Below are 855,258 nucleotides of genomic sequence, written 5' to 3' on the forward strand. Positions count from 1 at the left end.
CTGACTGAAGACACGTACAACTCTTTAAAACCTTTTTTGGACAATTTCCAGGGCACTGCATAAGTTTGAAGCATTACAGAAAAGTGCCGAGACATATTGTATGGCAATAATCAATCTTGTATGGATGGATGCGGCTCAATAATGAAATATAAAAGGGAAATTTCAGATATTTAATTTTAGGGCTCCTTAAATTCATGAGCATCAATTCCCATCCTCATCGCAGCACTAAAGGCTCCCATTTAGACTCCATTAAAAATACATTTTCCTCTATACTCCAGCTGCCAAGGTTATGCAAATGCATGTATTACAGAGCAGTAGTTGGCCAGCTATACAAAACCAGTGAGCAGCGCAGACAACCTCCTTATCTATTAAAACCCGAGGAGGTTGATTGTTTGGTCGACCTAATGTCTCATTTGGATGCACATAAGGGCATCTGAACGCAATCTAATTTCAACAGGGGGTCCTCCGCTAAAAGCTTGGCCTCTGAGATGTAGTCACGTGGGTGCCAACAGAAGACGCTGAGATTGAATTAACGAGTTATAAATGTTTTACTCACATGATTTAAGCCTTTCTTTGCATCCAAACCCCTCACACTTTGCACAGAGGAGGCATTCACTGCTTGCTGGACAATACAAGTCATCAATGTATGATACAATGTCAGCTCCACAGAATATAAATATCTCTCTCACACACACTGTCTCTCCATGTCTGTCTCCTTCTCTTTCTGCCATCGCCTCTCTCTCTCTGTGCCTGGTATTCCATCTCCTCACTCTGGGGCAGTAATGAGTGTCTGGTATTCTGCTCTTCAGCATTGAAGCCCTATTCATGCTCAATCTCCTTTACAATGCACTAAAAGGATTACCCAATTAGCTACTATTGGATGCCATTGTGTGTGTGTGCTTGAGTGTGTGTGTGCTTGGTCAGTAGATGGATGTGTTAGCAGTGAAAGTGAAAGATAGATGGCTGTCTGTACCCCGCACTTCATTCCCAGTTGATGTTGTGCTGGAGGCCACATTACTCATCCCCACAACTCAGCCACAGTGAGTAAGACACACGATGGGGAAGCGTGTGTGTGTGTGTGTGTGTGTGTGTGTGTGTGTGTGTTTGTGTGCGTGCGTGCGTGTGTGCATGTGTGTGTGTGACTGGGGCCTTGACGGGCCACAGAGGATGACAGAGAAAGAGACATAGCATTACTTCTCAATAATTCAACGTATCAGCCCATCTTTCTCCAGAAATACACTCGCGGCTGTCACACGTGAGACCTTTCTTCTTCTCCTCGCTTTAATTTGTGAGTTTAATTTTCACCCTGTCATGCCTGGGATGATGGGAAATGCCTGCTTCATTACATGTGAATCATCAGTTACTTTATGTGAACCACAGATCAATTCAGGTTATCTAATATGTTACATCACGCTGGGAGCAACGTGTTCGGTGTGCATTTAGAGGATCGAACAGCATAATAAGAACTGATTTGGACTGACGGGATTAAAAGAACAGACTTTTTGATCATCTTTATTTTAGTTAGGCTACTTCTCGGATTGGTTTTATTCCTGGCATTTTGAAACAGCATTAATGCATGCAAATCTTTGGACAAACTTCTGCCTTTCAAAGTTCTGTCTTATCTTTTAAATATGAACAATTCCTTTGGAGAGGTTAAAACCAGTATTCCCTGTGAAGTCACAGTCTGATATAGCTAATGTTGACCCACATGTTGATGAGCCAACATGGATGCTGTGTAATTGATAACATCAAATTGGTAGCTTGATGCGTTTGAAAGGTCTCTCTTCAGTAGTCGACTCCTAGCACAAGCCTTTGATGTCAGACATCCCCTCCAGCACTCGAACACACCACACCAGAGGCCTAAACAAACTGCTTTTTAAGTCTACAAGACGCTCTGCTGACATATGTTAGAAGTGGCTGCCTGCAAAATATGTATGACAATCAAATTAGAAATTTCAATAAATAAATAGAAATAAAAAATAAGGCATTTTTTGGAAAAGGTATGTGAGTACTGCTCGAGGGGAATTTCACTTTTTTTACACATCTGTTTACTCGTCAGACTCTGTGGCACATGTTGTGGCTCTGTGGTCCTGGTGAGGGTTATCTTTGGCTCTGAGACTTTGAATTTTTTATGGAAATCCTGCAAGCATTGAGTTTAAAAGACACAGGCTTGGAGGGCTTAAAGAAAAGATGCAGTATAGTTGCTTTATGGAATTAGATATGAGCTTCAACTATGTAAGAGACTGAACATCAGGATGCCTCTGCATCTGCTGCTTCAATTTTGACCATTGGCAGGATTCCCTCACACGTCATCCAGCTTAATATTTAAAGACATAATACATAACATTTCTTCATTAAAACGTCTAAAAGGGACTAGACCTTTGTAAATATTTTGTTGAGTAATAAAAAAATGTTATATCTATAATAATATATCTGTACTTAGATTATCTCAATGTTTCCTTCAATGTTCAAACCCAGAGAAATCTAAAACAGTGCATTTCATTTGGTCTCTTCCAGGGAAAAACATGACGAAAACTTTAAAGGGGCACTTTGTAGTTTGGAGAAGAAATTCAAACTCAGAATTTTAATATTTAGAATATTAATGAGGTGATAATACAAACTTAGAAATATTCATTTTTCCATAACTGAATAAACAAGCTGTTCTCAAAGGAAAATAAGGTCAGAACACTGTTTGAAGCTAGAAAGCTAGCAGGGTCCGCCAAATATAAACAAAGTAAAACAGTATGAACTTAACTTTATGGTCAGTTTGTTTATTCAGTTTATTCAGTCATGAAAACAAAGAGTTTGTTTATTGAGTTTGTTTAGACATAAAAAATCAGTTGATGAAGATCTTTCTCTTCTGATTAAAAATTGTCCCCCAAAGCTCCATAATGCACCTTTAATATATAACCTCATCTGCGAACATCCCTGCCTTAGTCATGTCTGATAGATTTTTCATCAGTCATGGTGGTTGTTTAACACCGAAGACAACAACACCCAGGATCCTACACTACTTAAAATCATCAAACTAGTCTTTTATTAACTCCGCTAAGGAGGTTCTGTTAATGCCAGTGGTTGGTTGGTTGGTTTGTAAGCAGGGTTACATAAAAACTACTGAACAGATTTTTACGAAAGTTGAATGGAGGATGGGTCTTGGCCCAGAATAGACCTCATTAAATTTTGGTGGGGATCCAGATGAAGGGATGGAACCAGGAAATCCGAGACAATGCAAGGTTTTTTGACATTTTTGTTAATTTTGAATAGGGAATAACACATGGATCCTAATGACACAAATCAGGCGTATTTAGGTGGCTGGTATCTATGGACAAGTACTATTTAATGCAGATACAAATACAAATCCGGATCTAGCGGATTTAAATATGTTTTATTTGATATTGGATTAGGCGTGATTTATTTAAAGGGGATATTGGTCCTTGGCAGAGATGTGATTGAGCGACCTCTAGCGGCAGAAATTACATACTGTGCATTTAAATGGCAGTAATTCAATATTATATTACAAAGACTTTACTGTAAATCGGGTAAAATATGCAAAAATAATAAAGTAACTGAAGAATGATCCTTTTTCAAAAGTTTTAAAAGTATGTTACAGATGGAAAGTGTTTCAGCCTTCAAATAAAGGGTTGCCGTGTGTAAAAAAGTCTGCGGCGCTTAAGACGGCACACATAAACAGAAGAACAATAAGCTGTCTGAGAATGACCTAAAAAAACAGACACACTGAACTAGATAGATTACACATGCATCTGTTAGAAATTACCATATAGACAGTGAGAATTAAAGTGATGCCATCTGGCACCGTAGCAGTGTGGAGGTACAGTGAGAACAGAGCGGAGTTTCATGGTCATTGTGACACAGGTATAAATCCCGGACCTTTGTAGCACACTGCTGCCTTCCACTGGCTGTGGTAATGGATTGGCTATGCTCTCGGAGTGTCTCTCTGCTTGTGTTTGTGTGTGTGTTTGGGAGGGGTTAGACAGGTCAGCTGGGGCTCGAAAGCTAGGACGACACCCTGCCCACACACACACACATACACACAGCCCCCTGCCTACACACAGACAGACACACAAGTGCACAAAACCTTTTGTGCGGACACAGAAAAACATGCAGCCAATCAGATAAAAGATTAGACGTACGCATGCATCCACACACACACATTCACACCCCCTCATCCCATCTCACCAAAGGTCTTAAATCACACCGTCCACTCAGAAGCCGTGAGGTCAGACCATTTGTAACGCTTTTTAAAATGTTGCAATGATGGAGTAATAAAAAGATTTTCAAATCACTTTAATATTTGCATGAAATGGAAGTGAAATTGACCAATTCTCTCCAGCAAGTGAGTGGGAACATAAAAGTGAGAAGGCATGGATCATTGTCCAGACAAACAGGCTTGCTTGGGGTGGTGAATGGGACTAATCGAGGAACAATGGTAGTCAGGCTGAAAGGATGAGTGAGCAGTGCTGCTGAAAACGATGACAGTAGATCTACAGAGATACTGTATATCATTTTATTAGTGGGTGAAAACCTTCACACTTTTTATGGTAAAAAGAAAAAAAGCTTCCACACAGGATGATGTAATATGATGTAAGCTGTAGTGCAATCCTGTCTGCACATGTTGAAAGATAGTTTATAGGCTCATGTCACTGTTTCTTATTGGTTCAGCTCTAACAAACTAATGTCTTCATTGATTTTTGTGTGATGATATCAGTGAATCAGTCGTGTTCTATCAGTAAAAAAGAGGTAATGCTGTCAGTTTTGTTTACATCAGGAGAACGTATCCCTTTACTTGTGACAAAAATGGAGTGTAAGATTTACACTTGTTTTGTCAGCAGCAGAGCTGAGGGGCCATATCTTTTCTGTTGTTGTTGTTTGTTCATTTGGAACACAGCGCCTTGTATATTTTCCTGTCGTGATTTGTGATTGTATTTCATCCACAAGGTGTTTTGTCAACAGTGTGTACTCTGTGGGATGCTGAACGCTCCACTGCCTCAGACAGGCTTGCACTCCAGCAGTGAGACTATGTGAAAGTATGTGTTGTTTGTGTGGATGTGCAAAGGTGTGTGTGAGAGAGTGTGTGTGTGTGTGTATGTCTGAACAAACAGCATAAAGGCAGGATGATGGTAAATCACTATAAAACTGAGGCTCTCCAGCCCTCTCATTGTGAGGACTAGTCATTTATTTAACACTCAAATATGGTCCTGGGCTGTTTGGGGAGAATACATCAACCGGCACACGGGAGTCCACACAAAGAGCGGCACACTTCAACAGACAAAGAGCGAAAAGAGAGAGGCCAAGCGCCTTTTTTTCTCCTTCAGATGAAGTGTTGTTTGTTCAGGGTGGGTGCAGGGCACCGAGTGGGACGGGGTGGATGGAGGGAGGGAGGGACTGATGGGAGAAGGCGAGGGTGGGGGTGGGGGGGGTGGGGTGGGGTGGGGGGGTTGAATGGTTATTACACAGTGAATCGATGCACAAGCGGAGGGTGTCAGTGGGTGATAGTGGGGAGAGGAGGGGGGTACACGGGGGGGTGTAAAAGATCTTTTGTGAAGGCCGGGAGTTAATCACTTGAGCGGCACACGCCAGTTCTATGGGAGCACATGTTGTACACTGGCTCCCTTGGGGGGGGCGGGAGGTCCTGAAACACACACACAAAGACAAACACACACACAGACACACACTCACACACACACACAGCTGAATTTACATGTCAGTTATAATGCAAAGCTGGGTACAGGCCGACTAGAAAAGCAGAAGACCCACCCCCTTCACAGAACAGTTAGCAGACCCTTCTGGCCGTGCTGATAGTGAGAGTTTGCATTTGCTGCTTGTTCACTGACACACACACACAGACACGTACACACACGTTTGTGTGTTCAGTTTCACCGGGACTGGATAGATGACTCTGCAGAGGCCTTGCTAGAGATGGATGCTTAGTTTGACCTGGCAGTAAGTAAAATCTATTGTTTCATTACTTCAGTCCCATGTCAGTGGAGGATGCTAATATCTGAGAGTGATAGTGAAGGCTGGAGTTGTGATTTAGCGCCAGCACAGTAGAATAGAGGCAGTCACAGTCATGTCAGGGACTGTTTACATCAGTGGCACAGTGGGCTGCTTTGCCTTGTACTGCTGCAGGTGCAAACTAAACCATTATTCAACATTTTCACTGGCTGTTTACTTTGCAGAATATATGTTGAATTTCATCCTGAATGAAACAGAAACTCAAAACTGAAACTGTTCAGTGTGATTATTTAACAATTAGAAGGCTCCTTGCAATTTAGTAATGTCTTTCCCTTCCATTCACCGTAAGTAGACTATGACTGTCGGCTTTTCATTCTGTGAAGGCAACCACTTAAACTTTCCTCCGTCCTTCTGTATGCATGTTACTCTGTCTCACTTGCTGTCTGTCTCTGATGCTCCTATTATTATTGTAATTGTGAGATATCTATTTTGTACATGTCTCATCTAGCTTATCATTGTTTGCTGGACAATGAAAAGTGACAGCCTTGATCAGCACTCCCGTCCTCATTCAGCATTTTACTCTTCAGGCATGCCCATTAAACACCTCAGAAAAATGACAGTGACAGTTATGTGTATCCTCACAAACACAACCATTCAACAAATAATTATGGATTTGCCGCAAGCCAAATGTATTACTAATAAGTGACTTACGCCAGGCCATTAGTCACATGCTTTGTTGGTGGGGCCATTACAGAATGCTTAAAGGATGAGGACCAGGTGGTTAGGGGAGCTCGCAGGCCTGATCAGCCGGTATGGAGCCCATTGCTGCTAAGTCACCGCTGAGGGGACTTTTCCCCTGTGGCTTAGAGATCATGACTAGCAGCATCTGGGGTCTGGTTGTCTTTAAAAGGGAGGAAGACAGAGAAAATAGAGAGCATCACTAGTACCTCTGTGTATAAATGTTCCTATTTTGTAAGTTTGTCAGTTAAAACACACACATTTTTAGCTCTGTGTGATTAATCCAATCTTTATTTCATAATTCCAGCCAATCACATTATTACAACTTGATATTTCTGTGTGGTCTGTCTTTACTTTGTTCAAGTACAATAGCAAATGCACAATGGTTGTTTAGTGTTCTTCAGAAGGCAACATCAGTCAAGTGTTGAGCAGGTAGTAAGAAGCCTAATTGCCCGTTTGCTGAGAGGAAGGGCACCCAAAGGGTTGTTTGTCAAATTCAACGGTCGAGCTATAAATCCAGACACACAAAGCCAGGCAGTGAGCCAAGACGGACATTTTTTCACTTTGTTTGTCTTGCAAATGCTAACACACCTGCTTCAGCAATGCGTGGCTGGACTGACCAGGAAACAATAAAATTAAACAACACCAAAAAACTGATAAGCATCAAAGGAAACTATGACCTTTATCCTTTTTAAAAAAATCTTCTGTTTAAGGATCAACTGTTTAATGTGTATTATCCCTTTCTTGTCTTGCAGATAAAGCCACTGACAGTCCTTCTGTGGGGTCATGAGTTGTGTCCTCCCTTCACTTCTGTGTAACTTGACCATCTGGACTTCAGCCCCACCCTCTGCTCACCTATGCCTGCAGGACCATGGGTAGTGTCAGCAGCCTCATCAACGGCAACAGCCTCAACAGCAACCACTGCAAAGCGTCTGACTACAGGTTAAACAAGGGAACAAACCATCATAGGAAGAGTGGAGGTTGCAGCCTTGACGGGCTACTTAAGTGCAGCTTCACTCAGTGCTCCTCGACCACCACTCATCCTTCTAAAGGCCTGTCCCACTCCCGGTCAGGACGAAGTGAAGATTTCTTTTACATCAAAGTAAGCTCATGTGCCATCAGATGACATTTCACACATATATTAAACTGTACTTACAAAATAGAAAAGTATTAAACGTTTAACCTGTTCAATATAAGGTGAGCCATAAAACAAGGTCAGCACACCACAGAGGAGGACCTATGGAAGACCATGCAGGTGGAAAGAAGCGAGATGGAGAATCAGATGGACGACTGCAACCGAAACTCATGCTCATGTCGGGGAAAATGACGGAGAGGGTGAGCAAAATGCCCATTACTTCTTCTCTCATGCTTTTACCAAAACAATGTGATTGGATTTTAAAGGAACAGTTTAACATTTTTGGGAAATATCTGCATCTTCTTTCGAGTTAGATGAGAAGATGAATGGCAAACTCTGTCTATATGATAAATACAGTGTGTTGCTGGAAACACAGAAACAACCAGCCCAGCTCTGTCCATCAGCAACAAAATTTGCCTACCAGCAACTCAGAAGCTCACTAACTACACTGTAAATTTTAAAAGTTGACTTTTCTTTAAAAATTCAGGAAACCAATTACCTCACAATTACCAAGTAAAGTAGACTATTACATTTAAGTTGTATGGGCTAAAAAGCTTTAACAACTTAACATTATTAGTCTACTTAGTAATTCTGAGCTAATTGGTTTCTTTGGTAATCGCTAAAGTCACTTTGTCTAATTTTACAGTTTAACATGTTATTTATCAGTTGTTTGTATTTCGCTAGCCAAAATGTAAAAACAGCATTTCTCTGAGGAGTTATGTGTCAGGCTGTTTCTCAGTCAGAAGCAGTTAACAGGAAACAGCAGAGACTCCATGTTCTGGTCCTCCGTACTTTAAGGGTGCCGGTATCTGACAATTGGATCAATTTAAAAAGTCAGGTAACTGATTACCTCAAAATTACCAAGTAAAGTAGACTATTAATTGAAGTTGTAAGAGCTGAAACAACAACTTAAAATTGTTAGTCTACTGTACTTGGTTATTTTGAGGTGATCAGTTCCCTGACTTTTTTAAGTAAAGTCAATGTTTAATAATTTACAGTGTAGTTACATTTTATTACCTTTGGACAGAACCACCTGCACATGTTGTAAGTGGTTGTTAACCTTAGTGTACTTTAATAATAATAAAATAAAAAGTAGATTCTTTAAACTGACCCTCCGGGATGGTGGCCGACCCAAAGCGTCAGTTTTTGACGAATTCAGAATGAGACTCAAAATCTACTTTTCTTATAGGACCTTTAAAATGTTCTCATATTTCACACCAGAATAAGCAGTGGCCAGTTTCAACTGGAGGTGCTGATGGACAGCAAAGCATTTGTTCTCAATTGTTAGATGACATTTCTTAGTGCAAGCTATTTTAAAGCAACTTTATGTAGAAATTGTCATTCTGTGCGATTTAGCGCCACTGCAACACCACTGTCATAAATACAAATCCCAGGTCTGTAACAGGTAGTCAGACGTAATTACAAACAAAACTGACATGTATGTATCGCTGTGTGTAAAAAAAGTTATGATGTTGCTTTTACAAATTATAATTTTAAAAGGCAATGGGGACAAAACTGAAAATAGCTGTGGCGACTGCCCAGTGTCCTCAGTGGAAATGACACCTACATATTGTGAACGGTATAAATCTTCCTCTCTAACTCAAGAAAATGAATAAACTTCAGAATTTCTTGAAGAATGTGGATTCAAATATTAACTTGAGATTTCATGTCGATTTTCATAGCCTATGGCCTTCCTTGTCGGGAGCCGTTACTATGGTTATTCATACAACCATTAAGAGGATAGAATTATACTGCATAACTGCAACAGACTTTGAGAAGCTCACAGCGAAGTTGAGGATAACACATGCACAGCAGGTAGTCTAATTGGTAGCAGCCATTCCTCATAACCTGCATTGAACCTTTTCCATCTTATTAATCACCCCCTCCCAGATTAATGACCTAAGAATGCCTTGATCTTCTCAGAGAAGTCATTTCTTTGCCAAGAATACGTAGGCAAACTGAGTCTTCTTCAATAGGTCTTTATTCCTCAGGGGCAAGAGGGGGAGAAAGGAGAGGAATAGGGAGCAGCTTTAAAAGAGACAGAACGGGGAATAAGAGAGAAAAGAGAAGGGAGGGCCATAGAGAGTTTGAGGGATAGAAAGGGAGAAAAAAAAACGAGGAACGGCATCCCAGTCATGAAGTCAGTGAGAAGGAATGCTGAGCTCACAAGCTTTACCTCTTACACTTCAGCAGTAGCTCATATTATTAATATCACAGAGAAGGGCTATTCATCTTCCCTCAGACAGCACATGGGGAAGAGATGTGGGATGCAGAGGGGAGGAGAGGAGGACAGTACCGAGGGGAGGTACAGCTCGTGACGTTCTTGGACAGCACAGATGGGGCATGTGGAGTATAAGTTCATCTATGAAATGAGTTTTCTCTTCTATGACAGTCAAGTGAATTTTACTTGCAACTCCTGCTGTGCGGCTTTTAATACTGCCAGCTAGAGACGCTCTTCTGCACACTTCAGTGCTTCTGTTTCTAATATGAGAAGACATGATTGGAAAAAATCTATCCCTTTCATTTTTACAGACGTGACAATATTTATCTTTGTGAAAGCCAGTCATCATGATTTTTCAAGTTTCTGAATGCGACCCATCCTCGGTTCTTTGTGCTCTCTGCAACAGTACAAGAGGGCTTGCTTTTTGCCATGCTGTCAGCTGCAATGAGCCAGTGAATATAAAAACAAAAATAGGGAAGAGCACCCCTGACTGTGTGTCATTTCACTCTTCTAGACCTCTGCTGAGAAGTCACTGGTCCGTTCCACTGCCTTCAAGCCTGTGATTCCCAGGAGTACGTCCTCCGCAGAGACAGGCCACAACAGCCTGGACCACATTCTTTGTCCTCTGAAAAAAGCAAGGAGTCCAGAAAATCAACACAAGCAAGACACCTTCTCAGGTCTTTATATAATATTGATACACTCCTATCCTAAAATGAGATTTTTCAGGTGTAAGGACAAATTCCGATAAAATACAATGTCTTTTTTTTTTGCGTTTCAGGAACTTTCTCAGACTCCGGACGTAACTCTATGTCTAGCCTGCCCACCCACAGCACCAGCGGCAGCCTAAGTGCTTCCACCGGCCCTGTCAGTCACGGCGATGGCAGCTCAGCTCCCGCAAACAGCCTCAGCAAGGGAGTACAACCCAATTTCCCTCCATGGGTCAGCGGGAACAGCGCTAACCTTGACTGTAGCTACAGGGCTGGTTTAAACAGCGGGGGGTCGACATCTAAGGGAAATGGGGATGTTAGCTCCCCACTCTCTGCAGACGAGCCAAGCGCTCTCTCTGAAACTTCAGGTGGGATTCGCTCCCCGATTACTACAGATGAGTCACTGATTGAACGTTTGGAACAAAGGCTGCTTGAGAGAGAGACTGAACTGCACGAGCTACAGGTACCAAGTTGTTGCTTTACAATCAAAGCATGCGGCCCTAATCAACAGGCACCTCTCTTCTGTAGTTAAACTGTACAAGACAAATTTTAACTGAGATGTCTTCACCTTACAACAGGTGAGTTTTGAGGAGAAGGAAGAAGACACCTGCCAGTTGTTTGATGAAAGACAAAGATATTGTGCTGAGGAGATGGAGGGGCTCAAGCAGCGATGCTCCACAAAGCTACGACAAGTGTCGCAAATGGCTGCAAGAACCCAGCAAGCTCTTCAGCTGCAGGTCAGGCAGCTCCAGGTCAGTGCCCACCAATTCAAAATCCTCCCTACAACCTTTCTCCCTTTTCCAATGAATCGATGTAGATACAAAAAAAGCATGAGCGGATGCATAGAAATCTTACCTTGCACACAAGCGTGACTGAGTGAAATGAGAAATCAACTTTTGTGCAGGCAGAGAAAGAGAGGCTTCAGGAGGATGTCTCAAAGCTAACCCGGGAGAAGGATCTCGTTGTGCTCAGACTGAGGTCGTATGAGACAGAAAACACGCAGCTGGCTCCGACACTTGAGGAAACTCAGTGGGAGGTGAGTCATGAGTCATTTATGTGAGATATCAGTAAGGTTTGAAACCTTGTAGCACACAACACATTCTGGTACAACCTTGATGACTGTTGCTGAGGTGTGGGAACATGAAGTTATTCCATCCTTACAGGAAAATTCTGCCATTTTGCACCATATTTAAGAAACAGAAATCAGTCAAAAGAGTCAGGGATACTGGCGTCTTTCACATTTTTCTCAATAACTGATAATGTTGCCTTTGAACATCAGGGACATTACATACTTTTGCTTTAATCAAACAACTCCCTTGCTTTATTATGAGCTCTTGAACCTGTGTAGGTGTAGTATCCCTAGTTGCACAAATGGTTTCCAAAGAATTGTGAGATGAGCTAACTGTTTGTTTCTATAAAGAATGAGTCAAATGACTGTGTCTAATGTGAAAGGTGTGACTCATAGTAACCCACAGAGAAATATGCGGTTCTTTTGAAGTAGTCCTCAGCAAACAGGCTCTGATAAACCAACTGTACGGTACCTGCCCAACATGACACTGGAGACAACAACCCAGTCACCGTTATGTTTCAGCAAACCCAGGATATTTTACAGCTTTATGTTTATTTAGGTCAGTTTTCAATTTCATGTTGCAACAGTGCTGTGCTTATGATCTAATTAGGTTAAAGCACAAACACGGCTGAACATGTGCCAATATCCAATATCAATATCCAGTGATGTCACGCTTACAAATGTTGAAACGCAGGCTCGAGCTGTGGTTCTCACCTGTAGCTCCACCACCATCCCCTCCATCTCCCGATATGACAGTCAGGTCATAAACATGTAAACTAAAAACATTTTATCCAGGCGACTTGGCTGCAGACTAACAAAGATAGCGATTAGCTGGCAAACATAGTGGAACATTTAGCTCCTAAAGGTTCATAAGTGTCCCCATGTTGATGGAGAACAAAACGGGGCGAAAAGGAGAGTGAATATTGGACTTGCAAGGTTGCCAGAAACAGGACTTCAAATAAATGCTAATGTTGCTCTGTGTTTGTCAGATGTAAACAGGCAACTGTTTGCGAGGATTGCCAAAAACAGAACTGTGAATGCTGATAATATATTAATGTTTCGTTATCAGACGGTTGCGTGTTTATCTGATATGGACGTGTTGGTCTTGTTGCTACAACATTCTAATTAATGTTCCAGGATTATCATTGCAACTGAGCAAAGGCAACATTGTCAACAGATGAAGCAGGTTGTGACTGATGAATGGGTTAAGAACAGGACTTTCACCCAGGAGACTTTGATTTGTAAATGTAGTAAAGTAGTGTTTTCCATGCCTACTATTGTCATATGATCTGTGCCGCCCAAAACAAACTGAATAGTTTCCCAGCCATCTTCTATGTGCTTTCATTATAGGAAATGTACCAAATCCATAATTGTAAAGATGCTCAGAGAGAAATATTTTATAATCCTTCTGGAAAGTATTTCTCTGTCATGGAGGGGTACATAACACACTCAATATTTACTCTGACTGTTTCATCTTCATATTTGTCTCTGTCCAAATGTAGGTGTGCCAGAAGACAGGGGAGATCTCGCTGTTGAAGCAGCAGCTGAGAGACTGCCAGGCGGACGTCAACCACAAGCTAAATGAAATCGTCAGCCTCAGGGCTTCACTGAAGGAAAACACGGCAAAGATGGAGACTCTCGAGAAGCAGAATAAAGACCAAGAGGACAAACTTCACTCTCGCACCAGAGAGGTTGAGGTTAGTCTGTTGATGATTCAGCGGCAGTTAAATAAGGACATACAGCCATAATGCCCACACAGTACTTAATTACAGCACTTCTCGTTAGAAAAGGATATCTGTTATTATGTGCTACGCTGAACTGTGACCCTCAGACTGTTTTAAACGTCCATGTTTTAGCAGACTTGTATAATCGCAGGCTTAACAAGAGAACTTATGTGACACTTAACATGAGTAGAACTGTTACATCAGTCAAAATATTCTTAATTGCTGCCTGTGTCTGAATATTTGACATTTTTTAACACAGGTGTGCCAAAATGAGCTCCATCGCAAGAAGAATGAGGCTGATTTACTGAGAGAGAAAGTGGGCAAACTTGAGACAGACATTCAGGGAATGAAACACGATCTGGCCATGGCCAAAGAGCAGAGGCTGCAGCACAGTTTGCAACGTGAGGTCCATGCCCAGACACAGGCCTTGGAGAGATTAATCCAAGGCTCAGACTCCCCCGCTCAGGGCCAGGGGGAGGAGAGCAGTGGACATGTCTCCACAGAATCACTCCAGAGGGATGTGGAGAGACTGAAGCAGCAGCTCAGGGAGGAGAAGGAGGCACAGGAGAGGCTGGCCAACAGCTTTGAGCAGGAGAAGCAAACATGGAACAAGGAGAAAGGAAGGGTCATCAAGTACCAGAAGCAGCTCCAGATCAACTACCTGCAGATGCACAAGAAGAACCAGGACCTGGAGAGGATCCTAAAGGAGCTCACCGCTGAGCTGGAGAGCCGGACGGAGCTCGGCATGGACATCAACTACGGCTCAGGGTTACAAACATATGACGATGTTATTGCCACAGAGATTTGACAGGAGCACTCACACACATTCAGCGAAAGTGAACCGGGCACTTGACTGTTTGTTCACCACAGATATTTATTATAACACCTGGAGATCAGTCACTGCTAATTAGTATTTTACAAGGGTTATTTAATAGAATGTGCAAACCGTAATATTGTGTATTTTCTGTCTAGGTCACAAAAAACAATAAAATTCTATCTTTTTGTGATGACGCTGATAGTTCTTGTTCAAAAGTAAACGCTAAATTATTTAATGTTCAAGTGAGAGTATTTTTTTAGTTTTTCTACCACGCTTCTAGCAAGATCACAAATCGTTGGAATCATGTACAATTTTGTAGTTTAAACACCATTTATGAGTTTTTAAGTGACACAGATGAGACAGTGGCTGATTTATCTGTTTCATGATTAATGTGTGATGGTGACACATGATAAACACGATCGTGGCCTCACATCTGTCTTTTCCAGCATGAACAATGGCAGTGATGTATCACCTATTGTGAGTCTGGGTTCCTAAACCTTCATTTAGTTTGTCTTGTGAATCCACATATATGCTCCCACACTATCCATTCTTGTGCTGTTTGTGCATGGAAAAGAGTTTTAAGCTATTGCAAAACAATACACAGGTCTTATGACGTGAATATTTGCAAACAAGGTGTTTGTTTTCACTTCAAAATACACGTTTAAATATTTTTAGCTGTAAAGCATTTGCATCCTTTAAGGTCCTATTTGTATAAAAAGTTTCATTCCCAACTCGTCAAATACTGACGCTTTGGAATTGTGTCTGACCCGTCCTACAATCCCAAAGCGCCAGTATTTGTTGGGAATGACACTCAAAAATAAACTTTTCTTACAAAGAAGACCTTTAAATTCATTTCAACATTGAGAATCTAAGGCAATATGCAACCACACAATACTAAACCTAATATATTTTATTATATAACCTCTGTTTGTTTTTGTCATTCTCTGGATCTTATGAAATTCAAACTTGGTATTACTAAGAATATTTCAGTGATCAGTAAATTCATCTTGCAAGGCAGAGCACTTGCATATCTAAATTCAGGTGTCATGTTAAAGGGTAACTAATTTTACACATTAAAGTGTGTACTACTACTACGGCACTGCATATGTGAAAAAAGTAGTAAAAAGACTTTTGTGGCTCCAGAGGAAGCTGCATGTGATCTGATGAATTCCCTCCAGTGATGTCACTCATTGGCTAGGTTGTATTGTGGGTATTGTAGGCTCCGGGTTTTGGAAAAAGAAGAACAATGTGTTGAATTAAAGGTGATATCTCTGGTCCTGCTGTATCGATTTTGATCATTTGTATTTAAATTGTCCATAATGAGTCCAACAGTGTTATAGGAGGGCAATGTGAGACCAGTGGAATGCTTTTCACAGCCTGTTGCCTCCATTAACCACAATGCTCGATGGAGGCAATTTATCAGATTATATGCAGCTTCCTCTGGAGCCACAAAAGGCTTTATTCTACTTTTTTCACATATGTAGTATGACTCCCAAGACCTGTTAACACACTCAATTTATAACATTGGTGGAGTTACCCTTTAAGTCATACAATTGCAACCAATCCACTCAACAGATATTGTTTTTTGTTTTTTTTCTGGACGAACACAAACTTCTGCAATGGGTTAATTGTAGTTCAGGGTGACTGTGTTGATGAGCTGTAATGGTTGTAATCTAATTGTCTAACTTAATTTTCCATGGCTCCATCTACAAACTTAAAGAAGAGATAATGAGTGTCACTGCATTGTCTAAGGGTGCAGAAACCGGGACTTTGTTAAGGCAAACCTTGTGCCTGAGCCATGCAGGAAAAGAAACACTGTTCCCACTATAGAAATGCGCATAACACTGTATACACTGGAGAACACATCTGACAGATACCAAGGGCAAATGCAAATGTTGGGATTCGCTTTGTGCTCTGTGTGTGTTTAGAGAGAGAAAGATAGATTAAAGGGGTGGACGGAATACAATAAAGCCAAGTATTTTTAAGAGAAAAACAAAGACAAAAAGCAGTGATCTCCCTGTAATGTCTATCTCTCTCCCTACATTGTTCATCTAACTTTGTGAGAGTTAGCTGGCATTGCTCCACTTGGAGACAAACAATCCTTCCTAGCAGCAGCTCCGGCCATTTGGCTCTACTATTTTGGAGCTATTCCACTTCCCACAAGGGCAAAGTAGTTTGTGAAGCAAAAGTTTAACTACTTCACCCACTCAATACTCAGAGGCTCACATAGACTACCAGGCAGATATATATGCGCAGACTGTGCTGGTCAGGAATGTGTGGCAATCTCCGTAATGAGGCTTCTTGAGATTACTCAGCGAGCGACCATTACTTTACATTACATTACCGCGGAGTGTCAGGACAGATTTGGGTGCAGACAGACTAAGTGGAAATCTAAGGTGAGGGGCTGGAAGCAGTGGCACTTAAACTGAAGTGCGAGATAAGTGTGTCACAGCCCTTATTCTGGGATTTAGCACAGAAAACAAGGATGCAGCACCAGGACAGTTGATAATGCAGCTATGGGTGCTGTTGCAAATTTCTAGGGCTTAAATCTACAAAATCAAATGTAGAACAACTTGCACAAAGCCTCTGCGAAACAGCCGGTATTAGAATTGGAAATAAGTTTCAACAAACAAGCTCAGGTGCAAACACAGGTGATTTGAAAAGCAGGAAATGTTTGTCATTTGTGCATCAGTGCTCATTCGAACACCTTTGCTAATTTACATTTGCTGTTGACTGAAAGTCTGTTTATCTCCAAAAGTGAGTCTCAACAAACAGACTTGTTTACTGGTGCTTTTTGTCAGAAGCAGATGGAAAGCAGATTCATCTGTGTTCACACTGAAAGGTATATTAGGTGAATACATCTAGTGAAGTACACTACACCAGCATGGACAATACTGCAGCTGTAGTCATGTTAGTCAAACAACACTTACTATTCATTACATAACTTCAAAAGCAGCGTCTCTGGATTTGGAAATAAATATGAATGCCGTTGATATATATTCAAAGCTGTCAACTGCACTCTTTGTCAATCCCTCATTATCATTCCCCATTCCTCTTGGGCTTAAATAATGAGAAGATTGTTTTCCTTTGCCGTCTAATCATCTAATTTCGGCCATTACAGCATTTCCTTCCTCACGCAGAGACTCTTTCCAGCTCAGCTTCTGTCATAACTAAGCTGATTGGACCAAATCAGAACTGAAATCAAATTAAGGCCCATTGTCAATGTGTGTGGCTCCGTCACTGACATGAAAGGAGGACCACACAGAGGAGATAACACAAAATTCAAAGTCGCTGGTTTGACATGAAAGAAAATAACAGAGCTGGGTGGTTGATGGGATTTCTTACACAAAATAACAATTTAAGAATCATCACCTACACACACACACTTGATTGTACGCAATAAATAAAGATGTTCTGATCTGCTATATGAAAGAAGTAAACAGCAATTTCAAGCAGAATAGTTTTAAAAAATGATTTTAAAGTCACATTATGGCATTATTTTTTTCATAAAATCGACCGTTTTCAATTATAGCAGGTTTTTTGGGAAGGTTATGATATGCATCTTTTTGAATGGACTCAGCTGAACATACAGAGTTTTGGTCCAGCAGATGTCTCGGGGTGACTGGACAGCAGTTAGGCAGCCGTCAGAAGACACCGGGTGATAATTTAGCCCTGCCCTGCAGTGACATGATAATAATGCACTCATATCCTGCTGTGATTCTCCTGATCGGCTGACAGTCAAGCACAAAAGAGCCTGAATTCATTAGTAATGGTGAGGCGCATTTGCAGACCAGTTCAACATACAAAAGGGGATCTATGCTTATATATTCGCAGTATACAAATGTAATAAATTCACTTTTTGAACTGTTGTGGACAAAAATAATGTACTCCTATGAATGCAAGTTTCATTTCGTGGCCCGACCCTCACCTCGAACATTATAATAAATATTCCATACCGGTAAATAATAGATGAGTCAATAACACTGTATCAGTTTCTACCTTGCCCTCATTACTCATTACACTCACATACTCAAATGTGCTATATCCCAGCCATACCCCTAAGCAATTAGTTGCTCTAAAATATCAGGGGGCTAGTTATTCAGGCATGTATTTCATATTTTTATTGGTTCATTCGGAGCCCTCCATGCAGACCAGGCTACAGCAAGCACAGCCTCAGCAAATCCCCATGCTCCTCCACAGTCAGCAAAGTAATTGAGGAGGGAGTCCCAAAGGGTCCTCGCACACTGCTGAACACTTTGCTACCGACAAGTTGAAATGGCAACGGAGGTAGATAGGAGTCAGTGTTAGTGTGGTACAGGGGGTTGCTTGAATACTTTGTGTGAACAGGCCCGCAGTCTTTAGAGACTCGCTGGTTGGCTGGAAAACCATCTGCTTCCCCAACCCCCCAGCTGCAACGCCCATGGTTCCTCATTTCTATGGGGATGGACATCTCTGCTCATTGGGGGGGGGGCTTGTACGGAGGCCAATTTAAGACCCCACTGCTCAAAATTAGTTAATTAACTCTATCTCTCACACAGAGAGAAATTTCCTTTGTAAGTAATTCTACCATTCATCGCAATCCAACTGTTTTATTCTTAAGCTCTGCCAACTATCAGCTTTTGAAATTAGCAGGAACAGTTGAATGTGGGATAAATCCATAACATTACATAAGAACAAATGGGTTCCAGCTCATTTCAGGGTTTGTGGCCAGAAAAATGCACCTTTCAGTTTTATGCTTTGTCTGCACTGATAAGATTAAGATGATACAATTAATTTTGTTTTGACATAAATTAATTCATTCTCAAAATCAATGTGACTCACAAATTCATTCATTATGCGTATTAGACCCCCGGTTACTGTTAGAGCCGTCTGCCACGAGGGAGAAGATGTCAGTGTGCGTGTGTTATCGAGACTGACTGAGCATATGATGTGATCTACTCAAATGTACAAGTATCAATAATAATACCACAAAGCCATTTATATACGAAAAATATTCCACAAGCGTTTAATTCACAACAATAAAGCATGTCAATTTTGCACACTGAGTCTGTGCACTGAGACAAAGTGGTCATATCCTGAGGTGACGATAAAACGAAGGTGGGTCGCACTGCTTCCGTTTAGCTGAAAGAAAAAAATTAAGAGATGTTTTGTTTTATCTGTTAATTATATTTATTCATATGTTTTGCATAATTATATTTTCATTTGGACTTACTGAAATAGCATTTGATTGAAGGTGTCCATCTGTATGTTCAAATTCTGCAAGACAATCAGCTTGTTTATTCCAACTGAAATTCTTTGGCATTAAAACAAATGTGCAAACATACACTGCAGATGGATGGCCCCTTACCTTTCTCTGTAACAGCCTCAAACTGAGAAGCATTTTGTGAGGTGTTCTTTTCTATCTTTAGATGTTTGACTGCAAAAGAAAAAACACAACCAGATATCTATAAATGTATGTATAATTAGGGACGCATTAGGGATGGATTTTTTTTCAGCTGATACCAAGAAACAATAATTACCTGCTTCTCATGACTGATACCGATAAGATAAACGATCATTTTACATTTTTTGTATTTTAAAAAGAAGTTCCTAGCCTGTAGTTTACACACAACCGAGGGCAAGACAGACTAATATGTGGTGAGCAAAGACGGATTATTTAATATTCCATTACTCTAATGACATTTGTTGTGTTAAAACTCATCTTGGATCCCTTGTAGAATATGTATTGCAAATTACAATTTTCCTCTGAAACTGTAGAAAACGCTCATACTGGCGACAAGTTTGGCTCTTGGGGCTACAACCAGGGCTCTACCCAGGTGCATCATTTTGATGTTATGAATGTGCCATGCTGCTCTTCTTTTACGTGTTTACTAACAGATTGCAGACAAACTTTAGAGGAGCATGCTGCCACCTACAGTGTTGGAGTGTGTAAATGTTACACCTGTTAGGTCAATGAAAGCAATTCGGCTTCATATTTTTGGTTTCATTTATCGACTATAATTTCACAGATACTGACATCTATCGGACCAATATATATCTGAAGTATCTCAACAACTACTGGTTGCCATGAAATTTTGTACAGACATTCATTGTCCCCTGATGACGATTCCTAATCTCTATCACCACCATGTGGATAGCGTTTGTTGTTTTGAGTGAAATGTCTCAACAGCTGTTGGATGTTGAACACCTCTCAGGATAAACTTTAATTATCTCCTGACTTTCCATCTAGCACCACCATCAGGTCAAAATTCCGATTTGTCCCAATACTTTGGTTTATGAGTAGAGTATTCACATTAGCATCAGCTGTACTTTATGCTTATTGCTAATCACCATATGGTTTTATGCCAACATGCTAAACTAAGATAATGAGCATGGTAAACATTATACTTCAGCATGGGGGCATTGTCATTGTGAGCATATCAGCATGCTGATGTTTGGGTTTCAGCTCAAAGCGCAGCGTCAGTGCTGGTAGCATGGCAATTGTCCCCCAGACTTGTTTAAGAATATTTATTCTAATCATGTTGTTTTGCTTCACACACAGTCAGTTCTTGTCCAATATTTTTCAAATTAAATCATTTTTGACCATGTAAATCACAATTCTATTCTCATTTACTCTATAATCCAGAGTTTGAGTGATAGATACAATAAAAATGCATGTTTCTTGAATGGTATTAACATATATATAGGCCTGTGCAATTCTAAATATTAAGGGTTAGTCTCAGAAAACTGAATCCTAATTCAATATGTTGCAGTATAGCCCTTGTATGCACGTGGCTTCATTCTCAAGCACAAGGCATGGCAGAGTAAAATGGCGGTGAGCTGATAGCTAATCAAACATGTATTTGTTCCTCAGTTTTACAATGTGCTTGGCTGTAATTTGCAAGTATTTGGTCCATAGATTCTGTCCATTAAAGAAATTAGGTAAAAATATAGCTATATTCAGATTGATCTAACACTTAAGGTAGTGATCCAGCTGTTAATGATGTTAAATTTAACATGGACAGAAGCAGTGACAAAGACAATAATTCCAATAACTTTTTTCTTTGATTTTTCTTTTCTTTGACAGTAAGTACAGTATATGACACCATCACAGCCTCCATACCATTGTAGCTGTCCACTGTCACAGCAGAAATCGTGGTGGGTTCAGCAAAGCGAACGATGAACTCTTGAGGAAACATCCCGGTGGACATCCAAAAGGTTTTGGTGTTTCTGAACGAAGGGGACAAACACTCGGTTTGGGTTTGGGGTTCATTAGCACTAAATAAAGTGAACACCTGACATTAACTGTCACTTGGCGTTATTTCATGAACAAGTAAAGCCAACACTCACCCGTCAGTGATGTTTTCTGGTGGGTGATTCTCATCGCTGCATGTAGCGACGACAACTTTGGCATCAATCATCTTCACTGACTCTCACAACAAAGACTGTGATCTCCAGAGCTTTCCGGTTGAAGAAAAATAATGGTAATTTCGATGATACCAACAGGCCCACGCTGTTATCTGCTCTGTTTTCGGCTCCTGGAGAAGTCGACGGCTAGAGAGCTAACGCCGTTGCCAAGCCAACCACTGCGTCGCAAGATATATACGTCAACATGACAATAGTGCGTCACCATTTCCGACACACGTTGTTAGTGAGTTGTTTAGCAATTAGCAGTTAGCAGTGAAATCTACAACTCTTCACATGGCGAATGGGTGCGACGACGTCTTGTTTGCACGAGGAACTGGGCAGGTTAGTTGAGACGCACTAAGGAGCATAAGACGACAACATGTGTGGACTTTTTGTTAGCCGTTATAGGTTTGTTTGAGATGCTGTGCTAGGATGCTAAGCTACAAACCAACGTTGAGTTCGCTGAAGTTGGGGTAACAAAGGGGAATTGAAGTGGAAAAATAAAACCAGAAATCCAGAGTGTACATTTCGTGTTTCATTAGTCGAGATACTGTAAACTAATACGACGTCTTGGATATATACCAGGCGTATTAGCTTTAGCTGCACAAAGATGTTGCACGTTTGACTTCCTGTAGCATCCTCTCCACAGTGCAGGACGCAAAGATGAACAGGTCAGGTGAACTGCTAAACATAGCTGCACTATCAACAAAATTTAAAAAAAGACAAAAAGAGTCGTCAGTCCTTTTGCATCTTATCTGTGTCGCTTTGCATTGAACGGTAAAGGCTTGTTTAAGAGATGACCTTTCACCTAAAGATGTTCTAAATCTGTTGATTTCTTTTTCAGAGTGATGATTCGGATATATGGGATGACACGGCATTGATAAAGGCTTATGACAAGGCAGTTGCATCATTCAAGGTAAAATAGGTGCCCTGCAGTGTATGTGCATGTGAAATGTTTATGTTTGCCTTTGCCACTTATGTTGATGAAGGTTCTCAGTCATCAGGTCTGTACTATAGGCAACTGGACGTGTTTCAGTTTCTTGAAAACGTTTCACCTCTCATCATTTACTCCTCTTTCAATTCTTTTCTGGCCAAGATGTTTACATTGTTGTCCTCAAAGGAATGTTTTTTTCTTATTCAGATGTAAGTGGACAGCAGAGTCTTGACTCTAACTCCTCAGGTCAAGACTCTAAAAGAATCCATCTTTGTCAAACTGGAACGGCCATCTTTGAACAGAGGAGGTGGCCTGACATTACTTATCACCCACCTACAATGCAGTTCTCTCCCCAGACAGCTTAACAACCATTCGCACCTGGGCACACCTAGCCCTAGCAAGCCACATGAAGACTGGTTGGGTCAACAACCCACAAGTAGCCCTTACAACTCTGAAACTCAGAGCTCACATGTGTCCTTAACAATTCTGTAAGGACACTCCCACACAGAGCTTAAAAGCATGCAAATCCCCTCCAGTTAGAACTGAAGAAGCCTCTTGGATGAGAGGTGAAACATCTTCAAGAAACAGAAACAAGTTCAGTTGCCAACAATACAGCACTTAGAATTTGCCACTTATGTTTCTGTGCTTGCTTTGTGTACCAGACTGCCCTAAAGGGTGAAGATGAGCCGCAACCCTCCAAGAAAAACCAACCAGGAAAAAAACGGAAGAACAACAAGAAGAACCAGAGCAGGAAAAGAACCAATGCACCACCAGATAAAGAGGTTTGTAACTGAAGCTAAAAAATCAAGGAAGAAGGCATAGAGTTCAGTAAATCTATTGACAGTGTAGGAGTCTCGATGACAACACTAAAATCAACACAGTAGGTGGCATTTTAACTAGGGATGCATGACATATATCAGACTGATAACTTATCTGCCCAATAATGGAAAATTTACATTATTGGTTATCAGCTGGTAATGGAATTATAGCCGATAAATGGAACCGATAATACAAAGCCAAATTGCTTTAGCTGACTTAACAAGTGCAGCATTTACACACAGTATGTGGCGGTATGCACCTTTTTAAAGTTGGTTTGCCAGTCGCCAATAAACACAGATGAAGAACAACTACAACAACAACAACAACAACAACAACAACAACCAATGCTGTTGTTGTTTTCATTACATAGAGCTGCTGCACCTGTGTAGAGCCATGCAATATAGACAGTAGCCACACATGTCGTCGCTGGAGTGGGCATTGTTTTTCAAGTTCAGAAGAAAACAACACAATTGTAGCGTGCAATACGTATTCGAAGAGGAGGGAAAAAGTCTATTAGTTTAACACAATAAATCTTACTAGAGCTATGAATAATAAGTCTTCCAACTTTGCCCGCTACATCTTTGCCTTTTCTACCCTCAGGGGTACATAAACCACAGGTAATGAACTTATTTTAAGAATACATAAATGTGAAATTATTATCGGTATCAGCCGTGAGAAGCAGGTAATTATCAGTATTGGCTGAAAAAATACATATCTGACATAACTGATATTCTTTGGGGGGGGCCAGTGCCAACACCGATATTAGGAAGTAAGAATTCAATATCTGCTGATACACATACATTTTTTGCAGTGATCTCTGAAACGTGGTTTTCAAACAAATGTAGTGGAAGCAACATATAAACTTGATCGTCTAAAATTACACCAGTGCATTTAAATGGTACACTTTTCTCAAAATGTATTTAATTATATTTACCCCAAGCTTCTTTTTCTGCATTATATTCTCAGCAGATACAGTTTAACCAAATACCAATACATCTATGGCCAATAATTTTGGCCAGCTGTTATGTTGGTCGGGCTCTAGTCACCACATATTTCATTGATCAAAAATCAGTGTTTCTCCCACCTTTTTTTATTATTATTATATATTGAATTTACTTTAGATCAGGATACAACCAAGACAGTATGGTTACGGTTTCACTTTAATTACAATTTATGTTGTGTCACAGTGGCAGGTTGGGGACTCCTGCAGTGCATACTGGTCAGAGGACGGTCAGCTCTACGCAGCTACCATCTCCTCCATAGACGAGAACAGGGGCACTTGTATAGTCGTTTTTACCGGTTACGGCAACGAGGAGGAGCAGAACCTTGAAGACTTGCTTTCAGAGATTTCTGAGGGTGATGAGGAGACAAATATAAAGGTAAAGGGAAAAAATACTTAATTTCTGCTTGTAAAATTGTTATGAAATGCAGTTTACTCTATGTGTTTTATTAGATTGTACTTGTTTTTACCTTCTTACCAGGTTAATGGTGGTGCACATTGCATCTCTTGAGTCTATTTTGTTTGGTGGTGCATTTATATTATTCCCTCATGCCAAATTCACAAGATATTATGTCATGTACAAATAGCAGTGACTAACATTTTTCCCTTTAAAAGCCGTGAAACGATTTGTCATCACTCACTCAGAATCAAAGGAAAATGGCTTATTTCTAGACTGAACATTTACATTTTCAATAGTAATAAACTCATTTCACAAACTATCCCTCTGGCAGTGAGCCAACTCAAACCTGGTAATATTTTTATAACCTCTAGTGAAGTACGGCAGCATGATCCCCTGATAAAATTCACACTAGGTTGTCTTCACTCCATAAGTATGCACACCCAAACACCACAAATGAGAAATGAGACTAAATAATAGCCAAGTTACCTTTTGTCTGGCCACTAAAGACTGAATATAATAGCAGAAAATTACTCACAGCTGAGGTCACTTGAGGCAAAGTAAGAAAAATCTAAATTACAGTACTTGATCTTTATCAGATAATAGACTGCAGTGAAAGGTGAAAAACTGCTCCCAAAGTGTAATCAATCCAGGGATTAAGTTGCAATTAGTAAAGCACTTGAATCTTATGTGGATAAATTAATTTGACTTTTTTTTTTTTAAGTTTTTGCCTTTTTACCCTTTTCATTAGTTCCAAAAAAAGAAACGAGAAACAGAAATACTTCAATCACCAAGGTAAGAAAATGATATATCAAGACTAAATCAATATGTCTCTGCAATCAAGGTAAACGAGGCCGAATCATCAACAGAGGAGAGTGACCGGTCAACTACACCAAACCAACAAAAACAGCATCCCCACAGTAAACCCCAAAAGTCCAGAGGCCACAGAGAACCTCCTCCAATGTGGGGTCCTGGTTTCCCCGGGTTTCCTCCAGGCCCACCGCCCATGCACTCATTCAGACAGGTAAGAAGAATTACTCGGTACCTTTCCCCATTAGTCAGCACACATAATGAAGTGGTAATAGACTGTCTTCATGCATATTATTGTTTGAGATTAAAATGTTAAAATTGAGATTAAAACGATTTAATCTATTTAATCTTATTTAAATTCACTGAGAGGTTTAGCTCGTTACTGCAGCAGATTTCATAAAATAATGAAATTTGTACAATGTGAACAATAAAATTAAACTAAAGACATTTATCTTTGGGCAATTGGACCGGATAATAATAAATTGCATTGCCGTTAATATGAATAGATTTAAACTCTGTATAAAGTCATAAAAGAGAGGAAGAGAAGAATATTTTGGAAAAGCATATAGGTTAACTTTAGACATGATATACATAGACACTGCTGAGACTTATTTAATGAAAAGTAGACTTCACTAATGAGGGTTGTTTGAATCATTCATTTCCTTTTCAAGCAAAATGATCTGGGGTACTGAGATCATAGTGTTTTGTTTTTAACCCTTTTTTCTTTTGTGTCCTCTCCAAGGGGGGAGGCAGACGATCGGGTGGTCATGGGCCGGTGCCTCCTTCCTGGCCTCCCATGATGCCTTTTGGTCCACCAGTGAGTTGCATTTAATCTTTACACTAATTTCAAATGTATACACTACAGCAGGTACTGTTTAATTGCAGAAATGGGCTTTGCAATTTACAGACAAATTTGAGAAAAAAAACAGTGTCTTGATAAGGTGATGGCATTGATTGTTAAAGTTTCTGGAACTCTACTGGACAAATGGAACCCCATTCTTCCAAAAGATATTTCCTTGTTTGGTGCTTTGATGATAGTGATTGAGCGCTGTCATGTAGGTCCAAAATCTCCCATATGTGTCTAATGGAGTGGAAGAGTCTGGTGACTCTGAAGGCCATAGTGTATGATTCACATCATTTTCATACTCCTCAAACCATTCAGTAACCCTGCGCACAGGATAAAGGTGATCGATCAAAACTGCCATTGTTAGACTATTTCATCTGGATTTTTAAACAGATCTTCTTTACAAAGCAACAACAGCTGGACTTTATCCTGTTGGCTTTTTGCAGGTTCGTGTTAAGTAGGTTCAAATAATATTCACCAGAAATGGCAAATTCCGAGTTCAACAAAATGTACCAGCCTTTAGGGAGTCAACAACAAACAGCGAAACATAAAAATTCAGTGTGTTGCAAAGTTCAGTTTCTCAATTTTGTTCCAAGTAAATCCTTATCCCAAACAAAGCAATACAAAATCTCTGAAAATATGATCAGTTCAGTTCAGGTTTCCCCCCCATGGGTCAACCTCTTCTCAAACACATCTCCTGAAATAGGAAATAAATCTAACATTTCCAACACTGTCGAGCTACCCTTTGTACCAGTCAGTTTATTGTGTTCATGTACACAGAATGAAAAGAAAAAAAAAAATAGTAGGAGAATCATCGATCGTGCTTTTGATTGAAATTTCAATTTTTCAACTAGAAATCAAAACTGTGACACCCCTAGCAGTGATCCTTTCCTTTATTGCAGGGCTGGCCAAAGTGAGGCCGATGGGCCCAAGTAGACCCACCATAAGGTTCAATTTGGCCTGAGGTTTCTAGAGATGAAAATAACAATTTTTTAATCAATCATGATATAAATCGCTGTTAATGCTGCATGATTTTTTTGTGAGGTAAAAATGATCTTCAGGTATCTCTCAAATCATTAATTATTGATTATCTTTCATAGTCAGAGCACAGCAGGCAGAGTGACACTTTCTGCAGGAAGTGTCATCTTGCATCATAGCAGTACAATTTTTTATTATTATTATTATTATTATTATTATGTTTGCTTTTGGCCCGCCAGTAGAAGTTTCTGTTTTGGCCCTATAATGCTTTCACCATTTGCATTGTGATCACACTCTCTCTTCTGTTGATGTCTCTGCTGCAGATGATCCCTCCACCTCCACCAATGAGCCCTGACATGGTGGATGATGAGGCCTTGGGCAGCGTGCTCATCTCCTGGTACATGAGTGGATACCACACAGGATACTACTTGGTATGTGCACAGAAGCTCACAGAAGCTAACAGAAGCTTTGTGGATTTCCAGCTTTTATTTACAGTCTCTTGCATTAACGAAGAGCAGTGGGCGTACTATATGGTAATGTGGACCCTGTTTCGCCTTTTTGGTTAAGTTGCTTAATTTTCGCTGCCATGCTTCTCAGCTAGAGAGCCTTTTCATCAATGCCTCCAGCTTCATACTAGGTGGGAGTCCTTGATTTTTAAACACCATATTCTTTTTACAGGGGTTGAAACAAGGACGCAAAGAAGCTGCTAATTGGACGAAACTGCACCACAAATGAAATGATCAAGTCAAGATTTCATAGTTTCTGTGACTCGGGGGCATCACCTGGAGCAGCAGCCATCCTTCCTGGTGTGCCTGATGTTTGTCCTCCTTGTTTCAAACAGATGTGTTATAAATGAAGTGTACATGCCACATGAGTTCAAGGAGGAGAGTTTTGTATTCTTTGTAAATAGATGAAATAAATGGTATCAATAGCACAGTTGATAACTCGCTCAATGTTTTTTGTCTGACGTTGTAAAATGGAGATTTATTGGACAGATGTGTGTAATTATAGACACTATACCAGTGATTAGTCATTAGAATTATATCTTTGCTTATTTATGTTACTTGTTCGCTGGAGATTAGATAATGCATATGTGACAGACTCAATGACGGGGTTGTAATGGCGAGTATTGTCCAGCAGAAGTCAGACTAGTCTAATGTATTCCCATTATAGGAAAATGTGGCATGAATACATAATAGCATGGGGTTTAGACCTGTACAGAATCACAGCCATACAGAGAGAGAGAGAAACACTCTCCACTTCTAATTGTGTGTCTGCTATACACTTGTGTCTCTTGGCATGCTCAGAATTTGATTGCAAGCCAGACTTGAGTCCTGCTTAAGCCCCTCTGGTGCTTTCCACACAGTTAATTCAGAGAATCGTTCCAGTGTATGCCTTGCATTTGAGCTCTCTGTTTTCCCTGAGGTGTTCCCTCTTACACCAACCCAATATAGGACCGCATCCATCATAATGTTTTTCAACTCGCATCAGATCGGTGCATATTTCAGGCTGATGGTAAGCAAGGTTTCGAGTACAGACGGTATGACATATTGGGCAAGTTGTGCAGATATGGATGGATTCTCAAACAAAGTTGTGAAGACATTAAAATTTGTCTACAGTATTTCTCTTAACATCTTCTGCACTTTACAGTCTCAGACTTGCAAGCCTTAAATGCAGATAATTTAAGTTATACATGGTATGTGGTGTGGAATTAGAGCCTGAGGTCCATCACCCTCTCGATAGCTTTGGATCTGCACACTGGTCATTTAATTTATCTTGTTGTCCTTAAACTGATCCTGGAATGTCTGAGGTTTAATAGCCTAAGAACGGTAGAAGAAGCAGGGCACCAGTTTCAAGTACTGTATGCAAGTGTATATTTAGAATATAGAAAAACACATGTAATTACAGTGCAAAAAGCCACAATCATGCTGCTCAGCCTGTAGTGCTTTCGTTCCATGAAAAGGAAGCCAAACTGATTTCCCATAGTTCTGGTGGTTTGCTGCCTGCTTACACCCACTCCTCTGGTTCTTAACTGGTGGCCAATTGATCATCTGCTGTGTGTGTGTGTGTGAAGGAGGGAGAGAAACAGAATACGATTTTGTGGTACGATGTAACAGCATGATTGTCTCCTGTTTTTTACACCATGTGATCTTCCTCCAGCTGCTGCACGGCCGTTGCTTTCTGTGTGAAGAGCGGCCCCTTTGTTTGTGTACTGACTGTGGTCGGCATTTTATAGCCCACTGTGACTGTGTGCCAGTGTTGACTGCCGTATTTGATTCTCACTGTAGCAGTCACTTTTGTTTTTCAGCCTGTCTGTGTGGGCAAAGGAGAGAAAGCAGGAGAGAAGAGAGTGACGGCATCAGGGGAAAATGTAGTTTGTGGGATTTACAAATAGAATATGCACTATAAACGAGGGGTGATAAACCAAACCTATCTTTCCCCCACAGATGGGTTTAAAATCTGCCACGGCAAAGCCTGCGCATAAGCCCATTGCTTGTCTGACTCTGCAGCAAACTGAGCTGCCCAAAGGGCTCGGTGGAGCCCAGTGAGGAGTTAAAAGGGGGTCAGACCTAGCTTGGGAAAGCACTGTTCCCCTCTGTGACTGTCTACCCCCTACTGACCAGAGCGGCATGAGGCATGTAAACATAATCTGCATTTCACATAGTCCCTTCTAGGGAACAGACAGACATCCAAGTAAGATCACATTGCTGCATGAGTTAGAGCGCCTTCAGCTATTTACTCAAGCTCCCGACATCAACAAACATCCTGCTTTTAAATAAGACACTTGGGGGAAGATTAGAGAAACGGGGGGCTGCACAAGAACCTTTCCCTTTCTCCATAGGGACCGAGCACCTCATTGAAGAACTCCAGTCGTAACTATATGTTAAAGATTGAGGTGCAAACACTGTTAACCCCAACAGAGGTGAGTATGTTTGTATATGTATGTTGTGTTTTTTTGAGACAAGAAAAGATGCATTTGGACTGTTGAGCATAATAGGTAAGAGTTTGGTCTGCGCTAAATCACTGGATTAAAGTGTATGTGAGACTTTGTTTCACAGTAAGCACCAAACTGTCAACTAATCCTGCTGAAACAGCGTGGGAAATGCAACACTATTTATATTTGTTCTGTTCCAAAAAAGCCAAACATGTGCCTCCAAAGAAACTAAATTTAGGTTTTATGATTGGCAGACAGACAACAGATTCCTCTATAAAGGCTGTTTATGCTTCAGACAAAAATAAAAACATGCTCACCATCACAGCATGATACCATGACTCTAGCAAGCGGGTCTTCAGAGTTAATTGCCTACCCGATGTAAATCAAAGCAGTTGTGTTAAAAACGGTGGGAAAATCACAGTGAACAATGGTTTCCAATTACATAAACTCTGATGTCAACTTTATCTCAGTGCACTGAATTTCAGCCTTGCAACATAAAATGATTTTAAACATCTTTCTGCCTTTTATTTGTCTTCTGATTCCTTTCTTTTTTAATGGCTCACAGTGTTGGGATAGACTCAGGTGATACAGTAGGTCATGGTCTGGGTTACACAGTGTCTGAATGTGCACAAAATGGATAAATAGAGCTTTGTTGAACACTGGCTTTTTGCCACAGAGTAGCTCTTGTAATATCAATACTGAACTGCCCACTGAAAAGTGGAAGAAAGAGCTCTGACATTGAAGCGGTTCAGGCGAGATGTACAAGCTAAGGCCAGGCAATATGCCCTTAAAATATAATCAGGATGCATGATTTATATCTCAATATTTTGAAGTCTACTCAGAAGCACTTCATAAATAGTCGGACTTGGCGACAAAATCAAATATCATCATATGGATAATCAAATCAGGAACTGTTGTGTCCACATGTTTACAGAGATCTGTCTCCACCACAACATGCCAGATCAGGCTGTTGCACTCAATGGCAAATGAGGAGAGGTGGACTCCTTGACACCCGGACTCAATGATGCTTGGTGCTCACATGGTGTTATGGTTGATGGACAGTTTTTAAAGAAGCAAGGAAATGCACTACAAAATAATTCCCTGGGTGTATACGTCTTTATGGACATATGTTTATAGCATGAATCAGTTTCATGTGACAAATAAATCACCTTGAATCTTGTGATGGAGGCATGACTATTGGTACTTTCACAAAATGTTAACACAATGAGATTTTTGAAAAAATAATCCTCTGATGTGGATATAATTATTAAGAAGGTAAAGGCAATTATTAAAACAAGTGGAACAGTCTGCTAGAAAGTATGAGTATGTATAAGGCTGTGTGTGGGGATATGCTACACTGCTTACTTAACACAGAATAAACAGCCAAACACACACGTACGATCAGTCCTACTGGGTCACAAGTTGGATGTGAGTCCCAGTATGTGGATAAAACATGCCTTTATCTCAGAATCTTGTGTTTACTGCTAAATATTTGCCTGGGTGTGTTAGTGCATCACAATAAACACACTAGAAAAAGATATATAAGGAGATTAAAGCAGCTCTTTAAGTCAATGAGCATTAATAGATAACATGACAATAATTGAATAAACAACAATAATATCAGTATTTACAATGTGACTATTTTATGCGGCTGTATAAGCAGAATCACCTTGTGTCATGAGGCTGGGAGTCCCAGCAGACCTCTGTCACTCTGTGCGAGGATGTGAGCTCTGCCTCGGTGAGACTGATCCTCGATGACTTTCTGACCTCTCAGAATTCCACTCACAGCAGGTTCAGTAAAGTCCCGGTGCCAGCACAGATTGTGATCCACATTCCTGCTGGATCTTCATGCTCAGTTGCAGATGCTTGTAAATAAAATGTTCCACCATGAAGGCAAAACCCATACATCCCGATTTAAAAGCCCTTTGTGTAGGCTGCATTACAGGTAAGCAAAAAAACAAAAGTATCGCCCGAAAGATACTTTTAAAAAGCTTCTCACCAACCTAGCTAGGCCAACTGGTGGAGTCATCATCCAAAGGCAAATTACTTGGCCAAACATGTTTTACACCTATATGTAATGTAGTGAAGACCTCAGGCTTCCAAACTCAGTAGAGCTGATCTAGATAGAGAAGAAGATCTGTCTAGACTCTATAAGATCTGGAGTCAGATCTAGATATTTTAGTTTGATGGAGCGGTACAGACTTGCAAATGGAATCCATTTGAGTATAGGCTGCCTGTGTGTCACCCTAGATAATAGCTTTTATTTGTAAAGTTCCTTTCATGCATGAATTATAGCTCATTTAAACCACAACAAATTTAAGTGTGATATACAAAGTCATTGTCTGCTCGCCCCCATGCTGATGGAAATAGAGTGAAGTTTTATATTCCACAAATCATTCCTGGAGCTTCGCAGCAGGACAGAGTTGCAGTGTTCTTGTAAACAACTGAAGTAGATGGGGACTGGTTTTAAAACATAAAAAACAAGTGGAGAAAAAAAATGGCTCCATGCAGCTCACCCGGCGTAATCCACGTCTCTGGAAGCCCCAAGATCCCAAATTAATTTTAAAAGATCAGGTTTGGGAAGGTTAGATTCAGTTGGGAAGATTCTGATACAGTTACTAAATACCAGTCAGTCACATAATCCACCTGTTCAGCTCGACCAGCTCCAGAAATGTTTTGTGGACTGAACCTCATCCGACTTTCAACCGGCATGGGGGCGAGCAGATGATGACTGATTTTTCCTTTTTGGGTGAACTTATCCTTTAAATACAGGGATAATAGTCATATAGGCCCAATGTTCTCACTTTGAAACTACTTGGAGGGATTTTTTCGAACAATTTTGAGTTGCTAAGGATATGTTGAGGCGAAATAAACATCAGTATAAAAACAGCCCAAAAAGAACAACTTAAATACAAAAAAGTAGCACAGCTTATATGAATTCTACATGTAGGCTTTAAAGGGGCACTATGTAATTTGGAGAAGAAATTCAAACTCAGAATTTTAATATGTACAGTATCAATGAGACTCAGAAATATTAAGGTCCCCAGAACACTGTTTGAAGCTAGAAAGGTGGCAGGGTCCGCCACATATAAACAAGTAAAACAGTATGAAATTGTGTTGTCCTTTAAGGTCAGTTAGTTTATTCAGTCATGAAAACAAATAGTTTGTTTATTTAGTTTGTTTAGGCATTAAAAATCAGCCAATGAAGATCTCTTTCTCTTTCTTCCCAAAAACTACAAAGTGCACCTTTAATGACAGACTTTGTATATTTTGTCAGTTGTATGCCAGGATGAAATCACCCGGCCTGCAGGAACTGGTGTCGTGCGCACATGTGGTTTTGCTGAATGACTTGCACAAACAGGCCTTGGACACAGGCAGCTGAGACATTGCAATAGTAAATCTCGGTAGAGTTGAGGACACTCGTCGCCGGCAGAGGTCTCCGGAAACAGGACAGGACAGGACAGGTCTCAGTTGCACCACATGGGGTGTCACCGTGTCACTGTGTTTGGGGAAAAGTGAAAAGTCAGCTGTGAGGGAAGACTCGCGTTAAATGTGCCTCTGGACTGTCTTCGGTGTCTGCTCCCACATCAGAAGAAACGGCAGTGCTTGACTCGGGGTTTGCCTGAAACCTCCCGGGAGCTCCTCTCTCTCCCCGGTGGGGCCGCGTTTTGCGCCGCCTGGATCCGCGCACGGCTGTTTTGGCACTTTTCGAAGCGATTCCTCCCTTTGCGCTGACTTTAAGTTCAGCTAATACGGTCTGCACAGGACTGTCTGTGAAGTTGCCAGCAAAGCGGAGACGATGTTTTGCCGAAATCAAACAGCGAGAGCCACGGTTGCCCGCGGCTCTGCCCTTGAAATGGAGATACGGCGAGGGAAGTTCAGAAAGAGCGTTTTCCTGGACACATCACAGGTAGAGTCAGATTGTCCGCCAGTTATCACCACCGTCTCACCACACACACATACACACACACACACACACACACACACACACACGCTATGGGGGATTCTCTGTTTATAACTTTGACTGATCTCTCTCCCTCTGCAAACCAACTTATCTGGCACACGTTTAATCTCGTTCTGGAGGCATTTGAGAGCGCGCTTTGCTTTGTGCGGCGTTTTAATTACATTGCGCTGGGGAGCTGAGCTGTTGCGTTCAGGTCCTCAAATTAAGGCTCTTAATTGCTGCATTTTCAAGCTACTTTGCATTTTACCCGACTCTCAACAAAACACCAATAATATTCCTACCGAGACTTGGAAGTGAGTCTGTGGTACTCAGTAGTGGGTTGATGGTGCTTAGAGTTGTGTTCCATCTCCCGTGACACTGTTTTAATATTCCTGTTTGGCTGTTGTGATGTGATGTTTCAGATGGTTTCTGCATGACATTTGCTTTAATGGATCATCGTGAGCTCAATAATCATTATGCTTTTGTAAGTTTGTTCCAGAGGTGTCTTCTTCCCTTGGTATTCAACTTTTCTCAAACACTTCCTTTGAATAACATTGCACCATATCAAAACTGCTCCTCTGTAACCTCACAAGAGCCGGACCCATACCGGATTTCTGAAGCCGATAGCAATACCGATAGTGGGGAGCAAAAAAACAAATCAGATTTTCATAAATCAGCCACTTAAACACATATTTTGTTTGCAATGATCCTTCAAATGTGGTTAGGGGCTGTACAACACATGGAGTTCAGTCGATTGATCAATCATTTCTAGATGTTGATACTGTTGCAGTGATAATGAATGTCAGTGTTAGTAGTTTCGTAACTGCAACAGATGAAATGTACTAGAGCCTGATACATCGATTGGACAATATTATCGGCCGATATTGGCGTATAGGTTGTCTGATTTGCACCAATATGGAAATGTTGGTTTTTGAGATTATAATGCAGATAAAAGATGCACGGGGTAGTTTCTAATAATTAAATTCCTGTTGAAGTTCCCTGTTTCAGTGCACAGATGTCCTTTTAGATAATAAATACTGTCTTGGCTGTCAGCTCGTCTGACATACGTCAAAAATAAAATAGTACATGATGGACGAAACACTAATTTGTCAAAAGAGCCAGACCAACATAGCAGTTTGCCGATATTACATCTCATATTGGCCAATCACAGATTTATCAGTATCTCACATGCACCAGTATGAAAATATACTGCAGAAAAAGATGCTTAGGGTACTTTATAATCATTAAGTCCCCGGTGAAGTTCCTGTTTCAGTGCACTAATGTCATTTTATGTCAAGTTTATTACTAAACTGTAAAAAAAAACCTGCGTCCGCTACAAGTGATCATTAACTACATTTGAGGGATCATTGCAAAAAATGTGTATATATTGGCCGATATATTGGAAGTTTTTAAGTCCCTGATATCGGCATTGGCCCCAAAAAATGTAGTATCAGCCTCAAAATGTTTTGAGTTTTTTGTAATCTAGATTTACAGGCTGGTTAAGCGTGGTAGAGCCACAACTTTGAGAGAAGAGCTGCATCAATATGGATTAACTGATTCGTCGATCACAAGAAAATTAATTGTTGTACAAAATTGTGTTAACATTGGCTGGCTACTGCTTCTTAAATGAAGGGATTTGCTGCTCCTCTTTGTCATGTCTGATTGTAAGATAAGAGTCGTTGAGTTTTGGACCGTTGTATGGACAAATTAAGCAATACGAAGACGTCACTGTGGGAAACTGATCAACGTGTTTCACAATTTCCAAATGATTCATCGAGTAATCATGAAAACAATCAGCAGATTAATCGTAAGTTGCGGCCCTGTAACTTGTTTGTCTTGATGCTTTAGTTCTGAATGCAGCATGTGTGGACGGACATCTTCAGAGAAACCAAAAGTTGGGAACTGGGTCAGAGATGTAGTCAGTATATCCCTCTCAGCTGTTTGTCACTGGATTAGAACTGGTACTCTTCATGCATGTTTTCCTCTTCCTCTCTTCAAAGCTCCCATGTCAACATCTGCTTCATATTAGCCACCGTTTGTCGGCAGAGCAGACAGGCACAGAAGCGGCTTCCAATCTAAACTCTAATTATTACTACTCACGGATCGCTTTAATACTGTTTTGATCTCCCTCCTCTTCCTTTCTCTTTCTGTCTCTCACACACACACACTTGCGTGTGGAGCGCTGATGGTATTTGTTATTCAGCCTGAAACATTTTCCTGCATTAGGCGTGTTTGCATCTGTTAAATTAAAACTAAACCCACACTTTAGATGTACGCAGTTTTGGAAGATCAGAGAAATGTTTGGTAATTCTAGACAGACTTAAAATTAAGGGATGTGTGTGTGGAAGGGGGTAACAGAGAGAGAGAGAGAGGGGTGGGGGTGGGGGGCTCAGTGGTAAGGGGATACTTAAGGAATGTTAATGGTGCAATACAGCAAATGGAAAAGATAGGGTATTGATCCTGTCTCTCTCCTTCCCTCTCTGAATCTTTCTTGCCTCTTCATTCTGCGCTCTTGTGTGTGCAGGCATACACATTGTCAGCTTATGTGGACTAGTTGTTTATAATTCATGTCACAGGAAAACACCACTAACCCCCGGTGGAGCCAGTCCCACTCCGTCGTATTGATCTGCAGTCAGAATTAGCCTGATCCTGTGTCTGAGCGACAGAGGTTCATATCTGACGCACAACACTTCCTGGAGGTTCGGCAGTGTCACAAGTCTGTTCAGTTTTTACTCAGGGGTAGGTAAATGATCTCATGCCTTTTCGGGTTTACTTTGAGATGGTGTGAGTTGATGTTTGTCTACAGAGAGTGCAAAGAGTGTAAGCAGAGCTGCAAGTCCACTAATCAGTGAGTCGACAGAAATCACCAACTGTTTTGATAATCGATTTATCGTTGAAGGAGACATATTATGCTCATTTACAGGTTCATGGTTTTATTTTGGCTAATTACGAGAAAAGGTTTACATGCTTTAATTTTCAAAAAACCTTTTTTTCTTCTCACACGGTTCAGTGTTGCAGCACTGTATCCTCTGTCTGAGATGCTCTGTTTAAGCTTCCCCGCCTCCCGACTACCCAGTCTGCTCTGATTGGTCAGCTCACACACACCTGAGCCAGCACCGCTCACTGTGTCTCCAGTCGGCTCTGTCGTATATTTAGCTTCCAGTTAGCTTCACCTCGACTGTGAATAGGCTTAAATTATGCAAATGTGTGACATGGTGACGCGTGATGTCAAGAAAGTGTAGAGTTAAGGAATTTCAGTCACTTCAGGAGCAGTGTTTTCTGTGGGAGAGAGGAGCTTGGTGCAGATTTTTTGGCTTTTTAACTTTCAAGACATTTCATGCACACAAAAACCGAAATAACACTGAGGGGAAGGAAAAACCTGTTAAAGCACAGTAGGTCTCCTTTACAGTAATTTTTCATGTAAAAATGGCAGAAAATGCTGTTTTCAGCCTCTCAAATATGGAGATTTCCTGCTTTTCTCTCTTTTATATCGTATTAAGCTGAATGTCTTTGGGCTTCGAATGAAAAAAACAAGACATTTAAAGAAACCACCTTGGACCTTGGGAAACCAAGAAGGATACTTTTCACTATTTTCTGACATTTTATAGACCAAACGATTGATTTATTAATCAAGAAAATAATTGTCAGAATAATTGAAAATGAAAACAAATGTTAGTTGCAATTTTTCCCAGAGGCATTTTGATAAGTGGCACACATTCTTTTTCATTTATGCATTTATTTGTTCTTCGGGTTCAAGTGAGGGTTAGATAAGGAGTGGAAGGAGAAAGACTGTTCTTTACAGACACTTTGTGGAGAAAGGCAAACAGGAAGGGGATAAAAAGGGTCTGAGCAGGCATATACCAAACCATCACCTTTATCCTTATCCCACCCTGAACTCCTATTACTTTCCCCTGTTTGTTCTCTGTGTTACTTATTTATCAGGGTAAAGACTTCCTTTCCTTTCACAACAACAACAATCACTGCTTCCTTAACTCTGTAATCTGTCCTCAGCTGGTTCTCATACAAGATTAATTTGTGGCTCTGCCTTTGTTGCCAATGCTAATGATCCTTTTTCAGAGACTGGGTCTTTCCTCCGGCTCTGTGTGTTAGGACTCTCTCAATGCCACCGTGGAACCAGTCTGTGGCATTTCAATGAAGCAGGCTACCTCAGTGTGAAAGCACCCCATTTTCACTGTGCCAAGGGATATCATGGTTGGTTGTGTGTGAGTGTGTTCATTCGTGCCAACATTTGAGCCTCTTATGTAAATGTGTGCATGTAAAGGTGGTTTGCCTGGAATTTCTGTCAGTCAATGACGTGTTATCAGAGAGTGAGCTGATAGAAAAATGACTCCTTGGTTGGACTGAACCCAAAGTGAGTATGATTTTGATTTGCACACTCACGGGGGCCATGAAAACGTGTATTCAGTGAGAAAAGATACACGTTAGGACTCTCCTTACATGCTCCAAGGCATTCCATTACATTAGGCCACATTCACAGCAATGAACTGTTTATATTTGACCAGGTTGAAGGTGCAATTTTAGTTGAAAATATTATAAAATTAAGAGAAAAAATTAAAAAAAAACAAAACAAAAAACATCGTACCTCATTAAAATACATCCAGAAGACTTTTAAACTTGTTTCTTTATCAATCATATTCTGAATTAGACACTTTGTCTTTTCAGAGCTGATGATGGAAGTTGCTAAGAAGTGAGACATCTCGCTTCTGTCTCAACTCTGTTGAGAGTTGCACATGTGCAGTTCTGATCAGGCGGCTGGCAAGGGTTGGGCAGTAACAAGGCAACAGTGGTTGCTTCTTTTATATCTTTTACTTCAGTCTCTCTTTCAAATAAAGCACCGACAGCACTGGCTGCTTAAGCAGAGATGGATGGAAAAGTATTTCCAAGCCAGCGGCCTAAAAGCCTGATGTTAGTGGGTGTTAGTAGGTTTTTTGTCCAGTGTGAAAGAGTTTATGTGCCTGGAGGCAAATGCCAAGAGCATGATTTTGTAAGGCTAAATGACTGCTATTATTAATCTAGAAACTGCAGACTAAGACTTTGGGGATGTCTGTGGACTGTGTGTCTAATTATAGCAATCAGTCATGTAAATAACAGATTAAAATGTTTAAAAATTTGCCAGGCATCCAGTTTAGACGTTTTGACATATCATATCCTTCACAGGATATTGTTTCCCTGCAAATATAATTCAACTGACTCAGAATTATCAAGAGATGTCCTGACAGTCTGTCTTGCTTTGTGCCGACTCCACGTCCTCTGAGGTCTGGTGGTGTTGAATCATGCTGCTGTGTGGGTATCACAAATTGACAGGCTAATATAGTCAGAGGGTGGACGGAGAATAAGAAACCGAGCTAGCGATTTCACGCTCATACAGCATTTGTCCAGAAATCCATTCTGCAGCCGTCCTGTCGATTCCCTGCTTGATGCTCTCAGTGGGAGCAGAGAAGACATCTGCTTTCTACATCCCTGCTCTCTGATCCACAGGGCCAACAGTGTGTCTCTGCACTCTGCTCCGTCTCCGTCCTCTTCAGGCTCTGCTGTTTCAGCTGAAGCCACCCAGGCATGCAGTGGGAGCCGGGGCTGGTGCGGTTATTATTATGGAGGTGGAGATGGAATGTGCTGTATTTCACTGCTCCGACTCTGCATTATGTTTAACTCGAGGATGGTCCCTTCTAGCCTGCTGTGGCTACCACCAGCTATGCATGGCCAGGAAGTGGTTAGATGGGTGTGTCATCACACACACATCCACCCACACTCTCCCAGCCTGTAGGAGTGGATGGCAAGGTCTGGGAGACTGCCATCTGTGTTGAGTAAAAGCTTTAACAGCTTCAGGCTGCGGTTTGGTTGGTTTTGGTGCTCTGCCCTTCTCCACCCTGTAGATCCACACACTCTCACCAGCAAGTATCCAAACTGAACATGCTAGTGGCTTGGGTGAAAATTTGGATACCATGGGTGTTCCCTTTTGCTCAGCATATATCACCCACCCTGAGAAGAATGTGTTGGTCACACCAGTAGTGCAGGAACGCCTATATCTGAAAATTGAAATTTTGGTTATGTAATGCAGTGTTTTTTGTTTTTGTAGAAGAAGAAGGGCTTATCAGAACTTGTTTCAGCTAGAGAAATGTTCACATCTATTTTCTTTATAGTCTGATCTTCCAGGTTTGAGGAATACTCTGCTTTTATCAGTGGAAACTGATGCATCGTGGTGTTATTTCCCCCCAAGTTTGAGATATTGTGTGACTGATATGTTTTCTCCAGATGCTCGGATGTATGGTTTATAGTTCACAGAGGCAGACCTCGCACTGTAAGCAGCCTCATACTCAGCGGCCTCTTACTGTGGCTTCTGCTAGTGTTTAATGTGGCCTGGCAAAAAACTGTGATAAACTGAGCCTGTTTATGTTAGCATATGTTTGCCTCCACACATACACAGAGGGAGAGAGGTCGTATGGATGTTGCCGGGACGACACTTTTGCCAGCAAAGAGGAAGCACCTCAGACCATGAAGCCATTGAGAAAAGTTTTCAAGGAATGCCAAATCTTCCCCCCCTGAGTCCTCTTCTCAAGGCAGCTCTGTGTACCCAGAGAACAATGGGCCATCACTGCTCCACAGCCCAAAACCAAGCAATGTTCTGGGGCATGAAATGCTGGGAAAAAGGGGGATCAGGGACCTGGAGGTTCTTCGGTGTGGATGTATTCTACCAGATATCTTGTGTTGGAGTTGGCAAGACTGGTCCACGTGGAGTTCTGTGAGAGAGTTATAATATGAGGTTTTCAGCCAAATCTGCCAAATGAGTGTGGGACTACCCAGCAGTGCTTAACTCTCTGTAAACTCTAAAGTGTGTGTGCACCCTCAGGGCTTTCTGGCATGTTGAACACTGCAGGGGTGCAGGGGAGATGCCAGGGAAAAGTTTACCCCTCTTAAGACCTTTCCTCTCAAACAAAGCTCGCCCACTGGAGCTTTCTGCTCGGAGGCTTTCTTGGTATGTTGAGGGATATTTTAACTAGCAAATGTTTAACTTTTTTTATTACCCAGGCTTTGTGTGTACATCACTGTGGAGCACTTTTCCCACTCAGCCTCTGAGTGCTAGCGCAAATGAAAAATTGTTTAATCTGGGATTCTTCAAGCTGCGAGTATCATTCTGCCAATGTCCTGCTATTGTTCCCATAGTAATGACTGGACTGTTTGCTTAATAAGGCTGGTGAAAGAGGGAACAAAGATTTATTGTTCAAATAAAATATTTAATAAAGATTCTTACTTCTCACGCCTGCACGTTCTTTATCTTGTCATGCAACGAGGCAGTCTTACTTTGTAGTTTATTATTTAGCACAATAGACCTATTGTTTGTAGGGAAATTTCATGCATCAAATGTAATTCACGTAATGTTCTTGCTGTTACAGAGTGATAATCTCTGTCTGTCTCTAATGTGTCCATTTTCTCTGAACAACAGCTGACAATCCTCAGATACTGTAGATTTGTTCACTCTTTTTCAGGCCTCAAAAGCCCAGAGGGTCTCTGTTATTTCCTGTTTCATATGACCAACACTCACAGACACACAGTAGTCTCATAGTTAGCGGATGTCTTACTGCGTTGACCCCTCACTGGTCCCCTCAACACACAAGGATGGCACTCTTTGTTACAGCCTTATTTTGTCTCACTGACCAGACATGCTGGGTAACAATGTAATGCCTGGCTTGGAGACATGGTTAAAACTGGCATCATGATGGTAAAATTTTATGTTAATTTTTAATTTCATACAAAATGTGCAGATGTTTTTTTTTCCATTAAATTAATACAAAGAAAGTTATAATATGAATTGCTGTTTATGATTTAAATTTTTTTTTGTGAGGGTATTTCTGAAGCCCTGAGAGGACGAGGACTTTGAACGATAATCCTGGCAAAGCTTCATAAATGAAACAAATTTAAAAAACACAGGAGAAAAAACAATTTATTAAATGGATCATCAGAATCTTTTCTAACCCTAACCCTAACCCCTTTAATAGTCATTGTACAATACAAGATTTGTATAATGACATTTCTGTTTGTAGTAAGTGTTAATTTTGGCACCAGCAGTTTGTTTGATTATAAGACATTTATAAGCACTTGTAAGAAATTTGTTAACAGTTTATTGATGCTTAAGTGCATTAAAGGTCAGATTCACACTCCACACATATTGGGCAGCATATCACCAGAGTAACTTCTAACTGCTGCTAAATGCAGCTGCCATTAGCCAGTTAGCTCAGTTAGCCGTGCAGCTAACGGCCCAGACTGGCAGCTTGGTGCACTGGGGGATTGTTGACATTGTTTACACTGCTGGCACAGCAGTTTTGGACTTTTATCAGACGCGTTATTTTATGGATCCCACCCGACTTCTCGAAAGACCTGCACAACTCCGCCTGTGATTGGTTGGCTTCGTTGGTTGCATTCTCTACGTTAGCATGCTACCTTCAGTAGATATCTCTGCAACAGAATTCACAGACATCTTTGACATGATGTCCAAACTTTTATTTCTTCATAATATGTTGATAATTTGTTATTTTTTGAATGTTTTGAATGTAGTGTAAACTGTTAGAGTCTCTTTAGTGCTCAAAAAGGTCTCACGATCCAACAACTGACGTGTTTATGAGACTATTAACACTTAAATAGACTTATTAACACATAAAAATGTGATAAGCGTCTTTTAAGGACTTAAATGCTCATTAAAATGGCTTTAATTTAGTGTTAATTTGTAGCCATGGATATTGTGTTTTTACTCTCTTCTTTCCTATATTTGCTGCCTTGTTACACTGTTCTGAGGCCATTCAGTCATCTATTTCCAGGCCCTCATTGCTGTAAAAGGATACAGAGTCGATTGCCTCAGTGTGAGGGCCATAAGCATTTTTAGATGTAAGTGTTTTGGCCTTGGAATGTGGTTAGCGGCCTGTGTCTCTATGTGGCAACTGGTGTCAGGGTGCAGTTTAACAGCTGAGGGTCTGTTGCTGATGTTGCATGTGAACCCCACCCAACCACAGTACATATTCTTGTACAGTATGGGACCAAAGACACTGGTGAAGACGTTAATAGAGAGAGCAAAGACATAACAGACGTGTATGTACACACACAGGAAGTGAGTCACACATACTGTGAGAATCCAGTTCACAGATATCTGCATCTCCCTGTACTCCAAACCCTACTTGTTTTCTGTTGTGAATGAATGCTGCTGTTCTGAGCTCTTCATTAGTCATACATGATGACCGCAGTTTGTCAGCCTCTGTTTCACCCACACATGCACACACACAACTTCAGACAGTGACTAAGCAGCTGTCTCTCCTTGAGCAAGGTCCACTGCATATTCCCAAACATAGACAGGCTTTGTTCACACAGTGTACGCTGTCCTGAGGGAGGCTGTCACCGGCAGTGACTCGGTTAACAGACACACAGAGAGATAGATGGAGGTGGCGTAATCACTGGATACTATCCCAATCCCCCAGATGGGGAACTTCCTCCGTGCATCATCAAACCTGTCTCATTCAGTTACTACCTCTGCTAGTGAGATGGATAACGCTTCTGAGTAACTGAGTAACCCAGAAACAGTTTCCAGACAAGTCTCTTCTTGTCTCCCTGTTTTTACTGTGTATTACTGGAGAATGTAACAATGGAAGGATTTGGGATCAGTCATAAGCTATCCCAACATTATGAATGGGCCTGAAAGGGTGATAAAACAAACTAGGTTAGGGCTCAAATGATCTGAAACGATGTGTCTTCCTGATTAAAGATAATAAAAATGGGTAACATTAAAGAAACAGAGTGCAGGTAAATCCTCAGCTCTACCTGCTTTCTGCCTCTATTTTCTTTTATGTCCTTCCACCGTTTCATTCTCCCCAATCCATCAAACTGAATGCCTCCCTTCCCCAGGAGAGCCACATTATGTGGGCCACACTACTTCTTTGAGGCTCAGGTCCCCTGATATAGCAGGCAAATTGGTCTTTTTTGTCGTGTACTGTAGGGCTAACCCACTTTCCTGATCCAGATTACACAGAGGAAGTACTTTTTTTGTTTCCTCCAGGCAGCCGTAGAAGATTACTGTTGGTTTTACATCCCTTTATCTTTCAATCTATTTTCACCGTTCGCCTTTTATGTACACACCCCACCAGAGACCTTAACCATAACCTATCGAGCCCGGCGCTAACAGACTGTAAAACAGAACTTGACTGCCTCATGCCAAAGGTATCTTCTTCCTGTGAACATAAGACCCCCACTGCGCTCTGCTCTGTTAAACATTGACAAAAAGACACCAAGACACATACACACACACAGATTCCAATGTGTGGTTTCACTTACAGTCCAGGACACTTGTTGTCAGCCCCGTTGACTTATCACAGAGGGCTTAGAAACACGAGAGGCTTTGTCTCTATGTGGAAAAATGCCATTCTCTGACAAGCATGCTTTGCTGAATGCTTTGGTAAGTAGTTGCAAATGGTGGCATTTGTTTAACTTTGTGCGTGATTTCTTCATGTAAATATATCTGGAAATATCAAAATAAAGGAGTTATTGAAGTGACTTTCCGTCTGGAGTCCAGGGTTCATATCTCATTTGTGACCAAGAATCAAGAGTGATTTGTTTTTAATTTATGTAACGTAAATAAGTGAACATACACAAATGGCGTAACTGATGTCACATACATTAGTACTTACTTATTGTTGGTAACTTGACCGCAGAGCCCCTAACTTGAAAGTGTATCCGGATGTGGCATATAACGTATTAGCGCTAACTTGACCGTGGAGCCCTTCACCTGCAAAACTGATTCCAGAGGGGTAGATAGAGTATCTAGGTTTGAAGCTTAAGGGCACTGACCAAGCTGCTGAATTTGACACGTTGAGAACAAGAAGGATTGGAAAAAACACATCAGTCGATCCCTTGTTGAAAACATTTGTAACACTTTGCATTAAGGTCGCATGGACCCAGATAGGCAGTGAAAGTCACTTTGCACTCTGTGTGAATCCATTACAACACACACTGTATCCTCCAAGTTTAGCCTGTGACTTCACCAGGGACAAGTCATTAACCTTCAATTCCACACGGTCATTACGGCTGAAGAATATGGGGCATGTCTATGTCAGCCCACTCTGCTACATGCTCTCTGTTCACTGTTCTTTCTATTCCAGGCTGTTCGCTCATTTTTTCCTGGACAAAGGAGGCTTTTTATTCCATGCTACTATACATCACATAACTACCTGATGTTATTGTGAAATAGATGGAGTCAGGGCCTCTCTTTCATACAGAGGAACGCACTGTGAAAGGAATCAATACGGAGGAATGTTCAGAGGTGTGTGTGTGTGTGGGCAGGTGCACTGTGCATGCCTGCTCCTGCACTGATTTGAACTATTGTTTTCATTTTGTGCAATCTCACTGGCCTTCAATGTGATGAGTTCAAGTTACCTACAAGCGCACTGTGAACTATGTGTGATAACAAGCAACTGGAGGTGTTTAATTGATGGATGTAGGCTTTGTACTGCAGTCATGTCCTCATACTGTATAAAAAGACTCTTTGTGCCAAATAGTTTAATGCAGCATTCAGTCTAAAGTCAAAACTACTTCTTAGATAAAAGGAGATTTTTGGGGCCTGGAGATCACTGTGTGTGTGTGTGTGTGTGTGTGTGTGTGTGTGTGTGTGTGTGTGTGTGTGTGTGTGTGTGTGTGTGTGTGTGTGTGTGTGTGTGTGTGTGTGTGTGTGTGTGTGTGTGTGTGGAGATGAGGGGGCAAAGGGGCACAACCACCAATGATGTTGCTCTCTGTTTTGATGATGCCGAGCAGGTGTTTGACTTTATGAGAGCAGATGGGTCTATTATGCATGTCTGCCTTCCCTGCGTGCTGCAGTAGTGTACTAGTCCCTGCCAGCATGCCCGTGTTTTAATGTGTTTGTTTACTGGGCCCAGTGGCAGACGGTGTGGTGTCAGATCTTGTTGTATAGTTGTGTTGTTCCTGCTCTCTCAGCAATTATTTTTTATCTTCTCCGTTGCTAGTTTCCCATTATTGCCTACCTCAAGAAAAAGGAGAAATTAGCTCGTCTAGATGTTTACTCAGGTGGATTTGGACATTTAATCACCTCTACTGAAGGTGTGAATAATACTGTTGACTGTGAAAGATTGAGGCTTGACAAAATAAAGTGCAATGAAAAAGGGCTTAAATGATGAAGTAGCAATCCTGTTACCGAAAACGGTCGTAATAGGTGGATCAGGGTGAATGCCAGTTAGCACCATTTATCAACATTAAGAGTCCAGTGTGATAGCATCTGTCCAAATTAGATACGGCATCAGTTTAAAAAGATGCAGAACAAACTGTTTTACTATATGTTTGTCCGGCAATGCCTTGTTGACTGCTATCAACCTTTCAACAAAAATCAGATGACTTTCCTATCTATCTGTTGTGTCATATCAGCTTTGTGCTGTCATCTGTGCCATCAATTTCTAAAGCTATGTAATTACTGGGAAATTCTTATCATTCAGTAGTTATATAGCAGTCTAAAAGGCTTTAGAATTAGTTGCTTTTCAAAAAAACAATGCGAAAGAAAGATATATTAAAGATTGTTTCGTAAATGTGTATAATGGAATCTGTTCCCTTTCAAAGGAAGTTAAATGAAGGGCTGAATGGCTTTAAAACAACTCAGTTATTCCCTCATAATGAACATTTATTTGCCGGGGCAATGAATAAGCAAAATAAAATAACAACAAAAATCATTGTTATCAGCTAATGGCTTTTAAACATCAACATCAAAATTTCAGAATCGGTGCCTCCCTACTAGACAAAATAAAGTTGTTGATAAAGGACTTCAATGTTGAAGTAGCAAAAGCATTCAGTGGATCAAGCTGAATGCTAGTTAGCACCATTTGTCCGCATTAAGAGAGGTCTGGCAGTCCTATGTGATAGCAGCATTAAACAAATCATCAGTGTCCAAATGAGTTCATGCATCGGTTTAAAAAGATTAAGGTTGTTCATTGGTAGCGCTCCCAAAAATTTGACCATTTACTGCACTGACAAGAGAAAATAAATAACATTAAACACGTACAGTAGAACTTTGGTATGTAACCAGATTTGAAGCACCGTTGTAGTGGTGTCTGCATGGTGAGTTCTTGTGTATATGTACATGCATATCACACCGACATACAATATAATAGAGCTGGAAAGATTATTAAATGAATCATCTAGACCTGAAATGAACTAGTGTTATCAACTATTATGATGATGGATTGTTTAAGTCATTCATTAAGCCAAAATGCCAAATATTTGCTCATTTAACTTCTCAACAGCTGCTTTTCTACTGTTGGTGGGACAAAATAAGACATTTGAATACGTCTCCTGGAGCTGTGGGAAATCCTTTTTCCTGCTGACATTTCATTGACTAAATGACTCGTTCATTGAATTGACCACGTAATCAGCCACGCAACTATACAGTTTGTGGGTTGTATTCTGTACACCATATGCAACATATCTTTTGCTTTCAGATACTGTGAGTAAAGTATGAGTACTGTATGTGTATATGGAAGACTCAGCTCTCAGCGGGGAGATTCCCCAGAGTTGTGACTAGCGGGCCAGATGAGAAAACCAGCTGACTAAGGGATGCTTGCGGTTGATGATTTGTGTGATGTAATTTTCAACCAAGTAGTAAACAGAACTGTGTGTCTTTGAAAGCAAGACAACTAAAAATAACACCAGTGAACATGTTATTGAATATCACTGCAATGCTATATTCAATGCAAAAAGAGATGAAATGACCAGAATGGTTCACACACATTGACATGATGTTCTGTACCTTATTCAGTCTTCTCTCTTCTCCCTCACGTCCAGCTGACCAGAAATTAGTAATCTTTTAAAGAAGTCAGTTTGAGACGTGGTCTCCCTAGTGTCTTCTCTGCAGATGTTTAGATTCTTATATTCTTTCTGCAGATGTTTACATTTGTGGCTTCTGTTTTCGATTTTCCCCAGACAGACTTTTACTACAAACAGCAGCCTCTTGGTGTGAGCTCTGCTAAAAATATTTATTATGGTCTGGCAGAAGATGCAGAAGTGACATCACTGCAAATAAAAATGCAGGCCTGACTTTTTATTTATGGAACAATGAGATTTGACGTGTCTGTCTTTGTTTTTGTCTCTGTCTTTCCCCTCATTGCCCACCCTCATGTCTGCAGAGCTCATCTTCTTCATGTCTGGTTTTACTTAAAGTTGCTACAAGGAGCTCTCATTTTGTGTTGATTCTGGCGGCCCCTGTGGACAGAAGCAGTAAGACTACCATAGGCTCATGTTGCAAAGATCTTGGTCTGGCCAGTGCTTGCATTTGTTTTGACAGTGAGTGGAAGATAGACACAACCTATACCTCCAGCAAGGAAGTCATATTTTCGCTTGGTTGGTTTGTCAGCAGGATTACACAAAAACTACTGGACTGATTTCCACGAATCTTGGAAGGTGGATGTGTCTTGGCCCAGAATAGTGCCCATTAACTTTTGGTGCGTATCCAGATAAAAGGATGGATCCAGAATGTTTCTCCCGCTTTCAATATCATTGTGAGATGTGGTGTTCTTTTAACATTGTTCATTTCTCAGGGCGTATTACATGGGTCTTGATGAAAAGAATCAGGCATATTTAGGTGGCTGATATCTATGAGTGAGTACAATTTGATGTGGACCCTTGATCTAGTGAGCTTAAACTGAGGTTAAGCAGTTACGGGTGGTTTAAAATTTAGAGTGATGCAGTGCTATCGAGTTTGTTATTGGATTACACTTGGATTACACAACTGGTTGTTGGCAGAGGTATGCGCTCTGCCATTCCAGTTAAGACTGTTTTTAATCACAGATGTTTGCAGGATGCATGGTGGATGAGATAATGTATCCATTTTGGGGGTATGTAAGATTAATAACTTTAATATGATGATGAGGAAACACAGTAAACTTTGTGTTGTTAATGTTTTAATTGTATCCGACCTGCATTAAGAATAACATAATATATAATAACTCTAAAGAAACAGCCTAATTTTCTCGCCTATGGTCCTGTTGGCTAATGTTGCTCATATAGAGGCATCAGTATTAAATTGAGATTGTTTCATAACTAGTTAAATGCTCCATGTGGTATGTTTAAAAGAATACGTGCACTTTATCACCTATTCTTTTTCTCTGTCCTCTCAATATTGTTCAAATTTAAAAACTTTCACAAACTGATACGGACACACACCTCAACTTTGTTATTATTATTAACTCACACAGTACTGTGCAGCTTACCTGACCTGCTTGTGTTTCACATGGTGGCACATCATGCTGCGTTGCTGCTGCTGCTCTGCAGAGGGCGCCATTGCTCCATTTCAGACTCTGCAGCAGCAGCAGCCAGGACACACCTTCCTGTCATGTTATTCACCTTTCTTTTACAGCTTTGACATTCACTTTATTTTCACCTCACTGATAGTAATTAAAGAAAAGCCTCCACGTTTTTAAATACTAAATGAATTCCCTCAGTGTACATACCCTCTTAAATCCAGACATATCCCGCTCTGGTATTGCACAGCCGGCACCCCTGAGGGTAGAAATCGATGGAGATGAATTGCCTAACGAGTAAGTTTCTCTTTCACTGAGCTGCCCGCTTCTTCAGAGTGATGAGACGCTGCAGTCTCCTGTGACTGGCTGTGGTAGCGTTCCTGAAAGTCAGCAGTAATTCTGGGAAGCAGCCAGAGTGCTGTGTTCACACATGCTGCTCAACTGTCTCTCAGGGAACATGTTTGTCTGTGTATGACTAAGTTCTGGAGTCTTGTTTTTCTTCATGGGTAACAGTTGAGTAATAGGATGGCCCTTTAAACCAGGTGCTTAAGACATGTTCTGTTATCGTGTGTGTGTGTGTGTGTGTGTGTGTGTGTGTGTGTGTGTGTGTGTGTGTGTGTGTGTGTGTGTGTGTGTGTGTGTGTGGAGGCAGTCTACTCCCCCAAGCTCATCCACGGACTGTGACGCATACATCCATTTCTTTAATATGTGATTTCCAGTAAAAAAAAAAAGAACACCAGCTGCATGATTTATGGGTTCATGTCCAACATTTCATTTACAACATTACTCAAGTTTGGATCACAGATTCAGAGTAGAAGCTTCTCTACAACATAACATCCCCTCTATTTAATCTTAAAGTACAAGTCATACCAGTCAGACATTACAGACTGAAACTGATACACCTAATAACAAGGTAGACCGTCGATGAGATTTACAATGTCATTACTCCGTCTCTGTGTCTGAGTTATGGCTGCGTAGCTGTCAGCGCAGGTTTTTCATGCTCTATAACTGAGAACTGACCTCCAGGGGGATTTCTCTCATGATACGTCTGGTTTCACAGCTCGTCACACGCCGCTGTCATCGAGTGGAACAGATGTGACCCAGTACCTGCCGTGACACAGGCATGTAATTGAAGTCCTGTGATATTCAACTCAGCTGAGGCTGATTTTTTTCATTTACTTGACTGAATTTTAAGTGCGTCAGTCCCTGTGTGTCCCCACAGAAAGTTTCATTTTATCTTTCTGTCACAAAAAAAAATGTTAGACCTTTGTGAATGTTCTTTTAATTCCTGACACACATTTTATTTGTGACCTGGTGCTTTCAGGTTTCCAGTTTTCAGTGTGCGACTATAAATCGGTTGACAGAACTTATTTTTCTCTCACTGTCCTTGTGAATTAAACTGTCTGAAAGTGTAAAACCATGTTGTATACTGAGCTCTGTAAAAATTCTGTCTCATTTTACTCCTGCGTCCTCTGTGTGAAGCAACAGGGAGGACGTTTGCTTGGCAGCCAATAATTAAACCAACAAAACTTAATCAGCTGCATTCAGCTTATATTTTGAGACACTTCTGCCACAGTTTAATTTTGCACATCCGTGTACAATGTTCATATGGTTCACAGAGTGTTTGTTTATGCCTGGGTGTGTATTTGTGTATGTAAGTGTAGGTTTGTGTCTGTGTACGTAGGTTTCAGTTGGATGAGTGGGAGTCGTGGTGTGGGTGGGGTTCAGTTTTCAGATTGGGTCTAGATGACAGTTTGGCTTCTTTGTTGTGGTTTGGGGCCCGGCCAGCCTGGGGCCTTCTCCTGTTTCCCTGCCCTGTTCTGCTGCCACACCGTGTGTCAGACTAAAGGCAGCTTTGAACCTTTTCAGAAAAGACTCTGCTGCTGTGGAGATATAAAGGTTGCGGTGCAATCTGAGGTGATAAGATGCTGCTGATTTGCAATGAAAATGGCATTTGTGTGATAATCATCAGTGTGTTTGTTTTGTTTTCAGTCTACAGAGTATCATATGGATCTCCTTTGGGTTCTTTTTTGTCATTTGTAGCCCGCCTGTCTGAATACCAGCCATACTGATTTATCACAAATAAGGTTTTCACAGCTTTTGCCTTTATACATACTGGTAATAACAACATTCAATTCAACAAGTTAATTGACAAGATCTGGAAAAGCAGCATCATCCCTGAAAAGACTTCTGAAACCTGAAGGCAATCATGCAGATTTAAAACAAACTCCACAGGTCTGAAGACAAACAGTTCAACTTCTCAGCTGTATGAAACAAGAACACTGCCTTTTAAATTTTGGCTTTGAAAACAAAACCTGATCTGAAAAAGGAAACACTGGCATTGATACACTTTGTTATGCTGTCACTCGAAACTTCTTTCTTTCCAATACAATGTGTGATTCAATGCCAATGTTTCCTTTTTACACTTCAAGGTTTTTTTTTCAAAACCAAATTAAATTTCTCAGTGCCGAAATTAAAAGTCACAATTTTAGCTGCATACACTCACTAACTAGAGGCATCAACATGTTCACGTTCTTATCCATGAGTACTCAGTATTCATTACTACATTATTATGTTATACTTATGAGACTTATTATACTCAAGTATTACTAGAGTTGGGAGAGAGAAGAGATAACGCTGCCACCGATGCAAACCAGCATCTTGGGTTCGCCGAACTCAGCAGGTTTAATAAGAAAACAATAAGCGTGAGACGTAACGTGCATTCAGCAGCAGTTACCCTTTAATTTTTCTCTACCACATGTCACAAATACCAGCAGCTCTGAGGGGACACTTCTTTTCTGTGCTCTCTGCTGAGACGTGTCTTAAATCAGGATGTAACAGTGGTACAGGGCTCAGTGGTCGATGACTGTCAGCCATCAGTGATAGACGACGGCATCGTCTATCTGCCCAACCCTCAACCCCACTAAGACTGCTTCTGTGTAGTTCCCACAACAGTAAGTGTCTCCAGGACTACATTAAGTCATGATGACACACACACACACACACACACACACACACACACACACACACACACACACACAGACTCACAAGGTGAAAACAATATCGGCCGACACTGTCGCAGCTGACATAATCTTGCTGAAATGTTGGCTTGTTTACAACCTGTTCCATCATCTGAAAGTGTGTTTTTCCTGCCCTATCAGACTTGCCCTGTTGTATTACTCGATTTCTGCAAGCACTTTGAGAAGTTAGTAGAGCCCAACAGATATATTGGTTGACCAAGATTATTGGCCGATATTGGCTTATCACAGATATATCGGTATTGGCATATATGCTGTCTGATATTTGCCCATATGAAAACTTTTCTTTAGAGGTAATCATGCAGAAAAAGATGCTTGGGGTAACTTATAATCTGTAAATTCCCAGTAAAGTTTACTGTTTCAGTGCACTGATGTCATTGTCAATTACTGTCCACCTGATTGACCAACTACTAATGTTTTAACTTTAATTAGCTAAAAATAAGTATTTCTTGCAATTGATACCTTTTCTTTCCTCCACAGCAGAAACAATGTAACACTTAGGGATGCATCGTATAGCAGTATCAGCCGATGTTCACCTTGTTGACAGCCTATCTGCAAATAAGATGACTTTCACTGATGGCAGCGGCCGATGTTTATCTGTTGTGTCGCATCAATTTTGTGCTGGCTCATGACCTCGCTGATTGTAATCGCTGAAAAACTGAGTTGAGTAGGTAGTTGTGTAGCAGGCTGAAAAGACTTAAAGTAACTTTAACTTTTCAAAAAGAAAAATAATCTTTTTCATGTCATTGAATTTGTGCTCTTTCAAAGGCGGTGTAATGCAGGGCTGAACGACTTTAAGACAGATCATTTTTTATAATGAAGAATTATTTGTTTCCCTGGCCCAGATGGAGGAATAGATAACAACACAATTAAATCAACAACCACAAAACATCAGCTATTGACAGTAAGCGGCACCACTGGTTTACAAATGACCCTCAGCTCCGACTCCAGCCTGTTTCCTCCAGCTTATTAGGTGTATGGACAGGAAGTTTTCCATATTCCTCCACACATCCGCTCAGAGACAAGAAATGCACCGGCTATTGTCCTGAAAGCAGTCCAACCCTCTCAGAACCTATTACGTAACTGTCAGAGTGAGTGTGTGTTTTGGGGAGGAGGGATTTCATCCACATTTTCTAATCGTTTTGTGGAACAAGTGATTCCTGTCAGTGTTCTGTTTACCTAATCCTCCGTGTTTTGATCATACCTCACAGTTAGTGTCGGATTAACTGATTGTGTAATAAATTGGTTTCACTCCTCCCTCATGCCGTCCAATTAGCACATCTGGCCCCGTTACAGTCAGACCAAGCCTTTAGTCACAGGCTGCTAATCCACAACCCATCAGAAGGTAATCAGTGTTTTAACATAGTGAAATCCCAGTCAGGCCTAAAGCTGTCAGGCCTCTCTACTAACCGCTAATCTACTCTCTCTGAATATCTGATTTTTGCCTCGAACTCAGTGGCTCCGGGCCAAGAAGCAGCGATGCTCTGTGTTTGAGCTAGTCGCCCGGCAGCCTGCCTGCCTGCCTGCCAGCATGCCCTGTCATTGAGATAATAGCTGTTTTCTGTCTGTTTTTGTTCAGCTTCTAGGCTTTTGTCATAAGGTGTTGGTCTTTGTGTTTTACTGCGGGGAGATTTACCTGCAGCATGTTCTGCTTCAAGGAGCTGCTGCTGGTGTAAACCAAAGAGATCCTAAATGGATTAAGTGGCATTGGAATAACAACGTATTGTCCCGTGTTCATTCTTCAAAAAAAACCATCCACATTCATGAATCAAAAAGTGAGACCAGCTGTGGGGAAAAATCTCCAGCGCTTCATTGAAGGAGTTAAGCCTGTTTTAACACAACTCAGATAAATGTTTGAGTTCTTGTTAAGTGAATATTTTTCCAGTTCAGCAGCATGCCAAGATCGACTTTCAGAGGGGATTGACTGGATATGAATCAGTGAACTGTGAATCGAGCGCACTCACACAGGAGCCCAGGTCCCTCTGTGCATTCACCTCAACTATTTCTCTTTCCACCTCAGGAACAATAAATCTCTTCTCTTACTGTGTGTATGCTGGTGTCTGCCACAGATTAGCCGGGTGATTTAAACTCTCAAGGGTGGAGGCTTTTCTTGGGGAAATGACCCCGGCTTGCTACTGGCACCCCTGGCTCCTCTCCTCCTCTCCTCCTGAGGTGAAAAGGGCTCTTTACAGCTCCTTTGTTTTCACTGTTTGCCTGCGTGAAAGGCTTTAGAGAGCGAGTGTGCTCTCGGGGTGATGGAGGGCCATATGGGCATGTGTGTGGAGAGGGGTGGTGCCAAAAGTCAAGTCAGAGTGACATACATCAAAGCAATCATCCTAATACTTAGTTTTCTATGATTGTAAATAGTACCCAAAAGTCATACTTGAAGGTCACTCATGCAAATAGTACTATAGTAAAAGTCTTTTAAAAAAGGACATGCTAATCATGAAGCAGCACAGTCATGCAGCGTACCCACAGTACCCAAAACAGTGCAGGCCCACAAAGCTGGCGCTATAGCAATCATAGTATTTCAGGCTAACAGTACAAATGATATGCGATATAAAAGCTAAGACTCTAAAGATTCAAGGCCAAAAGCAGTTGTATTTAAATTGAATGAAAACTTGTAGTGAAATGAAGAGAAATTAACAACGTTTTACTGGCTGGTAACATGAGAATTCTAAAATGGTGTTGGTGGTGCCAAAATGTGCAAAAATGGCACATTTGGAGATCCCGCCTCAATATGTCTCAACTACAATCTCTGTAACTTTACTCTGCTACACTTTATTAGCATCAATCCCGACAGAGGGAATGTTCAGATATTGTGCTGTAGTTTTCCAGAGGTTTCTGGCTGCATCTGTATCACTCTAAGGGGTTCTTCACTCAAAAAATGCAACATTTTGTTGGGAGGAAATCAAATATTTTATTTAGGCTGCGTTCCAACTTCATTTTATTCTGACCCAGTGATGTCCATACTGATGCTTCCAAGTCTCCAGTAATCTCACAAGCGTCACCTTTGTTTTGGTACCAAGATTTTTCATATCGACCTTGTAGTTGTAGAGATATACTCTTACTGCTCTAGGTTGACTGATTGTCAGTTTGGCCGATTACCAGATCCAATACTCGGCTTTTGAATCAGTGTTTGTTTTGTCTGATTGCTGATAATGTGTGATAGTGTTGTAATGATGTGTTACTTTGGCTCTGATGCACCATGTAATCTGCAAAGTAACTAGTAACTACAGTTATCAAATACATGTAGTGGAGCAAAGGTCAAATATTTGCCTACAAACTGTAGTGGAGTGGAAGTATGAAGCATCAGAAAATGGGAATACTCAAGTAAAGTACAAGTACCTCAGAAGTGTACTTAAGTAAATGTACTTAGTTACCTTCCATCACTGCATCTCTCCTGTAAGGAGTGATCCATCCTCATGATGAGCTCTCTGAAATCCCCTGCCTTACCACAAGAATGTGTGTTTTAATTAATGCGCTTCTGTGAGCAGTGCGCACTGTGACGCCGGCTTCCTGTGTGAGTGGTCAGCTTGCGGTTTACCCACGCCACAAAGGAAGACACACACATTACACACAACACACACACGTGCTCTGCTCTCCCTCTCCCCTTCTCTCTCTCTCTCTCTGACACACACACATCTGTATCGGGTCCTGGATTAACGCGCTGAGGAGGAAAACAGGATGAATGCTCTCTGCTCTTACTTGTCGTGTATGTTCTGAAGAGCGAGGGCAGATTGGCTTTAGGAGACTTTTCCCAGAGGACAGAAGCGGAACCATCAGTACAGTTTGTGGCTGAAAGTCACATGGAGTAACCTTTGGAGTTCTCTGACCGGCGAACAGCTGGGCTGATGAGAAAAAAAAACTGCCCTCGCCCTGGCGCACGACTTTGGGAACTATTTCTTCCTTGTAAATCAACTTTTCCTCATATTTTCGCACCACGTAACTTTATCTCACAGTGAATGTGAAGTTAACGCGTCTTTTGGGAACTGATGTTTTTGTTGGATATGCCAGGAGAGACTTACATTAATATTTAAAAGGTTGACTGATAAAAGATTGAAACGATCCGTGGCACTGGGGATCTGCGCTATGAAATATACATTTGAATTTGCCAAATGCATGTGACCCTGTGACCTACTAAAATACTGCTTCTTCAAATATCTGAATAACATCTGGATGACTCTTGTTTTTCCATTTGTAAAAGAAAAAAAACCCCACACAAGTGACTGTGTAATGATATAATTCCACTAATGTAACACTTCTAGACTGTTTCAGAATCGCTTTGGTGTTTATTTTCACTCCCTCCCCTCAGGACGAGCGCCAGCTGACACGGTTATAATTCCTCCATTTATTATCGCACCAGTAAAAAGAACAAAGCTCCCCACCCCTCTTCGCTTGTGTGGTGGTGTGGTATTCGCTATTTGTTTGTTTTAAAGGGCGTGGGGGGCGTCTACAGTAATCTCTCCCTCTGCTTTCCCTCTTTTCTTCTTTAAAAAAAAAAAAAAAAGTTCATTACCATCACCAGAGTCGCGTCGGAGGGGTTAATTTCAGCGCCGAGGTGGGGAGCGTCAGGGCGCGCACAGTGGGCTAGTTGTGTCGATCACTCCCGCAGAGGCGATGCCCTTTTGTGGAGAGGTCTCTTGTCACACAGAGGACAGACGGCATTCACAGTCGGGACACAGGGACACAAAGAGAAGAAGTGCTTTTTAAAAGGCTCCATTCTTTCCGCGCCACCGCTGGGTGTTGACTGTGGGTGTTTGAGAGGATCTTTGTTGCCCGGAGAAAAGTAGAGAAGAAGAATACGCGCCGTGGACGGGCTGGGGGATTTTTTTTTATGGGCAGGGTTACTACAGTGCAGCCGATGCTGTCATCCACACCACCTCTGTCGGTTTTCCCGGAGCGACTGGTCCTGTTTTGGATGAGGAGCGCAACTTTTACGCAATGCTTTACGCACTGATTGTAGCAGGACGCTGTCAGAATGAACTTTCTCTCCCTGGTACCTGCCGGGTAGCTGTTTGAGACGGATCCAAGAAGAAGTTTGTGGATATTTTCTGCTCAGAAGGATGCCAGTTGATAAATTCACAAACATGGAGGAGAAACTGTGGATACTGGAGGACCTGAATATGATGTACATCCGCCAGATTGCTCTCAGTTTACAGGTAAAAGTTTACTTCCAGTTGACCATCACATGTCTCTGAACCTCTGCACTCGCTTTTGTTGCTCTTTTTGCGCTGTCAACACCAGTTTTTTACACAATCTCAAAGCTGTGGGGTGTGTGAATGTGAGAAGCAATCACGTCTCACACTGCTCTACTTTCTTTCTTTGATTGATACAAGCTCTTCTTTCAGACATGTCTGCCAGTCTAAAGCACAGTGCATCACTGTGTCAGTCTGCAGCTGTGCCTCGGCTCATTCTGAAGTTTACAGAGGGGTTTGTTGAAGAATCTTTCTACGTGACAAACAACACTGGTGTGGTCTCCCGTCTTTTTACAGATGGCCAATCTCTCACTGACAGCAAACAGAAAACAACACTGCATGCCATCCATCTCTCCCTCTCCCCGTCTCCCCTTCCAACTGGGGTTCAGGCACAGTCCACAGCTGCGCATATGGGCCTCATAAGTCCCTGTGGGAATGCGTGCATGTGTGTTTGTGTGTGTAGGCTCATATTGTGCTCCATACGTCTGTCATTAAGGCAGTATCTAACCATCCTTTGTGCAAATCTCCACAATCTCTGCTCCTCAAATAGTTTAGGAAAGTGTGTGTTTCATTTTTAGCACTTCAAAAGAAGAGGAGACACATGGCCGTTGGAAATCTCACAGGAATTTCAAAGGGAAATTCTAATAGACTTTATTTTCTGGCCCCATAATCTAAAAAGATATTGTCTGTCTGCGCTGCAGCTGTTCCGAGGTGTAAAAGGCAGACTGTTTCTGTCTCAGCGTGTCAGCTGAAATCCAGCCCAGAAAGCCTTTAGCTGTGTGACACACGCTGTAAGAGAGGTGATATCACTCACCGGTGTGTTGTACCTGTTAGCAGCCTGGCATCGCTTTTATGTGTGAGGTGTTTGTGTGTTTATCGATACCTGCGCCAAGTGCCACAGAGCATGCCAGGTGCCTGGCTTTTTATTACCTATGTGACATGCGACTATGAAGCAACACACAGTCCTGCAACCTTCAGCTTGTGTGAGTCTACTCTCTGGTTTCCTAAATGGTGGGCTGTTTTTTTAAAACCTTAGAGCCACTCCTCCTCCAGAGTAAAAGGGATTTTCCTGGCGGTTTTATAGTGCCCGTAGCCTTAAATGTACTGTCACACAAACCAGCTATCACGAGTTCCTTTTACCACCAAGTTGATCGGGCGCTAATGTGATTATTAGTTCCTGTCACAGAGCCTCCTTTGAAGAAGAAACTTGTTTACAGCTCAGATATAGTCTGGAAAGTGTTGTGTGAATATTGAATTTAGGGCATTATGGTGGAATGTAGAAAACATACAGGCATCCCTGTCTGCAGATCTTTACGCATTTAAGCATTTTGTTGCCCTAAATTCCAGTTTTATTTCTCTAAATTCAATTGCCAGGCTTAGGAATGTATCATAACAAGACGATGAGCTCTTATTTAGCCCTGTGAGAACACTCTCTTGTCACTTCCCCTCCATCAGAGGGAGGTCAGAGGTCAGGGCCGGCTGCAGAGAGGCATTACTCTGCAATAACCCAGCGAGGATTTCAGTTTGCTGCGTACAAAATGTGCTCGTCTTCAACTCGTAAGTCTTTTTGCTGGTAAACACTCACTTGTTTGCTCACATGCTTGCTCACTCAGTCCCTCCCTCCGCTCATGTCTCCTCTGCCTGGGTGGGTTTATGACACAGGGATTCTTTGTATGGCGCTGAGCTGCGCTGCCCACAGTCTAACTGTAATTTCAGCGAGCTTTGGATATTTTTTGCTCCAGAGTTTTTCATAAATGTCCTCCTGGGTCATCATGAGTTACAGTTATTACACCGTAAACCCCTTTTCTCCTCCTTTGTTTTTCCCTGAGGCAACATGAAAAGCCGCTGAGAGCCACTCCCAACTCATGCACACACATATATATAACATATACAGAAGCACACTTTGTTTTTCAACTGTTTTTCTACACAGGTCATCTCAGAAGAAAATGTAAAAAGTGGGAAGATCATGCACCTCCTGAGGCCTAGCATTCCTCAGGCAAGCATAATTGCTGCGTCAGGAGGGGAGAGAGAGCAGCCATTGTGTTATTTTCGAGCTCAGTAGGAAGTAACTTTTTCTGCTCTTCAGGTTTTAACAAGTCTGTTGTAATAGGAAAGGCTGCATTCTTGGCTCCCATGCACGGTTTTTCTTACGTCTTTCCCTCCTCTGTTACGAGGCCCGCAAGACAGTCGCTGCAGTGCGTTTTCTTCACTCAAATGCAAAGTTTAAAGGCATTTTTACCCACAGAAGACAGAGGAGAGGTGGCTGATGGGAAACAGGAAATGGTCTCATGTAATTACCGTTTCCCACCGGGAGTGACATCATGATGTCACTGAACTCACTGCCATTCATAGACACATAAACAACACTTCCTGTCACCACAGACCCAGATACACATGGATGTTTTTTTATTTGCTTTTCATCCTGGTTCAGAGCCTCCTTCACCTGCTCAGGCTCTGTCCCGCTGTCCTGTCGATAGCCACAGGGCACCGTAGATGGACACTTTCTCCTCGGTCTAATTTTAGCCTGCAGACTGGCCTTGAATACATGCACCGTGGCTTTGCCAGAGTTAAATGTGGACGTTTGATAAAAGGGTTTCTGAGGTCATTCATTTTTGCCCAAGTTATACAAGCAGGATTTGTCTGTGTGTATTTCATTCTGTAAGTCAGTCATTGTTTGTGACCGTACAATACTTTCTCTATGTGTGATTGTGTATGTGTTGACCTCACTGGGTCAGAGGGGTTGCAGCCCTGGGAGATTTCGCCACTACAGCTCTGGCTGCCGCTGATCGTACCAGTGATATCATCTCATCTGTTGAAAGACTGAAGAGCAGCCCGATCACCGAATAAATCGTAGCTAACTACGTTTCTGCAAAAACACAGATAAGTTAAAACTGAGCATTTGTTTAGGTTCAATTTTCTATTTCTCTTTTCTCACAATGCTGTGCTTACACTCTGGTTAGGTTAAGGCACAAAAACCACTGGTTAGGGTTAGAAAACATGGTTTGGTTTAAAATATCTGTTTTGGTCGCCACAATCATGGATGGAGATGGTCCAACTTCCTGTGGAAAAATAGCCTTTTTCGGTCGCCTGGAAATGTCTGCAGGTCTCCTTAAAAGACACCTGCTTTTGACGCCACAAAAATGTCATCTCCAGGTCTCCTTAAAAAATATCCACTGGCGTGACTCGACCTACCGTTGCCGGTTTGGCATTCTTGATGGCATAATAACATTCTCTGAGTCTGTAAGCTTTTTTGATTTGTTGTATTTCAGATAGTGTTAACAATTCAAAGCAATGTTTCCGTCCTGTCAAGATTTTAATTTACCATCAAACAGCCTTTCCTTTAATGCTTTTTTCGATTCCCCCAGGCTGTCATTCTAGTAATCAGGCTGACAAATTACAACTTTCATTTCACTATTTATCAACAAGTTCCTTTAAAAAAAGAGGAATGATTGATTGCTCTATAATACAATGGAAATAGAAATGTGTTGGGTGCTCTTGGAAAATGTGAAAAAGAGCACTCAATAAACCAGAGGCAATCCAGGCACTCCAAATATAAGACAATGTATCAAACGAGGAAGGATATACTCAAATAGAAAATAGATGAGGCCACACCAGTTTTGGGGGTTTTTTTGGAGCCCTGATGAAGACCAAGTTGAAACATGTTGGCTTTTTTAATGACAGGTCTTTTAATAATTTAGCCACTAAAATTAAAGTGTTTTAATACTTTCTTCCCCGTTTAAAGGGGTGTTATATATGTTCTTGTGCATGTAAGAGATCTTAAAGTTGAAAAGGTCAAAGTCCACATGAACAGAAGTTCCTCTCCCCTACTGAAAACACTGCTCCTGAAACGCCCCGTCAGTAGTCCCGCCTTTAAATCTGTGACTTTGTGACATAACAATCAGTCACCATGTCACACATTTGCATAATTTATGCTTAATGGCTAGTTTGGCACGTTCAAATGAATTGATTAATTTGTTTTTTGTTAGCGGTGCTGGCTCAGGCAAGTGTGCGCTGACCAATCAGAGCAGACTGGGTATTCTTAAAGAGGCGGAGCTAAAACAGAGCATTTCAGTCAGAGCTGTAGCACTGGACAGTATGAGAAAACTGATGTGTTTTTTAAGCAAAAAAGCAATTTAAACCTATTCTAGTAGTAACCCAAAATAAAATGAATAACCTGAAAATGAGCATAATAATGTCTCCTTAATGCAGTTTCTTATATTTGGACTGCCTGGATTGCATCTGGTCTTTGAAGTCCTAATAGAAATCCTTCAGAGCCACATTGACCCTAACATGTTGCAGCCATGGATGCCCAACCCTTGACCCTTGTTGACAAGGGTGAGCTCGCATGGGGGTCAGGTGGGAGTTTTTGTGCTGCCTCACCCTGGACTCATGTTTGACCTCTCACACGCTCCCGAACTCTAAACTTAGCTGCGGTCGTGCCTCGGATAGTTATGCAGATTCTAGACACCACAGGGCAGGCCTTAAATATCCACTGGCTGGTATTCATGCAGCCTCTCTTCATTTGATCTCAGATTGCCTCGGCCGATTGATGGAGCGGGGATTATCAGAAGTCAGTCCGTCCTCTCTGATCAGTGCAACATCTGTTTCTGTTTGTATCTGCGATGCTGTAATTGCACAGACAAAGCTTTTCTGTATGATTGCGTTTGTTTTGTTATGTGTGGTTATTAAGCCATTTCTGTTCCCTCTCAGTGCAGTATCAGCCCTGGTAACAGATAGTTGGATTCCTCAAACCAAATGCCTTCTAAATGTAGGAGGTCTTAGAGGGCAAAGGCCAAATTGACAGCAGTTAATCCCTGCCTGCTTGCCGGCCTCTGGGACAGTAAACCATCTCTTTGCACACTCTGGCTGGAAAGATGAATTTCACTGCACATGATGAATTTGTAGTTAAAGCAAAGGTTAATCTTATTTATACTTGGACAGCCAGACAGCGCAGTGTAAGATTTAGTTTAGATAGTCTTGCCTTTCTCAATTATTTTCTTCTTTTATCATTATCACCTTTAAATTGTTCAGTCTTTATTTAGTGCCCGTATTGCTCCTGTGATAAATCCATCTTTTTGCCGTTGTCGGCAGTATCAATGTATCCTTCCCCCGAGAAGCAGTCAGCAGTTGAAATCTATGTGTGTGTGTGTGTGTGTGTGTGTGTGTGTTAGTTCAGCTGTGAGCTTGTTTAGGTAGCCTAAGTTACACCAGACCTGCTTGCTCCAGTGAAAGGTGCGCTAAAGCTAACAGCTCTCGCTCTCTTGTGATACAGGATACACACTCGTATCTGAGCCAAAGCACATTCCTCCACAACAGACCGCTTCATCGTACACTGCTCCCCGCTGAGCTCCTCTGTGTGCTGCTGAGAGAGTGTGTGTGTGAGTAAATATTTGCAAAGAGTAATAAGCCAATACTGTAAAGCTATATAATCAAGCCAAGTGCTTTGATTTAATTAGGGACATTAAGTTTATCACCCTGGATTTCACTGTGAATGTGAGGGTTTTTTTTAAATGGGCTTTTTGCAGTTTGTTTTGAATTGGATGGAAGAGTTTCCGACAGTAGTGCAGCTGCCTAAAATGAATGGAAACAGCCATCCACTTGTAAAGTGTTATGTACATGGGTTTTAGTCTGTTTGCTGTGTGTGTGTGTGTGTGTGTGTGTGTATGTGTTGTGTATTTGTGTAAGTGTGTCTTTGGCATCTCCACCATGGATAGCTTCAGTGTGTTCCAGTTCTTCCAGTGCTGTATGCCAAAAGCAGGCACGGTGTGTGTGAGGTAGAGGAGAAAGGGGGCTTTGTATCACATCACACACACCCATCCTCTCCTTCTTGGAGCTCCTCACCCTCATCCATCTCTTCCAAGCCTTCCTCTCCTCCTGCCAGCCTTCACGACTCCAAACCATCTGGCTCCCCACCTCACCTCTGCACCCCAGCTCTCCCCCTAACCCCTCTGGACTTCACCACAGCGCTGTACCCCCCTTGTACCTCAGTCTCCACCCCGGCCATCGCCCATGAAGCAGTTAGGAGGAGCCGCACAGGTCTGAATAGGAGCTCTGTGCGAGCAGGAACCGGTTAGATGCCGCGGCCTGAGCCAGCTTCCTTTGAAAAACAGCAGGCGTGAGCCAGGAGAGTGAGAAGGAGAAAACACCAAGCCAAAGCGAGAGGTGCTGTTATTGGAACACTGACCTGACTCCCTGCACCTTCCCAGCTTGTTTCTTTTTGTCGTTCACTCCCCTTTCTGCGCTATCTCTGCCAGGATCTGTTTCATACTTTCACTCTTGTCTCTCTGCCTCCGTCTCAGCCTTTAGCCATTATTTCCACACTCTTTAATCTCGCCCTTCATTATCACCTTTATTTAATACCCCCATCTCCCCTCTTTCTGCTCTCACCTGCGCACACACTTTGATTTGAGCATTTAAAGGATTTTCTTTCTCTTTTTTTTTCCAGCTGCAAAGAAAATTGGAGCCACTTAAGCTGTTTGAGTTTAGACTGCAGGCATTATTCAAATCAGCACAGATTGGATTTAAGGCTATGCTTGACTTATCGTGTCAACAACTCACGAGTCACTGTTTTCAAGTGGCGATACTAAAAAATGCTGTGTTCCTTTGTAGAACATGTAATTAAGAACATCTGAATGTGTTGTGGAGATGCAGCTGGCGGCGCAGGCTGTTTAATCAGATGGCTGTCTTTGAAAATGTGTTGTGAACACACACATTGTGTTTAAAAGAGCATTTGGTAATGAGCTTAATTGAGCCTGTAGATGTTGCTTTTGTGTTTGTCCATATGGATACACTTTTTGCTCTGTCTGTTTGTGCGCTTTTACAGCTTGTGAGATGAACTGTGCAGCGTACATGATTGTTTGCAAGTTTATGGCTCATGCATTGACTTTATTGATTTCTGTGTCTTTGATGAGGTATATGTACAGTGTGTGGGGGAGTTTTGTGTGTCTATTTCTGTATGTTTATCTCTCTCTTTATGATCTCTGATCTTTCTATATCTCTCACCGCTGTTACTGTGCAGAGTGAGCAACAGAAACAGAGAGTAGGCGGAAGTCAGAGAGGCGGAGGACAAGTGTGAAGCATAAGCTGTCTAAACAAACAATTACCCCCATTAAAACAGTCCGATCCCCAGCGAGCGTTCCCCTGAAGTGGATAGCATCCGTGGCATCATCGGCATCCTCTAAAGATTGTCTCTTTTGGGGCAGCGTGTGTGATGTCTGAGCAGCAGGCCAAAGTGTCTAATTGAATCAATGCAAGCTGCAGGATCTTTGGCCGTGTGTGTGTGTGTGTGTGTGTGTGTGTGTGTGTGTGTGTGTGTGTGTGTGTGTGTGTGTGTGTGTGTGTGTGTGTGTGTGTGTGTGTGTGTGTGTGTGTGTGTGTGTGGCCGGTGGAACATCTCTGTCAGCATTTGGAGGGCTGCTGTCCGACTATCTGAGAATTCATTCTGCTTTCATTCTCAAGGACAAGAGAGGATCTCTTCTCTCGTTCATATGTGATGATGTTATTGTCTCTCGTCTGTAAGAGGCCCAGCGACTTCACATAGATAGCAGTTTGGTTGTGACACAGAGCTGAACAGATGGCCTCACAGCATCTGCAAATGTCTTTGTTATCACTCGCCTCACTTTTAGGCTTCTCCTGATGTCCTCCTGAGTGTCTTGCATTGAGAAGATGGATGGCTGTGTTGTTGAGGAAAGCTTGAATGCTGAAGGCGAACTCGTCACGGGGGAATTCTAGGGTTTGGAGGCGGGTCAGCAGGAGCCGGGGCTTAAGGCTGAGGTAGATCTGAGGGCCGAGGCCGCTGAAAGGGGCCTCTTGGTGTGGTACGAGGTGTTGAGAGGCACGGCTGAGCTGTTCCACCCCCAAAAAACAGCGTCTCTGCTTCACTCTGATGAGATCAGTGGAACAAACTCTCCAGCGGGATGATGTCATGGTTGGGACTTGGGGTCAAAAGCTCAGGGTCACATTAGGAGGAGACGTGTGTGTCTGTGTGAGAGAGAAGGGTGTGTATAATACCCGTTGAGAGTTAGATACATTTACGCAGTTTGCTGTGCTAATCTTTGCTGTCTCTTTGCATGCATAAACACACACCTAAGCACACACCTTTTCACTCGCGGTGTCCTCCTTCGCCCCCCCACCGTCAGTGAAGCTCTTAACACAAGCCTGTAGATCCTCCACAGGTTATCAGGGCTGAAGGGTGTCCATATGTCACTGTATGTGTTTTTAACCTTGTCATCATTAGGAGATGAAAAGGTTAATCCATCTTATCTTCACTGCAAAGGACTAAGGGACTGGACAGGGGATTCCTATTGGTTCCGAGTAGAAGCATGGCCCGTTATGATTGGCTGAGTCGGACTGAAGACCCCTTTTAACCCCCGAGTGCCTCTGCAGCACTGTGTCATTGGTCAGTATGTCACTGGACACATACGGGTTGTTATGTAACTAAGTTTATTGAGGCACTTATTTTAGACGTACATAAGAGCACACGCAGCTCATGTCCTCGCAGATGGCACTCACAGCTGTCACTGTAAGATCCATCATGATTGACAGTCAGTATATATAGCTGAATATGATCACTGTTGATTTAACTTGCATAATATTAAGGCACTGGGTGCAACAGCTATGTATCACTGATGACATAAGTGTCCTCTGAGGTTTGTTAGGTTTCTCATGCTGCAGGCGCTGATGCTGAGGCAATCTGGAGACGTCGCTTTGGGTTCTGGGAAATTGCGATGGGGATTTTTCACATTTCTTTTAATGCAATTAAAAGAAAACTAATTGCGAAAATGATCTACAGATGAATCGATAATGAAAGTAAAAACTAGTTGCCGCCCTATTTGAGATCTCATCTGTAATAACAAGCTTGAATCAATCAGCCTGTGAAGTTGATGTCATGCCTGTGTGTTGTCCGCTCCCTGCATACTTGAGGTTAGTCAACTGTTCTACAGCACCTCAGGCTGCCTGACTCTCTGTTGAGAGCGTGTCTCTACATGCATCAGGTTGTTTGCAAGACAAAACAATGATTGACACATAACAACAATATGGACACAGTTTCTTTGAAACAGGGCAACGAGAGTAGAGGAGAAAAGTGAATGACCCTCTTTCAGTGTCTGTAGATGTTGCAATTCCCCCTTGTGTCCAGTAGGTGGCTAATATGCTGCTCAACCTGGATAAATAGGTGGGTTGTATTCTTTTTCCATTTCTCATCTAAAAACAAGGGGTTGTGAATTGTGACGGGTAGATAATAAGAGTGGCAATTAATATTGGAAAGGTGCTGTAGTATGGCTGAACAATTCATATAAAAGGGTTGCAGTTTATTTGCTGGAACAGCTGGTCCCCCAAATGGTATTAATATTCCCTTCCAGTACTGTTCAGGTGCCAAGTCCAATTTGTGGCCTATGAATTAAAAAACTCACATTGCTAAATCAGTCATTTTAGTCCAGTAATCAGAAGGAGGTTATGGATACCACAATACAGTGTTATTCACATGTCCTGCGCTATTTAGCAAAATAATTGCAATGATCGTCAGTATTGTGCCACCATAAAAGAAATAGTGCTCTAAAAATATGGTGGTACCAGGAAGAAAAAGCCATTACACTCTAGTGTTTTCATTCTTTTTTACCGGGCACCTTGCAATAAAGCAACTGAAGCTTATCCGTGTGGTTCAGTGCTTCCTTTGGGTCAGTTTATGTGAAATTGCCCAGAGACCTTTACTCAAACAAAGGACTGTGGAAAAAAGAGGGTAAAGTATGTGAAAGAGAAACACAGGCCTGTCCCTCAACAACTGCTGTCAACAAAAGCACCAGATTAAAATCTGCAGAAGCCCAAAGTGTGAATTTCGGTAAGCTTATGTACTGTGCAGTTACTCCTCCAGGCCCTGATAGGAGTTAAGATTTCATTCTTTTTCAAGCTTATGAAAAGATTACAAATTAAACAGAAATGGTGTAGAGAGATGCTCTATAATTAGACACGTGGCAACAACAGGCTCCTCAGGAAGGAGAGGAAGGAAAGGATCTTGAGGATGTACAGTAGCAGCAGCCGGAGAGGAAGAGAAATGGTTGTTTGGGGGGAAGACACTCTTGTGAGAGAGTCAATAGGAAGTGCTCGAGTCTCAGAGGGAGAGGGCTGTGTAGGTTAGTCTGGCTGGAGGAATGTCCTGTCATCCTGTGAAACGCAGTGTAATGACTCTGGGAATGATGCTATCATTCATTCAGCTGGTCCCACTGACTCATTCAGCATGGGAAAATTGACTCTGTGCAACTACTGTTTGACTTATCTTCTATTCAGATTCCTTGAATAGTTAGTAGATATGTTGTTGTTTTCTCAGTACCACATTAAAACAAGTGGACATGGATAGTTTTGTTTTGTTTGTGTATGCAGAGCTGCAGTGATTAGTCAACCAGACTTTCATATCGGAAGTGTACGGGACGGTAATAGAGTTGCAGGCAAGAAGGAAGCCAAGCCAGGGACAGCAGTTCAAGACTGCGTTTCAACATTTAGAAGTGAGACACCACCGGATACTTTTAAGGAGACCTCGGGACAGTTGCCGGCCATGTTTGTGGAGATAAAAACCGGATATTTTTGACAGGAAGACAGGACATCTCCAGCCATGTTTGTGGTGCCTAAAACATATACTTTAAGCCAAAACATGATGTTTTCCTAAGCCTAACCAAGTGTTTTTTATGCCTAAACTTAACCAGACCATAATTCCTTATGTCTGACCTATAAATCTTGGAATTAAAATGCATTAAATCAATGCACTTTTTTTTCCTCTGCTTTGTTTATTAGTTTTAATCTTAGAAGGAGGTTTCTCAGTTTGATTGTCTTGAATTCCCTCTGCTAAAATAGCCAGGGTTCAAACTTTTTAATGAAATAAGAGTTTGTTTGTGCTTAGTAACAGATAGAGCTAATGAATGGGTTAATTAGCCTACTAACAAAACAATCAAAGGGGCAGAATTAGGTTGTTAAAGGTCCATATTAGGATCACGGACCGCCAGTTGAATAGGTCTGTTGTAGGCTCATCAATTAATCGTGAAAATAATTGGCAGATTAATCGCTAATGAAAACAACCGTTAGTTGGAGTGCTAGTGTTGTACCTGCTTGAACTGGTTTTGTCGCTCACACGTGTCGTTCCCTGAACCTCTCCGTGAACTGTGAGCGTGGATTTGTCTCCGACAGCACTTCTCTGTCCGTCTCCCTGGCACAGCTATTTGCTGATGAAACCTTAATCTGATTAGCTGTGGGATATTTACAGCGCTAAGTCCTGAGTTATCAAGGCTCATCTTGTTTTTGTTGTGTAAGTCTTCACTAACAGAGAGAGAAAGATGTATGTAAGAACTTAAATGTTAAATACTGTATGAGTTTAACATTCTTGCTGGTGTTTGATGCTTTTGGTTTCTGTGGGGAGTGTCCGTGCAGTGAAGCGAATGCCATTACAAAGCTCCTCTGTTGTCCTCAGCTGGAGGTGAAGAGCTATATTCACCCAGCCAGATGCACAGATGTATTATTGCACCAATGAGATGGACTTTGTTGCTCTGTTGCCATTAGCCAAGGCTGCCCACAGACTGACTCTCTCCTCCTCCATCCTGATCCTCCTACTCGTCATCTGCTGTATCTCTGGACTGTGAAACTCATTCCACGTCTCATCTCACCCACAAACAACCACAAAACAAGTGGTGTGCTTTTTATTAATCCTCCTTCGCAGTATCCTTTGTGCACTGCTGACATTAAGGAAAATGTTAAAACAATAAAAAACATGAGCAAAGTTTGAATCTTTGCAGTTATTTCCTGCAAAAGTGTATTTTCACAACATTCTCCTCGTGTTTGCAAAAGATGTCCCGAACACTCCTTCATTCGTTTTCCAGTGCGGATTTCCTGGAGCCAAACTCAGCTGATTCACCCTAACCCCCGAGCTGGTTTATTCCCACACTTAATTCCAGCCGGACTCGATGTGTTTTCCGTTTCCACCTGCCCACAAATCACTCCCATACATCACCGCCTGACAGGGCGATACACTCCGCTGCACAACAAGTTCCCCGTGTGCACATAGGCAATAAGCAGAGGCAGGCACTGAAAGAGAAAGAGGAAGGGCAGAGGAAGACGGATGAAGATTTTTATTTTCCCTGGAATGATACGTTGTTCTATCAGTATAGAGTGTCGGATAAATGTACCGACTTCAGGCTGCTGGCCAATATTATTTGTGGACAAATTAGTCAAATTCGCCATCCAGTTTCAAGTAGAATTATTACATTTCCATTGCCAACAAATGCTTATAATAAACACATATTACCAGAGGAGCTTAAAATGTGATGGTGCTATAGTGACCATATTTGACTTATTAGCTATATTTTCCCTGTGCCAATCCTGTAGGGACTTATAATGTGTATAATCTCTCCTGAAGTAACTGCAGTATTCGCCTCTTTTCTGAACTACATGGAGTTTCTGCACTAACTTTCTTTTGTATCTGAATGTAGCATACAATTACTAACATTAGTACATACAAATTGAGTACATTTACTCAATTTCTGCACTTCCTCCACTGACTCAGACTGTTTGATGCGCAAAATTAAAACCATTAGATATGGTTTGGCTTCATAGTACGGCGCCCTCACAGTCCAGGGCAAGGAAAGGATTGACAACCTAGTGAAAACTGAGATGAAAGTAATCGGGATAAAAGAAGACCCTTCTCTTCACAGTTCACACTACCCATGAGGACACATGTCAGACATGCACACAACATCCTGGAGGACCTGTCACATATCCTACACCCTGAATACCAAATTTTACCTTTAGCCAAAAATGCTATGGAACCAGCCAATGTCAAAGCAACCGCTTCAAGCTTTCCTTCATTCCTACATCCATAACACTACTGAACAGAACACCAGGTTAACTCTTAATGTAGTAAACAGGCTGCGAAGCACTACTGCATCATGATTTTATGGTTTTATGGTTTCACAATTACTACCTCATTTCTTATATACTTATTCCTGTTATTTTAACCTTTCAGGGTGTGTGCAACAAAGTCAGTTGAGCTTGGCTCCAGCCCCCCGCGACATGTAAAGGACAAGCGGTTACAGATAATGAATGAATGAATGAATGAATGAAGGGCATTTGCAACATTTACCATTTGTTATTTTAGTCTATGCAATTAGTCTATTATTATTGTGTTTTGGGTATCATTGTCTTGATTGTGGCTGTATGCGGCGAACAGTGATTGGCTCGCTGCTCATCGAGCGTTGCGTCAGCCTCAGCAAGATAGGTTGCATGAGCAGTCTCTCGTACGGTGCGTGGGATTAGTGCTCTGAAGGCACTGATGTCTTCAGGTCTTTACATTTTCATGCATTCAACAGGATGAAAAGCAGTGATGGAATGTAACTAAGTACATTTACTCAAGTACAATTTTAAGGTACTTGACCTTTACTTGAGTATTTGCATTTTTTGCTACTTTATACTTCCTCTCCACTACATTTTGGAGGCAAACATTGTACTTTTTACTCCACTACATTTGTTAGCGACTTTTTCAATTAATTTAATTTAACAGCAGTTACACAAAAAATAAATAAATAAATAATTCAGATGATCAGAAAAATGCTGAATATTGGAGCTGATAATTGGTCGACACATAGTATACAGTGCATATACATACATATAAATATATGTATCATTTATTTTTACTTGTACTTTTAATATTTAAGTACACTTACTGCCAGAAAATTACCGTAAGCACATTTAATATCAGCTCAATAACAGGGAACTTTAACTATAGTACTATTCCAGGGGTGGAAGTAACTTATTACATCTACTCAAATTACTATATTAAGTCATTTTTGGGGTACTTGTACTTTTATCAGTAATTTTTCAAATCCATAAAAGTAATCTACTTAGTTATTTTTAAAAGTCATCAGGTTTGGAGAGGTGACCACGACCGCTGAGCAGAACAGTGCAGGAGTTGGGAGTAATTTAGGATGAAGACTTGGAGAAACAGAACCCCCTTTGATTGATTGAATGCCTTCTATTGATAATCAACAGATTATACTTTATACAGATTATTAAACACTGCTGTTTACTTGACAAATGCAGAAATCAGTCTTTTTAAAAACTAACAGTATTTCAGCTGCTTATTTGAATTATGGACGTGAGAAAGGACATGTGGGGGGGAAAAAAGCAATGTTGCGCCTGAACTGTTCAGCAATCCAAACAGCATATTAAAAAAAAAAAAAAGAAGTTGAGTCATAAGTTAAAAAAAGAAAAACGTCTTTTTCCACTGTGGGCGGTGTAGGCACAGAGGACCACAGTAGATTTTTACTGACACTCTTGCAACCCACTTCAAACTATGGCCAAACTCACAGCTGCCAAATCCTTCTTATGTCAGTTTCTCCCAAATGGCTTTCGACCATGCCACTGTCATTTTGGAGGGACCTTGGAGCCCAGTGGGAAAATAAAAACATGTTTGTGTGTCCTTCAGTGGACAACAAACCCCTGAGTAAAACATCTTAGTAACATTATCTCATTACTGCGTGTCTGGTGAATGTCAGTGATGACACTGTTAGTAAAACTGTGTCCAACGCCCCCTGGGATTCTCCTCAAGGACCCCTGGAGGTTCCTGGAGCTGTGACAGCCACTGTCGTTCCCCTCTGCTGGCTCACACACACACACACACACACACACACACACACACACACACACACACACACACACACACACACACACGCCTCCTCAGAAACGGCTCTGGGTTGGTCCATCAGCCGGTCATTCTTTATCCTCCCTTGCTCTGGTGGTGCTGGTGGTGTGTGTGTGTGTGTTGATCTGGACTGGAGCTCTGGGGCTACTCGGACGACGACGACAATGATGATGATGATGATGACAATGAAGACGACACAGAGAGAGGCTCACACACATGACCGCTGTCGTTCCCAGATTGCCAAGAGTGGGGTTTGTGATTTCTGCGCGGATCCTTAACAACTTCTGCGGGCTGACAACCGCTATTCTCGGATTTTTTTTTAGCGGATATTTTCACTGTTTGCCTATAAATGGAGGTGCCTCAGAGGGAAAGTGTGATTTAAGGCATTTCTCGGGGTGTGTGGGACGCTCAACGGTCCCCTCGGTGTTGCGTAAAGCGCCTGTGCTTGCCAGTTTTGGAGAGTTGGGAAGCGGAGTGCTCCTCTTCGGATAGGATGAACAACTCAAAGAATCAAAGGGTAAGGGCTGGTGTCTTGTTTTCCAAACGTTTACTGGCGAAAGATTCAGAGCACTTTAAGTTTGAGATGAAATGGAAAATGTCAGTTGTGCTGCACGTGACACTGTCGGCTGTTCGTCAGCGTCAGATCACGCAGACGGTGATCCCGAAGAGACTTGGAGACGTCTCATCGGACCCTCTATTGATTGTAGCAAGTCCACTCTGATAATAAACTGTTCAGTCTGTTTGGGAAAGAGCCAACGTCACTATCGAAAACGTGGCGTTTTAAAGTGTTCTTGTTTATCTCTCAGGTCTGCATACCTGATTGAACCTGATCAGGGTCAGTGTTGAATCAATATTGATATATTGATGAATTCGGCTTGCTTCTCATTCAACCAGCGGATTTAGTTATTGAACATTTCAACTTTTCGATTTGGTGAAATAATAGATGAACCTGTTCTAAAATGCGAATTAACCGGAGGAAGTTGTTTAGTTGGGTAATGAGATCTATGCCGAATTAAAGAGTGGTACCTAATGATGAGTAAGATATATTATTTCCAGTTCTACAAGTAATAACGTCGACTAATTATTAAGATTTTTGCTCGAATTTCAAAATTTTAAAGGGAGTTTGGTTACAGTACATCCCAAAGTGTGCCAGTTGTCTTATGACAGTTAGGTGTGCCATTTTACATAAGGGGACAGGCAGAATTACATATCCTGTTGGCATGATAACAAATTTAATAGCAGTCACAAATAATTATTTTATTTCTTTGTTGTGTCTTAAATAACTGTTTGGCTCTCTGTGTGCTGCGGGTGGGAATAGTAACTCTTATTTTAATGTTGTCTGGCTGCACTGTGACATATTACTCAGCGTCTCAGAGCTGGAACAATGTGACAACTGTGGGATATTACTGCAGTAATGACTTACATCTCCCAGTCGTCAACCTTTCCCCTGTCTTATGAATAAATCTTTCCTAAACGCCTCGAATTGGCAGCGCAAAAATAGCCACACTTTAACTGAATACTTGAGAAGAAAACACATTTGCAGGTGTTAATTTTTTTGGTTTTCATTGCGTCTTTCCACACCAGTGAGTAATTAAAATACAGATTTTTCTTTTTGGCTCTGAGGATGCCAGTCCACACAGTGACATGTCTGTCATGCATTCATTTTGCTGTTGCAAGAAGCAGTAAGTCTTTCATTTAAACACACGCACGCTGAGCCACAAAAAAGAAAGGTCATGCTATCCCCCTGAGTGTGTGTGACAGGCAGTCATTCCAGTTCCTTGGGCTTGGGCACATTTGACCGACAGGCTGGTAGCTCTGACCACTTCCTATAATCAACTTTTCTATCACCACCGAAACTCGATCCACGCTCAGATTAACCAGACTACTGGCTGCATCTGTGTCTGTTGATTGCCTTCACTTTACTTAATGACAGGCTGCTTCCTGGTGCAAGAGAGAATGAAAGAGAGAGCTGGATGTTTAGATTTTGGACTCATGTTGATGTAAAAGGTCACCTGCATTAACATCAGTCAGAGATTGAAAGAGCAAGACAGATGTGATCTTTCCATTCCTGGAATACAGCCTGCCCTCTGTGTGTGTGTGTGTGTCTCTATGTACATGTGCATACACAGATCAAAGCACGTGTTGTGTGTTCATTTTGTAGTGTTACATCTCTTATCATTAGTCCTGAAAAGGTCACATCCTCAGTGTGACTACACAGCATCCTAAAGACGCAGTCTTCCTCATGCTGTTTATGCAATGATTCGCTGCATGCATCTCAACCGTTTTCTCTTCAATGCATTTTGGCTTGTGCTTTTCATTGCGTTTGCAATTATACAAGAGGGGGCTGGTAGTAAGCATCCTGTGTCAGTTCGCTGGCCATGGAATCCTTTGGCCCTTGTCTCCCAATCAATAACCACTTACTGCAGAGGAGCTTTCTGCAGTCAAGTCTCTGTCCGTCCACCCTGACTTCTGTCTCCCTCCTTTCTCTGTCTGTCAAGATTTGTATCTTGAATGTCTCCTCTGCTTGTATCTGTCTGTCTCTCCACCTTCTCTTCTCCCCAGCTTTCATTCACCTCTGCAGTCACGTGTGTGTGTGTTTCTTGCTCTGTGCTGCTGTGTTTCTGCAGTAGAGGTCATTCTGTCTTCTCTGCTGATATTGGCCATTGCTTTTTCCCAGGAGGCGGCTGCGGGAACTGAGATAGGTAGGACTTCCTCAACCCTGAGAAACACAGACGGGACTGCAGCCCATTACTCTGTGTACTGTTCGGCATGGCAGCAGCTGCGGGGGGGGGGGGGGGGGGGGGGATTGGACTGTTTTGTGTCTCCTTGAGCCAGTTGTCTAACGAATAGTGTGAAAAATGAGCCACTTACACCCTGCGCCACCAAAATATTGCCTCTCCGCCCACTCGATTATAGATATTTTACCTTTAGCATATACACTCCTCCTCTCTCTGGAAGTTTCTTACTTTTTCACAGCCTCTCTTGCCCTCTTCTGCTTTAGGTCCCTGGCTTCATGACTCAAATAGACACTAAAAAACAAAGCCAAAAACTGCCCTGACATGCCAGAGCAGAGCTCTCTCAGTAGTGTCCTGCCCTATTTTTCTTTCTCCTTTTAGAAGCAAGTGTTGTGGGCAGAGCCCTCGATGGGTTTGTCCTGACACGAGTGCCTCAAAAAGAAAAGAGAGTGAGAGACAGATGTGAAGGGAGCGAGGGTATGTCTGTGTATTGTAACAATCAAACATGTATAATCATGCAGCAGGAGACTGACTGGTCCGGCCCCATGATGCCGATTCAGTGGATGAGGAGAGGAGTGATGGACAAGACAGTCAGATAAACAGACAGACAGACAATTAGAGAGGAGTGATGACCTGACGATGCAGAGGGAGATTGTGTAGGGATGGATGGTCATGGAGGAGAGGGCTCAGTCGCACAGACAGATAATCAGACAAGCAGCTAATGCAGAACTGCTGGTGCTGGCAGCGAATCACAATCAGACCCGGTCCACGTCTATCTGTCATGTCTGTCTGAGGGAGCAGATGCTGAGCTGTCAGTCATTTACACAGCACCGTTTGACAGGCTATTTGATACGTGCTACCTGTTCTGTGTGTGTGTGCGTGCGCAAGTTTTCCCACTGCATACACGCTGCCAATCCATGATTAAGTTATGTTTGTTTAGTGGAATTGCTCTCATGTTGCAGATATAAGGGATGGACAATCACACACACTCAGTAGATCTGTGGAGAACTAACATAATGGATAATCCATCCAGGCTTCCCTTTCTCCTGCTCCCATGGCCCTCTGATGAAATGCTGGCATGGCCGTATAGAATCGATAATAATGATATCAAAAAATGCAGCTGTACACTGACTCTCTCTCTCTCACACACACACACACACCACGCTGCTCATACGACTGCTCATTGGGGTTAGATGTTGCAGACAGAGAGGATTGTGTGTGAAGCCTGTGTGTGACAGAGGACACAAAATAGCTCATGGAGTCGCACAGCCAGAGAACGTGACAGGGATGCAGGGCACAGTGTGTGCGTGACTCATCCAACGCTCTGCTGCTGAACTGCAACAATAAAAATATACATACACACATACGCACACACATTTATCGGCCACATCATTAGGTGCTCTTGTACAACCTAAAGTGTCTCTGACAGTGTCAATCAAAACTGGACGTTATTTTCAGGCTTCTAAAGGCAGAAGTTATGACAGAGCTGTTATTGTACTGGATCACACTAGACCAGGGCTGCACAATTAATTGGAACATAATCGAATGGTTATTATCCAAATCACAAGAAATTTGTTGATAAAGGTAAATCATCCTCATAATGAAGTACTGTTGAATCTTGTTCCCCTGATGTATGAAAATATGTTTTGTTTGGTACAGACCCCAACAAATGTCACATCATTATGTTTGTAATAGTTTTTCAGTGTAAATGAAAATTGTGACGCGACAATAATTCACACTAATCGTGAATTATAATCACTTTAAAATAATCATGATGTGATTTTTTTTTTTTACCATATCATGCATACCTACATTAGACTGTGCAAGTGTAGCAAATGAAGTGGCTGGTGAGTGTGTTTACCATGATTTATTTACATAGACTCACTGAAGTAGAGCCTCCATAAATAAATACCACAGAGCAGTGAGTGACCATCAGACCTCTGTTCTGCATTTGTTCCACACTGGAAAAACTTGACCAATACGGGCCAGTTCTGATATTTTTAGACCAACTTGTTTGGCTAATAATAATAATATTTACTCTTTTATTTTCTGTGTTGAAAAGCTATTTGAATCAACTTCTAAACCTACGTGGGACAGTGATCCTCTCTCAGTTCAAACAGTACAGAGACAATTCAATTTCACTGTAGCTTTATGGGCCCTGAGACGCCAGGCTGACGCTCAGCCAGTGTTGGCGCCGTCTGTAATTGTCTGTAGGCCAAGATTTTGCGGTGTGTCCAGCACTGTCGGCACTTGTTGGTGGCTTTTCGGCTGATTGAGCATGTCTAATATGCAGAACCCGCCTGTGAGAGAGATCAGTCTAAGTTCAGCTAAGTGTATCCGCGCACAAGAGGAGAAACAGAAAAAGAAAAAGAAAGCTCCTGGAGCCTGTCCCTTTAGTATCCATGATTTCACCAATAGTAGTGCGGTTTCTCCTTATTTATCAAACATATTCTCGATTTAGAAATGGCTATGTTAGCAAGAGTGGTGTGAGAATGATTGGCAAACAATGCGTCGTAACAATGGTTTGTAAATCCGCAGTCCTAAGTCTTCCAGAGTACCGTCACCTGGTGTATGGGAAGTAATTTCCTCTCATGTAGGTGCAGAACGTAAGAGCTAGTTGGCTGTCAGATGTAGTCTTTGCGGTGTGTTCAAGTACCGCTTTTCAGCCAAGACACAGGAGACGTGGAGGAACTGCCATAGATTAGATGACTGCAGGCTAAAATGGATATCCATATTTAATGAAAGGCCATTATTGGTACTATTTATCAATTTCACCTACATTAAACATGCTTCAATATTGTCTCTTAATGGCCAGAATGTGTGTTATATTCATGTTTTATATATCCTGTGCAGATGAATGCATTTGCTCTGATTCCGTCCCTTCCCAGACAGAAGCAGGAAAGACAAGTGGGGTTCCTGTCACCTAGTAATGTAAAGACCATGTGAGAGTTAGCCTAGCTCTGTTCATGGTACATTTACATGTCAACAGATAGAGGCTGTGCATTGTTCTGTTGTAGCTGAATAAATATTATGTTGAACTGGTGTGTGTCTGTGCAGTGTCAGGGTTGTAGATAAGTGGTGCAGTAAATGAGGGTGCAGGAGTTTTAAAGTTTTCTGCTAGTTTGTGTGCGTTTATGTAAATGTTGATCCTCCCCAATCTGTTGAAGTTGTTCTGGAGGGCAGAGATAAGGACCATGCGCAGACATTCACACACACACTTGCACGCTCACACTTTCTGCAATTAATTCTTCTCGCCCCTCAATCTCGGTCGCCCTTATTCGCTTCCTCGCCTTCCCAAACTCATTTTCTCACTGTCTCACGCACATTCTTTTACACACACGTATGCATAACACGTACACACAGAGACCTAAAGGGTTAATGTAAACCATTAGTAACCAGAGCAGGCTGTAAGTGCTGTGAAGTGGCAGAAGGGTGGAACCAAAGTGACAGACTTAGGGACTGTGAGTGGATCTCACCTTACATGTGTTCCCTCTGACATTAATATGACGGTCATTAATCAAGGCAATGAAACAAACACTAGTTTTATTATCGTGTGATAGCAGCACTCCTCAGATCTTAATTCATGGTGGCTATTAATTAATGGCATACCGCAAGGCTGTAAAGCTGTCCTCCTTCACAAAAACGCAGTGTGTTTTACATTTCAGGTCCACTGGGTTTCTCATTTATAAGTCTGCATTTCTTGCTGACCAATGGATATAGAGATTCACACGGCAGCCATTTTCCTCTGAAGTCACGCTCAGGGTGGGAAGCGCAAATGCTGTCACTGAAGTCGTATAAACTTAGGGGAATCTGACAAATTGTTTTTAGTTCACCGTTTCCCGATTGATTGATAGTGAAAATGTGGAGGGACATAGGGCCATTTTCAAGGTAAAACAACATAGCTGAACTATCATGTTAGCTTGGAAGAGGTTGGATTCTAACATTAGCTTTAGTCTAATGGAAGCTAATGGGTTAGCGACCATGTGGAGGGACACCAGCCATATTTCAAGGAAAAACAACATATTTCATAACCCATTAGCTTCCATTAGACAATAGCTCACGTAAGCATTCAACCACCTCCAGCTAACATTTCCATTTCATAGTGTTTCACAACACAAGGCATAATTTAATTCTAATATATCAGCCCACAACTCGAACACATTTATTCAAGCCAGGAAGGAAAACATACCAAATGGTAATGTTAGCTAGAAAGTGGTAACGGAAGCTAATGGGTTAGCAAATATGTTGTTTTTCCTTGAAATATGACCTAATGTCTCTCCACATTTTCACTATCCTTTGCCTTTTCAGTTGCTGCTCAATCATTAAGCGGTGAAATGATAACGAGTTGTCAGATTCCATACATTTATAGGGCTTGCCACCCGGCACACAGGATGACAATTTAGCCTCCCACCCAGAGTGCAACGACAGAGGAAAATGCCATGAAAAACATCACGAGCATGGTCTATTGAGGGTACAAATGCTGTAATTTCTAAAATCATCCGGACTGTTACAACTGTGAAATAAGTGGCTTTCATTATAAGCTATAATCCCTCAACTCATCCACACCCATCCTCAGTCACACACTCCATCTGAGCCTCATCTGTCCCTTTCTTAGCTGTTTTTACCCTCAGGGCAGAAGGAGCAAGGGTCAGTTTAGTCATATCCGGCTTTGGTTTAGCTCAGCTCAGGAGTCCTGCAGCTTCATGAATATTATAATGAATCACATTCACTTCAGGCCTCTCGCTGGTCAACAGTGATTCAAGGACACAGATACAGTACGCACAGCTTCACCGATACCGAGTATCTGCTGTCTTTTTATTGTCTTTCTCTGTCCTGTGCTGCAACAAAACTCACCTCCCCTCCAACAGATCTCACGTGGGGGCAGCGCATGTGATTATATATACACATGTGGCCGTATATTCTAAATAAGGCAACAGTGATAAATAATGGAGAGTGATAAAAGCGGCTTCGACTACAGAGCTCTTGGCTTGGAATGGGGCTCAAAGAGAGCACACCGAATATAAAAGCTAGATGGAGGAGAGAGATTACCTTCATTTACATGGATCGCAGTATCCCAATATTGGTTAAGACAAAAGACAACATTTCTGATTACTTTAACCGCTATAACGCCCAAGTTGTTATAAGCATAATTGAATTGTGGACCATTCCAGGGGAGAGGAGAGAAGATAAGCAGAGAGAACAGTGGACACACAGTATAAATATAGAGTGGGGACCATCTGTGTGCTTACAGGGTATAAATACCTCGCTGCCAGTCAAAAAACTATTGGCACGACAAGCTATCACTGCAAAATTGACGCTTTTATTCAGTTTAAATAAATAAGCTGCAACATCCATATGGGACATATAATGAGTTTCACATTCAGGCTAACATTTTTAGGTATAAAATGTTTTTAAAGGGCCCAAACTTAAATGCCAAGGCAAGAAAAGCAAACGTAAATCTTAAATCTCTTCCTTCTCCTCGCCTCAAGTTTATTGGCAGCTGGCAAACAACAAAACCATATGGTTAGCAGAGGGGATGGATATGTAAGATTGTATGTTAGGATTTTATGAAAGCTCTGTTTTGAGCGTGCTACGCTGCAAGACGTGAGTTTAAAGAGCGCATTTGAATGTGAAAGGAAGGCTTACGCTGAAAGGAATAATGCATTTCCAGACATATCCACATTAATATGGTCTTAACCCCACATGCTCTGCACTTATCTGCACCTCCCAATGTGCGTCTGCCGCACAGCAAAGAGAGCAGAGGTAAAAGACAACAGGGAGGAGAGTTTGGCAGGCTTAAATGCTAGTTAGGCCGGCTGAGCTAATTAGCCCCGATTTCCTCATCCTGATTCAGACGTGGAGGAAAGCCTGGGATTACTGAGTCGAGCATTGTGTGCGCATCGCTGAAATTGTGTCAGGCTGTTGCAACTGTTCATCAGCTCAGCTGGAGGGGGGGGGGGGGGTTGGGTGCGCTTATATGCAAAAGTCAACTAATGAGAGCTTTACAAATGTGGTACAGTGAGTCACACAGCAAGTGTTAGGATGGGTTTGTGGTGGTGAGATAACTGGTCAACCCTCACCCCACTGAGGATGAAAAGGAGCTTAAAAGTAGAGAACTCAGCAGGGATGCCACTCTCCTGCAGTAAACTGTGGCACTGTGACCTCTTGTCCTCGACTCACTCCCACCATTTGACCCTTCAGCAGTTCCTCGACTGATCATTTTTCTACACACACTAAAAAACACTGGGGAAAAATTGACTGAGATCAATATAACACCGACACAAGGATACAAGTTATAAAAACAACAGCCAACAGATGGGTTGTTTTGATCCAGTGACCCAACAGTAGGGTCAAATCATCCTGTTAATACAGGGTCAAGTTCACCCAGTATCGGTGCTATATTGACCCCACACTGGGCCAGTTTTTAACCCAGTGTTTTTCTAGTGTGTATTGACAAGATGAGGCCTCTCAGGATGTCTCCGAGGTGGGACGCTGTGCGGCTGGGTGGTTTCTATAAGGTCCAATTGACCATTGACTGACTGAGTGAATGGCCAACTGAAATGCAACTGGGGGGGAACTGAACAGTAAGGGCACACCGATGCACCAATACATTTAAGTGCAGTGGAGTTGGTACACTTCTAAGATCTCCGAATTTACAAGCAACCCACTTAACAAAAGACACAAGCAGAGTATGATACAGTACAAAATTGAAGACGAGAAAGACTGATCGTGGCTGGAAATTCTCCAAGGGTCTCCTTAAAGATATCCATTGGTGTGACGCTTACAAATGTTGAAATGCAGGCTCAAACTGCTGTCGCTGGTCGTCTGTAACTCCACCACCATCCCTTCCACCTCCTGATATGAGAGTCAAGTCTTAACATGTAATTTGAACGTGACATCACACGCTGCTGTGGAAATGTCAATATGATGAGCCTATGAAACGTAGGTACACATCAGTGGTTTTCACAAATCCAGAATGTTATCCTGGTAGCTGGGCTGAGTAATTAAATACTTACTTTAAATAAGTTTCAGAGAAATACAGCCCATCTTTGATCCTTCTCATGCATCTGTTGTCCTAATTGAAGGGTTCCATTGTAAAAGGAAAACAATAATTTGTCACAAGCGTTTTGTATACTCTATACTCTTATTTAAGGTTTTAGATATTGCTCACAGTCACAGGCAAAGATGTGAACAAGACCTAAACATTTCAACATGCCAGCCTGGACACATGTCGGGAGATCATATCCGAGGCTCGTCGTTGTGTCCTCCTCCTCCTCCTTGTTTACCCGAGGTGTAAGGAAACATCATACTGACAGCTGCCAGTCACCATGACATTTGCGCACACACGCTGAGGATTTTGGAAGAATCCAATTTTTTTTTTTGTTGTTGTTCACTAGAAAGAGTTGTGCTGCACACTCCACCCCTCCCCTCACAGCCATATCAGCGTAAGCGATAAGTGACACAGCCAATTTCCCTTCACAGACTAACACCTCCCTCAACAGGAAGAGAAAGAACGGGCTGTAACGACATGTGAAAATTTCCAGCACACAGTGGATTACGATTTCCCATCAGTCCGGTTTTGCCTCATATGTATCTTTTAATGTGATTAAAGCTCCTTTACTCCGGCTCCCTGCTTAGGGATGACCTCGCAAGGTGTTCTGACTAAGAGAGATCAGAGCAGTCTTTGATCAAAGACCTGTTTCATACTCGTTCCTGTTCTAAAACCCTCCTCTCTTCTTTCTCGCTTACATGTCTAATCAGTTAATGACAGTATCAACTTGTATAATAGTCTGTAGTTCTAGGCCAGCATTGCCTCTGCCAGTAAAGTTCACTGATGAGGTTACAATATTGCTGTGTGTGTGTGTTTCTTAATTCATTAATTGCCTCCAGCAGCCCCCAGACAGTCCAGTGTGCCAACTACTCTCATTAGGGTTTCTCCATTACTGTTTGCTTGGAGAAAAGGAAGCTGTTTGGCGACAAGTCTCTGTCTCCTTTTCTCATCCGGAGCTGTGGATTTTTCACTTTAGAGCTGTGAAACACACAACACAATGCCAGAAATGCTCAAGGACACAATTATCAGCATCAAATTTCTTGCAAATTTCTCGCTGTTTTTTTCAGCCTTTTACGGTCTATTTAGATCCTTGAAGAGCTTTTTGTTGTGCTTGAGAGGATTTACAATCTGGCTTATTATCTTTGAGCATTATTTTGTGTTTTGAACGCAGTCCAGTTTGTTCCCCCTGGTCCTCATAGAGGTGAGATGGAATAAGAACAGGAGGGGGCTCTGCTTATTAGTGTTTTTCGGCTGCTGTTCCTGCTCATAATAACAACCCTGCAGGTTGGTTGAATGTATACCTTTTTTTTTTCCACAGCCCGCAGTTATTTATGAGCCTCCCTTTCACAAATCTATACTCTCCAGGCCTGTTAGTTATACACTGAGAGACCACACACACAGGTGCTCTCACACTTCCTATATGTTTTCTTCAAATGATTCTGCAGTTTGCCTGCCTGCTGCCTCTCCCAGCTCCCGCTATGCTACTGTATGATAATGCAGACCCGGTGTATTAGGCTGAGTGTGCACAGCCGTGTAAGAGCCATCAAGCTTTAGTGTGCCTATAAATTGCTGAAGTGATCACTGCTTGGCAGACTCTAAGCTCCCTGTGCTCTCTTGTCGTAGCTCTAAACAATTTGTTTTATAGCTTGAAATTCACTCCACTGTTGCTCTCCTTAAGGGCGAGCAGCCAAAAAAACAAATGCACTTGCAAGCACAAAGTGCACACAGAACAAATATGCACCGATTCACTTGCATGCACTCTGCATACAGAGGCATATTCCATCACCTCCAGCATGCACATAAAACATGATTTGCACTCACAAGGGCCGGGCAGTGTATAGATATTATATTGTTATCGTGATATGAGACGATATGTTGTATATATTTCGATTTTTGCTATCGTTATATCTTGATATGGTATGAGTGTTGTCTTTTCCTGGATTTAAACGAGACATATTGTGCTTTTTCATTGTTTTCCTTTCCTTCAGTGTTTAAATAGGTTCTTGTGCATGTAAAAGGCCTTAAACAGTAAAAAGCCCAGAGAGTGCGTCAACAAGGAGTAAATGATGTCATTTTCTGAACTTACCTGACTGATCTACTTGTTCTACTTTATTTGCCTTTTTTCAGATTTAAAGTGACATTATGTAGGAACTGGTATTGCATGAATATGTCACCCGCAACAATTTCTGATTGTAACACCACTGTTGTAAGGTACAGTATTATCAGATGTAATATCAGATGAGCTAACTAGCTAATAGCAGCTACAGTTAGCAGCAGGTAGCCGTTATTTTAGGAACAAGTAAAGCTATCTGTCCATTGGGGAACTTTTACAGAGAGTTGAGACAGAGCAGCAACATCAGGGGGAAAATATGATCCAACTTCACTGACAAAGTTGGTATTGTGTGACATAGTGCTGTAAAGCATGACACACTTCTCCCTGGAGAGGGTACAAAGCACAAATACAAGCAATTAATACGCAGACCTGGACTGACAGAAACACCATTCACTCTATTATAAGTCAATACATCATCAAATGATATTGAAGCTAAAATATCAATATATATATATATATATTGTGTATCCTGATATAGCCTAAAAATATTGCTTCATTACTTCAAGGCCGTATCGCCCAGCCCTCACACTCATAGATGCATGCTATTCCTCTCTTTAGCACTTTCTGTTCTGACTCCACCCATGGTGTTCTGGGACCCAGCTGAATTGAAACACTGCTTTTGTGCGAGAACAGCTGGCTGCAAAGTCATTTGGACACATGCTCGCACACACCAGCACATGTGGGCAAGCACTCGAAGATACACACATAGTTTTCCGTGCAAGCCAGAGCTGAAACAGTCTCTATTGTCAGCGAATAATTGAATGCATAAGCTATCGGGAGGGGAGGGGAGGGGAGGGGAGGGGAGGGAGTGGGGGTTTACAGTGTTCCAGCTATAAGGGCCAGTTGGTCTGCTGTTGAAACTCTATAGCAATCACCTCAATAATGACATCAGCATGTTGGCACCTAGACCGGGGTACACAGACGTATTTGGCCATATGAGAGGGCCCCTGGAGTGTGTGTGTGTTAAGTGTGTCCTGGCACTGAACAGACTGAGACTGCTTTGTAGCCAGCTTCACTGTAAGAAAGGCGAATGCAAACCCTCCACCCAGTTACTGTTTCCCTCCCTCCTCCTCTCCGTCTTTCATGACCAGTACCCGACCAGTTCCTTCACTGTTGTTGTGCCCTGGCTTCCCAGCAGCAGCTGGAGTCTGTGACTCTGTAGGGATGTTGTTTGGTGAATGGGACCATTGTTTTTGAGTGTTTTGGGTTTGGTTTGTCTGTTTTCTGTTCTCTCCTAATCTGGCTTCAGGCTATGTGTTCGTAAATCTTCGTTCACGTGTGCACTTACTACACTTAATGTGTGCTTTGCTGTGTCTCGGTATATTGACATGTGTTGTGTGTTACTGACATTCTGCTAATTCGATTTCCTCCCCGAGACCTCAGCAATTCACTCACCACACCATTTCATCCATTCATGTATATTCTATCCATTATCCTTTCTGTGTCATCCTTCCAGCTCTTTCTCCACTCTACTCGTCTTCATTCTCACTTTTCATTTTCTCTCATTTTCCAACCCTCTCTCGGGTAATTTGCCATTGATTTTTTCCTCTTTCTCTTCATTTGTCTCTTACTCTTTCTTGCACTCTTAACCGCTCCCTCCAGCCTTAACTGCTCGGGGTGTGGGAGAGGAAGAGGGTGAGCATGAGGGAAAGTAGCGGAAGAGGGTGGAGAGGAAGGCGAGGCACATACTTGTGGCTGGCTAATTGAAAGCCAGCAGTTCGGTCAGTGCAGTCCCGATTTATGGGAGTGGTCAGGAATCTGCGATTCTTGGTTATGTTTGTGTATGTGAAACAGAGACATGACGCATTTGTGTCAGTGTTCACGTCTGTGACTGTTAAGAATTACAGATTGTGCAGGATTTGACTGTGTGTGCTTGTTTTTGTGTGTGAATGAGTAATCGACACTTTTGCCTTTTTGTCTGTGTGCGTCTTTGTTTTGGTCCTGCTGTTTTTAGTCTCCACTGTTGTCCTCTCACTCTGTCTGCCTCTTTTCACTCTGTCTGTCCAAACAGCTTTTGTTTTGACTGCTGTGGCGTCTTGTCTGTTTCCAAAGAGAAAAATTCAGAGTCAACAATGAAGAATAGGTGGCAAGGTTTTATAGTGGTTAGAGAACCCAGGCTATAACAATTTCAGCAATCCTTTCCCTCACCTCTGACCTCCTTTTTATATATGAAGACAAACAGGAGATTCTCTACTTGTCTGTTGTGTAAGTGTCTTAGATGTGCAGCTTATTGTTGTGCACGTGCTAGTGCTGCAGTAAAACCTAAGAATTGTCCTCTGAATTGGTTTATTCTAACAAGACTTAGACTCTACAGCCATGATGAGCTGTCTGAGGCCCTACTGTGGCCCAAACAGTACTAAATGTAAACATCAGCATGCCAACATGCTCATAATTCCAATGCTAACATGCTGATGTTTAGCAGGTATGATATTTACTATGTTCACCATCTTGGTTTAGTGTGTTATCATGCCAACATTTGCTAATTGGCATTGAATACAAATTACCGCTCAAGCTAATTGAAAAGTCATACAGGTCTTTATTCTCTTATTCTTATTCGTATTGGACAAGTTACAAATTTGACTCGATGATGGCATTAGAAAAGTCAGCAACACGCAATTTTAAAGGACTGGAAATTTCATGGTAAGTAGGTGGTAAATACAGCAACATATATGAAATTTCTTAGAAATTATCCCCAAATTGCCACAATATTTACCTTCAAATTCATTGAAATTTACCCCAACATTATTCGATAAAAATATTCAGGTTCAGTTTTTTCCAACAAGTAGTCAGTAAATAGCTGGTAATTTCTTTTTGTCTTTTAGTTTGTAAATGGTTAAAAAATGTACTTCAACTTACTGACCTACAGAAATTGGGCAGAAACTATTCGGAAATTATTAAAAATTCATCAGTGATTATAAGTCATCTTGAGAGGGAACATTAATGTCTCTGTAGCAAACCTCATGGCAATCCATCCAATACTTGTTGAGATCATTTAGTCAGGACCAAAGTGATGGACTGAACAACAGACTGAACAACAGACCTGAATGAATGTGAGTCATTTTGCCCAGAAATTTAAGCACAATTTATAATAACTCCTTCTCCTCCTCCCCTCTGTGACTTTCATTCTGAAGTGTTTTAAATGTGTGTGGTTCTGCTGTACAAAGACAACTTTGTTGTTTCTTGACATTTTTAAAACCCATTTGTATGTTAAACCTAACCCTGGGGACTATAGCCCCATGCTGAGACTGCAATCGTCTGGTCTGCTCGGGGATAGAGGTCAGAGGTCAGGGGGTCAGTGATCTGAACAGGAAAGCCTACTCATGCAGAACAACACATCGTAAACAAACCATTACACACCATCTGCAGCGGCGTCAAATCCCCGACCGGCATGCGTGTGTTTGTGTAGGTGTGTGTGTTAGTGTCCCCGAGATCACACCCAGAGACACACAAGTGAGGATCAACACATACAGCCAGGCGGGGACAGAGAGGTGACAGAGGAAGTGACCATCTGTTATCTACTGAGGCGTCAAATTACCTGCTGAAAGGTTACATCGGCTTTATCCATTATGCATATACTGTGCGCGTCATACAGGGATGCTTTGACATACATTGTTGTTTCAAGCAAATGCTATTTAATATTGCTGTGTTCATTCTAAAAACATGTAAGCTTTGGATGCATTTATATTTTTCATTTTACACAGGTTTTTTTGTATCCTTTTTTTCTCACACACTCAAGGAAGCATCAATATGTAGACAGGGAGTTGATCACCAGCCCTGCAGTCAATGGCCAACCTGCTCTGCCATCTTTATGATTAAGCACAAAAACCTGCCACAGTATTCAGTCGATAAATTCTGTCATAACTCTCCTTCAAAGTTAATTGCTGACAGGTAATTATGAAGTTTTCTGTGTCAGCCATTAGTGCAACTGTCACGTTTTGAAAAGACACGCATGCCTTTTTTCCCCCTCAGACAAAGACACTATCTCTCCCAATTATTTCCACGCCTGCTCATTTACCGAGCTTTATGCTTCACTACCTTGTCGGCAGGTTTGCTCGTATACTCTAGAACCCACCACCTCTTTCTCTGTTGTCTCTTCATTTCCTGATTCCAACCTCCTGCCTCTTTCTGTGTTGTTCTTGTCTCCTCCTGCCAGTCCAGCACCTCGATCGAACTCCCCCTTGCTTGTCGTCCTCCCTCCTCATCCCCTTCACCCTGCTTGTCTCTTCACATTCAGTGCTTTCTTTTTCTCTCTTTCCTCCCACTTGCTGTTCGTTTTCTTATCTCTTTTGCCTCTCCACTCGACCTTTCGCCCTGTCAACCCATATCTTCTCCTTTCGTCTCGCTCTACCTGCTCTCTGTACTTTTCCTCGTGTCCCCTCTTGTTTTCATTGACAGCTTTACTTCCCCCTCTGTGGCGCTGCATCCCCATTGTCCATCCACCCTCGCTTCACCCTTTATCTGGCTGCTGTCCACGTCGCACACTGGTGAAACACCTGCCACTTGAAAGACACTGTGTGAGGGAATCACTTTGACTAAGTGTTTGTGAGGATTTGCGAAAGATTCTAAAATTAAAATCATCCTCTCTAGACGTTTGTCCTGCTTGTTGTAGGATTGTGGGTAAGCCTGTGTTGTTTGGTGTGTTTGTCTCGTACTTCTGAGTGTTTGTTTCAGTGAGCTGTGCTCTCTTGGCCCGACATACAGCCAGACACGTGGATTAGACTTCGATCTAGGCTGCTTGTCTTCTATTCTGAGATCCCCAGAAGGAGAAGCCTGTTAATTTAGCTGCTATAAATACAAGACCTCCTCAGCGGGTCACTCTAACACCCGCTGCATGGAACTGGACTGTGGTGACAGCTCCTTTACTCAGTGTATGTGTGTGTGCACTATATGTGTGTGTGCATTCCTTCAAAGCTGGCTGGCTAGCCTCCGGCTCAGTGGTGCATGGTTTGTGGTGCCACCATTGACAAGGACGTTTGGACAGAGCCTCAGCTGGGCTTTCTCTTGTTCCTCTCTTTATCCTCAGAACAAATTTCTTTTCTTGTCTGTCTTCGCTCATGTTTATCGCTTACATGTAATGGTTTTATACTGATAAAATATCTATCAAGAATCTTTTCAACAAACGATTAATGCCTCCTTTTTTAAAACATAAAGTTGACCATGGTGATTTTCCATTATTTGGGTAATTGTACATTGGGATAATCATGCGTATATTAACATGGTGACTCGACTAGCTCGATAAAGTTTAGTCCTGTATTGATTTCCTGATTTGTTTTGAATTGCCATAATCGTGACATGAAATTTTCAAATCATCCCATGCCAAGTCCGAAGGGGCGTACTTAAATTAAGGCGAGGCAATATATCAATATTATGTAATTATCATGATATGAGACTATATATCGTCTTAGATCTGGATATTGTTATGTCATGACATGTTATAAGTGTTGTGTTTCCCTGGTTTTAAAGGCTGCTTTACAGTACAGTGATTTCATTTTCTGAACTTACCCCACTGTTCTACTTGTTCTAATACTTCTCTTATTGCACTTAGTCATTAATTAAATCCACATTACTGATGATTATTGATCAGAAATCGTTCCTACACTTTTATCGCTATATTGATATCCATTTATTTGGTCAAAAGTATCATATTTGTTTATGTTCCCAAAACCAAACATTTATAAAGTGCTTTTTTTAACTATTGGCCATATCGACCAGCCCTTTAGAGTTATTTAGAGGTACTTGAGTTTTGAAATGTTCAGCTTCTTCCACTCCTCTACATTTATTTGATTATTTCAGTTACTAATTAATTACTTTGCAGATTCAGATTATTCAGTGTTGATAGGCTATTACTTGTGACGTTTAACTAATCAGATAGTGTTGTGAGCGAGACATTGAGTGAGACCACAGAATGTTGACGACTGACTCTGATGCAGCATGCTTCTTCTGTCTAAGTATTGCATTTTTTAACTAATTTATTATATCGGCAACTAGACGCAAAAAACACAGATATCCATTATCAGAAAACAAAATATCGGCCCTGATAATTGGTCTATCCCTACTTTCAGGACTGAAGCCTTTCTGTCTTTCCTGTCAGCAGCACTTTTGTATTTAAGATGTGAATTCTACAAATAGCAGACCATGTTTCATGCTTGTTGTCTGGATGCCAGAGTCTCAAACCTTGGTCTCATTTTTGTAGCATTGATGATCTAGGAAATCCACATACGTTACTCTCTTGCTCTCTTATAAAAGCTCTCTCTTAAAGTATCACTCAAGTATCGACTGCATAGATATCAAACACACAAACACAGGCTTGGATGTGCATTTCCCTCCTCTCCCTTTCTCAGTTCTTCTCCTCTCTCCAAAAACACACACTTGGATAAAGGAAACCAACCGGATCGATCAGCCCAAATCTCATAAACAAACACTTTAAAATTGAATTCTACACTTGTAACTCACAGACATCCAGTAGTCAACTGATATCTGAGTTTATACTGTTTCTGTAATTTGGTCTCCTTTCTTTCACAGTCTTGAGTACTATAATTGCTGAAAGTGTTTATTTAATGACAGGCTTATTTGTGCAGCTACATTGTGTTAGACATGACCCCAGACTGATCATCATCTTCATCACTATAAACATGTTACTTCATGCTCTGATTTTGTCTGATTACTCTTTGCTCTGGCAGTATTTCTGAGGAGAAATCCCCCAGTAATCACCTCAATCTCTTTAAATGCATGTCAGACTATTACTAACAGTCTTTTAATGCTTTGGTGGTTTGGTTTAGAGGCAGAGTAGTTGGTTCTTGTGTGTGATTTAGAGCTGTTTGTGTGGCTTTCACCGCCACGCAGAGCAATTTTGGTTATAAATCCCAAGCAGCAAGTTAGTTTTTCCGACACAGAGGTTAATCAGAAACCTCATTTTGAAGTGCACTACATCCAAGCGAGGATCTGTGCCCAAACGTGGGATTTCATGTCCAAACTGCATTCACTCCTCTCCCTCCAGCCTCTGTTGAACAAAGTCAAGGCTCGTGCTAACACAGGGGCAGGTAGAAAGGAGCAAAGGGTTGCGGGAGGAGAAGAAAGAAAAGCCGATTGAGGACAGCAGAGTGGAACGGATGGGGTGTGTGAGAGCAGGCGGAAGAAAATGAGCAGTGAAAGTATAAAAGCTTAAATCAAAAGAATAAAAAATTCATAAGAATCGGGCAGAGAGAGGGAGAAGATAAATGAGAAATATTGGAGTAGAGGAGAGGAAGGTGCATTTATCAGGCAGAAAACGAAGGGCAAAGGGAGCATTAGAGATTATTTGTGGGGAGAGTGTGTGCTTGTTAATGACTCGCTGAAGAGGGTGAGCACACGCACATTAGCATATACACACTCCTGCAGTCATGCAGATGTTCCACGCCATTTGTTCATGATATTATAAACACAAAGTAAACTTAATGTTTGCCTATTTTGTTCAACCAGTTCTTGAAAGCTGACCTTCCTGATGGATATTCTTTTGGTTATAGGTATTGATGTGCAAATGCATGATTCACAAAGAGCACCGGCACTAACAGTCAAGGTCAACCCGGCGCTCCTTTTGCTGCATCTCTGTTTGATTCCAGGATCCCTTTGTGCTCTCTCATCCCTCTCATGGTGCTGACAGAGTCAGGAGGGTCTTAGAGATTTGTTTAACTTTGGACAGCATCAACAGAGGCAGAGCCACACTGTTAAAGATTGAGGGACCTGTGCTGTCTGTGTGTTTTGGTCTGTTGAGTGTGTGTGCGCGTACTCCTGCATAAGTGTACAGAGTCTTGCTAATCACAGGCAGCCTGAGGCGGGATGGCTTTCTTGCCCCAGAAAAGCCAGGTCAGATTTAATTTAATAATATTTTATTTCTCCCCTCAGGAGAAGCGCAGTGGTTTAAAATCTTACAGTGTGTACATTCTCTGTGTCTGGGGTCTCTCATTTGGACTGCAAGCATTCGGTGTTTGACAGCTTCATTCTTTATTCTCTCACTTGAGATGTGCTGCTCCCTCTGTGTGTGTGTGTAGCGAATAAGTTTGCACTAAATGATTCAGCATCTTCGTGTCTGCTCAGCGGGGTGGTGGGCTCGTTGGTAGGAGGGCAAGAGGCCATATGTTTGAATATTGTGCATTGCATTGCTCTGTCACACACACACACCCACACCACTGAACAAAGACTCCTGAGTGCTTTCAGACACACCTCGCTGATGTATCCGAGAGATCTTTAAAATTACTGCAGACTTTTACTCTCTTCTTGTCTCCTTTAATCTTCTTTCCTTCATTTCACCCTAAATGCCCTTTTTTGTATCGTTATCTCTTAGAGAAGTCGTGCCTTTTATTAGCCTCTCTCACTGCACTTCCCTAATAATGTCTTCTTTCAAATGTGTCATTATCTGTGCTCTCTCTTTTTGTCCTCGCAGGACAGCGACATCCAGAAGAAGATTGACCATGAGATCCGGATGCGCGACGGGGCCTGTAAGCTGCTGGCTGCCTGCTCCCAGAAAGACCAGGCGCTGGAGGCGGCGAAGAGCTTGCAGACCTGTAGCACTCGCATCATGGCGTACATGTCGGAGCTGCAGAGGATGAAGGAGGCTCAGGTCATGCAGAAGGTCACGCGGAGGTCGTCGGACGCGGGGCCGATGGACGACAGACTCCCGTGCAAAGGAAAAGTAGCCATCTCAGGCAAGTCAGACCTTGTTGAAATGTCTGGATGTGTGTGTTACTCAAGAAATTTGACCCATTTTAGTGTCATTATTTACTGCAGGGGCTGAGATCCAGCTTCCTTTCTCTCTATTAGAGGATGTGTCATTCTCACATGGTGACTTACAGATGCTGCCCCATTGTGTTATGAGAGAAGCAGTCATATTTATGATAATGGAGCGACTCTGTTTGTATCGCCGACGCACAGCAGAGAGATAATTCACAACAAGGGTGAAAGGGTTTTTTTTTTTTTTCTAGCTGTTGTCATTTTGTTTGTTTTCAGAACATAATGAGGAGGTAAAAAAATAAATATTAATGAGATGTGAGACTGGGAGCGTGTGTGTGTGTGTGTGTGTGTGTCTGTGTGTCTGTGTGTTAGTTAGTGGGTGGAGGTTCACGGGGGTACTGCTACATGTCTGGTACCCAGCTGGAGAGCATGCTACTCACACAGACACACGTACAGTCAGTAATTAGCCGTGGATACCTTGACTGAAAGCAGCGCGGGGAAGGAGGCACACATACAGATACACACTCGTTAGTTTGACAGTAGGGGCGATTAACATTTTTGTGCTCTAATCCCCTGCCTGTTGTCGTTACAGATCTTCGGATCCCTCTCATGTGGAAAGACACCGAGTACTTCAAGAACAAAGGAGGTGAGGTGCCACCTCTGTATGATGTCTCATTGATGGGTTATTAATGATTTATGCCTGGAGGATTTATTAATGATTTGCTTCTGATGGGGATGGTATGCACCTTCACACAGTTGTGAAAGGGATGATTCAAATAAGGAATTCAGACCTGGTATTATCGACTGCTACTTGAGTAACCACTTGTGATGGGATCTCACCTCCCTGCTCTTTATGCAGATAAACACAAACATCAATGGAACAAACGGATATGTTCTTCATTTTTTACACAAATCAAGAAATATTGTAACGAGTAACATTTGCTGAATTGACAAGAAGGCCTGAATAGTGAATAATTTGTTGTAGACAGCGTTCCACAAAGTTTAAAAAGTTTCTCCTGACTGCGTAACTTGCAAAATTGAGTGACTTCTTGAGGGAGTATGGGGACTTTCTCCACAGGTGTCAAATAAGTCGACTAAATTGGTTCCTGTTTACTGTATTTGTAAAATTTGACATGTCTACCATCAATAAAATGTTGTCGTCTTTCATAAATTTAGTGTAAATGGTGAGACTAGTTGAAGCAGTGTGTTCCAACAGCTGCTAAACCCCAACCCTTGGACAAAGCATAGCAGACAGGACGCACTTAAGACACATAAGAAAACAGGCTGGTGCAGCGGTGCCGCAGCAAACTGACACTTTTACAAGAAAAGTAACAGCTAAATGTATTGCATGCGAAATGTACAAAAGGAGGTCAATGACTTTGAATTTTTTATAGCTGTTTTGCAAAGTGTGTTAAGTTTCTCCTCACTCAACAGCTCTGAAAATAACGCAATTTGTAAAGGAAGTCTGGGGATGTAGCCATTAGGAGTTTAATGGTTAGAAGAATGTGGACCACTCCAGGATGTGGTCTGAGTGATCTGATCTCAAATGCATGTTCACGCCTGTGCTTAGAGCTGTCCACTTGTGACCAGATCACTCAGGACACATGTTGATACCAAGTGCGAACAGCACTTTAGGTGTGAATGTGGGATTCCTCATGCCTAAAGAACAAAATTCACCTTTTATCATAGACTTGAGGGTGAAACGCTGATGTGAACTCTTACTTTCATATATTAAAGATATGCTGACCCATGCAACTGTGCAGACAGACCATACAGTATGACATATTCTCTATGATATGCAGGGTCCATCGCACAGGTCCAGGAGCTGATCAGTGCAGTCTGTTGCAGCTTTAACAGAGTTCTCTGTATTTAACAGGAACTGATTTCTTTAGACGTGAGAAACTCCTGGCAGCACAACCTGAGCCACTGTTCAGTCCTGCTGGCTTTGCCTCTTGGCTCTGAGAGGCAGCAGCACACAGGCGCTAAACCGAACTGGGTCATTATTAGCAGGGTGGAGAATATGAAAAACAAATGTGCATTTAAGGAACTCTCCGAGTCTTCTGTCCTGTTGAATAGACCTGTGAACCAGGTCGTATTTAAATGTTTTCATGGCATTTCAGAATTCATTGTCGCGCTGAAAATATAACAGTGCTAATCTTCATATCGACTGTTTGCCATCCCACCTCCTGTTAATAGAGTCAATGCGGGTTAGCCCGCATGCAGTCATTATACCAGTCTCCGTTCTCATTTTCTCCCCTGGCAACTTGAACGGAATTAATCTGCATGACCTGTGCATGTAAATGAACTCAAGAGACAGGTAGTCGACTCTTAACGAAGCTTAATGAGGCTGTTAGTCAAGGTCATTAAGCACACCGAGACATAAACTGAGCCCGGGAGGTGAGGAGGAGTAAAGCATGTTCCTCTCTCGCGTGTCTAATCATATTTTATTTGTTTGAGTGTCGAGCTCAATCTGAATATGAAGTGTCAATGTGCCGAAGCACATACGTGGGAGCAGACCACCTCTTCTCAGCCTTTGTTTCAGCTGTAACCTTGAGTTTTAATGAGAAGAAGAAAAACTCACAATTAAAGAAAGATACCATCAGGGGCCACACTATTAATATTACAACAATGATACCCAAGGTACTGTTTCTTGCATTTCTCACTGTTCTAATTGATAACTAATCATAACAAAGCATGCCCAAAAAGGGTATTAAGGGCTTCTTCGTGATGCATGTGTATTCCCTGCGATGGTTTTAGTTTTCGCAACATTAAAGACCATTATGCTTCATCAACCACAACACTGCAAACAATGCTTCTTAGAATTTTTTAGCACAGCTGGCCATCGAGTTAACTGAATTGAAACTAACAACAGTAGAAGTGCTTATCAGCCGAATGAAGGTGCTGATCTCTTTAACTTTAACTACTCAGGTCACAGGCGTTCCCTCGCCTCTGGCCTCAACACTTTGTTCAAACAGTTATGTATCATCTTGTTGGTTGCAGGTGAGGCTGTTTTTGAGCTGAAAATGATTTTCCAAGTGATGCAACTGAGTGAAAGCTGGTGTTCTTTTATTCTTTCGTTCTGACTTTTCACCTTGTTCTTTTGTAGAGCTTCACCGGTGTGCAGTGTTCTGCCTGCTGCAGCTGGGAGGAGAGATCTTTGACACAGACATGGTGATAGTGGACCGGACACTCACCGATATTTGCTTCGACAACACCATCGTGTTGTAAGTCATCTGTCGGCCACATATTAACTGTAAAACACAGGAAAAATACCTCACGTTCAGCCTGTAGGTGACACTGAAAATGTTTTTGTCCTTTGGCAGTAATGAAGCCAGCCCGGGTTTTGAGCTGCGCATCGAGCTGTACAGTTGCTGCTCAGAGGACGACTACTCAGCAGGGAGCACGCCGAGGAAACTAGCCAGCAAACTGAGCTCCTCGCTGGGGCGATCGGCTGGAAAGAAGCTCCGGGCAGCCATGGAGCCTGGACCATGTAGTCCTGTTAGCAACGGAGGGGCAGCTCCTCTTCTGCTGCCAGTTCCATCTGTTCCGTAAGTCTAATTTGAAATATTAGCAAGTAGGGCGGAACAATTAATCAGAAAAAAATCTTTTACATTTTTATTGTTTGTTGTTTTTTTTCTGTAAGGAAGGAATGGTCCATTGTATAACCCTTTGGCTTCTTGACCTCTCCCGACACATGTCTTATTTTTTAATTATCTGATTTTATCAAATTTTATATGTATATAAATAAATATAAAATAATACAATAAAATGGATAAATCATATTGTTTAGCCCTATTTGCTAGATAACATTGTCTGTAGATATTGATAGACTGATATAGACTGAAAAGAGGGGGATTAGAGAGAAATAATATATTTCAGGGAGCACAGGCATATTTATGGACACCATTTTCCACTATAAACATGCATGCTTAAACACAGAATAAATGTCTGTCCTCTCTCCTGACAGGGGCCCTAAATACCACCTCTTAGCTCATACCACCCTGTCACTGTCACACATCCAGGACAGCTTTCGCACACATGACCTCACCATCTCAGGCAACGGTGAGTGGCAGCCTTCATCAATCTGTCTCCTCCCCATCTTTCTCCATTCTCTGCCAAATCAGCCATCTGTCTGTTTTTTGTCCCCCTCTCACCCATCACTGTCCCGCCTCTCCTCCCTGCATTCTAATAATTTCCCTTAAACCGAGCGTATTGTGCGTCTTCTCCCCTCCTTCTCCTTCCTCCCCCTTACTCCTTGTCCTCCCATGTTCTCTGACAGACAGCCATTGTCAAGGTCACTGTAATAAAGGCTGTGCTGGTAAGGGGACTGCTGTGTAAAGCTGTAATGATGTGGGCTAACAAGGGCCCAGACCTCAGACAGACAGGCCCCTAGTGTTTTATTCATTGGCCCTTCAGCCTGCTGTAAAGTTTCATTGCAGCACTTCATGACACTCCCTGCAGCTGCCAGTCTTTTACACCCCTGTGCCTTGTTTTGTGTGTTAAAGGGGGGGTGCAGTACATCATGAGGAAGAAGTGTGTGTTTCTCTGTGTGTGGATGCACATGTGTGTGCGTGTATGAATATTGAATGCCACGTGGGAATATTTTTATTTATTAATGTTGTTTATTTTTGCCCGTCCGCCTCTCTCTCCCTGCAGAAGAGTGCTCTTATTGGCTGCCGCTCTATGGCAGTATGTGTTGCCGCCTTGCAGCTCAGCCTCACTGTATGACCCAACAGATGATGAGTGGATGTTTGAAAGCAAAGGTAAGTTGGCAGGTGTGTGCAGCAGTGATGAATGGAGTATTCCTCTCGAGGTCTCCATAGTTTTTGGCTGTTGCCCTGGTTTACTTCTGTCCTTTTCGCCTCCTCCACTTCCCTCCTCTCCTTCGTATGTTGCCATCTCTCTTTGTGTTTCCTTCCACACTTAACTGATCTCTTTCTCTACCTCGCAGCAGTTAGGTGGTGACCCTCAGAGTTGGGCAGAGGTGTACGCTGTTCTGAAAGGAACAAGCCTTTTCTGCTACCACCGGCAAGAAGATGTGGAGGCTAACATTGAGCCAGCATTCACCATTGCCATCAACAAGGTCAGCAAAGGAAAAATGAAGAAACTTAGTAAAACACTGTCTCCAAAGGTTGATCCAGCCTTACAGAAGCTATACAGTTGTTGTTTTCAATAATGCCTCAGGCGTTGAGGAAATGGGATTGTGGATCGCTGCCAGTTCGAATCTCGAGCCAGCTCGGAGACTGAGCCAAAAAAAAGTAAATAAGAAATGATGCTCTTCTCTTAGTAACTACTATTACGCCGCCCTTGAACAAGACATTTAGCCCTCAGCTGCCCCCAGGAGAGCTGCTCAGAAGCCAAGAGTAGAAAACTGGTTCGGTTGCTCAGCTCACAGGTGTAACTGTGCAGATGTTGAGCAAGGCGAGGAAAGAGCAGGCATATCTGGATATGAGGCATTAAAGATTTCCAAAGTAAATCTTCTCCAGTCACAATCGAATGCAGTAAGATTCAGCAGTCAAGTCATATCTCTCTGATCCCTCCGTTTTTCCAGGCACCAAAGTGAAGAACAGTCAGTCAGCCAGCCAGTCAGGTTCTTCATCATCTTATTTCCTGTGTCTGAGAGTTAATGCCCGTGGGGCTTCTCATTCCTTCCACTCAGCCTCTTGTAGCCTCTGACCCTGAGCTCACAGCTGACCTGAAGCCAAGTCGGTCAGATCAGGTCGGCATGATCCTTTGTCAGTCAGTTGTCTGGCTCTTTTGAAGAGGAAGGATGAGGTAGCGCAGCGTGCGGATGGATGAATGAATGGAGCAACACTGCCATCTAGTGGTCACAAACAGACCTAGACACATTTGGAGTAGAACAAGGAGGTGGGAATTGGGAGTCTGCACCTTTTGTTGGATAATTGCTGAAGGGAAATGGTTTGGAAGAGGACTAATTAGCGGCTTTATTAGTAAGGGCTTATTTTCAGCGGGGACTCACAATTACAATTGTAGTAATGATCACTTGTTGCTGCACATGATTTTGTTCGTTCAGAAGTACTGGCATTCACCCCTGATTGTAGTCATTTTGTGGTAGATGATTGTATTCTTTGTCGCCGACGTGTTTCAGGAGACCAGGATACGTGCATCAGAGAAAGACCCTCAGAGTAAAGTTCAGAATATCTGCGTGAGCAACCAGTACGGAGGCGAGGAGGTCACACACACGCTGACCACAGACAGCCGCGAGGACACACACCGGTGGATGGAGGCTTTTTGGCAACATTTCTACGACATGAGTAAGTATGGAGGGAGTGTGTGTGATACATCCACGACATACACTAAATGACTCAATTTCAAGGACTGGTTAATGTTCTGTATCTGCTGCTCGGTGCGTTGAAAAAGATGGTTTATCTCCAACGTACAGGCCAATGGAAGCAGTGCTGTGATGACTTAATGAAAATTGAGCTGCCATCGCCGAGGAAACCGGCTCCTGTCACACCAAAACAGGGCTCACTCTATCACGAAATGGGTAAGACCTCTCTCTGGCTACATCACTGTGGATATGCGATCAGAAAACATCTTTGGTCACTTTTATCTGAAGAAAGAAGTGGAAGAGCTAGAAAGAGAAGGCAGGGAAAGACGTGCCTGCATTGCATGTGACTGCTGTGTGTAGCTTTAATTTCCTTAGGTCCATGTGCATGAGAGATGCTGTCACAATTAAATTTTTCTCCTCTCCGATATCTCAAACTCACACTCTGCTTTACTTCTCTGAACTGTAGATAGAACGGGTCTTATCTCTGACACGCTGACTCACTCTCTGTCCTTTGTTTCTCTGTCCCTCTTTGTCCTTTTCAATTTTCCTTGTGTGTCTTGAATCCATCACTCCTTGGCTGTGTCTCTTTTGTCCTCCTTTATTATTTCCTTGTGTCCTCATACATTATTCATAATCAACGGCACATTTTCCATCGACTTTCACTATTAATTTTTAACGGGCGAATCATCTTTATCCTTGAACAAATCTTTTTTTGTCCTCTCATCACGCCTTAACATTCATTTCCTTCATAAACACGCGCCAACCCCCCCCCCTATCAAATTTCTGTCATGGCCATCAAAAACACAAAACTGAACTCCACCTGTTGCACACCTCCTATCCACTCTACCCTTCCTCTCTCCCCAACCTCCTCCTCGGTTTTCCTAACCCCTCCTGGCAGCCCCTCTTGCCACACCCTCCTGTGAGGGTCTTCTGCTGCAGGATAACGCTGTGTCTGCTGAGATTCGTGCTCTGCTCTCGTCCTATTACAACGACAGGTGAAGTAACAGGAGTAGGGCTCCATATGAGTTATGTTGTGGTGAATGTTCAGGATTTACTGCAGATCCAGAATCAGCCTCCTCTGGCTGATAGTGAGTAGATTCTGCAAAACATTACAGGACAGGATCTCTTTGGATCGCTCAGTCTTAAAATTGTTTGTTTTTTGTTTTGTTTTGTTTTATTTTTTTAACTCAAATGTCAGATTGAATCCAAATTATTCAAATCTGTCAGGTAATAATCTTTTGAATAACAAGTTTAAGCCCAGTCTCCAGCAGTATAATGATGAGTTTTGCTGCCTCTCTCCTGCAGTTATTGAATCATCCGATGACCTCAGCAGCACCGTGTCAGACATCCTGGCTCGGAGGATGCAGGAGCTGGAGCTCCGCAGCCAGCTGGGCACCTCCCCCACCTGGATGTCTGTGTTTGACGAGAGCAACCCCAAAAGCGCTGGCCGCCCCCGTCCCTGTACCTCTCGCCTCTCAGGCCACAGCCCCTGCACCCCTCCTCGACTGCCCCGGAGCCCTGTGAGCCCTCACCGCTGCCCGCAGTTGGGTCTGCTGTCCTCAGATGCAAGCCTGACTTCTGACAGCGACAGCCACTGCAGCACCAGCCCCTGCTCTCAACGCCATGGCTGGCCCGAGCCTTCCTCAAACTTCTCTCTCTTGTCGTCCTCCCCCTCCCGTCTGAGGCCACGCACTCTGTCGCTGGATGCTAAGCTCAGCACCCTCCGAGGGAGGGGGTATGGAGGCGGAGGGACCTTCCAGTGCCCCTGCCAGCCTCCTCCCTCCTCGCTGCTCGCCCCACTCCCCATCTCCTCCCGTTCACCTCGGTCACAGCGCAGCACACAGACCACGCTTTCCTGCTCCAGCTCCACCTCCAGCAACAGCTCCAGCAACAGCGAGGGCAGCCACAGCCCCGAATCATCTGAGGGAGCTCCGTTCTCGAGGCCCTCCCCGGCTCGACGCAGCCTCAGGAACCTCAGGGCCAGACTTGATCCTCGCAACTGGCTTCAAAGTCAGGTGTGAACTGTTACGCTGGCCTAAAGGCTGCAGTGCTCGTTAAACCACGATTTAACTGGCTTAACATATGTGAACCAACCTCAGGCAATCTGCTAGGCCACATGCACAGCCCTGAGGAGGATAAGCTGCCTCTAGCCTGCCTCCTGGTGGAGGATGGATCATGGAAGAGCCTCCTGGGGCAAACTGGAATGTCTTCTAACACAAAAGACAGGTGACAATCACTGCACAAATTAAATGGGAGGTACTCTGCTTGCTTTGAGAAACCATGGTCTTGCTGCTTTGGAGAAAGTGATGCTAAAGAGCTAAAGACTTGCTCCGATACACACATCACACTAAGCCTACTGTCTGTCCTCGGACTCTAATCCTGGAATTAGAAAAGGTTTTGTTCTCTGCATCAACCATCCTGGCGACTCAAACTTTTTATTTCAAGGTCATCTCTACTAATGCACTAGCAGTATTTTTGACTGGATGTTTCCTGTCTATATTTTATAAATAAAGGTTTGCGGTGTTTATGCTATGAAAGCCAGTGAGCATGTGGCGGGATGAACATGCAAAATGAACATAAGGTATAATCAAGAGTTCTCAGATGTTATAAACTGTTACGTGTGGAGGGACGGGTCGGTGTCTGTTGCCTGTACTGTGATCTACTTCGGTGTACGTATCTAATTAATCATTCAGCGGATGATCTTTGTGGTTCTCCTGAAATTACTATGCACCATTTTGTTTATTGCATGATCTGACTTTCAGTTAAAGTGTTGAACTACTTGAGATCATCTCAACAATGAATCTGGTGAAAGCTTAACTTTATGCAAGTGCTCATACTTACTGTACTGGTAATTACTGTGATCTCTTCAGGGTAAAAATCTGTGCTCTGGTCTTAATTTTTACACATTTATCTGCACGCTATTGACAGGATGTCTTCAGAAATGTAGAATGGATCCATACATACATAGAACAAAACCCTAGAATAAACTGAAATTAACCAAAGTTAAAGTATTATTGAACACCCAAGCCATACTTAAGATCCTCCTACATTGCCTCACTGCAGTTTAGTGGCTCCTGACTTCCAATAAAATGTGAAACGTCCACCAATCAAATATTTATGCAACACAGAAACATTTTATTATTTTACGGTGGCTGCATTCTAGGCGACTTTATATACTTTCTAACCCCCCAACCATTAGGTCATGGTAGTAAGAAAAATAATAAAATCGTTTACACTGCTGCCTGTTCTTTTTTTTTTAAATAACTGTGTAAGTTATTGTCATTTAGACAGCTCTTAACAGCAGAAACATCTGACTGAAGGCATCCATCTGAAAACAATCCGTCTGTGCAGTAAAGCCTCTTCTTCTCTGTCTGTCGTTTACTGTGGATTTTACTTTGGTAACAGTTTCACTCTTGGGGCTCAGAACTCGGGCAAACATTTCTACTAAGAATTAAAACTGTCAGATGTTTGAAAAAACAAGCATTTGTTACTGTAAATTAATTTTTATATAAGTTAACAAATAAACCTCCTCTCTTTGTCTTTTGTTACATTATTGATTTTGTTATAAATGCAGCTATATTGATACCTGATTATTATCATAATGTTAACAGATGATGTGCAGATCTTTAACTGTTACGAATAGATAACATTGAATGTTATAACCTTGCAAGAGTTTCCCGTGTTAGCAGGCTTTGTGTTCTGCATGTACGCCGTCCTAGGGGGCAAATATAAAATGAGAAATGTGGAAATCTCATGTTCAAATAATATAACATTAATTATAATAAATGTTTTATCAATTCACAGCTGACTCGTTTTTGTCAACATGAGATACAAGCTTTTGATTTCCATTTCAGTGGTAAGACCTATTAGTTTGAAACCATCAATCCTGTGTTTCTTACATTTTGGTAGATATATAGATATATGAATAGATTCCTTCAGCGCAGAATATGTGACTTTTAACAGGTAAAACACCCCAATTTGTTTCCGTGGTAGACGACAAATGGAGGTTTCAGGGAAACATTCTCTCTTTCTTCTCCACCATGTTCCCTTTTATCCTGCAGTGGGAGAGTTTTCTGTCAGATCAAGTACTCTGCACTTTGAGCATATGATGGATCATATTCTATCCAATTCTGTTCGTCTGCTCTTCCACCCTCCAGCAACAAATCCCACAAGAGAGCCCATCTTATGTGAAGATGAAATTCCATATAGAAGCTGCAGTTGTCTGTCTAGTGAAAGCATCAAGAAAGGCAGGCAGAACAGATGCTTTATTGTCAATGTTTGATAGCAAAGCCTTAGATTCGTCAATATTACAAAGCACTGTTACAAACATAGGAGGTAGTCGACACTGAGTCTTCACTGAGCATTGTAAAATGCATAGAGAAATACTATGGCCATATTGACTCTGTTTCAAATGCCTCGGATTGGAGCCTGAAGCTCCCTGCTTTCTGTCTGCAGTGCAGAGTTGTACCATTGTTGTGCTATTATAACTTCACAACTGCTTAAAGTATAAAAAAAAATACATATAATCATATTCAACCCAACAGATACATATCACATTAATAAATACTTTATATTATATGCTTCATATTATAAGGATTATTGACTTATGTAACCCAATAGGTGCATTGTACACAAAGTTTGGCAATTATATGATTTCTGTTGGATTACATGAGTAAATGAACAATGTTACATCAAGTTGGAGATAAATGACCCTCTTTCATGTCCGTTCATATTTAAACACTTATCTTTGTGCACTTGTGCTTCCTCCAGCTCCATGATCCCCTCTCATTAGCAGGCACTCCGTGGATTACATGCCCGCAGCGCCACCCCAGCCAAAGTTCTCCAGGCAAATGTGGAGAACTTTGCAGGGCACGTTCCAGCTCGGCTGATGTACGTGGATGCAATCCGGTGGAGCCGCTTGGCACCGAAGGTGTTGTAGTGTCCTGGGAGGACTTGGTCAACCTGTTCAATGAATTTGCCAGTGGTTAAACACTTTAAAATGATGTACAGTAAATGCTAAATGAACTCCTAAATCATCAGTTGTGGCTGGGGCTGTGGGATGTGGTAAAAACAAAAATCCTATTCTGATTATTTTGACAGATATTCTGATTAAGAAATTATTTAGGAATAATGTGTCCATCACAATTTTCATTTTGACTGAAACAAAGAAAAATCATGATGATGTGACATTTATTGGAGTTTGTACCACATTCAAATTACATTACATTACATTATTCAGTTACATCTGTTGTAGGCCTGGGCGCCTCTGCAGCACCACAGTACTTCATTATAAGGCTGTCTTGTCACACATTTTGCTTCCATCAAAAAATTGTAGCTCTTGCAATTTAGCTTTTTTACTTCACCACATTCTTTGACTGTTTTAATAATATTCCAATTAATTGTGCAGCCCTAATTGTGGCCCACTGAACCTTAAAGGATAAGTTCACCCAAAAATTTTAATTCAGTCATGATCATCTCACCGTCACCCATGCTAATGTAAAGTCAGGTGAAGTTTCGTAGTCTGTAAAACATGTCTTCAAAAGAAAAGCAGCGGGTAAGCATTCTCCTAAACGACTGAAGTAGATGGGGACTTGTTTTAAAAACATAAAAAAACAACATAAAATGGCTCCATACAGCTCATCCTGTGTTATCCAAGTCTCTGGAAGCCCTGAGTTCCCAAATTGATTTGAAAAAGTCTTTATTTATACCCTTTCTAAAGTTGAAAACTTCAGCTGCTAAGCTAAAAGTGTTGCGCACACCCCGTCTGAAGTGGGTGTACAACCTCGCCCGAGCTCATCAAGGGTGTAAATAATGTCTTACAAAATCAGTTTGGGATCTCGGGGCTTCCAGAGACTTAGGCAGAGTACCTGTATGGAGCCATTTTATGTTTTGTTTTGTCATTTGATTTTTACATTTTATAACAAGTCCCCATCAACTTCAATTGTTTGTTGCAACACTGTTTTGTTCTGAAGCTCCAGAAGTGTTTTGTTAACTAGAAAATTTCATTTAACTTTCCAACTGCATGAGAGTGAGTAGATAATAGGGATGCAACAATATTCAATATTTTATCGAACCGTTCAATACGCCCTGTTAGGTTCAATACACAAAGGCAAACAATACAATACAATAAAATACAATACTACAATAATGTTTGCTGTAACTTGATTGGATACTGCATATGTTTTTTATGGAAGCCAATTAAGATAAGTGTTAATTTTTTATAATAAGGTTTGTGGTTTGACTATATCTGCTTTTAATTATTTTTACATGCAATATTGCCTTTGCTAGTGTGAGTAGTTTTATATTGATGATTGATGAGTGATTGATAAGGATGACTATTACATACAGCTTAAAAATAAATTCAGTAAATCTTGATTTACATGGAATAGTTATTTGGTATTAACGTAGATTTTCTAGAAAAACGTTTGTAAACTGTGAATCTCATTGTCACTGAAGATGGTGAATAATTGTCAGCTCAGCAGCTACATATAACAGACATTTCTTCATGACATCTTCAGGATAAATTTAGTATTTTTTAGACTATGGGATTGGACTGCTTGCGCATCAAAACTCAAGTAATTTGACCTGAGATAGTGGAACTATGGGCTGAAATGGTTAGGTTGTTGACCTGGTGTGTTTCAGTGTTACCTGTTCGCTGTCCACCAGCCCCACCAGGCGCTCACAACTGCTGACGTAGTCACTGACGCGGCTGTAAGGCAGCCAGTCAATCATGGAGCCGTCGTACACAACATCTCCGCTGAAAAGCAACTTATTGTCGTGGTCGTGGAGGCAGATGCTGCCCCGGGAGTGACCGGGCATGTGGAGGACCGTCAGCTGTCTGTCGCCTAGGTTGATGACATCACCTAGAGAGTAAAGAGGGAGAGATACAGACACAATATAACTTATAACTTCAAGTGCATCCTATTCCCAGGCTTACATCCAGAACAAATCCTATGTTCCGCATAGTTTGACTGGCTGGAATCAAGCCTGGGTTATATTTCTGTTTTCCACATGTCACCTCTTATCAGTGTGATGCACAGAGTTTAGGACATTCTGCATGTAATTGATTTAGTCCAGATCCGCTCTGAGAGGCACAGTGTGACAGTAGTGAAACTGACACACCGAGCAATGAGATATTCCATCTGCACTGCAGCAGCGGCTCTGACACAGCAAGTCAGTGTATTGGCCGACGGTGCAGAAATTACCTCTGAATACTAAAGACGCTAAAGGTAAAGCACCAACATAAACAAACCTGCTCATGCCAGATGCAGCATCCTTTGTGATATGAGCGCTGTGCAGCAACTATCATGACATAAATGAAAATCTAAAGCTGCAGAATGTGAGTTTCATCTATTAGTGATTGATCTGCTAACAGCGCAGTGTTGTGAGGTCAGTAATACTCTATGATATGCTTTCCAAAAGTGTGGCCCGTCTCTGCATTCTCCCTTTCTATCTTCTTTCTTGGAAGTAACAGAATCCAAAGCCATCAGCACGCCGGCTTAAAATAGAGCTGCTCTGCAAATACACATGAAGAATGAGCGTAGTCGCTGCCAATAAAAACACAGATTTCTTCTGGTCACATATTGTCTCACAAACTATCAATACAGTTTATTAGAAAGAGAGTTCTCGGAGCGTTTTCCAGCAAAATGCGGCTGAATCAGGTGCTTCTCAGCTTGAGGACAGCAAAGTTACACAGAAATAAAGAGGACTGGAACGCACTGATAAATTCACATGCACAATTAAAGGCTGTTAATTCATCAGTGTGTTCCAGACCTCTTTATCAATACAGCTTGCTTAGGTTGGGCCTTTGACAAATGACCTGTCTCTGCACTCTTGTGTAATAAGACATTAACACCTGTGTAAGCACTGGCCAGCACCTCATGATGTTAGATCCTTTGTGCACCATCCATCATGACACTGATGAAAAACCTTGATAGCACTACCTTCTCACCTGTTCACTGTCTCCACTGCACATGTTGTATACCTCTACATGTGCATGTTATGCATCTGTGTGTGTGTGTGTGTGTGTGTGTGTGTGTGTGTGTGTGTGTACACATTCATTTACTAAGACATTTTTGGTCTTCTGTAAAATTCCTTTGTGCAGTGAAATCCTCCTGTGGGGATGGAAAGGATCCTGTATAGAGCATGATGTTCTGAGTCCAGGCGCACCCATTAAAATTGTCTAATGGTATCGACCTCGATGCCTATCTCTTGGCAAATGCATTCAGACCTTATGACCTGGCGTTTGATCACAGATCCACTCCCTCACAATAAATCATATCAGCTGAGGCTGCAGACTCCTGCCTACCTTCTTGCAGTATGTGCGTAGGCTGCACAGCCTTCACTTTGTAGTGCCTTGCTCTCCATCCCGGACTGGGAGCCTCGACTATCTCCCTGTCGCTGAGCCAGGTGACCGTCTCGAAGTTGTCTCCGTTGGCCAAGGCATCGACCTCGGCGCTGTGGACGCCCACCTGTTGGAACTGATGCAGCCCGCCCGAATGGTCGAAGTGGGCGTGGGTGGCGACGGCCAGCAGCGGGTTCTTCCTCTGCGGATCTTTGCCGAGCAGCCCCTTGGAGTCGATGTAGTCAGGTAAGCTCCTCAAGCCCAGCCCGGTGTCTATCACCACGTCCTGGTGTGAGCCGCGGAGCAGCCAGATGTTGGCCCGGTTGTCTGACTGGTAGAATCGCTCCTGGATCCAGAAGATACCGTCTCCGAGCGATTTGTGAGCGTACCAGTCGGCTGCAGACATCCCAGTTCATGCGCTTGACGAAGTAGCCTGCTGCGGGTGTCGTGCTGTCGGGTGATTTTGCGGCGGAGAGGTGTAACTAGCCTTCTAGCTAAAGGTGATATGTTTTCATTGAGGTTAATGTGATGGTGGCCGCCGACACACCCTTGTTGGAAGAGAGCGTGCTCATTGGGCGAGCGGGTGAGTGACGACAACCTAAGACGCGCTACCATTGGCTGTAAATAGAGCACGCCTTCTGCGACGTCACGCAGGGGCGGGGTGACGTTAAAGCCACATTTACTGCTGAGTGTAGTGTGAGTGGAGGTTTCCTAGCCGGTGTTAGCAAAACTGTATAGAACCTCATTTGGTTTTCCTTTAATTTTAGCGACTTCAGGAGTTATTTTACGAGCCGAACAACAGATAAAATGGAGTAGCTGAATGTTAATGACAAGTAAACTCGAAAAGTGTAAACATGGAGAGTTAGCAGAGGCTAAATGCCGATGAGTAGCCCTGAAATACACAGACTTTTACATTAGGAGCAATTTCCTAACAGTCCCATAGTGAGTATTGTAAGTTACTGTGTGTGTCTGTGAGTCTCTGTTGTGGTTCAACGCTGCCTACTAGGCAACGACAGACAAAAGGGCGATGGAAGCTGTGTTACATTCACTTGTTGTGTGCACACGTGTTTGACAGTGAAGTTGACTGGACACATGTGGACTCTGTGCTGCAGGTACAGAGGAGGCTTGGAGCCATGGCAGGCAAGGGTCGCGGAGTGGCTGCCTTCACTTTCAACATTGAGGCTCTGGGCATCGGCAGGGGCAGCATGCCAGACGCCAGGGTGGGGCCCAGCCCGCTGTTTCCAGTAAGTACCGTGCACACACTCACACACATAGATGCAGAGACCCAATGATGACACATCATTGCAGTGCATTTGATTGACCTAAAAGCCCTCATAGTGATGCATGGCACAATATTTCAGAGAGGGGGGACTTGAAACATCTAACTGTACTAGTAATTGTTGACAGGTCAGAGAGACGGGTAAAACCTGCATTTTTGTAGGCTCTACTATGATCTTTTGAAAAACAATTTTGCATTTGCATTAATAAATATAGTTATACAAGTTGGGTGCATAATTTGTCATGGTCATGTTGAGCACCTGTCAAAAGCAGTGTCCCATTAAACATCTCTTCCAGTGCATCCTCCTCTAACAGACTTTCAGCTGCTGTAGGATGTGTGTGGTTTATTTCTGAATGATGCAGCAAGTATGGGAGGCATAGGGCAAAAAATGACTTTGGGCCCCAAATTACTTCTCTTTCTTAATACCTCCTGTGCATTGTGCATGTCTCCTCTTGCATTAAACAGTAGTACTCAAGTAAAAATACAGTTACATTACTGAAATATTACTCAATCACTAGTAAAACAACTGGCATTAAAGTAATACTTAAGTAAAAATACAAAGTATTCTTCTCAAACACTACTCAAGAGTATTAGTTACTTTTGAACTGTTGATTATCAACAGCAGGCATTCAATCAAAGGGGTTTCTTGTTTCTCCAAATCTTGGAGAGAAAATTACTCCCAACTCCACTCAGTGGTCATGGTCAACTCTCCAAACCTGGGCCTGAGTTTTGTGTTTTTGTGATCAGACAGCCTTATTGGCTACAAAAATGCAGATGAAAGGCTAAGATATTAATACAAATTGTACTAATTGAACCCAATTATGATTTTAAAAGTAACTAAGTAGATTACATGGTGTAATGCAAACTTAAGTACAAGTAAAATTACAGACTTGAAAAAATAAAAGTCCCCCCAAAACTGACTTAATTACAGTAATATGAGTAGCTGTAATTAGTTACTTCTACCACTGGTATTCAAATACACCACACACAGCACACTACACGTGACAGCTTGATTATTTTGCATACAGGCCCAAAGACGAACCATGACATTGTGATTAAGTTAGTATATATTTTCCAAAGATCTTACCAGTTTTACCTGCTGTATATGACAACTGTGTCCACTTACTTGGGCTGAAGGACCCCAAAGACTTACTGTTAGTTTTGTGTCATATTTTTGGCTTTCCACAGATTTGTTTATTTGTTGTCATTTGTGCCAGACTGGTAGTTTGTATATGTCACCCTGACAACTGATACACCAATTTTAATAACTTTATCATTCATGAATCACCTAATAATTTGTGGCAGCTTTTTCTTATTTATACCAATAGGGCTGTGCACCACTACTTGGCACGTTGGAATCCAGCTTGGGCTGTTTTTTTAATTACTAGGTTCATTTTTTTTGGCCGTGTCCATGTGTTGGTTGGTTTGTCAGCAGGCCTGCACGAATACTATTGAACAGATTTCCACTAACTTGGATGGAGTATGGGTCTCAACCCAGAATAGACCCCTTTCACTTTTGGAACGGATCCTGATAAAGGGACGGGTCCAGGAGATTTTTCTCACTTTCTTGAGAATTGTGAGATAGGGGGCGTTTATGGCATATTGACATTTTCGTTCATTTCTCAGGGAGTAATGCATGGTTCTTGATGGGGAAAAAAATCAGGTGTATTTAGGTGACTGGTACCTTTTTGAGTGATTACAATGAACACAGATGCGAATAAAAAACCAGATCTAGCGAATATTTATGTTTTATTTTTTTGATATTGGATTAGGCTTGATTATATTAAAGGTGACTGTTGGGCCTTGGCAGAAATATGGGTATTACGTGCCTTTCTACTTGTCCATGAATCATCTCCGTTAGTTTAACTGTAGGATCAGTTTTGTGCAATTCAGCACTATTTTACTGTAATTGCACCAAACATATTGCTGTAACCAACCAGTGTACTTGTATTCATAACAGTTAAAACTAAAATGTAATCCATTCAAGAAAAAGTTTGAGCTGAATCAACAAATGTACATATTTTTCAAAATGCTGCCACATGTGCTCCATAGTTGTTGATCAAATATAAGTGCAACAAACCTGTTACACGAATGCTGTCATCTCCCTTCCACTATGTATCCTCCTCCAGAACACGGACTTTAAGCCTGTGCCGCTGAAAGCAGGCGAGGATGAGGACTACATGTTGGCCTTAAAACAGGAGATGAGGGGAACTATGCAACGGCTACCTCACAACATCAAGCCTAACTCCAGTAAAGCAGGTGAGGAGGAGAGTAGTGCATTAGAGACCTGACGTCTAATAGAAATCCTATGGCAAGACAATTGGCTGCTGTGAGGGAAGATAATGCAGCACTTAGGAACTAAAACATTTAATAAGGGTCATCATATCTGGGGAAAGGAAAGAAGAGCAGATTTATGGCAGAATATTGAGTTACAGCTGCTGCCTCAACTGAGGGTTTTAATATAATTTCTGTGGTCTGGCTTGATAGGGCCTTTTGAGTTCCCTTATTCAGCAATGAGCTTAATATATCTATATGCGGTAGTAGACAAAATTGTATATATGGAACCAACGATTGCTGACTTTAAAGTCAAAACTATTCAAACTATGATTTACCGTTGTGGGATCAGGAGTAGCACCCAGAGGTTTGTGTTGGTTCTGATAAATGAGATGTGAGAGTGAATTGGGACTTGTTTAAGAGTGCACTGAAGCAGAACTTTCTCTCATTTACATGAAACAGAGGTGGAGAAGTACACGGAGAGATACCTGAAGCAAAAACAGATAGAGGATGACGCATGGACTCCAGGTACTTGCACATACGGGCATGTGACTAGAGCAAATTGAGAAAAAAGCAGTAAATAAATATTAGTATTATTAAATATTATTCCTGATATTTCAGACTGGAACCTCTTCCCAAAAGAATTAATGCCCCAAAAGAAAAAAACTCGAGTTAAACCAGGTATATGAAATATGAAAGCAATCATGTATGTAATAAGAGTTCATCTGTGGCTATATGAATAAAAACCAAATGCTTAAATCCAACAGGCACAAAGAAGAAAACTGTGATATCAAGCAAAGACGCAGAGGCCGTGCTGAGTAAATTAGATGTAAGCTTTTCTTCACTTGTTCTGTGTTCAGCTACTAAGCATTACATTTACTCTTAATTTACTCGAGACCAATTTATGCACTCATTTATGAAGGCGTCAAATTTATGCAGTATGCACAAGCTCAGGATGTATATGTCCTTACCAAGAACCATGGATGTCTTTCTAAACTTGCAAACATTTCACATAATTAATCCAATCTTTCTTTCATTATCCCAGGAACTGGCAAAGAAAGATGACGGGAACCCTGAAAAGTCAGATGATGAGACTGAAAAGAAGAGAGGGAATGAGGATGGGGAAGAAATTGAAGAGGAAGAATATGAAGAAGAAGACATTGAGGAGGTTGGATAACAAAAGATAACCTGACATTTTTAATTGCCACATTTGTTAAATGCAAAGATATGTAACAAGCAGATTTAATGTTTTTCTGTTTCCTTTGTTTCTCTGTAGGACAACGACTACATTGAGAGCTATTTTGACAATGGCGAGGATTTTGGTGCGGGCAGTGATGACAATATGGATGGTGAAGCAACATACTGAGACAGTGTGACTCAATCCTGCAAACTGAAGCAAGCGTGAACTGCTGAAGATTACAATTATGACGTGATTGATTGTATTGGTTTAAAATGGGAGATATGTTGGAAATACTGTTTATAATGGTTGTTTGTTTTGTTTGATCATGAGAGGAAAGCTTTCCTTAAGGACTTATGTAAATAAGAAATGCCAAACTATGTGCATACTGGCAATAATTTATTCAAAATAGATGTATTTATTTTGCAGCCTGTAGCACATTCCCACAGTTTGAAAGGCACATACTGTCAACAACACATAATGCTTTTTCATGACGTGTCAACTGAACACAGTGATTAAAATAAAAGGGCTATATATCAAAGTCTAAAATTTCACATAATTACATGTATGAGTCATTGTGGGAATACTGTGCATTTCCCCATTGTCCTCACTATGCTCTTTGAGGATTTTTGTAATAAAAAAAAAAAAAAAAAGCATTTCTCTCCAGGCAGGCTAAAGGAAAGAAAAATATTCAAGCAACTTTCATGAAAATTCAGAAACATAATTTAACTGGCAAATCCCAATACTGATAGTGTAAGTAAAGGCTAACTCTCAATAGTCTTGAAATAAATTAATTCTATATCAAACATAATGGCAGCAAGAGAAGTGGAAAATACACTATTTCTAACATGGCAAAAAATACAGTTGGAGCAAACTGAGTAAAAATTGGTAAAACCACATCCATAGACATAGTTATTCTCTCAGGGTGTGGCCGGTGCTCCATTGCTGAATAAACAAACCGGTTGACCAGAGATCTTTAGAGTTTGTGTGTAGCTTACTGAAAATGGAGCAGCATATATGATAAAAACATCACCTCGATTTTATCGGCTACACTGATGATTAAAACTCTGTATCCATCATTTTAAAAAGGTTTAGCGAACCATAACACTTGCTATGCCATTTGCCCATTTATACTCCTTGTTGTACAGCATATATATGCAAATGGGCAGACAGGAGGAATGACTATGGCCACACCCTGATTTCGCGTCTCTCAACCCTATAAAAAACACAACTGTTCCCACTATAAAGTGACTGTCCCAGTCTGATAGATTGCATTGATATATCAAATCTATAAAACAACTCAAAATGATAACATCTACCCAGTTTTATTAGGTCTCTGAGTTAGCAACAGATCTGTGAAGTTATAATCCCTTGTTATGTTTTCTCAAGCTCTCCATGTCCACCGTGTCCTTTGTCCACATCCGCTCCCTGCTGATCTCCATTAATCAATCCTTGTGGCCATTAACTTTGGTCAAATTGCCATGATGGCTGACGTCAGCTTTCATAAGAACCTCATAGTACAGCAGATAAAACACAGGCGTGACAATGCCAACAAACAGCATGATGGCCACAGCCGTCCACCATCTCATGCCCCAGTCTGCTCCGTAGTAAGGGTCCTTCCTCTGTGCTGGTTTATACTCGACTTCTCCTAGCAGTGGCTGCTGTTGCTGCAGTGTCAAGGAGGACACAACCTCGTTCAGGGTGCTCCGAGATGGACCTGTGGATTTCACCAGCCGCTCAATGTCCTTGTCCTTCTCCATGAGGAATCCTTCCACGCTGTCGGTGGAAGAAGAAGAGTCTGTGGAGGACTCGGAGGGGAGGGAGGTAATGGAAGCGATCTGGGGCAAGCGCCTAGCACCTGAGGGGGAGGCAGAGTTGAGAGGTCCAGTGGTGTGAGTCTCAGTGAGGACGCTGAAGCGCCTCACAGGAATCTTGACTGAGCGCAGGGCGAAGAAGTCCTGCTCTGTCAAAAGGTTGTTGGCACGCTTTATATCAGCCACCTAGGAAAGACACAAGATACAGTTACTATGCTGTTTACAGACAATTTTACATATACTCTCATCTGAATATTCTGGATTCTAAGTCAGGATTTTTGTTCAAAATACCAACTACTGTCACACTACATAAACAACACGAGAAATAATAATGACAGGACAGCTTGTGACATGAAATGGGATGAGAGAGAGGGGGATGACATGCAGAAAAGGGCGACATTTCGTATACAAACTCTGGGCCACAGCGAGGACACAGTCTGTGTCAATGGGGCGCACGCTCTACAAACTGAGCTACCATGGCGCTCCTAACTTGGATATCTTCTAAGTGTTTCTGTTGTCTGCTACTGTATCAGTCATAAGCTGAATCATTTTAAACAGTATAAAGGTGTGATTTGAACGTACAATATGTTATTACGCCCGCTAGGGGGCTCCCTATCAAAACAAAACTCTGCAGACTGTTTCGGGGAGGAGGCGCCGCTCAACTGCTATGAGCCGGCTACAATGTTGGGAGCTAAGCCAGACCCGAGGAATAAACAGTCACATTGGATTCTGCTCTGATCTGGAACAGTTTACTGACGGGAGGGGGGCTCAGAGATGACTTTTTACGTTTGGGATTAAAATGTGGATTTATCTTTGCTCCTGTTTATCAGCCTGACTGCAGCAGTAATCTGCTGAGAATTGAAACAGACATGCACTCCTTGTGTGCTGTTGCTGGCTAATAGTAATAGAAGCTATTTGTCTGGCTGTTTGCAGTGGATAAACACTGCACGAGTGACACGAATAACCACAAATGATCCTGCAGTCGTACTTTGCACAACCACCATTGCTGATGAAACTCTATCTGACGTGACTCAGTCACACATGTTTACACACAAGTCTTATTCTCTGACTTCCCTTAGGTGAAAGTAGCAATGGCGACCTAATGAAATGCACCAGTACTTTGAGTAAACTTCCCTGGGTTTTTAACATTTTTGGAAACATTTTACCTTTCAAGTTGATATGGTAAATTTGCTGGCAATTAGTTATATGTTTGCACCCCAGCAGTCACACAGCAACATTAGCATTCATTTGAAGTGGTCACTTGGTAAATGTTAATCCTTTTGGCTTTTTGGTCTCTGCCAACTCCTGAAGGAAACATCTGGCTCTTTAGCTGCTGAATGTTCCACTATGTTCCCCAGCTAGACACCAATTTTGTCTGCCTGCCTGAGCAGATGGTGCACAATGTTTTTTATTAAGAACATCTGCCTGATGCTTAGATATTCATAACGCTCCATCTCTCTACACATTGATTATACATCATTGTTTATACATTGTTTAGATATTCATATTCATTATTATAAATGTATTAAAGGTGCAGTATGTAGTTTTGGGGAAGAAATTTTAATTAGAAAAGACAAATATTCACTGATTGATTTTCATGACTTAATAAACTAAACAGACAAATTGTCCTCAAAGTACAACACAATTTCATACTCTTTTACTTTTTACTGTTTTACTTCAAACACTGTTCTGGGGACCTTGTTTCCCTCAGCTTATTTATTATGTTACGGAGAGTTATTCATGAAATAAATATTTCTGAGTTTATTTACTGTATTATTGTAGATGTTACTTTTTTGGGCTTAATATCTTTCCCAAAACTACATAGTGCACCTTTAATATAAAGCTTATAATGGCCAATTTTTACATTTGTGCATAAGTGTATGTAAGAAAAGAAATAAGATTATAAGAACTACTTCAACATGGAAGTGAAGGAGTGTAGAGTTGGTATTCCCAAGTGGAGAAAGACAAACAGAGCGACAGACACACAGTTCTGAGCACAGACGTACTGAGCAATGGTACTGCAGGGCGATGCTGTTCAGGGTGTCACCCTCCTGGATATCTCTGGTCAGGTAGATAATGTCCTCCATCCTCTCCCTGGAGGTGCTCCTTCGCAGCCTCTCTCTGCCACGTGGCCGCAACTCATAGCTCTCGCCATCCTCCTCTGACAGGTCATTCTCAGAGCCATTGTTTCCAAACAGATAGGCGTGACCGCCATTGGCTGGCTGCACCATGGTGGCGGACTGGAACCCATAGTGCTGGTTTCTACTGGACATTTTTTCTTCACTGTGTTGAGAAAAGAGAAAAATATATTTGATTACCAAATCCCGCAGCCATGGTTACCAGCTGTAGTGGCATTATTTTCGATCACACTACCTTGCTTGTAATGACCCGCCCTACTCTGCGTCTGATTGGCTACATCCTGCCAGTTAAGTAATGCATATGTGCAACTCCCATCAAAGATCGAACAGAGGAGAGATGTCTCACTCTGTAGCTAAAACGGAGCGTTCAAGGCACAGTGTGTAAAGGGGTGCTGAAGCATATGAGAAAAATAACGTGTTTTTTGAAAATTAAAGTATGTAAACCTATTCTACTAGGACCCCTAAATAAAAGTATGAACCTGAAAATTAGCAAAATATGATCTCTTTAAAGCAAGGATGGACTTTCCTGCAAATATGATATGTTCATGAAAGGCACACAAGTAACTTTTTGCTACTGTAACCTGACAGATAGGGCGTGAAAAGCAGCCTGGGGGAAAGTTTACATTGGGGTTGAGGTTAGGCTTAGCATGTACCATTACAATCATCAGTGTCAACCCAAATGTGACCACTGTTTCAGATCATCTCCCACATACAATCAATTAAGCTGTACAGATATTAAGACTGTGAGATGGCCTATGTATACGTAATGACACCATAGAAACCAAACATGCATTTCTTCCTCTAAAAGCTGCAATTAACAGGTGCTGGCAGCAGCGAACTTCACTTACACCCAAAATTGCATTCTCACATTGTTCAGCATGCTGATAAAGAAACGAAAGTCCACATCTCTGGAAGTCCTGAACATGCAAGTTACAGTAAAGATAGCTAGATAAGACTGGGCCTCTTCCAAAATGATAAGTGACGTTACAGGCAGCACATCAGTCCTCTGATGTCAAGGTCCTCTGTTTATGCAACATTTCTGCTTCTTTTCCTATGGCGACCACGGGAACACCACCAGCTACGTGGCATCTTGTCAGATAATGTTATCGATCTATTCCCCCGTCACAACCTATGATATCTTCACCTTTGAACAAGGCAAAGTAAACTTGACTGCTGGTTACTACTTAAATCCAGATGCTAGATTCCTGACCCACGTAAGGTAATGTTAGCTAGGCTAGTAGCTAACAATCTAAATCCTTAACCATAAACACACCAACAATCATCTTTTGTCAAGTACGCAGGCGTGTGATTAACCAGCTAAGCTTGCAAAAACTTACTGTGGATAAAATAGCAAACGTGACTACTTAACTAAGCAATTAATATGGTTATGAAGCAACATAGCTAATGCTACACCTCAGTGTCCCCCACCCCACTAAATCCAGTCGATGTCGATGTCCAGTGGACACTGTAAACACGTCTGTTTAAGCCGCCAATTAAATAACTTCAATGAAACTGTCAGGTTGGTCTTGAAACGATAAACGTTCAGGTTACAGCGCACAGTTCACTAACTAAGAACCCTCTGCACAGGCTAGGCTAGTGCTAACTAGCGTCTACCTATGTTATGTGGCTAGTAACGTAAGTACACTTCTATCGGGCAGTGGTCAAATCTGATGGGTGATATATGTGGATGAAGTTGTCAGCGGCTACCCTTACCTGAGAAGGTGAACACAGGATCAGTCAGTTGATCTGAATGACATCCATACTTCCATCGGAGCAGCTTCGGTCTCACCTTGCCTTTGATCAACGCTAGTTACCTACCTGCTAGCTACCGTTGAATTGCTACCGCTCACGCCACGTCAACAGAATATTACGTAATGACGTTGCCACAGACGTCTCCAACAAAGAAATCACTTTTAACCACGAGATGGCGCCAACGGACAAGGTAATAATTGCTTGGACCTCTACTGTTTAGGACAGTTCAAGTAATTTACGGAGATTTTACATTTAATTTATTCCATTTTAATTTTCAGACTGTAATTTTCATATACTTATTAACCAATTTCTTAATGTTTACGTAAACCAACTACCCTGTCAGTTAAGCTAGCTATCCAGCCATTCGAAACAGGTTAACTACAGAAAACTCAACTAGCTAGCTTAATTAGCTAAATAAATTCCCTTTACACCGTTTAAATATGCAGTAAATAGTATTAAAGTCTAACTGTATCAATGCAAGTTTGCACAACTCCTCCTAAAAATAGCATATAACACATTTAGAGTTATAATACGTATTTATAAATCAACCGCGAACAACATGGTCGTTGAGGATGCAAAATACATTTCGCCTAAAACTGCTTGTGTTTCGGCTCGTTACAATGTTAAGTCAGATTTCAAGTTACTTTTGAGGATGTACAAATTGGAAACAAAAGTTTATATACAGGGAGGACAGCTTCTATGGACAGCTCTGTGCCTGTTCAGCTCGCAGGGTGGAGCTGTCCACCACCACACCGAGCAGCACCCTTGAGAGACAAATGGGATTAAAACATCTTGTCTCATTAGGGAGCAAGCGGGGGACGAGCCGGAGTCCCAGAGGAGCTGCAGACTAATCTTTCTGCCGGAGCCGTGAGTCGTGTATATGTGTGTGTTGGAGTGTGTGTTTGTGTACAGTTGCAGCAGCCCTCACATGGCTACAGGAGCCCGGAGCTGTGTGTAGAGAGAGCAGAGGGTCCTGAACAGACGGGGGGAACCGCTCCATCTTCTCTTATATCTCCCGGCTCCAGTCCCGTTAGATGACATACGCGCTTCATCCCATGTTGTTTACCGGGGACCCAAAGCTGCCGAGAGAAAACCCAGCACAACACAAAAAATGATGCAGTTACTGGCTGCTGTTTGAGAAGAGAAAGAGCTGAAGACCTTGGGAGCGCTTATCGATGTTATCCTCAGCATCAGATATATTATATTAATTCATCTTGGACGGAGAGGCTAAGCAAGGTGTCAGGTAAGTTGGAATCACTCATTTGATGTCCCTTTTTGTAGATGTGTCCGTTGGTTTTTGTGATCGTGAGCCAAGCCAAACTTTGCTGGATGATTTCACAGAAAGATGCGAGAAGAAATCGCTTTGTGACACATGCTCACATCGTCTCCGGGACAATGCAAACGCCTTGGATTGATTTTTCAGTAAGTGAGTCAGTAATGATTGGTGACTCCAGGCGCTATTGCCAGTGGTAGATTAATAGCGCGGAGGATAAAGGAAACAAATGAGTAGCGATACTCCTCATCAATTATGCCAGACAGCTCAAGCAGACATATTGTATAACACTATAAGAAAACGATTAAAAGTGGTTGGCCACTGCTAATTTCTTTTCGCATTGTGCCAAAAATCCCCCTCGGAGCAGCTAATAAAATTGAAAAGCCTAAATATTGATTCAGCGCAATCAGTAAATGAATGGCCGAGCAGCCCATTGAGGACGGAGACAAACGCTTCCATGGTTACATCCAGGATCTCCAGTGTGATTACTGCGCTTTGTGTGGGTTTTCTCTCTCACACTGAAATAAAACAACAATTCAGGGGGAACTGCCACACATGGTGAGCTGGAGACCCTCTCATAAAGGCTCCGTTGACTAATCTATAGGCTTACTCTGGCCATAAGTAATCTTGGCACACTTTGAGTTGCGCACATGTGCTGTTACTGTTAAATCAACGAGTGGTGCCTGCAGCCTCATTGTGCTGCTGCCTCTTTGCGTATTTTACGCAGATGTTCAGGCTCCATAGTTTATACCAGTTGATGGGGTGGGGTTTTCAGTGCTTGAATAATTGATAATAATCCACCTTATCTGTAATTGATTTGACATGATGTCATCTTGCTGCGTCCTTCGCAAATCTCTTTTGTTGCCTCCTCTGTGGTGCCTCAGCAGAGTTAAATCCCTTTTCTCACTGGGGAGGAAGGGAGGGAGCTGCCTCTGTATCCATTCAGCACTTACACCTGCTCTTCCTCAGCGCCAGCCTTCACTGCTAACTGTTTCTGAAATGTATCTTTGTATTAAAGGGTTAGGGAATAATTTGTCCTCTCCCTTTGTTTGCAAAGAGGCAACAAAACTTGGCATGAAATTTTCACATTTTTATTTCCTCCAGCCTATAGTCTCTATTTCCATCATCACGGACACACAGGTCAGTCTGACGGGGGGTTTTTTTTTCTGGATTTGTCTCCTCTGAGATCCACACTTTTAGAGCTCATGGTCCTTTGTTTGTCTGTGTTTATGTCATCGCCTGGCAGGGGTCAGCCCCCAGTTGCCTGTGTGAGGGTCTGAATGTGATTCACTGGGCGGAAACTGTTTTACTGCCTGCCTCTCTCCCCTTCTGTCTCACCCTTCTAATGGCTGCACACTACAAAAGGGGACAGTGCCATAAACAGAGCCTGTTCATTGATGAAAGGTGCTCAAGTGTTGCACACTGCAGACAGGATAAGATTGATGCTTGCTGGGGATGAGAGGGGCTTGCGTTCCCAGCATGTGGGCATGGAGGAAAATAGTAGATGGAGGCACAGCTCTACATACGCTGTACCACCCTGCAACAGGCTGCGCCCGCCTCATCTGCTCTATGCATTATGAATCACTGCTGGGGGCAAGAGCTGTAATGGATGTCTTTATCTGTTGAATAGAGGACATTAAGTTGTATTGGAACTTTGCATGGCTTGATAGCTGTATGCGTGATCCTGTAGATCTACAGCGGTTCCATTACCTCGGAACATATCTGTGCTAGTTAAACTGAAAGATGAGATATTTGATTGTTTTCTTAGATGTTTTCTGTATCTTCCCATATGCTCTTTATATTCACATAAAAACTCAGACCTGAGGAGAGCGATGGTCATTTATACAACACAAAATGTTTTACTTGTCTTGTCTTAAGTGCGTGTTCTGGATTTACATTTTTCCAAGAGAAAACCAACAGACCGATACCCACTATGCACCTCTTATTAGTTATGGTCTGGTTTTCATTTCCACACCTCGGGTAGATAAAATGTTGCACCTACTTCCCCACTTCTCCCTTTCCCTCAGAAGTACCATGCAGTAGAACAATTCATAATCCCTTGGTGCAAGACATGTATATCATAAACCTGCCTCTTTTTAACGATGCTGGGAGCTGACCGGGTTCACTGAATGCTTTTTTGAGTGTGTGAACCATAGGTGTTAACATCAAATCAGATTCCCAAGACATTTTTTTGGAGTAGTAGATTCTTAGCAATACACTAGTGCACAGCTGTGATGTGCGCGGTTTCCACACACATTATAATATGGTGCAAAATTCTTCATATTTAAATGATTTTTTGTGCTGCACATGGTTGTTAGATTACATTTTATATATTGCAATAGTTTTCTGAGACTTAGGTAGAACCATTTTGAAACAGCCATTAGTTTGAAGCTATCTCATTTAGTGTTTGGTGTCATTTTAGTTCATTTCCTCCACCAAGGAGGTTATGTTCTCACCCGTGTCCATTTATTGGTTGGCTGGTTCGTCAGCAGGATGCGTAATGGAGAATGGTTCTTGGCCCAGAATTACAAGTTGATGAAAAAAATGATCTTGATAAAAAAAAATCTGGATCTAGTGGATGTGAATATTTTATTTGATATTGGATTAGGCTTGATTGAATTAAAGAGGGCTGTTGGGCCTTAGTGGAGGTATGCTCTCTGCTGAGTGCCATTCTAGTTGCTTCTTGATTTTGTGATATTTGGCCAGTTCCTGAAACAAAGCACTGCTGTGGTGTAGGGATTCACTGATCAGAGACTGATACCAGATATCTGTCCAGTACTGACCCAAATAGATGACTCGGGTGTCTGTGACAATGGGGCTGATCTTGGCAGCAAGTGATTCAAGTAAATTTTATGTTTACATCTATGTGCTCATTTATTATAATTATAATTAACATTTCCAAAGATTTTTTTTTCCTGTTTATTTTGAAAGGTTTATATTTACAGAGTTATTTGTTTATTGTACTTGTGTGAACTGTGGTTTAATTTATCAAGTTTGTTTGCACTAGTTTGGTTTTGTTCTCATGCAGTTGTATTCTTCTGTACTTTTTTTTATATCTATGTATTTATTTGTTACCCTTTGTTTTACAAAGTTAGGCTAAGGCTAAAGTTTGTTATGTTTAAATCAAGCCTGATGATGCCTTTCACTTAAAAGAATGATCCCAGTCACTTCCACTTAGTGAAGCATACAGTTTATTAATGAAACACTGGTATTGGATTGGCACAAGGTATCACAAGTTCAGGTATCAGAATCGGATCAGAATGGAATAAAAGTGGATCGCTGCCTCCCCACTGTGGGCAGACAGTATGATTAAGCCTCTCAATTCCATGAGGAGACTTTGGAGGGACAAGGAGTGTGCTATAAGGTCAAAAAAGAAAATTCAAAATGCAGGAAAATGCCTAACAACAGCACAATTTAAAGGAAAGTGATCTATACCACTGATGAAGGAAGGAGTTTAGCGTGCCTCAAACCCTTCACATGGAGCTGAAAGCCTGTCTGGTGCTCTCAGTGCGGGGCACTTTTGTGACAGGAAAAAAAAACAAGGAACAAAGTCCAAGGTAGAGTGGACACATGGATACAGACCACAAACTTTTATGAAAGGACTATGTGCGTCTTCATCAGAATGGTGTATACAACTCTCATTGAATTGAAAATAATGTGTTTTAAGTCCTAAGATCTGATGTAGCTAATGTTGCATTTACTAATTTCTATTAGTAATTTCTATTTCTACTATTCTTTAAGACAGGAATAATAGTGGTTCATTTTTGTCTTTGTGTTGTTTAACTTGACTCACATCATCAGGTCTGATGCCAACATGTCTGGCAACCCTGCTGAAGTTGATTTTAGATTTAGTGAATGAACAAATTCAAGTCGTAAATAAGTCTCTTATAAGGCACTCTGGGATTTTAGGACTTTGTTTTCAAAAATCATTTGACAGTTCATGCTTACGCACAGGAGACAGTGTCATGTTTTAGTAGTTGTTGTGCTTGGAGCAGAGGGACAGGAAAATGGTGGGCCCTCAGCGATGGCCAACAATCCTGAGGTCTCTTTAGTGGGCCTGACCAACCACATATTGTTCCCGGTGAGAGGATACTAGTACGGTCGCTGCAGCAAACCCTCGGCCATGACCTCGCTGTCAACTCTCATAATCGCACTCAAATACATACACTTATTGTTATATCTTGTGCCCTGTAGAGGCGACGGGGAGCCCTCCTACAGCTCCCCAGCATCTCCATTCGAGTATTAAACTTGAACCCTGACCTCTTGATGTTTGTAAAACCAGTGGCCTCAGATCACTCTGCCTCAGAGCCTCTCCTACCTGCTGTGCTGAGCGTAACGCATGACCAGTTCCTCTATTAGTTCTAACAATGATCGATAACTAAACACTCCACCACAAATGAATGAATCAATAACAGTAAAACACTGATTCAACTTCCGATAAGTTGTATGGTCACTTTGTTTAAATCCAGTTAAATCCAACTAAAGCAGCTATTTTTCATTTCAACTTGCAAACTGCATGGAAAATCAGTGCAGGAAGCGCACAGAGCAACATCCTTTTCTCACATGTCAAAACAGTGAAAAGCAAAAGAACATTTAAGAAGGCTGTTTCCTCTGGCCTCTGGTTCACATTAGCTTGGCTAGACTCTGTACAAATTAAATTAAGTCCCGAGGACTGTCTGAAGCAGGAATTCTTTTTTTTTTTTCTTCTTTTTTTTTGATCATTGAATGACTTATTAAGCCTGAAGCGATAAACCTGCTCCCATAACCTTATTTGATAAATGAACGCACTCTTTGGTTGCTCTTCACTGATCTCATTCTTTAAACCCACAGACCCCTACATGGGTCCCTCTGTCCAGCCATAAATCCCCATGAGTTCTACCCCTCGCCTAGATGTTTTTGGGGGAGCCACGTGGAACACATCCCTTGGTGGCCCCTGCTTCCTGTGCTAATTTAGACAGGTCAGGTTGAGTGGGTCACACTTCGGCTGGAAGGACATCATGCCTATCCATCCTTACACCCTTCATTCCTTGCATCCACACATTAGGATCTTTGTGTGTGTGTGAGAGAGACATAGTGAAAACTAGTGAACTTCAGAAAGGAAGGGTTGGGATGTCCAAAAACATAAACCTGCTGATGGGTCACCAAATCTTAGATCAATCTTGCGAAACCCGACTTCTCTCCATTACTCTTCAAACATATGTATCCGCCATTGCTCGATGCGTGTGCACAACCCATATTATTTCATCCACACACACACACTCATTTCCATCATCCCACCCCCCCATCTGTCCCATCCCTTACATCAGCCCCTTGTCTTTCTCTGTTTATCTCTCACTTCCCTCATTGTACTGTAGTTGGTCACGGCAGAGGAATTCCACAAGAAGGTGGGGGTGGTTGATGCGAGCGTGGCTGAGAGGTGGCAGGGTGTGTTTATCGTTGTAAAAAGACGTATTTATCCACTTTCTCTGGATGCCTTTCATTATAGATTATAGGTTTGTGAGTAAAACATGCCAAGAGATCAGGAGATTGTAAATGGAAAAACACACCCCACGTCTTTGTGTCTTTCACTGTGTGATCTGTGATGCGCTGCCGAGGAGAAATGGTTTATATTGAATGTTACTGAATGCAAGATGAGATACCGTTGAAATTGATTGGTGTGTTTTTTCGTTAAGTGTACAACAGTTATATGGCTTCAGTTATATGTAGGCACCTATAAATGCATCTGTTACAGTGGCAGTTAAAAGCAACAGTTCTTTTATTTTTTCTGCATGATAATCAGGAATCTCCTGACCATACCCGCTCAAGGATTTGCCTCCTCCTCAATCCTGCCATCTGGCCCTTCAATGCTGCAAAGGCTTGAAAGAGGGGCTGCCCCACACCTACTGTATCGGGAATGTGTGTGCTGTGCATGTCCTTGTTTAGGAGTGATAGAGTAGAGCCGAGAGAAAAGAAGTGAGTTTGAATAGGATGGTTTGGATTCTGTTGGGAGAGGAGGCCAGCGTGCCAAAAAGTGGGAGAAACAAAAGAATCGAGAACTGTGGCAATTTTAGAAATGCACACAAAACACAAAAAGGAGCATGAGTGAAAAAAAGCCTGCTCCTTAAAATTGTGTGCTAGTCAGTGAATCGTAAAGTCCCGCTTCTCCTCCAATGAAAATACACCCCCGTTCTGGGTTGCCTCTCTGTTTTGGGAACTCTTTTGAAATGCAATTAGCATTTCATCCAGGCCCAACCGGTTACATGCAATGAAGTAATACCCTTTCTAATTTGGCCCTTTGGTCTGCGAGACTGTGGAGAGCACAACATTGTTTAATCCCCTGAAAGTGCTTTTCTGTCTGCTTCCATCACTGTGTGTCATACAGGCTAATCAGTCAGCCAACGCTCAAACTGGAAAATGCTCTAAATTGCTCACGCACTGGTTCCTACTCAATTGGAAGTACTTTCCTTTTTCTATATTCCTTGCTTCCCACTGTTTCCCAAGAAGAAGAAAAAAACTCTTGTTTTTAGTTAGAGATGCGAAATGCCATTGGCTCAACTTAAGAGCAGCCGACCACAGCCGTGAGGACAATACCTCAGTAAAACTCTCCCTCACTCTGTTTCTTTTTTCACAGTAAAATGCACACTTGATTGGCAGCCTCTTGCCCCTGAAGGAGAAATGCCTGGTTGAAAAGTATTGTCTGACAATAGTTGGAAGGCTGACCTCATGCATTTTTGTTCTTTAGAGAGGTATTCATTCAAGTGTTTTCTTGGTCCCCTTATGTGGAATGGCATAATTTGGCTGCAATTCAGCTGCCATCCGCATTTCCCCCAAATCTTTCCCTTCCTTCTTGTTGGACTAATGGTAGGTTTTCTGTTTTTCTCCTCAAAATAAATAGAATTCTGTTTTTGGCTGGAGCTCTCCAAAATAAGCCCAGTGAGTAACACAGAGTTTTTGTCAGATTTAATGATGTATGTTTTAGCTCTACTCGCTTATTAAGTTTCTTAATTTCTTCTCCCCAACTTCCCTGCATGGCGAGAACATTCACTGATCTAAAAATACCAGAGGGAGAAACTACATGTGAAGTGCAATTATGGGCTTGTGAGTTGACCGGGTATGGCAGCCGCGGCTACGCCGGGCTGAGAACGGACGGTGGGTGGTTTCTGAGGTAGGGCCTGACACACATTGGGCTGGTGGCATCGCTTAGCGTGGAGTACAGCTCAAACAGAAAACAATCCAATAAACATAGCAGAGGAGGCACCATGGTTTGGGGCCAAACACAAGTTCAACTGGCAGAAGCCTGTCTTTGAAATGAAAAACATTTTGTTTATATGCATTAAATTACATAGTTTTATTAGATTTTTTTATTTTGCATTTAAGGTATTGGGGACTTTAATAAACCCTTTCTTGAAAGATATTTTTCATATTTAATCTGACCCCTGAATAATAACCCGCCATTTTCCGTTGCTCACATCCCCAAAAGACTGGCTTCATGCAAAAATACAGATACATATGAAGGCCTTTTTTCACCTCTTTCTGTATGTCTTTCTGCCCACCACACCATCTGTCTCTGTATTGCTGTTTACTTTTCTGTTTATCTCTGTCACTCTCTGTCATACTGTCTGCGTGGTCGGTTTTTAGTGTGAATTTGTCCTGAGGAGACACACACAAACGTTCCAGGAACACTGTTATATTAGTTGATGGTAATGACAGAGCAGTTTCTCTTTGTGGCCAGACTGACTCCAGATCACCGACCAGAGCTGTAAGATTGATGAATGAGATCCCACTGCAGGCCTCCCAGTGTCAGACAACTGGAGATCCCTTTGTGTGTGTGTGTGTGTGTGTGTGTGTGTGTGTGTGTGTGTGTGTGTGTGTGTGTGTGTGTGTGTGTGCATGTGCATGTGCGTGTGTGCATGTGACCAACTGCCAGATATAACCACAAGCTCCTCACCAAGGGCGTCTCAGGACCAGGGAAGCCTCAAGGCAGGGATGCCTCATGGGAAAGCCCTTGATTAAAACTCTACAGACTGTTATCCCACACACTCTCTACCAAGGAAGGAAGTGAGAGAATGGCTTTCCTTTTTTTCAAGCTTCCAATACCAATAATTCTCAGTTAAATAACTAGGGGAAAGGCAAGTCCTTGGCTATGATTATAGAGTCTGGTACTTTACCTCGAGGAGCTTCCAAAGAGCTGATTTCACACGACAAGGAATATTTCATTGTCAACTAAGAGAAATTCAAGTCACTTACCGACCTACCTAACAGCATGTGACAGCACATTTGTGATCACTCACTGTATACCTGTGTCGACAGCCCGATCACCTGACCAGCCACAGACGGCACATGTCACGTTCTATACGGTGAATCCTGCACTGTCACGCTTACTACCATCCTCTGACTGTGAAGTCTTGCAGTGAATAATTAATGCTAAAGATTACGACACAGAGGCCACTGTTAGGAGTAACCCTAGAGGCATCAGCGTCGAGTGCTGACCCCAGGAGCAGCCTTGCAACCAGACACCTCCTCAGCGCCTCTGACAGGGATATCCAATAGATCAGTTAGCGAGTGAGTATGTGTGTGTGTGGTGTGTCTGCAAGGGATCCGCTGTAATAGTTTTTGTGATCAGGCCACTGACACCGGTAGGCTGCTTTAAGAAGGACTGACAGGTGATGGGGGTCAAACCACCAGTGACCAGCACTTATCACAGTGACTGGTCATGTGGCTTATCATGTTTGAGCCTGCGGAGAAAAGAACGCTCACTGGTGATGAGCTGTCCATCACAGAGATACAGCAAAAGGAGTTTGTCTCCAAGAAGAGGGAAGCGATAAGATGTGTGACAGGGAGAGATCAGAAGATAGAGAGGAGTGAGTGATTGCAAGTGGATGCTGAAGGGATACATGTAGTGTGTGTGTGTGTGTGCATTTGTGTGCATTTGTGTGCATGTATGTGTGTGTTTCCTATGTATTGTTCCCTCCAGCTTTGATCTGAGCTTAGGTGGGGACTCCTGTTGGAGCTCAATGCCCAGCACTAAGAAACTTTCCTGGCAGGCACAAACCCTGCTTGTGCAAGAGGACCATAATTCTAAATGACTCTGCATATTGAAAAGAAGAAAGAAGTTAGCTGGAAGTATTATGTGATGAACAAAAACGGTTATGGTGAAAGCAGGTTCAAGGTCAAGGCTTAACGAGATAATAATCCGATTTAAACACATACTTTTGGAATTTGTACCTAATTGTTTGTGAGAATGATTCAGGATTGTTCCAAGCTGAAAGTTGATTTTCATTTCAGCTTGATGACTTATAAAAGAGTTGTTCTGCTGTGGATGAATACAATGATCTGCATCACATATTTAGCCAGTACTATATACTATACTAGGGGTCCTGAAGTTTCTGCAGCTCCCGCCAAAACTTTGAGCACAAATTAAAAAAAACTTTATCATATGTATATATTATATATGACAAATTAACAAGAAGGTCCAAATAATTAAGAATTTATCATAGACAGCAAAGTTTTGCAAAGTTTTTAAAGTCTGGGAAATTTCTCTCCCTCTTCATCTCATTGCTGCACTATGTTGTTGGTCAAGCTTGTGGTCTGCTGTAGTGCAAAATGTTCTCAAATTGTTGGAAATTGTGGTTAATAACTACAAAATATAAATGATTCTGGTCATTCAAATAGATAGAAGAAATACGAATGTCGAGCATCATTTACAATGATGTCATTATATGGACTGACCCCTCAGCAACCCCAGCTTTGACTGACCTTGCACGTCCCTGGTGCTATATATAGTGGGTGATGCATGATTATTTTATGTGCGTGTTCCAGGAAATAAAGCAGCGCAATAAGTCAGCTGACTGAGGTCAGATTCACAAAATAAGTCAATAAAAGCAATTTTGGATGTTCAGAATATGAAGGTTCTTTAGTTGTGGCTTTGTCTGTGGCTTGTTAAAGCGCCAGCTCCCACAGTCCTGGCCCCTGCCATCATTTTGTGTTTCTTTGGCTCAGTATATTTGTGATGGACAGTGTGTTTTCATGCATTTCAGAACTCTCCAGTGTCCTGGCCTGTCACCCAGCTGCCGAGCTGAGCACTGAGACCTTGCATTTTGGATGCATATGCTGACGGTGCCAGCTCATGCAAATACATCCATGTATGCAAACGTTTGTGTGTGTGTGTGTGCACGCATGCAACTGTGTCTCTGTGCACCTCTCAACATGGACTCTGACTCCCAGCCTTATCAATGTCAGAGGTCTGCGCCAGGCACTCCACGCCGCCTTTTGCTGTGACAGACAGATCCTTGGTCCCCCTGCGGTCCCCGGGGTCAGGGTTGGCACAATGCGTGATGTCAGCACAAAAACTGCCCCACCGCTTATAAAACAGACCTGTGCCATCCACACAGCATCTGCTTTGTATTAGGCTCTTTGAAGGAAGCATTTGGGTCAGTGGATGCGAAACGGACCACCTCTCTGTTATAAGGGGTTAGGAGAAGAGAGGGTTGGATGCTTGCTACCATCCATCTTAAAGATTGTGGTCTTAGCGATGTTAGGCAATCATTTGGAAACATTGGAAGTGGATTTGAGGCACAACGATTTACTGGAGAAGTAGTGTGTGAGAAGTCAAACCTTTTGTTCCGAAAACTGAAAGCAGAGATGACATAAAGAGACTGAGATTAAATGAGAAATGTGTGATTCTACATGATGAAATTTTTAGCAAAGTTTGCAGGCTGTGGTCAAAGATGTATTGCCATGACTAAAGCAGACATTTGGTACCTTAACCATGGAATATAGCTGAATTAGGCAGGCGAGTGGATATGCACTAGCAGGTGTCCAGATGCTTTGAAATTGCACACACCCTCAGGTGCACTATTACCCTGCAATATTATAGAACTATACTGTGTAAAGTGCGAGAGAGAGGGTTTATAGCATTTCATTCAAGCTCTTGGTCAGTGGTGCAGGAAGTTCCCAAAACCAGGAGAGAGAGGGCGGATAACAGGATTTATTCAGCTCCGGCCCTTCTTTGTCCTGCCACACACTCACCTCTCTTCCCCCTTAGCCTCACCCTCTGTTCCCCACTGTCCAGCCCCGCTACCCACTGGCTCTAAATCCTATTTTGATGGATTTCCCAGCAATTTCTCCACTGCTGGAACGTGTGAGACACACACACACACACACACACACACACACACACACATTTGTGTGCCCCTTGACATAAACCTCATTACACAGACTCACACACATGCTGTCACACACACACCTATAACATCTGCATCACTTGAATGTGACTATCTGTCAACCAACAATTTTGAACGCTGATACAGTGTTTTGCTTGTTCTCCTGTCTAAGATGACAAGCTGATTGATGGATGGCTGCTGTAAAAACACCAGCCAATACTGAGAATAACTCAGATTGATATAACAGTAATGGAACATATGAAAAAATGGGATATTTTCAATGTCCAACTTTCCTAAACGATTTCTGCTTATGAGAAAAGACCCAAACAGCATGACTTCATCCACCGTAGCTGCGGATGTTCTTTTTCAACCTTGTAATTAAGAGCAAATATTTTTTTTTAGAGTCCTCACGTGTTCATACTGTTGGCAAGGCTGCGTGGTGCAGATTATGAATGGGATGGGTAGAAAGCAGCAGGGAGGGGAAAGACATGACGAAGTAGCCGCAGTTTAGCTTTAAGATGGCTCCACCCCACTTGTCATGCTGTGTTGTTTTGTTGTGTTAACCATGACAACTGTCTGAGTGGCTCCATCCAGCTTAAGGATTATTCTGGGTGAGAGAGCTGGGCAGGATGGACAGGGGGAGAGGAGAGGAGAGGGAGAGCAGAGGGCAGATGAGGAGAGGAGTTGAGAGGCAGAGGGGTGTAGAAGAGACAAACTGAGAAGTGAGGATGATTGGAGGAAGCAGGGGGGCAAAAAAGATAATTAGAGACAGAGAGAAGAAAGTGTTGGCAGCGCAGGATTATAACTTCATGCTGAATTACTGAAACTACCTTGAGTGATCATATTTATTCTAGCATGGCAATATATTCATGTGGTCCTCAAGAATTAACTACACCAACAACTGCCTCAACAGTTATGACAACATGAGGACAACAGCCGTTGGAATTATGGAATAATGTTATGAATCATTTCGACCACAGTGACCAGCGAGCCTGCCAGTCAGCCTGGCTGCACATTTTCAAAAGTTAGGCCTTTTGAACATCTGGCCACTCGATACTGTCTGTGGATCACATTAGTTTTAATCTAAACTGACCATATATTGTTTGATTTTAATATCAGCATTCATCAGTGTAAAGAATATGGTGGTATCATATTTGAATTTGAGATGCTTGTAAAGTGAATGTTTTACTCATCATGGACGATGTCTGTGACAAGAGTTGTTCTTGATCTTTGTAAATATGGCTGGGAAGCTTTCCCATTGTCCTCATCTCTGTTGTTTCATCTTAATATTGAATCACAGAGGTCTCTAAATGAAGATTTTGATGTTATGTGAGTTTTCTGCAATGCGATTTGCCTTTATAGTGGCGATTAGTAGGTGCACATTAACATTTCTGACTCAGAATGTGTGCAGTGTGATTGTGTATCAGAACAGATCTCTAAAACACAAAATCTTGGGTCTATTTATGTATGCCCAGAATGAACTCAAAGCTCACTTTCTCGAGCTTTCTTAATTTGTAAAACTCCTCAAAATGTACCCATATTGGCCTCTGCTTTATTTCAGTATATTTTGTCTATATTCTCTGCATCTTTATTAATGTTTCCCTCTTTTTCGTAGGAATGCTCCCTGTCCTCCTGCTAGCTGGGTTGATTCTGGCTCGGTCCATCCCTGGCACTACGTCTGAGTCAGCCACGCTGCGGTTCCTGGGGCAGACTGACTTTGTGGTCAACGAGAGCAGCACAGCTGTGGTCCGGCTGGTCGTGGAGAGAGTGGGAGATCCGGTCAATGTGACGGCTTTGGTTCTGGTAAGACTCGGGACAAGCTCATTACGGATGACTCATTGTGTATACATGCTCATCTATTCTGCCTGTATCTCATCACCTTGCTGTGTTGCTGGGCTGTCACCTGTATGCCCAGTGAGGAAGAGAATCAGAATCTTTTTTGCCAGACAGGGGCTAGTGTGCAGACCCAGTGTGTCAGCAGAAACTGTCTTGGAAATCACACAGTGTGTTTTGGCTTTACGTCCTTCACATGGCTAGTGTCAGCTGCTCACAGTTGGTGTCTGGTAAGGCGAGCTGGTCGTGCAGTGAAGTATGGTTGGGGGGGTTCCTATGCCTCTTGATATCTTTACCATATTTCTTTTTGAAAGAAACTATTAAACTTTGATTCCTGGGCTTCCTTATTAGTTAATGAAATAGTGCGTAATATCAGGATTTCCTTGGGCATAGACAAAAGCACAGCAAAACTTAAGATCAAGCAGATAAAGGCATCAGTAGAAAGGAAGGAAAGAGACAGGAGTACAAATTTTTGCCTGGGGAAAGAGCCGTTACAGGCAAAAAAAAATCAAGCCTGTAACACAAATCATGTACCTGCAGCATCCTGGGTTTAAACAGATCTTTGATCTGCAATGCCATGTTGTCTCCCATTTCTCTTGTGCCTTTCCTGTTTCTCTCCTTCGTACTTTTTCAAATAAATGCAAAAAGGATCTCAAACAAACAGAAAAGAAAGAAGCTCACTTTAGTGAAATGATGAATGATACAATTATCATTCTATTCTCATTCAATTATTATATTTCCTTGTTTTACCCAGCTAGAGGGAGTCGACACAGGAGACTTTGAAGCTGTTAACGCTGCAGCCTTCTTGCTGTCCACTGAGTCCCGTAAGACCATCTTCATTGCTGTGAAAGATGACAACTTGCCTGAAGCCGATGAGACATTTACATTCAACCTTACAGTCCAGGTAAAGTCAAATGATGGTCTGAAAGTTAATGTCTGTCACAGAATGTCTGTGTTTGCCAACTTTTCCTTTGCATTTTGTGCCAAATGTCTGTTTCTTTATTGAAGACGACTCCCTGTTAAGTTCCCACTCACCTCCCAAGCTTCCTCTCCACAAAGTCCTGCTGTTCTAATTCTTCCCCTGACCGTCTTAAACCCCAACCCCAGCTACTAAGCAATAGAGAGCGGGGGTGGCAGCCACAGTAACCCTGGGAGGCTCTGAGCTGCAACGTCTTTGATGTGTCTGCTCTACAGGACTTTGTCAGGGCTGGCCTGGGTGGGGCCAAATGGTATGTGCGTCTCTGAGGTTCCCCACTAAAAGACACCTTTGTGAAAAGAAACTAACTTTGACAGCCACAGAATCCACACACAGTAGATTAAAGTAATTCCCTCATTCACTGTCCCCATTGACTTTGATGGGCATGTCCGTTCCGTGGATTCCAATTCTGTATATGTTGTGTGTTCACCATTGCAATTTACACACCATTGCAGATGAAAGCTCGGTCTGTTATAATGAATGAATGGATTCACAACCAAGTACACTGAAATCTTTTCATGCATGTTGAGACTTTTTTGCTGACACTACCAAACACACCATATCATACAACAGAAGGTGCAACTTGCTTCTTAAGGCTGTAATATGAATAACAGACAGATGGCTTTTGTAGCATGTTACTGTGATTCTGCTCTTGCACATAGTCTTGATGTTGGACAGCTATAGGTATTTTAAAGTTTAAAAATTATTTTTAATGCGTTTACATTGTAAATCCTTGTCAAAGGATTTACCATCACAGCCCAGGATGCCTCACACCTAGAGACTATCTCCATGGTTTCATGTAGCCTTTAGCTGTCAAGTTTGATTGATGAGCTGGGGGGGCCTGGTCCCGCTGTCTGCCCGTCTTATCCCTCACTAAAAGACCTAAGACAAAGGTCACTGTGAATCACTGATTGTCAGCTATGTACATTCACTAAACAGCAACAACTCAACAACTGAACAGCTGTCGGCAAGAGTAACTTTCCTCACAACATTTTCAATTTGACACTGCATTTTTGGGACATCTGGTTAAAATCCAGTAGTACAAGCCCATATTTAGCCTGCTACTAGAGTGAAAGACCAGATGAGGCCCACTTAGCCCTTCTGTTTACACTACAGCGGAGACAAAGCTTTGGCCAAATGCTACCCTATCAGTTTACTGAACTACTGTCTGGAGGATGGATGTGCACTACAAAGGGGTGTCATAGATCAAGCACAAGTAAGAAATAACAGGTTGATCAGGGTACATTTATCATTTCTGACAGTTAAATGTGTAAAATATGTTTCAAGAGGAAATATTTAACGAACTTTGTTCGAAGTGAGTCTGACAGAATAAGACCTCTCATTTAAAAATAGTGTAAAATTGTTATGGAGCAGAGCAGGTGCAGCGTCTGAGCGCCATGGGTCGTACCATATTAGGTTATGGGAAGCAGGGTTTCTGTAGAGCTACATGGGTATAAAAAAGCTGGTCTGTAACTAGCTAATTTGTTAGCATGAATTGCTGTATATTTTAGTATGTTTGGGAACACAAGAGTGTGTGCATATGTGTGTGAGCAGCTTCCTGGCTCGGCCAGTGGCTTGGCTTTGTGAAAGCATGTGGATTCTGTGTCTGTGAGTTGACCGCTACAAGAGCTCAGCAGCGGAAAGAAAGCTCTGTTACAGCTGGGAGAAGCACTGTTTGAATAGAGGGATGAATGCAAGAGGCCTGAGCGCTTTCTTGTTTTTCATTTTCTCCTTTGCTTGCTCTCACCTTAACATGCGCACACACACATGCATAAAGTGGTTTTTCTCAGCTTTCAATTGGATTGTGTTTGGCTGAAAAAATGGAAAACGTTTTGAAATTGTGTTTGAGGGAGAAAATTGTGTTTCTGTTTATCATCATGTCAAGACTCTCACAGTCTCGTATTCATTTTCCAGACGCCCGCACATATGCTAATTAGCCTGTGTCCAGATGTTTGTACGTTGCAAAGGGATTTTGGAAGTTTTGGTGGAAACCTGTGCACTTGAGCTCAAACAAGGTGGTTGTCAGCACAGTTGGTCCATGAGATACTTGTGAAAACATTGGTGAGCTCACTAATGGAAACCTTGGAAAGTTTCACCAAATAACAAGGCTGTGGTCTTTCTCTTTAAGAGCGTTCAGAAAAAGGAAAACCCTTGCACAGATCATAGGTTATGGTTCTTTTTGTCAAGTTAAAAACACAGAGTGTAAGCTTTGTGAAGTCACCGTGTGATTTTAAGCCTGCTGAGATTTAAAGTTTGTCAAGTCTTAGTGTCGAATCACAGAGCACAGCACCAGTCCTGAAGAGGTATCCTGCTGTGAAATAACCTGACAAATCAACTGGGCTGAGACCAGTACTTCCTGTCTTTGTGCCTTCTCACTGGGGCTTCTCAGTGGGAGCACAGAAATGAAGTGAAGACAGTGGATAAGGCAGGCACACTGGTTTTGGGGGAGGTTAAGATGTGTTCAGGTGCATATATGCTGTACTGTATATCTGGCCTGGTTATATCTAACCATTTAAATTCTCCCTGCTTTCCAGAGCTCCTCTAATGGCGTGACACTGGGAACACCAAACAAGGCAACCATCACCATCCTATCCAATGACAATGCCTTTGGAATAATTGCCTTCAACTCAGTAAGAATCGCTCGTAATCCACATGCATCTTATTCAGTCTACATCAGTTTATCATAGTTTCTTACATGATTTTATAATGTAAATGTATCATTGATTAAAGTTCAGTACAGTCTTTGCAGTTATTCTTCTAGATGTGTACACACTCTTAGTGCTGAAACAGCAGCAGCTTTGAGTAAACGCAGTTACACAAGGCAAGAATTTTTCTATTTATACAAATTATTTTGAAAATGGGAAATTTTCAGGTTCTTCTCAGGACAAACTGCCTGGACTCTTCTCTTAAACCTTTGGGAAACTGTCAGCTTCTTTTTAAGGGTATAAGAAGTGTTAAATTGACTGCCCTTTACTTAAAGGGATAGTTCGGATTTTTTGACATGAAGTTGTATGACATCCTAACCATCAGTGTCGTGCATCAGCAGTGACTTTTCCCCCCACTGCGTCCTGTGAGCCGAGGTCTGTCCCGCTGTTGTTGCTGAAGAAAGCAGTTCTGGCTAGTTTGCGGGGTCACGAAGATAAAGCGTTTTGCTTCAAAAAACAATATCCGTTCAAAAGAGTAAAACATTTGCATCACAAAATCGTTTACGACAAAAAAGTCAGACCTCACGATCACCTGGCACTATTTCCCCTCCCTTCGTATCAGTGCGCGCTTCCGCCTGTTGACACACCGCACCGCTCCGTCAGCTGTTTCACGGTGTTTACTTGCTCGGATGTGCGAGAGAGCTAACGAGAGAGCTAACGTGAGAGCTAACGTGAGAGCTAACGTGAGTACTAGCGAGATTATTAGACAAGAGGATATATAAAAATGGTGCGGATTTGCGATTATCCGGGTTGCAACAACAAAGATCACACCAAGTCGCCGTATATATTTCACCGCTTTCCTGTCAAGGACATTGCTATTAGGCAACTTTGGCTTCTTGCCATAGGCTTGAACATTGAAGCGAGACTGCCAAGGGTGAAAAAGCTTTGTGTGTGTAGTGCACACTTCAGCAAGGACGATTATTTTCCTACACACCCAGGAAAGAGGAAGAAACATGTTTTGAAGAGTGCTGCTGTGCCACGACCCCAGGTAAGAACAACTATCTACAAGCTAAAGATGGTGCCTTTTTATATGATGACTGTTATTATTATTGTCAGCAACTATGTACTGTCTGTACAGGTCCAACTTCAGCTTGGACCGCTTCTCTGTCTCTCTCCTCTCTCTCTGCCCGTTCTAACTCCCATTTGACGAAGCTCTGTGTCTGTGTATTCGGGTTCATAAAGATATCCCTTTGGCTCTGTGGTAAAAGGAATGTCTTCATCACTCGTTTTGTAGTCAGACATATTTACGTTTACCATCCGAGCATGTAAACACCGTGAAACAGCTGACGGAGCGGTGCGGTGTGTCAACAGGCGGAAGCGCGCAGTGATACGAAGGGAGGGGAAATAGTGCCAGGTGATCGTGAGGTCTGACTTTTTTGTCGTAAACGATTTTGTGATGCAAATGTTTTACTCTTTTGAACGGATATAGTTTTTTGAAGCAAAACGCTTTATCTTCGTGACCCCGCAAACTAGCCGTAACTACTTTCTTCAGCAACAACAGCGGGACAGACCTCGGCTCACAGGACGCAGTGGGGGAAAAGTCACTGCTGATGCACGACACTGATGGTGAGGATGTCATACAACTTCATGTCAAAAAATCCGAACTATCCCTTTAAATTCCTGCCACAGCTACACTTATTGATAACATATTCCTCCTACTATCAATATATTTATCCGGCTCCAGTCATGTTCCCACTTTATGCACACTGCATCCAGTTGGTACCTGTGGTCACCAGAATTGTAATACTTAGCCGGCCACAACAACCTACACTTGAATTTGTGACCAGTGAAATAAGAAGTGAGCCCACTGATGTGAGTAAGTAGTAACAGAAGTAGAGTAATTTGGACCCATATCTGCAGACTGGGGTTCAATCATGCCAGTATTGTGGTTGTGGGAAAAGTGACCATCTAGTGGTTGTGGGTTTCCAGGGGCAATTAAAACCACAACACTCCCTGGTTTCACTTATCAGTGGGAGTTTACAACGTTTCCATGGTAGCTGTGGTATATTGGGAACTGTTTGCCCTACCAACCCCAGATGGTCTCACATGCTGTATAATGATTTGGCTTGCTTAGAATCAATAAAGGCCTCCTGGCCTTGGGAGATGTGTTTATGTTAGAGTACTGAATTAATTTCTGTACAGCATTTCTTTGCTTGATTTTCTTCTTCTGTGTTTGCATTCTCCTGAATTTCTTTGGTTATGGCAAATTGAGCTGGAATAATGAGGGACAACAGAAGGGGATTTGATTTCCAAATCTTAAGACCACAATAAGGACTACCAAATGCAGTGAAATTAATTATCACTCCATGTTAGCATGGAATATAGCCTTCAGGGCTGCATCAGATTTATTTACTGAAACATAACACAATGGATTATGTAGCTTTCACTGCTTTATCCCCACTCTCTTCCAATTCAAATAATTTTCATTACTTTATTAGCATTACCTTTCATCAAAAAACATATTTTCAAAGCAGTTTACAAATTAATCATTTGTTAAAACACATATAGATTAGAAAATATTTATTCACTATAATAAGTTATGATGAGTACCTGTAACAATGTGCAGCAATTCCAAAATTGAGAGGACAGACCTCAAAACATATAAAAACAAATTCTCAACATTCTCTTGGTTACATTATTATGTTGGCAGTAGGCTGGCTGTACCTGATTAGGATCTGTCTTTGATTTGTCAGTAAAGAGATATTCATCTCATGTGTACTCTCTGTTCAGGGTCTATTTACACTTGTGTTTTGGTTTGTTATTGCAATATTTCAAATATGAGGCCTTTTTTGTTTCATGATTTAATTTATTAAAATTGGGAACAAGAAACAGCTGAAATTTATTGAATTGAACTAATTGGGGTTCTGTTTCTGTTTGTCTGGTTTTTTGCTGTCTCACTCTTTTCATCACAGACTGAAGAGATTGTAGCCGATGAGCCAAGAGGAAGGAACCATTATGTGCCTTTCACCCTGATTAGAGAAAAGGGAACATTTGGGACCGTGACCGTGAACTATGAGGTGAGAGGGATGCACTGTACATGACACCAAAGAAGAAAGTACTTAAAAGGATGTGACGTTAATGTTATGTAGGAAATAGTCCATTGTTTATGTTCAGCATATTAATGATAAATGGGCATGCTTGAATATAAACATCACCGTAACTCCTCCTGTTCAGATTTCTGGAGGTCCTAACCCTGCCATTGAGGATCTCAGTCCAGACAGAGGGAACATCACCATTCCTGTAGGACAGGCTGTAGTGCACTTCAGTGTCCTTATCCAGGATGACCAGGTATTGAATAAAATCTTCTTTTAAGCAAATTGACACAAACTAATCCATATGTGGGCACATATAAAGATTACCTTGCATTGATCTGTCTTTTACAGACATTGTTAGTTAGTAATTATTGGAAAGTGTATTGTGGCAAAGAATATATGCCCTGATGGGTTTGTCATTCTTAAAGGTCAGATTTTCAAAGTGTGAAAGAAGCAAACAGGTTTGTTATGTACTCAGCTGCTTAAATGTACAACCTTATGTGAATGTGTCTCCTTCTCTTTGTTTGTCAGATCCCAGAGGATGATGAGGTGTTCTTAGTCAGGCTAACTGGTGTGGCAGGTGGAGCCCTCCTCAGGCCCAATGCCAGCAGTGTCCAGCTGAGAATCCGGCGTAATGACAGCCCACTGCGGTTCTCCCACTCCATCATGGCTGTGCAAGAATCAGCTGGAGTCATTGCCCTCAATGTGACCCGTGGACGGTTGACTGAGGATGGGTCACTCATCGGCTCCGTTGACACCGAGGTTCATTTCTATCAATTCAGTCTTTTGTTTACCTTAAGTTTTAAAGAATAGGGCGCAGCCACTTTAATTATATAGGTACAGTATATACAGTATATAGTGCAATTTTGTTTAAACCATCTGGACTATACTGTCTTTAGGTCTCTGTAGATTACATGGTGGTGAGTGGTGAAGTACTGGGCAGCGCCACACCAGCTGTGGATTTCCTTGACCTTCAGCCAGTCAGGACAGTTACGTTCCCTCCATTTGTCTACAAGAGCAGCCTGCTGTTCAAAATCAGTGATGACGACTTGCCAGAAATTGCAGAATCCTTCCATCTGGTCTTGCTGGAAGAGACCATCAGAGGAGATGCAGTGCTAGTACCACCCAACGCTGTCCTGGTGACCATTGAGCCCAATGATAAGCCTCACGGTGTCCTGTCAATCAGCAGCAGTGCGGTCATTCAGCCAATCACCATTAATGAAGACTTGACACAGAGGTGGATAAATTACTAATAATGGGATGACATTTGTATTTCATCCCATTGAATGAGTATTATAACGTCTGTCTAAATATAAGTATCAAAAATTAACACACCCAGTTATGTCTTCAACCATCTCTATTTTGTTCCTCTATCATTTCCCGTAGATTTGAAGGCATCATTATTGTAAGAAATGGAGGCAGCTATGGTGCTGTGTCCGCTAACTGGTCCATCAGTAGGAACTCCAGTGACCTCTCCCCAGTGTCAAAAGATTTGACGCCTGCGGAGGGTACAGTGAGATTTGCTGCCGGTCAGGTGACAGCTGTGATTCCAATAAACATTGTGGCGGAAGATCTACCTGAAGAAGCAGAGGCTTTTCTCCTCAAGCTGCTGCCCAATACCGTGACTGGAAATGCAGAGGTCGACGAACCAATGGAGGTCAGTTCAGAGAAGCTATTTGATAGGCCAATTAAATTCATTTATTTATAGATGCTCTGTGTTGCTGTTATGAGTTTGTAACATAGAGAGATCAGAGAGACAGAAGGCTGCACTTGTTGGGGAACATATCCTCCAGATGTGCATGTGTTATGCATGTGTGAGTGTTTGCGTGTGACCTGCTGTAATGTACAGTGGCAAACTTGGCACATTCTGCAAAAATCGACCCCTTGGTGTGTCACTTTGCTCTGTGGGTGTTCCTTTAATGTGGCTAAATCAAAACAAAGCGGAAACAGCAGGCACACTCTGTGTGTGGTGTCTCTGTGTTGTTTTTTTTCTTTGAGAAGGCGTGGGTGAAGTGGTAACAGGTTTTTTATAGCTTCCATCTTTGTCCAAGCCTCTTGGCAATGTGTGAAAGCAGTGGGCAGATCTAAGTCTTGTTTATGTTGAAGGCATGAGATGAGACGCATACACACTTAACTTTGGTCACATACAAACACACACCAGAGCACCACCTCAGGTTGTGAGGTTATAGGGTCTGTTTGCCATCTGTGCACAAAGAGTTGATTCAAAAGAAATTACTTAAGGATTAGGCTGTCAGACAACTTAATAAGTGTTGATTGTCATTAATGTTGCAATTGATATATCACACACATTACATCTAATGTGTTTATTGATTTACAGCCGTAAATCGCCTATTGTGAGCATGCCAGGCCATGCATCAGACAAGTATGGGTTTCAGGGAGATGAATGAGCCTCAGTTGAAACGCTCATGAAAACTACTCTAGCAGGCTTAGCAGAGTTAATTAAAGAGGATGCCTCTCTAAAGTTAGCTCAGGACTCTGTTTTACTACTTTCAGTCTCACTTGTTTTCTTCCCTCTCTCTCTTCATCACCTCTCCTTTCTTCTTATGATCCAAGATGGAGTCTTAGTAACACAAAAACAGGATACACAACAACATCCTTCAAAGTAATTGATGGTAAATCTTGGCTTCATTGCAATTATCTCCTTACATCCCAAAGATCAGTCATCTTCCTCCTCATTGCACAGGCAACCGCACACTTCCTGGATGGAGGTGCTCCCTCGTAGGCAGTGCAGCTAAAGCCCATGTGTCAAAGTTGTGAAATCCCATTCTCTTTCAGCAAGCAAAGTATATAAAACCTAAAAAGGTTGTAAATTTTAAATATGAACACATTATGTAATTTATCATCATCAGCTTCAACTCAAGCATTCATTTGATTAAAGTAAATTGATTAAAGTTTGATTTGATGGAGCTTTCAGGGGTGGGCAACCTGCAGAATAACAGGAAACTGTGAGGCACCATTTAAGACAGTAAGTAAGTAGTATGAGTATAAGTTACAGTTAATCCACATAAATATAACCTTTCCCTGTTTTGTGTTTCAGAGGAGATACAGAGAATGTGTTTGTGATCATTCCCTCATCAGTCACAGTCACAAAGTCCAAATGAGCTTTCAGTTTTGATCATCAAAATTAAAAGCATTAAAAGCAGCTTTATTGATTTGTGTGGGAAGAGGGTTTTATTTGTGGGAGAAAACCTGAACTGAACAGAAGTGGTACCATTGCAAGAGATGCTTAATCTATATGTTTGAGAAGATAATTTACTCATGGCATATTTGAAAACTGAACCGATTTTTTGTTGTTTATTGTTGCATCCCTGAAAGGTGGTATTGTTTAGAATCTTTGAAGTCTGAGGCACCCAAGAGGGTAGTATGTACTGCCTTGATGAAGGCTTTAATAGATGAAGTGCGTATTGTGTGTGCATGTTTTTACTGTTATTTTGATTCATAGCCAAGATAAATTTAAGTATTTTTAACTCATTACCCCCTTGAGTGGCTCAGACTGTTTTAACAGTGTTAACTCTAACCTGTAATCGGAAAAAGTGAAGTTGTGGTTGTGAAAAACACTTCTTCAAAAGAAAATTTAAGTTGTCGAGACATAAAACAAATGAACTGTTGATTAAATCCAAATGGGATAGTCTAACAATGCCATACTGAAAAAATAATATTTCTGTTGATTTGAATCATGGATTTGGTGGACCATGACACCCTTAGTCAGAATATAACATATGCCTACCTCTGCCTTCTTTTGCTGATTTGTTTTTTTTCTCCTCCTCTTCATCTTGTCCTTTCTTTTCTCTTACCCCAGATCGTGTTCTACATCCAGGATAGTGACGATGTCTATGGTCTTTTTCGGTTTGACCCAGCAAAAGAGCAAAGCATCCAGAGTCAACCCGAGGGCCGCTTCCTGTCGCTAAATTTCCTTCGAGAGGGTGGTACCCTGGGTGATGTGTCCATGACCCTCACCGCCCTCTACGTTCCTGCAGGCCCAATAGACCCAGCACTGGCCCGTGACCAGGTTCTGAATGTTAGCAGGTCCATTAAAGTGGTGTTTACTCGTGAGCGGATGGTACACGTCATACTGCCAATCAGGAATGATGCCTTTCTTCAGAATGGAGCTCATTTCTTAATACAGGTAATAAGGACACAATATGAATATGTGATGTTAATGATTTGTAAGTTATAATTTGGGCAGTGTTTTGCTTGTTTTGCATGTCCAAAAATGTGCTCTTTCTCTTTGTGTTTGTACTTTCTGCCCAATCAGTGCCATCCAAAGTTTAAGTGCCTCATTTGCATGTGTGAATGGTTTGACACTGGCACTCAAATCTGGCATCTTGCTATGGGACTGTCCTAACTAACAACACCACCTAGCTCTTAAAACAAGCAAAAACGTATAAGAAAAGCCCTTTTCACATTCTGTAGAGCCACCCTTTAACACATGCATGCACAAACATAATAGGAGGAAATCGTGCACTGACGAGTAACAAAACAGAAATAATTAGATGGTGAAGAAAGAGCCGTATTGTATAGAGAAATGAATATTTGAAAAGTGAGTAATACTTACTCAGTTTTCAAATCTTTCTCTCTAAACAGCTATCCCCTTGTTGCCATGTTTGGGCCTTTTATTAATTGATTTGTTTCTTCTTTTTCCTCTAGTTGAATACACTGGAGCTAGTTGATATCAGTCCTCCAATTCCTTCAAACAGCCCGAGGTTTGGGGGACCTCGGAACCTGACCTTGACTATCACCCCAGACATTGCTAACGGAGAAATCGGCTTTATAAGTAACACCACAGTAGTGGTTTATGAACCAGAGGACAGCAATACCAGCACAGTAAGATGTGATCTTTGTTTACAGCAGTATTGCCTGTTAAGTTATGTGATGCTTGTCTCTATTGGCTGTCAGAGTTCAGTATCATGTGAAACATAAAATATCTATAATGTACCGTAATTTGTTTTAACATCATGCTATTGTCATTTTGTGAAAGTAAGTATGAGATTTAATTAATGTTGGAGATCTCAATTTGAAGGAAAACTCCTGAGTTGTTGTTTACTCCGACTCTAACCTGTGTTCAGAAAGTGAGTTTTCTATATGTGCATGTATGGGAGGTTAATTGTAATGATGTTTGGCGCTGCAGGTTAGCCTCCCTCTGCGGCGTGACGGAACAGACGGTCAGGCTGAAGTGTTCTGGAGTCTTCAGCCAATTGGAGCCAACCATGTGAATATAACTGAAAAAGACCTGGAGCCTCTAAGTGGCTCCGTGGTCTTCCTCTCAGGGCAGAGTGATGCCTCCATCAACTTCACTATCATGGCTGACGACATCCCTGAAGTCAACGAGACCTTACTGCTCTCTTTGGATAGGTAGGGTTATTAAACTCTGGGATAAGTTACAGTTAACAAACATGATAATTGTTCATTTTGATAATTAGAATCAAGGCGTATTAGTCCCTTCTGTTCTGCCCATAAACATGACTGTAATACATACATGTTTTAAAGTCAATTTATACAATGAGTGAGTCCAGTGGATTTGGAAAGGTGGATGCTATCATATCCCAACCCTCTGGTTTGCTGGAGATGTGTGTATGCGTGTGTGTTTGTGGTAACGGTTTGGGGGTTGATTCATCTGGTAGTCTATGTTCTGATGAGAATGGCAGCTCTCTCTCCCTCCCACTCCTCCCCTGCAGGGTGGAGACTGCACGCTTTATAGTGTACTTTGGGTAAGTGGAGAGTGGAATGAACCTGGGCCTTTTGTGTGGTGTGAATCAGGACTTTGTTTTTCAGAGAAGGGCCTACTTCAGAGTTTCTGGGGTCTTTGGTCGACGTGGGGATGAGGGGGACTGGGGTGGGGAGGGGGATTCAGCGATGGTGTGAAAAAAGGGAGCCCAAAGGAGAGTGGTTGTTGAGGGTAAATAGAGAATCTTCTTTATGTGTTGCGGTCTAATTTAACCAGGCTTGATTGTGCACCCTTTTAAAGATGTCAGTGTTTGTATGCATGCAGTGCTTTAGCCGTGACTGTTTGTTTGGAGTTCTTCATTCTGTCATGTCTTTGTCTTTAATTTGCCCGTCATGTGATGCTTACTTGGCTCCAATTTTCTCAACATACACACACATACATACACCCCTGTGGAGCAATAAAGAGGCAGGCATGGCGTTGACTGACATTGTTATTAAAAGTGGGCTGAACAGCAGGACCTCAGCATATAGAGCCAATAATGGATTAGCGTCACACAATACAAAGAATGCTTTATAAAATTTAGATTAAAGTTGAGCTGCTTTCTCATGTAATCAGACAACAACAAAAACAGTTTAAGAAACCTTCATGTCAGAGTTTTTATTACTGCACATTTGGGGTGATCTTCATATGCCGTGTATATTTACACCAAAAGCAGTGTTTTATTAGGGAAAACATAATAACTTGAGTATTGAGTTGAGTTTTAGTAGCGGTCACTTGCTATGATTTAATACTCCTTATGTGCGTATGTATTCCAGGAGTAATGTTGAGAATCAGATCCTGAAAGCTGGCTTCACCAGCAGAGAGATTGTCATCATGGAGAACGATGACCCTGGGGGAGTCTTTGAGTTCTCGCCATCCTCCAGAGGTCCATGGCTCATCAATGTAAGTCTTGCTTGAAACTGCAACTCAAATCTAGGATTTTACCTACATTTGTTAGTGTAATTAAAATATCTACCCAGCAACAAATAGTTGCCACAATTCCACCCAAAGTCCCTTATACCCCTTTACATATATGCCTTACAGTAAAGCTCCTGCCTGGTGACACTCACAGCTGCTAGCACCCGGGTAACATCTAGTCAAATTAGCCAACTTGTTGACGTCTATTGTTAGCTACATGTTGACAGACACTGAAGGAAATATATGATATATATATAGTCCTAGGAACTACTTTTCAAGGAGCCAAATGTTCCTAAAATGTTGTATAAGTCTGGAGACTTGCGAAGATTAGGAAAATTAGTCCACTGACATGAAAAAGCACCCAAGGGTAATGGTTAAGGCCTGGAATTTGTCATCAGTCGCCATTTGAACAACAATTTTAAAAAAACAAACTGGTTTGCAGCTGTAGATTTTTAAAAATGGTAGCAATGCCAGCAGTGCCAATTCAGAAATGTTCAGTGTTGCAAGTCCCATCCTCAAAAGTTTCTGTACTTTTGGAAAGTACTATTCTTCAAGCAGAGACTTTTTGAGGGGTAAATAAATGTCCCCAGAACTTAATTTAGTCCCTGTTCCCTGCAGCGGAAACACAACGAGTTCCTCCAAAGGTTTCCCTGGGGAAAGGCTAATGTGAAGTAATTGTTACATTAAATGCCACATATCTTTATTTAGTCTGTTGTCTCTGTTTCTGGTCACATGATATCTGTAAACTCTAAACTTTTCCTAGGAGGGGGAAGCTGTGGAGCTGCATGTGGTCAGAGCCCAGGGGCAGCTGCTGAAACAGCTGGTGCGGTATGCTGTCATGCCCTCAGGCAACGCTGAATTCTATGGTGCCACAGGCATCCTGGAGTTTAAACCAGGAGAGAGAGAGGTGGTGGTGGCACTAGTGGCAAGGCCTGATGGTGTGCCTGAGGTAAGAACAAGGTCAATTCAATGACCACTGAAATTTATATAAGCATTTCATTCACAAAAAAATAAAGTCCTCCCAGTCTAAAAGTAGTAAATGTATGTTTAAGCAAGTGAAATAAGTATTTTAATAGGCTAAATTAGAAAAAAAAATGCCTTAAATCTGTATTTCTGTGTGTGTTTTTGTGCGCATGTGTGTGTCAATACAGCTGGACGAGACTTTCTCTGTGGTACTAAGTAGCCACAGCACTCCACCCAGTCGCCTAGGCAACCACAGAGAGGTCAACATCACAGTGCGGAAAAACGACGACCCCTTTGGCGTCATTGAGTTCATCCAGCCGGGATTGACGTTGGCTATCAATGAGAGCAAAGGGGACGAGATGCATCAGGGTACTTTGAAGTAGCAGTCCTTCAGATAAAAGTGATACTTTCCCATGTCAAGTGGTTTCTCATTGACACTTAAAATGGACCTAATTGGAGTGAATCACAGGCCTCGCCTGCATGTGGGATGAGCTGGACTATGACAAAAGCTTGTATTTAAAAATGACTTTTATTTGCTAGCTGATTCAAACATGAACAGAGTTTCCTGTATCATGTCTGTCTAATAAGTAAGAATGTATTAATGCAGATAAATGTAATCAGAGATCAAATTAAGACTTTGGTCATCTCGTAGAGCAGGTACTTTGGGCCCAACACAGTAATAATGCAAGCAAAGGTTCAATCTGGTTGCAACAACAGGAAAAACTGAAAAGCTTCTCTCATCCTTTTGTGAATGTATCAACAGTGTTTGCTCCTAGTATACAGGCATACATGGGAGCTATACAAGTTAAAAGAGTTAATGACTTTAAGGAAGGTTTCAGTAACTAAATAATGCATCTCTGTCTATTCTGCTTTTAGCAGTGTACCCTGTAGTGAGGAACAGGGGTCACTTCGGGGAGGTGTCAGTTTCCTGGGTCTTGGAGCCAGCCCTGTCCGGAGACGTCAGCCCCCTCCAGGGAAATATCACCTTCAAGGAAGGGGAGTCCCTCAAAAACCTCACTCTCTTCTCTGTACCCGATGAGGTAAATTGATAAACTAGCATAAAAATTTAAGCAATGCAAATTTGAGTTATATTTCTTTTGTTTGAATTTTAATTCATTTTTATTTAAGATCCCGGAGGACATGGAGAATTTCACCATCACAGTGTTAAATTCTACAGGTGGTGCAAGACTGGGGAGCAAACTCACTGCCAGTTTACAGATTAATAAGAATGATGACCCCATTTACTTTTCTGGTAAGTGTACCGCTCTGGATATTGAAGGATTCCCAGAAAGAGTGTAAAACACATGAATATATTATACCTACATTTATTCACTCCCATGTCTCACCCTGTCCTCAGAACCTGTGGTCGTGCGGCTTCAGGAAGGTGCCGTGGCAAACTTCACTGTTCTAAGGGCAGGGCGTGCAGATTTTGTTGCCACGGTAATGTACCGTGTGGAGTATGGCAATGCGTCGCCAGGTGACGTCACTGTGCTGAGTAATGACACGTTGCTGGTGTTTGACGTTGGTGAATGGATGAAGAACATCTCTGTGGCTGTGGAAGACGACAACATACCGGAGACTGATGAACCTTTTTACATTGTGCTCTACAATGCCACTGGTTAGTATGCGTTTTCTTTTAAACAAGTGTCAGGTATGGTCTATGTCAGGTAATATAGTGGATGTCTTGTATCTTAATATATGCTAGCCGATGATATAATGAAAACAGTATATTCTCCATTCCCTCTGAGGATTAAAGTCAATTGCTTTTCTCATTTTTCAGTGTGATTTATGGAGAAAGAACCAGGCACCTCATTTCAAAACAACATCACCTCCTTCCCTCCTGTTATCCCCTCTTGTCTTAATGCCAGTTGTATATGTACAGAGAGGAGTCGCTGGGTGATTTAGCATTGTCTGTGGTAACACTGAAAGCTCCCCTAATCCCAGTATTGTGTGTCAGGGATGGGAGTGAAAGACCAGTGGGCCCCAACAGGACCTTAATTACCAGACTCCAGACTTTCTAAGACACAAAGACTGCCCACTCCACCGGCCTCTCTCTGTTTACTGATTGACATGGAGTAGAGTCGAGTAAGGGTTAGCCTCTGGTTTATGCCAAGGGATAGTCCTTTATAGTGTTTGTGTTAAAAGTCAATAACCCCCATGTTAGAACTCAATCAGACTTGTACTGGGGCACTGACACCCTTTACAGTGACTTTTTATTAATGAGCAGATTTGCATACTTCTTACTACTGCAACTTGAAAATTGTGCTTGAGTGCTATATCTGCAAAATATTATCCTGTAGTTTATATTCATTCCATGTTTTTATGAAAGCTTAAAATATAAAGGGCTGTGGCTTTGTTCACTTTAACTCCTTTGCTGAGAGCTGCCTTTATTTTGGGATGTTTTTTATGAATGAGAAGCTCTTTCCTCCTGGGCTTGGTTGCCATAGTTATGGTGTGCTATGTTAATGAGACAGCCTCCCCCTGTTGCATAAAATTTAGCATGACAGTAATAATAGGGGCAGTGCAGTCCATCTCAGTCTCTTGAATCTCTATCTATGTGTCAATCTATCTAGCTATCTATCTGTCTATCTACAGTATTTGTTACTTGAGGATACATACTGAAAAAAAACACTGACATGACATCAACATGCTGGTCCTGATCTAACCTGATAATATGCATGTGTACACAGGTGATGCTGTTGTATATGGAGCAGACACAGCTACTGTGGTGATTGAGGCCAACGATGATGCCAATGGCATTTTCTCCCTGGAAGCTATAGAGAGACCTGTCAAAGAGGGGAAGACCAATGATTTTTAGTAAGGAGCAGGTCTACAAGTCATGTTTCTTTTGTACAAAGTACACGTTGTTTCAATAATTATTTCAAACTAAAAGGTATTTTCAACTTCTGCGAATTGGAGTTGACATATTTTCTCTTATTTCCCAGTGTCCTGCGTGGAAGGGGCCATTTTGGTAACGTTACAGTCTTCTGGCAGCTGTTTGCCAATGACTCAGTGACTCCTCTGGAGGAAAACCAGGAGTTTACCAACACTTCTGGCTCTATCACCTTCACCACAGGGGAGGAGACCAAGCCTATTGTATTGGAGGCCATCTCAGATAAGCTTCCAGAGTTCATAGAGTTCTTTGTCCTCAGGCTGGTTAATATCTCAGGTGAGTTCAAGATAAAAATAATATGTTTTGCAAGATAATGTAAAAATGTAAAATGATCACGAGAGAAAACTCTCAGGACAAATGAGCATTGTGTTTAACTTTAAAGTTGGCATTAAATTTCACTTGAGTCATCAGCGCTAAAAACTCCATACTGACTTTTCCAGAAATTAAAGAAGAATACATTTAATTCATCATATTGTCTTGAAAACCCTTCATCTCTTGTCTATAATTTCTTTAAGGTGGTTACCCAGGGGAGGGTGGACGACTTGCCGAGACTTCTCTGAATGCCTCGGTTCTCGTCCCTTTCAACGATGACCCATTTGGTGTCTTTGCCATCGCTGACAACAACCTGGACCAAGAAGTAGCTGAAGATGTACTGTCAGAGGATGATATGGCTGATGTCACTTCCTTTACCATCCTCCGACAGCAGGGTACTTTTGGTGATGTGCGCGTTGCCTGGGAGATCGTTTCTGGCCGCTTCCCAGAGGGCCTTCCTCTGATGGATGACCTGCTCCTTCTAGCCTCCTTCCCAGACGAGGTTCAGCTCAGGCCTCATGCCAGGCGACACCACTCAGCCACGGATACGTGGTTTTTCTCTGGGCTTCCAGGAGCTTATGGGACTATCGCCCCTGAAGATGGGCCTGCTGCCGTTGGCAACTTCACCTTCTCTGCTTGGCTAGTGCCCAGACCAGACACTGATGGATTCATAGCCAGCAAAGGAACCAGGAATGGGACCTTGTATTATGGAGTGAAGGTCCACACCAATGAGTCTCATGTCACGGTCATGTTTTACTATACAGTGATTGGATCAAATAATACTCAGGTGTCCCGGGCTACTGCTGAGAAATTTGTGGAGAACAACGCTTGGTTACATGTCATCATTACTGTGGATGATGGGATTATTGAGTTCTTTCTGGATGGGAACCCTATTCCTGGAGGAGTGAAGAGCATCAAAGGAGAGGGCATCACTGATGGTGAGCTATTTTATCAGATTTATTAAACATAGCATAGTGACACATGTCAGATTGTTGAGCATATCATGTCCACAACCCCGTTTGCTACGTTTAGCTTGTGTGCTCTTCAAGCATGTTCCCTCATGATATTTTTGTTTGCAATGCACTCTTAGTTTTGGCATCGAAACCTGGCCTCTTTGCACCACTGTTAGTTGTCACATGTTGCTTTGGAAACCTCATATCAGATAGTTTATACTGATGCTAGTTTGGGAACCAGAAAGATCTATGAGCTCATGTCTCTTTTCCTTGGGCCGATACGTCTGGCTGCCCTCCAATTCAGACAGTTTTTTTGCAACCTTGTTTGTAACGGGCCAATCACAACTGTTTATCTAATATGGGGCGGTTTGAAACAATGACTGGCAGAGGAGTGTCAATGGCCCAGAAAAGTTACACATCACAGGTTTTGCTGCTCTGATTAGTTGTAGGTCTATTCACTTCCATCTAGTCTAGTCAACGCACCAAGCTCATGTAAGTAACTCAGATCAAACTGTCAAACTAGGCAATGCTGTTCAAATATAAATCAAGATTCTGTTACTGCACTGCCTATTTCCCACCTAAAATGTTTTCAGAAGCACAATTTAGTGTACTGTTAGGCTGTAACTGAGAAAGATTGTGACCAGGCCACTGTCTGGGGAGAGGGCTTCAAGCTTCTCATTGTTCACATAAGGAATAACAACAAGTCTTAACTTCTTACATACACACATGGCATGCACTCCCTCACACACACTCATGCACATTCACACACACACACATTCACCCACCTCTCAGTCACTTGCTCATTGTTCAGCACTACTGGGACTCTGCAATGCTTGAGTGACCACTTAGCTTCAGCGCTGCTGGATATTGTTACTGCTAAAGGGAATCAGCTGGGATCCTCTTTTCGTCCTATTCTCTCTAATTAACGGAGACAATAGTCGCAGCCTGCCTTGGACCCAAAGCTCCCAGAGGGGGAAATATTCTGATGGCTCTTTGCCGAACTTCAATCACAGTAGATGTATACTTAATCATCAATCATGTCATGCGTTATTGTCTGCTACTGGTAACTCAACCCACAAAGGGATTGCTTTGTGTCAGGGCTTTGTACTTGCTCACTGTGGCAGATTTCCTGCATTTGTCCCATTTTGTACAAGTAGAGGAAGCGATAGGCACAAGAGGTGTAAGTATATAAATGAGTAATGAGAAAGAGCTGGACCTAGGCATTTGGTGGCCTTAATCAAGATTCTGTTTGTGGTCCCCATACACTCTAGCACAGCAATCAAGTTGGTTCCACTATTTACAAGAATATGATTAGGGCTGCACAATAAAACCAAAATTGTCAAAATCACAATATGGCCAAGTGGAATTACTGTAGTACTGTAGTGCTGCCTACGTCTTTTTCTCCAGATGTAAAAAAACATGTTTGTTTGGTACTGATCCCAACAAATGACCCATCATAATGATTTTAATCATTTTTTTAAATAAAAAATAAAATTGTGGTGCAAAAATAACCATTCCCACTAATCATAATGATCATATTGCAATCGTAATATCTGTCAAAATAATTGGGGTTTTTTTTGTTGTTGTTTTTTTTTACCATATTTGTGCATTGTCCATCCCTAAATATGATCATTTGACCTAGTTTCATATATAAGAGCACCTCTTGGGTCAAAAAAAGGATAAACATTTAAAAGTTCCAGAGTCTCAGGTGTGAATTAAATTAAATCTAATAGACCAAATCACCATGACGTCGTGGTAACAACAGTTACTTCCGGGTAGAAAACTGGCTGATGATTTGCATTGTGGAGATATGTGAAATTGGCACTTTGTTTATTTGTGTTGTCAGTTTTAGTCACAATTATAACATTTAAAGATATATAGTGAAATACAGTGGTCAGACCTCTCTGGTGTTTATTCTGTGCTTATTTTATGTACTGTGTTGCTTTGCTAGCATCTTTGATATCTCCTTAACAGCACATCTCAGACAACTGCTAGTTTGGGTCAACTTAAGCTGTCATTTTCCTTAGTCTGTGGCCCAACAGATAAATTAGGTCTCTCAACGTTAATGAAAGTTTAGTTATTAATAAGCTATGACAGCACTGAACATGAATTTTAGATGAATTAGATGCATACACTTTGAAATAGTATAATTAAAAGATGATTAAATTGTATGTAAGCTTATGGGTGATGCAGGGGTTTTCTACCCGGAAGTTATTGGAAATAAACATTGTGATTTGGTCTCTAAAGTACTTGCACTGGTGTTACTTTAAAAAAATAAATGTGTCAGTCTATGACTTTTAAATCAGGCAAACAATACAAGAGTAATAACTATGTGACAAACACAGTTATTTTCCACAAGTGAGAATTTCAGGAATTAAGAACAATGTATATTTTTCAAACCATATATTAGGTACAGCAGCTTTGAAGAATTGAAAGGTACACTGCTCAACTCACTATGGTCTTGTTTGACATGTAGGGAGAAGAATACAGCAAACATGAGTTACAGTATGAACGTCCACAGTTAATGAACTACGACTTATAATATCTGTGTGCATGTGTGTTTGATGGCAGCATGTGTTCCAGCACCACAGTAATCTACTAAATGTCTGCATTTCCTCTTTTTCAACATCATATCTGTGATCTAATATCCTGTACATGGTGCTTGAGGCAATTGTAGTGATTTCTTCTACCTGCCTGTATATGTTACACTCTCTATTTTTCTACTTCAGGACCTGCATCAGTGTTTATTGGGTCGGATCCTGATGGCGAGCAGAGGTACACAGGCCTTCTCCAGGATGTTCGCTTGTACAGGACTAAGCTGAACCGCAGCCACATCCACGAGCTTCACACCCAGCCTGCTAAAACAGACCTGCGTAACATCTCAGGTTACCTGCGGTACCGGCAGGATGAGAGGCAGAAGTCATTTGTGGTGGAGGTCAGGGATGATAATGAGGAGGAGGGAGAGGAGGTTTTCTATCTACAGTTGGTGTCAGTTAAAGGTGGAGCAAGCCTCCCTTTCCCCAGACCCACTGCTATTCTGCGGGTCATGAAGAGTGACAATGCCAACGGGCTTTTTGGATTCACCGGTGCCTGCATTCCTGATGTAAGTGCATGGTATTTAGCAGCATTTAGTCAACCATTTTTGATAATCTATAAGAGGAAAAGAGGAAAAATAAATTAATAATCTACTAAATGAGTCGTGTCATCACTCAGACAGATAAAACATATACATAGAAACACATGTAATGTAAACCGACTGGTTTGTCAGTCCCTGTCCTGCTGCATATTTCATCAGTCTTCATGCCTGGCTGTAGGGAGAGCATGCTCTCCATTTTTAGTTGGATTGGATACGTGGGCTCTCATGTTGGTCCGTCTCAGGTAGAGCGACAGCTGGCAAGGCTGCAGCAGGTCTGTCAGTCAGGGCATTCCTGTAGAAGTGGATCAGGAGTTCCAGCACTAGAAACGGGGGATCTAGTTCCTCGTTTTCATCAGTGCAACAGGTGGCAGGGCTGGGGATGGCATTCCATCAGAACTAGAGGGTCTTCTTTATATCTTTGACCCTTTGGGGATATATAGACGTAGAGGCATGTGGGCTATCAGGTGCTCCCTCTCTAAATCACATTAATTCTGTGCTGGAATTAGTAAGACTGGCTCATTAAACCTGACAAACTAAATGACTACAAGTGGATGCATTCAGTGATTATTATTTCCTCTTTATTTTTTCCTCCAGTGGTTCAGAATTAATCAGTATTTGTATTCCCTTGTTTAGACCACTGAGGAGGGCTCCACTATCTCCTGTGTGATTGAGCGCATGCGGGGATCTCTCGATCATGTGTACGTCAACTACAGTGTTACCCAACCGGACAGCATGGACAGTGAGACACCAGCCAGTCAGGATTTTGTTAATGCTACGGGAGCTGTTCTTTTCATGCCTGGACAGCGCTCTGAGGTGTGTGTGCTCTGTGTGTGTGAGAGTGACTCAACGGTTGGATCTGTATTAATGTGATCTTACATGAGCTGTGGAAAACCCCTCTTGGTTAATCCAGGTCAAACAGAGAGCAGTCGCCTAGATAAACACAAGTGTGATGTACTTAGTGTGAACTCTATTTACACATCAGCATAGTGACTTCAATTAAATACTGATTAACAGCAGTATTACATATATTCACCTAAATGCAGTGTTTTTAGACAACCAGCCCCACCTAGTGGTTGGTTGTTTCTGAACTTACTGATGAGGCAACAGGTGTCAGCTGATAATTGAGCCTATACTTTATGCTTGTGGAACAGCACATAAACACTATGACCACATTTGATTAAAAAATAGAAATAATATTTACATTATTATGTTTATATCAACTTTTCCTGTCAGGTACTGAACCTGCTGGTGCTGGATGATAACCTCCCAGAGCTGGCAGAGTCCTTTCAGATCACACTGGTGTCAGCAGAGTCCGGTGACGGGAAGCCAGGCTCCACCCCCGCCAGCGGTGCAAGCATCGACCCAAATAACTCAGTTAACACCGTCACTGTCACAGCCAGTGACCACCCTTATGGTATTTACTCACATGCCCAAAAACAGCGCTGCTTTACTTTCAGTGCTGCTGTTTATAGCAATAAGCAATCAGTATTTATAAGATTATGTAGTGAAAAGTGGCTTATTGGGTCGGCTAAATATGAGTACAATTTTTACTATCCTTCTTCCATCACACCTTTCCCCTCATTCTTATTAATTTCTCCCCTACCCTTCCTTGATCCAGGCCTGCTGCAGTTTCAACCCAGCCCTCCAGATGAAGGACTGATCTCCCCAGCATTAGAACCTGCCCACATAACTGTCAGTGAGGAAGATGGACAAGTCCGTCTGCTGGTGGCCAGGGCCCAAGGCCTTTTGGGAAGGGTCATGGTGGGATACAGGACAACCCCCTTCACAGCATCCAGCCCTGAAGACTACGAGGTTAGTGATGCATAATGCACCGATGATGTATTGATAAACTAATGAGCAGATGAAGATTTAATACATTCTTCTCCTCTCACTGTATTCCAATGGCAGGACTCAGAGGGCATGCTGGACTTTCTTCCAGGGGAGAGGTTAAAGTTCGTCACTGTGACCATCGTAGACAATCCTGTCCCTGAGCTGGACAAGATTTTTAGAGTGGAGCTCTACAATGCTGATGGAGGAGGTGAGAAATGAGTGCCCATTAACTAGATAACTCTTTTCATTAGCTTGAGTCGCATATGGGTATATTTTGAGTTAGAGCTACTTTCCACAATTTTTATTTTCTGTACATTTTTATTAGAAACCTGCCTGTCTTAGACATGAACTGACCCTGTATTCTCCCTTATTGTTTTTGTGCTGTGCTCCTGTGTGCTTCCTCATGCCTATCCTCCTTCCCATTTGCCCTTTGATCTGTACTTTTCTGGTGTGATCCTAACCTGGTGTGACACTTGTTTGATCCTCGTGTGTGATCCATCAGTGGATCAGTTTCTGCGTAGTGAAGGCAGTGGTAGTGGGGAGAGTGACTCTGACTTCCTCCTTCCATCCTATCACCACCATGGTAAGTATACCCCTCCTTTTCTCCCCAAACTGCCTCTTGTGTCCATTCCTTCACCCCCATACCCACATAATTTATCTGTTCTGTTAGGGATCAGTTAACATGTTGCTGCTGTTGGTATGCAATATTATCATCTGATATTTAAATGGGACCATTTTATGTCCTCAAAATGATTGGCATTGTCTTTCTTTCAGTATAATATTTTTTGCTGGATGGAAAGAATTGTGTAAAATACCTCTAAGTTACTGAAATTCTTGGGTGAATTGAACTGTTGATTGCTCAGAAAAAGGTCTGAAGTGAAAACACACTGATACATCTGTAGTTGTGCGCGTGCACATGCATATGTGATTAACTGTGTGTGGTATTTACATTGTACTGTGACCCCTGTGAGAAGCACCCAAGGAGAGGGATGTGGGAAAAGCAAATAGTGTTGCTTTTCACGGGCAGTAGGGGTAAGAGGTGGACATTAAGTGTCAGAGACTCCAATGTTTTATGTTTTGGCAGCTGTCCCATCCCCACAATCTGCATGAAACAGCTATTTCAATCTCATGCTCTTGACCATGATATCACTTAAATAATTTGTAAGAAGTTGTTATTATTGGGCTATTTCTATCAAACTCACTGGCTTAATTGATTAAATCCTGATGGTCACATTTCCATGTCGTCCTCTCTGACCTATGGGTACTTTTAGTACCAGTTTTAATTCAAATTGAAACTGCAACCAAAATGTATCACTAAAAAATAACACATGGTCAAATCTCGTATTTTGTGTGTAGCCAGCTTGGGAGTTGCTGCCCACATCACAGTGACCATCGCTGCTTCTGATGATGCCCATGGAGTATTTCAGTTCAGCCCTGAATCCTTGTCTGTTAATGGGACAGAACCTGAGGATGGACGCAGCTCTGTGATCCTGCAGGTAATGCACAGTTTAAACATTTCCAGAGAGACTCAAGAAGATAAATTAATTATTCTGTTTGCATAAGAAATTCAAGACGTTAATGCTGCTCTTAGAAAAGACATATTTTTTAAATACAGTGTATGCTCAAGTATTGTTTATGTTTTCTTTTTGTTCTCTCCCAGGTGGATCGGTCATTTGGTGACCTCTCCAGTATGACTGTGTACTGGGAGGCCGATCCCAGCTCTGATGGGGATCTCCTCAGGCGGTTCGGAAACATCACTTTTGACGTAGGTCAGACGTCAGAGAACATCATCATCTATGTGGCCCAGGATGAGATCCCTGAGTTGGACAAGAGCTTCAATGTGTCCTTGGTTAACGTCTCCCACGGCCGTCTGGGTGTCCAGACGTTTGCTACTCTGACTGTGCTCGCCAACGATGACCCTTATGGTGTTTTTGTGTTCGCTAATGTAACAAGTTCTGCCAGACTTCCTGAAGGTGACTCGACTGTCTCCCTGACTATCCTGCGACAGAGAGGCCTGATGGGTCAGGTGTGTAGGAAGTATGGAAAGTAAAGGCACCTATGATCCTGTTTCTTTGACTTATGATAAATAAATAAACCAGAATGACAGATGTTTATGTAACGATTTTTCCAATTTTAATTTGTCAAGGTGCGAGTCGCATATGGGACACTCAATGAGGCACAACCAGAACCTTACAGGACCCCTGGCGTGGGCCGAGCTACTGAGGGGCTGGATTTTGTTCCCCTCCTGGATTCTGTTGTGTTCTTGCCCAATCAGACTGAAGCAAATATCACCCTGCATGTGCTGGATGATGAGGATCCAGAAAGAGATGAGTCGGTGTTTGTGAAGTTGATCAGTGTTCAACTCATCAAAGGAGAGCAGGAGAGGCTTAGTAAGATATTGACACTTTTACCTGAAAAAATAATTTAAGATTTAATGACACTTCAAACGTATAACACCAAACTGATGAAATATCCTCTTACTATTCCCTTCAGTTTCCAATTCCCCTTCTTTGGGCCCCAGGTCTGAGATTGTAGCCCAGGTGATAGTGGAGGCCAGCGACGATGCTTTTGGAGTCCTCCAGCTGTCGGCATCTGCAGTCAGTGTAGCCGAGCACTATGTTGGGCCCATAATAAACGTCACACGTGTTGGTGGGATTTTTGCTGACGTATCTGTCAAGTTCAGAGCAGTGCCTTTGACCGCCAGAGTCAGTAAGTGTTGGGTGCAGAGTTGAATCTTTCTCTCTGTGATTTGTGTGTGAGCAGGGAGATCATGTCCATATGGATGTGTGTAATCCTATAGGTGAGGACTACAGCGTGGCCTCCACAGATGTGGTCCTCCTTGAAGGGGAGTCCAGTAAATCTGTTCCCATCTATGTCATCAATGATGTGGTCCCAGAGCTGGAGGAGACCTTTCTCATTGAGCTGATCAACCAGACCACTGGAGGAGCTCTGCTGGGGGAGCTTACACGTGCCATCATCACCATTCTGCCTTCTGATGACCCTTTTGGTGCCTTTGGTTAGTAGGAATTATCCATGATGTGTCTCTACATCCTATTTTTGGAAAATGTCTCATGGTAAAGTTCTGAGCTTGATTTTATTTCTACCTAGTCTTCCAAGCGGTTCCAGTTACAATAGAAGAACCAGGATCTAACTCCATTGAGGTGACGTTGCCTATAGTGCGTAATGCTGGTACTATTGGCACAGTGGTGGTCCAATGGCAGGCCACTGTCAATGGTAAACTAGCAGTGGGGGACATCAGACCCACATCAGGAGAGGTGACATTTGCCCCTGGAGAGACCATGAAGACACTCAAAGTGGAGATTTTAGCTGATGATGTACCTGAAATCACTGAGGTAAGAAGCTGACAGTCAAATTGCTTTGTGAAATTTTACATAATTTTAGTTGCAATGCTTATGACACTCTTTATGTCTTTTCTAGATAATAAAGGTGGAGCTTAATGGTGCCAGTAATGGAGGAAACCTTGGAGCTGATACATCCGTTGACATAATAGTGCCTGCAAATGATAACCCATATGGGACAGTCTACTTTCAACAGTCTGTTTACCGCATTCAGGAGCCACTGGAGGGAGTGTTCAGAGCCAATATTACTGTCCAAAGAAGGTACTTTTAATTATTGTTTTCATCTGAAATAACGGTTTTATTTTATGTTTTTTGTGTACCCGTACTCACATTTAACCCCCCTTTCCATCCTCATTGCCTTTATTTCAGAGGCGGTCACTTTGGACGCCTGGAAATCGTGTACAGCACCTCTGAGATTGACATTGTCAGCTTGGCTCAGGCTGATGGCCAGAACCTGCAAATGTACTATGACCTCCCAAAACCAGGCGTTCCATCCACTGCCCCCCTCAGGACAGTTAACATCACTGGTCAGACAGACCCCCTTGATGCATGTGCTGCTGCTTGTCTGAGAGAGCGTGCCTGCCAGGCCTTCTCTCTGTCATCAGGTGTGACCCCACCATCTTGCACTTGGGTGACTTCAGGGGCCGACCAGCTGACTTCTAAATCTCAGGTTATGACTTACGTAAAAAACGCGACTGCAGCTGCTGTCCTGTTCAGTGCCCAGGCTGTAGCAGGGAGTGATTATACCCCTGTGACAGCTCAAAGTGCCTTCATGGATGATGGGTCAGGGGTCGCCAACCTCACAGTCCCAATCTTGACTGATAAATTCCCTGAAATGGACGAGAGCTTCTCCATACAGATCTTAAAGGTAAAACCCCATCACATGTATTTTGCTTTGTGTTTATTTGTTTTCCTGCTAGCTGTATAACAAAAAAAAACATTTTGTCATGTATTCTTTAAAGGTAGAGCTTATAAATCTGACTGTGGCTCAGAAGAACCTGCCCTCGATTGGTCAGCCAGACAAAGCCATGGTCACTATTGGGATGAATGGAGATGCTTTTGGCGTATTTTTGATATACACCCTCAGCCCAAACGCCACTAATGAGGGGCTCTATCTAGAGGTTCGTGAAGAGCCTATGGTTGTGGTGCCCCTGGTTATAGAGAGAAGAGGAGGGAATCTAGGCCGTGTCACCGTAGAGTGGAGGTTTGTTGGAGGAAAGGCCACACCAGATGCTGACTTTACTGGGACTGGAGGGACTCTAGTTTTTGATGGTATGTTGACTTAAAACCCAACATCTTCTTGGAACTAATTACTTTAAACAATGTTCTATTGAACGGTCATTATTGATGCAGTGTATCTTGGAGTTCCTTACATGACATTTGAAGGTGTTTGCTTTTATTTATCTATTAGTGAGGATAAATAAAAGAACATTAGCATGTGCACCTGTCCTCTCTTCCCACAGGTGAGCTGAAGAAGACCGTAGAGATAGTAATCAGAGATGATATTGAGCCAGAGGACAACGAGAGCCTCATGATTGGTCTTGTTAATACGGAGGGAGGAAGTCGAATCCTGCCCAGCTCTGACACTGTAACCATAGTGATACTGGCAAACGATAACGTGGCTGGGATAGTGGGGTTCCATCCATCTTCACGCTCTGTCATCGCCAGAGAAGGTGGGTGGCTATTTTTTGATTATTCAGTCTATATTATGCATGTCTCACCACAATATCACCAACATATTTTGCATTCCAAAAACTTCCCATTGTCCCTGCCACCAGAGACGTGTCCTAATTATGTATGAGTGCAAACGTAAGGGAATGCAGTCACAGTAATGTCAGCATGCAGCAACAGGTGGGCCATGTGGTCTTCTGTCATTATCTTGAATTATTTATGCATGAGCAGTTAAAGTCACCCTGAGTAGAATCCATACAATTAAGACCTTGAGTTGCCTCTGCTGGCATCTACAGTATAAGAAAAGACATTCACATTAGTATCCAGCTTTAAAAAACCTATATTTATATTTGGATAATGGTCCGATTTTAGACTGATGTCAAACTTAGGAAGGGCTTATGTACTACAGCATCTTCTGTTTCTGTTGATTCCACCATTGCATTCAATTTCTTCACATATTTCAAGAAATCAAGAAATATTGTAAAATAAGACCCACTACTTCAGATTGCTCTTGCATTTGCATTAAGTATTTGGACTGACTATTATATTTCACATTGCAGGTGAGAAGCTGTCCTTATTAGTGTTGAGAACAGCTCCTGGTCAGGGTAATGTCACTGTGGAGTGGGCTGTACAAGGGCCCCTTGTACACCGGACCTTCACACAAACCTCTGGGACACTTTTCTTTACTGAGGTAAATACTAGGTGAACAGTTTATTGTGGAATCATAGTTGTGCTTCTGCATTGCCCAACTACACATCATCATGTTGTTATTCTTCTTCTTCTTCTGCGAGGGTGGTTGAAGACATCATTTGAATTTAATTTAATAAGGATGGTGCAGTTTCCAGTGTCTTGTCTTTGGATATATCTGGAAATAAGCTCTGGGGCTTGACTCTTGACTATTAATTTGAGAAAATAAAAATGTGTAAAGCTCTCAAGACTTAGTAGATTGTATCTGTATCCAACCATAGAGCTTGTAGAATCAACAAAACAGCTGTGAGTTGGTATCTGTAGCAATAATTATGTATTTGGGATGCTTCTTCTACAGGGAGAACTCAACAATACCGTAGTCCTGCAGCTTCTTGATGATGCCGCACCAGAAGACAAAAATGAATACAAAGTGTCCTTGTCCAACATACAAACTTTTGGTAATGCATCTGCTCTTAGTGTCTTTGTGGTTGATAATTCTGTATGAAATCTTTTAAGGAAACCTTCTTTTTACATATTAACTTTCCCCTGACTTCCACAAAGGTATTGCGGTGACAGGCCATGCTGTCCTGGATGCTCAGGGCAGCGAGGCGGTGCTCACTGTGGACACCAGTGATGAGCCCTATGGGCTTCTTTCCATTGCCCCATCATCCGTGAAGGTGACCACAGAGGAACAGGACCGAACTATAAACATCTACGTCAATAGAGAGTTTGGAGCCTCAGGTCAGTGGGCTTAATATTTATGCAACTATGTGGACTAAATTAATGGGTTCCTTTAAGTTAATTCATTCCATTTGTTGAGTGAGGTTAACTCGAATATTATATCTAAATGTTTCTGTATAGGAGCGGTGAATATCACCTATGAGGTTATAAGAGGTTCTCTACAAGACCTGTCCCAGGTGGAGGGTGCTCTCGCTGACCCAGGACAGGACTTCATTGCTGGTACTGGTTCTGTAATCCTTCAGGATGGACAGACCTCTGTCACCATCCCTGTCACCATACTGGAGGTAAAGACGATGGCTGACTTTCATTCTTCCATGTATCTGTCAATCAAACTTGATACCTAAGATGATAAGTCAGACATGACTGGTTTTTAACTCGCCACTTATCACTGATTGCTATAAGGTGAGGGTGAACCACTATCATTTTGGAGATTGCATTGTCAACCCGTTTCAACAAAATGTCAAAGTGAATATTTGATCTCCATTCATATGAGCTCTTATTTTCTTACTCATGCAGACTCTGCTTCCTGGAGCAGATTTGTTTGAATGTAGAGTTTAAAGCTTTTGATTCCCATTTGTTTCATTAGGATGACATCCCAGAGCTACAGGAGTTCTTCTTGGTCAACATAACCTCAGCAGTACTCATCACAACCCTTGCCACTGTTCCCCAACTAGGTATGGAGCAATTTAAGTTATTTAATGTCTTTTATCACCTCTGGTCACTGACGACGGTGTGACATTACAGTGTCAAATGGATTCTTGTTCTCGTCACTGTTTGTTCCACTTCTTTCTAACTGATTTTCTATATTTTGTCTCATGGTATGAAATCACTTTCCTTCTTTTCTTTCTATAATTTATCACCATTTGCTCTCTTTGACGAGTAGAGGTTGTGTATTGCACACTGCCAGGTAAAATTACACATTCACATGTTCACATGCTTCGCCTAAAATGTCATGTAGTTTGATGTACAATGTTCTTGTATTGTACATAAAACTACAACATTGTAGTTGACAAAATGTCAAATTGCACCATGAAAGAACTTGGTAGTCGCTGCTACTGCTTTTGCATAATCCAAACCACAGTCCACTTTATGAATGAGTAACTTTAGAAAGCGATGAGTAGACAGAACACTACAGGCAGAGCAGCACTTGGAGGCTCCCAGAATACTATCGGCCTTCTGCATGGAGACGCACAGTAAACACACGGCCGCTCTTTTGGCAGCAGTCATTATGTGGCTTGGATGGTGAGATTGATGCTTTCCATGATTGAGGAAGCCTGGGGATTTGGTGGGAGCGGAGTAGCACTGTGTGGCGAGGACAGAGAAAGCCAAGCTAAACCCGAAGCTGGCCTCCCAGTGTCTTGGCTGTAGAGTGAATGGGAGAAGACTATTCAGGGGGTCATAAATCAGTCCACCCAAAAGACTTGGCTGCTCAGCCTCCCAATCCACTTACAGAAGACGCTTCTTCCCTGTAATATTTTGCTCAAATGTGCCATGACGGAAGTTAGATCCTCTACTGTTTCCTTTTGCTGCTGGTGCTTGCACTCTAGTTACAGCCCTGAAGTCAGCGCTAATGCTAAACCTTTTACTATAGTTGTAATAAACATTTAACAGTCTAGAGGCCATCATATGTTTTCTCTTTGAATGTTGTCCTTTCTCCAGACACCCAGGGTTTGATGGCTGAGGTTAGCATTGCTGCTAATGATGGAATCAGAGGAGTCATTGAATGGACAAACACCATGTAAGAAATGCTTTCAGAAATAAAACAGTTCTTATGTTGATTTGCACATGCTCTAATTAGAATATTTTCTTATCAAAATGTGTTTGGTTTCCAGGTTTGAAGTGAATGAAACAATAGGGGCACTGACTCTGGTGGCCTACAGGAACAAAGGGACATATGGGAATGTCTCGCTGTTCTTCTATGCTCAGAACCTAGAAGCTCAACAGGGACTTGACTACAATACCAGTGAAACGGTCAGACACAGTATTTTAACATTATACACATAATCACAGACATGCATACTTACTACAACACATCATATAATACTTACAGTAGCATGAATATCCAGACAGGTTAAGTCAAGGGCGACTTCTGAATTCTAAAGATGAACTGACAAAGCCTTTCAGAGCTGGAAGGTCCTCAAGGGAATCTAGAGCAAGTCCAGGTGCCCTTGACTTAGACCCCCTGGAATTTTACTCACATGAGGTAGTATTAAGCTTTTAAACTGAAAACCTTCCTTCTGTCCACCCAGATGCTCCATTTTGTTGATGGTGAGAGGCATAAGTTTGTAGAAGTGCAGATCATCGATGATGCCATTCCAGAGGGAGCTGAGAGATTCCAGCTCATCCTGTCCGAGCCTTCACCTGGGCTGGAGCTGGGCATCAATACGACAGGTAGATAAGTAGAAAGGACTAAACAGAATATAATATAATTTCTGTAACTTCTGAGTCAAACAGCATAAGACACTGGAACAAAAGCTTCCAGTATATATTCAGTTAAAATGTACGATAAAAATGTAGGAGTTAAATTAATTAACAACATGTGACATAAAAGAGATGTTATATTGTTGTTAGCCATGCAAAATCCCTTTTTCTGATCGGCTGACAGATTTTTTAGGATTTGTAGGAATTTTGAAGTCTAGTCAGGACACTTCAAACATTGTCCCAGTGAACAGTTACATCCTTGTTCCATATACAGTAAATTCTCAAGGTACATAAACTGCTGGTAACCATAGCAACTGCACATCTTCCTCATGCAGTTAACCATGAGTTAAACTGACAACAAATAAACTTTTCTATAATAAGTGTTACAGTTGGAGGTAATACAATGATACTCCAATGGTATACAATGAGGTGACCCAGATTATTAAAAAACAGACTGACTGGAGGTCTCCACTATATCAGGTTACATAATACTTATAGTATAGTACTTATTCTGTGCTGATTACTTGACTGCATTATTTACATGGAACAAGAAATGAGGCATCAATCACAATAATATTCACTTGTGTGTTACCATACTTACATACCCTCCCTTTCATTGCCTTCTCCTGGTTTCCTCCCAAGGTCACTTCTTCTCCTGTATTTCTCCTGATTTATAACACATTTTTGCATCTTTTTCCCCTTTTATTCATCACAACCTGTTTCTGGCACTGACACTTGTAGTTTACTGTACAGTTGTACCCCCCTGACACTAACAGAGAAATGGAGAAAAGAAATACTCTGAAAAGAAGAATTCCTGCTTCTTAAGGCAGTTTTTAAAGAAAAGGGGTATGCATTTTGAAAATCTGCTACGTCAATTTTTCTGTCACTCACAGGGTTTGTACCGATGTTTATCGCCATCGAGAAGCTAACAAATACTGGCCATTGGCATGCACAGACTCTCTATGTGGCCAGGGTCAAAAAATGGATGAATGACTGAAAACTGATTTATATTATGCTATGCCAGAGATTCACAAAAGTTCTCACCAGAGGGGTAAATCATTCTGTATTCTGTCCTGAGAAAACTAAAAGTATTTATTATAATGCTGTCGGACTTTACCTATTATTTTCTAAAATTCTAATTTTCGGCCCCCCTTAGCCTGTCTTTGGTTTCAAATCCTGGATTTTTGAGGTCTCAAGGTTAGCAAGTAATTGATTTATTTCAGGTCATGTCAGTTAAAGAAACTGAAAAACCATGTAACACTGGAAACAGGTGGTAGAGGCCAAGAGCTATTTAGTGTTCATATATTAAACAGTATTACAAAAGTACTGTATGCAACGATACTATTATTTTCCTAAGCTACATTATCTGTTTTCTTATAGCAACCGTGAATATCCTGGCCAGTGACGATGGACATGGCATAATTTCCTTTAACATCAGCGAGCATTTCTTATTAAAGGAGCCCACGTCTCTATCAGGCCTGAGTGAGAGTGTGGCCACCCTGTATGTGGTCAGGAACCCTGAGGAAGGAACATTTGGCACCGTAACTGTTCAGTTTACCATCACTGATGCCAACGGCAGTCTAGCAGAGGGCGATCTGATGCCAGCACAAGGGTTTGTGGTACTGGAGGATGGAGTCAGATTTAAGGTGAGGGAAAGCAGATTTTAACTGGCTAACAGCATGGAACATGAGAAAACCTCAAAAGTATTTGTGTTTGAAACAGCATAAATATCTTTTGATTTTTTCACTTCTTTTGTATCATTTGTGTTGTTGCAGATGCTGGAGATCTGGGCGGTACTGGATGCTGAGCCTGAAGTGAATGAAACCTTCACAGTGACCCTGTCCAACCCAACAGGAGGTGCACGGCTGGGTGACCAACTCCAAATTTTTGTCACCATCCTGGAGAACTTGGCTCCTTCTGGCTTGTTCCGTATCAGACCTGCTATCAACAGGTCTTGATACAGTTGCAACAAATGGATCAGAAATTTTTAAATAACATAAACACTTGTAGAATTTTAATGTCATATGCATGTGTAGCTATAGAAGTGTGTACAAATACACAAGGGCACACACAACTTTTTCACTAAACATTTTTATGAAGTCTCATTCAATATGTGTTTTTCTGTACAGAACTAACACAGAAGTGGTTGCTGATGAAGGTGGCCGCACTGTCTTCCTCACAGTGTCTCGCAGTAATGGTCTGGAGTCAGCTGTCAGTGTGGAATGGGAGACACAGTCAGACACAGCTATTGCCTCAGGTGAGATAAATGTTTTAAATCAAAGTCAGTGCTTTCCCTCTTTTCGTTCTGATAAGCAATGCATTTATAATTATCAATTTATATTTTTTTGTTCTAGATGGTCACCTCTCGATGATGGGTGTGTACCAGAGCTTTGAGGACAACCCCACCTCTGCCTGGTGCTCCCTACCCGAAAGTCCTTCCTTCCTGGCTATGAGGCTGGACAGGAGGCCCATGGTTGGATCCTCCCACACCTTGGCCACTCTGTATCGCTGGCAGGGTGTTTTTGTGCCAATTGAGGTAGGCTAACAACAGCATTGTCCCTCAACCAGCATATGTTATCCCTACAGATATAATTTAGAGTAAATAACAATTAGCTAATTTACAATTTAATTTACAAATTACATTGTTAGCATAAAAATCTTAATGTTCTTTGCTCACTGCAGGCTGTTAGGATTCAAGGCCCCAGCTCTTGTGTTGGGTTTGCAGTGAATGGTTCTACCTACATAGGCATCACACACAGTGGCCCTCCCTTCTCTCCTGCTGCCAACCTCAGTATCTTCAAATTGCAGAAGGACCTCAATGTCACATTTGTATGTATGAACCAAATCATGGCAATACTTGACTATCATGTTTTCAAACATTATGACATTATGTTGTATTATCTTCATATAATTTGAGGCAATCTGATTTCTTTAGGAGCAAACTTTAGGTGTAGAAGCTCTGGATGTGAAACACTTTTCCACTGAAGGCAGAGAGTATCTAATAGCATCAAGCCAGGTGAGGCTGACTGTTCCACTGTTTAGAAAGATCTTTAATTATTTTTAAGTGATGTCATTAAAAGTTGGAGGAAGTAGAGAAACCTTATGTGCCTGAACTCAAGTTTTTTTACTTTATTTGTTTCATGCTGCAGATTTTTGTTTGGACTGGAGGCTCCTTCACCCTCTACCAGACTCTTGACTTCGAACAGGAGATCCTCAGTGTGACTCCATTCACTCATGCAGCTGTTCCCTACCTGTTGGTGTGCATAGACAGACAGACTGTCAGCTGCCTCCTGCTGCAATGGACCAATGGAAGATTTCAGAACCCACAGCCTCTCCAAGTCTCTGGCAGAGCCATTCAGGTGGAGACAATCAACACAAGGGCAGAGGACACTATCCTGTTGGTTGTTATTGAAGGTGATCTGTCTTGCTTTTGTGTCATGTAGCATTAATAAATGTTGTTATGTTTATCTCGCACATTAAAATAACTTCTCTACTATTAATGTTTTTGTATTTGAACATACGTGAACTGTGGTGAAGAGATTACATATATAAAAACAGCCTAGAATGGTAGGCAAGTGCACTTAGTCTGTGGTATGTTAAGAGGATGGTTGTGTTTTGCAATAATAAGATGCTATTTTCTGTGGCTGTACTTTTTAGTGGATTTTTCAGTGGTTAGATGTTGGTTCGGATAGTACAAACAAATTGGTGATACTTAAGAAGGCACACAGAAACAATGTGTCTGTTACAGAAAAAACAGCCTTGTTATGTGGTCGAAAATTCACAATGTAAGCCAGATCATGTATTTATACTATGCTCCGTATATTTTGATGAGACATAATCTCTCTGAGTCTGCAAAAGTGGTGAGTTTTCTTGGTTCAGACCTGTTATGGGTTTACGGGAAAAGCCTCAGTGTGGAGCAGAGCAGAGCCGCTGAGGGATTCAGAGGTTGTAATTTGTCCGTCTTGGGTGTGTCAGTAAGACCAGTCCTTACTTTACATAAACATGCCACTGTAGCGTGAAAGAACCTTCATCTGTGTGTGTTTCTGTGCATTCCTGCATCTTTCTCCAGGTCTCTCTCCATCCTGTGAGGTGTTACAGTGGAGCTCAGGACAGTCTTCACCACAGCTTTATCAGTCCATTCCTCACCCAGGCCTCACCTCTGTTCACCCCTTCACTGCTCCTTCTGGGATCAGTAAGCACACACTTTATGAATTGCATTATTTGTGAAGAATTTGCTTTTATCTAGTTTTGTTTGTCAGTGTTAGAATAACATACTGTGACAATACTGAATCTTTTTCTTCCTCATAGCTTATGTTGTGCTCGCTGGAAGAAATGGCTCATCACTCTACTCCTGGAGGTCTGATGTCAACCTGCTCGCCATGATCCTCAGAGCCCCTCCAGCCATTAGCTTCTTCTCTGTCATGGTCCCGTCCCTGAACACCACCAAGACCCTGTTGGCTTCTTCTGAGGAGAATAGCTCCACTGTTTATGAATTCACTTCTGTCTCCAATCAGTCTGATTTCATACCCAGGTACCAGAATTGTTTCTATAACTGAGAGAAAGACAAGCTCAGAAAGCAAGTCCTGCTTGAGGAGAAATATTATACAAATAAATAAAGCATGTTGTGTCTTTTTTTCTTCCATTCAGTTTTGGGGAGTTGCACTTTGCTCCTGGTGACAGCGAGCTTGAGATTGCAGTGAACATCATCGATGATGACATCCCTGAGGAGCAGGAGCACTTCCAGGTCAGCCTGAAGAATCCAAAGGGCGGGGCTGAGATTGGATTCGGTGGTCAGGTGACTGTCATTGTCCCAACCAACGATGATGCCCATGGAGTCATCGGCTTTGCTCAGGTAAGCAGATAAACCTTTTGATATTAGACAGCTTATGCATTTGTCCATCATGTTAAGTATTCATCGTGTTTCAGCCATTGTGTTTTGGACCATATCAGAATAATTTCAAGGGTGTTTTCTCACCATTACCTCAAAATTGTAATACCAAAATATATTGTCACTGCCTCTCTGCAGAATTCTCTATCTGTTGAGGTAGAGGAGTTGGAGCAAAATAATCAAATTTCTCTCAGTGTGGAGAGGAAAAGAGGGATGTTTGGCCGACTGACTGTTCACTGGGCTGCCAGTGGCAGTCTTGCAGACATTTACCCCACTTCAGGAGTGGTGAGTAAACCTTGCACACACATTCCTGTATGTACTGACAACATGTTTTAAAATGAATGCTTAGCAAAATAAACAATGGCAAAATTATGATTTGTGTCATACCATAGGTAACATTTTCAGAGGGCCAGTCAGTGGCCATCATCTCACTGACCGTGATAGCAGATGGTGTTCCAGAGCTGAGGGAGAGTGTCACAATCAGCCTCATGGATGTCACCACTGTGGGGCTGCAGGACCTACGACAGGCTGCAGTAATTGACAAGCAGCGGGCACAGGCTTTTCTCACCATCCTACCAAATGGTTCTCCCTATGGGGTGATTGGATGGCATCTGGACTCCCAGTTTACACTCACACAAGAACCAGAGAGTAAGAATTTCTGTTGCGAGAGATGACTAAATATGAGGTGGTTTGTCAGAAAATGTGTTTTTTTTCTAGATTACAGTGCAGAGGAGTCTTACATACGTCTCTCAGTTCCAGAAACAGTTGCTGTAAATTTAGCTTGTTGCTTAATACAAGTCATTCTTTTTCTGGGATGAGGTTTCTTAAGGAGCTGTTATAGTAATCGCACTTTGCGATTTACTGTAAAGGAGATCTGCAGTGATTTCCAGGATGTGAAGTAATTTAGGATTTGTCTTAATCTCTTCACTGGAGGCCAGCCCAGTGTGTCAGAGAAATCTGACTAGTAGAGCAACGTACCTAAATACTGACCATAGAATGTTCTTTTACTTAACTGATATATACCAATTCAGCTTGTTATTGCCATCGTATATTTTACCATTGGCTTATGTAACCTCCCTTTTCTTCCAACTTGCAGAGGTTCCAGTCAATGTGACTCTGTCTATAGTGAGGGAGCAGGGCTCTTCAGGTGAGGTAGAAATTCATTTCCAGACCAGGCCAGCCCTGTACCAGCCCCCATCCAACCAGGCCACTGCAGGACAGGACTACACCCCCAAAGACAACACCATCATTATGATAAATGGTGCTACTGTGGCTCTTGTCACTGTCACAATCCTACCGGTAGGGAATGTGTGGAGTAGTAGAGAAGTTAATTGAATCTATGTCAATAAAAAATAATATATCAGGAAAAAGACTAATATGTATACTAATATAAGAGTTCATGTTTTCTAATCAACATGTAAAACCAAGTATAAAGAAAGAGTGTGAGCAGTAGAAGTATGAATCCCCCATCAAAATTTCTCAGGCGCAATTTTTCTGCCTATTTCTCATCTTACACCTCCCACACTTACGCCCATTCAAACTGGTTATGCACCTGTTGCTTGTCTTCAGGAAAAAAACATACACACTGGAATCAGTCCTGTGACTGTTCAAAGATTAGCCTTGAAATAAATTCAACAATGCCCCCCCCTTGTCTCCTCAAGGGGTGTTACAATTTTGGTTCTAAAATCGAAAATCGATTGAAATGAGCTTTCAGTTTCGATCATGGAAATCAAAAGCAGGATCAGCAATTCTCCAATTCTCCCAATGTTTTAATAAAGTATAAATCTTGCAAAATTCTAGATGTGTTGCTGTTACTAAATTTAACAGCACTTATAATCATAGGAATACATTTTGTGAAATCACTTCAACAATCAATAAAATCATGACTGTGTTTGTAAGGTAGAGACATGTGAGTTTTTCCATTTCCCAGTGTACATGTACATGTGTGTTTTCTCAGGATGACATCCCAGAGCTGGCGGAGAGTTTCCTGGTAAATATCACCAGTGTGGAGCTGGTTAGAGGGTCAGTGGGGGCAGGGCAGCCCAGTGTGACAAGGCCTGGTATGGAGGTAGCAGAGGTCACCATCCAAGAGAATGATGACCCTCGAGGGATTCTGCAGTTCAACGTCTCTGAGGTGAGTACAGGGTCATGTCTGTGGCCTGACACAGACATGAACATGGTAGACTTCCCAACTGATGCAATAGTGACAAAAGATTAAATGTAACTATTATACTATATATTCAATTAATAATAATATTCAACCCTAAATACGCATTATTTCTTAATATCTTGTCCAGGATATCAGTGGAATCGTGCTGGCATATGAGATACCACCACCAGACAACATCCTCCATCTGTCAGTGGTGCGACTTGCTGGTACAACTGGAAGACTGGTCCTCTACTGGGATGCTGAGCCAATCACTGCTGATCTTAATGATTTCAGCCCCACATCTGGGAACATCACGTTTCAAGATGGACAGGTAAATGGAAAAATTACCTTTATTTGAACTGAACCTGCCTTTAATATCACATTAAACCATGATCTGAGTCTTTCCACATATAAATTTTTGCAAACAGCTTCCAGGGTGTTAGCTTGTGTTTCCTCACCCTCATTTTTAGAGAGAAGCCACGATTGCAGTCACCATCTTGGATGATGAACGGGTGGAGACATCTGAGACTTTCAGAGTGAATTTATTGCGTGTGATTGGTGGTGCTCGACTGGGAGACTTGACCTCCGTAACTATCAGCATTCCACCCAATGACTCACCTCTTGGACGATTTGGATTTCAGGAACTGGAGGTAGGTCTAAATTACTTATACTTAGGGACACTTTCTGCATCAACAGATTTGTGAAACCCTCATATGAAATCCTTCATATATCAAAAGCGATCCCTAACTTATCTATATCTCCTTAATCTTTCCCCTTTTAGTTTACTATCAGTGAGCCAGAGTTTGTAGATGATCCTGCTGCAGTGGCGACACTATCAGTGCTACGTAGTGAAGGAGGCGAGGGAGCAGTGACCCTGGGATGGCAGCTAGAAGACGAGGCTGCAGATGACCTCTCACCTTTGAATGGAACTCTTGTTTTCACTGAGGTACATTAAGAAAGAGGTGGTGTCACTGTCCCACCACATATACTGCACAATCCTGACCTTTTATCTTTATGTACTGCAAGTTTTGTCATGAAATATGCTATATTTTTCACACTTTCCAGACTGAGTCGATGAAGACGTTTATGGTCAGAGCACTCGCTGACACTGTACTGGAAGGAGATGAGCATTTCACTGTCCGGCTGTTTCCTGCTGCGAGCAGTGCTGTCATCGACCCCTTAAATGGTCAGTATTTATGAAAGAAGAAGAAATGAACAGTATTTTCAGCATTGTCTTTCATGGATGCAATAATCATATCCATCTGTCCTCTCTGTCTTTACTACCCTCGTCTGTCTTGTAATCCTCCAGGCATGGCCACCATCACTATCAGGGCAGATAAGGCTGCCCTGGGGATTATTGGAATAGCAGAGTCTTCCAGGAAGATCCTCATTGGAGAACCCCAGGGAGATTACAATGGTAGTGCCGTGGTCAGGTGAGATTAATATCAAACTGTATCACTAACCTAGGAAGACAAATAAGAGTTATAAATTTAACTGTCTGGATATATTAGTTGAGAATTTAATATCAAAATCCTTGTGTTTATCCCCCAGCCTTGTGCGAGGACCAGGTATGTTTGGAGAGGTCCAGGTATACTGGAATATCACTCCTGCTTTGGTTTCTGAGTTTGAAGCCATCTCTGGCACTGTGATCATGAGAGACAGACAGTCTGTTGCCACCATTTTGCTGAAGGTACTGAGTAATATAGATTGTAGAGTTCACTAAAAAATCTAGATTGCAGAATACATATGTGCAGACCAAATTGCTTGACGATAATGTCTCTCTGTGTGCTTTGTATTAAAATTCCCTTGTCATGTCCATCATTAACTCCAGGCCCTGGATGATGAACTCCCCGAAGAGCACCGTGAGTACCAGCTTACACTGACCTCCGCCACTTCTGGACTGGAAATCAGTCCCATGGCCAAGCGTGCCAGGATTATTATGGCAGCCAGTGACAACCCATACGGCCTGTTCTCCCTCACCCAACACCAGATCATGGCGACCGAGGAGGAGGGAATGGTGAGGTCAACAACATGGGGCTGATACGTTTAAAGATCTGCTCATAATCCTGAGTACGATCATTAACAGATGAGGTTGTGAATACGGAGTCAACTGTCATTTTCTCTCTTTACTGCAGGTCAATGTGACAGTCAATCGCTCCTTAGGAAGTCTGGGCAGTGTGTGGGTGACCTACCAGACCTCAGGCCACACAGGGGTCAGCGGAGAGGACTTTGCTTCAGCTTCAGGGCGTCTGCTCTTTACCCCAGGCCAGACCTCACAACAAGTCACACTGCATATCCAGGATGACAATCTTCCAGAGGGGCCTGAGATGTTCTTCCTCAACATCACTGAAGTGGAGCTAGTCAATGTCAGGTAAAGGATATGGAGGAACAGATTAAAAACTTTGTTGGTTGAAAGCTGAATTTTAGCTTCTGCAGGTAGTGAGTGTTATTGCTCAAAAAGGCTGTTGCAAATGGCGCTGGAGTGGAGTATGTAGCTAATTTCCTGCACAATCACAGCGGTAGTAATGTGCCAAATATCACATATTTGTTGATCTTAGTAAGCTATAACTATTTTATCTTGTAAGACTGCTGAAAATGCTGTATTTGTTTCTGAAGCAGGATCTATTAGGAATATATTGTGTATTTGTTTCATTAGTATGTTTTGTATTACATGTACATTAGTTTATTAATTATGTTTTGTATTTGTAAACCACATAGTTTGTTAGTGAATCGTAGGACATGTTTGTTTTTTGTAGGAAATTTGCTCCATACTGGAGGATTGTAGTAATTCATAATATACAGTAGACAGCGCAGAGCCTCAAGGATTCCTGTCATTGACTCTTCATTCTGTGTCCCCCTCTGGTGGTCAGTGGTGTGGACTACACCGTGATGGAGTCAGGTCTCCAGCAGGACCAGCCTCCAGCTATAGGTAACATCTCTACTCTTACTGTGGTCATACTAAAGAATGACAATGCTGAAGGTATCCTGGAGTTCAGGGAGGACTATTCTAACATCACAGGTAAGAGTCAAAACAGAGGCAATTTGATACAGAGAAGATATTAAAAAATGATCTGCTACATGTAAACATTTCTTTGCTTTCTTTGTTTCAGTTGAGGAGGATGTGGGCTCAGTGTTGATCCCAGTGGTGAGGAGAGTGGGCTCATATGGACTGGTCTCAGCTCAGTTCATTTCCAGAGGTCAGGGTGCAACCCCTGACCTCGACTACATTCTGAATAATGGCTCAGTGATGTTTGTCCATGGCCAGAATACCAGCCACATCAATGTCACTATTGTAGATGACCTAGACAGGTGAGAGGAGAAAACAATAAGCTCTGAGTTGAACTGTAGAGAAAAAAACATGAATTTAAGACTATAATGAGTGAAGGCGTTATTTAATTCCAATTCAACACTGAAATTATCTCCCCCAGCGAATATGCAGAGATCTTTGAGGTCCTACTTGTTGGAGCTACAGGGGGAGCAGTTCTAGGCTCTCAACGTGTTGCCAGGGTAACCATCGCCAAAAGTGACTCTCTAAGTGGAGTGGTCCGTTTCCTCAATGAGAGCCTAATCACTCTGGTCAACCCTAACTCCACTCTCAAACTCAATCTTGTTTTGGAGAGAGCAGGGGGCCTTGTGGGTGATGCAACAGTAAGAGAAACAACACCTTCTGCCAATAAAGAAAGTTTTTCTTTATGCACATCAGCTAATTCAAACTGGTTTCACTTACAGGTTGCTTGGTTCATCCGTGGCCCTAACAGCAGAGACGTCCTTCCTCCATCCAATACAGACATTAGAGAACCTGTGAACGGGTCATTCTTCTTCAGGGATGGAGAGGAGGGTACACGCTCGATAGAGCTGCGGATTCTCCCCCATGGGGAGGTGGAGGTGGAGGAGACGTTTGTAATAGAACTCAGCATTATGTCTGGAGAGTTGGATGTTGATCCTCAAGCTGGGTCCATAACACTGAAGGTACTTCATTGTACAATGCCTGCAAGATTGAATCAGTTAAGACTGTTGAACAAGGACCATACGGTTTCTTATCAAAATTGTTGTTCATTTTGATTTATTTTCCTCAATTATGTTTTTTAATTGTGAACTCCAGGGAATATTAATTAACTGGTGTTTGTTTATTCATTTACGGCTGGCTTTTATCTGTTTTCGCGAATTAACTCTTCACCTTTTATTCAGTGTAATGGGATGCAATCCTCAGCACCCTACTCACCCCTATTCTCTCCCAATGTGCTTTTCTCTCCCAGATAGAGAAGTTTGGTGACCCAAATGGTATAGTCCAGTTCACTGAGGATGCTCTTCAAGAGCGTGTCTACAATGAATCCACAGGAGCAGAGGGCCCATTTAACATTTCTCTGTCAATTACACGCAGAGAGGGTGTCATGGGTAACATCACGGTAATCCTACATCAATATACATTTGTTATTTATCAATCACATCCAGTATCAGTGATTATACTAGCTGAATTCTTTGTGTCCACTTTTAAACCACACTTTCTGTCACACCTCAGGTGCATTGGCAGATACAGAGTGACTCAGATATAGCAGGTGACTTCCTAGCCTTAGCTGGCTCAGTAATGATCCTGGAAGGCCAAAGAGAGGCAGAAATTTTCGTCAGCCTGATGCCCGATACAGTGCCAGAGCTGGAGGAGCTCTACACTGTCCGTCTCTCTGCTGTGGAGGGGGGTGCTACATTGGATGCCAACCCAAACCTCATCACAACGCGCATCAGGTTTGTTGTGATGGCTCTGTTAAACTCAATAACATGTATCAAATTTCAAGGAAAAAGTCTAAAATTGAATTAACTTGAGATGAATCGTCCTCTCTCAACCTTAGGGTGCTTGCCAACGATGAGCCCCACGGTGTCTTTTCCCTGAACCCTGAGCAGCAGTCTATGGTGGTAATAGGCGCAGGGTCTGAGGTAACCAGAGCACTGGTTATGAATGTCACCAGGCTGGCCGGGCTGTTTGGCAATGCCAGCGTGGGCTATAAGATCAGTGGAGGGATTGATGAAGTGATGGATATCGAGGAGATACTGGGAGGACGAGCTGAAGGAAGGCTGTTCATGAGAGAGGGAGAGACCTTCAGTTCTATCACTGTGCCAATCAGCAGCCAGGTGAGCAAAGACATAAGGAAATTAAGACTTGAAAAATGAAATAAAATACCCACCCATATAACATTTGTTTGTTTTGTCTGCTTTTCTCTTTGTAGGTGTTTTTGTCAGTCGGTGAGAGCTTTAAGGCAGAGCTGACTGATGTGAGACTAGTCAGTCCCGTCCTCGGCTCTCCTCCTCGTCTCCTTCATGAGGCCAGTGTTGCTACAGTGGCTGTGCCTGAAGAAGCTGCCAGCTCAGAGGTGAGTTGTGGTTGTGGGGTTTTTTTGTTCTTTTATATATGATATATATGTAAGGTCGGGCCTCAGTGCTTTGCTTTAGGACATTTCATTAGGGTGTATGTTCCTTCTGGTGACTTGCTCATTGTGAAAGATTCCTTTCATTGAATGATGAAATTGCACTGATAGAAAATTAATCATTATACATCAGTTTATTCAATTATTTCTCGACTGCCAGAGAACAGACTTGGACTTACTGCACCATATTCCTCTGATATGACTCTTCACAGACTTTAATATAATTTGAGATGTATGTAAAACCTTGATAACTGAGTTAGTGCCGAGTCCTTGACTGCTCTGTGAACACTCAAGTGTTTCTTGTCAAGCCTATTGAAAGGTCCATGTAACACACGAGGGCTAATACATTTAACTAGATGCTAACAATGACATTTAATGAACAGACCTTCTGTGCATACTACATAAAGATACCTCATAATAAATGGCTTATTTACTGTTTTAATGTTAAAGGAAGCAATAAGATAACAGCATCATCAACTGTCTTCTCTCACATATGTTGTGCAGGTTGGATTTGCCTTCCTGGCTCTTCAGGTTTCAAGTATAGAAACAGGAACATGTGAGGCAAAAGTGACAAGAACAGGCCTTTTTGGGGACATCAGGGTGCAGTGGACAGCTGGGTATCCTTCAGGACAGGCTCCACCTGGTCTTGGACTGGGAACTATCACCCCAAGCTCAGGTAAAACACCAAGAGAGTTAATGATGTCTGAAGCAGTGTAGAATCACACACTGTCTCAAACCACTTTCATTATTTTTTTCAAATGATTTAATGTGAAGTAGTATAGAACAATAATAGTAGAACAATCAATGCTTTAATGCCTCATTTGTTCCTATTTTAATTTTCTATTTTGTGCATGCCTTTCAGTATCCTCAAAGAAATATCAGGAATTTCCAAATTTGGGATTAATACAAGACCTCTATCTATCTATATGCTTGTTGTCTGGTGTTCAGACTGATGCCTAACATTATCTTGGACTAATGATAACTTGCGCTATTAACTGCAGGTAATTTGCTCCTTTCTTCATATTCAGGCTCACTGAAGATGGCCCATGGAGAGAGGACTAAAGACATATCGCTCACAGCTGTTGCTGATGCATCTGAGGCAGCTTCGTATGCTATACACCTCAGTGCTGCCACCTCCAGCAGTTCTGCTGCCGGTACTGTCAAGCTCAGGTAATGGTTTCACAGTGGTCTGGAGTTGTAGGAATACAAACCTGGTACATGTTGCAGTTGTTAGTTTGGTGGCGTTTTTTATTTCTACAGATCATATATGTTCATGAAAAAGCAACTTCTCTCAAACTCTTTCAGTGATTTCCTTTGCTAATTATGCCATAACACCCTAAGAGATGACATCCTAATGTTACTAATGTTATTTAAATAGCAAAAACAATTTGAATATTTAGTCTACGTCAAATGTAGCCTCTCTCCGATGTCTGTCCTCCTGCACAGGTCAGGATTTACTGTGGCAGAAGTGGAGCCAATGGGAATCTACCAGTTTGCCCCCGATTCCCGGAAGCTCGTCATTGCAGAGGACATCCAGACAATAACACTTTATGTTCAGAGACTCTACGGTTCTCGTAGCAACAGCACCCGCCTGTCCTATACAACAGTAGCAGGCAGTGCAGCAGCAGGAGAGGACTTTATTGCAGTGCCAGATGGCCGTTTGGTCTTTGACTCACCTCGCCAAACCAATACTTCCTTCCACCTTTCAATACTTGATGACTCTCTTTCAGAGGCTGATGAGTACTTTCACATCAACCTTACAGATGTTCAAGTCCTTACTCCAGACTTAACTTGGGCAGAGTCCGCTCCTCGCCTCAACCCTCAGCACAGTGTGGCCAATGTCACCATCCTGGCCAGTGATGTGACCGGAGGAGTGCTGAGTATCGGACCTGAACTGGTCCAGATACCTGAGGACAGGGATGAGGAGACCCAGCAGGAGAGGAAGGTGGTTCTGAGGGTGCGCAGATCCGACAGTGCAGCTGGGGATGTGAGGGTTCGGGTCCAAGCATATGGAGGTTTGTGTTTGTTTTGCTGCACTGCTTTATTTCTCCATTGCAGCATTATATTGTAATATAATGTGTTGCTGTGGTCTTTTATCCAGATGGAAGTACAACACCTCCTCCATTCACTCTGGAACCTGTTGGGAACCTTGCAAAGGAGCAACAGGACTTCCGCTTGGAGTCCACTATAGTTTCCTTTCAGGCTGGTCAGAATGAGGCAGAAGTCATCCTCCTCATTTTGGATGACTCAGAGCCTGAGGGACAGGAAGTATTCTTCATTTACCTCAGTGATCCAGAGGGAGGTGCACAAATCACAGACAGTCCATACCAGGACTTTGGAGCTTTTACCAAGATCACTATCCTTGGTAAATAATGAGTAAAAGATCTTTGCTTGACTGTTATGCTCGGGTGTGTTCCAGCAATTAAAAATTATGCGAGGGTCTAATCAAATTGACTCACAGACATGTGTATGTCAGCGTTTTTCTTCAGTTTCCTAATGCCATTTAATTTGCATGAGGTCACTGCTACATTTGTCACCAGCTGCTATTTCAGGCCTCACATAATCACTGCAGTAGCCAGCTTATTTGATTATTCTGCCTGTATGATCATTTACAAAAATGAAAATTATTATAAGATTGTGACATTATGAGGAGATTAATCTGCATTCATTCTGTTTTATTCTTCCCTCTGTCCATACCAGGGAGTGACTTCCATAACGGTATTGTAGGGTTTAGCTTCAATTCCCTGATGGGCCAAGTTCTGGATGAGGATTCAGAGAACAGAACTGCTCTCCTCTTTCTTCAGAGACAGGAAAACAGGTAATAAAATAAGCTTTTGGTTAGAAATTGAGGTTAATAACAAATTGTCCGCGAAAAAGGTTCAATATTTGACTGCAACCAAGTTATTTAGTCTGCTCTTCTTTCTTTTGTTCAGAGCCTTTGAGGATTTGCAGGTGTTCTGGAGAGCTACCTTCAGCAAGGCAGCACTAACTCTTGTCAACAATGGAGTCAACCTAACCAGACAGCTGGTGCAGACCTCAGGAACTGCGCTGTGTAGCAGAGGAGAGATCATCTGTGCTCTCACTGTGGAGGTACAGGATGATGAGGTGAGAAAGAGGCAGTGGCCCCTGGTGAAAGCAGTGCTGCAGCATGTCGGTATCTGTCTGCCCTTGTAATCCGCTCAATCCTGCAGTATAAGGGTAGATCACAAATGAGGTAGAAGAATAATGTTTTTCTTTATCTGTGTATTCATAAGAAATGTAAAATAATCTTTCGTTTGTATTGCGGTAGGAACCAGAATTCCAGGCGTGGTTCTTGGTGGAGATTTATCAGGTGGGTGCTGGAGCTACCATCAATGAGACCACCCGGTTTGCCAACATCACCTTGGCAGAGAGTGACGATCCACAAGGCATCATTTACTTTGCTGTGGGCCATAGGCTGCCCATTGCCACTCTGATGACCACAAGGCTCAGTCTCCAAGTCTACAGACGAGCAAGCACAGCTTCAGTCATGTCTGTACAATACCGCACAGTGGTAAGAACAAACAGATAACAAGCAATGCAACAAAATTATTGTGCAAATGTTTGAAATAGTATTTGTAATCGGTTGAATTTAACACTGTTATTTGACTTATCTTTTGAAAGCACTTTTGTTTTTTTTAGCTTTGCCTCGTAGGTGTTGTAGGAAATCTCATATAAAGTCAAGGCCAACATGATTCCAACCATTCACCAGCTGAAATAAGATATTTTCCTCAGTCGTAACACCTGAACAATGTTACTGTCTCTGTCTGACCACTTTCATTGACCTGACTCACCACACGCTTCAGCAGACAAATGTAATGGTATACTGATCAAATTAGTCTCTTTCATAACATCATCATTATTTGAACTAGTTAGAAAAACTTGATTACTTCATTATGTCATGCTCTGCGTATTGTATACTGTGAGCACCAATGTTGGGCTGTACTGCACATTGTGGTCATTTTGTCTCGCAGTTATTTCCTCATTTAACAATACTGGAAAATTACTGTTGAAGCAGAATGAAGGGCATTCGATGTTTGCTTGCTCTAAATTCTTCTTCATAGTAGTAAAATTGAGTCATAGTTGATTTCTCTTAATGCAAAATTGCTAGAAAGATCAACACAAAACTACTTACTTTGCATAATATACTCCTGATTTAACTTGCACAGGTATTTTTAGATATTTTTTTTAACTAAATTGTATTTAGTCGTTATTTTTCTTCTGATGGAGGTCCCTTGAAGATATCAGTCTACCCTCAGCCAGCTACACTGCTTGGATATGGATATATTAATAATGGTCACGGTTTATTGATGCTGATGATGACCAATGTTCCCTTCTCTCCAAACCTGTTTGATCTCATTACCAGCCCCATTTTCTCTGAGGCACTATGATTAAATATGTCTTTGCTACAGGCAGTTCAGGGGCATAGAGTATTCAGTGGTATTGTCACAAAGTTTGATGCATAATAAAAGCCCTTACCTTTTGATTACATCATACTTTCATAACATGGTCAATTTCACTCATGTACTTGTAATATATTTGTAATAATGTTGAAGTTTGGACTGTTGGTTGGACATAACCAACATTGTGAGAGTGGGCCCACTTTGGGTTCTGGGTAACTGTGATGATGATTCTCACTATTTTCTGAATTTTTACAAACCAAACAACCAATCAATTAATTAATAATCAGCAGATTAATCCATAATGAGTTGCATTAGTTGCAGTCCAATTCAAAATAGTTCAAAATGAGCTCCACCTCAACCAGCTATGTAAAATCCTGCTTTTCATTAATGTATGAGCCATAATAATCACAAAGGGGACATTTTATTGCATTAAGTGCTTTTACTTTTAATACTTTTAGTACATTTTTCTAATTAAACTTAATTCATTTTACTGAAGTAACAATTTGAATGCAGGACTTTTAACTGTTACAGAGTATTTTGACACTGTGTATTAGTATTAGTATTAGTACTACTAGTTCACCAGATCTGCTTTTGGAATGTAGACCACGTGGACGCTATTCACCAAATGAAAATTGGGCCTTTAGTATTCTAGAGAAGTCGGATGCACAGATGTTTTCTTTTACTTGTTCCAAGTTGCATGCTCATGTTAATGTTTTTACATTTTGTGGGTGTATTACATGTGTTGATGCAAAACAATGCTGGCTAACAAGACTCCATCCAACACAAATCATTTCTGTTTTTCCTCTAGGAGCTCCCCAGAGAGGAGTTGGTGGGTCCCACCATAATCCGGCCTGCTAAAGCAGGCATGGACTTTCCTAAACAGGAGGGTAGGCTTACCTTCGATGTGGGCCACCGTAATACATCATTGGACATTATCCTCACACCTGACCTCAGTTCATCGCTTCCCACACCGAAGCGCTTCCAGGTGGAGCTCTACAATGCAACAGGGGGAGCCAGAGTGCACCCTCAGTTTGGGCTGGCTAATGTGACTCTGGTGTCAAATGCAGCAAGTGAAGCTGTGTGGGTCTTACTGGACCAATTACATCAGCCTCTTGACACAACTATATTGAACCAGGTGCTGCAAGGACTCATTAATAAAGTCGATAAACCTCTAAGTCGTGAGCAGATGGCAGCAGTGCTCGAGGCCCTGGGGAAGGTAAGAGGGTTGAGAACAAAAAGATTTGTCTGCAAACTAATACCAAAACCTTATTTTAATTACATTCCTTCTAATTTAACGTGGAAGAGCAGATAAAATTGTTAATTTTAGTTTTTCTGGTAATTGAACTTATTACTCTGAAACAAGTGATTTTCTCCAAAGAATTATCATATTGTCCATATGAACATATTTGGTGATACATATATTTGACTTTTCCCAGCTGTTTGTTCAAATAAACTGATTTGTGTTTAATTTTTTATAAATGATTGTATAATGAGTCAGTAATGAGGGACCTGCTTCTGCATGATTTGATTTTTTCACCACTTAAAGCTTTTAAGCCATTGTAGTCCTCTGTGTCAGACAGATCTACACTAAAGGGCACGCATCACCACTGCTTCACTACTCCAACAAATCTAAGGAGCAGTTTGTCATCTGAAAAGGTCTCAGTTGTCACTGCTTGAGAGCTGCTGTCACTGCGCTGCTCTGATGTAAGAGTACATACAGTATTGCACTTCCTCAGCCTCCAGACAAGCGGAGACTTGACTGTAATTTAACAAGATGGAGTGTGCAGGGACGGAAGAGAGAGCGGAGACAGCAGAAAAGAGTTACACAGCATGAGGATACGTGGGAGCATATAGAGAGAAGCGAACAAGGCAGTGTAGAGCACTGCAGATCACAAATACAAATATGAGAGAGATAAACTTCCAAACTCTACTAGAGCAGACTGTTTCCTAGAGCATACTTGCTTGACTAATACAGAAAAAATCTTCATTCTCTCTCCCTGTGTATCTCTTTTTCCTCTGAGCCAGGTGCTTGCAGAGGCAGAGAGGACTACCTTACAGGAAAGCAGCAGCAATCTGACCTATGACCTGCTATGTGCCTTGGCCAATCCCAGTAGAGTCGACACCAGAGGCCTTAGCCATCTTGCTGAGGTGGCTGAGCGATTTGCATTCAGCATCCTCACACACAGTCAATGTGAGATGTAAGTATCAATTCTCAAAAAGGAAACATTTTACGATGTTGAGCATGTTGGATACAACCTCTCCATACATATTCCTTCAGAACAATGTTTTTTTAATTTCTTTTTCTTTTTGTTTAATTTCTCCAGAAGGGCTACCGTCCTGGAAACATGTCCATATATGACCATTTCTGCCTTCCAGTGGTACCCCACACAGATCAATGGACATAGATTCAGAGGCCGTAACGCTGACTTCTTCCAGCTCCCAGATACTCTGCTGGCAGTACCAGCAACCTCCACTGCTGACTGTGGCAACCTCAGCCGCATTCAGCTAACAGAGTTTAGAACTGAACACTGGTTTCTCACCAATGATACAATCACTGCTCTCAATGGGAAGGTAGGGAACCACTGATATAATTAGACTGCATATTTGCCTCCAAGTGGGTAATTGTGTTTGATTAAAAACAGCAGGTGGCAGTATTACTCCAGTGTAAACTAGCCATTATTTTTTGTAGCTCACTCCACAGCTAAACTCCCCTCTCTTCTTCTGTTTATATCTACTTTAGGTATTCTCAGCCAGCCTCCAAAACAGAGGGTCACGACCCCTAGAAGATGGTAATGAGGTGGTGTATCGTATCCACAGCCCTGGTCAGCAAGTTAAACCGGGGCGGTCTATGTGCCTTCTCTGGAACCAGACCACTGCAAGGTAATATACCACAGACGCACCTGTTCTAATGCATGCTAAGCTTAAAGCAGCCAATTTACACTCAATGTTTCTATTCTCGATAATACAGCCATGATCGCTTCAAGATTACCTGGTAATATCAGCAGCATGTGTTTAGTCTTGTTTATGGCTACTGAAACCTTTTTTATCTCTTAATTAACCCATTTACAGCCTCTCTCTGATACCATACATATAAGTACACACAGTTTTCCAAGTAAAGGGCAAAAGACCAAGTAAGGCCTCTCTGGCCACAGGGGAAGTTATATCTCTCCTATGTTTCCTATCTGAACATTCAGTCCACCACACTCTGAATCCTCCCACTTGGAGTCAGTTTGTTGAGGACATTCCTGGGGTGTGGAATGGGACTTGGCTAGAACACACTGTTACGAGTTAAGAATTGGCTGGAACAGCCACTTGGACAATGTGCCCTCGGAAACAAAAGGTTGAGATGGAGGGTAAAAAGAGCGGAAAAGTCACTGTCAGGGAAAGGTCAATGTTGCTGCATGATTTTCTTGTTGTGCTTGTTGTTCTTGTGTGATACTTTTGAAACCAAATCCAGCATAAACATGATAATAATGTTTGGGTATGTTGTACAGCCTCTTTGAATGCTAAAGGTCACGGTGACAACAGATAACGGTGACACCTGAGAGCAAATTGGACATGATGATACATCCTCTCCTCTCCTCTCCTCTCCTCTCCTCTCCTCTCCTCTCCTCTCCTCTCCTCTCCTCTCCTCTCCTCTCCTCTCCTCTCCTCCTCTAGCTGGTCATCAGATGGTCAATACTGCAGGGTTGTGAAAGAGAGTGGGAACTATGTGGAATGTGCCTGCTCCCACTTGTCTATCTACACGGCCTACGCAGAGTTTGCCACTCTTGCATCCTACAACGAGGCCTTCTATGCCTCGGGATTTATCTGCATCTCAGGTATCAAACACACACCCTCTACTGTATGTCTTCTCTTTTTGTGCACTACCTACCTGCCTTTTCTTCGGCTTTCTTTTTCTTTGGAGTTTGATCTTCCACATTCCTCCCACATTGCTATAAAAAGCCACGGCTGATATGTTATATAAATAATTTATTGATTAATCATTAAAATTGGTTCTCTCTGTCTCCATCCTCAGGCTTTGCATTGGCTATTATATCCCACGTGCTGTGCTCCCGTTTCCCCATGTTTGCTGCCAAACTGCTCACTCACATGATGCTGAGCTGCCTTGGAACCCAGGTAATACAGTTCCTCTGCTCAGATCTTGTGCAGTAGTACAGTGCTTTACTATAAAGGTCACATTGAGCACTCATGGTTCAAAGAATTATGAAGGCTGAGACCTTCATATGCCCACACCATCTGGATTAGTTTCTTTGGCATTTCCATCCATTTGTATCTACACATTTTCTATACAGCCTAATGTAGATGGATTTGCAAATTGTTTTAGAGGCATTCAACTCTCATCTCTCTGTGCTGTATGAATCAGTAGCTCACAAGCATTAATACAGCTGTAATGCTGTAATGTAATGCAACACACACCTTCACTTTCATCAAATACTGACAGAAAACACACTGATTCGTGCACTCATTTATATAAAAATAAATTGAAATGTGCACACACTCACACTCACTCTCTCTCTCTCTCTCTCACACACACACACACACACACACACACACACGTGCTACCAACCCTTCTCACTAGCCTCTAGACATGTCACAGGTATTTTCTTGGAAATGTGCATAGGCGTGAACACACATCATCGAATGTCATTGGTTGCGCAGCTTGCGGGCCGACGCGTCCTGACAACGCAACCATGCCCCCCGCACCATCGCCCATTAAAAACGCAAGCTGTCACATAAGCAATGAGCGAGATAGATATGCGGCTGCAGGTCATTCTCTCAGCTGGTCCCACTCATGTCTGTGTGTGTACGTGTGCGTGTGTGTGTGCGTGAGCGAGTGCGGGACTGGTAATTTTCCACTGGTCCCCCGTCTCTTTGGTTGACAAACACGAGCCCCTACTAAAGCAGACTGTCGTTGGGGGCTAACACCTTGGGCTGGACCTGTTTATGGCCCAGGCAGAGCCCCTGAACCTAAAAGGGTTTTGGATGGAAAATTCCGTCCTGTTCGGATTCCTTGTTGGTACTGTACTGCACGTAAGGCCCTCTTCCTTGGATGCGCACATGTCTGAGATCGTGCTATAGTTTATAAAGTACGTGTTGGTGTGGGTGTGTTTCTGTGCCCTTCTACTCACGGCCACTCGATGAAGGCCTGCTTGAATCACTGACTGAAGACCTAACTGAATGGGCTGGTCGTGAGATGTACCCTCTAGATGGTCTTTTGGTACTGCTGGGAATACTATGGAAGTAACGGTGGGCACACAGTACAGGATGTGTTGAATTTAAATGGACCAAATTACGTCATTCTTTTCACTTGAGTATGCAGTTTATCTTAGATCTGAAGCAGATTGAGAGAAACAGAAAAAACACAACTTCCCTTATATATAAACACATGAGTTGCATGATGTTTTTGCTTCTCTGCCCAGTATTCTGGCTGCCAACAACATAAGTAGGCCAATCAAGAACACTACATGTACCTTCCTGACTGGCTCGCCCTTCATTGTTATAACATGTATGTATAAGGTGATGTGTGCAGTGGACTTAATTCTAAAACGCGATAAATTGTCCTTAGATTCAGTGTTTCAATGCTAGAGAAAATCACCCGCCTCGCACCTGAAACTGTTTATCCCTTATCGGATGTTTTAACAGGGAGGAGATGTATTTTATAAAAACTAACATGAAATGGCTCTAATAACATTTAGGAAACAAAACGTTGTGGTTCAGATGTTTAGTTTCTGGCAGTGTTCCTGACAGGTTCTGCCTATTTTGGGTTCCCTTGTGGTTAAGTACAAGTATTTAAGTAACGTATGCAACTAAGTAATATCATCACACCAAAACTAATTTGCTGGAGGCAATCTGTATTCTATTAAACTGAAGCCCAGCTGAGCCAATGGATTCAGAGGCTTAAGGATAAGTAAACGCATTAACTATCCAGTCTCTCTTCAGGAAAATATCATGTCATATAGGTAGACAATGAAAGCATCACTATAGGAGATAAATGTATATATTTATGTGTTTTGATGTGAAGTACAGGGTTGTGGTGTAACAAATAATGATGACATGTAAGGCTTTAAAGTTCTCGCTGAATAATGACTGATACATAATTGAGTTTTGAAAAAATGTAGACGAACATTTAGAGTAAGAGCAAATTCCTTGAGTAGGCCTCTCAGACAGCAGAAACAAAAAACACAAAAGAAATAAAACCTTCCACGTGTTGTAGAATACACACAGTACATCTCAGTACAGTACAGTTTGTGCCAGTACTGTTCTTGTAAGATTAATTTGACAGACTGTAGATGCTGAATATGTAAAATGCATTCTATTTGAATTGAAACTGTTTTGAGATGCTTAAATTGAGAAAAGAATATTTTTTTACCTTAAATTTTTAGTGTAGGTTGCAATAATACATGTAATTTGTATTCAGTAACTGACTACACTCAAAGCAATGGGACCCAACCTTAATTAAGTCTATATCTTTAAGGATTTATCTGCATCCTCAGCTGTAACTGTTGTATTAGTCTATGGTGGGCGTTGTGATCAAGTGATCAGGGTTAAATTTCTGTATTAAGGAGGCCAAAGATCTTGCAACTTTGATAGATGAGACAGAAACGTCTCCTGAACTTGTGGGTCGCAGCCTTGCTCGTGCCTCACCATTGATTTGAACTGTCAGGTCCAGCTCCAACCACCTCTGACAGAGAGGGCTCTCCATCTGTGGTGGCTGGGCTGTAATTAGTCACTGACGCTGCCCTCTGTGGGGAGAAAATTAAAGCTGCGGGTTGATTTATTTCTCTCTGCAACAGCTACAGTCAGCTAGAGAGAACTAGAATAAAATCCCATCCCACGGTGAGAATCTGAGAGCTGATAGCAAGTGGAGAAAGTGGAGGCTTGTGGTTCAATTTATGTAGTTTTAATTGTTTTACTGTCTCAGTATCTCGACTGCCATCCTTTTGACATTTGTAGTTTTGAGTTAGAAAATGTTACACCATTAGTATTAGTAATAGTTTTTAAAGAAAGGAAGGCAGCAAGAGTATGAGTATAAGCAAGAGAGTAAGTCGCTTGTTGCTTTGCTTGTTCTCTACAAAGCTCCATCTCCTGCCTGTTTTGTAGGCATTACATAGTTTGACATCCTGGGATTTCCGTCTCTTGTCAAAAAATAAATTACAAGACAAGAGCCACCTTAACAATAGCTCTATTGTCAGGGACCCACTGATAGAAGGTCACAGAAGTGTGAGGGGCATGTTTTGTCTCATCTTCAATGTTCCCTGGCAACTGTGGCAGTATCATCAAAAAATGAAAAACAATGAATTATGTTCTCACATCACTTGGCAGGGCCACATAGCATATGACAAGTAAGTCGTTTTGGTCACATCACAACTGTTTCCTTAACTTTTGATGTCAACATGACGTGAGTGTTTAGCTCAGTCCATCAAATTTCTTTAAATAGCTAGTGCAGCATAGTTTCAAAAAAAGTTGGGACAAAATTAAACTAAAAACACAATGCAATTATTCTCAAACCAACTGTGTTAACCAACAACAGTTTCAGAAAGTGTTCCCAAGCCCATGTAGTGATATCCTTTATACAATCATGTTTTCACAAAGTGGTTGAGGATGCCCCTTTCATACCAAATCATAAGCATTGAGCAATCCACAAATTTCCCAGTCTTTAGTTGCGGCTGTTGCAACTTGTTTGTAACTGGCAACAAATTCAGAATAAGCATATATTTGCAAAAATCAAGGAAGTTGAGGTAAAACATGAAATATGATGAATGATCATGTTCTGTTTTATGCATGTTATACACAGCGTCCCAACGTTTTTGTAATAAGGTTTAGGGTTTTTGTAAGATAACTTTAGATAGGTATTTCAGATACAGAAGCATGTATAAACCTGATCTAGTTTTAGCATCAAGACACCCACAGGGCGACAGAGAGCGCCCCCTGACATCGATATAGACGTCAGACCTCCTACTGAGAGGTATAATGATTTGTCCCTTCCACCACCTCAAGGGAGAGTCCTCTCACTGTGAACGACTCCTGCTTTATGTGTGTGTGTGTGTGTGTGTGTGTGTGTGCGTGTGTGTGTGTGTGTCAGAGCTTGTGCGGTGATAGGGTCCGGCTCTAGGCAGCAGTTTGTCCTCCCCTCAGCAAGACAACTGAAGATTGTCTGTGTTGAGTGGAAATTTACCAGTGCATATGTACAATGTAAGTGAGCCTCACCTGGTCGTAAGTGTGTGTATGTTAGTGTGGCATTTTGTACATGTCTAGTGAGTATGCAAGTGCAGTCTATATATGTGCAAATGTGCATGGAAGTTTTGGTGGATTATCCCCTTCTGTCGTCAACATTGCAACATTGAAGAAACATTTTTATAAAGTGAGAAATGCATGATCTTTTTAAGAAGATATTTGTTGATTGGTTGTATTGGTCCCAGTACAGCACAGTTATAACCTCTGTGTTTCTAGAACATTGTAAGTCCATCAAAATTAATCACATTGCACAAATTTTCTCAAAAAGAAAACAAATACACAGAGAATCTGATTTGGATAGCTGTATGTGTTCCTAAATGTAAAAAAAAAAAACACACTCGCAGATCACTATTTATTAGTTTTTTTCTGTCTCTCCAGGGGACAGGTCACTGCCGTCATACGTCTGCATTTTATCAAAACATGAATCAATGACAATACAAGACAGCAGGGTCACAAAATTGATGGATATTCTGGTTAGAGGCCTCCTTTAAAACACAATGATGGTTTCGTTTCTCTTTTTATTTACACCCCTTCTCTCTCCTTTTCTAATTTTTTGCAGCCCCGCAGGCACTTCATCATTCCACTTAGATTCAACCTTTCCCACAAGTTAATAAAAAATCAGAGGCCTTAAGCCATGGCCAAAGAGATTCCCGAAATAGAATGAAATAATATTTCCTGACAGGACATGATATAATTACTAACTGGCAGTCTTTCCAGGGAAAGGTGAAGAGTCATCAAAGCAGTTTTAGTTCTGCTGTAGCACTGTGTGCCAGTAACTGAAGTATCACTAAACAAACTCCAAAATGTACATCATCGACAGTTAGTAAAATCACAGGCACTAAAGTAAATTTAGGCCTGTTATTTCAACATCATATGAATCTGTTGAAGGTCGTTAAACATTTATATTCAAATGTTCCCAAGCCCAGTACTTTTTAGGTCCTTGTTGAGTAATAATATGAGTGACAGAATTCTCATTACTCAGCCTGTTTGAATACAGTTGGGATTTTGGAGACGTGTGTGTGCTTGAACACACATATTCAGGTGCCGGTGTGGGAAAGGAAAATCGTCTCCATCACTATTGCAAACAAAACACAATTTGATTTCTCATCCATTGTAATTAAACAGCCCTCCACATCCCAGACAGCCTTTCCCACACACTCAGTGAAGTGTTTACCCCAGTGGTCCCAGTGCTTTATTCCGGTATCTGGGAGGTGTTTAGGTGATTCTTAGTTCTGGTTATAGAGGATTTCCTGTTAGCTCTGGGACTGGATCCAGCATTCAGACGTCTGCGCCCCAATCCACAAACACACACACGTGTAAACACTAACTTCTGTCCCTCCCATACACCACCCACACAACCCCTGACGTCCCGTCTCTGAGAAGAACAAAGACGCAGTCTGATTGCTGTTGGGATTCCTTAAAGTTCCTGTTTGTCGTCAGTGTGCATGTGTACGTGGGATGGGGGGGTTTATGATTTTGGAGAGTGTGCATGCAGTTTCTCAGCTCTCCAAGAATTGTGTAATCCAAAGCATCCTTGTCAGTAGACAGTAAGATCAACACAAGTCTTTGTAGATGAAGTGAGTCACTTTTCCTGAGGAAGTTTATCTCTTTCCATCACGACCAATCAATCATTAAATTCATAAACAGAGAGAGGTTTTGTGTTTCTGTGTGCGTGTGTCAACTTCCCCAGTTTACATCAGAGAAAATGCCTATATCTTATCATATTCAGTGCTTATAATTGCAAGTATATGGGAACAAAATGAGAACGCAGAAAGGGGGGAAATAACAGAAAATATTGTGTTTACTTATTCCTTCTTCTGTCCATTTTCAAATTGTCCCAGTGGATTTTTCAGATACTTCAAATATGTGCAAAATATTTTTTTTTCAGTTCTTTCCTCTCCTGTTAGCATCATTTTTGCTTTGATATTATCAAAGAATAATCAGCAAGATAAAGTACACAGCTTGCCCTTGTTAAGATTTAATACAATTCTAAGCTCTTTACTGTCTGTCAGCCCGAGCTAATGGCAGGCAAGTGATGGAAGGGTATAAAGTATCAGCAGTCAGGGCCTGTGTTACTGTGTGAGTGTGTGTACAGGACAGCGGAGAGGTGAAGACGGCCTTTTGGGAGACTCACATTACGCTCTACTGGCTGGTCCAATGCCTTGTGCCTAGTGTTGCCCTGACCCCTCTCCTCTTCATCTGATCTGTCTCTGTTCAAGTCAGCAGCATCTGTCTTCTCACTGTTCATTCTGACCTTGTCTCTTTTGCCTGATACTGTAAAATGAGATTAAACCATTCAAAGTAATAGCTCATTCTTCGTGAGAAAATCTTCTTTCATGTCTTCATTTTCTTGTTTTACTTTCATATATCTTTTTGCCCCTCTGGCTTTTTCCTTCTCCTGTTTCCTAACCTTTATTTCAGTAAATGATGAGTAATGTCGCTGCTTCTATTCTCTCTCCCCTTTATCATTTTGGCTGCTGCTGGGCTTAGCTGGGAGCCATGACATTACGAGCTGCAAAAAGACTGTCTCACTCTGTCTCTACCCCTCCTTCTCTCTCTATCGTTGCGAAAGTGGCTGGTCACATCCTGTGTGACTCATCAGTTTGAGCAATGACGATATTTTCACATGTTGCTTTTCTGTAAACTGATTACAGACACTTGACTTGCTCTGAGAGACTCACCATGTCTGCCAGAACCATTTTTATCAAAGTATAATAACATCATCAAAAATTGAATCAATGCCAGTCCTTAAAGATACCCTGTGGAGTCTTCTTGTTTCTTACAGGAGCACATTGTAGTCCAATCCCAATACACCCCTTACCCTTCCCACTTAGCCCTACCCATCCACTTAGCACGATCATGCCTAGGGGTAGATGTCCCAATGGGATAGAGGGTTGTAATGATTATTTTCTTTGTTACAAGCATAAAACAATGGCTGCTGGTTTGCTGATGTCTCAGTACATAACTCTGTAGCTAGCTAATGTTACATTGTTATTGTTGATTTGTGCATGACAGTCCTGCATTTTGACACATTTTAATGTTGCATTCTCCAACTCTGATGACATATGACACCCATCATTTTACTTTAAGTCCAGCAGCAAAGTTGCTCCTCTAATTTCAGCACAGACTGGCAGGGTTGAAGCACAGACTGCTAATGTTTAGCCTGTAAAGCCCCATTAGTGGCCAGGTAATGAAGCAGTACTTGGTTGACTTGAGTTGTTCATTGTGATAACACCAGGTGTTCAGGTTAGCCAAAAAAGGGACCCAAAGGCAAGACACTAAGGCAAGCAGGAGGACGTAACAAAAAGCTTGGTTAATCAAAAGAAAAGACAGGCAATAAAAGTAGGCAACAAAAGAAGGTATCCAAGAGCACAAAAAGCTAAACAAACCAGGATAATGTGAGGACACAGGCAGCAAACGCAGGAAAAACATGAGAATAAAATAAGGCCAGGGAACAGACAAGAAATGCAGGACTGACGTGAGGAAAATAAACTGACATAAACTGACAGAGAGAGGGAACGACTCAGACTTAAGAGACAGGTTAAACTAATAGGACAATCAAAAAAGTTGGGTAAAAAAACACAAAGACAGGAAGTGGAAAGTAAAACATGAAACATTAGGATAAATCTACCAAAATTACACAGGAAACAGCCAAACCAAAAACGCAAACCATGACACCAGGATTGCCGCAGTAACAGAAGAGAAATCCTCAGAGCTGAAGAAAGCATGATGGAAATGTCCGGTTGCATTTGTTTACATAAATGCTATCGATGAGTACTGAGGGGTCTTGAAGGTTTGTCCCATTTCATAGGGGGAGATTTCAACCACTACCACTTGTACCTAAGGGACAAGGGGGCACTCAAACGATGGGTAGAGGTTAAAGTTGGAAAAATTAAATTGAGCCTGTGTCTTTCCTTGAGGCCTATCCGATGAGCTGGACACATTTATTTTTTCAAAAAACATTTGCAAAATAGCAGGTATTTTAAATGTTTTGAAAACCTACATTGTTTACATCAATGACAGCTAGCAGTCTTTGACGGGTTCTTAGCAGTCCCCCCAACTAACTGCTGATCAGTTGTGAATGCATAGTGCTTGCAGTGTTTGGTTTGTAGACCATTTACTTTCCTAAGTAGATTATCTGATTTGACAACAATCAATCAGTAGACATAGTCAGCAAACTACATTAGTTCTGAGACTTTAATTTGTTTTCGTCTGTAGTAGACAGCCTTCTGTCTGATCATCTCATATAAACGTTACAAAATGATTACACAGTATCAAACCATAAAATCTGCACCACAGAATTAAAAGCTCAGCTCACCTTCTCTTTGTCACGTACAACTCATGACACATGCTTCATTCCATCACGTTCATGATGATTTAAAGCAATGTTTCACTAATGTGTGTCATCAAGTCTCACACATGTTCCTCAACACTCTACACAACTCTAAACAGATTGAATCTGTTTCGTAATAGAAATTTAACCACCGTCTGTAGCTCTCACCCAGGTGCTGTTGCACAGACACCTTAAAGGCAGCAATCATGTTTTTTTTTAGTTGTTTATCTACCAGGGTGGCCAGACATTAGTCATATCTGGATTGTATCCAGAGGTTGGCATCAGGAAAACACATGCACAATACGATAATTGTGCCATCCTTTTCAGTCCAGCACAGGTTTTTCCTTTGCAAACTATTGCCCAATAATATGGTAAATTGGTAACTGTATGTTCAGTCATTAACTCACTTTGCTTAACATTATGATCCAATATAAGGACATAATTTACCTGTGCAGTATTTATAATGTGCAGTTACTGTGCTTTTGCATCGGTTTCAAGCAGTTATGGTTAAGTTGCATTAGTGGTGTTGGTTTTTTAACAAGTAGTGACAGACTCTGCCCTTTCTGGACTCTGGAAGTTACAAAAGTGCCAAAAGTCTGTTGTCCTAACAGCTGGTGACCGTAAAAATACTTCCACGAACTTTCCCCTATTTCCAGATAAAACACAGTAAACAGAAGGCCGCAGTAGCCTTTCTCCTTCATCAGGGCTCTACACAGTACACATCCATGAGCAAATCTTACAAGCTGTCAGTGCCAAAGGAATTATTAATACAGAAGCATGGACATTCTGCTGCAAAATGTAGTTGTTTACTTTTTTTATAAAACTGGTGCAGTTATCTGGTAATGTGAGGGGTTTACAGATCCACTTTTAAGCCTCCTGAACTGCTCACAGACTAATCAGGTCCGCCCTGATAATATCAAACATGTTTGAAATTTAAAATCTGGATGATTACATTGGTACTTTCTGAGACGAACCGCAACAACCAATGAGAGAGGCATTGCGGAGCAGGTGATGGTGCTGTCAAGCAATGGTAAACATTGTAGCCCTTGAGGTAAATGTTAGCTAGCATACTGCTTTTGACGGAAAAGTAAAATCTCACCTCTAGTTCCCACTGAAGAATAGAAAACCTGAGTTGGCCGCGTCTCCCCACTCATCTAGACACCGTCTGCTTTTGTTTTTTTCTCACTGCAACACGTAACTACAGCAAGTTGTTGCACGATTTTAATCAAATTGTGTTTATGTCTGCTTCCCCATGAGATCACATGAGAGGGATTACATCTGAGCCTAGCTTCAGTCTACAGAGCCAGAGCATTAAAGTCACACCCCAGTTAGATATTCAGAGTATACTGATATTGTGTCCTTATTGCACCAAATTCGACACTGCACTCCTCAGCAACAAACCATCCAAGTGTGAAGTAAACCAGATCAACGGTTCTCAAAAATGTCCTACTTTATAGTTAGATAACAAGTCACTGTGTTAAGTCCATAAATACAGAATCCAAAATAGATATGGATAGATATTCTGCTGCAATATGTGCAATTAAATTGTATATGAAATGTATGTTTCAAAGACTCACTCTGCACTGTGCACTTACAGAATCTATGAATTAACTAAATCTATATCCAATAGATATGACCTATTTCTTTTCTTCGGGCTATAACACATTGACATCCCCATTCATTACCTGCTTCAGTAGATAAATGACAATGAACAGATCGATATCTGGGCGTAAAATCACTTGTGGCAAGTCAAGTCAGATCAAGGGCTTGTATCATTTATCAGTTGCTGGCAGCCCTGTAATCTTATTTCATCATGGCGGGTTCATTATTTAAGAATTTAAGCCCATTGTTTAGTAAATGTACTGGCATAAATAAATCAGTTTGAAATGTAACGTCATTGATCTACTTAGCGTTGTACTACATAAACTCTCAATGCAGCAGCAGGCACCTATTACCTGATTTTGTGGAGTCACTGAGTTTGTCATCAAGGGCTTTATCAAACAGGCTGCTGACACACTGCATGATAAACAAAGTGGGAGCCCACATTTGTCAAAGTCCTCGCTATCCTGCTCTATTTTTGGATTTCGACAGCCTATCTTGGCAGAGCTTTTGTGTGTAGAGCGGCGGTTTAGAGAAGTGAAAACGTGCTTTAACCTGAAGCTATTGAGGTCAGTAGTGTTGCCATACTAGCGTGATGTTTGCACTGGTTTTCTAGGTCAGGTTTACCAGGATGTTTCCCAATTGCTGTAACATACATACAACACGACCCACTCACATGATAGCTGTCTGGTTCTGCCTCTGTTGCACAGTATTTTAGCCATTTTTGTATTCTCGTGAAGTCATTTTCGGTGAAGATTCTGTCAAAAGCCTTTAAAGCCATTTGAGGTCTTCTCATGCTTGGCTACAACATTAGAGCAAGGGAGAAAGGAAGAGATTGAGTCAGCCCTGTGATGCCAGCTTAATTGCCTGAAACAGAATGAGAGTCGCCTAACTTCCTCAAAGAGTCAGGAAATGTTGAATGGAGGAAGGAAATTGCGAATGGTAATCAAATAAAACTGTATCTATAATAAGCTCTGTTGTCTAGCAGATTGTAATCAGTCTACTTTGTCAGTTTGTTTTTAGCTTTGCTTGAATCTTGAATCTCATTTTTATCTTCAGTATAATTTAATAAGTTTGAGCAGCAGGAGTATAAGACGATGACGACAGCAGGTGCTCTGCAGATCGCAAGTGCATTTACTCACAAACACAACATATCTTAGTCATGAAAACATAAAAAAAATACACAAATAAACACTTACATGTAGATTCTAGCACACCATGTGAACATGCTCACACATACAAATACATTTATACAAACACAAATGCTTTTCACGAACCAGCTCCATGATCTCTCATAGTTATGAAACACATGCATATGCCTGCATTAATGAAAGCACAAACAGATAAACAATCACAGATGGCTGTATGTGCATGTACCCACTCATTCAATCCACTCCACCCTATACACACATACAGTGAGAGAGAATACATAGCATCACAAACACAACCCCAGCCTTCAGCTCTAGGTCACTTTGACCTGCAGGGGTCACTGTAGCTCCACAGCTAAAGCCAAGTTCAACAGTGGCCTGTGAATGAAGTGTCTGATCAATGACTCCCCTGAGCTCTTATTTTTATGACTAGACATTTTTTGGAACACACTAGGACATTGCTGCACTGATGTCCAGACGAAAACGGTCTGAGTGAAATCTTCCATCTTTTATAACTTGAATAAATCTTACTGTAGAGATGTTTAAGCCATACAGAGGAGGCCCACTGAGACATTATACAATGCATGATAGTACAGCTGTGGCTCTAATTAAGTCTAAATTACACACTGAGGTACCACAGCACAGTGTAGAGGCAGACAAATGGAGCATACAGTGTTTAACTTGATCACGCTCTTGACAAATTGATTGGCCTTACAGTCACAGCCACCCATTGACTGACAAAGAGCTGCTACAGATGAGCCAGCTTACACGGAAGGGATCTCTCCTCAATCGATGGCCTGTTGGACAGCAGTGGATGAGGCCGCTTTACTGGGTCTGTATAGGTTTCTGTAGGCTTCCTGTTCAATATGATTAGACTTGGCCTCATTCTGCAGATGAATGGCTGAAGCGTGAAAGTACTACCGATATGGTAGTGATGCAAGAGGTCACTATTACAAGATCTCTGTGTGCTTTCTTGCAAACATGAGTGGCTTAAGTCTTACCTGTGATGTAACTCACATGGCCCTCTCATAATCATATCAGCATGTTGAAAAGACACGTTACATATCATTTAGACCAGACCTCCATTTCTCTCTCTGCCTCTGATTCTAAATCAGTGTCACATGAAAATGGAAAGATGGCCTGAGCTATTGACTAAAATCACTTCAAGGGTAAAAAGTCAATTAAAGGGTAATTCCACCAATTTTAGACATTAAAGGGGCTCTATTTAACAATTTGTAGCAATTTACATCTATTAATCACTTTTTACATTGGCCATATGTGAGCGGATTGTAACGTGGCGTGAAAAATTAGACCTTCCCCGTCTCTTCTGGTTGCCTATACAACAGTGTGGATGATATGTTTAAGTTGTTTAAACCTGTTGACTGTGGATTTCTTTGGAAAGGACTAGGGTCAGATTTTGTCCGACAATCCAAAGGAAGTAACTATATGCACGTCCTTTGATGCCTTGTCTCAGTGCCTCTCTCCACTCCTAGCTAACATTAGTTTTATAAATTTCAGCACAACACAGAAGTTCCACAGAACCCCTTTAAAATGTGTTTACCTTTCTTGAGGAGTACTAGCGAATATGTGAAAAAATAGCATATAACGATGTTGATGACGGTTCTCAGTCATCCACGTCTTGGTAATTCTAAGTGCTGTATCGTAGGCAACTTGTTTCAGTTTCTTTAACACGTTTCACCTCTCATCCAAGAGGCTTCTTTAGTTCTAACTAACTGGAGGGGAGTTGCAGGCTTTTAAACTCTGCGTGGGAGTGTCCTTACAGAATCGTTAAGGACACATGTCAGCTCTGAATTTCAGAGTCGTTAGGGCCACTTGTGGGTCGTAGACCCAACCAGCCTTCATGTGGGTTGCTAGGGCTAGGTGAGCCCAGGTGTGAATGGTTGTTAAGCTGTTTGGGGAGGGAACTCAGTACTGCATTGTAGGTGGGGGATTAGTAATGTCTTAGGCCACCTCCTCTGTTCAAAGACGGTCATTACAGTTTGACATAGATGGATTTTACTCCTCTTTCAAACCATCCGTCTTCTCTGGCCAAGATATTTACATTGTTGTCCTCAAAGGAATGATTTTTCTCCTTCAGATGTCAGTGGACAGCAGAGTCTTGACTTGAGGAGTTGACCCCGCTGTGCTGTGCCATTCGTTTATGGAGAGGTTGTTTTGTTTCCTTAATGTACAAATCTGTGCAGTCCTGGCTGCATTGAAAAAGCATAAACTACATTACTCTGCTTATGCTTGGGTGTTTTGTCCTTAGTATGGACAAGTATCTGCCTCAGCGTGTTGGTAGGTTTGAAATAAACTGGGATTAAAGATCTTCCTGAGTTTCTCAGATATTCCCATGACATAAGGAATGACGACGTTGTTACGTTTTCTATTTCTTCCTCTCTGTCTCTCCGGATCTTTTAGAGGTTTTGACAAAGGTTCAGTTTGGGTAGCCACAGTTTTAAAGTGCTCCCCTGATGTGCTTCTGTTCCTTCTCCTTCCCCTCTGTCTTTGTGGGCACAGTCTTAGTCTGATGGTTTAGGGTTCTGATGACCCCCAGCTTGTGCTGCAGTGGCTGACGAGAGTCGAACAGCAAGTACTGATCTGTGTGTTTAGGTTTTCTGTACATCTCAATGTTCTTCTTCAATGTGTACTGCACAGTCCAAGGAGGGCAAACTGTCTCCACTGACATCTTCCCACGTGAACTTGATGTTATTGTTCACAGCCTTTATATGTTATGTGAAAGCTTCCACTTCCCTTGTTCTGATTTTGACCCAGGTGTCGCCCACATACCTGAACCAGTGGCTTGGAGCAGTTCCTGTGAAGGTAATCAAGGCTCTGCTCTCAATTTCTTCCATGTGTAGGTTGGCCACTATTGGGGACACCGGTGAGCCCATGGCACAGCCGTGCTTCTGTCTGTAGAAACCTTCACTGTACTGGAAGTAGGTGGTCGTCAGACAGAGGTCAAGTAAGGCACAAATGTGGTCTGGGGTGAAGTTGGTTCTGCTGGACAGAGTGCTGTCCTGTCGCAGGCATTTTTTCACCATCGTAACCGCTTCTTGAGTGGGAATGCATGTAGAAAGTGATGTGACATCATAAGAAACCATTGTTTCGTCTGAGTCCAGTGTTTTCTATCTCACCTTGTTGGCGAAATCCTTTGAGTTTTTGATGTGGTGTTGAGTGTTACCGACCAAATGAGCTAGGATACTGGCTAAGTGCTTGGATATGTTATAGGTAACTGAGTTAATGCGGTTGATGGTGGGTCTTAGTGGTGCTCCTTCCTTGTGTATCTTGGGGAGTCCACAGATGCATGGGATGGCTCCACTGGGGTACAGTCTGTAATACAATGGTCTATCAATGGCTTTGTCCTTTTCCGGTTTTTGCAGATATTCTATAACCTTCTTTTTGTAGCCACTGGTAGGATCTCACGTCAGTGTCTCATAGGTGTTAGTATCACTAAGCAGATCAGTGACTTTGGTGTGGTAGTCCACTGTGTTTAGCACTACAGTGCATCTGCCTTTGTCTGCCGGCAAAATGGTGATGTTCCGGTCTTTTTTGCGTGATGCAAGGGCCTTCCTTTCCTCAGTAGTGAGGTCGGAGGGGGGTGCTTTTGCATTAGCAAGGGCGGCTGATACCTTCAACCGTAGTTGTTCTACCTCTGTGTCTGCCAACTACAACAACTTGCTGTGATGAGATCTACTACCAGTACCTGTTCTGGAGCAAAGTTCAGTCCTTTGGCAAGGACAGCCTTCTCCGGTTGGGTGAGCTGTCTGTTTTTTCACCCACTTCTCTTGTATGTCACATTTACTGTGTTGTTGATGTCCTTATTTCTCCAGGTGAGAGCTTCTGTTCTATACAAGTTGCTTTGACGTGCCTGTAATGTTTGGAATTGTCGTGTCTGCCATTCCTTAAGTTTATAGTGTTGTGATGCTTGTGCCTTCTCAACAAACTTGGAGACATTTTCCAGGACATTGCTTGGTAACAGTGATGCTCAAATGTCTGGTAAGTCTAAGTGAGTGCATCGATGGTGAAATTAATCTGTCGCACGCTTTCATTGAGTAGCTGGTTTTGAGCCCTCTGAAGGATCCTTGTGGCCCTGTAGTATATAAAGCCCTTTGTGGCTCCAGAGGAAGCTGCATGTAATCTGATAAGTTGCCTGCAGTGATGTCACTCAGTTGCTGAGTATAATGGGTAATGTAGGCACCAGGTTTTGAAAAGGTGATAAAAACAGTGATATCTCTGGTTCTACTGTTTCCATTTTCGTCATTTGTTTTTAACCTGTCCATTATGACTCCAACAGTTTTAGACCACTGGACTGCCTATATTACTCACAATGCAACTTAGCCACTGAGTGACATCACAGAAGGCAATTTATCGCATTAAATGCAGCAACCTCTGCAGCCACAAAAGGCTTTATACTACTTTTACACATGTGCAGTAGTACTCCCCAAGACCTGCAAAGCACTTTGATGTGTGAAATTGGTGGACTAACACTTTAAGTTTTGTGTATCTCATTGAGACTGAAAGACCTTGGAGGAAATAAAACAAAGAAACTCTTTTCACAGCACATTGTGGTCATGTTTTCATGTTTTTTTTTTTAATCATGTTTTACTGTGTGGCTTTTTATCTCTTGACCCAAAATAGCATAAAGCAACTAAGCTCAATGGTCAAAACCATGGTAGTAGATCGTAGAGGACTAATTTTGAATTGGTGCACACCCATTTTATGTATGCACCAAAGCACATACACACACACAGAGGTTTGTGGTAGAGCAAAGTAGACCCATTGAGTGTGTGTGTTTAGGGAGCTGACCTTGAGCAGCTGTGTTTTTATAGGTGTGTGTATGCACATGAATTCATGTGCGTGCGTCTCATGCCTCGCAGGCCAAAGAGTTCTCTGTCTGCTCTCCAGACTGGTTCACACCAGATGTTGAGGAAGGAAATTCAAGAGGCGTCTTGAAAGTGGCCCTGTCGTGATGGAAAGCAGCTGCAGGTTTGCAGCAGTAGACGCTCTTTGACTGAAGTGTGAATGGCAGAAAAGAGAGGCCTGCTGGAATGCAGCTAAATGTGCTTCATGTGGGTGGCACTGCTGAGATCTTGTGTATGGGGGAGTTAGCATGAACATTAGTAGGAGATGCAGGAACAGCAAAAATGTCATTGGGAGTATTTTTTATCTACATGTGCTCTTACTATATCACCTGAAGATTTAGTCTTAAACTACACAGAAAACATCTTGCTATTTGAGAAAACGCTACTTCAAGATCACAATTGCATACAATTTTGAAAATGTGCTCTAATTTGAATATGGTGCAGGAATACAAAAAAGAGTGCTTAGCATCTGGTGTTGTAAAAAGTATTTTATCGCTTAGTTTTTCATTCAGAGCTTCAGACTACACCAAACAAATCTGAGATGTTTCCTTGGTTTCGGCATTCCCTCAACTTGAAACAATAACATCTATTACAGTGTAAATTTGTTGACAACGTTTGAGCTTGCTTCAATTGCTCATACTCTTCAAAGTGCTGACAGTCCCCCAATGCTGCGTCACAGCGGATCACAGTGAAACTCAGAAACCTGCAGGCTCTCAACTCATCGTTTATTCTGGGAATATATCAGTCATTCCCAAAATACCTGTTAAAAGCTCTTGATATCATTCTCCTCTGCTTCACAGAAGCACATGGACAGTCTATTGCTGTATCACTGCAACTGCTCACGTAATCAAATGTTGATGCAGTGTTGTGGTTGTTTGAATGTGAAACAGACTAAAGGGGAGTGGGTGTTTATTTGCCAACAGCTGGCTCAGCAAGTAAGCCTCAGCCTGAGGTTCAACCCAAAACACCCATGAACTTTACTTCTCCACCCTGACCTTAAACAACTGGGCATGCTATTCAGGAAACATTTGAGATACCTACTCATTAACACGCATGCCCAGTATGCTGGGAAAGTGTCCAGAGAGGCTCAAAATGGTGAAGATTTAATTTTAACAGTGGCTCTGTTAACACCAGTTAGATTTAATCATTTTCCATTTCAGCTGTGACGCAGAAGTTCACACAGGGCTCTTCTGTTTTTGTTCTTACTTATTTTTATTTAAACAACCTCACATGTCCTGTCAGGAAAAATGTTAAACCTCTCCTCCTTCTCCACGCAGAGTGGCCTACTAACCCAGCTATCAGCCATCCCCATGTGACCCGCTTCTTGCAACTGGCTGTCCCGTGTGCTTCAGCACACAAACACGCATAATCAGAGAGGCTGTGGCACGTGAGGAGAGTGACAATGTAAAATTTGGCATTGAATGGACCTGAAATAAATACAGTTTCCAGTCACCTTACTCAAGTTAAAGCAGGCATACTTGTATAGATAAATGTCTACTTTGAAATATTTACGCTGCCCTTGCTGATGTTGCTAGAATTGTGTGAATTGGTCAGCTGTGAATGAAAAGATGTGGTGTGATTGATAGTGATGAGGACTGAAGTTGCTTGATGGGAAGGCATTGCTTCAGTGAGAAAATTATGAAAAGAGTAAGGGTGGAATCTCATATTTCTCTTTCTCCTTTTCATTTTGCTTTATCTCTTTCTGAACAAAGGCATAAGAGGAAACACCCAGGGTGCAGGCTGAGGCTGGAACCAGCTAGATCAGACCGGTAGCTGTTAGAGAGAAGGGGGAGGTGAAGGAGAAGAGGTGGGGGGGTGGGGGGATGAGATGAAGTGGAGCAGAGGGTGGAGAGGGACTTGCGGGTATAGAAAAGGATGGGAGGCTGCAGGAGGGGAGAGGTGGAGGTTAAGCGTTTTGGACACGAGTGTAGATGGATAGTCTGGCAGGCAGACAGCTAAGGCCCCATTCCCTCAGTGATGTAATGCATCAGGCAGATGCTATTTTTAGCCACACTGGTACTCCTAGCCACGTTAGCGTCAGCACGCAGGGGCTATCGATCAGCTGCAAAACTCATTGGGAGGATGAGAGCTGCAACCAGCAGCAGCAGCACAAAGTGGCTGCACCAGAATATTACATTTCCTGAGTGCAGTTTGTTTTTGCAGCATTTTTCTGATCTCCTTTGTAAGCCCTTATAAGTAAATAGTGATCTAGCTATTGTATGCAGATGGCTTTAAATTGTTTTGTACTGTATGGTGTTGTGATTTAGTTTATGCTAATGCTTCTTATTTGTGTCAGTCCTGTTGATTACGCCATTTGGCATTAAGCCAGTCATCTTCTTTATCGCTTACTACTGCAGGCAAAAGGTTGGAAAACAAGCGTTTTTTTTTCCTTTCAGACCTGCTTAACATATCAAAGTGAGGTTAAATCCTGTCTAAAGATAAGTAGAATCACTCCCAAGGCAGCAGTCGATCTGGAACAAAAACAACAACAATGAACTGACAGTCTCTGGGGTGCTTCGAGGCCACGAAACAAAAGCATGCTCACTGATTGGCCATTTAGCCAAGAGATGGACTAATAGTTCTGGCTTAAGATCTTAGGCCTGTTGACAAGGCCACAAAAATTCAGTAGAAGAATAGGTGCTTTGTTTTCTACTTTTTATATGTATTCTCCTGCCCTATCTATGTATATCTAACTCTATTTGCTCTCTGACAATATACTGGGTGTTGCGGACTAAATCACATGTGCTTGAGACAGTATCTTGACTTGTTATCTTTGTACAATGGGGTGATAAATTAGAAGCATTCAGGCATTATGTGTGAGAGCTTTGGTGGTTCCTGTTTTACCAGACACGAGAGTGTGCACAGAACACACGCTACACTGACATGATTTGTATTTAGAGTCCTGCAGCACCTCCCAGTCTCTGCTTGTAATAAGTCAGTAGCCCGAGGGTCCGGACAGGTCGACTCCTCGTGTATTGCAAAAAGATAGAAGAAGGCTCGGGGACAAAGGAGCAGTAGATAGATAGGGATTTGATAAACTCCACGTCTGCACCTGTCACCTCCCCACCCTACTAACCCATCCCTGACAGTGCTGACATGTACCTGTCTTATTTTCACAACGGACTGAACAATGGCCATAGTTGTATCCGTGGCCTCCATACCCATTTAGCTAATCTCAGCTAATAAGCCTCCACAAAGGCCATATCTATATCAAGGCCAGCCCTTTAACAGTTTGCTGCTGACTTGCTGAGTCGCTGTACTTGGTTGTCAAGGTGTAGGAGCTTCACCATCAAAGAACAAATAGATATAGTTTGATTCGTCCAAGGACACCCCTCCGTCCTTGCAGGGGACTCTATAGTCAAAGGCTGTTACCTAATAGTTCCGTCACAGTTAATATGTTAAGCTATAAGTTCTGTCATGAAACCTGATTGACTCCAGTTTACCCATATTCAACCTCCCCCTCTTTTGTTTTACTCTAAGGTTAGTGCTATGTGCTTCGTGACACTTAGCAGTTTGTTTGTCCTGAGTGTAATTACCTCTAGGGAGGGAGGAAAACTCCCTTATCTCAGTCACACCCTATTTCTCACGCTAGTTTCAGGACAGAGGTTGTCTTCAGTGGTGTGGTAAACGGGTTCATGCCAGGCTAAGATTACAAGAAATTTGGGATTATTGGTTTAGGCCCTTATTTGGTACTGATGTTAATTTCTCATAAGCAAAGGCCACGCTGCTTCTGCTGCAGCGGAAATGTTAGATGATGATTTCAGAGCTTATCTGGAGTTTTTAACCCCAAAATTCCATAATTTATTACCATTTTCTTTTAGCCTCATAGCCTAGTACAGCTTAACATGAACATTAAAATGACAATATAAATAATCAAAAATAATAAACACTCCAGAGGAAGATCAGTTTCTGTAACCCATATAGAAACACTGATCTTTTTAAATGGAGTTTCATGCCCTGCCCTGCTTTTTTAACCAGATGTCAAAAGGTGTGATACATCAGCCAGACCTTAGTGAGCAGTGACAATAGAGTATTATGTAGCAGGCACAAAAGCAATAAAAATGTCCTGTCAGAGTGTGCTTGTGTGTGTACCTGTTTACCTGTGTGTATTTCAGGGCCTGTTGAAAAGGCAGATGACAGTCAGACAAGCGCTGATAAATAAAATCTTTATGTAACTATCACCTGTTGATTCATCCAAACTGGTACACCTGGTTTCTATCTTTGAGGTGAGCCAGATAATTCCTAGCCCAGCTCCATAGGGGACTCAAACACACAGACATATGCACATGTGTGGGGTGTCCACCTGTTAGAGAGTCCATTCACACCACTGCACAGAAACACACTGACTTTCTTCTAAGCCCTTTGCTCTCCTTTCCATAGAAGGACATTTCTCTCTATACCTGTTATGTCATCGTTTCAGCACAGGTCAGTGGTTTTAGTGGTTCAATAGCTATCCCTGAGGCTATTACGGTTTGTCACGAAAAGGCTATAGTAAATTGCGGGTGACTGCTCAGAGCCATGCCATGTTAAGATTTAGACTGTTGTTACATGTGCTGTAGATACGTCCAGATTTTAAAGCCCCTAACATACACGCTTAGAATGTATCCCACTCCAGTGACATGTGCCCTTGGTGCACACAGCCACAAAATACCTAAAGTAGGCTATCACTCCCTTGCATGCCACACTTGATGGTGCCCTTCGATTTTCCCAAATTAGAGCCTTTGGTGTAAAACAAACATGCGTGTGTGTACTGCATGTTTGCTTATGATAATGTGTCTAGCATCCTGCACTTGATTTAGCACTTCTCACTTGGTAGTTTCCCCATTGTTATGAGAGGATGGATGTCTGTCATACTGCGCCTATGGCCAAATGGCGCTAACTCGCTGCCAAAAACACACAACCGCCCCGCATAATCTTTGTTCCCATAAGGTACCTGAACAGCCGCTTCACTCGGGCACATATCCAGGCAGTCCGGGAACAAGTTTCCTTCCTGTGCCATCCCTCCCACACACACCCTGCAGGGCTTGGATGGGAAAGTGACTCATGATTCTTGTTTTTTTTAGAAAAGCCCTGACTTTTCCCCTTAGTCAACAGGAGGATGCAGACAGGGTTAGTAAGAGTTGGAAAAAACAGGATTGCTTATTTAGGGTTTTCCTGTTGGGTTTTCAGAATGCAAGCAAATAAGACAGGGGAAAAACCCTACAAGGAGGGAGAGAAAAAGACTGAAAATACACTTACGCCTGTGGAGAAGAGAAAAGTGAGGAGCGACTAAGTTGACATCACCCCACTCAAACAGGACAGATTAGTGGTGCCATCTGAACGGCATGTCACTTAATATCATTCTTTATCAGGAGTAACCTCAACACAAAACAAGGCCAACAAATACAAGCGGAGAGCACGTGTGGAGAGCAGGTCATGTCACAGCTCACCATGCCTATTTACCTGGTTGCTATAGAGACTGTCTTGCTAAGCAAATTAGCCGAAACCATCTGGTGGCACTGAGAGTATACGTTAGCTTGTTTTGGAGAGATATAAAGAGCTCAGCTGGTCTGTCTTCAGAATCATTGGTTTGGCTTTGTTGAGTCAAATCAAACAACTGTTGAGGTAACAGAGATAATTACTGTATGTGTAGGGTAAAGAGCCTCTTTTTTTGACAAGAATCGCAACAAAATATAGTCAGTGTTAAGCAGAAACCTTCGTTTTAACCCGAAGATTTGTGTGCTTCTGTATGACAAATGAGTGTAATGAATATAATGTAAGTAACATTTGACATCAAGTTATCCTTCGGCCCACATCCCTCGGCTCCTTCTCTCTCTCATTCACCCTCTTTCTGGTCCGCGGAACTGGCAGCGGGCCGACAGGCAGCAGGTTATGTAACAATCGTCCGGCTGCACCGGCACCACACTCTGTCAGTGCCAGAGGTTAATGAAGCTCTCTGATGGACGGCAGAGCAGCAGTATTTTCTGCTGCCCTCATGGGTTTTCCACACAGTCCTGCCTCCAGTGTTACAAATTGAATTTTGGCCCAGATGCGTTCCCGCCTACTAAACTCTCTCTCCCTTTCCCTCCTGCTATCTCTCTCTCTCTCTCTCTCTCTCTCTCCCTCTCTTTCTCTCTCTCTCTCTCTCTCACACACACTCACACACACCTACACGCACACATACATACACACTTACCGCAAGCTGTTTTCTGCAGTGATTCTGCAATGCCCTTTATTCTGTTATTTCGGACAAGTGTTGCACCCACACGTTTGTACAAGTCTTTGTGCATGTGGGACGATGCGAAAGGAACATATTTGTCAGTGTTGTTTTCTGTTGTTGTTTTTATTTTTGCTCATGCCTGCATAGCTTGCTGCATGGTGATGTAACAGGTCTGCAGGGTAGGATGTCTCTGTGGGAGGGGGGCTATCTGAGTCCTGTCTCCTTTAAAAATGTATAGACTTTAAAACAAGCCTCATGCGCAATATGACCCGCTGACACTGCAAGTACAACTGCACCTGTGTGTGTAGTAGTGTGCCAGGTAGTCATACAGAATGTCGTCATGTTCCCTAAAAATATGTGTACGTGCACATACGGCTATTCCCATAACAACATGCTTCCTTATTTACACACAATGGTAACTGATTTTGATTGTGTCTTTTATCTCTGTTTCTCTGCAGATCTGTTTCCTGGTGTCAGCTTTCCGTGGCCGAATGTTTTCAGAGGACAGCTGTGCTGCTCTGGCACTCTTCTCTCACTATTTCCACCTCAGTCAGTTCTTTTGGATGCTCATACAGGTAACACCAGGTTAACAAAGCAACACTAGACACACTTGACTGAACATAACTTAAAGGATAAGTTCACCCAAAAATTTAAATGCAGTCATTATCTACTGACCCCCATGCTGATGCTACACAACTAAAGTAGATAGGGAATTGTTTCAAAACCTTAAAAAACAACCAAAAAACAACCCAGGTCTCCAGAAGCCCTTGGATCCCAAATTGATTTGTTAAGAGGTTATTTACACCCTTTTGTGAAACCAAATCTTTTACTACTATAGCTGCTAAGCTAAAACCAAGAGCACACTCTCCATGTGAAGTGGGAGCACGAGCTCGACTGCACATCAAGGGTATAAATAACGTCTTTTCAAGTAAATTGTGGAGTCTCAGGGGTTCCGGAGACTTGGATTTCGATGAACAAGCTGTATGGAGCCATTTAATCCTTCTATGTTTTGGTTGTTATTTTTTATTCTAAGTCCCCATCTACTTCAGTTGTTTAGGAGCATGCTGCAACCCTGTTTTTTTGTAAAGCTTCAGAAATGTCGTGTGAAGTACAAAACATTACCCGACTTTCCATCAGCATGGAGATGAGTAGATAATGACTGAATTTTCTTTTTTAGCATTGTAGCATTAAAGCTCCATATTTGGATACAAACATTAATAATACATTGGATTTCTAGTAATTTTGCTGTAATTCACCATAGTTCACCATGTGTTATCAGTAAAACTGTCTGTCTAACAATGATGTTTATTCACTAGGCCTTCAATCAGACAGTGGGGAGTGGGGGTGTTGAGCTGTAATTCAATAGGGTCAATAAAGTCAGTCTGTTGGTCAAACATATATAGTGCAGTAGCGGATGAAATGTGTCCTAACATATTATTATACTTTATATTTAAATATAATCCTTTTCGCATTTAATTCTTCACTGGAGTTTCTTGCAGTTAAGCTGGAAATCGCTTTTTTATTACTTCAGATATGATTATTTCTTATTGAGTGGCATCTGTAAGTAAAATCTCCTTTCCTTCTCTTGCCCATTTTCCTCATGACTTGGTATAAACAGGGTTCCCATTCTTTCTTTTGTCCCTTACATGAAGCATGTGTTTTTTACGTAATAACTAGTGAAACCTCCACCATGCGGGCTCAGCCAAGTTTTAATTAGTGGGTGAGATGAAGGTACCAGAATGCTGCTTGACATGATCTTTGACCCTAGACTGGTACCACTTAGTAGCACCTCACCCCAGCAGCTCCTAGCCCCCTCCTTCTTGACCGTCTGCCCTCTACTTCTTTTTCTCTTTTTTGTTACCGCCAAGAAGACCTGCTGATATAGCTCAGGAATGTGTTGAACATGGCCCAGTGTACTTTATCAGCTCCTCCAGAGAGGAACACTGGCCAAGGATAACCTGTACATCCTGCCCTGTAGTGAAAAGAAAATGTACCTAATTAAAATAAATCCTTGTTCGTGTGTTTATTTGCCAAGGACTTTTTCCACTGACCTTAACTAGCACAACAACTTTTATATACAGGTTTTTTTGTTGCTTTATTTATTCTTACTGTTGGTAGCATGACTGCAAACCAATTTATATTCACTGGGTTGTGGCTGACTGTGTTACGAAAATTGTAGTGAAAGCTCAGGCCCAAATAATATTTAACTGTTTAAGCTGGGAAATGTGATCCATTGTCGTCATAGCTCAAAATCTCTTAAAGCTGTTGTCCAACCATGAATCAGATAACACGAATGTATACAAGTCATGTAGTCTGGGTTAAAATGAGGTCAAACACATAAACATGGTGTCCCGACAAGACCTGTCCCTGTATGAACCTTCTCATCTCCCCCCTTTTTCCTCTTGTTATCCCCCTCTTGCGTAACTGACTTTGTTTCCATCACTCAGTTTTTTAAAATGTCTGACGTTTGTAAGTGAACATAATCATTGTTTATGTAGTGGATATAATCTCTCCTGGCACATACGTTATTATTGGTGGAGCATTATAAGATTAGCCCCTTTGAATTAGCTAATGTAGAGTGACCAGAACAGGGTTATACTGGGATCCAGCAGTGCTCTACGTGCCGGGTGTATGCCTTTTTTCATATCAGACTGTTTACCAGATGACCTCTGAGATACCTAAGGGATAAAGGTTCAGGCCGAAGGCTTTCATGTGTGTTAGAATTTGAAATGACGAGAATTGGCAGTGATGTGATGTGTTTTGACGTAAAAAGCCGGTTTAGACACATGATAGTAGTTAGTGTGGTAGTACGGCTGATATGATTTAGTGGAGGAAACATAAACTATGATTCACCCCAGAAGGAATTCAAGTCAAAGGAAAAATGTAGTGTTGAGTAAATATTAACTTTGGATTTTCTGTTTTTTATTCATACACATACTCACTCACTGTTTTACTTTTTCTTAAATCGCCCTTGGTCTTTAACACCCCTGCCAAAAAAGTCTCTTCTTCTTTATTGTCAGCAACGATAATAGCTGACAATGAAAATATTGCTGCCACTCTGGCTCTCATTGATGTGTGGCACTAAAGCCGACGTCTCAGTATCGACCCCATTGATGTCTCACCGCTCATTTTTCCCTCCCTATCAGGTAGCTGCTTTCAGCTAAGTGGTTAATATGTGTGGGCGCCAGCAACCCATCTCAGACCATGGAGAAGACTTTAAATCAATAAATGCAGTGTGGGTGTGTCTATGTGAGGATGTGCACGTCCAATAGTTGGTCAGAGGAATATGCCCTGACATAATGCCAGTAAACAGCCAATAATTTAATCACTAAAACCAGTTTTTTCTTGAGTGCAGAGGCTCGCACAGGCAACCTCAGCTTGAGAAGCTGCATAATATTACATAACAATACTGTACAGCTCTTTCAGCCAGGAAAGACTTGCTAAAGCCTTGGCACTGGCCTGCAGTTTATTTCTACCCTGTTTCACTGTAGCAAGCGAGACAAACAGCCAGCGAAAGTGGCAATTTCACAGCTTTGTTTTAAGATGATACCTGCCAGTATTTTGCTGTTGGACAAATAAATTCGATTGTGATTGTGGATGAGTAGCCAGTCAGTCAGCCAGGCATGAGTTACCCAACAATACTGCTTTAATCACACTTAAATGATCAGTTAACCCTACATTTAAAAGAAACACCTTTAGTCGTATCCAGTAGTGCAGATTCCATTAGTAATATTTGCTAAGCTTACCCCTACTAATGCAATCTGAATATCTCACAGAACACATTCAACTGTTTCCATGGAAGTGTTTCTCCAATAAAAAGTAGTTCCAATGAAAACTATTAAGATCTTTGGATTAACTCAAGACGTTGTTTTTGGAAAGACGCATTTCTGTTGATTTTTACCCCTGCCAAGGAGGTCACATATTCACCCATGTCCATTGGTTGGTTGGTTGGTCGTTTGGTGGGTTTGTTGGTTGGTGCAATAGATCTGGATCTAGCAGATTTAATTATAGGCTTGAATGAATTAAAGGGGACCATTGGGCCTTAGCGGAGGTATGCCCTCTTCTTAGTGCCATTCTAGTTTATAATGTTATTTTTCAATGCTCTGAGGACCATCAACGAATTATGTACAATCCTATTCTATTGGTATCGAAGAGAAACCTCACATACCTCAAAATCTGGACAGTTGAAACTTAAACCATTTGCGTGGCTAGATACATCTAGATGTAAAAGAATATAGTTTTTGTCATTTGGTGAAACTGACCTTTTTAGATAGTTTGCTCAGCGAAAATACAAAAGCATAACCACTAGACAACTAGTCAGCAGGTGTATTGATCTGTATCCCTGTCCCTGGTTACACATGACTTTATGCTTTGGCTGCAGTATCATTAGTCAGAGAGGGAGGCAGTCCATAATCCCTTAACTGTACCTCAACAGCTCCAGCCCAACATGGAAAAGGTAGCTCTTGAATCCGACCAACATCATTTTGTTGTAGCCCGACTAGAGTGTCTAGTTTTGTGTGCTGCTTGTTTGTCTGCTTGTTTTGTGTATTTGCAGCAATGTTTGTTGTGTAAGTGGTTATTCAATGTGGTGATGGTCATGAGAGGTCAGCATCCCATAACCTCCTGTCAGTAGTTGCATTGCAGTGCCCTCTGTGCAAATTTCCTGCATAAGTGTTCGCAGACAGATGGACAGTTACAAACATCATCAGCTGTTAATCATAATAGCTGTTGCACTATTTCATAACATTCAACAGAAGAAAGAGCTTTGATTGATTTGTTGATAATGCCTAAATCTTATTTTTTTCTTATTAAAGTTCATTATTAATGGCTGTAAAAAGTTTGGTCTTTATGAGGTTAGATGAAGTGAAGGTCTTCAATTTTCAAACCCCAGCCTGCAAATTGGTTTGGAAAACTGAGAGCTACTTTTTAGGCCTTTGAGCTTGAGTTTAAAGCTACAAATTAACCTTTACTGGTGCAACGGTTGAAAGCTGTCTGAAAGATATGAGATTGTCTGCTGAGATCTTCACACAGGGATAAGTCGTTGTGTCTGTGTTGTAACCAACAGGTGTTCAGAAAGGCTGCTTATGTAACAATGGAGGGCTTAGTGTATCAGATGGATAATACTATCAAAGCCTACAGAGCAAACGCAGCTATTGTGGGTGTGATAAAAGTGTGGTGTACTGTGTGTGTTTTAGTACTTTACTCACTTTGAAGACCAAATGTCCTCAAAAGCAAAGTTCAAAATGCGAACATTTTGTCTGTCCTCACAACATACATAATATAGTGCATAAAGGTGTTGTTACACAATGTTTTAAGCACTAGAAAATAGTGCATAATTTCAGGCTCAATGCCATCCACTTTGATGACATAAAGTTTAGCCGACTAATGCAGTAGCGCATCTGGCTCAAAGACTTCTGTTTTACTAGAAATATCGTCTACGTAAACAACACCACCGAAGATCTCTGTAAACATGACCGCCTCCATCCAAATCATGCAGGATCTCTCAGTCTTTTATCTAAATGTCAAACTCACACTTCCTTCCAGCAAAGCATTCAGTAAATGAAGGTCAGTGAGGCCATTTCTTAAAGGATAAGTTTACCCAAAAATGAAAATGCTGTCATTATTTACTCACTCCCATGCCGATAGAAAGTTGGGGTGAAGTTTCGTAGTTCAAAACAAGCAAAACAGCATTTTTAACTTTCTCTAAACAATTGAAGTAGACGGGGACTGGTTTTAAAACATTAAAAACAGTGTGCGAAATACCCGTCAATATTCGGGGGGGTCCCCATCTCCCGATTGTTGCGCAATACTGATCTAAATTTTCTCAATATGCAGTAGGCCTATAACATTACAATATTTCATGGATGCAATCAGTCTATAGTCTACATGACAACACACATGCACACACTTAACAATTTTTGATAATCCGATATGCTATAGTATTCGTAAAGCAACACTGACATAGGAGGTTGCATTGGCTAAAGTTGTTTGGAGGCACATTGTTTTATAACAAGGAGAGGCAAAGTTGTGCATTACAATTCAGACACGACAATAATTGGCACCAATCTGGCACACTTACAAGAGCAATCATCTGAATAAATGCCAGGTATAGCCTATCTGAGACTGGCACGCAATAGATTGCAGTTGCAAATGAGAGCCTGCAGTATGACCGATCGTGTGACATTATTTAACCATCCATCTACAGCAAACACGATCAGACAGATACATCACTGAACACATACACAAAGCACCTTCGCCTAACCGTGCAAACAGGCCATCTCTCAGACAGACAGCCTACAACAAGCCAAACAGCACCACGGCGGGTGCTCTCTCTAAGACCACAACCAACCACAAGGCCTACACAACTTGCGGTCTTTCCATTCGCCCACCTGCTTCGTTGTCCAACCAGCCGGCAAGTCACTTGTGCTAGCAGCAGTAGCAGCTAACGTTACCTCAGAACCTGCTGCGTCTTCGGAGCACTCAGCCTCAACTTCACGTTGTTCTTCTGGGGAGTCGCTGGGTGGGAGAGGACCCTCTGTTCTGGTAGGGAGTGGGCCCACTGTGCTAGCTGCACCGGCATCGTCTTTCGGTGCCTCTTCATCTCTGAGTGCCGCCTTTTTGGATGTGAACCCAAAGTGTGTGAGTGATACACTCTGGTTTAGCTTTCGCTTGCTAGCCATTTTTAGTATGACTTTCAACTTTAAGTCTTTCTTCTGTTTGGCGCACATGGCTAATTTGCATATGTGCGCAGGACCGGCTGGTTCCGCGTGGCAACAAATAGAATATATTAGTGAATAAATGTTTTGGATTCTGAATACTGGACATGGTGAGCTTAAACACATTTTAGTGACCATTAGTGACAATAAAATATTTTATTTTTTATTTGTTAGACAAAATTTGAGACCCCCTTCAAATTTTGCTTTTGAGGCTTTCAGGGGGTCTCATGGGTTAATCAGGGGGGTCGGGCCCCCCCGGACCCCCCTGTATTTCGCACACTGGTTATGTTCATATTCGGGATTAAGAATTTGTAGATTTTCCTTTATATGTCTTTAAATATGTATTCATGTTCTCTTTTAATTTCTTCCCTCACTTGACTTGACACTCATTCTTTTCTGTTTTCTGTGTACCCAGGCGGTGAACTTCTGGCAAGTGCTGGTGATGAATGACGAGCACACAGAGCGTCGATACCTGCTCTACTTCCTGTTGGGCTGGGGACTTCCTGCTGTGGTCATAATTATCCTGGTCATCGTCCTGCTCGGCGGCTTCGGATGGACGATACACAGCGTATATGGGCTGGTGCAAGGAGATGTGTGAGTGGACAGTGCAAAACACATACAGTGGTGTTTAGAGAATGAAAAGGAGGTGGAACTGACCCAACACTTCATAATCTGTTTTTGAAAGAGGACTTGTGTGTTTTTTAAGCCGGTCTGAGTCAGTCGCGATGACTTCAGTTTCTTTTTCAGGCTTAGGTAAATTCCACTTCAGGCTAGAGTAGAGCAAACAGAAAACACCTGAGGTGGTGACATCATGTGAGGTGTTAGCTTGCCCAATCAGCTGGATGAATGTGTCTCCTCATGTAGAAACTTGAGCCTTTACCTTAGAGGGGGAGGCTTTCACACAGCCGGGTGCAGAGTAAAGAAGAAACCCTAAAGAACCCTTACACTGTGTGGCTTTGTTTTTGTGTGTGTGTGTGTGTGTGTGTGTGTGTTTGTGTGTGTGTGTGTGTGTGTGTGTGTGTGTGTGTGTGTGTGTGTGTGTGTGTGTGATAGAGCTAAAAATAACCCTGTGCCATCTATGTATAGGGCACTTGAAACCTAGAACAAAACATATTACGTCATTTTGTAAAAACCAGCACAATGCTCCCTACTCAGGTGTGTTTATGCTGAAATGTGTGTGTTTATATGAGTGTGCACTAATCGCCAAAGTAAACTTATACATTGCAGTGTATGTGCTTGAGTAGGAGATCAAGTATGCGTGACAGGGAAGATGAAGTTTGAACCCTTAAATCACATCTAATATTAGCCAGTGGTCTTAGGTGTGGCTTGATGTGTGTTTCCTGTGGGTGTGTATGTGTGTGAGTGTGTGTGAGACAGTGAGCGTACACATGAGAGATTCAAGTATACAGAGGAGTATTCAGTTTTCCTGGAAACGTACCTTCCTCTTGAGGGAATGAAACAGCCTTTGAATTTCCTCTCTCTCTCTCTCTTCATGAGTGTAAACAGGTCGCAGTCTTGTTTTCTCATGACTCGAGCTGCCTCAGTGTCACCCTGCCTACGTGCAGACAGATGTCAAGCTCAGGTCTTGCGTCAGTTTTGTGTCATATAGATTGTATTTGTATTGTAATTGTATAATTGTTTAATATATATTCTAAATGCTAAAGAGGAGGCTGTGTTCAGTCCCAGTCTGGTGTCCAGCCTTGTTTACTAGTTGATGGCTGTGACTTCCCCCATGATCTGAGGTTGCTGTGTGAGCTAACTACAGTCAGCTTATAAGGCCACTTTGCTCCACAGCTACCTGAGCTACATGCTAATGACAGCTTGTTGCTACAACTATAGCTATTGCTATAGCTACAACAAAGAGTATAGTGAGCAACAGTAAGCCATTATGCTAAAAAATGTATTTGATTTACATTTTTTACAATTACAATACTATTTATGCTGTATACAGCTGTTCCTTATCCATTCAGCTACGTCAGCTTATTCAGGGTTGGGTTGTGGTGGCAGCAGGCTTAGCAGGGTATTCCTCAGCAAGGTTTTCCAGCTCCTCCTGGGGGATCCTGAGCTGTTCCCAGGCCAAATGAGATGTATAATCTCTTCAGCAAGTTCTGGGTCTGCCCCAGGGATGTCCTCCCAGTTGGTCGTGCCTGGAAAATCTCCAAAAAGTGGCACCCAGGAGGCATCCTAATCAGATGCCAGAACCACCTTAGCTGGCTCCTTTTGACATGAAGGAGAAGCTGCTCTTATCACAATATGTAAGTTATAGGCTACCGCGGAAGGATGTATGTCTCCTTAAGACAGACATAATTAATACCATACTTGTTATGTTTAGGTGTTCCTTAAATAAGGCCCTGAGCTTAAGTTAACCTTGACCTAACACTGCCATGAATATAAAAAAGAAAATCACAGCAAAATTTCTATGAAACTCACCCATAATTTTATTTCTTGGCTCCCAAACCATGAAGTAAGTGAAATGGGCCTCTCGATAGCGTTTTGTTTATCCACTATATTTCACTTTTTTGTGAGACTCCCAGTACAGTAGGATCTCATCCTCCCACAAGGCCACAGCAGAACAAATATCCATATTACAGTGTGCTTACACTCTCAGAGTCTGGCTGTCTTGCTGGGACAGGGTGATGCAATGCTTTATTTGGCATACCTCATGTAATGTTATGACTAGCACAACTCCAATTATTCCTTTGCGATTAGTCAAGCCTGCGGTGAGCTCCTATCTGTATTTCATGCTCCCACCAAACCAGGGGCTGAGCTTGTTTTGTGAAAAGGACAAAGTCACATGAGTGTTTTGATAGTTGTTTGGCAGTTACAGTTAATACAAGGATGTTGATTTTCCCAGAGAAAAGTTATTTGCTCAGTTGTTTTGATAAAGAAAAATACTTCTGATTTGACAATGCTGGGAAAAATCTCCTGAGAAAACAGGAGAGAGATACACCGTAAAAACTGAGTCATACTTACTCACATGAATAGATAGATTGAGACAAATAACCCAATCATAATTGTAAAAAATCCAACTTTTTCAAGAAATTAGATTCATTTTAACCTTTCATTTGTAGGGCAAACCAATTGTCAAATTAATTTTGTGACTAAAGCATGAAAGTTTCAAGATATAATCTACAAACCCCAATGTGTTCTAACAAAGATGCTAATTTTCAGCCAGCTGCATCAGCCCATAACAATATTCTGCTTTGCTAGGGGCCCCCCTGACCCTACAAAGTACATGTGTTTACTTCCAGGTAGAAAGGTAGCTATAGCATGTTAACAACTTTGACAACTTGTGCTGAATGTTAGATAGAATTACATGACTGTCATCAGGATTGGTAATGCTTTGAGCCCTCTCAATCCTTGGCCGAGGGATGTCTGGTGCACCAAAGTCAAAGAGGCTTTGTTAAATCTCCTGGATGTTTAAAGAACATGATGGTATAGGAGCATTAGTTTATATTGTTTGGGCTTCAGTTTGCCCCCAAAGAAATTTGGTTGTTAGACAGGATCAGAAGATGAACTCACATAACGGCCCTCTTAGCGGAGAAAAATGGATCATGTTGTTCGCTCTTGGAAATGCTCTTTCATCCTTTAAATAGAAAACACGTTGGCCTTTGGCCTTATATATTTTTCTGCTCTAGCTGCAGGGTGACCTGGTTGTTCAGAAGTTTTAAGAACATACGTATTTTGCTGCTGAAGACAAAAAGCTGCTGTTGAGTAAGAAGGCTGCAAGCCTTAGGGGGGCTCAGAGCTTTCACGGCCAGATCCTGTTTGTGAAACTTGAAGTCTTAACTTGAGTAAATGTAGACCAATATAGGCATGTAATCTGTTTCTGTTTTCTATAGCTTAAGCTACAGCTTTCTTAATGATTGTTAGCATGACTTCCCCCTCCTCTTTCTCCATTTCCTCTTCTTTCTACATACACTGCAACAAAAAACAATCACTCACACTGTCCATCCCTCCTCTAGGTGCTTCATCCCAAACATCTATGCCGCCCTGTCTACAGCGGTGCTGGTGCCTCTCATCTGTCTGGTTGCAGTGCTGGTTGTATTCATCCACGCCTACCAGGTTACTCAGCAGTGGAAGGCCTATGATGACATTTACCGTGGACGAACCAACAGCACAGGTACACAAAAAAAATGCAAAATGTGTACACAAACACAAATAAATGCAGATAAATGTAAGAATAGATTTGAGAATGTACACTCCTGTGCTTCCACTTTAAAAACAAGTAACCTGCTGCCAGGATGCCCTCAGGAGCTGGACTGTATCCACCCCTATTTTTGGCTTAAAGTTATAGCCCCTATTTTGCTCAGCTTACAGGCTCTGTCTCTGTCTGCTGTTTGTACACCCAAGGGATCCATGATACAGGAACAAAACATTAGCAATACCTGCTTTCTAAATGAAATACTGCTGACAATAGCAGTTTTAGTAAGCCACTCTACTTACATAACTTAATGGAATGATTTACAGAGCTGAATATAGTTTAACAACCAGTTTAAAGCCTTTAACAACCAGTTTAAAGGGTTATGGTATAAATATGTTATAAACATTTGGATATTCTTTGGGTTCATATAGCAACTCTACAGCCATTCTACCACATCCAATGTGTTCCACTTGCATATCTACAGCGCTAAATGGACACAATGCAGTGCAGTATGATGTGTGGCAACAACCCCAAACTTTGTACAAGATTATTGTTTGCAGAGATATAACCAACATTATGGTCAGAATGAATCATTCAGATTTATTTAGTGCACTCAGTCACTTGGCCCACACATGAAGATCCTAGCCAAACCACTTTAGTCCCTTGGTATCATGGCTGTAATCAGTGGTCATCGGTGAGAATCAGCAGGCTTTAGCTTGTTTTGCTCAGTCGAGGCCCTCCAATGACAAAGCAAAGCCTGAATTAGTGCCAGTCCTTTGGCTGGCAAGCTGTTTGCCCTACACTCTGTGTGTGGCCTCTGAAGTAGCACAGGAGACCAAAAACAGTGCTCTGCTGAGCTGCAGGTAGGTGTGCATCATTAACAAGACAGCAATACTTTCTCTTTCACAAACAAGGCTGAGACTGAGGGTCAGCTTGTAGGATTTTAACCTGACCAAAGTGTGGGCAGTGGAATAGAAGTAGAAAGGTAGGCAGTCTGAGCAGTAAACAAGGTTACAGCAGCTTCTAAAACTTCTTGTTCACCCTGAGAGAGAGAGAGACAGAGAGAGAGAGAGAGAGAGAGAGAGAGCACATGCAGGGGAAGGTAGGAACTGCACACACTATTCAAAGCAGCAATCTAAAGTCCCGACAGAGTGTGTGTGGCACAGTTCCCCTGAGGTGTGAATATGTGTGTCCAGTTCTGTGTAGAGCAGCTGCACTGTGAAAAGGCTGCTCATGAATGGGAATACAGAGACACAAAATGGGACAGCGACATTCTTTATTAAAGGTCATGCAGCGATGGATCAGTGTTGGATGCACCTTTAATAATATGTCCAGATAAAGTTATGATTTGCAATCAGAATAATGACACAATACCACCATATATATACACATGCATGTACATTATATACTGTATATGGATGGACACAACATGCACACAAACAGTATGGAATGCACTTAGTTGCAGTTTTCTTTTCTTTTTCTTTATTGTGTTTGGCAGAGTCACATATCAGTACTGGCTTTGTCTCAACATGTCCAGAGTCCAAAGAGGCTTAAAATTTTAAGGGGAAGGCCTATAAGATTTTATTGTTCTTAACACAGACTACGCCTCTGGTAATTCCCTCGACTTATCTACACTTTGTCAGAGTTAGTTTAAAGACCCACAAGGACTGTTATAACAACCCTAAACAGTTTCAGTCTTGCAGTGTGCAGTGATCAAACAAAAGACCAATCATAAAAAAGTCTTTTGATTCTCCTTGATATGTTAATCAGATGTGTTTTAAAGGCTCTTTCTGTGGTATCACACCTTACCTCTAAACAGGCCAAATGATGACTAATCATTTTGTTTTATTTAATTGGTTCCTGGCTATTTTTCAGATGGGTACCTTAATCACTCTAATAAATCTTGCAGTATGTGCTTCATTTTGAATTTTACCATCCAGTTAGAATTTGTGCAGAGCCGGGCATCCCAGTGGCTCAGTTGGTAGAGCATGCGCACCATGTACAGAGGCTGTGTCCTTGCAGCAGCAGCCCAGGGTTTGAGTCTGACTTTTGGCCCTTTGCTGCATGTCCTCCCCCCCTCTCTCATTCTTGTTTCCTGTCACACTCTAGGTTGCCCTATCCAATAAAGCCATGAAAAAGGCCAGAAAATTAATCAAAACAAAAAAAAAGATTTGTGCAGAACCTGTCTGATGACAGTTAGTCTTTATGTCTGCAACATTTTCAGTTGCTGCCCTTACTGCAGAAAAAAATGATGAGATAAGCTGAGAGCTAATCAGTGTACGTGTGTGTTTGTGCTTCTGACTGTGAGAAACCCACATGTAAAACTCACAGGGCTGTGCGAGATATAGCAGCACTTCTGACGTCAGTGAAATCAAGCAAATGTACCAGTGTGTGTGTGTGTGTTCCTGTACCTCAGCAGAGATTGGACCTGTGCCATTGTGCCCAATGTAAGACTTGGCAGGACAAAAAAGAAACATAAATTACGTCCAGTCAGGCCATAATCTAGACATCCACTGACATCCAGAATTAGTTGAGAATAGACGTTCATACTGGCTATGATCTGGACGTCCACTGACAGCCAGAATTAGTCGATAAACGACATATAAACATCTATACAACATCCAGAAAAGATGTATAAAAAAACTTTCATTCTGGCTCCCCAGAAGACGTCTTTTAGATGTCTTGGATGTCCATAAATGACGTCTAAAAGACGTGATCTAGACCACTTTTTGCTCACCGGGCACTTGAACCCACAAGGTATGTTTGCGAGACATGATGTTCCTTTAATACGGAAGTGAGCAGACTTTCGATTTCCACATAGAGCAGAGTTGAACGAGTAACTATTATTGTTCTGCTTTTATGGCTCCAGGAGCTCCCTGACTGCACTTTGATTGTTGATTTGTCGGGAATGTGGAAATAAACAAATACATGTGATGGATGAGGTTTGATTGCATAGTGTTGTTATTGTGAAATCTGTGTGTTTGAAGCTGTGCAGGTGCTTTATTTGGATGCAAGATGCATGTTTTTTTTACATTTTGCTCTCATGACCTCGTTATCAATAGCCTTGAATTGAGGTTTTTTTTAATAACATGGCAAGACTGGATTTGTTTTCTCATACCTGGTTTTACTAGATGTATTTGTAACAGCAACATTTTGCACATATTCAATAATTCACAGACAGTATTAAGTACATTTTGCAAGCTAATACTTCTGTTCTTTTACTTAAGTCAAATTTTGAATACAGGACTTTTACTTGTATCCTAAATTGTTGTATTATTTTAACTTAAGAAAAGTATCTGAGTACCTCTTCCACAGCCTCCTCTTCTTTGCAAACTTCTTAATTTACTTTTGCAATCCTCATATTTCTACAGTCTCTAAACTGCACAAAAAACATAGCTTTGCAAGTATTCTTGATAATATCTTGGTTTGTCAGAATATTCCTTCTAATCAAACAATAAAACCATCAAAGCTTTACTTAGTTCACACACATATTACTTGTATGTGAGGTGCTTGTGAGTGCTCACCACACACTTACTGCAGCTTGTTGTTATTACAGCTGCTGACCTCTCCGTGACCGTAATGTCAGCACCGTCTGGAGTTACTGCCTGGCTGTTTTCGTTGAATCCACATTTTCTTCTCAGTTTGTCCTCTCACACCAGGAACCAGCTCAATCAAACATAAACTGGAGACTGTCATCCTGTGGAGAAAAGTTTTGAGCAGAAGTTGCACCACTGGGGGTTAAACTGTTTGTTTACTTCTTAGTTCTGCCAGACAGAAAGATACCCATGATATCATTTAGCATCTGTCCAGAGAATAGAGAAGACTTTCTCTTGTGTTTGCGAAGGCTTTCATATGCAGTCATGCATGCTCATACACATACAAGCAAACACACACGTACAGTAACTACTGATGACATGTAGCAGCTCTGCTTCTTTCTGCTTCTTTGTGTCAAACCAAACAGTCAGTCAGCTTTTTGCAGCGAGTCTCCATTTGGCTCCAGGAACCTGTTCTTACTGTGGGAGCTCTGCCCTGTCCACAGACTGGAATGTGCTTACATGGTTGGAAAACTCAAACCAGGGAGGGAGGAGATGGAGACAGATGTGCAAGATAGAAGAAAGAGAGAGAGAGAGAAAACGTTATGTTGTTTTGACTTGGAGAAGTACAATGTGTTCTGAGAAGAGTAAAATGATTAACAGCAATGGATGAACAGGCTCATTAAGCAGATTTATCAACTCTGAATAACACAGGATGTCCAAAGCTGGTGTAAAGAACAAACAGACTAGGTGTGAAACAACACAAAACAGTGAATTGTGGAATAAATAATGACTTGCAGGAAATAAGTCCCAAAGGAAAAGGGAGAGGCTTGACAAATAAGAAAATGAAAAGAAGGAAACATTGTTCGGGTTCAGCCAGAGGAAAGTTGCAGTGAGATAAGGAGCTGAACTTGGAGCAGAGTTAAACTGACAGGGTGGTGGAAGTGGCACCTATGTGAGGGCTTTTTGTGCAAACTTGCCCTGTGTTTCCATCCTACTTGTGAAGTGAAGTGAACTGTACAGTCTGCCCTACATTACACCAGCCAGACTACAGCCGGAGTGACTCAGCAGTGGCATTTTGAATTGGTGCATTTTTCAGTGACCACTGAAGGATCAGCAGAAAAAGATCAAATCATGATTGTGCCCTCTGCGGCTCGTTGTTGCAGACAGTGTGAGAAGTGAGAGTGAAGATAAATACATGTTTTAATCCCAAAGGTTGAAAAAAAGACCAAACAAACTTTGTGCTGTCCTAGACTTTGGGTGTTTATTCCTCTGGAATCTCCGGGCTCTGCCCACGGCGGTCTCCTCCAGAGCTCACCAGCTCCAGCAGTTGTCTGCCAGTTAACGCAAACAGGGTAGCAGCAGGCTGTAAACATGTTTATTTCTGCTGTAAAGTTGAGTAGTTTAACATGGGCTCTTATGGGGATTGACTCACTTTTGTGCCCTACATAACACCAGCCAGACCACAGTCAGAGTGATACAGCAGCATTTTGAATTTTCATTTACGATTAAAGGATCAGCATTTGAGTCAGTTTGAGGTCAAGTTGATTCTAAATGCCTTGAAATCCATTTGTTATCTAATACATAACATTCATAAAATTGTACGGTCAATCGGTCATAGTAAATATGACTATATGGAGCATGAATGAATGTTATCAATGGTACATCCTGCATTCAGCGGCATGATGAACTAATGGAAACAAGGCACTGCAAATGTAGCCATCTTCTTGGTCCCAACAGACACACATATTGAAAAATTGTGTTAAAATTTATCAAGCATCTAACTTTCTGAAGTATTGCAAACACATCTCTCTCTTTAATTTGCTGTAAAACCATCTTTTTTATAAGGAACACATCCCTCTCAAAATAGACAGTATTTCAGCTCGTTTCAGCAGCTGTTTCCATCTTGTTCTGCTTCATTATTTCCTCCTGATGGAAATGAGCTGGATAGTAATGAGCTGTTTTATTTATCAGGCCTCTGTCGTAATGACTCACTCTTGACAGTCGACTCTGCCTGCTCCTGATTGGCAGCGTTCATTTTGTTTGTCCTCTAATTACCTGTCCTAAAACGCTTGGTAATGATTTTTCAAGCTGAGCAGAACACCGTGAACTGATAAGATGAGGTGCAAGGTTATATCAGTGGCCTCCACTTCAATGTGAGTCCGATGTTGTTGAACTCTCACTTCATGAATCATGAATCATGAGGCATTCATTTAAGGGAACATAAATGTATCTGTTCTTACATTTATAGATAAAGTGGAAGGTGCAGTGTTCACCTCTACTTGTGTAGTGTGGCTTAATGTATGTGGTGTATCAGTCTTGACAGAAAGTAGGTTAGCAGTGACACCAGTTGTTGCAGGAGAGCTCGGTTTAGAAACACATGCAGAAAGACCTCTTGGCGTTCTTGTCTTATCTTAGAAACACTTGACACAGTCTAAATACAGGAGATCTGTTTCAGTGTTTTTCTGCATGCTGTGTACGAGTACAGTTAGCTGTGTGTCTGCAGGAGGTAGAGTGAGCATTTTAGCATGAGGTCACTTGTTTGCAAGCTTTTATGGCATGTAGATTGCATGTGGTCATATTTACTAAAGGGCATGCTAATTACCAAGTGCAAGCTCAGACCATAAACACACCTTTTAGTTCATCGAAATAATCAGCGTGATAATTTCTATGTCCATATTTCACCTCTCCTTGCACCATAAGTGCAAATTAATACAAATGCATCTGTAGTCCCCTGGCTGAGGTGTTAAAATGTCTTCCTAAAATCACTGCCTGTATAAAATAGTGGCCAGAGCCACCATCACCCATAGTTCTCTGAAGAGCGAAAAAGAAGGTCAAAGTGAGTGGTAGCAGCCGTCACCAACTTGGCAGTGCCTGACTTCACCTAGCTCCTGGCTAATCAAAAATGGGCAAAGAAGTGGAGCGTTGGTGGAAGTGAAGCAAACCTAGTTAGTTAAAAGAAAGCCCACCTAGTTGGAAGCTACCAAGCTAGCTAAGACTAATGAGCAATCAGTGTTCACCCATAAAGAGAAGCAAACTTCACTTCATGTTATAAGCCTGAGTTTGACTGACAGGTTTGTTCGTCCCAAACAAGCAAGTGTAACCACACAGCAAGCCATAAAGTTTCCATTTTTCTAATGGAGTCTTATGGGAATTGACTCTCTTTTGGAGCCAACCTCAAGTGGCCATTCTAGGAACTGCAGTTTTAAGTACTTCAGCACTGGCTTTGTTTTTCAGCCCCGGAGGTCACTGCTTGCCAAAAATACGACAAGCAAAAGCAAAATAAAGAGCAAAACAAGCCAAACAAGAAACCAGGTACAATACAAAATAACACTGGGCATGCCGTTTAAAGATTGGAATAAGACACATTTTTGTGAAGTAAACAGTAAAGCCAGTAGTGACATATGTACAGTACATATAGAAAGGCATTGCAAACAAACAGAACAAGCAGACATACATAGCAAGCTAAACTATGTATGTGGATGCACATGCTGTATACACACTGGCTCTTAGATCAATATTCGTGATACTGCAAATGCTCAAGTGAAAGCTCTGCTTACATGCTTATTCCTTGGCATAAATGAAAGTGTTTTGCGTCTTTTTTTTTGTGTGTGTGTGTGTGTGTGTGTGTGTGGCTGAGGTCCTCTCAGCCAATCTTAATGTGTCTGCTCTCCAGCAGTGTACTGTGTTCCCTAGTTTGGGCTTTAATCAGGAGTCCACATGTGGAGCAGAATAACCGCTGTACACTGGAGCTGAATCTGGGCTGTAACAACTGGTTCATTAAACAGCTCCTGAGGCCTGCTCCTGGCTCTAACACCACAACCCTTTCTTTTTGCTTTCTTAGTGTTGGAGGGTATAAGCACTTGTATCAGAAACATGCTATGCAGTGTATCAGCCAGAAAATAGGTGATGCATTAACATCTGGTTTCAAAGTGTTAATTGATTAGTTGTCAATAATTGTATTAAGCACCAACTATTTTGATCATTTTTTAAAGAAAAGAAAGTCACCACTCTCAGATTTCAGTTTCTTGAATGTAAATATTTTCTTGCTTCTTCAGTCCTCTGTCACAGCAAACTGAATATCTTTGGGTTCAAGGACAACATTTTGGGATCTGGGAAATACTGAATGACATTTTCACCATTTCTTACATTTTATAGACCAAACAACTGATCAATTAACAGAGTAACTAACTGGCAGATTAATCAAAAATGAAAATAAATGTAGTTGCATTAGATAAAAGCTTATCAACTTGATTTAACAGTAGTCGTGAAATCCGTTTATGTAGTTGCTGATATACTAGTTTTTACAGATATTGTTTTTTAATCCTCCTCTGTTGTTATCTTGTGCTGCAGAGGTGCCGCTGGTCCTCTACCTGTTCCTGCTCATCTCCCTGGTCTGGTTGTGGGCGGGTCTACATATGGGCTACAGGTACCTGTGGACGCTCATCCTCTACGTCATCTTTAACTGCTTGCTGGTGAGCTCATTGACTTATTTATCTATTTGTTTGTTGTGTCTGCTTACATGTCTACTTATTCCTTTATTTATCGATTTATACAGTTATTTTTCATAAACTCAAAAGATTAGTGTACTGGTTTGCTGTTTTTTTAGCATCCTTCCTAATCTAGTCATTAGTTTTGTCATTAATTTTACTGTGACCAACAACATAAATTTAAGATGTCATAATAAAATACCGGGATGTGCACTTCTGGTTAAACATCACCATGTTGTATTTTCTCAGTGTGTTTGATGTCATGGACTAGAGGGCTTTCTAGAAGATACCACAAATACAGTATTGATAAATAAAGCCACTAGACTGCTGCATGGGTGTGTGTGTGAATGCTTGTATTGTAAGTATGTGTGTGTCTGTTGATGTGTTGTTGACTTAGAGAGTGAGCAAGTGATGAAGGCTACTTCATCGCACTTTGAAGCCCTGCTTTGATGTAGTGGCGAGGCAGAACAAGAAGAGCCTCAGGAGTGGAGAGAGAGGGAGGGTTATCACTGTGTCACATCTTACTGAAGCATCTCTCTCTACTTTCCATTTGTTTTTTGCCTGTTTGTTGTCTCTCTGTTCACCTCCCTTAATTTGCAGCTCTCAGCCTTTATTCCGACTCTATGGTCCAACTTCAGAGGCAATAAAGACGGGGCAATAATGAGGCACAAGATAACTCTCATCTCCTCACAGCTGGACTTTTTTATTAACTGTGACTTCAAAGAGTTACATAACAGATGATAATCATTGATTATAAGTCAAAGTCAGTTATTTCTTCTGGTTCTAGTATTTCTCTAGTATTATTAAAAAGTCATTCCTGGATCTGTCCCTTCATCCGGATTCACACCAAAAGTTAATGGTGTCTATTCTTGATCGAGACCCATCCTCTATCCAAGTTTCATGGAAATCTGTTTAGCAGTTTTTGTGTAATCCTGCTGACAAACCAACCAATCAACAAACGAACACAGGTGAACACATAACCACCTTGTTGGAGGAAATTTAAGATTTTTACACAAGGCATATGGAGACTACATAAAAAATGGTTCCAAATGAACTCCACCAGCAAACTACAAAAGTAAAATCCAACAGCACAGGACTGTAGTTGTGTGGAAATGTTTTGCATCTCGAGGGACTCAATAATGTCCATGACACTCTCCCAAACATGCTCTCTTTGGTACAACAGCTTCTTTTCTTTCTTGTCCAGTCTAATAAATGTTTGTGGTGTCTTCTGTCATCCTCTGAGAGACACCACCTGCCTGTAAAGTGTGCTGTAACAAGTCTGTGGTAACTTGTGGTGATATGTGGCATCCACATGCAAAAGACAACAGTGGTGCAGCAAAGTAAACTTCTCCTGTTGGTGCGGTGACTAATGAGGAGAAGTGATGTCAGCACCAACGGGCGATGTCGCACTTAGCACCTGCTTATGAGCTCCAATAGAGTTATTCCAACTCTGTGACATCATGTGGTCAGTTTCTTCAGCTGACCAATAGTGTGGTGGTGCGCTCTAAAGTCAGAGCACATTAGTCAGTTACAGGACATTTACATTTTATAAAATTACATTTTATTACATTTAAAGTTAAGTGTTAGATACAAGTTTCATTTCTCATTTGACTGAGGTAAAAATCCTGCCTTTGTCCTGTGGGATTACTTCAGGCCTACATGCTCCCTCCCTCCCCCCCTGCCCTTGGCATCAGGCCGGACAAATTTGTGTTGAGCCTTGCAGCCAAGTTTTTAAACTCAGCCCTCTCTGAAAGAAAAAAAACGTATTCAGGCTATACAATAACTATGGCAATTGATTTTCAATCCTAGCTCCTGCAATTGCAGCCTCAAAGCTCAGACTAAAAGGCGAGCCTCTGGGGTTTGGTGTGGGTCTGCGGAAGTAATAAAAAAGGATTCATCTGAGTGGAACAGACAGGTAAAGGACAAGGACATTGATTAGCAGTAAACAAACTCGTCTGACCCAGTTTTTACAAAGCGCTGCTGGGGAAAGGTTCTCCGTGTCGATGGAGATGCTATTGCCATGAACCAAGCATGGTTGCAATTAAATTTGTTTTTCCGTGTGTGCACCTAATTTATTTAGCTGTGAAGGGGGTGAGAGTTGCAGTTGCAGAGGCCTGACATTTTGTGTTGTTGTTCCATTAAGGACTGAATGAAAGTTTAATGAAAGCAAATGGGATCCTGATAAACGAGACTGAAAATGTACCTCTCATCAATTTGCTCACCTTGAACGGCAGTTAGTTTGCCACGATTTGGAACAGATGCTGGCCTTCAAAGTTATCATTTATGTGTTAATGTGTCCTGGTGTCATTGCAAGTAGTTCTGATTAAATGGCTATGTACAGACTGCTTTTAGAAACGTAATGATTTCGCATCCATTAGCAAATCCACCCTTGCTAGCTCTCTTCTGATTATGTTTCATGACACCTGTTATGTACCAGCTCGATAACTAGAATGAATCGTAATTTTTTTTCCACTTCATTGTGCTTACACTTCATTAATTAATTACACAGTCAATGTGGAAATTACCAATTAGCTAAAGAGGTTAAAGGATAAGTTCACCTTAAAATGAAAATTAAGTCATTATCTACTTAACCTAATGCTGATGAAAAGTTTCGTGGTCCACAAGACATTTTTTTAAATGGCTCTCCACATCTCGTCCGGCATAATCTAATTCTCTGAAAACTCAGAGATCCTAAATTAATTTTTAAATTTTAATTAACGTTTTTTATTTACAACCTCAATGCAAAGTAGAGCTTGTGACCGGTCGGCATGGAGGACATATTGTACAGGTTGAGGTGCTGCATAATCACCTGTTTCTGGCAACATTTCTGTCCGACTAGCATCTTATTTAAACACACTATGTTATCCTTTTTTCATGTCTTTAATGCAATCGTTTACCATTTTTTTCCATTGCCTCGAGGTTGGAAGTCATTATACTGAAGGTCTCTGCTGCGAAGTATAGCAGAGCGTTTGTTGTTGTTTCCTTCACACCGTGAATTTTCCATTAGGAGAATTTTCCATGTTTACCTTGGTTTTGTTGTTGATGTGGCTGTGTGAAGCACTTTCCAACAGCTGATTACTGAGCACCATTAAACAGCTGCAGATGTTACAGCTGTGCAGAACTGTGTGTGTGTGTGTGTGTGTGTGTGTGTGTGTGTGTGTGTGTGTGTGTGTGTGTGTGTGTATTGCAGAGCACAAATTACTCTTCGGTTATTGAGCGCTTTGCTTGTGGAAAGCAACCTTCAGTCTCCAGCAGAGTAGTCAATAGAACCAGACTGTGAAACTGATCATACTCGCGGTGATAATGAGGAAAATTTGACTTTTTCATCCACATACCGCTGTTTTTTTCCTGTTCTCTTTATTTCCTTCCATCCTGCATTTTCCATTATACCACACTGTAACTCTGGCTCCACATCTGTGCCACATCAGGCTGAATTAGAAGACAATAATCAAATCACCACAGCACCACCCCTCATTATCTCCTTCTGCGGCGGCCCCTCTGCCGGTAAACCTTACCTCGCTGCGAAACATCCACAGTAGTGAAGCAGCACCATGCTCCATTACAATTCAATTCCACCACCGCTTCCTCATTCAACCTTTGTACTCACCTAAAAATAGGACACAGGATATCTGTGTATTATTATGGATAAGAAGACCCGGGTCTACACGTGTCTGCACACACGCAATCAGCTCTGTGAAGCCTGCAAAGAGTTAGGATTTAAGGGAAATGGATCTGTTGCTTTCATGAGAACAGACAATGATTTCCACAAACACACACACGTTTTCATGTTAGGATTGAGAGAAATATTGCATTGATTATCCACTTTAAAACAACTACGCTGTCCCCAACAACAACATTATCAATATCACATGAGCCCATTCAGCTGACTCAGAGGACCTCCAAAAGTTTGTGCTCATGGCCTTTCTTCCATCCCTCTTCACTTTCCCTTGAGCCAAGCTTTGCTCCCCCCTCCCCCCACCCATCCACCACCTTCTCTGTCCTTTCCGCTCTCCTTAGGTCTGTGCTTTCCATATCTAAAGACGTGGCCTCTCCACTGATCAGGGAACACTTACATAACAGGCCTATGGTAGTAAAGCCTGTTCCTCAGGCTGCACAGCCTGCTAATGATCTGTGCTAATCACACACGCCGCAGTGGATAGCAACATGCACACCCATACGTGCGTACACACCTGGCTGCTTTTGTTATATGTTTTATATTATCACACAGGGAACGTTCATTTCCTTCTTTCCCCCCATATGCAGTAAAATGCAAACAAAAAGTCATGATAGTACAATCAGTCTACTTTTCCTAACCTGGAAATGTCCCATTTTATTTCAGGATTTACAGCACTCACAGACGGTTTGTGTAACTCACTCGTAAAGAACCGGCAGGCTGTAAAGCACACCTGTTATGTGTTCCATGTGTTTTATCTATTCGCAGCCCTGTTTTCCTTCTTTCATGCTTCTTGTTCCTATTTCACAGTGCACCCATAAACATACAGTTTCCTTTTACGGTTCCTGTTGTCTTCCTCGTAATGGTGATTGCAACCATCAGCGCTGTTTATAATCCCTTTTTTATGTCAATCTCCCTCGGTTACATGGGTAATGATGATCGCTTTACTACATATAGAAGCATGCTGGAGAGGTTTACTGTTCCAAGTTAATCGGCTGTCTGATCTGCTGTTTGACATAAACTAGAAGCATGTGGTTTGGTAACAAGCAGCTTTATACTATAAATATATAACAAAATTGCTTTTCATGAAGAGGGATGTTTAAAGATTTCTGTTTAGGACAGTTTTGACCCCCTGCCACTTGTAGAAAAAAAGCATTGCGCTCACCAGACATTTGAAGTTTGTCTCAGTGTTTTTCACAAACAATGCAATTTAAGAGATCTCATGCCTCATGCCTGATGTTCAAAGCGCAGAAATTTCAGCACAGTACTCCATACTCTACTCAGTATTGCTAACACATATGAGAGAAAATGCATAAAATGCATTTGTAGCCTTGTTGCTTCGCTATACTTTAACATATGCAAGTCATTAAAATATTTAATGGCTAATGAGATTCAGGACTTTACTGGCCTAAATTTCCACTTTGACAGTTTGTATGGTTTTAATTAATTTGCAGTTTACATTTCGGGCAATGGGTGTTTATTGGACAGAATGTTCAGAGGAGCTGTAAAATCTTTAAAATATTAGGTCTTAGATCCTGCTCTCACACCCACAGTTTTCAATCCATATACTGTAAATAATTTAGACATCAAAAGCAGGAACATTTGTTCTGGTCGCTGACATGTAACTATGGAAGGAAACTCACTTCGACTTTTGGCTACAGGAGCTTCCAAGCGACAGGAGTGCCAACCACCTACCTCAAAGGCTGGCAATATTGGGTTCCGAACAAAGCATCAGGCACACATGAAATTTCTTGAGAAATGTTCTGGTTGAAATTTAAAGTCTTCTGCAAAGACAATGAATGTCGGTTGCTCTCCATGCCATGTTTAGAAATGTAATGTTTTACTGTCCGTCATGGTGTGAAGGAACTTTCTCTATCTCTATTTCTTCACTCAACCACAGTGTGTCTGACTGTGCTTCTGTGTGCGAAGACTGTGTGGTTGAGTTCACCCGTATGCACACACATTCACACTTTTGTGCTCTTGTGCATTCAATCTCTGTCTGCCGTCATCACCCGTGATGGGTGTTGTGAAATACAGGATGGCCCTGTGGTATTTGACACTCCTGTGTTTTGGGGTAATTCTCAGCCCGGTGCTGTTGACCAAGAGGATTTGGTAATGACAAGGAAGTGGAGGAAACAGACATACCAGGGTGCCAATGATGTCATGGCCTCAATGATGAAGTAATACTACATCAATCGTGCGAGAGATGCTGCTGCTGCGCTGTACTTTTGTACTGTTGTACAAGCAACCATGGAACCTACCAGCATCAGAGACTTTGTCCTAAGAGAGGGCTGAAAGATATTTTGTGTCTGCAACTTTAGACTGATCGTATATGACACTGAGCAGCTCTGCAAAACGTAAATGAACAGAGAGAGTAGTCAACAAAGAACAGAGAGTTGAGTATGTCGAACTTATTTCCTAATGCAGATTTTCCCTCTTTCTCCACAGGGCCTTTATGTGTTTGCAGTGTACTTCGTCATGCACAACCAGCTGTGCTGGCCTACTAAAGCCAGTTACACAGTAGAGATGAGCGGCCATGACAGTCCCGACTCTACCTACCAGGGAGGGGGACCCACCACTGTAGGGGGCGACATCAGCAAATCAACTCAGAATCTCATCAGCGCCATGGAGGAGGTAAACACACACACATGCATACACACACAGAGCTTAATGGTCTATCAGAGAAACTAATAGACTTGTGTAATCAAGTTAGACATGTTATACATACTTGATTATACAGATTTACAGTATTTATAACCCATATGTCCCGTACTCTCAGCTCTAATTCTTAGCATTTTTAGTTACAGTGCAATTCATTATCCACTCCCAACTACATCCTCATTTTATAACTGACTGAAAAATTGTTGTTGTTTTTTTATATATGATCTGGGTCTTCTCCTTGTAGATTTGACCTTCGTTTGTATCGATTATGAAAATATTTTGCTAACAAACTTCTTCGCTGGGATCTGACCCGCTAGATAGTGTATTACACAGAACCATCTGGGAAGTCATCCTTGGAAACAGGAAGAGGGCTATAATTGGCAGGTGACTGAATGAACCATCTATCTATAACCTATAGCTATCACAACCAATCAGATGAACAGTAGAGCGCTACATCCAGCGAAGCCTGTTGGTAAATCAAACTCTCGCCAAAGCAAGGAAGAAGAGTGAAAACATATTTTCCATCAATGCCATTCTTTGCTTTTCTTTCAATAAAGAAATATTCTCCATTTCTGATGTAACTGATGCTGTGGCAGCTTCTATGCTAACCACTTTCGAGCTGCCATTGTTGGTTTCAAAAGAACAGTCACTTCTCTTGCTGGTTGTCAAAACCATCCATAAATGGTAAATTAACTGTATTTATGTTGCACTTTTCTAGTCTTACCGACCACTCAAAGCTCTTTACAACACAATTCAGCATTAACGTATTTACACACACATTCATGCACTCGTGGCAGAGGCTACCATGCAAGGCGCCACTTGCTCATCAGGACCGATAACCATTTATACAGATTTACACACTGATGGAAGAGCCACCTGAAGCAAATTGGGGTTCAGTATCTTGTCCAAGGACACTTTGACATGTAGACTGCTGGAGCCAGCAATTATACCACCGTCCCTCCAATTGGCGGATGACGCTCTTCCTCCTCAGCCACAGCCACCCCCAACACGGCCATAGCTGCCAGTTATTCCTCACAGGATGCTGATTCGTATGAACCAGACAAAGTTCAGACAAAAGCACATAACTTTAATCCTGGCAAGATGGATCCGCGAGATCAAATGATCACAGGATCACATAAATCCAGCTGCCTCCCAAGGTAATGGAGATACAGCAACCAGAAATGAGAAAATTCACTTTGTGGTTCAACTTTAACTTTCTATACCTACTATAGTTGTAAACATATGCAGTTTTTTTTATGCAATGAGGGATTATAATGTGTGCACTCACTTTTGGATCCACCTCATTTAGGTATGACTCTAATCATTTAGGATTTGTTTACAATTTGTGCAACCATCTGTCCATTTGATGTTCCTTGTATCACTGGAAAGATGGGGCAGATAATCTCAGGAATCGAGTTAAATATTATCATAAATTGTAGGCATGAACTATATATTTGTTTTAATAAGACCCAGCATGGAAAAAAAAAAATTTACATACGTATGTAATTGGAACATTTCAATCTTGGCTTTACCTTCCCTCACTGTGTTCCACCTTCTCTCTTAGCTGATTTTCCTCCCTCCCGTTTTTTTCCCATGCCCTCATTCCCATAGCTCTATTTGCCCATTCCTGGTTTCTCCTTCACACATCTCTCACATCAGCTGAGTGTAACTCCACAGAAAGCGTTCATGACATTTTCACTCGTTTTGCCTGTTCACTTCAGACTTATGTAACATCTGTATATCTCATGTAAAATTTGGTACGTGTAAACGGTCGGTCTTCATACCTCCCACAAACACCCACATCAGCTCCTCTTATGACCTTTCTGTCATGTAAGCACACACTGAAAACACGCTGTACAGCCATACACATGCAGTATTTCTGTAGTCTCTGTGTCCCTGGAGAATACCCTATAAGGACCGAGCTGGTGAGATGGAGGGGGAAGAAGGAGAAGAAAAGGGGGCAGGTTTAACTCCATTACTCCTGGGAACTCCCCAATCCCTCTCGTCTGTTCAATCTCTCTCCACATGTAGGAATCCAGTAATCTTGTTTTATTCATGAGAGCACACTCACACCTCTCTGAGATTTGGCTACAGCCCAGTTAGAAAAATAAGAGCGCAGATAGAGACAGCTTAGAGTGGCGATTGGAGTGTTACATGAGTGTCAATTTGTGGAGAGCATTGGTTAAAAGGAAACTGAAGTGAGATTAGAATTGGGATAGAGGACTATAATTTGAAGGTTGAATAGCTTGAGTCATCCCCTCAAAGTTGATAGGAAAGATCTGAGGTGCCTGGCGGTGCTTTGTTCACCTCACTGGGACGCTCTGTACCGGTTACAGCCCAGCAAGCCTCAGAAGTTTGTACAAACGCACAGACACACACGTTTATGCAAGTACATGGACAGATGAGGCGTTCATAATTAATGAACACAGTAAAAAACAAGAAGAGATGATGGATTCATGTAGCTTTTGTGAAAAAAAATAAGAGAACACACAAAAACAGTGTAGCTATTGTTCCCCGTAGTTGCTTTTAATTTCACTCTCTTAATAGACACAGTCATCTGTCTGACTGTGCTGGCAGCATAATTTCCATGTTGTAAGGCTCATTCAGTATGAAACGCTAAACCCACTGACCTTGCTTTCACCCCATGAACCCACTGTGACCCTGTGGGTTGGCCTTAACCCTTCGGGGAGCTTGGACAACATGCACTCTGCCTGACCCTAACTCTTAACAGACATGATTACAGGGCTGACAGACGAAACCGTTCTCTGAATTAATCGTGCATTATGTGTGTGTGTGTGTGTGTGTGTGTGTGTGTGTGAGAGAGAGAGAGAGAGAGAGAGAGAGAGAGAGAGTATATTGATGAGGAGGATGGTCGACCTGATTTTGCCCTCCATTCATGTAAAGTTAATGTTTTTGGACGTCAATTTAATATTTATTAACAACACATGAAGACTTTATCTTCTCTATTGTATATTATGATTTGCATGGGAAAAAGAAGAACATAAAATAAATTTTTATGTAACACAGGATAATCTACCTACGAAAAAAATCCTGGATCCGTCCCTTTATCCAAGTCTGCCCCAAAAGATAATGGCCGAGACCCATCCTTCATGCAACTTTTGTGGAAATCTGTTCAGTAGTTTTTCTGTAATCCTGCTGAAAAAACAACCAACAAACAAACACTGGTGAAAACATAACCTTCTTGGCAGAGGTAATAAATTTGATATTTGCATTACTTTGCTGCTATCAAGGTCAAACCTCACGTCTCAATTATACTTGAAAATCAAGTAATAGGAACTGTCTGTTTCTTTAACATCATGCAATATCAAGTTATTCATTAGATTTTCAAAGGAATTTATTATCGCCAAGGTTGTACAGTATAATCCTCTGAGAAGATCAAAACATAAAAATCAAGGTTCAATCAAAGTTCAGTAACAACTATGATACATGCATGTTAATGTGCATGTTCTCATATAGCTGTATGTGCATATCTGTGTGTTTCAGGTGTCAGCAGACTGGGAGCGAGCATCACTGCGACCCAGCAGTCAGCCCAGCAGTGTGTATAAACCCAGTCCTGTGATGGGGACGTACACCACAGAGGGAGGCTTCATCAACACCAACCTGGTCACCACTGATGAGGAGTCGCAGGAGTTTGATGACCTCATATTTGCCTTAAAAACTGGTGAGGATCCCACAAAAGTACAGATGTACTGTACGCTTACATATTTATACTGTTTATGTGGTGTAGCACAATAAGTTTCTCTAATGCTGTATAATTATCTCTTTACTATTATTCTACCTCAAATATGCTTAAAACTGTACTGAACTTTATTCTTTCCCTTCTGTATCTGATTAACATCTTCATGATAGTTGGGTTAGTTGGGTTAGTAATAATAATAAACAGTATATTGTTTCTCCTAAAAATTAATGAAATGCTGCAGGCTGCAGCACAGGAACACAATATATATAACAAGTACAATGCGTGCAAATCACCCAAAAAAAGCACCAAATTTAAAATGGCTGACTTCCTGTTGGGTTTAGGTCATGGCAACAAGAGACTTTTCTGTAGGTCTAGGTGTGACACACATGTACCAAATGTCATGCATCAAGATAAAACTATCCGTGGGGGCCATAAAACACATACATTTTCACCACGTATAACGCATGTGCAAAGTTTCATGATTTTCAGGCAGCTTTAGCCCCTCAAAAATGCAATTAGTTTCCTCTTTGGTACCAGCATTTCATCACAAACAACCCTAACCCTAACCCAGTTTCAAGGTTTCCAGTTCACTAGACAAGTTAGTACTTAGTCAATAAGAAACATCTGTTTGAGTTTAAGTTAGTCAAACTCTGACTGAAAGCATAAAAACATCCTGTGAACACTTCTGAGCCAGTGCTTTTCTATGAAATAAAAAATAAGGGCAGGGTGTACTGTGCATAAGGTCACCAAAATCCAAAACAATGCGTTGGCCTCAATACTTTTTACAATATCAAAGGAAAAACTCAACATGCTTCAAAAAAAAGCTTTAACCAGCTGTTGCACATGTGGTTTAAAGTTAGAAAAAAAACAGAGTGATGTTATGAGTTTATAAAAGTTAGAGACAAAGAGAAAGAGAGAGATGTTGTGTGCATGTCAGTGTGTGTATTTCATTATTTCACAGTATACTTCCATACAGTATATATTGCATCTATAAGAATCAGCCCTGCTTAGTCATTCCTTAAATCTCTCTGCTGCCATAGCAACCATTCTTCCTCTGTTCCTATCAATGTTTCATGAGCCAAGGGCCCAAACTACAGACTGATATTTCACCAATACAAACACATGCACACACGCGTGCGCGCGCACACACACACACACACACACAGTCCTCTTCTCACTCCTTCAAATCACTAAGTAATTGTTGCACAGTGTCTGAATAAGAATCAGGCCCAGCTGGACAAAAGCCAACAGGAGCTTAATGTGAGACATCGACAGGAAGTAAGAACTTTGCCCAAGTAATTTTACACACTTGGAAAACGACCAGTCTGAAGAGGAGAAGGTCTACCACTGTAGATAAGGCAGGCCTCTAACCTTAATCGTTAATGAATGAGCAATCATCAGGCATGCTGTTGACAGAAAATCTACGTGAGTGTCCTTGTTCTAGTTTGAATCCTGGAAATGAATCAGTCTGTGATGCCTTAAAGACCCTTGAAAAGTTCATTTTCAGGTTCATACTGCCTCTATTCTGTCTCTTAGATTAAAAATCCTTTGGAACGCAGACGTGAAAACAACTGCCTGGCTTTACCAAACAGCATAAAATACAACACGAGACATTAATCGAGAGGCTGGATTAATAATAGAAATAGTTTTCTGTCTGGTGCTCATCCCTGGATTTGATTGTTGTTCTTTGGTTATTCATTGCTTTACGGTCTCTGTTACTCTTCCTGGTAATGGACAGCTGATCATTTAAAACAGTCATTTAACTCAGCTTTAAGTATATCCAAGTCAACTCTAGTCTCACATCATGGAAAGAGCAACAGTATGCTCCTCCATATGGTGGTCTCTCTGGGAGAGATAAGAGATTTGACGCGAAGACAGACAAACCAACCTGATAAGACCCTAAATGTGATAGGACTGAGGACAGGTCACGTTGAATGTCTTGGTTAATCTTTTGGGATAATGGTGGCAAGAAATAACTTTCAAGAAAAATAAATGAATCATTGAAAATTACTGAGCAATTTGACTTTGACGGAGCAGGTTTTCAATCATGAAACCCACATCAAACTTTACTTTGTTGTCTCCTCACAGTCTGTTTAGGTGCCTTCAGTATATGCAGCAGCACTTGAGAGCTGCCAGCGTGCATCCCAGCAAAACAAAATTCGTAACCATGGAGACAGCCAAGTTAAAAGTCCTTCCGAGCAGGTGTGAGCTGGAGAGACTGATGGTGGTTAATAAATGCGGATTAGGCTAAGAGGATAGTGTTACAGCGGGTCAAAAACTTTGACAGAGGTATCCTCTTATTGATTGTGTGGTGAGAGCGTGAATCAGACCCTGAGGTGTGTGTTTCAAGTTAATCAATCTCAAGTAAACAAGCAGACAGTTACAGCATTCTCTGGCCTGGTCTGCTCTTCTCCTGACCTCTCCCTGCTGTCCTGTGCTGGGGTGGTGTTCAACCTTAAATAGCCTTGAGGCTGCAGCAACCAGGCCAGGGAATTTATATGTCCCCTCGTCTGCAGATTCAGCAGCGTGAAGCAATAATTCATGTAATTCAGGGTAGCAGAGAGGCAAGTTTGGAAGATTTAATTAAGTCAAATCAGTTGGCTCCTTGCAGGCCTTTGGCGTGGCCTCAAGAAAATATAACTGTCAGGGAGACACTTGATCTTTGCTGTGTGGAAAATAGAATCCAAACTTGCAACTTAAAGTTCTTTGCAATTTTCTTTCCCAATCTTAAGGGTGTTCTTCCATTTTACACTTTCCCTGGTGTCCTGTGACCTTCTGTTTATCCATACATGTCACACTGAACTTACAACCTGCTATAATTTCAACCAGTCAGTCAGCAGTAAAGATAATTCCCTCATCAGAATTACATAATAGGGCTCCACCTGACGGGGGTCATTGAGTAGGGCAGTAATGAGGGTCTTCACCCTTCATTTGGTAGTGAACTATTAACACACACAGAAGCACAATGTACTTGCAACACATGTACTACACACATTATGACATAGAGCTGATCATTAACGTGCTGGTTTTAGTGTTGATGAGCAGTTTTTTCTTATCACTCAGAGTCAGAAGGAGACTTGACATACTTACTGCATGAAGCAGCAAATCCTGACGCTCCTCTGGTTATGTCATAGAAGTTATTTCCATTATTGTTTCTGGTGTTTAAACAGCCAACAGACAGAGACAGGTATTCAGTGTCTTCCATTTAGAGATATTGTTAAAAAATGAACTTAAACATCAGAAAAGTAAATCATATGAACAAACATCGATGCACTTTTTTGGGAAGCAGACAAGGTGAAAAATACTGTAGAAGGAAAACACATGAAGACTGCAATCTAGTGGCAAATCTAATAATTTGGAGAAATCTTTTCAACAGTCGCTGGATCTTCATAAGGTTCTCTTATTTCTTGACCTGTTGTCTAATTTTTCTGTTTTGTAACTGTAACCTCTCAAGATATCCTCAAAACAAACAAACAATTGTCACTTTAAACAAAAAGGAGCCCAAACAAGACATGAGGAGGCAGAAGGGTGAAAAAAATAAAAGGCGAGCCTTAACAACAAAGCTGAAGTCCAATACACAAAATCCAAAATGCAAGTACCAAAAGGAAGTCGCCAAAAAGCTGGCAACAAAAGGAAACAAAAACAAAGGAAGCAGGCAGGGGCAATTCCAAGAATAAAGAAGTACAAGAAATAGTACAAACCAAAGAAGCACTGGGAACGCAGACAGGATCAAGAGGAATATGAGGAACACAGGACACACAGGACTGATGTGGGGAAACAGAACAAACAAACTGGCAAAGAGAAAGGGAAAGACACAGACTTAAATACACAAGAGAGGGAAGACTAATAAGAAACAAGTGAAACTAATAGGGCAATCAAAAAAGAAAAAACACAAAAACAGGAAGTGGAAAGTAAAACATGTCACATAAAGAGAGAAATACAAAATAAAACAGGAAATAACTAAACCCGAAACATGATAAGAAGAAGCATTAAAATTATACGGTAACCCCCTTTCTTTTCATTCTAGTTGAACACCCACAGTACAGTACACACGCCTTGGTGACTGTTGTATACAATCCATATAACACAAAGCATTCATACATTTGGAAATATATTTTTGTGTGCTTAATCTACAGCAGACCTATTCAACTAGAGGCCTGGAGGCCAAATGTAGCCTTGAACAACATCTTTCCTGCGATTTAAACATTTTGTTAGTAGGCTAAACCAATCATTAGTTATGTCTGTTGCTAAGCTAAAAAATACTCTTATTTCATAAAAAAAAGTTTTAACCCAGGTAGTTTAAGCAGAGGGAATATACGAGAATCAAACTGACAACCTGCGTCCAAGAATGAAAAGGTGCATTTTTTGTTTTTTTCCTGGCCCCTTAGCACTTTACTTCTTTCAAATCTTAGTTGAATAGGCCTGCTATTCATGTATTGCATGCATTACTGAGAATGTGTTTACTGCCCAGTAAATACAGCATATCAACAAGCCTGCTGTATGATTTATCTCTTCAACTTATAATGAATAACTTTGTTTCACAGCCTACTTCCACTCTTACATCAGAGTGCTCCGTTTATTGCCACGACTGATCAGATACAGTACAGTATACAGTCTGATAACACAGAGATTATGACACATTAGAACCGATTGCATATTGCCTTGTTGGCGCTGGCAGGACAAATGTGACAGATAACATGGATTTCTTGCACCGAATTGTTGAAACTGTGCACATTAGGTGGTCCACAACTGTTGAATAATTAAGTATAAGATCACCTAAAAATACAGTCATTATACACTGACCCACATGCCGATGAAAGTCGTGTGAAGTTTAGTAGTCCACAGAACATTTCTGGAGCTTCACAGAAGCAGATGGGGACTTTCAAAGTCCCTAATTGTACACAACCAGAAAAAGTGTGTTAACGTCTCAAGTTTTGTTGTGTTAACCTGTAAAAATGTAATGGAAGGACCAAACTTCACCTGTTAACACCCATTTTACCGTAGTCTATAAACAAAATCTCTCATTATTTACTCAGGGATGTTTTTTTTCTCAAGTGTTGCATAAACATGATAACCATGTGATAAGCCATTTTCAATGTTCAAAGTTTACAGAGCACCCCATTGTTGGGTCTGTCGTTTAATGGATCTCAAGAACTGCTTATCCAAACTACTTCTCACTCGACACTGCACTTCCTTGGGTCCCCAGCAATGCACAAGTGTGAAGGAGATCAGATGAAGGGTTGTCGACAAAATTGAAATCAAAAGACATAGACACATACAGACAGAGATTCCAGAGATGTAATAGAGGGAGAACTACAAGAAAAAAATACACTTTAATCTACTAATTCTTCCACATACACTGCATGACTAATAAATACAAAGAAAAAGTTTAATGCAACCTTTTGTGTCTGTTTTAGGGACTGGCCTCAACGTCAGCGATAACGAGTCCATCCCTGGAAGCCACGATGGAGGGAGCGTGGCCAACTCCCAAATAGTTGAGCTGAGACGAATCCCCATCGCAGACACACACCTCTAACCTTTTCACCTCACACGGATCCCATGTCCTCTGTTCTTCATATCAGAAAAGAATTACAACACAGTATTTTTATATTATAAAATGCTTTTGCACTAAAACACAGTTTTTTGAATAGAACATTTTCATATAGATGTTTGATACTGTATGCGATTTTTACTGTACATCTGTTTTTATATATATATATGAACGTATACATAAATGTTTTACTAAATTAATTTTTTAAAGTCCTTGATGGAGTTGTTTTCTGAATGTATATTTGGATTTTTTGTTCCTGTAGAGACCTAGTGAATGAGGTAGCCAGATGTGATCTCAGCAGAACTGCTGCTGCTGAGGATGGAAACTGTGTAACATTGTTAATAAATGATTGACCATTTATTTTACATTTCACTGTGCTGATTCCTTTTTGCCTGCCCATAACCAGGCCGTTTACAACTGAAGGGGGGCCTCTGATGGTTATGTAAGTGAGTCCCTTCGAGGTCACGGGTCACACCCTCACAGATTGAGCGATCACTGCCTCACAGAACTGGTTCTGCACAGAGAATCGGTCTCACAGATGCAGAGCATGAGGAACGTGGAGAATTTTCACAAATATGTGAAAGCTTCAGATTATGTGAGCTCTGCGGTCATGTTTGAGTCACTTAACAGCATTTTTTAAAGTAAAGGCTCCTCTTTGATCTGCTCCGTAAAGAATCAGGTCAGGGAGATGAGCTGAAAGTACAAGCAAATGTTCCCCTTTTAACTTCGACAGCAGCTTTGAACTTCTCGGAATCCGACATCTACTTGACTCGTGCAGCGACCTTTAACCTTTGTCCTACATCAGCTCGACTTCTGAACTTGGTAGTTGCACAAGAGGCTTTTACTTTTTCTGCTTGTGGGAGAAATTTGAAAGAGAAGAGATGGACTAAAGAGAAGCAGGAATCATCTATCCATCCTATCCATCTATTCATTGCCACAGATACCATTGCTTGATATTTTCAGCTCCTGTCCCAGGTTCAATGTGGATGGCTGAGGTCACGATGCCAACATATAATGAGAGTGTTGCAGCATTAGGATATGAGTGTGATACTTGAAGATATTTTGGCTCTAAGGAACCAGCTAGAACATGTTTCTTTATATACCTCCCTCCCACTGGTTAATGACTTCTTTCTCCTTCAGGCAAATGGGGGTGAGACTATAGAGGGAAGAAAAGGAAGAAAAAAGATAGTTTTCTTCTTTTATACAATAACCAGTTTATCTTTATTTAGGAAGCGAATCAGAGCCAGTGTTTCCTTGCTCTGAAATCTATAAAATGTATTGATCCTCCTCTCACCCCTCTCTGGAGTGGGAGACTGGTCGTGACTGGCTGTGGTGAACTTTTCTTTTTCCCTGTTTTTGTTTTTCTGTCCACCTCTGTGATAATTTTTCAGCACATTGTGGGATTAGTCCTGAAGAGTAAGTAGCAACGTTTCAGAAGCACCAGTATCCTTATGGAAATCCTATTACATCCTTGATCAACAATGTTTATTGTGCGTGTCTTCTCTGTTTTCCGCATTGTGGTTACATCACTTTCCTTTACCCGTCAGTAGTAGTCTTTCCTCGGGGAAAACAAAGAAAAAGCAAACAGGTCATTCCTGGCATTTCTAATAGGTCTGTTTCATCGTTTGCCTCTTTCTAAGAAAAGCAGTTAAGACACAAGCAATTAATTTTCATGCATTATTGCAGCCTGCCAACATGGCGACATTACAGCTCAGACATATTTCCATTATGTATCCATTAGAGCAAAACTGCGTTGCCTGTAGACTGTGTTATGTCATCATAGTTGATGAGACGCGGAGCAGCCGACATCATTAATTTCTGGAGAGTACAAGAACATCGATCTGCTGCAAAAGAAACGCCGAGGCTCCCAAACCTTTGATCTGCTGATAGACATCTAAATTACCTGCTGCATAAAATCTGCTGACTGCTCAGGAACCAGTGCACTTTTTAGCACGTTTTGTAGCATATTTTAGTTATGTAATAAACCACCGTGTACAGTTACAATCTTATCTAATGCCGGAGGTCAAGTGTTTGATTATGCAGTAGGCGTAGTTTAGTTTATGAACCCTTAGAAATTGATCTGTCGAGTCTTTTAAAAAGCCAATCAAAAGGTGGGAAGAAAAGAATGACAGCTGCTGCGATGGAGGATTAATTGTTTGCTCGTGGTTGATGACCTTTGAGCCACAGCTGTTGCATGTGATATGATAACATCATATACCAGGGTGTTCCTCTCGTCATTAGAGTGCCCCATGGAGTGTAAATAGTGGGCAGAGCCACCATCATGTCAGGTGTCTGAAGAGCCATTGTTAAACTAAATGGCTGATCGGAACATGGGCAATGATGGGGAGCGTGGATGGATGAAGCCTGGCTATAAACAGAAAACACATAGCTCTAAGCTAAAAAGAGAGCTAAGGCTAACTAGCTAGCTGTGTTCAGCACAAGTGAGTTTGATCTCACATTTATTTGTCCCAAATAACTTACTGTTTGTTAGCCATAAGCTAACAAGCAGCAGCGGGCGCTGAGGGTGTGTGTGCCTGTGTTAGTGTTCACCTCAGCCATCGCTCACCTTCTCTCTGTCCCCATCTACTCTCTCTCTCTCACGTTTATTAGGTAAAATAGAGATAAATCCACTTTTTAAAAGGGCTGTAATGCTCAATTGATCTGGCAGGGGATTGGACGAACGATGCACCATCTATCACAGGCTGACTTCAACTTATCAGATCAAACACTGGACATCACCACCAACTCTTACCAAAGTCAGTCGTGAGAAGAGCGAAGACATCTTTTCCATCAAGAAAAGCACTCGGTGCTGATTTTGCTCTTCTTTCAATAAAACAAATCTCCACTGCGATGTAACTGACGCTATAGCAGCTACGCCCAACCTCTTGAGGAGCCGCCATTGTTGTTTTCAAACAAACGCACACACATACTGTATGTTCAGCTTGAAGCCTGGCAAGAAGGATCTAGCGAATCCAACAAGGAGAGGCTCTTATGATTGGAGTCGCCTCTCAAACTACTATTTTGAAGGTCAAGAATGAACCTTAGCTCAAGGATTAAACACGATTAAATGTGTAAGATTGCTTCTTCCTCAGTGCAGGATGTCTCAAACAGACATATTCAGATTTGTGAGGCGCTGATTTGGTGGCTGATATAAAAAGTAATAAGACTTCTCTGCGAGCACTTCACAGGCTCTCAGATGAGATGCTTGGAGATGAGTGTTCAAACTATCTAAATCACCTCTCTTTGCTGTACGGGGTAAAGCAATTTAACTGCCAGAGCAAACAGCCCGATGTCCCAACCCACCGGCCTCGTTCCCATAGACACAAGACTGGAGGCACAAATGTTTATGATGAAGTCCCTGGTCTTTTCTTTCGCCCGCTCTATCTGTCTGTGCCCAGAGGGAACGGCACAGATAAGACAGCTGACAACCAGGCTACAGCCGATTCACACTCATTTGCTGTCCGTCCATATGGATGCTCAGATGATGACTCTGCTCTTGTAGCTCTCGGTGAATCACCACATCCTCAATGCACAGTTGACAGACGACCACAGATCCCATCACTCAAGGATCTATTAGCATTCTCTCTCTTCTCACAGCTTGCTTGGCCTTGTCGATAAAGTTGTTAACGGGTATTTTTGGGAGAGTCAGTCTTTTCAGGAATGTTTGCAGGAGATGAAGTTACACCATCAGACAATAAGAAATGATCTTGAGTTCATTCATATACTGTCAATGACGTTCACATTCAAGTTTATTATGACAACAGCGATCTCCATGGATTACATCATTGTTTAAATTCAATGGAGAGGGGCGTGAATATCCGAAACCTGATAATGCCACCTTTTCACTGTTTTCACTTGCTCTTTTCTCCACAGCACAATGCGCGTAAGAAAACCCTCCTTTAATTCTTCAAGCTCTGAATAAGTGTACAGTTTTGGTGACTATAAACGAGTCAGACCTTTTAACAGAGCATGCAACACCTCACCTCGGACGACAATAGAGTGACCCAGTTACAGACATAAAGCCTGGCTGGAACGGTCCTCGTCAGTTGAATCAATACAGCCAGACGGTGAGTCAGGAGTCGCTGCGGTGCTGAGGGGAAAACACGGCAGAGGAGTAACAACATGTGCTACCTGTTGCTTTGGTTAACACCCTTGTTTTTCTGTTTGCACATGCTCGGATTGATCTGTGCTGCAGGTAATTCAGGCTTCTTGTGGAGAAAACACACACTCGAACAGTTAGACCAGTACATTTCGTGCAGTCTCACAGTGTACCAGACTGTATCTAATCACTGTAAACCTACCTCATGTGTAGGTGTAATTTGATGAAGCAATCAGCCTCCTATGACGTCTGTCTGATAATCAATAACTTGCTTGGTAATTTGAAGGGTATGGGGGCTGATTTTTAGAGATTTTCGTCGCTGTAGAGACCTTTAAGTCACAGATCTAATTGAGAATACCTCACTTTATCGATAAAGTATGGTATGCATGCATGACAGCAGCAAGAGCTTTCTTAACACATGACATAAGATTTAATTCCACACTAAAAGAGGACGCTCAACCCAACCCCATTAAGGTCTTCATATCCCACACAGACAGCTGAGCAAGCACCACTGTCTACATTCACAATCTCAGAAGTGGTCAAGTTCAAGGATGATTTGCACTGCTAGTAAGCATTTGTGAATCTGTGTATGACGCACACGGCGCTTGTTCTCCTACTACATTCCCCATGCTGTTGCCAGCCCTCCCTGAAACACGCCACAGTGAAGGGAAAGGCAGGACACAGAGCCAGCAGACACGTCACGCAGAGTGTAAAAAGTAAGCATGTTTAAATGAGGCTGCTTTTGTACATGTGTTCGCATTTGTTTGAGCATCCTGTCCTCATGTCCGTGGGAGCAAACAGGCAATAATCACAGTGAGGACATGATGCAAATATATACATACATGAATGTAAATGTGTGCGGTACATACAGTACAGTATGTGCACATTATATTGCCCCTCATTAAGATGGCAAACGATGACCTTTCTATAATGAGATCAGAGCGTGCTGCTCTTTCTACACCTTGGCAAGCCAAAGTGACCTACACCATCTTGTCATGCATCGTCAGTTACATCGCACTCATCACCGCCTCGCTGTGTCTGACATCACCAACAGCTCCTGGAGGGTATCCGGTGGCTTCAGCAGTGCCAGTGGAGTCTCACTGCTTGAAAAGTTTAAGTAAGTGTTTATTCTTGGGCGATTCGATGAAGACTTTGGCCTTCTAAAGCCAAATATGGAGGCCTTTATATAAGAGTCATTAGTCTACCATGTTATTATAAAATATAGTACCTTAATATATTATAATAGTGGTAATGGCAATGCTTTAGTGATCAAAGATATGCCAAATTTAAATTTTTTCATTACCTGCCAGCAAAAGTGCAAGAAAGAATTTTGGCAAAGTATTAGTATTAAAGTAAAGTGACCGCTGGCATTCCCCTTATATATATATATGTATATATATATATGTACATATATATATATGTACATATATATATATACACATATATACATATATATACATATATATACATATACATATATATATGTATATATATATATATATATATATATATATATATATATATGTGTATATATATATATATATATATATATATATATATATATATATATATATATATATATTGTAAATATTTTTATGTGGTTTGGGGCTGTTTTTAAGGCCTTTTCTTGGCAGTACCACCACACTTCAACCTAAAAAGCATAAAATGAATATCTGTTACACAGTGTACAGGCCAGACTGACAACTTTAAATATTTTTTTCTTGATTAATCAATCTGACTGTTCTCTGTTGGGCAGCATTAGCCTAATAAATGTTTAATTTTCCATTAATAAATTCTGATAAAGTGGTATGTGAAGTAGGCTAGTGGAGTGCTAGAACCTTGAGCGCAATTAGAAAGAGCACATGGCTCTATTTGTTGAGCTCTTGTACACAAAGAGATTCAAACTCCTTTAGTTACAAACAACATCTGATTCTTCATGTTTGCAAAAATACATTATAGCCACTTGGAATTAACTTCAGCGGTTCTGTATTAACTCGATTACAGTACATGACATGCACTGGAGCCGTTGAGTGTTGATCGTATTTTCTGGGAGTCTAACGTCCTCTCAGTTTTTATTTGAGGCTGCTGACGGCCAGGTCCGATAACGTGACCTTCTGACTCTTTCCGTCCACTGACTCCAAAGGTCAGGCATATTAAAGGAGAGCCTGTGGAGGTGTAGCCAGGAGCACTGGAGCGAGCTGGACGTCTTGAGCCATAGACATAGACGTCATAGATCAATACGGCATGTTCATTGAAATGAGGGGGTTTATTGATTGACGTTGACTGCGGGGTGTAGCAGAGCAGCCCTGAATGACGAATGCAACTGTTGTGAAGGAAAGAAAAAAGAAAAGACGGCAGACCTTCTCTTTGGTCAGTCTTTAACTGCGTCTTTGATGCCTGTCTCTGCCACATTACAGTAGACACAGCGTGTTGTAGCCGCAGGCTGTTACTGCTCTATGAAATGTGATTCTGCAAAGTGAAAGGCAACACTGTCCGCGGTGGCCTTGCCAACATGGCTGAACGAGGGGGCATAAATGCTGGGTTGTATGTAGCCCAGGGGAGCAGACGTATCATGTCTGCAAATGACACGCTATCTTGTTCGCACTATGTTGTCTGGTTGGCCGGCATAACTAGATTGTCCGCTTTGTGGCATGTTGTCGGTTGTTCTTACCTGTATGTACTTTAATATATGTCTATTTATTTCCTTTGTGTGTGTACCCTCAGTGCGTGCTGGCACTGTATATATGCTTATATGTGGGTGAAAGTTGACTCTGGAGTTGTAACCTGCTGGTTGCCACATATATTTCCCCCCAGCAGCCTTAAATAGTCATCACGTTTGGACATATGAGTTGTTTTGCTCGATACACAGACCTCACTGAGAGCCACTGTCCATTCGTACTAAACATCAGAGTCAGATCTGAAGCTCAAATTGCGATCCTTTCATCCCGAGTGGTCATTTGTATGAAAAAGCTTTATAGGACCAGAGTCGTGTGTATTGTAAATTTGCTTTTGTCTGTTTGTTGAGAGCAGCGTAATCCAGTGCAGGTCAAGTACGGGTCTCTGCGAGCTGTGCTTTCACCACCACCACACCCATTTGTGCTGGAGTGTGCAAAGCCAGTTAGTGTGTGTATGTGCACATGCTGTGTACATCAAGAGGCTTGATAAAGTATTTCAGAGCCGCCAGCTATCTGTGACATGGAGTAAAGTCAGTTATGAACTTTCTCCAGCCCATTCCCCTCTCCCTCTCTCCCTCTGTGGCTCTCTCTCTGCCTCTCTCATGCTCTGTCTCCTTGGCGTGCACTGCTCTGTCAAGCAGGCTGAAACCAGTTTTTGCTTATCACCCACCGGTCGCTTTTGCTGTGACAGCTTAATGCATGTGAGGGACAGATAGCTACAGTCCTGTCATCCTCTCACAGCTATTTATTGTGGCATCCACATTCATCGCCCCCATGACTGCAAGCGTCATCATCATCAGTATCATCTTTTTTAATCGCAAACAGGATCGGCAGCATTCTCAGTGTTGTCACTGTATCTTAATTGCTGCGACTGTGGATTAGGAGAAGCAGAATTTGAAGGTGTTTTTCAAAGACAACATTCATCAGACCTGTTAGTCACCATGTTTCATTTTCTAATCTCAGTTTGTGTCCGACCCAGTCATCCGAATAAATGTTGGCAATGTATGTTTCTGCAAACCACGGATATTTTGTACTTTCCATTGCTTTAGATTCTGTTTTTCAATATTATGTTGTGACAATGCTGTGCTTATGACCTGGCTGGGTTCAGGCACAAAAAAACACTTGGTTAGGCATAGGAAAAGATCATGTTTTGGCTTAAAGGAGACATATCATGCTTGCAGGTTCATGATTTTATTTTGGGTTACTACTAGAATAGGTTAACATGCTTTAATGCTCAAAAAACACATCAGTTCTGTCCAGTGCTGCAGCACTGTATTGCCCCTCTGTCTGAAACGCTCTGTTTTAGCTCCTGTCTCTTTAAGGCCCCCCTCCTGACTACCCAGTCTCCTCTCATTGGTCAGCTCACACATGCCTGAGCCAGCACTGCTAACAAACCACAGAGAAGATGTGCTAAATCAACTCTTACATTCCAAACAAACCACTAGGCATTAATCATGCAAATGTATGACTACCTGATGTAGTGTGATGTCACAAAGTCACAGAATTAAGGGCGAGACTACTGACGAGGCATTTCAGGAGCAGTGTTCTCTGTGGGAGAGAGGAGCTCCTGCTGGTGTGCACTTTGACCTTTTTCACTTTCAAGATCTTTCAAATGCACAAAAACATAAAAAAAAAACACTGAAGGAAAGGAAAAAACAAAAAAGCACAAAAGGTCTCCTTTAAAAGTACCTGTTTTGGTCGTCGCAAACACGGCCGGAGATGTCTTAACTTCCTGCCAAAAATATCCAATGACTTGAAAAATGACTTATGGACAGTGGTTTCACACTTACAAATGTTGAAACGCAGTCTCAAGCTGTGGTGACTGGCTTGGCTGGCTTCTTGCTCAATTCCAGCTCCATCCCCTCCACCTCCCCATATGAAAGCCAGGCCATGAACATGTAATATGAACATGATGTGACACTTATTGTAGAAATGTCAATATAGTTTGTGGCCTATGTCACGTAACAGTGATTTGCAGAAACGTCAGCTGCCAACATTTTATCCTGCCCGTGGGCTGTTGTGTCAGTCCTGTTTAAACAGCACGAACTGCCTCGCACTCAAATGAGTAAATGATGTTTGCCTGGAGAGATAGAGCACTTTCTGACCTCAGTGGTGAGGATGCACTCTATAAATACCACAATCTAAGCACAATAAGTGGAAATGTGGGTTATCATGCTGACAGATAAACAGCTGCGTTAACATCTACAGGCACCTGGAAAAGGACAACAACTGAGCACAAATGGGAGGACGTGGGGAGAAAGTTGCTGGAGTGAAAACCACTGGTGACCTCGGTGGAGAGACGTGTGACCTTTCCAAAGTAAAGGAAGTGACACATCAGAGAGGGTAAGTCATCATGTCACACTGGTTGCTCTGTGTGTGCTCAGCCAGACACAGCTGGTTTGATCCAGTAGTTCTTCAGCATCAACAACAGCAGCAGCAACAACAGGAACATGAGGCAGAGTAACCGGCCCGAGCAGGCTCAGACTGCATGAGGGAACAATATCAGTTATTGTTGTGTGTCCGTAATGAAATGTCAAATGCAAGGCAGTCCGGGCAGGACCTGGGGGGGCTGACCAATCTGGAACAAAGGAGTTACTGTGATCAGGGAGGAAAAAAACTTTGATATGAACTTAATTTTTAAGAATTATATCTTTTCCACCATTCCCATGACTCCCCCACAGACACATCTCTGAGATCATCAAGGAACTGAAGACGGTGTGTTTAAACATCAGGCTAAAGCACAAGAGCAGAGATGCCAAACTTAATCTTAAATTGTACTCCCGTACCTGAAAGCCATTCTCTCTCACACCTCAATGTTACACCGTTGATTGTACTTTGAAGATCTTTACCAGGAAGTGTTTATTTAGAGTTAATGCGATCTTTTTATATGCTGCATGCTTCACAGGTCAGGTATAGTTTACAGTGGAACACCTGTTGTTACACATCGTCGGGCGTGGAGAACAACAGAGGGAAGCACATGCAGGGTTTGGCATTGGCAGCATTACAGTCAGCTGTGTGGGTGTTTCAGCATTTTAACCGGCCACAATAATGAACCTGAACTGAGACATGAATGCAGTCTCATCTCTCTCATTTTTCTCATCCTCCAATCGGAATTTACACCGGGAAGGATCGTCTTTGAACAGAGGAGGTGGCCTAAGACATTACTTATCACCCACCTACAAAGCTGTACTGAGTTCTCTCCCCAGACATCTTAACCATTCACACCTGGGCGCACCTAGCCCTAGCAACCCACATGAAGGCCTGTTTGACCAATGACCCACAAGTGGCCCTAATGACTCTGAAACTCAGAGCTCACACGTGTCCTTAACGACTCTGTAAGGACACTCCCACACAGAGTTTAAAAGCCTGCAACTCTCCTCCAGTTAGTTAGAACTGAAGAAGCCTCTTGGATGAGAGGTGACACGTCATCAAGAAACTGAAACAAGTCCAGTTGCCTACGATACAGCACCTAGATTTACCATGATGGATGACTGAGAACCTTCATCAACATCTTCATACATCTTTGTTTAAAATATCTGGTATTAAGGGGGAATTTCAGTATTTTTTAAACCTGAGCCTTGTATTTGCATGTTTCTGTGTGTCCATGCTTTATACCTACCAAAAGTTTGGGAATTACCCAGTAGATTGCCACAGCCGGCAGCCTCCAACGTGATCCTTCCAAAGTTGAGTCATGTGAAAATGCTTGTTTTTGCCACTGATAGGCTGAGGTTATTATTCTATTCTATTCTCATTAGTGTCTGACAACATTTCGGAAAACGATTCCTACAGAGAAAGACTTTTTGTTCAAGAATCAGATCCTTTTCTTAACCAGAACTGGAGTCTGGAGAGAGGAGTCTTGAGGGACACCTTAAGGGGCTACCAACAAAAAACAGATTTTTTAACAGGTTTCAACAATCTAGCTGAGGCAACAACTGTAACAACTCACCTCGGGAGATTTCAGAGCGAGACTTGTGTTTCTGGTTACGAAAAAGGATCTTACACTTTAAAAGTCCACTTTGTAAGAAAGTAGATTTTTGAGTTCAATTCCCAACTCGTCAATTACTGACGGTTTGGGATTGCAGGTCGAGTGGGCCACCATCCCAAAGCGTCAGTATTTGAAGAGTTGGGAATTCTTAAATATGCACTGTTAAAAAAAATAGGGCCCAGGTTATATGTAAAATATGTCAAAATAGGGACCAGGCTTTAAAAAACCAGAATTCACATTTAAACTGCATTTATATAATTTAAAAAACATTCAGAGCAGGTTTTTTAGTGCATTATTGAACTCCAGTTCACTATGAGAGGAGCAGGAAGCAGCCGAGCACATGGTGAGCAGAGGGCGAACTGGTCAGAGGACGATTGCACTGATATGTGTCACACATTCCTCTCTGTCTGCTCAGCTCGCAGTGACGATAAACGGAGCCCTTTGCAGCACCCGCTGCTGCAGCTTTGCTTATTTGGAGGGAAAAGAGAGCGGCTGCCAAAAACTGACTCAGTTAGATGAAATGAGAGTAGCCTTTTAGTCTCTCCCTTTTTTCTGGCTGCCGCTCCAAATGATTAAAATGAGTCAGAGAACTGGAGCAGACCGGACCGGGCTGCCCTTGTCCTAAAGTGACTCTTGTTGGAAAGAGGCGGGTAGAGAAGCAAAACCAGCCTGTTTTGAGGAATGTAATACCTATAGGTATGACTTCACACACTAGAGATGATAAGAGAACAAAAAAACGAAACAAAAAAACGAGATAAAGTGACTGAAAAGATGCCGTTTTTAAATACATCAGGAAGTATACTGCAGATTCAAGGAGGCTGCTTCCTTGAAAGTAAAGGCAGACACTTTTCAGAATCATACCACGTGTGTGCAGTCAGATGTTGGAGTAGCAGCGAGGGTGGATCTAGTAAGGGTGTGGTCCATCCCCTTTTTCCTATTGGCTAATCCCTGTCAGCTGAAACAGTTAGCCACAACCCAGGACAGGACCCTCATGACTCAGTGGTGATTCATCAGAGAGGAGAGGAGAGGAGAGGAGAGGAGAGGAGAGGAGAGACAGAAACTGAAAAATAAAATAATCTACAACAGACTTTACAACAAAGACAAGGAGAACAAACAGAATCAATAATTGAATAGTTTTCCAGAAAAGCTAAGAAGCAGCCCACATCATCACCAGATTATGGAAAAACAGGAAATACGAATGTGGATGAGTTGACCTGTGATAAGTCTCAGAAAGTTCCATAAAGTATTTAAGCCTCTCCCTAACCAAACATTGCCTCCTCTCACATCCTTCTGTCTCACTGCTCAGCAGCGTTTGCCAAAACTCACAGACCCGACAGGAGACCCAGCCTCACTCCTAATCTTCTTACGTCATCTCCAAAGAGTAAGGCAAAAGTTTTGTCGAAACGTTAAATTCTTGCTATCTGACTGCCACCGATATACAGTCACAGAAAACAGAAAAGCAATACAGAGGGAGAATATGTAAGAATGTTTTTGTGCAACTGCAAAAACTGGAAAAAGATGAATAATTGTAGCTCGTCCTGGGTTGTGTAACCCTGCTCTGTTTTGCTTGCTGTTGTCACAGAGCCAACTGAATTCCCATCAACCCTTTCAGCAGCTCCCACTTTGTTATGATTAATAACTTCGGTGGCTTTCATCAAATTGTCATTTAGACACAACCAAGAGTGTTGCTGGGGGACAATTTGGACACACAACCTAGGTTCGTAATGATGTCGGTCTGTGTCCTCGCTTGTCATTTAACCACCTGGTTATTCCTATCCGTTCTGCTGGATTCAGCCTTACTGACACCAGCTGGATTGACCGGCAGTGTTGTTTACATGTCCGTCTAGCCCAGGGAGCGAGTTCAGGCTTGGGGAAATGCCCACCGGTCCAGTCCAGACCAGACCAGACGCACGGATGGAAAATCAGGAACATGAGCTGAAGTCCCGAGATACCGGGCAAGACATTCAAGAGAAGAAATTTAAGTGGTCTTAGCAGTGGGCCACGCTACACCTGAGATGATCAGATGTTGGATCGGTTGAGGGTTGAGTGTCAATATTGTGCTCCATTAAAGGCTGAAGCCTTTAAAAAAGCATTACTTAGCTAAACATAGCAACTTGATTATTGCAAAAGATGTCGTCTGGAAGGCCGTCAAACCTCCGAACAGAAATGCTGTTAGATGAGTTGCTTCTGGAAACACTTCACTGGTATTTTCTAATTTCAAATCTTTCATCCGTAACAAAACAACAAAGTGGAACAACTGGTTGCTTATCTATTTATCAAATGGAAAACAGAAAACATCATCACTCATCTCAGCTCTTCACAATCACACCGCTGCTGCAGGGTCGATTTTAATGTCAGCTCATATATAGACTAATCAACAGCGAGTGTCCCGCTCCTATTTTGAGCTGGGCCAAAGAGTTGTTTTTATGAGTTCTCCTCACCGTAAAGAGGGTTTATGTCTCGACATTGCAACAGCAGATCAAAAGGCTTCACACGAGTATAAACCTAAAAATAACAAAGGGAGCAGAGTGCCTCGAGCCCGTCAACATATATCCTTGGGAACATTGACTCAGCAAATTTAACACAGAAAAATGGAACTGGTTTGGACACAGACACCAGCAGCAAAACCCCTTTAGACTTGCTTACTTTCCCCTTGGATGCTGTATTGTGCAACTCGCCCCATATTACTGTGTTTAAGACACCCATGCTATTTTAGGAGTCAGTGGGCTATCACCTTGTGGGTGCCCACAGAGGGATCTGGGTTAGAGAAGAAAGACGATCTGAGGTCTGGAACCTGTACAACAGGCCTGATGGCCTAGAAACCACAAAGGCATCATAGGCAGTGAACATTTTTGACCCACAGGAGAGACGTCTGTTGTCGAAGTTTGGGAATGTGGCACAACGAGCAGCATGACTGCTGCAGAAGCATCTGCATCACCAGACAGGGAAGTAAGTGTACACATGCACTGTTTCGGCAATAGAGAAAGGTATGAGGGGCAGACATTTAGTATGAACTGAAAGGAAAAAAGTATTTCACAAACAGAAGGTCATTCTCGAGATAAGCTCAATGGGGATTGCAGAGGACGATGTATAATTTTTCCTGTAGAGAATTTGCATCCAGCAGGGAGGAAAGTGGCAGGAGTTTGAGATTAGAGGAGCGGAACAGTGGCAGGGGTGAAGCAAGCGCATGGATAGAGGTGGAGGGATGGGCAGACAGGGTGAAAGGGTTTAGGGAGATTTGGTGAGGGATGGGTGAGGAGGAGACAGATTGGATGTTTGGAGGCCGAGGGGTGAAATAACGGTGAGAAGTGACTCGGAAGGCTTGGACACGCTTCGCATCAGACAGCCCGCCCTCTGCAGGCCCCGCTGCACCTGTTGTTTTTCAGGAGCGGGACACACAGAGGAGGGGAGGTGGGGAAGGAAGGGTGAGGAGAGGGGGTGTCTCTTGCTCCCTGTGACTCAGGAGAATCTGAGCAGGGACGGAGAGGGAGAGTTAAAGCTGAGCAGGGACTTTGAGAGGGAGCTGGGGGGGGGGGGGGTCTGCAGCTATGCTATGAGTCAGCTGTGGCTAAAAAAGGAAACTGAGCGACTTCCACAGGGGACTAGCGGGGTAAAATAAGACAAGCGGTGAAACAGCATTCCTCAGCACGGCCTCTCATCCCCTTGAAACAGAACATAAGGTGACCAAGGACTTTTGGGAAGGAGTTTCATAAAAAGCACATCAAGTTTCACCTTGTATAATCATGCTTGATTTAGTCACTTACCCTTAGATATTATATTCTATATGCTGCAAATAGACCTATGGAAAAGCACTTTGAAGTAACTTAATCACAAGGGGTCTTAATTTCAAAAAGGTCATTAAGACAGCAATTAATGCAGACATATAATCAATTCACCACTTAAACTGGCAATAGATGGCCTTTTCGCTTTAACTCATCAGTATGAAGTAAATACTGATTGGACAGTGTAATGACGCATAGACTGGTTCCCTATAAACATCGCTTTCACTATGCTATTCAGCCTGCCACAGGGCTGGATTTTACGAAATGCGGCACAAAGCAAGCGCGTCTGCCATTGTGCAACTAAAACAGGAAGAGCCATTACTGTACTAGGTAACCCCAGGTAACAACTGGAATAACTTTGGAGAAAAAGAAAAAGAGCCCCACCGATGGGGGAGGAAGAAGGAGGTTGATAGGAACCGAGGTAAAACAAGAGTGAAAGGACGGGCATTCATTGATGGATGGAGAGAGCTGGTGTTTTGTCAAAGTCTGTTCCCCCGTTGATGCGTGTTTCCCTTTTTTTTCAGTCTTTTACCCCGAGTTGCAAAGCTATGACATTACAAAGACATGACTGGTCACTTGCAACGATGGTCCTGGAGCAGCATTAATTCTGATTTTCCTGGAACAACACCAACGCAGCGATATCAGATCGTGCCACCACTTAACAAGGTATTAACTGCAACATCTTTGCAGTTCATTAGGCGGAATTTAAGCGTCTTTTTTTAGGTCTGCAACAGAATTTCACCCACTCTCTGCTCTGGAGCCAAATTCTCAGTGACATAACATAGTGTTACTGGGGAAGATATCTCCCATTCCTCCCCTCGAGCTCTCAGAATAGAGCAGAGCGCTAAGCATTGCTTGCAGTGGTGAGGAAATGCAGTAATCTGAGTTGCACGGTACACCGCTTCACTTCACGTTGTGCGGTACATTTGACTGATGACTGACTTTGTTTCTCTCCTTGAGTCGCTGTCATGCAGAGTGCTCGGTGCTATCAGTCTTCCTGACATGGTTATGATAAGAATTGTCATCCCATGTAGCGTTGCCTGGGCCATCGAAGCAGCTTTGGCCTCTGCAAAGCATCTGGTGATGAGACAAGACTTAAGATGGAAACTTTTAGGAGTGAAAGAAAACAATGTGGACGCACAGAATACTGCAAATGTCATAAAAACAGAGAGAAAAAGAGACAAATGCAATCTGCAAAAAATGAATTCCATGTGACTTTTTCCCTGTGGCCTGGCTCTGACAGGACCATAAGTATTATAATCAGGCTTGACAAAGTGTCCTGTTTACCTTCTCTGTCAGGGAGTGTGAGCATGGCCGACATCCTGCGACTGCAACCGTATAGCTGTAGGCTTTCTAATCCCTCTGCAGCCTGAATAACAAAAATCGACTGACGTCATTCTCCGCTGCTCAGTTACAACTGCCACTCGAGGGCTCGGATCTACTCTCATCTTGTGTCTCACAAGTGCATTTAGAGATTAAGATGGCCCAGTTTAGTACATACAGTTTGTCTCTTTGGGCAATTAAAATGACACCTAATATTATCTCCTGTACCTTGAACCTGACCCGTTCCTTTAGCTACGTCTATTTTTGCCATTGCAAAAAGAGGTAGTAACGAGACTGTAGCAACAACAAGGTCCTGAACTTGTGCTGCGTAAAGAGTTGCAAACATGCCAGTGGAGTGCAAAGTGCATGTGTGTGTGTGTGTGTGTGCGTGCGTGTGTGAAGGATGGTTGTAGGTGGAATGCTGGCCATGCTGGGACTTTGGTATGGCGGGGATAGGAGTCCTGGCATGGGAACATAGCAGTGTCACTCCGGCTATCAGGTTCCTGTCCATACTAAACCTAGAGGGACACAACAGCCCATGAGGATATTTAAAAGGATTTTTAATTAGCACCATCATCATAGATACTTCGTCCATGTCTGGAGGCTGCTGCAACTGCTAGCCACAGCCGTTTTTCTCCTCTTTCTTTAACAAATGACATCTTTGTTCACGATGGCACATCGGAGTGACGTGAAGACAGACTCAGGAGACTTGAAGCTGAGATTAGAAGAGGAATCTGACATCTGTCTTTCATGGAGGGACTAACTTAGATTCAAGCAGTCTAAAAACCAACAAGTGACATGTACTGTTTATGTGCAGCAGCTGCTGCTGACATGCACGCACTGTATCAACGTTCATATAAGATGTTATTGCAGTCAAACGTCATTTGCACACACGTTGACAGACAAGATGCAGCGACAAAAGGTTCATCCTGACCTTCCCTCTCTCTGCTAATATGCAATTACAGCAGAGTAAATAAACAGAAGTGAGAGGTCCTGCTTTGTGTCACGGTAAGTTTTTCTCTCTTCCAGCTGACCATAGTGGTGCATTCAGTGACGGTAAACAACTTGTTCCTGGCAAGGTCGAAAAACAGTCGGGCTTTCTGCGATGAAAAAGCAGCAGCCTCTGCTGTCAGCCTCCTCAAGCAGAAGTGCTTCAAACTGGAATGATCCAGCTGCCGAGAGAGAGATCATGAAGAAAAAGCCCTTGAGGAAAAAAAGAAAAAAAAGTTGCTCCCCTCCTCCGCCTCCATTCAGTCTATCTGTAGCTCTATCCCTGTTCCTTTCTTTGTGCCCGATGAGAAAAACAGAGCAAGTCTGTACTCCAAACAGATGGAGAGCTGGCTGCAGTGCTGCTGCTGCTGTGTGTGTGTGTCTGTGTGTGTTTGAGTGTATGTTAGTGAGGGCTAATGAAAAACCTGATGTCTAATGACTGTGTTCCTTTTCTACAGGTTGTAATAACTAAACTAAAAAGTCATTCAGTGTCATTCCCGATTCTGTCTCTAATGGGACACCACAAGTAATCTGGCAGCCAATCCTGATCCAATATGCAACTTACACAAGTGTGATGCAGACTTGATGAAAACTCAAAGACTCCGGTGCTCAAAGGTCCAGTGTGTAGAATTTAGTGGGATCTTTTGGCAGAAATGGAATATCATTTTTAGAAATATGTTTTCATCAGTGCAATCACCTGAAACTAAGAATCACTGCGTTTCCATTACCTTAGAATAAGCCCTTTATAGTGACAGAGGGAACAGATTTACTTCTACAGAGTCACACATGTTGCAGCACCATGTTTCTACAGTAGCCCAGAATGGACAAACCAAACACTGGCTTTGCAGAGGGCCTTTCACATGGAAAGCCTTTGTTGGGCTTTAAGCCTGTATTCAGAAGGTAGCTTGATAATGTGTATTGTCTGCTACAGGGATCCTATCAGAGAGCACAAGGTCAACATGCGTAGTTCAACTTCTTTACTCCGCTGCAAGGCAGTAACATGGGGGGCAGTAGTGTACAGACTTGACTTGCGGCCTGGAGGATGACCATATCAAGACCCACATGGATGAGTCAGTATGGAGTATGGACTGGTAGCTGGAGAGATGCCGATTCGCCCCCTGGGCATTGCCGAGGTGCACTTGAGCAAGGCACCGTAACCCCAACTGCTCATGGTGCCTGACTACAGGGTAGCTCCCTCACTCCTACATCTCTCCACACATTAAGGTCGCTGTTACACATACCCGAATGCAACAGAATGAAAATTGCCTGCAGTGCTGAATCTAGGCAGTGCAGGATGTGAGGCACATGGAACTCAGTTTGCTGGTTTGCAGTCAGTGTGAGGGGTCAACCACACACACTTCTTTGCTATCGGTTGTGGCCACGACTTCACCGGTCAAAGTTCACCAAAGTTGAACTCTGCGCAAAGATGCAGATTTGCTTCGCCACCCTTTGCACCCCTTCACACGCTGAGAATGGAAGTGAAAGGGAGGCGAATGTTGATTTTGTGTATAGAGTGAAAAAAATGAATTTCCCTAATCGGAGAATAATAAAATGTTCTCCTTCTTCTAACGTAATTACAGACTGTCACATGCTGTACATAACTGAGGGTAATCATATGCAATATAATTCACATGGTCTCCGTACTATGGGAATTCACAACAAGTTGTAATTCAATGGTTGCAATCTTTCTAATCTGGACCTTTAAACTTTAATCAAAAATACATAGGGAATAAATCGTGATACTGTCTCAAATATTCTAAGCTTAAGACGTGATTAATGTGCAGATGAGTTTGTGTGGTGAGACTGAACGACCTATGACCTACTATGCTCAGCCAGTTGAGGTCCTGGATGCTGGTGGGGGTGCTCGGACGGAGAAGTTATTGAACACTGGTCAAGAGAGTGCTGAAGCTTATCACGCAGGTTACAATCTGGTCTGTGGCTTCTGGACAAGAAGGAAAAAAACAGACCAATTAAATAATTTTGTACGAAGAAAAAGAAGAATTGCACTGATTGGTTACATGGGCTCACACATAAAATTGTTTTTTGGTTTAGAATAACCACAAAAACAACTGCAGAAATGTGGATAAATGGATCGGATTAGATTCTTGGAGAGATATGACGTGTGTCCCAGGACTGCTGGAAAGTGGTGACTTTTCTTGTGGAACTTTTTCTGTTGCTTCATTTGGCAAATAAGTTATGAAGAATTAATGTGTGACACAAAGCAGTGACAAAAACACAGAAGCGTGCGTGTTAATGATAACTAAACAGCTAACCTCTGTATGAACTGGATGTGATTTTAAATCATTTACATGTTGTTTTCAACAGATGTTCATCAAGTGTGAAGTGGTTTTTGTGTGTCGTTATTTTCAGGGTGATTTTAAGATGCCAGGAGAATAAATATTTGTATTCCTCTAAGATGACATGCACAGCAGGATATTATACTTGCTGACTTTAATTAAAGAGCAGTCAAGTTTATTAAGTCATATCCTTCTCTGTGAATCCGTTCCTGTATAACATTTTCAGACCTTTCACAATAATGGTTGTTCCATTGTTTCGAGGAATGCGTGGGCTCACATCGATGCCGTGCTCCATGCCTCAGTGCAGAGATGTGTGTGTGTGTGTGTGTGTGTTTTTGTATTATGTCACAGTGATGATGTGGCACTGGCAAGCAGACATACGGGGGCCTCAGTCCAAGCCTCCCCGTCCATGCTGAACGTGCCTGGTCACAGCAAGCTGCTGAGAACCTCTGGATCACAGGGGCTTCTGGGTAGTGGGATTAGCTGGTGAGAGGAAACAGCTGAGGCCTGTGTAGCGTCAGCACTTGCTAATCAACACTCCCACCGCACACACATGCATGCACGTCGCCCCAATCTATGCTCTCCCTCAATAATCCCCTCCTCCTTTTTTTTTTTTTTTTTTTTTTTTTTTACAATCCACAGGGGTCAGACACCCACAAAGGCCTGGGACCACAAAAGTCAAAGGGGGCTGAGGGGAGGAGGGGACTGAAGTGCTTGGTCAAAGCTGACGGGGCTGCTGAGTCATCACTGATGCTGGTTCAAACTGATAATGTGCAAGAATTCCCAGCAGAGTTGATGAGCTGTCATTTTGTATTTAACACATCAGCTTCAGTTCAAAGTTGAGAAGGGGTTTGTCATTTCTTTACATGACATTTAAATAAAAAAAAAACAGCCAGGTTCAGTTTTGCAGTAGCATTGACGTTCATGCTTTTCAGAAGTCATCCTGTGCATTTCATTCCAGCCCGACCATCTAAAGCTCACGCTCGTATTTTACAACAAAATCAATTTGCATGAAACTGGGTTTGACGTAATGCAAAGGTCGATACACTGCGAGTAAAATCGATTGGCTGCTTACAAAACAGACTTTTGGACGTTATAAATAGGTCATGTGTGGACAGACTGAGAGCAGCCATATATATAGATAGAGAGCTGCAACCTATGCAAGTTAAACATTAGCCTGACACAAATAAAGCTAGAAAAGACTACAAAATCGCTTAGGGATCGCTAATATGTGTTAGGTTATTGTTCAAACATTTGTGCAAATAAGACTTTAGTGAAGAAAAGAGCTTAAAGTCAACAAGAGGTAATGATTTAATGCTTGAACAGTGTATGGGGAATGACATTGAAGTCTTGTGCTGATACGTCCTCCATCATTCAGTAGGGATCAATAAATCATGTGTTTTGCTGTATGTTGACCTGTGACTGTCGTTAACTCGGCCTGCGGCCCTCAACCAGTATAAGGTTTCAATGAGACTTTCCTAGAGAGGGGTGCTGAGACTCGCTCATGCTTCTTACGACAATAACTTTTTTTTTTTTTTTTAATCTTATCATCACCATGACTTCAACAGCTAACCCCATCATGGTTTGTTGTGTATTTGTATTGTATTGTGTATTGTACTTGGTTTAGTTTTTGAATGCTTTTATTCCCTTGTTTCTCGGATTTTCCTTCTGTCTGTTTTTTCATTAAATCTTGCTTTTTGTTTCACCATTCGTCAGCATTCAGGTCCTTTTTTGTGTGACCTTAACAGACCCGGCCTGGTCAGTATTAAAAGATTTGTTCTGCAAATTCAAAACCATCTGATTTGAGGGACATGAACTTCAATAAAAGAAAATGAGCCTGTAATATAAGTTAAGGAGACTCTGAGTAAATTACTTGGCACTCTGAATCACTCAGACCTGAAGCAGTCCCATAATTCACATAAGTGGCACTTAAGCAGAGGAAAAAAAGTGCTGCTTTTTTCTCTCTTCTGAGGAATCCCAATTTAACTTCTGGAAACTCTGGTCACTAGAGACCAGTGTGGACATGTACAAACAGACTGAAAAGGAGTAAATCCTGAGGTCTAGAGGTCATGATTGTATCATTTTGGGGACAATAACAGATATTTCTGTTGACTCTCTGGCAAATGCCTCAAACATACTTAAAATCTGAATAAAAGTGTAATTAATTTTATTACTATTTTTGGATTAAAGAATGGCTTATTCCATGAAAGTCTTTGGGCTTTACTATCATGTAACTTTCTGCAAACACGGGGAGGTACAGTACATGAAACCACCTCCAGGGGCAGTGTTGTACTAGTTATTAGAGGATAATCTGTGTCCAGCACAGTGGCACCTTGCATGCTTCTAATCTGAAGCTGTCCTGACCCAAATAAAAGAGTTTTCTATCAGTGTAAAGCAGCTGGTAATGATTAATCATTTGCAGCTTCATTCTAACTCTGTTTGCAGTTCAGTTAAAGGGAGGTTTTGTTGTAATTCTGTCAAAAATCAGTGCTCAGACAAAGGAAAGGCTGAAGTTATAAGATTATTATTGTAATATACTTGTGTTCAGTCTTGCATAAAAATTCAAATCACAGTCCATTGTAATTTAGAACAAAACGTTTATTCAAATCAAAAGGAAGAACTAGACGAAAGGTTAAATCATTCAGAACATAGTATATTCATAGAATATCTATACATCGTCATGATAAACAGACAAAAAAGATAGTAACATACAAATGGAGAATGAAGAAAATTCAGTGAGTGATATTGCACTTTGTTTCTAAAATGTTTCAGATACCGTCTCCCAGGTTCTTTATCTCTGAACATTTCAGTTCCTGCCTTTTATTAGGGCAGGAGTTTAGCTTAGTTTTGACACTGGACTTCTCTGAGGCCCAAGCAAATGGACTATGGAATTGACCAACCTGAAACAAATATGTAAGCTTATTCATAACCGTGTAGCTTGATTCAGTTTCCCTAGGATAATATCCAAACAAACTGCAAACAAATAGAACAGGAAAGAAGATGAGTTAACTGTGGAAGAAGCAGTTTGTCTGCTGTTATCTAAATGTTTCTCAGAGGGGGGGGAAGGGTGCTGATCAACAGCTGCCACCCCCAGGCCTGAGGGGGATCAGAGTGGTCAGGGAGACTAACTCAGAAAGGTTGCTTTAAAAACTAGGAAGCAAACTAAACCAATGCCCAGAAATACATGAAAAAAATAAAATAAAATCAGTCAACCGTCATCAGCTTCAGAAAAATAACACAGTCAAGAGACCTGTCCAGGATGTCTTTTTTTTTTTTTTTTAAAAAAACACTTGCTTCTTAAGGACTTTTTTTTTCTCTTCCCTTTTTGTCCTTTTTGAATAAACATGGAAAGGTCTACAACACACAGATGTGTACGAACATAACAAAAAGGAGAACAAGAGTTTAACGTAGACGCCAGAAGATGAAGAATCATGATCAGGTCTTTTCTGTGTCAAGGCCACTAAGATAAGATCACTTTAATAATCTGCACTTTGTCGATTACTGTCAGAAGCCGTATATTTAGTTTAGTTGCAGCTGGATCTCGATAAGAGCGCACACACACACACACACACACACACACACACACACACACACACACACACACACACACACACACACACACACACACACACACACACACACACACACACACAGGTGTCAGCTACGTTTAAAATGTAAACTTAGAAAAAAGTCACTAATCTTAAAAAAAAAGTTAAATAATGCATTAATGTCCTACACAACACTGCTTTAATGAAAAATCCTTGTTAACGTGGTTAGTACCAGATGGTTTTTCTCCAGACCTTCACCATTGAATGCTTTTTTTTTTTCTTATTTTCTTATCAAAAAAGTGCTGCTTTTTTCTCTTGACTATGACAAACCTCTGTTGCAGCTGGTCTTTTGCGTTGAATGAGTTAGAAAACCAATGTATTACTCATGTCAACCTACTACTACTTGTTCTGACCAGTCTCAACAGAAGTTTAGCAACGTCCCCAGCTTTTGGTTTGTGCTGGGTTTGCTCCTTTAACACAGAAGCAGTGTTTTTTTTTTATAGCTAGCATTCTGGCTTCACTGGTCTGGTAAAATCAAACTGCTTGTTGGATGATCAGGGCAAGTGCAGCAGGACAAAAAGGGAATGTCATCTCAGAAAGCTGCCTTGCTTCTCTGCAGGTCTATTCTGTCATTTTGGTAGTTTAAAAAAAAAAAAAAAAAAAATCTTCATTAATTTCAACAGTGCGATTTAAAACAAAACCTAAAACATTTTTTTTTCTCTTTTTTCCAACCGTTTGGCAAGTGAGAAGACCACCTGAGACAGTGCTTTTTTGGGGGCAGTTATGCAAGCCTGGCTTGCCCTGAGATTAGGAGTAGAGGAGCTGCAGGCAATTAGGGTGAGGCGAGTCCCTCCACATTGTACCACCCTCTCTGTTTCACACAAACACACACCGTTCACACACAGACTCACACGTTTTCTCTTCAGCTACAATTTGAGTGGCAAATGCAGGTCTGCAACCCTCCTAGTCCAAATCCAGAGCAACCTCAACACAAAAAAGGCTAAAAGCTATTCTATGATTGGAGCTAAATACAAAAACAGAAAAACAGAACTAAACTAAAAGCGGAGGGAAGCCACACTTGGATCCAAGCTGAGGAGGCAAACATCATCAAGAGCTTCCAGATGGAGATAGTGTGCTGCAGTTGTAGTAAAAGTCCAGTCTAGTTGTTGTAAGTCACTGAGGAAATGTCATAAAGGAGAAAAAAGAAAGTTCTTAAACAGCTTAAACAAATTCAGTGCATTGTTCTCGTCCTTTTCAGTCTTTTTTTTCCAAAATCAAATCCTGTTCTCAGCGCTGCTCAAAAGTTATGCAGATGAAAGTCTTTAAGTTAAGCCTGCAGTCTCATAGTCTTAGTCTGGCGCGTTACAAGGCTGAAACCAAACTATTAGTGATTTTTTTTTTTTTCAATTCTCATTAAACGGAGCCACACAACTCAAGTAAAGAATAAAATGTGCAAAACAAAATTCCAAATGAGGCAGGAGGACCTAGTCTTTGCTCTATAGTTGACCGCTGCCGCTGAATGCTTTCATTCATACAGACTATGGTGGTTAGAACGTTGTTGTTGTTGTTGTTGTTGTTGTTGTTATTTTTCTCTCTTCATCCCGTTTATCTTTAGGTGATTCTGCTGAAGTCTGGACATGATTAGTCCTGTCCTTTGTGTGAGGAGCCATGTCCTTATGTGCCATGAGTACAGAAGAATCAGGGGTTAAAGAGGAGCTTGGCAGGCTGAGCCCTGCTGATTCTTCCTCGTCACTGTCAGTCACTATCAGCAGGGCTCTCGCTACCAGTGGGGTTTTTCATACAGACTGAATATGTGTTCGTCTGTACATATCCAACCCCAAACTAGTGACTCCTGTTTCTCTCGCTGAGGGAAGGCAGGAACAGATTTGTCCAACCCAACTCAACTGTGGGTATTTGTCCAAGTCTTTGTCGGTTGGTTGGATACTTTTCTCTTGATGTCAACAGCGTTGTGTGAACGCTGTTGTTGGAGAAAAATAAACAAAGCTGAGCCTTGCAGGCAGGTTTTCTTTGAGCTCCCCGAGTCGCTCAGGGGAATTTCAGGAGCACCCTTCAGCGTGATGGACAGGCATCGAGCCGGCGCTCCTCTGTACGGCTGGCATGATCTGGGTTAGGATCGATCTGGAGTGGAAAGGAGAACAGAAAAAGAGGGTTTATTTAATGAAATGCGGATCTCATTTGATTCAGTCTGTAATAGAAAAATAAATGGACAAATGCTTTGCTCCGTTTCATTTGGTGCTTACCTCAGAGTACAGAGGAGGAGGCTGGAAGCGGAACTCGTGGATGTAGGCGAAGAGAGGTCCGTCCAGCTCCTCACGGGCTGCTGGAACATCCAGACTGCTCTGCCTCTGCTCTTCTGTTACGATTTCTGCATAGCTTGGAGGAGCTGCATAGGAAGAGCAAGCCACATGTTAGCATTCAAGGGAATTATTCTCAGACTACGGTAACAAATCTGAATCGTGACCTTGAGATCCAACCTACCTTCAGGCCTCTCAGGCAGACCCATACCCAGCCAGCTCATGCTGCACTGGCTGCTGACGCTGGAGGTACGGGAGCCGAAGGGGTGGAGAGGGATGGTTCCGATGACCAGGGGCAGGTTCAAGGACAGGTTTATCGCCCCAGGGATGTCCACGTATACCTGAGCACAGACATGAGGAGGAGGTTATAATATGCAAGTCATTCTGACGGTGTAATAAATATGCTGCCGTGTAGTAAATAATGGGCTCTGGCGCTGAGCATTCAGCATGAAATGAAACAGCTTTTTACAGTATGCGAGTCAGGGCTAAATGGGTTGTGCAGTCATTCAACAATATGTGGGTCGATGTCTTGAGGTTGAGTGCTTATGCAAGGTAGAGCCCTCGACTGGTGGCTGTCTGTTCGCAAGGTAAAGAGGTCATAAGCACCCTCAAGGCAGGTGTTACTAAAGATATTCTGGGCTAATGCTCTTAGCAGCATGTGGAGATAACACCTGGTGCATTGCAAGGCCAAGATTTGGCAGTGCGAGCTGAGTCAGCCGGGTCTTTACCTGGAGAGTTACTAGCTTACTAGGAATTATTGATTCTGTACGGATAATGGTGCCGAGTAACAGTGAGTACAAGAAGGCAGAACTGCTTATGTGTCAATGCAGGTGATGACTAGACAGGGGCCATGTGTTAATCAAAAAGAAGGGGGAATGTAAAGAAAAAGTAAGTGTACTCACCATGAGGGAGTACTCCACTCTGATGATGCTGCAGTCCAGGATGGAAGGTGACACAGGTGGGATCTTCAGCATCTTGCCGCTCCAGGTCTCAGTTTTCCCCGAGGACAGAGACTCCCCCCGAAGGTTGGCCACCAGCTGCTTGACCTCCTTCGTCTTCCCTTTGGCATAGAAGGTCTGGGTCTGGTAGATGGCTGCCTTTGGCACCACCATGCGGGATGAGCAGTTCTCGATCTCTGCAAAGATCTGGATTGACTCTCCTGCAGAGTTCAAGAGGGTAAAGGAGAGGTGAATTAGAGTTTACCTATGTCTCGGTCAACTGTAATCACCTTATTAATTCAGGGTGTAATGACATAATGAGCAGTGATCTGCAGAGTGTGATACTTTCATGAACTTATCTGGTAATGGATGACTAATAACATTATCAAATGCATTATTAATCATTAACTTATTCTCACCTGGGGTGTATCCCTTCCTTTCAATTTTGGCACTTAGGGAAATAGGACCTGAGGTGCAGAACCAACAGCAAAGCGTCTTGTCTTTCGTGCCGGCCTGTGGTGACTGAAGACAAAGAAAACAGATGCATTAGCAAATTATCTTCATATTCCACATCACAGCCAATGAAAAAATGGGTCAATAATGATGTATATGCTACTCTGTCCCCGCTATCCGTGTGGTTATCAGTCAAAACTAGACTACATTTTCACTTAGACACTCAATCGATGGTGAAAGACTCCCAGGGCTGCTTCAAAAAGACTCACCAGCAATAATGGAGTGTTGATATCAATGTGCTCAAAGACTGTAAATTCCTTCTTGGTCTTCATGGGCAGGAGCCAGGGCCTGTGGAGTTCTGCCTTTACCCAATAGCGCACACTGCCGTGCTTCCCTTCAAAGGAGGTAGCCAGAGGTCTACAGGAAAGAAGAAAGAAGGGGAAAAGAAGAGAAAGGGGTTATTTTAACTGTCACGAGCTCACTGATGCTATAACTGAATAATGACAGTAATGATGAGTTTCATCTTACGTCTGTGGAAGCTCGAGGCTGAATGCATACTCATGTCTTCCTGAATGGATAGTGGTGAGTCCTTCCTCGGAGTTGTCATCGTCTGAAAAACAAGGAGGACAAGATTCCAAACACATGTATACCATACCTGGGAAAAATGCTCTACGAAGGCATCTGAAAGTCATACCAAAAAACACAGGGTGGGGGAGACAAAAGAGAATAAAGGGATTTTACTATCATATCTGTCTGTGATAAATTAATGTATTGAGAGAAAAGCAGCATCTAAGTTGATTGAGGTGGTAGAAACTGAGCGTGCAAGATTGTGCTCTGTGGACAAAGAGCTGCCATTAGTGATGGCAACACATAAGCTATGACGGGGAAAACCCTGGGTTACAAGGGGCAACAATAAAGCCTATTCGGTGGGTAAATCTGTCTCACTAACAAGGACTAATTTGTTTTGATCTCTGGATTTAATTGAAAAAAATCCCCTCTTGTATTTCAGAGGGAGGAGGGGACGCTTTTGAATCGTCAAACTGCGCGTAAAATGTTTTTATTTTTTATTTATAAAAAACATATATAATAATATTTTTTTCATCAAAACATCAAGAGTGCGTTTATGAAGAGCTGTATGGACAGGCCGGGAGTGCTTCTGCCAGCTCAGCACTCCCTCCCCCTCGCAGCAGCAGCAGCAGCCGTGTGGTAAACAAGTGCGGAGCTGTCAGTCAAACGGCAGACTCCAGCAGGAGGAGACCGGCCGAAACCGGTGCGAGCAGCTTCCCACAGCCGCTCTGCTCTCATTACGCATTCACTGTGCGACACCGCAGCGGGCGCTACTACCGCCAGCCTGCCTGCTCCCCCCGCACACACACACACACTACTGCAGCTCACCACCGCTTATATCTACCTCACCATCACTGGATCTGTTTTAATAAAAGAGCTTGTAATGAAGTAGGAATGCAGTTCGTGTTTGCAACGACTCATCTCTCCATTTAAACCCAATTTTGCTGAACAGTTTGCCTTCAAAATGACAGCCGGCGTCACGCCCACCAGAAATTATGGAAAGGTGTTGCAGACGCACGAAAAGCTGAGAAAAGACACCGAAATACCGACCAGTCTGCGGATAAATCGGCACCGTGCGTGTTTTGACATGTCTCAAGCACAAAACAGCTGACAATTAAGCCAAGCTCGACGTTGCGTGACAGAAGACTCGTGCAAAATATGATGCGTTACACGGAAATAAAGCAGCAACTCCCGATACATTAGGAAAATGGACCTACAGGTGCTTGATCGACTCTTTCTACATTGCAGGTGTCTTAATTAAAAAGTTGCAGAATCCTCTGTCAGTCTCTGCATGACGGTGATGTCATTGGCCACACATGAGCACCTCAGCCAATGACGCGCGGCCGAGGGAGGGGCCATGCGCGTCGCCCCGCCCTCCCCAGGTCCAGTTTTCTGAACAGGATTGAACCGCTTTGAACAATGGGTGGAAACTTAAGAGAAGCTACAAAGAAACAGCCATTATGATGCTTTTCTCGACTGAAAATTTGTGTCAAAGACTCGGACACATCATCGCAAGGTGTTCATCTATCGACCCGTGTCTCAAAAATGGAGAATAATTGTCGTTTTCCACTTCAAATATCCTGAAAAACACTTGTCTGAGCTGCTGTCATTCATTCTGACACTTTGACACAAGCGACCAACGATGGAGCTGAATCCAGCCAATGTCACGGAAAACATTTGTACCAACGACCACCACAAAAAGAGGCTACACAATTACAGTGATCGATTTCTATCATGTGTGCGTTTTCGCCATCATTATCTGCGTTCCTGACAACAGCATCCTCCAGTGAGCCTCATCCCCAACCAGCACAAAGAGCATCTCACAGTCAGTTTCTCTAAAACTTCATCAAATAAAAACTCTCTTACCTCTCTCGTGTCCAATCAAGATATCTTTGTGATTTAGATATTCCACTTCTTCTGTGTAGTTTTGCGTGTAGGCAGTGTTGGATCCAGCATTTCTCGATTCAGTCCAACGAACTTTTGCAAATCCTTTTGCGTGGATCTTGAGAGATTTCACGCGGATTTCTCCCGTGACTTCGATGACCACCCTCCCTGAGACGCAGTCCCCGCTGGAGAAAACGGGAACGTTGCTGTCATTGAGACAGTCGTAGCTTACTGTGAAGCTCTTTACCTTTCCTAGCACCATGGTGGAAAGAGATAGGCTACAGAGACCTTGAAATACAAAAAGAGTCTGTGAAAAAATAATCTCATATGAAAAAGAGATGCAGTTTGTAGACACTGATCAGTATCTCTGCCCTGCACGAAGCAGGAGGCACGATCAGTGGCTTCTTTGCGAGCAGTTCATTGAGATGTGTGATGGCTGAATAACAGCAAAGGATGCTGTTATCATCCGCCTCTCTGCGAGTTGGTCTCCAGTCAAAGACAAGGAAACCCCCGTAGCTCAGCTCACTTTAAGCGACGGGCTGTGTGAAAAACAACCTTGGGCGCATGCGCAAGGGCTCCGCTGCCCCCTCCTTCCGCCTTCTGGAACAAGGCAGAGAGAAGTGTGGCGGAGAGCCAGATGACAAGTTTGGTCAAACAGCTGAAAGACTGCACAAAGAAAATGTTCACGGTAGTTTAACAGGCGAGATCTAACAGGTTATTATTATTATATTGTTATATATTTTATATGTATTTAAAATTTCCTGACTTTCATATAAGGAAATATCTTTGCTGATTGAACAATGAAAAAACACATCCACTCTTCATAATATGTGAATATATCCAATCACCTCACTGTTCTCTTATACAGCTTCCAGCCTCGTGTCCAGGGATACGGCTCAAGTGTCTGCCCCTTCAGCTCTGATATAATCGATACAGAGGCTCACTTGAACCTCTACATCCATGTGCAATCAGCAGAAAACAAGCTGAATGTTGCATGATGCCTGCAGCACAAGGATTGCTGTGTACTATGTAGGCCTTACGACTCTAGAGGGAAGAGGGTGAGCAGACTCCCCAGAAACGCTTGCCCATACATTCATCTCCCACATGTGTTGTTTTTGTATAATATCCATGCATGTATATAATGGGGGGTTGGGATCTCTCATTGTGCTGAGCTCACGTTTACAGAACAACAACTCTGATGTTTGAAACGCCACCTGGTGGCCATCAAGGCTTCTACAATGAGCTGCAGTGTCACCTGTTGAACGCTTTCAACAAACAATTCACAACTGCAAAACAACACTTTTCATTCTAGTTCTCTGTGATTATTCACAAGGTGCTACATCAATTCAGTAATAAGGCGATAAAACATCCACACCATCGGATGGTACCCAACCTAAATTGGGCGTTTGATTAAGATCCATCATTTAAACCAAATAATAAGGAATCATAATTCTTGCTACCTCATATAATCTTAAAAGTGCATCAGTTGCAGTCACATGACTTAAAGTTTGATTTCACAAGTTATTAGTCTAACTAAATATTTGGTTTCTCATACACATAGTCCAGCTGTGATCATGACAGTGTCAGCTCAACTTAACTGCATTATTGATGTTTTGATAAAAGATGAATGCTGCCCTCTAGAGGTCCCACTTTGTAATCACATGTTTAAAAACGTGTCCATCCTCATTTCTAGATCATTTTTCGAGGTATTTTTTGTAATGATTGGTGGCAGCTGTAATGAATATATGAACAACTATTCACGTTAATAAGTTAAATGTCTTTTTTTCACTTCACATCAATCAGCACAGCTGGACTACTTAATTGCGACAAACTCTTATTTTGAAAGCGTAACCGGGATATGCATGTGAGTTCCTCAAACGAGAAAATAACCATCGCTCGCAGTCAGAGAGGAACACTGTTTGAATGTCTCTCTGTCCAGACAAATCCCTTCTTTTGAAGACAACAAAACACCCAATTTGAAGGCGGTGCAGCGCTGTCATCAATATGAAAGACTTGGCTTTGATTCTCCTGTTTCAGATTTATGGTCAGAGTTTGTGCCAAAATGCAACCAGACCCAACATTGTGATGGTGATGAGTGATGCATTTGTAAGTATAAGTTAAGTTAAAGTACCGTGCTTAAGTCGTGTAAACAAAAATAGTTTGTGGTTATACCTTTAAAGCACGAGATGATAGATTTAAACACATGGAGATGCTTATTTTTGTCATATTTGATCTGTTTGACTGTTCATTTTTGTGATTTTGCATCTAAAATGTCAGTTTTCCTTTTTCTACAGGGTGGGCGATTGACCTTTGACCCTGGCAGCAGAGTTGTGCAGCTCCCTTATGTAAACTACCTCAGGGAGCTTGGTACAACATTCCTCAACGCCTACACTAACTCGCCCATCTGCTGCCCCTCAAGAGCAGGTAAGTTACCCTTTCAACTCCAACTGTAAAGACACTGCGGTGATTAAGGTGGTCATACTAGTGTTACAATAAATGTATTTCATTGACGTAATCTTTGTTCTCAGCAATGTGGAGCGGTCAGTTTGTTCACCACACTCAGTCATGGAACAACTACAAGTGCCTCGATGCTAATGCGACAACATGGATGGATTTGCTGGAGGCCAATGGTTATCTTACCAAGATGATGGGCAAGCTGGACTTTACCTCAGGGAGTCACTCTGTCAGGTAGGCAGACACTGTCAGCACTGTGGATAAGAGTGGCTGTAAAATTGTGCCTATATCTGGGATAAGAGACATAAATAAATAAAACGGTGTTTCAAATAAAACATCTTAATTGATCTTTTCTTATTCCTATTCACCAAACTAAGATCAATATAACACATGCGCACACTATGATAAATAGGCCACAACATACTGTGTATGTGGGCAGCTATTTTCCAGAACAACATGAATCATCTGTTTTGATGCTTGTCCTCACATGTTTTGTTCCACTTCCCATTATCTGTGTCTCTGCCTGCTTCTTGTAAATCTTTGCGTGTGTCTGTGTCACTCCTGCAGTAATCGAGTTGAGGCCTGGACACGAGATGTTCAGTTCCTCCTGCGCCAGGAGCCCAGACCTGTTACGCAACTTGTTGGGAACATGTCAACAATGAGGATCATGAAAAAAGACTGGGAAAACGTAGACAAGGCTACACAGTGGATCAACCAGAGAGCTGCACCCTCACACCAGCCCTTCGCTCTTTATGTTGGCCTCAACTTACCTCACCCCTATAAAACTGAATCCATGGGGCCCACAGCAGGAGGATCCACCTTCCTTACCTCACCATACTGGCTGGGAAAGGCACGCTTTTTCTTTGTGCATTTCTTGAAATTTTTTGTCCCATTATTGCAGCATGGGATTGCAGTATGTTTATATATAAATCACTCTAAAATTTTAAGTTCTTATTTTACAAACACAGGTGTCTTCTGAGCTCATCACTGTTCCTAAATGGCTGCCTCTGGCTTCCACGCACCCTGCTGACTACTACTCCACCTTCACCAAAAACTGCAGCGGTGTTTTCACTGAGGAGGAAGTCAGAAGCATAAGGGCCTTCTATTATGCCATGTGTGCTGAAGCTGATGCCATGCTGGGTGAGTTGACAGCAGTAATTCACTGAGGGACAGTCTGAACAAGCAGGAGGTACTGGGTTTGACAGCTGTCTTTGAGCGTAACCCTGGTCTGGAGACACAAAGATGGCTCAGATTCAAATCAAACTCTGCTGCCAAGATAATGAAGCAGACCAAACCTCCAAGGAGCAGATTGTTTGTTCAGGCTCACAGAGCCAAACATGCACTGTAGGAAAGAAAAACATGAGTAAGCATTGTTACAACATCCCAATATGGACAAAAAATTCTAAGTACTGACGTAAAGTAGTCTTAGAGAGAGACATTTTGTGACAGCCAGTGTACCACTGGCTATAAAACAAGGCGTAGCATTACAGTGATGGATTTTAAGCAGTACTGCTGTTGATTTAGTGCTATCTGTTAGAACATTTCGCTACCTTCACTTGAATTACTTTCAGTAAAAAGGCCCTCAGTAAGTACAGGCTGAAACCAAAAAAGTAAATGCTTTTTAAAGCTAGTAAAAGCATAGTTTACTGTTAATAAGTGTATCATTAACTACAAATAAACACATAATAAAGTAACTTAATAAAGCAACCAAAAAGGTTTATCAATGACATGAAAGGGAAGTTAATTAAATTCAATAAATGTGTTGTACAAAGTGTTTGTAATGCTGTTATAAACAATTATAGGGAACTAATAAAGCTTATATTAACGTTTAGTAACGTTAACAAGTTTCTTTTGAGTGCCTTTTAAATGTTTTTTAATTTAACAATAAATGTGTTCATGAAGCTATTATTAAAGGTTATATACTTAACAATACTCTATAATATGTTGACAAGCATTTGATATATTGATGTCTTGTAATAGGTGTTAGTTAGTAGGTAATACAGCACCTATAAGGGCCACATTACCTATTAACTAACACCTATTACAAGAATGTTAATATGAAGTATTACCCAATGTCATCCTTTCACTGTTGTTTGAATAATGTCTTTGGCTGAATTAAGAAAAAATCCAGAAGCAGCTCAAAGCTTACTCTGTGTCTCCAACACTGTTTCAACAGGCCAGGTGATTTCAGCTCTGAGAGAGACTGGCCTGCTCAACAACACTGTTGTGATCTTTACGGCCGACCACGGAGAGCTGGCCATGGAGCACCGGCAGTTCTACAAGATGTCAATGTTTGAAGGCAGTTCCCATGTTCCCCTGCTGATCATGGGACCTGGGCTGAGGTCTGGCCTGCAGGTCAAGCAGCTTGTGTCTTTGGTGGATCTCTATCCCACTGTGCTGGGTAAGGAAGAAGACAGAAAACATAGGAATAAAATGTCTGTTGTAGATTGTAAATCATTCGAAGAATAAAAGCAATGGTAGATGTTGATTTAACATTTTTCAAAGTGATGTAACACACTTTTATATTTTGCAGACATTGCTGGTATTACACCAGTGGGTACTCTCAGCGGCCACTCGCTTCTTCCTCGGCTAACCAAGGCCAGCGCTTTTTCCAAGAAGCAACATCCAGACTGGGTTCTGAGTGAATATCATGGTTGTAATGTCAATGCCTCTACATACATGCTCAGAAGTGGCCGGTGGAAATATATTGCCTATGCAGATGGCCTGAGTGTCCCCCCACAGCTTTTTGGTGAGTTCTCATATGCTTTCAAGAAGATACAAACAGTCATAAAACTGTGGCTCTTTTTGATTTTTTGTACTCTTTCTGTTTTGCAGACTTAACACTGGACAAGGAAGAACTTCATAATGTAGCTCCCAAATTCCAAGATGTGCGGGCGCATCTGGACAAGCTTTTGCGCAGCATTGTAGATTATCCAAAAGTCTCTACAGCTGTCCACCTCTACAATAAAAAAGCTTTTACAGCGTGGCGCAACAGTTTGGGGAGAAACTACAGCCAGGTCATTGCTAACCTCAGGTGGCATGTGGATTGGAAGAAGGATCCATTAGCCAATGAGAAAGCTATTGACAAGTGGCTCAATGGCTCTCTTTGATATTATTTATGGTTGTAATGATGGCTAACTTTAAGGTGTGTGTCTTTTAATGAGCTGGACTCATATTCAAGCTTGGATTGTTACTCTCTTACTCTCTGACAATCAGAAACCATTGATGGGTGGCTCTGCATCTCTTAATGATATTTATCCTATAACAGCTTTAGAGATGGATAATCTTGGAGTCTTTTTTTTTTTTTTTTTTTAAATGTCCTAAACTCAAACTCTGAGACTTTTACTTATATGCCAGATCTCATCACTATCTCCAAACAAAAAATGTCAAAATTGCCCAAAATGATGTCTTGAAATTGCTTCTTTTGTCCAACCAACAGTGAAAGACTCTTTATTTACCATCATACATGACAAAAGAAAGCATTTTTTTTGTACATTTCTGCTTGAAAAATGACTGTAAAGACAGATCTATCATTTACATAGTTGGCAATTAATTTTCTTTCGATCGACTTACTGATTAATTAACAGATCGTTGCAGCTTTATTCCAGAGACTTTGAGCAGGAATTGTAACTTGACCATGATGTGTATTCAGTTCCTTCCTTTATACATCTCTTCATTCATTATTTCTTTTGCAAATAAATAAATAAATAAATGAATAAAAGAATAAATATATATTTTGCTCACTTTAGTATTGATGTGTAGTTATTTTTGCTTGTATCTGAAAACACTAGGGGACCAATCTGCAACTAATCTTATTTTGAAATTCATAGTAGGCGTGGCTATTTTCACTTCCGGGATCACAGGGCGCAGAGCAACTTGTCAACGTAAACAGTGAGTCTGCCCAACTTTCGTTCCTGTTCTTTAAAACATACATAGTTAAATAACAACCAACTGAATAAATAGCCTCTTGTGCATCAGTTAAGGTTTGAAACATGTTCTCATTTTAAAGTACATAGTTTAGAGGCTCCGACAAGCTCATAGCTAATGCTAAATTGGCTGCAGCTAGCTAACACTGCAATGCAGACTCAAGCTATCTAACTAGAGTTTATTGTCAAGTCAACTGTTCAGGTACATCACTGCTACCTGGTAGCCACAGCACAGATTTGTAGGTTGGTGTAATTAATTTGTCACATAGCTCACAATTCATTTAAACCGACGCTACAACGTTTTGTTGCAAGTTCATGTAGTTACATGGCTAACAATGACCCTTCTTTTTTGTGTCTGTGTTTCACACAGATAGTTTTAAGATGTCCAGTAAAGAAGTGAAAACAGCACTGAAAAGTGCAAGAGAGGCCATCAAGAACAAAGAGTTCAAAGAGGCTCTAAAACACTGCAAGGTAAAGTATCTCAGGTTCACTTACTCAATGAAGGGGGGTATTTACATATATATATATATATTGTGGCTGTCCACATGCAGCTGTTCCAAAGAGTCTGGGTACTGACTGAACTGATGGGAATATAGATTGTGTATGGCTGACGTTTCTCTCTTCCATCTGGATTTAGGCCGTATTAAAACTTGAGAAGAACAATTATAATGCATGGGTGTTCATCGGCCTGGCAGCCAGCGAACTCGAGCAGCCAGATCAGTCGCAGATGGCTTATAAAAAGGCTGTGGAGCTGGAGCCTGAGCAGCTACTGGCATGGCAGGTAAGGTGGGAAAGTGTAGTGGTTATAGGCTTTAAATGTCTTAGACTAATTATACTCTGCATGCCTAACACTGAGAGCAAATCTGTATAACTTGAGGCAAAAGTAAACCAATGAATTCTCATCTTGATGCCTCTATGGTGGGGCACAATTTTTTAAAATGTCTTAATTTCATAATGAAGACTCCTATCAACTGTGCCAAATAGATGCATTTGTTTTTAAGGGCTTGGCGAATCTTTATGAGAAGACTGATCAGTGGGATTTCCAAGTTGAGCTACCTAACGTCTATCAGAAACTTGTTGAGCTGTATGCAAGGTAACATATAAGATATGAAAAACTTCTTCAGGATGTTTCTGAAAAAGTGATTAGTGAAACAGTATTTGCTTGTGTCAACCTCCTGGTTGTAGTTTTGACTAGTTTCACGTATCTGATTTGTGCTGACTCATTCTCATTATGTTCTCCATCAACAGCTCTGACAAAAATAAATGTTATGAGACGATCAGAAAGCTCTCAGATATCTATCAGTCTGATAAAGAATATTCAAAGGTATGTAATTTAAAAGCATGTGTGTTCAATGAAGAAAGGCTTTGTGTTGCTTTGTGCTCTTTACACACATTTGTATGCATTTGTATGCACACAGTTGGCAAAAGTTTGGCTGCAGCTCCTTCAGCTGAAGGAGGAAGAGGCTGTGGACAAGAAAGAGTTACTGCAGCTATGGCAACAGATGACCAATCTCCTCTCAGACTGCCTTAAGGAGGAAGAGAAGGATAATGAAACTCAACAGCATGTAAGATTTCCCTAAATGTGGATTTTAACTCAGTAATGTATAATGTTTCTTTTTGTGTATGAACACTTTGTAACACATGCACACAAGTCCATCTCCTCCTATACATTTACAGCAGGTTAGTCTTACATTGTGGTCAGAAGCTCTAATTACTCCCACTCACTTGCAAACAAAAATATTTTTCTCACTGCTGTTCTTAGTGAAAACTTTTTTTTTGGTCATCAGTTAATCACAGCATTTGAGAAGACCATGGTTCTCATGAACCCTATACCAGGAGAGGAACACAAGAAAGTCTCAGCTGACTATGTCAAATGCCTTTCTAAAGTAAGTGTGCCTCATCTGATCATCACCACCACAGAATTTCAAGGACAATTAGAATTTGATCATGCTCATCAAAAATATCAAAAGTACAGATATTCTCTTAATCAGCTGCACATCATGTATTTCCCCTCAATGTAGCTGCCACAAGAAGAAGCGAAAATGAAAGAGGCATGTGAGTCCATGCTGTCCCTCTACCCCAACCAAAGTTATCCTCTTGAAGTCCTTTGTTCCCATTACCTCAAAACAGGTTAGAGGCTGTTGTCTTGCTCATAAAATCTAAAATCAAAGAATGCAGTGATTGATTCACAGATATGCAACTGTTTTGTCCAATAAAGTGACACTTGCAGCCATTCAGATTCACTCTTAATAGATACAATTATGTTTTTACTGAAGGTGTTCAGAATGAGGATGCAGTCAGCTCTTTCTCCCGGCTCCTGGTTCTGGCACCAAGCAGCGGATTAGGTCACTTGGGTCTGGGCACTAAAGCACTGCAGGAAGGGAGGTATAAGGAAGCCATTAAGGACCTTGCACAAGGTTAGTTTGTGCACCAACAAAGAATGGATTCTGTTCTTAATGTGAATGCACCTGAATTTTTCATACAGAGACATATAACCTATGACTACTTTGCATTATCTGTCTTCACTGTTTTATCAGGGTTGAAGAAAATGAGCTCTAGCACTGGATGGTGCAATCTGGCAGAAGCTCAATTTAAAATGCAGAGATACTCAGACAGTGCTGTATCATGCTCACAAGGTATGTTTACTCTGCTGTATATCACTATAGTTATTCAGATGACATCACAAACAACATGCAATCACTTATCCAGCAAGTCCAAAGAATATGTCCAATCAAACTTCATCAGGGGATCGTTGAAAAAACAATTGAGGGATTTGTGGAGGATATAAGAGTGCTCACTACCATCTTCAAAGTGCAGCTGTCTTTTGCCCCTGAAACTTGTATTGAACTTCACTGTATGTGTGTTGTTCTGTTAGGTCTGACGGTGTGTGCCTCTGAAGACAAGGAGCTGAAGGTCAAACTGCTTAAGATGAAGCTAGAGGCTTTAGTCAGGAGTGGAGGAGAGAAAGCTGCAGACCAGGCTTTGGAGACATTTGCACTGGTAATGTGATTGACTACTAATCTTTTTTTTATTCAGTAATTCCAAAGTTAGAATTATTTTAATTATTAATACAATTATTAGTTTAGTTTGAGTATATTTTGCAGTTGTAACCTTGGACATACATGTGTGTCCACGTATTGTTAAAGCAAATATATCTATTGTGTTTTTCTTTTGTTAGATCCCAGATGCTGAAAAAGACCCAGTTCTATTAACCCTTAAAGGACGTGCATACCTTAACAAGGGACAAGTCGATCATGCACTGAAGGTAGTAAATTATTCATTTAATGTGTAACTTTGGCAATTTTTTAGTATTGAACAATGTATAAATATGAAGAGCTTGAGATAAAATTCCGTCTTCTTTTTATAATACATGGAAAATAAGAAAGGGATCACTTGTATCAGACACAAGATCGGTTGAACATAAGTAAACTTCCGCTTCTTTTGTAGGTGTCATCAGAGCTGGTGGCCTCTAACCCTAACCTGGCTCAGGGGTTGGTACTGAGAGGACTGGCACAATTGGCTCAGGGTCAGCAGCAGTTGGCAGAGGAGAGGTAAAAAGTGTTTGTGTTTCTTCTTCTGTGCATGTGTGTTTTTTTTCTCCATTGTCTTAAACCTAATACATTTGTGTGTTTTAGTTCTTAGTGAACTTTTCTAACTTTCTCTTCTGCTCTTCTGATGTTGAGTTTCCTGAAGGCGGCTAGCCAGAGCCCAGACTGTGGAGAATATTATTTCTTGCTGGGAAAGCTTTACTGGGACATGGGAGAAGAGACCCGTAAAGACCGGAGCAAAGCCCATACACACCTGCTCAAGGTTAGTACAGTTATTACTGAAATTTGGAAGGGGAATTTTTATCTTTATATTCATTTTTTACCCCGTCCATTTCAGGCTGCAAAGTTAGACCCAAACCTGGGTTGTGCATTCCGCTACCTCGGACATTATTACAGGGAAGTGGCAAATGACCGTGGCCGGGCTCGAGGCTGTTATAAGAAGGCCTTTGAGTTGGACAACGAGGATGCTGAGTCTGGAGCTGCCTCAGTGGATCTCTGTATGGAGCAGGATGATATGGTCAGTGGATTTGTTGGCAAATTGCCAAAATGTTCATGTGTTGTGCTGGCATTTTGTACAGGTGCCTCTCTATTGTCTTGACCCTCCCCATGCTCCTTTTGTACCTTATCTTGCTTTATATCGTCACCTTCCTCTTCCCTAAATGCTGTAGGACACTGCCTTAGCAATACTTCAGTCGGTGATTGAAAAAGCCACTCCAGGCTCAGCTAAATGGGCTTGGATGAGACGAGGACTTTACTACCTGAAGGTTGGAGATCATCAACAAGCTACATCTGAGTAAGAGTTTTAATCTCAGACAGTAATATGTATTACCTTAGATCTTTACCATTTTCTACTTTATCATAGGCATTTTTAAGAAAGTTATTAACCATTTTACTTTTGTTCATAGTCTGCAGGCAGCTCTGAGAGCAGACCCAGAGGACTGGGTGTGTTGGGAGTGTTTAGGTGAGGCCTACCTAAACCGCCGGAGCTTCACAGCAGCTCTGAAGGCCTTTGGTAAAGCCCATCAGCTTCAACCCTCCTCCATCTACAGTGTCTACCAGGCTGCTGCTATCAAACAGACCCTGGGCAAGTTCAAGGAGGCAGTTGCAGAGTACTTGCAGATCACAGCGCAGCAGGACTATGTTCCTGCTCTTAAAGGTCGGTGGTCATTTTAATTTATCAAAGACCTTCACTTTACTTCACTTTTGTTTGCTTATCTCTGAGTTATATATCTGAGCCTGGACATTAAATCACATTGGTATGATCTGTTTTTCAGGTCTTGGGGAGTGCCAACTGTCTCTGGCAAAGAGTCTAATGGAAGACTGCAGAGATGGGGGAGCCATTGACCTCATTCAGCAAGCAATACAGAACCTCTTCAGGTAATTACTTGTTTAATTTGTAAATCTTAAAATGAAATACCACTTTGTCTGTGATTCGTCAGATTGTTTTCAGCGATCCATTCTTTCACATTTCTGTGCCCATCAGAGCTGTGGAGCTGCGTCCAGACCTGTCCTGTTTGTGGAAGCTGCTGGGAGATGCTTGCACTGCAGTCAGCACCGTGTCGCCAAACAGAGCCCAGGTTCTGGTGCCTGCCCTACTGGCCGGTTCAGACCCAAACACTCAGAGCCACGCACTGACTCAGGCCCAGACTCTCAAAGTCGGTGAGAGGTATGACCACAAACAGGTGTACATTTTCTAAGCTGCCTATACTAGATCTACTCTGTCAATGCATACATTTATAACATCAGCAGACAAACAAAAAAGTTGACACTGAATAGCTTTTCATGGTATAATAATCTTTAAGTTACCCTTGGATACCATCTACTCCTGTTGGTCAAGCATAGAATCTGAACACTGAACAGTAAATGGATGTTTTTGTCTGCAGGTGTTATGCCCGTGCTTTGAAGCTGATGTCTGAGGTCCCCAGCCTTTGGTATGACCTAGGACTTAACTACTTCCGCCAGTCCAGCCTACCCTGCCCTTCAGAGGGAGACCAGAACTCTCCATCTCTGCTGCTAGAGAAGGCCCAGCAGGTGATTCACAGACTCCTGCATCACAACAGTTTTGCATTGTTTTCTCCCTGAGATGGTCTGTTAAGAGTTGTTTTTCCCTTTTCAGTGTTTGAAAAAAGCTATCATGATGGACAGTGAGAACTATAGCAACTGGAATGCCTTGGGAGTGATTTCCATGAGCGAAGGTAATAAGATGCTATAGCTGTCTATCAGGTGGACGGACTGATTGGTTGATCAATTTGTGTTTTAAGTGCAGTATTGACTGCACTTAAAAGATGATGATGTTAATAACTAAATAAAACAACTACTTCTGATTGATCTGTGTCACAGGAAGTGATACACTTTTTATCATGTCACTTTCTTTCTCTCACATCAGGCCTTGAGAACTTTGCTCTGGCTCAACATTGCTTCATCAAGTCCATAGATGTTGAACCAAATGTATGTACTCCACATTCGTTCAGGTGATGAATGGTATTTTCAGAAAATATTCTCATGTTCTTATGAGACTTTAATATTGCATTACAGAATGTTGTTGCTTGGACCAACCTTGGTACCCTGTATTTGAAAAAGGACAATATAGAGGTCTGTGTGATCAACTTTCTTATACGTTTGTTTTGTTTTTGTCATAGTTCTAAAAGTAACACAATTTTACACACACATATATATATATATATATATATATATATATATATATATATATATATATATATATATATATATATATATATATCATAGTTATTGTAAGATGATATTTTCTTTAACAAACTCTGATTTTGTTTTCTTAGCTTGCACACAATGCCTTCAAGATTGCTCAGTCGTTGGAGCCGCTTTATGTCAACTGCTGGATCGGACAGGTACAAAGACTTCTTTATTGCATACATTTATATTATCTATACTGTTTATGCATACATACTGTAAGTGACACAACGTCGGGCAAATCTACTTGGGATGGTATGAGTGTTTCACAATGATAAAGAATATGCAAGCCATGTAAGCTGGGTGTGGGGCCTGGTAATGTTATTGCACAGAGTAGAAGCCATCCCCTGTCCTTCTTGAGAAATCTTTTATATATAAACTTAATTTAGCAATGCAAGGATTTCAAGTTCAGTGGAAGGTAAAAGAAATATGATGTAATTGGCAACATTTTACTGTGTTGTTATTCTGTTGGTTGGTAAAACCTTGAAAAATAGAGCATATGGTTTGATTAGACTAAAATAATTTGTATAGCAACTTGCTTGTGTTCTTGAGACTTGATGAATTTGTCTCTTTGACCTCTTTTGTCTCTATCTGTCTAAATGATGTTTTACCTTTTGTCCTCCTACCAGGCGTTGATAGCAGAGAGAGTGGGAAGCTATGACACCATGGATCTTTTCAGGCACACCACAGAACTCTGCACACATGTATGTGACCTCCCAAAATCACTGGGGTTGCTATTGTAGTACCTGTTAATTATCTGGCTAATAACATCTTTGGTTTGGCTTATAGCTGAGAATTTAACAGAGTGACAGAGAAAGTACTAGTACTAGAAAGTAATTAGGGGTGGTACCACTATGAAACAGAAAATGTGTATGCCTTTCATTAACATTCCTTCTTTCTTTTGCAGATGGAGGGGGTGAAAGGTTATGCCTACTGGGTGTGTACGACCCTCTTGGATAAGAGCAACAGAGACTCTGAACTTTACCGCTACAACATAGTCCAGATGAATGCCATCTCTGCTGCTCAGGTGGCTCTTACCAAGTACACAGGTACAGCATCCATTTGTGTGTCAGTGTGCATGCAGGATCCACATATCCCTGGGTTGTATTTAGGTCATGTGCTAGAGATGGATGTTGTGTGACAAGTTTCTTTTGCATCCTTCTTAGAGAGGATCCAGTCTGACCCTGTTGCCTTCATCATGCTTGGTTACCTGAATGAGCATCTGCAGCTGAAGAGGCAGGCCTTACGGGCTTACGAAAGGTGTCTGTTTGAATTACACTAACCGACTCTGCAGGCTCACAGATGAGGCAGTGTACCAAGAAAATAATGAGGGATAGAAACACGTACACCTGGATTCCAAAAAATTTTAGATGTAAATAAAAGAGAATGTTATAATTTGCTAATCCTTTTTGACATATACTCGAAATATACTTGAAAACAGTATGAAGAATATATTTAATGTTTTAGTTTGTCAACTTCATTGATTTTTGTAAATATATGCTTATTCTGAATTTGATGCCAGCAACACATTTCAAACAAGTAGGGACAGGGACAGCAACAGACTGGAATAATCCACAGCTTAACAGGTTAATTGATAATGGGTGATAATGTCATGATTGGGTAAGAAAAAGGTGTCCTCGGGAGGCTAAGATGATTGCGTTCTGTTTGTATTTATGTTTTACAGTGTCCTAACTTCTTCGGAATTAGAGGTGTAGAAGGTGCACAATGTAATACATATTGTTTTTTTACATTTTTAACTCTCTTTCCTCAGAGCTGTTGAACTGCTTCAGTCCAAGTCCTCCACAGAAGAGCTGGCTTTTGCCTTAGGCAATTATGGCCGTGCTTTATGGTAACATCTTGCTGTCTCATTATCATGTACTTTGACAATGCCTTACAAATACCCCAAACTCCATCTTTATATGTCCCACTGTGTCTTTTGCAGCACCTCGGGCCAGTTGGATGAGGCTGTGTCTGTGTATAATTCCACTCCACTGCAGGAGCTGAGTGATCTGACTGGGCTGGCTCTGGCCTACTGCAGGGCAGGACTCATTGCAGAGAGCATCAACGGTAAGGAGTGGGACTCACACAGAAATCAGTGATTGTTCATGTGTTGTCATGCCAGAGTGACTGTGAATATGCTGTTATGTGTCAACTGTAGCTTATGAACGTGCCTTGGCTGTGGCTTCCACTGAGAAGGACAAGGCTTACATCTTGACTGCTCTGGCCCTGCTTCAGCACCGGCGGGGTAACTTGGACTCAGCCAAGACTCTGCTGTTTAAATGGTGAGTCCACAGTGTTGTCTGGCATGATTTTGTTCTTTTCCACTTTGTTTTCAGTCCAAGCTAGTATAAGAATAAATTGCAAAGACTTGACACTTACTAGACATGAATAATGCACCTTTGATTTATTTATTTTTGTGATGGTATTATTGTGTTGCAATGCTTTGAGAATAGGGCAATATGATGAAGTCAAAGATTATATAATACCTGATTATATTTTCAAGCTATAATGTTTATAAATGTTTTTTTTATTTGCTTTCCAGTCAGGGACTGCTCAAGTGCTTTTGGCCAAACAGAATTACATTCACAAGCTATGATGCCTGAATACCAAACATGAAAGGCAAAACATTTATGTAAAAGGATTGTGCAAATATTGTAGTTTCCTGCATTTAAAACATATGATTATAATATGTGATAACACTTGTACTACACTTGCTTGCACGCTAAAAGTATTTATGTCTGCTTTTTGTCTCCACAGCTCAATGTTAAAGGAGCCAATCTCGGAGTCTCTGCTGTGTTTATGTGCCCTGGGTTTGGTCCACAGTGATGCTACATTAGCTTCTGCTGCCCTGACGGAACTGCTGAAGCAGGGTTCAGCCTCTGGGAATGTTGTGGAGCAGCGGTGTCTACTCACCTGTGCCTTGTTGGCCCTGCAGGGCAACTATAGTGCAGTGCAAAGAGAGGCTTCCAGAGCTGTACACAGGTAAACTGCTCCTTACAATAAGCTTATTTGACTGTAAAAGAGATGTTTTAAACATCAGTGGGGTCAACCTGCATTTTGACAGCGAAGGCCAGATTAACTGAGCCTTTTGGACCTTGTTTTATGTGTATCTTGTGGAGAATTGCACTACAGATTGGAGAAAACATGATAAGTATGTTTGATTGCATGTATCAGTGGACTGGTCATTAGTTTTAATGCAGTTTTTGATAGAAATGTACTCGTGGGAAAAGCCTTTACATGACTTACAAATTCTTCAAAGTCTTAATCCGTTTTATTTATCTGTATTATTTACAGCAATCCTGGAAACCCATCTCTGTGGGCCCTGCTGTCAAGAGTGGTACCACAATACTACCCCAGAAAAGCAAATGTAAGCCTGCATACCAGACATACATCACATTACAAACTTCTCAAGCATGAACCCAGGAAGTCTATAATATTCGCACACATTTAACTGAGCAGCCTCAACCACATTTGCTGCACATTAATAGAAAAAAGGCTCATGGTTTTGTCTACTGTGTTTTCCAGGGCGGAGCGATGGCTGGTCATGTTGCCTGTCTCTCCAGTATGACTCAAGGAAAGGTAAGAGTAACTGTGCATCTGTGTTGAGATGGCCTTGAGTTCTGTGTCTGTTTTTTCACGCTTTATTTAACGTCACTGCCATTAGAAATTCAACTTAAAACTAAATTGTGTTATTTTGCCTGAAGTGATTAGTATTTATTCTGTTTTATACTCTAGATATGCCATCATCCAAAATACACACAACATTTTTTAATACAATACAGTAAATATTGACTCTGGTATTTTTGTCACAGTGTTTGTAAATTAAACTGAGCTGGTCTTTCTTGTGTGCCTGCAGAGGGCGTTGTTGTACAGTGGGGTGAACCAGCTGGCCAATGGGAGACACTCTGGAGAGGACAAACACAGGAATGCACTGAGGACTATGCAGAGAGCTGTGCTGCTCTGTCCTGGTATAAATATATTGTATATTTTATATGGCCGTCTCTGTGAGAACCATTCTTCCACACAATGGTGTTCCTAATATATACAGTAAATTTAAGTTTTTCCAGCTTTGTGGCAATAGCGGGCCTCTTGATGTTTATCCCTTTTGATAAATGTAAAGCTACCTTACACGTCTGTGTGATCTGAGTCTCCCCTCCTCTCTCTACTTTCAGATGATCCAGCGACATGGGCAGGATTAATGGCTGCCTGTCACACAGAAAACACGTCCTGTTATCTTTCAGGTTCTGCTCCTTGCAGACAAGGACTGGAGCAAATCCTCATGTCAGTGGTTTCTGAGAAAGGTGTGTGCATTGATGCATGTGTGTTTCATGGTGTTTATTATTTTGTGTGTGTTTGAGTGCATACTGATACCTTCTGTATCCCAGTGCGTAATGTGGAGGAGATAGAGCGCCCTCTGGCCCAGAGTCTAGAGGGCTGGGTACTACAACAGGCAGTGACAGGTCTCATGCTGGGAGGACAGCTGGAGCAGGCAGAAGCCCTCTGCTCACAGGTCTGATATGAACACACATACACACAATCTCTATTATTCTTTGAATTACTTCATTCTACGACAGATTAGAGTTGTTACAGACAGAAATTAAAGGGGAATTCCGGTGTTTTTAAACCTAGGCCCAATATTTACATGTTTTGGTGTTAATGATTAATTTGTACCAAAAGTTTTGGATTCAGTCCAGTTTATCGCCTCAGCTGGCAGCCATAACATGGCCGCAATGGCTGAAACTTAATCATTTGGGTTAACTCCAACTGTCAAAGTTACATTAAATCTGTTGTCAGACAGTCAGAATAATAGTCTCAGCCTGTGAGGGGAAAAATCAAGTACTTTTAGTGGACGTAGCATTTTAGGTCGGAGTTGCGGCCAAAGGATTAACACTAAAACCATGTAAATAAAGTGCCCGGGTTTTACAAATAACAAAATTCCCCTTAAACATAGATGAAGTAATACAAGTTACATTCAGATTTCTCTGACATGGCCCCTTTTACTGTTGTGTACCTCATGCTCTCCTTTTGTCCCAGGTACTGAGTGTGTCTCCAGAACACCCAGCAGTGCTGCTGTCACTGAGACAAGTGCAGTGTCAGCGCCTCCTTTCTTCCAGTGGTGGTACTGTCCTCCCGGACTCTGTGTTGGAGCAACTAAACAACACAGTGATGATGAACCCTGCCAACCTTGGGGCATGGCATGTAAGTGGGCACTTCATTATCGTTTTTGGTATTATAGTGAATTACTGTTGAGCTTTTACTTTAATTTCAAGCACCAGTGGTCCCCAACCAACCTGAGTTACAAAGCAAGGCTTGAAAATATTGGTGATCTGTCTTAGTTCAGTTGTTTGAATGTTGAGGTCATTAAATGATAAGATTTTTTTTTTCTCCTCAGTGCAAAAGCCATTAGCGTTGCTTCCATTGAAGCCCTGGCCTAATGAAGAACATTTCTGTGCCTTGCTTGAGACCTCATATTTGCTGCACTTCACATCAAATGGCTGCAACCAGCAGGGGAGAAGCAGCAAAGACACCAGGCTTTCTCTCTCAAGCTGTGAACATATTGGCAGCATTTGTAGTCATGGTTAATGACCACACATGTTACAGTATAAATGTGGGGTTGTGTAGCAGTGCCTTCTTCTGTACAAACCTTGACAGATTACATACAGTCATTACTGAACAAACATGCAGTCAACAATTTTTTAGTGTGACTCATCAGATGTAGCCTGCGGGAATAATAAGCCTGTCATGGATCCACTATTTCAGTTGGCATTCTCCTCCTACCTCACCCCACCCCCACCTTTAAACACTATTTTCCAGGGGCACCGTTGCTGCTTTCTGGGCGATTGTGATTGGTGTCAAGAAATACAAACAAGCCAGTGCCTTTTTATCCCCAATAGCAAAACGATGATGGGTGCAGCCAGAATTTCTTCAGTTTTGGCACGGCGCTATAGATCTGGCTATGCATGACTAACAATTTTATGTAGTAACAGAAAATCACATTGCCTCTCACAATATTCTCTGTGCCCCCCTTTCTTCACCGTTCATGTTTCCCCTCCCACCTGGTCCCTCTGTTAATCTCCTATTTTCACCTCTACTCCCACTCATCCTTGATTCGATCAAACTCTCACTCTTCTTCTCTCAGTGGCTGGCTGAGGTGTATCGCAGCCAGGGTCTGCTGGTCCAGGCAGTCATGGCTTACAGGCAGAGTCTGCAGCTAGCCTCACAGCTTGGCATGCACAGCAGCCAGGTAGCCAGCCTCCTTCGACTTGCTCTGCTAGCCCTAGGACCCTGTATGGTGAGTTGCTTCATAGGATATAACAGCTATAATTTTTTTGTTAGTGCAATTGTGCTGTAATAATATAGTTATTACATCACAAATATCTTCAATCTTTTTCCTGCAAAACTTTCGCCACAAGTAAGAACTTTTTTAGACCTTACAAATGTAATGTTGCGGTTAAAAGTAGCACTATGTAAGGACTGCAGCACTGTTTTTCTTTTGGATTAGTACTGGTGGTGTTGTTTTAGAATAAGAGGAAGACTTGCAGTTTACTATGCACACACAAGGCCAGAGGCAGCTCCTGTCTACACCCCTGTCAGGTGGGCAAAAACAAGGCTTAGGAGATGAAAGATGGGTGAATATCCAGCTGGATTATAGGATCAGAAGCCAAGGCCAAGCGGAAATACAAACAAGACAAGAAGCTGCCTTTGTGATTTACCTGGAGGGGATGTAGTTTTTAGTCCACTGCTCACAGCACACCAAATCCCATAGCTGTGAACCATAAGTAAAATAATAAAAAAAATATATGGTTAAAAGAATTAGAAGTTTAGTAGATGAATAAAACATATTTTTGTGCAATCGTTCGTAGTAGTTTTATTCTTGACCCTGTGTGCTCTGACCTCTCAGGCAGGTGTCCCACGAAAGGACTGGACAGACCTGATACTAGAAGCCACCACTGAAATCTTGAAGCTGGGTTCATCCCCGATGGCCCTCCTTTTCCAGGCCCTGCTCCAGTATGTGACCAAGATGGCTGCTAGGTTAGTGCTTCTCACCGTGTTCTGTTTCCACTGCGGCAGGAAGTATGCAAATACACATGCATGTTGCAGGTGTGGCGGTTGTCTTGCATTGATATTCAAATGGATTTATCCCATCGGGGTGAAAGTCTTATACATCATCTAAAGTGATTAAATTAATCATAAGATTCCTGGAACTTCAGATTTATGCCTCCATCTGTCTTTTCAAGATGTTTGTACTTTTGGAACTGCAAAGCAATTTACGAAACAAGAAAAGTTTTGCTGTCCTGACATAATAGCCTTCTGCCACTATTTTACAGGCCTGCCAGGATGCTTAATGAGAATGCCACATTCATCAGAGAGTTTAGCAGAACAAATATGCAAAAAACATGGACTGGCTCAATTCCTGATGAGATGCTGAAGGACCTACTCTGTGCCAAGCACAATCACTGTATAAGAGGCCCTTTCATGCCAGAGACAAGTTTCATTTTATCATATATATATTGGAAAACAGAATGGTAATGGATTCAGACAGGGTTTCAACCCAGACTAACTGAGGAAGGACATTTGTGCCAACTCATTTCATCTAGACCGCAAACCAGATCAGCAGCCATCCAACTCCATGTGTTCAGAAGCAAATGAGCATATGTGTCATTTACATCAACACAGGCAGCACAATTAGGAATATGCATAACATGTTTCCTGGACAGTTTATTCAACAGGTCAACACCTACATGTTGGCCTGTAAGAGACATCCAGACAATTTAATGTAAATGATTTTGGTACACAATTAACAAGGCTCATGTTATACCTTTGCCCTTTTCTGTGTGTCATCTGCAGGGAAACAAGGCGTTTTCTGGAGAGGCTGGTATACGTCCCCTCTCAAGAGTTCCCAGTGACAGTGGTTCAGGTGGCCAGCTGGTACCTCCTCAGACACTTGCATGCCAAAAACGACGAGGAGCTAATGAATGTGAGCACACAGCTGCCTCATACCCACACTGTCACCAGATTGAATCATTTTTGTGTGATATAATAGACGATGTTTATTCGTTTAAAATGCCAATTTACACCCAGTGTAGGTACTTCTGTATTAGTTGTTTATTTTGTCTACAACTTCCGTGGTGAACATATTTTCTCATCTTTTTTTGCAGGTCCTTTTGCAACATGCCAAAATGAATCGAGATCACAGACTGCTGAATTTTCATTCACTGCTTGCCTCTTCTTCATCCTGAATTTTGTCTACAGCTGCATCACTATGAAATCATACATCTTGGCTGGTTTATCCACAGGCCAAAGTCATCACCAGCTCAGCTTTTCTGGGTCTCTTCACTAAAAATGAAATCATATCAAATCAGACATTGTGGGTTTTACATTATAAATATGACATTTATTAACTTTACACGATTCTATGATTTTACATTATACAGTGGTCCGGAAATCAAATATCATGAGCATTATCACATATTTAAAGAATGTATAAAGTAAACAGTGCCCACATTCAGGCTGAAATAAAGGCATTTTGCTCAATACATAAAGATTGTCTCGTCTTGATTGAAAACACTTGCTGATCTGCCAATATAACACAAATGAAATACAAATCAGAACGTTAAGGTAAATGTTCAAAATATCAATCAACAGTACAACACTACAAAAATTACAGATGTTTATTTATGGAATAAAAAGAAAGTAACTCTGAGGAAGAAAAGGTGGAAACTTTGAGTCCTGCTTCCAAAGTATTATTATACCCTGAGCTGAGATTTTTGATTCTTTACTTTAGTTTCCCTCCACCACATAAGAAGGTCACGCTGATGTGGATCCTCGTTCCATCTCTTTCACAACAGCACCTTGTTTTAGGCCTTTACACCGTCTTAGATGCTTCTTCGACAGACATGCTTGGTCATGAGAGTGCAGATGGTTTGCCCACAGCCCCAGCACTGCTGCTTTGTATGTGGAAAACCTTGCTGGGGCTTCCTCTTGCACAGTGAGCATATATCTGCAGCGCCACCACCTTGTGATGCTGCGCCCACATCTACTCCGCTCGGATTTCTTAGACTACTCGCTATGAGCTGTTGAAGCTCTTCCAGGACATTGCTTGCTGCCCTTGCAATGCCCACAACTTTGACATTTTTGGGGTCAAACACACAGTCCTCCTCTAGACCGCTGGGCACGGCTTTCATGCCACAATTGGGGGGCACCCAAGCAGTGTCAAAGCCCTGCGCGTTCCAGGTGTACTGCAGAGGATGGTTGTCAATGTTAATACGAATGACACGGCCAACACGGACGTGCAGCTTAAGGGCCACGCGGTCTGAAGGATTACTCTTTAATGGATAACGTTCTGCCTTTTTCCTATCACGACTGACGTACACGCCCTTTCCCAGCATGCCACCTGATGACTGCTGAAAGCCATTGGTAATGATGAGCCGTGCATTGGCAACGCTGGTGCCGTGGTACATGGTGTAGACCCCACTGTCTTTGGGCTCCTGAGATGCCCCCAGCTCTACATGAGAGTCATCATCATAGGTCACCTCCCAGCCGAAGAACTGTAGCGACATCCTGCTTTAACAAGGGAAGCTTTTCAAGTCCAACAGCTCTGTGACAAATGAATACAAAGAAGGCATCATGTTATTACAGATTTCAGAGCGATTGGTTGTCACTTTTCATTACCAGTATTTTGAAGATTGCTGAATGTACAAACCACAGTATCAGCTGATATTCTTATAAACATAGAATATATTAACACACATTTTTTGCAATTAATACTTACATACGTATGTAATAGAGGCAGGATATAACAGTCGCACAACAAACTTTATTGTCCAAAATGACATTCAGCACTAAAACAGTCAGCTTCATTGAGAATTTAAAATGACCCCAAGCATCTTTGGTAGCATTTTGTTTCTTTACGCCACATATTGGACAACATGTACGCCAATACCTGTAATAGGCCAGTATCGGCCGATTATATCAGCTGATCAAATAATCAGTCGGGCTCTACTTTTTACTCACTACATTTATTAGATAACTAAAGTTACTAGATACTTTTCAGATTACATACTGCATTTAAATTGATATATTTTACTGGCAATCAGATTTTAAAAAAACAACAAACAAACAAAACATTCTGATGATCAGAAAAATGCTGAATATTGGTTCTGATATTTGTCCAGGCAGGTAATCGGTCGAGCCATAGTATACAGATCTACATACATGTAAATATATGTATCATTTACTTTTACTGGTACTTTTGATACTTAAGTACATTTATTGCCAGAAATTACTTTTGATACGAAAGTAACTGACATATTATATCAGATATTTCCACTTTTTTCAAAGTAATAATTTAATATTATATCTTTGCTTTTACTCAAGTATGACTTTTGGGTACTTTTTACAACACCGTGTTCAGGTAGCACTGACATTACCTGTCAAATGTCTCTAATGCAGCTGACCCACTATCCTCACAGACAGCGGTTCTATTTAAATACTAGAGGAGGCAATATGTTTCGTAAAAGCTATGAAAATAGGTGATGTTATCAAACATGATTTTAAAAAAACATCTGCAGGTTAAAACATGACATTCATAACATTCATGACAGTAGGCTAACGTTATTCGTCGTCTTTTGCGAGCTAACCCTTTTAATTACATCGTAGGCTAACGTTAGCTAGTCTCTGAGGGATCAACTTCCATGTATAACTTTCTGTAATACATTTAACTTATACATACATTACATGCTGTTGTACAGGTCATCTTTTCTTAATCTGTAAAGCGTTGTAATGTCGTTTCATCTTAAAAAACTCCATGCGAACTAACAGCTGATATGTTAGCAAACCTTACCGTCAGCGAGGAATCGTTTACTGGCTTTAACCTCAATAACTTTCACTTTCTTTTCCTTTCAGTCCGAGTAAAGTTTCCCTGTGATCACAACCCGTCATTTCCTCGTCCTGATATTATGTTGATCATCTCTGCTTTGTTGCCAAAATTTCACGGCCGGTTAGCTCAGTTGGTTAGAGCGTGGTGCTAATAACGCCAAGGTCGCGGGTTCGATCCCCGTACGGGCCAACTCAGTTTTTGTTATTTATAATTATGCTGTTTATCTCTGGCAGACATTACTCCTTAAAGATGCATGAGAATTTCAATTCACAGTTCAATCTATTTTTTTCTTGAAAGGAGGCGTGACTATTACATTTCATGACAGCTGTTTGTATAATAAGATGAAGGCTGGATTAGTGCATTGGTGCAATTTCCTATATTAGTTTCCGTTTAATCATGTGACCACACATTGAACACAAATGCCAGATAGTATTCCAGCAGAGCAACAATAGGTAAAGGGTGAGGCATTTTTGACCCATAGCAGGTTAATGCTATGGGGCAAAGGGTAAAGTTATGGTCTCAGATGACAAGGCCATTACAAATTGTTACACAGATTGCTCTGCCCTTGTAAATACAACTACACAAGTTTGTGTCTTGTAAAATAGGAAACTCTTGGGACATTTTTGTATCAGCCTGAAAAAGAATATCTATAATCCAGACTTCCCTCATATCTTCAGTTTACCTCTAGACTGCAACCAGCCAGTCTGTGGCCTGTAGAAAACTTAATTTTTAAAATGTCTGTCATTTTTCAACCTGCCAAAATGACCATGCTTCACCATCCTGAATTTTGTAACAGCATAAGTATGAAATTATGAAGCTATGAGTTTATCATCCCTTCTGAATCAAATCACATCAAACTGGGTCTGATAATATAACAATGACATTTATTGGCTTTGGTTCTGTTACATTATCAAGTGTTAAGTACATTTAATTCATTCCAGTAAATCAAAATCATGCACGTTATCAGGCATTAGGTAAATTCATTTAAAAAAAGCATTACATATAGTGTTCTGAATTGATTGTCAGTTATCATAATGCATGCTGATCAGATAATAGAAAGCAGCAGACATAACAAATTAACATTATTGTAAACTTTTTTTTTTTTAAATCAGTGAATGAGCACATGGCAGGTGAGACACAACAGATTGTAATGCACTGGGGGACTTGACAAGGTTGACACGATGGGGTAAAGATTTTTGTAAACTTAAAGGTTTATCGTGTCAATTCATGAATAAGATTTTGTAGATCACTCACAGATATCCTCCAAAACATATTCAGCTGTGATTAATCTAACATGTTGCACCGATTACATTTCTTCATTTCTTTATGGGAAGGACAGATTGAGATCCCTGATTACAAAGTATGATTACATCCTGAGTTAAGAACTGTTGCTCTAATCAACACCAGTCTCCAGCACATGCAAGGCCACATGGATCCTCTGAGCTCTGTTTACTAGCTATCTTCTCCCATCACCCCTGTCAGGGTTTGCCTGGACAGACGTGCTTGGTCGTGAGAATGCAGATGGTTTTCCCACACTCCCAACACTGTTGCTTGTTGTGTGGAGAACCCTGCTGGGTCTTTCTCTTACACAGGGAACACACATCTGCAGTACCTTTGCCTCCTCCTCCACGTCTTTTGGATTTCTTGGACAGAAGCTGTTGAAGCTCTTTAAGTACGGTGTTGTTTGGTGCCTGTGCGATGCCGACCACCTCCACTCTTTTGGGATCAAACACACAATCCTCCTCACGGCCACTGGGCACAGATCTCATGCCACACTTGGGGGGCACCCAGGCAGTGTCATAGCCTTTTGAATGCCAGGTTAACTGCAGAGGATGATTGTCCTTGTCAATACGCTTGACACGGCCAGGGCGCACACGTAACTCAAAGATCACACGGTCTGAATTTGAAGTATTTGCGGGATAAGCAGATGCTTTATTCTTATCACGACTGACATACACGCCCTGTCCCAGCATGCCACCTGATGACTGCTTAAAACCATTGGCAATGATGAGCCGTGCGCTAGCAACGCTGGTCCCATGGAACATGTTGTAGACGCCTCGTTTTTGGGGTTTCTGGGAGGGTGCCAGCTCCACGCCAGGGAAAGAAGCACCATCGTCGACCACCTCCCATCCTGAGAAGTGCACTGACATCCTGATTTAGGAATGTGACGGATCTGCAGCTCTGTGAAAAATAAATACAGATGTACATGTGGCACAATGATAGATAGATAGATAGATAGATAGATAGATAGATACCTTTGTTAATCCCCAAGGGGAAATTAGGTATGTTAGAGCAGATTGAAGAGCAATCAGGGTGTAACTAGCTGCCAAGAGTACTGGTATTATTTACTAGGGTTTAATCTGTTCTCTTCAATTTCAAAACATTTTTCATGTTTTAATTTTTGTGATTACTTTTTTCTATTTGGTTTATTAGTCAGGAACAACACTTATTAAAGCTGCTACAAGAAACTTTAATTATTTTTTTGTGTAAAGATCTTGATCTGGCTGGCATTGGCATTTGTTTTGACTATGATTGAAAAAAGTATTCTTAATTTAATACTATGTTTTTAAATTATGGCTGTTTTTTTTAGAAGTAATGTATCGATTTGTGTCTGTGTAAGATCAATACCTGTAAGATGACCACTCGGAAACAAATTAAACTTTGTTTTAGTGCCGTTTTCTCAGGCTGTGAGATCCTTAAATTCATCTTGAGCCCAAAAACATATTTTTGCTTTTATGACATATCAAGCCCAGATAAGTTGGAATCTGACCCGGTGACAGGCATCAAGATTAACTACATATATCTAAATAGAAAAAGCCAATCATCAGTATTGAATCGAGACTGTTTCATAATCAATCAAATGTTCCTTGTATCAAGTTTAATAAACGTTACTGTACATATGCCAGAATTAGTCCAGAGGCTAGCTGTTTTAACTGGCAACCCAAAATCAACCTTAAATCAAAGTCAACCTATTTATATTTGTCTTTAAATTCACTGTATTCCTTCTATGTTGTACTTAAAGCACTCCCTTTCCTTTCTAGTGCGGAGGCGCTATGCAATTGAACCTGCCTGTGTCTGTTTCTTCCTCATATTTTTGATCATGTTTACTCAGTGTGACCTGATGTTTGTCCACCTTTTACCTGTCACTACCTTCAATCTTGCTATTTTCAGTATACTTGTTCTCTTTGGTTTGTTAACTTCATTCAGCTTTACTACGAAGGCCCCTCGCACTTTTCCCCACATGTCAGCCTTAACATTATCATTAACATCATCAGACACTGTTTCATGACTCCTGTTGGTTATTTTGTTCACCTTCAATAGAAATCTAGCAAAAACAAGTTATTTATCCGTTAGAAACATTTGACTCTTACCGTGAGTGACGTGTTGTTTCAGCTGTCGGCTCAGTAGGTTTTACTTTCTATTCCGTAGGTTTCATTTACAGATTTGATGACGTCACGTCTAACATGTTTCATGGCCGGTTAGCTCAGTTGGTTAGAGCGTGGTGCTAATAACGCCAAGGTCGCGGGTTCGATCCCCGTACGGGCCACTAAGCTTTTCTGTTAGCAAATCCATTGTTACGACACCTCACTCACGGTAAGACTCATGATCCACTAGTTTGAATGACGTCATATCAAACCGTGACAACTATCAGCCGCACCGTGACGAACTAGTTAATACCAATCATTTGGCTCCACCACCATGGAAATATAACTCCAACATTCACTATTACTATCACTATCTGGACTATTACAGCTCTGTATTTGTACAGAGTTCCTGAGGGAAAGTGCCAGTTGGCTCGATGGAAAGCTGAGCAGGAAGTCTGCTTGGGACGACGAACTATCCAAATTCGCCTTCTCCGACTACCGTTTCGATTTTGCTTTGAATGACCCTGCAACCCGCATCACAACTTGAGCTGCATCGGTGTTGTTTACTTGGCATCGATCCAGTCACGTGACAGGTTTTTTTCACGCCGAAATAGCTCAGTTGGGAGAGCGTTAGACTGAAGATCTAAAGGTCCCTGGTTCGATCCCGGGTTTCGGCAGAGTTTTTTTTCCCTTTCGCATCATATCAACAGTGAAAACAAGTTCACACAGTGAACTAGTACAAACTGCTGACCTACATTTCTCTGAAGGTGTATGGACTTGTACTGCAACACTAAACATGCTGATAATCAAATTGGTAAGCTTCATAATATATGAAAAATGTGACATTAATTAATGTAGTGTTTATTTGACATGTTTTAAGTCATTACAGTATGTCTGTTAAGCTGGCTTTAAATCTATCTTGCGATGTTGTATGTATGTCTGACAGGGTGGTAAATCACAGCACAACCTTTACAAACTCTTAATACAGCAGGTGTCTGTTTGCACCTTAAAAGGTAGTTTTCAGCCAATAAACACAGAGAAGACGAAGAATATAGAATATTAAATCATCCATCTTTGCTCACTACATCTTTGCCTGTCTTACCCTCAGGTGTGTACAAACTACAGGTTATGAACTTGTTTTGAAATCACAAAAATGAGAAACTATCGGTTAAAATACAGTGGCATCATGTAAACAAACTGGCATTTAAAGGGTTAAAATCATGAAAACGAATGAATATTTGGTAGTTATTATCAGGACTGTTGGTTGAAAAATGTAACCCAGCGAAAGTTAAAAATAATATTAAGTATTTTTATGGCAGGTTTTGACATGGAACATTTTGTTGTACCAAATGTCTGAGTAAAATCACTTGCACGAGGACTAAATATTTCGATTTGCTGCATATAATCTCTCAATCGATCACGCACACACACGCACGCACGCACGCACGCGCGTCAGTGAAAGTCATGGTAACAGAACGTTGACCAGAGCTGTAAACACTGCAGGGATTATTAATTTCTCATGTGCATCTGGACCTGACACAAGTCGACCTGCTGCGAACCTGTTTGTTGGAAAGTTAAAATCTTGGATTAACTGGAAAACTTCTTCTGAGACAAACCTTCGGATTACTGAATTTAAGGACAACTTCTGCAACAAGTGGACAACTTTTATCTGCTGGAAACATGGCTTCTCGTGGACCCCCTGTGGCGAGGCACCTGCTGTCCAGAGTCGGACGGTGGATCAGTGGCTTTGCAGGTAAGACATCTTTAATTATTATACTGAATGTATTTCTTAACCTTCTTAGACGCTTAGAAATGTGTTTCAGTTGAAACTTTAGTTTGATTATGGTAAATTGGTGAATATACAGACAGGGTATTGATAGAATTTTAGTTGACCTTTGAGGAAAAGTCAATTTTGGGTTACACTCAACGTTTTCTCGGTGTAAAATGATTTTTAGATGGTGAGAATGCACTAAAAGTCCGGGAAAGGTGAGGAATGTGGTAACAGTTGTGTAGTGATTTCAAAATACTCTTATTTTCGTTTGAGGGCCTCAAATTGATCAAATTTGGCAGCGAAATTTTAGGGGAAAAATGGCGACTGGGCCTTTTTTCAAACAATGCCAAAAAACATAATAATATCGTGCGCCATGGAGAAAATAGAACTTGTGGAACGTGCCTGCGTAAACAAACCAGGGCCCGTTTCTCCATGTGTATAGCTGAGTTTGCTGTTTTGATTGTTGAAGTGTTACTTAAAATGGATCAGAAGATGTTGTTGGAGCAAGTTTAAATGATCATATATCATATTTATGAGAGATGAGAGCGGTTTGTCATGCAGCGACTGTGCACGTCCTACGTCCAAGATGCCACCGTCTCCTCCACGCCACATGATTTGCCACTGATTAACAACACACTGGCTTCAGTAGTGTTTTTTTTTTAAATGTGTGGTTCTTTTGTCAAAAAGTCCTGTTAATTGCGCTCGATTTAACATTAATCAAGGTACACACAGTTTAAACAGTTCTGCGCGCATGTACATATTATGTATATATGATTCTATTTCTATTTCTACTCGGACTCTTCTTCTTACCTTTTTTTTATATTGTTTATTTTTCACTATTATTATTGTTTATTGTTATATTGAACTGTCCTTAGGCTGCTCTGACGCACACATTTCCCCGTTTGCGGGACTCATAAAGGAATTTCTGATTCTGATTCTGATGTGATGTTTTCCTCTCAGAAACGTTCAGTTCTCACAGTGCCATGAACAATCATCTCTCTATAACTGACAAGCTTCAGAACCACCTGTTCCCACAAATGCTCCATTATTTCCTTTCCACTTTTATTTTGCAGTTTTAATGTCATTGTAATATGATGCAGTGTGACATGGATGTGGTTCTAAGATTCGAGATGTGTTTTCAGATCATGTGAACAGGATTATTATGTGGAACTGTGTTCAGCAAACATGGGTTAAATAGACTGATTCTTCTTATACTGAGTACAGACAGTAGTACTATGTTATATATCTATATACAACTCAACACGTTAGCTCTTCATGCCCTCATCACAGCTACACTGTGCTCATTAAAGGGAAGATACAAATTAAATATGATTTGGTAATGCATCTGGTGCAGTACAGTAAGTCTAGATATATAGGAATATAGCAGAAATTCACATGTCTAAAAATGATTAGTCTTTAAGCCTCCTGTTTAAGTCTGTTTAATTAAAGTGCAGAATCTAACTGTTTTATACTATTTTTCTTCCTCAGGTGGCTCTTTTTGGCCTTTTAGTACCCGTGTTGCGGAAAGTCCTCCTAATGACCCAGTCCTCCCTGACTATGAGGAAGAGGAGGATGAGACTAACGTTGTTGGACTAGATATTGTAGATGGGCTTTCGGCAGGTGAGGCTCTGAGGAGACAGGAGGGTCTGAATCTTGCTCAAGTAAATGCCAGACCTCCTTCTCCTCCTCTCCAGCCGATCCCATCACCGCACAATGGGATGGAGAGGCCACAGCAGGGTCATGCTCCTCCTTTTCCTGCCTACTTTTCTCCCTACTCCTTCCCCTGTGCTGTTCCTCATCCTGTTCCTTATGATTTCCCTCTAGCTGCTCCCGCTTTCCCTGCTGATTTTCCCCATGCTGCTCCTGTTTTCCCTCCTGCTTTCCCTTTCATGGATCCTTATGCCTTCCCCCTCGCAGCTCCTGCTCTCCCTCTAGCTGCTCCCGCTTTCCCTGCTGATTTTCCCCATGCTGCTCCTGTTTTCCCTCCTGCTTTCCCTTTCATGGATCCTTATGCCTTCCCCCTCGCAGCTCCTGCTTTCCCTCTAGCTGCTCCTGCTTTCCCTGCTGCATTCCCTGCTGGTTTCCCTCCTGCTTTAATGTTCATGAATCCTCATGCCTTCCCTCAAGCAGCTCCTGCTTTCCCTCCTGATTTTCCCCATGCTGCTCCTCCTGCTGCTCCTGCTTTTCCTCACACTGACCCTCACGCTGACTTTGATGTTGAATTTGAGCGGCTGATTAACATGTACAGGTGGCCAGAGGAGGACGAAGACTCTGACTTCTCTGATACAGATGATGAGCAAGTGGTCCCCAAATTTAATGCATTTTGTCCCGTTGAGAACACTGGACCAGTCTGCCTAGAACATTTTTCCAAGGACGATGAATCCCCCTCAACGCCAGGCCTCAGCTCCTCCACAAGGAGATGCTGGGAGGAGGGCGACGAGGATGAGGCTGCTGCAAAGAGGCCAAGGTGGTCTGATGAGAGCGACTCAGATTGACTCTAAAATGGATGGACTGACAATCCTCCATCAGAGCAATCAATGAGTCTACATTAGCTCTTCATCAGCTGTCAGGAACTAAACCACTGGATGGCTGCAGTCTGTGTTTTTGCGTTTGTCTTTGCGTCTAGCAGGACCAGTGATTTCCAAGGTAGCCTTTGCGTCTGGCAGGGCTGATGACTGCCCAGGTGGCGTCTTGTACTGGGACCTGTGTCATCATATTGGTAGAAATGAAGAATTGATCTTTTCAAACCCTGAGGGCTGGCCTTTGTGTCTGGCTGGGCAAGAAAAGCCTCAGGTAGCCTTCGCGTCTGGCAGGGCTAGTGACTGCCCAGGTAGCGTCTTGCACTGGGATAATTTCCTCATATTGGCAGGGATGTTGGATTGACCCTTTATAATCCTGACTGCTGGCCCTTGCATCTGGCAACGCAGTCAACATCCTGGGAAGCTTCTTTTTTGTTCTACATTGGTCCTTTTCTGTCCTGTCTTTTTGTCCTACCTCTTCATTCCACACAGCGGCTGGATCGACATTTCTTTCATCCTGGGGTCCAGCGACGCCCCAGGTAGCCCTCGCGTCTGGCAGGGCTGTGGACACTTTGTGCATGTGGCAGGTCAGGAACCTTCATCTTGGTTGTGTGAAGAGGAAGACAGCAGAGAAGAACAACTATAAAACAAAGAAGCATACTCTCTTACCACCAATTAAGCGTCCCAGAGGCTGTTGCACAGGAGCAATACATGCAGGCATTTGCGTCAGGCGGGGTTGCCAACATACCAGGTAGTGTATTTTCTGTCCTACCTCCTCGTTTCGACACAGCGGCTAGATCGACATTTATTTCATCCTGAGGTCCAGCAACACCCCAGGGAGCCCTCGCGTCTGGCAGGGCTGTCGACAACTTGTGCACGCGGCAGAAAACCAGAAACCCACCATCCCTGAAAGGACATCATCTACTAAAAAGGTAAGTATGAGCTTCTGAATTGTAAGCAAATCACATTCAATAATTCTAAGACGTCTTACTAACCATTTATTTTATTGTCCAGCTGAAAAAAGTAAGTACAAGCTTTTGAACATGCTACATACTGTATCCCACACATATAATTTATTGAGTAATTCAAAGTCTGTCTGTCTTACTAACAATATATATACTGTTGTCTCTCTTACTCCCCCACTTAAGCCGTGGCTGTTCACTGTGGACGAAAAAGGTAAGTACGATCTCCTGACCTAGCTATAATAGAAAGACGGAAACTAATGTCTGTTGTTGTGTGAACTAGCTATACATACTGTATCCCACACATGCTTATACACATAATATAGCTTATTTTGTCATTTAGATATGTGTCTGTCTTACTGACCATTAAATACTATCCTCTCTCAAACTCCACCACCTGAGCTGCTGCTGTTCTCTGCGGATGAAAAAAGTGAGCACGAGCTTCTGATATCTTGATAAAGTAACCTCAAATATTGTGCAAACTAGCTGCATACTGTACACTAATCACTAATCATTATTTGTTTTTCTCTCCTCTAATCTGTCTCCATTCACCTGAGCTGCTGCTGTTCACTGTGGATGAAAAAAGTGAGTATAAGCTTCCGATTTGTCAAGACAGTAAACTAGCTGCATACCGTATGCTATACCTGATTATCGATTTAGTATGACTTTTGCTGACCATTATTTATCTTTTGGCACCACTCGAGCTCCTGCTGTTCACTGTGGACTAAAAGGTGTGTCCAAGCTTCTGAAGTTACTTAGAATGCGCTGAAATTTAATATCCACATGTCACTTTGCCAATAAATACGCTAATACTTGACTGATGCTGACAATGATACGTATTTTTCTTCTCTTACCTTTCTCACCACCCTGAGTTGCTGCCCATCACTGTGGAAGAAAACAGCAGAGACCCAGAACACATACTCCAGACCAGATCGGAAGGACGGCTCTACACAGGACAGGCTGGAGAGCGGTGGTCGTCTGTGACTGAGGTTTGAACTGAATTGAAATATGAAATTCCCTTCTTACATAATAAAAAACACTCAAATGTATTTGTTTTGATATCATATTGCAGGACTCCTCCTGTGCCCATGACAACCCTGAGAGAGGATGTTGACTAGACCACACTAAGGCAGCATCACAGCAGTCCACCAAGCTCACTGTGTCCACCTTACTGTCTCAGTTCAACTGGTTTCAGTATCGTATTCAATAAAACACCAGGACATCTGAAGTGACGCTTTGCATTGTGATATTTTTCTAACCTCAGTGATGTTAATGTGAAGTCTTTAAGTGGTGAATAACCTGCATGTGTCATAAAATGTCTAATTGTTAAACTGCTCCTGAGATGAGAGGAAGAAGTGGAAATAATGGAAAAGAGAATTGTGATCCATTTCTTTGCAAAATAAAGTGGCATGCACTTTTATGAATACTAAGATCCAAATAATTGTTTTTTTTCTATGTTTAATCTTGTATTTTCATTGGTTGAATTTGAATAATATAAAAGGATCGTAGTTCAGTCTCACTGCTTGAAAAATGTCGAAAAATGTCATCAAAAAATCGACAACAGAATTTGATCTTGTCAAGGAAAATATTCTTCTGAGGGCTGTAAATGAATTCCTTCTCCCAAAGCAAAGCTCGCACCCATACAGGTGCCTTCACATTGTTTGAATATTTCATATATAATATTTGAAATCAGTCCATAAACACATTTAAGCCTCCACATACCCAACAGATCTGATCAGATCTTAACACTTCAGAGAGGAGAGAAGTCTGTTAAAACGCACACATACACACACAACTCCTTTCTATCAACACAAGTCTATGAAGGAATCAATCAAGGGCCGAGGTGGAAGAATTGCCCAGATCTGGTACTGTTGGGCTTGTTTTGACAGGAAATCACAATTTGAGTGTGTAAGAAATGTAATCACATGTAATCATTTATTTAACAAGGTATTTGAAAAAAATTAAAATTCTTCAGACTCCTCACAAGTGATTGCACAATGACCGACAAACCAAAAGAGTAATGACAACAGGAGCATAAGGCCCAATACTTGTTGTAACTCTCTGGAAATGTGATATTGACGTGATTTACACACATGGGGCGTGGGCAGAGATAGCTTTTGGGCTTGTCTTCACAGAATTTCAGAGGTAAAGAGGGAAAAAATTCTGTTTAAAAAATCATTCTTTTTCAGGCAGTGATTGCACGATGACTGACCTGCCAGAACGATAGTGACAAGAGGACCGAGGCATGAAGAGAGAGAAAAATAAGCAACTAACTGAAAGCCAAGTGTAAATTTGAGTTTTAAAGGGGCTCTTTGTTGTGCACTACGCATGAGACACCGGCTACTTGATGGCTGATTACACCAGTGTGGATGAAGATACTAACGGGTGCAGCAGGAGGAGCTGATGTCTTCATCTGGTACCTTCAGACCACCAACCCTCAGCATGCACTTACTGATCTGAATGTCTCCACTGCCTGTGTTAAGATCTCTTTTAATCATAGTGACACCGGCCCTCTCATACTCTTCAACAGTAGCTGTGTCACATTGCAGAAGCAGGACGATGGCCTTAATGGGATCGTTGAATTCCTCCTTCTTGTACCACAGGTACATTGGGTTACCCTTGGTGCCCTGGTTGAGGTTAACACTAACTGACTTGTACTCTTGGTCCTGAAGGATCTCAAAGTCATCATCATCAGTGGAGGCTTCTATGAGCACCTGTGTGTTTTTCAGTGAAAGCCTGAGAAAGCTTCTTTATGGCAGCAGAGTTAAATCATTTAGGTGACGGCCTTGAACTTTTGTTCTCCTTTTTCTTCAGTATAAAAAACACTGTGATTTATTATGACAGTGATGCTACTGGTAATATAAGTAAGTATCAATGGAATATGTCTTCTTATGTCAAACTTTATACCAATGAAATCAATCAAACTGATTCAAGTGGCTGTTTGTCAGTAATGGTGTCTGAATTATTGAATATTAAGGTTCTGTATCACCTTATTCTGCACATGTCCTGCTTTTCAATAAAAACACGTGTGCATGAGAAGTGTGTTTGCTTCAGACTCCACATGATGAACTTAACTTCCTTCACTTTGAGGATGATCATGTTTTCAAGAATGTTAGTTTGGACTTTTGTGATTAATTTAAATAAAGATGCTTTATTATCTGCACATTTGGATTAACATTCATACATTAACATATTAAGAACACATCAGAATGTGTTGCCCCCTATTTGGTTGGAGCATGAATTCAACAGGTGGCCAATTCTTACATGTTGCACCTTTAAGGACCAGACCAGGTATCATTATAACTTCAGAAAGGTGCATCATTTATAATGCAAGCCACCTATAATATCTAAACATAGAAAATACATTACATTTCTATTATTTCTGAATGCCTTCCAGATATTCTGCAGTAACTTGAGAAGAGTAAATACAACAAAATAGTTTTGGGGGAGTGGCAGGAGTATATTGTGGCAGGCAGAAGTCACCACACCAGGTTTACAGAAAAGGGCCGAAGTTATTCGTACAATGCACTTGTTGTAATAGTCATTTACACTCATTAATTATCAGCCCTATATGTTTTAGTGGAATGATAAATTAACTCTGTTCCTTTAGGTTTCGATTTTGCTCTGAATATCATACGATACAACACAATCTACATATTTCTGTCACTATCTGTCTTTTACTACGTGAAGTTCTAAGTCATCAGTCTTCAGTTTTCACGCCGAAATAGCTCAGTTGGGAGAGCGTTAGACTGAAGATCTAAAGGTCCCTGGTTCGATCCCGGGTTTCGGCAGGTTTTGCTTTCTTCGCCGCTCACGGTGAACACAGAAGCGGTATACGACAATGTACATACTATCTTGTAGTGTCCCTTGTGGGCAGGAGCATTCAATACAGTCATATACACATGTAGTTATGCCTTTGACCTCATATAAAGTGGTTAAAAAACAAAGTGCATAGTATTGGAGAAATACCTTGTCGAGACTCATTAAAAAAATGGCAACATTTCAAAATAAATATTTAATCACGTTATTTAACACAAATATCAACAATAATAGCATCAATATAATATTGTGTAGTATTACATTTTTATTTATTACAAAGGACAAGTGTTAAGTATGTTACAGTATTTTATTACAATAGTGCTCTTTAGTTTTAGAGTCAGGTCTTAAGTGCAAAAGTGACACATCATGTCAGAATCCTGTGTGTTTTTAATTAAAAGAAGATGAAGTGGGATCAAGTTAATTGGCAGACATTTAATCCTTTTACCTTTTTAAATTGAAATCGTACATTAACTACACCTCTCACTGACATAGGCAAATATGAATGATTGAAAGCAAACGATCTTCCACAAAATATTAGATTTCTTTCATTAAGCAGCTTAACATCACACAAGAGGTACCCCACTTAAAATTTCTTGATCATTTCTCTGATTATTAAATTTAATTAAATAGATGTGAGCTCAGACAATAAAGTGTTGGATGACAGGCCTTTAGGTTTGAAAATAACTTATTGGAAACTATTGCTTGAGGACAGGTTTGACAGTAACAAGGGCCTCCTCTTCAGTTGATTGTGTCACACGTCATTGAGCTCTGCCACTTTGCCGCAGATGTCCCTGATATCCTTCTGAAGCCTCTTCTTGTCAAGGTGGGATTTGATGTCGCCTATCTGCCTCAGGGACTCCATGGCGTCATGCACAGACAGGAACCCTGTTCAAAAGAGAAGCTGGCTGTGCAGAAATTCACCATATATAACGCATTTAAGGTGAAAAGTATTCTCTAGTTTGCCAGTTTTTGAGGTATTATATTGTACTGAGTTAGGCTTTTGATCTGTTCAGTGCTTTATGATGGTCATTAATGTTGGCTGTAATCTGTGTCATTGGGTGTTGTGGTAAAGGTTGCAAAAACCTGTTTCATTTGTATTTGTTTGTAGTGTATTTTTGTATATTTTCCTGTTTCCTTTCCATTCTTATCTCCTCTGTATGTGTGCAACCATGGACCGGTGAGATTAGGGGTAATAAATCAATTATTATTACAAGATAAATAAAGTTGTATATCTTATCTAATCTTATTTTATCTTATCTTATCTTATTTAATCTTATCTAATCTAATCTCTCTGATATCCAAGTGGTTAAAATTGTCCTTGGTCCTTATCATCAGTTAACGTGATATCATTGGGTAGTTACTGTCCTAAAATGGAAATGTGCTTCAATATTGAATGTGCTTGAAGAAGTACTATTCAGCGACTGTGAACTGTGAGATGGAGGGATAAACTTTCTCTTACAGTGATGGTATATTAAATCTCTCCCCTTCTCTTTCTGACTCCCTGCCTGTCTTGCCACGAATATTTACGACACACATCAATTATGCATTGCTTTTCTCCCTTCTATTACCATCTCCCTCCATCTTTTCATCCTATACTTAAAATAGAGCTATGGATGGATGGCTCTCTAGGATGGAGTGGTGATTCATAGAGCAGTTTACGTCTGCTTTTATTTACTAAGGGAAGCCTTTTTCTCTTTGTCTACACTTTATTAAAGCTGGAGGCTGAGAGGGGTTGACAGAAAGTGGGAGAGGTTTGAGATCTTGTGCCAGGGCTCCTGGGAAATGAGCTTCCAATTTGCACAGCAGTAAGATGTGGATGGATGTCAACAGCACCTTGATGCACAGCCGAGCTGCTGTACTGGGCTGCCTGGATAGCTGTGAATTTCTGTGGCTTGTCCCATGACATATTAGCTTTGAGGTACCTAGAAGAAGCAGCTGTAACTCACATCCATCTCATTTATTCTGGTTAGAAATCGTGATGTATTTGCATTCAGGAGGAGGTCATGTCAGTTAGTGTGTTGCTGGTAGTTTTATTGTCTTGCTGGTAGACAGAAAGAGAGGCTTGACTCAATTTATATTATTCAGACAATATTGCTGCCTGCTGAGTTATAAAGACTTTAAAGGTGCAATTTGTAGGAAATGGCCAGAATTCGAAGATAGCTCCAAAATTATTATAGGGGGCAGCTTGACCAATTTCAGTCGCTTCCCAGTGAGCACGGCTGGACATCAAACTGGGACTCAACACAGCCTCTGAAACCAACAGATTCCAGTTTGATAAAAAAGGAGATACAGAGGTGATTTACAGTGGCTCTGATCAGGACAACGACTTCGGGGACAAGGAGACACGGCAGGTAAGGACAGTAGAGGTGTGCAGCGGCAGAGGACTGAGAGAGAGTCGGACATCAGCAGCAGGTGAAAACAGCGAGTAGAGATGAAATATTTTCGAATCTTACTCTGTGAATTGAGGATTTATTTTGACCAAACCAGAGGTGATTGTGGAAAGACAAACAAACACTATTTTGGTGAGGCAGTTAAGCTTGTCTTTGTTCAGTAAAAGAGAGCAACTTGAATTCAGATGGTGTATGGTTGTATTTTTCTGTTACGTAAGGAAAATATATGTGAAAATACCTTCTTTCTTGATATTTTGGAAGTTAAATTTGTTCATTATTAGACTAAGAAATGAACGCCCCACTTTTACATCTCCTAGCTGAAACTATAGGCGATATCGGACTGTCACCTCTTGCGGTACAAAGTGATATTAGGAGAGCGGACGGGCCAGGGGTGGCTTAATAGCATGCTAACTTCGGTAGATTTCTGCAACACAGTACATAGACATCTTTGGCACGTCAACACTGTTGTTTCTTCATAAATTAAAATTCTGGCCATATCTTACAAATTGCTCCATTAACCTTGCCCAAGTTTGTTGTCAGACATACAGTATGAGTCTGATCCTCGTTTGTCAAATAAGTTTGCAGGACAGTTAGAGGACAATCTCTGTCTCCGATCAGGTCCCTAATCATTTGTCTTCTTGAAATAACAGTTAAAATAGTTACATATGCTCAGATAACAGAAACACACACACTATGGGTTTCAGCATTGTTAAAAATGTCACTATTTGATGAAACCACATGAATATCTGAATTAGGCATGTTGCCTCCTGTGTCTGCAAGCTCTGCTGCCCTTACTATCAGAATAATTAACTTTCCATGCCTAATTTAATATGTCATCACCAAGTCATTAACAGCTGTGATAAAATGGGATTTTAACCATAGTAGTTAAGCAGTCAGGTCATTTTAATCTTTTCCCTCCTCTAAAGTTTTGGTTTGGTGTTTCTGTATGTGCATTATTTCCTTGACGTATATAGTAAGGTACGTGTGTGTGTTTATTCAGAGATGACAGCAAGTTACCGGCAGGGACCACCCACCTTTGTGGTAATCCTGTTTGAGCAGCTGCAGCTCCTGATGAAGGCTGCTCTGCACTGAGGTTATTCTTTTGCTGAGTTTAATTTCAGAGCGTTTCAGCTCATCTGCCTGACTGCGGCCGGCCGGGTCCAGCTGGGTCTCAAACTGCTCCACACGGGCCTCCAGAGCACCTAGCCGGTCAGCTAATCCGGACGCCGCCTCTAACTGAACACAGAAAACATACAAATACACTTTCAAAATTAAGATTTTAAACGTGTGCTGAAAATTCTTTTTAATCTTGATTTTAAAGGACAAGTTCAGCCAGATCCAGTATTGGTTTGAAAAGATGTAATTTACGCCATTTTTGTAGCTGAGATCTTGTGTGGCTGCTAAGCTAAAAGTGTTAGCGTTCTCTGTCTGAAGTGGGTGCGCCTCAAGGATGTAAACTGGACGAGCTCTATGGAATCATTTTATTTATTTATTTATTTATTTATTTTCCAGTCACATTTTAACATTTTAAAACACGTCCAGAGAAGCTCCAGAAATGTTTTGTGGACTACAAAACTTCACCCAACTTTCCATCGGCATCAGGGTGAGTAAATAATGATTGAATTTTCATTTTTGCGTGAACTTATCCTTTATGGTGCTGCTCCTTTAAGCTTTACAAAATCTTTTGAGATATTGCTGTTGCCAACTTGCAGCCTCTACAGTACTGCTTGTCAACGGCATAAAACTGGAAGACAGTGATTGAAAATTGAGTGTAAGCTTTCAGAGATTTCTGCAATGGCAAACAGTGAAAGGATAAAATGTTTTAATAAACAAGGTTAAAATGAAATAAAAAAAACCCCAACATGTTGCAAATAAAATTGGACAGGGGGCGAGAAGCAGCAGCCTTTTTAGTCTCCTTATTGAATCAATAATGTTATGTAAATGCTTAAAAATGTTCCATGTAAGACCTTGAACAACTCAACCATGCAAACTGTTAACTCTCTGCAGCTTTACACCATCTGTTCCACCTGATTATCATTTCTCAAAGTTAATTACATTCTATCTGCTGAGTCACAGCTCAAGGAGTGTGATTGAACCCTGCACATTTCAGATCCACACTCAAAAAAGTGCAGATCCCGACTACTTGATTCATGAGGTGTGAACAGTAAAGGGAAAATGTACAGATATAGCATCATCCGAATGAGGCTTGAATATTGCATTGTGGACATCACTGTACAAACTGTTGCTAGGGTACCATTTTGTCCTGCTGTTGTGTGCAGCGCTGGACCGAGCTGGTGAGTTGTTGTTCTGTCCACTTCCTCAGCAAATCTGTCTGCTCTTTGGCTTCCTTCAGTTCATCCGACATCCTGCAAAGCAATTAGGAAACAGAAAGAGGAGGAATGCAGTAAGACTTTACTTTGAAAATGCACTCACAGGTGAAAGTTGCTAGCAGTATTCAACCTGGACACAGAAAACACCATTAGTAGATTAGATTAGAGTATAAATGTCTTAATAATGCAAACAGACTGACAAATACCTGGAAACCTGAGCAGTGCATGCTGTAGATTTGAGCCCATTATATAAAGCTCCTACTTGGCACTACATCGTGCTTGGCATCCGAGTAAGAAACTGTGTGCTTCCATAACCGATACTTTATTGGCACCTCCTTCAAATGTCAGTGATGTCAAAACAGAACATTAATCTTTAACCAATTATTGATTTGCTGTCACTTTATCTTAAAAGCAAGATGCCTAATGTTCAGCTGGTTAAGGCTGTTTGAAAGTCAGTGTTCATAATTCTCTCTTTGGTAACTGGAGGTGAGACTTCCTCAGCAATAAGTGCTGCTTTTTCTGTTTTTTCTTGATGCCAGGCTCAGCAGGAGGAACAACGTTACTCTGTGGTTGGAGCGCTGCTATTTATGTGCGAAGAAGCACATGAGCTCACATAACCGAATAGCTGAAGGCACATCTGCACACATGCAAACATGAGTATACAGATACCTAGAGATGCACATTTGGAGATTGTGCAAACATTATATTTATCCTTGGATAGATTTAGATATATAGCAGATAACATTTTTTTTCCTTTCAAATTTGGTCAGAAATTTTTGATTTTCTTTTTAAACTGGCACCTAAAAAGTGAGAGAAAAGAGAAAAGCTTGCCATTTATACAGTCGTATGTAGCTCACATTACTCACATAGCCCACTGGGTAAGTAAGTGTCTCAGATGAAAGCTGCAACCTTGGACATGCTGAGTAAAATAGTACGTGGGCTGTATTGAAGTACAGGACACATTGGGCTTCTCTCTCTGGGGTGAAATTTTCTGTTCTATATAAAAACATATTGGCATAATTCAGTTTAACATTTTCCTCTAATTCCTCAAATTGAAGGGATTCTTCCTTAATGAGGAAATGTATGTGTGTGTGTGTGTGTGTGTGTGTGTGTGTGTGTGTGTGTGTGTGTGAGTGTGCAGCCCAGTCTGCAGGATAAAATGTTGGCAATTAATGGTTCTGCAAACCTCTAATACATTCACGATTCTACGTGTCGTGAGCTACGTACCGTATTGACATTTTTACAAAACGTCTTATTTCACATTCACATTTCACGTTTTTGACCTGACTGTCTGGCCTATCAGGAGGTGGTGGATGGGGTGGTGGTGGAGGTGAAGGTGCAAAGGCTTTTAAACTGCAGTTTGAGACTTATAATTTAAGGAATCCTCGAAACAATTTCCACCAGTGTTTGTGGTGAAAAAAAAAAATGCATCCATGACGGAGGACATAACATGAGATCTTATCCCAATCACCCCCATCCTCCCTAACCCCATTGACATGCCAGAATACTATAAATAAAAGGGTCCCACATCCCTGGAGCAGTACAGAAAATAGCTGGAGACGGGTTCAATATTTAAAGAAGAAAGGAATAGAGAGATCTAAGTAAAAGAAGGGAGGGGGGGTTAGAAAATGCTGTTCTTATACAGAGTATACAAGGACTGAAATCCACAAAGAAAAAGGACAAAAAACAAAAAAGGAAAAGAAATAGAGAAAAGTCCTTGGTTTGACTAAAACAGGATATTTTTAACAGGAAGTCAGGGCATCTTCAGGAAGGTTTATAGCGACGAAACAGTGTTATTTGACTCGACCTCGGGACATCTCCTGCTGTGTTTGTGGTGACCAAAGCAGGTATTTCAAGCCAAAACATGATCTTTTCCTAATCCTAACCAGATCATAAACATAGCACTGTAAAACATAAAACTGAAAATTGAACCTTAAGAAATGTGAAGCTGCAACATAAAGAAATGTAACGTTTCAATAAATCACTGCAGAAATGAACTTTGCTAACATTTATTCTGGCAAATGGGTTGTAGTGTGTATCTGTGTTTACCTGCTACAAATGAATTGACTCTACACCTCTGCTGCTACATGGACCCCTTATTTATAACACCACACTGGCTGGCTTACCCAGCTCATGTTAACATTGTAAGCCCAGGCGTACACTCCACAACAGGATGGCTGATTTGGCTGCAGCTGGAGAGTTTTCAGAATCTGCTTGTGTCAATGGAGTTTTATCATTTCTCTATTGTGAAATGGTCAACATGACTGATTTTACTGCTGTCCCTGCCATCTTGACCCTGTCTGAGAGGCATGTTTGATTCTTTTGTCAGTGGCCTTGTACTGTGAGCAGCAGAACGCTACAGTCGAGAAATGGAAGCTTTCCTTCAACAAAATGACTGCCTTTGGGCAGCTGCCCTTTCTTTTGAGTCAGTGCGGGGGTCAAAATTGTGTTTTCTAATTCCAAAATGAAATGTGCAAATACACTAGATTTCAAATATGGAGGCTTAAGCGCGTTGATTTTGGATATTGGGTTTTCGTTTGTGAAAACCAAAAGTACCTCAGTTGACAGATGTTCCTTGTTGTTGTTTTGAGGCCCTGAATACTGAGGGTTCTGAAGAGTATTTAACCAAAAGCCAGGAGAATGCAAAATCTATGAGGTCCTCCCTGTGGACTGATGGTCAATGAAGGACAAGCGTAATTCTAGGTGCTGTATCATAGGCAACTGGATTTGTTTCAGTTTCTTGAAGACTTTTCACCTCTCATCCAAAAGCGTCTTCAGTTCTAACTAACTGGAGGGGAGTTGCAGGCTTTTAAACTCTGTGTGGGAGTGTCCTTACAGAGTCGTTAAGGACACGTGTGAGCTCTGAGTTTCAGAGTTGTTAGAGCCACTTGTGGGTCATTGACCCAACTGGCCTTCATGTGGGTTGCTAGGGCTAGATGAGCCCAAGTGTGAACGGTTGTTAAGCTGTCTGGGGAGGGAACTCAGTACTGCATTGTTGTAGGTGGGTGATAAGTAATGTCTTAGGCTGCCTCCTCTGTTCAAAGACGGTTGTTCCAGTTTGACATAGATGGATTCTTTTACTCCTCTTTCAAACCATGACCTTGGTGCAAATTGGTGCTTCTGTACATAAATGGCTAGCAGTGATTAGCATCACACAGCCAGCATAGTGTGAATAAACAAGGAGCAACCATCACAGACGAGGTTGAACTATTTAAGGATGATACATCAATGATGGCAGATGTAATATTGGTTGTTTTCTTTTTTTATGTTCTACCTGTGTCAGAAACTGTGCCGCTTTTCATCTATTTTTATCTATTGTTCTTTTGGTCCTAACATGACCAGTGACCTGGTTTCTATTACAGATCCACAACATTACTAAACAGAGCGTATTCACCATTCATATCTCCCTGTTTTTGTCCCCCCGCCCCCAATAAATTAATTTTTCATTTTGCTGCCAATTTGAGATTATTTATCAACTGGATTAGTAAATTAATTTAACTAACAGCTTCTCTGTGCCTCTGGCGTCAATACTTTGTGATAACGATTGCTCTGAAATGCCCCAGCCGGGAAACAGCTGTGGAGAGAGTAAGGACTGGGGGTATTATTTGATAAGAAAATGAGTAGCTCATTGATTTTTCCTTATTATGTGTGACTAGGCAAAATGAAAAAGGGAACATTAAAAGTAAATCACTTGGGGAGCCCTGCTGAAAGGCAAATTAGCAAAGAGAATGGCCATTCTTCCCAGTTGTAAGCGTACTGAATAAAACATCTTTAAGGAATTCAAGTCTGAAAAGTTTTTTTGTTGAGTTAAATTAAAAGTTTGAATAAATGTTTCTATTTTACAGTGGTTTATACAAGAACATGAAGCCAAATATTGTGATATAGTGTTGCTGTTCTGCTGCTACTCACTGCTAGCCCTTTATGTACAGAAGCACCAATTTTCACTGAGGTCACTCAATGAACATAGCAGTGGTGGCAAAAGTACACACTCAAGTAGAAGTACAGATACTTGTGTAAAAAAAAGCCTTATAAGAGTAGGAGTACTGATTCAACTTCTTTAATCAAGTAAAAGTAATAAAGAACAGGCTCTGAAATGTGCTCAAAGTATTAAAAGTAAAAAGTCGCCATCTGAAAGACATTTTTCCGGCCATTTCCGTGCAAAGCTGACTGAACATCATGTCATATTACTACAATTTAAAGACTATAAACTTAAAAGTAGAATCAGTAGGATTTGTCAGAGCTGTTAAATGCAGTAGAAAGATAGTTGACTGTTGAGTCTCATCCCCATGATGTCAAATGTTGACATTTTGGGCTGCATGGTCTCTGCAGATAAGAGACACTAGGACACCTTTTCTCCCCATTCGAGTCTCCCTTTCTGTCTGTTTCTGTCTCATTACATCTGTTAGGTTGTTTCTTCCTGCTACGTCTGCAATGTGTGATGTAAACTGAGAGGCTGAAATCAGTCTTGTGATGTTGGGAAGGTAGTGTGCAATGAGGCAAAATAAAAATAATCAATAATTCCCCTCAAATGCATTAAAACTAATGTAAGCAGCCTGTTTTGAAAATGTAAGGAGTAGTAATAGTAGTAATATCTGAAGAAACTACGTAAGTACAGTAACTAAGTATTTGTATTTCGTTACTTCCCAGCTCTAGAAAAGTGAAGAAATCAGACTACATGCCTTAATATTATAACAATGTGTGTTTTTCTTGTGCTTACTCTTGAATGAATGGCCTCACCTGGCTTCTAGTAGTTTAACTTGTGTATTCAGATCAGACATGGAGCTGCTTTGACCTTGGGAATGCTCTGACAATGAGGCCTCCAGTCTCCCCAGGTCATAATAAAGCTGGAAAACAAACACACAAATACATGCTGTTATGTGACACTGGAGCATCCTGTGGTGCCGGCTCCATGATCTGACCTTTACCCTTTGTGTTTTCTGCTGAGTTGAGCTGATTTAGCCACTGCACCACTCCTGCGGCCAGTCAGGACTGGGAGTAACGGCAGTGACCCACTTTCTCTGAATTTTCAATCATCTTTATGGTACATGCTTGACCAGTGCTCCGCAGCTAATGTACTGTCATCACAGTGATTGACCATCCTGTGCAACCAACAGGGCTGAGTGCAGGCTGAATTACTGTGAGAGCGGGTGATGAGGGCAGTTATGGCTGGCTTTAGATTTAGTACAGTGATAGACAGCATTATAACATGTGACATATGTGTCATAAGTGTGGGTTTTTGTTATACTTATGATATTGGTAAGAAATATGAATAAAGGCATGAAAAGCTGCTTACATAGAGACCTTGACATCCCTGTTTGAATGCATTTCACATCTCACTTCCTTCTCTCAGAGTGTGTGGCCAAAGCTCCAAAACACCTGGTCAATAGCGAGCCATCCTGTCCAGGATAAACAGCTAAATACATCCCCTGTGTATATTGTCAGATTGTTATTTCCTCCTTGCAAGCAGCACTTAAATGAATTTAATCCTGCGCTTATACCTAATAAATTCAAAAAGGAGAGCATTAATCCTTCATTTGAGACTGGAATATTCAAATGAATCCAAGGCCCATTACTGTGTGTGTTCAACGGAGGAGGGGTTGGTATTAGGTTATTTAGGGTTGTAGATTTAGCTGCTTATTGTAATACGGCATAATTTAAGAAATATTCAGGAATAAGATGAAGAATCCACAACTATGCTAACAGGCCTTTGAGTCTGTACTTAGGCAAAGTGGAGCTTAGCTTAATGCTAATGCCAGCATGCTAACATGCTCACAGTGATAATGCCAGCATACTAATGTCTAACAGTAGTGTGTAACCTCGAGCCTTTTAGTTGGTTCAGAACATGTAAAATCATAAAATGTAAATTTCTGTGTAATTGTAAATTACAGTTAAGCATAACGTTTAACAAATGTGGAGAATAAAGTTCCTAATGATAAAAAATATTAATTTTAAATAAAGCTGACTGAAATTGTATATATTAATAAGATATATTGTTTAACATGGTCATCGTCTTAGTTTAGCATGTGAGTATGCTAACATTTGCAAATAAGCTTGAAGACAAAGGGTATATTATTATCAGTTGTGCAGGTCATAAACCAAAGCATTAGGTAAGGCTGAACTATTTTCACAATATTATTGAAATTGCAATATGGCCAAAGGCAAGATCCAAATCTGTGAGCTGCCATTTTTTGCTAAAAGTACAATATTATTATGCAGGTAAATGAAGCATTGTGGTGCTACAGAAATACCTCCGCCTACAAATGTTATTCTCCAAATGTAAGGTAATATGCTTATCTGGTACAGACCCCAGCAAAACATTACATTACCTTGTCATGTTTCATCAAAATTTCAAGGCAGTCCATCCAACAAGTAAAAACTTTGACCTGCTGGTAGCACTAGATAGAAAATTGGGAATTTAGGAAGCAGTCTGTTGGAAACAATTAATGTCTTGGCAATCCATCCATCCAATAGTTGTCAAAACATGTCAAAAAATGTCCTCCTGCTGGTGGTGTAAAAGGAAATGTCATTAAGCTCATCCTCTGAGGAGCTTGAATGCTGAACAAAATTTCAGAGCAATCCACTGAATAGTAGTTGGGCCGAAAGACTGACTGACATTCCAAGAGCTGCGCTGCTATCATAAAAAAGTATTAAAATGTATGTACCACCCCAGCTTCACATTATTATAGATTCAAGAGTCAGATTTTTGATGTCCATCTTGACTTTTAAAGGCTTGTAAAGACTTTCTTTTATGGCTCTGGTGTGCAGCTTCTTTGCACATGATGTGCACTTAAGCTAAACTGCTGTCTTACGTGTTGTATGCCAAACCCTTTGTCAGCACTGATGCGCTGCCTCTCACCTTGACTTCCAGCTCCTTGAGCCGTACATCCACAGCTGACCTGAGCTCTGCCACCTCCTGCTGCAGTCCAATCAGCTGCAGCCCCCCAGAGCTCACGCCAGCGCTTAGCTTAGTGATGCTGGCATCACACCTGAGATAATAGGTGGGGAGAGCAGAGAGGGACCACTGAATGAGAATAATGGAACGGGAGGGAGTTGGGGAAAGGTGTGAGGACGGGGGGGATGAGCAAAAGGCTGGAGGGAGCGCTGAAGCAAACAGTAGACAAACAGGCAGATGGATGGAAAAAAATCCGACAGCTGCCCTTATCACCTCTTTCTTAGGGAAAATGGAAGCACTAATGAATCCTAAGCAGTGTGAGATTATACATTGAATGCTGAAGAAACACATTTGAATGCTCCAGTGGACACATATTTGTATCTGGTGATGAGACAACCAATTCAAATAAGTAAACTAGTGCAATAGATTTATCACCAAACAAAATCAGACTGTGGAGAAACACTCTCACATGCAACATCTTGTCTCTAACATTTCCTCTGTTCAGATCAGTGTTATAAGCCTGAACTGAGCTCACCCTGTTATCAGCATTGCAAAGTGGGCCATTTCCTTCCTATGCTGTGTTTGATTCCATCGCTAAGCCTGCAAATACTCTCTCTTCATCTCTATTAGGCTAACTGTGTGTGCATATCGTATAATATTTTGGAAAAAATATGCTGCACGCTCAACAATCAATTCTAGCAACTAATTATGGAGATGCCCAGTGTGAAATTTGGGTTATTTCCCTGTAGACCATTACTGCTCTTCCATACAGCTGATCAGAAACACTGGCCCTTAACTTACTTGATTATTTACGACAAATGTACAAGAGCTCGTCAGACTGATTGGGTGAGGTTTTTCTACAGCCTTTATTGGACCATAAATCAGCTGTTTGTTGAGTAACAGGCAATATCCCCTCTCACTGCTGATGGCTTAAGCGTCACAGCAGAGGCAGGTCTACTGTGAAACGAGATGTTCACAAAATAACAATACTGTCTGGTGAGAAATCACATTATGTCAGATATATTGACCAATTATTCCTGGAGATGCTCCAAAGAATTCAGCCTTGTGGCAAAAACACCAGTCCAAACGCAAATCCTGTTCCTCTCTTCGGAAATCCAATCTATTAAGTGCAATCTGTACAGACACAAAATAATGAGCAAATGCTAATCAGCATCTCAAGTGCGTTCGCACCTAGAAACTCTACTCTGGTGAGAGCGAAATAATTAATGTGTGCATTTTGCTGAGGGTGTCAGAGGCAAAGCCACACTGGAGAGGAAGTTGTGAGACAGTGAAGAGCCGCCAGACAGGACCCAGGCTATGCTATTTCTCTTCATTAGAGAGAAAAACAGGTAGGATAACAGCAAGGAGAGTTAATCAGGCAAATCATGTGTGCATCAGACCTGGGTCCTCTACGTGAGGAAGGAGAGTTTTAATCTGTTAGCAGCTAGCTTCTAGCTGTATCACTGCAAAGTTTGTTCCTCGGTGTTTGCCAACATTATTTGACCCAGGCCTGGTGTGCGTACCTGGCTACTCTTCCTCTCAGGTCGCCGATGCCAGCCATGTTCTTCTGGTCCAGGCTTTGAACAGCCATTGTGGTTCCAGAGGAAATGGAGTCCCGCTGGGCGATTTGTCTCTCCAGGGCCTGTTTAGACCGAAATACAAAAAAAGTGCATTTAGTATGTTTGTAAACTAATTCTTCTGGACCTGGCAGGGATGAAATTGGTAATATCATTTTGCCTTTTCTTCCTATTTTAAATGTGTATTTTTTGGAAATTACGTGCAGAGCTTGAAGGTAGCTCCAAAAACATCAGCATATCACCAGAGACAACCGCTACTTTTTACTAGCCACCCTCGGCTGTAGCTAGCTTCTGTTATAGAGCCAGTCGCGCTAGAGTTTGCCTGGACAAAAACCTTCGAGACCAACAGAGCTCAGTTTGAAGACAGGGAACACAGCAAGGAGGCGATTTACAGTGATTCTGACTAGGACTGTGACTCGGGGATGAGAAGATTCTGCAGGCGGGGACAGGAGATGTGAGCACCCAGAGAGAAGCGAGAGAGAGTTGGGCATCAGCAAGGGTCAAAAACTGAGGATTTATTTCGTCCAATCCAGAGATGGTTGTGGAGAGACAAACCAAGACTGTCTTTGTGAGTCGAGTTTAAATAAAGTGTTTTTACGATGAGTTAAACTCACCTTAGACTGGTAAAAGAGAGGAACTTGAATTCAGAAGGTGTAGGGTTGTATGTTTCTGACTGGTAGGGAAATGGATGCAAGAGCATGTGTATTATGCTAAAAGCCAAGAGAGTTTGTGAAACGTGGCAATTGTTAGTGGCTAATATCTCCCAGCTGAACATTCTGCTGATAATGTTTGTTCATTTTTTTTTGTATTTTAAACTAAAATTCAGCTAATAATGCTATCAAAAAACAACCACTGTAGGTTAAACTACCATATAAAAACTGCCAATTTCACGAACACCTTTGAATGAATGATCATTGTATTGGATAATCGTGTGTGCAGTGTGTATCTGATAACCAGCCAAGTCATAATCCAGGATCAAAGAGACGACCCTCTGGCTTATCATGGTTGCAAAAAGTGAATTTCATTTGATTCGCTGAATATTCACTTCACGACTGAGCTTATTACTACTCCATGTTCAGAATTAATGAGCTCCTCGGCATTCATGTAATATTTCAGATTATGACAGCCTTTAATCATGTTAATGACCAGCTTGGTACGCCCTAATTAAGTTATGTTTTTCATTTTTGTGCTCTGTTTCTGTGAGGCGGTTATCAAAGTGTGGCTTGATGTCATGTCTCCAAACAACTCATGAGAGTCAAATTTCCACGCAGTAATTCTTCCTGCTGCTGTTTTCCAGGAGGTTAGAGCACAACTTGGCAACATTTATCTAACCACGTACTGCGCACATCATTTGTTTTTTGCTTGTACGGACAAAATGTCCATGGGCTGATGCTGATGAGGAGTCAGGCAGGCTTTGCTCAGGCGCTGCACCATTCTATCAGGTGCAATCAAATCAGCTGTGAGTTTTGTGGGCATGAGTGTGTGTGTGTGTGTGTGCTGCACATCAAAACAGACGAGGTGAGGGAAGCAGATAAAAGATTGTGCAGGAAAGGAAGACAGACAGGAATCCACATAATGAGATGTTTAAGAAACCTGCCCACTTATATACCTGTATGTCCACGCTAAGCTGCTTGACAATGCGTGTGACGGTCAGTATGTGATTCTCTAGCAGCTTGCGGGAAAGTGCCTCGACCTGGATCGAGCCGTGGGTGGACTGCAGACCCGCTGCCACCTCCTCTTTGATCCTGAAAGCCTGCTCCAGCAGCACAGCCAGTGTCCCCTCCTGACTGCTGTGAAGACCCTCTGAGACATCACGCCTTAATCAGGAAGTAAACAGAAGCACTGAGTCATAACATTTTAGAGGCTCTTTATTATTGATTTTGCTGATTGAGGATGAAAAAGAATAACAATATTCAAGTTAATATTTTCTTTCTCTGGAGGCACTGGGGTACTCTCAGGAAAAAGCAGAATATTTTTACAGTATAATTCAATGAAGCGTTCATCCACCCAGAATGAGATGACGTGCGTTGGTCTTCATACCCTCAGGTCATCCTCAAACCAGATCTCTCATTGACTTCACGGCCCTGTGCATGCTGTGTCACCCTGTCTGACGCTAGTGGGGATTAAGGATTAATTTGATCAATGTGATTCACAGCGAAGTAAGTAAGAAAGGTCGCTGGTGGTTCCCAACTCTTTCCATCCCATCAGCGGTGGGAGATAGAACCCATCTACTTCTCGGACATGGATTGATTTTCGAATTGAATTAAGGCACACAGGAACTACAAGGAGGGTGAGAAATATCAAGGTACTGTGAAAGTTTTTGATGAAAAAAGAAAAGTTGCCTTGTGTGATTCTGATAGGGCTGTAACTTTGACTCTTGCGACATTCTTCTTTCCTAAAAAGAGAAACAAATATTACAAAATTTTTGTGGTACACAGTAGTTTTTACTCAAATGTGTTTCTCACACATTATTTACAAACAAACATTTCATGGTCCTCTCAAAGCATAATAATTTGTGCTATTTATAAAGCAGCAATTATTTTACATTTCAATATACTCACAGCTCTGTGCTTCTCTTCAGCTGGCTCTTTACTTCATGTGTTTGTTGTCACTTGGTAACTGTGGTTTCCTTGAGTGGGGTGTGCCTGCCTGCCAGTGTCAGTTTCTCAACACAATAATGCGATAATGACTCATTGAATTCTTGGTGAAGCAGCTTAGCTCAGCAAAAACCATGAAGTGTAAACCTTACTTTTACTAAAACTGTGAGAAATGTAGGCGACTAACCAGCCAGTCGACCAAGTAGCAAATTCACAAGGCAATGGCTCTCAAAACACTCATTTCAAAAGGCAACTGTACATGCTGGTCGAAGGCACAAAGAGTGCAGAGATGCCTTGAGTTAGTTCCACTAGATATTCTATGACCTGGATGGTCCATAACCAGAAATCAAAAAATAGTTTTGTAATTCAGTGGTGACTTATGTGAGTTCTTCACCTCACTAGTGTAAATTTCACCAGCTGGATTTCATTAGATGTGTTATTGTAGCTGGCACCCCCTGGAGTTAGTCATGATACAATTAAATACCATAATCATTATTGGATTCAATTTTCATTAATTACGTTTGGATTACATTTTTCTATGAAGCACAACAATCCAGCCCCCATGGGTGGCTGTACATGATGTGGATAGAAGCCACACTTTTATATAAATACAATAAATCTCAGACTTATTTGGTGAAAAATTGAATGAAAGTCCTTAAAACTACCCTAAAGATGTCTGAGACAAGTATTTAGCTGTAAATTACTTCAGCGCAGTTCTTCATTGAACAGTCCTAAGAGGTTGGAGCAGGCAGCTTGAGCTCCTGTGGATGAAGCAGTCTGAGACTACAAAACACAATATGTGATTAATTGGACTAGGCATTGGCAGTAAAGGGATATTGACCAAATCATCAGAGGCCTCAGCTCTGTTTCCCATCCATCTGCTGTTTTGTTGCACACAATATAACTCGCTCTCTATTGAACATTCAGCTTTTCACCGACTGAATGAATTGGAGTAAGAGGGGCATGATTCAACACCTAGAGTGAAAATGGCTGTATAATGTTTCATTTACCCAAGACCTAACCCTACTTCATCATGCAGCGTGAGTCAAGTTGTGTAGTAGAGGCACTGTATTACATGCAATTTCAGTCAGTGTACGAACACGATTCAGAGTTTTTAAGTGACTGTTTCTGTTTGCAGGCATGTGCGTGGACACCCACACACACACTGTGGATTAGTGTCCTATCAACAGGACCAGAATCATTAAGAGAAAAGGCCTTCTATCTGCAGACTCATCAGTTATCTCTGCTGGCCCAATAGAAAAGCCGATGGTAGCTGAGAGCGATTGTTTGGCTCACACGCACACGTCTCCATCCACTTAACTGAATAAGGGGTTCAGGGCAGTTCACAGTGGCCTCCTGGTTGTAATTAAAGTGTTGTATTTTGTAGGATGGATGAGGTATCATGCAAAGTGATCCCAGGCTACAACAAAACTCGTTATTGCCTTCTCATCCAGTGTTTGGTATGCATCCAGATCACTCGTAGACCCGGAAATGTTAAATTTTAGTCATTATCTACTAGCCCCTATGCCAATGGAAAAATCCAGAAGAGCTACACAGAAAAACACGTTTGCAGCATTCTCTTAGACAACTGAAGTAGGTGGGGACTTGTTTTAAAGACTAACAAACTAAGCTAAGCTAAAAGCGTTAGCGTGCACCCTGTCTGAAATGGGTGCATGAGGTCAACCACGCACAGAGGGTCTACATAAAGTCTTTTCAAATCCATTTGGGATCTCGGTAAATCAGGAGACTGTGGTTATGCTGTAAGAGCTGTATGGACCTGTTTTATGTTTTTTTTTCTCGTTTTTATACATTTTAAAACAAGTCCCAGTCTACATCAGCTGTTTAGAAAAATGCAGCAACACTGTTCTTCTGTGAAGCTCCAGAAATGTTTTGTGGACTGCTATGAAACTTCATCCAACTCTCCACTGGCATAGGAGTGAGTAGATAATCTATTCATTTTCATTTTCGAGTGAACTTATCCTTTAAGTTCAGTAGTTATATGAAGCTCTTTTCTGCAGAAGCCAATGTTGGCATAAATCGCCACACGCCACTGAAGGCTGATTATTATTTTCTCATTATCAAAGGGTCAGTGCCAAGAGCTTGCAACAGTATGCTTCATCACCTTCATCATCACTACAAGCGAGGTCATGTCACCGTTTCCATGCGAGCAGCACGTAGAAGGCCTTGGACTCTCAGTTCTTCTCTGCGTAGTGGGATGAAGTTCATCCAGTTACATCACTCCCCATTTGTAATTTACTTGCTCAAAGTAAAATTTCATCAGCCCTGTTTGCGGATAAAAGGTCATTCTGTGCGTGTGTGTGCAGAGAGTCGGATGGAGAGGGGTATTCATTCTTGTAATTATTGTCTGTGTGTGTTTGTTTATGTGAAAGTGGGCACAGTTCACTAGGGGGACAGAGCAGGCCAGCACTGAAACAAAAGGCCAGGGGGGAAGATGTAATGAGTTATAATACACACTGCCCAGCATCTAAAAAAGAGAAGAGGCTGCTCAGTGCTGCCCGCTCTGCTGCATGTGGGTGATAACATTCACTGAAGCTTGACCCATTTGACGAGGAGAACACATCCAGAAGTGGGTACAGAGCAGGAACATTCGCATGACACAGAAGAGAAACCTCGAAGGCTTCAGAGGTTTTCACTGTGAGCTCTGGATTCACCAAGGTCATTGCTGTGTAACAGAAAACCTGGTGGCTTTAAATCACCACAAACTAAACTACAAAGAGATAAATCAGATGGGGGTGACAGGAGATCCACAGCTGAATTATAAACATCTCCAGGAGGCATTGTAGGGTTGCGTTATGCAATCACCAGCATACAGATTATCCAGTCAAGTGACATGGTTGGCCAGAGGGAGGCGCGGTGCAGCCGTCGTCCTTCATTTGAATATAATAATTAATGGGGAAGTTTGACTAGACCTTGGTAAAGCACAGTGGACAGAGCAGGGACGCACAGACCGTCAACAACCAAGCGCAGCATTTAACCAAGTAGTCTATTTTAGGTGATCTTGCAGAAGTGACTGCATGTGCTCCAACTTCACCACTGAGCTGAAATAAATCTTCAATCGATGAGGTTACTGGTTGCCGTCAAATAAGCGTGCAGCACTGTGTGGTATAACATCTACTGTGCTGCCTGCCTGCATAGGCTTTCTACAGGGTTCGTTGGGAGACTAACACCCCCTTCATCATCACTCTGTGCGTCTCCTTCTTGGCGCTCTGAACTGATCATCAGTGGAAGTGCTCCCGAGCTGCAGCAGCCCAACTGTGACATCCGTCCACTGTTCAGAGTGTGCTCAGACTGGCTGGCTGCTGCACAGGCACCATGGAGCAAAAATCACCTAAGGATGAGGGTGCCGCAAAGGGACAGGAGTCTCTGTCCTACCAGCGGAGGATGTGGAAGAATTTCCAGGAGAAAACCAAGCCATGGCTCAGTCCGAAACTGGGATCGGAACGCCGGGGCGCAGGGGGCGCGGAGGGCAGCAAAAAGGAATCGGGGTTATGGATGTTTAAGAGGAAAAAGAAACAGTTGGACCGGGTGTTTTCGTCGTCTCAGCCGAATCTGTGCTCCTCCACATCGGCCCCTTTCGAAGGGGATAAGAAGTCCCTTGGAAGCGACGCGGTCCCCGGCACCAGCAGCGGCGGCCAGACTCTGCTCGGCGCAGCTTCTGGAGCCACGGGGAGCAAACCCGAGCTGACGGCGCACGGGAGCCCCAAACTCCCCGTGTCCCAGCTGATCATGTACCAGCAGAAGAGCTCCTCTCTCGGCTCGGCGTGCTTCGAGAAGCTGGTGGTGGACCCGGCCGCGGTGATGATGGGAGAGGAGGAGCAGCTGCGTAAAAACGCAAGCGATTCTGTGAGTAAAGAACATGTGGCAAAAACATGCATCTGGTAGAATATCAAGGCAAACATTGAAATCCTTAAAGAGGAGAGGCTAGGCTTCATTGTCCTGGAAATTAAATAAGGGACACAAGTTTTATGATGATGGTGATGCTGCGACGTTCCCACTGCTCACATCATGTGATGTGCTCATCGATTTGCCAGTCCACTGCTTTCTTTACTCTGTCTGGTATCCTATAGGGCTGTATGGGCCAGATGACTACAACCAGTGCCAGTATAGGGCTAATCACAAATGACAAGCTTACATCACTGCTTGGTTTGGGTCATAATATCCTTGCTCTTAAAGGTTATTTCCAATTATAGACTCCCTGATAAGAACTCTACAGACTTCCTTCTCTGATGCCATTATTAGCCTCCCTTTCCTCTGTTCACATCCTTTTCTTCCAGTCCTGAGATTGTCCCCTTCACAGTCCATCTGTCACAGTGTCCTTGCCTGCAGACAGAGGCTGCAACAGGCCCATGCATGATGCCCAGAGGTTCATCATACCTCCCCTTTTTCTTAAAAAGGCCCAGTTGGCAAATAGTTATCAGGCACACCACCAGCGCCAGCAGCGTTGGGAGACTGATGGCAATTACATTCCCTCACAGCTCAACGTGCTGAGTCAGGGTGCCCTAGGATAAACAGTATCAAAGGGATATGTCAGCTAGAGTTGGCTAGTTGTGAAGGCTGCATTCTCAAAAATGACAGACAGCCAGCAAAGTGTGAGAGGGAACTTGAAATTTAGCGACTCAGTCAAATCAGATGGAAACTGATTCTCTAATCTGATCATGCAGTGACAGGTCTTAAAGGTCATGCCCTGTCCCCTGATAGTATCCTAATTCTCTAGTCCTGCAGCAGGTCATGTGATCTCAAACAGGAAGTTCTGATATTTAATAGTACCGTTGATGGAAAAGATACTGTATATGGAAAAGCCCATAAGTGCAGTCTGTTTCAGTGGTGGCAGCAAAGCTTTTCATCTCACCAGTCTTGAAGTGTTCCAGAACTGCCTTCTGAGCATCATCCAGATCGCTGTCTAAATGTGATTTAGCATATGAGTACACTTCTCCAGCACTGCAGTTGAAGCCAAAGATCTCTCATCCATTAAATCTCTGGAAGAAGTGAAGCGCACTCAGCAGAAGAGGTAAAAGAAAGCGAGTATTAATAACTTCATTGAAATTGATCTCGCAGCTTCATCACAGCACTTTCCCAGGTCAGTTACATAATACACAGAGAGATCGCACTTCGCCAAATAAAGTTGTAGCGTGCAGCTTGAGCCAATAGTTACCTCCTGCTGCTGCCGTGTTTATCCAAGCTTCTGTTGTTCATTTGTCGGATTTTCCACATAGCGGGGAAGAGGAGAGCAGCTGTAAACACTACTTACAGCAACAGCTTCATCTTAGGTTATAGTGCAGTGACTCATCTGCTGTTACCTTGAGTGTGTATACACATGAAGATGTAAAGATAAACACTACAGTATGGTTAATCTATGATGCAGTGAGGTTAGAGGAAGAAGAAATGAAAAAGATGGCCTGAGATGATGAGTGATGAGAGGAAACAAAGGTGATGCTGGCAGATCAGACGGGGTTAGAGGCAATGGGAGGTGACGAGGGGATGAGATGAGGTCAAATGAGATAAAATGAGAGATGATGTGATAAGAGAAGATTAAGAGTAGAGTAGTTAAAGCGAAGAGAAAGGTGATGGGAGCAGATGAGATTAGATTACATCAGATTGTGCTTTATTAATACCTGAGAGGAAATCAAGCATTATATGACAAAGAAATCAATGAAGTAAAGACTCGTCAAAACACACACAGACAGGTTATCAAGCTAAAACTGTCTACTGTTGCGTTTTTGTGCGTGCACGTTGATGGCATCTATTTGCATGTGCATATTGTTGATGCACTTACAGTATGGCATCCTAAACAAGGATTATAAGTCACACACTTTAACAGCCATCCACAAATCCAGCCCTAGGTGAGTGTATACACCTTCTCATTACTGAAATGAGAGCACAAAGCTCCAAGCCACCATTTCATAAATGAAATAAGAATATATGGAAATATATGCCTTTTGACATTTGGGAAGTAATGAGGGATTTATGCCAAGTCCTGGAAGTAATTTCATTATTGACTCAATGTTGGAAAGAAATGAGCACATTTAACTTTTGTTGCTCGCAGTGCAGGGCAGTTAGATTATACTGTATATGTACAGTAGCTGAGTAAGCACCTGCTGAAACAGAATATTATAAGAGTTGTATTCCTGACATTAAGTTTCCGTCCTCTTTGCACACTCAAGTGGAGAGGAGTTGTATTTAGCATGTTCTTCCTCATTCTGTCTCTTTAATTGTAAATGTCACATTTTAAAGGATTTATCCCTTCTTAGCCTCCTCTTCTATTTTTAGGCTAATATGATGGCAGAGGCTCAGTCTATGCAGACTTGGTTTGCAAACTAGAGGGTGGCAGGTTCAAGACCAGCATGGACCAGTCAGTATGGAGTGTGCCAGTTCACCTCTTCAGCACTGCTGACGTGCCCTTGAGCAAAGCACAGAACCCTTAACTGGTGCCTGAACATGTTGCAGCCCCTTCACTCTAACATCACTCCCCAAAAACTGTATGTCGATGTGTTCTGTGGGTATTTTGGGCCTGTGTGAGTAAAATAACACTGGAGTTAAAAACTGAGGGAATAAATAACCCTTCAATAGGTTTTATTGGATCAACAGAGGTTTCAATGAGTTTTGCTTTTCACAGAAGCAAAGTGAGACCAGGGATGGAATATAAAAAATTACATTAAATCAAGTACTGAACTTAAGTTAAACTACGAGGTACTTGTACTTTACCTGAGTATTTTCAGTTTTTCCTGCTACTTTATAATTCTACTCCACTACATTTTAGAAGCAAATATTGTACTTTTTCCTTCACTACATTTATTTGATAACTTTAGTAACTAGTTGCAGAGCCAAAGTGGCACATTTAAAAAAAAAAGATAAATGTGATTTCAATAATTTCATATTAAATATTGAATAATGTAAATAATAATAATTGAAAAAATATTTGATTTGCAACTGGATTAAAAAAACACTGACTCCGATTATCGGACAAATTCTAAATATCAGATCTGATATTTGGTCACCTAGTAGTATACATACATACATGCAAATATATGTAGAATGTACTTTTACTCCTTTACTTTTGATGCTTAAGTACAAATGTCAGATACTATTCCTATGAACGACTTTCACGTTTACTAGAATAATAATTTAACATGACATCTTTACTTTCTGTACTTTTGCCTGAGCTGAGTTGGACATTATCAATGAAATCTAGTCTGGTGTCACCTTTACTAAATGTCCACAGTACATCGTATTGATGGATCAGATTCTCTCCGGTACACAAGTCTGCAGGGTAAAACTTTGTTGATTTCTGTCTTTCTCTGGTGTGGTTACCGCTCTAACCTTCAGTTTTGGGCAGAGTTGCCCTTCTATCATTACCTGACTGACCTGTAACATTAACCACAACATTAATTTAAAAGAATATTGACTGCAGCCAGCATTATTCTTATTGTAGATACTTAACCCTGCTCTGATCCTGCAACCGAAAAGATTTGTAAGTACGGTTCTCAATTCCATTGAGTTAATACTGTTGCATTCATCTGTAGTATTAAGAACTTCATGTTAACTGATTGGGGAAGCAATTTAAATCCCTGGCAAGTATCCTTCCCTGAAAAATGTATTTGGACTGCTCCAAAACTGATTTCTATGTGGCATGGATTTTACAGCAGACAGCCAACTGGAGCTGTACTTGCATTTCTATCTTGTCACTCAGCCCACTGTGTTTGGGCTATTGTAACTTAGATAAGTTTGGCCTCATTAACTAAACACATTACTTTATCAGCCTGCAAATCAGTTTTAGGGCTGCATAATACATCGTTTTTGCATCTACACTGCAATGTGCACAGGCGCAACAGTCACATGCAATTTATCATACAACACAGGGCCTGCTTTGGTTGCTTGATAAAATGAACTCCCCTATAAAATAAATTAATATAGATTGATTCATTAGTTATCTGTTGAAAATTCCTGTATTTTTTCATGTCACAACATATACTGCATAAAAACAAAATATAGCAATGTCGTTTTTTTTCCCCCCAATATCGTGCAGCCCAACTCAGTTTCATTAAATCAATCCCTTTGCCAGTTGCTGTACACCCGAAGACTTTGGTTCTTATCACGTTTATTCCAAGACTAGGAAGACCTAAAATCCTGAAATGTGCTTATTAAATTTAAGTGGAATGGCTCAAAAGAAAGAGGGAATCAAGAAGATTCAATATCTGTGAAACAAGATCACCCTTCATAAATAGATAAATAAATAAATAAATAAATAAATAAGTAGAAATATATTTCTATAAAATAGAAGAAAGACTAAAATCCAGTGCAAAAAGGTGAGTCGTATCTGGCCAGTGTTCTTCTGCTTCTGTTTTGCTGTACTGTTCATCGTCATCACTCTTGGAGTGTCGCTGTCCATGGTATTGAATTGTGGATGTAATGAGGCAGCCTGAGGACAGCATCCCAAATCGGACTAGTAGCCTAGTTAAATGGACATAAGTGGGATAAACGTGGCACTCTCGGGTCACCTTTCTTTATCATCGCCACTCAGTTAAGTTGTGTCTTTGTTTCCTATGCTAATGCAATTAAAGTATGGACCAAATGCAGTGAATTTTCACATCTGTTTGAATATAATAAATATTTAATCTCAACAAAACAGGCTATTAGCGGGAAAAAATCTCAGTTTACTTTGTGCTATTACTCTGAGGACACTCTAAATCCAGTTCTCAGTTATGTCTTCTCTCTTCTGTCTGCTCAGCTCATATGGAGTACTTTAAAATATTTAACACATATGAACCAGGGAAGTGGGTTTTTGTGTCACAGAGACGCTCACAACCTAATGCTAAATATACATCCGATGTAAAATGTGTGGTAGGTATTTCAATTCATGGAATCGTCTTTCTGTTAGGGGACAATACACATGTTTGTTGGGTGAACATGACCCGAACAAGTGCCTTCGTAACCACTGAGTTAGTATGTTGCTTGAGTTAAACAATTGTCAGTGATACACAAAGCATGGTAGAATTATGATTCGAGTGTCTTAAATGCACTTATGTAAAAAAAAAAATGTTTTACAAGGTTTTGTCCAGCTGCTATAGCTCCATCAGTCTTCAGTGGACATTTGCTAATATAAAAACAACATGCTGAAGTCGGTTCATGTTGCATCTGAGCTATTGTAACATTGTGATGATTTTAATAATTGCAGTCCTTTGTGTAGTGAGTGTGAGACGAGCCATGTACGGATGTCCTGTAGGAATAATCGCCTTACTTTCGGCTGTTATCTGAGTTGTGTTGTGAGAGCAGCATCATGGCCACTTGGAAACAGCCCATGGCATCGTTCTGGATGTGCCTTGATGGCTGCCTAAATTAGGATTCATTACAGCCCAGGGGACGATCGGTTGTAACACACACTGACAAGCACATGATTGATGTTGACCTCGAAGCTGTCTGGCCATCATGAAGTAGGAGAATAAAACATTTTCACATTGCCAAAAGTGTAACTGACACCATTTGATGAGTTATAGCTCTCACTCTGTGATTAAACGTCTTTTTGTGACTGGTGTCTGCTTCCCACACATCCGAGTGTGCCTGTTTCTCTGCCGTGGATATCTTTGAACAACCTCTGATAGAGGATTCAAGTGGTTTCACATGTAGGCAAGTGCGATTGTGAACAGCAAATTTAGATTTGATTTGTGTTTCAGGAGGTGGTGTGATGGTTCATTTTGTTTGCAGTGTTTGTAAATGTCTGGAGGTTTATGCCCAATCCCTTCGCTTTCACTTTGCCTGCGTTGGGAAGGGCTGTCAGCATTTGAAGACGTAGTTACATTGAAAACGTTATGCCAATATGTATGAATATGAGAGAGTATTATCTCTTAGCTGTGCTATGACCTAGTGACCTGAGAGCATGGATTATCCTTGCTTCCTGCTTATTATCCCCCCAGATTAAAGAATAAATAACATTGCCTTTATCCAGTTTTGACTTATGAGTCATTTCATCAACTTTCTTTTTGCCTCTAGACATTTTAATGGCTTATCACATTAGTTTCCATATTTTCTTTTTAAAATGTTTCCGCTATTTATTTAAATCACTTGAGGAACTTGAATAATTCTTGATGCAAATGTTTTGCCTTAACGCTTTGTTTTAGCCGTGGAACTGTTCTGCTGTAAGTGAATTCATGGACCCTAACTCGAGAACTGACTGTCTGACTGCAAGAGTTGAAACTGGAGGAAAGAGAAAAGTTGATGACGGGGCAAAAAGAAGAAAACACCCGTAATGATAAAAACATTTGGAGCAGTTCACTTCGTAAAGCTGGTGTACGACTTCAGTAGCCACAGCCAGAGATTTATGAAATTATTATCTTATAATATCCTGATAACATACAAAATGTGGAATATTATCTAAACAACATTTAATAAGCAAAATGCATTCAGTTATATAATATAAGATACAGTGGTACAGTTGTGGGTAGAATGGACAAAATTGTGATTAGCACTATAGTTGATTACTCCCAACTGTCAGCTCAGCCTTTCAGCACTAAATTCCACATCCAGATAAACTGTCACTTGATCAAAAGCAACTTCTTACACTATGTAGATTAAGCTCTCCTCTGCTTGTCTGAATTAACCTTGTGTTTTGTCAGTCATTGCCCTCAGGTGATGCCAAAAAAATGTTGTCCCCTTTTCCTTCCTCCATCCCTCCTCAGTGCTCAGTACGTCCTTGAGAGATAACCTTACCTGCATTGTCTCTCTGTCCCCGATCTATCTCACATCGCCATCCACTGATCCCAGTCTTAGGGTCTCTGATACGACACCGTTCCCTTACAAGAGCTTTCAAAGGACAAAATGTATTCTGACCTGTCAGAAGAACAGTCTGTGTACTGCGAGATGGGAATGCTGCACAGTGACATTGTGTTACCCTCCAGCGTTGTTTTCTCCAGTCTCAGCTAGCCTCATTACATGGTCTCATACAAACACTGTGAAGCACAGGACATTCAACTAAGGTATACACAGGCCTGCATAGCCTTAGACCCAGAGTGAAATTGTAAGCAAGGTTAAGCATGACGGTGTGGACTGCTAAATGACTCAGATGTCCCGACGTGCCTTCATGAATGGCAGGACAGAGACAGAAAAAAGAGAAAGATTGATGAGACTCTGGTAGGCTATTATTCTCTGGACTGACAGAGACATTCAGCTCTCTCCTCTTCCTCTTCTCTCCTAATGCAGCATCATGCAACGGTCATATTGTGGTACGTAGCCCGCCCAAGGCCAACTCGTTTGAGGAAACTGTCATTGACAGAGCCGTAACAAACTGGAATAATTTACCCCACAATATTCGCCTGATAAAAAACAATAATATAACAATAATATATATATATCTATATATATATATATATATATATATATATATATATATATATATATATATATATATATATATATATATATATAATAATAAAAATAATGGCACGCAGACGACACATTGAATATTAGAAGGTATAACTTTCGATATTCATGTTTCGCTTCATATGACTTGTATAATGCTACACAATGAATCGGAATATTATGATAAATGGCAATATGGTGAAGTGCATTATCCAAATGACAGGCACTGCAGTTTTTTTAAAGGTCAAAATATGTCACAACATACTGTACCATTATAAATGAAGCATTATGCTGCTACAGAGATGCCCTGCTTGCACATCATATAAGGGAATAAGCTAACATGCTTGTTTGGTACACACCCCAGCAAAACTGATCAATTCCACTAAAATCGTGACTCATATTGTAATTGCAATATGTCAGAATAATCACAGTGTGTGTTTGCTTGGATATCATTCAGCTCTTGAAACAGGGATTTTTATAATCATAAATTACCTAAGCTTCTTTCTCTGCATTATAATCTCTTATAAGTTTTCATATCAATACATATCAGACAATGTACACACCAATATTGCTGTATCCATGATAGGCCAACATCAGCCGATATTTTGGTAAAGTGATGTATCGGTCAAGCTCAAATATGAATGTAATTTTTTCATTTCTTTATATCGATGTCATTATATGTTGGCCATGTAATGTGTTACGTATTGTATGTCAGATGTGGGATCCGTTGGGGATACTGTAAATAAACAAACAACTGCAATCATCCAAAGGCCAGAAGCAGTGGCAGACATTAGTCAGTGCAGAGCAGGTAGAGATGGGTCAGTGTTTAAATCAATAGATGGAGTCATGGAATTAGCTTTCTAACTCTTAATGCTGCCCTCCCACATAGATTAATCATCACAGAGTCGAGTCAGACCAAAGCAGCGGCTCAGCGTAGGAAGGGTGTGTGTGTGTATGTGTAGGGAGGCTGGTCAAATTACAGGTGTCATCCAACAATAGCCTGCTACCTGATATTTGTTGATTATCTGGAAAGGATGAGTTGACTGACAGTGTAATTTTCTTGTTTAAAAGCCCAAACAAAGCCTCAGTGTCTGCCACTTATTGCATTTCTGCTTTAACCCTGACGGTTTTGAAGTCTAACAACCTAGCAACTGAGCTATGATAGCTTTTTAAGTGGGTTGGATGCATTAGATGAAAGCAAGGACGAATGGACAGAGACAGACGGATTAGAATAATATGGCCGTGGCCTTTCTTTTCCGGACGAAACGCGTGGTGACCAAAGGCTGTGGGATGTTTTTCCTACTCCTCATGCTAATCAAACATAGATCATTTGCAACTCAATGCAGACCCCACTTCCTCAGTGGTGAGTGGATTGAATATTTGCAAATGAGTATCCCTGTAGCATATATGAGCTGTCCCAATTGTCTCTGAGTCCTAAGTGTTCCTGCTGCCCATTAAGATCAATATGGGAACATGGCTGTGGATTGGATGCACTGTGTATTGAGAAGTGGGCACGTGTGCGTCTCATTATTCCAGTTAATGATTGGGGTTTTGTGGCACCAATGTATTCTGCACCTCACGAGAAATATCCATTTTGTTTGATATGAATTTGACACAAATAACACACTCAAGATTTTTTCAATAAGTGGATTCCCTCATTGTCATACTAATACCTCATTTGGGTTTCACATTTGTCTAGTTAGCAAACACCTCCCCAACTCAGACCATTATAAAACAATATACCCTGACAGTGGCCTGCAGCTGTGGAGCCTAGATATTGCTTGATTTATGGCATAATGGCATGAATGAAATGAGCGGTATGATGCCTAATGTCACCTTTGCCCTGCGTCCTAGAATCATTCTGTCAGTTCTGCTGGTATTTCTTTGCCACCAAGCTAATTCATGACTTATCATAAGTTAGATATTTGGCAAAAAGGGAGATAATATTATTTTTTGTTGCATTAATTGAAGTTGTAAACATTTGAAATGCTTAATGAGGCCACACATAATACCACAGGATAAGGGCAGTGGGGTGTACACGTACAGCTGTTAGTGATTCTGATAACTAATTCAGCCAAAAGGGGGTTTAATATTTCAGGACACAGACTTCTTATGCTCCTGTTAGCAGATCACAGTCTCACATTTTGACAAGGGTTGAGTAGAGCTGCTCCTTTTGAACCTTGATGGAACATCTTTGAGTCTTTGAGCTTTCCCGGGAAGCCATTGTAATCAGTTGAAAAGCCACTGTATTGATCCAGACATAGAGACTGAAAGAGAGTTGTGACCGTGACTTTGGGAAACATTTGCAAAGGGGAGCCATTTATTTAGACCTGCACCTATTTTCCGTTGGACTTCTTTTCAGTAAGGCACAGTAATCAGTGAATTTGTTAGTTACAATAGAGAGTGGACCTGAGCAGCTGTAAGACTGATTTAGAGTCGAACTCGTCTGCCAATTTTCATTGCAGCTTCACTTGGTGTGAAAAAAACGGCAACTAGAAACGTTCCAATACAAATGGGAACCTTAAAATGTGGCTGTGCTGATTTCCATCTTAGTTTTCTTTCTAGAATTGTTAGACAACATTAGTGTCTTAATAGTTTGGTCTCAATGTTTTTGTCTTAGGGCAAAAGGACAACATTTATTGGATTATTATTCTCTTTCTCTCTGTTTCAGTTTTGTTTTTCTCTGATTATGCGTACTGGCCATCTGTGAGTCAGATATTTAATGAAGGAAGGTATTTTAAAGTAAGGTTTGTGTGTCCACTCGTACCATTCAATTTACTTCACCCTGTTATGCATTTTCCTGCCTGCGTCTCTGGGTGTTCTCCAGTCGATAGACTGTGAGGTACCCACTCGCCACTACATTAACAGGGAAGCGAGGTTCATCTTGCTCCAGGCACACATAAATGTCTTTGTAACTTAATAGTTAGAGGCTAGACTAAAGCTTGGGGGACCTGGTCTACTAATATTATAGATTACACTTTAGCAGAAAGAGGTTATGTTGAATTGATTCACACTATGTACATTTTAAGCACTTAGGTGAGGCCTAGAGCAATTTATAATGAATTAAACTGCGGATCAAAGGGAGGTTCCTATATCACCACCATGACATGCAGTAGTTAGTATGGAGTAAAAATGTCAGGGTCAAAGAAATGTGATTAATTATTCATGTAACAAAATAGTACAATGCTAAATGAAAAAAAAGTAAAAGAGAGGGATTTTTTTTTTTTTAACTTCAGATAAGTTCATAGGAAAATATGGTAGGACAGACCAATATCTCTAGGATGTGACCGACTGTGACAGTTTGTGGAATCATATTGTTTTTATGTTATTATTGACATGACACATACAGGACAAACACATCAGATAAGATAATGTGACATCTAAATTTCCTCAGAAAGGTGATACAAGAGACCCAGGCGTACTCAGCGATGAGTTTTTTTGCCTGTTGGCTTGCCATCCCAACACGGAGCAGACAGACGGCTTGCAGACATGGCTGCTGCCGTCCTGATACATCGGTGTGGAAGGATGCACCTCATCATGGCTGAGCAGAGCTGGATATGAGATATTTTTCACATGAAGGCCTGTTTTGTTCATTTAAGGCATGCTGCACGTCGGGTGTTGTGAAAGTAACAGTGGTGACCGGCTGCTGTTAATGTGTGATGTGAGCGATCACTATTATACAGATATGCTCAGAGCATTTTTCGACAGTCTTATCTTGACTTTTTGTGAGTCACTCAAAAGATATATACAGCCAGCCAGTATCATCTGAATCTGTCTTTTCCTTGTAAGAGACATTTGCTTTTTCTTTGTAGGACACTTTAAGGGTAATCAAATGATACGCAGATACAACTTCTGAACAGATAAATTACAGCTCACAATCTTAATCTAAGTCTTTGGAGTCATTCAGTCCCTGAAAGCTGTTCAGTTCATAAATGCTGTTTCTCTGTGAAGCTGCCATCTTTCTGAATGAACCCATTGCCCTGTTTCGTCGATCATGTGCCAAACGTCATTTTGGCACATGATCAGCACATCAGCAAAGTGTTAATCACAGTAGAGAAAATAACTGACAGCAACATCACTGCGGTATTTCTGTGCTTTCATTCTGTCTGGGCATGCAGACTGGAGATCAGCTGATGGTCATCTCAGCCTGAAACTGACAGCATGAAGTCAGTGTATATCGGGCACCAATGTGAACTGCCCTGTACTGACACTGCTAATCTTGCTACTGAATTTGGCCGGAGCTTGGAAGGGACTTAGTGCCACCTACTGGTGAAAAGCTGATGTGGATCTCTGGAGAGAGGATAGAGGAAACTGGCAGGAAATGATTCGAGAGGCTTTTGGCTGGATGGATGTGATGCTCAGCCTTCCATTAATATCAAACCAAGGCCACTTTCTGCACACTCTGTTGTCCCTCTCTGTGATTAAAAGGCACTTGTACAATGATTTAAAAAATGTTATTGCCGTAGGGCATTACTTCTGCATATGAATCATTGTCTCGCCTTTGAGCAATTCTAATGATTATGACTACACTTTGTTTTTCTGTCCCCCTGAAATGTGGTTATAACCTCGTCTCGTATTTTGTTTATCAAACTAGCCTGTAGTCAAATATGCTGTAAGGTCAAGAGTTATTAAAGGTACACTTTCTGCAGATGTGTGTGTGCAAGCATGAGGGCATGGGAGAAATAGGAGTAAGTGTTTTTTTTTTTTTTTGAGCCATTAATGTTTCAGTGTTATTGTCTCTTTTTGAAGTCTGATTTGCTGCGGAGTCTGATCATTTATTCTAGCTTCTAATATTATCTAAACCTCCTTTCTGTTGTTTGTCCTTTCTTCTTCTGTGGTTACATTGACAGACAGGAACATGGTGAGAGAGAGAGGTGCATGATTGATTCAGGCTTTTGCAGGTTTTATTTTGTTATAAATTTACATCCCCAACTCATGTTTGTATGTTTGTGTACATACAAGCAAGTTGTATTTGAGTCTACAATTGATTGTTACACAGTAAGATTTGGGTATCATTCCTAGAAGGATTAATAAAAATCAGCGTTCCTCTTCACACCAGAAACCAGTCTCAGTGTGGTGCTCGGCCTAATCCTATATCTTGGACTGCATCCTGAGCACTACAGCCACCAGGCGCTCGCAGCTTAACTGATATTGGCTCTCCACTATAAGGAGCTTGTGTAATTAGCTTGCCTATTGTTGCGTTTGTTGTCCTCAGAGCACCCACTGGAAAATTATTCATCTTAGGATGCCGTTTTAAATGAGCAGTTATTTTTATCAATCGATCAAAGTCGCCTCAGGTTAAATCAGTTCAGTTGTTTCCTCTAGGAATTAATGTGTCACACAATATCCTTAAATCAAGTGAAATAGAAATCTAAATTTCCTATGACACTGACTTTTTCTCAGGTTCTGATGAAGCTGGGATGCTTTCAGATGGATGAGTGTCAAGATTATTTTTCTCTGTTAATGTAGGCGTCTTGATACATTTGATCTGTATCTCTGCCATACATTTTCTCCATCCCTTTTGAACTTTTGACTAATAACTCATAACTGAAGATTTATTTTTCAGGGCTGCACACTTAATGGGAAAATAATCGTAATGGCAATAGGGCTAGGTGCAAATATCCAAATCACAAGAAGCTGCTATTAATTTGATAAAGGTACAATGTCATAATGAAATACTGCAGTGCTGCTGCGTGTTTGTGTGGTGCAGACACCAACAAATGTCACATCATCATTATTTTTTAAGTTTCTTCAGTAAAAATTAAACTGTGATGCAAAAATGATCATTCCCACTGATTGTGAATCATATTGCAACAGCAATATGCCAAAATAATCACAACATGATGTTTTGACCACATCGTACAGCCCTACTCAAGACCATAATGTAACAAGTGATATTTAGGTGTGAGTAGGATGTGGACAGGAGGTAATTTAGGACAAAGGTACATTTATTCAGTTCACAGAAGGGTTACCAAAAAGCTCAACTATATCATTTTATGCCACTGACTAACTCATAAATCACACTGATATACACTGCAGCACCACCACACTGCAAGGGCAGGTGAAATGGCCTTTTTCAATCTATTAAAACTGGAGATTATACTTGTTATGCACAATGTTTTATTTACTAAATATAACAATTCAAATATTCAGATCCTTGGATGACAAAAAGGCGTATGAAGAATATTTGTTGAGCTGAGTCTTTCAGTCCTCATCTTCAAGTTTCTCATATTTATGAGATGTATGATGATTGAAAAGATCCCTGAGATATGTCTTCATTTTCTTTACGGTGCCCACTCCTTTTACGTTTTTTTTCTTTGTTTCTTTCTCTGGTGTAGGAGGTGCTGCCCCTCCCTGTTCCTCTGCATTCTGTTGGTCAACTGGCTTTACTTTCCATCTCATTTCCTGTTCATCCATCCATTCCTTCCATTGTCTCTTCATCAACAAAGCCTCCTCCTCGTTTGTTCGCTTCATCGGGACTCTTTCCTCCTCACCCTCGCTGGTCATGAAGCCAGGATTTCCATGAAAGGGATTCTTTGAGATTTTCTCCTCTTTTTTCTTCATTGACTGGCTGGTGTCAGCGACAGTGGCAACATCTGTTGAAATCCTTTGGTGTTCTTGTTGATCCCATTTTACTGGCTGTGAGCTGGTGTCAGCATCAGGGGAGACATCACTGGTTTCACTGCCACTGGTTTTACTTTCACTGGTGTCGGCATCAGCAAAGACATCACTGGTTTCACTGCCACTGGTTGTACTTCCACTGCTGTCGGCATCAACAAAGACATCACTGGTTTCACTGCCACTGGTTGTACTTTCACTGGTGTCGGCATCAACAAAGACATCACTGGTTTCACTGCCACTGGTTATACTTTCACTGGTGTCAGCATCAACAAAGACATCACTGGTTTCACTGCCACTGGTTGTACTTTCACTGGTGTCAGCATCAACAAAGACATCACTGGTTTCACTGCCACTGGTTGTACTTTCACTGGTGTCACCATCAACAAAGACATCACTGGTTTCACTGCCACTGGTTGTACTTTCACTGGTGTCACCATCACTGAAGACTTCTAAGAACATATTCAGAACCATTCTTTTCACCAGCACAGGTTTTGTCCCCCGGTCCAGCGGTTCAGCATCATCCGCTGCCTGTTGTCTACTTCTGAGCAGTCATTAAGACAAAAGACAGTAAATAGAAAAAGATTGAACTAATATAGATTATTTCTTTATCCATAAATGTTTCCGAAGCAATTGCTAGTATTGCATTTACGATTTGTTTTAGATCAATCAAAAAGCAGATATGCAATTTTTCTTGGTTGATTTTTTTCACCTTTTTTAATTGAAATTAAAATTCTGAAAAGTTCCGAATAAGTTCTGAATAACACACTGAGAATTAAATAACTAATAAACGCAACTCTGTAAGCTAAATAACTTGCCTGTAACTGAAGTGTTTAAGTGAATTTTAGCTCCCTCTTATAAGAATTTACAGGGTGTAAACTGTTATATCCTGGACTCTTGTAGGGAAAAGAAAAAGCGGATGGAGTCTGTCTGTAATGCGCTGCAATTGGCATGTAAAAAAAGTTTGCTGCTCTGGTTCATCCAACAGATCACCCCCCCCCCAAAAAAAAGAAAGAAAGAAAATTGTACCTGAAAGGAGAGAAACCAAGACATTCCCTTCTAACACGATTTGCCATCACGCTCTTCTCCAAGTTTGCTGTGGAAAAATAAAAGACATGAGCACTCTGAACTTTAAATTGGTGTGGAATAACTTTGATAAAACTGTAACTCACCAACGTGAAAAATAAACAAAAGATTATACAGGATATTTAAATAAAAGCTGAAAGATCACTGTAATATTGAGTTGCAGGATACAGCACCATTATCTCTTCTTGAAGATTAAGATTAAGAGCAAAACTTCAATGAATCCCTGCCTGTTTTAATGTTGCCTAGCAACAGAAATTCTTAGGCCCAGGAACTATATATTTTAAAAGGGACATATTATCAATTTAGTTCGATGTTTATAACAGTAAAGTGAGATACATGTTTGTTATAGGTATGATTTGATTAGTAATTTGATTACAAAAACATTTTGTTGGTGAGTGGCCACAGTAAATGGGATAATACCCTCCAGGTGTGTACATTAACTAATTGCAAAGGATGAGGCTGAGGCAAACACCATCTGACACAAAGTGGGTATTATCTCTTTCCTAATGGACCAAATCAGCATAAACTGTAGCTGTACAAACATGTCCTGATTTTAATTTGAGTATTAACTATGCAATACAATTTTCAAAAATGCTCTTGAAGAAAAATATTTAACAGTCACACTCACTTTAACCAAAAAAGCTTAACATAATCTCTGTTATATGCATACTAGGATATTTAAAGCACACTTTATACACTACTCAGAATTAGTCAGGGATATTGGGATATGGGTGCATATCTGCATGTGCATGGATATGCAATAAAAGTCAAATGAAATGTGTTGCATTATTTTTGGGGACCCAAAATATTCACAAAACACAAAACAAAATAATCAAATGAAACACTAAAATATCCCACTATCCCTAATTTATTCTAAATAGTGTATATACTTTTCTGTATAGACAGTTACTGTAGGTTTGGTCTTCACTGTAGATTGCTCCTGACTGTTAGGATAGTTAGTTTGCTCAGCACATGCAATATTGAAAGCCATTGTATCATTTTCTTCACTAAACTGTTGAGTAATGACATTATGGAATTGTTTTTCATAAACATGTCACCCTAAATAGACTTACCTCAGTAACTGAAGTCTCTTCGCACTTCTTCTTTATGTAGCTGCACCAACTAGACTTGTTTTTTCTTGTGTATAAATTTGAAATTCATAGAGCTATGCAACATCTTCACCAGAACTGTGTTGCCATGCGACATTCCAGGGCATTCAAATTATGCTTAAATCTTATACAGACACATAATAATATATAAAAATAGGTGTGTTTTTAATTAAAAAATATATATTATGTGGATTTTTAATGTAATCCTGTGTAATGTTAATGCAGTGTTATATCATGGCACATTAGGGTGTATTAGGTAGACTAGTATTGTGTTGTTTCATTAATGTGCACATTTTCAATTTCTGCCCATTTAATTCCATCATTCTCACACTTAACATTCTCACACACGTAAACAAAGATAGTTGCCCTATGAATAACAGCATGTTTGTATTTTGATTAAAGCTAGCTATTCCTAATCTTAATATAATGAGGAATTTATACAAACAACATGTGACAAATAGTGACAGGGTGTGTAAATCCAGCTTGTTTTTCCAATTCCCATTGGAGGCCTGCCAACCACTCTGTGTTGCGCTGGAGTCTCCACCTCCAACAGGTGGTTGCTATTTCTAAGAGATGATAATGACCAAGTCCTATAAAAAGGCTTGTCATGTCACAGCATTACTTTTCATTTCACCTTATTTCATTATTTCTCTCGACCTCTTTTTGTTTGCTCGCCTCTTTTCTTCATCTTTTTTGTCATTCAGTCTTTGTCTTATCAGTTTCTCTTAATATTTCACTTCCTTCCCGTCTTAAGGACGAATAGCGGAGATGTTGAGGAGTACTCCCGACTGGTAAGGTCTATACTAAGAGGTGTGAGGATGGTCGTATTTGTTTTCATCTTGGGAGGCGCTCAGTGGGAGGCACGTTTATCCACAAATGTGTTGATTCACTGGTCTGACACTAGAGTGGTGCACACTCTCTTGTGACCTCTGAAGCTGTGAGCTTAGGCAAGAATTCCTGTTCCCATTTGTGTGCACATCTGCTGCTGACACACCAGCTAATATAGTACTCCATGACACACATATCCCATTAACCCTCCGTCGCTCTCAGTCCTCTGACCGTATTTATTTTGTTGTGAGAGACACTGGACTGTAGGCACTATCATCCATGAGCTCCACGGAATCAGGGGTGAGTTTCATGCCACACAGCTGCGATTTATTACAAAGAAATTAAAAGCATTTTTACTATTTAAGCAATACTAGAATGTTATTTTTTCATATTATGTCTGCACTGTAAACTGATCCCATATTCAACTAACTCTAACCCTGAACTAAAATATACATCAGTGAGAAAGAATCTGATTTGTGTTCCTCTTGGATCAAAGTTTGACATTGGGTTAATGCCTTCTTTGTTTCAACATGTTTGACAGGAAGTGGTTGCCAGTTGCACACCTGAGAGACTTTTCTGGATTGTGATATGTTTGTCATTACTCGTCATTACCTTAACGACTTGACAGAGGCGACTCACCACACAGCACACCCCCGCCCAGCTTTTTTGTTCTTTTTATGTCTTTGTGTGTGAGTCATGCACCCTTACATCTCAGAAATAAACCCATTAATATGGATGGATGTTGAGCAGCACAAAAGAAGCTATTTGTTTGTGTATGCAACGGATGACATTGTTTATGTAAATGTAGACTCACAACTAAAGGAACAGCACAATCTGTCTTGTGTCTGTACACGCTCATGCATATCATCTGACCCTTGTTTTGAGATGTGTTAATTTCTCTCGTAGAAATGCTGAAAACAGATACGAATATTCATGTAAGGATGTCAATGCGACCATGTGGACTGATCACAACAGTACCCAACACCTTTATAAGACATTTCTGTGACTGAAATCTATGAGCATTTACCGTCTGTCAAGAGAGTGTGAGTGAGAGTTTCTAATGTAGTATTTTTTATTTATTTATTATTGCTCAACAGTGTGGTCTGAAGTGTCTGTCATCGTCTGGAAACTGGGAATGATACTTTCTATCAGCCATCTGTTCATCGCCGTCTATCTGTCTCTTTATCAGCTTTAATCATAAAATCTCTCCTGCTGCTCAAACTCATTTATTCTCTTTTTTTCACACTAATCAGTTTTCCCATCAGGAGAGATCAGTTTCATCTAATTTTTTTGATGAAATATTCTGTGACAACATCCTACTTTAGATGCGTAAGTGCACACACATTTGTCCCAGCCTTTATTTTATTTTTTTTACTATGTTGTGTACTGTATGATAACATGAAGTGATCCTCTGGTTTCATAGTAAAAGCCGACTTGGCTGCACCAATAGCTCATTAAAAAAGGCCTAGTTTTGAGACTCTTTATTCATCTAATACTCTTTGGACTAATTTGGCCAAGACCTTACTAACTAATCATATAAGAGGGACAGTCCCACCTTGTAAAGTCACCGCAGAGTTAATGTGAGCTGTGTAAATGAGTAAGAAGGTCCCTATAATTAAACTTTAGGAGCCTGGGGCAAGGACAGTTTTCATCACGAAGTCTCTTGCAGAACCAGAGTTTTTTTTTTTTAATTATTATTGAAGAATCCACAAGGGTGAGTTTTAAGGGACCAGGGGTTTTAATAGAACCATGTGTTGAGGTATGACTGCATGTGGGTGTTCTTCTGATGAATCACTGGGTGAACCTACAAGGTTTGCTACTACAATGGCTCAGGTCTCAAGTGTGTGCTTCCTTCTTGGTCTGGAGTGTAGGCTGCTGGGATGACGCATTGTGTGGGGGAAGACTCCCGGGTTGTTCAAGGAAAAGCCTTTCCTATCTGAAAACTTTTAGAGTAGCTGTGATGATAAATCTGCATTTCTGTGTCTATATCTGTTTGGCAGTGTTTATTTCTGTTTTCGTGGATAACCTGCAAATATTTTGGTGTCTGTTGCAAATATAGACAATGTGATGCCACCCAGAGGCTATTTCCAGTGCAGCTTTAGTGGAGGTCCATAGCTGACAACAAAAACTAAACGTCAGTCCCTCACAGTCAGTTCCCACATTTACACGGGAAGAAATCCTCAAATACGAGTCAGATATCGTCCTCCCCAATGACAGTAGGCCAGTAGACAGTAATATATTGCACCCACAGTAAAGTAGGTGGAGGTATTACTGTTTTCGTTTAATAAATTATTTTTGTCAATGTGATTACCTCAAATAGAAACACAGGAGTGTCCTGAATAATTTAGTCATACTGTAGCGTATGGTATAGTCGGTGGTTATAAATATTTTAATTATATTTCTAAGAAGTCATATTACTACAATACAATGTGTTATGTTACAGAGCCCTTGATCCTCAACAGCTATTACTATGCACAAGATGTCATTTCGACAGTAGGAATGCCTTGTTTCAATCAGGCTTGCTGATTGAATGGTTCTTTCCTCAGTTCTCCCTGAGACTCATAGTTGATGTCCCTTCTTGAAAGTCTATGTACAGTGTGGCAGTTTTACCTTTTTCATCAGTGAACCTGGATTCTTTCTGCTGTCTAGCTGTCTCATTGTTAGTACTGATAAGTTAGCAGGTAAAGGTTCATGTCCGTCTGAGCTTTGGTAATCCGATAAGTAACAAGAGCTGCGATCGCATAAATGTCAGTGGGTTAATGTTGTCTTTGGTTTTAAAGGCTGCATTACAGTAAGGTGATGCAATTTTCTCAACTTACCAGACCGTTCTCCTTGTTCTAATACTTGCCTCCATCCACTTAATCACTATGTCTACATTACTGATGATTATTTATCAAAAATCTCATTGTGTTAATATTTTGTGGCAGCACCAATAGTCATCTCTACAATTTTGTTGCAATAACAATATCGAGATATTCGATCAAAAATATTGTGATATTTTGATTTTGTCGACCAATCCATGCATTTATGAAGTGCTCTTAGGGAGATTTAAAAAAATATTGTTATATACTATAAAGTGTACCACAATATAGCCTGATATTATTTTAAGGTCGTACAGCTGTATAAAATGTACATCCACAGCCCAGTCCGATCCACCCAAGTGCCCCTCCATCAACACCACCATTTAGCCTATGTGTCTATTTAAATTCATTTCATACTGGAAGTTATTTAACCATTTAACCATTTTTCCGGTACCTTTGGCTAACTATGTCAACTCCTCTGCTTGCTTGGCTAGCTAGTTTTCACATACTCTGAATTGAACTTAAGTTAATTATTATAGCTGATGAATCATACAATAAAGACAGGAAAGGCATTTGATGTACACATCACAGTTGCTGCTCCAGTTAAACACTGCAGCGTTAGTAGTTTTCCATTAGAAAAGTCTGGAGTGTACAACATTGGTGGATGAGCTGAGTTCATGTGCAAAGCTCAGTCACAATGCATTTGCAGGAACTTGACAAACTAATCAAGAGTGTGATTCAGAGTCCAGCCAGGGCAAAGAATCCACTAAGACATTAAAATTTGCAATTTGCCGTAAACTTAGTTCATGGACTACCTCATTTAATTTTGAGATTCATTTTAGAAATTATGCCATATTATAATGTGACTCCATAATTGTGCTAAATCTTTTTTTTTTTTTTAACTTGGCAGTGTTATGTTCTAGGAGTCATTCAAGCCACAGACACATTTACAACTGCAAGACAGCTGCTGTGATTTGAAACTCAGAATAAGCTTTGTTTTAATGAGGTCATGACCTCCGGTGCCTATTGCTGCTGCTTGAATTACAGTCACCTGCAACCCACTCAAACAAAAAAAGTTCACTTGAGCTTCAACTTCAGTTCACTTACCGTTCAGTTCACACAAAAGAGTTTATATAATACATTATATTGTGTGTTTATTCAGTACCCCAGCCTCAAATTACTTGAGGAGCTTTAGAGTGACAAATACAGGTTCGGTTCCACCAATTACAAGAAGGTCACAGTGTTCCTTCACTTATGTCCTCTAATTTGGGTGACCAATTACTTTTAATTTGTCTTCACATTTGTCTTTGAGATGCTGAATGCAATTGGCAATCTGACTGAAGCAGAGGCTCTCTGAGGATACTGACAACTCAAATGAGAAGGGAGACAAAGGGCAGACAGAGGGTTGGGCACGTAATCGACAAAGTCAGGAGGGTGACAGTAGTAGAGGTAGCGAAGTGATGAAGCAAGCAAAGTCAAGGAGGGATGGAGGATGGGAGAGAGGGCATGGGCAAAGACAAAAGAAAACAGAGCAGAGAGATGAATCCATGTATAGATCCAGGGGAAGCAATGATTCTCCCAGTGGGAGCTACGCTGTACCTGGCCAGGCTCCCAGTGTGTGCCTCCTTTGTTGGCAGCCATTGGGTCTTCTCAGCTTTTAACTTGACTATGCCCTTTGTACATCACAGGCAGCATCCCTTTCCCCTTCCTCTGGTTTAAATCATTTCATCTAACTCTCTGTCCTTTCCATTTAATCACTTCTGCTGTGTTTCCCTTTTTTGAATTATTTCTACTTAATTCTGTCCTGTTCTGTTTCAACCTTTGTCTACCATCCTTGTTCTACTACCATCCTTTGCGTTTGCGAAGCCGCCTCTGTTTTCACTTCTGCTGGGCTACTGAGATGGGTTTTTTTTACATCCTCGTGCTCTTTATTAGTGCTGCTGGAGCGTGTCTCTAATTAATGCCACTAGCAGTTTTTTACATCACTACTAAGGCCTGTCTGCTCTGATACTTTTGGCTTATTTCATTGCAGCTGTTACAAGCCAGTTATCATGAAGAAAAGGAGATGTCTTAGACCTTAGAAATAGAATTACAGCCCTAAACTCATTATTTTGAAATGATCACATCATGAGGGATGGGACAATAAAAGATTTTATTACGGGTAGCGATTAAAAATGATCACAATAGGTTGATCGTGGTAAATTTTCATTATCAGGATAATCGTGAATGGAGATAATCTTAAATATCCTCACATGAATGACTTGACGTACAGTCCTATATTGGTTTTACTGAGTTATTTTGAATTGCCTAAGTCTGCCTAAATCATGCCTGCATCTAACATGCTTATGGTGCAATCGCAGCGTCAAGATCTGTCCACAGGCAGACAGACAAACAGACATAGAGGCAAAGAAGTCAAAACCACTTCTGCGGTAGTTCCCTCTACAGGAATATATACGGTATTAGTATACATCCGAATGTGGGCCAGGGATGTAAAATGTGGGGGCCACCCCCTGCCTCCGGGCCCCTGCTCAGATCATGCCCATGCTCGAATTCTGCCTTCATTTTGATCTCAACTACAAAATTTTGTAACTGTAGCTGCACAATGCTGTCATGGCTGGTAAAATATGTATAAATGAATAAACAGCGACCAATCTGATCCACTGGATCAATATAGGGTCGACAGTGACATATTAAGCCGATCGAGTATCGGCCATTGTGTGACTGACCTACATTACCGTCAGTTTCTACGTCAATATCATTCTAATATTTAGTGCCTCCACTATTCATTCACTCAGGGCCAGAGACTGACTCATTTTGTGGTGCCACAGCAGTCCTTGGCTTCTTGTTACCATATTTAAAAATTATTTGAATGAGTGACAGGATCTTAAATTTAAGAACTACAGAGCACCGGTGGGGGGTTTGGTCCTGAGTACTGTCAGATGCCGCGAGTTGAAATATTCTATCAGGAAGAGATGGAGTTGGCTCGGACATCCCTGTCGTATAATCATCTTATATTTTTATCTCTACTATGCTCATCTTTCAAACCCATGCCTTTTTCAGTGATTATTTTTCAGCAGGGCATTTACAGTCATCATATATTTCTACTGTGTACACAGATTTAAGAGAAAGATGCATAATGAACAATGAGTGTGTGGGTGAACATTCAGAGGACTCAAGACTCACACACACACACACACACACGCGCGCGTGCGCGCGCGCACACACACACACGCACACTGGTCCTAAGAGCCGAGCCAGCAAACACAGACCTCAGATGCACAACAGAGATGAGAAGAAAGAAAAAGGGAATATAGTTCTCAAGTAAAGTCAAGAAGAGAAGAGAAGAGAAGAGAAGAGAAGAGAAGAGAAGAGAAGAGAAGAGAAGAGAAAGGGAATTGATGAGGAGTGAAAGTACAGCAAAACATTAAAAGGGGCAGAAGTTGGGTTGAGCATCACGTGTCTGCCACCTGTACAAAGCGACCTGTGGTGAGCTCCCCTGTTTCTTGCATGGATAGAGATTGGTTGATCTCTGTAATTGTATGCAGAGCCCACACCTGGTGGCTGCTACATTTGCTTAATTGATTATTAACCGCAGTGGCGGCAGGGTGTCCATCCTGGTTGGTCCTAGTTTTGGTTCTTGTGCTATAAGTGATTGTGGCAATATTGTTTACGTTTAGATATTTAATAATGACTAAAGGGCAACTTTGGTGCTGCACTGGTTTTTATGCTCATTTCTGTTTTGTTTTTTTTGTTATCTAGATTGAAATATATAATTTTATCTTGCTGTGGTGATCCACCTCTCTCGATGGCTGTGGAGGAAACACTTAAGACAGCCTTTTTTTGTGTGTGGGCTTGTCTGCCTGGCCATCTTTCTATCTTATCCACTTCTCTCCCTGCCCATCTGTCTGCCTGCTCACTGAGTCCACCATGCTACTTCCCGCCCTGATAAAGCCTGTACTGCAGTAGTAAAAGAATGATGGGAGAGGAGATGCTTGCAGAGGCTATGGAGAGCTTCTGTCAGCTGCACCGTCACTCATGTCATTTAGGATTTATGGCTGACGTGTTGAGTGTGCATGTATACAGTATGTTTTGTACTGCTGTTATGCTGTGCATACTCGTGTGTGTATGTGTGTGTGTGTGTGCTTATGCTCCATGATGTGTGGTGAGTAATGAGCAGACAGATGGTGCACACTCCAGGGTTCGGTGGTGTAGACATGCCAACACAGGAGATTCAGGCAAGGATGGAGACATGGCATGGGTGTGTTTGTTTATCGCATATATATGTGTGCACCAGCATGAGTGTGTGTAGAAAAACAACAACCTCACATCTAGACTGTACATTTGTATGTGTAAAGACACTTGTTTGTCACCTCAGGAACAGTGCCTGAAGGTTTTGGCGTTTGCACAAGCATGGGCTATACAGGCTGTAGCTTCGCCACATGTTCTGTAAATAAATATAGGCCACTTGAATGTGCACATGCACATATTGTACAGTACATGCAGTTATGTTTCTCTGAGCGCCACTGGTGTTGGTTATATCATTTCTAAACCTGTCAGAATCGCTGTGGCTTAAGGAAAAATGTGCTTTATTAATGAGTGCACTGAGGCATCGGAACACATTTTGTTGTTGTTGCTTTTTTTCTTGAGAGATCAGGGTGATTTTTAGTTTCATTTATTCTGCAGTGCTGTAGGCTACAAGGATGAGGTGCGTTGTGTTTCGATTGAACTCAGCAACTGAAGTCATAAGACCTGCTGACAGACAACGCTGAACAAGCCTCATGCAGCAACACACATGAAAGGGACAGCTGTCGTGTCCTGGCGTCTGACTATTGTAATATAAGAACATGCACTCTCTCTCTCTCTCTCTCTCTCTCTCTCTCCCCCCCCCCCCCCCCCCCCCCACACACACACACACACACACACATCGATACACAGTCACACAAACACACACACACACACATGCTCCCTCTCTTCTGTGCCTTGACAGTGTTTTGTCGTGACTCTGCAGGGCAGTCGGTGCCAGGAAGCAGAGTGGCACCTCCCTGCTGTCGTGCCCCCTGTCTGGCCTGGCAAGCGCCCCGTTTCACCTCCTAAATGCAAAGAGATCTGAAAGATGTTACAGGAAAGAGCCAGAGATGTATATTCTGCCTGTTATGAGAGCCTCCCAGCATTTTCTTTCCTTTGTTTGTGCTATCAGATGTTTTTTTTCTTTTTTCGGCCCCCCTTCCCTGTATCACTCTAGTCTTTACTGTTTTTTCATATCTGCTCTATTGTTACACCCTATGCTGCTGTCAAAATGTTTTTTGTTGTGTTTGTTGTTCCCTATATCTGCCATCTCATCCCCTCTTCCTCCTCTTTCTCCCACTGGCTCACCTTTCAGCAATCTATGCTGCTATATATTTTCAGACTATCTTAAAGCAGCTCTTTTATGCTTCACTTCACCAAAACACCTTTTTTTCTGACTCCTAAAGTGAACCTTTCCGCATTTTCTTCCAGGGGCGAACTGCGTGTTTTTCTTCCGGACTGATAGCTCATGGCGAGGAGCACCCTCCGTATGAGTAATATGAATAGCTAGAGGGCGGAAAAGCATGGCAGACAGGACTGACAGAGAGAAAGAAGTTAAGAGGCAGAGACTGGCTTTTACATTATTCACAGCTTACATATGTACTCAAGAGGAGAATAATTGATACTGTTAAGAGCAAAGGATGCAGGAATGTCTTCAACATGAAATATGCACACGCAGATTGTGCACATTCATCTTGTATGATAATATCCCCCAATGTACATGTGTGCATCTCTCTTCTTGTTTATCGGCTGTTTACAGTGTTGCTGAATAGTGTAAGTAAAAAGCCTCATTAAAGCAATTTTTCTTTTTGGACAGTTCCCAGGGACAACAGATAGAACTTAGCTTTTTGTTGTATCTGGTGCAAAACATAATTGTACACTGTCTGTATGACAAATACATGAGTGAAATCATTGGACACCTAAGTGTAAAAACCTGTACTACCTCATCATGTCCTGTGGGGGAAGGGCCCACTCAGCAGTAAAGCTGTGGCTCCAGTATTGGTGGTAATTGGTTTCAGAGGGAAGGTTCAGCCATTCTATTGTTCAGCAATAAAGAAATTATTGTTGCAATTTGCCAATGTTTTACCTGCTCTTCAGTCACATGTCTGTTACGGTGTCTGAAGGGGTCGCACACCACCAGAAGTCAGCTAAATTGCTTTTTCAACGTTTCACTCTCTAACAGACTGTAGCAGGGAAAGTAGTAGATTAAGTTTTTAAACGGTGAAAAGAAGGATGACTTTAGCAGAAGTTTATATTATAGGAGGCAAGTATAGGAAAATTGCGTGATGTTTTGTGGTGACAGGATTTTGTGCAACATCAGCAGTTTCTTAGGGTTGTGAGTTTTATGACTAATCCAGCCTCGCACTCCCACACTGGTGTTGTCATCTGCTGTGGTTGATTAAGCCTACAGTCAGGTTGGTGGATGGTGCTGTGTTGTGAAATAGAAAATGTCACTGAACTCTGTGTTTATGTACCGCTGTTTGGACTGTAATTACGAGCAGCTGAATTGGAAAGAATCGATTCAGCTGATTGAAAAGGACTTGTTGTTTATTCGTGGTTTCACTTGTTAAAGGGGAATTATGGTATTTTTAAACCTGGGCCCAATGGTTACATATATTGCTGTATAAATTATTCACACTTACTAACTGTTTAGGAATGGGTCCTGTTGATCACCTCAGCCGGCAGCCGCGACACAGCTGCAGTGGCTGCGATGACAACATTACATCGATTTTTTTGTCAAATAGTGAGATTTTCTTTTTGTGAACAGAAGCCCAAGTCGTGCTTAAGGAAAAGTCTCTCTCTGAAATCGAGCAAGAAGTAAGGAGTTTACCTAGAAGAACTGCCAGCAAGAATTTATTTCGAAAGCCATGGCTCAATATTTAGCTGATTTCATCAATCAAGATTAGGCAACAAGTCATCTTCTGAGATGTCAGAGCGAGACTTCTCCCTGAGAGGGACTTATGTTTTTTTGTTACATGGTCTAACTCTGTAGGGATCATTTCCGTAATGCTGTCAGACACTTAGAACAATAACCTCAGCTTGTCAGTAGCAAAAACGAGCACTTTTAGTGGATCTGACTTTGACAGTCAGAGTTGCCCCAAAGGATTACATTGCAGCCATTGCAACTGTGTTGCGACTACCACCTGAGGTGAACCAATATCCAAAATTGTATTTTTTCATACAGCCCAGGTTTAAACTGCAGTAATACAGTAATGGTAGCTAATTTGGACTCTTTTTTTCAATTAATTTACTCATTAGATGCAGTCATAGCACAGCAAACAGTGGGGGTAGTAATCGCTTACCCTATCACTGCATCAAAGACAGGACTGGAGAGTGACGGAAATGTCAGTCAAGCCTAATTGGTCACACAATGCTGAGAAAAGGTCTAAAATGGCAATATGAGTGATAAGCTTGTGTGAGTGGAGTGTGTATGGGATTGAAAAAAGTTACAATGCCAAAATACAGTAAATGAAAATGAATGGGATGGAAAATGAAAAAGAAACTTGAGGAGGTTGGCAGCTTTATGTGGCTGGGTTGCTGGTTCGATCCCTGGTAGAAGTGTTCTTGAGCAAGACACTGTTTGATATAAAAGTGCTACATAAATACAGACCATGTTCAGTTTGTAGACTACATGGTCCCCTTTATTAGTGCTACCGCTGCTGACATCCTTCGGATATCGATTCTTTCTTCATCTCAGTAATTCATCTCCCCTTTCACCTCATTTTCCCTGCTGCCTCTCTCTCTTAGTACTTTCCATCACAGTCTCTTTGATACATTGTTCAATAAAAGCGGATATGTAATCTTCCAAATCAAATGTCCAGCTGTGAGGATTGTTGGGGATAAAACCAGCTCACTAGCTGGGTAAACATCTGCAGATGTTTGGGGCAGCAGCTGGTAGCCAGTTTCCTGGCTGTGGCCCTGTTAACTTTTTTTGATTTCGTTCCATTCGAGCAGATTAGTCGATCCACAGTGAGCACCTCGGCGCAGTTGTGTGTCTGTGAGTGACAGCATGAGAGGGAAAGTGAGGGGGAGAGGGAGAGAGAGGGAGAGAGAGAGAGAGAGAGAGAGAGAGAGACAGCAGTCTGCACAGTTGTGAGGCTGAGCGACTGCTTGTGGGGTATGCAAGAACCTCACAGCTGGTTGCCCTTTGCTGTGTGTGTGTGAGCAAGGTGCTGAGTGAGCTGGTGTGTGTGTGTGTGTCTCTCGCATAGGAGAGTAAGCCAGCAGCAGCAGCAGCAGCAGTAGTACAGTGGAGCGTGTTCAGTGTCTGGATGTTTGCGCTGCCTCTCTCAGCTGCGGGACGAAGCCTCACTGTAGGTATACACACCACACACACACACACAAAGCAGCACACATATGTACACAATGCTGTTTGTCTGGCTCTCTACTGTTTCTCTTTTTGTAGGCTACTCATGTCTGCAGGCTGATGTGTTTCTGCTTCTTCTGCATGTTGTTGTATTGAGTGTCAAGGCAAAGAGCGGCTGTTTGTGAGCGCTCTTTTCCTCCAAGTGTATTCCATTCTGGAGGATTTGAGACAATTGAGTGAGGTGATGAAGGGATTAAAACGTGCCGTAAACCCGCAACATATTTCCATCACTTGAGCACGTTCACACATTTGCATGCGGAACAGATTTTCATACAGTATTTTCATAAAACCTGAGTACCTGCTTTGTTTACGTGGTGATTTGCACTCAGTGCTGTCAATAGAAGGAGCTGGGCATCTTTAATCTATTTGCAGGTGTTATTGTGTGTGTTTGTGTGTGTGTGGCGGGGGATCAGTGGAGGTGCAGTGGGTGTGTCGTGTCCAGTTTCCAATAGTGTGGAACCTGATCTTGCTGCTAGTATGACATGACATGGGACTGTTGCTGGGACTCCAGGAAGACAGGGAGAAAACAAGAGAGAGAGAGAGAGAGATGTACAGAAAGAAAACACAGGGATATAAAACGTGAGTGTGAGAAAGATAGATGAAGATTTAGAAATGTAAGAATTGATGCACAGCTGAAGTCAGATATCGTCCCCCTTGTGCTTCCGTCTTGACCAGATAGCGGGTTTAGAAAAGAAGCAGAATAGATTGAAACATTTGTGGGAGAGCTTTCCCCTGGCTGAGGACAGAAGGATTATGTGCTGCCCCCCCCCGCCCCTCCTCATCCCACCCACGACACATGTCCCTGGTCCACACCCTTTGACTGTCTCCCCAGCCGCAGTCTTGCTCCCTTAATTCCTATCTCAAGGACTGGACGCTGAACGTGCTCTGAATGAGAGCAAAATAGGCAAGACGGGGGATAGGAAAGAAAGAGATGCGGAGGAAAATGATAACAAGCAAAAGGGAAGATTTAGGCAAGGTAACAGAGAAGACATGGAAGAGGAGAGAAAGAGAAGACTACAGCAAGTGAACTAGAGCTAAGAGCTAAGCTTGACCAGGGTGAAGTGGAGTGGTCTGCTGAGAAGATGAGTGACTCTCCACTGATGTACCTTGCATCAGACAATCGCTGCAGGGTGTCTTCAGACACTCTAGGATTGTTTGGGTACAATTCAAGACCAGCTCATAGAAAAAAATAATTTGAGAAAACCTAGTCATTTTCACATCACTCCTCAAAATGTCTCTCATCTCTAAAGAATCAAATATTTCGACTACCTTCTGAGAAATGAGGGCGAGAAAAGTGCCAACTTGAGCCAGAATTCCTGAAAGGCAGTTCTTGTTAGTGCTCGCATTGCAGTGCAGTACATGCATAATGCAAAGTATGATCTTCTCCTGGGACAGACTAATGTGTTTTTAGAAGTAAGTGCAGCATATGTATAATGTTGTGTCTCTGAGGTTTGACTGAATCATTCATTTTGTTATGGGAGTTGTATGTATTGTATTGTGCTTATGTTAGGGCTGCAAGATATTGGAAAAAAACTGACAATGTGCAAACTGCAATATTTTTAAAGAAGGAGCTTCACCCGCTTCACATGGAGCTGACGGGCTGATGCTCTAGGAGTAGGGCATATAGTATGAGGAAACTTAGGAACCTTCGGAACGTTAGTCATTTAATAGACTTTGTTGACTTAATCCGTGTGCTCCAGTAAAATCAGGACTGTATTCCTGATTTTTTTTTCCTGATACCATTGCAATAATATTCTTTTCAACAATATATATTGTGATATGAAAAAAATACATGAATTATAAAATGATAGATCCATCAAGCCACAAAACAATAAAGCACAAAGAAACAGACATAAACCATCACTGCAACACCAAATAGACGACAACTCAGATCAATATTGTGGGTGTGAGTGTATGCCTCGTCCCAGAGATCAATCCACTTGATAAATAGTCTGTTTTATTTCCCCACAACCCCAAAACAGTTAATTACCATAAAAAGAAAGACAACTCAAAATTCTGCTTCTGGCTTAACAGCAGATCCAAGATCAGCTCCACTCCACTTTTAAATGTTGCTCTTTGCCGTGCCGTGACTTTTTCTTGCAATATTCGCAATATGACGGTAATATTATCAGCCCTCCCTAAAACAGGTTCAAAACAGGAGATTCATAATGGCCCTAAATAAACTGTATCACCACAGGGGCACAATGTGATGATTATGTTTCCGTCCTCCCCTGCCTGCTGCGCTCTGTCGGTGCTTGAAGTGCTTCATTTGTGTGACACTATGAAACAGTGTCCAAGAATCCACATGGGACTCGCCATCAGCTTTATCTTTACTTGATATTGCACATCCTGTGATAACAGAAATGAACCAAGTACACATAAAAGCCAACAACAGAAGATATACGCCGATCAGCCACCACATTAAAACCACCTATTTGATATTGTGCCGATTCTCCTTGTGCAACCAAAACAGCTTGTCAAGGCATGGTCATAAGTCCTCTGGGGGTGTCCTATTGTTTCTGGCACAATGGTAGTTTATCCTTTGGGTCCTGTATGTTGGGGGATGGGACCTCCATGAATTGGACTTGTTCTAGTACATCCCCACAGTTGCTCAATCAGATTGGGATCTGGGGAATTTGAAGGCCCAGTCAACTCTTTGGACTCCTTGTTGTGTTCCTGTGTTCCTGTGAATCTGTTTTCTGAGCAGTTTTTGTGGTGTGTAAGGATTATCCTGCTGGGGGCACTGCCATTGGGTCCATTTGGGAGTTGCCATCACCATGAGAAGGGTGTACTTTGTCCACAACTGTGTTTGGATAGGTGGTGTGTGTCAACTGGCATCAACATGAATGCCAGGACCTGAGGTTTCCCAACAGAACATTGCAAAACATTGAGAGAGAACGTTGACGGTTAGGAAGGAAAGGTGACTGGAGGGGTGTTTAAGGTTTGCGGTGATCGAGATTATGATAAAGGAGCTGAATTAGGAAGATTATCTTCTGTTGCTCTACATTATAAATACTCATTACATACAGGCTCCTCTTAGTGTAGATTGGAGTTTTTAGTATCAGCATCCTCACAGTGTGGAGTATGTCTTGGAGTCTTTCATTCATTTAATAATAGTGAAAAACTCAGCTGGAAACAAACTATGTGTATAACCAACCAATTTAGGCAGCTAGATTACAACATTCATCAGCCACTTATGCTGTTTTGGCTCCCAAATTGAGTTTCAGAATTTTATAAGAACTTCCAAACTGTGACTGATTGCCTGTCAGTGTGCCGAGTGCAGTTCAGGAACAGCCAAAGCATTTGCAGCGTTTGGCTGGTGTAAGTGCCCCAGCAGGGGAGACCTGGAGAGGAAGAGGCTTTCTCTTCAGTGATGTGATAGATTACCTGCAGTTGCACACTTTAGTTGGTTGGTTGCCTGATTTCGTGGTAGCCCATGGTGAAAACAGGTAGCATGCTTCACAGGCTCCTTTAATGCCAGACATTTAAGATAGCAGATTGCTTAGAAGATGCTCTTTTCTAAGTGTTAATAATACTGATCATTGTCACGATCTGTATTATCTTGGGGGGTAAAGAATAGCTGCAACCTCCTTCCTCTTTATGCAACAGAGATACATGGGGGATTCTTATGTAAGAGGATATTGCTCAGCAGCGCCTTGGCACCTAGGTTATTCATGCACTTTTCATATGGGGCCAAAAAACCTGCTGCATTTCACCGCTGAAACTTGCTCAATGGACTGCACAGTCCGATCTGATTAAGAATGTCTCCCAGTCCTGTGCAGTGTTTGTATGAATCAGTTTGATTTACTCCGTTTCTCTGCTTTACCCACTGCTGTTCCGCCTTTCCCAATTTCTGTTTCTTTTCATCTCCTCGCTTCACATCCATCATGTTCTCACTGCAGTGATACCATCTACTCCTACATTTCTCCTAACCTCTCAGTCATAGCATTTTTTAGCAAATGTAGTGGTGTACAAGGTACACACTCTTGTCATTCCGCCAGTTGGATTGTTTGCAGGTGAGGGGGTGGTAACACACTCTTTGATCAGATCTTCACGACATTGATTTAATGTAGTGAAAATCACGATGTATTGAAATGGGTGTTCAATTTTCAGGCATTGCAGACCTGCAGCATCATTCTTTGTCACAATCAAATGTGACGTGCTTATAGGTCCATCAGTCCACAAAGAAATATTTCCTGTAAATCCTCAGTAGCCAAATAGACGCCCAGAGTGATGCCAGTCCAGCTAGTCAGTGTTCCTAACCTTTTACAAAACAGTTGGTGCTGGATCACATACAAAAGGTGTAGCTCCAAGCACTATTCATCATCCTTCAACTGCAGCTCCCACTGATTCTTTTATACAGCATGCTATTGCTTCTCAAGAATTACCCCTACAGTATATGGAGGATTCACATCACCCTTTTTGTTTATGAATATGGATTTAAAAATGTAACTAAAATATAAAAAAGTGCTGCATTTATGCAGTGTACAGAGTAGTATCTAAACAGATGCTGTTGAGACCAGATCTATACTCCAGCATCACGACTCAGACGGTGAGGGAAGGTGTGCTTCTCATTCGGAGTCAGTACTGATGAGAGGCCGTGCCTTGTCACACAGTCAATCTCATAGCACATGGCAGCCTACAACCTCCACAGTCCAGAAGGAACTCCACACTGGAAGGAAAAGGGGAAAAGCCTTCCAATAAAGTCAGAACTGAGAAAAATGATGGACAGCGTCTCTCTTCTGTCTCATCAGTATGTGTGTTTGGGATATGGTGGAGCATAAGACAAGACGAAAAATGTTAATACATCTCCTGGCTCTGCAGGCTTTTTTCAGTATAGTGGGAGTTTAGATTATTCACAGGGGAACTGTAACACACAGGAGTGCATAAAATGAGATTATAATAGCCTTTTTATTTTCAAACATCTTTGAGTATACATTTTGAAAACTATCTCACAAGAATATGAGGCAGTAGTGGTAGTAAATGTAAGGAGTTGTGGAAAAATCATTGTTAAATGTTAGGCATGCTGGCACTGGTGCTTCTTCACACAACATGAAGTGTACAGTATATATCAGAGTAACGGTTCATTTTCTGTGAAGGTTTCAAGCTATTTATAATCTTCAGTATGCAATAAGTGGCCCATAAACAGGTGTTATTAATCATATTCAGCAGATGAGGCATAACAGGGTGAATCACAGGGGCATCCACATATACGACATAAGCGTGATTCAAGCATGATGAAAAAAACAGACCTGTTTTTTAATCTAAGGGAGGACCTGTTGGTAATAATTTACAGTATGTTATGGAGACATATTTATATTCAGATGGTAAAGCACAGGTTCGTTTTCATCGAAACATGCATTGGAGTTCATTCCAGTAAATTAGTCCAGGCAAATGAATTCTCATTATTCTAAGTGGTTTTCATTTTGTGATTAATGTCTTCCTGTTGCATGTCCAGTTAGGGGCTTGTTAAACTATGGCCCTGGTATTAGTCCATATTACAACTAAATGTATAGATCAGCATCATCATGAAAAATATGTGTGTTGCTGCGGTCACGAGGATAATACGAAAATCGATTCAGTGCTGAGTGGTCTGACTCTTAACTTTTGACATGCATTTTCTTGTATGCATAATTAAAGATACAATTAGAGATACAATTAGAGCAATTAATGAGGGACAGCATTCAACATTTCAAGATTAGAATTAATAATGCATTAGCAACGATGTTTACAAGGATGTTGTTAAGAGGTTGTTTACACCTGGAATTAACATGCATCTTGGGAGACAACTGGGCTGTTGGTTCACACCTGGCATTAAAATGAGTCTCCACATGGGTCTCAAGTGACCACTCAAGTGATCAGATCTCACTTCTCACTTTACTCATTATCAGATCATAACAATCGTTGTAAAAACGACAGGGCCTCACATATTATTGCACAGTAACACATCATTATCAGGTGTACAAACAACTTTATAACTTCATTCACTGATTTTCTGAAACTGGATCATATTTCATGGAGAAAATACTACTTACTACTAAAGTAAACTAAACTGGTGCTAACTGGTGCTAACCGTAGCTGTTTGTTAACTAAGATCAGTTAGCTGTGCCGCTAGCACTCATAGTTTGCTTTATTAAAGCTAACAGTGCAAAGCTCGCAACACATTGAGTTCTGAATTGCACCTATACTTTGAGGGTAATGTAAAATAACGACACGGAGGCTCCGCTGTGTGTGAAGCAGACCAGTCGACTTCCTATCTCGCTAACTTTTCCTATACAGCATGTTTGCAGACTCCCTTTTCTTACCTTACACAATAAGAGTCCTGGACATACCTGTATACATTGTGTAAATGCTAATCAATAGATCTGAAATTCCGTTTGACCATTTCACCATCAGGCCACTCATTAAAGTATACAACATGTTAGATAAAGTTGGATATATTGCAGTTCATTTTCAGTTAGATTTATTTGTACCACAAAGCCCTGCCAAGTAATAAAGCACTTTAATTAAAGATTTGTTTGATTGAAAGTGACAGAAGGTCCTGTAACCTGATGATGTTTTAAAGAAAATGTAAGTTTTTTAAAAGTCAAGGTTTTAATCATGAACATCAATGTACGACTGAATTTTTCCATTAAGGAAAAGTGAAAGAAAAATGTGTGCACGCTGTCAATTATAGTTAGAAAGAAAATCGTAATTGGGCAAAATCTGAATCTGCAGGTAGGACAAGTTATTTTCAAAGGAATCCAGAAAGTGTTGCTGTTCTGTGGATGCTTAGAAAATGTGAAGCGTTGTGGTGGGTGGAAGATGATGATGCCTCGAAAAAAGCGCATCAGCAATCTTTTTGGGTTTTGTTCTGTTCTGCCTAAAGTTGCTGAGCAAGCAAATGGAGGCCTGGATCAACATGTTCCTGGTGGATATGCTCGGCTCTGTTAGAAGCTGCACTGTTTGTCTGTTTGTAAGGCATGTCAGCGTGATCTCAGACTGGCATTGACTCGCTTCGGGTCGGTTGACAGGTTGGGTTGGCAGCAGGGCGGCCAGCTTGTCTGTCTGCGATGTCAGCAACACTCGACGCTCCCAGCTCAGTTTGTTGCCGCACCGAATTCAGTGGTGATAGGCAAACGGGAAAAACCTGCGAATGCTCTGCAGTTTGTCAATATGCTTGTCGTGTGAGAGATCTTTCCTGTTTTCCGATCTCATTTTTGTGTACAAAAAGGCTTAATGTCTCTCTGTTCTTATGTCTGTCTATCTACCTGTCGTCAACTTCCCCCCTCCACAACTCCTACTCTCTAATGTCCTCACCTTTCATGCTGTCAAAACCTCTCTGTCTAGTTCTCCACATACATCTTTACAACTTTCTGCTCCTCCCCGTTCATGAATGCACACCTCATATTTCTCCCTGACTTTTCCTTTCTCTCTTAAATGTTATCTACCTTTACTGGCTCACTTTGCACCCCCCCTCCCCTTGCTCTTGTTTCACCTCCTCCCACCACCTCCGCCTCTGTATTTCTCTGTCAGCGGAAGATCTTTCCTTTTCATTATTTATGGAGAGTGGCTGTCAGATGCAGCAGATAAGAGTACCTGATTCTCTCGCACTAACCTGTACTGAATTTCAGGCAAAATCATGTTTCATATGTTCTGAAAGCAACTGTTACCTCTCAGCAGAATGTATCACAGACAGATGTTGCTGTACGTGCGAGATGTGGTATTGACACATTTAGCACTTTGTGTTGATGTGTTGAAAATGTCATTTTCTGTTTGTAGATGCTCCCCGAGAGGTACAACGAGCCATCTTTACAGTAACACAGTTAGATGTTGATGTGTAAGCTATGACAGGTCAAGATTGATGGGGTTAATTGGTGCTCGAGTCGTGCTGTCAATGACAGGGAAGTGTGAAATTCTAATGTGAATCGGGCTGCTGGTTATCACATCTGTGATCAACACAAAAGGATCCCTTATCCAGCTCGTAACTTCAAGGATAACTGAGTGTTCGCTTGCACTTCAGGTCATAAATGTCTTTACCCGCCATCATTAACTTGCAAGTGCCTGATCTGTACTGTGCACATGCAACTCTCAACAGAGATGAGAGAGGAGTGAGATGTCTCACTCCTTAGCTCCTTCCATCAACAGCGGCAGACAAAAAAAAGATGTGTTTATTTCTTTTTTAGTATTCGCCGATCAGGCAAGGGAGTTGCTAGATTTACCAGCCAGACACGGCATTTCACTTGTCAGGCAGTCCTTTTTGTCGAGCCCTGAGGAAAAAGGGCTCCTCTATTTCTGCCACACAAGAAAACTAGGTCCATATAATCAAAAAACCTAGGTGCTGTAACTAAACCTCAGAAGCTGTCACGCTCATGTTGCCTGAGCTGACAGATGTGACAGGATGTGAGCAAAAAATGTAATCTCCCAGGACATTAAAAACCATAAAAATTTCTTTGATTGAGGTAGCTTATGAGTCATTAAGCTCAGTTTCAGCAAACAAAACAAAACACCCCAGAAACAAAAATTAAACATTGTCTGCCAGGCTGCAAGCTGCTCAAGTGTAAGGAAGCAAGAGCTTACCATAGACTGTGTGAGGTAGTAGTCAAACATACACACACACACACACACACACACACACACACACACACACACACACACACACACACACACACACACACACACACACACACACACACACACAGTACAACTTAATCTTGCTTACCATGGGATTTACCATGAAAGAAGCTCTCCCCTCTCCTGGTCTCCTCCTGTATATGACACAGTGTTTATCTGTTGACTACCAGTTTCACCATAAACCAAAGTGGGCCAGCCAGGCAGCTCAGCCCTGACATCTGGTGTAACTGGATTGGTCTTGATACAGCTGGCAGGAAGAATGGAAACTGGGTTATTATCACGGGTACGGAGGTCAGAGCTATAGATTACAGTCACACTCAGAGGGCATCTGCGGTAACATTAAGGGTGACCACCATGATGAGTGGTGTGATGATAATCTCTCAGCTGTTAGAAAGAGCAGTGTGTGGAGTCGTTATGAGGCGCTGCTCCTTTGTGGTGAGTGTGGTGACTAAGTGTGGTCCTTGAAGAGCAACTGTACAAAAGAGATGATGTTTTCACTTCCTACTGTTTCATCTCTTGTTCTCTGTTCATCGTTATTTCTCTCTTAGACTCCACTGTCTCTTCCCCTCTCTCTGCTCTATCCAGGCTTTTTTGACAGGAGCAGGCTCTGAAGTGTAACCACGATGTTCCCTCATTCACCATAGCATTGCTGTGAAGTACAGTAAAGGGAACATATTACATAATGGTACATACACACATTTACTGCATACTTATGTTCACTGGGTGGATAATTTTAATGAATTCAGACAAGTCTTCAGCCTTGTTAATCCTTAATGGTTTCCTCTCTCCTGTCCCTGTTAAGCTCTTTCTTTGAGCGTAAAACTGCAAATGTAGCACAAAACAACATAATATTAGGCTACTTGTGCTTTATTTCACGTTATTATGATCACAATGACTTTAGGGACTGTATTGTGCATGATCCCATTCTATATCTCTTTTTTTCACAATTTCACTTATTGTAGCATTTAGTTAAACATGTTATTAGAGTTGCAGCATTGTGTTTTAAGGTAATGAGCAACTCCATGTTTTCTCAACCAGCAGTAAGCTCAACGTTGTCCCTGGGGCATGGAAAGCTCTGGGGATGTCCTAATGTGCTCTGACAGGAATGTATGCAGCATTCCTGCTGTGCTGTCCGGGATGTCAAAGGAGACGGCTAGGGAACGCAAGTCAGCTCAGAGACTTCTGTCCTCAGTTGATCCTCTGTCTCCTTGTTTTTGTGCCCAAACACTAATGCATGTGCACCGACAGGCTCCACATACAGTACACATTTAGGTCCTTTCAGTATGGACCAAAACTGCCTCTGACCACAGACTGATGAGAGACCGTACTGTGAGTGTTGTCCATCACATCAAGATGTGTCACTGCAGGATATGATTGCCCATCTTTGTTAAAAATAACTTTTTTAAAAATGTATTTTCACTTTGTTCTTACTGTTTAGTCACTCAAAGCTATCTACAGTAATTCTCCTTTTCTCATTATTTATTGTGCTCGACACAATGGGCCTTGCATCTGCCAGATTAATGCCTGCTGCTTGTTCTTAAAAAAAGAGAGATTAATGTTTGGCAGTTTAATGACAAGCACAGAAGAGCTATTATTTAATGACGAGCCCTTTGGGTGCTCATTCATCTCTTAGGAAGTAGTTCTTCTGTATCACTGAGATATGAGGAGCCATCGATTGTGGTCATGGATGGATGCATGTAATGAATGGAGGGTAATCCTCTGGAAGACAATAACCTGATAATTGTTCAACTGCAAGTCAATGGAGGGATTGGTTGTCTTCAGGTGGTACCCAACTTGTAGTGTTTCAACACTCTCCAGGTGGTGGGCTGCTCATGGGCTCCTGGCTTCCAGCTTCCCTCCTCTTGCCTACTCCACTACTTTCTGCTCCTCCTACTTATTTCTTGCTCCTTTCTTCCAGGCTGTCTGGAAAGCCAAGTGATTGAGGGCTGGTACTTCAAGGAGGTCCTCTCATGGGCCTCTTTACATCTCTCCTCCCATGGCACTTTTAAGCTCAAGCAGAATGATTTTCTGGTCTTTGGATGTAGAGTTGTGCACACTATCCTTGGGAACTGCAGTCTGCTTCCCAGGTTGACCCCCATCTTCTAGGAGCTGGCAGTTTGCACTGGGCTTTGGTTTCTCTTTGTTTATAAAAGGCCTGGCTCTCGCCCCGATGAAGTAGGGTGATAGCCTTCTTCAAGTTGTGCCATCTAGCCTCTTCTTGCATCTCTCATGCTCTAGTGTGTCAAGAGACGGAAGCACATTATAATTGCTGTGGTGCCACCAATATTGTTTTTGATTGTGTTGCCGATGATGTCTCGCAGCTTCAGAGAACTCACTGCCTGCTCTATGGCTGGGTTGGCTGCCCACTTGTGCCCAGATCTTGATGTGACACCTTGCTTCACCAGGTCCTTGACGGAGTCTCTTAGTCTTTACAAGACTCAGCATTTTGCCACCTTGAATCCCTCCACGACTGAAGACAGGGAGAGCTGTAGTTGCCCGATTCGGATGAAGATCTGCAGGTGAATAGGGGGATTGGTTTTGCCGAGTCAGAGTTTTTAGTTTTTAATCTAAGTTAAAGACATCTGCGTTGCTCAAATTATATGCAACCTGTACTAAAACCTGAACATGCTGACAGTATTGTATTAAAAGCATCAGTTACAGCAGTGGAATCACTTTAGGCTGACTGAGGCTAGGTGTAAAAGTAAATCGCAGGATTATATTCTAGATTCATTAAAAGCCTGTCTAATGCTGTGTTTGTCTCATGTGGAAGCTGTATTGTTCTGAAAGCAATGAGTAATAGTGGAGTGTATAATTATGATAATTTGTCAGGTCTAGACAGAATACAGAACTGCTGGAGGTGGATGAGACAGAGTATGTAGCTGTGGATGCAGTGCAATGATGTTTATTTTCATGGAAGCATATAAAGATGTCTTATTTTTCCATTTGCATGGGGACTGTTTGATTTGTTAGATGATGAGACCGACACAAGTACCATGGTTGAACTTTTGTCCGTGTGCCTCTTTTTACTCTGGACAGCAGCCCATCTTTCCAGCTGAAAGGGCAGTGAAAGTTGTCATATTAAGTCGTAGTTAAAGCTTCATTTCAAGTCCCCTCAGGAACAATGTGCAGAAGGTTATGGATTTCATCTGTCAACTGGAACTCTTTCTTGAACTGACATTGGATTGCTCATTCACCTTGTCAGTGTACTTTTTAATCACCTCATTGCTTTCCATCTGGGTGACCCTGGCTCTCCCTCACTGGGCTTCTCTTTTGTGGAACAAATGGAACAATTGATAGAATGTGTGATCACCATTCAGGCTGTTAAACTGTCTTTACACGTCAGGATAATAGAATGGGAGAAGTAGAAATCATTTAAAAGCAGCATCTCTCTTATGGGAAAGTCGTGGCATTCTGAGTTTAATGTGAGTTTAATGAGTAAACAAGGATGTCTGCACTGCATGCTGATACAACATTATTATTTTTTTTATCCCATTGACAGATGCAGTATTCAGTATTTCTGATGTGAAGTTTGGTCGATATTAGGTAGCGCGGAGTGTTGTTTGATGTTGGGACCGACATGAGCACGTTGGCTGAATGAGAGTGTTTCACTGTTGACTCATCTACTTGATTTGGCTTCTAACTGTCACCTACTCAAACACATGGGTAAGTGTTTCAGCTGTTATCAGCAGGACATTTATACCTGCTGCATCCGGAGACTAATTACCCCAGTCTGAGAGCAGGTTCAACTGTGTTGCTATAGGAGAAAGTGAAGACGCTTGCTCTTCATGCAGCGTACCTCTAGACTGTTATTAAGAAGAGAACTCACCAAAGAGACCTCATTATTTAGCCGAGTGGCTGCTGGTTGTCTACCTGCCTGAGCCCTGCACCGGCTCTGTGATCTGTCACATTACACATCACCTGGCTGCACACAGTGAGGAGAGAAGAGGAGAAAAGTAATGGCCCTGAGATAGTGGTATTTAATGGAGCAGATTATTTGGCTGGGAAAGATTAATGGGGAACACTTCTCAGGGCTTTGCGACCAGCAGTGTGTGATGAGAAAGAGAAATATGTGCATATTTATCCGTCTCATCAGTATGCACAAAAACTATGATATCATTCTAATATTTCAACTAATATGATATTGAGTCCCAGAAATGGCCGTGGAGATGTGGTTTCGTGACGATCGTGACACTGTCTTCATCGTCTTGCTGAGAGGGAGAGAAAGAGAACATAATAGGAGAGTAAAGGAGAGCTGCAGCGAGAAGACGATTCTGATACAAAGAGGCAGTGGAGAATGATGATTATTCAGTTGTCATTGATGAATTGAGGAGTGTTATGAGCTGCTGACACACTCCTTTACTATCTGTGACCAAGGCTGGCTAAATGGAAATGAGGCCAAATCAGAAATGTGTGGCTTTTAAATGCCCAACATTTATTTTTGAGTTCAGATTTTAGGTGGTAGATTAAAAGCACTTTTTTTTTTTAAATATAAAGACTATAGTCACATCACAACATCAGTGATACTCACAATGTTTAGATTTTCTAGAATTGTTCCTTCATTTTCTTTAAGTTTTCAATTTATTAAGAATTATATATGTCCTGTAAAGTTACTGTAACCAGGAGTGCTGCTTCTAGTTCATGTAAGGACATTTTTCTATGCCATGGTTTTGCTGGCTGTGAGTTATTTTCAAAATACACAAGCAAAAGAGCCTAAAAGAACTAAAAGTGGCTCTGCGTCTTTCATAGTAGACATCACACTGTTACTTCACCTCTGTAGAAACTTTCCCAGTGTCAGGAGGTTCAGGAGGGAGAAATATACTGTAGTGTACTATATCATACAGCTGGAAACAACCTCAGCCTGAATCTCTTCTTCTCCTCTATTTGCCTCCCCCATATGTCCTATAATTAGATCGAGTACATGAAAGATACGTTTCCAGCAATTCAGGCTTCACTGACAGACCTCAAGAGCCTTCCTTCCTTTTGTCTGTGTTCTCAAGTGTTTATGCACTGTGTGTGTGTTCATACATTAATGTGCCTGTGCGTGATTTAGTCAGCAGGTGATTCAAGAGGCGAGCGGAGGAAATGGCAAAGTACAGGGTTAGTATTATTAAGTGTTTTATTTTTTTAATCAGTGTGATGGCATTAAAACTAATGGGTCCTGCCTAGCTATGTCTTATTTGTTGTGCCTGTTTATGTGGTGTGTGTGTTTCCCTGTGCATAAGCAAAATGTGTGAATGTGTCTGTGTGTAGGTGTTTCATATGTGTATGGTGTTGTGTTTACATCCCGGAAACCGTGAGATATCTGTTTGATGGATGACTGTATGTCCCGCACAGGCAAAGCTTGTTAAGAGGCTCTGTGGCTGAAAATGAATCCGTAAGGAGAAATAATGAGATCATGATACTAGCCTGTGAAATATCACAGCTCTGACTGGGACGTGTTCCAGGCTCTGTCTACCTTTTATTTTACACTCACTTTATACACTGTTATGTTAATCCTGGAAAACAACAGGGTTTGCTTTATCTCAAAAATAATGCCATGTTTTCTTTCTTTTTTCTTTTTTTTTGTCGTTGCGGAGCAACATTCAGCTAGAATCTTATGTTTTTTTGCCCACACAGGATCTAGATCCATGCCCTCAAGCAAACAAACACTCAAAGAGTAGACAAAAGGTCCAGACTTCACTAGTATGTGTCAGTTTTTCTAACCTCACCTGACCGACATCTGCTCCATGCAGTGTATTTCATTTTCTTTTTTCTTTTTTTTATATTATTATTAATTACAGATTTTCTCTCTACCTTTTCGCAATGTTTTCATTTTTTCATCAAGACATTAAAAAGACATTTATTACAATTTGGGGTCCAGAAACATTGATTTGGACACAGATTTTACTACACAACACGATCCCAAGAGACAAGACTGAATCATCCTGTCAGGGTGGCTTAGCAACATGATCTAGTGGTAAGTAAGGCCATCCATCTCAGTGTCATCGAACACAACAGTTAAAGGAGCATCTGTCAACAGCTACGTGTCAAATATTTCATCCTTGAATAAGACACCAGGCTGCACACCACTGCTGTAAGATCATTCGCCCATGATTAAAACCACAAATGATTACACTAGCTTAGGTTTTGGCTGGAGGTCTGAATACTTATCAAGATATGTAGTTTATGGATTACTTTGTGTCTTACTGCCTAAACCCACATCACACAGGCTCACATTCACAGCAGTGCTGTTGTCTAGGGGTCACACTCTGTGGAGTTTACAGTAAACACTGATTTGTTTTAAATCCTACGGCAGAATACTGGTTTCTATTTTTTTGCTCACCTCACGTCACCTAATGTGCAACATGCATCTTTGTATTTTTGTTCTTCTTTGATGTTCGCTAATGTGAGTGATGATTGTACCGCTGTGTGGAATCACATTAATTAATGTATTGATTACATTACACAGCTCTCATTATAATAAAATCAATTTTAGTTATATTAAAGCGTAGCCATTAGAAAGCTTTGTAATGATTAATGTACAGTAGCCTTTCTTTTTTCAGCCAGCGTGGTGAAATCCGATCGCAGATCTTTTCCAAGCTGCCCAGGTTATGGCTTTGTGGAGTTGGTGGGTCTTGGTTTCAGTAAATAGTAGGAATGAGCATACTATTATCTGTATCTGCCTCTGTTCAGCCAACTAAATGATTTGTAACTGTGTCTGTACCTGGAATGGGCGGGGCATAAACTAGAAGTTGACAGGACTAGAAGTTGTATTTTAATGTTGCAGTACATTGTACTCGGAACTCGGAAACAAACAACCTCCGACACAAAAAAGTGCAATGATACGCACATCCAAGTTGGAAATCCAAGTCAGAAACGCCAACATAAACAAACATGATTGTAGGAGATACACTAATAATAAACACTCGTTAATGGGGCACCACCTCCGTTATTTTGTCTATTTGAATAATCCGGAGGTAATTAATCAAATTCGACTGGACAAGTTTAACTTGTATCAATTTTAATCAATTTCAGATCAATTTATTCATCTCATATATGAAGCAGTGAGATTCTACACATATCCATCGGTTCTCCACATTAAAAACAAACCTGCACAGACAACGACATGCGGTTAAATATGTTTATTGACTAAATAATTCAGGTTAAATAAATGAAATGGCAATTTAAATGAATAACACAGGTAACAGGAAATGTGAAATAACTAAGTAATGGGTTATTAGTGGAATATAGGCTGATGGTGAGATCATGGGTTAGGTTGAAGCATTTAAATATTACGGTAGTAATTTTTAATACTAACGAGACCCTAACCGAATTTCTCTTAAGCTAAAAGATCAGAACCAGAGCCATATACCATCTCATGTATCATGTGTGAATCCAGCTGTTGTGAGTGATGGAGAGCCTACTTTCTCAGCCGAGTTGCGGGCCGCGGCGGCGGATTCCCTCGGGTGATTTGCGACTCTAGCTGGCGGTCCGATGGCCGGGGGTCAGCTCGTCCGGTATCAGTCGGTTGGGCACCTCGGTCCTTTGTCTTAGGACGAGGGCAGCTGGTCCCGTACCGATCCGGTGCAGATCTTGGCTCAGTGCCCAGCGGGATGATACCGCTAGCGAGCGCTGGGGGCTTGTCAAAGAGTCTGTCTTTCGTTGGAAACCGCTTGCACGGTCTCGGACACAGCAAGTTGCTGTAGTCGTGATGATGATTGTGATAAAGATGTTCTTCTTCGTTTCTTCGAATGGTTCTCAGGCTCTGACTTTGTAAACTAAATTTAACTTCTTGAATAAAATAACTGAGGATGATACGTTGATCAGGCGGATCGTCCGTTGTTAGTTAATGCAAGGTAATCTAAATTAAGTTCACTTCTTCAAAAGCGAGTTACGATACTTAACGGTATAAAACAAATTAAAACAGAACTTTGTTCTGGTACAAACTTAATAAAAGAAGCTAATCAATACTGCGAAAAATATAAAATGAGAAAAATCAACGCGTGAGCACTTCTGATGAGATCGCTGTCTTGGAGCGTGTTTCAAAGTAAAGTAAAGAGCTTCAAAATAAGTTACAAAAGAAAAACTTAAACAAAATTAAAACTGAACTAAAAACAAAACTTGTAAAACTAAAACAAAACTGTAAACAAAACTAAACAAAAACAAAAAAAACTGAACCGAGAGACGTGATCTCTCCGTTTTATTACTTGCAAATCGAGGCGTGTCTAGGCGGGGCTTACCGGCTTTTATCTCCAAGATTTAGTGGAGGTGTTAAGATTCACAGAAACTCACTGAACTAAACCGTGCTTCACCTTCTCAGTTTCTCACCATGGCTCAATAGATGTACTTTGTCTATCATGACAAGGATTATGACGTGATTAAACATTAATTATACATATTCAGCTTAATACTTGTTAAAACAAAGACATATCAGAGTCATTTACTGGTTATAACCATGACCATATTAAACAGAATATTTCTCGTCCAACTGTATCAGGACTCACCATCAGGAGGTGCTGTGGTTCCACCGAACACAGTACAGATTAAACATTAAAATTTGATCTCAGTCAATCTTAATCGTAGAGAAACGGGAGAAAGATCAGTTTTATGAGCTTCTCTTACTGTTTCTTAATATGTTAGAAATAAGATTGTGAGATACTGACTTAATGGTTAATTAGACATGGTCTGAAATCTGGAAGAATACAGAGGCCATTTGAATGGAATGTGAGCAGATAGCATCCAGATGTGTCATAAATTTAAAGAAGACAGAGTAACAGCATAGAAAAACACATCAGAAGGTGTCCGATGTCCACTCTGTGAATGTTTGTGGATCAGAAGTCATAGAGACAGAGAGAGAAATAGGTAGAAAGTGATCAGGCGTGTTACTTAATCTGCAAATGTAAAGACATTGTATTAACACATTCTGAAGACATTCGTTCGTCCCTCCTGGTGAACTGTCACTCAACACGACCTGTGGGAAGAGTTTTATCTGTTCAAAAGGGGAGAGAGAGTTCAGAAATGGGAGAGTAAGTTCATCTAAAGGCTTTGGGTTGTAAATTAATTACAACTGTCCTCATTTGAAGTCTTTATGGTCCAGAGAGGCACTGTCCTCTCTGCCAGGAGATAAGATGTGCCTGAAATGCGCCTCCTTCATGTAAATCTTCTTCATCCAGATGAAAAGGGTTAACAAGAAACAACAGGCCTCAATTTAATGCAGAGGCGATGGACAGAGGTTCCTACATGATGTCACAACAGTATGGTGGACAATTACCTTTTAACTTTTCATCACTTTTAGTTGCCATTTTCATTTCCATTCACTTGATTTATGCTTGATAGAAGTCTTTGCGAGCATACGGCCTACTCTGACTTTTAAGTGTGCTAATCTATTAAATCAGCTGCTGTAGTTGCTTGAGAAGTTCACACAGAACTATAAAAAACACTATAAAAAACATCCGTTTGCTGTGGGTGTCCATATTTCACTTAGCCTAACCTTCAGTCAGCTGCCTAATTAGGATTTTCCTCTATCGCAAGTAAGGATATTGACATCTTACTTGGACGATACTCATGCATGTAAAAATCACATTATCTGTACCAGATACTGGTTTCAGCCAAGTACTTGCTCAACTCCACTGAATAATATTAAAATTAATGAGACTGTGTCTATGAATTTGTTCACATTAGTTCCAGAGTCAAAGCACAGGCGCCTGTGACATTTCACTTGGCTATCACGGAGGAATGAGTCATGAATGCAAAAAAAAACCCTTCATCTATTTTTCCATACAATGACTCACAAATCAATCCATTAATGTTATTTTCATAGGCTACCTAAAGTGTATTATATGAAAATAAAGTTTCTAAAAAAGATAGTTTGTTGCTCATTGCAATCACATGACCTGATATGACACTCAAAGGCAAACTAACCATCACTCACCATATCAGGACATTAACTTATTCCTCTAGATAACAGTAAAACAAACAGCTATACAGATGACAAGATTATTTGATAGAAAAATAAGAGGTAAGAGAGTAAGTCAAGAGACAAATGGAGGTTTTATGTTGGGTTGCAGGAGGTGGCATCTCTACTAGCAGAAAGAGAACTGTCACAGCATCCTTGTTAATGAGAGAAGCAGTAACAGGTTATTGTTATGCAGGAATGGAGGTGCAGAGCCTGGAAATTACCTGCCATTGCTGTGAGAAACGAGAGTCTGGCTCCACAGTGCCCGGGGCAAAATACAAGCTTCCTCCATAAAGACACGACGGTCATGACATATAATCCAGAATAAAAAATATATGACTCTGGTTGATATCCCAAAAGGGAAGTTTACAAAGCAGTCTTTTACTCACTGATCTGCCCTTTAAAGGATAAATGTGAATTTTGAGAAAAATCTCCCAGTAGGACATTTTTAACTCATTTCGAGCAGCAGTCGAGCTTAAACTGCAGGGCTGTTGCTTAAAGACTTGGCACAATGGCACAGCACAGCACAGTAGTCTTGTAGTACAACTTTCAAAATAATGTCACCCTCAGCCGTCACAGTTTGAAGGAGTGCGAGGAAATTGAAGTCAGACACAAAAGTCATTTTTGAGTCATGGCTGAGTGAACAGAAAGGAACGAAAGACTGAAGTTCTAATGCTCCCTGTGTGCTTTGTTTCTTAGAGAGCAAATATGGAAATTTAGGTCTACTCTCTTGAAGGAGGAAGAATCTTGTCCTAATTCAGACTGTCTAAATGTTTCTTATCTCACGATCAAAGCTCTACAGAACTAGTGGAACACAAGAAGTCGGAGGGGAAACTTACTGACAGTGAAGTCCTACCAAATCCAGCAGCATAGTGCTCTCACTTACTGCATACTTACCTGGTTACTGATACTGCCTGGGATCAGGCACTGTTGTAATTTAGTGGGAGGGGTTGACAAGCATTCATTCATAAAAGCCAGTTTACTGTCCTCAGTTTAGTCTGTCTTCTTCGTAGATTACTCCACTCCACTCCGCTTCTCATTCGATTGTAGAGTTAACCTTTCATTACTGGCTGTTTTCACCCGGAGCTTGAGGAGCACCTTCATCAGGGAGTGGAAAGGGGTCATGTGTGGGTTGTGAGTGCATCCTCGGTAAAGAGCCACTATTGCCTGTCCTCACTTTGAGATGAAGAGAAATGGAACATGATGAGCCGCCAGATGACTGACGTAGTTTTTTGACATTTGCCGCTTTGCCACACTGACCTTGCTACTTATGTTTCCTTTCTTATGTGTTTGAGACTGGCTGAACGGTGGAGATTCAGGAAGATATTGATGTAAAAAGGCCAAACTAGCACAAAAAGTGCTTGTGAAAGGTCATGGATTAAGTTTCGGTTGGCTGCAGAAATGTGTCAGAGAAATGTTGAAACTGTTACTCTTATTAAGATGTGTCGTTGTGAGTGTGGATCTTTTGTTTTTTATAATTGATGTTTAGGGGAGTCAATAGAAGTCAGGCTGTTTGACTAAGTGTTTTTTATGGCTTCATATTGATATATGTCTCAGAGCTGAGCTGATGCTTGTGCAGTATACCCAGAAAATCCACTCCCAAACCTCTTATAACCTCTTAGATACTATGCATTGTGCTTGTCTGGAGTCTGTTGGTGTGGAATATCCTATTGACTATTTACTGTCATCTTTCCTGAAGTGTGACACATCATCTATTTCATTTATTGATAAAAGATCAGGTCTCCTTGCTCTGATTCATGGTAGATAACCCTATGCATTCACACAAAGAAGAACAGGAAGCACACACACACTGCTCATGCATCATAAACATGCAAAAATCTCCCCTGGGAGATGATGAATGGATGCAGGGTAGGCATCAATATTTGCAGTGCAATGTTGAACCCCATTTATCCAATCAAAGTATTTACTTAATGGAAAACAGAAATTGGTATTGATCGATATTTGAATGGATTCAGGTAGAATGGGTTTCTGCAAAAAGCTGAAGGCTTGTATCCAGAGCACTTTCCAGTGTATTTCTCCAGGGTTTATTTAATGTAAATGCAAAGTGCTCAGTTGAATCTCTCTGGATCATTGCCAGATGCTGCTGTCATGGAATTCCTTTTCTTTTTCCAGTATTTACATTGCACTGATGGATGCTATGTATTCAAACAGGCCTTTGTGTGTATTTCTTTAATATTAGTATTAAATAATCTTTAATATAAAGATCTTAAATGAGAATTTTTTGGTGGGAAAAAATGGATCAATTAATGTTTTTTGAATAAAATGTTGACATCTTGCATTTGTTTTTGTACATCACGTACGACAGTGGAATACTTGCAACGTAGATCAATTGCTCTGTAGTGTAGGCCAAATAAGCACAGACATCGGCCCAGACTGTTGATCTGTAAGCTGTCCCTCTACCAAAATGTTTACTGCCCTCTGGGAGCGGAGCGAGACTGAAAATTGGGTCGTGGTAGGTATTGTTTAGTTGTCTGTCAGCTTCAAGGCACCATGAAACACAGAGCAGGTGGAGTGGGAAGGACTTTGTCTGCCTTTCCTTTCTCTCTTCACTTCTCCTCTTGTTGTTTCTGTCACTGTGAATGTGTTTCTCGTCTGTGTCTTTGAGAGTGTGTGAAAATCTTCTCTGAGGACTGAGTGTGCAGAGGCAGGGGCTAAGGTCTACTGGACTCTGGGGACACAATAGAGATGAATTGATCTCCAAGTCTGTCCCAGAGGATCGGCAAGGGTGATGGTTATAGCACAAAATGACTGGTTGGTTCAAGACCCAGAGTCTGCGTGAATGTGTTGGTTTGTGTGTAAGAGAGTGTGTGGTTGTGTGTCTTTATATCTGTGTCACTATTTTAACTTCAACTTTACTTCTTCTTTACCTAAAGGTTTTCATTCTCTTGTGGCTTAGAATTGTGACAGCACAAATCTTCCTTTCAACATATTGAGTTGCTGATGTACTGAATTTTTCGAAGGTTTTTATCTGAAAAAACGTTCAAAAAATGTAGCAATAAAGTTTGTTTTTCATAGACCAACTGACAATAGATGTTTGCAGATTCAGATACTGGTACTTAAAAGTTAAAAAATCTGATAATGTTATATAGACCTACAGTATTTTTTCTTTACATAAACCCATAACATAAACAGTCATCACCTTAGACTCTTTGTTTGTTTTTTAAAAACATTTTACAGTTCAGAACTCAACTTGTCAGTGATGTTTGTTACGCAATGGTGGATGTAATGGTGTCACTGTTTGGAATGACCTCAGCCCTTGTTTGGCATTTCTGTGCTGTATTTTCCTGTCATATGTATTGATGCTAACTCAAAGAGCTCAGAGCAGAAAATGGCACGTGCACTGGTATTTTCCGAGGGCACAGAATGTGTTGAGGAATCCTTTTTCTTAATCGCTGTTTGTTATGATGTGACCCGACTCGACATCGTGTTGCTCCGTGTGTCACTGCTTGTTAGTCACATTTTAGACAGAAGGGCTTATGGTCAGAGCCCTACGACTGTTGTATGCACACACACACACGCACACACAAGCGTGCGTGCACACACACAAACAAAGAGAGGGAGAGAGTTCAATTACAGTAACTTACATGAACTGTTGACCCATGTTAATCCTGTCCAAACACAGCTTTAACTCTCCGTCTGTCCCTGAACGTTCACATTAGATTTTCCCCAGATATTTGCAGAGCTGAGTGGACCTGTTTCCTGGCAAATTACATTTTGTTTTTTTGATTTATTTCATTTTTTTTTCTTTTCCCCAAAAGATTCGACTCCACATCCATTCCCATCTGTTTTTTGCCTGTCTGACTGCAGGTGCTGTGAAGCTAAAATTGTTTCGGCTTGACTTACCCATGGAGATTTGGTAGTGTCAAGTTTTCCACAGCACTGTATGTATCACCCTGCTGCTGTGGTTTAAAATTTTGCTGTGTAGTCTGAATGACCCTTTCCATATTCGAGTGCTCACATTAAACATTCATCGAGTAGTCGCAAAAAAGCAACAACAACAGCATAAAAATAAGATCTAAATGAACAACCAGGAAACAGTGTTGGTTAGTGAAACAGTCAGTCAGACTGTCAGTAGTAATACCTACCTTGTCGGCACCTTGCAGATCAGCCCTCAATTTCACTGTGCTTTCCTCACACATCTTTTCCACTCTTGTTGTTGTTGTTTGACATGATAGTAGCTTGTACTTCCCCTCAACAGACACTGCCAGTGCACTGATGCTTTCTCCTTCCACAAAGGTCAACTGGAGCCTATCTCCAGTCATCATTTTCTTGTTAACAGCCCGACATGGAGCGCTGGTGCTCGGTTTTGGTCGAGGCAAGGAGGATTTAGTACTACGGTGTTCTGATTGCCTTCTGTATCTCTGTTTCAGGGAAATGCATACTATTAAAAACAAATACAAATTAAATGTTTCCTACAATCTCTGCTGCAAATGCTAACACATTATCAGGATTTTGTTTCCCCAGTGACATATTTACCCATCTCAATTTCCTCGTGCATAGAAAATGAAAGTTAAGCATAATTTCCATTTATATTGTGGTAATTTTTTAGGGCAGCAGAAGATAATCGGAGTGGGAATACAAGGACCACAGCGTAATTATACTCACCATTATTAACCTGTAGCCTCGGTGCAGGGCTGTCTCCAAATAATGAAAGAACAATACTGCACCATCATTTTCCACTATACCACCATCGTGACACTTCCAAAAATAGGGCTTTGGGAATGTGTGTTCTGTTAGCATGCAATATAGGAACTTTTTGATATATATCTCACAGATATACAGGGTGCCAGTTTATGTTTTACGGCAGTCAGACGATATCCTGAAGGGAAACAATGATATTAACAATTACAGGAAATGTTGTGACAGCTCTTATCAGGAAGAATGCCTTTGACACGACAGTGTTAATAGGGAGTTTCCTCATGGGTATTCTTTCCCCGTTTTCCATTTGCAACCCAGTTTTTGGCTGTTTGGGGATGTCTCTTCTGTTCCTCTCTAGTGGGACTTACTCGCATGCCAGCTGTCTGTTAGTAGCCTCTCAGAGGTCCACTAGCATTTCCCTGCTCTTTTGGAGTTATTCTTATCCTCATCTCAGAGTGAGATAGCCGGGGAAACATGACAGGAATGCCCATGCACGGGTTGTCTAATGGGGAGGAGAGAGAAATGAGGGTCGGGAGAATAAGAAGAGCAAGACATGGAGAAAGGAAGTAAGCTGTAGTGGATCTCCGAGCATAGCCTGGGTTATCATGTGGTTTTGCTAATGGGCCTTCTCCAAGAGAAACCACGATAAGAGCCAGTGGGGGCTCCCTGTCAGAGTAGAGTACAGCACTGACCTCAGGGCAACAGCGTGACATGAAAAGCCACCGACGTGACCTCTTCCAAGAGCTCCACAAGGAGGTTGCATGCCTGCTATGATTTACCAGAATACACATGCTACATATATTATGTAATGTACAAAAAGTCATTTCTCTGTACCTTTCCAATCTGTTCCTGTAAACTTTTTAGCTTTTTTTGGAGATGATTTATTCGGAGCATCGTGATGCTGCAGCAACAATTCTTTTCTTCTTTCGCATTTAGGACACGAACAATCAAAAAACAACCCACACAGCCAGTCATTATCTCTAAATGTGGATGATTCTGAATCAGTTTAAAATTGTTATCTGCCGTTGGTATAAAAACAACTAGTTTTAAGCAGTCAGATTCAAGATTTATTAAAATATTTACCATTTTGCAACAACAGCTAATCCAAATATATTCTTGCTGTCCTTTTCTTTTCCGTCTCTTTTTCCTTATTAGAAAGGTAAAAAAAAAACAAAAAAAACAAAACCTCCATAACTGATTGTAGGAACCTCTGTCCATCGCCTCTGCATTAGCTTGAGGCTTTGTTGTTCTTGTTAACCCTTTTCATCTGGATGAAGAAGATTTACATGAAGGAGGCGCCTTTCAGGCACATCTTATCTCCTGGCAGAGAGGACAGTGCCTCTCTGGACCATAAAGACTTCAAACGAGGACAGTTTTAATTAATTTACAACTAAACTCCCATTTCTGAACTCTCTTTCCCCTTTGAACAGAACCTCCTCACACAGGTCATGAAGTTACCTGTGACAGTTCACCAGGAGGGACGAACGAATGTCTTCAGAATGTGTTAATACAATGTCTTTACATTTGCAGATTAAGTAACACGCCTGATCACTTTCTACTTATTTCTCTCTCTGTCTCTATGACTTCTGATCCACAAACATTCACAGAGTGGACATCGGACACCTTCTGATGTGTTTTTCTATGCTGTTACTCTGTCTTCTTTTAATTTACGACTTACATCTGGATGCTATCTGCTCGCATTCCAAACCAAATGGTCTCTGTATTCTTCCAGATTTCAGACCATTTCTAATTAACCATTAAGTCAGTATCTCACAATCTTAATTCTAACACATTAAGAAACAGTAAGAGAAGCTCATAAAACTGATCTTTTCCCCGTTTCTCTACGATTAAGATTGACTGAAATCAAGTTTAATGTTTAAATGTGTCTTGTGTTTGGTGGAACCACAGTGCCCTCCAGTGGTGAGCCCTGGTGCAGTTGGACGAGAAATATTCTGTTTAATATGTTCATGTTTATAACCAGTAAATGACTCTGATATGTCTTTGTTTTAACAAGTATTAAGCTGAATATGTATAATTAATGTTTAATCACGTCATAATCCTTGTCATGATAGACAAAGTATATCTATTGAGCCATGGTGAGAAACTGAGAAGGTGAAGCACAGTTTAGTTCAGTGAGTTTCTGTGAATCTTAACACCTCCACTAAATCTTGGAGATAAAAGCCGGTAAGCCCCGCCTAGACACGCCTCGATTTGCAAGTAATAAAACGGAGAGATCACGTCTCTCGGTTCAGAGTTTTTGTTTAGTTTTGTTTAGTTTTTGTTTTGTTTTTAAAAGTTTTGTTTAAGTTTTCTTTTGAAACTTATTTTGAAGCTCTTCACTTTACTTTGAAACACGCTCCAAGACAGCGATCTCATCAGAAGTGCTCACGCGTTGATTTTTCTCATTTTATATTTTTCGCAGTATTGATTAGCTTCTTTTATTAAGTTTGTACCAGAACGAAGTTCTGTTTTAATTTGTTTTATACCGTTAAGTATCGTAACCCGCTTTTGAAGAAGTGAACTTAATTTAGATTACCTTGCATTAACTAACAACGGATAACACGCCTGATCAACGTATCCTCCTCAGTTATTTTATTCAAGAAGTTAAATCTAGTTTACTAAGTCAGAGCCTGAGAACCACTCGAAGAAACGAAGAAGAACATCTTTATCACAATCATCATCAAGACACTACAGCAACTTGCTGTGTCCGAGACCGTGCAAACGGTTTCCAACGAAAGACAGACTCTTTGACAAGCCCCCAGCGCTCGCTAGCGGTACCATCCCGCTGGGCACTGAGCCAAGATCTGCACCGGATCGGTACGGGACCAGCGGCCCTCTTCCTAAGACAACGGACCGAGGTGCCCAACCGACTGATACCGGACGAGCTGACCCCGGCCATCGGACCGGGACTGACTGACTGCTAGAGCTGCAAAACACCTGAGGAAATCCGCTGTCGCGGACCCCCCCAACTCTGCTAAGAAAGTAGGCTCTCCATCACTCACAACAGCTGGATCCACACATGATACATGAGATGGTGTATATGGCTCTGGTTCATATCTTTTAGCTTAAAAGAAATTCGGTTAGGGTCTCGTTAGTATTAAAAATTACTCTCGTAATCTTTAAATGCTTCAACCTAACTCATAATCTCACCATCAGCCCATATTCCACTAGTAACCCATTACTTAGTTATTCCATATTTTCTGTTACCTGTTGTTATTCATTTAAATTGCCATTTCATTTATTTAACCTGAATTATTTAGTCAATAAACATATTTAACCGTGTGTCCTTGTCTGTGCAGGTTTGTTTTTAATGTGGAGAACCGATGGATATGTGTAGAATTCACTTGCTTCATGTATGAGATTGAATAGAATTGATACAAGTTAAACTTGTCCAGTCGAATTTGATTAATTACCTCCGGATTATTCAAATAGACGAAAACGGAGGTGGTGCCCCATTAACGAGTGTTTAAATTACATTTATCATTAGTGTATCTCCTACATATTATTATGGTGCCGTCCGTGCGAGGCCACCTAAAACCACAGTTCTCTGCATTAAATTGAAGCCTACAGACAAACATCGGTTTTAATAATCAAAAAACCCAAAGCTGTCTTAATGTTGTTTGGCTGTCCACCGAGTGATTAGTGCGATACTTAATCTTATATTCTCTACTGCATATACCTTGAATTGTGTGTGAGCATAAAACTTCGCTGAGATTTGATTTCGCTGCTTAATATGTGTATGGATGCTGCGTTGTAACCAGATCCGTGTGTGATAAAGAGCGTTCAACATCGCTGCATGTTGGAAATTAATGTGTAGATGCTGCGTTGTACCAGATCCATGATTTAAAGAGTTGTTAAACGCCGCCGTGCGTTAATGCTTCATGTACAGATTCTGCGCTGTAATTACCAGATCTGTGAGTTAAAATTGTTCAGCGCCGCCGTGCGTTAATGTTTCGTGAACAGATCCTGCGTTGTACCAGGTCTGTGATTTATTTGCATGCATAAGTGTCGCTGCACACTTCTTAAATTAACCGGTTTGATGAATCATAAGCTGTTGCGCTGTGCCAAAGCTTAGAGATTCAGCTGAGATAAAGTCTATATCTACCGCGATGTTCCGGAGATATTTGTAACTTGCTCAGACCCTCGTGTGTTCTGATTTAGATTAGCTACCTAAACAGAAAACAGCTGTGCAAACAGTGAGAGGTTTATTTGATCTACCCCGTGTAGTATCAAGATTGGTTGCTATGGCAACAATCTCGTTCAGAAGACAGTATATTTGACTGTGTAAAGGAGGACAGAAAACCTCTACCAGTTGAAATTGTGAAAACACAAGTAAATGAATGCAATGCTAGTTGCTGGTTGAATGTTTTCTGAAGTGCTGAAAAACTTGTTGGTGCTAAAATTAAAGTGGCAGGATTCACTGCGTGTGACCAGTGAACTCAACTGCTGTAACTTTGTCTGCTGAGAAGTTAACCCTCCAGAGTCAAACCGTCACTGACCCAAGCCTTGAAAAACAAGGGGGGTATATCAGTGGGCGGAGCTAAAAGTCCCTCCTCTAGACTCTTCTTCGTGTAGCCTTGTTAAAATTAAATTCTGCGATAGCGCCCCTGGTGGCCGACTCTGTTAAACCTCCAAAGTTGCGATAGCGCCCTCTGTAGGACGATTCGGTAAAAGATTTTTATTTTGTGATAGCTTGTTCTAATGACCAACTCTGTGAATATTAAATTTGTAACAACACTCCTGGTGGCTGATTCTGTTAACAACAAATACATTTGAATAGCATATTCTGCTGGCTAACTTGATTAATTGAATTTTGTCTTTCAGCTTTAATAGGCTGAAATCCCACACAGGTACTTGCTAAATTGTATTATTGGAAAACTGTGATACTGCAATAACTACTACAGTGAATTAATGTGTCTCATTGTTCAGGTAAATCGAATAATTAAGTTGTAAATTACGAATTTGACAACTTTAACCAGATTTGACAACTTTATTCCAAATTCAATTGAAATTTTTGTTGTATTACTTGGAATTTGATCTTGATATATGCTACGCGCATGCAAGTCAAAGAATTAAGCTGTTAACTACACATCCAAGTACTTTTAATCGAAAGCCACATTTAGATCAAATACTTTAGTCATTGTTGTTAACACATTAGCTGTCAAATCCTTTGAAATCCAAAACGTCTGCTGTTTTTGAGCTTCACAAATTGAGTTAATTAACCAAGCAAACCCCACCTCTAATTGAAAACAATTAGAATTTAAAAAGCTCAAATAAAATAAATAAATAAAACAAAGTAAATAGAATTTTGAATTGAATTTTTTTTTTTCTTCTAAAAACAATGGCAGGGCCCGGTGATTCTGACACCGTGAGCCTAGTGAATCCCTTAGACAATCTAGATTCAGTAATACTGGATCTTACCACAGAGTTGCTACCAGATTATGCAGACAAAATCCAGAAGACCGACCCCAGTGAGCTACATGAAATAATGTCCGCGTTAGTATGCCAGTCCCTGACCGAAGAAATGAAAGGAAAAGCCAGAGAGCAAATGTTAGGGATGATGGTTATCGTGATGTCTGCACAACAAAAACGCAGAGACCAACTGCTAGAGAACGCTTTAGCTGAAGTAACCCCTAAAAAGCAACATGAGAAAACTAAAGAGTCCTTAACTAAAGCAGAAGACCGCATTAACCGACTTGAGTCTCAGGTTAAAGCACAAAAAGAGGAACAGACTGAAATGCAGGAAGGAAACTCAGAGCTCAAACAAGTCCTTCACGCCCAAGGACTAGAGCTAGATAAAACAGAATATGAACTTGAAAAAGTAACTAAACATCTTGAAGATGCTAACAAAGACCTTGGGAAAGCAACCAAGGAAAATAAGGAGCTAAAAAGTAAGCTCAAAGTTTGGAACAGGGCCAGAGAAAGGGAAAGGAAATGTCTACATGACATGCAACAGGCACTAAAAGAAGCCAGGGACCAAGTTAACGAATCCCATCTTGAACAGATGGAACAAGAGGCAGAGCTCAAAGAGGTTAAAAGGGAATTAAAACACTCCTTTGAGTATAGTTCATTCCCAAAAGCGCCTGCAGGTGCAAACTCTCATGAGGAAAACAAAGAGAGCAGATTCCACAGGAACGCTCAATTAGGCACGTCCCCGCCACGATCTATGTCACCCATAGATCCCGTTGTCCAGTCTCGGACTGACAGGGACCTGCGTGACCGAGATAAAAGGTCTCCCTCCTCTCAGCCTCTCCCTCCTCCAAGCGCGCAATATTCGCGAAACCCCTCCGACAGGGACCTAGATAAAATAGCTCGAAACATAATGCATTTCGAACCCAAACCTGGTGCCTTTAATAAAACTCACAGGCAATTTGACCCTGAATTTTTTCCCAACCCTCCCACCCAAATGATCGGCATTGCCGCTCAAGCTCAGGTAGTAGCCAATGCTCCTGACAACTCTTCAGCACCGAGACGCTCCGGTCCTGACTTGAAATACTTGCATGACACACGCACTGCCTTGCGCATTGTCGAGGGCCTCCTTGTACATGTCTCCGACGCTCTCACTTCACCTGCATTCGTGGTGCCTCAGAGCCACAGGGGGGTGATGCTAATGCAGGCCCATAACTCTCCATGCGCAGGACATAGAAAAGCCAAAGCAACATACCAGGCACTCCAACAAGTAGCCTATTGGCCACACATGCAGGAAGATGTAGCAAACTACATCAAAGACTGCTCAATTTGCTGTCAGGCCCAACTGTCAAACCTGCTTCACAGAGCTCCCTTCCCACGAAGGGGCCACAGAGCCTACTATGACCAAAAAGTGTCCCATGACAAAGTCGAAGTGGGGGACAAGATTTGGTACTACACCTCTGCTCCCCTGACTAGAAAGGCCAACCAAAACACCAGAAGACTTGCCCACAAGCTTCTGCCCCAAAAGCTCAAAGTAAACAAAGGCCAGAAAGAGCAGACACTTAAGTGGATCCATCGCAACCAGATGAAACCACACAAAAACCCATGGGACTTGACAGGGATGCAAACTTCTCTGATAGGTCATAAATAAGGATAAAACCTTTAAAGCACCTAAAAGTGCCAATCGCGAATAAATTTTTTTTTTTTGCCAACAAAGGTCACTGTTGTTCGCGTCATTTACAAAGTTGAATTGAGAAACAGGCTTTGTAAATTAACCTGCTAACTTAACCTGCTTAACTAAATACAGTCCTTTGATTCACCCAAAACTAATTGATTCAAAGTGGGGGTTAATCTAACACGTTTGCCCTTTGGTCCAAAGTGTATAATAAATTGAAAAGTAGAATCAAAACCAAACTCTGAGATTGTTCGCAAGGAACATCCCAGACTGTTGATCACCAGCTGTCGTCTACACACAAAGAAAGTGTTTATCAGGCTGACAGATTCGACTTACAGGTTACAGCAGTTGCAGAAGTTCACTTTCACTCAATCAGAACTGAGTAATTTAGTTGCAGACCTAAACAATTAATTGGTGAATCCTTGATAAAGCTATCAGCTATAAAGCTTGTAAGAATATTTTGTTTGTTAAATCTTGGACTCTCTACAGTTCATGCTGTAAGTTTATTCACAGTAAAATCGCCATGAATGTGAATTTCAAGCTGAAATCCCAGACATCAGAGCGCAGATCAACCAACAACAGCAGGTGCTACAAACATAAGCCAATCATTGTAGAGCATCATTTTGGTGGTCAAAACCCACAGTGAAGTTCTGAATAAAACTCTCCTTGCTATAATCAGAATTAGAATCAGAAATACTTTAGTGATCCCTGAAGGGATATTGCTTGTGTTACAGCTGCTCCCATTCAGTCTTAGAAAATAAGCAGAAATGTACATCTATATGAACAGTGTAATAAATATTTACGTGAGTAATCATTCTCCTTTCAGTCATGTCAGTTGATTATGCTCACACACAACCTGTCAGTTCGTTATGGCAGACACGCTGAGAGACATTGGATCCTCAGTGAACAGCTCAGCCATAAATAAGATTCTTCTGCATCTTATCCCACTGTTTCTGGTGAAGTAAATTTATCCACCATTACCAGAGAACGTTATCCTATACATTGAAAATTTAGCTCCATCATTTGGACACAAACCAATATGAAATCAAGAAATCTAAATTTTTCGACAAACACACACTTGAGTTAGAGCAAAACACTCTTACTCAAGTGCAGTGATCAGTTATTGATAGCGACTCTCACAGTTAGTTGATAACAGTTACTATTGACAGTTCTATAACAGGCTCCTTAATTCTATAAGATTAAGAGTAGAACTTTCCACTAACCAAGTTAGTATTATCAGTACTGTTTTCCCTTATTTTTTTTCTTTACTATATGATTAGACCTTAGCACATGCCAAAGTCAGACACCATCTCTGATCATAAAGTGTGCCACCTGTGCTCCTCGACGATGGACATCATGACTTCATCGATCCAAAGTTCCCGCTACTACGGTCATTCAGATCGAAGTGGGGGATATGTAGGAACCTCTGTCCATCGCCTCTGCATTAGCTTGAGGCTTTGTTGTTCTTGTTAACCCTTTTCATCTGGATGAAGAAGATTTACATGAAGGAGGCGCCTTTCAGGCACATCTTATCTCCTGGCAGAGAGGACAGTGCCTCTCTGGACCATAAAGACTTCAAACGAGGACAGTTTTAATTAATTTACAACTAAACTCCCATTTCTGAACTCTCTTTCCCCTTTGAACAGAACCTCCTCACACAGGTCATGAAGTTACCTGTGACAGTTCACCAGGAGGGACGAACGAATGTCTTCAGAATGTGTTAATACAATGTCTTTACATTTGCAGATTAAGTAACACGCCTGATCACTTTCTACTTATTTCTCTCTCTGTCTCTATGACTTCTGATCCACAAACATTCACAGAGTGGACATCGGACACCTTCTGATGTGTTTTTCTATGCTGTTACTCTGTCTTCTTTTAATTTACGACTTACATCTGGATGCTATCTGCTCGCATTCCAAACCAAATGGTCTCTGTATTCTTCCAGATTTCAGACCATTTCTAATTAACCATTAAGTCAGTATCTCACAATCTTAATTCTAACACATTAAGAAACAGTAAGAGAAGCTCATAAAACTGATCTTTTCCCCGTTTCTCTACGATTAAGATTGACTGAAATCAAGTTTAATGTTTAAATGTGTCTTGTGTTTGGTGGAACCACAGTGCCCTCCAGTGGTGAGCCCTGGTGCAGTTGGACGAGAAATATTCTGTTTAATATGTTCATGTTTATAACCAGTAAATGACTCTGATATGTCTTTGTTTTAACAAGTATTAAGCTGAATATGTATAATTAATGTTTAATCACGTCATAATCCTTGTCATGATAGACAAAGTATATCTATTGAGCCATGGTGAGAAACTGAGAAGGTGAAGCACAGTTTAGTTCAGTGAGTTTCTGTGAATCTTAACACCTCCACTAAATCTTGGAGATAAAAGCCGGTAAGCCCCGCCTAGACACGCCTCGATTTGCAAGTAATAAAACGGAGAGATCACGTCTCTCGGTTCAGAGTTTTTGTTTAGTTTTGTTTAGTTTTTGTTTTGTTTTTAAAAGTTTTGTTTAAGTTTTTCTTTTGAAACTTATTTTGAAGCTCTTCACTTTACTTTGAAACACGCTCCAAGACAGCGATCTCATCAGAAGTGCTCACGCGTTGATTTTTCTCATTTTATATTTTTCGCAGTATTGATTAGCTTCTTTTATTAAGTTTGTACCAGAACGAAGTTCTGTTTTAATTTGTTTTATACCGTTAAGTATCGTAACCCGCTTTTGAAGAAGTGAACTTAATTTAGATTACCTTGCATTAACTAACAACGGATAACACGCCTGATCAACGTATCCTCCTCAGTTATTTTATTCAAGAAGTTAAATCTAGTTTACTAAGTCAGAGCCTGAGAACCACTCGAAGAAACGAAGAAGAACATCTTTATCACAATCATCATCAAGACACTACAGCAACTTGCTGTGTCCGAGACCGTGCAAACGGTTTCCAACGAAAGACAGACTCTTTGACAAGCCCCCAGCGCTCGCTAGCGGTACCATCCCGCTGGGCACTGAGCCAAGATCTGCACCGGATCGGTACGGGACCAGCGGCCCTCTTCCTAAGACAACGGACCGAGGTGCCCAACCGACTGATACCGGACGAGCTGACCCCGGCCATCGGACCGGGACTGACTGACTGCTAGAGCTGCAAAACACCTGAGGAAATCCGCTGTCGCGGACCCCCCCAACTCTGCTAAGAAAGTAGGCTCTCCATCACTCACAACAGCTGGATCCACACATGATACATGAGATGGTGTATATGGCTCTGGTTCATATCTTTTAGCTTAAAAGAAATTCGGTTAGGGTCTCGTTAGTATTAAAAATTACTCTCGTAATCTTTAAATGCTTCAACCTAACTCATAATCTCACCATCAGCCCATATTCCACTAGTAACCCATTACTTAGTTATTCCATATTTTCTGTTACCTGTTGTTATTCATTTAAATTGCCATTTCATTTATTTAACCTGAATTATTTAGTCAATAAACATATTTAACCGTGTGTCCTTGTCTGTGCAGGTTTGTTTTTAATGTGGAGAACCGATGGATATGTGTAGAATTCACTTGCTTCATGTATGAGATTGAATAGAATTGATACAAGTTAAACTTGTCCAGTCGAATTTGATTAATTACCTCCGGATTATTCAAATAGACGAAAACGGAGGTGGTGCCCCATTAACGAGTGTTTAAATTACATTTATCATTAGTGTATCTCCTACATGATGTAACTTCTCTCTACAGGGCATCAACATAGTGGGACCCAGTAATGCAGAGCCCACGCCTCGACCTCCGAGTCCAGCCATGTACCAGCTGGATATTGTCCTAAAGAAAGGGAACAACCTGGCCATCCGAGATAGGACAGGTAGGAGCTCTATTTATTCTTCCTATTACCTCAACAGTATTGAGGTTTACGTAAAGAGACAGGGTGAACAGCTTTACAAAGCCTCTATCTGGCTCACCAAATGAAAGCTACCCTGCTCTGGTCTCTGTCTAGCTATCTCAGTTGTTTTGACACTGGCACTGGCAGTGCAGTACCCAGGATGCTACCATCATGCATGAGGCATCATTATTATTGCATCTTCTATCTCTTTGTAATCTTAAGGGGAATATATATGCCTCGTTTTGTCAGTGTAATATCGTTCTTGGCACTTTTCCCCCCTCTTTTTTCCTCTATTCATTCATCTCACATCTCTCTCTCTCTCTCTCTCTCTCTCTCCCTCGCTTGCTCCTGATGTAGGGTTTTATTAAATCACACATCTGGTCCTCACAGCTCACTCCCTTTTCCATGTGTGAAGCGAGATGGAATTACCAGAAATGATGCAGCACTTCATTTCCTGTGCATCTAGGCATTAAATGAACCCAGCCTTGGTTTTTCCTAGAACATTGTCACATTAGGAGCCAAAACAGTTTATAATCCCGTGGTACTTTTGTGTAATATGAGTCATATGGTGAAGTCTTTCTCTTTACTACCCAGTGCGAAAGGCAGTTTGATTGAGGCTTTTAGCTTAAGTCAAGACCATTTTTTATTATTGTATGCGACCTGTACTGACACACAGGTTCCTGCGTTGTGTGATAAATATTAATTCAGTAACATGAAAGGACCAAAATCAGTGACCAGAAAGAAGGATGAGTGGCACTCCACTCAGCCTCACTTGAGCAGGAGTGGGCATGTTTGCGTAGTTTGCATGTACCTGTTTTTTCCATCGTGGGAAAAAAAATATTTGATCCACTCTTTCACCAGAAATAAAAATTCATTATCTCAAATGAGTCACCCCGAGCCAGCGCTGAAATGTAACTGTGATTTTAATTGCGGGACTGATAGCCTTCTGCCCACTGTGGAACCCAGCCCGCATACTTTCTTTAAGCGGCAGGTGATTATGCAATACATAGTGGAAAGGCGAGCCAACCAAAACAAGCACCGACAGAGATTTTCTTATAAGCTCTCGCAGACAGTGTTTTGGATGGTGACAGATGCAGAGGTCTCATTAGCAGTTGTAGGAGTCACCATGACGACGGATCCTAAATAGGCTCACCCTCATACTTTTTCCCCGACTACCTGTCGGCCTGGATGATGATAAGAAGCAGCCTGTCCTGTCTTGGGCCCATCAAGACAGCTCATTACGGAGAGAGAGGGAGAGACAAAGACACAGTCAAATAACTACTGAAAAATGGCAATAATGTCTTAATAACACTCAGAGGGCTTCTTTAAGCATTAATAAATAAAGCAGTTGATGGCAAATCCTGAGAAACTGTCATTTACATGCAGAAGACAACTCTGTCTAGGCTTCATGTCAGGTATGTAGACTTGAGAACAGCTGGGTTTTGAAATACAAGTAGTTCGCTTGGAGGTGCAATTTAGTTCTGGTACCAACGGATTCACTAAAATCTCCCACATGAATTATAAATGATGCAAATATTTTTGTCTGTGAAACATATTGAAGCACAACTCTTCAGCGATAGCTCTGTAATATGGATTTTCAGATATTCATAACAAAAAGTAACACCTGAACTTAACACCTCGACTTGCAGACAAGCATCATTAGAATAATATATAAACTGGTGAGGTTAAAACTAAGACAGCCAAAGCATTGCTTATTCTTTTAGTTTTATAAAACCTTGAAATGTTCACCATAAACCATTGGAATTATTTTTATTTTTATTATTTATTATTTCTAAATAGTTATTTATTATTTTATTAACTGAGGAATTCTGGGTTTTATAAGCAAACGTTGAGGGAGACTTGACTGGAGTGGTAACCATAACCTATCAAAAGCACAAAGGTGGCAAGTGTTCACATTTATTGCAACGTTTCTTCTGACACCAGAGCTCTGATCTGTGCATCCAAGTGATGTAATACATCCACAGACAAGGCTGACTAGCCAGACACAAAAGGGGAGTGGTGGTGTCTCAGTTAAGAGGGGTATCCAGTCCCACATTAATGCATAATCTCCTCTTTAGGTCTCTTGGGTAAATATCCTGATAATGAAAGGAGCTTTTTGTGCCTGAGTGAGGGAACAAGGACAAGGAATCAAATGAAATGATCAATTGAAATGGAAAAGCCCTCAAAGCCAATAAAAGGACGTGTTGCTCTAACAATATTTGAAAAACCATATACAAGTAATGCGCTTTAAAAAGATAGTGGAGGATAAATAACTGCAGCAAGCAAAACATTGAAAATTAGAAGTAAGATTGTGCCCAACCATTCTTTTGGTTGTTTTCCAGACCCACATTTTAGTTTCAGACATCAACTTACATTTGTAGCCAGGATTTCTTTCCATAATGAACTTGAGCAACCAACCGTTGCCATGTCATGTTGCATTGTGGGATACACATCATGCTGGAAGAAAGCATTTTATACACTCGCTCAAAACGAGAATATTACTGCACGAAAATATAAAAAAACTCAAGTCAAATTCTAGTCATGCTGGGATTTACTCGTTAGTCTAAGGGAAGACAACATCCAGAAGCAAAAATGTAATGAACCAAATGCATCACCATGTGTATTTTTTAGCCTTACAGATATGAAGCCTGTTTCCAAACAGTCTTCAGACCTTTTGAGCCCTTTATTGTCAGTTTTTATAACCATAAAGCACCGACTTAACACGTTTACATGTATGTAGCTCATCCATGACATGGCACAGTAACAAATACCAAACAAGGTTCAAGGTTAATTTATTTGTTGCTCTACAGCAGAGTGTTGAGGATAAGAAGCTGCTCTGCAGTCTGATGGTACGGCAGCAGATACTATCCTTTGCCAGATGGCCGCAGGGTAAACAGACTGCGGCTGAAAAGTTGTTGTCGTTTAGTATAAGGTTCTGTGCACACACCTCACCTCAATGATACCACTGATGCTCGGTAGATGGGTGCCAATTATGACTTGGGTGGTTTTAATCACCCACTGCAGAGCCTGCCTGCTCCGGGCTGTGCACGAGTCATACCAGTTTGTGGTGTTTCTTTTGCTCCTCTGTAAAAGTTAACTAGAACTTGGCACTGGAATTTAAGCCTCTGAGCATGATTTCATCTGACTTCTATCAAACATTATTGCATATTTTGCCATTAAATGCACTCCGACTAATTAAACTACACATGAAATATAAGCCTCTCCTTACTGGAAAGCCTCTGCTGTGGTTGTCGAGAGCTGTCTCGTTCCTCATAAAGCATTTTGGAGCTCTTGCAGACTCTTGCACTCATGCATTTCCGCTGAGCATGCAGGTGCTGTCAGTTTCAGTCTTTGAGGGCTCAGTGCCTTAGGACAGAGGGTGGACATGGAATTCTGGCCAGAGACAAAGTGCAGGCATTGACATGACATACTAATAGATCAATGTGTCAATATACAAATATCAATGTGTCACTCTTTGATGGGAACACTGACGACTTTGGCACATTTCTCACTCTTTGGTGTTTCACTTCAGAATCAGAAATCCTTTATTTGTCCTGGAAACGGGGAAATTTGCTGTATACACACAAAGGATGTGTAAATACTCAGGCTCTACATGCATCTCCCAGTAGATTTCAGCATTGCCATTGACTACATAGGAGCCTGTTTATTCTTTCTTTGTCTCCAAATGGTGCTTAGAGGTTGCCTGTTATCTACCTGAGCCATCACAGTACACAGACTTCAAGGGAGGATTTCTCTCGACCTCAGAAGAGAGTGCGAGGCAGCCTGATAGGAGTAAGGAGTTCCTAACGTATGGTGCTGAACAAACAGGAGACATTTGGGAGCTTTTTCAATCACTGGCTGGCATTGTCATCAGTGTCTTTTCAGCCCGCACTTATTCAAACAGTCTCTCGCCTGAAGAAACAGCCAACACTGTGACACGGTTCAATATTATAACAAGATAACAAAATAAGCACTGGATGAATTACGTAGGTGAATTTCACAGTTGTTTTTAACAAGGTGCAGAAAAGGTGTCTAACCTGATGATGTGCTTTTCCATCTCTTCCTCCCCCCTTTCATTTAGACCTGCCTCTGATGTTGTATTGAATTTGCAGGAAGAAGTAAAGAAAAGCAGTGAATAAGGAGGAGCAGTGACAGCCACATAATGATAGCACTACCCATTTACATAAATACAAAAGCATCCTTTTAGTAAACCATTTTTGTTTCAGCGCAGCAAATTCGACCTGCCAAATAACCTTGCTTTGCTATTCACCTCATCCTGTTTTGTCCCCCGGGCTCCAACCCTGTCTTAGCTGTCATATATGACGAGCTACCAGTGGGACTTTTTGCAGCTTTCTAGGTGACCTCAGATAAAAAACAAACTGCCCTCTGTCTCTATCCCTGTCTCCCTTAGGGTGCGGTAAGGTGAAGGTTTTCTCTAGTCTGAGATCTGACTATCTTTCATTGCATTATATCAATGAATAAAATGTAGTGTGTGTTTGTTGTGTGTGTATGTGCGGATGTGTGATAGAGGATACATAACCTTGAACATTGTATATCTTTGGTTGTGTCTTTTGGCTGAAGTGTTCGCTTTTAGAGAAAACAGCATGTGAATTCAGTACAAATCAACATCAAAGTCTTAGAGGTTGGGCCTGCTCACCACATGAATACAGACTTCATAGCCTAAACTGCCAATTGATAACTTTTTTTCTATAATTTATTATCCTGAAGTAAATACTGACTGCAGTGAAATGGCTGTAGAAATCTGACACCATCCATGTATAGATTGGTTCCCTGTAAACCTTGCTTACACTATGCTAGCCAGTTTGTCTTTGGGCTGAATTTTATTTGGAAAAACAAATGTCAAATTACTGCGCAATGGATGAGTGTCTGCCATTGTGCAACAAAAACAGGAAGTGGAATGGGAAGTTGTCTATTTCAGCTTTAAGTTAAAATAATGTGGTTTTAGTGGAGGTTGACTCTTCACCCTGACAGGTGCTACTCTCGCTATCAGCTAAATCTTTTCACAAAACTTGAAATGCCTCTCTAGCAATCAGAGGGGATAATACAAGGGTTGTTGTCCACCTTGATGGTGGGGGTAATGCTGAGAAATTCAGTCATGAGTCTCTGTGTTTACCTTTGCATTGCTGTGTTCAACGTGTCAAGTGCAACCCTGTTTTTCGTTTTCCACTTCTGTCACAGCATCCACTTTAGGTTTGATTTATAAAGGCAATCAGTACTTACTATTACTACCTACTGATGTGATGTGTAATGAATTATATAATGATATAGACGGATCGGCAATCAGTGTTGAAACTCTGACTATTTAAGATGCATTGATCAGTGTTAAGCATGACCACTTCGTCAGGATGGTGTGTCCCTGTGTGTGTTTCTGTGTGTGTTATGGATACTGGACGTGCATTTGTGTTTGTGTGCGATACACTGCAGAGTATCAAGTGAAGTGTTTGCTTGACCTTTCTAGCTTTTCAGAATCATCATATAATTTTGTTCCAGTAAGCTCTTTAAGTGGATAGTGGATAGCCCCTCTGGGTTCCCTGTGCTGATATTTATCCCTCTCAGGCTCCAAAACTGGGGCAAGTAGACTCCTAATGCACATTTGTACCATCAGATCTATTCCTGCTGCTCTACTACTTTGTTGTAATGAAGGATAATCACGCAAATGCAGCAGGTGCAAGTTGTTTAGTGTACTGCATTTAGGGAATAGTTTTGTTTTACTTGAATGCTGAATATAAAACTGTTGCTATTGGAAAAGTGCTCCTAATATAGAGTGGTTATTCGTGTCAACCTGCAGCTATTGATGAATGGAAATCAGCATTTGCCTGAACCGTGAATCATTTTTACCTGTGGAGAAAACTTCTTGTTGTGGCTTTATTAATCATTTTCTGCCATTGTGTTGTAAATATATTTCATTATTATAAATTAATTGTTTTTTTGAGATGTGTTAGAGATCAACCGTTGATTCCGAACACTAACTTAGGAGTGATAATGCAGCCATAGAGAAATTGGTGAATTTCAACCCGTGTTGCAATGTTATCAATGAAATATCTTGTTTTTATATTTGTCAGACTGTGGTCATTTTTCTGTGAAAATGTAATCAGATTTTTAATTTATCAACAAGTGGTAAAGACTGTAAAATGCTCGGACACAGATCAGAAGTACTGTACTGTATGTTGTGGTGTACTTTATCACTGGTTCTTTACCACAAGCTGCCTACTGTCTGCTCTACATGGGGTAATCTTTGAGTCACCCGCTGGCTCTTATTTCTCATCGGTTCTTCTCATAATAGAGGCCAATTGATTTCTCTCTTTGCAGCTTTTCTTGTTCTCTATTTTTACCTTCATGTTACCCACCCTTTCATCCCTGGATTTGTTGTTTGGCCATATATTTCTGCAGAATTAATATTACAATTCATTTGTATGGCATAAAATGTAATTTGCCTATAATCTAATGTGACCAATACTGAGTTATGTTGGTGCTTAAGCCTGATTCCCAGTCCTTACACATCCCTACTAGAAACTATTGTAATTTCATCCCTCTGAGACTAAGTAATGATTAGCTAGACTGCTGTAGTCCCTGTTATTTGCATGTGCTGGCACACTGTGTTCATTATGCAGTGTATGTGTGCTGTGTGTGTGTGTGTCTGTGGTCTGCTAGTATATGTGCATACTTAAAGCGTGGATGGTTAGTTACAGTGATTAGTTCTCACTTCTCAAAGTGTGACTAAGACTAAAGAGACTGCACTGAGCCTTATTATCTCGTCTTAAAATGTGAAAACAGTGAGAGGAGCAGAGCTTTGACAACACTGTCGGCAGGTTGTCTTTTGTTTTATTCAAAGTCCCCTTCATTGCTTTCTCACCTGCCATGTTATTCTCCTGCATGCTGTGCAAATGTCTTCCCTATTTTTGTTTGTGTTCATTAAGCTCAGCTGTATTTAGCAAGAGATGCTACTGTTATGGTATCTCACACTGAATTTAAATTGCAGTAAGATCATTAGTGAAGGTTCATTTTGGGTAAATGTTAGCAGGCGACTGGAAAGTGTAATCCTCTCAGCATAAAGCAGCAAGAGACAGAGGCATGCATGTGTGTGATTGTGCGTAATTGTAATGAGGCAGACTCTCAACCCACCCGTCAGCATCCCGTGATGGAGTTCCTTGTCTTTGCACCCTCTCCCAATACATCCTTTTGAGCAGATTGCATTCTGGGTAATGGGAAACCCCAGAGCTGCAACCATCCATCAGTCCTGATGCTACACATAGGCCAGGAACTCACACACATATACACACTCACATTTACAGCCTCACACAGTGCCTATAATCTGAGCACGAGGCTGCTCCTGGAGTGCAGCTCAATCACGACCGAGGCTTTTATGGCAGCTTTACTGTATTTTTTCTCCTGTCCTGTTCTCACATCTAATGACAAGCATCAGTGAGCCTCCTCCATGGCGTGGCTTTGAATTACAGCCTTTTTGACAAGCAGTGTGTTAGCCAACTCTGAATAGGTCCTCCTGTGCTGTAAATCAGAGTGGTGAGAGCCAAGAGGAAGGAAAGTTTGAATGACCACTTGTTTTTAAGGTTAATACTACAGTAAGGTTGATATGGTTCCCATTCATTATGTAAAAGTGAAACTGAGTATCTTTAAAATGATTGTCAGACTAATTTTTCTTCCTTCATTTCGAGGCTCAAACTAATTCTCTAATTTTTATGTCTTGCGTATAATTAAAGTAAACGGTTAGATTAGCCAACTTTTCTGAATTAATGAATGTCTGTGGGATCATAAGCAGCTCCTTGAAAAAACAAGATATTAGGATGTATAATCTCCAATCTAAGTGTGTGATACTTACTTACTTTCCCTGTGGTGTTACTGTTGGCGCTGCTGTTGCAAAGAGATTCCAGAGTTATTCCAGTTGTTCCACCGTTACCTTGGGATAGCGACCCGGAGAACCACCGTCTCTCCCTGTTTTTGTTGCACAAAGGTAGATGCACTTTCTTTTTGGCATAATTTGACCTCAGTTTTCTAGGAAAACTCAAGCCCAGTGGCAGACCATAAAGCATAGTGCGTAACATTAAAACCACCTATTAATTGGAACAACTGCTTTAATTGCCAAGGCTTCATACATCAATGAATCAGATGTTTAATATTAATCAGGGTTTCACCCAGCAAACAGATTTGCGGAAGTGTTAGCTCATGCTCTGAAGGTTGATGACATATTTCATAAAACTTTAATGATTTGTTTGATTTTTGTGGAGGTGGTATTTTCTTTATTTATTTTTTTCAGAAAAGGCACCACACCTTCCCTGTAATATGCTGCAGGAAACCCTCTTATCAAGTTAGCAAGTAGAGTGTAAATGAATGTGTAGATGTCGATCAGCCATCAATCTGTGAAAATAAGTTCAAAGCTGTATTACACTACATTTGAATGGAGCTGTCACAGGTCCTGTAGACATTTGATCATCTATCATAGCATGATCTCACTGTCTGGCATAACTGAACTGCAGGCAGAAAGAAACAGCTTATCGCAAACATTGGCTTAGAAGTGCACTACTGTGTGAGATTGATACCAGATACTGTATCTGCAAAACAGAAAACAGATTGGTGGAGTGCAGCATATGACACACTGAGACTCTGTATGTGATTTAATAGTGACTTTCTCTTGGCGCTGCTGACCTAAAGGAAAAGACCTGTGTCACTCTTGCTCTGATGTATTATAAACAATATATTGTGTTGCTGTCCATTTGTGTGCTGCTTTTGTGTCTCACCATACATTACTGTAAATACACTGAATTTTCAGGTGCACAGCTTACTATATATTCTGTTATTTTTTTTCTGTGGCAGTCAACTTTCCTCTCATATAATCAACTTAATCTTGTCACATTTAAAACCGAACAGCTGGGTTGTTTGGTGCGCTGAAACGGCACCGATTTCATACTGACATTATACATTATTGATGACTTTCTAATGCCATCGGCAGGCGGTTTGTCATCCATATTCATTGTATTTTAATAATCAGTAAGTCTCACATCTACAGTGCATTACCCCAGTTCACATCATATCTCATCACAGCTGCACGTAAGAAATTCTGTTTGTGTTTTTATCTGAAGCTCTGTTGGATTTTACTATTTGTCAAGCTGCGTGTTCTATCTTTCATATTTTCATGCATTTGAAATATGTGTCGAGAAAGAAAGAGTGTTCTTGACTTTTCATTCGAGTAATTTTGAGAACAGCGTACTGCTTAGGGTGTGCTTTACTTCAGAGGCCTTGTGTAATAACAGTGAGTTCATCTTTTTCTCATAGAGTATACTTATTTTTAGAACATGATATCTCACTGTCTCTGTGGAAATGTAATTACCTGCTCATATATTATCAGTTAATAATTCAGGACCGTTTGTCTGCCCTGCACTGACACAGAAAGCTATTGATCATGAATGTGTGATGAGTATCCGCAGATTGATGATGAAAGCGGGGAAGCAGACGAATCAGTGTGAAGCCAGATGATGGAGAAGATTTCTCTTATTTAGAAATGTGTGGCTAATCACCCCGTGTCCCTATTATTATCTTTCAACCTGCAGTTAGTAGCAAGCACCTTTCATTAACTTTTATAAAATCCTCGACCCAAGACAGCGTGTCAAGTGTTAGACTGGTTTTTACTAAGTTTCAACTTGACCATATTCGCATATTATGCCATTTTATGTTGCAGCAGACGCCTCTTCTCCCCAGCATATAGATCTCAGAACTGTCTGCTATCCCTCCTACTGTCTGAGACAGATTGGAGTCTTTCTTTCCCCACAGATTTGTATCTCCACCAAGAAGGTTTTGTTTTCAGTATGCTTTGTTTGTCTGTTTGTCCATTGTAATTCCTCAGTGTTTGCTCAGGGTGTTGTCTGGAGCATTTGGAGGTATACATGCATGTCCTTGGACTGCTGCTCACGAACAGGGCAGCACAGGCATTTTAATGAAATCTCTTGACTTTGATTAACTTTGCTTATTTCCAGCTGCTCCAATAATGACAGACACATCATACAAGTAGCTTCAACTGCTGGAAATAATCATGTTAATAATCATGTTAAACATTTACACATACATTTACCTACATGCTGCTATGCCACAATACTACATATTACAAACAACCAATTTACAGTGGTTGGAGACACTGCATTATCTATCATTAAGAAACGTGTCACCAGGCACTAGTCAATTTCACAACGTCAAGAGGTGCCTAATTTCATTACTTTGGCAAATAATATAATTAGATTCATATTACCTGGTCTGTCAATTTCATTGTTTCCCCCCACACACCATAAACAAGCTGAAACAATTTATAATTTGTACACCAGAAGATCCATCATTTTTGCCATGTTGATGTTGCAAATCATATTTTATTTCACTATGAGGCAAATCGTGCGTCCTGAAGAGTGAGCAGGCTTTTGGATGGTTCTGTGTAAATATGATGATGCCCTGACTTTCTCTAAGTAGCAATGATAGCAAAGAAATCAACTGGAAGTTGAGTGATGGGGCTTAAAACAATAATTTAATTTAGAAAGCTACAGGGAAGTGAGACAAAGAACATGGTGGGTTGGGGAAAGATAGGAGGTTGTATGAAAGTTAGATTTGACAATTTGCAACAGAGCTCAAGATTTAGATTGGCTGCTGTCTTAAAACATGTTGTGAATGTATCAATAAATGCACACACATATGCATTACATGCGAATATACAAATGCATGTGCCAAGGATCCTGACAGCAGAGGTTTAAAAATAAATATCCCAGTGCCTAAGGTGAAAATGATACTACCACAATACTACAATGAGTAAGTAAGAGAGAAAGCAAGACGGACAAGTGCTTAATAGTGATGATTTTATCAGTGTGGGAAACACCTCTGGATATTATGTGTATTAAAAATGCATGATGAGACACTGATGGCTCTCTAACTGGCTTCAAGTGCAGTCATAGATTTACCCTCTAAACCCTCTCCCACTGTTACTCTTGCACTCCAGACTGGATTTGCAAGTGAAATCAAACATACTGACCATACAAACTTCAGTCATAGTCACTTGAACAGTATAACTGAGTTATACTTGGAGGATTTGCATTTTTTGTTTCTCAATCAAATCCAATTTAAAATGTTTGTTTTCTGGAATGCTAACAAACACTGTGGAAGTGTTAACTCTTGTATTAAATGAACATGAAAAGTAACACATCCTCATACTAAGGCTGGGCAATAGCATGATATTATTTCATTATATATTGTTATATCGTGATATGGCATGTTGTCGTCTCCTGGTTTTAAAGGCTGCATTACAGTAAAGTGTAAAGGATTTTCTTAACTTACCAGACTGCTCTACTTGTTCTAATAAGTCATTGCATCCACATTATTGATGATTATTTATATAATCACGACCTTATCGCTACCCATATGCTTGCACAGGTGAACTATGTAGTTGTTTTTCTGCTGTTCAAAAGGTGAGAGAAGGTTTACAGTTAGGTAGTGGTGACTTTGTTTACATTTGGATAACATGTGCTTTCAAGATTGCTGTTTTTGTATTCCCAAGTGTCCTGAAGAGTAGCCTGGCATATTGGCAGACAGACAGTGAACAGCATTTTTATGGCTGCTGCCCATTAGGTGTTCAGAAGAGATAACTGTGTGGTGGATTATGTTTTCAGCCGCCTGTCAGGAAGACAGATAGCAGCTATCAAAAACGAGTCTATCAGAGGCTTTTAAATCTGCCTATGAGCCACACCCAAGGTAAATGTACCTGCTGAGTGCACCACTGGGTCCCCTCACAAACCAATTTATTTCTTTTCCCAGCTGCTATTACAGTGTTTAGTGGTTGGATTTAATAGCATCATTGAAGATGAATTGATTAAAACCTTGAACCGCTCAGTATCTCTTTGTGTTCTCGGCAATTTCTCATCTCTTGTTGCATCAGTCTGTGGATCCAGGGGGTTAATCCAGAGAGGAGGATTAGGAAGTTAAAAGTCTTTCAAGTCAAAATAGAAGGAAAGGAATTTTTTTGCTCACAGATAAGCCCCTGTTATAGATGGTCTCAGGTTAGTTGACACACCAGTCTCAGTATTAGGTGCCAATGCTGATGTAAGTTACCCATCAGATATTGGACTAGCGGCAATGAGCCATGTGATCCAGATTCAATAGTCTGATTGATTGTTTTTCAATTTCCCATTGCAGTCTCTGAAATTCTCATATTACTTTTGACCTCATATATAGAAATCTACTTACTAAGAGTTGATAGTACATTGCTCAACACTTGATTTGTTAAATCTTCTTCCAAACATTAAAGGATTTGCTCCTCCTCATCTGTTGTTAAGCCTTCTTAATTTACAGTTCAGATAAATTGCTTTGGATACATATAAACGTAATGCATAAGTGCTGTGTGGTTTCCTACAGCCTCGTGTAAACTTACAGACTGAGAGTTGAATTCCACCAAGGTGTATTTAGAAAGTCAGAATTTTTGCCAATATGGCAAATATCATTGTGCAGCTATTTACTTTTAAGTTTACTGTTAAATCTTCTTAAACCTGTTTACGACCTTTTCAGATCTTCTTTTGTGGATTCCATCTTACCTTGTGCATTTACCCCACATGCCTCACAAGTATGGCCCCTCAACTGTGGAAAGACAGAAAATCGCTTTTTGCTTTCCATGGCTGCACTTCAGCACCTACGGCACCTGCTTACTTTAGCCAGTTTATCAGCGGGTGACACATTGACTCCTTATACCCAGTCTCCCCTTATTCAGCACTTACCTTTCACAGCCTCCTGCCTGCAAGATGGACAAACATCCAGGGTGCACCGATTCATCAGACCTACCGACTTGAACCCCAACCGGTTTAAGGCTTTCTCATCTGCCATTGCTAATTTTTCTAAAGCTCATTGATTTTATAATGCCTATTTCTTACTGACCTGTCCACTCACAAGCCCTTATGTGGTGCATACAGTCAGCCTTTCCCCAACTGTGGGAAATATTTCAAAAAATATGGCATAAGTGTCATATATGGTGGTTGATTTCACAGAAAGTACCTCTGCGATCACTCCTGCTGTGCTGTACCCACGCTCACTCATTCTCACCATCCACCTACAGCACCAGCCTTTTCCATTTCATACTTTTCAGCCTGTGTATGTTTATGGCACCATAAAGCTGGCACCGTGGGGTGCAGAGACTCCGAGCCAGTGATGTGGGGAATATCGACCTGGTGGAACAGAGGAAGACAGAAAGGGAGTGTCTGCAGTTATAGAGATTAGTAGCTTCTACCTCCTGGGGTAATTTCCTTTTAGTCGTGTTTTCAGATAGTTCATAAAGTCTCACCTCATGTTCGTGATGCAATGTGTTTCTTCTTTTAAAAGGAAATAGATAAATTTATCTTGATTTCATGCTTGTATTGTTTACAGAATTCGGAATTCTGCTTCACCTTTACAGCCTGCTGCTACACAGTATGCCATCCCAGACATTTCTAGTTATATCACTTTTGCTATTCCTTTTTTTCCCTCATGCTGTCATCTGTGTCCTCTCGCTGCAGCTCTCCTGCAGTGATGTGTCAACGGCACCAGTGTGTAAAAGGGTGTGCATGTGTGCGAGAGTGCGTTTGTAGAATCTCTGCTGGTGTGCGTGAGGGTGTCTGAGGTCGTTCAAATGGGAAGACGTGGATATTCCTTCCCAGCAGGCCAGTGTTAGTCTGATGTTTTCGTGTTTAATGTTGTTAATGATGCTGTTATGTCAGACCCATGCTACTACTAAGCATCAACTTAGCATGCAAGAGTCAGATATTACACATCTTGACCTGCTGAGATGTGTGCATCCACTGAGAGTCCACGCTGTCAGCCTCGTCTGCGACACAGCCTCGCCATCACGTATATATGGTATATATCGCACTATACAGTAGATACTATACGCTCACTTACATTCCTGTTTTATCCAAGAGAAATTGGCAGAAAGCATAATCCACAGGGGCAGAGTGAGAATTGTTTGACGATAGGATTCCCTGCTCTCTCATTTGATCTGCTTGGTAATCACTTTGGTCACAGTGGATGGTAACATTGCACTGATCTGAGACACGTACAGCACAAACAAACAGATCAGTGCAGAGTATTGTTCCACCGGAAGGTGTTGCTTATCAGCCTTACAGTCAGGTGTATAAACACTGGAAGAGGTGATAGTTGGGAGGCTGACATGAACGGCAATGGGATTCCTTGATGCAGAAGATGAAGGGAAAGATTGAAGAAATTACAAAAGAAAAAAGTTGCACAAGGGCCTGACCATTTTATCGGTTGGCCATTATTATAAGCTGATATTGGCCCATTACAGATATATCGGTATAGGCGTAAATGATATCCAATAACTGATGTTTTTTATTTTTTAAGAGATTATAATGCAGAATGTGATGTTTGGAGTGATTCATAATGAGTACATTTCCAGTGAAGTTTGCCGTTTCAGTGCACTGATGTCATTTTAGAGAGTAACGTTTACTGTTAGACTGTAAAATGGATTGCCTCCCTTACATATCTTTGTCACAAGTGTTTAATGGTCACATCTGAGCAATCATTGTAAAAAATGTGCATATATTAGTCGACATACGTAGTACGCCATGTAGTTTTTGAAAGGGAGGAAAACTGTTTTGCCTTTGTGGCCATATCATGACTTGAGAGTTTCACTGTAAATGGTGTAATATACAGTCAGTAACATTTTACTGATTTGACTGGCAAGTTTTTATCAAGTGAAACAAAGTTTTTATGTTCCTCTTAGTGTTCTGTGTGTCCAAGCAAACTGTCTTTTCAGACAAAAGCTGGTTAACTCAGCCATTAGTTTGGTAGTACTTTGAATTTTATGTATGCTAAAATTTTACATTGCAAAGTTTTTGGCAGCCAAAAAGGTACAACTTATATAGCACTGAATGGTTGGCCAGCCCCCAAAGACAGAGCTATAGATAAACAGTGTGTATAGCTCTCTCTTTGAAACACTGTGGTCTCTCTGCACTACACTGTGAAAGAGGAATGCTGAGATAAAACAATTCTAAATAAAAGACACAAGCTGCACTGTGTAGTTTGTATGTTCTTAATACTGTATATATGCGTGTGCTGTACATATAAAGGAATGTACAGGGCCTGTGATTAGTCCTGCAAGGTCCCTTTGGCCTCTTTATGTTATCTGAGTCTGGACAGGAGCAGACTGTCATGCCAAACTAAATCTGATTATCTCCTGCACGAAAACAGCCCTGAATACAAACAGTGAATTTTGGATGCTTCACAGTCTCCCTCAATCTGTGTTGTCGCTTGTCATTTTTAGTCAGATGCAGTTAACATTTGAACTTGTGTCTGAAATGTGTCTGCTGGACTGAATGAATGTTTCAGTATATTTCATTTAATTCAATTTCTTGTACTCCGTGGTCCGTATTGTCTTTCAGTTGACCCTGTTTTTGTTCTTGTGGTGTTTTTCCATCTGGTCTCTGTCATAGTTTTTTTTTTTTTGCCTGTCAAATAAATTGACTTTTTTGTCAAGTTTATGGATGATAGGGAATATGATGTTAGAATAAAGCAGAAATGGAGTGGGTAGCAGGATCAATGCCTATATGCCAGGGTAATAAAACGTAGACGTAGACTGATATTTTTCTCTAGGTGATGAATTATAGACCTTCTAGCCTGTTTGTGTTTCGAGTATCTCACAGAGTACACTGTGTGTATTAAGTGTGTATTTGTTGAATTTCACAGTATTCATTTCATCTGGCACCTTCACATAGTAGCACAAATAAAGAAAATAAATCAATGGTGCCACCTAGTGGTCAAATAGAGACAATGCATGGGACGTGTGCCTCCAAGCACCCAGCTAAACCATAAACAGCATTAAATACTAATCACGTGACCCACAATAAAGTCACATGACATGGCTCGTTCTCTCCTCAGGCCTTCAGAGCAGTGTGCACGACTCTATCGAAGTGTTTAAAAATAACTTGGGAGAGAACAAAAGATGTGTTTTGTCGTGACACTACCAGAGACGCTGTAATAGAATAATCTCATTGTGTGAAGAAGATATGCATGAATTATGTTTTGCAAGAAAATGCTTTGTGTACTTGGAATTGCATCTTTATGATGATGTTAATGGCTATAACTATTCAATATAACTATCACAGCTCTCACAACAAAAGCAATATATACCATGATACGTGTTCATTTAACAGTATTATTCTTTGTTTCCTTTATTTCTCTGTAGGGACCAGTGACCCTTATGTGAAGTTCAAGATTGCAGGGAAAGAGGTGTTCAGGAGTAAGACCATCCACAAGAACCTCAACCCGGTGTGGGACGAGAGAGTCAGCCTGCTGGTGGAAACCCTGAGAGACCCGCTATATGTCAAGGTACAGCAGATAAGTCCTGGACTTCAAATGTCATCCTGCTGTAAGATAAATTGCTGTCACACATTGGATGCTTGTTTTTATTGGACATGAATTCACTATATTCAAGGTTACTTTTTATGCCAGATATGACGAGTCAATGTAAAGAATATGTCAGAGACTGATGACATTAGCGTGTGGTGCTGTGGGTCCACTGTTGACAGTCTCTGTATATTGTGTTTTTGCAGGTTTTTGACTATGACTTCGGATTTCAGGATGATTTCATGGGCTCAGCTTACCTCCACCTGGAGTCACTGGAACATCAGAGGTCTCTATGTCTCTTTTGACTTCTACCTTTTCTTTTCAATTAGCTTACCCACCCCCAATATCTCCACTCTCTCTCCACTGATTGGGTTGGAAATACTGTATCTGGTAGCTGCATCCCCCAGGAATGGGCAAGTTCAAAGAAAGCGGTGTCAAGAGACAACCGATGGTTAGGTTGAGGGTGAGGGAGTCTACTCTCATGACACCATGACACACCTGTTTTCTTGACACACACCCCTCTGCCAGCATCTTTGCTTGCTTTTGATCCAGTCACTTTGATCCAATGTGGTCTGTGGTCTCCCTCTAGTGGCAGTCTTTGGTAATTCACCTCAAACCTGAAGAGTGGGGCTATATTCAATATGCATTCTACACATAGGTATATAACAAGGAATTTAATCTCAAAAAAACAATTTATAGTAGAAATAGAAATACGGCCATCTGGTAGGTTTGATCATTTTATCATCAGTCAACCATTATGTGCCATTATTTGCTTTGGACTGTTAGGTGGAAGTTAGCTGGAGCTGTGCTGGGAATATGACTTAAATAGTAAGAATAGGAATAGGTATTAACAATAACATTAACAATGATTCCAGTCTATTTAAATGCCCCAGTGTGCCATGAGTGTGACAGTTAGCATGCACAATACCAGAGCCTTGAAACCAAAGCAGCTAAATGCAATTTAGCCATCATTGATTTTATTGGTTATACCTGTGCTTATCCCACTACTCCACTGAAGGGACCCAACGGTCTTGGAGGCTGTTTTAAGTTGTTCAGTCTCACATCAGGCTGCTATATCCAGTTGAGCTGAGCCCCTTCATCTGTGCTGACTTCCCCTGTGATCTGAGGCCCCAGTCCAGACACACTCTGGGGCCACCGGCTAACTGAGCCATGAGCTAATAAGCCAATAGAAGCTACAGTCAGGGATAGCTAGAAAGAGCAGTTGTTGTCGGTAGTCTGGTGATATATATTTTTGGAGCTACCTTCAAATTCTGGCCATATTCTACAAATTAGGCCTCTAAAAGGCCTAAAATGTGATGTCCTTAGTGATCACCAAAGTAAAAAAAACATCAACACCTGTGTTGATGTAGCATGGGTGTGTAGAGGCTCTAATAATAACATGAGAATGCTCAATGTTTTCACTTAATGCATTTTCTTTTCATCAAAAATTGTGTGGAATAGTGATTTTTTAGTCACATTCAATACATTACTGCTGTATAATAGTGATCTGAAGTTAAAATCTTCGCTGCTCATCAACACAGCGTCAGTGTTGCACTGTCAGAGCTGTCTCTACATTACCCGCTGTGTTTGACAGCATTACTGATGTAACCACTGAACACCTCCATAAAACATTCATGGATTTTGCTGTTTCTCAGTGTTAGCACCTGTATTTAAAGACCTGTCAGACAACTTGGGAGTGATATCAGGTTACAATCCTGCATGCTGAGTTTGGGTGGAGGGTGCCCATTTTTAGGGATCGTGGTTTTCACCTGGTCATATCTGTCAAGAGCAGGTCTGGACTGAATCATGCTCACAGATACCTTTGTTAAGTAAGGCGGTCTTGTTAATAGTAATTACCTACCTTGCTAAATACCCTCCTTACAGTATGCATAATTTAGGATTGTTAGCAAGGTTGACCTGTTTATGTCATTGTAACCCGGTGAAAACAGCAGGAATGGCAGCTAGAAGGGAGAGAGGACGTACTCAGCTTGTGGAGAAGCTTATGTCATGTCACTGACTAGTATAAACCATGGTTTACTGTGCTTCCCTGTAGGACACTGGATGTGACACTGGACCTAAAGGACCCGCAGTATCCTGAAAATAACTTGGGCAGCCTGGACCTAGCTGTCACTCTGTCACCGAAGGAAGGAGACGTGAAGGACGCTGTAAGAAATCTATATGAATTTCTCTATGACTCATTTTACTCATTCATCTCTCTCTGTCTTCTTGCACAGACTGTCTTTCTAGTACTTGCCCAGTTCTACATTATCTTTGACATGTCACACCCAATAAGTAATAATATGCCTGATATACTGCAGCCAGATTAAGGAATCCTGAAGCATACAGTAACTGCTCTTCGGTTAGAAAAAAAAATCAAATTGAAGTTCGTCAACAGTGTAATTCCAAGTTAGTGATCTGTTTCTCCACACATCAGAAGCCCATGCATGCTGTGTTGAACTTGAGTGTGCTGGCTCCAAGTCAGCCTCAGTTACTGGAAACTCTTCAACTCAGCAAATGCATATGCATAAACACAAGTGTAATTAATATGTTCTGTAGAAAAGTTCCATGTTCAAAGAGCACTGGATTCTCTTTCCTAATTATGTTGGCTCGCGCCTCTGCGGACGTGCTCAATGTTTGAGTTGCATTTATTTCTGTTCAATTATTTGTTTGGTTAATTGGACCCCTGCATGCTCGATCCGGAACAAGGCAGAGTCATGAGGGAAATATTTTATTCCTTTTGATCTGATGTCTTAATTTTGTTGCTTATTTAGTGCTGTAGTTCAGAGAGTCCACATTTGACAGAACAAATAAACTCTATTTAGGTTAAGCATCATTTTGGATTTCTCCAACTGTGAAGAAAATGAGTACAAGGTTATACTAGTGCAATCTGGATGACTCTCTCTGTTGCCATCTACTGGTATGGAAGGGTAAGGGAAAGATACAAAACTTTAATGTACTTTTTAAATTAATCTCTCAATAATCTGGTGATTTTAAATAATGCAGCATCAACATTGTTTCTGTCTATGATGATGTGTGTTATATACTGTGATTTCAAGTTTGTGAGTGTTCATGAGGACATTTATGTGGGATTTATTTGTGCACAATAGTCCTCTCATGTAATGATTTTTTTTTTTAAACTTTTGCATTACTAATTGTAATTAAGTCACATATATAAGACCATTAATACACTTATTTAAAAAAAATCACTTGAAGCCAAAGTTTTAGACATGCGGCAAGACTTTCACCAAAACTTCCTGCATTTTTGAGGACGTGTCTGTTATCCTCACTCTTAATCCTTACAAAAATCCAGTACAAAATCCAGTACAAAAAAGTAATTACTCCTGTGTACAGAGAAATACAGTGTTAACTGTTTTTTATTATTGGACCCAAACAAAGAAGTCAAACTAGGAAGCAGCTACCAGTTCCATTAACTGTCTTTCTTTGGGTCTTGAAATGAAAATGACATTAGGTATAAGTATAAAAGTATAAAAATGATGGATTGACTGTATGACAGGCACAAACTGCAGCTACTGTATCCAAACATGTTTCTCCATGCGTGTGTCTGCGTCCACGCATGTCTGCATACGCAAATACTTCATATGATAAGTCAGAACGCTTCTTGTACACATACTGCTTACTTAACCTGCATGAATAACAGCTGCCCTTCTCTCTCTATCTAACCCCACCTGCACCAGGCCAGGCCTAACATCTGAGCATCATGCACCCTATTTCCTTTAACCTCTGACCCTGCAGCTCTAAGGGGGAGACAGTGGGGGGCGCTCTGTAACAGCTTTGTCTCATTTACAGACCATGCTTTTGAGAAGGAACTGGAAACGATCTAGTAAGGTAAACTAAAACAGCATGTAACTCCCCATACCACAAACTTCCGACTGTACTGTAATCCCACTACCGACCGTACTGCACCTCACCTCTCCTGCACTCTTCACTTGTGTCCTGGTACATGGATGGAGTCTCCCTGGCCCTCTCCCTCTCTCCCTCCTTTTTCCTCCTTCCACAGTGGTATTAGCAGTTTTTTTCTTTATCAGATCTTGAGTTATCATTGTCATGAGCTTATTTTCCACCAGCTGCAATATACCACTTGACATTTACATCACATTAGGGATGTAAATGTTTTTTTGCAAGCGCGATGAAACCTAAAGTTGGACTGTCTTCACACATGTGAAAGATAGTCCATAGGCATAAATATACACTAAAATATGCTTTATGTCTTGAAACCTTTTTATGTTTTCAGTTTTAGAGCACGTTGCGCTGTGTATTTTTTCAGACAATTAAAAAAAATCAACGTACAACCCTGTCTCCAAAAAAGTTGCCGTGTACAATGTGTGTTAAAACAGAATGCAGTCATTCAGCTTACTGTACATTCATGTGTTTCACAAAGTGGTGAAGGAACTGAGCCGTTCGAGGATGTCCCTTTCATCCCCAATCATGATCGCCTGTTATGAACTAATCTGTTCACCTGTTCAATCTTCCAAACAGCTGTTTTTTGAGCATTGTACAACTTTCCCAGTCTTTAGTTGCCCCTGTCCCAACTTTGTTTTGCTGGAATCAAATTCTGAATAAGCAAATCTTTACTAAAATCAATTCAGTTAAGATGAGATAAAACATAACATGTGTTGTCTTCATACCATTTTCAATTAATAATACTGTATGTCAAAGAAGTAACTTATAACATTCTGTTTTATTTATGTTTCACACATACCCCTTTTATGACCAAAACAGTTCAGGTGCTGGTTCAGAGCCAGTGCCTACTCTGGATCTAGTTCTCTCGGTTTTGCCGGCTAAAGAAACGGCTCCCGGCCAGGAAAACTGGGTCCAGAGTGGTACCAACAGTTTGCTGGTCTAACTTCAGAGGCTGTGGGCAGGGTTATTGTGACCAAGGAACCAACTAAAACCAATTATTAGTGCAAATGTAGTGTGTTCTGATGTATCCACGGGAGAATAAAAAAAAAGATTTTAACTATTTTCACTTATCTAAGCAAAAGTGGTCCAAGCCCGGGTATTTTTGGATGCCAATATAGGCTTGCAAAGCGAGGAGCAGCACTTGTGAAGAGTCGATGTAGTCCGCCATAGTTGTTCCTGGCAATGCTGGGAAACTGGAGACATATACAACTACTGAATGATGTGACTCTACAGTGGCTCTCATGCCCATGGAAAAGCAAAGCAGTTCTTAAAAGGCTAACAGGTTGAGCCAGCTTAAACCCGCGCTAGCACCGGCCCAGACCCAGTACTTGGTTCGCTTTGGTTGAAAAGGGGTAACGGTGTGCCAACTTTTTTTGGAATAAGGGTTGTATCTAACTTTTATGCCTTTAAACTGTTAGACTATGCAGTCACGATATGCTCGTGCTTCTTCCACTTTTGATCTGCACAGTGTATTGCAGCTGCTGTGCGAGAAAATAAAGCAATTGATTTGTATTTAGGGGTTTTAAAGGAGTCCTGTACAGCAAAACAACTGCGAAATAAAACAGTTTGTTGATTGTGTGGACTGATTATAGGACACTCCTAGACCCCTTTACATCAAGTGGAAATCTTTGACGTTCTTTTGAGTTCCCATCTTGCCACGCATAAGCGACTGCTATCTTTTGGTTTCATTTTTGTGATTCTTGTTGGCTGTCAGGATGAACAGAAAGCATGCTCGTGGAAGTGCCGCTTCTTCTTATTGGCTCATGCATGAAGCCAAATACAGCAATATTGGTATCAGGGACAATTTTGTGAACACAAGTGGGTTTATTTGCAGCTTTGTTTCCTCATGTGTCTCATGTGTTTACTTTAAGTCTCCTAAATTGTGCCTAGAGGCACTGAATCTTTCCTCATAACAAACAGCGAAAAGTTTGATATCCAATAAGAGGCACAGATACACATTTGAAGTGTGCCTGGTCGGAGCTGGGCAGACGTCCTGCTGTATCGTGCTTCCCCAAACCGTTTCTTTGAAGCCTCCAAACTGGGCCACCCCGCCTGTGACTCGGGAATTAGCTCAAATACTGACTAACTAGCTACTGTGCTACCCCACCAGAAAGGCGCTGCTCCTGAGTGCCTCCCTGCCTCAGCGCTCGACAACATACAGTGCACGGTTATTTTTACACAACCACTTCTTTTTAATGAAGCATCCACGAGTGTTGAACCCACAGCAGAAGATGCAAACTATTCAAGAAGTAGTTTGAGATTATAATTAAAGAGTCAGAGGCACAATAAATCCAGGTCTCTCTCACTTTACCACGAGGCAAAAGGCTTACTTTGACACTTGAAAAGTTTTTCCTTCTAAAGGGCTGCCAAAAGTTCAACTATGTGCAAGGCTGTATTAATTCTTAAACTGAATGTTAGTATCTCTTAGAAGACTTTCAGCCTCCCAACATCTTTGTGCGTGATCCCTCTCCCGCTGCGCTCTGGCAGAGGGATGTGGATTCCCAATCCAAATAGCCCATGGTTTTCTGTAACAAGAAATTTGCAGCAACAAAACAAGGAAACAATTAGGATTGTGCTTGAGTAGGACATAACGGCGACCTCGCCTCATTAGCATACAGTGTGTGAGCAGCAAGTGAACAGGAGAAATAAGAGATGTGGGAGTTGCTGTATGTGAGGTTGGCTATATTGCAGGGAGCCATTCGCATTGTTTAATGTCTGGAGAATGGAAATTAAGAGGCTCCGGCTCCAGATCAAAGGCCTGCGCTTGCGAGGCAGGGTTTGTTCAGAGTTTAATGAAATTCACCCGCAAAACAAAAGCTATGCTAATAAATTCTCCCTAACGAGGAAGGAGGAGAGGGAAAGGCAGAATGAGAGAGGGAGAGAGAGAAAGAGAGAGGGGTGTATTTGTTTGACAAATAAATACCCTGCTCTTTGTTTTAGTGAGGGATACTGACATGATTCAAAGAGAGGTTAAATAGGCCTGTAAGTGCTGAGAAAATTGTTCGGGGGAAAAAAATAAACAGACTAAAAAGATGGAGAATCATCAATCAGAATTTGCAGCGCTGTCAACTTACAGTACAGCCAGATGGAGAAAGACATTTACAGAGTTACACTGTAACAACATCCCAGTTGTCTGTCTGTCGGATGAGACAGTCCACAAATCACCCGTCTCCTTTTTATATATTTTTTATTATATTAAGAGTTTGTAATAAAAAAACACCAGACTAATGTGAGGAAATTAACATTCTTCTGCAGGCTGTAACCTACTTTGTCTGGAGCAGATTTACTTGGAAAGGATAAAAAAAGGTTACAGAACTTTTTTTTTTCAGTGATGTTTCTCAGCGTTCCCAAGAAATTGTTCACGATTTGAGACTGATTGAATAGTGAGAGACTGTGTTTGATAATTTACAGTGACGTTCTGTCAGGTGAGCTTACACCTCTGGGGTAGATTGTGCTCTCATTTATTCCATTTTGTGTTATCTTGTGTGTTTTTGCCTGCTTCTCTCTGTGTTGTCTTGATGTGTTCGGTATTTGGTTAATTTCCTGTTGACACACACACGACATAATTCTATCTCGGGGTTAATTAATGTGTATGTGTGTTTATGTTCACATTCTTTCATATATATAAATGCACATGTGTGTGTGTGTAAATGTTTCTTTGAATGTGCGTGTGTGTGTCTGCTGCAGTATCAGAGTATGCGTCTGTCAGATGTGCACAGAAAAGCCCAGCTGTGGCGAGGTATAGTCAGCATCAGTCTGATAGAGGGTCGCAGCCTCCAGCCCATGGATAACAACGGCCTCAGCGACCCTTACGTTAAATTCAGGATGGGGCATCAGAAGTACAAGAGCAAGGTAGACACACTCCTATTTGACAATGTTTCCTGATTTTACTGTTGCCCCTGTGTGTATAAGACTTTATATTAAATCATCTACAAAAACATAATTGTTTGACTATTTTTGCTCTTTTATTTATTTTCTCCTTCACTCTTTGGCTCCTACAATAAACAGACAAAAAATCAATGTTTATAATCATAATGTTTTTCCAATTTCTTCCTTCTTGACTTAACTGACATTATAACATAAATGTCATGCATCACATTTTTGTGTGATTCGTACAGGTTTTAGCCTGCCTAGCCTTTTTACTGTCTCTAATGATTTTTGATTCCCATAGTCTGCTAATTAGCTCATTCAGCTTATACTATATGTACAGTAAATTGCACATTTGCATATAAACAATTGAGACACATGGAAAAATGGTGTATTTCCCTGTGTTGTTTACTCAGACAATTCCCAAAACGCTGAACCCTCAGTGGAGAGAGCAGTTTGACTTCCACCTGTACGAAGAGCAGGGAGGCTTTGTGGACATTACAGTCTGGGACAAAGATGCTGGCAAGAAGGATGACTTCATGGGAAGGTATAGTGGTCTTTCTGTATATGTAGCTATCTCTGTCTTTTCTTAGATTGAATAAAAAGAACAGGTGTAGCTTGCCAAAATTACACATATTTTTGACTTGTATGACCTACTCAGACAGGGGAGGTCTTGCAGAAAATATTGCACAATGAGAAATTTCATTATTTTTACCTCCCATCCAATATCCGTTAGGATAACATTCATGTGCAAATTTAAACCTTGGGTAAATACTGGGCTTTTTCCTAGTATTCTCTATTTTTCATCAGAATCCAGGCACTTATGGCAGCCTTTTCCTTAACCTCTTTGACTCAAGTCCAGTAATTATTATTGACTTGCCTTGATATTAACTGGAGACAGACTTAGGGCATGCCGGAAAATCAATTCAGTCAAGAGAAGACGCTCTCAAGTGCCTACTTAAAGGTTTTAATTGTGTCAGCTGTGGCTAAGTTGTCTGCAGTTGCTGATATCCAATCCACATGATGTCTACTATGTGTATATTGTTATTAGGTGGTTGCTACTGCTATGCTCCAACTCAGTGTGCAGTGTTTAAAGTCTTTTTGGTGAGATAACAGCTCTGAAATGGAATAGACACTTTATTTCTAAAGGGAAACTGGAGACCTCTTTCTGTGTGATGTCTCTCTTTACATACGTTCTGTGATAATTATTACTTTACAGGCAATTTTTCTGCAAACTTCTGCCATAAAAACGGCTACTCTAGCATTTCTTCAAGTTCAGTCTTTATTGTCTTCAGTAGCTTTGCTTAGCCTCTTCTTTTAGTATGAGAAATGAGCACAGTCAGCTTCCCCACAAAATGTTCAGCACTCTTAACTCTGTAATCTTCACTTTGTGTATGTGTGCAGGTGTACCATTGACCTGTCGCTCCTCAGTAAAGAACACACACACAAGCTGGACCTGCCTCTGGAGGAAGGTGAAGGTGTGCTGGTGCTGCTGGTTACGCTCACTGCTTCCGCCGCCGTTTCCATCTCAGACCTGTCAGTCAACATGCTGGACGACCCCCATGAGAGACACCAGATCATGCAGAGATATGTGAGTTGGTTTTACTGTAAGAGTGGCTTTGTGTTTATTTGTGAGTGGGTTTAGGTCAAGATTGTTTTGTGAGTGAATACTTTTTTTTATACTGAGCGCTCAACTAAAAGACGTAAACATGAGAGACACGTAAAAATATAAGAGTGAGTGTGAATACAACTACCAGTGTGCCTAAGAACCCTTCATCAGAATCCACATACTTCATATTTTCCTGTCATCATTCCTTCGCACATATCTACAACGAACCTTACGCAGTCACACTTTGCATTACTGACTGACCATATACTTGATACTGTGACTTCCTCCTTCCTCCTTCCTCCTTCCTCCTTCCTCCTTGGCTGGGTGATGCATGTCCCAAGTTACAAAAACAAAGAAAAGTGTTCCTTCTTTCGTGTAATGAGTCATACTGACGTGCCAAACAACAACTCCCTGGCACATTTATCATCAGACTCCTGATTGTTATATAGTCACAATTCATGAAGAATCTCACTTATTCATCAAGAAGACTGTGTTTTTTTCACAAGTGAATGTGCTGAGATTTGAAATAAAATCCAGCAGGCTGCAGCTGTGGTTTTGAAGTTTGAAGGAGTGGGTGAAGAGGGAGATGATGAGACTCACAGAGGGAAAGGAAGGAAGAAACACAAGGGTTGAGAGGTCAGCGAAGAGAGATCACATATGTCTTACAGGCATAACTGAGACGGGCTGCTTGGATGAACTGTTTGGAAAAGATAGAGGCTCACATCGCTGGTTTGTTTCTGTTGCTATTATCTGCTCCGCCAGTATTGTGCTGTATTTGCATCAGCATCCTGCAGTGAGTTGTGTGTGTTGTGCATTTATGATTAATGCATGTGGGCTCATTTATTTGTGTATAAAATGTCTGCGCTTACTAGCCGGTCGTCATTGATTTAAGCTTAAAATCGGAGAGCGAGGGAGAGGGAGAAACAGAGCCCTAAGGCCCCATCTGCTCCAGAGGCCCTTCACTCAACACAATGGTTTCAATGTCTTTGTCTTAGACTAGTTAACCCTTCACACCCTGTCATCCTCACTGCTTGCTACAAAGAGACACTCACACACAACTCACACACACGCTCACACACTTTCAATAGACTTCTTTCACTGACAGCCTTGGACATTTCTCTGCACATCCACAGAATGTTGTGTTGTGTTATCACTCAGTGCTGCAGCCATCCTTGCCTTCATTCATGACTTATTTGAACAATAAGTGTAAGATATTTGTTCATTTAATGATTTAAGCTCAATTTAGGACTTAATTGCAAAAAAAAAGATACAAGATTTGTTTCATCGTTATTGTTCCTGTTACGTTTAATTGTCTAAGAGAGTTGTCAGAGCACATTTTCCCATGAGCACCACTTAGTTACATGTGCTTTTATGTGCGGGTACAGTGTGCGTGGCTCCCTGTGTTTGTGAGGTTATAGGATGTGTTCTGATTTTAGTTAACAGTACGTGCCAGCCGGTGTGTGCTTGCGTCTTTCTTTGTGTGCATAGGCACCAGCGGCGTGGCTCCACAGGCCGAACACGGGTGCCACGACCTACATAACCGTGGCGGTGCCTTATTGGCTAGCCACAGGAGGTCGGCCACTCGGCTCCGCGCTGCAGCAACCACCCAAGATCAGAGGGGGGAGCTCTAGGACTGAGACACACACACACGCCGTGCCTCTCCTCACAGCCACAAAATGAGGACGGGGCATGTGAGTGCATGTGTGTGTTTGTGTGAGTGTGTGTAATAGGGGGCGAGAGGTAAAGGATGAGGGTTGCACCGGGAAGGGAAGGCGTGTAAAATGAAAAGAAAAAGCTATTTCACCTCTCTCACAACTCGTGCAGACCCCGTTTTTCTGCTCGGCTGAAGGCGAGACATTTCCCTTCCTTCTCCAACCTCTTTTCCTGCCTCCTTCTCTCTCCCGCAATTCCCCATCACTGTCCCGCTCTCCCGGCAGCCTCGGCTCTTTGTCTGTCGCCACTGTGGCCCTCCAGTTAGATGAAGGGATGGAGAGATAGAGGGTGGAAGCAGGTGGGGGGTTGCAGATGGAGGGGCACAGTGAGGTCGGTTAGAAGACTTGAATGCTCTCTACCTATTAACATATTCCTTTTCCCCTGACTGGCCGTCTTTCAGTTGGAGAATTTAATAAAGATGTACCTTATCAAAGACCCCTGATAAGACCAAGTACCACCACTAATACATAACAATGCTGCTCAAAGCCCACTAATCTGCCCAGTGTGTGTGTGTGCATGTGTAGGTGTATGTTATTATGCCTGGGCACATTTTTTCCAACTGGTATTATCAGCCTGAAATCAGCTGTCCAGCACAAGCCTGCATAAAGCTTCCAGTACTGCTAATCACAAACAGGCACACGCATTCAGACACGTGCAAAAACAGTAGCTTCCTGCGTCAGCTATTAAATATAAAGATGGGGGTTGGCGGAGCAATACAAGTACCACGCTGTCATCATCATCGCAGCTTTGAAGAACAGATACCTTCACAAATGAGAATGAGGAAGAGAAGACAATTGAAATCCTTTGCTCGTCCCAGCCGTCAGCAGCGTGGCCCACCCTGCTCATCACGAAAACACACACACAGGATTACTTTAAGGCGGTGTGGAGCAGTGGATTGATATTGTAAAAGAAAAAAGAAAAAAAACAGACCTAAATGCATTCCCACTTAATAACCTGAATCTCTAAGAAGACATTGCTGATTTTAAATTCTAGAAATGTCCTTTTCACTGTCACACACACACACACACACCTCACGTGGTCACAATGAGGTCGCTGCGCTGCATTTAGCAGGTGTTTTTTCCTCATCCCAATCTGTGTCCATTGAAGAAAGCAGATAATAGACACCTGAGTGCTGGGATCTGATGCTAGCGCAGAGCTCATTAATGTCTCTCTCATTGTAGCTGTTGTGCATTGTGACAACTTTGTGTGTGTGTGTGTGTGTGTGTGTGTGTGTGTGTGTGCCAGGTTTGTGAGTCCCTCTGTACACATGCATGTGCTGCATGTCTGAGTGTGAATGAAGCACACATCATGTTCTACTGCAAACTACTTTGAATGCAGCTGATGACGGAGCTATATGCAACACGGTGCAATACACTAAGTGACAACTACCTTCGATGTACTCTTGCTCACCGTAACCTTTCCTTCATCCCTAATTACTGTTTCCCAGAAGTAGAGAGGGACAGAGGGAGAGAGGGGAAAGTAGAGGAAGAGATTTATGCGTTATGACGGCAAAGGAGCACACACGCTAATGGCTCTTAATGGGCCTAAGGTGGCCGCAAGATGGGTGGATGAGAGGAGGAGGACATGGTGACCTCTGCTTAAGTGGTGGCACTTACCACCCACCCCTGCATGCAAACACACGGACACACACACATGCAGTACCTCTCCCACCCTGTCCGGTGCACTGCTCTAAGGTGAAGAGAAAGGACACAACCTGAACAGGAAGTGATATAAGGGGGCTGCAGTGAAGTGTGGGAGGGGCAGAGAGCAAACCTGGAGAGCGAATCTTGACAGACAGTGATTCTGAATTGATGAACAGGGGTGGGAGTCGGAGGAAGTTGTTAGCATTGGGTTTGTGTTTGAGCGTTTCACAGTCATTTGATTAAACGTCTCTTGAACTGCGCGGCTGCTGGTCAGGTCTTTTGTGCGTGTCTGTGTGTGAAATGTTATATGGAACGCTGATGAAAGGTGACGCGACGCAGAGATGACAGCGAGTCATAAGCCTTTGCCGGGGCTGATTCATTTGTGTGTCTGTTGAGTGTGACAGAGACGGGAAGAAGATGTCACAATGACAAGATGTCAATCACAGATGGGGCGCGGGTTTGTTTTATGAAAGCCAACTCTGTCCTTTCATTTTTCTCTCCTCTCCTCTGTTCATCCCTCCTTTGCATCTCCTCTTTATCCCCGTCATTCCACCTGCGTTATGATGGGGGTTTGGGGAGACGTGAATGAGCAGGTGGGGGCCGGTCCTGGCCTCCCTTCATCTCTCTATCTGTCTGTATGTCTGTATGTCCACTCTCTCTTCTGCTGTCTATCTTTCTGATGAGGATTTGAATCCTTGTGGAGGATGGGTGTGTTGTCTCCACCAGTCATGGATTGAGGCTGAACCTTAAATGTCCCCTCAGGGAGGCTGTATGGAGGGAGGAAGGGATGGAGTGTGGATGATGGGTTGGGGGATGAAGAAATACCTCTGCATCTATACATAAAAGAAGTCATTTTGTTTTATTGTTTGTTGTTTTAATTTATTCTCTGCATTCAATCTCTGTGCCATTTTGTGTATCTGTGTATTCATGGTATTGTTCGAAGTCACGATATTTGTGTTATTTTGATACAATTTCAGAGTGGTACTTTTTAAATGCAATTTTCCTATAAAACCTTTTTTCATATTACAAAAGAAGCCAAACTTCTCAAATGTTCAAGTGGAAACCAACAACTTTCTACCCCACTAGTGTTCAGAGTGGTATTATTGTTGGCACCAGTGTCGCAACGACAACTGGATGGTTTCTGTTTTCCTCATAGGAGCAACTACGAACAATTCAGGACAAAATCTTGAGTTCATTCATTGAGTTATTCTGTAACACATGCAGATAGAAATAGTGCCAGGCTGCCAGCCTGACTGGATCTCCAGATTTTGTGCACGGTGGCAGACAAATTAGCATAGTAACAGTGAGTTTAAAGTTAAATGAGCAATGTGTAAGATATTGCCAGAATTTTAATTTAAAACATTCAGAAATCAACATAGTATGAAGAAACAACAGTGATGATGTTATGTTAAAGATGTCTGTGTACCGTGCTGCAAAGATGTCTGAAGTTAGAATGCACACCGTCGTGTGTCCAAATACCACTTTTTACAGCAAAGGTGATAGTCTGGTCTCTCCTTTATGGAACTAAGACTTGTTAATTGCTTTGTTTGCTTTTCATAAAACAAACTTAATTCAAACTTGACAACAAACAAACAAAACAGAACTCAACAAAACACTGAAATAGGGCCAGTTAACTGCACAGCTTACTGAGCTTACTGCTAGCGGCAGCTATTCGCTACAGCCAAAGATAGCTACAGCAAAGAGCAGTGAGTCCAGCATACTGAGCATCAGTAAACAGTTACTACTGCTACTACTGCTACTACTGCTGCTCCTGTTGCTACTGCTGCTACTGCCCCCTGTAGTTTGGGAGCTATCTTTGAATTCTGGCCATTTTTTTTACAAATTACACATTTATAGCAAAACCTTGTCTATTACCAGTTGACATGTCTAAACACAACCAAGACCTTTTTCTAAACTAGCAAAAGTTGGCAACATTTTGATTTGAATCAAAATGAAATACAGTTTAAATTGGTACTGTATAACTCTTGACTCCTGAAGTCCATCATTAAGTATTGAGCAAAACAAAATTATGAGTGTGGCAGTTTGATGCCAGCTCTTAGAATAGTTGTAGTTTGGTCTGTACTCAAAGTATTTTACATGCAATTCCCAGCTAGGCTATCGGCAGCATGGCGTGTTGCACCGTCGAACAATAACACACTAACTAGTCAGCCTTTGGTTTGCCCTTGACTCTTCCTCTGTTGCCTCCCTCCTGCCCTTTCTCTGACTCTTTTCTCCCTGTGTCTCTCTTCTTAGCTGCTCCCCAATAATCACAACAAGCAGCTGTATCTTCAGAGAAATCGTGCCTTAAAATGGAGAGTTTTCTCCTCTCTTCCTCTCTCTTTCTCTCTCTTTCACATGCTCTTTTTCCCCCTCTCTTTCTTTCACAGACTCTCCCCTCTCATCTCCTTTAGAGAGCTTTTGGACAATGATATCGCTGGAAACAGGCAGAGTCTGACAGAGTTGGTAATAATGAATTAAGTCTGTAGCCTGGCCCTGACTCTGAAATTTAAATTATAATTACTCCTGTGGGGATGGAAGGGGTTATTGCCAGAGAGAGAGAAATAAATTGAAGTGAAGTGCATTTCCACTCTGCTTTTAAGACACGCCGACATGCTACTCAATTTGGCCTCAGTGTAGGTTTTCTATGCATGTGTTTATACCTGAGTGTTTGGGCGTGAACAAAAGCATGAGTTTATGATTGTGTGCTCTCATGCCTCATGGGCCAGCCGTTGATCTCCACAGGTCTCCCTTTATTCTGCAGATTTACAGACTAGTTTTTACACAGTCATCTTTCTTTCTCCTGGTTAATAAGACCTTGTACATTCAGTATTTCCCCTTCTCATTTCAGACAATCAAAGGGCCTCATGGCACCTCTTGACTGTAGGTAAATGTTCCTCCATGCTGTGTGAGCAGGCGAGAAAGAAAGAATTATCAGGAGGGAGAGTTCATATGTGTCAGGAAGCTCACGTGTTCACGTTTTACAGCTGGTGTGTTTCTCTTTCGTTTTTCACCCTCTCTTGTTTGGACGTTATGTCAACTAAATAGTGTGTGTGGAGGTCAGCGTGTGTGTTTGCGTCCTAACTATGATATCACTGCCAGTCATGCTTCACTGGTCGTGTCTACTTACTGTACCACAGCATCTCTATTATTATATTGTGAGCCCAATACTCTGTCTCTCTTCCTCTCTCTATAGAGCAAACAAACACACCAACGGAAGCGTATGCAGTTTACAGTGAGCCTTGTACAGACACGTTAATATCAATACGATGCAAATTATCCTGAAATTTCTTGCACTTTTTTCCTTATATTGCACATGTATTGATTTTTGATTGCTGAAAGTATTTTACTCGTATTTCACTGTTGTCTTTCTTCCTCCACTGATACTAATGCTGCTATTCTCACACCCTCTTAACACTTCTTTTTTCTTACACACAACATCATGGAGTGACTAAAAAAAGTAAATACCAGCCAGCATTTTCTATTGAATTATCCAGCATGACAGTGTGCACCAGGGAGTGAATCAGCTTTGGGTACAAAAAAATAAATAAAATACAATTCATATAATAATAGAAATGTAAATGTGTTGCTTTCAAACTAATGCATTTTGGTCATGTTAAGGATGGAGGGAGGAAGCCGGAAACATTTTCTTCAACAGCTGTTTCAGACTGACACTCCTCTCCTCGTGGCCGTTGTACCAAACACTGAGGGAAACACAAATGTTCAGTGGGGAACTCTTTCCTTTGTAATGGACTGACTTTTGGAGGGTAAAGGTTAATGGAGAAGATAAAGAGCCCACATTCTAATTGCAACAGTGTATAGTTTATAAAATGTTTTTTCGTGCATTCGCTGTATATTTCTGCATCGTCTTTACCAAAATGGGTGAACTTCCTTTTTTGTCTGAAAAGAACAAAGTAAGGAAACATTACAAAAAGGCACAGCTATTAAGTGAAATTAAATTTGCCCATTTTCCCTCTGTTCAACTCGACTAGAAATGCCAGCTCTACATTTTCAAATAAGGACTGTTAAAGGACATATTCTGCCCTTTCCTCTCTATTAATGAAATGTCAGGCTATTGACCTGACTTTCTCTTTTATGCTAATTTGCCGCCCTCTTTGACCTTTCACCCCTGTCTCTGTGATGTTTCAGAGCATGTGGAGGTCCTTGCACAACCTGAAAGATGTCGGTGTGGTGCAGGTGAAGGTCATCAGGGCTGAGGGACTGATGGCAGCAGATGTCACAGGTAAGAAGTCCAAACAACAGGACTGTAAGCTCTGCAGATGTCATACACATTGTTAAAAGTCAGTCTCTTTTGTCCCCACTCTTGTATTTACACTCATATATTCATACACTTAGATAATCTGGCTGTTGTCTTGCCATTTCCATTGATACTTTTCTATCAGATTGAACACTGAAGAACATCTGATAGGAAATACTACAATTATAAGAGTCTTTTTTTTTTGCTTTAAATAACTTTTGCTTAAGTTTTGCATCTATACATTGCACAATCTATTCTCCACCTGCAATCTTCCATAAATCTAGTCACCGATAAAGTCAGGGTGTGATTTTGGTTTAAGGGATGATCTCCGACGGGAATCCTCGGAGAGAGTTAAAGTCTACTTTGTGCAGGACGCTAAATTTGTCTCTGCATTTTTAGCAAAAGATGCAGGCTGCTCATTTGAATAATAGAGAAAAAGTACATATTTGAACCAACAAATCTCTCTCCCTCCTCCTCCCTCCCCCCGCTCCTTCTCTGCTTGCTCTCTCTGAATCCTCCATTCTCCATTAATTCTTACTTTTAATTAGGTCTACAGTGGACAGGCCTAGTTTTTCACTCTGTATTATCTAGTAGAGAGAGAAGGAAGTGTGTGTGTGTGTCTGTGTGAGTGTGTCTGAGAGAGAGAGAGAGAGAGAGAGAGAGAGAGAGTGTCTAGAGTTTTTTCTCCATTTGAAACAGCCACAGTACCATTAGCCAATACAGAGTGGAGCTGGTTGATTTGGGTTATTGCGTGGAGCGACCGGAGCAGCCGGAGTGCGGGGCTAATGGCTCTCTGGCTCTTGTATTTCACTCGGAGCAGAAATTTGCTCCGTGACCTTGTTGTAGAGCTCATCATTCAGTCTGAGCTTCATGGATCCTTTTAAAAAAAAAGCAGAAGAGTAAAACTGTGGAAATGTAATGTCTATTGGCTGTTTGTTTGCCTTTCACTTAGTGTCTGTTGGTTTGGCATGGTGATAGAGAATGTGTTTGATTCACTAGTCCTTACAGCCAGTGGTGATTTGAAATTATTACTACGGGCGGACGTCACAAGTGCAACTTGTCTTCTGGTAGTTTACACAGAAAGTTCCACAGCTGAATATAAAACAAAAGGGAGAAAGTGTTATATTTAGATTTGACAATCCACCATAAATGTGCTTTTTTTGGACTCAGCATTGTTTTTTATATCAAAAAATGTGCCTTAGTTGGTGTCATTGCGTCATGGGACAGTGTTTAATTAGACTTGAAAAGAATAAGAAGACATTTTTACTAAAAATGTGAAAATTTTGACTTACAGTATAGGAGAATTGTTTTTCCACATGTACATGTCAGCATTTTCTTGCCATATTTGTTCCAGATGATTTCCACCTGAATCCTTCAAAGTTCGAATTTCATTGTAGTGTCTACCAGGTTTTTTTTTTTTAAAAAGTGCTTGTTTTTTGGATAAAGGTGCATAAACTGCTTTAAATTGTGACTGCATTGCTTTCATAAAAATTGTTTTACATCGGTTCAGCCACATCATAAAGGATGCCAAGTCTACTTTCAGACACTTGACACTTTTTTTTTTTCAAAAAATTATTTTCCTTGAATTTGTCACTCTTTCTGAGAGTCCTACCACAAAACTATTTTTTGCTTGTTTTTAAAACAATAGCATCTGATTAAATGTGATGAAGTGAAATAATAATTTTGAGTTTATATATGTGTAAATGAATATGTCGTTTACAACAGATGTAAGTTACTGGAAAAGCTTGAAAATGCACCTTGAAAATGGTTGAGAAGTGCTTAAGTTTTCCTAAAAACGGATACAGCTGAAGAGGTTTTCACACATAATTTTTAAATTCTTAAAGCAAAAAGTAAGTATGTTTCCATTGTTCACCAGAAAACATGAAAACATTTTCTTACCGCCAGAGTAACCCCACAAAGATGGATACAGTAGATAAACTGATAGAGATAACAGACAGGCAGAGGGTTATTTCTCTATGGCTTATTCCTGTTTTGAGTCTGACGCTGTGTGTGTGTCTGTGTGTGTGTGTCTGTGTGTGTGTGTCTGTGTGTGTCACTGGCAGAAACAATAGCTCCGTAAGAGCCACATAAGAGCCCTCACCACATGAACACCCTATTTTAACAGCCCAGACCAAGAGAGGGTCAGGAACAAGGTGAGAGAGAAACAGACGGACAGACAGACAGAGAGGGAGAGAGAGGGGAGGTCAGCGAGAGAGAGAAAGAGTTCACCATCTCTCTCTCCCATTCACGCTGCCTGTCTCCTCTCCTGTCTTCTCCCCTCCTCCTCTTCCTCTTCCTCCCTCTCTCTCTGCTCTCTGGCCATCTCTCTCTCTCTCTCTCTCTCTCTAATTGAAGTGTTTTTGTGGAGTAGCTCCTCTCCAGCCCGAGTAGGATAACTGAAAATAGTCTCTAAAACCAACAATCCCTTTTGTCTGCCAGCTCTTGTCCCTCTGAGTGGATGCTATACTGTTAGAGCATTTCAGTAGTAACGCACACACACACATACACACACACACGCACTTCCAGCAGCAGAACCACAGCATGTGTAGACTTCTCTTCGTCTTTTTTCGCTCAAATTTAAAACAAAACCTGTCAGGAAAGTGTAGTTTTTCCGCTGCATCACTTGACACATGGAGGGATACTGTACATATTCTTGTATGGTTCATTAAAAGTGATTAGGAAATGGAAAATAAATGCAACAAAAATGCATAATTTACATTTTAAAGTCTGAATCATAATTAGTTGTGACTATACATGAGAGCGTGCGCTCCCTCTCTGAACACAAACTCCTCACTAACTCCACGCTTCCTGCGAGGCAATTACCGAGCGCTCCCTCGCCTCCGTACTGTATCCATCCTCCACACTTATCTTAGGGCACCCTGAAATGAGTTTGAGCCCGCTCCTCGCTGCAAACCATCTTCCAGCGCCACGGAGACGGGACCCAGAGGGGGGAGGAGCTTTGCTTGGACATTACCTGGATGATCTCTGAGTGGCGCTCAAACCTGAGCGTGTAATTGGTTAAGACAGCCGCCTCTGGTGCTGGCGGCCAATAAGGTGAAAGTTCATCACCAATGACAACTGGCTCTCTGCGGCAACACAGCCTGCCATGTCATTAAAAACAGAATATTAGAGAGTAAATGGGGGAGGGACGAGGTTGTGCGGGAATAATTTCCATCTCTTAATTTGGGTGATTGGATTTAAATTTAATCAGACTTGATTTGTGGGGACAACATTATAATCGTTTATGCTATGGAAGCTCCGGGATGATTAAGGAGGATTTCAGGACTACACTACTGTAAAAATGTTAATGAAAACTTCTGCCAAAATATTTTTTTTTTTATGTGTTTACGATTTGATTATACATTTTGGAGTGTATTTTAATACAATACGTACAGTAGTTCATGTGCTTTGCAAGCAATTCATATGGTGGACAAAGTATATACAGTGAGATGCATTGGGAAGTACTTGAGTCCGTAGTCTTTTGTCTGTTTTAATGTATCCTGTTTTCCATCGTAGGAGTCATAGCTGTCAATATCCACTTCAAACACTCTACATCAATAAAGCGCCACAAACAGATATGAAAGGCAACACCTACGGCTCAGCATTGATCACGGTGACATTTACTTTTCACACCCACTAAATGTCCTGCCCTTGTCACAACATTTGAAGAAAATCACACCAATCAATGACACACACACACACACACACACACACAGATGGACATACACCAGCACATCCACAAATGCAGCGGGGGGCTTTGAACTCAATCCCAACTTTATCGAGTCTTATTATGCAACGCGGCTGCTGTGCTAATATTTCAATACTCTCGATATTTTCCCCAGGAAGTCGTCTGGGACATATTCTTTTTTAACTTCCTGACCCAGCCTTTTCAAGTGATAAGCACGAACAAACAGCGCAACAGCTCCCAACAGTTTTAATAAAAAATAATGATCAAAGCCAGAATTAAGAGTCGTGTTGTTTTTAGTTCATTCTGAGGCAAATCGAAGGGAGGTGGGCTGGCAGGCATGGGGAGCCGGTCTCACTCCTTTCCGTGTACAAAGAAATTGAAATGTGAGATGTTAGTAAACAAATAGAGAATATATAGGACATTACTGGTTTTGATTATTATAGTACAGTATGCTATTCTCAGGAGGAGGAACTCACTCTGTGATTATGTTTATTTCTCCTCCCGGTCGCTCTCCACACAGTTACATAACTGTAGTAAATTCTGAATTGAAAGTTTTGTTGGAATGAATTAGCATTAATGAATATGATTTATGGTGAGCCATATATCATATCTGTTTTATAACAAGGAAGGGTCTTTAAAGTTCTCACATGGTGTATTAAAGTTTTATCTTTTGGCAACGACAGGCCTCTCAAATAATTTCATTTATTATCCTTGTGTTTTTCAGCTGATTTATTCTGTAAGATAAATCCACATGTGTATATATGTTTTGTTATTATTACTGTAAAATGTCACTTGTGTTATTGATGAAGCTGTGATTGCTGCCAGTTTATAAAAACTCCCTGCAATAAACATGAGAGTAACATTTCAATTTTAATAGCCCAAACCCTTTCACTGTTTTTATTAATTTACATTGCTGTCAACAGAACAAAGCAGAAGGGATGATGAGGAGGTATTTTCTCTGTCATTCTTTCATCATTTTATCCTCATGTTGTTCTTGCTTTCACTCATTTTTTTTTCCACGGCGCCGTTGCCGCTCCCGGCTCGCCACTCGCTTGGAGTCGCTAATCATGGACCTGCTATGTTTCTCACACCCCTGCTCGGCTGTTTTTATCGTCTACTTTGACTTCTCTGGCCTTCAGAGCCACATCGCCCTCTGTGTTCCCAGCACCATCTATTCTCTAAGTCTTCTCTCTCTTTCACCCTCCCACCCCCTCCTTGTGACTGCCCAGGGCACAGTTGTCCTGGAGCTTATCTTCTAGTTGTCCATGTTCCCAGGGTGTTGATAGAAACGGCTTGCAGCTGTTCCACTGATATACTGTCTTATGATATATACGGCATCAGGCCGAAAATGAATGAATCATATTATTACACTTCTGATAAGTCCAGGGTATAGGAGCTGTCATGTGGTATAGAGGGGGGATGCTATATACTATATGTTTTAATAATATAAAGGGACTGGAGATAGACAAAAGCTGGTGGAATTACTTAAGATTCTCAATTTCTTAGAAACCTCAAGCTTACAAAAGTTTACCATCTACTCTATTATGTGTGTGTTTTCACTAACAAGGTCGTTCCTTTCTTTTTTTACGTGTGCTGTGCAGGTAAGAGTGACCCATTCTGTGTCGTGGAGCTGAGTAACGATCGGCTGCAGACGCACACTGTCTACAAAAACCTCAACCCGGAGTGGAACAAGGTCTTCACTTTGTGAGTGGCTTTTAAAATACCCATATGTGTGCCAGCACACAGACACATTAAATTCTTATTCACTGGGGTGTTGAAATTAAAAATGGATTTCTTTAACCGACATGTTTCTTTGAATTAAAGACTGGTAAAGTCAGAGCAACAGTCACAATATGAAAAAGATAAATATAAATACATTCTTTAAATTGATAAAAATATTTTTGTGGTTTTTTTTATAAATTGTGGGCCAATCTGAGCGTTGAAAAAAATATGTAATTATTATAGTTTATAGTTTTGAATGCTATTTCCTTGAATGAAGTGGAACGCGGAAGAAAAAAATCACAATCATTGTTAATACAACTGCTTATTTAATAATGTTTTAAAATATATTGTATTCCTACAAAATGAAAAATCCAGGAAGGCATTAACATAGAATAAAAAGAAGGCTTAACACATTGTTCTTTCTTCAAAAATTTTTTTTTTTTTCAAGTATAGAGTTATACTGAGGTGATAGTTAAATGTTAATGTAGTTTTAACTCGACATAATTCCCTATATATAATGCAATTTCATTCCAGGAGTACAAACTTGTGAATTCCCTGTGATGGGACAGATTAATTTAGTCTTTCTTTGAGTGCACATCTTTCTCATAGCCTCCTTTCTATACATATCATCAGCCATCTTCCTGCTAGCCTAGTTTTCAAAAGATGACACGTCTGAGCTTCACACTTAAGTTCTACTTAGCTCATGCAGTAATGTAGAGCAATATTACATAAAGCACTTTAATGGGGATTTTTAAACATTTATGTAAATGTAATACAGGGTATTCAAATAGAAAGCATTTGTTATGCCTCGTATAGTGTTTCAGATTTTAAGCTCTTCTCTGTGTGTTTTAAATATTTAAAAGGAGCTTGTGCTTGATGTGATAGCTCTCACACCTTTGTTGCTCATATTTCAGTATATATGTCTCTGGTGTTGTCTTTGTGTGTGGTCCAGTAATGTGAAGGACATCCACTCGGTCCTCGAGGTCACTGTTTACGACGAGGACCGAGACAGAAGTGCAGACTTCCTGGGGAAAGTGGCAATTCCTTTACTAAATGTGAGTCAAAGGCACTTTTCTCTTTGCGCTTCTTGTTCTTCTCCTTTGGGGATAATAGAGAGAACATAGAGGAACGGAGAGAATTAAAACATGCAGTGGAAGATATAAAAAGCAGAGGTTATTTTTGCAACTACACAGATGAGACTTTTATTATTTCACAAAGAGGAAGAGATGACAGGAAGGAGAGAAAATGGAAGAGAGGCCGAGAAAAAAAGAAGAGATTGATAGGTGAGAAGAAAGAAAGTGAGGGGATGAAAATGACGCTGATCGAGAGATGGAACGATGCGATTTAGAGAAAAAAGTAAAGTGTCTCTTATATTTGAAAATATAGATAGCGTGTGAAAGAGCTGTGTGTCTAATATATCTATGCTCTGCTGTACAGTATGATTCCCCAGGATAGTTAATTTCTGTTTGACAGAGCCGAGCTGCACTGGGTAATGAACAGGTACTTGTCAGAGTTGCCACAGTTGTTTTGGGTTCCCTGTCAGCGCCAGCAGCTGGGGTTCAAAGGTGGCCCGGGGAGCCGATTCAGCCGGGTATTGCCAGACAGACGCCTGTCATGTCCCTCTCCCACAGATCCAAAATGGAGAACGCAAAGCCTACGCCTTGAAAAGCAAGGAGCTGACAGGGCCAACAAAAGGGGTCATCTTTCTCGAAATAGACGTGATTTTTAATGCTGTAAGTCCTCCTTTTGCTTTTTTGATTCTCCTCCCTGATTTTTTTTTATATTTTGCCCCCCCACCCCCCACTATCCTCTCCCTCCATCCCCGCTTGTTCCCTCCACCCCCCCACGCTGCTGTTGTCTCTATTCTGTTTGTCACCCCCCCCTCCCTCGCTTCCATCTCATCCCTCGTCCCTTGTCCCTCGTCCTCGTTTTGGCTTTAATTATCGAAGACTCCCTCTCAACAGCCTTTGTTCGCCCATTCACCATCGCTGTGTGTGTCCTATAGCGGCCATCTTACAGCTATCTCTCCCGCTCTCCTTAGCCTCTGACATGGGGCACGCTCGACACATCTGCTGCAATGTTTTATCAATACGCCATGTGTTGGAAAAACATTCAAAATAATCTAAATGTAGTTGCTCGCTAATTCATATCATCTTTATCTGTATTATTTTAAGTTAATGTCATTTCACTCTCACCGTTTGCTGTGTATGACACTGCGTGTGCTCGCTCCGTCCTCCAGGTGAAGGCTGGTCTGAGGACGTTGATTCCCATTGAGCAGAAGTACATCGAGGAGGAGCCGAGAGTGTCCAAACAGGTACATCAGCAGCCAGCACTATTCTTCTACCACTCTGACTCGTTTTTATCTGTGTCCACCACTGCTCAACTGTCTAAAGCAAAACCAACAAGCCTGGAGAGTGGCATCTTGTAAACCACAACAACTGTGTGGGCAAGATACAACAGGATGATTGAAGGAAAAACAGCATTTCGTTTCTTTTTTTTTCCCCTTCCCTCCTCTCTCCCTTCTCCCATCTCTCCCCCCCTCACATCCACTCTGAGTGGTGAATAGAAATGTCAAGCTGTCAGCTCTGGGGTGCATAAGTAGATTGGCCATCCTTATAGTTGGCCCTCTTTGCCACTGCTGCTTTGCACTTCATTGTCACGCCGCTCAGTGTGGCGGCACCACAAAGGGCTGAATAGTAGGGGCTGGCCCACATCAGACATGTCATATGAGTGACCGTTTGGGCTCAGCAGTCAATGCTGCTCCATACACAGCCGAGCATAGCCCAGCACAGCACAGCTCACACACACACCGGCTCCCATACCATCCTTTTGTCAGCCCTCCTTCTATTCCCTTCTTTCCTCACTGTTTCGGCCTTCTCTGCCGCTCTCTGTCTCGGCCCTACTCCACGCTTTTCTCCCAAGTGCAGAATCCTTTTTTTCATCTCCATTTCACCTCTGACTCGCAGAGATGACCCATGTCAGCGTCTCGCAATGATGATGTCACTGGCTGCTTTGGAGGGATTGCCCCATGAGGGCTCTTTTGTGTGGTAGCAGCTCCCCTGCTGTCGCTTGCTGCTTAGTGTGCAGACACACACGCAGAGAAAAGAAAAGAAAAAAGCACATAAGCTGTCTGCCAAACAAAACCATTTAATTGTAATTATGACATTTTGACTGAATAAATGACTTTACCACTTTTCTAAATGTTTTTAAGGAATAACTCAAGGCTCTCTTTGAAATAACTCATGAAAAATTTAATGTTCTTATCAAGGCAGTTATGGCAATAATGAGCCCAGAAGAGTACAGCATGTACATCAAGTACATGCGCTGAGGAACGTGGAAATGGATGATTCACAGTCTTGGTGTCCTCAGGGTCTGTGTGTCCCCAGCAGGACACCATACAGTCATCCTCAGTTTGGCAACAAAACGCTTCACATAATTATACACAGAGAAGGAGGAATCCTCCTCTCATCTAGCATCAAAGCAGCCAAGCCACCCCTAACCACATGCAAATCCACTCAGAAACACAATAGACTTTACAGTAGTGCTACAAACACATGCTGCATACTCACGGCATACACACATTCAAACACACACATGATTTCCCAGAGAGTAAAATAATGGCCTAGAATTTTTTGAACAGCGATCTGCAGAGACGGTGTGTCCTTTGGGAGCACTTTCTCCTGGTGGTGACCTGATTGGGTGGTTGGTGTTCTGCGCTGCTGTTATGCTATTCCCTCAATGACTGGCAACCCAGGGGGAGGACAGCAGTTAGCCAGTTGTCTCATATTTGGCCAAATGCATGGAGAACCCTCAGGGAGGACCGTCCAGGGACTGTGCTGGAAATTGTTATTATTGTACTTAACTTTATCACTGGGAGAGGAGACTTAAAGGAACACTGTGAGTCAGCTCGTCACTCTTTGTCCTATACACCGGTCCACATCCATATATAGCTATCTAAAGAAGGAAAACACACCGATGTCCTCATGCTGTCCTCAGTGCTGTCATCATGTTGTAATATATTATTATAATATTGAAGCCAGAGTGAGGTCAAAGCTGCAAATCTCAAGTTGTAAAACTTAATGCTCCAGTTAACTTTTTAAAAGTGACAGCAGAATGAGACACTACAGGGTTTGACAGACTTGCTGACAGTTTGTCATTTTAACTAAGTCGCTAATTACATGATGTAACATATTTACTTATTAAATGGTGATGAATTCAGACCTTCACTAAACATGAAGAAGAGAGAATTGACCTCTTTAACAGTATTTCCTCACAAATGTCTAGATCAGAGATGGGCTGTCAAAGCAGCGTTTATGTTTGTCGGGAGATCATTTTGCTCCTGTTTACTTTGTCTTTTAATACGACTTTCCATATAGTATACATGTGCAGCTAATGTGGAAAAGTCATAGAACCCTGAAGTGCTTTTTCCATTTATTCTCAGCTACCTGTCACACACACACTGTCATTAAGTCTGTTTTTTCAATTATGTTTACGAACTGAATCTAGAAATACATCGTGTATATAACACCATGTTGTTTTCCTTGCTACAGTATCTTTCTGACCTTGTTTTAAATCTTAACTTGTTCTGTCTCTGCTTACGTTATAGCTGTTGTTGCGCAACTTCAACAGAGTTAGGCGCTGCATCATGTTCCTGATCAACACAGGCTGCTACATCAACAGCTGCTTCGAATGGGACTCTCCACAGAGGAGCATCTGTGCTTTTGTGGTACGTAGAGGCACACTTTACATACTGTACACACTCCCATAAATTGTAGCGTATCACATACAAAGTTGCACATTTATCAGACATGAAGAACTGAAACAGGCCCTTGTACACTTATTATTGATTTTGTTTATCAAGAGTTAAATGTAGGGGAAGTACAGTTTAATGTAGTTGTAGAAAAAATATCTTACACTTTTTGAATGAACCTTAATGAACCCATTCATATTGATGGATCAATACTACTTGTAATATAGTGGCTGACAATACTCATATAATTCACTGATTACACTGCCAGTTAGCATCTGCATACATGCAGTAGGGGAGCACTGGGCTCAGAGAGGCTGTAGGACCATTTCTGCTAACAAAGTATGGATCCTTCACTGGTAATTGCGCACTCTAACATGAGAGATTGTTGATGTCTCAAGCACAGTTAAGTACATTACCCCACTACACACTGTTACACACACACTCAAATATCTCGATATGGTGGTCTCGATGAATCCTTTTTCTGGCTTTGTGTTAAATGTACAAGCGCACATGGTATACACATGGCGGCTGTCTGTTTTTACACCCATTCGATGAAAAATGAGTGGAGAGTTGGCGTTGCGGCTTTAAAAACTACTTTAAATGAGACTTGCACACGTCCAAATACTTAGAAAATGCAGCTACAATCTATTGAAGCGTGACAAGCTGTTCCTGCAGACAGTGGAAATGGCAGCTTCTTTCTCTCCTCTTCATCCTCTCTCTCTCTCTCTCCCTCCTGTCATCTGTGTCTGGTATTAAAAGGTGAAGTGTAATTGGACAGCAGAGCTATCAGTAAAAGACATTCTCCTGCAGGGCGGTGAGTGGCTGCATGGAGGTTCCTACCCTAAAGATGACAGAGCAGGCATTTAATCCTGTCTGGTTTAGTGTCCTGACTTAAGTAGCTACAGGACAGGTGGACCCGCCCCGCCCCAGCCCTTTACCATGGGGGCACTAAGAGTCTCCACAGCCGACATTAGACATTAGCAGCATTTGGCTGTCTGACACCAGTTTCATCTCTGCAGAGGCTGTATGTGTGTGTACGTGTGTGTGTGTGTGTGTGTGTTTGCACAGCAGGTCACAGTGTCATCACAAGACATGGGTCAGAAGAGACATAGTATTGATCAGTTAACATTTTCCCTCCTCGTGTGTGCAAGCGCGCTCTCGTGCGAGCCCGGCGCGTGCGTGCACCACGTTTGCATTTTCGACCACGTAAAGGCTGAAGTGGACGCAGCGAGCCCTCGTGTCTTATCTTTTTTTAAAAATAAATGAAAATGTCAGACAAAAAAAAATGTCAAGGAATTCGCGGAAAACAAGGTCACTTCAGAATTGCCCATCTACATGGTGAATAGAGAGGGGAGGATGCAGCCTTGGAAAGCGCCTCCTCCATCTCAGCACACACACGCACGCTTACCTTGTATAGCTCTTCACCCTTTTTTGAAAACAGTGTATAGTACATCCGTTTCTGAGAACAGTGCCAACTATTCATATTCTCATTGTACTCACTTAAATTTAAAGTATTCAGATGATGATAAAGGATGTATCTAGGCCAAGGACGTTGTGTTTTATAGTTTATACAAAGTCTGAAATTTAGGTGTCATTGTGCTTTTCCTCTCTCCTCCCCCCCCTCGCTCTTTTGGGAGTCTGTTATCGTAGGAGTACGCACTTAGCTAAAAGCATCAGAGTATTTAGGGCCTCTGCTCTACACAGGTACTCCCTCCCTCCCAACCCTTCCATTTCTTCATCCCTCTCTCATTTCTCCCTCACTTTGAGAGGCCTCTTAATCACTTCGCTCATCTCTTTAAGTGGGTTTTTATGGGGGGCCATCTGGCCAAGGTGGTGCGTTCATGAAGGTGTACGGCTGTGTGTGATTATGGGCATGTGTGTCTGTTCACATGTGCACGTGTGTTTCTTTTCTGGCTGTCTTTCTAGACAGATGTTGCACTTAACTTTTTTCAACACGGCTGTAGCTACAGAGGTGGAGTTGTGGGCAATTCACCCTCTAAACTTACAAATGTGTGCACTTCTTTGCTGCTAAGTGAGCCTGAGGGGGGCGTTTAAGTGTCTTCAAGTATTTCTGGGGTCTTGTGAATGGAATAGTACATCAAAATGCAGTTGTCATACTGTGTCACTTCACAACATTCCCTCCATAAAACCGCTCAAATTTTTCTTCATGGTCCCTTACACTCCTTCTGCCCAATTCTGCAATGCCAGCCGCATGTGCATCGCCCATTAGTGCCAGCTGTGATTAGTGTGTACGTTGTGTGTGTTTTGTGTGCATGTGAGAGAAGGAGAGATATCGCATAGTCTCACATGCAGCCTTTCTCTCTCTCTCTTCTCTCTCACACCCACACTGCTGTCACCCACCCATCCCGACAGTGAATCAGCCACCGTGGCAGCTTTGCCTGAGGCGTTGGCACAATGGACGGGACTGGAGTTACCTCCTGTCCTGCATGATGGGTGGTGTCTGTGAACGTGTGTGTGTGTATATGTGTGTGTCTTTGGTGTGTGTGCGTGCGTGCGTGCGTGTGTGTGTGTGTGTGTGGGTCTTGGTGTCTCCCTGTCTCAGGGTTAAGCGTCTGCTTCCTCTCTCCACACCTGCAAGCTGAGTGTCTCTCCCTTCTATCCTTCCATCCATCCCTGTTCCTCCTTATCTCTCCCTCCCCTTCCTCTCCCTTTGCTTTCCCTCCCGGAGAGCTGAGGCCATTGTGGGGCTGAGCGGTGTTGGGTTCTGTTCTCCTGCTGCTGCCAGCTCTCCCCACGGCCCCTGCAAGACAAGGCTGTTATTGCCCCGGGGACCGCAGGCCTCAGCAGCTCTTCCTCCAAACAAATTTGCTGTAACTTTATCTGCAATTGGGCCCTGAATTGGGAGCAAATAGAGGCAGCTTTGTGAAGCTCGGGGAAGGGCGAGGGCAGCGAGCTGGGGGTTGTTGGGGAGGCAGGGGAAATGATACCGGGCTCTTTTATGTCAGGCAAAGTAGGACTCTTATCAGGAAGAGAGCCCAGACAAGGGAGCTACTTCTAGAGGAAACTGGAGCACCTATCACCTGCTTTGCATTTAGATAAAAATTCACCCTGCTGAAATAAAAAAAGGAAAAAAAAAAAGACAGGTACAGAAGCAACTATTGGAGTGTGTGTGGGTGTGTGTGTGTGTGTGTGTGTGTGTGTGCGCGTGTGTTTGCACATTCCTGGCTGGCCGTTTGATACACATACATACACACACATACAGTGCAGAGACGCCATAGCAGTCAGAGGTACACACCACTCCAGGTCTCTTTAAATTGCTCCTTTGACTCCTCTTCAAAGAACCTGTCTAACTTTTAAAAGTTTTAAAGTCGGGAGTTCGTCTTTGCCCACAGCAAGGGACAGCTTTGAAAGATATACTTTCACATTTTACTGCTCTCCTGATTTGCAAAATGAATGATAGTTGAAATATAGTGGCATGACTAACAGAGAATACCAAGTCAGAGTTTAATCACCAGAGATTGAGACTCAACAGAAAAATGTGTAAAGCCTTTTGTTGAGAAGTTGGGGATACAACATCCTTACTTCTCATAGGTACCAGTGTGCAGGCGCAGCACTGTGGCCATAAAATGGTGGGTGCTTTATTTTCATATTCCATGTTATTACAAAATGACTGGCTTTGACAGATTGGGTTTAGTCATTCAGGCTGCTTTTTTATCAGATGAACAGCATTAATTGTGCTGTACATTCATGTTCTGCAGGAGTACAGCAGGGGGCAGTCTAGCACCACTGAATGATGCTTAGGTCCGGTCACAAACAGGACACAGTCTCCCTCCCTCTCGCGTTCCCTTCAACTTAACAGGACTTTCTAGTTGCTATCTGGCAACACTTAGTGCCAGCATGGAAATTGATGTAAGAGAGATAAAGGGGAACTCTGAAATCCAAACTTCAGTTTCACTCCACTGAGACAGAGCAGGGGGAAAGTTAGCCTGGTGTGTGGTTAATGTAAGCCAAAGTACTGAATATTACCCTCCCACAGTGCCGCGGCTCCGAGCCGTAAGGACGCGGGTTGTGTTTTGAAACAAATAATGCAAGATACAGCTCTCAACGTGCCACACTGAGTGCTTGAATAAATCATTTTGACTTGTCTGTTTTGTTAACATTTTTAATATATCTTCTTGTGTTCAGGGGATTTCTTAATATTAAGAGAACACATCAAATGTTCTAACTGTAATTAAATCCAACTAAAGAGACTTGTCAAAATGATTTAGTTTATTGATTTTGTGTATTGATATTTTAGCCAAAATGTTACAAATTACGCTGCCATGGTTTTACTTTGTTCGTGCTTGTGATTGTCTATTTTAATTAAACATTCCATTTGAATTTCAGCTTGTGCTCAGATGTGAAGCATGCCCAGTTCAAGTGTAGCCTTTAAATAAATTTGAAATGGTTTAGCAGATTTGACAGTGGGAAATATTATTTGACTTTGTTTTATGACAAGCGAGTGTTGTTCCGAGAAATTCCAGTGCAGACTTGTTGAAGCACAATTTTAAAAGAAAGGGGAATTAAGTTTTATGACAAGTACGATTTGCTGGGTGAAGGTAAATTGCTGCCGGAAGTTTTAGTCACAAAATCAAATCAGAACTTAACTAACTCAAAAAATGGATATAGAGCGCTACTTTTCTTTGGTGGTTCAGATAGCAACACAGACGGTATTTAATACATGGTAGTGTGAGAAGGAAAAAGAAGAGACATCTCTCATTTTTTGTTTGAGAAGTTACACATTTATATTCATGTTTTCAAGACTAATATAAAGATATAGAAGCACATATGCTGAGTGTGATATAATAATATGGATTTTTTTATTTTTTACATGAGCACACAGGTAAGAATTCAGCAGTATTAAACAGAAAAGCAAGAGAGGAGCATAGTGAGCTTCCCTCCGTGTGTGTGTTCAGATATTCACAGTGACTGTCGCCGACCACCAGATAATGTGTCTCTGACCACACAGCCATCTACATCTGGAGCTTCCTTTAGCATTTCCCCCCTCTTTTTCCTGTTCGATCCAGATTTCTTCATCGTTGTTGTTGTTTTTTTTTTTTCCCTCCGCCTTCCTCTGGTCACTGACATCCACAGCGGGCTCCTTCCCACTCCCTCTTCCCCAGGCGAAGAGCCTGCTATCTGGTGTAGCAAGCAGTGGGGGGTGGCTGTGATCTCCCAGTCCTGGTGGAAAGGTCCAGGCACTGCAGGGCCCCTATTACCCAGCCGGGGGGCATGGAGACGGGGCAGGGCTGGCCACTGCTGAGCCTGGGTGTCCGGTTCCTCTAGCTGCCAGTCAAAACTTCGCCCTCAGCTACTATAACCAAATGGAGGAGGAATGAAGGGGGACGACAGGTTATACAACCTCAGGCAAATGGAGAAGAAAGCAAGAATTTTTTTTTTAAAACATAAAAGAGGGTATTAAGGTTTCATATAAACATCAAGACAGTGAGGAGCAATTAATTTGTCTGTTGTGTGATAAATTTATCATAAGCGATTAGACGACCAGACTCTAAACATATTTACAATAGATTACATGCCTGCTGTACAGTATATTTATAGCAGAGTATTTGAAAGGAGCACCGTGTGTGTCTGAAGATGTTTGTAAGTGTGCAGTTATTTATAGCTTCTACAAGAATAGGTTTAAAACAAGTGAGCTCCTTTGTTTGTTTGACTTGAAGTCATGCCTCTGCACCTCCATTGTAAATTCTTATAATTTGCAGCAAGATGGATAATTTTAGGATGGTTGTATTTTGTAGAGGAAATGTGTGTGTGTGTGTGTGTGTGTGTGTTTGTGTGTGTGTGTGTGTGTGTGTGTGTGTGTGTGTGTGTGAACATGTGTTGCTGGGTTTGTCTGTACGCAGGTTTCTGTTGCTGAGCTTACAATGTCTAACATCTTTTTATGATGTATGAAATGGTTGTTTTGCTTATTAGTATACAAATATGAATTATTGAATAGTTTCTTTCCAATTCTCCTACACAGCTGAATCAGAGAAAGACTCTTTGTGTGTGAGAAAGTGAAGTTGAGCCTGAGAGAGAAAGATTTCCTTTTGGGAGATTCCGTTGTGGTACCAAGGCCACTCAGGTTTTATTTGAAAAAAGAAATTTAGCTGTGAGCATTATTCAAATGCACTGGACATTTCCAATGTTTAATTTATGCCTATTTCTGCTTTGTATAATCACTGTCTGTTAGTTAAATTTACATGAAGTTGCAGCTCTATTCAAAAGTTTGGATGTGAGCCTTTCAAACTTTTCTTTCGTAGGAGAAGTGGAGAAGTTGAGGAAATGTAATTGTTGAATTGTGTTGTTATTGTGAGGAGTTGTTTGCATTAATATTCAGATGCAGGTTTGTGCGTGCGCGCGTGTGAAAGGAAAATGAAATACCGACAGCGCAGTGTGCGAGGGTGTGTGTGTGCGCGCAGTTCAGTGTCCGACCGGCTCCACAACAGTAAGAGCAGCACTGCAGACACACTCTTGAGGGGCTGTTGAACCTCATATTCACATTAACCTTAGACTGTAAACACAATGAAGAGCTTTATTTTCATTCTCCTCTTGCCCTCTCCCTCGCTCCTTTTCCACACACACACTCACACACACACAGAAATTAAACTATTTGATTGTTGATTATTAAGCTCTCTCTCTCCGTCTCTCTTGTTGATGTTGTTCAGCCAAACAGGATAGATCATAATTGGTACACACACCAATAAATCTGCTTTATACAGTAATAGTCTCAATTTCACCACTCTTCAAGTCCCCCATCAAAACTGATTCCTTCCAGTGAGTTATTAATTTAAAATATTCTTTGCTCACATTTTAAATAATGGATTTCTTGTACTTGAATTTGATAAATATGTTTTTCTAGAAAAGATTAAGTATTAGGCATGGTTTGCATTTTCAGCATTTGTTGTAATTGCTGCTGAGGTCTTATCAATCATTAAAAATCTCTCGAAACTTACACGTGAAATTATTAAAACAGATGAATATTTTCTTGCTCTTTCTGTTTCTGACAGATTTGATTCCCGCAAGAAAACTTTTTGAAATAGCTGCCACAAGGCGCTCTCACAAATGGCACAATGCTGCTGTATTTAAACAAGCTTCCATGATTAGCAACTTTACTTTCCCACATATATCTTCACTCAACCACCGAATTAATCTGTTGTCAAAGGCTAAAGAGCCCTGCCAAAACCAGAATACAGGGTTTTAGGAAAGGTTAATTTTCAGATGGTACTTTTCTTGTTTGGTGATGAGAGGGGAGGTATAGAGGTTATGGTTTTGGCAGATGGGTGCAGAGAAGGTTAGAGATGGGGCATAGGAGCCTTTTAGGGTAGAAGAGAGGGTATTGGGGCTTGGAGTGACAGGGTTAGGGACTCGGGGTGTGGGGTGTGTGAGGTCAGATGCTGGGGTTTTGGGGTTGAGTATGGAAGGGTCAACTTTGACGTGCTGCGGCTGAACACGGTACATGACCTCGGCCTCTGAGATGATTGGCAAGGAGGAAAGGAGCTCTGACGGCTCATACTCATCCTCCTCATCGTCATCCTCTTCAGCTGAAGGCCCAGAAAGCCTCCAGGGTCAGGGTGTTGAACCTGCGACACCAGGCCTGTATCTTTGTTGAAACCCAATCTTATTTTTACGCTTTGTTCCACGCTGGTTATGACTCTGCATATGAATGTGTTTGAATGTGTGCCGTTTCCAATCGCACATATGGTCGGTGTACGTTCTCAGGAGTTTTTGCCTCACGAGGGTCACTCTGGGGTCTTGAATGTATACATTCTTTGCACACACTGTTCTCACTTTTTTGTTCCCACTTTTCTTTTGCTGACGGTTTTGTGTTTTTCTCTCTCCACAGCTTTTTGTCATCGTTGTTTGGAACTTTGAACTCTATATGATTCCTCTGGCTTTGCTGCTGCCTTTGGCCTGGAACTATATCCTCATCGCATCGGGGAAGGATACCAGGCAAGATGTGGTGAGTCAACCTCATAGCTTCTTTTCATTTAGCTGAAAAAGCCTCTTGCACGGCAACTCAGGCACCATTGTTTCATGAGAACATTCCACTCTTATTTTATTTACGGCATTAATCACATCTCCTGACATTGCATTGCTTTGATACTAGACAAACGGTACATACTTGTGCTTCACACACGATTGCTCTAGATGTACAGATGAGTAAGAAAGCAACAGCAAGATGAGGATAATACAACTCATTTCAAATAAACCTTTTGATTAAATTGCAGTCGTAAACTTAAAACAAATTGGAATTTAATTTAAAAATCTCTCAGCTGAATTTTTTTTTAATAAAAAATACAAAAAGCAAAACTCCATCTGCCCCTTGAGAAGCTGCATTTTCAGTGCAATCTCACATTTCTCACTTTGCCTTCTTTGAGGCAAAGAAAAGGGAGAAATAATAGGCTGTCACCTTGAGCTACGTTACGCCACTTACCTGGTAGTATATTTATTTAATTCATTTATTTTTATCTCTATACCAATTAAATGATGTCAAAGCAATGTCATGGAGAAACAGACATGTTTTAATCATGGCCAGGCACATTTGGAGAGCAGAGAGTGAAAACCAGAGAGAGAGCTGGACTATGGAGTAAGCGTGAACAATGAAGTGATTAATTTTAATAAGAGCTTTTTTTTCTCTCCAAGACTCAGTTGGAAATAACCAGTTAACAGACCTCAGATTTTCTCGCAGACTCTCGGCTTCTATATGTGTACATTTATCTCTTCATAAGGATTCTTTGGGTCGGATTGGATTTGGAAGAGATATTCAATTCAGTCATTATAATGAACCAAATCTCATTGCTGTGTGTCAATGAAATATTACATAAAAATGGAATTATATGTGAACTGTAAAGAACTTACAACAGATTTATTTGCTAAGTATTCAGAGCTGAGCTTTATTATTTATAACCCTTTATTTTTATATTTGTTTGTATAAAAAGTTGACAATAAAATCCACATATGACGACCACTATGAGACAGATACAAGCCATCTGTTCTTGATAATAACCTGGTTGTTTTACAGCAGTTTGTGGTACATATTGTAATTTAGGGTATTTAAACTGGATAAAGTCAGTTAAGTCAGGAATTAAAGGTTTGCCGTTGCAAGTAGACAAAATAAAACACTTAATTTGTCAATGATACAGACTTGAACAGCTGAGGAGTTTTTTTCTCCGCCTGTAGATGGCGACATTGCTTGACAAAAAAAAAATCCCACATGCCTTAAGACAAAACCCGGCATGATGATCTGTCCCCCCACCTGCTGCTTGTATTTATCCAGACCTAATGATATTCTTTTCCCATGCACCTCCTAATTAAAATGAGGCAACAAAGGTTACATATACTTGTAATGTGCCACTCACTTCACGTACGATTAAGTACATGTAACTCCTACTTCTTGCAAAATTGCTTTTCTCTGCTCCTTGAAAGGGACTGTTGTGTCTCAAGTACCCCAGGAACTGGTTGCAACATTAAAAAATGTTGATACTCGTATGACAAGTGCCTCTTAATATGACAGCACTGTTCTGATTAGTTCCACAAGGTTGTCCTATGCTCAGAGATAAGAGGACATAGGAACGTGTATTACTGTACTTCCATAGGATCTTTCAGTTTCATTGTTGTCTCAGTAACATTTAAACACTGTCATTTTGATTTACATGCACTTTTCCACGTATTTTTGACTGACTTAAACCTATCTAAGTCAGTTGTACTATTTAATGCCTTTGCTACCAACTATAACTCATCTTTCACTTTGCCACTCTTCTGGATTTTTTTCTTCTGCCCACTCCAAGCTGAAGGGGTTTTTGCCTCTGAAGGTTGCTTCAATATCATCATCTTCAGAGTGTGGTTTGAAGGTTTTTGCTTGAATTCTAAGGACTTATCTGCTTGAGATCTCCGAGGCCAGGGATGTTTCTTCGCCATGAGATCAGTGCTGCAAAGTTTACTATTTGGCTTCTTTCAATTAGATTGAATTAGTCTCCACTCTCTGATATGAGCACAATCAACAATGGCTTTAAGTGATCGTATTGTGCCCTTATTGCACTTTAAGAGTCTTGATTTGTGTGGATTGGAGTGTCCATGCTGGTATTTGTTAGTGGCAGGTATGCAGAGAAGTTGGTTCGGGGCAGGTGGTGAGATAGTCAGAGGCAAATACGCAGTGGAAGAGAATGGGACAGCGGTAGAGTATACAGGTTGTAATGAATGTGCAGGTGTGTGCTTGATGCATGAATACTGAATATTGTGTGTGTTAGGATGGCGGTGATCTGCCCTCTGATGTAGTCTGGTATGTTCTCTTTTATTCCAAGGTTATGATTTCAGGCACCTCCGAAGTGTAGAACCACAGCTCATCCACACTCATACACAGGCATTTGCATTTCCATTTGCATGTGTGAGTCACTCCAGTTGTGTGTTTGCACGGCACTACTATGCGTGTGGGAAAATACAGGGTGTCCACATCAACATAAAAGTTGTCTGTGTGTCTGTGGGAGAAATATGCGTGTGTATATATTCTATCTTCATATCCATGAATGCGTGCAGACATTATTTGCAACATTATATCAAAAGAAAGTGGGATTAATTGTCGACGACTGGCACCGTTAGTGCTCCTCTTCCCTGCTGCTGCTGCTGTGACAGCACGGCTGACACTAAGGATGGGTATCGTTAGAATCTTATTGATACCAGTGTTTATACCGATACTGCTTAATGATAGCTATACTTATCGGTATGCTAATTGATTCTACGCTCCATAATTTTGTGCAAAAACTCAAGACAAGACATGAAAAGATGTGAAAACATTCAGAAAAGATTGGTATTAGTGAAATAATTAAACTTGTAATTACTGAAAAAAATGAGTTTCCTGGTTAGAGAGGAGAAATTGCCACAGATGTAAGAATTACTTAAGACATATAGTCCTTGACCTTCCCGGAGGCTTATTTTTAAAAGGATATCGAGCGTTACTTTGACTTGACGAGGTCTGGACACTCGCATTTTTAGTTTGTCAAATAAGATACACAGATTTATAGTATGTTGTATTTGTAAGCACTTGATAAGGTTGCTGGTGTTACCCACTTTACAAGTTTTTACATACATTACATTTACCTGCATTTTCATTAAACATTCTGCGCTGTCAGCCACGACTGGAGAGCTCAGAATGTAAGCATGCACTCAGACAACGTCAAACATAATTGCTTGACTCCGCCAGCTTTGTCATCATTAGAGGACGCTTTGAGTTAAAAAATGTTAGCTATTATGTTAGCTATTTAAGAATTAATTAACCGTTTGCACCAATACTAACACCTTTTGTCCTGGAGCTTATCAATATTTTGGTTTTAACTGGTACCAGGAAAATTAGTACCAGATATTGATACCGATCTCTAGCTGACGTCTCTCTCGTCTCACTGTTGCAGACTTACTGCCTCAGGATTTGTAAATGTCGTGAACTTTCTCTATTTTCTCCATTGTCAACTTTCTGCCTCATCCAGTTGTCATGGTACTATCTTGTGTCAAACTTGAAAACATACAGCAAATGTATCATGCATCGGTGTAAGCATTCATTATTTTATTAAGGCATTTGTGTTTGCAAATGCTGCACATACACACATTCTAACACACACACACTCAGACACAAGCATCCCCCGAGTCCTGTCCCTGTTTGTTTTCAGATCTGCAGCGGTGCAGGGGGGAAGCGGGTACAGCGAGAGCAATACAGTATCTGCGTTCTTCACTTTCTCTCCCAGTCCCCTGGATTCTTCTTCCCAGCCTTTATCAAGCTGAAGTCATGGACGCCTCACTGTCTCGCACTTGGCAGAGACCAGAAAAGAATAGGAGGGAAAACAAGGAGAAAAGGCTTTCTAATTACTTTAAACAACGCACCAAATTAAAGCATTGTGCTGAGCCGAGCAAGGGTCAGCATCCGGAGCGCTGCGGTTTTTTCCAGCAGTCTGGGGTGAGGGTAATGCCAAAGGAATCTGTGCTGAACTCACTGTGAAGGGTGAGAGAGAGCGAGAGAGAGAGAAAACACAAAAAAAGAATACACTTGAGTACAGACTTCCTAATGAACTGAAGGGCCTTGCTTCTTTTGTTGGGTTCAATGTGAGGACCCATCTCTGATTTTACACCGCAACCACAGTCCATAGCCCTGTCTATAGCAAATAAACAAACACAGTGTTCTCTACACGCTGTAATTCACCACTCAGGGTCACCAAGTGTTGCGTGGTTACATGCTGCTTTGCAAACAGATCCCGGATCAGCACTCCTTACCCTCGCCCCAACCTTGACCAGTACCTGCTAAGTAGTCGGTACGTCCTCAGAAACGCGATTAAAGGAGGCGATGCACTAGCAAGGTTGCCGACCTCGTCTCTTATCATGTAGCACTCCGACCTGTGAACCTTGACTCTTCAACACTGTTAGCCGACCTGTGTGTCATGCTGTAACATGCTCACTGAAGCAGACAAACAAAAAAGAGGACCTTTTATACTTTCGAATATATGCAGAGTAGGATACTACTTTTCCCTTGACATTCAGAGCTGATAATGTAACATCAAGAAAGGCCTCTCCTGGCTTTCTATGTGGAGTCTCCTATTGTGAAGGAGCACGTTAGTGACATGACCCTCTCCTCTTCATCTCTATCTTGTTGAAACCTTGAAGACTTCGCGGCTTATATTCATCCCAAGCCTGTTGCAAGGGAAGCTGCCAGTAGGCTTGGCTCGGTCAACCAGAGGACAGGCAGCTCCGCTGGAAGAGAAAAAGGCTGCGAGGTGTGTGTGTGCACGCGTGTGTATCTTTTCATAGCAGTCTGCCGTATTCATGTGTGTGCGCTACATGAGTGTGTATGATGGGCGTTGAGATTAAGGAGCAGAACACATCCCAGTAGAAATCTTTCCTTGCTGTTCTGTTGGCCCAGAAAGGCCCTTACCAGATGTTATGAAGGTGTTAATTTCAGTGCAGGCTGTTGTAGAGGGCACATACGGAACATGGTGATGTCTCTTTCTATAACAGGATGACGGGCAATTAGGCCTCGTGACACAGGAGAACCATCCTCTTTATCCCATGCTTCAGACCATTACATAGATTCACCCACTGGATCTGGCAAACCATTACAGTAGAGAAGACCTTAATGGTATGAAGGTACTTCACACTTACAGAGATGCCTCCAGCAGTGAGATAAAGCTCACTACTCCTAGGAGATAGATGGCATTTTCATAAAAACATGACTAGAGTTGGAACTCCTTAATAGAGCGTAACAACCCTTTAAAATAAAATAATTGATTTAGGTTCTCTACTAATTTTCTTTTTCTTTTTTAAATCCATGTAGTTCCACTTGTAATTTTTTTACTTTCCAGACTGTGAAGCAGTCAGTGTGACAGCAGTGTATTGTTCATTAGTGTAAAAATAATCTGGTTTATCTCCAAGACAGTAATAATGTCTGATTTTATTGGGACATTGTATCATTTCTGGAGCAAGACTTCATTGCCATTTTTATCTATTCTATTTTCTGCCTGATTTTGCATCTATAAAAAAACTCGTCTGCGTCTCTAAACACACTGTGCCTTGACATCTGCCCTCATTAAGAGCCATGCACAACACGGGTACAGAGGAGTAAATATTAAGAAAGCTGGAAGGAAAAGACGAAACGCTGCCTATTATACCTCAACTCCTCCAGAAAGTCACACCTGCACTTTTTCCCCATAAAACCTCAACTCTGGAAAGAAAAGGAGTACGAGAAAAGGAGATGGAGTGGGAGCACGAGGAGACAGAAAAAGACAGAGAGGCATTCAGAGAGACGGAGCGACAGAGAGACAGAGGCAGAGGAAAACAGCGGTGGATGGCAGGCACTCCTCAGTGCGGAGTCAGACATGGCAGTTGGTGACAGGTGACAAAATCAAAAGGTCATGTCACTTTTAACTGGGAGCGCCTGTGCCCCACTGATTTCCCCCGTGCCGCCCCGGCATCACCGCGCTCATCTCTGCTCCTCTCTGCTTCTCTCGCTGCCTCTCTGTCTCTGCTAAACTGGCAGATAGGATGGCAGGCTGGCAGGCAGAAAGACAGGCGACGGGCAGAGTTTGAAGCGGGACGGGAGCATCGGGAGCATCAGGAATGCCACCGCAGAATCCTCCCAGCCTCCCTTTTCATCATGTTGTCTCTCTTTCTCTTCCTTTCCCTCCATTTGTCGAACTCCCTTCATCACACTGAACCTTTGTAACTGTCTGTGCTCTTTGCTAACAACATCAGCAGCTCAGGGTGTCTGCCTCAGTGCTTGTTGTTGTTGTTTTGTCTATACAGTACACCCGCTGTAGCTGTTTGCCGTTTCTCTGTTTAAACCTTGAGCTTAAGCCTACAGATGTGAGTGTGTTTGTGCGCAATAGATTGCACATCAAGTATGCTAGATACCAGCTCTGGCCCACTTTTCCACAAATGTATGAGAATGAAAAACAAGAAGACAAGACTGTATCATCTGTCTGAGAAGGACAAACATCTTATACTGAATTGACTGTATTTACTGACTCTCTCAACAATGCCAGTGGAGCATGTAAAACTGTGATTTCCTCTGGATAGCTCCTGAATCTCTGACTAAACATTCTTGCTGATTTGTCAGCAAATAAGCAATGAGAAACGTACATTGTGTTGTGCGATGCTTACATTATTATCCCGCGGCTCAATCTATTCCGAACGCTCACAGATTTGGTGTTGCTTTCATGAATATGGAGCCGCCCTTCTCACCCCCACCCCCAGCCTCCAGCTCCAGTAGCACCCCAGCCTCACCCCTATCCAGCCCCCTGCTGGGTGAGCCCTGGCTGGGGCAGTGCAGATGGAAGGGCCCCCCTCTGAGGGCCACGGCTCTGACAGCTTGTGAAGGGCCTGCGTGGGTCAGCCAGGCTCAGCTAGCAGCCCTTATCAGACGCGCAGCCCTCCCCCAGTCTGCAGAAACTGTGGTGTAGGCAATATGCACACGCACACACACACATACACAGACACTCATGGACAGTGCATACCAAGTAGGGCCTTGAGATCCCCCAGCCAGCCAGTCGGCCAAACCTCAGCAGCTGGAGAGGTTAAAACCCCCTCACGTATCAAAGAGGAATAGCAGCAGGAGGATGGAGGGAGGGAGGGATAGAGGAATGGGAGAAAAAAGAAGGAGAAAGTATATCTTCATGTTCGCCGGGATGTCTGCCTCGGCGTCAATTCCCCCTGCGGCTGTCATTGGGAAGGTTAGGAGGGGAGATAGTGGAACTCAGCCCGGCCAGCGAGAGAGAGGGTTCGAGTATGCAGGCATTACAGGGGAGGGGTGAAAATGATGTGGCTACCATTTCAGGTAGTAGATTTCTACTTTTCCTCTGTGGAGTTGTGTGCACTTGTTTCACTGACAGGATCTGTTCTGTTTTACTTCAATAAAGTAGCATCCATCCATCCCAACTATTATTTTTTGTTCCTGACTTGTCAAGTCAGATTCACACTCTCCTGTATATCTCTCCTTAGTGTAGTTATACAACTATGGATAGATATGATATCTGGTTAATGCGTGGAATATGTATTCAGTATTTCTAAACGAGGCTCTTTACACTATATATGACTGACTGTAGATAAGGGCTAAGTTCTATAAGGTGCAACCATTCTTCTAATCCTCCAACATTGAAGTCAGAGTTAACTTTGTTGGAGTTAGGGGAGTAAGGCACTTACAGCTGGACTTAAATCAGGATTGGCTAAGTTAAGGGGCTTAGGATCACCTTTTTTATCCTACTCACTGTAACACTACAGAGCTATGAGGCTATCCTGTAAGCAGAAGTTTGTGACCCTAAGAGTGTGCTTTCTGTCTTTGAAAGGGCATGATGGGTGCTGTTGTGCTGTTGACTGCGTGCAAGAAACTCCCCGTGGAGGCTGCACGAATATTCCTCTCTGCAATCAATAGGGTATCAGAATTTTCTACCAGAACTGAGACAGAAACTTTATTCTGCTATCCCCTTTTACCGTTCTTACAAGTTTTTATTGCATCTCAGTCAACCAGTCTGAGCAGCAAGGGTTCACTCACACAGAAAAACATCAGATCCAAGAACTCTCCGGACTCTTCATCTACCTTACATTCCTCTCTTTTGTCTGACTTTTTTAGAATTCAGTCCGGGCAGACGTTAGCGAGCGCTGTGCCCCTCAGCTGGCACAGAGCAACAGTAAATGGTGGAGAAAGATCTGGCTCTGCAAGGCTGAATATGAGTTAGTGCTGACATGAAGATGCAAAACATAGTTTCACAGTGCCAGCTTTGTGAAGTATCAGTTTACCAAATAGAGTAAAGCAACAGTCATGCAAGGAAGCACTGAAGAATACTAGACACAAAACAAAGATACTACTATACACCACCTCCGATGATTTGATTTGGTTGTTGTAACATTTCACTATGGTTATTAAAGATTAAGTCAGCCACACATGATTAAAACGTCCGGATGCAGAAAAGTAGGCTTTTATCCACAATAAAGACCGATAGCCCAAAAATGCTAGCAATCAAATCTATCTTTAACTGAGTGTACAGTGCATTTTGTCTCTTTTTTTGGACAATAAATTACCCTCAAAATGTGAGTGTATGGGGGAGGAGAGAGAGTCTATAACCATAACTGTAAAAAAAAACAGTGTCCAAAAAGAGCGATCACTATCAACTACTCAATTACTAGTGAAAAAGCAACCAGATGAACTCTTAAAGCAAAGATGCATGAGGCCTTACATCTGCGCTGGATTATTCATACAGAATTATCATGTGTATTATTAATGCAATATTAATATTACATTTTTAATATCATGGTTATTTTGAATAATATGACATTGCGACATCCACACAATTACTAATTTTCATCATTGATGGTGGTTGTTCAACAACGAATACAACAACTCTGATGATCCCATTTTTCTCCTCGACGTCATCACATACTGTTTGTTTAATTTGAATGGCAAGCTACTCGTCCCTCTCAGTGTTCTGCACTGATGGGATATACAGTAAGAGTGAAAACACCGGAGTGATGCAGCTGACCTTCCGAGCCAACTCAAACAGAAACTTAATTCTTGCAAATTGGCTTTTTAGTCACAAGCCACCAAGGCCAAACAGATGTATTCATACTTTCACAGCCATTTGAACTCTCAATGTCATTGTACTCGCATCTATTCTTTGTGTGTATTTCATATTATCACCATCTTTGTATGTATTTATGGGGCACAGTGTAATCTGTAAGAGTAGCCTGCATCATCTCTGTATCATTTGAATAGGTCTGAATATGTTAATCCCCACCTCAGCAGATATTGAATTGACTGGAGCAGCTCTGCAGGCAATGTGAGCTCGACGCGATCCTGTCGACAGCAAAGCTTTGATGCTGTCGTGCTGTAATGATAGTAATTCAAACAACATGATAATGGGGGGATAAGCAGACAAATGATATCATACACCAAACAGGTCTTAGAAAGAGAGGAAGAATGAGACAAATAGAGAGAGAGAGGTAGAGAAAGAAAGATGTTTGGAATTCATCGGCTGCACTGAGGTAATTTATATCCTCCCTTACTGAGACAGTAGCTCCAGTGCACACATTTAGCCGTGGCAATCTTCAGGGCAGATGACATGTTCCGTGTCTTTTTATTTATTAATTTTACACTGTGTCTCATTGCAGGAAACATGACTTCTCTCTGTAACCAGAGGCGATAGAGGAGAGAAAGCAGAGCGGAGAGCACGGGGAGACAAACGACTCTATCATTCTCTCTGTCTCTCTAGGTCATGCTTCTCCAGCTAGCTCATGCTCATTCCCTTTGTTTAAAGTTTGGAGCGTGTGCCAGGCGTGCCCTACTAAAGCCTCTGTGTGGAGGAATCCATTATGTTTGTATTTTGGCACGGGTGAAAGGATTTGGGAGGAACCATGATGACTTTATAAACAGTTATAGTTCATTTGTTTAGCGATGCCAGGAGGCTTTCATTTTACAGTATCGCGTCTGCATCTTTTGCCTCGGCTGAGCACAAGAATTCCCTCTCTGGTGTTTGTATACTGTAGTAGTCAATGTATTCTGTATCAATGAAGAGAGTGTGAACTGTGAACAGTGAGGCTTATTTGTCTCGTCGCTGATGGAGTCTCAGTGAACTGGGAATAACCAGTTGCTACAAAGTCAGACAGTTAAAACGAAGAGTGCCATGCATACATGCACAACACTTTGCCCTAGTGACTGTGAGCTATTGATAGAACACACACACAAACACACGCACGCACTATTGACTCTACCCTCTCAACTCTGCTGTTCTGAACTCCTCTTTGTTTGTGTGGGAAGCTGCATTTACATAAGAGGCTTATGTCAGCCGCCACATAGTTTCCCCCCTTATTCCAATGAAAAACAAAAAGGACAAAAGCTATTGTCTTGTTAAGTAATGATTTTTGGATTTCTCCATACCGGTTTGTGCTGTTCTGGAGGTGGTTAGGGGGTTGTGGCGATGTTGAGGCTGGGCGAAGGTTTTTTTTTTTTTTTTTTTTCTCGGGGGGTTGGGGTCGGTTACACAGTGCAACAATGAGAGCAGATGAATGCTGAGGTTGACAGCTGTAGGGCTTATGATATCGGTGTTTGTTTATGTAAATTGGGAGCAACAATATGACCTTGTGGCTTCTGATGTGTGATTGACAGAAAGAGAATGGATGAGAGATGCAGCGGTGATCTGTGGTTTTTGCCTCAGTGGCATCAGACTACACTTGTGAACTTGTGCATGCTCGCGAACACGCGACTCGAGCACTGTATCTCCAAACAGTAATCAGATTTAGTTTCACTAAACAGAGGCCCGCGTTGCTCTTTCCATATAGCCTGAGACGTTTGTTTATTTGCTTGCTTTCCACACACAAATAAAGGTCTGAGCTGTCTGTGAAGAGCTGCATTTTCCGTTCAGACATTTTTCTACTACAGTTCTATTTCTTAACAGGAGGAACTTCAGCTTGCTTGAACCATTGTTGGGTTGTACACAATCCATATGTTCCTTTGTGTTTGTGGCTCTGACTGTGTGCACATGAGTGTGTTCCTGTCATTTTTTCTTTGTGTCGTACAGTATGTATCTCTGTGTCTTGGGGCTTCAGAGCTACACCAGCTCCGGTTTCATCGGTCGTGGACCACTGAAGCACATAGTTGCCGTTCTTTGTGACTTGCTCTCTGTGCTGCAGGCTTTCTTCTCTCTTCTCTCACGGAGCATCATCCTGTGAGAGGATGTGAAACGATGGATAGCTAGATAGATGAATGTATAGCGACAGGAGGGCTGACGGTAGAGGTGCGAGATGAGTGCAAAGGTTAGCAGGGTCAGAAGAGACGGAGCAGAATCAGACGAGTCGTGCCGTCTCGTCCCGCTGAATGCTATAAGATTTGAATGCTTTTGTGCAATGCGATTTGAGTGGATGAATAGACTGTAATCCTCAGCCCGTTGAAATTCAAAGCCCGAGCGTTCGCTTACATTTCCAGAAGTGTCAACACATTTGAACAACAGAATGTTTCTAAAATTAAATTCTAATTCTAAATCATTCTGCGGCTCGTGACATATTAGCACACACCAATCTAATAGTTGTGCTATCCGCATGCTTTCCATACTCATTAGCCAACTCATGCCAGACATAAGCATATCCAATCAGCTTTAGTATGCCTCTTTGGCTGTTCTGATGATATTAACCCTGTGTTATCTAATGTTTATCTGTACCATAGCTGTTGCATAAACATTATTTTTTTCTTTCCCCTCTGTTGCAACTGTCAGCAGGCAGTGGAGGACCTGCTGGAGGACGAGGATGAGGATTTTGACAAAGATGACAAGGTAATTATGTCTTGTGTCTGGGATGCACTCGCACGCAAACACACACTCCAGCGTACGCACACGCATACACACACTGCCTCAGGAGGGGTTGACACTGCTTCATAAACCGGAAACACAAACAGGCGAACGAAATGACTCCGTCTTCCCCTCCCGCTTCCTACCCCGTTCAGTTATTGTCACCGCCTGAGGCACAAACACATGTACAAAGATTGTACAACCTTTTAACCTTTTGAAAAGTTTCCTCTAGGTATATACACGACACATTCCTCATCTTTCTTCTTTGTGGTTTGCTTTGCTTTGGTCTTTTACTGCAGTTCGGTGCACTATCCTTATTTTTCCCTTCATATTACGCTTTGCCAAATTTATTTTACCAAAATGTTCTGCTTCAGCCCCGCTTCCGGAGAACATGCACCCACATAAAGTGCTTAGTTAGCTATTTAGGTCCATTCACTGCTCCTTTATGTTCCAGTAAAACAGCATCTGGGCTTGTCCAGACACTATCAGGTAACAACAGGTGGCTGCTTTACTGCCTCCGCTCGTTTACACTGGAGAAACAGCTCCTGAAACAAATGCCACTGGATCGGATACAGTGCCATGTCAATGTTCCACCTGGGAATGGTAATTGAAATGGTGCAGCTCGTTACATCTATCCAACGTGTTGTCTGGTGTTGTCTGTTTTTTTGGTGAGACACACTTCAAATTAAAAATGTTTTCTGTTTGATACTCCAGTCCAGACAAAATTAGAATTGAGCATTTAAGTGAAGTCCAAATCATTTACTGCCGTGAGCTACCTTGACTGAACAACTGGAAATCTGAAATTACTTGAGCTGACAATTGATGCCTTACAGCCACACTCCAGCAATATAAAGGTTAGTAGGCCAATATGTGGCAAATTGCATGGTCTGTTTTGGTAATCTTTTTGGAGGAAATCTCTGGCTGTTTGAAATGGTAATTGTAAAGGCCTTTGACCAGGCAATTTGATATCCGAAAATGATTTTGCCTGAGGACCCTCTGTATGCTGAATTTACTTATGCAACTACAACCTTGCTAAAGTCTCTTCCATTTTTGTAGGGTCATAAGTGCAAACCTGCAACAAAAGGGTTAAAAAGAAAACATATTTAAAGTGCAGATGGTCAAATAGTCATCCCACCAGTAAGTCAGGCAATCAGTCAGCCAGGCAGCCAGTTGGGCGATGAGCACACAAAGATACGTGAGCATTACATCCTCTCCCACAGAGATGCAGAAGCAAAGTTTCATGGCTGTGAAGTTCCAAGGCTGAAATGTACGGGGGGCCACTGACTGAAGATATGCACCAGGCAACCTTGAACCTTTTTTTTTTTTTTACTCCTCCTTTACGTCTGCCCTCCATCATTGCATTTCCTACCTCCTCTCAGAGAAAAAAAAAATAAAAATACAGGCATTTGAAAAGCTGCAGATTATATGAAATACATTTTGGACTTTCATATTGAAATGAGGTGCAGCAGCAGCTTCTGCGGCCTCCGTCAGATTTGGTGCCAAACTGATTATTCCACATAAGAGGGCCTTGCTCTCTGTGCTCACACAGGGCTGGGATGCTGGATAGCAAAGCCGCCACAAAGGCTACAATTTACCAACTCTGGCTTCATACATTTTGATCTATTGCTCCCCGCAACTGTTAGCATTTCATTTGAGCTGTAGGGAAGTTGAAAAGGGGGCCTTTTTCTTTTTTCTTCGCCTACATGTCTCTACCCTCCCACTCTCCTTCTACGTCCCCTTTCCTGCCTTTTTTTTCTTTCATTCTGACACATTCTCTCTCACTCTCTCCCTCTCGCTCCCGCTCTCTCTCTCCTCTTTGCTCTCCCGCCAACCTGGTTAAGTGCAGAACAAATGGAGTTTCAAGGCTTAACAAATTTGTCTTTTACAATGGATATGAGGTCTTTTACATTGGATATGAAGTACAGCTTCAGATTGTATGAGTATGCATGAAGGACGGGTCAAAGGAGGCCTCTTTTATGGCACAAGCCTGTAGGGGAGAGAGGGAAGAAGAGAGAAAGAGCAACAGAGCGAGAGAAGAGGGAAAAAAGATTAATAAATATGCCAAGGCCTCATTTTAATTGAACTTGAAGCATATGTTGCAAGTATGTACAATCTGTCCCAGATGTTTACTCCGGCCATGTGCACGGCTCTTCCCAGTGCACCACAAGGCAGCTATTAGCTGGATAACCTTTGCTCCAGAGGCTAAATGGGGTATTACATGGCCAAAAAGTAGAGCACCTGTTTTTCATTGCATAGCGGACCCCTTGCAGGCTTTTTGCCTTGGATCACCACATGTGTTTTGACTTAACAGATTGTTGGGCAGACGTGAAAAGTGTCTTTCTTGTGAGCAAGCACTGATATTAGTCACTTAATCTCAATGAAAGTCCAGCATCTAGACTAATTGATGGGGACGGCTCAGTTGTTAAAGCCAAGCAGGCGTGCTCATGAAGGGTGAAAGAATGTTAGACTAATTTTTTTTTCTTCTTCTCCTCCTCCACGCTGCGTGTTTATGTGTGTGCGCCGTGCCGACCTTCAACATGGAATGTTTCTCGATTCGTATTGACTACACACACACGCGAGCATACACACCCACCCACACAAACACACACACACACACATACACACACATACACACACATTAAATATGTTAGCAGCGAATTCCCTTAAGTTTTTAGCATCTTTTTTTTCGATATAACTGATTTTAAACACGGTGGCAAGTTTCAGATGCACCTTTTCTCCTTCAAAGTACATTAATGATCCAAAAAATACAAAGTTACGCATTATTAGAAATAACCTGCCTTTTATAATTCTGTGAATAAGGATGTCAGGAAAGAACAAAAAAACATTTTCATTCCCATAAATAAGTTTGTCATAGATTCAAATAGTCCAATAAAACTACCCTGTCTTCATGCAGAGCCCTTGTCATTGATAGTCTTGCATGCAATGGATTTGAATGTATTTAATTTAACCCTGGTTTACATAATTAGAAATATTGAACTCAGGTTGAATTGAAATTATTGTCAAATTAACATCTATCTTTATTTCGTCTTTAGCCTTGAAGGTGTTCAAAAAAAAGTATTTTACTGGAATAATAACAGAGATGTAGTCATCAATGGAAAATATTTTCTCTCTCTCTGTTTTTAGTGTCAATCAGGTCATTCATGTCATTCATTCATTGTTGCTATTGTCATGTTTGAAGGCTACAATGCAGCACTTGCATGCCACAACACAACGTAAAGAGAGCACCTCCCTGATACGTAATGTGATCTTAACCAGCTAGCACTAGATGGCGTTTCTAGACTCAGTTACTAGTGGTGGAAAGTACATTTATTTACTGCTGTAAGTAAAAGTACTGAAGGTACTTTACTCAAGTGTCTCTAGTTTCTGCTGCTTCATACTTCTGCTTTCTCTTCTCTATCCTCTCTTTCTATCTTTGAGGCAAATATTGTACTTTTTTACTGCACTAAACTTATTTGACAACTTCAGTCACTAGTTACTTTACAAATTCAGATTCACAGTACAAAATACTTAATAATAAAGAGATTTATTTTATTTTATCAAGAACGCTTTGTTGGTCACCAGTAGGAAATTCACAAGCAACCCAGCAGTATGTAAAATAATATATGAATGTATACAGTATTATTAGCTCCACTTCCACTAAATTCAACATTTAAATGATAAACAAAGAAATGTATCAGAAGAATGTAATATAATAATATAATTAATATTATTCTTAAATGAGCTATTCTGCAGAAAGGGCAGTTTTACTTTCTGTACTTTAAATATATTTTGATCTGATACTGTTGTACTTTCACTAAAGTAACATTTTCAATGCAGGACTTTTACACTGTGTTATTACTACTTTCAAACGTACATGCAAAATCCTTGTACATGCTTAGAGAGTGCTCAGTGTGAGAACAGTGTACTCTCTCCTTTGTGTGTGTGTGTGTGTGTGCGTGCATGCGTGTGTGTATGTGTGTGTGTGTGTGTGTGTGTGTGTGTGTGTGCCAGCTAATTCTGTGGCCAATCTTGCCTGGTGCTAGACATTATGATCAAAAGAATCGAAATCCAATAAAACTTAATTCTCTTTTTGTATTCTAATCTCAAAACGCTCTGAAAGACTTCATTTGTGTTTTAAAATCCTTTCAATTTTCTTCCGCAGACGAGGCCACCTGACCCCCCCACCTGATTTTAGTTCTGTATCTTGTCACCTTTTCACTAAACTGTAGTCTGCAGGTCAAATTATTTTGTTAGACATTTTGACATTGTGTCATGGCAGGTAAAGCACATGTGTAATGAATAATATTAACAGTGACTCTATTCAATCAAAGTTGCCCAGTAAACCGTGCCACTGAACTGGTGATAAGTGAATAGCAGCAGTTTTTGATATTGTACCTGTGATATTTTACAACATGGACAAGTATTCACCAAGTATCTACTGTATGACTTCTCACCTCAACAATCCCTACAACTCCAAGACAAAGCAACTGCATTTTTTCCCCATTTAATTCATCCACTTATTTTTAAAAAGGTGTCCCATACTATCTTTATGTGCCTTTTCAGTACAGCCTGATGTAACATTAGAGGCTTGGATGGTGTTAGATAGCAGAAACATGCTACTCGTTTCTTTATTTACAGGCTAGTGGCTGCAGGTGCTTCAGTGTGCAATGTAGCCTGTGATGTCTCCTCTCACCTGTGGGCTCACCGTCCAGAGCTGGCATGAGGCAATCACCTCTAGGCTCTGCATGGGCATGAGTGTTTGTGCGTGTAAATGTGTTTGTGTATTTGTGTGAGGCGTCTCGGCTGTGTGTGTGTGTGTGCGCGTGCGGTGGCTCAGCTGCCTCCCAGAGGGGGGGCTTACTGGAAAAAGAGAGAGAGAGTGAGAGAGAGAAAGACTGAAGGAGTGAGGAGATTACCCTCACACGGTTGACTGGTCACTGAAGCGCTCGTGCTCCGCTCAGCTAGGCTCCACTAGCCTCAGGAGGACCTGACACAGATAAGATACACACTGCAATCATGTCCTGCTCACGGGCTTACTGCTCGGTGCACCCCCTCTCCCTTTCTCTCTCCATGTCTATCTATCTATATCTTGCTCACACACACACACACACACCCACACATAGACGTACCACAGGCACCCTTAAAAAAATCTCCCGTTTTCTGCTCATTTTCTCCTCCCCACCCTCATATGCAAAGCGGATGGTAAATATAGAGTGGACGTTAATCATTAGCATCAACACACTGATGTGTAACATATGAATTATAATGAAATGAAAAGGCCTCTCTAGTCTTATTTATGGACCAGTTCCCTGCAGGCACTCCATATTAACCAGCAGTGAAATGTGTTTTCATCCACGCTGGGGTCAAACAGTAACGCTGTTTTTTTCACCTACTGCTTCAATAGCTGATTCTAGTTGTGCCTTACTGGATTAAAATACAATTTTGAATGATTTAGGACTGTATGACTCATGTACAGTGAATGACACACAATGAACATGATATTTCATCAGTTTTATGAGCGCTGTGCAGTGTTTTTTCTTCCTTTTTAGAGCTTTCATCGATGAGTCCACTGTGTATATAAAACCGAGCATACATGATCCTCCGTTTCTTCATCTCTCCTGCCACACAGCCATCTTCCCACACCACAGTATCTCTTTATCCTTCTCATCAATAGTGCTGAGACAGCCGTTCCACCCTCTGCTGCTTCCCCCTGTAGGCATGACTCATGCACATACATGTACGCACACACACACAATCGTGCGCATGTGTGTGTTTAGTAATGGTTCTCTGGCAAGTATATAACTCCTGGCGAATGGCTAGTTATCAGCACACATATCCAGTTCTCATCCTGGAGGCCTCACAGCTATTTTCTGCCACTGATTTTAACATACAGCTTCTCTCTCTGTTTCTCTTTTTGTATTTATCTGTCTCTTGTCTTTCTCTTCCCATCTCCGTCTCAGCTGCTATCTCCTCTTCTTTATATCACCGAGCAGCTGCCAAGGCTTTTTGCTCCGTATAATGTTAATAAGACACACACTTTGTCTTAGTGTGAATATGGTTAAAAACAGTGCAAGTTTTCTGACTCGTCTCCTCATAGCATACGGTGCTCGGCAGCACCTTCCTGAGCCCCGGCACTCCTCTTTCAGTCCCAGTCACGGCACTGCGCCGATCGCTCAGATGGCATAATGTAATTGGACTAAAGGGAGCACTGGGAATTATATCAATGCTCTGAAAAAAAAAAAAAAGGTTGACTGAAATGTTGTTCTAGGGAGGCTATTGAGCTTGTGATGCAGTGGGGTTGTCCTCAGGTATCAGGGGGGTTTCTTGGCTGCCGAGGAGAATTGGAGAGAAAGAGAGAGAGACAGAGGGAGAGAGGGGAAGAGAAAAAAGTTTGAATGTCTGTGTTCTTTTCTTCTCGCCGCCTGTGAAGGATGAAAAGCGCCACGCCGTAAAAGATGCTTTTGACTTTTCCGCTTTATTTTTCTTCCCATCTCACTGTCTCTTTTTTCCGTTGCTCAGCAGAGACGCTGGTAGGAACTGCATTTTAATCATGTTTTGCTAATAGAGGGAGGAATGAAAACAAAAAGGAGGGTGAAAGAGGCATGGAGGGGTATTGTCTCACTATGCAAAATACACTGCATTGTTTGTTTGTTTTTCCTCTTTGTCACACACACACACATCAGGTGAATCATCTCTCACTATCTCTATTCCCCCTAGATACATATCTCTTGCTTTGTCTCTCGTTTCTTCTTCATTCTCTGACTCTTCTTCATTCTCTTAAGACTTTAACTCTACCTCTGGCCTTTGTTATTTAAAAGAAATGTAGCTGTTTTTTTCTTTTTGCTCTGTGGGTCTCAAATCAGTCCGGCATTAACCCAACTATCAAATACAATTATTTTGAGGTCTTAACAAAGGTGAGTACTAAAAAAAAAAATCAATCATGACTCATTTCTGCATTGCAAGGCTAAAAATGTTTCCACTGCAGTGCATTTGGCGAGAAGAATGTTATTCTTACCCACAGGCTACAGCCTAGTTATATTGGCCCCAGTTGTAAAACATCCACATGTCTTCTTTAACCCTTTCACCTTAATTTCTCTGGGTTGTAAAGAGAAAATCTCACTGTAATCTATCCACAAGGATCCTAAACCAGGCCCCTGGGAGGACAGCCGTGATAAAAACCATATCCTTGAGGATATGTTGGCTTCCTGGCACTTTGAGTGGATACGGGCGATGGTGGTAAGTGGGCATGTGTGTGGCTCTGGCAACTAACTCCTGATAGTGTGTGTCACTGTCTTCTGGTTTCCTTTAGCTCTTCGTCTGTCCGACGGCCTCTGTCTGCCGTCCTGTCGGGGTTTGTGTACAGTACCTGTCCTATGTCCGCGTCTCAATCAGCACCCACGCACTGCACGTTCAGCCCACAACCCAACCCAAGCTCGAGGCCTCCGTCTATGCCTGCTCTTTAAGGTGATGGGGGGAACTAATGGGGCTCCAGCATGGAAGGCTGCTCCTGTCTTTTTGTGTGACTTCCCTGTAGCACTGTAGTCCTGTCACGCTGCAAGGTGACGGCTGTAGTCGAGGTGCGATGGCGTGTTGACTGTGTTTAGCTGGTGGGACTTTCGGCTCTGAGGTACTAAAGGGTGACATTGGGAACGACTGGAGTGACTTTGCACCTGTTTTGGGTGTAATCTGTGCAGTGAGGGGGGTCATTAGGGAATGAATTCTGTCATAGGGTACTTAAGTGTAATGTTTTGTTTATCTATTTTTGACAAAAGTAGGCTTTTAGTTCAGATTTGTTTTTTTGAAAAGCGGTGAATACATTCCTCTCACAAATAATGATGTTTTCACAACTTGTGACCCCTAAGTCACTGATAACAAGCACCTAACAAACTCATTTTCCAATTAATTTCAGGGCCACGCATGTGTGTATGCGTGTGCATGTGTGTGATGGGGTGATTTGAATGCGTTTGTGAGCACGTTCTCTTAAAAGTTGCTACAGAGGCAGTAAAACTATTTCATATTGCCGGAGCAAATCCCAATGCTCATTATGCCTAATGCAGCGATGTCTACTCCCCCAACTGTTATTGTTCTGAATCACGCACACACACAAGCGGCTGAACCAACTGAACTTTTTGACTGATGAACTATGCATCAAAGGATTATGATGAGCACTCGTTGCACTGTAGGTGAGGAGTTCTCGCGCGCTCTCATCCACCCAAAGTAACTCTCTCGGAGACTCTCACCAAATAGGATGTCGAAGATGGCACGCTGTCAGCCCTCCCGGCCTCTCATTGGACAGAATGTGGAGCACAACACTTGACAGCAGTGTCGTCTGAATTTGAAAGTCAGACATGTTAGAAGGCAGCCGCCACCTTTTCTTTTAACAAGAGTCATAAATGTGTAATGAGCACAGAGAGGATGCATATTTTATTTACTTTTTTGAAGACGTGATCCCCTCACTTCATAGCGATGCACTCCCGCTCTGTCTTTTTTTTTCTGTTTCACTTCCAAAACAAAGTTTAAAACAGTGGCTGTTACAGCTGTTTCTATTGCCTGTGTCTCTCTGAACATGAATATGTAATTAAAGGTACGCGAAGCAAGCAGAGTTTTAGAGACGTAGGTGATGAATCAGATGTACTTTAACTAAATATGATATGATTTAATGGATGGGGGAAAATGTGTGTAGTTTAAAACCTCAATAAGTTAAATAGTATAAAATGTAGACTCTTACAGAATCAAAAAAACCTGTAGTATATGTGTTTGAAAAATATATATTTTTTTAAACTCATTACCTAATTTCTCTTCCTAATCTAAACATATGAAAGCCCATCATCTCGGCGTACAGCCAAAACAATTGAATCCAGTGTCTCCAGAGTTTACGTCGTGCAATAGCATATGTTTTCATGCCAGCCCAGACAGGAAGAATGAGACAGACAAACAGATAGGACAGACTGACAGACAGACAGATGGGGGGAGATGGGCTGGAGCAGTTAAACCAGGCCAACAGAGGACAAGAGTAATGTTGTCCCATTCATCACGCACTGCCAGGCTGGATCCTGGGAAGGACAGGGGAAGGAGACCGCGGGAGCAGGGGAGCAGAGGTGAGGCAAAGTGGGGGAGAATTGGGCAGGCCGGGGGTGCAGGGTGGGCGGGGGTCGGGTGGCGTTCAGCAGGAGGCGAGGAAGGGGAAGTGATCAAGCGTAGAAGTTGTGGGGTGGTCGACATTTATGTGTGTGTGTGTGTGTGTGTGTGTGTGTGTGTGTGTGTGTGTGTGTGTGTGTGTGTGTGTGTGTGTGTGCGTGCGCCCGACCTTGAGTCTGATGGAGTGGCTGGTGTGGTGGAGGTGATGAGAGGCCCCAGGGGGAGATGGGTAAAGATGATCAGTGGCAAACAACCTCCTGCCACCCAGACACATTAGAGACACACACACTCATAACACCAGAAACCTTTCTCTTTAGGATAGGAAGCGGAGGTCAAACTGAAAATAAGTCACTACCGCCACCTCTTCCTTTTATTCCCTCTTTCCCTCTATCCCTCTCTTTTAGATATGTGTATATTTATCCTCGCTATGGGACTAGGCTGGGCAAAGAGACTAATTAGTACTAGGGAGAGCATTGTGTCTGCCTGGTACACCTTCAGCTGACAGTCTTAACTGGAGTTTGACTTTGGCTTTTTGGTAGCAACCGTCAGCACACACAGATATTCTCCAAGAAAACTACATGTCCGTGTGCATATACACACTCTCTCCTCACATTTGGGCCTATGGGAGTGGGCCGCCCCTTCACATCTTAACGTGGCCTTTGTGTGTGCCAGCCGCTTGATGAGGGCCAGGAGGACGTGCAGCGCATCTCAACACCCTGGTTAAACAGATATTTATGTGTTTATGATAAGAAGAGAGGGAGGGAAATAGAGATGTATTCCCCACATTCGCTCATGGATTAGTTGTTGTATGGGATAAATTATTTATTAAAACCGCAGCCTCCAAAAAAAAAGAGGAACATCTGCTTCTTTCATGTGGCGCTGGCGAGGTGCCAGGTTGCATGGTGGTATCTGAGGCCGGTCGCAGGGCCTTTGTTGCGTCTTGTTGTCATTTCCTGAAAGAGGGGAGATGTTCTTTTAGGCCACTGGGTTCCCAAGTTGTTGTTTTTTTCCTTAAGGGGCCTCTCTTAACTCCCAGTGGGTAAAATCTGTGACTCATCGCTCCCCAGTGGAGTTGGCAATGCTTGGAATAGACACCAATGGAACATTTTAGTTATTATTAATTTTGTAGGGCAGTTATTGGCTTACATAATGTACCACTGTTTTGGGAGCTGAACTGTTTAAACGCACAGCATGTTTTCTCTTCCGCTAGGGAAAACAATTAAAACAAACAACTTAATTTGATTAAATCCGTCTGGCATGACTCAGGCAGAAATGTTCACATATGAGGTCACATTCGCCGACCTTTTTCTGCAATCTTTGACAATTATCTAGTGTTTCCCAGGAAGTTACAGCGACAGGCGACAATGGACCACACCTTTACCTTGAGTAAGATTTTGAATTTCTCTGGGTTAGTACATCAGTGGAAAAAATTTGGGATAACATAAGTAAACAACTCAACAGAAGATAAGTAATTCCTTAATTTCCCAGCTTGGGATCAATAAAGTATATCTATTCTATTCTATCTATTCTATTCTATTCTAAGCAAGGCTTGGGATATTCGCAATAACCGCAGTATTAAAAATATAATATAAATGATATGAATATAAATATTGATATTGTGCTGATGATACACATATGATAACATCATGTGATGTAAAGATGTTGGGCTTTGTGGATTGTTTGTTCATGAGTTCATCTGGTTGCTTTTTCACTGTCATTTAGTGTAATTGTAACTCGTATTTTGGGGGTAATTTATTTGCCAAAAAAGAGACCAAACACACAGAAAACCAAGTTAAAATAGATCTGATTGCAAGCAAGTTTTCTATAAATATTGGGATGATGTTGTAAATTTGTTTTGCCTTGATAATCATGTGGTGAAAATCTGATATCGTGACAGGATATCATTACCAAGATTGGTCAGAAATTGGAGGAAATATGTTTTTAGGAAACAGAAAAGAATATTTATTTTTGACTACAGCTGAAAGACAGTTTCACTGCGAACATGTGAGAAATAACTATGTTTACCACCAGCTTTGATCATAAATGACCTAATACACACTTTTTGGAGCATTTTCCAATGTACCTACAACACATACATACAGTATTGTTGCTTGCTTGATTTTAGAGACAAGCCATCTGAACATGGGACTGTTTCGACTCAGAACTGATACCCATGTAATACTACTCGACTGATCTGAATGCCACCAAATGAACTGATAAAGCCTCCTCTCCTACTTGCGAACAGTGTTGCACTTTCATCAGTCACTAAATGATTTTTATGCAATAAATTTAAGAAATTCAAATGGATTTTTCAGAGAGGTAGCAGCACATCGACTTTTAAGAATACAGGAGTAGATACTGTGCAGTAGATGCTTGCACATTGTATGCAGTGTTTATTATTCTGTCATTCCTAATTCCTGCGCAGGCTTTGGAAATTGAATTTGTGTCACCCCTAAAGCATTCCTCAACTTGCTCAACTTTTCACCGTCTTTTTTTTGTTCCTTTTTCCTGGGGTGGAAATGGGAGGGATGCCGTCTCCCTCTGCAGTTACAAAATCAACAAGAGCGCTTTCAGATGCCCTCTGGGAGCCACATATTAGCATCCTGTCACGTTTTATATGACATTTCAATTTTTACTGTGCTGCCAGTGTGAGAGAGGCAGAAAGAAAAACAAAGAAAAACAGGTGCAATTTTAGCACAGCAGCAATGAGCAGCAGCCACTTGTGGTTCAGACTCATTTCGTGGTGTGATGGGATATATGCTGCTACATTATAACGGTTAGGTTTATCATTTTTATGGCGTAACCCAGCAGGGAGAACAATGTGATCGGAGGTTAAAACAGTCTCAAATGGCTCTCGCTATTTCCACCCAGTAGATATAGGACAGATATTTGAGTCCATCGTAATAGGCTAAGTCCTCAGTGACCTCTCTCTTGTTTAGCTCTAGGCCTTGGGTCAGTGAAGAGCAAACTGTCTTTGCAAAGTTTACAACTGCTCACTTTGCACTTTTTTGCATTTAGATGTACTCTTCCGTGATGCTATCTCTCTGAAAGAGAAATGGAGCAGTCGGGTACACAGAGGCATTGTGCATCTTTCCTTTGTTAAATATTTAATCCAGTGTTTCAAGGAGTTTACCACATTTGTTTACCACAATTTACCAGCAAGTGCAATGTGGTTAGCCTAACGTGGCTGTTTCAACGCATGTGTGTGTGAGGGAGTGTGTGTCCCTGGGCTCTCTCTGGTGTCACTGAGGGTTGTTTCTCCTTAACTCATGCAAACAGCTCGCATCACTTTAACGAGCCTTTCCCGCCTCTGTCTTCCCTGATGGGAGCATTCCCATGATGCAGCCTGCTGCACACACTTGCACACAGGGTGGCTCGATGCTGAACTGATGGGTGCTTGGCTGCGATTTCGTATCCCACTCCACACATCGAAACAATGATGCAAACTTTGGACATAACCACAAAAGATGCATTTATTGTCTTTAAACGGCATGCATGCAATTAAAACAACTCTCTGCCAACAAAGACTCAGGAAATATTTCTCCCCCCGACCTGATGAGAGTTAATTGATGTCAAAGAGTTTTTCCCTGCACATAGAAACATTTCATTCATGGGGTAAACAGATCATCTCAATGCAGTTTTTCATTTAATACACAGTAGTATGCAGTCCGTCTTTACCCTTAACTCCTGACCCCTTTGCTATACGGTAGATTATAAAACAAATGATTTTCATAATGATAGATAGACCACGCAGGAAAAGACAAAGAGAATAATGATTAATAATAATGATTCCTTTGCATGTATATTACATAAACGCTCTGGAGTATGCATTCCACAAATTACTGGTGTATTGCATTAGCGTACCGATGGTCATGGGCATTCAAAAAATTAATTAAAACCGTATGTATTCTCTCCTCTTACATATTCTGTCAAGCCACAACTGGGGATGCTAATTTATATTCAGTGTTTCTATATTCTTGCATATAATTTGTTTTCATTTAATGTTAGCGCTCCGTCAGTATATGCAAACATTATGCTTCCTCTTAAGAATTCGGTTTATATCAAATATAGTTGTGACACAAAGTAAGTCTCAGATCTTTAGGTAGGGTTGCAGCGATGTGCTGATTTTAAGGTATGAAAGCTGACAACTGTACCATATACCGTGTGCATTTGAATTCTAACATATTAAAAAACATAATATTTCAACATTATATCAAGTTTCATGTCTGTAAGGACATAAAATAAAACCAAAATACCTTCCTGTTATCATGGCTGTAAGGGTCATTGTAACAGATTTCAATAATTATTTAATTTTGTAATACTGTATACTGTGATATTATCTGAGATGGTTATCACACGGTAAAAATATAAAACTGTTGCAACCCCATCTTAAGGATTAATCCCACTCATTGACATTGCAAGAGTGCAACTGTATGAACAGTACTATTCTACACTTCACGTCTACTTCTTACAGTACACGAAATCATCACGTAAGAATGAATGTTCTGTCATTCATCTGCAATGACAATTTGTAACACGCAGACTGAACTTGCAGTTACTGTAACATGTCAGCGTAACACATTGCAGATTAACCTACGGTCGCAGTCCATTAAAATGCATGATGCTAAAGTCATTAGGCAGGCTTATTACACTATTTGTCTGAATGATTCAAGCCATGCGGCATCATCCGTCAGAACGCTGTTGTCAGAGGTGCCGGGATTTGTGGCATACTTGAGCATTAACTTGACATGCAACTGTAGCCAAGTCAAAGCGTGAGAGAGGCCTCGCAGATTTCATTTTATTAGTCTTGCCTTCAGGTCTCCAAACAAAGCCACTTAGTCTCTCTGACAGACACAGGAAGAGACAGATGGAAATACCGGCCCTGAGTCCTTCTTTCTGTGTAATGCACAGCACAAGCATTTCGAAACGGACTACTTGATTTGACTTATTATGCCAGTGATGGATCCACTCTTGAGGATGTGCAAATGTGTCTTAGGAAGCTCACCTCATCCTCAAATATTTCACCATTTTGTGAGAAATCTGAATTAAGAGAAAGAAAGCTTCCTCTAACCTTGACTGTGATGTATGAATGCCATGTCTCCCTTCTCATCTTTCTGTATCAGTTACCTCTCTGTCAGTGATGACATTGCAGTCTAAACAAACTTGTTCAGTAGAGAAAGAAACTGCTTTTAGAAGTGAAGGGTCCTCGTCGTCTAATCTGTGTCGGGACATAATATCGTTTGCAGAGCCACAAGACCAGGTGTGCAGATCAACCTTATCTAATAGCTGAAGGGTGTGCGTATGTGTGTGTGTGTTTGTGTGCGTATTAGGTTCCATTATAAGAACAGGTTGCCTGGCTCCATATGTGCGCAGTGTGCGGGGAAGCTGGGAAAACAAGGTTCTCCGTGGCCCTCTGTGTTATTGCTACCTCCCGCCTCCCCGAGTCGTGTTTGAAGACAGGAAATACGAGTCAGACCGCAGTCCGAGGGGCATGTGGCAATGGTTTATACTCCGATGACCTCTGACTTATCCTCTCCACCCCCGCCCGCTCTCTCACACCACTCCCCTAGCCCTCAAACACTCTCCCCTGAGTCTGGGCCCGAAAATAAAACGGCCTGACCGGGCCCAGCCCGGCTCAGCTCAGCCTAACCCAGCCCAGCACAATAGACCCTGCGTTCTGAGATTTGTTTTAGCGAGCAATGAAAAACAGATGGACTCTGAGGAAAGGACGGAGAAGAGGAGGAGAGAGAGAAAAAGAAAGAAAGGGAGTCTTGTAAAATATTTGCGAAGAAAAATAACCCAGGGAGGCTGTCTAATTATATCTATTTGTCTTGTGTGGTTTTGCTGGGGAGGCCATGTGGTCTCCCTGGCTGCTCCATGGTTCATTTTTCACATTATCTGATCCTGGATGGAGAGCAAAAAGAAGAGGGTGGGTTTCAGGGCAGTGTGGGGAGGGTTGGGTGTTTGGGGTCTCAATGGGAGGGTTGTGGTGAGGTGGAGGGCGGACTGGTCTCATGGAGTGAAATGCGGTAAAGGCCTCTGGGGTCCTGGAGGTTTCATGTCTTTGACTGCTTCACTGTCCTCTTTGGTTATAATGATAAGGATTACTTCTCTAATCTAACAGCGTCCATCCATCTTCATCAATAACACATAGCCATCGCTTTATCATGCTATTTCTCTAACAAAAAAAATAATCTTCTGGTTCCTCTTTAAACTTTTCCGGTCCATTTTGCAGTTAATTAACTCACAAACAGCTGTGTGATACTTTATTCCCCAGCCTTATGAAATCCAGATTCTTTCTTATCTAAAGCATGAAACTTTCTGGCATCTTTAATGGAGTGTTTTCATTCACAAGTGTTCGTTAATACTCTCAACAAAAGGGGAAAAAAACACATCAATTCATCCGATCGAAAAGATTATTAGCAAGCAATATGTCAGCAATAAAAATGTTTTGTATAGTTGGTGTGGTGACATACTCGAACTGGATGATCTTATATTGAAAGTCTTCTGCCAGTTTGCTGACCCATGACCCATATTGTAAACTGACCACCAATGACAGTCCCACTGGACTCTTTTGTAACTTTCCTCCGAGAACAAATAGTCCACCTCTTCTTGTTATGCCCCCTTTTTTGTCTCCCAAGCATGCCCACCAATCACATCCAGCCGCAACCAGTCTGCGTGTTGATGTCCTCACTCAGCCAACGGCTCTAGATCACTCCCTGTCACCTCATTCCGTCCAGATCCATCCTGTCCCTGCCTGTCAGTCAGTCAGCAGGCAGCTCGTTGACTGTTGCATGACTTCTTAAATTCTTCACTTTATTTCAGTGAGAGAGGGGGATTGTACGTTTTAGATTGCCTGCCTAGTTTGTGGTTTCTTTCGCCGACTCCTCACGATATTCCCAACCATCAAAAGTTGAAAAGGAAGAGCTCTTCATGGTGGGTGACGGCGTTAATAAGGATGATAATGATGTCACGGCTGGTGACATCATCACAGTGTGCCAGCCAGCAGAACAAAAGAGGGCTCTGCCCGGTCTTCCTAGCTGTCTTGGCAGCAGCAGAGAGGGAGAAAGAGCGCCCAAAAATTGATGTATCCATTTGGCTTTCAGTTTAATTCTGCCTCTCTATTCACATATTCAAATTTTCCTGTGTGAGCTTTTGTAAGGAGGGAAACATTTTGATTTGTTCTGCCGACTTTATATCTCTATTACTGCCTGGAATGAAAGCACTCCGTCAGTTCATGCAGGATATCCGGTGATTTGGCTCCCCACTCCAAATCTTTGACGCTATTTAAAATGTATTGTTTTCACAAGGATGCCTGTGCCCAGCCTCTGTCTTCTCTCTCCTCTCCTCCCCTCTCTTCACTGTCTCCTCCCTCACCCTCGCTTTCTTTCCCCCTTGCCTACATCTCTATCTGTCCTCTTGCAGGACTCGGAGAGAAAGGGCTTCATGAACAAGCTTTATGCCATTCAGGACGTGTGCATCAGCGTGCAGAATGCACTGGATGAAGTAGCCTCCTATGGCGAGAGGATAAAGAAGTGAGTCGTAAGCCCGTTCCTCGGCACCCGGCCCGCTCCGCTCTGCTCCGCACGTCCCTGTGTGTTTTTTCCGCAATGCTAGGTTGCCCCGCTTCCCCTTGTCAGCCTAACTGAATATAACTCTGTGCCGCTCTCAGGAAACAGTGTCAGCGTGACACCCAACCCCGAGAGACAAAAACACAGGCTGTCTGTCTTTATGTCCATCACATCTCACTTAACCCTGCACGACCTCTTAACTGAATCATCTACTACTACATACTAGATTAAACACACGTCATTGCACATGCACACACACGCTCACATCCATTTATTTACTGTATACTCCTGCTTACACAGGCAGCTTTACTTTCACATAGACGTACAAAGGGAAGGGGAGGCGGGGAGTTTTGTTTTGATTAAAAGCTGCAGTAAAAGAAGGAGTCAGGCCACAGGTCCTTTCTTCAGTTACAAGTAAACACATTTTAAATCAAACTGAAACATCTCTGACCTGTGTTTCTGTAAGGTTGAGGGCACTTTACTGATTATATAGTGAGAATTGTATTGAGTCAGAGCACATTTTCACCCTGTAAGTTATTTCCTTCTGCAAAAGTTCCAGTGAGTGTGATGAATTTGTATTGCGGGGGCATCCAGATCATCTTGTTTTGCTTGAGAAAAGAATTAAAATGCCCTCTCTGACTCTCTACTCCTCTCTGCATGTTTCGCTAGTCTCCTGATGTTTACAGTCTCTTTTTTTCCTCTCTTTGCAGCACATTTAACTGGACTGTGCCTTTCTTAAGCTGGCTGGCCATTGTGGCTCTCGGAGTGGCCACCACCGTCATCTACTTCATCCCTCTAAGATACATTGTGTTAGCCTGGGGTGAGCTGATATAAAAGATGTATAAAATGTATTTACTTGTAAGCGTAAGTTATTAGATTGAAAAGGTATATTAAATGTAAATATATGTAATGCAAAGTAAGAGTTAAAATTTGCATTACTCTCTCTGTGAATGCACTTTTCAGAGAGTGCAACAACTCATAAAAGGCTAACAACTTCCGGCACAGACAGTTCACCAACTCTTCTCTACCTGCCCCCCCCCCACCGTTTCTCTCTCTCTCTACAGGGGTGAATAAATTCACCAAGAAGCTGCGAGACCCTTACACCATTGATAACAACGAGCTGCTAGACTTTCTGTCCCGAGTGCCCTCAGATGTACAAGTGGTGGGTGAACCTTCGGCTTTCATCTTTGTCTCATCTTTTATATCTTTCTGACAACACATCTGTCAGTTCCAGACATGGGCAAGGGTTAGGGCTCCTTTTATGATCTCCTCTCTTTCAAACTCCGTCTGTTTTCTTTCTTTTTCTTCCTCTCGGTCGTTGGCTCCTCACTGTTGTGCTTTCATGTGAACTGACTTTCCATTGTTTGAGCCATGCACACATCTAATCTAATTGTTTTAAAGTCGTTTCTGTGTTTTCCTATTAAAAGCTTCCTAGACTAATTCAATTTCCACATTCAAAGCTGGAGCTGTGTAATAAGATAACGAGGTTAAGTGAGTTTAGTGCCCGGCACATAACTAGATTGATTGACTCCATACACATACACTCACACACAATTACAGTTAGCTGTTGTTTCCCAGCTATGCTAGTAATTGGAACAGAGTGTAAACCAACAGTTAACCAGCCCCATGCGGTTTTGCTTCTACATTAACCGTGAGATCAGATTAACTTTGTGGCTGAAGACTACAGATGCTTCGTTAGGTAAAATATGTTGTGTAGATGTGTATGTGTGTGTGTATGTTAGCTGTAACGTGCTGTGCTGCTCGGGACAAAGTGCAGTTTAAACTGCAATTAAGCGGCAGCTTGTGAAAGTCGTTGTGATATCCAGCACCGATGGTGTCCGCTGTGGCTGTTAAGCCCTGCTGTGCTGGGTTCAATACACACGCACCGGAACGCATAGATGAACACACATGCAGGCCGAGGCTGAACGACCCAGGGCCTCTGATACGACCAACCGCCACATCAGCACTGACACACTTCCTCTTTGATCGCTTGTTGCCCACAACTTCTTTCATCTTTACAGGGTCATAATCCTTGCTCCCCTGCACACCCCTGCCAACCCCCCGTGTTCTCCCCCCTTTCGGCCCCCGTGCAGTTTTACAGTTTCTTCATTTACTGGGCCCTGCTGCAGCAGTAGGCACCAGGCAGGTAGCCATCGGCTTAAATGAGCCCAAGCTGTCCCCTCTGGTGAAGTGCAGCCACCTTACACACCTGGAGCCTGGTGGAACGGAGCGGTGAAGGGGCCCAGCCCCGGCAGGTATAAGGCCTTTACAAGGCCCCTAATGAGGGCCTGCTGGCTAGGAAAGGTGGGGGCAGACATGGTGCTCTGGTCTGGTGCCCGTGCTGCTGGAGTTGTGCCTACTGTATAAGTAATACTGTAAGTGCTACTGTAACGGTTATTGCTGCAGCTGTTGGAATGGTAATTGTTGCCAGGTTTAACTGACAGTTTGGAGGTTTTGCGAGTAATGAGGGTGAAAGACCAGGGGAGAGGGGGTAAGAATAGATTTCAGGGGAGGAAAGATGAGGATGGAAATAGAGGAACCAGAGGAGGAATGAGGACAGAAAGTACAAGTAGAGTTGACTGATCGGTGGAGATGAATAGTTTGATTATTGAAGGCATGGCAGTCTTGTTTGTATTAATAAGAGATGAGCATTAAAATTCAGATTCACTGCTTAGTCAGCTGTTAAGAAGTGAGACCTTCGCTGATCACTTTCTCACTCAATCCAAAGGTTAATTTTCTGCGAAGGCACCCCGCACTGCGGTCGTTGGCTAAAAACAGACCAGAACGTTCTGCTCTGCGGTGCGTCCCGCTGCTGCCTGCGGTGGTGGGTTCACCTCATTGCCTGCCCCCGCCTTCCTGGGTCAAAGCCGTCTGTGGGGATTATGCCCTTTAGGCTCTGGGATGATACACAGAGGTGTTGGGGTCCAAATGGAGCATCCCCCTCGCGGGAATGGCCCATGGCACCTACTGGCATTGGTGCAAGGGCCCACTATGCCTGATACCCTGGATGACTAATGAAGTGCTATTTCAGGGCCCTGGCGTGACCTAACACACATACATAATCCCACACACACATGCTCACCCAGCAGTAGGGCATGTGAGGTAGGTTGGGGGTGTTTCAGTGCAGTGTTCCGCATCATTTGGAGGTGCTTCGGTGCAGACAGAACTGATGAGGCTCTAATGACTTTATATACAAAGGGCATCCACACTGGGCCACAGTCCATCATAACTTATGTAGCTGTACAGCTTTACAGTAAAGAATTACAGAAGTTTTAGTACATGAAAGAGAGTTGGCATTTAGTGTAGAGCTGCAAAGATTAGCCGATTAATTCATTAGTGGATCAAAAGACAATTATTTGCAGTCATTTGAAGCAAAAATGTCAAATATTTGCAAGTCCCAGCTTCTTAAATGGAAGGATTTGCAGCTTTTTTTGTCATGTATGATGGTAAACACAGAATCTCTGGGTTTTGGACTGTTGGTTGGACAAAAAAAAAAAAAAACTGTTTGAAGACATCACTTTTCATCATATTTTTGAGCATTTTTTGACATTTTATAAACTACGATAAATTGATTAATCGTGAAAATAATCTGCAGAATAATCAATAATGAAAACAGTAATTAGTTGCAGGGCTACTGGCAACAACACATCAGTTGCGCTGTTAACGGAAGGTACTTCAGTCTTGCAGGCTCTTTAAATCAATGACACCGGCCCCTAACAGCACTGTCAAACACCCTTTAAAAACCAAATCCCTGTTGGTGCATGGAAGCTGCAACAGGCAGAGTTACCTTTTTTTTACCACCTGAACAGTTTACTTAAATCATTATGTCTCTCTGTGAGCAGCAATGTTAAAGGCTGACATGTGTGCGTGAAAGAGTCACTGTCCCTCTCCTGGCAACAGTTTCGTGTTGGACCCTTCACCAGTGTAAGCTATCGTTATGGTCATTATCAGGGAATCCTTCATGTCCTCTTAAACGAGGCCAAACTGAGCACCTTTATAGTGCAAAGTATTCCCTACCTGGCGTTTGGGAGGTGTCAGTGCACCAGTATGTTTTACGACACCATTAGCCATGTGAGCTAGGGAGTGCATAAGTAGGGCCAAGGCAATTAGCATGCCAAGTGGCCCTTTATGATCGGTGTAAAGTAGCTGGATCAAACCCCCGGTACAAAAATAAGCATGAATTCCAATTTAGCGCCTAATGAGCGGAGGGGAGTCGGGTTAATATTTTTAGACAACATTTATGTTGGGGATGAAACCTCCCTGGACACACAGGGGTCAAAAGGCAGGATAGTTAAAGGTTGAATCGTAGCCAGATGTCATTACTTCTATCGAGCAGAGGTCTCTCTCTCCTTCTCTTTGTCCTTCTCCACTTTTTGTGACAAATTTAAACATTTCACTGCAAGTGGCCAATTAGTCACTATTCAGTGTGTGTCATGCCAGAGCAGCTAATAGGCAAAACTTTCCTTACTTTGTAAATTTTTTGCTCTCTGGTTTATGTCACCTTGACATCCCTTTTCTTTCCCAGCAGTAGACGTGAGTGCTGAATCCTCCGATCTGCAGATGTGTGAACTATAGACGCTAGTGTTTCCCTGGAAACATTTAATAACCCTTATGCTCCATTAGTCATCACATGAGATGAAACCCGCTGAGGTTTGTGCTCCCCTGAAAGGACGGGAAAACAGAATAACATAGTATCATTAAAATGTTGCTCCCTTGCCTTTCTTGACTTCATTTATTTACTCGCCTATTCGCCTTTTTTCGCTCACTGTCACCCACCTTGGTTTTTGCCTTGTCTGTCTGCCCACACTGGCATCATCAAAACACTGTCAAAGGTTCAGCGCGAGAGGGAGAGAGGGAACGAGAGGCAGAGAGAGAGCGAGCGAGGAGCAGGTCCCAGGATGCTTTGTGGGTATCACTGTTAAACGAAGCACGATGCACGGTACACGGCGCCCCTTCAGCAGAGCACACTTCAAAGCCTGTTTTGCACTTGTACTGTCAACATTTGGAAGAGGAGAGGAGAGGAGCGAGGGTGGAGCAGCCTTTGAGCAGCGCTGGGTCTTTACCCGCTGCCTCTCTTGTCGATGTTCCCTTTAAGCTCCCCACTCGCGCTACCAAATTGCTTATGTGCCTGCTGCATTACCGCACTTTTTTACTTTCACCCAATTCCGGTTTCTTTTATTTTGCTAACGTCCCACTTTCTCCTCGCCTCCTCTGCCTTTTCTTCTGTTTTTTGACTTTAACTAGCTCTTGTTTTCTGCATTGGATCGGTGGCTGTGTGCTTCTGTGTGTGTGTGCGTGCGTGTTATTAGGTGAGGTGAGCGGGGGAGCCAAGGGTATAGCATCACGCAGGCCTGTCACCTGTAAGGTGGAAGTGAACCTGTGACGCATGAGCCCCATTTCTCTTGGCTGGCAGCTCTTCACAGAGCAAACTCCTGTTTGATTGAGATATTGTTGTTTTTTTTCCCACCCTTTCTTTTTGTCACTACCCTTCAAGAGAAACAAAAAACGACTCTTCTACTGACATGCAAACTTTTCTTCGCCTGCACTCACAAAGAGTTTTGTTTGGACAGGAATGTCAACACGCAGAATTAAATTGCCTGTTCCTTTTTGCTGCTGTAGGCGTTTGGCCGTATAATGGTCCCACTAACAGTCGGTGATCCCGTAAAATATCTGTCCTACTTTGGGATCCACGTTAGCTCGCTTGAAGCTGGCAGCAAACACTGAGTGAGAGTAAGTTCATATGGAGGAACATTTTTTTTAATAAAAGGTGGATTTTTGGTGAATTTTCTTGCAATCGCAGGTATTTGTCTGTGTATCTGCGCTACATGCAGATGTGCAGTTACTCCTTCACTCATGAGTGAATTAAATCATTCAACCATTCACTCACTGTCATTGATCGCAGTGGATGTGGGCACTCTGCCAGGACTGTCATGGTCCCCTAACGAAACTACCGCCACACACACACACACACACACACACACAGATGGGGTCGTATAAACCCCTTCTCTGTCCCCTGGGTGTCGCTCCGTTGTCTGCTTTAGTTGGCAGGGCCGTAAAAGGATCCACACCCACATGAGAACAGTATCTGTCATCACCCGAGTGTCCACAGATCTCCCTCCGTCTCACCCTGTATCTTCTTCACTCTCATTGTTTTCTCTCCTATTCACTTTGTTGGTTTATTCTGCTCTCTGCCCTTCCTCCCTTCATCTTTCTGTCTATTTTTGTCCCTTCTCTCTATCGCTTCCCATCGTTCCTTTATTCACTTGTTTTCTCCACCTGGATTACTTCCTCGTCGCCTTTCAGACTATCTCCTCATCTCTCTTCTCTCTCACTGTATCCAGCAAACCGGTTGTGTTTGTACAGCTGTTTGGTAGGATGTTAGTTTGCCTTGTGGACAGTGAGGAGTATCCAGATCTGAATCAGTGCAGTCTGGCTGGCTAGTGAGGCGTAGAGAGCAACACATGCTGGCCTAACCACCTTAACGAGACATTGGTGACCACCGCTGTGAGACAGAGGAGCCAAAATACACCATTGCCTGTGCATACCGTGTGCGGATTTGTACGGGATATTAATGATACAAGAGTGTTTCTGTGTGATGTGGAAGGCTCGGGTGTGTGTGTTTGTAAATTCTCTTTGCTGGTACTAATATGTGTCTTCATTCTCGAGCGCACACAGACGCCTTACAGCTCAGACTCGTACATTTCAGGCTGAGGGTACTGGAAGGCGTCACTGAAGCGACAGTGGGAACCAGTAGAAGATGGATGATAAAGACTCGTTCCCAGCCAGCACTGAGAGACGCCGCTGTTCCCGTCCACAGCAGACAGACCCACCATGAGACAGAACAGAGAAACCATATTGACGTCAGTTTGTTGTCTGCCTGGAGAATCAGAGAGAGTGTCAGTCAGTCAGACAGGCAGAGTAGCCTACAGTACATCAGCCTAGGGAGGATCCCACAGACGATACTGGCTCTTTGGTGCTGTGACTGTTAAGTCTTGTTTTTTTTTTTCCATTAGTATTCTGATTCAGTGGCTAGTGCTTGTCAGTGTCTTGAATCTGTCTAGGCTAGCGACTGTATTTGTGTGTACGTGCACAAGTGTGTGTACATTTGAAAGTGAGAGACTGGCGGAGTGACAGTCTCTGGTTGTTGACGCTCAGCCACTGTGATGCTATTGCGTGTTGAGTGTCCATCACTTCAGAGCAGTTTCTTTCTAAGATCGGCACACCGTCTTTGCTAAGCATCACATGAAGTGGTAATCAGTTCCCTTTGGGTAAACCAGGTGACTCTCCCTCAGTGATAATGTGGTCTCCTTGAGTTTTTCAGATATATATTTTTCGGCGCTTTGAGCACCACGAGCCGAGTGCTATCCAGTTCCATTATATTCAAGAGAAGGCAGACATCTCCAAAACTTGGCAACTCACACCGAAACAGTTAAGATGAATAAATAGCTGTACTGATAAGAGGAAAACGTGTTGTTTGATTTTGGGGTGAACTGCCCCTTTAAGTTTGTCTGGCATGAGACATTTATTGTCTTGGTAACTTGTAGGATTAAAGGAATGCTTTTGACATACGTAGGAAGTCACTTGCTTTCTTGCTGTCAGATAGATGAGAAGATGGATACCACTCTCGTATGTTTGTTAAACATGAAGTTCCAGCTGGGTGATAGTTAGCTTAGCTTAGCATACAGACTAGAAACCAGAGGAAACAGCCATCCTCTAACTAGCACCTTGAAGGCTCACAAATGATCATGTTATATTTTTTTATTCAAAAAGTTGATATGGGTCACACACACTTTAGACAAGCATCTTGCTCTGCACTATGGATGAAAAATAAAAGTTTTCATGTTGGCAGATATCTGAGAACATGTGGACATCGATATATCTGTGATAGGCTACAATTGACCAACCAATATATCAGCCGGGCTCTAGTTTCCTTCTGTAAATCCTTGAGTAAATTTTAAGTTAAATAATGGAAACTAGAAATTCTGGACTTTTTGCCGTTTGAAGCTGAACCACCCCAAATAGTTAAAAAACACTCCAATGTTACTATGCTGTTCTGCATGTAATGTCTGACGGCTGGCTGCTAGTGGAGAGAGAAAGATGTAGAAGAGGTTGCACGTTGTTTTTTTTTTGTTTGTTTCTTGTAACATGAATGATGCAAACACAGTGAAAATCTCCAGTGTGTTCAGTAACCTCACAAGCCTATAGTAAGTAGGAATTTCCTAACGAGCATTTAGGATCAATAATGTGTTAATGATGCCGTAGTTACTGTAACTACCAGCTACGCTCAGGCTTTGCTCTTAAAAGGGTTACGCTGCGTTTTTTCTACCCTCTGTTTCCTTCCCATCTCTTTGCCCTTTCTCTCCTTCCACCATCTTGCCATGCTGAGATGACTCTGTTGTCTCTCCAAGCTTTCCCATGAGGCCTTGCCCTGTTCTCTGTTTGTTTGTGTGATCCCTTCCCTTAGGCCACTGTCCCACATCTGTGGAAGTATGTGTGTACACTTACATTTGTGTGCAAGGGCGAGTGTATTCGGAGCTTTGAACAGTGTACATGGATTGTGTTTGTGTATGTGTGTGTACGTACATGTGAGTGTCTTTATGTGTGTCTGTGTGTGTGTTGTAATCAGTGTGTAATCCCCTCCCTGAGGCCACTGTTCCACACAGCTGGACTCAGAGAGCCTCTGGAGGGTTTCTGTGCTATTCAAGCATCCTTTGCTCTTTCCACCTGACCGGGTGGTGTGTGTTGTGTGTGTGTGTGTGTGTGTGTGTGTGTGTGTGTGCTTGCTTGTGTGCACGTATGCCTGCGTGTGTGTCTCTGTGTGTTTTAACAGGTGCAGTACCGAGAGCTGAAACTGGATCCCAATCCCAGTCCAAATAAAAGGAAGAAAAACAACCCCGGGTAGATGACTGTGTCCGCCCACCAACTCTTCTCTTCTCCACTTTTCTTCTCGTGATCTATTACTGGACACTGAGGAGCAGAGGAAGACGGCTCTGGACCAGCTCAGCTCAACTATCCTTCCTTTTTTTTTCCTCTCCTATTTTCTTCTCTTAAACCCTTTTTTTCTGTCTTTAATTACTCATGATGTACAGTGCAGTTTCCCGAAGGTGTAATTTTTGTATGAAAAGAAAATGAGTAATCTTTTGAATTGTTATGCTTTTGATTGATTTTAAGGGCGAGCGGGAAGGATGGATGGAATGACCTTTTTCTCAGCCGTGTGAGCCACTCTCCTCCTTTCTTCTCTCCATCACTCTGACAGCTCGGGGGACTCTGACCATTTGCTTGCCACAAGTGTCACACAACGAGTAAAAACGAGTTTTAACATTTATACTCACCGTCCCAAAAAGACATTCTCAGCGTGCCCATGGTTATCAAAATACAAGCCTTATACTAACAATCTGCATTATGACTCTGCAATAGACTTTTTTTTTTTTTTTTAGATATGATAGTTATTAAATGATTTTGGTAATATGTTGATATTTTCTAATTGTTTTTGTACGGAAGAATCTTTTGTTTTCTTCCCGTCTTGGGTGTGGTAACGATGTTATGTCCAATGGCAGTAATTTGGTTTGTCTCCAATTAAGTCAGCCGGCCAAGTTGATTAGCAATTATGGTGGTAGCCTCCAGATATGTCCTTCCACACAAACACAAACCTGAACCAACAGGCTGAAGGCTTGTGGTGGTGTCTCTCTGTGCTTCAACACGACGGCCAAATTGGCTTTTTATGAAAGATTTGACTCCAAAGCAGAAATAAAAAACAGAAAAAGAAACCACGGTGGGCAGTGGTATGAGTACAGTGAGTTAAAATAGATTGTGATTACATCATAAAATAAAAAACCCAGAGGAAAAAAGAGCAACACTGTTCAGACAGTTGGAGTTAGGCCCCAAACCTTTCAGATCATTTAGCTGTAGCCTCATTTAACCTCTTTAAAACATGTCAAAATCTCCAGTCAGTCAATCAGAGAGACACCTCCTGTCCTCTGTGTGTCAGGAGGCGCAGCAGACTGGGCCTTCTGCCGTCCTGGTGTTGATATAGATGTCACCCAGTCTATGCAGAGTGTCGCCAGGCAGGCAGGCCTTTAGGCAGCCGCAGCCCTAATCTTGTTTGAAAGGCTGGTCTCCTTTCCTCTCATGCCCCTGTGCGTTTGCCTCGGCGGCCACACACATGAGAGCATTCACGCGCACAAAGCTTGCATGCAGACACACAAAAAAACCAACCCATCCTCTCACATTGCTTTTTTAAGTGATCTCACGTACACATACTGTACCTACTTGCTCACAGATGAAAGCATAACATCCCATTTGAGCAGGCACATTCTCTCCCTCACAAGCACACACACACACACACACTCGCACATTTCACAAACATGCTCTCTGTGATGCTGTGCCCCAGGCTGGCCGCCCTCTCCATCTGCCCCACCTCCTGTGCCCACAGCTCAACTTTGATCCGTCTTCCCAGAGACAGAGGCTTCTGTACGTGAACTGTGTATGTGAGAGTGTTTGCGTATACACGTTTATACAATCAAAGACATGTTGCTTTTCTCAACGTTGGTTACATTTGTATCTTCCCTCCAGCTGTAGACTGATGCGTGGATTCAGTCTATGAGCCAGTGTGTGTGTGTCAGCATGTAAAAGCATGTGTGTGTGTGGCGCAGCAGAAGTGCCAGCTGTGGAGACTGCTGGTGTGGAAGGCCGTCAGCTAGATGAGCAGCAAGTCGCCGTGTGACAAGACGAGGCTCTGCGGGGACTTAGGCCTGAGATGTCAGGGACCGAGGGATGTGTGTGTGTGTGTGTGTGTGTGTATGTGTGTGCATTTGATGCTATTTCAGACCCCTCTTCCCATCATGCTTCTCTCCGTTTGCTCTCTCTGCGGTTCCCTCATTCGTCAGTGAGCGGGGTTGCGACCCTGTCTGAAGGGACGGTCTCCCGGGCTTCTTGCTGAGCATCTGTTGAAAGATCACAGCTCGGGCTACATTTGAGGAGGCCTCCTCTCATCCTACTGATCCCTGCCTCCATCTTTCCCCCCTTTGTCTGTCTGTCTGTCTTTATCACTCTAAACCCCCTCCTCGCCACAACTAGAGCTCTCTGCTGCCATTTTGTCATCCTCTCGCCCTGCCTGTCTGCCTGCCATCGCCTCTACCCTCTCCTGCTCCCTCCCTGCTCACCCATCCATCGCCATGCTTAAATATCAACAGGCTCGGATCTGTCACTCCAGAGGGCCATTGATTTTGTTTTGTTGCTTTGAGGAATCCACTTGAAAGACAATAACAGACTGTCCCCCAAGAGCGGCGTCGCAGACTGATTATAGCCTCCTCAACAAACACACTCTGTGGCTCGTGAAGGATAGCTTTTTATAATGCCTGAAGGGACTGTTTGAATACCTGATATGTATGTGTCTACTACTGTATGTAGTTATTTTACAGCAAATCGTGGTGACTATTGTGTGGTATTGCATCCAAATACCGTTTCTTTTTTTTTAATTTTGTCATTTATTATTGGACTTTGGCTCCATTTGCAAGCAAACCAAAGTGTTTTTATTTTGTATGACGTAGAGAAAATAAGTTATATAAAGGAATGTATCAGACAGACAGCTGTAAAGGAAAAAAAAAGCACTTTTATTTGCACCAAGTTGAAATGAGACTATTTATTTTTTAAATAATAACTGTACATAGCTTATTAATTTATGTTTGTATTTTATACAGTATGCCTGTTGATGGTCTGGTGATGATATTGTAATGTAGGTGTATGCCTGTCTCATTTTCTAAGATCTGTCTTTTTTTCCGCCTGCGATGTTGCCTGCTTGTGACATCATCTTTATGTGCCCAGTTCTGACCAATGAGAGCAGGAATAAGGAGCTGACACATGGCTTGGTCAGGAGGGGTGAAAAATGAGAAATATTATGTATATTTTCCGCATTGAGAAGTTAAATGCATCTGATGTATGTTGCTTATTTTGAAAGAAAAAAAAAAAGAGACAACAAACAAAGGATTAAATATTTTTTATCATCTTCAGAGTGTCTGGCTTATTGCAGAATCTGTTCTCCGCATCAACAAGCTCATTTTTATGTCAACACTGTTAGGGAGTATAGGGCCATTCATCTCAGTCTCCGATACAAACTACGCTCACATTTCAGGTTCAGCTCTCCCTACTCAACACCTCCGTTGCTCCATCGCCCACTCCAACAAGCGGGCCTAAGCTCCTTTCTACAGTCATGTTCGGCTTCAGGAAGTAGCTCATTCCTCACTGCTGTCTGTGTGGCTGAGACCCTGAGTGCACATCAGTGCCTCGAGCATCTCAGGAGGACTTCTGTGAGAACTGGTTTTACTCCTTTGCTGTGGCCCCCACATGAAGCCACTCATTTGTTAGAGTACCTTTTAGTCTTACACTGCAGAAGCCATTTCCCCCTTGATTTATTGGTACAAAATACCTGACCACTCTGCTGATGTAATCAATACTTTGCTATTGTACTTAAGTAGATTTTTCAGGTATCTGTGCTTAACTTGAGTATTTATTTTACTTTTACTCCCTACATTTTAATGTACAAATATCCGTACTTCCGAGTTTTCAGTTAATTTATTTTCATTTATTTTGTTAAATAATAACGTGAAAAAACAATTTTATCTGTGTACATTCAGAAAAGTAGCTGCAGAAAACAAGAACTTGAGGTAGTAACAGTCTATACAGAAATTTTAGCGTTATATAAAAACGTGCAAATAAAAACATTCAACATGAATACATTTTTCAGGGAAATTTTGTCAACATGAAATATTTTCGACTGACACAAGGAGTAAATAACTCCAAACTATGTTGTTGTTTTATCAAAAGTATGAAATGGATTCTCTAGAAATGAACAGCTAACTTTCAGAATGCATGCTTACCCATTTATCTGAATGGGAAAAGAGAAAGAGCCCCGTCATTTTGGAGGCATACATTAACAGACACCCAGAAGGTGTTTGTATAATTTTAAGGCCTTGGTGACTTGTGTGATGATATAGTGAACAGCTGTTTCTAACAGACACATACCATTTCAACCACAAGTTGTGCATTCAAGTCTTTTTAAAGATTTTCATTTCACAAGTCAGCCACTAGTGCCTCTCCCTGAGACTTAACATATTCCAGTATCTCCATTAGAAACTGTGTATTCTCTCCTTTGCACTCTTTCACTGCCTGAGGCACCTGCCCCAGGTAACTCCCTCTGCTGAGCTCCAACAGCGTCTTCGCATCTTCCACCAGCCTCGCCGCCCGCTGGTCCGTCCAGCCCAAAGTCACATTTTGGACGGAGTGTGCTTCCAGGGCACTGACCAGCCTGTAGGCCAGGCTGCTGGATGGGTCGCTGGGCTGCATGCAGCCCGACAGGCCCCTCTCTTGCTGGTAGGAGAAAATGAGGTGGGCCAGCAGAGTGGATCCGGCCTCCAGGAGGGGCAGGTTCAAGATCTCAGTCACTGCTCTGTTTCTCTTTGAGTCTCCGACCTGTGCGCTGTGGAGGAGCTCCTCCCTTTGATTCGTCGCAGAGACCAGATCCAACGCAGTCCGCCCGTCTCCATCAGTCTGCTGCAGGAGAGCTGAGCCTGGAGGGGCAGAGATATACAGGATCAGACTACACAACCTTTACTGACTCTGACTGCAGTCATTTATATCTTAACTTCTATTTAAGACACATAACAGCTTCCATTTCCATATTACTGCACTTAACAAGGTTGTATGCGTGGATCGAAAAACAACCTGCGACAGGCCTGATAGAACATGTTTGCCTGTAAATACTTTTGATACTTTTAACCAGGTGAGTCATTTTTTAATTGTGCTGCAGAACTTAAAGAACACTCAACAGTCTGCTCAACTTTGTTCCAATAGCACCAAACACTTCATCAATTTTGTACAAAGACAGGAAGAGAGTATTTAAGAGGATCCGTAAATGGCTCTATTGAACTAAAACAACTCTCCGCATGAAAGCGCAAGGACGAGAGCACATCATGTATTCAGCTGATGGAGTGCTCGAGACAAAATGCACGCACGGGCACTTAGAGCATGTCACAGCCTTCACACACACAAGACAAAACTGAAAATCCAAATGCAATAGTTACTTAAACATATATACTCTTTGACCCTCCCAGTATTCTTCTCCGTTCTCTCAAGCTCATCTCGAAGTTGCCTCATAGAATTAAAGCAATGAAGGATGTGAGTGGTGTGACCTGAAAGTATTAGTAGTAGTATATACACAGTAGTAGTAGAGAACATTTGGGGCCAGATCTATCAACGATGTGTACGCACAAAAAACACACAGCTTTTACCCACACATAAAAAAGGTGCTTATAAAGGAAGAATTCATACTTCAGACCAGAAGTACACACGCTTGTCTAGAGATAGCTGTGGGTGAAATGATGATGTGGACATGAAATACAGGATGAGAAACTTTAGAGTAAAACATTGTTAAAGTTGTTTCTCAACTTCACTGTCATTGTGTCTATAGCTTACACACAGCGTTCACTCAGAGGCGTATTTGTGAAGTGACTGTGTCAGTCAGATCTGGAATTGCGCAGCACTTTGTAAAACCTGTTTCATTATGAGCTCTATCATTGATTGTATTATTGTTTTTCAATGCTTTTGTTGGGTTCATTTAGTTTGTGAATTTCTTTTTTTTTTAGTTTAGGGAAGGAAGTTCTGGGTCCTACGGCCCACGGCGTGGCTCGCCCAGACTTCCCCCATTCTTTTGTTCTTTTTAGTCAAGCCTCTAGATTCCTATAGTTTTGGTTAATTCTGGTATTATTTGTAAATTAAACACAATTTCCTTAAGCAAACCTGTACTCGGGTATGGCATCCTCTTTACAGTGTATGTTGCTGGTTACGAGGTAGAGCCAACAGTTTGTTTTGTTGGTTCATTTATGAGAAATAATGGGTATGTGCGCCAGTTTCCACCAGGTTTAAGGTTTATATTACATAATTTAGCGTACGCATAGCTCTTTAAATCTGATGAAAAGAATATACATGCATGTTTCTGCATGTTTAGTTGTCAGTCTACATCGAGTTTTATGCAGCTGGCCCTTAGTAATGAAGTTTAAATTATAATGTTCAATTCAATAAGATTAAGATTTGATAAGTATTTAATTTGAATTGACTGATTGGCCTGAGACAAGGAGGTTAATGAGTTCAGTGTAAACAGCCAGCTGAAGCATCAGTGATAACGTCATGATGACACAGCGTCATGCAGCCGAGCTACTGAAGGCCGCAGCATCATTATCAAATAAGGCGGAAGAGACGCCGCACGGGTCAACGGCGGGACACGGCAACGGATATAAATAGTGCACAAACAACACACACACACACACACACACTCACACACGTGACTGCATATCCTGTGAAGTACACTCACGCACAAACTCTCCCACACACACTCGCAGTGAAGTGAGGAGTTAAAGTGAACAGCTGTTTTCCCACTGGGCCTCGGTGCCAGCCAGGGCTTTTAGCTCACTTCAGCACTAACTTCAGCTGACACCTCGTCTCAACTGTGTGACTGGCGGGTCACTTTGTGTTTGTGTAAAAGGCGCAGAGGGTTAGTGACCTAAATGAGGCTCTGCTTTCCTGCTAGCTTTTTTTTTTTTTTGATCTAATGCTGTGAGCGTGCTCATCGCTATCATCAGTAACACTAACACAGAGCGCTACCGGGGGTGTCAACCTCGCAACAGACCTCCACTGTGATGTCAGAAAATTGCTCTGCTAAAAGTTCAGATGTGAAAACGAGGTTTGTGAGGATGATTCGTGGGAAAAAAGTTAATCCAAATCACTTGTGACTGTGCTGCAAAGACTGAGTCTAGGCTTTCCCTTTCATTGAAGAGCTTTTAATATTATTTTAGTGAAAGAGACAGAAGAGGTACATTAATGCTAAAAATAATCATATAATAATTTTCTACAAATTCAAATCCAATAACCTTGCCTTATCCTTACAGACGTGCTTCACCACATTTAAACTGGACATGACAGTCACAGCTGAACACTTTGTTCCTCCCAGGAAAGTTAGAATGGTGACATTTACCATCTACTCTCTACTCTTCTGCTTTGTCTGCTCAGACTGAAAGCCATTTTCCAGTGTCAGACAGGCCTGTGCGCACTTAGCCTACACGGAGCGGGTCGAGTCAAGTGTGAGCCCTTTGTTTGCTTTCAGATAGACCCATTTCTATGGCAAACTGCTCTTGATGGCACTTGACTGTTCAGCCTCTGCAATGCTGCTGCCACTTGCGAGTTTACGGCTCTGTGGAGGCTCGGCGTGACACACAGAAGGCTGCATGATACCACTGCTGGCAGTTGTTTCTGTTTGACAGACACTGTGGGGCTGCAGGAGGCATGATGTCTTAAAGGAGGGACAATCATGTGTGTGTGTGTGCATGTGTACGTGTGTGTGGCGCATTGTGACATAAACCACACTTACTAAGCCTCACGAATGCCATTTTGACAAAAAGACAGCCATTTTTTAAATGACACTTTTGAAAAAAAAAGGTTAAAAATGGAACGTTATGAATTCTGAAATTGCTCTCCATCTCTCTGTCTGCCACAGAACCAACACCGTGTGCAGCAGTTATGAGATAATCGCTGAGAGCTCACGTAGCTGTTAGTGGGGAAGGTCAGCGCTCATCTACCTTTTAGTGCTTCAAGCCTGAGTGGCGAAAACTGAATCTGCATAAATTGTGGCATTAATCTACATAAACTTTTACATAAGCGGGGAAATTTCAAATGCAGGGGTCAGGCATCGGGGGCAGCAGTCAAGGACGTAAGAGCACAGATTTGATCAAAGTGGCCACAAGAGAAAGGCCAAGAGGGAGGGAGAGGGAGACAGAGCGGCGTGGCGTGTGTGAGACAGAGTGAGGTTGTTCACAGCGGGTCATAATCACCAGGTTTCTATAACAAGCTGTCCTCGCTATTACGCTCATCCAGTAGGAGGGGCTGTAATGTGTGAAGCCAACCATGGCAGATACACAGCAGAGACGTTCAGGTCCACCAGAATGTGGAAAAAAACACTACTACAATACCCCATACAGACACACAGGAACATGCAACAGTGTCTGTAAAATGGATCCATCTTTGTCCCTTCCAGGTGAGCTCTGAAAAAGATGGTATGTTTTTGTTTTTTTTACGAGCGAGGTCGTTTTTTTTTCTTCACAATGAGTCCTATTCTGTGGCTTCCTTTGAGAGGACCGGCCTTGGACTGAGCCCTGCAAGGGGCCTTTAAGGTGCAGCAGAGGCATTTGGGCCACGAACCCAAGCACTCTGTGGAGTGTTTTCAACCAAATGCGAAGAAAAGGAAAAAGGGAGTACAAGGTTTACTTCTCTCACTCCTACCTACTCCTCCTCCTTTCACAGACACTTACTGCAGCCGCGCTTGTCCTCAGCTGGCACAACACAGGGACATTTAAACTGCCACATAAAAAACAAACAAAGGGAGAAAAATTTAAATTAAGAATACTCAAATATGTCAAGTGTATATGCATGAACTACATTTTTAAATTACACAAGCCCCTTGAGATGCATGAATTCCATGCATTAGTTAAATAAGATGAAACTCCTACAGTGCGTTCTCCTCTCATGGGAAAATGGCTTGTTGCAGCAGCAAAGATTGTCAATGAGTGTAACAAAAATAGGGATAATTTAAGCATAAATCACCAGATGAAGCAGCACTTACAATACAAGATTACCATTGTCAAACAATATAAATCTTTTGGCACTAGAGTTTCCTTAGAAAATCTCAAATGATGATAAAACGAACTGAAACACAAACTCCACCCAAATTCATATAAAATGTGTCTGCTCCAGTGCTTTTAGCCAAATCCAACCTACCACTGTCTCTTCCAGTTATCTTTCTGTCAGCTCTGTTCGCTTACACGTGAGATGCACATCACCAGCGCTGGAGAAAGAAACGCAAGATACAGACGCGCCAAAGTTCCCCGACGTCATCGTGTCAAACCCGCGTATGACAGACAGGCTCCAACCGGAGAGACGACACTGGTGTGGGGAGGAGAGGGCCCCCCGCAGCACGGCCCTGGGCTCGGCTTGCCTGAAAGTCTTTGCGACTGCCTGTACGGCTGCGTGTTTGATTGTGGATCTGTCTGCCTGAAAGCTAACCGTGTCTGCCGGTGCGTGCTGTCACATTTGCATGTTTACCTGCTCGAATTTTTTTTTCCATTAAGCACCAGCTTGTGTTTTTTTTGCTTTTCCAGGATTTTAAATTTATTTTCCTCCCTGTCTATACTACAAGAAGATCCATCCTGGGATATAAAACACACTCTAATGTCCCACCACAAAGCAACTGCACTTAATACTTAAGATGTCTGTGGTCATAGTCACTGCTGAATCACGTATTTTCTAACAGAAGACATGAAAATAGCGTCACGTGCTGTTTTTAACACACACACACACACACACACACACACACACACACACACTGTTATGAGACTAGAGACTGGGGAATGGTTTTGGTGCAGGGACGTTGACTGAAGTGAATCCAGGTATTGGCGCTGGGTGTCAGATATGCTGCAGTGGAGATAAATACAACACCTGGGGGATTACATGAGAGCACAGGGTAATTACACCATCCTTTATGTGTGTGTGCGTGCGTGTGTTCGTTTGTGTGTGTGTGTGTGTGTGTGTGTGTGTACACATGAATGTGAAAATGCCCCGCTAAGACCTCGGCTCTGAAGCCAGAGCAGAGGGAGGAAATGCACATGCCGAGCAAGAGCCACTGCCTGATGCACCAGCCAGATGCAGTCTGACTGGTATATACGCACACACATACACACGTTCACATACACACACATACATATACATACAAAGCGCAAAGCCCTTTGGCCTTTAGAGGGCAGGCGAAGACAAGAAATATAAAAGCGAGAGGGGAGGAGGGGAAAACTGGCGCAAAAAGAGGGAGGGAGGGAGGGAGGGAAGGAAAGAAAGATGCAGTGCTCCCTCCCCCTATGTCTCCCTCTCTCTGTGTCTCTGGTCTGAGGCAGACAAGCTGGGAAGCAGGCAGCTCCACAGCATGGTAAACATCCTCTCTCTCTTTCTCTTTTCCCCCCTCGCTGCCTCAATGAGAGAGGCAGGGCGAGTGTGTGAACTGCAGCCAGGGGCACGGCATCACATATCCACAGGGAGCTGCTAGCTAGCGACTAGAAACCACAGCAAAAACAACAAGGCCGACCCAAGTGAAGCACCAAAGCAGCCAGCGGAGAGGCATCAGATGCAGGAAAGAGAAAAGACCAGGCAGACATGTGAATATGCTAAAATCCCTCCCTGCTTTAGCAACGCTGTCTGAGCATTCAGGGATATTTTTCTCCCATTTTCTGCATTGATATTCACAGTATAAAAAGCCCGGCCTCGGGAGGTTTCACCAGATGATGCAGTCAGGTCAATGTCTTTTGTATGCCCATATTAGAGAAGCGGGAACAGTGCTACATCGCCTAATGTCATTATAGCCAGTGCTTTGTCCTCCCAGGCACAGGTGAGCGCCATCCTTAACAGGTTGTGTGTGATTATCGTGGTCCTGCTCTCCTCAATGCCCGGTCAGGCACAGATTACACTTGGATCATAGCCTTCAGGAGGAGGTGGGGCAGATAAGGTTACATGTGTACGCACGGACACCAACTGCTAGCTCTGCGTAATCCCCTGCCACTCCGACACATCGAGTGAGAGGGGGCAGCAGATATACTCTAAATTACAGGATGCTGATCAGCGGCTGGTGTTAAGCATCTTAAATAATCAGAGTGGAGCCCTAAATTAACTCTTAACTGGTCTCTTGAATCAGAAAAGGCTAATCACTGACATCCACCGTTAGCGCTAATAATATATCATGCACCGAATCATCATGTACTGAGAGAATGAACAGTTTCCTGTGCTGCCGTTAACGTGCACTAAACCCGGTTAGGTTACTCAAACTATCTGGGAGTTAATTTGATAGTGTTAAGTGGACTGAAATGTGGCTACAAAACAACAATAATCAATCCAAGAATACAGAAGAGCAAGATAAATTAAATAATACTGGTTTATATTCCATCTGCAAAGTTTTTAATTAGCATAATACAAATTAAACTCATTAGGGTTTTATTTTCGTGGCAAAGACTCGTCCAAGAAGCACTATGACGTGTTGTTTTTTTCTGTACTTAAAGTTCCCATGAAGTCAAAATTGCTGTTTTAAGTGCTTTTTCACATATTGCTGGCTCCATATCGCACCTATACGCCAGTATCAGGCCCAATAGTGGCAAAAAAATGTTGTAGGTATTTTTTATTTATTTTTTTATTTGTAACTTTGAATTTATAACTTCCTGGCAAATCATTAAAAATGTTGATGACTCATCCTGCACGAGCGGACATATATTAATCTTTCGTCCAATATACGCTTTGTTCCATTTCATGACCCTGTCATGGATGTATAAAAGGAGGAACGCTGCCAGAGTGGAGTGTTGCTCGGGGCCGTCTGCGTTATGACGGCCACACCGGGAAACATATCGGCCAATCATGTTGTTGCACTGACGTGACCGCACAGTTGAGATTCACGATTCAACCAATTTGGTGTGTCTGCAGACGGACTTCTAATAGAGATGGAAGAGGAGGATATCACACGAATGCACACGATAAGCAAGAAAGCGGAGGTTGTTCAAACCTTAGACATTAAACCTGCTTTTGTTGGTGTCAAGAAAACGTGCGAAGTATAATCTGTTGTGTATTAAACCTTATTTAAAGCAACTTTTCAAAGCAATTTCTATCAGATTTTACTTCTTTACATGCAGTTTTAATGTCCTGGTGGCCCTAGAAAGTGAAGTTATGGATCTCTTCCCATTTATTCAGAAAGGAGCCTGGTCTTGTTATTCGTCCTCAAATAACTGCCCAGGGATGTCAAGATGGCTGCCGAGTGGCAAGACTTACCTAAAAAGACTTCTCTCAACGACAGTGCTAACATGTTGATGTTTAGCAGGTACAGTGCACCTTGTTCACAATGTTAGTTTAGCATATTAACATGTGCTAATCAGCACTAAACCCAAAGTACAACTAAAGCTGATAGGGATGTCTTTTTGCAGAATGTATCCAAAGTCAAGGATTCATAGTTTGTTGAGATATTTCAATGGATAAATGAAACCTTTGACCTGCTGACGGATGAAAAGTCAGCGGATCACCGAAAGATATCATCAGGATTCATCCTCTGGTGACCAAGTAAATAACATAAAAAACAAAAAAAAAAAATCAAACATTGCCATGTCCAAAATAACATTCCTGTTACTCTGGATAATCCACAAACACTGTCAACAGTTTTCAAAGGGACCCTTGCCTTCAACATCTGTGGTCTGATACCACAAGGAGTCGTTGCGAAAATATATTTCTTGTGAATTCATTTGGCCTTGACATTTGACATTATGATGACAAAGCTAAACCTGAGAACCTTCAGACTCACATTCTTACTGAATGAATAACTGCTTTCCACCATATGCACCATCCTCACTGCTGCTCCAAACTCTTTAAAAGTAAAACTCCACTCACACAGCAGGATTCTCTAGAAAGATGGATTAAAGTAAACACACTTCAGTTGCTATTGAATGTCTTCATTTAAACATGATTTTCACTGTATGACCCACTCCACCAGAGTTCAAACACTAACCATTGTTGACTTTCAACATCTACTGTAGTGTTCACCTCTTCTGAGGAAATTTCAAATAAGCAAAGTCCTCTCCTGTCTGGAGTTATTTTTTCAACACTGACTGAATGAAACTTTTATTATTGTGTCGTGCATATACCTATGCTCAGCCCGCATGGGCTTCTAAGACACCATAAAAACTAAACAGGGCAGGACGAGAGAGTGTGGCATATGCATTTTCAAACAGAGAACAAAAATTTAGAATCGAAATACGCATCCTTCACATTCAAATCTTCAGCTGTCACTATCTACTAAAGCAGAAATGCTGAAAAAACAATGTCAAAAAATGTACATCTAGTTGGCTACATCACTCTGACGGTTTGTTCATGTAGTGCGGATGTGCTAGTCAGTGACATGTGAAGTTTGAAAATGGACTTAAGCGGACATTAAATACTGGAATCTCTACAAGTGGACTGAAAAGTAAATTGTGGGTGCTTTCAAGAGCAATCACGATCTAAAATTGCTCTCAGCATTTGCATAAATTAGCTTCCTTTATCGGAAAAATAAAAAAATAATAATAATAATGATAATAAATAAATACATAATCTACAAATAATGCAAAATGGCTTCAGTAAAGGACCTGTTTTATTTCAAAAGGTGTATCAAACCAGTGAGGAGACTTACCTTTGCTCTTCACACAGGCAACTGGGCAACCAACCAATCACCGTGTTTGTTATAAATTCTGTATAGAAAACCCTGAACAGTATCTTACTGTATATCCAACCGTGATCCTGTTGTTCAGTATATTAGAATCTGATTTGTAAGCCAAAAAGGGCCATTCTGTGGTCATTCTTTGATGACTTTTAAGCACCAGAAGCGGAGCCCGCTCTGGGCAACGGAACCAGGTTGAGCAGCCTCTACGGACATCATGACAGAGGTGAAGAGACCGAAGAGGACGTTGATGGAGGAAGCAAAGAAGAGAAAAACCCCGTCCCAGAAACAGGGGTGTGGCTGTTGAATAGTGAGTGATATTAGGTGGCTCGTCTCTTGTGTTTTGTTGCTCTTGCTTGATGTTTGGCTGCGTTAGCAAAGTTGTCAACTCGTTAGTTTCTCCATCATAAGGCAAGTCAGCACATTTCAACAGAGGTTTAGTCAGTAGCATGTTATAGCCAGGTGTTATTGTCTCTGGTTCAGGTTAGCTTAATGTGCTGTTACTGTTCTGAGTTGTGCACAGTGCTTGTGCAAGCTTCGACTGCCACATGGCAAAAGTGACATAAGTGTCCAAGACATAACCTTATTATAATGTGACAACTTAATGTGTGATGAAACATTACATAATGTTGCTTTAAGTATGTGTCATCAAAAGCAGGTGGAATGTGGTCTCCAGAAAATAAATCTGCCAAGACTTTCTCCTACTTTCCAAGCATACACTATTCAAGTTGTTGCTGAATGGTTTGATTTGGGGTAGGGTTAGACAATTTCATCCTTGTGGAGGGTTTGACAGTTTGAGTTCAGGGCTGGAGCACAGACACAGAGAACAATCTTCATGGCCAACAACACAAAATCATCTCTGGCCTGTGACCACCTTGTTTTTCAATCAACCTTCAAGCCAACAGAGGAGATGAACTAAACCTTGAAACGCCGCTTTGTGAATGGAAGTGAATATAATCCACAGTTGTAAAATCACCACTCTCAATTACTATGTGGTCCTTACACATAAATACACACTGTAAAACTCCATCAGAACCTTGTTGATGAAAGAGGACAGCAAAGTAGGTAAGAATGGTTTAATGTTCCTTGGCCTCTGCCCTTTCCTTTTCAATGGAGCGAGCTTTGTGTGGCCTTCACGCTCACTAAATGCTGCAGCTATTTAAAAAGGGCAAAATATGTTTGTATGTGTTTGTACACTCGAAAATGTGGTGATGGGCATAAGTAGCCTGCAAGAAACCTTTGGTAACAAATTGCAAAACCATCATCACCCTCCTTTGATCGTCTCTGGCCCTCATCTATATAAAGCACACATCTGAAAAGGGGTCTCTCCCTCCTCTTAAAGAACGTTGAGGAACACCCGGGGAGACTGTTGGATAGAGCTCCAGACTTAATCCTGGCAACCACCCCAAAACACAGAAAGAAAGGTTGGTTAGGAGGGTTTGGATAGCGAGAGACAGGCAGGAAGAGAGGAGAAAAGAAGCGAGAATCAAGTCAAAAAATTCCCAGCGAGGGAAGTCCTTGAAATACAGCCTGGAGAAAGCTGCAGTTGAAACATCAACACACCCGAGTGAAGCCGAGGGCTCCAAACACAGCCTCACCTCTAATAGTACGAGTACTCAGCTCCTCGCAGTTGCCAGTTCAGGACCCACAGGGAAATAAGTGCTGAGCAGAATGAACTTTCTTTACCGTACTGACAGTGAAGAGGCCCAAGTGTGTCTAAAGCACTACCTGTGTGTGTGTGTGTGTGTGTGTGTGTGTGTGTGTGTGTGTGTGTGTGTTTGTGTGTGTCGTGTATCTATGACAGAGATAGACAAACAGACAGAGACAAACCATGACTGACTACAGGGGTCCGAGGGGACCGTGTGTTTCCTGTGCCACTGAGCAAATGACATCTTTCTGCTCCACAAACACTCGTTCACATTAATATCTGCAGGGACCACGGGGCACTGTGCATTAACCGTGTTTGTGTGTGCGTACGAGAGATGCACAAAAATCCAGGGAGGAATCGAGGAGGCAGTCATGTAGCAGCCTTTCCTGCCGTCTCTGAACTTGACTCAAGCCAAACAATTAGACAAAAGAGAAACGACAGAAACGCATTTGCACACACCTGAACAATTCTTTCTGCTCCCATACTCTTTCCCCTCTGAGCATCTAAATGAGTCTGTGTATGTGTGTGTGTGTCAGTGTGTGTGTGAATGTGTCTGTGTTTACAAGTCGAGGTGGACTGGCTGTGCTTACTAACACGGTGGGCTGCATTGAGAGGACGCCATCAGCGATTACGCTCACAGGGGCGAGTGGTGACAGCTTAAAGGCTCTTTTCTTTATTTCTCCACCCCCTTTGCTCACCGACACGCCTCCTCTGTGTGTGTGTGTGTGTGTGTGTGTGTGTGTGTGTGTGTGTGTGTGTGTTTGTGTGCCAGGTCTGAACTGCACAGCTAAAGGCTCCGGGTCATTTTCCATTCCAATCAGGGCTACCGGCTGCCCTGGCCACCCTGCAAAATCTTAACACTCCTACCAGCTGAGGAAGGGGCACAGGGAGCGTCAGCAGGCAAGCACACACATACACACACACACGCATTGACGCAAACACGGACACACACTCACACGTACAGATGCTTAATTGCAACCCAGCATAAACTCATTACAGCATCCGAGATTCAGGAAAATATTTGTGCATGCATACACATATACCAAAATATATAGCCAAGGACACTTCCATACTGTGTAAAAACAAGCCACGCACACACAAACACACTTATACACAGGGTCATGTGGGGGGGCCTTGGGCAACGGGTAGGAGGGGGGGAGGAGAGCAGAGTCAGCCTTGCCCTCAGCCATGGCATCCTTTCCTTGCCAGCTCCATAAGCCTGGAGGGACTGAGGTAGAGGGGGTTGGGGGTGGGATCCGTCCTTTCCTCCCCCTCTTACAATTCACCCCTAAAAACGCGCACACACCACACACACACACAAACACGTACAGAGCCCAGGCCTCCAAGCAGACAGGCTTACAAAGGGGTGAGATCACTCCCAAATAAAGGCTTTGTTGGTGTGCCAGTGTCAGCGTTGCCCTCTCTGGCCTACCAAAACCTTGGCAGCTTGTTTCAGCCTGTCTGCTGGAAACAACTAGGACAGCAGGGTGAATGCCTCAATGAAAAATATCGTTTCAGGAGTTGCAGCGGGCACTCCGAAGAATAAAACACAGGAATACGATAAATAAAAAAGAGAGAGGAATGCAGATGGCCCACTATCCTGTTTTACTATCATGGGAGAATTCAAAAAAGTAGTCTGATGTATGGGTGTTAGAAATGCAGCCACAAGCACAAAAGTAAAAACTGGAGTGAACAACAACATAAAGATGGTTACAGTAACTAAGCATGTAGCCCCAGAGCTAAAACTTTCCACAGTTAACAGCTTGGACTTAAAGAAGGAAAAAAAAAAAAAGTCAGGCCTATTGACGGTGTCCATGGCAACCACATCATGGATCACGGAGAGACGGTATAGCCTGGAGTCAAGAGGACCACCTCCTCATCAGCTCCCTGCTGTAGCCTTTAGACAACCCGTCATCAAGGTGTGAGGAAATAGCAAACAGTCAGGAGAGAGCGAGTGAGAAAAAGAAGTATAATGTACGAGCCTGCAGGTGTTTCAGATCGGGAGTATTCTCATTCCTGTTGCTCTGCTCTGTCCCTGTGAAGAGACCTGGCCTAGACAGCAGGCCAGACGTCTGCTGCACACACACGCGCGCGCGCACACACACACACACACACACACACACACACACACACACACACACACACACACACACACACACACACACACACACACACACACACACACACACACACACACACACACACACTCTCTTCCTCTTCTAATTTTATAGATACAGATAGCTGCTTCTTCCTCTGACCTCTTTTAATTTGCTCTCCCTCCTGTTCCTGAGGAAGGGAGGGGGAAAAAAAAAGAGGAGCGCTCTCTTGTTTCCTCTCCGGGACTAAACAATCCCAGTCTAATTTATTTTTTGAGGACAGAATATGTACATGTGTTAATGGGAAAGTCGAATCAAATTAACTATAATTAGTCAAACTGAGAAGTGAGCGGAGGCAGAGGTACGTTACATGGGAGACTTGTTCAACGCTGGTGGAATGACACCCCTTACCACCCTCCCCCCCGCCCAAAAAAATACGCACACACATTTCCTCTGCCACCTGCTGCCGCGCACGCAGCGACGCCAACCTCTCCTGAGCGCCGACACCCGTCACGCTTCCTTCAACCCTCCTGAGCTCAGACTGTATGTGGCACGCAAACATGCAGACACACAAGCCAGTTGTGTTGTGACACATTTCACACAAAAACCTGCATGTGAATTTCGCAAGCGGCGGATCCTGACTCCTCTAATCTTGTCAAAAAGACATTAACAGACATCTTATGAGGTGATGCTGTAATCTGTTTGGACAGAAACTGCAGAGCAGGATTGCATGGAGATTATGAAGACAAGCAGTGGGGGCGGAGGGAGAGATGGTAAAGATGATCTAGAAATCATACAGTGAAGAGGCAGACAACTGCGATGGTCTCTGGGGTCCAGTACCAATTCTGTTTGTCTTGGGCACACTGTGTGTGTGTGCAGCTGCAGGTAACAAAAAACCCCAATTCTAATAGTTTTGTCTTTTATAGCTTATCTAGATAAATAATCAGAGTCTTGTCTTATCCTCACCAACTGACCTTTAAGACAAAACCACCAATAAAAGTACATGTGTCGGCGCTTCATATATATATTTTAAAATGTATGGCTTGTACTGCACTTTGTTCTATGGGAAGTTAGAAATTGTAATATTGTCTATTTTTTGTTTCGTATCAAAGAACTTGCTGCACCGATGGCCGACTGTAGTGTCGCCTTACGTCTCCTGTGTATCGCCCAAAAAGCCGCACTTGAACACACCGCAAATACTGCTGCCAGCGGCCAACGAGCTCATACATTCTGCGCCTGCGTGAAAGGAAACACCTCTCGGATGAAATACAAATCAGTGTTATGATTAAGCAGCAATTTTTAACACCACTATCACTAATCCAGATGCTTCTAATGTAGAATATGTTTGATTAAAGTTGCAAATGGCACTGGCAAAGAGGAAGAGGGCGAAACGTAAGGAGAAACCGCATTAATGGGTGAAATCATCCTTTCTTTTTCTGTTTCTCTTTTTGTGCACTGATCCGCTTACCTGAACAGCCAATCAGAGTGATTTCTATCACAGACGAGCCGCCAATTCTACATGCTCAGTCAACCAAAAAGCTGCCATCAAGAGCCTTACAGTGCCGACAGCATGGGACACACCGCACCGACTAGAGCCACGGATGCTCACTGACAGCCCTGACAATGCCCGATGTTGACCTGCTGTGTCAGGGCCTTTAATCTCAATGGGACCTATCCTGGTTAGATAAAGGTTAAGAACAATAAAAAAAAAAGGCAAGAGACAAACTTTTAATCTGTAGTATGGCTCAAGCCTAAAAAACCCTTCATCCTACATGTTCCATAATGTAAATCAATAGCATCTTTGGTCCGATCCTTCATGCTGGGTAAATGCCCATGCAGAGTTAGGCAGTCTGGACATATCACAAATGTTTTGATCATAATCTCAGTCAAATTCTGAATTGCAATCTTTTTTCTTAATTATAAAATACCCTGTAGACTGCAGCCAGACTTCAATTATCCTATATCCTATGGATTTCTCCATTTGCACCATTTAAACACAATAATACATGAAAGATAGTTCATTTTTTATACAAGCTCCTCCTCTGCCATGCCGCTAGCTATAACTCACGTTGCATTACTTACGATACGTCACCCAAGGAAGAGCAATTAATTTGTCCAAGTAGTCAGTGAGATTATGGGAAGTTTGAAAAACAGAAGTATGAGGACATTCAACACCACAATCTCTTCAATTCACCTGATGAGTAGACTGTGGATGCCTTTAGAATTGATCACAATCTAAAATTGTCAAAATGCCCACCGCTATGAAAATGTCTTTCAAACTACATGGGCCAAGTCTGTAAGGTAGGATTTATGCAAGACGACATCAGGGTGATTTTTTCAGACTTTGGAGAAGACATTATACAACAGCTTCCACAGGCTGAACAGTAAATACTTAACTTGATGTGTAAAATCAGTGGAGTGGCCCTTTAAAAGCCTCACCATCAACAGGTCCCCTCCTCCAGCAGGAGGCTAGTTAAGATAAAACTGCCCCTGCTAATAAGGTCGAAAGCAGCATTCAATCTGTCAGTAAGCTCCGCTACATTTGTTGGCTACATTAAATTGAAAGCTTGTCTTGGCTACAGCAGCAGTGACACGCCGCCCACCACTGTAGTAAATCATTAGCTAAATGGCTAATTCTACAGATTAGCTCTCTTGGCAGCCAACTGGCTAGACAAGTTAAAGGTGTTTTATTTTAACATTATATGATTCCATCAGTGTGACGGGGACCATTTGGTTTAATGAATCGTTTCAGGGAAGATGGATTGCATAGAGACATGAAAACAGTTGAGTATATCCCATCCAATTAGGAAATGTACAAACATGTAGCATACAGTTAGAGGAGGAGTTTTTAATTGAACCTGCCTGAGTAATGGTACTGAGACCAATATCAGTGTCACGGTTTCAACTTATAAAAGGAAATACAGACACAACTGACATTAACATAATGAAAGATTGGCAGAGAAAAGTTTAAAGCAATAGCCTAACCTTATATATATGCACCTAGATACACAAAGGTGCACATTTTCATATAAATCCATTTATGTATGTTTACTATACATCTTTGAGACTGACTGAAAAGTCTGTCAGAATGGTGCATTAATGTGCTTCCATCCATCAATCCACTTTACAAATTAGAAGAATGACTCTCCTCACAACTGAGTTCATAAATGTATGCAAAGCTGCAGCCAACTCTAAAGTGTGGATGTTGGCGTTCACCACCTTGAGGGCAAACCACCACAAATATATTCTCAACCTTTGCAAAACACGACCCCTCATGTAAGTACTGATGTGCTGCTTAGCAACCACATTAAAGAGCAATATTACTTGGTAAAATAGTACTTTTTGGCTATAAAGATAACACTGGAGTTAATTAGTTTTAATAGTGTTAGCTACATTTTATAACACCTATATGTTGTGTGATGCTTTACATCAGATTACACATCAGATTACGCTAAAGTATTGGTGAAGTTCACCCACCTGCATGCTCCAGTAGCATTTTGGCGATGTCCATGTGTCCGTTTAGCAAGGCGTCGTGCAGCGGACTGACTCCACCCACCTGGTTATTGAGCACAGGGGCGGGGTGGTGACGAAGCAAAGCCTCCACGCACGCGGTGCTGCCGTGGTTGCACGCTTCGTGCAGAGGCGTCCAGCCTGCATGGTCTACAAGGTCATCAAAACAAGAACACACAAACAAAAACACAATTAAATAGGAAAGGTGAATTATCTGGAGAAAAACAAACTGTTATCTGATATCTTTTCAGGTAAACTGGTTAAATATATATTTAAAAGATGTCTAATATTTAAAGACTTGACGTTCTTCCAAGAATTTACATGGAAAATGGTGGAAAAGTATTTTAAGTATGTAGCAGGTGAATATATGTATTGGACAATGTTTTACTGGAGAGTCCTGATGACAGATTTAATATTTGGAGAGATTTGTGGCATGAGCAGGCTAACCCACCTGGTTGCGGCTAAGTTGTTGGTTAGCTCTGAGTGGCTAGCAAATAAGCTAGCAGGCGCTAACTGGAGGAATTCTGTGCCAAAATTGGGCGAAATTGACAAAAGACAAATTACAAATATTTTTTTTATCATTGTTTTTTCCATTGGCTGAAAACAAAGCACATTAGGCTGCTAAAGACTGATTAGCTATTCTTAAAACCGCTGTTTAAAATGATTGTTTGGGAGTAACAGGAAACAGGTTACCAATCCCTGTCCGTGTCTTAAACAATTATACAAAAATCTGCATTTTATGGAGCATTAAAATACTTCAGTCGATCATTTTTAAAAGCGTTAGTTACGAACTTAAACGGCCATGGTTAAACAAATCCTAAAGAATAAAATGGAATAATGGGGAACTGCTCGGACTCCAACGGAAATGATTTGCCTCAGTTAACACGGGCCTCGTTTTGGAAGACAACTACAAAGTGACAGCGATAATTTGACCATTTAGCACGTAGTTCTGCCTAATCATATTTTGGACATCAGCTCTTACGTAAGCCCCTTACTGAGACGCAAAGGGCAACTGCAAAATCGGAGACACCCTTTGAAACAGCACATTTCAATAAAAGGAGGGCAAGTCATTATATTTGACCTAAAGGGACAAAAGAAAGTCACTCTGAAATATCAAAAGGCATCCAATTCACTTAGCAAAGTCACCATAAAGCTATAAATCTGAGTCTCCAAACCCATCCCGCTCCTCCTAGACACACCCTTTACATTTTAGCTGAAGGTTAACCTCAATGATGACGCACACACACTCCTATTTCTTCTCTACTCTTTTTTTTTCTCCAGTGTTAATCGCTCTTCGGAAACCCCAGAGCAAACAGTGGGAGTGAAGTGAGATGACGGTGAGACTGAGGTTACAGAGAAAGAAGAAAGTCTTACCTTTAACGTTGACGTCCGTGCCAGGAAGCGCCAGGATCTGAAGCACTGTTTCCACTTGGTTCCTCTTGCAAGCTCTGTGGAGGAGGGTCTCTCCTTCGACCAGGACACACAACGGACAAACACACCCAAAAGAGAGAAGAGGCGGAAGAGAGAAATCCAAAAATTAGGGTGTGCCCGATGTCCTGCCCATTGTCCCCCTCCATATGGTGAACACACCAATAAAATACCACAGAAATGTCCCCAAACACCAAAAAAAAAGCGCCTGACCTAAAAAGTACGACCCGCCAATGAGGATGCGATTTAAGAAGAGTGATGAGAAAAAGGGGGGAGATCTTTCAAGGGAAAAAAAAAAATGGAAGGAAAAAAAAAATTAAAGATGGATAGTTGGGCTAATTCGCTTCGCTCTTCTCCTCTTTTATAGACACAGAGATTTTCCACTTACACCCCGAGCCCAACAAAGTTGATATCGGGGCAGTCGGCGAGTGAATGAATGTAGCGGTGAGAAAGCGGTCCTGCTTCCTGTCCGCTCGTCCCTATATTGTTACTTGAGAGGAAGTTATGCTAGACAGCCCACGCACAAAGCCTCGAAAAGGATTCTTCACAGATCCAGGGTTCAAAAGCTCCGCTGGGCATTGCCAGTGTCACCACGTGATATTTAATCAGCAAACTACCAGTGAACAGGCATGGAATAACCCTCTCATGGATTCCATTTACATTTTTGAACACAATTTTTTTCTCCCCTCTTCCCTTTTTTTCCCCCTCATCTTTACCCTGTCCCTCACTCTTTCCTGATACAATATTAAACCAGGAATATATTAGCGGGCCAGAGCCCCCTCTTTTCATGTATGGCTGAACTTCAGAGGGAAGTTAAAGGCCAAGCATGAGTGGCTCTGTGCTTGCCAGTATAATACAGAACTGCAAAGCCCATAATAAATGCTTTACTAGCTCTCCCCAGGACGCCACGCCTGTACAGGGGCTCCACTCCAGTGCGCACAGAGCACAGACTGGGGCAAAAAGTGGTGGAGGAGGAGAGGGGAGGGGAGAAAACAGGGGGACAAGAAAGAAGAAACGGTGGAGAAGAGAGTGAAAGGGTTTCTTGCATTTCAAAGCATATGAGGGCAATATTAAAAATGCTGCCTCCTATTCATTCTGATGAATTCCTTTCTTCCTGGAGGTGTCTTTGAGGATGCAGAGGATGCATTAAATGCCATTCACCACTGGTAAAGAGGTTGAGAGTGGAAGAAAGAGAAAACAGGAAAATGGAAGTTTTTTTTTTTTTTTTATCAAAAAAGAAAATCTTTTATGTTCTCCCTAGAAATGTGATGCAAAACCTAACAAGCAGAACTTAAAGTGGCAAGTTTAAAGTTTTGAAATGCACACTTTTTTTCTATGAGATGATATCAGACCGATAAATTGGCCGCTTGATAATGGCAAATATCTGTCATCAGCCATTTATCGTATTGTTGGAATTCCTAGACGATAACACAAAGCCAAATTGCTTTCATAGACTTAACAAGCACTGCATCACAGTCTAACACCGTAGGTGGGGAAATGCACTTTTACAGTTGTGATCCGCCAATAAACCCAGACAAGAAGAAGAAGACTAGGAAGAAGAAGAAGAAGAAGAAGAAAAAAAGAACAACAACAACAACAAGCGCAGCACACAATACATGTCCCCTAAGGCTTACAAGAGGAGAAAAAAAAGTCCACAAGTTTTAACACAACAAATGTTATAAGAGTTTTGGAATATTAAATCATCCATTTTTGCTCAGCACATCTAAGCCTTCCTTACCCGCAGGTGTGAATAAACACAGGGTTCTAAACTTCTTTAAAATATACAAAAATGATCAGTTATCTTATCGGTATCAGCCAAGAGAAGCAGGCGATTAATGGTTGGCTGAAAGAAATCCATATTTCGCATCCCTACTTTTTCTAGTGCTGATTATGTCCACTTCAGAAGCAATAACACAATACATACTGTACATACAGCATATTATAATATTTCCCTGCACATTACATGTAGAAATGTTGCAGCACAAGCCTCTACAAATGTACAAGATCAACACCGAACAAACACATTACAGCCATAGTGAAAACCATGGATCACTGTTAAGAATTTCACAGATTAAAAATGTATGAACCTACACATTGTTACAAATTACAAATACTTGCTTATCAAATATATCAATAAAATAGTATTAAATACAAAATACTGGCATTAGAAAATGTATTTAATTAAAAGTAATTTGTCATTTAAAAAATACAAGAAGACATTCTACACAAACTACTATCCTTTCATTTTAGCTATTTAGTAGCCTTAACATGATTGGATTTTGTTGGTCCAGTTGTTGAACAGTGACAGACATTGAATAAAACTATTATTTTGTGTTATTTAGTTTATCATTCAAGTAACTTTGTGTTTACTTTAACGTCTGTTCTTTTAACTCCACATGTAGCCTATTCTGATTTCATATCAGACATACAGCAGATGAGAATACATGTCAACAGTTGAAACAATATCTACTGGAAAAACATCCAACATATTTAATATATTATTAATGATTAGCTGATAATTGATTGTTCAGGCAGCTGACTATCAATTAAAGAAATTTATAGTATGTATGCATGCTTATAGTATGCATTCCTTGATGAATCAGTAATGTCTTACTTCAAACCCTGGAAAAATACTTGTCTGACAATTTGAATGCTTAAAAAAAAAAAGAAGAAGAATGAAATCACTAAAATAAAGGATTTTATATTGCAAACAAACAAACAAACTTGCCATGAACCTTTGCAAATGTCAGCAAAGATAACATTCAGACACATTCTACTGGAAAATGAGGGTTACTGTCCGGTGCAATAACCCACTTATATGTTTCACTCTAAAAATCAAATGAATTTACACACAACAGTGCATGGTTGTTTGCGAGCGCAACATCAGAAAGCAGACACTCCGAAACAATTATGACATCAATCAATGAAGCAAACCAATATTTCCAGTCTAAAAATATAACAACACTCAAATAGAGGGTGGAGCCCAGTCCCAACTACAGTCCCAAATGAGTAAGCTGTACTGTGTGGCACATCAGTTTTCTACATGGGCTGCTGTGCTATTACCGGGCTCTAAAACGATGTGATTAAACACCCATTCCCCTACACCCCATGTGTACACATCCTCGCAAATGCCAGGACCAATCCACGCACTGTTAAATCACTTTAATGGCCCCAATTTGGACACAACGCCTCTATTATAGGGGTAATTGCATGCTCAGCATTTACAAGCACGGAAAGGATAAATCCGCCTGTCCTTTTCTATAAATCCCCCGTTTCACACTTTAATAGAAAAGTTAAATGTATGTGTTGCTCTTTATATCCCTCAGTCTGCTTGCTATGCTCCTGTAAAGTGTCACTTGGCCCGCCGATCTCTGGACCAGAAAGCTGCTGGAAGCCTGTAACAATGCTATTTGTGAGGAATGTGTTAGAAAGGTATTCTGTGCCAGTTATTGGATGTATTTAAAACTATTTGAAGACTACTGCTGTCGCTGGCAGCACGTTATTTCCCCCAGATCAAGCTTACTGCAGCTTTCGCCGCGCCTCAAAAGAATTTACTGGCATTAACGTAAGTGACCATTATTGTAACATTCCACTTGTGGAGATTTTAATGTGAGATACGTTCATTTAATCAGTCGAGCCGTTATGTCATCCTACCTACCAGCAGGAAGTTATATGACGCAAACACAATATCTCTTTAATAGTGCTATGCAAATCCTTAATATGAAAGCTTAAATACACTACAAGGAGGTTTAAAATGGTTATGGAACAGTCTCAGTTTAAAATGATGCTATGCTTCTATATGTCCTACATAAGCAAACAAGGTCATTAGCGACAAGATTGGCTTTTTCTGTATAGTTAGTGAAGTGTTCAGTTATTCTTAATGCCTGTCAACAGGTCTGACTCTGACTTGGTCTGATAAAAATTAAAACTATTTTTGACTCGTCATGTGCTGCGCATGAATCGAGGGATCGCGAAGACACATTTTGTTTCACCATCATTATATTATAGTTACTAATCTTACGTAGCCACAAATAGAGACATTACCTCATCGCCATGCATCCCACAATCAGCTGTGTTTAAAAAAGAGAAAATAGTATTAAAAGTACGCTGCATCTTTCTTTTACTTGCTTCAGACAGGAGGTGGTGGTGCCCGTACTGCTTTTGTCCACAGGGGTCACCAGAATCAACAAAAACAAAAGAAAGTTTTTTGTAGCATCTTTAATGTACTTTAAATTAGGGATGTCCCGATCCGATATTGATATCGGAAATCAGTCCGATATCAGCCAAAAAAGTGAATATCGGATTTTATCGGACTGAATCTAAAAACTCCGATATAAACGCTCCGATATAAGCTGTCCATTTACCGCTCCAGCACTTCTATAATAGGTGACTCTGGTTTGATCACACTCCAACACAGTAGGTGGCGGTAATGCCCCTTAATTAACGTTGGTGCCGGCCGCGGAAGAAGAGCGTCTCTGATCCAGCATGCACAGCCCACGTGATCACAACAACGACAACGTGTGTGCCTGCAGCAAGGTGTAGTGATGTCGGCTGTGTGGAGGTATTTTACCGTAAACTCGGACAAAGACGTTGCAGCTAAATGCAACATTTGTCAGGCGCAAGTGTCCCGTGGAGGGACAGAACCGGGAAGGTTCAATACAAGCAACCTCATCGCACATTTGAAAAAACACCACAAAAAAGAACATGAGGATTTTCGCGAGAGCAGCAAGGCGAAGCAACAAGCCTCTGGCTCGCTTCAGCAACCCACGCTGGCCGAAAGCTTTGCAAGACGTGACAAACTACCACGGGACAGCAAAAAGGCAATGGCCATAACAGAGAAGATAGCCCAGTTTATTGTGCTTGATGACCAGCCCCTGTCGGTGGTGAGTAATGTCGGGTTTAAACGCTAGGTTAAAATTTATGTAACCAATTGGTTAATAATAAATGGGTCAGTTTTTCCTATACCTACTGTTGCTGACTATTGTTTTCTGTTATATCACTACAACATCAGTAACAGTAACAGTAACATCACTTTATCAAGCCTTTTCTAACATTCCACACAACAAAATAAGGAATAAATATATGTATGATTCGTGCCTATATCGTATCGTATTGATATCGGTATCGGCCAATACTCAAGGCTACAATATCGGTATCGTATCGGAAGTGAAAAAGTCGTATCGGGACATCCCTACTTTAAATGTAATGTAAAAGCCACAGAAATGTTTTGCTTCTGTCATCTAACTGTTATACATGATATAGTCTTGCATTGCCGGAACTCTCCACTGCACTGTAACTGTAACTAGTAATGGAGCGCAATTGTTCTTTCTGTACACCTTTTTAAAAGTTATGGTTACAGACTCTCTCCACCTACCTATACTCGCATTTTGAGGGTAATTTATCTGCCAAAAAAACACAGCGCAGACTAAACAAAGTTAAAGATTTGATTGCTAGCATTTTTTTTTTTTTTTAAATTTATATAGATAAAATATATAGACAAAAATATCATTATTGTGAATTGGTTTGGCCACATAATCGTGTAGTTCTGATATCATGACAGCCCTAGTGTGAACGTATTTATTTCTGATGGCACATAGAGGTGCAAAAGGAATGTTATGAGTGATCAGGAACAGATTAGAATCAATATTCACTGCAAATCACTGGTTAGAAAAACGCATATGAGAAGTCCTTCAAATACTGACATGATGACAAATGTTGCTGCCTGACAACTTAGTAAACTTCATTTGCTGAGGAAGACCAGCTGGTGCAATCGAAAATTCCAGAGCAGCTACTAATGGACATTGTGGTGAGTTTATTTTAGCCAATATCAAGTGTGTTAAATATATTTTGATTGAAAAAGAGTAACATTTATCATTTACATCATCTATCAAAGCACCGACTTCTTGAATACTTAATTCTTAGGGCTTGATAAAGTTGCTACAAGTTCTATAACTGTGCAATCAACTATGCAGTTACAATGTTTGTTTTACACTTTGATCCAGGGTGACATGAAGCGAAAAGCAAACACACACACACACGCACAGCAGGTCTTGTTTGACAATCTACATACAGTATATTGAGGCTGATTTAGATTGAAATATCTGCTGAGCCTCGAGAAGCAAATACGGAAACTGAATAAGAGAGGTTCATCCCAAATCCCTCAACCCCTCTGAGCTACTTTGACAAAGATACTGAAGTTCCAGGAGGCGAGACAGATGCTCCAAAGCAAAAAAAAGTGCAGCATATAAGAAAGTGAGCTTACATATGTGGGGGAAAAAAGCCTGTAAGAGAAAGAGAGGGAGGGAGGGAGGGAGGGAGAGAATGGGGTGAGATGGGATGGGATGAGAGGGCGAGAGGGGAGGATGCTGTGCCGATGGTTCATCAAAAATTAATGCCGACCGCATCGGTATAGAGATCACGTAGTGGAAAAACAACACATGCCAACAGCCTTGAGTCTCTTGCCTCTCCCACTCCACCACTCCTTTACCCTCCACCCCTCCTTCATACCGGCACAGGGCCTTTCTGATCAGGTGGAGGGGGGAGATATGAGCTCTGACACCTTCGAGAGTTCACATAGAGTGCCATGCCTCTAATTGCAGGAAGTTCCACCAGTGCAGCCGCTGTATATCTGCAGCGCTCCCCTAATTGCTGCATTTAATATCTCTAAAATGGAGATCTGAGGCACACTCTGCCGCGTACTAATATGTGGTATTGTTTTGCTTGAGAAAGCCATTATTCCTGTGTGCCACTTACTTATGTATTACTTTTTTAAAAAGGTGAATAAGACATGAGGAAAAAGAAAACAAAGAGCGGAGTGTTGCGTTTCAAAGCAAATAGAACAAGGGGAGGAGGAGGCGTAATACAGAGGTGGTAATGTGGCCCAAACTCGGCCCCAAACATACACGACAGGCTGAATAATGCAGCCAAGTCGCTCTTACAGCTGACTAGATGGAAGCATGGTCCGATGCAAATCAATCACTCTTTCCATACATTATGTGCTCTTCATTAAACTGAAAGTGATGACAGAGCTATCATGTTCCTCTTTACTGATGACCTAGTGCAGTGCATCAGTCCATTAAAAGTCCGCTCCTTGCAAATGTGCAGCTATACTTCCAAGCAGCTGTGTGTGTGTGTGTGTGTGTGTGTGTGTGTGTGTGTGTGTGTGTGTGTGTGTGTGTGTGTGTGTGTGTGTGTGTGTGTGTGTGTGTGTGTGTGTGTGTGTGTGTGTGTGTGTGTGCTGTACCTGCTGCGTTGACTCTGTTCAAGCCTCTGGGGATGTTCTCTTTCTCCGGGCTTGTTCCATTCACCAAAGAGCTCTGAGCACTGTAAGGAGACAAAGGACATGGTCAAAGGGGTTATGAGAAAATCTATGTGTGTGTGTGCGAAACCTAATTCAATAAGAGAGCCCATGATTCACATTTACAAGTCCAAAGTTTCAATGAGTGACCATAGCAGCATGACAGCGAGGAGACCTGGTGGTATAGAAAGTGGAACGGGCATCTCTGTGCTGTGAAAAGTGCCATTAGCAAATGAATCCCTCGTGGCGCTATATCATTTCATATGAAATCTGACAATATCTGTCAAACCCCTACTGTGTTGGCCACACACACACTTCACACACCCAATCCTCCATTCCCGTCTCCAAAGCACTTTTCCTCCCACTTAACGCCTCAAACGCACAGACGGAGAATTCGATGTGAGCAAGCACATTAGGAGGAATAACTAGTAAAAGAAAGTGAAGCCTCTTCAAAGTAGTGGCGTGCTAATAGCTGTGGGCTGTCACTAGTCCTGTGAGTGGGTATGGGAGATCTGCCTGCATGAAGCCTGACAGGTGTCTGGAGTGTATACGTCTGTGCACGTGCGTGTGCGCCGCATTGAAGCGGAGTGCCATCCGTATTACAGGGAAGAGGCTTGTTCCCTGGTAATTGGCTTGTTCAGAAGCCAGGAAGAAGCTCCCAGCAGTGAGGAGGAAACACACGTCCTGTCACGTTGCTTGTTATTAGCAGGGACAAGGCTGAGAAGAGATGAGACGAGCTCTGTGTGTATGTGTATGTGTGTGTGTGCATAAGAGAGTCCATAAGAGTGTCTGGGACAAGGGCGGACCACTTCTCATCTCGAACCACTTCACCCAAGTGTCCCCTGTCCATATAGGTTGGCAGCAGTGGAGGTTGACAGTACTTGGCTTGTATACGCCCTGGTCTCTCCTTCCCCCCTGGTCTTCTTTAGGAGGCCAGCATGCTGTCAGTGGCCCAGATATCAATTCTGGGCCTGGGGCAACATGTGCCCTTGGAGGCCGACTCTCAAGAAACTTGTTTGCAATAATGCAATAAAGTGATGGGGAAGTGCATGTCGAATGCCACAACGAGAAAAAGCTATGCATTACATTATCTACTTCATTTAATTCTACCAAAAATGAAAACTCATCCACTTTAAACCGTCTCCACTATAGGGTTGCAACAAATGATTTTCATTATCGATAATCTGCCGGATATTTTTCATAATGAATCGTTTGGTCTATAAGATTTCCCAGAGCCCAAAGTGAAGGATTTAAACTGCTTTTGTTGTCCAACCATCATTCCAAAACCCAAAGATTCTTCTGTTTCTGATCATAAATGACAAAGAAAAGCAGCAAGTCCTTCAATTTAAGAACCTGGAACAAGTAAATGTTAATCTAAATGATTAATGATTATAAAAAAAGTTGGCATACAAATTTTCTTTCAATCAAAATAATCGATTGTTAAAAAAAATCCTGTTACACTATATACAGGTCTGTTCAGGAGAGACAGAGCCAAAGTAATGACATAGTCAAATGGCTTGAAAAGATAAGCAATGCACAGAGCTTGATTAAACCAGCAGGAGGAAACCTTCATTTAATTACAGCTTCCCTTCTGCTAACAGCGCGCACTGCCATGCAGCCAGCCGGCAAGTCAAACGGCCATCTAAACAGTCGGTCAATCAGCCGGCCTGTCAGCCTGGTATGGCTTGGACGTGTGCCCTGATGCCAGCCTGTCTGTTGGTGCAGAAGAAGCACACTCGCCATCTCTCACATATACAGCACCTTCAAGTCACAGTAAAACAACCTAATGCGTTCTAACAGCCAGAAATGAAAGATAAAAAGGGTCACGTGGCTCCTTTTAGCCTTTATGACCTGCTCCGGCTCTTCTGATAAATACGATACCAAACATCTTGCCAGGAATTTATCTCAGTCTTGTATTCTACTGACAGTTTGAAAAGAAAGCAAAAACAGAACTGAAACATCTACATGAAAAACACAGTGAAGCCATCATCAGATGTGTGCTATTTAAAGCAGAGTACAAGCACAACAAATATAGCTGATTTCTTACATAAAAATATTTAAATTTTACAGTCAAAGCAGTATCCAAAAACAGAGAATTGTCTTGAAAATGCTTGGAGATTGAGGACCGTGTCAGACGAAACACTTCAACATAAAATGCGTTAATTGATTAAGAGTGTCGACATCGCTCAGAATACGTATAACATCACGGATCCGACCATGAAACACGAGGAAACACGATTTTCTTTTGGTTTCTGTCCTCGATTTATCACATGCTTTGTCATCTTGATGTCATTCTTTCTTTCAGGGTCAAATGATTTTACATGCCCTTTGGCATTTCTTTATCTCATCCGCACAGATTGCATTCCTTGTTTTGTTTTTTTCCTGTTCTTCGCGTGTCTATGTCAGAATAAACTAAACCCTTTAAACTGTGGGGAGAGCAGAAAGTAGAAAGAGACCAGTGATGGGTAGAGGGGATCTGGTCAGGGCATGAACCAGTAGCCTTCACATGAACCTGCTCCCTGGTGGCTCCTGCTTTCTCCAGGCCAACTACCTGCTGGTGGAGTAGCAGATGTCTGATACGGAGTATGGAGAGTGTGTGTGTGATTGAATTCAAAGAGGGATTTAGTATGCGAGGGCAGATCAAGAGAGGTGGAGAAGGTGGGGGTGAAGGCTGAGAGCTGGTGGTCGTGAGGGAAGACACAAAAGCCTGATGGGATATCCTAGTCTGTCTATCTGTCGGCTTCCTGTCCAAATCAGACTCAGCGCTCTGTGTGTGTGTGTGTGAGGAGGGGTCTAACCTCCCTTTGCACCCCTCCTGTCAGCCAGCACACACTGATAGGATCAGACCTGGGCATGACCCATCACATGCCAACTCCTCACGCTCCGTCTGACCTCCATTTGCCTCTCTCCAGCTTTCCCTCAGTCCCTCCATTCATGCATCTCTGCTCCTCACCCCCACCCACCAACACACCCACCCACCCACACTCATCCTCTCTCCAGGTGTTCCTTTGTTCTTCACATTTCTCATCGGGCCTGTACACTTTCACCCGTTTTGCCTCATGCTGCCTTTATCTTTAAATCTATGGGTGGCGAACTGACAATGGCGGCGGAGTAGACAGCCGGTTGAATAGTTCTGACGGATACAGCTAATTTGAGAAGATAACAGACCGTGGAAGATTTTATTACACAGCTTCTGTGAAATCTGACCAGTAGCATGTATGCTGCCACACACCCTAGAATCCAACTTTTTGGAAAGCAACAAGCCACGATGAAAGGAAAAGCAGTGACCATAGACAGTATAAAAGAAGTGGACACTTGATCTAAAAAGGGAAGCCAATGTGCCTTACACATGCATTCTTTCTAATGACCAGCAGTCGGCGACTCCACTGGTTTCAAAAAGAAGTCTGATTGTATGTAAGCTTATGAGAAAATAAGCCTACTTCTCACTTTATTTATGACCTCAGTACACTGTTTCCTAATGAGTTTATGGTCTCAATCGATAGTTTCGAGTCTTCTTCAAAACAGCACGATACTCAGTTTGTAAATTATGGTACCATTTAAAGTAGAACAGAAGATAAAGCATAGAATGCTTTAGGGCATGGCTACTTTGTGATTGACAAGTTGCTACCATGGTGACCTTGTGGCGATCGCCCAAAATTACATTGCTTATAAAGATCCAGCTGTGAGCGACCGAGCGACACACAAACACAAGAGGATCTGCCTGCACTAGTGATTTGAAATTTTGAAACTCACAGCTGGATGTAAATACCGATGTGTATCTATTGCGAGTCTCGTTGATCTTGTCCCGCGCGGCTTCCGTAGTGCAAACGCTGTGAGGGAGACTCGCGTGCACTAGGGACGCAACGGTAGAGTTTTCCCACAGTTCAGTATGCATCACAGTTTTTGGGCCACGGTAACGGTGCGGTTTCAATATCTTAATATAAAACTACTCACACTAGCAAAGGCAATATTGCATGTAAAAATAATCAAAAGCAGATATAGTCAAACCACAAACCTTATTATAAAAATGTAACACTTATCTTAATTGCCTTCTATAATAAACATATGCAGTATCCAATCAAGTTAAACAGCAAACATTATTGTAGTATTGTATTGTACTGTGTTGTATTGTATTGTTTGCCTTTGTGTATTGAACCTAAAAGGGCATACTGAACGGTTCGATAAAATATTGAATATTGTTGCATCCCTAGCGTGCACGCGGGAGCGTGCCTCCAGGCAAATATAGTATAGTGACTGTTTAGGCTATAAAAATGTACTAAATGACATCGTTTCGAGTAAACTCTGGATGTCGCCACTTCAGGACACTTGGATTGCAGCGGACGAGCAGTATGGAGGAATATTACAAAGTTTTTGTGTAGTTTTATGGACCTTTTCGTCTCGGACGCCATTTACGCTCGTTATATGGATTATTGCTGCCTGAGGGTACCCCGCGGGTCTCCAGCTGCACTTTGAGGAATAAGAAACTACACCGGACTTCTCATCAGCATGAGGGTGAGTTGATAATGACTGAATTTCGTTCTAGAGTGAACTATTTCTTTAACATAATGGTAGCTATTCAGTCAAAGCCTAATAAGGAGGTAACATCAGAGTCACTTTTGCTTCGGGCTCTTGTGAATATGTACCTGAGAGACCAACAGTCGTATCGACAAACAGTGGTGTAACTGACCTGCAGGCAGTCCCCTGGCTGGTGCATCCAGTTTTGAGGTGGGCCCTGATGGGACCCTGAGCCAAACTTCCTAGAGCAGGCAGGTACGACAGCACCTGTCAGAAGTCACACACAGACACACACAAGGTTATACGGTGCCTTTACGCACAAAGCTTGAGTGTCTTTTGGGGACTAAGGAGGCACAAAAACTCCAAGTGTGTGTGAGACAGCCAGATGTTCAACTGCTATGTGATATAATGGGTCGACCACATCAGGCACCTTTGTCTCTGTGGCAGAGAACTGTGATATAATCCGAACCAATTTTCACATTGCCAAGTTACCTTATGCTTAACATCTGGTGTGTGTGTTTGTGATGTTTTATCAGCATTTTCAGATCTTGCAATCTCTTATTTTGCCAAACTCACATTCAAAGTCAGAGGATTATTTCAGCTAAAACTAAACTAAACTAAACTAAACTAAACTAAGCAGCACATGGCTGTTTGGTTTCATACAAGTCAGAGGTGCATGACTCAAATTACAACAAAGACTTTCATGAATACAAGACTGATGAAAGCAATGAGGTTTCCTGTGGGTAAGTAATGGGGGATTGAGTGAAGAACAATAAATAAATACACACTCACCATTTTCTTGAGCGAGAGGGGTTCATCCACAACTGTGTATCCATTTCTGCAGCAAAGATTCCTGAATATGGCATCAGCCATCAACAGCTTCATTCTGGTAGAGCGAATTCTGACAACCAGCTCTGCCAAAACCACCGGAGACAAATCTACAGGATAAAACAGAGGGAAAATATTGTAGATACCAAACTGAAATGATAAAATGATTGACTGATTGAAAGCAAGGTATCTTGGTCAGAAGACAAAGAGTAAGTATACAATTCTGAAAATTATAATGCTACTTATCTAAATGCTTGATGATATATAAATGATTGCATTAATAGTAAATAATGTTTTTCATTGCACATTCCATTTTCTGGTGCAGAATTTCTAGTACAAGCCGGAAACATTTGGACTTCTATAGCATTAGTCTTTTTGTGTGTGGAAAACACATGCACACACACACACACAGTCAAAATGAAACTCAAAAATAGGCACAGCTATGAACCTAAGGCCAACATTCACACATAACAAAAACTGCGATATTCATGCTTTTTTAAATCCTTACCCTGGCTGATAACAGCAAAGTGCTCTGCAAGGTCTTTTAGGCCCTTTTCCACCAGGTTCTGGTTCAGCTTGAAGTGCTGCTGGCACCAGAACTCCACCAACACGGACAGGAGGTCCAGCAGGGTGTCCGCCAAATGCAGCTTCTGCTTCTCACCCCCCTCGGCGTAGTCCTTCAGTGACAAACAACATCACAGTATGGACTTAGCAAGCTCTGAGAGAAGGTGTAACAAATTTTTTTTTTCTGCTCAGATTACAAATGTGACCCAACTTGCTGTTTTGTTGGGTGATGTAACACACCATAAGTCCCACAGTATTTACCTCAATGGCAGCCTGTACCAAGAGCTGGGTTAGTTGTTTCACAGCTCGGGACAACAGCGTTGAGCGCTCCCACACAGTCCAGAAGGTTCCGTACAGCAAAGATCCTGAAGCTGAACCGTGACAGACTCCTGTTCCCTCAGGCAGCAGAAAATCCCTGAGCCAGAGAGAGGCAGAGGAAGACAGGGGTTACTAAAGGAAGAATAGACCATCTAATGTTGCAAATTCAATCATTTATTGTTAGAAAGGAATGGCATGAATTTAACAAATTAAAATGAAATCAGATTTGAAGTCAATATTATGTACAGATGAGTAAATATGTTACTTGAGGCTTTTCAAATGCACAAAAATGCACAAAAATGCACATGTTGTGAATTCAAATGAATGTGTGCCAACACCTGCAGCACACACCAGCTAAAATAAAGCAATCTGTTAAGAATTTCTGGAACAGATTAACTCATATCTATTGGGAAAATCCCTCCAAACGTCTGTCAGTGCAAGAACAATCACAGTCTTTGTTGAAGAACAGAACGTTTAAAACAAACAAAAAGAGTCTGCCCCATCTCCTACACTGTATATACAGTATTTAGGTTGTTACCAGGTGGTGAGAGAGTGGAGTTCCCCCTGGAAGAGCTTGAGGATAAATGCCAGGAGGTCAGTATGAAATTGTACCAGCGTTGGCAGAGCAGGTCCAGGGAGCGGGTGACAAGTGACCTCACTGGACAGGCAGTAACTGAAGGAATACATGCACAGAGAGAAAGAGTAAATATAAGAGCATATTATTTTCCATTTTTGCTAACTAATTACATAATGTGGTTACTTTTATTGTAAAATAAAAATAGGTTTTAAGTGTTTGTTTCCTTATATATATATATATATATATATATATATATCTATATATATATATATATCTATATATATATATATCTATATATATATATATATATATATATATATCTATCTATATATATATCTATCTATATATATATATATATATATATCTATATATCTATCTATCTATCTATATATATATATATATATATATACATATATATATCACACATGTATATATAGATATATATATAGATATATGAGGTATATATTATAGATATATAGATATGTATATTATCTATACCTGATGGATGTCTCTAGAAAAGGCCACAGGCCCGCCTTACACCGAGGACACTGCAGCACTTGGGTATAATATCTTTTCAGTGTGCTGGGAGCCAGCCAGGGAGGGTTGGTAATGAGCAGGTTGTACATGACGTGTTGCAAATTTCTCAGGAAGACGGACGTGGCATTTCCCTGTGAGATAATGATAAGAAAGAAAATAGGAAGAAAATAAGATAGTGAATAGTGAAGTTTGAATGGTTTGGATTAGAAATTTGGCTGTGCATTAAAGATTGACAATCCACCATTTCGGAAAAAGGTAATGAAACATGTTACAGTTTCATGCAGACCCTGAGGCTAATGCAGCAGCAGGTGGGTGCTTTTACAATCCGGTAATTCTGGTCCTACCTGCTGTGCGTATTCTAGGAGTGAGACCAGGTACGGCACTGGTGGAAGCAGGCCAGGGAACAGAGCACTTCTGATTGAGTCCAAGGCTTCAATGAAGAGCCCGCACTCTATCATACTACCAACATTGCTGAAGTCTGTTTCTGTTGCCTGGAGGAATAAAAGAACAATGATGAAATGAAAGAGGTATACGAAAAAAGGAGAAGAAAACACTGCACTCAAAGAGACGGACGGGCGAAAGAGGAGAAAAAAGCAAGGGCAGAAGGGTAATGGAAATAGGAAGTGAATGGGCATCACAGGTTCCTGGGGGTCATTTCTGACTGTCTGTTATTGCCAAATAGCATCTGGATTCAGAGAGTAGAGAATGGAAATACATGAGCACTTATAATAGCAATCTGATGGAGAATCACTTGGGTAAGGTATGGACAGGACAGTGGAGAGTATTGTTAATAGGCCTGCCAATCACAACTCTCAGATCAGCTGACAGTGGTGGTTAAATTGGTGACCTGAGTATGAAGCGCCCTTGCTCTAGATGTCACTTTCCATTGAAATGTATGACATAAAGGAAATTGAATGACCTGATCTTCTTGATGAAACACATAGTTATTTTAGAGATAAAAAGAACTTATCAAGGGTGTGTGTTGGTGTGTGTGTATGCATATCTACCTGGGACTGCGGACGGTGCGGGTCATGGTAACCCAGAAATTCAAGGAAGCGCAGTCTCGGTCGGCCCTACAGCAAAAGACCCCATTAACAATGTCAAATACATACAACACAGCCAAAATAGGTCATTCAAGCGCACAGAATGCAGACCGTCTAAAAGAAACTACGCTTCAGTGCTTCTCTGCAACAAACCACAAACACACACACACACACACACCTCTTGTTTGATGACATATTCCCTGAGCTCTGCCTCCAGCTTAGAGAAGTCAACATCAATAAAACTGGCCTTCTTCGTCTCAGCTGGATGATCATCAGTCATGTTGAACTTCATATCTGCACAATTGCTCTGCCAAGAAAAAAATTATTTAGACCTTTAAACATTTTTTCAGGCTGATATTCCTCCATCTGAAAAAGCTTTAATATACATTGTTAAAGCAATAGTAAGTAACCAATCAGATGCAAAATAAAAGCCTTGGAAGACTTCAGGACTGACTGCACATTTTAAGAGGACCAGGTTTAATAATAAAAAATTAGATGAGAAGAACATGATGAAGCCTGATACTCAGTGGTGGAATGTAACCAAGTGCATTTACTCAAGTGTTGTACCTTAGTACAAATTCAAGGTAAGGAGATTTTTTTTTCACAAACTATAGGATTAAATGTTCCTTTATGGGTCAATTGTTTGACAAATAAACTGCTAAATTTCAGGCATTTTACTTAACTAAAGGATGTGACTACTTCCTCCACCTTTGCTGATAATTAATCAGTGAATATCATTTAAATAAATTAGTCTGACTTACCCCAAAGAGGTGCTGGACAATGTGGCTTACAGGATAGCAAGGAGCATTGTGGGATTTTGAGTCATCTGTGATGGGTTTAGCCATGACATGCGTGACAGAGGCATGAGAGGGAGGAGGGCAGCGGTATACTTTGGCCCTGCCTGCTTTTAGGAGCCTGGGAAAGATTAAGGTGTGATTCTTTTAGAATCATGTGAAATTTTATACGCACAGGGATGGATTGTTGTGAGTAATGATAAAGGATTTTTGTGTGACTCCTCACCGTTTGAACATGGCCCTGCGGGTGGGCTCTTGGACCATGAGGAGAACCCTCCAGCCCTGGAAGGCCCCTTTTATCCTCCCACTGATCACCTTCTCCCTCCACTGCCTGACAGGGTAAAAGGCAGATGTGGCACATGTGGAAATGGAAATTTCATAGGGTCCTTCTGCAAGCCAGGAACCATTCTCGACACTGTCCAACACATAGTCTGGAGTCACAACCCACTTTCCTGGTCAAATGAAAGAGAGAACAATGGTGTTGTGTCAGTCTTGGGACTGTGAAGTGAAGTGTTGGAAGGGAGATTAGATATGAATTATTTTCTGAAATTCACCATCATCAGTATATTAATAATGGTGACTGACCTGCAGCACAGGCTGCCAAAAACTTCTCGCTGGACAAAACCTGAGGGATTATGAGATGGGTGCTGCTGTGCTGATAGACCTGGATGATAGATGATAACAGCATCAGTGTATGTACATGTAACAAATAATAACAGACGGCATAAAACAAGACCATGGTTATCATGTATTATAAACAAATTATTAAAATGGTTCAAATCAAAATCAAATCATTCAACTAATGCTCATGGAAAATAATTGTGTTCCTCCGTTATTTGTAATGAGAGGAAAAACTCTTCAGACTGTGCAAAATAAACACTTAGATGTTATTACAGTTTGCTTGAAATCATTAATTTGAATAACAGAATTTTATATAAAATAACACAATAAATCCTGTGAGATTAAAACTGCAATTCATGACTTTATCTACTAGGGATTGTAACATTTATCGCGGATTGGGATAAAAAGAAACACGTAGGATAAGTTGATCATGGTGAATTTCCATTATCAGGATACTTGTGAATAACCTCACATGAGTGACTTAAAAAACTGTCAAGCTCGCTGACAAACAGTCCAACCAATTTCCTGATTTATTCTGAATTGCAACACAGGGACGCTGACATCTTTAAAGTCATTCCAATATCAAAAAAGTTTGTCACCAATCGCACTCTCGTCTTTTGTGGCCACCATCCAGGTCTTTTCTGCTACCAGTTTGTTTGTGTCCTCTCTGTGATGCAATATAAATATTTCTTTCTCAACAATTACTATTATTATCTGGATAATGTTGTGAATCAAGTTTATTTTGCCCAGGGTAATGGTGACGTGGAATTTCAATATTGTCCCATGCCTCAACACTCCCTGCAAGACTCTGTTTTGTAGGGAGGAATGCACACACTGTTTTGTGCTGTTTTGGAGGGAGGAATGTCCTTCAACTGGTATGGTAGACTATCTTTCCAAATGTTTACTATGTAATCATACATTAGAAAAAAATGATACCAGTAGTTCATCAGGGAGTACTTCAACTACAGTATCAAGCACATAGTCTCTCACAGTGTGAACACCTCTATCTGACAGGAGCTAACAGAAACAGGAACTGCTGACAGCCAGAGGCAATGTTTTCTGTGTGTTTTTCAAGAAACACAAACAAGAAGGACCACAATATTTTCATAGCCCCATTGTCTTATTTACTTCCTTATGTAAACTTGGCAATACAATGCAATGCTTTCACAGGAAGCAGCTGCCATTGACAGGTCACAGGAAGTTTATTTGACGTGTCATTGACTGAACAATCGTTAGATGCAGACCTATCTATCATAATGGTTAATAGCCTTGGTTGAGGTGCATCTTGAGGGATCTCTACTCACTGAGCCACCTATGTATTTTCCACCCAGCTGTTGGATTCCCTGAACCAAGACTCTCTTCTTCTCACGGTTCTTGATCCCCGAGATCTGGAAAACATGGGTGCAGCTCGCCATCCTGACGAGGAAAATGAAGAATGAAGTCTGTCAAATGTCAATTCTACGTACAGTACACACATTAGATCCATGTTTGTGGGTTGGGCGTTTGTATTGCCTAAATCACACAGCAGGTTGCTTGGGGGAATAATAAAAACCCACTACTTGCACTTGTACAGTCTCAGAGTTGACTAGATCACCAACAAATCTGCGTTTCGTTCAACATGTCCTTCACAAGTATTTATATTTCATGCACTTGTCTTAAAAACAGTTGGTACCTGTCTCATACCACCGATGATGACTCTGTTTTCCCAGTTACGTACAGGCGCGCCAAAACTCTAACTCTGACCCTGACACCGACATCTAATAACGTGAGCAGTGACTTTCACAATGTTCAGCGACTCTCCTCTAACAATATGCTACCACACTTCGCGAACAGACATACATGTCGACTTTTCTAATTAGCGTGAGTAAACGGATGATAGTTGTAGATCCTCTCGTGAGTTCACCGCCCAACTGCCATGTGTTGACAGCATCACGGCGTAGCTAACTATTCTGCGGAGGGGAGGTCATTAATTTAGTATTATTTCCTTTACACATTAGCAACGTTTTAAACGACTTTTTCTTCAAAAGAAGACGTTAAAGTGTGTTAAAAATACGTGTCACGTCAAGTATTCTCTACTATTAGAAAACCTCACGTATATATTCGTCACCATTAGTTTCTTCCCCCCTTGGTTTTCGTCGTCAGTTGGACTCTCCCAAGAAGCGGAAGTTTTCATAGAGCTACTTCCGGGTTGTTGTCACGGACGCTTTCTGTCCCCGGAAATAACCCAAATAAATGGATATCACACAGCACTGATTGATTAACGGGATCATTTGATCGATCGATAACAATGATATCATTCGAACAGTGAGGCTGCTTATGAAACCGCGCGGCTATTGACAAAACTACTCAGCGCAATGTTCAGTAACGTTCAGTGACAACGACAGATAAGCTTCCCATCACAGTCACATCAATATATTATACGTTGAACTGTTTTCATCGTTTTATTACAGTTATAAGAGGCTTTCGTAGACAAATGTCAGCAATAAGTGACGGCAAATGACGCTGGTCATGTTTTCCCGACCTGTAATGGACTAACATTGAATCGAGAGAAAAGGAGAATATAAAGGAGCTGGTAAAAGGTAAGTTGTATGTTTATGTGCCACAAAGTGTTGTAAAAGATGGAGGCGTCAATATCGGCACAAGTGCTGTAGTGATGCTTTTCTGCAGTACTTGCTGACCGCATGCTGTGAACTAGCAGGTCGACACAGCTCTGCTTTCACTGTCCAAGGTACTCCCCCCACCCCCCTTATATATGTTTATAGCTTACATCAGAGTACACTGGAAAAGACTATTAAAAAAAATCAATCAGCAATTAGTGATATAACCAAGCACCAGTACAGAAGTGTTAAGTAATAAAAAAAAACAAATATTCACAGCCTCTTAAATTGGTTATTGGGCTCTTCTCTCCATTACTTGCATATTATTGTCAACTGAATATGTATGGGCGTTAGTCTACTGGTTGGACAAAACATGTCTTTACAGAATATTATTATTATTATTATTATTATTATTATTATTATTATTATTATTATTATTATTATTATTTGACACTGAAACATCTGATTGAGCAGTTCTTGCTGTGTCTCACTAAGTGATGTCACATGGCCAAACATCTGCACACTCTCAGTGATGTTTTTGCTTACATCTATCACAAAGGCCTGGGACAAAATATAGACATGACAATATATGTCGTATCGCTTTTTCTTGTAGTTCAATTATTGATACACTGGCAGAAAATACTGATATTTTTATTAAAAACTTGCAGGCGCTCTAAACAGATTCCCCTGACAATTTGATTAACAGAGTTCCTACTTCATAGCTCCTTTGACTATAAACTTTTGTAAACTAACTTTACACAGATTTCAGATATTTTAGTAAAAAGGTATGCATTGTATCCTTTTAAACATTTTACTCGACTCTGCCTTTCGCCACATTATGGTTGTTTCACATTGAAGTGATGGCACACATGGACTTTTATACATTGTTTAATCTCAGTAATGTCAATTTCTGTGAAACTGACACCAGAATGCAGCGAATAATTCACACACTTTGCCTTTTTCTGTACGATACTGCAGAATCGCTGTATCGTGATACTATTGTGAATTGTGTTGTGTCATGAGTTACTCTGTGATTCCCACTTTGAATCAACATATAGTTGTGGTCAAGACCAGAAAGTAATATAAAAGACAGTGATAAGATGTAAGATGTTAACTTAAGCTTAATATATGATTATTTGATCGTTTATTATCTGGCTCACAAACATGATCAACTAATTATTCATTGATTAATCAGTGAAGTCATAAATGATGAAAAAATAGCAAACATTTTCTGGCTCCAGCTTCTCAAATGGGATGATTTTTTGTTGTCTTCTGTTGCATAATTGTAAATTGAATACCTTTGGGTTTAAGACCATTGCTTGGTTAAAAAAACAAGAGGTTAAACGATTTCACTCAAGGGTCTGCTAAATTCAGATGAGTATTTTTCACTATTATCTGACATTTCACACGCTAAAAGACTGATCACCTATTATGGAGCTGTTAATAATGCAAAACTTTTTCGTTGCAGCCTTATTGACAACTTACGATGGGTTCATTTATTTACTTTGTTCTTGACAGATTTTTCGTTGCCTGTGCTGTTATCAAATGCAACCATGCAACCTTTGTTTTTTGTGAGGTTGTTGTAGTTCTCCTACAGTAAATGCATCCTTAGGATAGGAGTATTTAAGTTCACTGAAATCATGACAGTTTTGATGCAATAAGCTACACAATGTGATCTGTGCCTGTATGACAATATTGTCTGGTTTTTCAACATTTGTAATTGACTCATTGCTCAGGCTACTTTAATACTGTTGAACGATGATGATTATTCTGCTCAACAGCAATGACAAGTAATATCAGGATTAAGTCATGTATTATTCATTCCCTCAGTGTAGGCTAATCACATAGGCATTTGTTATGATGATGCCAAGTTGTTGCGCCGCAATTTCTGAGCAGTCTTACACAACATATTTTAAGAACATATTATATCCACATATTTCCCTGTGGTAAAGAAAAGAATTGACCAATATATTTTAACAAGATTAGTGCCTCCTAAATTGAGCAGAAACGTCACAACATCAAACCTGATGAGACTAGAGCCCATCACTAAGCAGACAGGACTTATTGTAAAGAAGAAAATCAGTCAAAGGAAGCACAGTGAAGCAAGACCACATGGTTTCACGGTGAAGCCATGCTCCCCCTGGGCATGCATGAGATAGTTCTCAGCAGCGTTGTGATCTGAGAATATGCACCTATTTAATTTATTATGTTCCCTTTACAGCAGACTGTTAGGTACACCCTTTAAAATAATGTTGACTTTAACTTGACATGCTCTAAGTGGCTTTAAAGCGGCGGCCTGGGGGACGCGCTGCTAAATATTTCAGGACAAACTCATTACTGTAAATGGGCCTGTGTTAGCCTAGCTGGGGTAGACAGGCAGCAGCAAGAGAGATAGGACAGTGATGTGTGTTTGTGTGTGTGTGTGTGTGTGAGTGTGTGTGTGTGTGTGTGTGTGTGTGTGTGTGTGTGTGTGTGTGTGTGTGAGAGAGGGGGGGGGGGGGGAGAGATTGTGTTCCTTCCCCTGTTTTAATAGCTGTGGAGTCGATGTCTCAGGCAGGCAGCGTCTCAGCGCCTGGCCCACTTGTCCCTGCTGCAACACAGTGAAACACACAGGGGCTCCTCCAACATCTGCTTTGTAAAGAGCTAATGACAAGACAATGGAGACCAGATGATTTAAAGTCTAGTACTAATGAGGCCCTGTGTGCTGCTTGGAGAATCCTGACACACTCACACTTACATGTACACACTCATGCTTAAGATAACAGATGATATGTTGGCAGACCAGGAGGTAGACACCCAGCAGACAAACAGTGTACACATTCAGACCTTCTGTCCATCTGTTTGTCCCTCTTTCATACACATAAAGAGAAGTATGGCGTTGAAGACATTATATATAAACAGACACCATTCAAAATCACATGCTCGCACACTGTCTGGCTCATATAATTACAATGTTCAGTTCCTAATCCATGGATTTAAAATCTTCTCCTCTTTCAGTGTATAGACCCCTTCTCAGACAGTGGCGCTGAGGGAGCGTGATGATGAGGGGAAACAGTAAGGGAGAAGAAGAGAGGGAGAAATAATAAAGGACAAGCTTAACTGGTGAGGCTGTCAGCGGAGGAAAATAATATTTGTCCAGCTGGACAGGCCTCCCTTTGTGCAGGCTAAATGAATGTTGAGCTTCCTGTCTGCCCTGTCAGGGAGAGTGGCATAGACTGTATGCAGCAGCGAAGAAGCGGAGCGCAGTGCGGGGAGCTGTTTGGAGTTTGACAGGGATTATTAAAATCAGAGCAGATGACGAGGAAAGGGGCGAGAGGGGGAGTGTGAGAAAGCCAAATTGACACAGACACTCTCCATTACCTTCCACTTGACTCGCGTTGATGACAATGTTGATATGAGACCCAGCAACGCAGCACCGGCGTGGGATTGGCTGTTAGCATGAGCGTTAAGCACCACGGGGTTGGGGGGGTGGCCCTCTGTTCTGCCACAGACGTGAGGAGATGAGTTGTTTATTTAAAGCCTTGACTGAAGAGCATCTCACCTCATTGTTTATTTATTTGGTCTCTCTTTTTTTTTTTTTTTTTTGCAGTGTTAACTCACTGTAGTGTCAGTAGGTGGAAGTGGTTAGAGGCTGAGGCAATGCATTTTGATCAGGGGAGGTCCTCCTTCTCCAAATGACTTTCTGAGGAAAGAGGAGGGGAACTGGAAGAAACAGTTTTTGTTGATGATAAGCTTCCCTTTTTTCAGGTGTTTCAGGTGCAATTGATTTGTGGCTCCTAATAAGACTCCCGTTTGAGGAAATTTCAAATTATTATAGACACATGACTGCGAGTGTGTGCATGTGTGTTCAATTCTTGACAGACAGCTGTGATGATACAACACTCCAGATCTCTGTTATTTGGTGTCATCGTAAATTGTTGATTTAATCCTGACACCAATGCTGTCTTTCTCATTATTTAGTTTTATGAACTGGTACTGTACGTGTCACGCGTAGTGTTTCTGATGTTACACACTAAGGCCCCCCTCTCTCTTTCTCTGTCTGGTTCCTTCTTCATGCAGGGCGGTATGGAGTGGCCGGGGGATTTTCCTGATGACCATGCCTTTGTGGAGCTGATGGTTCCCGGGCTTTCCAGTGAGATGGACTTTGATCAGTTTCTCAAAGACACAGAGGAGAAACTCAATCTCAATGCCAACAGGTCAGTCAGAGTAAGAGCTATAGTAGTTGTATCCTTCCTTCAAATATTTTGACTCCAAGCTGTTCTGCTTTCTGGCAAATCAGACTTTTGCCAGTTAGTGGCTATTTTACACGAACACGGACAAGTTGCAGTCAGTGGGTCTCATTCATGAAACGTTAGTAAATTTGTGCGTAGATTTGCACATAAAAGCCTACGCTACTAAAAACCTACTCCGGATTCACGAACACCGCGGGAAACTCAGATCTGATCGTAAACACGTGTGTATGATCGTGAATGCCAATCCAATCGTAAAGTGACAGCGCGCTCCCGGTAATCAGCTATTAGCATAAATCCCCGCCCATGAATTGCCAATTACCACCATATAAGGAGGTGTATATGCATCCAGTCGACCTGTCAGTCATGGCGCAAACGAAGAAAGGGAGAGAAAGAAAAAAGAACTTTGCGGAAGCGGAGATAGAAATACTTTTGGGTGAAGTGGAATTAAGAAAAAAAATGTATTTTCATCTGTTAGCAGTGGTGTGACAGGGACAGGCAAAGCGAAGGCCTGGAGGGAGGTGACATATGCCGTCAATATTGTCTCTGTAGTCCAAAGAACCATGTCCGAGGTGAAGCGTAAATGGTTTGACATGAAACTGGAGGCAAAGAAACGCATAACCTCACACAAAAGAAATATATCAGCCACAGGAGGAGGAGGCTCACAGTCGCAGCTATCGCCTGCAGACGAGCGCATCGCGGGGATAACTGGGGAGACCTCTCTGTCAGGAATTATACCTGGCGGAGACAGCGACATGCCTCCACTGGAGCCTATATTTTTATTATCATCATTCAACATGTAGAAAGAACGTGTAATCTATTGAGTCGATTTACATAGATAATTCACAATCACGAACCTAATCTGGATCTTAAACCTGCCAATTGCCAACTACTTTAACTAAATGTGTTATATTTGTATCATATGTTTAGGCTATATCACGTGTTTCAAAGGCATCTGCGTATTGTGTACATAACAGAGCGCAATATGAATTTAAATTGTAATTTCCAATAGTGACAAGCATTATTTATGTGCATTCTTAAATTTACACAAGCACTACGCGTGGTCAGCAGCATGTGTAGATTTTGTTAGTAGCTACGAAAAGATTGGAGCTACTAAAATATTGATGAATGCGAGATGCACGTAAATTTCCGTCTGCGAACAGTTTACACACAAATTCGTTCTGCTCACGTTTCATGAATGAGACCCAGTGTGTGGTAAAGAGGCACTAAGATAAGACTTTATGCACGTTTTTATACAGTGTCAGTTTATGCCAAATTCTGTGAGACTGACATCAAGATGCATTGAATCAATATGTAATTCCTGTACTTTGCCTTTTTTAGGGGCATTTTGTATTCTTCAGTTAGACACATATCGTGATGTATTGTTAGATGTTTGTCCTGCAATCCACCTTATTCCTAGTCCCCACGATACCTTCATTTCTGGCTAAAACTTCTAACGCTTCTTCCCTCGAAGACAACCCAATTGTATCAAATTGTGTGATACTTTGTGATTCCCACTCTGTCGGAGTAGCAAAAGCATCAACTTAATTTGCCCTTTTCTTTGAATTTTAAACGTCCCCCGATCACTTTTACCTGCGCTTCCATCACTTTTAGAATTCCAACTTCATGATGAAGCCAGATTGAAATTAAATACAGTCCCAGCTGACAAAAATAAGAAGACACAGACGTGACAGTAAAGTTTTTAAAGCAGTCTGTTTTTGAGGGATTATTTCTTGACGAGGTTTTCCATTTCTTTCTGTGGATCTCGGGTGAATGACAGAGAGCAGAGCGCAGCATAATGCACAGTTTAGTGCGAGAGCACAACACTGGAACAATGAAATGAATGTTAAACAGTAACTTTGACAAAACCTAATTAAAGCTTGGTGTTTACTTTGATGGATTATATTGCTTCTCATAAAATTTTCAATTCTGCTGAAGTTGTTGTTCATACTGTACAAAGATTAAGGAGGAAAAAAAGGCTTATTCTTAAGGTGGGAAAACAAGCTCTGATTTTTGTTCATGCTGACTGCGTGCAGACACTCGCAGGATAATTTTAAAGAGAGGAGCAACCTGTATGACTGACAGGCTTAAAAAAACACTAGTAATATTGTTTACACTGGCAGCAGTGCTCCAGAGGTAGAAATATAAAATCATGATTAAAAGCTGAAAGACTAAATCCATATTTTTGTTTTTCTGTTTTACTTTCTCTCTCTCTCTCTCTCTCTCTCTCTTTGCTACTGTATCTTTCTCCTGATCAATCCACAAAGTTCAATGTGGATCTCCTGAATGAAGACATCCAATCAACAATTCTGAAACTGCATAAATACTTCAAGCGCAAAATGACCTCTGTTCAACTTTCCTCCCTCCCAGTGTTTCTTTGTGGTCTTACTGTAGGCGCTGCTGTTACAATGACCACATTAGTAACACGGCCACCGCCAGCAGCCTGGTTACTGTCTGAACCACGACCAAAAACCCCTGTCTCAGTGATATGAAAAGGCAGAACAAAACACCCGGTTGCATTAATAAGTAGGCAGCTTTTGTTACTTAATGATCTAGCAGATAAAATGCCGGTTTTCGAAACGAGTCCTGTTAGTACGGATGGAACACATATAATGCAACCTATAGGGATTTATAGGGAACCAGTCTGTACACATATGGTGTAATTTTTCTACAGCCATTACACTGTGCAATCAGTATTTACTTCAGAATGATTAGTAGAAGCAAAAAGGTTTTCTACTGCTAGTTTAACTGAGTGAAATCCCTGGTTGAACTATCCGAAATCAGGTTTTTCTGCTGGAAAAAAAACATTCATGGCTCTTTGCACAGATGTCTAACAGAGCATTAATTTGATATGCAGCACAAAGACAGGTAAAGTATTACTGTGGCAGTAGCGTGGAGGAATGAAAGGAAAGATCATTACTGTAGCTGTGTGTTCTTGTGTCTAAAGACTGTTAGTTAAATACAAAGTGGGATTACGGCTGACTATGACACTAAAGCAAAAGTCAGTTTCCACAGCCTGCTTGTACAATTCAGGCACATTTGCAGGATAGGAAAAGAATGTGAGCGGACAATGATGGTCCTTTCACTGTGCAGTCAGAAATGCACAAAAAAACTCTCCACGCTGAAGTGTCATAGAGAGTTTATAGCCAATACACTGAAACATACAAGCCTTGGTTTAGAACATATGGTAGCGCAGAGGGAGAAATCTGACCAGGTGCAGGTGTCTCTCCGTGTGTCCATTGAATTTGATCTATTTAACACTGTTGAGGGCTTTCACTGACATCACATTGTTCGTGGTTGCACTCTTCTCATGGTTGAGCTGATTTGAGATAATTGAATTTTCAGATTCATAAAGAGGCCTTTATCAAACTTTAAGACTAATCTTACAATGTCCCCAACATCCAGGGTCATTTGATAACATAAACTGTGAGCAGAATCTTTCTCTGTGGTTCAGATTTATTAATTACTAGATCAATCTTCTCATCATGTGTTATGGAAGAAAGTGCAGTGCAGCGACATTTATTTTTTCCTGTGCTGTGAGTACTGAAATATAGACGTCTGTCAATGATGGTAGACAGGGATAGTTGGAGAGCACACATAGATTGATAAAGAGAGAGACATAAGGGGGAGAGAAGAAAAAGAGAAATCTATATTTCAGGTCTTTTATCGTTTTTGGCGTTGTGAGGCTGAGGGCAGATGATGAAGGACAGGCTAAATGTAGCAAGTGAACAAAGCCTCACTCTGGCACCATTAGTGTCTGGGACTCATCCCTTCGTCACTCTCTCTCCCTGTGTCTCCCTCCCCTTCTCTCTCTTTCTTTCCTTCCTCCTTCTAAATGGGAACATAATAATTGAAGATTCCACATCTTGAAACGAAAACCCTTGGGTAGGTAATTCAAGGCTTATTACCGAAGGCCGGGCCATTTTTCTGCTTTCTAAGCATTAAAGGGTTATTTTGTGTTCCTGCAGATGGGAGAGGGATAACCATTATGAGAACAAAGCGTCCAGATAATGGAGAATGGGGCTAAAAATAAGGCAATCCTCCTCTCGCCGTGGGGGACCACTGGTCAGTGTCTGTCAGGCTGCAGCCAACTTCCTCCCAGACTACTTCAGGACAGCCCTTTTACTGCCGGGACACATCTCGGCAAAAAATTTTTGCAAGGCTTCTCTTTCTCTTCGACCAGGGTGGGCTGCAGACATGCATGTACCCACACACACATGCGCAGCTCACTCACCTGCTGCCTAATTGACTTATCAGTGTCTAGGACAAATTACGGAAGTGGAGGAGAGGAAAAGGAAACCGAGAGATTGAGGAGACAGAGCTGCCCACACCCGTGAAGGACTTCAACCTGTTTATGGGTCAGAGTGACTGGCCTGCTCCCAGTTCTCAGATGTCAGAGATTTGCCTAAGAGCTGCTCCCTAATTGCAGGAGATTAAGATAGGCTGACAACAGAGCTGGCTCCCCCAAATTGAAATGCTGCAATCCATCAGTTTTCATCAGTTGGGACAGTGGTGCGGCACAGAGTTGGGCGGGGAGTGGAGTCGGGCAGTGGTGGGCCACCAGGAAAAGACCTCTAATGAAGTGTCAGCGCGGGCCTGGAGAGTGCAGACAGGCCTCTGGTTTCACACTGGCAAGGCAAATGGCTCTCACTAGTCGCTTGCCAATCTTGATCAGGATACAATATCAATACTTTTAAATTTGATTCTGTGTGAGTGCTCCTGATAATCAGGATTTTGCGTTCGTGTGCAAGCAGCCAGCGTTGAAAGCCTGCCACAGTAAAGTATCGTGCAAGGTTCCTTTTCAGTGAACAGAAATACTGATCTGTGGTCCTGGCAGTATATAGTTGATTTTGTGTTTAGCTGTGCGTGACACGTGTGTTAAGTTAGTATATCAGCTGTATCGGTTCTCTGGTATCATTGGCTGGGCCGGGGGTGCTGGGGGGCTGAGGGCTGAGGGCACTAAGTGGGCGACAGGCTGGGCCAGGACGGGATCTGTTTTCAGCCGGTTCATTCAAACCCATTCACTCCTTTCCCCCTCGCAGAATGGGGCCCTTTGATGGAGGAGATATTTGGTTCTCAGGCGGCTGGTTTGGCACTGACTGGAGCTGGGGCTTATTTGAAAGGGATCTTCCTGCCCCCGTTGCCTCCAACCCCCCACCTCCTGTAGGCGAGCCGAGCGGAGGGGAGCGGAGCGCGACAGACAGACAGCCCCACAGCAGCCCACCCACACTAAATTAATTCTGACAAGGAACTTAAGATAACGTCAAAGCGCTGACTAATCGCGGGATTGGGTTTCTGTAAGTCAGGGAGCTGTGAAATGTGCCATCATATCTAATAAAAGACCTCCGGTTGTTCCCTTTCTCTCTCAGCGGTGGTGAAGGTTTGGGGGGGGGCACGGTTGCGGTGTCGACTGTCAAACTAGACCGCTCTGAAAAACAATTAGATTTCACTTCAGCAGTCAGAGTGCAAGTGTGTGTGTACGTGTATGCTTGTGTGTCAGTTAGGGTAAGATGATTGACATGTTTGTCAAGAGGCCTAAAGAATCCTTTCCTCAGTTTCCTCTTCCTCTTTTCTCATTCTCCAGGTCTTTTGTTGAGTTCAGCTCCGGCGTTTTTGCCATTACCGGTTTGTCCATTGTCGTCCTTACTCGGAAAGCTGAATGGTTTTATTTTCTGTGACTCCTCTGATTTCTACCCATTTTTACCTTCCTCTTCTCTCATTCTCTTTCTGTCTCTTTCCGCCGTGTCTGAGCTGCTGGCAGTGGAAGTCATCAGATTCGGAGCTAATCCTGCCAAGTTGATTAGGCTGCAGGTAGCTTTTACACCGGCGGGCAAAAGGTCGCAACATTGTAGAGAGCTGGATGGACTTCTTGACACAGACCATCCACATTGACTTTATAACTTACAGCACAAGGCCCTAAGGAGGGGTAATTGAAAGGCGAGAGTAAAGAAAAGAAAATTAGGAAAGTAAGAGTTTTGAGGAGAGAGAAAAGTAAGAGGGGAAAAGAGAGAGAGAGAAACTGTGCAGGCAAGGCTTGGAAATGTATCTGAGGAGGCAAGTGCTGTAGCTGTAGCTATTACAGTACATTGTTTTGTTGAGGGAAGGCAAGAGTCATATGATGAGGAGTGGAACTAGAGAAAGAGTTTGTAGCCACAAAGTCATTCTCCTACCTGTCCTTGTGTGTGGCTTCATATGGGTTTCAAGTTGGCAATCTCTTTCTGTCGTGTCCACATCAGGCAAAACTGAGCCTAGGAGACTGCTCACCACACAGAGTCCAAGGCTAACAAGGTGGATAAATCCAAACTCAATTCTGTTATCAGAGTAACAAGCAAAAATCCACAGTTCAAATCAGAGTTATGTTACGCCACTCGTGCTTTAAGGCTTGACAGAAACAACACAGCTCACACGGGAGCTAAGCTAATTATCTCTTTTTTTTATCTACGCATGGAGCAGTATCGAGACAAAAACAGGACAAATGATGCATGGCGACAAGTAACTGAGGAGGTTGGCCTGCCAGGTGTGTAGCCAGTTGTGTTGTTGAAAGACATATAAACCACATTATGCACACACTCTGAATGTAACACAGCTACCATGCAACTAATGTTAGCTAAATATGCTGTCAAACGTTTCACTTAGAAAGAGTATATAAACCGAGCTGTATCACATTCATCAGTTAGTGAACCATTTCATTTTCATGCTAATTGTCCGCAATCTGCCACAAAAGTTTAAACTTTTCAATGTAATCGATGCATTTTTCAGACGGAAAAAACAAAAAACAAGGAGTTTTGCAAAGAGTTTGACAAATACATCAGTGATATTTTAGTTTACGTTTTTTCCGGTTTTTATTTTTATTTCAGTTAACTTGTTTCTCTCACACTCGTTTGAGTTTTTAGTTTGGTTTTAGTTCCCTGGAATAACCTCCGTTCATATCCGCAGTGTAGTCTACTTCCGTTTTCTGCTTTTAATGAACTTCAGAGAGTGTGAGAAAGTGAGCTACAGATGGAAGGCCATTTGAAACCTGCTGTCTGTGTGAAGTCCTGGGGTTGAGCCCAGAACGAACATCCATGTTTATGACGCGCTATAAACGCACATACAGTGCTCTGTGCTGCCATTTCATCTACAGCCGGGTTTCATTGCACGACATGGCATATGACAGAAATCTATACTAAGAAATTTGAGTGAGAAAGTGTCTTAGTTTTGCATTTATTCTTAAATGTATGTTTCTTCTATTTATATTTTTCCTACCCTGAGTGACTTTTAAAAAAGGAAAGGGACGGTGTTGTTATTTTAAGTATCCAGAACTACATTTTCTCCAAAAGTCAGAGGTTGCACAAACAAACCAGCATCTGAACACTCCTTTGTGTTGTTTAAAGTGGTGTCTATTAATTTTATACACAGTGCCTTCAGCAACCCTGAGACATGCTGGTTTTGCTTTGACCTTGCTGAAGCTGTGTTTTACAGCTAGTGAGCCTTTGGGCAAGCATAGTTAAGAGTTTCTGCACTCACACAGTCTGTCACAAGTTGAGGCAATATCATTCCTATACAATGTTCAGCTCTGATATACAGAACACAGACATACACACGGGGGAAACATGATAAAGGCTGTCTTTAATGAGGGGTTTGATAGTTCTGTGTAACAAATACCGCCTGGCATCAAATCACTCCAAACACACACAAACACACTCGCTTTATAATCAAGGTTTCTGTCAGTCAGCAAGTTGGTGTCAAGAGAATAAAGTGAGATGCATCATCTGGCCTGCCTAAAGAAGAAGCAGAAGAGAGGAAGAGATAGTTAAAGAGAGAGAGAATGATAGTGTTCAACCTAGAGGATAGCGGTTTGTAACAGACTATAACATTTTATCCCCTCGCGTTTTTCCCCTCTGAAACCAAAGTGTGTCAGATTGAACGGTTATTTAATGTGTTGCCATTGTAAGACATCTGGATACGTTCATGGCCCAGGAGCAGGCAGGAGGCAGTTTATAGACCTGCGGTAGGGGATGAGCTGTCTGATGGGGAAATGGCACCTTGGCTCTGTGTCACGTATGCCAACACACAGACACAGACATTTGCACACGCGTGTTTTGAAGACGGATAAGTAGATCTGCAACTAATTCTCATTATCTATTGATTATTTAATTGAATATTTCATTAATCGTGTAGAGTATAAAATGTTTAATGTCGTGACAACCAAAGTCATGTGTTAAATTGCCCTTTTTTTGGAAGAAGTGTAAAAACAGTCAAAGGTGTTGTGGTCATAATATCAAGGTTCGATATTTAAAATGCAAAATAAACTTTAGACCATGATAATTATCAGATCTGTCATTCATACATATTCTCTTCTTAATTGATTTTTGATTGATTGATGAATTGACTGTCTGATGAATCATCCCTACTTGTACTGTATGCACCACACACACATATACACACTCAGACAAAGAAAAACACAGGAACACAGTAGCAGCATTCACAACACCATAACATGTTTAATTATGCAGGTACATAGGCCTATGCACACACACATACACACACACACACACACACACACACACATACACTTACACACTGCCTTACATGGACAAATATATATGCATAGATTTGCATGGAAATGACTAAACATGTCGAGCCCAAAGATGTCATTTCTAATCTGTCATATTAAAGGGGAAACTGATCGCTGATGCAGTCGGGTAAAATCAGAAGAGCTGTGTTTGTGTTTGTGTGTGTGTGTGCGTGTCAGGGGGGAGAGTAAGACGTGAGACGGCAAGAAGCGTGTGTCTCAGATGTCTGCTGATGCCTGTAACGCCACTTCACACCAGATGCTTAGCACACACTCACACACTGATATATCGATGTCTTTGTTCATTACTGTTGATGCTTCTGTATCTGTCTTCTCACGGTACGGACACTGAATGAGAGTGAGGGAGAGCCAAATGTGATGTGGTGTGTAGGCACATGTGTATCTGCAACATGATGTGTATGTGTTTGTGTGACTGTAACGTGGCTGGTTTTCTGTATTGTCCCTGTGTGTTCCTCATGCCACAGCGGTGTCTTCATTTGGGTATGTTTATATGACCGGGGCTGTACTTAATCTCTCAAAAGTCTCCTTTTAAAATGAAGACACTGTCCCAGCAGATACTGACAGTCAAATAATTTGTCCAATCACTACTGGGTACAGGAGCAGCTGTGTGCTGGTAAACATGGCATAGAGAGATATATAACACATTCTCGTACCTCAACAACTGAATAGCTCAATTGTCAGCGTTTCCAAAGCTACATATACCACCGGTCCCAAAACAACATGACCGTAGCAGCGCATTGCAGTCGCAGTTTGGTGAGCCTTAGGCAAGAAAACACCTTGGTTAGGTTAAGGAAAACCTTGTGGTTTGGGTTAAAATAAAATAAAAAACACACTTAAGTCAACTAAGTAACTTGGAAAGAAGCCATCGTTGACTTCAAGTTCCACACTGGACACGAGCAGCAGTCTCCTGAATGAAAGTCCTCTGCTTGTTTAACTGTTCACTCTTTATACTACTTCTCTTCAATTCCCTGTTTTGCAACTGTAACAATTACTACAGCCACTAGAGGTGGCCACCCGACATCAAACACCAACAAGGGCCGTTATACGCTGCTTTCATTTTCAACCTATATTGTCTATCAGATGGAGCAGCTCTAATCCAAACCGGTCATAAATGGAGCCTCACCGATATTACAGTCTGCCGATATTATTGGCCGATCATAGATATACAGTACATCGGTATCGGTGTATATGTTGTCTGATATGTGCCGATATGAAAAGTATCAGTTTGGCTCTAGTCATACGGTAAACAAGGCCAATTTTCTAACAAGAAATACTGTGAAGACAAAGCTAAATTTGGTTTAAAATGTCTTCTTTCTGTATAGTTTACTCTTTTCTGTTGTTGTCAGGATTAAACGAAAGCGGCAAAAGTGTTAAATACTTACAGTCAATTTCTTTGTTAATATTAAATTTGCTGACTGCTTTTCTCTCGTACTATGAACTTGTAAATGTAGGCTACTTCAATACTTTTGTGATGCCACCATTTGAAACAATACAATATCTGCAATCAGTAGTAGCAAAAGTACCAAAGCTATACTAAAAACAGATTTGCAATCAGATTTATAACCCAAGGCCGCACAGATAATTATTCCATTTTGCGTGCCTAGAACCTTTTTTTTTTTGCCGTGGTTTTAAGTGAAGTATCAAGTATCGTTCTTAAATTCTGGTATTGTGACAACCTTCTTGCTGTCATGTATGCTGTTTCATAGTCCTTATCTCTCAGACTTACACAATGCATTTCCCTTTCTCTCAGCATTGAACAGCAGCTGAAGGAGCTCCAGGCCAAAATGAGTGACTCCCGGGCAGGGGAGCGTCCCCCGAGCCCCTCAGAGTGCCTGCAGTGGTTCAACCTCAGAGCGCACAACAGCTTCAAACCGGTTACCACAGGACATCAAGAGCTCATGGAGTTCTTCAGAGCTCTGGTAATACATCAGGGTGATGATGACACTGACTGATGATGATAAGGATGATGATATTAGTCCTATTTATTTCAAATACTGTTTTTTTTAATGAGAAATCTAAAAGAATGATAACTGATGGGAGCTATGTCAATCTTAATGACTTTATCAATCTGATCTCCAATTTTCCACTTAATTGCACAGACACTCTATTATTAACATTTAGCTATCTATTGATCTGCAACCCTGTTTATTAACAAGACCTCCAGATGTAGGAAGTCAGCCCTGAACTGAGCAAATGGATGAGTCATATTCAGAATTGTAGGATCGGTTCATGAAATCCAGTGATCTTAACATCGCCATTCCCCCTCTGTTCCACTCAGCAACAGTACCTGAGGTCTGAAGATGAGGGGAAAGAGGAGGTGACGCTTCAACTGCTGCTGAATCTCTCTGCCCAGTGTGGTGTCTGCTTTCCTTGTACCCCGTCTTCTTCCTCCTCTCTTCATCCTCAACCGACTGCCTCCTCCATTCACTTGGTACATACAGTCAGAGATGATGCTTCATTAGAGGTAATGTACTGTGTGATTTTGAATGTATTAGTTGGTGGGCTACTTTTTTCAAATACTCATATGCTCATGTGTACATTGAAAGCATTACTGGTCATTGTCAAGTGTTTCTCTTCTGCAAACTGGCCGCAAACAGCTCCCTTTCTAAAGTAATTTCAGTGTAGGTTATGGGGGTTATAATACAAAGTCCTTGCATTTAAAAGTTCAGCTAAAGCTTTATGAGGCTTAAGTAATCTGAGGTAGTGAAATCAAGTCGGTAGCTTCTAAAGTTATAGTCTTTTGTCTTCTCTTTTTGTTTCAGCAGAAAGTGTTTGCACAGACTGTTGATCGTGGACTTTGTCCAACCTCACTTACACTGAAATTGCACAAACAGGGATCTCTCTGTGGCCAGTATGGACAAAATTAGACTAAAACAGACTTGAAAAATGCGAACCTATCCTTTAATCTCATGTGTAATTCAGCAGTTGAGTGTAAGCTAAAATAAAGGTATACTTGAATAATGGCACTTTTCACTGCAAAAGATTATTATCCAGCACCCTCTTGATGTGTTGTTGTTGATTACCAGTTTATTTTTGCCCTTGCTTAAGATCCAGGAGGTCTGGGATGATGTGCGTCTCCAGCTGCGGCGCCACCTGCTGGACCGGCTGTCTTCCCGCAGCCCAGAGCATCCTGAACCAGCACCTATTTCCACTCTGTCCATCCCTGATCGGGTCCACTGTCTGCAACAGCTGTTCTTTCTTTACCCTGAGTCTGAGGTGCTCACACATTACCAGGTGTGTTCAAATAGTGAAAATACAATTATGAATTATGTGTTTCTTCTGCCATATTTTAGTCAAGAGAACAAGAACAATGTTGTTGTTGTTTTTTAAAGTCCAAATCCACATTGTGAACTACCAATGTGATACAGTAGTATACTAATGGTTTTCCAGTAATATATATTATTTTGATTTTAATTCTCCAGCGTCTGAGAGGTCAGTCTGTGCTGGATCTTCTTCTCTCTGCCCTGAGCTTAAGCCCAGGTGGAGAGACTGGCTTTGACAGACTGGCTGCAGGCTTCTATTCTGCGGTCCCAGCTCTGACCCAAGCCCTCACAGATGAGCTCCATGTCCTTTCAAGACTAGCAGAACCGCACACCATCCTGGGTTTTCTTAATACGGCCTACCTCAGCACTGTCACCCACGAACTCGCCTCCCAGATGGAGAGAGAATGTGAGACGGCCCTGAGGGACAACACCACGCTCAGCAGCAAGATTAAGAAATATTCAGCCAGGTCCCGGGCAACCGTAGGTATGTGTCTCTTTTGAAAAAAAAAGATTTTAAGTCTAAAAGTTATTTTACTCTTTCTGTTCATTCTGTTTTCTTTTCTCTCTCCTCATCTCTGGTTAGCAGTCCTCAGAATGTATTCAGATGTGCCTTATAGTTGTTTGTTTCCCTCCGTTTCTGCCTTCTTTCCTCCTGCTTCTTATTGTTTAACAATAAAGGCTAACGATTTTCTCTCTCCCTCCTTTCCACTTTTACTTTTGCTGTTTCTTTCCAACTGTAGTGTGTTGTGATCTGAATCAGAGCCAAGGCCTCTGTAAGAGATTGTCAGTAACTCCTGTTCCCATTGTAATTGCTTTCTGTTTACTGCTCTCTTTCCTGTCTGCCTCACTTTTCTCTTTACCAACATAAAAAAAGAAGAGGAGCATTTCGAAAGCTGAGCCAAGGCTTCATTTAAAACTACATCTAAACACTATTTACCACATAGTTTATCTATCGCTGTGATGAACTCTGATGCCAAGAAATGTCCATGCCATATCCAAAGTCTGTTGACAGCATGTTTAAGCCACAGTTAAATCAGCTCTTCACCTTGAACTTGAGGTAATGCGCTGCCCCATTGGACAATGGTTTGACGTAGCTATGCTGTGTTCTTTACAGAAATTCAATTGAAAGAGAATAAAAAACAACATAAAGATTATTAAAACATACCAAAGGTAGAGCAGCAGCAGCACCTTCACAAAACTTTGTGACCTTAAGGCGGAGAAGGGAAATGTAATTTTATTCTCCCTCTCACTTTTGAGCAGTGATACAGTTATGTTAAGAAACAACGACAAGTTAAGAAAGAGTTGGTGAAGGAGTAAGAGCAAGGTTCAGTATTCTCTCAACTTTGTTACACAATAGGGTATTTGAAAGAAAGAAAATATCTAAAAGCACTTGAGTGTTTGGCACAAATGCAGAACGTGTCACTGTGATGGGACGGGCAATGATTTATACACTGAGACAAGAGAAGCGCACAGACCTTCACACACCATGTCACTTTTGATACTTAATTCCCCCCATATTCTCTTTGTTTGTTTCATATTGGCCTATTTACAGCTCGCTGAGGGTAAAGATTCACAATAAAAAAAAAGTGTGAGCCATTGTTTACTTTTTCAAAAATGGTGCACATGTCAGCTTCCCTGAGGAAAGGGGAGAAGAGTGCTTTTACATCTGCCATTCTTCGATAAACACACCGCCAGCCTTGTGTCTTTTTTTCCCTCCCTCCATCTCTCTCTTTCCATCTCCCTCTCTGGTTTTTACTTTCCCTCTCCTTAAATGTGAGATGAGAGGAGGCAGCCAGGATAATTGGCCATGCGTCAGTTGGGCTGTTTGATCACGTAACGCGGCGGAGGCTACACACCTACGTGCCGCTCAACAAACCGTCAAATGTAGCACCGGAGGCAGAACACGGCTCCAAAGGGAGCGGGGGACCCGTGCTGTGTAATGATGGTAAAATGGAGCAGTTTTGCCTGTGCTGGTTTTATGTGTGTGTATGTGTGTGTGTGTGTGTGTGTGTTTGGATGTGTGTCTGTGTGTGTGTGTTTGACTATCAGCTGCAACACAGCTTTGAGGGCTACAACTGGGATTACATTTTTGTGTTGTTCATGTTTTAAGTCCCCCCACCCCCCCGACCAAAAAAAAAGCTCAAGAACCCACATATGCACCACCCAAACGCCCGTGGCTCCTTAAGAGCCAAAGCTTGAGCATTAATGCATAATCTGCTTTCACACTTTACTGTCTATACTGTATGCTACGCCCATAATTGTCAAGACAATTATGACAGTGGGAAAAAAAAGTGATTCTATTTTCATAAGCATCCAATGACTCCTTAGATCTCTTCCTCCTTCCCCGCTGTGTTATTGTTTATTTCTGCTGTAGAGGCAGGCAGTAGGTATATTTTGATAAGAGCCATGCCTGGGAGACTGTGCAGGCTCCCAGGGGAGCAGCGCTGTCTGTAGCATCAGCCACTGTCAAACCACTGAACCATTTAACAGCGTTCACGGCGAGATCTGCCTCCTCTTTTAACCCCACCGACTCAAAGGCAGGCTCTGACATTGTACCTAGACAGATGTGAAGGGTCTCAGCCCTCTTTTTTCTTGCTCTTCGTCCCCCCCCCCCCCCCTTTTCCTTTACTCCATCTCTCCAGCGTCCACTTCCTCTCCCCTTTTCTTTTCTTGTCTTTTGCCATTTTCCTGTAGTCTTCCAAGTGTAATGGGGTGAGCAGTGAGACGGGGGAGTGTGCTAGACAGGTTGGCTGGTCAGGAACAATACAGGCTTTAAACCTTACTAACACACCTCACTGAGTCTGCAGGGGAGTGGGTGGGCCAAGTCTGCATGTACATGTCACTGTATGTGTGTGTGTGTGTGTGTGTGTGTGTGTGTCTGTGTTTGTGTGTGTGTCTGTGTGCTGAATTTTGCTAAAAATACACAACACAAATAGTGTTTTGCTTTTTTCAGTTAATTCAGCTCTATAGAAAGGCGAAGTCACGCCCCTACCATTGACCAGCATGGGACCTTATTTCAGAAAAATATACGTATGCTAGTGAATGGCAAGAAATTTTTTTATCCCTTTTGAATTGTGCCCTGATTTAAACTTATGATGCGTGTCAATTTCAAAGTCATAAAACTACAACCAACAGTTGCATATGTGATGTCATCTTGTTCAACGCTCCCCTAAAACCCACGACTGAAACCTTGTAGAGCCGTGTTTTTGTTTTGTTTTTTGTTTTTTTTACTTTTTATGTGCTGAGGTGACGGCTGATGTTGGTGTTGATGACGGATGTTGGGCGAGACAGTGTAGTTCACTGAGCGGTTAAACACAAAACTAGATGGTGTTTTCTTTTTCATGAGAAACTGCGACTTTCTCGTCTTGCATAATTATTTTTTAAGCGGAATCATAAAATGATTTATCCCTTTGTCCCTACCTTAAGGGGTGTGACTTCAGCTCTCTATTGAGAGGTGAAGTCCCGCCCCTTCTGATGTGCCCCACGGGACCTTATTGCGGAAAAAAATTGTACAGTAGTCAGTGGGAAGAGACACATTCATTTTTGGTACCGTTTGAATTTTGCCATGAATCAGACATATGATGTCTGGGAATTAAAAAGATAACTTTTCAAGTCAATAAAGTTTCTGTTTGTTAATAGTAGTTGATTTATAAGATAGTAAAATATCATCTGGTTTAATGTTAAATTGCCCAGTGAACTACATTGTGTCACCAGCACCGACATGGCCACCGCTTCAGCACAGAAAAAGTATTAACAAAGCTGAAAATCACAATAAAACTGGCCATATTGACAACTGCAGTTATGTGAACAGCTGCAGATATACGGAACCAGTTCCACAATGTTTAAGTTATGGGTTTTGTTGACATTCAACGAGACTACAGATATGTAGTCTTTATAAATATGTATTTTCACAGTCTTATATTTCATTAGTTTGATGACAAACTGCACCTTTCTCAAGTTGAAAAAATATTTTTTAAATTGACAGACATCACATGTGTGATTCAGGGAACAATTCAAATGGATCAAAAAAATGATTTGTCTTTCTCCATTCACTACCATACATATTTTAACTGAAATAAGGTCCCATGGTGGTCCATGGGAAGGGGCGTGACTTCTGCACTCTATAGAGGTATGGTGGGATATGGGTAACATTTGAATACTTCTCGTTTTTGTTTTCAGTCACCTTTGAGCCTTTGTGACGTGAACATGTCTGCCCAACTGTTTCTCAGTCGATGCTAGTGTGTTAATGTGCACACTAATTGCGGGCTGACTTAGAAAATCGTGTGATCACAAGTCATTTAATACCTCCCCTTTAAAAATGCATCATTAAATTTCCATATTGCATCAGTAATTTTTATATGTATGCATAGGAGATCCGTGTTTTTGTAGGACATCAAAAGCTTCCATTCCAACATCTCTGCATACACACATACAATTTATTCCCTAACAATCAACCACAGGGGTGAAGCCGAGGTTGTGAAATTCTGTTCAAACACTCTGCAACCCCATTCTGATAGCGCTGATTTGAATTCCACTTCCACTAATTTCCCCATATGACGATGCTGGCAGCTCCCTATAGATAAAAAAGAATTGAGTTAGAACATGTATAGCAAGCACATTCACCCTCACCGCTCCCCGCCCCCCCTCGCCCTTTCGGGCTCTTTGAACTCTTTCTTAGAGAAAGCACAGCAGCCTATTCAGCGGGGAGAGAGGTTCTGTAGCGACGAGAGATAGCTAGGCTGTGGCTCCGACTGGCATTGGAGGTGCTTATGGGGATTGAGGCTACTTGGGAATGGCATTTGTTAATATTTATTAAGAGCAGCTCTTCAGTAGATCATATCTCCGCCTGAGTTTATACACACTGTCAGCCAGGGATGTGCACCCGCATGCTGCCGTGTAATTATGGGCTAGGTATGGGGGTTTGTGAGCGTGTCTGTGTACACGCGGGCATATGTGTTTGCATGATGCTTGGAGTTTTGGATGATGCTTTTTTTATGCGCCTCTCTTCCTGTCCTGTCCTCGATGAGAAGGCCTTGCTTAAGGGAAGTTTGAGCAATTGGTTGTTTACTAATCTTAATGAGAAGAGCTGGGTCTTTACTCTCTGGTTGTGTTGATGTGTCAGTGTTCATTTTCTCTAAATCATGGCTCCAGTGAAATCACAGAGAAGAATATGTTTCATGGCCCTTGAGAATGTGTATTATGCTTGCCATTTATTTTTTTCCCCCATTTCCTCCGAGTGGTCACAATGGCTTTTGTGTATCACTCTTGAAAAGCTCAAGGATATGAACATTTTCCTGGCACCTTCTATTGAGAAAGCACAGACAAAAATGGCTGGCTTATTGAGAGCCGCCAGCACTTCGTGATGAAGAGTCAGTGTGATTCGCCGAGGGCTTGAAAACAATAATGTGAACAAGGGCACTAAACAAGTGGGTTTTAATGAAATGCTCCCATCAAGACAATACATTCCTCTGTGTTCTTCAACCACGGTGCTCGGTTCAAGTATGTGAATGAAGCCAGAGAAATCTTAACCCCCCCCACTGTCATCAATATTTACCACAAAGACAGACACATAGGAGGACAGAAAAACAAACATAAAGCAGAGGAAAGTTGCCCTGCTTCTTTGTCACCACCAAACACATTACCATCACCACTACATTGCCTTCTATTTACTGTAAGGCAACTTAATTGAGATATCAAATATTGCTGCTTTCCCCTTCTGTGAAGGGCAGGTGACCCCTGCTGGGGCCTGGTTGGACAGCACCCAGGGAAAAGGCCACAAGAGACCAAGAATTGTGTGGTTTGTGTGTGTGTATGTATGCGTGTATGTGTGCGTGCATGTGTCAGAGTGAATCACAGCAGGAGGCCTCCCATAATAACGCTGTCTGAGCGAGCAGTGGGCCGCAACTGACGAAGAGGACCCCAGCTGTCACAGGGCCTAGCGGGTGGTCCACAGTGGCTCATAGCCTCCCCACATATACACACGTACATGCACAGATGTACCCCAAGGCCCTCGCATGACCCCGCTTGACACCCTATGAACACACATGGATACACTGAAAACACAGGCACAAAAAGAAACCCACAGAAGTGCTCAACAACCACACTTTTAGACCCCAAGAGCAAAGCCCAATTTTAAGAATGAAACTGTGAACAGATACATACCCGCGCACACATACACAATTGGGAAGGACTGGCCCATTTTGATTTGAGTCCCTGGGCGGAGAGTTTTGTTGAGTCATGCCCAGTTTTTACTTGTCGTTTAGATTTTCCTGCTGCTGCTCTTGCCTCTCTGTTTTACTATTAATCATTTTAAAGGATGTTGTGTATGTGTGTGAATTGTTGAATTTGGACAATTTTGTGAACTATTTTAAGTTTTTTTTATATATTTGTGGGACAAGGAGTATTTTGCAATTTTTTTTTCTGTTCAACCAGGCCACTGTGCTATGTGGAGTTCCACAAGAGTTAATACTTGGTCCAATTCGATTCAGTATCTATGTGCTTCTGTTTGGAAGCCCCGAGATCCCAAATTGATTTGAACAGACAATATTTACACCCTCGACTCACGGTCCAGCTCATGCACCCACTTCAGACACACTAACGCTATTAACTCAGCAGCTGCAGTGAAAATTTTGGCTTAATAAAGTATGTAAATAATGTCTTTTCAAATCAGTTTGGGATCTTGTTTCTTCTGTAGACTTGTATTATGCCAGGTGAGCTCTATTGAACCGTTTGATTTTGGTTGTTGTTTAATGTTTCAAAACAAGTCCCTATCTTCTTTAGTTGTTTTGGAGAATGCTGCAACTTACCCTTTAATGTCTGTTAGCAGACAGCAGGTTAGCAGATTTTTAAGGGTACCGGTGTATGTGTGATAAAAGGATTGGGAAGTTAGAAAGAAATGCTTTGCTCAACCTGTTTAGTCCTCACCCTTACTTTAGGCTTGCAGCCTAGCCGATATTAGCAAACACCCACAACGCATGCATTATGGGTACTTTAGGTGCCAGTTTTGCCAAGGAAGAAGAATAAGTAAATGTTCTGCTGCTTTCATTTTGATTTCATTGTGAGCATGACCGTGTTACAGAAGTGCAATGCTAAATTCAGCTCAATAAAGACAAAACAGAGGTAATTGTTTGCAGAACACAGAATAGTTGAAAGTTAGTATGTCTGCCTTGATTCTCTGTTCTTGGAACCATGGATCCAGGCTAGACATGTGGGTGTTATTCTAGACTCAGATATCCATTTTAGCAATCAGGTCACATCAGTTACAACACCAGTCTTTTATCAACTGAGAAATTGAGTTAGAAGATTCATGTCCAGACATCGGAAAGCTGATCCATTCTTTCGCTATTCAGGTTTATACATAGAAGGGCGAAGGCAGCTACAACTTGTCCAAAATGAATCTTACCAAAAGTAGCTGCAAATTACTTTGAACATTGAACTTTTGTTATAAAAAATGTTTCATAATTATGCTTTATGTATTTTGTGCAATATGTATCGCAGGTTGTTTAACACATGCTAAAATTGCCTTGCCTCTCTGGATCAAATGAAACCAAATGCTTACATCACCTGTAGAGGGTGTCGTACAACACACACATTTGCACAAACACAGAAAGCTCATCTTCACATATTGTGATTACATGATAAGAGACTGGAGACCAGGCGCGGGTAGTGTGGCTAAGGAGAGGCAGACCACCCCTCTGATGGTCTGATTTACACTACAGAGAGGCAGAATGAGAGAACAAGAGGAAAATGAGGGACAGAGGATGAGAGAGGGAGAGATGCTGTGCTGGAGAGAAATTAAATCAGTGGCTAAATTATTGCATGATTGCCCATTCCCCAAAGACTTGGGCATCATTTGGTAGAAAGTGTCTAATAATTGGTTTTCAGCCATGTCAGACACATGCAATTCCCCCTACTAATGGCTCTGTTTGGAAGAACTGGGCCTCCTGGGTCAGAGAAGGACAGAAAATAGCCAGACGGCAAAAAGCGCCCTATGCCCTTCTCAGTTTTTTTTCCTCCCTCAGATAAACGAGAGAACGAGAGAGAAAGAGAGACACAGAGAAGTAGAGAGATGGCAAGAAGGAGAGAGTGTGTATGTGAGCGAGGAGGAAATGAAGTGGCAATAAGTGCAGCCAAAGGGGAAATGCTCTTCACCGTGAGTTTAATACATCAGACTGGGGATTTGGCAGCCCGCCACACAGCAATTGTTTACCTTTTTGCTCACTGGCTGCATCTGTTCTGTTTTGTAAACGGCACTAAACTATTCGCCCGTAAACACCGGAATCAATAACAACTGCTAAGGGAATTCCCTTATCCCGCCCCTCCCTCTCTTTCCCTCCCTCTCTTCCCCATGTTTTCATCCCGAACCACCACCCCTTCCCCTAGATCTCCTCCTCTCTCTCCTCTTTCTCTGTTCCCTGCCAGTCAAGAGCAGTGTGTGTGTATGTGTGTGTGTGTGTGTGTGAGTGGGAGAGAGAGAGAGAGAGAGTGTGTGCCGTGGAGCCGATGGTGGAACCCACAGGAGAGACAGACGAGAAGACTGATGGCTCGCCAAAAATACCTGCTCTGTTTGTTTTTTTCTTCCTTTTTGTGTTACATTGTTGTCATTGTTAAAAGCTACAAACTGAGACTGGCCACTGTAGACTTACAGAGTTTGGTATTTTCAGACATTTTATTTTTTTATTTTTATAATGTTCTTGCTCCATATGAAACATAAAGACCCTCCTCCTCCTCCTCCTCCTCCACACACACTGTTTTCTGTTTCACACATTTGTTGGATGACATATTGCTTGACATATGCTTGTTTGCTTTGAGGGCCCTCCGGTAAGATGCATACTGTGTTTATGGTTATCACACTAACGTGGCTCACCATTGATTTTCTTTTTGTTTATAAGAACATCCTCCACACTATAATGTCATACGGACGAGCTCTTATATAAACATATCATTTTCGCACTGCTTTCAGTGCCAGCTTTCAGCATCAGTCCTCCCTTATTGATTCCCAGCACATTGACCTTTGGTTGAACTCTTCTGCCTGCTAGTGCCCTTCCACATTCTACTCTGTATGAGACATGCTATGCACTATGCTATATGACACACCTGGGTGCTTTTAAGCACAGCCTCTCCATCAACCGGCTATGAGAGCCTCCATTTGGCCTCACTGTTGTGACAAAGGTATAATGAGGTTTAGATGGCTGTGTACTAGACTGCTATGGCTATAGGGCTATTTGGCTAGGGAGACGACTATAAATACCTATATAGCCAGGGCGGCAGAACTCGATGAGAGGCAGAGCATTGCTAAACATCAAGGTCATGTGCGACTACTTAGAGTGTGACTTAGTGAGTAAGTGAAACAGTTATGGGGTCACATGCTGAGGGAATGAATGTTTAGGAATTAGAGAGATGGAGATGATGCTCGGGAAAAGGTGATGCTCCAGATGAAGTGGTGGTTAATGGGTGCTATGCTCAGATGAATGCCCAACAGATGAGGGATTGGGGGTTGGGGTTTTTTTTGTGAAAGCTTTTTAGAGAATCCAGCGACTCTTTCTCTAATGTGCCCCTGTCTCATCGGGTTTAGATTGTTTACTCTTGAGTTGTTGACAGCTTTAGTTTGCCCCTGCGTTGAGGCACGGAAAGCTCTGTTGATTTGCTGGTGACTTCAGAAATAGACATGATTGTTGGTGCGTGCGTGAAAGTGCGAGCTGGAGTACGAGGCTGGCACGTGGGTGTCAGCCAGGTCACGCATGTACACATGCAGTACGAGGTAGTCTCTCTCGCACAGACTCCCACTGGACCCCATTACAGAAGAGCTGCCGAGCTGCGGACCCATGCGGCTTAATTATACATACACACAAATGCATGCACACACAAGTCAAACACACACCACATAATTACACAGCTATTCACATGTGATTTCATACACTCGTGCACACACTCGCACATAAATTCATGTATACACTTGGACTTGTAAACACAAACAAACTTGAGGTCAGAATATATTCCATGGTGACCACAGAGTGTGGGTGCAGCGTGGCAATTATCCTGCAAGACTGACATGTGCAAATGTGTGTGAAAGTGTCTTCGACAAATCAAGTTATTCAAAATGGCCTGCATTACATGCACATAAACACACACGTGCACAACCGACAGACACAAAGACGCAACAGCTCATCGACTCTCGCTCATAAACACTCATGTCAACATACACACATGCCTACACACAGAGAGAGTCAGACTTCATGCATGATTAAACCGGGCTTCCTTGGGGACCGTGTTGTCATATTGTCAGATTTTGTTAAACAATATGGCAAAATTACATTAGGATCCAGCAGCAATAATGTTACAATTATTGGAAAAGGTCCCCCTTCTTCTTTCTTCCCTCAATCATCTCCATGCTTTCAGAGTCAAGGCTAATACTGAGCTCATCCACTCCCAAATGCCTTTGCAGTGGAGGAGCTCATTTAAGCGGACACACAAAAGTATTTGTGCATGTGTCTGGGAGTATGGCAACGCATCTCCCAGCCGCCCATTCTCCAGCTTAATGCGGAACATCCCCCGGGTGATGGCTTTGGCAGCCTCCAAAATGGGAAATCCATATTTGCCGAGGGGGTCATCGGCGGGTTAGGGGGAGAAAAGTTTTGTGTCGGGAGAGAAGGATGTGCATGTGTGACTTCTCGGGGAGCAAAGTTTTGCATATTTTTTCACTGTCTCTTTGTTTATGCTGTGTATTGGGAAAACATGAATGGGTCGATATTTATAAGAGGTGCCGTGCAAGGCAAAACTTGAGGAAGGGGGGGGTGTCTTCTGATGAGTGCATGTAGGTTGTGAGGTTCGGTTGGAAACCTGTTTTCATGAAGTTGTTTATTCCTTTACTGAACTGTTAACTGTAGTGCAGTCTCACTCCTCTGTCTGTCTGTCAGTCATACATTCGCAAGAATATACAGTGCAGTGTTTATTCCTCCTCTTTCCTCTTATACACTCTTTTTTTCCCCTTCCACAGCGCCAATGGAGCTTCCCATGAAAAATAGGAGCTTCAGTTTGACCTCCCACCAGCTGAGGGCGTTAACCCAGCTGGCCTGCACCCTGCTGGGGTTTGAGAGGACTGTGAAGGAGCTGGTCACGAATATGACCTTTATTGATTGTACAGGAGAGACTCCCTCTATAAAAGGTACTATACCATCACCCCAAAATTTGCATATGTATATACATATTACACACGTAGTCACGGCTGTAGCAAACCCTGAGATCACCGGGTCTTTGTCTTTTTTCTGGCACATTGGAAAGTTTTATTAAACTGAGGTACAATTTACATCTTACAATTTGAATGGAACACATAGTAGATACTATAAAGGCAGATTCAAGGTTCTTTAGATCAAATATCCCTAAAATTCACCATTTTTAGGCCAGAAAATATTAAAATATATTCAGTATTTCCCCACAAGCCAATGTGGTGAAGGTTCAGAAGCAGCATTTACACCGCCAAGTACGGAGAATTTACTGAAAATGATCAAAAAGATAATGTGAATAATCCAAATGATGAGGAAAAATACTGTCTTTTTCTGAGTGCTGTGAGGTTACAGTGGAGGGACTCGCAGCCTCAGTATTTTTTAAACTCTGGTTACAGCCCTGCATGTGCGCCACTCCTCCAGGCATAAACAGTCCAGTTACACCCCCACAAACACACCCATGCACGCATTGTTACATGTTCTAGCGGCTAAGTCTAAGTTGTGTCTGAAGAAATGTTATTTTAGTCGGGAATTATCTTGGGTGTTATATGAGCCTTTAGTATCATTTTCCTCCCTCCCCTTTGAACTGCCGCTGCAAAGATGTTAAATGAAAGCTTTTGGTGCATGGAGTAATTTCCATAAAGGTTACATTTACAAAAACAAGACTTGCAGAAAGGCTCAATTTACAGAGAGGTAAACAGCCTTTAAAGGGCAGTTATCCAAATCATTAATTCCAGGCAATCAAACGGCTTAATTACCAGAAATTCATCAGATGGGCTTAAAGGTCAAAAAGTGATGCGCTTGCTGCTTCCTCCTTCTTCCATTCCATGTGGTCTTGTTCGGCTAAATTGCCTCGCCTGGGGTCTCACTCTTCGCCTTCTGATTAGGAAAATGTGGCCTTGATGTTCACGCTTTTTAATTGCAACCCAACCCAGCATCCTGTACGCTTGTCTTCACGCCACCCCCCCGCCACGCTCCTCCATTTCCCTCAACACATCTACGCAATCCCCCCTTGTGGAATTGCCCCATATATGTTTGATGCTATCTGGGTTCAAATCAAATATAAGCCCCAAAGTTAGACTCGTAAAGCCATCGCTATTAGCATTTACAGCCTGTTTCTGCTCCCTCTGAGGCGTGTGCTGTTATACTCCGGCCACTGTGGCTACTGGGGGAAGATGAGAGCAGTGTGACCCATATCTGGCTCTAAGTTATAGTTGCTTTCAAGTCACTGCACTTGATATTCAGTCAGGTTCTTAACACTTAATATGATACAGTATATTATCAGTGATATGGAGATATCCATGCTAAATAATGCATACACATGAAAGAAGCTATAACTACATGGCTTTTCATTTTTGAATCAGGATGTCTCTGGAGTTCCTGTGTCATTGTTGGAGAAATTTCACTGTCATCATTTGAGAGCTTGACCAGGAAACAGTTACTATTTAATGTCTTTCAGGATGTATTATATGATGTTTGAATTAAAACAATGTATTGGTCATTTAGGTATCTTGAAAAAAAGTAAAGAGGATTCACAAATGACAACAGATGGCAAGAAATCCCCAGCAGAAGCATCTCTCCACACACCAGAGGTGAGGCTTTTTTATGTCCTCCTTTGTGACATTCTGTGAGGAAGTTTCTGTTCTATTACAGCTATTCAACGTCATTCAGGCTTAGAATCCTTTTTCTGTAATTACAAAGAGGCAAGACAGTTTGCCTTTGCAGCAGCGACGTACAGAAGATGAGAGATTCCCTTCAGCATTCAGACATTAATTGAATGTTGGCTCATCTCCCTTATTTTACAGGCAAAGGTTTTGGAGTTTGACTGGAGGTCAGCTTTTAGGGGGCTGGTCCCTCACATGGCCCACTGTGTGAAAGTGGTGCTGGATGATGCTTGTGCCAAGAGTCTGCAGCAGGAAGAGGCCTTACATTCGTCAGGACACACCTCTGTCACCATGACCAGCACTACTGGAGACGCCACTGTCACTGCCAGCAACACACAACTCAGAGAAGACTCCTTCTACACCTACTCAGAGAGAGACACTCCGAAAATGGTTGCCAAGGTACTTCCAGATTTAGGGTAGCGTACATTTGACAATTGTTTTGGAAATATTTGTTGGTTGAAGTTGAACTTCTAACAATGAAATGGTAGTGATTTACCTGCTAATAACAATAATAAAGTATGAACAAAAATTTCAGGGCATGCATAAACACTGTGCTGTGCACAACAACAGTGTTTAGAGTGCAGTTATCTTCTCTCTTTTATGTGTCATACACTACAAAATATACCATAATTAAAGGTGCAGCATGTAAAAATTTTAGTGGAAAATATTAAACATTGACCAAAATCGTCAACAGAATGTAAAAGAAATAACAGTGACTTATGTGATACAGAGATATCTACCTAAGTTAGCATGCTAACCTGGTCCATCCAGGCCCAAAGCTCCTGTGCTAGCGGTGTAAACACCAACACTTCCAACCCTGAGTATGGACTGCAAGCGTCAATATATGATTGATCCCCCCTATTTGTTTTGAGTACGACTTTAACAGGACACCAATTCTTACATATTGCACCTTTAGGTTAATGAGCCAGAATATCTTGCCAGTGGGTCAACATTGTCTGTCTGAGGGCTTTAGAGTGAGCAAAAGAGGCAAAACATGTCGGTCCTCTCCTTTTGGTTTTTCTCTTAAAGGCACAAAAGTGGAAGGCTCGCTACCAAAACAATGCACACATTATTGGAGTATGCTATCGCTTCGAGATTTAATGAGGTTTGAGGAGGCTGACTTAAACTACACGTAAACTGTGCTGAAAAACCTTTAAAATGCAGATTTTAAATCAAACTGTTGAATGTCAAATGGCTGTAATTTATTTGGTAAAAAAACATGTGATTGGACTAATTAATCTGGTAGCACTCTCTTAAAAGCCAACAGTTTCTTTGAATCACAGGATTATTTCATTTTTGCTTTCAGGAGAGCGCATTGCCTCGTCACCCTTTTCATTTCTTCCTGGCTGATTTTGTGTAATATTTACATTTTTCGATTTTGTGATCTGAAGTTTTAGTCAGTTGACTAAAGTTGTTTTCACGTGCACATTGATATGATTTCGACCTTTAATTAGAGAAGGAAGTTACTTTGATTGATCTGTTTAAATAGTTAATTAGAGTACTATATCATACACATTCCTTTCTTCATGGTATGGAGTGGAGCTTTACTTAATTAAGACGCCTCCTCCACATTATTTTACAGCATTACATTTCATGCCTCAAACCCTAATTTCCTCTCACCTTGTTATCAGTGAATTACCTTGTGAATTTCTGCAGCTATTGAAATAAAATTGTGCTTTAAGCAGTTCATTTCAAAGTGCCCACAGATAGTAGAGAATGCCCACAGATGCTTTACTAAAGAAATACACACCACGCTGTAAATGGCCACCAGCACAGCTGGAAGCACACAAAGTCTGTAGCCTGGAGAGCATTTATGAATGATGAAACATGAAAGTGACAGTGAAGTGTCTTACTAGAGCTGTGAGATCTTTTTTGGAGTGTCTCCTCAGATGTATATCATCTGTGTTTTCAGAAACATTATATGTCACAAAATCCTGTGAAAACTCTGATAGCAAGGATAAAGGTTTGTACATCACCTCAATAGGCCCCCACATAGGTCTTGATACAATTGTAGGTGCCCCAACATATTCAGAAAAATGTGTTATGTGTTGGAGAAAAAGGTTTTGTTTGTTTTGTTATTTTGATTTCTTATTTGTGGCACAGACTTTCTCACAATATTTAATCAGAAAGGTTTTATTTCTGAAAGAATTACTCTGCTTTAGTGCAAGGACACATGCTTGTTAACAAGCAAAAGTCAAGTCAAAATGTCTTCTATTGTTTACCCTGTTGTCTTTTTCCCCCAGTTTCTCTTTAAGATTAAAACTTCCAAATGAAATTTCAAAGAAAAGGAGCATGAAAGGACTGAAATTAAATTCTGAAGATTGCATCAAATTTGCACCAATCCCCCATTTGCCTCTCCCTAAAATTTCCATTTAGCATTTGTCGGTACTATCAGCCTTTTTTTCCCCTACACAGAATTTGTCACATTATACTTGATCTGTAAAAGCTGTGTCATAACACCTTTTGCACCCTTTTGTACAACCAGACTCTCTCTCACACGCATGCAGCTCTAATACATTATCTGTGTGTACAGTTAACCTTTGTATAAGACTCCAAACTGCCACTCCACACCCTGTGCATGAGCATGTTTTTCCCATACACACCCCTGTCCCTGTCCTGTTCATCCTCTTTTATTACTACCTGGCTGAACAATGCAGGTCTACACACATCACTCACACCCAGAGAGATTAATGGTTTTTGTAGCCCTGGTGGAAAGCACCTTCTATAATAGAGAGCCCAAATGATTTGGGCCTGACACAGTTGACACCCTGGATCAGAAAGGGCCTTGGGAAGAGTCATCAGTATTACTTGAGGGGAGAACTCTGGGGACAAAAGAGAGACACGAGGAAACCAAGAGCCAGTATAGGTGATATTATGTGGGCTAGATGGTGTGTAGAGAAAGGTGTTGAATAGGGGAAAGTATACAGATGATAGAGGGACGTATCACAAAGGCAAAGAGGCTAGGGTAGAGAGCAGGATAAACAAGGGATAGTGCAAGAGAAGGGGTGAGAAGAGAGGGCCTGGGAAATGGCAGAGAGGTGAAGTAGGCACTGGTGATTGACTTTTCTCAGAAGGAAGACCGGTGTCTGATGTGAGACCAGGCTTAGAGACAAACCTTACAAAGGTTTAGTTACTTGCTTTTAAGGGGAATTCCGGTATTTTTAAACCTGGGCCCTATTTGTCATTTTGTTGTGTACATGATTCATACTTACCAAAAGTTTTGGAATCGGTCCAGTAGATCACTTCAGCCAGCAGCTGCGACTTACTGCAATGACTGCAACATAATCCTTTGGGGTGTCTAAGTTATGTCCACTCAAAGCTTTTGAGATTGTTATTCCAAGTCTATGACAAAATTACTGAAATGATTCCGACAGAGATAGACCTTTTTTGCTCAAGAGAAAGATCCTTTTTGTAACCAGAAACACAAGTCTCGCTCCGAAATCTTGCAAGGCGAGGTGTTACACTTGATGCCTTATCTCAAAGCCAACTGTCAAAGTCAGTTAAATATTAAGCCATGAAAATAAATTCTTGCTTGCAGTTCCTCTCGGTAAACTCTGACTCTTACTCATGTTTCCACTGTCGTCTCCTTGCAACAACCCACCTGTCACAAAAGGCTGAGCGAGATTTTTGATTCAAACAGATTCATGCCAAAATGTGTGAGTCTTGTAATACAACCATTAAAATAAAAAAATATTACAACATTTTAAGGAACCTGTACATTTTGTCATGGCTTGCAAAAAGATGTGAAGTACCAAATGCAGACACAACAGTCAGGTTATGAAACAAAAAACAAGCTTTATTAAGGTGAGCTGTAGTCCAAAAATCAAAATCTAAACAGTGAAAAGGGCAGGCAACAACACTGATAGAACAGTCTGGGAAAATCCAAAAGACTTAAGAGAAATCCGAAAATTAAATGAAGTACAAACCAGGATGAAACCTGGGGGAAGAAGGGCAGGACTGCAGAAAACACAAGGGCAGAGAACAAGAGGAGCATACAGAGACACCAGGAACAACACGCGAGGGGAGAAAAAAAAGCAGGAGATGTGAACTGACAAAGAGGGGAAAACACAGGCTTAAATACACTGGAAAGATTAATAAGTAAAACACAGGTGTACACAGAACAAGTAAAATACAAAATAAAATGGGAAATAACTAAACCAAAAACCCAAACCCTGACACATTTGAGATCAAGAGTGGATGTAACCTTGATGGTCGCAGTTGCCCCAAAGGATTATGTTGCAGCCGTTGCGACCTTGTCTTGGCTGCCCGCTGAGGCGCTCCACAGGAATGATTCCAAACTTTTGGTAAGTATGAATCATTTGCACACCAAAACGTATAAAAATAGGGCTCGGTTTTGAAAATCCCGGAATTCCCATCTAAAATCTCACTATGCCTGTCTCTCCACTTCATTTTCAAAACCTATTTCACCGTTGCCGAACAACTTTTCCTCCTGAAACTCCCTGAAACTTTCTCCGACTCACATTCCCCCATCTTCGTCTTACTCTTCTGCTACCCACCACTCTCCTCGACACTGCACACTGTACAGTCTCTTATCATTACTGCCTTACCTCTCTTCTCTTCTCTCCTCCTCCTCCTCCCCTACCCCCTCCTCTAGCCCTTTTACACTGACAGTATTTGTGGCTCTCATTGCTAACGAGAGTCAGAATTTGTCTGTGCTCAGGACCTGTACAACATATTTATGTGTAGGTCAACGCTTCAAAGATGAGAGCCTTTCAACCCAAAGGTTATACATGCATGCATTTGCATTCAAAAACACCGAGCCAGACAGACATCCAAGACGAGACCGTTAGATATTATATATATATTTTTCCCCCCTGTCCTTTTTTGACACATGCCCTAGTGTTTGAGCAGAGAGCAAATTACTATACAAGACGTAAGCATGAAATATGGCCGGTTCAAAGGCATTATGATGGATCAATATTTCACACATTTATATTCATATGTTCATACCTCAATCCTCACTTTTTTTTTCATTTGAACCCACCTCGCTGTCTGTATTACCATACATATGCAGGCTGCGATGATACTGTTCATCCATCAGAGTACTTTAGATAGTGTGCTTTTTTTTTATTGGCAGTCACTTGCGCGCTGAATGCCAAATACCCTGCCTTCAACAGCTGGAAACTCGCCCTCCTGTCAGAACCTGGGATTGAGCTTTCATTGTTTGGCTGGGCCCTTCTAACCTAAGTGCTAGCTCTCTATTATAGCAACAGAAGTGCCTTTTTCTGTATTCAGACCTCACTGAAGCCCTCACCTGCATGTTCAGTCCTCCACTTGTCTGTCTATTCCAAATTCTGCACACACAAACAGGCCTCCCAAGCACTTAAAAACTTTATACAATCTCTTTCACCTTGCTGCAATCGTCGTGGTGGGATTCCTGGCTTTGATCTTAGCTAGTTAAGGTTTCAGTCTGACTTCAGTGTGGATGTGCAGTGTCTGGCGGTTTTTGCGCATGTGTGTGTGTGCGTCAATGACTGACTCAGTATGTGTGTGTGTGTATTCGTGCCAATACTGTATGAGTATGAGATGCTTCTCCAGAGCCTTTCCATCACCCTGGTAATGCTGAATGTTGTGTCTGCCTCTGCTTTCTCTCTCTCAAAGCTAAGCTCCTAATGACTACATGCAGTCAGATATTGACTTAATTGTCTAAACGGCCACCATTCCCAGGCCTTTTAACCCCTCTGAAAGCTTTTAAGGAGAAAATTGTGTAAAGAGATTGCGAGATTGTCAATTGTGTACATAAGCTGGAGCCCCGATCTGACAGAATGTCGAATTTCCCAGTCAGCCCCCTACAGTAAGTCAAGTAATACAGTGTGTGACTCTATAAGCGAGTAATACAGTACATGCCATGATTGATTGATTAAACTGATATAAAGTTTTCTGAGTTATGGAGATCTTTCCCCCATACCTGGTAGCTCCAGGAAATAAGGAAAATATGCTTTGTTTTAAGGCTTGTTTGAGAATCTGCTGACTCATAACTCACATCTATAGGTGTATAAATTTGGAAGTGGGCTTACACATATGCGGCTCCTTGCCTGATCATGTTCCACTGTCTCACTGTGATGTAAATAGGAAGCACATGAGGTAGTACATCCAACAGTGTCAAGGTGCACGTGCGTGCATCTTGGTATCTGTAGCAGTAGGTACATGGTGCTTATTAACCTTTGTCACAAGATGAGAGCCATGCATAGCCAACATTTATTCTGTCAGTCGGGTTGTCTTAGTGCATTTTTGTTTCAAAGAAAAAAGAAGGAAGTATCAGTGTTGCATTATGTCAACCATGCCGATTGACACAGTGCAATCATTAAATTAAAAGTCCTATTTGTAAGAACAGTCGATTTTTGAGTCTCATTCCTGACTCGTCATATTCTGATGCTTTGGGATTCTTGGGTCGGGTCGGCTTCCATCCCAAAGCGTCAGTATTTGATAAGTTGAGAATGAGACTCAAAAATCAGCTTTTCTTAAAATAGGACCTTTAATTAAAAATATTATTTTTTAAATTCATTTTAAGTAAATACCAGCAGATACCAAGACCGCTTATCTGTGTCAACACAACCCCACACACTCAACTACTTTTTAAAGCCCTTGATCAGCCAGTCTCCCAGCCCCTGGAGAGGGAAAGGTGTAGGCAGCCCTGTCCCTATAGGCCTTTCTCCAGGACAAATGTGGATAAATGAGATAAGTCTTGCTTGTTACTGTGGCAGTTCATAGAATAAGCTGTAGGTCTTTTACATTGCTGAAACAGCTCTCCCTCCCTCCGTCTCACTCACTCTCACCTTTGCCTGACCTTTTCTTTTTCTTTCCTCTCAGCACGCCTGACTCCCCCACCTCTCCATTACTGTATGTACTGTAACATTTTTGCTTGAATGTGGTTAACATGATGCATGCAGTTATAAGATTAGACAAGTGCTGATGTATCCCCAGAAGTGAAGGTTTTATTTGACCTGATACCAATTATGCATGTTCAGCAGCAAAGTTTATGTGGAGGGCATGTCTTTAGACATCTGTATTCTACATTTGCACTGATGTTTGCTTTTCAGCTCGTACAAAAAAATGCATGTGTAACGCTCACATGCTCTGTCTTGAATCGTTGTCATTCTGATGACTTCTCACAAACGTTCCATTATTTATATCTAATGAGGTCTCTTTCTGATGTTTTTTTCCTGTTTTTTCTCTTACTGACAGATTTTTCCCTCTGTTATTGAGATCATCTTGTCTCGTCTTTGCCTTCCCTCTCCCCTCAGTTCTGCGGAGCAATCGTGACGGAGCTGGATGCTTTACTCCCCTTGGCAGCAGCCTGCAGGGAAAGCTCTCTCCTGGAGGTGCGATCGAGCTTTGTGGAGGCATGTGGCAGGGCGGCGTTTGCCGTGCTGGACAGGTTGCAGGAGAGGGCCCTGGAGGTACCGACCTCTGCACCCCTGAAGAACCTGCCTGCTCTGCTGGCCACTTGCATCTATGTGCTCCAACGACTGGAGCACTACCATGGCAGGCTGAAAGATTCAAATGCTACTGCAGCTAAAGTGTAAGGAGAGAGTGTGTATAATAGTTTATTGGCTGCTTTAGCATTTATGTCTGTGTGCTTTACTATATCTTAGTGTGTAAATCCATCAATCTGTCCATCTTCTCATTCCAGCATCCATTGGATGAAAGACAGAAATTGTTATTTCTTATTGATTTAATCTTGGCTGCACTGAGTACTGTATATGTTGCAGTACTTTGTTCTATAATCCCAGTAACCATACATACATACAACCATACTGTAACAGTCTAATAACAATTCAACAACGGTGTAAAATCCCACAGATGGTGACTGAAGAAGGCATCAGGCTGTGTGAAAATGATCGGGCAGGCAACAAACTTCAGCAGCGGCCAACTTTAGAATGTTACTGGGAGACGACAACACCCATTACAGATGTTGTGTCGAAACCCGAACCCGCTCACAGCTGCCACATTCCTGTACCCTGCACCCAGGCTTAGCCTCGTTTCCGACATTGTTCCACATCTTTAACATCACTCAGTCTTTTCAAAACCACTTTTAAATTTATCAACAATAGCCTAATCAGACAGCTGCTCAACAGATAAAAGATAAAATGAATTGCACTACAAATAATTGCACCACAGGCTGAATCAGTGGATCACAACTAATTCCAGCTGCCTTGTTTTTATTGTCAGGCCCGTTCTAATTATAATGTAGATGTTTATTTAAGTAAAGATAAGGGAGGATTGACTGGATCACAGAGATCCCTGCCTCATATAGTCAGAAAACTCTTTTAAAACATGTTGAATTTGATTTAAATTGTACATTTGAGATTAAGAGGAGGGGACCAGAGAGTTTAAAAAAAAAAGAAAATGAGTAGAAATGATTGACAGGAGGTAATGACACCCATATTGTGTCTACATCTGGTGAGTTTTTATGCCCCGTAATACCCCCTTAACCTCTGCTCTCCACAGATCCCCTCTAAAGGCATTGCTGGTGCCCTCAGAGCTCCTGTTGTCCCACCTCTGGCCCTGTGCACCCCTCCACCTGCACTTGCACTGTGCCCCCTCCGGTCATAAAGCACTTTCCTCTCTCTACACCATCCAGTCCCCCTGGCTTAAAGCCTCCTGCACCCCTGTTAAACTCTTGCCTCTCTCTGGAAAGTATCAAGGCAGGCAGATAAAGGATATGAAATGTCACGCTGAACTTTTCGAATAAATCATCAGTTCTTTCATCTAATCATTTCAGCTCATGTTTGTTTGATGGCTCCCTGAATATACAGTAGTCAATTATGCATCTGGATTACAGGATTGTGCCCTCTTGGTCGCTTCATCCCAGTTCATTCCCTTTCTTTTTTCTTATAGAATCATATGTGTTTTCTATTATTACCTTTAAACGTGTGTTTCCTTCCTCTGTGCCCAGACCTCTTACCCTGCTGCCTATCCAGAAGTGCCAAGAGACAGTGGAGGCCTTGAGAGACCAGCTGACCAGCTACTGTATCCAGGTCTGTTCCACCTGCATTCTTCAGGACGCCGAGAGCCACCACTGGGCTGACCCCAAGCCTTTCTACGAGGTAAGGTGTCCTCACATTTCCCTGAAATATACATGGTTGAATTGTTCTTCTCTCCCCCAAGACACCTTGAAAAACCAATTAGCCACGCCATGCTAAACACTTACAAGATAAAATACATTTATTTTTTGTACGCAAGTGTCTCGAAGTTTAAGATATTTCAGTGGAGCCAATTTGAGGATTACTAGTTATATGTATTTATTTACCCACAAATCAAGGACAGTAACACATAAAACATATCCAGTACTGCTTGCTGTTGATTTCATTCATTTCATTGCAAAAAAGTGGAAATTCTAATGCCACGTGTCTTAGTAGGCTTTTTCTGTAGATTTTGAGGAACTCTAGGAATTATACTCTGGAGCTTTCTCGCTTCTTCTTTTCATTCCCACAATACACCTTTACCTCCCACTCTCCCTCTTCTAACTGAGCCTTCTACTCTGAGCTCCCTGAGAACATCTGTGGCTTCCATGCTGCCCCGGGGGCTCCAGGGATTCAGCTGTCTGAAGTCTGCAGTCTACACTGGGACTGTCTGGAAACAGCATAGGGCCCCTGAAACTCCCTACCTTTATGCCCTTAAACCAATCTAAACCTCCCCTCTCCTTCTTACTTTACTCTGCTTTTGCCTTTTTTTCTCTTTGTTCCTCCCTCCTTCCCTGGGTCACTGGTGTCAGACAGACCTGCTGTGCGCAGGTGTGTGCTTTTGTTCAAGCATGCCTGTGTGCATCTGTGCAGATGAATGCACGTGTGGGTGTGCAGCAGTAGCATCTCCGGATGTGCGTTTCATTTTGTGTGTATGTATGCATCTATATTTCCATGTCTGTTGCATATGTGTGAGGTTTTTATCTCTTGGATCCCCAGTGTGCCTGTGTCTTGGCTCTTTCACAGCTCAGTGCAGCTCCAGAGACCTTTCTCCAGCTTGGCTTTTGCTTTCTCTTCTTTATTTTACATTGATTTTGACACATGAACAGTTGTTGGCAGAGAAATATTTAATAACAGCACATGAGGTCAGTTAAGGCGATCAAAGGAAGTTTAGAGTGTGACCCTGGCTACCTTTCTTGTCAGGATTTAGCCTTCAGAGCCAGATCATTAAAAAAAAAAAAAAAAATCGGGCGTTTTGAGTTTCCAAGTTTATTCCATCCTCAGTTCCCCATCCCAGATTCAGTCCTCGCTGTTGCCACGCTGTGATCCCTAGTGGGAATCAGTTTATAGTTGACCTGGCTGGTTAAATAAAGCTTGACTCGAACAAACGGATAAAACAGTCCAACCACACATGTAGCTGTGGCTGCTCTTGGTTCAGATCCAACGTCTGTGTCTGCGTTTGCTCTGCTGAGTCCACAGGCGGAGGATGGCGGCCTAATCCCGGACATAGAGCTCGGTCACGCTCCCCATCAACCACAGATCCCTAAATGACTGGCTCCAGGGAGGAGAGGAGGGGAGAGGAAGGAGAGAAGTAAAATACTAGATGGATGAGGTGAAGTGGGAGGAAAATGAAAGGAGACTGGGGGGCATGATGAGTTGAAGACAGCAGGAAGTTTGGGGAGTTTTGGATGTGTCAGTATCTCTGCCACACACACACACACACACACACACTGGAGCAGTTTATTGTTGGAGGTTAAACAGGAGAAATTCGAAGAAAAGACAGGTTTAATGAATTAATTCTTCTATGTCCTTTCCAACAAAACTGCAGGATGCCAGGATAATAGTCCCTTTTTCTCCATCAACTCTGTCTGTCTTTCTTTCCTCTCACGCTCACTTGTCTTGGCTCACTTTATTCAGAGACGTTCTCCCTGCCTCTCCTTCTCTCTCTGTACGTGCGAGCATGTAAGTGTGTGTGCAAGTGTGTGTCTGTTGTGATGTGTTCTCCAGTTCAGGACTTTAAAGCAGTCTAAAATCCCAGCGGGGGGAAGAAACCCAGGTGCAGAGTGCAGGTGGCGTGACCACTGAGACATCCTGGCGTTGACAGACCTGCCTCTGTCTCTGTCTCTCTCTTTCCTCCCTTTCATGTTTTCTCTCTCGCTCTCTCTTTCTCTCCCTCTATTTTTATCTCTTTCTCTGTTTTTGCTTCACTGTCAATATCCATATCACAGTATATCTTCATCTGCAACCCCCTCCCCTTCCTTCCACCACTTTCTTCCACAGGGCGAGCGCTGTTCTTTCTCGGTGCAGATGTGGTTCTACTTCCTGTGTGGGCTCCGTAGCGACCTGTGGGCGGTCCTTCCACCAGACTTGGCCAAGGAGGTGCTCGGCCAGGTGCTGTCAGAGACTTTACAGCTGCTGGTGCGAAGATATGCATGGGCCCGTCCTTCATACAAGAGACACCTGCAGATCAGGTACTCTATCATGTACAACAGTGTCACTCTCTGTCATATTAGCCTAGTAATATGTTATATACAAAATGACCTATCACTGCAATTTGTGCTCTTGCCTATTGTTTATACAAACTGGTCTGAGGGATTTGTAGCAAGAACAAACACACAGAAGAAATCTTGAGTATTTTGCCAAGAGTTTATATGTCTGTCTGTCTGTCTGTCTGTGGACATATTTTTGTCAGCGTGATAGCACCACAACTGTGCAAGATACAGTCAGGAAACACGTGTGGGTAGTTGAGATCAATATGAAGGCAGAGTTTAAAGATGGGTGTGGTCGATCAAGGGCACCAGGACTAGGGAGATAGGAAGGTTGGTTTGATCCCATCCCAAGATGGTCTCTAGTTTTCTCTATAAACAGTTCCTTAATGGACTTTCTGGAAAATCTATGTGCAGGTATCAATCAGTTAATTTAGGAGCTTTTATGGACTTTTAGATCATATCACATGATCTTCATCAACAGTTAAATTTTGGCTACCAATTTCCATTAATTGGAAGGGCTTTAAGCCCCTCTTTTCCTACCTTGTTCAACCTTATGAGCAAAAGGTGCTACCATTGAACTTTTTCTCTGTTTTCTCTGGTCACCAATTTCAAAAATATTTGTGTCTTTCTACTGCACACACAGCCCAGTTTTTCTAGCAGTTTCTAAGGCTAAGGTTGGAAATTGTTTTGTTAGCTGCTGTTTCCAGGCTTAAGAGTTAACTTTGAACATTGTGGTTTCCCTGATGTCAATGGCAATGCATTATGTGTGTACCTCCTGTGAGTGATTACGCTTTCATGTTTCTAGCTGCATAATTCTCCCATGACTTTTCTCACACATGTATTTGTATAGCCTACATGAATGTAGACCTTAGTATATACTGCATGCTTGGCTATACATCCTAATTATACCTAGACAAAGCCCTAAATTGTTTCAGCTCTCTCACTGTTGGCCTAATTTCACTCAGCTCCTTTGGGTCTGACAGTGGAGGTCTGAACATGGTGTTAGTCATCGGAACACTCTCTGCACAGGCTCAGGGGTCATCCTTTCCATCCTCCTTTTCCTCCTAATAGCTGAATGATGACAATGAACAGGTTAACCTGTGACACACAGTTAGACGATGAAAGAGTGACAAAGACAAAGTGCATTGTACATGTGTAGCACCGCAGGACGTCAGCACTAAGCCTGGTTTATGTTGCTTGGAGATGCTTGTGTTCTGGAGCGACAGTTTTAAAGTGAAAGGCTAGCCTAAACAGATGGCTTTTCAAAGTTTCCTATGTGTACAGCACTCACATGGGTACTGTTATGCTGCCTCACCTCTCCTGTATCAGTCCACTCCTGTGTGTATCTAATAGGGATATCGGCCATGGGAAGAGCAGGGATGAGGAGATGAGAGATGATGAGCAGCTCTTCCAAACCAATTGAGGAAACAGATTTAGGGGCATTTAAATTTAAAAGCATTGACTTTAATAGTGAAATCCAAAGCCTGAAGTACTCTTAACTCTCCAGCAGTAAAATCACCAGGAGGTTCTGTTATCTGACTGGCTGCACAATGAGCCTGTTATGTCATGATGTAATGGTTTGAAGACAGGGATGTTCTTTGATGTGTCTTTCTCTTTTTCTCTCTTTGTGTGTTCTCACATACCATCTCACAATTCATCTTTTCTGTTTTGATCTGTAAATTCGCCTTTTCTGTTTCCTTACTCCTTGTCCAAAGGTGTGACATTACAGCAGTACTGCTGTATGTGGAGCAGCTCATGTGGAGTGTTTGTCAAAGTCCTGAGGCATTGGTGCACTCCAGTCCTTATTCAGCAATCCTCACCATAGCGGGCGGATCAGACTGGCCATACCAAATCCACAGCCTGTGTGAGCAGCTCCTGGCAGTCCTCGTCATTGTCACAGCACCCCTGTCTTTGCTCTATAGGTTGGTATGCAAACTATGTTTTTGTAATTTGACATTTAGTGAAAGTAAATTGTGACCTCGGCACACAAACACTTTTTTTTCCTTTTCATATAAAGCTAATAAACAGAGGTTTAAACATGGCTATTGCCTCATACTCTGGAATCTTGTCCTAAAAAGGCCTTTTTTTTCCTCACCACTGTCCTTGCTTAGAGGGGAATGTTGCGTCCCTGTAACTTAAAGTATGTTATATACACAACATAACTTCATTACATTAGCAAGTTACAATAACAAACCGTTGATTTTTAATTTCACACTAGACACGAACAGGGTGAAAGTCCTGTACTTGACCCGAGGATCCATCCCCAACCTCCTACCTATGTGCGCTTTGTCGCTTTTTATAGTACTTGACCTGACTTCCTCCTTTGCTTCTGTAATAATCACTGTGGCCACGAGAGGTCACCGCCAACCGGAAAGGTTCATTTGTGTTATAATGACCTTCTAATGAGGACGGGCTGGTTTTATCATATCACTACCTGAAGAAGTATGACCACCAACCAATATATTTTTTGTAAACTGAAGATGTATTAATCAAAATACTATGCCATGTGTGATCTCATTTTTCTCCAGGATATTTATGGTTGATCAGGTGAAAGAGTCCAGGACACATGAGCCTGATGGCCCTGCTGTCCACTGGCTTAATGCTATCAACCCTGACCTCTTCACAGAGCAGGTCATACGGTATGTAAAATACACCCATCATACCATCCATCATTCGTCATACAGTAGATGCACATATGCATGTTCTCACACAAACTCACATACACGCACACTCTGGTATGCTAAGCCATCACACACACCTCCACCCACTGTATAGAGAACCATATGTGTGTGTGTGTGTGTGTGTGGAGTTATAGCCGCATACTGTATGTGTGGATGTATAAGGAGACTTACCCGTTGCTCAGGGCTTCAAGCCTGAGTTGCCGTGGTAATATAACACAGATGCAAGCTGAGAAAGAAAAAAGTAGAAAATAAACTACCGTTGCGGCTGACACTGATTTTGTTTATGTTGATGGTTGCTGAGGGCTTTACACATGAGGCGTCAACAGAGTTCACTGCAGTGTGTATGTCCTTGTGTATGCGTTAATATGTACATGCGTGCATACACGTGTGTACATGTGTGTCCAGTTACTGTTGTGACCTCCACGGCGCAGTCAATCACTCACCCCCCCATACCCTCACCCTTGACTCCACCCTCCTCCCCTCTCATCTCCCTCACTGCCAGAGGTGATGTCATTGCGTGCTGATGGAGCACAAATCAAACTAACCCCCGCTTTCCTGCTCCTAAGTATCGGAGAGCTGAAATTAGTTTATTTTTATGACCTCTTTATTTCTTTGCTCCCACCTCCTGCCTGCATGCGAGGGCGCCAGGGGGCCTGCCAGTGGCCTGGGGCCAGGTCCACAGGTTCTCATCCAGGACCCGGCCTCTGTGGACAGATCTCTCCGCAACACATACAAATGAAACCCATTGTTATGGTTATTAAATAAAACAATAATAACATCAAAAAGCACATAAATAAATCCTCCAGCATAACAGGCCATAAAGAAAGCATCTGAAGTTATGTTTTCTGGCCTTATGTGTGTTTCTTTGCACACATTCATGCTCTGCTTTCCTCTTGCCTTTGCACATGTGTGTGTGTGTGTGTGTGTGTGTGTGTGTGTGTGTGTGTGTGTGTGTGTGTGTGTGTGTGTGTGTGTGTGTATGTGCGAGTGTGTATGTGTGAGTGTCTTGGTTCCGTAAGCTGACCCTGGGCTGTAGCTGGATAGATTTATCAGAGCACTTAAAAGAGGATTTCTTCTGGATTTGCGGTCCTAGTGACTTCATAAATTGCACTGTCAGATTGAGGCATAGTTTTCCTCAGTCAAGCAGCAGGGTGCACCCTGCTCCAGCTTTCTGGCTCAAATAGAATGGTTAATTTCAGGGCAGACACCCCCTGCACTCCCTCCCGCCCCCGCGCTCTTCAGACAAACTCTGTCCATTCCGTACATTAGATTTTATTGAGATGTATAAAGTAACATGCAGGCACACACATGTCAGCAGGGTCTCACACTTGCACACACACATAACCACAAGCATAGGCTCTGAAGGGTGCACACACACACACACACACACACACACACACACACACTTACATGCGCACGCACCGAGGATACGGCTCATTACCCACAGCTGGCTGCAGCCTCTTGGTTATACAAAAGATGTAGGAGGGGGGTACTGCTGTATATTCATGTATTTGGCTGTCTCCCAAATGTTAATTTGGTTTTAGCTGGCCAAGATTAGACCTAATTCCTTCCCGGTGCACACTATAAGTAAGTGAGAGTGAAGGCATTTGCAGACTAAGCTCGTATCAGGAGTGAGTGACACTGAAGGAAGTTACCATTGTAGCATAAACATTGTTTTCCCCCAGATTGTCATCCAAGACAACTGTGATTTCAGTCTTTGTCTTTCACTTGTGAAGCTTTTTCCCTCCTTTGTTGTCTCTGGCTAAATTGACTGCTATCTGTACACTCACCTGACACTGCAGAACTGTCAACTTTGTTTTGCCTCTTTCCGCTCTCAGAGATGGCCTTATGGGCCAGGCGGCCTCTGCATGTCAGCTAAGGCTGCTGACCTCTGACCCAGGACGTAATCCCAGGTTGCTACTGCGAATGCTTCTGTACAGAGACTGTCACCTGCCCAGAATACTCCTGGAAAACTCTTGTAAGTCTGTTTTCAGTGTACATGGATTGATGTTGATGAATAAAGGGTGTGTGTATATGTGCTGAGCATGCCCAACTGTCAAATCATTTAGCATAAAGCTGGAGTCACTTCTATTAATTCTTTAATATTTCCTTGTTTTATAATAGTGGACTCACAGGGCCGATCCCAAAGGGGCCATGTGTGGGAAGATGTTTACCAGTGTCTTAATTATGGTGCTCTAAGATCCTAAGCGAGTTATACGGACCTTAGATGAGCTCCATCCATTTTATGAAGTTATCATCAGCATCTTTGCCTTCATCATCATTTTCACCTTGGTCACCATCATCACTAAATCAATGAGAGCAGTAATAAACACTCAACAGGCCCGGGCAGAGCACACAGGCTGACCTTTAAAGATTTTCCCTTCCTTCTTCTCCCCTCCGCACCGGCAACAGTCTAACCTTTAAAGACTGTTGTGCACTCGCACATTAATTCACATTATAGCGACCTCATTAATAACAACTCTCACTGTCTCATTCTCTCGCTTGGTCTGAGTCTGGCTCAGAGGCTCTGCAATGCTTCTCCCTCCACGCTGCCGTAAATCAACGCTGGAAGCGCTGACGCTCGCGTGTTATCACGGTGACGGGCTAATTAACCAGGAAGCAGACAGACAGAAGAAGTAGCTTGACTGAACAGCTCCCATGAGCCTCTGAACTTCCCTATATATGTACATATGTATATATTGTTTCTAGGTGCTTTCTTGTAAAAACGCATGTTGAACTTACTCAAAGTTGAAATACAGTAAGTCACAAACTACATCCCCAATTCCAAAAACGTTGGGACGTTGTGTAAAACGTAAGTAAAAATAGAATGCAAACATTCATACAAAATCTTGATACTATCACCTTTTGCCACTTAACCTGTTTACCTGTGGAATGTTCCAAACAGGTGTTTTTTTAAGCAATCCACGACTTTCACAGTCTTTTCCCAGCTTGTTTGAAACATGTTGCTGCCATTAAATCAATTAAGTCAATAAAGTTGAGTGTGTGTCCAAAAGGATAAGAAAATAATCACATTCTGTTTCTATTTATGTTTTACACAGATCTCAACATTTTTTTTTTTATCAGGGTTGTACTCTAATTTATGCCGAGTCAAAAACTTCTTCTGCTCTGTCTAGTTCAATTCAATTTGTTGCTGTTGCTTAGTGACACATTTTACAGTACAGTTTATCGGCCTTATTGAAGCATGCTAACTTGCCAGAGAGCTAGCCAGCATATTAAATGACCTACCCATTGTCTGCTGATTTAAAAAAACACATTTATTTGCTGGAGGATAACACCTCCTCCACATTTACAATAACAGTTTTCGCCCTTGCACAACACCCTGCCTAAATCAGTAGACACACTACTTATGGTGTGCACACACACACACACACACGCACGCGCGCACGCACACAGCCTTTTTATTATCATCAGCGTGTCTGCTTCCAATTACAGGGGTTTGCAGAGAGGGCCCCTGTGACTGGTTGACTGGCTGTCCGGAAGATAAACAGGTGTATGTATTGGCTATGTATCAAGGGTGGATAAGCTTATAGAAAGAGAGGGAGAGAGGAAGAGAGCGAGGAAAAATAGAAAATGCATCCGAGAAATCAACATGGAACACAAACGCATTGGAGTTATTGTATGCTGCAGCGCGAGTGAAAACTCCGCAGAGATGTGCCAGTGCACTGTCATCTGTTTTTGTGAAGTCATCTGCTGCTCCATAATGGGATCATTATTAAAAGGCGCCTAGTTAACCTGCCATGCTCTCCAGCACCCCAAGTGGAAATTAATGTTAGTCACCCCTGTTCCCTTGGACCGTCGCAGCCACAGCAGTGATATCCAGAACACTCTCTCCTTAAGGACCAATTACTAGACAGGCAGAGAAAAAGATGCCGGCTTAACCCACATAATGCCGCCTAATAGACTGATTGTAGGTCAGGTTGGTTGACCACTTTTGAGTGTATGTGTTAGATGTGTTATTGTGAGAGAAAAGGCGAGAGTGAGAGACCTTGGAGATGGAGACAGGGTGATAAAGGAAATCAGTTCTCATCAGGGCCTTGAGTGGCGGCAGCACTTCCTACCTGCCTGTTATTAAGGCAGCTGATATTACTGGTTCTGTAATGCAGCAGCTAATTTAGCCCTGTCATTTTAAAATAGTCCAGCATTAGTCAGAAGGAAGCTGCGCTGCCCCCCATCACAGCGCCCCCTCATCGACTGCTGTGTTGCGTACACTCTCCTATTCAAATAGCTGTCATCTCCCACACAGCAGACTGACAGACCGCTGGATGTCTGCCACCTCTGGAGCTATGGGCCTTTCCTCAGCAACCCCTGTCAACTTAACACACACACATTTGTAAGCACACAAAACACATATATAGACATCCATATGGGTTACACACGCACACACCTCCATCCTCAGCCCTGTGCTCAGACAGCAACCCCCACAAGGACACCCTGTCAAAACCTCTTCCTTTTCACTTCCTGTCTCCATGTGCTGTGGGGGCTTTGAAATCTGTTTCTTTTTCTGTTTTTTTCTGCTCTGTTTTTTTCTCCATCTAACACAGATGTGGGTTTTTCTTCCCCTTCTATTCCACAATGCCTTTTGTTCACCCTTTCTGTTAACATGTGTCAGGTTGGGCAGCCTTGACATTTTCCAATGTGTTTTTGTGCAAAGAAATCAAGATGCTGTTTCATAGGATAGGGTTTTATATCTCTCACTACCTACCTCCATAAGGTTGATATTTTCTGAATCGTAAATTCAAAAAACAGTCAGATTTTACACTCACCTACACACCTCGAACTGAATGTATGTACAGTATTCGCGCATATGAGCAAGGCTTTTCATGTCTTTGTGTATCCTGTTGTTTTTGTGCATGTGTCAAGGTTTCAGAAATTCAGTGACATTTTGAATACCCACACATTTATCTGTATTGTGCGCAGATGTATCTCACTGACTCACACTGACTCCATGTTTTTTTTTTCAGATTTTTGCCAGGAGAGCTGCTTAGAAATGTCTACAGAGAGCTGCAAGGCAGGAGATGACTTCATAGTCGCATTGTTCAACCTTTTCAGTTGCCTGAACAATGTTCCCAAGGCCTTGACTCAGGCCCTTCAACCATACCTGGAAAGGGCACAGATATGGGAACATCTGTACACAATGGCAGGTAATGGAGCAACAAGCTGCTGTGTAATGTTGTAGTTCAGGGGTCATTATGACAGACTTTGTAGAGGTTGATATAGTGCATTGCTAGAAGCTGTAGTACTGTTTTCACCAGACTAAATGTTAGTACATTTTTGCAAAAAAAAAAAGTTTCTTTATGCTGCAACTTTCCATTCATTTAGGTTGAATTTTCTATTTCTCTCTCTCCACAAAGCTGTGCTTATGCTCTGCTTAGGTTTAGGCACAAAAACTGCTCTGATAGGGTTAGGAAAACATCATGGTTTGGCTTAATAATACCTGTTTTGGACGTTACGATCATGGATCGAGATGGTCCGGTTTTGGTTGCCACAAAAACAGCTGGAAATATTTGCAGGTTTCCTCAAATAACAACTGGTATTGATGCCACAAAAACGGATGGACATATCCCCAGGTGTCCTTGAAAATATCCACTTGTGTGACTCAAACTGTTGCTTTAGCAGTGAGATCTCACTGATCTCATTGATATTTATGTCAATTATAATATCATTATTTTTGGTCTTACTGCTACAGCAACCCGTTGGAATGTTTTGTGGAAGCCGCAGCCCTCTTCCTCAACCGTTGCTGCCTAATAACACCACCGCTGTCCCCTCCACCTCCTGATGTGAAAGATGGCTAATAAGCATTTAATGTGACATTTGCTACACATAATAGCACCTTGGATGTATCTGTGGTTCGCAGAAACCTTAACTGCTATCATTATATAGCCGCCACTGGGCTGGTTTTATACCATCTATTTTTTGTGGGTTTTAAAATTCAATTTTGCTCATATTAATAGAATTGATACACGATGTTAATTTGTTGGGGCAAAAATATATTTTACTCAGGAGTCATTTTTTCATATTTTGATTGCTCATTATCTTAGTTCTGTTTGGTTTATAATGCAGAATACTGTATTATCTATCTCTTGTATACTATAAAATGAAGTGGCAATGAAATAGTCAAGTGCAATTATAATTTTACTTTAAACTGGAAAACAGATTGTTAAATCTATCAGCTCTTGAGATACAGGCACGCAACATCCTTGGGCAACAGCAAATGTTTGTAAGTGAGAGTAGAGAGTTTTTTCAGAATGTGTTAGATATGTTCCTAAATACGAGACTAAATCTTCCCAGAAAGAATATCTTAATTTTCTCCTAAGCTCCGGTGTTGACAGCGTATGCACGTGAGCTGAAGCATGAGTTTAATATGCTCTTACAGTGACTGTAACTACTCCCCAACTCTTTCTTTTTTTCCGCCTCTCTCTGGAGCGAGCTTTGATACAGAGCTTAATCAGAACTCCTGTGGAGTATTGAGCTCTTTTTGGTGGTGATTTTTATATCCTGGGTGAGTGGTAATTATTGTAGCATAAATTAGGGTGATTGGAGAAGAGTATTTGGATGGAGACGGAGCAAGGGAGGGGTCGACAGAGGGAAAGAACGAAAAAGAGATAGAGTAAGCCAGAGAGGAATTCTCAATGTCATCCAATCATCATTTATCCTCACAGGGTAATTAGTTTAATTATTGGACTGTGCCAAATCTTTGTATTATAATTTTGGTTACAGGATACCCCCAGTGCCCCCATTTCTATTTAAGCTGTTCACTGAGTTAACTTTCATAGATTACACTCTTTCTCCACTTACACTGATGTTTCATCACACAGTAGCAGGTTGTTTCGAATCAATACACCAGTCAATACGATAGCGGGCGGTATGAAGTCTGAGAACCAAGTGACTTTGAAAAATAGGTCTAGGTCTCACCTGCCACAGCGCGCTTCTACTTCGAAAGCTATATCATTTTCTCTTCCGCTCTCCTCTTTTTCCATGGGTCTGAGGTCACACATTTGTTAGGCGTCCCCAGAGACTTCAGTGCACTGCCAGTGCCGTCACAGTACTATATCTCTCGGTTGTAGCCTTTGGTTTTACAGCCGACGCTGTAGGAAGTTTATGGGTGCCATACAACTTCATGCTGTAGCTGCTCTGCTATCAATATTAGCGGGATATGAAAGGGCAGTGCAAGAAGACAAGCCAGTAAGATTTTCTACTGTCAGGCCACCTGGGTTTGATTGAGAACATCTGAATTTAACTTGACTTTACCTGCTTTTAGTGTAGACATTTTCACAGAATACCTTTGCGCTCTTGCGGATGTGCAAGCTATTAATGTCTCTGCATTTTGAAAAGTAGAGTCATTTCTGACACGGACTGAATGTGCTATTATGACTAAAGGGTTATTTCTTTTTTGAAAAGCCCAATCGCACAATGCACATAATAGGAAATGTAACCCACTCTAATTTGGTAGCAATCATGAAATGTTATCCACCCTTCATTTTTAGAGCAGAAGTCCAAAACCTTTCACGATTGAAATCGTAGTACAGTAATTGAACAGTATTTGAATAGAGAAGTATTAAATGCTCTTGCACAAAGGTGGTGGCAATATTTTTATTTTGCATTGAGAGACTCTGTATGCATGTCAACTTTTATAATACATAAAATCACTTTCTTTCTTTCTTTCTCTCTTTCTTTCTTTCTTTCTTTCTTTCTTTCTTTCTTTCTTTCTTTCTTTCTTTCTTTCTTTTTTTTTTGCACAGCAGGCAACATATCTGCTCATTAAATGTTGAATTCAACTAGGCATAATTTCTTTCACCAGCGTATTTCTATGAACTCTTTTAAACTGGCAGGTGTGCCACTGCAGGATACAACTACACAAACTGTCCTGCATCACACTGAATTTAGTCCAACTGATAGAAAAAAGTTGTTACACTACCTGACATCATTTAGTACCGGCATGCTGTAGCCTGTTAGCTGGGTTTCTTCTAATTTGCTGGATTGGTCCTTAGCTTGGTTTTAGTTTAGTTTAGTTTATTTGCATATATTTATAAAACAAGAAAAGTTAAAAAACAAAGTCAACAAAAGTAAAATACATGTGCAGGTGAGGTAGAAACCCATTACTGGCTTATCTGAAAAAACCTCACCTCATACAAAGAGGAAAAAAACAAAAAACAAAACATGTATATATACGTATAAATTAGAAATAGCAACTTAAAATAAAACATACATAACTTTTACATGCCTAATCACATTATCAGCTATGATTACATACATTATTTTTATATGCAATGCAGCTATAAATAACATTAGAAAAATTAGACATAACCAAGATTAGTAATTTACAAAATCTTTTGTGCTTGTGAGTCTCAGTATTTTTATGAGTACTATCATGGACGTAGGTAGGTTAAGGTTATTTACTTGTCTAGTTTTATGAAAATTTACTTTAGAATTACAAATAAAGAAGTTTTTGAAAACTTTGAGGCTTGTCTGTACTCATATGCTTCACTTCAAAGATGAAGATGCATATTTGAAGAATGTTGATATCAAAGATAGCCAGTATATTACATTTCAAGAACAAGGGAGAGGTTGTAGCACATTTCTTGGAGAAAGTTGCTACTCTAACAAAACATTCTGCAGCAGAAGAATGTTATGAAGATAAGTTGGAAAAGTGTTCGCCAGTACAATATTAAAGTAAGTAAGGTATGGGTATATTAGGCTATGTTATAGTGTTATAACACAGGAAGAATGTATAAAGCACACATTTTAATAATCCCCAGAGATTTTGTAACCTTGTTGCGAAGGGTGCATCCATGGCACCATGTGTGATACGTAGAATTAGTAAGGCCTTAAGTCTTCAATTTCATATTCCTTCAGCCACCCTTCTTAACTGCTGCATTCATTTACCTTTTTTGTCAGATACAACACAGACATTACCTGTTGTGATCAGCTGTGTCCGGGCGATAGTTACCAAGTCTACCAATAGCCTCTTGGTACACCTGGTGTCCATGGTGATGGGTTGGCAGGCCACAGAAGAGCCCAGTGGAGCCTTTTTCAAGCGGAATGTACCAGAGAGCGTTCTGGCCAAAATACCGAAGGAGTGGAACTACACACCACTGGAAGCAAAGGGAAAAGAGTCCGCTACAAAGAGTATGCACAGACTGGGTTTCAAGTCAAATAGTGAGCTATAATCTTTTTATTTTCAGAAGCTAACATTTCTTTCTTTCTTTCTTTCTTTCTTTCTTTCTTTCTTTCTTTCTTTCTTTCTTTCTTTCTTTCTTTCCAGCTGTCATATCCTTAACTATTCAAGCCTTGTCATTCATTTTCACCAACCTGCCGTTGGCCGTAGCATCCGTGCCTCTTCCCATTCGCTACCTCTTCCAAGTGGCAGAGAAGCAACTCTCCCAGCATTCCCGGCAGCTGCGTTTAGTGGGCCTGTTACTCTGGGCGCTGCTCGGCTGTCTGATCCAGGGCCTGGAGGACCCACACACAATAGAACAGATCAGTGGCCTGGCCCTGGACCGTGGGGCAAAGGAGCCGCTGTCCCTGCTGGCTGAGTGCCTACAGGCTACCATGGGCATTCAACAGAAGGTAAGGGCTAAGATTAATGTCATAACAATTGCATCAATGATGGGGTTTGTCTACAGTTTAAGGTAGGGTAGAGCATTATGCCGGGCTGCTGTAGTGTCACTTGTTAAATGCAGTCTGAAACTATGCAAATTTAAATGAGTATATATATTTCAGATACAATTAATTTATTATATTTAAGGTTGATTAAACTTGTGCCATAAAATCCACCATCAACCATCTGACTTTCACTAATAAATCTAATGGTCTGCTGTATCTGACAGGGTGTTCCTAAACCCACAATGCACAAAGTGCTGCAGGCTCTGGAGGAAAAAAGACCCAAGTGGACAAACATGCAGCTGCAGAAGGCACGCAAGCTCTGCTCAGACAGGTGAGAGGTCAACTGCCTGGAATTTAGCAAGAAGTCAAGGTCAGACGGATATTGATGTAGATAATATGACTATTTTTCATGAAAGTGCTATATATGCATTATCCATCATTAGTCTCAGTTTGTATGAATCATTTGTCTGCACCTCTAACAAAAAATGAGATCATTTCATTCCGATCATTTTGATCGTAAAAACACTTTTTATAAATTGAATTTCCCGATACATAATTTCAGTGATTTATCAATGGTAAGATAAGGTTCAAGGCTGATAGTCTGATGAACTGACTGATGGTGTATTCAGCTGCTTGACATTCAATAAAGAAGCTGAATGAAACGATGAAAAAGAATGCAGTTTAGATATGCTTTTTTAATTGAGCATTTCAATTCTGATGTATTGTATCATCAAGATCATTTTTCATTGGCAAGCTTCATGAGTAAGATCAATGATTCTCAGACGTGTTTGTTGTGGTAAATGATGGACATGGCGTCTGACTGAGTGGACTTCAGGCCGGAGTGATGGGAAAACAGCTTCCACTTTGGGCAGATATGCGACCTTTGGCTCTGCGTTTTTGTAGCTCGTTCCCAGAAACTGCGCCTCCGGTCGCTCACTTCATCATAACAAACTCTGGATGCATCCATCCTCATGAAAAGGTGATTCAGCGCTGCATTGTGACATGTACAATTAAAAAAACAAAAACATAATTAAATAAATAAAAACACTGAGTAGATTATGGTCGGTTCTAGGAAATGCTGTCTGTTTCAGTGACAGGAAGAGGGGACGAGAAAAAAACAGAAGAGACAGGGCGGTGGAGGGGTGGAGAGGGGGGTTGAGTGGAAAAGTGAAAGAAGAGTGATTATGTATCACCTGTCGGAGGCATTCAGTGGGATCATTACTATTCATTAAACTAACCTTCACAGGGAAGTGACGCCTGGCTTGTAAACAATCAGAATACAGTGTCAGAAAGAGAGAGAGCGGTGGGTGTAATAAACTCCAAAAACAACTGGCACTCCACTCACTGGCATCTCTCTCTCTCTCTCTCTCACACACACACACACACACACACACACACACACACACACACACACACACACACACACACACACACACACACACACACACACAGAGTAAACCCCTCAAAAACAGCGTTTGCCCCTTGCGAACCCTCCCACCTCTGTTCCCTCATCCCACTTTCCCTCCTTCCTTTCCCAACTGTAACCCCCCCCCTTCCCCACACCACCCACCTTGTCTTTGCAAAGTAATTTGTAGAGGAGAAGATTATTGTTCTCCATCATGGTGACCCTGGCTGGGCTGACGGGATGCATACACAGATGAAGATGAATGCAGTTATTCCTTGGCGGAGGTCTGCCTCTTTCAGGGCACATTGGCCCTAATGACATGATTGATAGGCTGTCCCAAATCCGGAGGGGCCCTCATTAATCACCCCGCTGACTGAATCCAATCATCTGCTTCACCTGCACAGTGATGGACAGGAAAGGATACAGCGCAGGTGCTGACACGGGTGCACAGCCACCATCGCCGACAACACCACCGTCGGGCCGCCAGGCAAAAGAATGAGGGGATGTACGTGGACGAGAGGGGACTCCTCTTCCTTTGCCACTCTCAATGTCAAGCAGCCAATGGCTGGTTGACAGGCGACACCGCTTCTGCCACCTTATAATTACAAAGAGGAAGGGAGAGAGAGGGAGAACAATGACAGGAAGTGTATGTGAAGGAGAAGGTTTGATGGACGGTGGTGTGATATCCATCCATACAGGAAGGGCAGGAAAATGATGCGGGCGTCTGCCAGGGTTGGCGGCCGTACATGCATGAGGACCTTGACACACAATTACACAGACACACGTACACGCTTAAGAACACACACACCAATCATTTTTAGTGCACCAGCATCCTTTGGTTAAATGCCCTGCGTGTATCTCATGAATGGTAATGAAAACAGTGAAAATTATTTTGTTATCTGACCCTCAATAATTTCTCTGTATTTTTCACTCGGTTTCAGCAGTGTTAGCCTTGAACAGACCACGTGGTTTCCAGACAGTTTAGTGGAGCGAAAATATTTCTTTACTTGCCAAGAATTTTAAATTTATTCGCCCTCTGGAATGAATGATTTCTCTAAAAAATAAAAAATCATTAATTTGAAACTCCGGAGTCACGTTTAACTTAATTTTCTTGGGTAGCAAACTCCAAATTCTATCACAGATGCTTCTCTAAACTTCTTCAGCCAGAGGTGGTGTAGGGATATAAGCTCACACCCTCCCTCTTCCTGTTTCCTCTCCTTTCTCTTACCCCACTCTGTTTTTTCTCTCTTTGTGTTTTCACTCCCATCTCCTCCTTTTCCCATCTCTGTTTCTCTCTCAGCGTATTTGAGCGAGGAAGGGAGAGCGGAGTCGCTGCGGCTGAACTGACTGAGCAGAAAATAGGCCTGATGCTGCTGGAGGTCTGCCACAAAGCAGGTGGCAGCAACTACCTGAGGCAGATCTATCACATCATCCAAGGCAATGAGGTAGGGAAGCACTCCCTCTCCCCAGCAATTAGGTGGCTGCTGGCCTGAGGCCGCAGGCTGTTCAGGAGGGGGAGATGGAGGGAAGAGGGCTGCTGCTTATGTGCAGTCTGCTTGTTCTGATCTTCTGTTGTTCAGGTGACCTCAAGGGTGCAAACCTACAGTGATTTCCTGTGTTATACGCACACCACATGTAGAGGAGAGGGAGCCACATGCAGTTATGACATTCACCATAGAGCTTTTTGGAGGAGATCTAAGTGAGAAAAAGCAGTGATTCTTTTTTTCTAACTCAAGTGAAAGTTATTTTAGCTAAATTCACTTCAGAGGAAAAAAGTTTAACAGAATCAAAAGTAGTCCTCGAGAAAGTGCACAAGTTGACTGAATTACATTTATACAGTATATAGAATATATAGAGAAGGTTTAGTGATATTTTCCTAAAAGTTCATTGTTGGTAAAACAAATGCTTTAAGGTAAGAGAGAGCAGTATATAGGAAGTGGTATGTGCAGCAGCTCAAGTTATTAGAACTGGAGCCATAACACCTCTTCAGTTAGTCCTGTTGGCATCTTTCCTCGAGTGAAAATCAAACAGAAACATCCTCCACCTACAATCCTCTACATTTATATCTCACAGACTCCTGCTGGTGTATATATCACAAAGACAGCAACATATGCTACTCTATACACTGTGTTATCACATGTATCTATAGAGTGTATTCTCGCCACAAGGGCTCTTTCAATGGAAGAGGTTATTGATTCCAGGTTGAGGCTGGTAATATGTGTTTTTCTTACTGTACAGTCAATATATTCCATTAAAAGACCAAAACCAACAGTGTACAAGTCCGTTCTCAATACTCTCAGCTTCACATCCATTGGTTCCTATTGTGAACATACATCTTTTGGAAAGGGGGGTGAACATATACTTTGATTTGATTTCCATGATTTTTGCGGGGCCACCGTTATTTTCAGCTTAAACAGGAGTAGTCTAGTTCTTGACTATTTTCAGCTGCGGAATGCTTACTCAATGATCTATGGTACATATGACAAAGGGCTGCACAGATAATTTAGCCTGTTCATGAAATTTGTTGACATTAAGAAAGATATAGGTTATGACAGGATGTTTTCTTTAAAGGGGCACTATGGAGTTTTGGAAAAGATTCAAAATCAGAATTTTGATATTTACAATATTAATGAGGTGATTATACAAACTCAAAAATATTTATTTTTTCCATAACTGAATAAACAAGTTGTTCTCAGAGGAAAATAAGGTCCCCAGAACACTATTTGAAGCTAGAAAGGTGGCAGGGTCCGCCAAATATAAACAAGGTAAAACAGTATGAAATTGTGTTGTCCTTTAAGGTCAGTTTGTTTATTCAGTGTATTCAGTCATGAAAACGAAGACAGTTTGTTTATTTAGTTTGTTTGGACATGAAAACAAAGAGAGTTTGTTTAGGCATAATAATCAGTCAATGAAGATCATTCTCTTCTGATTAAAATGTCTTCCCTTAAACTACATAGTGCACCTTTAAGTAGCATAAACTAAAAATATCTTAAAAGGGAGAATTCCTCCTGCAGAGTGCTATCAGAAACAAACTGCATCACAGATATTCTGTTCAGAGGTGAAATTTGAGTATGTTTGCACCATTTTTATTGTTTCATATATTCTTTTCTTTTTTAAAAATATATGTTATACCTTTTGTTTCTTTGATGAATGGCATTCAGAGTGGAAGGCAAAAGAAGAATTGCATTGTACAGGAAAACCTGTTTTTAACTGTGCATATGACAACTGGAATGGTACTGCGTACCTCTGCCAAGGCCCAACAGTCCCCCTAAATTCAGTAAAGCCTCATCCAATATCAAATAAAACATATTTAAATGCTCTAGAGCCTGATTTTTATTTGGATCTTCAAATTGTACTCACCCATAGGTACCAACCACCTAAATATGTGTTTTTTTTCACTGACAAATGGAAAAAAAAAATGTTGAAAAATGCTTTATCTGTCTATGTTAAAGAAACCCAGATCTGCAACAAAAGTTAATGGGGTCTATTCTGGGCTGAGACCCATCCTCCATCCAAGTTTCGTAGCAATCTGTTCAGCAGTTTTTGTGTAACCTTGCTTACAAACCAACCACCAAACAACAAATGGACATAGGTAAAAAACATGACCTCCTTGGTAGAGCTAATTAACAAACTAGCACATACTGTACAATATTCTGTGCAGATCATATGCTTGTTTAATGAAAGTAATGCACAGTGGAGGACCTTTAATGATTATCACAGCACAGCATAAATACTGAATGTACTGTATAGGTGTTGGCTAAACAGCTGGGTGATGCTAAGTTTGGTTGGTGCTCATCTGATTCTAACTGACATGGTCCTCTTATAGACCGTCTATTAGGACACAGTGTGGAATAATGCAAACATAAGCACCATATATATATATAATGCTGCTGTTAAACATAATGTTGAGCTGTTGAGTCCATGAGCAGCTTTAACTCCGCGTGGCTATTGAATAAAATGTGAATGGGATTCGCAAGTGGGCTCTGAGTTACCCTCCTAGCAGCTCGAGTATCTCTACCCAGCGAAGGTCGAGGCAAGAACACACAGGTCAGGGACAGAGTGGGCCGGTGGTGAGGCGGAGGGATACGAGGTTCGGAGGCCATGTCAAGCTGACGGATGGGAATATAGTGGATTCACATGAGGATGCCCATGTACACACACTGACAGAGACATACACAAACTCATTGCTTTATGCTGTACATTTTGCAAGACGCCTGTACAGTACAACAACCACAGCAAAGGTTATTGAAACAAATGTGTACTGCTATCCTCAAAACCCCCTCTGATTCTCCTTTTACACATATCTGTATTTGTTTCTGTGTTTTCATTACTCTGTTTATAAGCAGCTCTGATTAATTATACTTCTGTGAGGCTGATCATTGAGGGACCGCTCTGCCCATTACTGTGCTTGTCTGGAAAATGTGCAGTGTAAAACCTGTCTGAACTTGATTAGTTTGTGCTTTTGTTGGGTCAGTCGAATTTGAATGAATGTGAAGTTATTATTATCAGTATAACTAGTGATAAATAAATATTGCAAAAGCAAGAAATGTTACAGATGTCAGTATGCTGTGTGCTGAGTGTCTGTTCTGCTGAGCTTTCAGTTTGAGGAAGTTTAGTTTACTTGTAAATAACTTTTTGGCCTCTCTCTGTTGGTCTCATAGTTGGTCAACCTTTTTCTTTATAGAATATTTTCTGTCAGTCTGTCAGTCATAATATGTACTTTTCAGCCTTCTTCCTTTCTGTCTCCCTTGTGTTTCTACCCTCTCCCTCACCTTCTGTCTCGGATGCAGGAATTATTAATGTATAAACTAAGTGGAGGCACAGACTCGCCCAGTAATCCTTCTCACTTGGTGAACTTTGACCTCGGCTCTGAGAGTCAGGGGGACATATCCGGCTTCAACCCGCTCCACCAGTTTGACCACATCGGCAGGAAAAAGCTGGATCAGGTTTGTGAAGCATTTTTTTTTTTTTTTTGGTAGCAAATCATGTATTTATTATTTATTTTAATAATATAAAGTGACTTTCATATTCCAGCGATTACTGGAGCTTCTTGGTGTCTTCAGACTTTGTGCTGTGTGGGTGTGCTTGTGATGTGCAGGGCGGAGTCGCTTTAACTTCCTCTCAAGGCCAGAAGCTTAATGTTGAAGGTTAGGAACTGTTTGAGTCTCTAGTGAACTGGATACTGTGGCAATCTCTGAAGCTGCCAGGTCTTTTCTGGGGCTCGGCTTTCCTATTCTCCATAGGTCGCTGCCTCTTCCAGGCAGGAGTTAGGCTGGCAGGAAGAAAAGAACACTGAAAAGGTGAAAAGATAAGAGAAGCTTTCTGTTTCATAAAAAAAAAAGAGTAATGTTAAAGGAGAGCGCAGTCTTAAAGTGCACTTCTTTGGCGCTTTGAACCGTGTACCCTCTTACCCCAAAACTTATTCCCAGGAGTGCCACCATGATGTTCAGTTAATTGTTAGATTTTTTCTCCATAAAGGGGATAAGTCGCTACTGGTAGTTTCAGTTCAGTGCGAGAGTTGCCGGCTTTCTCCCCCATTTCCCTCCTACTATCAAGGGAAATACCGCTGATATCACACAAAACAATCAACAAAGGCTGGTATTTCCTCAAGTCAGGCGTGTGTGTGTGTCTTTTAACTTTTTAAAACGAATCAGATGTATATATACATATGTGATCCCCTTTGTAATGTAGCTGTGTTGCCGCTATTGTCTTTGGCACACGTTTTTAATCCTAAGACCTGTTTTCAGCTTATCACAGGAGGCTGCATAGCTTTGCATAGAAACACCCTATTAAGAGAATGATTAAAATGCCTTCTCCGCTTCAGGTGCCTGTGTTGTTTGTCAAATAAAATGGAGGGAGGAGGAGAAAAAAGAAGTTACATCCATCAATCACCTGTGAGGAAGGAGCAGAGGGGGCGGGGGTGGATGGATGGAGGGAACGAGTGGAGTTCTCCTCCTTATGTCAATAAAACTCAGCCTGGAGTTAAGAGTGACATTTTGGCAATCAAAGCAATCTGATTTTTATTTGCTTTCCCAATATGGTGCTGGTGCCAAGTGTGTTTGTGTGTGTGCATGTGTGTGTGTTTTAAGAAAAAGAGAGAGTAAGGGGGAGAGATAGAGAGAGGGGGGGGTTGGCGGGGTGCCATTGAAGATGGTAAGAAAAAAAAGCAGCGCAGTCAGAAGAGTAACGACTCCCTCCCAAAATTGATTTATCTTTCTATAAATGATGGCTACATCCCCCCAAATGGATTTATAAATTAATTGCTGTCTTATTGGAATAAAAACCTTCTTGTGCGGACATGATTGATCGCCTGGTGTCGGTAGCCTGCGCTGGGGACCCCCCTCCTCCTTTGTTAGTGGGTCCCAGCTGGAGCGGTAATGCACTGATGGTATTAACCCTGATTAATAACTAACAATACGCTATCCTCATACATCAACAGAGTGCCGTGGTCGACTGGGCATGGGACTGGCTGAGGCTGCTGCCAGGCTATCAGGGCATGAGTCAGGTCACCTTCAAAACTCTGCTGGCCAACAGGTAAAACAGTCATTTCACTTGTTACACGTGCACTAACAGCGGTGTGTGCACACATGCAAAACCGCAAGTGTCTTTTTGGGTTTTCATGTTTTTATTATGATCCTCACAGGTGTTTTTGTTTTTGAGCAGTCTTTTGATGAAATAAAAGCCCCGCTCCGCAGAGGCATGTGCTGCATCAGTAGTGTCTTTACCTGTGCAAAATGAGCCGTTCACATGGGACTCCCGAGGCAAGTTTCCCTCCCCAAATTCCCTTTTGAATTAACTTTGGCGTAAGCTTCAGTCATTGGGGATCACATAGCCTCGCTGCTCTTCATTAGAGGTTCAAACTTCCACTTTGTTCAAAGGCCAAGGGCTCCTGTGGCTGCTACAATGGAGGATGAGCTGTGGAAAGAACTCTTTGGAAAAGGATACTGGAGTGCTGTAATAGGCTGTGTGTGTTGAAACATGGAATACTGTCTTTGTCAATGCACATGCACGTGTTTGACTGACTGTCCTCATGAGCAAAATGATTGCATATTTTGCTCTTCGTGTACTTTTAAGGCCTTGAAATGATCAGAAGGTAGTCAGAGATGGAAAAAGAGTGTCTGGCTCAGATCTTGGTGTCACCTGATTGAAGAGTTTTTTGCCCAAGTCCACCTCTCCTGCCCCGTCCTCCTCTTCCCCCCCTCCTCTCCTCTCCTGCTCTCCAACGGGCATAAATATTTATGCAGGTATGTGACACATATTAGATGGCAATACTTCAGGCTGTTCCCTGTTCTCCATTCACAGCTGTCACGCTGCCAGCTATCAGGGAGCCATGGGGCTACTGCACCTTGTCTCCACGCCTACGCCCAATCCATTCTAAATCACCGCCATTGTAACACACACACACACCTTTCTAACAAAGGGCAAGCTCTGCATCTGCCAAGGACACGGGTCTAATAAGGGTGAAGTACGCGGCTCTGTGCTGCGCTGTGACGAGCTTTGTCGCCTTCACGCCTCTACCCCCTCTTCCCACACACACATACACACACATACTCCATTCTTCCTCCCCTTATACGCTGCTTTGTTGCATGTTAAAACAGATACTGTCATTGCTTGACTGAGCCAAATTAGTGTTGGGGCATTCATGAATAGAAAGTGAATGAAGTTGATATGAAGTCAGATAGGAAGAGAGAGAGATTGGACTGGCAGTTTGAGATTGTGAGTGACATGGAGAGAGATAGAGGAGTCAATACTGACAAGGCGCCAAAATGTATGAGGAACGATGGGAGTGGGAGGGGGGTAAAGGTTATATAATTCACCCTAATCTCACAGTATCAAAGTGTCTGAGATTCTGCCATTTGCCTCATTAGCCTCTCTTTGTTGGGCCAGAGGAGCAGATTTCATGGAGGATTTGGAGAATGGCTTTGGTTCTGCCTGAGACGCTCGCACAGAGCAGGAAGTTAGTTTCACGGCTGGCGACATGTAAGCTGTCAAAGTTTTCCTCAGATCCATCTGCGACTCAGAAATATCTCTCAAGCTATAGAAGACCATTCACGGGATAAGCGCACTGATGTCGGATCCACTGATCCATTTGTTAGTGCAGATAAGGATAATGCTCTCTGCATAGCTGCAGACTCAAGTGCCCTCGGCTCTTTGCACCAAGGCTCCACAACAATTACTCTTTTACTGCCTCCAGTTGCTGGACAAACCACAGGATATAATCTTAGACACTTGACAGAATTAATAGTAATGACGTTGTCTTATACTGTACAAAAACACCTATCATTGAGACCTTGTGATGTTCTAGATGTTCCATCTTATAAGTTTTAGTCACCTTGAATGACTTCCCTCCCCTGTCTACAGCCAGTTTTTTTTTTCCCGCTCCCTGGACTGTGTGAGTTAGCAGCGTGGCCCATTGGCCTCCTATATATTGTTACAGTGGCAGGACAGTTATTGTGCCCAGGGTTTATATCACATTCTAATGGAGCAAGGCTATGAGTTAAGGGCGGTAGGCTTTTACACCAGGGCTGTTAAATCACTGTTCAGATGACTTCATTAGCAGAGCAGGACACATGCTGAGACACTTGCGCTTGCACACACATAAATACACACACACACACACATACGCTTTCACCCTGCTACCTTGACGGTGTAACATCGGGGCCAGACAGGAGGGAGAGTGGATTTATACAGGTGTGTGTGTCCTTCTTTGTCACCTGTCACTTCAGTTCCCTCTGCGCGATGGCTCATCCATCATCTGCAGATTGAGCTTTTCAGCAGAAACCAGACTGATTAATACTACCCCAGGACCCCCAGGGTTGACTGGCTGACTGGTTGACCTGGCTTCCTGGCAGGCAGGAGGTTTAAATGGATAGATAGACTTGTGGGCGGGCTAACATTTTAGCCTGCTCGTATGCTGGCTAAATTGCTGACTAACAGGTCGACTAGCTTGGTTAGGTAGTGACTGGTTGATGCAATGGATGTAGGAAGCAGTGATTAGTGGAACAGTTGAGGAGGTTTAATGGTTAGCCTAGCCTTGTAACTAGCTTGTTGGTCTTTTTTGATAAATGACACGTCTCAAAAATAGATTGATGGTTAGATGATGGACCAACTGACTGGAAGGAAAGCCGATTGGCTGTTAGCTGATGGCTAAAAGCAGGAATAAAAAAACAGACAAAACAACGAAGAGTAAAGTAATGACACAGACTTAAATACACAAGGGCTAATGAACAAATGAAACACAGAAAAAGGGCAGGGAAACAGACAAAGACCGTTTGTCAAAGACCATCTAATTAACACAGCGTTTCTTAACTTAAACCATATCAGTTAGCCTACACATTGTGAAAGACACTAACGTACTGTTGAATAAAAGAGCTAAACTGCAGAAAGACCACATTATACTGTATTCAATAATCAAGGTTCATGCGCAGGCCTCAATAGCACTACAGTACATCTGAAATTTATATCAACCAATCTGATATGTATTCCCTCATTTCCTTCATTACAAGTCTCTAGCAGCTTTAAAGAAAAGTTCCTTTTATAAAGTTTCAAAATCAATGACATTTCATATCGAGATTAAATTCGTACTTAACATTTGACCTTGAACAACTTGCGCACCAAGGGTTTGTGTTAATTGTCATGATCTATTGATTAAAATGTCCACATTGCCTCACTCACTGACCTCAAGTTATGAGCTGCCCTTTGTTTTAGAGGCATGGTGTAAAAGTATTCACTAATACACCTGATACTGAATAGCTTCTCTTCAACTAGTGATCTATGAATGGATAACTGCTTCGTCCTTGGTCCGTCTTTGAGTTTCTCCTTTCTATAGTGAAGAACTCTGTCACAGCATATTTGTGTACGAAGCAGCCAAACGCAACTCAACTCTTTTGTAGGTTGGCATTTATGGACGCACTGATGGCCCTTCTCTTCCTTATTTGAACTCTAATTGTGTTTCATGACCTGTATGAACTGAAGTGTTTCTTTTACATCCAAAGAATAGGATAAAATAAAATAAAACGCTGAAAAAAGTAAGAGTCATCTGCCAAGGTGACTTCTTGAGACACTTTTCTTGTGTCTGTATGTCAGAGAAGGTCCTCTGACCTGGTTGATAAGAGGTAGCCAAGTATGAGAGATGAAGCTTCATGTGTCACAGGGCAGCTCCTCCACTCCATCAAAAGGACCTCATATCATCCAAGGACATTCATGCTTACAACTGCAACACAGGTCGGGGGACAGTTTCCTAAAGCCAGCCTGGGACAATGCAAAGACTTCATACAATTGCCAACAGTCCTTTTAAAGTTAGATTTGCTGTGGCTTGTGCTTTTTTCACAGCTAATATTCTGAGTAAGCACCCTTACTCATGATTTTATCTAACACACTGACAGCAAGAAAGTACTTGCAGCATTGACCCACAGATTTGGTAGCTTAATGTGGTAAGCTACACTGTAACTACTGAACACTAAAGCATTTCCTCTGCATTGTTTCATTGTTGCTGTTACCCCTCAGGTCCATAACAATAGCAGTTTGTGGAAAAATGCCAGTCGGTGGCATTCTCTTGCTTGAGCGGCTCCTTAAATTGCGGCGATAGACGCTTGTGCTTTCAGGAAGTGGGCAATCGCCATCTGTTCCCGGGCTCTGCCATATGGCGGGCCTTTTTCTCAGGGAATAAAATAAAAACAAATATGTCAGAATGTTCGTCTTCCTCCACGGACGCTGATCAACCTGGGGAGAAGCTGGATCTCAGTGTGTCTGGATTAATGGTCTTACTTTACGCTTCAGGGAATGAGGGAGTGTGTGCTTGCGGTTGGTGGGGCTTGTGTGTATGTGTGTGAGAGTGCATGTGCATGCCTGTGTAAGGGTATGCACATGCTAATGCACATTTATGTACCTGGAAGTATTTCTGGAATCATTTATCAGACTTAAAGGGCGATGTTACCATACCATTTTGAGCAGTGGGTCGCCCTATTCTTGGAAGCATTAAACAACACAGGAGGAATGAGCTTCAAGGTTAGCCAGAGTGACATTTCATGGCTGCCGCTGCCAAAGAAACAAGAAGAAACGCTCTCAAGCCATCATCAGACTCGCCGTCTTGCGAGGCCAGAAATTCAAAAGACTTGTCACTTTTGAAAATCAGGAGAGTGTGATGTGTCATTGAGGAAGGGCTTCTTTCTTCTCTCGTCGATCCCCTTGTGTGTGTCCCCTCCGCTGACTGACAGCTTGGGATGGGAGTTTGTGTTGGTGGAGACAGAATACATCTTTTGTCTGCTTGGTTTTACATGGTGTGTTTTGTCTTCGCTACCCCTGGACAGCACTGACACATTGAGGTTTTCATTAGCCGTAAGCAGGTGGCGGAGGAGAGGGACGAGCTTGTGCGCATGAGCCTGTTTCTGTGTCTGTCTGTGCGCGTACTCATCTGCACTGCACCAACTTGTATACTGTATGCATATCATGGAGGGCGTACATGTGTCTGCCTGCATGTGCGTGAATGTTCGCTCTTATATTTCGGTGTGTGTGATATTTGGAGTTTTGCTCCAAAGGCGAATAAATCAGTGATGCCTGGGATAAGGCCGTGGCCCCTCCTCAAACTGCACAGACAAGCTGAGAGGCTCATTAATCAAACGGCCAGTCACAGATGTGATGGCTTCCACACAAACCGCCAGCAGACTGTGAAAGTCACATCCAACAGAGTCAACTGTCAGCCAGGCAGGCAGGCAGGCCACACTTTTCCTCACCCCCCTCTCTCTCTCTTTCCCCTCTGTTGTATTTATCTCTCAGTCTGCCTTTACCTCCTCTCACCTCCAGCATGATGCCTCGGTGTGATACATCTGAAATATTTGTCTTGTCCCTCTAAAACGATCTGCAGGGTCGAGGCAAATCTATCTTCTCGCAGAGTGGTCATGGTCAAGCCATTCTAGGGACACGAGGCATCAGTCATTACGGCGTGTTGCTCTGTTCGCTCTCCTTACAGCTGACTGTACTTTGTCGTATAGCACAGTTTGCTACAAGTTGGCTCTGTCTCGTAACAAAAGTGGACGATTGCACAAACGTCACCTTGAAGGGCTTCTATTTGGTCGAACTACGGATTAGCATAAATGTAGACATCAGTTATATCAGTAGCATCAGTGGTGTGTGGGTGAGTGTGTCATGTGGTGTGTGTAAAAATAGGAATCAATAAATAATGTACATTTGGAGCCATGGGGTCTGGCATTGTGGAGGAGAGAGCACTTAAATACAGATGAGCCATATGATACAGGTGTGCCTCATCTCCTCTGATGAGCCTGGCCTTCACCCCGCCTACAAGCATCCTGGAACACTACCTAAAGATACGTGTCCACAGGGGCGTCATTTGACTCGAGGGTACGCAATGCTTCCCAGCTTCGCATGCTTCACAGAAACAGGCTACACCCTCTGACAACCACGAAAAAACACTCACTGCTTGCACCTGATTTACACCCATTTTGCGAAATGCCACGCTTTGCTGCCAGAATGCATTGCGCGGCTGCTTGCGTAGACAATGAAGGGGAAGCATGGAAATGATGGATCCTGTGGACACGTACCATAACATAAGTTTCAAAAAAAGACACACACCAACCAAAACAGAGGATAATCCCAGGGTCGTCACAAGTTAAACATTATCTTTTTCTCCAGCTTTGGCTACCCAGAATGTTTTGTAACCTAAGTAATCCTAAATAATTCGGTCATTCAGTGAGAATTTTGCTTTGGTCCGGCCCAGGAATACGTTTGAGTTAAATTTGAATCATGGATATGACAGGCATGTCGATACATACTGTGTCCAGCTTTCTATGCTGACAGAACATTTCCTCACCTGTAATTTCCACTGTACAGAACACTCAGGGGTACATTCAGGGGTAAACGTGGATGCCTCCTTCATGGAAATGCACTCATGTGAAAATGAGTTTTTTCATCTCTTTCTGGCTATTATATCACATATCATATTCTAACCATTTCACTGCTGTAATCTCCACTCCCAAAGGGTTTGAATTGTTAACAATAGTGGCAATAATATCACTATTCACTAACAGAATTGTCAGTGCACAGTGCTTATGCCACAAGGCAATCTTCTTCAACGGGATTATCTGGTTTTCCCTTGTGTATTGTGAACTCTCCCGCAGTTTAACCTGACCTCTTTTTCACAAATATTGCCATTTTATAAATAATTTCATAGCATAAATAGCACCTCTGATTGTTCCAACTTTCAACCTTGGATGGGTAAATGGTTGGAGAGGCTCTGTAACACCAGCGCTAGATGAAAATGCCACTTAATCTACTGCAAAGCCCTCCAAGTATGGAGAGAAATGCTGGATGGAACAGGGACAAAACAAAGCCACCCGTTCCTGATTAAAAATGGCAAGTCCCAAGGCTCCTCAAATACACTGGGGTATTTGATGGTACAAAAATAAAGACAGTACTCCACACAGCAATAGAAAGCTATTCTTTTGTCCTCAGTAATTGTGGTGGAGGGGAGGAATTTCTGTTGTTACATTGCCAGAATTTTGAGGATGACACCAGTTCAGTTGGAGCCTCACAAAGCTGAACTACTCTCTTGCAAGATCACTTTTGCTACAAAGACCTTGAGAGCAGCTATTAAAACCAGGTTTTTATAAATGTGAAATGAGCTGTGATTCAGTAACTTTTTGGCCTATTTAACACTTTTTTGTCCTCAACAACAGCCTGTTTTTTCTAGTGTGAAAATCAGAAGCAAAGACTCATGACGGCCCAGTGAAGGAAGGGTCCATGTTGATGTTAAAGTGAAGTGAATTGAGGTCCTGGTCTATCATCTTTTGTATAGCCTACTTAAAATTGAGCTTTGCCATATTAAATTAAGTGAAATTGTGGACGGAGCCTTGTACAGTAATGATGGTAAAACATTCAATATCACACTTGTAACTTTCAGGTATTTTGTTACCACGCCTGACTTTGCTGAAACTTTTTTCTCAGAAATTCTGCTTTGTCCACTGGGTATTTGTTTTTGTCAGCTCTGTCAGCAAAATAATTCCAAATTTCGCCCCTGGAACCGGTTTTGTCAACCAGTTTAGATGGACTGGGACTCAGTTAAAGACATGGCGGACTGTTTGACGCCGTTGCCATGTTTCCTGCTGATTTACTGAGTTGACTTTTTAGCTGACTGCAGCAGTCCATTGTCAAGAGCCAGACTGTGACCGTCTGTTCCAGACCATCATTGTGTTCTTCTTCTTCTTTTTTCTTACTACTCCATGCCATGTGCCATCTTTATTCAAACTCTCTGGAGGTGACACTGAGTTAGGCTTTTAGCTTGCTGAATATGTTTGATGAGTGTGTTGAAGGATTAAACTGTTAAACCCAATGTTGAGTGGAAAAAACTAATAATACTGAGTCAATACTGCAGTCAAGAAGAGCTGTGCTGCATACACTCATGGTGGTGGTGTTGATATTGCTAAATATTGAATGAGTTATAGTAGTTTAACGCATGCATCAACAGTCGTATATGTATTTGTATATGTTTGTGCTGGTGCACCGCTGTAGCACAGGAATTGAGAGATCATGCCCTTGTAAAAAAAAATAAGTATAAGATCTTAATTTTATTTCTTGCAGCAGCCAAATATCATAATCATGTATTTGTACAAGATTTTGGGAAGTCTTTATATCCGTTCAGTGTAAGTCACTCTCAAACAGGGCATCAGCTGAACGTCTGTGTATGTGTGTGTGCTCCCGTCTGAAGCTGTGTGACGGTGAGGGTTTGTTTTGGTGGTACATCACGAGGTTGTATCCTGTCGCCAGGCTCATTAGCCCGGCGGCGGCGCTCAGGCTGCCCCAGCCAATCGCTGCTCTCAGCGCAGCTCTGCCATTTGCATGTGGTCCAGGAAGAGATAATTAGAGGGATCTCTGCCTGTCACTGTTAATCTGGGACTTAGTGAAGGGCTGTGACGCCGACATGCTGATGGACTGACACACACGTCTGCACACACACAGTGTGGTGTCATGCCCGTGTACACACATTGGCATCGGACGCACGCCAAGAGCAAACACAGTACCTGCACACACACACACACACACACACACACACACACACACACACACACACACACACACATACTAGCATTATGCACAGGCAAACACACATGAAAACATGCTCATGCATACACACAAACACTGTCTCTCTCATGTTTCTTGACTCTGCTGCCAAACTGACATCTTTATTAACTCTCTTTTTGACCCGTGGCTAGTAAAATTGTCTCTTTCTCATCTTTTTATCTCTAATTCTGTAGCATATTCCACTAAAATATATCAGAGCTGCTTCTCCATTGGTATGTGAATGATAGCATGTTGACTCAGTGGCTGTTTACACCAGTTGTACTATGCTGTTGACACAGGTTTTAGATCCCTGTTCAGATAGACTGCGCGCTTGTTGCTTCCCAAACAGGCAGAATGCTCGGTAAGCCTTTTGAACAAGCCCAGCTGTCAGCCCTATATACTTTCACACACACACAAACATTGATACGCACACATCCCGACAAACATGTACATGTGCTCAAGCACTGGCACGTCCCCAGCCACACACGCCGAAAACACACAAACTTACTCACACATCGCTGATTGGCAGGCCTCCTGTTTCCCCATAATTCCGACTGATTTATCCAATCAATCTCACTTGGAGAGCTGCTAAAGCGTTGACTAATATTAAGAGTAGAACATGCGACAATTAAAACATCCTTCAGGTAATTACAGAGCTGGTTTAGCAGCAAACAACTGAAGCATTTTATACATTCAGCTTGTTGCCTGTGTGTTTTATTTGTACCTGTTTGATAGTTAATCGGAGGAAATGAGGTACATCTGTGAATGTTACCGCCTTTAATGCGCATGTCACATAATATGTAAAATACCATATCATTAGATGAATGTGTCTATGCAAATATTGACTCTGCTCGCCTAATTGAAGATCGTAGACAGTGTTTCCTGCAGGAGAAAATCCTGTGTTAAAAGCTGGATAGATGTTCTTGTCAGCGCCAAAGCCTTTTTTCCACCCAAATGACAGCTCGTCCTTTTTGCACACTGTGGGACTGTTTAATGGTGCATGTTGAGAGTGAGGGTGAGCACCGCTGCTGACCTCATTCGTCCTGCTCAGTGACCCTGTGTCACCACTGATGACACATAATAGTTGACACTTGACTTTAGGGGCTCTTTAAGTGCCAAGAGTTCTGGATTCATATTCTAATGTGGTCATCTTTGTACTCTGCGCCTCCACCTTTTGTCCAGGAGCTCTCTCTACGCTTGTTCCCACTCTTTCTTTGCCTTTCTTCATCACTCTCTTTCTCTTGTCTTACAGACCTATACACACATGCAATCACACACACACAGACACACACACACACACACACACACACACACACACACACACACACACACACACACACAGACACACACACACAGACACTAACACTTAGACCTACTCAGACACACTCTTGCTGAATTGAAATAGCCTGTCCCGCCCCCCTGCCCCTGTGCCATTACAGGTAAGCACAGAGGTGCACTTGTCCTGACACTTGTCTTGACAAATCTATAGACAGCCTGAGCGGACACTCCAGCTGGAATCAAGCTTCGTTTTTTCAACCTCTCCTCTCCTCTCCTCTCCTCTCCTCTCCTCTCCTCTCCTCTCCTCTCCTCTCCTCTCCTCTCCTCTCCTCTCCTCTCCTCTCCTCTCCTCTCCTCTCCTCTCCTCTCATCAGTATCTTCTTTTATCTTTACATGCAGCATGTTTTCCTGCCATCACATATGCCTCCACTTGCTAGACCCCATAAATATTCAATATTACAGTTAGGGTTGGGTATTGTTTAGATTGTAATGACTCAGATTCAGATTGTGCTTATTGATTCCTAAACTGATCCCGAAAAATCATTGAGGGCAAGCCCTCATTTTCAATGCTGTCGAGAGCACAAAAACAGAATAGGTGCAAAATTGTGATAACAAACAGAAACAACGAACATAATCACAGAGCGAGTAAACCGAATGGGTACATAAAAATTAGAACAGATAAGAAGCAATATGACAGAATACAAATAAAACAGAAAAAAGTGCTGAAATTATGATAAGAAACTGCAAGCAAACGAACAAGACAAAACACAAAAAAAAACAGAGGTGCCTAAAAGATAAATGGCAGACAACCATACAGGACAGCACTTAGTCAAAAACAGTGACATTCAAATGCTGAGTAGTTTGAAATCAAAGTCTTAAACTGACCTATAGGTATAACTGTATCAAGTTTAAATGTACGTTGTAAATGTTCCAAGTGTATGGAGCACTGAAACTGAAAGCAGTTTTCCCAAATCTAGTGTTTTCTCTGGGAACTTGGAGCATTATACAATCACTAGAGCGTGTTGAATAGCGACTCTGTGACCAGTTTAATAAAGAGCTGATATACATCAAATTATAATTTGAGCACACAGTTTTGTTTGAGTCAGCAAAAAATCCTAAGTGAAAGTGTACTTATTTTTAGCAGATTTAGGCAGACATTAACCAACCCAGTAACCGTCATAAATGTTGGAAATGTACGGTTCTGCAAGGATATGTTGAAACTTAATTTATGTTGCAACTTTAATGTTCTTTAGGTTGTGACAATGAGAAAAACAGAGGAAAGATCATGTTTTGGCATAAAATACCAGTTTTGGTCACCAAAAAGACAGCAGGCGATATCCCAACTTCTGGTTAAAAATATTCAATTTTTGTCACCACAAACACATTTGGAAATTGTCCCAAGGTCTCCTTAAAAATATCTAATGAATTCACACTTGTTGAAACTCAGTCTCGAGCTGTGGTCACCTGCTTGGCAGCCTTCTCGCCTGTAACTCTACCACCATCCCCTTCACCTCCAGATATGACAGCCAAGTTATAAACATGTAATGTGAACGTGATATGATATGATATATATCATAGAGATGTCAATAGGGTACATACACATACAAATGTGAATCTATCAGTGGTTTGCAGATACTAAATTGCCAACCTTTTATCCTGACGACTGGGTTGTCATAACAATCATATAATATGCTAGAAATAACAAGGTATCAGATATGGTAAGAACATATACAAAAAAAGACTTTAACACTCTCCATGTTGCCATGCTCAAGATGAGTGATGGCTGTTTTACAGTTGGATGAACCAACATTATGCCTTTAACAGGGTTTTTAAAAACCATTGCATTCTTACACCATGCTGCAATAAATGCTTTGGCATGTCATTCCGACTTCCTCCCTTGCGTGATATCATTTTGATATCATGTATTTTGATGTATTAGTGCTGTTTCCTTCAAAGCCTAGCCACACTTTTTAATGCAACAGTAGCCACATCAACCAGGTTAAACAGATGCATTGACGCCTGTGGAACCGTTGGCGAAGATGGCAGCCAGGCTTGGGGAGTAACGGAATACATCGAACGGGATTACGTTAATCGGATACCAAAACAACGTTACTGCAATCCATCCAAGTAACAGATTATTGTTTAATATGAATATTTGTGTATTGATATTTATTCTCTCTTGTCTTCATTTGCATATGTTTGGTAGTGAAAGTAGCGGGGGTAATCAAGTTACATTACTTTAATACTGTGATACTTGGAATAGGTTGCTCACTACATTTTAACAGGAAATTAGTATGTATATCTGAATACATTTTTTAAGTAACCCTCCCAACCCTGATGGCAGCGCGTAAGGTCCAAACTTCATTTTCAGGAGTCAAAAAGCGCGTTCCTGGAAATTACAAATTCAAAACCTGTTACCCAGTTGCCCAACCCTAATTATAATCTAAGCAAGATCAACATATACTGCAAGTGTGGCGAAAAGATCCGGGCAAATGGTGTGTGCTCTCGTCCTCTTGCCTCCCGCCCTGGATTTTTGCTCTGTTTCTTTCAACCCTTTCTCCTTTTACCTGCACCGGCTCCCCCTCTCTCCTATCTTCTCAGAGAAACCATCATGGGTCATGTTTTTCTGAGTCTTTGATCATTGAGTAGTCTTTCAGTATGTTGACTACAAGGCCTCTCACCTCCCCAGTGGTTGTTGCAAAAGAGGGGGCACACTTATCTGGCTCCTATGATGTTAATGGTTGAAAGCATTTGCTGATGTTGAAAGCGTATGCATGCGTGTGTGTGTGTGTGTGTGTGTGTGTGTGTGTGTGTGTGTGTGTGTGTCCACTCAGACATGATGAAAGACTCTGTTAGAGCAGTAGTTTGTGATCACGTTGCAGCTACATTGTAGTTATGTTCATAGTTGGTTAAGTACAACATTCTTCGGTATTCTACTGTGTAAGACTGACTGATAATCATGTGACACGTCATCATTAGGGAGAAAAAAAAAAAACCCTCAGCGCTCAAAATTCTTACATTGTTTTTAAACAGCTTAAAAGGTTGAAATTTAGATCTCCTACTACCTCGAGCATTTCATCCGTATCTATTTGTTCAGTTATTGCATGGAAAACTTCCCGCACTGTGCTATAATGGGTTTGTCCTCAGGGCACAAACTCTGGTTCAAATAGAAAAAGCCTTTTTTCCCCCCTCAGTCTTTACACCTCATGTGTGTAAACGATGGTTGGGTGTCTGAGAGCTTTGCCGCTCCATCCAACTGCAGAATTCTCCCCTTTGTAAGATGCAGGGGATGGCCTTGATGTGACAGCTTGCGATGTTAGCCCAAGTTGTTTTTGACAGAAGACAAAGGAAAAGGGAAGGAGGGGAAAGGGAAAAAAAAGAAACATAAAGGCAAAGTTTGGGAATTTTTCCTCATAGATGAATTGCCTTTGCAGAAATCAATTCTCTCTCTCATTTCTCATTGTCTTGGAGAAAAAAAACACACATCTCTGTTTTCCTCTGTATCTTTGCTTTGTCATGACTGTTAAGAACAGTCTGTTTGATTGAATTTGCCACTGGAGACATTCAGTGATCTTGATGGATTCTCTGGATGCAGGACGTAGGCATGCTGGAAGCATCTTTTTTAGATGTTTTTTTTTTTTTTTCTTCCTTATGACATTACGGAAACAGGGCTACCCTTTACAGCAGACTGAACGGTGAGTGGTATTATTTGACATATTGTACTGCTACATGCCAGTCTATAAGAATGCCAATGACAATCACAGGAAAGGACATTTAGATTACTGTCGAGCCTCCCTGTCCTGTCTCTTCCTATCTGGACTCCTATCACTCCATCTGTTCTGTAATCTGTCTTCTCTTCATCTTGAGTTTGTAATGATGAAAAGCTGGTCAGAGGGGTATATAGCGTCTTGGTGTGTATGTGTGTGTGTGTGAATGGGTGGGTCTTGTGAGCCTGTGTGTAAGCGTGTGTGTCCAGTATCCCTGCCCTCACTGAGTCAGAATGTGACCCTTGGGCTGTACCTTGCAATCAGTCAGCCTGCCTAGCCCTCCTGTCTGAGTGTTCCTCCTCCAGCCCTTTAAAAGAGCCCTTCTTATCACCGTGTGGTAGACCTTCCCTCTGCCCCTCACTGTTCTCAAGGTTAGCCTCACTCTGCGGCCTTTCTGTTTCCGCTATCCTTCGTATGCACCTTACTGGTATCTATCCACGCTCTGCTTATTACACAGTCTCATAAAGGAGTCTGGATCTCGGAGGTTTTTACCCTTCCTCTCAAGGTGAGCCTCTCCTGGTGCTCTCCGTGTAACCTTTCACCAGCTCTCTATACAGCACTTACACACATCTGACAAAAGGAGTGGACATTTTAAGGTGGCTTGGCTCTCTCCTCCCTCTCATCCTCACTTTCTTTCAAGGTGAGTCTCTTCCTACTCTCGTCTTCTTCTCTTTCTCTTTCTCTTCTCCAACTTGTCGCCCCATGCACACACACTCTCATTCTAAGATTCTTGAGAAGAAAAAAAAAAAAAACACTGTGAGTTGGGCCGCACTACCGTCTCTTTTCTTTTCCTCATCTGCTGTCTTGGAAGGCCTTCCCACCTCATGTGTAGGGTCTGTGGTTTTGATGCCCACACGCCTGGTGGAGAGGTCAAAATGCCTGCGGTAATCTCAGAGCCTGCCAACAGTAAAGACGTTTCAAGGAGTTTCTCCTATATGTACACTATGTCCAAGTCTATCTTAGTGTATGTGATACAATAGAAGCATTGCTGCGACCAAACATTTCAGAATACTTGCCAAAGAAAAATGCAACAATGGATAAAATGTTCCTTTTGATTTTATGAATTTATTGTATGGTTTGGTTGTAAGTTAGTCTTTCCTCAGCGGGGTGTTGTTACTGCTGCGGTGGATTATAGGAATACAAATCTGAATGTTTTTGAATAATTGTGAAGATGTTTGAAGCACTTGAGGTGAAAACAGTGAAAAAAAACCACAGCATTATTTTGCAGGGAATCCATGTGCTCAATTGCAAACAAAAAAGATTGGATTTTTTGTGGGTAAAAATATACAGAATAAATAAAGAAACATATCTCTGAGCCAAAGAGTCAGACACCAGCTCTGTCTCCTAGATATCATGTTCGAGTGCTCTTAATTCATCTTCCCTTTTCCATTTCAAGTAAAACATAATTACTGCCTGAATTATGGTGTCGGGAAACTTATCAGAGGAAGTGATTTTGAAGTTTTGTGTGCACACATCTTGTAGGGTGGAGGTTGTGGTGAATGTTGGGCATACAAAACACATGAGTTTGACACAGGAAAGAGGAGTTCTCACCCTGTGGTTAGGTGTAGGCAACATAAGCACTTTGGTTGAGATTAGGGAAAGACCATGTTAATGTCTTTTGTGCTTCACTGTCAATGAGACTATAATTTCTCCCTAACCTTGATAAAGCTGTGAGTGTCTAAACATACTCATAAAAAAGTTTGATCATGTTGTATGTGCTGTGAGGAAGAGTAGCTATTTGAGGGAACTTGAAAAAAAAAGTTGTCAATGAACATTTTGCAACTTGGCCGATAATTTAATTGTACACAGTGTTTGATGTAGTTGTCAAAAATCTGTTTTTTCAATAAATATTGATTATGAATATCTGAAACAGTTCAAATATTCATTTGTCGATACACAGTCGATGCAAGACCCGCAGCCCTGCAATACGATGTATTTTAAGCCAAAATACGTTATGCAAGTTGTCATGTCCTCTCAGGAAATAACCCGGAGTGTGGAGGCTGTGTGTGTAACATTAGTGAGGGTACGAGGGTAGAGAAAGACCGTGTGTGTGACGGTGAGCATAGGGTTCACAGTAGCGTTATAGAGGTGAACATTCCTGTGCAGTGTGTGTGTGTGTGTACAGTTCAGGCTGCTTGTCAGTGAATAAGTGCTGCTCCTCAAGACCAAAGACGAGCCGTTTCTTGCTTGCAACCTACTGGTTTAAGTGAAGGAGCTCAGCCAACTTCAACCCCGGGTCACTTGAGCTGGACTACCAATTAGCTGTTCTCATTTGAGTTACAAGACCCTTCTCCGCCGACCTGATCCCCACTTGGCCAGGCATAGCTGCTACATCGATATTTTTCAAGGTATTCTATCAAAGTTTGAAACTCCATCATTGTATATATATGATATAACATCAGAAAAGAAAGAAATATAACTTGTTGAAAACCCACTTTCTACTTACATAAACGTGTCACTTGACTCACAGCACTGGATACTGTTGGCTCATCACTTCCTCTCGAGGTGCTGGCGTCCATGCAGTGGGAGGCCAGTGTGGAATGATATCTGTCTCTCTGTATCTGTATCACTGAGAGCAGATATGGCTGATATCTCTGTCATCTCAGCATCTCAGACCTGACAGCACCGATCATAATCACTCTCCCTCCTGCTCTCCCTCCTGCTATCTGTTTTTCCTCCGCATCGCAACCTAACCCGTATAATACACCAGGTGTATCTGTGTATCTTGTTTAGCGTTGCACCTCAGTCTTCATATCTTAACAACACCTCTCTTCCACGCAGTAATGGTGCACTTTGGGAATATACACTATATATGCAAAGGGAGTTGGTGTTGGGAGTGATTCTGCTGTTATTTCTGTACAGGGTTGTGTTGGTGTGTTTGTGTATGTGGGTAGGTGGGTGTGTGTCAGAGAGCATTTACAAAGGGATCAGCCCTGGGGGTGTCGATGCATCGCTGCAGTGGAGGGAGAGCAAAGGGGGTGGAGGCGAGCTAGTTCACAGCAGATGTAGCAAACAGCCAACTAGCTTGAAAACCTCGCCTCAATTGGCTCTGCACTGCACAGTTCAGTACTTTATTTATTTATTTGGGTTGGGGGGCAAATGTATGTTCAGTGGCGTTGGATATCAGTGACAGGAAGGATCAAAGAGCGACACCACAAATGAAGCTGTCAAAGTGGCCCGACAGCTGGGTCCCGAGGCGAACATCCCTCGCTCGCACATTTTATTATGATCGCAGTGAAACCTCACAGCAAGAAGGAAAGAGAGGAGGAAAAAAAAAAGAAAACCATCATCTCCCCGACCAGAGAGAAAGAAGAAGAGACAAAACGAGCGCCGCTGTATCATTGCCGTCCATGATGGAATGAATTATGAATGTGTGGAGGGGATTAGGAAACAATGGTTGAAGTCACTAGGATCCTCGCCTAGTTTCCTCACCCTCAGCCCGGCAACTAATTAGCACTTTCAACACCAGTGTATGATCTCATTAATGTGATTTCTGCTTATGTAACGTGCATGCAGTCGCGCACGCTTACATGCAAACACTCGCGCACACACGCAGATTGCAGTGTTATTACATAAAGCAAATGAACGTGTGAGTGAAAATGTATTGTTTGTTGTCTAGCTAATACAGTTAGACTGATGAATCAAATGTTTTTCCAATGTTGAGAGTGCGGTAATGTTGTATGTTTAGTCGACAGTGCCGTGTAGTGTTTAGGGGCATTTACAACAGGCTTTCCCCTTATGTCTCGCAATTATCTGAGCAATTTGATAATGTGTGATGAATATCATCAGTCATGGTATCATAGTGTTGACGGGTCCACTGCAAAGACAGTTACTGGATAATTTCTGTACTGCCTCTGTAGGGAAAAAGGAACATAATAAAGTTCACACTGGTGGCACAAATGTGTAATGTTTTAAAAGACGGGAATATAATTTTTTCACATAATTGCATAGTCTATTTGTATAGTAGATACAATTCACATCAGCTAATTAGTATCCACACACTGTGATATAGGGAGAGGGGGAAAAAAAAGAAGGGGGAGGACGCAGGGAGAGGGTAAGGGTAGATAATTAGACAGAATTAAGCCATCTCTTTTAATCTAGCCTCTGAAAGAAAGAGAGGGAGAGAAAGAAAGAGAGATGGGGGTGGGAGGGTGGGGGTTCTGGGGGTGAGGCCTACACATTCACCCCTCTGCTCTCTCTCTCTCTCTCTCTCTCTCTCTCGCTCCCTCTCTCCCTGTCTGGCTGAGGGTGTGAATGTGTGGGAAAAGAGGGGCCTGGTGCCTTCGCCCCAGCAGAATGGATCAGCTTGTGTTTCTGAGGCTCTAGAAGTGTCCCATTGTCATGATGTCACTGCAACTCAAGACAGCTGACCTCTGACCCCTATGGATTCATGGCAGCCCACCGCAGCACTGCCACACCCCCACAACGCCAAAATGGCCAGATTGCCGCTGGGTGCCCACTAGGGGGTACCCAAGCCTTTTGCTGTGGAATTTCGAGGTGCTTGCGGCTTTACGGTGAACAACTCAGTAAATTTGCCAATGAATCCGTCCGTCTATGTCCCCCTGATTAGGGGTCCTTTCCCTCGCTCTTTTTTTGTCTTGCCTTCCCTCAGTCGCTCTGCCATCTCAGCCAACCATGGCTCTTTCTCTCTCACTCTCTCTCTCTCTCTCCCTCCTACACTCGTTGTCTCGGTGCCCATGAATATAGCAAGCACCGCCAGATGTCGCAAATACATCATCTGAGGGATGCGGTGCTGATGGAAAAAAGTCAAGGCACGTACGAGTGGGGGATGTGAGCCGACTTGAGCTCTCTGAGCGATTGTGTGCATGTGTGTGTGTGTGTGTGTGTGTGTGTCTGTGTGTCACTGTATGCCAGCATTCAACTGTGCACGCGCGTGCGTGTGTGTGTCTCTGCTTTCTGTCGCGCGCGTGTGTGTTCGCGTGCACCTGCGTGCGCGTGGGTGAGTGTGTCCCTTTTGTGTGCGTATGCATGTGTGGAGGTCACAGCAGGTCAGCATATTGTCCCTCAGATGTTTGATATTTTATGTATAAGAGGGTGGCTAGAGCGAGAGGATAAGCATGTTCCTGACAGAGGCATCTCTCCGCCACAATCCGCCACCTCAGCAATGTAGAGCCCAGAGTCAGATCAACAATGGAGGGGAGGTGCCTTATACCAAGAGAAGGCTGATGGGAGGAAGAGAGAAAGAGAGAGAGAGAGGGGGAAAAAACCTAGAAAACCAGGACCGCTGCTGCCGCCGCTGCTGCTGCTGCCGCCGCTGCTGGGGCAGACGGCTGTGCAGCCTGACAGCTCTGTTGCAATAAAACGACTATGATTACACACAATATTGTGTTTACATATGCAATGTGCTGTACTGCATGCAGCAAGGCACATCATAAACATTCAACAAGAATACATAAAAGCTTACTCATCTACACGGACCAAAGGAAAACAGTCGACATGTAGTAACGCCAAACCCACACAAGCTCTTATAGTGTTGCAGGTGTGTGTGTGTGTGTGTGTGTGTGTGTGTGTGTGTGTGTGTGTGTGTGTGTGTGTGTGTGTGTTCATGCGTGCGTGTGTGTGTGCATGCGTGCGTGTGTGTGTGCATGTGGGGGCCAGTCGGGCCAGGACGGGCAGTGGCATCCTCAGATCAGCCTGTGTCGGGAAGGAGATTCCCCAGAGTGGAGCTATCCCAAACAGCACTCTTCTCTCTTTCTCCTTCAGGGGAAAAAGTTTACTGCCAGCTTGCTTTTGTAGTCGGCCTCAAAAGATTTGCGGCAGTCAGCATTAAAAGGCACAGATCTAAGGAGACGCCTCCAACTGAAATACCTACAGAGGAAGGAGAGAAGGAGGAGGAGAACGAGAGGGGGGCAAACTGATACAAACATTAAAGACAGACGTTAAACGCTCCTCTTTATATTGGCTTTGTACCCCAACAACAATAATAACAACAAAAATCCCAACCATCATCTCACGGTGCTTTTTTCCTGCTCGTGCTTTGATTCCTTCCTCCTTTTTTTTTTTTTGGCTTTGCCCTTTTTCACACTCTCCTATTTGTGTTCAGTTGTTGAAAGGTTGATTTCTTTATTCCCTTCTGCACACAAACACGCGCACGTAGGCTGGTTACCAGGGTGATGATGTGGCGGATGACATCATGCCCTGACTGTGTTGTATAGTGGATCGCGCTCTGGCAGGGTTCATGGGATGGTGGCGTGGGCTGGCACAGCTCTCCTCGCTGTGCTCCCTCCATCTTTGCCTCTGTTTTCTCTCCCTCTCTTTCTCTCCCTGCGTCTCTCTGGGCTCTCAGCATTGGCTTGTCCGGTGCGCCTTGTGTTCCCTGGGAAAAAGATTAATTATTCAACACACAGCCTCAATTAAATTTGAATTCGGCAGTTCAAGTAACCTTTTAGCATGGCACATTTATTATTAAGGCAGATGCTTTGGCCCTGTTTGGATATAGAGCTTATCGGATTCTTTCAGCCCCTTATCACATAGGCAGTTTACTTGTGATGGCTGTTAGGCTCGGCCTTGGCTGGGCTGAAATGCAGTGGGATATGTCCTCTCAAACAGCGCCTGGTAAACATTTCAAACTGTAAATTTCCTTTACTGAGGTTATTGCAGTATAATATATACTGAGCAGCATAGTAGTTTTACATGTGACTCATGCAGAGAAAGTGTGAGGCTAGTGATGAGCTGCTTTCATTCAACTTAGATTCCAGCTCGGACTTCCATCATTTGAAGAGGCTATCAAACACAGGACAGGATGTCATCTTGACTTGCATTTTCTAGCATAATGAATTCTTGGGAACTTTGGAGACTTCATCACCAGTAGATTCTTTCTTTCTTTTCCGTCATGTTCTTCTTTCATTTCCCAATTCCCCTGCTGAATAGAGCCGAGTTGCTGAATAGAGCCGAGTGGCATGAGCAAAATAGGAACTTGATAGTTTCAGAAGAACCCAGAATAGACATACAGGGAAAAAATTAATCAGGTTTCATCATAGGGCAGACATACACACTCTCTGCTGATACATATTTGTGCTCCATGACTGCAAAGACTGAGACATGAAAGCATAAATGCTTACATTTATGCCCGCAAAGAACAGCACGGCAGAACGCAACACAACAAGGAACGACAAGAAACAGCCTTGACGGTCCCTCTCAGTGATCCCCCTCCCCCAGTTCCTGTCTCCCCATTTCTCTCTTCCTCCATCGGAGGAGGTGGCGCCTTTGTCAGGCAAGAGCACGAAGACCTCACAAAGCGAGGGAAGATGTCACAACAAACAAAAACAGCATAGTAACCCACCGAAATCTAATCAGGAGCCATTGATTCATGCTCTGAATGGAGACTGAGTACCTTGAGAGTAGCTCATCCAATAAGGCCATAGACAGCAAGACAGGGGCCTTCACAATTCAGCTGTATAGTTCCCTATCATTCTGTGCTCGCCTTTAGACTCAACTCTGTCAACTCAAAGATGATACAATCATCACTCCACTTCAACATTATAGGTCCTTTTTATTTCACTAATACATCTGTACGCTTCAATCAATGATTTTCTCGGTCTGATCCGATGTATCGAGTAGTTAGTTTATTTGGAGTGTACGCAAATAGACTTGCTCGGCGGATGCAAATGAGTCTTTAGTGCTTCAGTTACTCTGATTGTCCTTATGAAAGATGCTTCAGTCGAGCAGTTAAGCACAAGGTAAACCTTTACTTTGCAAGTTTCCCTTGGGTTTCTTTTCAGTCCTAAAACTTGTGTAGAAAAACACACATTTCCCAGTGGCATTATGTGAATGGCAGTGACGTGCGGTGAGGTTCACGGCTGGTGAGGCACTGACTCCATCAGAATCAGATTTACAAATATATAAACCCAACAGAGTAGATTATTCACCATTTGAAAGCAAGGGCTGGCTCAATCTGTGGCAGCGGCAGCTAGTAGTGGCACTTCCTGCCTTTCATTCCAGTTGCCGGTGTCTGAGGCAGTCACTGCCCTGCCACGGCAACTGCTGCTGTTATGGGCATTTGTTTTTATTTTTCTTTTATAAAACAGTCGTCAGTCTTGCATTAGACTCGCTGGCAGTAGCATTTCCATTACGTGATTTCTGCATTAATTTGGTTTTCTTAATTCGGACACACTCACACACACACACACATACACATGCACAGCGGCCCGTAACATTAGTCTGAAGCAACCTTTCAGCTCCGGTGTTGGTCTTCCTTTATTTATTACCTCCTGTTTCGATTGAAAGTCCAGTTTAGAAAATTGTTTGAGCTTGGATATAAAATCCTCCATTGTAAATCCAGGCGGGGCGAGAGGGGGAAAAAATATCCCTGCACGTTGACTCGCTCGTAACCATGGACTCTGAGATTGTTGCTAGCTCGCTGTCACTCACTCTGCAGCTGCGGAGTAGCATTTAGAATTTCTGGGCTCACGAGTGCCCCCTACCTTGAGGCAAGAGAACTGCCTGCCTCACCCAGTGCCTCTTCACTGCCGTTGTAAGATCGCTGAGCACACGAAACAGGTTATACACATATATTATATACATCAGCTAAACTATGGGAAGTCAGGGGGGCATATATTAAAAGTGTTTGAAACATTTGATTGGCGACATACAGAGAGACAGTGACACGCTCTCATTGCATGGCAGAGCACAGTTTGTGAGGGATTGCGCAATCCAAGGTGAGGCTCAGCTTGCTGCTGCCTCACCGTGCGTCTCTTGCCCTTATTTGAACGGAAATGCGAAAATTCAGCGATTTTTAATAAAAAACAATCCAAATTGTTTAAGTTAAATGGAAAATTAGTTTATAGTTCAAACCATTTGACAAATATAACCATTTAATTTATTTGTTTATTATATATTTTATTTTTTCCATGATGACAGGTGAGGCTCTGCCTCCCCTGCCTCTCCTGACCGCACGTCACTGGTGAATGGGAGAGCATTTGTGTGCAAATGTTTTGCCTTTTTCTTTTTCACAACATTATCATTATCACAGTGTTGCCTTTTGCTTTTCTTTGTCATCATGCAAGCCCACCCGCCCCCAAAAAAACAAAAAAAAAAACGGATTAACAATGTAACTCTATTAACTCTTATGGGAATCTGTGACATTTCAAATGAAATTATTTAATCTATACTACTTGCATGCCCTTCTGAGTTCTCTTTTTTTTAATGCTCAATATAATGCAACAACTTTGTTCTTATTATTTGTAATGATACTTTGGCATTAGAGTGTAAAGGTATTGATTCTGGAACCCACAGCATTTATTGTGGAGGTAAATGTTATTATTTTAATATTGGACTCATGCTAATTTAATAGAGTGTAACATACACGTCAGGTTGTGAGCCGCAGGGGTCTCTCTCTCTCTCTCTCTCTCTCTCTCTCTCTCTCTCTCTCTCTCCCTCTCTCTCTGTCTGCCATTGAACATTGAACAATGTACAATATTCTCAGGTAATGTCAAAAACCAGTCATGACTGCTTCCCAGTTTTGATTTGGCAGGCTCTGCTTCAACGAACAGGGCTGACACGTTTGGAAACGTGTTGTAGTCAAGTTTTGTGCATATTAACCTGTAGGGATTGTTATTTTTTTCACATTTAATAATGTACTATGAGTTATGGATTAGTGGAAAATACTCAAAAACTCATCATCTCAGTACATCATACTAATATTTCCCTCATTGAGATATCAATGGGGGTGTAGTGCACCATCAGTGTGGCTATCTCTGCAGTACAGGAAAGCCAGTGGTCAGGTGGACTGAGGGCTCTCTGAAGGCCAAAAGGTCACAACCTTTTCCTTAATATATTCTGCCCAGAAGTTAACACTTTTGCAGGTCTAATTTGTATGCAACCCCCCCCCCCCCCCCCCCCCAAAAAAAAAAAAAACAAACAAACAATCATATCATCTTAAAAACAAGTATCAAGTACCTAAACTAAAATTCACCAAACCTCCCAGTTCTGTTCCTATTTTTGAATTAGATACACAGAATAGGTCGAAACCTGTGTCCCAGATTATAAGAGACAATGTCGACAGTTGTAAAAAGTAATTCGAAAGGAATGGGTGTAAATTTGAGGTTTTTAAGGACACATTTGGGTCTAGATGTGATACATAAAAACACTTTTGAAGAGGTAATGAGTTCTCCATCTCACCCTCATCTGTGTTGTCATGACAAGCGACTTCCAGCACTGGACTTGTTAAGTTAATGTTGCACTGCAATTTTATAATCGACAGATTTATACAGGAAGTCCTCCAGATGAAAATGACATAAAAAAAAATACATCTGAGGTCGACCTTGATTTTCAAAACCGTTGAAAAATAAGTCAGATTGATGCTACAAAAGTTTAGCTCCAAACAACTTGGATAGCTTTAGGGAGAGATCATGGTTTGGGTTAAAATGACTCCTCATGGTTACAATAATAAACACATAGTGTACTATGTGTTATCATGATCATCACCTGTCCCACCCAGTGCCTCCCATCTCCCTCTTTTTGAGTGCACTGTTCATGAGTGTATATGTGAGGCTGGGGGGGGGGACGACTTCCCCCACTTTTCTTAATAGACTAGAAGATCCCTGGCCTCTCGGTTGTTACCATGGCAACTGACCCATTTGCCTGCTGCATATAAAAGTGCGGGCGAAGGAGCTTTAGACTAAATGTGACACAGGGTCAGATAGATTGACAGACAGACAGGTATGGTCGTAAGAATATAGGAAAGTCCTTCTGCTCTGCTCTCGACTCTTCAGCAGCACCTCCGTTCCTGTCTTTCTCTCTCCGTCTCTCTTTCAGCCATCTGATCAGCTGTATTAACACAGGGACACTTGCTGAGCAGGGTTAAAAAGGGCATCCATTCACTCAGCACAGACACCCTTCACTGCTCTCTCTGCATTTGTCCTTGTGCGTGTGTGTGAATGTTAGTCCTTACGCATTGTTAAGTGGGTGTGTAAAAACTTATTAGAGTGGGGCGTAGGTGTGTGTGCGTGTCAATATATGTGTGTGTGCTTACCCATGCTTGGACAAAGAGGTGGGGCCTTTTTTTTAACACCCTGTCAAAGGCGTTACCAGCAGGAAGGAGGATTTTGGGGTGGCCTCCCCCCAACTCGCAGATATGAAGCTGTCATGGGAAGAATAGCTGCATTCATTGAATGACACTTATTTTCTCCCACTTTACACAAGTGCAGCGAACAAAACAGGCAGGGGAGCAGCTGAGGAAGACATTTTCTTCGCCTTCATCGGCAATGACAGACATGCGGCAATTACTTTAAGTCTAAGCAGACACCAAGAAAACTGCCATTCCTGCTTAGCTTTGTTACTTCATTCTTGCAAGCTGCCTCGGGCTTTTTTTATGTTTACTAGATGTGATGTGTGTATGTGTGAGTGTGTGTGCGTGTGTGTGTGTGCTTTAGTGTATGCATCTACACTGAACCTCATGCGCTCTGTCTATACTGGTGTCCTGGCCTGATCTCTATTTCACACTGTCCACAGCCATTATCATGTATCACAGTTATCCAGTAGACTAGTTTGCAGCTTGTTCCTGTGCACACTAACAAGTCTGCTAACAGTTGATGGCAAGGTTACAGCTGTTATGTTAAGGCCTTGGGTTGGTTATCTTAGACAAATTATTATTATTATGAGTGGAGGCACAGATGCAGACACAGATTCCCCTCAATCTTTCACCATTCTTCTTGATTTTACACGAGTCAGAAAAGAGTGAGTGGTGCCTTTATACAAAAGCTGCATGGCTAGCAGTGTTGAAAAGACACATTGGTGAGACAATATGGTGTTCACATTTCAACTAACAAAGCAAGTAGTGGAGCTTGTGTTACTGTCCTCTGTAGCCATAAATATTAGGGATACATGATAATAGATTTTTTTCAAATATCCGATATGGTGATATGTTCCAAGTCATTTTGGCTTATTGCCGATGCGGATACCAATATATGCACATATATTTTCCCACCTAAACGCAGAAAGCAGCGGGAGTCCACACAGACACAGAGCGGAGCAGAGACACGGACATCACTCAAGTTGACAATAGGATGCGTTGTGATCTGTTGCACCTGTTTTCTTTTGGGAAAGTAACATTTCCCAGAATCTCAGTTGTCAAAACCAGGCCAGCTAACTTTTAACTGCGGCGCATTACGGACAGACTCCTTTTTTACCTTTCACAATAAGGGTCCCGGATACCAGTATAAACTGCATGACTGCTTATCAGAGGGAACTTAAATTCACTTAAACCATTTCAGTAACAGGTCACTCAATAAAATAAATTGTACAGTCAGGGAGCACTTTGCTTTGAGACTTGTTTGAGTGAGAGCGAGAGAAGGTCCTTTTAAAAAATCAGTCACCCGTTGGCATCACAAACCTAAGAATATCATCTTAACGGCTTGACATCCTACTTTTACCGTGCACTCTTAATCAAAATACATTTTATTCTCTTATTTTGTCACGGCAGAAGGATGTTTCTTGTGATGCATGATTTATTTCATGCAATGCACTCTGGGTGGTGAGCCCTCATGGAAATGCAAGACACAACCAAACATCTCAGTTTGTGTACAAGTTAATAACTCATCAACAACAACTCCTTCACACCATTCCACACCATATTCACTGCCATTTCATAATGCAGTTGATGTTCGGTGACGTTGTATGCTGTACAGCACCACTTGGATTCAACTTCTCCTGATCGTTGTTTTTCTTGTCCCATGATTTCATAGGAGACCTGCAAGTCTGTGGGTGTGTGTATGCGTGTTCATACAGTATATCTATTCGTGTGTTGTCACTTTGCCCACTCTGGGTTACCTAATAGCTTGGCAGCAACATGTCTCTCCACCTATGCCATGTGCCTCAGTCTAATCTGACCATAGCTAAATTAAAAGTCCTTTTGGTGCGGAAGTGGACGACAGTGTTTCCCTGTAGCTCACCTTGCCTCCCTCCTGCCTCCCCCTGCCTCTCTCTCTCCCTACCCTCTTGCCCTGGTGGCCCACAGCCCGTTTTCCCACTAAGACCAGGTGTCCCACCACACCAGAGAAGAGTGCGTCTTAATCAGGACCATGCCACACAATACAGGACTCACACACGCGCACATAAACACATACACTCACATGCACACAACTTAAAACTCACAACCACGCATTCATCCATGCAAAGTCAAATTAAGCACACACTCACACACTGCAAGGGGCGCCCCACTGTCACCCTGCCTTATGTCTAGGAGTGACACTTGGATGACACCAGCAGCAGGATTATAAGAGCATATTTATTAGCCTTAGCACCGGCAAGGCGGGGGCAAGAGTGCGCACACGGATACAAAAGTACACTGAGTGAGGGAAGCCAGGAACAGGAACTAAATGACAATTAAATCCTATTAATGATTCAATGGCTAGATGCACACAGTGGCAAATTTTCAGGTCCAGGTCAAATTCTGAAAATCTGTGCACCTGTTACTTATTTTTATCTGTATATTTCTTTCTTTCTCAAAACAAGAATATTTAGGATGCTGTGGGACATTGGTTTAAATGAAATTATGTCACTATACATTTGTGTGTAACTGTAACAGGAAATAATTGAACATGATTTTGTCTGAATATCTGCTGTTTAGAATCAACTTGTTCACAGTGGCCTTCATTGTACTGTGTGGTTCCAGTACATCGAAGTGGACCACTGACATCCTGAAATACACCTGGAAACAATCAAGATAATTCTGCAGCTCCTTTATCAGCAAGTGAAACTGTCCTTGCTCTTATTTCAGGATTGGATTGATTAAGTATTCCCTTTTTCTTTTACTTTAATAAAGAAGTAAGAGGACCACAAAAGTCATCTTCACTGACTTTGATGACTTTTTAAATAAATGCATCAGTTTCTCAAGGTTTCTGTGTGCAATGTTTTATATAATGGATTAAATTAAAAAAAAACAAAAAAAACAACTGTACTGGGGGTGCAAAGGCATTTATACTGTTAAAGAAAACAGAAGTAGCCAATGAAACTACTTTCTCCGGGGTAATTTTACTTTCGTTAACTTTCGTTTACTTTTCTGTACTGCGTTGCGATAGGAGTCAGGTTTACCCTGCGTAAACCTTAGCGCTGGAGTGCATTAAGAAGTTTTTCATGCTGAAATCTAGAGACAAGTTGCAGATAAGGATGAAAGGACTTTAGTTTTTAAAGGGGAGAACTGTTAAAGCGAGGAAAAACAAAGACGTGACTCGCTGTTGCCATTTCCCTCCTCCCCTGTCCTTATTATCCTGTTTTGATGCTTTAGGGAGACAAATGAACTTCAGGTGCCTTGAAATCTCATAATGAACTCTTTCTTACCCCTCAGCCTGTCCTGCCTACACTAAGCTGGCACAGCAGCAGTTGCTTTATCTCCCTTTGGTGTATGAGCGGCTACGCAGATCCAGGCAGACATACCCACTTAAGTGGAGGCCACACACCGAGTGGGTCTCTTACAGAAGGTTCACAAACATAGACACCTGCACATGTATACCAGTACACGCTCACACCACCGTTACTACCCATCTACTATCCCAACAATACTCCTTGTGCACTTGAAAACACACGCAAGTGAGATGTGTGTCTGCTACAGTTAACGTACAATGTGCTGCTTCGTGTGTAGATGGAAAGCTTTCGCTGTTGCTTTTTATGTTTTTAGATCTTAACAGGCAGGCACTATAAGAGTGCGTGTATTCTCCTACATTGAATAATCAGCCTGTGATTATCTGACTCAATAGAAAGACAAGCACCAAACAAATAGCATGGGGCATCTCCTCCGCAAACAAGCCAAATAGATTTTCCGTTTAGCCCAAGCCTTTGAGCTACCAAGACAGCATTTCTGTCTGTCTCAGTCTGCCTGTTAGTGTCTGTTTTTTGTATGCGTACTGCTCCATAACTGAGCCAAGGTAGGGCAGTCAAAATTTAAAAATGGACTAGGATTTTTATAGTCACTCTCATCCTCCTTTTCCTAAATGTGTCTCTTGCTCTGTCAAAGATAGATGACAACGTAGCTGGTCAGAAGAGCGGTCACACCTGTATCCCTGATTCAAAAATCCAACTTTATTGCTGTTTAAGAGCCAGTTACTGTAAGCATTTCCAAATCACAGAGGGGAAAGGATGAAGAGAAAAAGAGAGACAGTGGCTATATCATTAGGACAAATGCAGACACAGGAAAGAGAAAATGAGAGACCAAGGAAGAGGAACAGGCAAATGAAGAGTGACACAGATTGGAATAGAACATATGTTAGGCTCAGGCTGCATGGCTAGCTTTCGAGCTTCCTTGAGCTCTTTTCACTGCCATGGACGTATATAGAGTTGGCCGGCTGGCTAGCTGGCTGGCACTATTGGCTGCTCAGTGGTCCTGAACCAGCCTATTTGAAAAGCCTGATGTGTTTTATTTGGGCCCGCTTCACACTGTCATCTGCACTCGGAGATGGACTGTAATTGAGAGTCAACTCTAATCTGCATGGAGGCAAGCTGAGGAAAGTCTGGGAGGTGAAGGGAAAAGGGGCCCCTGAATTAAATCTTGTGCAGTGGTGTTTTTAAAAGACAATGTGAATGTTGCTCACCAAGTCTTTTACATTTTTTCTCCCTCTTTTCTTCTTCTGTTTGTGGTTGATATCTCCTCTCCTCTCCTCTCCTCTCCTCTCCTCTCCTCTCCTCTCCTCTCCTCTCCTCTCCTCTCCTCTCCTCTCCTCTCCTCTCCTCTCCTCTCCTCTCCTCTCCTCTCCTCTCCTCTCCTCTCCTCTCCTCTCCTCCAACTCTACCTCACTGGCAGAGGCTGAACTCAGGGTCATGTTTGTCAATTACTTTTTTCATTCCTCTTTTTCACACCTTTTACACATACATGATCTTTCTTTGCCGCACTTGGATTTAAGCAGCACCTTGTATTTCACATGGAATAGAAAGTTTGCCTGGGAGGGGTGTGTGTCTTTGTGTGTGTGTGTGTGTGTGTATATATTTGTGTGTCTGTGCGTGCAGGGTCGTGTGTCTTTGACTGTTTTCTGGCAAAATAGCCAGTCTGTACTTAACCTTGGGTAGCGAGTAATAGCTGAGAGGAAAACGTGTGTTTGGGAGGCCAGACCCCAGTCTCTAATGGTACCCTATAAGACAGCTGAACGATATCAAAGAAGAGCTGCTTTGGGTTAGTGTTTATATGTATGTGGCGATTTGAATTAATAATTTCTATGAGTATATTTTAATGTTAATGTTGTAGTGGGCAGGTTGTAGGTGGCAAAGCACACGTTCTTTACTCAAGTAGAAGTACAGCTACTTGTGTAAGAAATGGAATCTGGTAAAAGAAGAAGGACCGATTCAACTTCTTTATTAAATGCAAAAGTAAGAAGTATAGACTCTGAAGTGTACTCAAAGTATAAAAGTAAAAAGTATCCCTCTGAAGGACTTTTCCACCTGCCATTTCTGTGCAAAGCTGACTGAAACTCATGTCATATTAATGGGGCTCTGTGGAACTTATGTGTTGTCTTGGAAGGCGGTTGTTAGTTCATGTTAACTGACTCATAAAGTAGCTGAAGTGCATAAAGTCACATCCTATGGACTGTCACAGAAAATCCCACCCGAGTCCTTCACAACGAAATCCACAGTCCAGCAGGATTACAACAACTTCAACAAATCATCCACAGGCTTGTATAGACGACCGAGAGCAATGAGGAAGGTCTCATTTTTCAGGCCACGTTCTAATCCTCATATATGGCCAATAAAAAGTGATTAATACCTGTAGATTGCTGCAAATTGTTACATAGAGCCCCTTTGATATAATTCAAAGACTATTAAACTTAAAGGTAGAATCAGTAGGATTTGTCCAAGGTGTTCATAAACACACCAGAAAGATAGTTAATTGTTAAATCTCATTCCCAGGATGTAAAATATTGACATTTTGGGTTGGTAAAGCGTCCCGAGCAGAGCAAATCTAGAATACAACACACTAACACGCCTTTTCTCCTCATTTGAGTGTCCCACTCTTTCTGTTTCTGTATTGTTACGTCTTTTAGGTCGTGATAGGTTGAAATGAAGTCTTGTTATGTGGGGAAGGCAGCGTGCAATGATGCAAAATAAAAATAATCGATAATTCTAATAATGTAAAAAGCCTGTTTTATAAATTTAAGGAGTAGAAAGTACAGATACTTGTGGTAAAATGTAGGGAGTAAAAGGTAAAAGTTAAAAGTACAGGTACTGGAAAAATCTACTAAAATACAGTGTTTTTAACAAGTTTTTTGTACTTTTTCACTTTCCACCTCTGGTTGTGGGAATGTGTATCTGCATGCCCACGTTCATGTTCCAAATATGAACCTGTTTGTATGGCTTTTGAGGAGAGGTATGAGGGATATGCCACACTGTAACAAGATAACACACTCCCAGTTTGTGCATAGCCCACGCTAACAGACTGCCAGTGAGGGTATGGAGATACAGTATGGCTCTGGGGTTAGATAGGGAGCTGTACAGTATGTGCTGGGGGCAGGGAGCAGCCCAGCAAGGCGAGGCCCTTCTGTCTCCTTGTCATCGCCTTGTGCCATTGGGGGTTGAAAGTGCCAGTGTGTGTACGTGTGTGAGCGACACAGTGATGCAGGTGGGCGCGCAGCCGAACGGGCACTTGACTGGCGCTGTGGCACTTAGCTAGCGCGTAGCTGCTGGCTTGGCGGTGCTCCAGGTTAACTCGCCGTGCTGTGAGGTTTTTTGTATCCATGTGCGTTGGGTGATGTGGCACCAGATGCCACTCCATGTGCCCAAATCCTGTTGACATTTGGAGCGTGGGCAAGCGGGCACACAGGAAGGAAGCAGAAAAGAGGAGGGAAATTTAATTAAGATGAAACAGCAGCCTCAGCCGTCGTTACAGTATGTTGTGATGTACTGTTCGCACGCACAAGCATGCAGACGCGAGCAAGGTCGCCCAGACGCACAAACACAAAAAAAGGCATGTAAATGCACACATACTCTTTGCCAGTTGGACTGCAACTGTATGTTTTTTTCTCACACATTCTGTGGGGAGCTGGCAGATCAAAAGAGCAAAGGGTGCAAGGTTTAGGATAGGCATAGATTGAGAAATGGGCTTGTGTGTGCATGGGTGAGGGGGTAATTTGATTAAGCAGGCTGACAGAAGGAGGATGCGGGAATGGTGGGGTGACAGGTTGATGCCAGCTCCTCCTGGCATGGCCTTCACCCTTATCCCTGACTGAGAGGAGATGGAGTTGTCGTGGAGGCTCAGAGTATTTTACCCAGGATTGTGGTAAAGGATGAGAAATAGTCCGATTCAGATGAGATGATGAAGAACAGAGGGAGGGCAACATGGGGCAGGAAGATGCCGTGACAGGGAGAGTCGCAGTGGGGATTCAACAAAAAGGAGGTGAGATAGAAAAGTGGTGAGTAGGTGGTGATATGAGGAAACGGCAGGAGGTGAAAGAGTAGGAGGTGTAAGGGCAAACTGGCACCATGTTAGACAACCTAAACTTACAGCTTTTATTCAACTTTCACACAGTTGGCTTACTAAATCTTTCTCTACAGATAAAAATAACACTTTTTCACTACATTGTGGTGGTGAAACTCTAATCAATGGCTGTGCAGCACAATTTTTAGTATTTCCACTTCCGTTTTATATCTTGACAATTACAACTCTAAAAGTCATCATAAGATATAAGACTGCTCTTCAGTTGTTTAACTTAAAATATCGCACTCATTCTTCTTGCATGAGGCATTACCACAGCAGAATGCTTTGGGGCAGTTTGGACGGTCCCCGACATGCTTTCCAGTAGCTAACACTAAAGTGCAGGCAAGCACACATGCACACACACACATAGAAAGAGAGCCTCATTTAGATGCAGAAGGCTGGGGCTGACGTCTAGCATCAGGTCTCACAATAATTATTTTAAATTGCTACGAGGAACACAGGTCCTAGTGGGATATATTACCTCTACTCTAACCAGAGATGAATTTCACCCGGCACATACATACACTACAACCTTCTGGCTTTATATATATATATATATATATATATGTATATATATATATATATATATATATATATATATATATATACATTTATTTATTTATATAAATATATACTAGTGCATGCACACGTGTTTGTGTATAGGTCACAAACACACATGCATGCCTGCATGCTCGTATGTGTGTTTGCAAGCACACGTGGCTGGTGGGTGTTCTTTTTCTCCGTGTCAGTGTAATGTATATATTTCAGGAGAGTCTTGCATTAATTTTTTACGTGTTGAGACAAGGTCATGTGGCTGCATCTGTGTACTTATGTATGTATATATGTACAACTGTAGGGATGCTGTGCTGAGTGGGTGTGCTGTGACTGCTCATCTATATAAGTGGTTATTTTGATCAGGTATCTTGAGTGTGGATCACACTTATTCCCTGCTGACCTGAGTACCCACTACACACACGCGCACACACACACGCACACACGTGCACACACACACACTGCCTGACATGATGTAGACATGATGTGTTATTGTGTACAGCATTGCCTCCATGTACCTGTCTCCTTAGAGTACACCCTGTTGATCGGGTCAATTAGTGTAAGCGTATATGTGTGCATGACTGTGTGTGTGTGTGTGTGTGTGTGTGTGTGTGTGTGTGTGTGTGTGTGTGTGTGTGGGCAATACATTTTTCTGCCCACAATAAATAAGAGGACCTGTTATCTGTGAGTCCAGGAGTGTCTGTGAATTCTGGGGGGAAAAAAAATCCTCATGCTTTTTACAGTGTGCAACATTTGGCTTCCAGAACATCCCACATCTAAACAGGGTCACACACTAAAATCGGCAACTTCCTTACCCATACTCCTGCTATCTGTAACTAAAATTGATGATTTTCATTGAGTATGCAAGTGACACCAGCACTCCTCATAATAAAGGTGGCATACTGTCATCGTATGACTCTGCTGGGCGGAGAGGAGGTAATGATGTGAGGTATATACGGATTTAACAGTCATAGTCCATGTGAGCCAGAATGTACAGCTTCATAAACTCAACAGAAAGAGAGCGAGAGAGAGAGAGAATTGGAGTCGGAGAGCAAGATGCATTCCTCCCCTATCCTTGCATTTCCTCGTCCTTCCCTCCATCCCTCTCTTTCTCTCCCTTCTTTAACCCACACCTGAACCTGTCAGCTATGTATTGCAGAGAATTTTCCAGCAGCTCTTCGACATCTCACTCTCGCCCTGCCTGTCAAAGACCGCTGAGGGCATAGAGAGAGAAAAGAGCGAGCAAGATAGAGGTTGAGGGAGGGAGAGAGAGGGGATGTACTGATGAATCCTCTCACAGAGCAGAGAGTTCACCTCTCAGGTAATCCTATAAAAAGCCAAGGTGAGATGCTCCTCTGCCTCCCGCTCATTATAGCATCTTTACCCTGCACCGCAGCCACTGCTCTCTTCCTAGAGGTATATTGGGATAGTGGTGTGTGGGGGGGGGGGGATAGTTGGGGGAGTTGGGCAGGCAGGGGCAAAGAAGAAGAGGAGAGGGAGACCTTCTCACTATGCACACAGTGCTTGCACGTTGCACCGCATGCGCCACATCTGTTAGACTTTTTTTGTATCTCTCCTTCTTCTCCCTCTCTCTCTCTCCTTCTCTTTCTCTTTCTCTCTCTATGTCCCTCCCTCCCTCCCCTCCGCTCCCCTCTCAGTTCCTTTTTTAATCTTTTATTCATAGCTTAGCAGGTGATGAAAAATTTATGCCCTGAGTCTGGCATTGAAATAAATGCAAAACGAAAACAGAAGCAGTTTATACTGACAGTCTGAATATCTCTATCTAGAACAAGGCTGCTCGCTGCAAATCAGGAAGCCTGGTGCTCTCCTGTTAACTCCGCTGTGTAAATGATGCTTTGTGGCTTCCTGCGAAGCCAGAAGATTAGTGTGTTTTGTTTTTCCCTCTCCTCTCCTCTCTGTCATCTTACCAGAGGGGAGGGAAGTGGGCACTTTTTTTTCGGGCACCGTATCCCAAATCTTTTCAGTAACTCCCCTCCCATATCCACTCACTCCACCAAGCCCCCCAGCCCAACCCCCTTACTCCCCCCCCCCCACTGCCTTGTTTGCGGGTAGCCGATCAAAGTGGGCGAAGTGTTAGATTTGTTGTTCTACATGGTGATTGTGTGTATTCTCAGGTGTATTCTCAAGTGTTGTGTGTGAGTGTGTGTGTACAAACCTCCCTTTAGCAGGAGCTCTAAAGTCCCCAGCCTGGCTTAAAAAAATACCCACCCACGCACGCATACACATACAGATACACACTTACCAGTCGGCCCTAACGGCTTGTAAGAGGGACTATCCCTCTCTTTGGAAGTGTTATACAGAGGCTAACTCTTCCCGCCAGCCCTAGCATATTGCTGCTGTTGGTTTTGAAAGTGGTATCCCTCATCCTCCCCCCCACTCCATGTTAAATCTCTGTGTTTTATGAAACCCGACCAAGCGATCTGTAAAAAACTATTTGCGCAATAAAAAAAACAGCCATGTTAGTGAATATGCAACACGCACAAAAAGTTGTACAATCTTTACAGCGGGATTGTTATTAAATGTGTAGAAACCCTCACACTTTGTAAGAGTGTGTGTCTATTTGTGTGCGAGAGAGACCCAGCGAATAAGAGCATGCACATAAACATGACTGTACGTGTGTGTACGCACACTTGCGTGTGTGTGTGGTACGGTGCATTGTGAAGTCCTGCTGTCAGCTGTAATGATGTGTTGTGGTAGAGTGCTGAGAGCGGAGAGGCCGGCGTGGCCTCGGCCATGGATCTAACTACTGATCTGATACTGTCTGACAGCCAGGGAGAGGGAGGGAGAGAGAGACGGAGGGAGAGAGATGGAGGAGGGAGGGAGAGGAGAGGAGAGGAGAGGAGAGGAGAGGAGAGGAGAGGAGAGGAGAGGAGAGGAGAGGAGAGGAGAGGAGAGGAGAGGAGAGGAGAGAGACCCGATTTAGGGCAGAGAGGAGGGATGGATGGAAGTTTTAGGGCCTAGAGAGGGAGAGAGAGAGGGGGAGCATTCAGTGAGGGGAGAGAGATGAAGGACAACTCAGGGCTAAAAGAAGAGGAAACTGGTGTGCATGGTTAAATCCAATGCACAGTTTGAGGGTTAGTGCACAGATATTGTGATCTTGATCGCTGATATATAAGTAAAATGATATTGTTTTCTACTGTAGGACCCAAAATAGTCCAGCTACAGTAAGGCATTTTCCTCTGGGAATTATCATCAAGGAAATTCTTGCATTAGTGCACACACATGTGTCTATGAGCGTGCGTGTACGTGTGTGCATGTGTGTGCATACGCATGGGTGTAAGTGTGTGTGTGTGCATCCCTGGCCATGCCCCAGTGCCACAATGCCAGTCGTTGGCAGAGCGTGGCGGTGTGCAGCGAGGACGAGTCACCCAGCAATTAAATAAAGATCTCTAATTGGCTGCTTCATATTAGGGTCAGCAGCTGGAAAGAGAAGAGAGGTTTGTCGCATGCACTTTCACACACCCATAATATGCACACGTGTGCACACAAGCCACACGCGCGTATGCTCACACTCATATACTCGCATACACAAACACGCACGGCTCCTGAACAAAATTCAATTATTAATGGACTGATTGCTCGAGTGGAGCTTCTCTGGGAATCTGAACCTGCCACACTGAATAAAATAAAACCACTGCTTTACATTTTCATTATACCAAACCGTGTTTTAAATTGCAAATGCGTCTCGGAAACCCACCGTTGCCCCTCCCTCTCCTTCCCTCTCCTTCCCCCGTTTTTCCTTGCTGTCTCAGTACAGCAACCCTCTCCTCCTCCTTGTCCTCGTCCTCACCAGTTACATGTATCTATGCTCACGCGCACACATACACACACACACACGCACATTTCACTGCTGTGGCATGTGTGTGTACATCCACCATTAAGCAGTCTTATTAAAGGGAAAGGCTGTGTGTGTTTGTGAGAGAGAAGTGTTGTGTGCATGAGGAAGTGCTTCTGGGCCGCGGCGGAGCTCCTTTGCTTATTTGCAATCAGGTCAGACAGACACCACAGCCACATATACCACTGTCACCTCCCTCTAGACTCTCTCTCCCTCTCCCTCTCCTCATCCCTCTCTTCTATCTCTCCTCCTCCTCTCCTCCTCCCCCCTGCTTCTCTGTTTTTTTCCCAGCTCCAGTGAAATAGCACATTTTGTCAGGAGTTGGATATCTCAATTATCTCCTTGGTAATACTGAGGACATTCCTCTTTGTTTCGCCAACTCACTCTCGATGTCTCTCTCTCCCGTCACTCTTCTCTTCCTCTGCTCCTATTTCTTTTGCATTTCCATTTCTAATTTACCTCTGTATATTTCATCCTCACCTTGGTTGCCCTCATTCTGTCGTAGGCTAACTGAAAGCCAAAATACTGATTTTTGCCCACTTGTGTCATCATGTGGCAGGGTTTTGTTGTTTTCACATTTGCTATTTCAAGCATGACTTTTTCTGTTTAGCTCGTGTGCTTTTTTGAAAAAGGTCCTAGTTTTTTTATTTTTTTTATTCTCAAAATCATTGCTCATTTATGGTCTTTGCAGTGGTGTGTTGGTGGTTTGCATTTCGAGGAGATCAGTTTTTGCCAGTGAAGTTATTAAAGTAAAAGTTTCTGGTTGTGGCACTTTTTTTTTCTTCATCTTCCTACAGCCATGCTGCAAATTCTCACCACCACCAATTTCCGCTTATGTTTATTCCAATCAAACTGCTGGTGCTGCTGCCGGATATTTAAAATGCATGACCTCCTGTGCACCGAAAGGATTTTTCTCATGAAAGACCAACCTGATGCCAGATGTTTACAACAGCAAAAGTAAAGGAAGTGTGGAGAAAATGATGCGTCCACAAACTGAATCACTCTTATATCATATCAGTCTGACAACATGAAATTGTGGTTGCTGTATGTAATGTTGATAAGCCAGCACTAGCAGTACAGTTACTCCAATACACCTTATGTGCATGTACAGCAGGTATCAGGTATGCCTGCTCTTCTTATGTTGTTTGTGCCTGTTTGTATATGCATGCATGCGCTTGTGTGTTTTACTGCATGCACTGAGCACCCACATGCCTCTGAGTGTGCTTGTCAGCAAGCATGTATGAGTGTGTGTGCTACATTTCCATGCATACCTCCTGCCTCTCTCCCTTTCTGTGCTGCTTGCTCCTTTTTTCATTTATGTGTATTCTTTCTGTTCATTTGCCTCTGTGTGAATGTGAAAGAGTGTGTGTGTGTGTGTGTGTGTGTGTGTGTGTGTGTGTGTGTGTGTGTGTGTGTGTGAAAGAGAGAGAGAGGGGGGGGGATAGAGAGAGACGGATAGTGGTTATGGAGGGGGCAGAGAGGCTCATGGGAGTTGTGCTAAGGGCCATAGTATCACTCCACTGTCTCTCAGGGCACATTGTTTATGCATGGGGCCACATATGCAGCAGGCACAGGCACTCACTGCATACTCCCAGAGACACTGTGAGGCAGTATGTGTGTGTGTGTGTGTGTATGTGTGTGTGTGTGTGTGAGCCTGTGTGCATATAAAAGTGCATACAATATGTGTGTATGCAGGCATACATACTTGCTTATGTTTTCAAGTGTCTGTTTTTATGTGTGTGTGTGTGTGTGTATGCATGCAAGAGATGCTCCGTCGCCATTACAGCCCACAGGCAGGACAGTGATCTCATCCTCCGGTCTGCGTCTCTGACGTGTCAGCACCCCGCCGGCCATGTTATTCACCTTCACACAATTCCTCGCCGCCTCTCCGGGAATCTGTTCACACACAAAACGTGTACACTTTTGCATATGTATGCGGTTGTATGTGCAGGTGTGTTTGTTAGAGTTTGATTTTGTGTGTGTGAGTTTGCCAGTCAGACAAGTGGAAGGTCAAGTACTTATGGCTGCCGTCTCCCCCCCCCCCCTCCCTTCTGCCTTCTCGCAGAGAGAAAAAAGCTTGTGCCAGATGTCCTGTTAACAATCACCCCTCGGTCCTTCCTGACTTCTCCTCCGTTTCTCTGTCTTTTCATCCCACGTTTCCTCATTTAATTAACTTCCAGTAAAACGCTGTGACAAGGACCCTGCTGCCTGTATCCTGGTTTCTCGCACATTAATGAACACATTACTGATCCAGTGTACACTATGTTCTCTCCCTCTTCCCCACGAAAGGACGGGGGTTTTCTGATTATCCTTTTTGCCCATTAACACATCTATGCACTTACACCTGTACACATATTCTCTTAATCTCTTTTCTCTTTGCCGGGACAGCTTAAGTGCGGGGATGCTGAGGCTAATGTAGTTCTCATGGCCATGCATAAATATGTATATAAAAGAAGTTTATACATAACTTTATAGTTTTACAGAAATAATGTGCAGTTATACTGGGAACCAAAGTGATGATTTTTCTTTATGTCTCCAGACTTTTTGGCTTAATTGGAATCCAGATGAATATATACTTCATTTTGATTTCACAAGTATATTTTTTTTCAGACTGTATAGGTTATATTATAGTTTTATAGTTGTAAGAATTCATTTTATAACACAGATATTTTATTTACCACTTTACACCGTCTCTACCTGACAAGTCCTTGAAAAAAAAAAAGAAGCTCCAGGTGCTAATTCACTAGAAAAATGCACCCTTTTTTAGGATTGTATACACTGTATACTGTTCATAGACTAGAGTTAACAAAACATGGATAATGTGCTGTTAAAGGGTAGAAATACATACTTCATAATGACTTATGTGCATCCTTTTAAAAGGATTAAACCTCTTATTACAGTATAGTAAATTTAAATTTGAAGATATAAGAGTCAGGTGTCAAAGCCATAGATGTCAGAAATGGAGATCCAACCGCTGGCATAAGATGCCATGAGGTAATGGAGGTCATGTCTGAGCTACTACGCTCTTATGTCATAATCTGCCTGGCCCCTGGCCAATCCACCTCCTCCCCGTTTCATCTTAATAGATATCGTAGAAACTATCTATGTATGCGGTGCATTGATGTTGCAATGCATTATGAAATGCCATTTCTCTTCTGGGAGCGTCTGTCAGGAGTGGCTTTGAAAGAAATGTGTCATTGCAGCCTTGACAACAAGGTGGCACTCTGCACTAAGACAAATCCCCCGAGGCCTTTCCTATCCCCCAGAGGACACCTTTACCCAGTGAGAAACTGAGGGAAACACGGAGAGATAGAGGCACTGACATACAGAGGGAGAGGAAGATTGAGAGAGAGAGGGAGAGAAAGAGAGAGAGAGAGAGTGACATAGACCTGTGCTCTTCTGTGTCTGTATACTGTGTTTAAATTTGATGCTACAAAGATGCTCTTTCCAAACGCTCTGGTTGTGATCCGTGGTAGTGACTTGAGAGTCTGCCCTAACCTGTGTACACATGTTTGTTTGTGTGCGGCCATGTGTGTATCAAGGGTATAATGAAATTAAGAGCATACAGTGACGATGAATACCCTATGCTTAGAAAAAAATGGTGGATGCATCTATTAAAGTCACAGCGATTGGAATTATAAAATTGCTTTCTCTCATATGAGCTCTAATGGTGTGTTTATCGTGTGAGACACACTTATATTAAGTGAAACATTTTAGTGTCTGAAATTTAATTGCATGAAGTGGAAAATGGTAAAACAATTGAGTTTGGCTGGAGACACAGATGAAACAACTGAATTTAACATTTTAAGAAAACCTTCTAATGATTTTTACAGACAAAGGGAAATATTTTTTTTATTGCACGCTAAATTTTGAAAGTTTCATAAAATTCTTCTATTTCATGCGTTTAAAAGAGGTAAGTTTGTGCACAAAGTGTTCTGTGTGTGTGTCTTATGTGTGTGTGTGAGTGTCCCTGATGGTGGTCTGTGTGTGTTCAGTATGTCACTTCCTATCCTCTAAAGAGAGTCCAGGTAGCGGTGTGTGATGGTGCTGTTCTCACTGGAAAGAGATCACTGGCAAGTACGCCCAGAGCCATCTGTACCAGACCTCACACTGCAACATCTGTGATACTCACACACACACACACACACACTGGGCCCATCACCATCCCATGAGGAGTATACACTTCTGTCACACTGCTGTGATGTAGCTGTCATACACTGAGCATATGGCGCTAACCCTTCCCCCCCAAACCTTAAGGTCCAACATCAGATGTGACAAGCTACGTAGAATTAGTCTCAATTCTTCTTCGTAATAAAGGGTAGTTATTCACATTATGCTGAGGTCAGTCTCATAACAACTGTCAAATTAGGGCGCATTTTGATTTGATTGCCCAACTACGTGCGGGGAGAGTAAATGATGAGTGATTTTCAGCCTGCAGTTCAATAAAGGCTGATTCGTAATGGCTGTGTTGAGTTGAGTCGATGTTTGAGGTCATTCGAAACTTGTTCTCCCACGCTCGACATTATTATGGTACGTCAGAGCATGCAGCCGATAACAGATGTGCGCAGTAAATTATATCTCAGGAAAAACTTAGTGACTGACATGTCTATATACGAAATGCATCTACAGTATCTGGGCTGGTTGTATAGGATGAATGATGTGAGATGTGAAACAAATACTATGTATTTTCCCATATTGGTTTATTTTGAGCCTTGCTTTTGTTACAGTATGTATACTGTGGTGTTTGTTTCATTTTACAGTTCTAAAATAAAGCAGTCCTCTGGCCATGATGAAATTCTCATTACAGTGCATGCCATGTCAAGAACTTGAAAAATATACACAAGCCAAACTCTTGGGCCAAGGTTTCGACTTCAGTATGACAATGTTTACTTCACCAAACTTTTACAATGTAAGCTCTGTTGAGCATTTAAGTCAGAACCATGACCTTATACATGATTTCCATGAATTTGTTTGTTGAATCTATTTTTGTCAGCTTGTTGTTGGCATGGGCCACCTGCATTACCCTATGAAGTATCAAAAACCTTCAGTCCGCACCAGTTATAAATATTGTGTGTACTGGAGTCGGCTATAGTGGTATTCGTGTGTGTGGGTTCGTCTCAGATTGTACAGCAGACTGTCAGACAGAGACTAATCACCTCGCCGTAGTGGTGATTGCATATTCGAGGGCTAATTTCTCCGTTGCTTTAAGGGCTGATTTGACTATTACTAAGATCCATTGTTAGACTTTTCCACCATTTAACTGTGATCACTGTTATTAGGACATCAGCTGTTAATGAATAAAGAGGTTTTGATTGTTCTCTTGAACGGTTGTACGACTACAACTGTAGCAGCTAGAGAAAGTGTTGTCGCCGTCTCAGTGCCGACTTTTATAAGCTATAATTGGATTGTAGAACTGTTTTCCCGGTTTGCCTTTTAGATTTTCCTCCTCTTTTTAATCTTGTGGCGGTCTTTATTAGAATTGAATAACTCCTCAGTATCCCTATATTTCATACTCACAGGCCATCTTTCATTAATTAGTTTTTTTATTTAACAGGACAAGTCTATCGCAGAGATGTCTGATTTGAGTTTTTGTCAGTTATGTCAGTAAAAGTCATTTAATATTGAATATCTGCCAAGTCCCAATCTGTTATTTATATTTTACATATTACAGCCTCATGTTGCACATTTAAACTTAACTAGGGCTACATTCAAATTAGTGTAGTGGCCCAATTTATATATGATATGTTTGACAGCTAAGTAGGCTGGCATGAAGAAACTACAGCCTGCATCACAGCTTTTCTTTAATGTCAGCTTTAAACGCAGCCCTTCCTCGAGAAAAACCACACCACTGGTTGATTTTTTTAAGGGGGATTAAAATGACAAATGTTTACGTTGGCAGCGACTTCTAGTGGCTGTAGTATTCAAGACAGGAGCAAAGGAGGAAGTAAGGTAACATAGTTTAAAGAGCAGCATCTGCATGGGGAGGGGATTGGGTCGGATGGATGGGTCTAGGGTTGGGACATAATATTGATACGGCAATATATCGTGATATTTCCTCTTGATATACAATTATCAACCGCCTTTTTAGGGGTATTTTATATTCTTGAGTTAGACAGATATCGTGATGTGATCATTAGATGATTGTCTTGCAATGTGTTGATTAGCGCAAAGCTGTATCAGGATACTATCGTTGTTGTGAGCAACATATGGTGAATTGTATCATCTCGTGAGTTACTCTGTGATTCCCACCCCTGGTTACGACAGAACTTCACATCACATATGTAATGTAATTCTTATGTAACTCGTGACGTACTTATTTCAACCCAAACAATGAGCCTTTTTCCAAAACTTAACCAAGTATTTTGGTTATATATGGTCAGCCTCAGTCCACACCAGCATGGAAGTTCAAATGTGGTTTACCAACAGCTACACCTGCAAAATGTTGCTTAAATAAACGTAAAGCAACAAACCACAAACTGTCAGTGCATAACTCCTGGCTCCTGTTTATTTATTGTTAGGAATGAGTCACAGTGTTTTAAATGTAGCACAATCAGTGTTGGGGTAGTTACTCAATTAAATCATGTATTACACATTACTTGTTACTTTTGAAAAAATAATGCATTACACAATACATGACACCACCTAGTGCAAACATCAGTTGGCTTAAAATAATATATCAAAAATATAAAATAATACAAGACTGGCCTTCCTATAAGACCAGTAGATGATGATGATGACAGACTTGGAAGGAAAATTCATGTTGTAATGGCATACGCTGCATTTAATGGGCCAAACACTCTGAGACGAATCCTTGTCTTTATAGAAGACTAACCCAGCTGATTTGACTTGTTTATCCGTAAAGCAGTGGTTGTAATCTGGTCTTCCCCAGATTCAGTACCAGACTGTCCAGACTAGAGAACCTCTCCAAGGGTGCACTTGACGGTGTTGCTGTGTTGAATTTCATGGATATCAGTGTAGGTCAGGCGGTTGATGCGGGTACTTGATGAGAAGGCACATTGGATGATTTTTTTCTCTCAACCTAATATGCAGATAATTGTAAAACTTATGAAACGAAAGTAACAACATGAAAAGTAAAGCGTTCCCACCAACACTGAGCACAATTATGCGCTTGTGACAGCTGGTGCACCTTCACAAATGGGTCAAGCTTTTTGCAGAGACACCAATCAATTAAAAATAAAATCCTTAATTGGCCCTGATACCAATCATGTACATCAGCTCCGAAAATCCCTTGTCTTCAGTCCAAATGTTTGACTTTGCTTTTTTCCCAGCTTCCCGTCTGTTTGTGTGATGGTGAGCGTCCAATCCTGACTCAGTGTTTGCCTCTTCACCTCCCCTTTCTCTCCTTCTCCTCCTGCCCTTCACCCTCCCCGTTCTTCACCCCCACCCCCAACCTCACTCCTCTAAAAAGTGAAAGTGCTGATTGCTTTAAAAGACCATACAGACACGTTGGCAGCCATTATCTATGGCTAGAGAGGACCATGTAGAGAGCCAGGCCTTTTATCCAGACGACTCCGCTATCTCCCCCTCTTCCACCCTCCCCCCCTGCTGGTTTGTGTATGTCAAAGCTGCGTAATTTGGCCCAACGTATGGCCCAGCGAGCCACAGTTAATGAGGGGCTGTTTGAGAGTTAAACGCACATGAATAATCATCGGGGAGCCGGAGCTACAGAGAAAGAGAGATTTAGATATCAACACATGCAGAGCAGGTCCAGGGACTGAGTGATCACAGACAGTGTATAGACACATGTAATGGTAAATGTGCTACAGGCCTGATCAAAAAAGATGAACAGTTACATGTTTCTTTATGTTTGAGTTTACAAATATCTAAATATAACTAATAATTCACTTTACCATGTCACTTCCTTCACCAGTTAACCTTTACAGACTCAAGTTCCTCAAGCAGGAACATTTGATGTGCAGAAGAAGAGCATTTAATAACTCACATTAAACAGAATTAGCACTTTTGTCGCTAACAATGGGTGAAGATTTCTGTGATTTTTCTCTATGGGAATAGCACGTGTCCCTAAATTGGACATCTAGAAAAAATATAATAATACAAGCCTGATGTTTAGCAGTGCTGCCCTAGGATATGAGAATCCTTAGTGATGCAATTAGCTCTATTGAATATCTGAAGAGGTGGCTTTGGCTGCTAAACGGCCCGTTGTTGACATGTTTGCAGGCTTGTCAGGTGTTTGCATGGCTCATGGTGTGTGGATGTGGAAGTAAACATCATGGTTCTACAGTGTAAGAGGAGAACGTATAGTATTTCCAGAAATGATAATGGATGTTAAATTTGCATTTCCGTGCCTGCTTTTCATCCTAAACTTGGTTTGATATGTTCAGGACGTTGATATTTGTAACAATGTACTTTATGTTGACATGTTTTAGTTGAGGCAAGTCAGATGAATGAGAGCTCCTGAATCAAGAGCTGAGTACTGAATCCACATATTATCCCACTGCTGATTTAACACACTAATTAGACCATGGTGCAGGGGTGTTTAAACACGCAGGGATCCCTGTGTTCTAACAAAGACTCACTCTGCCCAGCACCAGCTATCAGAGAGAAGGAGTGTAATGGTAAAAGTCAAAACAGGGCCATTCATTTGCTCTTGTTGAGCTAAGTGCATTCTTGGCTCACAGTCGGGGGGCATCGCACCAGACTGTGCGGCTAAAGCCAGAGAGCCCATTTGTGGAGGCAAATGTCATCGTGTCACACCGCCCTGCATCTCTGCATCTTTCTCTCTCTGGCTGGTACCCTGCCGTGCCCTTCAGCTGTAATTCTTTCTCTGTGTGTTTACATCTGTTTCTCCCTCTATTCCAACCTGTGTCTCACTCTCAAGCCCCTCATCAAGTTCATCTTTCTGTCTCTCACATCAGTTGCTACTTACCACTGAACACTCTCTTTCTCCACATTGTATCTGCCTCAACAGCCCTCCAAATGTTACCCTCACAGCTGAGCTTGTTTGGTGCACCTCTTTCCATTTTTCTTCCGGCGCTACCTTTTTCTTGCCAGTCATCATTCAGCCTCAGCTGAAGTGTAAAAGTGGGCAGCTTTTTCATAACATTGCACTCTCTCTCACCCTCGGTCTCCTCTGTCCTCCCTCCTTTCTTCATCGGTCAGCCAGTGGACATTTTCTGGTGTGTTTATGACACAGAGAGAAGGAGAAGGAAAGTGATCAAGGCAAAGATGGAGAGTGATCTGCTTTATCCCTCCCGTCCCTCGATCCTTCTTTCTCCCCCTTGCTCTTCCTCCCTCCCTCCCTCACTCGTGTGTCACAGAGACTGTTTCATCTTTTCGCTGCCTGTTTGCATTGCAACCAGAGCGCGCCCCGTGGTTTGCATGTTGCCACTCTATCACAAAACCAAACAGTGAGTGTGTGCTCTCGGCCCAGCAAAATGTTTTATAAGGCAGTAACCGCGTGTGTGGAGCTGCCAAGATAATGAATAGGCGACGCAGCTCATGCATGCTAATGTTATGTTGTAAGCAGTTTTGTTGACAAGTGCTAATACTTCTTTCATACTATCATCAAAAGCAGCTAATACAACAGCCATTACTCCATAGCACTCCATGCAAGACATGATGGATTGTGACCTTAATATAGGTTAGCTGAGTTTTGAAAGTTAAACAACCTGCAATAAATCACGGAATTATTACAATGCGCTTTAATTGGTTAAGGACTGTTTATTTCCTAAAGAGGTAGGAAAAATTGGGTTTCTGCACTTTTTAATTTGCAAAGTGCATTTTCATTACAAATGGCAGTTTAATATTACCCTCCTTTGTCATGCAAAATACGCAACACACTGGCAATCTATTAATTGGACAAAAATGCGGTGCCAGCGTAAATCCTCCTCCTCTCTCACTCTGTCTCTCTGTCTCTCTCTCTTTCCCTCTCTCTCTCCACCTCTCGGGTGGTAAGAGCTGGTAACATCTATCAGAACCAGAGACCAGGGAGACAAAGTTAAACACTCTCTCTCACTCCATGCCAGTCCTTATCGGCTGATGAAAATGCAGCAACAAAACAGAGTATAAATAAATGCAAAACAAAAATGACAGGCCATTGTCTGTGCGATGCCAGCAGCTTATTAAGATATAGTAAATACGGAGACATGCTTGGTAATTATGCCTGCCCCCTGTTGGTTTAGGATTTCAGCTCTTCCTTACAGCAGACACACATGATTCAGACAGTCGAGGATGAAGCCGCTGCTTCTTCTTTTTTTCCACCGTGCTCTCCACGCGGACTGATTACCTGCATGCAACCAAAGAAAGCCCACTCAAATGAAATTGGTCAGTACTACTCAGACTGTAAATGGACAACAACTGGAAATCAGAATGCTTCCAGATCCAAAATCTTGCCCTATAACTACAGATTCTGCACTCATATACAGATATCTGCTTATAGAGATTAGGGTATACATACAGATATTCCACACACACACCACCATGTCCCAAACTTTTTCTCTCTTCAACTTGTTTTAGTTTGAAAGAAAAAAAAAAAGAATTGTGGGTTTTGATTTTACTTTGTATGAACAATCTGCATTTCAGGGTGGGAAATATTCAACTTATAGTCGGCAATTCATCCTGAAACGTTTAAGCTTCATTAAAAAAGCTATTGATTATGGTGTGTACCTTGCATATCTCTGTCCATTTTGTTGCCGTCTTTTGTTGGTGTTCTGTTTTTTTCCCTCCAGTGAACGTCCAAAGAGACATGCACACTGCAGCAAAATTGGTTATAATAACCATCATCAATAAACGGTCAGTTAATAGTTGATTAAACTTTAGTTAATAGTCATTTCACCATTAACAAACAATGAAATGCTTTATGAACATTTGTTTGGCATTTTTTATTGTAATGTTGCAGCTGATATTTATAACACATTGTAAAAGAATTATAAATACTGTGTAGTTCATCTATAAACATTATTTGGATGGCGCTTAAAAAGTTGTGACTGATGTTTAAACCCTTACAGTTGTTTGATAAATAGTTTATAAAGCATTGTATTGTTTGTGAACAGTGAAATAACTATTCACTAAATTTTAAGTATCTATAGTTTTACCATGGTGTTACCCAAAACCATTTGGATGAATTTGACAACTAATGGACTTACAGGGCTGCTTTCACTTTTTTAGTATTGTGGACTGTTGAATATGCTGAATTGAACATCACATTTTGCCTTTTAGTTTGATAGTTAGTGTCTTACTCTCTTCATTCCTTCTATTACACCATTATGTATTCTGTACTGAACTTTTCTTTCCCTTGTCGCCACTTCACAAACCATTGCAGCCATTGAGTTTGCTTTGGTTGTAATATTGGTGGTCAAGGATTTTGAGCTTATTCCATTCTCATGCTCATTATCAAGTGATGGCTCATGTTAAATGTGAAAATGAGCTCCATTGCAATTGCAGTCTAGAATTACATGTACTATTTGAAATGGAGTGTGTGCATGTGTTCTTGAGTTTGACTTATTTGACACGTGTTCATTATGATATCTGTGGGTGAACAAATCACTATATAAAGAGCCATTTGTGAGTTAAAAGCTGATTCAAGCATTTTTTTCTCTTTATTTGAATGAAGTTCACATATGGGTTAAAAACGATGTGAATCTTGAAAAACTGAGACTAGAGTGGCGTATGACTCCCTGATGGCAGCATTACGACACGTTGCCAGCTGGCTTTGACAGGGTGCCACCCAGACATGTCACCGTGCTGTCCTGTGTCTCTAACCCTAGCCAATACACATGCACACACACAACACACAATTTACACACACTCTGTATCCCCTTGGGGCCATCACTCACCCGTCATTCTTCGATGCCTCGTAGACCAATCAGGCGCCGTCTCATGAGACGCAGTGTCACACATTTAAGGATGCATGACAAAGTGCTCCTTGATTTCCCAGTGGCCACTGTCTGCAGCCTGCTCTTGCTTCTAAACACACACGAACGTACACGCACACATGTGCTCACACCCAAACCACGCTTTCATTTATGATAGAGGGTGCATGTCAAAGGCTATTACGTCAGTAGATGCTGAGAGTTTGCCCGAGCAGACAGGATCTTAGGTCAGTTTACAGCTGTTAACACTGTGAGAGAAAAGCTTTGTGAAAGGATGTTTGTCATTTAGGCTTCATGCAAAATTAAAGGACTTTAAAGGGACATATATTTTTCATCTTACCTGTAGCGCTATTCAGTCATCTAGATTGTTTTGTTGTAAATTGTCGAGTTTCGGAGATACTTGTAGATGGCCCTTGGCTAGAAAATACATTTGGCAAAACTCAACAGCAGTGTCTCTTTTCAGAAATCATGACTTGGTAACTCAAGACAATCCAGTGACCTTGTTGTGAGCCATTTCATCTTCTTTCCACCGAACTACACCTGCCAACCGTATCACCATGCAGAAGGAAGCGTACATCTACTCATGGACGAGAGTCTGGGGATGAAAATGAATCTTGTCTGTAATACTAGATAGGTTAGTTAGCCTATAGGTTGCCCCCTGGCCATGAGTAGATGCACAGCTCATAGCAAGGTCTGTGGATTATCTTGAATAACCACGTCATGCTTTTGGGAAAGAGACATTGCTGTTGAGTTTTTCAAAAAATATTTTTTTTTGGTGCTTTGAGCACCACAAGCCGAGTGCCATCTAGTTCCATTACATTGGACAGAAGACAGACATCTCTACGGCCGATTTCTCTGAAAGTCGATGACACATATCAAAACAATCTAGGTGGATAAGTTGCTCTGCAGGTCAGAGGAAAAACACGTTTTCGGGATCTGGGAGTGAACTGTCCCTTTCAGCAAAGACAGTAACTTTATAGTAAAAACTTTTCAGCCAATGTAACACTATACTTTTCTCACACTATACATCGTAGTTACAGTGTAATGCTGCAAACAAGGCCAACTACTGGGCACTAAAAGCATGTGGCTTCGGCTCATAGAAGATGTGGGGCCATAACCACCCAGTCATCAGACTATTTTAGACTACTCTTGGTTTGGCTTTGGACCCCAATTCATTCTGCAGCAGGGAAACATCCACGGCCCACCAGCACGCCTCCACCGATGAAGAGAAGCGTTTCTTTGATGTTGACATTTTCAAACAAGGAAAAAGCTCAGTGGTTGACCTGTGTTCTCTCCCTCTCTCTCTCTCTCTCTCTCTCTCTCCCCCCGTGTTTTTCTAACTGTGTTTCTCTTACTTTTCATTTCTCATGTGTGTATATTGCATTGAGCCAGGCTAAATGAAGGGACCTGTGAGGTGCTGCAGAATGCTTTTACTATCAGAAAAGAGAGAGAGAAGAAGGAATTAGTAATAGCAGTAGTCTGTTTAAGTTGTTCAGGTCTCAAAGTTACCTCTGCATGACCCACAAAAACAGTGATTTTGTGCAGGGAATAGGCATTTTGGACCCATTACTCAAGCCATTGTGGTTGTGCACTCATATGAAACAAGGCGGAGGGGTAAAGGCGAGGAAAGGTATAGCACCAAAGCTCAATTGCAAACGTAGCTTTTATGCTGGATGAAAGCAGAACTTCAATTGGTGAGAGCTTTCAGGGTCCTGGTTGCATTGAAGAAAGGCATACAGTAATGTTACAAAGCCATTTGTGCCACACTTTTCACAATTACAGCCTTTTCTCTAAAAATGCGTTGTTTATAATAGGTGACTGAGACAACAATTGCACCGGAGTGGCTTTGAAGCTTGGGAGCTCTGTAGAGAGTCAATACAATGCACCAAACATGTGAGAATGAAGAAGAGCATAATCTTCATAAACCAACAGCAAATCGCCATTTAACTGACATTGTGTGGTGTGTGTATAATCATGAATAATACTGTATATGTGCAAGTGTTTTTAAATCTTTGTATTTGTGCACGTGTTTGTGTTTGTGAATATCTCTTTTTCCAAAATAAGCACAAAGTGCAGTGAGACAGAAGTCCGTCCTCCTATCAATCCCAGCCATTTAGCTTTTTCTACACCGTGGCAACAACCGCCTGATGTTCTGACACCAGCTGCTGTAAATTCACCATCTTTTAGCCAGCCATATGAAGCGGTAATTGTTTGTAACACAATGCCCGCACGTATCCAAAAACCAACACTGTCTTAGGCTTATGTGAGATAAATCAGTCATAAATCAATTTACCAAACCGTATATGCAGAGCTGGCTTTTCAAACCGGGTCTGTTTTGGTAATGGAGTAATCCTTTTTAATAGAAAATACACACACCCACACTGTTCTTTTTACCGAGTTTGATGGATTAGCTTTTCTGCTGAATTCCATGGATGACATCCCGGAGTGGAAATCCAGGTGTGGTGATCCTTTTACTTCTTCTTTTTTTTTTTTTTTTTTCCTTAGGGAGCCTGAAATGGCTGGCTGGGTGGGTGATATGGCATCAAAATGATGACAGAGAGAGAAAGAAAGAGAGAGATGTTGGCAGGCTTGTATGCCTGTTTTTCACATATGTACTAGTTAAGACATGTTCTTGACTGACATTTGTGATATTTAAACACATAAACGCGTCTTATTCTTGAATGTTACAATAAAGTGTCAGTTTCACTATTTTAACTTAATACCAGGCACCACAGTAGTGTGATAGCCGCTGTACAGTAGCTGCAGTGATCTCCTAAATATTTATATGTCTTTTATTCATGCTTTTTTTCCCGAATGAGCTCCTTTTACTCCCCCAAGAGCGAGTATACTCAATCATGTAAAATGCAATAACGCTGCCACTCTAACATGATTGATCCTCATTCCACCAATTAACCAAAGAGGTTAAAAGTTGAAATGGTTCACAGCGACAGGATTCATCACCTCTCAGCTATTTGTCTTTCATCCTTCCTTTTCTGCCTTGCTTCCCCTTTACCACCTCATCCTCTCTTTCATACATCCATGTCCATGGGTGGAGTAGGAGGGGGGTGTCCGGTGTGGCTCAGGTGCGCTGCAAACAAAGGCAGAGAGAGTGCAAGTGAAGCTACTGTGACCACGTCTATTTATCTCCAGCCGCCTGTGGCTAAAACACTGGCTGAGGCCATTCAGCAACTCGGTGCTGTTTTCTTTAACCAATCGCAAGGCGTGACGTTGGAAAGCGAAAGTACCTGCAGCCACGTTCCGCCCGGCCTCAGGCATGACAGACAGGCCTGTCAGCGAGCGACATGACACACCTGGGTAAGAAAAACAGCCTGCCACAACCTGGGTTGCTCGCATGTTTTACTGCTGTCTGAATCAGCTATTTGTTGTTTTGTCTTTTCACTTTGGATTAGGGCCAATAAAGAGAACAGGGATGGTTGAACTCCATCAGTGGGTTCATCTCCTCCTGCATCCTTAAGCTGACTTACAACCCAGCTGCACTCAGCCGGGTCTGTTCACTTCCTAATACAGTACCAGCACATATGGTTAAAACACTTTCAAACATGCACGTACATACACACATGCCAGTGTGTGGGAGTCATACTCACCTACTGCTTTTATCACACACACAAACATTGGGAGGGAAGACACATCCGCCCACGACACACCTTTTCACACACTTTACACCCAGAGAACATCACTATCCTGTAGATTTATAGATCCTAATAGACATTCCTTGCAGTGTCCTGGATGAGATGTCAGAATTGATGGCATGCAGACTTTTATTACCTGGTATGGTGTGTGTAATTAGGTTAAATAGATGGGGTTGGACACGCATGGTAAAGGCTACATTTCTCACCCCGGCTGGATTTATTGGCCACGCTCCGCTCTCCGAGGTCTGCTCTAATGCACTCATTTGCATGGGGGCACATGTAGCTGATGTGTGTATTACTGTTACGTCAACTGCTAAGCACAATGGCAAGGGCCGGCTCATGAATAGTTTGGTTCAGTGGTTGGCAACGGCCTGGCCCGCCAACTGCCTATTAGCTATGATATGAAAGCTGCCTGGCAAGTGTTAGATTGATACTTGACACGTCGAACAAAGCTCATTGTCATTGTAATTACTATACGTTGAGTCTTAATTTCATGGTCGTCCATATTGCCAGCGTGATAGGGCTGTCTGTTACTTACATCTTCAGTAACAGCTGTCTATTCAGCCAGTGTATCCATCCGCCTTTCATATGTTCAACAGTCTCAGAAATAACGACTTCATAATGACTATAATCACCTCAGATGTAATTATAATGCATAGCCATTGGTACAATTAAACTGTATTTTCTGAAGAAACATACCACTTTTTTCCTTCCTCCAGATGTCCAATCAAGTGTAAATCACAGATAAACTAATAGCAGAGGACTATATGTGTTATGACCCGTTCATTGAATAGACTTTAAAAGGAATCACTTTATACCAGTTACTCTGTCATTTGCTGGAGGGTCCATCCCATCTGTCTGTTAAGGACAGGCTGATAATGAAGTGTATTTGATGAAGTAAGTTGATAATGAGAGCCAACCGGCCAGCAGTAATGACAGTGGAGGAGTAGAGACAGTGGCAGTAGCCTGCAGTGGTGGATGTTACTGCTCAGACTTTTCTGACCTTCACAGATCCCAGTTTCCCCTCCAATACCCATCATCAGATTGAATCGTTGAGGAGGCGTGTGCGCTCATACTTGCGCTTTTGTGGGACTGTGTGTGTGTCTGTGTGTGTGTGTGTGTGTGTGTGTGTGTGTGTGTGTGCGTGCTTGCAAATATGGCAGGATGATCTCATTCACCAAGGTCTCCCCCTCCTAGTTTGGGGGGGAACAAAAATAATCTTGCAAAGAGGGACGTTCACATTCACACGCATTCATGCACACAACCCGCCTCTGACTCCAAGGCCAGGCAATCGGCTCGGAGCAGCTGAACCATGTTACTCTGCACACACGCACAAACACACGTGCACGCCCAGACTCCCATTTCCTTGAACCTGGCTACTTGCCTGCGCATCAGGACGAGCTCTGTAAGCCCTCCGCTGGGATGTGGGATGCATATCGCAGCAATTTGTCTAATATCTCCTGCATCCCCTCTCTCTCTCTCTTTCCGTCCATCTACCTGTCTTTATTTTCTTTCTCTTGCAAGCACATGCACTATTTCTTCACCCTCATTCGCCTCTGCTCTCTTTTTTATTCCCCTATTTCCTTATACTCAACATCTCCATGCTCACTTTCTTTCTCCCTGCCCCTCCCACCACCACAGACACCATAGAGGGGTCTGCTGAAGACAGGGCCCATTGACAGGCTAGAGTGGCAGTAACTTATTGTCTATTGATGGAGTGTGACAAATCATGTGGGAACGCAGGGGTGCGTGGCAGTGAGAGCCAGGGTGTTGAGTACGTGAGCGTGCCTGCGTGTGTGCATGCATCTCAGATGTGTGTGTGTGGCTGTGTATGTATGCCCGCATGTGTTTGTGCCTTTTTTGTGTCTATGCATGTGTGTGTGTGTGTGTTTGCGCGTAACGTCTTAGTGTGGGGCAGGCGGGCATAGCCGAGACCCTTCACAGCTCATTTAGCCCAAATGGGGCCACCTGGGTGGTGAGGGAGCTCAGCGGGGCGGCCCTGGCACTCTGGAGCCCCGCTGACAGCCCCCAAATATAGGGGCTCCGCCGGCCTATTAATCAACACAGCCACTCTGACAAATCACCACAACTATGACCTAATGAGAGGCGGAGAGAGGAATGAGGGAAAGGAAAGAGGTAGAGACATAATGGAGGAGGTGGAGGGGCCACAAGGAGTATATGGACGAAGGTGGAGGGGCTGTAAGCACGGAGGCTAAGAAGTGACAGAGAGAGCAGAGGCTTAATGAAAAGGAAATGAAAGAAGGAGTAGCCTGACATCGGGACTGGCAGTGCGGGCCATGGGGGTAAGCCATGAGGTAATGAGAGGAGAATGCTAACACAGTTGTCATCCGTAGCTGATCCTCGGTCCTCCAGTCTTACTCACAACAAACCAATTGATTTGTTATGAAAGCCCAAATCATGCACTCCAAAATGTAACAGAGTGGATTAGCAAGCACCCACTCAGCCTCACCAATTCTCCATCGCCGGAAAATAAATTAGACTACAAATGCTTTCTAGACACTGTTTTTGCAGATGCTTCAAAGCAAATTAGAGGTGAGAAGACGTTTGAGTTTGAAAGCAAACAACATTGATGTATGTCTCCTTCTCTGGTTCCCACCCTGAGGTGAGCTAGCATCTAATCTCTCCACTACCAATCTCAGGTCCAAATCACATTAGCCGGGATCAGAGGTGAAACTGGAGCTTTTCAACAGCAGCCTGTTCTCACTAATGAACCCCCATGGCCATCCACTGCATATTACAGCCACACTGAGTGAGGGGGAGAAACTTTTGCAATAATCATTATGTAATTGCACAATGCCCGGGTTCCCATTGCCCTGACATTTCGAAAGCTCGATAGCAATATCTTTATGCTTCTCTATAGGGAATATGTTTGGAATGGCGGTACTGTATATGATTGATGGTTTTCTGAGGCTAAGCAATCTGCTTTATTGTAATTATGTGGTGCAGTGTCTGTCTGAAGTTTATACTACACAATATTAGTTTATTTGCAATGAATTTTGTGTTGTGAACCCGGATTGACTTGGCTAACATTGATTGTGATTGTTTAAGTGACCCAGCTGCGAAGTCACTCAGTCAACCCCAACTGTCACCCACAGCCCAAACCACCTCCACCACACACACACACACACACACACACACACACACACACACACACACACACACACACACACACACACGCGCGCACACACACACACACACACACACACACACATAAACGCACACATCTCCCCTACTTCTTCTTCCTTTCTCTCATTCTACAACTCTTTATAAAAAATCTGCATCAAAGACAGAGCTCTACTTTTCTGTGGCCAATTAATATGCAGCCCGCCACTGAACACTAGAGTGAATATTCAGAAGCAGCACCTTCCTATTGACTTGTATCTGTCTGCTGTGCTGTCCAGCTATAGGATCTATGTGATATACTAAGCCCAGCCTGTCTGCTCCATCGACTGACCCAGGATGGAAGGCCCATAGAGAGGATGCACAACTGCATGCTCCTCCCATCCATTACCAAGTTATGGTAACACTGCAACAGCTACAGCTTCTTAGTCTGTGGAGCAGAAAGCCACATATACATCTTGTTAGGTATGCACACACAATCTGCTCCCAATTCACGCAGATTGAGGCTCATTGATGACGGTGTTACAGATTGCGTGTCTACATGTGTGTGGATCCATCACCAAAGGATCCTTTACCAACTTATATGAAAGGCATTTCTTTGCCCAAGGTTACTAAAGTGCGGCACTTTCCCAACATATAGGCCTATATGTTCTGCTTTGTGTATTTTGTGCACAGAAATAATATGATCATATGCCACCAAAAAGTCTGCTGCTTTCGAATTAATGACAGTTGGAGCTTTTTCCTGCTTTTTTTAATCAGTGGTTTGTGAAAATGATACAGTTTCAGATGGTGCCTCTGTTTGTTTATGTAAGCTATGTCTTCACTTGTATATTTAGTTGAATGATGTAAACACTGATGAATCAAAATCCACTGATTATAAGGATTACATCTGTCTTCTGATCCAGTGTAGGCCGGACAATTACTGTACCACCCCCTTCAGCAGCTGCAGCTATACAGTACACCATGCTCCCTGAATGCAAAGTGAAACAAATCATGAATGTATAGTGAGAGGCATACACCACTTTAACTAACTGTGAACTGTATATAGTGCACTGTCCAGCCCGTTGTCACTGCCAACGCGTCAAATACTGCAGCCTGGAGAGTGACCTATCTTGTCCTAAAGTTTGAAGCTGTAGTTACCCCTCTAGCATCATTTCTCGAAGCGCTCATTGCAGTAGTATAAAGAGAAGGTAAGTCCGAGTCGGGGTGGTTGGCTGGGTGAGTTTGCATTCTATTTGTGACAAAGGGTCCAGAGTAATACATTTTGAACTATGGAACATAAATAAAAGTGAACACACATAAAAGTGAATTACATAAATTACCTAATTGATGTCATGTTACATGGTGACATCACCAAAACTATATTTACCTGTAGTGTACCTTCAACCCAACGTATTTTTTTTTTTTGCCTTACCCTAACAAAGTAATGTTTGCCCAACCCTAACAGAGTGGGGTTTTTTTTTGCCTAAACCTAACCAGGTAATTTTTTTCTTACCTAACCCCAACCAAACTGTGGCTGTTCATCACATTCCAAATGTCATACGATGCAAAGTCTAGCCTGACTTTGTATATTTTTTTCTGCTAACCTGACTGTGGAGCCTTTCACTTGACACTAGAGGGGTAGGTGAGGCATCATTTGGAAGCTTAAGGCCACTGACCAAGCTGCCAAACTTGACGAGTTGGGAGTGAGAGCGTGTTGCATTGTCACTTTGCAATGGTTGTAAAGTCTGCCTGTTTTGCCTGTGCCTTTTATTGTTACTACATCGGTTGTCAGTGTGCTGACATTGAATTTTCTGGACAGTGACCTGCTCTGTTCACACATGGGCTCAAATAAACATTACACGGACTGGGTACAAGGAAGCTCACAGGATAAAGTCCAGTCAATATGTTCATTAGCGTGCATACACACAGCTTGCCCAGTTTAAAAATTCAAAGTAACATTGAATGTGTGAATACGGCGTCAGTGACGGTTATTCGTCGACATTTATCGTATTTGGTGAAAAACATTCGTTTGATTTATATACAGAGTGGCAAGTTTCCATTGAGTTGTGGTCAAGGTCGCCATGGGCAGAAACTTTTTAACCATTTTTTCTCAAAAGAGCGAAAATGATGTGATCTGACATTTAATGATGATGAAGGCCACCTCAGCCAGTAAAGTAGCATATTAGTGCCCCTCACCCCCCTTCATTACCTACACATCACTAGTAGTACATTAATGTCAGTAATGTGCTCAGGTCTTTCTGGCACATTAGTGCTACAGAGAAATGAAAGTGCAGGCCTGTACAGTACGCATGCAGAGCAGTAAAAACCTGGCATCACATGGAAAATCTAGTCTGTATGTTATGCTGACATTAGTTGTATTTTGCGATATGTGTGTTGGCAACCAAATCATGAATGATGATGTTACCCTGCACTTTTCACAGAATTTGACAATGTTTGTAGTTTGGTTGTAAGAAACGCAACACTGCCAGAGGGATGTGTGTATGTGTGAGTGAGTGTGTGCATGTATGCTCTCCAGAGTTGACAATAGACCTTTACAGCATCAAATCCCTACAAGGTGAGGCACAACTTAAAAACGTCTTTTCATCGCCCTCCTTATCTCTTTCACACTGCTGTTGGCAGCAAGAAAGAGGAAGAAAAACAGGGAGAGGGAGCATTATAATTTTATTATAAGGACAGAAGGGGTAAAATAGAGCACGACTGATAAGGATCTGGAGATTAGGATGGAGCAGAACAATAAATTATGCAAAGTGTTTGAAAACACATACAGCTATAATTAAGTGGCATTTGATTTTAAATGAGGTGACAGCGAGGATTTATTTATCTCCTTAACCCCCTAAAACTGCCATTAGCATGGTGGAAAATGAACCGTTTGAAATGGTAAGAGAACAAGGCCCCGATCTGATACACAATAACAGAGCACTCCCAACCTAAGACTTATACACACATACACACACACACAGAGAGAGAGAGAGAGAGAGAGAGAGAGAGAGAGAGAGAGAAAGGTGCGATCAATGTCTGCATGGACTAATCAGTTCAATGCAGGCCCAGCAAAACCACGGGAGCCCATTGCTAATAATGTCATTATGAAAGGAGCCTGAACACTGTTGTATTTAGAGTTTGGCCTTCAGTGAGAATTACTGCACTACCTGGTGTCAGTTAATTACTCTAATTTCACCACACTGTGCAACTATTGATAGAATTTTTTAAGTGCTAAAATAAACAAACAGTTTTATTGGATGATGTCAAAACCATTTTTAAACTACAATCACTGTTTATGTACAGGATGTAGGATTTCTTCACAGCGAACCCCTTTCTCTTTGTTAGGGATGGGTACAAAAACCCGATATTAAACGGGCTCCGGGGCAAAGTTATTAAATACCGTAGTATTAATTAGCAGAGCAGAAAGGCGGTGGAGGAGACAGTGAAGTGAACAAGGTGAAGGTAACTGAAGTTTAATCCAGTTGACAGCTGAACCCTCATTACTGCAGGTGCAATAAAACCTTTGCAAGTAAAAAACTGAAAATATGACTGTTGCCGCTCTAGAAACAATATAGTTTTATTTAAAACATTGAATTATATTCCTGTTCTGAATTAACAGAATAGAATTGAAATGGTAAGATTATTTCAATTATCAATTATTTAAAAATCAAAAAGAACCGCGAAGAATACCGATTAAAAAAACGAACCAATAAGGAGTATCAATAAGAGTAGTACATTACAGTGCACATGTGTGTTAGAGGAGAAAGTCTACTAAAACGTAAATCTATGGCAGTAACCTTGATGTTACGCGTGGGTGCCCCCTGCTTCTGTGCCTGAAAGTATTCAGGAAGTGACTGAAATGATGAAGCTACATCACCATGGTTTCTCCCATTTAGATGGTTATAAACAGTATAAACTGTATGAAAACCTCAATGGTTTTATGCTAAACTTATGTCCCTAGTGCAACCAAATCAAACACTATACAATGCATGAATTTAATGTCTGTGATAGTCAGTAAGGTTGTGAATTAACATTTGATTTCTATACTGCAGCAGGAGTTGTGAACACTGAAGGGTTGAAACTGAAATATGTGTTGAATCCAAGACTGTGCTCACAATTATTTCGTATCTGCAGTACACAAATGTTGTTTCTTGTTGTGTCATAGCTCTGACATTTTTTTTTTGTCTTCAGCCTTAGCCTTGATGTGGTCTTTGTTTTTGTGACAAGGTAACTTCAGTTTTATTCCAACATAACTGCTTCTTCTCCAGCTCGATCTCTCAGCAAGAAATAAACCGAGCTAGAAACTTACCCAACTAAGCCACTACAAATCCATGAAAAAAAGTAGAATACGCTGAAATATGCAATTTATTCATAGTGGCTATGGAAATGATATATAGCAGGGTTTGAATAGAAGTTTTGCCAGATCAATGTCTGAGAGCGAGGCCTTTGTCTGAGAGCAAGACGCAGTTTCTCAACCCTCAGCGTTCCTTAGTAGATTTCTCAGTTTATATATGCACAAATGACAAAGAGAAAGCACTGAATAAGTAATAGGCTATTTCCTGGTAGCAGATTGAGGTGAAATCTTTTTTCCCCTCTGTATGCTGTTCAGTGGGGAGATAGCATGTGTGAATTCTTGTTCCCACTGTTTGTGCTCGTGTGTGTGAGGGGGGCAAAATCTGACGCTACTGACTGTTTATCTGAATCATCTTTGTTCATTAATTCATGAGTGATATTGTATGCATTTGGTGACAAGGTTGAAAGGAGTAGATCCAAATGCGTACAGAAGGCACGGAGGGAGATGGTATGTTATTGGAGACTTTAATGAGTATTCTGCTAAGGATGTCGAGGCCTGCCGATCATCTGGTGACAGTGGAGGAGGTTGGACTGGAGAGTTGAAGGTTCAAGTGGATTGCGGAGGAAGGCCGGTGGAGGCAACAAGTAATGTTGGGCTGGAGGCAGGTGAATGTTTTGTGGTGGGAGGCTGAAGATGGAAGATGGAAAAGGCAACCAGTGGAATCTCAGTTTATTCAGAAACAAAGGATGGTGAGATTGTCAAGGAAAACTCGAACTGATGAGTAAGTGGAGAGACCTCGCCTTAAATAGACTGGAAGCTGAAGAGTAATTAGGAAAACAGCTGGGACTAAGGCAGGGCTTTTGTTCTTTTGTTGAGGCTTTGTCTTCCTTTGTATCTTTTATCTTTTGTATAAGATTGTTTTTGTTGTTACATTAAGAATGTGCGCATTTGTTCCTGTGCGTCTCGACTGCCCCCGACTAAAAACACTTAGATAGGGTAAGGAAAATATCGTGGTTTGGCTTAAATTGCCTGTTTTGGTTGCCATGATCACAGATGGAGATGGTCCGACTTCCCCCCCCAAAAAAGTTGGTTTTGGTCGCCACAAAAACGTCAGGAAATATCCCCAGGTGTCCTTCAAAATATCCACTGGTGTGACTCTTGTGTGAACTGTGGTCGGCCTTATTGCCTGTGATAAAGCTCCTTTGCTAGAGGTGTAAAAATCAACACTCTCCCCACATAGCTGCATGGCTAACTGAGCAGCTACAGTTAGCAGCATATAGCAACTTTTTCCTATGACTAACAAACAAATGAAAACTTGGTCGGACTATTCTAATAGTTTAGTCGACTGTTTGGGAGCAGCCTTAATTTTGTCATCAGGTTTTTACTTTTGTCCAGAGAAACAACCCCTCCTTCCTTCTCCTTTTTTTTATCTTCTTCCTGCTATTTTCTATTTCTCTCCCTCTCTCTCTTTGGGTCATGGGAGAAGACAGATTGCCTCTGCTGAGATTTTTGATCCGAGAGACCTGCAGGCACACTGGAGCTGTTAACAGGTGCCTGCCAGGCTGAATGACTGACTTACTGACTGCCTGACCAACTTAGCCTCCCCTTGTTACTGCAGTGAAATGGGGGAAGGTGATGGAGGGAGGAAGAGAGTAGTTGTGGCATTTGAGTCGGCTGTCATGCTCAGATATACATGCATCAGTTTGCAAAGATATTACTTTACTCCTGTCATCATAGGTGTAACATCAGAAATGCAATCTGTAAACACAGAGTGTTCATCAGATGGATTGAAAAGGTTAAGATTCATTTGGAGCCACTTCTTAGTTCCTTTTTGAAACAGTTCTTGTGCCCCATGTGGTGGGAGTTTGAGAGGCGGTGTCAGCCAGTCGTCAGGCATACACAGGACGCGGCTGAAAGGTGCCAAGGTGGTTGGCTTCCCTAACGAAGGCCCTTGCTGCGATGATTTACAGTAGCTCAAGTGAGAGAGGTCACACACATACATAAGAACATAGACACGCTCGCATTTCTCCGTGTCACAACCTCCTCTTGGGTGCTGTTTCAGTGAAAGGTGCCAGGCTGCTCAGCCAAGCTCCTAACAAGAGCCAAACAGTCAAGAGACTGAGGAGGAAGAAAAGAAAGGTGAGGTAAGGTGGGGGGGAGAGGGGGGCGAGGAGGTGAGATAAGAGGAGCAGAGAGCTGTCAACCTCCTGGGACATGTGCAGAGCTCAGCCTCTATGTGGAGCAGTCAGCTACTGCGCTGCACTGACCAGCAGACGCTGGCTGTGTAGACTTGGCAGGTGTTTGGTTATTTGCTGTTGTCTGCATGTAATAATACATTCAAAAGCAGCAAGGATTCTATATTGGACCTCACCTTGTCAAACACAAACAAGGCCCCTAACCCTTTTCTCCCTGGAGAAAGATTTGATAGATCTTACCCACAGAAGCACAGCAAGCCTATTTGAGGAATGTACCAAACTGTGTCCAATACACTAGTACTCACAGTCACACTGTGGTGGACAAGCAGCCTAATGATGTCTGAAATACCGGCACAACTGCTATGATATGCTGTGATAATTGCTACCCTCCTGTCCGCAGTACAAATAAATGTGAAATCGGTGGGCAAACACATTAATATGGAAATGTCTACATTAATTTGGAGCATGGTCTAAATTATTCAGTAATTAAGCCACTGCAAATTTACACAAACTTTCCCCTGGATGACTGGAGAGAATAGTGAGGAGCTAGGAACAGCCGTGCAGAGGGATTTGAAATATGTGGTCACATGATGTGAATACAGTCGTATTCCTCCCGACAACAAATGGTATCTTGCAAAATTGGCCCACAAAACACACACAATCATGCATATACGAACCTAACCAAGAGTTTCTCCTGCAAGACAAACACCATTGTTCATTTCTATACATGTAGTAGCAGATGTAGAAGCCTCTACCACCTTTACACCACCACTACGACTATAATTACCCAGCAGCACCACACAAAATGATGCCTCTGCAGGGTGGAGGCAAAATAACAACAGCTGAGCAACAGGCATAACTGTCCCTTTCCTGTGATGCATGCACAAACAGTAACCTGCAAGACCAGTTGAAATAATAATTTTAATTTATTTTTGGGAAATATGGACAGTCTCACATCTGTTTATTCAATATGAACCTGGAGCCAGCAGCCAATTAGCTTAGCTTAGCACAAAGACTGGAAGCAGGAGAAAACAGCGAGGCTGGCTCTATCCGAAGGTAACAAAATCCGCCTACCAGCACCTCCAAAGCCAACTAATTGACATTATATCTCATTTGTATAATCCATTCGAAAAACAAAATGTAATAAGACATTCTCATCAAACTCTCAGCAAAACATTAATATCTCAAAACTCTGAGGTTTAGCAACACCCTCTGAATGAAGTCAGAGCTTCTGTTCTGTCTTTTAGGATAATCTAGATGAAAAGCAAAAGGTTTCTGGCTTTTTTCAGGCGTGACAGTCAGTCAAAAGCAACATGTTGAATTTCGCAATACCATCTGAATCCTGCTGGCATAAAAGAAGGTTGAAAAGATAAGCCAAAAATTGTCCATGCCAAGACATTTTGTATTCACTGGGTAAGACCTTCAAAACAACCAAAATATCTGTTACTTACAAAACACACTGAGAACAATTCAGTGCCAACATTTCTGAGGAAGCATGACATTGCAGGACAGCACTGCTCCAAGATCACGGGTCTGACAGGGAGGAAAAACTGTCAAATTAGGGAGAAAGCAAAAAGGTCTTCTTGCTACATTTAAGGAAATCACATTGTGTAGAGAGTAAAGAAAAACAACAAAAAAGGTGAGGTAAAAAATGGAATCTGAAAAATTGTTAAAAAGGAATTACACATAAAATATGCAAGTCACATAGTTCATAGGCACACAATACTTTATATGCAGTACTTAAGAGGGCAAAGAGCAGCATTTTGCATGCATTAAAATACATCAGGAAGGGATTTTAACTTATACAACTTGCTGCATTTGCACAAGACTAATGAGAAAATGAAAATGGGCACCTTCATTTCAACCCTTGAAAGATCTCAAGTCATAATCTATTATATATCATGTTAAGAGGTGCTCACAGTATTTTTGGCAGACAAAGCACATGAGACAGACTATTTATTATCGTGTAAATTATGTAATGCAACTGTGATGTGTTTTGGCTATAAAAACAAAGTCAACTTACCTTTACAAACGTTTTAACTAACCCTAACCTCCACCCCTAAAGCCTAATCTGCAACTTTGTAATGTGTTTTTTAAAAGATTTTTGCAAGTATGTTTTATATTCAGAGGAGTTTACATTATGTTACCTGTGCTGGTGCACCACAAGCTAGGCTTATACCCTCTACATGTTCACTGGTTCTCTTTGAACCTAACTTGTTCGCCGAGCAATATTAGCGTCAGCCTACATCGAGTTTCAACTTAGCACTGCAGATACCAACTGTGACCAGCCAAAAATGCGGTTTTGAATCATGAAATTGTAGCTGGCAAATTAAAATAGAGATTCAATTTGCATAACTTACCCAGAGATTCACAAAAACTCATGATCCCGCTTCAGTTTTTTGGGAGATTTCTCTGAGTAGAGCCACTGCACATGTGCACTGGGCTGTTTCCAGCAACGCAGAGTTACAAGTCCAATTAACTCGAGTGAGTTGAATACATCAGTCAAATTAACAGGAGACTATGTGAGTAAGAACAATGTGAGATAGCTAAGGTGAACCTGTCAGTAGAGGTATGCCACAATATTCTCTCTCTCTCTCTCTCTCTCTCTCTCTCTCTCTCTCTCTATGTCTCTCTCACTCTCTCACTCTCTTCCTTAACCTCCTTCTGTCTTTGGACTCCTCACTCGTGTGTGTGTGTGTGTGTGTGTGTGTGTGTGCGCAGTGTATTTGAGGAAAAGGCCCTTTGTGCTGTCTGATGTGCTGGACTTATCATTGCTTGGATTTAGAGTTTAAAACCAGAATGTGTTTGAAGTTTTGTGTATGTGTGTCCCTTCGGGCATGCACTTGTGTGTGTGTGTGTGTGTGTGTGTGTGTGTGTGTGTGTGTGTGTGTGTGTGTGTGTGTGCGTGTGTTTGCGTGCCTCTGAGACTGCGTGTGTGTGTCTGTGCCAAAGCACGTACAAGCGTGTCAACTTGTGTAACTGTGGATGTCCTTTCAAAGGGCCTTCACAGATCTGTCCGAGGCCCTTTGATCAGACGTTCTATGACTCGCCTGCTCTCGACGGCCCTCGAGATGGGAGGGTGCGTGCCGGGTGGGACTCGGGGCTGGTTGGACATGGATGAGACCGTGGATTTGACCCACCCACACACACACACACACACACACACACACAGACACACACACACACAGACAAACAGAACAAACGTGCAGCTTCATTCAAATGCGATGCATCAAGACCTCAAAGTGAACTGAAAAGACACAGTATTGGACAATGCAGATGTTTGTGCATGAATGTGTGTGTGCCTGTGCCTGTGTGTGTTATTGTGAGTCAAAATGTCATCACAAGGTTAGAAATTACTTCAAAGAATAAGCCTTTGAATAGGGTTAGTTTTGAGTTACTTAAGTTAGGAAGGTTAAGGTTAAGGTTGGCAGTTGCAAAGTTAATTTTGTCATCCTCTCAAGTATTGTAATACAACATTTTGTGTGTGTGTGTGTGTATTTTTATTTTTCTGTGTTGTACACAGTAGCTGTAGGGTAAAGCTACCTGTTCAGGTTTGCTTTGAAGTAGATTTACTTTGATATTGCATATTTTGTGTCCTTTAGTGATTCAATGTGTTTCTTGTAGCTTTTGAGTGGACATCAGTTTGGATTGAGATGGATCCCAGGTAGGGTCTAATACTGAGTGGCATCACCGCACCGCACGGACATACTGTAGACCTGACACTGAGTTGATCTGACAATAGAATGGATCAGTGTAGCGGCTAGTGAGTCAGAAGGTAGAGCATAATCCCTTCTGTCAAGTCTCTGTCTCGTCAATATTCAAATCCAGCCGGCTGTCCAATGGCTGTCAGTTACAATCTCCCTCTGGCTCATAGCCTAGCACAGGCACATATCTAAATTGAATTGGATGTTTGCTCCTCAATGGAAATTGAGTCGAAGAGATGACCCCCTGGCCCTGTATTGTGAACTTGTCAGTTACCCCAACTGAACTAGATTCTAATGTACAACATCCAGTCCCAACTAATAAGTTTTTCCCTTTTTTAAAAAAATGCCTTCTTATTGTCCTTTTAGTTCATCATGTAACTGCTCCCTCTCTCGCTCTACTCTCCATGAGTTTTGAATTTATGTATTTATTCGCTTTATTTCAAGGAACACGGTCGATTGAGATTAAACTTTGGACAGATTTGTATAAATGTACAAAAAGTGACTTAGTTTGCTGAACAACTTATAACTAATGACAGGTCGTGAACTAAAACCTCAATTTCTTTCTGTCACCTCTTAGAAGTGCTCTCTGTTCTCTCCTATAATGATGTATTCCCATGCACTCTGCTTCTCAAAAACCTGCGTGCACTGCTTTGCTATCTGAGGAACTACAACACCAAAGACTGAGAGTAATAGCATGAAATGAAATAGTATGGGCTTAACATGGATACACAAGGTCTCCTACAGTGTGTACATCCTTTCACCTATTCATCAACTGACCTCACCTTTACTGTAAAACCTAACCTTGAACTCTGAACTCAGCAAGGAGTAGCCACTTATTTCCTTACTTATTCTTCTCAGGTTGAAAAGGTTTGTGTCATGGCTTGCAAGAAGAGTACTTTAGCTGTCGTCCAAAGATCAAAATCCGGGCAACGAAAAAGGCAGGCAGCAAACCCAAAGAACAAAACTGAAAAAAATCAGAGAACTAATGAAGTGCAAAAATACGAAAGCTAAATAAAGTACAAACCAATGAAGCACTGGGAACACGAGGCAGAAACACAGAGGCAACATGTGGAACAAAACAGGACCAGAACACAGGAGTGACGTAGCGAAATAAACAAATGAAACACAGGTGTACACAGAAAAAGGCTGGGAAAGAGACAAAGACAGGAAGTGGAAAGTCACAAGATACATGAGGATGAATTCTATAAAATAAAACGATCTAACATCTAATCAAAAACCTAAAACATGACAATTCATCCATCAACGGAGAGTCCAGCTCCAGCTTTTTTTTTAGATGTACAGTAGCATGAATCTAAGCGTCTCAGTTAGTGAGAGACTCTCTTGTCAGTTGAAACCCCATTTTATAATCTGAATCAAGCTGAGAGGCTTTTATTTTTTCCCCAAAAATCTTATGTGATTCATCTTTTAGCCTAACCCCAAATGAGATGGTTGAAGACATGACTACCAGTCAAAAAGATGTCCGCTTACTAAAAGTAACCTGACTCTGGAAGTCTAAAACTGAAAGGGTGAAAATGATAGAGGACATTTAACCATAGCCTCTCTCTCTCGCCATCTCTCTCCTTTGTTCAGTCCCTCTCTTCCTACTTCTCTGACACATGTCGCCCTGGCGTGCATGGAAAGGCCTGACCTTTGGAAAGTTTAGCACTTTAAATATTTAGGCTTGGGTTATGATGGATCCTCCAGGCCCCGCGGCAATGTGCAAAGCCTCTGATTAGGGCTGCTGTCAGAGTCATTTAGCCGAGTGTCTGGCTGTCGGTGGCGCTCTCTGTTTGACAGGCGAGCCTTTTAAACAAACAGCGGTCCCAGTGGCAGAGCAGGCAGGGCACCCAGCGCAGCACAAACACCCAACACTCTGAGAGAAACCACTCAGCCTGCTGACAGCTGTGGAGGAAACCACTGGCCACTGTCTCTCATGATCTCTCAAGCACTTTGTCTTCCTGCTCACTCACTTTCTTCCACATAGTCTATACTTGTACCTCTGCCTGCTTTATTTATTTTTGTTGCTGTTATTTTTTTTTCTTTTCCCTCTATCACAGTTTACAACTCCTTCTTGTTATATTCTCCGTCTCTGGAAGCTGCTGAAGTCGAACGTCAAAGTTTCGTCCGTGTTGTGTTTTGAGTAAGATTTAGTGAGTAAGTTGATTGCCGGATGATCTCTGAGCAGGGCTTATGCTCTTAATTTGTCAAACATCACTACTCATTATCAGCTGAAAATCAGGATAGATGCTTTATGTCTTGTGCCTGCATCGTCCCATGATTAGGACAGCTTACATTGATGTTCACGTTGAAATACATCTGAGCCAGCCTTTTCATCTCACTCTGAGACAATCTCCCGTGGCATCAATCCTGTAAATATATGAGTCTTAATATGTGTGTCCTATTCTGTATTCAGAGGAAGAGCCAAGTCAGCAGCTCCAGTATTAATGCATGAGAAATGAGCAGAGCCCGTAAGAATTAAAGGGTAAGACTCTCCTTATTAAGATGTAAATTCTGGGGGAAAACTTGCCGAAATGAGGATACAGGGAAGTTATTGTCAACTTTAGCCTACTTATGCATTTCTAAGAGGCATTGTTGATTTGTAGTTGTTGAAATTAGATCCACACAGCAAAGCACCCTGTGTATTTTTCGGCTCATTTTCAGCACGAGATCAACCAATCTCCACAAATATGCAACCTATACTTTACGGAACAATTTACACTTTTGGCAACATTATCTAGTGACAGTATACATGGCAAGTATCGTTGTAATTTAATCTCTGTCTGTGTGTGCGCCTTTTTTTTCCCCCTCTCTCTCTTTCTACCTCTCTCATTTCAAATTTGCACTTAACACCTTCCTGGGGAAAGGCTTCTCATTCATCAACGGTGTTTGTCCCAGTGACAAGCAGGGCGCCTCCTGCATATCAATATCAGCTAAGACAATGCTGAGCCTGTAACCTTCAGCTAAATGTCATTCTGCTTAATCCTATTTGAAAATTAAACATTGAAAAACCTTTAGCGTACCTTCCTGTCTTCCTTCCTCTCCCGCTCCCTCCTTTATTGGCCACCATTCCTCCAGCTCCCCGCTCTCCCCTGCTCCCTTCCTGCTCTTGTTTTTTCACACTGTGTGACATTTGTTTTGTTTTGTTTGTTGTGAGTGTTTGTATCCCATAATGGTTATTTAGTGGAACTGATTTTGATTTTATGACACTGAAAAAATAATATAGGGGCAATTTGTCTGCCCTCAGTAGTCATCTGCTTTCTCACAACAGAGTCTACAGCAGCCATCAAAGGTAGACTTAACTACTTCTGCCTTTGAGAGACAGTCCAGTCAGACCCAATCTCACACAAAAAATATCCAGAAAAACAGAGAAACTAGTGACCAAGGTTAGATGTGGAGGGAGACATGTGGAGTCACATGAGAGGAAACCTTTCTGTCAAAACTGCATATTTACATAAACAGATCCTCCCCATACAGAGGGTAATTACCACACTGATGGTAGTTGGAAAGCAAAGAAAGACGTCTTTCTTTATTTTGTCTGATTCGTCCAGATACACACTATGACAGAGGCTGAAACTTCCACAAAGCGTCCGCTTCTTAGTATGCATGAAACACGTGCACAGAGCACAACTATATGGTCCATGTTTGAAGATACAGTGAGGAATCGGAGGGGAGGGAGAGCAGGATAAAAGCAGACGCAGAGATTGCAATGAAAATGCAATCATTTGCATTCAGACAGATATAATTCTCCTTTGGACGAAGTGTGATGCGGCAGCTCAAAGAAAAGCCTTCAGCCAGCTCTCCATATGGATTTGATTGACCACAGTCACTCATCAAGAGATTCAATTGAAATACTGAGAGTGAATTACAACGTGACTACCCTTGATGTCTTCATATTGAAGCCCTCTATCCACTCTCGGAGCTCCAAGAATTAGAAAATGTGATGGGGAGAGGTACTGTGGAAGCGGTTAAACACGACAGAGAAGCAACAAGATATGAGGAGCAATTTCCTTCATGGTAAAAATTAGTCACACGTACAGGGTTGGTATGGAGTTTAACAGCTGTTGTACCATGACCTCGCCACAGTAAGAGTGACAGAAAGAGTAAGACACATAGACACATACAAAGAGCCAAAAGCATCTATACTCTTTTCTTTGAGGTTTTTACTACCGCCAAGAAGGTTATGTTTTCACCCGTGTCCATTTGTTTGTTGGTTTGTCAGCGGGATTACACAAAAACTAGTGAACTGATTTCCACGAAACTTGGATGGAGAATGGGTCTCAGCCCAGAATAGACCCCATTAACTTTTGGTGTGGATGCGGGTAATGGGACGGATCCAGGAATGTGTTTCTCACTGTCTTTAATATTGCAAGATAAGGCATTTTTTGATATTTTCGCTAATTATTTGGGAAATAAAGCATGGATCCCAGATCTACTTAGGTGGCTGGTACCTATGATTGAGTATAATAGGGGACTGTTGGGCCTTGGCGCTCTACTAAGTGCCATTCTAGTGTCATCCCTTGAGTCTTCATTCTCCGTGCAGATGCTTGCAAGTCTGTAAGTGTGTTTGCAGAAGTGCAAAACTGAAAGTGATAGTGTTTCACAGCAGCAGAGACTGCAGTGAAACTGACCCCCACAGCATGAAAAAAGATAGAGAAGAAGACTCCCATGTGAGAACTTAATGAGTGACAGTGTGCTTTGCAGAGCCTTAGAGAGTTTCAGTCTGCTGTGTGTGTGAGTGAACGTATTTTGGACTACAGGTAACTCCTCACTCTGCGTTGAACCCAAGCCGAGTTGGAGGCAATGGGGTCCATACTTCTTTCTGGGAGACGCAAATAGAGGGGAGATACGGGCACACCGACACACAAGTTTTGTTGGTGTGCTAAATCTGCATCTTCAGACATCAAAATAACTTGCAGAAGACACATTTATTCTGCTGCCTGTTTGTTTTCATTTAACCCTGACTGACAAATGTTTGTTCAAAAAGCTGATGTTCTGTCTCTCTATGGTTTCCAGGTGGGAGATGCAGGAGGGTGCAGAGCTGGAAGATGGAGAGAAATCTATGGTAGAGGAACTTGAGAGAGCCTATTTTGTTTGCTGCTGCAGCCCGAGACCGCAGGACCCTCCTGGAGCTGATGAGACACTTGCAGAGCAGACTCAGGGGGAAACACAGCCATCCGATAAGAGTGCTGCCCAATAACAGTCCACGTATTTTGAATTTTTATCACATTGTAAATGTTTGCTTGTAATACTCGCTTGCAGCTCTCAAGGTAGTAGAGTGTGTGTATGTGTGTGTGGGCTTGTGGGTGTGTGTGTGCACTTTTGTGGGTGTAATTGGGTTTGTGCATGCACTGTATGCAGCGAGTTTGCATATGTGTGTGCGTGAAAACACGAGTGAGAGAGCGGACAAGAAACTGTGGAACAACAAAAAGAGTGAGGGAGACGTTGCCTCCCTCTTTATGCACGCCTCAGACAAACTCTCGGTGCTTTTCTGTGCTGCATCAGACGCATTTCATCTTTTTGGAGCACATCTCCAGAAATCAGTTCTGGGAAATGGAGAGCCTGGATTTGTTTGCCTGGGACAAGATGGGACTGTGTGATCACTGTTGGTAGTTGAAGTTTTTTTTTTTGAGACAGTGAGTGTAAAGAAGACATTGGTGTCAGTACACTTCTTCCTGGTTCCTGAAAGCAAACATCAAATATTACGGCTTGGAAGTAAGATGATGTATGTTTTGATTACAGTGTGTCCCAAAAATCTGCCCCACTATGTAATATCAGTCAGTGTTTTGTGCAAACTGAGAAAACATTTATTGTATGTGTAATACGATTGCTCACTGTATTTTTTTTCCAAGTTTGTCCATATTTTGTTATTTATGAGATGGAATCTTTTAGAATTAAACATGAAAATAAAATCATATTCTTACTTCACCACTGAATATGCTTCTTCTGTTGCATGATCAATATGTGTGATCTCTGTGCAGTCAATAATTTATGATGATTTATGACTATGAAGTCAGCATTACTTTTTTGAATACATACATCAGATGTTCTTCCCCATCATATATGATCTTCAAATAAGGATTAAACAACTCAAATGATGCTCTTTTCGTCAACAAGAATGCCAGCTCACAAAGGTTGCTGCGCACCCTGCGCAATTTCTTTGAGACAGGATGGAAACATTTCCTGTTCTGAAGAGAGATGTTCCTTTCCTTAACTAGAATTTTAATGCAAATGTTGCGAAAGATTGCGATCGCCAAACCACTTAGAGAATACAAAAGCCAACAAAACGTTCAGCCTGTGGCTCTGAATAAAGGCTGAAAGGCAACAAAGCACCATAAATCTTTGAAAATGAAATTTGACATACAGTAACTGGTGTAGCAGAAATAAAGTATTTGGCCAGCTCAACTGATCTTGTAGGTTAACTGTTTTTTGCTTTAACCTTTTTCTTTCCCCCTAACCTGTAAGGTTATCCATCTGAACTTTCATCTGATAGGTGCACAAGACAGCAACCAATATAAGTCACAACAGATCATTACAAAGAATGATTCATCACAAAAAATTAAACTGGATACTCTATTAAACAGTATTTGTTCAGGGACTATCAAACCTACATAAACATTTTAAAATCTGGGAGTTCCTCATGACATATTTATGAAGGATAAACAGTCACAGCATTTTGACTGCTATTATTTCCATTTCAATTGATTACCATCAGAATATGAGTGCATTATCCATCAAATACAACAAGCTAAGTGACAACATGTCACGATGTACAGGAATGAGTCAACATAGTATCATTACAGGAAGACCATGCTTCTGCCAGAGCGCCCTGGTTTCACTTCATTTTCATGTCAACTCCCATCTCTGTATCATTTGGCTTTCAATATAAACAAATCATAATGCTCAGTTTCCAGTTTTATGTTGTGACAACACTGTGCATATATATTAAATGCCAACATTTTATCCAGGCCACCGGACTGAAATTTATCGATGTAAATCCTAAAAATTGTCTTTGCATACAAAGTGAATCAATGTGAGCTCCTATTACATGGTCGACTAAAAAGTCCCATAACACTACAATAATTACTTTAAAAGCACATTAAGTCACACCAAGCTTCACATACATCTACAGTTTGAGCACTGGCCTACATGTCTGCTACTTTGGGTTTGAAAAGGGAATTAACTATTTGAGTAAAAGGTTAGTGTTCTTTTTTTGTTGTTGCTGTAAGGTCAAGTCTGAAAAATCACACTTGAAACTTACATCCAACTTAAGTCCAAGTCATATGACTCAAGTCCCCCACCTGTCACGAAGCTTTCAGGTGCTGCACTGAGTGTTGAGTGAGCATGACGCATTTCCTTTATCTTGTCAAACTCAGTAGAAATCAGTGCCACAATATGTCACCACTGTTTCTTATTTGGGTCTCCTTTCGCAGCATTGCCGTTGTTTTGCTTGAGGAAACAGGGTAGCTCAGCTCCCCTGAGAAACAGCTTCAACTTCTAGAGGCCATCCAGAAGTAGGGCATCCAGCTTTATTTTAACCAGGAGGCTATTTCTGTGATTTTAAAAAGCACATGTCACATAGTACAGCTGCAGGTGCATGATACAGGTGAACAGGGTGTGGCAGAGGTTTTTTTGGAAGGGTCACATGTGGCACTGTATCAGTAGGTCTAGCAACCATGAAACCAATCAAATAATTCCCCCACCTTTTTAAGTAACATGCACACATTTCCTTCACAACAGCTTTTCCATAGACCAGGGGTTTCCCAAAGAGAGCCCCAGTGCCAAAGCTGGTCCACCATAAGGTTCATTTAGGCCCGCCAGATGTTTCTAGTGAATTAAAAAAAAACATTAAAAAATAATTGGTAACACATTATATTAAGGATCTTGTGACAAGTGTTAGTTAATAGGTCATAAAGGACTTCAAAGTCCTCATAAGATTATTGTTAACATTAATAAGACTACATAATAATTAATAATAGCATCATAAACATGTTTATCGTTAGAATATAAAACATATATAAGTACTAAAACAAAACTTTTCATGCTTAACTGTTAATAAATGCATGGTTAAGTATGTTAATCTCAATAAAGTGTCTGTTTCTGGCCCTTCAAGGTAAAAAGTTAGGGCACCCCTGCCCGAGAGGAATCTAATGTGTTTGTGACAGTGGTGGAGAATCAAAAAGAGGCAGTTCTCTCAAATATTTAAAATTTTGACATTATTGGCCGATTATCAGATTCCATTTTAATCAATTTTCTGATTGTTGGAATCAGTGTTTTTTTGTTTTGTCCTTTTTTAAATCTTTTTTGAGCTGATCAGATAAATTAGTTTATCAGTTTTTTCAAATAAAGTAGTGCATAAAAACTACAATATCTGCCTTTACAAAATGTAGTGGAGTGGAAGAAGAAGCAGAAAATTGAAACACTTGATAGAAATATCTTAACATTGTACTTAAGTACAGTACTTGAGTAAAAGTACTTAATTACATTCCATCATTGGTTTTATTTAAAACAATGCATCATATTTGACGAGGTGATCATATAGATGTAAAATCTTTATTTCCAAAGCATATTATTTATGTAATAACTACACAGTAGCTGTACATGAAGTGGATGAAAATGTACAATATATCAGACTAAAATGCAGTAGAGTGAAAATATAAAGCACATGTGCCTCATAATTGTATCCAAGGATACATTTACTGAGTTAAAAGCCACCACTGAACTTTCTAGAAGGAGACATTACCGAGTAGTAGAATCACGCACACACACACACACACACAGGAACATCTGTATAACCTGGAGCTGCTGCTGCTGCTGCTGCTGTTGTGTTACTGTGCCTTTAAATATCCCTTCCAGTCCGTTGCCCCGGTAACCCGGAAGCTTCACGCGCTCCATGCTCAGCACTGCTCCGAGTCCTTCCTGTTTCAGAAATTTCAAGGAAGCAGCCGCAACTGGACAGTCGCAGTGTACTGATGGTGCGTGAGTCGAACAAAAAAGATGCATGCATCTGCTGTAAACAGCTGGTCCTCTCCGGAACTCCGTGTTTCGTTTGGTTGAAACTAGTGTGAAATAAAAGCACGAGTATCCTCCCGTACCTGCTCGCTGTGGCTCCATGTCGAGCGACTGCACACATTCCGGGAGTTGTTTTGAAGAGTACGAAACATTAAACAGATGTTAACTGTCGGTGAGAGGAAGACAGAGCAGTCTGAGGTTGCTACGTATGTGAAAATCAATGTTTCTACCGCCTGCAGCGTGGTTTAAAAGCAAGAATAACTTTGCTATGTTTGCATAATTCATTGAGTTGATGCACGTGTGCAAAGTTCAGCGAACACACGGCAGCTGCCGTACTCCCAGTGACATGCTTCATAGCAATAATGCTGACAAATAGTTGTACTTGGCTGTTTATGCCGTGTGTTATTGCAGCGTAAATTATCACTGCTCTGTTTTATTCAGTAAGCTATGAGCCTGTAGCCTGCAGAGGAGTGTGGGATTCAGCAGTTTAATATGATGTTTTGGCTTGCTGCCACCCTACAGGTGCAACAGCTTTGAGACAGTTATCTCTATGGTCGCTGTACATAAGGAAAGGATTAATTCTCTGAGAGGTACAGGCATGTTACAGCATGCTATGATGAGTTCCAGCAATGTTGATTTTCTTCTTCCTTTTCAATTCTCACATGTGACAGGATGCATCTCAGTGACCTTTGGAAGGGGAGGACCCATGCTCTCTCATCTTTGTGCTGCCACACCAGCTTTGTACATACTGTGGTTCACTATGGCCCAGATAGCAGGCCAGGAGGACAGAGAGAAAACTACAGCACTCAAAGGTAAACTAAATGATTGTTTTAAAAATCAAAAAAGTGAGGTAGTACCCTAAAAACAAAGGAGAAGTGGAGGGGATACACCTTCGAATGATATTAAATAAAATGTCTTTGCTACAGAGACTTAACTTGATTTTTTTCCCTTTTAACTTATTTTCATTTAAACTCTGTTTCGTTATTTTAGTAGCTGTTACTTGCCTAACCTTAAAGGTGCAATATGTAAGAATTCTAGTTGAAAACATGAAAAAAACAAAACTACTGAAATGCTCAACAGAATGTGAAGAAATAACAGTTTTGACATTATGTTATCTGTCTGAGGTTAACATGCTAACTAGCTACCGCAGCCCATCCCAGTCCAAAGCACTTGTGCAATCTATAGGCCATCATATAAACTATATAGACACCAATACCCCCCCCCCCCCCCCCCCCCCCAGCATTTTGTGTTATTCTGGTGATGCGCTGCCCTATATTTGTTTTGACTATGAATTTGACAAGATGCCAACTTTAGCATACTGTACCTTTTAACATTTCTGCTTTGATATGACCAGACCTTTTGTTTTATATTTTTTTATCCTGATAATCTGTAGGTGTACTCAAGGTAACAGTGCATTTCATTTACTTTAATTTAGTTTAATTTGGTTGTCCATATAACTTCCTGAAAAACATCAGCTGATTTGTGAGAGAGTGAGGAAGGAAGTTGGCAAACGTGACTAAACGTAACGTGAATAAAACTTCAAAACATCAACTCATCGGTTAACATTTCTGCATGTAGATAGATTTTCATTAGCAATGGTGGCTGTTGAACTATGAAGACAGCAACTCCCATGATCCCACACTACTTAAACAGACTCCCCTAGAAATACTTGCTGCTTTCACCTTAGCTTAGTGTCTCTCCTTTCTTGACCTGAAGGCAAGCACACCAGCATGGCTGACTTGTCTAATACCTATGACACACACAATTCATACAGACTGTAGTCTTATCACTGATGATATACCTGAAGGAAAAGTATTCCAAAAACAGCAAAAAACTCAAAAAGTAATCAATGGCGTTATGTAAATGTGAAGTGGATGAGTCGCACTTGAATAAATGTTGCAGAAACATTAATTTTGTCTCGTATTGATAGAAAGAAATTCATCCCTCACTCTGATTTGTGATTGCACACCTTTGAAATGCACGTGGCCGATCTGACTCCAAATACGGTATATTTTTTAATTCTTGTGAAATGAAAGCTTGGTTTACAAGTTCACAGTCAGACTTTTTGCTGAAGTCATTGAAAAGTAAATGTTCCACTTAACCTTGAGTCAAACTTATTCACTCAGTACTTGAACAGACCAGTTTTTGTGGTTATTATCTTTTTTTTTAAAAGAAAATGTCTACTTCACTGATAGAATTTTCAGAAAACTGTTAATAGACATTTTGTTATGGTTATTATTTGATGGGAATATCCTCTTTTCCACCTACCATGCCACTTGAAGATGATGGAGAAACTTGCTAAAACAATGAGACATCAAGTAATAATATAGGTGAATTTGCTGAGTATTCTTAGGTGATGATGTGATTCAGATAATAACATAAAATCTTAACTTCTTAACAAAAGCAGCCCCAACTTTTGAACAAATTTCTGCTCACCTTTGATCTTATCTTTTCTCTGTCTCCTCAGATTTGCTGTCACGAATAGACCTCGATGAACTGATGAAGAAAGACGAACCTCCATTCACTTTCCCCAAAACACTAGAGGAGTTTGAATATGCCTTCAATGAATGTAAGTACATAATACATCCTGAAAACATAAAGCACAGTAGCCCTCTGCTTTAAAATTAACACTCCAAATCCCATGAACTTTGAGTGAATAGAAGAGCTCTGCTGACAGTTCAAGCATGATACTTCAACTAAGGTGAATAAGATGTTTAATCTTGGCAGTGGATTGTCAAATTCGCAAACAGAAGAAATAGGTCTGACCCCTTTAATTCAAAGCAGTGTTAAATTGCGATCCCTTGTCACAGCTTGAATATTTCCACCAAAAAGGGATTTTGCTACTTCTATTGTGTCATTTGAATGATAACCTGAAGAGCTATCTTGTAATTCACAACATTTATTTTTCTACATTTTTGTTTGGGAATAATGCATGGATCTAAATCAGGCGTATTCTTAGGTAGCTGATATCTATGAGTGAGTACAATTTGATTCAGATCCTAATAAAAACCTGTATCTAGTGGATTTAATAAGGTTTTATTTGATATTGGATTAGGCTTGATTGAACTAAAGGCGACTGTTGGACCATGGCAGAGGTATGCACTCTACTGACTTCCATTCAAGTTTCCACTTTTATCATCTTGCGACTGCTCAGAGTAGTTTTGCAACCACTCGATGTGTCCCAACTCCCAGGTTGGTGTCCAGGGTTTGATGCTTCCACTTGATTTGGTAACATTTTATAATAACAATCATGAATAAATGGTAAATGTGTCGTTATTTAAACTTTGGTTAATAGGTATTTCACTGTTAAAATTATTTAGTCGCGAAAAACTCCCCTGACGAGTATTCACAAGCAAATGATCAATTTTACAATGTAGTTGAGTGCTTAGTCTTCACCTATAGGAAAGCAATTTGGTTGTTGATGCACATTAAAGAAAAAAGTTTTGCATCTTTGGAACAAGAGGAATCCACTGTCCACTTGTATTTAATGACATACGTTATCCTCATGAATAGCGTGGAGCGATAATCACACTCCAAATGAATAAAAGAAAACAACAACATTAATCATAAAAAAATGAACTAAATAATCTCTTTAAACTGATTTGTTATTATGCTTAGTTGTAAGGCTTAGCTTAAGTGGATTTCCCAGTTTCAAGCTTCAGTCAGTACTAAAGTGTAAGACTACCCAGAAGGCAGCAGAACAATTACTTTAAAAACTAAAAAGAAAGCAAAAAAAGGAAAACAACCAGGATAAAGTTAGAATAAAACGGTCAGAAGTAAGATAATTTATTTTCATGCTTAATCATTCAATCATTCAGACTAATGCTTGACCTTTAACGAACGAATGAAGTATTTATTGTTTATTGTAAAGTTGCAGCTGATGTTTATTGGTTAATAAACACTGTCATTCATCTATAAACATTATTTGGATGGCCATTATAAAGTTGCAACTGATGTTTACAAACCTTTACAGTTGTCCAAATAACTATTTTTTAAAGCATGTCATTGTTTGTTAACAGTGAAATAATTATTAACTAAAATTGAATTAACAGTACATTTACCAGTTATTAATAATGCTTATTATAATGTGTTATCCTTTATTCAGGTTGCAGCTACTGTGAAGTTGACATAAAAACAAAATTACCATAATCTTTATAAAACTAAGTCAGTTTTACCGTGGACAGTCAGTGTGTAATTGCAGTTCTGCTCAACATAATGTCACTGTTTCTGAATTAATGACCTAAAACTGTCTCTGCTGTCACCTGGGACGTTTTTGGGCTAAATGTGTACTGCAGATTTGTGTGTGTGTGTGTGTGTGTGTGTGTGTGTGTGTGTGTGTGTGTGTGTGTGTGTGTGTGTGTGTGTGTGTGTGTGTACCAGTTATTAGTGACAGGAAGAAGCAGACCTGGACCCAGAGTGGTGTGGGTCCAGATGATATAAAAGTCTCTTTAGAATTCTTTTGGCTCGCTTTTATCAAACCAGGTGGAGAGACAGAGGAAGAGTTGGAAAGGTGGTGGTGGTGCTGGCGGTTTTGACTCTTAGTATTCCCCTGTAGCCTCTTTCTCCCTCTCTCTCACCGCCTCTGTTCTCTGTCAGTGTCTCTGCTGGCTGTCTGGCTGGCTGAGTGGGGGGACATGTTGTGTACTCTACGGCCCGTCAGTAACCTACTCAGCCTTGCCCTCCGCCTGACGGAGCATTTGCATAACCTCGCTGTGCCTAAGAACAGAGACACGGAGACTTGCCCCCCCTCATACTCACCACCCCCTTTACCCCACCCTCAAGTCCTGGCTCAGTCTCCCATGGAGGGAGGAACACATTCAGGGACCCTCCATCACCCTTCTGTCTCCCCAATTCTCCTTTCTCTGTATCTCTATTTCTGCCCCTGCCTGGCTCAAAATACCCGACTGAAACACAGTTTAACCACACACACACACACACACACACATATATATATACACACCCATACCCAGCTGTATGTCTTGTCAATTTCCACTCAGGTCTGTTTTTGAAGGATAGCATTTCACAGTCACTGTGGCTCGCGGGCATTTCTATAGCTACACCCAGGCTACCTTTGCCCAAGACAGGTGGAACAAAAATGTTAATTTGACCATGTAATGATGTGAATACAGACGAGGCTGTGTACAATAGTTTGCAGGTATCTTAATCACTGAAGATGATGGCTTCATCTTGCTAGCCCTCCAGTTTTCCATTACTGGAAATCCAAGGTTATGTACACCTAATTAAGCGGCCAAATTGAGAACAGAATGCTAATTATGACAGAAAAGAGGAGAAAAGTTGAGAAAACGTTATTCCTCTGAGAGGATGTGTTGGGGGAGGCAATGGAGCTGATCACCCCCCTAGCTCAGACACACACGTACACACACACCTCGTCTCTCCTTCCCTCGTGCACACCGACACGCACACACCCCTTTCCTACAGTAGGATTTCATTATAGCTCCTCTCTTCCTTCTCTTAGGCAGTAGTGTTTAGATCCTCACCCCTCCGTGAATGCATAATTGATTTTCTTCAAGGTACTTTTTGTGCACACTGCTTTATCCTAACTTCTCACTTGACTCCAGTTCTACCTCTCAGGCACAAGTCTGCTTTTTAATGCAACATAATGACAAACCTAGATTCAGGATTACATGTTGTCTAACAACTAACCATGAAAGCAAATGTTGTAATACACAGTGTGTTAGCAATGTAAGATTTATCACATTGATAGGGTGAAAATGGTGGCAATTTAGAGGGAGATGAAAAAAAAAGTGCTTATGTATTCTTTTATCTTGCAAAGATATTTATTTATATCCTAGATGGGTCTCCTCACGTTGTGCAATAATTGAGAAAGTATGAGAGCCCCCTGGCTATTTGGGTTAAGTATGTGTACTTTTCAGTGGTTTAGCGCTTACAAATTCTGCAGTCATAAAGGTCAAAATTAAATTTAACACTGTTTAGTGTTTTATTGTGTTGTAGTGTCAACCGCAGGATCGATGGGCTCATTGCTAAGGTATAAACGTAGAGGTTCCACAGCCACACAAGGGTAATTGTTTATTAAGAAAGAAAGTAGTATCATTTCTGAACAGCATTTTCCTGTCTTATGACTGTTTTACATCAAATAAAACCTGGGTGTCTTAAAAACTCCTCTGCCTCCCCTGAATTATAATAAATCACTTACAAATTGTCTCAAAAAGCTTTTGTTTCTTCTCAATTCTTTTGTGCTATAATAGCGCTGGGCTCCCTTGCAACAATTTACAGAAACACACTTAAGCCCAGTGACACTTAGTGCATGACCACACCTGGTCCTCCTGGCTGGATCTGCTGCTGCTGCTGTGTGTGTGTGTGTGTGTGTGTGTGTGTGTGTGTGTAAGCTGTGCTGGTTAGGGTGATTGGCTGATGCCCAGACAGCATCCTCAAAGGAATTGCAAGGAGCAGTTGTCGTTGTGGCTAATGCGGTGCCAGGCCACCTTTCTGTGTTCATGTACCCACACACACACACTCACATAACCAAATACAAAACACATGCTGAGAACCTTTCCCACACCTCTGTTAGTCTTTGCTGGTGGAGATTTCAGGTGGAGAAGGCAGGGACAGACCTGTGGCCTGTGGCCAGAGTGAGCGAGGAAGGAGAGGGAGTGAGATTGACACAGTTAAAGGAGGAAGGGGAGAGGCTTTTAGATGGATGAAAAGAGGGAGGGAGGGAAAGAGAATTTTTTGCCATGCCAGCTGTCCGGCCCTGGCCTGCCAGACTACCCAGAAGGCCGTTGGAGTCGTGACTGGACGAATGCTGCTGCATCCACAGGCGTTGTACCTGCCAGATAGGGGTGGTTGAGGCAGGGAGGGGTGGGTAAGGAACCGAAAGAACAGACAGAGGAAAAGGGAGCGAGAAAATGAAAACAAGCAATACAAAACAAAGTGGTCAAGCTTACCTTGCATAATTTTGAAGATAGCTATACTTTTTGTGTCCAGTCAGAAGTCTGCCTGTTTCACTAACACATATACAGGTATCTATTATCATTACAGATGTGTTTTCCCTTCTTTCATTCTGTCTTTCCCCCACAGATGGCCAGCTCAGACATATTAAAACTGGAGAGCCCTTTGTGTTCAATGCCAGAGAGGATCTCCACCGCTGGAACCAGAAACGCTATGAAGCTCTTGGAGAGGTAATACATGTTTTCTCATTTGTAGGCTTCATTCAGGTCAGCCATTTTCAGAAACGTTTGCCTCAGCTACCAGGTGTATTAGAATGTTCTGTTCTGAACAGCTTTTGTAACATGATGATACAAGATGTTGCAAAGGTTGCTGATTCTGTATGGAGCAAGCAGACTTGGCACTTTGGCCCTAATCACACACACAGAACGTGCAACATGCTTTATTGCACTGTTGTTAGGCAGAGTCGCTCTTTGCGCTCACACATATATGGTACATTCCCTCATACAGTTTACCAGAATTTGGTAACAGAATTTAGCCTGACGCCACAGTACAGGAGGCCTGACCACGTCCTTCTGACGGAGACTGCAGTCCAGACAAAGCATGGGCAGATGAGCATCAGCTATCTTGACAATTAACCATGAGAGTGTCGCCATTGAAAAACTGATACATATTAGACTTTACACTTACTGATGCACAAGAATGCAGATGAACTAATGGCCTTTATTGTTCTTTGTTACAGCTTATATAATGAGTATATAGTGGGAAAAGCAACTGAAAGATACCTTTGGACTTTGACTTTGGACTCTTTGCAATGAAAAAGCTACAGCTTTAAAATCCTGCTGATACATTTATGGTGAAGTTCTTTGATGCTCTTATGAAGTTCTGTGGTCGTCCAACTGCAGCTGCATATATCCAAACATACACCATCCTAAAGTTCACCTCTACTGCGCTCCCTCAGTACCACAACATGCAATATGCATTAAGATAATGAGACAAATGTTCTTTTGTAATCTGTTTTTTTTTATTTGCATCCCCTGCTATGTTGCTTTTAATTGTGTGCATTCTTTGAAGTTCAAAGCAAAGTGATAGACCCGTTTGTGGGATTACCTGGGTGTTTTTATTATTTCTAATGCAGGTATACAGTAGCTCCTTTGAGAGCCAGCCTTCTGTGAAGGCTTTTTTCCCCCCTCTTTTATTTCGCCTGCTCAGGCACTATCTACCAGCATCTAAAAAGGCTGTAGAAACAAACATTTGGTAGCATGCAAGCAGAGGCCCTGAAAGAACACACAGACATTTAAACTAACTGAACTCAGGCATCCGAGGGGGGCCAAACATTTGGAGGAAACAAATAATCATCAAGCAAGATGTATGCAAATTTTATTCATCCTGTGATTAAAAAATTGACAGAAGCATCTTCTTTAGAGAAGAAAAAAGGAAACCGTGTCAATCAGAGTTGATACGAGCTTGTGTAATGAGCACAGATACTGTATGAATTGTGCTGCCGGAGATTAACTGGCTTAGAAGAAAAGAGCACTACCTGAATAAGCGGTTTTATTTGTCTGTTGTTTTTAGGCCACAGATGTTTCAAGAAAATGAATATTGTACCTCATACAGCTTTGCAAGAACAAATGCATTGTTTTGCTGGTAAGAAATATGCTCCATTATAAATAGACACAACTACTGAATTTTATGCCTTTAGTTGTGAAAGTGGGTTATGCTGCTTGGTCAGCCCTTGTACATGAGTTTAAGAGTGCGTGTGACACAAGTGTACGTGTATGTTCATTTCTGTGTCCGTCTGGCTGACACATGTATTTGTGCTTCCCATATGCCATTGATTGTCTGTCTAGACTATTCTCTCATCCTTCTCCTTCATTTCTGCATCAGGCAGGATGAGAGACTTTGGCAGATGTCATGAGGGTAAATGTAGAATAAGTTTCTGTGCAGACAGGCCTTTTATAGGCCAACAACACGGCATCACACACCGCAGTGGCCTCTGTCAACTCGCCACCTGAGACGGTCTGAGAACTAGCCACAATTCAGTCTGAGAGCTGTGTAAGATGGCACAAGGACACTGGTGCTTTTCTTTGCCCCTGGCAGTGTAAATAGAAGCGCATCATTATTGCCCCCTAATGTTCACTTCCCTTCCTTTCTCCTTCTACCTTACTCCTTAACTCTGGAGGACTGATGGCTGCTTCCTGCTATGCTACAGCGCAGATGCCCTTATCACTTGCTCCTTGCTGAGTTGATTCCAAAAAAGTTGGGACGCTTTGTAAAATGAAAATAAAACCAATGCAATCACTCTCAAACAACTGTGCTTGCTGACAATGGTTTTACAAAGTTTTTCCTGAGCCCAGGTACTAAAATTCTTTTCACAGTTATGTGGTGAGCACCGTCCAAATGACAAAAATTAAGAAGGTTAACATTTACAACTTTAATATTTGGGGGATAATTTCTAATAATCTGGGTTGTAGTTATCTACTTTGAACTGTCTTATTGTACCCACAGTGTTAACCAGGCCCAAACAGTAACTTAGTGGACCACTGACTGACTGAATAATACCTTGGACTCACTATGCCTCTCTGCTAATTGGAATCAATGAAGTGCACATACTTATAAATTGTTACAGAAGAGTCCCACACTTGAGACGATGACATCTGTGTTGGAGAAGTCTTATGAACTCTAAACTATCTCTAAACAAAACCATAACTTTCCGAAGACTCACTGAAACAAAACCAGTTATTCCATGTGCTATGAAAGGGATAATCTGGGTGCAGAACCTAAAGATAAGTGCAAGACTATGATTTATGGATACAATCTAGTCAAATTTGACCCTGAACAACTAGCTGACAGCCAAAGGCGCCATAAACACCTCAGTCAGCCCCAAACATTGTAATTGGAAAAGTTTATAAACCTTTATTTATTCAGGGAGGGTTCAATCTTTTTCAGGAGCACGCTGATCATATTCACACAATTACACATTCACACCTGGAAGCTGCTCAGTACAGCTACAATCTGCCAGCCACTGAGCAGCACCACTTGAGCAGTTGAGGTTAAGGGCCTTGCTCAAGGGCACCTCAGTGGTGGTAAATGAGGTAGGGGCAAGTGGTGCCTTTCACTTTCCCCACCCAGATTTATCCAGGGATTTGATTGGTGCTCCTCTAGTCGCAAGCTTGGTTCTCATTTAGGCCACCACTGCCCGAAAACGTATTCAAACCAGGAACAAATCTCCATTAGTCAGAAGTGGAGATTGCTGCTGGTAAATTTCAACAATTTTTTCTGGGGACAGAGGCATATTTCAAGGCAGGTGGCCTCCACTCAAGCAGATCTGGAATTGAAGTACTGATTAACCATTTTTGGTTTAGCCTGTGACACCCATCGGCCAGGCCTATGATAATGCACACAACACAATAGAATCGAAGCACTGGTTAACACTAACATTGGATTCCTCCACCCACCAAAGCACATTCTACTGTACCAACCATGGTGATAACAAAGACAACTAAAAGAGAGAACAGCTTTCTCCTTCCTGTCCTGAAAAAATGCTTCTGCGAATTGTGATTATGCAAAACAGTGTACTGTAGTTATGCAGATGACAGCCACATTTATATAACAATATGACTATGGTCCCAATCTACTAGCACTGAGTAAGTGGATCTAGCAAATCAGTAACTGAATATGCTTAGCTTCAGTTGCCTTGACCTAAAAACCAAGGCAGAAATCTTAATCAAAATCTTACCTAAATTTGAACATGCACACTAAGCTACAAAATCAGCCTACTATAACTTTACGAATATATCAAGAATTAGAGGACTTATGTCTCAACAGGATTTAGAAAAACTTGATGCGTACATGCGTTTATCTTCAGTAGGCCTGACTACTGTAATGTTTCTCTTTAAGATTCTGTTGGTTTATTAAGCACTTCATGGTTTAGCACCAGAATACATTTCCGATCTGCTACTCTGTCTGTGACTGGTCTGCTTGCTGTTCACAGAGTGGAAACTAAACACCTAGAAGCAGCTTTCAGTTTCTAGAATGAGAAAACTTTGCTGCTCCAACTTTTAAATTGTTTTAAATCAGCTTTTAAGACCATTTTGTTTGCCACTCGTTTATGAGGTTGAATTTGGGACTATTTTTTTATTTATTTCACTGCACTGTTGCTGCACTGTAATATTTATTATACTCTATCCGTCATAATTAATCTTCTATTTTATTTGGTTTTAATCCTTTTAATCCTGTTTACGTGTGTCATTGCCTTGTTTCTGTTTTTTATCTTGTCTTCATGCCTATATGTCTTATCTAAAGCACTTTGAATTACCTTGTTGTTTAAAAGTGCTTCACAAAAAATTGTTGCCATGTCTGCCTTTGCCTCTGCCGATCTCTCCCTTCCTCCTTTCTTCCCTTCTGTTTCTTTATATCCTCATGGTCCTATATTTTTGTGTGGAGGCCTGTGTGTGTGTTTGTGTGTCTGTGTATGTGTGTGAGTGGGCTGGGGGTGGCGGCTGTATTGTCAGACACATCACAGCACCAGATGTCCAATTTGCACTTCAGCCTCGTCTGAATGGAGGGACGGATAGAAAGAGGGGAAAACGAGGATGTCGGTGTGATGGCCTCCAAGAAAATGAAACGGGGGACAAATTTTTGGTTGAGCACAAGAGCATTGAATAATTTTTCACTCCTCCAAAAATAGTTCTTAATTTTTCTTTCTCACATATTTTTGGTATGAACTGGAGAGATTTGCAGTTGCTGTCTCTAAGAAGCTGCACCGGTCCACTGTGTTTGAACACGGTGGGCCATATATGCGTACATATAAGTGGAAGGCAAATTTCTGCCTGGGTTGCAGTTCAGTGCCTGGAAAAAAGAAAAAAAAACTATTCCCTGTTTTCTTATATCACAGCCTTGTAGGCCTGACTATATTAATAAAGCAATAAGAAAGTTTAAGCAAATGAATATAAATTAAGATGGAATGACACAAGGTGCGCAAAAGTGCTTTCTGAGCACCTGTTGCAGCTGGTAATCACTACTTTTCCTTGTTTTCTTTTAATTACTTTTCACTGTCTTTCTTACCCTGTAATTTTGAATGTAATTGCTCTTGTGTTTTCTTATTTATATTATATATACTACTCGTTTGTGTGTGTGTGTGTGTGTGTGTGTGTGTGTGTGTGTGTGTGTGGATTAGGGCTGAAACTACAGATTTTTTCAATTTGATTAATCAGTTTAATCTGATTAATCTGTTTTCTCAATTAATTGATTAGTTGTTTGGTCTATAAAATGTCAGAAAATGGCGAATCATTTTGATGAGTGTTTCTCAAAGCCCAACATGATGTCCTCAAATGTCTTCTTATGTCCAGAAACTAGGAGTAAAGAAACCAGAAACAATTCACAATTAAGAACCTGAAGTCAGAGAATGTAGATCTTTTTTCTTAAAAAATACTCTAAACAATAAATTAATTATCAGTATAGTTGGTGATTAATGACAACTAAGTGATTAATTGATTAATCGTTGCAGCTCTACTGTGCATAATTGAAGGTATATCTCAATTTGTCTTAAAAGAATATATAGCTCATAAAAACTATGCAAGCAACTGGAGCCATTATAGAGAGACATAGAATGGACGGACAAGGAGGAGAGTGGGGCAGAGTTGAACTGACTGTGACTGGTGATGGTGTGTGTACATGGTAACTCCATATGGTGGGTATTCCATGTAGCACATGTGTTTGATTGCATAAAATACAAAAAATCTGACTGTAAATGAATCAAATTCAACTGTTTTAATGTACTTTTGAGTACAGTGTACTCACTCAGAACCATAAGCTTCAGGTAGCACCTGATTATTAACAATCTAAACTACTGTATAGTCTTTCAAGGGTTAACTCAGTGTTTTGGTTGGTATGGCTTTATTTCGTATTTACCCTGAGTCTACCCACTTACTGATGCCTTCGATAGGTCTCTCTGTGTAGTCTGAAGGTATGGCAATAGCCTAAGAATTGACATCTATGGTTGTCTCTGGATAAGTAGGTTATGGTCTGAATGCACTCTATAAAGAGTTTTCTCATTGATTTAGAAGATCTTTTTCTCTGTTATTCCCATTAACCCCAGTTTGTAAATTGTTGTATTGGACTAATGTATTTTTTTATTGTGTTCTTTTCTTCCTACTACTAGTGTAGTGACAGTTTCCATCTTTGGCTCAGACTGTTATCATAATGGCTGTATTACAGCTGTAATGTAGTGCGCCCTAATCTATCTGCGCAGTGTTGCTCAGTGCGGCAGGGTCACCTCAGCCTGTGTAGGTGTCAGTTGTAGTCTAATTCCTGTGATTTGGTGATGAATCTCTCTGATAGGAGACAAGCATAGGGTCTGGCCCAGATGGAGCTCTATTAAGCTGTTAATAAATGAGGATTCTTCTCTGCTCTGCCTGCATCTGTGGAATGGAAGGCACTCACAAATTTGTAAATACACACACACACACACACACACACACACACACACACACACAGTCAGAATATTATAATGAAGTAAAGCTAGCCAGATGGCTGAATTAGAAAGCCGTCTCTCTCTCTCTCTCTCCGTTTCTCTCTGTCTCTTCATCTCTCTCTATTTCTTACACTCTCTGCTGTCTCTCTGTTATCTTTTTTTTCTCTTCCTGTCTCCCTCTGTTTCCACATTATGGATGCTGAGTGTAGTCATAGCGCCGACCAGCTGGCCAAGGTGTAAGGCCCTGCTGAAGTGCCCTTGAGCAAAACACAGAGGAGAATGGCAAAAGAATATTTTTGGTAATAATAAATTATGACTAAATTATTGTATTATGTTATGCTGCCATAAACTGAGTTGATGGTAGTAACTTGTGCTATATCTCAAACATGTGCATAAATTAAAATATCATCTGCATGCATTTGGATGCTAGTCTCCGGACAAACAATATATGCTGTGACACGGCTTGGACCTAATACTGATCGTTGTGAAAGACCTGCAGAGTCAGTGGACAGCTGGTTGATGATTTTGAACAGTACTTGGACAAATTGATATCGCCTCAAAGAGGTAGCTTACGGTACTATCCATTAAGGTTAATTCATTCTGTCCGTAGTCACATTTCTGGAATGCCTGTTCCGTCATCTGCTAGCGTTGGTGATATAAGTGGAGTCTGTACATAAAGGACCACATGTGCGAACCACTGACATATGTAAAGATGGATAACAGCTCCTCAAAAGTGAAGCCAAAACATCTCAATGACCCCCTAGTGGCTGGCAGCAGTCTAGGTAATACATCTTTTCCCAATACATTTTTTGTTTTCGTAATTTTAGGTAGTTCTTATCACGCTGATGTATAGCACTAGTATAGTACAGTATAACCTGCTGTTAGTATTCAGCTGTTTCAGAGGATATTAGGGAATATAAAGAGCATCTGAAGAAATAGAGAATTCGATCTGAAAATGCCACCATCATCCAATGAGGATATGAGTTGTTGTTTTTCCAGCGAAAGCAGAAATTAAGCAGACTTTTTAGACCTTTAGATAATCAACATTTTCCAAAAAGGGATTAATTATATCTTTAAGTTGTGGAAGTCTTGTAAATTAACTGTAAGAAGTCATCATGGTGCAGTCATGAAGTCTTGCAGCAAGTGGGAACCCCGGAGACAGGCCCCAATACTGTACTTAAAGCATCAGGAGGCCCCATTCCAGTCGTGGACCATTGTGTTGGGAAGCTAATGGGATCTCCCTAAAGAGGGACTATAAATGACAGCTGTCTGCCCGGATTCGCTGACTGCCATCACATCTCCATTCCCAAAACACTTAAACACTGGCGTTGCAGCTTCTGCTGAGAGCACGGAGGAGGAAGCAGACACAGTCAGACAAAAATGGTTGCAGGGAGTGGGTGAGGTGGATTAGAGTTGATGAAAGAGAAGGGAATTGGACAGGGGCTGGGGGTGTGAGGGGGGGTGTTAGAGAAAAGGCAGGAGGGATGGTAGTTACAGCACTGGCATCTGTCGCTACCGCCGGCACCCACAGTGGCATACAGTACTTTACTTTGAATTAGACCTCTGCCGGCTTCTCAGTTAACACCTGAGGAGGTCATTACGATGCCATTAGGATGAGTAGTGCAGGGAGGGCGGTAAGAAAGTGAGAGAGGGGGTTATCTACGCTAAGTGTAAACAGTCTGTCTGTCAGTCTGTGTCTGAGAACTTTCTCTTCCCCTGGAGAGCCCTCTCTCCTCTGACAGAAAAATGACAGAGACCTCATGGGAATTACACCAGTCGCTCTCTCTCTGTCTCTCTCTGTCTTTTTCTTTGTTTCCCACGCGGACTGACAGATCACAAATTCACAACAATAGGCTCTATTTTAATACCACTTTCTGTTGGTACACCAGGCTGACTTTAAATAAACAACCTTTCTATTGCCTCATGCTCCCTCTCATTTTCGCAGTCTCTCTCTCTCTTTTTGAGTATGCTTTGCTGTTGTTGCCGCTGTTGTTGTGCTGCATTGTTCGGGGGGATTTTCTTCTTTTTTTCTTATTCTTCCTCTCCTCTATTCTCTGGAGAAGAAGGAATGCTTTCCTGGGTGCAGTCAGTGATACGGCATGGGACAGCTCTTTCAGTTTCATTATATAAACAGCTTTGATGCCTCTTCTTGCTCATCGGTTTCTATGGCTAAGTGGCTTTTGGAGGGGGCTCTGGACTAGAGAGACAAGAGGAGTGTGTGTCTACACATTTTGTGTGCGTATACAGTATGTGCTGCTGTCTTGAGTATATTTGTGCACATGGCTGACACGGAGATCAGATAAACCATCGAGGCTCCACAGGCCCCAATTAGTGTTAGAAACTAGAGCCTGACAGACACTTTTGGGGTGGATGCTGATACTGATATTAGAAGGTAACAAATTTGCTATTTCAATAGGTTGGCCAATAGATACATTTTTTGCAGTGATCATTCAAAGGTGGTTATCAAATGGAAGGATATTTTACAGTTTAAAAATAACATTTTTCCAAAATGACAGTAACAAAGGGCCAGTAGAAACATTTTCAAACCGGTTTGATATAATCCCTAAGGCTGGACTGGAACAAGAATACCAAATTTCAGCACTAGATGTCGCTCCAAAGAGGAACATAATGACAGTGTGGCAGCACTACAGTCCATCAGGGCAACTGCAACACGTCATGTTCTCATTTCTCCCAACAATTCAGTTTAACTTGTCATCTAAAGTTTAACATCAAAATGATAAATAAAATAAGACTTCAGCTGAGTGAAATTGAAGAGAAGATGGCAGCAGAGACATTTCAAATAGTCACATATGTGAACCTTGCAAGTCAATGAAGTCAAAACAAGGCATCATACTGCAGGCTACAAAATCAGCATTTAGTGCTAATAAGTGTTAGGATTCATTAATGATCTGAGGTCTGGCACAACTCTCAGTTTTAGTACATCATAGCAAGGCATAAGCACCACACCACCTGTGGAGCTGAGCTAATCGGCTATCCCCAGGCTTCTGCTAACTAGCGACATGCTGCTAGTTCTCTCCACTTTACATTATACCTGACAAATGCCAGTTCAGTTGGCTGGCACAAACTCAGACCTGTTGAAGCTTGTACACCTGACCTGACCAGCAAAACTTGAACGTACCCAATCCTAAATGACAGTTATACTAATACAGAAAACCTTACATGGAATTTAATTATTCTAAATTACACCAAGCATCTTTTTCTGCTTTAAATCTCTATAAATAAGAGTTTTCATATTGGCACATATCGAACACCATAAATGCTGATACCAATATATCTGTGATACCTATACTGGATAATAATATCAGCCCGCCAATATATTGGTTGGGCTCTATTAGAAATGTCTCCAAATACATTATTCAAGCTAGAAGCCTCACAAGGCTGTAAAAGCAGCTCTGTAGCTATGACTTCTGATTACTTAAAATTTGTTTTGACAAGTTTTGTTGGGTGGCTGCATTTTCAATTACTTAAAGAGACTTTTTAATGTTTGATGTTTACTTTCATTTATTAGTTGATCATTTATTTCACTACGACTGGCATCAGATTGGTCTTAAATCTGTCTCCATGAAACCTACAACGAGCCTGATTAAACATCAGGTCATGTTTCATGGTCGTCTCTATGGGCTGGTTTGAGATCATTACTTTCTCTGTTCCCCTCTAAATACTTCAGTGTCTCCATTGCCATTGACCATCTCAACCTTTACCTATCCCTCTTTACTTTTCGTATAACTCCCTATCTCCTTTCTCTATCCTCTATCTCCATCCTCCTTGTTCCTGTACTGGTTTCCTTCCTCCTCACGTCTGTTTCGTGCGTGCCCGGGAATGATCATGTCCTATGCCTTAGGTGCGGTCAGCCAAACCAGGCATGACTGTTGTAATCAGTGTAAGAGCAAACACACACCTGCACACATTAACTGATACATGTGCACACATAATGTGGGAGGTCTCTCTCTATAGTTAGGAGTTTAAAAACATATCAACTTGCAGCCGCAGTGGTCTTCATTAAGACCTTGGCTTGCAGTGTGATTGAGAGTTATGAAGAGATTGTTATTGTGATGACCAGGGAGTTGATGTCACAGCCCACCCACTTCTTATCAAGGCCACATACTGTACTGTTTTCTGTCCTCATCCGTCCCTCCTTCTCCTCTCAGCTGTTCACTGCAGTGGGAGCTGGCACGGACTTCTGGCTCCTGGGGATTACTTCTCCATCTCCCCATTCATGTCTTCCTTCTTTCCTCCCACTGAGCCCTCCTCTAAGTCCCTTCCTTCCTCCCTGATCCTGCTCTTCTTGCTTCATCGCCACAATGCTTCCTCTACACAAACAAACCACAGACACAGAGGTGACCTCAGCCGCAGAAGGTCTATTTCAGACTCTCCCACGATCACTCTCACGGCCATGTAGAAAGCTCGCTGTTGTTTCGAGGATACATTATCATCAGACTGCCTTAGAGGACAATTGAAACTTCACTTTTAGCCTTTTATGCTCTTTTTACCTTAGTGAAGGCTGATGTTGTCTCCCTAGTCCAGAGAGAATCAGTGAGGGTTACAAACCGTCACTCACGGCCATTGCTCTGTGGTGAAACTGTGCATTCTGGTCCATTCCCTCCACTTTGTATGACAGACCGAGAGAATCTCAGCTCACATTGACATTTCAGATAATGTTGCAGCCTTATCTTGTCAGCCTGAACGATAATACATATTTGCTGCAGATACGAAGGACATTGTAAACATGTTTATGGTCATGAAACCTATTGATTTGAATTGATTTAGGTTGCTTTTTATCTCTCTCCTTCTCTCTCCTTCCCTCCCTTCCCTTCCCTTCTCTTTGTGTGTCTTAATATTATTTGCCAAATCCACTCCTCATGCTTCTCCTATCGGCCCATGCCGACAATGAAGGCACTCAGCGTCGCTTCCTGCAGGCATTTCATTAAAGCACTAATAACACATTGGTAATTAGGTGACAAAGAGGCTTTTCTTATTGTACTGATCAGCTGCTGAGACATAGTCCTCAGAGGCCCACACAGAAGGAAGTTGGCTGTGTGAATGTGTGCACCCACGTTTGTGTGCATCAGGACATGTTTTTATGGGTTGTATGCTTCTGTGCCGAGTCTATCCCATTTAATTTTTTTTTGAAAAAACAAAAGAAATCAGATTAACAGTGGAATGCTGCACTGTCCCCTTTTCAACTTTTGATCTGGATCTTGTTTACTGAAAAGGTCAGTCTACATTATGCACTAAAACATACAGATGACCACAAGCTTGGATATGAGATTCTTAGTCATGATATGATCTACAGTATCAGAGGGAATGCATTCACACAGTGAAACTCTTGCATTCTTTCCACCTTTTCTCTCTTCTCTTGTTCCCCATCAGTCTCTCTCCTTATTCTATATCAGATGGTTCTCGAGCCACCTGAGGCACTGAACAAATAACGTAGTGCAAATGAAATTTCCTGTGAGGCTTATTGATGTCATTAAACACTAGCATACTGAGGCCCGGAATCATTTTAGTCTTCATCAGACTGGCTGACATTTTAGTGAATTAGCTGTTGGAGGTTCGGCGGGATGGGGTGAGGCGAGGTTGTTTTAGCTCCTCTAGCTTTTTTCTCCCCTTCACAGGGTCAAATGGTAGAATCGATCATCTCATTTGGTCCATCTGCTGGCCTTTGATTAGCTGTCATAAGGCTAATATTTGTCTGGTGTGTAATGTTATTCTGCATGTTGTTTTTTTTAAGCAGTAAATCAAGTTAGCATCGAATGTTTTTTTGGCATTAAAGAGCATAGCAATATCTTGATTATCATGAGAATTCACATTTGACTTAAAAGCCAAAGCCCTACCTTTTTGCTTAATTTGCATTGGGCCCTTTTTTTGTCCTTTCTTTCTGTGTGAAAATGCCAATTCATGCCATTTGAAAAGTGTTTGGAGTTTAGTACATGTAATTTAGGGATATGCATCATTCATTTTTCCCAAGGTTGACATTTTAGAATGTGGTCTAAAGAAAATGTTTTGTGTGTGCCAAAAATGACAAAAGTTAAGCAGATCATGACCCAAAAGAATCCCATTTTTCCCAGTTTAATCCCAGTTTTTTGTTCACTTTTTGGTACTAATCTGAAGCATGTTTTATCAAATCTTTGAAGTGAGAGCAAAGATTTTCTCACCTCTTTCAAGAAGTTGGTAAAATAATATCAATTTCGTTTGACTTGCTTTATTTAAACAGCTGGATGTTTCTTTGACATGCAGCGCTATTGTCATGTAGCTGTAAAGCGCCACCTTTTTTCTACATGCTGTAGCTTAAAAAGAGCAGGCTTACTTTTGATTGCTTTAGATGCATACTCGTGACTTGTGAGCGTCTGTATTTTGTCAAGACTGCATGTTTTTGTTTTTTGATTGTTTATATTGATATATAATACCAATTACATTTAATGTCTATTGACCTGTTTCCTGCTTTGCACTAATTAACAGTTTCTCAGCATCATGTCACTCTGTGCTGTGAGACATGACAGTCTCTGGTTGGTTGTGTTTGTCTAGCCAGTCAGTTAGTCTGTCTCGCTTTGTAGCTCTGGCATTACCGCCATCCTTTGGCTTCCTGATTCCGTAAGGCCGGTGCTTCAAAAGCAAAACAAAGTGAGACTTCACAGCAGAGCCGGGCAGCATGTAACTCAGCTGTCCCTGTGGTCCGTCCGCCCATCATTGTATTGTCCTGACATATACAGGACAGGGAGTCTGTCATTGCACATGTTTGGGAAACATCATCACAGAGACAACAGCTCCAACACAGCTCACTGTCAGCGGTCGTGTGTCCTGTCATCTGTTATCACCACTCTGTCTTTCTCTCACAACTGATCAGAAGTGGAAATCTGTTGCACTAAGCGCTTCTCTCTGTTTCCAGCTAAGCAGGATGTGGGGAGAAGAAAAGAAAGAAAGAAAGAAGAAATAGGGAAAATGGAAAAGAAAGTTGTTAATGTCACTGAACCATGAAAGGCTTGGCCTGGGGTTGGAATGATTCGGTATACAAGGTTCTTTAGTGCTGTGGCTGCGGGGATAAACATAACTTACATCAGCCCTTCGCTTGTACAGGAGATTTCCTCTCCTGGCACTTACAACCTCAACACTCTAACTGCGTTGTGATTCACACAGTCACACTCACACACTCACTCACACACACACACCGCACACAGTACGATTCAAAACCTTTCAAGTAGCTCATGTATACACACACACACACACACACACACACACACACACACACACACACACACACACACACACACACACCAGAGGGCAAACAAGGGTTTTGAATAGTATTTTTTATTCTGTTTGCCTGCATGACAGTGGTTGCTATTACTTGTTCACACATACACACAGAGTTTAGTTGGCTTTTGTTGGATGGATTTGTATCAACAGCAATGTATAAATATTCATTGTATTATCAATGTAATGTTTGACTGTGTGTGTGTTCTGTGTATTTTTTTCTTTCCAGATCATCACTCAGTATGTTTATGAGCTGTTGGAGAAAAAGTGCAACATGACTAAAGCAATCCTGCCAGTAAGTACCCAGAATGAAAAGAGGCATTTTCTTCTTTGATTTATGCCCTTGAAGATTAAAGGGAGTATTAAATATGAAAATTGACGTAAATGCTTCGGCTTCAGAGGGTGATTATGATATTGAGTGTCCTGTTTAAAAAAATAAAGAAAAGGGGATTGTGAGGAGTCAGCTCTCCTCGTTCTTCACCAGTCTTTCTCTCTCTCTTTTCTATCTCACTCAGTCTCTCTCTTACTCCTTTTCTTTCTTTTACCCCCTTCTCTGCCCACATCCTTTGTGCAAAAGTGTCTCCTCAACAAATTAACTGTATTGTGACGTGTCATTTCAAAGGCGCAGAGGCGCAGCATGCTGATGCTTAATCTGTTTTGCATTCATTTGCGCTGAAGGGGACTTTCTACTCTTCCATCGTGGAGTTATTCTTTGCCCAGCTCATCCAGGCTCAGAGCACGCACTTGATCCCTTTTATTTGTTGTCGGAAGCATGTTTGTCTGTTTTTGCCCCCCTTTACCCTTCTATCCCTGCTTTTTCTCTGTTTATAAAAGTTGTGATCATTTTTCAGGCTCCATTTATAGGGATGTTAGGCAGCGCTGGTGTTTAGAAGCATAGCAGAGTTAGCTCCAGCGCTAACAGTGTCCATAAATCACCTAGCCGAGACTCAGCGCCTTTCATTAGCCCCCATACACTTTTACTGGTTTATCTGCCTGGCCTATTTATCTCATTATTCCTCTGGAAAATTGCTCTGTTCTGCTTTTCTGCTGCCCACCCGCCTGCTTGTATATGGCGTGTGTGTGTGTGTGTGTATTTGTGTTAGTGGTGGGTCCGTCCACCTGCGTGGCATTGAACTTGTGACCGCAGATTTTAAGAAGATTAACCACAGCCAAGTATAGGGAGAGGGAATGAGGGAGCACAAGAGAATAAAGGGTAAGATTTTCTCCCCCACTCGGCTCTCTTTGTCTGCTTGGATTAAGTTCTTGCAGCTGCCACCCATGGCTTTTATGGACAGTGTTTGTCTCCTTAGAGATTCTTGCAGGCATACTTGGGAGTTATGCAAAGACGCATGGGATGTGGACGGAGCGCGAGCACACACACGAACACTCGCTAACTTGCTCAGCTTCCCTTCCTGTCTGTATAACTTTCTGCCTCAGTTTTAATCACACAAAGGCTGTTTTCTAATCATGATTATTGATGATTAGCGTGCTGATGCATATGAGCTTTTTTAATTACGAAGGCCACAGAGGAGAAGGCCATTCCTCCTAAAGCTCACGCATGTTATGTAAGAACAGTTCTGAAGTTTCTCCTCATGATCATTATCGGGGCATTTTGAAGCAGCAGAAATCAAAGCTCTAATTATAAAATTACAATTTGATCATCTTTTGCTTTTGCAGCTGTTGCATGAAAAGAGCAGAGATTAATTTTGGTCCCAATAGTCTGTGAAATCAAAACATCTTCAGCAATTGAACATCACTGGGGAAAGTCTTCATTTTTTGTTAGATAAGAGAGCAACTTACATCAGTGGTAACCTATGTTTTCCTGAATGTTTAGGTGGATGCTACAGAAGATGAACCCACAACTTTTATCTACCTGAGCCCAGATGCCTTGTCAAACCCATCCAAGCTGCTGGTGCTGATCCAAGGCAGCGGCGTGGTGCGGGCCGGTCAATGGGCCCGTAGACTCATCATCAACCAGGACCTGGATTCAGGGACACAAATCCCCTTCATCACCAGAGCCATGGAGGTAGGGGGCACAACAAAAAGCTATTCTGTTGAATGCTGAACTCATTTTCTGGTCTTTGATCCAAGATGTCCTGTTTTCATGTTCCGATAAGAGGGGCTGAGTAAACTGAGGACACTGCACATACGATGTAAGAGGAGGATATTATTATTTCTTTTTTTTCTTTTTCTTTTTCTGAAAGCTCCTTTTTCCTTTTGCATACAGTATAAACTGTGACACATCTTTGGTATGTACGTTTGTGGCTCTCTGAGTGAAAAAGTCATGCACTGTGCTCATCATGTGGCTGTTGGTGCCACCACTACCGCAGTGGTTAGCCTTGGTGTGACAAGTGTAACACACAGTGTTTATTTTGAAGGGCAGGCTTGAATATTTTGGGCTTTGGAAAGGCATTGTGGCACCGTCATGAGCGAAGCGTTTTGTTTTCTTGTATTTGACTGGAGGTTTGAATGTGATTGTGGGTAATTTGTTGTTGCTGCGCGCTTTCAAAGCTGCATCGACCCAGTTCAGCTTAACTTCATTGTGCAGTTCACACAAGTCTGGAGTGGAAAGCAAACTTTGTCCTGGGGTCATATGAGAAATTATATGATGCTGAACCATTTCTGCACTCCACAGCATCATATAATCACAGAGGCAAATAACAGCAAGCAGACATCCATTCACAGGTGCAAACATAGTCTCATACTCTTGAGTGATACTATAACTGTACAGTCCTCAACCCAGAATTGAGGCTTTATATTGTCTTGTTAGTGAAACGAAGCATATACCTCACCATGAAACATTAATGCTTTCACATGATGTATGGTTCCTATGCAGTCCTGTGTATTCATGGGTGACTGAGCTGAGAAAGAGGAATAGATAATGTAATGTAAAATATAGATTAGTTTTTCTTTCCCTCCTGTATGATCAGACATGAGTGTATACATCTGTGTGTCATCAAGCAAAAGGTGGCTCTGCCTGTCTTATTGCTTTCATCCCCATCCCTGTGTTCATTTGTCAGACGGGCCACGACTACCTGTGTAATTTCATCGGCCTGCTGTTCAAATTGACTTAGGGGAGATCCTGCTCTCCCTCTCCCCCTCATTCCCTCGTTTGGTCCATCTGAATGCCATAAAGACTTTCACTGCTGTGTAAAGCCCTCTCCTGCTGTGTACAACAACAGGAGAGGTTTGAGTTGCGTGCGCGTGTGTCCATGTGTGTGCTAACGGATGATTTGGCTACCCTGAGACTTTGAATTACAGTTATCCTGGCTGGTATTACAGTTGGAGAAGGCAGGGTTGTGCTGCAGAAAGCCAAAGTGACAGCTTCGATAAAGAGAACATGGTGTGTGCAGTGCGAGTGTTGCTCATTCATCATAGTAAACAAGAAATCGTGTTCTTACACCCTGACAAATCATCATCCAGGCATTTACCACACACAGGCTTTGTACTCTGTGTGTGCACTGGAAAGACAGGCACACACATTTACAGTCAATTCATGCTGTCTGCATCTATTACGGGCAAGCTTGTAGTTTATTATGTCATCCCATGAAATCTGTGTAGATGTATTTGTGCACGTACAGAAATTATAGCTGCTCTTCAATCTGAAGAGATAAATGTAGTTATCGATTCAGCACAGCTGTTCTTTTTGTTAATGGATCTACCTTTTATACTTTTATTTACAATCCTGCAGCAAACAAGTGGTCAAACACATTTGATCAATAACTCACATAAATGGCAGCTTACAGAGATGACAACTCTCTGACAAGATGGCTCTGTGAAACAGCAAAAACAGACTGCAGAATCCATGATCAGCAGCATTACGTCATATTGAGAGTAGAATCCCAAATGTTCATGCACGTGGATTAGGGCTGCAGCGATTAACTGTGAAAATTAAAAACTACTCTACTGTGTCCATTTGATTATTCACTGTATTAAATTCTACCTCGTTAATGTTTTTAAAAATATACACGGGAATGTATAATGTCTTTGTGTGTATGAACCAAATGAATTCACCCAAATCAAATCCATCCTTCAAGCCTCACCTGATATGTACCCTAACCCAGATGACCCTGCTGTTTCTTCCTTTTTTTGTTTGTTTGCTTTTTCTGTTTGTTTCTTCCTGTTTGTTTGTGTTTTACTGTTGCCTATCTATGTCCTTCATGTTTTTGTATTTGTCAGTATGTCCATATTTTCTATATGTGTATGCACGCTTTGGTGAATAAAGGGAAAAAAACAAATACCAAAAGCAGAATCCCATGATAGATCAACAGACCACCTGTAGGACTAGCCATTATTGGTGCCAGCACAAAAAGCCTTTGCCTATGTAAAGCGACGCTATTGACACTTACTAGCAGTGCCTATTATTTTAATTTAGTATAGTATAGGGGGCTGCAGGAATGAGACCTGGAAATAAGTTAGCATTTCGGCACTTTCATGTCAAAGTCGATGGTTTTTTAGAATAGATTTTCGGTCAGATGTCTGAAATAAGTTCTGTAGTTAATGAAAACCTAGGAAATGTTCATGTTCTGTTTTATGACATAAAAATATGTCAGTCAATACCCCACTTGTAAATAAAAAAGAGTTTTGCCCCACTTAAAAAAGGCGGTTGCTCACGAGTGGCTGAATGACACTACAGAAGTTGCCACTGACATTAAAAATCACCGTGTTGAACATGGAAACTCAATATTCCACCTTTATAGGTGAACTTTCCTTTTTGTAGGTTTTTTCATTTATAGTCAAGTGTGTATAGTATAGTGTAGTAGGACGCTTAGTAGTGGTGACATTGAAGTTATGTGTTATACTTGTTGCACTTATATATTTATATTTATTCAACAAAAAAAGAAGTGTTCACTTGTGAGGACTTTCTTGCTGAGCTAAATGTGTTTGTTTCACAAACCTTTGTCTGCCACCGAGGCTATTTTCTACAGAAGTACATCATTCCTGCAGCACTTAAAGTAGACACTAAAAATTGCAGTATGCTCCAAAGGTGCATCACATGTAAACAACATCAGCAGTAAACAACAATAAAAGTTCAAATGCTGGCATTTATTCAATAATCAACACTAACATATCCATATTTCTGTAGGCACAGTTACTTTGGTTACAATATATCAGGTATTTGACGAGTGTGGCTCAGTGACAATTACTCAATATTTTTGATTTACAAATTTTGTTAAGTGCAGCGTTGGGTCAAGTTTTGACATTTTGACTGTACACTTTATTATGTTCAGATTAGGCTCCATTTTCCAAAAATGTTTTGTGGCTAGTATCTATTGCCTGGAGTGCAGCTCATGTGCCGTTACTCATGGGAAGTTGATTGAAAATTCAAAGCCTGCAGCAAAGGGTCAAATGGAGTGCATTCGGCAAATATTGAGGGAGCTTGTGTCTGTGCAAAACACATGAGCGACCACACATGCACACACAGACACACACACACGGATAAAAGAGTTAATTTGACTCAGTTCTCTACAGTGTGTGTGTGGACACAGTGCTGTTCTGTGGTGTGTACGGGCGTGCACATACCTGTGTCAAGGCACCACTCTGAAATTCTTAGCCATGTTCCTCAGAACTTTGAGTCAGCCTTTCCTCTCTTCCGATGGGAAAAATAGCTGATTGCGCTAGTTAATCAGGCCCACACACACAAACACACGATCACAGGGTGAATCTCGGGGCAGCCTGTCTCTTATACCCCATTTACACCCCATCGCCTGTCTCTGCTTCCCATATACACCATGCTCCCGTCTACAGATGTATCACAATCTCTGTCATGCTGCTATATGATGATGACACATTAATAAGCTGGCAGAATGTATATACTGGAGATAAGTGTAAAATATGTACAATATAGACACAAATGCATCACATCAGGCAGAGGGTATACTTGTGGCATGCAGTGACGCAAGGCAAAGGGAACTCTTTTTGAGTTGTGCGTCCAGTGTGTGTGTGTGTGTGTGTGTGTGTGTGTGTGTGTGTGTGTGTGTGTGTGTGTGTGTGTGTGTGTGTGTGTGTGTGTGTGCGCGTGTGTGTGCACATGGAAGTGGTGCTATTCCCATAGCTTAGAGAAAAAATGACAAGTAAGAGGAGGATGCTCCAGCAACAACCAGAGAGTGGGGAAAGAGGTGGAAAAGAGGAAGCTGAGATGGAGAGTGGGGGTGCAGAGAGGGAGAAGGGTTATGATTGGTTGGAAGAGGACAGGAGAGGAAAGAAGGAGAGAGGTACAGAGAGGATTGAAGCAGGAAGAGAGAAATGAGAGGAGGGCGAGGGAGTGACTGCAAATGGGGTGGGACTGGCAGAGGAGAGACGGGTGTAGAGAGAGAGAGAGGGAGAGTAGGCAGAAGGCAGGCGTCTGACAGCTCCACTACTGGGAGAGGGCCTCTTAATGACAGCTTATTCCTTCATGATTTCAATTCCTGACAGTCGACAGGTCTGCTTGTTGCATCATGGCAGCTGTATCATTACCTTCTGGCCCTGTCACTGCTCTGCATCCTGAGACTGAGATGGTGGAGGTGGAGGTGGAGGGTGGGCGCCATGGGGTTTGGAGGGGATGGGGGATGGTAGAGAGAGAGAGAGAGAGAGAAGATAGTGAGGTTACAGTTAGAATAATTAAGGAAGGAGGGAGTATTGAAAGGTGGGATCATTACTTAGAGTAGCTGTTGGAGTTCAGAATAGGACTTTTAATTTGTGTAAGTTTGTGTCCAAAGTGAAAGAAACGTGAGCTCTCATATCAGTTGAGAAGTAGGAAAACAATATTTGCTAGTTACTTTTTTCTCTTTTAGTTTACTTTGTCTCACTTTTTAACTTTTTTCCTAAACCATCTCTCGTTTTTTGCAGGCAATGTTAGCAATCGGCTACTATTTATGTAAGTTTCTTCAAAGCCACAGATAAGTTACAACTTTACATTTCTTTCAGTTCAATTTTCAATATTTGGTCTTGTCATAATGATGTGCATATGCTCTGCTTAGGTTTAGGCGCAAAAACGACCTGGTTTAGGTTAGGAAAACACTGTGGTTCGGCTTAATACCAGTTATGGTCGCCACAAACACGGCTAAAAATTGTCCGAGGTTTCCTTCAAAATATCCAGTGGTATGACGCTATAAATGTTTGAAACCATGGTCCCGCCCGAAAAATCAGTCATTTCAAACTTTCAAATGCCGAATTGCAGACTCAAACTGTGGTCAGTGGATTGGCAAACATGTCGCCTGTAACTCCACCACCATCACCTGTAGCTCTCGTTATGAAAGTTAGGTAATAAACATGTAATGTAAACCTGATATGATATTTTTTGTATGAATGTCATTATTGTAGGTGGCTTATGACACGAATGTATAGATGTATCTATAGTTTGCAAAAACATTAAATGGCAACGTTTAGTCCTGGTGACTCGGGTTTTTGGATAATCTATTCAATAGTCTTGATTTAACTGTTAATTACATTTAATCTCATTTTCTCTTTTTATTTTACACATGTCAAAGATGAATTAATTCATCCACAATGTCAGGCCTGGCAACTCTCCAACTTGTTCACACAACCACACAAACCGCACAAATTCTACAATGTCGTCAAGAACAACTTAATTTGACTTGGTAGTTGCTAATACAAAAACAGATCTATGCCCCCTGCAATGCCTCCCTCCTTCCCACCCCCCTTTTCTCCATCTCACTCTCTCTCTCTTGATAGTGAGTCAGGCTCGACACTGGAGACCCACTGGAAGGAAAGAGGGGGTGTGGTGTTTTCAAAAGTGTGTCAAAAGCCTAGGGCTTTGTATCTGCCCAGAATTTCAATGGGAGGCTGAAAGGGGGCAGCGAAGCAGACAAACTCAAACACAGAAATCCTCTCTTAATTTCTGTCATCCTGCCCACCCTCCTTTTTTTTTTCTTGCTGGATGTTGTCGTCTTCAACATCGGCTGCACACTCTGGCATCTGCTGGCTTTGGCCCTGTCATGGCCCTGTGTGAGGATATCTCTCTCTCCTCTCTCTGTCTCCCTATCACCCTTCTTCCTCCTCCTCCTTTCTCATTAGTTCCTCTAATTCCCCCCGAGCTGCAAGTTAACCTGTTTGTGTGTGTGTGTGTGTGTGTGTGTGTGTGTGTGTGTGTGTGTGTAGTCAAGTGATAACATTGTGCGTACAGTGTGTGTACAGCCTATCTTGGGGCATCAGGTGGCTACAGAGGCCAGACAGGTATCATTCTATCCACCCAGCCAGGTTTAGCCAGAGGACAGTTTGAGTGTGTGTGTGTGTGTGTGAGTGTGTGAGTGTGTGAGTGTGTGAGTGTGTGTGTGTGTGTGTGTGTGTGTGTGTGTGTAAGGGTCAAAAGATGTGCCGCCTTGCCATGGCCTTGTAATAGCAGCCCTGCGAGCAACACACACACACACACACACAGGTATACACACACCTCCAGGTGGGAAGGTCCCAGCACATCCCGCAGCTCAGATCAATGCACTTGACACCTTCAAAGGCGGGTGTGGGGCCTGGACTTGCTCTGGGGTTAAACCTCTTTTAAATAGCGTCCCGCGGGAAGGCAGCTGTCAATAACCCACCATAATTACCGGGGCCAGGCCCGCCAAGGGCTCGGCTGCACAGGCCAAATTAAAAATTGATCAGAGGGAGAGAAAACATTATTTTGTGGTGGTATTCCCTGTCCTAACAGCACTGCTGCTGCCGTATGCGAAATCTCATCAATTGAGGTCCAAGGTAGATATCTAGAGACCTATTTATCTATCTACCCGCCTGCCCCCCTTCGTCCAGATGAACAACGGAGAGCTGTTCCTGTTGTAAAAAAAAATATTTGCATATTAAGTGTCTTTCAGCATGCACGTCCATGTGTGTGCACAAACAGTGTGTGATTGTGTGCGTGTGCATACTGTATGAGCATCAGCTGATTGTTATTTGCTCCAGGTAATCGTACATCATCCCGTATCCATGCTGTGGGTGTGTGTGTGTGTGCACCTTGTAGCAGTGTATTGATTGTGGTCTCATTGAGTTTCTCTTGGCAGGGAGCCTTTATTTGTCAGTCAGAGAATGATATGAAGAAGATATGTTCATCCTCAGGCTTCCTCCAGGAAAACACACAGGCTATTGTTTCACAAGACACTGATAAATGAGAACGACAATTTACACTGGGGTTGAAGCATTTTCTAAACATACACTGTAGGTAAGAAGGTATGAATAGCACATGGTTTTCATCATTGTTACTGAATGTCATTTGTGGAGGACATGTTTTTTGAATTGCGTATTAAGCCCCATTTAAAATTGATTTTCTTTTGGGAGGTCCTGTCATTATCGCAATTACCAGTGACATCTGTAATTTTCATCCAGTGCAAACCTGCTGGATAGATAATTCACGCAAGTATACAAGAGGGAGCATGCATTATGACATTTCATATTTGGGCTAAGAGCAGAGTTTCAAGAGAAACCATGCATTAAGTTTTGTGGTGTTTAATAAGTGTTGATTGACCTCCATAAACACAGGATGTATTGATTTTAACACTTACAGAGTTACAGTAAATTAACTCTGGCAATTTTACTGTGCAGACATTGTTTATCTTGTTCAAAGTACCTCAGGATTTACACACATAACAGATGCAATTGCATTATAGGATTCCTCTGCTAAGAGTAATCCAATTTAAATAGTGTGACTTTAGATGAGTTGTTCCCAGTGTGGCTGCTGTGGAACCACATGGTGCCATGAAAACTGTCCAGGGATATGACGAAATGTTTCCAATTTTTGTTGTTCCCTTTTATAACATTTTATCACACATTTGTCACAGTAGATAGACCTAAAATAAATGCTGATAGTAGATAATTTACTATGACATTCTCGGCTGAAAGGGGTGGTTTTTTCACTGGGGCGCCATGGTTTTAAAAGAATTTTTGCAAGTATTGCTGAACATGGCGAGTACAGATGTGGAAGTTTGTTACAATAGTTCATAGACACTCAGAGGGAAAAATCTCTCTGGATGTACAGTGTTCAAATATACTGTGTACAGTGTGTATATAGTTGAACATATCTGTTGAGAGTTGTTTGATGTGTAGGTTTCCAGGCTGCTCATGCCACCATGTTGCTTGGGCGATGAGAGGATTGAAACAACAAGAGGATGAAAAACAAACAAAAAAAAAAAAAAAACAGAAAATGAGAGGAAGACTTTGATCTAATTGTTAAACATTATTTGGGAGTGGACATTTTTTAGCCCACGTGTGATAATTGACTATTTTTTTCTCTTGAAATTAACAAATTATATCATCAAAAAGGCTTTGTCTCTGTTTGCATGTGTTCATGAGTGTGTGTGTGTGTGTGTCTGTGTGTGTGAGGTGGGTAGTAGGTCATTTGCAGCTGCAGGCTGTGTGTGTGCGTCCCAATGGGAAGGTCTTGTTTAGTCTCTCTTCCAGAGGGCCCCAGGCAGTGTGTGGTGGATACCTCTTCACTCTCTCTCTGGGAACACTCCTCTATGGCCAATACACACATGCTTACACACACACACAAAGACATGCACACACTCACAGAAGAATTCTCCACAATTTTTTGTACAATTCGTCAACCTGTGTGGCAACATGTTCACTATCTGACAGCTGAAATTTCACAGCTTTTACTTCTTTTTTGGTTACAGGTGGAACCGTATGTGTTTGAGTCAGTTAATATTACATGCAGACACACACACACACACACACACACGCATGTAAAGGCTCTTTCATTCTCTTGTAAATTTTACACGTATCTTCCATCACTGCAGGTTTGTCGAGGTTAAAAGTGCTTAGCTGTGGACGTTCCAGGAGGAAATTGAGTTTCGCGAGGAGCTAGTGGTGAGCAGATAGGTGACCTGCTGTGAATTTACACTACACACACACACACACACACACACACACACACACACACACACACACACACACACACACACACACACACACAAATCAGCCACTGAGCATCTCTGAGGGTCAAAGTTGAAACCTGCTGTAAGCTCTCCAGTACCAGTGTCATGCTCCCGGACTGTGTGCGGCACACTTTGATCGATGAGAGGAAACTCAGTGCTTAAATAGGGGTTACCGGGGTTCTTGGGGGTAGACTGGGGTTATTGGCAAACAACAACAAATCTTTCTGTTAATAGTTTTAGTGCCGACTCTGTGGTTACAAATGAAAATAGATGCTGGAGGGCTGCCCTGCTTTTCCTGTTTTTCAGTACTTTTTAATAGTAACATCATGGTGCTAGGCAGACATCTAAACCAGCTTTTCAGTCATTCGGCCTACTGGATTGTTTGTCATGTATAGATGATTAGTAATATGCCATTCATTTATTTAGGGCTGTGGTTTTATCTGTTTTCCCTTACGTGTTAGTGTCTTGTAGCTGTCTGCTTTTGTGATTTTTCTTCCTCAGTATGCACCCAGACATTGAAGATGGAATCTTTATTTGAAGGCTTATCTGTCTTTTGAGACTGATATTGTCCTGCATTCTCTGTGGATGTGAAATGTACATTTCAGTACATCAGATCACGGCAGTGATGGCGGTGTCACAGCGTTTCAAGATATGTGTGCTTTTGTGTCTGTGCAAAAGAAAGGGAGGCAGACAATGAGGAGAGATGGCATCAGTGATCAGATTTGTCTGCAGCTCTTTTGTCTTCTGCAGCTCAGTGGGTCAGTGGATAACTGTTTGTGTCTGTATATCTGTGGGCCTTGTACAATAGATTTCAACATGCATCTTCGGTTGAACTTTTGCACTGAAATGCATGGAATCCAAGGCATGGTAAGAGACGCATTTGGTCTCATGTGAAATGTAAAGCATTGAAAAAAGAGCACCCACACTCACGTGCAAGTAAAGGCAGCACACTATATACTACTTGTTAATGCTTAACAGGAGAAAGTGTTACAGATTGAAAACACTAGGCATAGGAAAACATGAAAAATGCAACCTAACCCTAACCCACAGTTTTCCTTTCCAACATAATTGGAATCCTGATAATCATCAAAACATTCTTAAAACTTTAAAATAAAAACTTAAATTGCCCTAAAACATAGTTGAATCAATAGAACCTTGCATTTTGTTTGGAAATTAATATTTGTATTGCATCACGGATAGGACATGCCTCTCTTTTTAGTGAAAAACAATCAAAGAATCTTAAAATAAGTCATCATAAATCAGAAGGATAAATAAATGGTGGTAATGTTTTTTAGTTTGGAATCTGTCGTATTTACACATATATGATACGATGCCAAGCCATGCCATCAGCCATGGTGGCAGGCTTAGACAATTCAAAATAAATCAGGAAACCAATTTGGGACTGTACATTAGCGAGCTAGACAGCTTTCATTCATGTAAGAATATTCACAATTTTCTCGATTCACGATTATCCCAATTATGAAAATTCACTACAATCAGCTTATTGTAAGTGGGTTTTTTTTTAATCACAATCTGCAACACAATCTTATTGTCCCATCCCTGAAAACAGATTCTGAATTCATAAGATTGTGGTCAGGTTTCAGTCACTCCTCTCTGTCTCAATGTTTCTCTTTACTTTTCTGTTTTATTAATGCTGTAAAATGCAAGATCAGGATCTTAACTTCTTAACCACACACCAACTTCTAACACATGTTAAGATCCCTTCTTGCTTATCCATTACTTTTTTTCTGTGAAACTTGGCATCTGTTTCTCAGAGTCAACACCAACTTGTGTATTTGGTCTGGCTCCCCTCCCCTTTATCTGGTATTATGGTTCTCGTGATAGGTGTTATTATCCCGCTGTATGCTGACAGCCTATCCCTTAACCCTCTTAGGAGCACACTATGCCACGCTTGGCTGACTTGTTTGCGCTGATGTCAAGTTTTAGCGGTTAGCAGGCGGTTACCATATGCCACTGTGCTGCTGTCGCCCCCGATGTCAGTCAAAAGAGTGTCAACCTGAGCTCAGAACACAGTACGCCACGGCGCACACCCAGAAACACAGCGACAGTGACAAAACACACACAGTCACTCATACATGCATACTGTACACACAATTTTCCATAAAGAAAATGCAGACACACTGGAGTAAGAACAAAAGACTCACATCCTGTTTGGGATGTCAGGAGGGGACACGGAGGCCCTGATATGCTGCTCTTCATCAGCTGACTGATGGAGGTAGCAGCGTCTACAGCGGTCCTTCAAGGGAGAGAAGCCTAAACACACACTTAAGTAAGCAGTAGATTGTTTCAAAGTCTAACTGTGATTGACCAAGAATTAAGTCGACCCATTAATTGATTGAAACAATGCACTTTATAAAGACCCTCTGACACAATGGCTCATCAAGTCCACAGCATTAACGAAATTAGTAGCATGAGTCAGAGGTTCTGCTGCTGGGCATTTAACCCCAGTCTGCTCCCAGCAGAATTGGCCCTGTAATAATTTAACTTAAATTTGATGTACATTTGATCTTAAAATGCTAAAATGCAAAGCTAAATGAGCAGTATTACTTATCAGGACTAGTAGTGCATCCCCAATTCCAAAAAAGTTAGCTCAAGTGTAAAATGAAACGAAATGTAAAAATGTACTAATCCTTTATGTCATACACTTGAAAAACATTACAAAGACAATATATTTAATGTTATACCTGATCAACTTTATCATTTTTGTAAATATATGCTCAGCTGCTTTTATGCCAGCAACATGTTCAAACAAGTTGGAACTGGGAGAGTCTGGAAACCAACTTGTTACTAAATTTATCAAATAGATGTAATGAGTAAAGGTACACTATTTGCCTCCACAATGTAAAGTATAAAGTAGCAGAAAAACACACATTGATACAAAAGCACACATACAGTGACACAAACTGATATTCACACAATCATATTTGCCCCTAAATTATATATTGTTTATCATTCTCTAATATGTTGTCATATATGGTTTCCCATCACCAGAGAACAAAATATTTGTGTGTTTGTTTGTAGCTACTGTATATTATGCTCTTCACTTAGCTGATGAAAGCATACCTCCCCTCACTCCCTCCTTCCCTCCCTCTGTATCCATCTTAAGATGTTGGTGGCTGTTTGGTGAGTTGTTGTGTTCGCTGTTCAGACGTGGCCCTGCAGCTCTGCTCATTTTGACCTTCTTCAAACTTGCCCTTCCTTCTCTCTCCTGAGTTTTACTTCCTCACTACGTTCCTTTTTCCAAGGTTCCTGTTTCCCGCTCATCTCACAGGCTGCCTTTGTGGCTGTTTTATCCAAAGTGTGTTGCAGCAGCCTTTGGAGTCACCGTCTCGCTGGCCTTTGACAGATCAGGATGGCAGTATGTAACCGTGGAGGCTTGGGCTGTTTCTGCATTCCACTTGGCGTCTCTGTCTCGTTTTCCACTGCCGCCTTCTCTCGTTGCCTCTCTCTTTCCCCATTTCCCTCGCTCTGTGTCTAAATTAAACATTAGTTAAACTGCTGAGCACCAGCTCCGATGGACAGTGATAAAGAGGTAACATTATAGTACAGTAACATGACATGGTGCTGTACAACCCCAGGAATGACAAGAGAGAAAGGCACTATAATCCATTTTAATTTCACTGATATCATTGTATTGAGAGAGAGAGAGAAAGAGAGACAGCAAGAGAGCGATAGAGAGAGGCAGAGGTTGGCAGAGTGAGATAGAGAAAAGGGAGAGAGAGAGATGTGAGGTGTCTCAGACCAGAGACTGTGCTCTAGCTGACTGCAGTGTCTTGTGGTGACCTAGTTGCAACCTCTTTGAAGTCCACAGGCTGATCTCTCTCTATAGGCTGCAGAGGAGATCTGCTGCATACAGCTTTATTAGCCCGGGATAAAAAAAGAGAGCGAAGCGAATCAAATTCTCGGGGTCTTGAACTTGCCCTAAACCTCCATTGCCACAGATAGATATGTGCATGTACTGTATGCGTCAGTTTGTACGTGCTTTCTGGAGTGTGTTGTGCGTTTAAGGATATGTTTTTGGCTCTAACTGTGCACCTGCAAGCTGTGTGTGCACGTGTGTGTGTAGCAGGTATTCCTTTTGGAACATGTAGCTGTAATGTCAGGCCAAACACAGCCTTTATCCTTTAGCCCACCACATTAGGAGACAGTGGTGCATTGTCAGGAGAGCTGACCTAGAATAGTCCAATCACTCTACATCCAGCCCCCTGTCTGCCCTCTCCTGTGATCACCATGCTGCCAATGCCGCAGTCTATACTGTGTGTGTATGTGTGTGTGTGTGTGTGACCCAGTTCAGTCACTGGTGTCGCCAGGCTTGCCCCTGGTGAGGGCATGCATGTTAGGGCACAAAACCTTCAGATGTGTGTGTTCCGTTCAAGCACAGCTGTAGATTTCTTTTATCATCTGTGGTTTTGAAATCTAGCAACATGAATCATAGCCAGATCAGCAGCTTCTTCGTTTAACCCCCACCCTTTCTGTCAGTATGTAACTGGCGTCTGTACATTTTAATTAAGTTTGCGTACACTCATGATGAGAAAGTGTCAATTTTAAGCTCGGCATGTGTCTAAGAAGGGACGAAGCAAATACATGCAGGTGTGAATATGTCGTTGAAGGATAGGGCGTTCGTGGCTACACACATACATGCACACTGTATGACATGGCCGCTCGGTGAACTCTCTCAATTATCAGGAGCCTTTCTCCTGCACCCCTCCATCCCTCCATCTCGGCATCTTTCCACCTGCTCCCCATTGAGAGCCTGTGTGTGCAGACAGACTCTGCTGGGGGCATGCTTAACCTTTTTCCTGCTGCACAACACCAGAAGACACACATGCTCTTCTTCAAGTTGGGCTTCAATTAAAAAATCCACTTCACTTTTTTTTTTCTCTGTCTTTCTCCTTTTCCTCCTCTCTCTCATTCCCTTCCTTTGCCTTCTTTTTGAAGTTAGCCCGGGGCCTCGCAGAGCCTCATCAACCCTTTGCCTTGGCTAGATTGCATACAGGTACCCTCTGTGGCTATTTCAAATGACTTAATTAGCTTCTGAGTGCAGCGGGTTGGTAGAAGCCCTCTCTCTCTTTCTCTCTCCCTCCCCCTATTCCTCCCTCTCTCTGTCTCTGTCTCTCTGTCTTCAGAGAGAGAGAAAATGATTGAGCCCATGTGACACATTTAGTCCCTTGCCGTGTGGTTTCACTTTCTAGGTCATGCTCTGGCTGTGAAGCTGACTGCCTATTACCTCGTAGAATAAGACGACTCACACCGAGACACGCGGAGAGACGGTGTGAATTATGTGCATGCATCTGTGCGCACACACCCCACCACAAACACACGTGTCTCATTCTATGTTTAGTTTGATTGTCACTCTGCAATCTTTAGCTTTGGGCTACATCCACCCACCATTATTTGTAATTGATCTACTTTTCATTGATGCAATATTTATTAATTCCATAGCCAAACAGCATGTAAGCCAGACAAGTGGAAATTTGGTTGCTATTTGCTTTGCTAGTTTGGCGCATGTTTGTTTGTTTGGAGGCTCAGACACAATCCGACAGTGTTTTGTTGTGTTAAGTCCCCAGGCGTGAATTCCCATACACACCAGTGATCAAGGTGTGCTTGTGTTCAGAGTGTTGCTGCGCCTGTGTTTTTATCAGTGACAACAACGTCAAGGGCATGCCCCACTGCAGTACCATGTTGCCATATCCATCTCAGCCCCGATGCCACACATGCACCGCACATACATTACACACGGGTACTCCACACACGCACATATAGACGAAGTGGCATGTCTTTTCAGCTCCCCTTCCAGGGGACATAGAGGAAACAGACACATGTTAGATGTTGCCATCTTTGTTGTCCTCTGTTGTTGTTCATCTCTGTCAGACTGTATACAGCAAGGCAAGTGGTAGCACTCCTCAAAAATGTCAGTTTCGCAAACAATCACAAACCATGTCAGAAGTTTTGTCAATGACAGCTGAATGGTTCCCGCACCTCTTTTAGCGTTGTCAACTGTCAAGGTCTTGAAAGTCAGGGGGGGGGGAAAGTTTTTGCTCCATAAAGCTTTATTGTAATGAACTGCCTGACGGAAAGATATGACCACAAGGATGTGATCACGGATGGTCATCAATGACTAAATGAGTTCTCTCGCCCCTCAGGGTGAAAACAAGATCTCAGGGGGTTTAGGAGAGCAATGTGCCTGTTAACTTCTGGCTCTCTTGTCCAGCTTTAGCTCGCTGGCTAGCTTCAGGCCTGTGTTAAAAACCTGGGCCTGCTAAATTAAGTTTGGCTGTGTGCACAGCCTGTGGCACCACACACACGCACACACAAGAGCGAGTGCACTTACAGCCGCTTTAAGTCAGGCATTCACCCATCCCAGTGTGCACGAACACACACACACACACACTCACATTCACTCTCCCATTACCCAATCTTAATTGGCTACCTTCCCTCTTTCTCTCTCCCTCTCTATCTCTCTCTTGGACAGGCCTACAGGCTTGTTGGTACGCTGGCACACAGCAGCAGAGTTTGGGTGTGTGAGCAGATCTGGGGGCATGGAAGAAATTGGAGAGGGGGAAGCAATACAGATGGGTGCTAGGATGAGGTTTAGAGCATGATCAGGGGATAAGAGAAGGAACATTATAGTCATGCCTCTATACAGAGTAACACTAAATATCTGGACTATATTAGTGTTACTGTATTTACACCACCACATATGCAGGCCACTTGTTAAAGCCAAGGTTAGAAAGTAGAGTAGGAGATGCCTTTCTGCTCTTCCACTAGCTGAGGAGTTGTCATGTGCTGTCAGCCAGCATGTTCTCCATGTGCCTGTCACCGCTCTGGATAGGAGCTCTGGGTCTCAGCATCCTGCCAATTGGTGAACTGTGTGTGATTGTGTGGGTGTGTGCGTATGTATGTGTGCATGTTGCCCTCAGAGCACTTTGTTGATTCTGCTCTGCAGTGTCAGTGACACATTGAGCGGGTTCGGTGGGAGTCCCCTGGTTTCCCTCGTGCTGTGTTTACTCCATCTGTTTACTCCCCAAAAACACTGTCAAATCTATTACCTCTCCCTCTCTCTCTCTCTCTCTCTTTCCTTCCATTTTCACTCTCTATATATCTCCCTTATTTACTCCTGACTTCTCTTGACTTGTCGTTTCAAATCAGTAGCTGTGTGGTAGTCAGGTGGTGTGCCTGTCGACAGCCAGCGCTCATCTCTCCCTCAGCAGGAGGCGGGATTGAGTTTCTCTCTCAGCCATCCAGCCAGCTATCTTTTTGCTTGAAGAGCCGGAACACATTCTTTTCCTGGATGGATCTGTTAACTTCTGTGTTTTTGATAAATAGAATAGTTATATGAGAGACTGTGGGAAAAATTAGATTATGCCAAATACTTAGAAAGCAATAATGAGAGGCACTTTATTGTAGGGCTGCCAGTGATTATTTTTAATTAATTAATTGATTTTTTTTGTCTAAAATATCAGAAAATTGTGAAAAATACCCATCACAATTTCCCTGTGATGCAGTGATGCTTTTTTGAACAGCAAGAACCAGTGTACCAATTATCTATAGACATTATCTAATCCACATACTGTCTTTCATGTTGAGTACTTTATGTATCCCACATTCCTGAAATTTGTGTTTTTTTGTCAGATGTTAACGGGAAAACACTGCTCCTGCGCTGCCTGAAACGCCTGGCTTGGAGTTGAGCCTTTACTTCTGTAACTTATGTGCGTCACTATGTAACAGGTGTTATATAAATATATATATATATATATATTTATATGTATATTATAAAAGATATACGACTGTACCACAGCCATGGTTACCAGCTGTAGCAGCATTATTATTTACGATCACACTACCTTGCTCGGCATGACCCACCCTACTCTGCCTCTGACTGGCTACATCCTGCCCGTTAAATGATGCGCATGTGCAACTCTCATCAAAGATTGAACAGAGGCGAGATGTCCCACTCTGTGGCTAAAACGGAGCGTTAAAGTATGTAAACCTATTCTACTAGGACCCCTAAATAAAAGTATGAACCTGGAAATTAGCATAATATGACCTCTTTCAGAAATAAAGGGAGAAGACAGGACACAGTGCTGTTTATTTGAGCTGGATTGGCACCTGTGACCAGTGGTGTTGGATAAACCAGTGTGTTCTATGTTGGAATTCCCTCTTCCAGTTTCTTCTACAACTGCGACCACAGGAAGTGGTCACTGCAGGCTTGGATTCAGAGCAACTGGCTATTTGAATCTGGCTGTCTGATGACAGAGGTAATGCATGAATAAATGATGTGAAGAGGAATATTTATATGCTTTGCGTTCTTTCAAGGATACATCACCGACTGCAAAGGTTTTCTTCATTTTTAAATTCACGTGAACTAAAATAGGATTGCGAAAAAATCATTGATTTTTCTTTTCCACACAGCATCACCTCTGAAACAACTTCATTAAGCTGTGTGCTCATTATGCAACCATGGTACTGTTTTATAATGCCAGCCCTGAGTCTGTGTGTGATGGTATGAATTGATAGTTTACATACCCAATGCCAAGGGCACCACCAAGGGCTCATGAATGAGAGATGAAAAGGAGCAGAAGTGGAGCAGTGGAGGAAGAGAGAGATATCTCTCTCTTTTTGCCCCCTCATACCTGAAACCAGCTAATTAGCCTGCTACACTACCGAGCCTCAGCTGCAGGGACAGGGTTCAATAGTTCACCTATCTACCACTGAGCTACAACGATGGTAAACCTGGATTACCTGCTCTACCGGCTACCAAACCCCAGTATTACAAGTACCTGTCTTGTTCAGCAACCTGGAAATCAGATCAGTCCAAAGAGCTGGCCAGGTGGATCTACACGAAATCTGTTGTCCTGAGAAGAGACATCGTAGCTTGCTCCCTAATCTCTGTGTATCATGGGGGGAAAAAATTGGAGCGGCCCAGAGACTGAAGCGCCAGGATGTTCAGCATTAGGGACACTTATGGAATGAGAGACAACCAAAGATTTGTTAATGGGATCAGATTTATGACTACTGTCATTTAAAATGGGATGTTGTAAATGCTTTGTCCTAGATGTGTCAGCAGCGCTTGTAAATGATTAAAGGCTATTGATGATATGGACCGTCAATCAGTTTTTGTTGTGACAAGCTCAAGCATGGGAGATTAGCTTTCATCTTGATATTTGATATTTCAAGTATATGTGATGCTTCAGTCCGTCAGCCATTGATTGAAACTGGTTATAGATGTTTTTTTTTTTTATGTACTTTATCTTCACATATGAATGATTAAGTTCACACACCGTTCTTAGCTTGCTCTAAAAGGACATACTTGAGTAGAAAAGACAACGATTTGCACTTTTTTGTGTGTATCCAATTAAATACGTCCTAGTGTTTTTTGCAAGTTCCCAACATAAACAACAAAAATGTAAATGTTTTACTGCAGTGACCCATTGACCTACACCTCAAGTGACCCTAAAACTCAACTTCCATTTAATATGAAAATATTTTATTACAGCAGAATGTTGTAAGAACAGAAACATGGGTCAATAATCCAGTTGATAGAAAAAATGCATACGCACACAGTGACACGCACTGTAATACTAGAGATATTTTGTGTGTGTGTGTGTGTGTGTGTGTGTGTGTGTGAAGGGAGACTGAATTACAGAGACACAGATGCCTTTAATGTATTGAAATAGCCAGCATATTTAAATTCCTCATGTTCATTACACCTTATTCATCAGAGAAAAACTATTCATCATTTATCAGTATGTTCATAAAGGGATAGAATACCTCAGTGAATGCAGCATTAGGGCATCAAATACATTAAAAAAATAACTGTGAGCCTTTGTGAATTTTAAACATGATTTTTTTTTAATTAGATTTTTGTTGTGTTTTGTTTGTTTTGAGCACCAGGAAAAGAAGGACTGGGCAAAGAAGAAGTGTTATTTTCATATTTACTTTTTTTATTTTGTTGTTCTGTTGTCCCTCTTATTATCATACTACTCGATATGAAGCGAGTCTTCCCTGCACTCCTCTGGTTGTGTGCCAGTTCTACCAGCGCTTGCTTCCTGTTGCTGGCAGAGCAGAGTATAGCAGAGTAGACTTGGAGGGTCGAATCGGGCTAATGAAGTTGTCAGAGGCGTGTAGCATCGAGGCTGATGGGAGGGCCTGCCAGGCAGCCAATAGTGAGGCTGCGTCTGTGATCAGCCGAGCATGATGGGAGACCACCCTGCGCAGCGAGTGCTGAGGCCCGGCACAGCCCACAGATCAAAGAGCTGGCCCTCTAATACACCAGCAATTAGAAAGATGCTGCAGCCTTACGCTCACGCACAAGCAGAAATTAGTGCGCGCACACTCGTGGATTTACACAAAGTAACACCTGGATGCACACAAACATAAACAAATACAAGTATACTTTAAATGTGCAGTTGCCTACTTAAAATAACCCCTGAAATGCAGCAGCATGCACTGGCTGGCTGAGGGAATATAATTTAGAAAGAGGTAAAACGGAAATTAAAAAGAAAAAGAACTCTCAGTTTTGTGTAGATATCTTTAGCCTTTCCTTGATCTCTTCAGCCCTTTTTGCTCTCTCTACCAGCATTTCCGTTTCCCTCTTCCAAGTCCAAGCCTCTCTTTTCCCTTCCTCCATCGCCTCTCCTCCTCTTTGTTGCCCTCCTTTAGTTAAGATATCTCATTAATAACCACTTCTCTCGCCTGCCTCCCGTTAGCCTCCAGTGTTAGCTTGCTGCTTGCTCTCTCGCCCCGCCGCCTCTCTGTCTTTCCTCCCCTTCCTCTCCTCTCCTCTGCTCTCTGCTCTGCTCTCTGCTCTGCCCAGGGTTCTTGTTTGAAATTCAAGAGTGGTGCAGTGAGACTGCAATAACCTACATACAGAGCTCTCTCTCTCTCTCTCTCTCTCTCTCTCTCTCCCTCTAATTTTCTCTCTCCATCTCTCTCTTTTCTCTTTCTCTTATTTATTCCATCATCAGTCTCGTTTTCTTTTTAACCACTAATATCCTTCACCACTTCCACGCTCCAGTGTGTTTTTGAATGCAACATCTATTATTAAAAGTATAATATATGTACGTATACAGTATAAGAATGCTAATGAATGTCTTTTTTTTTGCTCCATCTTCCTTTACAAACATCTCTGTCAGTCTGGCAGAATGGCTGCACTTCTTCATGCTTTGTTCTTCTATTTTTCTCACCTCTACAGGAAGACACGAGGGGGTTCTTGATGTCAAATTGTTCTCTGTTTACCATTGGTTAATTTAAAATGCTGATGCGTGCTAGCCTCCAAACTTGCCTTGTTGCTCATTCTGCACCATCCTGCTGTGTGTCCCTGTGGCTTTGCGTGTTCATATGTGCGTGCGTGTATGCAAGCGTGTGACGCTGGAGGCGCAACTCCTGTATGCCCCGCTGACTTTTTGGTGAACTCTTCTTCTGCAGATTAAAATAAAGACAAGGAGAGGAGGAGGCCAGAGGAGAAGAACAAAGTTTTTGTGTGTCTCTGTGTGCACACATCTTTGGGTGTCTGCGTGTTTATTAGAAAGAGGTGTTTGTGTTAGCTTGAATGCACATGCTGTGTGCGTGCTTGCATGTGTGTAATTTGTGTGGAGTGCTTTTACTTGTGTGTGGAAGTGGCATATGTTGGCAGTGGGTGGCAGTGCAGGAAAAGCAAGCTGGCTCACTGGTGGGGAACCTGAGTCACAACATCGAGGGAAAAAAATTCCGTCCATCTTATGCTGCGTGTGGAAGACGCTGATGTTCATTTCCTTTTTTAGAAATATAGAAACTTTACCTGCCCTTTCCTGACAGCAAAACACAATGAAACCATTTGTTTTTCTCTGTTATTGGGTTAATTGGGAGAATTTAAAGGTAATTCATACAACTTGAAGTTATGAAATAATCTTTTTCTAACTATTATAACTTGGGAATTGTTGTGTGCTTTGTCAATAGTACATGTTTTGAAAAGGAGAATAGGTGAAACAGAGAGAGAGAGTGGAGAGTCATGATTTCTGCACTGACTATTTGTGTTTGTGTGTGTGTGTGTGCACACATGCACTAACCTGATTAACCCTGGTTACTCCATAGTAAATGCACTTCAGTATTTCTTCAGGCAAGAGATGCCTATTCCCCTGCTCGTTTTCGTCTGTTTTATGTCCAGGAATTATTAATACACAAAGTACTTATACAGATGTGGCTGGATTTAAATATGCATGCTTAACTTTGCGGCAAGATGCTCAAAGTTAGTCAAATTGGATGGTTAAAGGTTCAAAGCTGAGGGCAGTGTACTTTTGTGTAGCCGGGGAGGCGCCGCAAGATGAGAGCGAAAGGCGAATGATTACTTGGCATGGATCTACGCATAGGGTCAGAACATGGGTTTAAATGCTGCGGCGCTTACTCTCTGAGGGAGTTTTGTGTGTGTCTGAAAGAAAAAAAAAGAGAGACAGGGAGGAAGGGAGAAGGGCAGATGTTATATTGATGGCACGCCACGCTTCTCTTCTCTGTCCTGAATAATCATGATCCTGAGCTGATGGGATGCTGCTTCAAAAAGATGAGAGTATGCGTGAACTGTAGATGAACTGGAACCTGCATATGAACCAAGACTGGTGGTAGCCCAGCCCAGCAGCCATCCCTGTTCCCCGGCCGGGGAATTCCTAAACCGGATTGATGCTGATATTGACATGAGGGGGAGTCAGGAGGGGAAATTAAGAGCACTTTTATATCTTCTTAGATGAGTGCATGTTCTGAAATTGATGGTTTGATGTCGATTAATTGAAAAATGGCGATTTGCTTTTGTGTGCATTTGGCTGTTTTTATGTTTGTGATGCGGACGAGAGACAAAGAGAGAGAGAGAGAAAATGAGAGAGTGAGAGAGAGAGATCCGGTCAGGCTGGGCTGGCAGGTGAGCAGACGCTTGCTCCAGGCTTCTATGCTACCTTTTGATACAACAGGCTTTGTGGAACAGACATGATTTTCCTCTTTTTTCCTCTCTGTCCTCCTCTCTCTAAAACTGTCACTGTCTGCATGTAATCTCTTTAGGGCTTTTATCATTCCCCTGCCTCAGATCTCGCCTTTCTTATGGCTGTGTTTTTCTGAATAATATGAAACTTGAGCGACAGATCCTAGGACAGATGTGTGAAGAGCAGGGACTGTTGTACCAGATCAGACAGATGGGTGGCAGTATACTGTCAGGCTAGATCAACACACTCTCTCCCCCTTACACCCCCCCTCTCTCTGACTTAATTGGGCCCCTTTTTGTCTATCTATCTATCTATCTATCTATCTATCTATCTATCTATCTATCTATCAAAATAAATGTAATATACCCCCATCTTTATAATATATACTTAAATATATGTTTATCTATTCATGACAAACAATTATTATTATTTTTTGAGTATCAAATCAGGGATTGAACATGATTTTTTACCCTCATGGTCATTTTGAGCTCCCAGTATCAAACCTGATTCATCATTCATCTTTCTGTTACATCTCTACTCTCAATCTCCCTCCAGGCTATCTCTCCATTTCTACGAATGCATCCCTCATCTCCCCCTGCAGCTACTGCCTGGTTAAATGCTAAAATGCAGCGATCTTCGCACTTGTTACGTGGCCGTGGCTTTTCATTCCGTTGTGTCCGATATAGGGTCTATTAAAGAGTGGATGAAGAAGAAAATTGCATTTAGCACTGCTGTGAGTCAGTACCGTCAACTTAAAAATTATGTGAGCAGATAAATGCAGACAGAGATACACCCACACAACCACACACAGATACACATACACAGTGTTTGCCCAGATCAAGGCCGTGGCTCTGAGGGACTAGATGGAGATCAGGCACAGAGAGCCTATGGAAATAGACGGCTTTGTCATCGAAACACCCACCACTCTTCCCTGGAGACGCACTACTGTGGCGGTGTCCTTAGCTCGCAGACTTTCTTCCTCTTCTTTTCCAGCCTCTTGTTCTTTAACCTGCTGACACACAAGCACACACACACAACCTGCTCTCCCTCCTTCCCCATCTACCTTTTATTATGTCCTTAAGCCAAACAGCATTAACTCTGAAAGAGGTAGTGATTTTCAGCAGCACTTACACCTGTCTCAGCTCTCCTTAGTTTGCCATCACTTACTTTTAGTTAGAATGAACTTTTTTACCAACAAATATTTCTTTCATTTGGGGTTTGTTTATTGAATTGATGACATTTTACAAATACTTTAAATGCACACTGGGCTGGAATGGGCTTATATTCACTATTGTTAGCCAGTAAGTGGATGTTGATAGTCTTGGATTTAGTTCTGAAAAATAGCAACAAAGTCTGAGGATGTGAATTTTAACATTGTGAACTATATGGTCTCTGATTTTGCTTTCTTCTTTTCTGTCTTTTCATAACCACCTCATCTTTTCGTTTGCTAAGCAACGTACTGTGGTGAGCACTCAGAATCCCCGTATTGTGAGTCTGCAGCAAAAGGGAGGATTACCAGCCAACTGTTTGCTGTGTCACTCTGATAATTGTCAAGGATTCAATACTACTTAGAGTAAACGTACTGAATAGCTTGCGATTGTATTTATTTATTTTTCTTCAGTGTTGAATACATGTTTCTTTCTGTATACTTTTTTTCAATATGCCATTAAATCATAGAAATATAAAGATATATCTGGCTGGTGTTTCATATATTAGGATATTTAAAAAGGAATCTTTGTTTTCCTCACTAAGATTGCATGGGTACGCTACACGGCATCTTGCATAAAAAAAAAAAAGCAACACTGTCCACAGGTCAGGGTCCCTACAGCTGCATAAACAAGGAAACAAAAGCTCATCTTTTTTTCTTATTTACTCTTCTTTTCAAACTATTTATTTCAATCCTGTTCTTTCATCCTCTAAATGCAATGTATTCGACAGTTATTTTCATTCCCTAACCACCACGTCTCTATTTCCACCTTATTTTTTCCTTGAAGCTTTGGAGCAAAGCAATTGTGTGAAATGTTTAAGCCTCACTGTGTGGTAGATGAAAATAACGACAAGTAAAACAAAAAGTCACTACTGCTGCTGGACACGTGTTTTTTTGATCTCTCTTGCACTCTTGTTCACTTGTGTCTCTTTCGTATCCTGGTAATGCCAACAAACACACCTTCGGCCTGCATTATAAGCAGATTATGAGTAATTGTAAGTGTGTATGTTTTTTGAAGGGGGGGTGGTGCAAGGGTGAATGGAGTTTCCCTCCTCCCCATCAAGTGGCTTTGCCTTGCCTGCCCGCCGCCCCACTGAGCTGGGGTTTGATTCTGGCGGTGGCAGCTTTGTCGGAGATCAAAATGTGCACTCCCCCTGCTGCACTCTCTCCCTCTCAGGAGCACCTATGTGGGTGAGTGGACAGGTCCTGTGCTTGCACACACGCTGGTAATTGTAAGCACATATGCATAAACACACACAGCAGCTTCCTACTGTGTCACTAAGCAGACAGTAATATACATATCTGAGCTCGATGCAGCATGAGGAGGTGTTGCAGCTTGCTTATTTCTTATTTGCAGTTATGTAGGCACAGATCTTTTTTCTTGAATAAAAGTAGCCCCATACCCTCTTTCTCCTCCCCCTATTTTTTCATCCGCCCATTCCCGCCCAGCACCTGCGAGAGTTGAGGGTCTGCCGTGCCCAAGTTGACCACATGTTTGCAGGGTCAGCCAGAGTATCTGGGTGAGGGCCAGCCTGCTGAGAGCCAGAGCCAGGGCAGGGTTTGGTTTGACCAACAACGAGACCTGGAGTGTGGGCAGACTGAGACGGAGGTGGGGGCGGGACTGCAGCTCTTGTATCCTGCAGATTAGAGAGATACACCGCCTATACACACACAGGATGGGCTTTTCAACATAGCGCACTACCCTGGCCATGACTGCCGGAACTGGGGAAGTGTGTGCTACAAGTCTGTGTGTGCGGGATGATGTCAGAAAAAGGCACCTTTTTTTCTGATGGGTAATTGGAGCATAAACTTTTCACCCCACTTTCTCATGTGATCCGACTAAAACAGCATTCCATGGAAAACGCATACGCCGTGCACCTGTTTGAATGTGTGTGCGCTGCTTGTGTGTATTTCTGAGCTAATAGCAATAAGAGTGGTGGACTGTGGATTACCTCTAGTTCAGACAATTATCTTTCCACCACTCAATTCAAGGTCAGTTTTACTAACCCATTTACTTGCCAGCAAATATTCTTCAGTCAAGTGTGTCTAAATGAAGGCACAGTTTCAAACATATCAATTAATTACATTTTTCGTATCGTTTAGTGACTGCACAATTTTTATTTTTTTTTGTCCTTGTAATGGCTTCTATCACATATGTTTTTCTGGAGAAGAGTAGTAGCTTTTGTATGCCAACCGCTGCAGTCACATGGGCTCTTCACATGTGTGTGTGTCTTCTTTGAGTTTGTTGCTCTGCCTAATAGCCCTGGCAAGTGAATGAGCCCTGATGTTTGGAGCTTGTTTAATAGGCAGTGCGCGTGCATGTGTCTGCGCTTGTGTGCGCTCAGTCTTTAGCGGTGTGCCACGTCTCAAGCCCCTTATTCTTGGATAATTGTGCTGCAAGTCCTCAGCCTCCCCTTTAGCCTGAAAACCAAGCTCATTGCGGCCCCCAAAGAGCCCCCTGACAAGGTAGAGAAAAAAAAAATCCCAAGTTGTCCTTGTGCATAAAAGTAGATTCTACTCTCCAACACCTTTTCAAATTAATATTTGTGATGGGCGCCATTCTGCCAGCCCCAGTTTCTGTTCCCCGCCTTTGTTCCTGCGTTTGATGTAATGGAGGCAAGGACAAAGAGGAGAGCAGGCAGAGTGTGTGAAAATGGTAGTTAAGTGGGCTTAAGGGCTTCAGTACCTTCTGAAAGGCCCGGACCCTGAATAGGACCCTCGCACTGCTAAGCTGTAGTGCAGTAAACAAGACAGGTCCAGCACAAAGGTGCGTCTCAAATGAGCACAGACACCCTCCTCCTCTTTCGCCTCACCCCATCTCACCCCGACCTCCCACCCAAATCTGACATCTGGCCAATCCCAAGATCTGCCCGAGTCCTCACTCATTCCCCCTCCCTTTTTATTCCCCCTTCATTTTTTCGCTCTCCTTCATATCTTTTCTCTTGTTCTTTAGTGTTTCTCTGCACTCTCTTCTGGTGTGTGTGTGTTTGTGTTTTGTTGTCCTGGTCCCGGCTGGACGGCTTGCTCCCCCTAGCCAGCCCTGTCCCCAGTGCTTGGGCGGTTCGGCTCTTTTGTTTAGTTAATTGCAATGAGTATAATGTACTAGTCTCTCGGAGGTCCACGAAAGACAATTAGACAATCCCAAGAATTTAATGAGACACCAGCAGCCCCAATCCCCCATACTCTCCTTTGAGAAACACCCTGCTCTCCGTTGGCACCGAGTGTGATGTAGTGAGGAGGGGGTTGCGATGCAGGTCTCCTGTCTGTGTCTGTTTGTGTGTTTACCAGATTGTTGGTCTACCCATCAGAGAAATCACCAGAGGGAAAACCACGAGAGATTAAAAAAAAAAAAAACACAAACAAAATAAAGTATTCTATCTAGATTTTAATTCTGCATTTATATGGCAAATTTCCAGGGCTGCCACACCATGGGATTCTCATCTGAAGAATTGCTCTTCCCGGACAGGACAGACTTCCCGGGAATGTCCGTGTAATTATTAAGAGCGTTTATCCTGTTCACCCAGTGAGGGGACAGAACACTTGACAGTGTCATCCCCGAAAGGAAGAGCGATGGCTGGGGGGCCTGGGTGATGGACGAAACCCTGGGTGGCCCTTTAAGGACTTCTCCCTACTCCTTTCTCTCACTCTCTCTCTCTGTCTTTTTTCCGTCTCTATTATTTCTCCCATGGTGTTCCCTTTCTCTGTCTCTTTTTCTGTCATACATTCCATCGTCAACTCTTTCTAAGACCTCTCTCCGGATCATGCCAAGATAAAGCCAGCCTTTAAAACAGAGGAAATATTCGTAAGTGATTCATTATATCTCTTCACCTCACATGGAGATTAATTAATAATATGCCACTGTCAAGTGCCAGTAATTCACAACCTTAAAACCTACACTTGTACCATGTCATGAAGAAAAGAGTTTTTTTCTTACATTCCTTTTGTTTTCCCCTTCTCTCCTCCATTTCTCTCATTCTTTCATTCCTGTGCTTTTTTTCTCCCTGGCTAATCATGGTGTTACAACAAAAGACGGGGCTCCATTATTGCATGTGTGCGTCCCAGAAGAAAGGAAATGAGAACGGGACAGAGGGTGGCCGTGGCCTGACACCGCACTATTAATCTTCCAGTAAAGCCTTGTCAGGCAGAAACGGACACAAATGGATCACTCCCATTAACTGGGGGAGTGTAGGTAAGGGCTTTAACAAGCGTTTACCAGAGTCCATTTTCTCACTAATGAAGAGGGGGAATACGCGACCTCCCAGCCAAACCTGCCAGACCGCACTTAAAGGCCTGGATGAAGGAGAAAAAGAGGGAGGAAGAAGAGCCAGAGTAGGAGAGAAGAAGATGTGAGCATGGATAAAAAGCTCTGCTGTCGGTGCTGACATGTTGTATCAGGCATGGTGAGAGGTTAAGACTTGGACCATCCTACTGTTCACCCTCTATTCCTAATGGCATGGAAAGGCCTCTGCCATGGGACTGCCTTATTCTTGTCTCACAGACCTGTAAACTTTGGGCTGGAAAACCATGGCACTCACACCAAAGTTGGATACCTATTTTCTCTCTAAAAATCCTGAACTATCATCTTGCCCCTTCCTGCTCTCATGGCCACAAGCAAGCTAAAGTTTGACACCCATATTTGGCCACACACACACACACACACACACTGTCCTGTGTTCTTTTTTCCAATTTCTGTAACAGATATTCACGCACAAGGGCGCACAGTTGTCGCATTCTTTGACACCCCAATCTTTTGGGAGAAAGACAGAGGGCCGCTCTGGTAGGTGTCATCTCATAAGGGGTTTGCATTTATGCGCTATGTTTTAAACATGTGTCTGTCATCTTCCCGAGCTGTCTCCGGAGCTGTCATGTCTGTGGCCAGAGTTCTGTCCACACAGCTCTGAAACCTGCTGGTACTGTGGGCATGGCTCTCCGGGATGTCTCCGCATCACAACGGCACTCCCAGAGGGGTGTGTGTGCATGTGGTTTTGTGTGTATGTGTGTGCCGGGTGTGTGTTTTGTATCTGCGAGTTAGCAGGGGAGACTTGGACGTTGAATTTCTAATGCATGATGTCCCTCGTCCCTTGACGCGAGCTGGACGGGCAAGTGATGGTTTTTGAAAAGCCACATGATAATAAGAGATGTGCTGGAAACATATCAAGGACTGAGCTGTGGTGGCTAAGTGTAATTCATCACAGCGCCTCCAGATGTCAAAGTGGAGTTTAACACGCAAACTGATCATAGAATTTCAGTTGCACGGGTTAGTCATTATGGATCTCTGATTTTTTTATTAACTCACAGTTGCTCTCTCCAAAATGATATCCATTCATGTCGTGTACTCACTGAATATCTCTCTGCTTGTCCTTCCCCGCAGCCATGACACCCATGTGGGAACCCCTCTGGATGGGTTCGTTGTGCATCAAATTGGTGATAAGGCCGTAATATCAGTAGATGGATGCATTTGGCTGTTGTTTTCCTCTGTGTCAAGTGGCTGTTAACAATGAGACCAGTTTCCCGACCGCGGCCAGATCAGTGAAGCTTGCGTCATTAAAGAGATAGCAGCACACGCTGACCCGAGTGATACCGGAGAATGAGCAAGAGAGAGAGAGGAAGAGAGGCGCGGCCCAGCCCGTTTGTCTGTTATCACTGGCTCTGTGTTCCACGGGCTCCCAGGGGAAACTACAAGACGAGAGGAAGACTTCACCTTCCTCCTCCCAGACAACCCGCCCCCCCCCCTCCGCCCCGTCTTTTCCTAGCACTCCCGCTCCTCAGCAGCCCTTCCCTCCCGCCCCCCACGCCCCAAACATTTTTAATTATATCTTCTCCCAAGTACTGCGGCTCAGTAACCAAGGAGCTGACATTGATGCATGTGCTGATAAATCCGCAAACACTGGAAACAAGATTAACAAAGATTTTGAGGAAAGGGTGACAGCTAATTTTGCGCAATGGTCGGCGCCTCATTCAAGAGTGATGTTTTTGATAGAGCGAGCCACGCCTGAGAATTCATGCTCCACACAGGGGAGGAGGGGGCGCGAACACAGCGCGAGGAGTTCCGCGGCATTTGCACTTTTTAAATTGTTCCTTTTTTCTAATCTTTTCCTTTCTCCGTCACTCCAGTCATCTCTCCTGGTGCTTCATCCCCCCTAGTGAGCATTTTGCTTCTTTGAGTAATTTTTTTTTCATCTTGTTGATTGTGCACCCATAACTTCACATAGCATATTAACACTCAACATAATGAGATAATTCGCTTTACTTGATTGTCAACACATTTTGCCACACATGCCATACTTCATATGACTGAGTGAACCAGGAATTAACTTTCATTAACCTAATATGATAGTGTTAATTTTTAATTTTTCTGTAATTTCCCAAAGAAGACAACTTTCCCAGTGATGGCCAAAGAAATAACTTGAGAATGTACGGCACATTCATTCAGCTTCTTCATCCGTCTGTGATGATTATTCTGGTGTGTGTGTGTGTGTGTGTGTGTGTGTGTGTGTGTGTGTGTGTGTGTGTGTGTGTGTGTGTTTGTGTGTATATGTGCCAGTCTAATCAGTGTGATCTAATCAGCGGTGTGTACTGTGGAGTCTGTGACATGCCACTCCAGGCCCGTGGTCCTGTCTCTGAACTGGCTCTCAACCCACTGAGACACCGATACACACTCCTCTGAGAGAGATATCAGTCTGCCTCATCACCCACATCCACACACACGCGCGCACACATGCACACACACACACACGCACACACACACAGACTAGGAGAGAGAACGAGATAACAATCATACTTCCACAGCTGATTCCCTATTTTCTCACACAACCCTACCTCCTTCTTTTCTCTTTCTCCTCTCTGCAGCCAATTTCAGGTCTATACAGTAGAAACATCTTGTAGATTTCTTTTGTTCTTATTTCATGCCTCTTTCTTTTTTTCTCTTTCCTTTTTTCCACCTCTTTATGTGACGTCTCCCTCCTCAGAATCGCCTCCCCTGTCTGTAGGCAGCTGACAGCTTCTTTCACTTTTCTTTGTCAATTTCTCCTTCTCCCTCTCTCCCTCTCTCTAGCTCTCTTTTTCATCTGTCCCCCCCCCCTCCATCTGCTTTCGCTTTTGTTTGCCTGGCCCCTCTCCCATCCCAACTTGATAATGAGGAATGCGGTGTGACCCTGACCTCCAACCACCCTGCAACCACCTCCGACCTCTCCAGGTGACCTCCGGTCCCTGTTTTGACAGCTTGATTAATTACAGAGTGTTATGATTTATGAGAAAAGCAGTATGTAAAAATAATAGACAACAGGTGGTCTTAAAAAAAAGTATTAGATTTGAAAGAGCTTCTAGTGAGGGTTGTGGTGGCGGTGGGGTTGAGGGGGTTGCTCTGTGTGTGTGAGAGAGAGAGCTGAAGAGAGAGGATGTGTTTTACAGCCGCTTTCCATGGTAAATTGCTCTCAACCGTTTTTGAAGGCTACATCGGGTTAATAGGAAAATGTCTATTGCTCCATGCATGGTTTCCTTAGTTGCCACAGCGTGGATTTCTCCTCGTGTATTTAGCCGTACGGCGAGAGGATGAAGGGGATTCCAACATATATGCGTAGCTCCATGTGTGTGCTGCGAAGCATAACCCCGGCCATGTGGTAATGACACTATGGAAAATGTGCTGGAACACACAGACATACATGCATACGCACACACAGATACACTATATTCTCCGCCACCTCTTTTCTAGGTTACATCCTGTGAAAATAAGCAGAGTAAATGGCAGGACAGAGCAGCCATAGTGTTTACCCTTCACACTTCAAACACAGCTTGTGATTGGCTGTGGCGACCTCCCCTGACTCATGGACCTGTGGTGCAACTCCACTTAGAGAGAGGTTAGACTCTTGGTCTGCTGGATTGTGTGTGTGTCATTGTGGTTGTGTGTGTGTAATACTGTGGCCGTCGCATTTATTGCCAGTTGCATTATCGCAGCCTCTTACACTCTCATCGTGTACAATACCACAGTAGATAGAGAGGGATATTTTACACATAAGCAAATTTCATCCCATGAAAGGTCACGCTTAACATGAAATATCACACACACCTCACATAGCAGCAGTCAGTAACATCAACAGGACCACCAGTTCTCTCTGTGGCTCTCCCTCCTAGGTCACAATAACAGGGCAGGGGTGAAGGGATTCCTCTTTGACCTTTGACCCATGAAGGTCATAGTGGTCCTGTGATGTTCAGTAAGAGTAATACCCTGGGCGCAACAGCACGGTCTCATTATTCACCAACACAGCGTCGTTTACTGGTAGATGACACCAAGCGCAGCACACCTACACATTTATCAACACAACTGAGCAGTCAAAACCTGAATTTGGAGTTAAAAATACTGTGCTTTTTACTTTATTCTTCATCATGATAGTATTTAGCAAAAAATGTGCACAAAATAACACATGCTATGTAGATGCTCTTAAATCATCATCTATTAATTACGTTTAAATGAGAGGTTATTTCTATATTTGCCAGTACTGTAATTTCCTTCTTTGTAATTTACCATTACACACACATGTTCTTGTGTATTATTTTACCATGGTGATGGGTATGTGCCTCAGTCCCTACATACACATGCATGCATACATGTGTTCATGTGTCTGCAATGTCTAGAGGTGTCCTGCCATTGACCCCGGCTGGCTCAGTCTGTACATATGGCCGTGCGTCTCGCACCCACCGTGTGTGTGTTCATGTGTGTTAACGCACTAACTACCTGTCCAGATGGTGAAGTAGAAACATTCATCGACAGCGCTCTTGAAGAATTCACATGGTGGTGGGATTTCTTGACTTCAGTCGAACTGAACGCCTCACTCACTTTTTGGTCTCATTCAGAGTCACTGTTGGATATTTCATTGTCACTGCAGAGGTCAGATTCCTTATTTTTTTCCAATTTTGCTCAGAAATGAGATTCGGAATAGCAGCCAAATACCTCTTTATAACTATAATCATTATCATCATCATCTTCATTTAGCACTGATTCCTTCCTTCCTAGCTCCATTGAACTCAGGATTTGTCTGTCTTCCTTCCTTCCGTGTACAGTTATTAGTGGCCTTCAGGACAGGGTTGCTCCTGGGATGCCTCCACTCCTCCTCCTCTTTTCTTTTTGTGGCTTTTCTGCCTCCCCCTCTCTGCTCGCCTCTCTCCCTGATTTATACATTAAATAGTTAGGCAGGAGGACAGGGAGACACCTATCATTCCATGATCTATATCTCTCTGTGCCCTCATTAAAAATACATGTGTATGCTTAGGGGAGACAATATAGAATATATAAATCAAAATGCTAACGGCGTCAGAATAAGCCTCCTGTATTTATTTCCCCATAGCTTTCCCTCTGTGTGCTGAGGACTCTTCCTGCTTACTGTATTTCCTTCGCTGTGTATGTGGCAAGCACATGTTTGATACTCTAATATTAAAGTATACTTGAAATACTATTAATTTATTATCCAGCTGATTTGATCATCTGTCTGAGCAACACTGCTGGTAGAGACATGGGTTGTTATAATATTTCAGTTTGTCTGATTGTTAAAATATGCAATATAAAATAGATAACGTTAAAAGTTATACTCAAACTTTCAGAAACATTCAAATATTTGGGTTTCTGCTATTACACAGCTGGTGAGACCACTCTGTGAGTTTACATTCACAGTTGCATCTTTGTGAATGACACGTCGGTCTTGTGTAAAAAAAAAAAATTGACAAATGACTTGTGTAACATTTACTTGCACAATCGATAGCTCTGACAATTTCCACCTGGACGGTGATTAATGCCACATCCACCCCCAATCTAGCAACCCCCACCCCCAGCCCTGCACCTCCCTCTGTGCGTGTCGTGCTGTGAGCAGATGAAGCAGGCCTCCGAACTCTGTGTGTGTATCGTACGTGTGTGTGTGTGTGTTTATGTGGCAGTGTCTGGCCAGACGCTCAGATGCTTGATCAACCACTGAACTTCACAGATTCACAGACTTCAAGTATGGTAAATAATTGACTCGTAAGCTGGCTTTGGCGTTGCACAGTGAGTGAGTTACTCAACAGTGTCTGTACGAGTGTCTTTATGTCTGTCCTTTTACTTAGGTGCTGAAAATAGACAGATCGGGAGGAGCGAGACAGAAAAAGAGAAACAGAAAGTGAAACAGAGAGAAAGAAATGTAAATGCGAGCATGAAAAGAAGCTGAGGCATCAGGGATCAGAAGCTGTGCTATTCTCTTCACTTCCTCCACCCCACTGCTCCACTTTGAACTCATTTATAAATATTCAGCTCCACATATAAACAATATCCAAATGAGCCCAGACATCCATGCCAAGGTTAAAAACGCTGCTGCTTATTACAGACATGACTACTTGACTTGCTCAAAAGGTTAGCGTCTCATTCTGACCTAAACTATTTGTGCTCATTAAGATCAAGAAAAAGACAATCATTACCACCGAGTCTTATTTACTTTGACCAAATTAGCGTATGACTACATTAGTGGAAGCAAACACCAAATACAGTCTTTGAACTCGGGAGTGAAAAGTCGAATTTAGAGAAACTTAATTAAATGTGTACTCTTTATTAAAGGAGAAATCCATGCAGTGGGCGATTTGTTTAAAATTAACTCAGGGGGCAGATGGGGAGATGAAGCTCCAGTTTGTCTTACTTTTCTTAAGTAAACATTTGTGTTGGCAGTTCAATTGATTGCTTAAACATACGGGGATGTGGGGTTAAGCTGAGGATCACAAAAAATGTAAGTCGAACAAATGTATCTCATAGGTATGCATTGTGATTTACGACACTTAATTTAGGTTTACCATGCTTAACCGATGTTGTAATTTCTGCCCATTATCTTGTTATTTTTCTCATCAGCCTTTACATGTTGCTGTCTTTTTAGTACATGCTACCATATTATTATTTAGTAACATTTAGGTCTCCTCTCCAAGTACTTGCACGGCCCCTTGGGTATCGCGAGTTATCAAGAGGATGATTGATTTTGTGCTGACAGGCTGATGACAATCCCGTCTCATCGCCTCTCACATCACCCCTACGGTCCACACATGTCTTTTCATAGCCCCACTGGTACAGTAAGCTCTCTCCCACCCTTCTGCTCTCAGAGAAACATAGCTGTGTGTTCGGTGGGTATGGGGGGTCTCAGACTGGTGCTGTGTTAAAATGAGAAAGGGGGCACCGTGACTTAATCTGACATTACTGTGCGATCTGTGTGGTATCTCAGCCTTGGGGAGAGGGGGAGCGGGGGAAAAAAAGGAGAGAGAGGGAGAAAAGATGGGGATCGGATGGATAAAGGGGCCCTGCATGCAAAAAAAGCTCACGTAGAGACGGAGACAGACAAGGTCACACGGAGCAGGGTGGCCCTGACAGAGAGGGAGACTTGTTATTACAGTATTTACCTTACTTCTCAGCTGCTTCATACCTCTTTATTGAGGAACAGTCTGTGCTTTTATTGTCTTCCTCCTTCCTGATTTTTACTTGTATTTGATGTCACTTCAGCCACTGCTAACTGAAATGTAAACAAATTGTGACAGGGACGCTTTGCCGTCGCTTATTTTCCATCTTAGCCTTTCTTCTCGGTCAGCCATTGTGCCTCGTTCAGATCTCAAACACGACTGTAGCCTGCAGACATCCCTCCCCTCCTCATCCTCTTATTGGGTATGCCATGCTGGGTGACCCTTTCCCCCTTGTCAGTCAAGCCTGAGTAGCGAATCGGGAGCTGCGTATTGCAGAAACAAGGAAGTGGAGCGAAGGCTGCTGATAAAAGGGAGCGCCGTTTGCCCCCCGACAGAAAAACTAATAAAGTAAGCTGCCGGAGATCCAATTTTCACTAGACACCTATAGACTGCACGCTAATTCTTGAAATGTAAGACGAATGCACACGGATACATAAATACAGTAAAATACAAGTGCAATGCGAAGAAGAACATTTATACGCCCCATTCAGCAAACAGCCACACATAAAACCTTAAATTTACGCAACCATACCATTCACTTTCCTCACTGCATGCACCCGTGACCTCTATCAGCCATGCTTTGTACCTGTCAAGTGCTGTCCTTTTCCCTGTGCCCAAAGCCCTGCTCACTACATGAGAGCTCTCACATCAAAGCTTTGCTGAGCTCCACACGCACAGATGAAACACCCTCTCACTCCGGCCGCCTCACTCCCCGCTCCCGCACATTAGACACATTTCATTTCATTACAACGCCACTGGAAAAAGTAGAGGTGCTGCTGTCTTAAAGGGACATCTTATTTACTCTCCCTTGCACTTGTGTACTCGCGCTCACAGGGACACACAAACACACAGACACAGACACACACACCCATTCCGCCTTCTTTTCAAATAATGCGACTGGAAGGGAAAATAATGATCTGTTACCATCAAAGTTCTAGTGGACAAGCGGCATCTAATTTGGCCGTGAAGAGGGCACATCATTGTCATCAAAGACTATTGACAATATTGTTAAGACAGCAAAATGCGGCTCCAGTTAATGGATAGTAATAGTAACGCACAAATAATGCTTAATATCATGAAATTTACATTACAGCGTCTTATATATTTTGGTGTCTTTATTAAATATTTTCTCAATATGTTGCAGATATTAAGGTATTTGGGTTTTTTAACAGCTTTACAATGCTGTGTTCGGGGATATCGGGCAATGGCGGAGGAAGGGTTTCATCATGATGATGAGACAAGCCCTGGTTTCCGTAGCAGCGGCAGCCTTTGTTGTGCTATCTGGTGCGGGACAGGCCAACAAAGGAGCGCTAAGGAGCGTCCGGAGCGGGTGATGGGGGTCGGGGTGCCCCCCCTCAGAGGGGTCGGGGCGACCCTCTTGACCGCTGGCCCCAGGGCAGGGACTCAGTGTGGTGGTGGCACAGGGGCACCCACAGGGCATGGGAAGAGACTTAGCCTGCGTACTGCAGCAGAAAGACAAGATTGACCCAACGCTAGAGAACTGTGTGTGTGTGTGTTTCATTCGAGGCGGCGTGTGTGTATAGGACAAAGGCAACGTGACCCAATGTTAGCAATGTGTGAGAGAGAGATTTAGTGGTATAAAAAGCGGGGTGACCTAAGGTTTGCAGTGTGCATTTGTGTAAGATTCAAACTTTGACAGCACATCAGAACACAAAGATCAGATTTAGCAGGTGTATGTCTGTGTGTGTCTGGGAGAGACTTAACAGTTAGCTAGAAACACAATGATGGCGAGATGTATGGGGAGATTTAGCTGTCACAAACCAATGCAAAGACTTGGATGATTAACATTAGTTCTGTGGGAGAAATTAGTTCTGTGGGATTTGGGGATAGCGTTGACATGGTGCTGTTCAATTTGAATATAATTTTTTTTCTCAAAGACCTTAGTTAATTTTCATGTAGATGGGTTTGGTATATACAATTAAAGAATTAAATAAGAAGGTTATCTTTAAAGTTTTGTTATCATAAGAAAAAAACATACAAAAATTACATTTTTGAAAGAGCCTTATTTCAATTTAAGGTAAAATGATTATTTTTTTCAAATTTTCCCAATTGCTTTGCTGTGCTCCATCCACCGGCATTAGAGTCATTGTTGTATATTTGGTTGATGGAGGGAAGAATAAGAGGAGGAAGTGTCTGACACCAACACAGACCTCTCAGTGTTCAAATAAATGATGGTTTCCGACATCGAGGTGAACTCAGCGGCCCTGCTCCTCCAGACTAAGTACGCCAACGACACTGGTCGCCTTTACAGCAATGTCCTTCTGGGTGACTGGACGGCTGAAAGGGTTAGCACTGTTAGCTGGGTTAGGTGTGTTAGCCTCTCCAAAGGAATGGAAAGGCCATAGGCTATAGGCCACTCAGGGTTAGCATAAGGATGCTGAAGGCTAGGGACTCGGCCACTTGAGGTTACCAATAGTATGCTTAAGGCCAGGAAGGGTTATTGACCAGTAAGGGTTGGGGTAAGAGCACTGAAGACTAAACATGGTTGTAGGCCACTCGGGGTTAGCATCAGAACACGTGGACCAGTGTTGTTGGACCATTAACTCTTGGCCTTTTGAACCAGGATTAGGGGAAAGGAGAAATGTACACAAAGTGATGTGATGGTGGTTAAATGCACCATCATATCGTTTTTTTGTTTTTGTGCAGTCTTTCTGTCCTTCTGTCAGTGGGAAATGTGTTGACAGTACATTATGCTTTTCATGTTGTCATTGTGCAGCTTATTCATGTAAACATTTTTATTCAATAATATTTCATTGAACTATTCATTGATTTTACATGTTATCTTGTTTTTATGATGTTGCTGCCATAAGCTGAACTGGTCTTGTCAGTTATTTTATCAGGCTGCCACCAGTGGGCAGTGGCACAAAGCTGGTGTGGATCTGGTTAGACTCCATTTCTCTGTCTTTCCTTCCTTATCAATGTTTGTCTTATCCTTTCACTGTCTATCTACATCTCTCCTCTCTGCTTCTCGCTCTTTCTCCTCCATCTCTTCCCCTCACTTCTTCCTTCACTTGCTCTTGTTTCTTTTTCATCAGGCGATCCATCTGTCTGAATGTGCGCTTGTGTGTCTGAACTTCCGTATTTGTGTGCAAATGTCTCAGTGATGTCTAAAGGCTGAATTAAGTCTCCTTAATAGATCCTCATCCAGCCTCTATAACTTGACTTTTGCTGCTTTACATCCACACAGACTAATAAAAATCCAGGTTTGGAGACACATCCTCTACCTAGAATTTGCATACAAACTATAACACGGACATGTTGTTTTTTCAAAGTGATAAATCATTTGCTAAATTACCATTAGACCTGTGTTGCCTTGGAGTAAAATTCAAAACTTTATTCCATCATTATACAGATGCCATTATGTAGCAGGAAATTCTTTAAAGCTGAAATTAGTATTTCAAAATACATTCGATAAATTTTCAGAGACAAAAAGAAGCTGATGTAATAGTCAAATAATTTTAACACGTACTTTAAATGTAATCATTTCCAATTTTAATCATTTTACGTTTTTTTAAGTTCATTGTCTTTATGAGTTTTTACATTACAGATATGTCCGGCAAGGGAATGAGAGCCTTGCCTGAATCTGAAAAGTAGTGAGAATCATACTAATTTTATAATCTGAAGAAGTGAGAAAGTGTCATTTTGCTGTTGTCAACACACGGCAGGTGCTAAGGGAAGGGGTGTGTGGCAGGTTTGATGTCGATGGGCACAGGAGGGACACACACTCATGCTGCGTCAGGGGAAGACATGCACATTGTGTTAACACTTATTACGGAAGAGGAGACGTGCGGCTTTGAGAAGATAGTGAGTGTGTGTGTGTGTGCGTCTGTGCCTGCGTGCGTGCGTGTGTGTGTGATGGCGATCTGCGGAGGAAGCTGCCTCTCTTAACTCCCTCTCACATCTCCTAAAGGTCTTTTTGTCAAGACTGATGTTTTTCGTACTCCTTAGTGTGTGTCCTTTTAGTGTGTGTGTTTGCACAGGCGTATACCCGTAAGTTTGAGTCTTGGGGTGTGTATGTGTATTCACAATGGGGGTTGTGTGCGAAAAGCACCACCAAAGTGAAACAGGAATCCATCCATTTCCTGCTTTAGTTTCAGAGTGCTTGGGACAATAAACACAGTTAATTAAAATGGCTTCCAAGTTGAAGAAGTCACCAAAGGCTACAAGAAAACTTCCTTTTCTCCACAATACATTTCCCCTCTGTCACTCTTTCTCATTAGACCCATCTTTTCTCTTACGCTTTTCCTAATTTTAGTTCTCTTTTCAATTTTGGCATTTAGAAGTCAAACACTGATTATTATTAATATTTATTCAAATATGAATATGAAAACTTTCTCAGCTTTAACAAAAAAAAACAATGTAACATTTATTCTGTAGTTCTGTCTGTAGAGTTTTAAGTCACATGCACATACACAGATACTCCGGCTAACTCTTTGGTTGAGTGATGGTGGGATCGATTGGGTTTGATATTAAGTGACACATGGCCTTTGGAGTCACTAAATGCTACTCACCGACTGAAACCACCAGCGCTGAATTCCAATCCCCCAGTTACTTCTCAGGCTTGTCCCTGCAGTGACACTCTCTCCTCTGTCTCTTTCTCTGCCATTTCTTTCAGTCTGTATTTGCATCTTTCCCCCAGTCATTTCACAATCTGTGTGTCTTTTAAGTGTTGTTACGGTATTACTTGCTCATAGATATCCACTGCTGAGCTCTTTCTTGAAAACCGTGAGCCACAACCAGAGCTAGATTGAGCAGGAAAGTTTATAAGCTTCAGTGTAGCACAGATTATCATGCAGTGTTATAACAACATCCTGTAGTAGGTTTCACAAAGTGATTGTCATCTTTCTCTAAAAGAAAAAAAAAAGAAGAACAAAAACTGTTCAGTCAACGCAACATTTTAGGTTTAATACATTTCATGTAGTGATTTTCAAAAGTAATATAAAATGGAAAATGTACACAATCTTTTTTGGTGCTTTTTTAAGATAAAATGTTTTTTTCTCACCCTCACAGGCTCAAATCTGTCACACTCTGTACCTGAAGATACATTTTTATTTATATACTGCAGATATAGAGTCCTCTCCCCTATAGAAGCTTTGCTGCTCTTTGTTACGCCTTTGTCTTCTCTGCCAGCTTAATTTTGATGTTTTATAAAAATGCCATAAACAACAAATATTCAGATTGTGTTCTGATGTACATGATGCTGATGCCGTGGCTCTCATACACATACTTCTGTTTCTTATTTGTTTTAGGAGGGCTACGGTGTGTTGGTCCTTAACCCCAACGAGAACTACCTGGAGGTGGAGAAGCCAGCCAAGTCCTCTCCCCTGCCCTCTCCTCCTGAGCCCTCGGACGAACCTGCTGAAAAGAGGGAACGCAAAGACGATAAAGAGGGCAAAAAGAAGAGGGAATTCTATGAGAAGTACCGTAACCCACAGAAGGAGACAGAGACCGAACGGATCCCCATACGCGTAAGTCGGAGAGGGAGGGAGGGACGGACGAAGGGATGGAGAGATGGAGGAGAGACAGAACAGGAGAAGCGAGGAGGGAAGTGATTGGAGAGCCGCGGCGGAGGGACAGAAGGATAGATGTTCATCAAACGCAGACATGATGGGGGAGGTGGACAGAGTGACAGTTTAGGGTCGTGGGAGGAGGAAGGAGAAGAGACATAGGTGAGAAAACGGGAGGGAGGAATCCAGGCAAGTTTGGAAGAGACAAAAGAGGCAAGAAGGTGCGGGGGGAGGAAGGCGGGAGGCGGCTAGCTGAGGAAGCTGGGGAAGGAAACGTTAGGTAACGAGGGATGAAGGGAGGATGGGAGGCAGAGGGAGAAAGAGAGGCTCTTGTGTGGTCAGCCTGTGTGTGAAGAGGTTGGCCGTGCTCCAGTCGCCTCTCAGTGAGCAAGTGTTAACCACATGGCTACCTCCCTCTCTCCCTCTTCCTCTCCCTCTTTCCCTCTCACTCTTTTTCTCTCTCAGATGGTGGGCCGGTCAGTGCAGCTCTGGCCCTTCACTCTTGTTGACCGCTGGGATTATTATCTCCCTAACACACACTCTGCAAACACACGGCAACATTCTTATCATGCCACGCTGACCGTACACCCCCTAATCACACACACACACACACATATAAACATACGTATACACACACATGGCTCAAGGCACCTAGCTCAGCCAGCTTACCTTGTGATCAAACAAAGGAAGCAACCCTTTGCATACATGTAATTGTGAAAATAAATATGGCCAAAGTGATGAGAAATGAAATAATGTTGTCCTCTTCATAGATGTCTTTTGTTTCACCTCATAATTTGCTGCTTCAAGAGTTCCAGACATTTTTTCTCTGTCTTGAAAGCTTTCATTCAGTAGCATTTTAAAGATTAAGAGCACGTCGGTCTCGACAGCAGTGTCCCCATCGATTATCTGCATCGTACTTTGGTTGATGGCAGCAGCGTCACAGCAATTCATGTACGTTTGTGCGTGTGGGTGGGTGTTTGTGCATGTGTGTGTGTGAAATACGTCAGTCTCTGGTGTCTGACAAGAGTTAGGGCTGCTGTGGGACTAGCGGGCGGTGTGTGAGCTGTCAACGCAGGCTCTTTTTTTTTTTTCTCACCCCCCTGGCAGTACCTTTACACACACTCTAATAAGGGATAATTAGCTGCACTTCTATCTTACTCTATCGCACTTCTTTACATGCGTGCCGGATTCTCCCATCGTACAACTTGCTTTACACTTTCTGACATGAAGGTCTTATGGTAAATAATCCATCATGTCGTTCACGGTAATGTAGTCAAACTAACTTGCATCTACTGTCACTCATATGTATATTTCATTTCAAGCTATACCAAATTAAAATTCATAACCCAATGCTTATTAGATGCAGGTTTGTTATATCACATCGAAGTTGTCCATATTGAGGCTGTCACGATAGCAGAATTTTAAACTTGGATACAATACTAGAATAAAAACATTATACTCTACACCTCTTTTGATACCACAGCAAAATGAAAAAAGTCACACAAAATAGGTTATTTTCCTTGTTCTTAATAACAACCTGCACACATTGCTGATACAGAAAAAGTCACAGAACACATACCAACACATTTGTAATAATGTTAATATCTATGCAGGTCTGTTTTGTATAATTATCGTAGATGGATAAATGCATGTGTGGATGCCATCTACATTTTGCTTCATAGTGCGTGTGTATTAATAACTTGTTTTATTTTAAAGGTGTAACTTTAATGGTACTCGTGTTACATAATGATCTCTTTTTCTTCCATTTCTCTTTTCTCCTTATACATAAAAATCTCTTCCCCCACTCTCGTCCTCTTGCCTTAAATCTTTAACGCTCGGTAGCGTTAGCAAGTGCAAGATCGTTAACACAGTCCCAACCAAGGTTTCCACTATCCTACGAGGAAGCATGCAGTATTATTCACATCTCGATATTGGGCTCGACTTGCTTCCCCCGCGTCTGCATAATGCATGCAAGACAGGGTCAGTTGCATTGAGACAAGGACGGTATGCAGCAACGCGAGTGTCTTTTTGAGACTGCAGTGTCTCTGAAATACTGTGCAGTTTAACAGCCTCAGCTTTTAACAACTCCATGAGATGGAATTCGGGATGGACAACATAATGAGTAATTGAAGAAAAAAAAAAACTCACCAGCTCTTTGACGTGTCATGTCACTCTTCTGTTTAATATACTGTAAGATAGCACATTGATAATTGATTTAGCACTCTGTAACAGCGCAGTTTTTGGTGGTGTAGCGTTTAGAACCGAGAGATGGATAAAGAAAATTAGCTTTCTCTGTCTGTTTTTTTTAAACCAGCAGGCTAATACAAAATTATCCTCATTAACCAGAAAGGTAGGGGTCATTAAGAAGGTTTAGATTTTCCAGCCAAATACACTTGTCCTTAGATTTAGGGATTGCAAGACTCGGGATAAAGATTAATGGGTGAGCAGGTCGGCCCTGTGTTGATGCCCCTTGAATTTTGACCTTTGACCCAGAAGTCAGCAGGATATGTGTGTGTGTGACCTCGCCTCCATCGTCCATGCCTCCTCCTGCACCGCTTTACTCTTCACTGCTCTGCCTCTGTCCGCCCCAGAGTAAGCTGTCACACACACGCACGCGCACAAACACACACGACACACACATACCGGCAGAAGACAAAAGAGTAAAGGAGGTGGAAAAAGAACTAAGGTTTTGGCATTTGTGTGTGTGTGTGTGTGTGTGTGTGTGTGTGTGTGTGTGTGTGTGTGTGTGTGTGTGTGTGTGTGTGTGTCTTTCTCCTTCACCTCTGTTAGTCAGGGTGGGTGGTGGATCAAATCAAACCTCTTTAGCAAGGCTGTTTTCATCTTTTTTTTTTTTTTACAGCACCCTCCCAAGACACGTGCACTCACACACACACACACACACACACACACACACAAACCTTTTTTATTCACTACACCTCACACTCAAACTCCCGCTGAGCTGCCAGACCACCTGCACACAGCCTTTCAGACACACACACACACACACACAAACCTGAATATATAACTCTTCTCCTCGCATTATAATGAAACTCAACATTACTCAAAAATTACTTCATGGCTCGTTCTGTTTCTGTAACTGAGACTCATAAAATTACATTTTCATTTTTGTCTTTATACTACACTGACACACAAAGACTGACATACACACACAAGCACACACACACACATCAGCCCCCTGATAGAGTTGAGTTGATTAATACGCTTCCTTACACACATTAATAAGCTCTTAACTGCTTTTAGGAATCTTACTTTTTAGCCTTGGGTTCATAGTGTGCAACCTCTCAACCTTATCTAATCCCTCTCCTCTCCTCTCCTCCAGATCACACACCACTGGGCCATGTTTAGGGGGATGTTGGTGGAGGAGGGAGAAGAGAAAGCGAGGACAGAGGGAGGGATGGAAGGATAGAAAGTCTGATCGGAGGGATGCTGATGAGGATAGTGGAGGAGTAGTGGTGGGGGGTGCTCTCTTAGCACTTTGCCATATAGAAGTTTGGGAGTTCACTTTACTTTGAATTTTAGCAGTAATCCAGTTAGCTATTTTCTGTCAGCCAAGCGGAGGAATGGCAGGAACAAAAGGCACATTCATGGGCTTAAGAAGCTTCCAAAGAGTTCACCCAAGGCTGGCTGGCTGGGATTAGGCCAGCAGGCCCTGGAAAGAAGAAGGGAAAAAAAAGAGCAAAGGGGACAAAAAACAGAGCTTCGCCTTCCTTTAAGCACCACTTATTTTTATAAATGACTGGAATACTTTTCTCTCATAGTTTTTTTTTTAATGCTTTTACTTTTAGCATCTTACATTGTACGTTTCTTCAATGTTCAGCGAGAGAAATAGACAGAGAGGCCCTCACTCCAATGGCATTTTGAAGAAGCAGATTGAGACTATTCCTTCTGTTCTTTGTAGGATTGAGACCAGTAGACATTGAATGCTTTCACTATGACATGCTTTCTCTACACATATTCATTGGGTACATTCATACCACAATGAAGAAAAAATATTGGGGTCTTCGGCTCTTCTTAGTGTTTCCACTCAAGGGATTTATTATTTACCTTATGTTGAACCATTTTTGGCTTTTTTTGCACATCATACCTTTAGTTCTTCTGTCGTCAGTCTTTGTACAGTTGTGGTTTTTAATTTCTTGGTGACGGACGTGACACAGACAGGGTTTCTTGTACTATCACACACGGATCTCACTGTTGTGGATTGTACATTGTGTGTCTCCTAAAGGAAGGAGCATCCATTATTTAGACCCTGCCTCTCCAAGACCCATTATTCCCAGCTGCAGCTGTCCACAGGGGCCGGCTGAGATCCTTGTCCTTGTCTGTGTTTAGCAGATGATGTCCTGTTTCCCCATGTTCACACTGTACTACAAAAGGTCCTTTTCATTAGCGTCCATGCACACACATCTACACACACGTACACACATACCAAAACTTGATTATGAACATTAAGACATGGACACACAAGCACACACACAGGTAATTGTATTGGACATGGTGCTGCTGTGTTTCTCTATGGGACTGGGTTTTTGCTCTTTGTCACCTTCACCCCTTTGCCCCAATCTGTGGCCCACAAGCAATTATACAGACAGGGTTTATTTGACCTCTGACCATTGGTCGTGCCAAGAAGTCAGGCTCAGCATATCCAAGGACAGGTAGGGACTTGATTAACCTCTGAACTTGGTCAGAGGAGAGGTCAATGAACAGGGCTAGAGAGCAGCTCACCTTCTTGCAGCTGAGAACAAATTGGCTGGATGCCATCTTTGTATTTTGGTGTGTATTTCCGTGTGAGTGTGGTCGAGTAAATGCTTGTGTATCTGTCTTCATGGGTATAAGTTTTCTTGTTTAAGGCTGCCGTACAAGCTCGCTGCGGTGTATAGCGTGTTTTAAGTTCAAATTTATCTTCTTGTATTTGAATGTAGTGTCCAGGTGTAAAAGTTTTAAAAGGGAGTGAGTCTGTTAGATTTTGTGCTTGTTAGTGAGCGAGCATTTCTGGATACGTGTAGCATGTTACATCTGTGTGTACACATACCTTGGTGTTTGTGTGTTTGCTCAAGGCAGAACCAGTGTAGTTGGTCTCAGATCCCTGCTCCCAATCTTCTAGTCAGGTCAACCATCAAACACATCCATCCTGCCCTCCCTCGCACCTCCCCAACCACAGAGCTCCCTCTCTCTCTCCCTCCCTTTTCTCTCTGTGCACACAACCCTGTTGTGGATACAGACTGACCCGAATAAAGACATACACAGACACACACACACACACGTACACACAAATGCTGCACCTCAGGGTCATCCTGGAACAAACACAGCCTTGTCTGCCTGCCCGCTCTCCTTTGCCTTATGTCAATTAATGGCTCGCAGTAATTTCACCTGACAATCCGGGCGGCAGCGCGAGGCTAGCCGAGATGTCACAGCGATGACCTTTCTGGCCCGCAGCCGCTCTTTTCTAATAAAGAATCTCACAAACCCACAGCAACTTCCTTTGTACTTTGTTAATGAGTTATTGATTTGAAACAATGCCCTGGCAAATATTGTCAGAGCAGACTGACCCCACCAAGGTCATGCTATTTTATTGTATACAGTCTGAGCACGCTAATCTGCACGTGGGATGACATGTACGCTATAGTTTTTCTCCTTTCCCTGGCGCCGGCTCTCTCTCTCTATCTCTCTCTCTCACTCACTTTCTCTCTCCTTATATGGTATATCCTTTCATTGCAAAGACGAATAACTCACCTACACATACATTTCTCACACAAACACACACACACAGCACCCCCCCCCCCCCCCCACCCTGTTAGTCTGGCACACGTTTTTCACCTCGTTCTCCCTTTTCTCTGTCTCTTTCTCACATCATTATATTCCCAACTCTCCATAGGTACTATACCTGCTAATTACCCACAATGCCACAGTCATTATTTTCCCATCTCTGCCGCTAATTTGCTCCATACCTTCCTTTCCCCCACTCCAGCAGACCCATCAGCTCCCAGACAGCTTCTAGCTAACTTCAGCTTTCTGTCTACCTTAAAAGAGAGTAAAGAAAGAAACAAAGATGGTCGGGGAAGGAAAAAAAGGAAAAGTGATGGCGAAGGAGTACACGTCCCAGACATTGATTAGAATGCAATTGCAAACAGGTGTCGTTGAGGTCCACTTTTTAATTGTGCACGCACACACACAAACACAAACTAACTTACACTAATAACCTCTTTGCTTAAACCAAATGTATAATTATGTACATTGCTTATTTAATATTCAATCATTACGCTAAATGAAAACAATCCTGTTCCGTGCTGATCAGAACATATTAAACAGTGTAATGAGTTGGGCTGCAGGTGGGTTTACACAGTGTGTGGCCTAAGAGCAGGAGAGGACTGAGAGATTAAGAGCGATCGGTCAGCTAGTCAGAGTTTGTGTCTGACAGTGAGAAGGTGTGAGAATGCTCCTGCGTAATTTGAGTAGTTTCTTCCTCTGTCGTTTGCTGGAAGGAAGTTTTGGATAATATTGATGTGTGATGTCTGCTTTTAATGCTTTTAGTTTAATTCAGCTCTCACTCTAACACCTTGAAATACTTATTGACATTCTTGCAAGATTGAAACCAGCACTGCTCAAGCAAAACAGTCCGGACCCAATAAAGTTGTTTAGGGATCCCGTGACACTGTCCTGACACTTCTGGCTCCCACTGAAAAGTTTCTGAGTGTACAAAGTAGTCTGAAGTCCCGTGTGTTTTGGATGACTGTTGAGGAGGAGCAGGAGGGAGGAGCAGGGAGGTCTGAAGTGGTTGTTTGTCAGAGTGTGTTGATGTTGTTAGATTCATTGTTTCCTGTGTTGGTCAGACACTGGGTTTGTGTTGGCGTTGGGTCTGTTATTCTGGCTGCAGCACACTCCTCTCCTCCAACCTCCTCTCCCTGTTTCTCATTACAATGAATAAACACAGGGCAAGAAATGCACTGGACAACTTTTGTGTGTGTGTGCATGGGTTCAGGGAATTATGTGTGGCTTTGGAAGAGACTGTGAGTTGTTGTTGTGTAAGTAATGGAAAAAGCTAAATTGAACAAAATCTTAAAACTAGAATTGGAAAGCAGACACAGTTGGAACCACTTACGAACTAAAATGGGGTAGATGGTCATGCTCAGTGTTGTGTAGCAGGTTGTCTAGCAGTTTTAAAGGTGACGTAACTTATAACACATAATCAGAGTTCTGTTGATTGGTAGCAGGAACTTTGCTAAAACCACATTTTGGTTAGCTGACTCACTGCAGCCTCTCGGGTCAACCTTGATTCCAAAACAGCTGCACTGCTGTGTACAATGTAAATAAAACAGAATGCAATTATTTGCAAACTGTGTTTACGGACAGCGGTTGTACAAACCAATCATGTGTTACACAAAGTGGTGAAACTTGGCCTATCCTTGATTGGGAAATGATTGAACCTTTCAAAGATGCCCCTCTCATACCCAATCATGATACTATTACCTGCTGCCAATAAACCTGTTTACCTGTGGAATGTTCCAAACAGGTGCCTTTTTTTGAGCTTTCACAAATGTACCCAGTCTTTTGTGGCCCCTGTCCTAACTCAAATTCAGAATAAGCTTAACATATACCCGAAGTCAGAGCTCAGAGCTGCGAGAATATGTCAAACTCAGTGTCTGAGTTTAATCTAATCTGATATTGCTGTGTTGGTGTTCCTGGAACATCATAATTAATGTTGCTTCAGGACCATCATTGAAACTGACCAATCATGTCAATCAGCTTAGTGACTAAAAGGCCCTGACACCAGGCCAACGGTCATTGTCAGGGCCGTCAGTGAGCGTCAGTGGCCCTTTTCAGTCCAGTGCATCTCGCAGCATTAGCACTGGACAGCCCTTGTCACAGGCTTTTTAGCCAATTGAGCAGATTGTAGAATCAGCAGTGGCTCGTCAGTGAGAGAAAACACTCTGATTGGCTGTTCAGGTAAGCAGATAGATGCACGAAAAGAGAAACGGAAACAGAAAGGGAAAGAGTATCTTGTAGTATCCTTCTTGTGGTATCCGTAATTTTACCCATCAGTGTCATTCCTCATTTTTCTTCTTTGGCTTTTAGCCACTTCAAATTGAGAATGTCTGATAAAAAGTTGCAAATGGCAGTGGCGATGTTAGCCAGAGTGGTGTTTGCTTCCTGATGTACTTCTTAATCATAGCAATGGTTTGTATATTGGCAAAGAGGTATTTTTTCCACGCAGGCGCAGAACATACAAGCTTGTTGGCAACCAGCTGTAGTCTTTGCGGTGTGTTCAAGTGCAGCTTTTTGGCCAAGACACAGGAGACATAAGGCAACACAACAGTCGCGCTTCGATGCAGCTAGTTCTTTATGTCAGTTTGTTGCGTCAGGGCTTAAGGGAACAAGAACCGGAAAAATATGCACATGGGAGAAATGAAAGTGTCCAAACCATGTTTTTCTAAACCTAACCAAGTCTTTTTGTGGCCCAAACCTCAGTATTTAAGTTCCTTAATTCTAACCAAAGACACACAGAAAACTGAAAAGAAGTGGAAAATAAATGAACAGTATGATGATATGTTCCAAATGGGATACGAACCCAGTTTCTTGAGTGAGAGTCTTATACTTAAATTACTCAGCCATGATGGCTTGCTTCCGATGCAATTTTTGTCACTGTTTTGTAAGTTGAAATAATTGTCCTGGAAGAACACTAACTCTGATCTTCCAGGAACAACACAAACACAAGTTGCAAAGCTCTGACATACCAACAGTGTGATTGGCCAGTGTTCCTGGAACAACACCAACACAACAATCAGATGCACCCAAAACTCATCCCATAGACTGCTGTCTCTTTCTGTTAGACACACAGATTTACTGGATAACCTTCATAATGTGTATCACTCACTGTCTCTCTCTCTATCTTTTTCCATTTCACAAGCCCTGTCTGCCATTTTTTTATTTCCTTTTGACAATAGTCAGCGGTCTGCATCTGGAGACAGTCTGAGACCGTCCAGGGTGCAGATTCATACTTTATATTCTCTGAGGGACTGTATGGATCACTATATATTCGGAAACCCACAATTCACACACAGTCAGTACACACCCTCAAATGTCCCTTGACAGTCATGGCTGAAGGATGTTGGCAACAGGTGTGCAGTTGGGACGCTATTCTGACAGTGCTGGCAGATGCACACACACACACACAAACAAAAACATGCAAACAGTGTAGGGAAACTGTGGAAAATAAATAAATAAGTGAAGATACTGTGTGAGAGCTGGTGACAGGAAGCCGGTCTCACAGGGCGGTGCGCTCCACTGCAGCTAATTAACCCCAGGAAATAATTGCAACAATATGCAAATGCTGTTTAGATAATTCACTACACTGCCATGCCAGGTAGTCAGTCACTCTGTCTCCTGCCTTTGAGGGTGGAAGCAAATAACATTTGCTGTGTGTGAGGTGGGGTGATGGACTCATTTGACATTATGAAGACATCAACCATGCAATGTTTCTTAAAATTATTATTATTTATAGTATAGAAATAAATTAAAAAAACTCTTCTGATGGACTAAAAGTAAAATGTTGTCAGTTATCACTCTTTGCCACGCTTTGTCCGCAGTCAGTTGATATCAGCAATTTTGGAAGTAATGATGAAATAAATGTCAGACAATCAGGCATTGTGACTAAAAGTAGGTGGAGAGGTGGACACAACAGGAGACTGAGGAGCGTAAAGAGAGTGAAACAGGTGGGTTCAGCGGAGAAGAAAAATGAGGTGGAGGAGAGAAGGATTGATGGAGGGAGGCAGGCTAATGAAATGGGCTTCACAGATGAAGGGCGACATGGCCGAGGAGAGAGCAGGGAGACTTCAAAAGACTTTAATGTCACAGCCTTTCACGCAGACAACTCTGCTTCAGCCACTCCGTGCACGAAGGATAACACATGCACACATATGCACACGAGCACATGCACGGCTCTGATGGCAGAAGGGCAGGGCAGAGCAGAGCGGAGTTGCCTGCTCTTGCATCACACTCTGTGAATGGAGGTGGGTGCTGACACTACAACCCCCTCATGCTAATCTAGCAGTAAACACAAACACACTGACAGGTTAATTTACCTCTAGACAAACACAGCAACCAAAACACACATCAGCACATCATCAAATAGTACAAGCACACACACACACTTGCACACAAACTTGTACACACAGATGCTCGCAAGCGAAAACATCTCATCAAATCACAGGGTGGCTTTAGCTTCTTTTAAAAGTAAAATGTATCTTTTGTAACGTGTGTTCTACACTGTCTCCTCAATTACCACTTTTAGGAGAGCGGATGTTGAAGTAATTACCTATCTGTGATAACATACTGTCTTACTTTTTAAAATGCAAACACATTTATGGAAACTAACAGGATAGTCTCTTAAGACACCTCCTCTGTCCTTTACCTCATATCACTAATTATTTGTTTTGGAGTCACACAGAAGAGTTTGACACTCAATTAACAGATGAGCTTCCATTCTCTATAGGCCATGTGTTTGTTTATGTCGAGATATTCTTTTTTTATATGTATACATCTGTATGCTAATTAAGAGAAGTGTGTGCGTGTGTGTTTGTGTTTGCATCCAGCATTTTGCTATCTTAAATACAGTGATGCAGGTGTTTCTAGTCGACAAAGCTCCGTGTGTAGAGCTGCCTCTTGTGGGAATGTATTGTTGATTTCTATTGTGAACCAGACAGTTTGATAGGAAATCAAAGTCTAGAATCAATGTCACAAGTTCATTAACGGATGCCCTTTTCTCGTCTGTACTTTTACTATTGTTCTTTCCAGCCGTGGATAAGCACTTACATCTCTGGTTAATTAAACACGTCTTCTGGTTGTGTGTGTGTTCCTGCACATGTGTGTGTGTGTGACTGTGTGCATGCAGATGAGAGACAGAACCTATGTAAGGGTATTAATTGTGATTGTGTGCATGGATGCAAAACTGTGGCTGAGTGGGTGTGTGTTTTGTAAATGCATGTGTGTATCTCTGCTGTTGTTTTTTTTCCTTTGACCTTCCCCTAGTGTCTTCCCATTATGCCTCTGCTGGTGTATAGATGGGCCATCGATTCAGCAACGGGGCACAAATTAAGATTTAAACGTTACGTCACACAGCCTATTGAGTTTTACATTTAGGGCATTTGCAATATGCAAGACTTATTGATCAACTGAAGTGTGGCTCTTTATAGAAATAACCTCAGGCCACCAACACTTTTTTGTTTCTCTTTTATTTCTCTCTTTGTCACTGGCCCCAGGGTGCAGGTTCTGATGCTGTAAGAGTTTGATCACTCTATTGATGCGTCATTCCCATTGCATCAACACATCTTAAATGTTTTGTAATTGCACTGAAGTTTGATTTAGTTGACAGCCTCCAAGCTCAGATTTCTTTGAGACTCTTTTGTTATGAATATAACATTGGGGTTGCTTTTTTGTGTTGCAGGAAAATGGTTCCTCCGAGGAACACGTGCTGTACGTGTGGGACCACTTTGTGTCCAAAGCAGCAGCCAAGAATGTCTTCATCGTGGCCCACAGCTATGGGGGGCTGTCTTTCGTTGAGCTGGTGAGTGTTTCAGTTTTCCACTTATCCTACTTCCTACCTCCCACCGACAAAAAGACGTACAGCGCGCTCCTGTCAGGACAATCACTCTGGAAAATCTGCATATTCCAACTCTTCCGCACATACATACAGTATGAACATGCAGAGCAGTACCAGCAGCGGTTACCTCAGGGGGACAGGCAGCAGAGTGGTAGTGTGTGAAACATGGTGAAACAATTAAAAATAAATAGCATTTAGTTTCTTCCAAAAAGTGCTGCCTCTGTAAACAATCTGGTTCATCCTTGTCCTTGGGCACCATCCATCTCCTCTACACTTAAAGAACAGGAGTAGAACAGGGGGAAGGAGCTGGATAAAGAAATGCAGGGATGGCAATGCAACAACAGTGGTACTGTTAAACCAGATCTGCTGCAGAGCATGCAGATCTCCCAGCTTCAAGAGAGACTGAGGATAGGTTGAAAGATGGTGGGAGGGAAGTGGATTCAAAGGAATTAATGGTGCACAGGGGAGGGTGAAAATAAAAGTTTATCCAGCTTCTTGGCTTCATAACCGCACCCTTCAGCTAAATGGGCCTACAGTGTGTCTTTTGCAGGTTATATGAAGGCTACTGAGGTTAATGCCTTATTTTGAAGTCTTTAGTTTACTCTGATGTCCTAGTGGGATTGCATCACATATCAATCACTTTCTCTTCTGTTAGTGTTTTAATGACTAGAGTTACGCTCTAATAAAGCTTCAGTCTGCAGATTGCCAAGATCATCATGGTGAGTTATCCAAACCAGGTCAGAGTCATAGTTGATGGTGAGGAAGTTTATGTTTTTACCCTGCTAGCTTGCTGCTTGCAGCCTGATTTATCATCCAGTCTAATGTCTATACTAGTGACATATAAAGCAATAAAAACTCATGTACTGTGCAGTTAATGTGCTTCAGAAGGGATAAAATCTCACTCTGGCTTTGCTACAGAGAGTGTTTGCAGATGATATAAAGGTAAAAAAAAATGCACTTTGTGTTTTATGTATTTCTTTTTTGCAGTCTATGTGATTGATTATTATTGCATAATTGTTATAATGAGTTTGCTGCATTACTGAACAACAGCAACAGCTACATGTAGTACTTTCAGGTCATATTCCTACAGAGATGTGGTTATTTTAAAGCAGACCTACAATACTTTTTTTTGTTTTTGTCCTTTTCTTGAGTGTGTTTCTTAGGTTCTTGTGCATGTGATAGGTCTTGAAAGTTAAAAAGCCCAAAGTCTGTGCCAACAGGAGCTCCTCTCTCCCACAGAAAGCACTACTCCTGAAGTGCCTGATGCGCCTTGTCAGTAGTCCCACCTTTAATTCTGTGACTTCTTGACATCACTATGTCATCATGTCACGCATTTGCATAATTTGTGCCTATATTTAAGGTAGAAAGTAAAGAAGTAAAGCTAACTGGAAGCTGAAAACACGACAGAGCCGACCGGAAACACAGTGAGCAGTCCGTGTGTTGAGCTGACCAATCAGAGCAGACTGCGTATTAAAGAGACAGGAGCTAAAACAGAGCATTTCAGACAGAAGGAGAATACAGTGCCACTGCACTGGACCATGTGAGAAAACTGATGCATTCTTCTGAGCATTAGAGCATGTAAACCTATTCTAGTAACCCAAAATAAAATTATAAAACCTGAAAATGAGCATAATATATCTCCTTTAAAGATCACTTTTAGCTGATACAGTATGTAAACACATCGTTGCGCTTTTTCCCCTGTTGAATCAAGGATACAGCAGCTATCTGTAGCTTGATAAGAGAAAGAAAAGAGAAAGCAAACATTTTTTTAATTTCTAACCTAAAAGTATTTGTGGCTTCTTAAATTTCAACAACCACTTGTATGTGGCTAGCTTGGCTCAGTGCCAGGCTTATTGTGAACATGCTGTGCTTAGCTTTGGAAAAACTATTAACGCAAAGGGCTGCACTGTATTAAGATCTGGTGGCTAACATACTGTGCTCGTTGTGTTTGCAAACCTCTCTATGATCTGAAAGATGCCTTACATCGCCAGTCTGCCGGTTTCTTGATCTGAAGGATTTACTGCTAGACTCACCACATCCCATATTATTCAGGACATATCTCTCCTCTTTTCTTAGGAAAGGGAAGAGGAGGGAGGCGGCACAATGAGGATACGGCTAGTGGGGGATTAAAGGTGGGCACTTGTCCCACTGGTGTTTTCAGGAATATTTTATTTCTTTCTTTCTCTTTCACCTACTCTTTTTTGTTTAGTATTTTGTAATTTTAATTTGGCTGCTAAATATTCATGCAGTGTTTTGTCCGTGACAGCCTCACAATCTCCTGGGCTTTCTCACTGTGTGACGAAGACTAGCTATTCTCTCTATTTGTCTCTTTCTGTCTCCCTGTGTTTCCTTCAGTCAGCTTCTCTGTGTGTGTGCGTGTAGAGGCCTTGACGAGGTTCTTGCTGCTTTCTTTTATGTGATGTCCTTGTCATGTGAAAATCTTATTTAGAAACACTCATATACAGCATGTGCATATATAAATACATAGCATATAGCGGATGCAGTATGGGGACGTTGACATCAAAACCGAGACTTGAAAGATCTTTGTGTTCGCTTTAAGTGACAAGGTGTTCAAATACGCCATTGGCAGGTTTCCCTCGAGGCCATCCCAACGTCTCTCAGTGTTGAAACTCCTTCACCTCTTCCAGCCTTACACAAACACATATGCACATTCATAGTTTTTAGGTGCTACCCTCTATTGTCCACCTGTACCTGTCAGCATCTTTGTCTGTCCAATCTTGTCGGTTTTGAATAGAGGAGTTTTTTTAGGTGCATTGTTCGTAGAAAGTGTTCTTCTCCTGGCTTTTATCCAGATGCATTCAAACCTCTTCCCACTCACAGACGTGCACCTTACAGGAGTACCATATAAATACACACATGGGATTGAAAGCCGCCCGCCATACATTTCTTACTTGTTATTGCTGTGTTTTTGTGCTTTCTCACACATAAGCATGCACACGCTCACTCACTTACAAGTGAGCACAAACACACACATACATACATAGATACATGCGCGCACCATCTACTTAATTGAGGAGAAAGTGGTCCAGCGGGACAGGGAGGGGAGATGTGTGCGCATGAGCAGGCGAGTGGAGAGTGGAGCCTTGCGGGATGAACCGTTTGACACATGAGAAGACCCAGAGAAAACAAGCTGTCTGTGGGTTAATTACTACTCCCCTTTGCAGTTAATAAATACATTTCTGATCAAGCACATCAAAAAGGCCCGCCATTAATTTCTCCTGCTCGCTCCCCTTGCTCCGGAGCATGTTAGCCCCTGTTTGGAGCGCTCAAGTGTTTCATTGCAATTTGATTTCTTTTAAAACACTTCACAGTGTGTACGGACTAATTATAGATACATCAAAGACTAGCTAACTGCCTTTGAATGAGAGCGTGAGAGAGAAAGAGAGGCTTGCGCTGCAGGGGGAAGGCAGCTCGCTCCGTCTCTGCTTCGCCCCCACTTTTTTTTTCTTTTCGCCCTTTTCCCCTCTCTATCGTTCTTTAGCTATCACAGAATCCATCCATCCATCCATCTTATTTCACTGTTTTTCAGTTCTCTCCTTCTCTCTATCGCTCCCTTAGAGTCTCTAGTCTCCTCTGACATCTGCTTTCATGCTTGGCCAGCCTGCTCCTCCCTGCTCCTCCTTCGCTGTCTCTCTCAGCTGTATAGTTTTAAAGGAAGATGGGTCATGTTCCCCCAGTCGTGCAACTTTGTTTTGAACCCAGTATTTCTATATTCCCTTCAAAGTCTAAGGGGTTTAAGCATGTCTGTGTACTGTCTTTCTCTATACATCTCTCCCTTTCCGACACACATAAGCTGGCCGTGCTCCTCCAGGTTCCAGGTTTGCATTATCCTTTCTTCACCTGAGGGCAAAGTCTCACCCCATAACAAACCATGGAGACAGTATAGGACCGAACAGAACAGAAAGCCGTCCATCTCTTTCTTTGTTGCCAGTAGTGCGGGGGGGTGGACGTGTAAGTGGTAGTGGTAGCTGTGTTGGGGAAGGGTTGTCTAACCCGCACTAACCTTCTCGCGCACAGAGTGAAAAAGGAGCAATCTTATTGGATAGGACAGGGCAGCATTATATAAGGTCTTATGTAAGAATGCATCTGTCTCCCAGTACACAAATGTGTGGGTGCCAACCAGACAACCAGCCAGCCGCCACAACAGCCCCTCAAAAACATGATTACAGATTTTAAGTGCCCCCTGTACCATACATACAGTACATGCTTGCAAAATATCTCTCCGTACACTTTCTGTACGGTGCCATCTGTTTCAATCTATAATGAATATAGCTAGTTTTTCTCTCTCTCTCTGCCGTCCTTGGTTTCGTGTGTGTGCGTGTGTATGTGTGTGTTGTGGCTAGGTGTCAGATGTGGGAAGAGATGCTTGAGGTGAGATATGGAGGATTTGTTCACTCCTTGTGGACTTCATCGCTATACCGGTGTGTGGAGGATGAGAAAGATGAAACACTGGCGGGTGAATCAGTCAGAGTCGGAGAAGTTAGTTTTACATAGCTCGGAGTTGAGAAAGTGATTGAATTTCGCTGCCATGTTGTGGCATCCATAGACTAAATTAAAGGTGTTTATGTTGTATAGTATGGGAAAATGCAAAAAGATGCAAAATGAGCTTTTCTACAACACTGTGCTTTGTTTGTGGCAAATCAGATTCACAGGTTGAGTTACAAGTAAGGAAAAGTAGGTGCCTATATCCTCTCTCTTTAAGATTTTCCTTTCATTTAACACATAAAGTTTTCTAAACAAGCTCATTGCGACTATTACTTTTCTTACTCCGTTTGCATAGTCAGTCTTGAGGTTTTTCACTCCTTAATCTTCATTAGTATTACATTCTGAACCCTTTCACCACAGCATTTGATTTCTAAACTCCACTCTGCTTTATGTCCTGTTTCGTGCCCTCATTTCCTTCGTCCTCCTAATTCCCTCTCTCCCAGTCGTGGTGACCCTCAGGGCAGCGGCGGTGCCAACTATGCCCTCTGTGCAACACTCTTGGTCTGGCAGTGGTCTGTACAGCTCCATGACTGGCATGGTAACAGCCCACTGACCACATGGCACTGTGCAAACACTTCTGTTTGCAGCCCTGATCCTTTTTTACAGCATGCTTCTGAAAAACCACAAAAATTATTAATTGTTGTTATCACATTTGATCCCTGTTCTTATTTATACAACTTTAAGTATCTGTATCTGGTCTTTTTTTAACCAGAGTCCAGGGAAAAACATTCATAGCGTGTTCTGGAGCGGCATCTTCTTTTTGTGAATGTCATGTTTGTTGTCAACTTCACTTATTTTATAAAAATATTCTTGATATTTTAGGAAATCTGCTTATTTGCTTTTTATGTGCCTCTTGTGTATTTATGTGTAGAAATAGAAAATAAGATGTTTTGATTTAAGGTGGTTTATTGCTGGAGGAAGTGACTGCATGCAGCCTTTTAGATGTTCTGCCCACATAGTTAAGTTGCTAAGATGGACTTGTGATTGGCTTGCCAGCAAACACAACACAAAATGTAAATAATACACATTTGAAGTTTTCTCTTTAGTTGGAAGTTAGCCTTTCCACCCCACTTCCAGTTTTTTTACTTCCCTAGACTGAACAGGTCCCAAGCCAGTCTCTCTATTAAATGAGCAAACATGAAGTTGATATCGATCTTCTCAGGGTATCTTAATCCCATCCAGACAGCAAACATGTACACGCTCTAAAATGTTGGAGTATTCCTTTAAAATGTGTCAAACTAAGTTCCACATTTATATTTTTCTGAAATACTCTTCAAGGACCAGTGCAACCTTCACCTGAGTTCATCACAACACAAGCAAAAAATCACTTCAATTTGTTGACAAAATCATCCCAGCTGTGAAGACTTCCACACACAGGCTCTGAAAATCCCCTCGTCTAATGTTGTATGCACGTCTTGGCCGCCTTCGAAACTCTGAATGCTAGTCTGTCTATTGCTTCTGGAGGGGATGAAGAGAAGGTTTGTTTTTATCTCAAGGTTCTCCATAGCTAGCGGGCTTGCAAGCGGTGCAGTGGTAGTGCAGTTTCCTGTGAATATGTCCGTCTGCGTGTGCTGATGTGAATATGTGTGTTTGACTGTCTGTGTCTGCAAGTGGGTGAACACATCCTGTATTGGTCTGTGTGTCTTGTGTGTGTGTGTGTGTGTGTGTGTGTGTGCGTGCGTGTGCACATATGCTTATGTGCATGTCTGTGTGTGTCACCCCTAGCCTGAAGACGCCTGTATCGTCCTGAGCAGAACAGCTTGGTGGAGAGCAGCTATCACAGAGCCACGTTAGGGGAGGAGAGGAGGAGAGGGTGAGAGGCGATGATAAATGGCTGGGGCACACTAGCAGAAATTAGTGGAGCCGTATGCAAAGCTGTGGCGTTTTGTTTGATGTGAAACAAAAGGACCACCATGACAAAAGTGCCTGCCAGCCTGCACAGCAGGACAGCAGCCCTCAGGACATACACCATCGCCACTGAGAAAGTGTGTATGTGCGTTTGCTCTTGTGCACGTGCGTTGGTACGCACTTGGGTGTGCGTGTATGCGGTAATGCATGCATATCATGCATGATGCTGTTTTCCAGTCCTGTCTATATTACGTTTATTATCCCTCTCTGTGTTTTTATGCTCTGCTCGTAATGACAGACAATGCCTAGCCCTTTGTACACCATGAAAAGACATGGTTTCTTCCTCTGTACAGCTACAGCATATTTGCTCTATTAAGCGGCTGAAATATAGACGTCTAATTTCTTTGTGAATGAATAGGCATCTTAGAGAGCGGCTCTCCTCTTAACATAAGGATGTAAATTGAACTGTTTAAATGTCACAGCTAGCAAGCTGATTTGATTTGAATTGATTTGCTTGTTTCTGGGAAAGAAAGACCTCCCTTGCCAAACCTTAGCTGCACTGGCTGCCACAGATAGACCAAGGTCTTTCTTTGCACCTCAACAACACATTGTAGGGCTTCTGAATTCTTCTATCTGCTGTGATTATGTACAAATGGCCTTCATTTGCCATCCATTTCAAAGCTGTAGTGCTGCATTGTGACTCGAGGCAGATGACGCAGACCAAATTACAGCGGGTTTGCTGCCTGAAAAGGATACTCACACAATAGGCTTTGTGAAGTATTCCCTTCAATACGTAGCCATTATTCTCACCTTTGTTGGTGTTTCTCTCTATGTTTCAGGAGCATCTTTGGTTTCTAGATTACATTTGTGGTGCTGGAGAGGATTAGGGGGTTGAAAATACTTTACTCACCTCTTGTCTCTCTTGTGCTATTTTTTTCAATATCTAATAAAATTGATTTTGTCTGAGATTATAATTTGTTTTGTGTGCTGCATTTTTTTGGTCGGTGTCATTATTAAATGATCTTGTTAAAATGTTGCACAGTTGCAGGACAATTAAGTTCTCAGAAATAAACACTGTCTGTTGAGCTGTTTGTCCTGACTGACTCTCACATTACACATATACTGCATCTCTCTTTTAAGTCAGGTTGTTCCATTAATTGAAGGGAAACAGCCTTAAAGTATAGCCGAGTAAAAGACAGCAAAATTGCTTGTTTCCCTAACTTTTGTTCTTGTTATGAATTGTTCAGGGTTAGAAAGGTCATCTGAGACGTAGCCAACAACCAAGGATGATTCCATGCATTACTTTCATTTTCATATTATTTCAAATCTTGGGTATATATGTGTCTTATATAGTGTACAGCCCAAAGGCGCACATGAAGCTCAAGCTCTGGCAGAGCAACGGTCAATACGCTTCAGGAAAATCGTCAGTTTAAGAATACGTCTTCCTAGCCGCTGTATGCGCTTTTTACTTCTTTTGCAGTGTCTCAGTCTTTCTCCTTTTCTTTACTCTTTTTCTCTTTTTGAGAAAAAGATAGTTTGGGTAGATGTCTTCAGTCTGTCATGACCAGTTCAGCAAGTTACTGTCTATTGTTTTCTGCTTACAGCAATAAAAGTTATATCAGTCTCCAGATTTCTAAGGTTACTGTGTACATAATAAAGTCATGCACGACTTCTAGTTGATCTGTGATTGCTCTTAAGTGATAGCAAATCAGACTCTGGTATATGAGGGTATTGGTTTGTCCTATCTGGTCCTTGGTCTGACCATCAATGGTTTCAAATGGTCCAGCAAGCTCTTACCAGGTCGCCACGGTTACACACTCTTCATCTTTCGTTTCTCAAAACACACGGATATTGTCATGGGGACATAATTGAAAATCATTACATTATTGTTGAGGTGACTATTCATAAGTCTCCTCTCACATTTTCATCTTCCTGTTTTTGTTTTTCCAAGTGAAAAGGAAGTGTTCTCAGTATATCATTGAAATCTTTTCTTTTTTTTTTTTTTTAAATCTCTCTTGTTCTGCACCCCACCTCTTCAGCGATGGGTCTCTCCTGCCACTTTGTGATATAAGAAGCCAAGCTAGCTGAAGTTCATTTGAGTTCAGTGAAATCTTGAGGGATTCATCATTACATATTTACTGGCTGAGGCTGATCTTGCTGTAAGGTTCTACCCTCGTCCCATTGATCTAGTGCGCATGTTCACTCCCGAGGTTACGGGACGTGCTTCCATTTGCATAAGGCCCTGGGCAAGGTTCTTTCCACCATTGATTGGCCTGTCCATGAGCGCCCCGTGCCTTCTCACATTGATCACTTTGTTTTTTCCCGGAGACAGTGCTACACAGAGTTCAGCTGCAGCTCCGGCATATCAGACCTGCCGGAGGAAGAGAGAGAGAGAGACTCCGACAGAGAGAGAGAAGAGAAAAAGAGAGAGGGATAAGAAGAAGGGAAACTTTACAGCCAATATCGTAATAATTTTGAATACTTTTCCTTTGGATTTTGACACTTAAGCTGAGAAACTAACAACCAGTTTTACTCTGAGTCTTCACTCCTTCAGCCTGTGTTCCCCTAAGTTAGCTGCCAGAGTAGGTAAACACTATGCAATGATATACACTGCTTTAACGGGAGTAAACAATTGCATATATGCACTTCATTAGATTTACAACGAAACACACAGACGACAGATATTAGCATTTCCACTTAAAATTGAACAGCCCTCCGCCTCCCTTCCTGTCCTCACCCTCTGCTTCAACCCTGGTCCTCTTGTCTCTATGTGCTGTGGAAAAGCTCTCCTCGCTCTCCTCGCTCCCTTCGCTGTCTTTCACTTTATTTCCTCCTCCTCCTCCTGCCTGTTTCCATTCTTTTACCAACACTGTCTGCCTTGTAGCTGCTCGGACAGTCTTCCCTCTCCACCTACTCACTTGGTCAGCGAGGATGCTGTCTTGATTTACTTAGGGTTTCCTTGCTCTCTCTGCCATATTTCAGCAGCATGTTTTTATGCTATTTTAGATTATTTAGTTTTATTTTTGTGTTTATAACATAAAGACCCTGATCATATTATGTATAGACTTGTATATGATATATGCAGTAGTTGATGTGATTGTTTTAGTTTTTGTATATTATATGTTTGTTCCGTTTTATGAAGGTTGAGAAGCACTCAAAGTAGGAAAACCGAAACTTCAGAGTCTATGTTATTACGAGAACGCTCGTGTGTTTGCGTTTTGATCGGAGTATAGGCACCATTGTTTGATCATCCAGCATGGCGTCAGTGGCGGCACAAGGCTCAGACTCCCATGATGCACCACTCCTCTTTGTTCTGCCGTGTGAGAGCAGCGAGCGGCTTTGTCTGCCTCTCTCGTTCCTCTCGGCTCGTTGCCTCAGAGGCAAGGTCTCGCTCTCTTCCCTTTCCTCTCCTTCAGACCTCTCTCGCTCTTTCATTCACTCTTTAATACCCATTGGGCACTGCTGTCCACTTCATTTGCTCCTCTCTCCGTTGTCTGTTGTCTTTAACCTTCCTTCTTAATTCGCAACGAAACTCTCCTTCACTTACTCGTTCTTACTCTGCCCCTTGCCCCTGTTTTTAAAAATGTCAAACCACTCCCTGTTTCTTTTTTTTTTTTTGTGACTCTCACACTCTTTGCTCACCCTCCTAAAGTCTACTCTCTCTTACCACTTAACTCACCTCTTGTCATTTTTTTTTTCTTTTATCTAACGCCCCGGTGTATATGGTCTTTTGCGTGTTCGTCGCTCTTCCGATTCAGTCACTTTCTTTTTCCCTCCCCTCTCTAAACCTCAACTTAACATTGGCCTTTCCATTTCATTCTTTGCCGTCTTGCTGCGATCCCTTTTGAGACTAACTTTACTTCCATCGGTCTCCCTGCACTGTTCTGTATATTTAGTCTTTTTCAACAAATTTCTCCATCAAAGACCACCAATTCTTCCCACTGCTTCCTCCTTCTCACAGTCTCCTATCTGCTGTGTTAAAAATCCATCTCTGAAGTGCCGTTTTATTTTGTGTAAAAGTGGTGAATGTTTAAAATCGAAATCTAAACTTTATCATCTAAAATGTCAAATGAATTTTTTCTTACCTTGTGAAAGTCCCTGATTTGTTTCCTTTTTCTGAGTGGATGCCACATTTTTTTCTATTTGTCCTATTGCTCTAACTTTCCTTTCAATCTCTTATATTCTCTTCTCCCACTGTGGTATTCCCATGCATTCACCTGCTGTGTCTGGGTGTGTCAGCTGGTTACGACCTAGGTCACCTTCACCAGAGAGGGAATACGAGCGCTTGACGTGAGGTTTGAATGTGGTGAAGATGACACGTTGACAGCTCAAATGAATGGCTTGTCACATGTCATTTTTTTCCCTCCCCCCTTGTTAATTCTTCCATAAGAACGCATACAATATACGAGAGGAATCTTGAGGACATATGGGGTTGCAAATTGTCACACTGGCATCCCTCGAATTCAACGCATTCAATTCAGTTTGCTTTTCTGTGTGTGTGTTTTTTTTCTTCTTTCTCTGCCCTCAAGACTGTGAATGGTCTTATTCTGCTGCGAATGTAGGAGGAAGAATAAGTCTCAGGAATTGAAAGGAGGGAAAGTGTCGTTTGTGAAAAGCTTCGAGGAACAGCCAGGCGAACCCTGGTGCAAATGTCAGTGAACTCGGTGACTCTAGGGTTGAAGTTTAAACCCTCTCTCCCTCCTCTGCTTCTGTGTCTCTCATCCTCGCTCTCCTTTTTTCTTTTTCTTTCAAACTCTGCATCTTCATCCACGCCCGCCTCCTTCACTCTCTGCTCTCTGTCTTTCACTGCTTTTAAAAGTTCATTGAATGTGGTGTTGGTATTCTGTGGTGTTTTCGCCTTGCCTACTCCAAACCCTCAGCGCCAGGGTCACAGCATTCTCTTAGTCCATTTGAGAGGTATTTTTCAGTGTCAATGCATTACCTGCAGACCATGCAGTTTATTTCCTGCACATATCTCGAGTGTTAAAATGGAAGACACAACGATGGGATTTGGTGAAGGAAAAACGGGCAATTTCTCAGTCACTTCATATTTTCTGCACTTTAAGTTTCAAATACCTCACACTGGCTATTCAGCTGATCTATACCCAACTCCATGGCCTCCGATACTTATGGAAAGCTTAGTTTGAATCCTTTATGGTGATTTTTTTCTTTTTTCACGGGTGTGTTTTAGTTATGTACCTGCAGTAAAACATATTTAATTTTTTAAGCCTGGAAAGCTGACAGTGAAAAGAGATGAACTGTTTTATGTGCCATTTTAAGGCTTTATGTGCTGTGAAATACGATGGGGGTTATGAAAGAGCAAGAGGAAGAGAGGCAGAGAAAGGCAGAAGGAGAGCGAGCGAGAGACTCCTGGTGTGGAGCAGCCTTTGATGTCTTCACTGGCTTGGAGCTGAATGCGGAACTCACTGAAGGGTAGGCCTTGTTTCATGGTGGGAATATGAAGCTGGTTGTGCTGTCCGAGTAAATAAAAAAAATAAATAAAAAAAACATTTGCACAGATTTTTTCTTATGCATTCATGTTTGTGTACACGTTTTTATCTTCTAGCATGAGTGTGCATTTTGCTCTAAAAAAGATCTTTGTTGTCCCAGTGAGCCAGGTTTCATTTCTCCCCCGTCATGTCACTCATTAGTTTGTGCTTCATGTCCAGATCAGTTACCAGTCCACATTGGGTGGCATGGTAATTCACACACACAGTGTGTGTGTGCGCGTGTCCCTGTCTCATATAAATTCTGCTTTCCTATTAGATGGCTTCACACTCGACGATTCCTCCGGACTCCTCTGACATCGGCTTTCATGCATGGCCTGCTCGCCTCTCTGCCTCTCCTTCTCCCCCTCACACTTTCTCGGCCTCGAACATTAAAAACATCTTGGTCGTGTCAAGACATCTTTTAGCCCCCCACCACCAACACCAACCAGCTAACATGAGCAGTACACCCCCATCCCCCATATTTGCTCCTCAACTTCTTCATCCACAGCTCCTTCTAGCCCTCTCCTCCTTCCTTCCCCCCAGTGTCTTGCCCCCTCCACCTTACTCACTCACCCCCACCCCGTGCCTTCCCCATGTGATGCCACTTCTCCTATAAATCCAGCCTCTTTAACCCCCCCCCCCCTTTTCTCCCTCACTCCCCTCCTGTATCTGTTTTTGTGGCTTTGCCAGGGGTGATGGTTAGTTGATTTGGTCTGATTTCTCTTTGATGAAAACACTAGGGGGCACTGCCTGTCCTTTGTTACCCCTTGCTTTCCCTTAGCAGGCTTCGATGCATGTGTATTTTTCAATGCGTGTGTTTCTTCTGTCTGTGTGCCTGTGCATGTGCTCCTGTTTGTGTTTGTATTTTGTTAAAAAGCAGTCCCTTGTCTGTAATGGATGACACAGATCTGCATTCAGACAGACAGGAAGGCAGGCAGGCAGCAGGTCTCTGGTGGTCACCAGGGCTACTGCTCTGCACCCGTCCACACCCCCCTGTCCCTGCTTCCACCCCCTGTTTCTGTTTGGGTGAACCCAGGGGTGTAGGTTAATGAAAAGGGCTTGGACCACCGATAGCAGCGACAGGCATCTCCCAGACACCTCTGCTCACCTCCAGCCCTCTGAGACCCTTCTCCATGACAGGCCCCCCTTTTCGCTTCTCTCTCGCCACGTCGGCCCTCCTTCCCCCGGGTCACACCACATCGTCTGGCTGCCCGGTGGCCGCCAAACACAGCTCACCCAGCGTGGCACTAGACAAAGGTAGACAAACTAAAAGAGAGAGTGGGGCATTACTTAAGTGTGTGTGAGGCGAAAAAAGAGAATGCATGTGAGAGCGACTGCCGTCTTCATCCAAAAGGCTAGGGATTTAGACGTCGGTCGCATACGGGTCGGTTCAGGGAAGAGTCAGTCCCCAAAATAAAGATCCGCTCCAGACACCAGAGTGGGAAGGAGGAGACAGAGAGGACGCAGACCTTTGTTTCTACTCTGCCATTCGTTGCAACGCTTACAACATGCTTCATTCCAGCAGTGGTCTTGTTGTTTTCTGTGCATCCTATATACATTGAATCCATACTATACAATAACTGACCACGCTCTCTCATGTATCTTTAAGGCCGCTGATGAATGTGATTGTTTTTGAAAGAAGAAAAAAAACTCTGAATTATTGATTTGTTTTGGGGATTTTTTTTTTCTTTTTGTGGTAAGCAGACAGCTGATGAGGGGTGTTTGATAGTGCTAATTGGCAGCTCCCGTCCATGCAGTGTGTGGTTGGTGGTGGGTTGGGGCTGGGCGAAGTGAAGCGCTGCTATTGTTTAGAGGTGTCAAACCCAACACAGAACAAAGAGGACGGGAGAAATGTGCTGTGCTCGCCTATCAGTGTGCTGAAAGCAGCTAAAGTACACGGCACATACACACACACGCACGTATAAATATATATTATATATATGTATGAATGCACATGTGGACGTCCATCCACACATGTACACACACACACACACACACACACCCACACACACAAAAACACAACAGCAGCACATTACCTGGAGTCATATACCCCAGCGCTCATTCACACTGACATGCACTCGCTCATACACACAAACACCTTCTCGTGCACACATGCACACTCTTAGACAAACAGCCTGAAAATGACAAGATAATCACCACATTCAAACTTACCTTCAGCTCTGGGTAAATGCCTTTCTCTGAAATAAACTAATAAATATACTGTTTTCTTTTCAAATGTTCTCTACTGAAGGCCCTAATTACCATACGCTGACAAAGACCTGACAGAGGTGTAATAGTTAAAAAGGTAATTTGACTACAAGTAGGAGTTTGGGTGGGGAAAAGGGTCAGTGTGCTTTCCCCCCACCCCCACCATCCGCCTCTCTCTTTAATGGTTTATTCACGCTTTTCGAGGACTTTTTGCATGATTGACTGACAAGGTCTTTTTCCGAAATAGCATCTTCAGTAATGAGAAATAATTGACTCCCTAATCAAAAAAAAGGGTCCATGGAATCCACAAACCCAACTGTAATCTTCTGTGGCATTTCCAGCAGAATTGACAGTCCTCATAGCTTCAGGCTCTATACCACTTTGATTTAATTGCTTTTTTTTATAAGATTAATAATATACTTTATACCGAATTGTGTGTGTGTGTGTGTATGCCTTGTATGTGCGCGCGTGTTTGTGTGTGTGTGCACGAGTGTGTTCCTCACCCTTCTCTCAGGCTTTGTTTTTAATCAATAATATCACTTGAAAGCACTTCAACTGGTGTACTACTTTTGTCGATTTTACATTTAATTCATTAAGGGAATCACTGCGGTGATTTCATTAAGACTCAAAAGTATATTGCTGCAGTTGTTGGGCACATTCTTTTAATAAACGACAGTATAAAACATTGCAAAAGAATAATAAAAGTAAATTATTCTAATGGAAATGTTCATATGTTTTATGAAAAATATAGTGTATGCTTTAAAAACAGCATAATTATAAGAATAACAATAATAATAATTATTGACATTATTATTATTATTATTATTATAGTTATTTACAATGTTTGTTTTATTTAATTTATATGTGTGCTGTATCTCTTTAATTTAGATATAGTTTTATTACTTTTTTGCCCAAAGTTGAAGCTTTTCATTTTTGTTTTTAACTTTGGACTATTACATTTTTATTTAAAGCTAGAAGGGAAAATGTTTTTGCTGTTAAATCTGGTCCAACAGAACATGGCGATACAATTCAGGTACTTGAAATTGGTTTGTTTTTTGTCTTTCCCCCGCACGTTTAATTTGCTAATTGAATTGCTTTGTATTTTCTTATACCCTACATTAGTGTAATTTTTTATCTTTTAGTCTTATGTCTTGATTAATTTGGACATAAAAATAATAATTTCAGCAAGTTTGCCTTGAGAACTGCAAAGTTTTTACATGATTGGGCAAATTAACTTGTAGCTTCCTCCTGCCTGTCCAATTTGTAATATGGCCTCAACCCCTTCTTCCTTTCTTTCTTTTCTGACTCATCTTTCCTCTCGTTAAAAAACTGTTTTAAATCATGGCTAGTGGCAATGAGAAGTTAATTTCAGATTGTTATATATTTCCATTAATTTCACTTGGCCTTCTGTAGTTTCCCCTCCCTCACTCTCTCCTTCCTTTGAGTACAGGGGGATCACAAAGCCTGTTTTCTTTTTTTCCTTTCCTTTTTTCCTTTTTCGGGGGCTCTCTCTTTTCCCCCTGCCCCACAGCACAGGAGACGAGCAAATATGAAGGAGTAGTGGATGATAACTGAAGGAGGGAACACTCTTTGTCACTTTCATTAGCATTGCCTTATACCTCTCCTCCCCTTTCCTTTTCCAGCAAAACTTTTTTTTTTTCCCCCCCCCCGTTTGTCCAAGAGCGGCATCTCAGTCAGAGATGGGTCGAGTGGCCCTGGAAGTTTAAACAAAGCACCTCCCCTGAGAATCCAACTCCTGCAGCTCTAAATGGACACACACACCAAAAACACGCACGCGCACACACACATACACACACACACACCTGATTTGCCAGTTATGTGCGGAGCAGCAGGCGCCTCCGGATTTGTTGTTTTTGTTTTATCTTCCGTCTCTTCCAACCTCCCCCATTCACAGCTAAGGTGAAAAACAGTCCACCGAGATATTTGGGCGATTTCACCATTAGCAGGCTCCACCTTTTCAAAACACCTACAGGAGCTGGACTTCATGTGTTGATTTGTGCAGGTTGAAAGTGGATTTGTATAGAGCAGTGATGTATTAACAAAAAAAAATAATGGGGCATTTCTTCATCACAACAATAAAAGTGACAAAAGTCACACAATTGTTAATATTTATCTCTTTTTAAACCTCATCACAATAAATTTAGAATAAGTGAGTAAAAATTTCACATGCTAGCTTGTTGAAATTTTTTCACTGCACCCCAATTTAGAAATTTTGGCTTGAATACCAACTGTGGGCTCAGTTAGTAAAAAGAATCAGTGTTTATCAGCCCCTAAGGCTGTGTGTGTGTGTGTGCGCGTGTGCGTGTGTGTGAGTGTGTGTGTGTGTCTCAGAAATGGACAGCAGTACCCGATGGATATTTAACACATTAGCTTTGGCAGAGCTGAGAGTGGTGTGAAAACACACTGATTTCCTAAGTGGCAATCATATCAGCCTCGCCGTCAGAGAGGCAGCAGAGAGCAAACATCTGTGTGTATGCGCGTGTGTGTGTGTATGTGCGCGCGCTCCAGAAAGTGCATGTATGCTGCTTGTGCACATCATTTAGACATTGATCTGACTGCTGCTTTAGATACGTACAGTAAACTTTATTAATGTGTATTTGATTCTAAGTGAGCTTAATTAGCTTTTTAAAAATATTTTGCCTCAAATAATAATTACACTTTTATTTATTATTATCTGTTTTCCCTTATATTAAATTCTGTTGTCTGTTTTTCTTTCTGCTGTTTTCTTCATTATTTATTTATTCTAACTGCAGTTGTATCTGATGTTCAGGCTCTCTTTCAACCTGTGTCTTTTTTCTGTATCCAGTCGTTTTCTTTCTCGGCCTCTGTTGCTGCGTATACTCGCTCTTTTATATGTGTGTGTCTCTGCCTGTCTGTCCATGGTAAAGCTGTCTCCTCCCTGCCAGGGTTCATGGAGCCCTCGGTTCTCCTCGATGTCAGTATCACCCTGAGTTACAGCACAAAGGTCTCAGCCTCCTCCTCCACCCACCCTTGTTAGGCCCTCTTGTTCACTCCCTCCCTCCGTCAATCCCACTCCCGCTCACCCTATCCATCCTCGTCTCCAGCCGAGAGTCACCCATCCGAAACTATGTTAAAACAGGGTCATCCCCCGGTGTGCACTTAAAGGCTGTCCCTTTAACCTGCTCTGAAATACTTACGGCTATTATTATAGCTTATAAATCATTAAGAAAGTTTAATTATACGAAAATTTCATGGTGGAAATGTGCAAGCTGACACATGGGAAGGGGAATTTAATGGGCCAGCAAGTCCCAGCACCGTGAGGGAAAATATTGAGGTTAGGTTTCTATTTTACAGCATTGCCGGAGGGTTTGGAGACAGGGAGAAAGACAAGAAAGAAGCACTTTCGGAGTGAGAGAGAGGGAGAGAAAAGGCAAGTGGAGATGATGAGGCCTACACTGCATCTAATGCGCAAAAGTAACTTTCTTTTCACTCTGTAGACCAAAGCTGTTAATATGGCCAGTTGATTTGGGAATGATGAAGACATAGCCCACCGAACCTTGTGCTGGTTTTCTTAACTAAGATGTATTCTAATTAACACAAGACTTTAATTAGTCGCCATGCCGTAATTTCACTTCGTTAAGGAATGCTGCCTAATTAGAAATTTCCATTTGGAGAATTTCTGTAATTGCCATCGCTAAACAATAAATGAACATCCCTGACTACTAATGTTACCAAACTTTGTCCACTTCTTTTTAAATTGTGTCAATATCATTTCAATGTGAACATTATATGGGTATTGCTGATATAGCTCGAGCGGCAACCACTGGTCTTTTCATTGTGACCTGATATCATCAACACTTTGCAGATGTTAATTGGAAATGAAGTTAATTCTGTTGAAGTAACTTTGAAAAGCTGCTATGCATTGACACATATGCTTGCTATTTGGTTCTGAATTATTTCAATGATGTTCCATTGCATAAAAGAGTGTCGATCAAGTGAAAACCAACAGGTGTGAAGTGTTTCAGAGTCTCTTAATTATATGAAATACCGTACAATGTATGAGCAGGAAGAAAAACACTTATGTGGAATTCACGTCTGACCATGTGGACAGTACTGAAAAGAGACTCACATAGCTACATATAATACTTTGAATAAGTAATAAAAGAAAAAATATATTCTTATAAATAAATAACTGCACATACCCTCATGCACGAACACATTAAAACTCACTCGAAGAACTCTCGTCGCCATGAATCTAACATTTCTTTATAAGTGAACAGCACTTGCTTTGCACCAGGCTGCTATTGTTTATGAGCACTCGCTTACCCACAACCCCATTTGTCCCTCCCTTCTTCCCTCCCTCCATCCCATCCTCCCTGCCCTCTCTCTCTCCTCTGTCCTCCCTTCCCGTCTTCCTCTTGTTTTCCAATGCGGGCACAAGCGGGGCAAAGCACCCGCAGCCGGCAGGTTTCCTGGCACACCGCTCCTCATCCTCTGCCTTTTGTTTCCACCAGTGGACAGCCATTCTCCACTTCTGCTGTGTCAGTAAATATTTATTGGCCTTCCTTTTCCTCACCACCCCCACTGATGTTGGTGTGTTTCTGTCCACTGTATATGTGTGTGTATGTGTGTGGTTTGCATGTTTATGCACACGCAGAGTCCTCCCCGACACGTACACAGACACACACCACCTCCCACTACCCTGCATCCGGTGCTGTCACTCACACAATTCAGCAATGCCCCTTCCTCACCCTTTCAGATCTCACCCTGTCTCTCCGCCCACCATCTTCCTTTTCTCTCTCTGTCCCTCATCCTCCCTCCATCATGCATGTGTCAGCCAGCCGCGAAAGGAAAGAGGAAAGAGGAAAGAGAGGAGGAAGTTATTGCAGTTTTCTCCTGCTCTCTCCCTCCCGCTCTACACCCTCACAATGACCAGAGTTCATGCACTGGAGAGTCAGAGGGGAAAAACCCTGCAAGTAAATGCATGTGACCTCAGTGAGCAAAACTCCTGCACACTCCCACAACACTGAAAGATGCACACACACAAACACACTCCCTCTCGCTCCCCTGAGCCCTGTGGCCTCGTGTTAGAGAGGGCTTCCTTCCTGCGGTTAAGACAAAGGAAACTGGGGACCGACGGGGGACCTGGGACCGCTGCTTCAAAGCCACAGGAAGCGCTGGTGTTGTCTCTTCCTGTGGAGGGTGTCGGAGCGTGGGGGGCCAGCTGCCTGTGTTTTCACAGCCAGGGACGAGTGTGTTTTGTGTGCGTGTATGTGTCACAGAGAGGGTAGGTAGAGTAGCTGAACACGCTGCACTTCCAGTCCGATCCACCCCTCTGTGACCTGGGATCAATTTCCAGCAACAGAAGTCACACACAGATAGGAATGAGAGAGATAGCACACAAACATCATCCCTGTGGTGACTCCCCCAGTCATTAAAAGTCGAATCCAGCTGAGGATTATCAACCTAACCGCTGTGTATCTACAAGTCTATTGTCCTCATTGATTTATGATAGAAAAAATCACTTCCAGAGCATCAGTCAGCCTTTATGTTTGTTTTTCCAGCCCTTGCCACTATCTTTGCAGACTCTACACATGCTTGCAATGTGTACATGTCTCTGTGTGTGTTTGTGTTTGTGCTCCTGTTCCAGTGTTGGCGTGTAGGGATTTATGGGGGTGTATGTGTTAGTGTGTCTGCGCCATGTGTTTTCCAACCTTCCGGTGTGCACCCGCATACATGTTTGTTTGTTTTTTCTGTGTTCGCCCTGGCTTCTCTGATGCTCTCCTCTTAGTCTCTGGCAGCAACAGGACAGTTAATCAATCAAATATTTAAGCAGTGCTTCAGTGCTCAGTGGGTAGTCCTAGATTATCTGTGGCTGTTGGCAGTGCATGGCGCAGCCACATTATAAGCCTCGTCTCTGACTGGCATCGTCACGGGGCGCTTCTTGCTCTCGCTCCCTCCTCCTCCTTCCCCTTGGCCTCTGCTCAGTCTTTACTCACTCCCACTAACACTCATACATTTTGTCCTCTTTTCCATTCTCACTCATTTTCTGTCATTCTCGCTCTATCCCTTGTTTTCCTTTCTCTTGTTTGCCGCTCTCTATTCGCACTCTCTCTCTATGTATAATTGTGGCTTTTCACATTGACTATCTGACAGTGAGCAAGGCCCCTTAAAGAGCTCTCATCTTTCTGTCTTTGCCTGTTTCTCTCTTTTCTCTCGCTCTGCATTCTTTCTAGGGATAAGTCTGCCTGTCTCCCCACGGGGATCTCCATTGTGGATTACCATTCAGTTTTCGCCCAATTATCTAGTGGCTTTCGCTGCCTTTGACACATAATTATCAAAGGCCTAAATAATTGTCTTTATTATTGCCGGTGTTTAGATGTAGCGTCAGCGGAGCAGTCGCGAGCAAAGGGAGCGTCACGGGGAGAGGAGAGAAATGAAGTATTTATCTCGACCAGAGATTAGCTTAGCATGCTGTTAAATGATGTCTCGTCGCTTATTTCAACTCCTCGTCCAGATAAATAAACATGATTAATATGCCCCCTACGTTCCTTCATACACACACCCCACACTTTACATATACACACACCGATTGCATATCGCATTCTATGTCAGTAGTGAAAATAAGATTACGCACAACAAAAAGTCTAGCAATTAGCTGGCTTTGTAGCAGGAAGCAGCTTAAGGCGCTAAACACTGTACTTTGCTGAGGGCCATGTGAGAGGTCAGGTACGAGATACGGGGGTTAGAGAAAAGTCTCTGTGGGTATGTTTGCGTGTGAGTGTGTTAGAGTGACTCCAAATGCGCGGGGGTTGGATATTTCATAGACCTTGTGAAAAGCTGGGTTTAGTAGAATTGTGCCAACCAGGGGGTCAGAAATCTGTGATGTTTGCGGGTCTCTATAGCAACCAGGCCCTCTGCAGAGAAATCAGAAAAGAAATGTTTCATGAGGAAGAAACAGAGCAGGTTGAAGGGGTAGAAAGATTTCAGTTCATTCAGAGTTTAAATATAAGTGGGTGGGAGTGAACTCAAGTCCACGTCACCAGTTGTGACTCAGCGTTGTCATCGTGGTTTAGAAGAATGTAAATGTGTTTGCAGTAAAATTAAATCCAAATGACACTGAGGGACTGTGTTTAAAAACAGCTTTTCACAGAAGTAGGTTAAGAAATTTCTTTAACACCACTTTTTTGTGGCACACTAAATTAGGATGTCAAAATGTCCTTGATAATTGAACTGAATTAGACTTGTTAGCCTAGTATGGTGCAGATGTTAGATGACGTGCATCAGACTAATAGTGAACATTTCATCAAGGTGCTTTAATGAGCGAGGAGGCCGCCTTTGAGCTGAGGACGCATTGGTCCCACTTAAACTTAAGCTTCTACTTGTGTTTTCAAGACAGTGAAAGCCTACTTGCTTCAGGGATGCTGTTCTGAAGCTGACTCTGTGGTCCGTTCATCCTGTGAAGTGAGCCAAGGGGAAAGAGAATTTTCCTCATGGGGATCAATAAAGCATTCATAAATATTCTTTGTTGTGCACATCTGCCTGTCCTTCCTCTCATCTGTCTTGCTTTTTCTTCTCATTTCTTCCCTTTTCCTCCAATAATACTACTTTTGATATCCATTCAGCTTATGCCCTTGTGCCTTCCCTTTCTTGATTTTTTTTTTTTTTTTTTTTTCACTCAAGCCCCCCCATGTCCAGCCCCCACCCAAACTTTACTCTGCACATCCAGCTGCTTTAGCGTTAAAGGAAAGGCCAGCAGAGAGGCGGCAAATGGCTCAACATCTGTGTGTTGGTTTTAGCTCAACAAGTATTTCCACATGTTTCTCTTCCTTTTTCCCTGTCCGATACAAGACTGATCACAACAGCTGGCCTGTTTCCTTGTTAAAGCTGCAGTCTGCGGTTACATAGTGGATTAGCACATTTAAGATTCTGGATAAAAATGGCTAACACTAACTCACATACTAACATGGTATAAAAATTACAACATGATGAGTCATATGATAGGACTGCTTACATCGCTACTCACTTGTGGCTTTATGGGTCCAACTGGTTCTGTGAGTTAAACTTGAGTATCACCCACCTTGCAGAAGACACAGACATGCTTAGATCCTGCTCTCAACATGCAGCTAACCACAGTTGTCATCGTGGCTTGTAAAACATGAGAAACCCAGTGGTGTCAAAATCATTGTGGTTGAGGGCCACACTGCATAGAGCACTCTCTCCTTGTGTCATTATTTGTCAACCTATTACCCCAACTGTTACCACAGCCAACCATATGTTTATAGGCATTGCGGCAATGAGAGCTGTCAGAACGAGTGATTGATATAGCCAGTGTTGGGAGATGGTGTTCTACGCTCTTTAATCTTCGGTTGCGGCATCATCAAAAAGACAGACTTTGTTTGGTGAGAGTTCCTGATTTATTTTCCTTCGTCATTTCAGCAGATATACAACACTGTGTGAGTAAAATCACAGCAAATCAGGAAAAGTTGGTTAGAGAAGGGCAAAGTAGTTTTGCTTTGTAATTAAAACCAATAAAATCTAGCTACCAAAAGCATCCAGAGGATCTGAATCTAATCATTTTGAATGGCTGCTTTAGGATTTCCAAAGGTCTCGTTATCCCATTTTTTAAAAAACATTTTCTCCTGTCATCTGTTGGCTTGACGAGACAGTCTGTCTGCACAACATTAATCATGCACTGTCTAAATACTTGAGTCCAGTATGTAAGAGTTGTTGAGTATGTTAAGTTCCAGACGTGTCCATCAGCACCATCTACAACCCAGATTCACTCCCACCTTACCAGCTGTGCATTTCCCTTTGTACATACCTTTATCCTTGTCTTATCACTGTCAGTCATTCACTTGCTTCTCCCTTTAACAGTACTCTCGTATCTGCTCACATTCATTCCCACACACACGCACACATCCATGCCTGTACCGACATACATGAAGACATGCACACCCACACTTCCTCTGGTTGGCTTTATTAGTATTCTTGTTCTATCTCTTGATTCCATCTATCTGCACATCCTTTGTTATCTCTAAAGTACTTTGTGTTAAAAGTGGCATGCAAAAATGACTTTGGAAACAAGATAGACTTAAACAACCTTAATGAAAGGTTGGCAAATACAGTTTACTTTGGCACCAGTTGCCATTTTTATTATAGTTCTGTGACAGTTTTAATATACCAGTGATATCCTGTGAACCATACCCATGTTAAGTACATTTTCCATCCCACATAAAAAAAATGTTGGACTCAGAAGGGCTATACAATAGGAGCAAGCAAAGACCTATTTATCAACTTTCAGAATGGAAAAAATGCTTTCTGCACAGACTTTGGATGTTTTTGACTGGTCTGAAGTCATGTGCTTAGCGCTTTCCATGGGCAGTCAGTCCACTGCCTCCTGTTTCCTGGCCTCTGCTAGCAGCCCCTATACTCAGGGACTGGCCCGTTTGGCTAGCGCCAGAAAACAGGACCTTGACTGACACCTCCAGTTTTAAAAGGTTGACTTTGCTACTCCCACGGGCCCAGTTCTGCCAGAGGAAAGCTTTTCAACCAAGCGTGGATGAGGGTGGAGTAGAGAAAGGAGTGTGTATCTCTGTGTGTGTATATGATGGTATTATTTTGTGTGAGCTAGCAGATGTGTCTGTGCATACATTTGCAGTGTATGTCTTCTTTTGTTGTCTATCTTTACTGTAGTAGCACTTTTTTTATGCTTGTGGTTGTACCTCCCCTCTCAATCTGCTCTATCCTCCGCCCTGGTGAAGACGCTCAAGTGGAAGCCTTATCAGCTGTATGATATATGAGTCCTTAGAGCCTTAATAGATTCAATTTATCTCTATACACTCCCACTTTAATTTGGCTGGGCAGGGGAGGATGTATTCAAATGCCCACCGTCATTTTGATGTACAGCCAGGCAGCCAGAGCTTGCTGACTATAGATGACCAGTGTTACATGTCCATGAATGTGTATAAGATGGGTGATTGATCCAGCCTAAGCCCCAGTCTGAGCGTCAGATTTATATTGTAGCTTTTGTACCTCAGCCCTATTTTGTTTCATTGCACTCCGGCTTTTCTCTGCCAGTGTTTATCCTATTCTTACATGCAAGCACCAACTAAGCCCTGATATTCCAATCCCTGCCTTAGCTTTAACGTTACCTAGAACTACTAATGGAGTGCACCAAGCCATAAACACCATCACCATTTTAAACCTGACCGCAGTCCAGAAGTCCGGTACACTGAAAAGTTTTTCCTCCTCTTCCAGATAACACTTAGGATGAAGCTCTAAAGCTCCAATTTGTAAGATAGTTGATTTTTGAGTCTCATTTCCAACTCGTCAAATACTGATGTTTTGGGATAGCTGGCTGACCCAACCTAAAATTCCAAAGCATCGGTATTTGACAAGTTGGGAATGAGAATCAAAAATCTATTTTCTCTCAAATTGGACCTTTTAATGTAGTTAAAACCCTGGTCTTTCCATGCTTGGCGCCATGTGTAGATGACCAGGCTCTCACGAAACTTCATGCTATTCTGCAGCGCTGTGCTTAATCCCAGTCTATCAGTCTCTTCCCCAGCTTCACTATTCGTATACAGTAAGTGATTGTTAACCTATTGTTGAAAGTCCTGTTCCCTATTCTTTCCATTTTATCTTAAAGCAAAGCAGAGTGAAATGGCTCATTCCCAAGGCCTGACTGCAGTACTCCTCTGGGTGGGACCAGCGGTGTGGGAAGTCTATTGTAGTGCAGTAACAAGTTCTTTGTGTGACATTTTCCTTGGCGTTGACATTCAGAGGGGAATAGGAAGACGGGTCTGTGGACGCTACATTCTCTGTGACATGTGAAGGGAAAGGGTATTAAGAATGGGGACCGAGGTATTTGAACGTGCACAGGGAAGGACATTTGCACAGAACGTGACAAGGACACGATATGGTGGAGCAGCTCTTTCATATTTCACTTTGTAACATTATGCCATACACCAGGTTGAATCTCTATCTGCCGGTACAGAGCTGTCCACTGGGCCATTACTATCATGGTCCGAGGAATAGGCAGTGTATGTTGGACAGGGAATACAATTTTTTTCTTGGCAAGTATCTACTGGAGCAATAAGTATGTGATATTTAAATATATTTTTCACATCTATGCAATCAAAAAGCTGATTTGGTCTCAAAAGGATTGCCTATTTTTTACAGCATCACGATCTCAGTTGATCAAATGTTGTCTGAAATGAGCATTCTCCTCAACGGTGGCTGTGTCATTAACATGCTGCATGGATGATTAACACAAATTTGATTTGCTTTTTGTGGCAGATGAATCAGCGGGAAATGCAGGTGAAGAACAGAGTGTGTGCTGTGGCTCTGACTGACTCGGCTCACAACATCTGGCTACAGGAGACCAGCAAAGGCACGCAGGACTGGATGCAGCAGGTGAGAAAACCACACAAGCTCAAATGCACAAACACATACTGAAGCCAAACAAAGGCGCTGGAGTCCATTCCTGAGCTCCCATCTCATCATGTAAATTCTCCCAGCGGTTAGCTGAGGTCTCTCAGATTTTGCTCCTCTCTAATTTCTCCCTGCACAACCCTGCTGACCTACACAGGTACCCCTGACCAAGAGCTAGCCTTAGAAGTCATGGAGAACCATTGTTTGCGTGTTTTCCTTCTCTGTCTTTTTTTTTAATCAGCCCCCACTTTTTTTTCTTCCTGGGTCCATGTCAATGAATAACTAAGACAGTTAACCCTCGGTGGTGCGTGTGTATGCGGCTGGGCATCCATATGTGCATGCGTGCATGTGTTTATGTGGGCTTGTGGGTAAGCGTGTGAGATAGAATGCACGTGCACATGTGCATTTGTGTTAGCTTCATTTTAGCACTTGCCCTTTCTGGTGTGACCTCTGCGCCATACGCAGCACCTGGGCTCACTCAGTATGCACATACAGATGAGGACCATCCAAGACCAGAGCTGCTTGAGAGCCAGAGATGCAAATGTCATGCACACACACACACTCTGACACACAGCCACACACACCATACCTTTATTTGTATTACATCCTCTTTTATATCCCTTGCCTTTTGTTATTGCTATTTCTGTCATCTCCAGTTGCGCGTGTGTGTGTTAGGTTTTGGTGCATAAGCGTGTGTTAGTTGTCTGTGAATGTGTATGTATGTTGGTTTGAGTGGTGGGGATTCAAGGTTGCACTGGCCGCCTTCTCCTTGTCGGGCATTTCCTATTTTTGATTCATCTAAGGGATGTTCGGGACACAGCATAATTGGAATGTTAAGTGATTTTCTATTTGTGATGATTACCCAGAACAATAAATCTGAAATAACCTTCTTTGTCCGGCCGGAGGAAGGGGACAGGCAAGGATTCACTCTTTTTCATACTCATTAACCCACAGTCCTTTTTTGGCTGAATTAAGAGAAGTGCCTGCCTAATTAAAGGGATTTTTTTCTTGAGGGAAACAGTGGCACACCTATGCTTTGCTATGCCCTTCTCAATGATACAACAAAAATAAATAAATGGAGGATATGTATACATCATCTTTTGTTCTGGGTGCACTTTTCTATGAGACTACTCATTACTTGTTGCTAATTCCTAGCAAATGTTTATACTCCATGTAATTCTCTCAGGGACCATTGGATTCATTATGTAAATCATTACATCAGTTTTATTTAACAGCAACAAAAAAAAATGTGTTTTATCCTCTGAAACCCAAATTAACTTTAATTGAATTATCAGGAACGCAGTGTTGATGCCTATTGTTCCTGCCATCTCTCTAAGAGAAGAATGGGTACTCACAGTATCAAGTGTTTGGCCATCTCTGCTAATTTATTGTCAGATAAAGACCACTATACACTGTAGATCAATGCTAAGTGGTGAGATATACATTATTTTTGAACATGTTAACATCAGATTGATATAGAGGTTGAAGGTAAAAAAGTCTTACTCATATTCTGTATTTCATCACATTAGTGGCTTCTGGGCATGGATGGCAGTGCTAGTTATCAAGCTCCAGGGTCAGCATGAGGATTGAGGTGAATCCAAAATCTAATCTGCCCCAGTCATTTACATTAGAAACTAATGCTGCGTATGTGCTGTGGTTCCACCAAAAGGTCAGAGTCCCTTTATGTTCCACCCAATATGCTAATCCAATGGCTCTCAGCAAGAGGTTTCTATCATTGGCTCGCTTTCCTGATGTTTGGCTTTTAATGATCATACAGTCTGACAGTACATGCAGTTGGTGGAATGCAGAAGATGCACACACATACCCTGACAGTTGATGCATATAATGCTGCTTTTTCAAAGATATTAATATTCCATACACAGCTGGATCTTGAACGTAAACAACACTTGCATTGCTCACTAAGGTATGGGCATACAACACACACACACATACACACATGGAGGGCAGCCCAAAAGGTGCTGCCCATCACAGAGGAGAGCTAGCAGTGAACCTGAATAATGCCCTGGGTGGTGTATAAATATGGGTGCCCGTATGAGTGGGTGCATGTGAGGTCGGCGCACCCCAGCAGTGCACTGCTCTGTTCTCCTCGGACAGAGATAATTCCCTCCCTCTGGGGTGCAAGAGGTCACTGGATGGTGGGACGGAGCGATGAGAAGAGGAGAGCATAAGAGAGGAGATGGGATTTAGAGATCACCGCCCGCTGGGCCAGGTTATATAGACCAAATGGGTCAGACGAGGGGCAACTGACGTCACTGCCAGGAGACAAAATACAGAGTGAAGGTGAGAGAAATGAAAAAAGGCTGGGAATAAGCAGAGGCAGAGATAGAAAGACTCATCCATTGAGTGAGACAGAAAAAAGAAATAGGCAAAGAAATAAAGTATGAGAAACGTTCAATTATTTAAATCCCGTTGACTGCCGCCGAGAAGGCACAGGGCAGAGCTGTGGAAAAGAAAAACAAAAAGACAGGTAGGATATGAATGGAGTGAATACAGATGGAGGAGAGGAGATGAAGAGATGTACGTGGAGATAGATGAGTAGCATAGTGAGGGGAAGTGAGTGAGAGAGAGAGAAATGCGAATGATGGTGTACAGCTGGCAGCCTGTCACAGTCTCCAAGGTGTCTCCTGTCACTGTGCTGGCCTGCTGTCACACTCTAGTGGCCTGCCCAGAGCACACACAAGCACAGGCATACACACATGCACACACATACACACACACATACAGAGTACACTATGGTCATGAATAAACCATCCTAATCCATAGAGATTATACAGCAACTGGAGGAGGTGGGAGAGAGACAGACACAGAGAGAGTGAGCAAGAATTGATACTCAGGACTACTTTCTGAGAAGTTGGGTTGCAGGCTGTCATGTGTGTTATGGTTTAGTAGACTTTTGTACACTTAGCACAGAGTTTCTATCGTGGGACTCGGTCCTGTGTGCCTTCAGAGAGAAGAGGAGGAGTTGCCATTGTACGCTTGAATGGAGCATATGATTGCAAATATACATACTACACATATTTTGATAATATTTGCATTTAGATCTGTATAACAGTTTCTATAATCAACATGATAATTTTATGACTCATTTTGTTATTCAGTCACTTTCTTTATCAAGTTGTTTTACACTCAGTTTTTGCACAAAACAAGTCTGTTAATAAATCCTAGTGTGGTTTCTGTTATTTTCTGTACAAGTCTGGATGGTAGGGAGGACACTTCCCTTTTTATAGGCACCATGTGTGTATTCCTGTGACTCTTACTGTGTAGTGGATATGGACACCTATGTGAGACCTATTTGGTCCTCATGAAGGCTCCATTAGATCACCCTGCCATCAGCTGAGTGCAGTGTTTTGTGTCCATTACTCTCTCTCTGTGAGTGTGCGTGCGTGTGTGTTTGTTGTTTATGTGAAAGAATCAGGCTGCCTTCCACGCTGACTTGCAGTAGGCAGCAGGTGGTGGATTGCTCACACACACACACACATTACAAAAAAGGCTTAAAAGCATTTCTCAGAGATAGAGGGGTAGAGCTGACACCTGCTTGTCATTTACACCCTCAGAGTACACTGCTAGCTTAATGGTTAGCTTTAGCACTTAGCATTAGCACTTAGCGCTAGCCTCTAACTCACCACTTTGTTTCTGCATAATGTTGGAGATGGGATTTAAGCTAAACAAAGTGCACTGTGCAACAATGTGTTTTGGTATGTGTGTGTGTATCCAGCACAAAGCCCCAACACACACACACACACACACACACACACACACACACACATGCACAGAGCAGCAGAGGTGGGGGAAGAGTCAAATCTGTTTACATGTTTGTTTCTCTGTCTGCCTTTAGTTCAATGGCACCATTGATCGGCGGACGAGCTGCTTGAAGTGATGATGCTATGCATCAGAGGCAGCCGATGTGATGTGCCATCCTTTTGTCACGTCGCCCTTCTCTAATCCCAGCCAGCAGGCCTTGCCTTTATGTGACTGCTGTTATGCCTGCGGTCTCCCACAGCACTGGGACTGTGTGCTATGTGTGTGAGTGTGTGTGTGTGTGTGCGTGTGTGTGTGTGTGCATTAATGCAAGAGTTTGTGTGCACATGTGTGTTGTTGCCTTGACAAATCTATTCAAACCCCGGCCTCCCTGCCTCCATTGGTGGTGATGGTGGAGGTGAAGGGGGAGGGAGCTGGGCTCTTTGAAAGACTCCCCTCCTTCCCCTCGATCCAGCCGCCTTCAGCCCACTGCTCCACAGCCCAGCTGACATCTTCCTTGAGACAGACTGAATGAATTAAAGGAGATACAATGAGACACTTGATGTAGCAGTCAAGGAGCCCCACTGCTTCTGTGCCGCTCCACACCGCTCTGCCCTCAAGCCCGGGCTCAGAGGAGAGCACATCTAGGGCAAAGGAAAGGATCTAAAAATACACAATATGCCACTGTTTACCAAGATGACTTGTCATCTCCCCCCAATGCTAAACCCCCCATCCTCCTCCTCTCCATTCCCCCTCATCTCTCTGCCGATCGTACTTCAACCTCTTATGCTATACCCCTTATGACTTCTTGCACTTTGATTGACAGGGCTGAAGAAATTAAATACAGAGGAAAGGAGTGAAAAGGCATTTGTACAATTTTTAAGAGGCATATTCAGTACAAACTTTGTCTGATATTAATATATTTTTATTGTATAGGAATGGATCACTTATGACCTAAACAGACCTTTTTGTACACATTTCCCAACTGAATTATGTTTACTTTCTTTTTTCATTTTCCATACATGGGCCAGATGTTTCATCATGATCAAATCTCGCAATGTGTTTTTTCATTTCTCTATAAGTCACTGTAGGACAAAAGAAGATGTAGCACATGTCGAGCAGAGGGCAACAGAAGACACCTGCTTTAACATAGCTGAAGAAGCTTATGTAGACAAAAAGCAACAACCAAGAGAGTCCTCAAGTATATTCAGTATCCCCGTTTATAACTTGACATATTCATACAGAAAAACAACATAACTCGAAGAACGTTTTGTCTGTGTGTGGGTGCTACTTGTTGGATGATAGCGTAGTGGAAGTTTGATGTGACCCTGGATTTTTTTGCATTTAAGTAATGTGTGTGTGTGCATGTGGTGAAATGGGAGTTAATAAATTTGTCTGTCCAGTCCCTCCTCTTTCAAGGCCTTGGGAGTCAGGGTCACCAAGTGCAAAAATGCGAAAGCAAGCGTGTTTTTGAGTGTGCATTTGAGTCTGAAGGGTTCACAACGTTACACATCTTTATGGGAGACCCCCCGCAATGCAATCACTGACCCACACACACAAGCACACACGCACACACAAGCATGCACAAGACTGTAATGACTGTCAGGGGGCCAGGGTGAAAGTAAACAAGGGCAGATAAGCAGTGATTCAGAAGGATGCCAGCTGCACATTCTAATCTCTTTACATTTTCTCTTTCTTCTATTGAACTTTTATCTTATCTGGGGAACGTCTTCTCCAAGCATTCCTTCTCAGCCTCCCTCTGTCCCGCTCTCCCTTTTCCCCTTGTTTTTGTACTAACCTTACAAGCCACAGCATACCAATCCTCATCGCACGGTCAAACGGGAAAACACACTTTGATATGTTGTCATCGGCTGAAACAGAGAATGAAAACTCAAAGCCAGGGAAAAGTGTGTTGTTTTGTAGTGTGGCATTGATACAGTTGATTAATAGTACATAAGGATTAAACATACTGTGCTTGGAATCACCTCGTAGGTAGAAAGAGGGAACGACACACAGACAGGAAGATGAAGACAGCAAAAAAAAAAAGAAGAACAGATAAAGAGGTCCTCTCCTCTTTCTGACAGTAGAGTTGTCAACCGCAGGGGGTTTGAGAGGACTAGGGGTGTTTGCGGGAGGTTATGGGTCAGCAAGCTGGGCAGACACCCTCCCCCAGGGCACCCACTGATCTACCATGGTAGAAGGCCTCAGCTCTCCACCACAAACAAACGCCAAGCTGTCTGAGCAACATGTCACAGAGCTTTTAATTGCTTGTTCCTACCCCCCACCCCCCACCTCGCTCAGCCATACACACACCTCTTTCTCACTTATTGTCTCTCCCTCTTGTCCTCCGCACCTGTCTCCCTTGCCTCCCATTTTCGCTCCCTTCTCCCTTTCTTTTTCCTTGTTTCTGATATTTCTTTCAATTTCAAATAAAACTTGCTATATTTCCATGAAGTACAAAACAATACTTTCAAAGCATCAAGGTGAAAGATGTTTTTACACTTTTAAATCAAATCCTCTCCCTTTTTATATTTCCATCTTTGAGCGTATATTTCTTTGCGTTTTGCAGAGTATTACTGGAGGTAATAGAGGATGCTGGTTTCCACATATTTATTTCCCTTGTACAAACCCCCCACTACATCTTTTGTTGACACAATGTAGAGAATTTGTCTACCGAGTTTACAATTTACTGTCTCTTTCTTCCTCTCCCTGCAGCACTGTTGTAACTGGGTATCGAGTCCAGAGCCTCTGGACACACCACTGGATCCCATGCTGCCAGACTGCCCCCGAGTCTCTGCAGGTATCAAATAAACTGTGTATAAACACACGCAGTAATTACATTAGAACTCAATATCTACTTACTGCATGATCTTAGATTGCTTTCAGTTTCCAAATACAATGATTGTTTAAAGAATTTGACTTGATTAATTTCAAGACCATTAGACAATAGAGTAGTGGTACACTAGTTGTGGGTCAGTGTTAGCTTATGCAAGTTTTTATTCTAAGGTCAAAGGTTAAATTTGTGTTGCATTGTGAGTACTTTAGTTGGTAGCTGTAGTTGGGAGTACTGATAAAATGGTCACACCCACAGATGTTGTAATAGTTAAAGTTGCAATATGTAAGAACTGGCCACCGGCCAAATTCATACTCCAAACAAACAGGGTTTGCATATTACCAGAGTCATGGCTTACAGGTGCCGTTAGCTAGTTAGCCCAGTTAGCTCAAATAGCTCAATCATCTTGCAGTCATATTAGCTCTGCCACCAGCAGTGGGAGCAATGGGGGCAGCGAGGATTGCTGGTGGGGAGCGGCAATTTTTCCATGTTTTAAATGAAAATACTGGTTTAAGTAGAAACTTGAGTGGTTATTTTCACAGTCATGAATATACTGAAACAATCAATGATATGTTCATTAACTGTAGCCATAAAAAGGGAGAAAAAGCAAAGCAAATTAAGTTTAGTTGGTTTTATTAGACACTATATCAGTGGTCATAGCTCAGAGTAGGGTGGATACAATATGCCAGTGTGAGACCATCACAAAGGATGTGCCAGTGCAAGTAAGGGAAATTATTTTATAGCAAAAATCTGTACAAATGACAGATGTGCAAAATTCAAATACACTCCGCCAATGTTTTTTCTTACCCCTGTACATGTGCTCAGCAGTGTAAATGTGAAGATTATCAGGGTTCAGCCAGTGCAATGTGCTGTGTAAGTTGACAGTATTCTTGTTTGTGTGTATGTGTTCACATGCCCGTGGGTGTTGGGTAGATTGGAGGTCTTAGCAGGGCTGATTGTGAAGGATCATTGTCAGAGAAACTGAGTAACTAAAGCAGTGGCAGATTATTTTGAAGCACAGATACACACAGAAATAGAGGCTGTCTGACACACAAGCTAAAGAAATGTGGCGTTTGATTTAGTTTCTATTTTTGTCTTCTTTGTCGCGCCCTCTTTCTTTTTCATCATCTACTCTTGCTCCTATATTCATTAATCCTTTCCTGCGGTGTTTGGCTTCCTGTCCCTGTGCCCTCTCTGTGGTTGTTTGGCCTTGATGATGTCACGGCCATCATGAGAATGTGTCCTTAATGTAGGATTAGGGATGAAAGCTGTAATCCTCGACATGACCGTTGATAAGAGATGATGATTGCAGTGTTGTTTGAAGAGTGGCACACATACAGGCATGCAAGCACAAGCACAAGCACAAGCACACACACACACAGCCACACAAAGTCCAGCCTTAAAGAGGAAGTAGCCTATCTGTCATGAGTGTAAATGCACCTGTTTTTACTATATGTGTAAGCATTGATTGTTACATGTATGCACACGTGCAAACACAGTTGCACACACACATCCCTGCCTCATCACTCATTTCCATCGTCTGTCTGAAGGTCCTGCTTTGTGATTTCATTCCCTTCAAAGCCCCTCAGTGATATCATGGTGAATGCATAGGTCATCTTACACATGCTCCACATGTCAGTGAATACATCTCTACCACTGCTATCACATCTCGGCCACTAAAACACCATGTTCCACATGGAGCTGTGTGGGTGGGTGGCCTTAACATCTACCAGTGAATCAGCTCCTTGAAATGTCATCTAGCCTTCAATACAAAACTCCTACTGTATTTCATGTCCAAATGTCAGTTTTTTACCTTGATGTTTTATGTCTCCTCTCAGTGACTGCTGTCGGTCAAAAGACAGCAACCTCTGAGCCAAGATATCGAGGTCTTCTTTTTGAAACTGTTGGCATGCCTGACATTGTCCTAACACAGACCTGTTTGACACAGTGTCTATCTGTATGTATGCACTATTGACTCGTGCTCTATTGACTTTTGCTACTTTAACCGTGCTGAATAGATTGTCTCTGGCCTGTTAACAGAGCTGCCAACTCTGCTTGTCTCTGGTCTTTTGGTGGCAGCTTCTGATGTCAAAGGTTGCCTCAGTCGTCTTTGTGTCCTTGGCAGCCTGGCAGGTTCACAGGCAGCAGCCATTGTGGTGAGAGTCGCAGCAGAGCAGCAGAGGTGACGAGGTTGAGAGAAGGTTGAGGGAAGGCTGTCAGGGCATCGTGGCCCGGCACTTCAATCAACACACATACAGCTCCCAACAGTCACCTCTTCTGCCACCATGGCTGCTGTTGTCTGGGTTGCCATGGTTAGAGTATGTGTGTGTGTGTGTGTGTGTGTGTGTGTGTGTGTGTGTGTGGGTGTGGGTGATCAGGATTGACCATAAGAGTCTCAGCAACACAGAACAGACTGGTGAATCCTTGTTGCCATGCATGCACACATAGACACATGCACATATGCAGACATACACATCACAGTGTGAACCACCACTCTAGTGTGGAGCCAGACTGAGTCGGGCCCGGGGCGACTCGGCTGCTGTGGAGAATGGCATGTGATCAGACACACACACACTACAGTGTCTGAAGGCTAACAAAGTATTGGATGTGTGCTTAAATATGGGCACTGAGACTGGTCAGGCATTATGACGGAGGATCGGGTTGAAGGACGAGTCTTGCTGTTCTGTTTTTATCTCTCTCCTTACTCTTCTTCTGTTTCTGACTTTCTCTATACATCCTCCTTTTCCCCTCCTCCGCCTGCGTTCTGCCTCCCTGTGTGGTGCAGTGATGATATGATGATTGTGTTTTCCATGCTGGTAGACTCTTGGCAGAAGGAGGTAGGGAGAAGTGGAGGCAGAGCTTGTCTGTTATTCCTAATCATCTGTGAAGCAACGCCGGTATACCAGCATGGCAATCTGACGGGGCTGGAAGGACCCAAAGAGGGAGGGAGAATAACGCAAAGCGGGGGTGTCCGCTAACGTCTCCATTTCTTGTTTTAAATGCGATAAAACCTGGACCCATTCCCTTCGCATTTGACTGGCTAGCTGCCCTCCCTTTCATTTTTTTTCTATTTTTTTGTCTCAATCTTTCTTCCTTTCACTCCATCTTTTTTTTCCGTCTTGCAAAAGGAATTTGTTCCACCAAGAAGGTCATTGCTCTGGCGTTTGGCAGTGGCCTGGCACACTAGCAGAATTTTATCAGTTAGGAGCACGCCGAACACAGGCTCAATATGCAGATAAAGTGGAACCAATCTCCTGCTGGAAAAGCTCCCTTTGTTTGTGTGTGTGTGTGTGTGTGTGTGTGTGTGTGTGTGTGTGTGCGTGTGCGTGTGCGTGCGTGTGTGTGTAGTTTCTATTGGCTGACAGAAAAAAGTTGGGGAGTGGGGTGCTGGTTAAGTGGGGTTGCTGAGGCCTTCCCAAGATGTGATCATTCCAAATGTACAATGCTGTTTAGATGCCAGGGCGAAGTATAAACACAACATTAGAGACAATGAAGAGATAGTGGGGAATAAAATGGAGGAAAAATCCAGTCATATCATGATTTTCTTGGAATGTCCTCCTCTGTTTTTGCTGCTTGATTTATTGACTTTTTTCCTGTTAAGATGGATGATCTGTTGTTTGATCAGTAAAGATGCTATTTCAAAGGTGGGAAAAACGCCCTTTGCTAATACACAGACAAACATAAGCACACACACATGTACACACGAGTTCCTCTTGGGTGATTACTCATTGTCCAAGCTGATTATTAATTACAAAGGGAGAGCTCTCTGAAGGTAAACACTGATTAATGGCTAACAAAAGTAAGTTAATGTCTTACCTGTACTTTAATTACCATCCCTGCTCTGTTACAAGCATCCCAACACAAGGCTGTAATTAACCCTAATGGACTGCAGAAAGAGACTCACTTTCATTTTCTTTCACAACATAAGTACGCTACTGTATGTAATTTTTTTTTATGCGCCCAACTTTCTTGCTTCCCCACTATGCTCTGTATAATTAAAAGTGAGGATTTTGCTGAAAGGATTTCTTGATTTTTCTATCTTGAATGAAAATAGCAGGGAGTTGGCTGGAAAAGTGATGCAATATTGTTACAGAAATGAGAAATAATTCCTGTGCAATGACATGAGAGGTCACTCTGCCTTTCTTCTTCACCTAAGGCTCATACTTCTGTGGCTCAGTGTTATTAATGTACCAAGATACCACAGACACAAAAGAGTGCCTGAGAATAAAAGCAGACAGGCTGATACAAAGCGCACACACGCACACACACATATTTTCATTCTCTTATTGCCAGTGAGTTTTGTCCTGCTGTAGGTTTGACTTGACTACGCATAACCCTCACCTCCCTGATCTACGCACTGCTGACCATGAAACAGCTCTAGCTGTCTGCACCTCTTCAACACACACACACACGTCTGATTGATGTTTGTGTGACTTAACTCTTTAAGAGGAAACCCAGGCCCATTCAAATTAACCTCACCCAACCACTGTTTTTTCAGCTTGGTAAGGTGGAAGTCTGCTGCCTCGATGGAAGAACACACAAAATTCTATATGTGTTTGTGCCTGTGTTTTCACATTTGTGTTTTCTTAGCCTGACCGGCACAAGTTGTGTTGGTGTTGCAGGATATAGACATGTAAACTCTGCTGAACCAGACTCTAACCCCTGACCTGGATTCACTGAGGTTGCATCAAGTCTATTGTCTGGGTCGCATTTGTGACAAACCATATCATCACAATGTGGAAAATGCTGACTGCTGATGTCTGAGATTGGTGTGTCTGTCAGAAATTTGTGAAAGAAAAGAAAAAGTGCCGATTTGTGAGATAGAATCACCTTTTGATTTGATTTGTAATTATATGTTGATATCAAATGACCTATGTTCAAAATACCAAATTATAATAGATTTCTTTAACTTAAGGACTGATTCAAGAGTACTCTTTGTGATGTTTCTATGCACTTATAGTTCCTTTTGATACCCAACTATCAAACAATGAGAATCTCTGATAGTTTGTTTTTCTTTAGTGCATGGAAAATCTTTACTGGGTGGTGATTGGCTGGTTGCAACAGTTAAACCAGAGGCAACAGTGGTGGGGTCATATTGAAAGGCATGGAGTTGAAAAAAAGAAGACAAGTTTTGTCAGAAATCAGGTGGTCAGAGTGGAAAGAATGGGAGACTACTATATATCAGAGCTTTGCAGAGATCTTGTTATGTATTCCCTTTTATCCTTCGTATGGATTTCTGTGATTTGGGTTATAGAGACTCTGAAGGGGAAGGTTTAGTTGTTGAGGCTTTGTGGCATGAAATTTCTTGGAGAAGTAAATCTTCAGCAGCATGTCTGTATTTTCTGTAAGAACAAAACAAACTTTCTTGACCTTGGTATAGAAATGGTACAAAAACAAATTGACTGATTTTACAATGACCAGCTGGACATTATTGGAGATCTCAGCCAGGTGTTTTCTCAATGGATGCTCTGATTTTCTGTTACCCTGAGAGACAATAAGAGAGACCATGTTCCATGTTAGAGATGGAAAATAACTTGCACAGTTAATTCACTCATTCAGAATCACAAAAACTGGAAACTGCAAACTGAAGGTTAAGGCAGACTGAGATCTGTTGGGCTGTGGATTATAGTCTGTAAACTTGCTTAACAGATTTGAAACTGTTTTGACAGGCTAACACACATTTTTACCATTAAAAAGCCCTGTCATCTGAGTGTTTGGAGTCAAAAAAATGCCTGGAATCTCTATCATGTTCTCAGTACATTGATTATACATGTGCTAAATAAGAAAAACATGCACAGCTGGTGTTAAGATGGAAGAGACTTTGCTGTTTGTATTTATGTTCTCAATTCTGTTTTATGTGGCATTAAAAATTAGATTTGGATCATTCATGGTATGTTACAGCTGAGGAAAAGGGAGCTTGTTTGTTAACTGTGTTTAGATTCAACAAGTGAAAATGAAGCTTATGCATTGTACCTGCACAGACAGAGACCTTCAGAAATTTGCCTCCTCTGGTTTAGCCAATAAGCATGGACCTGGTAATTCCTATAAATGGCTAGATCACCCTAACTTGGCATCCAAGGGCAGGTCCTTACAACATCCCAACCTGAGAAGCGTAGGAGGTTAAACCCCACTGACCTACCAGTAGGTGATTCGTTACAAGCTCATGCTGTGCAGTCAAACATTGTTTCAATCCACAAGAAACTAGACCTTGGTGGAGATCCCACACATCCAAAGTTACTAAATATGCCTGACTGAATGTTGTGGAAATGTATAAAAATAAAGCACAAGACATAAAAGATCACCGTCTTTAGGGCAAGTTCTCATGGTAGCTCAGGAAGAATAAGACAGAATATGACTAAACCTGTCTGAAGGTGATGCCACTCATCTTTTAGCGATCCACTTCTTGACTAGAGTGCCAAGGTATCAATTGCTGGGAACAAGAATGGGCAAACATATAGGATCTGTTATATGGTGGAGCACCTGTCAAATAGAACTCAAAGAGTGCCAGGCTCTTTTGTGAAAATATGGATTGCAATGTATTTAACTCTCAGCTGCCTTGGCTGAAGTCCTTGGCTCATTATCAAGAGTCTGTTGAGATAAACAGAGGATATGAGCAACGGAGAGTGTTGACTTGACAGAATATCTTCCCTCTTAGCTATTTTCTTTTACTTTTGTTCGACTCTCTGACATTTGATTTGGAGGGAATTGAAAGTTTGCAAGAGTAGATGAAGTTTTTTGTCAGGACAGCTAAAAGAGAATAAATAGCTTATGATTTGTCAACTTAAAGGTTCCTCGGCTAAATTTAACTCGGCTCTGAATAAAAAGATGTGAATGTGACTTTTTGTTAAGTAGAACACATTTGGATGCAGCATTTCACCTTGAATAAAGAATGACATTGAAGCTTAAGATTGAGTTTAATTGCTGATGTTTTTTCTTTATCTATGACTTTTTTCAATTTGCTTTGTTTATTTTGCCCTTGAATGATGATCTGCCTTAATATTTGCTAGTGCTGTTTCCTCATATATGCTCTGGCCACCTGTTACTGGATTGATTAAATGAAACGGTGTCTCTGGAGTCCTGAGTGGCAGAATCTGACTATTCGTTGGCTGTTGGCATTGTATGAAATCCTGTCAGCATGGTGTATAAGAATGGCTGTCAGATCATTATGGAGGCTCGCTCTACTTTGGATCATCTTGCCATTTTGTGAGCATTTGCTCACATGATGGCAAGTTAAGAAAAAAACTTTTCCTCCGCTCTCTCTCTCCCCTCGTCTGGGATTAGGATCATACATTAATACAATGATGTCTCCACTTGCCTAGCTTTTTAGATACTTCTAAAGACAGGCACACTAAAAAAACACAAGAAATCTTATCAGACCCACCTACTTTTTGGTAATTTTGACAACAATCCTTTTTTAGTTTGTAACTTCCATTTTTGTTCATTTGGCCTGTTAAACTTGCTTTAACTGGCCAGATGTAACCAACCTTGATGGATTCCTCCACCAAAAATAAATTTAGTGTCGTAGACGCAGAAGTGCCCCCAGTCCATTGTCAGGAACCACTATTGTTCCTTGTTGACAGGGCAATCTGTTCCATCATGTATGTTGCCGTCTCTCAGGGATATTTCCTCTGGATCAAAGACTCGACCACTTTGATTCAGTTTTAAAGGACTCTACATGTTTATTGATCTATTCCAGCGCTTTGCTTTCTGTCAGACATTTATCTTCACCCAGATCAGAATCAAAGATATGCCGACATAGTCGATAGACAAGCCCTTGCTACAGGTCCCAGACGAGGGTGTTACCTATTGTTTGTCTTAATTGACAAACAGGAGGAAATGAAGTTGATCAATATGTTAAGCTAATAATTGTACAATCTTGTCAAAGTTAAAAACGATATCATTCTTGAGCAATGACGTGCATTTCTTGGAATGTTGTCTTAGCTTATCTTTGCAACTGATCTGAGTTATGTGAAGAAAATGCTTTGATTATTTATTTAAGATAATGTTATTTTTATTAGTAGCAGCATTCACATAATGGTTATAGTGTTTTTTAATAGATTAGTTGTAGTATAGAAAGTTGTAAAGTATTTGAGAGCTATGTATTTAATTTCCAACAGCCTTTCAAATACAAAATTGATGTAATTTGACAACAGTGACATTTACACAAAAAAAAATTGAATCTCGGTAGTGTGATAAGATCATAACTGTCATGGTCTGTGATGACTCACAAACAACTTAAAAACTTAATTGTTAAATTTAGTTAAAACTGGTTTATTTTCCACTGGAAAATATCAAAGCCTTGAGCAAAACAAAAATACAGGTTTGTAGATGTTGATGCTGTTGGCTCTCTGATGTATTTACTGCTGGGCATAGATATTTTAGGCATGCATGAAGGATGCTGACAAGATGTGAAGTGTGATTTAGAATCACATCTCATATGCAGAGCACTATTGCTTTAACAGTTTAGGCTATTGCGATTATGCTAACTAGAAGCGTGTCTGGAAAGCCCAGTCTGTGGTCTTCAGTTCACCCCTGCACTAGGTAAACTCCATCCAGGAGGGAGGCATTTTTATCCTCTCCTCTTTCCGCATACTCTACCCATCATCCCGAGGAAAAGAAGAAAGGGGAGAGACAAAAAGGGAAAGAGCCTGGCATGCATAAATGAAAGTTCAACAAGGTTCAATGAAACACTTATACAATTTGCTGCAATATAGTGGGGTTTTATAATCTCATTATCATCTTAGTGCCAGATTTGCCCATGAGGGCCGTTCTGTATTCACTCTTATTAGCTCCTCAGATTTGTCCATTTGTCCTTCTGCTACCCGCCTCGCAGCCAATCACTGGGACAGGATCTCTAATAAATACCCCCCTCCTTCTTGTTTTATCTCCACTTTTATTTTTTCTCTTGCCATACCTCCTACTGCTGTATTTATGTTTTGTGTGTGTGTGTGTGTGTGTGTGTGTGTGTGTGTGTGTGTGTGTGTGTGTGTGCGTGTGCGTGTGTGTGTGCTTTTACTTGCTATGGGGCAAACACCAAGCTTTTTAGTCTGCAGTCTGCTAATAACTATATACTTCCTTCTATAGATATTATTTCCCTTAAAGACATATGTATCTACAGCATACAGCATGTATGTCATTATATTGCCCATGCTTTGAATTGGATCCTACTCATTGACATAAGGACATACTTTTTCACCCGCATTAAAAACAGTAAGGTTCAGATGCAGGGGGAACTGTATAACGATTTGAGAAACAACTTTTACTGCACATATTCTAAACATTGTGACCATTTCTTCATATGATATGTTTTAAATTTCAATCTGTGTACCTTTCAAAGGAATTGCATCAATACAGTTGCATAGTGCACTGTATTTGTGTACTGGTGTTTGTGTTTTTTTAATCATCTTTCATGTTCAAGGCCAGGCTCTTTCCTCTCTAAGCATGCAGGGTCAGATGGGGGAGCTAACGTACAGCAGAGCCGGCCACGGGCTGCTTTCGAATCCCCAAGCCTCTGAGCTGCTGTGGATAGTGTCCATCCCTGGTCATTTAGAGGGCATCCCAAGATTAGTGCTTCACGGACATGGATCTCATTTGCCCATATGGCCTCTTCTCATTGACTCGATATAGGCTCTAATCCGCCCAGCCTTTGCCCCTGACCTCGACATGTGGCAAACCACTTAGAAAAAAAAGAACACAGAAACCGCGTATATACCACATTTGATGGCTGTGGAGTCGACAGGATCGGAGTGTAAGGATGTGGATGAAAATGGTGGCCAGTTTATTCTTGATCTTCAGGGGTCATATGGGATTGTAGCTACTTCTCCTGAATTTGTGTTGTCATTAAGTTAAAAATACCAAAACAACGTGCTGGTTTTTTTTGTGGCTTTAGACTGGTTTAAGATGCATTCCCTGGTGTGGAATTAATCCAATAAGCCTCAGTGGGGCACAGCAAATCGTGACCAGTGGTAGCATTATGACTCTTAGCAATCACCCTCATCCAGTAGTCTCCCAGTATCACCGTGCCCTCATTAACAGGCCATAAGTTGCCATGCAACAAGTGTTGGAGTGATGTTATCCATGTAGTAACAACTCTCTGATGCTACTTATCATCATTATTGGTGTTGACCTTGTCTGCGAGAAGATGAGAGGAATAGAAAGACCTCATACCTCAGTAGCACCACATTTATTTGAAAACATATTCCATTAATTGATGCATGCATTACTTCTGAAAACGTGGTCCTATTTTAGACAAGATATTGGCAGTGTTTTGGCAGTAAACGTACTGTTTACTCACAGGTTCTGCCACTGCCACTAGGTGAAGTTTGTTGATGGGACAAAGGAGATTAGAGCAGGGAGAGGTTAATCTTTTGATTAATCGTATGAGCGTGCCACCAGTTCACACTGCCACATGATAAAAGAGTAGCTAATTCTAAGCTAGGGTTAAGAACATGAATGTGACTGTATAATGTATCTTAATATGATAATGAAGGAAGAGCAACTCAAGTACTGATGGATGCAAGTTTTTTGTCATATTTATAAATATTTCTTCAGAATAGTTTTATTTACTGCAAGCATTACAGTTTCACAGTTAAAGCTGGTGTTTTATCACTAGACCAACTACTTATTTTGGTTTGTATTCCCCTCAAACGGGTCAGATGGAGTTTAGCTGCCAACTTATCTTAATTCACCTACAGTGGTGAACAATTTGTAAATGACTCTAAATACAGACGTGGTAATTATGTTGTGGTGCAAACAGAATCCAGTTGCACCTCACTTTTAATTAGATTGTGTGAATGTGGCTCCCTAGAAGTACGTATTAAACATAATTAGGTGCAAGTTAGACTTTTTGTTATTCTACTGATCTTTTATTGTGCTTTGTTGAGCTTTTTATACTCTTCTTTTTAAATGGAGACTGTTATTGTTATGGGTTCAAGAGGCCAGTTCATAAGGTTTAGCTGTTAATTAATACACACACACACATACACACACATGTGCTGAATGCACAGCTACTAGATTGCAGAACCCACGCTGAGATCCAACATCTGCAGAACCCAGTCAATTTGATATGTCACTATGTTTTTTGTGAGCACACTAAGTGTGTGAGAGCGAAGGGTTTTGATGTTTCTTCTGTTAGTTTAAACTCGCTGCTCCTGTTTAGCTAAACCTTTTTGATATATTGTGGCAGCAGTTTTACCCCCTCTCTTCTCTTCTGCACAATTAGGTTATAATTAAATGCACATTTAATGTGATTGTTATGAAATAAAAAAAGAACAAACATAGAAGCTGTGAGAATATATTTGGAATGCACATAATTGCCAAAGAGATGATTAGAAAATGAAGGGAAAAAAATCATCCTTGAAAGTCCTTGAGTCATAATCAGCCTCAAATTATAATGTTTATTTGTCTTTTTTTGCTGAGAAAAGAAAATTACATCTTATTTATATAATTATGTAAACAAAAGTGATGGTAGATTCCACAACCAGCCAGGTTTTGAGTATGCAGCACTGACCTTGGATCCTCCCCTGTGCTCTGTGTTGACAGATAAAAACTTTATTAACCAGCCATCTCCAGGACAGGAGACAAACCGCCCGTGAAACCGATGTGCGCTAGTATTAGAGAAATGTGGCAATTAGAGGATGATATTTTTTCCAGTGAAAGCACCGAAGAGTAGAACGGGGTAATAAACACAGCTTGTTTGTAGCCTAGGAAGCAGCAATTATAAAGTGCTTGGAGAGTTGTTGTGCTTATTGTGCCCGGGAGTAATGAGATAGGCTGCGCTGATCCCTCACTGATGCTATGGCTCCTAATCCTCAACCCTCTGTTCCTGCTCCTCTTGTTTATCCACCAACATCCTCTGACCGTCGCTGGCCTGTCACTGCTCTGGGCAGAACCAGGTGACCTTTGACCTGCGTGTCAGCTGACTTTTCAGCTCTGAAAATGGTCTGGCACTGAGCAACAGTGTCATAAAGTGTAGCATAGAATGTTTTCCTCAGTCTGCAACTAAGTGGGTTTGTTTTACCACCAAAACGATCCCTTTGTAAACAGTTGCCTTGATTTTTAAATGGTTTAATTTCAAATGTTAGTCACACTTGTCTTACTCTCCATTTTCCCAATGTGATTTTGTTTTAAGTGGTTTCTCAAATTGAGATGAGGCCAATGAAACACATCTTGATCTTGTTACATGGTGCAAATATTCTGTCTTTTTCATTATAGTCTGGAGTCTTGTCCACTGGCATTGTCATATCATTTCTATTTATATCTTTTTTTCACTTTATGTCTGTCCTTTCAGACTTGAGTTAATTCCCCTGAGGGCCCCTGTCAACTGTGACAGGTCATGTTGAGAGGTGTGGTTTTGTGGTGTCAGCCTTTATACTTGGTTGAAGATATATGTGCATGCTATTCTGAACCTACAGATACTCACCTACACTTGTGCGTACATCCTCCCAAGAAGAAGAATGCTGTGTATACGAGCATGTTATCTGGGTGACCTAGAGACAGACTGGTTATCACCTCTGTGAGCCTCTCAGGGCTAAACTACAGCGCCAGCGGAAAATCACCACTCCCGTCTTCCCTCCTGCCTCTGCTTCATCCGTGTGTTGGTCAGCCAGTATGTCGGCCTACTGCAGGGCTCACCTCCTATCTAATCAACATGGACAGGCCACTTGGCCACATGCACACACACACATACTGCAAGCATGCTCACAGATTCGAATGCACATGGACATGCTCAGAGATAGCCTTACACATGTAGACACGGTTAGTGATACAACCCCAAAGACACACGCACACACCACACACATGCTGCACCCACATGCTGATAATCACAGACAAACTCACATTGATTTGGGTCTGCTCTGGGTTCCCAGATATGACTAGCTGCTGCAGTAGCCCAGAGGGCACAGAAGAGGTTCTAAGGCCAAGTGGTAGACATGCAGATCAGGTAGTAGAGGGCGCCACAAGGTTGGACAGGGGGGCCTTAGGGCATAGTGGAAATAAATTGGGTCTCCTGACTCTGGTGGAGTGTCTCCTTACCCATCCTTGAGCCAAAGTCACCTGACCGCTGTGTGGTTCTGGCTCTGCTTCCAATCACCTCCACCCTACCTTGTCCCAAAAGAATCCCAAGCCAAAGAGGAGACAGTTTGTCGTTGAGATGTTAATGGGTGGGGTCAGTAGATTCCAAATCCATCTTTGGCGCCATTTTAATCCCCTTTTGTTTGGCTTATGAAATGCTTTTTTTCTTTAAGAGTGCATGCCAGCTGACCTTCTGATGTTACATAGTGCAGCTCCCCTTTGCCCTCTGAACAACATGTGGCCAGATAACAAAACCCTAAACAAAAGACGTAGATTGCCAGAGCAGAAGAAAGGTGGGGGCTCGCACTTTGTGTCTAAAACACTTCATGAGAGCTAAGTAAGGTTGGCACCAGCTGTTGGAGCAGAGTCGAGGAGAATCCAGGGGATGTGAATTGCATTTGGCACCAGACGGCTATCAGGCAGTAATTAGTATAGCTAACATCCCAGATGAAGGAGTCAAGTCTAGGTCAGTGTAAAAAACTTCAAGGGTCTTATCGGGTAAGGGTTGGAGGCCAAGCCATGCCCCCTCCCCTGCCTGAATATAAGCTCATGCCGTGCCTGCTCAGATTTGCTGAAATCTGTATTGACCTTTCACCTTGAGGTGTCGCAGCCAGTCACATGTCAGGCTGGCTCCTGTGGACCACGCTGGATGTGTTCATATTAGATTGTCTCAGTAGTTCCTACTCAAGACCTGCCCAACCCGGTCCAGAGATTTAATCTTACACACGATGAGGCTTTTGACATAGATGTTACCTTACAGCTTAAACCCATGCTTGGCATTCCTGCCCTTCTCTGGCCCCAGGATCAACCTTTTTCTGTCACAGACAGGCCCTTGAACCAATCAACAGAGAAATGAACACATGTATGGATGAACGGATTGATGAGAGAGAAATGTTTTGTGGTTTAATTCTGGAAATCGAATTGTAATCTCTTTCATATATGGCGAGGTTGGTGTGAATATTCTGCACGTGTGCATGGATGGTTATGGGGTCATTCTGCATTCATTCCTGGTTCCTTAAAAGACCTTTAATCCTCTAATGCAACCATAATCTCTTTTAATACATTCAATATTAGTTGACAAATCACATGATAATAAAGTGATATGAAAATGTTTCTTTCGAATGACAGGGTACACCAAGGATTTAACCCGAGGGTCTAATCGTAGCTGACACACAGTATTTATTATGTTGGCCATGTCATAAGGTTTATGTCCAATGTGGGCCTGTAACCTTCACACAGCAGGGGCTAAAAGCTCTAAAATCCACGGCACTAACCCTTTGGAAACATAAACACGGACTTTAGTTTATCTTGAAATAAAACCTCCTACAAACAATGTCTTGTTCTTCTTATAACATAAACAGTGGTGATACATATAAGCTATAAATTACAATGCAAAATGCATGTATGTACATGGATGTTTTATATTTCATAAATTGTAATCAAGGATTTCTGTGTGTATCAAATATTTTCCTCTGAATGACTTCAGTCTCTGAGGAGTTTAGATAAACAAGGTTTGAACTACATGAACTTTGGTGCATTTCATTTATCCGGTGTGCTATTTGTGGTGCTTTTCATCTCTTGAATCCTGGCCTAGTTTCTGTATCTTTTTTTCTGAAAACATCAGCTAAGCTTTGGTGCACAAACTAGACAGCCATTAGATCACTGCACTGTAGGTCTGACCTCTGACCAGCTAAGCCCCTGCCCCACCCTCTAGTAAACCCCTCACCCCAGCCCGCCCCATGCCCTGCCCCATCCCTGTCCAATCTTGGAAATGATATTATGGTGTTTGGATCATCCTCCTTGTCTTCCTCCATACTGTAATCCTATTTGCTCTGTCATGTGTTGGTGTTCACAGATGGTGTGTGTGTGTGTGTGTGTGTGTGTGTGTGTGTGTGTGTGTGTGTGTGTGTGTGTGTGTGTGTGTGTGTGTGTGTGTGTCTGAGTGTGTGTGTGTGTGTGTGGAGGTGGTATGACACCCAGCTCACTCACAGCTGTTTGGGCTAGTTCACTGGCCCATTGTCTCTCCCACACATCCCAGAGAGGGTGGTCCTGCATGAGCACACACTCAGGGCCATAACCACCCAATCACCTAGAGGGGTGTTGAAATATAAATAAGTGTAATATTTTGGGCAACATCGCTATCAGAAATTTAAAGTTCACCCCCTCCTTCACCATCCCCGCGCTTGCCGTAATGAACATGTTAAGCTGAATGACAGAATGAGTGCGAAATGGGGTAGGGGGATGTAGTATGGGGGAGTCGGGGGGGCAGGTGGAGTGGGGTTGTGGGGCGGGAGGCGGTGAGTTCTCACTCATTGTTGGGTAAAAAGAGAGAGAGAAAGCGCTGCAGGGTGAGAGGTCCTTGGCAGTGCTCCAATATCTGGCGTCTCGGCGTCCACATTTAGTTCCAGCTGAGTGCCCACAGTGGGCATGGCCGCACTGCCTTCACTCTGACCTCTCGACCGAGGACCACTGCTTGCCTGTTTCCACCACCCCTTTTGATTTATCCCTTTCTTCTCCTTTTAGCCCCCCTCCTCCTCCTTTGTATTTTGGAAATGGCTTCTTAACAGCCAAAACAGAGATATTTCGGAATTGATTTGTCAAAGCAATGGGATAGGTTTGTGATCAGACAACCAGTGGGATGCTTTTGGGGCTTTGTTTTTTTTAAATACAGTGCAACCTATCATTCACCTTTTGATCAAAACGAAAATCTTAAAACAGTATTTTTTTTTCTGATGTTCAAAAAAAACTACAGGTGGGATTTTCTAATTAGTTTGTTTCTGTCAAATATCCGAATAGACTTGTTTTGTGCTTTCATGTGAGTGGTAATGGGGGTTTTCCTTGTTAGACACTGTTGCGTACCATTTGTCTGGTAACTGATGTTTAAAAAGGAAATCATTGAGGATATACTGACATGTATGTAAAAAATGTCAGCAAAATCACAATGTTTTCATGAGTTTTTATTGATCCTGGTTTCAATGTTTTTCTCACAACACAAAGATGGAAATTTTCAACAAAATCTTACAGAAAAAAATGTTTGATTTTACAATGAATCACAAATTTTGTGCAAAAAAGTTGTGAACTTTTTTATTTTATGAATAGCTATAATCACTGGTCTCAACTTAGAAGAGCAGGGAGTGCAGGGTCTTCTTGTTTGACCTCCTTCCCCTACCCTTAAGGACTTTCTCTCAAGTTGGTGCCCTTGACACTGACCCAGAGAATGTTAGTGTTGGAGCAATAACACTGTCAAGTGTTGTAGTCTGTTGGGAAGGAAAGGACTTTCATTGACAAGACAGACCTCTGCCTGACAACAGTTACTCTGTCCTTTTCCTCACTTCTATACTGCTATCTATTGTTTTAAGGCACATATTCAAGTCCCTCCTCTCTCTACTTCCCTTTTTTCTAAGTGTTTTAATTTTACTCTCTGTGATAAGATTATTTTAAATTTTCGATTCATTTCCACTTTTAAATTTTTAGTTAAAAGCTTCACGGCTTTCATCGCCAAGATCGGAGTGTGTGTGTGTTTCTTTACCTGGTATTATTTGCTTTTGGAAAAAAAACTTTTTTATAAAAAGCTTTTTATTTGAATGGAAAACTTGGTATGTATGTAAGTATGTACTGTAAATGTAATGCATTTGTTCAACAATTATTTTCAATATTAACCTTTAATGTGTAGTTCTAAAATAGCAAACATATTGCTGAAATCCCATCAGAACAAACTTTATTTTACCTGATAATTTGCTGAATTAATCATCAGTTTTGGAATTAAGTTAGACGGGGAAGGTCTCGTTTTTCTACTATTACTACTGCATCTAGTTTTGGAAATGTCACACAAGTTTATGTCATACTGAAGCAATGGCAAGAAAATGGTAAATTCGGGCAACTTCTATTTTAAGAATTTTCCCTGCAAAATTTTAAATTGCGAATAAAACTAAAATAGTGGCTGGATCTGTTGAAATAATATAAATCAAAAAGTACTTTCAGTTGTTTCATAAATACAAATGCTATTATTTAGAGGGCATATCAAAGCCTATTTTTTTCTTGTTTCAAACAAAATCCATAATTTTAATTTCAAAAAGTTTGTTTCTGCTTCTGCAGCTCGCCTGCCTGTTGTGCTGCCGTGCAGACGTTGAACGAGATAGGCACCGGGCCAAACCGGGAAGGGTCGATAGCTGTTATATGGGCAAATGCTTGCAGACAAGCAGATTTTGGGAGGCCTAATGAATTGCACCTGTATTGATCTCCATGGGAAATGCTTATATGATACAGGAATAATTTAGAGAAAAACACCCTGGGTTGGAGGGGATGGAGGAGGTGGAGGTAAGGTTGTCGGCAATGGGAGGGGGGGTGGACGTGTTTGTGCAGACTTTGTCAGGATGCAGATAGTGGGATCAAGATTGGGTATTGACGAGATAGGGGGCCGGGTGACTGAGCCACAGAGGCTTGAAATAAACTGTCGGAGGCACACGGCCAGTCATTATAGTGAAGCCGCCTGGCCCTGCTCAACCTTGAGCCAGTCGATAAGCTATTATAACCATGCAAATTGTGGCCAAATCAGAGACCTGACATATTGGTATTATATTCCTGTGCAGCCACTGGGTTATGCATCATTATTGGGAGCCAGCAACAATACGCATTATGCTCCCTTGTTGTTCACTGTGTAGACTCATAAAGGGAAAACACTGCCCCAGACAGTAAGACAATAATGTGTGTGTGTGTGTGTGTGTGTGTGTTTCGAGGGCATTGAATTTTTTTGTGGGGGGGCACAAATTGAGCACCCTGATAAGTTTTTACATGCCAAGCTCATGTGCCATTTCTGTTTCAGATTTTTTTATTTAATTTGACTCCACCCCCCTCGTTGTGTCTCTCTGTTTCTCCTCTTCCAGCGGGACGGCAGCCTGCCAGGTCATTTACTCTCAGTGACAGTGTGATGCATCCTCAGGGCCAGAGTTTGGATGATGTAATTTGGACTAAAGGCTGTGTAAACACTGCTCTGACCTTGGTTTTAGATTTGTCAATAGGGCTGGGTTGGAGAACAGAGAAGAGGATTGTGTGGGATTGAGAGCAACGTGCCCTGGCTGTGATAGCTGGAAGTCTCTAGCTGACTGACTGATATGATAACCCGATATACCTCGGCTTTACCTCTGACCCAAGCTACACTCCTTAAACAATCCTCCTGCTCGCTCTCGTTGTCAAAGCTCTCCGCTCACCTCTGCTCCACTCCTTTCTCTTTGGTGTTGGTCCACTTGGTTTCTCTTGAACACTCGTTATTGCCCTCTCGCCGCGTTCTCTCTACGCTTCTCTTTTCTCCTCTCCGACCCTGTTTCTTTCTTCTTTGATCGCAGTATTTCTGCCTTTCTCTCCTCAGCTTGTCCACTGTCTGCCCTCATCTTCTCTACCATGGTGCTTTACTCTGTTTCTGCTGTCATCTATCCTATGCTGTTCTTCATGAGCTCCAGAGGTCAACACAAGTAAACACTGGCCGACAGCCCAGACTACACAAAGCTATTGATCTGGTTTGCTGAGAGAGGTGATGGGTCTGCTCGTGGGTCTCCAGGAGGGTTATGACCTCCAGGTCTAGACTACACCATCCTGGGTCCTTGGGTTGGGGGAGGTTAGGAAAAATCGAGTATCAGGCCAACAACAGTCAGTCAATGTCGATCCACTGAGAATGCCTGAGGTGCAACAGGACTGCAGGTGTACGGCTTCATAATTTCATAAAGGACAGAGTAAACGACAGAAGAGTTTGAGGCACTGGAGCTGTGAGATCGTACAGACAAACCCCCCAGTTTTATTCAATGTAGAAACTCTCTCTGCACCTCATGATTTTAACATTATTGTGATATGATTTTTCACAATAAAACAAATCAAGAACTGCAATATCACACCTGTTACTGTGCTTTGTTAAAGCTTTTAAACCCAAATTATCATTCTAAGCATGCTCAAAGACATCCACATAGCATAGATAGTGTGAAGCAACTGCATATACTTTTCTAAGACGTACTTTTTGTCTGGATTAGACTAGGATATAATTTAATTCATATTGCATTGAGAATATTATATCTTTTTTTTCTTATTAAATCTTAAATATTTGTTTACAAATAAAAGTCTGACATATATTTTTGATTGTAGCAAACTTAGTTTACATGTTAGTTTAGTTTATTTAGTCTATTCATGCAGTTTGTGCAATGGGCTAACAAAACAATATACAGTACATCCGCCTCTTATTGCACCGCCAATTAGTACTCAGCGTCTGTGTCTCAGTGAATCTCTTAGGTTTGTCCTGCTGACTACAATAGTGTGAAATTTCTCTAAAACTACTGAAACACTTCATTTGTCTGGTTCCCACAAGCACATGAGCTGTGTGTTTATCTCTCTGTCTTTCTCTCTATTTTCTCTTCCTTATCCAGTCTTTTCACTCAGGCTTCAATGCGCTGGCCCAACAGCTGCCCTGAGACCTCTCTCTCTTTCTTTGCTGTCAGTGCCTTATTCCAGATGTTTTGGATCTGGATCTCCATCCTCCAGGAGATTCAGCATCTTCTCTTGTCTCTGTACCTTGTGTGCATGTTGCCCTCGTGTCTCTCTCTTTGTGTGCTCGCTTCCTGTCTCCTGTCTATGTGAACGAGCTTTGCCTCCTCTATGTTTGTGAAGTCCGTCCTCTTTCCAGGTCAGCTCAAGTCCTGTCTGTTTTGTGGCACCTGGAATTTGCTTGACGTCCTCCCAGATCCAAATTTTCAAATATGACAGACCTGACAGATCTATTATTTTAGCATTTTGATTTTACATTCTGTAATTTTACTATGTCCGTTCTGTACACAACATCTATTGCACGTCTGTCAAGCCTTGGAAGAGGGATCCCTCCTCTGATAATCTCCCTTTTTTTCCACATTTTTTCTGGTTTCTTCCATTTTTCTTTTTTTCTTATCTAGATTGAAGGTCTAAGGATAGAGGGTGCTTTATGCTGCACAGATTTTAAAGCCCCTTCAGGCAAATTAGTGGTATTTGGCTTTATAGATAAAAATTGACTTGACTTGACATTGTCGATGCATGTATGTTGAAAAGTTTCGAAGCCCACAGAAATGAGAATTAAGTCAATATATAATTAGGAATATATTATGACGAGGATGGTCACAAGCCTTTGAGATAGCAAACTGGCTATCGGAGGCTGAAGAATGACTAGTGGTGTTACGGTGGAGTAGGAGGCTGCCTTTCTGCATCCTTTCTATGACCCTGACCTTTCAGTTAAGGAAGTGTGAATTCTTCACTGGATTCACTGTACCATGTGACCCATAGCTTTCTCTGTTTTGAGCCTGCACACACGCACATACGCATACACATTCTTTACACAGCCTTGAACCACCTGTTTTCTCTCAGTTAGAGCAGCAGGAGCCAGTGTCAATGTGTTCACTAACACCATGAAAACCTTCCGGTGACATTGTCAGAAAATGTGTCTGTTGTCTTTGAGTCTTCAAAATGCGCAGTCCTATTTATTTATCCTATGTATATGGGCAGAAGTCAGTTGTCGGGGCCACTCAGTAACCATTCGGGGTAGACGCCTGTTCAACAACTCAGGGCAGTGCAGCTGATGTTTGAGAATACACAAATTTGTTCCACCAAGTTCTGCGTGCAATGGCTCGCAGATGGGCAGCGATTAATCAGAGAGGTAACTGTGAAGTAGTTTGCAATTAGACTGGAAAGCTCTGAGGCATGCTAATTGAATCAGAAAATTAGCGACAGCTCTGTAGCGAGCTGTAATAGGCTAGCTGCCGCTTGCAGCAGGTGCTAGCCCACTCAGCTGTGGAACAAGGTATTTAAGTCACATTAGCAGCAGTAAAAATATTCCTTGATATGGAACAGTTAGATTTTCTGCTCGTTTTCACTGCCCATGTCACCAGGAAGAGCCAAACAGAAAGGCAGTCGGCTCAGCTAGTTTGTGGCAAGAACACAGTTGCCATCACCTTGAGTAAGGAACAGATGTGTTGAAAGATACGTGAAGACATTTTAATAATATATGAGTAAAGATAAGCTTGATGGAGATCAAATGTAAAAGACTTAATTGTTTGCACGCTCTTATTACAGACATTGGTCTGTTTTTTAGCTCTCTCAATTGTTTCGCTTTCTGCTCCTTCGCTGCTCCTCTTCATACTCCTCAACTACACTCCCCTCCTCTGCTACCACCCCCTCTTCCTCCTTCCTCTGTCCTCCCCAGGGCTCATGTTTGCTGACATCTTTCTCTGACACAACATGAAAAAGTGTTGGGAAATTAAAAATTGATCACTTTTGAGGATGGGGTTGCCATCTCTCCTGCTCGTTGGCTACGGGAAGCAGAGAGAGAGCGCGCGCGAGAGAGAGGGCGTCGCTTTTGTGGGAAGGCTGTGCAAGCAAAAGTTCTTTCAGGGTTTCCGTGGAGTCAGAGTTAGGAAAGGGAGTGAGGGAGCGGAGAAGCGAGGCAGAGAGAGATGTGCAAAGGACGAGGGAGTGATGTAGAGGTAGAGAATTCCCCAGGCAGACAGTGTTGTGCCTCGTAGTTCTGGCTTTAAAGCATGCTGCGTGCCACACATACAGTAGGAGCAGAGGCCACGACAAAGAAGAGGGGATGGTGTGTGTGTGTGTGTGTGTGTGTGAGGATGTTTGTGTGTGTGTGTGTACACTTCAGGCAGACAGCATCCTCTTTTCTGCCTGTTGAGCCCCCCAGTCCTCCTCAACATTCTGATCCTGCCTTGGCTCTGCTAACTCTGATATCTTCATCAGACATGCCTGCATGCAAACACACAAGCTCACTCACACACACGCTCACACACACACACACACACACACACACACACACACACACACACACACACAGATTCATTATCCCCACAAGCACAAAATGCATATATGCATGCTTAGACAAATACACAATCATACAGACATGCATACATACAAGCTAATGCACACACACATCTGTTTATGTCTCTCTCACACACACACTCGCAGACGCACACAAATATAACATTTGCACATTTTCAGCTGTGTAGGATCATGCTCGTGAGGATGATTGTGCCGTCTGTATACACTAAGTGTATTGATTAGTGTGTTTTTGTGTGTGTTCATATGTCCGGGTGTCTGTGCTCTGCCTGAAATGAGAGAGGATGGAATGAGGTCTTAGGTTGATGAGAAGCCGTTCGCTATAAACCAATGTCATGCATTGATTTTCCTGGTAATGAGTTCCTAGAATGTAGACATGCACAGAGGCGTTGAAAGGCGTACGCATACGGTACACACACATATGGCTCATATGTCTCAAGCACTCCTCTTCATGGACGCATATGTAAAAGAGAGATAATGAGAACGTGCGTCATCAATTGGTTATAAAAATAGAATGCATTGCAGAAAGGTTTGTGTTCGACATTCGTCAGCATGTTGTCAGAACACCTTGTAAACAGTCATAACTGTTCGAATTATAAAATCAGTTAATTTCACTGCATTGTTTCATCAAAGAGAAAGCATCTTTACAATGATTGTGATTGTTTTTGCTGACCATGGCACTTTCTAAAGCTAATTAATAACCCTCTCCCAAACCCAACTATGGCAGGCACTTCCAATTCTTGTTAATATTTGCTGAAGTGGCTCATGCACTTTCATTGCAAATCGTGCTCTGGCACAAATCCGAACTCTGTACTGTTCACCCCTCCAAAATTAGTCAGGAGAGCTTCGCTTTCTTAAAGACTCTTTCTTTATCTCCACACCCCTCTCTCTTTTCCTCGCTCCCCTGCTGAGAGGATAAGGGCACTCCCACTCTTAGTCAACTGTGGAGCATTTACACTGAGGTAACTGTAAGGTTAGCTTGATCAGCTTTTAGTTAGGAAACTTTGGCACCTGCTGTGGAATAGGCCCTCAGGCACTTTGGCTTACTACACCGAAACTTTTACTTTCAGTGTTTACCTCAACTTCGCGGTCGTTCTACATATGACTCTCCAACCTTTTTTAAAAAAGAGAGTCACATCATGTGGTTTTCTTCACTTTGATGCTCTGAAGATAATTTCCTCTGGCATAGGTCATGTGGTTCTTTAGGAATCTAATCAACTTGCTATTACTATTCCAGCAATCATTATGCTTTAGCGTGAAGAGAAATTCCTCCAAGCATGTTCCCTCCCTATACAGCTGCAATTCAGTCAGCTCCGCTCCCGGCAGCATATTCCAACACCAGCTTGTTAAACAATTTCAAATCTCAACGCCAACTCTAGCCTATTCATACAGTTACCCCCCCTCTAAGCCCTCCCTCCATCCTTCCATCCCTCCCTCTGTCCTTCCTCTGATCCCATTTCACAGTGGAACCATCAGGAGCTTATCCCAATCTCAGCCTTGGCCGGGGGCCCAAAGCAGTGCATGGCCCGCCTGAACTCAGCTGTGAACTCTCAACCTTTCCCTCAGCACCCTTCCCTCTCTAGTTTGCTGGCTCCCCCTTTACCCAGACTCCATCTCTGCCTATTTTAGGAGGGCTTTGGATGAGGGCCTCCATATGCAGTGGACGCTCTTATGCACAGTTTACAGGGCACGTCTAAACACACTCAGGGTGTCGAGTAGAGCTCAACAATAACATAAACTCTCTGCTATTATCCAGACAGCAGCCAGCACACCAACCAGCCACCCGGCTAGGCAGCCAGCCAGCCAGTCAGCTAGCTAGCCAGGGAGTCACACTGCTGCACGCTGTCAGTCAAATAACTATCATGGTAGTCACCTAACCTATCGGCCAGCCAGCCATCATGAACGTTACAAAACTGGGCTAACTAAGACAGCTTGGAAAATGTGTCCCCGGAGCAGAAAAGGCGATTGGGTTAATGTCTCTTTTCTCACTTCGTTTTTAAAACCACTAAGTATGTCAACTGGCACTGGCTAGTGGCTAATGACGGAAGTCCTAGCCAAAAAACTGTAAGGCTCTGTTTTAGTCATCATAGGCACTAACCCGCAGCTTTACACTCAACAAGACCTCTGCTTTCTATGTTGCCCCCTCGGCTTGCTTTCTATTCCTCACGCCCCCTTTTAGCCAGTGTATTTCCGAGTATCAGGAGTTACAATAATGAGATTGAGGTTTAAAACAACTGAGCTTAGTCCATGGTAGTGTGTGCCACTGGTTATGTTAGTCTGGCCTCCATTGCCTTCATCCTGCTTATTCTGTGCTGACATTTAAAGGTCATAAGAGGGTTAGGATAGAGGCACTTGTCCAAGTATGTACAGTGAAAAGGTCCTTAAAAGTAATAGTTGTTCATCTAATTGTTAAAAGTCAAAGCTAGAACTTGGGACTTAATGTATGAAGTCGTATTAACTTTGATCTGATGAGGATGGAAATGCAATTTCTTTAAATAATAATTAAAAAGACAGGAAGTTAGCATTCTCAGTGCGCTGGGCATGGACAGTTATACATGAAAGGTTTTTCCTCTGTAGAGTTATGCTGCTACATGAATTATAGCCATGGTTGCGACCACATGGGCAGTGCTGATGATGTTGGGCATGCTGCGCAGGTAACGTCAGGCAACATGTCTGACCCCATCTAGGCGCAGCGTGCAGTCAAGGTGCTGACAGGACTGAGGTGCTCCATGACTCTAAACCCCTACCTTTGCCCGTGTCGCTGAATGTCAACCCGGCACAGGGAGCTAGAGCTTAAAGTGCCATCATATCAGCTCTCAACTGTGTTCACAGGGGGGGGGGGAGAGAGAGATAGCAAGGTAGGAGGGGTCTGCTCCATGGGAAAGAGCTGGTGAGGGGTTTATGACACTCGGTTGGCTTCTCATATTTTGCTGTGAAGAGATTTGACCGTGTGTGCGCCCACACTGTGTATGTGTGTCTCTGTGGGTATATGACTTTATCTTCTGTGTGTCTGTGTGTGTGCGTGATCTCAGTGACACACATCCCCTTTATGAAAGGCACATCACACTACAGATGACCCTGTTGGATGGCGATGGCCCTTTTAACTACAGCACCCTGATGCAATCCGCTGTAAATACATTAAACCAAGCTGCAAAGGAGGAAGCTGCTTATCCATCCTCTCTGCCTCTTTCTCCATCTCTCTTCCCTTTTCTTGCTCTCACTCTGTTTATCTCTTTTCCCTCTCTCTTTCTCTCTCCTCTCCCTCTCATCTGCTTTGTATCCGTTTGTCTGTATTTGTCTCCTCATTTTTTCTTTAATCTACTTTCTTGTTTCCCCCCCTTCGCTACCTCTATCTGAGAGTACTATACGCAGACACTCCCCAGTCTCTGAGCTGCACTGACTCTAAACTCCACCGATCTGGTCTTCTCCCTCTTCTTCACATTACTGCCTGCTACCCACCTTTACCAACCCCACCTCTCATCGCCCCTCACCCTGGCCGGCCATAAGTCTCAGACCAAACCTGCCTGAGGGTCACAGGGAGTGCCAAAGGTGCGGTGAGTGACGTGGCACTCTGGCTGACCCCTGGCAGCTTGGCAGGGCTGCCTCCCTAATGAGATTAGCCGGGTAATGCCGACTCTGTGTCTGTTTCTCCTGCCGCCCAGCCCGGCCCACCCTGGGGCTCTTTATTTAGCCAGCAGCAGGACAGGGTGTGCCAGCATTCGCAGGTCGAGGGCAGGACAGGACCCACAAGCCCACTGCCCTCCCTTGTCCCTCCCTCCAACCCCATCTATCTGAACTGTCCAGCCTGAGTATGTAGTGTCACCATTCTGCTGTTGCATTGTCTTTGTCTCTTGTCATGGCTTTGTGTCAAACTCCCTCATTATATCTCTGTCCCACCCTGTCTCTGTCACTGAACGCCTCTCACTTATTCTGTGTCCGTCTCCGTCTGTCTGTCTCTGTCCATCCTACTCTGCTCTCTCATCATTGTTCATTAAGCACACAGGTAAAAAAAAGTCCCTTTAATGGCTGGACTGAACAATACTGGGCGATGATCAAACAATGCCCTTATCCCTTGAAACACTCACATACACACTCTGCCCCCGAGCCAGGCGACCGAGCAAGAAACCCGGGAACCTCGGCTCCCATGCGTACGTGTGACTGGCTTTGATGATTGCTCATAGCAGCGTAAAGTGCAAAGCTGCTCACTGTACCGCCCGGCGAAGACACACAGACTTAGACAGTATTACCAAAGCTGTGGTCACCAGCCCGGAAATAGTTAGGTGGCCAGACAGCTAGTTCGTATATACAAATATAAAACTGGCAGCAATATTCATTCAAAGCGTGATGCTAAATTTACTTTCTCTGTATTACTGTAACCCTCTTTGCCTCTTCAGCCTCTTTTGTCCCTTTGTTTGGGTGGCTCTGAGAGATGTTATTAGTACCCTTATTAGCAGTGAGCGAGTTTAAGTGCCAATTAAACGCCTACAACTTTGTCACCGTGACAGAGTGTTTTTATGAGAGGGTCCTCGACAGACAGGGGGCCTCCCATGGCACAGGTGTGCCCCCCTCAGCTCTAGGGTCACTTTCATTCTGGAGTGTGTGACAGCTCCTGTGAGTCTGACAGTGCTGTGCAGCCCAACCCAGGTGTCCAGGTGTTCTTACTTTCTGAATGTGATTGTGTGTGTGAGCATGTGTGTGTGTTTGTGTGCACCAACACCTGCCTGGCCATGGCCCTGGGGCACAGACAGGTTCAAGTTCCACCCAAACAAACATCCTGTACCACTCGTACGTTAGACGTGTGTGCATGAGTGTGTGCATGTGAATGTATGTTTGTCTGCACATGTCTGGCAACAGTGTGTGTAACCAACATACTAACACTGTACGCCCTCTGTACTCATCATTTCCACTGAGGGATTGTGTTACCTAGACGTGTCAAAGTCTGCTTTTGTGCCGACAGTCAGCTTGCTCTTCACCTTGCGATTGCTCTTGATCACACCGGCATCAGTTTCTGACATTATGTGTCCCAGCTCATCCCTGGCCACGTGAGAACTTCATGGACAAATGTGTCATCCTCAGCCAAGAGCGATATTTAGAGAGGTGAATTCACTTTAACCCGAATCCCATTCTCTGTGTTTCATTTTAACGCCTCTCTCTTTCTCACAGGCATGCCAGAATGCACACTGAAAAGAACTCGCTCCCTCTCCTTCTCTCTCTTTATCTATCGCTTCAGCATAGACAAGTCACAAAATGCACGCTGAAAAGAACAGAGATACACATGCACACACACATGCGCACGTGCATGCACAAACACACACACCGTCCCCCGCCCCCATATCACATTGCTGATATGAACCTTTAGAAAAGAGAAAAGAAATCCTGTTGAATGAAATGAAATTGTGAGGTGGATTTAGGGGCCTCCATGTTAATCTCCAAAGAGAACTGCAAATATAATAGCCATGCAGTTGGATGTACAAGAAACTTAATTAACTGGAGACCTTGTCCATAGATGGCAGGTCAAGGAAATTTCACCCACACTGAATCTCATCTTCTCTAGTCAAGGCAGTGCTCTGCATTTGCACAAACTGAAGATCTCCCTCAACCTTTAAAACTCTGTTTACATCTCTATACAAGTGGCAGCAGTACATATAGTATTTCACTGTATATGTATGTATTGGCATCACTATGTGAAAATGTGAGCAGCTTAGCCAAGCTGTGTTCCCATCTGCAGCTTTCACTTCAGAGTTGCCAATTCCAAATTTCTAAGTGATGACATGCTTACTTACAGGGAGATATGGGTAATAAGGGGCTTAAGAAACAAGACATTTTAATGGTTTTATGAGAGCGCTCTCTCTATTTTATATTTAAACCGTGTAGTGGATTTAATTTTATTGTTAAACTCTATTTCATGTAAGCTTTGTTTCCTTTTCCCATTGTCTTGTTTCCCAATTTTTGCAGAGAAGAAAGAAAAATATATGAAAACATGCAGTGTGGTACTATAAACATGTGCATAGCATTAACATGAGAATCCCAAAGGGAACTTCTGTTTAAAAAGTCATGCTTATATGATTCTCAGATATTCCCTGTCAAATGAAATGCACTTCAGAACTGTAAACTGTATCATTTATAAGGGTTTTGCTCATTTCCTATTAGTGGTTCTGTTTTGGCAGAATGATTGTTTTGGTTAAGGAGAGGCTAATAAGTTTATTTTAAACTGCATATTTCATTTAGGCTGGCTTTTACGCTAACTTTAATACTCTCTGTGATATAAATAACAGAAATTCCCATGACTTTTTGTGAATGAGAGCCCTCTTGTTAATGCATGTTTGCACATCTGCACTGACCACTGAGTGTGTGTCACAGGGCACGGTGCCCAGTTCAGTATCTGAGGGGTGGCCCGTCATAGTGTGCCCCTACAGGGACACTGGAGCAGGACAGCCCCTGGCCATATGGCGGGGGTCCCTGGTCTGTTGGCTGGCAAGTCACTTGGATGGCAGCACACATACAACAGTGGCCTCCCTGGAGACTAAAAACAGAGAGTTTGCTCAGTATGTTAGCGGAAAGGGGTTTGTGGGGTCTTGAAGCAGCAGACTTAACTGGGCTCGCACACCATTCCACTAGAAGCAAAGTAATCCGAAGGGTGTCATATTTAAAGATGCTTTAAAATAATTGACTAGAGAGACTAAAAGGTGGAGGAAGGCGCTTGCAAGCAAACATTCATTTGCAGACTTCAGTTAGCTGTGAATTTTAATTCTTTCTTTTCTTGTGTTTGTTTTTTGGCAAAACGACTAGGATTTGTAATTTTCTGAGAGACTAGATCATCCAATGCCAAAAAAGAATGCAGGAAAACAGACAAGTAAACAGGAAAACGGAGTAATTTTAAGTACGTGAGTGTCAGTGGGTGCAGGGAGAGAGAGTGAGAGAGAGTGCCTGTATGTAGTGTAAGGTGGGAAGTGACAGAGGGGTAAGAGTCGGATAAACAGATTAAGAAAGAAAGTGAGGGAGAAGGGGATAAAGTAGTCAGAGACAGGAAAGAAAATAAGGGCACGAACATCTTGTAGAGAAAGAGAGAAAAGAGCAGCCAGAGAGAGAGGCAGATAGAGAGAGGATCCCTCTGGATGGGGAGATTGTAACATCACACTGTAGGGTCCCTTATGGGACAGCCGCAGACGGAGCACACTCCCTGCTGCATGCAGGAAGAGGAAGCTTTGCCAGCATGGAAAACATACAAGAGAAGAACGCGCGACGAGCGGAGCAGAGAAAAACGCAGTTCCCCCAGAGACAAAGTGGGAATTTTCTGCTAGCACAAACACTATGTAGGCAGATAGCTGAGAAAGACTAGGGGAGGAGATGGCAGAGAATAAGTAAAAAGAGGGATGCTGGAGGAGAGGAGACGGGAGCCGTATATCATGCATAGATGAAATGGTGGGAAAGTAGAAGGGTGAAGGGTTTAGAGAAGAAGAAAAGCAGAGGGGAAGTTCTTTGCACAAGTCAGATAAATTGATTTGTTACATAATGGTGTAATGAGAATAGACCAGAGTTCATATTGGGATTCAGTGAGAGCGTTCTCTTTTGATGAAGCACAAAATCATCACACATGTGACTAAAGAAGCTTTTTTATTATTATTTGTTTTTGAAATGTGATCCATATAAACATCACAGAGCTACGTTTGTACAGCAGTCGCATTTTTTTCTCAAGTGATAATACCTTGACAAGGTCTATGGTAACTCACCAAAAGTACTAAAGGTACTAAATTTATCTATATTAGGTTATGTCTGTCACGGTTTTGATTCTAAATTGGAAATCAATTGAAATAAGCTTTCAGTTTCGATTAACCTGCAAAAAGCCACCAGGATAAAGTCAAACTGTTGTTTAAAGAATAGTTTGAAAATGTAGTTATCAGGTCATAAAACCAATTAATCTGATCTAAATGATCTCTTGATCTTTACAAATACACTTGTGAGTATAACGTTGATGCAGTTCTGATTTGTTTTTTTCTTTTAATGGAATCGAATTGCACCAATCGAATCGTAGATTTGCAGAATCGTGACACCCCTACTTTGAGTCATCGCTGCACTGATTACAGTGATCAACACTATAGAAATCCATTAGGCCTTTATAAAAGGGCGTAACCCTTGGAGCTTGACAACCACTTTGTGTATTAGAACATAAAATAATGCCCAGATTGTTTATCGGTATGATCTACAATACAATATCTATACGTATATCTGTAGTGTGTGTGTGTGTGTGTGTGTGTGGTGTGTGTGTGTGTGTGTGTGTGTGTGTGCATGCGTGCGTGCGTGTATGAAAAGTGCCATTAAACCAGAGTAACCTAAGTGGCGTATTAGTGCAACTCAGTCAGAGGCATGGGGTCATCAGAGAGGCTCTGATCAGAGGTCAGAGTGTGCTGCTGTGAAATGGGACATTACCGCTCACCAACACAGCAATAAATACAGAAAGAAACTTTAACTGCTGTAAAATATGAGGCAGCCCGCTCTTTTTGCAGCATATAGGGTGTGCCTGTCTGTGGGTGTGTGCACACGCGCACAGAAACGCATGTGCTTAAGTGTGTGTGTCTAAGGCCGCAGTGTTGCTTAAGGGAGGGAAGAGGATGGGGTTAGGGAGGGGTTTAATATGCTACTTTAGCCCTCGGGGGGCTGTACAGTTGAAAGTCAGTGCACGAGGCGTGCAGAATCACACCAGCCTACATTACAGAGGGACTGGGGGTGGTGGTGGTGGATTGGACGGGTGGGGGGGCTGCTATAAAAAGTGAAATCATATCACTTAGCAGCTGAGTGCAGATAAAGCTGTGTTTGAACTGGGAGGCATAAATTATACATTGTAAACAGAGCGTTGGGAGACTACGGCTCGTTTAAATTATGACAGAGGGTAGTTTTTCTCCTCTCCTTTCTTCCTTCCCGCTCTTCTTTTTCTGCTGCTCTCACTCAGTTTCCTTCCCCTCTCTCTCCCCTGACTTTTTTTACCTCGTGCCTCTCTCTTTCACTTCCCTCCATCACCTGCCTCAACAAGCAGCCACCTCCGCACATACTCAATCACACTCTTAAATTGTTTGCTGTTTGAAGGCTGAGGATAAGCCATTTTCTCCTAATGTGTCTGTTATCTCTTTTAAATGTTTTAATTTGGTTATGGCTTCCCATTGTTGAAATGCAATGACACCCTCCTCTTGCCGCCCCTCCTCTCTGAGCCCTCTCCCACAGTGTTATTGAGAAGTAGCGTTCCACACATGTCATGGGTGGAGGACAGAACTGGGCGAGCCGGCTGGCAGAGCTCTACACAATTTGATCAATGGTCCCCTCCTGCATAGTTCAAGTTGGGCTGCTGTGGGTTTTTTTTAAAAGGTGCCTTCGTCCCTCCTGACAAGTGCGAGGTTATTGATCAGTTTATTCAATTTGCCGTTGACCGCTCGGCACCGTCTCTCTGCTCACAAGTCAATAGTGGAGGATTGAGAGGGTGAGTGCCTCCTCTGACCTCCCCTCCCTCAATCTCTGACTCGTCTCGTCCATACACAGGCACACATATAGAAAAACACACGCACATGCACAAAATGAATGACTCTCGCTGCCCGTTGTACCCACACCTCTGATCCCAGCTACAATTTTGATTAGTCTTGAAGTGCTGCAAGGTCAGGGCAGGACTGTGTGTATCTGGTGTTAGCTGATGCTGTCAGATAAAGGTCTTAAGCTCTGTTGGGGTGGGTGCTCTGTTTTTTTTCTGTGTGTGTCTGTGCCAGGGTGGGTGTAGATTGTGTCTCCTCTAGAGGTGATCGTGGCCACTCTGAAGCAGGGATCAGTGACCTTGCCCTGTTTGCCAGACACTGATCAACTTGTGTGTCTATGTGTGTGTTTGTGCATACATGTTTGTTCTTGTACTGATTAGGAAAGTCTTCGAGAGCAAGGACTGTTGGGTCGTGTTGAAACCAACAATAACACTGCGTCAAAGAAACACAGAGTCTGGTCTGGGTGTTTGCTGCAGGTACAAAGTTGATTTAAAGTTGTTTTAGAGTTAAACAAAAATAGCAGTGAAGATTCTGGTCGATGGTTAAGAGTCCACTTTGTAAGAAAAGTTGATTTTTGAGTATCATCCCAAACTCATCAAACTATGACGCTTTGGGTTTCCCAACTCATCAAATAATGATGCTGTGGATTGTGGGTGGAGTCGGCGCCATCCAAAAGTGTCAGTATTTGACAAGTTGGGAACGAGACTCCCAGTAGACCTTTAAGTAAATGGAACATCTAAATGCGTCAGAAATTCTAATGTATATGTCGGGTCTCAGTGCCTTTGCCATTGTGCTTAACCAGGAAAGTTGTAAATATCCTTTATTTTTGCTTTAGGATTCAGCGTAGCTCAGTTTCTCTCTCTGCTCATCAGCGCTTCTTCTTTTCAGGACTTAGTTCATTTATGAAGACCAGACTGGGGGCTGCAACCCTTTGCCTCTGCACGGAGCGAGAGGAGATAATTATTCTCTTTCTGACTCACACATTTTCAATGAAAAATGCATACAGCTGGGACTCGAAGCAGCTTATCAAAAGGTTAACTCTTCCCCACAGTTGTGTGTGCCTACAAAGGGGAGTATTTCCGGCAACAGAGGCAGCGTAGGGCCACTTTGTGTTTTCCTGCTGTTTTGTTTGGGTGTTTTCAACATTGTTGTGACCCGCCGCTGGCCCGTCGCTTTGTTTTCCCGAAGTTAACTTTCAATCAAGAGACGAGCCAGCTGTTGTTTGTGTTGTGTTCTGTACATCATTTCTTAAGCAGCCATCTGAGTGCAGATTCACAGCGAAATGACTCTGCAATGAGTATTTATACAGCATACAGTCATTTCATATTATCAACTTTCAGCTTTGTGTATACAATTAAACACTGACGTTACATGCAAACAAACATGCAAACCAGTTTTCATGCATCTCCAGTTTAGTTAATTATAGTGTTAATAATCTCTGACAACCATCATGCGGTGTGACCAAGCAGAACATTTTTTCATGGCCATCGTATACAATGTAGTGTATTCAGTATGCACGCATTGTGCTTGATAGCACTTTAGATCATCTCATTGAGATTCAAAATTCTTCTGCCATTTTCACCTTCACGTTCACTGTATTCCCACATACGCCCCTGTCACTCATTCATACAGACGCATGCACACACACACACACACACACACACACACACTTGAGGCCTTATGTAGCGTGAGCGCTGCCTGGGAAAGTGATAGCAAGAGAAAAGAAGCTCTGGAGAGTGAGTTATCTCTTTAGATGTCATTGAGGGGCGCCTCTTCTCTCTCCCTCTCCTTCCCTCTATCATTTTCCTCTTTCTTCCCCTCTCTCTGTCTCCCTCTCTCTTGTTCCCACTTGCTCTCTCAAATCATGCTCGCCTCCAGTGGTATTCAGACAGTCCAAGGACAAAGTAGAGATATGCTGGGAGCAATGGACTGTCCGTCAGTGTGTTTGTGTGCGCGCAAAAGTAAGTGAGAGAAAGAGAAGGGTTGATGTTGAGTCTTTGAAGCTGCTCTCCCCTTGTCCTGACAGATCCGAGTCTCGTCCCTCTCCGTTTAACCCCCTGATGCTACATCACACACTCACCGGCAAACAAAACACACTTTTCAGGCTGCCATGGACGCACATAATAACGCAGTGCCAGGCTTGCTATTGTCGAGGTCACGCCCTTGTGTTTAAGGACTGTTAGATTTACTTCATTTGTTATTTATTGACTTGTCAAGGTGACTGTAATGATATTAAATAGTTAATTTCCATAAAGGTGTAAGATGTGTGTTTGGTTATTTTTTATTATTCACGTCTGAGCCTTGTATTTGCAGCACTAAGCCAGCGGTCTCTATATTATTAAGTCATGCGGTGTGTCAGTGTGGCCTTGGCTTGTCTGACTAAACCAGACTGAAGAAGATGGCCCCAGGGTCTGTGACCCTGAGAGAGGCACACACACCTACACACAGAACCAACCAGATGCCTGACCTACTCCCTTCATGCCACACACACACGCAAAATCCATTCCGGAGACAGAATTCTCCCTCTGTGTGTGTGTGTGACGCGGCTGCTCCGCTCTCTCAGACAAACAGGGGAAATCCTCCTTGTCTCGCCTTGTCCATCACAAACCATCTCACTGTCCCAGCGCACGTGGGCTCCTGCAGACCCTCCCCCGACCTCCCCGGCCGGGCTCCAAGCCCAAGAGACTTACCCAACACACATCCACACACACACACACACACACACATATCCACATGCACGAGGCCCCTTGGCTCCAGCCAGGTTCCCCTGACGCAGAGACACACGCAGGCAGGAAGTTTGAGGAGAGGTTTGTGTCAGTTTGCTTCTCTTAGAACACTTCAGGTCTGACCCTCTCTTGACCAGGCGGCTTCCTCCTCCTCCATCTCTCCGTAAACAACCACGTCCCCGCCACTGAAGGCGTGCCGGCTCGCCAAGTGTAATAACATCACTCATGTTTTGATGTGAGGCGGGACGTCTACGTGAGTTAGGGAGTCGGACTCCCGTAGATGTGTTTGTGTGTAGCAGGAGAAACCTTATGTGTGTGTGTGTGTGTGTGTGTGTGTGTGTGTGTGTGTGTGTGTGTGTGTGTGTGTGTGTGTGTGTGTGTGTGTGTGTGTGTGTGTGTGTGTGTGTGTGTGTGTGTGCGCGTGTTTCCTTCTGGGGTTTCTCTGATTACAGGGATGGCAGATCTTCGTCATGGAGGAAGCCATGTTAACCTGTCGCCTTAGCCGTCTTCTCCTCCCACTGTTTATCCATTGTGTGTCTTTAAAACACACACACACACACGCACATACACATACACATAGAGAGAGGGTTGTCCACTGATCTTGTTGAGTGTGTGTCAACTCCATTAGCACATTCCCAGATAGGACCAGAGCCCTCTTATCTGTGGCGACCCATTAATTACACTTTGTTCCCTTAAGTGATCTATTTCAGACCTGCTCCACCCTCAACACCCACTCTTTGCTATCTCCACCCCTGGCCTGCTCCTCCCCCACCTGACCTCCTCCCCTCTCCTCTTCGCTCCTCTCCCCTCCTCTCCTCTCCTCTCCTCCCCTCTCCTCCTTTTCATCCCACCCCCACACCATCTCCCCCTCTCTGTATGTGTTATAGTGCATGGGATCACAAGGTCATGGTAGAAGTAGCTCTATACATCCATAGCAGGTGTATGTATGTATGTGGATCTATTCGAGAGACAAGAGAAAAATGAGGCTCTTACAGAGAGGCACATTCTGCAGTAGACTCTCCATCAGGTGATCAAAAATGTCCTTCAGAGCCCACATTTCATTTCTCACACTGCTCTGTTTTATGTCTATGTAACTGTGTTGAACAACTCTAATAGCTCATGTGAATATCACAATCAGTCTGGTTTTATATTTTGAAGTGCATATTTCTATTGCCTCGATGTATGCGTGTGTCCTCCTGCACCTGGGTGATGCTAAGCAGTGAGAAGTGTTAGACAATCAAGAGTGTCATCTCACAGTATGTATGTACAGTATGTACCTGTGACCATGTATTGATTCCTGTGTACGCCTCCAGTTCAGTACAGTCTTTATTTCTTTGAGTCTTCATTTGGAGTTAGCTGAAAGGCTAGTTTGCGTCGGCAGCCCTTTTGCCTGAACAGATAAAAAACATATTACATTGTGTTATAAAACATATATAATACAGTTAAATTAAAGGCAAAATCAGTGATCAGATGTTACAGGTGAATAAAAATAATCTTCGGCCAAAGAGGAAATTCAAGCAGCTGCACTCATTTGATCATTTGCATTGCTTTTCCTTTTCGTGGCTTAAAGTCCAAAGGCTTTGCACTACACTGATGTGTTTTCTTGGCTCTGTTGAAGATTGATACAGTTGACAAATCATTGCACAGTATATCAATCATTTGTGTCCACTGCGCAGCTCTTTTTTAGATGCTTAGGTTAAGTGGTGGCTATGTCTCCTATTGCTATAAGGCTATCGAGTCCATGAATGTTTTGTGTCACCAAAAATAAATGCCTGGCATTGTGAAGAACATGCAGCGAGGCATTGTTTCTCAATGTAAGCAATTAAAGCAGCAAGAGCAGTGTTGTATACACATTTACAGCCAGAGGACAAAAATATATACAGTGGGATGTAAAGAAAAGGTGGGAATCATTTAAAAATGCGCCCTGTACTATACATTCCCTTAACATGCTTCCAGTGTATAAAGCCTTTGATGCTTTGGAGTTATACCTCACATTGCACACAGCCTGAGCCTGTGGTGGTAATGGCTATGCTCTATTCTTCTATACCGCTCAGACAACCTGGTTAGTGAAATGGGGTTGTATGTAAGGTGTGTCCTCGTGGCCTTGTGTGGATCGGGGTTCTCACACTCAAAGCTGTCTATTCTCTGACCATTGCTTGTGAATGTGGCCTGTCGTTCCTACAGGTGCAGGGGGGCCTCTCTCAGCCCTCTCCTCCTCCTCCATCTCTTTTGTGACTGAGTGATGTGTGTACGTCTGATATTGTAGAAGTGTGCATGTGTGTGCGAGTGTGTGTTTTTCTATGCCTGGTATTGTCCCGAAGGTGCTAGGGAGGTGCGTGAGTGTGTGCATGTGTGTGCATGTGTGTGTGCCAGACCTCATTGTGTTGAAGTGGAGCAGAGGTTGTGTGTTTATGTGAGTGAGGAGTGAGTGTAGTATAGTGAAGTGGTGTAGCGAGTGTGCAGTTTGGCTTGGATTTGGTTATTTAGACTCTGTGCTTGTGTCTGTGTTGGCGTGCACATGGGCACACCCACATGTGCACATGCTCCGTCTCCACCAGTGTCTTTGGCAAGGTTGTCTGTCCTGACCCTTGCCCAGGCATCATGGTGTGTGTGCGTGCATGTGTGTGTGTATGCGCCTGTGCCTACGTGAGTGCACGTATACGCATACATGCAGTGCCTCCACTAATGGACAGTCTTTGTGGGGGCCTCTCTTTTCAGCCATGCTGCTTTTGAGACACATTGTGCCTGGGCATAGAAACAGAAGCTCTCCATTGCCCCTCAATAGGCCAAAAACAAAACCGTGTCAGGCGAGCTAGCAGCCCCTGAGTGTTTGCCATTTAAGTCCTGACCAATGGTGGCGCAGATGGAACAAAGGGCCTGGACAGGGAAGGAGGCCTGCACTGTTTACAGTGCTAATGTCTGGGTGGCACTCCCAACAAGGCCCCTCCATACACATACATGTGTACGCACACTCAGTCACTCAATCTCTCTCTTTCTGCGACTCTTTCTGTCACATATGTACACTGAATCAACAGGTGCATGCGCAGACGTTGTGTTAAAAACAAAACCTGCCAGTGAATCTTGGACAGAATTCATATAATGTTATGTGTGCATTTCATAGTTGAAGTGACTGTGTTTTATTTCCAAAGCTAGCATGACTTCTTTCTATCACAAAGACATTCTCGCCATCACATGTTTCTTGGTGTAGTCGAATAGATTTGCAAACAGTGTGCAATATTTTTTATGTAATTTCATCATTAACTTTCAGGTCAACAATTTTCTTGAAAGCTTTATCCAAATGCCCCCTTGACTAAATGAGACAAAACACTGTCCTATTTAATTTATAAGGTCAATTAGTATATTAGATAGTATATAAGACAAATTGATATCTTAATCTTAATATATAAGATATCCAGCTTTGTATCTATCCTTACAAAACTCAGGCAAATTCCTAGCAACTTATTTTCACATGCTGCAGACGTATATACAGTGCTAACTTGGATTAATTTAAATGTACTTTAAAAAAAAATCCCTATCTTTATTATTTAAACCTTTTATTTTCTAATTTAAAAAATAAATGAGTAAAGGTAACTGATGTCTTTATGAAATGCCACACACAGCTGTCTCACTCCCCTTACTCCAAAGTGTCTCATCCCATTTTAGTGGAGCAGAGGAGAACGACTGACATTGAGAGGTGCTTGTCAGAGGCGAGGGCATGTTTGGGCTTTTGATTTTTACTGAAGAGGAAAGGGGAGAGTCTGACACTGGTATCAAATAGCTTGCGCTGTCCTTGGACCGGGGGTTATCTTGTAAATACTCTGCTCCAAGTCTATAAAAGCGAGGGTCCTTTATGACGGCCAAGGCCACTCATTCACGTTAAAATAAAAAAGCACTCAGTGCAGTCTCAGTGTCTGGGTAGAGAGGCAGCAAGTGGGAAAGGAAGGAGGGAGGGAACTGAAGGAGAAACAAGCAGAGAGCAGAAGTACAGTGTCGCACTGTCTTTTGTCTGGAGTCCTTGTCACAAGTTTTCCTCTTCCTGGGATTGTTATATGGAACATAAAGTAACTTACATTTTGTGATGATTTCAACAAGTTAATGTGATATTCTACCCTCTCTGGGCTTTCACTTGATTTTCTTCCTCTATGTCTCTCTTCTGTTTGTATTTTATTCAAAGTAAATACAGAGTCCCCTCAGCGGCCCCTGTAGCTAGTGATTCAGGTTCCTCATCTCTGGATGTGTAATGAGTTCTGCCTTGTTTTTGTCTAACAACAACATGCAATAATAAGCAAAGTAATTAAAAGCAGTGAGAGGGAGATGGGGGGGAGGCAGACCCAGCTTACCAACGAGCATTAAAAATGAATTGCATTCGAGAAGCAGCAGTGGTATTACTAGTTTGATGAAATGAGCTCTGTTTCGAATAGTTTTCTGTTTAATTTTTTTCTCGTGTGATGCATGTGTCTCTCCTGTAGACGTGCAAAGGCTTAGTACCGTGTTGATTTTATTAAAACTGAAGACACACAGCGTAGCATAGCATAAATAAAAGTCTGATTATACCTGTTATGCTGTTTGTGGGTTTTGACGTGGATGTCTTCAGCCTGAGTGGAAATTGAGTGGTGGCAGTGGGGAGGGGTGTAGATTTAGATTTAATTAGCTTTTTGACTGAGGACAACATCTCCACGTTTTGTTACAGAGGGCAGAGTTGTCCTGGCAGTGTGGCGGACCGGCTGTCACCTGCCTGGGCTTTCTTTGACCTCGTCTCCAGTGGCAACTTGTCCTACCCCCTTCGACAGACAGCCACGTGGGACAAAATGACATTCTTGACCTTTATGCATGTCGGCGAGCAAGATGACAACACGCATAACTGACTGTATGCGCGCGGGTGTATCTCATACGGACCACCGCACACACAGTATCTGCACACACACTGTGCACATACTCTCACACACACCACAGAAGATCATCTAATATCAGAGAGCGTCAGGGGCGGAAATCCGATCGTCTGACAACCAGGATACAGATAGCGATTCCCCACCGCTGATCCATGCAACAGATAGTTTCCACAAACAGCACCCCGGCTAAGGTTACAGCCAGACAGGGCCCACTACACAACGCGCTGCCGGGCCTCACATCGAGATAAAACAAAAGCTTAGGTTACCGTTGATAGGAAATCGATAAGAAAATGCACTGTTTGTGTTAGATTTTTGATGAAAACTTTGACAAGAGGAAATGAGAAAATGTTTGCTTGTGCATGCAATAATATCATGTGCATCAGTCCTGTTAGGTATTCTGTTTTTGTAATTTTCGCCTCATGATTATATCAGTGTTCATCTGCTTTTTTTTTAATTGAAGCTCATTAAATGTTTAACCCAAATGTCAGGATATTTGATTAAGCACTCATAATTGTTTAAAGGAGTTCAATTCACACAAAGAAAAGCATCATCACTTTACATTTCCCTTGCCTCAAAGTCCTCTTAATAATTTGAATATGTATTTATATTATAAATGAAGTGAAGAGATATGGCCCCCTTCACATCAATGTAATTACGAATCACAAAAAAAGTTTGATTCAAATAAAATAGGCCATTTGTACACAAGCAATTAACTGGTGGGGCTTTAAATAATGTAGCCCAGATGGAACCTAATTATAGTCGGCATGCTTTGATTCGGGCTTTCTGTCGGAGTATCACTCGGGGCGTCACTTTGGCTTTTCAGTCACCTAGCGTTTGTTTTGAAATTTGTGACAATCAGAGCCGATTACCATTTGTAACAGCATGCAGCGTTTGGTGCGGAGGGAAGAAAGCATGGCCCATAGCTATGGAGGAGTTTCCTTGTTTCCTTTTTAACAGCTCAAAACTCTCCTCCCTTGTTCCCTTACCTCACTGCACACAAATGATAACAACTGTGTGTGTGTGGATGTCTGTGTGTGTGTGTGTGCACGCATGTGTTGATTGTTCTGTGTTTTGGGGGAAGGGTACAGTGGGTTTGTGCTACATGTGTGAGTGAATGTATGCATGAGTGTGCGCCATCCGTGAGTAGACGCTCGCAAGTGACGAATGTGTTTGTGTGTTCATGTGTGTGTCAGCGTCTTGTACCAGTGTAGAGTCAGAGGGAGATCAAACAGTCAGTCAATTACCTTGAGAGGGCTCCAGTGGCTGTGACAGAGTGGAGGAGGCTAAATATCCAGGATCAAATACTCTCCTCTGCCTGTCACATAATGAGGCAGCCTCACCAGGCTCAGAAAACACACACAGAATGTTCAAACACAGGGCACAGGGATGAGGCGCCGGACTGAAACTCTGCCATGACCTGAGCAAGGGAGCACGGAAGGGGAGCTTTCACTAAAGACCTTGTTTCTTCACCTGGCCTCTCCTGCATTACAGTGAAACATCATCGTGAAGCTCCATGTGCGAGCGTGTGTGTTGCTTCACCTCAAGGTTACAGCCGTCGTCAATCTCCTCGCAGAAATAATCTCTGTTAAGCTTGCCATTGCCTAATGTTAATTATAAACACATTGTGAAAGTAAAGAGATTTTTTTTGCTGTATTTCCCATGACAATACCCAGTGTTATGGAGCTCACAGTAACATCATTATTGCATTTACAATAAATGAGGACATTATTGCATTTACAATAAACTTTATTAAATTAATGCAATTACAATGATCTTGTTAAAATTAGCACGTGCAACTTAATTGATTTACAGCTGATGCAAGAAAGCACACACACAAACACGCAGGGTCGTTTATTTTCAAAGTTTGATCAATTAAGCACAAGATGCAAGTTGTAATTAAACAGATTAAAATGGAAGACCTGTTCATCTGTTGAAACAATACGTAAAAAAAATCAATCGCTCATAAAAAAATCTGCTCATCGGTTGAAAAACTTTTCAGTAAAGGACTGGAACTGAGGCTAAAGTAGAAAACTCATGGGCGGCTGTTTATGGGATCACTTTACACACGAGATACAGCCAGATGACACCTCATCGATCCCCACATCTTTTAAAGATATTACTTTGATTTGTGGCATAGCTGAGGTAATTCTCTCTCCCTCTCTCTCTCTCTCGCGGTCTTTAGTGGCTAGTGAAGCCTGGTCACTGGGGTTCCTCCTCTAAATCAGTGGTCACATTTCAGCTTTGACAACATCCATTAGGTTCGACACACTTTGGCTATTAAAGGAAGAGTGGACGTAAGCTGTTAAAGGCCTATTTAAGCCGGAGTGAGAGTGGGTTTATGTCTCTGTGTGCGAGTGTTGTCGAGGGGTGGGTGGATGGTGGGGGGGTGGCTCCACCATATAGAGGGGTGGAGCTTCACACCAGAGTCATTGGAGGGGCACAGGCTCATCTGCATATTGGCACAGAGACGCCCCCCTGGTGACCCCGAACTGCGATGGGATAGGGTGGAGAGGCTGGCGGCGTTCCGGAGGAGTTCACCGCCAGTTCAGGGTGAATGAGAGAGCGCTGCGGCATTGATCGCTTCTGCAGGAGAAAAAAAGAGGACAAAACAGAAGTAAAAACACTAGTGAGGGAGAGACCGATGAGACGGAGAAAATGGAGGAGGAGGAGGTGGAAAAAGATCACAGTGCCTCAAATTGGATATAAATGATAGATTAGAGGTGTGAGAGGGCTGTGTCTTTGTTTTCCAGGGATGGATGTTATGTTGAGCCCTACACAGGTAGCAGAGTCACTGAGAGTGCCGGGTTATTGACTCCCATGATTGCCAGGCCAGTAAATTTGACCCAAGGCACTAACCGCAGTCTGCTTGCTATATAGCCTGCACTACAGTCCCTTATCTCAGAGTGATCGAGAACCCCCTTACATACTCGTACACACAAATTACACACACATACACAAACAAAACACACCCTCAGCCAAAGACCGTGTGCTTACCCCCGGTCTAACAATCATACACACAAACACACATGCATGCACACCATCTCCATTAATGCGTCCAGGAAGGGGTCAATCTAATAAACATGGGGTCAGTGCAGTGGTCATCAGAGGCCTGTCTAGGGTGAGAGAGCCTTTAAGGTGCTTCCTAATTGTATCCCTGCGGCCTTCAGTCTAGCTTTTTATAGCTGATTGCATGTGCACAGCGGAGAGGGAGGAAGGAAGGAGAAAGGCGCTGGAGAGAGGAGCAGAGGTATTTTTAATGTACTACTGATTTGACTCATACAAAAGGTTGTGTGAGATGCAACCCTTTTCTGCCGGGACCAGTTGTTTTTATACGACCCTACCCTAACAGATTTCAGATACTGGGGTTATCCTTTTCTTCTTTAATCCTCCCGAGAAAATTGTAGGGAGCCATTTTAATTTTCTTATCTTAAAAACAAATGCAGATCCCATAAATAACAACAACAAAAAAAACAGTCTTAAGTGTGCAAATCAGGATTCAAATAAGAAAACTCATTACTTTAAGGCTTGTATTCACTCATCCCTCTGTCCGTAACACATGTAAATTTTTCTTAGATCTATCTATCAAGGGATGAAACTCTTAATATCATCTCACAGCAAACCTATTCTCCCTCCGGGAAACAAGAGGGCACCTCAATATGGCTTCTCAAGTCCAGTTACAGTTGTGTTGCTAAGCAGCTGAGCTGCTAGCCAGCGGCGGCAGAAACAAGCCATTATCTGTTAGCGCTCTCCCTGAATGGTTAGTGAGCAGGAGTGGAGACGAGTCGGGCAACAGCTGCAGCTGCGATCTGTCCTCATCATCGATGCCCCGCTGCAGAGCTGAGGTGTTCTATAGCAGAAACATAGAAAGTGCCATCAAGTTTGCAAGCTATCCAACTAAAAAAAGCTGGCCTGTGATACCCTAACCCCTGAGGCGGACAGGAACCTGAGGCGCATGTAGTAGATTTCAAGCCCCAGTGTGACCCCAACTTGGGAACTGGCTAACCTGGAGGAGGTCAGAGGGAAACCCAGCACTGCTGCCTCCCCCCACCACCACCGGACCACTTGATATGCTCACTAGTTACCTCTCTGCAGCTCCTGTCTTACCTATCCTCAATCAGCCCTTTAGAATGAATGACTACCGCTCCACTGGTTTCGCTTAGTGCTCCCATTGTGCATAACTCTGGTTCTGTTGGAAGGCCTGAGATGGAAAGAGTGCAGCGGAGGGGTGTTGATTATCAGGTATCCGCTTGGATAACATATTACGGCAGTCCCATTGGACTAATAGGTCATAGGCTGTCATGGCTCTCATGCATAAGGCCTTAGGCTTGCATGCAGTGCATTGTGGGAGTGGACAGCCATACAGGACTAAACATCGTTTCTAATGGTGATAATTTATTTTCACCTTTTGTGTTGCCTCAGTAGCCATACAGGTGCAAGGATATGTTTTTAATAATGCTAGAAAACACATTATATACTTGTTTGCCTGCAGCTTTACAGTACGCAAATAATTTGTGAACCCTGCTCATGCTTATGTTTGTGTCTGTGTGTCTTTTACTTGTAGGCACAGAGAGGCACGAGCTGACCTCCTGGCTGAGTTTCAACTCCATCTTCAGGTTCTTCAGTGAAGTCCTGGAGGTGAAAGAGGACGAGGAGATGGAGGAGACCTCCAACATTGTCACCACACGCAGCAGCTCCCTCAAAAGCAAACATCAGGATTTGTAGAAGACCGACCAAACTGACTTGGAACAAGAGGAGGGGGAGTGGGGTGGCGAGGGATCAGAGGGGCATGCGGAAAGGGAGGCTAAGGTTCCAGATCCTCTCTGCTATTTTTTTTTCTTTTCCCTCTGTTAACCTTCCTCCATCTTTCTTTCCACACTCCTCTCCCTGAGTGTCATTTCTCGCTTCCAGCCCTCCCTGGCTCTGCACACATATCCTTGTTGTTGAAAGAGACAAGAGTACAGGGTCACCGTGTATACATCACAATAACGTTTTGCATTACTTCTAGATGAGCGCAACTGTCAAAGCAATATGGGCCTGAGTGTTAGCGCTTCCCGTGGGCTGTGGCCTGGCTGCGGGTACGGGCCACGGCAGCAGAGATTAAGGCTGACAGGCGCTGTGCACAATGCGCTGTGGTGCACCTCTAATTGTCCTGACATCAGCCTGAACTGAGCTAATGCCCCGCCTGCCCTCCAGTCTGCACTGCTCACTCTCTCCCCTCCTCTCCCTCTTCCCCCCCGGTCCTAAAGCCTGAGCTGCTTACCCCGAAATCAGCTCATGCTGTATGGTATCTTCTGCCAAGGCTCGATATTATTTCAACCTAATCAGTTTCCATCTTCTTCTTTTTTTTTGTTTAAGCCTTTACTCACCGCAAATGTTTTTATCAAGAGTGAACACACACTCTCAACTGGTGACCATTTGTTTTGTTTTGTTTTAACAAAGGGTGTTGTTTTTATGACTTCTTCATTCTCTAACTCCTCCGCACATGCAGTCGGAATTTTTCTCATTCAGCTTTGTGTAAAATGCGGTTCTAACCCATGCCATATATTTCTGGGATTGCAGTGCTTATAATAAGAGATATTCTTTTTTTTTAATTTCTCAACTTTGAGCTAAATTTGAATGCAATGCCTCTCACACACATTTGATTTTTAATATAAGCCAATACTTCTCTGAGCTGTAAGTGTTTAGTTTAGAATACCTCTAAAGCTGTGGAGAGTTCATCTCTGTGTTTATTATAAATATACTGTATATTGTTTCTTCCTGTCTTTTTTTTTTTTCTTTTTCTATTTGATATCCTTGAAATTGATGCCTCCGGATGATTGAAGGTGATGAAACAAATAAAACAAACACAACCTGTGCTGAATATGGAAAATTCAGGACACTGAGCAAATTTAAAATTACTTAAAGTCAAGCATCAGAATGGGTTTGAGGGATATCTCATTTTAACAGGAGCCAGAAGTCAGCTCACAACACTCATAAAGCCTCAATATATCGCCTTACACATGTCAGGAAATCCAAGATTTCAATATTATTCTAAGCCTGAATGATATTTCCTAAGATGTTGGAGAAATGTAACACATCTATTCTTTCCCCTCCTCCAGAGTACTACTCTTCTTGTGTACTTAGAAGTGACAAAGTCTGCTCCCTGCTCAGCTGCACATAATCTGACTACGTGACACAAACATGATAAAAAAATTTCCACAAGGCTGGTGTGTTTTATAAACCACTCAAGGCTTAATGGAAGACATTTCTAATGTGTCGTGACATTAGTAAAAACTCAAACCGGATACTAAATCTTATGATACCTTAGACACATTCTCAAATATATACTTTCCTTTCTTTTTTTTCTTACTTTAAATAGATCCCATTGTTTAACTTTTACACTGTGAAATCCTGCCTCTCCTGCCTACTGCGTGTATGGTTTAAGGCTTTTGTGGATTATCTTCTCCGCTGTAATGAGACAACTGTGGCTGATGGTTGCAGGCCTAATTTCCTTTTAATTTGATTCAGATCTCTTCAGGTTTCAGCAAAGAAGTTGGCTTATTATTTGATTTGATGAGTTTCGTTTCCAGATACCATTGCTCATCTTTCTGCTTTTCAGCCACAATCAGTTCATTTTTCCCTCCATAATTTGTATATTGTTGCCTTAGGAATAAACAAGACTCTGTTCACTGTTTTTTAATAATATCCAGCAAGCCATATGTGAATGGAACTAAAGATGTAAGAGCAGCCTAAATCCAAAGCACAGTCTGCAAATAAAAGGGGACTAATTTTGCCAATTGCTCTTGTTGACATTATTTTTTGCAGATGGTTTATATGTTGTACTGGTTTAAGGAACACGCCTATTTTGTTTTATGGCAGTGTAAGCATTTGGATGTTATGAAACCGCGGGAGTCCTGCCAGGTCACATATTTTGTTTCTTATATTCAAATGTTTGCCTCATTCTCTTTTGATCCAGTTTGGTTTTAAACGACTGTCTTTAAAAATGATTTTACAGTCTGCAACACATTAATTCCTGTACTTTTACATGATTGATTTTTTTGGGGTGATTAACCTATTAAACCTGTCTGATGCAAAAAAAACCACTTCTGAATCTTGTTCTTTGAACTGTACATTTTTTATTTAATTATGGATGTATATATATTATTTTATTTATTTGCTATTTATTTCGTCGTGTTTTTCATCTGTAATATTTTCCTGATGCCGGTGCGTAAACGCGCATTTATTTTGGATACGTTTGGATAAAATAAATCGGCCTTGGAAGTCAGGTGCGATCGCAAAAGACAGACGTGGAGATGTGCCCGGCAGTGTGAAGTGGCTGCAGAGGGACGAGAAAAGTCGAGCAAGCGAGTGAAAAACGACCTGAGTCATCATCTCACATGACATCGATGAAATCTAACCGACTAACATTCATTTGCTGCCACGCAGCTCGGCCGGTGTTAAGTGGCTTTTGTCGTGTTTTCTAAAAAAAAGTTCAAACTTATTCTGTTCCAGTAAAAGTTTGACGATTTGAAATAAAATTTTTAAAAAAAACGTGTCGCACAGGTCAGGATAGCCTCACAGAGTGATTATATCGTCAGGAAAGCCGTGTGTCAAAAAGGAAAACAAACTATAAACAGTAATTCCCCTCTTTTTGGTCATTAATTTTGGCAAAGTGAGCCCCCCCTCCAACTGAGCGAGGTTTTACAGCATCATTTGTTTTCACACGGTGAAACCGATCAGGTCATTAAACGCCCCCTCAATAAATCTTTAGAAATCTTTTCCATTAACCCCTGAACAACAAGTGGAACCAGGCGAGTCCCCCTCACACCGTGTCAGGCCGCTGATTAAAGAGAGGCATTCAATCACACACACACACACGGACGGACACACACATGCGCACGTGAATTAGCCTGTATAGAAGAAGTTCCTCGGGACAGGACTGTCTTCTAACTTCATTTCTGTGAGAGGACAATCTCTTCTTATTCTCGTATTAGCGCGAATTTCTCTGGGTTTTTAATTAAATAACCTGCCTGCTGTCCAAAGCGGTGATGTAGTGGTGGCCACCATAAATTATGACCTCCAGTCAGTGATCATCAAAGGCGAGGCGACGAGCACACACGGAAATAAATTAGAAAGTCGCTCAGGAATTATTTTTTACGCCCTGAGACTCGTTCGCTATCTTGGAAAGTCTATTTTACAGATTATATGGCGACATTGAAAAAGTTGTTTAAAGTAACTTCAGGTGTGTGTCTGTGAGGTCACAGCACACTCCCAGACTTCTGCGTCAAGAGTTCCCGACTTTCACTTAAATTTGCGCGTCTGTGATCCTCAAAATCTAAATCCCGTTCATCTTTAAACGTTAAGGAGGATCCTCGTGCGTCACTTTGGCACATGGAGCTGCCTCCTAACTCCTACAGACAGCGATGATCTCTTCATGTCTGAAGAGGAGGAGGTGGGGGGGCTGATAGAAATGGTTTATCGGCTCTCTCATAGTTCCTAAAGGTTCCGGGGACCCTCTCAGAGGAGGGATCCCCCCGAACCGACCGACGAACAGTCTGATCCGTCTGCCTTCTTTACTCGCTTGAAGTTAGCGCAGCGTGTGAATGTATAATAGGTATGACTGATTTGATTATAGGTTTCACACTCCCGGCTATTGTCGTCAACTCACGGTACAGACAGTTACAGACAGCTCCACACTGAATCATATCTGCGACAGAAAATAACATCAGCCGCGGAGCTTTAGGATGAAATCCTGCCAAATGGGGGGTCCGTGCTGTAATGTTAAGATTTGAGAGGAGTGGGTGGGTGGGTGGGTTTGGGTGGGGTCCTTGACATGAAGAAGTTGGGGAACCCCTGCGCTGCCACAGCCTGATATTTCAATTTTTACTTGAAGAGAGTTGTTGTCACGCTTGCTTGCTCCGGCCCACTCTGATATGCACGCCATCCCTTGCAGAAGATGAACTCTTTCCAAAAGGAGCCAGGCATTAAGCAAAGTTGGAATGTCACCCCTCTCTGACAGCCCCCCTCACACACACACACACACACACAACACACACTCTCTCTCTCCTTCTGCACTCCTCCAGCGGATCACTGTCAGATCACTATTTGCATAATTATATGCTCAGCTCAGAGGAGAAAACTAACCCCCAAATTTTACGGGTCAACAAACTGCAACAATCAATGTTTTATCGGGTATACTAAGGGAAAAATGTCTTTAACAATCACGCTAGAGGAACTCTCTTTCTCTCCCTCTCGCCCCTTCTCCATCAATTCAATTCAATTACTTTATTGGCATGACTGCTTATCAGAAACAATATTTCCAAAGCAGTTTAAAAAATGTAAATTCACCCCCCCCTACACCCACCCTCGCTTCAAAAAAGACCCCTCTCTCTCTGTCCTTCCCAGTACGTGAGCAAATACTTTTTCATCTATTGACTGGGAGGGGGAGAGAGAGAATGTCTGGCTTAAGCTCGGAGGTGCATTCAAGATTGTATCCCTTCTTCCCCTTCTCCCTATTCTGCCCCTCTTTTCTCCGCCCGGCTCTATACTGTGTTTTTCCTCCGCAGAAGAGCTCTTTAATATAGGGGCCTGTATACCAGAGCACAGGACTTCGCTGGCCGGTTTCGTTAGACATCATTACATATTCATTGACTTGCAGAGAAACCATTTAATCCAGTGGAAACAACTCCTCTTCAATCGCCTCTCTCGCCGTCTCTATTCTAATAAGGAGTCGCAGGCTGAGACAACACTCGGGGCCGCAGACATCACATTTAGGAGAGAGAGTGTGTGGCTGGGCTTTTATTCTGCGGGGGCAAGGAGAGGTGAGGCTCGGATGAAAGATGCGAGGTCTGGGCACAGGTGTTGCACCAAGTGGGGGTCCCAGAGCCTGGCCTCTTCAGGATTTGTAAGAAAACATGCAAATCTGTGCTTTAATTTCATCGTATATGACCAAAAACTGCAGGGAAACAACCGCTGTGGAGTTGAAGGAAACTTGTGTGATCATATCCTGAGCTTCTTTCTCCACACACACACACACACATACACACACACACACACAGTTACATAGAAGCTGGCCCCGCTATTCTTCTCACCTGTCTTGGGGCTCCTATGAAAAAGGACTATCATAACCACATGTGTGGAAATATGCAAAGCAAATCGGCTATCCCAGCAAAAATTGCAATTCCCCAGGTTCCTATAAGAGGAGCAAGGCTTGTAGAGAGGTGAAAAATGCCTTTAGAGACCTAAATCACCAGGAAGCACAGCTTGGACCGCAGTCCCTGTAGGAATATAACACGAATATTAGCGGAATATTCTTATTCGTTGGTGTATTTTCTTTTGCTGTCTAATGCTCCTAAGTAGCCTCTACATCAGCACCATGGCCTAATGTGTGTGTGGTGCGTGCTTGAGGATCCTGGCATATAATACTCCGATTGTGGGACAGCTGTTGGCAGAGCCGTTTTACGGTGTTCAGTCCATTTGGCTTTAATAGCAGCTTTCAGGCGGACCGCTACTCTATCCCCTCACCGCCCCCTCAATTACACCTCCTCTGATACTCTGCTGGCCTAAAGACTCCTGCAGTAAAAAAAAAAAAACAGCCTCTGAAATGCAATACATTTGAAGAATGGGCTCTGACTTTTAAGATTCGGGGCTATACTCTGATGATTTCAGGGGAAGCAGTGTTAGGCACAGCAGTGGTGGAGGAGGGAGGAAGGGAGGTATAACGCAGCACGTTGGCCTGGTTTAACAGGCCACCGACGACTTACTGGGGAAAACTGGTCATTTTGTCTTGATGAATGGCAGTCGAGATGAAGGGGCTCTAGGTAGGCCTGTGATCGGGGCCTTTCTCAGGCTGTAAAATGCGACTGGATATGTGAAAACTTAAGACCAGTGATGTGTGTTATTTAGCACTCTGTAATTTGTCAAATATCAAATATCGTGCTGACAAATGCCAATTTTAATTAGCCTCGCGTGTGTGTTTGCGTGTGTTCTTCCGTTCGTGTGTCTCTTTCTCAGATGATCACACTTATGAAAAAAAAAAGAGAAAAGCTATCACTGTGAGGATACTGTAGTCCTGTCTCTCAGCATTTCTTTATAATACAGACAGAAAAAGTTGGAGGAAGCGTAAATTCACTGCGCACAGATCTCAGACTCACCCTTAAATATATTTATTAAATGTATTCTTTATTTTACAACGAGTTGCATGAAAGGCCTTTTAGAAATTACCATCGATTTAAATAGAAACGATGTTAAAGTTGTGACAGAGGACCAGTCATTTATCATCAATAATAAAATGCACAGTAACTTCTTTGACGAGTATCTGAGTTGATATTTTCTATTTCTATATATAATGACACCAAACTGTGACACAAAACTAATATATTATAATAAAATATAGATTATGAAAATTGCAAAAGAGAGTGTATGCCCTTTTTAAAAATCTAAAAGTGCTGTATAAAACTCTTTCTGCACCTGAACAGGAAACCAACTAAATTAATTTCATTCAAACGAAAATAAATGTAACACTTTAAATTATTTTATCCTGGATTATCTGTTCTCGTCAAGTTACATTTAAATGGGCAGGCTATAATTAACAAACATCGATTATACAATAAAAATATAAATCGAATAAGGAAGTGGTTCTTGGGGAGACTGTGCATAATATAATCCTAAACGAAAATAAAATATATGTGCAGTTAAGGAATTTTATTTGCAGTTTTCTCAAAGTTTCCTGAGAGTTTCTCTGAAAAAAGCTAAGTGGAGTTTCCATCGGAGAGTGGCTCATTGTCTGTTTTGAATAGAAAAAACGAGATTAATCCTGCTTCTAAACGTTATTATTAGTCCTAACAACAACTCCACAAGTTTACTGTCATCCACCAGCAAATATTAAGCGCACACTCTTATTTTAAGTGGCCAAAATCAATCGAAGGAGGTCGACTGTATATGAAACAATAATTTCTTGCACTTAAAGCAACGAAATAATAAGGCATTTTCCAGAAATCCTTCAAGTCTAATCCTGCCCGAATCGATATGGCATCGGAGCTGGTGGGATATCGATTAGCTGGCGGTGAGAGAAAAGGCCTTGAATTTCACTGCAAAACAATGAAGCCCTTTAACGAATCATCAGCCACGTTTTTTTCTCTCTCTCTCTTAACATATTTTCTTTTCTTAAAAACATACAAAGTTGAGTGTTAAATGAGTCAATATTTCTAGATCCATTTTCAAAAGATTTGTATTATTTTTATTAGTGTAAAATAAGACTTCCAACAACTCCAGGATTCAGATTTCTTTAAAAAGTTGCCTTGAAGTGAAATTATCTCGACTTGAAGATTTCTTTTACTCCCTCAGAAAAACAAACAAGACAAAAAAGAGTTCAGCAGAGACTGAGAGCTGCGTTAAAACAGCTGTTTTGCAGTGTAACCACACCACAGCCCCACATTCTTACTCTCTTTTGGGTTTAAAATCTCTTTGAAAAAAAATAAATATATAAAAAATAAAAAAAAAACGAGCGCAACGCGATATTAAATCACACATTATAGATGAGTTTCATCATGTGGACGCAGCCCTCCGAGGATAAACACGGCAGTGCGTGAGATCCAAGTTATTATTACTGAGGGAGCGGCCTTTCACTGGCAGCACCCTGCATCCTCATTACATCCACCCCAAAAAGAGATGAAGGTCTAAATGAAGTTATTGCCATCCAATGAACTCAAATTAGCCGGGCCACACCATGACAGACAGCTCGGGTGGAGGGAGCGCGCAGGAGGAGGAGGGTGGGGGGAGCGCGCTTGGAGGAATATAGGTGCTGGGATTGGCAGGTGTACGTTTTGATGTGCATTTCATGGTTTGCAAGGCCCCTTAAGTGAAGTTGGCTTCATTTTGAATCTCCGTGGTTAAGCGAGTTAATATACTTGTGTTATTAAAGGGCCTGCAGTCACCTTGCAGCCTGCTCTATGATGCCTAACCCCTCCCCTCACATCCCGACGGCTCACACTTTGTTCCCATCTATTTCATTTCTTTATCAGCCATTCAAATATAACGTTTCCCTCTCTCACACACACACTCTCTCTCGGCCGTCCACAATCTCTCCATCCGGTTGAATGGCTTTCTTTCTTGTCGCTAAGGTCCTCATTGTGTTAGCTACCTGAGTCAGCAGGGAGGATGAAAAGAGGAGAGTTTGACGGAGGAAGGACGGGGAGGAAGGGGTAGTTTGACATGCAGGGAGGGAGACAGAGGCGATGATAGGCGAGCGGGGCCCTGTGAGGAGCTGAGTGAATTTACCTGCTCCTCCGGTGGCGAGCTGTGTGTGTGTGTGTGTGTGTGTGTGATGGTGTGTGTGTGTGAAGTTAACACAGCGGCCAACTCGACTTTATTGCTGTTTATCCCTGCAGCAAAAGCTGTCAGGCGCTGACAGATTGGCAGCATCTCTAATCAGTGCCCTCTTCCCTTCTCTCCGAGATCCCCCCTCAACTCATTCACTTCGGATCTGTCACCAATGGATCCTCACTAATGGCATTTATTCTTTAGGTGACAGATATAATGCACATATAGACAAAGTGCAACTTTTCGTTTCCACTATTCGAACAATGCGGAGATAATTATTAGGTTTCACCATCTGCGACGAGCGTTGGAGCATCTAGATGTCTGTATTTAAAATAAAAAATGAAGAAAGGGAGTTGGATTAAATTGGCATACATTTTTTAAGTGTTTAAGTAGTAAACTTAAATAAAACATCGATTGAAGCAAAAACAGAGGTGCTATTTTTCTCTGGAAGCAGCTAATTCAGTCTGATTATGCTTAAAAAATCAAACGTATCCAACTAAAACTCAAATATTGTCCACATCATGCAGAATCTGTAACAAATTAAACGCAGCAAAAGAAAATAAGTTCATAATGACTTCCTGTTTGATCTGAAAAATTAAAAAAAAAAGTATATTTCTGCATTTTCTGGATGATAAAACATGATTTTCTTTGATCTCGTCGAGATGAAAAAGCGCATCGTTACTGACCGAGCCACCTTTTGTCCACATCTATATTTAATAGAAATATTTATAGCTTTATAATAACACTGGATAAATTATCCTAAAAACGTGTCTCACCTAAACTTCCCACCTTCCATAAGTGCATGCGCATAGATTTTTATTATAAACCGAGATTTCTGTGCGTGTGTGTGAGTCGCAGTGTAGTGGGTCTTGATATTCCGCACACACAGACTGTCAAATAAATCGGCCAGCATAAGAACTTCAAGTGCCGGGGAAAAAAAAAAAAAAATCTTTATAAAAGCACGACATCCAACCTGAGCTGTCCGAGTCTCGTGCAGGGCCCGCAGAATAACAGTGGACCTAAAGCTATATTTCACTTAGAGCCTTCAATGGGATTGGTGCTTATCTCGCCAGCACAGCGCTGCTGACCTGTAGGCTGCCGCATCAGAGGTGTGTGTTTGTGTTGAGGTGTTGACCTGTCAGGGGGGACTTGTTAGGACTTTAACTCCGACTGCTGGCGGTCTCCAGACATCCGGGGGTGGCATCGATTTGAAACTTGTCCTGTCTAATTTGATGATAACATCCAGCCTGCCCCGCCGCAGCACCATGGACAGCGCACTGTCTTGACCTTGCCTTGCTATCAAATTACCCCCGTCTGGGCCACGGTGGGAGCCCAGCACCAAGTTTACTATAGGCTGAGAGGGAGAGGGAGAGGGAGAGGGAGGGAGAGAGGGACACACAGCGAGAGAGGGGGACAGATAGAGAGAGAGGGAGAGAGAGAGAGAGGGAGAGAGATTTGCTTCTTTCACCAAAGACAAATCTTGTGTGAAGCCAGTGCTTACACTCTGTAATACTGTGGTAAATCAAGAAGAGGTTGGCGGTTTGCATTGGCTGTCGCGCCAACCGCCTATGTAAATGATACTTAGTTACATTTACACAAAGACTTTATTTGATGGGGTTTTCTTTTTTATGCATGTCTGTGTGTCTCCATTCAGTTTGATACCACATAGTCCACTTTAACTCTGTGACTGGATTTCAAACTGACCATGTTATAGCCAATATAAGAATTGATTGTCACCTGTCCTAAAATAAAGATTCTCCAGTAGTGGAGCGAGTACTCTGATCCTTTACTTATACTGCAATGTAAAAATACTCCAGAAGTAAGAGTCCTGCTGGAGTACAGTTAGTAAGCCTGACTGATATATCAGGTGGCCAATTTTCTCAGCCAATATTGGCTGTTCACATACATCAGATATATATCTGTATTGGTTTGTATGTTGTCTGATATAATAATCTTTTTATTATTTATTATAATACAGAAAAAGATGCCTTATTTATAATTAAACTCCCAGAAGTTTACCGTTGCAACGCATTGATGTCATTCTGGACGATAAAGTGAATTTAAAGTGTAAGTTAACCTGCCTCCCTTACATAGCTTTGTCACAAGTGTTTGATAACCACATTTGAGAGATCCAAGAAATGTGTTTATACCTGCCGATATATTGATATTGTATTTTCTTTTACTCCCTAATATCGGTATCAGTATCGGCCCAAAAAAATGAGTATCTGTCAGGCTCTGATTGTTGGTAAAATGTAATGAAAGTACCAAAGTAAAAGTACTAATTCAGAAAAATGTCCCCTGTCAGTGACAGTGTTATATATCATAGTTCTGCTTTTTATGCATTACTGTGTAAGAAGCATTTCACTGTTGTAACTGGCTGAGGTGGAGCTCACTTTAACCACTTTGGGTAGTTTAATCTTTATTTTATAAGCTAAACTTTTCTTTTTGTTTCCTGTGTATCTTAATCTGCTCAGCAACTTATATTGTCAAATAAAAGCTGGTAGCAAAAAGTGCAAACATCCCCCTCACTTACATTCCTCCACCGCCGTTTTCTAACGAGCATATTGAAAATGCAAGTTTGTAAAGTATGTTTAAAGAACGTCCAGAACATGTTTTGCAGGTTAAATGTGCGAAATGTAACATTTGCGAAGCAGATTGAGAGATTTCATCCACTTTAACAAGTCATCTCTCGATCACAGGAGCTGCAGAGGAAGCAACAGTTCTTCATGCACCAGCCAGGCTTGAAGTCAGACCCAAACAGAACACGTACAGTATGGGGACGTCTGCTGAATACACGTGCGCATCAGTGCATGTAAATAGATGCGAAGCAAAAAGAGAAAACAAGCAATTTATATTTCGCAAATCGTCTCAGAGTAGTTACACCCTATCAGCTGGTGCACATACTGTGGTAACAAGTTGATTTGGGAACCAGAATGTCTAAAGTTTGAGAGAGAGCCCAAGGCAGTGACGGGAGGAGGATTTAGTGGTGGAGAAAGAGAGGGAGAGGGGCTGTTTGATGGAGCTCCACAGCTTTGAGACAGCTTGTTAATTAAAACCCCAAGAGATGAGGCTCTGCAGCCACCGTCCATATCAGAGCACTGCTAACTATACTGACAGCAAGTTACTTAACAAGCGAGCGCCTCAATCCTATACCGTTTTTTTTTTTTTTTTTATCACAGGCGAGCAGTGAGATATTTTAATTCGTTAAAATCCCACTGTGGCGGTGAAATATCTTGTTTTCTACTTAAGAAATTATGACAAACCTTCGTATTCTCTGTCATGCCAGGGATGGAGCCCAAATGGCTGCTTATGCTCCAAAATCCACACATCAGCTTAAATGTGGCAAATTCGATTAAGGAAGGAAAGAAAGACATGTCAAAAAATGAGTGAATTAGTCTAGACATAGGTTGGCTGGTATTAAAATCTTAGCTTTATATTCAGACATTGGAATTATTTCCAAAAATCAAAGTAGCTTGAGATTTGAGAGAGGCAGATAGGGCCTGCGCGCGGGACACAAAGAAGGCGACATCAAGTCAAAACAAAAGAAGATGCTGTGTGTGTGTTTCTTTCTTTTTTTTTTTTTTTTTTTTTTGGTGAATGCGTTTTCTGATCAATTTCAATCGAGGTCATCATACGCTTTGTCCCCATGCATTATTCCACCTTAATTGAACCCGCAACCCGCCCTTTGCCTGCGGGATCTCTGAGCAATTTCAATTCTATATGCATGCGTGAGATGATGGCTTGTTAAGTCGAGGAAAACAAATACCAAGAGAGCCTTACTCAAACACTCAAAATGTATGACGGGCCCATGCCCATTGTTCAAAAAATAATTGAAATGCTGCTTCCCTCTCTCCCCTCGCTTGCTAATAACGTGTTAGCCAAGTGTAGGCCAACTCATGTAAATAGCAGCGAGAGAAGACGTGGCTCTGGAAGGGGAATGAGGTGAAGCCTGGCTGGGTTTGTGTCTTCTGGGGGGCTGCAGGTGGAGAAGCCCCCGTATACAGTACAAGCGGACCTGCTGTGTTGCACCACCCAGGATCCAACGGGGGGGAGGAAGTGTGTGTGTTGGAGGGGGTGTCTACACCAAATGATAATACAGCTCAATCAACAATGAGACCTTTGGTTAGATTAGAAGATTCTCATCCCGCAACTTCTGTCTCCAGAAGTTTGTCCCCTCTCCTCTCCTCTCCTCTCCTCATCCCGAGCCACTCAGCTAATGAAATAAAACGCATCATATTCTTGTTATCATGAGGATCAGCTATAAATAGACCCTTTACAGAATAAATGAGCCGCCATACTCTGAAAATAATCAGGTTTTAATCCTCTTCTTATATTTTAATTGGATATAGTGGAGTTTGTATTTTAGATGTCTTCACATGAGGAAAAGATGAAGCCACAGTGAGGAAATAAAGCCAAAACCAACATTCACAGCCCACATGGGCTGCACTTGCACTGTTTATCTCCCACCACATAAGAGGAAGTCTTTTTTTTCCTCTGGATCTGTCCAGTGATCTATTGGCAAATTAAAAGATGGTGAAAATACATGACTTCCAGTTGGCGATCACCATGAAGCGCTGTAGATAAAAACGTTACAGTGTTCATAAAGAGATGCATCTTTGCACTTTTATTTGACGTCTTTAAATAATTTACAGACTGATATTTTATTTCAGTTTACATCATAAAGATTTTTGTCAAAGGTGAGTAAACTCGATTTTCAAAATAAAACCTTTCATTGCAGCAGTGCCTCTTTTCCAAATGCGTGTAAAGTGCGTGTTTCTTTGTCACTGGCTGCCGTATTAAGGCCCCTGCACCTGATCTGTTTGTGGCTGGTCTGGGGCCACGGCGCTTTTTTAAGACAGCTGTAAAAGGCTCTCCAAGTCTCCAACACATTCATCAACGTCAGACACCGACAAGCCGCTATTTAGTGAAAGTGTAACTGCAGCAGTATATCTCAGAGCAGAGTGGGCCACTCAGCAAACAATACAATGGACTTTTTTCCCCCCTCGGTTGCAACCAATCTGAAACAGATTATAAAGTCGGGCAGATGGTTGTTAAAAATGGTGAAAAATTGCAAAATTACACAAACTTTTATTTTCGATAATTTTTTTTAAATAATCTAACGCGAGTGATGCGTTTTGTTTGTCATCAGTGAACCTACAGCAGCCTCCTCAGTGACAGCATGTGTCAGTATTAACCAAAAAGATTTGAAAATCCAAAATGTTTCTAAATATTTCTGCTGTGTTTTGTGCTCCAACTTAATTCTCTGTTGCATCGTCAAATTAACTGTGCTTGTCTTTACTCAAATTAAGGAGACGTTATTTATTTGAAATGGATAATTAACGCCCTTTTATTCCTTTCAACACAATTTAGATTTAAATGAGTGTATATGTTGCACTGCTTAAACAAACAATTAATTATCTAAAGCTCAAATATTGCGCGATAGTCTGTGTTACTATCAGTTTACATTAAAATTAAATGCTTTACTGATCGCTGGTTTTAATCGATGTGATTCCACAGCTTAACAAAACAAACACAAATGTCAGTCGACATAGGATAATGCAATTATAAAACTCCCCCACTATTCACAGCGGTGCGGTTGCATTAGAGTCATTCGCAGCTGCTGAAAATTCCTGCTTTTATAAAATGGCTTTGGGAAGGCTGCTCTGTGCTGTGCTGTGCGGTGCTGTGCGGTGGACTGTGGGCTGAGAGCGGAGAGCTGAGGAGAGAGAGAGAGAGGGTATGAGGCGGTTCTTGTGTCAGAGGGTCCCACAACGCAGAGCGCCATCTAGCAAACAAAGGTAGCAACAATAATAGCACGGAGGGTCTGAGACCGAGAGGCTGTCTTTACGCACACGGCACACAGGGGCGCAGAGGGACGCCACAACAAAGCGCCGCGGTTTAGCGCTCTCAAACACTAAAAACTTTGTGTATCATGCGTGCCATGGCGCGGTCCCAGCTCCGCCGTGCCCGCTCTGCGAGCTCACCATTTGTACAAGATTAACACGGGATTCCAGCTCGCAATCGATGTATTACCGCTAGTGTTACGTCTCCTCCTGCTTTTTTTTTTTTTTTTTTTGTTGCTTTTTTCAAAATTTTTCCACCGGATCAAATTTTAATGAGCATCCGAGAAGGGTCAAAACGGCAGACCAGCTGATCAGTGGTCAAGCTGGAAAAATGGGAGAACTTTTTAATGTCAGCGTGGGTGAGGAAGGGGAAGGGCGGCAGGTGACTCCCCCACTTGACGAAATCAATCGATACTATCACTTTCAAGCGAGCTCCATCACAGCGTTTTACTGGGGATGTATGTGTACGTGTAGCACAAGCAAACAATACATCTTCTGTCGACTCATACCTGATTGCACTCATTTTATATATATATCTATATATATCTATATATATCTATATATATATATATATATATATATATATATATATATATATATATATATATATATATAATGCTCCGCCGCTGCTGAGAGGTGTTAAGAGCTGGGGTCTGACTAAATAAAAGGAAGGAGAAAGAAGTGGAAGCATGTGTGTAAAATGGTCAGTAATATGCCTCCAACACTCTCATCTTCGCCCACTCGCAGCAATCTTCCCCTACTCATCCTCCCCGCAGCCATTATTTCATATACAAAGACACAACTAAAGTCGTCTTCCCCCCTCTAACATCATCGCTGGTAATGATGGTGCAATAACAGCAATAGCAGTTATAGGCACATACAGTGTAAGCAGTAATAATGATGAGTAATAATGATAGCAGTGGTAAAAGCTGGATCGCGCGTGTAAGGGGCACGAGCACTATTAGTGCCGCAATCAATGGAGAGCTATATATCTCCAATGATCGAGCTGCTCCGTGCTGCGTTCAAGCGACGGATTCCTCTTGTTATTGTTGATTTTTAGTCCAGCGAACAAGTGTTTTTAATCTTATACATCAACTGGAAAGCTGGGGTAATTAATTTAATTAGTGCACCTACCCAAGCCGAATGAGCAAACGCATGCAATATTTTTTTGTGTGTGTTTTAGGTTTTGGGAAATAACATAAATCTACAATTTCCACACGTCACTTAAGCACGACTTTGACGCGTAATAATACTAAAGACAACATGTGAGTGATTAGTCGGGCTTGTGCAGTGATATATGAACCGAGGTGTCAGGGGCAAAAATTCTCATATTCGTTATCTTGTCATTCGCCCCTCGACAACCAGCAATTTGTGACAATTTTCGCTCGGTTAAAGGCGTCCAATAATCCCCTTGCCCCCCCCACAGCCTGCTGCATACTGAAAATAAAGTTTACACTGCATGGGCACACCTATAACTAGGCCACTAATATAGTTTTAGAAATAATTATAATGGAATTGTGGCTCCTTCCTCTGCAATGCACCTCACCTAATTTTATTATATACACATAATGATGAAGTGATAAATGTGAAATGTGTGTGTGTGTGTGTGTGTGTGTGTGTGTGTGTGTGTGTGTGTGTGTGTGTGGACGCGCACGGCGGATGGTGGCTGTGCCCTCGCAGTAAATTGGGGTATATGCGCGGCAGGAGAGTGCATTAATTGATTTATTAATTAATGTGAAAATACATCTGCAGTTTTTTTTTGCTCTCTATGTGATGTTGTTTACATGATCTGCTGCTCTGTGGTGAGGAGACTGTACTGAGTGTGATCAGCATGGGTGATTTATTACATTAAAAAACTAAGATTAATATACGTTTAGATAGTGCTGAAATATAAAATAAAAAGTATATAGATAAAAAAAAAACATCTTCTAACAACACTGCATGTCGTCCACTGTGTCAGTCAGCTGCAGTATATAGCATACATGCCATTATAATCATACTTTTCCCCTTTTTTCTTTATTTTTCCCCTCAGAGGTAAATCCTTGATATTCTCCACTATTACCAAAATTGTCCTGTAAAGCCGAGTAATCAGAAAATTATAGGCTTGCTCCATGGCAAAGCCTCATTTTGGTGCTATAAAAATCTCCTCAGCATTATGGTTCTGTACACAATCCCGCGAGATTACATGAAATGCTCCCACATCAGCAGCATTAAAGGAACTTCCTTACAACCACACTGGCCTTCCTCTTTGAATTGATCCATTATTTTATTTGCACAAATCAGAGGCAGCTAGCACTATAGGAGGACCTTGAAAAGCCCTTCTTTTGTGCACCTAAACCTCCTCTGATCCACATGTTTTATTCCTGCTGCATGTTCTGCAGGCCGTGCCATAGTACTGACACCCCACCTTCCGCCTGCGTGGAAAGGAAAGAGTGAAGATGTGACGGGGCGTATTTGAAGTATGACGAGCTTTGTGGTCCACTCCTTTTCATTCCCTTGCCTCAAATATACGCCCGCTTTCAAATAAGCCTCTTTGGCAATCCCATGCCGACCCCCCCAACACACACACCCCCTGCCACCTTGACATGAATGGGCGACTGACCTTTAGGGCCGTGTCCACTCTGCGGTCCAGTTTTATCCAAATAAGCCTTCTTCCCCCACCCTGCCTCATACGGTGCCAGCAATTCTTTACTGATATCATCAGCGGATGCAAATGAATTTGGACGGTGTTGGGGGGTGCGGGAGCGGAGGGGGTGGTGTTTGTGGTGTAGTCATGGACAAAATACCACACTGGCTGCAGAATGCTGCATGTGGAGAGATGGGAATATTGAATACCCCGCCACCAGAAGCCTCCCCGAATTCAATATTGCAGAAAAAAATACACACTCCGATTTCAGAAATATTGGCTGTGAAATACCACCGAGCAAAAAAAGAAAAAAAAAATCGTCATTCAAATGAGATGCGTTTATTTCTGCATGGCCTTTGAAGAGAGGAGAGGGGTCGTGTCACTCAAAAGAAGGAAAGGGCCACTCCGTTATAACCCCCCCTCCTTTTTGCTCTCCCTCTCTCACACCCTTCCCTTCCCCTCTTCTTCTCTCGCTCCGACCGACCCCCACTCACTCTTCCCCCACTCACACGCGCGCACGCACGCACGCACGCACATTTTCACTATAGCACGCTGGCTTTGGGGGCGACACAGAGCCTAGATTAGAGCTTTGCTCCTTTAACAAGGGAGAGGAGGCACTTCTATAATCACAGCGGCGGTATGTGGGGCCACAAAGAGTTTGCAACCACAGGGCGACTGGTCTTCTGTAGAGTGGTCCAAGCCGTGGGCAAGCCAGAGAAATGCTCTATCCAACGTATTACTAGGATCAAAACACAGTGGTGATAGTGCGTGAAGAGGTTATTAACCCACAGAGCACAGCAAAAAAGACCACTTCTGAATCTCCACAAAGCATAGCCCTGGCACCGCCTGACTTAAGACAATTCACCACGTTAACATGACCAGAGCGCAGCGAGGATGATCAAGTAATTATTTAGTATGTGGGGAGAGAGCAATGCATCCCTTGTTGACGATTTAAGAGTGTGTTCCTGCACGACTACTGGCACCTTCTCCCCCAACAACCCCTCCCTCAAGCACGGCAGTGTAACATGGACATACAAATATGATGGATGGTGCTGAGTAAGATGGAAAAAAAGACATGTATTTATCAACATGTCCTCTGAGGTGGGAGAGAGAGAGGGAGAGAGAGAGAGAGAGAGAGAGAGAGAGAGAAAGAGAGAGAGAAAGAGAGAGAGCACCAACCATGGAGACTAAAGGGAGTCAATGGGAAACCTTACCACTGTAAGGAGCGGTTCCCCGCGTGGCATAGATGAAAAATACCCTTCAATGCATCGTTTCAGTCAATCATAATAGACCTACAGCAGCCTCTGTGAGCAATCCAGGTAAACACAGAGCAGCAACATGAGCTGCAAAACAACCCATAACACAACTGACGACACACTGAGACAGACAGACAGAGAGATGGATAGATAGATACATAATGTCTGAATGCTTTGTAGCCCACAGATAAATATTCGTCACGCTTTAGTTCAGACAAACAGATGTAAACTAATCACGTGATTTTTTTTGCCTCCTGTAATTTCACATAACAACTTTATGTGTAGCTGCACAAATGCACTCAGAAAAACCAAAAAACCAAAAAGCAGAATGATTCCACCGCACGCACGCACGCGCGCACACACACACACACACAGAGAGGCTTTTATCTCGCCATAGTAAAGCTGCTATAGTAATGAAACTATAAACGGAATTAGTCTATAGTCACATTCACACGTGTTTAGTGGAGAGGTTGGATACCTGCTTGCCAATCTTTTGTCAGTGGATAATATGGCAGAGGACTACAGAGGCTATAGGCTCAGTGGATTATATCTTTACAAGCATTATTCTGCCTGAGTGACTGGCTGAAAAAAAAACGCACAGGCTACAACAAAGATTGGTCAGGCATGAATGCGGCCTGTGTGTTTTGTCTCCATAACATATTAATCCATCAAACCATGAAGTGGAGCTCTATACTTTAATGAGATTCTTTTTTTTTTTTAGATTTTTTCAACTAAACTTCAGAGGAGTTATAAAAAAAAAAACTTCACGTGCAAATAAAGCAGAGATCACTAATGGTCAAAACTTTTTTTTCTCTTTTACCCTATGTCTTTTTTTCTTTTTTTTGCATATAATGCAGCTAAAATGGGTCCCCAATAAATTCGGTCTCAGCGTTGATGTAATTGCAACAAAATGCTGCTGAGTAAAAAATTGAGGAGCTCACTGACTGCGGTGGCACAGTCACACACCATCTGGAGTGTATTAGAAAGAGAAGCCGTAAATATTGCTGAAAAGCCCAGGCGTTATCAGGTATGTAAGCCCGGGCCTTGCTGCTTGGCCTCCCATATGTTGACATAATCAGACTGTTGGGATGTCTATTAAAACGTATCTGAAATTAATAAATGAACACAGTGATTAAATTCAGTTTGTGTGTGTGCGGATCTCCCACTGTCTCCCAGCGTTGGTTGTGTTTACATTTTTTCAGAGGGTGGATTATTATGGGATGGAAATGCTGCAGGGCTCGTGGGATGTTATCGCAGCGTTGAGGCTCGCTGTTGTGTTTGGACCACGAGCAACAGGTTGACCGGCTTCAGCTCCAACTTTACGCAGAGATCTCACGAATTGAACAGCTAATTATTAAAGGCGCGCTGTCATTAATGGGTCGCTTTGTCTTTCCGGCATCATGTTGGGCGTTGGGAAACATCCACACATCCTCTCAAACTTGACAGAATGAATTAGGAGTTCCTCTTGAGCTGCAAACGCTCTGTTACATCCGACTCACGCTTTTCCCCTTTAAAAAACCAAGCATTTCCTCTCCAACCATCCGGGTCTCCTTTTTCCCCCACTGGTGTGATCCATCCCCAAATACATTTCTATATGTGCATGCGCACAACACGCGCGCGCAACCCCTTCATGTGAACATATACTGTACATACATAACACACCAGTGAGAAAGCTTGCACTTTGGAGTTCAGTGCCACGTGCTCATTAATGTCTTGGTGATGACAAGCACACACATGCACATATACAGACACACAAACACAGACACACGTCCATCCTCTTTCACTTTTCACGTATATATCCCTCCTCCCCCTTTTCTCTCACACTTCTCTCTCTCTCTCTTTCTCACTCACTCCCCCTGGCTTTATCCGTTTCACTTCGAGGAACACACAAGAACACTGTGCAAAACGCACGCACACACGCACACACAGAGAGAGAGAGAGAGAGAGGGAGAGAGAGAGAGAGAGAGAGAGAGAAGAGAAGGAGAGACAGAGTGAGAGAGCGTCAAAATGAGCCTTACTTTTTTTTTCTTTTCCTGCCGTGAATCTTCATCCATCCGTCGTTGACAGAGCTTGACTTGATCCAGCCACTTCTTCCCCTCAGTGCTTAAAAAAACTCTGTAGTAGTGCGGTGCGCTTTAATTAATATATTTCTGGGCTGTGTCCCGAACCCAGAAGCTTTAGAGAGGGAAGAGGAGTGCAGATTGAGACATATTGAGCCCGCTTTAAAAGGATCATTTCATCATGTGGGAGGTTGGGACACACAAAGTTTGGACCCGTGACTGGCATTCCGGAGAGACATGCATATTTTAAAACAACAAAGCAAGACAGAGACCGGGGGCCCCGGGGTGGGAGGGGAGAAAACTTGGAAAGAAGTTACTATCAGATGAACAGCTGTCATTGTTGGGAAAGACTTGAACGCATATTAAGATATAGTCATCTGAGAAAAGGAGCTTGTCCGAGTAATGTCATTGGAAATATCTGTATCACTCATTCAAATCTTTAAAGTTTTTAATTTATTCATTCAGACATATTCAACTTTTCAGAAGTACTTAAATTGTAAATTATTTATATGTTTGTTTAAAAACTCGAGGAACTTTTTTAGAAAATGTTTTTTGCGCTCTCAAGTCTGTGTGTTTATTTTATCCCACATGTTGAAGTCGTACGTGACAGTTTGGATAGAAAACAAGTGGTTTTAAAAGTAAAACAAAACAAAACAAAAAAACTTTCTGCAGTTGTGACACTCAATGGGACAAAGCGTCCAAAGCTAAGTGGTAAAATACTAACCTACTATTAAATAAAATTAATTAATGATCATTTACCTTCTCATACAGGCTGGACATTTTTTTTTATCCTCAAACATCTAAATAAAAGCAGTTAAGGTTGCAATTTAAAACGTCTCCCACGTCTATTTTGTCAAGTCACACACAATTGTATCTCTCCCAAGTAAAGCCAGTGTGCTTAGCGCTGTCACTTCTGCACAGCTTTTACAACATCACTCCCCCTCTTTCTTTCTTTCTCTCTTTTTTTTCTTTCTCTGCTTTACTGGACGTTTTTCTCTCTTGTGCACGGGCTCCTTTCGTGCAAAAAAGAGTGGAGAAGGCATAAATAAAAATGTGTTGGCTGTGACGAGAGATCTGTCCGCTGGAAATGAAGGGCCAGGGGGAAGAAGACAAAGGGGGGAAAATGCATGCAGTGGTGTAGAGCTGGATATCTCTGTTAGTTGTCAGCGTTTAGTCCATGGCTGTGGAATGCTAATGAGTGAGGTCTCTCTCCCTTTTTTTCTCCCTCTCTTTCTCAATCCCCCCTCCTCCTGTCCACCCACCTCCCTCCCCCCCTTTCTCCCCCCCTCCCTCTCTCTCTCTCTCTCTCTCTCTCTCTCTCTCTCTCTCTCTCTCTCTCTCTCTCTATCAGGGAGAAAAAGCGGATCGATAGCTGACCCGATGGTTTTGGCCAATGCTTTATTTATCTGGCCAGGCAATGATATTATCAGCCTTGAACGTTATATACAGCAAACGTCTTCCTAAATCAACACAAAGGGATCCGCTTACACAGCGATCCGGGCTTTCTCACAACCACCTCTCTCCCTCTCTCTCGGCCAGTAGCGCGCGCACACACGCGTACGCACGCTGGTAGGTACACGCTTTTACGCACGGGCATGCAAAGAACGCGCCCGCACACATACATACAGAGAGACCCCACACATATATAAAAATCCTACATTTGCCTACACACAGTTTTGACAATCATGACAAACTTGCGCGCGCGCGCGCACACACACACACACACACACACACACACGGGCGCGGGAGGCGTCCCCGGGAGCCGTCCCCTTATGTTACATTCACAACTAGGGATATTTTATACCCCGTAGGGCTGGATTTGATCCATGGCTTAAAGGTTGCCTATGAGGTCCGCGGACAGATCTCAGAACGGCACAGTGTAATCATAAGATATGCCTCTCTCTATTGACTGTGTACAGTCAATACAACAAGGAACACGGGCTGTTTGCTGAGATACAGCGCAAACACCTCACGGGAATCCATTTAATTTTGGACATTTGTCCTCACTGTGCCGTTCCCAGCCATTTTGCAAGCTTGCGTGAATGAGTTGCGTGGCAGACACGGCGAGGCACTTGTCCTGTGTTGTCATCATTTTTACGCACAAGACAATATGAGAAATAAGCCGTGTCATACTTCAGAGGGCCCCCCATTCATACACGCAGATGCTATTTGGAAATTGTTATTGTCTCAAACAACAGTATTTGTCAAATGTGACCGGGAAAACTAGGCTACTATAAGTGAAATGAAGTGACGTGTGACGCCAATAGGACATTTCCACTGCTGCATAAAACCATTGGCTTGCATTGAGGGTTTTGGAGAAATAGGTTCGCTGACAACTTAGGATAATAAATGTTTCGCTTTCAGACAGATATCTCAAACGTGAAATCGCACCCAGCTGCTTGTGTAAAGCAAACAAATAGCCCCCCGTGTTAGGAGTCCTCCACTTGTGGTTTGATGAATGAAACCAGACAAAGGTAAATGGTTATTTAACTCATTTCGTAGTAACACTTTGGTAACCGGAGTTTCCGAAATTACAGAGACACAAATGGGGCCCATAGTGTGCCACATATCCATCTCCCTTACCCACCGCAGCTACAGTCCAGTCTGACAGTGCATGCTCTCCTCTTTTACTGCACTTTTTCCTGTCCTGTTATTTCATTTGATTTTAGTTCTAATAATGTTGTCATCACAGCAGATGATAAGAAATTTACTGATACACGTCTGCTTGGAAAATAATGAAAATATAGCTGACATTCCAATCAAAATGTAATCTTTGAAGTGTTGAATAATTAACTAATTTGAGCCTCTGAGTCAAAAATGCTCCACAGCCTAAATAGTAAAATATCACTTTTCCTCGAGTCCTCATGTGTTTTGCTTGTATTGCTTATACAGCAACGTTAATTAGGAACACATGCCACCATTTCATCTGTGTTTGAACTATTGCTTTATATAGCCTGTAGTGTAACAATTGTATAACCGAATGCTCTCAGCAAGAGGATAAAAGATAGTTACTCTGGAGGGATTTAGAATACATTATGTGGAGACAACCAGCTGAAAGCTGCGTTTAATAACCCAGCAAACAATTTAGTCCACAGCTACATAAAACAGGAACGACCTGGACTGTTGTGATGGCCGTGGTGAAGACATATTCATCCTCTTTTTATTTATTTATTTATTTTTTAACCCAAACATTTATTCTCAGATGCAGCCCATGAGAACGATCCTCTTGATTTTTTTTTTTAAAGGACAAACACGCTAAATAATTCCAGTGCGTCAGTAATTATCCGTTTTGTTAAGGCTGCGTTTTGGAGGTTGTTGGTTATGTGCGTCTTTTGTGATTTTTTTGGGTTTAATTCAGTATATTCTGCCTCCAGTATAAAGCAGAAAGGAAAGGCCACACCAGCTCACCATTCTGCAGCTCCCACCTGACTTGAAGCTCCGTCAGAACCTCATCCACAACCTGAAGAAATATCACGTCTATGTTTATCTTAGGCAACAACGAGGCGTCTGACAACTGACCCAGCGCTACAGACAGGTCGATTGGAAGCTAATAGGTACAATATGCCTGAACAGACATTAATCATGAGAGGGAAAACTGAATCCCTGTGAGAGAGCATCTGAGGACAACCTAAAGCCTAACCTATAGCGTCCCTCCAGCATGAGCGCGAATTAATTAATACCTTCATATTGTAGCCTTTGAACGAGACAGGCAATACAAACAAATATAACCACTGACGCAGACACCCCTCCCCCAGTCCTATATGGCAGATAGCAAATATGGCGATATCAAATTCAGACATTGCAGCGTGCTACATGCAGTTCTCCTGTCCTCCTGTCCCTCATCGCTGCCAGTCAGCAGATGAAGATGTGGGCAATATGGCACACAAGCAACACGTCTGATGATGAAGAAGAGGAGGAGGAGGAGGAGGAATGGGGGTGGGGGGGAGACTAACAGGCAAATGTAATAATTGTCACACCGAAACCCCATTTTCTTCTTCTCAACGCCTTCCAATTTATCACATTTTATCACTGTAGGTGTGAGTGTAACGCAGTAATGACAGTGAGTGTAGATCTGGGTCCATAACTGGGCTTCCTGTGTCATTTGTTGAGGAGAGGGAACGCACGCGTACACAGAGGCAGACCAATGCAAGGACAGAAACTCTATGTAACCAATCTAACACATTGAGGACTTATCGATGTGCTCATTACATTCTGAATGTATCAGGCAAACCAAGGCCACATCTCTTTCTGTCTCATTCTCACACACACACACACACACACACACACACACACACACACACACACACACACACACACACACACACACACACACACACACTTGCCTTCCTTCTCACACTCCCATTTGTCTGTGCACTGTCTCATAGTCTCTCTGCTCCTCTCTCTCTCTCTCCCTCCCTCTCCTTCGTCCTCTCTATTCCCACACAATGCATCACACTCGGTGTTCCTATCGACTGGCTTACATGCTGTAAAATACATTTTCCAGATTGATCACGCATATCACAGCAGCTTTGCAGCGGGGCCTAACCCTTTTGCCAAATGACGCCCACATCAATATTGAGGCATGCACTATCAAGGCAGAGTTTTTAAGAACGGAGGGAGAGGGGGAATATTGTTTGGTTTGTGAGGAATCACCTTGATTAAGCCACAGGAGGTAGGATGGAGGTGGCTCTGTGTGGTGCGCAGGCTTTCCTCGCTGTCTGGGAAAAATATTAAACATTAATGCGCTCACAGGCTGGCAGAGAGCTCTGGGCTGTAGTTCCTCACGTATAGCCTGCCCTCCTTTGTGCTCACATTGCCAGTTATGTACGTGGATCTGGTCAAATGTAAGGTATGCACCCATGGTGTAATCACCACACTTAATCCCGTGTATCACCTCGTTTTCACTGGTAGGTGTAAGAGGCAAACTGTGTATTCACAATGATATGTTTCAGTGTAAGGCAGTGCAGGACAGTGACTCAGAAACTGGAGGCTGCTCCTGCGCTTTCCTTACAGAAAACCAGGAGCGCACTCTTCCCCTCAGGTGGTTTAAAATAAGACCGAGCATCTTGTCATGTGCGTCCAGGAAAATGCTTGAGAATGAGACATTGTTGCCTATTTCTTTTTTTTAATAGTACAGTCACCATCACACAACTTCATCAACCGACCCTTCTGCAAAAAGCTGCATCATGGAGTAAGCAAATTGAAGGCAACAACCAATAAAATTCAAGAAACAATGAAAATTTTCAAGACGAAACAAACAAAATGTATTTGAAATGATATATTAAAAGTGCTTTTGATTTTCATGTCTCTCCTCTTTGACTGATGATCGACTCCACACGCACTCATGGCCCGGGGAAAGGCGCCCCAGACGTCCTCTCAGTAAAAATGTCCTGGAGGTCAGTTTGCTGCTGTTGCAGGTCCATCGTATCAATTGGGGAAAAAAGTTCAACCATCAGTGGTGATATTGTCATAGCGATTAGACTGTTTCTTATTTGTCTAAATTTCTTTATTTTTCTGTTTTTAAATTCTCACTTCAATTTTAATTCTTGGAGAACATAGCTTCGACAACATATATCGCACTCATTATAAGAAGCAAAAGGTTATATCAAAAAATTATTAGTATAGAATCACAGAAACCCTGGTTTAGAACCAGAAAAAATACAAAACAGAGAGGTACATAGACACAGGACAATTCTTATAATTGCTTGGAAACATTATTTTCCCGCTAAGTCTTGATTCTTTTTTTCTTACTGCGCATATGATGTTTTTCATTTTATTTGTATTTTTTACAAAAAAGGAAAATAAAGACTAGTATTTTACAAAATGAAGAGTATTGTTCTTGAAGATGAGGGGTGGATTTACACAGGTGTAAAGTCCAGTTCCAATATTTTTCTGTACATAATGTATTCCATATCAGTCCCAGAAGACAGAAAAAAAGTAATGTCTTCCAAGTTTCTCAGAAAAGGTCCTATATATAGTCTTCTTGAAGGAGGATGGGGTGAGGGGTGCTGAATTTTGGTCCTTTTTTTCCTCTCTTTTTCCCACTTTCATATAAGGATCATTGGATGGACATGTAAGGCCAGTTGAAGCTGCTCCCGGATAATAGCATATCCCTGATGAGGGTTTCAATAGGAGTTTTACCTACCAAGCGGACGAAAAACAGCTGCTCGATTACCGACGATGAGACGGTGCGCAGAGAGGGCAGCCGCAGCAGGAGCTTCCCAAAGCGGCTGGGCTGGTTCGGGTACTGGCTCCTCACGTACTCCTCCAGGGCGCACTGGGATTTCTCTTGTAGGCTCTCGATGTGAGCAGCGTCCGACAGGCCGCAAGCGTCTGAGAAACACACACCAAAAACACTGTGGTTAGCCTGGTCACGACTCTCAAACCCCAAGGTACAACATGTTGTGGAAAAGCCCCTGAACTTGACATTATTGTGCTGTTAAACTTCAACATTTCGAGGAACGAGTGAAACAATAACCACTGGCTGAAAATATATTATTAAAATATCATATTATTAAAACATGTCAGACTCTCAGGTCACACCCTTGTAGAGAAGAACACACAGCTTGTAGAGGCAGTGATATCAAATACACACTTTTTATTATAATCATTTGAAATTATTAAACTCAAATTACACTCGCTTGATATTTTTCTGGACTAAATATCAACAAAAAAACCACATGGTCAAATTTTAGCCTCTCTCGGGCTTCGCTTTGGCAAGTGCACACCCTGCCATACTCAATTTATGTCGTGCAAAAGCAGTGTGGTTATCATTCAGCATCAGCCTTTACGTGTTATTGACAAAGTGGAATGAACAAACACACTGCCCAAACATGCTACATCACACTGAGCGAGTGGGACTGTCATACAGAATAAACAAGGGGGGCTTGCTGCTGGAGTAGGGGATGCACAACTCAGTGGAGGATATCTTTGCCCGCTCTTACAACAATCAACAAGAATATGGAGCTAAATGTCATGAAAACAGTGCTGAGGACGCGAGCGTGTGGAGGCAGGAGTGATGGGGCAGTGGAGCACAGGCGGAAGGTAGGCTACAGGCCTAAAGGTCGCTGCTCTGGATGTCTGCGCTCTGGGGATTCAAGTATAAGGAAACATAAACGGCACTGATGAATCTGAAATTACACTGGATGTAATGTGACCTAATTACTCTGCAGTAAGCTGTTAAGTCATTTCGCCGCTCTTCTCTCCATAGACCACTCTTGGCCTGTTTTTCGATGGAGCCTATAGGACAGGCCGCTGGAAGCAATCAAATTTATTAGAGGAGGTGAAGTCAATAGTCACGCAGAAGCGACATAAAATGTCAGAAAATGAGTCTGTGCAGCAACGCAAGGCGAGCCGTGCGTTTTGGGGCTCACTGGTGGGCTGTGCAGCCCTGTGCAGCCACGCTTCACTATAGACAAAAGCATAAAGGCTTGTTAGTGTCGTACGATGTTTTAGCCTATTATAAAGAAAAACTGTTTTCCACACAACCCAGGCATGCGTGTTCTGCTGCTTATAAACTGCTGTAAACGCAGGCAGCGTAACCGCCGGCATATATGGTCCCTCGTGGAGTCTAGGCTGTCCTTAAAGCGTCCTGTGTTGAGCTGTGCTTTTGTAGAAACTACACAAGAAAGACAGCTTTAGTTTTCAGGCACTAATACATTAAAAGCCGGACACAGGCTTTTAAGCCTATACGTGATTTCTCAGTGCTATAACTCACTATGGCCAGACACAATAACCTTATGAACCCGGGGGCAACGCTGAGATCTCGGGGTGATTTACTGTGACCTTAGTCCGGCCGGTCAGAGCCCCATGTATGCAAATCCCTCTGGATTAACGCTGAGTGTCCCTTTTAAAATCCACAGCAATCAATAAGGTTGAAATAAATTACGTTTGGAATTTTTTTTAAATTTGTTTTTGTAAAATATAAATACTTGGCATGAATGTTGCAATGCAGCGATATAGGGAGCTGATGTTGAATATGTGCGTAAAGAGAAATCTGGTCAAAGACATCCCACAGTTCTCCATTAGGCTTGCCTGCAACCCTGCACCTCACCACCTCAATAGACTGAGACATGGGAGCAGATAGCTTCCAGATTCGCAAACGACTATTTCTGTGGTAGGTTAGCACAGGCACTCAGTGCAGTGTGCACCATGTGGATGAGGAGTTAATGTAAGACAATGATCCTGAACTGTGGTGAAACTGTTTAGCCAGGCCAGTATTATTTATGCATCAAATACTGACAAGTCTGCTGTTATTAAAGGCAAACAATCCACGCTGGTCTTGGCAAAGTGCCACATGACTTGTTATAGCCAACACCAGTTGTAGCCTATCAACCCAACTAAATGATCTGTTAGAAAACATGCTGGACGTTAATGTGTGTATGAAGTTTCTCTGGGTAATCTGGGGTGAATTAGAGGAAAAGCCGTGCCATAGGAAAAATATGGTCAAATATGCCAGTGTACAGGAATCACACAGGATGTCACGTTACTTAAATACGGTGACTGAGGCGAAATACGCATTTATTTGTGCTAAAACATATATTTACCTCTCAGTGTGTCTTCAAAAATTGGCGTGTCAAATTAACCTAGTTGCCAAACCTCAGAACTGAAAAGTAGTTATTATGGCTCCTGAAACTAAAAATATAAAAAATAAGGAAAGTGCTCTGAGTGAATGTGGTGATGTCGTATTCGCCAAAAAGGAAAACTGAATGTTGACATTTGGAATACAATCCATGAGTTCCTATTTACAAGTTTGGTGACCACTGAAACTTTGTGTTTGGATGATTTAGATCCTGATTATACACATCTTATTATAAGCTTATACACACTGTGTGGCTTTTGAATATAATATTCAAGAATTCAACAAACAATTGCATATAGCGTGAAATAAAATAATATAATGTGATATAATATATTATAAAGTAAAACTATAATTTAAAAGCAGTAAAGGTTATATATTTACGCAGTTGTGCACGTTAAGTAAATAAAAAACAATAATTATTGAAATGTGCTAGAAGACAAGTGTATCCACTCAGTGTAAAATGGAGTTATGACGCTTTCTAGGGATTTTGAAAGTCAGAGTTATTTCAATATAAATCTAAATCTGAAAACCACAGTAAAACAGAATATTTCATCGCGAACGTGTCCAATTATAGAATACATACAACCTTGTTTCAGAATTTTATAATGGGCCGAATATAAGACAACGAGGTCAAAACTTTTAGGTAAGTTTGGAAGTAGTCTGGGGCCTGTGAGTGAGTTTAGACTTTCTTTTTCCTCCCATCAGCACACCCCTCGACATAACAGGCCTAATGGCACCGAGCGTACACAACCAGCTCCAAAATAGCATCTAAATTACGCGCCGAGCGTAAATGAGGACCTTTAGGACCTTGCCCCAGTCAGCCATCAATTAAGCTCCCAACAATGTAGGTTACTTTTGAAAATTGCTGCTGATGACTTTTCAAAGCGTGTGCGACACGAGAAACTATCCCCAATAAGTAGGAAAATTAATAGGTCAGCTAAGATTAATGTACAAACAACGTATGGAGCAGCGCTGCCCTGCGCCCTACAGAAGCGATGCACTGACATATGAGTCAACTTCCATCAGCTTTTTTGATCTCAGTCTGCTAAGGATTATTTCCTGCCCCCAAAGACATGTGTTTGTGCACGCAAAACAAGGATAAAAGCATGCACCAACACTCATAAACGCATCAGCTGTCATATATCACCCAGTGATAGACTATTTCATCTTTACGCTCAATTATTTGACACCTGTTCCAAAATTTATGGACGCGAACCTACGATCTCGGCTCAGACGAGTTGAAAAAAAGTTTAAACTCAACATTTATAAAATATTTACACATATGATATTGGCAGCTATCTGCAATTTATTAAAGCATTGGATTTAGTCTAACAGTAGGGGGGGGAGAAAAAACTTGATGCGCTCTCAATCTGGATTTGTTTACACGTCTTATGCTGCGGCTACAACTGACATGGGAATGCATGTAAGTAGATATGTAGCAAGCTGTTGACAAAATAGCGTTTGCATCGGCAACACAAACAACTCGTAAAGTCAGATTTGTGACCAGCCTATACTTGACAGCCATATTCTTGATGCCACAGTGTTTCGCCCTGCGAGCCTCGCTCTCACTAACATTACTGCAACTAGGCCTCATTTGATTATAGACATGTTCCTATGTGACATGTCGGACACCCACCTGATGTAAAAAGCACGATGGCCTTGAGGCAGCTGTACTCTGCCGAGTCTACGTGCAGGGTCTTAAGCTTCTCCACTTGCTCCTGGAAGATCCGGATGTGATCCATGAAAGCCACGACTCGGTCCGCGGACATCGGGGAGGCGTGGAGGCCCGCCGCGGCGAGCAGAGGGGCCACATGCAGAGGCATGGAGCACTGGGCTGCGTTAAGCACAAACAACTCGCTCCACGTCAGCCTGAGAAGGGACACCTGGTCGGTGATCTGCAGGTCGGGAAAGAAAGGGATGTTTCTCGCCCACTCCACGGCGCTGAAGAGCAAACGAGCCGCCAGCTCGCAGATGTTCTCGATGCCCATGATATTGTTGGGCTGCATGCACTGGCTCCCGTACCGGGACGTCGGATAAGGCTCGGCCCGCAGCAATAACGAGATGTATCCGGACAGATAGCAGTGGCCGTTCAGAGGGTCCCCGTTCGTCAGCGCGTACTGGCCTGGGTTGGGCTGGGTTGGAGGCATTCGTCCTCGCTGAACCGCTGACAAAAAGAGAGAGAAAAAGAGGAAATGTGCATCCAGGACTGATAAACATTGTTCATGGCCGTCAAGCAACTTACAGCTAGAGTGTTTCTGCTCAGTAAAACGGCATGCATTGAACTCTAAATTCAACACGTCGTTCAAAACATATTGACTAGTGTGTGCTGCTTGTAAGACTCTAATATTCCAGAGATTATTCTATCGACAACATAAACATCTCATCAAAGCAGATGTGCTGTGTCCCTCAACTATCACACTGTTTACATTTGTATTTAAAGACGGACTCTACATGAGCTCAAATGGATCACTTGAACACAGTAAAAACACATTCTCTCCTCTCTACAGGCACATTTAACAAAAATCACTGTTCTGACTATTTCAGGGCGTAATTGCACATTACATGCAGCAGCCTGATGATAATACTTGACCATTATATTTATGTGGGTTTTTATTTATATTAATAATTGTTAATTGTGGCCAAACATATTACAAATATGACTGATAATTGCGGTTAAGTGCAATCACGTTTACACATTTTACCCACGTCTAAAGGTCAGCTGGGAATAAAAGGAACTCAGCTATTGTTTAATAATAAAAATTAAATGTTAACGTAACTCTGTGGTCATTCTAGGTGGGCTTGCAGTCTGGACTACAAATAGTAGATTTTGAATTTAGGGATGTTTGCGTAAATTGGAATTAAACACTTGACATGGAGAGGAAAGTTGTACGGCCTGTAATGCACCAGCAAAACAATGAGCCATGGACAACTTCAGCGGCATTATTCAGTGTGTCTGAGCTGTCTAGTCAGCATAAGGAGCTCGACAGAGACGTGGGTTTGTAGTGTGTTCATTTTACATTCACACACACGTCTTACAAACCACCACTGTGCTATTATAAATTAGTAAACTGCACGTACTTATGGAAGGCACTATTAGCCGTGCACATTGTACACACACACTCACACACACACACTCGTACATACACAACGCACGCAGACAGACAAACAGGCGCACACACACACACACATACACACACTCAGCCCTTCTTCTGCTCGAAAACATATACGTAAAATGGTCCTGATGGACCGAGAGCCTTTTGCTTGGCAGTAGTGCAATTTAGACTACAAGAAATAGAAAATAAAAGGGTCATCTAGACGAGCCGCTTTGTTCGGGCGACCTGCATTCACAAGCATAGTTGCTGTGGCTGCACTGGCCTTTTAGCCCTCTCTCACATAGGCAGAGAGACTAATCATTCATGCAAACATCCCTAAAAAACATGGATGGAGACTGCAGTATGCCCAGCCATATAGCCCGTGACCTTAATGCAACATGGCAGCCCTATTCGCCTGCTACTAGGATGAGTAATAATGAGTGGGCTTTAAAATATATATTCACCTTCCCGCCGCATTCCCACTTTTAAACACTTCTTCAGCCGGCAGTATTGGCACTGATTTCGGTGGTGCTGGTCAATGGGACAGTTCCTATTGGCACGACATGAGTATGTTAAGTTCCTCCGTACACTCCTCTTGAAGAAACTTTTGCATCCCTCGCAGGTGAACTGGCCATAGTGTTTGCCGCTCGATTTGTCTCCGCAAACCACACATTCAATATGCTGCTGACTCTGTCCAGAATTTTGACTCCCCTTCTCTCCGGCGGTCCCCGGTGTGGACGGGGGTCCCGGCTGGCTGGGGGTCTGCGGAGTGTGCGGCGCCGCCGACGCCGCCTGCTGCTGCTCCCTCGCCGGCTGCGCTGCTGGGTTGGGGCCGCTCGGAGGTCCTCCGGCCACGTCTTCCTGCGGATCTCTCCAGACGCTAACTACCATTGCCATATCTCGGCCCCGGAAAGTGCTATAGAGCGAAATGATCGCCGGTGTATATAGAGCGAAGAGGAGGAAAAAATGAGATCTCAAAAGACGGGGCAGTGCAAAGTCAAATAGGAGCACGCAATCTCATATGGGGTAAGAAGGGGAGTACAACGCGATCAATACATTCAAAATACAGGAGGACGATTAAATAGGCACCCGATCAGGATATGCAAGTATCGGGAGGCCAGTTCCAAGGTAAATTGCAGTCAGCCATTCAGGAATCCCTAATCTTGTAGGAAAACACGAGTCCAGTCGTGCAAATTGCAGTTTGATATAAAATAGCCACAAAGGAAAGGCAGGAGCGATTCACATGGACGCAGGAGCGAGTAAGAAAAAACCTTTTGCTGGAAAGACACGCGATCCAAAGTGCTGCGGAGATAAATTCCTTTCTCTTTTCTTCCCCTTGCTCCTTTACACTCCCGTCTTCGCCGTATAGGAGGGGAGGAAAAAACTGAAGAGCTGGATTTTTACATCTATATTCTTAAATAAACCTCATCATCTCGCCCGGCAGCGAAAGAAAACAGCGTCGCCGAATGAAGTGCCCATGTATAGTTTCACCTCTCTCCAGCAGGAGGAATGGAGATACGAAGAGAAAAGATAAAAAAGAAGACCAACACCAACAACTAATAGAATATGCAAGAAGAAGGAGAGACCCAAAAATGAATGCGCTTAAACGAGAGGACCAGCAGAGCAATGTTTCCGAAACGGGGGATCTGCGCGAATGTCTGTATATAGTGAACTTTGACACTACTATTGAAACTGACACGTTTCTATGGAGATCGCTGCGCCTTATATGGTGCTCATGTCAAGGAGCCAAGAGAGGGGCTGCTGGAGACTGATAATCAAAGGCGACTGACTGGCCAGAGCCCTGCATAGAGGAGGAGGAGAGGAGGAGAGGGGGGAGATAGGGAGAGAGAGAAAATGGGAGGCTAAGGTTATAGCCAAGCCCTCTCTTTCTCTCTATTGGTTAGAGTCCCCCTCCGTTCACTCACTGCAAAAAATGTCCATCCCGATAAGTCGTTCGGGTCCTGTGTTCAAATCTTGAAATGTTATTTTCTTCTGAAAACAAAAAATAAAGAAAATGCGAGAGCGGTTTAGAGATTTCCGCTCGTTTCCAAGCTTTATGCGAGTCGCTTATGGATTTTGAGAGTGAATAGCTTGAAAACAGGCAGAGAGTACGGGCGGGTGGGATTCCTTTAGAAATCAGCAGTCGATTTATATAAAACATACACTGATAAGGCGACTGGCATCGGAAACAAGCGGTAACATGTCGCCCCGATGCAAGATTCAGTCCCCTGTTTTTGGTAAATCCAAGGTTTCCACACTCAATACTGAACTGACTGATGTACGGATATTTTTTGCAGTGTATTCATCTACGACTGGAGGGGCTGGGGGGCTCTGACAGGCACAATTTACATTGAGCTCGCCCCGCGCTGCTATTTACTTTGAAACCTGATTAGTATGGGCCGTCTATTGTCACCAAAAAGAGGAAGAAACCCTGAATAGAATAGCAGAAAAAGCGGGGTAAAGGCAAGGGGAGGACAAAGCTTTTACGCACGACAAATAAACCAAAAACTGTGCGCAGCGGCGAAAGGGAGACTCTGGCTCAGAAATTCCCCAAAGTTTCAAAATGGTTTGTCTTGGACTGGTATCTTTATCATAAAATTAACGGATGTCATTACTGGTTTGAAGCGGATTTATATTTTCGCACGTTGTTTTGTCTTTGGCATGCGCATTGCGGTACATCCTCGCCTGTAATCGGCACAGTCTCGCTGATTAAAACTTACAATTTAGTTAAAACGAGCTTATAAAGGGAGGAAAATGTCAATGGGCAGAATGATGCATAAAAGACAGTGTGTTATACAAACGGGATGCCGTGCCAGCGGCCGAAAATCTCTAAAATTAGACGGAGCAATAAGCAATATTCAATAATTACCGAGGTCCTATAGTCTGCACAATCACTGAGCTGGTGTCACATTATGTCTTAATAATGACAGTAATTCAAAATCATGTGAAGTTGCTGGGAATTTGCATGGGGATTCCGGCTTTTTTGTACCAGGGTTTCTGCAGGCTTACCACCTCTCAACTCAGAAATGTCTGGATCGCGCTGCCATCTAGCGTACATTGTACAATTACAACCTCACATTAATGCATTCACAAGTCATCAAACATTAAATTTTAAAACGTAAAAGTTGAGTTTGGAAATAAAAGAAGCACACATTTTGCGCACGTTTTTTCTCTTGTCTTTTTTTTGACTCGTTTAAAAGTATAACCTCTGATGTTGAGGTTGTGCAACGGAGAAAAAATAACTTTCAAAGACCAACAATAAATAAAGTCTATATCACAAGAAAATAAAAAAAAAATAGTGTAAAAGTGCACTCGTATTTAGATTGAATGTGATTCAGATGGAAGATGGAGTCAAACTGATGTGCGTAAATCCTCTTGAAAAACATGGTAGTACACCCTAATGGAAAAGAGTAACTATTCGTAAAACATGAAAATATTATTAAATAAAATAAGGAAAGTGTTTTTTATACATATCTTTATCCACACAGACATATTAGCAGATATAATGGAGCGTAAATATGCAAGTGCCCCCTTTGGAAACGCATAGGAGGGATGGGTTGTTTTTTAAGTATTCAACAAGAGAGCTCTCTCTCCCGTCCCTGTCTCGGACACTCCACTGAAACTCCCCGGCAATATCTCCAGCTCTTTGAAAAGGTGAAACCAATAAGATTAAATCGGACAAAGAATTTTTTTTTCTGTAAGTGTATCATTAAGATTTAACTCCACAGATTGGGAAAGGGGGCTCCGCAGGAGAAGAGGAGCGTAGAGTGAGAGGGGCAGCGAATGGGAGCAGGGTAGGGGCGCTAATAGAAAGCTGGGAAGCGGCGAGAGAAAGAGGAGAAAGTGGACAGCAGGACATTGAAAGAAGACGCACCGGCGACGGCGGTTAGCAGCAGAGGAGCAGCTTTCCACCTGGACGAAACAAGCCACCGACGAGGCAAGTACAGTGTTTATTTCTCACTTCTCCTACGCTACACACGCAGGGCTCTGAGCGCAGGGCTGAATTCTCTGAGCCACGCCACATGACCGTTAACTTCGGAGCGTGTAGCCGAGCCGGACAGTGTCACAGTCACAACTTTGTAACAAGTGAGCAGTCGCATCTTTCCCCCCAAATCATCCCCGATGATCGAGACTGGTTTCTCCGTTTTCCAGCTGTCCTCAGTGATTTGTACAGCCGACAGTGTTATTGCAGGCTGCCTGTAGTACCGCTGGACATGGGAGCTGTTTTTTTTTTTTTTTTTTTTTACACGTGCCGTGCACCTCACCTGCGAGGCTATTTGTTGTTTGAACACATAATGAAAAGATCGATAGCGGGCTGTTTGTCTCAGCGATAGTGTCACCGGATTAAAAGGCTGATCAAGGGGAGCAGCCGTTGCCCATCTTTTACGCTGCTTTCAAAGTGCCACTTTAGGCGCTACACAGCCAGATGCAAATATTATAGATCGGCGCAAAATCTCCTGAAACCGGTACGAACACATTAGGTGGTGAAAAAGGGCTGCAGAGAGGAAAACGCAAGAGGACATACAGTGTGATTTATCAAAGCAGCATTATTGATGGAAAGGGACTGCAATGAAAAGTGATATAAAATAAATGATGCAGTGATGTAGGCCAGGTTAAGTTAATCCAGGACAAACTGCACGTCAATCAGCTTTGTAAAATAGCCTTACATAATAACATTTAACTTAATCCTCCTCTGGGTGCGTAAAGTTCATGCTAATTAATAATTTTACCTGAGCCAAGGAGGCTAATTAAAGTATTAAAGTATTCTGCCTTATTCCTATTTGGACAGCAAAATACGCACGTCTTCACAATGTGTTAAATTATTGGAAACACCTAAAGAAAAGATATAATCACAATATTATTGAACATATCTTTCAGGTAATGGCTGTATTTGCGCATTAGCAGCCGTCCTACATATACTGCAGTGTAATGCTTTGCAACACATAATTAATGACGTTGGAATATTTAAATTCAATCTGACTTTTCCTGTTTTAATCCAAATTGAATAATCCACTAATAAATTATCTATGAGTGTTTAAATTCCCCTTGCATGATAGTTTTGTCAAAGGACCTCATTAGTTAAACATTCATATGTAGACAGCAACAGTTCTGTCAGATCTGTGATCAATAACTTATGCTCTTTTTACACGTGCAGTAGGACGAGGTATTCTCACGAAATGCAGCTTCAGTGCAGCTGAAACCAACAAGCAGCACAATCAATTGGGAAAACAGTGAGGTCAGAAGTGCAAGGCCCCCCAATAAAACAACGCACGACTCCAGGAACGCGTTTTTAGAGCATTTTAAAACGACACAGATTCACAAATCATCGAGGGGTCTGTTATCAATGATTGTGTGTGATCACGTCAGCGTTATAACAATAGCATATACTAAAAAGACAGCGTATGAGCTCAAGAGAGGTTGCTTCTCTTTTCCAGGGGGCCTCAGCTCAAAACGCCTCCTGTGTACACACTGTGTTCTGCTCCTGGACGCCGGGTTACAGGGCCACATACAGCTGATGCTGATCGCTGACACCTCAACGCCTGTCTGGTAAATTTAAATAATTTAGAAGTAAGTGATGAACACCTTTATCCGTGGAACTATGAGGGGTCGTCACACAGTGTCTCCATGTTGGGTCCAGGCTATTTGTTTGAATAGCAGACACTGATTAATAGTCAAATCGAGCATGTGTGGCAGAAACACGCAGCTCCAAACCCTCAAAATGACTTTACACGTGTTGGACTGCGCTCCTGTGGAGTATAGAGACGTTTGTCAGTAACTTTATTTTCATTAACAGTGAAGGAAACTTATTTACAAAGTAAGCACTTGTGCGCCACTGACACGGTTTCACCTGTTATTTAGTGTAAACGCACATTTGTAGATTATTTTATATTGTTTTCGACATTTTCAGAGCACATATGATGTGGCATTGAAAGGCAATGAAGCGAATACAAGTTATAGATGTATACTATCCAACAGGATGCATGTCATATTGACAAAGACTACATTTAGAGCACGTTATTCCCTTGTCTATCTTTCAACGATATGTTTTTAGTCTCATTTGTTTTTACAAATGGGCTTCCGGATAATTTGCTCCCTCGATGGAAGCAGTAACCCTGCAGTGTCATATTGATTAATGCTGTTTTAGTTGAGCAACAAGGGCCAATTATTATTGTTATTATTTTTTTTCAATTAACTCGAAATCGTCAAAAATAAAATGGGATTAAAGCCTTCGACCTGCTTGGAACAACAGTGACTGTGACCTGGTTTTATGAGTGAGAAACTATTACTGCAGTGAAGTTAGTGTAACTTTCCTCAACACCTCTTAAGCCTATAAAAAAGAGGCTGATTCTCACCGTGCGCTCTCCGCTGAACACCGAACAAACATTAACACTCATATTTCTGCGAGTCCTAATTAAAAAAAAAAAAAAAAAATCAAACTGATTTTCGTGTTTGAATTGGAGGTTTTGTTGCTTTGAGTGGTTGTGTGTTGAAAAAAGGGAGGAGGGGGGTGAAGGGTGTGTGTGTGTGTGTGTGTGTGTGTGTGGGTGTAGGGGGGTGGGGGTGCTGGGGGTAGCTTCTTTTTGTCCAAATCTGATCCCCAAATTATTCTGGGGGCTCAGATTGGTGTGAAAGGGACGAGAAGGTCACTTGAAATCGCCTTTTATCCGCTGGCTTTTTTTTTTCTATGGATCAGCAACTTTCAATAGACATAATCTAATCGCTCTTAATGGAAAGGCCATTCGTGAGAAATAGTGGAAATATCGTTGAGCCTATAGACCACAGGCATTTAAGCATTTAACAGGCAAAGAGTTCACAAAATAGCATGGGTATTAATTATTACTGACAAAGTGTCTCCTCAAAACAGGGAAAGTTGAGATCAGCTGGAAACAGCAGTGTGTTTATTCACTATGTGTATTATATAACCCTGTTAATTTCGATAATTAATCATATTGATGTGTGATTTTTTAAAGTTATCGTTTTGCCCTAAAAGGACTTTAATCTAAGTGTAAAACTGCGCTGTCCTACTGCGTGAAGCATCCTAGTTTGTATGCAGATATGATTGTTTATTCCTTCATTATTTTTAATATGGCCGCGCGTCTCCAGAGATTTGAGATCCTTCTGTTTTAGACGTGATGAATGAAAGTCTCTTTCCAGGGTTTTTTTTTTTTTTGCATTCCCTGACTATAATTGAGGACAATAACTGCGATGACTTCCCCCAATTAGACTTGAGGTTGGAGTTAAGTTAGAGGGACTGTCAGTTTAAGCTATGGGGCAATGGCTTTATTGCTCACTAACCATCATTTCTTTAGAGCCTATGTGCTAATTACTTTGGATGGTCCCAGAGACGCAGATTATAAATCCATTAGCACCCAAACCCTCGCGGTTCCGCAGTGCAAACACTGTAATTTTGCAGCACACCAAAAAACCAAACTTTAAGTACCAGAAGCTGGATGAAGGGAAACAGCTTTTCAACAGCGCGTGTGTACTTGTTAGGGATCCACTGTGAGAGGAAGCCATGGCGCATATCAATCAAACACACAGCAAACTGAGCACAACTGAAAATGAACTGACAGGCGAAGATGTCTCGTCAGAGGGGTCTGACTGTCAGTGACCGGTGGTTCGGCTTAAAAACGGCCTGTTTGTATCACTGCATCACACATGATCAACACAATTTTAATAACGCGGCTGCTATTTTTACGCAACTTTGGGAAATCATTTATTCTTATTCCCAAAGTGGCCGTGAAACATCCGGGGAGCGACGCAGCCTTAAGGAATAAAAAGTGAATTAAAATAAGACTTAATACCTGTTTGACTGCGTTTAGAGGAGGCAACACAAAAAAAAACCGGGGGTGCGCGAAGGCATCTCACCCTTTAAGTAATTTATTTCGGGGAAACCGGAGGGCAAAGGTGGAATTCTTGAGAAATTCAACAAGGATAAGGGAGCTTTAGGAATTCTGCACGCAGATTACCTTTCATCCCATCCTCACATTATCCGACAACACACAGTAGAAATATAGCTCTGCGACAAAAGGGCGAGATTACCCTCCGACACAGAGGAGTGCAAAACAATTTTTAAGAAGTATTGCGATTATTAGGGGAGCGGAGAGGGAGAGAGGAGAGGAGAGGAGAGGAGGAGGAGGAGAGAGGAAGAAGGGGGGTCAACACAGTAGAGGAGTGATTCCCTGTGTGCTTTTAAAGGGAGACACACAAAAAAGGATGACATAGCTCACCGTTCAGTGTCCTGACTCTGTCCTAGTGTTATACTGGGTGATGGATCACCTACAAAAAAAAAAGTTTACCCTCCTTTTTATGTGTGCATAAATATTTATAGTGTGTAAATTCACATTACACAATATGAAAGAGAGCAAAGCTAGGATAATTAATATGGATGTATGTACAGTTTAGTGCTCTTTGTCTTTGCTGACTTTTAACAAATTGCTGTGTACACTTTTGGTTATGATGCCTGTGCAGTGATCGCAGACACCAGGTCAGAGTTTCACCCCCTTACGGTTTAACTTTTGCTTTATAACTAACTGAGTGGCATCACATGAGCGCTGCGTTATATTTCCCCTGTTTTTTTTTTTTCTTCTCCACAAAAACTAACACACAGCAGGGGCTTAATTAGAAATGTAGTGTAGCTGAACCATCAGCAAGCTGGAGCTGAGAAAGACCGAGCACACAGTCTAGTTTACATCAGTATCAGGGAGAACAGGAAATTATTTCCCCACAAAACTCTCACAGGCAGTTTGAGCAAAAAAAAACCATATTTATTTACTTATGTTTAGCAACCATGAAAATATTTAGTGACATAAATGAATCTATACAGGGAGGTAAAGCTGCAAACAAGGTCCTAAACAACTGTGAAATACTATTTATTATAACGCTAAAATATAGAACAATGTAGCAAACACAGAAATTGTGTGAAATGTATTTTTTATTATATCAAACATTTAATTGAAATCACTGTTAAAAATATTCAAATTACAAGATACCCTCTCTCTTTCTCTCTCACACCTACACACACACACACACACACACACACACACACACACACACACGCACACACACGGACAAAACCCTCTGGAGATTTTGTGTATTTTCATTTTGAAGGGTGTGTGTCTGGTGTTTGCATGTGTGGGCACATGTGTGTAAAGAAGGCAGCGAAGTGAAGGTGTGAAGGTGGCCTGTGTTTAGTGTCCAGACCTGGCAGATTGTGACCTTATCAATGTGAAACTCTTAAGATAAATTATTCATAGCACCTGTTTGATGTCTCCGGCCAAAGAATGACAAAGGTGTAAGATTTGAGATCTCGAAGCCATGAATATCACTTACTGTGCTCCCTTTTTTCCTTTTTCTTTTTTGTTAAAGAGCAGAAAAAGAAGCTGAATTTTAAACAACTGAGAATGAACAATTTGTTTCTTTAACAGGGGGGATGCAGACCGGAGAGCAGCCATAGATAGTAAGTGTATGCTAATATCTTACTGATACATACATTCAGCTAAACTGTATCTCAATCTACCATTTTCAGCATGCAATGTGTGCCATTGTCTGAATGTCACGTGACTCACAGGTGTCCAGCGATTATGTCGGTCACTGAGGCGGGCCACCCGCATTGTCGCTGCCTGGTTTACCCTCACCTTAATTTGAAACCTGAAGCAGAGATTTTGTGTGAGTGATTCACCCGAGCTAACCTTGCCCTTTGTAACTGAGTTTGTGTTGTGTCTCCTCACAGGCAGAGAGCGGCATGGCGGCCCCGGCGTTTGGAAACACAGCGGGATGTGTCAGTGTGGTGCAAGGACTGACACAGGGATGAGATGTAATTTATGACGAGTGCTGTTTGATTATAGGACAGCGACGGTGATACCGCTACTTAGCACGAGTGCTGGGATCACTGACATGACAGCCCTGCACCGACAAGCTCACTGTATTTAGTCATATAAGTGGTTAATATAACATTAACTGTACATTTGTAGTCCGTCTCTGAATACACTGCTGATCTCTCTTTTTACTGCTCAGTCCAGATGTAGTTTTATCATTAAGTACATTACTGGAGTGTGTGTTTATTAAGTACGATTCAGAGCTACTCAGAAATGAGTCCAAGCATCCTGGGGCTCAAATTCTTTCTCAATGGTTTGTTTTGGAAAAAGACCATAGAATATTTTTTGGGAAACTGGCAGCTGTTCCTCTCATAGCTAGAGGTCAACATAACACTCAGTATTAATAAAACAAATAAGACTGGGATGGATATTAATGATGATATATACAGATGTCCGGCGCATGAGTTTGAATTATGTGTGAGCATGCTGAAGGAGAGACACTCTCACAGATACTCTCACACATGTTTATGTGTTGACTTGTGTGTGTGTGTGTGTGTGTGTTCGCGATAGCCGAGTTCGTTTCCCTCAGATGTTCCCTTTGACCTTTGACCCCGCAGTTGGGGTCAAGCCCTGACAAATGAGATGGTCGAGTTCTGGCCAGAACTGCAAACATTCCACAACAATCTTCTGTCCTCCTCCTCCCCTCTCCTCATATCCGTCATTCCTCACCCCTTCACTCCTCTCTCAGTGTGCCTCTTCCACGACTTAAGAGCGAGTCAGAGAAAGTTCTCATTACAAACAAACATGCTTTATAGTATTTGCTGTGGGAATCTTAAAGCACACACCCTTCAAATTAAGAATTACAACATTGGTTAGATTTAATATCCCCCGACATCTGCCTTGTTCACAGAAGAAAAAGAAAACAGAAGAGTGTGATCTTAGAGGAGAGGCTGGGTTAAAGATTTGGATATTGCAACCCCGCAACTTTGAAAGCACACTGTGTGTGTTTGGAAAGCTTGTCAGTGATGTCAAGGATGAGAAATGTTGCAGTGTGGTTTTTTACACACGCTGCTGGCTCTAGCATTTCCGGCAACATTTCTCACTCTGCCTCCCTCACACCATCCGCTCTGCTGCAATATCCCCACATTTTTCCATCCTTTCACTTCTTCCTCTCCCCTCTCTCCCTCCCTCCCTCCCTCCCTCCCTCCCTCCCTCCTTCCTTGTTCGCCTTCTCTCCGCTCTCTGACCACTCTTACCCTTCCTCTCTGCCGCACCACCCTGCCCAATCTCAGCCTCTCCCTCCCTTCTCCGTCCTCCCAGCACATTCACCCCCCCCCCACCCTCCTCTCTTTTCCTCCACCCACTATTTTCTCAGATTTTCTAACATGCCGTTCCACAGAATGCTACCACCTGTGTCTTTAGGGAGAAAAGGGGGGCTATTGGTATTCCTCTTCGGGAAGCTGGTTAAGGTAAGTGGCACCCTCTATTACAATGACACGGCAAATAATGGTTCTGCTTGTAGTGTTTCTGTATTACCTTTTTTTTTTTTCATGGAATGACCCCGGCTTCCTAAGCATCACCACCCTCCATCAGAGCTCTAGCTACAAGTCACTGCTGTAAAAACACACACAGTCACTATCGATGAACGTCAGCCGAGCAGCACGCAGCGCCACAAAAGGAGCCTGGAGACCAACAAAGCTGGCTGATACGGTAACACTGAGTGGATCATGCTCTTGAACTTGCTTTCATAATGATGTAATATTAATAAAGGCAATGCAACACAGCAAAGATCTTAATAAAAACACATCAATCCCGATATGCGTGTATGTGTTTTTTTCTCTCTCTTCACTCCCCGTCGAATTGTGATACCATTTGATGTCGGCTGTTATGTGATTCATCTGAGGGTACAGCTGCTTCACATGGATCTTGGCCTGGACAGGACTGTTTCCTCACAGGGCAGCTCATCACGTGACACAATCACACGGATAGATCTGAGCTCTAATTGGCCGCTCGCTGGCGCATCACCGTGGCAAATCTGGGTGCATGTATACAGCTCTCTGCTTTGAATAGTAAAATGGTGGGTTGTGTTTTGCCTTCTGAGGCGAGAGGGCAGTGAGTTCAGTGTACATCTGGGGGTGGGGAATCAAGGGGCTGTTGCTATGATGATCTACAAAAGAATATGTCATTACTAGGACAATGCACACGGCTCTGCAGTTGAAATGAAACAATGCAATGCCCCACAGTGAAGTTACGCAGCCAGGATGGTAAGAAAGGAGGTTTCAATTACTGCAGGGCTCCAGCATCTTCCTGATTCCTCTTCCTCAACCTCATGCCCCCGTTTCTCCCTCCATTCATTCACATCCAAGTTATGTCCACGCATTAATGACCGGTTGGCTGCCTGTATGTTGAGTGTAAATAAATAATAAAGCTCTCCTATCACTGTCATCACCGCCAGCCATCAACTCGTTGGGGTTAAAGCAGGCAGCAAACGACAGGCAACATGGAAAATATGTGTAGGCGTATGTGTGTAATCATGGCCATGTCCATGGTGCAGTTCAGCCGATTGTGTTTACGTCCCTCTCCTCCTCCTCCCGCTCTGTATGTCCACAGGCGGCTCAAGGATGTAAAGGAAGGGCTCAGAGCCACTTGATTCCCTGCCACCACCCACCGTTACCCCAGTGTTACCGGAGTGTGGATGTCTGCCCCTGTCCCCCAGAGCCTCAGTCCCGCTCTCCCCCACCCCTCAACAACCAACACGCACCCACCTACCCAGCCTCCCGACCCCCAATCCCTCCACCTCCCTGCCTCGCTCCCTGATTCAGTGTGTAAAAGCGCCCCCTGAATGATGGATTACTGTGTCACCGCAGCCTGCGAAGGATTAATTTGTTTCATTGATTTCTCTTTAGGCAGAATGCCAGCGTCTGCCGCTTCCCACCTTTTCCCCAAGACTCGCAGCTGTAATAGACGGTAATGGCCTAAGACAAATCAACCCGTTTCTTGTAAAAATAGCAGCAAATAACCCTCCCCACCCTCCAGCCTGCACTCTTCTCGGGAACACATCGGGGAGTGGTGGTGGTGGGGTATCAGGGGGTGTTCGATTCATTCTCATCCTCCATCTCTATCAGTCTATCAGGCTATCCTTCCACACCACCGTCCCTCCTTATCCTGTTCTGAGCCAGAGGAGACCATCCAGTCACTCTAACAAAGCCATAAGTCTGCCGTACTTACAGCTCCCTCTCAGGCCTCACAATGGATGGGTAATGACAGCGCTGTCTGGAGGGGGCTGTGGGAGTTGGGCCATTCTCTCCAGTAATGGAAGCAGTTACTGCCATTCCCTATACACCTGCAGGAACAGCTAACTGTTAACCACTGTGATCTATGGCGAGGCCTTACCGCGCTAGGCTAAGGTTGAAGGGTTGTAGTGACACCTCTGAATTAGGGCATGTCTGCACGACATCTTTTTTCTGTCTTTGCTTCAGTGCATGAAGGTATTCTACTGTATGTGGAGAGCTGTGGAAAAGCATTGTGGTTATTTATAAACAAATGTGCACCAATGAATCAGGTTCAGCTCTTAGCACTGCAGACTGACAATCCGGCATACCTGACACTCACTGATTTAACGTAGACATAAGATGCTGCCACATCTTTACTACCCTGTCACTGCTTTGAACGATGGGAAACCCAAACTGCCTGTAACATTAAGCACACCACTACAGGCTGACTGTCCTCGAACGCTTTCCAATCCCACAGAGATTTACGAGCAGAACCAGATCCATTAATCCATTGTTGATTTGCTGTGGCTGCCCTGCGGGGTTTTTGGGATCAGATATCATACAGTGCTGAAACTCACGCCGCTGTGCAGCAGGGTAGACTTTAACACCCTGACCGGTGCTGAAAACGCTGCACCAAGCATTAGGAAATTAAACACAAGCCAGTGTTTTTTCTAGTTTCACATTTGAAATTCCTGCATGTCTACAGACATATGAACTTTTGACAGAAAACACTGTCAGTTACATTAAAAATGACAACTAAAAACCAGAGTGACAATCCATAGAGGGCTCAGTACGAGTGAATTAGAGCTAGTACACAATGTGATAATGACCCCGGCTGCAGGGAAATCTCATCAGCTCCCTGCAATCAATTTAACAGTGTTTACAAAGCCACAGACTGAGGTTTGTGCTCGGGGACAGAGCAGTGGTCACCTGGTGCTCCACTAGATCCCCCTGCTAAGCTGGCCTCTCCTGGGTAAACCTCCACAAAGCCTCCTCATGTCTGACACCACCAGGTCCTTCAAATACTGCTCTCAGACAGAGGATTAGGTAATCTCACCATGATACTGTCTTTTTCTCTATTTCTATCACTTTTTCTTCCTCATTGTCACCCTTTTCTCTACCCTTGCATTCTCATACCTTACATCCTCCCTCTCTCTCTCTCTCTCTCTCTCTCTCTCTCTCTCTCTCTCTCTCTGGCCTGTTGAAGTGCTTGTACTACTCAGGGCACATCTATCCTCAGGGGTCCTTACATTCTTAAGTGCCTCCAGAAAAGGTTAGCTGGCAGGTAATTGTCCAGCTGTGGTCGGGCTTATCTTAATTGTGGGTGCTTCAGTGCAAGCTACACTTCCTTTGATGAAGAGACTTACAGTATGAGGAGGACAGAGATAGGAGGACGGGATAAGAAAAGGATTTCTCATTTTGAAAGTGTATATGATATTTTTCCTTTGGTCGTTTGTTCTTTGCAGCCAGAGATGAGCATTTGTAATTTGAAAATATAAAACGTTTTTCGGATATGACATAATATTTTTATTTACATATTTTTGTGTCGTTGTGTCTTTTCTGTGCTTCACTGGATGGTTTCCATTTTAACACACTCAATATTTGTTTTTGCACATGTATGGTAAAAAAGCAGTGCTGGCCTTACGACGGCCAAATGACTAGCTCTTCAGCCATGCTAAATCTATACTTCTATTAGCCATCTGATCATATGTGTGTGTGTGTGCGTGTGTGTCGATAAGAAGCTTTAGGGGGGTTAGTGTTTGCATTGCCCCAGTCAAAGGTCATGACTGACCAATAAAATATTTCCAGAGCGCCATCAATAACTCCGACATGCAGACTAATACAGTATGGGATTGCGGGTAGGGGGAGGAAGCCTGCTGTGCTTGCTCCGAGCAGAATGGATGAACAAGAGGCCAAAAGGTTATTGGACAGACTTCGGCCCCCTGCCCCTGCACCCTCTCATATGTGCATTTGATAGCGACAGGGGCAATTATAAAGGTATACTTCAGACAGGTCAAATGGGAGAGGGCAAAGTGCAGAACCTTTAAAGCACTGGCCGGAGTCAAAGGTTAGGATGGACATAGGACATCATAGCATGCTGCTGGGCAAGGGGTAATGGAATCAGGGCTATAAAGACACAGACTGATGAGCAGGATAAAACAGATCTTATCTTCTTTTCATTTATGTAATACTGTCATAGACAAAGAAAATTACACAAGCCACTCCTGATCAAAATCTAAAATTATGGCATTAAATGGTGCTTGACTACAGAGTGGTGTGCATGTGTGTGTTTAAATACTGTTTGTTGTCTGAGGAACTATCAGGCTTCACTACTATTAAATATGAATAGCACAAGGTCAGGGAAGGTCATGGCATGCATTTAGCACCAGTGACCAATGCCAAATGTAAAGGTCAAAGTGGAATTGCCTGAGTCGGAGCAATACAACGTTTGCCCGTCCACATTTATGCATCCCATTGGCAGTGATTTATGGAGGAAGATAAGCGTACGGATGGGAAGAAAACACTCTCTTTCTCCTATCCCGTCAGACTCGGTAAATACACTACTCACTCATATCAATCACCATGTCACAGTGAATCGCCACTGTATGCTTCCTGCTTAGATTAAAAACTGCCTTTGTCTTGCTCTGCCTTCTCCCTCCAGCTCTGGGGAACACACTGGCGGTATTGTTGCTATTTCACAAGCTCTGTATTAGCATTTCAAACCGCTGTGGTACAAAAGTAGTGAGTATGTTCAAAGTCAGTGGTATGCTTTAGTTACATGGCATCCTTCATGGAAAGATTCCATACTGTATCAATCATACACTATAGATGTCAGGTCCTCAATAGATCTCTACAATGCTGAGGAGAAAATGCTATGCTTTTTTACAAATGCTGTTATGTGACAAAATGCTTTTTTTTTAACTCATATAATATTCCCCCACTTCTGTTCATTTCTAGGCCCTGTAGAGACTGTGGTGCTATTTTATTCTCTTTTAATGGGTTTTCATGCATTTGGTTTGCATTAGAAAGAAAAAAAAAGAAACGTTCTCCACGCTGTTACTTTGATCAGAATACAGGGCATTTAAAAGATTGCAGGTTGGAGCAGGTTTTATGCTTATAAAACACATCACTGCTGATTACAATCAATTCCCCATCCCCTGTCCTCTGCAGGACAACATTCCTGTTCTGCAGCCAGACGGCCTGTTTGGCATTTTGCAGAAGCAGCCACTCTGGGGGTGCCTTGACTGGGCCAGCGATTAACTCTATATCCCTGCTTTCAGAATTTTGTAGGCCTCTTGAACATGAACATGTTCCTCATGTCCCTTTGGCTCCTTAAATGTAAAAACCAGCCTGTAACTGGTGCACCACAGCTTTCGCAAACTACCCCCAAGTGGTTCAGAAACCAGCCAGAGAAAAGTCCAAAAAGAAAACATGCTTTTGAACTGCCGGCCAAAGCGGAAACATGGTCTAGTAAGTTGCCTTTTTAACCTGAACCATAAAGACCAATTTTTCCTTTCCTCCAATAGTAATAAATACGCTCCTTTCCTTTATTACACATATTATGTTTTTCATGGTAAGATCAAAGGGCGATAATGCGTGACACCATATGCACCAGTGTATATTGCCTGACACTTTCTGTTTAGTTTTCCATCAGTCTGCATACAACTTCAATATGACAAAAAACCTCTTTAACACCAGAAAAAAGTGCAGTAGCGAAAGTATAGAATGTTCCTCCTCTGGAAATCATATCAATTTCACTGCATCGACTGTAGAGGTCAGCTTTGAGGATCAGATTCTTACCATTTTAATACCAGCGATGACATTTCCCTGCACACCGGCCATTACAGCACCTAGCCCTCCCTCCCCGTGAGAACAACAGTTCTAAAGGCCGTTTATATACGGGACAAGTTCTGTGCGATCTGTCACATTCATCTCTATTTCCCATTCACCACGGGGCATTTGAACCACATCAGAATCTATTACCACCATGCAGATTCAGCCCCCGCTGACAATACAAATCATGATAAGATGGAGCAGTGACTCCATAAACACCCTCGCTTGTATATCACATCATATGAGCTGGGCTGGATAGGAGATCCTACTTGTGATCTATGTGATCGTCTATTTATATGGATGGACTAAAGATATCATTACATCTCTGTCTGTCTTTAACCTGTGTCTGTTACAACCCCATTCAAACAATAGATATAAATAGTGGTGCGTGTGTGTGTGTATATGTGTGTGTGTGTTTATCTGCGGGAGCATCCATCACTCAGCAGTAGGAGTTCCAAATCAGTTGCTTGTGAGGAGAGATTTATGCTGTAATGCATCAAATCAACAGACCTTTACAGTAAAATATGATTTTATCAATAGGCCTGATCAATAGTGCATGCAAGACGTTGTGTAATTATTACAGGGGTCCATATCAATAAAACTGTCGCGCATGACCTCCTGCCAAAGGCTATGGAGCTGGGAGTCACAGACAGTCGAAGAAAGGTTTGTGTCGTGTCCCTGAGATGTTTGATTACCTGTACATAAGGTCACGTCTTTGATGTACCATAACTTATCGGGATGTCTCGGCTGAGACGAGACTCAGGCAAGGAAAGTTTTGACATCAGTGACTACTACTACTGCATAGCAACATATTTAAACCTTTACGTGTATGATGCATTTTACTGACCGATAAATACTTCCAGGTCTGTTTAAAAACGGCCATTGTTAGTGAATTGTGTTTCCTTGCACCTCCGCCGACATTAGAGAATATAAATGATAGAGATGCGGATGACTGTCTTTACTGGAGTGAGGAT

General features: G+C 42.1%; 19 protein-coding genes, 1 long non-coding RNA gene and 4 other non-coding genes across 32 annotated transcripts; 15 read left to right on the top strand and 9 right to left on the bottom strand.

The window, feature by feature from the left end:
* The first annotated feature begins 7,582 nt into the window (after positions 1-7,582).
* lzts1 (leucine zipper, putative tumor suppressor 1) lies at positions 7,583-14,375 on the top strand. Its single transcript, XM_073467276.1, has 8 exons — positions 7,583-7,813; positions 7,909-8,046; positions 10,582-10,744; positions 10,846-11,237; positions 11,353-11,526; positions 11,679-11,810; positions 13,346-13,540; positions 13,827-14,375. Exons 1-8 carry the CDS (start codon positions 7,583-7,585, stop codon positions 14,373-14,375), a joined length of 1,974 nt encoding a protein of 657 aa, XP_073323377.1.
* Positions 14,376-19,375: 5,000 nt separating this feature from the next.
* Positions 19,376-22,035, bottom strand: hspb11 (heat shock protein, alpha-crystallin-related, b11). Its single transcript, XM_073465296.1, has 5 exons — positions 21,714-22,035; positions 21,487-21,593; positions 19,732-19,800; positions 19,597-19,640; positions 19,376-19,505 (listed from the first exon to the last, which is right to left on the bottom strand). The coding sequence occupies exons 1-5, from the start codon at positions 21,782-21,784 to the stop codon at positions 19,413-19,415; spliced, it is 384 nt and encodes a 127-aa protein (XP_073321397.1). The 5' UTR covers positions 21,785-22,035; the 3' UTR covers positions 19,376-19,412.
* Positions 22,023-28,496, top strand: smn1 (survival of motor neuron 1, telomeric). Its single transcript, XM_073465294.1, has 8 exons — positions 22,023-22,112; positions 22,615-22,686; positions 23,367-23,486; positions 24,711-24,902; positions 25,765-25,944; positions 26,473-26,547; positions 27,876-27,983; positions 28,231-28,496. Exons 1-8 carry the CDS (start codon positions 22,065-22,067, stop codon positions 28,285-28,287), a joined length of 852 nt encoding a protein of 283 aa, XP_073321395.1. The 5' UTR covers positions 22,023-22,064; the 3' UTR covers positions 28,288-28,496.
* Positions 28,497-33,840: 5,344 nt separating this feature from the next.
* On the top strand, positions 33,841-103,328 carry rtkna (rhotekin a). 3 transcript variants are annotated; one of them, XM_073467253.1, is made up of 11 exons: positions 33,841-34,397; positions 92,949-93,210; positions 93,828-93,881; positions 96,342-96,459; positions 96,559-96,783; positions 97,203-97,297; positions 97,892-97,998; positions 98,187-98,318; positions 99,345-99,510; positions 99,639-99,743; positions 100,833-103,328. In XM_073467253.1, the coding sequence occupies exons 1-11, from the start codon at positions 34,287-34,289 to the stop codon at positions 101,546-101,548; spliced, it is 2,091 nt and encodes a 696-aa protein (XP_073323354.1). In that variant the 5' UTR covers positions 33,841-34,286; the 3' UTR covers positions 101,549-103,328. The 3 variants fall into 3 exon arrangements, with proteins under 3 accessions (XP_073323354.1, XP_073323356.1, XP_073323357.1); XM_073467255.1 differs by lacking the exon at positions 33,841-34,397 and adding an exon at positions 57,691-57,920; XM_073467256.1 differs by lacking the exon at positions 33,841-34,397 and adding an exon at positions 72,783-73,147.
* A 449-nt stretch (positions 103,329-103,777) lies between these two features.
* mblac2 (metallo-beta-lactamase domain containing 2) lies at positions 103,778-108,359 on the bottom strand. Its single transcript, XM_073466780.1, has 3 exons — positions 107,836-108,359; positions 106,176-106,390; positions 103,778-104,489 (listed from the first exon to the last, which is right to left on the bottom strand). The coding sequence occupies exons 1-3, from the start codon at positions 108,275-108,277 to the stop codon at positions 104,316-104,318; spliced, it is 831 nt and encodes a 276-aa protein (XP_073322881.1). The 5' UTR covers positions 108,278-108,359; the 3' UTR covers positions 103,778-104,315.
* Positions 108,360-108,569: 210 nt separating this feature from the next.
* Positions 108,570-112,895, top strand: polr3g (polymerase (RNA) III (DNA directed) polypeptide G). 2 transcript variants are annotated; one of them, XM_073467126.1, is made up of 8 exons: positions 108,570-108,822; positions 108,984-109,115; positions 111,280-111,409; positions 111,887-111,952; positions 112,046-112,105; positions 112,192-112,253; positions 112,470-112,592; positions 112,701-112,895. In XM_073467126.1, exons 2-8 carry the CDS (start codon positions 109,005-109,007, stop codon positions 112,788-112,790), a joined length of 642 nt encoding a protein of 213 aa, XP_073323227.1. In that variant the 5' UTR covers positions 108,570-108,822; positions 108,984-109,004; the 3' UTR covers positions 112,791-112,895. The 2 variants fall into 2 exon arrangements, with proteins under 2 accessions (XP_073323227.1, XP_073323226.1); XM_073467125.1 differs by having other exon boundaries at positions 108,570-108,813.
* Positions 112,896-112,987: 92 nt separating this feature from the next.
* lysmd3 (LysM, putative peptidoglycan-binding, domain containing 3) lies at positions 112,988-118,376 on the bottom strand. Its single transcript, XM_073467124.1, has 3 exons — positions 118,267-118,376; positions 116,422-116,698; positions 112,988-114,601 (listed from the first exon to the last, which is right to left on the bottom strand). Exons 2-3 carry the CDS (start codon positions 116,686-116,688, stop codon positions 114,047-114,049), a joined length of 822 nt encoding a protein of 273 aa, XP_073323225.1. The 5' UTR covers positions 116,689-116,698; positions 118,267-118,376; the 3' UTR covers positions 112,988-114,046.
* A 13,960-nt stretch (positions 118,377-132,336) lies between these two features.
* adgrv1 (adhesion G protein-coupled receptor V1) lies at positions 132,337-242,923 on the top strand. Its single transcript, XM_073465312.1, has 95 exons — positions 132,337-132,522; positions 133,307-133,456; positions 136,063-136,158; positions 139,146-139,250; positions 139,408-139,521; positions 139,797-140,027; positions 140,165-140,502; positions 140,652-140,922; positions 143,086-143,412; positions 143,934-144,110; positions 144,415-144,638; positions 145,767-145,893; positions 146,672-146,857; positions 147,060-147,240; positions 147,748-147,911; positions 148,000-148,123; positions 148,229-148,489; positions 149,562-149,688; positions 149,817-150,040; positions 150,280-151,014; positions 153,759-154,132; positions 154,799-154,978; positions 155,399-155,579; positions 155,784-155,977; positions 156,074-156,203; positions 156,498-156,578; positions 157,352-157,491; positions 157,656-158,021; positions 158,142-158,385; positions 158,489-158,704; positions 158,796-159,011; positions 159,104-159,348; positions 159,434-159,615; positions 159,724-160,222; positions 160,317-160,626; positions 160,818-161,027; positions 161,586-161,716; positions 162,071-162,170; positions 162,274-162,453; positions 162,574-162,737; positions 163,040-163,127; positions 163,334-163,360; positions 164,113-164,191; positions 164,286-164,424; positions 164,703-164,844; positions 166,255-166,520; positions 166,650-166,825; positions 167,004-167,131; positions 167,229-167,410; positions 167,557-167,703; positions 167,810-167,890; positions 168,024-168,288; positions 168,944-169,066; positions 169,183-169,405; positions 169,522-169,726; positions 169,901-170,047; positions 170,155-170,410; positions 170,859-171,061; positions 171,720-171,896; positions 172,060-172,242; positions 172,382-172,561; positions 172,693-172,857; positions 172,977-173,097; positions 173,221-173,344; positions 173,463-173,601; positions 173,743-173,928; positions 174,047-174,282; positions 174,782-174,930; positions 175,022-175,220; positions 175,340-175,559; positions 175,641-175,880; positions 176,168-176,317; positions 176,431-176,651; positions 176,756-177,035; positions 177,131-177,274; positions 177,833-178,004; positions 178,357-178,498; positions 178,775-179,343; positions 179,430-179,693; positions 180,029-180,146; positions 180,262-180,433; positions 180,618-180,860; positions 182,558-182,965; positions 183,775-183,947; positions 184,074-184,320; positions 184,490-184,629; positions 185,410-185,570; positions 185,768-185,868; positions 208,590-208,706; positions 215,263-215,441; positions 218,813-218,970; positions 226,878-226,999; positions 233,136-233,321; positions 236,853-237,030; positions 242,466-242,923. The coding sequence occupies exons 1-95, from the start codon at positions 132,337-132,339 to the stop codon at positions 242,582-242,584; spliced, it is 18,651 nt and encodes a 6,216-aa protein (XP_073321413.1). The 3' UTR covers positions 242,585-242,923.
* Positions 242,924-264,327: 21,404 nt separating this feature from the next.
* Positions 264,328-272,000, bottom strand: arrdc3a (arrestin domain containing 3a). Of its 2 annotated transcripts, none has more exons than XM_073465291.1 (8): positions 271,438-272,000; positions 269,533-269,614; positions 269,274-269,421; positions 268,971-269,073; positions 268,516-268,772; positions 267,798-267,954; positions 267,560-267,702; positions 264,328-267,437 (listed from the first exon to the last, which is right to left on the bottom strand). In XM_073465291.1, the coding sequence occupies exons 1-8, from the start codon at positions 271,715-271,717 to the stop codon at positions 267,369-267,371; spliced, it is 1,239 nt and encodes a 412-aa protein (XP_073321392.1). In that variant the 5' UTR covers positions 271,718-272,000; the 3' UTR covers positions 264,328-267,368. The 2 variants fall into 2 exon arrangements, with proteins under 2 accessions (XP_073321392.1, XP_073321393.1); XM_073465292.1 differs by having other exon boundaries at positions 269,533-269,685; positions 271,438-271,955.
* Positions 272,001-273,378: 1,378 nt separating this feature from the next.
* On the top strand, positions 273,379-277,621 carry arsk (arylsulfatase family, member K). Its single transcript, XM_073466339.1, has 8 exons — positions 273,379-273,561; positions 273,750-273,879; positions 273,984-274,143; positions 274,477-274,759; positions 274,878-275,049; positions 276,086-276,310; positions 276,443-276,658; positions 276,745-277,621. The coding sequence occupies exons 1-8, from the start codon at positions 273,460-273,462 to the stop codon at positions 277,017-277,019; spliced, it is 1,563 nt and encodes a 520-aa protein (XP_073322440.1). The 5' UTR covers positions 273,379-273,459; the 3' UTR covers positions 277,020-277,621.
* A 136-nt stretch (positions 277,622-277,757) lies between these two features.
* On the top strand, positions 277,758-292,632 carry skic3 (SKI3 subunit of superkiller complex). 3 transcript variants are annotated; one of them, XM_073465698.1, is made up of 41 exons: positions 277,758-277,800; positions 278,206-278,306; positions 278,473-278,616; positions 278,837-278,928; positions 279,084-279,159; positions 279,254-279,400; positions 279,623-279,721; positions 279,857-279,965; positions 280,112-280,252; positions 280,373-280,471; positions 280,711-280,835; positions 281,014-281,100; positions 281,283-281,386; positions 281,519-281,645; positions 281,721-281,900; positions 282,052-282,176; positions 282,289-282,539; positions 282,658-282,760; positions 282,867-283,049; positions 283,267-283,414; positions 283,500-283,578; positions 283,770-283,831; positions 283,919-283,975; positions 284,179-284,247; positions 284,719-284,793; positions 284,997-285,138; positions 285,256-285,349; positions 285,861-285,938; positions 286,032-286,156; positions 286,248-286,371; positions 286,847-287,071; positions 287,384-287,456; positions 287,615-287,668; positions 287,946-288,057; positions 288,262-288,390; positions 288,475-288,599; positions 289,124-289,288; positions 290,229-290,381; positions 290,991-291,121; positions 291,938-292,067; positions 292,249-292,632. In XM_073465698.1, the coding sequence occupies exons 2-41, from the start codon at positions 278,217-278,219 to the stop codon at positions 292,327-292,329; spliced, it is 4,713 nt and encodes a 1,570-aa protein (XP_073321799.1). In that variant the 5' UTR covers positions 277,758-277,800; positions 278,206-278,216; the 3' UTR covers positions 292,330-292,632. The 3 variants fall into 3 exon arrangements, with proteins under 3 accessions (XP_073321799.1, XP_073321801.1, XP_073321800.1); XM_073465700.1 differs by lacking the exon at positions 277,758-277,800 and adding an exon at positions 277,876-277,892; XM_073465699.1 differs by lacking the exon at positions 277,758-277,800 and adding an exon at positions 278,060-278,078.
* LOC140995623 (uncharacterized) lies at positions 292,463-294,976 on the bottom strand. 2 transcript variants are annotated; one of them, XM_073465702.1, is made up of 2 exons: positions 294,933-294,976; positions 292,463-293,687 (listed from the first exon to the last, which is right to left on the bottom strand). In XM_073465702.1, the coding sequence occupies exon 2, from the start codon at positions 293,647-293,649 to the stop codon at positions 292,966-292,968; it is 684 nt and encodes a 227-aa protein (XP_073321803.1). In that variant the 5' UTR covers positions 293,650-293,687; positions 294,933-294,976; the 3' UTR covers positions 292,463-292,965. The 2 variants fall into 2 exon arrangements, with proteins under 2 accessions (XP_073321803.1, XP_073321804.1); XM_073465703.1 differs by having other exon boundaries at positions 294,822-294,939.
* Positions 294,977-295,083: 107 nt separating this feature from the next.
* On the top strand, positions 295,084-295,157 carry trnai-aau (transfer RNA isoleucine (anticodon AAU)). The gene has a single exon. It is a non-coding gene; the product is annotated as a tRNA-Ile (tRNA).
* Positions 295,158-295,830: 673 nt separating this feature from the next.
* Positions 295,831-298,394, bottom strand: LOC140995624 (uncharacterized). The gene is made up of 2 exons (XM_073465704.1): positions 298,340-298,394; positions 295,831-297,149 (listed from the first exon to the last, which is right to left on the bottom strand). Exon 2 carries the CDS (start codon positions 297,116-297,118, stop codon positions 296,447-296,449), a length of 672 nt encoding a protein of 223 aa, XP_073321805.1. The 5' UTR covers positions 297,119-297,149; positions 298,340-298,394; the 3' UTR covers positions 295,831-296,446.
* Positions 298,395-298,441: 47 nt separating this feature from the next.
* trnai-aau (transfer RNA isoleucine (anticodon AAU)) lies at positions 298,442-298,515 on the top strand. Its single transcript has one exon. It is a non-coding gene; the product is annotated as a tRNA-Ile (tRNA).
* A 422-nt stretch (positions 298,516-298,937) lies between these two features.
* trnaf-gaa (transfer RNA phenylalanine (anticodon GAA)) lies at positions 298,938-299,010 on the top strand. Its single transcript has one exon. It is a non-coding gene; the product is annotated as a tRNA-Phe (tRNA).
* Positions 299,011-307,303: 8,293 nt separating this feature from the next.
* On the top strand, positions 307,304-307,376 carry trnaf-gaa (transfer RNA phenylalanine (anticodon GAA)). Its single transcript has one exon. It is a non-coding gene; the product is annotated as a tRNA-Phe (tRNA).
* A 779-nt stretch (positions 307,377-308,155) lies between these two features.
* fam81b (family with sequence similarity 81 member B) lies at positions 308,156-325,416 on the bottom strand. The gene is made up of 8 exons (XM_073465481.1): positions 325,345-325,416; positions 322,203-322,394; positions 320,540-320,658; positions 318,981-319,110; positions 316,862-316,968; positions 312,049-312,160; positions 310,829-311,030; positions 308,156-308,289 (listed from the first exon to the last, which is right to left on the bottom strand). The coding sequence occupies exons 1-8, from the start codon at positions 325,414-325,416 to the stop codon at positions 308,156-308,158; spliced, it is 1,068 nt and encodes a 355-aa protein (XP_073321582.1).
* Positions 325,417-326,523: 1,107 nt separating this feature from the next.
* mctp1a (multiple C2 domains, transmembrane 1a) lies at positions 326,524-478,602 on the top strand. Its single transcript, XM_073467041.1, has 22 exons — positions 326,524-327,054; positions 389,462-389,582; positions 405,829-405,971; positions 406,196-406,275; positions 408,043-408,154; positions 409,797-409,835; positions 413,598-413,762; positions 414,194-414,324; positions 415,182-415,368; positions 422,889-422,982; positions 428,287-428,389; positions 429,360-429,462; positions 430,039-430,140; positions 430,647-430,721; positions 433,014-433,133; positions 441,001-441,117; positions 452,888-452,944; positions 460,097-460,195; positions 469,523-469,632; positions 470,379-470,488; positions 470,733-470,830; positions 478,499-478,602. Exons 1-22 carry the CDS (start codon positions 326,524-326,526, stop codon positions 478,568-478,570), a joined length of 2,769 nt encoding a protein of 922 aa, XP_073323142.1. The 3' UTR covers positions 478,571-478,602.
* Positions 478,603-482,285: 3,683 nt separating this feature from the next.
* Positions 482,286-519,618, bottom strand: slf1 (SMC5-SMC6 complex localization factor 1). Its single transcript, XM_073466409.1, has 18 exons — positions 519,426-519,618; positions 519,058-519,169; positions 517,718-517,796; positions 517,359-517,584; positions 517,100-517,253; positions 516,517-516,645; positions 516,303-516,368; positions 515,640-515,786; positions 515,257-515,426; positions 514,720-514,854; positions 514,125-514,278; positions 513,808-513,976; positions 513,264-513,409; positions 512,644-512,738; positions 507,903-507,982; positions 500,606-500,698; positions 499,199-499,381; positions 482,286-483,233 (listed from the first exon to the last, which is right to left on the bottom strand). Exons 2-18 carry the CDS (start codon positions 519,166-519,168, stop codon positions 482,737-482,739), a joined length of 2,634 nt encoding a protein of 877 aa, XP_073322510.1. The 5' UTR covers position 519,169; positions 519,426-519,618; the 3' UTR covers positions 482,286-482,736.
* A 4,797-nt stretch (positions 519,619-524,415) lies between these two features.
* kiaa0825 (KIAA0825 ortholog) lies at positions 524,416-651,960 on the top strand. Its single transcript, XM_073466732.1, has 22 exons — positions 524,416-524,546; positions 534,905-535,073; positions 535,433-535,618; positions 536,203-536,388; positions 536,577-536,901; positions 547,414-547,581; positions 549,146-549,231; positions 549,445-549,702; positions 556,569-556,846; positions 558,224-558,374; positions 560,511-560,701; positions 562,435-562,641; positions 563,248-563,358; positions 565,239-565,378; positions 568,383-568,562; positions 572,317-572,547; positions 572,684-572,988; positions 573,249-573,355; positions 575,730-575,874; positions 579,220-579,375; positions 580,869-580,963; positions 651,201-651,960. Exons 1-22 carry the CDS (start codon positions 524,416-524,418, stop codon positions 651,382-651,384), a joined length of 3,990 nt encoding a protein of 1,329 aa, XP_073322833.1. The 3' UTR covers positions 651,385-651,960.
* A 3,119-nt stretch (positions 651,961-655,079) lies between these two features.
* On the top strand, positions 655,080-807,683 carry arb2a (ARB2 cotranscriptional regulator A). Of its 2 annotated transcripts, none has more exons than XM_073466641.1 (11): positions 655,080-655,159; positions 655,868-656,008; positions 657,664-657,765; positions 662,256-662,356; positions 676,097-676,162; positions 677,702-677,893; positions 717,629-717,847; positions 729,342-729,461; positions 754,832-754,948; positions 761,441-761,525; positions 805,165-807,683. In XM_073466641.1, exons 2-11 carry the CDS (start codon positions 655,903-655,905, stop codon positions 805,323-805,325), a joined length of 1,269 nt encoding a protein of 422 aa, XP_073322742.1. In that variant the 5' UTR covers positions 655,080-655,159; positions 655,868-655,902; the 3' UTR covers positions 805,326-807,683. The 2 variants fall into 2 exon arrangements, with proteins under 2 accessions (XP_073322742.1, XP_073322741.1); XM_073466640.1 differs by lacking the exon at positions 655,080-655,159 and adding an exon at positions 655,351-655,368.
* A 23,109-nt stretch (positions 807,684-830,792) lies between these two features.
* On the bottom strand, positions 830,793-839,045 carry nr2f1a (nuclear receptor subfamily 2, group F, member 1a). The gene is made up of 3 exons (XM_073466121.1): positions 837,825-839,045; positions 835,905-836,432; positions 830,793-832,020 (listed from the first exon to the last, which is right to left on the bottom strand). Exons 1-3 carry the CDS (start codon positions 838,255-838,257, stop codon positions 831,746-831,748), a joined length of 1,236 nt encoding a protein of 411 aa, XP_073322222.1. The 5' UTR covers positions 838,258-839,045; the 3' UTR covers positions 830,793-831,745.
* Positions 839,046-841,014: 1,969 nt separating this feature from the next.
* Positions 841,015-848,987, top strand: LOC140995539 (uncharacterized). The gene is made up of 3 exons (XR_012178784.1): positions 841,015-841,297; positions 846,789-846,820; positions 847,094-848,987. It is a non-coding gene; the product is annotated as an uncharacterized lncRNA (long non-coding RNA).
* Positions 848,988-855,258: the final 6,271 nt, after the last annotated feature.

The sequence above is a fragment of the Pagrus major genome, chromosome 5, assembly GCF_040436345.1.
Source record: "Pagrus major chromosome 5, Pma_NU_1.0".
NCBI lineage: Eukaryota > Metazoa > Chordata > Actinopteri > Spariformes > Sparidae > Pagrus > Pagrus major.

Coding starts and splice junctions, on each gene's coding strand:
- LOC140995623 (XM_073465702.1), bottom strand. CDS start 293,649: ATGTCGCTACAGTTCTTCGGCTGGGAGGTGACCTATGATGATGACTCT.
- kiaa0825 (XM_073466732.1), top strand. CDS start 524,416: ATGGAGTGGCCGGGGGATTTTCCTGATGACCATGCCTTTGTGGAGCTG. Junction 524,547..534,904: donor CTCAATCTCAATGCCAACAG/GTCAGTCAGAGT, acceptor CCTTTCTCTCAG/CATTGAACAGCAGCTGAAGG. Junction 558,375..560,510: donor ACCCCAAGCCTTTCTACGAG/GTAAGGTGTCCT, acceptor TTTCTTCCACAG/GGCGAGCGCTGTTCTTTCTC.
- adgrv1 (XM_073465312.1), top strand. CDS start 132,337: ATGCTCCCTGTCCTCCTGCTAGCTGGGTTGATTCTGGCTCGGTCCATC. Junction 140,503..140,651: donor AATGAAGACTTGACACAGAG/GTGGATAAATTA, acceptor CATTTCCCGTAG/ATTTGAAGGCATCATTATTG. Junction 168,289..168,943: donor CCTGTTGGTTGTTATTGAAG/GTGATCTGTCTT, acceptor ATCTTTCTCCAG/GTCTCTCTCCATCCTGTGAG.
- lysmd3 (XM_073467124.1), bottom strand. CDS start 116,688: ATGTCCAGTAGAAACCAGCACTATGGGTTCCAGTCCGCCACCATGGTG. Junction 114,602..116,421: donor CCCTGCAGTACCATTGCTCA/GTACGTCTGTGC, acceptor TGTCTTTCCTAG/GTGGCTGATATAAAGCGTGC.
- LOC140995624 (XM_073465704.1), bottom strand. CDS start 297,118: ATGTCAGTGCACTTCTCAGGATGGGAGGTGGTCGACGATGGTGCTTCT.
- arsk (XM_073466339.1), top strand. CDS start 273,460: ATGAAAGACTTGGCTTTGATTCTCCTGTTTCAGATTTATGGTCAGAGT. Junction 273,880..273,983: donor CTGCTGCCCCTCAAGAGCAG/GTAAGTTACCCT, acceptor CTTTGTTCTCAG/CAATGTGGAGCGGTCAGTTT. Junction 274,144..274,476: donor TCAGGGAGTCACTCTGTCAG/GTAGGCAGACAC, acceptor TCACTCCTGCAG/TAATCGAGTTGAGGCCTGGA.
- mctp1a (XM_073467041.1), top strand. CDS start 326,524: ATGGAGCAAAAATCACCTAAGGATGAGGGTGCCGCAAAGGGACAGGAG. Junction 428,390..429,359: donor TGGAACAAGGTCTTCACTTT/GTGAGTGGCTTT, acceptor TGTGTGGTCCAG/TAATGTGAAGGACATCCACT. Junction 452,945..460,096: donor ATTTTGACAAAGATGACAAG/GTAATTATGTCT, acceptor TCTATCCACAAG/GATCCTAAACCAGGCCCCTG.
- arrdc3a (XM_073465291.1), bottom strand. CDS start 271,717: ATGGTGCTAGGAAAGGTAAAGAGCTTCACAGTAAGCTACGACTGTCTC. Junction 269,422..269,532: donor AGCCTCGAGCTTCCACAGAC/GTAAGATGAAAC, acceptor TCTTTCCTGTAG/ACCTCTGGCTACCTCCTTTG. Junction 267,438..267,559: donor CTCCTCCTCTGTACTCTGAG/GTAAGCACCAAA, acceptor TTTCCACTCCAG/ATCGATCCTAACCCAGATCA.
- mblac2 (XM_073466780.1), bottom strand. CDS start 108,277: ATGTCTGCAGCCGACTGGTACGCTCACAAATCGCTCGGAGACGGTATC. Junction 106,391..107,835: donor TACGCACATACTGCAAGAAG/GTAGGCAGGAGT, acceptor TTTACTCTCTAG/GTGATGTCATCAACCTAGGC. Junction 104,490..106,175: donor GGCTGGTGGACAGCGAACAG/GTAACACTGAAA, acceptor TTCATTGAACAG/GTTGACCAAGTCCTCCCAGG.
- polr3g (XM_073467126.1), top strand. CDS start 109,005: ATGGCAGGCAAGGGTCGCGGAGTGGCTGCCTTCACTTTCAACATTGAG. Junction 112,106..112,191: donor AAAAACTCGAGTTAAACCAG/GTATATGAAATA, acceptor TAAATCCAACAG/GCACAAAGAAGAAAACTGTG. Junction 112,593..112,700: donor AAGAAGAAGACATTGAGGAG/GTTGGATAACAA, acceptor GTTTCTCTGTAG/GACAACGACTACATTGAGAG.
- fam81b (XM_073465481.1), bottom strand. CDS start 325,416: ATGAACTTCATCCCACTACGCAGAGAAGAACTGAGAGTCCAAGGCCTT. Junction 319,111..320,539: donor CTGAGAGGAAGAGTAGCCAG/GTACGCACACCA, acceptor CTATTATCTCAG/GTGTGATGCCAGCATCACTA. Junction 308,290..310,828: donor CAAACAGGATTACCACAAAG/GTGGGTGGTCCC, acceptor TCTTTTGAACAG/GGTTCCTGTCTGTGCATGAC.
- rtkna (XM_073467253.1), top strand. CDS start 34,287: ATGTTTTGCCGAAATCAAACAGCGAGAGCCACGGTTGCCCGCGGCTCT. Junction 96,460..96,558: donor TTCGACAACACCATCGTGTT/GTAAGTCATCTG, acceptor GTCCTTTGGCAG/TAATGAAGCCAGCCCGGGTT. Junction 97,298..97,891: donor CCTCACCATCTCAGGCAACG/GTGAGTGGCAGC, acceptor CTCTCCCTGCAG/AAGAGTGCTCTTATTGGCTG.
- nr2f1a (XM_073466121.1), bottom strand. CDS start 838,257: ATGGCAATGGTAGTTAGCGTCTGGAGAGATCCGCAGGAAGACGTGGCC. Junction 836,433..837,824: donor AGTGGGAATGCGGCGGGAAG/GTGAATATATAT, acceptor TCTTTTTGTCAG/CGGTTCAGCGAGGACGAATG. Junction 832,021..835,904: donor CATCGTGCTTTTTACATCAG/GTGGGTGTCCGA, acceptor TGTGTTTCTCAG/ACGCTTGCGGCCTGTCGGAC.
- hspb11 (XM_073465296.1), bottom strand. CDS start 21,784: ATGATTGATGCCAAAGTTGTCGTCGCTACATGCAGCGATGAGAATCAC. Junction 21,594..21,713: donor CCAGAAAACATCACTGACGG/GTGAGTGTTGGC, acceptor CCCTTCGTTCAG/AAACACCAAAACCTTTTGGA. Junction 19,506..19,596: donor TTCAATCAAATGCTATTTCA/GTAAGTCCAAAT, acceptor TTTTTCTTTCAG/CTAAACGGAAGCAGTGCGAC.
- skic3 (XM_073465698.1), top strand. CDS start 278,217: ATGTCCAGTAAAGAAGTGAAAACAGCACTGAAAAGTGCAAGAGAGGCC. Junction 282,177..282,288: donor CATCAACAAGCTACATCTGA/GTAAGAGTTTTA, acceptor TTTTGTTCATAG/TCTGCAGGCAGCTCTGAGAG. Junction 282,540..282,657: donor CTATGTTCCTGCTCTTAAAG/GTCGGTGGTCAT, acceptor TCTGTTTTTCAG/GTCTTGGGGAGTGCCAACTG.
- slf1 (XM_073466409.1), bottom strand. CDS start 519,168: ATGGCGAGCTGCACCCATGTTTTCCAGATCTCGGGGATCAAGAACCGT. Junction 515,787..516,302: donor CGCACCGTCCGCAGTCCCAG/GTAGATATGCAT, acceptor TTATTCCTCCAG/GCAACAGAAACAGACTTCAG. Junction 500,699..507,902: donor GAACAGAGTCAACGCAGCAG/GTACAGCACACA, acceptor TCCTGGTCGAAG/GAGAGACCCTCCTCCACAGA.
- arb2a (XM_073466640.1), top strand. Junction 657,766..662,255: donor TGAATATGCCTTCAATGAAT/GTAAGTACATAA, acceptor TTTCCCCCACAG/ATGGCCAGCTCAGACATATT. Junction 676,163..677,701: donor TGACTAAAGCAATCCTGCCA/GTAAGTACCCAG, acceptor CTGAATGTTTAG/GTGGATGCTACAGAAGATGA.
- lzts1 (XM_073467276.1), top strand. CDS start 7,583: ATGGGTAGTGTCAGCAGCCTCATCAACGGCAACAGCCTCAACAGCAAC. Junction 7,814..7,908: donor AAGATTTCTTTTACATCAAA/GTAAGCTCATGT, acceptor GTTCAATATAAG/GTGAGCCATAAAACAAGGTC. Junction 11,527..11,678: donor TGCAGGTCAGGCAGCTCCAG/GTCAGTGCCCAC, acceptor ACTTTTGTGCAG/GCAGAGAAAGAGAGGCTTCA.
- smn1 (XM_073465294.1), top strand. CDS start 22,065: ATGGCGAATGGGTGCGACGACGTCTTGTTTGCACGAGGAACTGGGCAG. Junction 22,687..23,366: donor AGGCAGTTGCATCATTCAAG/GTAAAATAGGTG, acceptor TTTGTGTACCAG/ACTGCCCTAAAGGGTGAAGA. Junction 26,548..27,875: donor TGATGCCTTTTGGTCCACCA/GTGAGTTGCATT, acceptor TCTCTGCTGCAG/ATGATCCCTCCACCTCCACC.